This window comes from Schistocerca cancellata, unplaced genomic scaffold (assembly GCF_023864275.1).
Source record: "Schistocerca cancellata isolate TAMUIC-IGC-003103 unplaced genomic scaffold, iqSchCanc2.1 HiC_scaffold_1148, whole genome shotgun sequence".
Classification (NCBI taxonomy): Eukaryota; Metazoa; Arthropoda; class Insecta; order Orthoptera; family Acrididae; genus Schistocerca; species Schistocerca cancellata.
In genome coordinates, this window is record NW_026047147.1 from 859,260 (window position 1) to 2,012,692 (window position 1,153,433).

General features: G+C 42.5%; 3 protein-coding genes and 2 non-coding genes across 8 annotated transcripts; 3 read left to right on the plus strand and 2 right to left on the minus strand.

Moving 5' to 3' along the window:
• Positions 1-288,257: 288,257 nt before the first annotated feature.
• LOC126159884 (uncharacterized) lies at positions 288,258-821,570 on the minus strand. Its single transcript, XM_049916693.1, has 4 exons — positions 821,467-821,570; positions 334,346-334,922; positions 326,415-326,588; positions 288,258-288,665 (listed from the first exon to the last, which is right to left on the minus strand). The coding sequence occupies exons 2-4, from the start codon at positions 334,909-334,911 to the stop codon at positions 288,275-288,277; spliced, it is 1,131 nt and encodes a 376-aa protein (XP_049772650.1). The 5' UTR covers positions 334,912-334,922; positions 821,467-821,570; the 3' UTR covers positions 288,258-288,274.
• Positions 325,993-326,067, plus strand: Trnas-cga (transfer RNA serine (anticodon CGA)). Its single transcript has one exon. It is a non-coding gene; the product is annotated as a tRNA-Ser (tRNA).
• Positions 430,477-932,631, plus strand: LOC126159885 (uncharacterized). 4 transcript variants are annotated; one of them, XM_049916694.1, is made up of 5 exons: positions 430,477-430,597; positions 432,528-432,614; positions 452,309-452,458; positions 468,150-469,083; positions 931,059-932,631. In XM_049916694.1, exons 4-5 carry the CDS (start codon positions 468,505-468,507, stop codon positions 931,605-931,607), a joined length of 1,128 nt encoding a protein of 375 aa, XP_049772651.1. In that variant the 5' UTR covers positions 430,477-430,597; positions 432,528-432,614; positions 452,309-452,458; positions 468,150-468,504; the 3' UTR covers positions 931,608-932,631. The 4 variants fall into 4 exon arrangements, with proteins under 4 accessions (XP_049772651.1, XP_049772652.1, XP_049772654.1 ...); XM_049916695.1 differs by lacking the exon at positions 430,477-430,597 and having other exon boundaries at positions 432,314-432,614; XM_049916697.1 differs by lacking the exons at positions 430,477-430,597; positions 432,528-432,614; positions 452,309-452,458 and adding an exon at positions 452,498-452,514.
• On the minus strand, positions 754,953-867,297 carry LOC126159887 (uncharacterized). The gene is made up of 4 exons (XM_049916698.1): positions 867,188-867,297; positions 801,594-802,170; positions 788,883-789,053; positions 754,953-755,373 (listed from the first exon to the last, which is right to left on the minus strand). The coding sequence occupies exons 2-4, from the start codon at positions 802,157-802,159 to the stop codon at positions 754,986-754,988; spliced, it is 1,125 nt and encodes a 374-aa protein (XP_049772655.1). The 5' UTR covers positions 802,160-802,170; positions 867,188-867,297; the 3' UTR covers positions 754,953-754,985.
• Positions 788,425-788,499, plus strand: Trnaa-cgc (transfer RNA alanine (anticodon CGC)). The gene has a single exon. It is a non-coding gene; the product is annotated as a tRNA-Ala (tRNA).
• Positions 932,632-1,153,433: the final 220,802 nt, after the last annotated feature.

The following is a 1,153,433-nucleotide window of genomic DNA, read 5'->3' on the forward strand; positions in this document are numbered from 1 at the left end:
TAACCAGAATTTAGTAGCGAAAGAGGCCGAAAATTGTTTAAGTTGGTTTTGCGTTTACTCTTAGGAATCAGTACTATTTTACTTTCCTTAAACTCTGCAGGGACCGCTTTCCCGGTCAGGACCACATTCGCCATGGAAGTGATCTTGTCCTCAATTATAGACCAGTAGCGAGCATAAAAATCCACGGGGAGGCTATTAAGTCGCGGAGATTTTTTGAGAGCTGAGTTACGCACTGCCTCATGCACTTCATCTTTAGTAATAGGTGACAGGATGTCAGCGTTTTCTGTTCCCGACAACTGTGGACCTAAAATAGTGAGAAAGTCCTCGAGAGCTGCATCGTCCACTGTGGTAGGGGCACACAAGTTCTCATAGTACCTGTGGACTTGGTCCAGTATTTCCTTCTGGCATGTGAGCCTTGTACCAGTATGCGTCTGGACTTCAGCAATAAAAGCTTAACGTCTGTTTTTAGCATGCCGCACCAAGTGATACAGAGAAGCAGTTTCATCAGCTACTACTGATGTGGCTTTCGATTTAATTTTAGTCCCTCCATCTGTTGCTGTTTAATGCTTAATAACTTGGTTTTTAATTTTTGATATCATTCAGACGAATTACGTCATCATGTGCCTCTTGATATAAGTCTCTTAAAACTTTATAATAAAACTCCATTGTATTCCTCAACTCCCTGCGCCTCGCTACACTATACTGCATGACAACTTTCAGCAGCTTTGGTTTAGCCCTCCTAGTCCACCAGTCAATGACTGTTGGGTGCTTGTCTGCTGTGCGGAGGCACATAGTCCAGTTCTTCGTCAGTTAAAACAGATATATTCAAATTCCATTGCCCTCTGAAGGGACAGGTTGGCTGTACACTTAAATTAAAGCAAGTTAAAAGTGTACTGTGATCGCTAAAATACACGGGAACTGTTTCAACGTTTAATAAAAAATTTTCCAAATTTGGTGGCACGTAAATTCTATCTAGTCTGCTGCGCGAGTGGCTGGTTATATACGTGAAGTCGACTGATGTCGGGTGCTGAAGTTCCTATACATCTTTGAGTTGTAGATCACTTACTAACTTTTTTAACTGTGATGAGAAGTTGAAATTGGGTTGTTGATCTTTCTGGTTTAAAACACAGTTAATATGTCCACCTAATATAAGAGAACACGGATTTTTCCTCAATAAATAAATTAGTTCATCTTGAAAAAACATCGCACCATCCAATTTATGGGAATTTCCTGATATGGCGTAAAGGTTTCTGTGTTGGTTTCTGTGTTTCGTACACCTACGTGTTTCTGTAAACCGACTGATTCCAAATATTACTCACTGGTATGGCAGGTGTAGGATAACTATTATCTGCTTATTTTTTAAGTACACGGTTTTACGTTTACAAACAAGTAAAGGAAGTTGTAAGTAGGCTGTTTATGTTTCCTTATTGACAACGTTACGTAGCGCTCTATATGAAAATCACTGGCTGTGCTGTGTGCAGTCTGTGGCTAGTTTGCATTGTTGTCTGCCATTGTAGTGTTGGGCAGCGGCAGCTGGATGTGAACAGCGCGTAGCGTTGCGCAGTTGGAGGTGAGCCGCCAGCAGTGGTGGATGTGGGGAGAGAGATGGCGGAGTTTTGATAATTTGTAATACTGGATATTATGAACTACTATATATATTATGACTGTTAAGGTAAATACAGTGTTTGTTCTCTATTATCATCTTTCAATTGCTAACTATGCCTATCAGTAGTTAGTGCCTTCTGTAGTTTGAACCTTTTATTTAGCTGGCAGTAGTGGCGCTCGCTGTATTGCAGTAGCTTGAGTAACGAAGATTTTTATGAGGTAAGTGATTTGTGAAAGGTATAGGTTAATGTTAGTCAGGGCCATCCTTTTGTAGGGATTTTTGAAAGTCAGATTGCGTTGCGCTAAAAATATTGTGTGTCAGGTTAATCACTGTCTTGTATAAATTGTTCTAAGAGGACGTTTCATATGTCGACCCTTAGCTAGGATACCTCACTGGAATCTTCTGATTTTTTCTTGTAGTTTGTGTATTTAGTGTAGCTTTTGTTTATTGCTAGCGCGTAATTATAGAGAGAATTTCCTTTGTAGTTGTAGTTTTTCATTGTTGTACATAGTTGTGGCATGCATTTAGATTTGCACCAAGTATTTCGCAGCTGCGCTTGCAATTAACTAGATATTATTTTCAGTTCTATGTTAATGTGTTCTCTTATTTTTGCTCTTCAAATTGTGTTTTTTTGTGTTGTCGTGTGAAATATTGTGACAATAATGGCGTGTGAAAAACGTAATACTAGGCTCCAAAGTAAACTGAGAAATGATAGTGAAGACGAAAGCAGTGTGTTAGCGCCACCGAGTAATGAATTAACTAATGTTCAAAGTAGTAATTTGGTAATTGTACATAGGGAAACGGAGCAGGCTGCAGGCAATGGTGTAGACAGTGAAACAATTAGTGGACAGGGAAGCATTATCGATCGATCGGTCGGCAACAGCTTGCCTCAGGAATCCGAAATGACAGGACACAATCTTGCAAATACTGTAGATTCAGGTTTTGCGTCCTCACCCTTTTCTCAAATAAGTCAAGACACATTTTCTGCTATTCAAACTGCGAATATTGCCGGTTCAAATGCGTTGCCGAATAGCACTGAGGAACATGTTTCAAACACCAGTGCACTGTTATTGCACTTAATGCAACAAATGGGACAAAGGTTATAAAAGTTAGACACAACGCTTGAACAAAATCAGAAACAAATGGGACAAAATCTTCAAAAGTTAGACACAATGGAACAAAATCAGAGACAAACACAGCAAAAGCTTCAAAAGTTAGACACAATGGAACAAAATCTTCGGACGTTAGACACCACACATGAAGATTTAACTACTGAGTTACATAACATTGAATCGAAATGTCAAAAAGTCTGTAATGACGTAAAAACACAAATTTGTGAGCATGAAAATGCATTACAGAATCACGAAGCAGCCATAAAAGAACTGCAAACCATTGTTCATGAAAATCATGAGACCTTGTGGGCTAAAATTGACTCAGTTGCATCTACCGATTCAGTTACGCAAGTTGCAAAAACTCAGGAAAACTTAAAGGACACAGTAGATTCGATTTCAACACAAATGGACACTCTGAAACTTGGTTCAGAAAAACACACTGAGGAAATGTGTTCACTATTGGAGAAAGTAGCTGAACTTTCGGATCAGGTCACTAACTTATCTATGAAGGTAGATGATAATCTGAATGACACAAAACCGGTAGTCTTTAATGACACAGAAGAGTGCGAACAAATTAGGAAACTGAAACAAAATCTGAATCAAATTAATACGCAACACCGGGAAGTACAAGATCAGCTGACACAGGTAATACAAGAATTACGTATTTCAGAGGACACTCGCGCTCTAATACGGGAAGAGGGACATAGAAATACGGAACAGCCACAAAATAATAACACAGGGTGAGAGGTGGCATGAGCCCCCTCTCATATTTCTATCTTACGATTCTCCTCTCTAATTACATGCGGTGGAAAGTTGCTATTCCTTCACACGCGGACTTCCCACGCAGCGTCTCTCGTCACCCGGGTGGTCCGGTGACAGGCGGGCTCTGCTGATCTGGAAAGCTTTAAGCCGACGGGTGTGAGGAAGTCGAGTGAATGCTTTGCAGACACCGACATTGTCAAGAGGCACGCCCACAGAGCTTGAAGTAGCGGCTGGGCTAGAGGTTCCGTTATTTCGCAGAAACTTAGCGAAAACATTTGCTGGCGGGCTACCAGCGAGGCGTGGGAATGACTTGTGTACCCAGGCAGCTGTGGCGGGAAAATTCCCGCACTTTCTGCAAAATAGTAACTGTGATTGGCTTGCTCAGGGCATAGCTCCGTGACGTAGCAAGATCGGCGCAGAAATTGGCGCCAAGAATCTCCATTGGTGGAATGGTAGCGTTCCGGCAATGGAGTGGAATTTTCCGCCGGTTTTCGAGTTGCTGATTGGAACGTTTAACCACGGCCACTGTCGTGGGGGCGGGAATGTTCTGTGTTCGGTTTTTGTACGGGTGCTCTTGTGAGTGGTCGGCTCTCGCCTTTCGGTCGAGGACGTCGAAGCAACCAGCCAACGGCTCCGGTACGGCAGATCGTGTCCTGGGAGTTAAGAAGTCGGTTTGGTAATGTATGTCCACAGCACCGGCAGATAGGGATTTTCCTAGGTGACAATCAGAGCTCAGCAGAGCGCGCCTGTTCGTCTTTTTTTTTAACTTTGTTCTGTCTTGGGTAGCAGCAATTAATGTTGGGTTGGCTATGTGTTTTCTCTAAGGATTGAGTTGCTAGGAATTGGCTGCACATATCACTTCGTCATAATCCTCACAATCTAGTTTAGGGACAACTTCACATTCACAGCGTTTGTTTAAGTATCCAATTAGAGCCAATTTGATGTATTGTTAATGTTTCATGTGTTGTTATTTATTATTTTGTGTTTAGTCTTAATAAATCATATTGTTATTTTGGACAGAACTTTCATTCTGTTAATAGGTAGAGCAACCCCATCATTCCTCACTATGTTAACGAAACCTTCGTTTAATTAACTTATTTATCAAATTAAATTATTGCAGGTGCCAAACTCTCTTCTACTCCACTGGCAGGGTTGATTAGAGTCAGTTCGCGTATTTTTTTTATCCTTGTGCAACAGAAAAATTTGGAGTTAGAATAGGAGGGGCTTAGAGCATCATGTACATATGTAAATTCTCTAAGAATTGAGTGTTAAAAACACTGCTAGCCCCGGCACCTCACATAAAATGGCGACCCTTAGCCTCGAATCTTCCCTGTGAATCTTCTGATAAGCAAGTATTATTAGTAGTAGGGAATTTTTTTGCTTAATTTTTTTTTATTGATTGATACCCACGTTTTTTTCTGGTAGTTCCGCGTTTAGTTTTAAGTAGCGGCGCATGATTACTGTTTTTGTTTTCAGTGTATATATTTTTTTTGGTCATTGTTTTTGTGTTCCTTAGATGGTGTGTCCGTATCACATCACACTTTGTTGGGTTTGTGTGCGGTTTCTGTACCACAACAAATCGAGCGTATAATTACAGCGTTGGAGCGACGTTGTTGAAACTTTATGTCTATGTGTAAAAATATATGGAGTAGATTAATTTTATTGTGCATTTTAGATAAATTTGTTTTTCATGAATGATAACGAGATCGAGCGACGCTAAAACAAACGAGGATAGCATAATGGATAAGGGGCAGTTTACCGACGGGAATAGGTTCGGAGATGAGATGGGCACATTTTTAGCAGGACAGGACGCCAGGGTCATTGATGAGGAAGGTGATTTGGACGCGATCTTAGAGCAGCGTTGCGGCCGTGATTATGATAGTGAGGTAGAGGATGAAACAGAGACAGTCACACAGGTCGAGACGGTAGCAGAAGTTTATAATCAAACGAACGAGAGCAGACAGGGGCCAGCTCGGCCACGTCAGAGCTCTAGCGCCCAGGTGTCCAGAGTTACATCACCCATGTGTGACGAGGATCAAAATGATGACATTAACCCTATACTGAGCTTCCTACGATCAATGAAAGAAGAAGCTGACGAACAACGTAAGAAGGAGAAGGAAGAAGATGAGAAACAACGTAAGAGGGAGAAGGAAGAAGCTGACGAACAGCGTAAGAGGGAGAAGGAAGAAGAGGAGAAACAACGTAAGAAGGAGAAGGAAGAAGCTGACGAACAACGTAAGAGGGAGAAGGAAGAAGAGGAGAAACAACGTAAGAAGGAGAAAGAAGAAGCTGACGAACAACGTAAGAGGGAGAAGGAAGAAGAGGAGAAACAACGTAAGAAGGAGAAGGAAGAAGCTGACGAACAACGTAAGAGGGAGAAGGAAGAAGAGGAGAAACAACGTAAGAAGGACAAGGAAGAAGCTGACGAACAGTGTAAGGACACTGAGGCAATAATTTCGCATATAGGGGAAATTCGTGGGGAATTACTAACAATAAAGAAAGAATGTGAAGAAGCAAAACAAATGTCAATAGTAGCACAAAAAGTAGCAGGCCTAGCCAAAACGGCAGCAACAGGGGCAATGAAAATCGCAAAAGTAACTTCTAAACTCGCAGGGCGCTTGCGACGTGCGACACAAGTGCACTCAAAATCCCTAGCGGCCTTAAAGACTCAAGGTAATATTGCGGTTACGAACATCACGAAACGAATGAAAGAAGTAGAGAGTCGGATAGCAAAACTAGAGCGAAACGGGCACACGAGCACTGCGCGTTCGGATACCAATGATGGAGTACACAGAACTGTGTCTCCGAGGAAAAGTCCGCCGTGCTCTAGCCCAGTGACAGAGTGCGGAACTAACAATGCACACGCAGAAACAGAGAGTAATAGCTCCAATAATTGCAGCCCACTTAGAAGAGTGAATGCTGAATGCCACTTCCACTGTGATACAGACGTAGCACATCACAGTTATCAGCAAGATAGATCAGGACACTCAGCAGACGTGCAAGTATCGGAAACGAGTGACAACACCAGTGCGAGGATCAGACAGGATTTTGATCAGAATCATTTCCTGTCGATACTAAAATTCCAGAAGTTCGAAGAAAATGGAGGGTCGATGCATCCGAAGAGCTGGGTGATGCAGTTTACAAATTCATTACCGGCATCATGGCCAACCCAGGCAATATTAGAATTCATGTGTGGACACATCGAAGGCCAAGCCGCGGAAAAGATGTGGGGTGTAGCAGTGACGTGTCGGACTTATCAGGAATTTGTTGGTGCATTCCTGCGGACCTACTGGTCAAAGGAAACGCAGGACAGGATTAAAGAGGAAATAATATTTTGTCCTGAACTGGAAGTGTCCGGGTATAGGAGCGCAACCAAATTTCTTGATGAGTTACTCAAGAAGAATCAATTTTTAGATAGTCCATATAGCAACGGAGAAATCATTAAATTTTGCTTTTCCAAATTGCCAGTTAGGTACCAACAGACACTTGTCGGCAAGTGTGGATCTGACATAGAAGCATTCAAGAGTCTATTGCGCGAACTCGAAGTAGTCTTTGATAAACAAGACGCAAAGGACAGGAAGAAGGGGCAAAGTATCAAATACCACGGGCCAGGAAGGGAAGACAACAGATCGCATAATCGCACTGGTCAGTTAGGAAACCAGGGTTACGGAAGTCAAGGTTACGCTATTCAAGGTTATGGAAACCAAAGACACGGAAACCAGAACGTCAGGGAGCAGGGTCAATCTAGACAAGGAATCTGGGATAGGAGGAATAACGAACGGCAAAGCTACCGTAATTGGAGAGAGCGAAACCAAGGACAACAGTGGAACCAGGAGATTGAAACTAGACCCGCAAATCCTAATGCACGTCAGAGGAGGGGGAGCTTAACAAGGGATTGACGCCAGACTAGTGCGAACACAGGCCGCCGGAATTTCGCACGTAATCTCGGACCTGGCCAACTACGGATGATACATTACGAAGATTTATCAGAAAGCTTGCTCGAGGAACATAAAGCAACTCCTCGACAAGATCGGCAGCCTCTTATCACAGTAGCAATAGCTGAAAAGAGTATGAATGCGATAATAGATAGTGGAAGCTACATAACAGCAATATCTGAGGCAGCATACAAGAGGTGCTCTCAGGAGATGGACTGGCCTGTCCTATCGGTTAAGAAAACCAAAATAAAAGGGGCATTAGCGGGTAAATGTACGGAGGTCACCCAACAAACAAGACTGGAATTCTCCTGCCAAGGACACAAAATAGAGTCTAACTTCTGGATCGTGCCAAATCTGGCGATCGACATGGTAATAGGAACGGACTTCCTAAATGAACATGAAGCGATAGTTGATCTAGGACGAGGTGAAGTGGTTTTGAGGAAAGGGAATCCCGTCCACAATAAGTTCGACGACCAGCTGATCCCAGCTCAACTACCGTCTAACTGTGTACGGATAAACTATGCGTGTCTGAAAGTCAGAAAGGAAGAACAGGTCGACGTTGCGGGTAGGGGAGCGGACACAGATGAGAATGAAGTCAGAATAATGGGAGAAATAAAGGAGAAAATAGGAGAAAAAGTGGAAGCAATAAAGAATATAAGGTGCGACCACCGCAAAGAACTTCATAAATTACTAGTAGAACATGCGGAGGTCTTCATTCCCAAGACAGGATAAATAAAGAACTTCCAATATGAATTTCGTGTACGTCCACACAACCAGTTTCGTGTGCCACCCTATCCAATCCCCTTGGCATATCAACAGAAAGTAGCAGCTGAAATTGCGCGAATGCTGAGTGAAGGAATAATAGAACCTACGGCTTCAGCCTATAATAACCCGTTAAGAGTAGTCGAGAAGGCAGATGGTAGTATTCGTTTAGTCTTGGACTCGCGACAAATTAATACCATAATAGAACCCGAAACAGACAGACCGGAACGATTGGAGGAACTCTTACAAAATTTCCATGGAATATCAATCTTCTCATCAGTTGATCTAGAATCAAGTTTCTGGCAGATCGAGCTCCATCCAAATTGCAGACAGTACACAGCCTTTTTAGCATTTGGAAGATGTTACCGGTTTCGTCGTCTCCCATTTGGTTTGAACATTTCGTCTGCCGCATTCATTCGGGGACTGGACGGCATACTAAGCGATAATTTGAAACGTCATGTCACCAGCTATGTGGACGATTTGCTGATCGCGGAGAAATCTTGGGGAGAGCACAATGCGGTCCTCGGTGAACTCCTTGCGACATTCAAGGAATACGGAGTGACTATCAATATCGAAAAATCGAATTTTGGGACGTCCTCTGTCAAATTTCTAGGACATATCATCACGGGTGAGGGCATTGCGCCAAATCCCGAAAAGATCGAAGCGATTGAAAAGTTTCCCATTCCTACGACAAAGAAGCAGTTAAGGGGGTTCTTGGGGATCATAAATTTTTACAACCGCTTTATACATGTCAAAACTCAGAGCAGTCCTAGGTTGCATCAACTTACAGGAAAGAAGATTCCTTGGGAATGGGATGAGGCGGCCGAATCCGAATGGAAAGCATTAAAATTCGCATTATTACAAGCACCCATCCTATCGCACCCTAACTTAGCAGAAGAGCTTTGCATAGTAACGGACAGTTCATACTCAGGTCTGGGTGTCATGGTGTTCCAAGACTATGTACATGAAGGAAACAGGGTGTGGAAGACAATTGCGTTTGGTAGCAGAGTACTAGCCAAGAGAGAGAGGAATTACTCTGTAACCGAGTTAGAGGCGCTGGCTATTGTATGGGCGTTTGAAAAATTCAGATACCTTCTGTTTAGTCGCAAGACGAGGGTCTACACAGACCACAAGGCACTAGAGTTCTTGATGACTGCAAAGCTTAATCACAGGCGGCTCATTAGGTGGGCATCATATCTGCAGCAGTACAACTTTTCGATAGAATATATCCCCGGCAGTCAGAACATTATTGCAGACGCCTTATCACGGTCACCGATCGGATTTGAGCACAACATGGAAGAAGATCTGGAGGAAAATCACTACTGCCTTTTCTATATGCAGAAAGTAGCCTTTGAAAATTTTATTACCTGTAGTATGCATGACATCAAGAAGGAGCAAGACAAGGACCCTGCCCTAGTGTTATTGAAACAGAAATGGATAGACAGAAGACACGCCACCATCAGGCAGTTCTACCTCTTGCGGAAAGGCATAATTTTCCACCGAAATTATGCCAATGACACTGAATGGGGGGTATGCATCCCTGAACACCTAATAAACAAGGTTATATGGCATACTCACCTCAGCTATGGACACTTCGGACCACGCAAGTGCACTCTCAAGCTAAGGACCATGTGTTACTTTCGAAACATGGAGCGTCGAATTCGGAGGGTACTGTCGGTGTGTAAAGACTGCCAAAAGGCTAAGCACACCACTGTGAGCATGCAGGCACCATTATACCCAATCGTACCGACCAAATTAAGACAATTAGCAGCAACAGATTTGATGGGACCTTTGCCAAGAACAAGAAGAGGATATACTTACGTATTAGTGTTTCTTGAACTAACGTCCAAATACGTTACCTTCACGCCCCTGAAGAGGGCGACAGGATGAACCGTATCACGAGCCCTAATCCGGGATTTCCTACCACAGGTTGGTCATGTGAGTAGAATTATTTCTGATAACGGGCCACAGTTTAAGTCAAAAACATGGAAGGAGACGTTGCGTCGATGTAAAATTGATCCCATCTTTATATCTTCACACCATCCGAGCTCGAATGCTGCAGAACGGGTTATTAAAGAACTCGGAAACTTGTGCCGGTTGTACTGTAACAAACAGCACACGACATGGGACGTTTTCCTTAAAGACTTCCAGGAGGTGATCAATGAGGCACCCCATGGGATAACAAAATTGGCACCCATTACAGTACTGAAAAACCGGATTCCTAAGGACTTGATAACCAAGGTCGTAAACTTCCCACCAAGATCGCGAACGCAGCACCAAGCCATAGTGGATTTGGCTCTCAAGAGGATACGGGTTGCAGCAGAGGTCAGGAAGAGACGTGCCGACAGGGGAGCTCGTCTACGACACTTCCAAATTGGACAAAAGGTGCTCGTTAAGTCTTTCCGACTTTCGAACAAACAAAAAATGAAATGCCAAAAATTCTATTGTTTACAACGGCCCGTACCGTATAAGGAGAGCAGCTCACCACAATGCTTATGAATTGGAGACGCTGAAAGGAAAGAAGTCCATAGGACTCCACCACATCTCTCACATAAAGGAGTTCGTGGAATAGTAGTAGTGTAAGTGGTGTACATAGTAGAATGGGCAAATACATGAACCTTGCTATAGTAGTAGTGTAAGTGGTGTACATAGTAGAATAGGCAAAGATATGAACTTTTCTTCGGGGAACAATACTCGTCGCATTAATAGATTAAGATTGTTAATTAAAGTTATAACACGCTGCGTTTTCTCGCATAAGAATGTACTGCTGTTAATTTTTTGTCTATGTTCGGGATCTCCTCTGTCGTTGCGATAAGAGGCACTACCTTTCCATGAGCAATGTTTTTGTCCTTTCCTATCTGGTGTCCATGTTAAGGGATAAAGATGAGTGACGAGACGTCGCACAAACGGGCGCATACAAGAACGTGCTCTTAGAAGCGTTCTGAGAAGTCGTGATACGCTCCATAGCGGCCACAGCCAGTTCGTGAGACGTTCATACCAATGCTTGCAGGCACGCGTCAGTGCACTGCAAGATTGTGGTATATTGCGTGATTTCGGGAATGAATATTGGCAGTATAGTTTTTGCAGAGCTGCGCCAGCATCGTTGTCTTGCAAGTCGGGGTGAACCTGTGAGCGTTTGACTCCAATGGTGCCCTAGACGGTAGAAATGCGGGCATAAAGCCTACCATGCCAATGTGCTGGTTGGGGATTTAGCATGCTGCTTGCGACTGTCACAGATGAATAACCAGTGACTCATACTAGGATATTCGTGACATACTGTGTACCTGGCGTGTGGTGGGCGACTGAATCCTCAACAGGAACCACACTTGGCTGGGTCAAATTACATTGCCTCTGGAAAGGTGCGCTTTCATTGCTAAGACTGCATCACATACAAAATTAAGTTCAACTATAAATGTATTGTCTTGTATAGCCATGGCTAACCCAGTCTCTGGAGTTTCAGTGAGGCGTAATGAAAATTTGGAGGTCATGTCGTATGGCGCGCACATCACTGTCGTCAATAGCGGCGAGCAGCGAGACATCTCAACGTAACAGGAATTATGTAAGAGTATTGTATAAGGTAAAAAAATAAAAATAAATAAATAAATAAATAAAATAAATAAATAAATAAAAGGGAAAGTACGTTATACTAGGATAAGTTAAACTGTAGGATTTAACAATAACTAGATTAATATTGTGGGGGTTTTCTACCACAAGTGTGGCTCGCGCCTGTTGGGATGCTATTTTTCAGGTCATCAAACCACAGACCCGAGATGGAGGGAAGACTGGCGAGCGAAAGTAGCATAGTTGCATGTTCTTTATAGCACAGTAAAACTTAGACCTGTGTAACAACATAATTTAATTAAAAGACATTGAATGTAGATCGTTGGCAAACGGTAGTTAATTCTTGAGCATGTCTACTGTCGATCTATATAATTAATAGTAATATTAGTGCGGGCCCGCACATTTAGTTCTTCATCCAATATAGCGTCACACACCATGTACAATAGTGAGATCGGTCTCTACACAAATATCAAGATAAATTATTTCCATTTTTTGTTATGATAGCTACAGATAAATAACTATAAAATTAAAATTACAGTGTCTGAAATGACAGACCATCAATGTATCGTTATGTAAATTTATTATAAAATAGAAGGTCATGGGGAAAAGTTAGGCATAGGATTTTTGTAAGAATTGTGCAGATGACGGGGATCGTGGCAATCCAGAGGCCAGCCGGAGGTCATCGGCTACCTGCAGGAGGAGAGCGTCGGCGCGCTACCTGACGTGAGGGGCGCGAGGGCGTCCGGTCCTACAAGCTGACAGTCACCTGAGGGATTAGGCGGGATCCTCGCCGGGCCACAAGCGAAAGTGAGGCTGGCCGTTGACACTGACACGCGACCCACAAGCGACAGCCCGTTAGCTCTCTGGACGCGGCGGCCGGTTGGAGGGATTCCCTGCGGCAGGCCACGTTGTCGTGAGTACACGAAGAAGATCACATATCGTGTCAGAACCTGCACCTCATGCGCCTCAGGACAGAAAGGGACACTATATACTCACCTGTTTGGGTTTTTACAACTCACTAGCATAGGCCGATCTGCATACACAAAGCAGTATCGTGCCACACTAACAAATGTATGGTCTCATTTCTAACTTATCCTCTCTATTAGAGAGCAGTTTTAGCAATCGTCGCTCCTAGTTCGATCCTGTATGGATGACCTCACACACTTGTTGAGTCACTCCACGTGCCATCATCCCTCGTCGAACTGCAATATTGGGAAACGTAAAGTACTGTCCAGCGAGAGAAGAGACCTAGACTAGTGATGTATCCCAACAAGTAGACCTCAGAGACAATTAATCAGCGTGAGGAGGGCCTATCACTGTGTCTTCCTACCGTACTGCCGTGATCATATGCGTGGGTCTGACTACAATCTCAACAGCGTACTGCAGACGCTCCAGCACTCCCTATTGCTGTTGCAACAACGTAGCAACAACACCCGACGTTTAGCCCTATGTGATGTCAGTACTGTGGCCCCATCCCAAAAGCCCCCCTCCAATGCTCAAGACATGGAACCACGTGCATCAATGCATATGACTCAACATGCCAACCCCCTCAGAGAAACTAATGAATTTGTGAAGTGCTTTGAACATTTCTAACAATGTGATTTAGTGCCTCATTCTCAGCACAGTCGTGAACAGTGTGCAATGTGCACGCACAATTTAATGTCCCATGAACCTTGTTTTTTTAAATTTTTTTCTGTAGTGTTGTTTTTGTAATGTATGTGATACCTTGTATGTATTTGTTTTACACTGTAATTCTTATTACAAATTACTGTATTGTTCTCCACACCATTTTTTTATCTTGTATTTATTGTTGAGTGTATGGAAACAGTGTGCCTGAAGTCCCCATAAACTGAAGCAGATACCACCACTGTCATTGTGAATGGACCATCAGTTCAGGGAACATTTTGTAAAGGTTATTCTTGCTGCAGGGAGACAGAATGAATCGGAGGTTGTAATTAGATTCTGATAGCTCACAAAGAGATTGTTAACTTAAATAGTATCATGTGTGAGTGAGTTCAGGTTAGTTTAATGATTAAAATTGTTGTAACATCTTGGGCATTTAATTGTGGAGCACTCCAACTCGGATTGTAAAGAATAAATTGCTCCATATTTGGCTCACATTTAGAGAGTGAATGTCTGTGTGAATCGGTGTTTGGAAGGGGCTCCCTGGGTATGGATGTGTGATGTGAGTGTTAGTGTTCCATATTAAGAAGGTGAAGTTGGCTACATCATAAATAATCCTCCCCCTATGAGCTGCATTTTTCAGTTGCAGTTATTTTCTTTATAGAGTGCGGCATGTGCAGCCAGTTTGCGAGATTGTTCTTGGGCGATTGACTCTCTACCTCGCTCCTAAGTGAGCCAACCGCTCACCAATTACAATTTAAAATGGCGTAGGGGCTATGAGAGGTGGCATGAGCCCCCTCTCATATTTCTATCTTACGATTCTCCTCTCTAATTGCATGCGGTGGAAAGTTGCTATTCCTTCACACGCGGACTTCCCACGCAGCGTCTCTCGTCACCCGGGTGGTCCGGTGACAGGCGGGCTCTGCTGATCTGGAAAGCTTTAAGCCGACGGGTGTGAGGAAGTCGAGTGAATGCTTTGCAGACACCGACATTGTCAAGAGGCATGCCCGCAGAGCTTGAAGTAGCGGCTGGGCTAGAGGTTCCGTTATTTCGCAGAAACTTAGTGAAAACACTTTCTGGCGGGCTACCAGCGAGGCGTGGGAATGACTTGTGTACCCAGGCAGCTGTGGCGGGAAAATTCCCGCACTTTCTGCAAAATAGTAACTGTGATTGGCTTGCTCAGGGCATAGCTCCGTGACGTAGCAAGATCGGCGCAGAAATTGGCGCCAAGAATCTCCATTGGTGGAATGGTAGCGTTCCGGCAATGGAGTGGAATTTTCCGCCGGTTTTCGAGTTGCTGATTGGAACGTTTAACCACGGCCACTGTCGTGGGGGCGGGAATGTTCTGTGTTCGGTTTTTGTACGGGTGCTCTTGTGAGTGGGCGGCTCTCGCCTTTCGGTCGAGGACGTCGAAGCAACCAGCCAACGGCTCCGGTACGGCAGATCGTGTCCTGGGAGTTAAGAAGTCGGTTTGGTAATGTATGTCCGCAGCACCGGCAGATAGGGATTTTCCTAGGTGACAATCAGAGCTCAGCAGAGCGCGCCTGTTCGTCTTTTTCTTTAACTTTGTTCTGTCTTGGGTAGCAGCAATTAATGTTGGGTTGGCTATGTGTTTTCTCTAAGGATTGAGTTGCTAGGAATTGGCTGCACATATCACTTCGTCATAATCCTCACAATCTAGTTTAGGGACAACTTCACATTCTCAGCGTTTGTTTAAGTATCCAATTAGAGCCAATTTGATGTATTGTTAATGTTTCATGTGTTGTTGTTTATTATTTTGTGTTTAGTCTTAATAAATCATATTGTTATTTTGGACAGAACTTTCATTCTGTTAATAGGTAGAGCAACCCCATCATTCCTCACTATGTTAACGAAACCTTCGTTTAATTAACTTATTTAGCAAATTAAATTATTGCAGGTGCCAAACTCTCTTCTACTCCACTGGCAGGGTTGATTAGAGTCAGTTCGCGTATTTTTTTTATCCTTGTGCAACAGAAAAAGTTGGAGTTAGAATAGGGGGGCTTAGAGCATCATGTACATATGTAAATTTTCTAAGAATTGAGTGTTAAAAACACTGCTAGCCCCGGCGCACCTCGCAAGGGCACTTCAGAAATTATGAAAGAATTTGGCAAGGTACACCGAATTTGGAGATGGAACCGCCGAAACGACGTAACAATGACCGACATGCGACTCGCCGACACGATGGTCTTGACTATAAGCTGTTCATTACTACACGTAAATTCAAAACGTTTAAAAATTCTGCCAACGACATTCATCCACAAGCGTGGCTCCATCAATTCTCTCATTGTTTTCCTCCCAGCTGGTCATTGGAGCACAGGTTAGAATTTATGTGTGGCTACTTGGAGAATGAACCAGCTGTAAGAATGCGATCGGTCATTCACAATTGTCACAGTGAAGGAGAATTTTATCATGCCTACCTCTCAGCGTATTGGTCTCAAGCTACACAAGACTGAGTAAAACACAGCATCATAATGATGAAACATTTCGAACAATCTGAATTTTCCAGTCTTGTGAAATATTTTGAAGACATGTTGCACAAGAATCAGTACCTGTCAAACCCATACAGCCCTTCAGAACTCATCCGCATTTGCTTAATGAAATTGCCTGAACATTTAAGAAATATTATTTTGGCAGGGCGTTGCAAAGACGACATTGAAGCTTTTCAGGGACTCCTACAAGAATTAGAAATTGACACAGACAGTCACGGGATGCGAAAACAGAAAAACAATCATTACAGGTCACATCTGTCACAATTCCGCGATGACAGAAATAATACACAACAAGGCTATTCTTATAACGTAAATCGTGACCAAAAGAGACACCACCAGTATGAGAACCACTGGCAGAGTAATAGTTAAAGAGAGAGATCGCATTTCCGTAGTAATGAATATGACAGAGACACTCTTAGAAACAGACAATTTGGCAACCAGAACAATTATTATCATGGGAGACAGAATAACTTCAGATGCAACAGTTCAGTGCGCAGTTACGATTCCGGGAGAAATTCTCCACCACATGACTGACAAACATGAAACTATGTAAACTACCGACAAAACGACAGACCTGAATTGCGTCAGAACTCACGAGATTCAAACAGAGCAGGGCCCTCTCGGCAAGGCGAATTTGTAGAAGTTAGGTCTCCAAATCCCAATAACGACGCGCGCCAACAAAGGAACAGACAATGACTCGCACCGCAGGCTGCCGCGTGCGCCGGCTGGCTCAGAGAAAAATAACATTGACGCTAACCTTGAGCAAAATTCCCGTATTCTTTACCGACGTATACCACATGACAATTGCGTTAAAGTTGAAACTCTGTGTACTAGGAAGAGTAAAGGTTTACACCACATTTCACATGTAAAACCGTTTATTGAAAAATAATCTGCCTATTAACTTTGTCTTTGCCATATAACTTTTCACTTTACATTACTAGTGTGCTTTGTCAGACTTAGAATCTGTTTGCGGTGTTTCTGTTTCATATCTGCACAGTTTTTCTGAATTATTCTGGAAAGTAAAACATGTTTTAGTAGTAACTTTTGTGGTATAGCTACAATGAGACAGCCTTTTCCGTAGCACAACAATACGTTACAGCACAGTACTTTCATCATCACAACAATAAGCATAATAACTAAGATATCTATACGCCCAGCATTTCACTTTTGTTTATCATGAGGTAAGTACATTGGCTTCTGCAGAACTTAGCTTTCGGAGGAAAATAACAACGACACTTCTACAGAGATTATCTTACAACAAGATGCACATTTAGCGCTACAGGACACGCATTTGAGTGCTTAATTTTGTACTTAAACCATTTATTTTTCAAGATTTTTTAAACACAAAGAAAGTTTTCTGTGATACATTTCATTCCATTGCTGTAATCTGTAACACCTGAGGGTATAATTACATTAATCCTCAGGGGGGTACACGCTTACTTTGTGTATCATGTGTTTGGCAAGCACAAGGATCCCTAGCTAATATGGTATTTGCTTATACAACTTTACACATCGGTACCATATTTCTCTAACACAGAATTACACAGCTATCTGATTATTTAACAGAGAAACAAACATTTTTTTTTACTACATCAGTGACACATGTTTACGCAATAACACCGTCGGATAACTTCACACTTACGAAATTGTATTTTGTCTTTACTTTGTGAACTGTTCATATTTTTTCAGACCCATTGTGTTATTATGAGAGCTTTGAATGATATATTTGGTATGGGATCACGATTTTTAAAGTACATTTGAGACAGATGACACTTTTGACATGAGCAGAGAATTTTTTTAGGTTTTGAAATTACTGGAGGAAGCTACTACGATTTTGAGATTTGGCTGAGGTTTTATGATGTTATGATTATGATGACAGTGTGTATTATGCTTTTGAGGTATGTTTATGATCAATAAGCCGATGTTATATGAGGAATTTGATTATGCTCCATATTTATTACGATGAAATATTGAAGAAGCGTCGACGAATATGTATATGTGTAGTAAGGTAAGGAATAAGGAGTAGTGCTTAGGGACCCTGATTTATGAATAAGGATGTTGGAAACCAAGAATGAAATGTATGTAAATGCGTGAATGTATTACAATGCCGACAAAATTTTTTTTACACTATTATATTCATAAGATTTTGTTTCTACACATTTGCAACGCAAATTCTCGACCCATGAAATTTTGTATATGAGACTGTCACTGTAGCGGAAACTACTGTCATAAATATTTCCGTAAGAAAGTGAAGTGACCACCTGCACGTAATGCATCGTGGGCACCCAGCTGTGTCAGACACCTGGAGAACAAGCCATTAGGGTGTGCCTTTTTGGAAGCACAGGTAGAAAAAAAAGGGACGCCATTATCCTCGCTATTGACATTTCCTTGTTGAAAGCATTCTGTGGAGCTCGTAATTTATGGTATTTACTGAAATGCCTAATGAAACGATGAGAAACATTTCACGGCTATTGTCTTGCTAGTTGAGAAAAATGCCATATGGTTTGCTTTATGTATTTATTTACACATTTTGTTTAATATCAAGTTTCCAGCTGCACTGCAGCATTGGTTAAAATAAAATTTTATAGATGTACTAATATAAATATTTTCTGTCTACAGATCCAGTAAATACTAATTTTGTAATACATTTCCCAAAAATGGGGGAGCACAAAGACATTTCACAGGAACTGCATACATAATTTTCTTGTCAACTACTTGGTAATTTTTTTTTTTTGGTAGAGTAAGTTTTTGTGATGCATCACTCTAGTGTTAAGATGTGACATAAGTATTAAACATGGCCATTTTTACTGTAATATTTTTTCTGCTTGAGCTTTGTCATGTATAGATACAAGTTTTATATTTTTTATAGTTTTTATATTTGCTGCTGCTGTTTGCCAGGCATAGTGCTACTGAATTTTAATTTGTGTTACTCTTCTAAGCTAGTTTTACTACTGATTTATTTCTCTTGTTTGCTGCACAGTGCCTTATCTTAGTTGTAATATTGTTGCTTCACCAATTTCCATTTTTTTGTCATTGCTGTTTGTATTAATTGTTTTGTGGTGCTGCATTGCCTCGTCCCATAGTTTATGCATCTGCACTCAGTAGATTTAAGTTAGCTTAAGAGGGGGTAGACTATATAAGAAACTAACTATGATGAATTGGAAGAAATGCATTGAGAAGCTATAAGAAAATGGTGTGGCCAAAAAAAGAATTTTGAAAGAGGATATGAACAAAAAAAGTAGGGTTTAGGGACAACAGGTTAGGTAGGATTTTCTTGGAAATAAATGTTTAGGTAAGATAATGGTAAATAAATAATGAGGTAAGAAATGTGTGAACAGAATACAGAAAGCATGCTTGGATAGAATTTTTTGCTGGAAGCAAAGATTGAAATAAGACGAAAGATCTATGGAATGAAGTTTTGGGATGGACTGCAGTACCAAATGTTACACTGAAAACGAATCCTGTCCTTTCCTTTTGTGTTATCCCACTATGTGTTTGTGTACCCTTGTGTATTGGTTTTCTTCCTGTCTCTGTGTAGTTTCATAGAATTTTTTCTTCTTTTAATATTAAGCTACATTCACTATGATGAGGAATACTGTTATCCTCAAATATAATTGGCATTAATAATATGTTATTAACCTTGTAAATATGTTGGACATTATTTATTCTGTTTTGTTTTACTGCTCATGTGTTAGGTTGATGTTTCGAAAGTTATTCTGATCTTTTATGTATGTACTTGTCTCATAATTCCTGTAACACTGATGTATATGTTTGTTTCTATTGTTTTGTAAAGCCTGTATTGCTACAAGTGTTATCTGTGTTGTTATGTTTTTAATGATGTATTTTGTACCTTTGTAATTGTATTCTCATGTTATAATATTGTAATTGACACCAGTTAATCAAATTAAGTAACCTGTAAGTTACATTTCACTGCACACGTTTCTGTTGGTCATAGTATATGGACAATATGTGAGAAGTAGGGACTGATAGTGTTTGCACGTGTGTTAATAATTCAGCAAGGGACTGGATAATAGCATTGCTGGTTCTAAGGACAATTCAAAAACTTTATTAGTGCACAAGTGGTGGTTTATGGACTTGCTATATTATCCGCAAGACTCTTCAATGGTGATTGTGCACCTGCAGTCACAACCGATGGCTGCTGGCCGTCTCTACATGGACTACAGTGGGTCTGCATCTTTGATGGCCCACCAATACCATTATTTCTACGAGGACAGCAGTGGGTCTGCACCTCTGGTGGCCCACCAATACCACAATCTCTACCAGGACTACAGTGGGTCTACTCTGTGATGACCTACCTACCAATATTCATCAACTTCAACCGACTCTGCTGTGGGTTTTCTTTGTTGTGGCCCATTACCTATCAGCATGTCAAGAGTCAGCACTGTCTTTCCGTTGGAAGGACAACACTACTTCTTCAAGACTGCATGGAAAATCACTACTTCGGTGTGTAATTTCTTTTACTAATGAGACTTTGTGAAAAGCAAAAACTGTAATTACTATTATGACGAATGATCAGGACTATCTTTATGTACTGTGAGAAAATTTTAGCTTTTGACCAACATTGTATCAATAAGTTTGTGCAGTGGATATCTTTGCTATTGTAATTATGAAAAATTTTATCAAATTATTATTGGCCACTGCCCAAAACAATTTGTAAAATTTTTTGTGGGGAGCATGGGGGCTATGTAAGTAGGCTGTTTATGTTTTGTTATTGGCAACGTTACGTAGCGGTCTATATGAAAATCACTGGCTGTGCTGTGTGCAGTCTGTGGCTAGTTTACATTGTTGTCTGCCATTGTAGTGTTGGGCAGCGGCAGCTGGATGTGAACAGCGCGTAGCGTTGCGCAGTTGGAGGTGAGACGCCAGGAGTGGTGGATGTGGGGAGAGAGATGGCGGAGTTTTGATAATTTGTAATAATGGATATTATGAACTACTATATATACACTCCTGGAAATGGAAAAAAGAACACATTGACACCGGTGTGTCAGACCCACCATACTTGCTCCGGACACTGCGAGAGGGCTGTACAAGCAATGATCACACGCACGGCACAGCGGACACACCAGGAACCGCGGTGTTGGCCGTCGAATGGCGCTAGCTGCGCAGCATTTGTGCACCGCCGCCGTCAGTGTCAGCCAGTTTGCCGTGGCATACGGAGCTCCATCGCAGTCTTTAACACTGGTAGCATGCCGCGACAGCGTGGACGTGAACCGTATGTGCAGTTGACGGACTTTGAGCGAGGGCGTATAGTGGGCATGCGGGAGGCCGGGTGGACGTACCGCCGAATTGCTCAACACGTGGGGCGTGAGGTCTCCACAGTACATCGATGTTGTCGCCAGTGGTCGGCGGAAGGTGCACGTGCCCGTCGACCTGGGACCGGACCGCAGCGACGCACGGATGCACGCCAAGACCGTAGGATCCTACGCAGTGCCGTAGGGGACCGCACCGCCACTTCCCAGCAAATTAGGGACACTGTTGCTCCTGGAGTATCGGCGAGGACCATTCGCAACCGTCTCCATGAAGCTGGGCTACGGTCCCGCACACCGTTAGGCCGTCTTCCGCTCACGCCCCAACATCGTGCAGCCTGCCTCCAGTGGTGTCGCGACAGGCGTGAATGGAGGGACGAATGGAGACGTGTCGTCTTCAGCGATGAGAGTCGCTTCTGCCTTGGTGCCAATGATGGTCGTATGCGTGTTTGGCGCCGTGCAGGTGAGCGCCACAATCAGGACTGCATACGACCGAGGCACACAGGGCCAACACCCGGCATCATGGTGTGGGGAGCGATCTCCTACACTGGCCGTACACCACTGGTGATCGTCGAGGGGACACTGAATAGTGCACGGTACATCCAAACCGTCATCGAACCCATCGTTCTACCATTCCTAGACCGGCAAGGGAACTTGCTGTTCCAACAGGACAATGCACGTCCGCATGTATCCCGTGCCACCCAACGTGCTCTAGAAGGTGTAAGTCAACTACCTTGGTCAGCAAGATCTCCGGATCTGTCCCCCATTGAGCATGTTTCGGACTGGATGAAGCGTCGTCTCACGCGGTCTGCACGTCCAGCACGAACGCTGGTCCAACTGAGGCGCCTGGTGGAAATGGCATGGCAAGCCGTTCCACAGGACTACATCCAGCATCTCTACGATCGTCTCCATGGGAGAATAGCAGCCTGCATTGCTGCGAAAGGTGGATATACATTGTACTAGTGCCGACATTGTGCATGCTCTGTTGCCTGTGTCTATGTGCCTGTGGTTCTGTCAGTGTGATCATGAGATGTATCTGACCCCAGGAATGTGTAAATAAAGTTTCCCCTTCCTGGGACAATGAATTCACGGTGTTCTTATTTCAATTTCCAGGAGTGTATTATGACTGTTAAGGTAAATACATTGTTTGTTCTCTATTATCATCTTTCAATTGCTAACTATTCCTATCAGTAGTTAGTGCCTTCTGTAGTTTGAACCTTTTATTTAGCTTGCAGAAGTGGCGCTCGCTGTATTGCAGTAGCTTGAGTAACGAAGATTTTTATGAGGTAAGTGATTTGTGAAAGGTATAGGTTAATGTTAGTCAGGGCCATCCTTTTGTAGAGATTTTTGAAAGTCAGATTGCGTTGCGCTAAATATATTGTGTGTCAGGTTAAGCACAGTCTTGTATAAATTGTTCTAAGGGGACGTTTCAAAGTTTTCAGTCTTCACTGCAGTTTAACTGTCGATTGAGCGCGACTATGCATCTAATGCGCCAACCGCAAATGGAATTGTCTTGCCCAGTTCCCTGCATAATAAATAAAAAAATTGCATTGTTGTTATAAAATTGCCAGCCGTACCTATACCTTCATTATAGCTTCAGCCAGCTCGGTGGTAAGTTGTGTTGTCATACGTCCAAGTGAGCATCAGAAACGTAAAATAAACAACGCGTGTGCCGTCTTAGAATACAAGGTACACAACGCGCCCAGTCGTGTAAGTGGCGTTCCTTTCACTCTCATCTCGTTACCTTTTGTCCACAAGCGGGCCCTGCCACCCTGTACAGGCCACAACAAAGCTGGCCGACAACGAGGAGGCTGCGTGGCCACACAACGAGGATCCAGGGTTCGACACCGAGTCAGGCAAGGAAATTGGCGATGACGCTGAGGAAGAAGAGGAACAGTTTGCCACACGGCGTGACCGAGGTTCGGATCCCGAACGGGAACACAATTCAGACGATGACCGCAAACAGTCGCTCTCCGCTGTTTGTATTTTTATTAGGAAAGAGAAAAATGAAAATGGAATCAATTATGCGCTAATTTAGTCATAAAAACAAGAAGAAAGAATATTGTAAATATATTTCCTGGGTCATAAAGTGTATCCAGAAAGGTCATAAGTGAAATGGACAGTACTTAGCCTGGAAACGATTGACAAAATATTAAGTACACACTCTTCTGTACTCAGTCTAAGAAAGAAAGTGTACAGTATTCAAGAGAAAGGGATGCTAAAAACACTACAGAAGAAGAAGTAATGGCCTTAATGAGATTGCTTTACCTCTTTGGTATTACGCAAGCCAGCCACACTAATGTTGTCGAACTGTGGAAAGCAGATGGCAGAAATATGGAGATTGCGGGAGCTGTGCTGAGCTATAGAAGACTGCTGTTCCTTTTACGTTGCATCCGTTTTGACGACAAAAGCTCAAGTTAAGAAGGGAGAGCAACTGATAAACTTGTTGCAATAAGGCATTTATTACAATGTCTCAAATGGAGGGGTCTACATAGTCGATCAACTGGGAAGAGCGTATTCCATAGCATGGATCACAAGAAGATGGCCACTGGTCTTATCCTATTCTGTAATGGATATAGCTGGAATAAGAGCTCAAATCATTTTCGACGCAAATGAGGTAAATCCAGAAAAGGAGCATTTTCCTTGAAAGACTTAGCATTTCCCTTACGAGGCTTCAGCTAGTCAAAACAGATAAGGTTGCTTCAGTTGCTGTCAACGTAGCAACTTTCCTAGAGAAATTCAAAGATCCGTGGGTCGAAACAATTGGGTAGCCTGCCACCAAGAAAAGAGGACGGCGTGTGACATGTGGACGAGAGAAAAAGGAAAAGCACCTCTACTACCTTAAGTTGCAGCTCAGACCGCAGCTTTCTTTAGCAAAAGACGTGGGAGAACAGCGCTTACATGTGAAATGTTTCAAGTAGTTCTCGAAATCCGTAAGACATTTAACAATGCATATAGAAAGAAATTTGTGATAAATGACACTGTCCAACTCGAAGGTTAAGATCTTACCCAGATGTGATTAGGTACATGCGGTGCTTTTGCTTTGAGATAGTACGTTTTCACGTGCTGATAGCACGTAAAGGAAAATTTTAGTGAAATGGTTTAAAGAATTTACTTCAAAGGCCCAATGAAATCTTTACAAGTTTTCTCCCAGAGCAACTTACGCTGTGCCTACGTGACAGAAGTTGCCTGCCTGTGGCAGTTCTGTCCAGTTGAAGCCGCTGACAAGAGGCGCCTTGAGCCCTGTGCTGAGACTGCTAGTGGATTCACGCCACCGGTTTTACCCAGTAGCGTGTGTGGGATACAGGTCACGTGTGTGGACACTGGAGCACACTGCAGTGCAGAACACGGTTGCTTCTCTCTCTCGTGATCCAGACCTTGAGCAGAACAGACGTCTTTCTTGGGAGACGTTCCACGAACGGCCACCAACATCAGTTAATGTGAATCGACTCCCCTTCCGTTGCCATCTTCAATTAGTAGTTTGGCCTCCTAGAATGGCCTAAACCTGGTAACGTCCGTCTCTGGGCGCGCTCCTTGCACAGTGTGCACTGAAATCCAACATGTCCCCTCCTTCCCTGACCATGTTCACTTTGTTACAGACAACTACACCGTCTGTGCAGTGACTGTTAATTGTGTCTGCCAGGTCATCAATGCCCGACATGTGCAGCAGGAGCCCCACAGCTCCCCCGCGACACGCCTGCCCGTGACCCTCGTCGTGCTGCCCACACATGGCCGAGCCGTCGCTCCTCGGGCCTGTACCGCCACAGTCCTGGAAGGCGGCCCTCGCGAGCTCACGTGACGAGTGTGGAGAGGGTTCTGACACCATCAGCCGGTCTGAGCACCCTCGTGTAGCAGGTGTAGTGCAATTTTATTCCTTCGAGGATCCATCTTTGATGAAAACTGGGCATCGGTTGCTTCACAGGTTGACAACTGAAAACATGTATATAGAGGCATGTGGACACCCATAAGTCTAGTTTAACGAGGATGAGCAGACAGTTGGCCGTGAGGTCATGGAAGGAATCACCTGGGCATTTGCCTGAAGTAATTTAGGAAGATCATGAAGTAACATAATCAGTACATCTGGTGGGAATTACACAGCCAGCATCATCCTGTATACAAGGTCAGAGTGTTAGAAGCAGCGATTTGAAAAGCTCGTAAACCGTTTGTCAAACAAGGATACCTGATCCGTCTATTGTGACTTACGCTTGCTACTGTTTGCCCAAATCATTCCAAAGAAATAACAGGAACATCATTGTCATCCTCATAATCGTCATATCAGCCTTTTCCCGCATCATGTGGGGTCGGCGTTGTTTTGCTGGATCCTTCTCTTCCATAAATTCCTATCCAGTGCTTCTTCTCTGAGCCATCTTTTCTCCCGTAGGTCTCCTGCTACCTTGTCGTTCCACCTCAGTTTCGGTCTTCCTCTTCTCCTTGATTTTTCGATTTCTAGGTCTTCAACTCTTCTCCCCGCATAGTGCTCCCCTCTTCTCTGCACGTGTAAATACCATCTCAGCCAACTTTCTCGGATCTTCTTCACTAAGGGCTCCACTTTCACTGTTCCCCAGGTGTACACTTTCCTTAGTCTATCCTTTCGTGTCACCCCACTCATCCACCTTATCATTCTCATTTCAGTCACTTCCATCTTTTTCTCTTGGACTTTTGTAATTGGGCAAGTTTTTGCACTATACAGCATCGCAGGCCTCACCACAGACTTGTAAAACTTTCCTTCCATTCTGCAGCTAACCTTCTTATCACACAGTACTCAGCTCAGTTTCCTCCAGTTCATCCATAACTATTTATCCTCTGCTGCAGTTCGACCTCCAGTCCTCCATTACTTTTTATGTAAGAGCCTAGGTATTTAAATTTCTTGATCATAAGTTGTTCTCGTTGCAGGTTAATACATAGATTTTTCGCATCCTTTGTTGGTTTTTCCTCTTCCCGGCATAAATCCAAACTGTTCTTTACATACGTCGGTTTCTAGACGCACCCTGTTCTCAAATATCCTTTCCAAGATCTTCATTGTGTGGGACATCACTTTTATCCCTCTATAATTGCCCTTATATAGAAGCATACTCCTTCTCCACACATGCGGCGTTCTTTCTCCTTTCCACATCTTCTGCATTAGATCGCAGAGAATATCAGTACTCTGTTCTTCCAGACTTCTCCATGCTTCTATTGGGATTTGGTCAGCTCCTAGGGCCTCCCATTTTTTATTTTCTTCATCGCATGTTGGACTTCTTTCCTATTTATGCTTTGGGTCATTCTTTCATTTATATCTCCATACTCATACTTCTCTCATACATTTTCCTCATTCAATAGCCTTTGAAAGTACTCCCACCACCTATTCAGGATTTTCTCAAGGACGTATAATACTACACCTGATTTATCCTTTATCGGCGTCACTGATGTTATGTCCTTGGTTGCCTTATCTCTTGCTTTAGCTATCCCTAGGAGTTGCCTGTCGTCCTGTCTTCTTTCCAGCTCTTCATACGCCTCTTCAAAGACAGGAACATGCATACCAAAATGCCGTGGCTGACGTCTTATCATTCCGAGAACGAGGTGCCGGAGAAAAGAAAATGTCAAAACTGAAGCTGTGAGTACGTATCGTGAGTCATGTCTCCATAGAATAATTGTATTTGGAACTCTTCCAGATGGTGTTTGCATACAAAAAAAGGGAACTGTGAGTCCTTCTGGGTGCAAAACGATTTTGTTGTTTAGTTATTTATTCCCCAATCTAGTTTCAGCGACAAATGTCGCCATCATTAATGGGTCATGGGGTCTTTATATCTAAAACATGCAGAGAATATCATAGTTATGAAACACTGTAAAACATTATTATATGTGTACTGTTTGTTTTATAAATACTGTTTTCAGTGAGTACTTTCATAATACCTTATTAATTATACAGTAAGATTGTTGTTGGTGTTTGGGGCATATTTTCTGTGTGCCTCTGTTGCCATTTTTCGCGGCATAGGTTATATCATCTGCAACTGCATGAGCGGCTATTACTAAACAAATACAAAAACATTAACTTACGTATGTCAGCGTTATACAGTTCGGATTGCCGTAGTGTTGTGGATACAGTTTTGATGTGTACTCGGTTGTTACATAGTTTCTCGTGTACTTACGTTCGCGGCAAGGCTTTCAGCTAATTTTACACACAGAAAAACGTAAGTTTCGCACTTCGTACATAATCCAAAACATTACGCCATCTTGCCATTAGCATGTGTCGCGAGAAATGTATCGCATGTTACAAGGACGCTATGAAAGTTGTAGCGGAAGTTCTGTTCTTCGTTTATGTCTTTTTGCGTGTGTGTGCATTCTGTTATGTGTAGATCACTTTGGATATTAGTAGAGGTACAGTTTTTGTTCTTTGGGTGTCTTGCGAAAGAGGAATGTGAGCTGTCACTTTTTAGGACTCTGTGTACTTCGGATATTTTTGATTGTTTCTCCTATGGGTTAGGTCTGATAGCAGTTACATGTGAGCTGGTATATTCCAGCATGCTGAATTTTTCTGAGATTCTTTTGTCTGGTCTTAGCATTTTATGAACTATGGTGTTTGTTTAGAATGTTATTGGGATCCCTTGCTTTTTCAAGTTGTTTCCAGTTCTATGTGATATTTTATTACTGTATGTCAGTGTGTACCATATGTTTCCGTTTCCTGGAGTGATGTGGTCTGCTGTGTTGTCTGTGTGTTTGGCCTGTGGGTTTTCAGATTCTTTGCTTGTGCTTTTGAGTGGGTGGCCACTATTTTTATGTTTCATAATTACCTTGCTGTTGAGCTTGTTTATGATATCTGTTTTGTAGTCATTTTCAACAGCAATTTGTTTGATTATAAATGGTTCAAATAGCTCTGAGCACTATGGGAATTAACTTCTGTGCTCATCAGTCCTCTAGAACTTACAACTACGTAAACCTAACTAACCTATGGACATCACACACATCCATGCCCCAATGCAGGATTCGATCCTGCGACCGTAGCGATCGCGTGGTTCCAGACCGTAGCGCCTAGAACCGCTCGGCCACTACGGCCGGCTGTGTTTGATTATATTTAGTTCCTGTGTGTACTCTTCAGTTTAAGACGTGTTCTGTTTATCCTGTGGAGCATGGGTGCAAAGCTGGCATATTTACTGAATGTATGGTGGTTGGATGAGATATGGGTAGCTGTGGTTGTGAATGTGGGTTTTCTGAAGATGGAAAAATAATGTTGGTGCTTGTTTCTTGTAACTGTAAGATTCAGGAAATTTAGATTCTTGTTTTTTTTTTTTTTTTTGCTCTCTCTCTTTCCTTTGTGAAGTGGGTCTGAGGTAGTACTGTGTTGATGTTACTGTGTAGCTCTTCAACTGTTTTGTGTTTCATCTATAAGACAATTATGTCATCCTCGTATCGGTACCAGTCAATTATTTTGTACTCATTTTGTTTTAAAAAGTTGTTAAATATTGTGTTCTCTATACGATCCAAGAATATGCCTACTAATTTCCCACTGAGGGGATATCCCACGGCTAGCCCCTCTTTTTGCAAACAGAAGTTGTTGCTGGAAGTGAAGTAGTTTTGTTCAGTGATTAGACCAAGAATGGATGAGGTTTTATTTATTTGCCTTTCTGGGAATTTCTTGTACTTTAGCTGTTGTTCTATAGTGTTTATAGTTTCTTCTGTGAGTATGTGTGTGTACATGGATGTAATGTCAGAAGATACAAGTTTTGCTGTTGGGGGGATGTTCTTAATTTTCTCTATTATGTCTTCTGGGGCTTTGAAGCTTCTGTTGTTTGTGTATGTGTATGTTTTCTCTAGGGATGTGCACGTGTGTCTCTCTGAAGTCCACCGCTGGCCTGACTAGAATGAGAAGTTTGTGGACCTTTGAGAGGCCTGTTAAGAGTGGAGCTCCAGGACTCCTTTGTATCATTCTTTTTGTCTGGTTCTGTGTGAGGATGCGTGTGATGCTTTCTATTAATGTCTCTGGGTTCCTTTGATATCTTTGTGTTGGATAATCACTTAGGTTGGTCATTTTATTCTATCCCAGAAGTTTTTCTGTTTATACCAACAACAACAGAAGAAAATTATTATATACAAAAAGCAATAGTGGAAGGGAAAAACGTAATAAACGGAGAAACAACACTTTTCAACGACACAATCTTCACTGCTCTGAGAGAACTGACGCACGACACACAACAGAAAGCACACACTTGCAAAAGAACCACACCATCAGACAGAGACACATAAATGAGGAACGGAAGTCGTCAGAACTCGCGCTTAAATTTTCATAACCTTCTTGCAACGTGTGATACATTTCTCACGAGACACGCCAGCGGCAAGTTGGCGTAACGTTATGCATTATGAAAGAAGTGTGACGGTTATGATTTTCTGTGTATAGAACTAGCTGCAAGCCGTCCAGCGAACATGAGTACACGAGAAACTATGTAACAACCTAGTACACACCAAAACTGTACCCACAACACTACCGTAGTCCCAACTGCATAACGCTGACATACGTAAGTTCACGTTTTCGTATTTGTTTACTAATAGTCGCTCAGACAGTTGCAAATGACGTGATTTATGTTGAGAAAAACGGCAACAGAAAATATGCCCCAAACACCAACAAGAATCTTAAAACCACGCTGTAATGTATAATAAATAAGCTATTATTAAAGTACTCACAGAAAACAATATTTAAAAAACAAACAGTAGACATGTAATAACGTTTTAGACTGTTTTGTAACTGTGCTATTTTCTGCATGTTTTAGATTGATGGCGATATTTGTCTCTGAAACTAACTTGGGCAATGAATAAATAAATAAATGAACAGCAAAAATATTTTGCACCAAGGCGGGCCGACAGTGCCCACATTGTTGTTCATACCTCGACACTACAGTTGGTGTGAGAAGCGTCCGCAGAAGGAGGAGGACTGGGTTTGAGTGCCGGCCTGACACACAGTTTCCATCTGTCAGCAAGATTCAGGTTTCTGATTAGTGAGAAATAACGTTATTTCTGTTATCATTACAATTGTCGTAGTTATTTGTCGCTGTCATTGTTAGTTCGAAGACCGGTTTGATGCCGCTCTCCATGCTACACTATCCTGTGCGAGCCCCTCCACTACTGCAGCCTGCATTCATCTGAACCTGTTTGCTGTACTCATCACTCGGTGTCCCTCTACAGGTTTTTCTCCCCACACCACTTCTCCATTACCAAACGGACGATTCGCTGACGTCCCAGGAGGTGTTCTGTCAACTGATCCCTTCTTTCACTCAAGTTGTGGCATATTTTTTACTGTCTCTAATTCGATTCAGTATCTTCTCATTAATTAAACCATCTAAACACCTATTCTTCAGCAGTTTGCTCTAGCACTACATCTCAGTACCTCTTATTCTCTTCACTTCCATACAAGACTACACTGGCGATAAGTACCTTAAGAAATGACAGCCTAAAGGTCAAATTTATGTTAAACAGCAAAACAATTACTCTCTTCCAGAGATGTTTTCCAAGCCATAGCCAGTCTGTATTTTATGTCCTGTCTACTTCAACTGCAAACAATTATGTTGCTACCTGAATAGGACACCTCATCTACTGCTTTAGAGTCTTCCTTCCTAATCTAATTACCCTTTTGAATGTGACAGGTCAACGTTTCAGCAATCTTATTAGCTCGCTTAGTAAGCAATGGATATGTTGAGATGAATTTCACTACGTAATACACACATAAAAAAATAGTTTGCATCAGCTCAGTTCCGAGAGTTCCGGAACCTGTACAGGAAATTGGAATAGAGATCAACATAAACATCATTTCCGCCCTTTTTGATACATGCCTGTATTCGTCGTGGCGTGCTATCCACAAGTTCTTCAAGGCACTGTTGGTCCAGATTGTCTCACTCCTCAACGGCGAATCGGCGTAGATCCCTCAGATTGGTTGGTGGGTCACGTACCGCGCTGCACGGTGTCGTGGTTCCAAAGATGGACTTCGCCACGGACGTCGGGAGTGAAGTTGCGCATTATGCAGCCGACTGCGCACAGTTTCAGTTGTAACAGGACGTCCTGTGGCTGCACGAAAAGCGTTATTCGACATAGTGGCGTTGCTGTCAGGGTTCCTCCGAGCCATAATCCGTAGGTAGCGGTTATCCACTGAAGTAGTAGTAGCCCTTGGGCGGCCTGAGCGAGGCCTGTGATTTGGAGTTCCTGTCTCTCTGTATCTCCTCCATGTCCGAACAACATCGCTTTGGTTCACTCCAACACGCCTGGACACTTCTCCTGTTCAGAGCCCTTCCTGGCACAAAGTAACAATGCGGACGCGACCGAACCGCGGTATTGACCGTCTAGGCATGGTTGGACTACAGACAACTGCAGCCGTGTACCTCCTTCCTGGTGGAACGACTGGAACTGTCGGATCCCTTCCGTCTAATAAGCGCTGCTCATCCACGGTTGTTTACGTCTTTGGGCGGGTTTAGTGACATCTCTGAACAGTCGAAGGGACTGTAACTGTGATACAATATCCACAGTCAACGTCTATCTTCAGGAGTTTTGGGAACTGGGGTGATGCAAAACTTTTTTTCATGTGTGTATGACGGAGACATACAGAAAATGAAACTAAGTAAATGAATTATCGTTCGATTGTCGACAGAGCACGAAAATAATATCACAACGGAAACATTTTCCCAGTGTTGTGCAGATGTTACGAATTTAATCACAACCCATCATATCTCAGAGTAAGAACATAAATCCTAGTCCGTAATTATGTAAGTAGTAGTTGCAGAACATCAGGAACGTTTTCCTTTATTATATTAAAATGTCATTATGTGAAAATGAGGAACTAAGATTTGAAATTGGTGTATGTTCAGTGAACGGTACACATATGCCTCTAACAGCAATAACAACACTTGGATGGTGGTCGTAAAGCGGTATGTCCTTTGTAGAATGAAAGTAATCCACCGATTATGGTACACCATTTATGAGTGAAATTAAAAACGAACAAAGTGTGCTTGAAGTCGCCAACTACAAAGTTATTTCCCACCTGATGCTTATCATAGACGAATAAAGTGTTGGCTAAAAGTGTACAAAACGCAGACTTTCTGGAAAGCATGAACTAATCTCATGAGACGAAATGCTATGCCTCCACTTACTTGAGCACAGAGGTCGCTTTGGAGGGCTGGATGCCGTGCTGCAGGGGAGGAACCAGGCGGTCACGTGACGCTCCACCGTTGACGTCAGTGGTGGCGGTGACGTGACAATCCGGTGTGTACGTGCCAGTCGCTGGCGTGGGATCAGAGCGGTCACGTGCGTCGAGAAGTGGCAGAAAGGAATTTTTGCGTTTCGACATGTCCACGACCACATCACTAGTAAAGTTACACGATCTGTTGGTCTATCAATGTGGACTGTCCAAGTATCTGCAACGAATGGTGAACCACTCGTAGTGATGTGAGGCAGTGGCGTAAAAAGATCCAAGCCGACAGGGCTGTTGACGAGTGTCACTCCAAGTGACTGACAATCGGTTTCATACGAGACGCAAATTGCCAATGCCTGGCAAAGCAGCTCCATCTGAACCAGCTGCCTAGCAATCGTTCCGAAGGCGGCTGCACAGACTCGACATTTGGAGTCAGCGGCCGCCGCTCACACAGACACACACAGCTGCGCGTCTTGAGTGGGCCAAACCACACAGAGACGGACAGTGGCTGGGTGGAGGTGCGTCACGCGAGTCGCGCGATTTCGCCTCTTCTGAAATTATGGAGGTGGCGATGGGACCGACGGCCTATAGAGGATGCAGTTCAAGCCACAGGTGGTTCCATGGTGACACACACAGTCGTGCTCCCAGGGCTGCGTGCATACACTCCCGGTTTCACGAACACTCAGGCGCCATACAGCACCTCGAGGCGAACACTAGACAACCCGGTCTCAGAGCTGTAGGCGTTGTACGGTACTGCCTGGAACAGCAGCTGAGACGTGGCAGCCGACATCCCCACACACTGGTAACTGTGCGGGATCTGATGCAGCAGTGGGAGGCCTCGGGCAGATGCTGCGTATCTGAAGAAACTTTCGGAACTCTCTTCCCCGCCGAGTTGACGAAGTCTTCGAGGCTAGAGGCGGTAATACCGTGATGCCATTTCATGATCCTTGAAGCAAAAGTTGGCTTGAATGTGACTGTCTTACTATAAGTTAATGATGTATGGAAAGAATGGGAATCATGCACCAGCTAGTTGTACTTCACAAGTTTATTCGAATCCTTACCTAGGTTTAAACAGATGTAAACCTTTCTTCCTTGGAAGAAGTAGTAACGTGTGTAAATTTATTGTGTGAAAAGAGAAAACAGGTCATAAAGCTCAGTCAACACTAAAATGACCCATATAAATGCTAAGGTATAGCCACGTGGCTTAATGAACAGTAAAGCAAGGTAAAAGTTTGAATAAACATCCGACGTGCCACTGGTTGGCTGTACGATTCCTATGGCTTCCATAATTTTACTGTTGCTGACTGTTGCCATGTTAGAGATTTTAATTACGTATATACAGCAAATGTTGTGGAGTATTACTGTAATCCGGTGGTGCAGGGTGTCGGCCTTATAATTGCTTGTTTCGAAAAGTAATTAATTTAGCCACTTGCAGTGTTTATTGTTCACTTTTGAACTAATTTACAACTAACAACGCTATCGAGCTACAGCTGTTGTCATCTCAAACGAGGCTGTACTTTTATTGATTTTTGATAATACGGTTGGGAAATAGGGATATAAATTCAATTTTAGTAAGGCTAGCAGTCTCGATCGCAAAAGCTTTTGTTGTTAGTTGCCGCTTTCAGTCTTTGACTGTCATCATCAGATGATTTACTGTCTGCTGTAGCGATATGCGCAGACAGCGAGCGGAGAGAGACGTATGCCACGAGGCACATTCCATTGACTGCTCGGTGGAAAGTGTCAACAGAAGAGGCGGCGGCAGAAGGTATTAGCGCGCTTCCTCTTTTGGTCTCACAAATGTGCCCTTATTGACCGATAGTATCGCAATATAGGAAAAGTAGGTGACAGCATTGAGAGTAAATTTAAGGAGAGAATTAGCTGTACGGTTAGTAGTAATGGCGTCGAATGGTCTACATACCTCGGTACACAGAGGGAGTCGATACAGTCGTCAGCGATCCGGCAGTTGAACTCCACGAGGAGTTCCCAGAATTCGTCATCCGTGAGGCGGCGGATCTGCGCCAGGACGCCGGCGCAGCCCCCTCCCTCCGCCGCTCCACCTGCTGGCGGTGGCGGCAGTCCGGAGTCCCTGAGGCGGTCTGCTAGGCGCTGCGCAGCTGACCACGCGGGGGGCGGCTGCTCCGAGCTGTCGCACGTTGTGAACCCCGGTGGCCAACCTGCAAAACGTTCTTCAGTCACCTGGAGGTCTGCACTCTGACTCACGAGCTTCCATGGGCTACTCATATGCACATCAGTACTAGCAGCTACTGAAAGTGAAACACTAAGAGAGCTGCAGCCAACGATAATCGACACGGCGTGAGGTGTGCTGCACACTTTTACAAGCAAAAGGTCAACAAGTCAGCCGACTGTCAGCACGGCGGCCACTGCTGCGGCTCCCCTTGACGAGGAAGCGGGAAGAGCTGCGCCGACAGTACAACACTGGACACTGTGCCGTCATTCCGTATGAGCCGAGGTTCTGACTGCAGCATCGGTGTGGACGATCCGTGCATCGAGGCCCTGAGCAGAGCGGAGAATGCCACGCTGCACTCTCGCCCATCTCACGGGGAGCCACTCGGTATACAATACGTAACTGGTTACACTTATGGCAGCTGTTACATTTCTGAGTCCTTGAGACAGCTCGCTTGTGATATTTTCGACATCCTTTCAATAAAATAATGTCAGCCATGCTGTTCTGCCCCAGCTTGACAGAGTTACCACAGGAACGTGCTATGTACCTGGCTAGGCGCAGACAGTAATATTTAAGTGAAAATCACACTTATCGTTAACTGGTTTGATTGGCGAGATTGGGAATAAGACATATGGACCCGTGCTCATAGATCTTTGCAGAATGCCAGAGCAGATAGAGTCTCACGTTGGTGTCAGAGCTGGCAGTGCGGGGCTGGAGAGGAGACTCCAGGCTGGCCGAGAGGCAGCTGGGCTGCAGGCGGCAGGGCGCTCCAGACTGGAGCGGCAGCCGGTGGGAGCCTTTCCTGGTGACTCCAGATCTCCAGTCCAGGCTGGGCCGGGAATGATGACCCCAGGCATTCTGTACTCTCATCTGCTGGAGCGCCGCACACTTAGCATGTCTCATCACAGTCTACCTGCCAAGTACTGCGTCACAGTCAAATAACTGCAGCCAGAAAATCTGGAATTCCCAATGATGTAATCGGCATACCACTCTCCTCTCGCTTAAATCTCTGGGATCCGCCTCTGAGCTGTATTTTCCTCTTAGCTGTAGCAGTGTTTACCCAGGGTATCTCGTTAGGTAAGTAGCAGAGGCGCTGCCATTCGTTGTTCTGTACACTTCCGAGGCAGTAGCTGCACTTCTGTCCCTTTGTACTTGTGTGCGAACGTTCAGCGCTTACGGAGCAGGGAGAAAACAAATGTAATAGCTATGTACTCATCAAATGTTGAGATCATTTTTGAAATAATCGAACTGAAATTGTCGACCGATATGCAAGTGCGGTTGAAATACGGTTCCTCGCCGCAGATAAAGCAGCAATAAAGGCACTGAGTGGCAGAGTGTGGCTTTGAACTAAAAAGCGCTGATCTGTTGTCACCTGCCAGAAAGTTTATGGCAGAATCTCTGGACACACAAAAGATATTCTGCCTGCTCATTCCCTCACCAGGGACTCACGTCTTTCAGGGCAAATGCGTAATAAAGCCCTCAGTGAGTTAGACAGCAAAATGAAGCAAAAGGAAAGAAGAAAGCGTAATGTCTCTGTGAAGGAACAGACGGTTAGCCCGCGCAGCTACACTCGTCAGATCCGCTTCGCTAAGGGAGTCCAGCTGAGGCTACCTCGGCGGTGAGCTGACCCCGCCGGTAAACATTCTGAAAGTTCCGTACCTGTCCAGTGAGACTGCTAATTCTGATGACGTCTCTCGCCGTAGGTGTGGCTACCGGGCTCTAAACATACAAACAGTCGCTTCTGATGGGGCTGTGGCCAGCTGCTACTGTTAACCGAAAGATCGGGATGCCATTGTTGTATGCCTATTGTAATTAACCACTGCGAACGTTCGAGTAATGCACACCTGATATCAATGAACGTAATTTACAGAGGGAAGTCCACGCTCCTGACCCAACACGGAGACCTCCGCCTCGTCGTGTCTGAGGGCCGACTGACTCACTTGGCGCTCTCCGTAACCTGCGATGTACTCTCGCGAGAGCCTGTCCCTGTCAACTGTGTAACGATACTTGAAGCTTCCCGTACTGGAATAATGCCACAGTTACGGCAATGACTGAGAGATTTTCCCTGACAAATTCTGTAAAGAAAGGAAACTACCCCTGTTACCATTAAGTGTGTTTACGGCCGACTGGTGCGCCTCCTCCACGTACTCCCCGACCTGTGTGTCTGGCTGGAGGCAGGCCGGCCTCCCACGCAGCGGGCCACGGCCCCCAGCCCCGCACTGGACGACTCGTGCCACGGGCCGCTCGCGTTCTCCGGCCGTGGGAACACACTCCAGCCACAGCCTGGAACCTCTAAAGTCTGGAAACTCTACAAGCCCCAGAAAAGAGATCGTTGTGCAAATTACAAATGTGTGCAACTAAACAATCGCCCTTCGATTCGGCCTCGTATGAGGTCGTTTTATCTGCATTTTCAGTTTTTATCGTATGATAAATTTTAAGTTGTTCAGATAGCATGCGTATGTCTGAAAGCATTACGCGGGGACTGCTAAGGTTCATTTTGTCTTCTGAACCTCCGCAAGTAAGTTTATGGGCGTTCCTTGAGCAGAGAGAGCCGCTGGGAAAGCTCGCCAGCATTACACCGGCGGAAAAAAAATGCAGCACAAAAAATATAATTACTGTAGAGTAATGAAATTGCGAGAGTACATCTCTCTAGGTGACACAGCTTAAAGCTTAGAACTATGAAGTACAAAAGCCGCTGCCTCAGCTCGAAGTAAAGCAAAGGTGAAAAAGCCGAAGTAAGGCATCCTGCAGCTCTTTTCATGTAAATGTTTGTAAAAGTAACATTTGGATTTCCTGGTCAACTCCTACCAATAACCCATTATATTTTCCGTGTTCGCTGTAAGCTACGGGTAAAGACACAAGCTGGACATGCACTTGCATGTCAGATGTGACAGCGTTCGGCGGCCCACATATTTCCCACGATGCTAACAAAACACTGGCTGATGATGCCAGCAGGGGGCGGGACTGGAGCTGTCAAATGCTGTCGACAGCACGAGGCTACGGAGCGTGGCTGAACTGCTTAGTCGACGAGTAACTCACGACAGTGCTACAGTGCTAGTGGTGTTGTTACAAAGCAGAGCAATGGCAACGATAAACAAAGCAAACATTGGGTTATATCTCCAGAAACAGTAGCCAAAGTCGAGATTCGATCAGAAAGGAATTCAAGAAAGTTCGTTGAGTGAGAAAGAAGTGGCGGATGAGTCAGCGGAATGCGTGGTGTCGTGCGAACAGTGTACAAGAGGAGTGCAGTGATGGCGATACGTGCACGGCACTGGAAAGTTGTACTGAAACAGGCGTGCTGTGGTTCATCGTCGCTGTCGGACAGAGGGCCGCAGCTCCCGTTTCCAGTCACACGTAGTGAAGGACAGTCGCTGTCCAACGAGCAGATACTAAACATAATTACGTACTTGGAAAATCGCAGACAGCATAGCAAAAGAACAATTACGAACATATTTTGAACAAGCCTGCAGAAATATGACCGTTAGTGTGTAAGGAAAACTACAAAAAAATGGTTCAAATGGCTCTGAGCACTTAACATCTATGGTCATCAGTCCCCTAGAACTTAGAACTACTTAAACCTAACTAACCTAAGGACAGCACACAACACCCAGCCATCACGAGGCAGAGAAAATCCCTGACCCCGCCGGGAATCGAACCCGGGATCCCGGGCGTGGGAAGCGAGGACGCTACCGCACGACCACGAGATGCGGGCGGAAAACTACAGACATTCGACGGAGGACAAGGCTCAGTTGCGCGTTTCAAGGATGCTCGACATACATTACAGAGATTTCAAAAGAAGCAGTGGATGCTTGCATGACGTCAAACAGTGCTACAGAAGTGTGAGACGTGAGATAATGAAATTTCGATGAAAGCGTCAACTTGACGATGCACAGCAAACTACAGGATCGATCGAAATATTTGTAGATGAGATAAGCAAATTTACCCCGTCGTTGAGCATGGAATTTGTTTTCAACTGCAGCCAATCGGCATTTGAAGAGGAAACGTACATCAAAGGGACTCTGGAAATTAGAGGTACCAAGAGAGATCAATCAAGATCATCTATTATCAATTCGCATTCGTATACAGTTATGCCGACTGATTAACCAGATGGTAAAATGGCTCGAACGCTATTTATTGCTCTGCGCCCTTTGATTCTTTCTCGTGTGTGTAATTTTGGCAGGGGCCGTAGGGAATATTTACGTCACAGAAGACAAGAGTGGGAGAACAGACGTAAGAGAACTGCAGCTATTGTATGATCACTGCTTTCGGCCAATAGCTCGTCAAAATAGGTGTTTTTTCTCGATTCGTAGGCTGCGCATAGAAATCATACTCCTAAAGAACAAGCTACCGCTCCTGGAAAGTGTATGACATAGCAGTTCGTACCACCTGGAACCACCAGATGAATAGTACCTCCAGATGTCTGTGTTTTCAGTGCGTATGAAACATATTATAACACTACCTGCAGCAACGCCTTAAAGGACAGCCAGTTTTACGATAAGCTCCACGACAGGCTGTTTCGCATTCGCTTGCACGCCATCACATTCCTTCAGTTCTCGTCACCCTGTTACACCAATGTCATTTGTATACGTATTCCTTAAGAGTGGATACCTAGCTGAGCGTCCTCATAATAAACGCAGTCCTTCACTGTCAGGCAGAAAACGTATAATTTTTAATAACAGCATATGTAAGCCAAGCCGCCTGTGATTGTTTGATAAGTGGACTGTGCATAACGTCTTATGAATCCGTACAGCACGAAAGAGCACTTACCGGGATAGGGACAGTAGCGCCGCCATAGCTCATATTCACCGTCACTGAACGCCGAACCTTTGTACACGTGCCAACAGAAGCAATCCAGCACCGAGTAGGTCCCGTTTGCTGCAAGCAGAGCTGCCACTGTGGCAATTACGCCCGCCGGCTGCATTGTCCGCTGTCGACACTGGGCAGCAAACAGAAGCAGTGCGCGTCGCAGGGAGCGCGCGCTCAATATGACGGCGGGCGCAGCGGAAGTCTGCCGCAGGACGGCCAAACCACGGGAAGCGTGGCGTGACGCCTCTCATCCGGATGACCGCCGTGTTCCTGTTTGCCTGGTGAGAGTTCGCGAAAGTCGTCGAGTAAAACAAAAGTGGTATCTGCCCTTTCCCAAGGAAGTGTTGTAGTCCTTGTGCTGTTCGTAATCTATAAAAACGATTTAGGAGGCAATCTGAGCAGCCATTGTTTGCAGATGATGCTGTCTTTTAGCATCTAGTAAAGTCATCGGAGGATCAGACACAATGGCAAAATGATTTAGAGAGTGTACCGGTGCGGTGCGTAAAGTGGCACTTGATTCTAAATAATGAAAAGTGTTATGTCATCCACAGGAGAACTAGAAGGAACCCGTTAAATTTCTTTTACTCGATGAGTCACAAAAATCGAAACGGTGCCGTTTCAGCTAAATGCCAAGGTAATACAATTAGGGCCAGCTTAAATAGAAACGATCAAATAGAAAATCTTGTAGGGAAGACTGTGTTTTGTTTGCAGAACACCTAGACAAAGCGACAAGCGCACTAAAGAGACTGTCACTTAGTGATGCTAGAAGAACCCTCCGCCACACACCGCCGGGTGTCACGCCGAGTACTGGTGTAGATGAACATGTACATCCACAACTCCACACAAGTCGCAATATGGTCCATGGTGGAAGTTGCCTTGCACCATCACTAGTCATTTTCTTCCCTGTTACGCTCGTAAATACAGAGAGGGAAAAGTGACTCTCTTTATGCCTCCATCATCATCAGTTTTTTGCTATATTAGCAGATCCTTTGCCTCTCCATTTTCTGCGATCCATTGCCTCCTTCTTACGGCTGCTGTATGTTGTACCGTCCATTGCGTCATCCAGTATCTGAAATCTCCTCCTTCCTCGCTTCCTTTTCCCTTCTACATAACCTTCTACACATGTTTTTATCAGTCCGTCATTCTTTATTAATATACGCCCAATCCAATTTCTTTTTCTTCTCTTTATTACATCTAGCAACTGTCTTTTCTCTCCCACTCATCTCAGTACCTCTTCATTTATTGCTCTGTCCATCCAACTTATTCTTTCCATACTCCGCCATGTCCACATCTCAGAAGCCTCCACCCTTTCTCGGTCTTTATTCCTCAAAACCCATGTTTCAGGCCGTACAGAAAAACACTCCATACAAAACATTTTATCTTTTCCTCAGTTCTCTGTCCACACTGCTGCAGAAAACTCTCCTTTTCTTACAAAATGCCTCTTTTACCATTGCTATCCTTGTTTTCATTTCTGTGGTGCACTTCCAGTCGGTGACTATCCTTCTTCCAAGGTACTTAAAAATTTAGCACCTGTTTTAATATTTCTCCACTCAGCATAATTTTTATTTCTTTAGTTTCTCCTAGTGCCAATACTTTTGTTTTCTTTGTGTTAATTTTCATTCCATAATGGCGTCAATGGTGTCCACTAAATCCTGTAATTGTTTTTCCCCTGTGGCTAGAAGGATCATGTCATCAGCAAACCTCAAACACCCTACTCTTTTTCAGTTTCTACTCCTCTGTCATCTAATGTGCATTGGTCAATCATATTTTCCAAGTAGAGATGGAAAACGTTAGGTGATAGACAGCATCCTTGTCTTACTCCTTTTCCCAGTCCAATCCAGTTTGTACTTTCTCCTCTCACTTTAACTGACGCTTTTTGATTAAGATATAATGAGTCTTCTGGTTTTCCAGTCCACTCTCTTTTCAGTCGCCAGCTTGTCCCAAGCCACATTGTCAAATGCCTTTTCTAGATCGGTGAAGCACATTTAGAGGTCTCTTCCTTTTTCAATAAACCTTTCTCCCAAGAGTCGTAGGAGCCCCACTGCATCTCTGGTGTCCGTATTCCGTCTAAAGCCAAACTGCTCCGCGCCAAGATTCTCCTCCATTAATTTTTAAAGTCTCTTATTAATTATTCTTAACATCATTTTGGCTGAATGTGAAATGAGGCTGATTGTCCCGTGCTCACTGCATTTCTTGATTCCTTGATTTTTTCGGTAATGGAATCATTATTTTTGTCAGAAAGTCATCAGGCCATTCACCACTGTCATATTTTATTCATAACCTCAATATTTCCCTTATTTCATCTTGTTTCAAGCATTTTAATATTTCTCTCGGCATCTGTACCTACTGCTTTACCATTTTTCATTGCAGTTATGCCAGACATTACTTCTTCCATTATGATGGCTGGGCCTTCCTTTCTGGTCATCATTTACACTGTTGAGTAATTCAAGTTCCACAGTTTCTGGTTTGCGATCTGTGTGATATAGTTCTTTTAGATATTCTTCCCATCGCTGGAGGACATTGTCACGATTTTTGTACACTACCTCTTCGTCTTTACTCAAAATTTCCATAGTAGCACTTCCTGCTCTGTTTTAATCCCATGTCATAGTCTTTACTCTGTTGTACAGTAAGTCGTATCTTCCCTTCCCATCCAGTTCTTCGATTGCGTTACATTCCTCTTAGCCATTTTTTCCTAGCCTGCTCTGTTTCTCTTTGCAATTCATTATTTAACCTTCGGTACATCTTTCTTGCATCTTCAGTGTTCTTGTTTTTAAATTTTCTTCTCCACATTCGAAATCATTTCTTGTGTGACGTATCGTTTCTTTTCCCTTTTCCCTTTTACATATCCTATATTTTGCTGTCCTGCTTTAATGATTTCTTCTTTCAGCATATTCCAGTACTCGTTGACATTATCAGGTGGTTCTTTGTCTCTTAATGTGTTTAGAAACTCACGTGACAGCATTTCTGTAATTTGTTCTTTGTTGGATCTTATCTTCTCTAGATCCCACTTCTTCACCATGACTCCACAGACACCCAAATTTCTCTGTTAGTGCTCCTTAAGCGAAATGGACGTTGACGTCAGTGAAATCGTTCTGCAGTCAGCTTCTAATGTCGGTTCTCTAAATTTCCTCTATAATTTTCGTAGAAATAATATCGTGTTCGCTACAGGGGTTCCTATTTTCGTTCACAAACCACCTCCATAACACTAGCATGTTGTTCGATCCTGGAGGTAACAACTCTGGCTGCACAGTTAAATTGCTTCGACGTCTTTCCTTAATAAGACCTTGTGCGGAAATAAAACACTCAAACAGTGCTGAAGAACGGATTGTACTAGTGTCCTATATTCTGTCTTCTACAAATGAACCGTTCTTTCCTAAAATTCTCGTACTCGAAGTCGAGCATTGACCTTCTCCGCTGCACCCTTATATGCTCATTTCATTTCACATTGCTTTGCAACGTCACACCTAGATATTTCATGGACGTGAATGTCAAGCAGCGCGCTGCTAATTCTGTATTCGAATATTTCTACATTTGGATCTAACTATAATTCGTCTTACGAACTAGAAATTTTGCTGAAGTCATCTTGTACCATCCTACAGTCACTCAACACTTAGACGGTTCTGTACACTACAGCATCATCAGCTCATCCTGTCTGTCAGATTACGTTCTGCCGCACTCCTGGCGATACCTTTGTCTCTCATGAATACTCGCTGTCGAGTGCAAAGTAAGGGGTTCTGCTATTATGAAATTTGCGTTCCACTCCCATATCTAGAAACCTTTTCTGCGTTCATCCGTTAAGAGACTGCACGAGCGAAATCGCTGCCTCAGGATCTGTCAGTACTTTTCTTCTGGTGTCATATTACACCAGACACATATCCGTATGTCGCCTTCCCATCCACACACCCTTCCCTCCCCACTCCAATCCCCCTACATTCCCCTCTCCGACACTGTTCTCCCCCAATAAAGATCATTTCAGGTCTGTATAAAGTAGTGAAAAGAACGTCACAAAGTGCCGTCAGCAGGGATGGACCGAAAAACCAAACATACTCGACAATATCTATGTATTTTTACACCAGGCCAATGAACTCCAGCTGGAATGCAGCAACAAGCCACAGAGTATCTTCCAGATTTATCAGACCTGCAGTCTTTCAACTATTTCACACAGAGATCAGAAGTTCCTCAAGTCGGCAAGTCTCAGTTAAGTTGCAGAAGTGTACTGCTTTTCACCAACACATATTCTGTGACTGTTAGTCTATCTAAAAGCGTCAGTGTAGGTCCTGAACCCGACAGTGACTTTGGGATGACCGCAGAGATAGAAAATTTTCGACGTGTTTTTGGCATCACAGGACCATATGTGCAGCATGAGGGAGTATACAAAGAAGTAGATGACAACAGAGTGTGGTGCATTACAATCACCAACTGACTTTAAAATGTATGGGAGGAGGGTTTCAACAGTGCATATGAACAGGGAATCAACTTCAGGGGATATGCGCATTTAAATAAAACATTCGAGTGTGAGGAATTTGGATGATTTATACTGCATCTTAGCGACTGCTACAGATAGACTGAGTTGCTGGTATATGAATGTAAGAAGAGCAGTGTATAAATGCATGTATTCTCGCTGTACCAGGAGAGCTTATTACTATCGAGTTCAGTGAAGTAGATATCAGGGGTGGTATGTCTACTAATACATATGTTGAGGCACTTGCTGGACAGAATACTATACAAGCTGAATTTTTTAGACTCATATGAAGCAACGTCTGGGAAAACATTGCTCTAAACAATGAGTATAAAACGTACATATGTAAGTAAAGAAAATACAGAATAAATTGTTCTTCCTGCCTCACTGCGTACCAGTCCCCACCAGTGTACTGCACATAAACGTGCGATGAGCCAGTGCTTACTCGGAAGTCTCCAGCACTGTGCTCGAGACGCCTCTGTGGCGCACGTGTCGGCCGGGCAGTGCCGTGGCGAGCTGCCGCCGCGGGCCCCACGTGGCCACTGGCTGGGTGGGGAGCCGCCAGCCCGCCTCCAGAGGAGACCTGCAGGGGCGGGGCCAGCTCCCCACCCAGCCAGCCAGCCACGGCCTCCACAGCAGTGCTAATAATAATAATAATAATAATAATAATTTTATTGTCTTTAAGCCATTACAGCAATAGACAAAGTCATACATATAATACAATAGAGTACAGTACATGCTATAGAAGGACAGAATTGTTAAGAACTTTACAGTTTGATATCACAGGTCATGAAATCCTTTACACTGTAGAATGGGTTTACAATTAACCAGTCATAAAGTGTTTGTTTGTATTGTTGCTCTGGTAAATTTTGTATACCTTGTGGAAGTTTGTTAAAAAATTTGTGGCCCATAAGTTCATAACTGTTAACTGATTTTGACAGTCTGTGGTAGGGCGTATAGATAGAGCTGTTTGTCCTAGTGCTGTAACAATGTATATTTGCCCTGCGTTTTACTTTAGGTAAGTTCTTTTTTGTGTAGATTAAAACATAATAAATATATAGGTTTATTACTGTCATGATTTTTTGTTGAGTAAACAAAGGTTTACAATGAGCCTTGTATGGTGAGCCTGTAATTATCCTAATAGCTTTCTTTTGCAGCAATAGTATATCATGCACACAAGTGGAGTTTCCCCATAAAATAATGCCATAGGATATGATGCTTTGGAAAAATGAGTAGTAAGATACTCTAACATAATTTTTAGGTACACAGTGCATTAATCGCCTTAACAAATAGATTACGCTAGACAATTTACCGCTAATATACTTAATATGTGGATTCCAAGAAAGTTTATCATCCAAATACACCCCCAAAAATTTAACACAACTAGGATCATCTGATGGAAACTTGTCTTTTAAATACCATCTGCTGGGTTTTGCTTTCATTAAGCAAGAACCCATTTGCTTTAAACCAGAGTGAAGCTTGCTCAATTGTCTCTGTAACACATGTTTTAAGGCTATTAAGATCATTACTGCTGTTCAGAAATGTTGTATCATCAGCATAGAATACTGTTCTGGATTTGATAAATGATGGCAGGTCATTTATCATTTTTAGGAAAAGGAAAGGGCCCAGCACGGATCCCTGCGGAACACCTACCTCAACTTGTTCTATACTGGACATTTCTTTCCCAACACAGACGGCTTGCTTACGGTTTTGTAAATATGATCTTAATAGCTTAAGGCTGTTACCTTTAACACCGTAAAAGTCCATTTTTTCGAGTAGTAGTGTATGTTCTACACAGTCAAAGGCTTTGCTTAGGTCACAAAAAGTCACTTGGGCAAAGCATTTATCTTTAAATACTTGATGGATGTATTTAACAACATTGTCTATGGCATCAATGGTTCACAGGCTTTTCCTAAAGCCATACTGTGATCCACTTATTAATCCTATGTTATCAAAGTAAACAGATAATTGTTGGTAAATTATGCATTCTAGAACTTTTGAGAAAACTGGGACTATGGATATTGGCCTGTAACTTGAGACAGAATTTTTATCTCCTTTTTTATGTACTGGAACTACCCTAGACAGTTTAAGCTCATGAGGGAAAAACCCCTCCAGTATACACTTGTTTATACAATATGTTAGGGGGTACACTATACAGTCTATTACTTTCTTAAGCATGTTACAAGACAGGTCGTATATGTCTACACAGTCTGATGATTTTAACTGCTTCACTATTCTTAACACAAAACCAGGTGAGACCTCAGAAAAATTGAAGGTACTTGTGTTTGTTGATTATCTAGCAACATTTTTTGACAGCAACTGTGATGAGCTGATTTCAGGTTTAATTATAGCACTTCCTACTTCCTCAACTGATTTAATAAAAAAGTCATTAAATTCCTGGGGAGAGATACTAATTTTGTCACTTCTTTTATCTTTGATGACACTATTTATTAGATTCCATGCTGCTTTGCACTTATTGCTGGATTTCTCAATACTTCTGAGATTGTGTGCTTGTTTGGCTTCCACAATTGCTTTTTTGTACTCATTCCTAGATCTAACATAGGCTAGTTTAGCATGGTCGGTTTTCAGATTTTTATAAATATTGTACAACAACATATCTTGATTTTTCATAGTAGACAGCTGTTTTGTATACCATGTATTTTGTCTATTTGGAACTTTTGCTTTTAGGACTCTGTCAGTTACTTTGCATTTCTTTATTGGTATGCAGTCATTAAAGTGTCCCAAAAATGCTTTGAGAAACCTATCAAATAGTACCTTTGCTGGCAGATAATTGCTTAGAGTATAATGTGTCTCATCATAACACAGGCCAAACCAATCTCTGTTAGAAAGGGACGTACGAAACCTGCCAATTTTCTCATCTGTGACCGGTCTAGTGACCACAACTTCTGGGACAAGCTTATTTACATAACTCTTATCAAGAGGGAACCTACTTGTATAATTTAAAGATACTGAATCATGATCAGAATATGGAAATACTGTCACAAAACATGATTCTTCTGTTGTTTTAAAATTTACAAAAATATTGTCAAGACATGCATGTTCTCTTGTAGGTTTGTTATTGACTGAATGTAAGTTGCACTGTCTTAGTAGGTTTTGGAGTTCAGTGACAGTACGTTTTTGTGTTGTGACATCGAATTCAGCATTCACATCTCCACCTATCACAATATCATAATGTATCCATCTAGTATCTGTAAGTACATCTAACAGCAGGTCCAGTTTTTCTAAAAATACATTGGTTATACCCTTAGGTGACCTGTACAGGGAAATTACAACTAACTTAAAACTGTCTATTACTATGCCAGCAGCTTCAAAGTTCTGTTCATCACACAGAAAATCTAGATCTAATCTATTGAATGTACCGCTAAGTGACTTGTTAACATATATTGCCACACCACCTCTTAAATGCAATTTTCTGCAGTAGCTACTGGCTAGAATATAATTATCAAATTTAATAAATGTAAGTTCACTCTCTCTAGCCCAGTGTTCACTTAAACAAAATATATCAAACTTATTTTCTAATCCAAAGTCATTGACAATATATTCTTTATCCCTTACTCCTTCAATGTTAAGATAACAGATTATACAATCAAACCTGTCTTTCTTTACAGATGCACTATTTTGCTGAGAGGCTATTAAATCTCTGGCACTATTTATCTTATGGGCTTCTTCCCCTTGCTGCCTTCTACTAAAAAATCATTTAGACGTAATGGAGGTACAGTTTTCCGTTTGCCAGCTACACTTGATACTGCTTCTACTTTTGGAGGTCTCTTCGCGTCTTCTTGTTCATGGCATGATCTAAGTGGATGGGTTCCCACTGTAGGTAGTTCAAATGTTGCTGCAGAATGGACAGCTGGATCACCTGTTGGTACACTTGTTGCTGAATATGCTGCCACTTTTGCTGTTCCTGAATGAGGTGTTCTACCTATTGTAACTGTAGTTACAGCTTCCTCTCTCCCAGCACATTCTTTTGTAATCAGTGATACCTGATGTTGTGTTACTGCTGCAACTGGAGTACATGGTAGGGAAGATACTTTGCAGGCATCCGTTACCAGTGGTAGTGGAATAGGATCACTTTTCTTACATCTAGGAGAAACAATATCCACTACCATTTTGATCTTTTGACTGAGCAGCGATTTGCCCCATTTATTTAAATGCACACCATGTGTTGTGAAGTGCTGTCTTTCAAGATCGTCAATACTGAGGAAAAAAGCATTTGAAGTGGTCTTGCAGATCTTTTCATACATCCTGTTTGCTTTTTGGATTTCTCTGTTCACACAAGAAGATTCAGTAAGGTCATGTCTGTGTGGAATGCCTACAACAATAACTTTTTGATCCGCTGTTTTACGTAGCGCATCTCTTAGCACTCTGTTTGCTACTATTAGTTCATTCTTATATACATCGTTTGCACCGCCCAATATTACAATGCATTCACTTTGTGTCACGTGATTATTGTTTTTATAGTTTTTCAAAACTTCTTTTAGACCTGCTCCAGGTTTCACAACACTTGTCACATTGAGATCCTGCTGGAAACGAAGAATTCCTGCAATTCCTCTTCCGTGGCTGTCAGCAAGCAAAACTGTAGGCCTACTAAAGTTTTTAGGAGTCACTTTGTTTGCAATATCGAGACAGTTACGTTTTACTGACTTATTGCGCTTTGTAAATTTCCTGTCCGCCGATTCCGATTCGTAGTTTTGCTGTGAGTTGCTTGTTTCAACATTTTTAAGTTCACAATCCGTAATAAGATGTTGAAATCGATTTCTTAACGGTACTTTTAACGCACTGGAAACAAATTTAGGTCTTGCACATTTCTTTGGTTCACTGTACTCTTGAAGTTGACCGAGTTCCTTATGTGATGGGTCAGATAGACTTTTAATAATGTCTTCCAACAACAGAGCATGTTCTCTTGTGGCTTTCAGTTCTTTCTGCAGTGATTCGAGTACTATGATTTCACGATTTGCGCGGCACATTTCACTCGCTGCCAGACGTCCGTTACACTTTGTTCCACACGTACACGAGATGTTTTCTTGATTTATTTTCGCGAAGCACTGCGAATGATACCAAATATGCAACACTGAACAAATTCTAATGCCACTTTATTCGATTTTGTCGCATAACTTGCACCTTATTGACCCTAAATACTCGCAATTTATGGACCGATTTACTACCACATCTATATGCGTCGCCATCTTAACAGTGCTGGCGCCACAGCTGGTGAGGGCGGCCAGAGGGGTGGCACGCCACAGCGTGTGGCCCGCAGCAGTCAGCGCTTTAATGTTAATAATGAATTACGTGTAGTTACTGTAACTCAGCGGCAGTGTTTTGCGAAGCTGCTGTGACTGTACATAATTTTTTTAGTTCCTACTGTTTTACCTTGAAGTTTACTCTGTGCTGATATGTAAGGTGTCTATTTTTGAAGAAAAGACATGTGTAATGCAGCACACTGTAAATAACTAGCCACATGTTACAATATTGATTTAAGGAAATCCTCCTTTTTCATCCTTCACATCTGGCTAGTCATTTGTAGTGATTAGGTTTTTTTCTATGAAATAACAATGATATAACTAAACAATAAGAAATGGTTTTTTAGTTAAGCATCTTTTTTTGTAAAAAAAATGATCGATGTGTATTTTTTAATATATTCATTTTCTATACCATTTAAACCAGCCAGTGTGGCCGAGCGGTTCTGGCGCTTCAGTCTGAAACCGCGCGACCGCTATGGTCGCAGGTTCGAATCCTGCCTCGGGCATGGATGTGTGTGATGTCCTTAGGTTAGTTAGGTTTAGGAAGTTCTAAGTTCTAGGGGACTGACGTCCTCAGATGTTAAGTCCCATAGTGCTCAGAGCGATTTGAACCATTTATACCATTTAATCACATATATAATTTCACATTTAATTCCATATACATTTTTCCGTTTAATTATGTGCCATATTTGCATTTAATTCCATGTACAAATTAAAAACTAATAATAAGCACTCTGTTTTCCCAGTCAACCACTTTTTCTTTTCTAATTTGTTTTTGCCTGTACATAATATGCGTAGGTGAAAAAAGAACTACACATATACACATGCACACATGTAGGCACTGAAGAGTAAAAGAAATTGGTGCATGTGGCACAGACTTGACTAATGTCTCAATTAGTGCTGGAGGGAGCTGTCACCATCAATCCTGCAGGACTGTCCGTAAATCCGTAAGAGAACCAGAGGGTGGACATCTCTTCTGAACAGCACGTTACAAGGCGTCCAAGATATGCTCAATAATGCTCACGTCTGGGGAGTTTGGTGGCTAACGGAAGTTTTTAAATTCAAAAGAAAGTTCCTAGAGTCACTCTGTAATAATTCTGGACATGTGGGTTGCCGCATTGCCCCGCTGCAATTGCCCAAATCAGTCGGACTTTACAGTGGACATGAATGGATGCAGATGATGAAACAGGATGCTTATGTACGTGTCACCTATCAGAATTGTATATAGATATATCAGGAGTATTATGTCACTGCAACTGTAAACGCTCCACACCATTCCTGAGCCTCCAGCCCCTTGAACGGTCGGTCCCCTGCTGACATGTATTCATGAGGTTGTCTCCGTACCCTTAAATAGTTTTGTTTGAGGCACAGCTCAATGTCCTAACGGATTATCAGAAGAAATTACATAACTTTTGGCGCCAGAGGTAACTCCATGTAATGTCTCGTTTGTGGTCTGTGTCTAGAAATAGGCCATGGAAAATCGCGGAAGTAGTTACAATGAAGAAAGTCCGATAGATCTACTTGCTTCCTGGATATTCTGTAAAAAGCCTTTGAAAAGCTGGTTGGCGCCAAACTGTCGTCTCACCGGCTTCTGAGCGGCACAAACTACTGGCAGCTCGCTTTCCGTGCAGGGAAGGCCACTAAGAATGCCGCAAATGCAGTACAACAACTTGTCTGTGCAGCCGCGTGAAACCACGTGGTGGGCGGCCGAGTGGGTGCCTCGGAGGCTGACGGCAGCTGACGACGGTGGCGGCCGGCGCTGTCCTCTCAGGCAGTGGGGGCTGAGCGCTCACTGCCGAGGTAGCCGCCACGGCTGCGGCATCGTGCTAAGCGTCCTGGAAGACCGGCGCGACTTAACCGAGCTATCAGTGACTCCAGCACAGGCTGCACTTTCTCTCTTTTCCGAGCCCGCATTCGCACAGCCGGGGTCCGCCGTCTGATAACTTTCTGCGGGCCTCAGTGCTCCCTCCACTGAGTGCACTCGGCCCCCGCCTCACCGCGGTGTCTGGCTGCGCAGCTGACGTCACGGGCACCGCTGCCCGTGCACTGCCGCGTGGAGGTCTTCTGTCATTTTTTGTGTAAGATACAGCTGTAATCACTTCTTGAAATTATAATACATCAAATTTACAAATCGAAAATAACAAAATTTTTAACTTTTGAGAAGAGGAAAAAAACAAAGTGGGAATGATTGGTAGTTGTGGCCTCAACAACGCTGCTGAGGAACGCGGTCTCAGGTCGTGTCCTCGAGCCCGACCTCCCTGGGCGGCGCCTCCCATTATTAGTTTACCACATGAGATATTTCACGCCTCGAATGTCACGAGGCCAGTCATACCTCGTATAACTGTTCTAATCTCTAAATGTAGTCCAGGGAAGGACAGAAAACACGATAGAAAGAAGCACAGAATGTGGCAAGGTATCCAGAATTACTTACTGTGCAAGGTCAGCTTAATGGTATTACTTGCGGTAATAAACATCCACCAGTTTCCCCATTGCTCACAAGCCACACTGCAGAACGTAGTTCATGTTCTCGAGCTGGACTGATCACACAGCAATACACAAACTTTGGCACAGCCAACAACTCCCACTTGTTCCACAGGGTGTAAATAAACCCAAGAGTGTGGCTGAGGCTAAGGTTCAAAGATGTTGCATTTGGACGGAGCTTATCTTTCGTCAACAGTAGCATTCTAGAAAACTGCGCGCTGATGACGCTAAAAATAAAGAGTGTGTCAAAAAGGACATTGTAGCTTTGGAAATACAGAAATATATTGACATATCTTGCAGAGTCGATTGACTTGTAGTAAAGAACCTCAAGTTTCTTATGAAAGTGTCATTTCGTTTCGATGCGAATACCAATTATGATGTGGGACACATCCCACTGGTAGTCAATTTCCCCTTCCCACAATCCTTGCGGCAAATCGGGCGAAAATTGAGCAACCGCAGCGTAGATTAAATTTTTCAGGTCGGCCGAATGTTTGCTACGGGACGAACATACACGCGGTCTTTAATGAAACCACCGAACAGTTTTTGCAGAGTTCGTTTCATGGTACCAGAACACACCGCGGGCACGCTCCACACCAGTGAAAGCAGCCATCTTAACTGTGCACAACGCTGCCGTTCCTGGTGGTGGAATGGGCACTGATGGACTGATGTACATGCAGGTTGTTTGCTGCATAATCATACACCTACCGATTCTATAACTTATCTCAATACATTTCTATATCATTCTAAAGTTGCAAATTCCTTTTTGACTCGCCCTGCACATCTCTATTTGGATTACATTGATTATAATTAAAGTCACATCTATTGTATTACCTCCCACAGAGAGAGTCTTGTAGAAGACTCTCTATAGCTTTAAATGGTGAAGTGTTCTGATTCGAAAACTTTATTTGCCGAAATCGCAATTGATCGTACAGTGATGACTAGTTTCCGCAAATTTGAATTGCCATTTTTTAAATATTCTTCCTTAATACATATTAATTATAACCTAGACGTCTGAGCTTGTAACCCCACACCCTGTATGAGTTGCAAACCATTGTCGCCACATCAGTAGTAGAGCTATAACAAGCCTACAGGGCTTCCACGGACATTTCTGTGTGAAGTTATCTATTTTAACTACAAGTTACTCGTGATTTAATGTCTATGGCGAGCGTGGACTAGAGGTGGACGATGGACGCTGATGATCTCATAGTATAGGATTATTGTCTGCAAATGTTGCCGCTCATGGTTGCTAATACACTGCCAGAAAAAAAATTGGTGCTTTTAGAAGTTAATAGGTCACTCAAGATTTATTGTTGTAACACTGGATATGGAGTACATGAAGTGGTAACACATACAGGCGAATAGCACACACGGTTGGACGAACCAGGCATCGACCCAGCCTGAGACATCCATATTAGTAAGTGGCGTAGCCACCACGGGCGGCAACACAAGCACTGACTCTGTGATCCAGTGGGTCGTACAGGTGGAGAATACAGCTCTGGGATACGTGATGTCACGTCGTTGTGTAAGAGTCCTCGCTTGACACGTCGCACCTGTCACTTGTCGTCCCATCATACCCCACACCTGCTGGACTGGAGAGGAGTCCAGAGATCGTGCCAGCCAGGGAAGTTGCCACACGTCTTGCAGGGCACATTGAGCTCGATGAGCAGTATGTGGGCGAGCGTTATCCTCTTGGAACAACACACCATCTTCCTGTTACAAGAAAAGCAAAAGAGTAGGTTTAACAACATTCTGCATGTCCTCTCCAGGAACGGCACAATGAGGCCAGTATGTACACTCTTTGAGGTAGCACTCACCAGCTCTTCGTCGTATGCACAAACGACCGCCACTTGGATGCAGGCAGTATCTGCTGGCGTCGCTGAAGACCAGGGCGCGCCATTCCTTCTTCCAGGTGAAGGAAGCCCTGGCGGCAGCAGTCGAGCTCTCCACGTCGATGCTGTGGTGTGTGTGTGTGTGTGTGTGTGTGTGTGTGTGTGTGTGGGAGGGTGGGAGGGGAGAGGAGCTAGAAGTGTGGGTGCCCACAGTCTCACTGCTAATAAGTGGTTCGCAGCAGTTTGTGTTGAGGTGTCTGGTCTCACGAGCTGCGCTACCTGTGCTGCGGTGGCTGTACGCCCTGTCGCCGCTGCCCCTGGACTAAGACGATTCTGGCGGGCGTCAGGGCTGCGTGGACGTGCAGGAGCTCGTCTGCGAGTGCGAGAGTGATCACGTGACCACTGACAGCAGCACGACTGGCGCAGCACGTCCAACTTATGAAGCTGATCTGTGGAAATACGACAATTTGACCCCTTCCAGATGTACTAATATATGAAATAATTATGAACATGATTAGGGATAATTTGAGTTTTGTGAAAAGAATATAAGATTTTTGGTTGGTTAATATTACGAAACATCCTGGACTGGTAAAAAAAAAAAGCAAGAAATTGTCAACAGACATTCAGGCAAAAATTATCTAGCTAACGTGTAGTTAGATTCAAGGCTGACTGTAGAGGAAACATTTGGACTCCACAACGAAAATATTTGACCTTGATTTGTCCTATGAACATTGTAATGAAAATATTCGTTTTGATTACTTGAAGAGCATGAGTCTGTCCTCTCTGTCTTTCATAGGTACTGAATTCGGTGTTGAAGTAAGTTTAATCAAGTGAACAGCGTCGATACAATCTTGCAAAGTTTAAAAGTACGCGGCGGAAGGTTATTTAAGTCTGACTGATACTATGTTCCAAAAGGAAAGATATGATAAATGTTCAGATATTTAGTCGCAACACGGGGTTGATGCCTCAATCCAGTATTATTTTCACTTTATTTCCTTACTGTATTAGTGAAGGAAGCAGTACAGAAAACGGAAAATGAAATTCAGAATTTCCCTCGTTGTGCAGGAGCAGTGAATTGGAAGGTGGTGCACACTTTTGAATCGGCACCTTCCAAAACGCGGAATCCGTCGTCCTTGCCATGCCGCCACTGCGCTCTCTGCCATCTAGACCTAAATCTATGGCCGGCCGGTGTCGCCGAGCGGCTCTAGGCGCTTCAGTCTGGAACTGCGCCACTGCTACGGTCGCAGGTTCGAATCCTGCCTCGGTCATGGATGTGTGTGATGTCCTTAGGTTAGTTAGGTTTAAGTAGTTCTAAGTTCTAGGGCACTGATGACCTCAGATGTTAAGTGCCATAGTGCTCAGAGCGATTTTAAACCTAAATGTATGGCGTGACACGCTTTGTCACTTACATGATGTGAGTCTCACCATGGGCTTCATGCCAAACACCAACCAATAATCTAAAATAAATTTCGTCTATTCCGAATAGCTACACCCATTGGTAACCGCTTCATTAGGTTTTAACTGTATATCTACAGATATAAATAACTGATTTATAAATTTTATGTAAGAATATAAGGAGAAGATTAAATCGATTAAGTAGACATATAGATATCAGAGTAGCAAATTTTACCTGGTGATTATCAGTACAATGGAGAATACAGAGAATCTGTGGTACTCTCATGTCGTTTTTGTACGAAGTAAAATATTCGACAATGTACACTAAATTACTCCAATCCCTCCTCCACCTACACTGTTTGGCGGAAAGACCGTCGCCGCCGTGGGGTGGCGTGCGTGCCTCAGTGATGCACACAGCCGTACTGCAGATCCAACAACGTGGAAGGGGCGTCTGTGCAGGAGCCAGACCAACATATGGTTCCCGTAGAGGGGCAGCAGTCTATACCAGAATAATGCTGAAGGTAAGATGGGTAAATTCAGTTCTTAACGAAAAGTTACATAATCGAATGGATGAAACATATAGAAGGAATCCAGTGACAGCAAACGTCTTCAAGTATGAAGGAATCGTTAGTCAGGTAACGTAACAAAGTGTGTGGTAGTACAGAAAACGTGAAGAAGCAGAACAGTGAATGGTTGGAGCTATCAGGAATTCTTTACGTCATTATCTACAATTGAAAACACTACTAACAGATATTAGCATCCATAGTTTAATACTGATTCGCAGGGCAATTTGAGACACATTGCCCATGATATCCACTCCTTTAGATTACGAACGACTGTGCAAAGAGTGTTACTAAAATGATGGTCAACGTTTTGCTTCGAGATAGAGATTTTCTTCGGTCAGTCCCAAGCTATTGTACCTGTGTTCTTCAGAAGTGCAGTGCAATGTTCTTTCGGACATGCATACATATATGCACGCTTGCAAGTCCGAAGAAACAACGCATCGTATTTCTGAACAACACAGGCACTGCAGCATCGCATTTATCCGCCGATACCGGGCAAGCGACTGTCAGTGAACATGTCTCCCCTGTACGGGAATATACGCAACGTATGTACGAGTGCAGGGATAGCAGACACACGGTTGGAGACATAGCCAAGTCAGGGTCCAGTGATAAAGAAAAGCAAGTGAATTTACACTAATGGTCATGGTTTTATGTGCCATTTCGTCACATAAGTGTTTGAATGTCAATTAAATAGGTGGTGGAACACTGGTATTTTTTCCTGTATTGGTTGGTGAGTCAAACTTTACATTTTCTTTTCATTTCTTTCCCTGTTCCACTTTCTTCTCAGCGTGAATGTGGCGTTCCACGTTCGTTCGTTCAGATGACAACAGCAGACAGTAGAGCGGTGTACACTCTGCATTTCGATAGAAGCACAACACAGCGACAAAGAAAAGAAGAAGTAATTATCTTCTCACTGCGTAATAACACAATGACTACTGCAGCGCTGAAAATTAATACATTGCATAGGGTGAGAACAGTAACAAGCGGTAGTGTTCTGTCTATTTTATATGTTCATATTGTAACGATTGTTATCGGGTCTGTCTTCGTGACCGCCATTTGTGTTGTGTGTACATGTGTGACCGGTGGTAACATTTATGCTTCAGGTTTCACCATGCAAATTTAATGTGTGTAATGTATCGACAAGAAGTGTAAGTAGGACGTAAGTGTGTAATAAAATTTGATAGCAAGCTTTCTACAGCATAAACACAGTATGGTAGCAGTGGATGGAGTATAATATTTGGGATCAATCTTTGAGATAAATTATCTTCTAATGTAATTCAAGAGCTCAGGACTGCTCATTCGGCGTTCATCTGAATGCGCTATTAGCCTAAAAATGTTGGCCGGGGAGTCTAGATATGCCTGTAGATGTTGGTCTATTGAATTTCCAGTTAAAACGTGACCGTTGAATTTTATATTGCTGTTAGACATTTCGGGGCTCAGATTCTACAGAAGCAGCGTCGCACTACCACATTTTTGTTAATGTGACGTGGAGGACTGACTTTATGGCGGCTGGTGAGCAGTCATCGCTGCAGTCTTCTTGAAAGACGGTGTTGCTTCGTCTGAGCCTTCCAGTCCTACGGTGGCGGTGGCGTCCTTGTGGTAGCACGTTGTGCACGGCCTTCTGTTCGCCGGTGAGCGTCAATTCCGTAATGGATTTAGAGTCACTGACCAGGGCAGTCGCTTTCCTGCAGTAGACACGCTACAAGATAGATTTACCTGTTACGGTCACGAATCGAACTGGCTTGAAAAACTATAATCATCCCCAACCTTACCTGGTGAGACTGCCTTTTTGGGTGATATTCTCTTGCATTTAGCCTCCTCCTACTTGCCAAGGGCAAAGTCAAATACACTATGTTCAGCACAGTGTAGATGAAGAGTCCGTGTGGAACCACTTGCCTTCTACCATTTCATGAGTACTGCATACTGGAAGTGTCTGCGCCCGCGCGCTATAGCGACATACTTGCCAATATGTTGAGCCTTGCATTTTGTCGTCAAGGTATCGGTTGAGTTAGCCAGTCCTTGTTGTATTCTCGTCATGGCCCGTTTTCAGGTATATTAATTCACAGTTTATCAAATCTTTTGACATTCTTGGTCTCGTTTCAATTTTAAAAAATAAGAAAAACGTCTGGTACCGGAGTGTGACAGTACCATGTCCAGCTAACTACGATATTGTTTTATTCTCTCTGGAATAGAAAATGTGTAATGAAATTTAAAAAAAAAGTAAAAGTGGTAGACCGTTTAGCTACGAATCGTAGGATCACAGGATCTAATCCTGCCTGTATAATTTTTTTCCAGTCTGTTAAAAAAAGAAAAATAAGCAGTAGGTGCTCGATCACTTAGTTTACTAAGCACTTTAAAACCTCCCGTAATAAGATTACAAAAAAGTGGGTTAGTGTCTTCTATTAGTAATAAAAACGTCCTGTGTCGCTGGTTCTGACCTCGGCTCTGCTTAATTTTTTAATAAAAATCAACAGCAATTGCAGCTGAAGACTTCTGGCATAAGAAGTCAAGTCAGCCTCGTTTCTCCAATGGCCTTGTCAAAGAAGGAAGACGGTGGACGGCCGATGGTGGTTCAGGACCCTCTCTTAGCCTAGGGGTGGGAAAGTGCCCCTATAAGACGGAAGAATCAGTAGTTATCAACAGTATGAGGATGTAGAAGGTAATGAGAACCACTGCATTAAAGACACATAAAGTGTATCAACAGGAAATGTGGCATGTAACTGAAAAAGTGTCATGACTGTCTCTGCATTGGCAAAATATTTCAAACTAATCCGCCATTCGGATCTCCTGGCGGGGGGGACTGCCTAGGGTGAGGAGACCATGAGAAAGACACTGATTATGCAGGGAAAGAGTAATATTCTACGAGTCGGTGCGGTGAGCGTCAGAAGACTCAAAAATGAAATCCTAAGGCTCAATAGAGATATAGTGCGGGTGAGCGATGTGACTTAGAGCCTTGGCATCTGACACTCAGCCAGCACCGTCTCTCTTCAAGTTTTGTAAGGGTCTATGTAAACAACAACAACAAAAACCAAAGGCTAGACACGTGGAGAAAGAGAGCAGAGACTGCTCCTCTAGACTGGAGACAACCTCCCAGTGATAATGAGAGCTGGTGTACCTGGAAGTCCCTCAACAGATTACGAGCTGGTGTTGGGCGGCGTAAAGAAACTCTTGAAAAATGGGGATACGCTAGAGGACCCTCACCTTGTGAGTGTGGAGAGGAGGAGATGATGTCTGCGTAACTGACGTCTGTACCCGTCATCATGCACTGAAAAAGATTTAATGCTGGCCAATTCTAACACTTTGGGCGACGACAATTTAAGTCATGTCTGTTATTCCATACTTAAGTATATTTATGAATTTTCATTTATGTACAATTACTTCTAACAGTATGCTAACTGTAATGCTTTGAACGTAGCTGACTTTTGGGCAAAAGCAAGTTAATTATACATCTCTTTGTCCTTTTCATGTTTACATGTTAATATCCATGGTCTACTTACATGTTTTATAACAATTAATTTCTGTTAATTCCCTTGTAATTCGTGCCCTTAACACGAACAAAAAAGTGAAGTGAAATGGAAGGAAGACAAGGGTTTATGGTCTGGCGAGTGTAGCAGTAGAGAAGTTGTATAACAGGTTATGAATAGGAAGACAGGCCACGGAGTGAGCTAGTGTGAATAGTCATTGATATGATTTTCCTCGTCAGAATCGGCAGCAAACCAATACCTACGACGATAGTTCAGGTATACTCGCCGATGTCGCAAGCAGAAGACGAAGATATAGAGCAAGTATGTGAGTGTATTCAACGGGTAATTAAGTATGGAAGGGAGGTAAAAATCTAATAGTCATGAGAAACAGGAATGTGTTTTAGGGGAAGGAGTAGAAGATAATCTCAGGGGACAATATGGGCTTGGCAGTAATAATGAGAGAGGAGAAAGACTAATTGTGTTCTTCAATAGCTTGCAGGTAGTAATTGCGAGTGCTCTGTTCAGTATTTACGAGTGGTAGAGGTAGGCATGTGTTTGGAAAAGATTGGGTGATGTGGGGTGTGTCCAGGCAGAGATTCCGAAATCAGAGGAGACATGGCATCCAGTACTGGAATCAAGTACACGCAGAAGCTGATGCAGACTCATATCACAATTTAGTAACGACGAAGACTAGACTCAAGTTTAACAGTTGGTCAGGAAGAAATAATGCGCTAAGAACTGGGATACACAAATACTAAGAAATTAAGATTCAATTGAAGAGGAATGGACATTAATAGAAAGAGGAACTACACAATTTGGAAAGAGAAACATAGCTAAAAAGTAGGTAACTGAGAGGAAACACAGAGAAGGTAACAGAAGAAATACTTCAGCTGATTGACGAAAGGAGGAAATACAAAACCGTGCAGTGAAATTCAGGAATAAAGATATAGAAGTCATTTAGGAATGAAGTAAACGGGAAAAGCATGAAAACTAAGGCAGAATGGCTGCATGAAATGTGAATAAATCAAAAAAGTGATATATAAATGTCAGAAGGACTTACTCAGCAAATAGAAAAGTCAACACAACCTTCGGTTATATTAAAAGGAAGGGTGGTAAAATTACGAGTGCACTGGGGATTGCAGTGTTAAAGAGGAGAGGGCTGAATACAGTATCAGAATCACAAACAGTTATGAAAATGTAAGTTGGCGTTTCTACTTTAGCCAAATGAGCTATTTCAGAATTGTGCTATCAGAATGAAGAATGTCGTCTGAGATTTGTGTTTGGCGCAGCACAAGAGAGGATGTAGAGAGACCGAATTTTAGTACATGTAATTTCCATATCGCGGGTAGGTAGTCGTTCTATGGTGTATGATTGGTTTGGAAAAATACAAACTTTTTTTTAACGTTTGCAGGAGCCGCACATGTAATCAATAAGAAAGAACATTTTAAATTAGCAATAAAATCACGCCAGTGACGGATCAGTAACACATAGAAGTGTTGCGACTTCCCTGCTAGATACGCTGAAAATTAAAGTTGTTACACAGTGAATGATGAAATTAAACACGTGAACTGGATTATTTATAATAAAACAGCACTTAAGTAACTCAAGACAAGCTAGTATGTTGTAATATTACTACAATTACAGTCCCTGTTGCTCACATTATGGAAGCTGGCCAGCAGAAAAACACGTGTGAACACTCAGGCTTCTCCTAGCTGGTCTCAAAAAATTTGAAGGCCGCGCCGTCTTTTATTACACAGACAATACAAAGAAAAACTTCGACTCTGTGATCACAATCTTAATACAAAGGTTCTAAAAAAAAACACATTTACTTTGAATGTGGGGTATTAGAACGCCCCCTGAATAACTACGATACAATGCGTAGCTCCGTTGTGAGTAGTTATTCAGCCTTTGCACACCGGTAACAGATGTTGATAGGTACATTCCTCTTTCTTATTAGACAAAAACACTTGCATTAAATGTGCAGTTAATCACAGTGAAGTCTTTGGGACGGGCTTGTCCTTCATCAACATGACGTGAGTGACACAAAGTTCACCAGCTAATAAGGTTTCCTTGGGACACTCGCAGAGCACACACGTTGTGTTGTCTTCGTGGTCTCACCCCACAACCATTCATCACTCTGTCGTATTTTATCAAGTTCACCAGCTAATAAGGTTTCCTTGGGACACTCGCAGAGCACACACATTGTGTTGTCTTCGTGGTCTCATCCCACAACCATTCATCACTCTGTCGTATTTTATCAAGGGAAATTGTTCATAGTGTAGGAATAATTTGATTTTATACACATTCGGACAAAGTTGAATGTTTGTTCCCTGTTTGCAGAATAATTTGCTTATCTGCAAGACTTAAAGAGTTTTTGAGTTCACACGAATATCAGGTGGCCGGATCTCTTGTTTCGTCGTAAGCTTATAAGCGTGTACATTTTATATTATCAATAATGTACATTGAACACAAGTGCGGCCGGCCACGGTGGCCGAGCGGTTCTAGGCGTTTCAGTCTGGAACTGCGCGATCGCTACAGTCGCAGGTTCGAATCCTGCCTCGGGCATGGATGTGTGTGATGTCCTTAGGTTAGTTAGGTTTAAGTAGTGCTACGTTCTAGGGGACTGATGACCTGAGATGTTAAGTCCCATAGTGCTCAGAGCCATTTGAACCATTTTTTAACAAAAGTCCGGCGACAATTGGAATTTTCGGCTGGCGCGCAGTTTTTCGAGCCGTACGATCTGGATCGCGCATGTACGATACTTTACGGTGGCGCACGGACATTACGACCCACCCTTCGGATCATGCTCTTTAAACGCTTACTTTTGATAAGATTTCATCTTTATTATTATTTTAGTTTTTACGATTTCTTTAATTTATGGCAGTTTATTTCACAAATACGATTCTGAGCAACCTACATGTCAGTCTGTTTGGTCGTGGGATTACCCAATTTCCTTATGCTGCAGCTGCGTAAGTAAATTTAGGTCATTCCCCGTGGTGAATCCGCTGGGGAACTGAATGCACTGACTGCCTCGCAATGTGCGCGGTGGCTCGCTCTTACGGGAGTGAAATCGATTACAGTTAAGTCACTGGTTCAGGTGAGGGCAGTGAGCTATCTATAAGGTGTTAAGTAGTGCAAAACGATCTCAGTGGGAATAGAAGACAGTGACAGAGGTTCTAGTACTCCCAAGAAATGTACAGCGGCCTTGTTTAAATGTAAGATTGGAAAACGAAAATACGGAAAGTGTGGGAAACGCCTCGTGACTGTAAAGGTTGGTTCGGCACTATTGAATCGTACTCAGAAAGGGCTGTATGTAGCATCTGTAACGTAAATGTTGTGACTGAATTGATATGTATCAAAATACATTTTATAACTGAAAATAATGTCAAAAAAATTGAGGTGGTGTCATATAAAAGGTAGACAATTTTGAGTACATGAGCAACAAATGATGTGTCTTTAAATAATCATGCCCACGCTGACTTGGCAGGATTCGTGGCAGAACAGCCTTCGTTTCATTCTTGCAAAATCACCTGGAGGGCGTAGTTCAGAGCCGCTTTCCTGATTCTAAAATTTGTGACGCTACACAATTGCGTTGAAAAGGAAATTTGGAAATTTGTGATAAGTTCCTGTCGAAACAAATTGCTGATGTTATTGGTCCCTAGGCTTAGACACTACTTAATCTAAGTCAAACTAACTTATGCTAAGGATAACACATACACCCATGCCCGAGGGAAGACTCTAACCTCCGGCGGGGTGTAGCCGCCCGAACCGTGTTAACGCGCCTCAGGCCACGCGGCTAACTGCGTTGAACTAAATCTTTCCAGATCATAAATAATGTGATAGCAGAGAGCCATAACAACGTAGAACGAACTTGCAGGAAAACTGAGACACACGAAATTCACTGTTCTCACTGATGAGTAAACAAAAGTAGAATCTGTTAAAACGTCGTCTGTTCTGGTTTGATATTTTGTTAACGACACAAATAAAATTGAAAGTATATTTTGGAACTTTTGTGAAATTTTAAAACATGGTGAATATGATAAGGCAAACGAAGGTGCAAGAAGTAAAAACCTTTTTCTAATCTAACGCTTTCATTTTCTCAGTACAATGTTTCTGAAAACAGTATTACAAGATTTGCTTCTGGTGATGGCCAGTTATATGATGCGATTGAGAAACTCTGTTGCTACTCGGTCAACTGAAAAATGTCGTGGACTAATTATTCTCAAATGCATATTTCACATTCTTCACACGTGTGTCAGTGGAGCTTGTGAATGTTTTCCCTGACACTTTGAAGTCCTAGCTAAGAACCTGCATAACCATTTTAAGGCTAGTGTTAAGTGACACTACCTGTCGCAGACGTGGCCTCCATCCAGTATACACGTACTTGCCATTTAAGGGCATGTTTCGCCTTTAGCGGAAAGCCACTGTCGCAGGAACGCGTATTTGCGTACCGACATCATTGCGGATGTGCGCCGGGAAGCTCCACGTGTTTACGTGTGTGTCTTGGAACAGCGGACACGAGTACTGACGTCATATCCCAGCTGTGACCGCAGGCGGTGAGAGGTCTGCGGTCAGCTGAAATCCTGTTTGTGCTCCAAACTGAGTCCCGGTTGCGACAGCGCGGCTGTGGGCGTTATAATGGAGGGCGTGGGAGGCCAGCGACACGGACCGAGACCCCACAGTTTGGGGCCCACCGTACGGGCCAACCCAAAATCACTACAGCGGTGACACATGACTGCAGCTAACACTTACCAGTACATTGATAAGCATTACAGAGAATGTAAAATTAACTTCAGAATTTCCATCGTTACGCACGAGCTGCGAATCGGAAGCCGCTGCACACTTTAGAATCAGCACCTCCCAAAACGTTGAATCCGTCGTCCTTGCCACGACGGTACTGCGTTCCCTGCCCGCTAGAGTTCTGACCCTGACACCAACTCATTTCTTTTCCAGGGGTTATGTGAAATACCTATGTCTAAAACCATTACACAACACAAATCGCTCATTTCTGATGCATCAATTAATCCACATACGCTTCTAAATGTTGAAAGGTGGCTACACTGAGCCACAGCGCCAAAGATCGCGCCAGAGAGTATTGTTCCGCCGCCTCCACTGGCAGTGATTATTGAGACGTGGCGGCAAGCAGTTCTTGCCGAGAAGTTGTGGTGGACACTGCTTGTCGTGAAGTCAGAGTGAGATGTGGTAGTGGAGAGTGTTGTTCCATGTTTTATGCAGTTATTTGATGGGAGAGATAGCAGATGTTGTTCTAATGGAGATATTGTAATGGTCAGAGTGCATTTCGTCAATATATATGGAGGTATTTTCTTTTATTCTTTTATTCTTTCAGTGACCTGAGTAATGTGTCATTACAGGTTCAGTCAACAAAGCATCTGGCGTGTGTTCTTGTACTAGAGTGTAATTCTGGTTTTCTTGCGCAATTATAGTATTTCTAATTTTCTTTTATCACGTCAGTATAATGGCATTTAAAATTTCTTGTCTTGTTGAAGAAGAACCGTGCCAGATGTGTACGTTGAGTCATACTTCCACACACAGAACAGCTACACTTGTGCTATGTTGGCTTCGTAGATTTTATAGTTGCTGGGGACTTAATTAATTAATTGTGCTAACAGAAATTTTCTTACATTCTTTGTTGACATTCTAAGCAGTCAGATTGCGTAATAATACTAGTCAGGGCCAGCCGTTTACGAGACTTGCGTAATCGGACATACAGCGACAGAAAATTAAAAAGTATTTGCATTGCATTCTTATTTTTTTTAATTAAGCCCCCATGCACGTGGCGACCGCTGCTTCGGATCGTCCCTTGGAATCTTCTGATTGTAAAAATAGTAGACAGTAATATTGTTGTAGTAATTTGTAGTTTAGTAATTATAGTCTATATTGCATGTGTAGATTTGGTAATTGGCATTCTTCTAATGGTATTTTTCAAAAATTTAATCTTTATCGCCTTGTATACGCGTTTGACGATTTGGTGCAATTATTTCAATTGTTCGATTAATCGTGTTTGAGAGAAATATTTCGTGTGAATGGTATTGTTGAAGATAAAGAGTCATTGTGTGTAATTTTCATATAGTGACGAGTTTTGTATGTTTTGTAAATGATTACGCGATCGATGAAAAAGGCAAAAATGATGAATAGTGAGAATGACGAAATTGTTAACATGGCGAACTCGCCAACAGAGGAAAACAGTATGATGGATAATGAAGTGGAAAACAATGTAATAAGTCGGGAAAATAGTCCGGAACCATTTCAAAATTTTTCTCAATCAGAAAATTCACAGAATCCGAGATTAACGACAGAAGATTCTGGAATAGTATCGAACGCAGATGGCCTTATGGCTATGCAGAAGGAAGCTGGTTTTGCGGGAAACGTTATGGGCGAAAAGAATTTCGAACCAGTTACTATGGAGCGGTTGATGAGTGCTATATTAAATATGGGATCACAGTTGCGATCTGAAATTAAAACTGATATGGGAACAATGGGATCACAGTTACGATCTGAATTAAAAACAGATAGGGGAACAATGGAAACACGGTTAGACTCACTGGGATCACAGATCGAAACTTTGGCAACACGATTAGGAACTGATATGGAAACAATGGAAACACGGTTAGACTCACGAATAGGGACATGTTTCAAAAATATGAAAGATGAATTAAAGAAAGAAATCAGAGAAGAAGTACAACCGATTTTGAATTCTCACAATAATAGATTAATTGCAGTAGAGATTAGACAAAGGGAACAGGATAGAGAACAGGAAGAAAGAGATCGCGTGATAGTACAGAAATTTTCAGAGTTAAATTTACAACGTGCAAAGGATAAGGAAGAAATATTTGAGAGAATCGAGGAATCCGTACCAAATGACAGATTAAATAACCTAACACAACAGTATGAACAGCTAGCTACCAAATGTGTCAATACTGAAACCCGAGTCGCGACACTTACGGAAGACGTAAATAAACAGAAAGAACAATTAGGTGACTTATCGGAAAGAGTTGAGGAAATTTCAGATAAACTGACAAATCTTAGTTTACATGGGGACAGAGATTCGGATGATACAGCACCATTGCCATTTGCAGAAACCGAAGAGTATCAGAACATAAATAAACATGTTGAAAATCAGGGAAAATTTAATGAACGCGTTAAAAGGGAAGTTGAGGCATTACGAAAGCAAGTCAAACAAATTGCAGGCGAAATCGTAGGAAAAGACGGCAAAAGAAATTTAGAATCACAGATAGCAGAAGGGTTTGAAGAAAGTAATTTGTTTCATTTACGGGATGCAACAGGAGAGCGCCAGGCGCGCGAACTTGACAATAATCGACATTCGTACTGGGACAGACGCGGTAGGTCTTTGTCGCCACGAGGCGAAAACTTTGACTATAAACACTTTTTGACTGTTCGGAAATTTAAGATCTTCCGCAATTCTAAGAATGACATACATCCATGTGCATGGTTAGATCAATTTATGTACGCACTCCCACCAAATTGGCCACTAAGTCACAAACTGGAATTTATGTGTGGATATTTAGAAAACGAACCGGCGACACGGATGCGCGCACTTATTAGAGATTGTAATAGCTTAAATGATTTTTATCATGCATTTATATCGGCATATTGGTCCGAAAACACGCAAGACAGAGTCAAACACAGTCTTATTATGCAGCGTAATTTCAAACAGTCTGAGTTCCGCACACCAGCGGAATATTTTGAAGACATGATTCGAAAGAATCAGTTCCTTTCCAACCCTTATAGCCCGACTGAATTAATTCGCATTTGTTTAACTAAGCTGCCACAATCCATAAGACAAATTGCCTTAGCCGAAAGATGTAAAGACGACATTGAGACTTTTAAGACTTTGTTGCAAGAACTTGAGTATGACAACGACGACGGGACTTCTTGTAACTTTTTCAGTAACAGTAATTACAATAGATTTTCAGAGAAATGGGATAGTGATCGGAACGGGCGTTATATGGGTAACTTTGAGAATGACAGACGTAACAGACAGGACAATAGATACCAGCCTTATGACAATAACAGACGTTCTAACAGAAATTACACAGACAATTATAGTAACGGTAATTCGTACCGGAATGATCAATCATACGGAAACAGTAATCGGTATCATCAAGACAGAAATTATTCAAACAGTAATAGAAATTCTTACTACAGAAATAATCAGGGTAGTAGATACAACAATAATTTCAGAAGTGACAGTCGAAATTACACAAGAAGTAGTTATGCAGACAGACAGGAAAACAGAAATTTTAATAACAGACACAACCAAGAATTTGTATCTAACAGACAGGAGGGACCTAATTGGCATCCTCCACGTGACAGAACTTCAGAGAGACAAGTGCAAATCGTAGAAATGGATCCGCGAAATGACGCGAATAATCAAAGACGTGAAGCAAACAATCGACAATGACTAGCAGCTTCGGCTTCTGGCAGCAATATAGACGGTTCAGAAAGTAATGACACTACGGCTTTACACTACGTACGCCTGGAAGACATGAGAGACATTTTGTTAGACGAAAAGAAAAATAATGTAGACGCATTTTTACATCCTGTTATTGAAGTATGTGTGGGTAAGAATAAGTTCACTGCAGTTTTAGATTCTGGGAGCCCATTGAACGTCATTAGTGAATCAGTTTTTCGTATATGTGAAAGGACTATTGCCTGTCCTATGTTACCTATTTCTAAAACTACAATTCGAGGAGCGATTTCTGGAAAAGGTGTAGAAGTTAAACAACAGACCAACCTAAATTTCAATTGTCAAGGATACGAATTTTCTGCTAATTTTATTATTGTTCCATTACTCAGTACACAAATTATATTAGGTATGGAGTTTCTTAACGCACATAAGGCAATTTTGAACTTTAAAGAGGGAAGTGTGAATTTGCCTGTTGCCGGAATGCCGAAATGTTTGAAATTTTTCGAGTGTTTAACAAGATCTGAGTCAGATACAAAATGTTTAAGGTTTCTTACTTCTGATGTTTTCGTTGAGCATTATGACGACAATGTGTTTATTCATGACAATGACAATAGATACAGAGACGCGATGGATGATATAATTAATAGCGAAGAACTGATTAATGAAAGGGTTAAGAAAGCTGAAGTGCCAGATGACGTTGCAAGAGAAGAGCTGCACCAAATTTTGACTTCACATGCTACAGTGTTTAGTCATCACACAGGAACTATACAAGGCTTACAATATTTATTTAAAGTAAAAGAACACACACCATTTCGGGGGAAAACGTACGCTATTCCTTTGGCTTACAGAGACAAGGTTAAGAATGAACTTCAGTACATGTTAGATCAGGGCATTATTGAGCCTGCAGTCAGTCCTTATACTAGCCCATTACACGTTGTTCTTAAAAAGGATGGGTCAATTCGTTTGGTTCTGGATTCCAGACAGATAAATAATATCATCATTCCTGAAACTGACCGCCCACAAAATTTAGATGAACTTCTTCAACATTTCCATGGAATTAAAGTTTTATCCACGATTGACATGCGCGCAAGTTTTTGGCAAATAGAACTCCACCCTGATTGTAGAAAATATACTGCCTTTTTAGCCTTTGGTAACTGTTACCAATTTCGGAAATTACCATTTGGACTTACTGTATCTTCGGCAGCATTCATTCGTAGCTTAAATGAAATTTTACCTGTTTATCTTCGTGACAATATTACTTCATATGTTGACGATATTCTTATTGCTAAACATTCTTGGAGTGAGCACAACAAAATTTTGGTTTCATTATTACGTATTTTTGCAAGAGTTGGCATTACGGTGAACTTAGAAAAATCTGAATTTGGTCGTTCTCAGGTGAAATTTCTCGGTCACATTATTTCTACAGAAGGTATTCTTCCTGATCCAGAAAAACTAGACGCTATTCGTAATTACGCTGTTCCTACCACAAAACGTGATGTTCGTAGTTTCCTTGGTGTCTGTAATTTTCTTAGACGCTTTGTTAGATTGGACAATTTGGCCACACCTCGTTTATGTGAACTATCTGGAAAGAAATCTAATTGGTGTTGGGATGAGGAAGCTCAGTCAGAATTTGAACAACTCCGTGATGCTTTAGTTGCTGCTCCACTTCTTTCACACCCGGATTTATCTAAAGATTTTTGTTTGGCGACGGATTCATCATACGAAGGCCTAGGTGCACATTTATTTGAAGAGATAGAAGAAAACGGCGTTGTAGTCCAGAAAACTATTGCATTTGGAAGTCGTGTTCTCTCTAAATCAGAAAAGAATTATTCGATTACGGAACTTGAAGCTTTGGCGGTTGTTTGGGCTTTTACAAAATTTCGGACATTCTTGTTTGGCAGACATACTAAGGTTTACACCGATCATCGAGCTCTGGAGTTTCTTATGTCGACAAAATTAACTCATGGCAGATTGTCACGATGGGCGTTGTACCTACAGGAATTTGATTTTAGTATTGTTTACATACAGGGTTCTTCAAATATTGTTGCTGATGCTTTATCACGTGCACCTATGGATTTGAAACAAAGTGCTGAAGAGGACTGCAAGGAAAACAATTATTGTTTGATGTATATTCAAGGTGTTGCGTTTGAGAACTTTATTTTGTCTTCGCTCCAGGACATCGCTAAGGAGCAAAATAAGGATCCAATCTGGAAGGACATTAAGGAGAAGTGCAGGAGAAAGGAAAGCGTAGCGATTAGACAGCATTATTTAGTTCGCAATGACATTCTTTTTAATCGAAAATCGGTCGACAACTCTGTTTGGTTAGTTTGTATTCCTGATGAGTGGGTTAATAAGCTGATTTGGTATAAGCATTTCAGTTATGCACACTTTGGTCCCAGAAAATGCTTTCATAAATTACGAGAAAATTGCTACTTCAATAATATGGAAAAACGTATTCGATCTGTTCTTACCAAATGCAAATTATGTCAAAAGGCTAAGCCGCCAACAGTTTCTCACAGAGCACCGTTGTTACCTATCATTCCAGCGAAATTAAAGGACATGGCTGCAGTTGATTTGTTCGGTCCAGTGGTTCGTTCTACTAATGGTTTTGCGTACATTTTCGTAGCAGTGGAGTTGACATCAAAATATGTGTGTTTTACACCTTTACGCAAAGCAACAGCTCGTTCAGTATCTAACGCTTTCATCAAACATTTTCTTAAAGAAGTGGGTCATGTTGATAAGGTTATATCAGATAATGGATCACAGTTTCGTTCTAAAATTTGGCTTCGTACTCTACGGCGTCGTAAAATTAAACCAATTTTCAATTCACTTTTTCACCCTCAATCTAACGCTTCAGAGAGATGGATGAAGGAAATCAATAAATTGTGTCGTCTTTATTGTCATCAGAATCACAGAACTTGGGATCAGTATCTTCATATTTTTCAAAATATTCTGAATGAACTTCCTAATGACTCAACTTCTTTACCGCCTATACTGATATTAAAAAACAAAGCACCGACAAATCGCATTTCTGAAATCGTTCCTTTTCCACCTACACGTAAACTGCGGCATTCTGAAGTTGTCAACCTGGCTCTGCAAAATATTGCATCTGCGGCTGCTAGAAGAAAGAAATCAGCTAAGTGTCCTGGTCGTTTAAAAATTTTGTCAGTTGGTCAAAAAGTGTTAATTAAGTCTCGTCGATTGTCTCACAAAGGAAAAGGCTTGTGTCGGAAATTTTTTCTGCTTTATAACGGCCCATATAGAATTCGCAAAATTATTCATGATAACACTGTAGAAGTAGAAACTCTTAAATCACGACGCTCTAAGGGAATACATCATATATCTAACGTTAAAATTTTTATGGAATGATATACTTTGGAAAAATTTTTGTAGAATGACATACTTGTGAGAAACTAACAGCTACATGTAAACATGCGGAGAGTACAAGGATACCGCGCTGTGTTTTGGCGGCGGCATATACTCAAAGCAACAGTCAAGTCTGCGCGCCGCACAGGGCAGTCGTTGACCGCAAACAATCACTTCCTACGTCACGCGCCTATAGCTGATCGAGCGCTCAGTGCGAATGCACTGACAGCCGTAAATAAATACACAGTCTAATTTCTCCGACTAAATTCAATATAAAGCTATAGTGACTTGATGAATTCTGTTATTAACATTCAGTATTTTTCAGGATACGGTTCTATAAAATATTTAAGAACTTCAGGTAAATTCTGTGCGTGTCCAACGTTAAGACGACTTGCTATCGAGAAAATTTCAGGAAAAATGTCATTTCGAAGAAGAAAGTAATAAACTAAAAAGGTAATTATTAATTCAGTTTATTTTTCAGGTAACATATTTCCACTTAGGTACATACTTTAGACGTAATTTGCTGCTCGCGATTACGTGATTCATACTTTGTGCTAATTTCATGTTCTATGAATTTACTTGTGAAGCGACGTGCTTGCGTACGTTAACTGATTTTGACAATGATTATTAATGAACTGAGTTGTAACTTGTGTATATTATGCATCGCTTGGCTGCTATGCTTTTTCACTGATGTCATATTTTTTTTATTATGTGCCTGCTGTGCTTATTTATTTAAATTATAATTGTCACCTGATTAATTGTGCTGATGTGGTTAGGTATGTAAGTTATACTTTGTGATTTATCTGCTTGCGCCTTCATGTTTACTTATTAAGATTACATATGAACATTTATTTACTTATGATGATATGATGCTAATGACCTGTTTAGTACATAAGATATATGTTTGCTGCTATGCGTATGGATTGCATATTTATACATCTCTGTTTGTCGTCACAACTACTCTTTAATTTGGTATATAGAAATGCTGATATACTGTGAATGAACATAGAGTTTAGGTTACACTATGGTACTAGTTACAGATTGTTCGCTTGGCAGAGCCTCGTTGTAAGAAATTGTGCTGCATTCACTTGTTGACATTCTGCTCACTACTGGTATATTTACTCGCTGTTGCTTGTTTTGCTTACGCTCAGTGCTTTATATTTTAACATAAGAAAATGAACTGCAGTAATTCGACGAGCGACTTTAGTACAAGAAACGTCATAGAAGTGACATGAGCTGGAGGTTTTATGGAAGCTGTATAAATGTATGCTAATAGAAAGGAAGCTAACGACATGACATACCAACACAGTTATTACACTGCATTTTTCGTGAGCAATTGAAATAGGAAGTGACACTTGACACAAGAAATACTCCACATGTTTGCTTCTGTTTGCCATAATTCTTGAAGTGGTGTACACACTGTGAAATATTATGATCATTCACACTTCGTAATCGTACTTAATTACTGAGAGTTATTCGAACTAAATCTGTTAGAGGTCTGTAAGTAGGCTGTTTAGATTTTTATATGGGTAATGCCACGTAGCGCTCTGTATGAAAATCACTGGCTGTGCGGTGTGCAGTCTGTGGCTAGTTTGCATTGTTGCCTGCCATTGTTGTCATGAACTGCTATAGCTGGATGTGAACAGCGCATAGCGTTGCGCAGTTGGAGGTGAGCCGCCAGCAGTGGTGGATGTGGGGAGAGAGATGGCGGAGTTTTGAAAAATGTCATGAACTGCTGTAAATATTATGAATATTGAGGTAAATACAGTGTTTGTTCTCTATTAATATCTTTCATATTCAAATTGTGTTTTTCTGTGTTATCGTGTGAAATATTGTGACAATAATGGCGTGTGAAAAACGTAACACTCGGCTCCAAAGTAAACTAAGAAATGACAGTGAAGACGAAAGCAGTGTGTTGGCCCCACCATGTAATGAGTTAACTAATGTTCAAAGTAGTAATTTGGTAACTGTGCATAGGGAAATGGAGCGGGCGTCAAACAATGGCGTAGAGAGTCAAACAGGTAGTGAACAGGGAAGCATTATCGATCGATCGGTCGGCAACAGCTCGCCTCAGGAATCCGAAATGATAGGACACAATTTTGCAAATACTGTAGATTCAGGTTTTGCGTCCTCACCGTTTTCTCAAATAAGTCAAGACACATTTTCAGCTTGTCAAAATGTGAATGTTGCTGGTGCAAATGCACTGCCGAAAAGAGTAGAGGAACAGATTCCAGACACTAATGCATTGTTATTACAACTAATGCAACAAATGGAACAAAATTAGAGACAAACACAGCAACAGTTAGACACAATGGGACAAAATCTTCAAAAGTTAGACACAATGGAACAAAATCAGAGACAAACACAGCAAAAGCTGCAAAAGTTAGACACAATGGAACAAAATCAGAGACAAACACAGCAAAAGCTTCAAAAGTTAGACACAATGGAACAAAATCAGAGACAAACACAGCAAAAGCTTCAAAAGTTAGACACCACACTTGAACAAACACGTGAAGATTTAACTACTGAGTTACATAACATTGAATCGAAATGTCAAAAAGTCTGTAATGACGTAAAAACACAAATTTGTGAACATTTTCAACCTATTTTTTCGCGGCATGAAAATGCATTACAGAATCACGAAGCAGCCATAAAAGAACTGCAAACTATTGTTCATGAAAATCATGAGACCTTGCAAGCTAAAATGGACTCAGTTGCATCTACCGATTCGGTTACGCAACTTGCAAAAACTCAGGAAAACTTAAAGGACACAGTAGAAAGACACATGGGGGAAATTAGTTCATTATCAGAGAAAGTAGCCGAACTTTCAGATCAGGTCACTAACTTATCTACAAAGGTAGATGATGATCTGAATGACACAAGACCCGTAGCTTTCACTGACACAGAAGAGTATGAACAAATTAGAAAATTCAAACAAAATCAAAATAAAATCAATACACAGTACAAAAGAGAAATCCGGGAAGTACAAGATCAGCTGCCACAGGTAATACAAGAATTACATATTTCAGAGGATACTCGCACTCCAACACGGGAAGAGGAACTTAGAAATACGGAAAAGCCACAAAATAATAGCACAGGGCATTTCGGTAATTATGAAAGAAATTGGCAAGGTACACCGAATTTTGAGATGGAACCGCCGAAACGACGTGACAATGACCGACATGCTACTCGCCGACACGATGATTTTGACTATAAGCTGTTCATTACTACACGTAAATTCAAAACGTTTAAGAATTCTGCCAACGACATTCATCCACAAGCGTGGCTCCATCAAGTCTCTCATTGTTTCCCTCCCAACTGGTCATTGGAGCACAGGTTAGAATTTATGTGTGGCTACTTAGAGAATGAACCAGCTGTAAGAATGCGATCGGTCATTCACGATTGCCACAGTGAAGGAGAATTTTACCATGCCTTCCTCTCAGCATATTGGTCTCAAGCCACACAAGACCGCGTAAAACATAGCATCATAATGATGAAACACTTCGAACAATCTGAATTTTCCAGTCTTGTGAAATATTTTGAAGACATGTTGCACAAGAATCAATACCTGTCAAACCCATACAGCCCCTCAGAACTCATCCGCATTTGCTTAATCAAACTGCCCGAACATTTGAGACATATTATTTTAGCAGGACGTTGCAAAGACGACATTGAAGCTTTTCAGGGACTGTTACAAGAATTAGAAATTGACACAGACAGTCGCGGGATGCGAAAACAGGAAAACAATCACTACAGGTCACATCCGTCACAATTCCGTGACGACAGAAACGATAACTGGACGCGACAAGGCTATTCTCACCACATAAATCATGACCAAAATAGACACCACCCGTATGACAACCGTTGGCAGAGTAGTAATAATTACAGGGAAAGATCACCTCTCTGCAATAATGACTATCACAGAGACAATCAGAGAAACAGACAATATGGGAACCAAAATAATTATTATCAAGGGAGACAGAATAACTTTAGACGCAACGGTCCAGCTCGCAGTTACGATTCAGGGAGAAATTCTCCACCACGTGACCGACAAGAAAGAAACTATCGAATCTACCGACATGACGACAGACGATATGATCGTAACGACAGACCTGAATTGCATCAGAACTGGCGAAATTTAAACAGAGCGGAGCACTCTCGTCACGATGAATTTGTAGAAGTTAGGTCTCCAAATCCCAATAACGACGCGCGCCAACAAAGAGAAAATAGGCAATGACTCACTCCACTGGCAGCCACAATACGTACTTATGAAACTGACGATGCAGCTGCCGTAGCTAGTAATTACGTAAAAATGGAAGACATTAGGGACATCTTACTCCAGGAACACGACGTAAAACATAACAACATTGCATATCCTGTGATTCACATTACTGTAAATGACGTAAAATTTACGGCAGTACTTGACTCTGGCAGTCCCATTTCAGTAATTAGTGAAACAGCTTTTAGCAAATGCAACAAATCGAACGATTGCCCCACACTTCCGTTACGTAAGATTAAATTACAAGGTGCAATCTTTGGAAAAAGTGTAGATGTACGCCAACAAACCAATTTAGAATTCTTTTGCCAAAGCTACAGCTTCTCTATGAACTTTCTTATTGTTTCATTATTGTCGACGGAAATTATACTGGGAGTAGACTTTTTGAATGAATACAAAGCAATTTTAAGCTTTCACGATGCTGAAATAAGTTTAGAGAAAGAAGGTAGGTCAATAGCTTTGAAATTTGAAGACTGGCTCTCAAACCATGATGAAGAAATTAATCGGCTTAGATAACAGTTTGGAATTTTCTACGGAACTAGACACTAACAATCACTCTGCAAGTACTGACAGGGATGACATCGACGGCATATTTGAAATTAATGAGTTAATTCAGAATAAAATTCAAACAATTGAGAATTGTAATGACACTGATAGGCAGGACCTTTTTGAGATTTTACAAGCACATTCCACAGTTTTTACTCACAAAACAGGAACAATCAAGGGATTTCAATACCAATTTCGTGTTCGTGAGCATACTAAATTTTGTGTTAGACCATACGTAATTCCGGCGCATTATAGGGACCGTGTTAGAACAGAAATACAATCTATGCTTGACGAGGGCATTATTGAGCCTGCAGTAAGATCATACAACAATCCGTTACATGTTGTTGAGAAGAAAAATGGATCGATCAGACTTGTCTTAGATTCGAGACAAATCAATACTATCATCATTCCTGAAACAGACAGGCCGCAGACGATGGAAGAACTTCTTCAAAATTTTAATGGTGTAAAAGTGTTGTCTTCCATTGATCTCAGATCCAGCTTTTATCAGATCGAACTTCATCCAGAATGCAGAAAATACACAGCTTTCCTTTGTTTCGGCGTTTGTTATCAGTTTCGGAAACTTCCTTTTGGTTTGAACATTTCTTCGGCAGCATTCATTCGCGGGTTAAATTCCATATTACCTGAGTTCTTAAAACGTCACATCACCTTATATGTGGACGATATCCTAATAGCAGAAGCTTCATGGGAACAACATAACCGCATCCTCGACAGTTTGTTACGTATTTTTGCAGAATCTGGAATTACAGTTAACTTGGAAAAGTCTGAATTCGGTAGGACAAAGGTGAAGTTTTTGGGACATATTATTTCTTCTGAAGGCATTCAGCCGGATCCTGAAAAGTTAGAAGCAATCAGAGCCATTCCAGTTCCATCCACAAAAAAACAAGTCCGCAGTTTTCTAGGTCTCGTAAATTTTTACCGTCGTTTTCTGAATATGCAAATTCTAGTTACACCAAAACTTTGTTCTCTCACTGGAAAAAATACTATTTGGAACTGGGACGAACAAGCACAGTTGGAATTCAATTCTTTGAAAGAAGCGTTACTTCACGCGCCAGTACTGGCTCATCCAGATCTGTCACAAGATTTCTGCCTTAGCACGGATTCTTCTAAAGTCGGTCTTGGTGCCCATTTATTTCAAGAAGCCATAGAAAATGACACTACCATTCAGAAAACCATTGCTTTTGCTAGCCGAGTGCTAACAAAATCTGAAAAAAATTATTCCGTTACTGAATTAGAAGCTTTAGCTATCGTTTGGGCATTTAACAAATTCCGTTTCTTTCTTTCTGGTAAGCACGTAAAAGTATACAGTGATCATCGTGCATTACAATTTCTCATGTCTTCAAAATTAAATCATGACAGGCTAAAACGTTGGGCATTGTTTCTGCAAGAATTCCGCTTCACAATAGTCTACATTCCCGGCAAGGAGAACATTGTAGCGGACGCGCTGTCACGCGCACCGGTTGGGCTTGAGAAAAGTAACACAGAAGGCAACCTCGAGAAAAATTTCAGTATTCTTTACATTCAGAAAGTCGCCTTTGAAAACTTCATCACCACATCTTTAAAGGACATTGCTCATGAACAAGATAAATATCCGATTTGGAAAGACATCAAAAGTAAATGGCATGAAAAGACACACACTCAGATTCGGCATTATTACCTGGTTAGAAACAACATACTCTTCAAACGCTGCACTGTTGATGACAAGCTATGGGTACTTTGCATTCCAGACGATTTTGTTAATAAGCTCATTTGGTACATTCATTTCAGCTACGCACATTTTGGTCCACGAAAATGTTATCATATTCTTCGAATGACTTGTTATTTTAACAATATGGAAAAGAGAATTCGAAGAGTCTTGTCTATTTGTAAACTTTGTCAAAAGGCGAAACCATCTACTGTCTCCCATCGTGCTCCGCTGTTTCCTGTCATTCCTTCTAAATTAAAAGAATTTGCTGCTGTTGATCTCTTGGGACCGCTTGTCAGAACATCTAATGGATTTGCGTACGTTCTAGTCGCTGTTGAACTTACTTCAAAATTTGTTTCTTTCACTCCGTTACGTAAAGCCACTGGACGGTCTGTATCCAACGCCTTTGTTAAAAATTTCTTACGTGAAGTTGGACACGTTAGTAAAGTCATTTCAGATAACGGACCGCAATTCAGATCTGCTGTTTGGTCACGCATGCTTCGGAATCATAAAATCAAACCTGTTTTTATTTCATTGTATTCACCACATTGTAACCCGTCTGAACGGATTATGAAAGAAATCAATAAGCTTTGCAGACTTTATTGTCACAGAAAGCATCAGCATTGGGACAGATATTTACACTTATTTCAAAATGTGCTGAATGAAATGCCTCATGATTCCACTGCTTTACCACCTACTTTTGTACTGAAGAATGTAGAACCTCCGAACAGAATCAGAGAGCTTGTACCTTTCCCGAATACACGTAAACTTCGACACAAAGACATCATTGATTTGGCTCTTAAAAATATAAAATCTGCAGCAGACAAAAGGAGAAAACTAAACGGTAAAGCAAATACAAAGAAATTATGTATTGGTCAGAAAGTTCTCATTAAAGCTCATTCATTGTCACATAAGAAGAAACACTTGAGTCACAAATTCTTTCTAGTTTACAATGGACCTTACAGAATCGACGTATACCACATGATAATTGCGTTGAAGTTGAAACTCTGCGTACTAGGAAGAGTAAAGGTTTACACCACATTTCTCATGTAAAACCATTTATTGACAGATAATCTGCTTTTTAACTTAGTCTTTGCAATTTTCACTTCACGCTACTTGTACAATTTGTCACACTGAGAAACTGTTAACATGCAACTATGTTTCAAAGCTAGCTAACCATCCAGTCAAGAACATAGGTAACTTAGACAAGTAATTGCGAATGCATTGTTATTGCGAACAGACGACACAGTGTGGTTATTTATACATTCCTCCTTGTTAGTTGCACGATTACGTAACGAATATACGGCTTACATACTTAGAACATATACCAGCACTGCTAATGAAATTTTCATGCAACATTTTGGTTTGCTTGAGAGTGGATTCTGGATTTGAGGTGCTTTCTGTGAAATGCCAGATGACACAGTGGTTAGTTTATGTGACAGCTACACGATTTTATCACGACGCTGCTAATGCGTCACAATTTACAATATTGCTTTTGCGGTGTATCTGTTTTATATCTGCACAGTTTTTTCTGAATTCTTCTATAAAGTGAGACATGTTTTAGTGGTGACTTTTGTGGTACAGCTACAAGGAAACAGCCTTTTCTGTAGCACAACAATACGTTACAGCACAGTACTTTCCTCATCACGGCAATAAGCGTAATAACTAAGTTATCTATACGCAAAGCATTTCACTTTTGTGTATCATGAGGTAAGTACATTGACTTCTGCAGAACTTAGCTTTCGGAGGACAATAACTACGACACTTCACAGAGATTATCTTACAGCAAGACACACATTTAGCGCTACAGGACATGTATTTGAGTGATTAATTTTGTACTTAAAACATTTATTTTTAGAGATTTTTGAATTACAAAGAAAGTTTTTCGTGATAAATTTCATTCCATTGCTGTAAGCTATAATACCTGAGGATACAATTACAATAAACCTCAGGGGGGTACACGCCTGCTTTGTGTACCATGTGTTTGGCAAGCACAAGGAGCCCTAGCTAATATGGTATTTGCTTATACAATTTAACACATCGGTACCATATTTCTCTAACACATAAATTACACAGCTATCTGATCATTTAACAGAGAAACAAACATCTTTTTTACTACGTCAGTGACACATGTTTACGCAATTACAGAGTTGGATTACTTCACACTTAAGAAATTGTATTTTGTCTGTACTTTTTGCACTGTTCATATTTTTTTGGAACCATTGTGATACTATGAGAGCTTTGAATGATGTATTTGGTATGAGATCATGATATTTAAGGTACGTTTGAGGCAGATGACACTTTTGACATGAGCAGAGAATTTTGTTAGGTTTTGAAATTATTGGAGGAAGCTACGACGATTTTGAGATTTGACTGAGGTGTTATGATGTTATTATTACGATGACGATGTGTATTATGCTGCTGAGGTATGTTTATGATTAATAGGCTGATGCTATATGAGTTATTTGATTATGCTATGTATCTGTCATGATGAAAAATGGTAATATTTTTTTTACAATAAGTTGTTATGGTGCACCACTTTAATTACATAGACATTAAGATGTGAATAAACATTTCCCTTGTCTGCATTGTTGTTTTTACTGTAATATTTTTTCTGCTTGAGCTATGTCATGTCTAGGTATAAGTTGCTGCTGTTTGCCAGGCAAAGTGTTATTGAATTTGACTTTTGCTAATTTCTTAATGCTGCTTGCTTCGCAAATCTGCGTTTTTTTTCATTGCTGTTTATATTAACTGTTTTATGTGATGCTGCATTGCCTCGTCCCTTAGTTTAGCATCTGAGCTCAGTAGATTTAAGTTAGCTTAAGAGGGGGTAGACTATATAAGAAACTGACTATGGAGAATAGGTAAAGAATGCAATGCGAAGTTATATGAAAAAGATTTGGGCCCCAATGAGTATTGTACAATCAGAAATAATTAGTTTGAAAGAAATATGAATAGAATACAGGAAGGAGGTATAAATAGGACTTTTGGGAATAATGATGAATGAAGGGAGATCTCCATGCAAAATACTGCAGTAAAACAAACCCTGTCCTTTCCTTTTGTGTCATCCCTCTATATGTTTGTGTACCCTTGTGTATTTGTGTTTTTCCTGTCTTTATGTGTTGATGTGTTTATGTGCTGATGAGAGCTATGTTGTAGAATTTTTCTAATACTCTGTTATTTTCTTTGTAAAGATGCTTAGACATTATTTATTCTGTGTTGTTTTAATGCTCATGTGTGAAGTTGACGTTTCAAAAGTGATTCTGATCTTTTATTTTTGTACTCATGTCATCATTCCTGTAACACTAATGTATATGTTTATTTCTATTCTTTTGTAAAGCCTGTACTACAAATGTTATCTGTATTGTTATGTTTTTAATTATGTATTTTGTACCTTTGTCATTGTATTCTTATGTTATAAAATTGTAATTGACAGCAGTTCATCAAATTAAGTAACTTGTAAGTTCCATCTCACTGCACACATTTCTGTTGGTCATAGTATATGGACAATATGTGAGAAGTAGGGACTGATAGTGTTTGCACGTGTGTTAATAATTCAGCAAGGGACTGGATAACGGCATTGCTGGTTCTAAGGACAATTCCAAAAACTTTGTGAGTGCACAAGTGGTGGTTATGGACTTGTTATATTAACTGCAAGACTCTTCACTGGTGATTGTGCACCCGCACAGTCGCAACAGATGGTTGCTGGCCATCTCTACAAGGACTACAGTGGGTCTGCATCTCTGGTGGCCCACCAATACCACAATCTCTACCAGGACTACAGTGGGCCTGTCCACACTTTCCACAAGGACTGCAGTGGGTCTGCACCTCTGGTGGCCCACCAATACCACAATCTCTACCAGGACTACAGTAGGTCTACTCTGTGATGACCTATCTACCAATCTTCTTCAAAACGTCGAATGACTCTGCTGTGGGTTTGCTCTGTTGTGGCCCATTACCTGTCTGCATGTCAAGAGTCAGCACTGTCTTTCCGTTGGAAGGACCACACTACTTCTTCAAGACTGCATGGAAATCCACTACTTCTGTGTGCAATTTTTTTTACTTATGAGACAATCTGAAAAAAAAACTGTAATTACTATTGTGATGAACAATCAGGACTGTCTTTATGGACTGTGAGAAAATTTCAGCTTTTGACCAACATTGTATCAATAAGTGTGTGCATTGGATATCTTTGTTAGTGTAATTATAAAAAAATTTTCTCAAATCATTATTGGCCACTGGCCAAAAAAATTTGTAAAATTTTTTGTGGGGAGCATGGGGGCTATGTAAGTAGGCTGTTTAGATTTTTATATGGGTAATGCCACATAGCGCTCTGTATGAAAATCACTGGCTGTGCTGTGTGCAGTCTGTGGCTAGTTTGCATTGTTGCCTGCCATTGTTGTCATGAACTGCTATAGCTGGATGTGAACAGTGCATAGCGTTGCGCAGTTGGAGGTGAGCCGCCAGCAGTGGTGGATGTGGGGAGAGAGATGGCGGAGTTTTGAAAAATGTCATGAACTGCTGTATATATTATGAATATTGAGGTAAATACAGTGTTTGTTCTCTATTAATATCTTTCATTTGCTAACTATCCCTATCAGTAGTTAGTGCCTTCAGTAGTTTGAATCTTTCATTTAGCTGGCAGTAGTGGCGCTCGCTGTATTGCAGTAGTTCCAGTAACGAAGATTTTTGTGAGGTAAGTGATTTCTGAAAGGTATAGGTTAAAGTTACTCAGGGCCATTCTTTTGCAGGGATTTTTGATAGTCAGATTGCGTTGCGCTAAAATTATTGTGTGTCAGGTTAAGCACAGTCGTGTATAAGTTGTTCTAAGGGGACGTTTCAGGTCATGTATGCATTCTTTGTTTATAATTCATAATGAGTAGAAGATTTTGGTCAGATGGATTACACAGAGGTTGTGTGTTGACAGTCTGTCTTCGGATTGTATGGGATGATGAGGTTTGCATTAGGATTTTATCTGTACTTATTCGAGGAGACTGACTAGAGGAAAGAGTTGTTATGGAAGTGAAATGATACTGACAATAAGGTTTATATGTATATACGTATTGAAGAGGTATTATTGAGGCATTGAGATTATATGAAGTTGATTGGAGTTTTGGTGTATAAGAGGTAAAGTAAGTGAGGTGTATATTTTTTTTTTTTGTTGGTCTATATGGAACAAGGAGGATGAAGATAGCAGACTAGAACACTAAAGTGGAAGGAAGATTGTCTACACACACTTTGTTAAATCACTAAACAGTATGTATTTTTTTGGAGAGAGGAAGTTGCATATCTTGGCACACTGACAGTTGTTCAGCAACCATACATTTTGATCTGGCTTGGCAAACATTGGTCTTGACATGATGACTATGACGTTGACTTAACTATTATTGACTGTTATACATTGCTGTCACTACTACTTGATACACATGATGAACATGAAATTTTGACAGAAGTGCATTTACACAGTTAACACTATTCAATTACACAGTAGTACTTAATGTGGATGAAAGATGAGTGAGTGTGTTTTGTGTGTTTTCCTTTCCTAATCCTACCCACCTATCTCCTAAATATTATTTTATTTGTTTGTAGTGGCTTGCACTGACACACATAAATATTATAGGTTTACTGATGTTTGTGTATTTGTAATAGCAATATGACAATTATCTGATATCATTTGTGTGTTTGTTATGATTTGTATGTTTAGTGTAAAACCATTTGTATGTGTATTCGAACTATTGTTCGTGCTTGAACTGTCTGAGTAGTGATGGTGAATATTATGAACTGTTACCTGTACTTTTTCTACATGATTGGTGCCACTAGGACATGTTTAATTTCTTCTGATGAACTATGTGATCAGTGATAGTGAATATTATGGACTGTTACTTGTACTTTTTCTACATGATTGGTGTCACTAGGACATGTTTAATTTCTTCTGATGAACTGTGTGATCAGTGATAGTGAATATTATGGACTGTTACTTGTACTTTTTCTACATGATTGGTGTCACTAGGACATGTTTAATTTCTGCTTATAAACTCGGATGAACAGTGTGATCAGTGATAGTGAATATGATGGACTGCTCTCTGCACCTGCTCATCATTGCTGGGTGCAACTGATGGAACTGCCTTTATTGAAATGATGTCACTTGTTGCTCTCTGCACCTACTCAACAATACTGGGTGCACAGATGGAGCTACTTCTATGGAAATGATGTCATTTGTCGGTGTCTGCACCTACTCAACATTGCTGGGTGCCATTGATGAACTGCTTCTACTGAGAAATGTGACTTGTTGCTGTGTGTACCTCTTCAACATTGCTGGGTACCACAAATGGAACTGCTTCTACTGAAATGATATTACTTCTTGCTGTCTGTACCTCTTCAACATTGCTGGGTACCACAGATGGAACTGCTTCTACTGAAATGATGTTACTTCTTGCTGTCTGTACCTCTTCAACATTGCTGGGTACCACAGATGGAACTGCTTCTACTGAAATGATGTCACCTGATGGTGTCTGCACCCACTCGACATTGCTGGGTGCCATTGATGGACTGCTTCTACTGAAATGATGTCACCCGATGGTGTCTGCACCTACTCAACATTGCTGGGTGCCACTGATGAACTGCTTCTACTGAAATGATGTCACCTGATGCCGTCTGCACCTGTTCCACAATGCTGGGTGCCACTGATGGACTGCTTCTACTGAAATGATGTCACCTGATGGTGTCTGCACCTACTCGACATTGCTGGGTGCCACTGATGGACTGCTTCTACTGAAATGATGTCACCTGATGGTGTCTGCACCTACTCGACATTGCTGGGTGCCACTGATGGACTGCTTCTACTGAGATGATGTCACTTGTTGCTGTAGCACCTATTCAACATTGCTGGGTGCTACTGCTGGAACTGTCAACTAATTGTTGTGAAAACATTTTATGTGAATATTTGTATAAACTGATTTTTTGTGTATTACTGTTTGTGAAAAGTTATGAGACTCTTACCTGTACATATTCGTCATTGCTGACGCTATTGATTGAACTGTTTAACCACATGATATTTGTGTAAACTATTATGTAAAGTTATATGTATGAAAAAAATTTGTATTCCTTACTGTATTTTATATATTAGGCTATTGTAAGGTCAGTGCAAAGCCAAAATTTTATCTAGTTATATAATATTTACGTATTAATATTATCTTTTATTTTTTTCTGAATTTTTTTTTGACGAATTTGGTGGTATTTTCACCACCAATGCTGGCAAAAATACCATCAAATTCTAGCCCATGGAGGAAGGGCATATGAAAGGTGGCTACACTGAGCCACAGCGCCAAAGATCGCGCCAGAGAGTATTGTTCCGCCGCCTCCACTGGCAGTGATTATTGAGACGTGGCGGCAAGCAGTTCTTGCCGAGAAGTTGTGGTGGACACTGCTTGTCGTGAAGTCAGAGTGAGATGTGGTAGTGGAGAGTGTTGTTCCATGTTTTATGCAGTTATTTGATGGGAGAGATAGCAGATGTTGTTCTAATGGAGATATTGTAATGGTCAGAGTGCATTTCGTCAATATATATGGAGGTATTTTCTTTTATTCTTTTATTCTTTCAGTGACCTGAGTAATGTGTCATTACAGGTTCAGTCAACAAAGCATCTGGCGTGTGTTCTTGTACTAGAGTGTAATTCTGGTTTTCTTGCGCAATTATAGTATTTCTAATTTTCTTTTATCACGTCAGTATAATGGCATTTAAAATTTCTTGTCTTGTTGAAGAAGAACCGTGCCAGATGTGTACGTTGAGTCATACTTCCACACACAGAACAGCTACACTTGTGCTATGTTGGCTTCGTAGATTTTATAGTTGCTGGGGACTTAATTAATTAATTGTGCTAACAGAAATTTTCTTACATTCTTTGTTGACATTCTAAGCAGTCAGATTGCGTAATAATACTAGTCAGGGCCAGCCGTTTACGAGACTTGCGTAATCGGACATACAGCGACAGAAAATTAAAAAGTATTTGCATTGCATTCTTATTTTTTTTAATTAAGCCCCCATGCAATGTATGTTACGAAATGTTGTCGCTTACATACTGTCTGTGTTGGCAAGGGCTTCATACAAAATACCTATAAAGAATCTAAAATATATTTTCTCCTTACAGAATATCTATAACCACTGGTAATCGCTTCATTCTGTTTTAACTGTATACCTAGAGATACAAATACGTAATATGAAGAGCACTTGCCCGCGAAAGGCAAAGGTCCCGAGTTCGAGTCTCGGTCCGGCACACAGTTTTAATCTGCCAGGATGTCAGCGGACACTCCACCGCAGAGTGAAAATTTCATTCTAGAAACATGAACAAAGACTAAGAAGACTTAAAGGATTCGGTAGACGTATAGACAGTCTTACCTGGCGATTATCAGTGCAAGGGATGATACAGAGAGCCTGTGATACCTTCATGTCATTTATGAACCAAGGAAAATATTGGACAGCGTAGACTACAATACTCCAGTCCCACCTCCTCCTCCACTGTTTAGCAGCAAGGCTATGCAGGACTGGGGTGGCCTGCGTGCCTCAGTGATGCAGACAGCCATACTACAGATGCAACAACGTGGAAGGACCGTATATACAGCAGCCAGACCAACATATGGTTCCCGAAGGGGGAGGCAGCCTATTCTTTAGTTAGAGGGGACCAGTCCAGATGAGTTTCAGAAGGTCTGGCTATGCCCACACACACCCCATACGTTGTTATTATGGGAGGATGATGGCAAGCATACAACTGTCATGCATTCATCGTTGTAGTATCTGAAATGTGATACAGAATAATTCTGAAGTTGGCTAAATCGAATACATAATCAAGAGGTATAGGATCGAACTAATAGAAACAATAGTGGCCCTGTTTGACCAATTGAAGGAATCGATTGATAGGATACATCCTCATTTATCAAGGAATCGTTAACTAGGTAACCGAAGGAAGTGCGTGGTGGTACAGAAAAATCGGAAATGTAAGCACTGAATGGTTGGAGATACCAGCAATTCCTTACGTCACTAGGTACAACTGACAGCATTACTTACAGATATTAGCATCCATACGTTACATCCTGGTGCGCAAGTCAATTTGCAACACATTGCTCATAATTTCCAGTCCTGTTGATGTTTTCCTCAGATCACAACTGAGCTGGCCATGGTGGACGAGTGGTTCTAGGCTCTTCAGTCCGGAACCGCGCGACTGCTATGGTCGCAGGTTCGAATCCTGCCTCAGGCATGGTTGTGTGTAATGTCCTTAGGCTAGTTAGGTTTAAGTAGTTGTAAGTTCTAGGGGACTGATGACCTCAGATGTTAAGTCCCATAGTGCTTAGAGCCATTTGAACGATTTGGACCACAACTGAAACGTGTCCTATGCACGTAAACAAACGAAAGCAATGTGACTAAAATAATGGTCAAAACTTTTTCGTTGGACGAGAGCTTTTCTTCGATCAGTACTATACTGCTCTACCTCTGTTCTTCAGAAATACAGTGCAATGTTCTTTCGGACACGCATGCATTTATGCATGCATGCATGTTTGATGAAACATTCCGTCGTATTTCTGAACAACAAAGGAACTGCAGCATCGTATTTATGCGCCGGCATGGGGCAAGCGACTGTCTGTTAACATGAGTAGTGGGGCAAACTATGTGCTACGACACGCTGTATTGTTGCCAAATTTATTCAAGATGGCGGCGATGACATCATCCAAGTTGGCGGCATGTGGACTTGGCAACAGCGCACGACGTCACCCAAGATGGCCGATTTTGGCGGGAAAATAGGCCAACTGTGCTATGTCCACTAACCTAACATCCAGAAAAAATGGCGGGAATTTTGAATTTTGGCGGGAAAATAGACCAATTGGGCTACGTCCACTAATGTAAGCCTCCAGAAAAAATAGGCGCGGAATTCAAATTCCAACAGGATAATGAATGCAAAACCGTACTGGCCTTTATTATCATTTATCATTTATTATTATTATTTGCCTGTCTCCACTAACATAGAATCAAGATGTCCAATATCTGCAGTCAGAAAATCATTTCCTTTACACTCACAACAAAAATCTGTCCCAACTTCAAATTCCAACACCATAATCTATCACATGTACGAAATAGCCCACATTCCCACTCACTTATATTTCTTTTCACTGCTTACCTATCCTAACCATGTCAAATAATAATAATAATAATAATAAATGGCACTTGTACTAACATAAGTCACCTCCTGTGAATTGGCAGGAAAGGATGATGCAAGTCTTTATTTCAATAAGTACGGTCATCACTTGTTCTCCATCTCACTTAGTACACACATCTTGGAGATGGCAGCTGCACCCAGTGTGCTCACCACGATATTCACACAAGAACTGGTTTAGTTGATATCGTCGCCAGCAGAGGGACCTACTCCTACCCGCCACGGTCGCCACAGGTAAGGGAGCGATCGCATACTCCCACTTTACGGCCGGTCCAGCGTTCTTGTCAACAACAACAACATATTATCCCAGACAGGAGAGTCTACCCCCTGCCCAAAGCTGCATGTTGAAACCTGCACATCTCTAGGAAAGAAAGAAAGCCATGCCACACATTTCCCGCCAATTTTCTTTCTGCAGGACATGTTGCACTCTGTCCATATCTACCTCACGACCGCCCTTGTAAAAACTTGTTTTACTCACACTTGCTGACGTTCCAACTGTCCGTTGCCTACACGTTTCCCGCCAAAATTGTTTTCCCCGAAGAAGTTAGTACCTGCCAAGACCAACCGTTCACTATCTACCACGTGTATTTCTCGGACAAAGAATGCCCTGCCACGCTTTTTGCGCCAAAAGCTATTTCCTTAAGACTGGAAACTTCCACAACAGCATGTGTGTTCGGCCATAACTTAACTAATCACCCTATTCTCATTATCCAAACAATATCCTTTCATTAGCAACACACTCCTGTATACAAGAGTGATTGCATGTCCCTAGTCGTGTGCACAATCAATTTAATATAACATAAAGTGCCCATCACTATTTAATTGAATCGACCACTTAATTAACGTCTCTCGTCCGAAAATGCAAAGTCCACCTCGACCTCAAATCAATTTTCGTCCACATGGACGAATGAAATAGTTAAACTCTCTACTGACCACTACGTCCCTTTATCGATCCATGTTTATTCGCTAACATGTACTAATGTGCACTCCACTTCTAGCAAACAAAGCCGCTAACCTAAGTCACCTTTGTTTCTCTCTCTCGTGCCAGAAGCGCGAGGCCGCCCACGTCACAGTCGCCACCTTTGTCCTCTTGTCTGACATACTCCTCCGTAAATATTCCAACTATGAACTGAATACTGTTGTTCAATCCACGCGATCTAGAACATGGCCAGAGCACGCCTTCCAGTACCTAAGCCGAGAACATCGCTCGCTAGTTTACCGCGAAATACTGCAATCCATCGCGCGCTCGTAGCTAATCCCCTCCGCAAGTCGATCTAACGCAAAGTTCGCAACTCAAATCCACATCTACACAAAATAAGAACTCAACAAAATTTTATATAAATACTTAACCTTCCCTTTACCAAGAAAAAAAAATAGCTAACGATAATCATCTCCATACTTTTTAAATCATGTCCTTCAGCCTTACTAACGCCATTCTTAATACCGTGAACATCCAGTTACACCTATATACCATACTTTTAATAATAAATCACCCATCCCAACACACTTTATGAACTCAAGTCCTCAATTCACTCTCCATTCTAAATATGATCAATTACTTTTCTATAATTTTATAAAATGCTCAGCCCTCCCTCATGTGCTGGAAGCATCTGCGTAGTTCAGCTTTCAGCCACCAGAGTTGCTAGTGAACTCATTCACGTAAGGAGCCACCCCCTGCTCATCTTTCTCACTCGTCCATTGTCGGCCGCATCATTCGTTTTTTGTTCTAGGTGACTGTAAGTCCTTATTGGATGATGGACTCGATGAATTTTTTGACGGGGCAATAGACTGCCCAGATCAATTATTCGTGCCCTGGAGTCAGTGCCAGAAAGGTAATTACTCACTCTCATTACAACCATGTTTGTGTTCGTTAGAATTAATCGCCATAGACAGTGTACTTATTTAATTTTATCTCTACAGCGGTCGACACCCAGCTTGCAGTCGCGCGCGTGCCTGTCGTGGCCAAACTGGACCGTCAACAACGCCCGCGGGGACGTACCTCTCCGGCTAGAACGACCCTCGCCACTGCGCGCAGAGCTGCATCTGCCGTCGCCGAGGTCACGCAGCCTGGCGCCTGCCGGCCGCCACGTGCATCACCTGCGCCTCCAGCCGCTACCAAGGTCACAGAGCACGTCCCCACCTGCTCAGACTGGTCCCCCACAGCAGCCAGCACGTGCACCACCACCATCGTGTGAGCTACAGCACGCCTCACCTGGTTATAGCTCTGGCATTAGTGATCCTGTGGCTAGTGGCAGTTCTCTCTACCGCCCTTTTAGAGAAGTAGGTCAGGTCGGCGATACCATACCTCAGTTGCAGTACTCTGCCATTGCGGACGCCTATGAGGAGCGAATCTCGATCACTAGGATCGAAAACCGGGCAGGGGGCTACGGCGATCCTGTTGGACTCTGAAAACCTGTGCCTCCCTGTCCTAGAAACTGAGCTTCTCAAGGTCGTCCAAAATCCGCGTTATCCCGCTGTTAAGTGCAGTGCAGTGCTCTGCATTGAGTTATCAGCCCCCCCCCCCCTCAAAGTTCAATCTGGTGATGGAGAGACCAACATCCATTATCTCTGGGGGGATAATGACGTGATAACGTGGAGCACATCAATCGCCGAGTGGTTTCATAAATTCACCTTGAGTGTCATATTGGGCCGGTTTTCCGAGATGGAAGTCAATGGCCCAGCTAAGGCACTCAGCAGAATTCTACACATGGACATCCATATACGTGTCCATGATCCCTTAAATGGAGGGTGTAGCTATATCAAGCTCCCTAAACATATACCAAATAAACATGCATGCATTTATGTCCAAAATAAAGATCAGGCTTGTTTTGCATGGTCAATCCTGGCTTGCGAAAGAAAGTAATAGAGATTGCCCTCATCATCCAGGTACATACAAAGTCAGTGATATTAACACATATTATAACTTTGATGGTATTGAGTTCCCCGTCAAGGTCCAGGACATACCTAAATTCGAGGCACAAATTCCTGGAATATGGGTACACGTTTATGGCCCGGAGAAGGAAAGCAAGTCAGATGAGCCAGTAGTCGGCCCCATCCATTTCTCAAAATTTGCCAGTGAGCATGTAAATATGCTTCTCTTTTCTTAAGGTGACAATTATCACTATGTCTGGATCAAGGACATGTCCCAGCTCCTTTCCTCCCAACTACCACCTCATTGTTGTGTAAAACATATTTGTTTAAGGTGCCTTAATTATTTCTCATCTGAACAGTTATTAGCTACGCATCTAGTAGACTGTAACTCCAAGGATGCGGTACGGGTTATCATGCCTAGCCGGGAAAACAAACCACCATGAGCGGTGTCTATTTGTTGTGTACGCCGACTTTGAGTGCCTCCTCGCTCCTGTGACCCACTGTGAAGGCGATCCTACGACCTCACACACTACCTTTACAGAGAAACACGTACCATATACTGCAGCGTACCAAATTGTATCGTCATATGACACCAACCTTAACCGATACAAATCTTACGTCGGGGATAATCCATCGATTTGGTTGCTCTCTCAGCTCGAAAAATTTTTACTGGAAGTTGATACACTGTACAGCGGCAACGTTCCCATTACCAAATCGAAGGAGAATGAAGATTTGTATTATAACGCCACCGAGTGTCATATTTGTGGGCTGCCGTTAGACAGAAAAGCGGAAACTCCTCGTAGGGATCACTGTCATCTTAGAGGGGAATTCCGCGGTGCAGCTCACAATGCATTCAATTTGAAGTACCAATTACCTAGGCACATACCAGTTTTCTTCCATAATTTAAGTGGGTATGACACTCACTTTCTAGTTGAGCACTTTGTAATGACACATTCCGACACAGAGACATACAATACCTTAAAGGCTGCGCCAAAGATTAAATTGAGAGGCATGTAGGTTATAATCTTTGTAATGTTCACATTGGATTCTCTTTTGTTTCATACTCCAAGAAGGAGTTAAGGGACACTTTTGATTGTTGCCTCGTGGAGGATGGACGTAATTTTTGGTGTCTGCGGAAAGGCAGCCATATTGTTAGTAATTATGGTTTGTGCGATGAGCACTGCAAGTCTTATTGTGTTGTGAATAAAAAATAGTGAGAAGTATCGAAGTGTTACGAAAATTATTTAAAGCAACGTAGCATTGTATTCCTTGATTTCCACCGTCTTCGTGAAGTGAACCGATGCCGACTTAGGAAGATACACACGGTCAACAAAGAGAAGAACACCGATGGCGACTAATGAATTAATATTGTGGCAGAAGGACTAATTCTACGTCTAAGGTGAGAACTCTGATTAAATCAACAATGACGTAGAATTCAAAATGTAATTAATTGGAATGGTAAATTATATTACAGGCATATTTCACGCAGCACTGTATTTGTCCGCATTCAAGCCGGTCAATACAATCCGTAGAAAAGCCTTTCAAAAATTATAAAGTTAAAAAACACCATAAAATCCAATGTTTTTTATTTATTTCGCCACACTGGCGACCGTGACAGGACAGTGCTGGTGGAACAAAGAGTAAGTACTTCATTTTTGTGCTACAAATGTAGTTGTACTAATTATTGTTTCTCTGTTACATGACGCACATGGAAAATGACGAATAAGGTGAAACAATATTAACTGTATAAACGGATGGCACAATAACCAGAAGGAACAAGGACAAGGATTTACAAAACTAACGTAATCGTGAGTGACGCAGCTCAGCCGGAATTAAGGTAGGAAAGCGCAAACGCATGCAGTGGCTGCACCTTGGCTTAGCTCCACTTAAAGCAGAACCTTTTCCTTTCCATATTAAAATCCTGGTAGTGTTTGTGGCAACACACAATTACACTTTGATAATTACTTTTTTATGTTCAACAATCGCAGAATTAGAAGACTTAGTGCGCCATCTTATAAATTTCCGACGCGCAACAAATAACAATCGCGAGATATTTTTATTAATTCAACTGCGAGAGAATTTAAAGATTTAGATTAACAGTAAAGTACAGATAAAAATAATATCTCCACAATGGAATCGGAGAACTTTAATTTGACAAATGTTCATGGACGTGTCACCGATTCTGACAATAGTGACGTAAATGATGACGCAATTAGTTTTTCAGCACAACATAATGTAGAAGTCAATACAATTCAATTGCACTCCACAGGGATTAACAATAACGAACCACTTGCAAATGAAACCTTGTGCACAGTCGATGAAGCATCGATTACCAGATCAGATGAAAATATTTCGCGAGAAATCAGTGAACCTAGCCCGGTTTCGATTCAATCAGACCGTGGCAGAGAAACAATGGCAACAAATAATGGCATAAATACAAACACACAAGCTTCGTCAGTTACGCTTGAGGCATTATATAGTCTGATGTCAAACGTGAGCGAGCAATTATCTGATTTAAAGATGAGTCACAACACAACGAACACAAAACTGGCGAATCTAGAAATCAGCCACAACACAACGAACAAAAAACTGGCGAATCTAGAAGTCAGCCACAACACAAGCAACAAAAAATTGTCGAATCTAGAAATCAGCCACAACATGACAAACACAAAATTGTCAAACATGGAAATTGGTTTCCAACAGCAGTTTTCAAGTGTAAACACGCAATTTGAAAACATACACAGACATTTCGATCAACGCTTAAATAAGCTCACCAATGAAATCGATCAAAAGATCGAAGACAAAGTCATCAAAACCGTCAATAGTGTATGCAATGTATTGGCAAATGACTTAGAAAAGAAATTGTCAGATCTTACAAACAAACAGGAACAGGAACTGTCAGAAATAGTAGAAACACACAATCAAACACAAACCGTACAAAAAGAAATACATGAAAACGTACAGGCTATTCAATTAAATTTAACAAGAGTACAGACCGCATGTGAAGAAATACCTGACCAAGTTAATAAAGTTAACGAAGAAGTCGGTTTTCTGAAACAGGAGACTCGACGTATCAACGCGGACATTATCAAAATAAATGAAACTTTAGAAAACGGTAATGTAAATGAATCAATAACTGACCGGGAAACTAAACTTTTTGAAAAATTAGGTAATGAAATCAAAGTAGCCGAGGACAGAATACGCAAGGAAATTGCTGGTAGACTGAATGTTTCAAATGACTTGCCTACGTCAAGCAACAGGCAGCGCGACACTTATTCGCCCGTGCCAGATTACGATGTCAATAACGCAGAACATCACGCGCCCAGTCCGGCGTATGTGCACCCACCGGCACAGGCAAACAATGGCTATTCGCCAAACGCGGTGCTGCAACAGGCAGTAGGCGTGTCGCCTTGCATCTCGACGATTCTAGTCGATGAGAGCCTGTTGAAACATAGACAGTTTCCAGTTTTCTCCACAGAATCCAGAAAAACTCATCCAGTCGTATTCGTAAGAGCATTTAAAAATGTCTTACCAAGAAACTGGACTGAGGCACAGAAGATTAGATATGTAGTAGGCTTCACACAAGGCGACGCACTTTTGTGGGCCACAGACATGGCTGAACAGTGCGTCACCTACGAACAATTTGAACGGGCTTTCTTGGAGAAACATTGGTCTGCTGGGGTCCAAGAAAGACTGCGACGTGAGGTATTCAACCCACAACCGTTCAACCTCAAAAACGGCGGGTTGAGAAAGTATTTCGAAAAGTATTTGAATAAGACGCGCTATTGGAACAATCCAATACCGCACGTAGATGTTCTCAAAATTCTGAAAAACAGACTACCCGCGAACTTACGCGAAAAATTGGTAACCATACCGGAGAACGACCTTGAATACTTTCTTTCCGTGCTTGACTCAAATGATCTAATATACGAAGAAGAGCCGAGCACAAGTAATCGGAATGAATATTCCGGAACCAATCAAAACAATGGTAACGGATATCATTTTAATGGCAGTGGACAAAACCCACGCAGTTGGCATCCATATGCGACAAGGCCAAATAATGGAACCTGGAATTACGGAAATCGGAGGAATTCGGCGCCACAGAGACGTGAAGACCGAAGGTATAGTACAGATTACGGTCCACGCCGGTATGGAAATGATAGAAATCACGTGAATGATTGGTCAGGCCCGCGTGATGAAAGGCGGCACACTAATGAAAATTACAATAGTTACAGTAATAGGAATGACAGACCAAGGAGGAATAGCGACGGCCGGTCGCGGAAACTAATTGGCGACAGAATAACCACTCAGTACACTTTGTAGAGGTAACGGACAGTACTGAAGCAACGCCCTTTGTCTCCCCCGGTAAACAACAATCGGTCGTAATGAGCCCCCACTGGCCGACCGATTTGACAACAGGGGGCACAAACAAGCACACATTACATCTTAAACAATTATTTTTAAGATATGATCAGGATGCGACCGTAGAAGATGATCTATGTGAAGAAGAGAGGAGAGCACCGGACAAGGTAAGTGACCTCGTGCAGGCTGTAATAACAGCAAAGATAGGAACTATAATTACCAACGTAATTTTAGATACAGGCGCATCTACGAATATTATTTCTAACAGTTTATTTAAAGAAGTTTCGAAAGCATTAAAAGTACCAGTGTTGCCAACGGAAAATTGCAAAATCTTGACAGCTGTAGGTAAGAACTAAAAAAGTATTAAGTGGCAGACGCAAATACCTGTTACCATTAGCGATGTCACGATAAACTGTACATTCTTAATCGTTGACAAGTTAATCGTCAATTGTATTTTGGGTATGGAAGTTTTCCGGCAGCATAAAGTAAACATCGACATAGGCAGTGGAGTTTGCTATTTCCGAGTGGGCAGTCGTAGTGTGAAGGTTAATCTTGTAAAGTCAACAATAGATAGCAATGGCCAATTACAGAAACAAGCTGAAGTAAAATTAGTTTACCTACAAGTTTTATTGATAGATATTACTTTCCCCGAACAATTAGACACGGAAATAATTAACGAACAGGCCGCCCACGAGAAGGTAGGAAAATCCACTTGTCTTTCAGAAACTCAACAAAATGAACTGGCAGATCTTATTTATGAATACCGAGACATTTTTAGAAAACAGCCGACAATAATCAAAAAGTATGAATACAAAATGGAAGTCTACCCACATAAAACGTACTGCCATAAATCATATGCGATACCATGGGCAAAGAAGGAAGCGGTTCGCAAAGAAATAGATAGAATGGTTCTGTGGAAGGTGATAGAACCTTCGCATTCACCGTACTGCAGTCCCATCCTAGCTGTCAGCAAACCTGACGGGTCAGTCAGATTAGTACTTGATGCACAGGAAATTAATAAGATCATTGTACCAATACGCACTAGACCGGAGAACTTAGATGAGGAATTGCTTAAATTTCATGGAGTGAAGTATTTAACATCCGTTGACATGAAGGCTTCGTATTGGCAAATAGCCCTACATAGTGATAGCAGAAAATATACTGCGTTCATTCATGCTGGCAGAAGCTATCAATTCCAAGTACTGCCATTTGGACTCAACGTGAGTGCTGAGGTATTTATAGAGGCTTTAGACAGAGTATTGGGTTCAAAAATGGTTCAAATACACTCCTGGAAATGGAAAAAAGAACACATTGACACCGGTGTGTCAGACCCACCATGCTTGCTCCGGACACTGCGAGAGGGCTGTACAAGCAATGATCACACGCAAGGCACAGCGGACACACCAGGAACCGCGGTGTTGGCCGTCGAATGGCGCTAGCTGCGCAGCATTTGTGCACCGCCGCCGTCAGTGTCAGCCAGTTTGCCGTGGCATACGGAGCTCCATCGCAGTCTTTAACACTGGTAGCATGCCGCGACAGCGTGGACGTGAACCATATGTGCAGTTGACGGACTTTGAGCGAGGGCGTATAGTGGGCATGCGGGAGGCCCGGTGGACGTACCGCCGAATTGCTCAACACGTGGGGCGTGAGGTCTCCACAGTACATCGATGTTGTCGCCAGTGGTCGGCGGAAGGTGCACGTGCCCGTCGACCTGGGACCGGACCGCAGCGACGCACGGATGCACGCCAAGACCGTAGGATCCTACGCAGTGCCGTAGGGGACCGCACCGCCACTTTCCAGCAAATTAGGGACACTGTTGCTCCTGGGGTATCGGCGAGGACCATTCGCAACCGTCTCCATGAAGGTGGGCTACGGTCCCGCACACCGTTAGGCCGTCTTCCGCTCACGCCCCAACATCGTGCAGCCCGCCTCCAGTGGTGTCGCGACAGGCGTGAATGGAGGGACGAATGGAGACGTGTCGTCTTCAGCGATGAGAGTCGCTTCTGCCTTGGTGCCAATGATGGTCGTATGCGTGTTTGGCGCCGTGCAGGTGAGCGCCACAATCAGGACTGCATACGACCGAGGCACACAGGGCCAACACCCGGCATCATGGTGTGGGGAGCGATCTCCTACACTGGCCGTACACCACTGGTGATCGTCGAGGGGACACTGAATAGTGCACGGTACATCCGAACCGTCATCGAACCCATCGTTCTACCATTCCTAGACCGGCAAGGGAACTTGCTGTTCCAACAGGACAATGCACGTCCGCATGTATCCCGTGCCACCCAACGTGCTCTAGAAGGTGTAAGTCAACTACCCTGGCCAGCAAGATCTCCGGATCTGTCCCCCATTGAGCATGTTTGGGACTGGATGAAGCGTCGTCTCACGCGGTCTGCACGTCCAGCACGAACGCTGGTCCAACTGAGGCGCCAGGTGGAAATGGCATGGCAAGCCGTTCCACAGGACTACATCCAGCATCTCTACGATCGTCTCCATGTGAGAATAGCAGCCTGCATTGCTGCGAAAGGTGGATATACACTGTACTAGTGCCGACATTGTGCATGCTCTGTTGGCTGTGTCTATGTGCCTGTGGTTCTGTCAGTGTGATCATGTGATGTATCTGACCCCAGGAATGTGTCAATAAAGTTTCCCCTTCCTGGGACAATGAATTCACGGTGTTCTTATTTCAATTTCCAGGAGTGTAGCTCTGAGCACTATGGGACTTAACATCTATGGTCATCAGTCCCCTAGAACTTAGAACTACTTAAACCTAACCTAAGGACATCACACACATCCATGCCCGAGGCAGGATTCGAACCTGCGACCGTAGCAGTCGCGCGGCTCCGGACTGAGCGCCTAGAACCGCTAGACCACCGCGGCCGGCCAGAGTATTGGGTCCAGAACTGATTAGCAAAGTGACGTTGTATGTAGACGATCTCTTGATAGCCACGGAGACCTGGCAAGAGCATGTAGAATTGGTACACAAAGTGTTCCAAAGGTTCCGAGAATATGACGTCACAGCAAATTTTAAGAATTCCGAATTCGGAAGGGATCGAATAAAATTTTTAGGCCATCTTATTTCACCAGGCGGAATTTTACCAGATAAAAAAAGCTTGATGCCATGAAATATTTCCCCTCACCACAAACACGTAAACAATTGAAAGCTTTTCTGGGGCTCACGTCATTTTTTCGAAAATTCGTGCCCAAACAGTTACTGAATAGTGATTCCCTACTCAACCTTTTAAGGAAAAACCACACATGGTTGTGGACAGAAAAATGTGAGGAAGATATCGTAAAAATCAAACAGGCACTCATAAACGCACCCATTCTGAAGCATCCTAACATGAACTACAACTTTTGTTTGAGCACGGACGCCTCATGTCAGGGATTAGGCTCTTGTCTGTTCCAATTAGTAAATGATAATGGAGAACAGAAAGTAAACATAATTAGTTTTGCCAGTAGAACGTTAACGGAATGTGAAAGAACCTATTCGGCAACTGAACTTGAAGCGTTAGCTGTAGTGTGGGCTTTCCGCAAGTTCCAATACTATCTTTGGGGAAGGCATACACGAGTGTTTTGTGACCATCAAGCATTATCGTTTTTACTCACATACAAATTGTTGCACAAACGGATTGCACGTTGGTGTTTATTCCTCCAGGAATTTGATTTCGAAATAGTTTATATCAAGGGTGAACAGAATGTAATTGCCGACGCATTATCGCGCTTGCCACAAGGTTTGAGCGAGTTCAATGAATTGATCGAACAGACTTCCGATTTTAGAGTTTTTCTGATGCATGATGGCACATTTCAACCATATTACAGAAGGATGTGTAAAGACATGAGCAAACTACAAAAGGAAGACAATAGATGGAGACAAGTTATACAAAAACTGCAGGTAGATGACAATAGTACACTGAAACAATATTACACAATGTCAAACGATGTTCTTTTCTACAGGCGCAATCCACAATCCAACACCTGGTGTGTCTGTATCCCGGAAGAATACATAGACAATTTGATAAGACACACACATAGAGTATGGGGACACTATGGGGTATCAAAATGTACAGCGAAAATATCAACGTATTGTTACTTCCCGAACCTCAGACGCAGGATTGAACAAATAATAAAAAAGTGTACAATATGTCAGAAGGTTAAACATCTTAATAGATCTTGTTTGGACGTATTACACGCTATCATTCCAACTAGACCAAGAGAAGTAGTTTCCGTGGACGCAGCAGGACCATACCCACGAGCTATGGGAGGAGTTAGATATGTGATCGCATTTTATGATGTCTTCACAAAGTACTTAAAAATGTATGCTATAAAAGCAGTACTGTCGGGATCAATAATCAAACGCATGACAGAAGACTACATACCACTAGTGGATGATGATGATGTTTGGTTTGTGGGGCGCTCAACTGCGTGGTTATCAGCGCCCGTACAATTACCCAATCTTTGCTCAGTCCAATTTCGCCACTTTCCTGGATGATGATGAAATGATGAGGACAACACAAACACCCAGTCATCTCGAGGCAGGGGAAAATCCCTGACCCCGCCGGGAATCGAACCCGGGACCCCGTGCTCGGGAAGCGAGAACGCTACCGCGAGACCACGAGCGGCGGACGTATATATATACCACTAGTGGGAAAACCGATAATTATATTAACTGATAATGCAACAAACTTCACTAGTAATAAATGGAAAACATTTCTCGAATCTCAAAATATAAAACATATATTGGTATCCAAATTTCACCCAGAATCGAGCCCGGTTGAGAGAAATTTTAAAGAATTTAATCGCTTTATAAGAACTTATAGACCAAATAAACAGACAAAGTGGGTGGAATACATAGCCCCCTTTCAGCATATTGTAAATAGTTTAATTCATACTTCAACAGGCTTTACACCTACAGAGTTAATGTTTCAAGGCACAGAACTTGAAGAATGGGCTAAACCTTTACCTAAATTAGCCACAAAGGAAATAACACTAGACGAAAAGGTACGTCAAGCATTACTACAGATGGAAGAACAAGCAGAAATAAGGAAAAAACAATTCAACAAAAAGATAAGAAAGGTTACAGAATTTAACATTGGACAGGAAGTACTATTACGTACCCACCCAAAATCCTCTAAAATTAAGGCATTAAACAAAAAGTGGCAGTTGTTGTATGATGGCCCTTTCATTATAATAGACAAACCTCACCCAGGATGTTATCTGTTAGGTAACACACGAACGGGCAAGGTGAAAGGGCTATACCCCCACAAGGATAGCAAGGAATTTTTTCATTAAAGGTTATATATTATTTTAGCAAAATTGAAATTATACAACCTTGGATCATATAGTAAAATTGCTGTCATTAACCTAAGAAACTTGCGAACACGAAAACAAAAGATTGTCAGTTAGTGAAAAACATGCATTAAACTAGCAAACATAACTGAAATTTCAGTTAAACATCGAAACTAGTAACCAACTGGGGGCATATGCCAGCTAAAAAACGCATAGTTAACCACACCTAATGAAGCATGTGTTACTGTGAGTCTTAACACTATAAAATAAACCACACGGTACTTTTGTAGTCTAACTCAGTTATTTAAGAGAGAGGAACAATGCCAAATTAACGCGAAGGCCAGAGTTTGTTCGCTTGAGACGAGCAACAAGCCACGCGTCGAAGTTGCAATCCAACGCTCAGCTGATGAACACGCGATAGCTGCATGTCAAGACGAGGTCATTGGCCGCGCTGTAGGCAGCGAGCCGGGGAGAAATCTTCCCCCTTCCCTGTCCGATCAGCTGAGTGTATACAAAGCGCGAAGGCGCATGCGCGGTCGAGTCCAGGCGTCACGTGACTATTACATGATGCTGGCTATCACGAATATGTTCACCAACAATGCAAAGTTTTCCCCGCGCCTACAGTCCAGTCGTGGTACATAAGCGCGCTTGCGCGGAACGTTTAAAAGTTTTGAGACCACTCTTACTATGAAACACAGTGATGAAAGCCATTCAAAAACAAGAAAGAAAATGGTACACAAGTCTTGTAAATAGTAGTTTAGAAAATTTAATTATAAGCTGGTACTACGTAATAAAAGTGAACATACAAGTACATACTGGTCATGGACGGTATTGTAATATTATATTATACTGAGTAAAAATCTTAGCTTGTACGGAAGGAGAAAGAAAATAGAAAAAAATAAATAAATAATGCAGATATATAACCGGAAGAAAGGCTATGTACATGAGAACAACACACAATTACATACAGGGAAAAAGCAGCAAAGAGGAAAGCAAAGAGATAACGCATACATTTACATTACACAGTAGCTAGCGATTTTCAGAATGAACAACAAGGTAAACGTGTGAATTTTTGTGACTAAGGAAAAGAATGACACAAGCTTTAAAATATGAAAATAATAAACAGATCTATGCAGCGTGAGTAATGAACTGAATCGCTCTCAAAACAAATACCTAGGATTTATAGAGAGAGAAACACAGTAACGTTAGGAAACACCTAAAGCACTCAGCAAACAACTTTGTAGAATATATAAGCTATACACGAGGTTACATGTACGAAAGCTAAAGTGTAAAGGAGGAAAATATGGAATGATTGCGCATTAATGGACCGTAAGGCAGTTATGTATGTAAGAAGAAATATTTAGTTGTAAGTATTATTAGTATAAGGGACGATGCTCAGCACACCCTGAATTATTTTGGAATATTGAAGGAATGGTGCAGGGTACCGAAAAAGGGCCCCACCAGCAATGTGTATATTAAGTGGTAGATATTTTTTGTGTGTATAAACGTATGTATGAATGTGTGAAACGCGAAAGAAGCTCTGTACATGTACGGAACTTAAACAACGTAGAAGTGTATAAGGAAAATTAAACTCTAAGACAACCTCGTATAAACAGGTATACCTAACGTCAAGAAACAATTAAAACCGTAAGACTCTACGAGTTTACGAGAAAATGCGAAAAACCTGATACAAAGTGCAACATTAGCGATGCTTCACTCATGTATGCAGAAGGAAGGTATGAATTACTTCACACACTTGAAACATGAAATGATAAATCATGTCAAAATTATATCTTTCATACATATAACGATTTACGGTCACACAGAATGAAAATGACATCGCCGCTATACGAGAAACAGGTAAGTAGTGTGATCGACGACCTGTAAGCAAAGGAATTGTCTAAAAAATAAACTATGAAAAAAAAAACGTCATACAGAATTTCATGCCGCACTGAAGCTATGAAAGTCGGATTATTCGTGTACATAGATTTTCGTGACAACCGATGAATTAAAAAGTCTGTATTTTTTCTTCCATGATAACACAAGACGCCTATAAGCGCACTTTAATTGAAGATGATACACGCACACAAGGGCTTGCCGCTATTATGAAACACTGTACATATTAATAGTAGCTACACCCTGAACTTCAAGATTTTATGTTTATATGTCTATGTTAATGTAGGAAATTTTATTAGAGGTAATGATTTACAAGCACACCAGAACGTGCTTAAGCACAAAACACTGTCCATATTAGGGTTATGCTGCATATAAATGATTATTTCGTGCATTTTCAGATTTTATAGGTAAAAACCGTAGCATACACGTAGTCGTTGCCATTACCCTAAGTAGAAGGTAGAAAATTCCCTTCCCAAGCTTCAGTGGAGCGGCTACAGGTGTGTTCTCTGCATGCTGAGGCATGTCGTTGCGTATGAAGAATACGTAACGAAGGTAAACCTTAACTTACACTCTAGTTCAAGAAAGAAAACAAAGGACTTGTTCCTTCTAAATGATTAATGGAAAAAGGTGTGTGTGTCAGTAAAATCCAAGACGAAGAAGCCACTACGAGTGGTCAAAAATTTTTTCAATTTTCGTCGATAGTTTTTTCCTATAATTAATGTAACCAATGTATTGTATGTGTTTTATGTTATTCCATTGTATGTGATGTACTTTGTATTTCATGCCAAGTCCTGTGACTTACAAATTTGTGAATATTTATGTACCTTGACCAGAAGTATTGAGGGGAATGAATCTCGGTACAATAGGTAAAAGGGGTTAATGCAAAGAAAAAAGTGTAGTGAAAAAGAAAGTTTCGATCGCAATACTCGCGGTTAAAGTGGTGTGTGTAGAAATTAAAATTGTGCAAAGTAGTGCTACGTTGCAAGTGTCAGCGAGCCTAAACAAGTGACATCGAAAAATTGAAGCTAGTATCGTCAAACGACCCATGGCGTCCCAATAGGAAAGGACAATGCCAAACAAGTTTGACATGGTACGCTTCTTACCTGGAGCGGCATCGACGGGATCGTCCTCCGCCTCGCACCTGGTGTGGTGTGTTCTTCGGAGCACATATTCCAATGTACCTCGTCGTATCCAGTCTAAGTACTGGAAGGAACTGCAAAAAGCACACGCATACTGAGGTTCGGGAGTCTCGACGGTACCCGCACGTCGGTGTATATTCAGTGCACTGGCGCGCGCATTCAACCAACGTCGCCCGCTAACGGACGACCAAACAATCAGGCGCGCGTATCACCCGCCCATATTCAACACTGCGGCTAGCGAACAAAGCTCGTCGCCCCAGAATAAATACAGAAAGCAATACAAGGACTTTATTTTCACCTCTGATGAGGAAGGAAACATTTGTAAATAACGTTGTATTCATTGTATATTTTATTGTACAAACTTTACCACATGATGTTGTTTTCTCAGTGTTAACCAAAACTTTGTATATTAGGATTAAGGTTTGTAAATATTAGCATAAGTATACCAAAAAAATTACACACACTCAGTAATACCAAAGAATTCACAGTGCCATGAAAATGAAACAATAAAAATGAAGTTTGTAAATAAAAGACCCCCAAACCTATCAATTGCAAGGTCGACTACTGTATCCTGTCAACCAAATAAAATTTTCTAGTGACAGTATACAGTGGGGGGGCAGTTGTAATGACACATTCCTATGCAGAGACATACAATACCTTAAAGGCTGCGCCAAAAATGAAATTGAGAGGCATGTAGGTTATAACTTTGTAATGTTCACATTGGATTCTCTTTTGTTTCATACTCCAAGAAGGAGCTAAGGGACACTTTCGATTGTTGCCTCGTGGAGGATGGACGTAATTTTTGGTGTCTGCGGAAAGGCAGCCATATTGTTAGTAATTATGGTTTGTGCGACGAGCAGAGCAAGTCTTATTGTCTTGTGAATAAAAAATAGTGAGAAGTATCGAAGTGTTACGAAAATTATTGAAAGCAACGTAGCATTGTATTCCTTGGTTTCCACCGTCTTCGTGAAGTGAACCGATGCCGACTTAGGAAGATACACACGGTCAACAAAGAGAAGAACTTCGATGGCGACTGATGAATTAATATTGTGGCAGAAGGACTAATTCTACGTCTAAGGTGAGAACTCTGATTAAATCAACAATGACGTAGAATTCAAAATGTAATTAATCGGAATGGTAAATTATATTACAGGCATATTTCACGCAGCACTGTATTTCTCCGCATTCAAGCCGGTCAATACAATGCGTAAAAAAGCCTTTCAAAAATTCTAAAGTTGAAAAACACAATAATTTGACAAATGTTTTTTTATTTATTTCGCCACAGCACCGCACGCACCCGAAGGATGCTAAGTTCACCGGACCTGGATACGATGTGACGTCATTATGACGTATACACGCTACATAGAAAACGATAGAAACCGTATATCGACTATTCGACTTTTGTGAACTTTCGAGAGATTGTGACAGGGTAGCGCTGTGCTCTGCGCCATTCGTTTAAATGTGTTTTGCGTTCCTTGCGTTTAAATCGTGTATTGTACTGGGTTTGTGTCCTGTGCGTTGTTTTTCGTTTGCTCGTCTCTAATTATGTGTTCAGCATTCGAGAGACTAATCAGAGAAAACCTTACCACCATGGAATGCTTTGACACTGCATTCAATCATTTCATATGTCAATCAGTACTAGACACTAACCTTTGGTTAAGATTACATTGAGAAATCCATTTCCCCTCGTATTTCATCTCCGGTCGACGATTTTTCTTCAACAATGCCTCATATTTTTCTTTTTAAGTTCGAAATTCAATCATTCTACACACCAGTCATTACTGGACACTAAGGTACCTGTCTCTGCGGTCCCAGTGTAAAATTACTTGGAATTACGGTTGATAAAAGACTATCTTGGGAAGGACATATACATTCCTTAGCTAACAAACTTGCACGAGTTCTCTTTCACCTATATAAATTAAGAAAAAAAGGTCAGCAAGAGTATGCTGCTACAATCTATTATGTACTGACAAGACCAGTTGTATGAAACCATACTAAAATGTTGATAATAAATAAATATTATTTTCGGCGTAAACATTCAATACAACAATCACAGAATCTAATCTGGTCGGGACATAAGAAGACTTCACTTTTTTACGTGGTGTTTTCAAGGCCACGGTCAGGAATATTTCTATTAATATCCAGCTCTTTTACATTTATTTTGGCGAAATACATATACGCTGCCACAATGAGCTGTTTTCAAAATCGCACGTGTCAAAACAAACCACTAGCTGACGACAGTTTAGAATCTCGAACGCTCGTAAAGTCGATAGGTGTGTTACTCGACTAAAGCGTATATACGTCATAATGACGTCACATCATATCCAGGTTGGGTGAACTTAGCATCCTCCCACGCACCCGCGTCCCTTGTGAGGCGGCGCCCGCGGTGGCCCCGGTGTCGGTGGACTCCGCCGACGACCGACGTCGGCCGGAGGCGGCCGGCCGATCTTTTCAAATCAGTCCGCCGCCGCGTGCGCCGTCACACTACGGCACCTCTTCCCTCCCGAACGTACAAACTTCGGACGACAATCGGTGAAGTTCAGATGAGCTAGTTTTCTTCGGTCAAACCGACCGATTTTCTCACACACTAAATATGGAGCGTCAGAAACTGATAAGAGTGCGTTTCTGGTATCCTGAGGATGAAAATATATCGGGATATAATCCGGAATATATGAACTGCAATCGCAGGTTTAATCGAAACCTCATCTAGCAAAATCTTTATTGGAAATATTAGGCATAGATCATAACCTCCAAAAATAATTTATTCGAGTCAAAAGGGTGGCGTATCGTATATAGGATAAACCTTGGTAAGTTGGTGGCATTGCTTATTTCGTGACACTTTGTGGATTCCTCTTCACGGATTTACCAACCACGCCAGAAGTGCAGCCTCTGGCCCACACGTAGCAGCACACGGCCCCTGCCTGCGGCCTCGGCAGCACAGTCAGTTGTTTCCTCCCGTCGGGGGTAACTGGCTTTCGCTTTCGCGCTGCAGAATCCCACGTGCTTTGAAAGTGCTGATTACTCCTCATACTAACAAAGTACCATTTTTTGTTTTTGCACAGTTGTTTATGTGGTATAAATAAATTTTTCTGATTAAGGTTTGTGTTTTTGCGTTCGTTAGTTTAGACGTAATAGCCTCAGCTGCGCTAAAGTGCGCGTCATTTACGATGACGGCCGAGTTTAGGTTCGTTCTGCGCATCTGACATCACACAATACAGTCAGCCAGTGGAGAACGACGCTGCCAGAGCTCGACTGCAGTGCAGAGCACGGACGAGTGTCTTCAGTTTTAGAAACTTTCAGTTATAAATAAAGTAACTGAACGAAAGCAGTGTCTTGATAGCAGACTTACTTTTATAGATAGTTTGGAAAAAGCATTGTTTGTACCAATTGCTACATGTTCTATTAATTAATTAAACCAAACAAGCAATAAGCCTCCTAATTCAGGAGATAGCAAGAACATTCATTCACAATAAAGAATGGCGGTAATTGTTTATTTCCTATTGTACTTCGACGAAACGTGAGTAATCCGTAGTTATACCAACAGTGTTTGTCGGTATTTTGCGTGCTTCTTTAAAGTCCTCCAGGAAGCCAATTGAACGACAAGCTGCGGTAGCATAATGGTTAAGGTGTTTGGATTGAAAGCAAAAGGTTCTGAATTCAAACCGTATTCGATGCTTAGTATTTTCATTATTTAAAAACAATATCGAAGTGTCTTACTTCATGAATTTTATTCGTTTGAATGTAATTTTTTGAAACATCTAGTGGCAACTAAAATCAACCATACGGAAAGTATACGCTGTGGACTTTTACCTCTGCAAACTGTTCAAAATTTCGTGCAATGGTTTACTACATTTAATGCTGCACAATAATTGCGTTGAACATCGAAACAAAATTAAATCATTTATGGGGGGGAAGGTAATCAGTCAAGAAGATGTGTAAAAATCAAATTTTTGGGCCAAATAGTTTTTGTGAAATCGAATGATAAGTGTGTCAAAGCAGTCGGAACACCGTGAGTCTGCACAGGCGAGCAGTGCAGTGATGACAAAATCGCGCACAGCGCGGAATGCGGGGAGCACGTGTCTGCAGCAGCGAAAGGCTTAATGCGGCCGTGGCGGCTTTACTTCATAAACTGCGCGCTTCCCCTAAACGTAAGTTACTATACTATGGCGCTGCTTCTCTTGGCGCGTGCGTCGTTTGCAACTGGCAACGCAGCAATCTCCCGCGTCTGGGCGGGCATGCGCGAGACGCCAAGATAAAAGAACTGAACTATAGTAAACATCTTAGCATTTTAACTGCCATCTTGCAACACCCTAGACAGTCTTCGGAAATACTGGCTAATAAATGTTTTTAAAAGCGGATATTTAATTATTTGTAGCAGCATGCCCATGGTATAGACAGAGCACTTCATTTTAAACCAGATAATACATTAAATTTACATATCACGAATTAACCAAGCTATCACGAACTTAAACTTTTTTTTTTCTTCTGCATGTTAGATGTCTCCAAAATATCGCTATTATGCCAACCAAAATATTATTACAGCAGCAAGGTTGGTAAAAGAGGAGAAGTACTCAATTTACAAGGCATCAAAGCAATGTCAAGTGCCGTGGCCTACCCCAAAAGACTTTCTTAGCAGGACTGAAGGTGAATGTGTAGGCGTACCTAAATTAGGGAAACCTCTGCTTTACCTGTACAAATGGAACAAAGAATATGCAATTACATACTTTCCATGCAGGAATTGACTGTAATTCAGATTCTAAAACTGGCTTATAAGCTAGCTACAGCAACTGGTAGAGAACATCCCTTCAGTGAGGAAGAACAAGCTGCAGGGGACTGGTGGTGGAAAGATTTTAAAACACGTTATGGGCTTCCCTTAAGAGTGCCTGAAAATATAGCTGCTTATAGATCATCAGTGGGAAATAAGTCAATAATTACTGACTTTTATGAAGAATTAGAAGCATTAGTCACAGATCTAGGAGTTCAAAATCGTCCAGATCTAGTATGAAATTGTGATAAGACAGGGCTCTTACATGTGTTGTAAGCATCCAAGATCGTTACAACAATTGGAAGAAAGTATGTATATAGCAGAATGTTTGCTGACAGAGGTGAAATTCACACAGTTCTTGCCTGTGTCAATGCTAGCGGTCACTGGAAACCACCTATGGTAATATTTAAGGGTGTTCGAATGTCAGAAAATCTTCTGAAAGACGTAATTCCTGGCACCGTTCATCACCAAAAGGGACGATACATGGAGAACTTTTTTCTGGAATGGACCAATCATTTCATACAATGCATACCTCCTGCAAGACCTATAATTTTAGTAATGGATTCCCATGGATCCCATATTTCAGCAGTAGCCCAAACACTTTTAAGTCTAAACTGAAGAGTTTCCTCATGGGTCAATCCTTCTATTCTGTCGAGGAGCTCCTGGAAGAGCTGAAAAATTAAGCAAATTCCAGTGTTACATTGTTGATTTTATTTATTTAAACTTACGACTTGTCACCTGAATATGTTTCTTACACTCCTGGAAATTGAAATAAGAACACCGTGAATTCATTGTCCCAGGAAGGGGAAACTTTATTGACACATTCCTGGGGTCAGATACATCACATGATCACACTGACAGAACCACAGGCACATAGACACAGGCAACAGAGCATGCACAATGTCGGCACTAGTACAGTGTATATCCACCTTTCGCAGCAATGCAGGCTGCTATTCTCCCATGGAGACGATCGTAGAGATGCTGGATGTAGTCCTGTGGAACGGCTTGCCATGCCATTTCCACCTGGCGCCTCAGTTGGACCAGCGTTCGTGCTGGACGTGCAGACCGCGTGAGATGACGCTTCATCCAGTCCCAAACATGCTCAATGGGGGACAGATCCGGAGATCTTGCTGGCCAGGGTAGTTGACTTACACCTTCTAGAGCACGTTGGGTGGCACGGGATACATGCGGACGTGCATTGTTCTGTTGGAACAGCAAGTTCCCTTGCCGGTCTAGGAATGGTAGAACGATGGGTTCGATGACGGTTTGGATGTACCGTGCACTATTCAGTGCCCCCTCGACGATCACCAGTGGTGTACGGCCAGTGAAGGAGATCGCTCCCCACACCATGATGCCGGGTGTTGGCCCTGTGTGCCTCGGTCGTATGCAGTCCTGATTGTGGCGCTCACCTGCACGGCGCCAAACACGCATACGACCATCAGTGGCACCAAGGCAGAAGCGACTCTCATCGCTGAAGACGACACGTTTCCATTCGTCCCTCCATTCACGCCTGTCGCGACACCACTGGAGGAGGGCTGCACGATGTTGGGGCGTCAGTGGAAGATGGCCTAACGGTGTGCAGGACCATTGCCCAGCTTCATGGAAACGGTTGCGAATGGTCCTCGCCGATACCCCAGGAGCAACAGTGTCCCTAATTTGCTGGGAAGTGGCGGTGCGGTCCCCTACGGCACTGCGTAGGATCCTCCAGTCTTGGCGTGCATCCGTGCGTCGCTGCGGTCCGGTCCCAGGTCGGCGGGCACATGCACCTTCCGCCGACCACTGGCGACAACATCGATGTACTGTGGAGACCTCACGCCCCACGTGTTGAGTAATTCGGCGGTACGTCCACCCGGCCTCCCGCATGCCCACTATACGCCCTCGCTCAAAGTCCGTCAACTGCACATACGGTTCACGTCCACGATGTCGCGGCATGCTACCAGTGTTAAAGACTGCGATGGAGCTCCGTATGCCACGGCAAACTGCGCAGCTAGCGCCATTCGACGGCCAACACCGCGGTTCCTGGTGTGTCCGCTGTGCCGTGCGTGTGATCATTGCTTGTACAGCCCTCTCGCAGTGTCCGGAGCAAGTATGGTGGGTCTGACACACCGGTGTCAATGTGTTCTTTTTTCCATTTCCAGGAGTGTATATTTCATTTTATCTGTTTCTACTATCGTGTTATAATTTCATGTATTGACTCGTTCCATGACCATGAACACTTCTCCTTAATTTGGTCCCACGAAACAATAAAAAAAAAATAAAAAAAGGTCATTGATCTGGCCAAGAAGAACCAGATCTTTCTTCTGACATTTTCTTCTCACATTCTGCAGCCATTGGATGTAGGGGTATATGTTGTTGTTGTGGTCTTCAGTCCTGGGACTGGTTTGATGCAGCACTCCATGCTACTCTATCCTGTGCAAGCTTCTTCATGTCCCAGTACTTACTGCAACCTACATCCTTCTGAATCTGCTTAGTGTATTCATCTCTTGGGCTCCCTCTACGATTTTTACCCTCCACACTGCCCTCCAATACTGAACTGGTGATCCCTTGATGCCTCAGAACATGTCCTACCAACCGATCCCTTCTTCTAGTCAAGTTGTGCCACAAACAGCTCTTCCCCCCAGTTCTATTCAATACCTCTTCATTAGTTATGTGATCTACCCATCTAATCTTCAGCATTTTTCTGCAGCACCATATTTCGAAAGCTTCTATTCTCTTCTTGTCCAAACTATTTATCGTCCATGTTTCACTTCCACACATGGCTACACTCCATACGAATACTTTCAGAAACGATTTCCTGACACTTAAATCAATACTCGATGTTAACAAATTTCTCTTCTTCAGAAACGCTTTCCTTGACATTGCCAATGTACATTTTACATCCTCTTTACTTCGACCATCATCAGTTATTTTGCTCCCCAAATAGCAAAACTCCTTTACTACTTTAAGTGTCTCATTTCTTAATCTAATTCCCTCAGCATCACCAAACTTAAATCGACTACATTCCATTATCCTCGTTTTGCTTTTGTTGATGTTCATCTTATATCCTCCCTTCAAGACACTGTCCATTCCGTTCAGCTGCTCTTCCAAGTCCTTCGCTGTGTCTGACAGAATTACAATGTCATCGGCGAACCTCAAAGTTTTTATTTCTTCTCCATGGATTTTAATACCTACTCCGAACTTTTCCTTTGTATCCTTTACTGCTTGCTCAATATACAGATTGAATAGCACGGGGAGAGCCTACAATCCTGTCTCACTCCCTTCCCAACCACTGCTCCCCTTTCATGTCCCTCGACTCTTACAACTGCCATCTGGTTTCTGTACAAATTGTAAATAGCCTTTCGCTCTCTGTATTTTACCCCTGACACCGTTAGAATTTGAAAGAGAGTATTCCAGTCAACATTGTCAAAATATTTCTCTAAGTCTACAAATGCCAGAAACGTAGGTTTGCCTTTCCTTAATCTAGCTTCTAAAATAAGTCGTAGGGTCAGTATTGCCTCACGTGTAACCATATTTCTACGGAATCCAAATTGATCTTCCCCGAGGTCGTCTACTACCAGTTTTTCCATTCGTCTGTAAAGAATTCGCGTTAGTATTTTGCAGCCGTGACTTTTTAAACTGATTTTCACATCTGACAACACCTGCTTTCTTTGGGATTGGAATTATTATATTCTTCTTGAAGTCTGAGGGTATTTCTCCTGTCTCATACATCTTGCTCACCAGATGGTAGAGTTTTGTCAGGACTGGCTCTCCCAAGGCTGTCAGTAGTTCTAATGGAATATCGTCTATTCCCGGGGCCTTGTTTCGACTCAGATCTTTCAGTGCTCTGTCAAACTCTTCACGCAGTATCATATCTCCCATCTCATCTTCATCTGCATCCGCTTCCACTTCCATAATATTGTCCTCAAATACATCGCCCTTGTATAGACCCTCTATATATTTCTTCCACCTTTTTGCTTTCCCTTCTTAGCTTAGAACTGGGTTTCCATCTGAGCTCTTGATATTCATACAAGTGGTTCTCTTTTCTCCAGAGGTCTCTTTAATTGTCCTGTAGGCAGTATCTATCTTACCCCTAGTGAGACAAGCCTCTACATCCTTACATTTGTCCTCTAGCCATCCCTGATTAGCCATTTTGCACTTCCTGTAGATCTCATTTTTGAGACGTTTGTATTCCTTTCTGCCTGCCTTACTTACTGAATTTTTATATTTTCTCCTTTCGTCAATTAAATTCAATATTTCTTCTGTTACCCAAGGATTTCTACTAGCCTTCGTCTTTTTACCTACTTGATCCTCTGCTGCCTTCACTACTTCATCCCTCAACGCTACCCATTCTTCTTGTACTGTATTTCTTTCCCCCATTCCTGTCAGTTGTTCCCTTATGGTCTTCCTGAAACTCTGTACAACCTCTGGTTTAGTCAGTTTATCTATGTCCCATCTCCTCAAATTCCCACCTTTTTGCAGTTTCTTCAGTTTTAATCTACAGCTCATACCAATAGATTGTGGTCAGAGTGCACATCTGCCTCTGAAAATGTCTTACAACTTAAAACCTGGTTCCTAAATCTCTGTCTTACCATTATATAATCTATCTGAAACCTGTAGGGGTATTTAGGCAACTTAAAAGATCATGGGGAAAATCTTTAAATAGCTACATGGTCAAGAATCCAGGTGTCAGACCCAACAGATCTGATTTCCACAAATTGTTGAAACCTTCTTACTACAGTGCTTTCAGTCCTGAGATCATCATATCAGCTTTTAGGAAGACTGGGATATATCCATTTAATGCTGCCACTGTGACTGGTGAGGCAATAGCAACATCAAAGCCGATAGACAAACCTGCAGAAGACGATCTGGAGCCAGCATTAGATGATCCAGAAAGTCATTCGGAGGTGCATGACCTTCGTGCTCTGCCTGTCTTAACAGATGATGGGAACAAATGCAAGCGGAGGAGAAAGACAGACAGCAAGGTAAAATGTCTGACTCCAATTCAAGAAGCAGCTTCCAAAAGGAACCAGAGGTAGGCCTATGCATTTTCTAAAATATTATCCTACGTGCTTCATTAACAGAGTTGACAGTTGTTCCTTTGAGTTGTTGTTTATTTATTTTAATGAAATTCACTGATTTATAGGTAGGCCACGAAAGGAAGATACATTAAATCTACAACCAAGCAGCTCTGGAGTGACAAAGAAGAAGACAAAAGATACCAATAAATGTGGATCCTGTGGCCACACTTATGTAGAAAACGTGAGGAAAAAATCAGGGCACTATGGATACAGTGTAGTATGTGTTTAATGTGGTGCCATTCGAAGTGTCAACATAATTTTGAAGAGAGTGAGGACGTTTTTATGTGCAACAAGTGTCGAAACCTTTCTGATGCAGACTAAAATGAGGCTTTCATTTAATTAGTAAATTCAATGCAGTATTTTTGCTCATTACTTCGTCAGTACTTTATCATTATTATCATAAATAAGCCTCAGTGTCGTAAAATGACAGAATAATATCTTTTATAGAAATACAATGCTTTCATTATTTAATTAATGCATTATCACGAAATTATCCAAGTAATGTCACGAGCTTACTAAGGGATGTCACGAAATAACCTACAAAATTATTAGTTCATGAAATCATAAGGGAGAGAATGTAGAATCAACTAATCATAACATTGTGCATACTGAGTAATGCATTTACGGACAGGCTTACATATATAATTCAGCAGGCTTTTAAAATATTTTTTATGTATTTTAAATTAAGTTAATACAGAAATCCTCACGAAATTGCCAAGGTTTACCCTACTTACAGCTACTGTACTGGGTCGTTCTTGGGACAGGCTGTCATTAGTTGCGCACAACTTATTATTATTCCTTACTGGTGTTTTATGCCAGTAGGACAGTGATTCTGTTGATGTGAAGTGGTTTGCAAAGATGGTCCACGGTGTGTACTTCCACTTGTAAGTGCTGTAGGTTATCACAGTGTCTTAGGCTACACCTTGTGTTTGTGTCTTACTCGTGTGGTCAGTGACACACATTGACGGTTAATTGACGCACCTCTGCACAACTTTAAACAAACACAGCGAACCAGGGTGTTTACAACTTGCTCTTATCTCGAGTATTAACGGAACGTATCTGTCCCATCATCTCATATATTCGCTACGGTCGCAGGTTCGAATCCTGCCTCGGGCATGGATGTGTGTGATGTCCTTAGGTTAGTTAGGTTTAAGTAGTTCTAAATTCTAGGGGACTGATGACCTCAGCAGTTAAGTCCCATAGTGCTCAGAGCCATTTTTTGTATAGTACTCGCCACGTACTTAACGAGACAGGAAAGCTCATTCCACGCATTTGGCGTCTATTTAATAGCAGAAGCCACTATGTAGCACTCGTATGCAATGAGAGGGGCGTCTGTAAAACCTAACCTACTTGATTCATAGTATAGTTTCTAACCTAACGTAACCTCCTTTGGCCCAGTCAGAAAATGACGAAGGAGGTCGGGCGCAGCGTGCGCACGCTGTCGGCTGACTCTGTCGGGCGACGTCTGGCGACGGCGTCTGACGGCCGTTGTCGGCGCCACTGCGATGGCAGCCGTACGGCCGGCGACGTCGCTGTCTCAGCAGTTCCGTGCCGGTTCTTACGCCGTGTGTTTGTTCCTCGCTTCTGTCGGCGTTGTTAGTAAAATAGCACTGATCGCCTTTCCCATTTTGTATAATGAAGCAATATGTCGAACTGATATTACGGTTTATCACTCTGTATTCAGTAAAAAATAAAAAAGCGCCTGTTACAGCGGAGACCAAAGGAATACCGGAAAATACCGGTTATTCGGAACTAAAATAACGGTATCGGCTTTAACCGGTCGGTTTTTCCCACGCCTGCCAGGCACTACTGTGGCACCACCCTTCTATTGACAAAGCTGTGCGGGTAAAGTCATCGCTAATCACCCAGGGCTCCGGAATGTCACTTACGAAAAATCGCGGAATTTGTCACTTTCCTCGTTCGAGCGCTAAATCTTATAAATCGGATGCCAGTAGTTTAGAGACTTTGTAAAGCGGTAGTTACTTAATGTCGACGTTAGACCTGGATTTTTGTCCTGCAGACTGAGATGCTGACGCCGCCCTTTCGCGGAGGAGCCCGCGGTCGGCGGGCAGCACAGGCGCTGCCAGGGCGGCCACGCCCCTCTCCAGGGTGGGCCGCACGTGTGGTTCGTGAACCAGGCTCGGACCGGCTGCACTCCCTCTGTATCCTACCAACAAATCGATTCCCACCACCCTCTCCACTCACTGCAGAGCGTGCGTGCTCATTCCATTCCGTGTCCCTACAACGTGTGACACGCAGCCATTTGTAAACGATTCCAGCTGTGACTCATCGATAATGCACTCACAGGATAGTACGTTTTTTTCGTTCTGTCAAGTGCACAATACTGCATTTCCGAACATTTAAAGCAAGTTTCCGATCTTTGTACACCTTGAAATCTTTTAAAAACCAGATTGAGTATTTTATGCATCTTTCGTCAAACACTACTTCCATACAGAGAATTGCATCATCTGCAAAATGTTTGAGGTTACTATTAATACTGTCTGCATGGTGATTAATGGGACATCACGAACACGAACAGTTACGATCTCAACACAGTTCCCTAAGGCAAGAAGTTACTTCTACATCCGCCGATGAATCTCCGATGCGTGACAACTTTCTTCGTCTTCCCTACCAAAAAATGCTCGATCCAGTCACAAATTTCACTCGATACACCGTACAATTGTACTTTTGATAATAAGAGTAGACGTGGTACTGATTCAAATGACTTTCGGAAATCGAGAAGTACTGGGACTACCTGACTGCCTCCACTCGTGGCTTTTAGTATGCCGTGAGAGAAGTAAGTGAGTTGGGTTTCACGAGATTGACGTTTCCGAAATCCGTGCTAATTGACATAGAGGACCTCATTCTGTTCGAGGCACCTCACTATGTTTTAACTCAGATTATCTGCTAAAATTCCACAACAAATCGATGTGGGGGATAGTTGGCGGCAGTTTTATGAATCGCTTCTGTTGCCCACCTTCCCTGCGCTCTCTTCCGACAACTGGGGACGGTTTTCTGTTTGACACATTATAATTAACAGATCACACCTTATAAAGGAAAAGATTACGAAATGCGTCATTGCATAGCAGACGTGACAGAACAGTTGATAGCGACCCGCTAAAACGTCCAGGTGCGGACTTTTCGCTCATTTTTCTCGACAATAATAGTAAGCAGTGCACACAACACAGCACGTTAGTCAACAGTGTCTACTTTATTGCTACAAGACTGTTGCATATTTAAAATTGAGAGCGAGTCTAAACGTTCCGTACTGGTCCCACGTCATCCGAATTTGATGGATCATAAGACGGACACTTTAAATTTTGCGATTAAAGTGATTTTCATTTTCTGTTTAAAAAAGTGATGTGGCGACAACTGCTCAACAAACTTTCCTCACCCTACTGAACGACAAATCGTAGAAAAAACGTCGCGTTCTGGACAGGTCTCTAGTGCGGTGCATTAATTAAACTCCATATTTTCGGTGTATGCAAGTATATATCCACCAAATAAGGTACTTTAGCTTTGCAAACACGTAAACAAACGTGGCAGCGCGTCGCTTTGCTTCTTTCAGCCAGCCGCGGTTTCCCACACATCAGGCCGTCACCAGAAACTTCATTTGACAGAACAGTGAAAATAATACCGCACGAATACTGCGGTGAACGCCCTCGGTGCTGTGTCGTACCGCCAGAAGCACGTCTGTGTGGCGTCACGTGTCGCGTGCTGTGACCGGCCGACAGGAGAACACGAAGCGGCTGCCGTGTCGATATAAGGTCCGCGCACTTATTTGTCAATCGTGAACCAACGAGTCTGTTAATTTAATCTCGCTTTTGGAGCAGTCGCTGTTTGTCTATGCTCCAAATGCAGGTACAACATTTCTAACATACTCTGGCACTGTCTTTAAAGAAGAAGAAAGCAAGATGCTGGTCCAGAGTTGATTTAGAATGAGAAATACACAAGCTGTAACCTGTTAAAGGGAAATGATACACTCGGAACGTGACGGCTACGTCAGCTTTCTGCGAATGGGCAGGGAAACTTCGAATAACTTGTTTGGAGCACCTTCCCGCTCACATTGAAAAACAAGACACAAGTATGGGAAAATTTATTCTCTTCTACTTGGTATTCTATGACAGATTATTAAGGTACCGCAATGTGGGAACATGAAGCCTACATCGCCCTTGGAAGAATTTCGACTTTTTATTTTACTGCGTGTTGTGCGTAGAATGCTGATTTTCTTCTTAACCTTATCCTGCGTACACTATGGCTGGGAAAGATGCGACACGTTGTAACCTCCCCACATGTAATAATAAAATGAATTTAAATATGAATAATTGAATGTGATTCTAATTTAATGTAACCTCTGAACAAAATTGGTTCCCATTTATAATCTCCATGCAGAAATGCATTCACATTTGATGTACCCACAAAATTCTTTTCTCATTTAATGTTAAGTTCGAAACAGAAAAATTCCTAAACCCCGAAATAAAAAAAAAAAATTCAGTAACCTGGTAAATTTTAGGACGACAGCAGCGCTGCGCCACGGCCCTGTATTCTGAATAAAAAAACCAAAAATTCTTAACTCAATAAAAACGGCGAATATATCTGCTCTTACCTAAAAAGTTTTCGGCACAGCTCCGTGTAATGCTGGCCTATACATTTGTGATTCGTGAAAGGAATGATCATGCATTGGATAAATTCTTTAAAGTGAAATGAATGCTTTTTTTAAAAAAATATACTTTATATTATAAAATTATTGTTAGGGCAGTTAAAAAAAATTGGATGACAGTTCACATACATTACTAGATATGCGTAAGGCTGCCTCTTTACCTTATACAATAATACTCATCCTCCAGAGTCCCGACCAGAGCAGACTGCAGACAAGCGCAGACACGCGCAGACTACTGCAGACTAGCGACAAGCAACAACTAACTACATACTGCTCTCTGGTCAGAGACTCTCCTATGCCTTCCCTATTGCAGGCAGCGCATACCTCTTACATAACCCTCCACTTGGGGGGGCAAAAATTTGGCAGCGATGGTGAGTCAATTGGACTTGCCATGAGCAACAAATTTTTCTTAATTAACTAAGTTTACAATCACAGAATATATACATATATATAAGTGCAGAACATGAAATAAAATATAGTGCACATGCACTGAGTACAGAACATATCAAGCAATGACAAATTGTATACGCAATGAGTACAAATCATATTAACAAATGACAAAGTGCACACGCACTGTAGTTTTTTTTTTACTATTTTACAAGAACTAGGATAGGAAAGGGAAGGATTTCATCATGGTTGTAGCACATTAGGTTGCACGCAGCTTCACTGAAAGTCCATATCTTTCTACAGAAGCACAACACCAAGTGAGACAATCTGAAGTTCTTATCCCTGAAGTATTAATCAGTGTAGCAAAGACACTGAAATGTCGTATTAATATTCCATGTTATCATTTTGGTAGTACACTATGTACACCAAACAGTGGGACCATAATAATATCTCCATCGCTCAAGGTGGTGGACAGCATGTCGTGTCAACACCACGTTCTTGTAAGGTACACTTACGTAGAATTAGTGCAAAAACCAAATATAGTGCTCCATGATCATGAGGATAGACAGGACAAACGGATATTGCAGTAATTTCTGGTAATTAGGTCAGAAGGTGAAGGACATTAAGTCTTATGCCAGGCATCATTGAGAATTTCACTAGTCTATCAACTGATTTGAGTAACTGGTGGCACTCATCGCCCTGGTACTGAACATTTCTGTACCATGTATGAAGTATTACAGAATAATGTTCATAAGTCATCTGATTACACACAACATTGGCACTCATTGACCAGTTACAAACCATCAGAAGCCATCATTCAAAACAGGAGCTAATGAGTGTAGCATCAAGCTACTGGTATTCATATATATAGCATGAAAGTGACATAATACAAATTTAAAATATAAAAAACAGTGACATTCGTTGACCAGCAAGTATTGAATATTACAAAACATTTTTCATCATTCAAGTGACATACAACATATTTAAAATAATTATTGGCACTCATTGATCAGTTACAAATCATCAGAAGTCATCAGTCAAAACAGGAGCTAATGAGTGTAGCATCAAGCTACTGGTATTCATATATATAGCATGAAAGTGACATAATATAAATTTAAAATATAAGAAACAGTGGCATTCGTTGGCCAGCAAGTATTGAATATTACAAAATATTTTTCATCATTCAAGTGACATACGACATATTTAAAATAATTATTGGCACTGATTGATCAGTTACAAATCATCAAAGTCATCAGTCAGAACAGGAGCTAATGAGTGTAGCATCAAGCTACTGGTATTCATATACATAGCATGCAAGTGACTAATATAAATTTAAAATATTAGAAACAGTGCCATTCGTTGGCCAGTAAGTATTGAATATTACAAAACATTTTTCATCATTCCAGTGACATACGACATATTTAAAATAATTATTGGCACTCATTGATCAGTTACAAATCATCAGAAGTCATCAGTCAAAACAGGAGCTAATGAGTGTAGCACCAAGCTACTGGTATTCTTATATATATATATATATATATATATATATATATGTATGTATGTATGTATGTATGTATAGCATGTAAGTGACATAATATAAATTTAAAATATAAGAAACAGTGGCATTCATTGGCCAGTATGTATTGAATATTACAAAACATTTTTCAAGTGACATATGACATATTTAAAATAATTATTGGCACTCCTTGGTCAGTTACAAAACATCAGAAGTCATCCTTCAAAACAGGAGTTAAAGAGTGTAGAGCATGCATGCATTATTACAAAATATCATTCACTATTACTCAGAACTCAACATTCAAGTGACATATGACATATTTAAAATGTAACACGCTGTAACTATTACTCAAGGTCTGTGATTAGAAAACATCATTCAGTATTACTCAGAACTCTCTTAAACTGGTAGCATTATTTGGGACTGGTAAAACATTTTTTAATTTTGTGCTAGCAATGCATTGCGTTGGGATCGATAATTGATTGCTGGGGCATAACAATATTTGCTTTTGACTTATTGCTGCAAATGAGGATAGGTAACGTCATTCGTCATGAGTCAGCTGTAGCAAGGTTATGAAACAAATAAAGTATATGAGTTCACATTCATGAATGACACACACAAATGGGTAAAGAAAAATGCAAGTACTAGAACAGGTTTAATGACCAACTGCTTATAGCACATTAATTTCATGAATAGCTTCTCCTGGAAAAAAATACAAAATGGACTATTAAGTTGAAAGAAGAAACGCATATTATGCTGAAAAGTAGTGAACTTCGAATTACCAGGTAATGAAATGTGTATTAAATATATATGTTCTCTAGCTGTCCTTTCCAAAACCTTCAGTCATCATACCATGCGACATAAGACATACTGTCAAGACGATCTGAAACAAATACTTAAATAACTACATAGCATAAATACATAAACTTCAACATTATCCCATCTGCAAAGAAAAACTTAAAAGTGGTGTGTTTCGTGGCCATATAAAGTTTATCACTATCAACACCTGTAAACAAAAACTTCATTATTCATATCACCATAACTCCATTATTATCATCACCTGTAAAGAAAAACTCCATTATCCATATTAGCATATTCTTCATCACTATTCATCATCATTCATTACCATCTGCAAAAAGACACTTCATCATACCAATATTCATAGTATAGAGTTCCTTATTTCTAGCATATTTCATTACTAAAACTAAGACGTGTAGTTCTGTCTGACAGCCTGCATCAATGGCCTCGTATGCTGAAAGAAAAAATTAGTTAAGACCGCTATCATACGATGTGTATAGTACATTCTTGTTAATGCTTGTTAATTCTGATCCATTTACTCTTCGTGACGAGGTATTGCATCTTCTTTCGTTCATTCCGAAGGTGAAATTCCCATTTCATAGTAATCCACTGTGGTCTGTTTAATATATTTCTTTTACACGTTATTTCTTTCTGAAGATGATAAACAATGATTAATGTCTTGCATTTAAGTCATATACCCATTAAATAAAAACTGGTTTCTAGTGATATAATTAAGCATACAGCATAGCATGACAGAAAACGTAATATGTCAAATATACACTCCTGGAAATGGAAAAAAGAACACATTGACACCGGTGTGTCAGACCCACCATACTTGCTCCGGACACTGCGGGAAGGCGGTACAAGCAATGATCACACGCACGGCACAGCGGACACACCAGGAACCGCGGTGTTGGCCGTCGAATGGCGCTAGCTGCGCAGCATTTGTGCACCGCCGCCGTCAGTGTCAGCCAGTTTGCCGTGGCATACGGAGCTCCATCGCAGTCTTTAACACTGGTAGCATGCCGCGACAGCGTGGACGTGAACCGTATGTGCAGTTGACGGACTTTGAGCGAGGGCGTATAGTGGGCATGCGAGAGGCTGGGGTGACGTACCGCCGAATTGCTCAACACGTGGGGCGTGAGGTCTCCACAGTACATCGATGTTGTCGCCAGTGGTCGGCGGAAGGTGCACGTGCCCGTCGACCTGGGACCGGACCGCAGCGACGCACGGATGCACGCCAAGACCGTAGGATCCTACGCAGTGCCGTATGGGACCGCACCGCCACTTCCCAGCACACTGTTGCTCCTGGTGTATCGGCGAGGACCATTCGGAACCGTCTCCATGAAGCTGGGCTACGGTCCCGCACACCGTTAGGTCGTCTTCCGCTCACGCCCCAACATCGTGCAGCCCGCCTCCAGTGGTGTCGCGACAGGCGTAAATGGAGGGACGAATGGAGACGTGTCGTCTTCAGCGATGAGAGTCGCTTCTGCCTTGGTGCCAAAGATGGTCGTATGCGTGTTTGGCGCCGTGCAGGTGAGCGCCAAAATCAGGACTGCATACGACCGAGGCACACAGGGCCAACACCCGGCATCATGGTGTGGGGAGCGATCTCCTACACTGGCCGTACACCACTGGTGATCGTCGAGGGGACACTGAATAGTGCACGGTACATCCAAACCGTCATCGAACCCATCGTTCTACCATTCCTAGACCGGCAAGGGAACTTGCTGTTCCAACAGGACAATGCACGTCCGCATGTATCCCGTGCCACCCAACGTGCTCTAGAAGGTGTAAGTCAACTACCCTGGCCAGCAAGATCTCCGGATCTGTCCCCCATTGAGCATGTTTGGGACTGGATGAAGCGTCGTCTCACGCGATCTACACGTCCAGCACGAACGCTGGTCCAACTGAGGCGCCAGGTGGAAATGGCATGGCAAGCCGTTCCACAGGACTACATCCAGCATCTCTACGATCGTCTCCATGGGAGAATAGCAGCCTGCATTGCTGCGAAAGGTGGATATACACTGTACTAGTGCCGACATTGTGCATGCTCTGTTGCCTGTGTCTATGTGCCTGTGGTTCTGTCAGTGTGATCATGTGATGTATCTGACCCCAGGAATGCGTCAATAAAGTTTCCCCTTCCTGGGACAATGAATTCATGGTGTTCTTATTTCAATTTCCAGGAGTGTATATAGACAGTGTGCAGGTGCAAAAATGTACACAGAGTATCACAATGTAGCAGCAAAAAAAATGTAAAATAGTCACGATGTTGAGATATCATAAGGCTAAATGTCAAAGTCAACTGGTGTTTGTTATATCTTAAACATTTCATAATGCATACAGACAAAACAGGAAAACAATCATACATACATGGAGAATGGAAAATGTGCACGGTCTGATGTGTAACCACAAGAAAAGCGACCTGTTAACCTTTCCTTGCCGGGCACTTGCCAAGAAAAAATACGATAATCATCAGTAAGTAGTCACATAAATATAATTGCATAAGTGGTCATAAAATGTGTAAGTTTATCTGGAAAATGTGCGTGGTCTGAGGTGTAACGACAAGAAAAGCGACCTGCTAACCCTACCTTGCCGGGCACTTGCCAAAAAAAAATACGATAATCATCAGTAAGTGTTCATGTAAATATAATTGCATAAGTGGTTATATAAAAAATCAGGAAATGGCTTTACAGTGTGATAAATCATGAAGAATGTTCATTTAATAAAGTGTTTCATATTCGAGACATGGTGTATGCCTTTACTTTTTCTGGTTCTCAGAGTTTCGACGTGTACTACATTGGGGTGAGGAATGCTACGAATTCGATATGGACCTGCATATAGAAGCTCAAATTTACTACATCTACCAGCTTTACTGTATGATTAAATGATGATGGCGTCCTCTTGGGTAAAATATTCCGGAGGTAAAATAGTCCCCCATTCGGATCTCCAGGCGGGGACTACTCAAGAGGACGTCGTTATCAGGAGAAAGAACACTGGCGTTCTACGGATCGGAGCGTGGAATGTTAGATCCCTTAATCGGGCAGGTAGGTTAGAAAATTCAAAAAGGGAAATGGATAGGTTAAAGTTAGATATAGTGGGAATTATTGAAGTTCGGTGGCGGGAGGAACAAGACTTTTGGTCAGGTGATTACAGGGTTATAAATACAAAATCAAATAGGGGTAATGCAGGAGTAGGTTTAATAATGAATAAAAAAATAGGAGTGCGGGTAAGCTACTACAAACAGCACAGTGAACGCATTATTGTGGCCAAGATAGACACAAAGCCCATGCCTACTACAGTAGTACAAGTTTATATGCCAACTAGCTCTGCAGATGATGAAGAAATTGATGAAATGTATGACGAGATAAAAGAAATTATTCAGATAGTGAAGGGAGACGAAAATTTAATAGTCATGGGTGACTGGAATTCGTCAGTAGGAAAAGGGAGAGAAGGAAATATGGATTGGGGGGAAGAAATGAAAGAGGAAGCCGCCTTGTAGAATTTTGCTAACACTTGGTTCAAGAATCATAAAAGAAGGTTGTATTCGTGGAAGAATCCTGGAGATACTAAAAGGTATCAGATAGATCATATAATGGTAAGACAGAGATTTAGGAACCAGGTTTTAAATTGTAAGACATTTCCAGGGGAAGATGTGGATTCTGACCACAATCTGTTGGTTATGAACTGCAGATTGAAACTGAAGAAACTGCAAAAAGGTGGGAATTTAAGTAGATGGTGGGACCTAAATAAACTGAAAGAACCAGAGGTTGTAGAGAGGTTGAGGGAGAGCATAAGGGAACAATTGACAGAAATGGGGGAAAGAAATACAGTAGAAGAAGAATGGGAAGCTCTGAGGGATGAAGTAGTGAAGGCAGCAGACGATCAAGTAGGAAAAAAGACGAGGGCTAATAGAAATCCATGGGTAACAGAAGAAATATTGAATTTAATTGATGAAAGGAGAAAATATAAAAATGCAGTAAATGAAGCACGCAAAAAGGAATACAAACGTCTCATAATGAGATCGACAGGAAGTGCAAAATGGCTAAGCAGGGATGGCTAGAGGACAAATGTAAGGATGTAGAGGCTTGTCTCACTAGGGGTAAGATAGATACTGCCTACAGGAAAATTAAAGAGACCTTTGGAGAGAAGAGAACTACTTGTATGAATATCAAGAGCTCAGATGGCAACCCAGTTCTGAGCAAAGAAGGGAAGGCAGAAAGGTGGAAGGAGTATATAGAGGGTCTATACAAGGGCGATGTACTTGAGGACAATATTATGGAAATGGAAGAGGATGTGGATGAAGACGAAATGGGAGATACGATACTGCGTGAAGAGTTTGACAGAGCACTGAAAGATCTGAGTCGAAACAAGACCCCAGGAATAGACAACATTCCGTTAGAACTACTGATGGCTTTGGGAGAGCCAGTCATGACAAAACTCTACCATCTGGTGAGCATGATGTATGAGACAGGCGAAATACCCTCAGACTTCAAGAAGAATATAATAATTCCAATCCCAAAGAAAGCAGGTGTTGACAGATGTGAAAATCACTATCACTTTAATAAGTCACAGCTGCAAAATACTAACGCGAGTTCTTTACAGACGAATGGAAAAACTGGTAGTATCGGACCTCGGGGAAGATCAGTTTGGATTCAGTAGAAATGTTGGAAAACGTGAGGCAATACTAACCTTACGACTTATCTTAGAAGGAAGATTAAGAAAAGGCAAACCTACGTTTCTAGCATTTGTAGACTTAGAGAAAGCTTTTGACAATGTTAACTGGAATACTCTCTTTCAAATTCTGAAGGTGGCAGGGGTAAAATACAGGGAGCGAAAGGCTATTTACAATTTGTACAGAAACCAGATGGCAGTTATAAGAGTCGAGGGGCATGAAAGGGAAGCAGTGGTTGGGAAAGGAGTGAGACAGGGTTGTAGCCTGTCCCAGATGTTATTCAATCTGTATATTGAGCAAGCAGTAAAGGAAACAAAAGAAAAATTCGGAGTAGGTATTAAAATTCATGGAGAAGAAGTAAAAACTTTGTGGTTCGCCGATGACATTGTAATTCTGTCAGAGACAGCAAAGGACTTGGAAGAGCAGTTGAACGGAATGAACAGTGTCTTGAAAGGAGGATATAAGATCAACATCAACAAAAGCAAAACAAGGATAATTGAATGTAGTCAAATTAAATCGGGTGATGCTGAGGGAATTACACTCCTGGAAATGGAAAAAAGAACACATTGACACCGGTGTGTCAGACCCATCATACTTGCTCCGGACACTGCGAGAGGGCTGTACAAGCAATGATCACACGCACGGCATAGTGGACACACCAGGAACCGCGGTGTTGGCCGTCGAATGGCGCTAGCTGCGCAGCATTTGTGCACCGCCGCCGTCAGTGTCAGCCAGTTTGCCGTGGCATACGGAGCTCCATCGCAGTCTTTAACACTGGTAGCATGCCGCGACAGCGTGGACGTGAACCGTATGTGCAGTTGACGGAATTTGAGCGAGGGCGTATAGTGGGCATGCGGGAGGCCGGGTGGACGTACCGCCGAATTGCTCAACACGTGGGGCGTGAGGTCTCCACAGTACATCGATGTTGTCGCCAGTGGTCGGCGGAAGGTGCACGTGCCCGTCGACCTGGGACCGGACCGCAGCGACGCACGGATGCACGCCAAGACCGTAGGATCCTACGCAGTGCCATAGGGGACCGCACCGCCACTTCCCAGCAAATTAGGGACACTGTTGCTCCTGGGGTATCGGCGAGGACCATTCGCAACCGTCTCCTTGAAGCTGGGCTACGGTCCCGCACTCCGTTAGGCCGTCTTCCGCTCACGCCCCAACATCGTGCAGCCCGCCTCCAGTGGTGTCGCGACAGGCGTAAATGGAGGGACGAATGGAGACGTGTCGTCTTCAGCGATGAGAGTCGCTTCTGCCTTGGTGCCCATGATGGTCGTATGCGTGTTTGGCGCCATGCAGGTGAGCGCCACAATCAGGACTGCATACGACCGAGGCACACAGGGCCAACACCCGGCATCATGGTGTGGGGAGCGATCTCCTACACTGGCCGTACACCACTGGTGATCGTCGAGGGGACACTGAATAGTGCACGGTACATCCAAACCGTCATCGAACCCATCGTTCTACCATTCCTAGACCGGCAAGGGAACTTGCTGTTCCAACAGGACAATGCACGTCCGCATGTATCCCGTGCCACCCAACGTGCTCTAGAAGGTGTAAGTCAACTACCCTGGCCAGCAAGATCTCCGGATCTGTCCCCCATTGAGCATGTTTGGGACTGGATGAAGCGTCGTCTCACGCGGTCTGCACGTCCAGCACGAACGCTGGTCCAACTGAGGCGCCAGGTGGAAATGGCATGGCAAGCCGTTCCACAGGACTACATCCAGCATCTCTACGATCGTCTCCATGGGAGAATAGCAGCCTGCATTGCTGCGAAAGGTGGATATACACTGTACTAGTGCCGACATTGTGCATGCTCTGTTGCCTGTGTCTATGTGCCTGTGGTTCTGTCAGTGTGATCATGTGATGTATCTGACCCCAGGAATGCGTCAATAAAGTTTCCCCTTCCTGGGACAATGAATTCACGGTGTTCTTATTTCAATTTCCAGGAGTGTAGATTAGGAAATGAGACACTTAAAGTAGTAAAGAAGTTTTGCTATTTAGGAAGTAAAATGACTGATGATGGTCGAAGTAGAGAGGATATAAAATGTAGACTGGCAATGGCAAGGAAATAGATTCTGAAGAAGAGAAATTTGTTAACATCAAGTGTAAATTTAAGTATCAGGAAGTCGTTTCTGAAAGTGTTTGTATGGAGTGTAGTCATGTATGGGAGTGAAACGTGGACGATAAATAGTTTAGACAAGAATAGAATAGAAGCTTTCGAAATGTGGTGCTACAGAAGAATGCTGAAGATAAGGTGGGTAGATCACGTGACTAATGAGGAGGTATTGAATAGGATTGGGGAGAAGAGAAGTTTGTGGCACAACTTGACTAGAAGAAGGGATCGGTTGGTAGGACATGTTTTGAGGCATCAAGGGATCACAAATTTAGCATTGGAGGGCAGCGTGGAGGGTAAAAATCGTAGTGGGAGACCAAGAGATGAAAACACTAAGCAGATTCAGAACGATGTAGTTTGCAGTAGGTACTGGGAGATGAAGAAGCTTGCACAGGATAGAGTAGCATAGAGAGCTGCATCAAACCAGTCTCAGGACTGAAGACCACAACAACAACAACCTTTTCCTCTGTTAGATAAATAATGTGTGCTTACTAATATCTTCTATCCAATGCGAAAGTCACGGCGTGTACAAACCTGTTTTTGCTGTCTTCTCCGGCGCTCTGCGGCACGTTTGATGTTGTTCAGCGCAATGTCAATTATTTCATGATGTCGTAGTCGACGAGATGTAGGAAAGGTTACTAATCCTTTAATTTATTAGGTGGTTCAACATTTTTCAGTATAACAGTCGGAGATAGCATAGTAGATTCATTTGGTATGGAATTAATTACATCTTGGAATGAGAGTATGTGTGTGTCCCAATCAATATGTCTTTTATGGCAGTATATTCTATAGTTTACCAATTTCTTTCATTAGTCGTTCACAAGGGTTCGAAGAAGCATGGTACCTGGATATATAGATCGGGGAAATGTTTCTAGCTCGTTACATACGTGTCCATATAGCAGATCGAAACTGTGGTCCATTGTCGGAAATTACTTTCAACACATGCCCTACATGGAATAGAAAATGTTTTACATATGCTTTCGAAACAGTTTTAGCGGTAGCTTTGCGTAACGGAGTGAAGGTAATAAATTTTGGAGTGAGTTCAACAGCGACAAAGATGTAGCAAAAACCTCTATTAGTTGTGGGAATCGGACCAAAAATGTCTACAGCGGCCATGTGTCTCAATTTAACAGGTACAATGGGATGTAACGGAGGAATATGTGAAGTCGTATCTGGCTTAGCTTTCTGGCAGATTTTACATGACGCTAAAACTCGTCGAATACGTTTCTCCATGTTGGTAAAATAACAGTTCTATCTCAGTATAAGAAAACATTTTCTGGCTCCGAAATGTGTGTAGCTTAAATGAGTATACCAGATTAATTTGTTAATAAGCTCGTCAGGAATGCATAATAACCAATTGTTGCTGTCAGGGTGAGAGCGGCGAAACATAATGTTATTGCGTACAGTGTAATGGTTTCTAATGGTAACATTATTCCTATCTCGCCAAAGGTGTTTAATTTCTTTCCATACGTTGTCTTTACTCTGCTCTTGTGCTATGTCTTGTAATGACGACGAATTGAAATTTTCAAATGCAACTTGTTGAATGTACAGGACGCTGAAATTTGCTTTGCAGAAGTTGGTTGCGATGTCTTGCTGATTGTTGCTGAGAGAACGGGATAGTGCGTCTGCTACAATATTTTGTTTGCCGGGAATGTGAACAATTGTAAAATTAAATTCCTGCAAATAAAGTTTCCATCTGCTTAATCTGTCGTGTGTAAATTTAGCGGAAAGTAAAAACTGTATGGCTCTATGATTTGTGTAAACGGTCGTATGTCTTCCATAAAGAAAATGCCGAAATCTCGTAAATGCCCATACAACACATAATGTTTCAAGTTCTGTAACAGAATAATTGCGTTCAGCAGGTGACAGAATGTTTTTAATTACTGTAGTGCCATCTTCTTCAATTTCCTGAAAAATATGTACGCCTAAAGCGGTGTTAGAACTGTCTGTCGCAATGGAAAAATTTCCAGTAAGATCTGGATGTGATAAAAGTGGTGCATTCAACAAAGCTTGTTTCAGGATCACAAATTCAGAATGTGCTTGGCTATCCCAGGACCAAATAGTGTTTTTACATGTCAATTGACATAATCTAAGGGTGTCTAAAGCAGAGTAATGAATAAATTTACGAAAAAAGTTAATTAAACCCAAAAAGCTGCGTAGTTGTTTCTTCGTCGTAGGAACAGGAACGTCACGTGAAGCTTAAAGTTTTTCCGGGTCAGGCGCAATGCCCTCTGCTGAAATTACATGTCCAATAAATTTTATAGATGTTTTGCCAAAGTGCGATTTACTGAGATTAACTGTGAGTCCTTGTGCACGAAAAGTTCGTAACAGTTGTTCAAGAATCAGATTGTGTTCAGACCAGTTAGCTTCTGCAATAAGAATGTCGTCTACGTACGTTGTGATTCTGTCTTTAAGCTCTGTCGGAAGTATTGTGTTCAAACCACGAATAAATGCTGCTGAAGAAATAGTTAAACCGAATGGTAATTTACAAAATTGATAACAGTCACCAAAACAGAGAAAAGCCGTGTACTTTCTGCAGTCCGGATTGAGTTGAATTTGCCAAAATCCCGATTTCAAATCTAACGTGGAATAAACAGCAGTACCATGAAATTTCTGTAGAAGTTCTTCTAGTGTCTGTGGGCGATCCGTTTCATTAATAACAATGTCATTGATGTGACGCGAATCAAGTACGAGGCGAAGTGAACCATCCTTTTTCATAACAATATGGAGCGGGTTTATGTACGGACTAACTGCCGGTTCAATAACTCCTTGGTCAAGCATAGCTTGCAATTCTTTCTTAACTTGTTCTCTGTGAATATACGGAATGGGATAATGCTTGGCTTTAAATGTGTCGTGCTGCTTAACTTGAAATTCATACATAAAACCGGACATAGTACCAGGAACGTTGTCAAAAACTGGAGCTTGATGTAAAAGAATTTTGCGTAGTTGCGTGCGTTCGTCGTCTGTATTTGCACTGCTCTGTTTAACTTTATCAGAAATCATCTGTATAACGTCATAGTCGGCTTCGTCTAGAATATTATAGTTGTGTACGTACGTATCTGTTAACAATGTCGAATGACAGTCTAAGTTACGTGATGCGGAAATGACCTCTGTATGATTAATTGTTTGTTCTTCTGCAGATAAAGAGTGCTGAAATTCTAAAGCCAGTTGTCCATTTTCATCCTTTAACATTAAATACGAGTTTTGAAAATCAATAATTGCATCGTGTTGTACCAGAAAATTCGTACCTAAAATAACGTCTGTCGTCAATAAGGGAACAATCCAAAAATTTGAGTGAAATGTATGACCTGCAATGCAAAATGATAAATGTGCCTGTAATTTTATATCTACTCCTTTACCAGATACTGCTCCTTTTACCTTAGTTTTGCCTAATGGTAGCGTAGGATAGGTATTCTCTTTGTTACACTCGTTGAAAGTTTCCTCATTTATGACAGACATAGGAGATCCAGAATCGATTACTGCTGAAAATTTGGATGATCCAATTTTTACTTCGATGACAGGGTGTGAAATTATTTTTTTGAATAACTGGTTTTTCCTGCAAAAGAGTGTCTCGGATGTCGTCAAAAGTAATAACATTTTCGTGAACAAGATTCTGCGTGTCAAAAGTATTGCTTGCGTTGCTGGAAGATGCAACCTGTACTGTATCTAGTCAAATACTATCTGACGTGCTATTAATTTCGGGATGATGCTGTGGCATTTCAACTATTTGTACGGTTCTGTTATTTCTTCCTGACGTATTACGTTCGGGATGATATCTACTGTCTGGTTCATTCACAATAATTTGTTGCTGTGGATGATTCTGCTGCTGATAAGACCGACTGTTATTAAACGTACGCTGAAAATTGTGCTCATTACTTTTACCTCTGTCATGACAGTCATTTCTATACGGTGCATTGCGAAAGGAGTTTAAATGGTGTGTTTTCTGTACGTAGTTATTTCCTTGTTGCTGTGCGTTACTATTTGTTGGAGCTGACGCTATACGTGCAGGCGGCGAAACATTAAAGCTTGGTTGACCTTGTACATTACATTGTTGGTTAGGTATGCTAACAGGCTGGTTTTGTTGCTGTTGTTGGGAAAAACCTCTATTGTTACCAAAATGTGTTTGCGACTGCTGAAAATTTTGTACATACTGATGATTAAATTTTTGTCCGGTATTAAAGTTCTCGTGGTTCTCATTTCTGGAGCGTCTAATGAAAACTGTCACTTTCGGTATAACTTGCGGTATCAGGTTTTCTTTATTCATTCTTAATCATAGATAGATCGATAGTTGAAGAGCTGTTTTAATAGATATAAAGGATAGTAGAAGAGAAGGCAGCAGTGCAGAAAACTAAAGATGAAATAGCACTACTACGGCTCGGGGCCGTGTGCACGCTACGGCACATATTCATTAGAGCGTAATGAATCCCCTGAGGTCTATATTTTAATTTCATAATAAATTTTAGTTTCTGCGTTACGGGCAATACCGGTGGAAATTCAAAAGCAAATTGTCGTATCCAGTCCAAAGCTTGTTTCTGCGTTACAGGCCAAGCTGGTGAAAGTACAAAAATAAATCGACGTATCCAGTTCAAAGCGTGTACCTGTGCTCTGTCATTTTCAAATACCTTAGATTTTTTTACGGATAAAAATTGCTTATAATCAACGTTATCGTCTCTGAATTTGTGAACAGGTTCAGGTTTGTGTGAGAAGCTGTTTGTCTGTGTCACTTCGTATTCTCAGTGACGAAGTCTCTGTAAATTACCTAAGTTACACTGGCTGTGAGAGTGTGACAAATGTTCGGAATGTGACGTAGGCTGTGATGTGTTAAAGGCTGAAACATTTGTCATTTCTATCGCTTTAAAACGTTCGTCAATCTGGCTGTTCTGTTGTTCAAATTTCTTATCGACTTTCGTATCCAGAGTGCGTGAAACTTCTGCTGACACTAAATTAAACTCGTCGCGTACCTGTGTTGCGTTTTCTGAACATTGTTCAGTGACTGCATTAATTTCATCTCTAAGTGATTCTGTTGTGGCTGCATGTGTATTACTTAATTCTTGTGCAACAGATCTAATTTCTTCACTACTGTTACTAGCACAAGCCTTAATTTCCTCACGTAATTGTCCTTTAGTATCGTGACATTGCACGGTAACGGCTGTAATCTGTTCACTAAGTTGTTTGTTCTGTTCATTAAGGTTGTCGTGGTTTTCGTCCGACTGTTTGAAACTTTCATTAAATTGTTTACACCATTCATTAAATTGTTTAAAATGGTTGTCGTGTTTTTCATTCAACTGTTTGGAATTGTTGTCTTGTTATTCATTAAGTTGTTTGAAATTGTTGCTTAGTTTTTCATTCCACTGTTTGAGAGTTTCATTAAGTTGTTTGAAATGGTTTTTTTGTGTTTCACTCCACTGTTTGACATATTCATTCATTTGTAGCAATAATTTTTACGAAAAATGGCGAAATTTGTCATTTTCCTCGTTCGAGCGCAAAATCTTATAAATCGGATGCCAGTAGTTTACAGACTTTGTAAAGTGGTAGTTACTTAACGTCGACGTTAGAGCTGGATTTTTGTCCTGAAGACTGAGATGCTGACGCCGCCCTTTCGCGGAGGAGCCCGCGGTCGGCGGGCAGCACAGGCGCTGCCAGGGCGGCCACGCCCCACCCCAGGGTGGGCCGCACGTGTGGTTCGTGAACCAGGCTCGGACCGGCTGCACTCCCTCTGTATCCTACCAGCAAATCGATGCCCACCACCCTCTCCACTCACTGCACAGCCTGCGTGCTCATTCCATTCCGTGTCCCTACAACGTGTGACACGCAGCCATTTGTAAACGATTCCCGCTGTGACTCATCGTTAATACAGTCACAGGATAGTACGTTTTTTTCGTTTTGTGAAGTGCACAATACTACATTTCCGAAAATTTAAAGCAGAGTTACCGATCTTTGTACACCTTGAAATCTTTTAAAAACCTGACTGAGTATTTTATGCATCTTTGTCAAACACTATTTCCATACAGAGAATTGCATCATCTGCAAAATGTTTCAGGTTACTATTAATACTGTCTGCATGGTCATTAATGGGACATCACGAACACGAACAGCTACGATCTCAACACAGTTCCCTAAGGCAAGCAGTTACTCCTACATCCGCCGATGAATCTCCAATGCGTGACAACTTTCTTCGTCTTCCCTACCAAAAAATGCTCGATCCAGTCACAAATTTCGCTCGATACACCGTAGAATTATACTTTTGATAATTAGAGTAGACGTGGTGCTGATACAAATGACTTTCGGACATCGAGAAGTACTGGGTCTACCTGACTGCCTCCACTCGTGGCTTTTAGTATGCCGAGAGAGAAATAAGTGAGTTGGGTTTCACGAGATTGACGTTTCAGAAATGCGTGCTACTTGGCATAGAGGACCTCATTCTGTCCGAGGCACCTCACTATGTTTTAACTCAGATTATCTGCTAAAATTCCACAACAAATCGATGTGGAGGATAGTTGGCGGCAGTTTTATGAATCGCTTCTGCTGCCCACCTTCCCTGCGCTCTCTTCCGACAACTGGGGACGGTTTTCTGTTTGACACATTATAATTAACAGATTACACCTTATAAAGGAAAAGATTATTAAATGCGTCAATGCATAGCAGACGTGACAGAAAAGTCGATAGCGACCCGCTAAAACGTCCAGGTGCGGACTTTTCGCTCATTTTTCTCGACAATAATAGTAAGCAGTGCACGTTAGTCATCAATGTCTACTTTATTGCTGCAAGACTGTTGCATATTTACAATTGAGAGCGAGTCCAAACGTTCCGTAGTGGTCCCACGTCATTCGAATTTGATGGATCATAAGACGAACACTTTAAATTTTGCGATTAAAGTGATTTTCATTTTCTGTTTAAAAAAGCGATGTGGCGACAACAGCTGAACAAACTTTCCTCACCCTACTGTACGACAAATCGCAGAAAAAACGTCGCGTTCTGGACAGGTCTCTAGTGCGGTGCATTAATTAAACTGCATATTTTCGTAGTATGCAAGTATATGTCCACCAAATAAGGTACTTTAGCTTTGCAAACACGTAAACAAACGTGGCGGCGCGTCGCTTTGCTTCTTTCAGCCAGCCGCGGTTTGCCACACATCAGGCCGTCACCAGAAACTTCATTTGACAGGACAGTGAAAATAATGCCGCACGAATACTGCGGTGAACGTCCTCGGTGCTGCGTCGTACCGCCAGAAGCACGTCCGTGTGGCGTCACGTGTCGCGTGCCGTGACCGGCCGACAGGAGAACACGAAGCGGCTGCCGTGTCGATATAAGGTCCACGCACTTATTTGTCAATCGTGAACCAACGAGTCTGTTAATTTAATCTCGCTTTTGGAGCAGACGCTGTTTGTCTATGCTCCAAACGCAGGTAAAACATTTCTAACATACTCTGGCACTGTCTTTACAGAAGAAGAAAGCAAGATGCTGGTCCAGTGGTGAATTAGGATGAGAAATACACAAGCTGTAACCTGTTAAAGGGAAATGTTACACTCGAAACGTGACGGCTACGACAGCTTTCTGCGAATGGACAGGGAAACTTCGAATAACTTGTTTGGAGCACCTTCCCGCTCACATTGAAAAAGAAGACACAAGTACGAGAAAAGTTATTCTCTTCTACTATGACAGATTATTAAGGTACCACAATGTGGGAACATGAAGCCTACATCGCCGTTGGAAGAATTTCGACTTTTTATTTTACTGCGTGTTATGCGTAGAATGCTGATTTTCTTCTTAACCTTGTCCTGCGTAAACTATGGCTGGGAAAGATGCTACACGTCTACTATTTTGGTAACTGCCAGTGCTATTTTACTTTCTTGCTTGATCGTAGCTTGCACTGGTTGTGGTGACTCACGATACGCTCATATATAAATTCTAACAAAAGTATTTCACTAGGCATGTGCGGCAAAACACCATCACACAAGTCAGCCACGTTTTCAAATTTTCCATCAATCAAAATTTCGCTCAAACACGTCAAACACGCCCCGTGTCAAACAAAACCCTACACGTTCAAATATTTGGCACACAGAGTAAAATTGGGTGCCACTATTTGATTGTGTAGCCTTTAGGTGTTTTTAAGGATGAATTGCGGGTCTGATAGTCTCAGCTGTTATACGTACGCCATACGAAAATGTGCAGCGTAACTCACGGGCAGAATTAGAGATCTCCCTAAAGTGTACAGATTTGGCCACGATTTGCTGTGTAAAAGTTTCGGGAAATGTAACTTCAGTAGATTACCCGTGTTGCAAGTAAAACGCTTTTAAGATGGGTTCATTATTACGGGGAAAGCAATTTTTAATTATGAAATTAGCAAACTTTCAAAACTATGGAGAGAAGCACTACCGCAGAAGAGGTGAAGGGAAGGCCAGAAGAGATAGTTGGGGGGGGGGGGGGGGGGACAGGGGGGGGGGCAAAATCCCCGGGCATCACGCCTCACGGGAGGCCCCACGTCTCTCAAGGCTTCGGCGGCCCTAGAATACAAAGCTGCCAAATATGAGGTTGCTTTTGTAAAATAATTTCTTCATCCTGCACCTGCATAGCCAATCCGGCTCTTTCCTGTCACTTTTACCATTCTTACAGGTGAACTGCACGCAATTCTATTTCTTGCTTGACTTGAAAGCACGACTTTTTCTTTTGACACTATACATTGAAACCGCATTACTTGTGATGCCGGCCGGAGTGGCCGAGCGGTTAAAGGCGCTACAGACTGGAACCACACGACCGCTACGGTCGCAGGTTCGAATCCTGCCTCGGGCATGGATGTGTGTGATGTCCTTAGGTTAGTTAGGTTTCAGTAGTTCTAAGTTCTAGGGGACTTATGACCACAGCAGTTGAGTCCCATAGTACTCAGAGCCATTTTTTTGTGATGGAATCTGAAGTGTGCTTCCTTTAAATGCTGTCGGAAAAACTGCCAAAGCATGTGCGTAACAAATGTACGCAGCTGTAGAATGTCGCTATGATCTGTTACCATTGCCAACAACATTCAAATCTAAGGTAATCTGATTGCATCACAAGGTGATTTTACACGAAATATGCAGACAATATTTTCATGCGAGAGTGGACTCAAAATAAAATACAGTAAAATTTGATCAATTCAGAACGTGTATAAGTCGGAAATCTGCCCAAACCGTAGAAGTAGTTCAGTCCCGACACATTCAATACACTTTTACAAGCTAACTTCTTTTTATATATATACAGCAGAACGTGTCTAAAACGGATCGCTAATTCTACGACTTTATTAAGAATTCACTGCGTAACGCCGAAAGTTAATTTTGACGCAGAGACAATACATGCCTGACCTGCTGCAGTCGGTGCAGTGAGGGAGACGAGTGTTGTTCCGATGACGCACTAACAGCATTATTGTCTCATCATACAATGCAAACTTTCACGGCCGGTATTGTCTTCACTTAAAACTTCCGGGCTGATAGGCCGTGGTCGAAGTATAAAACACTCTCCTGACGTTTCGTCTCCGACTGCGGGAGACATCCTCGGAGGTAAAGCGCAGTCGGAGACGCAACGTCAGGAGAGTGTTTTATACTTCGACCACGGCCTATCAGCCCGGAAGTTTTAAGTGAAGAGCATTATTGTCCGTCCGTTTCATTTGACTAGTAGCGCCTTAAGTGATAAAATGATTCGAAGGAAAAGTACAAGTCGCAAACACTTATACTTTAATGAAAACATTTAGATACTCGAGGCGAGTGGGAAAGACTAACTCTCTGTACACGAAATAACGCTGCGTTTCAAATGCGGTAAAAAACAAATTCACGATGTTTTAAGAAACAAGAAGAAGATACTGGATGAATGGATGATTGGGATGGGGCAAATGAAAAGAAAGGCGAAGAAGACGGGAGATGAAGAAACTAATGGAATAATGTGGGAATGGTTCGTAAGTGCGTGGGAAAATAACTTACCTTTTTCTGGACCCACGTTGCATAGTGAGCCAAAGAGGTTGGAAACACCGGGTTTATGCATACACGGGAAGGCTGTACAGTTTCAGAGCTAGGCACAACATCGTGTGGAATGAAGTGTGTGGGGAAGCTAAGGATGTGCAGCAAAGTGTAGCAACAGAACGGAAGACAATATTGTGCGACCTAACTGCGGATTATGATCCGAAAGACGCGTTCGGAGCCGATAAAACGGGTCTGTTTCGTCGCGCACTGTCTTCAGAATCTCTAGCAATTCGAGGTGAAAATACTCTTTCCACAACGGCAGTTGTGACTGGTGCAGCAAGAGCAAAACTCACAAGCGTCTCTCTATTTTTACATGAAGTACCTGTACTTTTAAGGGGATGGAATACATCACACTATCTCTTAGCTGTTTCCAAATTAGCTGCTTCCCATTCCTCAAGTTTCTGCGACACAATGTTGTTCACACATCCGATCTGAAATGTTGCACATCAGTCTACAGAATTATCAGAAAATTTAAAAATTCAGCCCAAGAAACAGAATTTTTTAGCGTTGTACAATGAAATGATTTCAGAGGTTGAAGTGGAGAACTCCATTTTTCCAAATAAGTCAGTTGAGTGTCTTAAAATAAATTGATAACAGGTTCGTACTTCCTTTCCCAAGTTAAATAAAAATGAAAAAATTATTGAAGTTTGAAATTTACCAAACTTCCTGTTAATGAAAATCCAGAATGAGATTTTCACTCTGCAGCGGAGTGTGCGCTGATATGAAACTTCCTGGCAGATTAAAACTGTGTGCCCGACCGAGACTCGAACTCGGGATCCTTTGCCTTTCGCGGGCAAGTGCTCTACCAGTTGGCCGCGAAAGGCAAAGGATCCCGAGTTCGAGTCTCGGTCGGGCACACAGTTTTAATCTGCCAGGAAGTTTCATATCAGCGCACACTCCGCTGCAGAGTGAAAATCTCATTCTGGAAACATCCCCCAGTCTGTGGCTAAGCCATGTCTCCGCAATATCCTTTCTTTCAGGAGTGCTAGTTCTGCAAGGTTCGCAGGAGAGCTTCTGTAAAGTTTGGAAGGTAGGAGACGAGGTACTGCGAAGTAAAGCTGTGAGTACCGGACATGAGTCGTGCTTCGGTAGCTCAGATGGTAGAGCACTTGCCCGCGAAAGGCAAAGGATCCCGAGTTCGCGTCTCGGTCGGGCACACAGTTTTAATCTGCCAGGAAGTTTCCTGTTAATGGTTTTTTTTTCTTTAAGCACGCTGAAATCGTGGTTATTTGCAACTTTTGGATTGAATTTAAAAACATTTTGAACTGACATTGTGTGAAATGAAGCCAAATAAGTGATTGTGGGTTTTCGAAAAATTGTTTCAGCAACGTAGGACACCTACCCTGAGGTAGAAAATAAGATTTCCAAGGTTCACACATATCAACTCCTCTTAAAAACTCCTCTGAACAATGTCAACAATCTAGTTTTAATACTACCTATAACTTTTTTGTATTCAGTATCAACGAAATCACAGAATGATTTCAGTTCACCCATGTCACAATACTGAAGAAATTAATTCACTGTTGTTTCTGTGTCAGTGGGAAGAACTTATTTCTGCACTTGATCTCCAGTGTGTACCACATGGACTGCACAACGGGTGCCTTCCATGCTCACCTCGAGAACACTGTTGAGTTACGAACAGACAATGTTTGTTGCACCCATCTTGTGGCACCAAAGGTGGTATCACAATTACCTGCCAAAACGTGACAATCGTGTCAACTATATTTTTAATTTTTTAAAATATGCAGGTTATATCCCAGCTAATAATCCTGCCGTTTCTCGACCGGTGTTCGGAAGACAGATTACTTTGCACTGCACACCTTTCGCAGTAATAACTTTAAGCTTTCGTGATTTCGTGCATCCAACATGACAGACACACACTTAGCATTTTTAAAACGTTCTCTAAAATCGACTCCTACTTTCTCTCAGAACATTCAAATTTCTTCTGAAACAGCCCTCGGACGAGAACAGCGGTGCTGTCCATTGAACGGAAAGAACAATTGTGGTTTGTGGTATGGAAGCCAAACAGGACTTCTTCCGCAGCGATACGCTTCTTTTCCTCTATTTGTAGTATGTGACATGAATTTCAGTTTGATACGCCAAACTGTCCCACAGAAAAAGACTCTACAATGAAAAACGACTAATGGATAAAAGAGAAACGAGAGTACTTTTTCGGGGTATGTAATTACAATTTAAAAACTCTCGGTTACTTTCCTTTAACCGCACCGCGAAGCTTTGTTTCTTTCCACGTCTGATGTTTTCATTGTTCTAGGTCAACGCAAAGAACGCTACTTCTCTTGATCGCGGGTCGTTTGGACTGTCAAAAAGTGTCACATAATTTTCAACTTGATAAGCCAAAGTCTTCCTCTGTTTGCAGTTCATGCGCACTTAAAAAGAAAGTTATGCTGCCAGAAATTCTCGCAGAAAATGCGAACAGTCGCTTCTTTTTCTCTGTGCGTTGCGTTTTGTCGACACGTCCCCCATGTTCAATAGAAAATACTGAACGACACAGAGTACATTTGTATAGTCGTGCTTTACTTTAAGAAAGGGAACTCTTCTTTCATGGGTTTAAAGGAAGATCACTTTCTTCTCCTCGTATTAACGGACACGAGTTTGCCTCACACGCAGCAAACAACAGACAATGGAGCGTACTGAAGCGAGCTTGCCGACTTAGTATTAAGTTGGATTAAGTAGTGTGTAAGCTTAGGGACCGATGAGCTCAGCAGTTTGGTCCCATAGGAACTTAACACCACCACCTCGGTTGCATCTACTACAAATTTGTCATACAACAGTGAATAGCTAATGCGTAACTATGAATACAATTGAACATTGATAGCACTTTAACGTTCTTTAACGACAACTTGTTACATCCGTCCTTCAGTTCCGGGGTAGCAAATGATCGAGACGAATCACGAAGCTCGCGCATTAGTTACTGGCAGTGAGAACGACGACGGAAAATCGTCTGTTCACACCCGTTCTCATCCCGTGACCAAAATACAGCGTCTTCTTACATCTTTGCGTTCACCGGAAGCGGTATTTGGTAATCGGTTTTGGGAGCCCCATGTAGGAGGGGGTGTGTGTTACCAGCTGTATAGAGCGGGACGAGATGAACGGCCTGTGGCGTGGATGGGACGCAGGCTGCCCGGCCGTGCCGACACCGACGTCGACGCCTCGCCCTCGCCTGCCTGGCAACGCCGCCCCGTGACGTCAGAGCTGGGTGGGGGCAGCCGCGCGCCCCGGCTGTCGGTGCGGCCCAGTTCACAGTTGACTGTTGAGGGAGCGGCCGAGAGGAAAGGAGCGTGCGACCTGAGAAAGGTAAGGCGGCCAGCTGGCTACTGGAATTTCTGGACGCTGCCGATGTTCTGCACGCTTTTGTGTGGTTTGTCGCGTAACTTACGAAGGCAACGTCAAGGAAATGCTCTTGTCTAATATATTGTCTTACTTTTAAAAATCACGATGGCTACGAACAAAGGGGTCGCGAACAGGGTGTTAAATTACTGCTCTGAGTGTTCAGTAATTTATTGCTCGTTATTTATCGCCTTGCGCGAGCCTTTGAACCGGTGAAAACTTGAGCAAGAATAAGGTAGAACGGATGGAAAATACCGCCACATTCAGTCGGCTAGTATTTCGATGGCAGTGTAGATTTCTCCAGAATTCTCGTACCAAAGGTATTTAGTATGAAAACCTCGCGTTCTTGATTATGTTCAGAGGAGGCAAGTTTGCGAAAACCATCAAACTCGGCACTTGTGACTGGGTCAGTTCTATGGCGACACGGCGTCTGCTGCCACAGGTTCCAGCAGCCGTGGCTGTCTTGTCACACTGGACCGCCAGCCTGGAACCGGAGGTCGGCTACAGGTTGCCTATCTAGCGGTTTGCACGGATGACAAAAATTTGTTTTTCAATATTTCGCTTACTTTTGCCGTCTTTAAACATCTAAAATGTTGTCCTACCGTACTCATTCAGAGGTATAATCTGACATTACGGGGTCCACATAGTAACATAACTACCACACTTGGTAACTTGGCGTGTCTCGAGGTGACGTATTTCACGGCGCTGAAATACGCGGACGTCATTCAGCCAGTCTTCCAGAATGACGGCAGTTAGCGATTTGCAATAAACTCCGGACGACATTTAAAACACTTAAGATATTTTTCGGTAACCCCCTCCCCCCCCCACATACATACGTGAAGTAGCACATATTCGCCACTCATGCGGTCACCTTCCGCATCAGACTTAACGTCATGCGGACCGACAGCTTGTTTTTTGTCATGTCCCCATCATATTCCTGCGTGTTCCCACAAGCAACACTGCAACCTCCCCAACCGCTTCCTTGCTATCCTTCCTCCTTCCCCACCCTCCTACTTACCACCAGCACTCACGGATTGCTTCTCTCATCAGACACAGTGGTAGTCATATGTGTGTAGATGAGTTTACAATTCTACCCTGCAACATTACTTCTGTACTGAGTGGTCCACCAAATGGGACGTAAGACCACATAGTCCACATGATTTTGGATCTGCTGGCAAGTAATAACATGACACAAACCGATTTAAGCCTGTCATCATGACCAAGAGGCCACGCACGATGATATAGTCACAACATTCACCCAGTCGACAACTTGGCAGCCTACATCGTCCCACTTACCATTTCGAGTTGGGGTGATGGTGTATTGCACTGCGTTAGCTTCGCTCATTATCTACATCTTTTAAGTCTGTGTAGATTGTCACAAAACAAAATATACTTCATCAATGTCAAACAGACTCACTTCCTATGAAACTGTATTTGATGGCAGTTTGTTAACTGGGAATGAGCAAGAAAAGCTTGTTATGCCATAGAGGTGAACCACCAATTTTTTGCCTGTTCAGTTTCTTCCAACACCTGGCGCGTTCTCACTGAAGAACTGGTTGCCATCCTCTCTGCTCACATTTTTTGGCTGCAGTGACGTCAGACAGTTCACTGTAGGACAAATAATGCTTTTCATACCATAATGGCCTAATTCGATGGCCCCACTGAAACACTCTCCTGACCATCCATTAAATAAGTTTTTATACCTCCCATCGCTGACAACGTGTAATTCTATGAGGAACTATTTTTCCTTTCAGTTCTACACTGCCTGTGACTGTTTCACCTGTTAGCAGCTCAGGGAGTGTCTGTCTCTGCAAACTACACTGTATTTTTTCTCCTGACGCCACATTACAAACTACTGCCATGTTGACTTGGGACTTTTGTGGGCACTGTCTTCCACCTGCGCTTCAATGAATTCTTGTAGCTGTCGTATTCTGAAAATTAAGCAGTTAGTAACAAAATTCTAATCCCTCGTGATTCCAGGTTTGGATCATGATGTAGTTTTCGCTAACCACACTTTAATAAAAGTTTACACTCATCTACATACACTATGTGATCAAAAGTATCCGGACATCCCCAAAAACATACGTTTTTCATGTTAGGTGCATTATGCTGCCACCTACTGCCAGGTACTCCATATCAGCGACCTCAGTAGTCATTAGACAGCGTGAGAGAGAAGAATGGAGCGCTCTGCGGAACTCACGGATTTGGAACTTGGTCAGGTCGTTGGGTGTCACTTGTATCATATGTCTGTACGCAAGATTTCCACACTCCTTTACATCTCCAGGACCACTGTTTACAATCTGATAGTGAAGTGGGAATGTGAAGGGACACGTACAGCACAAAAGCGTACAGGCCGACCTCTTCTTCTGACTGACAGAGACTGCCGACAGTTGAGGAGGATAGTAATGTGTAATAGGCAGACATCTATCCAGACCATCACACAGGAATTCCAAACTGCATCAAGATCCACTGCAAGTACTATGAAAGTTTGGCAGGAGGTAAGAAAACTTGGATTCCATGGTCGCGAGACTGCTCATAAGCCACACATCACACCAGTAAATGCCAAACGACGCCTCGCTTGGTCTAAGGAGCGTAAACATTGGACAGTTGAACAGTGGGAGTGACAAACCACGGTACACAATGTGGCGATCCGATGGCAGTGTATGGGATGGCGTATGCCCAGTGAACGTCATCTACCAGCGTGTGTAGTGCCAACAGTAAAATTCGGAGGCGTTGGTGTTATGGTGTGGTCGCGTTTTTCATGGAGGGGGCTTGCACCGTTTGGTGTTTTGCTTGGCACAATCACAACACAGGCGTACACTGATGTTTTAAGCACCTTCTCGCTTCCCACTGTTGAAGAGCAATTCGGTGGTGGCTAATGCGTCTTTCAATACGATCGAGCATCTGTTCATAATGCACTGCCTGTGGCGGAGTGCTTAACGACAATAACATCCCCGTAATGGACTGGCCTGCACAGAGTCCTGACCTGAATCCTATAGAACACCTCTGGGATATTTTGGAACGCCGACTTCGCGCCAGGCCTCTCCTCAGTGCAGCACTCCGTGAAGAATGGGCTGCCATTCCCCAAGAAACCTTCCAGCACCTCATTGAACGCATGCCTGCGAGAGTGGAAGCTGTCATCAAGGTTGGGCCAACACCATATTGAATTCCAGCGTTACTGATGGAGGGTGCCAGGACCTTGTAAGTCATTTTCAGGCAGTTTTAATGATTGCCATTCCGATACACGTATCGTGTCTGTGGTACTATCTCCCCAATTTCGCCATAATACAAAACGAGCTGCCCTTCTTTGAACGATTTAGATGTCATCCGTCAGTTCCAATTGATGCGGGCCCCACACTGCACAGCAATACTGCACAATAGGGCCGACAAGCTGGTGTAAGCAGTCTCTTTAGTAGACCTGTCGCACTTTCTAAGTGTTCTGCCAATGAATCGCCGTTTTTGGTTTGCTCTACCCACAACATTATCTATGTGATAGTTCCAATTTAGGTTGTTTGCAATTGTAATCCCTAAGTATTTAGTTGAATTTACAGCCTTCAGTTTTGTGTGACTTACCGCGTAATCGAAGTTTAGCTAAATTCTTTTAGTACTCATGTGAATAACTTCAAACTTCTCTTTATTCAGGGACAATTGCCACTTTTCGCACCATACGGATATCTTATCTAAATCATTTTGCGAGTCGTTTTGATCATCTGATGACTTTAAAAGACGGTAAATGACAACATCTGCAAACAATCTAGTAGGGCTACTCACATTGTGTCCTATGTCGTTAATATAGATCAGGAACAACAGAGGGCCTATAACACTTCCTTGGGGAACGCTGGATTTTACTTCTGTTTTACTCGATGACTTCCCGTCTGTTACTACTAACTGATCTTTCTGACAGGAAATCACAACTCCAGTTGTGTTTCACAAGAACGATATTTTCTGAAGCAATGCTGACTATGTGTCAATAAATCGATTTCTTCAAGGTAATTCGTAATGTTCTAATATCGTATATGTTCCAAAACTCTTCAAATCGACGTTAGTGATAAGGGCCTGTAAGTGAGCTGATTACTCCTGTTTCCCTTTTTGGGTATTGTTGCGACTTGAGCAATTTTCCAGTCTTTAGGTACGGATCTTTCTGGGGCTATTGTATCAGCTTACTCTACAAGGAACCTGACTGGTATACAATCTGGACCGGAGGCCTTCCCTTTATTAAGTGACTTAAGCTGCTTTGCTGCTGCGAGGATATCTACTTCTACGTTTCTCATCTCGGCAGTTGCTCTTGATTGGAACTCAGGAACATTTAGTTCGTCTTCTTTGATGAAGGAGTTTCGGAAACTCTGCTTTAGTGGCACTGTCATCGGTGTCTTCACCGTTGTTATAGCGCAGTGAAGGTTTTGATTGCGTCTTGCTACTGGTGTGCTTTATGTATGACCAGAATCTCTTCGGGTTTTCCGCCGGTTCCTAGACAGAGTTTCGTTGTCGAAATTATTGAAAGCATCTCACATTGAAGTACGCGCTATATTTCTAACTTCTGTAAAACTTTACCAGTCTTTTGGATTTTGCGTTCTTTTGAATTTGGCATGCTTTTTTCATTGCTTCTGCAACAGCCATTTGACCCGTTTTGTGTACCATGGGGGTCAGTACTATCACTTATTAATTTATGTGTTATATATCTCTCACTTGCCGTCGATACTATGTTTGATATCATTCCACATCTTTTCTACGCTTACATGATCAGATGGGAAGGACTGGAGACTGTCTCTTCAAAAGGCGTTAAGAGCTCTTTTATCAGCTTTTTTAAATAGGTATACTTCGCGTTTCTTTTTGATCGTTGTAGGTGTTACGGTATCCAGCCTAGCAGCAACTACCTTGTGGTCGCTAATCCCTGTATTCGTCATGATACTATTTGTGCAGGATTTGTTGCTAACAGGTCAAGTATGCTTTCGAAACAGTTTACGCTTCGAGTGGGCTTATGAACTAATTGTTCAAAATTATTATCTGTGAAAGCATTCAGTACAATTTTGGATGACGTTTTATGCCTGCAGCAGGCTTTAATCGTATTATTTTTCCAGCACATCGAGGGTAGATTAAAGTCACCAACGAGTATAATTTTATGAGTGGGGTACTTATTGGAAATGAGACTCAAGTTTTCTTCGAACTGTTCAGCAAATATATCTTCTGAGTCGGGGGGTCGGTAAAACGAGCCTATTAATAGTTTTGTACGATTGTCAAGTACAACCTGTACCCATACAATTTCGCAGGAACTATCTACTTCAATTTCGCTACAAGGTAAACTACTTCTGACAGTGATAAATACTCCACTACCAACTGTGTTTAATGTATCCTTTTTGAAAGGTGGATTGAAAAATTTTCGGCTGAACTTATTTCCGGCTTTAGGCAGCTTTCCGTACCTATAACTATTTCAGCTTCAACGCTTTCTATTAGGGCTTTCTGGTTCTTTCCCAAAACAGCTACGACAATTTACAACTACAATACCGGCTGTTGCTACAATTGCCTCACTGTGTTTTACCTTCCCCCTTTTAGCAAACCCCTTTTCTGTTGTTTCCTGAGACCCTCTAACCTAAAAAAAGACCCTCTAACCTGAAAAGGAGGAAGAAACAGGAATCAATATAGAAGAGATACGGGATCCAGTATTACTATCGGAATTTAAAGTGCTTTGGAAGACTTAAGATCAAATAAAGCAAAGGGGATAGATACCATTCCATCGAAATTTTTAAAATTATTTGGGAAGTCGAAAGTAAACGAGTATTCACGTTGGTGTGTAGAATGTATGAGTTTGAGGACATTAGATCTGAGTTTTAAAGAAGCATCATCAACATAATTCTGAAGATTGCAAGACCCGACAAGTGCGAGAATTATCGCACAATCATCTTAACATCTGACATATCCAAATTTCTGATAAGAATAACATTCAGAAGAAACAAAATTAATATGGAAAATCCGTTAGATGACTATCACCTTGGCTTTAGGAAAGGTAAACCACTAGAGAGGCAATTCTGACGTTGCGGTCGATAATGGAAGCATGGAAGAAAAATAGACACTTTCATTGGATTTGACGACCTGGAAAAAGCGTTCGATGGGGTCAAACTGTGTAAGATGTCCGAAATTCCGAGTAAAATAAGGGTAAGCTATAGTGAGTAGCGGGTAGTGTACGACATGTACAAGAATCAACAGGGTACAATGAGAGTGGAAGATCAAGAATGAAGTGTTCGGATTAAAAAGATTGTAAGACTGGGATTTACTCTTTCGCCCCTAATGCTCAGTCTGTTCTCCGTAAAAGCAATGATGGAAATTAAAGGAAAGGTTCAAGAGTGGGATTAAAGTTCGAGGTGAAAGGATATCAATGATAACATTCGCTGATGACCTTGCTGTCTACAGTGGAAGTGATCAAGAATTACAGGATTTTCTGAGTGGAATGAACAGTCTAATGAGTGCAGAACATGGACTGAGAGTAAGAAAGACGAAAGTAGCACAAATTAGAACAGCAACGAACTTAACATCAGAACTGGTGGTCAGGAAGTAGATGAAATTAAGGAATTCTGTTACCAAGGCAGCAAAATAACTCATGACAGACGGAGCAAAAAATGCAGCCTAGCATAGGCGAGAAGAGCATTTATGGCCAAGAGGAGTACGTCAGTATCAGACATAGGCCCTAATTTGTGAAAGAAATTTCTGAAAATTTACATTTGGAGCATAGGATTGTATGGTAAGTGAAACAGGGACTTTCGGAAAAACGGAAAAGAAGAGTATCGAAGCATTTGAGATGTGGTGCTACAGAAGAATGCTGAAAATTAGGCTGACTGATGAGATAAGGAATGAGGTGGTTCTCTGGTGAGTCAGTTAGGAGAGGAATATATTCGAGCACTGACAAGAAGAAGACACAAGACTGTAGGACATCTTTTAAGATATTGGGGAACAGCTTCTATGGTACTAGAGGGAGCTGTCGAGGGCAGAAACCACAAAGAGAAGCAGAGATTGGAGTGCATCCAGCAAATAATTGAAGACAAACGTTGGAAGTGCAACTCTGAAATGGAGAGATTAGCACAGGAGAGGAATTCATGGTGAGGTGCATCAAACTTGTCAGAAACCTGGTGGCTTAAAAAAAAGTGCCTGTCGTTTAAGAATATAGTATACCACCAGACACGAGAACACACTGTGTCCTGATGCATTACTCACACCACCATTGTAAGAGTTGAATACCAGGAAGGACATATTCATTCACAAGAAAGTGCATGTACCTACTTTTATTTTATCAGCTATAAACGAAAAGCTACTTCCTAATTCGAGTGTGTAAACATAGTGTCTATCCCCTCCACAAGAAAAACGTCTCCAGAGTCATCTGCTGAAGTTGTTACATTGTCATTATGGTATATTAGAAAAAGAAACGGCTCTAGCATGTCAAGTTACTTAGTGACGTGTTCCATAAATCATAGTCACGATAAATAAAAAAATAAACGTTTTGATGGGAAGCGTCTCATTTGAAGAAAAATAGTACACAATTTTTAAACCAAAATATACTATTCACATAACTACGTGCTACTCAGTTGAAGAAATCCTCTGTGGAATAAGAGGAGTTGTTAAGGAGACACATCTTGAATCTACGTTGAAAAACTCTTCTATGATCTGAAATTTTTTCAGATGGTGTATATTGCAGTTTTTCTGTGACAAGGTTGCATGAAGGGCAAAGCAAATGCTTCTAGTGTTATAAATATCTCTGTTACTTTCAAACTCGGATTCACTGATTGTAACAATTTTTAAAGTTCATAAATGAATTATGAGGCTGTGATTAATATTCTCGGATTATTAAAGGGATACTTTCTGGACGTATGTGTGAGGACCACTCACATAATTGTAAGTAATTTATTTGGGGAAATGATACTTTTCGCCTCTCTGAGGAGTTAGCCAAGAATATTTTCCATTAAGACATCAGTGAATGAAAATATGGAAAGTATATCAACTTACTGACTTCTATATCCTCAGAGTTGGAAATTATTCTCATTGCAACAGTAAACAAAGCTAAACATTTTAGCAAGTCTACTCAGCGGGTTTTCCCGTTCAACTTTTCATCAGTATGGGCACTTAACAACTTAAAACTTCTACACTGTTAATTATTTGTGTTCTGTATTCTCGGTTAATCAGTGGTAGGATGCTTTTTACAGTACAAAACTAGTTGGTGTGTCTGTGTGTGAGTGTGTTTTCAAATTTTAAAGGCAGCCCATTAGAGGCTACAAGTCAGTAACTTTTCCAAAAGCACAATTTACTATTTTTTCTGCTCATGATTTTTTACTAGCCTTCACAATAATGCATGTATCACCTGTGAAAATCAGTAATTCTGTCTGCTGATGCCAGTAAAATAATAGAACATTAACATGAAGCAAGAACAGCAGTGAGTACATTTATCAGTCAGTTAATTAGAGCAGAAATTGCTGTGTTCATGAACATGGGTATGTACTGAGGAATAAAAATGTCCAATAGATTGCTTAAGAAGGCAAAAGAGACTAGAAACGAAAATATTTACAGATGCAGTTAATAACCACCTGTTAAGCAGTAAGTTCTATACAGTGAAGTATTACTTGATAACACAGAGGTTTCTTAAGAATGTAACACAAGTAAATAATAATAACACACCACAGTCATCTGCATTTTGTTTTTATGTAAAACTTCATCTCAATGTTCTGTACTGGAAAATACTGACATATCTCTGAGCCCAATATCTCACTCATTGTGGAGGGATGTTAGCTCAGTATTTTCCAGCAAGCCGATGGGAAGTTATGGTACATGAAATTAAAACCTAACATCATCGTCATAGTGTTGATAGCAGTTGATATTGTGTAGGTCGAGTATGCAGGTCTGTCACTAAGAGATAAACGAACAGTACACCACGAGTCTGCTATATTCACCAGCCAGATATTCTGACTTCAGTATTCTGTTTTCCCTAAATCACTTCAGGCAAATGCCCATATGGTGTCTGCTATGAGGTCCCTGCTGACTAACTGCCCCTTCTTGTCAAAATAGATGTGCAGATATCTAAATGTCTGTCCATAAGAATCTTAAGAATTATGTTTGTTGTCTTGAAGCTGTAAAACAACGACATGTACAACATCCTTAAAATATTGATCCACAAAGGAATAAAACTACCATTCCAGCTGTTACATGAACCAGGTTGAGCATGCTTGAGACTGGGTGAAAGTGTGAGTCTACCATCACGAGAACTCTCTCCATACTCATTCGATGGTGACAGAGGACAGAGTGTGTCAGGAACGCCTCTATGGAAAAGTGTGGTAGGCCTGGGCAGCGCTGAATCGGCCACTTTGCATACAGCATGCCAAGAGCCACTAGCAATGTGTCCCACAGAAGCGTGTTAGGGCCCTTGTTGTTCATGTTTGGTATTAACGACCTGGCAGCATAATTTATAATAACCTCAGGCTTTATGTCAATACTTACTTACTTCAGATTGCTAACTGTTCTTTAGATGTGATCAGCCAGAACATTATGACCACCGACCTACCAGCGATATAAACCCACCCAGGGGATGAAACTGTCACCCTGCGAGAAATAATTGCTAGTCGACACATGCATGGTGCATCTCTAGTATCAGTGAGTATTCTGTCCATGTTTATAATGTGGAAGGCACGTGAAATACCTGAGTGTGATCGAGGACAGAGTGTGATGGCCCAGAGGTCCAGCACGGAAACTGCGCGACTTGTCGGGTGTTCTGGGACTGCAGTGGTGAGTGTGTTCAACATGTGGCGACACCATGGTGAAAGCACGTCCACACGTCGTGGGGTTGGGTGGCCACCCATCATTACAGATGTCATACGTCGTAGGCTGTGCAGACTGGTGAACCAGGACAGGCAGCGAGCTGTGGCGGGACTAACATCAAACTTTAGTGCTGGCCAGAGTTCAAGTGTGTCTAGACACACAGTGCACCAAACACTCCTAGTGACAGGCCTCCACAGCGGACAGCCCGTGTGTCTGCAAATGTGAACGACGTCAGCAACTGCGACTGAAATGGGCACACTACCATCGACTCTCGAACTTGGCGCAGTGGTATGTTGTGGCATGATCTGATGAATCTCGATATGCCGCTGGAAGGGCCCCAATCCGTCGTCTTCCAGGGCAACAGTTCCTTGACACGTGTACTGTGGGATGGAGACAGGTTGGTGGTGACGGCTCCATTATGCTCCAGGGAACACTCACGTGGATATCCGTGGGTCCAGTGGAGCTCGTACAAGGCACCATGACGGCCGAGGAGGATAGGTTTGCAGACCACATACACCCCTGCATGACGATCATGTTTTCTGACAGCTTTTTTTTTCAGCTAGATAATGCACCATGTGACATGGCCAGGAGAGTGATGGAATGGTTCAAGGAACACAGTGACAAGTCCCAATTGGTTTGCTGGCCCTCAAACGCTCCACATCTGAACCTGGTCGAACACATCTGGGATGTGATTCAACACTGTGTCACAGCTCATGGCCCTCCTCCCCGGAATTTGAGGGAATTAGGGGATTTGTGTGTGTAGATGTAGTTCCAGCTCCCTCCAGCGGCCTAGAAAGGCCTCACTGCTTCCATACCATGATAAGGCTCCACTATTATCCATGCCAAATTTGAACGTACAGGCTATAAAGTAGGTAGTCATAATGTTCCGGCTGATAAATGAATTTCCAGTACTGAGACACATGGGTGGCTTTGTCATTTGCCATCATAAAGTATGCCACTGTGATCGTTTTGCCTGTTTTTGGACATATCGTTAAGTCTTGTGTTGCAGCACATTCACAGGAGTTGTTCTTCTTACATCTCCATTTTCTCAGATTGGTATTGCAGTGTGTGATGGTAGTTCTTAAGTGGTGAAGCACCTGCCACGTCGGAAACAACAGATGATTCGCAGCAGCCAGTGGTTCTTCAGGATTTATGAGTATCTGATCAGTACAGTTTTGCAATAAATTTTTCATCCTATTTCAGGAGGCTCGTTTACAGAATTAGTCCTTCGCATTAAACTCCATTGGCATATCAGTAGCCTGTGCTGTATTTCGTAACCGTATAAATGGTGCTGGTGATAATCGGACTGCAACTTACCTTCTGTTTGTGGGTCGAGCTATGTAGAAAGTTGGGTAAATTTGCAGAACTAGCTTTGATTTTAGGAGCCAGACACTACGCGCTCTTTCTCATTGTTTGCCACGTCGGCATATGTGGCAACTGCAGAGTGGTACCAGGCATTTGTCGCATTCTCAGCTGCAGTGAAACATAGGACGAGAGCTGATGTTCTCAGAATTTGAGGATGAACTCACCATTTCATGCCACTGAATTTTTGGATGATGTTATTACTCGTACACACTTTTCCCTTAACGTCCAAAATGTCACATTGTTGTCAAGTCGGATACCCAAATATTTCAGCGGTTCATCTTGGTTTAGTTCCTGACCCAGCCTCGCCACTTTAAATTGTGTATGTGCGTTTTTATTTCTAAAGTGAAAGGCACACATCAGAGTTCTACTGGGATTTAATGTGCAGAACTATTCTCCATAGTATGTCTTTGAGAATTCACACCGCAAACAATTTTCCATGTAAGCCCATGGCAATATCGTCGATATATATATATATGTATGTGTTTGTGTGTGTGTGTCTGTGTAGACTGGCCGAAGTGGCCGAGCCCTTCTTGGCGCTACAGTTTGGAACCGAGCGACTGCTGCGGTCGCAGGTTCGAATCCTGTCTCGGGCATGGATGTGAGTGATGTCCTAAGGTTAGTTAGATTTAAGTTGTTGTCCCATAATGCTCAGAGCCATTTGAGCCAATTTTGTGTGTGTGTAATTTGTCGCCTTCTCCTGTGCCTATTTCTTGTTTGTAGCGTCACATAAAAAGTCTATTTTGAAATAGACGTTCCCCTAATTTTGTCATTCGGAAGTCCTTGTTATAAAATTTATCGACCAGCCGTTGGTGACTGACAGTATCATAGCCAGCCGAGAGATCTGTAAAAGCGAGTCCCATTATCTATTTCTGTTGGAGGCCGTCCTCTGTATGTTGAATGAGACTGAGTATTTTACCACAACCACCAAGCATATATCCTACTGGTTCTGGTATGAATTTGGTCTCTAATGCTGCAAAAAGTCTTTCAAAAAGTATTCTTTCAATGGTCCCATAGAGATGACACAAATGTGACAAAGGCGAGAAGTTTGAGGATCTGTAGGGTTTTTAGCAGGGCTACCACTCTGGCTTTCCTCTAGAGTTTCGGAATGTGCATCCTAGTGAGACAGCTATTCATTAACCGTACATTACATTTTAATGCTGTAGTACCAAAATGCTTTATTCCTGTATTGCAGATATCATGCAGGCCAGCAGCCCTGTGTTCCCCCATTTCTTGGTTTGGCAAAGACGACTGTTTCATTATTCATATCTCGTTCGATTTTCAGTCTTTTTAATTTTATGCTTTCCTGTTTAATTGAGGGCGGTAAGATGATGTGTAGGGAGTTACTCTGGTTTGATCAGTTGCTGGAGTTGTAGGACGTCAGGATGTGGTTCCGCCTTTGCGTCGCCTCGCATTGAAGGCACTCCCGCAGCACTCCCGGAACATCCTTCGAGTCGTGCAGTTTCTGAAATGCTCGTGCCGAGTCTCTGGGCCATCACAATCCGCCCTTGGATGAACTCAGATGGACTGCGTGCCTTCCCATTCGACACACAGACAGCTCGCTCACTGATACCACATGAACCGTGTGTGTGTGTGTGTGTGAGACTAGCACACGTCCCTGGCCAGGTAACGCTGCTACAGTCCAGACGGTTTTATATCGACAGTAGTTTGGTGGTCACAGTGCTTTGGTTGACCAGTGCGCTGACTGTGGCCAAACCCAAATAAAATAACTGCTTCTCTAAACATCTACTGTAGGCGTCTCCCTTATCTGTCTCTGTCATTTGTGCTGCACTTCATGAACCTGACAAAGTTTTTTCTTGAAATGACAGGGTATTAAATGCAGATATGCTACGCAATGCCCCAGCATGAAAATGTAGTGACCCTTATGCACAACGAGGCCTTGAGAACCGTTAGTGGCACTGCCGGGTCAAGTGCCACTCAAGGGTTGCCTGTCCTATCCAACATTGCTCCTGCTCACCTGAGATCTAAACCGACCAAGGTGCAAATTCTGAAGCTCCGTATGAACTCAGTTCTAAATACCGTATTCCATAAATCCACTGATTGCACACCTGAAGAAAGCCACACACGCCACCTTGTGTTTAATTTCGTATTTATCTTCGATGTCACCGAGATGTAGAAAGAATGTGGGAATGAACACCCAAGGGCGCATCTTATTCAGAAACCAACGGTGAAGCGTGCAGAGTCTGATCTGCATTGTGGTGAATGCTCATGACTCTTCTGCATCCGAATGGCGCAAGGGAGATATGGCCACCTCTTGATGAAGTGGTGGCTTTATAGTGAAAGTGTTGCATGTGGCTGTGCTGTGGAGGAACAGATACTCGTAGAGAACTGTCAACGCCATGTTTCGAAAGTTAGCCTGAAAGACTTGTGTCAAGTGACACCGAGTGCTATGGTATGATTATGAAATTTGAACATTCAGCAATGAACACAATGTATATATTTGTATGTTATATAAGGAGTACGTTAGTAATGATCTATCTATAGCAGAGCCTGTACTTGTTCTATCATTGTACTGGATGAATTTGTGCACAAGCATTCTTGTATTTCAACAAAGACCGCTCACTTTACCAAAACGTGTCAACAGACTCGCATACCATTCGCAATTCACGCTGGAGTAACTCATTCTAATATCTTGATTCATACCTAATGACCTGGATATCAGTATCGAAGGGCGACATAAAAACTTGAGAAGTGACTGGCTGAGTTTGGTTTCATTGCTCTGTTCAAGAAAAGACGGTCTAGTATCAAAATGTAACTTGTTGCATCAGGTGACCACATTTCATTGTTTAAGGTTGGATGACATGGAATGGAACCTGGAGACACTGCAAACGGATCAGCTGAGGAGTGCGACCCTCACCAAGTTACTGCACGCTGTACAGCAGATCACAAGAGCCATAAACCACAGGAATCGCCTTGTCTTGGATTATAATTGGGAATTTCTTCATAATGACCACAACATCAGCAAAACTGGTGAGTATCTCCTTTGACAGTTTGTTATCTCTGTATATTAAGGCCAATGTCCTGAGTGACTCACTCGTCACAATCCAGCCTTAACCACCAAGGATAGAAATTCGAAATTTGGAGAGAGTAAGAAACAGTGTTTCAGCACTTATAGGAATTGAATTCCTGTGGGGGGAGAAATAGTGTGTGACTGTCTCTTTTTAAAAATAAATCTTTATTAAAGAACTGTTGAAACAATTATTGAAGTTACATCTATGTTATTTGACTTTTTGCTTAGAAATAAAAACAAATACGGTTTTCAACGTTTTTGGAATAAGCAGTGAAATGTTTTATGAAATTATTTCATTATCAAAGCATTTTAAAGCTAAATTAAATACAATTTGTATTTGGATTCTCGATTAGAAACAAGAAATACGTGTTTCGGTGCTTTTGGAAATTCAGCCCCTAAGTGAATGAAATAGTGTGTGACTCATCATTCACTAGCCCAAACTGCTAATGAGAAACTTGAACTACTAGAATGGGCGCTGGTCTTATACTGTTAACACCATTTAGTGAGGCATTGTTCGAAATTCCATCCCTAAGAGGGTGAAGTAGGGGCTGAAATGTATTTTGAAGACATGTCACTCTTACGTGAATTGTGATGCTAGAGCTTGAAAACTGGTATTTGGTTTCTCAATCAGAAATAAAAAAATACATGCTTCAGTATTTTTGAAAATTGAATTACTAAGGGGTTAAAATAGTGGGTGAAAGTTTATTTTGAAAATAAATCATTATTACAGTACTAATAAAGCATTTTTAAAGATGTATCTCTGAAAAATGGCATAGGACTTCTTCGTTAGTAATTAAAAAGTATGTGTTTTGGTGTTTTTTGTATTTTAGTCGTTAAGGGAGTGAAACAGGCGATGAAAATCTTTATGAAAGTATTTCATTAAGTAATCCTTTCTATAGGTAAACTGAAGAAAATTTGTGTTTGTTCTAGCATTAAAAGGTTTCTTTTTTGGCTTTTCACATTTAACCAAATATAACATTGATGTTGATAATTCATGGCAATGTTTGCCGACAAGATAAAGAATGCAACCTTTTAACACTAGATTGCGTACTCACGGCAGTTCTCCTTGGCCGTTTCTTGGTACGACTTGGAAAAAGAGAAAAATTAATGAATGATCGATGATGCGTCGGTTCTCGATTGTGTTTAGGAGACGTACGGATTGATTGCGTGAAAATAGTTTCTCAAATGACCTCTTAACCCGGATTGCTTTCACGCAATCAGACTCTTCAATGAAATTACCTAAGGGACCTATTTGAATAATAAAAAAAATTGGAAATGAATGCAAAACAGTGAAATTTTGTAAAAAAATTGTCAGATCGTAAATTGAACACGTGAATGGTCTCCCAAATACAATCGACACACCGCGATAAAGAGCGAACCTGTAACAAAGTTCATTTAAACATAAACATTATTTGTGGTTAATTTAAAGAAAAGAATAAGCATAGATTTTCTGTACAGTGGAGGAAAAGTATATTCTCAAAGAAGAAAGGCGTTAAACTATAAACATTACCAAATTTACAATGAATACAAAACTTACATTTTTATGTTTTTCTCATACATGGAGCAGTCCAACAATCGCTGCTTTTGTATGTGTGATATTTTGTAAAAATTAAATGTCCTGGCGTGCGTGTAAGTATTTTTTATCGTCACTAGGTTTACAAAAGCGTTTTCTTTCTTGATGATAACGTGGTTTTTCACACTAAACTTGTAGCGGTGCTACACAACACGTCTTAACAAGTCGGCAACCAAACATCAAAGGTAATGAAGTACATGTTAACATATCGGCGACCAGAAGTACAACCAACTATAAAGACTCTAGAATTTTCCTAACAAATGATAAATTGTTCTTTCTTCTGTTTCGCAGCTTCTTGCTATCAAGCGCTGCGGCAATGATTTTAAATATCTGCGCCCAGCGAGTCATAGTATTTAAAAGTACCTTTTAAACGCTGGCCGCGCGTCTTGGTGTAGGCGAACGTTATAAACAGATTTCGTTTTTTTTTTTTTTACTCTCGTGTTGTCATGCTTAGTATCATTACAAACTGCAGCTCGATGGCTATCCTTTTCTCATATGCAAAATGTCTGAAATCCGATAATATCACATTGCTTCCCGCGTGAGGAGCGATGACACCGTCAGGATCATCGCGACTCACGCGTAGTCGTGATATTATTGCTTTCGTGAAACAAGTTAGTATTACTTGCAAAAATTCTTTACAATAGATTTTACACACTGCATAAGACAAAGTGGTTAACATACAGAGTATCGGGTAAGTATATTCGTACGACTGAAATTGATAGTAATTTGTCCATAGGGTAACTACATGACAATTGAACTGTGCTCTTTCTAATGTATTGTACAAGGATAACAAATGTTCATTTTTCGGTAAAAGATAATGAAATTAAGATAAAGATACACATACATAGATACATTATACATGGCATAATAAATATAAAAAAAAAACAAAGAAATAAATTACTTGACTTCGCAGGAAGTCTGGGTGCTGTGTGCACTCGTGGAAAAAATATGTTACAAAAGATTGACATTCTTGTTTTACAATGGAATATTACAGGAATATTTTTGTCGTTGTTTCGTCGAAGGTTTCTTGCAGTAAATACGTAGCACTTTACTTATTTGTGGCTTTTATGACCTGCAAAAAAAAAAAATGTTTCACTACACTTGGGTAGGTATGAGTTGCACTGGGAGTGGTAGAACTTCGGGTATAAATGATAGCACTGCACTTGAGTGGGGAAATTGATTACACTTTCACAGTGGAGGAAAAGTAGGGCATCACTTTCACTGTGGAAGTTGGAGTAGTTGTGGGGTGTGATGTTGCGTTGGAAATACGTCGTGGGTCAGGAACTGGAAGATTGGTTCTGCAACATGTTGGGCCGTATGGTGGCGGTCTCTATTTCACTTGACACATGTCCGTGCTTCCATTTATGTTTTCGTACATGAAAAATACAGAAAAAAAAATCTGTATTAGAATGTGCTTACTTAATAATAACTTAGTCTAAAAGAAAATTGGATTAGGTAAGGATAGCAATTGTTCATGTACATAAGGTCTCATTCTCTTAGGAATGCTTAGTTCTCATATTTATCTATTTTTCTGGTTTTCTTTGGTTCGACACGTTTTCGTCATTACTCGGCCTGGTCAGTGAATTCGGTAGCAATTGTGAAAATCGAGCTTAAGACTCTTCCGATTAGTGTCTTTATAATTTCACAAGGTACATGAGTGCTTAATTCATTGCTTTATCATATTTTATTTTGAATGCATTTCAAACACATTTGGCATCCGCGCTCGTTGTGCAAAGAAAAATTGATTGTTGAGCGCTCAGCGTACACAGTGTTACGTCCGTTGGTCACAATCACGTGATAATAACTTGACAGTTCCACAACGCTAGCAGCAGTATTCTGCGAGAAGCAGAGCGTTAGGTGTCTACTAGCCGTGGTGTGAGTTTTTACACAGTTTTTCATCGACTCTGGATTACGGAAGCAGCGCCGGTTGCGGCGACTCCCGCAGCTGTTTCGAAGAATGTGTCCGTGGAAAGGCGTACAGTACCGTTTGTGGTAAGTACAACACTTATTCACTTTCACTCTTCGGCTTTCTACATCGTAGTTTCGTGGTACAAGTACTTATAACATTACTTCACAAGCGGTATTTCACACGTTTGCTTGGAGTTATCACCTTTTCAGTTCACACGTTATTATTAATTCGTGTTCACATTTATTTGGTCGTCATGTTAAGGTTCACACGCACCACTTTTATACGTGTCCATTAATTACTTGTCTATAGTCGGTTCACTCGCAGCAGCATATACGTGTCCATTTATTACTGACTGCATTATTACTACAAAGTACAGTTAACATTTAGTATACATATCATGTCTAAAAATTATTTACAAAGAAATATTTAGTCTCTGTGACTACAAGGCCTGACGAAAAGCGTGTCTCTTGTTCGTAGTTTGTGCTTCCAAGGCACTTTAGGTTTACACTTTGTTCGAAATCTTGTTATTCTTCTCTTTTTACAATAGTTACTCTTTTCGCAAGTTCAGCTCTTTTATTTTCTCTCTATTACGTCGTTAGTTTGAAGACATAGTCAATGTGGCTTCGTTTACGTGATGAACAGTTCGTGTTCAAACTACCATTAGGGTAATTGGGAAGCTTGGTGTTCCCTGTCGTGCAATTGCACATAACAAATCTTAATTGAACTCGCAATTTGCGAAGAATAAGCATAGCCCGTCGACAACCAATGTGTCACGACTATCCATTCGTATAGCCTGTATGAATCAATCATGCAACCAGCTCGTAAAATTTACTTCTCTACTGGATAAAGTAGGATGGTAAGGATACTGGTTAGAGGAAAACACAAAAGACTTTTATGGAGAGAAGAGATTTGAAGGCACAGTGTTAATGACGTATGATATGATGAGCTTAACATAAATTATTATCACCTTAGTTTTTCATGACAAATAGTATAATTAAATCGATACAGTAGTTTCAGTATCGTCTGATCCAGCTCTCTAAACAATTTTCTATGCATATCTAAAATTACTTAAACCATGCATTAGCAGTGAACTGTGTCTGTTAACTATCTTCTGTTCCATGTATCGTAAAATTGTTTTCTAAAAAAAAATCGTCGTATCTCGAGGACCTGAAATAGATATTTCTAGTACTAAACTAATTTATTTATAAATGATCTTTGTATGTATTTCACCTGCACTGTGCCGTAAAATTGTTATGAGAGTATACGGTTTTCTCCGTATTATAATAAAATAATTGAGTTGCGCACTTCTTTCCTGCTACCTGGATCGGTATTGACTTACTTAATTCTTATGTGCTAAGATGCTGCTTTTTGCCTGCTGCTTTTCATAGGTGGTCTCAAAAAATTTGTTGTCACACACTCCTTATGCATAACATAACATTTACCTCATTAGAGTAAGCGACATTAATAATTTTTTTTTAACCTACGAGCAATCATTCTGGTTTGAATGATCATTTTAATTTATTCCATTCAAGAGGAGAGAGCTTTGCTATACTTAAAACTAGTGGTAGCAGGTGGCACTTAGCACGTCCCTACTATAATATTTATTTGTCAGCTCTTTCGGCTGTGGCCGTTCATGGCTCAATTAACTTAAAACTAACTTACATCTAAGGCAAATCTTGCTCTCCTAGAATAAATGTGTTTTACTTAAGGTGCTCATATAAATTACTTATCTTGTTGTGGCAGGTCGACAGGGTGTTAGTCCTGTGCATTACTCTTACATACGTTGGTACTTCACACATAGTATAACAACTTCTAGTGTGTGTATATTTTATTTTAGCAGCTTAACTTAAGAGATATTTTCAATGGTTGACTCGGTATTTCTTCAAGTCTGCGTGATGAAACAATCCTTTTATTCGTCCAGATACAGGGTCAGCTAATAGATAGCAACCAATGTGCGGCTTTCTTAAGATAATATATGGTCCTTCATACAAGTGCTGCCACTTGCGATTCTTATGATGAATCAAAGATGGTTTGAAGTGGGTCTTAATAGCACTCGTTCATTTATACGATACGATAAGACTTTGCTAATGTGTTTGTCATGCGCCTTTTTTCTTAGGTTGGCATGAGTGGTTAAAGATATGAGAGCTTATTGGTTCTGCAGCTTCCCCGTGGAGGCCTAAAGAAGCTGCTAATGGTTTTCCGACTGGGGTGGAGCTGAAATGTCAGTTATTTTTATTTGACTAGTATTTTGCGACCTACCAGGTCGAAAATTTGCTGTTCGTATCCCATACGACTTGTGCGTCTGTTGATTGCGTGTTATTTGACATCGCGTTTGGTGCTTGGTTCGCCTGTGTGTAAAAAATAGTCGGATTTCCTTGGCTATTATAACCGGCGGTGTCAGGAAAAGCATCCGACGAATTGTCCTGACTATTGTTCCTGAACTGTTGGTTGGGTTGGTGAGAAAATGTCGCATTTTTCGGCTGTGAAGAATTTATTTGCTGAGAGGGAGTGAAGTGACTCGGCTGACTGTACTGTTGTGGATTGTTATAATTGTTCCATTTCTTTCCCTTGTGACGATTTCCATTATTCGTCTTGTTGTTCTGGTACTGGTAATTACCGTTATGATTTATCGGTGAATTACCGTATTGTTGCTGTATGTTTTGATAAATCGGATTGTACCTATAGTGGTGTGGATGTTTGTTATATTGTTTTCCATTACGGCGGTTGAAACTGTTATGATTGCCGTAAGGCTGAGCGTTTGGTTGTCCCGTGTTATGTTGGTACGACATTCCATTGACACAGTTTGTTATGTGCTGCTGCGGAGCGGGCGGTCCATTATTATAATTATTCCGCGGGCTCGCACGCACATCCTCATAGATCATATCCAAATTGTCAAGAACAGAAAGAAAGGCTTCTAGGTCTTCTTCACTCACATTAACTAGTTTTTCTCTTATTGACACAGGAAGTTTTGACTTTAAGATCATGATTACATCTTTGGTTGAAATGGGCGTGTCCCAATACTGAATTTTACGTAGATATTTTTCAAAATAACGTCTCAAACCTCCTCCTTTGGTGTTGAAAGGTTCGGCGTTGAAAACCTCTTTTCGGAGTCTTTGTTGTATACCTGAACTCCAGAATTTATTCAAAAAATGCTTTTCAAAATCTGCATAGGTGTGACATTTGTTTATTATTTCTGTACCCCAAATTGATGCTTCACCGTGTACATAGCCTAAGATGAACTGTATCCGCTACCTGTCGTTCCATGATTCTGGAAAAGCGCCTGTGAATGATTTTAGAAATACTATTGGATGTATATTTCGTTTTTCAGGTATAAAAGGCTGAAAAGCTCTGTGTTTTAGTACACTCTCGTCTCGCATTAGTTCAACGAGTGTTAGTTGATCGGCATGACTACGTGACGTAGAAGTTTCGCCACGCGTATTATTTACTGTTGGTGAGAATTGTACCTGACACTCGGGATATTGACGATTATCGTGTTCTGGCGGTAGCGAATACTCACTTTGATTGTCACCTTGCAATTCCGTAACTTGTCGTCTCAGTTGATCTATATCATTGCTTAGCTGACGTTTCCATTCCGGAAGATCGTGGCTAAATGCTCGTCTGATTTCACCTAATTCACTGGTTAAACTGTCACCAGAAGTACCGGGAGCGGTTAAGATTTCTGCTGTAGCAGATTTAACCGTACCCTTTAGTTCAGCGTGTACCTTGCTGACAATGTACTGTTCTTTGGATTGCATCCACTCTTCAAATTCCCTATTAAGTGTATTGCTTATACCGGTGTTGACATCTTCGATCTTTTTGTCAATATTGACATCGGATATTTGCTGAGCAAGGTCTTCGACTCGCTCGCCAACGTGGTTGACACTTTCTGTCAATTGGCTTACTCTCTTTGAAACATCACTGTAATGTTTCAAAGAGTCACTCGCAGTTGATTTACACACATCTATTTGGGCCTGCATATCTATGAACTTGCTACCAATATTGGTCTCGGCGGATTCCACCATCGAAAGAACACTATCAATTTTTGCGTGTACGCTTGCGTTTAGCTCGCTTGCGTAAGCAGTGGTAATGGCTTTAATTTTTTCCTCCATGGTGTCATTCGAATTTTTGATTTGTGCTTGGATGTCCTCTATCCTTGATTCTAAACTGCTGAACCTGCTGTCACTTTGATTTGCTAACTGACTGATTTGCGTTCCAAGATTACCCATGTTTGCTTCAAAACTGGTTTTCATATCAGCAAACAATTTTAGTATATCTGACAGCGAGCATTCACGTGACTGCGACCTGGTCTGTGGCACCGACAGCTCACGTGTCGCTTCGTCCTGTGTTGTTCCCTCACTACGAAATTCAGGTTTGTTTACACCCGCGCGCGGTCTAAGTTGCCTTGGTTGCTCATCAGCCATCGTAAATTTAAAGTAGTTACACTGCACGAGCTAGAAAAGATAATCTTTTTTTTTTTTTAAATTATGATTTTCACTTGTCAGGTGCGCCAAGGATTTCGCGTCCTGATTTCTCAGATATTGCTTGCGCGTTATAAACAATTGAAACTCTGACACACGAAAATGCCAATATGGCAACGAGAGAGATAAAATAAATGAAAAACACATATAGAGCACTGAAACTGGCGGCCATTGTGATTTACTAAAATGCACAACAATGGAAATTCTTGCTAACTATTTCTAACTATTGTAAGCGAAATGATGTGATAGAGGCGGATCTAATAGCAAAAGGAAACAGAAATTTGGAAATTAAATTGCTTGAGGAAAAGGAAAAAAGCATAGAGAGTGAATGTCACGAGCCGACTGAATGCTCGGTACGCAAAGCTTCAAACGTAATGAAACATCGTACTCACATTAGTTGTCTTGCGCGCTGCTATTTATTGCTGTTGTGGATTCTTGCTGAGATTTTCTGCATATGCGTCCTTTTTTATCAATGGTTTTGGCTTCCAATTTTCTCCAGACGGTAGCATGAAAATAAAAAGAACAAATTAGTTTTTTAGTTAGGTCCCTGTTCGGGCGCCACATCTAGCGTTAAAAGGTTTTTTTTTTGGCTTTTCACATTTAACCAAATATAACATTGATGTTGATAATTCATGGCAATGTTTGCCGACAAGATAAAGAATGCAACCTTTTAACACTAGATTGCGTACTCACGGCAGTTCTCCTTGGCCGTTTCTTGGTACGACTTGGAAAAAGAGAAAAATTAATGAATGATCGATGATGCGTCGGTTCTCGATTGTGTTTAGGAGACGTACGGATTGATTGCGTGAAAATAGTTTCTCAAATGACCTCTTAACCCGGATTGCTTTCACGCAATCAGACTCTTCAATGAAATTACCTAAGGGACCTATTTGAATAATAAAAAAAATTGGAAATGAATGCAAAACAGTGAAATTTTGTAAAAAAAATTGTCAGATCGTAAATTGAACACGTGAATGGTCTCCGAAATACAATCGACACACCGCGATAAAGAGCGAACCTGTAACAAAGTTCATTTAAACATAAACATTATTTGTGGTTAATTTAAAGAAAAGAATAAGCATAGATTTTCCGTACAGTGGAGGAAAAGTATATTCTCAAAGAAGAAAGGCGTTAAACTATAAACATTACCAAGTTTACAATGAATACAAAACTTACATTTTTATGTTTTTCTCATACATGGAGCAGTCCAACAATCGCTGCTTTTGTATGTGTGATATTTTGTAAAAATTAAATGTCCTGGCGTGCGTGTAAGTATTTTTTATCGTCACTAGGTTTACAAAAGCGTTTTCTTTCTTGATGATAACGTGGTTTTTCACACTAAACTTGTAGCGGTGCTACACAACACGTCTTAACAAGTCGGCAACCAAACATCAAAGGTAATGAAGTACATGTTAACATATCGGCGACCAGAAGTACAACCAACTATAAAGACTCTAGAATTTTCCTAACAAATGATAAATTGTTCTTTCTTCTGTTTCGCAGCTTCTTGCTATCAAGCGCTGCGGCAATGATTTTAAATATCTGCGCCCAGCGAGTCATAGTATTTAAAAGTACCTTTTAAACGCTGGCCGCGCGTCTTGGTGTAGGCGAACGTTATAAACAGATTTCGTTTTTTTTTTTTTTTACTCTCGTGTTGTCATGCTTAGTATCATTACAAACTGCAGCTCGATGGCTATCCTTTTCTCATATGCAAAATGTCTGAAATCCAATAATATCACATTGTGTTCTTGGTTGGAAATTTAAAAAATTATGTGTTTCGGTGTATCTGGAAATTCAGCTGCTAAGGAGGTAAAATTGGGAATGAGAATGGTTCTCGAAATATTTGATTACGAAAGAATTTTTCAAACAAAATGTTGAAAGTTTGTATTTGGCTTCTTGGTTAGACGTAAAGAAATTGATGTTTAAATGTTTTCTGGAAATGCAAACCCTAAGGGGGTGAAATAGGAGACGTTAGTTTTTACAAAAAATTTCTTTATATTAAAACATATTTAAAGTTAAATGTATGAAAATTGGTATTTGACTTGTAAAGAAATATGCGCTGTGGAATGAAAATTTTGATGAAAGTAAATGTCACCGAAATAACTCAAAAGGGTGGATTAACGAGGATCTCTGACTCCAGCTACCAGAATTGATTTCTGGTCGGAAGTGCATTCGGAAAAGACCATACTTTTACGGCCTTAATTAGCGTGAAAAGCTTAGAAGATGTAGCGATTTCTGAACGACGTAAAAATCCGATAAAGAAATAACCAGTGTAGACCATAGACTCCACACAAGAGAAGGAGTGGGTGCTAAGATAGTCGTTAAATGAAGCGGAATTTGCCCTATAAGTTATGGTAGGAAGTAAATCTTGTTTAAAATAAAGAACACATAGATTATGGGGCTGTGTTTACCGCACACTCCTCGAAGAGACACGAATGGTACACTAGTCCGTTGCCTACATGTCGGTGCTTATATACCCGCATCAGAGTCATGCTACATTGCAGATATGCTGTAGCAAGACGTTTCAGATGGAAACTTTTTGCAAATACAAAAATGTTTTAAAAAGTCTGATGTCAGATGTGGCTTTCAGGTTAATAACACCCTAAAACTACGAATAAAACATAAACTGAAAGGGAACTATGAGAAATTTGATGGCTCTGGAGTATAGAGGATTGACTGCAGTAATTTTGACAAATATTGTATCAGTCAAACAGGCCGCTCTTTTAAATTAAGGTTTAAAGGACACTCACAGAAACAAAACGGCTTTGGGACAGCGTTTATCTGATACTGGTCATTCCATAGGGAGCATTGAGAGTTGTATGCGTATTCTTCACTGATTGGGAAAAAGCCGTGCTCTTAATTTGTTAGAGTAGCTTGAAATTTATGAAGCAAAAAATAGAGAACGAACTCAACTGCTTAACTGGCAAAATGACTTTGCACTCAATGCCTACTTTGCTTTATTTGACAATGTTTTACTCTAATCACTTCACGCCTCTGTTATATATAGTGTGTTGACAAGTTCACCTAGTATTGAGTGCATCACATATTTACTTCGTTTTCATAAGTTTTACGCATTACTCTAGTATGTTCTTGTTCCTTCTCTATTCATTTCATAGACTACATTAATCAGATAATCTGGGTCATCCACTGTTACGGAATTTTATCATTCTTTTCTTGCAACGACTGAGTATGAGGTGCCCTCTGCCGGTCACGTTCCTACAGCCACCTCCCGCCTGTGCGGAATTCTGTGGTTAGCACTAACAGAGGGGGCTGATTATGTGCTGCACTATGTTTTCTTTCATTTGTGGCTCCTTTAGTGATTTGTTTTATGGTTGTTTAATATTACCCGGTACACTATCAACGGTATTTAATATTTATGTCATTTTCTAGAATATTGGCACTAGAGCACATTTCAACCACTGTTTTTTAAGTCTTCCCCCCTTTTAGCAATATTAATTTTGTCGTGTTCTTCTTTTTATTGCTTTTTATTAATGTAATGTCTGTTATACGTTATAAGCTTATTACAGACTTCAACTTTTGTACCAGCCCTTTATTTTCGCTATTTCAATTAATTATTGAAAAATAGTGTATGTCGACATTAGCGACATCTGGTGAACTTACAACACAAACATCTTGTGGCTACTGTACGGCAACTTGTTTATACAGTAGTACTACTGACAAAATACTCGTGCATTTGGTGTTATTTATATGTATTTGACGATGCGGGTGCTGATTCCGCATTTAACATTTGACGTTGCCTTCATGGCTGCAGTACATTATGACTTTGTTTTTATGAAACAGGTACGCCTCTTCATATTCAAAGCGCACAAATGTAAATTTTGTCAGCACTACTTTTCATTATGGTCTGTGTATTGTTCTTAAGCTGTATATAGTTTGCGAGTGAATTTATGTTTTTCCCATTTTTGCTGCAGATCTAATGATGGTCATTAAAGACCGAAACCGATAATCTGTTAACAAAAAGTTTGTGACCATAGACGTAAATTAAAGGCACTTTTTGATCGCCCCTTATATAAATCAGACATTATTTCTTCCTGTACTTGCCCTTTATTTGTCTGCAGCACCTCTTGCAACACTGCAATTATCTGTGTTTTCCTGAGACATTTCCGAGAACCTCTTTTTCTCCTCAATATACACGACGTTTTATACTCTTTTTATTCAATATTACTCCATACACCATCATTATGCTGACCCCTTTCAACATACAGGGACGTCTACTTCATTAAGTCTTGAGTTCTTTTACGTAATACCTAATAAATACACTTAGTTGAATCTTCAGGCTTCTACTAGCTTCATATTCCATGCAACGTACATAGATATGAGATAATATGGCTCTGTGTTTCCATACACATCACATTCTCTACTATCTAGATCAGATATAAATGTATATATATTTGTTTACGTTGTTCTCAGTGAAAACTCTCGTTTCAGATTTCTGTCTTGATTCAAAGTGGTCAGTATGAGGTAATTGTTTCAGCTGCGCCATTCTAGTCAAGATAGTCAAAAATAAAGACAAATTGTAAGTGGACTGTTTAGGTTTTCTTATTGGCAACACTACGTAACGCCACCTCTGTATAAAAATCTCGGCTGTGCTGTGGGCAGTCTGTGTCTAGTTTGCATTGTTGTCTGCCATAGTAGTGTTGGGCAGCGGCAGCTGGATGTGAACAGCGCGTAGCGTTGCGCAGTTGGAGGTGAGCCGCCAGCAGTGGTGGATGTGGGGAGAGAGATGGCGGAGTTTTGTAATTTGTCATGAACTGCTATATATATTATAACTATTAAGGTAAATACATTGTTTGTTCTCTATTAAAATCTTTCATTTGCTAACTATGCCTATCAGTAGTTAGTGCCTTCCGTAGTTTGAGTCTTTTATTTAGCTGGCAGTAGGGGCGCTCGCTGTATTGCAGTAGTTCGAGTAACCAAGATTTTTGTGAGGTAAGCGATTTGTGAAATGCATAGGTTAATGTTAGTCAGGGCCATTCTTTTGTAGGGATTTCTGAAAGTCAGATTGCGTTGCGTTAAAAATATTGTGTCAGGTTAAGCACAGTCTCGTATAATTGTTCAAAAGGGGGCGTTTCATATGTCGACCCTTAGCCTAGGATACCTCACTGGAATCTTCTGACTTTTTTCTTGTAGTTTGTGTAATTAGTGTAGCTATTGTTTATTGCTATCGCGTAATCATAGAGAGAATTTCCTTTGTAGTTGTAATTTTTCATTGTTGTACAGTAAAACAGTTGTGGCATGCATGTAGATTTGCACCAAGTATTTTTCAGCTGCGCTTGCAATTAACTACATATTATTTTCAGTGCTATGTTGATGTGTTCTCTTCTTTTTGCTCTTCAAATTGTGCTTTTCTGTGTTATCGTGTGAAATATTGTGACAATAATGGCGTGTGAAAAACGTAATACTAGGCTCCAAAGTAAACTGAGAAATGACAGTGAAGACGAAAGCAGTGTGTTAGCGCGGCAGAGTAATGAATTAACTAATGTTCAAAGTAGTGATTTGGTAATTGTGCATAGGGAAATGGAGCGGGCGGCAAATAATGGTGTAGACAGTGAAACAAGTAGTGAACAGGGAAGCATTATCGATCGATCGGTCGGCAACAGCTCGCCTCAGGAATACGAAATGACAGGACACAATCTTGCAAATACTGTAGATTTAGGTTTTGGGTCCTCACCGTTTTCTCAAATAAGTCAAGACACATTTTCTGCTTGTCAAAATGTGAATGTTTCCGGTGCAAATGCACTGCCGAAAAGCATAGAGGAACAGATTCCAGACACTAATACATTATTATTGCAATTAATGCAACAAATGAAACAAAATCAGAGTCAAACACAGCAAAAGCTACAAAAGTTAGACAGAATGGAACAAAATCTTGAAAAGTTAGACACAATGGAACAAAATCAGAGACAAACACAGCAAAAGCTTCAAAAGTTAGACACAATGGAACAAAATTCTTAAAAAGTTAGACACAACGCTTGAACAAACACGTGAAGATTTAACTACTGAGTTACATAACATCGAATCGAAATCCCAAAAAGTCTGTAATGACGTAAAAACACAAATTTGTGAGCATTTCCAAACTATTTTTACGTGTCATGAAAATGCATTACAGAATCACGAAGCAGCCATAAAAGAACTGCAAACTATTGTTCATGAAAATTACGACACCTTGCAAGCTAAAATTGACTCAGTTGCATCTACCGATTCGGTTACACAACTTTCAAAAACTCAAGAAAACTTAAAGGACACAGTAGATACGATTTCAACACAAATGGACACTCTGAATCTTGATTCAGAAAAACACACTGAGGAAATAAGTATCGGAGAAAGTAGCCGAACTTTCGGATCAGTTCACTAACTTATCTACGAAGGTAGATGATAATCTGAATGACACAAAACCGGTAGTTTTTAATGACACAGAAGAGAGCGAACAAATTAGGAAACTGAAACAAAATCTGACTCAAATTAATACGCAACACCAAAGAGAAATCCGGGAAGTACAAGATCAGCTGACACAGGTAATACAAGAATTACGTATTTCAGAGGACACTCGCGCTCCAACACGGGAAGAGGGACTTAGAAATACGGAAAAGCCGCGAAATAATAACACAGGGCATTTCGGAAATTATGAAAGAAATTGCCAAGGTGCACCGAATTTTGAGATGGAACCGCCGAAACGACGTAACAATGACCGATATGCGACTCGCCGATGTGATGACTTTGACTATAAGCTGTTCATTACTACACGTAAATTCAAAACATTTAAGAATCCTGGCAGGGTCGCCATATGAAACGCCCCCTTTTGAACAATTATACGAGACTGACACACAATATTTTTTGCGCAACGCAACCTGACTTTCAGAAATCCCTACAAAAGAATGGCCCTGATAACATTAACCTATGCATTTCACAAATCGCTTACCTCACAAAAATCTTGGTTACTCGAACTACTGCAATACAGCGAGCGCCACTACTGCCAGCTAAATAAAAGACTCAAACGACGGAAGGCACTAACTACTGATAGGCATAGTTAGCAAATGAAAGATTTTAATAGAGAACAAACAATGTATTTACCTTAATAGTTATAATATATATAGCAGTTCATGACAAATTACAATACTCCGCCATCTCTCTCCCCACATCCACCACTGCTGGCAGCTCACCTCCAACTGCGCAACGCTACGTGCTGTTCACATCCAACTGCCCAACACTACTATGGCAGACAGCAATGCAAACTAGACACAGACTGCCCACAGCACAGCCAGTGATTTTTATACAGAGGTGGCGTTACGTAGCGTTACCAATAAGAAAACCTAAACAGCCCACTTACAAAATAACACATAATTAATAAGAACGAAAGATAAACGAAAGTATGATACTTGAATTTGGAAATAAAGTTCCATCCAGTTCAGGCCTCTCAGTTCGCCAAACAGTGTAACTACGATGCAGAAGTACCTTCCCAACAGACTCTTAGATACTGTTACCTATAATTTTTTCCAGGGCTATAATGTTCCTGAGTCTCAATTCCTTCCAGATTTTCAGATATTCGAGAGACATTCACGTGAGGTTTCGTACAATTCTGAATGGTTGCTGATATACCTGCATATCCATTTTAGTTTGTGTCATTCTGCTTTATCCACTACTCTTTACTAGTACCAGTTATCCTACTTTGAAATTAGATGGGGTTAAAGATTTTACATCATATCACCATTTCGCATCTAACATTCTTTCCCCTATGTTTACTCTTTCTTGTGCTTGTTTCTTGCCTAATGAGATATCGAATAAAACCAGAAAGTCAGACCGCTCTGGTTTATGGTTACATATTAATTTATATGATGAAAATACTGTTGCATCAGGCTTGTGGTTGTTAATGATGCCTTCTAAATACGTAATATTATTACCCCATGTTGAATGTTTCCTCTACATCTTCTGCAAAGTCCCCAATAACCTTATCAATCATACTTATCTAAGTGAAAATCCTAAGATAATAATGTATCCTATCCTGACAACATTTCTTCAATTGTTTTCCGCCGACCGGAGTGGCCGAGCGTTTCTAGGCGCTACTGTCTGGAACCGCGCGACCGCTACGCTCGCAGGTTCGAATCCTGCCTTGGGCATGTATGTGTGTGATGTCCTTAGGTTAGTTAGGTATCAGTAGTTCTAAGTTCTAGGGGACTGATGTTCACAGCAGTTAAGCCCCATAGTGCTCAGAGCCATTTGAACCATTTTTTGGAAACCGTTTACCATTACTCACCACAATACTCTCAGGCCTACCTAAATCAACAAAATTGTTGTTACCCAGCTTTTCTGTAGGTGTTGTGGCATTAGCTCTTCTGTCTGGAAATAGCTTAATGTATTTACTGAATCCACTGAAGTAGACCAAAGCACGCTCCTCTAGAACTAGGCGTAGGTCGAAAATGATCTACTGCTAATAATTCCACTGTGTTCAAGGGACTGCATATTCCCTTGCACAATGCTATTTACTAATCTTCTATTTAACTCAATACGCATATTTTCTAAAGTTACTCTGTCATTGAAGTTTGTAATGCATTTCTTAGTCCCTTAACGCTCTTACTGTAAATACGCTTAGTCTATTAAAATGGCAGATTTTTGGAGGGGAAGCATAGTATCCGTTCTGGCAATTCCATGTTCCTCCTCTTGCACCAAATTCCTTGATGGATATTGTAATATTGTGCTACAATGGGATAATTAGGGTCTCCCAAATGATGTTTTACTGATCTTCGAAGATCACCCTATTCTGTTCTCTTTGAGAATACTGACATATTTTCTTGAAAGCAATTTCTGCCTTAATTTCATTTATATCAAAAGTGGGTACCGAATCGTTTTTAGTTCATGTAAGTTCAGACGCCTTATATAGTTCAGCATTTCTAGGCAACCTGTAGGCCGCCAAAGTACACTTTCATCATATGTTTTTAATTTCATGATCGAACTGTTGCAGGAACATTGCTCACCTTGCATGTTCTAACTGACAAGTTTGCAAAAATGTTAATGCTTTCAAATCATTGCATATTATTACTTGGTGATTCAACAAAGAATGCTCATATTTCTTCATTCCAAATACGATGGCCAGTGCGTCTAGCTCTGATACTCCTTTATTATGCTCCACTGATTGCAGTGATTAAGTGGTAAAAGGTATCATCTTACGCACTTCAATATCCCCTTCTTTTTATTTTAAACACCTACACTCTTTTATCATATGTACCAGAGTTCAATAAAATATAAGAAATCTTCTCAAAATGTGAGTGATTCAGCAGCGGGTTATTTACGAAATGATTTTTTAGCTTTTAAAATGTGGGCTGATATTCTTTAATCTGAACCCAGGGGCTATCCTCTTTTAACATCTGATGTGTGTAAGAAGCGTAGAATGACTCCTTCTTCAAAACGCCGATAAGACACAAACAAGTTAAACATGGCTTTACGTTGTTGCTTTTTCTTTGACGTTTCAAACAGCTCAGTCACAGAGAACCTGGATGGTTTTGCTAAAATACGTTCTCTGTTAAACACATGGAGCAAGAAATGCAATTGGTTCTTAGTGCATGCCATACTTTCTTTATTCAGTTTTGTGCCACCTTGTCCTACTTCATCTCATACATTGTCCAGAAAATTAAAATATCCTTCCCAAGTAGGACATGCAACTTCATGTTGTCTACTTAAAATGTCACTTACCCTAATGCTCCCTGCCTCTGTAACAGTGCCATAGATCTTAAAATGGCAAAGACTGATGTATTACAGACAGAGGGAAATACTCTATACCCATGAGAAATTCCATTATATATACGGGACACATAATTTCTTCAGTCTTTTGCCAATGGAAAATTCCAGTAACCACAAATTATATCCAACCATTCATGTGAAACAAGTAGCTCCTCATAATTATTGCAATAACTTTCTATATTTTGTGCTCTATCCCTCATTAAATTTTGTTTAAAGTATGAGCATCCAGTACCAGCCTTACAATTCTATCACATTTCAGTGCTACCTCCAGTGGATTTAAAAAAATATGTATTGCCTGTTCCAATATTCCCCAATCTAACGTTCGTTGAATCGTTTTTTAAGAGGTTCTTGGCAACTGGACATCATTAGATATGGTTTCTTGAAAAATATTTCCAACTTCTTACATTTAAATTGCATTAGTAATATGTTTCCAAACATCTGAAAACACATTGTTATGCTTGACTAACACTTGCCTAAGCTCTTCTCTCTGTTTACATGAAACTAGATGTACACACTGAATTTTATCTTCAGTACACAACGGCTCCTGATATTAATAATTCTATTATAGGGTGGCTCAAATTATTATGAAGCGCCAAAGAAACTGGTATAGGCTCACGTATTCAAATGCAGATATATGTAAACAATCAGAATACGGCGCTCCGGTCGGCAACACCTTCATAAGACAACAAGTGCCTGGTGCAGTTGTCAGATGGGCTTTCGGAGACGATAACTGCACAACACGAAGCCTTACGCCTCGCCTGGTAGCGTCAACACCGACATTGGACTGTTGATGACTGGAAACATGATGCCTGGTCGGAAGAGTCCTGTTTCAAATTGTATCGAGCGGATGGACGTGTACGGGTGGGAGACGACCCCATGAATTCATGGACCCTGCCTGTCAACAGTGGACTGTTCAAGCTGGTGGAGCCTCTGTGACGATGTGGGGCGTGTGCTGCTGGAGTGATACATGACCCCTGATACGTCTAGATGCGGCTGTGACAGATGACACGTGCTGAAGCATCCTGTTTGATCGCCTGCATCCATTCGTGCCCAATGTGCATTCCAACGGACTTGGGCAATTCCACCAGGACAATGCGACATCCTACACGTCCAGAATTGCTACAGAGTGGCTCCAGGAATGCTCTTCTGAGGTTAAACACGCTGACCGCCAAAGTCTCCAGTCATGAACATTGTTGAGCATATCTGGGATGCCTTGCAACGTGCTACTCAGAAGAGATCTCCATCCCCTCGTACTGTTACGGATTTATGGACAGCCCTGCAGGATTCATGGTGTCAGTTCTCTCCAGCACCACTTCAGACAGTAGTCGAGTCTGTACCACGACGTGTTGTGGCACTTCTTCGTGCTCGCGGGGGCTCTAAATGACATTAGGCAGGTGTACCAGCTTTTATTGGTTCTTCAATGTATTTTCAAAATCATGCCCTTCAGGTAAAAATGGGAACCTTCATGGACGGGGGATGGATAGCTGCCACACCATACAACTCCCTTAATTGTACTGGGACTCGTTTCTGAGTTTCAGGCACACACATATTATGCACTTACTTCTCCAATACATATTGATTATAAATCACCTGCATGTGTTTTTATACTCGATAAATCATAAATAATATCATCAACGATTTTACTTAGAAATATTGAATCATCTTTGGTGATGTGTCATCTCTCTCACCTTCCATGGTCGTGTTGGGTGTAAACAGGAAAGATGGTCTGCTTGTGTATTGTAACTTACATCAAGTACATGTCTAATTAATTACAATCTTCTAGTAACTCAGACTGTCTATTTGTGAGTTTGTCTGCTTAGCATGATATTTTAATGAGCCTGGTCAAGTTAGACCAAGTTGAAACTATTTAGGCATGATTATGGCATTGGAGAGAGAGAGAGAGAGAGAGAGAGATAGTTCGAGTGTTTGTGTACAAAAATGTCTTACGTAACTAACTTTGAAAGTTATGGAAATAATGCAGTTTGACACAATTTTTGCGCGTGATTTACACAATAGAGTTATTAAATACAGAGAAATGTGTGTGTGTGTGAACGAAATATTACTGTCAAGCAAATGATGCCCGTATCTCACATTGGTTCCCGTTCAAGTTAATGTTACGTAATTCTTTACTGCACATCTTTGAACTTAGCGACATCATTATGCTTGATTTTAATTGCTTAATGCTTAATTTTGAGAGGCTGATGAGACGGTGGTGGGAGGGGAAAAAGAGGTGGGGGAAGGGCGTGGGTTGTCATTTTATAGACAAGGGGCCGTGGCTGCCGCTATCTTAGATTAAGGCGTGGGTCACATGCTGTAAAGAAAGTGGTCCAGAACATATGTATAATGTAATGAAAGAGGCCCAGCATCCCCATACACTGTGTGACTTACACTTTTGTACCAAATCTAATTTACTGCAAACTAATAGAACGGCTTGGCACCAGCATGGAGAGAACTGAATCTAGAGAAGCGATTAACTGATCAGTGATAGAAGGAGTTAGAGTGAACGTTTCGCCACTATGTGGACATACAGTGTCGAAAATGGAAAATGTTACCGTAAAACACCAGTCAGATTTTTGCTTAACTTTGCGCAAATGTTTATCATTAATCGGTATTAAGGTGTTAAACATTCGGTTTATTCGGAACTAGTGTCCATCATCATAAACGCTCCCCAAATGTCCTCTTGAAGAACTTACTGCCATGCTTAAAATATATGATATGGCATTTCATACGTATTTTTGGCTGGAAGTTGGTATGAATTAATGTCATCCTATCGCATCATAGTTTTCAACTGCTGGGAAAATTAATTTTTATTTATTTAAAATCATGGGTGTCACCACCGATTGTGGTGGGAGGGGGCGACAATGGGGACATGTCGGCAAAGGTTCCTTCAAAAGCAATTTCAAGTTTTTGAGTCTCACGAGGAGAGATCCCCAGCGATGGGATCGACTTTCTGAAATCATTTACACAGTGATATACGTCAAGGTCTCAAGTTTCAGACGCTGCAGCCATTCACCATCACAGGCATTCATTTACGAGTAACCAACGAAAAAAATTCGGAATTTCGCCTAATAATCTTCAACTTTAAAGAGGACACTTTTAAACAGACTGGTTGCACAGCGTATTTGTTAAGATATAGGCCTCACATGTAGGAAGTTAAGAGTTCAGAACTAGTCAGGTAGATAACATTTTTTTTATTTTTAAACGTTTCCTTTGTAACATTTTAATCAATATATTTTTAAAATTGCTCTCACTTTTTCTGATGCGTTTTGAACTTGGAATTTATTTACATTTCATTTTATTATTTTTGTCTATTAATTTCGACTCAAATTCTTCTTCTTTATCATTCTATGTTTCTCTCCATGTTATTGCATTCATTATTTCCATTCCACATTTGGCTTAGATTTCTTTTTATTTGTAATCCCTTCTTTTGTTTAAATCACCATCTGCGTTACTTAGTCCCTAAGAATAATTTTTTAAAATGTTTTTATGACATGAACCATCCAAAGAAGGAACATCTTAAATAGAAATATACATTTTTGGCACAAATGCACAGCCAGTGTAAAGAGACTATTTCGTCTTTTGTTTTTAAACGATTCATCCGTTGTTTCAAATGTTTAAACATTATGAGTGATAAATAAAAATATTGAAAACACTTGCGAAATGATCCCAGTTGGAAAAAGAACGTAAAAAAGAAAAGAATGAGAGAAATTGTAAATGTTGATGTGTTGTTGTTGTGGTCTTCAGTCCAGAGACTGCTTTGATGCATCTCTCCATGCTACCCTATCCTGCACAAGCTTCTTCATCTCCAAGTAGCTACTGCAACCTACATCCTTCTGAATCTGCTTACTGTACTTACCTCTTGGTCTCCCTCTACGATTTTTACCCTCCACCCTGCCCTCCAATACTAACTTGGTGATCCCTTGATGCCTCAGAACGTGTTCTACCAACCGATCCCTTCTTCTAGTCAACTTGCTCCACAAACTCCTCTTCTCGCCATTTCTGTTCAGTACATCCTCATTAGTTACGTGATCTATCCATCTAGTTTTCAGCATTATTTTGTACCACCATTTCAAAAGCCTCTTCTTGTCTAAAACAATTATCGTCCATGTTTCACTTCCATACATGGCTACACTCTGTACAAATACTTTCAGAAAAGACTTCCTGACGCTTAAATCAATGCTCGATGTTAACAAATTTCTCTTCTTCAGGAACGCATTCCTGGCCATTGTCAGTCTACATTTTATATACTTTCTATATCGACCATCATCAAATATCTCGCTAATAAAATAGCAACTCATCTATTACTTTAAGCTTCTCATTTACTAATCTAATTCCCTCAGCATCACCTGATTTAATTATTCATTCCATTATCCTCGTTTTGCTTTTGTTGAAGTTCATCTTAAATCGTCCTTTCAAGACACTGTCCATTGCATTCAACTGCTCTTCCTGGCCCTCTGCTGTCTCTGACAGAATTACAATGTCATTGGCAATCATCAACGGTTTGATTTCTTCCCTATGGATTTTAATTGCTACTCCAAAGTTTTCTTTTGTTTCCTTTACTGCTTGCTCAATATACAGATTGAATAACAAAGGGGATGGGCTACAACCGTGTCTCACTCCCTTCCCAACCACTGCCTTCCTTTCATGTCCCTCGACTCTTATAACTGCCATCTGGTTTTTGTACAAATTGTAAATAGCCTTTCGTTCCCTGTATTTGTACCCTGCCATCTTCAGAATTTGAAAGAGAGTATACCACCCACTTTGTCAAAAGTCTTCCCTGTGTCTACAAATGCTAAAAAAGTAGGTTTGCCTTTCCTTAATCTATTTTCTAAGATAAGTCATAGGGTTCTGGCTTCTACCAGTTTTTCCATTCGTCTGTAAAGAATTCGTGTTAGTATTTTGCAGCTGTGACTTGTTAAACTGATAGTTCGATGAGTTTCACACTTGTCAACACCCGCTTTCTTTGGGATTGGAATTATTATATTTTTCTTGAAGTCTGAGGGTATTTCACCTGTCTGATACATCTTGCTCACCAGCTGGTAGAGTTTTGTCAGGGCCAGCTCTCCTAAGGCTTTCAGGAGTTAATGGAATGCTGTATACTGCCAGGACCTTGTTTCGACTTATACCTTCTAGTGTCCTGTCAAATTCTTTACACAGTATCAGGTCTCCCATTTCATCTTCACCTACGTCCTCTTCCATTTCCATAACATTGCCCTCCAATACACCGCACTTATAAAGATCCTCTATATACTCCTTCCATCTTTCTGCTTTCCCTGCTTTGCTTATAAGAGGTTTTCCATCTGAGCTCTTGGTATTCATACAAGTGGTACTCTTTTCTCCAAAGGTCTCTTTAATTTTCCTTTAGGCAGCATCTATCTTATCCCTAGTGATATATGCCTCTGCATCCTTACAATTGTGGTCTCTTTAATTTTTCTTTAGGCAGCATCTATCTTATCCCTAGTGATATATGCCTCTGCATCCTTACAATTGTCCTCTAGTCATCCCTGCTTTGCCATTTTGCACTTCCCTTTGATCTCATTTTTGAGAAGTTGGTATTCGTTTTCGCCTGCTTCATTTACTGCATTTTCTCCTTTCATCAGTTAAAATCGATATCTCATCTGTTACCCAAGGATGTCTACTAGCCCTCGTCTTTTTACCCATTTCATCTTCTGCTGCCTACACTATTTCTTCTCTCAGAGCTACCCATTTTTTCTAGTACTGTATTTCTTTCCCCCATTCTTGTCAATCGTTCCCTAATGTGTCTCTGAAACTCTCTACAACCTGTGGTTCTTTCAATTTATCCAGGTACCAACCTCTTAAATATCCACCTTTTTGCTGTTTCTTCAGTTTTAATCTATAGTTCATAACCCATAGATTGTGGTCAGAGTCCACATCTGCCTCTGGAAATGTCTTACAGTTTAAAACCTGGTTACTAAATCTCTCTCTTACCATTGTATAATCTATCTGAAATCTACCAGTGTCTCCAGGCCTCTCCCACGTGTACAACCTTCTTTCATGATTCTTGAACCAAGTGTTAGCTATGATCAAGTCATGCTCTGTGCAAAATTTTTTTTTCCTTCACCGCATTCCAAATTGACTTACAATATTTTTCCTTCCTTTTCCTACTATCTAATTCTAGTCTCCCATGACTATTAAATTTTCGTGTCCCGTCACTATCTGAATGATATCTTTTATGTAATCATAAATCTCTTCGTCATCTGTGGAGCTAGTTGGTATATAAACCTGTACTACTGTCGTAGGCATGGGCTTCGTGTCTATCTTGGCTACAATAATGCGTTCACTATGTTGTTCATAATAGATTAACTGCACTCCTGTTTTTTATACATTATTATTAAACCTAGTCATTACACGTATTTTATTGTATTTGTAATCCTGTATCCACCTGACCAACAGTTCCTCCTGCCACCGAACTTTACTAATTCCCACTATATCTAACTTCAAACTATCCATTTCCCCCTTTAAATTTTATAACGTGCCTGCTCGATTAAGGGGTCTAACATTCCACGCTCCGATCCGCAGAACGCGTTTTCTTTCTCCTCATAACGACATCCTACTGAGTAGTCCCCACCTGGAGATCCAAATGGGGGACTATTTTACCTCCAAAATATTTTATCCAAGAGGTCGCCACCATCATTTAACCATACAGTAAAGCTGCATTCACAAGGGAAAAATTACAGCTGTAGTTTTCCCTTGCTTTCAGCTGTTCGCAGTACCAGAACAGCAAGGTCATTTTCAGTAATGTTACAAGGCCAAATCAGTCAATCATCCAGACTGTTGCCCCTGCAACTACTTAATCTGTTTGATCCCAGGAAGGTTTTCCATTCAATCTCTTACGAATTCCTATTTAAATCATGTTTCGAGTGTAGCTAAACCATAAATACCACTTTCATGATTTTAACAACATATTTAGCATAAAAAAATTGACGTTCCCAAAATGGAGCAGTGTGAATGGGAGGGTACAGGTACTGTGCATGGTAATACTGTGAGAAACGAATGTAAATTTTTCATATTTACGTTTATTTTTCTCACTACATAGTTGATACAGCTCATTTACAGATTATCCAAAATGTGGATGTATAACCAAATAAGGATTAAACAAAATTAAACTGTGTTTTACTGAGTTCAGATCCAACTTTAGTTTGTATGAAACTGCTCAAAACAATTTGCACGCAAAGGAATTTTACATTTCTTACATTGTTTTGCTGTGTTCTTCTTGCACTGACCACATCTTAGTTGTTTGCCTAATGGTACAATCAGATGATCTTATCCATCATAGTGCACATCATTGAGCACCCTTTTATGTAAGGCTCTAGGATTTCGCACTGGATGGGCAGGTGATTGTCGTGAGCTGTACTTTTGAAAGTAGCAGTTGACCACGTACCTTCTAAAGCCAAGAAGATCGAGTGGATTGCCCTTATACTGTATTGTTTGTCTATACAACAACCAAGCATTGTTTGTTGATGCAGTTAGCGTCATTTCTTTGTTCTGAAACTAATCCTGTATTTTACAATATTTTCATTAAGTCTGTCCACTCCTCCCATGTAAGTGTTGTAGTTAACACCTGCAGCAGGAGTAATTATGTCAGTAAAGTTTTTCTCACTCCTACTGTATCATTTGGATTGTCCAGTTGGTTGAACTCCACTTCTGTTTGACATGATGGTAACAATACTGTTGTCATGGTAGCGAATCAAAGTCAAACCAGATTTATTATCGGTTACTTGGTCATATGTTCCTCCTGGAGCTTTTCTCATTTTATGAAGTTCTTGCAGAGAAGCTCCCTCTGTTCTACTTGAGCGAATTGTTCCTGTTCCAGTGCAGCCCTTTCCTTTTAGTGCACACAAAAGTGGCAATGAAGTAAAGAAGTTATCAAAAAAGAAATCATATGTCTGTTCATTCTCAAATGGAAGTTTTGATACTAGGTCTAACCCTGGAATGGTTCTGCTTGAACCTACCCTAGTCTTGTGCGAAGACAGTAAATATTATAACCAAACCTAACCGGTGTACCTGCTATTTATTACTTTGTTCCATGTCTACCATAATACGGAATCATAGCCTCATCAATACATAGCAGTCTTTCGTTATTGAAAGCTCTTAGCCACCTACTATACAAGAGTTTCCAAAGGGCTCTCAATTTTGAAAATCTGTCATATTTGGATAAGCTGTTGTTATCGCAGACATGTATGCATTTCACAATTTTGTCAAATCTTCCCCTTGTCATTGCTTTTGACACAGATAGATTATGGGAATCCTCGTTCATTTCTCAGTACATTTTAAAGGTAAAGGGTTGTAACCTGTCAGAAGAAATATGGCCAGTAATACTCTTATTTCTACACTTGACACATTGACTGATGTATCTCCCTACTGATGAACGTAAATATTTGTGTAATGGGTTAGCATGTCAACAATAATGTCGTCATAAAACAGTTCAAGTAGCTGTACTGGTGACATTTCTTCCATCAAAAATTCTGTAAGTGTCCATGTCTTCATCTGGACTTCATTTATGTCATTCTGAGCCCATCTCATATCAGCCCTCTTTCTTCTGCCAGTAACAGGAATAGTATTTGATGTAGAACATTCGGGACTGAGAACACTATCAACACGGGCAGCACCAGAAGCTGAACACGATGGCTCATTAGACTCCCTATGACCTACCTGAAAAATAAAACATCAACGTTTTAGAAACCATAAATAATATTTAAATAGTAACAGATAAATAATGTAGAAGATTATAATAAGCGTATTTCCTAATAAAAATCTTCAATTCATAGCGCTGTATAATATTTACCTCTTGGGTAACAATTTCCCATTCACAATACTTTGTAAGTTTTGCTTCTGCAACAGATTCTAGCTGGTTGCTACTTACATGATTTGTATCAATTTCACACTCGTCACCTGAATCTTCATCTGACCACCATGGGTGATCAGAGGGATTTATATACCAATGAGCATCATAAAAACCAATATCCTCTTCTAACAATGCTGTAATTTCATCGGCAGTCAACGTAAAATGGAAGTTGTTTAGTGTTATTTCAATGCAACCATTCAGTCCCACTGTTCCAAAAATGGAACACTCAGCTGTAATGCATTATAGCCCATGGTTGAGAATAGATATGAACAAATAAAACGCACACACACTATCATTCTTGTATTTATATCTCATATTTGGAAGCTAAAATATCGTTAACCACTGTCGAATATAGTAAAACGTACTTGCCCTTTCCTTGTAGTCATTTTTCCATAAACAGCAATTACTATAGCACCAACATTGTTCCTATGAGGATACTCGCAGCACAACTGGCAGTTTAGTGTAAAAGCAAGGAGCATGTAGAAGGCCAGCAGTGTAACAAACTTACCAAAAACTAAAATCGCTGTACACAAAAAAATTACAAACTTTTGTTCAAAAATGGAGCAGTTGGATAAAATGGGTTAATATGCTGTTGCCCCTCTTGAAGAACCACACGTTTGTCTGGTCTCTCAACAGCCATCCCTCCGTTGCGGTTGCACCTATGGTGCGGCCATCTGTATGGCTGAGGCACGCAAGCCTCCCCACCAACGGCAGCACGTGACGCCTGTAGCTTCACCGTTACACTGCACAGCATGTTATCACCGTAGAGAAGTTTTCTGAAAGTCCATGACACCGCTGTAGACGTGTCCTTGTTAGCTGACAAAGAAGGAATGACGTCATTGAACGAATATTTCCAAACTCTAACGCATTACACATATCGAAAGCTCTTGTGCAGTGATTAGTAATGGTTTGCAGGATTTACTAACGTGTCAGTAAGCAAATCCTCTTATATTATTCAATAAAAAGGAAATATTTCGAGCTTTAATGAATTGTGTTAGTATGATTACGAGGGGTGAATGGTTCAAATGGCTCTGAGCACTATGGGACTCAACTTCTGAGGTCATTAGTCCCCTAGAACTTAGAACTAGTTAAACCTAACTAACCTAAGGACATCACACACATCCATGCGCGAGGCAGGATTCGAACCTGCGACTGTAGCGGTCTCGCGGTTCCAGACTGCAGCGTCTAGAACCGCTCGGTCACTTCGACCGGCCACGAGGGGTGAATGATGAGGGTAGATGAACGTGAAACTCATTGGTTTTGCTGAAAGCTTTTTCGAAGGGATAACAAGGAGGCACCCAGCTGAATTCCATGCAACAATCATTTACAGCCTGATGTGTGTATAATAATAATGTTGTAGTTATTGCTTGTGTCAAAAGCAATTGCTATGAAGAGTGTTACAGGCAACTGATTGCTACTTCATTTCCTGAAAGGCGAGGGAATGACTACCAAGCCTGTAGGAATTTATTAACTGTTTTTTAAAGTGACTGAAAGACAGCGTATAGAAAATTACATTTGTACATACTATCATTCCTTGAATGTTCCCTAGAAGAAGGTTTATAATAAACTAGCGCTTTACGTGTCGCAGCTTCGCCAGTCTAACACAGGAAAAAGATATTCTTGTAAAATAACAGGTTTCCAGCGATCCCCATGCTTTTGAAGCATAGGTCTTTACTTGAAACTATGAAGTACATTGTGATTTCTGACGCGTTGTTTTCACTTTCTTAAGCTGGTTTTAATAATGAAACTAATACAGTATTTAAAAATGTGGTCTCCACCTCTTACTGTTTTACTCAACCGACTGAGACGAAATCGTGGATGGACGAATCTTTTATTTGCTTTGAGAAATGGTAAAGTCTGAAATGGTTTCCACGTTGGTTTGGAAGGTAATCATACATACACTCTCGATACTGCATATGTTAATATTATATATGTTTTTATACTAGGTAACAGCAAAACAAGTTTTAATCTGGGCTTAAATTGGAGAGCTGTAGAAGTTTAAAAAGCTACTGAAATAAAGTGACGGAAAAAAATTGCAACACAAAAACGAAATTAATGTAGAATAACTAAATTTCGGGAATATACAAGTCTAGGTACCATATTTAGATGATTAGCGCTGCTAGATCACAGCTTAATGTAAGCAGGGCGAAACCCATTCCAAATGTGAAATGCTGGTACATTAATAAACGTGTAACTGCCGGAATTTAGAATGCAAGCGTGCAAACGAGCATCCGTTGTGTTGTAGAGGTGCTAGATTTCAGTTTGTCGGATGGAATTCCGTGCCTGTTGCACGTGGTTACTCAATGGAGGGACGGTTAAAGCTTGGTGTGGATGACACTGGAACCGTCGTCTGATGATGTCTCATACGTGCTCGATCGGAAATCTGATGGTCGAACAGCCCAAGGCAACATGTCGACCGTAGAGCATGTTGGGGTCCCTACAGCGAGCGTTATCCTGTTGGAAAACACCCTTTAGGACGCTGTTCATGAATGGCAGTTCAACAGGTCGAGTCATCAGACTGACGTACAAATTTGCGTCAGAGGGATGCGATAACCACGAGGATGTTCCTCCTGTTATACGAAATCGCACCTCCTACCATAACTCCAGATGTAGGCTGAATGTGTCTAGCACACAGACAAGCTGGCTGCAGGCCTCTGACTGGCCTCCTTCTGACACACGGCCGTCACTGGCACCGAGACAGAACCAACTCTCATCAGAAAACACGACAGATCTCCACCCTGCCCCCAGTGAGCTCTCTCTTGACAGCACTGAAGTCGCAGCTGGCGGTGGTTTGGTGTCAAGAGAATGCACAGTACAGGGGATCTTGGTCGGTGCTGTCCTTCAAGTAACCAATTTCTAACAGGTCATTGTGTTACTGTTGTTCCAACTGCTGCTCACACTCCTTCTGAAGGAGCAGTACGATGCGCTGCAGCCATCTGCTGGACACGATGGTTTTCCCTCTCCATAGAGCCACGTGGTCGTCCGGATCCCAGTCTTCTTGCGACCGTGCATTCTCGTGCCCACCGTGGCCAGCAGTAACGTACAGTGGCTACCTACCTACCTGTCAAGTCTTTCTGCAATATCACAACGAAACATTCAGGTTCCCATAGCCCTATTACAAACTCAGTGAGGTGTTGATAATAGCATGTCTGTCGCCTTAAAGATATTCTTGACTAACGTCAATCTGCCACATTCAGTCTCAAAGGTAACTGACCATCACAACCGTTACAGTGTGCATTTAAATAAATGTAATTTGTATCGTCATAGGCGACTGGCGCGAAATTGAAATAGGCGTCATCATTAAGATATAGGAACACTCCTACTTTCGTTTATGTCACACAATTCTTTCTTGGTGTTGCGTTTTCTTTCCCCGTCAGTTTATATGGTCTGAGATCTTAGCAACGCTCCAAAAACTGATTTTAGCTCCTAGTTTTTGTACTTTCTTCAAGGAGATCTCCCATTTAGAGTCTTCTGTGATGTAACCCTATCTATTTGGTCCCCCTTCCTCCCCACCCCACTACCCCCCACTTCCCCCTGGAATTTAGTGCTGGTGACGCCAGTGTTTAAAATGCTAGAAGTAAGCTTACATAGAGATGGCACTTCCATCAACTTATGCTACAGGCATGGATATACTACTCATGTATCGCTTGGGTTCGAAAAAGGTGTCCATACTGTAGTGTGACTGTAGTCTGACAGTGTATACATATTTAGTAAATTCTACTTTCATATCATCTTTATCCTTGTGGATGCATAAAGTGAATGTTGTGCTTGCATAGAAATCTGATCCACTGATATTTTCACCACTTTGTCGTCTGTCTTCTTGTCCAGAATTCCAGGCCGAGATACCAGTCTTCCTGGAGCACCTCTCTGACTACTGGCGGGACTCGGCGCAGCTGCTCTCACTGGGTGTGAAACATTTCTCTCAGCTGCTCCTCCCCCTCGCTTTCGAACACATGGTAAGTAGAGTTTGTTTTTCTCTTTTTAGAGATATGTATGTGGTATGAGAAAGTGACATACACCAATTCAGTATCCTGCTATCCACAGCATAAAGACTGTGAGACAGTGCCGAGAATACGAAATTTAAGGGATTGCCTCCCACCACAGACGACGCAGTGGCTGACACCCTTCACTTGACGATCGACAGCAGCGGCGTTTTATTACAGCTGTCACTGCTGACAGACAACCAGCACTGCGTGAAATAACGGCAGAATCCAAAGCGGGGCGTATGACGAACGTATCTATTAGATGAGTGCTGCGCAATTTGCTTCAGTGTGCCATGGCAGCAGACGACCGACGCGAGTGCCTTTGCTAGCAGCGAGACCTACAGAGACTCTCCTCGGCTCGTGGTCATATCTGTTGTATCCTAGAGGACTGGAAAACCGTGGCCCAGTCAGCTGAGTTCCGATTTCAGTAGGCTGGTGGTAGCTTGGTGATGGGCTGGGTTGTGTTTACATGGAATCCGATACAACTGAACCGATCATTCACTGGAAATGCTTATGCTTGGCTACCTGGAGATAATTTGCAGCCGTTAATGGACTTCATGTTCCCCAACAACGATGAAATTTCTATGGAAGATAATGGGCCATGTCACCGGGTCACAATTGTTCGCAATTTATCTGAAGAACATTCTGAAAAATTCGAGCCTATGGTTGGGTCACCCACATCAACCCGCATGAATGCCATTGAACGTTTATTGGGCATAATAGAATGGTAAATTAGTGCACAATATCCGGCACTGACAACACTTTCGCAGTTATTGACGGATAGGGTCAGCGTGATTCAATGTTTCAGCAGGGATCTTTTAAAGACTTGGTTAGTTCATTCCACGTCGAGTTGCTGTACTACGTCAGGCGAAGGAGGCGCTACACTATAGGAAGTCTACCATGACTTTTGTCACTGCAGTGTATTTTGAATTTTTCAGCACAGAATGGGTGCGTGTAATGTTACTCGAACTTTCCACATGGAGGGGAGTAACACTCGTGCTCAGTGGACGTGTACATGCAGGCTGTTGACAACTATAGTAGATTGAGTAAGAAGGACATGGGACATCATACCGACAGATGGCACAGACAGTAGTCGGCTGTAGTGGGATAATTCTCCTTCCAGCATGACTAACAAGAAGACAACGTTGTAGGAATGTTCTAGTGACTTTGAGAAATATGTGGATGAGCACACAGGAAATTCAGGTGGAGGTTACAGACACACTACTGCCAACAAATCATTGGGAACAGATTACTGGAAGCTAAGTTATCTCTAAATGCCTTGTGCCATTTCCACTGCCATCATATGACAGAGACCTGCATTGTGTAGAACGAGAGTCAGCTGGGACTTAGTGTCATGTTGTGGTAGCACATATCGATGCCACTGTATGTGCACTGAGTTGTAGGTAAAGGAATTTCAGCCGGCCGCAATGGCCGAGCGCTTCTAGGTGCTTCAGTCTGGAACCGATCGACCGCTACGGTCGCAGCTTCGAATCCTGCCTCGGGCATGGATGTATGTGATGTCCATAGGTTGGTCAGGTTTAAGTAGTTCTACGTTCTAGGGGACTGATGACCTCAGATGTTAAGTCCCATAGTGCTCAGAGCCATTTGAAAGGAATTGCAGGTTCCCGTTAGACACTGATAGCGCTCGCACTGCACCTCACAGTGCCAGTGGGGCGCGCCCAGTAAGCCACACGTCCAGTGGCTCTGCACCACGAGTACCCTCTGCTGCTGCAGTGTGGGACAGCCAGCGGCGGCTACTCAGCCAGCTTGTGCTTCTAGCCAGTATGCTACCATATCTTCGTCTGAGCCTCATGCTGGTTGACTTTGTGATAGCATTATTTGTGTTCGGTCTTCCTTTGCCTGCAGAAATATAAGTAAATCTTCCATTTACTGTTCACTAATCATTTCTGCTCCTCCACAGCCCAACCCTCCTTTTCATTGTGTACAATGTTGTATACTGCATTTTTTTGGTGTTCTGCTCTCAGATCTTTCTGTGGCGGTCAGATGGATGGCACTCTGTGTAAGGGGCCACAGGAAGCAGCGATCTTCGAGATGCATGCCAGTGGCTCGGGATGCTATTGTGTGTGGTAACAGGACTGATCTGGTAATTGCAAACCTTGTTGTTAAGCCCCTCATGAGCAGGGTACAAAAAAGTACATCACAACTGAATAAAGCAAATCCCCACATTGCAGTTCAAATCATAAATACATTGAAGAACAGACAATGTTTGACTGGCCTGCAGGTTCCTTTTATGTATCACACAGAAAATGCCTGGAATGTGATTAGGAGATGTGCACTTTAGCAACAGTTTCGAGACAACAGTCTTCATAAAATGACAGAGCATGAAGTTTAGATGGAGCAAAAATCCACGAGGATGATAATCGCAGGCTTCTTGTTTCCATGTCGCAATGAATGCAAGATTATACTCGTGTCTATTGGAATCATACCTGACACTGTTGTTGAGAATGGGTGTTAGTTGAAAATTGCATGAAACTGTAATCTTTTAATATTTGTTATGTGACGAACGTTTCCTCAAAACTTTGTCAGTATTTGGGTGGTGCTCTGTGGTGCTACATCTTCCATTTCCGCCAGTGTATTCATAAGCAGTAAATTATGATGTCTTTGGTAGGGACCATCTTCTGAATCTGCATACAGATTACCATGCTGAAGCTCCTAGCTGTGTAACCTTGAATAACAGACAACCCTTTCGATGATTTTTCCAACAACGCTTTCCTTTCAGTTCTGTACATGATCACTTGTGACAAGTCGAACATGTGAGTGAAGGAGGAATATAAAACTGATCAGATTGCCTCCCAAGAGAAGTACGCTCCCTACTGAGGCACCAGCGCTGGCCTCAAGGGGCGGCTGGACACTTGCCAGCAGACTCTGCATATGAGAACGAAGTTTTTCGCGGCGGCACTTATGTACAAAATATTCTCGGTATTCTTGCCGCGTCAGTTCTAGATAAAATCTCGAGCTTTCAACGATTACCTCCATCGTCATCGTCAGGAGCTGACTGTCTCCACTGCTGCTATGGTAGCCTCTATATAGCCCGAAGACGGCTTCCGATTGGTCGGCTTCTGATTGGTCGGCGATTACGTGCTGCTGTCTCAGACGGTGTCACTGTGTGCGCCGGTGGCGCCACCGCTTCCGTTTGAACGTAAACCTTGGAAGGAACGTCTCTGCTGCTTCTCTGCATCAAGCGCTCGTTTCCACGCACAGCTCAGATGGTATCCGCTATCGTGGTTAAAGTTCTTTTGGCTCATTCTTATTTCAACAGCCTCCTTTATAACAGAATCCCAGTACGTGGAGGCATGGGACAGAATTTTAGTTTCATCGAACAATATTTTGTGTTTGTTCGTGAGGCTGTGCTCCGCAATTGCCGATTTCTCCAGCTCTCTATTTTTAATATGGCGTTGGTGTTCTGCACAGCGGTCGGAAACGGTACGAATAGTCTGACCTACATAATTGCTTCCACACTCACAGGGTATATTATAAATTCCAGGGATCCTGAGGCCGAGATTGTCCTTAACAGGGCGCATCATCTCCTTAATTTTCTTAGGAGGACGAAAAATCGGTCTAATACCACGTCTACGCAGGACTCTTCCTATTTTGCTGGAAATTGCGCCACAAAAAGGAAGAACCGCAATCGGTGTTTCATCCTGTGAGGTTGCAGCATTATCACGTTTCCTTCTTTTGGAGAACACTGCCTTTATATCGCGTGCACCATAGCCGTTCTTTCGGAACACGTTCTTTAGGTGATTAATTTCGAACCTTAGGTGGTCCTCGTCAGAAACAGTTTTGGCTCTATATACCAACGTGTTCAAAACGGCTCTCTTCTGAGCAGGGTGATGGAAACTCTGTGCGTTCAGGTATAAATCGGTATGCGTCGACTTACGGTATACAGAGTGGCCAAGACGCCCGTCCGTCTGTCGTTGTACTAAAACGTCTAAGAAAGGCAGTCTCCCTTCCTTCTCCATCTCGACAGTGAACTGGATGTTCGAATGGATGCTGTTCATGTGTTCAATGAATTCTTTAAGAGCTTCTTCGCCGTGTGGCCAGATCATAATTGTATCGTCAACGTAACGATAAAATAAGGATGGACGGAGAGGAGCCGAATTTAGTGCACGTTCTTCAAAATTCTCCATAAAAAAGTTAGCCAGTGATGGAGACAACGGAGAGCCCATTGCCATACCGTCTGTCATTTCATAAAATTTATTACCATACAAGAAGTAGGTGGTCGTCATCACGTGCCGGAACAACTTGATAGTTTCAGGAGGAAAAAGATCCGCCAGCATTTTCAGTGTCCTCCACAGGAACTCTAATACCTTTGATTTTCTCAATGAACATCTGGGAGTTTTTGATGTGATGTTGGCCAGTGTGAACATCACATCAAAAACTCCCAGATGTTCATTGAGAAAATCAAAGGTATTAGAGTTGGTCCAAATGACATTTCAGTCAGCCTGGATGTGGTGTCGCTGTTCACAAAAGTTCCTGTGGAGGACACTTTGAAAATGCTGGCGGATCTTTTTCCTCCTGAAACTATCAAGTTGTTCCGGCACGTGATAACGTCCACCTACTTCTTGTATGGTAATAAATTTTATGAAATGACAGACGGTATGGCAATGGGCTCTCCGTTGTCTCCATCACTGGCTAACTTTTTTATGGAGAATTTTGAAGAACGTGCACTAAATTCGGCTCCTCTCCGTCCATCCTTATTTTATCGTTACGTTGACGATACAATTATGATCTGGCCACACGGCGAAGAAGCTCTTAAAGAATTCATTGAACACATGAACAGCATCCATTCGAACATCCAGTTCACTGTCGAGATGGAGAAGGAAGGGAGACTGCCTTTCTTAGACGTTTTAGTACAACGACAGACGGACGGGCGTCTTGGCCACTCTGTATACCGTAAGTCGACGCATACCGATTTATACCTGAACGCACAGAGTTTCCATCACCCTGCTCAGAAGAGAGCCGTTTTGAACACGTTGGTATATAGAGCCAAAACTGTTTCTGACGAGGACCACCTAAGGTTCGAAATTAATCACCTAAAGAACGTGTTCCGAAAGAACGGCTATGGTGCACGCGATATAAAGGCAGTGTTCTCCAAAAGAAGGAAACGTGATAATGCTGCAACCTCACAGGATGAAACACCGATTGCGGTTCTTCCTTTTTGTGGCGCAATTTCCAGCAAAATAGGAAGAGTCCTGCGTAGACGTGGTATTAGACCGATTTTTCGTCCTCCTAAGAAAATTAAGGAGATGATGCGCCCTGTTAAGGACAATCTCGGCCTCAGGATCCCTGGAATTTATAATATACCCTGTGAGTGTGGAAGCAATTATGTAGGTCAGACTATTCGTACCGTTTCCGACCGCTGTGCAGAACACCAACGCCATATTAAAAATAGAGAGCTGGAGAAATCGGCAATTGCGGAGCACAGCCTCACGAACAAACACAAAATATTGTTCGATGAAACTAAAATTCTGTCCCATGCCTCCACGTACTGGGATTCTGTTATAAAGGAGGCTGTTGAAATAAGAATGAGCCAAAAGAACTTTAACCGCGATAGCGGATATCATCTGAGCTGTGCGTGGAAACGAGCGCTTGATGCAGAGAAGCAGCAGAGACGTTCCTTCCAAGGTTTACGTTCAAACGGAAGCGGTGGCGCCACCGGCGCACACAGTGACACCGTCTGAGACAGCAGCACGTAATCGCCGACCAATCAGAAGCCGACCAATCGGAAGCCGTCTTCGGGCTATATAGAGGCTACCATAGCAGCAGTGGAGACAGTCAGCTCCTGACGATGACGATGGAGGTAATCGTCGAAAGCTCGAGATTTTATCTAGAACTGACGCGGCAAGAATACCGAGAATATTTTATACACAGACTCTGCATAGCTGTACCTCTACTACGAATGTTGGGGCACCAGCCCCAGGGGATGAATGGCTGCAACGCAAGTTTCGTTGCCTGGTACCAGTGTGTTCGTAACAAAAGACGCGCAATATGCGCTTTCCATAATTTATTACAAATGCTTTCTCGCTCTAGATCAACATCTATTTATACATCCGCAAGCAGCTATACGCTGCTGGGCGGAAAATTCCATTGTTAGGCATTCCCCATCCCGTGCCACTAGAAAAGAGAGCGAGGGAAAAACTACTGTCTGTATGTCTCCTTCGTGCTCTTCACCTGCATCTACATCATAGTCCGGAAACCACCTAACTGTGTGTGGTGGAGGCTACTCCCGGTACCAGTAACGTACCTCCTTCCTTCCTTCCTTCTGTGTTCAACTCGCGAATGACGTTGGGAAGAATGACTGTCGTTAAGTCGCTGCCTTAGCTCCAATCCCTCGAAATTCCTCGTCGATATCATTTACCGAGACTATGTGGGAGGAACTAATATGTTTTGAGACTCTTCACCGAAAGTTGTCTCTCTAAATTTCAGTAGAAAACCTCTCCCTAACGCACAACGCCTCTCTTGTGGCGTCTGCCTCCGGAGTTTGTTGAGTGTCTCTGTAACGCTCTGCCATGGACTGAAGGATACGACGCGTCGCTCTTCAGGGAATCTTCTCTATCAGTGCTAAGTGGAAAAGGTCCCAGACTGATTAACAGTACTCAAGAATCGGTGGAACAAACGCGTTGTAAGCCACTTCCTTATATTTCGTTAAGATCCTTCCTCGGAATCTTCGTTTGGCATCTGCTTTTCCTATTACTTGTTTTATGTGGTCATTCCACTTAAGGTCGCTCTCGATAGTTACTCCTAGATATTTTATGGTAGACACTGTTTCCAGAGATTAGAGCAATTAGACATCAATAGTATATTTGTACAGTAGTGGATTTCTTTTTCTATGTATGGAACATTATCTTACATTTATCTACGTTCATGGTCAGCTACCAGAGAAAGCGCCATTCATGAATCCTCTGCAGATCATTCCGCAAATCGATACTGTCTTCTTCTGTTGCTACTTTCTTATGGACAATTATATCATCTGCAAACATTCTTGATCAGCTTCCGATTGTTTCTACTAGATAAACACTTTAAACAATAATAGTTCTGTCCCTGAACCATGTTGAGTTCTGTATGTAAAGACGTACTGTATCCAATCGCAAATCTGGTGCAGTACTCGGTATACTCGTATTTTTTCACCAAACAGCAGTGCAGGATGGCGTCAAACACCTTCCTGAAGTCAACGAACACGGCATCAACCTGAGAGCCGTTGTGTACTGCGCTATGGATCTCCTGGAGGAACAGAGTGAATTGAATTTCGCAAGATCTCTGTTTGCGGAATCCATGTTCACTTTTATGGAGAAAAATTTAGTTCCCCACAACAAAACATAATCTATAACAACTGACCTCAACGGCACAAGACTATAATTATGTGGATCTGTTCTGCAGCCGTTCTTGTATACGACCTGCTCTGTTTTCTAGTCGCTAGGTACCCTTCATTGCTCCTGCGATATAAGATAAACGTCTGCGGAAAGGGAAGATAGTTCTCTGGCACAGCCAGTGTAGAATCTTATAGGTGTTGCACTGAAACATGGGAGGTATTAGACCGAGTTTACACTGGTCAAAGGATCGGCATAGGTGGTCCTATTAACTGACCCGCAAGGTCGCCGGATTTCACGTCGCCAGATTTCTTTCTGTGGCGATATTTGAAAGATAAGGTGTACTAGCAGGTTAGACATGACCGACCGCATCAGAAACGCCTGTGCTGACATTCCCGCAGATATGCTTCTGTCCTGTGTACAGGTATTTGAAAAATGAATCACTAAGTGTATTGAAGTTGGCAGTACTATGTTTGAACGCTTATTCTAATTGGAAAAGGACAGTAGCATTCGCCTCGAGCCACATCCACAATGCCGCATCGAGTAGACACCTGTTCGATATATTGGTGGAATTTCAATTATAAATTATAAAATACTGACCTATCATATCCTCCCAGTTTGGGGACAGGGTCCCATAAGCCATAGGATATTCGTGGGTCATTCCGTAGTATAGTGTAAATTACAGTTGTACACCCATTTCTATTCCTCCAATTACAGTGCCATCCCTGGTGAAATACAGAAAATGTGTCAGAAAAAAAATATGTGTAGATTTTGCCATAGCATCGTAATCTGCAATAAAAGATAGTGGTTCCCATTGGAGATTTCAATGTTGCCCTCACCACCCCCGCACAACGTTGAGTCACAGGTCAGTGTGGTCTTGTTGGATGTCCCCCTCCAACACAAACATTTGGAACTATAGATTTTTTAAATTTAATTTGTTGTTTTCGAGATATTTCAAGCTTTCAATTAAAATGAAAATACACACACACACACAGATATATATATATTGTGTGTGTGGGGGGGGGCCTAACATGATTATGCACTCCATTGTGAATGGAACGTCTCAGGTGGTGTGAATAAGCGTTTACACAACTCATACATCAGAACACCTGTGAGGGCTGAAGAAATTACCGGAAATAATTATGACGAGTGTTTCTTATGGATAGGTGAAGAGTTTTGTGCATATATGTATGTAAAAGTATAACCTATATATACTGAGCCACAATCATCTGTATGTCAGAACTGCACATTATGAGTTTGTAGAGAATAAATTGGTTAACTTGACAAATAACCTATTAAAATTTAAAGGAAGTTACGAAACAGGTATATCAGGTAAGACAGCCCAAAATGCGGATGTTCCTGCCTCCTGTAGCCATTTCACCTATCAGTCATTACACACATATGGTGATAGCATGCCTCCACACCCACTAGCTAGATAAGAAAACAAAGGCAGCTGTCAGCAGGTTGGAGGCCAATTGTAGTAAGTAAAAATTGTGTTGCTCCACTCCTTAGTGTCTGGGAATGACAGTGCCTGACAAGAGTTTTATTTGCATATGCACACAAGCCACACAGTTCATCACCCTACTTAATCTTCCAAGTCTTCAAACAATGTAGATATTTGTGAGCACACTTTATTTGACTGCTTGTGGATCAAAACGTGTTGGTGTGAAAACTACACTACACAGAGTGACTACATTCTTCATTGAACGGGAAAATCTTCAAGAGCATAGAATTTTCTCATGATTTGACATAAGGTGAACCTCATAATGAATATAAACATTTATTGATAACTGTATTCCATAAATTGTTTTTAATGTCCAACCAGAACTGAAAGCTTGAAAATTTGTCGTTTTTGTTAAAATGTCTTATTTCACATTATTAAAGTTTTTGGTTATAACTTTTTCTACAGTAATCCTATAATTTGGGGTTTGATGTCCATATACCTTAACATCATTATCTATTTGCATTTTGTATTCACAAGACCAATTACATTTTATTTATAATTTTTAAGTAATTTTAAATTGTCTTTAACTTTTAAGATCAATATTATTGTTAAACATAACATGTTAAAAAACAAATTATTGATGATTTATCGCTATTAAATGTTAAAAAATATGACTCAGAGGTTATTAAATCAGCTAAACGAAATAGAAAGATAAAGAAACAATTGAGATATCAAATTAAAAAACACGAAAACACAATCTATAATCGAATATGAAAAATATAAAAAGTAGATTAACCTGTTATCAAGGGGAGACAGAAGGCAATTTTATCCCCATTTTATCCTTTTCCCTATTTTACCCTTTGAATAGGTACATTTTTCAAAAGAACTATAAGTGATAAAATAATGACATTTTTACTGCATATGTCACATATATACCTCAACTTACAAGTAAAATGAATATAATACCTCTTATGGTTTTGAAGAAAAAAATTATTCATTTACTAGTAAAATTTAATTTTTTTGTACAGTAATTATTATAAAACAGTTTCAGATTGTTCGGCGGTTCTCAATTTACTTGTAATAACTTACTAACATCTCCAGAACAAATTGGCCAAATTCCATGTTTCTAGCCCTATTAGTTTATCAAATAATGATACCTGAAAGTAAAAAAAATGTAGTTTTGAGAAAAATCCATTTAAAGTTTAATATTGCAATTCTAGTATAGTTATTGATGAGAATTACTTACCGCCAATATTTTCCTGCACCATAATGAGCATCATCTGAATCATACTGATCTTTTCCTCTCTTAGTCCCTCTTTTCCATCTGGCTTCTTTTGTTCATTTTAAATTAGCAATATCTGCTTTGTAGATTCTCTCTTTATGTATTTACACCAAGGATTTTGCAGTATATCCACTAGATTTTATGCCCAACAATTCCAAAACCTCCAGTTTCCTAGTTACACCATCATTGAAGCATAAAACAGCATCATAAACACCAAATCTGATGGCTGTAAATTGAACAAATACAGTTTTTGGTAACCAGTTCCAAATGCCAGAATTCACATATTCATTTAAATTTTGGATTTTCCCATGAAGACATTTCTTCAAGAAGGTATCTTTACAAAGGTCTCTAAATATGGGTTTAATTTCATTCATTACTGATGCAGGTAAAGAATGTTTGTCGTTATATCTGGCATTTCTCCTGTACTTACACTAAGTGTCAGAATAATTCGGACACAAATCGTGCACTGGATTTTCATTTGCGGAAAAATATGGAAAAAGGTAGCCCATACAGCTTTTTTCATGTTTTCTTAATACCCTACATTTCTTCTTATGGCCAAGCCATAATAATTCTGTAATCTATCTATTTCAGCATTTGTTAGGCGACGTTTACCACCGATCTTCTTACCATCTTCCAATACTACTTTTGACTTGTCTTTCAATAATCTTCTCAACCTGGATCCCATTCTTTTCTGGACATGCCCAATGCACTCCAATTTAGAAACTGATACATTTGAACCATAGGGTTGTTATGCACATACACAGTCATAAGCCTTGCTGTCACCATCCCCCAAATACTATGTGTATCTGACTCCCCTGTTTGCCACTGAACGATTAAAAATCCTGAGAACTCCTGCTACTTCCATCCCACCACTTGGACCAGTATAATTAATATGACAGTAATGTTCATCCTCTTTCTCAGTTCCAATGCCCCAAGTTTTACAGTACTTGCTTACAATCTCTGCATCAATTAACTTGCCAGTTTCAAAGTATTGTAGCTGTCATGACACTATTTGATGAAGTGTGTTTACGTTTCTGCCAGCTGACATGAACACATGCACAAATATAACCACTTTCACTGTCATCACTTTCCTTGAGTCCTTCTTCAGCTGCTTCCTTCATTGAGATGTCACAAACTTCAGCAACAGCAGTACCAATAAGTTGTAAGTCATAAATTTTGCAGGAGGATTTGGAATGTCAAGTAATGCACATATAGTTTGCCTGCCTCCATTCCTTTACCAGTAGATCTGAAACCATGAACTAGCCTTATGTTGTTCTCATATAAATTATTATTTGCCATTTTTGATGTCATTGCTGTAGCAACTGCACTACATTTTGCACAACTCAATGTCACGTTTGACACAATCCCTTTACGCTGATTCTCACTCAAAGATATGTCACCACCACATATTCTGCACAGTATTTCAGAAAATGAAATCACAGAGCATGCTATAGTTCACCCTAATATTTCCAAATGAATATTCATCTCCAATAGCTCACTGACAGGAAATGCCATGAAGAGACTGCAATTTCTTTCTCGAGGTGCTGATTTTCTTTATGTCTAACATTCCTTCCTTCGACCCACTACCCTCATTTATCTTTGCGTATTTATTTCCTCTGAATTTTAATTTAGGCAAGAATTTCTTTATTCACAGCACTTTTATGACAACACACAGAACCAAAGAAAATACAAATTAACACATATTTTCCTCACAACAAACTTCACTAAGTACAACCATTAACGCTCGAAAACAACAACAAACACGATCATGAAAACAAGTACCGATAGTAGGTACAGGGTAGGAAACATTGAAGTGATAAAACAATAGAAGCATGAAATAATACACAAAAAGTAAAAGAATGCTGTGCATTATCTCTGTGTGGCGCAAAAACGAAGGCGTGGAATTTAAATGCCAGATTCCACATAGTGTCAGGAAAACCATCTTATATCACGAAAAAATTGCCGTATTTATGTAAAACAAAAACTGTTTCACACAGGAACGACCAGGCATTTTAAATATGCTAAAATATAACAAATCAAGGTTTTGAAGCCCACTTGCCTCCCGTCTCCCCTTAAAAGAACAATTAAGAGAGGATTTAAAAAATGGAAAAAAGAATCTAAAACTGAATATAAAAAATATAAAAAAGGAGATCAACCTGTTATTCATGTAATTAAAAAAAAGTTGATGATAAAGTGTTGAAAGCAGCTGAAGAAAATACAGTAGTTGAAAAACTAATTGTTCCTTATCATCAACTACATTTTGCAGAAGAATTTAAAGATACACCAGTAAAAAAAATATGATACTTCAAGTGAATCAGAAATACTAAATGTATTGAATAAATGTGGAATAGAGATTAAAGATAAAAAAAGTTAAAACATGACAAACGATCATCAAATGTTAAAAAAGAAATGAAAGCAAAAGAAAGCTGCAATACACAACCATATTGAAGATACAGTTTTGGATTAAGACCTGTTGATATATTTAAATTTGCTGGTAAATTAGCAGAAAAATATGATAGTGATAAATTAACAATTGATAGTAAAACATCCAAAGAAACAAATTCATTGATGAAACCTTAGATTAAAATACATAATTGTGGATGATATAAGTAAAATATTTTATGTTGTTCTTTTTATCAAAATATGAGGATATGGTAAGTAATTCACGTGAATTGTATTCCCCCCTGAACCATGAACCTTGCCATTGGTGGGGAGAATTGCATGCCTCAGCGATACAGATAGCTGTACAGTATGTGAAACCGAAATGGAGGGTTATCTGTTGAGAGGCCAAACAAACGAGTGGTTCCTCACGAGGAGCAGCAGCCTTTAAAGTAGTTGCAGGGGCAACAGTCTGGTTGATTGACTCGCCTGGCCTTGTAACATTAACCAAAACGGTCTCGCTTTGCTGGTACTGTGAATGGCTGATAGCAAGGGGGAAACTGCAGCACTAATTTTCCCAAGAGCATGCACATTTCGTGTATGGTTAAATGATGATGGCGTCCTCTTGGATAAAGTATTCTGGAGATAAAATAGTCATCAATTTGGGTCTCTGGGTGGAGACTACTCAGGAGAACGTCGTTATCAGGAGAAACAAACCTGGTGTTCTCTGGATCAGAGCTTGGAATCCCGTAATTTGACAGGTAGGATGGAAAATTTAAGAAGGGGAATGAATAGATTTAAGTTAGATATAGTGAACATTAGTGAATTTCGGTGGCAGGAGGAACAAGACTTCTGGTCAGGTGAATACAGTCTTATAAATACAAAATCTAATAGGGGTAATGCAGGAGTAGGTTTAATAATGAATAAAGAAATAGGAGTGTGGGTAAGCTACTATGAACAGCACAGTGAACGCATTATTGTAGATAAGATAGACATGAAGCCCACACCTACCACAGTAGTACAAGTTTTGTATGCCAACTAGGTCTGCAGATGAAGAAGAGGTTCATGAAATGTATGATGAGATAAAAGAAATTACTCAGATAGCGAAGGGTGACGGAAACATAATAGTCATGGATGATTGGCAATTTGTAAAGGTAAAGGAAGAGAAGGAAAAGTAGTAAGGGAATATGGAATGGGGGTAGGGAATGAAAGAGGAAGCCACCTGGTAGAATTTTGCACAGAGAATAATTTAATCATAGCTAATACTTGGTTCAGGAATCATGAAAGAAAGTTGTATACATGGAAGAGGCCTGTAGACATTGGTAGGTTTCAGATCGATTATACAGTGGTAAGACAGAGATTTATGACCATGTTTTAAATCGTAAGACATTCCCAGTGGCAGATGGTGTTCTGACCACAATCTGTTGTTTATGAACTGTACATTAAAACTGAAGAAACTGCAAAAAGGTGGGAACTTAACAAGATTGGACCTGTATAAACTCAAAGATTCAGAGGTTGTAGAGAGTTTTAGAGAAAGCATTAGGGAACGATTGACAAGAATGGGGGACAGGAAGACAGTAGAAGAAAAATAGGTAGCTTTGAGAGATGAAATAGTGAAGGAAGCAGAGGATCCAGTAGGTTTAAAAACGAAGGCTAGTAGAAATTCTATGGTAACAGAAGAATATTGAGTGTAATTGATGAAAGGAGAATATATAAAATTCAATAAATGCAGCAGGCAAAAAGGAATACAAACGTCTCAAAAATGAGATCGACAGGAAGTGCGAAATAGCGAAGCAGGGATGGCTAGGGGACAAATGTAAGATGTAGAGGCATATATAAGTAGGGGTAAGATATATACGGCCTACAGGAAAGTTAAATAGACCTTTGGAGGAAAGAGGGCCACTTGTATGAATATCAAGAACTCAGATGGATACCCAGTTCTAATCAAAGAAGGGAAAGCAGAAAAATGGAAGGAGTATACAGAGGGTCTATATAAGTGCGATGTACTTGAGGACAATATTATGCAAATGGAAGAGGATGTAGATGAAGATGAAATGGGAAATGTGATACTGTATGAAGAGTTTGACAGTGCACTGAAAGACCTAAGTCGTAACAAGGCCCCAGGAGTAGAAAAAATTCCATTAGAACTACTGATAGCCTTGGGAGAACCAGCCCTGACTGAACTCTATAATCTGGTGAGTAAGATGTTTGAGACAGGCGAAATACCCTCAAACCTCCAGAAGAATATATTAATTCTAATCCCAAAGAAAGCAGGTGTTAATAGGATCGAAAATTACGCAACTATCAGTTTAATAAATCATGGCTGCAAAATACACATACAGACGAACATCAGTTTGGATTCTGTAGAAATGCTGGAACATGGAAAGCAATACTGATCCTACGACTTATCTTAGAAGCTAGATTAAGGAAAGACAAACCTACTTTTCTAGCATTTGTAGACTTAGTGAAAGCTCTTGACAGTGTTGACTAGAATACTCTTTCAAATTCTGAATGTGGCAGGGTGAAATACATGGAGCGAAAGGCAATTTACAGTTTGTACAGAAACCAGATGTCAGTTATAAGAGTCGAGGGGTATGAAAGGAAACAGTGGTTGGGAATGGAGTGAAACAGGGTTGTAGCCCCTGCCCGATGTTGTTCAATCTGTATATTGAGCAAGCAGTAAAGGAAACAAAAGAAAAATTTGCAGTATGAATTATAATCATGGAGAAGAAATAAAAACTTTAAGGTTTGCCAATGAAATTGCAATTCTGTCAGAGACAGCAAAGAACCTGAAAGAGCAGTTGAATGGAATGGGCAGTCTTGAAAGGAGGATATAAGGCGAACATCAACAAAAGAAGAACGAGAATAATGGAATATAGTCGAATAAGTCGAATTTAATCATGTGATGCTGAGGTAAGTAGATTAGCAAATGAGATGCTTGATGTAGTAGATGAGGTTTGCTATTTGGGGAGCAAAGTAACTGATAATGGTCTAAGTCGAGTGGATATAAAAGTGGACTGGTAATGGCAAGGAAAACATTCCCGAAGAAATTTTTTAACATAGAGTATAGATTTCAGTGTGATGAAGTCGTTTCTGAAAGTATTGGTATGGGGTGTAGCCAGTTATGGAAGTGAAACATGGACAATAAATACTTTAGACAAGAAGACAATAGAAGCTTTCGAAATGTGGTGCTATAGAAGAATGCTGAAGATTAGATGGATTGATCACATTACTAATGAGGAGGCACAGAAAAGATTTGGGGAGACGAGAAATTTGTGGCACAACTTACCTCAAAGATGGGACATGTTCTGACGCATCAAAGGATCAGCAATTTATTATTGGAGGGCAGTGTGGAACATATAGAAATATTTGAAGGAAGGAATTGTCGATGTTCATTTTTGAAAAATAATCAGTAGATTTAAATTCACATTCACATATAGATGAAAAAATTGGTCAAGCTTTTATTAAAAAGCTTACAGAAAAACCAATCAAATGTATACGGGCGAACTACATATGTCAGTTAACTGATTGGTTAGCAGTAAATAATGGAGAAGTATTAGCTGAAAATAAAATTTATTGTAACAAAAAAGTTGAAATAACATCAAATAAATTTAATCATTTTATTATTAATAATTCAAAAGATGATCATTATTTAACTAGGTTTTTGAATATTTTACCTCACTTAACTTGGAAACCAGAAAAATATGGAAAAGGATTAGTTGATATTTTAATTAATAAATTAGCTTTTGAAATGCATCATGCTGGGTATAATTATTGTAATCCATACGCAAAATTAGAAAAAAAGATTAACTAGACATGATAAAGGAAAAATCCATTAGATGTAGCTTTTAAAAGGAATAATATTTCATAGAGAGAAAAAAAATTTAGGAGATAGGCATGAAGCAAATATAGAACACCAGGTAACTGTAAAAAAAAGAATGTAAGCCAAAGATACTTAATTTTGCGAAAAATTAGTGGCAACAACACTCAGAGAAATAATGCATGGAAAACGAAAATTAGCAACAGGCCCTGATGATTGTGGTTGGGCTTAGAAATTTTTTATTTTATTCAATTAAATGTCTTTAAAAATTCCTAAACAATTTTTAATTTTATTTATTTTCAATAAAATAATTTCATAAATTTGTCAACCAAATTTGAAAAAAATTAAAAATATTAAGTAATATATTAAAATAAATTTTTATCAAAATTTGAGAAATTTTAAATATCTCATTAAACTATTTTTATAAATTTTTAATCAGATAATTTTAATTACATTCAATAAATAAAAAGTTTTTAAAATTTTTGTCTAAATAAATGAATAATTTTAAAATTTATTATACTTTGCTGTCAACTGGTAACACTAAGACTAATGTAATCAGAATTGAACTAAATAATGAACAATTAAATAGTACTGAGATAAAGAATCTGCCGGAAATTTTCTTATAATGTTAAGTATTCCAACTGTGGAAAAAATTATTGAACATCTTATTAGAAAAGAACATGTTCTGGGTTAACAAAATATGAAGTTGGCTTTTTACCATTACTATTGCTTGTTCTACCATATTTAGTTACTGCTAGTATAGTAGCTATAAATAAAAAACAAAAAGGATGAAGAGACATAATTTTGCAATGGAAAGAAAGGAATAGGATTAAAAATATTTCAAAAAGTAATAAAAACTAGTCAACCATTATCAAGTTTTGATACAGAATATTTATTACCTGTTATTGATGTTTCTTCAAAATATCCCAATGATAGACAAAACTAGTAAAAGTATTTCACAAAACTTTTGAAAAATTATCAAAGGAAAGATGTCAAAGAAATTTACAAACAGATGACAGTAATGAATTTTATAATAAATATTTTCAAGAAATTTTGAAAAATATAAAATCAATCACTGTCCAACTTTTACTGAATTAAAACTGTCTTTTGTTGAAAGAGGTACATGAACATTAAAAGAAAGAAGTGGGAAAAATTTTACTTGCCAGAAAGTTATATGTGGATTGCTTTACTCTATAAATTAATTGATGAATGTAATAAAACAAAACATCAACAATAAAAGTGAAGCCAAAAGATGTAAGCAAATGAAATTTTTATTTCAGACTGTTTTTACATCAAATTTTGAAGGTCATAAGCCTGAATATAAAATAGCTGATACAGTAAGAATAAATATATTAAAAGAAATTTTTGACATAGGCTACACAGCTATCTGAATAATGGAATTTTTGCAATCTGAAAGTGTTATTTGTTCTTATCTCATCACATACAAATTAAGAGATTTTAGTGGAGAAATGAAAGGAAATTTTTATGTACAAGGACTAAAAGAAAACAAAATAATCCAATGTATATCCCATTGATAAAGTTATAAAGGAAGATGATAAATTTTAATTAAATAACTTGGTTTCGGTATCATAAAAATCATGTTATAGTACATTTTTAACAAACTTTTATCTGTATAAATGAACAGAATTGAAAGCTATTAGTTTCGTTCTTTTCTAGTGAAAGAGAAAAGTAAAAAATTCCTAGTAAAGATGTAGAAATTTATATGAATGTTGACAAATGTTGGTTTCATCCTGGCCATGCTAAATTGCATATGAATTTTCAGATCACTCATTCTGATGAATCAGATTATCCTACATGTAATGGAAAATGTAATAATAAATTGGTAACTTTGTTGCAACATTATTTGATTTTGAAAGTAAAGAAAGTGAATTAATATTTCATCAAGAATAGAACATTCTTTTATTTCTTCATTGGTTTCATTAAATTGAACTTCGTCTCTTTCTGGTAAAATTTCTACAGAAAAACTAAAAGTTAACAATGGTAGAATAAAAAGTAAAAAAAATGAAGCATTTTATCCATAAACAGTTGATGGTTTTTTAAAAAGATTATAAAGAAGTTATATGGGAAGGAGATTTAACTGTCATTATAACTTTTAGATCAAGGTATAATAAGGTATTCTTAGATGGTCTGATAAAAATAATGTTAGGACTTTGATAAAAGATACATGACCAAACAAAGGAAACATTGTTACTGAAAATATGGAGATTAAAGTACCTATTGTTAAGTATCATCATAATTATGAACTTGAATTAGAACTGGAAATATCAAGAAGCATAAAATACCAATATATTTCTTTGAATTACCTACAAAACTCACTGAACAGCGTAATAAAAATTATTTTGAAGTAGATATAAGAAATAATAATTTGGTACAGTTTCACATAACTCATTTATATTTGTGTTGCTTTCAAGCAAAAAGGAAAAATAATTAACTATTTGATTCTTCCTTATTTGATAATGTTAAATTACATAATATTTATTTAGAAAAGTGGATGACTACATCTTGCCTCAAGAAATATGGAACTTAGATTATTCATATAATTTTTTAAAACCTTACTATTGATTACATTATTTTAAATGATTAACAAAATTCAAAGGAGGTATTGATATAAATATACATAATTTAATTACAAATTATCCTGTTTATTTTTTAAGCATATCTCAAAGAAGAAATATTATGGTAACACGAAAAAACAACTATTGAATTATGTGCTAGTTTTAATGACAGAGTTGTTAATGATACACTACCTGAAAAAAAATGTTCAACGATTTTTAATTTTTGTATCTTTCAAAATAGAATATTAATTGATAATGTTTAATTCTTATATATTTCAAAATAATGTATTACAAATAATAAAAATGAAAAACACATTTATATTTTTAAAATTTTATCTGAAAAAATTAAAATTTTTTTTACTACTGTTAGGTGTCTAAGTCACTTAAAATATTTCGATTTACTAGTTGTCATTTTTTCTTATATTCAGCTAAAAGTAATGATTATTCTGATATCATTACTTATTTTTGTATTGAGTTAAGACAAATTATTATGGTATTTTATTTATTTATATTTGTGAAATTCAGTTTTTCTTATTGTTTCGAAATACAGATGGTCTGTATGGAATAGATTTGGAATTCAGTTGTTTGCAGATACAATATGGGGCACAGATAAAAAGTGTGCTTGTCACCCCATTCTCTATCTACTAATGACAGCAACTTCTCTTGTAATCTCATCAAGAACCATTGGGATGGACTCAATTTTGCGAATCTGAGACTTGTGTGATCTGAAACTGATCTGCATGCCTTCAAATCTGCAAGATTCGAGACCTGTTGAGACATAGGCCATGTAACGTCAAATGATGGGGAACAAACGGAAATTTTCAGCAGCAACGACTAAAGATACATTAGGCTGATACTACAATGTCTATAGCCAATGCGACATTTAATATGTGCACAAGAAATTCAGATAATTTTTGTGAGATGAAGCGGTTGTTGCCCATCATTACCTACGCAAACGGTCATGAGACGTTTTGACACTAGTACGAATTTAGCGAAATAATCAAGAATCTTGGAATTTGACGCAAAATTGGTACTGTAACTATATGCAATGTTCACTGACATTAATGTGATCACTTGTCAAAAGCCCAAGTAACCATCTTTTGGTGCGCAAGCCGCTCCAGGACGTGCAGGCAGAGAGTCAATGAGGCTCTGGAAGGTACCATCTGGGATGTATAGCCATGCAGACTCTAGCAACATGGCCAGCTGTTCCAAGTTTCTTGATTGAGGATCTGTGGCATGAACAGCCCAATCGGGGTGTTCCTACAGATTCTCGATTGGGTTTAAATTCTATGTGCAGGGGAGAACGGTAAACTGAGCCTCATGTTTTCTGAACCAGGTACACTTACTGCCAGCTGTGTGACATGTTGTGTTATCTTGCTGGTCGATGGAATTTTACTGAGAAAAAACAACCTACATATATGGGTGGACGTGGTTCCCAAGGATAGATGCAATCCTTGTGTGGATCTGTTGCTCTTTCCAAAACGAGGAAATCACACAGGGAATGCCACGATAACTTTCTCTGGACCTTTATGTTCTCTCCTTCGACCTGAACTCTTCCGATGATTATTGCAGGGTGTTTGCTTTCAGACATTTCACGCTGTATGTCACAATTTCCATCTGCCGAATGCTGCATTGGATGTGGTCACTTTTTTCCAGCAAAAGGACGTCCAGTTGTGGAACTGGTATGCAAATTCCGGCCATCACTGCCAGTGGACAGCAGTCAAAAGATGTGTGAACCAGGTGCCTGCTCTGGTGGCTCATACACAGCAATGTTTGCTGAACAGTCGTTGAGGAGACACTGTTGGTCGACCATTGGTTCATCTTAGCAGTCAATTGCTCAACAGTTGCATGCATATTCGCCCATACCCATCTCCACATCAGCCATTCACCATTGTCATCTATGGACTTTGTTCACCACAGATGCTTCCACCCTCAGTCCTAAATCCACTGCTGTCCTTGTGCACCTGACGCTCTCTATACTGGATGGTTGTAATTGTTCTTTCCCTATTTAACAAATTAACACAAAAACTGATTACCATACAAGTACCAAATTTGGTAGTATTAATGTCAAGGACATTGCGAAGAATAATGATGCAGAATCAGTTCAATTGAAATACTTTTAATTTGTAATAATTTCCGCTACATCATACCATTATATACCATTACTTCTACAAAAATGTGACCACCCAGGACAGCCAAGAGTGCTAACTCGCTGCTTCCTGGACTCGGGTAGGCGCGCCAGTCCGGATTGAATCCGCCTGGCGGATTAACGATGGCGGCTGGAGTGCTGGCCACTCTGGGTGTGGTTTTTAGGTGGTTTTCCACATCCTACTAGGTGAATACCGGGCTGGCCCCCACGTCCTCCCTCAGTTACACGACTCGTAGATATCTGAAACACATTCACACTATTTCACGATTTACACTAGACACAGACAGCTGGGGTCCACTAATTCCGTCCTGGCGGGTATGGGATGGCAGCAGGAAAGTTCATCCGGACACCCATTAACTTAACCATGCTAAATCCGTATTTAACCCTGCCGAACCTGCGCGCAATGTGGGATAAAGGCAGTAGCGAAAGAAAGAAGAACTTCTACAAAAGGTGCTCAATATGGAGCCCATCAGTGTCCAAAAGAATCTGAAGGCACAAGATTTCATTCTACACAGCAGAACAAAGCATGTCTGCAGGTACTATGCTCCGCTTCAGATCAGCTGATGTGTGAATATTCCCTGTCCTTCAGGTAGCCCCACAGCCAGAAATCACAGGGAGTGAGATGAGGTGATTGTGCCAGCCATGCATTTGGAAACGATTGGCTGATAATTCGATCGATTCCAAACGTTTTTCAGAGAAGCATGTGCACTTCATGAGCGATGTGTGGCAGGGGCCCCCTCTTGCAAGAAAACTGTTGAGTTCAATGCATCTCTCTCTTGTAAGGCGGGTATGACATTCAGGAGAAGCATATCACAGTAGTGCTGGCCGGCCACACTGCACATCTTTGGTCCTTGAGCAACAACGAGTTCAAAAAAGAATGGGCCAATGATGAATATGGCTATGAAGCGACACCATATGGTGACACTTTCACCATACAGAGAAAAATCGTACACAGTGATTGGAGGTGAAGATCCCCACACTCAGCTATTCTGTGTGTTCACTTCAGAGAAAAATGAGATTCTTCTGTCCATAGGATGGTCCCATCAGATGGCTATCGTCAACTTCAATCCTTCCAAGAAAGTAGAGAGAGAAGTCAACACATCGATGTTTGTCCTGTGGTGCAAGCTGCAGTGTGATATGGATCTTGTATGGATATCATTTGGGAATTTTTTGAAATCCCTTCTGTACTGTGGTCATGGGATGTTTAACTGGGGTGACATTGTATGCACTCTGCCAGACGATCAGGAATTGCTCACAGCTTTGACTGCCATAGTAACAGCGATTTCATCAACCACCTGTGGTGCAACCGGTTGTCAGACACTTCCTGGAGCGACGCCCGGTTCTTCGGTTGATTCAAACTCCTTCATCCCGCTACAAACAGCAGGTGGCGAAAGAGGACCCTTCCAAAATCCTTTCAGCTGGCAATACTTTCAAAGTGCAGCTACAGCATTACTGTTGTTTTGACACTAGAGCATCACCAATAATGCCCTGTTCCTTTCGTCCAAGCTTATGTTGACATTTCAACAACTGCACTGCGACTAATCAGGTACAGGAGACTATGAATCACGATGACTGATCACACCTGGTGGCCGTAGTTGGAACTGGACAGTGGTGCTGTGACGCAAGGAAATCATGCACCCCGCACTCTGGACATCAATGCTACCAAGTTTCATACTCTTATGGTACTTCGTTCCTCTTTTATAATCTGCTACATCTATAACCACCCATAGACCATCCATTGCTAGTGTGTGTTGCCGTCGAACATACGCTGTGGTCACATTAATTCGTCTCCACTGCGTATAAATAAATGCAACTTTCTCATCTGAGTTTGTAGGTTGAGAATCGTGTGTTTGATAAGACATAAATACAACACATTTTGCATTAACGTTATAATATGCTGTACAAAACTGAATGTTTAGTCATAAGCTGGAATTAATTTAAGCATTATGCAATAGTCGCACCTACATGTGTAACATAAAGTTGGCTGCTCATTGTGAATACTGTAAGTAATTTGAACCACCTTCTGTATGTCTCAGGGTATCCACTCAAATGATCTGCAACTCCACGGATGGATTAACAGCATGAAACATTTGAGAGACATGCTGCACACGAAATTAAGCGGCTGGGTTCATGATGTGCAAGCCGTCAGCGAGCAGATGGTGTACTACAAAGTGGAAGAACACAAGAACAGGCCTGGGACTTATATACTTAGGTAAAAGCGAGTATACTTTGTAACTTTTGTCCAACTCATTACGATTCATGAATTTTTATTCCATTTGTTCCCCTGGTACATATTTTTTACAGTTACTAAAACAGCTGCGATAATTTAATTCAGGATTGAGCAGAAAATGTGACTGATGGACAATAGTGAAATACCGTTGCTGCCAGATACTACCTAAGTTTTCATAATTTAAGGAAACTGTGAGAACTTGGAAAAATTTGTGGTACTTGACACAAAAACAGAGTATAAATGTTAAACAGGGCTAAAATTACTTATCTAATCGAGGAAAGTCATGGTAATGACGTGCACTTCCACGTCCAGCCTAGATGATGGCACCACTTAGGGAAGGAAGAGCGTACAGAAGTTATATTAATCTAATTGCTAACCAGCGAAAACGATTCAACAAAAGATGAAGAGGTGTCGACAGGAGGGTGTGGGGTGGTAATTGGTCATGGTTTTCATATATTACACTGTGACTGGCTGTTTTAAGTCCGTTCATAGCACAGTGCATAAATACTGGAAGACTGAAGTAAGAGGTACAGGGTAAATGCCTCTCCTCCACTGGGCATGTGGGGTCATGAGGTGGCCAACTTAGGATTGTCGAGGATGGTGAGTGTGTCTTAGAGGTGGAGGCTGAAAAGTTTCACTTTACTTATGAGAAACCCCTTGAGTGTGAGGTTGAAAAAAGGCCAATGGTGTTTATGGCATTCGACTCCCCTCATACTGTCTAGCATGCAACCACAATATTGACTGACAAAGCAGCCATCTTTAAGTTACACATGTAGGTGCGACTATTGCATAATGCTTAAATTAATGCCAGCTTATGACTAAACATTCAGTTTTGTACAGCATATTATAACGTTAATGCAAAATGTGTTGTATTTATGTCTTATCAAACACACGATTCTCATTGTAACACTATTGTGAGTTACTCGTTGACTAAGCAGTTCAGTTATGTTCCATAGCCTCATGTTGTGCTCGCAGCTGGAGAACCTCCAGTCCCACCCCTGTTGATACAAAGCAGAGCAATGGCAACAATAAAGAAAGCAAACATTGCAATATATCTACAACAACAGTTGGCGAAGTTGATGATTCGTCAGAAAGAAACACAAGGATTTTTGCAGAGTGAGAAAGAAGTGGCAGATGAAATATTAAGGTTTCTGCAAGATCATTCAGTGGGATGTGTGGCATCGTAGAGGATTGACTGTACAGATGGTATAAATAACGAGCAGAATGATGATAATATGTGTTTAACAAGTGAAACTGATACCGAAACAAATCGCAGTTATATAGTTCATCATATTTCTAGGGCAGGGAGCCAGAAATCCCATCTCCAGTGAAACATAGTAAAGACCAATCGTGGTCCAAGGAGCGGGTATTAAACATAATTACATACATGGAAGATCATCCGCAGCATAGTAAAATTGCAACTATAATTCCACATGACTGTGTTGTGCATAAGAAAAACGACAAATATTTAGGGGAGAACAAGAAGCAGTTGTTACAAAAACTGGTGCTCACACGTTTCATGGATGTGCATGATAGTGACCTACTACATTATGAACATCAAATTGTGTGTGACGTAGATTACTGCGATTTCAAGGGAAGTAGTGGTTGGTTGCATAACTTGAAACAGTGCTATAGAATTGGAAGACATAAGATAACGACATTTCAAACGGTGTGTCAACTTGATATGCACAGCAAAATACGGAATCGACCCGAAAATTTGTAATAACAAATGAAAAGCACCAGTTTGTTTTTGTTCTACAATATTATTTTTATTGCTAACCGGTTTTCGGCTTACAAGGCCATCTTCAGACATTTACTGAGTATTATCACCAAAGAAGTTAAATGTTAGCAGACAACATTGGAAGAGAAGTAACACATCTAGAATGACTTGAGACTGGCCACACAGACCTACCTTGCACTGAACTATTTCCAGTTCCGAGGCACTCTTTATAAACAATTAGATGGCTTAGCTATGGGTTCCCCTCTTAGTCCACTGTTGGCTGAAATATTTATGGACCATTTTGAACAAAATTTTCTAAAAACAGAACCTTTGAGTTCAAACATCAAATACTGGTTTAGATATGTAGACGATGTCCTGGGTATGTGGACTGGTACTATAAGACAACTCAACACATTCTTGAGAAACCTAAACAGTCAACATAAAAATACCCAGTTCACTATGGAAATTGGCAACAAATCTATAAACTTCTTAGATCTCACCATTGACATCAGTACACACATACATTGTTTCAAAATTTACAGAAAAACAACAACTACAGACACAGTAATACCTTCTTGCTCACAACACCCCATAGCTCACAAACATGCAGCTTTCCACTCAATGGTACACCATCTCATATCCATCCCCATGTCCAGAGATGATTTTAAAGCAGAGTTAGATACAATAAAATTTATTGCCTCAGCCAATGGCTACAATCCAGTTCTTATTGACCACATCTTGCACAGGAAACAAAAACAGAAAATTATACCCCTCCTCTATGCCCCACCTGCTTCCCCATCCACTGTCTGCAAGAAATGGTGTACTCTACCATTTCTAGGTCAGGTATCACAGACTCTAGCCAAAGCACTGAAATCCTGCAAGTATAGGGTTTCCTACTATGTCAGGAACACTACCGCCCAGTGTGTTTTTAATAGCAAAGACAAGATCCAGTTATTAGCCAACAGTGGGGTATACAGAATCACCTGCTCTGATTGTGACAAATTTTACATTGGTCAGTCAAGCAGAGACATATCAACTAGGCTGACTGAACATGAACGCAGCTGGAGGTTGCAGAATTCAGACTCTGCATTTGCTGAGCATGTACTGAGTGAGGGTCACAACTACCAGCCAGTGTCCCATGTACTTCACTTAGCAAACAAAGGCCATAAACTCAACGTGCTGGAAGCCCTGGAAATTAAAAAGCATCTTGCTCACAGTCCAGATCTCATCCTAAATGACCAGACACAACTCAACACTTCCCCTCTCCTAAACTTCATATAATCATCTTTGTTGTTCATTACTTCCCACACTCTCTCCTCCTACATATTCCCATTTTCCTGTAGTCATTAAGCTGTTTTATTTGTTGCAGTTGTCTTTGTATTCCACATATGCTGTAGTTTCAATAGTTAAGGGTTTGCTTTTAACTTGTACTTGTATTACTGTCCATGTTTAACTCCCCTTGTAGTTGTCTCATCAAATACTGTTTATATTTTACTTTGCTCATTTATTTAATGTAAACTGGTACACAGCCACTTCTTTGATTATAATGTTAATGTTAAAATGCAGTACCACCACACTCTCAAACTGTAGGTTCCCTCAAACACCTCAATTTTCCTGCATTTACTAATTTCTGTTTATCTTATTGATATTGCTTAAGTTCCTCGTGTATTCTGTATTTACATTGACAACTGTCTCTTCTTTTTTAATTGGATGTGTATCACTCTCCATGTTTCATACTACTTGATGCAGCCTTGTCTAGTACTAATTTTATCTTATTTCAATAGTTTTGTTTATTAATAGAAACTGTTATATAGGCATGCTATTCCTATTTTGTGCTAAAGGTTTTCCTGTCAACTCCATTGTTATTTATGTACTGTTCAGTTTTTACTATTTCATTGCAAAGATGTTACTCACTATATGTTTCTACTTCACTCTAGATGTGTTACTTCTCTTCCAATGTTGTCTGCTAACATTTAACTTCTTTGGTGATTATACTCAGTAAATGTCTGAAGATGGCCTTGTAAGCTGAAAACCCTTTAGCAATAAAAATAATATTGTAGAACAAAAGCAAACTGGTGCTTTTCATTTATTATTATAATGTTGTTCTACCAAGAACCGACGGAAGATTCTGTTAACACGAAAATTTGTAGATGATTATTCTATCCTTCAGGAAGGAACTTGTTTGCAGAAGAAATGCATTTAAATGGAATCCAGGTAATTAGAGGTACTAAAAGAGTTGTTTCAAAGTCGAGTAAAATCAATCCCTCAATGCATTAGTATACAATTACACCGATTGTTTAACTTAATGGTAAATCGTCTATAAAATTTTTTATTGTGCTGCAAGAAGTTGAAGGTGCTCTGCTCCCTACAACTCTTTCTCGTACGTGTGTTCTTGCAAGGTCAGTAATATATATTTACCTCACAGCAAGCCAGAGTGGAATAGTGACGTAAGAAAGCTACGACTATGGTAAGAGCAGTGGTTTGGGCCCAATAGATGGTCCATATAACTTGCTTTTGCTTGATTCCTCGTCTCCAGATAAAAATCATGCTCTTTAGAGCAAACTATTCCTCCCAAAAAGGGTATGACATTGCATTTCATACAACCTGGAACCACTGGATAAAGTCGACCTCTGGATGTTTGTTTTTTGCATGCCTATAAACTATATTGTCGCACTTTCTGGAGCTATGTCTTGAAGGATTTCAGTTTCACAATAAGCTCCTCAGTGAACTGTTCTGCATTAAGCTGGATGAATCAACTTCTATCTGTTTTCATCACCCTATAACACCAATATGATTCTGTATGCATTCTTTAAGAGTGGATATTTAGTTGAACGTTCTGTTCGGTTTGTAAACCAAAAGAAGTTCGCCTTGGATCTTGATGGTTGGAACCTCTTTGATGACTATGACGCACTGTTTTTCCTTTCGTGTTCATGGTGCAATTTCATAGTTCTTTTTTAACATGTCTTGAATATCGACAATTTCTGTCTTGTGAAGTATAATACGTGCATCCCCTAGAAGTATCATCTCTGCACCTCCTGGACACTTATTTTCTGTCACCCTCCTGATGCACATGGTGAGTCATTAGCAGCTGATGTTCTTCCTGTCAGAATTGTTAACACAACACTTGCAAATGAGCCTTACTGAAGATTGACGTTGTGATCTTACACTCAAGAGGATCCTTGTTAGACTGTCAGTCAGGGTTTGATTGTTGAAAAAGAGCAGGTAAATTTGAGTGGATCACGGCTGGTAAATCAATAGAAAGCTTTCCAGTACTTGAGTTTATATTTTGTATACTCTGAGCATTTCTGCCATCAGTCCAGGCGTCTGTTTGTGTGAAGTATATTTCTGCCACATTTATCTAATTCCCAGGGGCGAGTTAGTGTGTGGAAGTCATTGGTGAGGAAGAAGGAGCAGTAGTACCCATGAGATTCTTTGAATATTTCAAGAGGTCGAGGAGTATGGAGAATTCAAATGTGATTGATAGCTCTAATGAGTGTGTGTGTGTGTGAGTGTGTGTGTGTGTGTGTGTGTGTGTGTATGTGTGTGTGTGATAGTGGCTTTGGCTGAACTTTGCTGCGAGAAGGAACTAGTATCAGAAATACCTTCGAGATGTGGAGAGTGGCAAGGTATCTTCTGATTTGAGTCTGTAGAAGCTTCCATTAAACATCCTAGATTTTATGGTACTGTTCTAGGATTATTTTCCATGGGTTATTGTGGGATGTATATGAAGATGTGGAATGAGGATAAGGATTCACTTTTGCATGAACTCGTGATCACTTTTGATCAAATGAAGGACCTCTGCAGTTATGCCTCTGAGGAGGTTGACAGAGGAATCATTTCAGGGATAGGAGAGTTGAGTAGGTGGGCTTGGCCTCCTGAAAGGAAGTAGATCATTTGTCTCCCCCGTTACGTTCAACACGGTAACTGCTGTGGATATACAGATCCACAACGATACTGTAGGTGTAGAAGGGTTAGTCAAAGTGAGCGACGAAATGGTGTGCGATAAGTCATATAAGTGGTGATTCTTAGGTGATTGTTACATAGGGAAAAATACATGCTCAGAATAGATTATTCAGCAGGATGACTGAACAGGGTTTGTAGCTGAATGATATTGATTCGAGGAATTCAGTTGCTGTTCCGCCTCCTTTTTCTACAGTGTGGGTGTTATTGGTTCTCTAATTTAAATCTGCCATGTCTACTACGTGTGGGTTACTAGTCTTCTGTAGGTTATAGGGACAGTTGAAGATAGTGTGATCAGGTGCAAGCAATGATATTCTTTGTGACAAGTGGTGAGGCAATATAACCTTTTTGAAGTCAAGGATAATGTACTGCTACGATGCAATTTGTATCTAGGGTAGTATGATAGGAAAGTGATTAATTTTAAGTAATATTTGTAAACTGTTGAATGTGTAATTACTTGTGAGAGTAGGTCGCAGGTACATTGAGACTGAATACAAACTGGGCAGTTGGGGAGAATTGGTGAATGGTGTGGGATATACGATAGGGTGGATGGTTTTGACAACTATGGTAAAATAGCTGGGCGGGCCACATGTTGCCATTGCTGTTTCCGGTGCGCTGCAGGAGTTTCGTGGGAAGCCCTTACATGTCCTCCATACAGTTCGATCTCTTTCCCGGCGATTTCCATAATTTGGAGCCCTGAACAAAATTTTTCGTTGCTGTCTATTTGCTGTGGAAGAAGAGGTAAATACCTGGGTACAATCGTGGTTCCATAGGCAACAGCTAACACTTTTCCATGAAGGCATGGACTGTCTTATGTCACAGTGGGATAAATGAATTAACCCTTTTGACGACTACTTTTGAAGTAACTACCAAATTACTTACTTTTTTCCTGTCTGTCTTATTTTTATTTAACTGTCCAGTTTGCTCTTTCAGTCATTGCACCATGGTATGTTTTTCTCGTCTTCTTTCACTGAAGAATGTGACTATCAATTATCAACTAATTTTGCATAGGTTTTTAGATACTTGTCTCCGTAACTACTGCCGTATCTTCATAACTTTAAAATATTCTTATTATTACTCTGGCATATGACGACTACATTTTTCACCTTATGTCTTCCAGCATACATGTTTATCTCAGTACTAATCAGCTCACTTCTTGTTCATTACTTATTGCCGGCCACTGGTGGCCGAGCGGTTCTAGGCACTTCAGTCTGGAACCGTGCGACCACTACGGACGCAGGTTTGAATCCTACCTCAGGCATGGATGTGTGTGATGTACTTAGGTTAGTTAGGTTTAAGTAGTTCTAAGTTCTAGGGGACTGATGACCTCAGATGTTTAAGTCCCATAGTGCTCAGAGCCATCTGAACCATTACTTATTTTTCACATCTTAGAGGAACGAGGTTTTGTCAGTGTTGACTGGAATACTCTCTTTCAAATTATGAAGGTGGCAGGGGCCCAATACAGGGAACTAAAGGCTATTTACAATTTGTACAGAAACCAGATGACCATTATAAGAGTTGGGGGGCATGAAAGAGAGACAGAGGTTGGGAAGGGAGTGAGACACGGTTGTAGCCTATCCCCCATGTTATTCAACCTGTATATGAGCAAGCAGTAAAGGAAACAAAACAAAAATTTGGAGTAGGAATTAAAATCCATGGAGAAGAGATAAAAAACTTTGAGGTTTGCCGATGACGTTATAATTCTGTCAGAGGCCTGGAAGAGCAGTTGCACGGAATGGACAGTGTCTTCAGAGAAGATAATGAAATGTAGCCAAATTAAATCAGATGATGCTAAGGGAATTAAATTAGGATATGAGATACTTAATGTAGTAAATGAGTTTTGTTATTTGGGCAGCAAAATAACTGAGGATGGCAGAAGTAGAGAGGATGTAAAATGTATGGCAAGGAAAGTGTGTTTGAAGACGAGAAATATGTTACCATCAGGTATAGATTTAGTTGTCAGGAAGTGTTTTCTGAAAGTATTTGTACGAAGTGGACCATGTCTGGATCTGAAACATGGATGATAAACAGTTGAGACAAGAAGAGAAATGAAGCTTCTGAAATGTGGTTCTACAGGAAAATGTTGATGATTAGATAGGTAGATCACAGAACTGGGGAGAAGAGCAATTTCTGGCACAACTTGACTAGAAGAAGGGATCCGTTGGCAGGACATGTTCTGAGGCATCAAGGGACCACCAATTTAGTACTGGAAGGAAGCGTGGTGGGTAAAACTCATAGAGGGAGACTAAGAGATGAATTCAGCAAGCAGATTCGGAGGGGTGTAGGTTGCAGTAGTTACTCAGGGATAAAGAGGCTTGCAAAGGATAGAATAGCATGGAGACCTGCATCAAACCAGTCTTCAGACTGAAGACCACAACAGCATGGGGAATGACTCCTCCTACCCAATATCCTCTTACTAACTGGGGCTTAACTGAACACCTACCAGATGAATTCGTTTTAAACAAGTTCCAGTTGCCTATATTATTGAATATTCTCTCACTTCCTTCCCCTTCACGTATCTTATTAATCTGTAGTCTACTGCAAGTTGTTATTGCTATTTAGTATTCTGTTACTTTCGACTCCTTTACACACTTCAATAATCTGAACTGCCTGCTCCAACTGGTTTCCTCCCAGGTCCTACTTTTTTGACTTATTAATGCAGATATCTATTAGCCTTATAATGTTATTCACTTACCTGTTCTTTTGCCTTATAACTTCTAATCCTTATTCTTTCGAGTTTATTCCTGTATACTCATCAAACTTAAGTGTCAATTACGTCTACATAGAGTAGTAGTTAATCCTTTGTTGCTGTGTCGTTGACGCTACAGGATATATTTTTCATGTTTCTGAGTACATCTTGTCCACCCATGTGACTTTACATTTTCACAGCTGTGCACCTGTCAGGGACTATCTTGTCTCTTGATCTATTTTATGTTCATAACTTCTATGACTTCCACTTGTTTTTATTAGGTATAGTAAAAAGAATTTAGGTTCATGCTTTAAAGATTGATAGAATATTTGAAGAATGCATGGTAGGGACATTAACAGGAGTTCCTTACAGTTGCTATGTTAGTTCAGTACTGGCGAATAGGATTGGAATAGCTGGCATCAGCAATGGCGCTAGTGATACAGGTGATGACAGTCATGGTGATGTAGGTAATGGTGATGGCGCTGGAGCATTTGGGGATGGCAAGGTAACGAAGCTAATTATGACTAGTAAAAGATTTTAGGGGAAGTGGAACGACGAGAGATTATGGGTGCAGGAAGAGTGGGTGGCTGTATATGAAGGAATTGGGGTGGTGACGTAAGTTACTGAGGTTGTTGTTTGTTCAATGTCGATGCAATTTTGAACTCCTTTAGCAGTGACAGGTCTTTGACACCAGTCTTGCAGTTCATGGAGTGCAGCATTACATGTACGTTCTATAGTTTTTGTATCACTGTTTACAATTTGTCATCTATAAATTTCGCTAGGCCACATCCTTAATGCAGTCACATAATGTCTATAGCAATGGTTCCATCGCTACAAGACGAAACTATGAACTACACATTGATCTCTGAGGCAGCTATTCTTCGCACAAAGACGACAGTTCTTTAAGATTTTAGTAGCCTTTGCTCATTTTACAAAGCCTCTAGAGACTCTAATTTCCTCTAACGAGTAAAGAGGTTATCTAAGGCATCCCTAGCGTAAATAATCAATGAAAATCGCATTATTTATTGTGTCTTTTGTTGACTGTCCCTCTTCTTGTGCCACTGACTTCCATAGTCAATCAGTATTGATGACTACTGCACTGGCAAATTACCTGCCCACATACATACGGATGTTAAAGTGCCGCTTCTGGGAAGGGAAGGTGCAGCTGCCCAAGATCAAATTCGCTTGGCGCACGACCGCCTGGCGTATAGTCGCCTGGCGTGTCAGCCAGTCTTGATCTAGTTTCTGCCGGTTTTCCCCAACCCAATAGGTGAATACGAGGCAGTACACACGTCATATCTCAGTCCTACACGTTTCGCGATAATTTTGAAGACTTTCGCTCACTTACACATCAGCGACACTACACGCAGACATTTGAGTAAATATATCCCCTCCCACATGTAATGGGGTACCATCTGGAAGTGTATATGGCCACCCATAAAGTAACCATGTCAAATCCGTTAATGCACTAGAAAAAGAAAATCTACACTGGCAGATTGGACTTTTCCTTACACTTCATCTGTGAAAATTATAATCTCACTTCTTCCCTGCAGATAATGGTGTCCTCTGATTGCGTGTGGGGAATAACCTACTGCATCACATTACAGGCATCCCTCTCCCCAAATTCGTCACCACTCTCTCTGACGACCATCGTGGACACAGACGATAATGCGACTACAGGAACTCATCTCTGGGATGCTCCCCGTGAGACCCACAGTTCCCACTTACTGTCCACACACTACATTATTTAGTGACCCTGCCCACTATACTCATTACTTGCAGCAGTCGATCTACTGATTTCAGTAAGAGTTTGAGCAATGCGAGTGCATCCTCATTGAAGAATATTATTGGCCAGTAAGCCTTATCTAAGATGGTATCTGTTCTTTTGGACATGTCAATGACCTTCAGGAATGTCGCACTGTCGTACTGGATTTGCCCAAGTCTGTCAGAATGCACAATGGACATGAATGGATGCAGGTGAACAGACAAGATACTTATGTATGTGTCACCTGTCAGAGTCGTATCTAGTCTCATCAGGGATCCCACATCATTCCAACTGCACACGCCCCACACCATTACAGAGCCACCACCAGCTTGAACAGCCCTTGCTGACATATAGGGTCCATGGATTCATTAGTTTGTCACAGTAGTTTGTTTCATGTTACATACATTTTTTTTAAAAAATCGAAATTTTCTGCCTCTGTACAATACAGTATTCCCTCCTTAGTGTACTTTGACTTTAATCCATATTTACTAGCAAGAACAACGAGTACTCCAGCAGCGACTCCCACGCCGCCTTGGTGCATGCTAACAGCTACTGCCATGCACCACCGCCACTCCTTAAGTAATGGTTATTCTTCCTATCTTACTGGCCCTGCTAATTCATACCGATAAAACGTATGTCTCAACAGGTGCCCCAATGGGCGCATAAAACCCCTATTCTAAAATTATTTTGAATGTAAAGGAAAATAAACAGACCATTGGTGAAGTCACTGGGCATCTCATGATTGACGTCACAATCAGCTACTTCGGTCCTCTCCTAAATGAACACTGCTACTGCCACCTTACCCCAAAATATTCCATTCATTATGGGTATAATTTGAAGGGTCTCTTGATAAGGGTACATTTTTGCATTGGCATTTGTACTCTGAAGAGACAAAAGTCATGAGATACCTCGTAATATCGTATCAGGTCTTCATTTTCCTGGAGTAGTGCAGCAACTACATGTGGCATTGACTGATTGGAAATCCCCTGCATAAATATTGAATCATGCTGCCTCTGTGAACATCCATAATAGCGAAAGTGTTTCCAGTGCACGATTTTGTGCACAATCTGACCTCACAATTATGTTAAATTAGTGTTCAGTGGCACTCATGTCCTTGATTGTCCAGAATGTCCTTTGAAGCAGTTGCAAAAAATTATTACCTGATGACATGAGTAGTGGGACAATGGGGGTGCGGGGCCATTTTGTTACTGCGGGCTGCCTCCATCAGGGACATGTATGCACCCAGAGGCAATCCTATTGTTCTCCTTTGATTGACACATACTTACACATACTTACACATACTTACACCCATTAAGTGGTTTTCCATGACAATGTAGATAACCTTTTGTCCCCCCCCCACCCACTACAACTCCCCTGCCCCTCTCACTGCTACAGGTACACTTTGAGGTCTGAGTTATTGGAATAGAAACTGTCACTACTATTTCACATGATGACACAAGTACAACTAGACCTGTGATGTCACAGACACACTGAATGGCCTCCCATCGCAAATCCAAGATGGCGGCCATGATGGTGCAAGTGTCATTACCCAAGATGGTGCTGGTGGGAAATTCAAAAAGTGCCATACCCCCCTCACAGATGGGAAATTCAAATTTTGTCAGTTTTTCACGAGGGCCATGCTCACCTAGACTTGGAATGAGTTTTTGTGAATGCCATACCCACCAGGACTTTGAAGGAAATAGTTAAAGCCTCCACCACAATCTTCAACCGACCACCACATCCCCTTACCATGTTGGTGGGCTAACATGTACTAACGTGCACTAATGTGTACTAACGTGCACAGTGCATAGTGTCATCTAAGATGGCGACTGTGCATCAGTTGATGATGCAAGTGCCACACCCCACTGGCAGGAAGCTGAAATTTCGGCGGGAAGATAGGTCAACTGGGCTACCTCCCCTAACTTAACCCCCCTCCCCTCACCCCAGAATAATGGCAGAAAGCTCAAATTCCAAGATGATAATGCATCACACCTAAGAAAATGGCAGAGCTCTACATATTTTTAACACCTTGAGCACAGTGCTTAATTTATGTTCTATCTCTCTCCCTATAAGAGTCACAGAGCACGCTATAAAGTATTGTTCTAGAGTCTAGGATCAGTACCTGGAAGGTATTGGTAAGAGAGAACATAGACACATGCACTTCTAGGGCTACAACATTCTGCACTTAAAACTGGCTATAATGTTAGATCGCCTGCATTTCCAACCTATCAGTTGTATGGAAGTAGCACTGCTAATATTCCAATGTAAGAAATATATTTCAAGCACGGGACATACATCCTTCTTCTCGGGTTCTCTATGATAAACTATGTTATTGGACCATAAAACGAAAAAACTTCTTCCTTAAAACATGTGTGATATGGGTACAATATGCCTGCATCAGCACTATATAAAATGATTGTTAGTAACTCCGAATACCTCTTACAAGGAAACAGATAAACGTACAGCAGCAGCGCCTGACATGTGAAAATTACCAGTCATTCTATCACTAACTGCCGGCCATTGTGGCTGAGCGGTTCTAGGTGCTTCAGTCCAGAACCGCACAGCTGCTATGGTCACAGTTTCGAATCCTGCCTCAGGCATGAATGTGTGTGCTGTCCTTAGGTTAGTTAGGTTTAAGTAGTACTTAGTCTAGGGGACTGATGACCTTAGATGTTAAGTCCGTCTGTCACTAACTCTGTAAACAGCACTCCTGTCGGGCAAATCTGTACACTGGGAATGCAGTGTCTCACAGGCACCTATCACTAACTTAGTTATGACATTGAAGTCCAGATTTTACACCCAAGATGCGGCAGAAGGATGGAGTACATCACATAAATCAAAGTTCGTTTAGAGGGATGTGTCACATCTCATCACACATGAGATGGAAGTCCTCTGATGACTGACAGGTTTACTGTTAACGATCGGAAATGTTATGCTGGTGCTTAAATGTGAAGGTACCATGACTTATGTTCTGACGTACGTTTGTGGGGAGTAATCAAACTGCTATTCACGTAAAAAGAAAAAGATTATGTCTATTCATAACAGAATGATGGATTGAACATGATGAATTGTGATTTCAATGCATCGAGAAGTATATCCGAACATACGTGGTGATAGATTCATTTCATAAGCAGTTGCACAATATAGCAATGCTAGTGTTCATCTGGACCTGCTATAGTGTACAAACAGGACAGGCAATACAGCTGTTACAATACGTCCCTTCATCGGCACCCCGTAAGCGTACCCTAGTATTTTCCTTGTTGTCTATCAGAGGTATTATTGATTCAGTACACCAACCCGCGTCTGTGACGCCTTTCTTAGCATTACATCTGCGGATGCGGTATTCATTACCACACAGTGCCAGGCGCCTGCCCTTCATAATACTTGTTTCAAGAATCTTGGCAGGGTGCAGCACCTTCCAGAAGTGATGATTCGACGACTTTGTCAGATAATTTCCTAGGACTGAGGAGAATCGAGACATATAGCCAGTGTGAGTGTGGGCGTTTTCTTGGGTGCTGTGCAGATACAAACGATAACTGCACTGTTTGTGTAAAATGTGTATATATAACATTGTAAAGTTGCGGTGGCTTATGTTGTGCAAAATGTGTATACACTGCATTGTAAAGTTACTGTGGGTTATGGTGTGGCATGACTAGAGAAGATGACTGTGTGTCCTATCGTGAGGGACGTAAATATTAGGGACATCGATAACCACAAGCGATTTTTTACATGGGAAATTGTGTGCACTGTAGATAATGAGATTCGTTCCAGAGGAAACATTAGCTGTACATCTATCAGTGTCAGACTGCAGTTGCAATCATAATATTTAATTGTAGTCAGACTGTCAAATATTCTTGTGAGTCTTGTATGTATTTGATAATCTGTAGACAATTTTTGCAGGGTTTAACTGTCAGTGCAATGTAGCGATCTGTGCAAAATAATTTTGTCTCTGAAAGTCTTGTCTGCAGGTAACAATGGCAGATGGTGCTCCCAGACCAGCAGTATGACGGGTAAGTTCACTGGTGGACAGGATCTCCTGTTAGGAATGTGCCCTGGGAAGCATTGCAAAATCTCTAGGTGGTGGACCGAACTGCCATTATGTGTCATCACACCAGCAATGGTGCCTAGGTGAACACGTATTTCGATAGGAATTTCTCAAGTGTAAAGTATGAAAGAGATGACAGCGTCTCATACTCACAGAGCCCGAACTGTCGCGTCATAGCTTCGCTGGGAGTGCCAGTGCAGCATCAGGTGTCAGGTGGATGTGTTTTTTATTATTAGCAATCTTTTATTTAAACTATAGTCCATCTAAATATATATTTTATTTATTTATTTATTTAACCTGATCAGATTAGTGCCATCAGGCCCTCTCTTACATCGGACCAGCATTTCACACATGCAGCATTTCACACATCAGAGTTACATCATGACAATAGTTTAAATAAGAAAATTAGATTACTGTTGTCACAATATGAATAAAGAGTAATGACTAAGACCTAATAAAGTAAGTACTGGCAGTATTTTTACAACAGGTGCTATTCATACAAATTATGATGAAAGTAATAATAGTAACAGTAAAAAAAAAAATAATGATAAACATGAGAAAAATGGGCAATAGTAATGAAGATTTATGCAGATGTACATTAATATCTTGGTGTGTAAAGTAGATGTTTACTAGCATAGCGAGTTTTGGGGGAGGGAGACTTAAGGAGGGGGAAAGAGGGAAGTAATGAGGTGAAGTGCATTCGTGTACAAAGGAAAGCATTACTGTTGCTTAAGTAGATACGTCATTAACTGTTTTTTGAAGCTAGACATGTTTTTAAGTTCTCTAACATACCGAGGGAGGTTATTCCAGAGTCGGGTTCCCGCTACTGTAAAGGACTTGGAGAAGGTGACTGAGCGATGCAGTGGAACAGAGAGGATTTTATTATGATGGGAACGTGTGTTTCTGTCATGTTGTTCAGACATAAGCCTTAAGGACGAGGAGAGATATGAGGGACAGTGTACATTTATAAGGCAGTAGATGAGACAGAGTGTATGAAAATCTCTGCGTTTGTCTGCATGCAGCCAGGACAATTTTGCATATGCTGGTAAAATGTGATCAAAAAGTCGAACGTCACAGATATATCGAACGCTGGCATTCATGACCAGTTCCAGACGTCGCGAGTTTTCCTGAGAGAGGCCTTGTAGGATAATATCGCTGTAATCAATGATTGGGTGTATAAGCGTTTGTACTAATTTCTTTTTCAGATCGAAAGGGAAGAGTTTTTTATATTTTTGTAGGACATGAAGGGATGCTGATGCTTTTTTCCACACTGCAGTTACGTGCTCTGTCCAATTTAGATTTTCATCTACTATTACTCCCAAACTCTTTGCTGAGGGAGAGAAGATAATATTTGTTCCATTTAGGATAAGAGATGGTACGGATTCCCGATGTTTTGGGCTAATGAGCTTAGAGTGACCAACAAGTACCACTTGGGTTTTACATGGGTTTAGTTTTAGTCCTATGTCCTGTGCCCATTTTGATAGTGCATGGAGATCAGTATTGAAGTTTTCGATAGCTTTCTTGAGATTGTTTAGTTTCGCACTTAGATACAACTGAAGGTCATCAGCATAGATATTTGCAGTAAGTCAGGACCGATGACACATCATTGACATACAGAGAGAAGAGTATGGGACCTAGTACTGAGCCTTGGGGAACGCCTGACACTATCTGCCGCCATTGTGATTTTATACTCCCGGTCAGGACGCGTTTCTGACGAGACGTCATGTATGAGCGAAACCATTGCACTGCACTTGGTGAGAAATTTAGATCGCTAAGTTTGGCTAGAAAGATGTGAAGTCGACAGTATCAAATTCTTTGCTGAAATCTAAGAAGCAAATGATAGTCGCTTCTTGTCTGTCCATGGCAAGTTTCAGGTGATCTGTCACCTTTATCAGTGCGGATGTTGTGCTTCGATGTTTACAGAAACCTGATTGGTATTCGTCTAGTAGGTTGTTAGTAGTTAGGTAGTTGGTGAGCTGGTCATGGACTATATATTCTAAGGCCTTTGATAGTGCAGGAAGAAGGCAGATGGGGCGGTAGTCAGAGGGTGCTGTGGCGATGTCCTTTTTAGGCAGTGGCTTAGTTTGTCCCAGTTTCCAGGCCTCAGGGAAAACACTTGTGATTAATGAGTCGTTGAAAATGTCTGTTATAGAGGGCAGTAGTTGATCAATAATAAGTTTTACCATCTGGGTAGTGATGCCATCATGTCCAGTAGATGCTGATCTAATCCGCATTATGGCTTTCTTGACAGTATTGCAAGTGACGTGCCATAGATAGAATTTTTCTTTACTACAGTCGTTCATCCCCATGAAGTAATCGATGATTCTGTTTTTTTTGCGGTTCAATTGTGGTTGCAGGTAATGTGAAGAATCGGTTTAGTTCTTCAGCTGGGACCATGGGATTTTCTGCAACTTTTATTTTGCCTAAACCGAGACTACGGAGATTTTTCCACAGGATAGCTGGTCTACATCTATTGTCAGCTAATGTACGGGCATGCCTGAGCTTAGCGTTTCTCACCGCTTGACTGACTTTGTTTCGCTTCTGCTCGTATACAATATGATTTTCAGGTGTAGGGTGTATCTTGTATGCTCGATGTGCAGCGTCTCTGAGATTCATGAGCTGTTTTAGTTCATAAGTCTGCCAAGGTGCAGGTTTCCTTTTTACTTTTCTGGTCTTTATTGGAGCGTATTTATTATATAGTTTAGTAATTTTGGTATTGAAATCTTGGAGTTTGTCGTTTATGTCCATGAGGGAAGTAGAGGTCATCCCCCAAACTATTTCTTGTGTCTCTGTTTCGAGTTCAGGCAAATTTATGCGTTTGAAGTCTCGGTATGTAGACAGTTTTTGTTTTTTTCTAGGACATTCTAGTGAATACGTCATGAAAATGATATCATGGGCAGACATGCCAGGTGCAGATATTTGAGTGGTGCGGATTATTCTGTTTGGAGATTTAGTTGTGAATATATCTATGAAAGTGTGACTGGTAGTCGTGTGATGAGTAGGTGCCAGCTGAAGTAGCGTCATATGTGAGGAAGAAAGCATCCTCTTAAATTTCCCAGTGGAAGAACTATTGCACAGAAAATTAATGTTAGTGTCACCTGCTATAATTACATGCTCATATGACGATTCGAGACTAGAGAGGGCAGTTTCGAAGCAGGCGAACCCGCCTACTTTAGGAGGTTTGTAAAGGACACATATTAAGCACTTTCTATTAAGGGATTTGATCTCTATGAACATATATTCCTCTTGTTTATCTACATTGTTGTCGGATGTGTGTAGTACAGTAGGTGACAAATCAGAGCGTATGTAGGCCCCTACTCCGCCCCCTCGTCTGTTGCATCTGTCGTGCCTGAGGAAGATATAGCCATCTAGGTTTACGGAAGTTGTAGAAATACTTGGTTTCAGCCAAGTCTCTGACAAAAGTATTACGTGTATATCAGCAGTCTGAAATATATATTTGAACTCGTCGAAGTGAGCTGGCAGAGATTGGACGTTTTCATGTGCAATATGCAGCTTGGTGCGTTCGGGTGTTGATTTCCCGAGGAGACTGTGGACAGATGTTTGCGGGCCGTGGTTAGCGATGACAAGAGGGCCTGGAATGAGAAATGCGGAAGGCGTGTGAAGGGGAGGGGGTGAGGCAGTGTCCTCCCAGTTCTGAGCAGTGAGAGCGGCCGAGAGGGGGAGGGGGTGGGTCCCCGGGGAGGCAACTTGAACTGCGGCCAAGGTCAGCGAGGTCTGCAACGGTTCTGGAAGTAGCCGTGGGCCGGCAGGGGAAGGAATTTCGCTAAACACAACGGGAGTAATCTGCACGAAACGGTAGAGTGTGATATTAATTGCACTTATGAGGATAACAGCTAAAGTATGATAGTGGCTTGCTAATTAAAGATGAAAGTGAGACTACCTTATGTAATAATTAACAAAATTACATGAGAAAACAATTATAGATTAAAATAGTTATGTGGAGAAACGAAAAGTTGATAATACAAATAATAACAAAATTAAATTAGAAAACAACTAGAGATAAAAAATAGTTATGTGGAGAAACGAAAAATTTGATAATACATTAGTTAAGTTATGGTTGACAATGTAAACAATATAAACATACAGGTTAGTGGCAGCAAGATTAGACATGATTTAGCTTCTAAAGCACAGGCTTTCGAGTTCATTAACACTGCAAATTGTTCTCTTTCCGTTTTCGGTCTTAACCATTATCCTGCCGTCATTTGTCCATACATTCTGTAGCCCAAATTTCGAAATCGCTCTCTTCAAAATGTTTAGTCTTTCAGATGTCAGATCCTCGCGTACTGTCAGACCCGACTTCGCGAGATCCTTCTTTGCTCTGAAGATTTAAGATCTTTTCCTATAGGACACAAATGTCACTATTATAGGTCTTGGTTTTGTAGAACCTGGCGACCTACGACCCACTCTATGACTTCTGTCAATGTCACTCAGAGTCACCTGCACGCCTAGCTTTTCTTGGACAAGATTTATCACTTGTTCATCTGTGTTCTCTCTGCTGTTCTCTGGAATGCCGAACAGTCTGAGATTATTGCGTCTCTGATATTGTTCGAGCTCGTCCGTCTTCTCAATCAATTTCTGTTCGAGCAGTCGTGCTTTCTCCTCACTTGCTTTTAACGATGCGTCCAGTGCACGGATCTCGCTCGCATTCGCCTCCAGAGTTTTCTGTATTTTGTCCGTCACTGCTGCAGTGACAGCATCAGTGATGGTTTGAACAACGAGCCCGAGCGTCTCCTTAGCCTGCAGCGCGTCACCCAACCTCAGCCTTCACGAGTGCGGCGATGTCAGCGATGCCGGGCGGAGCGGCCGCAGCTCCCGGTGTGGACTCCACGCCTGCGCTGTCTCCGGCCTGGCCGTTGGCTGCACTGCGCGTTGTTCGGCGATTTTCCATTTTGAGTGCGATTCCGTGTGATTGGTGCTCAGTATGTGATGTAAAATACGACACTTGGCAGTAGATATACGGCTTTAGTATATGTAGACTAGCCTAACTGCTTAAAACACCCCCAGATTTCACGTAAACTTGCGAGCCAAGCTAACGCACGTCACTCACTCGCCGCCATGACACCTCTGCTAGCCACCAAGCGGTGTGTGGTGGAGGGCACTATTCACACCAAAGTTATATTTCCCTCCTTCTGTTCCACTCCCAGTTCGTGTGTGGGAAAACGTCTGTCTGAACACCTCAGTATGAGCTCCAATTTCCCTTCTCTTTGAATGGTGATCATTGTTCGATATGAAAGTTGGTGGTAATAATATATGCTCTGCATCCTCGGCAGAGATAGGATTTTGAATTTAGTGTGCAGCCCTTCCATATAGTGCGTAGTTTATCTGCAAGTGTGTTCCACTTCAAATTTTTAATGAGATTTGTAACACTCTCGTCATGGTTAAAGGTACCAATAACGAATCTTGCTGTTCTTCTCTGAACCTTCTCAATCTCTTGAATGAGACCCATCTGGTAAGAACCCCATACAGACAAACAATACCCTAAGACCAATAGGATGCCACAAATTAAAAACAACTACACCATACATGTGAAGAATATCGATTTAATTAATTTGCATAAATTTTTTATGCCAGTGTGGTATTAGCGGTACAATAGTCAAGGGGAGGGGTGACATGGAGCAGAACAGCAGGTTAACTGCAGAACACTAAGTTAATTTGAATAATTTTTATGTGAAATGCAGTTCAATAGTTTAAGGGGATCGGGATGACAATGAAACCCATTTAACAGAACAACAGATTAAGTGCCGACAAAGGGCCAAAAATTAGGTTAAACAACCAGAGTACAGTGCTGAACATCACATTACGCAACATGTTTTCCCCATGTAATTGATTATTGCAAGACCTAGATGTTTCCAAAGAGCAGAGAATGATGAGTCAGAGAAATCCAACCCCCACAAACTGAATTTCTCATAAATAAACAATATACCTTTTCCATATATTACATAAATTTTCTTATTTTTTTAAACAATATACAGAGCAATCAAATACCCTCCAAATGATTGATCAACTGAGTCTTTTTCCTACCAATTCCTAGAAAGAGGTGTTGGTTGGGTGACTTAGGTCAGTGGAGGTGCTCTTTTTTCCTGCCATTTTCTTAGGTATGTTGCATTATGCTGTTGGAATTTGAACTTCCCACCATTTTTCTGTGGGGAGAGGAGGGGTGTTAGGTTAGCAGAGGTAGCCCAATTGACCTATCTTCCTGCCGAAATTCCAACTTCCCACCAGTGGGTGTGTGGCACTTCCATCATCAACTGATATCACAGACGCCATCTTAGATGACATCATGCACTGTGTACGTTAGTACATGTTAGTGCACGTTAGTACCTGTTAGCCTGCTAACAGGGGTTGATAAGGGGGTGTAGCAGTGGGTTGAGGTTCGTGGTGGAGACTTTAGCTATTCCCTTCCAAGTTCAGGTGGCTGTGGTGCTCACAAAAACTCATTCCAAATCCAGGTGAGCGTGGCCCTCGCGAAAAACTGACAAAATTTGAATTTCCCACCTGCAAGGGGGGAATGGCACTTTTTGAATTTCCCGCCGCCGCCATCTTCGGTGACGGTACGTGCGCCATCATGGCCCCCATCGTGAATTTGCGATGGGAGCCCCATCAGTATGTCTGTGACGTCACAGGTCTAATGGTACTTACGCCATCATGTGAAATAATAGTGACAGAGGCTATTCCAATAACTCAGACCTCAAAGTGTACCTGTAGCAGTGAGGGGGCAGGAGAGTTGGAATGGGTGGGGGGGGGGGGACAATAGGTTAAATGCAGTGAGATGGAAAACCACTTAAGAGGACAATAGGTTAAGAACCTGTCAATCAAAGGAGAACAGTAGGATTGCCTCTGAATGGGTACTGCCCCCGATGTAGGTAACCTGCACTAAAAAAATGCGCCAGCATCCCCTTCCTGAGGGGGGAGGGGAGTGGGAGGGGCTGGAAGGGACAATAGGTTAAGTGCCACAACATGGTAAAGCATTTAGCAGAATAATACGTTAAGTACCTGTCAAACAAAGGAGAACAATAGGTTTCCCCCTGAGTGCATACCTGCCTCTGATGTAGACAACCTGACTACCCCTCTGTCCCGTTACTGACATGGTGCATGGTGCTGTATAAAATTTCCAACTTTGTTTGGGAACATTACTGCATGAACGACTGCAAGTAGCCGAACGAGACCGTTTCCAGTCATTTATCAGTCCAGATGGACCAGAGGACCCTGTTCACTCCATTATGGAGCCACCATGAGCTTGCACACTGCCTTGTTGGGAACTTGGGTTCACGGCTTTATGGTGCCTGGTCTACACTCAGACCCTACCATCAGCTCCTACACAATGAAATCGGAAAACATCTCTTAAGGCCACAGCTTCCCTCACTCTAGGGCGCAACCAATATGGTCACTAGCGCAGGAGCAGTAGCAGCACCATCTACTATCATTCCCCATTGACAACAAATTGCATTGCACTTTCCTAACGGATACGTTCGTCTTACGTCCAACACTGATTTCTGCGGTTGTTTCACACAGAATTGCTTGCCTGTTGGCACTGACAACTCTACGCAAACAGTGCTGCTCTCGGTGGTTGAGACCATCGGCCTCTGTGTTGTCCGTAATGAGAAGTAATGCCGGATATTTGGTATTTTTGGCACACTCTCTTGGAACTGTCAATCTCGGAATATTGAATTCTCTAACGATTTCCGAAATGCCTATGCGTCCAGATCCAACTAGCATTCCGAGTTCAGAGTCTGGTAATACCTGTCGTGCGATCGTAATCGCGTAGAAACCCTTCTCACGTGAACTGCCTGATTACATATGACAGCTCCACCAAAGCACTCCCCTTTTAAACTTCGTGTACGTGACACTGTCGCCGTTTGTGCATGTGCTTATCGCTACCCCCAGACTTTTGTCACCTCAATGTATAGCACTGTAACTCATCGTAATTCATCACAATAAACGACTTTTAGTTGAGCAAAATGTTCTAGTGACAGACCGACACACAATTTTAATTTGCCGTGAAGTTTCATACCAGTGCACCCTCCAGTGCTGAAAGTAAATACTTTGCGGATACCTCTACATCACACGTGAGCTGCACATGATCTGGCACGCTGAATTAACTTGTTTTTAACTTTTAACGTCGCAACTTTTTTTGTTACAGACGACCTCTGTTGAATCATGACCTACTGTCCTACCACGAGCGGTTCCTCTCCTTCAGGGACGACTTTACTGCGCTGTGCGGCGCGCGACATCGACGGGCGTCACAAATGTTTGGTCTCGCCGACGCACTGTATTCCTTCTATTATTACAACTGGTTCTTCGACCTACAGTTTGTAGGTGACATCGAGAGTTTAGGTAAGAATAATTTTGGCAGTCAGCCACTTCATTTTTGTGCACTGGTGACTCCCTACTGTATTCCAGTTCGAGGACTGAGCCTCGTAAACAGCTAATGATGTGTGGTTTCACATTTTCCGTAATTTCCCATGTGACCTACGTTAACTACTGGTGTGCTTTTCATTGTTGGTTCCTCGACTGGTTGGCAACTCTCCCCCTAGTTCTATTGCAAGCTGACTACTCCAGTACGACGTATCTATGGACTCCTGCCCAATAGGATGTAGAAACCTACGTATAGCAAATATTACAGTGTTTGGAAGAGATAAAAAGAATCACTTTAAATGTTACAGAAACGTCACTGGAGCGTCAGTTCCCCACTAGGCACCCGTGAATTTTGCGACGCTAGTGATATTCACAGACGTTGTTAACACTGCTGCGTGACTAGTATGGTTTTAGAGTAGTTGCTGATAACGTCGCGCTATTACATTTACCCATTGCTGCCATCACCATAGCAATGCTTGCCCAATTCCATCAAAACAACCAACTGACTCGTGTTCACCAATACGCCAAAGGAACTCGTATAGGTATGTGTATTCAAATGCAGAGATATGTAAACAGGCAGAATACGGCGCTGCGGTCGGCAGAGCCTATTTAAGACTACAAGTGTCTGGCGAAGATGTTAGATCGGTGACTTGTGCTACAATGACAGATTATCAAGATTTAAGTGAGTTTTAAAGTGGTGTTACAGTCGGAGCAATGGACACAGCATTTCCGAGGTAGAGCTGAAGAGAGGATTTTCCTTTACGAGCATTTCAGTGTACCGTGAATATCTGGAATCTGGTAAAACATCAAATCTGCGACATAGCTGCGGCCCAAAAAAGATCCTGTAAGAACGGACCAACAACGACTGAAGACAATCGTTCAACGTGACGGAAGTGCAATCCTTCCGCAATTTGCTACATATTTCAATGGTGGGCCATCACCAAGTGACAACGTGCGAATCATTCAATGAAACCTCATCGATACGGGCTTTCGGAGCCGAGGCCCCAATCATGTACCCTTGATGATTGCACGACACAAAGCTTTATGCCTTGTCTGGGCCTGGCTATACCGACATTTGAGTCTTGATGACTACAAATATGTCGCCTGGTCAGACGAGCAGATAGACGTGTACGGGTATGGTAAGAACCTCATGAATCGGTGGACACAGCATGGTCGCAGGGGTCTGTTGAAGCTGGTGAAGGCTCTGTAATTGTGTGGAGCGTGTGCAGTTGGAGTGATGTGGGACCCCTGATACGTCTAGATTCTTTAACCAAATCAAAAATCAATTCTTCTGGAGTGTCTATCGTCGCCCCATACACCGAAGGCTTCATGTCGCTCAGTACGAGATCAGCAGCATCCTGAAAACAATATTCATCACACAGCCGTCTGAACATGGTCTCTGAACACAGATTACGTCAAAACTTGATGGACAGCTAGCGGGATAACGGTACGTCTGTGACAATTAAGAGAAAATTTTCTTCTAATCATCACTGAACAGTGTAAGATTTGGTATACACAGTTCTTTGAGACCAAACAAAAGGCCGGTTTTGAATATGTTTGTTTTCTGTAGCTCAACAGCTACAGATATAAATTAACTTTTTGGTAAGCACTGAACTGCTATGGACGACTTAAATCGTCGTGGTCCGTTGCACCCCAGTTACTGAGTGTGGAGTCTTGTACCGCAAGGAAGCAAGGGAGCAGACGTTGTTATGGATGGTTGGTATCCTCTTTCTACACTGCAAATGCACACATGGATTAATTTGGTTCTTTATTTACATGAACAGACTTTTACTTAATTTCAATACAGTTCATGTGTTTTGGTACAAGTTCATCAGTAATAGTCCTCTTGCACGCAACATCGGTAATCTTGATATTACAAACTTTAGTGTCATTGCTAGTCCCACTATAGTTAACAATCTGGTCACAACGTACTGTCATAGACTGTGATGTGCTCTGCAAACGTACTGACAGACGTCAAACAGGAGTTTGAGTTCGTGAGTGAGGCCTAGAGAGCGTTTGCGACATCTTGCTTGTGGGTGTGTCTCTGGCCTCTCTCGTGACAGGCGCCCTTGATTCAGCGTGCGGGCATTCTCAATAAAAATGTGATGATGTGAATGGATGGCCCTCAACTACGTACCCTACGACAGAGTCGCAATATGAAAAGTTTTGGCTGGTTTCGTTGTCTAGGGGCTGGGATACGTAGTTGTCGCATTACAGGCCCAATACAGCTGAGTCTACAGTATACAATATGGATGTACACATGAATCGAATGGTCGAAGGTTCCTGTCACTCAACAATTGCAAATTTAGGACGTAACAAAGACGTTTATAAATGAAGGATTGCAATTAAATAAAATCTGCAGATTATCTTAACGACTTTAAATGATGAGTACGACAGTAGAACTACTTTTGACAATGTGGTATATATTTCTGCAAAACACTTATTGGTGTCGATGGTCCAACAATTAAATTAAATATAAGTTGAATAACAGGGAAACAATAGATTACTACTGCACGTAATTAGTTATGAACGACAACATAGCTCGCGAGATATTCACTTCTAAAGGCACACTACGTCTTCACTGTAGAAGCCACGGAAATCTCACAAGTGCAAAAGTCGTCATTCCGAAGTACTTCCATCTGTCGCGACCAGGCGCAAACCGCTGCCCACTCTCCAGGTCTGTCCCTCGACTGCCGCGTCAAGCACCTCCCCTGTGTCCTCTGCCGCACCCCTCTCCCACTTCCATCGAGTCACCCCATTCACGAGCGCTGTGATTGGCTAGAGCGCTCCCGCCATGTCTTCAAGCCAATTCACACTCACAAATATAAAACACTCTCGAAATACTGGATTTACATTTAAATAACTTTAAATTAAATAAATATTCCTACGGCTGGACCATAAACACGCTCTAACATCCATTATTAAATACATAAACAAATTAAATAAACATATATCAAAGGAATAGGAAGCCAAAGTAACCCAGTAGCCTAATGTCTCTGTGCTTTCTAAAACACGGTAAATAATTGACCATTCTCTTCATGAATAGCATATATCGGACATAAACAAAGACATAGATGAATAAATATATTTATAAGTATGATGCTACCGTTTTTTCGTGTAACTGTGGAGTACTTATGGCCTGACGCGATCGAAAGTAATTGGCCACTTTCAACTCCAATAACTCATGTACTATTGACTTTACATGCCTGTAATTCATAACAATTTATGTTTAAACTAATAGCTTTCTGAAGACACGTCGATCGACGAAATCGGATGAAGCGTTTAAATTTAGGAAATTCATTGCTGGGTGTTACTTGTACAATTTACCCACAGATACTAAACTTCAAACTAATAAAGATGTTGAAAATCTGATAACAGCATCAGAATCGTCGTGCAAATGATGGTAATTTACATCTTTCTTTTTGAGGTATCATGCCTCATCTGGCTACTGTTAATATCTATACAAACCGATAAATGTCTGCCACGATGGTTTCCCAAAGTCCGCCCTCTTTGGCACTCTCGGCGTGCAAGCCTCTTTCGCTGACACAGCCTCGCCGTGGAACAGCCAGCCTCGTGGCCGGGCTGCACACCTCTTGCTTCGGCCAACGTCCGGCACCACGTGGTCGGCTTGCCGAGCGGCCCGCGCGACCATGACAACTCCGAACTTGGAATACTTTCAGGGCGCCACAGCCCGCCTGTTAGAGGCGCCTACTATTGAACTTTGCATATCATCTTTGCCGACTGCTGACAGCTTACACCAGCACACTGAGGGCACGTTTGAGTGCGCTCCCTGGGATTTCCTAAAGCACTGTTGACGTATTTATGTGTCCCACTCTGCCGATCTCTCCCTGCTGCATAGCAGCTACTTCATCTCCATTAACAGAAAAGTTTCGATTATTCATCATACAAACAATGTACGTCTTTGAGTGCTGTCATTTGCGTAAACCTTGTCTCACTATCTCGGACGGTTTATGAAATATTATGTTGGTTACGATCACATGACTATGATGCACAGGGACGGAAATTTACGCATTTCATGGAAGTGTCCAACAGATATAAAAATCAATAAGTGGAGGACGGAATGAGATAACGATCTGTTCTCAGTTTGAAATAAAATTTCGATATTTTATCTACATTTCCTATACTGCAATGAATGAAGTAGAATTAAACATAAGCACAGTTAATGAAATGTGTTATTAGTTATGGAAACTCTACGATATTTGGTGCAATGTTTTACTTAATTTGACATAGTGAAATATGACAAGAACGAAATGAAATTCTGTACCTTATGGAGAAAAGATGTCAGAGAGTAGTATGTGCAAAGATGAAACTTCTTCACGCAACACTTTTCCAAAGATCGGATGATAAGTATTTCATGACAGCCACTACGTCGTCTTTCAGCACAGGTATAATAAATTGGCAAGCAGTGTCCACATTACACTCAGCACGTCTGAGGCAGTGAAAGAGTTAATATTGTAAATGCTGCAGTTATTTTAACGTTTCATACATGAAATGAGTATAATATTTCTTATAATTTTGTATTTTTCATTAATGAATAATATTTTTATTTGTAGTTGAATAGTTAATTATGAAATATAAATTGTTAATAATTTTCTTATAAATGTTGATTGTGTGAATCCTAATAATACTGAGAAAACTTTGTATGAATGATGTGTATTAACAGTAGTGGTGGTTGAAAAAATCATTTTAAAAAGTCAATGTTACTGCATTCTGCACAAGGAAAGTACTGGATCGTACAGTATGATACGTACATGATGAAAGAGGTGTTATGGTCGCGCTCACCGTTAGAAACTTAGTACCAGACAAGGGTTGCAGTGGGAACACATGTATAACTAACTGATCTCTGGCCTAAGGAGGAAGTGCAGTCAGATGTAGGTGAAGATGTGAATGAATGGAGGTATGCCAATTCATACATGACTAGCTGCAAACTTTGCTGTGACATTCTGCTAATGCAGCACCTTCATAGTACCTCTAGGACAGTGATAAGATTGGCATTGTAAACATGAGTAATCATCAATATTAATATTGATATACTTACAATATATGTATAAGCTAGTATTACCACCTAACCAGTGTATGTGAAATCACATGAAAAGTACTGTCCTGACAGGGTACACAAAATAAGACATAACTATTACTTTCACTTCACTGGAAATGATATTTCTTGACAGGATCCAAGTGCCTATCAAAAGATTCTGACAGTGTCAATTAAATAAAATGTAAGGACTTACTGGAGACACACCTGAGTGCCCGCCAAAATGTTGTACCAAGGTTTATCAAATAAAACGTAACCATTGAACTGTATGTTTAAGAACTATGACAGTAAGAGATTTCCAAGCATTATCAGTTATATCCAACAGGCTAGTTGCAGTGCTCCAAATGCAAGTTCACTAGCATTGTAATGGGACACCGTTAATGAGATTAATGCTCAATGGATTTAAAGGTGGCAATGGGAAACAATTTACCCACTGACTTCTTGTAGACAAGGGTAATCAAAATGAGTGCCTTTGGTCTCCACTGGCCAATACCAGCTGAATTAATATTCTTTTCAAACAACGCATAGCAATTAGGATCAGTATTTAAAGTAAAATCTTGATACTGATAGCTGTAGGAGTAGTTTTCTGAGGAATTTCACACAAGATTTATTAAACCATAGATGAATGGGTAACGTTAAACAAAAAAGCATAGATAATTATGTAATTCAGGTTCGTCCTCAATGGAATGAATTAATTAACTGTTCATTAATACTCAGTGCTTGCACCTATTAGTTATGCTAAATTATTCAGAGCACTACACAGCATCATGGATTTTAGGATAGGCATGTGGTAACCTATGATATTGACGCACAGCAGAATAAGACTCACATGTGTGTACAATCTACAAACACAGCTACAAATGAGTTTCCCTTCCGAAAATCAGCGTTAGAATAACACTACAGTGTTCTTGGCAGAGTAGGTGAATTGCATTAGCAGACAGATGCCAAGCCATGAGAGGTTTCATTAACTGGATAATCAAGGACTTGAACTGAACTGAGTAGTGATTTATTACTTATTATTTACTATTATTTAGCTATTATTTATCTTCACAGAGCATGCACTCCCACAATGTGTGTTCTGGTGTCCCTGCACTGTCCCAGGAACAGCTATCATGTATCTGTCTTCTGATTTTGTATAGATACTTAGCATAAGGGCCATAACAGTCAGGTAATGAATCAGTCCAGTCGACGGGTTAAGAAATCTCGTTTTTACTCCCTCCCACTCGTTTTGCCACAGTTATAATATGTGATCTTTTATTTATTACTTTTTCGGATTGGCCTCAGTTCCAGGCACCCTTCATACTTTCATTTGATTGCCTTTCTGTAACCAGTAAAAGACCAGTTTTTTTATTTTCCAACTATAGTGAGCATATTCCTAGAATTACTGACAAAGCATCATATGGGGCAGTTCAATAGACATCCATTAATTTTGGCAGCACTCCTCACTGAACTCTCCTCACTAATGCAGCTGCCTTAACTAGCACCAATCTATGAGCCCAAAGCCTCACACGATATCCTGTAATTTATGCTAATATAGATTGGTGGTAAACTCTGATTGTTGTTGCCTGTTAGCTACGGTTATAACTTTATTCATCACATTTATACCTTTTCTGCCAGTTTTCTCTGTTTGTAGTTCAAAGTTACAATGTTCGTCCAGAAGTACACCCAGCTATAGGTATAGATTTATTTAGAATATGGAGTGACTCATTTATCGCTATCATGGGGGCCTCCAATGGACATTTGAATCGATATGGCCAAACTGAGAAAACAATGCTAATTCCATATACCATATTCAGGAGGAGAACGGTTCAATCCCATGTCCGGCTATCCTGATTTAGGTTTTCTATGATTTCCCTGAATCGCTTCAGACAAATGCTGGGACGGTTCCTTTGAAAGGGCCCCATCCTTCCCTAATCTGATGACACCGATGACCTTGCGGTTTGGTCTCTTCCCCCAAAATCAACCCAATCCTGTTCATTCGCCTCAGTTCCTGATCAGACCCCCATACTGATTAAAAATTGGCCAAGTTTACAGAGTAGATTCAGGAGGTTGAAACCTATTTCTTTAGCAAGACATTTGCAGCCTACATTAACTTTGGTGCACATGTGGGAGGATATGACACTAACAGCCTACACATGTGGTATCTATTTACCAAATCTGGTTTACTATGCACTATGCCCCAATTGAACAAATAGCCCCGTCATGGGAAAAGTCATGTGTAACAGTATAGTGCACCATTTAGTATACAGATATAATAATTCTAACCAATTTTTGTATGTAGATGCAGTATGTGAGAATTTTTGCAGAATTTAACCAAGAATTGCCTAGAGAATTTTGCTTATTGGACTTGAAATTAAAGATACATAAAAACAAAGAAAGTGTCAGATCCAATTTAGATATAGTTTTAACTACTCAAACGTATTCAAATGAAATAGAATACGGTCGCCAGACTAATAAGGCATAGAAATGCGAAACATTTCTTTTAAAGAAAAAGTAGCCAGTTTTAGTGGAAAAACTCAGTCTATACTTCTTTCCTACGAAAATGCAGTGAACCCAATCACAAGCAAAAAAGTGGTAAAGTGGATACTAGCAGTTATTGTAAAACATGATTGTCCTCTGAAACAATCAATTTTAAATACTTTGTCAAGCCTGAGTAACTTAATCAACACAACAATTGCAAGCCAACACTAACTGGAAATTGGACACAGGTCTAGTCTCATTTTGTGATATTTTATTATTTTTCTTTGTTTAGCCAATCAATACCCAAAATCATCTCAGCACTTAATTCAGGCACCACTAAAATGTCATGTTCAAATTTCTGTCCTTGCATTTTAAATTCAATCAGTACATTTTTCCAAATGGGTTTACTGGACTTGCCAGAAGCTCCTACAATCTTCACTCCACTCACAGACATTATTACTAACCCTGGCTTACTTGAAATATGTTCAAAAAATGATTCTGATACAGCACTAATTTGTGATCCTATACCCAAAAGTACTTGCAACTCAATATTATAAACATTACTGGGGATAATGGTTTTGTTTAACAGCTCTAGATTCTTTCACCTCCTGTTCTTCCCACAATAAATTCTGTTCAACCATTATGTCCTTCCAGCAAATGTTACCTAATTATTTCTGTTGTATATCGGGTGGCTTTTTAGGTTTCTTGATCTCTATATCTCTAGAGATCTTTAACAGTTCTCGTCCCTCTATGATTTCATCAGGTAGTTCTTCTGATTCCTGCAATTCAAATTCTTTCATGAGATTAATTAAAGCATGCCCCAGTATAGAATCATCAGGTGGCTCTTTCGGTTTTGCTTCAGTTTCACATTCTGGATTTTGTTTGGAAGGGATGTCACTCATTTTTTTGTATCATCTTTCGGTAAACGTGTACTCACTTTCCTCTACCTCCGAGAATTCATTCACATCTAAATCTATAGACACTTCCTCATTTGAAATATCACTAAGTTCTTTTCCCATTATAAGTTTCGCACAAGGAATGCAACTTTTAGACATTGGGGCAATTCATCAGCAGATGTTTTAGTCATTTTGAGTTTTTGATCGTTTTGTGCATACTGCATTTGGTTTAAATTTTTGGGTACTTCTGTGGTATCACTTTGAATAACATCAGCTTTAATTTCATACTTTGTATAATTATCATTTACTTTGATAATCTTCATTACACCTTCCTTCCTGCTATTATTTGGAAAGGATTGTGCGAAATTCATACCTGATTTCTGTATCACAAAAAACTTCTTCCTTAATAATCAATTCATTTGCACTGTTCATGATGTCATATTTCCTATTACTGTTTCTTATATAATTGTCCTCTTTTATTATTTTTCTATTCAACACAATCTCCTCTATTTTTATGTCACTTTCCTTATTTATATCACTATCAGCACAAATGTTTTCTTTTTGAATCATGTCTTCCTGCTCCATTTTATTTCTCAATAATGTTTTTTCGTCCAATCTTGCTATTGGATTATCTTTGTTATATAACATATTAGTTTTCTTCTTAGTTCTGCACTCATTTATTATTGAAAATGGATTACTGAAATGGCCCCCCCCCCTCCCTTACAGCAGCCATCTTGTTCTCACATCGGCCATTTGTCGATTTCACCGAGAGTACCATACGGTGCTGCTCGGAACATGAGTGGCAGTTATATGAACAACCACTTCGGGAGGACGACGGTTCAATCCCGTCTCCAACCATCCTGATTTAGGTTTTCCGTGATTTCCCTAAATCGTTTCAGGCAAATGCCGGGATGGTTCCTTTGAAAGGGCACGGCCGATTTCCTTCCCAATCCTTCCCTAACCCGAGCTTGGGCTCCGTCTCTAATGACCTCGTTGTCGACGGGACGTTAAACACTAACCATCACCACCACCATGAACAACCACCAGGTTCCAGCCAGCGCACGCCACTATGTATTATTCCGTGTGCGTCTATCAATGCAGCATTTTTACTTTTAGTGCCCTGCTGATTGCATTCACCACACTCGAAATTCGTATATGATTGCTTTGGGCCTAAAACCGCCCTCTGTCTGAACCTGGCCCCTAACACATGCGGTTTTTAGTTTTACAAATCGTCTCTGTTTTGAAAATTCCATGGTATGAATCCTCTGCCACGGGACGCAAAATATCCGCTTCCCCTGCCACGACATCTCTGTATCATGTTTTTCCGTCCGCTCATTTTGATCATTGTTTTCTCGCAATCGGTTGTTATTACTTGGACGGTACTCATGATTTCCTTGCCTGTGATCTTCGTCCTCTACCCTTTCTAAGAGTGCAGAAAAACTTCTATGGTTACTTCCAGCATATCGTTCAGAATTCTCAGGCAGTTTCTTCCAAAGTTCCGAAACGATTTCAGATTCGGTCCGTCTAGTTTTAAAGTGAATTAATTTTCAATACCAGGATTCACAAAATTGTTTCATTGTTTGCCTACCTCTAATGTCATACAGCCTGGCCAGTATAAATTCGGGCCACAAATGGTCTTGTTTCTGTTCCGACCAATATATTTTGTAGTTCTTTACGAAATCAAGCGGGTGCCAACCATTGTACTTTTTGGCAGGGTCGAATTTTTCTTCTCCATCTAAGATTTTACTTTAAACTACTCTTTCAATAAAGTGGGTGGGTTTTGCCTGTATTTTTCTTTCCAAGTCGCACATTTTGCCTTGGATTTAGGAATTTCAGTGTTCACACTTCTTCTCGCAAGTAACAATTTGTTTGAACAATTACCTGCCTGTTTCTGTCACAGACAGTTTAATCTGTGCAAATCCGGTGTTGTATTCCGTTTGTATTTCGGATTTAATACCGAATATTTTTTTGTCCACTTTGGTAATTACTAAAGATTCTATTTGATCTTGAATGTTTATTTCTTCAGTGTCAAATCTTTCATTCATGTCATCGATTTGTCCTTGTACAATATTACCATTGATGACATTAATTTCACTTTTGAAGTTTCTGATTTCATTACTCACTGTGCCTACCCTTGAGTTGACCTCTTCAATTTGTTTACCAAGATTACTGCTTTGCGCTTGCATCTGTTGACTTTGCTCAGCAAGTTGATTATTAATGTTTCGGCCTTGTTCTGAAATGTGTGCATTAATATTGCTATTGTGCACTGCAAGTTGACTGTTAATGTTTTGACTTTGTTCTGCAGCCTGTGCAGCCAACATTTTTAACATATCTGTCATATCAAGTGACTCTTCGCATTCAAATTCTATTTCCCTTTTTACTTTTGGTGAGTCAAACATGTCCCTTGACTCATTCGCTTATCCACTGTCTTCAATAACATCGTCTGTCATCTTGTTTAGTACGAGCAGGTTGTTTAGCTTGGATCTGTTCATTTATGTTCTAGTGAAATTCTATCCTGGCGGCATCTATGCATGCGCTGTTCGAACTGCTGTCAGCTGGCGCATTTCGCCCACTCTCTTCTTGCTTGTCTAGATTCATTTCTAATTTCTTGTCCATTTTAGTTAATATTGTATTTAGATATCTTTCACTTTCAATCTTAGATAACTTTTGCTATTTACTCTTTCAATTGGCTGCAAGTTCGTGCCACTGGACGTTTTATGCTCACTTTAATTTTGTGAATCACGGAATACTTACGTTTTTTCCAGTCTCTAGCTGTAAACTCAACAACTTCATGTCATGCTGCGTCACATGTAACACTAACTACCTACACGTGTGCTATCTATTTACTAAATTTGGTTTACTATGCACTGTCCATTTGCACACTGAGACTGTCACAGATCTTATGGAAGAGACCTTCCAACCATTCTTCCTACTTGGAGACTTTAATGTCTTAAATGTCTTGTGCAGATCGACCTCTGCTTGCCCTCACTTTCCTTTTGGAGAGCCTCATGATGTCTCACGAGCTGCATATCTTCAACACAGGTACTCCCACTCCTTTCTGTGCTGCTACTGGGTCATTGTGAGCCAGTGACCTCTCGAGCCTTCGCAGACCAGGTTCAGTAGGAATGTCATTGACGATCTTCACTTAGTGACCACGTCACAGTCTGGATTCATCTACTCGATGGAACATTACATGCACAGAAGACACCAGAATTGTTGGTCAGTAGGGTTAACTGGATGATTTTCGTCCAGCTGGCTGTGTCTGAAGACTGCAACAGTGTCAAGGAATGGGTGGACCACATCACACGATAGATCCATCACGCTACTGACTTATCAATCCCAAAGTCCTGTTGCTTTTTGGACTGGTGAGTGCCGCTCAGCAATCCAGGACAGTTAGCTCTTCAACGATATAAGTACATCCCAGTAGCTAACAATCTACAGTTAGCTCTTCAACGATATAAGTACATCCCAGCAGCAAACAATCTCACAGCCTTTCAGGTCACGAGAGCCAATACTTGACACATCATTAAGGAGAGCAAGAAAACGGCGTACCAAGCGTTTCTGGACTTTGTCAACCATTCCACTTCTTCTACAAAAGTACTGGAACCCATTATGAGGGTTTCTGGCAAAAACAGTCGTCTACCAATAACAGCAGTGCTGAAACAGAAGTGTCTCCAAACTACACCCAGAAACATCACGCGGACCCTGGCAGATCATTTTGCAGCGACTACTGCTGATGCCAGCCTTCACAAGCCTCGAGCGAATAGTTAACCGTCGTTTGGTTTGGCTGTTAGAAACCAGGCAACTGCTTAGCCACTCTCAGTGTGGATTCTGGAGGTTTCGATCCAGTGTTGTCAACCTGACTCTGCTAGAGGTGGCTATTCAGCAGGTCTTCGTAGGTAGACAGCACTGTCTTGGCATATTCTCTGATATCGGTAAGGTGTACAACACTACATGGAGAGACAGTATTCTCGTGCAACTCCACGAATGATCTCGCTCTTGACCGACCGTAAGCTCCAGACACACACACACACACACAGACACACACACAGACACACAAAAACACACACACACCTGCTGCAGTTACTGAGAGTTACTGAGATTAGCGTTCACATACAGACAGATAAACGTGCCATAGTAATCGCATGGTTTTCACTCAGGAACGGGCTTTAATTTATCAAAGCTCAGCCAGTGTGCACTAAAAATTTACAGATGATACACAAAAACCTATTTCTTGAACCTGTCTCTCTGTTAATGGAAATTGCCCAAAATCTCTACAGTAGAGCCTGAGATTAGGCTTCAGACTCCAAAATGCGGCTAGAGAGTATAAAAAATAATACTTGTTGGTAACACTCTTGAGCGAGACACGGCAGGTCGCAACTCGTCGCTCCAAGCAGCAGTCAGATTCTTTAATCATTAACTTCGGTCTAAATCCTTTCATTTTCAAATATTTTTTAATGTGGTCATATGTTGGTGACCACAGTGTTTGAAATGAGCAACTCTTTTGCGAAAGGATTTCATTCCAGACTGCTCGGCCGGTTGAGGGAGCACGCTTTCACTTGCATTTTTTACGTCCAGCACGCTACCAGTCTTCGCTACATAGTTTATTGCGCTCAAGCCGGCCGCGGTGGCCGTGCGGTTCTGGCGCTGCAGTCCGGAACCGCGGGACTGCTACGGTGGCAGGTTCGCATCCTGCCTCGGGCATGGGTGTGTGTGATGTCCTTAGGTTAGTTAGGTTTAAGTAGTTCTAAGTTCTAGGGGACTTATGACCTAAGATGTTGAGTCCCATAGTGCTCAGAGCCATTATTGCGCCAAACATGCAGAGTTGTTTTACGAGTGGCACCATGGCATATACTCTCATAATGTCTCTGTGGACCTTCGTGCGTCCATACACGCGCCACTAAACGCACCTCTACAGTGTAACTGTTTCAGCTCGAATTCACAACTAAAATGGTGCTATAGTGAAACAAAAGAGTATAGTAATTACACCAACGCTTTTCGTCAGCTTCAAAGGAGGGATACCAAGCAAACGAATGTATGTCCTCAATGATTGCACAAAGTCACCCACCATGTTAACCGAGAGCACTAATGCGCTGCTTCCTGGACTAGGGTATGCGCGCCGGCCCCAGATCGAATCCGCCTGGTGGATTACCGACGAGCGTCGGTGTGCCAGACAGCCTGGATGTGGTTTTTAGGTGGTTTTCCACATCCCACTAGGTGAATACTGAGTAGTCCCCACGTCCCGCCTCCATTACACGACTCACAGACATCTGAACACGTTCACACTATTCCATGGCTTTCACTAGACGCAGACAGCTGGGGTACACTAATTCCATCTTGGGGGGGGGGGGGGGGGTTATGGAGTGGGGATAGGAAGGGGATCTGGATGCCCTCTGCACTAACAATGGCAAATCCATAGTAACAACGCCGACCCTGCGGTGACGTGGGACAGAGGACAACGAAATGATGAAGAGTTACTGTAGATAGTCAAGATGGTTTTGGGGACTTCCTGGATACTCTGTAGATGAATACGAATTGCGTACTCTTCTCTCGATTCAACTCTGGTATATATACAAAAAAAATTGTTGACATTATTTGTCATCGATGATGTAGTTAAAATACTCCTGGCCTTATCATCCAGAGGAGCCTCTGGGATCAGATGTGTACATCTGCTTCTACATACATTTGGTGTGTGAGCACCACTCAACTCGCAGTGATTCTTTTGCAGATGAGGCGTGGCAGAGGGAGGACAGAAGCAACGCCATGCTCTCCGTGGACACTGACTGCGTGCAGCTGTTGGCGAACGCCCTCGACCACCCCACGTGTCCGCTGGAAGACCTGCCACCGGAAACCAAAAACCTGCGCGAGCGGTGCCGCGTGCAGCTGTGGGACGACATGGTGCAGAGGTCGCCCCACGTACCCGTCACCAGCTACCTGGCCTACACGCAGAGGATAAACGTCAACCTCTGTCTGCTGGCCTGGATGACAGTCAACTCGTTCAGCGTTTGTCAGGACGTCCCGTTTAGTATGCTACAGTCCGTACATGATGCTCGCTGCTATTTCGACAGCCCTGGCGATCAGTCCTGCCTGCAGTCGAACGCTACAGACGCCATCTGCTCTGTTTCCAGAGCAGTCCTGTTGCTGATGTGTGGCGATTTTTCTTTCCATAAGTCTTTCGATTTATGCGGCGTCAGTTTCTACACAAACGGATCGCACTTCACGACGTACAATTTAACGTGGGAAAGAGAGTTCTACAAAGGGTATGTGAGGCCAACAGAAAGGGCTCTTAAGTACAAAGACAGCTTGAACAGTGCCACCTTGAAATACAAAGATTTCAAAATCGACAGCTTAAAACCTTTAGAAATGTCATTTATAGCCATAAATATTATTTTCCGCTTTTTGACCGCTGTTGTATACATGTCCCTGCCCCAGTTACGCAATGTCCCCGGAAAGATATTCCTGTCCATTCAGATCACGGGTATAACGCAGATCTTGTGTTCTGAGGTCATTTATCGTATGACAGGCGTCCCCGACCTATCTACGATGGTCCACATTGATAGTGCCCTCACTCTTCTAAGATGTATCTGGCTAAACTTATTCTGCTACCAAATGTACGCGTGTGTCCGTCATCTTAGGCTCCCTGACGACCTGCCACCTGCTGAAGCCAGAAGGGTATTCCGTGGTCAAGCGCTGTACGCGCTGATACCCTGGAGTGTGGTATGCACAGCAACTATTGCTTTCGAAAAGACGAGCAAATATTACCTGATGCACAGTCGGATAATATTCCTTGCGGGGATTTCTCTATCGATAACTTTCAATTTGGTTTGTCTTGGGTTGGTGGGATACATGTACTTACGTGCTCGGAACTCCATGCGACAACTCAAAATTTTTAGTAAACATAAATTTGCCTCTAAGAAACAATATGTTTTTATGTCAGTTAAGGGTGTTATTTTGAGCGGGATAGGTATAATTATTAGAATTGGTTTCCACCAGGCACAAGGCATAGCGCAGTTTGTGTACTACGTACACATAGTCACGATGGTGCAGGGACCACTGCAGTTCGTTTTCTTCATTTGTAATGGAACGACGCTGCCTCTGCTCAGGAACAGAGTGCTGTCGTGGTGGAATCCGGATATCATCCGCCCAGGACAGGAGCTCTGTTCAACAGCTGAGAGAAACCTGGAAAGGAGGAGAAATGAACGGTCTCTCCCTGCGCAATCCTCGTTGTAAGTTACATGGGTGTTGTTTCCAAAGGGCTGTCTTGACTGCAGACAGGACTAAAGCCAGTGACCAGTCATAGTGATTGAATCCAGCTGATAATACAAAATTAACTCCTACTGCTCACGCAAACCAGTGTCTTATCTTTCTCATTTGTTCTCAATTAATTATGAATGCTTATTTCTAGATGTCTGTGTTTGTCTAGTTAATTTAATGAATTGACATTAAGTAACTACTATTAAAATGTAATTTGCTGGAAGATAATAAGAATTTCTTACTCTATTTCTTCCAACCCACCCTGTGATAACATGTTAACTTGGTCTCCGAAATTTTCACAAAAACATTTTGTTACCCATAGCATATGATAAAAACGAAAATAATGCAAGAACTTCTTGCATATGAAAAAATATTTCAACCACTGGATAGTGAAGGGAACAGAATATACTCTTGCAATGTCTTTACAGGAATGTTTGCCCTTTCCATTGATTCCTACAAAGCTTTAAAAAGATGTCTACGTTACCCTTCTTATTTTGCAAATAACTGCAGAACTGTGCTTCGTCTTATGTCTCACTCTAGATGGCTCAAACCAAAATTCTGTCTTCGACTAGTACTAGGAATTGTTTTATGACAATTTTATGTGACTTTCACCTCTGGCAACTCATTTTATATCTGAAAATTATTCCCTTGTACCATACTAAACTTCAGCTTGATACGGAATTTTTTGTTGCGAATTTATTTGCTTATTACTTTGTTCAATAACATTATTTATTTTTTATGAAATATGCAAGTCTTAAATAAGAATTGTATGTGTGTATTATGTGCATGTTCAGTACTGTGCCAAGAAAAATTAATATCAGTGTCAAACCAGAGGAGCAGGAAGATGGAGATAACTCAACTGTGTGGAAGAACATGTAATGGTGTTCGTAGCGCTGATTAGTGTTCTGACTGGTCAGAGGGGGACAAAATGTTCTAGTATGAGACAGTAACAAACAAGTGTCGTTGTGACATGTTGTCTGAAGTGAACGCATAGTGTTAAAGGAGAATTCCACAGGATACAGGAATAAGAGCAGTTGTTGTACAGGATGTTGACATACTGATTGAGAAACACAGTAAGGTATTAAAGAAAACGTTAAAAATTTATGTATATACTGTGTAGCACTTGTAAAGAAGAAACGACGTTGCTTAAAAGTGTATTTTTACAATTAATATAATGGAAGGGGAAAAAATGTGTCAGAATGTGAAATAACATATGTCTGGCAAGAGTTAAACTGTAAGGACGTAGTACCTCGAATTTAGTGTGATTTGTAATCAACAGATGATGGCCAATTTGTTCGAATAAAAACAGAGTGAGCGAACAGTGCAAATGAAACCGATCCCTGTGTGAATTTAATATACACTTCGACTGAGCATCACTGCCACAGACGGTATTACATAGAGCCATTTTTTCAGAGACTGTCAAGTTACAGCGAACCTTAACGGTGAATTTCATGGAGGAAGGATTGCTATTTTGGAACAATAGATTGCAGCATCCCTCCCCATCTTCGTATGACACGAGGTAGGTGTGACGTGCAGCTCAGCTTACCTGCATACCTATTTCATCACATACACACTCACTCACTCTCAAACACACACACACACACACACACACGTGCGCGCGCGCGAGCACGCTGCAGAATCGAAACAAAGTGATGAACTCCTTCCTTCGTTTCTTCGGAACCCCCGCAGTGTCGCGAAAACACAATCGCGGTTTGCCCCGCGTCAGCCGGCCGGCGTGGCCGAGCGGTTCTAGGCGCTCGAGTCTAGAACCGCGAGACCGCTACGGTCGCAGGTTCGAATCCTGTCTCGGGCATGGATGTGTGTGATGTCCTTAGGTTAGTTAGGTTTACGTAGTTCTAAGTTCTAGGGGACTGATGACCTCAGATGTTAAGTCCCATAGTGCTCAGAGCCTTTTTTTTTTTTTGCCCCGCGTCAAACACATCACGTGACGCTCTACTCCGCGTGTTTAGTTGCAAGCAGTTTACTGGCGGAACCGGATAAATTTCCTACACTAGTAAAACCGCTCTAAATTTGAAGTCGTCATCTTCTATCAGCGAGGCATGGTTAAGCTTCACCAATCTAAGTCCAGCACCGGCAGTTACCAGCACTGTTAGTACACTGAGGAGCCAAAGACACCTGTATACCTGCCTAACATCGTGTAGCGCCCCCGCGAGCCCGCAGAAGTGCCGCAACGCGACGTGGCATGGACTCGAAAAATGTCTGAAGTAGTGCTGGAGGGAACTGACACCATGAATCCTGCAGGGCTGTCCATAAATCCGTCAAACTAAGAGGGGTGGAGATCTCTTGTGAACAGCACGTTACATCCCACATCTGCTCAATAATGTTCATATATGGGGAGTTTGGTAGCCAGCGGAAGTGTTTAAACTCAGAAAAGTGTTTCTGGAGCCACTCTGTAACAATTCTGGACGTGTGGGGTGTCACATTGTCCTGCTGGATTTACCAAAGTCCGTCGGAATGCACAATGAACATGAATGGATGCAGGTGACCGGCCACGATAGTTGCATACGTGTCAGCTGTCAGAGTCGTATCTAGATGTATCAGGGGTCCCGTATCACTCTAGCTGCACTCCATTACAGAGCCTCCACCCGCTTGAACAGTCCCCTGCTGACATGCAGGGTCCATGGATTCATGAGGTTGTCTCAGTACTGATTCACGTTCAACCGCTCGATACAATATGAAACGAGACTCGTCGGACCAGACAAAATGTTTCCAGCCATCAGCAGCCCAATGTCGGTGCTGACGCCCAGGCGAGGCGTAAAGCTCTGTGTCGTGCAGTCATCAAGGGTACAGGAGTGGGCGTTCGCCTCAGAGAGCGCATATCAATTATGTTTCGTTGAATGGTTCACACACTGACACTTGTTGATGGCCCAGCATTTAAATCTGCAGCAATTTGCGGAACGGTTGCACTTCTGTCACGTTGAACGATTCTCTTCAGTCGTCGTTGGTCCCGTTCTTGCAGGATCTTTTTCCGGCCGCTGCGATGTCGGTGATTTGATGTTTCATCGGATTCCTGATATTCACAGTACACTCGTGAAATCGTCGTACGGGAAAGTCCCCAATTCATCGCTACCTCGGAAATGCTGTATTTTTCTTTTTTTTCTTGGCGTTTCAGTGTAGTAACGTTACTACAATCGCGTAAGGTTCCAAGATGAGACCGCAGGACTGGGGAGATAACCATCTAAGTTGAATAAATAACCTTGCATTGGCTGCATGCAATATACAAATCAAAGCCGGCAGGGAAACGGTGACTTAGAAAACATCGCTCTCAGATCTGCACGGGAAAAGTTCAGTTTATACATGTGAATTCACCCTAGCCACGCCCGTCACTTTGTACCTAACCACTACTTCCAGCTACCTAACATGTCCACGTTTCCTCTGAGCTCACCGACAATAACGCTCCTGTCTACAGGAAACCATCCAGGCTTCCAGAACACCTAAAGCCAATAACGGAAGAATTCCTCCATCAGCTATAATTGCAATTATTGCCTGAGGGTACTGTTGAAGAGGTGTAGATGTTTTAACTCTTCCCAAAAATGTTGTCGAATGGTACAAGAATGTACAGATTATGCTGTGACTACAGATACCTCAACACAAGGACTATCACTGGTGCACATCCAACATTGAATGCAAAAGAAATTTTGGACATCTTGGGTCAGTGTAAATACATTTTTAAGATGGACTTAAGAGCGATCCAGAACATCCACACAGGGAACAACAGGGCCGCGCGGGGTAGCCGCACGGTCTAGGGCTCCTTGCCACAACTCGCGCGGCTCCCCCCGCCAGAGGTTCGAGTCCTCCCCCGGACATGGGAGTGTTTGTTGTTCCTAACGTAAGTTAGTTTAAGTAGTGTGTAAGCCTAGGGACAGATGACCTCAGCAGTTTAGTCCCATAGGAACTTACCACAAATTTCCAGATTTCCCAAATCACAGGGAAGTAGGTCAGAGGCAATACACGCCCAGCACACGGGAACACACTTTCTAATACTTTGTCGTAACTCCGTTAATCGTGGAGGATCACTCCCTCCAGAACACCGATGTAGTAATCATGAAACTACGCCTCAGTCGGACCCACGACTTAGCACATCCATCCCAAGAGAACTGACAGCCAACTTGCCGATTTCGCTAGCTCTAAACTTCTCCACGATAACATCCAGCACACAGCCCACTCAGCCTGTCGGAATAAGGAGCCGACTGGAAGGCACATCACTGGCCACTCCCTGCTGCTGCTTGCTGACGCTCCTGTAGGGTGATTCCTTCTGGCAGGACGTTCAGAACCTTACCTGCAGCGGCGGTCGTGTGGGAATTACCCTCCCAGTAAGCCCATCAAGTAGGCTACCACTGACCCATCTAAGACAATTGGCGAAAATCCCCTCCAACATGCAGCAGTAAATTGGTTCAAACGACGGGAAAGGCGAATAAGCTGGCACACATGGATAGCCACAAATGATTGTGTGCACCTAGAGTCTAGAAACATTAATATTGTGAACCAATACACATACACAACTCAAAAAAAAATGTTTACATCACCTCGGTTCCGAGAGTTCCGGAACCTGTACATAAAATTGGAATACAGATCAACATAAACATCATTTCCGACCTTTTTACTGCTCATGAAAATCACATATTGCATGTTGTACCACCATACAGCGAGACCTTCAGAGGTGGATATCCAGATTGCTGTACACACCGGTACCTCTAATACCCGGAAGCACGTCCTCTTTCATTGATGCATGCCTGTATTCATCGTGGCATACTATCCACAAGTTCTTCAAGGCACTGTAGGTTCAGATTCAAAGTGGTTGGTGGGTCATGCCATCCATAAACAACCCTTTTCAATCTGTCCCAGACATGTGAGACCTTATCTTCTCTCGGCGAATTGAATGTTCAAGTAACTTACGGTTTGCTGCCTGGTGACGTCGTCGACCACCGCCGATATTTCGACAGGAGCACACCCTGCCATTCTCGAGGCACAACTGCAAGGAGGAAGCAATGTGCAAGGGAATTTAATACCTCGGTTCACAGGGTAGAAACAAGGAAGATACCACACACAGAACAAGTCGGCCGGTGTGGCCGAGCGGTTCTAGGCGCTTCAGTCTGGAACCGCGCGACCGCTACGGTCGCAGGTTCAAATTCTGCCATTTTAACGCACAGAACAAGTAACCGCAGAGTCAACACACAACCAAGGACAACCAACATCAGAAATATCGATAGTGACTATTAATCAACAGGTGAGGTAGCACTAATTCTGTCCCTCTGGTTTTTGATGAGAGGCAGAGCCGGATTCCAAGCAGCTTTTTAACAAAATCCACCATCTCTGTTTATAAGGTTGCTTGATAGTCTGATTTCAACGGCTTCCTTAATAACACTATCCCAACAGCTGGACGTGCAAGCCAGAATCTCCGTGCTGTTGTATTACACAGGACGGCCGGTGTCAAGGCAATGTTCTGCAATAGCGGATTCGCTCGGCTAAGCGTGTGTGACGCTTATGTTCAATACACCGGTCTTCCACAGTCCTGATTGTCTGAGCAATGTATGACATGCCACAAATGCAAGGAATACGACAGACACCAGCTCTACGCAAGCCAACATCACCTTTTACGGACGCCAACAGGTTCTTAATCTTAGAAGGTGGTCGGAAAACACATTTCACATCATATTTCCGCAAAATAGAGCCAATCCTGTTGGAAATGCTTCCTGCATAAGGCAAAAAGGCCGTAGACTTGGGTGCCACTTCGTTGCTATCGTCACTCACCCGTTTCACAGAAGGCTGATAGCGCAACGCAGGTTTGATCTGCCTCTCACTATAATCATTCTGACGAAAGGTGACTTCGAGATGTGATAGCTCAGCTGGCAAACTTTCAGGGTCTAACGAGGGCCCTGTGAACCAAGGTTATTAAGGAAGCTGTTGAAATCAAACTATCAAGCTACCTTATAAACAGAGATGGTGGATTATGTTTAAATGCTACTTGGAATCCGGCTATGTCTCGCATCAAAAAAACAGAGGGAGAGAATTAGTGCTACCTTACCTGTTGATTAATAGTCACTATCGATATTTCTGATGTTGGTTATCCTTGCTTGTGTGTTGACGACGTCACCCAACAGCAAACCCGTAAGTTATTTGAATGTCCCAGGCATGTTAGATAGGGTTCATTTCTGGCCGCTCTAGTCGAGCGATGACGGGATCCTGAAGGAAGTCATTCACAAGATGTGTACGATGGGGGCGCGAATGTCGTCCAGGAAGACGAATGCCTCACCAATATGCTGCCAATATGTTTGGACTATCGGTTGGAGGATGACATCGTACAGACGTTACGGCGCCTACCATGACCACTAGCAGCGTACGTCGGCGCCACATAATGCCACCCCAAAAGAGAAGGTAGTCTCCACCTTGCTGCAATCTCTGGACAGTGTGTCAAAGGCGTTCAGCCTTACCGGGTTGCCTCCGAACACGTCTCCGACAATTGGTTGAAGGCATAGGCGACACTCGTCAGCGAAGAAAACGTGATGCCAATCCCGAGCGGTCGATTCGGCGTCTTGTCGGGCATATCTGTACCGCGCTACATGTTGTCTTGGTTGCAAATATGTACCTCGACATGGATGTCGAGAGTGAAGTTGCGAATCATCGAGCCTATTGCGCACAGCTTCAGTCGTAACACGACGTCCTGTGGCTGCACGTAAAACGTTATTCAACATGGTGGCACGGCTGACAGGGTTCCTCTGAGCCATAATCCGTAGCTAGCGGTCATCCACTGCGGCAGTAGCTCTTGGGTGGCCTGAGCGAGGCATGTCATCGACAGTTCCTGTCTCTCTCTATCTCCTAACAACATCGCTTTGGTTCACTCCGAAACGCCTCGACACTTCCCTTGTTGAGACTCCCTCCAGGCACAAAGTAACAATGCGGACGCGTTGGCCCCGCGGTATTGAAAGTCTAGGCGCGGTTGAACTCAGACAACGCGAGCCTTCCTGGTGGAATGACTGTAACTGATCCGCTGTCGGACCCCCTCCGTCTGATACGCGCTGCTCATGCACGGTCGTTTACATCTTTGGGCGGCTTTAGTGACATCTCCGAACAGTCAAAGGGACTGTGTCTGTGATACAATATCCACAGTCAACGTCTCACTTCAGGAGTTCTGTCGAACCGGTGAGAAGCAATACTTTGTTTATGTGTGTATTAAAGACTTTCCTATTATACTGAAAGAAACGAAACTCTTTTAGGAGCGCTCTGGCAGAGAAAACACTTAACTCTTGTTATACTCTATGGAAAAAAATTTGTGCACCCATTTAGAGGTTTCCAGTTCACTCACGATTTAGTTACGTTTACATATCAATAGCACCAGTGGTTCTGATGTAGCACGTATCGGCCGCTGCTGAAACACACATATTAGTATATGGTGTGGCTGCCACAGATGGTAATGCAGGTATCCAGCCGATCGTACATATGTAGAATACTGTGATACATTATGCCATCCCTGCTCGACCGGTGCACACAGTTGTGTAAGAGTTGTTGGTTGTCGAGTCGCACAAGACATTTCTCGTCCCATCGTATCCCACATTTGCTCGATTGCAAACAAGTCCAGAGATATTGGACGCCAGGGAGTTTGCTGCACATCTTGCAGAGCACGTTGAGTTCCACGGGCAGCGTGTGGGGGAGGATTGTCCTGTTGGAACAACTCATTAGCTTCCTGTTACAAGAGCGGCATTGAACAGGTCTAACAATATCCTGCACATATCAACTGCACGTTGAAGTCCCGTCCAGAAGCAGCAAAAATGAAAGGGAGCTGTAGTGGGTGGGACCAGTGTGTCTTGTGTACGAGACAGCGCTTACCAGGTCTGCGACGTACGAGCAAACTACCATCACTTGCGTGCAGGCAGAATCTGCTTTCGTCGCTCAAGACCTCGGCACGCCATTCCATCTTCCAAGTGATCCTCTGATGACACCAGTCGAGTGGTGCACGGCGATGCTGCGGCGTGAGGGGGACACAGGCTACAGCTTCGCCTGCCCACAGCATCACTCCTAATAACAGGTTCGCAAAAGTTCGCGTGGACGCGTCTGGGCTCAGAGTCGCTCTTGCCTGTGCTGTGCTGGCTGTACAACCTTCCACTGCTACCCTGACAACAGAAAGACATGGGCCGGCGTCTCTGCTACTTGAACGTCCAGAACTCCGTCTGTGATGTTCAGAGAGTTCACGTGACCACTGATACCAGCGTCATTGCACAACTGAGGCAGCAGCGCCCTCTTGTGTGGCAGTTGCCCGAAAGGACCATCCCGCCACAATTTTACCGTGCCATGGTTGCCTGCTTGCTTCAGACCTGAGCCTTCATGGCATATATAGTCATCGGATCAAAATAGACGTCGTCTTTCCAGATGTAAAAATTTTTGTTTTGACAATGTTTCTATTGGGTCTTTAGCATATATTTCACTCAGAGAAACTTGCTGCCAACTGCATTGTGCGCATCATATGCCACTCTTGTTATGTGCAGGACAGTGTTGTTCATTGTCAGGACACCACAGATTAGGGCAGTGAGAGTTAGTGACGGGTAGTGAGGGCCACCGGCTGTTTGCTGCTGAGGTAAGGATGTAACTCAGGGCTGAGGGCACGGGTTCATGAGCAGGGCATGGGAAGTCTAGATTATCCTGTTCCCAACACGCAACAACAACGTGCAACACACCAAAACGAGACAACAAACTTCACCCGCAACAAAGCGTGATCGACGCGCCTGCCGCCGCTCGTCGACTGCACGACACCAAATAATGCAAGTCGCTAACGACGCTACGGCGGTGTAGACGCCCACACTGTTGTAACATGCCGACCACCAGGCAGTAATTGTAGGCAGGAGCAGCCGGAGAGGATAAAGATCCCCTCTCGGCGCTGCAGACCCAGATAAATCAAGCAACAGACAGATGATCTGCAAATGGCTTCTCCGCAATCTGATGTGGCTAAACAAGTGCTAGTGGAGGAACACTCGAAGCAGGTGACTCCACCACTGACTAGTGCAGAATCACCTGTGGCTGTGGTGCAGAGCTTTCCAGCAGTAGCGTTTATTCCGGCGTTCGCTGGAAAGTCGCACGAGAATGTTGGAACGCTTGTCCAGAATGTCCAGGACATCGGAAAGCTTTGCAGTTGGCCAGATGAATTTCTCTTAAACGTGATGAAAATGAAGCTCATCGGCGAAGCGCGGAACTACGTGCAGTCGGTCGAGAGCTCGAAAAATGCCCCTACCGTCCAGTCCCTTGCAACAGCATCGATTGAAAGGTATACAGAGAAACGTGGTACTAGTTACTATCGCGACTTGCTTTCCACCCTTAAGCAAAAACGGGTGAGGATTTAGAAGCATTCGCGGACAGGATTAGAAGCGTCGCGTGCCACACATACGCACTAAGTGCCAGTTCTGCTCGTAATGAGGTTCTGTTGGAAGATTTAGAATGTCGTGCGATAGACGTGTTTATTCGTGGCATAAACCCTCAAGGTTTTTTTTTTTTTTTTTGGTCATCAGTCTACTGACTGGTATGATGCGGCCCGCCACGAATTCCTTTCCTATGCTAACCTCTTCATCTCAGAGTAGCACTTGCAACCTACGTCCTCAATTATTTGCTTGACGTATTCCAATCTGTCTTCCTCTACAGTTTTTGCCCTCTACAGCTCCCTCTAGTACCATGGAAGTCATTCCCTCATGTCTTAGCAGATGTCCTATCATCCTGTCCCTTCTCCTTATCAGTGTTTTCCACATATTCCTTTCCTCTCCGATTCTGCGTAGAACCTCCTCATTCCTTACCTTATCAGTCCACCTAATTTTCAACATTCGTCTATAGCACCACATCTCAAATGCTTCGATTCTCTTCTGTTCCGGTTTTCCCACAGTCCATGTTTCACTACCATACAATGCTGTACTCCAGACATACATCCTCAGAAATTTCTTCCTCAAACTAAGGCCGGTATTTGATATTAGTAGACTTCTCTTGGCCAGAAATGCCTTTTTTGCCATAGCGAGTCTGCTTTTGATGTCCTCCTTGCTCCGTCCGTCATTGGTTATTTTACTGCCTAGGTAGCAGAATTCCTTAACTTCATTGATTTCGTGACCATCAGTCCTGATGTTAACTTTCTCACTGTTCTCATTTCTACTACTTCTCATTACCTTCGTCTTTCTCCGATTTACTCTCAAACCATACTGTGTACTCATTAGACTGTTCATTCCGTTCAGCAGATCATTTAATTCTTATTCACTTTCACTCAGGATAGCAATGTCATCAGCGAATCGTATCATTGATATCCTTTCACCTTGTATTTTAATTCCACTCCAGAACCTTTCTTTTATTTCCATCATTGCTTCCTCGATGTACAGATTGAAGAGTAGGGGCGAAAGGCTACAGCCTTGTCTTACACCCTTCTTAATACGAGCACTTCGTTCTTGATCGTCCACTCTTATTATTCCCTCTGGGTTGTTGTACATATTGTATATGACCCGTCTCTCCCTATAGCTTACCCCTACTTTTTTCAGAATCTCGAACAGCTTGCACCATTTTATATTGTCGAACGCTTTTACCAGGTCGACAAATCCTATGAAAGTGTCTTGATTTTTCTTTAGTCTTGCTTCCATTATTAGCCGTAACGTCAGAATTGCCTCTCTCATCCCTTTACTTTTCCTAAAGCCAAACTGATCGTCACCTAGCGCATTCTCTATTTTCTTTTCCATTCTTCTGTATATTATTCTTGTAAGCAGCTTCGATGCATGAGCTGTTAAGCTGATTGTGCGATAATTCTCGCACTTGTCAGCTCTTGCCGTCTTCGGAATTGTGTGGATGATGCTTTTCCGAAAGTCAGATGGTATATCGCCAGACTCATATATTCTTCACACCAACGTGAATAGTCGTTTTGTTGCCACTTCCCCCAATGATTTTAGAAATTCTGATGGAATGTTATCTATCCCTTCTGCCTTATTTGACCGTAAGTCCTCCAAAGCTCTTTTAAATTCCGATTCTAATACTGGATCCCCTATCTCTTCTAAATCGACTACTCTTTCTTCTTCTATCACATCAGACAAATCTTCACCCTCATAGAGGCTTTCAATGTATTCTTTCCACCTATCTGCTCTCTACTCTGCATTTAACAGTGGAATTCCCGTTTCACTCTTAATGTTACCACCGTTGCTTTTAATGTCACCAAAGGTTGTTTTGACTTTCCTGTATGCTGGGTCAGTCCTTCCGGCGATCATATCTTTTTCGATGTCTTCACATTTTTCCTGCAGCCATTTCGTCTTAGCTTCCCTGCACTTCCTATTTATTTCATTCCTCAGCGACTTGTAGTTCTGTATTCCTGATTTTCCCGGAACATGTTTGTACTTCCTCCTTTCATCAATCAACTGAAGTATTTCTTCTGTTACCCATGGTTTCTTCGCAGCTACCTTCTTTGTACCTATGTTTTCCTTTCCAACTTCTGTGATGGCTCTTTTTAGAGATGTCCATTCCTCTTCAACTGTACTGCCTACTGCGCTATTCCTTATTGCTGTATCTATAGCGTTAGAGAACTTCAAACGTATCTCGTCATTCCTTAGTACTTCCGTATCCCACTTCTTTGCGTATTGATTCTTCCTGACTAATGTCTTGAACTTCAACCTACTCTTCATCACTACTATATTGTGATCTGAGTCTATATCTGCTCCTGGGTACGCCTTACAATCCAGTGTCTGATTTCGGAATCTCTGTCTGACCATGATGTTCTCTAATTGAAATCTTCCCGTATCTCCCGGCGTTTTCCAAGTATACCTCCTCCTCTTGTGATTCTTGAACAGGGTATTCGCTATTACTAGCTGAAACTTGTTACAGAACTCAATTAGTCTTTCTCCTCTTTCATTCCTCATCCCAATCCCATATTCTCCTGTAATCTTTTCTTCCATTCCTTCCCCTACAACTGCATTCCAGTCTCCCATGACTATTAGATTTTCGTCCCCTTTTACATACTGCATTACCCTTTCAATATCCTCCTACACTTTCTCTATCTGTTCATCTTCAGCTTGCGACGTCGGCATGTATACCTGAACTATCGTTGTCGGTGTTGGTCTGCTGTCGATTCTGATTAGAACAACCCGGTCACTGAACTGTTCACAGTAACACATCCTCTGCCCTACCTTCCTATTCATAACGAATCCTACACCTGTTATACCATTTTCTGCTGCTGTTGATATTTCCCGATACTCATCTGACTAGAAATCCTTGTCTTCCTTCCATCAAGGTAGCTTCCCCCCGCACCTTACACGAAGCCGTGCGATTAGCACTCTAAGAGAGGAGGCGAGCCGATTTATGGCCGTCTCCGCGCGGCAAAGCGAGCCCCGACGTGTCTTTTCGAACGATACTAAGTGTGGGCGCTGTAGTAGACAAGGAGATGTGGCAGAGCAGTGTCACGTGCCATATTGTCATCGGTGCAGGAAAATGGGTGCATTGTCTGAATAGTAGGCCACAACCGCCTGCAAATTCCAGGCGAAACGCAAACCAACCACAGAATTCGGGAAACGGCCGCGGGGCAGGAAGTGCCACCCCTCCAGGGCCCCGTTAAAAGCAGTCACCCCGCCAGCTTATGAGGGAATCACGCAGGTGGCGAGCGTGGTTGTCGACGGTGTTGGAGGCCGCAAACCAATACGCGTGCTAATTCACACAGGCGCACAGATCAGCTTGGCATTTTTATCGAAGAGAGATAGAAGAACATTGCAACCGCCGTGGTACCATATCAGTGGTATTGGTCCCGGCATAGGTAAACCTGATGGCAGCTGTTGCGTTGAGTTCATGTTGGACTCCACAGAATATGCTTTTACGATGGAGGTTGTACGGAACAAGCGCACGGATTACGACATCATCCTGGGAAGGGACTTTCTGTGTCATTTCCAGCGGGTTATTGACTGTAGGTTCAATAACGTCCAGTTAGGCAATAACGTGCACCGTTTTGGACGTGACTGCACGTTGCGGGCGAGCGGAGCTGGGAAAAAAGGATCCGTTTCCCAAGTTTTGGAGTCTTCCGTAACGATGCTAAAAGCCGATAATCCCGTCGAATTACCAGAAGGCACAGGAATGATCCTTTGGGTGCCTGTCGGGATACGTGAATCTGAAGAGGTTCATTTCTTGGTAGATCCACTCTGCCAGAATGAAACTCTTGACCAGATGCAGGTCCATGTAAAACGTAGCTCGTGCAAAGCGCAGCAAGTACAGAAAGAAAACTGTGTACCCGTGTGTTTAGACAATTTTAGTCACAAGCAAGCTTTAATACCGCGTGGTACAGTATTAGCCTGCTTACAGGTTATCACAGAAGATGAGTTGCCAATGAAAACCCCTTCTCTGAAAAAGAAAAAGAAAAAGAAAAAGAAAAAGAAAAAGACTGCTGCCGCCTCTCAACACCCTAGGACAATCACGTCACATCTGACAGATAAGTTTAAAGCTAAGCTTAGTCACCTACCATTGCGTGAACAAAAGCTAATAAATGAAGTATTGAATGAGTATTCATGGTTGTTTGAAGACAGGAAATATTTACCAGCAACAGATCTAATCCAACATGAGATTCCAACCGGAAATGCTAGGCCAATAGCTCAAAAAGGATACCGAATTCCCTACCATCTTCAGTCAGTGGTAGAGGAAACTATACAACAGCAACTAGAAGCAGGAATAATACAACCCTCTTCTAGTGCGTGGTCTTGCCCAATTGTAGTCGTTCCAAAGAAATCTATAGACGGAGAAAAATCCTATCGCCTCTGTGTAGACATGCGAGCAGTAAACAAAGTTACTACCCCAGATCATTATCCATTACCCCGGATCCTAGACACACTCGATCGTCTGGGCAATTGCCGGTACTTTACAACATTAGACATGCGCAGTGGGTATCATCAAATTCCAATTGCTCCTCAAGGTCGAGCTAAGACAGCTTTTGTAGTTCCTGGAAGCTTATATGAATTCTTAAGGATGCCTTTCGGGCTTCACAACTCACCAGCAACCTTTCAGCGATTTGCAAATCTGCTATTACGTGGGTTGAAACCTACTATGTGGTTTGTGTATCTTGATGATATAATTATATTTTCAAAATCCATTGCTGAACATGCTGAACATCTACGCAGTGTACTGTTGCGATTGCAAAATGCTAGTTTAAGCTTAAAATTATAAAAATGTTCTTTTGTTCAATCACAAGTGCAGTATTTAGGTCACGTCATCAGTTCCAGCGGAGTCAAGCCAGATCCACGATTAACTGAAGCAGTAGACACTTTTCCTGTTCCAACAAATTTAATGGAATTACAATCCTTCCTTGGTCTTGCAAATTATTACCGCCATTTTGTTAAAGATTATGCTACTATTACCAAACCTCTTACTAAATTGTTGAAAAAGAGTACTCCTTTTGTGTGGTCGGATGAATGTTCGACCGCCTTTTAAACAGTGAAAACTATTTTAACTAGTTTACCTCTACTTGTTCACCCAGACTTCACCGGACCTTTTATTTTATCTTGTGACGCATCTGATTTTGCTGTAGGATGTGTCCTAAGCCAAGAGCAAGATGGTGAGGAAAAACCCGTTGGGTATGCCTCTCGTCAACTGAATAAAGCCCAAACTAATTACAGTATTACAGAAAAGGAATTGCTTACCCTTCTTTTTGGAATTAATTATTTTAGATGTTACCTTTATGGTCGCAAGTTTACAGTTCTTACCGATCACTATGCTCTGCAGTTGTTATTGAATCTTAAGGACCCCAGCAGCAAACTTATGCACTGGGCCATGAAATTGTCAGAATATGATTTTGAAGTTCGGCACAAGCCTGGTCGGTTGCATCATAGTGCTGATGCGTTAAGCAGAAAAGTGCGTGTCATTCAGTCAGATGAGGTATCAACTGAAGAGTTAAAAGAAGCACAGCAGGTGGACGTTCAGTGTCAAAGATACGCCACCTTGCCAGAATTTGAAGTAATAGACGACCCTTTGTATCGAAAAACTCCCCATGGAAATCGTTTGGTAATACCGGAATCCTTGCAGCAACGTATAATACGGCAATGCCATGATACAATCCAAGCATGTCACAGCGGAAAACGCGCTACGAACGCTCGAACTGCGACACGTTATTGGTGGCAATACCGACAACGTGACGTGGATAGGTATGTAAGATCTTGCCTGCCGTGTGCACAACGAGCACAAAATAGGCATCCGCGAGTGCCGCTGCAAACACTTACTCAGGCATCTTCACCCTTCGAAATTCTTGCTTTAGATTTCCAAGGTCCTTTTCCACAGTCGCAACAAGTAAACAAATACATTTTGTCTGTTATTGATCACTTTTCACGTTATATAATTTGAGTTCCCCTCGCCGACATGACAGCTGAAACTGTGGCGAGAGAGTTTGTAAATCGTGTGATACTACCTTTTGGAAGTCCTGATGCCATTTTTACGGATCAAGGAACCAATTTCATGTCTGCTCTATTTGCTCAAGTTTGTAAATTGCTAAGAAGTAAAAAATGGCGTACAACTCCCTTCCATCCTAAAGCCAACGGTCGCGTTGAACGCGTTCACCGTACAATTTGTAAAATATTATCCTATTATGTTACAAAAACGCACGCTGATTGGGACAGACATGTACCGTATATCTCTTCTGGATACGACACCCGAATGCCGATGAATTCGCCGTTCGAAATAGACAAACTATCTTAGGGTGTAGAAATAAAGGAAGTAAAAGGTTTAGCCCGCCGGCTAAAGGCGATCTGGTATCAGGTAAAGAGGAATAATAATCAAAGCTACTAATAAACAGCTGCACAGGCAGAACAAAAATGCTGTTTTACCGACTTATCAGACTGGTGATTTAGTGTTACTACGAAACCTGACAATCAAAAAGGAACGAACTAAAAAGTTCTCTCCCCGCTTTGAAGATCCGTATCGTATTGTACGGTTGACCTCACCAGTCAATGCAGAACTGCAATTAACCGATCGTACGGTGATAGTGCACTTTGACCGCCTCCAACATTACCTCAGTTGGGCTGTGTCAGTAGAGGGACAAGTTTCGCGTCAAGACACGCTGCATTGTTGCCAAATTTATTCAAGATGGCGGTGATGACGTCTTCCAAGATGGCGGCATGTAGACTTGGCAACAGCGCATGACGTCATCCAAGATGGCGGATTTTGGCGGGAGAATAGTCCAATTGTGCTACGTCCAGTAACGTAACCTCAAAAAAATATGGCGGGAATTTTGAATTTTGGCGGGAAAATAGCCCAATTGTGCTACGTCCACTAACCTAAGCCTCCAGAAGAAAAAATGGCGGGAAGTTTGAATTCCAACACAATAATGCATGCAGAGACCGTACTTGTCTTTCTATTACTACTGATTATCATTCATTAACATTCATAATTATCTATTATTATTTATTATCATTTATTGTTATTTATTATCATTTATTATTATTGACCTGCCTCCACTAGAAAATTCCTTCCAAATTCAAATTCCAACACGATAATGGCCGCAGAACCTTACTTTCATTTATTATTATTCATTATTATTTATTGATATTGATTATCCTTCATTGTCATTTATTATCATTCATTATCATTTATTATCATTCATTATCATTTATTATCATTCATTATCATTTATTATTATAGGCCTACCTCCAATAGAAAATTGCGCCAAATTCAAATCCCAACACGATATTCTCTCGAAAACTGTACTTCCATGTATTATTATCATTTATTATTTATTCAAGATGTCCGATTTTCTCGGTGAGACAGCTATTCTCCTTACATCCATAACAAAAATCTATCACAAGTTAAAATCCCCAACACCATAATTGATCACATGTATGAGCTTTCTCCATCAATTATCTTTTTGCACTGTTAGCCTATCATAATCGCGTCAAATAATAAACTGCACTTGTAGTAACGTAATTCACGTCCTTTGATTGTGCAGGGGGTAAAGGACCGAAGATTTTATTTCAAGCAGTATGGTCATCACCTGATCTCCAACACAGTCAGCACACACATCTTTGATATCGTAGTGCAGTCACCACGACGTCCGTGCTTCAACTGAATTAGTTCAAATCCTCGCCACCCCCCGGCCAGCACGCGGAGACACTGTCTACGCCTGTCACGTGAGGCGGCCGACCACTAGCGCGGGGGGCGATCCCAGCGATAGCTCCCACGTCCTAAACATGTTTTCGCTGGACACGCTGGAACTTGTCGAGTTTGACGTCACAGTGGCCCCTTGTCCGCTCACCACGTGCATTCGTTTCCCGCCAAAATGGTCTGCCTAGGTGCTCAATCACACAACGGTCAGCCGTTTCCCTGCAACACTTTCGGCGCCACATTCAAACCTGTCGATGCCGACCGCTCACCGTCCACCACGTGTCCCTGTGCGAGCGAGAACGCAGTGCTACACCTTTGGTGGCAAAGTTTCCTCGACAGTGGAATCCGCCATGACTATATAACAGCACGTTTGGACCGCACTAGAACACCCTCTAATTCAGTCGCTCTCGCGCACGCTTAATAACTGTATAATCGCTGAGCCGCCGCCCCACTTATGTCACACACCCTCCATACACGCGACGGACATAGCCTTCTGTAAATACCTGGAAAATGACTCTTTATTTCAGACATTAGAGTCGTGCAGGTGTGACCCAACAGACTTCTCCATGCTCGCACAGCGAAACTCCAGGGCGCAGCTGAGGTACGCGCGGCCGGCTGAGCCCGCTCCCTGGCCCGCTGACGTCAAGCACACCCCCACGGCGAGCGCGCCAGGTGGGCGCCTGAGGGTCCCGCCACAAACGGTCGGCCGCGCCCGCGAGCACTTAACGCCGGACACGATGGAACCTGTCGACCGTCTTCCGTACAAAGGACACGTTTGGCGCCAGAGTTTGACCGACAGTGGAATCCACCGTGACTGTATAACAGCGCGTTTGCTCGTCGCGAGAACACTTGCTAATTCACTCTCACCACCCCGCTATATTAAATAATTCCATTTACAATTTCATATACATATTCAAACATGTTCAACTCCCTAATTTCAACTACTTTTCGAGGACCAGACCGCCACCTCCACCTCCTCCTAGGAACCAGCGCCAAGTTTGAAATCTGCCAGTAAACAAAGCTCACTTGCGCTTCCGCCACCAACCTAAGAAAATTGTTTCTGCCATCTTGAATAAATTTAGCAACAATGCAGCGTGTCTCGACGCAAACCTTGTCCCTCTACTTGTGTCACCAAAACAGGTCGCAGCCCCCGATCCGCCTGTGACACCTCCACCTCAAGTGGAACAAAGACGAAGGAAAAAACGGAGGAGATTACCTTTACAGCGTTGTCCAAGATACGCCTTGCGGAATCGACACCCTTATGCTTTGAGGTCACGTGATTAATCACGCCTAATTAGTGTTTTATGTTATGTTTCATTGCAGCTTAGTTTAAGTCATTTTCTCCAGGGTCTTGGAAGCAAGACGGGCCTGGCTACCACTGAGTTTCCAGCCATTCTCAATTGTCAATTTCCAGTCTTGTCATGTATTTTGCTCATTTTCATATGTATGATTATGTTTTATGATTTGCAAGCAATGCTACGCATTAGACATCACGCAACTGACTTCCTTCAAACGCAACCATTACACTTGGTGTTGGCAGTACCGCGGCCATTAACTCCGAATAATGTTCTTCAACGTCATCTATTGCCATCAATTTGGCAAACCAGTGTTGAAACTTCCTGACGAAAGATTCGTAACCCAAAGACTGGAAACTTGCACAGGTCACACCAATACTTAAGAAACGCAGTAGGAGTAATCCATCAGTTTACAGGGCCATATTACCAACTTCTATTTGCAGCAGGATTTTGGAACATATATTGTGTTCGAACATTATGAATTATCTCGAAGAGAACGGTCTATTAACACACCGTCAACACAACTAGCTTTTATTCACACGAAGTATTGAGTGATATTGACAAGGGATTTCTGATTGATTTCGTCTTTCTAGAGTTCCAGAAGACATCTGACACTGTACCTCACAAGCGGCTTGTAGTCAAATTGCGTGGTTATGGAATATCGTCACAGGCTGAACTGTGACTTGATTCGTGATTTCCTGTCACAGAGTTCACAATTCGTATTAATTCGCAATTGATCCTAAATAATGAAAAGTGTGAGGTCATCCACATGAGTGCTAAACGGAATCGGTTAGACGATAAATCAGTCAAATCTAAAGGCCGGAAATTGAACTAAATACCTAGGAATCACCGTTACGAACAACATAAATTGGAAAGAACGCATAGGAAATATTGTGGGGAAGGAGAACCAAAGACTGCGTTTCATTGGCTGAAGATGCAACAGATCTACTAGAGAGACTGCCTACACTACGGTTGTCCGTCCTCTTCTAGAATACTGCTGTGCAGTGTGGGATCATTACCAGGTAGAATTAACGGACTTCAACGAGAATGTTCAGGGTAGAGCAGCACATTTTGTATTATCGAGAAATAGGGGAGGGAGTGCCACTGACATGATACAGAATTTGGGGCGGCCATATTTAAAACAAAGGCATGTTTCGTTGCGGCAGAACCTTACCACGAAATTTCGATTACTAACTTTCTCCTCCGAATGCGAAAGCTTTTTTTTTTCGCCGACATCCACAGGGAGAAACGATCATCATCATAAAATAAGGAAATCAGGGCTCACTCGGAAAGATACATCCGTTCGTTTCTTCCGCATTCTGTTTCATACTGGAATAATAGAGGATTATTGTGAAAAATGGTTCGATGAACACTTTGCCAAGCATGTAAGTGTGGTTTGCAAACTGTCCATGTAGATGTAAATTACGAGTTTACTACGAGTGATGTTGTAGTGGACTTTAAAGGACATGCATGGTGCTTTCACTTGCACGCATGAACTGTGATAATTTGTTTCATGCATGTATGGTTTTTTATGTTGTTACTTTCTTTTTTGTTAGCTCAATTTATTTGCAATATAGCTTATAGCTATGTAATTAATCGCATGAGCTGCAATCGAATTTTATTGTATGTGTGTACATTATCTGTCTTTTTTGTGATACATTCTTTGGTTTAGGATTGAACCTCATTGTCTTTAGATGTCGCCTCTTAGTAGCATCTGTGAGTCAGATATGACGTCGATCAAAGCCATAGAGTAGAAAAATCTCTGGTGTCAGCATTGCGTGGTGTGCATGTTGTCAACATAAAGCTGAAATTGTCGCATGATCTCGGGATGCCGTCAAGTCTCGTCATGTGAAAACTTTCCACGATGCATTTCAAATGGCGGCATTCAGACAAGTCGTCAACAGACCGTCACGTCACCTCACGTCACGGCAGGTCACGGCAGGTCAAGGTTTACAGGGAATGAAGTGTCGACGGTATCATCATCTGCTATCAGCGTAAGTTAACTCGTTGTATAGTAGTGGAAATTGTGCTTTTGTAACTTCTTACTGTTCATTTTCTTATTGTGCTTTGATTTCGTGGCAAATTGTAAATGTTCGATGCCGACTTGGAGGTTTTTTGCACTGGATGTTCTCACACAAGCAATGTGAGATATCTGAAAGCGAAAAATTATTTAGGTTTGGCAATAACAGAAGAGACGCCCACTCACCCATAACATAGAAATGCCGATGTTTTGAGGTGTTGTTTCACGCCTCAGCACTTCAGCAAACAAGACTGATCAAGAACACAAGTTATGAGGTTTGCTTTGGCCATTCATAACATTAGTTCCTCAATTGAAATACTATACTCTCACACAGACTAAGCGAATTGACGTTACATGACGTGACAGACAGTGTGAATACACGCTGACGTGACGGTGTTGCGACGTGATGTCTGCTCATTTTGCTCATAAAAACTGTGAGATCAATTTATTGCAGGTATCAAATGCAAGTTGTTATGGTGTCTACAAAACGCCTGTCCCTAATACACAGCACATACGATTGGAATCTATCTGAACTAACGATTTGGCGACATTCAAAATTTATAGGACGTGTGACGCATAAACCTATGCCAACCCAAGAATACACAACCACTGTGGCAAGGTGTGTCGACAACAGAAAATAAATTCTGTGCGTGTGAATTCTCACTCTATGGTCAAAGCGGAGGGTGAAATCGAGCACTAGAATATGTTCATTGATTTTTTCCGTTTATTTATCATTAAATGAGGCGTCTTTATCGTCCTTGTGCCAATGTAATTTGCGTCCTTAACACCAGTGCAGTACTGTGAAGTTACCTTGCCTCCTCATCTCCCTAGAACTGAATTAGTAGACACTGCGCGAATTTGAGCTGCCGGTATGTTGACTCATGTCGCTGTCAACTTTGGCATTCAGGCCATAGACCTGACACTGTAGTGATCTGCCACATATCGGTTACAACGCGAACTATTTTGATGGCAAACTTTCGCAATTTTCTGTACCATGGTATGTATGAAACATCGACATTTTTCTCATTTAAACCAGTAAAGATGTGGGTATTTCTTTCGGCATGATGTCATATTTTTGTGCTACAACAGGGTGTATACGTGGACAAGGAAAAGAAATTCCCAGATTTCTCCCGGATTTCCCGGTTAAAAATACACTTTCTCCCGGGTGAAAACATGCTTACTCCCTGTTAACTGACAGAATATTTTCTCTCGGAACAGTATAACTTATCAGTCCTTTGAATGATTATGGTTTTATACACGGGCGTAGAATTTCCCGGCGCTTTAGAAAACTAAACACGAGGAAAAAACACGTTTCGGAACGATCTTTAATGTGCAGCAACAAATATTACGAAAGTATAAATTCGAATTCCACCAAACACCGCATGTTACTTTCCGAGCATTGAAATCGAGATTTCGATGCGCTTTTGTAAGCCAGTCATAGCTCATGTCACGTGATCTCGCCAGCCGATGACAGCGGGTATTCAGAGCTTAGGACACGTGATGTAGTCAGCCAATAGCAACAGCACTGTTAAGTAGCGCGAACACACAAACAGAAAAAGTTAATGGTTTAAATTAATATACATTGTGTTGTTACAAGAAAAGCAAAGCTTTCTCATACAAAATTAGTCTCTAAGGCTAATAAGCTGCAAGAGAAGCTAAGCTTTCGCATATAATGTTGGTCTTTTGGCGTGTATTAGAATTTATGATATATCACACAAATGTGCCAGTAAAATTTCTGATAACGACATAAATGTCTGATCTTTTGGGCTCGAAATTCATCTAAATGGCTCGTTATCAAAGAGTTGATTTTTAAATGAGAGTCAAACGCTCTGTGATTTAGGAAATTCATCGTACATTCTCGCACGTAGTTCAACTTGCGTAAAAGGAAATGTGCTTTGATGGTAACCCTTATCAAACCACCATTCGGAATATTTTCCCGCGACCTGTTAGAAATAGGTTCGTTTCTGCAGTTGCCAGAGAACGCCAGATGGCATTTGTCACTGTGCTTGCGCAGCTATGGTGACGTAAGGAGCCCATATGTTCGTACGTGTAAAACATTAAAAGATCTTACATTATGTCATAAAAGAAACAAGACATCAGAGAATACTACAAGAGCGCTGGAATTTCGTGACCCATACTAAAATGTGCACATTTAAAGTGCACATTCGTATGTCCAGATTCCCAGTGAAGTAGGCCACGACCTGATATTAAGCTTATCAACGTGGTTTTCTGGATGTAAATTTTCTTGGAGTACCAATACTGTGTTATCTCATGATTGGTTGTTTGTTATGGCATAGCGCCATACGTGCTAGAAGTTGAAAACGCGCACTGGAAATGCAGCGAACCAGTGTGTGGAATTAAACACTTCATTTCAAATATACTGTCTGCATCAGCAGAAAAAATTAATAAAAGAAAATTTCCTTAGCAAACCGACAAAAATAACTTCATTGTTGCGCAAGGTAATTACTGCTTGACTGTCAGGAAGGTGGAAATAAAATAAAATCTGCAACTAACAACACATTTTAGCCTTCCATAATTATGTGAATGTATTTTAATTCACTTGATGGCTCCCGGCCAGAGAAATCTGATTTGTTTTCATTTGACGTGAGAGCAGTAAACGAAGAGGAAACAGCAAAATCATTAAATGTAAACACGGGTCACATGGAGACTACCCACTTCATCTACATCTACATCTACATTTATACTCCGCAAGCCACCCAACGGTGTGTGGCGGAGGGCACTTTACGTGCCAATGTCATTACCTCCCCTTCATGTTCCAGTCGCGTATGGTTCGCGGGAAGAACGACTGTCTGAAAGCCTCCGTGCGCGCTCTAATCTCTCTGATCTTACATTCGTGATCTCCTCGGGAGGTATAAGTAGGGGGAAGCAATATATTCGATACCTCATCCAGAAACGCACCCTCACGAAACCTGGCGAGCAAGCTACACCGCGATGCAGAGCGCGTCTCTTGCAGAGTCTGCCACTTGAGTTTGTTAAACATCTCCGTAACGCTATCACGGTTACCAAATAACCCTGTGACGAAACGCGCCGCTCTTCTTTGGATCTTCTCTAGCTCCGCCGTCAACCCTATCTGGTACGGATCCCACACTGATGAGCAATACTCAAGTATAGGTCGAACGAGTGTTTTGTAAGCCACCTCCTTTGTTGATGGACTACATTTTCTAAGCACTCTCCCAATGAATCTCAACCTGGTACCCGCCTTACCAACAATTAATTTTATGTGATCATTCCACTTCAAATCGTTCCGGACGCATACTCCCAGATATTTTACAGAAGTAACTGCTACCAGTGTTTGTTCTGCTATCATATAATCATACAATAAATGATCCTTCTTTCTATGTATTCTCAATACATTACATTTGTCTATGTTAAGGGACAGTTGCCACTCCCTGCACCAAGTGCCTATCCGCTGCAGATCTTCCTGCATTTCGCTACAATTTTCTAATGCTGCAACTTCTCTTTATACTACAGCATCATCCGCGAAAAGCCGCATGGAACTTCCGACACTATCTACTAGTTCATTTATATATATTGTGAAAAGCAATGGTCCCATAACACTCCCCTGTGGCACGCCAGAGGTTACTTTAACGTCTGTAGACGTCTCTCCATTGATAACAACATGCTGTGTTCTGTTTGCTAAAAACTCTTCAATCCAGCCACACAGCTGGTCTGATATTCCGTAGGCTCTTACTTTGTTTATCAGGCGACAGTGCGGAACTGTATCGAATACCTTCCGGAAGTCAAGAAAAATAGCATCTACCTGGGAGCCTGTATCTAATATTTTCTGGGTCTTGCATGGGGGCTTAATTAAATAAAAAATGCAAATGCAAATAATTTTAGTAGCTGTAAGTCCGATTACGCAAGTCTCGTAAACGTCTGGCCCTGACTAGTTTTTGTACGCAATCTGATTGCATGGAACAACAACAAAGAATGAAATGAAAATTTTCGTTAATACAATTAATTAATTAAGTCCCCAGCAACTATAAAATCTACAAAGCCAACAAAGCACAAGTGTAGCTGTTCTGTATGTGGTAGTATGACTCAACACACATCTGGCACGGTTCTTCTTCAACAAGACAAGAATTTTTAAATATTGACGTGATAAAAGAAAATTAGAAATACTATAATTGTGCAAGAAAACCAAAATTACACTCGAATACAAGAACACAAGCCAGATGCTTTGTTGACTGAACCTGTAATGATGCATTATTTGAGACACACAAATAATAAAAGAATATAGTATTTTATTACCTTCATATATATTGACGAAAAGCACTCAGATCATTACAATATCTCCATTGGAATAACATCTGCTATCTCTCCCATCAAATATCTGCATAAAACATGGAACAACACTCTCCACTACCACATCTCACTCCAACTTCACGACGAGCAGTGTCCCCCACAACTTCTCGGCAAGAACTGCTTGCCGCTACGTCTCAATAATCACTGCCAGTGGAGGCGGCGGAACAATACTCTCTGGCGCGATCTTTGGCGCTGTGGCTCAGTGTAGCCACCTTTCAGTCTCATGAACAAATAAAGCGAGTTGGGTCTCACACGATCGCTGTTTCCGGAATCCATGTTGATTCCTACATAGTAGATACTGGGTTTCCAAAAACAACATGATACTCGAGCAAAAAACATGTTTTAAAATTCTACAACAGATCGACGTCAGAGATATAGGTCTATAGTTTTGCGCATCTGCTCGACGACCCTTCTTGAGGACTGGGACTACCTGTGCTCTTTTCCAATCATTTGGAACCTTCCGTTCCTCTAGAGGCTTGCGCTACACGGCTGTTAGAAGGGGGGCAAGTTCTTTCGCGTACTCTGTGTAGAATCGAATTGGTATCCCGTCAGGTCCAGTGGACTTTCCTCTGTTGAGTGATTCCAGTTGCTTTATTATTCCTTGGACACTTATTTCGATGTCAGCCATTTTTTCGTGTGTGCGACGATTTAGAGAAGGAACTGCCATGCGGTCTTCCTCTGTGAAACACCTACTATAACTCAAACTGCTCTGCGCATCAGGCCCGGGTCTACGATATTTCCGAACCGGAGCAATACCCCGCCACTCCCCGAGCGTTTGAGACAGGACGTCAAAAATTGAAAAAAAAGCGAATTTTCAAAAATATGTTCATTTTGTAGCGCTCAGCTTTCTGAAGAGTCTGAAAACATATGTGTTCAAGGAAATGTAAAACGTTATTTGGTTTAAGTGTGCCAAAGTGTAGTGCCTCGCCTCCTCACACAGAATTCTTCTACCGCACGTCACTGTACTTCGCTCTGTGGAATTGAAACATGTATATTTTGTATTTTGTAATGGATGCCATCAAACCATATTCAGGACAATGGAAATTAAAATGACCTTTGGTGCCTCTCCTGCTTACAGTCAGCCGGTTTGAAATCCTGTCCCTCTTTTTTATTAAAAAAAAAGAACTCTTCAGAAAATATGCACTCTTTATTCCCTATCAGCTAACAACTTGCTGCTTTGTGTGACATAAAATTAAATATAGGACACATAGACCCAGTAAAGACATGAGACAAGCAGGACAATATACAGGGTGTCCAGAAAAGGAGTCCCTGATTTCAAAATTAAATATCTCGAAAACAAAGATCGATAGAGGAATGCAGTAAACGGTATGTTTATTGTGAAACCTGTAAGAAGTTTATACAGCAGTTTGAAATAATAGTTACAAAAGCTGCTAACAGATGGCGCTGTAATCGCCATACGTAATGCCTAGTATAAATAGTGATCCGAAGCCCAGAGCTATCAGTTCCACTACTGAAACGTGAAAGGAGGTTAGCGTACCGAAGGAAGAGATTAAAACCATGTACTCCATTGAACAACGCGTTTTTGTGGTGCTAGAGTACCACAGGTTAGAAGAGAGTCCTACGGCAACAAGGCGAAGTTCTCAAGCACGATTTAATGTTCCAAAAGGATCCGATGCGAAAACCATTCGTACGCTCTTCGCAAAATTTCAACGAACAGGCAGCGTAACTGATGATCTAGTGGGGCATGTTGGCCGCAAGCAAACCGCAGTTACGCCTGAAAATATCGCCACAGTTTCTGGAATTATTCAGCGAAATCCAATGTCATCCGTCCGTAGAATTGCATCTGAGACTGGTTTGAAGCGTTCCAGCACGCAGAAAATACTGAGAAAGAGCCTACACGTGTTTCCATTCAAAATTCAAACGCACCAGGCCATACCCGTACGAGCTGTGCAACAAAGGGTTGCCTTTGCTAATCAGATGTTCACAATGATTGATAGTGAAGGATTTGATGTTGGGCTGCATTTGGTTTACAGATGAATGGATACGTGTATAAGCAGAACTGGCGATTCTGGGATTCCGAAAAGCCATATTGGTGTGAAGCGAAACCCCTGTATTCTCCTAAAGTTACTGTGTGGGCTGCAGTATGCAGCAGAGGCGTTACTGGCCCTTTTTTCATTCGAGAAACGGTCACTGGTGCACGTTACGTTGCAATTTTGGAACAGTTTGTCGCCACACAGCAAGCCTTAGAGGATCGACCAGGTCCTGAATGGTTTATGCAAGATGGAGCCCGACCACATCGGACCGACCAAGTGTTTCGCTTTCTCGAGGAATACTTCGGGAATCGAGTCATTGCTTTGGAATATCCCAAATTTACTGCTGCAGGCATGGATTGGCCTCCATATTCGCCGGATTTGACTCCCTGTTACTTTTTTTTGTGGGGCACAGTGAAAGACAGGGTCTACCCGAAGCATCCCGCCACGCTGGACGAGCTCGAATCGGCGATCTCTGTGGCATGTGAATCCATTTCGGTTGAGACTTTACGAAATGTGATGGCGAATTTCATTCTTTGTTTGCGCCACCTCTGTTGTGCCAATGGCGAACATTTTGAAAACATTGTGATGTGATTGTTTGCAAAGATTGTTTTCATACGATTATTTCACTTATGTATGCTGTATGAGCTGTACAGCGTACAGCGCCATCTGTTTACAGCTTTTGTAACTATTATTTCAAACTGCTGTATAAACTTCTTACAGCTTTCACAATAAACATACCGTTTACCGCATTCCTCTGTCGATCTTTGTTTTCGAGATATTTAATTTTGAAATCAGGGAATCCTTTTCTGGACACCCTGTACAATCCTTAGCCCCTAGAACTTTTTTCTCTCTAATCTTGCTACAGCTTTATATGGCGTGCTTTCCTTTCTGCGAAAGTTCGTCAGACGTTTTGGTACATGAAAAATTGAAATGTTGCTGTCTAATACTGAAAAAGCTGTTAATACAAATAGGGCCCAAGAATGGTGTGGTTTCCCGATCTAATTACGTCTATTTTCTCACGGTAACAATTGTAACATATACTAAATAGACGAGACTGTTTTGGCACAAACGGTCTTTTTTGTGACGACAGAATATATTTCACAAAGTACCAATATCAAATGCCTATAGGCTTACTACAAGCAAAAAGCTTTACGTTAGGGGATAGTTTCACACTTCATTCATACGCTCCAGTTTCTCAAACATGATCGAAAAGTAGTAGTACGGAATTTTTATACAAACTTGGAATCGTCATATTGTTCCATAATTTGTGTGGTGTCCCCGTTTCTTCTCCTTCTTCGTTCTAACAAACAGGCCTGTTATCACTAATTCTGTAACTATTCCTGCCAATGTCAAAGCTTATTCACAGGTTAACTTCACTAACTCTGCTACAATCATCGGTTTAGTTATTCACGATTATTCTCTGGTTAGGCTTTGTTACATGTTCGTACAACGCGTTTCCCGCACTTCTTCCAGAGTAGAACTTAAAGCGGCTGCTAGCTGGACACTGTGCGACTGGCCTTTACTAGTACAGCGATCTGGCCAAACATTTTCCGTCAAAATTTCATTTTCTTCGATACACCGAGAAGGGAATATGTAATCTTTATTACCTGTTATTCGTTTATTTCCACTTGTGTAGTCTGAATCTATGGATTTCGCTAATAATTATAACAACGCTCATCAGTCGCAAACCCAGTCAACCAGGCAATCAGACAGCTGTTGGCATTCAGCCATTCGGCTCTCCTCCGGTCAGCTCGTATAGCCGCTTTTGTCTGTAGGAAAGTTTGTTTCTACACGCGACGAGGATTCCCCTGACAGAGACATTATGTACACTATGCAAGCATTCACAAATCAACTTAATGATTCATTCAGAAATCAACTTATAATGTGTTGAAAAACCGACAGGGATGCGTTTCAAAGTCATATGAATAATCGATAGACGTAAGTGCGCTGGATGCTAGTCGCTTTGTGAAACAACGTTTTTCCCCCTCAAGAATATGAATTTGCCCACACCCCTCCCCTTCCTAGATCTGGACCTGCTGCGCATGCATGAATCTGGCAACTTGGGCGCTCCAGTAAAATTTTTCCCGGTAGCACCTAGCTGCTTGCTGCGACTGCTTACACAGCCAACAGCCACATTTCAGTAGCCGGAAGCGGGACAAGGTACTACTCAACTGCGCATGCGCTTGATCCCGCTCGTAACTACTAAAACGAATCTAATGTAAACAGTTGTGACGTCACGCTCATCGGAGGCAATTTGTTGTTACGAAGCATCGCATGGTCTTTGACTCATTTTGCTGTTGGTAGACGCTTGTATGAGCACTGTGTTTTGTTGCTGTATATGGCGCATTTCCTTTGCAATTTATGTTTTATTTTCGTTTTTTCTCTCGTTCATGTCTTATTGCTGCAGTATTATATGTAGTAGCGGGATACAGTAATATCCTTTGTTAGAGTATCAGTTCTTACCAGTCAAAATTACAAAAATTTAACTGAAAACAAAAACAATGAAAAATTTCCGGAATTCTAAAAAATTCCCGGGTTTTTCCCGATTTTCTCCCGGATGAAAAAATTCCCGATCTCCCGGTTGTCCCGGGTCGTATACACCCTGTACAAACATACTTTTTACACCTTGTGCTCACAGATAACACTGCCCTTCCACAGATGTATTTATAAGTGCATTCACAGATAACATAGTTCTTCCAAAGATGTTTGATTTTATGTACCTATGATCTTCCTGTGGACTTGGATTGTCCAACATAGACATGTTATTCATCTTTGGCCATGTCAACCAGTATCTTCCATAGTATAATTTCAGAACAGATTCATTACACATGTAACTACTGTACTGATGTTGATTCTGTGTCTCGATTGTTTAATGACTGGAAACCATATTTGCTACCTGTCTGTCGTTAGACCATTAAGCACTTTCTTGATGCTGGAACATCCATTTTAGATCTTGACGATGCCTTCACATACACTTTGTGGTCAAAAGTATCGCGATACCTGGCTGAAAATGACTTACAAGTTCGTGGCGCCCCGCCGTCAGCAATGCTGGAATGCAATGTGGTGTTCGATTTGTTATCGTCCACAACTGCAAATGGATTACACGCTTTCCCTTTAAAGTACTTTAATCACCACTTGTGGTCGCAGTAAGCTTGAAAATTAAATTTCAAATGGTCTTGGGAAATCGTAAATTAAAAAAAAAAAAAAAACAGGAGAAAAGTTGTGCATAATTCGGGCTAAGCTTGGCAGCACTTACTCAGTCGTATTCCACGCTAAACTCCAGCCGTGACAGAGATCTCGCTCAGACGCCGACTTCAGTTCTCCAGTGGCTAGGCTGGAGTGAGAGCGGCACTGTTGCAGGGACGTCGCTGATGAGGAAAACGGGAGAGGAAAAGGGGTCGATCTCAGAATCCCCAAGTGGGAGGAGGGAAGATTAAAGAGAAAGGAAACAGAAATAAACACGGAAACATTATCTAATACAACGTTTCTGGCGATTGGCAACCCAGTTTGGCCCCTCCCGATTCTGCCGAAAACCCGCAGAAATTTACAGGTATGTGGTATTAACGTCGGAGAAAAACAGTACATTGCCTCCTGTGCGGTAAACGTTCGTCACAACTAGTATTGCTGTGTTTGGGACAGAATTGTACATTTCGATTTGCAGCTTCAGAGTGAATAATGTAACAGTTTCTGAAACAACCTGCTGGACACCCAGTACTTGCCGCCGATCAGAGCGAAAACTTTCTGAGCCGAATTACCTCTCTAAGTGTGCGTCATCATGGTTTGGTGCAACTTGCAGAATCGCGACCTTCGGTCGTATGAATAAAGCAGAGAATGTACTTTATACTAGAAATTGTGGAGAACATTCCCAGTTTCGCACGAATAAAGCGAGTCGGAATATATACTTCACCGGAGAAATTTCTCAGCTTGAGTAAATGAGTGGAAGAAGTCGCTAAAAACAAAGAACATGCTCCTATTTCGTATGAATAAAACTGGAGGAGCGAATCACGAACCGAGAACATTCTCCGTGTTTTGAAGTGTGCTCTGTAGCATACATCGAACTGATGAAGTTTTGATGACGTTAGGTTTTGCACACTTTTTGGTATTAAAGGCAGAGTTTATATTGCTTGGAAGGCAAGACTAACACACATGTCTCACGAATATCGACATTACAATTTACACAGATGTGTCGGTAGTAACATGTCAAACAGAAAAATCATAGTCGAAATTGGTTTTACACTGTGCTAGAAAAGAAACATTAAAATACAGTAATCATTACATGTATAATGCATTATCAAAATATCAATAGGTAAACATTGTGTTGTTATGCAAGAGTACAATAGTGAGTTCTGCAGTGTGTGCTTCTATGTACTCGAGTAAATGCACGTAAGTATACAGGCTAAAGGAAAGGAACAATGTTTTGCTGCATTAGAGGAAAAAAAATAAATTATTACATTTCTCTGTAGTCTGTCAGTCACAAAAAAAGATAAAGCAAATGAAAATGTGTCCACAAAACCTTAACCTATGCACGTGCCAGTTACTTATAATTACCCCAAACGCGAAATTTAAGTGTTATCAAGAAGAGTACTTAATACCTATGAACAACTAAAGTCAACGTGCAGAACAAAAATAATTAAGAAATTATCTCTTCCCGATGAAGTCGATTAAATACGGGCGAAAAAGAATGATAAAAGATACTATTCTCTGAATGAGAAGAAAATCGATTAGTGGAAGCAAAGTCACAAATTTCATCAAAGCAAATAAATCGTAATAAGCGTCTTCAAACCTTCAGGTTGTTATTGCCAAGGAAAAAAAGGCATATGTTTGAAAGAAAGTGTTTATCTTTAAGTAAATTCATAGTTTTGTCTTACCGCTTTGTAACACCTGATCGCAAACCATTAGAAATTCCAGAATGAGAGTTTCACTCTGCAGCGGAGTGTGCGCTGATATCAAACTTCCTGGCAGAGTAAAACTGTGTGCCAGACCGAGACTCCAACTCGGGACCTTTGCCTTTCGCGTGCAAGTGCTCTACCATCTGAGCTACCCAAGCACGACTCACGCCCCGTCCTCACAGCTTTACTTCCGCCAGTACCTCGTCTCCTACCTTCCAAACTTCACAGAAGCTCTCCTGCGAAAGGCAAAGGTACCGAGTTCGAGTCTCGGTCAGGCACAGAGTTTTTGTCTGCTGGGGAGTTTCATTAGAAATTCTATTCATCAGAGAAACACACCAAAACACAATCAACAAAACATGCTCCAAAGGTTAAATCATCTCGTAATACCTAACACTCCCAAACATGAGTGTGACGCACTTCATATTATAAATCATAAACGTCTGCATAATAATAATGAAAAGTTCGCTATCCTCACTTCATGTTGTCTAACCATATCTTTGTTGTAAAAATCCATAAGTCATTGCTACACATGCTCCATCTAAAATTAATCCTTAAGTCTTCACATACGACACAGAGTAAAATTCTTACAGTCAATGAAGAAACCCTGGTTATAGCTCAGGATTAGAGCATCCAAGTGGAAGACGAAGAAATTTAATATCTTCTCCGATAGTTGACAGTACGTGTCATACCTGTGCAAATATACATTGTCTACCTGTTTTATCAGTACTATCTGGAACCCGTTATTGCATACTTCTGTACCTTAACCTGTAAGAGAAAATGTATTAGGTTGGGCGAAATTCTATGTTATTGTTTCACATGTTGCTTTTATCTTTTGTGATGCGTTTGTCTTTGGTGAAGGAGTCGTTACTGTCTTCTTTTACGTAACTTTTGCTTTTAAAATGATGTATTGTAAAGATCGGGGTCAGTTATGTTAGAACACGGAATGCTATATACTCTGTAACAATCATGACACAGTGAAAATAAACATCCGAAATGGCTTGTGCTGTATGAGATAAAAATGTTATTGTCATGTACTCATACATGTCAATGAAAGAAAATTTGTAGAAAAAGTTTAACTACTACGTACAAACGGTTGGCGTTATAAGGAAACGAAGTATAGTATATCGGTATGGTTTTGTCTTCATGAGGAGTACAAAATCAAACAATTGCACAGTGAACGGTTTTGTATTGGTGATGTGATGAAGACCTCTCGAAGCTTTCGTTCTGAGTGTTTCAAGACGTCCTAGGTTCCGAAGTGGGATCCGTCTATTCCGAAATGGTCCGTTATAAGGCAATGCGAATTTCTGACACCTGTTCTTTGCTTTACTAAGACAATGGGCGTGTTTGAACTAAAACTTACTGTCCAACTTGAAATTTTTTTAGTGTGGCTTACCTCCTGTTGTAGCGTTTTCCTCTTCTCAGCTGCCTCTTTTGTATTAACTGTTGCAGTGTATGTCTGTTAACGATGACGTAGACACTGTGACTTGGGGAAAGTCACAAGTTCTTTTATTTTGTCTGGCTGATTTTTATCCTTCAAAATTAAATGTGGCGAGAGCAAAGTTGCATCAATGGCAGTTGAATTAGTGGTGGTCTGAAAAATCTGTCCAATGGAGTGTGTTGTTTGGTTCGTCTGTTGCTGCTTCACAACTGTCTTCCTTGGGTCTGACTGACTGTGAAACGTCGAAATTTAATCCTTCATCTGCATTGACTGTGGCAAAATACGTGTCAGTTAAAAATGATGTGTACCATTGGTTATTTTTTGTGTATGAAGAAAGCTCTAATCTGTTAATTTCCCATTTGTGTATTGAAATGCTCTGCTGAAAGTGTAATGCATCTTCATAGTCCGAAATGGCATAATGTTCTGTTAAAAAACCCATACGCAGCTTAGCTTCAGTTTTTAAAAAGTTGGACGATCTAAAAATGTGCATAAATTGTGTGGCTGAGAACAGCAAATTTTAAGTGTGTGTGAGTGGTTTTTCCATCTATTCTTTTTCCTGAAACTGCTCCTCTAACTTTATTCCTTTGTAATGGGATTGTAGAGCAAGAATTATTCGCATTGTGTTTATTGCCCGCTGCATCACTAATCGATGTAACTGGAGATCCGTAGTCAGTCAGTGCGGTGAAATTATGTCAGTCAGTTGGTGTGCTTCTAATCGCATGATGCACATTCTTTTGTGGCTGTTCTTTTCCCTGCAATAACGTGACTCTTATGGGTTCCAACGTGATGATATGTTGTCTTACTGTATTGATACCGTAAAAACTGTAAACTGATTAAAACCTGAACTTTACTATTAATCTCTTTAATAAAAGCAAAGTGGTCCCCGTGTGTTAATGATCTGCAAGTAATGCTGTTCGTGAAATGGTGCCTGTCCGTTGATAATTTTCGTAGCAAACAGATCCTGAAATGGAAACATCTCACCTCGTAATGTAATTGCTTGGAAGCACAGTGCTTGGCTGCTCTCTGCGCTCCAGTCGCAAATTTCTGACTCCAGTTGCTGAGGGCCCAGTGCAGTGCTCCAGGCAGCGAGCAAACTGTTTTACACACACCACTGAGTGAGGCACTGCTTTGAATAAAAATGGCTTGGACCGAGGATGTGGTGAAATACGCCTTTAGCAAAATGTTTTTACATTATCGGATATATTAATACCTGTATGCACTTCATATTACAACATTTATCAACATTGTCAAAGGAAGACAGCGATACCAAAATCTTACTCTCACAAACGTCAGTGAAATAATTGACAGACATGAAAAAACCCTCACAGTGAAAATTAAAGACTCTTTAATGAAAAATCTCAATTTCCTTGATATGGCTGTCTAATTTAACAATGAAACTAATGTAACTAGCGCGACTGCAGTGCCACTAAATAAAAAAAATGTTCCCTTCATTCCTCTTCATACTCTTTTCTGAGATCCTTACACCTCATTTCATTCTGAACCGTTAATCGTATCTCTCTCCTCTGTTTCACAGCATTCAAACACAAAGCACTTTACTTAAACGCAGCTGCTCTTAAGTTTACGCCTGCACTGCCCAGAGTTCCCTGCTCGGCGTCTCAACTCACAACTGCCCCCCTGGCGCTGGAACTCCAGCGCCCCTCTCTCTCCCCGGCAGCGACGACAAACACTTGGACACCCTCCAGCGACGCAGCTGCTCCTCCCTTCTTCCGCTTGGCAGGTAAACAGACCTGGTTAGACACTGTTCATATGGGACCCTGCTGCCTCAAATGCTGTCTCCTGTTCCTTACCAGCAGGTTAACGAGCGCCACGTCGCTGCCGCCATTTATTCTGATATCGACTGCATTTTTTTTTATCTTTTTGCCAAGGAAAAATGTCCTCCCCTGCTCGAAAGGAGGCTTTTAAATGAAGAGAAATAAGCACTTCCTTCTAGCACTGGGTAAGTAATTACATGTGGTTAACATTTTTTAATATTACTCTCTGCAACGTCTAAGGCTATTATCTACAGATTCCTATTTGGAATGTGGTGATAGGGGTACTCTCCTGTTCTTTATGAGCGTTTAACGAATGTCTTTTAGTCTACTCTGCCGATGACTGCATTTTATCTGCAAATGGAAAATGCCCTACTCGAACAATCTTTTTGAGAAGTAGGGATCATGAGTACTTCTTACTTTTATTTTATAACAAATAACATCTGGTTAACGCTTTAAACATTACATTCTGCTGCCTCAAATGTTTTCTACAGAGACCCACATGAATTGTAGTAATAGCACTGTTCTTTTAGAGCATGTCATGAATGTCTTTTGGCTGCCACCATTTCCTCTGTCAACAACGGTGTTTTATATGCCAAGTGGAGATGCCCTGCCCAAAAGCACGCTTTTAAACGTACAGAAGCCAGTACCTCCTTTCATTTGGTAAGTGATTACATCCGGTTTAGAATTTCAATATTACGTTCCACATATTGAAAATGTTACAATAATTGTGACGATAATGGAAAAGAAAAAAGTTATTTTGTGTCGCGTCACCAAGACCTCAGTGAGTGTCCCTGCAGTTTCTCTGCCTCAGTCTGTCACCAACTGAAGGCCGCGGCAGGCGCCTCTTGCCGACACACTGTGGTGACGTCACAACACCACCGCCCACACACGCTGGCCCCGTAATCGAGTGAGCCTGGCCTTGCTGCCTCTCACCGGAACAACAAGTCAACACTTTGAAGTCTGGGACTCTTAACGACATTCTAGCTCGTCAGACTGGGGTTTTCTGTCGTTTTCCTAAAAAATCAAAATTCACCAACGGTTAGAGATAAATCGTCGCACTTGTTCCGTTTTAACCTTGTACATTAAACTTTAAAATGAAGTAACACATTATAGTAACCAACTTCACTTAAGTTTACACTGTTATTGCAAGTTTGTAGCTGAAACAAGAAAAATAAAAAAGTTTTACAGCAGTATTTATTGTAGGTAGAAAGAATATTGGACTGGTTTATGTTTTATAAAAAAAACAAACTGAAATGCATTTATCAAAAAATATCGCAATACACAACTAAATTAATTTACATTTTTTTGTAAATAATTTCTATACGTAATTGGCTTTCGTGCGAAAGGAATCAAAGCATTCTGGCATGCAGAGCGCAACATCACACACTGGACTACAGTATGTTGATTCTTCCCTTTTCCACTCTCCAGTTTCTTTTTTAACTTTGTCACCACACGCTTTACACCATCTCCACGGCCTCGCTTTGCTCTCAGTTGGAGGAAATTTTGTTCCAAAATGTCGCCCAGTTAGTCTGTCGCCTGCAGTCGAAGGCTTCGCCCCCACTTGTTCCTTTCCAGCCATCGTGGCCAGCGTTTCTCCAGTTAACACACATGAGTTTACGTGCAGCACGTGGTTGCCTGTGTAGCATTTTATACATAATGTAACTGTTTACTATTCCCCAAACGAAAATTCTGTAGATAAGTGAGTCGTCCGAAGGACTTGCCAACACGTTTTGTATTATTTACGGTCTGATATGTCACGTGAACGAATTATTTTTTTGAATGATGCAGTGAGAATTACTAATTATTCTTACACGTTTCAAATAATTCAAAATGAAATTCACGCTTTACTTCAATCCTGTAGGCGACATTTGTAACTAATTTCCGAACACCGGGTTTTACGAGATTCACCCACCACTCACTCGCCTTACGGAAGAAACGTTTCCGGTTAACCCACAATTTGTAGAGAGCAATGAAATCCACATTCATCCACATTATGTGCAGCAGGTTAGAATTTAATTTCCAGTATCCTCTGCGAATTATTTTGGGACTGTGTAGACATTTTGCAATAACAATTACAGGGTGGTGGTCGGAAAAGCTGACAGGGGCTGCATCGTAATCCTGCACAGTTACTCACACCCCGCTGTGGTATGGAGTCTGTCAGGCCTCGAAGCCGACACTGGCGAGGCGTGCGTGCAGTGAGTGCGTGTGGCGGCGCCCCGCTCAGCTGCGGCTTCCGTCTCCAGACCTGCAGTCAGATTTTGCAGGGCAGACACAGAAGGGTGTCGCGCCTTTTGAGTCGATGGCTGAAAAATCTTTCCCTTGGAGCTCTCTTATTTGTTGCGGAGGGAGTGCAGACGTTTAGAGAGGTGACCACACTGTCGCGCTGGACCTGTACCATACGTTTTTGACAGTGCCGTCACTATCTTAATAGTAACTGGTTCCAGAACAGAGGAGCGTTCCGTTCGGACAGCTAGGCCAACAAATTTAATTAACATCAATGTTCATGTCCACTGTAAGGTACAGTGACTGCCACAATGTATCTGTGAAAATATATCATTTTAGATGTTTCAAACAGGTAAATGAAGTCTAAACATGAAGATGAACAATATTCAGGGCCAACATTTTAATCAGAGTCATTTGTTTTGCAGACAAATGACATATACAAATTAGATTGAAATCGTCCTGCTCTCTCGCAGGCGAATTGTTCGATGTACTGACTAGCCTCTAATTCGCATCGTGTAGCGTGTGCTTCGCATACACACATTTACCAAAAGACGTGGGACATACTGATTAAGGAATAGTCCGATCGTGCATGTGTAACGTGAGTCCCGCATGGCGCGTAAATATTTAAGCGGAATGTCTCAGCGACAGAACATGCAATTGCACGTCTGCTGGAATAAAGTTGGACGTTTTCAGGTGTGAACCCATCCCTCAAAAGAACTGCCGTTGCGCTGTTCATTTCTGCATCGATAGTAATGACAGCTTGAAAGCCAGCTGATGTCCCTACAGCTGCCGTTGAGACTTGCTGCAAAAATAATACATCAAACGTGACATCTTGTATTAAATCATCTAGCACACTAACTGTAACAGAGGTTGTTATCGAAGTAATGTTTACTTTTAGTACATCGTGGGGTGCCATTTGATAGATGTAGCGTGAACTGACATAACTGCGAAATTGCTGCGAGAGCGGGTGAAAATGTCTTTGTAATACCGGGGCATTAAATGGCAGCCGGACGGTGGGGTCTGCGATCATCTCCGATTTTTAAACTGTTGAGCAAAACTGGAGCTCTAATCGCGAAACAGTATTACACACTTTATGTGGGAAGTGATCGTCCTGATTTAGTTTCGGCCCCCCTGTCGTGTGGCCGGTCCTTTCTTCGCCGCCGTGGTCGGACCGCCCCCGCCGCCTGCTCCCGCCCCGCCGCTGCTTCTGCGCATGCGCGGCCCTCTGCCGGATTCGCTGCCCGCATTCTGCGTCGCGCCCCCACCTGCGAGTTTCCCCTCGGCGACTGCGCGGGCAGTCTGACGCCACCTGTTGCTGTTTGCACTTGAGTAAAAGTGCTGTAAGCGTTTCTGCCTTACAGACAAGACCGAATGTTTACACGGGCTTTCGTTACGTAGAGAGTAATGCCACAGGTTACAGATACGTTGTTCTTTCCAGAAACAACTGTTTCTTTGGCGTCATTTTTATCGATGAAATTCGGATCTCGGAAATTCCTTTGTTATCTCGTGATGTGGCGTGCGCAGACGCGCACTGAAATGAAAACCAGCGCCGTAAACAGGACTGAGACGCATTTGGTCGGTAGACACCTGTCTGAAGCGTATTTCACAATGCTCTTCCACTGCTTCCACTGATACCCGCGCTGTCGGTGCTGCAGGGGAAAGGATAGCTGAAGCCTGTTTCTCGTCGCTCTTGCTAAGCACAGTAATATTCCCAACTTATTTTCTATTTCTCTTTACGGTCGTATTCAGTGACACTGTAACGCTCTTGTCATAGCTGAATCCCCGTTCTACCCTAACAGATTCGAAAAGTTCGGGTCTATTTGTCACTTGCAAGTCTAAGGTGCTGTCTTCACGACTCGTTTCTCAGATTAATGGCCCGAGGTAGTTTTTGAGTGAAGCACTTGGATCAGTTTCTCACGATTCCCTGGCCCTGCCAACAGTCTCAGCCACCTATGTCGCCCACTGCAGAGGTGGCAGGTTAAAGGTTCCATCTAAAACTATGAATAACTAGGAAGTGCACGCCAGATGTTCTTACTTTCTATTCAGAGCTCTTCATAGACGATATTTCTCAAATCGTCAGTGAGGACTAACCTGAGGCGGTCTTTTACTTAATATTCTACAATCCTCCATTCCGAAATCACTGATATCTGGGAAGCATGTCAATAAGAATAGCAAAATTTCAGCTCGGTTCTTGATTGGTGGCTGAGTTACAGTAAGCCTAGTGTGCGAAAGGACCCTGTCTGCCACTGTTCTGAGGCAGCTTTTAGGAAAAGCAGGACAATGCAATTTCACAATCAGTGTCTGAAAGACGTACTCGGCCCCTCCGCTAGTCTTAACGGGAACCGATAAGTTGAGCAAAGACAGATCAAAACTGTTTATTCTTGTCGACGTGAAATTTTTCAGTCGATTGCAAACATTTTTATGAGAGTACAACAGGGACATGAAGAAGACTGGAGCTCTATTTCAGTTTCTCTACACCTGACTCAACCGATATATTGCTACCTCCTGCGCACGTCTCGGTAGAAGGAGCGTGAAAGTAAAAATTAAGGAGGGAGCGTGAAAGTAAAAATTAAGGAGAACGGAGGTCGCACGGTGGCTTACCGGCAGTGTTTCACACCGCGACTGCAACAGGAAAAGGCCGAAACAGCTGTGGTACTCAAACTGTCCTCCGCCACACACCAGAATGTATCTGTGAAATTATCATTTCAGACTTTCCAAATCGGTAAGTTATTTCAGAAAGGCGTTATCTTGTGAATTCTCAACCAGTTTTGACACAAAACGGGATGCATTGCATTTTATCTTCATTTGCACTATAAATACGATAGCAGATCTGGTGCAGTTATTGTTTACAAGTCTGAAGATAAAGATTTACAATATTCAGGACCAATATTTTAAATTGAGTTATCTGTTTTGCAGATAAATGGTATGTATAAATTACATTGAAAACGACCTCTCTCGCAGGCGAATTGTTTGATGTACCGGCTAGCCTGGTTTTCGCATCGTGTAGCATGTGCTTCGCATACTTCCATTCAAAGTTTAATTTTTACACAGTTCTGTCGCACTGGACTGAGATTTACGTATTTCGACATCAAAATAAATTTTAGCAATTTCTCAGATACCAACCACACACTTAAAACAACGACTTTAAATAAATACGAAGACGTTTCAAATAAATACGAAGACGTTTCAAATAAATACGAAGACGTTTCAAATATATGCCGCTGTGTTTGATGATGCGAAGAACGCAGATGGAGTTCTGGGCTTTTTTCCCTGTGCTGAAGACTGCCATACCATTCCAGTGTGTCATAATAGAGTGCGACAGATGAATGGCGTTAGGCGCGTTCCGAATTTTGGGAAGTCGCCGTTTCCCAGCAGGATGTAGCGCCGTCACCGCCTGAGTGCTGCATTTTGTAGAGGAGTTTGTCCAATTTAATTTTGTGTAGGGCTTTCATCTTTGACAAACACATAGTCTTTGTCAAAGAAAGGAAAATGTGTGAAAAGTCTGAAAATTTTGAGGCATTTGTTGTAAAGCCGACATACTACAAGGCAGGAAGGACTAAATTTGGATTTAGGAGCCCAAAGCATCTGATTATGGAATCGCTGAGAAAAGACGTGCCGCAGTTTCTTAGTAAGTATTGTCATTCCACGTAGGGTGCCTCTGAATAGTTACTCCTACGTAACTTACTGTTTCCAGCAATTTGTGATCAGCAGTGTAATTGTACAGTAGTGGATTTCTTTTCCTGTGTATGCGCAGTATATTACATTTATTTACGTTGAGGATCAACTGGCAGAGCCTGAAGTATTCATCAATGCCGTGGAGGTCACTCACCAAGTCAATACTGTCTCCTGGCGCCGCTGCTTCCTCACAGAGAATGTTGAGGAGCTTCCGTGTGTAACGCCGCCACATGAGGGCCACAGAAGCTCTTGTTCAGAATGCAGTCTGCCACTTTGGTCACACGTGCACGCACGGGTATGCCAAGTCTAATTGTATCACAGCAAAGAAGGGAATGAATGTTCCAAATGTGGTCTGCTCTCAAAACGTCTACAGAGACGCAAAAGTGTAATTTGGCGAAACTGCCGTATAATTCCAGTGATGGCTCCATGTCTCTCGTCATTGAGTATAATTCCCTGAGAGATGGTAGTTTGTTCTGTAAGAACAGCAATGGAGGTGTGTGGGAGAGGAATGATTTTCGGTGGTTCTTCAATTTTCTTTATTTGAAGGTGAGCTGGCAAGACAGCTGCAGATGGTGTGAGCATGATGTGGTGTGAGCACTGCTACCAATGTGACATTACAGTTAAACATGAAAAGTACTTGTGCGGTGGACGCACAGAAGTGAATTCAGTGTGAAATCTGAAGATACATTCTAAGTGAACAGCTTATATGGCAGTAATCTGAGTATGGTGCAATTCTCAGTGATGTAATGTAGCACCATATACACTGCTAGCAAATAGTTTGCAGTAATTAGGTAATGTAGCGGACTGGTGGGAAGAAGTGACGTTACTGCAGCTGGGCGACGTCTTACACAACAACCGGTATTCTCGCATTTGTCTCTTGGAAGAGATTAGGTGTTTAAGTTTCGAAATACAGGTGGTTGTGAGAGACGTCGGCTGTATTCGTGTAACCTGACTGAATACTGTATGTGGGACGAGAAACACAAGAGGGAGAGAGAAGTGGAGTTTATGAATGATGGAATATTTGTCAGTTGTTGCCGAGTTTTTGCAGAAATTGCTTGGAAAATGTTTTACAGAGTGAAATCTCTAGAGGAAGGTTTGTCACGGTGGTTTACAGATATCTCCTGTTGTTGCAGTAGTTGTAGTGTTACTGGAGTAATTGTGTGGACTGCAAAAGGTAGAAATGAATAGAGAAAGCGATCTTTTTTTTTTCAATTTTTTATTTTAATATCCTGTACAATGAACTACTACTGGCACGTATTAACGCTCTGTTAGCATCTCGACGAGCTGCTGCCGGTTTTGCTGCCTGGCGAAGTCCAGGGGGGTGTTCCCCCAATCAGTCCTCACCCCCCTGTCGGCTCCGGCCTGCAGCAACGCAGCCGCCGCTTCTGCGTGGCCATAGTATGCCGCCAAGTGCAGCGGCGTCCACCCCCCCTGATTCCTCGCGTTGGGGTCGGACGCCGCAGAGAGCAGCAGCCGCACCACAGCCGCGTCGCCTCTCCCTGCAGCCCAGTGCAGGGCGGTCCACCCGTACACCTCGTCCCCCGCCCCCACGTCCGCCCCAGCCGCCAGCAACGCCCGCACCTCCTCCACCGCCCCCTCCTCAGCCGCCTCTCTCAGCCTCCTGCCTCGCTCCTCCTCAGAAAGGCTCCTGCACAAAACATTGACACACTTACTCTCTACTATCGAGACACACACACACACACCAAATGAAAGAAACTGTCACAGCCGCAAAACTGCCAACAATTCTGAATACACTTCTTCCGAGCGACAAGTCACAAATCTAGAAATCTCGCTTCTGCGATATGGGTTAACCAGCGTATTACAGACAGATCCACAGCACTAGCCCATAATCAAAAACTTCAGCCATCTGCCATTAAAAATAGGTGCACTCCATCTTGTAACAAATTCATTTGGCACATTTCCTCTTAATTCACTCCACAGATCCGTTTCCTTTCACCTCGGCATGCAGTTGCCACCCAATCCTTCATCTACATTCAAACACACCCCTAAAACTACCTTCTCTGGGTACCTATTCCTTCTGTCACTTAGGAAGGAAACACTAGAAACCATACACATCTGCAAGTACTGAAATACAATTTCCTCACCAGACAGCTAAGTGATTCAGACCAGTAACATGGAAATTTCCTGACATACCGACATAAAATATAAAAGTCACTGCTTCGTACACAATAAGTTGGTCGACATATTTCAAATACAACAAGGGAACCAGGTCGACTCTCCCTGACACACACACACACACACACACACACACACACACACACACACACACACACACACCTTCTACACAGTCCTCCTTATCCATTTTCCACTTGTCAATAATTAGTTAAACATTCATATTTCCTTTTGCCTGCTTTATTTGCTGAATTTTTATAGTTTCTTCTTTTAACAGTCGAACTCAGTATCTCTTGCATTAACCAAGGATTTCTATTTGGCCCTGTTTTTTACCTATTTGACTTTTTCTACCTTCTCTGAAAGCTACCGACTCATCCCCCAAAACTTTATTCTTTGTTTGTCATTGTCCTAGTTTGTTATTGTGTGTACTGTTCAAGTCCATTGCTTCCTTCTCTAACAGTAAGTTTATCACTTTTTTCGTTGTAACATAACCTGTTGTGTTTGCATCCCAAACATTTCCCCACTTCCTACCTTTCCAAGTCTTGCATCTCATCCTGGCGTTCTATTGTTTTCTGCTTTGTTTCACATTGTCTACGGAGCATACTGATTTTGATATCAGCATGTGCTCCATATATAATACTATTAACCTGGACACTAAGTATACAATTTGACACTATCGATGATGTTTTCAGTGTGCATGTACCACATGTAGGTGTGTGTCATCTTATATTGAGCGTTTTTAAAATTTTCTTTACTTGTAAGTATGTACTTCCTGCGCCAAATTACGCGCTATTACCCGCATGATTTGTATGCACGAAAAGTGAAAAATTTCTGTTTGTTGCCTGCTCCTGATATAATTTCAACACTAATTCTCTGTGTCTTCCATGACTGCCAGTCGAAATGGGTGTGCTTCTGTTGCCTGCCTGAGGTGGAGGAGGGTTTTAAATGTTCAGTGGATTCCAAAGTCGATCAAATCTGCAGCTGATTATCTTGGTCAATCAAAGCAGAAAGTACTTTAATCTCTATACAGGAGGGAATCAACATCTGCATCTACATGGTTACTCTGCAATTCACACTGAAGTGCCTGGCAGAGGGTTCAATGAACCATTTTCATGCTACTTCTCTACCATTCCACTCTCGAATGGCGCATAGAAAAAAGGAACGCCTTAATCTTTCCATTGGAGCTGTGATTTCTCTTATTCTATTATCTTGATCATTTCGCCCTACACAGGTGGATGCCAACAAAATATTTTCCATCAGAAGAGAAAGCTGGAAACTGAAATTTCGTAAACAGATTTCGCCACAAAGAAAACCGCATTTGTTTCAGTGACTGCCACACCAACACGCGTATCATATCAGTGACACTCTCACCCATATTGCGCGATAACAAGAAACGAACTGCCCTTCTTTGCACTTTTTAGCTGTCCTCCGCCAATCGTACCTGGTAAGGATCCCACACCGCGCAGCAATATTCCAGCAGAGGACGTACAAGTGTAATGTAGGCACTCTTTGGTAGGTTTGTCGCATCTTCCAAGTTTCTGCCAACAAAGCGCAGTCTTTGTTTCGCCTTTCCCACAATATTATCTGTGTGGTCATTCCAATTTAAGTTGCTCGTAATTGTAATCCCTAGGTATTTAGTCGAATTGACAGCCCTTAGATTTGTGCGATTTATCGTATACCCAAAATTACTCTGATTTCTGTTAGTACCCATGTAGATGACCTCGCACTTTTCTTTGTTTTGTGCCAATTGCCACTTCCCGCATCATAAAGAAATTCTCTCTAGATCATTTTGTAATTGGAATTGATCGTCTGATGATTTTACTAAACGGTAAATTACAGCGTCATCTGCAAACAATCTAAGGGGGCAGCTCAGACTATCACCTAGATCACTTATGTAAATGAGGAACACCAGAGGGCCTATCACACTACCTTGCAGAACGCCGTATATGACTTCGAGTATGAACTGTGACGTCTCTGCGAGGAAATCAAGAATCCAGTCACACAACAGAGACGATACTTCATACGTATCAAATTTGATTAATACTGGATGTATACGTGGACAAGGAAAAAAATTCCCGGATTTTTCCCAGATTTCCCGCTTAAAAATACACTTTCTCCCGCGTGAAAACACTTTTTCCGTCATTAAGTGACAGTATATTTTCTCTCGGAAGTGCAAAACTTGTCAATCCTTTGAATGGTTATGGTTTTGGACATGGGCGTAGAATTTCCCGGCACTTTAGAAAACGAAACTCCGGGAAAAAAGACACGTTTTGGAAATATCTTTGATGTGCAGCAACACGTACGTTGCGTATTTCCATATTACGACAGCACACATTGGAATTCCACCAAACACCGCATGTTACTTTCCGAACCACTGAAATCGAGATAGCGGTGCGCTTTTGTAAGCCAGTCACAGCTCATGTCACGTGATCTCGCCAGCTCAAGACAGCGAGTATTCAGAGCATAGGACGCGTGATTTAGTCAGCCAATAGCAACATCGCTGTTAAGCAGCGGTAACACACAAGTTAAGGGCTTACATTAATATACATAGTGTTGCTACAAGAAAAGAAAAGCTTCCACATATAATATTGGTCACAAAGGTTAATAAGCTGCAAGAGAAGCTAATCTTTCGATAAAATGTTGATTTTTTGCGCGTGTTACACTTTAAGACACATCACACAAATGTGGCAGTAAAATTTTTAATGACATAAATGTCTGATCTCCAGGGTTCGAAATTCTTCTACATGGCTTGTTATCAAAGAGTTGATTTTTAAATGGAGTCGAACACCGTGTGATTTAAGAATTCCATGGTACATCCTCGCGCATAGTCCAACTTACGTTAAAGGATATTTACTTTGAAATTAACGCTTTTCAAACCAACATTCGCAATATTTTTCCACGACCTGCTGGAAACAGGTTTGTTCCAGCAGCTGCCGGAGAGCGCCAGGTAAGAGGCGCCCACGCTTGCGCAGCTAACATGACGTAGGAAGCCCGTATGTACGTACATGTAAAACATTAAAAGATCTTGCATTACATTGTAAAAGCAGTAAGATGTCACAGGGTACTCCAAGAGATCGTAATTTCGTGAACCGTACTAAAATGTGCACATTTAAACTGCAACTTAAAGCGCACATTCGTGTGTCCAGATTCAGATGTAAATTTTCTTGGAGAACCAGTACTGCATTATCTCATTTTTGATTCTTTATTATGGCATAATGCCACACGTGATAGAAGATGAAAAACTTGCACCGGAAACGCAGCGAACACTTGAAACTAGCCAGTACTGTGGAATTAAAAATTTCGTTTAAAATACTTTGGATGCCTCTGCGGAAAAGGTTAATAAAAGCCAAATTTCTTTAGCAAACAGACAAAAATAACTTCATTGTTCTGCAAAGCAATTGGTGCTTGACTGTCAGAAAGGTGGAAATAAAATAAAATCTGAAACTAATAACGTATATCAGCCTTCGGTAATTATGTGAATGTATTTTAATTCACTCGATACCTCCCGGCCAAAGATATCTGTTTTGCTTTCATTTGACGCGAGAGTAAACGAAGGAGAAACAGTAAAACCACTGAACGTTAACACGGGCCACGTGGAGACTGCCCACTGTAGCTCGGACTTCTCTGCGCATCAGCCTCGCATCTACGATATTTGCGAACCGGGTCAATGCTAAAAAAAAAAATTCGAATTTTCAAAATTACCCTATGTGCATCTTGTAAAACACATCATTCTGAAAAATTTGAAACAAAAACATACGTGTTCGAGAAAATATAAGACATGTTATTTGGCCTTAAGTGTGCCAAAGTGCAGTGCCACGCCTCTTCATACAGCCTTCTCCTATCGCACGTCACTGTATTTCGCTCTGTGGAATTGAAACGTGTATATTTTGTAAGCGATGACATCAAATTATATTCAGGACAGTGGAAGTTGAAATGTCCTGTGCTGCCTCTCCTGCTCCCAGTCAGCCAGTCTGACAGCCTGCCCCTCTTTATTTTTTAAAAAAACTCGCCATTAATAGCGGATGGGATTATTTGTAATCGGGAGAACAAGAACTCTTCAGACAATTTGGACTCTTTATTGCCTAATAGCTAATAACTTCCTGTTTTGTGTGACGAAAGTAAAATATAGCATGCATAAAACCAATATAGACAAGAGACAAGCAAGAAAGTACACATTTCAATTCTTACCTCCTAGCATTTTTTCTCTCTAATCTTGCTACAGCTTTAAATGGCGTGCTTTTGCTTTCTGCACAAGAATCTATTACCTCACCAAAGTTGGTCAAACTTTTTGCTGCATGAAAAACCGAAATTTCGTTATCTAATACTGAAAAAGCTGTTAATACAAATAATACCCAAGACTGTTGTGGTTTCTGGATCTGATTACGTTTATTTTGTCGCTGTATGCTAAATAAAACAAAACAGGCCTTTCTAATATTGTAGCAAATTTTGTAAAACACACACACACACTTACACACACACACACTCTTACACACACACACACACACACACACACACTTACACACCAAATTAGCGAGACTGTTTTGGCACAGATAGTCATTTTTAAAATACGATAGAATGTAATTCACTAAGTACATATATCAAATTCCTATTAGGCTTACAACCAGCAAAAAGCTTAATGTTAGGAAAAACTTTCACATTTTACTCATACGCACCAGTTTCTCAAGCATGAGATCGGAAAGTAGTATTACTAAATTCTTATATAAATTTGGAATAGTCTCGTCCTTCCATAATTTGTGTGATGTCCCCGTTTATTCTGCTTCCTCGTTCTAACAATCTTGTCATCACCAATTCTGTGGACATTCCTGCCACTGTCAAAATTTGTTCGCCGATCAACTTCAGTAACACTGCCAGAATCACCGGTTTAGTTACCCCGCGATTGTTCTGCCATTAGGCGTTGTTACAAATTCGTACAAAACGTTTTCTGCGTTACTTCCGAATCAGAACTTAAGCGGCTGCTAGCCGGGGACTGTACAACTGGTCCTTACTAGTGTAGCGATCTGGGCAGAAAGTTTCTGTCAAAATTTCATTTTCTTGGATACAACGAGAAGATAATACGTAATCTTACCCACTTGTTATTCCTGCAGTCGTTTATTTCCATTCTGGTAGGCTGAATCTATGGATTTCGCTACTAATTATAACAAAGCTGAACATTCGAAAACCCAATCAACCACATAATCAGACAGCGACTGGCATTTATCCGTTCGGCTTTACTCCGCTCAGCTAGTACGGCCCCATCCCCTTTTGTCTGCAGAAAGTTTATTTTCTAGATGTGATTAGGATTCTCCTGACAGAGACATCACGTACACTACGCACGCATTCAAAAATCAACTTACGATTCATTCAGAAATGAACTTAAAATGTGTTCAGAAACCAACAAGGATGCGTTTCAAAATCATATAAATGATCGATAGATCAACGTGCGCTGGATGCTAGGCGCTTTGTGAAACAAGTTTTTCCTTGAGAATATGAATTTGGCGCCCCCTTTTCCCGGTACCATCTAGCTGTTTGCTGCGACTGCTTGCACAGCGGAGAGCCACATTCCTGTAGCCAGAAGCGGGAGAATCTGCTTCTCAAACGCGACTCAGCTGCGCATGCGCATGAGCTCGCTCGTAACTGCTAACACGAATGTAATGTAAACAGTTGTGACTTCACGGTCATCGGAAGGAATTTGTTGTTATGAAGTATTGCACAGTCTTCCTAAAGCCTTTGACACGTTTTGCTGTTGGCAGACGCTTGCGTGAGGACTGTGTCGTCGTCGTATATGGCGCATTTCGTTTGCATTTTAAGTTATTTTGGTTTTTTCTCTAGTTAAGTTTCATTGTTGCAGTATTATTCTGCAGTTGCGGGATACAGTAATATCATTTGTTAGAATAACGGTTCTTACCAGTCAAAATTACAAAAATTTAACTGAAAACTAAAACAATGAAAAATTCCCGGAATTCTAAAAAGTTCCGGGGTTTTTCCTGGTTTTCCCCCGGATTAAAAAGTTCCCGGGTTTTTCCCGGATCTCCCGGTTGTCCCGGGACGTATACACCCTGTAGAAGATGAAAACGTGCCCTTGAAATGCAGCGAACAGTTGAAAAAAGCCAATAGTGTGGAATTGAACGCTATGTTTCAAACAAACTGGCTGCCTCAGCGGAAAAGATAAATAAAAGCCGAATTACTTCAGCAAAACGACAAAAGTAACTTAATTGTTCTGCAAGTTAAGTAATGCTTGACTGTCAGAAAGGTGGAAATTGTATTAAAATCTGGAACTAATGACATATTTTAATCTTCCATAATTGTGTGAATGTATTTTAATTCACTTGATAGCTCCCAGCCACAGAAACCACTCTCTTTCATTTGACATAACAGCAGTGAACAAAGAGGAAACAGCAAAGTCACTAAATGTGAACACAGATCACCCCCCCCCCCCCCCCACTACAAGTCAACTTCGAGGAAATTTAATACGTGTTATTTGGTCTTAAATGTGCCGAAGTGCAGCGGAAATTAAAATGTCCTTTGTTTTTGAAACAAAATAACCTCGCAATTAATACTGGATGGAATTATTTGTAACCGGAAGAAGAACTCTTCAGAAAATTTGGATTCTTTATTGCCTAATAGCTAATGACTTTCTGTTCTGTGTGACATAAAATGAAATACAGGATACATAAAACCAGGTAAGACATGAGACAAGCAAGACAGTACATATTTCTTCAATCCTTGCGTTCTTTTCTCACTAATCTTGCTCTAGCTTTACATGCCGTGCTTTCCTTTCTGCGAAAGAATCTGTTACCTCATCAAAATTCGTCAAATGTTTTGCTACGTGAGAAATCGAAATGTCGTTGTCTAATACTCAAAAAGCTTTTAATACAAATAGTACCAAAGACTGGTGTGGTTTCTCGGTCTCATTACGCCTATTGTCACTGTTTGCAGGACGAAAGAAAATAGGCCTTTCTAACAAAACAAGCGAGATTGTTTTGGTAATAATGGTCGTTTTTATAATATGGCAGAATATAACTCGCCAAGTACCAATATGAAATGCCTGTTTGGCCTACTACAAGCAAAAGGCTTTATGTCACGAAATAGTTTCATGTTTCATTCATAAGCTCCCGTTTCTTAAGCATGAGATCGAAAAGTAGAAAAGTAGTAGTACGAAATTTTTGTATAAATTTGGAACCGCCCCGTTTCTTCTCCTTCCTCGTTCTAACAAAATCTTCTCATCCCTAATTCTGTAACTATTCCTATCATTGTCAAAGCTCATTCTCCAGTTAACTCCACTAACTCTGCCAGAATCACCGGTTTAGTAATTATCCAGCGATTATTCTCCGGTTAGGCGTTACTACGTCTTCGTACAACGCGTTTTCCGCGCTACTCCCAGAATGGAACTTACGCGGCTGCTAACCAGGAAATGTACAACTTGCCCTCTCTAGTGTAGCGACCTGGTCAAAAACTTTCTGCCAAACTTTCATTTTCTTTGATACAGCGACAAGATAATACGTTAATATTTCGTATCTGTTATTGCTGTTGGTCGTTCATTTCTACTCTGGTAGTCTGAATCTATCGACGTAGCTATACGCTAATCATCTGCATACCAGTCAGCTCACTGTAGCCCCATCCCCTTTTGTCTGCAGGAAAGTTCATCCACGAAACTACTTCTACTCTTGGCGTGTCTGACAAGGTGGTACAATGCAGCAGTCTCATCTTCAGGCAGTGACTGACTCTGCTTTGGATTTCATTTCAAGTCCCTCCAGTTTCTTACGTTTCAGACTTGATAATTTTGCTTTTATTTGCTTGATGTCTTTTAATCTTGTAGGAATTGCATCTGTCTGATCGTAGTGTTCCCTTAGCACGCTGTAGTAGAATTCTACAGTCTGTTTCCTTTCTCTGGACATATCTATACTGAAAGATATTAAAACTTTCCTTAGCTTCGGTTTCGCTCGTTGGGTCCACCATTCTATCACACTTGGAAAGTTGTTCAGTGAATGGAGACATTTCCCAAGCTCTGGTTAGGGCATCTTCTAAGTCTTCTTCTGATAATAACGAAATATTTAGATTCTACTGGCTTCTTACTCTTCTGGTAGGTTGTGGTGTTAAATTTACGCAGGTCAACAACGCACTGTGATCGGAAAAACTAAAACAGATTCTGTTTTCAGTACTTTAATCTGCTAAATTTTCCGACACGTAAATTCTGTCAATTCTTCTACATGAATTCGCAACAATATAAGTAAAGTTCACGATTGTTGGTTATTTTATTTCCCACGCATCTTTTAAATCAACAACGAGACGTCTCAAGTCAGTTGCGTAATTGAAGTTGGGGATTTGATCCTTTCGACTCAATACACAATTAAAATTTCCCCCTATTAAGTTGGAGGGGGTTTTTCCTCAGTAAAGAAATTACGCTTTCATTAACCCTTTCAGACCTGGTGGTCACAATTGTGTACATAAAGTTTGTTCACTAATATTTCGCTGACAAGAAATTTCTGGTGCATCAAAACTGACTGTGCACATTTGTGTAGGTTTATTTTAGCCATGCTCCAGCTTCTGCTGCTCTCTTGTGAGCAGTCAGAGAACTACATAGTAAAATATACTCTCTGGTGTTGTCTCTCTGTGGGAAGCCATTACTCGTTGACTATTGCTGTAATAGTCACATTGTGGGTTTTGTCAATGAATTTTTTGTGTGGTTTCCTTCTTTCGGAAACATTGGACTTTCTTTCATTGGAATTTTCAGCAATTTCATTCAGTTCATATTTGTGTTATGTATCAGGTAAATTTAATGTACACATTTGTGTACAACAGGTCCTTAATGATGTAAAATAGGAAACATAACCTAAAATTTGACTCAGATATATTTGCATGGTGATGGTAGTTATGTGTGGTATTTTTTTCAGTAATTTCAGTACCAGCAGCAAGGAGGAGAATAACTGACCAGTACACATTATTTTACTTTATATTTCTGCCTTTTGACTTACAAATATGGACAAGGAATATCTTTCTGTGGAGAAAGATTGGGACTTGTTTATGGACATAATTGAAAATGGTGAAGTTTCTGACATTAGTTTGAGTGGAGATGAGGATGACAGTGTACCACTTATTGAGAGGCAAATTCCTCGAATAGTGAAACGTGTTGGAGCAGATAAAGTGGGCGTGAATGATGTGTGTAGAAACACCATATCTGAAGATGAAGATGACGGAGATGTGATGGATGCTGAAACGAACTTTTTATGCAATGAAAACAACCCATAATTGAATAACCTGTGTGACAACATGGTGACACCTAAAGAATCCATAAAATGGAAACGCAAGCCTCTAAGTACCATTGCAGAAACATACAAAGCTCCAAATTTTGAAGAATCTGTCTTGTGTTCTCCAATACAATACTTCAAAAGGTATATACCAGATGATTTGTTCACTAGCATGGCAGCACATACTAATATTTATGCATTACGACAAGGCAAATCCTCATTCAAGCAGATAACTCAAGAACTAGAGGCGCTATTTGGTTTGCATATACAGACTGCCGCTTTGAAATTTCCCACATTACGAATGTATTGGGATACAAGCCTGAAGGTAAATGTGTTTTGGGAAAACATGTCACGAGACAGACTTTTAGAATAACGAACAAATTTACACTTGAACAATCTGGAGAAGCCACCTGAAAATAAAGATAAATTTTACAAAGTCAGGCCAGTTTACACAGACATTCGAAAACGCTACAGTGAACTTCCTATAGAAGAGAATGTTTGCGTGGACGAAGGAATTATTCCTTTCACTGGGAAGTTTTCTGCAAAGCAGTATGTCAAGGGGAAACCAAGTCCATGGGGAATCAGAGTCTCCATGTTGTGTGGAAAGAGTGGAACAGTGCATCATTTCCTTTTGCATCAAGGTGCTACAACTGAACTAAATACCACATGCTGTAAAAAATTTGGATTAGGTCCTGCTGTTGTTTTAGGATTTTCTGTTCCACTCTCAAAAGGTAAAGGTCATAAATTATACTTTGACAACTCCTTTTCATCTTATCATCTGTTTCAAGTTCTGAAATCTCAAGGCATCGATGCAGCATGTACTGTCTGTCAAAACAGATTTGGAAAGAACTTGCCTTTTTCACATGATAAAACAATAATTAAACAAACCACAGGTTACTGTGAAGAAATCACTAGTGCTGATGACATTACCATGTGTAAGTGGTTAGACAATAGGCCAGTTGTATTATGTTCAATCTTTGTTGGTAAAGGCTCAGTGGATGAAGTCGAGCGTTGGGACAAAAAGCACCATAAATATGTGAAAGTAGAAGGACCTGAAATAGTGAGAAGATATAATCATGCAATGGGTGGTGTGGATCTATTTAATCAATTGATAACCTACTACAGAGTTTTCATCAGATCTTGAAAATGGCCTTTGCACATGATTTTTCATGCTGTTGACTTTGCCATTGTGAAAAATTGGTTGGAATACAGACGAGATGCACACAACCTGTCTATCCCAAAGAAGAAGCAAATGGAGGTTCTTTCCTTTCGTATCAGGGTAGCAGATGTATTGATACTGTGCCAAAAGAAAGTGACTGGAAAGAAGAGAGGGCGTCCGTATGATGGACTGGCTTCAGACATGAGTCATACCAAGAAAAAAGAGGAGAATTACGACCAGGTACAGAAGGTACAGAGATACAGTTTGATTTCATTGACCATTTGTCTTTACATGATGTAGGAACTCCAAGTCATTGCAAATTTACAAAATGTACAGGGCGTTCAAGAATTCAGTGCAGAAAATGTAAAGTATATTTGTGTCTCCAAAAGGACATTGTTTTTCGCAGTTTCATACTAAACCTTAAAATCAAGTGTTGACCATGGTTGTTTAAACAAGAATGTAATATGGAATTATTTTTATTGTTTCCTCTGTTTTAAAGTGAAATAAAGTGTGGCATAATTGATCCGTACTGTTAACCTCCTTAATGTATGAAGGAGACTCACCGGAATGTAAAATTGATTTCAGACTTTTTTTTACAAGTAAATAAAAAATCAGGTCTGAAAGGGTTAAAGAATGTGGCTCTTGCAGCTTTATTACTGCTGCCAGAAGGAGCATATAAATTGACTATAGTGACTCCTGCTACGTTTACTCCAATACCTCACCCCAATTCTAATTTATCAACGTTATGTACGGGGATGCCCTCTCTAACTAAAATGGCCGTGCAACACTCGTTTCAGTGGAAATACTGTAAAAATCGACGTAATTGGACAAATTTAATTGCGCGAATACCACTTCCTGCAGGAGAGAAATATCCGTCGCTGACCCATACAGAAACTGTTTCAGAGCAGCTATTTTAACATCCGACTGTATCCTATTAATGTTTAAAGTGGTAATCGTATATGACTAACATAGGGGAGTGACCTTTTTTCCCCGCTAGTCTATCATTTGATGCCACTCCATGCCGGATACTTCCTGAGAATCTGACTGGAGACCACCGTCCCGGTTTGCTTTAGAACCTTTCTTTTTACTTTTCTTGCGATTTGCATTGAGTCTGGCCTTCACCGAATGTCTGCTCCGCCCACCCCCTGAGCAGTTTTCCACTGAGGGCGGTGTCGGTGGATCTGAGGGGCAGTCTTGTGCCACCATCTCGTCTCGTCTGCCAAAGGCGGCGCAGACGCAGTTTGCAAACGTTCTTACAATGCCCCGTCACTTCTATGATCACTTTCGTTTGCTGTTTGTGTGTTATTGCTGTAAAACTCCGCTTCTTCGTCTTGGGATTTGGGCTGTGACGTCGCCTGTTGTTGACAATCACTCGCTACCTCGTCACGTTTCGTTTCAGTTGCATCTGCAAGTGAATCCGTCTGCGTTGGTTGACGTACGGGTACTGCAGCACGGGGCTGTGGCGTCACCGAGACGAGCGCATTGCCATCTACTGGCACGTCCAGCGTTACAGAATGGGGCTGTAGTGTCACTTTGACCTGTTCGGGTGATGGTGGCGGATTCGATTTGTTTACTGATGCACTTGACTCAAGAGTTTGAATCTATGCTGACAATATTGTCTGAAACAGTAGTTCCCAGTACTGTTTTCTGAATGTCACCTACAGCTTTCAGCGACAGGCTGATATCTTCTTCATCTGTGCTACTGCCGCTACAAGTTCGACGTCTCTTGTTAGTGGCTATACTACTTTTTCCAGCCGGATTGTCTACAGTGTCTTTCCTGAGTAAAGGTGGAAATGCTTCAAGAGTATTTTGTGGCCCGTCGTCCACATTTCCCGTAATGCTGGAAACTTCACCACCCGTCATTGATTTTCGGTCACAAGATCAGCCAGTTGTAAATTATTCTGCAATACAAACACTTTTTTTGGACAGTTTTGCCAGAGATGCCCACTTTCATATGTGAGAAGTCAAAGTCTGCCCATTGTATATAACGTGCGCTTTGTAGCCACAAACCAAAATATGAGATGGAATGTTCTGTTTGACATGCATATCGACAGAACAAATCTATGCTGGCTTGACCATCGTTCATTACAAATTTGCCTGATGTCACCATATTTAGATAATACGTCTTTTAAGTAGCAGTTTTCTACCTCAGGGGGCAAATTAAATTCTCTGACTTGTTTATAATCAACATCAGCATTTGAAATGGTAACTCTCTACTCACCAAATTATCGCGATGGCGGAATTCAGCTATTCCTTCAAATTCCTGCAAAATCCGTTCCAGCACCAACGAGAAAAGCAGCTTCACAAAAAAGCAGTATTGCCCCAAGTTATAATAAGCAGTGTGCGTCTGATCCGAAGTAACGCCAATAACGTCAACGATCCAGTCATGAGATTACGGGCTGCTTTGTCAAATCCAAATCTTGGGGTACGCTTTCTGGGAAACATGGTTGCCATGTCAGCAGTTAACAGCTCGCGAAAACAAGGAAACTAAAATGCTGCATCACCAGAATCGATTTTACACAACACTGTAACGCAGAGACTGAACGTAAAGTCGTAAAACCCAAACAGAAACGCCACAGCGCGCCCGGTCAGGACGGCCGCAAAAGCCGCTATTCTGGTCCCAGACAAACGAAACTTTTGTGTAATTGCTTGTCGAAAGGCTATGAACGATAATGGACACCGTCCAAAGTACAACTGTCCGTAATACAAATATATTTTTAAATTATTTAGCAGTGCGAACCAAACTGCGATCTCTGTTTACGTTGCTACGCAGAGATACGATCTACGATACAGGGGTTCACTGATGTCGCTTTGAGTACTAAAAACTCAACGGAATTGCCCATTGCTCTGCTTCTTTCGATGCGTTGTATTTACATGTGACTTTTTTTCCTGGAAGGGTAATCGGAAGTTTGCGTCAATGACAGAGTTACCGCCACAATCTTATCTTTACAGATACGCACTAACATTGAATTTACTTACGTTATTACAGTGCCTGTGGTATTCAGAATTACGATGCAAAGTTCTTGTGCACCTCCGAAGGAACGGGCAAAGCGGTGACTGCAGGTACTATGAAATACGAGAAACGCTTCCGCAGTCGCGAATACGGACAACCACCAGATGTACAGTGGAATGACGACAGTGAAAGTTTGTGTCGGACCGGGACTCGAAGCCGTGTTTCCCGCTTATCGCGACCGGTCGCAATATCGTATTTATTCGCAGTCAGGTAAAATGTCTCACCTGTACAGATGTACGAGTACACGCTGTAGCCGCCGTAGTGCCTGTTCCATTGGAGACGCAAGCATATCCAGCGGAACTTCGCACTGTGATTCGGAATAACACGGGCTCTGCAATGTCGTATTCAGTATATTGTACAACAAGTACGTTTAGATGAAACTTACACCAGTTGTCTTAGTAACGTTACTGGAACCTGAATAACCGTTACTAATCTGTACAAATATAAAAATACCAGTTACTGCTATTATATACGCGTGCCCTAATTGCTTTGTACATTAGCATTTCCAACGACAGAGTCCAATGTTATTTACACTAATGGGAAACGTCTAATTTTTCTGGAATGAAAAATTTTGTGAAGATAACATTAACAGCTATAAATTGTTTGCAGGCACGTGTTTGAGATGGACAATGTTATGTAGAAATTGTCCCCACAAATCAAAATCTTTGAGTGCAACTGTGTCAAACAGAAGAAAAAATTTTATTTGGTAATGCAAGCTGCCAGTCCTACCTCGTACATTATGTTCGAACTTCGTCCTACGCAGTGCTGTGAGTATGTACTAACTTTAGAGTTTTTTAGGTCCTTGCGGGAGAGTTTAAAATTCCAACTTTCCTCGGCGCTAGCGGCAACAATCATTCGCTGAGGTGGCGACAAAGGTCTGTGGGCTGCATTACACGGGGAATTAACGGAAAAGTCAACTCTGCTTCTGCATTACTACCACGTGAATTTGTGATTAATGTCTGAATGTGCTCACAATCAGTAATGTGTCACTATTCAAGTATGGTGCTGGTTTCGTGATTTTGTAGATAGTGTGCTGGCTTTCTAGTGACATGGCGGAATGAAATGAAATGATCATTTGGCATTGTTGGGCGGGAGGCCCCACGCGTGGGAGTTCGGCCGCCGTATTGCAAATCCTTTTTAGTTGATGCCAATGATGATGACATGATGATGGACACACAACATCGTCTCGAGGCAGAGAAAATCCCTGGCCTCGTCGAAAATCAAACCCGGGACTCCGAGCGCGGGAACCGAGAACACTACGGCAAGACCACGAGCTGCAGACGCTTGGCGGAATATAGGCGGACGCCCGGGTTGGCGGTCATTCAGTGATAATGCATAACATACCTAAGAAATGAATAATTTAAGCAGTGCTGGTGGAGCGAGGTTTGCCATCCAACAACATTATAAAGGGCGCGGAAGAATTTGACGAAAAGTGTAGGGTGGATGGACAGCATGAAACATTGGAATTTGAGTATAACAACTGCGGGATCGCAACAGCTTATTTTCGGCGCTACCGGAGCATAATCTAAAACTGTCACGTGGACCTCTTTACTCAAAATGAAAGGTAATTCCCGGAAAATGTATACATAAACACAGTCTTTGGACGAACCAGCTGTCACGATGTGAACAAGATAAACTGAAAGCATCACGTTCACATATATCGTACTTAGGACTTCTTCAGAAATGAAAACAGTCACACGACCATGTGTCATGTATTAAAAAGATCAAAATGGAAATGAGTGTGCAGACATGTGGATGTGCTGATCATGTGCGCACATGTGCGACAGCAAACGACAGAGACATCTGTTATTAGACATGTGTCCTAAATGAACGGCGGCGGCTCCACTTCCCTATTAATGTGGTACAAGCAAGACCGCAACATACCCAGTCCCGTTTACCCCTGGTGTCTGAAACCTTAACAGAGAAGTACTGAGAAATGGCAGGTACTGTGAAAAAGCAAAGGACTCACCTCAGGGTGAGTGGCGGACTGCAACACATTCGCGTCGCTCGAGGCGGAGGGCCAATGTGGAGGCTGGCCGGCTGGCCTCGCCCGTTCGTCCTGTCAGTGGGCAGGTGGCCACTCCTTCAGCAGGGCCCGAGCAGGCACACGGGGGCAAAGGCTTGCTGGTTATTGGGAGCTCCAACGTTAGGCGGGTGAAGGAGCCCCTTAGGGGAGTAGCGTACAAGGCTGGAAAGAATTCCAACGTGCACTCTGTCTGTCTGCCGGGGAGCATCACCCGAGATGTGGAGGCGGCCTTGCCTGCGGCTAACGAGTGTACGGGGTGCAGTCGTCTGCAAGTAGTTGCTCACTTCAGCACCAATGATGCCTGTCGCTAGGGTTCTGAGACGATCCTCAGTTCGTACGGGCGGCTGGCGGATTTGCTGAAGACCGCTGACCTCGCACGCGGGGTGCAAGCAGAGCTCTCTATTTGCAGCATCGTTCCCAGCGTAAATTGGGGTCCATTTGTTTGCAGCCGAGTGGAGGGTCTCAACCAGAGGCTTCGTCGACTCTGTGACGGTCTTGGCTGCAGATTTCTAGACTTCCGCTATTGGGTGGGGAATTTTAAGACGCCCCTAGATGGGTCAGGGGTGCACTACACAAAGGAAGCGGCTACTCGGGTAGCAGAGTACTTGTGGCATGCACATGGGTTTTGTTTAGGCTAGGCAGTAGTGCGAGGTGTCCTGATGAACACTCACCAGTCGACGTGCAGGCAGAGAAATCAGGACGCGCTCTCTGTAAAGACACTTCAGCTATCAAGATACTAGCAGTAAGTTTTCACAGTGTTGAGAATAAAGTTCCTGAATTTACTGCCCCCCAGGAAGCGTGTGGCGCGCAAATTATTCTCGGGACTGAGACTTGGCTGAACCCTCAGATAGGAAGTTCTGAAATATTTAGTGAGGGTTGGACCGTGTTTCGGAAAGACAGATTAGACACCATAGGAGGTGGTGTCTTCATTGCAGTTGACAAAAATATTGTGTCTACTGAGGTCGAAGTAGAGTGTGATCGTGAAGTTATCTGGACACGTTTAACAGGGCTAGGAGAAATAAAGTTAATTGTTGGGTGTTATTACCGGACACCAGGTTCCACCGTGACAGTTCTAGACTCATTCAAAGGGAGTCTACATTCTGTATCGCAGAAGTACCCGGATCATGCAATATTAGTCGGAGGCGACTTCAACCTACGTAGTATAGACTGGGATCTCTATGGATTCATTACAGGTGGTACAGACAAGCCGTCGTGTGAATTACTTTTCAACACATTATCCGAAAACTGTCTTGAGCAGCTGAATCGACAGCCAACGCGTAATGGAAATATTTTAGATCTGGTACCCACAAACAGACCAGACCTCGTCGACGGTGTCAGTGTTGAGACAGGGATTAGTGATCACGATGTTCTCATTACGACTATGGTTACGAAAGTTAAAAAGTCGGTCAAGAAGGCTAGCAGAGTATTCTTACTAGAAAGAGCAGATAAGCAGTTGTTAGCATCCCACTTAGTAAATGAACCGACTTCATTGACTTCCAGTATGATAGATGTGGAAGTATTACGGGCAAGTTTTAAACACATTGTAAATCACGCATTGGACAAGTATGTGACGAAAATGTGGGTTACGGACAGAAAAGACCCACCGTGGTTTAACAGCGCAATTTGGAGAATGCTCAGGAAGCAAAGGCATTTACACTCACGGTACAAGAAAGATCGGGAGAATGAGGACAGGCAAAAGTTAGTAGAGATTCATGCTGCTGTAAAAAGAGTGGTGCGCGAAGCATTCAACCACTACCACCGTCATACCTTAGCAAAAGATCTTGCTAAAAACCCAAGGAAATTCTGGTCTTATGTAAAATCGGTAAGTGTGTCGTAGGATTCCATCCAGTTACTCACTGATCAGTCTGGCCTGACAACTGAAGACAGCAAAACAAAAGCTGACATTTTAAAAAATAGCATATGAGATATCTTTCACGCAAGATAATCGTACAAACATACCACCGTTTGAGCCTCGTACAGATTCCCATATGGAGGGCATAGTGATAGACATCCCTGGGGTTGTGAAGCAGCTGAATGGGTTGAAAATAAATAAATTGCCAGGTCCTGATGGGATTCCAATTCGGTTCTACAGAGAGTACTCTACTGCATTAGCTCCTTACTTAGCTTGCTTTTATCGCAAATCTCTTGCCCAACAAAGTCCCGGGCGACTGGAAAAAAGCGCAGGTGTCGCCCGTATATAAAAAGGGTAGGACAGATCCTCAAAATTGTAGACCAATATCCGGACCGTCAGTTTATTGCAGGATTCATGAACATATCAGTTCGAATATAATGAAATGCCTTGAGACAGAGAAGTTGCTCTCCATGAATCAGCATGGCTTTAGAAAGCACCGCTCCTGCAAAATGGAACTTGCACTTTTTTCACATGAAATCTTGCGAACCATGGATGAAGGGTATCAGATGGATGCCATATTCCTTGACTTTGGCAAAGCGTTTGTCTCAGTGCCCCACTGCAGACTCCTAACTAAGGTATGTGGATATGGGATTGGTTCCCAAGTTTGTGAGTGGCTTGAAGACTTCTTAAATAATAGAACCCAGTACGTTGCCCTCGATGGTGAGTGTTCATCGGAGGTGAGGTCATCATCTGGAGTGCCCCAGGGAAGTGTGGTAGGTCCGCTGTTGTTTTCTGTCTACATAAATGACCTTTCGGATAGGGTGGATAGCAATGTGCCGCTGTTTGCTGATGATGCTGTGGTGTACAGGAAAGTGTCGTCGTCGATTGACTGTAGGAGGATACAAGAGGACTTGGACAGGATTTGTGACTGGTGTAAAGAATGGCAGCTAACTCGAAATATTGATAAATGTAAATTAATGCAGATGAATAGGAGAAAGAATCCTGTAATGTTTGAATACTCCATTAGTAACATAGCACTTGACACAGTCACGTCGATTAAATATTCGGGCGTAACATTGCAGAGCGATATGGAACGGGACAAACATGTAATGGCAGTTGAGCGTATGGTCATCTTTGGTTGTTTGGTAGAATTTTGGGAAGATGTGGTTCTTCTGTAAAGGAGACCACTTATAGAATGCTGGTGCGACCTATTCTTGAGTACTGCTCGAGCGTTTGGGATCCCTAACAGGTCGGATTGAGGGAGGACGTAGAAGCAATTCAGAGGCGGGCTGCTAGATTTGTTACTGGTTGGTTTGATCATCACGCGAGTGTTACGGAAATGCTTCAGGAACTCGGGTGGGAGTCTCTAGAGGAAAGGAGGCGTTCTTTTCGTGAATCGCTACTGAGGAAATTTAGAGAACCAGCATTTGAGGCTGACTACAGTACAATTTTACTGCCGCCAACTTATATTTCGCGGAAAGACCACAAAGGTAAGATAAGAGAGATTAGGGCTCGTACAGAGGCATATAGGCAGTCATTTTTCCCTCGTTCTGTTTGAGAGTGGAACAGGGAGAGAAGATGCTAGTTGTGGTACTAGGTACCCTCCGCCACGCACCGTATTGTGGATTGCGGAGTGTGTATGTAGATGTAGACGTAGATGTAGATCTATGTTCTCAGTTGTTTAAAAATGACTGGGTACTGCAGTTCCGTTTTGTAGCCATTGGTGAAAACTCAGTGTTTGCTGTGCCACCGAATAACAGGCAGCCAACGTAAGTTTTCAATTGAAAGACACTACAATACATGTCACAAAGACGAGTGTAGTGTACTCAACAGTGAAGAATGGCAAGCAAAATTAAATGTCCTTAAGAAAATGGATGAGACACATCAACTCAATTTTACAGTACGTCAGAGTAACTGATACTTACGGTATATTGATAATTTTTACTTATGGACCGTCTGACAGCAACTGAATAAAACACAATTTTAGTGCCATACGCGTTTCGCCTTTATTTTCTGCAAGGCATCATCAGTGGCCTGGAATATGTACATATGATTGCTATTTTATTTACATTTTTGTCACTGTGCCTATAGGTTATAAACAGTTCTGGTGGTTGCTATTTCCTATTAAGTAGTCATGTTTTGAACTGTACTTACAGGTTGTGTGGACAATTTCTTACAGACGATACAGCACATAAAATTCAACAAAACATGCAAAAGGAACGATTTAATTCCAAGTTACATTAATGTAAAGGTTAAAAACAGTTCTACAGTGGCACAAAAGTCGAAATCATTTGCAGAACGATATTGGTTACTACATGAAATTAAGATGCTCTATTCGAAAAAAACAGCACCTAAACATGATGCTCTATGAGACACATCTAGAATTGGCAAAAAAACGTAGGAAACGCTGCAGTTTTCATGGCACTAGTAGAGAAAACTGAACACAACACATTCACAGCAATGAAACATTTACAAAAACAAATATAAGCAGAAGATAATGAAACTAACAGTAAAAAAGACGCAAAAATACATTTACATTTTAAATGTGAAACCACATGAACACCAACACACATTCCATCCATGCTTAGTTAACCTAACAGAGACAGATCTACACGAAAATGAAACAATGCTCTTGGAAAAAGGTTTGAAACACTGCACCAATAGCAAAGTGAACAATCAATACATAGAAAATCTCATAGTAGAAACTGAACACATCCTTACACGTGAAGAACAACAAAATCATTGTGAAATAAACATAGGACTGACAAGAGAACTAGTAAAAGAAGAAATAAAAGGCATAATAAAACAAACACAATAAGAACAACCACACAGAAGCAGCCACTATGAAAAGGTTAAAACAAAAGTTAACAAACAATAACGTATTAATAACAAGAGCAGACAAGGGAAATGTAACAGTACTAATGGATAAAGAGCAATACATCACAAAAACCAAGGAATACATAAACACCAATGCCATACGAAAACTGAAGTCAGATCCAACTACAAGATTCCAGGCAAATGTGAAACGAACACTGAAAAGCATTCAACACACACTCACAGACAAACACAAATACTACTTAACACAGAAAAACCCACAAGCACCAACACTCCGCAGTCAACCGAAAGTACATAAAGACGGAATGCCAATGAGAGCTGTTATCAACTTCAAGAAAGCCCCAACACACCACATAGCCAAACACCTCCAAAAGTTAGTTACAAAACACTATAAAGTAGAAAACAACAAAATAGTGATAAACCCAGGAAACCTAATAGAAAACATGCAGAACATACAGGTACCACAAACAGCATCACTGATTTCATTCGATATAGAAAATATGTACACCTCCATCCCTATCACAGAAACAATAGAAATCATAGAACAAAACCTCTCATCCCACAGCAACCTCACCACAGACGCAATAAAAGAAATAACAGATATGCTCAGACTGGCAACTGAACAAAACTACTTTCAGTTTGAGAAAGAATATTATCTACAAACTGATGGACTGCCCATGGGATCCCCAATATCAGGAACACTAGCAAACATTTCCATCAGTCACCTAGAAAATCAGATATTTGAAAAGATAACCACAAATGAAAGTTTCAAAATCATATATTGGTACAGATACGTGGATGACGTTATTTGTCTGGTAGATGAGCCAAGTGAAAAAATAGATGAACTCCATTCAGAAATAAACAAAGCTCATCAGAACATAAAATTCACACTTGAAAAAGAAAAAGAAAATCAAATAAATTTCCTTGACATTACAATTAAAAAAGAAAATGGCAAACATACATTTAACATCTTTAGAAAACCAACAGCCACAGACACAATAATACATTCCACATCCAACCACCCCCACAGCCAGAAACTTGCAGCACTAAGACACATGTTACATAGATTAAACAGAATCCCACTCAGCAAGAGAAACTATGAACAACAAATGAGTACAATCATACAAATAGCTACGAACAACGGGTATGACACACATGTGGTACACAGCCTCAATCAAAAAATAAAAACACTAATAAAAAACAAATACAACATTTCCAGAATACAAAATAACTTACAAGCTGAAAACTTACAAACACACTCAACAAACACACACAATGACAACACCACACAGAAAAGAACCAGATGGTACACCATGACCTACACACATAAACTAACACACAGAGTTGCAAACATCCTAAAGAGACAGGGCTTCAAAATAGCGTATAAGCCTTCAATCACGCCTAAACCAGCCAGCTACCAAGAGGGACAAATGCCAACAATCAGGAATTTATAAACTTGAATGTCAAAGTTGTGATCAGTATACACAGGCATGACATGCAGGAATTTTGAAACAAGATACAAAGAACATATCAGATGTTGGAAGTATGAAACAAACCATTCCACATTTGCAGAACATTTAAAACACTACAACCATCATCCTACAAACATGGAACAAGAAATGAAAATAATGAGAATCAGCAACCATGACAAACATCTTATACAAACACAAGAAAACTTCCACATCCAGAAAGCCATAGCAGAAAACAAACATTTGATAAATGAACAAACACACATCATCACAGGCTCCCTACTACACTTAATAAAGGAAATAACATAAAACACACAGCACGAAACAATAAAATAAAATTAATAACACACACACACACACACACAAGACACAAACACATACTCAAACGCACACCCAAATGCGTACACGAACAGACCACAGATACTTCAATAATTACACTCATAAGTTTCGATCTTTGGCAAAAACATTTGACAGTTGGCAACAGAAACCAAAACATTGCATTAAAACAAGAGTTCAGTGCATAGTGCTGTGGAATGTGGAAAAAACCGCAAATTGGCGTTCATATGAAGAAGAACAACACCAAAAATGTAACAGGAGAGTAATATGTAAGAAATTGTCCACGCAACCTGTAAGTACAGTTCAAAACATTACTACTTAATAGGAAATAGCAACCACCAGAACGGTTTATAACCTATAGGCACAGTGACAAAGATGTAAATAAAATAGCAATCATATGTACATATTCCAGGCCACTGATGATGCCTTGCAGAAAATAAAGGCGAAACGTGTATGGCACTAAAATTGTGTTTTATTCAGTTGCTGTCAGACGGTCCATAAGTAAAAATTATCAATATACTGTAATATTACACGCAACTGAGGAAGACAGGACTACAAAAGTTGAAGATGTCAATATAACTGATACTTCTTAGTTTCTTGTGTTACATTTATGTCTATTTTACTGTATGCTGTACAATGTACTGTTTTCAATTTTCCAGAATGACAACCACACTTAATCTTCACTGCAAGCAAGTTTTAGAATTGCATTAAGAATTGCGCAATCTGGAAACCCTTTTACGAAGGGGAGTTTGTGAAAGGGTGTCTCACTGATGCTGCAGAACTTGTGTGCCCCACGAACGTTAGCAGGTTTCAAGAAATCAGTCTATCCAAACGAAGTGACAAAGACGTATTAGTGCTATGGCCGGCAATGTGCACAGGCAGCTAATAAATAAGGCAAAAGAATTTGTTGCTTTCTCTGTTGCGCTCAATGAAGCAATAGACCTTACAGATACAGCCCAAGTTGTGATATACATATTACGTGTCGATAACGCACTTTGTGTAACAGAGGACGTTTTGGACTTAGTACCTTTGCAAGGGACTACTACAGGTGCGGACTTACTCAAAGATGGCGAGCAAGTGATTGATGGTGGCGGTATGGATTGGAATCGGTGAGTCTCAGTGACCACAGATGGAGCACCATCAATGCAAGGCCATTGCAGAGGACTCATAGCACGGATGCGGCAAAAGCTAGGGTGCACAAATGAGACGTATGGAATTCACTGCATTCTGCATCGAGAGGCGCTTTGTGCAAAATCAGTAACTTTAGCAAACGTCATGCAAATTGTTGTGCATACTGTAAACTACCTGAAGACACATGGGCAAAAGCATCGCCAGTTTCGGCAGTTCTTGGAGGAATTAGGAGCGGAGTACGGCGACATAGCTTACTATACTGAAGTACGCTGGATCAGTTGAGGTAAAATGCTGAAAATATTTTTTGTTTTACGTTTGGTCATAGTAACATTCTTACATGAGAAGGGAAAAAGTGAACCTACGTTGGAAGACCCTTGTTGGATATCAGACGTTGCATTTCTTGTGGACATTACGTCTCACATGAACAGCCTAAACATCAGTTTGTAAGGTGAAATTAATTTAATTTCTGACATGTTGGAAAAAGCAAATGCCTTTGAAAGGAAGCTTGCGCTTTGGGAGCGCCAGCTAATGACTGAAAACACTGCACATTTCCTGACTCTTGGACTGGTCCATGAAAGAGCTAGATTTCAAGAATACATATCAATAATTGTAAAAATTAAGGAACAATTTCGAGCACAATTTGCAGATGATACGAGTTTGTCTCCTGCCATTCGCCTGTTTGCTCGACCGTTCTCGTCGTCAGTTGAAGATGCTCCGAATGTTCTACAGATGGAACTGATCGACCTACAGTGCAATACAAGACTGAAGGACAAGTTCTTTGCAGTGCGAAGTACAGAAGAATTCTACGAAAATTTTTCACAACAAGAATTTCCACACCTGCACAAAGATGCCGCGAGACTTATGTCCATGTTCGGGTTGACATATGTTTGTGAAAGGTTTTTCTGGGTGATGAAAATGAATAAATCAAGGCTTATATCAAGTATAAGTGATGAAAATCTTCACAACTGCTTGCGTTCGTCAATGAGCTGATCTTTTACGCCCGATATTAACTATATCATTTCTCATGACCAGTGATAAATGTGTTTGGATTTATTCCTTTCATAATAAAAAATTATTGTTTAGTAACTGTGCATTATTGCATCATTCTGCTCCATGGTACATTATTATCAGGAAAATTGCTCATTAAACCAATTGTTCCAATGTATACTTACATTTACGGTTTTTTTAATGTGTGAAGGGCTACGCTCAGCTGAGGTCGATAAACAATAACCTTCATACAATTCTCGGTTATTATACAGATTTTAGACGGAACTGATAATAGTATTGAAATAACAGGTGATCGAGACATCTGCGGTTATCATTCTGTTCAGAGGTCAGTGAGACAGAAATTATGTGGGTGTAACTGAGGGCACCGAGAATTAGTTATAGGAAACCTTGCATTAGTTTAATGTTACTTGTAATCATGAATAAGGTTCGCTGGAAGTCACTAACTGCTCTCTTTCTTAAATACTAGATCAAAAACGTTACGCGTATTTGCTTGCCGTCAGTCAAGCTGCCTTAATAAAAACCCACGGTTGTTAACTGTATTACTTTTCTTACTGGATTTAACTGGTAACATAAAAGTAGATGTCTCAATGAGTAGATTGTGACAGTATTTTAAATGTTTTAATACGCAAAATACCTTCCCATGATTGGCTTGCAAGCTGTGGAAAGAGCACTAGAATGCGCTGGTACAGAGTACCCCAGCAAATGGATAAAGCGACATCTATGCATAGAAACGTGCACTACATGAACGCTGGCAGCTGTGGCATGCACGCTGTGACCCGGAAGTTGAACATGTGCAGGAGCACCGCACGCGTGCAGAATTTCTGGCCGGCCCTGAGAAAGCGGAATTTATTACTATCTTAGAAAGCAACAGTAGATCATTTTAGGTTAACCCGGACTGGCTCGAAATTTTGGATACTGTATTGCAACTCTGGATCATGATCCATTCTTTGTGGAACCGTATTCGGTACCTTTTCCTAAGAAACAGGCCATGCAGAATGAAACAGATAAGATTATGGAATGAGGAGTGATATAACACAGTAACAGCGAATATATCAGTCCACTTATTGTAAACAAGGATGGAGGAGTACATGTGGCCATTGATGCACAAACTCTAAACAAAGTAAAAAGAGAGGTGGACAGGCCTGAAAATCTGGACAATATGTTGCAAAAATTTCATAATGAGGGATTTAACCAGCTTCGACATGACTGCTGGCTATCGGCAAATCCCATTAAGTCTAGAATCGCATGAATCTAAAGCAATCCTGTTTACCGGGAAATGTTATCACTACAAAGTAGTTCCATTTGGACTGAATACCTCTCTGGCAGTGTTTATTAGAGCTCTGGACTTTGTGTTAGGGGAGGAGTTGAGTTCCAGGTTAACTATTTATGTAGATGGTTTATTTATCTCCAATGAAAACTGGCAAAAAAAAGCTCCAAACTGTTGCTCTTCAAGCAGGAGGCATCACTTTAAAATTATAGGAATGTGAACTTGTAAAATTAGAAATTAAATTCTTGAGCCATATAATTACTAATACCGGCATTAAGAAGGACCTGGAGAAAGCTACGTGCCTTAGAAAAATTTCCCCCACCAAAAAATAGGAAACAGTTGTAAGCATTTTTAGGTTGGTTTGGTGTGGATTTTACAGAAAATTTGTGAAGGGGAATCCCTGAAGCTACGGAAGTAGCCTGGCGGAATGGAAAAGGAGTGGTTAGCGCAAGCTGAAATGTGTCCTTTGCAACAGGTAAGGAATCAGGCCTGACCAGTGCTGTGGTTAACATCTCGCTAGCAGTAGCAGAACATTGTAGTTCATATTCTTGGAGTGTTGAGGCAGAGGAACTTAGAGTGTTATATATGGACCTCGGCTGCTGCATTTGGTGATACCATTATCATGGCATTGTTTTTGGCCCTGCAAAAATATAATTCAGAAGATCTATAACAGGGCGAGGCCAACAGTACTGCCATGACTGCATCGCCGCCATGTTAACAGCCACTGCAAATCACGCCACCAGTGCCACCAGCCTTCCACCAAAATGTTTATATTTGGCACTCTGTGAATGGACCAGGTATTTGTGAAATTTGGTTGATTTTAATAATAATCGTGGTATTGTTAAAACTTCTATCTTGCACCTGTGACTATCCCAAATCACAGACCTTGAGAATCCTATCCCAGTGAATTTAATTTCGAGTGTGCTAATTTATTATGAAAAGACTATTAAGCAGCCGTAAAAATAGTTGTGATTGCTTTCTAATGTGTGGAGTTATTGTGTTTCAAGTTCAGTTTAATAATTTGAGAAATACACCACTTCCAGTGCATTTTTAAATTGCTCTGCATTAATCTTCTTGAATACTTTGCCTTACGTAAAAGCTGTCCAAAAATAGTAAAGTTGTTAGTTAAAAGAATAATAATACTGATTAGAAGTGAAAAAGATTATTAATTGTTGCATTTATGCACTTTGATAAGAATTACAAAGTTTTATTACTGTTCATTCCATGAGAAGGTGTTTGAACTTGAATTTAATGGTGCTGGCATTTGCCCAGCCAACTATATTTTGAGAAGGTTAAAACACTACTTTTCAAAGCACATTTGTTATTTGAAGAGTTATAGTTTGTTGTGCTTCACTTAATGAATAATTATTGATGAGAATACTCACCATTTTCCATACACACTTGTGAAGATTTGTTAATGAGCATGGCTGTTCAAACCATGAAACTTTGAGGCCCTCATGTACTAAACTAGTTAGTTAATGAAGCAAAGCAAAGGTACCTCCACAGCCAGTGTAGTTAGATTTGCATTCTGTTTAATTGCTTCAAACTGTGCTCAATAAAGAAATATTTACTGCATTAGCTACTTTAATGCAAGCTAGGTAACGTAAAGGTATAGAGACCGTGTACTAGCAATGATGTTATATGGTGTGATAATAATAGACCTCCTGATTTAAATGAATCACTTCATGCTCTGCCCTGTTCAGTATTGCTATTAGTATCATGTGTGTTGGTGACTGGTTCTATTAACTGCTGCATCTAGTTCATTCAAGGCAGGGCTTAACTTTTAACTTTTAGGTGCCGTAAGGCGCCCCCTTCTACCACTTCCCACTGGCCACAGAGAGAGACTTGTGGTAAGACTTACAATGAGAAATTCTTTCTTAGAAAATACAGTTCTGAAATTCACGTTTTTAAACCACACAATCTTATAATCAGAAACATAACACCACAAAGTTCCACCATATGCCGTACCAGTGTCACTTTGCTCCATAGTTCTGCTTCACACGTATTGGCACCAAGTCATACTCACGACATCACGTTTTCAAATGCTGCCAGCCACAACGTTCAAACAGTTTTTTTGTAGCTGCTCTATGAACGTGTGTTCAGTATTCATCAAAAAGGCATTTAGCAGTTAACGACTAAGATATTCCTGCTCCATCTGGGTCTAGTACAATTTTGATTTCCCACGTCTTCACGCAACGTTAATTCTGTGAGCATTTTCTACCATAGCAGCTGATCGTTGCGTCGTGCCCGAGTTGATAACAATGCAAGATAAAGTTAAAACATTCCCCCCTCCCCCTTCCTCACCCTGAGGCTGCCATAATCTTCCTCCTCTCCTCCCCACATCATGTTACACTGCCATGGGGAAAGACTATATGTAATGTTCTTCAGTCTGATTTTGTCATTTGAAACTTTCATGATAGTGAGTGAAAAAGAAATCACAAGTTTTATTTATACAGGTAGTAAATAAATTCCCTTCTAAATGTAAAATGTAGCTAATAGATTAAAAAATATCTATGACTTAACTCTTGCACTTGTAAAATAATTAAGTAGTTCCTATGTTACTAGCCAAAGAGAAAGGTCTTTACCATTTAATTAACATGAGACTCAACATGTAAAAATTGAACTGAAAAACCACTATTGTTCCCAGAATGAGATTTCCACTCTGCAGCGGAGTGTGCGCTGATATGAAACTTCCTGGCAGATTAAAACTGTGTGCCGGACCGAGACTCGAACTCAGGACCTTTGCCTTTTGTGGGCAAGTGTTCTTTATGTTATAATAATCAGGAAATGATAAACTCATCATAGAGATGACAGATTTGTTCTTTTCCATAAGCCCATAGTGTCTTAACTGAGAAAAAACATATTTCATGAGTAGCTGCTGCAAACTGAATATTTATTTATTAAACCACAAACAATCAAAAGGGACCTGTTATTATAAATGTTAACACATTTGCTGCAATCTGACCGAAAAACGTTTTACATGTAGAATACAACTTGTAGGAAAAGCTATCAATGCATTTGGCATTGAGAGAGAATTATTACAAAAATAAACATGCACTTATATTAAAATCAGCTTCACAGTGAAGTTGACCATTTCAGTCAAAGTCGCACTTACAACAATCATCCATCTTTGGCGAATATTTTACAAAAATGTCAAAGCTTCTTGAGTTCCATTATAGCTCTGTTAAAATTACTTTTTCATTTCCAATAACATACTGTGTATATAAAAAAATTAGTTTGTATGTTAAACCATTATTTAAACAATTTTACTTCAGCGGGCTGCACGAAGATGTTATACTGTTTCAAACAGCAGTTGAAAACTTCAAGAATCCCACATCTCAGTAGACTTTTAGCTCGATTTGCCGTTCAACAATTAAACCGCTAATGACCAATAAACTGAATCGGTGGGATTGAGTATTGATCTGTTAACTCATTTATGATAAAATTACAAATGATTCCAAATCAAGAATATCACATTAATAATAAATTGTACCGAGCGTTAATTTTGAGATTACAGTTTTGTACTTTGAAATATGAATTTAATTTCCCTTCACTCATAAAATTAAAATAACAAGTCCTGTTAACATGCAGTATATATCTTTGACCTAAGGGTATACAACTTTGTTTAAATATTTCCCTTTAAATTTTTGAAAAAAGAGACAGCATTGGTCGACCAATGCTGTCTCTTTTTTCAAGTATACCTGTTACCTGGTCGTAGTGCACAAGACAACATGGAGTCGCCAATCAATAAAATTTTGCCTTTAAATTTTATTACACTTTCAACATAGCGTATTAACTTAAAATGACAAACATCTGTTATCCTGACAAAAGTCAGTGGCATATGAGCAGTCAGTTTATACAGAATATACATTGTGTATTTATTGTTAAAAAGTACCTTTTTAGGATGTATTATTAACTGAACTCATAGTTTTAACTAAGTTCATACTCAGTGGCTCAAATAAACGAAGAAAAAGTAAGCATTGTGAAATTATTTCAAACACAATCAATGGAGATGGATTAAGGAAAACATTTCCATAATACAGAATTATCCTCATTATACACTTTATCACTTCGTGCTTTTGACTGTGTAGCAAGTGCAGAATGATATCCCTTCACCATCCAAGATGCCCATTTTCATATCTAGCTACAGGTGGTCCCAGAAGTCTGATGCGTAATGAACTACAAACAGTGGTGATGTAGAGTGACGATCTCAGTGGTGTCATAATTAAGTTCACTGCAGAAACGCCACGTTCACACTCTGCAATCGACATTGCAATGCTGTTTATTATTGATACAAATTTTTTGACCATTGGTGGCTGTACAAGAACAGTTGGCATTTCTCCACTTAGTAGTGGTTTCAGACCTTGTTTGTACTCCCTGAAGTCCTTCATTATTTCAGAGGGCTATTAATCTTAAATCTTTCACACATTCGAAAAATCTCATTTTCTCCATAAGTGATTGATATGTTTTTAGGCCACAATTTCAGGTGAATGGCCTTCATGTAGTTCATAACATCATCGTAGCTTTCAGATGCAACCTGGATGACAAATTATTTGCCAAGCTGCGATAAAACTGTTTATCAGGATTCTTAGAAATAATTGTTCTTTGAAAAAGTTTAACACATTGAAAGTTCATATTTTCCAGTGCAATGTTAGCTACATTTGCATGTTGTCCCATTGCATCAACCAGACTTTCAAACACTTTTAATAAAAGTGTAATGTTGTCGTGAGCTTGAACAAGGTTAACACTTTATCTTTGAAGCTGTAGGGATAGATCGGCCAACTCTTCTAAGGCATCAGACATTACAGCTAGGTTGGAGACGAAAGATGTAGATGACAATGTATTACAAAGCCCTTTGTAAGAAGACCATTGTTTTGAGTCTCGTTTCGTGTCCTTTGTGTACTTCTAAAAAATGATTGTACAGAGCCCTGCAATCTTTCCACACAGCTTTAACTGCCAATAAACTGGAGGCCACCAAACGAGTGTCAAAACACATGATCAATTTTTAAATTTCTTGCTCCAAACCTTTAGCAGCAACTGCCAACTCACTGCTGTTTTTCGGAGAGCAGCTGAAGATATTTCTAACTTTATCCATGAATATTTTAAAATGATTAATTCCCACCACTTCCTCTATTGTGTCATGCATGGTGAGTTCTGAACGATGATTCAAACAATGCCAGATGAGTAAGTTTGGAAACATCAGCTTTGCAAGGTCAGACTTTTTTTCCCAACATGACAGAAGCTCCATCGCAAGTCAAAGCGATTACATGGTCTTTCAAAAACTCACAGCCTAATCCTAGTGATTCTAACTGCTTTAAAAGTTCTTTCAAGATATCAGATGCTGTTGTGTCATTTAGCCCAAAAAGTGTCAAAGAAATTCTCATGGAGTTTTCCATTCCTTTTAACAATGTTCTGAACTATACAATCAAAGCTTTTTTGTGTGAAAGAGAAGTGGCTTTATCCAAAAGAAGTGAAAATTTGGAGTCACTTTTTATTAAATTATTTATTATATCTGATGTCATCTGGTCAGAAATATGAATCACTATATTAGATCAAGCAACATGAACATAGTATTCGGCCCATATCCAAACCATTTTTAATTTGGAGATCAATTTCTGTCTCAAACTCATAAAACAGTCTATTTAACTTTGCTTGATTATAAGATGTCCAAAAACACGCTCAGTAAAAACTTTTTGTTCCTTTACCTAGTGTAGATACACTTCTACAAACTTGGCCTTTTTTAAATAATTAACCATGGGTTTTTAGCTTTATAATCTGTACATTGTTCGACAGACCGACAATCTAGCTTTTCATCATCATTACAATTATCAATACTGTCTATAGATGTTTTGTCTGTATCCATATCCACCAACTTACAGAAATTTTCATTTTGCTATAATGACATAGGAGAAGGATCGTCTGATTTTTTGTTTGCATCTTCTTCTCCAGCCACAGCTGACGTCATGGATTCTACATCTAAACTGTCGTTTTCATTGCTCTCACAAACTTTTTGTCTTTTAGATTTAAAGAAGTCACTATTTTTTGTAGAGATGTACGTAACTATTAAACTCTCATGTCCAATCACAGTCTCGCTGTGTAAATAAACACTACGAACAAACCGAAACAATGCTGTCAGTTCTGAGCAGAACAACAACTGAACTGCAAGCGATTGAGCTACATAGAGTGAGTGAGTAATATCGTTGAACTTTAATTCCTAAAGTGCCTGTTGGATTGTCTGTTGGCTTCTCTGTGAGGCAGCGATGGCTAACAAGGTAAACTAATTCAAATTGAAAAAGCCGTAGACACGACCTGTCTGAATTGTGGCCTACAAAGACTGAATTCACAGACAGACATACAGATAGGCGATTGTAACGTGAGAACCACTTATGGGATTTACATGTTTCTTTCTTTAACTCACAGACATATTCATTTACTATCTATTAGTATATATTTCGCTACTTTAGGTAGCACAAGAAATAAGCTGTGGCTATAGTTGTAAGTCAAGTTGCGAATTGTAGACCTCAAAAAGAACCAGGAAAAGTCAGCAAGAGCATATGTTTGCCTTTCACAGTTGAGTCACACTCACTTTTTCTGCTTTGTGGGTGCTGAAACAGGTGATTTCAGAAGACAAAAATCGTCATTATTCTTCAACCTTAATCTTTTATTTAGGTACATCTTTTTGAGCTCTACAGTTTGGCACTACGTAACGTGATGTAATTCTTATGGACTACGTAATGTATTTCAAGAGAGCATGCTGGCGGGAAACATTTTTACTTCATATAGCTCATGACATTTAAATGGCTGAACAGACTTTCAGAAATATATGTAAGAACCGTCCTGATTAAACCAGCTGTCAAGTAAAAAAACGGCTTTAAAATTGGAACTTTCGTTTGAGAACTATGTTGGGGCAGACAGACAGACTTATGGGTCAAACATGTACATGTCCGTTCTGCATTGGGAGTTCAAATTTGCCCCCTGTGGGAGCTCCTCTCTACTGTATAGTGTCAACCATGTTCTAACAAGGGTGCGGGCAGATAAAGACAAAGGTCAAGAGTGCCGTGGACAAAGGGACGTATCGGCTCAAAAGACTGCCAACTTTTAGTCATGTTTGTTCCATACGCACATTTGATTTTTAGCTGTGATATAAATTGCAACATGGAATGAAATGATTTCATGAAAGCAAATTATAAAGACATTCACATTCAAACACAGCTTACATTATTTATTTCTGATTGACACACATGAGACATTGCCTTGCTACTACATCGCTGAGGTCGTTGGCAGTTGTAAACAAAAGGTGATATGTACCAATCACAACTTTGGAATGATACTCCACTTATCTTACACACACACACACACACACACACACACACACACACACACAGTACCTCCTGCCCATCACATCATATTGGCGACCCATTGTCACGTTCACTTGTTCTGGTGCAGCGGAAAATTATAGTTACGTTTTGATTTAATACTATTTCAAATCTCCAGTGCTGTACTGTAAAAAAGGGAAAAAGAGAGAATTAGAAGAAAGGGAGTTTGTGGGAGGTGCCAGAACGTGTTCTGACGGAAATTAAGCCCTGATTCAAGGTACGTGTTGTTGTGAGGCATATGCTACTGTTTGCTATCTCATTGGCCATTTGTTTGACTTCCAAATTAGTACTACATTTATCTGCAAGGCTACGTTACTCTGTTGTAATGTGAACAGATATAAAGAAAGAGTTTTGTGTGTGTGTGTGTGTGTGTGTGTGTGTGTGTGTGTGTGTGTGTGTCAAGGAAAGTTAGGTTAGCCTTAGCACTGCCTTCTGCTTTATTACATTGTTTGACAAGAATTCCTAATTAGGCTGGCGACTGATATTAATACATAACTAATATTTAATTAATAAGACTTGCTTTTGTGCTGGAGAACATCTGTTCCTCACTCAAATGTTTAGTGTTGGTTATACTCCGCTGGGGTGTTTCGGAAACGAATCCCAGTCTGTTTGTTCTGTTCCCATTAGGTTATCTCACAGTCACAACTTTCTCAAAAATTCCTCTGAGAGGTTTAATGTAATCACTGACTGCCATTTAGGGTGGTCGGTGTTACCGTTACAAGCACTCCCTTTGGAGGAGCCCTCCTGCACCATTCCAACACATGTGGATGGCTGACTTTCTGCAAGGCTATGCCCTGTGTTCTGTGACATTTGTGTGGTTGCTTCGGTATCTCAGCATTTTCAGCTCTTAAGGAGGGAGGCAGAGTTTTAGCTGGTAAAGACATTTCCAGCTGGAGTACATCACAACCAGATACACACTCTGGAATCAGGTATTGAATCGTAAGGTGTATCCAGGAACAGATGTGCACTCAGAGCACAATTCAGTTATGATAATGACTGAGCCAGATCGCTGGTCGATCATCAGCAATCGGCTTATCTTTGGTGCGTCCCCGGGCATGAGCATCTTTGCATTTTCGGCTGGGGCGCGTGGGAAGGCGAGAGCCAGTCGGTTTGGGGCGGCCGGTCAGACTGGCGGAGTTGTGGCTACGGCGTGAGCACACGTGTGATGTCTGTTACGCTGGGGCTGTTTGTGAATAGTGAAACTCCTGCGGCGGTTACTGGTTGCCTGGAAGGCATTTCGTATAAATTGTGCCAAGCCTCACAGTGAGAGAGGAGTCCGGAGTTGGTGTTGGCCTATACGTTTGTACAAATTGAGGTGCCTGTGTGAGAAGCACGGCCTAGGGCTGTTGGTTGCTTCGTCCTTCTGGGAGCCATCGCAAGCAGATGTTCGCTCGGAATGTGTACAGTTTGTGGTGAGCATAGTGTGAACAAGTTCTCGTGGGATGTGCTCCTGGCCTGACTCTTGGCCTATGTTATTTGTGGGCGCCGACCCCTTGTCTGTTACTGCTTTCAGGTGTCTAAGATTTCACAGCAAAACTGTGATTTTGGGGCATTCTGTGTTTCTGGCTCAGCCTCCACCTAGAAAGGGGAAAGATTTGGAATTCCTTAATGCTGTAGTTTAAACATATAAAAATATTGTATTTTATTCCTGTTTAATGTCAGACAGATTCAAATGTAACTTCATTTATGTATTTGAAATAAATGTTTTGGATTGACCTTAATGAATTATGTGCAATTGAAGTAAGGGATCCAGTCCTTCATTAGTGCTTAACAGTGGCGTGTGGTCCGGGTTGTGACCCCTGTGCTTGGACCAGTTAGTGAACTAAATTTTAAGAGAATTGTTATGAGAATTCAGTGTGTAAATAATAGGATACTGAAGTACACAGGAATGGAATGGGAATTTTAACTTCTTTGAGGCTCTAGACAATGCAATAATAAATGGCAATCACGTGAATATTCACATTTGTCTGCGCAATCCATGAGACAGGAGTCATAACAACAGACTGCCAGAGAAACACCATCCAGGCACTACAGAAGCAACCAAGCGCCTATAAGTGCAATAGCTAAACAGCTCATGAATAGAACTTATTGAAAAAATAACAACAACATGCAGAAGAATGGAAGACGAAGGTGACAATCTGTTTGAGAAAACTGAATTTGGAGTAAAGATGCAGTGATAGTGGAAGGGATGTTCAAGAAAAATCAACAGATCTTTATTGGATTTGCAGATCTTTACACGACATTTGACAGCATGAAACAGTGAAAGTGCATGAAATTTTTTTAAAAGGTACATATAAGATATATGGAACAGCAGGTAACATAGAGTATGTACAATAATCAACAAGAATTGGTATTCTGAATTAAAGATGGTTAAAGATAAGGATGCAGGAAATCTCCACAAATGTTCAGATGAACACCGAAGAATCACTGGTGGAACTGAAGAAACTTATAGCAATTTAATTAAAACTGAAGGTGAAAAGGATTTCCTTGATAAAATTCACTGGTGATATTTCTGTGTTCACTGAAAGTCAGACTGAATCGCCAGAGTTGGTGAATGTAATAAACAGTTGAATGAGTGCCAAATCAGGATTAATGAATGGAAGAAAGAGGAAAGTATTGGGGTGTGGCAGAAATAACATTGGTGGCAAAGTTTACAGAATTAAGGACCACACAGTAGACCACTTGTAGGACTCTGGTACACATCATGCTAATTTACACTGAGGGTCAAAGCATAGTCGTTATAAGGAGTAATCTTCTTCTTCTGTAATGGTCAATCCAAGGATTGGTTTGCAACAGCTACAATGGCAGCTTGTCTCCATTCTGTGCGTCTTTCAGCTTTTCTCTTCATTTCTTTATAGGTGTCACATCCCACATCTTTCACGATTTGATCCATGTACCTCAGTCGTGGTCTTCCTCTTGGTCTTTTTCCCTCGACATATCCCTCTATGATTGTGTTCAGGAGTCCTTTATGCCGTAATAGATGGCCTGTAAATTGCACTCTTCTTCTAAGGAGTAATGTAGCATGGAAAAACAGGAGATTCTTCGCAAAGCAAAGTTACGAATATCAAAGATAGGCCTTAATTTGTGTTAGACATACCTGAATGTATGCTTGGTGCACAGTACTGCATAAAAATTCATCATGGATTATGGAAAAACAAGAGGGGAATCGGAGCATTGTAAATGCGGTGCTATTGATGGATGTTTAAACTAGGTGAACTTACAACAGAAGAACTGTGGAACATCTCTGCAGAATAGGTGAGGATAGTGTGATATGTGGAAAACCGTGACAAGTACAGGGGTCAGCACATTAAGTTATATTTGAAGGCATCAGGGAATAGCTGCTGTGGCACTAGAGGTGGTTGTTGAGATTAAAAACTGTAGGAAAAGACAGAGATAGGAATGCATACCTTAAATGACTGGACTCTAGGTGCTCATGGGGCTGCAAATCTGTTGCTCACACAGACAGACACATTGTCAACAGAAGGCAGAGTTTCCCCTTTGCATGTCTGTGGTTACCAAGACTGGCTGTTACAGCAGTGGGGCAACCAAGGTGCTCCACACCCTGGCAAGCTGAGGCTCTGCTGGCGTTTGCTTCTGTTTGGTGATTGCCGAGTATATTTCTTGTTACTAACAGAAACTTTATAGCAAATTATTGGGTTCTTTCTCCTCTCTCATTCCTGACAAGCACCAAAAATGGTCTCATAAATGTGTGTGTATGAGTCTGACCTCTACTAGACCATTACAATACATCTAAAGTAATAGACATTTATCTCACCTGACAGTTTACACATTCAGTGCACTCATACTCTCCCCATCACTAAATTTTCTGGGCATGACATTGTCTGAATTATTGAAACTTCCTGGCAGATTAAAACTGTGTGCCGAACTGAGACTCGAACTCGGGACCTTCGCCTTTCGCGGGCAAGTGCTCTACCAACTGAGCTACCCAAGCACGACTCTCATTCTGGAAACATCCCCCAGGCTGTGGCTAAGCCGTGTCTCCGCAATATCCTTTCTTTCAGGAGTGCTAGATCTGCAAGGTTTGCAGGAGAGCTTCTGTAAAGTTTGGAGGGTAGGAGCCGAGGTACTGGCAAAAGTAAAGCTGTGAGGACAGGGCTTGACTCGTGCTCGGGTAGCTCAGTTGGTAGAGCACTTGCCCACGAAAGGCAAAGGTCCCGAGTTCGAGTCTCGGTCCGGCAGACAGTTTTAATCTGCCAGGAAGTTTCATATCGGTGCACACTCCGCTGAAGAGTGAAAATCTCAGTCTGAATTATTGTTGGCATTGGTTTGCTGGTCTTGATGAATAAGACACTGAACTGCTGACAATAACTATTTTTCCTACCAACCTATTCTTAACCAACCTCTCTCCCATGATATTATGATCTAGTCGTGGGAATACCACCGCTGATTGTATGTTTTTATCTAGACTGAGCATTTACACTTTTCTTTTCAGTATTTATATCTTATCTACCATATAATGGTGTGTGTGTGTGTGTGTGTGTGTGTGTGTGTGTGTGTGTGCACGCGGGCGTGCTGAGGGAACTCACCGCATTTGAGAGACAGTGGCCTCATCAGGTGGAGGAGTCGTGGGCCGCGCAGCAGCAGGTGTCTGGCGAGGTGCGCTGGCAGAGGTGGTGGTGGCAGCGGTGGTGGCGGTTCTGGTTGTGGTTGTGGTTGTGGTGCCGGTGGTGGTGGTCCTCGGCTCTGTAACGACTGGTGCACTGCACATACAGAGAGGCAGGGTGTGAGCTGGCTGGGCGTGTCCTCGTGGGGATGTGGAGGTGGCTCACTATGGCCAGCACTGCTGAGGGACCATCCACACAGGGGATAGGGCTCCAGTCAATACAAATGAATTACCAGTAAGCTAATAACAATCAGTCATACCATCCGAGCTTTCCATGGCAGTCGCTCAACCCCATACAACAGGTAGTTCAAATCTAGATGCAGCCAGAAGGTACATACAACGCCCAATACTTGCACAAAACATATTTACAGAATTACTGGACATGTTAGCTCAGGTGCAATCGCCATCAAAACTATCCAAACGGCCTGAATTCCACTCCACCTAAATTGTATGATGATGATGAAGTGCCATATTCCTCGACAGAGTGTAGGGGAACGACGAATGCACCCACATAATGTTACTGTCTTGCAGTTCCTCTAATCTCTTTTCGATATGGACATTTCACTCTACAAAATGATTACTACAAGACCCCACTTGAAGCAACTGATTTGTAACACTGAGTCCACAATCGGACTAATATCACGATAATGTGAATATCGAAACCTGTTATAATTAGATGGCAGCTTGTAAACTCAAGTTTATTGCAATACATGACTTTTTGGAAACTAAGTTTCAACTTGAAATTAAGTGACGAAAACATTTGTATTAAGACTACCATCCAGGATTCCAATTGAGCACCTATTGTCTCTGTTAACTAAGTACGAAAGATCTTAAATATCATTTCAGCCACAGGTAAGCGTGTGAGTGTGTGGGTGCATGTTGAAATGACTTGGCATTGTGTTCGATTATTCAAACCTAGCAACTAATAGGATTGTTAACTAAGTGCAATAATACATTACATATCCAAATATAGCAATATGAGAATCTGAACTGTCGAGAAAAAGTATTTTCTTCCTTTGCTGGGATCTGAATCCACCACCTCTCATTGTTTTCTAACCACAAATACATGTTAAACATCTGCTTAGTTTAGCTGTAGCAGGATGTGCCCATGTATGTACTGGAAATAACCTAACGGAACATTCTGTGTAGGGTGGGAATCTATCCCCACGTGCTGCATGCACCATCGTTGTTGACTGCACACAAGATGATGTTGATTATCGAATTCTTTTTCGCCACTTGCTACGAGGTACGTGTTTTAACTTTTCGAGCAATCATTTAAAGTTTTGTGTGACAGACTTGAAATCGACACCAGCTGTCATAGTTGACAAGACATGCAGAGGTGATAAATATCAAAATCGCTTTTCTCCTCTGGTTTTATGTGCACGACACAATAAAAATCTTTGCAGACAACCATGAACACAATGGATGCTAATAACTATGGACATATCCGTGGGAAGAATTTCTTAACACAAAAGAGCTTCATTACACCAGATGTGTACTGTTACATTCTGAGGACTCACATTAGCCTTTGATTTTACGTTTTTTTGTCAGGACCAAACATTTTTGTTTTATGAAGGTAAAGCCAAATAGTTCAAATGTCCATCCAACCATCCTGTTTTAAGTTTTCCTTTATTTTCTTAAACTAAGCAATGCAAATACTGTGACCTTTCCTTTGAAATGGCACTATCTATTTCCTTTCTAACATTTGAGAGCTGTAGATTCTACTTTGTCTCTAATGGTCTTGCAGTCGATGGGATGTTTGACACTTAATTACTTCTTTCTTTCTTCATCAACATTTCCTATTGAATTAAAGTGCCGCATGATGGCTAATTGGTCACATTTCATGACATTTGGCAGTAATCGATTGAGCCATACTGGTAAACCACCACATCAAAACTAACCAATTGAAAATGAGAAAATTATTTCCTGACGTAATTTCTTTGACACACTTACCACATACGCGCACAAAATAATACAACAAAACAAACACATTTCCAGAATACAAAAGGACTCACAAGCTGAAAACTTACAAACACACTCAACAAACACACACTGAGAACACCACACAGAAAAGAACCAGATGGTACACCATGACCTACACACATAAACTAACACACACAAGCAGAGCCAAAATAAAAAAAATACCACACCATAATGCACACACACACACACACACACACACACACACACACACACACACACACAAACGCGTACACAAACAGATGACAGATACTTCAATAATTACACTCGAAAGTTTGGCAATAACATTCGATCTTTGGTAAAAACATTTGACAGTCGGCAACAGAAACCAAAACATTGCATTGAAACAATCTTTCAGTTCATAGTGCTGTGGAGTGTGGGAAAAAACTGCAAATTGGCATTCATAAGAACAACACCAAAAATGCAATGGGAGTGTAATATGTAAGAAATTGTCCACACAACCTGTAAGTACAGTTCAAAACATTACTACTTAATAGGAAATACCAACCACCAGAACTGTTTATAACCTATAGGCACAGTGACAAAAATGTAAATTAAATAGCTAACATATGTACATATTCCTGGCCACTGATAACGCCTTGCACAAAATAAACTCAAAATGCGTATGGCACTAAAATTGTGTTTTATTCAGTTGCTGTCAGATGGTCCATAAGTAAAAATTATCAATATACTGTGACGCACAAAATACTTCATGCAGCATTTTCGAAGGTTTAAACAACAATCCTCATGACCTTCAAGTGTACAATAGTCAATAAGTCACTCCATGAATATTTTATAGCTACAAATAAAAAATTATGATTGATAAATATACTTATTCCAACCTGCATGACAACACGTCAGACAAAAGTCTATGATATTATGCATGAATCTACCTGTTTCAGTTAAATTACGGGTGGTCCTTTTAGGCTACATGCATCAATGTAGTATGCTACATGAGGAAAAAGGATGGACTTTCTTACGCACTTGCACGGTACATTTTTAGGCCCCCTTTTTGCACATGGAATTTATATGGCAGGATTATCTATGCTAAATGAGCTAATTTACTAAAGACAAGCCTCGTCTTTGCCAAGATTGATGGTGTTAATAATAACAGAAGAAATTATAATAATGAATGATCTCTTCAAAAAACTATTATATTGGATAAACAAGGCTGCTTAGTAGCTTAATACCACTTCAAAGTAAAAAATAAATTCCTTCTGAAATTATAATAAAGGGAAGCCACTTCAAGAATAACAATGGATGCATTCTCAAACAACAATCACTGCCTATGGTTGACTACCTTATATATCAAATGCATCTCTTCTTTTAGTAAAATTATAAGCCTCTATCACAATAATAAAGAACTAGAAAATAATTAACATTCCTTGACACAATGGCACATTACTGCAGTTATAAATGTGACAATGGAGAACATTCTGGAAGTTTGATTGATACTTGTCGCTGAGTTTATTTTGTACGATCTAGTGTTGGTGTAACCTAAACTCTTACAAGATCACAGCAGCTCAGGTGGGAAAAAACACTTCCTGCAGAAATTTCTGTAGCCTACAATAATGCCAGTAGTGCAGCTGACAATTATGTGGTTTTATTTCAGTGATTACAAAAACAACTCTAAAGTACACATTAGGTAGCTGAGGCAACTAGTGGCCATTGATATGGATTAACAAGGAAAAGAATGTTTTGTAAAGGCTGTAATGAACCTCCAGGGAAACGGAACGCTCATCCAGTGAGGAGCATCCTTCGTTAACGGCAAAACAGTGGCACTGCATTGAAAGTAGTTTGGTGGTCTGTTAAAATTGCTCTACCTTCATTTGCTTAAGCTCTGTGTTCGAGTCACTGATCAGCCAAACACTTAACACGTATTAACAGACCCTCTTTGCCTCTGGTGACTTCTGTTGAACAACATAAGGTTCCACTTTCCTTCCTAATCTACAATAAAGCCGACACTCCTTCACTACCTGCTGGAGGAGAGTCGGTGTATGTTGGGCCATGACAGAGGCAGACGTCCGGCTAGCGGAAGCTCACCATTAACCTTTCTTGCACCAGAAATTTTACTTCATCCCTGAAACAATTGTCATGTAAAGTCACGGCAAACTTATTTGAACTTGCAATGTAGAAAATGTTGGTGCTGAACTGGGAATCTAACCCAGATATCTCTTTCTGCCATCTTTAACACTTTTCGGACAATACAGTTCCATCGTTTTGTTGGGTCCCAACATTCCATAGTTATCCAGGTTTCAATGAATGGGGAAGGTCAGGTTTTAAATACTGGTTGGGTACAAAAATTTTCGCTGTGGGATTTCAAGTTGTAGCGTCCGCACTGCAAGAAATGTGGAAAGCAATTATGATTTTTAGCATTTGTGCATGCAACGTCAACAATAACAATTGGTGCCAATTTTGACCCTGAAACAGGCTGAGAACTTTTTATCCTATCATTTCAGATTTATAAATTCCACTCCTAGTGGCTGGTGGAAAAGTATTTGACAGGTGTGTAGCCAGTGGTGATAGCATATACAGGGTTAAGAGTCCCAGTCAGCACAGAACTTTTCCTCGCATAATTTCTAGTTCAGACATGAGCATATCTCACTGGAGGTGAAATAAACCGACATTGTGTATCTATATGTGGCTAGAAAACAACATGATATATGCTGGGTTCAAAACGCAGCAGGGGAATACTTTGTTGTATAATCATTTCAGTTTCATCATCCCTCTAGCGGTGAAAAATTTCGATACATAAAATTATAACAGTTTATTGTGCTTCATTCACAATCCCTGCCCAAAACAAAACTTTATGCCCCATCATATCAAGTTTGAAAAAGTGCATATGATGTTACATGTGGTTAAAATGATAGTTAAGATCTGTAGTGACCGGATTGGAGTCCTGGATCCCAGTCCAATACAAAAGCATGTAGTTTGAAGCTGAATCTTGCTTTTTGAAATCTCATTTATTGTAATTCACTTCAGTTTACAAGCACTGAGGACCGTCATCTCTGGTAAAGGGTTTTCTGATATTTACATTACTGTGGTATTGGTTTTCATATGGACGATAATAGACAAAGTGCAAGAAAGTTATGTGGCTGCATACAAACCAGGTGGAATGCAGTTCAGGAAATTTGGCTGCTTCTGAGCATGGTAACACACGCATATAAATTTGACAGGCACGACACTCGTCTGATTGTCAAACATTTCGTATTGTAATTAATGTGATACTTTGATCATCAGACATCGTTCAAAGCCTGTCTTAAAACTGGTCTTTGAAAGGTACAGCTACAAAATGGTTGACAGCGTGTTTCAAATTGAGCTGGAGAAGGAATTCAGTACAGCGGGCAGTAAGGCACGGTGAACCTCGCGATTTGACAACAGAAAGAGGCTGTGGTTGTGCAACAGTTACGTGTCATAACAGTATTACCACATTCATCTAAATTTCATTCATTAAATACGGTTGACAGGAATTTAAGTATTTTTCAAGTGAGTATCCTCACTTTGTAAGCACACAGGAAACCATGGGGTAGTTAAAGTAAGCCGTGTCATTCCCCAGTGATGGAAAAACACACACTGAGTGAGTGAGTGAGTGTGATGAGCAATGTTTGTGATTGATGATGTAAGTTGTGCTGTGAACTTGCTACTGAAATAAAATTAAGTTTGTCCTCCACATACAGTAGGTATGAATGGTAAAATCCGTGAGAATCTGATGCCTATCTAGAAGGGCTGGCGTGGGTACAAGGGGGAGTAGGATGAACATGGGATAGTGAGACATCCTCCCCAAAAAATGGGAAAACTCTATCACTTCACTGTGTGAAGTGGACACTGTATGAAGTAAAAAATAATTCTGCTTACATGTGGTTTTATACATCTTATTTTAATTATAAAAATCATAGGTACCTATGGTGTATAAAATTTGTGTGTAATACTATGTATAATTTTGAGAGGCTGGGGGGGGGGGGTTGTCAAGTGGAATCAGTGAAAGACAGAGGCAGTTCCAGAACCAAACATTGTATATGTGTCTGTAACTGATACCCAATAGTGTGGGAAGTATGAGGCAGTGAACTAGGTGAAGATCACGACAAGAATCTATTACACATCATCAAGAGAATTTTTAAAATGTACACAAAGATTACTGTTAGTAAAAAGATTCCCGTTAACAAAAATTTTTTCAAACATAAGAGCTTGAGTCATTTCCCACAGCGTGCATAACGAGTTTGGAATAATGTAATGTTTTAAATTTTTTTCAAGAATGTAAATAACAATTGTTATATGTTTATTGCTTAAACAATGAATTTTGATGTTAATCTTTATAGAATAAAAGAGAAAGACACTGAATGATTTACAACACTGGCTCTATGTTCATTACAATTGGTTCAGGGAATGCACAGTGTCATCTCGAACACAAGATTTCCAATATGTCAAATAGCACATAAAATACTACATAAGTATTAAAATCTAAATGAAAAATAAATGATCATTTATCAGTGTTGGTGGCTATTAGACTTGTATGAACATATGTAACTGTAAGATGGTGCAGAAAAATGGTAACTCTGGTCGCAGAGACACTTTAATGGTCACAGACTATCAGAGTTGGAACAGCAACAACAATGGATGGGATAGATAATATCATAAGGTGTGCCACAGGAGAATGGAAGCCTGTAGTGTTCACTGGGTGGCTATAGTAAAGCCATAGATCCACTGAAACACACACACACACAGGGGTGGACACCTGTTCGTCGAATACACAGTAAGGCACGGTATTCTGTGTGTCACAGAAGGGAACTTATCCAAGCACTGCGTGAGCTTTATGTAATGCTGAGTACAGAGGCGAACAAAATGAGGTGGGAAGACTCAATTTTAATGGACCAACTGGAACTGCTGGTAGGTCTGCCCTGTGATCCTGCGAGGTGGTCTCAGGCTGCAAGAGGTGTGAGCAGTCAGCCACTGGGGCACCGATGCTTACTTCACCTGGTTTTCTGAACATCTTCCATACAAGCCCTCACAGCAGAGCATTCTTTTATATTATGTGCCTTTAGAGCAATTAACATCTTCCGTGTACTGTCTGGATTTGGAGAGAACTAAGAATTATCTTGGGATAGTTACTGGCATATGGCTTGCACGTGGAAAGAAAGTGAGAGACAACTACGCAAGAGCCAAAGCTGTAATACTAAGGTGTGAATAATGATTACTCTCCTTTACTACACGAAGAAAATTCCACAGGTCAACATCAGCAATATAAAATTGTAGATAAGTTGCCGCCCTCCTCTAATCATTCTGCAGTACACTACCTTTCTCGAGGTGTCGGCTGTAAGTGACTTACTCGGTCATCATCTTTATGCAGTGTGGCACTATTCAAAGGTGTCTCATTGTCATCAGCCACAGAGGCAATGGACAACTTTAGCGACTACTTTATGGGAACAGGCCTACAGCAACCAGTACAGGCTGCCGGTTGCAAACTACACCCATCACTGTGTCTGAGCCTATGCTGGGCAATACAGCTTTGTGTCCACAGCAGTCTGCCTCATGCTCTATTCACACAGTGAGTGTACCCTCTGTCATGACAGTTGATGCTAAAACCTAAACAACCACTTTCTGTATACATGTAGTTTAATTTAATGCCTACAAACTGGCTCCTTCATGATTTTTGTTAGCTAACATACCTGGTAATGAACACTGTTCAGTTTAGGGGTTCACTGAAACTGCTACACGAAGGTAATGATAGCATTGTGAGCTATCGTGAAATGACTGTCTATAATGGTGTATTTTACAGCAGACACACATCTACGAAAATTCAGTGGGAAAAATTATACAGTTGGAAATACACACACCTAGAACCGAGAGACACGAATCAGTGGGTTGTCTCACACTTACCTGGTTTGTGGTGGTGGATCGTACAGCAACCGGCTCACTTCGATCAAGTCTTCCGGCTGCTTCCGCATGGCATCTGCCCACCCCTGAGTGGCCATCACCTCGAAGGGACAGGTCTTAATAAATTCGATGGCTGCTCGCCTGAGGTCACTGCAGGAGTGGCGGACTGCGAGGGTGGCTGCGGCCGCTGCGGTCTCCACGGTCAGCTGAGCGGCCACCTGCCGCTCGCACTCCGCCTTCAGCCCCGACGCCCTGTACTTATCCGCTGCGGCCAGCAGCTGGGGGGCCATGCCGGGCAGCTGGGGGGCCCGCAGGGTGTACAGGTAGGAGACCAGCTGCCTCAGCACCGGGCCACCGATGTCGGCAATCCTCACCACGCCAGTGCAGGCCTCGAGGGTGTCGTGGGCGAACATGGCCGCGAATACGGGGCTCCTGTCCGCGAGGACGGCCCTGTGCACCACCAGCCGAGTGTCACCTGCCTCGAGTATCACCATGGCGTCGTCCCCGGCGTCCAGGAGTGCACCCAGGTTGACAGCCACCGTCTCTGTGATGTCCTTAACTGCTTCCATTGCGGACGATTCTGAAACACGGCAACACGGAGCAGCCCTTTCAGCATACAGGTGACTGACGATACTTCTACGAGTGACAGCCACACCTGTCTCCAGCGACAGTTGATAAATACAGGGTGAGTCACCTAACGTTACCGCTGGATATATTTCGTAAACCACATCAAGTACTGACGAACCGATTCCACAGACCGAACGTGAGGAGAGGGGCTAGTGTAATTGGTTAATACAAACCATACAAAAATGCACGTAAGTATGTTTTTTAACACAAACCTACATTTTTTTTAAATGGAACCCCTTTAGTTTTGTTAGCACATCTGAACATATAAAGAAATACGTAATCAGTGCCGTCTGTTGCATTCTAAAATGTTCATTACATCCGGAGATATTGTAACCTAAAGTTGACGCTTGAGTACCACTCCTCCACTGTTCGATCGTGTGTATCGGAGAGCACCGAATTACGTAGGGATCCAAAGGGAACGGTGATGGACCTTAGGTACAGAAGACACTGGAACAGCACATTACGTCCACATGCTAACACCTTTTTATTGGTCTTTTTCACTGACGCACATGTACATTACCATGAGGGGTGAGGTACACGTACACACGTGGTTTCCGTTTTCAATTACGGAGTGGAATAGTGTGTGTCCCGACATATCAGGCCAATAGATGTTCAATGTGGTGGCCATCATTTGCTGCACACAATTCCAATCTCTGGCGTAATGAATGTCGTACACGCCGCAGTACATCTGGTGTAATTTCGCCGCAGGCTGCCACAATACGTTGTTTCATATCCTCTGGGGTTGTAGGCACATCACAGTACACATTCGCCTTTAACGTACCCTACAGAAATAAGTCCAGAGGTGTAAGATCAGGAGAATGGGCTGGCCAACTTATGCGTCCTCCACGTCCTATGAAACGCCCGTCGAACATCCTGTCAAGGGTCAGCCTAGTGTTAATTGCGGAATGTGCAGGTGCACCATCATGCTGATACCACATACGTCAACGCGTTTCCAGTGGGACATTTTCGAAGAACGTTGGCATATCATTCTGTAGAAAAGCGATGTATGTTACAGCTGTTTGGGCCCCTGCAATGAAGTGAGGACAATGTTTCAAGTGTCAACTTTAGGTTACAATATCTCCGGATGTAATTAACATTTTACAATGCAACAAACGGCACTGCATACTTCCGTGCATTTTTGTATGGTTTGTATTAAACAATTACACTAGCCCCTCTCACCACGTTCGGTCTGTGGAATCTGTTCGTCAGTATTTGATGTGGTTTACGAAATATATCCAGCGGTAACGTTAGGTGACTCACCCTGTACAGTCCATCCTTAGTCGGTTCCAGCAGTATCACACCCTTTCTGTCCGACTGATGCCATTGGTGAATAACAGCAGATCTTTAATAATACCATTTTCAAGCTTTACCTTTTCTTTCAGCATATTTCATTTGGAGAACAAGCTCCAGAAGTGGCAAGGACATTATTTCTATCATTTTTTCTACAGTGCAATGTTATTTGGTGTGGAAGTGGTTTGAAATAGACGTCTACCAAAATACTAAATAGGCTGTACAGAACTATAGTATTACTCTATTCAACGAGATGTTCTCTTTACTTCTCCTGTTATTCAAGAAAACAACACTGTTTTATGACCTGAATCTGTATTATTCGTCATTTAACAAGCAGTCATGCATGAACCCTTGCAGGAGTTGCTTCACACAGCGGATGAAGCCTGTGTGTCGGGAGACTGACTCGTGCGTTCACAGTGAAAGATCGTGAAGTGGGTTCAGCAGAGTACGTAGTTCAAATTTTCATCCACCAGAGTACAGTAGCGGACAGACACATTCAAGAAACAGTCAGTCAAGGGAATGTTTTTGTGAATTGTAATGTTTATTACTTGAAGGATTTTTCTTTTATGTTTGTACAGTTTTGTGTATGTTTTTAGTAGTGTGGATGCTGCGTGAATGTGGTCTAAAGTAAATATGTAGATCATTGTTATAGTGACAAACGCCGTACGAAGTAACGTGAGAAATTTGTAATACACTGTGAATGAAGACGACGGGGAATTTTGTATTATAGTGTGTCAAGTATGTTTATGGTAAAGGGAAGCTAATTTCAGTGTAAATGAAAACAGTTAATAATGTAAAGTATAAATAAAGTACCAGAATGTTAAATATTTTGGAAAAAAGTACAGTTCGAGTGTGTTGTTTATTGATTTGTTAGTCATGAAAAAAGCGCGCTAACACAGGAGAATAATATTTTTTTTTTTTTTGCCTTAATGTAGACTGAGCAATCAGAACAGAGTATTCTTCACGCATCTCTTCTCTTGCAAACGGAGAATGCTTACACCAATCTAAGAAGTCAGAGCCCAACCTTTCAATGGTACGGTCGTGTGTAGTATGAGCTCCGAAGGAAGTAGTTGTTTGCCAGTTTCATGTCTACATGTGCTACATGTCTGAACAGTGCCTTACAGTGAAGGTAAATAAATTCATTCATAGCGGTATCAACGAGCAGCAATACGGCAGGGCAGCGCTGCCAACTTACACGACAAGCGGGGACCCTGAAACTGGGACGGCGGCAGACGGAGGAGGTCTGACACGTTTGTTAGAACTGTTTTGTGTGTGTGTGTGTGTGTGTGTGTGTGTGTGTGTGTGTGTGTGTGTGTGTGTGTGTGGGCGCCCGAGCAACTAGCACACTTGAACAGAGAGGAGGAGTAGATCAGGTTGTTCCCGCTCGTCGGCTCCGTTGTGAGCCGCGGAGCGCTCCCTGCTCCAGGGAGCCGTGTCGCTCGCTGTGACCATTCAAGTGGGCCGGCACGCCGGCAAGCGTTTTGATGTGCCAGCTGCGTCTTACAAGATCGACAACCTCATACTCTTAGCTGCTACGATGTGGTGACATGCTAGACCAGGAAATACGATGTTCAGGAAATAAGTAAGAAACAACTGTTTTACAAGAAGTTGCATATTAAATTTATTGGGCCTCTGTAGCTCGACATTTTCTTTTCATTACAATGTCGGAAATATCAGGCGTCAAAGTGTTCGCAGCATTAATGCGGAGGATGGACTACATTGTTGCATCCTGAAGAAACGATCGTTCCTTACTTTTTACTCTTTTCATTGCTGAGAAAAGCTGCTCACAACAATATGTAGATCCAAAAATGCAAATGATCTGAGGGGTACTGTTGTGAAGCTTGGGAAATGTTTTTCGCTGTAATGAACAATACCATCGTGACAAATCCAACGTGTTGTAGTACCTCTCTTTCAACAAAGTTGAATTTTGGAAATCAATAATCTCCAATTGAAGTGACGATGACAAATCATGGGGGAAACTGAAAAAGGAGTACTGAACACCTTAAGTTCCATTTTCAAACTAGTGAGGTCTTGGAATCGTGTTTCAAACGACGTGATGAGCTGCTTTCACTTTGCTTGGTAATAGCCGAAAGTAGTACCTTCAGGTAGTTTTAAAGAAGCAAGACGATTGAAGAACGTTAAATGTCCACTACTCATCTGCCTTTCAAATAAACGTTACTTTTCCATGAACGCTTTGATCTGGTCGTGCATGTCAATGATTAGCTGCTCTTTGCCTTGCAATGACAGATTTAAATTATTCAGATGCATAGTTATGTCAGCTAGGAACGCCAGGTCTGACATCCATTTTATATCTTTCAGACAACGAATTTCTTCCCGTTTCATTTCGAGAAAAAGGGATATTTCCTCACGAATGGCAAAGAAAACATCAAGAACTTTTCCCCGACTCAGCCAACGAACCGTACTGCGGTAAGGTATATCCTCATACTCCGCTTCAATATCTTTCAGGAATCCTTTGAATTGGCCATGGTTCATACCGTGACGCCGCACAAAATTCACACACTTCACGACATCTTTCATTACGCCACCTAGCTCTACTGTTTCAGCACATTGTGCCTCTTGGTGAATAAAACAATGAAGAGTCAAAATGTCTTTCCGAATTCGTCCCTGAGTTTATTTTTCAAACGAGAAGCAAAACCTTGGTGACGCCCGATCATTGTTGGTGCACCGTCTGTCGCTACAGAACGGAGCTTATCCCACGGCAAATTCATATTGTCCACTGATTCACAAACAGCTTCAAAAATGTCACGTCCTGTTGCGGTGCAATCGAGTGCTACCACATCCAAGAGTTCTTCAGTTACTTGCAGCTCCATGTCGACACCACGCACAAAGACTGCAAACTGAGCACAGTCCGATATGTCGGTGCTTTCGTCCAGCGCTAGCGAAAATTCAACAAAGCTCTCCGCCTTTTCCTGAGCTGTGTCTCTAAATCCGCTATCATGTCCAGAATTCGACGAGACATTGTTTGCTTCGACAGGCAAACCCCTTCAATTACCCATTCAATTGCCTCCAACTCCCTTGGAAACAGACATTCTGCAACTGATACCATGCACGATTTTACGAGTGGTCCTACCAAAAACGGCTTGCCACTCGTCGCAATAATGTGAACGACCCTGTAGCTTGCTCGAATTTCAGATTCAGTAGTGTTTTCTCCGCATTCATTCACCTGAAAATTATAAACGCATTACAGAACACGAACTATGTTGCACGTTTTGATACCATCCGTATTATGAAACCGTTTTTAAACATACTTCTTCTGGTAGGTCGTTCTTAAGCCTGGCTACCAGTTCTCTGCGTGCAACGCCTTCTACCTAATCGTAGTGCGCTGCGTGAAGACGTGTATAATGTCGTTGTATATTGTACCTCTTTGCAGAATTAAATACCTTAAATGACATACAACACACTGCGGCGACCATCCCTCTCAACGAATAGAAAGATATCCTCCAACAGAGGTACAGGGCTACCGCTTCTGTCATAGCTGTCATTGAACACGGATTATTGCGTCGGTTGCGACTGCATGCGGCCAGGGGGCAGTGAGTTCGCTTTCCCCCTCCACGCGGGCTCCGAGCTGCCGCAGTGAGCGCTCCGGAGCGCTCCGGCTCCCTGGAGCTCGGTTGGAACAGCCTGGAGTAGATGTTAAAGTAAAAGAGGAGGTTTTTGAGGATGTTTCTTTGTTATTTACGGACGGTGAAGTAGACTTTGCTTCAAGTACGTCAGTTGATGTAACTAGTGGAGACAATGAAGATCCTGAAAGTCACATTAAGCCGGCCAGAGTGGCCGAGCGGTTCTAGGCGCTACAGTCTGGATCCACGCGACCGCTACGGTCGCAGGTTCGAATGCTGCCTCGGGCATCGATGTGTGTCATGTCCTTAGGTTAGTTAGGTTTAAGTAGTTCTAAGTTCTAGGGGACTGATGACCACAGCAGTTAAGTCCCATAGTGCTCAGAGCAATTTGAAAAAAAGTCACATTACGCATGAAATCGGTAACAATCAATTGCGTGATGACAATATTGGTAGTGTTACTGAATCAAATGTGGATACCAAATTTGGAATAGTACCGAAGGAAAATGATAAACAGGGAACAGTAAAGCAGAAAATAGAACAAAGAAGATATGTTTGCAGCATTAATGGATTCTATGAAAGATGGACATACTAATTTGGCTGAAACAACTGATCAGAACATCAATGGAAAACTTGAAAAGCAGACTGCGGTTTTAAAAGATATGTGGGAAAATGATCTGAAGTCATTAGAAAGTGAAGTGGACGGCAAAATTTCTGAAGTTGAGAATAACTGCCAACAATCCACTAGAACTGTAGAAAGTGAATTAACAGATGCCTTGAAAAAAGTTGCTATTGGAAACAAAGAAAGGGCAGATGTGATAAAAGAAAGAGTGCAGAAACTAGGTCAAAATAACGGCGGTAGAGTGAGTGTGTGTTAAGATCACAAACTGTTAGGAGGTAAAATCAGTTCTAAATATGCCAAATGTATGACTGAAGTAAAAAGTGTGTCCGACTGAATGGGCGTGACAGAAGAAAATGTTCTTCAGCTAACTAACCAGGTAGAAGAGGTTGAAAACAAGTCTGGTGAGCACAGCAGTAGATTATGCCAAGTTAAAACTAACCTCAGATATGGAACTAACAGTAGTGGGTGTAGTTTTGTAGCAGCATCATCTGAAATATCATATGTCGTTAACAGGCAGTTTTCACGTTTTGATTCAACAGAAAATGTACATCCAAAAGAATTTTGGAATGACTTCGAAGGAGTTCTACCTAGTTTGTGGTCAGACAAAAAATAGGGTTCATTACCTCTCAATTCTAGGAAGAGGCTAGAATTTGGGGGGTTATCGCTACTAAACAGTACGATACTCTAGATAAATTTAAAGAGGCATTTTTTAAAGAATATTGGGGCAAGCAAAAACAAATGGAGTTGCTAAATAACTTCTGGGCTAGAGAAACGTTTAATCCCAGGAAGGAAAGCTTAAGAAAGTTTGCGTTAATGTGGACGACAAACTTTTCATATTTAACCCGAGACAGAAGAAATTGTTATGGGCCTGGAAGGTAAATTGCCCATGAACCGGCGAAACAAAATTACTGCAGCTCCTAGGGATGACGTTTATAAATTCATTGCTATTTGGAGAGAGTTGACAAGTTGTTCCATGAGGAGGAGCATGCAAATCCTAACATCAGACCACCAAATAATGCAGAACCGCGGCAGAATGTAAACGTTAACAGCATTGGTGTGTACCCCGGAAACAGCAGGAGGTGGCGCTACCCAGCAAATGATAGGCGAAATAATGGGGAGCAGGTGCGCAATTATCGGCCGTACTCTCCGGTGCGAGAGGATTATGATGCGCCAAGGCGACAGCAAATGGTGGTAAACTTAAGAAATGGTACAGAATCCGTTAAGCTAAATGCCGTCTGTGAAAGGGCTAGCGTTTACAAGATGGGAAGTAGTAATTTGAACCCGCTAGTAAAACTCTTTGTACGTGTTAGAACTAAACAGACAGGGACTGTAAGAGGAGCAGAAGAAGGTAATAACAGACGAAACGAGCTATATGCACATCTGTACATTTAATGGAGGTCTAGGAGATTTTTTGGACAGACATAAAATAAGCACTGTATTGCAGACGAAACAGGTGATGAATTAGCGGAGAATGTCCTTAGCAACCAAGTTGAAGTCTAGTAATGTTCTGGGGAAGGAATAAGTACAGAAGCTGCAGAATTACAAGAGATTGGTGATGTCAGTATAGAAGACATACTATTGTCTATAAATGACGACATTTGTGAGGCTATAAAGGAGAGGCAGGTAAATGGTGACCAAAATGGCGGTCAGCCAACTAATCGTGGAAAAGAGAGAGAGAGAGAGAGATTGGGGGGGGGGGAAGAAAAGGGAGAAGGGCGAAAGGCCGGAAAAAAATTTTGAGCTGTCATTAGTGGACAGAATAAATAGTATGGGGGAGAAAAGTGATGTGGGTAATTCTGCAAAAATCTGTGTAATTTCTGGAAACAGGCAAGATTTCGATAGAAGAGAGGTTGTGAACGATTTTTTGGAGCAGGGTTCTGACACCAACAATAAAGGGAAGGTGTTGAGTCAGCCAGTAATCAGTCTGTAAGTGTGTAACGAAGAAGAGCAGTGTTTGGCAGATAGTGGCAGTGGTTTATGTGCTGTGGGTAAAAGTTGGTTAGGATCGTTGCCAAATAGAAATGAAGTTGTAATAATGCCAGTAACGGGGCTGCAGATAACGGTAGCTACAGGAAAAGTTAAAAAACCTGTTAAACACGAAGTTCTGTTGCCAGTAAAAATAAATTGTGTACTCCATGACTTCCTTATAATCCCTGATCTATGTATAAAAATGCCAATTGGTGTAGATTTCTTTAACCAGTACAAAGGGAGATTAAGTTTGAATGAAAATGTAATTTTTAGAAAGTAATAGAAAATGACTTAACATTTAAACTAGTTGCCCATCCAGCGGAAATAGTAATTATATTTCCTCAAAAATGTGAAGGCACGTTTTCAGAAACTCACTTTGGACTAAAAGAAAGGAAAAAAATGTGCAGGACAGGTGGTGTTTGCGCTTACCTTAATAGAGACATTTCTCAAAAATCCTTCATCCCAATTTCACCCCCTTAGGGTTATTAATTAATAATCATACAGTAATTTTTGCTCACGAATTGACCTGGCGACCGTTCAAGTTATTTTCCGTCTAAGCAGCTTATGGCTGATGGCGTTTATTTATTCTATACTTTTATCTTTCGTTACTGTGTAAAAGTAGTCGCACAGTAACAATTCGTTTACAAGTGTATCTGGATTTTTTCGTATTTTCATTATTCCTCGGAACATACGCGTTCCCAAAGTAACTGGGAAAATTAGGCGCACGCCTCATGTAAACATCCTAATTAAACGGAAGTCCAGCTGCGTTATAACTTGCGTAGTTACAGTTTAGCGCAAGCCGCACCTCGACACATGTTCAGTCATTCTGCGTGTATTTCGGGTGACCTAACACAATTATACAACCGCTGTGAAGAACCGTAATCGAGCTATGTGTGGCATCTGGAGCAGAGAACAAGTTTTTCGAGCATTTCTCAAGAGAACTTTCAGGGATTAACGATCTCTAAAACGTCGCTGCACTGCTGTTACGGTTTTCCGGCAGTGTCAGGCGGCGTGCATCGCGTCAGCCCAGAGGGAGCGGCAGGGCAGCCGGCTGTGCTGGGGGCGGAGCCTGTGCGCATGCGCCCGTCGGCTGGCTCGCCACAAAGTGTCAGGCATCACGTACCGCTCACGGATCGGGTCGGATTTATTTCAGCCACAGACGACACGAAAAGAATTTTCATCGACATGGACTTTTAGTAACTTCCAATTTGGGTAGAAAATTCGACGTTGGCTACATAGATTTTATTTTTCATTTTATTATTTGTTATTATGCAGGAAAGCTCCCGAACCAGATACGCATGTTGGGTGCGACATTACACAAGTAAAGGCAGCAGAATGGGCGTTCCGCTCCTACTTGTCTGCGTTACTTGATCCACTGTTTTTTTTACATCATCTTCACTCCCCTCCCCCCCCCCCTCCCACACACACACAGACAAAATGTGACACTGTAGTTCATCTCATATCTACTACACGTTGTCAATATTTCGAAATTCTGCCGTCCGTTACCGCTTTAACACACAGCATGTGACACAGCGTGTCCTACAGAGACTCGCATTCACGATTTATGCAGCAGTTTCCGCAGTCCATGGTCTCGTGGTTAGTGTCCCAAGTTCGATTCCCGGCCGAGTCGGTGTTTTCCCTCTCTACGGGTCTCGGCGTTTGTTCAGCCACCATCATTGCCGGTCGGTTTCACCGCCGCGCAAACCGACAAATTCGAGTGAAACAGGAGGTCTTTCTCCTACCGGCCGAGCAACCCCAAACGGGATCATCTCCCGGTCAGTTCACTTCATTTTTAGGGTTCCAGGCTAGGCGCAAATTGAGACGCATATAGCGCGTGTGGCGCGACGCAGCGCAGCGCGCGTTTTCCTAACTTCAGGGTCAAATGGGGCCGCGCAAACTGCGACGCGACGCGACTGGGACGCGACGCGACGCGCGCCTGCGCCAGGTCGCGCGGCGTTGTGGTTGCGGCACAGTTTCTCGCGACGCGCGTCACGCGAGCACAGTGGGAGGGGGCGAGGGAGGGGGGGGGGGGGAAGGAGGAAGGCAGTCCTGCCGTGTGCTCACCCCGGCATGGCGCGTATGGGCAGTGGAAGTATTGGCCGTCCCAAAAATACGGCCTTACTGTAAACCGAATTTTATTAACACTGAGTAGTGTTTCGTCTTTCGCCGTTTAAGCGCTCCATCTATTTACGTTACTACATAATAGTTTTCAGTTGCAAATATCTCTACAGTTCTTTTGGTTTGTTTCTTCTTTTGTCAAGAACAACTGGGGAGCCCTTAGCCAATGGCATTATTATCTTCTGCCTCCGCCATGTTTTCAGATCGTAAGAAGGGATAGACGATTCATCCTGAGGGTAGTGAATAAGGAACTAAGGAATAATTATAAAATCAAGTGATTTAGAAACGAGGCAGGAAATTAAAATAAGGGTATCTACTTGCTGCCTGTAATGCTGACGTATCTCTACGATCTGCTGCAAGAAGTCGAAAAGGCGTTATTTCCACAGCTATGACCTCTTTCTGCTTGTGATAAAACGTCGAAGATATGAAGTACGTAGCTTTCACTGTCGTTACTTGGATATAGGTGTAATAAGAGACATTATAGTATGTACCTGTGGACATTACATGTCCACTGCAAGCTAGAAACATTCGAAAAGCAGTCAGAAATAGCAGTGTTTCAATTGGCTCGCCAAGATGAGAAACAGCATTTCAATTGTTGCATGCACATTATTCAGCATTAATAAACTAATTATACAAATGGAAAAAAATGGTCGGTATTATTACGAAAGTAGGAATATCCTAAAAGAGTGTGGTGCTTAGATATGTTTAATTTCTTGAAATGTAGTGCTGACAAAGGGAGATCTACTTTCATGACAATGTTCTTCTAACTCCAGCTCACAAGGCACACATGGCCAGCGTCTGCATTCCTGTCGCCCGTATTATCCTCCGCTGCTGGCAATCCACCGACCAGTGTGTTGTGCGACAGATCAATTCCTTCCTTTTCTCAGTAACAACTATTTCATTCGCCATCACACAGTTTGGCCAGAGCAGTAGGTGAGTAACCAGCATCCGGCAGGTGCGTATTATTCCGCCTGAAGGAACGCTCTTCATTATTTTAATACTGCTCAAACAAGAGAAGCAATAAAATGCTTTGGTAAGTTTCCATTCCAGTCCCTCAGTGTTAGACACCAATGGGTTACGGGCATTCGACCAAAACTCCAACATAATTGGTAATTAATTTTTGTGTGAGTTAACCTTTTCTCATTCGAAGAAGCGTCACCATTTATGAATAACGGACACACTGATGTTGACAATTTTAATTGTACTTTGTCAAAACACAGTGTAATTTGCGCAAACTCAACAGCAGCTACTGCGGCAGAATCCTGAAACAGAGTGACTCAGAAAACAAGTAACTGGCAATCACAGAGCTCAATAGCTTACGAAAACCTCAGTGTCGGTTTGTAGTAACATAAGAGAAGAAATTTCATTTTTATTTTCATACTAGGAAAATAAAATGAGACAGGGTTGTAGCCTATCCCCGATGTTATTCAATCTGTATATTGAGCAAGCAATAAATGAAACAAAAGAAAAGTTAGGAGTAGGTATTAAAATCCATGGAGAAGAAATAAAAACTTTGAGGTTCGCCGATGACATTGTAATTCTGTCAGAGACAGCAAAGGACTTGGAAGAGCAGTTGAAACGAATGGACAGTGTCTTGAAAGGAGGGTATAAGACGAGGATAATGGAGTGTAGTCGAATCAAGTCGGGTGATGCTGAGGGAATTAGATTAGGTAATGAGACACTTAAAGTAGTAAAGGAGTTTTGCTATTTGGGGAGATAAATAACTGATTATGGTCGAAGTAGAGAGGGTATAAAATGTAGACTGGCAATGGCAAGAAAAGTGTTTCTGAAGAAGAGAAATTTGTTGACATCGAGTATAGATTTAAGTGTCAGGAAGTCGTTTCTCAAAGTATTTGTATGGAGTGTAGCCATGTATGGAAGTGAAACGTGGACGATAAATAGTTTAGACAAGAAGAGAATAGAAGCTTTCGACATGTGGTGCTACAGAAGAATGCTGAAGATTAGATGGGTAGATCACGTGACTAATGAGGACGTATTGAATAGAATAGGGGAGAAGTGGAGTTTGTGGCACAACTTGACTAGAAGAAGGGATCGGTTGGTAGGACATGTTCTGAGACATCGAGGGATCAGAAATTTAGTATTGGAGGGCAGCGTGTAGAGTAAAAATCGTAGAGGGAGACCAAGAGATGAATACACTAAGCAGATTCAGAAGGATGTAGGTTGCAGTAGGTACTGGGAGATGAAGCTTGCACAGGATAGAGTAGCATGGAGAGCTGCATCAAACCCGTCTCAGGACTGAAAACCAGAACAACAACAACAACAACAACAACAACAACTAGGAAAATCTTGTTTCGCTAGCTGTCGGTAACTCAAGAAATTAGTACCAATGGAGTCAAAAAAATAAGAAGGGAAGTACAAGTACTGATATATCGCCAAAGATAAAGTTCCCTGTGTTTACGAATTAGGAAAATACTCTCCTTGTGTGCTATCATTCGCCAATCTTTCGTTTCGATGTCTCGAGCGGTTTAGGAGATAGGAGAGATGTTGCGCGTATTTCATTCTCGTCTCGCGGGCGTGAGACTGGAAGTGAGCGCGCTACATAGGATCCGTTTTCTCGAGATCGGAGGCAGATAGAGACCTCCTCCCAAGTCTAAACAAAAATTCAACATGTTGGCTAAATTTCAAACGCAACAACATATGGTGTAACCAAACGCAAAATCGTAGCGACCCTTATTTTTCATTGCAGGCTTTTCGAATTTTGCGTAGCGTCTTACTATAATGTGTATATCGAAATAAGTATGACAATTAGCGAGATGATGGGCACTTCGCCAGGAAGCTGCCATATAACGCTACAAGCAAGTAAAAAATGAAATATTTTTAGCGAGTAGTTTCTGTAAAATCGTTTGAGAAAGAGTACAGTGTGCGCGCGCTTCGTTTCTGTCGGCGGAGAGCGCCGTCAGCCGGCGCGTGCAAAACACGTGCACGCGTCTCGACACGCGTTGGACACGCGCGGCGTGCGTGATTCGTGCGCGTCGCGCTGTAGCGTCGTGTCGCGCCTCAGTCCGCGCCTAGGCCTGAAGACGGCCCTTCCTCAGCAACGGGTGGGCTGGCACCAGCGGGGCTCTGGTGGGAGTGTCGTGGACTCAGTGGCGGCAGGAACGCACTGCGGTAGCGTGGAGCAGGAAAGAGGACGCTGGCCGCCAATCGACGAACCACACTCACCACAAAACCGTACAATTTGTGTTGTCAAAGTACGCCAGCATGTCAACAATTACATTATTTATACGATCTGAAGGAAACTGTAGTTCCACCCGTAACCCGTAAATTTTAAGTGGTCCCAGTGTTTCCTGTTACGAATGTACCGGTATACTCTCATCTGCATAATTGTTAATTCGTTACATCGCCCCTTACGCGTAGCAATGAAATCTAAACATGAAGTACTAAAATCTAATATTGCGATGCATAATGTAGCAGGAATGAGTTACCACCTGCACTTTACGGTGTGTGGTGGAGGGTATTTCGTGCACCGAGGCCATTCTACTCGGCGCCTCGCTGGCTTCCCGCCCACCCCCGCCGACCATCACCAGCGTGGCCGCGTGACGTCACCTCCCGCCGCTGCCGACCCTGAACTGGCGACACGCACTTAGCTGCACCCACCGCGCGGACGCCCGCTTCCTGCCGACAAACCGCAGTGCCGCAGTGCAAGCGTGTCTCCTCGACGCTTTCAGGCCTGCAGCGAAATGAGCGAGACGAGAAAATTCGAGAAACTGCAGCCTACACACGGGCTTAGCGCCGATGACGCCAGCCACGTACCACTCGCGAGCGGCACAGCGAAGGCGGATGGGAGGAGTCAGTGGTACCAGAGTACCCTCTGCCACACACTGCCACGCGCCTTGCCGGCACGTACATACAGACTTAGGTGTTAGACGTGCAAGTTTGCTGAAAGTCCTACAGCGGCATGAGGTACAGTGCAGAGGTCTCACAAGTCACAACCAGTATAAACCCCACCCCACGCCCGATTCTGTCAAGACTACAACTCGCACTTGTACTACACGTGTAATCGATTACTTTACAAATGCGCCACTGTCTCGAATATTTGACGTTATGCATGGAAGCGAGAGAAACTTTTGAGAAGGTTTGAGATAATGTTCAAACTTTGTTGCAAGTTGCCAAGTGCTGTCATTCCCAGACGATGGAGGAACGTATCGTGGGTTATTTGGGCTCCACGAGATGCGATGGCAATCTCCGTATCTGTCTCGTTCAGCGTAATACTTGTCTCGCTGTAAGAGGGCTTTAAACACAAATTTGTACCTCTTAGCGAGCAGTTTACGACATAACTTTTAAATTCGCCCGATAGCAGCGTGAAATACTGAGAATAAAATTTTTGTTGCCTCCAGAAGTCGTTTGAGACGCCTTAGTTAACGCCATAGGTTCACCTACGTAACTATTTGTAAGAGGCTCCTACAGACGACGTGGGCCGTTTCTAGTTTGATGTAGGCTTGTCCATAGAAACGAATCTTATTTAGCCAAGACGGAGTCCGAAGTATCCTACTTACTTCACCAGAGTACTTTCAGTCACAGTTTCACTTCTAAACATGGAATAAAATTTCCAGAATGAAATTTTCACTCTGCAGCGGAGTGTGCACTGATATAGAACTTCTTGGAAGAGTAAAACTGGGTGCCCGACCGAGGCTCGAACTCCCGACCTCTGCCTTTCGCGAGCAAGTACTCTACCACCTTTTTTTTTTTTTTTTTTTTTTTGCATTTTGTTTGTTGTGTTTGTTCGTTGCGGACGTCACATGAAATTCGGTCAGGTTCGTTTGTTGATCGTTGGACTGAGTTTTTTTTATTGCAGAGGCCAAACACCTCTCTGACCGAACACGCTGAGCTACCGTGCCGGCTTACCTGAGCTGCCGAAGCACAACTCAAAACACCTCCTCACAGCTCTACTTCCGCAGCAGAGCACTTGCCCGCGAAAGGCAAATGACCCGAGTTCTCGACTCTCGGCCCGGCACACAGTTTTAATCTGCCAGGAAGTTGCGTGCAATAAAATTTGTTTCGCGAGAGGCCGTGTCTGAGGGAACAAGTAATTTTCTTTCATTTCTATCCTGTCACTTAGTAGCAAGCTGAGTTTATTGTACCTAAATGAGATGTGAAATGCATGTTCCTGCCTTCTCAGATCACTACAACGAGAAAATTTGTTTTGAGATTAAACTGAGTACATGCTGTCAATTGTAACAGCTGTCTGTACTTTGCCGCTCTTTATACTGAATTCAACTATTAGTACCGGCAATAGTTGCAACATCTTTTGCAAACAAATCTTGCACTCTTCAGACAGCACGGGGCGACTGCGCGTCGTCCCCGCCTGCTGCTGCGCCCGCACGCACACCCGCCCGCCCTGCCGTGGGAAAGCGACTGAGCGCCGCCTCGCCGTCCCACAAGCGGCGGGCCGGGGCAGCGGCTCTCAGGTCACGTGACCCCCCCCCCCCCCCGGCCACCTCCAGCAGCGAAAGCCGCAAGCCACGACCTTGGCGCTTCGTGACTAGAGATGGGTCGAACGCGTTCATTCCCGTGAACTACTTCATTCATTTCACTCTTTGCCGTGAAGCGTTCAAATGAAGTAGTTCATTCACGAAGTACGGAAGCCTGGCGAAGTTGCCCAGTTCGCCGCTCAGCCGCGGCTACGCTCGCTTCGCCTCGCTCGTACAATAAAGCTTCGTAATACTTGATAATTTTACCAACAGATGGCAGAACTATGCAGTAACGTGCACGCAACGTTTTACGCTCTTACAGCGTCTCAGAACTTAAATAGAGCATGGTCGAATGGGACAAAGGAAAGATAAACAGAGAAGCCTGTCAAATATAAAGAAGGTATTACATTTAATCTTGCTCGACATTTTGTCATGAAGCGCCCAAAAAAGTCTTTATCTGCCAAGTGAAACATTATTTGTTGTATTCATGGATTGAAAACTAGGGCTACCAACGAAATGCAGTCCAATTTTATGTTCCTTTTAAAATTTAATCCAAAATAGAATGTGTATGTTTACCACTGTCACAAAGTCTATATATCTACGTTAAGAAATTATTCAGAAGTTTTCCTGTAGATTTTATTTTTTTTTGAGAATAATAACCCTCCAGATTCACAACAGTTTAAACTGTCACCTGTAGTCATTGGTACGCTTTCAGGTAAAATCCCTCTTTCCGTGTTATTAACAAGCCTTTTATTTTCATTTTGGCTGTGCGTGCTCACACAGCCAGCCTCTTCGTTTGTATCTGTAATATTCATTGGTCCGCAAGCGCTGCCAACGGTAGGCTACCGGTAGACGCGAAGCATAACTGAACTGCACAAATAGTCAGGGGTAATCATGTCAGCACTGCAGGAAGCAGCTTCCCCTCGCCCCTCACCTTCACAAGCCATCGCAAACCTATCGTTTCCAACAAACGCCGCGCGATTCGTCGACAGGCAGTAGAGGGGGAACTGAAGTGAAGGGAGAATGAGTGACGTAGCGCCGATGTAATGGGATGAGGGAGAGGGGAAGAGAGTGAGTGAACTAGAAAGAAGTATGGAGTGTGTTATCTGTGAAGAGTTTGAAGTACCAGTTCATTGAAATTGAGTGGTTAGTTCACACTTCACTGGAGTGAAGCGTTCATTTGAACGACTCATTCACGAGCTCCCCATCACTATTCGTGACAGCGTTTCATTCCCTTTTCCGAGAAGTGAGCACACGCAACGCTTACTGCGACAGAACGCTGCCTAACGAACAAACAACTCCGTCGCTCGCTTCTCCCTACGTCATCGCCTGTATTTTCAGTAGTTATTTTGATTTCAGTCTTAACCGAGAAGCTCATAGGTCACAAGTACATAACGTAATTAATTCGCATGATCTGGCCATTCATCTTATAGCGATTCAGTTGACTGCCTGCTGCCCTGGTGTCCATGCAAGAGCTTAAAATTTTCTGTCTGCTCCTATGTACTGCTCAAAGTACGACGGTCGAAATGTTTATTTTGCAGCAGCAGTTTTTGCAGTAAGCGGTAGTAATTTTTAACAGTTCGTAATAAGAGGGTGTCATCTGTGCTGTGACTGGCTGAGGCAGAACACACTGAGCAGTCGCCGTATTAGGGTTTATACTATCGGCGCTTTGGTGGCACATTTGCTCACTTTGTATTGAAACTTACGTCCAAAGCAAAAAACTCCACTGAACACTCGATATACCTGCGCAATTTCTTACAATACAACGGCGCAAAATAACGGAATACCAAAACGTCATCCCCATAAGCTGCAGTTACTTTAGGGTCAAATACCAAGTTTAATTTCCGCCGCTTCAGTGTAACCACAGTAAGGCCAACACTGTGGATCACCGCACAAAACTGTTGACGTCATAGTAGTTTTGCACAGTCCTGTCTGAAAAATTTCGTTCCACAAAAGCCACGTTCATAAACTTTTGCATCAGCTGAAAACACTGTACTATTCGTCATGTAAAGAGTGGGTATTGCATTACATAATGCGAGAAAAGACACTACCACACCAATTACTACACTTTTTTCAAGACCTTCCCAGTGACCTCTGCTCGTGTTGAGACAGTATTTGACTGCCGTGTCCTCTACTGAGTCCTGACTACTGGACCGACGTAAGGGGTCGTGGGTTCCCTCCCAGCAGTTGCTTTCCTGCTCAGAAATCCGCGCCCCGCCGTGGTGTGTCAGAACGTGGCGGTATCTGCTGGACCGCGGCCTGGGAATTATTTTTCCATTTTTCATTATTATTCACTATCGTTGTTGGTTCGAGTGTTTAGCTTTGCTGCCACTCGTTCTCGGCCGACGATAAACTGCTACAAAGATAATAAACCTCAAATAAAAATTTGATTAATAAAAAGATAAAAAATCAGCTCCTTATTCTCATATCAAGTAGACAGACTTTCACCCCAATTAATTCTGAGACGACAGGTAAGACTGCGTACTTCCGCAGGTGATGTACATCGAAGATACCCCTAAAATATAGATACGCTTCTCGTCCAATTTCGCATCAAGAACTTACTTACATTTCACCATGCAATATGCAACAAAGTTTTCCAGATGAATCATTCATATAATTTATGCCACACAACATTTTCACCGTGTACATGATTACGGCGCGATTCACTCTTAAGAGCCTGGCAGAAGGTTCATCGAATTCCCCTGCGACTAATTCTTTCCCGTTATACTTTCCCAAGAGCGCGCGAGAAAAATGCACACTTCAAGACGTTCCACGACAACTTTAATTCTCTTGTTTTATTACGATGGTCTTTTCACTCTATGCAACGAAATATTCTCGTATTGGTAGGACAAAACTGGTGACTGAAATTTCGTGAAAAGATCTCGCCCCGACGAAATAGCGTTTCACTTATTGTCATCGCAACTCGCGTGTCATATCCGTGGCACTTTCTCCCCTACTTAGTAATAAAACAAAACAAACTGTCCTCCTTTGGACTTTTTCGATGTTCTCAGTCAATCGCATCTGGTAAGCACCCCTTCTCCACAGCAAACATTCCGAACGAGGAGACGTCAAGGGATCACCAATTTAGTAGCGTGGTGTCGGCCGTCTCTCCAGTAGCTCTATTGTATCTACTAAGTGTTCTGCCAATAAAATGCGCTCTTTGGTTCGCCTTCACAACAACATTTTCTGTGTGTTCTTTCAAATTTAAGTTGTCCGTAATGGTAATTTCAGTCGGTTTTGCATATAGCTTAACACGTCATTATGTAGGATCAGTTGCGAGTATTCGTACAAACAAGTTACCGTCTCCAAATCATTTTGCATTTGGTTTCGATGTTCTGCTGACCTTACCAGACGGTAAATGTCATCATTTTATACAGTCTAAAATGGCTGCTCAGGTTATCTAGTAAAGCAATTGCGTACGTCAGGAACGGCAGAGGACCTTCAACACTTCCTCGGAGCACCATAGATGTACCTTCTGTTTTACTCGATGACTTTCCTCGAATGACTACGAATTGCGACCTTTCTGCGAGGAAATGACGAATCCAGTCGCACAACTGGGAAGGCACTCCCTGGACACGTTTCAAATGGTTCAAATGCCTCTAAGCACTATGGGACTCAACATCGGAGGTCATCACTGCCCTAGACTTAGAACTACTTAAACCTAACTAACCTGAGGCCATCACACACATCCGTGCCCGATGCAGGATTCGAACCTGCGACCGTAGCAGCAACGCGGTTCCGGACTGAAGTGCCTAGAACCGATCGGCCACAGCGGCCGGCGACACGCAGTTCGATTACAAGTTGCATGTGAGGCCCGCTGTCAAGAGCCTTCTCGAAATTCATAAGTATGGAATAGATTTAAGATCCTCTGTCGACAACGCTCGTTATTTGGTGTGAAAAAAGAGTTAGTTGTGCTTTACAAGAAATTTTTTCTGAACAAATCGCTTTCTTTGAGGTAACTCATTTTCGAAATTATTCTGCAGATTGATTCCAGTGATGTGAGGCTGTCATTCATCGCATTACTCCCATTTCCTTTCTTGGGTATTGGTGTGACCCGTGCGACTTTCCTGTCTTTAGCTACGTATGTTTCTTCGTGTGAGTGGTTGTACGGGGTCCATCGGACGGGCCTTGATGCTGACTATTTACTTTGCCAAAGTAGAATATTCAACAAGTAGAAGATTAATCACCTCTAAAGTATCACTGCACTGTTATGTTCCACAACAACGTCTGAAGCATGAGATCAAACTGGTAACTGTATCTTTCAGCATCACTCAGTACGGCTGGAAATACGCATGCAGAGGCCGGCAGGTTATGTGGGGGCTCAGCATGAAAATACCACCAGTGGCTGTCTTGAGCTCCAGTGGGCAGAGTTCAGCAGTACTGTGCGACACGCTTCCGGCACGGGTGCGCCGGCCAGAGTGGTGAGGGAGGAGGGCCGACACCCGTCGTGGCTCCGCACCAGCGTTAGGAGGCAAACACAGCTCCACTGCAAAACTACGCGCGGCCAAAACCCCACAGCAGAACTAAATTACAGTAAGGAGAGCCTTATGTGCGGCATTCAACGAATTTAGAAGTCAAATCCTGTCTACCAACTTCACAGGATGTACTGGTACCAGGAAGTTTTAGTCCCACTTCAAGTGAATAAACAGGTCGAAACCATCTGTCCACCCCAACCCCCCCTGTTTTACACTTCCCTCCACTACTAAATTGGGGATCCCTTGCTGTCTGAGAATGTGTCCTGTCAACTGATGCCTTCTTCTAGTCAGGTTGTGTCACAAATTTCTTTGCGCGGCAATTCTATTCAGTATCTCATTACTTACGTGATCTACACATCAATTCTTGTGCATTCTTCTGTAGCACTGCAATCTAAAACCTTTGTTCCTTTCCTGTCTGAACTTTTTATCGTCGTCATTTCACTTCCAGAAAAGGCTACACACTAATACTGTCAGGAAAGACTTCTTAATATTTAAATTTATATTCGAATTGTAAACATTTCTCTTCTTCGGAAACGCTTTTCTCGCCCTTACCAGTGTGCATTTTATATCTTCTCTACTTTGTCTACCATCAGTTAAGCATAACTAGCAAAGGTCACCTACTACTTTTAGCGTCTCTTTTCCTAATGTAATTTCGTCAGAATCGCCTTGTTGATCTTTTATCTTGCTTCCACGACACTGTCCATTAAGTTTAACTTCTCTTCCAATTCCTCAGAAAACCTCAAAAACTTGGATTACAGAGAAAAGCCCCAAATACTAAACGTCCTTTCCGAAAACTGTTTCACTGACTAATATTGGTCCGTAGTTCCGCCTTTAATAATCGCACAAACGTCAAAATAGCAGATATCGAAAGATGCGACCATGTGATAGAAAACCAAGTGGAATCGCAAGAGAAAGTGCTACTGCGCTTTTTCTGAGAACTGTCTTGAGCCGCTATTTCGGGAACCCACACACATTGGGAATGTTTTAGACGATTAAACTACAAAGTGACCTGACTTTATAGATACTGTAACTATAAGGACAGGAATTGATGATCTCTCTTTCAACGTAGGGACGATGGTTACTGAAGCTATACATGCTTCACGAAGCCTTCATAACTCACTTTGCCAAGTACCTGAGAAAATTCTAAACTACAAAGTGACCTGACTTTATAGATACTGTAACTATAAGGACAGGAATTGATGATCTCTCTTTCAACGTAGGGACGATGGTTACTGAAGCTATACATGCTTCACGAAGCCTTCATAACTCACTTTGCCAAGTACCTGAGAAAATTCTAAACTACAAAGTGACCTGACTTTATAGATACTGTAACTATAAGGACAGGAATTGATGATCTCTCTTTCAACGTAGGGACGATGGTTACTGAAGCTATACATGCTTCACGAAGCCTTCATAACTCACTTTGCCAAGTACCTGAGAAAATTCTAAACTACAAAGTGACCTGACTTTATAGATACTGTAACTATAAGGACAGGAATTGATGATCTCTCTTTCAACGTAGGGACGATGGTTACTGAAGCTATACATGCTTCACGAAGCCTTCATAACTCACTTTGCCAAGTACCTGAGAAAATTCTAAACTACAAAGTGACCTGACTTTATAGATACTGTAACTATAAGGACAGGAATTGATGATCTCTCTTTCAACGTAGGGACGATGGTTACTGAAGCTATACATGCTTCACGAAGCCTTCATAACTCACTTTGCCAAGTACCTGAGAAAATTCTAAACTACAAAGTGACCTGACTTTATAGATACTGTAACTATAAGGACAGGAATTGATGATCTCTCTTTCAACGTAGGGACGATGGTTACTGAAGCTATACATGCTTCACGAAGCCTTCATAACTCACTTTGCCAAGTACCTGAGAAAATTCTAAACTACAAAGTGACCTGACTTTATAGATACTGTAACTATAAGGACAGGAATTGATGATCTCTCTTTCAACGTAGGGACGATGGTTACTGAAGCTATACATGCTTCACGAAGCCTTCATAACTCACTTTGCCAAGTACCTGAGAAAATTCTAAACTACAAAGTGACCTGACTTTATAGATACTGTAACTATAAGGACAGGAATTGATGATCTCTCTTTCAACGTAGGGACGATGGTTACTGAAGCTATACATGCTTCACGAAGCCTTCATAACTCACTTTGCCAAGTACCTGAGAAAACTCTAATCCCACGGCACAGCTGGGGTGTGATCCAAAAGGAGAAAGTAACCTACTTCCAGCCGCTTTACGGTGTGTGGTGGAGGGTACTTTCAGCACCAGGGCCTTTCTGCGCTCTGCCGGCGCGCCGCCTTCTCTGCCACACATGCCCCTTCCCCGCCCCCCCCCCTCCCACCCTCCTTCACCCACTACTGCCAGTACTTTTCCGCGGGTGTGGCCGCACTGCGTCAGCTGCTCGGGGAAGTCCCGGCCTCTGTGCAGCCCGGGCTGGCCGCAGCGGACGCAGATGTCTCCACCGGCGGCAGACCGCTCTCTCCTGGCGGCTGTGCTGTGTGTCTCCCCAGTGTCCAGGCTTGCAGACACAGTGTTTACTTCCGCGCCTGTCTGTCAACAACAGGACGCCAGCCGCACACGAGTATTCTGGCTGTTGTGTCGTTTGTGCCCCGAAAGAGGCTTCCAGCGCGGAAGCTTCACTCTTGCCAGCTGAGCTAGCCGCCCACGCCTTACGACACAACTTTAAACATGTCCAGATGCGCAAGCTTCATCTGTCGTGCGTCACAAAATTAAAATGTCAGCAAGTTTTACAACAGTATACGCAACCCCGAAGCGTTCACGGTTCATTCTGTTACCTCCTTTATACGGAAGATATGCAAGCGTCACATCTGACACACTAAAAAAACTTACAAAATTGCAATTTGTGATGTTTTTCCGATAGACAATCTGTTTGCGTGTGAGAAACATAACCTCAGTAGAAACGTTACCACCGATCTGTGGTTCATCTAGCTTGGAAAGAGTTTTACATTTATTGTGAAATTTATTCCCATTTCGCGAATCCGAATTGACGTCCGCTATTTGCGAAACATGAAACGTTTTGCCGGAGCGGGACTCGAACCCGAATCCCGCACAAACTTCCATGTGCCACAAACGGCTCACGTAAATCCAGATTCGTGAAATGCGAATCCATTTCGCTTTATTTACGCAGCTGTAATCGTGAGACGAGAGAGAGTGTATGCACCTCCCAAGGGCAGTGTAATGAGATACAGAGATGGTATTGACACAGCCATTGTAACCATCGAGTTCTATTTGTTTCAGAATATCTAGGCGTTACTTTAGCTCGATTAAGGATCTAGTTGAATACATTGGAATATGCAGTTGGAACTATCGTGCATTGACGGAGACGGAGACTATTGGGTTAAGATTTCCCACAGCAGTCTTGTCAGGGCGCGAACAAGCGCATACATCTGTGACGTGGCCCACTTATACTTTGATAACGATTTGTCTCTACTTCGAAATTACGCTGTCTGCTTCGCGAGCGGTAGTTTCAACTCTCATTTCTTGCACAGAAGGACGCAGATTTCATTTCCATTCCGAGCTCAGTAGCAAACTGCACTCGTGAATGACGTTAGCAGGAGAGTGTCGTACACATTGATGTCTTCTGATGGCACTTAAACGATGTGAAAACGGCGTCTTCCTTATAGGTAAAACACAGCACATGTCGATAATTTTGAAATTCGTCTCTGCTTGTACGTATTTAAACTGATGTCTGCATATAACTACCGAAAAGAGGTATCACGTTTTTGTGAATAAAGTTGACACACTAGAGAGAACAAGACGGGCTTCATGTCGTACAGAGAAATGTGCCCGCCGATATGCAGCATGTAACACCACAGCTCTAATGCTCTACTGATTCATTTTGCCTTTTGTTTTATTTAATGTCAGATCGTTGAGTTTCTGTAAATGATGGTTGATTGAATCGATGACAAAATTGTATAGTCCTTTCTTTGTAAAAACTCTGATGTCATGGTTTGATTCTATGCAATGTAGTGTATCTATCATTTAAATTCTTTGTCTCATTCGGAGGGAGACGAAACAATGTATATAATTGTAATTTTGTTTAAATAATTTTTTGTAGAAATGTCAATATATGCTAATGTTCTGTTTTTTTTAAATGTTTGTTTGCTGTTATGTAAACTGCTGAGCTTCACTTAGGGTTCTTAAGTTATTTCATATGCAAAAGGTGTTGTGGTTCCCCTCGGGAACGGAACTTTGTAGCACGCGCTAAACGTGGTGGGCATGGACAGAAAGGTGGAACCAAGAGTCAGTCAGGGCCGAGCTACCAAACTGTCAACTGCTCACGTAAAAGTTGTGTACTGTGCTGGTACCGAGAGAGGCTTTCCGTGGCACTTTCCAATGCCTCGGATGGGTGGATAAAGAGCTGGAACTATTCTTGAATTGATATCTATCGTCTCCACCAAGAAATGACAGGGTCCAGCAGTTCGACCTGCAAATCCACCTACCTACATGCAATCGCCACCACATTGCGCAGCCACTGAAAAGGAACCAAGGAATAGTAGAAGTGTATGGTGAAGGATCAGCTCATTGGATGTTTTAGTGCGGACAAATACAAGGTAACTTATACTCGAACTCTTATACCTACCTTGATTTTTTAACCTTAATCACACAACCACTTAGGGTCCTTCCCATGCTAAAGTGATTACTGAGTGTCTTTATTGAAAGAACATTAAAGCTCAGTGTTTGAGCAGAACTGAGTAATATAGTAAATAATGCTTGCTGAAAGTAATTTCTCTATTAAAACTGCTTATTAAAATTTTATTGCCAACTTCTAAAGTGAAAGTCCTCAAAACTGAGGCTTATGAAGTTTGCTTAGTAAATGATGACAGTGCAGTCTGTTGAAAATCAACCAAAGGCGAGCTGTTGTCTTATAACCACATCAAGTTGTGTTCTACTGCAGTAAGAGTTGAGAACTAATACTATTGAAGGTTACATGTTCGTACTTGTTAAGGCCTTGTTTCTTTAGCGTATTGAAATTGTGTTTAGTATGCACTCAAAGTAGTTTCTACTATTCTTGCTATTCAAGTGAAATTCTGTACAATATTGGGTTCCTCTTGTGTATTAAAAGTGACCATTAATTGTGTAACAGGAGCAACAGTTTGTCTATTGTGCTCATGTTAGATAACGATTCATAGAAAGACCACTATCTATGAAAACAATTTCTTTATTCAAAAGACAGTGAGGAGTAATCTGTTAGTTAATTCCATTTAATTTTCATTTTAAGTAGAAAGGTGCTTAGTAGCGAAAGACTTAATCTACGCACAGTACCTAAATTTTCTGTGGACCATATCCATATTTCATGTCAGATAGGAATTTGTTTGAAAAGTAATATTAAATCTGTGTCCAATTTACGATTCTACAGTGAATATTAGTAGTAACGATATTGAGAGGACTAAGTCTTCAAGGTAATAGTGTGTTTTGTTATGTGTTATATTTATGCAAATAGTTTGTTCTGATTTGGTAGCTCCAGCCCTAACGTGAACATGCTATATTCAGGTGCCAGAGTTCATTGCACTCGCGTGTGGCAAAGTATATATTGTGTTGGTCCGTTACAGTTACTCACACCTATTTTGTCGAACAAGAATGTCAATCATTCTCTTGCCTAATTAGGCTGGTGACCGTTTTCTTTATTCTTTGAACAGTGTAGATCGGTAAGATATTGTTTGTTACTGTTTAAATATTTAGTAATTTTGTGTTTCACTTCCGATAAACCACCTCCGTTAGGTACAACACGGTCAACATAACAAAATTCCTGTCAGAGGGTAACACTGCTCTGCTACTTTATACTATAACTGCTTGAATAAAAATAATTTCATTATACGAACTGCCTCCAGTTTTGAGGTTATACCATAACAGTAGCTGTATTTGAAAAAAGTGTTATACGTGGCTTTTCTGGGACAGGACTATTTGCTCTTTCGGGGCACAGTACGTAATATACCAAATTTGGTATCTGATTGCACACGCTACGTACAACCGGTTGCAGTGTTACAAGCAGCCTGTGTCGGCAGCTTCGGCAGCATTTGGTCTGGACTGGGGATACGCCACGACGCTGCAGAAACAGTCTGTGTGCGCCTCGCGCCGCCCTGTACGACCGAAGGTGTACCACGTGTGGAGCAGCCGCCAACGGCACTCTTAAACCTCAACTCCAGAAAGTAAGTTGCTTATATATGAACGCTAATGAAGAAGAGATGATATAATGTTTTCCTAACAGAATATATGAATCAAAATCAACTGACAAAGTATTCTACATCTACATCTATACTCCGCAAGCCACCCAACGGTGTGTGGCGGAGGGCACTTTACGTGCCACTGTCATTACCTCCCTTTCCTGTTCCAGTCTCTTATGGTTCGCGGGAAGAACGACTGTCTGAAACCCTCCGTGCGCGCTCTAATCTCTCTAATTTTACATTCGTGATCTCCTCGGGAGGTATAAGTAGGGGGAAACAATATATTCGATACCTCATCCAGAAACGCACTTTCTCGAAACCTGGCGAGCAAGCTACACCGCGATGCAGAGCGCCTCTCTTGCAGAGTCTGCCACTTGAGTTTGTTAAACATCTCCGTAACGCTATCACGGTTACCAAATAACCCTGTGACAAAACGCGCCGCTCTTCTTTGGATCTTCTCTATCTCCTCCGTCAACCCGATCTGGTACGGATCCCACACTGATGCGCAATACTCAAGTACAGGTCGAACGAGTGTTTTGTAAGCCACCTCCTTTGTTGATGGACTACATTTTCTAAGGACTCTCCCAATGAATCTCAACCTGGTACCTGCCTTACCAACAATTAATTTTATATGATCATTCCACTTCAAATCGTTCCGCACGCATACTCCCAGATATTTTACAGAAGTAACTGCTACCAGTGTTTGTTCTGCTATCATATAATCATACAATAAACTGACAACTGACAAAGTATTCTACATCTACATTTATACTCCGCAAGCCACCCAACGGTGTGTGGCGGAGGGCACTTTACGTGCCACTGTCATTACTGTATTGGCGCATTTGTGGACGTCACGGACACACGCACTCTGAGAATAGAGATTGGCCAATGGCGAGTGTCTCAGAAACAGCCATTCAGCAGCGATCCGGTAATATCCTCGCTCGCCACCCTGTCGTGACACGGGAATATTACTATCCGTGAGTTCAGCAGCGCAATTCGCCTCGAAGAGCTGAACAAACTGGCACTCGCCACCCCACTGCGTGGTTCGGCCTCTGCCAGCCCGACTGCCGTCCCTTCACTCCTGAGGGCGTGGAGCGGCTCCCACTCCCTCCCTCCCTCCCTCCCACAGCACGTCTCTGCGCTCAGCGTCCCGGGCAGCGTCGGCGCTATGCGACACGGCGTTTTACCGCGGGGGAAGCTGTTAGGGCGTAGGCGGGAGCGCGCGCATTTCCCGCCGCGGGTAAATTGTTCGCACGAAGCGCTGTTCCACAGGACACTTTCTCCCGGCAGAAAACGCGCGGATTTTCGGTGGCAGAACCGCTCGACCGCGGCTGCTCGCGCACCGACTGTCAGCCTGCTGTGTGGAGCGGGGCAGGCTGGACGAGGACGTCGTTTGGCTGTCGCTGTGCGCACTTCCGGTTCTCAAACTATACGGCTGCTCGAGCAAGAAGAGGAGGACACCAAAATTTTCGACGAAGAAATGGCTGCAAAGAAGAGAGGAGAGTCTCTCACCTACAAATGTTGCCAATTTTAGAGTGTGGTGATTTCTACAATTACCTAAGAATGGATGGAGAAACTTACCAGCACTTGCTTCCCCTTCGTGAGCCCTTTACTACAAAGACAGGAGACACATATGGGGAGAGGAGGAGATGAGTGTTTAACGTCCCGTCGACAACGAGGTCATTAGAGACGGAGCGCAAGCTCGGATGAGGGAACGATGGGGAAGGAAATCGGCCGTGCCCTTTCAAAGGAACCATCCCGGCATTTGCTTGAAGCGATTTAGGGAAATCACGGAAAACCTAAATCAGGATGGCCGGAGACGGGATTGAACCGTCGTCCTCCCGAATGCGAGTCCAGTGTGCTAACCACTGCGCCACCTCGCTCACATATGGGGAGAGCTGCGGCACCGCATGAGAAATCAGCACCAACATTAAGGTACTTAGCTACTGGCCCTACATACCGTCATCTGCAGCACAGTGTTGCTATTTCACAACTGGGTCTCTCGAAAATTATGCCAGATACTTGTGCCGCAATTTTCTATGCTTTGATAAATGAACACATGGAGGTAGGTGTAAATTAAAAAAAAAAGTTGACGTTATATGTAGCTGTGTTTTTCCTTCCTATGTTACAGTTCCCAAGGTCTCAAGAGGGATGGATTTACAATGCAAAAGAGTTCCGAAATGTCTTGATCATATCGACGGCGAACACGTGCGCATTAATCCTCCCTGCTCCTGGAGAGTGGCAACTACAATGGCTACTGTAACATGGTGCTGCTTGCAACAGTAAACGCAAATTACGAGTTCACTATGGAGGCTTTGGAACCAATGACGGGATACCTGATGGTGGCGTTGTGCGAAACACAGTATTTTGCAACAAACCGGAGAAAAGTTAAAAATACCGTGTGAATCTTGTGTCGTAGGTCACAAATTGCCGTATGTTTTTGCAGGAGAGATGCTTCTGCGTAAGGACGATTGTATTGATTCCTTTAGTCTCAAGGTACTAGATTGTGAGAAGGTGGTTTGCAATTATCCCCTATCCCGTTGTCGAAGAACTGTGGAAAACGTGTTTCCGACTCTCTCTTCCACATTCCAGTCCTTTAAAAATCGATACAGAAAATACGCAGAATGCGGCGCCTGCCTGCTGTGTACTCTGTAACTACTTACGACGAAGATGCGGCCAGCTCTACGCACCACCAAGCACGTTTTACGCACAAAACCCGGAGGACGGTGCTTCTGCTGAAGTAGAGGTACCATGCTCTGAATATTGCCACGATTGGATGTGGGAGCAGACTGGGCAGTCTCTGGGTTTATCTACCTGCTTGCGAAGCAATAACTTCGTATTTAATACTTCTGTTACTCTCACTTGCGTATTACGATGATATGCAGTTTAACTCGTACACGATATTTCTGAACTCTTCAAAACGGGTCATTTTCATTACTTTTTGTCTTGCCTAAGTCTCAAGATATGTAATGTCAGCGGCTGCCCATGTTTCCAAAACAGTGACTGACCGTCAACGGATAAGCCTTAGAGGGCTAAAAAAAAATGAAATTTGCTATAGATTTATCTCGAACATGTGTAGCAAATATGTGCGCAAATGTTTTAATTCTGACGCCATTCAGTCCCTTCAGGAAAACTAATAACAGAGTAGTCTACGCCTAGTCTTGCCGTTATTGCACTGGAAATGACAAAATTCTACCGTCGTTGTAGGCTGGACGTGAAAATGTACACTGCTCTTTAATCGTGTCATTTGAACCTCAAGTAAAGAAGTTTGTAAGTGACAGCGTCACAGTCGCCCATTCTTTCGTAACAAAGGACGCTATTAACGCCGAAGCACGACTGCGGCAAATTTTTTGCACAAAAGCCACACAGAACTCGAGGCGTTTCGGAGAGATCCCTTGTGCTTTGCTTTGTCAACACGCCTTGGACTTCTCACGCAAATTTTAACACAAGAACAGCCAAAACAAAGCACTGCAGCGTTGCATAGTACAAAAAAAAGTGTTGTGTCTGATAGCTTCCCTTTCATCAGCTAATCTCAAAGCAGGAGACGTGACGTCACAGATGGAAAGAGAAGTATGCAACATTTGATTTCACGAAGCAAAACATCACGACAACACTTCGAGAATTCGCCTGCTGCTAATCCAGCCTTCGCCTCAGTCTTACCGAGGTGCAGGGGAGCGCAGCAGGTCTCTCGCTCAGCACAGCCTTAGTTCCAGAAAATTGTGAAAATACTGAAATGAAGAAGGTTGTATACATAGAAGAATCCTGGAGATACTAGAAGGTATCAGATAGATAATATAATGGTAAGACAGAGATTTAGGAACCAGATTTTAAACTGTAAGACATTTCCAGGAGCAGTTGTGGACTCTGACCGTAAGCTATTGGTTATGAACTATAGATTAAAACTGAAGAAACTGCAGAAAGGTGGGAATTTAAGGAGATGGGACCTGCATAAACCGACTAAACCAGATGTTGCAGACAGTTTCAGGGAGAGCATAAGGGAACAAAGACAGGAATGGGGGAAAGATATACAGTAGAAGAAGAATGGGTAGCTCTGAGGGATGAAGTAGTGAAGGCAGCAGAGGACCAAGCAGGTAAAAAGACGAGGGTTAGTGGAAACCTAGAGTAACAGAAGAAATATTGAATTGATGAAAGGAGAAAATATAAAAATGCAGTAAGCGAAGCAGGCAAAAAGGAATACAAACGTCTCAAAAATGAGATCCACAGGAAGTGCAAAATGGCTAAGCAGGGATGGCTAGAGGACAAATGTAAGGATGTAGAGGCTTATCTCACGAGGGGTAAGATAGACACTGCCTACAGGAAAATTAAAGAGACCTCTGGAGAAAAGGGAACCACTTGTATGAACATCAAGAGCTGATGGAAACCCAGTTCTAAGCAAAGAGGTGAAAGCAGGAAGGTGGAAGGAGTATATAGAGGGTCTATACGTACTTGAGGACAATATTCTGGAAATAGAAGAGACTGTAGATGAAGACGAAATGGGAGATACAATACTGCGTGAAGAGTTTGACAGAGCACTGAAAGACCTAACTCGAAACAAGGCCCCGGGAGTAGACAACATTCCATTATAATCAAAATATCCACGGGTATGCTGCCGGTCTATAGTGTCCAACGGGCACAATATTTCGGCGATCAAACATGTCGCCATCATCAGGTGAACTGACGGACTGAGCTCCTGTGAACGTGCCGGCACGGAGATCCGTACGCTATGGCTGCTCAGAGGGAACTGGGTTCGGTCGCGGCGGCGGCCGATTTAAATACCCTCCGCCCGCGGCGCGCTCCCTCCGCCGTCCGCGCCCAGCGCCACGGTCGCGCGGTGGAACAGATTGTGACGGCGTCTGAGATGACGTCGGTGTGATGGCTCTGTCCGCCGTGGTCGTCACAACTATACGTCTGCTCGATTTACTCTTGATTAACCCGATCGCTGGTTCCCAAGCCTTGCTAAGATTATAGCCACAGTCCCGGTTTATGAGGTCGTCATTGGTGCGAATTTCGATGGCCTCTCTAACAACGCTGTCCCAGTATCTCGACGTCTGTACCAGAATCCTCGTGCGGTCATACTCCATGGCGTGATTTTCCGACAAACAATGTTCAGCGACCGCCGACTTGCTCGGATACATCAGTCGAGTGTGCCTCTGGTGTTCACGGCATCGATCCTCGACGGTACGCATCGTCTGACCAATATACGACTTGCCACATTGACACGGAATCTGGTACACGCCGGCCTTCCTCAAACCGAGGCCATCTTTGGCGCTCCCCACCAGTGCACGAGTTTTATTCGGAGGACAAAACACAGTTCCGACCCGGTGTTTCTTCAGAATGCGGGCGATTTTCCCCGAGAGTGCGCCTGTGTATGGAATAAATGCAGTGCCTACCTCCTCCCTCGTGACTTCGTCCATCTCAACAGGTTGTGCTGCAGTGGTTGGGCGGAGAGCACGTTGAATCTGCCACTCTGAGTACCCATTTTTTCGAAATACAGTTCTCAGATGTTCCAATTCCTGGGGTAGACTCTCTGCGTCAGAGATAGTGCGCGCCCTATGTACTAGAGTTTTAAGTACCCCATTCCTCTGTGAAGGGTGGTGGCAGCTGTCTGCATGCAAATACAGATCAGTGTGCGTAGCCTTCCGATACACCCCATGACCTAGGGTGCCGTCAGCCCTTCTCTTGACCAAGACGTCAAGGAAAGGTAATTTACCCTCCGTTTCAGTCTCACTATGGAGACTGAAACGGAGGGTAAATTACCTTTCCTTGACGTCTTGGTCAAGAGAAGGGCTGACGGCACCCTAGGTCATGGGGTGTATCGGAAGGCTACGCACACTGATCTGTATTTGCATGCAGACAGCTGCCACCACCCTTCACAGAGGAATGGGGTACTTAAAACTCTAGTACATAGGGCGCGCACTATCTCTGACGCAGAGAGTCTACCCCAGGAATTGGAACATCTGAGAACTGTATTTCGAAAAAATGGGTACTCAGAGTGGCAGATTCAACGTGCTCTCCGCCCAACCACTGCAGCACAACCTGTTGAGATGGATGAAGTCACGAGGGAGGAGGCAGGCACTGCGTTTATTCCATGTACAGGCGCACTCTAAAATAGCCCGCATTCAGAAGAAACACCAGGTCGGAACTGTGTTTTGTCCTCCGAATAAGACTCGTGCACTGGTGGGGAGCGCCAAAGATGACCTCGGTTTGAGGAAGGCCGGCGTGTACCAGATTCCGTGTCAATGTGGCAAGTCGTATATTGGTCAGACGATGCGTACCGTCGAGGATCGATGCCGTGAACACCAGAGGCACACTCGACTGATGTATCCGAGCAAGTCGGCGGTCGCTGAACATTGTTTGTCGGAAAATCACGCCATGGAGTATGACCGCACGAGGATTCTGGTACAGACGTCGAGATACTGGGACAGCGTTGTTAGAGAGGCCATCGAAATTCGCACCAATGACGACCTCATAAACCGGGACTGTGGCTATAATCTTAGCAAGGCTTGGGAACCAGCGATCGGGTTAATCAAGAGTAAATCGAGCAGACGTATAGTTGTGACGACCACGGCGGACAGAGCCATCACACCGACGTCATCTCAGACGCCGTCACAATCTGTTCCACCGCGCGACCGTGGCGCTGGGCGCGGACGACGGAGGGAGCGCGCCGCGGGCGGAGGGTATTTAAATCGGCCGCCGCCGCGACCGAACCCAGTTCCCTCTGAGCAGCCATAGCGTACGGATCTCCGTGCCGGCACGTTCACAGGAGCTCAGTCCGTCAGTTCACCTGATGATGGCGACATGTTTGATCGCCGAAATATTGTGCCCGTTGGACACTATAGACCGGCAGCATACCCGTGGATATTTTGATTATCAAATACGCCGGGAGAAACTCAAGAATCACAACATTCCATTATAACGATTGACGGCCTTGGGAGAGCCAGTCCTGACAAAACTCTACCATCTGGTGAGCAAGATGTACGAGCCAGGCGAAATACCGTCAGACTTCAAGAAGAATATAATAATTACAATTCCAAAGAATGCAGCTGTTGACATGTGAAAATTACCGAACTATCAGTTTAATAAGTCACAGCTGCAAAATACTAACGCGAATTCTTTACAGACGAATGGAAAAACTGGTAGAAGCCAACCTCGGGGAAGATCAGTTTGGATTCCGTAGAAATGTTGGAACATGTGAGGCAATACTGACCTTATGACTTATTTTAGAAGCTAGATTAAGAAAAGGCAAACCTACGGTTCTAGCATTTGTAGACTTACAGAAAGACTTTGACAATGTTGGCTGGTATACTCTCTTTCAAATTCTAAAGGTGGCAGGGGTAAAATACAGGGAGCGGAAGGCTATTTACAATTTATACAGAAATCAGATGGCAGTTATAAGAGTCGAGGGGTTATAAGAGTCGAGGGGCCTGAAAGGGAATCAGTGGTTGGGAAGGGAGTGAGACAGGGTTGTAGCCTCTCCCCAATGTTATTCAATCTGTATATTGAGCAAGCAGTAAAGGAAACAAAAGGAAAATTCGGAGTAGGTATTAAAATCCATGGAGAATAAACAAAATCTTTGAGGTTCGCCGATGACGTAGTAAATCTGTCACGGACAGCAAAGGACATGGAAGAGCAGTTTAATGGAATGGACAGTGTCTTGAAGGGAGGATATAAGATGAACATCAACAAAAGCAAAACAAGGATAATGGAAAGTAGTCGAATTAAGTCAGGTGATGCTGAGGGAATCGGATTAGGAAATGAGACACTTAAAGTAGTAAAGGAGCAAAATAACTGATGATGGTCGAAGTAGGATATAAAATGTAGACTGGCAATGGCAAGGAGAGCGTTTCTGAAGAAGAGAGATTTGTTAACATCGAGTATAGTTTGAAGTGTCAGGAAGTCGTTTGTCAAAGTATTTGTATGGAGTGTAGCCATGTATGGAAGTGAAACATGGATGATAAGCAGTATGGACAAGAAGAGAACAGAAGCTTTCGAAATGTGGTGCTACAGAAGAATGCTGAAGATTAGATGGGTAGATCATATAACTAATGAGGAGGTATTGAATAGATTTGGGGAGAAGAGGAGTTTGTGGCAGAACTTGACCAGAAGAAGGGATCAGTTGGTAGGGCATGTTCTGAGACATCGAGGATGGAGGATATTAGTGTTTAACGTCCCGTCGACAACGAGGTCATTAGAGACGGAGCGCAAGCTCGGGTGAGGGAAGGATGGGGAAGGAAATCGGCCGTGCCCTTTCAAAGGAACCATCCCGGCATTTGCCTGAAGCGATTTAGGGAAATCACGGAAAACCTAAATCAGGATGGCCGGAGACGGGATTGAACCGTCGTCCTCCCGAATGCGAGTCCAGTGTGCTGAGACATCGAGGTATCACCAATTTAGTGTTGGAGGGCAGCGTGTAGGGTAAAAATCGTACAGGGACACCAAGAGATGAATACACTAAGCAGATTCAGAAGGATGTAGGTTGCAGTAGGTACTGGGAGATGAAGAAGGTTGCACAGGGTAGAGTAGCATGGAGAGCTGCATGAAACTGTGTGTGTGTGTGTGTGTGTGTGTGTGTGTGTGTGTGTGTGTGTGTGTGTGTCCGCGCCAGTCCACAGACAACTTTTACTATATCTAAACAGGAACGAAAAATTTATACAATTACTGTTGTCAAATTTTGCCAACATGTACACTTCTGTATGATTTATACAAGCTGAAGGAAACGTTCTTCCTGTGGCGTACACATTTTACGCCCCAGTGTTTTCCGTATCAGCGTGAAACATCTTTCAAACGATATGAACCACACTAAATGCACCGCCATGAATGTACCTGTATACCCTCATGTGCATAACCGTAATACGTTATAGTGCTCTTTTCCAACACACTTCTCATGTATGAATCAAATCTAAACATAAGCACCACAAAATTAATGTCTTGATGGGGCATGCAGTAAAACTAAGTAACCACCTACAGATTCAAACCTCACACGACTTTGCGGAATATGGAGGAAGGTACTTTGTTCACCGAAGCCGTTCTTCGCTGCGCCGTGAAGTCAGTCTCGCTGCTGCCCCCCCCCCCCTTCCTTCCTACCACTGTGTTTCACACTGCAGCCGGTTTCCACCAGCCTCGCCGCGTGACGTCACCCGCTGACCCTGGACTGGCGACTCGGGAGTTGTCTGCACTGCGCGGACGCCCGCTTCCTGCCCACAAGCCGCTGCTCCGCAGCGCCAGCGCGTCTCCTCGAAGCTTCCAGGCTTGCAGCGAAATGACGACGACGAGAAAAATCGAGAAACTGCGGCCAATAAAGACGCCTTACGGAGGATCATCCTACCCCCGCGCCATTCGTGGGCAGAAGAGGAACCTAAATTTTTCCTGTCTGTTCCCTTGTGCTGCGCCGAGTACGATGGCCAGAACTTATTTTATGGCGGCTGTTTTTTGCAGTAACCCTTATATATTTGCGCTGGTCACTTTCAACAGTTCCCAGTAAGTGGCTGTTGTCTGCGCTCTGATTCGTTGGTGCAGAAGAGACTGACCGGTCGCCGCATTCCGTTTTATACTACCGGAGCACTGGTGCCACATTTAGTGGCTTTGTATTGAACAAAGAGCAAGGAAAAAATCCCTCAATCTCGTAGTTACAGGTACGAATTATTACAATATAACCGCGCAGAATATCGCTGTATGACGTCATCCCCGCAAGCTGCACTTTACATTCAAATACGAAGTTTAATTTCTGACGCTTCAAACTAAGCACAGTAAGAAACTAACTACAGTAGGGTCCGCACTGTGGATCACCACACAAAAACTGTCAAGAGTTGACGCCATCGTTTTCTTTAGTCCTGTCTGAAATATTTCGGTCGAGAAAAGTCACGTTAATAAAGCTTTGCGTGAGTTTTTTTAAAAACCGCACCGTTCATCCCGTAATGAATATGTTTTTGAAGCACCTACATGAAAGAGGCTACAAAGATGGTAGTAATTGTCTTTTAGCCAAATTAGAGACTAACCGTCCATAGATATAATTTTCATGTTTTACATCCATCTAGGTGGTAATCATTATTCGCATATTTTTATGTAAATAAGTAAAAAAGAGGAAATAATTTGTACACGCAGTAAGTAGAAAGAAATACGCAATACTAATTTCTGTAGAAGAAAAAGAAAGAAACAGCTGTTTGAAACTCATAGATAAGGAGACAAAAATCCCTGACTTGCCGGTCGTCTTGTTTCCTTGGAGTTGGCAAAATTTACACGACAGAAGAAAGAAGGCATGAAGGTCGGGGACATATTTTGATAAACAGTAAGCAGAACGATAATTTGCTATCAGCAAATTTGCCCAAGTATTAAGCATTTTAATCGTCAGTAAACGAGAGACGGAATTATTCGTGAGTGGTAACGAAAATTCATTGTATCAGCTGTGCAACTCAGAGACAAGCAAAGGTCCTGCAGTGCTTTATAGAGGGCGTTACTTCACCTACTGTGGCATTTCGTAACTTGTAATCGCAGTTTTACGTACGGAAAGGAACGACGCTTCAGTGATACTGTAAGTCAACTAAGGGTAGGCAGGGCGTGAATTACAAGTTAATGAACAGCAACACTGACAGCTCACCATACACTAGGTATTTACGCGTTAGAAAGCACTTGTGTATAAATTTCTCAGCATTATTTTGAAAGAAGAATAAAGCCATTGATGCAGTGGTTTCCGTAGTTGGCTCTCCACATAACGAACTTCTACATCCAATTTTAGAATTCAAACACTTACACTCGACCTATTAACGATACCTGCGTCTTTGTATACGTCAGTTACACGCGGAACTGCATCGGTTACATGTACGTACATAATTATCTTGTGTACCACAGAGGAGTAATATGGGTTCAGTAGAAGTAGGCATATGCTCATCATTTACGTACATTATCTTTCATTGCTTACGGAAAGATTCGCGACACTAAGGTACACAGTGTATGTACTGGGATTAAAGTCAGCACGTGAAGTGTAACCAAGCGTGTTCAGAAAGTACCAGATTCTGTGAATTAAATATTAGGTGCAGCAGTGATCAATTGTAAGGGCACAGAAGTACTTTGATGGTTAACATTCCACACGTGTTCTTGGAGGCACATTACGTGTACAGATATTACGTACGTTATTGAAATAATCCGTAAATGTAATCTTGTCAACCAGACTGACTAAGAATTTAAAGAATTCTTGGCCTTGTGTAAAATGAGCAAGGGGATCGAGATCATGAGTTGGGCTGCTCAGCACCGTACTGCTGTACAAACTGAAGACGACGGGTAAAAGGCGAAACAGAGGGCTACCATCAACGATTCACTCGCTTCCAGAATTCGAATTTTTCCGAAGTATTAAGTGTACGAGTATGATTGCATGCCATTACGAATTGAGCGCCTTGCCAAAATGCCGACAAGGCAAGACTTTTCATGTGTTGGAACATGCGAGGTATTTGACCAAATGTGGCAGCTGCAAAAAACCGTGTAAGGGGTGGGGGGGCTGAACGAGATTTTTGTACGCAGTCCACACAAGTCAACAGCACGCAGAAGCCACGAACTCTGAACACCGCAGCAAAGTGTGTGGAAGACAGTGCGTCGGCGGTTACACTCCAAACCGTACCGTCTGGATCCCTTACAACAATTAAAAGCGGACTGTTACGGCCGGCGCCTTCAGATTTGCGCCACATTGCAGGGATCAATTGAGGATGGACATTTCGCCCCCACGCTGATATTCAGCGACAAAGCAAATAACACTTTTCTGAAAAAGTTTATCTCCGCAATGTAAGAGTGTGCTGTACTGAAAAACCTCACGTAATGTCGGCGCATGAAGGAGATTCTCCGAGGGTTAATGTATCCTGTGCAGTGTGACAGGCGTAGCTGAATGGGCCGTTTCAATACTGTGAGGCAACTGTGGCGGGTACATCTTACCTCGATATGTTGCAGTTGTGGTTGTTTCGACTACTCATTCCTTCAGGGAGCATCGATGTTTGTTGCTACCTAAACGACGAAATTTGGCATCGCTGGATTGGCCGTAGGCGGTTAACGCAAGTACTGATCAGTTTGCAAAAGCAGTTAACAATCGATGTTTGAAAATCTGAATCTGGTCACGGGTTTGGTAATTAAACTGTGTGTGTGTCGTAACTGCGGTTGTCTCCTATATTTAAGTTATAATGTTTATAATTCTACTACAGCCCCGTTTCTCTTAATGTTTATTTTCGAAAATCTAGCGATTAAAATAGGGTTTCATTGCGCTGTGGCTGTCTCAAATGAACTTGAAATATTAGCAGAAGGCCACTCGATCACTGATTACACAAAATAGAGGCCATACTGGATGTTACCGAGAACTCGCGTCACACGTATGTGTGCACGATGATCTTCAGAGCCATTTTCTTTCTTTTTAGACCACTCGGCCAATGGGCTTGCGAAAATTTGAAAGGGCGCGAAACACAGGAACGTAACAGTGAGACGCAGTAGAAGAAACAGACAAAAAACACAGTGGGCGGGGGAGAGCGCGGTCTGCGCCCGTCCGGAGAGTGGGGGCTGCCGCTGTCTGCCGTGCTCACGTGTCGGCTGGCCGGCCGGCTGCACAGGTGTGGACCTGACCTGCCCCCACACCAGGGACAAGCGGTGCCCAGCACTGAACCTCCCGATTCCAACTGTGCGTCACCAAAACGGACATACAACACTCTCCGAAAGCTAACATGAGTGAAATACGTGCCACACAAAAATTGTTACTGTAACATTTCATTTCTTTGGCTCCGCTGAGCGACAACCATACTGTAACCTGACAACCTGTACCAGAACTCTGGCTATGCAACAGATGACTTTTCCACCACAACTCACTTTACAAAAAATAATATAGCAGCCACGCGTTCTGTTGTATCCGTGAGTGTGTGTGACGTCACGCAGCACACCATTACGCCACGGGTCAATGTCGACGGCCGCTATCAGCAGCTGCGAGCTGCTCCAGTTTAGGCAGCCGCCTGTACTGGAAATACGGGTACTTGCAGAGCCTTGATGCTTTGAGAAAAGTGAAACGCACGACGGAAGTCTGAGAAAACTGCAGATTTTTTCACTGATTAACTACTGAATGGTGTATCACCAAATGCACCACCAAGGCGACAGCGAAATTTTCGCAAACCGTTTTTTTCTTCTTCATCTGAGACACTGAAGTACCGGGTGCTCATAAGTAAAATGCAGCTACTGACCCAAGTCCACTGTGGTCTGTGAGTATGGTAAGGGAGCGAAACACTGTAGACATGCTAATGCGTTAACGCGAAACCAGTTGGCGCCGGAGGAAATCAATTCCAATGTTGGTTAGCAGGTGCGAATCTGTCACTGTGCAACACCTCGCGGAAGTCTCCGGTGCTCATACTGAACAAGTTCTGCAAGTGGCGGTTAACAATATCGACAGTCTGCCTTTCTCACTTGTTTGTCCCTTCCTGTCCACATTCCGTTCCCAATGCATTTGATATGGGAACATTTCTTTCCAGTGTAAATCGGTTCCGCAAGGGCGCATTAGCATACCAAGTTTCGCTGCCATACAGCAGTCACAGCCCACGATGGACCTCTGTGAGTGGCTCAACTTCAGATTACAAGCACACAGTGGTGCAGCGAATGACGGACATTTGCCACGCTGAACATTTGCAACACTTGCCCCTTCGCCAGGTAGCTTGACTAGCGATCCCTCAGGTTAGGGACGCAATTCCTCGTACTACTTCTGTCCACTTTCGAACCGCCGTCTTCACATCTTACTCGATGTAACCAGTACGTAAGGGACCTCCTTCACCGACATCTTGGGGAAATACAGAGCTTCTCCGAAATCGAAACATTTATAACTTTTGGGAAACGAAAGCAATACCGACGATTAAGTCAGTATGTAATCACTTGTGCCAAGTATAAATACAGATCCCTCTGTCTGTACGGTAGCTTCCTTTCATGCTTACTTATTGAGACAGAAACAGTCCATTGCCAAGGGAACAACAAGAACGGAAAGATGTAAAAGAGTGCGAATGTACGCTAATCATTATTTTGATCGCTGCATTTGTGCCTACTTTAATTACTAAAACTGCATGCCCAAAAGACAATAAGGAAAGAGGAAATGGGTATGTGAACGTTTGAAAAGAAGAACGACATACTCCATATTAATTTACTCTCTAAAATCCGATCTCTTGCGGCGAAACATTAGTTAATAAAGTGTAGCGGGACAATGTTCAAAACATGACTGAAAATACGCTACTAAATAAGAGATAAGAAGTTTTATGATTGACATGTCATCTGAAGTCTACGTACATCTTTAAAATGTTAGAGATAAGGAACTGTGGTAATACAGAATACTATGCTTGTAACGTACGTTGTTCTACATTGTTTAGCTCTGGTATTTACAGAGTCACAGAGAAAACATCCTAGGTTTTGGAGGGAAAAACCGTAGTTGTAATGATCTACACTAGAACAGAAACAAGAAGCACAACGTAAGGAAAAATAATGTAATGCCTGTTCCAACTCACAACTTACATTGAAGCAGATAGTTCCTGTCACTTAGGGTGGGCAGCGGTTATATTCGACAACCTGAATAAATTAATAACTGGCTCCTTTTACCGACCCCCGGTCTCATATGAAACAGTTCCTTGGGCCTCACCACAAATAGGTACGCTACTCATACAATTATAGTTGGTAGCGACTTCAATCTACCTTCTATATGTTGTCAAAAGTTCATTTTCAGACCCTATACAAAACAACTTCTGTAATTGTTCTAAATGATCTCTTTAAATTATTTTGAACAATTAGTTGACGAGACCATTCATATTGGAAATCGTTACGAAAACACACTTGACCTCTTAGCCACAAATAATCCCGAGCATCACGACGGATACAGCGATTAGTGAACACAGTCGTAGCGAGGATCAATTCCGTAACAAATTCACCAAAACTAAACGCAAAATATATCTATTTATAAAAGCTGCTAAAAATTCGGTAGACTTCTTTCTAAGAGACACTCCCCAATCCTTTCAAGCTATGTAAGTGAAGACCATATAAGGTTTAAAGTTCAAAGAAATGTTATCAACAGCACTCGAGAGATTCGTACCAAATAAATTAATAAGAGACGGAACTGATACCCCATGGTACACAAAATAAGACAGAAAGCTGCCGCCGGAGCACCGAAAATGGCAAGTATAATTTAGACGAACGCAAAATCTCTCGAAATTTGGTGCGAATTTCAATGCGAGATGCATTTAATAGTTTCCACAACGAAAGTATCTCTCGAAATGTGGCGTAAACTCCAAAGAGATTCTGGTCCTGTGTTAAGTAAATCAGCGGAAAGGCTCCGTAAGTACCTTTACTACGCGGGGGGAGGGGGGGGGGGGGGAGGAGGAGGGGGAGGGGGAGACAAGGGACCCAACCCTTCGGAGCAGCTAAAATCGTGGCGAACGTCCGCACATCGGTACAGCACGGTTACTCCCGCACGCAGGTTACCCTCAGCCACGTGTCAGGGCGACAGCTCGCCACCGTCTCCGCGATGAGTCACCTTTACTGCCAGCCCAAGTATCATGTGAGACACCACAGTGTGAAATTTTACGCAGCTATCACATTTTACTGGTGGACAGAACACTTGAAAGCACCCGAAAACACTGTACACATTCCCAAGTCACGAGTGACCTTACTCCCTTATTACTGGATATCTGTGTGTGAGTTAAAGAGCCGATTCCACACACTCGCGATTAAATGGCGGCCTTCTTAGGAAACTGTTTTGGCTGCCGCTACTGTTCATCCGTGAACGCCACAGTTTTCTACAATTCAGCAAATCTTATCTCGCTACACACGACACGTTTCGAACAGGTGTATATTTTGTGATAGGCGAGTATAAATACGAAAGCCACCACATATAGTTCCACGTCACGAAAGTGAAGGGCGTTTAGGGCACCGATTCCGGGTTACTTATTATACATAAAATTCGCGCAACTTTTATCAAATCGTGGTGTCCCTCACGTGTGACGACAGTCACTTTTCCGTGACGTCACGCGTTCTTTGCTGCCATTGGATAAGGGGAGCACACTGAACAGTCGTCATGTTGATCTACCTGTTTCCGAAGAAAATTGTCAATTTTATGGTTTTGGTATTCAAATTTGCGTTTTACGACGATGTGCAGTCCAACTGACACATGGCACTTTTGAACTCTTCAAGACGGGTCGTCTTCAGTACTTTGTCATGCCGAAGTGTCTGTAAATGCGACGTCAGTGGCCACCCACGATTCCCAAACTGTGACTTACCATCAATAACGGTTAAGGCTTCTGTAACAGTATCTGGCTAAACGAAATAATGTTTACTGTAGGTTTCTGTCAAACATAATTAGCAAATGCCCCCACAAACTGTGACTTACCATCAATAACGGTTAAGGCTTCTGTAACAGTATCTGGCTAAACGAAATAATGTTTACTGTAGGTTTCTGTCAAACATAATTAGCAAATGCCCCCACAAACGTTATAATTTTGACGTGATTCAGCCCTCTGACGGAAACTAACAACAAATCTGCCTCGATTCTCGCAATTGTTGCACTGGAAATGGCACAAATTAAATCTAGATTCTGCCGCCGTTATAGGCTGCACATAGAAATCTACACTGCACTTTAATCGTGTAATTTGAACGTGGAATAAAGAAGCTGGTAAGTGACGGCGTCAGAATCACCGACATTCACTCCTCCCTCACATAATATACGACTGAAGCGCAGGCCGCACAGAACACGGCGCGCCTCACAGATGGCTGACGCGTTGCTTTGTCGACACACCGGGCTCTCTCATCAGGCAAATAGTAACACGAGAACAGCCAAACAAAGCGATGTAGCGTTGTAGAGTGTAAAAAAAAACTTCATCAGCAAATCACAAACAAGGAGACGTGACGTGACAGAGCGATAAAAAATACGAAGTGTTTACTTCGTGAAGCACAAACATTACGATAAATTCTCAAGAATTCGCCAACTACTACGCCTCTGTGTAATGAGGGTGTTGGGGGAAGCTACAGATTGCTCGTTGATCATAACCTTAATTCCAGAAAATTGTGAACATACGGAAATGAACGCGAGTGCTGCGTCTCATCGCCACAAGCGTGTCGGCGTGACGCCACGAGTTGTGATTCGCGAACGGATTTCAGGATCCGCAACGCCCACGCACGAAACAGCTTCCTACGTCTGATTACTTTGGAGACGAGTTTACGTGTGTAACATCTGACGTTAAGCATCTAAGCGAGATAAAGTTTAGAAACGGTTTGAAATTGTTCTTAATGTGTGTTCGAAAGCAAGTGCTCATTCTGAAATACTGGGTAAACACAGTCTGCTTAATTTGCGCTGCTTTTTAAAGAAAAGTTATGCAGTTTAGCAGGTACGGAAAAAATTTTTCATTTTTTTTTCAAAATTTGATCGATTATAGTCAAATTTGATACGCTGATTACGAATACGATATTTATTTTCGCCCCAGTCAATTATTTACATCAAAAAAATTGTTTTAAATTTTTTTAAAATTTTTTATTTTTCAATATTTTGTCGATATAGTGAATTCTGATGCGCTGATTTCGAATATAACATCCATTTTGATTTAATGAGTTGATTATGAGAATATGCTGCTCATAATTTTAAACGAAAATAAGTAGAAATAAAAACAAAACGGATTAGTTTACAGCTTCGGGATACGCTAGGCAAAGGTTTAAACTAAAAAAAGGTTTAAACTGAAACAAATACACTGGTAGTCTGTCGTGTCGAATTCGTTGCTTTGAACACGGTTTGCTAGTCGACAATATTCTGAAAGGTTCATTTGAATATGGCAAATAGATTTCCAAATCTTACGGAATTTCGCCTCAAAAATTTATTCGAAATATCGGCCACTAATGGGAAGGCGATTAACTGGGCTCAACAACACGGGTTGTTGAAAAGTGTGATGATTTGTGATGGCAACTGCGTGGGATACAACGAAATGCGATTAGAAAACAATAAATCTATGGATGGTGTCATCTGGCGTTGTTCAGCAGGTCGAGTTTGTAGGAAACAAGCATCAATTCGAAAATTTTCATTCTTTTCGGGAAGCCATATTGAAGTTTCCAAGATCTTGCAACTGATGTATCTGTGGGCTTATGATGTACATAAGCAGGACTTTTTACAGAGGGAGTTGGAAATCGGAAGTGCCCATACGATTGTTGATTGGAAACAATTTTGTAGGGACATTTGTCACGAATATTTTTTGCTCAATCCGATCGTTCGGGGAGGCAGAGGTCATTTTGTGGAGATCGACGAAAGTTGTTTTGTTCGTCGAAAGTACGAACGTGGTCATCGCGTTAGAGAACAATGGGTTTTTGGTGGTTTCGATGTGGAAACAAAGGAAAGTTTCATGGTGACTGTAGACAGACGCGATGCTGACACTTTGTTGCCTATTTTGCAACAGTTCGTGCTCCCTGGTACTACTGTTGTCTCGGATTTGTGGGCAGCATACAAGACAGTGGGTAATCTGGGATATCAGCATTTGACTGTAAACCATTCGATTAATTTCGTTGACCCCCTTACTCACGCTACAACCAATCACGTAGAATCTGTTTGGCAGAAAGCCAAGGAAGAAAACAAACGCAGGTTCGGTACCCATCGTACTATGCTAGATAACTATTTGGCAGAATTTTTGTGGCGTCAGCGTTTTCAAAAGGATGCATTTCATAACTTGGTTGAGCACGTTCGTTTAGTGTATCCCGAAGCAGCACAGTGATTACGTTTTATTTTTATTTTGCTAAATTTAGTTAAAAGTTTGTTAATTTTGCACTGGCGTTTGATGAGCAAGAGTATTGATTGTGGTTAAATAGTAAAAATACGTACCTACCGTTCCGTTAAAATGAACGTATACTGTAATCGACAAAATATTGAAAAATAAAAAAATAAAAAAAATTTAAACAATTTTTTTGATGTAAATAATTGACTGGGGCGAAAATAAATATCGTATTCGTAATCAGCGTATCAAATTTGACTATAATCGATCAAATTTTGAAAAAAAAAATGAAAAATTTTTTCCGTACCTGCTAAACTGCATAAGTGCCGAAAAGCCCGTTTATCGCGCGTCTACATTTTTGACACGTCATGTCTACTGATGTGTGGGCCGTACGACGATGTAATTTTTGCAGATACCCTACGGGGTGTGGCGATACTGTCTGCAAACTGTGTCGCGAATAGCTAGGTACTGATAAACTACAACGATACGTCTGATGCCTAAGTTGACTCCATGAACAGCGACAACATGGCCGGGGAGGGGGGGGGGGGGTAGCGAAAAAATCTGTCCAGTTTTTGTAGTCTTGCGTGCAGTTTCTTGGAAGTCGGGAACTGCCCTCATTCTGCATTCTGAAATACTGACTAATGTCCGCGTATTTCAGCGCCCTTAGTCACGTTACCTCGCGACGCGCTATGTTTCCAACTGCGGTACTCCTCTTACTGTGTGACAACCGCAATTTAAGATTATACCTCTGAATGAGTACATCACGACCACATTTTAGATGTCTGAATTCGGCCACATTACGCGAAACATTAAAAAATAAATTTCTGCCACGCCTGCAAGCCGCTACACGCCTTGTCGCACTAAAACTCGCTTGCTGCAAAGTTCTGCGTTTGATGGTTTTCGTAAACTTGCGTTCTACGAACATAATCAAGAACGCGAGGTTTTCATTTTAAATGCCTGTTGTACGTGAATTCCGTGGAAATCTACACTGGCACATCGAAACACTAGCCGACTGAATGTGGCGTTATTTTCCATTCGTTCCAAGTTATTCTCGCTCAAGCTTTCATAGACTGGAGCAATACCACAAGTAACGACCAATAAATCACTGAACACTCAAAACGGTAATTTAACACACTGTTAGCCACCCCCTTTGTTCGTAGCGGTCGTAATTTTTCAAAGTAAGACACAGTATTAGACAAGAGCAGTAAGTGAGTTACGCGACAAAAAACCACACAAAAGCGTGCAGAACATCCCCCGCTCCCATAAATTCCTGCCTTACCTTTCTGTGGTATTCCCGTGCAGACACAAGATACACGAGCTCTGTCTGGGCAGGCAGGACAACGTGGCACGCTGCTTCCCTCCAGGCTGCTGCGTCACAACTGGGCCGCACAGACAGCCGGCTGCCCCCCCCCCCCCCCTTGCACTGACGTCACGGGGCGGCGTTGCCAGCTCGCGCGGCAGGCGAGGGAACTGCTGCAGCAGGGCGTCTACGTCTGTGTCGGCACTGCCGGACCGCCTGCGTCCCACCCACGCCACAGTCAGTTACCTCGAACCGCGCTATACAGCTGCCAACACACACCCCCTTCGCCTGGCGCCCCAAAAACCGGATTTCGTCAACCGATTTCGCAGTACCGCTTTTGGTGAACGCAAAGTTGGAACAAAGACGCTGCATTTTGGTCACGGGATGAGGAGAGGTGTGAATACAACATCTTCCGCCATCGTGCTGAGTGCCAGTGACTTACGCGCGAGCTTCGCGATTCGTATCGATCATTTGCTACTCCAGAAATGACGGACGAGTGTGGCAAGTTTTCGTTACAGAAGGTTACAGGGATATCAATGCTGAGATCATCGGTGCCTGGGCTCACGTACTACTTTAACGTAAGTTACACTGAGGACGACACACTTAGCCTCAACGTGTGGACCAACTGAAATCATTCTGTGATTTCGTTGATACTCGACACAGGAAAGTTCTAGGTAGTACTAAAACTAGATGGTTCTCATTATTGCCAGGAGTTACGAAAGTTATTGAACCTTTGAAATCTTGTTTTCTATCTCAGAATAGGTGTCCCACGTTGCTGAAACAAATTTTCGAAAACCAACAGTCACTTCTTTGGCTTCATTTCACACAACACCCATTGAAAATGTTTTTAAATTCAATCCAAAAGTTGGAAATAACCACGGTTTCAGCTTGCTTCAAGAAATAATCAATACCATTTTAATTAACTTTGAAAAGGAAGGTACTTTCACTCGGTCAAAATACGAGCCTTTTACCATTTCTAAGACACTTCAACACTTTTGTGACTTGTTTGGAAAAGTAGAGTTCTCCACTTCAAACTCTGATGTCATTTCATTGGAGAACACCAAAAAAGAATACTGTTTCTTGGGCTGAACTTTTAAATTTTCTGATAATTCTTAAGGCCGTAGACATGTGCAATATTTCAGACGAGATAGGATGCGTGAACAACATTGTATCCCAGAAACTTGAGGAATTGGGAAAAGCTATTTTGGAAACAGTTAAGAGACTGTGTGATATATTCCACACACTTAAAAGTACAGGTACTTCATGTAAAAATATAGACACGATTGTGAGTTTTGCTCCTGCTGCACTATACACAAATATTGTTGTGGAAAGAATATTTTCAACTGTGAAGTCCCTTTGGAGGGTGGAATGTGTAGCGCCAAAACCACTTCATTCCCCACAGGTGTTGTGTGTCTCATATTAGAGGCCAAAACCGAACATAAAATTCTTTGGCAAGTACAGAGTAGAGGTGTTCTTAATCGGTAACTGTACTGTCTAATTATTGGATTTATAGTGAATTCTTGCAATGGGCCTTTGTCCTCAGAAGTTGACTGTCTAAAGTAGTTGCTCTCTGTCCCAGTGTACTTAAAAGCAGAATAAGCAAGCATTCTTCAAAACTATATAATGTATGGATGGTCAGTGTCTGCATCAAGTAAATCCTACCCCATATTTGGCAGACTGGGTTCCGCATTTGGAGGCTGCATTCGAGAGACACGTACCGTATGTCGAAGTTTAAGCACCATTTAATATTTTCGTGTGTTTTAATTCTGACGTAAACGTCGAGTGGCTCTTTACATACCACCTCACAGCACCACTCTGCTTCCTAGTCAAGATCCCTAAAATCATTCAGTTCTTATCCTCCCTTAATAGCGATCAATAAAATTGTAATATGTTGTCTTGTGTATCCAATAAGAGGATATTTCATTCCTTAGCTCATACAACAGCCTGACAGGTGGTGGTTCTCTCTGCTATTTTTCCAGTACTTGAACGAATTTCAGCCACAATCTAAGTTTGTGTGTCTGGTGCGTGCTCAACGAAACGAATATAACCTCTGTTTGCCTGGTGGCTGTTGATATTTGAAGTCATGAACAGGTTTCATTCGGAACACCGACTTGGCCATTAAATCTGAATTTTGCGGACAACAGGTAGTCTTCATAATGGCGAGACCCTTTTGCACAGGATTTCGGTCACCCCAGGGATCTTATGTTGATGCTGTGACATTGTTAGGGTGTACTAACATGTAAATTTTATTTTCTACAGATCTCACACAATTACTTCATTGTGGTTGATCAGCGTTGTTGCTTGCTTTATGAAACGGTGTCGTCTTTGTTGTCTGTTTTGAATTTTGTGTGAAGTGTGTTTATGGTACTTTGGGAGCTTTTCGTCGTAATCCTTTTCATTGGGGAGTTTAAATGTAATTAATGCTCGTGTGACGATTTTGCGCTGGGAATAGCGTGTGAAGCTCATTTTCATTCTATTAGGTTGCTTGTGATGAATACTCTTGTTTAGCCAGTGTGATGAACTTGGTAAAAATTTAGCATGTTATTTAAGTGAATCTGTTTCAGATAGTGTTTTTTCTGTATAAGATTTTCATTTGCGTTATTCGAAAATAGTTACGTGTAGTCGCTCCAAAAGCAGTACGAGGAGAAAAGAAAAAAGGTGGTGAGGAGTCAGTAGACGAAATGCCCAGAAAAGAGACTGCGACGGTACAGAGACGTGTGGGAGATGGATTCTCCCCACTTTTAGCCACGAAAATGTGCAAAATGAAACAGTAGGTTCCTCCGACGCGAGGCAAATGAGTGAGCCAGACTTCAGTGGTGCAGCGGAGATGTTTAGATTTAGGATGTGCACAGCCTGTTCCACTCACAGCTAGCAGTGTTTCGGGACGGGTGCACAATTTACTGAGTGTGAGTGCGGGCGAGGCTGAAGCAACGAGAAGTGAACAGAGGGCAGCAGAGCACGTAGCTCTGAGCAGAACATGATTGGCCAATTTGGCCACGCTGATAATAAGAATGAGCACACAGCGAAGAGTTAAAGGCAGACTGCAGACTTGCTGGCGTCAAAGGAGGAGCAGAACTGACATTTAGTTGCCGAATATGGCACCTTAACGACTACAGTAGGACGACTGAGCTCAGAAACTGATGATGATATGGAAGAAACGTTCAGAACTTAGCAATCAAAATCAAGGACGATATCGCTGTTGAAGTTACTGCGAAATTTGAAGAGGCGCGCGCGCGTTTGTGTGTGTGTGTGTGTGTGTGTGTGTGTGTGTGTGTGTGTGTGTGTGTGAGATTCGTAAGAGACCAAACTACTAAGGTCATCAGTCTGTAGACCTACACACTACTTAAACTAATGTAAACTAACTTATGCAAAGAACAACACACACACAGACATGCCCGTGGGGGGACTCGAACCTCCGGCGGGTGGGGCCGCGCAATCCGTGACACGGCGCCTCAAACCTCGCGGCACTTGTAGAGGCAGGAAACAGGTTAAGTGGGATAGAAGGAGAACAGGAAAGAGTGAGCGGGAAAGGCTGGTTGCCAGGTGGCTAGAGCAGGAGCATGGGGGATGTGACTGATGGTGATCATAGGGAATTCTTTAATCTACTAAAACAAATGCCCATGTTCACTGGCAACATACAGGGTGGCGCACGAAATGTGTTACCATTTTGTTTTTGAATATGAACTTTACTGTCAATACGATCTGACAGGAACATATACTACAATGAAGAGCCGCCCATGGAGAGTTGTTCTAACTCAGCGCATACTCAAAATGGCCACCATTTCGTTTCCGACCTTCCTTCAAACGAATACTGAAGTTAGTGATTACCCTACGGCACATGTCATCCGTAATTTCACTGCAAGCTTGAAGAATAAGTCTTCTGAGCTCCATTAAATCTTGTGCACGTTTCGGGGAAATTTTTTCCTTTAGGAACCCCCAAAGAAAAGAGTCACATGGATTGAGGTCTGGACTATTGGAGTTTTTACACGAGCATTTCGACCTGCGGATCATTTCACTCAGGCTTCCAGGTCGCTTCAATCACGGACAAAATTGGCCCCCCAATGGCGGACATATTGACCATGTGCTCAGAACAAATCTCCATGGACGGTTCCTCATTGTAGTATATGTTCCTTTCAGACTGTATTGACACAGTTTATATTCAAAAACAAAATGGTAAAACATTTCGTGCGCCACCCAGTATGTAAGCCAAGTACGGACATTATCGAGACACTTGGGAGCGAACAAACAGCAGGAAATTTGGAACTGGAAAGTACAGGTAAGGAAATGCTCGATGTTGCAGAGATACAGTACATGCACACAAGCCTTAGGAAATCATAACAAATACCTACAGGCAGTCCACTTAAACTGGAATCATTAACTTTTTATAGGAATCCAAAGTACTTGCGAGTTGAAATGAGAAACAACATTCGGTAATTGTTAAAGAGAAAATGGGAGCTCAACTTGGGAATCGACCGAAGTACAAGTAGAAACAACTGTGGATGAATAGGCTGACTCGAGAAAGTGCAGAAGAAATTGAGAGCAGAATTCCTGCGTCTGTGATGAAACGAAAATTAAGATGCACTGCGATGAAAAAAGAAAAGAAAATGAGAACGAGAATTGCCCGAAACTACGGAAGACGCTGTGATAATACGATGCTAAACAGCATCTTCTACATCTACATCTACATCTACATGCTCTACAAACGACCGTGGCAGAGAGTGCGTCCCACAGTACCAGTTGTCAGGGTTTGTTCCTGTTCCAGTCACGTATGGAGCGCGGGAAGAATGGCTGAATGCCTCTGTACGCTTAGTACTTATTGTAATCTTATCCTCACGATCCCTATGTGAGCGGTACGTAGAGGGTTGTAAGTATATTCCTAGCATCACCATCTAAAGGCGGTTCTTGAAACTTTGTTAATACACTTTCTCGGGATAGTTTGAGCCTGTCAGTCTGGAAGTTCAGTTACTTGCGTACTTCCGTTACACTCCCACGGGTCAAACAAATCCATGCCAATTCGTGCTGCCCTTCTCTGTATACGTTCAGTATTCCTTGTTAGTCTTATTTGGTTCGGGTCCCACATACTTGAGCAATATTCTAGAACCGGTGGTACGAGTGGTTTGTAAGTAAAGTCCTTTGTAGGCTGACCGCTCTCCACCAGTAAACTGAAGTCTGTCACCTGCTTTACCTACAACTAAGCGTAGGTCTTCATTCCATCTCATACCAGGTACTTTTTATGTGTCGGTCGATTCCAACAGTGACTCCATGATATAGTCTTAGAATATTTTTTAGTTTTCTGGAGGCACAGTTTTACATTTATGAACATTTAAATCAAGTTGCCGTTTTTCCACCGCTTTGAATTCTTATCAAGATCTGACTGAATATTTATGCAGCTTCTTGCACACAATACATTACAGATAACTGGATCATCTGAAAAACTCTGAGGTTACTATTATTAATACACTACTGGCCATTAAAATTGCTACGCCACGAAGATGACATGCTACAGATGCGAAATTTAACCAACAGGAAGATGCTGTGATATGCAAACAATTAGCTTTTCAGAGCATTCACACAAGGTTGGCGCCGGTGGCGACACCTACAACGTGCTGACATTAGGAAAGTTTCCAACAGATTTCTCATACAAAAACAGCAGTTGACCGGCGTTGCCTGGTGAAACGTTGTTCTGATGCCTCGTGTAAGGAGGAGAAATGCGTACCATCACGTTTCCGACTTTGATAAAGGTCGGATTGTAGCCTATCGCGATTGCGGTTTATTCTATCGCGACATTGCTGCTCGCGTTGGTCGAGATCCAATGACTGTTAGCAGAAAATGGAATCGCTGGGTTCAGGAACGCCGTGCTGGATCCCAACGGCCTCTTATCACTAGCAGTCGAGATGACAGGCATCTTATCCACATGGCTGTAACGGATCGTGCAGCCACATCTCGATCCCTGAGTCAACAGATGGGGACGTCAGCAAGACAACAACCTTCTGCACGAACAGTTCGACGTCGTTTGCAGCAGCATGGACTATCAGCTCGGAGACCGTGGCTGCGGTTACCCTTGATGCAGCATCACAGACAGGAGCGCCTGCGATGATGTACTCGACGACGAATCTGGATGCACAAACGGCAAAACATTTTTTCGGATGAATCCAGGTTGTGTTTACAGCATCCGTGTTTGGCGACATAGCGGTGAACGCACATTGGAAGCGTGTATTCGTCATCGCCATACTGTCGTATCACCCGGCGTGATGGTATGGGGTGCCATCGGTTACACGTCTGTCACCCCGTGTTCGCATTGACGGCACTTTGAACAGTGGACGTTACATTTCAGTTGTGTTATGACCCGTGGCTCTACCCTTCATTCGATCCCTGTGAAACCCTACATTTCAGCATGATACTGCACGACCGCATGTTTCAGGTGCTGTACGGGCCTTTCTGCATACAGAAAATGTTCGACTGCTGCACTGGCCAGCACATTCTCCAGATCTGTCACCAATTGAAAACGTCCGGTCAATGGTGGCCGAGGAACTGGCTCGTCACAATACGCCAGTCACTACTCTTGATGAACTGTGGTATCGTGTTGAAGCTGCATGGGCAGCTGTACCTGTACACGCCATCCAAGCTCTGTTTGATGCAATGCCCAGGCGTATCAAGGCAGTTATTACGGCCAGAGGTGGTCGTTCTGGGTACTGATTTCTCAGAATCTATGCACCCAAATTGCGTGAAAAGGTAATCACATGTCAGTTCTAGTATAATATATTTGTCCAATGAATAACCGTTTATCATCTGCATTTCTTCTTGGTGTAGCAATTTTAATGGCCAGTAGTGTATTTCGTCTTCCGTAGAGTGTGATCTTGCAGCTGTGTTAAGGGCAACCTACAGTTCACAGGAGTTTCTGCAAACGCGACGTTATTTTGACGCCAAAGTTTTGCATTCATGTGGACCGGGCTGTGGATAAGGGAGAGATTAAATGTTGGCAAGAATTAGCTCCGAAACTTACTGAAAAAGTTTCGCCAACTGCTTTTGCTAATACGCCTTCATCAACACCAAAAGTGAGACCAATAACTGATTTACAAGCAAAAAGAATCTTAAGCCAGCCTGCACAGATTCCAATATTCTGCTCATTCAAGTTTTTCAAGAAAATAAAAATTTTAAAACATCTGAAAACTGATGTATGGAGTTGGTCCGCAGTCAGAAAAAAAATGGGGGGGGCAGCAGCCATTCTAACAAGTGAGGTAAACCATCAGCTCACTTACCTTGTGTCCAGTAAGTAAAGCCGTTTCGAAACAACACAGCTAGCATCTCTCGAAAACACGTCACTATCTGTAACATTTGGTGTAATAAAATCAAGAAAAGCGTAATGTAAGTGGTTGAAGAGGTACTTTAATGGGAGATTTTTGTCTGGGAAAGAAGTGGCCTAGAAAAACTATCCCGTAAACTGTATTTTGTACACTTCACATATGGCTAAATTTTATGTATAGCTGAGACTACGCCACCTTTTTATTCTGTTGCAAATGTGTCAGTCAGTTCTATGCTTTTTATTTTGAACGGTAATTAGCTTTGCCAGATGATCAACGTGTGAATATTTATTCGCATTTGCGAGTTTCACACTTAATATGTAGATTTGTAAATTATTGACAATGACAACGCAGACCTGATACGCACACGCCCGGAGAGAGAGAGGGGAATGATTCAAATGGCTCTGAGCACTATGGGACTTAACATCTATGGTCATCAGTTCCCTATAACTTAGAACTACTTAAACCTAACTAACCTAAGTACATCACAGACACCCATGCCCGAGGCAGGATTCGAACCTGCGACCACAGCGGTCACGCGGTTCCAGACTGAAGCGCCTAGAACCGCACGGCCACTCCGGCCGGCAGAGAAAGGGAACTACTATATGTACACAATATCTAATATTTAACTGCAATTAACTTAATAAAGAAGTCCCAGAACCTTTACAAACGTGAAGGTGAGATGGTAGGACGCGAGTCACCTCCGTAGCCACCCTCTGCTCTGTGACTCAACGCTTACAAGCGCTGCCTCACAATCAACCGCTGGAAGATCAGCCCCCGCACCGTAAACTGAATGTAATGAAGGCTTTAGCAGCCGATACGTCCTTACATGACGTCTGATTATAACGTATCAGAAAGAATGTGGCGTGTTTTTATATACCTTCCATGTACAGTTGCCCTGAAACGGTGATGTTTCATAATACGGAATTTAGGACCTCATATCCAGTAGCAGCCATGGCAAATGACTACTTTTTTGATGGATAAATAATTATAACGGTCACGTGAAAATGTCGTCAACTCACGGGGTAACAGTGTGGTAAGTTTCTTTTTTTAACCATTCTTCACGGCTCACATCAAGTCTGGTCTTCCGCCATTTCCTTTGTTTGTCTTCACAGGAACACAGCCGACCAAGCGGGCAGAACCGTTGTTCCAGCTCCAAGTACTGGAGACGCTGTCCAATGCTCCGTACTGCATGCCTGGACTGCACAATTGCGAAGGACGTTTCCGTTTTCCAATACTTATGTACCCTAAAACGTATCACTAAGAGTTTCGTGGCGTGCAATTTAGTAAGTAAGGACTACGAAACGCACCACTTAAGCTTCGCGGAAACTGAATGTAACCTGGCGTCTACTGCGACTGCTGTTTCCCACCAACCACAACACGACACAACTGAAGTCATGGGAGAATTCACTGACTTCCCGCTAATTGTAAATGACGGGAAAATTCTCCGTACAACTTCGTATGCATTACGTAGCTAAAAATGAAATTTCCATCCAGATGACAAATTTATTTCTGTTTATTCATTTTTATACTGGTGAGTGAACCATCATTTGAATTCTGGGTTCCATATAACACTTTACAGGTTTGCATCAGAAGATCACATGATCAGAAGAAACACCTAAAGAGTGAATAGTAAAGATATTGTTTTCCGACGCAGACTGAATGCACATTTAACAGCACATGACGATTCTTGCTGCACGAATTTCGTGAAAGGAAATACGGACCAGTACTCTACGAGATGTGACCACACTAGGAATAAGAAAATACCGCACCTGTTGCTACCGCTGCCCATCATCTTTGACCGACGACGAAGGTGCCGGATAAACCACTCACGAAAACGCAGTATGCGTAAAATACGTGTAGTAACAAGGACTATTTAATTTGTTTCCATCACAGCACATTCATACACTTCACCAAATCACAAACTCTCCCGTTTCAGTCTAAGCTGCGGAAAAGTGTCAGCACACCCTGCCTTTGAAGCAACAATGTGGGAGGGAAACAAACGTCAGTGTTGTGTTCTGCCTCTGCACTGGGAGTAGAGAGAGTCCCGTGAAACTACGGCACAGGTCAAAGCCAGTGTGTGGCATAGCTAGGACACTCGGTGGGGAGTCTTGTTTTATGGTACGTGGTTGTGCCCTAGCAGTTTAAGATTTTAATTTGGAAGGCATGATATATACGGCAAAGTGCGTTGAATGTATTGCAAATGTGGACATCGGACTATAGTCCGTCCATCACAATAAACTTCATGTAAACATTACACTATGTACTCTTCCGCGTTTGCTGGAACCTCTTTGGATTTAGTTTCAGGTGGAGCAGATGCCAAGCAGTCAGAAGTGCAATCAAGTACGATAATGAGGGTTCGTTTTGTGCTGTGCGTATCGACTTGTGCTGTAATACGGGGCAACAGCTTTACCGGCGCATTTAGCTCTGACAGCGCTGGCCGGGCAAGTGGTGCAGCTAACGTGCTCTGGTGTGAGCAGTGGCGGTTCAGACGTAAACAGAGACGAGCAGAGGACAACACAGCTTTGGATGTGAATTTTTAAACAGAAGGAAATAATATATGGTAAAACTCGGGTGATTTTCTCCTCAGGTGACCGGACGGAAAATATAACATGCCATCGATATTAGCGAACATAGTATTTTAATTAAAAGGAGGAGTGATGAAAATTCGTGACTAACGAGGGTAATTTTTCTACATGAGCTGTGTGTGGCGTAAAAGCGCAATGTAGTAAAGTACGAAGCCACTGAAGGTATCGGAGTCAGTTGTCTGGTAATCTCTGAACTCCTACCACATCGGACACCGCTGAACACACTTCAGTACAGCTAGGTTGATAACGAGTCTATCAGAGACAGAACCCCCAAGCCACAAAAATGTCCACATTTCCTCCTCCTCCTCCTCCTCTTTCGTGAAGTGCTGTTCTACAGTTCGCCATCGTTTGGCAGTGACGTGTCACAAAGCTTCGCGCATTAGTTGCAGTACGTTTGACGGCGTAATGTCTTGTTATTTCTCGCGACAAATACCTTAACTTGGCTCCGTATCAATTCTGCCGGGTTCAGACTGCAGTGTTACGACCACAACTCTGAAAATAATCCATTTGTACAGCGTGCTCGACGGCGTCAAAATTGTCCTCCATGTTTCTGCCCCATTTATCACTCTGGCTCATGTTAGATCACATCTGTCCTACAAAACAATGAGCATATGCGAAGAGCGTACTTGACTTTACAATTTTTCTCCAAGAAACTTATTTATATAACGTTTTATCTTCAACCATCTTTTACAATCTTTTATAAAATATCGGTAATTGAGAATTTATACTTGCAACGAAAACCAGAAATTTTCGTGTGATATGTAATTGTGAACTACAAGATCTGCATTTTTCTTAAAATTGGTCACTCATGAGTTAATTGCCATATATGGCGCAAAACCATATCAACCAAAACCACTAAAAACAAACGCAAAATAAAACTATTTACAACAGCAGATAAAAATTCTGCTTGATGCTGTCCTAAGAGTGTCTCCATTCCTTCCAAGCTAATTATGTAAGTGTAGAGAAGATATGGCTCAAATACACAGATACAGTATCGACAGCAATAGATTCGTACCGCCTAAGTTGAGAGACGGGACGGATCCATCATGGTACACAAAACACGTCAGATCGCTGTTGCATAAGCAACGAAAAACGCATGCCAAATTCAGAGGAACGCAAAATCTCGAGGACTGGCTAAGATTCACGGAAGCTCGAAATAGTGTGGACGTCAATGCTAGATGCTTTTAATAGTTTCCACAATGAAATATGGTCTCAAAATATGGTAGAAAACCCAAAGAGATTCTGGTCGTATGTAAAGTACAGCAGTGGCAAAAAACAGTCAACACCGCCACTGGGCGATAGCGATGGAGAAGTTACCAATGGTGGTGCCACTGAAGCGGAGTTACTAAATACAGTTTTCCATAATTCCTTCACGAAAGAAGACGACGTACATATTCCAGAATTCGAAACCAGAACAGTTGTTGGCGTGAGTGACAAAAGTAGATTTGTGTTGCGAAACAACTCAAATCACTTTACTAAGGCAAGTCTTCAGGTCCAGATGATCTAGCAATCAGGTTGCTTTCAGAGTATGCAGACCCAATACCGCCTTTCTTGGCAATCACATACAACTGCTCACTTGACTAAAGGTCTATTCCTAAAGACTGGAAAGCAGCACAGGTCACACCAATACTCAAGAAAGGAAATAGGAGTAACCTATTGAATTACAGACGCATATCACTTACCTCAATTTGCAGGAGGATTCTGGAGCACATACTGTACTTTAACATTATAAATCACCTTGAAGAAAATGACTTATTGATACATAACCAACACGAACTCAGAAAATATCGTTCTTGTGCAACGCAGCTAGCTCTTTATTCCCAAGTAGTAATGAGTGCTGTCGACAAGGGATCTCAGATCGATTCCATATTCCTAGATTTCCAGAAGGCTTTTGATACCGTTCCTCACAAGCGAGTATTAATCAAATTGCGTGCATATGGAGTATCGTCTCAGTTGTGTGATTGGATTCGTGATTTCCTCTCCGAGAGAGGTCACAGTTCGTGGCGATAGACGGTAAATCATCGAGTAGAACAGAAGTGATTTCAGGCGTTCGCAAGGTAGTGTCATAGGCCCTCTGCTGTTCCTGATTTACATACATGATCTAGGAGATATCTGAGCAGCCCCCTTAGATTGTCTGCAGATGACGCTGTAATTTACAGTCTAGTAAAGTCATCACACGATCAATTTCAACTACAAAATGACCTAGAGAGAATTTCTGTATGGTAAGAGAAGTGGCAATTGGCACCAAGCAAAGAAAAGTGCGAGGTCATCCACATGGGTACTAAAAGAAATCCGAGTAATTTTGGGTATACGATAAATCGCACAAATCTTAGGGCTGTCAATTCGACTAAATACCTAGGAATTACAATTACGAGCAACTTAATTTGGGAAGAGCACATAGATAATATTGTGGGGAAGGCGAAACAGACTGCGCTTTGTTGGCAGGACACTAAAGAGACAGCCTACATCACACTTGTCCATCCTCTGCTGGAATATTGCTGCGCGGTATGGGATCCTTACCAGGTAGGATTGACGGAGGACATCGAAAAAGTTCAAGGAAGGGCAGCTCATTTCGTGTTATCGCGAAATAGGGGTGAGAGTGTCACTGATATGATATGCGAGTTGGGCTGAGAGTCACTGAATCAAAGGCAGTCTTGATTGAGGAGAGGTCTATTTACGAAATTTCAATCTCCAACTTTCTCTCCCGAATGTGTAAATATTTTGTCGACACCCAACTACGTAGGAAGAAATGATCATGATATTAAAATAAGATAAATCAGAACTCGAACGGAAAGATATAGGTGTTCCTTTTTCCCACGCGCCATTCGAGAGTGGAATGGTAGAGTAGTAGTATGAAAATGGTTCGATGAACCCCCTGCCAGGCACTTAAGTGTGAATTGCAGAGTAACCATATAGATGTATATGTACATGTGATGAGTTTCATATTTAAATGCTTTAGGTATTCAAACCAAACAAAGAAAATTACGCACCACGTGGAGTGTAGAACCACCGCCCGCCGGCACACACGATGGTCAGTCTACGACCCTGTCTAGCACGCCACGCATGTACTTAACACCTACCTTATTTCTGATACATAGTCCTACTCGAAAAATAGTCAAAAGCTGATTTTTGTCTGTAATCTTGTGAAGAACATTAACTACTTGTTTCTCGCCATAAACGGTGTTCCACGCGCGCGTTTCACTACGAAGCAGGAAGCAGTGTCGTCCATTTTCGCGGTACGTATGAACAGCGAGAAAATCAGAGCACAAGTACTGGTTACAGATACACTGACTGTACACAATTTAAGATAAAAGTTACGTAGGTAAAGTACGATTAAGATAGACGTGGATGGCTATTAATACGTCAGAATGTCTGGAAGGTTCTTCCGCACTGACATACTAATAAGCTACCGAACACTGAAGTTGGACCTACTTCCAAGAGCGGAGCACCACCAGTGGTAAGAGAGCTACGGCTGCTGACCAATCATCCCGCTTGCGTTTGTTTACATATGGTTTGCTCTTATGATGAAGTACATGCTACATACGAACCCCGTAGCCCCACCCTTTATTTCTCATTCACGTTCATTGCCTTACCCGTCTCACAGCCATACCACCTAACTCCACACCAACCTAGACCTCTCGCTGTGCTACGGAGTACTGAAAGCTTGTTCCCTACAAATAAGTAGGAGTCTCAGCCAGATATGTATTTTTCCTGATAGACTGAAATACGCTGTTGTTCAAAAACTGCGTAAAAACGAGGGGTCGACAGAAGCGTCCGATCTCACGCGTCGGCTTCGACCCGTGACGTAAGGGTGTTGTGTGTGACGTCACGACGGCGCGGAGTTTGGTTTGTGAGTGTGGCGTGTTTGTAGATGTCGTCGTGTTGTGGTTTGTTGTGCTCTGGTGGTGTGTTCAGGGTTTTCGTTTGTGTGGTGTAATGGGCTCAGTTTGCTTTTGATCATTATCCAGAATTGTTCGAGTGTCGGCTGTGTTTGTGGTGGAATTCGTTTCAGTGAGTTAACGATTTTGTGTGAAAGTTAATTTAGTGTTCGCTGTACATCGTGTGGTAATTTTAGTAAAATTAATCGGTTGTTGTTTTTGTTCAGGAATGGATATGACGGATAAAATTAACAGTGCACAGGTCAAGGGAAGTGTTCGATCCCAATGTGTGGCTGCGTATGTTGGTATTGGTATCGGGAGATGTTTTTCGAGCTATATAGGCCAAGGAAAGTGTTTGATCCTAATTTATGGGATCGGGAGCTGCTGTTGAGCTATATAGGTCAAGGGAAGTGTCCGATTCCAGATGATATTGTGTTTAGTGGTATTTGGAGAGTTTTTTGTTGTTTTGTATTGGGGTGGGTGTCTAAATTAGTTTATATTTAGTTTGACCCCACCCAAAAACACCCCATTTCCCGCGCTTGTCCCGTTAGTCTCATTAGGCTTTTTGTGGAAAGTGCGTGTGTTTGTTTTTCGATGTATTTTCGTCCTCATAATGTGTACGTAACGACTTTATATGCGTCATATTGGAATCGTGGTTTATGGTCGTTTCCGCCATATTTGTGACGTCAAAGCAGACGGGCGGGATCGGACGCTTCCGTATTTCCAAAATGGGGATAGGTCTGACGCTAACAACTACCAGCCAGTCTCACTTCTGATAGCTTCATTCAAAAGTCTTGAAAAAGTAATGTATTCAGGAGTAGCATCACGTACCTGTAAAAATGAAGTACTAACAAAATGTCAATTTGGTTTTCAGAAAGGCTTTTCAAGAGAAAATGCTATAAATATGCTTTCACTGATCAAATATTAAATGCACTGAATAACCAAACATCACCAATTAGTATATTTTGTCACCTCTCAAAGGCTTTTGATGGTGTGAATCATGAACTTCTTCTACACAAGCTTAAGTACTGTGGCATGAGTGGGACAGTGCACAAATGGTTTAATTCATATTTAACTGGAAGAATGCAGAAGGCTGAAATTAGCACTACAGATTGTCTGCAAAAATCAGCAGAGGTATCAAGAATGGTGTCCCACAGAGTTCAGTCCTGGGTCCCTTACTGTTCTCAGTATGTATTAATGCATGCAAAGCTAGTTCTTTTTGCTAATGATACAAGTACAGTAATCACACTCAAGGAAATTGTAAATAATATCTTTCACAAAATTAATAAGTGGTTCTCTGCAAATGGACTCTCATTAAATTTTGAGAAAAAAGTGTATGCAATTCTGTGCAGTAAATGGCGTAACATCATTGATAAATATAGGGTATGAAAGCAAGTCTATTGCTAAGGCAGAGTATTCAAAATTTCTGGATGTGTACACTGATGAGAAATTGAATTTGAAGAAACATCAATGATCTGCTGAAATGATTAGGTTGAGCTACTTATGCTGCTGGGGTTATTGCAAAATATTGGTGATGAACATCATTAAATTAGCCTACTATGCCTATTTTCATTCACTGCTTACACATGGTATCGTATTTGGGGGCAGTTCGTCACTAAGAGGAAAAGTATTCATAGCATCAGGCTAACAGCTGGAGCTCACCGAAGATGACCTTGTGGACATTTATTTAATGAACTTGAGATATTCACAGAACCTTCGCAGTACATATATTCATTTATGACATTTGTCAATGACTCACCCCAATTCAAAAATAACAGCAAAGTGCATAGCTACAACACTAGAAGAAACGAAGCTCTTCACTACTCTGGATTAAATCTCACTTTGTCACAAAAAGGTGTGAATTATGCTGCCACAAAAATATTTGGTCATTTGCCAAATAGCATTAAAAATCCGGCAGATATCTAAACAACATTTAAAAGAAAATAAAAGTATTCCTGAATGACAGCTCCTACTGAATAGATGAATCTTTAGTCATGAAGTATTAACTATAAAAATATTTACTATTTTGTATAAAGAAAACTGTGACACATCCCACATCATTACGAAATGTATTAATGCTCTATGCAACAAGGATCAATGTATGTATGTATGTATGTATGTACGTATGTATGTATGTATGCAGACCAATTTGTCAACACAACCCATATTTCAGGGAGGTGAGGAGGTGACTATCGTATCAGCCCTTCTTTGTGGAAGTTTGTCTACAATGACCTGCATTGCTATATTTCATTTACTTCCACAAAAGACGATGAAATTACTCTTAACGTATTAATGTCAAGAGATCCGCTTGCTGTGATGTTGTTGTTGTTGTGTTGTTGTGGTCTTCAGTCCTGAGACTGGTTTGATGCAGCTCTCCATGCTATTCTATCCTGTGCAAGCTTCTTCATCTCCCAGTACCTACTGCAACCTACATCCTTCTGAATCTGCTTGTGTATTCATCTCTTGGTCTCCCCCTACGATTTTTACCCTCCACGCTGCCCTCCAATACTAAATTGGTGATCTCTCGATGTCTCAGAACATGTCCTACCAACCGATCCCTTCTTCTGGTCAAGTTGTGCCACAAACTTCTCTTCTCCCCAATCCTATTCAATACTTCCTCATTAGTTATGTCATCTACCCATTTAATCTTCAGCATTCTTCTGCTGTGATATAAACTGTGTATTCCTTTCTCTACGCAACAGCAACACACTTTATACTGTAGGCAACTACAGATGTAACAATGCGCTCTTCTTAAAGCCACAACAGTTTAATAATTCTTTATTTGTCATAATAAAGTATTACTCAGGAGCACCCGTTTGGTTTGACAAGAACATGTATGTGAATCTTCAGTTTCTCCCAGCTTATTTTTTGATGGAACAGTCCACAGGTGAACTGCCTGTTCGTAGTGTCCAACGTGCACGCTATGAACCGAAAGTACAGCTGTGGACTGTTCCATGAAGAATATATATATAATAGTTGAGTTCTGCAGTGAGATTTGTAACTGATACTCTGTATTTTGATATCGTTCTGAGCAATGACAAACACTTGTCAGAAAGGATTCTGAGGATGCCCGGTTTTACTGCCAAAGTGTTTGAGTACTGGTCCTTTACGTGGGGCACTGCTTCACTCGTCCAGATACCCCCTTATCAGAAAACCGACTACTTTTTTGGTAAGTGTACGGCACAGTCACTGCCTGGAGATGCACGATTATTAACAGAAGTGAAGACTAAGCCCCTAACGCCGGGAATTTTGACAACTTTTCTAGCAAGAGGATCAATTTTAGGTCAACGTAAGAATTCATTCATTTCTGCACTTACACATATAGAACAAAGACGAAATGGAGGGTAACATTATCTGTCTTACTGACTACCCAACAGACTACCTTGTCACCAAAAACATTTCTCTAGAAAAGTGAAGATATCGAAATTAAATGGAACAGCGTTCTGTACTAAAGCACATTTGCATGACTTAACGTGCTGACGATTGCTAATGCAGGACTGGGGGAAAGACGCGAACAGATTAGTTGTACTAAATTCGGCAGTTTTCGTGGAGCCGACTGCTTCGGGAAATATCTGATTCAATGCTCCACTATGGAACTGTCAAAATGCGTCTCACTTGGTTTGATTTCAAGCCATTAGGAGTAGGATCAGACTGTCCCAAGGTCTACGCACTATCCTGACGGAAAGTAATTGTTTAATTCCTCTATAGTCGAAGTTGCCATAGCACCTTATCTACTTGCACAAGCAGTGTTCCATCATTCTGTTCTGTTATTCCTAACAAGCAGAATAATCCTTTTATGGATCACGTGTGTACAAATACGAACCTACATTTCGGGAAAAAAAATTCAACAAAATGGCGCGAATACGAGTAGAAATCTCGTCCGAGCCTATGCTTTTCACTCATGCCTAAAGTCCGTAGAACAGCAGAATTAATAGGAATGTCGGTAGGACTTTAAAATATCAAGATTTGTAATACGAAATTCGTTAGTATTTTGAGAGCGTAATAAACGAACGCGGTTTGTTTTATACGCGATAGTCTCCATAGTGAACCTAAATGAAACCTTACAGCTACCATGACTTTGCAACAAACCAAAAGAAAACAAAGAAAATAATTCAATACTGTGGGAACGCATGAAAACAGTCGTCCTTACCTTATTAAGGGTGTGGGTGTAGCAGAAGAAATTCTCGGCGCAGAAACAGCAGCACGAAACCCCAACGCAGGACGTCACACTGGACACGACTCGCTACAAATGCGACAGACGCCTGGGCTGTGGCACGCAGTCAGTGCTGCCAACGGCTGCGAGGCCGGCAGGTACCAACTGCAGTCTGCTACGGGGGCCTCGGACAGGGGGCAGCGCTTCCAGGGACCCCGCGCAGAACATGCGAACGTAATACGAAGACTGTCGCCCATAATTTTATTATTGCTGATAAATTCAAAAAAATAAAGTAATTAAATTTCATCATTTTTTCACTTGCTAGTGGCTTTTCTTCATAGGTAAGACAGACTCTTCTGTTAATTTGGCGCAGCGTACAAACCAAACTGTATGAAAATCTAGAATTTTCCAAATCTGTAAAAACTCTGGTGGAAAGTGAGATAATTGACAATAAAATTAGATTTTTTATCTAAACATAAAGTTTAAAATGTAACAGCTTACTCATTTTTTCATAAATTAAGTAAACTCTAGAGCTTCATACAGCTGTAAGTATGGTTTGTATGCTGTGCCAAATTCATAGTAGAATCTCTCTTACTTATGAAGAAAAGTATACCTATAGCAACAAATGCAGCCAATAGTGGGTGAAAAATGTTGAAATTCCACATGTAAAAAGAAAATTATTTTGTTATGTTTTTGAACTTCCACTGCTATGAGTGTGATTTCTGAATAAAATGTCCTGTGGAGCCTCTCCTGTTACAAGTCGGGCCGTTTGACGTCCTACCCCCTTAAAGGCAGCACAGCTGTTCATGTGCCCAGTACGTGCGGCGTTCCTTGTAAATGTGGCAGCATTTACATGCGTCAGACAATTCACAGTTGCAGAGCGTTGTACTGAGCATAAGATATTAAACAAAGGGAGCTTGTCAAGTTGACCATAACTGACCTTTACTTGGAAAACGGACGTGAACTACAGTTCGAAAACACGAGAGCCCTAGCTCACGCGTCAACATACTGGGATTCCGTTATAAAGGAGATGAATGAGATTAGCCGGCCGGGTGGCCGAGCGGTTCTAGGCGCTTCAGTCTGGAGCCGCGCGACCGCTACGGTCGCAGGTTCGAATCCTGCCTCCGGCATGGATGTGTGTGATGTCCTTAGGTTGGTTAGGTTTAAGTAGTTCTAAGTTCTAGGAGACTGATGACCTCAGAAGTTAAGTCCCATAGTGCTCAGAGCCATTTGAACCATTTTTTGAATGAGATTAGAGTGGACAGCAACAGTTTTAAAAGAGACGAGGGGAACACAGTTGTCAGGGCGTGGGGGCGGGCACTGTATGTTGAAAGGAAACAACGGTGGACGCTCCACGTTTTCAGAGAGACGGGAGCGGCAGCTTCAAGCGTGGCGCCGGCCCCTCGTTCCAGATGACGTCATTCGGTCCCGCGGCGGGCCAGCGCTGCTACACTATGTGACCAAAAGTATCCGGACACCCCCAAAAACATACGTTTCTCATATTAGGTGCAGTGTGCTGCTACCTACTGCCAGCTACTCCGTATCAGCGGAACTCACGAACTTCGAATATGGTCAGGTGACAGATGTCACTTGTGTCATACGTCTGTACGCGAGATTTCCACTCTCCTAAACATCCCTAAGTCCAATGTTTTCGAACGCAAAGGGACGCGTACAGCAGAAAAGCGTACAGGTCGACCTCGTCTGTTGACTGACAGAGACCACGGACAGTTGAAGAGGGTCGTGATGTGTAATAGGCAGGCATCTGTCCAGACAGTCACACAGGAATTCCGAACTGCACCGGGATCCACTGCAAGTACTATGACAGTTAGGCGGGAGGTGAGAAAACTTAGAGTTCATGGTCGAGGGGCTGCTCATAAGCCACACATCACGCCTGTAAATGCCGAACGACGCCTCGCTTGGTGTGAGGAGCGTAAACATTTGACGATTGATCAATGGAAAAGCGTTGTGTGGAGTAACGAATCACAGTACACAATCTGGCGATCTGATGGCAGGGAGTGGGTATGGCGAACGCCCGGTGAACATCATCCGTCACAGTGTGCAGTGCCAGCAGTAAAATTCGGAGGCGGTGGTGTTACGGTGTGATCGGGCTTTTCACGGCGGGAGGGGAGGCTTGCACCCCTCGTTGTTTTGCGTGGTACTCTCACAGCAAAGGCCTGCACTGGTGATTTAAGCACCTCTTTGCTTCTCACTGTTGAAGAGCAACTAAGGGATGGCGATTGCACTTTTCACCACCATCGAGCACCTGTTCATAATGCACGGCCTGTGGCGGAGTGGTTCACGACGGTAACATCCGTGCAACGGTCTAGCCTACACGGAGTCCTGACCTGAATCCTATACAACACCTTTGGGATGTCGTGGATCGCTGACGTCGTTTCAGGCCTCGCCGACCGACGTCACTACCTTTCCTCAGCGCAGAACTCCGTGAAGAATGGGCTGCATTCCGCAAGAGACCTTCCAGCACCTGATTGAACGTATGCCTGCGAGACTGGAAGCTGTCATCAAGGCTAAGGGTGGGCCAACACCATTTTGAATTCCATGATTAACTATGGATAGTGCCAAGAACTTGTACATCATTTTCAGCCAGGTATCTTGATACTTTTGATCACATAATCTAGTTAACCGCCTCTTAACAGCCAATCACACAGAGGTGCGGAATTACCAATAGAAATGTCCATCACAGAAAATTAACTCAGCAACTCAGAAGCTATTGGATTAGAGCAGGCGGTTTCTTGCACTGGAAACGATGAGACAACTAGCTGTTAATTAAGTACTGGTCAAACAAAATGTAGAATGATAATGAGACTGCGTGGTAGGCTAAAAATGACTGATGAAAACCAGTTAGCAGTTCATTACCATAGCACCAGCACTGGTGGTAGACATCCAAACAGTTGTCTGTACGTTATCAGTTTGGATGCTCCATACTCAAGGGGCTGATTTCATGTATCAGGGTTTGACTTGCAATTGCAGACAAGTATATGTGATTTTGACCACTACCAGTATCCCCTGTTTCTTTTTTTTAATGAAGCACTACCTATGTTATTATTGAGCTTATAGAAAACAGGAGATTATACAAAAATGCAACTGATGAACAAAGAAAAGCTGAATACAGAAGACTAAGGAATTTAGTTAATAGAGAATCTAGGAAAGCAAAAAAAATTTGAAACTTCCTGGCAGATTAAAACTGTGTGCCGCACCGAGACTCGAACTCGGGACCTTTGCCTTTCAAGGGCAAGTGCTCTACCATCTGAGCTACCCAAGCACGGCTCACGATCCGTCCTCACAGCTTTACTTCTGGGTGTACCTCGTCTCCTACCTTCTAAACTTTACAGAAGCTCTCCTGCGAACCTTGCAGAACTAGCACTCCTGAAAGAAAGGATATTGCGGAGACATGGCTTAGCCACAACCTGGGGGACGTTTCTGGAATGAAATTGCCACTCTACAGAAATGTGCAGGGAAGTGGAAGAAAATATGCAAAACGGAAGAAACTGATTTAGCATACAGAAAGGCAAATCAGTTTTTTAACAAACGTAAAACAACACTCTTAGGCACAATAGATAATAAAGAGGGGAAATTGCCGTTTGGTGAAGACTTAGTGAAGAGATGGAAAGAATACATAGAGGAGTTGTACGCCGGAGCACCTCTTTCCGAGGAAGTAATAGGAAGAGAAGAGCAAGAAGACGAAGGTGACAAGGGAGAAGATATTCTGCAAGAAGAATTTTACAGAGCTCTAAAAGAACTACGAGACATCAAAGCAATGGGTATTGATGACATCCCTGCAGAACTAATAAAGAATGTTGGTGACAGCACGAAAATGATGCTGCTTAAACTTATAAGGTCCATCTATAACACAGGAGAGATACCGACAGACTTCCAGAAATGTATCATTGTTCCTATTGAAACGGAACTTGTTGTACAGTTCCAATGTTTTATTAAATTGCTAGTACGCAGAAATTATTAGCAAGAGTTTCTTCTCTTGCAGGCAATACCTCAGCTGGTGTCCAAAAGGAGAGAATGGACTAAACAGTGTTGTTTATTGAATTTTTTTATGTTGTGTACCACGTTTCCCATTTTCTTTTCCTTTGTGCGGCGTGGACGGTATAAATGAGTGAATGTGTGAACTAGCAGAAAACTTTAGGCACAGATTGTAACACTGCATGAATGGTCGTTCTGGGGTAGGGTAGTACCAACCCCCCAAGCGTGAACAAGTTTAGCAGAGACCAAGTTTTCAGGTCAGGGCAAAGATGACACGTAGGCGCGCGTATTGGCTCTGTCAGGTTGACGCACCACCCCCACCACGTTTGTAAGCGGAACGGTTAGGCGAATTCGGTTGGAAGAGCACTTGTTCCTGGGTCGTGGTGCGGGACAGACATGGAGTCGCAGCTCTCGTTTTGGTAATGTTAACATAGGTATTAGATTGTCTGAAAGCTGCTCTGTAATGAAGTCCAGATGTTGAAATCAGGTGTGAAATTACCACCGAACCCCATAAGAGAATGGATTTTCTTAATTTACTCGAATTTCAGTAGACCTTGCGTCAGTGCCTTGTTCAGGCAACGCACCATGTGCCTTAAGCTCACGGTCACGTTACTGCTCTGTGCTTAACGGAAATTCACTCATTCAATGAATTTTAATCTGCTCTTCCATTTACAGTAATGTTTTCGGGATTTTTTTTTTATTTCCATATGTTTTCTTTGTGAATTTGCTTTCGCGCCACGTGGTTGGTTGGAGCGACCGCCGCATTGATAAATTGTAGTTTCGGTCTGAAAATATATTGTACACGACGAATAATCATACGATAGTGAGCGAGTGTAAAATAGGGAAGGAATAATCGTGTGTGTCCCTATTTTTTCTGGGTTTCTGTTGGCTACTGAAACTTGGCTATGTGGGTTGAACAGCATTGAAGTGATGTTTCTTGTGCACCCCCATAACGATCTGATTTCTTGGCAATGTTGTGCGTTAAGTAAAATACTCGTGCCACTAGGAAAAGTATCGGATTTTAATGCCCACTGATTTGATAAAAATTTGCGAAATACTCTTCCACTCTGACCTAGTTTTGCTTGTATTGTCTTTACGGAACTTGTTCTGAGTAATCTATAGCAACTGAATGTAATAACCGAGGGTTTGGGTATAACTGTGCGGTTGTATAAAATTACATTGAAGCCAGGTCTGCGCTCATCTGTCCCATTCCGTAATTACGTGGCGAAACTGTACCATGTTAACTAGAGACCGGTTTTGATGATGTACATATCAAGAGAAACATGACTAGTTGTTGAAATACCATCGGTACTGGATAAATATCTATTAATCTCTACCCTCAACTGATTATTTACTCCATCCATCATAAAGAATAGGTGGCAGTCAGTACCACAGTCGAATTCTGGGTCATGAAAGCAAATAAAAGCCATATACTGCCTATGAAGCCCTATATAGGTGCCTTCTGTAGTGGTTAAAAAAACATGCGTTATCCGTTGCGTTCAAAATTCTACCGGTTCGTTAAAACCTTCCACTAGAAATTATTAATATCCAGCAATAACTCCCAGGGGCCAGTAATTTCGTGGACCACACGAATTTAAGAAACCATTTACTACAGATGGTAGCTTGCAGGAGCGGTAGGACATGTCAAAGCGACGGTAATCTACCTACTTAGGTGGACTTATACAACCACCAGTATTGGAAGGTTACGTTGCACGTGGCGACCCTGCCAGGATTTCGAGTCACCAGTCCTTTTGATCAGTAATTAGGTTGCATTAAATTAACAAAACTGAATGAAAGAATATTTTTTTCTTGTATAGTGGAGCACAATTCTGCTTGTGCTGAATAGAGCGTTGCTTCTATCTACACTCCTGGAAATGGAAAAAAGAACACATTGACACCGGTGTGTCAGACCCACCATACTTGCTCCGGACACTGCGAGAGGGCTGTACAAGCAATGATCACACGCACGGCACAGCGGACACACCAGGAACCGCGGTGTTGGCCGTCGAATGGCGCTAGCTGCGCAGCATTTGTGCACCGCCGCCGTCAGTGTCAGCCAGTTTGCCGTGGCATACGGAGCTCCATCGCAGTCTTTAACACTGGTAGCATGCCGCGACAGCGTGGACGTGAACCATATGTGCAGTTGACGGACTTTGAGCGAGGGCGTATAGTGGGCATGCGGGAGGCCGGGTGGACGTACCGCCGAATTGCTCAACACGTGGGGCGTGAGGTCTCCACAGTACGTCGATGTTGTCGCCAGTGGTCGGCGGAAGGTGCACGTGCCCGTCGACCTGGGACCGGACCGCAGCGACGCACGGATGCACGCCAAGACCGTAGGATCCTACGCAGTGCCGTAGGGGACCGCACCGCCACTTCCCAGCAAATTAGGGACACTGTTGCTCCTGGGGTATTGGTGAGGACCATTCGCAACCGTCTCCATGAAGCTGGGCTACGGTCCCGCACACCGTTAGGCCGTCTTCCGCTCACGCCCCAACATCGTGCAGCCCGCCTCCAGTGGTGTCGCGACAGGCGTGAATGGAGGGACGAATGGAGACGTGTCGTCTTCAGCGATGAGAGTCGCTTCTGCCTTGGTGCCAATGATGGTCGTATGCGTGTTTGGCGCCGGGCAGGTGAGCGCCACAATCAGGACTGCATACGACCGAGGCACACAGGGCCAACACCCGGCATCATGGTGTGGGGAGCGATCTCCTACACTGGCCGTACACCACTGGTGATCGTCGAGAGGACACTGAATAGTGCACGGTACATCCAAACCGTCATCGAACCCATCGTTCTACCATTCCTAGACCGGCAAGGGAACTTGCTGTTCCAACAGGACAATGCACGTCCGCATGTATCCCGTGCCACCCAACGTGCTCTAGAAGGTGTAAGTCAACTACCCTGGCCAGCAAGATCTCCGGATCTGTCCCCCATTGAGCATGTTTGGGACTGGATGAAGCGTCGTCTCACGCGGTCTGCACGTCCAGCACGAACGCTGGTCCAACTGAGGCGCCAGGTGGAAATGGCATGGCAAGCCGTTCCACAGGACTACATCCAGCATCTCTACGATCGTCTCCATGGGAGAATAGCAGCCTGCATTGCTGCGAAAGGTGGATATACACTGTACTAGTGCCGACATTGTGCATGCTCTGTTGCCTGTGTCTATGTGCCTGTGGTTCTGTCAGTGTGATCATGTGATGTATCTGACCCCAGGAATGTGTCAATAAAGTTTCCCCTTCCTGGGACAATGAATTCACGGTGTTCTTATTTCAATTTCCAGGAGTGTATGTTGTATTCTGCTGATTTTGTTGTGTCTTGGCGTACTGTTGAATTTACGAGTGTTTTGGTACATGAGATCGGTTAATTAGATATTTCTGGGTTATTTTATTGTACGTTGTATAGTGTGTAGGGGACAGTGATTAAAACCATAAACATAGGTAATGAGTCAGATTATTACTAGAGTGCGCGCGAAAAGCATAGCAGAGATGGGTATGTTGCACGACGAAGACGGTGGTGTGTGCAGCACGCAGGGATTGCCGGCTGGTGCGGAGTACCAAACCGGGGCGAGCTGACCGCGGGCCACGGACAAACAGTGGAGCCTCGTGCGTTCGTAGCGGGACTCGGGCCCCAGGCAGGCAGTGCGGAGGCGACCAGCACGAGTGAGGGTGCGACACAGGAATGTGCATCCGAGCCAACTCTCACAGCACAGGCTAGCGCGGGAAATACGGGCCACGAGAACCCACTGCTAGCAAGTGTTTTGCAATTCATGAAGCAGCAAGCTGATGATCAGAAGAGGATAAATAAGGCGTTAGAAGACTCAAATAAGGGGTTACTGGACTCAAACAAGGCGTTATATAATTTGACCTTACAAATTAATAACTCAAATAAGGCATTACGAGAGGAACTAACAAGAAAATTAGATTAACAGATAGGCGCAATTAATAGCCGTTTCGACGAACAAGAACACAAGCTAGGGCACCAACAGGAACGCCTAGAAGCGTTAGAAACCCGAGTCGAAACAGCCACTGCTGGAAACCAGGCACTGGCTGACTCCATGTTAAAGGGGATACAGTCTGTGCAAACCGAAGTCAGCGAGGCCACAAGCAGACTCGAAAATCGGGTCACAGTGCTTGAAAGTGATCTGTCCCTGCGAGAAATAGTGCTTCATTCCGAGTCGCAAGTTAGAGAAGTATTAGAGAGCGTCTGCACGGAACAGAGAGAAGTGGTTGCTCGTATGAGCGAACAGGTGGCCGCTCAGGGCGAGCAGCTAACGGCGCAAGCAGACGAGATTGATAAGGTCCTCAATCAGGTAGGCGTCCTGACGAGTGCGGTAGGGGAAATCGCGCTAAATAATGGAACGGACTCGGATAGGACACGGCCAGTACCTGTCGCGGAATCCGCAGAAATTCAGTCACGTTTGCAGTTTAAAAGGGTGCAGGCGGATATTAACAAATGCAATCGGGACATGATAGCTGACCTGCATAATAAGCTGCAGGAAAATCAAAGCGCCAACGGCAGTAATTCTGTTAGTAATGCGGCTAGGGGAGCAGAAAGTTCCAGATGTGAATGTAGACGTAGAGAAGAAGAGGAATTCCGTGATTTTGAAGGGAGAGTCGGTAATTTAAGGCGTAATCCGGAGCCGCCTACCCGCACGACTGATGATGGTATGAATTTTTGATACTGACGAGGAAGAATGCAGGAGACACTTTGTCTCAGTGCAATCTTACTTTCTTTTCCCCGACCCGAACCACGACGTAGCGCCCTCGATGCGGCTCAATCAGTTTGAACACAACGTACGAGGACTTTAAGGCGGCTTTCCTCAGCGAGTTCTGGTCTCGGAGCATGCAAGAGCGGGTGAAATTAGGCATCTTAATGCGAGAGAACTACGTAGACAGTACGTTCAGACACCCGGTAGAGTACTACTAAGACATGGTCGAGAGCAGTCAGTTCCTTGACGCACCGTATGATCCTAAGGAACTCAATAGAATCTGTCTTACTAAACTCCCGCGCAAACTGCGTAAAGAAATTACAATTGCGGGAAGAGGCATGGACGAAGTTAGTGGCTTTCAGAACCTGCTGCAAGAGTTGGGTACTGAAAGAAATATAGGTGAGCAGCAGAACGCCGTTAGGTTTGAAGGTAACCGCGACGAGAATGTCGGGCGAAGGCGCAACCAGAGTTGGAGACCTCAGTTTTCCTGTAATAATAATCACGGTCGTGGGCATGACAAGCGTGGGCGCGCCTCTTGGAGCCCACGACAACGCAGCAGAGGCTGGGGACGCTCTAGGGAAGAGCGGTTCCACCGTAACGAGCAGAATTCGTGGCACGCAGCGGGCGGGAGGCCAGAGGAGCCACGTAACTCCCGCGGTGATACGGAACGCGGAGACAGAGAAGCGTGACAAGAGGTGACAGGAGCTTACACCATTGTCATGCCGAGTGGTGAAGTTGACCATGTCAGTGCAATGTGCTTGGAGTACGAGGACATACGGGACGTATTGCTGGAGGAGACAGTGGTAGTAAACTCGGTTAAGTGCCCTACGATCAGCATTACAATTAATGGGCCTGTAGTTCCTTGTCTACTAGACTCGGGAAGTGAGCCATCGGTGATGAGGGAGAATGTTTTCACGAGATGCAGCGTGGGCAGTCTGTGGCCGACTCTACCTTTACAGAAAACAAGAGTAAGGGGTGCCGTAGGGAACAAAAGTGTAGAAACGAAAGAGCAGGCGTGTATCGACTTTACTTGTCAGTCGTGCGAACTTACGGCCGCGTTCCTGATTGTGCCATTACTTGCGGTTGAGGCAGTGCTGGCACTTGACTTTTTGAAACATTATAAGGCCGTGCTCGACTTTGAGAGGATGTGCGTCCATCTTAGCGGTCATAAAACAAAAATGGCAGTTGGTTTCGATGAAGGTCGCGTAGCAGAAGGAGACGGGTGTGCGTCCCTCGGTATGTGTGTGATGGGCGAGGATGGTGGCGCCGAGGTGCGCCTGTGAGCAGACTGACGCGAAAACGGCCGAGGAGGTAATCCACGAGAAAACGCGTCATTTAGGATCGACTGAATTGCGGGAACAGCTACGCGAGATTCTCACAACGTACCAAACCGTGTTTGCAGATTCACCTGGCCCTATCGAAAATTTCGAGTATGAATTTAAAGTGAAGCCCCATACGCCGTTTGTAGCGAAAACATATCCGATACCTACTGTTCACTGCGCGGCTGTGGAACAGGAAATCAGGACTATGCTGCAGCAGGCCACAATAGAGCCTGCAATAAGTTCTTACAATAGTCCAATACACATTGTGGCGAAGCAGAACGGGTCGATCCGTCTAGTTCTGGATTCTAGGCAGATTAATAATATTATTGAGACGGAAACCGATCGGCCAGACATGCTCGACACCCTGATCCAGAAATTTCATGGGGTACGTGTACTTACGTCAATCTGTTTGCGAAAAAGCTACTGGCAAGTAAAATTGGCGAAAGGATGTAGGAAATACACGGCATTTCTCTGCTTTGGCAGATCTTGCCAGTTCCGCCGGCTTCCGTTCGGGTTGAGTGTCTCTTCTGCCGCTTTTAGACGCGCATTGGACACGTTTTTACCGGAGGCGCTCCGCAAAAGAATTACTTGCTACATCGATGATGTGTTAATCGCGGAAGAGTCGTGGGAAGAACATCACAAAGTGCTGGCGTCATTACTGGAAGCTCTGAGAAATAGAAATGTCAGTGTCAACATGGCCAAGTCTGAATTCGGAAGAAAGGAAATTCACTTCCTGGGCCATAAAGTCTCATCAGAAGGCAACGGTCCTGCCCCCGAGAAATTGCGAGCACTTTGGAAATATGCGACACCACGGACAAAGCGCAGGTTACGCGCCTTCCTTCGGTTAGTCAACTTCTACAAACGTTTTATTAATATAGAAAGTGTTACTACCACAAGACTGTGAAAAATAACAGGCAAAAGAACAACCTGGAATTGGGACAGTAAGGCACAAGAGCAGTTCGACGCCCTGAAAGGGGCATTGCTAAATGCGCCTATCCTGATTCACCCCGACTTGGGGAAGGAATTTGGCATGTCGTCCGATAGCTCGTGTGATGGCATAGCCGTCACCATTTCCCAAGAGGCAAACCAGGACGGAAATATTGTCACGCAAACGGTGGCTTTCGCAAGTCGCGTTTTAAACCAAGCCGAGAGAAACTACACGGTGACCGAACTGGAGGCCTTAGCCATTGTATGGGGGTTTACTAAGTTTCGGTACTACCTGTTTGGGCGAACTACTAAGGTGTATCCGGACCACAAGGCTTTGCAGTTTCTCATGACGGCGAAGCTTACGCACAACCGCCTACTGCGCTGGGCTCTGTATTTTCAAGAATTTTCATTCAAAATCTTCCATATTCCTGGCCCGCAAAACGTGGTAGCTGATGCCTTATCGCGAGGTCTGATTGGACTGACGTAAGGGAAAGATGACGAATTCAAGGAGAATAGGTTCGATGTAATGTACATGAGCCCAGTGACATTTGAAAACTATTCAAGAGCGGCGCTGAGTAGCATGACAAGAGAGCAAGACAGCGATGAGGCGTGGGGCGACATTAAGACTCAGCTGCAGGACGGTAGCGCCGGAGAGTGGCGTCGGTTTTACGCGCTAAGGAAGGGCGTGTTGTTTTGCAGAAGGGAAATCAACAGTGATAAATGGCTGGTCTGTGTGCCGGGAGAAATAATCAATAAATTAATATGGTATACACATCTCAGTTACAGCCACTTCGGGGCGCGGAAGTGCTTTATGCAGCTTCAGCATGGAGCGTAGAATGAAACGGGTATTGAGAACGTGTAAGTCTGCCAGAGAGCAAAGCACTCGACCCAGTGTTGTCGAGCACTCTTACACCCTATAATACGGAGTCGGCTAAAGGAATTAGGGGCGGTGGACCTGTTTGGGCCGGTCCCGCAGTCTAATCAGGGTTATAGATATGTTCTGGTTGCGGTGAAGTTAGTCTCCAAGTTTGTGACATTTACCCCATTGCGCTCTACGACCGGAAAAACAGTCGTGTCTGCTCTTAAGAGACATTTCCTAAGAGAGGTAGGAAGAGTGGAAAAACTAGTTTCGGATAATGGTCCACTATTCCGGTCGAGATGTAGGGTAAACACTCTGAGGCAGAAAGGGATAAAGCCGGTGTTCATTTCCCGCTGTTTTCCCGCCGGAAATCCCGCAGAAAGGGTGACAAAGGAAGTAGTAAAACTGTGCAGAGCCTACTGCCACAATAAGCTCCGTCAGTGGGACCAATATCTGGCAGACTTCCAAGGAATCCTGAGCGAAATTCCACATGGGACGACGAAGCTCAGTCCTACACTGGTCCTGAAGAATCAGTCACCTCCCAACAGAATTAGGGAACTGGTTGATTGGCCACCAGAAAGGCGACAACGACACAGAGTAGTAGTAGAGTTAGCAATTGCAAATATCAGGAAGGAGGCGTTAAGTAGAAAAAGGCGACAAAAGGGACGCGTTAGACAATTAGTACTGGAAATTGGCGATAACATTATAGTGAGGACTCATAGATTGTTCAAAAGACACCGGCATGTTAGCAGTAAGTTTTTCAACGTGTATTCAGGACCCTTTAGGGAACGCCATTGAAATCGAAACTGTCAGGTCTCGTAAGCCAAGACGCTTGCACCACATATCCAACATCAAAAAATAAATAGAGTAAGAACAAGGGACAGGAAGGTCATCCTGTACAGGCAACCATTTAGTTCAGTATAATCATAGAACTCCACAACATCTTGGGCAATGGATTTGGTACTCTTCTTGCTGTCCTTGCCTGGTCATAAGCTAGAAGCTAAGTGGGTAAAACGAGTGTCGAAGGAAGATATTCGTACGCTATGGTGGTGATTTGCTCTGGAGAAGCGAGGATCGCTCGGAAGGGAAACGAGAAGTGTTACGCTGGGAAAGGTAGACCTTTGCAAAGTATATTGATGGGGAAACGCGCCATAGATGCGCTTATGTGGTAGTAATGGCTCGCGCCGAGGTAGCAACGGGACCAATTGTCGGTTGCAAAAGGCACCGAATTTTTTTGTGTGGTTGTGGTATTTGTGTTTTAGTGTTGTGCAGAGACGCAGCGCTATGAAGTGTTACCGACTTATGCGGTGATGACTTTGAGAGACCCCGAGAGCGAGCTGAACTTGGTAAGGAGTATGTGACAGACCGTAGCAAGGATAATCAGACGGAGGCAAGTTAAGGTTCCTGGAGGTAAACCATCCAGAGGAATGAAGGCACGACTGAATGAAGAGGAAGCCCCAGAGAGGTAACAGGAGGGAGTACTGACTGCAGTCACAAATGACATCTTGACGTAAGATGATGACACTCTAGATACAAGATGTAAAGTAGTTGAATGAGGACAGCAGGAAAACTTCAAGCCATAAAGGGAAACAAACGTTCAGAACGATTGTATGACAGGTGATTTAAGTGGGCTTACGGGAACTGCTTTACCTTTAGTCCAGCCCATTCCACTAGTCATGGTGCTTGCAGGACAACAAAGGCAACCACTTTAAGGGAAGCTGGAGGTGCCTATGCTGGCCATGTTAAAATCACTAAGTTTGAGGAACATTTATGAATAAACTACCAAATAGAAAAATTTGAATTTTTTTTTACATATAGAGTGGTTTAGTATTACAGTTATGGCAGAGGGATTTTGGAGTATCTCTTCTAGTTTCCTTCCAATTATTTTTTTATTAATGACCCAAATTTTTTTTACAAATAATTGCTTTATAATTAAACTGAAATGAAACTACTGAACATATTGCCAAATGGCTGTGTTACAATGTAAGTTTGAACACTAGGAGTGCTGTATAAAAATTTCATCTCTCTAGCTTGAGTGGATTTTGAGAAAATGTTCCTTATATTCGAAAAATTCTAATTTACGGGAAATGGCTATCAAAGTTTCTCAATACATTCCTGTACTATAGGATGGATTATGAGGGTCTTCTTCTTCATCCTCCAAAAGCTTCCTGTTCTGTCTTCTTTTCTAGCCTGTTGTTCCATCATACTTTATATGCCTTTCTCTTCTTTCTGCTCCTCTTATCCTTTCTCTGTCAATATTTCTTAGTGCTCGTACAGTGTTCACCCCAGCTGTAAATCCTAATGCCTTCAGAACTTCACACTTCACACTGTTCCCTTGGTTGTAGGTTGCTATTGCATCATAAATACCAAAGTGCAGTGTTTTTATGCTTACAAACACCCTTTTAGGAATCACTTTCCAAATCAAATTGTTTACGCTCTCATTAGCATTCTGCGTCTTTCCGTGTAGACATTTGTGTAACACTTCTGGCTGTGCTAAGTCATGAAAAATTGGTTTTATTGCATTTATCACAGCCGCTGGCAAACCATGTTTGTGATCATAGTTCTTTTTTGCGTTATATTTGCACCAGGAATCTTTTGGGCACAGGCTGTGTTGAGGGTATTCATTGGAAGAGGCAGTATGAAGGAACAATGCCCACACTGCTTTTCGCATGTCACTAACATTACAAGTATTTTGCCTTATAGCATACCCACAGTATCTCTGTAGACGTTCAATCACCTCATCAGTAAGCCTGCCTCTCCCTCCTATTGTCTTTCCGTCACTGAGCTTACTCGAACCCAAAGTTTGTCTGAGCCTTCGAAGTTATGCACCCATACGCTTTTGCACATGCCCAATGCATTCCAACTTTTCAACTACAAATTGATTTCCATATGGTTTCAGTTCCTCTATAGTCTTGAAACCTTTGGAGTCACCATCACCAAGGTAGTATTTGCTAGAAGATGTCACAGGGCTATGGCCAGCCATGTGTTGCTTAGCAGAAGAACGCACTGTTTCAGTAATTGTAGTATTGCAACTTGGTATTAGTGTTAATTTTCTTTTCCCTACGTTCTTCCTCTTCTTATATACACGGTTACTAAAACGTGGCATCGTAACCAGAAAAACGCTTTACACAAGAAGTATAATACTACCAACAACAGGCGCAACACTGAACTAATTCGAAACGGTAAACAGCAAAGAGACGATGTTCCGCGCCCTTAGCGCTTCATTTGTCACAGAAAACAATGTAGCCAACCCTTGCACACTCGCTGTATGCGTGACAGGCCGAGAAAATCCCAAGCAGTTTGCCAGGAAGTCACGAGAGGGTGTTAGATCCATTCAGCGGCCGCCCATTTCCTCTGCAGGCGTGGGGGAAAATGGTAATAACTCCACTTCTAGGGCGAGTAGAACAATAATTCAAACTTTACATTAAAGAGGATAGTTCCAATTAATTTTCGGTAGCAAAAAAAAATCGTAATTTTTTGGATTTGACCATCTCCGGCTCCCCTTAACAGTGTGTTCACTGCCAATGGATGACTAGCTTGCCATCAGAATTTCGCAGGAGACAATGGCGCTGGGCGCAATAAAACTTAAGGAGACAGCGTGTGAGGAATGAGAGTCGGCAGAGTGTAATAGGCTACCCCCCAAGTTACTTTGGAAGAAAGCCCTTCCCGACGATAACCCCAGATTGTGTGCGTGTGACTTAAGAGTGGCGTGTGGCTACTGAAGTGTAGGAAGTGCCAGTGATAACCGACCTATCCAGAGAGCTAGCCCCTTCTTTCAAGTGTTTCTGTATCATACCACTCTAACCTCAAGAGAGAATCTTGTATCTTATTCATGTGAATATGTTGAGTAAGGCCCGCATCTCGTGGTCGTGCGGTAGCGTTCTCGCTTCCCACGCCCGGGTTCCCGGGTTCGATTCCCGGCGGGGTCAGGGATTTTCTCTGCCTCGTGATAGCTGGGTGTTGTGTGCAGTCCTTAGATTAGTTAGGTTTAAGTAGTTCTAAGTTCTAGGGGACTGATGACCATAGATGTTAAGTCCCATAGTGCTCAGAGCCATTTGAACCATTTTTTGTTGAGTAAGATGTATAAAGTGTTACTTGTCCTACGTTAGTCGTGTAATTGGTGTATCCTTCTTTGATGACTTCGTAGCAGATTCTGAGCAGAGAGGAAAAGGAGAGGACCATTGGCTTTGACATAAAGTATTATCTCTCAAGTTAGAAGTATAGTAAGGTGCATGTCGTTAGTCTGTCATCTACCAGCCTGAAACTGGGGATGTAAGATGGGGTAAATTTTCTGACCCAAAGCAAGATGTACGCCTAATGAGTTAATCAGAACCTAGGCCGACAATGTTTCTCTCAGTCCTGTCTGGCCAGAATTAAGTGTGTGTCATGACAAGGCGGCCATAAGCCTCAGTGTAGCAGAGATAAGATACTTGATTTTAACTGGACCTAAGACATGTGTAGAGGGATATTGTTTTGTGAGCTATTTGTGCCTATATAATTGTTCATAACATTGCTTTGATGGCCCACGTAGCTTTATTGCAATCAATAATGAGAATGCTTTATTAAGGGTTTAGTGATAGGCTAGCAGACTCAATAACTAATGAAACTTAAATTAGAGTTTTTATTAGCGTTTCTGATAAGACGAATAATAGAAAATGTTTTGTAGCCCCTGAAGGCGATATATTTTTATTAAGTGATTGTTTACTCATTTTTGATGTGTTGTTAAGCAGTAACTGCCACCCTTGCTATAAATGTTTCATCTCACAGTGTCTTGCCATAGCTAAGAGTGTTTCCATTATGTGTATTTATTTGTCTTTGTAATTACGTGAATATTTACTCATTTTAATATTTTGAACACTACTTCTGTGATGCCTATTGAGAACCACTAACTGCCCCCCTTATTATGAGTGTTCCAATTCACAGTGTGTTAAAACAATTAAGTGTGTTTCCACAATGTGTACCCATCTGTATTGTACAATTGTGATTAATTACTTAAGATGATATCGTTTCTAGAACCTTCAAGGATGCTCTGAATATTTGTTGCAATAATTCATTATGTTTGCATAATGTGTACCCATCTGTATTTAATAATTGAGATTAATTACCTGAGATGATGTCACTTATAGAACATTCACAATGCTGAGATTATTTGTTGCAATTGTCACCGTGTCAATGATACTATTTTGTGCGGTCTTGGCAGACTAACTGTCCAATGTTGTACTTTGAACAGTGGCTAGCATAGCATGTTAAAAATATATTTATATATATAAAACGGATTGGTGCAGCGTGGAGATTAGGGTCTCCTCCCCGTGGCATCAATTGAAAAATGTTCTGGACTGTCGCTCCATCGGAAAGACAGCCCCAAGTCCATTTTCTTCGAAGATACCAGAGTGTGATGAAACGGAACTTGTTGTACCGTTCCAATGTTTTATTAAATTGCTAGCACGCAGAAATTATTAGTTTCTTCTCTTGCAGGTAATACCTCAGCTGGTGTCCGAAAGGAGAGAATGGACTAAACAGGGTTATTTATTGAATTTTTTTCTGTTATGTACCACGTTTCCCATTTTCCTTTCGTTTGTGCGGCCTGGACGGTATAAATGAGTGAGTGTGTGAACTAGCAGAAAGCTTTAGGCACATATTGTAACACTGCATGAATGCTCGTTCTGGCTTAGGGTAGTACCAACCCCCCAAGCGTGAACAAGTGTAGCAGAGACCAAGTTTGCAGGTCAGGGCAAAGATGACACGTAGGTGCGCGTATTGGCTCTGTCAGGTTGGCGCGCCACCCCCACCACGTTTGTAAGCGGAACGGTTAGGCGAATTCGGTTGGAAGAGCGCTTGTTCCTGGGTCGTGGTGCCGGACAGACATGGAGACGCAGCTCTCGTCTTGGTAATGTTAACATAGGTATTAGATTGTCCTAAATCTGCTCTGTAATGAAGTCCAGATGTTGAAACCAGGTGCGAGATTACCACCGAACCCCATAAGAGGATGGATTTTCTTAATTTACTCGAATTTCAGTAGACCTTGCGTCAGTGCCTTGTTCAGGCAACGCACCATGTGCCTTAAGCTCACGGTCACGTTACTGCTCTGTGCTTAACGGAAATTCACTCATTCAATGTATTTTAATGTGCTCTTCCATTTACAGTAATATTTTTGGGATTTTTATTTATTTTCCATATGTTTTCTTTGTGAACTTGCTTTCGCGCCACGTGGTCGGTTGGAGCAACCGCCGCATTGATAAATTGTAGTTTCGGTCTGCAAATATATTGTACACTATGAATAATCATACGATAGTGAGCGAGTGTAAAATAGGAAGGAATAATTGTGTGGGTCAATATTTTTCTGGGTTTCTGTTGGCTACTGAAACTTGGCCATGTGGGTTGAACAGCACTGAAGTGATGTTTCTTCTGCACCCCCATAACGAGTTGATTTGTTGGCGATGTTGTGCGTTAGGTAAAATACTTGTGCCACTAGGAAAAGTATCGGATTTTAATGCCCACTGATTTGATTAAGATTTGCGAAATACTCTTCCACCCTGACCTAGTTTTGCTTGTATTGTCTTTGCGGAACTTTTTCTGAGTAATCTATAGTAACTGAATGTAATAACCGAGGGTTTAGGTGTAATTGTGCGGTTGTATAAAATTACATTGAAGCCAGGTCTGCGCTCATCTGTCCCATTTCATAATTACGTGGCGAAACTGAAGCATGTTAACTAGAGACCGGTTTTGATGATGTACATATCAAGAGAAACACGACTAGTTGTTGAAATACCATCGGTATTGCATAAATATCAATTAATCTCTACCCTCAACTGATTATTTACTCCTTCCATCATAAAGAATAGGTGGCAGTCAGTACCACAGTCGAATTGTGGGTCATGAAAGCAAATAAAAGCTATATATTGCCTATTAAGCCCTGTATAGGTGCCTTCTGTAGTGGTTGAAAAAATGCGTTATCCATTGCGTTCAAATTTCTACCGGTTCGTTAAAACCTTCCGCTAGAAATTATTAATACCCAGCAATAACTCGGAGGGGCCAGTAATTTCGTGGACCACACGAATTTAAGAAACCATTTACTGCAGACGGTAGCTTGCTGGAGCGGTAGGACGTGTCAAAAGCGACGGTAATCTACCTACTTAGGTGGACTTATACAACCACCAGTATTGGAAGGTTACGTTGCAATTTGTACTTACTTGTGTATTACTCGTACGTAAACTCATACTGGCCATTACTATGTACTTGGTTTTCATTTTAGCAATCCACTACCACCAATAAAGCGATGCATAAAAATGGATAAAAATACACACGAATGAAGAAACATGAAAAATGTACATAGAAACACGTATGTGCTCATTAGAGAGCCGTCTTCCCACTGGAAACTCATTTTATTGAATAACTTGCAAAAAAGAAAAATAGATACCTTTGGTTTCAATAGTATGAACAATTTATAGTACCTAAAACTGCTTTCGTAACATGAAATTTCATGTTCTACAACTTTGATTACGTTTTCCATTTGGAGTAGGCATTTTTGAGTTACAGGAGTTGAAGACGATTTTTTAGACAAGTTGCTAGAAATGCAGCCAGATGGCTACACCGATATTGGCATTTACGTAATAATTCGATACAAAATTTAATGCTCCTTCATTTTGCTAGTAGTGAAATTCTGAGTAGGACGCATTGTGACCGAGTAATAGGTGAAAACCCGAGAAAAGTACCCAAATTTTGTGGTTTTCTGTCCACAAAAATTGTTCTGAGGGTTTTGGAAGTCGAAAACTTGGATTCTACATGCTCTCAACTATATGCAAAAGATGAAAAAAATTAAATATTCTATCTCAGCTTTTGCAAGCAAGCAAAGAAACCACGTTACGGACTAATACAGTTGAAATTGCAGCAGAATAATGAAAAATTGGATTATTAAACTGACAACTAAGTGCAAGTCAGGTCAATAGTTTGTGAAACAGGCGTGTCTCAGTATAGAAATAAACTTGTAAATTTTTTACATGTACTGTTACAAAACCTACAGCAGTTCTAATTTCACAAGACATCTATGGTTCTCAATAATTACATTATTTAATTGAAAAAGTCTGGAGTCGCTTGAATATCGAGGCAGACATTGAATTTTACATATTAATCATATGCCAAAACACTCTCGTGCTATCATTTGCCAAAATCTTGTTTCGATATCTCAGACCATTAATGACGTACGAGGAAATTTTGAATATGTCGTTCTAGTTTTTCACTGACACACGAGTTCGTGATGGAGCGCTTTACATACATTCCATTATCTCGAGATTGGAAACAGACAGCGATATACTTCCAAGTTTAAAGAATGACTCAATATATTATCTACATTTAATACACAGCAACATGTCATCTGACACGAACCAAACACAGATTCATAGCGGTACCTATTTTTCACTGCAAACTAAGAATTTCTTGAATAGTTTACCTACTAGCGAAATATCACAATAAATATAACCATTAACGAAATGCTAGATGGTTCATCATGAAGCTGGCGAATTAAGCTATGAGATGCGCGAGAATGAGCATTTACTGCCGAATAGTTTCTTTAAAATCGTTTCAGAAAGATCGCAGATTGGCCGGCTTGAGCGGCAGTTAAGCGAGCCTGACTGGTTCTGCGCCGAGTAGGTCTGTACTGGCATTACACTGTGGTCACCTGCTCACCCGCCCAGCACACACTGGCAAACTGCACTTCCCTCCACTCGCTCTGTAGTGAAGTGTCGTGAGTCGCCACTTATTTTAAACGCACTTAAACTTCAGGTTTCCATAGTGTAAATTTACCACAGTTTTCAGTGATTACATTTCCATAAACGTAATAATTAAACAAAAGCGATATTTTGCCAACAAACTTTCTTTTAGAGAAATTGTTACAGGAAATCAGTCTTAGTACTGATTGTTTCGTATCCTACAGATAGAAAGAAATAAACAAGCATTTAGCGGTATAAATCATGTGTTTGGTGAAGAATCGTGTCTGTATGGTCATCACAACCCACTGTATCATATTAAAGTCGTCGGCAAACGTTTAGTTCTGAGTAATTAAGTGTAGAACATTATATCTGTACTTTAGATTTCTATATGTAGTGCCATAATTGCTGAAAGGTCACGTTTGATTTGATTTCATCTTTTGGTATATTTCAACATGCCAGGAAGGAGAAACTGCCAAGAGTAGGTGAGAGTCCTCGATTACAAAATGAGCAAAAAATGATATACTGGTTTAAGTCTTACTTCTGTCTAGATGAAAGTGTCTCTAACATTACTGTATCTGTTGAGTGAATTACTTCCTTCATCGACAACCGCCTGTCGAAATAAGCCACCCCATTCTCACGAAGTTCCAGAATTCCTGCAGATGTGCGTCAGTTCCTTCATCAATAGGGAATACATGCCATCACCTTCCTCCCTTTTTCCCAGCCTGGTTTGAACCCAACAATATCTGGCTTGTGCTCTTCATTATACTCCCCTAATCCTAAGAGTGACAAACACTGCCTGTCCAGTAGCTTGAAAAACAACTGCATCCTCCATGTGCATAATGCTGTAACAGTGCAGTTCAGACAAACGTATTCTTATGATTCCATATGTCATAACTTAAAACAAACAGATAAGCCCATAATTCAGAACAGAAATAATATAGTTCCATGATAGTTACATAAGTGAACAACAATTACTTAATAAATAATAACAAGAAATGCAAACAATTACTTAATAAATAGAAACTTCGAGTTCTCAGACATTTTTAATTTGAATGAACACCTTTACAAGAAATCAGACAGCCCACCTCAAGATTTGCACATAATTACCATCTAGTGTGAGTGCCTGGACTTACACTAGGACTATTCTGTCTGCATCATGTAATTAAGTGACGTTAACCAATGTGCAGTTCCAAACATGTACGTTTGGGGCTCTGCTGCATAGGCTTAGTACTACATGTTAGGTACATCATGTAATACAGGCTTAAAACCATACCACCTACAAGCGACGACTTCAAGCGACTACAAGTGGAAGACAGTTTTTGACAGTGTTGGTTTTCAGTGATGAAGCCACATTTTGTGTGTCTCGAAAGGTGAATCATTCAAACGACATTATAGAAGAATTTCGTGGTTCACCTAACATTAACGTCCTTTGAGCCATGTCCTCTTCAAAAGTTTACAGACTACTTTTCTTCCTGGAGAAAACTGTGACTGGTTTCGTGTTTCGCTTCAGGAAGCGATTAATAGCATTCAAAATACAATTACTTCATTAAACCTTTTGTTAATAATAGTTACAAGTAATGTACGTATTTACATTGAAAAGTCACAAGGAACTTGCTGTGGCATCACATTGGTTGCAAGTCACTCCTGCACCCCACAGCAGTTAAATAAGAGCAAATATTAAAGTTACTCTATAACGAATTTGGAATTATGCTTTGTGCAGGTGCACTTAAAGACACTCTAATACAATTCATTTGCATTGTCAAAAACTACACTTATTCTCTCTAATATCGTTCATTTCCTTTATTAAAAAGTATACTTGATCTGAAGTTATAACCGAGTGAGGTGGCGCAGTGGTTAGCACACTGGACTCGCATTCGGGAGGACGACGGTTCAATCCCGTCTCCAGCCATCCTGATTTAGGTTTTCCGTGATTTCCCTAAATCGTTTCAGGCAAATCCCGGGATGGTTCCTTTGAAAGGGCACGGCCGACCTCCTTCACAATCCTTCCCTAACCCGAGCTTGCGCTCCGTCTCTAATGACCTCGTTGTCGACGAGACATTAAACACTAACCACCACCACCACCACCACCATCGTAAGTTATACTGTCACCAGAAACTTCCTTACTTCCTTCCTCAAATCCACTAGGTCAGTGTCTAACGCTTTGTACTCCGTAATGGAGACATAGGGCAACTGTGTACACTCATATTTAAATCGCCATCACTTGGTGGCGAGTGTGCCACAGAGAATTTCACTCTTTTTGGAAACAATAAGGTCACTGACCAACAATTAGGATATACATTAAAACAAGAAGTGCACTTTTTTGCAAACATATTTACATAAGCATTACAATCCAAAACTATTCATTGTGTGATATTTTTTGAATCTCTTCAGGGTGGTGTGTTTCCACTATCATTTTACTCGAATTGTTCACAGATGAATCATTGTCACTATATAGACCTTTGTCATGGAAATCGTTGTTGTTCTAGTTTTCACTTTAAGATATCTGTAAAAGCTCTGCAATCTCTACCTCAGAAAGGAATGTATATGAAGAACTAGCCATTTCACACCTATTTGAACATGGTAATTATAACTTTTCTCTCAACATTATGGCTATAGTTCGACACTGAGTTGACACAGACTTCCCTCAATTGGAAGCAATCAGGTTCGAGAATGGCGCATGCAAGAGCTATGAAAAGCAATATTTGGAATATCGAGCGCCACTGGCCATTGGAGTGGGAAGGATTGAGAGGATTGAAGCTGCCAAACCTAAAATCCGAATATACTGCCAGTTCTGTATTTAGTTTCACCATTTGTAGAAATGAGTGCGCTAATGTGCAACTACAAATCACATTCCATTAATTATACAATAATACTTTCTTACTCAGACAGAAATCTTAAGTGTGCATCATATAATGGAACATCATAAACAGTATAAATTAACATTGACATGCCCACAACTGCAGTGGCCAAACGTTTCATTGCTAGCAACCCCAAATGTAGAAAGTTATATTGCTGTTAAAATACACACCATATAGTCGCAGTCAGGGCACATGCTGTTTGGAATAAAAGCACCCATGATGTTGTCAAAGTTACTTGGTACTCACCATTAATGAAATCATGCTCCACGTCTCTTTTTCTTTTTTTGCTTAAGTACGGTAACATTATTATTGTTATCAAACTTTCACAACTATCTCTCTGCATTTCAAAGAATATGTAGGATATTTTTCTAAATGCACATAAAATTAACTAGTACTTTCTTTAAGTAGGCTATAATATAACTTATTTGCCACTATACAGTTGCAACACAATGTTTAGAAGTCAGTCTTTATAAGTGCCAGTTGGACTGGCAGACACACCACTTCCTGTGGCTGTAGCACAACAAACAGTACTAAAACCGACACTTTTGGTAGAGATCTTTGGTATGGTGTAAAACTGAATCTGCATATTATCCTAATTTACTGCTATAAATATCAAAGCTACCAATACTGCATACTAGCTTCAGAATCACTGAAATCATAATGGCAATTGCTCGATTTACTTCTGACACTAATTAGTGTGGGTGAAGGAAAGTAGTGCCAAATTGTTAAAACGACTTTGTCTTTTATGACATAGTTAAAAGTGGCTTCACTTGAGTGATGCCACAGTAATCGGGGTGCTACAATTTCTGCATAGTTACACAGTTTCCTATATAGCATCAGTGTCAACTGAAATTATTTAGGCAGGTATTATGTAGTAGTACAGAGCGTGGCATTCGAATAATTAATTACACATGAAAGAAAATGCAAAGGATACCAAAACGGATTTCAGGCAGGAATAAAATGAAAATCACACATTCACCTTTAAAAGAATTACCATTGAAACCTGAAAATTGTTTTATAAATCATTTCTGAATTACAAAAACAAATTTAGAGTACTTCTTGAATCATGTATCAAGCTCCATTTAAAGATGAGGAACACAAAATTTGGATGCAAACCCAGTTTGCCTGAAACTGCAGGTGACAGATACTGGCATGTCAGCGTTATAGTGCCTCTACAGCATCCTCAAAAATACATGTTGGGGTACTTACATGAGATGCTGGATGATGTTTACAGGCGTAGCAATCATAATAAAATTTCTATCTGTGAAACAATTTCGAATAACAAGAACAAATGTTACATAGTTGTAGAGCTACATATTGGACACTATTTAAAAATCAGATACTCATATTAAAGATGCATTATAAGTTCGAGTAAAACTGCAAATAACACTTCGATATTTCACATGTGGCATTTACCTGTCATCTCCCCAATATTTATATCATGTCCCCAAATACAAATTTTTGGATTCTGGCATGTTCTGTTGGATGCTGATTGCTATGACCAGAAGACACATTTGAAAGCTAATATTTTTTCATCCTTGCACCCAATGTCAGTTAAAAATGACAAAACGTTAATGTTACTCTATAATAAATTTTGGAGCTATGCTTTGTTTAAGTGCACTATAATATAATCGAACATTGAATATCCATGTTGCTGTATTAAAAGCTAGAGTCAAGTTGAAAGTATATTGCCATCAGTAACCTTTGTTACTTCCTTTCTGAAATTCACTGGATAGATGCTCAAATGTATGTCGCCAGTACTATGATCTGAATACATTTTCCAATATTGCATTGATTTTCAACATTTGTAGAATTCAATGAACTGCAGTGAAACTACATATCGCCTTCCACTAATTACTCAATTACACATGCTTACACACAACCAGAGCCTACCCATGTACCAGATAGCACGGGTACGATACATTTCCACCACATATATTAACCATTTGTGCTCATATCTGCTATCTCAAAAACTTTGCCTATGAACAGCTTCGAAAGTAGGAAATTGATATATGCTTCTATTGAAATAATTTAACTAAAAACACACAGATCATGTTGTAAGAGTTGCTGCGTACTCATCTTGTACCCAACCTACAGAATGATACCACATTTCATATCTTCTTGTTGTCACACTGGCTAAGCAGAGTAACAACAGTATTTCTACCCAACTTTCGCAAATTATCACACCATATTTTAAAGAAAATACAGATTGTTTTTCTAACACAAAGAACAAACAAACACCATCCAAACAGGCCTTGAAGGTTCAATAGTACTGACTGGCTCCCGTGTCATCCTCTGTCCTTAGGCATCGTCAGATGTGGAAATGGAGGGGCATGTGGTGAATACATCATTCTCCCAGCCATTGTCAATTTCTGTGAGCAGCTTTTGTAAACACACAGAAAATAAAATAACGGGTTTCTGAAGTATAATTTTTTTCATGTAGTGCCAAACATTTTCAGAAAATCTGTACACACACCAGTCTTCTAAGATTTTAACAATTTGTTATGTTCATTGATTTAGACATAGTGATTAATTCTTATTTTAGCTTTTGGCACAACTAAATGACAACTGTAGACAGTTCCTGTTTACCTACATCTACATCTATGCTCTGTAAGGCAGCCTGAAGTCAATGACACAGGGTATGTCCAAATACCAGTTATTAGTGTTTCTTCCCATTTCATTCCCATGGAACATGGGAAGCATGACTGTTTGAATGCCTCTGCATGTGCTGTAATTATTGTAATCTTGCCCTCAGTGTACCTATGTGAGCTATGCATAAGGGGTTGTAATATATTCACAGAGTCATCATTCAAAGTCGGTTCATGACACTTTGTTAGTAGCCTTTCTCAGGATAGTTTATGTCTATCTTCAAATTGTGCAGTTCACCTTCTTCAGTATTTCTGTGAAACTCTCACAAAGATCAGACAAACCTGTGACCATTTGTGCTGCTGTTTTCTGTGTACTTTCAATATCCCCTGTTAGTCCTATCTGGTATGTGTCCCACACACTTGTCAGTATGCTAGAACCAATCACATGACTGATTTGTTACAATTTCCTTTGTAGACTGATTGGACTTCCCCAGTATTCTACCAATAAACTGTAGTCTACTCTCTGGTTTCCCAACGACTAAGCCATCTCATATCGCTACAAAGTGTTACACCCAGGTATTTTTATGGTTTGCCTATTCTAACTGTGACTCATTGGTATTATAGTCATAGGATATTACGCTTTTTCATGTTGAAGTGCACAGTTTTATGTTTCTGATCATTTAAAGCAAGTCGTCAGTTATTACATGCCTTTGAAATCTTATGACGATCTGACTGAAAATTTACACAGCTTCTTTCAGGCAGTACTTCATTATGGATACCTGCACCATCTGCAAAAAGTCTGAAGTTACTGTTAATATTGTCTGCAAGGTCATTAATATACGCTATGAACAGCAAGATCCTAACACACTTCCCTGGGGCACATGTGTATTACTACACGTAACGACGACTCTCAATCCAAATAACGTGCTGCACGCTCCCTACCAAAAATTCCTCAATCCAGTTGCAAAATTCAATTAATACCCCATACAAACGTACTTTTGATAACAAGCACAGGTGTGGTATTGAGTCAGATGCTTTTCGAAAATCAATAAATACTGCATCTACCTGACTGCCTTGATCCAAAGATTTTAGTATGTCATGTGAGAAAAGAATGAGTTGGATTTCACATGACTGGTATTTTCGGAATCGTTGCTGGCTGGCATGGAGGAGGTAATTCTGTTCGAGATACCTCATCCTGTTTGGGCTCAGAATATGTTCTAAGATTCTACAGTCTCAAGGATACTGGAGACTGTAATTTTGTGGTTCACTTCTACCACCCTCTTATAGATGGATGTATCCTATACTTTATTCCAACTACTAACCACCATGTTTTGTTTGAGGCATCTGCAACAGATTTTAGTTAGAAGTGGGGCTAACTCAGCTGTAAATTCGGTATAGAATCTGGCAGGGATTACATTGGGCCCTCGGGCTTTATTCAAGTATAACTATGTCAGTTGTTTATCAGCACCACTGACACTAGTACTTATTTCCCTCGTCTTTCCAGTGCTATGAGGAGTAAATTGGGGGATTTCTCCTGGGTTTTTCTTTGCAATGTAAAATCTGAAAACAAAGTTAAGCATTTCAGAATTTGCTTTGCTACTCTCTGTTTCAGTTCCTGTTTCATTCGCTAGGGACTGGACACTAACTTTTGTGCCACTAACAGCCTTTATGTACCACCAGAATTGCTTTGGGTTTTGTGAAATATTATTTGACAACAATGCCCGGCAATTCCCGTCCATCAGTACGTGAGGTCTGCCTGGTCTGGGTTCAGCTATGTTTATTCCTTCACAGCTCCACTTCAGAGTCACAGCATCGATATTCGACGTGAGCAGCTGACAGAACACTGCTACGGCAGCCATTGAAAGCCTCACAAATTGATCTCTTGACAGACAAATGCGTTTTATTCAGCAATTCTCTAGCTGCAGCTCTATGCTTTGTTTTACATCTATTACATGGTAGTCTCTGTTTGTTTAGCAGTTTCTTTACAGTAACTGTATACTGTAGACAGTGCCTACTATTATGAACTCTTCTATTGGGTACATATCTATCCAGTGCATGCTCAGCTATTCTTTTAAACTTGGGCCAGCGTTCCTCTACATGCTCCTGCCCTGTGCTTAAACTTTCAGTTCCTCAATGAGATACACACACACACACACACACACACACACACACACACACACACACACACACACACACACATATATATATATATATATATATATATATATATATATGCTTGTTTTAGTTATTCTTTGTACTCTGTTAAGCTGAATATTGCATATCACAGACACAATACTAGAAGGAAACATGATATCCACTATGAACAGCTAAATCTAAGTATGGTGCAGAAATGAGTCCATTTCAGTTGCTGTAAGATTTTTAATGCCCTCCCTTCAAGAATTAAGTGTTTGGTAGATGATGATCTCTTGTTCAAAAAACCTTAAGGCAGTTCCTATTGCAAGGATCATTTTATACAATAGAAGAGTCATTGAACTACAGTGTTTAACATTTCTTGTATTGTAAATTGCAAATGTATGCCCAAATTTGTATTTGTAATACCAAATATTTTTATTGCAAACATATATTTTGTAATATCTATTTCTCTGTAACACTTATTATTTTGTAATCTTTATCTGTCTCTAAAATGTATTTTTTGTAGTGGGACTTAAGTTACTGTTTACTGTTTTTGTATTGTAATCTCTGTCTATCTCTAAAATGTATTTTTTGTAGTGGGACCTAAGTTACTGTTTTCTGTTTTTGTTTTGTTTTGTGTATTACCATAAATTCTGGCCAAAAGCTTATAAAATTGGCAGATTCCATGTCTTGTGATAGTGTCACAACATGGGTCACTGGAACAACATATGAATTAAAAAATAATAATAAATAAAAAAAGTTATTGCTGTCACAACCATACCATGTTCACTGATGTGGACATCCTCAAAGAGGTCAGGTCTGTTTGTTGTTGCCATTAGAAACAATATATTTTCATCATGAAAGAGGTTCCTAACTGTCTGTTCTAGGTAGTTTTCAGAGAAGCCATTTAGTAATGTCTCACAGGGCGTCTTACCACACCCATCACTAACAAAACTGTAGTTTTTCCATTTGATTGTTGAATTACTAAAGTTCCCCCAATGAGTACAGTATGATTTGGAAACTTTCGTTCAAGCAAAACATTCTCACATGCAGCTTCAATTGCCATCATGGTGGCTTTGAGTTTTTTGTCTATTGCAACGAATTTCCCATTAGCCTATTCTTTCGATATACTCTTAAATTTTCCCCAGAAATCTCACTGCCATTATCTTCAGGCTCAGCCATCTATAATTTAAGCAACTTTTATGTCTGTATTTTTGGTGATGGTTCTTATACTTCCAGAAAAAGAACGTTCCCTACAGCTAAGGATCTGTAATAATGTTGCTAACAACAGGTCTTTAAACGTTTTTGGTACTCCAGAATGCGCATCACACACAAGGGATGGTGCTTTGAAATTCAGTCAAAAGGACGCAGCCAAATGACGCAATTCACTGGTGGGATTGGTAAGTGGAGTCACAAAGTAGAATGGAGTTGAACTTTATGTCACAAGATAAATGTTGCTTAATTTTTGCCATGTAACTGAAAACTGTGTCTTTACTCATTTAACTGTGGTGTCAGTCCAGTATTCCATCATCTGGGGTGTCATATTAGTGGCACATGTGCACTGGGCTTAAATCATGAACGAAGATTTACTACAAACTATTTCACGTACAGCACTAATAACTTAAGAAAATTCTCAGACATGCACTTTTGTTCATGTTGATATGCTGTGAAGATAGGGATGAGGGATTCTTTGAATGCTAAAATTGTATAAAGCATTGCTTTACTTAAATTTGTTTAAAATCTGGTAGATGGTTCCTTAAGACAGTATTAAGCTGACATATCATACATTCCACATTACACTTCAAGCCTTGAGAGTCTCTGTTTTCGTTAGTAGTATTATTTTTAAAATTTAGTAAGTACAGCATATATTTTTCGCAATATTGTTTTGGTTGAAGCTTTGTTACATAGCCGATTGGGTGAATAATGTTTTTTTTTTTTAAATTTGTGTGACCATAGTATCCATAAATACTGTGGAATTATTTGTAGATTTCGAAACCACACTTGCAACTATGAAAAAATTAATAAAAAACACATAGTTTCCCATACGACTTTCATGAAACAGCGAGGTGGCGCAGTTATAGCACAATGAACTCGCATTCCGGAGGAACACGGTTCAAACCCGAGTCCAGGTTTCCTGATTGGGTTTTCAGTGACTTCCCTAAATCGCTTCACGCAGATGCCAGGACAGTTCTTTTGAAAAGGCGCGGCCGACTTTTTTCAGCAACGGGACCGATGACCTCACTGTTTGGTGCCCTCCCCCAAATTAACCAACAAACGACTGTAATTTTTTTCCTAGCCGATATGCAGCTCTGATTCCAACAATGTTAAGGCCCGTCCACACGCAACGATCTGTCTGCGCAAATGTCTGCGCACATCATATCTGCGCAGACAGATCGTTGCGTGTGGACAGAAGATTTGCACCAACCTAAGGTGTGTGCAAACCTGGAAGTTGGAGTTGGAGGTTTGAGCGAAACCTCTCAATTCTGTGGGTTCAAACCACATCTGCGCAGACAAGTTGGAGCGTGTGGACAGGAGATCGCCGCAAATCTGGCACGAAACAGCTGTTTGCTCAGTCTAGTGTTTGTATTTGTGCGCATAGGGCATTAAAATGGCTGACACTCGTCAGTGTTCTCGAGAGTTTGTAAGTGAATTCATTGAAATATGTAGAAACCACCCATGTTTGTGGAAGATTAAAAGTAAAGAATATAGTGACCGAGACAAAAAGACAGCAGCATACAATGCTCTAATTGAAAAATTGCGGGCAGTTGACGCCTCGGCAAACAGAGAAACGGTAAAAAAAAAATATTCGTTGCGAACTGGCGAAATTATTTGCGGATGGATGTCGAAACTTATAATTATCTCTTAAAGCTTGTAACCCCTCACATTATGAGAAAAAATACTTGTATGAGAAGGGCAATTTCTCCTCATGCACGGCTGGCGGTAACATTAAGATTCCTAGCAACAGGAAGGAGCTACAAGGATTTGGAATTTTCAGCTGCAATATCGAAACAAGCGTTGAGTAAAATAATACCCAATACATGTGAAGCTATTTACGCTGTCCTGAAGGATGAGTTCATGAAGGCAAGCTAAGTAAATTAAGTCTGTCAGCGAACTGTTTACCGAAAAGAGTTATCCAAAGTTCAGAAATCTAGAAGATCTGGTGTAAGAGTAGATCAAATATACCAGCCAACGTTATGGTATTTTGATCTGCTTGGCTTTCTTAGTGATCAAGAAACGCCAAGACCAAGCAGGAGTACAATTGAAGATGAAATTGGAGTGTCAATGTGCCAGGAAATGGAACACGAGGTAATGTAAAACAAAACAGGTTCGCCCTGCAACTCTCGCAGTAAATGTACGTGAGAAAACTGCTTTCGCTTTAGCAACCACTGTCTACACCATTTTGACCGCCTTCTCTGTTTCCTGCGGTTGGTCTGAATGTTTTTTGCAACACAAGTTGCGAACACAGACCACAACAGAACTTCCTCCATTTCTATATTTCAAAATAACTGAATTAAATTTTTGACGTCTACGGGGAGCGTAGTCGCTTGCCACGGATTTTTCTTTTCTACACCGACAGATGGCGGGCGAGTAGTAGACTGGGGTTTGTGTCGTGTGAACACACCACATTTGCAGCGATCTTTTGCATGTACAGACATCTGCGCCAATGTCTGCGCAGACAGATCGTTGCGTGTGGACCGGGCTTTAGAACAACCTCCGTGGTAGGTTCTTTCTTCCGCATTGATTGACTTTGACCACAGCAGCAGATGACTGTAGAGTTTACTAGTTTAGTAGTTCTTGTCATGCGTTCGTACGTTATTGTGTTGCGTTTTCTGTGTAATATGTAAGTGATTTGATGGTGGAGACAGGAAATCACGGAAAGACACAGATTGAGTGTGGTACTAAGTCAATACTTAATTTTTATTATCATTACAGCTAATTGCCTCGAATGACATAGTTTGCCAATGCATTGTAATGATGCCACATTAACTGTTCGTACAATTATTGTATTAGTTTAATTTCATTTATTGGGCACATTTGAACGATAAGTTTGTACCACATTTAATTCTTGTATCATCTTTGGCGCTTGTGGTTATGGTTTGAGATAGCTTTAGAATTTCGTAAGTAATTATTTCTTCAGATTATTTGTATCAGAACCAAACACTTATTTTTAGTGAACTTGTGTTTCCGCATTGCGAGCAGGAGGTGACTAGTGTTTAGATAAACATATTAGCGCACATTACGTACCTGTGCTGTTCGACAATTACGAAAAATACCAGATCGACGCATGGGTATGTAATCTGCTTGGTGTTTTAGTTCTGTCCGATAAAATTGCTAAATGTTTCCCGTGATTTAGCAAAAGAACCGCCAGAAATTTTGATGTGTTGTCTGTAATTACCGGAAAAGTGTCTATATGCTGTGGTGGTTAGAGAAAGTGAAGGTTAATGTGGAATACTTTGTCATGGACGAAAAAAGGCCCTCATGAAGTTCACACACACGCTGCATTCATATTGTTATATTTACTTGTGTTGTGCATGCGAAGTTCGGTAACAATATTCGTGGAGAAAGGAATAGGGACAGTAAGAGTTTATTGTAATCTGATCTGTAGTTCGCCCGGGTTGTTGCGACAACTGCCGATACATCAGATTCGTTAGCACACGTTAATACAGAGTATCAGGGATTGGTTATGTTGGTATGAAAGAGAATGCTGTTGAGGGAATTCATTGTGTTGCGTTTTCCATGGATTTTCAATGTGCCTATGTGCTCCGTAGTTTAGTAAATAGTGTTCAACTGCTGTTTGTAGTAATGTGCACGTTTCAATCTATGGAAGGATATGGAAATATAATTGACTCTGTAAGGCCTAATGGGTATGTGTAATTGCCACCGACGATAGCATCCCAAAACCACAGAACATCGTCATGGGACGCTTACGAGAAAATAAATTCACTAAGTCTTGTTAGAGGAATTTAATCGTTAAATCTTGACAGTCAAGAATCATTTATTTTTCTATGCAACGTGCAGGCAGCAGTGTGTGTTTTTTAGTGACTGGGTAAGGTTTGCAGCATTGCTCTATATTGAGTTGATAACGTTGAATATAGATAACTGTATAAGGAAACAGTTGTTAAAAATACATACTAAACTGACTCAAAAAAAGCAAGTTCTGTCTCTATGGGTGGATTTTCATGTTCTGCTTTCCTGAATACCATGAGCAAATATGGGTTTATAGATTGATTGAAAGTTCAGCCAATATGATTGAGAAATAATTCTTTTCTGTTCTTGCATATGTTGTTAAGAACATAATTATAAACCTCTTACATTATTCTATATATTAAGGAATTTGCAGGATACATTGACAGGCTTCGATACAGCTCGAGACTCATTTTAATCTTTTATTCTTCATACGTAAAATTGTCTACAGTAAATAGATTTGTCTGGTAAATTCACTTTGTCTTAGTTGCTTCACATGACAGTTAGAAATTTATGTGGAAAAAGAAAGATAAGTCAGCTACCATATTCAGGATAAGACTGATTACCACAGCCAAATGCTACTAAGGAACAGCAGTAACTGAAAGTCATTTGTTTCCATTGTGTGGGGGTTTTTGTTTTCTCTCAAATTGAGTTTTGTTTTCCTTTAATGACACTGAGGCTTCAGAGTCCTCATAACCAGCAAGTTGTCAATCAGTTCATTTTGTCAGGTTCTTTGTCCCTCAGTCATTTTTAAATTTTTCATATGCATAGACTCATTTGCTGCAGCCAGAAAATACTGCCTGTGCACTATGTTGAATAGTGACACTGTAAACATATCACTTTTGCTTTCTTGTTTTTCAGTGGCTTAGGAGGGCAATCATGGACTGCAAGGGAGCTAGTTGGGTGAAAAAAGAGAAGAATGAAATATATGCTGAACCAGAATCCTTGGTAAATAGCTTCTTGTATTTTTTACCATTGTTTCATTAATTTCTTTGTGCAATGTGGTGTGTAAACAAGCAGATTACATGTCCTGTTTGTCAGATGAAAAATTTGGTATTGGCTGTTGGTTTTGCTTCTTGACCAAACGAAGTTGACTGTTGGCTGTGAAACATATTTGCAATGGATTGGTGTCTTGTAGTATATGATGCTGCTCTCTAATATTTAATGTTTCAAAATTTCTGCAGCTTATTGTTAGTGTGATGTTGGCATCCCAGTAGTCAATGATCACATGTTTGCTGTCTACCAAGAAATTGTCAAATGTTCTTGAGTTGTGACGTTAGCAATCACTTGTTACAAATTAATTTCCTGCTTTGAGATTTAGTTCGGTGTGTTGTTAATGTCTAGATTGCTTCCTTCTTTAGAAAGAGGTATTATTAATGGATATGATAAAGTAATATATGAATGGACTCCACTAGCTAGAGTGCAGATGATTTAGCTACTACTGTCGATCAGTTGTATGGTTTACTGGACGAATTGATCATACGCTATATTTGTGGTCAATTTTTAAGTTAGCCAGAGTTGCTTTCTCAGACAAGAGGGATATATATGTGGATTTATTGCAAAGACAATATTTGGCAGTCTATTCGTCATGGTGCCTGATGGAGAAATCTAAACTCATGACCTAAAAAATTTTTTTCCTCGTGTATAATTTTTACTATTGTTCATCTAATTGGTTTTATATCCTCAAAGTTATTGTTAGCAATATTACCATTCTTGGTCTGTTTTTATTTTCTCAGTAGGTATTCAGAATCTATTAAGTATTGGGAAGTGGTAGGGGACCAAGAGTTGTTGATGAAATCCTTTGAGGAGCTTAAATACTATTAAATGAAAGAGCAGTTGTAGTGTAACGTACAACCCTAAAAAGGAAATGGTGGTAATGCTGATACTAACAGGAAAAAAGGAGTGTTAAAGTTTTAACTACAGAATGTTGGAATGTTTGCAGTGCTCTTTAACGAGTAGGTCTTAACATTACCACTCTAAATATTTAGTATCAAATAAATTACTTAAATGTTAATATAATCACAGAGTTAAACTGTGCGGCCTCAAGTATGGCCCGTCTGTAACATACTACATACGCTTAAAGGTAATTATAGCAGAATGTCACTGTCAGCTTCAGGCAAATTAAAACATGATGAAGTTACTGTTACAGCTCACTCCTTGATTCAATTTTTCTGAGATTAGCAGGATTTTGAATTTTCCAGTGTGTGGCCATCAACATTTTATGGAAAGTTCATTCCTCATCGAGCTTGTTTTGAAAATATATCATTCGTTTCTTTCTTCATCAAAGTGCTGTAATTTGTTTTATGTAGCTAGATCAAAACACTCCTGTGATATCGTAAAGATGTCATTTGCTCTGAATCGTTCATCTTGACAGTTTCTCTAGAAGCAGTGAAAACACAAATGTACACTCGCGCTAGATATTGTCATGTTATAAAAGTAGCCTTGTCAGGTTTTTGTTAGTGTCAGCTGCCAAAGTCTGTGTCAAGTAGGACCTTCCTCCCCCTCCCCCCCCCCCCTCCCCCAAAAGAAACCTTTGTGATTCGAATTCCTCACTTACCTTTCTTTCTATGAACTTGGTGTGTGTAGTGTCGTGCTGACATTCAGGATGTTCATTCTTCTAGTGATATTGTAGTTCGTGCATTGATATCAAAATGTCAGCAGTTGGTAAAGGCAAGTAGTTTTAGATATAGCACACATGCCTTTGCAGTACCAATCTTATCACTTCTTTTTGGAACAACTACGGAAGTGAGGACTATATTGCACCTTCATATCATGTGTTACATCTGTATTGTAAATGTATCTGTTTTTCCATTAGCTCAAAGCTGTGTAACTGAGCAATTGCTGTTCAAGCTTTTCATGTGAGGTTGTATCTGAACTGGTCCAATGGTGACAAGCAAAACTCAGATGCCTCAGTTGTGTTTTCCAAAGAACAGAGAAATTAAAATCAAACATGGGAAATGTCAGGATAGAGTAATGATATACACAGTATGCGTTCCAACTCAACACATTGAGGAGACCTTAGGTTGCAGGTAGGTAGAATGAATTGACTGCTAAATATTTAAGCTTTTGGACAAAGTAATTCACATGAAATACAGAACAACACTAGGCCATGAACACATCTAATGTGAGTAGAAATCTGTTGGAGTGAGAGGTAAAGAGGAGCTGAGGGGTGGGAAGTGAGGGATAGCAGGGTAGGGGTGGAGGTGATGCTGTGCTGCCTGTGGTATTGGTCAAGGACATGGGGTGACAGAATAGGGCTGCTAGGTGGAGTGTTGGGAGGCTGTGTGGGGCATGGGGGGGGGGGGGGGGAGTTGTGGGATAGGTGTGTGCAGTGCTAGAATGAGAGCAGGGTAGGGAATAGGTGGGGTGGAGCATACAGACTAGTGAACGTTGAGGCTTATGGGGATGACATACGTTGTACGAAGAGTTTCCATTTGCACAATTTAGAAAAGCTTGTTATGTGTGTGCGTTTTTTTTAATGTGCTCCCAAAGATGGAATCTTTGCTCATCTTCAACCTACCCTGCCACAAAAGACACCAATCATTTCCTTCACTGAGCTCCACAGTTCCTGCTCCTTTACCATTTGGCACCCTGCTCATCATTGTCAGTGCTATCACCCTCTATGATTACATCCCCCAACACCCATGGCTTTCTGTTACTGAACAGTACCTTTCCAAGTGTCTGACTCTGTCCTAACCTACAGCCCCTTCCTGGTCGCCATGACCAACTAGATTCTCACCCACAATTCTCCATTGAAGGCACCGCCTACAAACAAATCTACAGCACATCAAAGGGCATTTGTGTGGCACCATGTTCTGCCAGTTCATTCATATGCCACCTACAGGATTCCTTTCTAACCACCCAGAATCACAAACCCTTCACCAGAATAAGATTCGTTGATGACATTTTTATGATCTTCTTGGTTTGTTTATTGAACCTGATCTGATTAGGTCCATCAGGCCCTGTATTAAATTGGACCACGGTTTCACAAATACTGTACCCTTTTTGTATCATATTTTCCTGAAACTAAGTTTTAATATGACAAATAGTATTACAATGATTTGGGTGTCTCAATCAGCAATGTCAGTGAATAATACTAAGAACTAAAAGTTAATACTGGCAGTACTTCTACTACTGCAGTTGATACCACTAGTGGTGCTAGTAGTGGTGATGAAAGAATTTGAAGGAGTGCAAGGTAGATTTTTTCTGGTACAGTGTGTTATGGGGAAAGGAAATGTAAGGAGACTCCACCAGCTAAGAATATTGGGAAACAAAGTGGTTGCAAGGAATATACTAAGGGTCACACTGAGGCCTGCACAGCCTAAAATTTCCTTTAGAGCGTTGTCCCAGAAACAGATCTCCCATGCCGTGTCTTGTCAGTCACAAATACAGAAGTGTCCAATTCCACCCATCTACTATGATCCATGACGTCACAAATATGGCAGAAGCAACCATACACTAAGACTCCAATATGCAGCCTATGATGTCATTACGTAAACATGACCACTAACACGAAAATACAATTAAAAACACACACACACACACACACACACACACACACACACACACACACACACACACACACACACACACCCTCCCAGTGCACTGTGCACTCATTATTTTCCCTTTCTCATTTTCTCTCCTCCCCTTCCCCTCCCACAATACACATTATCTTCCCCCCATCCCTCCGCCCACCTTTACATTGCTATCCCTCTCTCCCTGCCCGTGCCGCCTCATACCTCACAACCCACCCTAACAGATTGTTGCTCATGCCAAAAGCAGATGATCATGTCTCCGTTCTTGGAGACAGTGTGTGTGTGTGTGTGTGTGTGTGTGTGTGTGTGTGTGTGTGTGTGTGTGTGTGTGTGTGTGTGTTTTTCTATTTCAGAAGAAGGGCTTTGTCCAGAATTTCAATTTTTAACACTCTTTCATGGTACATGTCTGTGAGTCAGTATAGAAAGTAAACGTGCCAAATTTCATGTTGATGGGAAAGTGAACTGGGAAAAACACAACAACCAAATCTGGAAGAAAAGCCCTCAAGATTGTTGTACCTTATGTGTAAACTGAGAGTAGTGTTTGGTTGTAACACACTCTGTATGTCATATTTTGGTTCCTTTGTCAGATACATGTTTATTGCGCTGATATCAGTGGCATAAAAAATCTGTGGAATATGCTAGGCAGAACATATAGTGGTGCCTGTATTTGTTTACCAGGCTTAGAATACTAATAGTTTTGATATCTCTAAGACTCTGCTGTTGGCATCAGGAAGAATGGTAAATAATGTGTTGCCAGGACACAGTTTACAAACAAGATACTGTAAGTAATGCAAACGTCGACATCCCAAGGCATGGGCTAGCAAGAACAGGAAACTCTCACAAAGTGAATGACCTCAAAAGTTTTATTTATTATTCCCTCCCTGCGTCATCCACATCATTTTAAAATTTCAAAATAAAACTGTGTGATTGGCTAATAGAAAATCCATGTTACAATTGGTTGTATGGTGTGGGTATTGTTGATTTCAATATTAAAGATTCTGGTTGTACCCACTGATTTCACTAAACTATTGTTCTTTTTTTATATGATGAAGCACATTTTGTATAAAATAGTTACTGATAAGTAACTAAAGATTATGGGAGTAGTTAATATGATTCAAAGTAGCAGCATAGGAAAATGAAGTGCAAGATGCTAATAAATTTTCAAATTTCTTGTCACTGATCATTCATATAACTTTCAGATCACAACCATTGAAATGTACCTTACTGACTGTCACTGAGAAGGCCACTCTGAAGAGAATGAGTCATTTATTCTTTGGAAGTATCATAGACTTAAAATATGTGATAATTTTTGGTACTATATCTAAAATTGTCTTCTTAAATGAACTCCTGGCAGATTTTTTTAAATGGATGAGCAAGTGAACCAACAGGTAATTCTAGAATTTGTGTGACTGTATGAAATTAAGCAGTGTTATGTTATGGCTCAATTTTGGTGAATATAATATAGATTGGCTTGATGCACTTGCCCATGCTAGACTACCCTCCACAAACCTCTTAATCTCTGATGACTGCCACCTCCTACATCCATTTGAACTTGCTTCTTGTCTTCAAGCCATAGTATCCCTCTACACTTTTTACCCTCACATATCCCTCCATTACCAACTTGACTATCCCTAAAAGCCTCAGAATTTGTGCTATTAACAGGCTTTTTGTGTTAGTGAAATTGGTCCCTATGTTCCTCCCTCATTTGTTGTTTTGTTTACCCATTAAATCTTCAGCGTTCTTCTGTATCACATTTCACATGCTTCCATTCTCATCTTGTCTGAATTGCCTATTATTTATGTTTGACTTCCATACAGGGCTGCACTGCAAATATCTTCAGAAAAGACTTCCTAACATTTAAATTTATATTAGATGTGAACAGTCCTCTTTCGTTGATATTGCTAGTCTTCACTTTATTTTTCTTTCTTTCTTCGGCCATTGTCAGTTACTTTGATGCCCAAATAGCAAAAGTTGTCTACTACTTTTAGTGTCTCATTTCTAGTCTAGTCTAGTTTCAGCTAGATTCCATTGCTTTTAATTGATGTTTGTCATACAATCTCCTTTAGTGCTGATATCCAATTTTACTCTTCAGAGTTTTACCTCCCACACATCCCTTCACTGACAGTTTCAAGATGCCTGTTTTGTTTGATAGGATTACTTTGTCATTGGTAAACACACAGTTTGCTTTACTTTCTTCCAGATTTCGTTTGTGTCTTCGTCGTACAGAGTGCATATCAGATGTAGGCTACAAGCCTGTCTCATTTCCTACTCAATGCTTCCCTTTCATGTCTTTAAAGTCTTACAACTGGTGCCTGGTTTCTGTGAAAGTTGCAAACAAACTTTTGCTTCCTGTCTATTTATTCTGATGCTGCCCAAATTCCAAAGAGTGCAGTCAACTCCACATTCTCAAAAGCATTTCAGTAAATCTGCAAAAGCTGTAAACACAATTTTGTTTTCATTTAACTCATCTTCTAAGGTAAGCCATAGTATCAGTATTGCCTTGTGTTACATGTTTCTGGTACCCAAAGTGATCTTATGTAAGGTTAACCCTCTAAAAGCTTTTCCATTCTTGCAAGCATGTCATATTAATCTGATAATATTCACACCTGTTAGCACCTACCTTTCTTCAAATTTGAAATATTAAATTTTGGTTGATGTGTGACTGGATGTCAACTATCTTATATCTCACACAAAAGTGGAATAATTTTGTCATGGATGGCTTTCCCATGTATCCCAATAATTCTGAGGGAGCTGGCCGCGGTGGTCTAGCGGTTCTAGGCGCACAGTCCGGAACCGCGCGACTGCTATGGTAGCAGGTTTGAATCCTGCCTTGGGCATGGATGTGTGTGATGTCCTTAGGTTAGTTAGGTTTAAGTAGTTCTAAGTTCTAGGGGACTGATGACAACAGTAGTTAAGTCCCATAGTGCTCAGAGCCAATTCTGAGGGAATGTCATCAACTGCAATGGCCTTGTTACTACTTCACTCTTTCAGTGCTGTATCAAATTCTGGTCATATTATGGTATTTCCAGTCCTGTCTACAACTACTTCCTTTCCCCTTTCTTGCGCAAGTTTGTTCCCCTTTGCGTTACAACCATTTTTGTTTAGCCATATTGCATGTTCTGTCAACATCATTCCAGTAATGTCTGTATTCCCTTTTGTCTGCTTAAATAGCTACATGTTTGTATTTTCTCTTCTCATCAATTAAATCCAGTATCTCATGAGTTGTGAAGGTATTCCTACTAGGCCTTACTTTTTACCTATGTTTCCTCCTGCCTTCACTGTTTCATCTCAAATCTGCCTATTCATCACCCAGTGTATACTTACCCTCTATCACTTGTTGCCTAATGCTCATTTTCAAACCATCAATGAGTTTCGGTTCATGCAAGTTTATCCAAATCCCATGTACTTAAATTCTACTTTTACCATTTCTTCAACGTTACTCTGCAGTTAATAAAAACAACTCTAGCCAGAGTCCACATCTAGCACTGGAAATGTTTTGTAGTTTACATTCCTGTTTCGAAATATTTGTTTTTGACATTACATAATCTGTTTGAAACGTTTTGGTTTCTCCATGTTATTCCACATACACAAGCTTCTTTCATGATACTTGAAAAAAGTGTTTGCAGTGACTAATTCATGCAATGCACAAAATTCTACCAGGCGGTTTCCCCCTTTCAGTCATTTGTGCCATTGGATGTTCTCTTAACTATTTTACATCCTGTTCCTACTATTGAATTTCATTACCTTCTAGAATTGGCTGTCATCTTCCTTAGCTGTTGAATAATTACTCATCAAACTTTTTCCTATTCCATTCTTCTGTTGGTCTGGTTGCCATACAAATATCTACCACTGTTGTATTTTCTTCATGCCTATTTCAGCTATGGTAATTCAGTGACATTGCTGTTGACAATAGCTTACTCATGTGCCTATTTTCTTGCTCATTACTAGGGCTCTCCCTGCATGACCCCTATTTGATTTTTTGTTGATAATCCTGTACTGGCCTGACCAGAAGTCCTGTCCTTTCTGCCACTGCACTTCAGTTCGTACTACAACTGAATACAACCTATACATTTTTCCTATTTAAAGTCTCTAACCTTCCTAGGCTGTTGTTGTTGTCTTCAGTCCAGAGACTGGTTTCGTGCAACTTTCCATACTACCCTATCCTGTGCAAGTTTCTTCATCTCAAAGTATGTACTGCAGTCTACATTGTTCTGAATCTGCTTAGTGTATTCATCTCTTGGTCTCCCTCTTTGAATTTTACCATCCACACTGCCCTCCTATACTAAATTGGGGATCCATTGATGCCTCAGAACATGTCCTACCAACCGATCCCTTCTTCTAGTCAAGTTGTGCCATAAATTCATCATCTCCCCAATTCTATTCAGTACCTCCTCATTAGTTACATGATCTACCCATCTAATCTTCAGCAGCACCACATTTCAAAAGCTTCTTTTCTCACACGCACACACGCCCGCGCGCGCGCACACACGTGCAGAGAGCTGAGACCACACTGCCAAGCTGTGGTCTCAGCTCTCTAAGACTGCGAGCGTGCTTGCGAGGGTGCACGTGTCTACTGCTGACGAAGGCCTTAATGGCCGAAAGCCTTAATTGTGTGAATCTTTTTATTGTGCCTATCGCGACTCAGCATCTCTGCTATATGGTGAGTAGCAACTTTCCTTCTCTGGTATTGTTACATTCCATCCTGGATTTTCCATTGTTTGATGTTTGCTTCTATTCTCTTCTTGTTTAAACTGTTTGTCGTCCGTGTCATCCACTTCCATACAAGACTGCACTCCATACAAATACTTTCAGAAGAGACTTCCTGACACTTAAATCTATACTCGATGTTAACAAATTTGTCTTCTCAAGGAAAGCATTACTTGCCATTGCGACCCTAAATTTTATATACTGTCTACTTTGACCATCATCAGTTATTTTGCTCCCCAAATAGGAAAACTCATGTACTACTTTGTGTCTCATTTCCTAATCTTAATCCCTCAGCATCACTGATTTAATTCGACTACATTCCATTATCCTTATTTTGATTTTGTTGATGTTGATCTTATATTCTCCTTTCAATACACTGTTCCTTCTGTTCAACTGTTCTTCCAGGTACTTCACTGTCTGTCAGAATTACAATGTCATCGGCGAACCTCAAAGTTTTTATTTCTTCTCCATGGATTTCAATTTCTGCTCCAAATTTTTCTTTTGTTTTCTGAACTGCTTGCTCAGTATACAGATTCAATACCATCAGGGATAGGCTACAACCCTGTCTCACTCCCTTCCCAACCGCTCTTTCCCTTTCATGCCCTTCGACTCTTATAACTGCCATCTGGTTTCTGTACAAATTGTAAATAGCCTTTTGCTCCCTGTATTTTACCCCTGCCACCTTTAGCATTTGAAAGAGAGTATTCCAGTCAACATTGTCAAAAGCTTTCCCTATGTCTACAAATGCTAGAAACGTTCGCCTTTGCTTAATCTTTCTTCTAAGATAAATCGTAAGGTCAGTATTGCCTCACGTGTTCCAACATTTCTGCGGAATCCAAACTGATTTTTCCCAAGGTCAATTTCTACCAGTTTTTCCATTCATCTGTAATGTATTCGTGTTAGTATTTTGCAGCCATGACTTACCAAACTGATAGTTTGGTAATTTTCACGTCTGTCAACACCTTCTTTCTTTGAGATTGGAATTATTATATTCTTCTTGAAGTCTGAGGGTATTTCACCTATCTCTTACATCCTACTCACCACATGGTAGAGTTCTGTCAGGTCTGGCTCTTCGAAGGCTATCAGTAGTTCTAATGGAATGTTGTATACTTGCAGGGCCTTGTTTTGACTCGGGTCTTTCATGGCTTTGTGAAACTTGTCACACAGTATCATTTCTCCCATTTCATCTTCATCTACATCCTGCTCTATTTCCATATATTGCCCTCCAGTACATCGCCCTTCTATAGACACTCTATATAATCCTTTCACATTTCTGCTTTCTCTTCTTTGCTTAGAACTGGTTTTCTGTCTGAGCTCTTGATATTCATCCAAGTGCTTCTCTTTTCTCTAAAGGTCTCTCTAATTTTCCTCTAGGCAGTATCTATCTTACCCCCTAGTGATATATACTTACCCTACTAAGGTACGTAATACTCCATACTCAGACATATAGTGTGTCTGTCCTGCTTTTCCTGATAAAATCCTACTCAGTAGCCTCTACCTGTATATCTGAACGGGGGATTATTTTACCTCCAGAATATTTTGCCTAAGATAATTTTGTACAGTAGAGCTGCATGCTCTTGAGAAGAAAAAAAAAAACAAACATAGCTGCAGTTTACCTTTGCTTTCATCCACTTGCAGTATTGGAACAGGAAGTTGGTTAATGCTACAAGGCCAGGTCAATTGATCATACAGACCATTGCTCCTGCAACTGCTGAAAAGGCTTTTGCCTCTCTTGAGGCACCATGTGTTAGCTTGATTTCTCCTCAGATAATACTTATTCATGTTTGCACCTAACTGTTTTCAGTATCGTTGACATGCCAGCAACCCTACCTTGGCAGTGTCCAATGTTCATTTGGGGTGGGGGCTGTGCACTATTGTTTAAAGTGCTTTCTTGGAGCAGAAGAAATAGTCTTAGCATGTATATTTGTAGAATTACTTCATTATCTGTATGAACACAAATGACAATTCTGAGAGACTGCGTTGGTACACATAAAAACCCACAGATGAAAACTGTTGCTATGTCTCAGATTTGATGCTGTAACTCCTGGTTTTAGGATCAGTTACTTTAACAATTACCCTAACCAAGCATGTCTCCAGGGCTGCCAAGGGGATATCACTTACGTGTCCTCATACATTTTCATCTTAGGTTCAGGATTTTAAGGTCAGTGACCAGCCAATAATTTTGTAAAGCAGTATGACACAGTTCTCTATAGAAGTAGAAACAAGAAATGCATTTGGCAGTTGGGTGATTTGTGAGTGCTGGTAAGTATAAAAAAATTTATTATATAGTTGTCTGTAGCTGAGTGCATAGGATAACAGTATAAAAATCATAAAATTGGTGGTTCAGATAACACTAATTGCTACCGGTTCTTTTAGTTTTATTTACATTCCATATGTAAAATGAATGTTAATTTTATATCATGCTGAATCATACTTTATTAAAATTATTTTTAATTATAAGTTACATAAAAATGCAAGTATTGTTGAAAAATTACAATTTGGTACAAACATGGAGAGCATCAAATGGAAAATAAAGAAATCTCACAGAAATGTATCAAAATTTTTGTTTTAATATCTCAAATGTTGAAAAAAATGTAATTTTCTAAACCATTACAATTCAGTATTTGTTAAATTTGCGAGTTGTTAGTAGACATGGAAGATTTCAAAAATTAGTAGTTCCGACTAGAAGATTCGAACCAGCAGCTTTTTCATTAAGGCACTTTTGTGCTATAGTCTCAATTACCAGCAATTGTGTTAATAATTAGGAAATATTTTTTTGTTGACAGCACTCAGAAATCTTCAGATCATCAGTCAAATTTTTTTAGTTGTTTGGTAACTGCATAGTGCTGGTTTAGGAAATTGATGTTCCAGCACTAAACTCCAAATACTCTAAATCTGAAGGAAATTGAAGAGGATGATTTGCAAGATACCATTTTCAGTCAAGTTCTTATTATTGCAGGGATATGTCCATAATGGTTAAGGTGACAGCCCATAAAATGCAAGAAATCCAGGTTTAACTCATCAGTGCAGCCAAAATAAATTTTTATGTCTGTTGTTTCATAGACAATTCTCTAATATTAGGCAGTCACTGGATCAAATTGTGAATGTTTCTGATCAGCATAATTTATCTGGTATTCAAAATTGTATTGGCTGACTGCATTGCAGCAGAATTGTGAGTGAATAGAGCAACTGATTTTAATTGATCAATGACTGTAGGATCCATTTTTATTCTTGCAGAGGAACTGTTTTCTTTCCAAAATCATATAGGAGAACAAAATTATCTGCTGTTCAGGTCTTTAGCTCCAAACATGTTTCCTGTGCCTCTTCTTACAAACTGAAATGACCTGTGCATTTTTCTATTCCCATGAAAAGCCACTGTTCCATAAAGTAACACTTCAACTGCCAGAGGTTGTTCTGCAAGATCCACTTGTTTTATTTAATCTGATGGCTGCCACTTCAGGTCTAGTGGTCTACTGTGTAGAAAAAGTTTGGTTTTTCCTTCTCCCTCCTGTCCTCACCTTAGTCAATTATGTATCTGTCATTTTAGTATCCCTGCTGCAGCCAAAAATGTGAAATGTATTTTTATGTTCTTTAGGGGAGAAACTTTCTAAGGCAAAGCATTGTAATTATGACTTTTCTGTTACTGTCATCTGTTTTGCTACCACATGCATCATTGTCAACGTTTTTGTGAAGAGGTTCTGGGGTTTTCGTTTTTTGTTTCATGTTTTGCAAGATATGATCTTGCTTATAAATTAATGGAAGACTTCTTATATAGGCTGTCTTGGTGGTTCTCATATGTTCAACTTCTGGTTGGCCATGGGGATTCAGGGGATTTAGCTTCATTTGAATTTGGTGTACAGATATCTGCTGTCATGTATGTTGTTAACATTTGCAGGTCCTCACCGTATTCCACAACATTCCCCATACTGGGTGTATTGGCTGTTGCATCATGTTTGATCACCTTACCAGGTTTGTTAGGCAGATGTATGTTCCTATCTTTCAGAATTTGTTTTTAACAGTAGCAATCTGTGATGCTTCAGTAGTCCAGTGCTCATGTTACAATCTCTGTATTTAGAGAATTTATTATTTTGGACATGTTTATTGCTAACAGAATAAATATTGTCCTGTTGTGTGTGTTTTCTAAACAGTTGCACAGGCTAATGTTCTGGAAAACATGTTTTGTAGAGTATCACAGGAATTTTTGTTCTCACAGCTGTGCTAATTTCACAGGATGTGATTTTGAGATGAATGAGTTCCGATTGTCCTCTGGAAATTTAGATCTATGTTTTCCATGGATTCTCTAAATTTCTTCAAGGAAATGGATGGACAGCTCCTGATAAAATGACATGGCTCATGTTGTCTGTATTTGCTCAACCTCATGTCATGTTGTACTTTATTGATGTAATTTTCCTCCACATTTTTCTCCCCATCTAAAGGCATGCATCTTCAGTTATGTAGCTGAGAAGTATATATATCCTGTCACTACAGTATGATAGAGAAATTAGATTGTATACAATATTTACCAGACTATATCTTAAGCATTAATCTACTATGATGGATGGATGTTGGAACTCAAATGTTCTTTTTTTTTCCACATCACATTTGACACTTTAACCGAGCGAGGTGGCGCAGTGGTAAGACACTGGACTCGCATTCGGGAGGACAACGGTTCAATCCCGCGTCCGGCCATCCTGATTTAGGTTTTCCGTGATTTCCCTAAATCACTCCAGGCAAATGCCGGGATGGTTCCTCTGAAAGGGCACGGCCGACTTCCTTCCCCATCCTTCCCTAATCCGATGAGACCGATGACCACGCTGTCTGGTCTCCTTCCCCAAAACCAACCAACCAACCAACCATTTGACACTTTAAAATTATTTTTTCCTCACATTTGATACTTATCTTTATGCAGATTTCAAATTTCAGTAACATGCAATGAGACAAATGCAGATTTATTTCATTGTACAGTACTGATTTTTCATGATAATAAAGCTATTACTGCCTGCATTCTGTGGTGCATCTTTCTAATGGGTCCTCTGTATGGCATATCAGATTTTGTAGCTAATCATTTCTAGTTTTCCTTCCAGTATTGTGTGTATAATGCCACTGTTAGTTAATGAAACTCTGGATCTTGTCTTGAATGCTTACAAACTTTTCTAAGAGTACGAGGATTGCTTCTTGAATGGGTGTGAGGCTACAAATTCAAGTGTTTTGGGTTCAGTCCCAAGCATCATCTGTCACTTTTTCTATGTGGAAAATGAGTTTCCATTCCAGTGTGAAGCTCTAGGTCTTCATGTAAGTTACTATGTCAGTGAGTTCAGAAGTTGGAGGAAGCCAGTGGCATACCACATCCAGTAAGACAATGCCTAATAGAGCACTAAGATGTTAATAACTACTTCTATTTCTACATCCATACTCCGCAATCCACCTGATGGTGTGTGCCGGAGGGAACTTTGAGTACCAGTTCTCCCTTCTGTTCCAGTCTCGTATTGTTTGTGGATAGAAAGATTGTCGGTATGCCTCTGTGTGGGCTCTAATCTCTCTAATATTATCCTCATGGTCTCTTCACGAGATATACATAGGAGGAAGTAACTTACTGCTTGACTCCTCCTGAAGATATATTCTCGAAACATCAACAAAAGCCCGTACCGAGCTACTGAGCATCTCTCTTGCAGGGTCTTCCACTGAAGTTTATCTATAATCTCCGTAATGCTTGCGCGATTGCTGACCTGCTATATTGTAGCTAAATGATAAAGGAGCAGCACATTTCACTTGTCTATATTGAGATTCAATTGCCATTCCCTGCACCATGCATAAAATTGTTGCAGATCCTCCTGCATTTCAGTACAATTTTCCATTGTTACCTCTCTATACACCACAGCATCATCCGCAAAGAGCCTCAGTGATCTTCCCATGATATCCACAAGGTCATTTATGTATATTGTCAATAGCAACGGTCCTACAACACTCCCCTGTGGCACACCTGAAATCGCTCTTACTTCGGAAGACTTCTTTCCATTGAGAATGATGTGATGCGTTCTCTTATCTAGGAACTCTTCAATCCAATCACACAACTGCCTCCAAGTTGTTGAAAGCTTCACTTTTACATTGGGTTTGCATTAGTTTTTGTGACATTTGAGATGCATTTTCCTGAGTACCAAAATCATCTTCCACTGAATAACACAGGTCAGAAAATAGGGAGCTGAGATCATCATAAAATCAAAAAATATTCTTATTGGAGCCTTCACTGTGGCACAGGCAGAGGAGAGAGAGAAGCTCCAACTTAGTGTCAAACCCAAGTGATCATAAATAGTGATTGACACAGGAATATAAACATTGTTCTCAGTAAAGAAAAGAATTACAGCTTGTGAGTGGAGTTCTACGAAATGGACATGAAATTTTGTGGTGCAACAAAATTGCTTTATAGGTAGGGATTTGGTGATTAGCCAACCAAACTCACAGGAACATAATTTAGTTGCAGATGATAATCTATCAGTGCGTAGAAAAATAAAGTAGCATACATAAACTAGAAGTACAGAAAAGTTAGGTAATAGTGAAAAGACATAAATTGTTATGAGATCTTGAAACATGTAGCTGAGTAAAAGTACTCACTGATGATGGCAGAAAAATGCTGAATAATTTTTGGGCATTTATAAACAAAAAGTTTCCATGACAGGTGGATCAGAAATTCCAGTAATTGTACTATACATTACCCAAACTCACCATTGGAATACCACATCTCAGATGGAACTTTGGCGAACACAAGGCGTTGACATGCATCTTATGCCCTGTACTTTTATACTCAAAACATTATTTTATTTTTCTAATCTTGCTACATAAATAACTCAGAGTTGCTAGTATCATTTGTTGGAAAGATGATGTAGGGATATGCATCAACTTCTCCACAGTGGTATGTGTCACCACATTTCTTCATAGTGGTGTGTATCACTACATAAGGCTGCTGTGTGTCAGTCTCACTGTTCTGACACTGAATTTCACAGTGAAGAGCAACCCCTCACTGCTTGGTTGGATGCTGCAATGAGGCATTCTTCAGGCCCAAATAAGCGAGTTGCATTGGTTTGGGTGTCCAATCTGCACATCATGGAGCCAGTACCCTCCCTTTCTGTTTGACTGAAGACAAACCAGCAAAGTCAAGAACACTGGAAAGCTTATGAGCCTGTGGCATCTTGACTGGAACCAGGGGCTTCTGTCAGTCCTTGCCATGGAGACCTGATAAGTGCAGGTACTTCATATGGACATATGTTACCTTGAAATAGCTTTTATGTGCCCCCATTAATAACATAGTTCCTCAAGTCAACAACTCCTGTGGACAGGTTCGTTAGCTAAACTTCACAAACAGTGCTCCACGTACTGCACTAGTTTATGGTAGAAAGTAGATATTTCTATCATGTCTCTGGACCGGTTTGTTGGCAGCCAATGGGAGGGTATTACATCATAGACAATGCACAGCTGTTAACCATCTCAGTCCTGCCATTAACATACAAACTAATCATTTTGTGGATGGCCTTTACTTCACAGCATGATTTTGATACATGTTGACAATTCTGTTAATGTAATATAATCATATTTGTGTGTATACAGAACACATGTGCAACTTTGATTTTGAAATTTTATTAATTTCATCTGATATACAATCCTGGTTTTGGTGAGTGGTATTGTCTGCATAGTCGTATCTTCATGTTCTTCCGCTGCTTACAAGAGGTTCTTGTATTGGGGTGTAGAGCAGTGTTTCACTGCCTCTCTTCAAATACTATTAACAGCTTTCTCTCAGAGATGGATCTATGTTGTGACAGACTTGATATATAGCCTTCTCTGAGGTTTAGGTTAGCCTCAAAACTGACACTTTTCCCTTATTTACTGTTTTTGTCCAGAGTCCTGCTGGATACAAATCAATATCGGAAAGAAGAGTGCAAAAATAATTGATGAAAACCCAGTGTTACATTAAGTGTTACATGTTTTTTTTTGTTTGGCCACTGCAAACAGGCTTTTTCCCTGAACATTCACTTTGATCCCACTGTAAGATCTGATATGTCAAGGTAGTTGTTAGATTAAACACTGTGTTTGTCTCGCCATTGAATTAAAAATGTCATTGGCTACATAAATAGGCTTTTCAGGCATCATAACTTCCCATTACAGCCTGCAACAGGTGTTACCGATATACACTTAGGGGTTGGAGAGGGGATGGCCCATGAAAAAGTTGTACCAGCTTATCTTGGATGGTCATATTTTCCTCCAGGGTTGCAGATGTATAACTTCATTTCCTGTCCGAGGTGTTCTTTAACTTTATAAATAAAAAGAACTTTGCAAAGAACTTACGTGGCTTCCATGTGCGAAATAGTAGTGAGATGCATTTTAACTAGCTTGCTGCATCAGTGTTTCCACATTCACACTGGGCAAAACCAAAGTACCATCTTCAAACTTGTAGCTGTCAAGACATGTACTTGACGCAGTCATCTACATGGTGCCATGACTCACCCCACACTACTGTCAACAGTAGTTTCCTTATTGTGGTGGTTTGTGACATTATTCCATGGTGTCAAGACCCCTGTGTCATAATTATGTCATATGAACCAAGTTACGTTTCATGTAATTGAAAGTTCTGCTGTCAGCCGATTGTAATGGATACATTCAAATGCCCAAATGATATTTGGAGTTTCTCATAAATGGCCAGTTCTGTTTTCTTGCAGATTCTATTTATAATATATTGATTGAAATAGGCTGAAAGGGGGCAGGAAGGACTGGAACCATCCAAAAATAAAATTAACTTAAATTCCAAAATAAAAATCAAGAAATGCTATTGTGATGTGTCAAGTGATTCAATGTGAATTCCATTTGAACAAGTCATAGTTCTGACTTCCAATAAATATTAGTAATATCAGGTTCAATATCTAAAAAGGAAACAAAAAGTGAATATTTGCATTTCACAGTAAAAATAAGTTAAATAGCAGGGTAGAGGAATAGAATTTAAAGCTAATCAAATACTGTAACAGAAAGCTTAGGTGACATAAAACTACCGTTTGTTATGTAAAATTTTATGTTTTACTTTATAAAGGAGTTAGCATCTGAACCAGTACTTTACATGTAATAAGAGAGCTTGCAGTTGATCTTGGACTTATGAAAAGAGTGGAGAGCTCAATAGAATTTTATTACAAGCTTGAAGCCATTGACCACATCACAACCAAATCTCCGTATAATGTTTATTCAGATCATTGTCAGTATGCACGTACATCCCCCATCTGGGGCGTAGAAATGATGACTTCAATCACGGCACGGAGTCTGAGTCCCAGCTTGTCAGTGGAGTAGGTGTGGTACTGTACCTCCAAGCAGAACAGCGTGCTGGTGTACGTAGCGTGGAAATGATTTGCGAGCCTTAGCACCATGGCACCACATGTGATATGGGAGGGACTGCTTTCCGGTCAAACTGGGGATCCAGACATCACATGGAACTCATTATGATGCAGCTTCATGCTTTAATTGGCAACGTCGTTGTCAAGTAACAGTGATAACCAAGGACCATACTACAAAGAGTACAGGGAGTACGGATTGTTCTGCATTATATCTGGCAGTATGGAAACTTTCCATCGTTGATGGGCTATAGGGAATGCAGTCGTAGATTAATCAGGAAAAAATTGTCTCACACCCGATTCTGAGGGCTCCATTCTCATCACAACATGTACCTGACACATATGTATCGAATCGATGTACGGAACACTGACCTTAGGACAAAGTTTTACGGCCAATAATTTCTATATGATAATTTTCACTGCCATACGAGAGACTGGCACCAACCACTCACGAAGCGAGACTGAGTGAATTCTTCAGAGCCAAGTAAACAAACATTTTTATGCAATAGTGAAGCGTCATTTTGTCAAGTTTTACGTCAGCAGACATGTACTTCTGCACGTCAAGCATAGCAGTGTGAGATGGTGGGATGAACACTGCCGGATGTAAGCAGAAACATTATAAAAATGCCACAACTGATAATGAGTAAAACGAAAGACCTATTGTGAAATAAAAACACATGTTTGGTATTTGCAAAGATGGATTTGAAATAGTTTAAGTCATAGTATTGCGCTGTCCTTAGCCGTTGGATTAGCTGAAAGGGACTGAATAAGTTGACCTGCTTGACGGTACATTCACATTTGTCCATAGAGCTCTTCTTCCTGTGGGGGTTCTGCTTTCAGCTGTCATACAGTCTTTACGGAAAATTATCGCAGATGTCACATCACCTAAAGCAGATACGAAACTCCCTGGCAGGCCGGATCCCCAACGTTTCAAGTGACTGCACTCTCCACTGCAGAGTGAGGATTCGTCCAGGAAGCAATTACCGAGGCCTCTGGTCACTGCAGTGCCCATCCTTCTGGGAGCGCTGGTCCCGCCAGCCGTGCAGGGGAGCTTCTGTGACGGCTGGAAGGCAGCGGCTGAGCTACTGGCAGAAGTAAGGCTGTGACGCCGGCTCTCGGTTCGTGCCTGGCTAGCTCGATGTCTATCTTTTTAAGGACGTCATATTCGCCATTGACTTTAAAAATTTTGTTTTACTATTGCAGTTTCGGCCTTTTGAGCCATTTTCAAGTGGTAACGTGGAAGATTTTGCTTCAGCTCATGACAGACATGTCTACATGTCAGCGTCTAAAATCATTTATAACAAATTTGAACAAGTCATTCATATCCTTAACATAAATATCACATGTTCACTCTTGCAATGAATAAAAAATTCTTCTTTAAAGAAAAGAGGTATTCTGCGGCAAGCGCTGCAGTTCTGCTGTTTGATGTGTCTGAAACCAGTCAAAACGATACAGCAGCACAGAACGGAATGGATGATCTGCAAGAAATAGTTACAATCGGTATATCACTCAAGTATTCTGAAATCTAAAGTTGAAATCTCGATGCGCTAAAATGCTAAAAAGACCAATGGATTTGCGATTGTTTGCTGTCTTACAATGCATCCTTTAAAGAATGAAAAAGTTCCAGGTTTGTGTCCCAGTCTGGCACACAGTACTCATCTGCCAGGAAGTTTCTAACCCACTGCTGAGTGGAAATCCATTCTGGATACTTTCAGCTGCGTGGGATCAGCCGAGCGGTCTAGGGCGCTGCAGTCATGGGGTGTGCGGCTGGTCCCGGCGGAGGTTCTAGCCCTCCCTGCCCTCCCTCGGGCGTGTGTGTGTGTGTGTGTGTGCGTGTGTGTGTGTGTGTGTGTGTGTGTGTGTGTGTGTGTGTGTCCTTAGGATAATGTAGGTTAAGTAGTGTGTAAGCTTAGCAGTGTGTAACCTTAGCAGTTAAGTCCCATAAAATTTCACACACATTTTTGGATACTTGTACGTTCTTGCATAAGCTATACATGCTAGGTTTTAAACTTTTAACCTGGCAGCTTGTGTGCTACAGGCGGCCGCTGTTGAGTGAACGCCTGCTGCGCTATCAGCCGTGGAGCCTCTCCTCTGACGACTTCAGTGCGCTGTGCAAGGAGCGGCAGCCAGAGGCGTCGCAAATGTTCAGTCTCGCTGACGATCTGTACGCCTTCTATCGTGTCTACAGGTACGATGCAGCTGACAACATCTATTCATTCTACAAAGACGATTTCAAGATTGTAGGTAAGTTTAATACTGGGACCCGGCCACTTCACAGTTGTGCGCTGACAACTATTCAGTTGTTCGAGGAATGAGATTCAAATACCCTTCTGAACATGTAGTTTTAGCTCTTGCGTGATTTTGCACGCCACGCATGATCTCTGGTGCTCTTTCCAAAGTCAGTTTGTAGATTCCTCGGCAACTCTCCGTCTGGATCTGACAAGCTAACTACTTCATTTCGATGTATTATTGACTTCTTCATTATGCAGGGACTAAAAAAGACTACGTAGACAAAATTTTGGAGTGTTTAGAGAAGATTAAAATGAACAAATTTTATGTGACACAAATGTCACAGGTGTGATGTTTTAGAGATGTTACTCAAGTGCCAGCTGGCTGCTAACGATTGTGTAACACTCGAAACAAGTGGATGTCTCACAAATAATGTTTGCAGCCTCAGGCTAACAGCAACCACCTCACCTGGTGTGTCCGCCAGTGTCTGGTACACTGAACAACTCGTCTCCCTCCCGTAGGAGGCCCGCAGCACCTCTAAAACAGGGCCCATCCCACAGCACTTTGAACTCCGTCTCTGAACGCCAGTGCAGATAAGACCTTCATACATGTGCGACACGTGCCTCATATAAAAAAGTGTTCCTTTTTAACTTCTATAAACACTCTAAAATTCTGTACATGTAGTTTTTTTCAGACCTAGTCTAAGGCTTGTTTTAAAAATGGCGAATGGTTTCTGCAACTTAACGGCTACAGACAAGATAATGTTTTGTCAATACTATAACTGGTATAGTGTTCTACATTTCTCATCTATGATCCTGGCATGATACTGATTGTATGTACTAATTTTCTTTGTCGAACAATATTTCGATTTGTAACAGAACAGTTAATTGTATGAGATACACTGTTAATATTATCCTTAGAAGTGTTAATACTATGAACTGTAGTAGGACTGAGGAAACACTGTATTTTCAGCTATCACACCTGTTTGCTAAAGAACTCTATTTGTTCGAATCCCTATATTCTTTAAATTTATTATTTTATTCTCGTTGCTGGACTTTATCTCTTACTCCATCATCTATCTATCGTACACCAAACATGAAACGAGTTGTAATCATTTAATTCTCTCTTTGTACCTCCCTGATAGCTACTTGTTAGGTAGGGAGTAACTCCATTTAAATGAGAGGAAGGGAGGACAGTGGGCTTGTGCTCTCTCAGCGGAAAAATTATTTATGCCTGCCGTTATCAATCTCGACCGCTTCAGGTAATCGAACTAGCAGGGTTTTCATTGGTAGTAAGCTGACTAATTAAGAAACTACGGTGGTCAAAAAGGGTTACAACAGATAAGGAAGTAAGTTATCATACGAATATCCGTATAGTAGAACCAGGAACTGTAATACTGAGTAGAAAGGCCTTTCCAAAATTTCGGCTGACGCCGATAATTTACCGCAGACACTCATACGAATAATACTGGCACATAAAAGGAAATACGCATTGTTAGCAAGTTACTAAACAAGCAGACTCTTACCCCATCTGTTGCCAGACTGAGCTGCACTCTGCAGCATGTCTATAATCATGACTGAAACTGTTATGGACACTGAGAACAAACGTGTGAGCTGAAGTTGATGTTTCAATTCCTCACAAGTGGCGACAAGATATTAAAGAGTGAGCAGCGACAAGACCTTACAGAGTTGTGGACCACTAGCCGTTTGTCTGGAAGCTAACTTTAAACCCGACATTGAAGATATCTTCAGGGACCGGGCGGTGTGGCCGTACGGTTCTAGGCGCTTCAGTCTGGAACCGTGTGACCGCTACGGTCGCAGATTCGAATCCTGCCTGGGGCATGGATATGTGTGATGTCCTTAGGTTAGTTAGGTTAAAGTAGTTCTAACTTCTAGGGGACTGATGACCTCAGATGTTAAGCCCCATCGTGCTCAGAGCCATTTTATCTTCAGGGGAAAGTTGTCGTGATAATCCAGAGAGATCGGAGAGGTCGTGGCAGTTCGGTCGAGATGGGGGGGGGGGGTAGGGGGAGGGAAAGAAGAAACTGGTGTGAATCTTTTCTCAGCACGTGGCGATGGTCGAAATGGTTTGCACCATCCAGCAGGCTGCTACAACGGCCCTGTCTGAAAGAGTTGCCATCGCCACTATTAAAACCGTGGCGCTTCTCTGCCGGCTTCTTTACGCATCACTGTACAGCAGTGCTTGCCCACAACAGACCAACGTATCAAGAACTGAGCCCTGATCTGTTGTCGCTGCCATTGTGTAAAATCATCTAAATCGCAAATCCAAGCCTACAGATGTAAAAAATACACTCCTGGAAATGGAAAAAAGAACACATTGACACAAGTGTCAGACCCACCATACTTGTTCCGGACACTGCGAGAGGGCTGTACAAGCAATGATCACATGCACAGCACAGCGGACACACCAGGAACCGCGGTGTTGGCCGTCGAATGGTGCCAGCTGCACAGTATTTGTGCACCGCCGCCGTCAGTGTCAGCCAGCTTGCCGTGGCATACGGAGCTCCATTGCAGTTTTTAACACTGGTAGCATGCCGTGACAGCGTGGACGTGAACCGTATGTGCAGTTGACGGACTTTGAGCGAGGGCGTATAGTGGGCATGCGGGAGGCCGGGTGGACGTACCGCCGAATTGCTCAACACGTGGGGCGTGAGGTCTCCACAGTACATCGATGTTGTCGCCAGTGGTCAGCGGAAGGTGCACGTGCCTGTCGACCTGGGACCGGACCGCAGCGACGCACGGATGCACGCCAAGACCGTAGGATCCTACGCAGTGCCGTAGGGGACCGCACCGCCACTTCCCAGCAAATTAGGGACACTGTTGCTCCTGGGGTATCGGCGAGGACCATTCGCAACTGTCTCCATGAAGCTGGGCTACGGTCCTGCACACCGTTAGGCCGTCTTCCGCTCACGCCCCAACATCGTGCAGCCCGCCTCCAGTGGTGTCGCGACAGGCGTGAATGGAGGGACGAATGGAGACGTGTCGTCTTCAGCGATGAGTCGCTTCTGCCTTGGTGCCAATGATGGTCGTATGCGTGTTTGGCGCCGTGCAGGTGAGTGCCACAATCAGGATTGCATACGACCGAGGCACACAGGGCCAACACCCGGCATCATGGTGTGGGGAGCGATCTCCTACACTGGCCGTACACCACTGGTGATCGTCGAGGGGACACTGAATAGTGCACGGTACATCCAAACCGTCATCGAACCCATCGTTCTACCATTCCTAGACCGGCAAGGGAACTTGCTGTTCCAACAGGAGAATGCACGTCCGCATGTATCCCGTGCCACCCAACGTGCTCTAGAAGGTGTAAGTCAACTACCCTGGCCAGCAAGATCTCTGGATCTGTCCCCCATTGAGCATGTTTGGGACTGGATGAAGCGTCGTCTCACGTGGTCTGCACGTCCAGCACGAATGCTGGTCCAACTGAGGCGCCAGGTGGAAATGGCATGGCAAGCCGTTCTACAGGACTACATCCAGCATCTCTACGAACCTCTCCATGGGAGAATAGCAGCCTGCATTGCTGCAAAAGGTGGATATACACTGTACTAGTGCCGACATTGTGCATGCTCTGTTGCCTGTGTCTATGTGCCTGTGGTTCTGTCAGTGTGATCATGTGATGTATCTGACCCCAGGAATGTGTCAATAAAGTTTCCCCTTCCTGGGACAATGAATTCACGGTGTTCTTATTTCAATTTCCAGGAGTGTACTTCCTGTGTGACGACTATCTGACCCAGTATCGCAGAACCACCTGACCTATCCCAGTTACAAACAAGACCACCCATCAGTAGGACAGAAAACCAGTCCAAGTTGCAAATTTTTATTTTTTATTCATTCGATGATTTGTTTCGGACCGAGACCCGTTTTCAAATCACCATAACATAGTCGAAAATGGCATTTCCGAATATGTCAAAAACGTGCAATGAACATTTACAGTGCATACAGGTAACTCATCGAATGAACAAAACCTTGGAACGGTTTTTCGTTCACTGATTACCAGAAGTTGCTGACCCAAACTACTGCAGCATACTGGAAGTTTGTAAAACCAACCATGTTAACTATGCCAAATGTACATCCTTGCACAACTGCATCATCTACACAGCCTCATCTCGAATGATCTAATAAATATAAAGTAAACGCATTATTCACGGCACTAAACTTACATTTCGCATCCCAACAACTACATGCATTGCATCCTCAGCATCAAAGATATTGAGTTCAGATCCACAGTTTTCTACACCATCAGTCGAGCTCACCGTCATCATCTCAACAGTTTCTTGTGTCGCATCCCTAACATGAAAGACATCCAGTTTAGAACCACTGTTATCCACAACATTCACTCTCTTTCAACGTCCACATATCGTCCAACAGATGACGATAACAGCCACAGTCACCTTCCATTTTAACATCCAAGTCACCTATTCCAAAAAGCAATCCAACTTTATCTTCAGCCACACCAAAACATCAGCTTAAAACCTACACCTAACCTTGTTTCGCCGCATAAGACATCAAGACAAAGCAGCAGCATAGCATTCCATCCATATGTCTGTTCCATCAAATCCAACGAGATCATCATCATTCACATGTTATCTCAATGCTACAACTATACTTTAATGAAAATTGTTACAGTCACGTAACACAGTCCGTCATTCTACACTCTACAAGGCACAGATAATTGCTACAACATACAATCAGATGGTACTGCCAATGGGTGCTTGTGAGATATCCTGATACCAGCACCTACTTCTGCAGATCAGAAACCCTGGGATTGGTGATACACATGAACAAAAACACTGCCACATTTTCCATAAACTGAACAATCTATTGAAAAAGGATTCATTCTCCTCTCATCCATAACAACCACACGTTACCAAACAACCTCAAGAAGCCAGACTCAGTGCTTCATATCTTAAAGATATACTCACTGTATCTAATGACTGCTCGACAATTCGGTACATACAATGTCACACAAATACGACCACCATATCTCTTGGTCCCAGTTTAAAATACCTGTCTATAACGCCACAAAACGAATTAAATATAGCATTCACAACAAAAGACTATAAAGCCACACATTTTGTGAGCGTGTGGGTTGGTGCTATTGTCATTCTGTGCTACAGATTAATCTGAGATGTACCCTTTACCCTTTGGCCACTGCAAGATGCAATTTCCACCCCCACACTACTACAGAAATCAGACGGACAGTCTTGACGTTCCAAAGAGAAATGCCTGAAAAACTTTCAGCAATAAATACCTTCTGGAGTCGTCCACTGTAAGGAAATGACACAAAAATTCACAAAATTTCTTAAATAACTAGTGGGATACTTGGGTACTGGAGTAGTGCTAGTTAGTGTAAGAAAAACATGAAAGTAACGAAAATTATTATTTATTTTGCAAAAATTCAGAGAAATCACAATAGCACTTTTAGTTATGAATATAACACGTTATTTGCGGGTTCTTTTCAGAATGTGAAGTTACCTCTTAAGAATAGGATTCGCTAATGAAATTTCTATACCAAGTTTAAGATTGTTATTGACTTGGCAGAATGGCTGAGAGCTGCACCTACTCAGCTTGAATAATTATCGGTTAGAATGTTGCTAGGTGCAGTCGAGGCTGTCACGTGTGATGTGCAGTGAAGGGTACTGTTGTGGAGGAAATGTGGGGGTCGCAAGAGCTGTAGCTGTGATGACTGCTGTCTGCGCCGCTCGCTGCCGACAAATAAGATAACTCTCGTTCTATCAGGATTGACCTTCGCCAATCAAACTCTCCACATGCCTTGATGAAGACAAGGACTCCTATTGGCCCCTAGTCTATTGGCGTGCTACACCGGTCAGATAACCAGTCCACCGCGATGCCACTCAAAAATTCACTCGCAAGCGTTTAACTATTACTCAGTCCGTTCACACCGCACAATAAGTGTGGCGGCCAACACAGTGATCAACGCTTAATCGCAAGGACTCAATATACAGTTGCACTTCGATTGGCTCTCGACAGAGGTGCTCTCCCAGTGAAGTACTGAGGAGAGACTTGTTCCTCGCTCTTTGAGTACATGTACGAGCGCGCACGCTCTCGTTACGTGTTCTCGCTCCAAGAGCGACAACGGAATGGTCCCTCTACATGCCAGACGTGAAGGGGTATATCTTTCGACCTCTCCCATTACTCCTTCAGCTGAAGGCATCAGAAATATTGTCTGCCAATCAGCATTGCTCTTCTAAAATGGGAGAATGACGTTTTGTTTAAGGCGACCAATCTGGAAATCTGTAGTATCGGTGTTTGGCGTTTGCTGTCTCCCTGTGAAGCTGCGTGCTATGTGTAAAGAATGCGTAGGCTAACCGCTCCCACACAATGTAGCGGAATTTGCTTTTAAGCCAAACACAGGGTCGTCCTTTCACTCGAGCTAACGCTGTCTGCTCTACAGGCGGTCACTGGCCGACGTAGATAGCTTGGGACCGGCCTCCTGGGGTGCAGTTGCCTCTCTCGAGCTAAATGCTCCTGTGACCGTCGTGTCTGGAATGTATGTGTGTACGCCAACCTCGAGTATTTCAACCACGGTGCGCACTTGTGATTTATTAGTTATTTGCATATCGTTTACATGAATTCATACAATACTGACTTCATCTTATCGAGTTTGGGCTCGAATGAAGCGCCTTGATGTGCAGAATATGATTGTGAGGGCGGAATATGTAAGCAATGAAGGAGACCATGACGTCTTACAATTTCAGGAAATTCTTGAGAGAGGCTGCTCATGGCTCGACCTTCTTAAAAAAAAAGAAAGCTCTTATTTCCTACTACCTATAGTCAGTTTGTGTGATATCATACTGTATGCAAGTTTATTTCCCACAGCTCACCTATGATTTAAGGGTAGTGTCTTTGTATACTAATCAAAACGTCATGGAACTCAGGTTAGAACCTCGCTACTGCTTAAATTTAGAACAAAAATCGTCAGTAATGATGGATGGGCGGATAGAGCTTCAAGGCACTTTTTTCCCCTGCTCCTAAAACCCTGAAGAGTCAGCAATGCTCAAAGGCATGAGAATGCAGAAGGTAATAGGAACCACTGGTGTCTGTCCACAGGACATGTGGCCTATAATTGAAAAGTGGTATGATGACTCCTCCACTGGCGAAATATTCCGCACTAGTCACACATTCAGATCTCTGGGAGGAAACTGTTACGTGCCAGGTGTCCCAATGAATTATGTTTACTGTATAGCTCCTTGTCTGGCACACCATGCGTCTTTTGTCACTGTAAATCTTACTCAACAGCATATCTCCATCTGCCTCGATAACTTCACCTCTCGGTGTAGCCTCTGCTACATCAGAATCACTTACGTTAAAAACCCAAGGAATTATTATAATAAATACCACCAACCATTTCTCTCTCCCTAACTTCCACCATGGCACACATAAACATGACTGTGTGGTGGTACTCTCTTCAAAGGTAAGCTGGTTCGAATCCAGGTGATGGAAGAAATTTGCATTGCTGGTATTTCGCCAGTAATGGGAGGGGGAATTGAAGCATAAAGTTTCTCATCACCAGACCTCGTGTCAGTGTTCTACATTACATTACCTCTCCTCAGTGTATCATGATACACTGATGCCTGTGACACTGTTGAAGGTGACACATGTGGTGTCGACGATAATCGCCTGCAGCAAATAGTCAATCGACCGCCGGAGAGATGCTGTACACCTAAGCAGCATCGCCACCGGCTATGAGAAAGGAGGAGTAAGCCACTCCTCCTGTAGCTTCGAGGCGCCACACACAAGTATTTCCAGCTCTGCCAGTGCCTGGTACGAGTTCTGCCAGAGTCCAGCCTGAGTTCTGTTCTGTGTACGAGGGTATCAACAGTTCCATGACGACTGCAGAGAAGCGACGAATTTCTGCCTTCAGAGTGCAGGGTCGGCGTAACGTCACTCAGTCAAGCCTAGGCCAAGCATGCACGTACAGAGAGTCCTGGGCCAACAACAGACACATATTTGGCACAGTTCTAGTAAACGTTCAGTGCTCATCATGTGGAGACTCGCACTGTAATGCCGCTCAGTGTTTTCAGCAGCTCCTGTGTATTTGGAAAGTGGACGGAGGAAAGTGAAATATCACAAAGACAAGAATTCAGCCTGCATCGTATTTCTTTGTACAGGACGCCTATGGAGTTATGTCAAAAGAGTATATTCTATATGGACGTAGTTAGATATAAAAAAAAAATACGTATCCAACGGATCAGTGTATGGACGATCACACCTTCCTCAGATGTGTCTCGCTGTCCCCTTTGCTTTATTGCGGATCGTTCTAGTAATTCTGCTTAGAAAGACTTCCTCAACACTTGCGTCAATTTTCCATTAATCTTTCAACATTGAGCCACATGAGGCTTTATTATTCTTCATATTCAGTTATTTGCGTGCTAAGATCAAACGTTTGTCATGACGATTTCAAAAGGTTGTTGAGGTGGTAATGTTGCGATTTCGTGGTAACCATTTTAATGTGGCTTCAAATTCTGCAGAACCAAATAGAATCCGAGAATAAGTTGTTCATTAAGAAACCCACACATCTGAACAACAAAACGAGACTTAAGCTCCTTGCTTCTACAACCACACAAGATCCGTGATTGTCTTGTCACTGAGCTGAGATACTGAAAACTTCTGTTGTACTGAGAAATGGAAGTTCCCATTCATGTAAGCTTCAAAAGAATGTGGTCCTGACAGGTATTCTGATCACACAATGGCCCACATAAGGTGAGGTAGGTTCCTTTCCAACTCTTGCTGATAATGGGTACTTTCCTTAGACAAGAAAACAATATTTTTCCTGAGCAAACAGTGGTATATGGCACATTTATAAGTAAACAACACTCTTGAGCGAGACATGGCAGAAGTCGCCACAACAAAGTACGGTAGGTTACAAGTTGTTGCTCCACACTACTGTCAGATAATTCAGTAACAAACATGGGCCTAAATCCTTTCGTATTCATATTTTTTCAATATGGTCGTGCATTGTTGAACAAGATGCTTGAAGTCGAACTGCTCTTTTGCAAATGATTTTCCCCCCCTGCGGGTCCGAGGTAAGAATAGGCCCGAGGTATTCCTGCCTGTCGTACGAGGCGACTAAAAGGAGTTTCACCGTTTCGGCCTTCCATGTGATGGTCCCCCTTGGGGTTTGACCTCCATTTTTCTAAATTTCTACAGAAGTACGAGCCTTTTGGGGAAGGACACCTTACGTGGTGTACCACTGGTCCTAAGTGCACTCAGACCTTGGCACTCAGCATTGCACCGGCGTTGTAACCATACCCACTATTACTCAAATTGGGCCTAAACGCCTTTTGGGTTGTCCCAGTTACGCCCATAGTGCGTCTCCATCTGCACCAGCGATCATGATGGACTTTCCATGGCACCAGAAATCCAGCACGGTAGCCAGCCCGTTGTGGTGGGGTCGTCATGTACCCACTAGGTTGTAGCCCCCTGACAACACAGGGATCGTACTGCCGATACCTGAGCTGCACCCTCCCCACGTCGGCCAAGGAGTAGATGCCCGTCCCCTTGGGGCATCAGGACTCCCGGCAATGGTCATCCTGCCAGGTGGCCCTTGCTGCGGCTGGGTGGCGCCCGTGGGGAGAGCCCCTGATCAGAGTGGGTGGTATCGGGGCGGACGTTTCGCAGATGAAACGTCACCACGTATCGGGTCGCTCTGCGGCCGAGTCTTTCAAAAGAAAAGGTACCGTTTCTAGTTCTGGTTCTCCTGCCCCTTCCTCCTTGGCCACTCCATGGGAGGAGGGACAGGCCCGCCGGCTTGGAGCGAAGTACTTCCCCCACTATTTGGTCTGTTCTCGAACCGATGGGGGGACATTCGCCACCTCCAAGCCCATGTTCTTTGTTCAGCACATTGAGGACATCTTCGGGGAAATCGAGGCTCCAGCAAGATGCGTTCAGGGTCCGTTCTTATCAAGACCACGTCCGCCACACAGTCGGCGGCGCTCCAGGCGTGCGACCGCCTAGGGGACATCCCAGTCTCCATTGTCCCACATCTTGCACTCAATAGGACGCAGGGGGTTATTTTTCATCGTGACCTCCTGCTACAATCTGATGAGGAGCTCAGGGCCAACCTGGAGCGCCGAGGCGTGCATTTCGTCCGGCGAGTCCAGCGCGGCCCCAAAGACCGTCGCATCGACACTGGGGCCTTTATCCTCGCCTTCGAGGGGGACGTTCTCCCGGAGAAGGTAAAGGTAATGTGCTACCGGTGTGACGTGCGACCCTACGTTCCACCTCCTATGCGCTGTTTTAGGTGTTTGCGCTTTGGGCACATGTCGTCACGGTGTGAGGCTGAGCCCCTCTGTGGCGATTGTGGACGTCCTCTTCGTGAGGAACATACATGCACCCCACCACCTCGGTGCGTTAATTGTCCTGGCGTCCACTCGCCTAGATCCTCAGACTGCCCCGCATATCAGAAGGAGAAGAAGATACAAGAAATCAAAACTTTGGATCGGCTGTCTTATTCTGAGGCCAGGAAGAAGTACGACCGCCTCCATCCCGTGCCATTGACCACTTCGTTTGCCTCAGTTGTGTCCACTCCTTCCAAGGTATCCTCACCCCTCTCCTGTCCCCCCTCCGCCTCCTCCGCCCATCATGGGGCTCTGCCTCCGCCTCCCAAATCCCTCCCTTCCAAATCCTCCCCCCCCGTGGCCCCCACCCCCTCTGCCCCAGGGGCCACCCTTCCTCCTCCTTCTCCCCACACGCCACCTGAGAAGCGATCCTCTTCTCAGGCGTCCATCGGGGAAACGTTCCGGACCCCGGCTTCCGAGGTCCGGCGTTCCAAAACGGACCCCGAGTGTGAGGACCTTCTTCGGGTCCAGTCCACCATCCCTGTGCCTCCTCGGCCTTCCAAGAAGGCCTCTAAGAAGAAGTCTCTATCCCCTTCTCCACCCCGGCGCGTTTCGACTGACGCTCCATCCGTGAGTCGCCGCTCCCGGCCGTCCTCAGTTTCGCCGGGACGCTCTGCTGCCAAGCGCTCAGCTGGCCTTTCGTCGGCAAATGATGCTGCCCCTCCTACACAACCAGGGACAGCGGCCGCAGCTGGCGACCAGTCGATGGAACCGGATCTGCCTCCCGTCTGTTGTAGCGTTGTTCCCTCGCAACCTGGCCCTCCGCGGCCGTCTAGGTGACCAGCCCTTCCCCCGTCTCGTTCCCCCGACTTTTTGACTAGCGATGGCGTTGTTTCATTGGAACATAAGAGGTATTCGATCTCATCGGGAGGAATTACAACTGCTCCTCCGCCTGCACTGTCCGCTCGTCCTTGGACTCCAGGAAACCAAGTTGCGCCCGACTGACCGTATTGCCCTTAACCACTATACCTCGGAGCGGTATGACCTCACCCCTGTGGACGGTGTCCCAGCTCATGGTGGGGTCATGTTGCTCATTCGGGACGACGTCTATTACCATCCCATCCCATTGACCACCCCACTCCAAGCAATAGCTGTCCGCATTACTCTTTCTGCTTTTACTTTTTCAGTTTGTACCATCTACACTCCACCGTCGTCTGCTGTTAGTCGGGGTGACATGATGCACCTGATCGTTCAGCTTCCCCCGCCGTTTTTATTGTTTGGCGACTTCAATGCCCATCATCCCCTTTGGGGGTCTCCTGCATCCTGTCCAAGAGGCTCACTCTTGGCAGATGTCTTAAACGATCTCAATCTTGTCTGCCTCAATACCGGCGCCCCGACTTTCCTCTCGGACTCCACTCATAACTACTCCCACTTGGACCTCTCGATATGTTCTACCACTCTTGCCCGTCGGTTCGAGTGGTATGTCCTTTCTGACACCTATTCGAGCGACCACTTCCCCTGTGTCGTTCGTCTCCTGCACCACACCCCATCCCCACGTCCTTCGAGCTGGAACATACTGAAAGCTGACTGGGGACTTTACTCATCCCTGGCGACCTTTCCGGACCACGATTTTCCCAGTTGTGACAGTCAGGTCGAATACCTCACGGCTGTTATCATCCATGCTGCCGAATGTTCCATTCCTTGTACTACTTCTTCACGTCGCGTTTCCGTCCCCTGGTGGAACGAGGCTTGTAGGGACGCTATCCGTGCTCGACGACGTGCTTTACGCACCTTTCGCCGCCGTCCTACGCTGGCGAATTGTATTGAATACAAACGACTCCGAGCGCAATGCCGTAGAGTCATCAAAGACAGCAAAAAAGCTTGTTGGGCCTCTTTCACTGGCTCCTTTAACAGTTTTACTCCCTCTTCCGTCGTTTGGGGTAGCCTGCGCCGGCTGTCGGGCATTAAGGCCCACTCCTCGGTACCTGGCCTGACCTCAGGTAATGCGGTCCTTGTTGATCCGGTGGCTGTCTCCAACGCCTTTGGCCGCTTTTTCGAGGAGATTTCAAGCTCCGCCCATTACCATCCTGCCTTCCTTCCCAGGAAAGAGGCAGAAGAGGCTCGGCGACCTTCCTTCCATTCGCTGAATCTGGAAACCTATAATGCCCCCTTTACTATGCGGGAACTCGAACGTGCGCTTGCACTGTCCCGGTCCTCTGCTCTGGGGCCGGATGACATTCACGTTCAGATGCTGGCACACCTTTCTCCGGCGGGCAAAAGCTTCCTTCTCCGTACCTACAATCGCGTCTGGACCGAAGGTCAAGTCCCCATGCGTTGGCGTGACGCCGTTGTTGTTCCTATACCCAAACCCGGGAAGGATAGACACCTTCCTTCTAGTTACCGCCCCATTTCTCTTACAAGCTGTGTCTGTAAGGTGATGGAGCGCATGGTTAATGCTCGGTTAGTCTGGATTCTTGAATCTCGACGGCTACTTACTAATGTCCAATGCGGCTTTCGTCGCCGCCGCTCTGCTGTTGACCACCTCGTGACCTTGTCGACATTCATCATGAACAACTTTTTGCGAAGGCGCCAAACGGTAGCCGTGTTCGACTTGGAGAAGGCTTATGACACCTGTTGGAGAGGAGGTATCCTCCGCACTATGCACAGGTGGGGCCTACGCGGTCGCCTGCCCCTTTTTATTGATTCCTTTTTAACGGATCGAAAGTTTAGGGTACGTGTGGGCTCCGTATTGTCCGACGTCTTCCTCCAGGAGAACGGAGTGCCTCAGGGCTCCGTCTTGAGCGTAGCCCTTTTTGCCATCGCGATCAATCCAATTATGGATTGCATTCCACCTAATGTCTCAGGCTCTCTCTTTGTCGATGACTTCGCGATCTACTGCAGTGCCCAGAGAACATGCCTCCTGGAGCGCTGCCTTCAGCGTTGTCTAGACAGCCTCTACTCATGGAGCGTGGCAAATGGCTTCCGGTTCTCTGAAGAAAAGACGGTTTGTATCAACTTTTGGCGATATAAAGCGTTCCTTCCGCCATCCTTACATCTCGGTCCCGTTGTTCTCCCATTCGTGGACACAACTAAGTTTCTAGGGCTCACGTTGGACAGGAAACTGTGTTGGTCTCCACATGTCTCTTATTTGGCGGCCCGTTGTACACGTTCCCTTAATGTCCTCAGAGTTCTTAGCGGTTCATCTTGGGGAGTGGATCGCACTGTCTTGCTTCGCTTGTATCGGTCCATAGTCCGATCGAAGCTGGATTATGGGAGCTTCGTCTACTCGTCCGCTCGGCCGTCCCTCTTACGCCGGCTCAACTCCATCCACCATCGGGGGATACGTCTTGCGACCGGAGCCTTCTACACTAGTCCTGTCGAGAGTCTTTATGCTGAAGCTGCCGAGTTACCGTTGACCTACCGGCGCGACGTACTGCTGTGTCGGTATGCCTGCCGGCTGTCGTCTATGCCCGACCACCCCTCTTACAAGTCCTTCTTCGCCGATTCTCTCGGCCGTCAGTACGGGTTGTATGTGTCTGCCCTGCTGCCCCCCCCCGGAGTCCGCTTCCGTCGCCTGCTTCGACAATTGGATTTTGCCCTCCCTACCACCTTCAGAGAGGGTGAGAACCCGACACCACCTTGGCTCCAGGCTCCGGTTCATATTTATCTCGACCTCAGCTCACTCCCGAAGGATGGTACTCCGGCTGCAATGTATTGCTCACGGTTTGCCGAACTTCGTGCTCGACTTGCCGGTCACACCTTTATTTACACCGATGGCTCCAAAACTGACGATGGTGTCGGCTGTGCCTTTGTCGTCGGGGCCGCCACATTTAAATACCGGCTCCTCGACCAATGTTCCAGCTTTACGGCCGAGCTTTTTGCTCTCCATCAGGCCGTTCAGTATGCCCGCCGCCACCACCATTCATCATATGTACTCTGCTCTGACTCACTCAGTGCTCTTCAGAGCCTTGGAGCTCCCTATCCGGTCCATCCCTTGATTCAACGGATACAGCAGTCCCTCCATTATTTCGCTGATAACGGTGGTTCTGTCAGCTTTCTGTGTGTTCCCGGACATGTGGGAGTGCCTGGGAATGAGGCTGCAGATGCTGGAGCCAAGGCTGCTGTCCTCCTGCCTCGGCCAGCCTCCCATTGTGTCCCGTCATCCGACGTTTGTGGGGATGTCTGTAAGAGGCTTGTGTCGTTGTGGTGGGATGCTTGGTCATCCCTCCAAGGAAACAAGCTCCGGGCAGTGAAACCGCTACCAACTGCTTGGACAACATCCTCCTGACCATCTCGGCGCGAGGAGGTCCTTCTGACCAGGTTGCGGATTGGGCATTGCCGGTTTAGCTATCGCTACCTGCTCTCCGGTGACCCAGCCCCGCAGTGCCCTTGTGGTCAGGTATTAACAGTGCGCCATGTTTTATTGTCGTGTCCCCGTTTTAGTCAATTTCGTGTTGTCCTGTCCCTGCCATCTACTTTACCGGATGTTTTAGCTGATGACGCTCGAGCAGCTGCTCGTATTCTGCGTTTTATAACTTTAACTGGCTTGTCCAAGGACATTTAATCGTTTTACTTATTTTGTCTGCATCTTTGTCAGGTCCTTCTGGTGTCCCCTCCATCCCCTTGAGTTTTACCAGATTCCATGTGCTTTAACAACAGTGACTGGGCGCTCATGACTTCAGCAGTTGAGCGCCCTTAAACCCAACAAAAAAAAAATGGTTTTCATTGGAGACTGCTCATCTGATTAAGAGTGGGTGATACACGTTTCCTGTCACTTTTCATTGCTTCCAATATGTGGTCTGTCTTTGAGACAGCCTGGAAATACAGGACATTTATCTCAATCAGGCATGGCTACTTTACAAGGGGGACTGAGGCAAATGGTCTCATCATGCCTTACATAGTTTTCCTCTCTGCGGATGTCCATGCACCCACGAATCGTCCACTAATCACTCCTTTACAAGATAACTGTTAGTCCATGGATTCAGAACTCAAAGACTGCAGCGATGAAACAAAAATTTAATTCTGATAACATTGTTTTCTTTCCATCTCCAATGCAATAAAACCTATTTACTTCCTTATTTTTACTACGTCAAGAGCGATGCAGGGACTTCTTGGACACCCTGTAGATGAAGTAGACGTGCATAGTGACATGATACCTGTCTTTGTTAATACTCTTACTTTGTGTTGACATGCCGCCTCACATACTTCTGGGTAACTGAATCTGGATAATGTGGGTAAACAACGCCCAGGCTCGTGATCCAGAGAAGACTGGATTCAGCTGCCTGCAGTGTACGGCCACCACCTACTTGCTGTCGTTTTCTTGCAGACGAGGAGTGGCAGCTGGAGGACAGAAGCCACACTACGCTCTCCGTGAACACTGACTGCGTGCAGCTGTTGGTGAACACCCTGGACCACCCCACGTGTCCGCTGGAAGACCTGCCACTGGAAGCCGTGAAGCAGCGCGAGCAGTGCCGCGAGCAGCTGTGGGACGACGTGGTGCAGTCGTCGCCCCACATACCCGTCACCAGCTACCTGGCCTACACGCAGAGGATAAACGTCAACCTCTGTCTGCTGGCCTGGATGGCGGTCAACTCGTACGGCATTTGTCAGGATGTCCCGTTTAGTCCGATACAGTCCGTGCGCGATGCTCGCTGCTATTTCGATAGTCCCGACGATCAATCATGTCTGCAGTCGAACACTACAGACGCCATCTGCTCTGTTTCCAGAGCTATTCTGTTGCTAAAGTGTCGCGACTTTCCTCCTTTAGGACTTCCTATGATTGTACGTTCACTAGTTTCACATTTCCATTATTGCATAGTAGTAGCAGTGTACTGTATCAAAAGCTAACAGAAGAAACACTGAACTACAAAAACAGTTTAAACAACGCCACCTTGAAATACAAGGATTTCAAAATAGACAGCTTGAAGACTCTAGAAATCTCATTTGTACTGGTAAATATAATTTTCCGTTTTTCGACTGCCGGAGTATACTTGTACCTTCCCCAGTTACGCAACTTGCCTGGAAAGATACTCTTGTCCTTTCAGATCACGTGCATAACACAGATCCTGTGTTCGGAGGTCGTGTATCGTATGGCAGGCGTCCCTGACTTACCTACAGCAGTGCTGATAGACAGCGCCCTCACACTTCTCAGCTGTATCTGGCTGAACTCATTCTGCTACCAGATGTATTCTTGTGTTCGCCATTTCAGGCTTCCTGACCAGCTACTATCTGCTGAAGTAAGCCAGTTATTCCGTCGTGAGGTGCTGTGTGTTTATACCGTGGAGTATAGTATGTGTGGCAGCTGTTGCTTTGGAAAAGACGAGTAAACATTACCTGATCCACAGTCGTATAGTAGTCCTTGCAGGGATTTCAGTGTCTGTGGCATTCAACTTGGTTTGTCTCGGACTGCTTGGATACATGTACCTACGTACTCGGTGCTCCATGCGGCAACTCAAAATTGTTGATAACAAGAAATTTGTCTCAAAAAAGCAATGTCTTTTTATGTCAGTTAAAGCCATTATATTAAGTGGAATAGGAATTATTATTAGAATTGGGTTCCACCAAGCTCAGGGAATTGCGCAGATAGTGTACTATATACAAGGACCAGTGCTCTTCGTCTGTTTCGTTTGCAATGGAACGACGCTCCCCATACTGAAGAACAGGATACTTCTTTGGTGGAACCCAACCGACATCTCTGCAGGTCTAGAGCTGTGTTCGGCAGCCGAGAGAAATCTCACCAGGAGAAACAATGAAGTCTCCCTTTTCAGAATCCTCGCTGTAGCCTCCTTCAGTATTTTTCGCAAATAACTGTCTCCACACTACACTGCATTAAGCTCAGCAATAAAAATGGACTCTACCTGGTATGACAATATTAAATGTCATTAAATCTGATATCGTACAGCCAATACTTCTCTTTCCTAACGTCTCCTTCATTTATAACTGTGTGCTTATTTGTGAGTGGTAGCCTCTGTCTACCTATTCTAATGCACTGAGACTACTTACTAAAATTGTTGGGAAATGATTTGTGTATACAATAGGCTGCGTCAATCACACAGCTTGTTATATACAAGGAAAACGCAGCACGTTGTCGGAGGAATTCCCGTTCGTCAGTGTCATCTACCGTGGCGATGGTGCATTTCTGGACACATGTTCGTAGGACGTTTTTTCTCCGTTTTCATTCGAGGATCTGTCTTTGCAGTATGTTAATTTTATTAATGTATGATATTAGTATATATCATATTATGTCTGAAACAAAGAAATTTTCCATGTGTGTGTGAAAGATGTACTTTTACATGATTTGTAATTCACGTACCATGACAAGAGACATTCAGATACTTATAAAATCAAAAGAGAGGGGCGTGTGACTGAAGTGGTGTGTGCATGAAAGTGTAAATAGGTTTGTTGAGCTTATTAGTGGTTCGATTACATAGAGTGGCTCAAACAGGTATGGTAATAAAGTAACAGATGACTTCTTGTGTGAAATGTGGCTTGAAGTGAATGCAAAATGTCGAATGGCATAGTTATATGAGATTAGCATTATTGGGTTTGTGAAACAAGATGGTGATTTGTTAAGCGAGAGGTCTGTAAGGGTACTATGGCAGATGATAAAAGTTAATGTTCCATGTGCCACTCTTGAGCAAGGAAGAACATTACTTAAAGGCGTATCTACAGAAACAGTACTGTGGAAGGATAAACTTGTGCCAGTACTGTGAGTCCTGGAAAACGTGCCATAGTAGCTAAACTAGAAGCACACAGTACGCCGAAATTGTTGTGATTCGTATCAATAGACGATCTCCCATTTGTTCAAATAAAACCTGAGTGAGCAAAGTAAAGGAGTGTCTGTGTGAATTTAGTACCCAGCCCAAATGAAAATCCTGTGATAAATAGTACTAAATGGAGTGATTTTCGTGAATTGTGAAAGTACAGCAATCATCGTGCACTTAGGTGTCCGCAGTGTTAACCGCGATTTCCGTACTCGACGCAGTGGAACCAGAGGCCGCAGCGCCACGAGGGAGGCAGGTGCCGGGTGCAGCCCGCCTGGCCGCAGGGGGGCGCCGGCAGCTCAACACATTCTGTAAAACCGTTTGACGACGATTTGCAGGCCGTGCGCCTCGATTCTGTCAGCGCAGCGCCAAGCCGACCCTGGCCCACTCTGCGTGACGCCACAAGAGCGCGCCGCGGCCTTCTCTTTAGGTGGTGGTGGCCAGAGCCGACACGGGTCGCACTGGGGGCGCTCAGCGGCCCACCCAGGCAAGTGTCCTGCACCACCGTGACATGCGTAAAGCCAGCCCGACACAGTGGTCGCCAGCCGAGCCTCAACCCGCTGGGAAGTATCGAACCTCATCGTTCGAAAGGCAGTAGTTAACGGCCCTCATGCTACCTACTTACCCCCACGCAAGATCCCGAGTTCCGACCGCAGTATTGGGAACATTCACAGCCAAGTCCAGGAAATTACTTTCGACTGGCTGTACGAAATACACAGTTCAAACTCAACAGGAAGATGGTCATTCAAAAAACATTACTCCCAGATTTGGATAACAGACTGAGATTATCGCTATCCGATTACCCCAGCCACGTCAGTCTGCACCACTGCCACTTAGCTAACATCACCGAGTTTTCACTGAGCTCCAATTCGCCGTAAACGCCCACACTAATTACTATGCAACATTCGCAGATAACGGCAGCAAAGTTCTTAGGCGGTAATAGATGCGCGCAAACGAGGACGCGTTTGGAAACTCGAGAACCCTGTGCGCCGCGACACAGAACTCCGCTCCAGAGCGCCCGCGACGCGCCACGTCGGCCACACGGGCGCCGACGGCCAGCTTTCGATTCCCCGAGCTCCGAGCCTCTCCACGAAATCCTTCTACACGTGGGCCTTTCAGCCAATCAGGAGCAGCAGAGGGCTGCAAGCCCCACCACTGGCCACTCCCTGCCGCTGCTTACAGCCACTACTGTCACGTTCTGATCTTCAGAAAGGCCAACCAGCGAGCAGATATGGGTGGTCAGGGAATTACCTGTTACAACCCTTTCACTCGTGTGGTATCAAGCATTAACTTCTGTAACCGATATACCTATTAAGGGCTTTCCTCTGATATATCTGGAGGCAAGCATTCTCGCAGCCGAAACTGCTTGAACTGTTGTTACATGTACGTAGTTGTTTGACAGCACACATGTTACTCAGACGATGTCCCCTGCAAAGTGCATCATGCGTAACTCGCGCCACTGTCGTCAAATGCATCATTGTCAGAGCGATTCAGACTTGGGATCAGCAGTCTGCACAACCGCCACACTTTGAGACAGGGACGACCAACTCGCATCTGCCGAGGCTAAAGGCACAGAACTCAACGCTGACTGCGACCGTTCTCAAGCAGGGCGTGGGGACTATGGATCGTCCTGTTTCCGATATGCAACAACAGTTTTCAGCGCACCAGACTCAAGTAGAGAACTCTGTCTCCACCAGATCTCCAGAAACGCAACGCTACGCGAACTAGCCGAAAACCCGGACAAGAAACCCGAAGTAAACAAAGCCGCCACAAACACGATACTCCAATTACAAAAAGTTTACACTCATCGAAATACATCTCACGAAGAACAAGGTTTACAACTGGTTGGATGCAGTTGGAATTAAAGCACATCTAACACAACTTATGGCACTTTAGCAAACCCTACAAACTATAAACTAAGAAGGTGGTAAAGAAACAGCCAAATCGTTGTAACCTGCACTAAAACAGTTGCCTGGGCCACCAAGTCGTTCACAGAAAAAATCCGAAAAAAATCTGCAAACATCACAACACACCCATCAGATATCGAAACCTGAGAGAACAGTTTGAGTTACTTACCGATCTGAAGCAACAGTAACAGAAATCACACTGCACGCCAAACACTAAGCAAAAGAGAACCCACACACTCACGCTCGCCTTTGTGATAACCAATTTTGACCGTGATACAACAAACGAAAAAACTGAAGGGGACCTAAAGGTACCGGGAAACTAAATCAAAATTCCCCGCTATTTCTTCCAGTCATATATAGTTACAAAGAACCAACTAACAAGCTACTTGTTCACCATTTCAGAATGCACTGTGTACCTCACAAGGTTGGACTATTTAAACACTACCTCCTCAATAACAGCAACGTCCATATTGCAACATTTTCCAATAAGACATGAAAAGCTGCGATATAATTTGAAATGTGAAGAACGGAGTCGAGCACATCCAATTTTTAATTGCAAAATATACTCGAAACAAGAAACACGAAAATGCAGGAGCTGCAACACTGATAATAGTTATGAGAGTTGCAAAGAAAGACCAAAACAGCCTATCTCAGCAAACAAAACTGAAAACATTAAGCGCATTGATGAAACTATCACGGTCTTCGTCCAAGAGTGTTACGAAAACAATCAAACGGAAAACATACTCTGAGTCTTCACTACAGCCCTTCCCAACATGATATTTGAAAGAAGGGAAATAATAACGGAAGTTTCTAAAAACCTACGTTCTTTGGCGAACACGGATCCACGTCTATATCGCCATATTGATAGACAAGGAGGCCTATGCCCAACGTAGCCTGAGACACCAGGAAACAAGAATTAACCTTCACATTCAAGCCTAAGAAAGATATTGCCGCTATCTGCATAGTCAACACACTGGGTTTCTGCTCTAAAAACAAACTCCCTAAAGGCATAGTAAGAGAAAAATAAGTTGGTATTATAGTCGCAGCACATACCTCATGAGCAGGTAGAGAAATCAATCTAGATAGCTGTATCTGTCACGCAAACCAGACCGTAGTAGAAGCTGAGGTAATGCTTCAGAGTCTTTCATATAAAACACAACCAAGGATGTATCCTGCCGAGGAACTGCCAACTGATCTCGTTAATTATGTACTCCCATTCTGCCCAGCTAAAGGAACAGGAGACTCAGTGCTAGATCTGCGATATTTGCTGAAAAATTGAACAAGAAAGATATTAAATGACTCGCCGCCTTTTATCAATCACTATGGCACTTCTATCTTAGAACATATACTATGTACAACATAGCTACCCAGATTCTGAAGCTACACTGAATTTGGCGACTACATAGCTAACGAATACCTCACATTTATTATGCTGTGAACCACAAAAACTAGGAAAAAACTTAAAACGATCATAATGTCACGAAATCGGATAGTCGAAAAATTCAGATTGATACGTTTTAACACAAAACCTAACGGATCAACTATTCAAACCACTCCTTATAACATATTGTAATCACCAAATACAAGTGGAAGCAATACAACCTGCTATACCTAAAACTACCCTAAGAAGAAAATAACATAACAAAGAGAAAGACTCCTGACGTACATAAGAAACAAAATTAAACAGTAGGGAAATTCTATAGACCATACGGCACTAACCAAATGGATATGCTACGATTGGCTTGAACGTTTTCAATGACCTAATAAGAAGAGGAACCCATCAAATGATGCGCGAGGTAATCACAAGAATTAGGTCCCACAATAGCAGTAGTTTTTGGAAAAAAGTTCCAACAGGTCATAGCACACCATTTGTGAACAGCCATCCTTAATAGCAGATGAGAATGTCATTCATTACTGACGACCTCGAAAACGTTCCTCAAAGTGCTACAAAAACATTCACGGTTATCCGTGGTATCCAAACTCCGATGAAACCGACGAAGAAATAATACTCGAAAATCCGAATAATACCGCTTAACATCCACTACTTTATAAGATTGACGAATATGAAATGGAAAGAAAGCAGCTCAGAGACTGGAGGCACTGGAAGATAACAAAATAAATCACTCCTTTCACAAGACACCTGCCTCAAACACATCAGACGTTTCTTCATCGCAGCCATTAAACTGAAAATAGTCTCTCTAAAATAGAAGCAAGCTAAAATCAAGATGATTTCCCAACCCGAAAGACCAAAAAACAACACCAAATTATAGGTTACCATGCTCTCAGTGACAGGGAAAGCTTTCGAGACAGACTAAAATTATTCAAGGAATAGAGCAACATAATCGCACAAGAACGAGCCGGGTTCAGCGGCAACCACAGCTCAGGCGACCCGGTCCCAGGACTGAGCAGCAGAGCGACGCAGGCTGAACGCAACACGGCAGGCGCAACGCCAGCACGCTTTCTCGTGGACGGCGAACGCGCCTTCCATTGGTTGTGGCATGCTGGGCTGCTCTTTGAAACGCTACTTTTGAACTTCGCATGCCAAAGTGTTCAACTTACTAAAAACGTTGCTGGAAACAGGTAAGTACAAGCGCTGCTTGGTGATCACCATTCGGCAAATATTATGCCAGCCGCAGAGACGTCACGTGGGACAGTCACGTCTCTACATGTGGCAGAATTAACGAGCAGGTCAACCCCTTCACAAACAAGCAGGAATCATCACTAAGCAAGTCGAGTAGGTTAAAATACAGTGGATCCACGAAATCTATTCTTCAGCACCAACCTGTGATCTTCAAATACCCCTACTTTAAATAAATATGTATTCCTCACGTCATCTTCACAGGTACTCTGACAGTCAGTTATCAACAATGAAGAAATACACTAAGTGGAAAATAAGATGTTATAACACAGAGAGATGTTGTACCGCCCCTCAGTGTGAAGACTGGTTTTAAAAATAGCTCTCCATTCTACTGTATAACTTGCAGGCCTCTTCATCTCCAAGTACATACTGCAGCCCTCATCCATCCCAATCTCCTTACTGTATTCACCACCTGGTCTTCCTCTACGATTTTCACCCACACTTCACTTCAAAACTAAATTGGTTACCTGTCGATGTCTCGGAACGTGTCCTACCAACCGCACCTCCTTTTGGTCAGGTTGCGCCTCGCATGTTCCCCCGATTCTCGGGAATCCAATCTTATCTTCCCTGAGGTCAGCGTCTACCAGTTTTTTCATTCTTCTGTAAAGAATTTGAGTTACTATTTTACAACGACGAGTTATTAAACCGATAGTTCAGTAATTTTAACACCTATCAGCAACTGCTTTCTTTGGAATTGATAACATTACATTCTTCTTAAGGTCTGTGGGTACTTCGCCTGTCTCATACGCCTGGCACAATAGGTGGAAGAGCTCCGCCATGGCCGACTCTCCCGAGGCTGCCTGTAATCCTGCCAGAAGACTGTTTACTCCCTGGCCCTCGTTTCGACTTAGATATTTCAGAACACTGTCAAATTTGACCTCGTACTGTTACATCTCCCACCTCATTTACATCCATGACCACTTCCCTATCTGTAATATTAGCTTCAGTGATATATAACTGACATAACTACATTTGCTGAAAACAAAACCTATGTAATGTCATGACAGCAGAAATTATAAATATGATGTAGCTATGCTATTGACTATACATAGATCACTACACCATTCAGACAGCAGTTTCTCCTACATAACATAGCACTTACCTCCGACTTACAAAGTTGTCTTGCAGATCCCTTCGTATCATACTAGAGATTAGTTTCTAAGCATTTGTCTTAAAGACTAACAATACAATGTAACAGGAAACAAAATGCCTTAACGATGGACAAATAAACGCAGGTGCTGCTTTTTTAAAGGAAGGTTTTAACCCACTCATGAAGCGAATGCTAGGACTCAGCTGCAAGAATAACATCGTCCTCCAATCCGCCAGGATTAGTCGCTGCGTCCAAACCAAATAAGAGCCTCAGATTAAAGATGAACACCGTCACCATATCATTGTTGTTGTTGTAGTCTTCAGTCCTGAGACTGGTTTGATGCAGCTCTCCATGCTACTCTATCCTGTGCAAGCTTCTTCATCTCCCAGTACCTACTGCAACCTACATCCTTCTGAATCTGCTTAGTGTATTCATCTCTTGGTCTCCCCCTATGATTTTTACCCTCCACGCTGCCCTCCAATACTAAATTGGTGATCCCTTGATGCCTCAGAACATGTCCTACCAACCGATCCCTTCTTCTGGTCAAGTTGTGCCACAAACTCCTCTTCTCCCCAATCCCATTCAATACTTCCTCATTAGTTATGTGATCTACCCATCTAATCTTCAGCATTCTTCTGTAGCACCACATTTCAAAAGTTTCTATTCTCTTCTTGTCCAAACTATTTACTGTCCATGTTTCACTTCCATACATGGCTACACTCCATACAAATACTTTCAGAAATGACTTCCTGACACTTAAATCTATACTCGATGTTAACAAACTTCTCTTCTTCAGAAACGCTTTCCTTGCCATTGCCAGTCTACATTTTATATCCTCTCTACTTCGTCCATCATCAGTTATTTTGCTCCCCAAATAGCAAAACTCCTTTACTACTTCAAGTGTCTCATTTCCTAATCTAATACCCTCAGCATCACCCGACTTAATTCGACTACATTCCATTATCCTCGTTTTGCTTTTGTTGATGTTCATCTTATATCCTCCCTTCAAGACACCATCCATTCCGTTCAACTGCTCTTCCAAGTCCTTTGCTGTCTCTGACAGAATTACAATGTCATCGGCGAACCTCAAAGTTTTTATCTCTTCTCCATGGATTTTAATACCTATTCCAAATTTTTCTTTTGTTTCCTTTACTGCTTGCTCAATATAGAGACTGAATAACATCGGGGAGAGGCTACAACCCTGTCTCACTCCCTTCCCAACCACTGCTTCCCTTTCATGCCCCTCAACTCTTATAACTGCCATCTGGTTTCTGTACAAGTTGTAAATAGCCTTTCGCTCCCTGTATTTTACCCCTGCCACCTTTAGAATTTGAAAGAGAGTATTCCAGTCAACATTATCAAAAGCTTTCTCTAAGTCTACAAATGCTAGAAACGTAGGTTTGCCTTTCCTTAATCTTTCTTGTAAGATAAGTCGTAGGGTCAGTATTGCCTCACGTGTTCCAGTATTTCTACGCAATCCAAACTGATCTTCCCCGAGGTCGGCTTCTACTAGTTTTTCCATTCGTCTGTAAAGAATTCGTGTTAGTACTTTGCAGCTGTGGCTTATTAAACTGATTGTTCGGTAATTTTCACATCTGTCAACACCTGCTTTCTTTGGGATTGGAATTATTATATTCTTCTTGAAGTCTGAGGGTATTTCGCCTGTTTCATACATCTTGCTCACCGGGTGGTAGAGTTTTGTCAGGACTGGCTCTCCCAAGGCCGTCAGTAGTTCCAATGGAATGTTGTCTACTCCGGGGGCCTTTTTTCGACTCAGGTCTTTCAGTGCTCTGTCAAACTCTTCACGCAATATCGTATCTCCCATTTCATCTTCATCTACACCCTCTTCCATTTCCATAATATTGTCCTCAAGTGCATCGCTCTTGTATAGACCCTCTACATACTCCTTCCACCTTTCTGCTTTCCCTTCTTTGCTTAGAACTGGGTTTCCATCTGAGCTCTTGATGTTCATACATGTGGTTCTCTTATCTCCAAAGGTCTCTTTAATTTTCCTGTAGGCAGTATCTATCTTACCCCTAGTGAGATAAGCCTCTACATCCTTACATTTGTCCTCTAGCCATCCCTGCTTAGCCATTTTGCACTTCCTGTCGATCTCATTTTTGAGACGTTTGTATTCCTTTTTGCCTGCTTCATTTACTGCATTTTTGTATTTTCTCCTTTCATCAATTAAATTCAATATTTCTTCTGTTACCCAAGGATTTCTACTAACCCTCTTCTTTTTACCTACTTGAACCTCTGCTGCCTTCACTACTTCATCCCTCAGAGCTACCCATTCCTCTTCTACTGTATTTCTTTCCCCCATTCCTTTCAATTGTTCCCTTATGCTCTCCCTGAAACTCTGTACAACCTCTGGTTCTTTCAGTTTATCCAGGTCCCATCTCCTTAAATTCCCACCTTTTTGCAGTTTCTTCAGTTTTAATCTACAGGTCATAACCAATAGATTGTGGTCAGAGTCCACATCTGCCCCTGGAAATGTCTTACAATTTAAAACCTGGTTCCTAAATCTCTGTCTTACCATTATATTATCTATCTGATACCTTTTAGTATCTCCAGGGTTCTTCCATGTATACAACCTTCTATCATGATTCTTAAACCAAGTGTTAGCTATGATTAAGTTGTGCTCTGTGCAAAATTCTATCAGGCGGCTTCCTCTTTCATTTCTTAGCCCCAATCCATATTCACCTACTACGTTTCCTTCTCTCCCTTTTCCTACACTCGAATTCCAGTCACCCATGACTATTAAATTTTCGTCTCCCTTCACTATCTGAATAATTTCTTTTATTTCATCATACATTTCTTCAATTTCTTCGTCATCTGCAGAGCTAGTTGGCATATAAACTTGTACTACTGTAGTAGGTGTGGGCTTCGTATCTATCTTGGCCACAATAATGCGTTCACTATGCTGTTTGTAGTAGCTTACCCGCATTCCTATTTTCCTATTCATTATTAAACCTACTCCTGCGTTCCCCCTATTTGACTTTGTGTTTATAACCCTGTAGTCACCTGACCAGAAGTCTTGTTCCTCCTTCCACCGAACTTCACTATTTCCCACTATATGTAACTTTAACCTATCCATTTCCCTTTTTAAATTTTCTAACCTACCTGCCCGATTAAGGGATCTGACATTCCACGCTCCGATCCGTAGAACGCCTGTTTTGTTTCTCCTGATAACGACATCCTCTTGAGTAGTCCCTGCCCGAGATCCGAATGGGGGACTATTTTACCTCCGGAATATTTTACCCAAGAGGACGCCATCATCATTTAATCATACAGTAAAGCTGCATGCCCTCGGGAAAAATTACGGCCATAGTTTCCCCTTGCTTTCAGCCATTCGCAGTACCAGCACAGCAAGGTCGTTTTGGTTATTGTTACAAGGCCAGATCAGTCAATCATCCAGACTGTTGCCCTTGCAACTACTGAAAAGGCTGCTGCCCCTCTTCAGGAACCACACGTTTGTCTGGCCTCTCAACAGATACCCCTCCGTTGTGGTTGTACTTACGGTACGGCTATCTGTATCGCTTAGGCACGCAAGCCTCTCCACCAACGGCAAGGTCCATGGTTCATGGGGTAGGACCACATCATTAAGCACAAAAAAATGGTTCAAATGGCTCTGAGCACTATGGGACTCAACATCTGAGGTCATCAGTCCCCTAGAACTTAGAACTACTTAAACCTAACTAACCTAAGGACATCACATACATCCATGCCCGAGGCAGGATTCGAACCTGCGACTGTAGTGGTCGCGCGGCCCCAGACTGAAGCGCCTAGAACCACTCAGCCACACTGGCCAGCTCATTAAGCACATTTCCATTCAAAGAGTAACACGTTTGGTAAGCCACATTACTGCTTCTACTAAACTTAAACATTTTCATTTTCACCTCTCCTGTCAACTGTGACTGTAATTGTGATCAGAAAATCAGAAACAGACATTTTTTAACAAAGTCAGTCTGAAGTAGTCGACGAATGATCTTGACCATAATCACATGTTATTAAGATCTGACTTCTCAGGTCCTGGAGATAAGTGATCTTATGTATTACTAAAAGATTAGAACTAAATTATGAAACCTTTTAATTTTCTTGATCGCAAAAACACATTGCTTTACCATTCATTACACGTTTTGGTTGCCAATCAACTATTGTCAGGCTTGTAAAAGAAACAAAAAACAGGGAATTGCCTTAGATTTAACCAAATTTAATAAAGTTACTTAGTATTGCGTGATGATTTGCCAATCATGGTAAATACTACCAGGCTAAGAATTCTGTAGGCTTGAGCCCCATCATCTAATAGCATTTCCTGGAGCTGGGTAAGTATTTCGAAAGAACCTATCGGGTGAATGTGAATAGTAAACTGTTTTCAGACATTAAAGAAATAAGCAAATAGAAATAATGAAAACATACCAATCTGACTAATGAGCCATGTTTTCTATAGACTGTTGGTTACACCAACGAAGTTACAGAGTGCAACTCACAACATATAGTAACAATCAAAACACACTCTCTCGTTAAAAACAAAGGCTTAAGAAGCGAAAGTAATTTAAGGAAGAGACACTCTCTCTAGTTACTTATATCGAAAATGAGTATGAACAGAAATTAGTAAGTGTAGCTGCCTTTTTGGCCCTATCAGCTCTTTACGACTCCGCTTGGTGAGAAGCACTTCTTTAGAAATTTACGATTGTGTCGTAAATTTAAGGACTTACTTAACAACATGCTAAGCAATAGATCATTTCATATCTATTCTGAAAATGACAGATGCAGGGTACTTAAAACAAATGATAGTTTACTTCAAATGTCTGTTCTGAATCCACTACCTCTTTGGTAGCTTACCAAAACCTCTTCAAAAAAATTGATTTTTTCTTCAACGTTTCTGATGCTGAAACCTCTTTATCCACTGACATGGACGTCTTGGATGTATACATCAAGAAATAGTGGCTCCACCTAAATCCACAGAAAATAATTGTAACTACATTACGTGTATGCAGAAGACAGTCAGAGTGCACACCAGAAGACAGATTCAGAGACCAAGTCTCGTTGTACTGCATTACACCATAATACGTAGGAACAGCGCTAGATAGAACTCTTGACTTACAAGTAGCACTCAAAGTCAAAACGAGAAACCACAGTCTTCAAAAATTTGGTGCTATCTTATGCGGAGCTAATGCTCGTGTTTTGAGATCCATAGCTCTAACCCTATCATAGGTGCTCCGTTGCTGAAGATTACTGTTCGATCAGGATCAATAGTGCCCATACTAAGAAGATAGATGCCCAACTGAATCAGGCCTTACGAGATGTATTCAGAGTGCAATCACTGTTCTCAGCATCATCCCACCCCCAGCTCTAAGAAACCAGCTCTCCTAAAGGTCTGGAAAAACATTCTGAAGAATCCTCAGCTGGCCAGTCATCGAGATGCTGCACAGCCAGAACATCAACACTTGAGATCAAGGAAACCCTCATCATGCACAGCAGAAATCCTTGTTGTGTCCTCTTTGATTGTCAACCATTCACGGAAAATTCAGTGGGATCCGTCATAATAGTCAATAAGCATCTAGTCAAGGACCCACGTCTCCCCAGACATCAGTAGAGGATCTTGAAATGGATTAGCAGCGCAGAACGCTGATGTGCTTATCTTAAGTATGGGGTAAGTGTTCTTTTTACAGACAATTCAATGTCGCTTTCTAAATATTCCAGTTTCAATGGTCTCAGTATTATCATAACAGAAACAGGGTCACATGTTGCAACACCCTTGAGGCAGCTGCATGCCCTGCCCGCTGCTGTGCCGTCACATGATGATCAAATCGTGCTAATTCCAGAGATCTTTTATCATCAAACGTGCTGATTCGATTATATGCATGCTTAATTATCATGATATGTAATTACCCTGGGGCTGTCTTCTGGATCCTGAGATGTATATTATAATTTCATCAAATAATTACATACGTTTTTATCAATTATGCTTCTCCCATGGTCTTGGTCTCTGTATCCTGAGGTGAACTGGGCCGTGGATACTGAAATAGTACTTACCGACGAGAGTCGTTGCACAGTGTCATTTACACTATGTCTTCACTGCTTAGAAAGTGTGTTAATTGCCCTGTCGTCGTGCTATATAATTTTTACATTTTACTGCATTAAGGCTTGCGATTTCGAGGTCATCTAGACTTCAGAGAGGTATATAAACCATACAGCTCTCTTATATTGTCAGTTCATTTCAGAATGCTACTATTTACCAGTACATACATGTTAGCTTATGGTTCAAAACATGTAAATGTAGGATTAAGTTGTGATCGTGAGTGTAGAGTTATAGTAGAAACTGTTGATGTCCGTCGTAATGTAAAACACAATTTACAGGTATGAATTAGGGCGAGCAATGTTGGCCGATGAAGCACACTGAGAGGTTGATGACAACACACTACGATCCATTTCAACTTCCTCTTGACATGAACATCTGTAGCAATAAGGCAACCATCATCGACCTGTATAAAACTCCTAATTAAAGTTCTCATCGTCAGCAGAGGACTCTTCACAGTGTGTTTATTTAAAACTTTGAAGTGTGGTGAAGTTGTATTGGTTATGCAGTGCTCTATGCAGTGCAACAGACAAATACGTTGGCAACTATATGTGAAAGCGTTATTAAACGATGTTGTATGTTATGTAAGTGAATGTTGCATATAAGATGATTTAGAACAATATGTAAATATATGTATGCTTGCAGCACCGATGCCCTATAAATATTGAAACTGTAGAGCCTTGTTTACAGACAGAGAACGGAAATACGTCGTTGCTCCTGCTGGTTTGAACACAATGGAAGCAGAATTTATAGCGAAAAAAGAACAGTTATTTAAAGAATAATGTAGGGATATAAGATAGAATGAATAATAAGAAATGTGTCAACAATTATTATTTTATTTGCTGCATGTACAAAACGTAAATAAACAAAGTTATTTACAATGTGTACTTGTCTTTCATTGTAAGAGCACCAGTGCAAAACAAATATTATGCAAGATGTTCACAGATATGATAAACACGTCATACTATTCCGCAAACCCTAAATCATATATACAGTAAATATATTCACTCATTGAGTGAATAGAGCCACTATGGTACACTGTCAATAACTTTCGACGATATAAACACACATTTAAAACAGTTTATAAAGGGTTCAAGTTACTTGCAAATACCCACATACTTAAAACTGATATATGAGCAATCGAAGACGGTATTGACTTTGTAAATGAAGGTCCACTAATACTACCTTCAGGCTTTCTGTTAGGACAATGCTTAGCATTTGATGCTGAAAAGGTTTGCAAATCTGATCTGCCTGTAGATACACACATCAAAATGTATTACATCACCTCGGTTCCGAGAGATCCAGAACCTGTACAGAAAACTGGAATAGAATGAAGATAAACATCATTTCCGCTCTTTATATTGGTCATGAAAACCACACATTGCATATTGTTCCACCATACAGCGAGACCTTCAGAGGTGGTGGTCTAGATTGCTGTGCACAGCGGTATCTCTAATACGCAGTAGCACGTCCTCTTGCAATGATGCATGCCTGTATTCATTGTGGCATACTATCCAGAAGTTCATCAAGGCACTGTTGGTCCAGATTGTCCCACTCGTCAACAGCGATTCGGCGTAGATCCCTCAGAGTGGTTGGTGGGTCACGTCGCACATTAACAGCCCTTTTCAATCTGTCCCAGCCATGTTCGATAGGGCTTATGTCTGGAGAACATGCTGGCCGTGAGATACAGGAGGATTGCAGTTACATTGCATTACAGTCAGGCAGAGGTTCCGAAATCAGGTATTGGATTGTAAGGCGTACCCAGGAGCAGTTATAGACTCAGCTCAAAATTTAATAGTGGTGAAGAGTAGACTGAAGTTTGAAACATTAGTCAGGAAGAAACAATACGCAAAAAAGTGGAATACGTAAGTACTAAGTAATGGAGAGGCAAGCTTAAATGTCTCTGAAGCTACTGATACTGCAATATAGCGCATTAGCCAGTTCAGTAGAATAAGAAGGACACTTCTATAAAGGGCGATCAGAGAGAAACGGTCCAGTAAACTAAGTTCTAAAATGCATACCTTATGAGCTATGAGCACTTTTTCACGTTCGATCCTGTGGAACGAGCACTAAATAGTTTACCTCTCACTCTTTTAGACGTGTCAGTCCTTTTGTCTTTCGTTCTTCGTACCTTACGAATATGTCTATAGTTGTGGAAAAGGCCAGTCACTCGTGTGCTGATAGCAAAGTTTAATCATCCTCCGCTCGACCGTCATTTCAGCATCGTCAGAGTTCCGAGGTGCAGCGATCATGGTTCATTAAGTTACTTCCTCAGTTTGCACACATACCTGCAAATCCATCGCTATCTTCCGGTGGAAATGATGAAAGTAACTGTGACTGTTGACATGTATGAGCTACACGTGGGCATTATCGAGGCATTTCAAGCCATGGAACAGAGAATAATTTTAGGAACTGGAAAATATTTTTTAGAAAATGCTGCTTGTTCCAGATATAGGCAGAGAAGCTCAGGACGACTCACGAGAAATATGCACAGACAGTCCAGTTACGCTGGATTCCCTGAAAAATTACAGCAATCTTAGATAAATAAGGGCATAAATGAGAACTGCGCAAGGGGAAGTGGCACTCATCTTGGAATGATCAGAAGTCTGCAGTCCTGTGAATGAATTTGGACACAAGCTGGCCAAAGAGCGAGAAAGTGCAACACGAAACTAGAGTGGAAATTTTGTATCAGTGAGGAAATGACAAATGCAGTGCGAAAGAGAAGTGAGAAAGAGGGGTCTGAAACCATGAAAGAGACTATGACAAAAAAAATTTTTTCAGCTGTTCAACATCGCCATTCTACCATTTACCACTGTCGCCTAGTCTTACAGCTGTGTCGGCTGTGCAGGGGAGATTAAAGGCTCTCTCCAGCTTGCTGAGACAGTTGAGTCTGGTGGGCCTGGAAACCGAGGGGTCACTCGACGAACTCTCCTCGGGTTATCAGCCGAGTGGCGGCGTCGTCTCGTCCCAACACTCTCTTATACAATGGCTAGCAACGTTTAGAAACCGTTCTTTTAGTGGTACCCACATAAACATCACCACAGCTGCATGGGATCCTATACACTCCAGCTTTTTCCAATGGTTTGCGAGCGTCCTTGGCAGGCTTAAGGTATTCCTGTATCTTCCTGGTGGGCTTGTAAATTACGGTAATATTCCGCTTCGTCAAGATCTTCCCTATTCTTTCCGTTACATTTTTAACAAACGGCAGGAAAACCTTAGATTTTGCAGTAGCCTGTACGTCAGTATGATTTCTGCGTGGCTGCCTCAACGCACGTTTTATTTCGGCGGGCGAAAATCCGTTCTTCATTAGTGCATTGTGGAGATGTTCCATCTCAGCGTCGAGCAACTCAGGTTCACAAATGTTTCTAGCTCTGTCCGCTAACGTCTTGATAACACCCCGCTTCTGTTGTGGGTGGTGTAAGTTAATGTCTCTCCATATTACGATCAGTAACAAACTGTGCAGCGGTGACTGGGATAAAATTGATAGACTACTGCATGATACTATGGGGAAGCGTATGTTGACGACGTCTAGTAGACAGAAGAAGAAGTTTGATAATTTGCTACCTAATCAGACTGTTCGGCATTTAGACGTTTCCCGGACCGTTATCAATTTGTCCAAACGTTCGTTATCTGACGATAAGACATCTGTGCTTGCCAAGGGAGGAAATTTTGCTGTTAGTCAGCGTTTTGTGCCAACGGAAGAAATTATAGCCAGTGTAGAAGCAGGAATTCGCAGTGTGGATTCTGTAACAGCTGAAGAAATCCGTATAGAAACAGTGAGAATATTAGCCAATGCAAAACCGCCGAAAAGTAATATAACTGTGGGTGAGAGAAGAGCTCTAAAACTCCTGAATGACGACGATAGTATTTTGGTTCTCCCAGCTGACAAAGGAAGCGCAACGGTGGTTATGGATGTGGCCGACTATCAGAGTAAAATTACTGATCTACTGGATCCGCAAGCATATAGGAAGCTGAATAAGGACCCCACTAACAACGTTCTCAGAATTGTGTCGCGGTTAATAAAAAAGTCCTCCATTGAAGAGAGTGTACAGAAAGGTCTCTGCAATTCGGTTGCGCTACCACCGAGGCTTTATGGATTGCCCAAAATTCATAAAGAAAATGTGCCGTTAAGACCGATACCAAGTGCCATTGGTTCGCCCACCTACTCGTTAGCCAAGTTTTTGACTACGCTGTTACAACCACATGTGGGCCGTTCGGACTCTTATATAAAGAATTCGACACATTTCATCAGCAGATTGAATGGCGTAGTGGTCCAGCCGGAGGACATATTGGTCAGCTTCGATGTGGTATCGCTGTTTACTATGGTTCCATTTAATGATGTATAGGAACAGCTGGATCGAATTTTTCCTGCCGACATTTCAGAACTGTTTAAGTGTTGTTTGACGACCACGTATTTCAAGTGGAATGAACAGTTTTATGAGCAAACGGATGACGTGACTATGGGAAGCCCCCTAAGTCCCGTAATTGCAAACTTCTTTATCGAGAAATTCGAAGAACAGGCCTTAGGTACTGCCAGCAAAAAACCAAATGTATGGTTTCGATACGTGGATGACACGTTTGTGCTGTGGAGACATGGTAGGGAGGAACTAAGCCTGTTCCACGAACATCTGAACAGTGTAAACACGAGAATTCAGTTTACAATGGAGGAGGAGGTAGACGGCAAATTACATTTCCTCGATGTGCTTGTTTTTAGACACGAAAATGGTAGTTTGGGCCACTCAGTGTACCGCAAACCCACGCACACGGACCGTTATTTGCACCGGGATTCGAACCACCACCCACAACAGAAGCGCGGTGTTATCAAGTTAGCGGACAGAGCTAAAACATTTGTGAACCTGAGTTGCTCGACACTGAGATGGAACATCTCCACAATGCACTAATGAAGAACGGATATTCGTCCGCCGAAATAAAACATGCGTTGAGGCAGCCACGCAGAAATCATACTGTCGTACAGGCTACTGCAAAATCTAAGGTTTTCCTGCCGTTTGTTAAAAATGTAACGGAAAGAATAGGGAGGATCTTGACGAAGCAGAATATTACCGTTATTTACAAGCCCACCAGGAAGATACAGGAATACCTTAAGCCTGCCAAGGACGCTCGCAAACCATTGGAAAAAGCTGGAGTGTATAGGATCCCATGCAGCTGTGGTGATGTTTATGTGGGTACCACTAAAAGAACTGTTTCTAAACGTTTGGAAGAGCACAAGGGAAATTGTAGAAGAGGAGAAACGGAACGATCAGCTGTTGCGGAGCATGCTTTCCAGCCAGGGAACCACCATATTCGTTTCGAGGAGACGCAAGTACTAGCGGCCACATGCGGATATTACGAAAGGCTTTACAGGGAGTCAATCGAAATCGCTAAACACCCAAATAATTTCAACCGAAAGGAGGAGGGCGTGAAATTAAACGGTATACGGATGCCGGTGTTAAAGAAGATGTGTACCACCCGTTCACTACTGGCTGGTGGCAACGGCGATCGAGGGCGACGGACAGCGGCCAATTGCACTGACGTTTTCAAAACACGTGACGTCACGCCGCGGCGTGGGGTGGGCGGACACGGAATTTAGCGGCAGTCAGTAGCGAGCCAGTGGGTGTGTTGGACCTTCCATCGAGCTACGGACCCCCTTGAAGATGTCTCCCGCAGTCGGAGACGAAACGTTGGGAATCGACACAGAATTCATCAACCGACCACGGCATAACAGCCCGGATAATTGTGAGAGTCAAAATTAATTCTGCGGAAGCGGTTGTGCTGACAATGGATGGGTGCACCTCAGCCACAGATGAGAGTTACTTGTCGGTGACAGCACACTACGTTAAAGACCTGGAGCTGGCGTCTTCCCTCCTAGAGTGCTTTAAATACGACGAAAGGCACACGTCAGAAAAACTCTCCGAAGAACTGTGTCGTGTCAAAAGGGAATGGGGCATTCAAGAAAAAGTCGTGTGTGTTGTTAGCTACAATGCTGCTAATATTGTGGCAGCTATAAGACTCACAGCCTGGAAACACAACCCCTGCTTTCCACACACAATCTATTTAATTGCTCAGAATGGGCTTCCACACATTCAACCCATTCTGAATAAAGTAAAAACAAATTGTTCAATTTTTAAAAGAAGTTCACAGGCCTGCACGAAACTGAAAATGATGCAGGAACAGTTAAATGAGCCAGTTCTGACACAAAGACAGGACACTGTTATAAGATGGAATTCAAACTATAAAATGCTGCGAAGAACAATCGAGGTTAAGAATTCCCTACTGACAGTTATCACTCTGAATTATCCGGATCTTCCAAGTCTGACTGCAGAGAACATTGCAAGTATAACACAGGCCTGTGACCTGTTGAAAGTTTTCAAAGACTGCAGGAAGGAAAAGTCAAGTGAAAATGTTGTCACTGCTTCTAAAGTTATACTCCTTAGTCGCTCATGGGAAAAATGGTGTTGCAGGTTTGTTAATAACACTGAAATTCATGTAGACGTGCAGCAAATGGCCGAAAAGCTAGTTAACGACCTAAAATGACGGTTTCGAAATATACAGGAAAATTCCATTTTCGCAGAAGCAACTTCATTAAATCCCCAGTTCAAAGTACTGGTTTTCCTGATAAAAATTCTGCTGAGAAGGTGAAATTAAACCTGATCAGGCACTGTGAGAAATTTGTGACGAACACATGCACTGCTACTGCAACAATCTCAGTTCCAACCACTGAATCTACTTCTAGTCTCTGTCTCGAATTTGACGAAGTGTTTTCCAGGCTGCAGAGTAGTCCACACCCGAGAGCTGCTGCAATGGTGGAAGTGGGCAAATATTTACAAGAGCCCCTGCTACAGAGACAAGGCAGTCCACTTCAGTGGTGGTCTGAACGGCTGTCAGTATACCCCTAGGTCTTTGAACTTGGAAAAATACGAGTGTGTGTTGTTGCAACCTCCACGCCGTGTGAAAGAGTGTCGAAGGCAGGACACCTTATAACTGACAGAAGAAATCACCTGACAGGAAAAAGTGGAACAAATCATGTCATCAAACGGAAATCTCTGAACATTCGCCAAATCCGTTGATGTTTATTCATAAATATATATGTATTTTTTAAAATATAATTAGGACAATCCTTAAATTGACATTTAGTGTAATTATTTCAATAATGTGTACGAGATAAACAATCCAACATGAACGATTATCTTTCAGCGTGGATTCGACTCATGCTTCAGTTCCAGACTCAGAAGGTAAGCATTTTACTTTCATATTGGCTGTGCGTGCTCACACAGCCAGCCTCTTCGTTTGTATCTTTAATATTCATTTGTCTGCAAGCGCTGCCAACGGTAGGCTACCCGTAGACGCGAAGTATAACTGCACAAATAGTCACGGGTAATGATGTCAGCACTGCAAGAAGCAGCTGACGCTGCCTTCCTCTCACCCCTCACCTCCCCAACCACTCATAAACCTCTCTTTCCCCACAAACGCCACGCGATTCGTCGACAGGCAGTAGAGGGAGGACTGAAGTGAAGGGAGGATGAGTGACGTGGGTGAGGGAGAGGGGAAGAGAGTGAGTGAACTAGAGAAAAGTGCGGAGTGTGCTATCTGTGAAGAATCTGAAGTACCATTTCATTGAAATTGAGTGGTTAGTTGACACTTCACTGGAGTGTAGCGTTCATTTGAGCGACTCATTCACGAGCTCCCCATCACTAGCCGGCAGTCCACTGTTTCGCGATGGCGATCTACCTGCCCAGTCGTCAACCGGTCAGACTTTTGTGTCCTACATGAGACTTCAGCCTTGAACCTTGACCCTAACTTCTTACCGGATGAGCAACCCGGCTACATCTAACGACACTGGTCAAAACACATCTAGACGTGGAATGTTTACCTACGCCGTACTCTCATCCCTATGTGAAACGGTTCTGTACTGTGCCACGTCGGTTGTAGTTCACTGACGCTTTTAACGGGTTGCCAGAGTACAGACACACTTCTACAACTATGACTTGGGCCGTTTTTACTTTGACCAACGCTTGCCCTTAACAGGCAATTTTATATAGTCAAACTCTGCTGTCTACTATTTGTAGAACTTTTGCCCTACTTCGTTTTCTGACGCTAAAGTGTCAGTTTTTATGTAGTAGGACTATTCTGAGCAAATCCTCACTTGGCTTTTGTTTCCATTCCATCACCTGGTAGCAAGGTGAACTGATGCGACGAAAATGACGTCAATAAAGTAACATCCTATGTTCTCCTACATTTTGAAATCACTAAAAGATTCTTTTACACATCAAAATGAGTAAATATATAGCATCGTGAAATTCGCCTGTACTCCGCCTCTCCATAAACTGATGTCAAAAGTGTTAGCAGATTTTTGTGAATCGAGCTTACACACTCCATGGTTAGCGGCGTCATCTGGCAGTCGGCGCTTTCGTGTAGTAAAAACATACATACATATATACATTACATACGCGGCCAGTTCCCTGACGGCCGTAGTACAGCCACACCCTGGTTCCTGCAGCGTTGCGAGTGACGGGCCATATCTACATCCGCATATGGACTGAGTGATAGTTACCTCTGTCACAGTCTGTGCATTCGCACACAATAGTGGCATTATGAGCAGTGGACCTGTATGGCTGACGTTGCACACTGCGTATCCAGTACGACCTACTTTTGATTTGTGACGATACGCGTAGGTACTCCCCACTGGTGTCTCGGTCTTGGGTAAAAAAAAAAAAAAGGATCGATACTGCGAATTTTGAGATGTGGTATGATAGAACATTATCTTTTTAGTAGTAAAGATGTTGTACTGTCACTTTTGAAATGCGCAGTAGAGCGTTAAAATACCGTCTTAAGAGGTCAATTGCAGAAACACACACCTGACCCCCCCCCCACCCCTCAACCCCCGCTGTCACCCTGGAAGGTCACCACAGTATCGGAACCTGTTTTTTACAAATCAAGCACTAGCTGAGGTTAAAGCTGTACACTACTTACCAAATGCACTTCATGTCATTATTTTTGTCACGGTATATAAAATTTTTCAGTGTGTGCATGGCAACAAGAGCGATTCAGCTCAACAGATTATGGCGCTGTGTAATGCCTGGTGGCTGATACGTACCAATAAATATTACTACTTGTGTGTGTGAATGGAATTTTAAGCATAAAACGTATTATGCTATAGTTGAGCTCTTTTATGCTACCTTTTTGTATTTTAGATATGAAAAAGTATCGTCAATGATTTGAAACTAGTAATCAGTAGAGGAGTTTTAGCGATCTTGAAATGCGACTTTTATCCACACATTTTAACGTAAGAGATCGCCCATCATCCCATTTGAAAATGGGAAATAATAACGAGAAAAAGTGTAACTTTTATGTCCAAGGGCATATTTTGCACTGGGTTGACGCCACCTGCGACCGCAATTCTAATTCGGTCTAAATTTCTTTTGGCAACAGAGAATGCAAGTTTGATGGCGCACTGTTGAATGTCTAGTTGCTTAGTTTCATTTTCATGGTTGATTTATAGACTAACCATTATTATTAGCAGTGTGTCACAGTTGAGCAAACGTGTTTCTTTTGAGGAAGATTTTCTACAATGAGTCATAGAGACCTGAACGACGCGGAAATTTTCGCTTAACATCTAATAGACGAACAAGTATCCGAGTTACGGGATTTCGAGTCGAATTATATAGACATTGAAGAGAATACAAATAAAGAAGATACTGGGGGGGGGGGGGGGCAATGAAGAAACAATGCACACAGACAACACTCCCAAAACGCTACAAGTTCTGGTAGAGTGCATCCAGAAGCAGCTCCAAGAATATGTAAAAGTGGTTCTGCGAACTTGGCCCATAAACCTCAGAGAAGAAGTACACCTGGGAAAGAACTATCTGAATCAATCAAAAAAATTTTCACTCCTGAAAACAGAAAAACAACTGACGATACAATTGTATCATGTGAATGCAAAAAATTGATCTCTTGTTAGCGATCCTGAACTATACGCTGTACAGTAAGACATACTACAATATACTGCCCTACTTAATGTAATCTGTTACATTAGTTTGCTTTTAGCATGTAAGATCTACGTATTCACTTTGCATTTGACGATGTATTCGTTGTGACGCCTGATTTGAAACCAAAAATCTGCAGAAATCGAATGTGTGAAAATAAGAGATACCTCCCCAAAAAAGCAAAAAAACAAAAAAAAAAGAGAAACTAACATTGGATCTTACAGCCTATACATTTGTCCGAAAATGGAATAAAAATACGTAGTTTTTATGGGTAAGTCGCAAAAAGAGACGTCCTAAAGGACTTTATAAATACAGCGTTCATAAAGGGTTTAGATGGGACCATTAGATTCCTGTGTTATAGCCTAAATACAGCATTGATGTAAGGTTTAGATAGAACCAATAGATTTCGATGTTATAGCCAATAAGTCGTTAAAAGTGACGTCGCTATGAACGGTCTCGACTGAATGTATCCACAAGACGTGTGGCATGTAATTGAAAAAGTGGCGTGCCAACGCGTCTCCTCGAGGCTTTCAGGCTTGCAGCGAAATGACGACGACGAGAAAAATTGAGGAATTGCAGCCAATATAAGAGGCCCTGCCGACGATCGGCCCAGCCACGCGACATTCGCGAGCGGAACAGGAGTAGACAGGTAACAGTATGAGGGGAAATGTTGTTGAGAATAGGTTCTGGGTTCGAACCCCAGTCCAACACAGAGCTTCACGTCGCGGCATTTCAAATAAGTTACATGTGAAGAAGCAATATTTAACATCTCTCGTAGTTCGTTAACAAGGACGTTAGATGCTGGGTAGGAATCCGCGTACGTTAAAAATGTTTACGTTATGCAATTTAAAGTTGATATTTGCTAACTGATACTGTCTAAAATCGAGGTATATCACTCTCTGTACGCCTAGTCAGGAATGACTGTTAGTTTCCGTCAGTCACGAAATCTTTGCTTAGTCTACATGACCTGGGTTTGAATTCATATGCAGAACGAGACGGTTCGTCGTGTCATTTGAAGTTCATAGATATTCTCAACTAGCTGCTCGTGAATAACTGAAATTTTTAATGCCATTTTGCGTTAAATAATAAGTACGGTATGTTACTTTGAAGAAAAAATCATGAATATGACGAACTTACTACGTGCATTACCTATCCGACGTAACAATGAGAGTGGCAACATTTGAGGTATGTCCTTTATTGTAATAAATGTGAGCTTACAAGCGTTAAGGACAGTTTATATGTGATAGGGGGTTCCCTGATATTTGTAGTGTCGTGGTATTACTTTACATCTTGAGTTACTGCGATACAGAGCAGTGTTTCCTAGTGATGACTTGTTGGAACCAGTTTCAACGGTCAAACGACTGTACTGAGAGGCTATTAGAGGACCTGCTAAACAGCTGCGTTATGCGGGTTGCATGCGATTCAGGCAAAATGCAATTCGATTCGTTCGGATACTTTTGAGGATGACTGTACGTACATAAGTTGTGTAACGGAAAGGAGTATTATGGGTGCGATACAAGTAGGCATATTCTCACCATTTACGTACGCAATCGTTCATTGCTTACGAAAAGATTCCGGACAGTAACGTACACAGTGTAAGTACTGGCATCAGAGGCGGTACCTTCAGTGTCGGCGCTGTGTGGTCAGGAAGGGGCAAAGTGCAAGCACGTTCTGTGAAAGAAATATTAGGCGCTGCTGTGACTAATAGTAAGGGCACAGAAGTATTTTGATTGTGAACATTGTCAGGGGTGTTCTTATAGACAGATTATCTGTAAAAATATTCCTACGTTATTCAAATAATTCGTAAATATAATATTGTCAACCGATTTGACTAAAAATTGAACTAACTTTGGGCATAACATAAAACCAACAAGCGGATCGAAACCATGAGTTGAGTCGGTCAGTGACCATACTACCACAGAAACGGAAGACGACAGACAGAAGGCGAAATACAGAGCTGCCATGAATCATTCACTCGTTTCCAGAATTCTAAATTTTCCGAAATATTTCATGTAGAAATATGATTGGTGTATGGATATAACAGCCAACTCAGCGAGTTTAAACTGTGCTGACCACCTCACATTAACAATGCAGCGCCTTGCCAAAATGCCGACAAAGCGAGAGAAGAGTTTTCTCGTGTTGTAATATGCGGGATATTTGACCAAATGTGGCAGCTGCAACCGTGTAGGGGGGTGAACGAGATTTCTGTACGCGGTCCAAAGAAGTCAACAGCAGGCGCAAGCCGCGAACTCTGAACACCGCAGCAAAGTGTGTGGAACACCGTGCGTCGGCGGCCACACATCGAACCGTACCGTCTGCAGCCCGTACAACAATTAAAAGCAGAAGGTTGCGGCCGGCGCCTTCAGATTTGCGCCACAATGCACGGACCGGTTGAGGATGGACATTCCGTCCCCATGCTCATACTTAGCAACGAAGCAACCTCGCATTTATCCGAAAATGTTTGTCTCCGCCATGTGAGAGTGTGGCGTACTGAGGATCGTCGTAGTTCCTTCACAGAATAAAAAACGGCCCATTCAAGCTTTGTCTGTGACACTGGACAGAAAACATTAACCATCGGCGGATCTGGTTCATGCGCCGCAATATCATGAGGATTTTCAGTAGCCCACACTCACATTGCGGAGGTTCTAGGTTGCTCCGACGCTGAAGATCAGGATGGAGGTTCAGCACGGAGGTTGATCCTCCAGTGCTCCCTCCGTTGTGGCGCGAATCTGAATGCACCGGCCGCAACCTTCTGCTTTTAATTGTTGTGCGGGCTGCAGACGGTACGGTTCGAAGTGTAACAGCCGACGCACGGTCTTCCACACACCTTGCTGCGGTTTTCAGAGTTCGCGGCTTGTCGCTGCTGTTGACTTCTTTGTACAAAAATCTCGCTCACCCTCCTCCACTGCCGAAGCTGCTATATATATCCCGCACATTCCAACACACGAAATCTCTTCTCTCGCCTTTTCGGCATTTTCACAAGGCGCTGCATTCGTAAGATCAGATGTCCGGCAGAGTGTAAACTCCCTGAGGCGAAAAATATTTCGGAAAATGTAGAATTCTGGAAACCAGTGAATGATTTATTGGTAGCCCTGTAGTTCGTCTCCTGTGTCGTCTTCCGTTGCTGTGACGGTATGGCCACTGAGCGACTCAACTCATGATTTCGATCCCGTTGTTGTTTTCACGTGAGGCCAAAAGTTCTCTTAATTATTAGTCGGAAAGATTGACAATGTAACTCTTCAGGCTTTCCCGGCGATCTAATGACATCTTGGGTTGTCAGGTGTTCTGCCGGATATTAGCGTCGTACTTGCACGATATTTCGGTCACGTAGCTCGAGACCTTCATCAGGTGCGACCTGAGTCTCAGGTCGCACCTGATGAAGGTCTCGAGCTACGTGACCGAAATATCGTGCAAGTACGACGCTAATATCCGGCAGAACACCTGACAACCCAAGATGTCAAGATTGACAATGTTGTATTTACAAATTCTTTTAATAATATAGATAAAATTTGCACACAAAACCTGCCTCCAAGGATTCTCCTGATAATGTTAAGAATCAAAGTACTTCTGTGCATCTCCAATTAATCACCGCAGCGCCTAATATTTCATTCACAGAATGTACTAGCACTTCTGTACTATCTAATCACATACTGCCAAAACTATGTCGTGACTTCAGTGCTAATATTTATATTGCGTACATTAGTATCTGCCATCTTGCCGTAAGCAGTCAACGATGACGTACGTAAATGGTGAGTATATGCCTACTTGGATCCGACTTTTATTACTCCTTTCCAGTACACTATTCATTAAGTACGAACATGCAAACCAACGCAATTTCACACCTGACTGACGAACTCATAGACCAAGACACAGCTATCGTTAATAGGAAGTGTGTGTTTGAATTCCGTAATTAAGTCTAGACCTTCTTTCTGTGCAGCTTCAAGAATGAAAAAGTAATACCCCGATGGCTTTATTCTTCCTGCAAAACAATGATGAGAAATTTATATATCATAGTGTTTTCTAACAGGTATGGTGAGCTATCAGTGCTACTATTCATTAACTTTTAATTCACGTCTTGCTGACAATTTACTTACAGAATCAGTGACGAGTGGCTCCTTTCCTTACCTGAAATACTGATTACAAGATACGAAGTGCCACAGTAACTGACCTAACGTTCTTTAAAGGGCAGATGGACCTGTACTATATCACTGGCTTGTACTGATAATGTACATCATTTTCGTTACCACTCACGAATGATTCTGCGTCCTGTTTGTTTTTCATTTAAGGTACACTGATTCTGTAGCTAATTTCACTGTTGCCTTTCATCTAGTAAGGCAGTGTTCGAACACAAAGCTCGGACGTCATTTGCATGGGAAAATTTAGTCGATAATTTCACATCTCCAGAGAAAAACCGATCGTGAAGGTTTGATATTTTGCACAGAAACGAATATTCTTTTAAATGGCCGTTAACGCAAGTACTGATCAGCTTTTGAAAGCCACCTAACACCTTATTTTTGAAAATTGGCAACCGGCAATGGTTTTGTGTAAATAAACTTTGCATATCATATTCGTGATTGACTGCTCTAATTAACTTGTAATCTTTATAATTTTACTACAGCCTAGTTTCTCATGCTGTTTTCGAGAATGGAGCGATAGATAGCAGGCACTATATACTGTGTCTCAAATCAACATGGATATTATTCAAAAGGTCATTCATAATTGATACGCGTTACCACTGCATTGGAAAGCACGTTTCCTCATAACATTAGCAGTAAAAAATTCAACTCGATTATCCATTATATCATTCAGAAGTCATACTGGGTGTTACCGATAACTCCCGTCATAAGTATGCACGATAATATTCTTCAGATCCATTTGTTCCTTTTTAGGCCACTCGGCCAATGGGTTAACAAAAATTTGAAAGCGCACGAAAGACTAGAACTTAATAGTGCGACGCGGCAAAACGGAGCAAACGAAACAAAACCGTGGACGGGACAGCAAGGTCTGTATTCGTCTGGGACGTGTTGACTGCCCGCGCCCACGTGTCAACACGCGTATGAGGCTGGCTGCACCGATGCCTCTTTGTGCGAAGGCTGTATCCGTCTTGTGCACACGCAAATTTACACAGGTGTAAACGTACGTTTACACTAGCTACGAACTGTGCCCAATGCTGAAAAATACTGAACCTGCCGTTCCAACTGTGTTTCGATCCATGACGACATCAAAACGGACATAAAACACTCGTCGAAATCTAACGTGCATGAAATGTCTGACGCAGCAATAATTATCGTTACTGTAACACGTCATTTCTTTGGCTCCGCTAACTGACAACCGTACTGTAACCTGTCAACCCAGCCTAGACCTCGGGCTATGCAACACATCACTTTTCCACCACAACCTACATTAGAAAAAATGCGTAATATAGCAGCCATGTAAACATCACCGCGTTCTGTTGTATCCGTAAGTATATATGACGTCACAGAGTACATCATTACGCCACGGGGCAATGTCGACGCCCCCTATCGGTAGCTGCGACCTGCTCCAGTTTAGACAGTCGCCGGTACTGGGAAGACGGGTATTTGCAGAACCTAAGGAGTGTTGATGCTTCAAAAAGGTAAAACAAGACGGGAGTCAGACAACTGCAAACTTTTTTTAACTGGCTAACTACTAAAGGGTTTATGACCAAATGGGCCACAAATGCGACAGCGAAATTTTCGCGAATCGCTTTTTCCTTCAGCAGAGGCATGGAAGAACCGGGTGGTCGTAAGTAAAATGCAGCCACTCACCGAGGTCCATTGTGGTCTGTAATTACCGTATGGCAACGAAACTTGGCAGGTATGCTAAGGCGTTAATGCGAAACCAGTTTGCGCCGGAGGAAATCAGTCCCGATTTTAGTTACCAGGTGCGAATCTGTCGCTGTGCAACGTCTCGCCGAAGTGTTCGGTGTTCATACTGAACAAATTGTGCAGCTGGCGGTTAATAACAAGATCTACATTCTGCCTTTCTCGCTTGTTTGACACTTCCTGCCCACGTTCCGTTGCCAATCCATTACATATGGAAACATTTCTATACGTCTTTCTTCCGTTGATAGAGCCATTTGGTGGCCAAAATCGAAAATAATTGCTTTCCAGTGTAAATCGGTTCCGCAAGGGGGCTTTAGTATACCAAGTTTCGCTGCCATACAATAGTTACAGTCCACACTGGACGCCTGTGAGTGGCTCAACTTCAGATTATGAGCACCCAGTGGTACAGCACCGTTACTGCCAGCCCAAGTATCGTGTGAGACACCACACTGTCAGATATTCTGCTGGTGGACAGAACACGTGAAGAATTAAAAGCACCCAGAAACATTGTACACATTCGTAAGTCACCAGCGATCTTACTCCGTTATTATGGGCAATCGATGTGTGCCTCAGAGAGCGAATTCCACACATTCTCGATTCAATGGCGGCCTTTTTCTGAAACTGTTTTGGCTGCGGCCACTCTTCATCCGTCAACGTCACATTTCCCGACAATTCAGCCAACTGATCTCGCTACCCACGAGACGTTTTGGACAGGTCTTCATTACGGTGCTCCAATTGTGTTGCATATTTTGTGATAGCCGAGTATAAAAACGGAAACCACCCCCCCCACACACACACACACTACAGTGTCACGAAAGTGAGAGCCATTTGGAGCTCAGATTTCGGGTTACGCATTATTCATAAAATTCGTGGAACTTGTATTTAATCATCCTGTCCCTCACGTGTGAAGACAGTCACTTTTATGTGACATCACGCGTCCTGTGCTGCGATTGGATGCGGCGAGCAAACTGGACAGTTGCTGTGCTGATCTACCTGTTTGCGAAGTTAAAGTTAGCAGTTTCATAGCTTTGGTACTCAAATTTGCTTTTTATGACTATATGTAGTCTAAATGATACACGACATTTCAGAAGTCTTCAGGATTTTCAGTACTTTATCATGCTAAAATGTCGGTAAATCTGACGTCAGTGGCTACCGATAATTCCCAAACAGTGACTTACCATCAGTAAAGGGTAAGGCTTCTGTAGCAGTATCTGCCTAAACGAAATAATATTTGCTATAGGTTTCAGTCAAATATAATTAGCAAATGCCGCCACAAATGTAATTCCGACGTGATTCAGAGCTCTGACGGAAACTAATAACAAATCTACCTCGATTCTCGCAAATATTGCACTGGAAATGGTACAAATTAATTCTAGATTCTGCCGTCGTTATAGGCCGCATATAAAAATTTACACTGCACTTTAATTGTGTCACTTGAACGTCAGATAAAGAAGTTGGCAAGTGACAGTCAATCACCATCATTCATTCTTTGGTCACGTAAGACACGACTAATGCGCAAGCACGATTGCGACAACTTTTCTGCACAACAAGCCGCAAAGAACACGACGCGTCTCAAAGACCTCTCATGCGTTGCTTTGTCTCTTATCAGGCAAATAATAACACGTGACAGCCAGACAAAGCACTGCAGAGTTGGGTTCAAATGGCTCTGAGCACTATGGGATTTTACTTCTGTGGTCATCAGTCTCCTAGAACTTACAACTACTTAAACCTAGCTAACGTAAGGACATCACACACATCCACGCCCGAGGGAGGATTCGAACCTGCGACCGCACCGGTCGCGCGGTTCCAGACTGTAGCGCCTAGAACCGCTCGGCCACTCCGGCCGGCGCTGCAGACTTGTATAGAGCAAAAAAATTGTGGTGTGTGATCGCTTCTCATTCATCAGCAAATCACAAACGAAACGTGACGTCACACAACGATAAAAGAGAATAAGAAAGTTTTATTTCATGAAACGCAAACATTACGATAAATTTTCAAGAATTTGCAACAAGCAACCAAATCTTCGCCTCAGTCTAACGTAGGTTGGGGAAAGCAACAGATCGCTCGTGCATCACAACCTAAATTCCAGAAAATTGTAAAAATACTGAAATAAACACTAGTGCTGCGTTTCATCGTCAGAAACATGTCGGCATGACGCCACGAGTTCGGATTCGCGAGTGGAGTACAGGATTCGGAATGGCTATGCACTAAACAACTTCGGACGTCTGATTACTTTGCTGACGAGTTAACGTCCGTAATATCTGACGCTAAGCATGTAAGCTAGAAAAAGTTTAGAAATGGTTAGAAATTATTCCTAACGTGTGTTCGAAGTCACCAAGTGCTCAGTCTCAAATGGTGGGTGTATAACGTTCGCGTATTTCAGCGCCGTGCGTTACGTTACCTCGCGACACGCCTTAAGTTTACAACTGTGATACTTTTCTTACTGTGTGAAAACCGTAACGTCAGGTTATACCTTTGAATGAGTACCTTACAACATTTTAGATGTTCAAATTCGGCCAAATTAAGCGAAATATTGAAAAATAAGCTTCGGTCAGCCCTGCAAGCCGCTAGGTAGGCAACCTGCAGTCGCTCTCGGCTGGCCGTCCAGAATTACAGACGACCACGGCTGCTGGAATCAGTGGCGGAAGACGCCGTGTCGCACTGAAACTCACTCAGTCCGAGGTGCTGACTGTTTGATGGTGTTCACATACTTTATGTAACGTCCCCTTAGAACAATTTATACACGACTGTGCTTAAACTGACACACAATATATTTAGCGCAACGCAATCTGACTATCAAAGATCCCTGCAAAAGAATGGCCCTGAGTAACATTAAACTATACCTTTCACAAATAACTTACCTCACAAAAATCTTCATTACTCGAACTACTGCAATACAGCGAGCGCCATTATTGCCAGATAAATAAAAGATTCAAACTACAGAAGTCACTAACTACTGATAGGGATAGTTAGCAAATTAAAGATTTTAATAGAGGGCAAACACTGTATTTACCTTAATAATCATAATATATATAGCAGTTCAATTTCAAAACTTCCGCCATCTCTCTCCCCACATCCACCACTGCAGGCGGCTCACCTCCAACTGCCCAACGCTATGCGCTGTTCACATCCAGCTGCCGCTGCCCAACACTACAATGGCAGACAACAATGCAAACTAGCCACAGGCTGCACACAGCACAGCCAGTGATTTTCATATAGAGCGCTACGTGACGTTGCCAATAAGAGAACGTAAACAGCCTACTTACATAGCCCCCATGCTCCCCACAAAAAATTTTACAAAATATTTTTGGGCAGTGGCCAATAATGATTTGAAAAAATTTTTCATAATTACAATAACAAAGATATCAAATGCACACACTTATTTATACAATGTTGGTCAAAAGCTAAAATTTTCTCACAGTCCATAAAGACAGTCCTGATCATTCATCATAATAGTAATTACAGTTTTTTTTCACAAAGTCTCATTAGTAAAAAAAATTGCACACAGAAGTAGTGGATTTCCATGCAGTCTTGAAGAAGTAGTGTTGTCCTTCCAACGGAAAGACAGTGCTGACTCTTGACATGCTGACAGGTAATGGGCCACAACAGAGCAAACCCACAGCAGAGTCATTCGACGTTTTGAAGAAGATTGGTAGGTAGGTCATCACAGAGCAGACCCACTGTAGTTCTGGTAGAGAGTATGTTATTGGTGAGTCATCAAAGGTGTAGACCCACTGCAGTCCTTGTAGAGAGTATGGTATTGGTGGGTCATCAGAGGTGCAGACCCACTGTAGTCCTTGTAGAGATGGCCAGCAGCCATCTGTTGCGATTGTGCAGGTGCACTTTCACCATCGAAGAGTCTTGCGGAGAATTTTGCAAGTCCATAACCACCACTTGTGCACTCACAAAGTTTTTTTGGAAGTGTCCTTAGAACCAGCAATGCTGTTATCCAGTCCCTTGCTGAATTATTAACACACGTTCAAACACTAACAGTCCCTACTTCTCACATATTGTCCATATACTATGACCAACAGAAACGTGTGCAGTGAAATGTAACGTACAAGTTACTTAATTTGATGAACTGGTGTCAATTACAATATTATAACATGAGAATACAATTACAAAGGTACAAAATACATCATTAAAACATAACAATACAGATAACATTTGTAGTAATACAGGCTTTACAAAAGAATAGAAATAACATATACATCAGTGTTACAGGAATTATGACATGAGTACATACATAAAAGATCAGAATAACTTGCGAAACATCAACTTCACACATGAGCATTAAAACAAAACAGAATAAATAATGTCTAAGCATCTTTACAAAGTAAATAACAGAGTATTAGAAAAATTCTACAACATAGCTCTCATCAGCTAAACACATAAAGACAGGAAAAACACAAATACACAACGGTACATAAACATATAGAGGGATGACACAAAAGGAAAGGACAACACACAATTACATATTGGGAAAAAGCAGCAAAGAGGAAAGGACAGGGTTTGTTTTACTGCAGTATTTTGCATGGAGATCTCCCTTGGTTCATCATTATTCCCAAAAGTCCTACCTATACCTGCTTTCTGTACTCTATTCATATCTCTTTCAAAATAAGTATTTCTGATTGTACAATACTCATTTCGGCCCAAATCTTTTTCATATAACTTCTCAATGCATTCTTTCCCTACTGTCCATAGTCAGTTTCTTATATAGTCTACCCTTCTTACGCTAACTTAAATCTACTGAGCTCAGATGCTAAACTAAGGGACGAGACAATGCAGCAGCACATAACAAATTAACACAAACCACAAGGACAAAAAATTCAAATTGGCAAAGCAATTGCAATATTACAACTAATATAAGGCAATGAGCAGCAAACAAGAAACATAAATTAGTAGTAAAACTGGCTTAACAGCGTAATACAAAGACAAATTCAGTAACATTATGCCTGGCAAACAGCTGCAGCAAATGCACTTATATCTAAACATGACAAAGCTCAAGCAGAAAAAATATTACAGTAAAAATGGCCATGTTTAATACCTATGTCACATCTTAACACTAGAGTGATGCATCACGAGAACATACACTAGCAGATAAGTTACCAACTCGTAAAGAAATTATTTATGCAATTCCTGTGAAGGGAAATGTCTATTTGTGCTCCCTCATTTTTTTTTTTTTTGGATAGATCATAAAATTATTTACTGGATCTGTAGGCATAAAATATCTATATTAGTACATATATTAAATTTTATTTTAACCAATGCTGCAGTGCAGCTAGAAACTAGATATTAAAGAAAATGAGCAAATATGTACAAAGTAAAGCATAAGAACATCATTCAGTAGTCATGAGGCATTTCATAAGTTAATAGAAAAATCTCTCAACTAGAGAGACAGTAGTATTAATCAGGTGTATAGACATAAAAATATCTCTCATCATTTCATTAGGCATTGCTGTAAATATCATAAATTACGAGCTCCACAGTGTAATCATATGTTTTCAAGTTCAACCATGTCGTTTTTGCGATGCTTTCCACAAAGGAACGTCAATAGCGAGGATAATGGCCTCCCCTTTTTTTTCTCCACCTAATGGCTTTTTCTCAAGGCGGCTGGCACACCTAGCCACTCACAACGCATTGCGTCACGGTCACTTACCTTTCTTACGGAAATATTTACGACAGTAGTTTCCGCTACAGTGACAGTCTCATATAAAAATATTTCACAGGTCAAGAATTTGTGTTGCAAATGTGTAGAAGCTAAATCTTACAGCATAATACACATCGTCGTCGTAAAAATATCATAACATCTCAGTCAATTCCCAAAATCATTGTAGCTTCCTCCAATAATATCAAAACCTAAAAAAATTCTCTGCTCATGTCAAAAGTGTCATCTGCCTCAAACATACTTTAAAAATCGTGATCCCATACCAAATATATCATTCAAAGCTCTCATAGTATCACAATGGTTACAAAAAAATCTGAACAGTGCACAAAGTACAGACAAAATACAATTTCGTAAATGTGAAGTAATCCAACTCTGTAATTGAGTAAACATGTGTCACTGACATAGTAAAAAGATGTTTGTTTCTCTGTTAAATGATCCGATAGCTGTGTAATTTATGTGTTAGAGAAATATGGTACCGATGTGTTAAATTGTATAAGCAAATACCATATTAGCTAGGGCTCCTTGTGCTTGCCAAACACATGATACACAAAGTAGGTGTGTACCCCCCCTGAGGTTTATTGTAATTATACCCTCAGGTGTTACAGATTACAGCAATGGAATGAAATGTATCACGGAAAACTTTCTTTGTAATTCAAAAATCTTTAAAAATAAATGCGAAAGCTAAGTTCTGCAGAAGTCAATGTACTTACCTCATGATAAACAAAGGTGAAATGCTTTGCGTATAGATATCTTACGTATTATGCTTATTGCCATGATGAAGAAAGTACTGTGCTGTAACGTATTGTTGTGCTACAGAAAAGGCTGTCTCCTTGTAGCTATACCACAAAAGTTACTACTAAAACATGTCTCACTTTACAGAAGAATTCTGAAAAACTGTGCAGATATAAAACAGAAACACTGCAAAAGCAACATTGTAAATTGTCACTCATTAGTAGCGTCATGATAAAATCATGTAGCTGTTACATTAACTAACCACTGTGTCATCTGGTATTTCCCAGAAAGTACTTTAATTCAGAATGTATTTTCAAGTACACCAAAATGTTGCATTAAAATCTCATTAGCAGTACTGGTAAATGTTCTAAGTATGTGAGCCTTATAGTCGTTACGTAATCGTGCAACTAACAAGCAAGAATGTACACACACAATAACACTGTGTCGTCTGTTCGCAATAACAATGCATTCGTAATTTCTGTTTGAATAAGTTCTCTTGGTTCTTGACTGGATATTTAACTTCAAACATTGTTGCATGGTAACAGTTTCTAAAGCATACTAGTAACGTGAAGTGAAACGTTATATGGCAAAGACAAAGTTAAAAAGCAGATTATCTTCCAATAAACGGTTTTACATGTGAAATGTGGTGTAAACCTTTACTCTTCCTAGTACGCAGAATTTCAACTTGAATGCAATTATCATGCGGTATTCATCCGTAAAGAATACTGGAATTTTGCTCAAGGTTAGCGTCAATGTTATTTTTCCCTGAGCCAGCGGGCGCAGGTGGCTGCTTGCGGTGCGAGTCATTGTCTGTTTCTTTGTTGGCGCGCGCCGTTACTGGGATTTGGAGACCTAACTTCTAAAAATTCACGTTGCCCAGAGGGCCCAGCCCTGTTTAAACCCCACCAGTTCTGATGCAATTCAGGTCTGACGTTACGATCATATCGTCTGTCGTCATGTTGGTAGATTCCATAGTTTCTTTCTTGTCGGTCACGTGGTGGAGAATTTCTCCCTGAGTCGTAACTGCGCGCTGGACCGTTGCGTCTGAAGTTACTCTGTCTCCCTTGATAATAATTGTTCTGATTGCCGTATTGTCTGTTTCTCTGATTGCCTCTGTGATAGTCATTACCGCGGAGAGGTGATCTTTCCCTGTAATTATTACTCTGCCAGTGGTTGTCATACGGGTGGTGTCTGTTTTGGTCACGATTTACATTGTAAGAATAGGCTTGTCGTGGCCAGTTATTGTTTCTGCCGTCACGGAATTGTGACGGATGTGACCTGTAGTGATTGTTTTCCTGTTTTCGCATCCCGCGACTGTTTGTGTCAATTTCTAATTCTTGTAAGAGTCCCTGAAAAGCTTCAATGGCGTCTTTGCAACGTCCTGCCAAAATAATATGCCGTAAATGTTCAGGCAGTTTGATTAAGCAAATGCGGATGAGTTCTGAGGGGCTGTATGGGTTTGACAGGTACTGATTCTTGTGCAACATGTCTTCAAAATATTTCACAAGACTGGAAAATTCAGATTGTTCAAAGTGTTTCATTATCATGATGTTATGTTTTACTTGGTCTTGTGTAGCTTGTGACCAGTATGCTGAGAGGAACGCATGGTAAAATTCTCCTTCACTGTGACAATCGTGAATGACCGATCGCATTCTTACAGCTGGTTCATTCTCCAAGTAGCCACACATAAATTCTAACCTGTGCTCCAATGACCAGTTGGGAGGAAAACAATGAGAGAATTGATGGAGCCGCGCTTGTGGATGAATGTCGTTGGCAGAATTCTTGAACGTTTTGAATTTACGTGTAGTAATGAACAGCTTATAGTCAAAATCATCGTGTCGACGAGTAGCATGTCGGTCATTGTTACGTCGTGTCGGCGGTTCGATCTCAAAATTCGGTGCACATTGCCAATTTCTTTCATCACTTCCGAAGTGCCCTGTGTTATTAATTTGTGGCTGTTCCGTATTTCTATGTCCCTCTTCCCGTATTGGAGCGCGAGTGTCCTCTGAAATACGTAATTCTTGTATTACCTGTGTCAGCTGATCTTGTACTTCCCGGATTTCTCTTTGATGTTGCGTATCAATTTGATTCAGATTTTGTTTCAGTTTCCTAATTTGTTCGCTCTCTTCTGTGTCATTAAAGACTACCGGTTTTGCGTCATTCAGATTATCATCTACCTTCGTAGATAAATTATTTAGCTGATCCGAAAGTTCAACTACTTTCTCTGATAATGAACTAATTTCCTCCATGTGTCTTTCTACTGTGTCCTTTAAGTTTTCCTGAGTTTTTGCAAGTTGCGTAACCGAATCGGTAGATGCAACTGAGTCAATTTTAGCCCACAAGGTCTCATGATTTTCATGAACAATAGTTTGCAGTTCTTTTATGGCTGCTTCATGATTCTGTAATGCATTTTCATGACGCGAAAAAATAGGTTGAAAATGCTTACAAATTTGTGTTTTTACGTCATTACACACTTTCTGACATTTCGATTCAATGTTATGTAATTCAGCAGTTAAATATTCACGTGTTTGTTCGAGAGTTTGTTCCAATGAGTCTAACTTTTGAAGCTTTTGCTGTGTTTGTCTCTGATTTTGTTCCATTGTGTGTAACTGTTGCTGTGTTTGTCTCTGGTGTTGTTCCATTGTGTCTAACTTTTGAAGATTTTGTTCCATTGTGTCTAACTTTTGAAGCTTTTGCTGTGTTTGTCTCTGCTTTTGTTCCATTGTGTCTAACTTTAGAAGATTCTGTTCCATTGTGTCTAACTTTTGAAGATTTTGTCCCATTTGTCTCTGATTTTGTTCCATTTGTTGCATTAATTGCAATAATAATGTATTAGTGTCTAGAATCTGTTTCTCTATGCTTTTTGGCAGTGCATTTTCACCGGCAACATTCACATATTGACAAGCAAATGTGTCTTGACTCATCTGAGAAAACGGTGAGGACGCAAAACCTGAATCTACAGTATTTGCAAAATTGTGTCCTATCATTTCGGATTCCTGAGGCGAGCTGTTGCCGACCGATCGATCGATAATGCTTCCCTGTTCACTACCTGTTTGACTGTCTACACCATTATTTGCCGCCCGCTCCATTTCCCTATGCACAGTTACCAAATTACTACTTCGAATGTCTGTTAATTCACTACCCAGTGGTGCTGATAAGCTACGCTCGTCGTCACTATTATTTCTCAGTTTACTTTGAAGCCTAGTGTTACGTTTTTCACACGTCATTATTGTCACAATATTTCACACGATAACACAGAAAAGCACAATTTGAACAGCAAAAATAAGAGAACACATTAACATAGAACTGAAAATAATATCTAGTTAATTGCAGCTGCGAAATACTTGGTGCAAATCTACATGCATGCCACAACTGTTTTACTGTACAACAATGAAAGGCTGCAACTACAAAGGAGATTCTCTCTACAATTACGTGCTAGCAATAAACAAAATCTACACTAATTACACAAACTACAAGAAAAAATCAGAAGATTCCAGTGAGGTATCCTCGGCTAAGGGTCGACATATGAAACGTCCCCTTAGAACAATTGTACAAGACTATGCTTAAACTGACACACAATATTTTTAGCGCAACGCAATCTGACTATTAAAGATCCCTGCAAAAGAATGGCCCTGAGTAACATTAAACTATACCTTTCACAAATAACTTACCTCACAAAAATCTTCATTACTCGAACTACTGCTATACAGCGAGCGCCATTATTGCCAGATAAATAAAAGATTCAAACTACAGAAGTCACTAACTACTGATAGGGATAGTTAGCAAATGAAAGATTTTAATAGAGAACAAACACTGTATTTACCTTAATAATCATAATATATATATAGCAGTTCAATTTGAAAACTTCCGCCATCTCTCTCCCCACATCCACCACTGCTGGCGGCTCACCTCCAACTGCCCAACGCTATGCGCTGTTCACATCCAGCTGCCGCTGCCCAACACTACAATGGCAGACAACAATACAAACTAGCCACAGGCTGCAGACAGCACAGCCAGTGATTTTCATATAGAGCGCTACGTGACGTTGCCAATAAGAAAACATAAACAGCCTACTTACAACTTGCGTCCTCTACGAACATTGGTTATTTCGTTGCAGTGACGTAACCAGGAACGCGTGGTTTTCGTTTCCAACCACTGTGGTACGAGAAATCTGCAGAAATCGACAATGGTACATCGAAACACTGCCCGACTGAATGTGGCGCTATTTTCCGTTCGTTGCACGGTATTCTCGCTCAAGGTATCAGCGGTTAAACGACTGAAACAAGGCGATAAATAACGAGTAACAAATTATTAAACACTCGACGCTCTAATTTAACAAACTATTCGCCATCCCTAATGTTCATATCGATCCTAATTGTTAAAGTAAGACAATGTATTAAACAGGAGCAGTTCCGTCATGAGTTACGCGACAAGCCACACAAAAGCGAGCAGAACGACAGCCGCAGCTTCCAAGTACCCCAGTGGGGGCCGGCTACCCGCTTCGCCTGTCTCCGGTGTTCTCGCCGAGAGGCGGGACTGCGCCGCACGCCGCCACACGCCTGGCCGCTCCGCCACAGCTGGGCCGCACAGACAGCCGGGGCGCAGGCAACACCTGAAACCCAACAAGCATCGGTACCAACACCTATGCCCCCAAACAACACGACCTCACTCCCGGAAATCACGTGCTGCGAAGAAACGCACCATTTACAGGAAAACACATCCACACAAGAACCCCCCGAACCCCAAGCCCAGAGGAGGAATAGACGTACACGCAAACACAGGGCGGGGAACACGAAATCACCACAACAGGCCACGCAGCAACAACAGAACAGCAGCACACAGGAAAACAGTCAACAAGACACCGAGACCGTAACTCACACTACCATCCCCCTCACCACAGAAGTAACACAGGCGCCACAACCTCTGTCACAAAGCACAAATGCCGCTCCTAACAACACACCAATACCCGCACAAGCGGCCGCTAACTCCACAACAGCACCTCAGGCTGCCACACCCAACACCAACACACAACCTGGGGGAATACTGGAAACACTATTCCCCCGACACACGACCGTTCAAATCCTTACCAAGGTGCTGATGGCCGTCACTACACTCATCACCCAGCTCATGAGCGCCGAACCTGGGCAATACTGGGCTGTCATACACACTGCCATCACAACACTCTTTCACACTCTTACATGAATAATATGCCACACCCGGCCCATAACGCAGACCTGCACACACTATCACAGATCCTGTTCTGGAATGCAGACTCGATCCACAACAAAAGGGCAGAATTTGCCGCGTTCGTGGAGCGCAAGGGAATCCTTGTCGCGCTACTGAGCGAGACTAAACTTAAACCGCAGAAACAATTAAACTTTCCTGGCTACTGCGTCTATCGTACCGACCGACCGGACGACGCCGTGGCAGGTGGAACTGCAATCGTCATACACAAAGACATTGAGCACACACATTTCCCTGAACTGGAAAAAATCGAGGCTACGGCCGTCAGAGTCAAGTTCAACGGAGCCTACACCACACTGATATCGGTATACAACAGCCCTGTAGGCATCTCAACACGCGATATCAGCACATTACTCAACATTTCACCGCGAGTAATAGTCGCTGGAGATCTGAACGCAAAACACCCAGAATGGAATTCACGCATACGAAATCCCAACGGCAAAAAACTGTACGAACATTCACTAGGCAGAAACTACATTATACTAGCGCCGACAGAACCGACGCACATTCCCTATCAGAGGGGACACAGGCCAGACTTGATAGACATGGCCCTCATCAAGGGCGACACTCAACGTCGCCCTTGAAAACGATCTGCCCTCAAACCACCAACCTGTAATACTATACATTGAGGAAACACTGCAGCACACGGAACAACGCAAGATGTTGGACTACGGGCAAACGCTTGATAACCACATCCCACCTATACACGAAATTAACGAAACAGCACAAATTGACGAGGCAGTAGAAACCCTCACCAACGCCGTCCGGGACCATACCTGATCGCACCTCACAACAACGCAGTGCGGCCCTGCCCCAGGAAATCCTGGGCCTAATTTCAATGAGGAATCGCCTCAGGAGACAATGGCAGCGCACCAGGCGCCCGTACGTCAAACGCCACATTAACAGGCTACAGGGCATCATACACGATAAAATACAAACACAACAGTGGAACCAAAAACTCGAAGGGCTGGACGCCACACGACCTGGCGTGTGGCAACTAGCCCGACACTTCACCAGGGAGAAAATATACACCCCAACGCTTCAAGGGCCTGACGGACCTGCATACTCAGCGGAAGAGAAAGCAGAACTAATGGCCCCAACACTCGCAGCGTCATTCACACCGAACCTGGTACCATCAGATCCAGCGTTCACACTTGCTACTGACCAAGAGGTTACACGCATTCTAGGCCAACCATCGCGCGACGACATTCGACATGCTAGCACAGCCGAAGTCTCCTGGGCTATAATGCATTCCGCTGCTAGGAAAGCCCCTGGTCATGATGGCATTCAAAACCGTGTCCTCCAGGAGTTCACGGATAAAGCAACTGAGTACCTAACACACGTAACGAATGCCATACTAAAACACCAACACTTCCCCGCCTTTTGGAAGACGGCCAGGGTCCTGATGTTCAGGAAGCCGGGGAAAGACCACAGCCTCCCACAAAATTACCGACCCATCAGCCTTCTGAGCTCGCTCAGTAAGATTGTTGAGAAGGTGATTCTCAAACGCATCACTAGGCACTGCATAACAAATGACATCCTGAGACCGGAGCAATTCGGCTTCAGGAATCACCACTCCACAACACAACAGCTCCTACTGGTCGTTGAACATGTAACACATGGCTTCAACATAAACAAAGCTACAGGGGCAGTGTTCCTGGACATCGAAAAGGCTTTCGACCGCCTATGGCACAACGGCCTCATCCGCAAACTCAGCGACGCGGGATTCCCCGACGGGCTGCTGCGTCTAATACACTCATACCTCACAGACAGGAGTTTCAACACTGACGTGCAGGGAAAACAATCAACACGACACGGTATACACTCGGGAGTACCCCAGGGAAGCATCCTAGGGCCCCTACTGTTTAACCTCTACATAAACGATCTCCCAACCACACACAACACAATGATGGCAATCTACGCGGATGACACAGCCATCCTTGCGCAAGATTGGAAACCATCAAACATTACGTCACGCCTACAGACTGCACTCAGAGTGGCCGAGCCTTGGTTGGAGAAATGGCTTGTTAGAGTAAACGTCGACAAGTGCGAAGCTGTTCTGTTCACTAGAAGACCGAAGCAACTGCGCAAACACCGCTACTGCAGACCAATAACTCTACATGCACGTTCAATACGTTTACGCGAGAAAGTCAAATACCTCGGTGTCTGGCTGGACCGGAAATTACTCTGGGGGGACCACATACAACACGTGACCAACCGAGCTAGCGCGAGGCTCAAACAGCTCTATCCTATGCTCAACAGGCGTAGCACACTGAACAGAAGGGTGTCGAGGTCCATGTACATGACACTTGTCCGACCCCTGATGACGTACGCAACTCCTGTCTGGGGATACGCTGCGCCTACACGCCTGCGCCGTCTACAGCTCATACAAAACAAAGTACTCAAAATCATAAGCAATGCTAAGATACACGCATCGCGGACCTTCACCGGGAATACCGACTTGAGACTCTCACGGAGGTAATCCACGAACTCACCACAAGACTACACAGAAATTCCAGACATTAGCAGAACCCGTTTATTCTGAATCTGGGGAACTACGACCACAACCATAGATGGAAACATAAAAGACCAAAAGACATACTTGTAAGGACCTAACATCTATGGCCAAGCATACGGAAACATAACGGCACAGGCGGGCCACTGTTAATCAGACGCCATTACTAGATATCCAGCTGAAATACACTGACGAATAACTGGCACCACACAGGGAAGCCGTACCGTACAGTGCATGCAAACAAGCTCCACACATCCCCCACACAGTGAGATGATCTATGGCCTATCTCCCAATACTGTATAACGATCTCGATTGTTCCAGGAATGTGGCAGCTGCAGCAACTGGGACACATCGCCATCGCTTGTCACGGTAATGATGCATGATACCTATACTAACAAATCCAGTCTTGCATGAGCTATGGCAGCTAGTAAGCCACTACTGCTCTTACTACCCATCCCACAGTCGCAGAGGCTTTTTCCCACGGCACGAGCCATGGCACTTTTTTCCCTCTGCTCTTCAAATCGCTACCCTCACTCGCGTTTCGTCCACTTTTTATCACCTGATGGACCGTGTTAATGCGTAGCCTTACCCAGACGCACGGACAACATCACAGCCCAGCATCCTGTGATCCACTTACTAGACAACTAACATGTTTACGGAGGTGACAGTAGAACTTTTGGTTTGGTCACCACGTTGGTGCGGGCGTGGAGGGGCCCCATCCCTTCCGTCTGTAACGCCGCCACATGAGGGCCACAGAAGCGCTTGTTCAAAATGCAGTCTGCCACTTTAGTCACACATGCACGCACGGGGACGCCAAGTCTAATTCTATCACAGCAGACAGGGAAATGAGTGTTCCATGTGGTCTGCTTCCAAAACGCCTACAGAGACGCAAAAGTGCACTTTGGAAAATTGCTGTATATATCCACTGTTAGCTCCATGTCTCATGCGATTGAGTATAACTCTCTGAGAGATGGTAGTTTGTTTTGTAAGAGGAGCATGCAGGTGTGTGGGGAAGGAATGATTTTAGGTGGTTCTCTAATTCTCTTTATTTGAAGGTGAGCTGGCAAGACGGCTGCAGATGGTGTGAGCATGATGTGGTGTATGCACTGCTACCAATGTGACGTTGCAATTAAGCACGAAAAGTACTTGTGCAGTGCAGGCACAGAAGTGAATTGAGTGTGAGGTCGCAAGCGAAGATACATTCTGAACAAACAGCTCATGGGGCAGTAATTTGAGTATGGTGCGGTTTGCACTGGTTGAACACAGCACCATAGAGGCTGCTAGCAAATTGTTTGCAGTAATTATGTAATGTGGCGGACTGGTGCAAAGAACTAACGTTAATACAGGTGGGTGACGTGAGTATTGGGGCAAAACCAGTACAGTCCGACTTCACATTGTTCCCAGACATACCCAAGATGGCGGTGATAACGTCATCCAAGATGACGTCATCCAAGATGGCGGCTGTGACATAATCCAAGATGGCGGATTTTGGTGGGTGGGGAGTTTGAATTTTGCCTGGAAGAAGGTCAATTGGGCTACCTCCTCTAAGCTAACCCCCTTCTCTCCCCAAGAAAAATGGCGGGAAGTTCAAATTCCAACAGGCCAATGCATCACACCTAAGAAAATGCCAGGAAAGAAAGGTCATTTGGGCTACCTCCACTAACCTAAGTCACCCAACCGACACCTCTTCCTAGCGATTGGTGAGAAAAGGACTCAGCCTGCACTGGGCTGTTCGAGAGAATAAGGAAGGAGTGTACTTTATTTATTTTGGAACAATTTATTTAGGTATGGAGTATATTTAACACCTCATTTGGGCTACCTCCACTAACCTAAGTCACCCAACCGCCACCTCTTCCTAGCGATTGGTGAGAAAAGAACTCAGCCTGCACTGGGCTGTTGGAGAGAATAAGGAAGGAGTGTACTTTATTTATTTTGGAACAATTTATTTAGGTATGGAGTATATTTAACACAGTGATACACAACACACGGTCTGACGTGCTTGGGGTCGCGCCACACGGCCTACAGACATGCAAACCACTAACAGACTCTGCAAAAATGCTTGTTAATCGTCAGCTGTTGAAATCGTGCACCAGTCTTTATTTAAACAATTTGAGCCACTAACGCCATCCAGTGTGGGTGTTTGCCGTGAGGTCCACAGCCCAACTGACTTAGTACACAGTACCACCACGAGAGGGCTCTGTCGTCCATCCCGTGACGTAATCCAAGATATAGGAAATGATGTCAGCTGATGACGCAAGCACTGTTAGGCCTGTGACATCACAGACACACTGATAGGGTTCCCACCCCAATTCCAAGATAGCGGCGGTGGAAAATTCAAAAAGTACTTTACTGTACGACAGAAGCAGTCCAAATATGAACGTGACTGTACCTCGATTCATGGTACTGCCTATGAGTACATGTAAGCCTTTATTTCTATGCATTTTCTTTTCCGGCAATACACCTTTACCTCCTAAGTAGAGTATCGTACTAAAACAATGTTGTAGTTGAAAGGTTAATATTAGTAAAGGCAACATCTGTCTATGCTAACCATCCCTCCTGCATGGTATTTTCAAATGAGAATTCTGCTTCTCAACTACGTATTTGTATTCTACACCTGAATATACGTACTGTTCCTCATTCATCGTAGATGGTGATAAAGTCACGAAATATGAAGTGTCCGTGTTCTTGCAGTTAACAACTGACGCATTTGATCCTACATTTTATTTATGTAGTAAATATAAAGCTCTCTGTCGTGAAGGTTGACATTTATGTTCGAAATTTGCTTTAATGATTCAAATATGATTCTACAGTGTAAATAATATGCCTAGCCATTTATATTTCTGGCAAATAAGCCACTTGTAAGGATTTAGAAGCATACATCACCAACGGAAAGATCGATACCGCCTTTGAAGCGAAAAGAAGCAGCTGTATGAATATCAAGAAGCCAGATGGAAAACCAGTCCTAAGGAAAGTACGGAAAGCTGAAGGAGTATATAGAGGGTATTGAGGTGTAGTGAAGGCAATATAACAAAAAGTCATACCTGCCAAATACTAACACCTTATTCTTTAGAGAAGAATGGAAAAACTGGCTGAAGCAGGTCTCGGGGAAGATCAGTCTGGATTCCGGAGAAATATGGGAACACTGGAGGCAATACGGACCCTACAACTTCTCTTAGAAGAAAAGGCACGCTTACCTTTATGGTATTTGTAGACTTAGAGAAAGTTTCTTGCAGTGTCGACTGGGATATTCTCTTTGGAATTATGAAGGCATCAGTGGTAAAATATAGCGATCGAAAGGCTGTTTACAACTTGTACAGAAATCAGAGGGTAGTCTACGAGTCGAGGTGCATGAAAAGGGAAGCTGTAGTTAATGGCTTGAGACACGGTTGTAGCGTATCCCCGATGTTATTCAATTTCTACGCTGAGAAAGGAGTAAATTATACGAAACATAAATTTAAAAGCACTCCGTCTTCAGGCCACAAGTAGCCCATCGGGACCATCCGACCGCCGTATCACCCTCACTGAGGATGCGGATAGGAGGGGCGTGCGGTCAGCACACCGCTCTCCCAGTCGTTATGATGGTTTTCTGTGACCGGAGCCGCTACTATTCGGTCGAGTAGCTCCTCAGTTTGCATCGCGAGGCTGAGTGCACCCCGAAAAATGGCAACAGCGCATGGCGGCTGGATGGTCACCCATCCAAGTGCCGGCCACGCCCAACAGCGCTTAATTTCGGAGATCTCACGGAAACTGGTGTATCCACTGCGGCAAGGCCGTTGCCCAAACATAAATATAGGGTGGGAGTTAAAGTCGAGAGAGAAGAAATAAATGCTTTGAGGTTGGGGTTAAACATCGCAGAGGGAAAGCAAGAGGTGAATACAGTAGGCAGAGGCAGTTGGATGTAAGCTGCAGTAGTTATTCAGAGCCTTGCACAGTATAGAGTAGCATGTGGAGATGTATCAAACCAGTCTTCACACCGAAGACCACAACAGCGACAAGCTACTTGTGTGGTGACGCAGCTTTCTGTTGCTACGGGGCTGACTGTAGTGAGACCATCAGAATGCTCGACTTCGGTGGCCACCCTCGAACAGAGTCACTGACTCTGGTGCGAGTTTCCACCCAACCGGCGTCACCCTCACGATGACCGCCACGCGGCTACTGGTGGAATACAAACCGCAGCCGCTGTGTTGTGGCGAAACGTGGGTGAAGCGACGGCGACTGGCGCATCTGGCACGGATGCTCACAGAAATCAGGCGCCGCATTTAGGACAGGCAAGGCGAGTCACCGAAATCAAGCATCCACAAGGGAACAGAAAACTACAACATCCACGTCGTTTTTCTGGATTACGCTAAACGTGTTTCTAAACAAACACTGAAACGACTAATTTTTCCCGAGGGCATGCAGCTTTACTGTATGGTTAAATGATGATGGCGGCCTCTTGGGTAAAATATTCCAGAGGTAAAATAGTCCCCCATTCGGATCTCCAGGCGGGGACTACTCAGGAGGACGTCGTTATCAGGAGAAAGAAAACTGACATTCTACGGATCGGAGCGTGGAATGTCAGATCCATTAATCGGGCAGGTAGGTTAGAAAATTTAAAAAGGGAATTGGATAGGTTAAAGTTATATATAGTGGGAATTAGTGAAGTTCGATGGCAGGAGCAACAAGACTTCTGGTCAGGTGAATACAGGGTTATAAATACAAAATCAAATAGGGGTAATGCAGGAGTAGGTTTCATAATGAATAAAAAAATAGGAGTGCGGGTAAGCTACTACAAACAGCATAGTGAACGTATTATGGTGGCCAAGATAGACACGAAGCCCATGCCTGCTACAGTAGTACAAGTTTATATGCCAACTAGCTCTGCAGATGACGAAGAAATTGAAGAAATGTATGATGAGATAAGAGAAATTATTCAGGTAGTGAAGGGAGACGAAAATTTAATGGTCATGGGTGACTGGAATTCGACAGTAGGAGAAGGGAGAGAAGGAAACATAGTAGGTGAATATGGATTGGGGCTAAGAAATCCAAGAGGAAGCAGCCTGCTAGAATTTTGCACATAGCACAAATTAATCATAGCTAACACTTGGTTCAAGAATAATAAAAGACGGTTGTATACATGCAAGAAGCATGGAGATACTGACAGATTTCAGATAGATTATATAATGGTAAGACAGAGATTTAGGAACCAGGTTTTAAATTTCCAGGGGCAGATGTGGACTCTGACCACAATCTATTGGTTATGAACTGTAGATTAAAACTGAAGAAACTGCAAAAAGGTGGGAATTTAAGGAGATGGGACCTGGATAAACTAACCAGAGGTTGTACAGAGTTTCAGGGACAGCATAAGGGAACAATTGACAGGAAAGGGGGAAAGAAATACAGTAGAAGACGAATGGGTAGCTCTGAGGGATGAAGTAGTGAAGGCAGCAGAGGATCAAATAGGTAAAAACACGAGGGCTAGTAGAAATCCTTGGGTAACAGAAGAAATATTGAATTTAATTGATGAAAGGAGAAAATATAAAAATGCAGTAAATGAAGCAGGCAAAAAGGAATACAAACGTCTCAAAAATGAGACCGACAGGAAGTGCAAAATGGCTAAACAGGCATGGCTAGAGGACAAATGTAAGGATGTAGAGGCTTATCTCACTAGGGATAAGATAGATACAGCCTACAGGAAAATTAGAGAGACCTTTGCAGAAAAGAGAGCCACTTGTATTAATATCAAGAGCTCACACGGAAACCCAGTTCTATGCAAAGAGGGGAAAGCAGATAGGTGGAAGGAGTATATAGAGGGTCTATACAAGGGCCATGTTCTTGAGGACAATATTATGGAAATGGAAGAGGATGTAGATGAAGATGAAATGGGAGATACGGTACTGCGTGAAGAGTGTGACAGAGCACTGAAAGACGTGAGTCGAAACAAGGCCCCGGGAGTAGACAACATTCCATTAGAACTACTGACGGCCTTGGCAGAGCCAGTCCTGCCAAAACTCCACCATCTGGTGAGCAAGATGTACGAGATAGGCCAAATACACTCAGACTTCAAGAAGAATATAATTATTCCAGTCCCAAAGAAAGCAGGTGTTGACACATGTGAAAATTACCGAACTATCAGTTTAATAACTCACAGCTGCAAAATACTAAAGCGAATTCTTTTTCAGACGAATGGAAAATCTGATAGAAGCCGACCTCGGGGAAGATCAGTTTGGATTCCGTATAAATATTGGAACACGTGAGGCAATACTGACCTTACGACTTATCTTAGAAGAAAGATTAAGGAAAGGCAAACCTACGTTTCTAGCATTTGTAGACTTAGAGAAAGGTTTTGACAATGTTGACTGGAATACTCTCTTTGAAATTCTAAAGGTGGCAATGGTAAAGTACAGGGAGCAAAAGCCTATTTACAATTTGTACAGAAACCAGATGGCAGTTATAAGAGTCGAAGGACATGAAAGGGAAGGAGTGGTTGGAAATGGAGTAAGACAGGGTTGTAGCCTCTCCCCGATGTTATTCATCTGTATATTGAGCAAGCAGTAAAGGAAACAAAAGAAAAATTTGGAGTAGGTATTAAAATCCAGGGAGAAGAAATAAAAACTTTGAGGTTCGCCGATGACATTGTAATTCTGTCAGAGACAGCAAAGGACTTGGAAGAGCAGTTGAACGGAATGGACAGTGTCTTGAAAGGAGGATATAAGATGAACATCAACAGAAGCAAAACGAGGATAATGGAATGTAGTCGAATTAAGTCGGGTGATGCTGAGGGAATTAGATTAGGAAATGAGACACTTAAAGTAGTAAAGGAGTTTTGCTATTTGGGGAGCAAAATAACTGATGATGGTCGAAGTAGAGAGGATAAAAAATGTAGACTGGCAATGGCAAGAAAAGCATTTCTGAAGGAGAGAAATTGTTAATATCGAGTATAGATTTTGAAACGTCCCCTTTTGAAAAATTATACACGACAGTGCTTAAACTGACACACAATATTTTTTTTTTGCGCAACCCAATCTGACTTTCAAAAATCCCTACAAAAGAATGGCCCTGACTAACATTAACCTATACCTTTCACAAATCACTTACCTCACAAAAATCTTCGTTACTCAAGCTACAGCAATACAGCGAGCGCCACTACTGCCAGCTAAATAAAAGATTCAAACTACGGAAGGCACTAATTACTGATAGGCATAGTTAGCAAATGAAAGATTTTAATAGAGAACAAACAATGTATTTACCTTAATAGTCATCAAAAGTCATAATATATATAGCAGTTCATTTACAAATTTCAAAACTCCTCCATCTCTCTCCCCACATCCACCACTGCTGGCGGCCCACCTCCAACTGCGCAACGCTACGCGCTGTTCACATCCAGCTGCCGCTGCCCAACACTACAATGGCAGACAACAATGCAAACTAGCCACAGACTGCACACAGAACAGCCAGTGATTTTCATACAGAGCGCTACGTAACGTAGCCAATAAGAAAACATAAACAGCCTACTTACAATTTAAGTGTCAGGAAGTCGTTTCTGAAAGTATTTTTATGGAGTGTAGCCATGTATGGAAGTGAAACATGGACAAAACAATTGTTTGGACGAGAAGAGAATAGAAGCTTTCGAAATGTGGTGCTACAGTAGAATGTTGAAGATTAGGTGGATAGATCACGTAACAAATGAGGAAGTATTGAATAGGGTTGGGGAGAAGAGAAGTTTGTGGCACAACTTGAGAAGAAGAAGGGATCGGTTGGTAGGACATATCCTGAGGCATCAAGGGATCACAAATTTAGCATTGGAGGGCATCGTGGAGGGTAAAAATCATAGAGGGAGACCAAGAGATGAATACACTAAGCAGATTCAGAAGGATGTAGGTTGCAGTAGGTACTGGGAGATGAAGGAGCTTGCACAGGATAGATTAGCATGGAGAGCTGCATCAAACCAGTCTCAGGACTGAAGACCACAACAACAACAAGTATATTGTACTGTACAAACAGATCTGCAACACTAACGAAAATGTCTAACCTAAATATCAGCCGTTGGAGGACAAGGGTTTACACTTACACCGTAAATGAAATGTACAGGGTAAATCATAATGTTTTGACGATTTCAAATTTCAGTAACACGCAAAGTAATCGCGAAACATAGATTAACATTCTACACATGATGCAACTTTCCTTATGAAATGCTACATTCGCAGCTATACAATACTCTACCCATTTCACTCAGCTTTTTAACACATATTTCATACGAGATTGCTGAAAGAATTCCGAAATTCTCATCGTGAATTCGAACAATTAACTGTTGCGAGTTTCTCGGCCCGACGTACGCTCTCGCCTTCAAAGAAGGCACACTCAAATCAGGCGAAAGAGGCGGTTGTTAGAGGCAAGCGCGTTTGGGAGTAATGTGGTTACCAAAGTCTTCACGGGGAACTCGCAAGATCTCGTTGGATGTGTGGCATGTCGCGCTGTCTTGTTGGAATCAAGCTGAATGGTCGCGTCTACGACTGCGAAGCCTGTGGACGTCTGCAACACGTCTGCACACCGTGTGGTGATCGCACTTTCTTCGACCGCTACGACGCGATTACTTAATGTGTCAAAGGCGAGCGCCTTCCTTTTCGGCCACCCGCAGAACAGACTTGTAAAGCGGGCCCCGTAACGAGTGGGGGGTTAGCTTTGCCGCTCCCCGGTCTACGCAAACTCCAATCGGCGCCCACTACGGGAACCCCGCTTCTCAACTGCGTATTCTGATTCTATGTCAGAATATACTTACTGGTTACTCAAATCATTTTTTCTCATTCGTCATAGATGGCGCTATAGTCCACAAATATCAAGTCTGTCTGTTCCTGCAATTAAGAACCGACGCATTTCATTTTACACTTTATTTACGTGGTAAATAGAAACCTTCGTGTTCTGACTGTTGATACCTATGTTCGAAATTTGTTTTAATATTGCCAATATGATTGTACAGTATAAATAATATGGTTAACCATTTATATTTCTAGCAAATAAGCTACTTATAAGGATTTAGAAGCATACATCACTGGGGAAAGACAGATACCGCCTCCAGGAAAATTAGAGAGGCCTTTGGAGAATAAAGAAGCAGTCGTATGCTCTGATGGAAAACCTGTCCTAAGATAAGAAGGTAAAGGTGAAATGTGGGAGGAGTATGCAGAAAGTCTCGCGGTATTTACGGGTCTACTATCTTTGGCACATCATGTGACGGAACATAGTTAACCATGTATCCTGGAGTGGCCGTGGTTTATTTTAAATTTTCAAAACATTGTGAAACACTCTGTAGAAGCAAATACGTTGGACGTTATTTGCGAAAACAGGCTCAGTTGGTATTTGTCGATTAGAGCGCCGTCTATGTTAGGCGGAAACCAATCGTTTGAGCAAACTTTACCTATTTTTAACGTAGAATCCGCATATAAAATAAAAATTGGAGGAAGTGGTGGGGCGAGGTGTCACATTTGGAAATGTAAAGTTGACATTCCCCATGCAGGAGGGGTTGTTAGGAGGTGGCTAGTTTGTGCCACCGACAGATAGCCCCTTTACTAATACCAGCTTTTCACATGGAACATTTTTCTCGTACAACATGTCATTTCTGAGATACGTAGTTGTCTCAAGTTAAAACAAGTTCCATGTATGTAATAAAATCAAATGATTGACACTTGCTCTTCAAACACACAATAAAGTTTTTTTTTATTTCCTGAGATTAACCATCGTTCTGTTACATTTAATCATTATTTACTTTAATATTCCGGACCGTCTACCTCTTTCAACCACATTTACTTTAGATAAAAACTTACGAACAAGTAATCTCTGAGAAAAAAAGGGGCCGTAATTGCGCGAAAGGTGCACTTTCGTTTTTCCACAGGAAATATGTTTATTACTCGCATGCGCAACATGCTACTAAGATTGCACCTTGCCCATACTTCAGATGCAACGTGGTGTGATAAAGGTTATGGACGTATCTTGACTGTTGGCTTGTTTTTCTGCTAATCACGCAAGTTACCTGGCGAATGGTAAGGAACATGATTCACAGGCAACTACGTAATTCCTTTCTGTTCTACACTGAAGAGCCAAAGGAACTGGTACACCTGCCTAATATCGTGTAGGGCCCCCGCAGGCACGCAGAAGTGCTGCAGCGCGATGTGTTATGGATTCGACTATCATCTGAAGTAGTGCTGGAGGGAATTCACACTGTGAAACCTGCAGGGCTGTCCATAAATCTGTAATAGTACGAGTGGCTGGAAATCTTTTCTGAACGACACGTTGCAAGGAATCCCAAATATCCTGAATAATGTTCATACCTCGGGACTATGGTGGCCAGTGGAAGTGTTTAAATTGAAGAGTTCCTGGAGTCACTCTGCAGAAATTCTGGACGTGTGGGGTGTCACATTGTTGTTGTTGTGGTCTTCAGTCCTGAGACTGGTTTGATGCAGCTCTCCATGCTACTCTATCCTGTGCAAGCTTCTTCATCTCCCAGTATCTACTGCAACCTACATCCTTCTGAATCTGCTTAGTGTATTCATCTCTTGGTCTCCCTCTACGATTTTTACCCTCCACACTGCCCTCCAAAGCTAAATTTGTGATCCCTTGATGCCTCAAAACATGTCGTACCAACCGATCCCTTCTTCTAGTCAAGTTGTGCCACAAACTTCTCTTCTCCCCAATCCTATTCAATACCTCCTCATTAGTTACGTGATCTACCCACCTTATCTTCAACATTCTTCTGTAGCACCACATTTCGAAAGCTTCTATTCTCTTCTTGTCCAAACTAGTTATCGTCCATGTTTCACTTCCATACATGGCTACACTCCATACAAATACTTTCAGAAACGACTTCCTGACACTTAAATCTATACTCGATGTTAACAAATTCCTCTTCTTGAGAAACGCTTTCCTTGCCATTGCCAGTCTACATTTTATATCCCCTCTACTTCGACCATCATCGGTTATTTTACTCCCTAAATAGCAAAACTCCTTTACTACTTTAAGTGTCTCATTTCCTAATCTAATTCCCTCAGCATCACCCGACTTAATTTGACTACATTCCATTATCCTCGTTTTGCTTTTGTTGATGTTCATCTTATATCCTCCTTTCAAAGGGTGTCACATTGTCCCGCTGGAATTGCCCAAGTTCGTCGGAATGACCAGCGGACACGAATGGATATAGGTGCTCATAGAGGATGCTTACGTACGTGTCACTTGTCAGAGTCGTATCTAGACATATGAGGGCAACCATACAACTGCAGCCGCCCCACACCATTACACAGCGTCCACCAGCTTGAACAGTCCCCGGCTGACATGCAGGGTCCACAAATTCATGAGGTTGTGTCCATACCCATACGCGTCCATCCGCTCGATACAATTTGAAACCAGACTCGTGCAACCAGGCAACATGTTTCCAGTCACCACAATGCATTGTCGGTGTTGACGGTCGCAGGCGAGGCATAAGGCTTTGTGTCGTGGTGTCATGAATGGTACAGGAGTGGGCCTTCGGCTCCGAAAGCCCATATCGATGATGTTTTGTTGAATGGTTCACATGCTGACACTTGTTGATGGCCCAGCATTGCAGCAATTTGTGGAAGAGTTGCTCTTTTGTGACGCTGAACAATTCTCTTCAGTGTCGTTGGTCTCGTTCTTGCAGGATCTTTTTCCGGCCGCAGCGATGTCGGAGATTTGATGTTTTACCGGACTCCTGATACTCACGGTACACTCGTGAAATGGTCGTACGGGAAAATCCCGTCTTCATCGCTATCTCGGAGATGCTGTATCCCATCGTAACACCACGTTCAAACTGACTTAAATCTTGATAACCTGCCATTGTGACTGCAGTAACCGATGTGGCAACTGCGCCAGACACTTGTTGTCTTATACAGGCGTTGCCGACCGCATCGCCGCTTTCTGCCCGTTTACATGTCACTGTATTTGAATACGCAGCCCTATGCCAGTTTCTTTTTCGTTTCAGTGTATTTACGTGGTAAATAAAAACCTTTGTGTTCTGACGTTTGTCATCTATCTTCGACATTTGCTTTAATGATGCAAATAGGATTATACAATGTAAATAATATGGGTATCCATTGATATTTCTGACAATTAAACTACTTGTAAGGGTTTAGGAGCATACATCTCTAGAGAAAGACAGATACCGCCTACACTAAAATTAAAGAGGCCTCTGGAGAGAAAACAGAAACAGCTATATGAATACCAAGAGCTCCGATGGAAAACCTGGCCTAAGAAAAGAAGGGAAAGCCGAAATGTGGAAGGAGCATGCAGAAGGTCTCCACAAGAGGTCGCGATATCTAGGGTTCTACTTTTTTCCGCACACCACGTGACGGGACATAGTTAGCAATGTATCCTGGAGCGGCCGTAGTGTATTTTAGATCGTTAAAAAATTATGAAAACCCTGTAGAAGCAAATGCGTCTGTCGTTATTTGCGAAAACAGACTCAGTAGATATTTGCTGATTAGAGTGCCATCTACGACGAAGGGAAAACAATGGTTTGAGTAAACTTTACGTATGTCTGACGCAGAATCCTTATATACAATAAAAATTGGTGGAAGGGTTAGGCAGAGGGGAAAATTTGGTGGAAGGGTTAGGGGAAGTGATCACATTAGGGAATGCAAAGTTAACACTGCCCCTGCAGGATTGGGTGTTTTTGGGTTGGCTAGTTGCAGCACAGACAGATGGCCTGCTTACTAACAATAAGAGTTTACCTATGTAATGTCTTTACGGAATGTAATATCAATATAATATTACGATGATGTGCTACCGTAATTGAGACGATAACGCACTTTGCTGTTGCAACAACGTTCTCTGCTGTGAAAAAAAGTACGTAGTTTTTTTGCAATTGTTGGAGATAAGGAATGCCGATTGCACATTGCGTTTTTTATGTCTGATAAATTTGCATATAGTCGTATTTTGGACCGCAGAGATCAAATTGTAATTGCAATTATCAATAATAAAAAATTTATATTATGAAAAATAAGGTAAATATCGTACACGAACTTCTATTCGGTGTTGGATCGCCGGACCTTCATAAAAACTATTAGTGTGTTTAACAATACGGTGCATAGTGATTTATTGACGAGAAATTAAGGGGAGTACGTACGTCCTATACCCACAGTGTTAAATTTGCAGTATTGATGACCCATTATCTCAGAACCTGTAACAGATTACTAAACCAGAATCAAAATGTACAGAGAAATATTTAGATAGTTATGATTTTTAAAAAATGTTCTTCCATATTTTCTTTTAAAAGTCCACTTTTTCTTCCGTAAGTAAAAACCCGTTAGAGGTGGAGATGTTTCGGGAGGTTCAGTAGGTGCAGTGTACTAAGTGGTAACACGGTGTAAAATTAGAGACATGTATCTGTAATAGTTCCTGAGGTAATGGGTTAAAAATATCATTTCTGGCATTCAAGTTCAAACATTTTATTTGATATTAACTTATACATGGAGGCATGCCAGCTTCTAGAAACAGCCAGGCCCATAATCAGCATTATCTGGATCCTGTTCTTGACTATCCTGCAAACCTGGAAGCTTCCTTCTTTTCCTGCCTCTTGCTTCTTTAGTCATTTCTTCTGCAGCACGCTGGGCTTTCATGACCCTAAGTCGATCCATTCGCTGAAAGGCTTGCAGTGTGTTGGCTCCTGGAGTGATACCAAGTTCCTCTAGTACCACAATTCTTCGCTTTATACCATCATTAAACGTTATCACAGCATCACAAACACCCAAGCATAGAGTTCTCCTTCCTACATTTTTTGGTATGCGGGTCCAAATTGCATTATTGAAAGACTCACTCGGGTTTTATGTTCGACCATGGGGACATTTGGAAAGAAGGTCAGGATGAGCTAATTCTCTATATACTGATTTAATAGCTTCCATCACTGCAGATGGTATGGTATTTTTGTGCCTAAACTGTTCCTCGCTACCCGCTGCCAGAGCTTTGCGGTACTTGCACCATGAATCAGCACCAGGCGGACAAAGACCATGTATAGGTGTATCATCTGTGGAAGATTTGTGGGAGAATGTAGCCCACACTGCTCGTTGCATCCCTTGTAGGTCATGTGTATCGTTTCTTATTTCCATTCCATAACAATGCTGGAGTTCATCAATGTTTTTGTCTGTGAGTCTTCCTTTACCATTTAGAGTCTTTCCATCTGATAACTTCTCTTTTCCTTTTGTCTGCTTCAGTTTTCGGAGACGGGTTCCCATCCGTTTTTGAACGTGGCCCACACATTCAATCTTAACAATCTGCTTATCACCATAAGGTTGGCTTTCCACTACTGATTTGTAAGCTTTTGAATCACCACCGCCCAAGTACTCAGTGTAGCGCACACCTCTCTCCTGTTGTGAACGTCTGAACACGGAAACAACTGCAGCAGCCTCCATACCCCCACCAGTTCCCTCATAATTCTTAGCACAATTTGTTTTATGTCTTCACTTGTCTCATCAACTGATTTACACTGACGACAGTATTTAGTTAGCACTTCAATGTCCAAGACTTTACCTGTGTCAACACTAGTGACAGTTGCAACTGCGTTTTGTGATGTGTGACCTCTCTTCTGCCATGTGCATCAACTGCCACAGATAAGTCTGTTGTGTTATTTAATTCTACTGCTTCTTTAGCAGCAGCTTTCATAGAAGCAACAGCAACAGATTTGACACACTCGCCAATTACTTCTGCGTACTTACTTGATCTGGTTGGTGGGTTTGGCAAGTTCAGCGTAGTACATAATACTTCAGCTGCAGTCAATCCTTTCCCAATGCACCTCATTCCAAACAGGAATCTAAAATTGCTCTCAAACAAGTCATTCTTGCACTTTTCAGAAGTCCAAAATGATGTCGAGAGCCTGCAAACTTTCCACTGAATATCAAGTTTGTTAGCCAGTCCAGTTCTTGCAGGCGAGTCCTCAGAGATGCTAATTTGCCCACCACAAACCTTACATGACACAGCATCTTGCAAAACTTGTCCTAACACATTCAAATCTAAAAGAACATAACCTAAACTATTTTGATCTTTGCCAATAAATAAATCCTCATGGTCTCCACGTTTCCTCTTCGAAGCACTAGTAAGAGTGTCCTTATTACGGGTATGTGAAAAATCTATTTCAGGATCAACACTGGATTCAGATTTTGTGATATGCTGATTTCCATGAAAACGTCGCTTCTTAAAACAACCCTTTCTTTTCATCATGTTGAAAAGAGGTATAATAACACACCAAACCACTATGTTTTCAGTTCAAAACTTATGAAACACAACAACCACAAAGTAAATAAACAAAATGCATGTGCTATACCGCCATTTCTGTTTACACAGTGCATCCAACCTCTGAACACGAACATTAACGTGATTTCAAGGAATAAATAGCTGAAAACCACAGCCTTCTAGATTCAATAGTTCAAGAGATAGAGACACTTCGGCAAGTCAGTGCAGAACGAGCGGATAATTTTACACACGCACTATTAACTTTGAAATGATAAAACTACACTTGCAATTGGAATTTTTCGACAAATAATGCATCAAATTATTCAGGAGAGATCAAATATTAATAAGAGATAATAATCCGAAAATGTCACTTTTTGACCAATTACCCTTAACAATACTGGGCGAATCTTCTACTATCACGGTCCGAACGACGCGCAGTATTTCGCCGTCAGCTTGCGTGTTCAAGACGTTCCCTAAGGGGGGACAGTTTGTTAGTCAGAAGGTACCACTCTGCCACTGTTGTTCAACCTTCTCATTCTGAGAGTGTTTCCAGAAAATCTCATGGCCGCTGTGAGTTCTTTAGCTGCCAAGGGAGACGGAGTCTTCATCGCGAGTTGTAGCAGTTTTCGCCGACTCTGCCCGGCGTTCTCTGAGAACCGGAGAAACGGAAACCTCCGACCGCCGCCAACTCGTTCTGTACCTAATCCGTTTTCTCATTACAGCAGCAATGAAGAAAACATATTCATCTAAAATCAATTTTTTCACAGATTTTAATCGTAGACAGATAAAAAGTTTTAGAAAGAATGCATCTAGGCAAAAAAAAGATGAAAAAGAGATTAAATGCGGTACCTTACTTATCTGTGTCAAGGTCAAAGATCAAGTTTCCTAATTAATTAATTTATTTTTTATAACGTAGCAGATAATTCTACCTAGAACATTTTCCTCTAAAAGAACGTCGTTTTTGAGATGTGTAGTTGGGTCAAGTTAAAACAAACTCCGTGTATATATTACAATCAAGTATCTGCCGCTTGCTCTTCAAACACAGAATTAAGTTTCTTATTTTCGGAGACTAACGATTCTTCTATTACATTTAATTTTTATTTGCTTTAATATTGCGGTTCGTGTGCCTTTCGCAGCCACAGTTGGTATATACAAAAACTTACGAGCAAATACCCTTTGACATAAGAAGAGGCCGTAATTGCACAACAGCTGCACTTGAGTTTTTCCACAGGAAATTTGTTTATCCATCACATGCGTAACATTCTAGAAAGATTGCGCCTTGCCGTACTTCAGATATCTGCAGCGTGGTGTGATAAAGGTTATGGACGTCTCTTGACTGTTGGCTTGTTTGTTTGCTAATCGCGCAAGTCACCTGACGATTGATAAGGAACATGATTCACAGGCAACAACGTAATTCCTTTCTGTTCTACACTGAAGAACAAAGGAAATTGGCACACCTGCCTAATATTGTGTAGGGCCCCCACGATGATGACGAAGTGCGGCAACTCGACGTCGCATGGACTCGACGAACGTCTGAAGTAGAGCTGGAGGGAAATGACACCGTGAATCCTACACGGCTGTCCATAAATCCGTAAGAGTACGAGGGGGCGGAGATCTCCTCTGAACAGCACGTTGCAAGGCGTCCCTGATATGTTGAATAATGTTCATGTCTCGGAGTTTGGAGGCCAGCGGAAGCGTTTAAACTCAGAAGAGTGTTCCTGGAGTACTCTGTAGCAATCCTCGGCGTGTGGGGTGTCACATTGTTCTGCTGTATTTGTCCAAATCCGTCGGAATGTACAGCGGACAAGAGTGGCTGTAGGTGATCAGATGGCATGCTGCCGTACATGTCACGTGTCACAGTCGTATCTAGACGTATCAGGGGTCCCGCATCAGTCCAACTGCACACGCCCCACACCATTACAGAGCCGCCACGAGCTTGAACAGCCCCTTGCTGACATGCAGGGCCCACGGATTCATGAGGTTGTCTCCATACCTGTACATTTCCATCTGCTCGATACAATTTGAAACGAGCCTCGGTCCGACCAGGGAACATGTTCCCAGTCATCAACAGTCCAATGTCAATGTTGACAGGTCGTCGCAAGGTGTAAAGCTTTGTGTCATGCAGTCATCGAGAGTACACGAGTGGGCCCTAGACTCCGAAAGCCCATACCGATGATGTTTCGTCGAATGGTTCACACGCTGACACTTTTTGATGGCCCAGCATTCAAATCTGCTGCAATTTGCGGAAGGGTTGTACTTTTGTCGCTTTGAACGATTCTGTTCAGTCATCGTTGGTCCCGTTCTTGCAGAATCTTTTTCCGGCCGCAGAGATGTCACATATTCGACTTTTTACGGGATTCGTGATATTCACGGTACACTCGTGGAATGCTCGTAAGGGAAAATCCCCACTTCATCGCTACCTCGTAAATGCTGTGTCTCATCGCTCGTTCGCCGACTATAACACAACGGCCAGACTCACTTAAATCGTGATGACGTGCCACTGTAGCAGCAGGAACCGATCTAACGACTGCGCCGGAGACTTGTCGCCTTATATATTCTGCATGTTTACACATCTCTGTATTTGAATACGCATGCCTGTAGCTGTTTGTTTAGCACTTCAGTGTGTGTGATTTCGAATGTTCTGGACCTTGACACAGGTAATGTTACTTCCTTCGCTCTCCCTTGGGTGGTTTCAACCAAGAGGCACAGCCAGTGCTCCCGAGTACAGGACTCTCTGCTCTGTGGCTCTCTTGCCGGGAACAGTACTCTAGGTCGTGGCTGGCAGCTCGTGCTGGGCTGTGGACGCCCGCTGCAGCTGGCTGGCTGGGTCGGTGTGCTGGAAAACGCGCCCAGCGGAGAACGCGCCCAGTGAGATTCCGCCCAGAAAGCGTCCAGGACGGGTCCGCCAATCCCCTTGCCCCGCAGACAAAAGAGCTGAGGGACGCTGCCTGCAGGTTTCCGAGCTGGAGTTTTCAGCCGTCAGAAAGAGAGAGAGAGAGACAGAGAGAATTAAGTTTCTACCACACACCACTGCAGTAAATACAAGAGATTACATTCTTTTGCTTCACTTGCAGTACCATTCAGCAGTCATTACCAATATCGTTTTCATTATAACAACTACACTTCTTGAATACTCAGAAATATCAAGTGACTCTATACTTGGCGATTAGTAATGTCACTTAATTTTAACTCTTAATTTATAACAACTAGCGACGAATTGGGGTGGTGACTCTTGAATGAGAAGTACAATTGTAAAGGGTTGACTGAAAAGGGTTCGCCTTTGTTTTGGTGTATTGTAAAACACATACTGTATTTTAAAAATAATCTGATTTCCATCACACTTTATCCAGGCTTTGGACTGGCTAAAGGGCGAAAGTCATTTAGGGGTGTTTAAAATCAGCTTATAAGCATCGTCAATATTTTTTTAAATTTTTATTGTTTTTTATATAAGTTGCTATTTACATTTGAACACTATTGTATCTATATACATCTTCTGATAAATTCAGTCAAGTTTCTGTAGGTAGGATATGGCTATCAAGCAATCCTTGATCTCACCATCCCCCTCATATTTTTTTACTATTTTTCCCAACCTTTCATCACATTTCATGTAGACTGTTTTTGTCCGTTCACCTTCCATACTCAGTTCTGCCCTCATTAAGACGCTCGCTGAATTTTCTGTTTCTCTTTTCAAACACCTGAAACGTGATTAATTTTCGGATTTGGTTTAGCAAGCATGTTATTAATTTTGTGGAGCCAACCTTCTACAGCGTTGGTTGTTCGGTGGCGCCGTTTGTAGCAACTCCAAAGGTTGATAGTGGTTTGTTCATTTTCCAACCATCTCTCTACGAAGTAGTCATAAAATTCAGAAAGTTTGAGGATATCCGGTGCATGTGAATGTATCTCCAGCCAACCATCACATACATCTTCAGGCCGTAGAAACGCCAGCGCAGCACACATGCGAGGATTTTGTCTCACTTCTTCGTTTTCTTTGTATTCATGAACTAGTCCTAGCTCTTGAACTTTTCTCCAGAGACACATTTTCATATGGAAATAACATCCACGCACTTCAGCTGTCGGAAATACAACTTTAATTGCTGAAATCGCAGCTGATTCGAAGTCTACGGTCACATTTGCAGGTTTCCATTCTGGAATTTTTTCCGTCAAATTTCGGAAAATACGGACGTACGTCTCTTTTCTTTTGTTTGGCATTAGTGCAAAGGCAACTGGATAGATGTTTGTCTCATTATTTGCACTCCCAAAGTCGGCGTGAATGGTGTATATTTGCGAAAACTGTTTGCTGCAGCACTTGAACGTACCATCCATAAAAAAGTCTTGTTTACTCCTTAGAGCCTCTCTTCCTGCCCTTCCGCTAAAAACTATTATCCTCTCTCCTAGTTTGTCATCGCTTAACAGAAAACTGCTGCCATCGTTCACAGCTAGTAAATCTGCCTTTAGGTCAAGTTCTTCTCTTGTCGGTGGACCTCTCTCATTTCCCTGTCACTTTGCCCGCTGGTAGTACAAAGCTCTCTTCGTTGTTTGCTGCTCTAGCATTTCAGTGACAAAACCATAGCCTCGATTATGCAGGCAACCCAGCTCCTCTGAATATATTTTTTAAATAGACGTCTCTTCGTCTTTTGCCCTCTTCTTTCCGTGGTTCAAAGTCTTGCTTACTTCCAACCCAGCGACACCCGGAGGTCCACATTGATGCTCGAATGAAAAAAGCACTGTCGAATCCTCCGTTTTCACCACTCCCCGGCAACGGTTTGCTCTCTGTCTTGAACAGCGCCACGTTACTGTTCCATCTTCTTTAGTTCTCTTCACTATGTAAGAACAACCCTCGTAGTGGAAAATGGCTTACCGTGATTAGAGGTTGAAAATTCTATATCTGAACTACTGTGTCGAAAATGCACGAATCGCGCGATGTGAACTCTTCTACAGCCAGTGTACCACTAAGGCTGTGTTTGTGTATCAGACAGTCGGCGGCTGTGCCTAGTACCGGGGGAGGGGGGCAGGTCCCTGTGTCCGAGGTTCAAAAAATGGCTCTGAGAACTATGGGACTTAACTTCTGAGGTCATCAGTCCCCTAGAACTTAGAACTACTTAAACCTAACTAACCTAAGAACATCACACACATCCATGCCCGAGGCAGGATTCGAACCTGCGGCCGTAGCGGTCGCACGGATCCAGACTGTAGCGCCTAGAACCGCTAGGCCACTTCGGCTGGCCCTGTGTCCGAGGAGCAGGTAGTTCAGTGTGATTAGGACGGCCCAGGCAAACGTAAGTCCGACACAAAGAGAGCGAATCTCACACATTTCTGGTTGGGCGCGAATCTCAATGGGCGCGATTTTCATAGATTCGGTTGGGTCAGGTGAGAGGCGGGCGGGTGGCGAGGCCGCGCCCAGCAGACAAAGCCCTGCAGGGCTCCGGGCTCAGCCCAGAAGGGCTCACTTTCAGGGGCCCTTCACTGAGGCCCTGCAGTGGAGGGGCGTGGCGCTGGGCGCTCCTCCTGGAGAACGGCTGACACGCTGCACGCTGCGCTGTTCTCCACCTCCAGTGGTGCTCCGTCCAGCTTCCACGTACGTGTCCCAGTTGCCCCGGTATGACACACAAGAGCTAAACCTGGTGCCAATGTGGAAATAACTCATACCTAAAACACCTTCTGTGTCTGTTAATGGATCGTTGACATGTGCATCATCAATGTAGTGTAGTTTGCAACACGTAATCTTGCAGCAGTGCAGCCCAGTATTATCTACTTACATCATGCCTCTCCTCAGACATCACGTACAAGGTGTCTCAGGAGCGGTGGTCAGTATTCGAGAGCGTGACAGCAACGATCACTTGAAGCAAACAAATCTAGTCAACGTGGGCTATAAACAGATACTGGCAATTCTTCATCCTAGATACTATGATTCAAATCCCTTACAGTGCCATCTCTTACCTTTCACTGTTTTGATCGGTTGTAGTATTGACCACATTAAGAAAAAATCTCCAGTAATCATTGGATCTAAAGCGCATACTAAGGTATGACCACTCGTTCATCTGAGCTACTGTAAAACGCACCATTTCTAATGAAGAAGTGCTCATAATTTGAACTATCCACTTTAGAGCACACGTTTACTGGACTTTTGTTTATCTGCTCAATAATACCTCCTCACAAATTAAGGAAAGCAAAGGGGTCACAGTAGAAGAGGTTTGTTCCACACTGTCGAGCATGTACAAGTGCTCGTACCTCTTAGGTGTGCATTTTAGAGACGTTGTTTACTAGACCTTTTCTCTGGATGACCGTGTTCCTATCATATCCCTGACAACAGACGATTTCTCCTCGCACACGACATATATTTCGCAGCTCGTCGCTGTGAAGTTTACGAATAACTTTGTGTGCCATCCTGCAGCGAACAGCATATAATAATTTCTTCTGGAAGACGAGAGAACACTGAAATGTAAATAAAGCATACTCTTTCTTCGTCGCCACAAGACCATCGACGCGCCGTGTTTCGACCGAAAACTGCGTCGTGCGTCACTTACAGTGCTAGTCTCATCAACCACAGATACCCAGAATGAAGTCTTGCTCTGCAACGAAATGTGCGCCGACGTGAAACGTCCTGACTGACTAAAACGGTGTGCTAGACTGGGGCCCGAATCTGGGACTCTTCGTTGCCAGCGCCCTACCTACTTAGCTACGCAAGTGCGACTCATGACCCCTCGCCTCACCTCTACTTCCCCCCAGTACCGCTCCTCCCACGTTCGAGTCTGTGTCCGGCACGCAGTTTTAAACTACCAGGACATTGCCAACTGACGACATTTCAAACATTGAGTCAATTGCGCTGTCCGTTTGCAGACTTCGTGTAGGCCACTTTTAGGTGTCTCAGGATCAAAGTTCGGCCGCCTCCATGTTCATATTCCATCATGGGAGTAGTTCTAGAAGATGCTGACTCGTTCAGAAGAAACTGCATCAACCAATCATTGAACATTATACAGAATGCGACGCAGACTTGAATAACACTACCTCCAGCTTTGTGCACAAAGGCGTACAGTATTCAGCAGGTTTCATTTACAATAGGCTCCCACCAGAACGCGAAATGTTAAGTGATAAACCCAGCTATTCAAATAGAAGAGAAATGGTTCCCTCGTGGCACATTGTGGCTGTTCCATATGGGATTTCCTAACTGTGGCTGAGAATTCTGCTTGTATATCTCTTGTTTTTCGTGTTTTATTGACTCCTTAATCCCGCTTTCAGTTTTCTGTAAGCTATGCACTGCCTAGTATCGTGACCAAGTATCAGTGGCACACATGCTGCCGCAGGATAAATAATTATATAAATACAAGTAAGCAAATACACGGCTGCAGGGCGAACGTTGAACTGTAAAGCATTCTGTTTCAGTTCTCGCAACGTAAAAGACTCGCGATTTTCCAGCTAAACAATGCACCATGCACTATTTACGGAGGTACTCTCCTGAACCCTCACGTGTGTTCCTCAGCACCTTCCATGTGACATAAAACAACGCATCTGTTTGCCACACCGTAGGTACGATAACCTTTCACGTCTGCAAACTCCCATTCTTTATTTATAATATTACACGTTTCAAGCCTCGCCATCCACGGATGTTTTACTGCAGAACTCATGAATAATTTCGGCCCAGTGTTGTAAGGAACACTTTTACAAAATAACCTCTTCAGTTTGCTCTCTGATCATTGAGGTGAGCAATAAAAAGAAAGCCCATTCTCGTTTTCTTAACACAACTGCGATAAATACTTTTCAAGATACAGCATACCCCATTATTAATGAAAATGTTTCTCTTGTCCATCAACATTATAATTATTCAGCTCGCTTACTTTGATTAATAGTAGCACCATGAGCTACCATGCTGCGAGGTACAGTAGCCTAAAACAGTCTGCTGTGTTTGTTGAGTAAACTTTGAGTTGTGTAGTGCGAACAAACCACGTTTTGCTTCAGTTCCTATATTGCGAGTGACACGTGACTTTCCAGGTGGAGAACGCATCATTCACTAACTACAGTGTTTTACTTCTCAGCCTCCATGTATTTTCCTGAGCTACCTGACTATTAAAATAGTACCACCTTGGGGGAACCACGATATATGGAGGGGTAAACTTTAAAAAAATTCAGTTCGTTGCTAATCAAACAATGAACTGTACTCTATTAATAAAACACAATTAACTTGCATTACCACATCAAGGGCATCTCATCTCCCAGCGGGACAGTCAACGATTCTTCTGTCAAATTGTTATTCTCCTCAGTGTTCAACACGTTTTCCACCACCACTCCTGTCAGGTGCTGAACCTTTTTGGGTAACATTATGAAGGAACCACGACCTATTGTAACTTGGTGTAGTTAGCTAAAGAATCCTTGAAGGGCAAAGTGAGTATGAAGCATATTGTGCTATAGTACCTGAAACTTCAGCGAACTTGACTCTAGCTGTACAATCCACCATTTATAAAGTTAGTCTTCAAAATTCCGCCAAAATTCCCCAGCGCCTGTGCTGTACTGTACAGAATCAGCATGAGGTACCAAGCTGTAGTTAAAAATAACATAGAAGAACTCTCAATAATGGCGAGCAAGACGTTTAAGCTTAACACTGCTTCATTTCTTACTCACTACTATACTCTTCTAAATTTTAGTTACTATATCATGGTTAACAAGTTTTTCCAACTGGACAATGCACTGTTGGTTACTTACGGTAATATTCAGCTCAGTCGTATGCCTCGTTACCCAGTTTCATTATAGTGGCACACAGGTCCAGATTACAGTATCGTGTTGTAAGGAACAGTGGCCTAGAGCAGTCTGTGGAGTTCGTTGAGAGAATGATGACGTGAGCAGCGTGAGGAAGACCACATTGTTTCAATGTTTTCAAAATTACTGAGAGAGACCATTCCAACTGGACAATGCCCCATTACCTGCTACTGCAGTTATTCACAACAGTCCGTCCTTACATTCCACAGTATCATTACAGTGAGACACTCGATCTGCTTTCGATGTCATGTTGACTGGAATAGTAACTTAAATATGGTTGTTGCGAGAACGTTGAAGTGAATATTGTGAACCAAACACAATCTGCTTCCGTTTTATAGCTTCTGCATATGTATTTGTCAGGAACATTTTAATATTTGTTACGAATTGAGGAACAGTGTGGCTCTGTCTAATGTGATAACTAGTGAAACAGAAAATTAGTGGTACGGAATACAAGACTGTTATTCCTACGAACTGTTACTCTGGAGAAAACCAGTGACAATGCAGACTTGATATAATGTTCTACGAAACAGTGTATTTGTATCTGTAAGTCTTACAGTTTGGTGTATACATAAAAGAGACACTGCGGCAGCGTCTCTCTCCACGACGCTCTCTCTCTGGCGCTCTTTCTGTCTCTGTCGTCGTTATAAGGTGGCTCCGCGTCTTCCAGGTCTGTACGACTGTACAGTTCGTTATTAATTGTGAAATACATTTTCGACTTTATCCGTTATGTAAGGTCTTCATTTCGTGTTCGTAACCGCCTTGTGTCAAATAACGAAGCGTTTGCAGCACTGCCAGCACGCTAGCAGTCGAGACAACGTAGCATCGCAGGAGCTACCAGACAGCCGCCATTACGCGGCAAATTAGAACTGTAATGCTTTTATTTACAGTTGCACAACTACTCGCACAATGAGTGTGGTATTTTTATTTCACAGGAGCCTGTGAACCTGGAGGGGATTTTATTTACATCGAAAGAACTAGATGTACAACAACTGATTGATTTTTCAGCTGGCCTGGGTACAAACCAACTAAGACGTAATTTAAAGTCACGTTATAAAGAAAAGGTGTGGGTATGTGCACTGGTAAACCATTATGATGAGAAATATTTACAGTCATCGTCATTTTCAGTGGCACAGCTCATTTTGAGGTGGTTACGGACTTTTATCGTAACGAGATTGTTCTAACTTCATCATTGGTTTTTATAGTATTTACGTCACGCAGTCATGACAATTAAACGGAAGCCTCAGTTCACGATTATTAAAATAAATGTGGCTAAGAACTGTTCTGTAATTTACGACACAAACGAAAGTGCTTGTCTCAGAATGCATGCAATATTTTACGACCTAATTTGCAAAGTATTTTATCCATCTTCAGCAACTGTAGTTATGTACACTGAAGCGCCAAAGAAACAGGTACAGGCGTGCGTATTCAAATACAGAGAAATGTAAACAGGGAGAATACGACGCTGCGGTCGGCAACGCCTATATAAGAGAAAAGTGTGTGGAACAGTTGTTAGATCGGTTGCTATTGCTGCAATGGCGGGTTATCAAGATTTAAGTGGGTTTGATCGTGGTGTTATAGTCGGCGCGCGAGCGATGGGACGCAGCATCTCCGAGGTAACCATGCAGTGGCGACTTTCCCGTACGAGCATATCACGAGTGTACCGTGAATATCAGGAATCCGGTAAAACATCGCTGCAGCCAGATAAAGATCCTGCAAGACCGGGACCAACGGCGACTGAAGAGAATTGTTCAACGTGACACAAGCGCAACTCTGACGGTACAATGCAATCCTTGCTATGAATTTTTTCGCTTCCTTAACACATGAAACTGTTTGTATACGATGTGTTGTCTAGTGTAAAGATGTATTGTAAATATTATGTTTAAATTATGTAATATTCAACACAGGCAAGTCAGGGCATATTTAGTTAACGTTGAAGTCAAGAGAGATTGTTTTGTAGTGCCGCTGGGTGCGGGAGCGCGCCAGCGGGCAGTAGTAGCAGTGACGCCGTGCTCCGAGTAAAGGCCGGTTCCCACTAGAGCGCGGCAGCGCGGCGTGCGGCAACGGCAGCGGCAAGCGTTTTCCGCGTTGACGCGGTGGCTCGCGGAATTGGCGTTCCCATCTGGAAGCGGCAGACGTTAGCGGTAGCCAATGACGGACAGCCACTGAGGTACGGGGCAGGACCCACTGAAACGCGCAGTGCGTTTGATTAACTGTATCTTACACCTACATGAAGGAAAGACGAAGTTGGGTGAAGACATACCAATTTTTCATTTTCTGTACAATGTACTCTTTCACATATTTCATTATTCATGTTTTCTCATTTCACCATGAACAGATTTCATGACTACCGTTCACGATTGTTCACTATCTCCTAACACATTGAAACAATGTACGACAAAAGAAATTATTCAGATAGTTAAGCGAGACAAAAATTTAAAATGTGATACGGTAGCAGGTACACGAAACAGTAAGAACACAAAGGCTAGGGGAAAGGGATGAAAGTGGAAGCCACCTGATAGAATTCCCCACAGAGCATAATGTAATCATCGCCAGCACCTTGCTTAAGAATCACGAAAGAATAATATATATTTCGAACAGTTTTCGAAACCAGATTTTAAATTGTAAGGCATTTCCTGGTGCAGACGCAAACCTGACTGAAGACTGTCAATAGCAAGAAAAGCGTTCTGAAAAAGAAAATTTGTTCACGCCAAATATAAATTCTAATGGTTGGATACTACTTTACAAAGGTATTTGTGTGGAGTGCAGCCTTGTACGTAAGTGAAACGTGGATGATGAACAGTTCTGTCAAAAAGACAATAGACGCTTTCAAAACGTGGTGATTCATAAGAATGCTGAACATTAGATACGAGGATCGTGTGACTAAAGAAGAGGTACGGAATTAGAGGAGGAAGAGGAAATTACGGCACAACTTTGTCAACAATAGGGGTTAGTTGACAGGACATATTATGGGGCGTCAAAGAGTGAGGACAAAGGGGTTGGTTGATAGTATTCTGATAATAATCATCTGTTGAAATACTATTCTACTATTTTATCTGTTAATGTAAGCAGTGAATTTACTCTTCCATGCACTCCTCCACAAAACATTTAAACCAAAACTGAAATCAGCTGAACACCAAATCTTTCAACCACTGTCTGACAACTACTGGATTCACTTTCAACTTTCTATAACTATCACTGGCTAGCCACACACACATACAGATATAAGGAGAACAAAAATAAACAAACATTAGTTTTCAGCATATAATTCTGCAGTTTGGCAACATGTACATAAACAAACCAGACAGGAAGGGACATGAGGTGAACACACTGTAGTTACGACGTCAAATCAGAGTTTTCAGTAAAACGTCTACTGCTAGTGACAGAAGAAAAAAGAGCGAACATGAAAATGTGCTTATGTTCCATAATCTAAGTTTTAGTTCAACCTCCAGCATGTGACCAGGTGAGGGGAAACGTATATGTCCGCCAAAAACTCGATTCACTGTAAGTAATCAGTCATTCACGTAAAAAAAGATGTGAACTGTTTTATAATCTGCAAGTATCACATATCAAAACAAAACTGAATCCTAGATTCCACCGAAGATGCCTTAAAGTAAAAGGCGAAACGCGTCTTGAATCAGTAAAGTACACTGGATAAAGAAAAAAGAAAGGAAATAATCAATAGCTCTACATATTTAGTAAATTACATCTTATGACATACCAGCAAATTAGTTTCGGTTTAACTTCTCATTCGACATGCTATTAATGCCGTTTAAAAAAATTCATCTATCCCTTCTGAAAAACTGTACTTTCATATCTCGGTAGATAAACAGATTTAGGATATTTATCATGCGACGAAATACATGACTTTTCACAAGTTATCGTTTGCAAAAACACACGTTTCGATTTCTTGAAACGTTTACGAAATTTGCGGTTGATACAACCACATGGTTTACGACGAGCAGGACGAAGTATCGGTCGCGTCGCGAGCGAGCCACGGTCGGTCACGGCACAGCCCGTCCGCCGACATATCATACAATATCTCGAGAACGGTGATAGCTATCGATCTGCTCTCAGCTTTAAAAACAATTTCGATATGTTGACTAAATTTCATACGCAATAATGTATAACCTAAAATGAACTGTACGCAAAGTCCACGCAATGCGTTTTCACCTCTGCACACTCAATAAAATTTCGTGTAAAGGTTTACGTAAATGCGATACAGCAAGTAACTACGACGAATAACGAAAAGAAATTCGGTCCTTTATCGAGAGAAGATATCAGGCTGTAACATGCCCAAGAATCAAATTTTTCTACCGAATAGTTTCCTTGGAATCGGATGATATGTTTTTCATAGCTGCCGCCGCGTCCGCGCCAGCGCTTCGGCGGAAGTTCGTGTGGCCCGGGGTGCCGTACCTGACGTCACGCTCAGCGCGGTCTGTGATTGGCGGCGCGCACCTGGGGCGCGTCACGCGGCAGCGCAAGCGGTTCGACATGGGCAAACCGCGAAGCAGAGCCCGCCGCGCCGTGCCGCTGACGCCGTTTCCATGGCAACCACGCCGCTGACGCGCGGTTTTGACGCGCGACAGCCCTAGTGGGAACCGGCCTTAACAAGTACAGCCGAGGGCTGCTGGTCCTAGCTGTGTTACATCTAACGGCTGGTGTGTGGATCTAAGCACGACGGGAAAGTGATGGTCGGCATATCTGGAAGCATGGCCGAGCAAGTTATTATGGATTAATGGGCACAGAGCTGAAGAAACGAGGGCTTAAATGTGAAGCGCACTGTGGGCCCGAGTCGCAACAGGAAAAGCCCGCTGCCACATTGTGTCGCCGCCGTGGACTTCCGTCGATCCACCGACAACGAGGAAAGTAAGGTCTACGTGATTTCCGTAGGATAAAATTGTAGAAGGCTTGCCAGTGACTGTGCTTTTCTCTGAAGTTGAACAATTAATAATAAGCACTTTATAATCGAAGTGTTGCAGTTACATTCCACCGGACAATAACACCAAGTAGGTTCCTTCCGATCCTTACCTTACTGAACCGAGTGTGTCACGCCATTATCAAGAGAAAATATGTTAATTTTCAAATTATTTGCATAGACGGTGAAGAGTAAATTTCAGACTGTTTTGAACGATTGGTTATCGTAGTTAATTGTTGCACTTAATAAGCTTACGCCAATCGTAGCAACTTAATAATAGACTGAAGTAATAAATTTCGTTATTAAGATATATTTCAATGCATATTCAGCTAAAGTTAGTTCAAGGATATTTCATGAAACTATAAAGCTTATTTCACCTGACAGTTCCCCAATTAATAAATTATTATCATTCAAAACATAGTTAATCAATTATTGGCAATATATTTCATTATCAGTAGATTAAACTGTGCAAAGTACCTAATTTGAAAGACAGAATGACAGTCCATTATTCAAAATCTCGATAGATAATTATCTGACTTGTCAGCATTACACTTAGCTGACAAATTATGAACAAAATAATTATCAAAATACTTATTAAAAGTTAACCATTAATGTTTAAGTGTAGTTAGATTGTTATGACATTATTTTATATGACTGCTGAGCCTGACACAGCACTTACGTAAATGTTCCCGTTCCACCTGCTGCTCTACAAACAGGTAAACTTTACTTTTGACACAATTATTCACGTAATAAACAGTACTGTCGCTCATCGGTTGGGCTGGCGACCGATTTTTTAATTGCTTTTACAACTTAATCATTTCTTTCGACAAAATTTCTACTGGCAAAATTTATTTCCAAATTATTTCCATTATTTCAATTACCGATCGTTATTGAATGAAATTACCAATTCAGTAACGATCAAGTTATAACGTGTACTGTTTCCCGCGGAATAATCATTATTTACTTCGGATTCTGATGCCTTATCCCGAGGCGGGTCAAAATTCAGAATTCACGGTCATTGTTAACTTGTAATTTCGCAAATCCCGAGAAGCAGGGGGGATGTTATAGTCTGAATCTATGAATCTATTTTGACTATCGGCAGTGAAGACAAATGGCAGACTTATTGCAGCAGAATATCGTTGTCTTTAGTGAAAAACGAGGTATAGTGAAAGGCTACGTGTAATTTAGAAGTGTACCCACACAGTACATATTGCTAAAGTTTTTATCCTATACCTTGGCGACTTCGACGGTCCGTCGATGAAGAATTGCTACGAATATTGGATTGGAAGTTGACTGAGCCATCAACAAGCCCATACTGTAGTCTTTTATTCGTTGTCCCTAAACCAGAGGGCAAAGGAGTCAAAGTTCCACTAGTTTTGGACGCAAGACTGATAGATAAGATTATAGTTGAAACTTCCTGGCAGATTAAAAATGTTTGACGGACCGAGACTAGAACTCGGGACCTGTTGTCTTTCATGGGCAAGTGCTCTACCGTCTCATCTACCCAAGCAGGCCTCACGACCCGCTACAGAGTGAATTTCTCATTCTGGAAGATTATAGTTCCTGTCACTCATCCAGATAATATTGATGGACTTATACAGAAGTTTCGTGGCAAAAAATTATTTTCGACTGGTGATCTTAGAAGTTCTTACTGGCAGATAATGCCAAGTCCTGAATCGAGGAAGTACACAGCATTTGGTTATACAGAGAGAAGCTATCATTTTAAGGTTCTTCCATTTCGCCTGAATGTTAGCTCTGATGTGTTTATCCAGGCATTGGATGCCGCTTTAGGACCTGAACTGCAAATTCAACTTGGGAAGAACACATTAACCTCTTGGCCAGAGTCATAAATGCATTTAGTAAAGCAGGCGTCACAGCTAACCTGCGAATATCTCATTTTGCACTCGAACGGATCTGTTTCGTCGGGCATATAACAGACAATAAGGGAACAATGCCGGATTCAGCGAAGGTGAGCGCCATCAAGGATTTTCCCACACCATAAAACAAGAAGCAGTTAAAACCTTGCACATGAATGGCGACCTTCTATAGGCGATTTTTAAATAAACAGGTGATGAATGCAGAGCCCTTACACCAGCTTCTACGAAAAAAACATACCGTGGAGATGGGCAAATGACTCTGAAGTTCCAGCTTATCAAAGACGCTCTTGCGGATGCAAAATTGTTACACCACCCGGATATGACTTTGTAGTTTGTTTTGATGACTGATTCATAGAGCGTTGATTTAGGTTGCTGTTTGTTTCAAATCAAGGACATCAATAATCAACCAACGTTCTGTCCAATAGCTTACGCAAGTCGTGTGTTGTCATGTTGCAACCGCTCCTACACAACCACAGAATTGGAAGCTTTGGCGGCGGTGTGGGTGTTTCGAAAATTCCACTGTTACTTGTTTGGAGCACTCACTACCGTGTACTGCGATCATCAAGCTCCCACATTCTTGCAACAAGCCAAACTACATCAAGCTCGTCTATCACGCTGGACTTTACAAGAATATAATGTCAGAGGTATATACATAAAGAGGCAACATAACCAGGTCGTAGACGCTTTTTCTAGATTTTGAGAACATTAGGACAGAGGAAGATGAGGAGAAGCAACATAGGAACTTGCTGATGCAAGATTTGGAATCCAGGAGGTATTATTTATCCTATATTATTTAACCTATCTGTCCTCCAGCAACGAAATGGTCATTGGTCTATAATTTTCAATAAACTGAGCCAGCCAGACCAAGGGCAGCTCCGTAGTCGATACTGTTTTGTTCTACAGGAGGTCTGATACTTCAGATAAATGGTGTGTATGTATACCAGAAGATTACGTGGAAAAGCTCATACTGCACACTCACTATGTTTGCGGACATTTTGGTGTACTTAAATGTTCAAGCAAGATAGGTAGCTATTGTTACTTTCCAAATATCAGGAGAAGAGTTCAGCAGGTTTGGAAGAAATGCCAAGTTTGTCAGGTGACTAAGCCTTATAACAACGGTACACAAGATGAGATGCACTCCATCATTCCACATAAGCCCTGAGATCTAATCTCTGTGGACATCTCTGGGCCAGTTCCGCGGGCAAGAGGAGGTAATAAATACATAGTGGGAGTTTTGGATACTTTTCTAAGTATGTAATGTTGTACCCAATTCGATCACACACCACCAAATCCGTTATCAAGGAATTGTGTTCTGATTTTATTCTGTCTGTTGGGAATCCAAGAACGATTGTAACGGGACAAAGCAACGATTTGCACGTGTTTTACTTGAAAGAAGGCTTTGCAGGAAGCAGATATTACAGATGTCAAAACGTCATTTACAATCCCGGCGCAGGTGCCATCGAACGTGTATTTAGAGAGTTAAATCGTTTTATGAGAACCTACTGCTCAACGAAGCAATTCAAGTGGACTCATCTTTTTTAAGAATTCACTACAATCGTAAATAACCTACCACATACAGCTACCGGTTATACCCCGGAAGAATTACTCGTAAATACCGAAGAAAATAATGAGTGGGTGCAAGCATTACCGAAGATACCACGAAATAGCATCTCACGAGAAGAAAGGATTAGTGATGCTTACCTCAACATAAATGAGAAAGTTGTTATGAGAAAGAAGAAACACGGCGATGGAGTAAAGGGAAAACAATATTATAAAGCTGGAGGTGTAGTGTACATACATATATATATATCCAGAAAAGAGATGGGATACCCTATTCAGACGAGATAGTCGAAGAAACTCACTTAACGCTAAGACACGAAATCAGAAGCTTGCAAAATGACACTGAGCACTAAACTTCTGAGGTCATCAGCCCCTAGAACTTAGCACTACTTAAACCTAACTAACCTAAGGACATCACACACAATCATGCTCGAGGCAGGATTCGAACCTGCGACCGTAGCGGCCGCGCGGTTCCAGGCCGAAGCGCCTACAACCGCTCGACCACAGCGGCCGGCCAGAAGCTTGCGAGAAATATATAAAACACAATACATAATATTACAGAACAATTACATGTATATAATAATAATAATATTTTCAAGTTTTACCTTTGCAGTCAAGCAGCAACAATGTTCCCATCTGTGAGGACAGGTAAAATTTGAAAATATTATTAGGTACATGTACTTGTTCTGTGACGTTATGTGTTGCGCATTATCGCGATTACTGTGTCTCATGCCAACTATTCACTGTTCTGGGCAGTAAGCTTCGGAATTGTGTGAAATCACCTTCAGCGATATAAAGACAGTGCACTTTGCTCCTGTGAGTTGTTTGAAGCCTGTGTCTTGTCTGACAATGAAGCTTCAATGGAAGTGTTGTCGATTGACAATGATGTTGTATTTCTGGTGTTAGACAGACTAGTGTTATTATGCAAAGGCAGTGATCTATCCTGCTCAGTCGCTAGCACACAAGTGACTGTTTGCACCAATCTTGTCTGAGGAGTTCTAGTGTCATTTTTGAATGTAGCTGTGGTGTGGATAACGTATCTGGTGTTGCCATGGTACCTCAGTGCACATTGTTTCCACCGTGCAGACACTTTTTTTTTTTTTTTTTTTTTTTTTGTACACACTCTGGAGTGCAAGTACAAATACGAACCGAAGGACTGTTTAGACACAGGAGCAAATTGGGTAGAGTTGAACGCTAACCCGTTTTCCTTCAGATATGTGCTGTAGTTAGCCGTTTTCTCCTTGCTCATTCTTTTGTGCCTGGTATGTAGTGAGAACTTCTATCTTGGTGCTATGAGGCCTTAGTGGTTCCATCCCAGCCTCCAGTCCTTCGCAACCAACCACCTGACCAGCCATCACCACCGATCGCCAGTCCATCCGGTTGTCTTGCAGATTCTCACCATTCTTCTGTACCGTCGCCATCGCACCGTCGACATCGTACCATTATCACCGCAACGTGGACATAATATCCAGAACACGATTGTCTGTTAAATAAATCTTGTATTGTGTGAATATCTCCGTTTTCTAAAACTCTAAAGAGTTCTGGGAACATTTAAACGATTTTGTATTTTTTTTTTTTTGTTCCATACATACTGAGTAACATTTCTTCCCCAATATTCATGCTGAAAACCAATATGTTTGATTCAACGTTCTGGTGTTTTTTTGCTAAATATGATAATAACTACCGATCTGGTTAGGCCCACTGGGGAGTTCTAATCTCCAGTTTCCCTCGACAACAGCACCCGGATGGGTGGGTCTCATTTCCATTGCAAAATCCATTCCCGAAAGGGTTAGTACGATTATTTATACCAGTTGGTAATGAGAGTTGTCTGTGACATCACGTACGATCCAATAATTTATGTCTTGTGCTCATGTTAATATTTTAGAAGAAACGTTTTCGTGACCACAAGAAGGATCACGTGATGTTCATACGTAATGCAATATGACTGTAATATTCCGGCTGCGAGTACCAGCGATTACGCGCAACCATAATTGAGACAATAACGCTCTTTGCTGTGAATAAAAACCATGTAGTTTTTTTTTTGCAATGTTTGAAGATAAGAAACGCCGATTGGACACTGTGCTTCTTTTTCTTTTTTTTAGGTCAGATAAGTATGCGTATAGACGTAACTTGAAGTGCAGAGGTCAACTTGTAATCGCAATTGTCAAGAGTAACAAAAATTCTATTATGAAAAAGAAGGTAAATACCACGTACGAACTTATATTCGGTGTTGGATCCCCGGACCTTCATAAAAACTGTTAGTGTGTTTAACAGTACAGTGCAAAGTGATTTCTTCGCAAATTAACAATACCGGGCGAATCTGCTACTATCATGGTGCGAACGACGAGCAATATTTCGCCGTCAGCTTGTGTGTTCAAGACGTCTTCTAAGCGACCAGTTTGTTAGTCAGAAGGTAACACGCTGCCACTGTTGTCCAACCTTCTCATTCAGAAAGTGTTTCCAGAGAATCTTAACAGCGGCTGTGAGTACTTTAGCTGCCAAGGGAGACGGAGTCTTCATCGCGCGTTGTAGCAGTTTCCTCCGACTTTGCCCGGCGTCCTCTGAGAATCGGAGAAACGAAAACCTCCGACCGCCAACTCGTCCTGTACGTAACCCGTTTTCTCATTACAGCAGCCATGAAGAAAACATAATCATCTAAAATCAGTTTTTTGCACAGATTTTAATCTTAGACAGATAAAAAGTTTTAGAATGTATGCGTCTAGGCAAAAAAAAAAGATCAAAAAGAGTTTAAATGCAGTACCTTTCTTATCTGTATTAAAGTCGTCAACTTAGCTAATTAATTAATTTATTTTTTACAACGTAGCAGTTCATTATATCTAGAACATTTTCCTGTACAAAACGTCGTTTTTGAGATATGTAGTTGAATCAAGTTAAAACAAACTCCGTGTAAACATTACAATCAAGTAACTGACGCTTGCTCCTCAAACACAGAATTAAGTTTCTTATCTCCTGAGATTAACGATTATTCTATTACATTTAATTTTTATTTGCTTTAATATTGCGGTCAGTCTAAATTTTGCAACCACATTTGCTATAGATAAAGTTTATGAACAAATACTCTTTGACATAAGAAGAGGCCGTAATTGCACAAAAGGTATACTTCATTTTTTACACAGGAAATCTGTTTATCGCTCACATGCGTAACATTCTAGAAACATTGCAGCTTGCCCGTACTTCAGATATCTGCAGCGTGTTGTGATAAAGGTAATGAACATCTCCTGACTGTTGGCTTGTTTATTTGCTAATTGCACAAGTCACCTGAAGATTGATAAGCAACATGGTTCACAGGAAACTACGTTAATCCTATCTGTTCTACACTGAAGAACAAAAGAAACTTGGACACCTGCCTAATATTGTATAGGGCCCCCTCGAGGATGTTAGAAGAGCCGCAACTCGACGTGGCATGGACTCGGCTAATGTCTGAAGTAGTGCTGGAGGGAACAGACACCATGAATCCCGCAGAGCTGTCCATAAATCCGTGAGAGTACGAGGAGTGGTGATCTCTTCTGAACGGCACGATGCAAGGCTTCCAAGATATGCTCAATAATGTACACTTCTGGGGAGTTTGGTGGCCAGCGGAAGTTTTTAAAAGTCAGAAGAGTGTTCCTGGAGCCACTCTGTAGCAGTTCTGGACGGTTAGGGTTTTGCATTGTCCTGCTGGAATTGCCCAAGTCCATCAACTTGCACAATGGATTTGAATGGATGCAGGTGACCAGACATAATGTTTACTTACGTGGCACCTGTCACAGTCTTATCTAGTAGACATATCAGGTGTCCCATATCGCTCAAACTGCACACGCCCCACACCATTACAGAGCCTCCACTAGCTTGAACAGTCCCCTGCTGACATGCAGGCTCCATGGTTTCACATGACTGTCACCATACATGTACATGTCCATCCGCTCGATACAATTTGAAATGAGACTCGTCCGACCATGGAACAGGTTCATAGTCATCAACAGTCCAATGTCGGTGTTGAAGGGCCGAGGCATGGTGTAAAGCTGTCATCCAGGGTACACGAGAGGGCCCTCGGCTTCGAAAGCCCATATCGATGATGTTTCGTCGAATGGTTCACATGCTGACACTTGTTGATGGCCCAGCATCGAAATCTGCAGCAATCTGCGGAAGGGTTGCACTTTTGAACGATTCCCTTCAGTCGTCGTTCGTCCCATTCTTGTAGGATATTTTCCGGCCACAGTGACGTCAGAGAATTGAGTTTTCAGAGGATTTCTGATATTCATGGTACACTCGTGGAATGGTCATAAGGGAAAATCCCCACTTCATCGCTATCTCGAAGATGCTGTGTGTCATGGCTCGTACGCTGCACTGTTCTCCGGAAAATGATCCTGCAAGAATGGGACCAACAGAGTAACGACTGTTACTGTCCAATTTCCACGTATGTGTCCCAGCTCCCTCCTTGTGACACACAGGACCTAAAACTAGTGCCACTAAGTAACCGAAACCTAAAACACCTTCTGTGTCTGTTAATGGATCGTTGACATGTGCATGATCAATGTAGTGTATTTTGCAATACGTGATCTTCCAGCAGTACAACCCGTTATTAATTACTTACATCATGCCTCTCCTCAGACATCACGTATAAGGTGTCACAGGAGCGGTGGTCAATATTCGAGAACGTGGCAGGAACGATCACTTGAAACAAACAAATCTAGTCAACATGGGCTATAAAATGCTTTCCTTAACAGATATTAAAAATCTTCATCCTAGATACTATGAATCAAATCTCTTGTAGTGCGATCTCTTAGCTTTCGGTATTTTGATCGGTGCTAGTATCGACCACATTAAGAAAAATTCTCCAGCAATCATTGGATGTAACGTGCATACTAAGGTATGACCACTCGTCCATCTGAGCTACTGTAAAACGCACCACTTCTAACGAAGAGCACATGTTTACTGGACTTTTGTTTATCTGCTCAATAATAAAAAAGCAACCCGTCTTCATGCCACAAGTGGCCCACCGGGACCATCCGACCGCCGTATCACATTCAGTTGAGGATGCGGATAGGAGGTGGGTGTGGTCAGCACACCGCTCTCCCGGTCGTTATGATGGTTTTCTATGACCGGAGCCGCTAGTATTCGGTCGAGTAGCTCCTCAATTGGCACCACGAGGCTGAGTGCACCCCGAAAAATGGCAACAGTTTATGGCGGCAGGATGGTCACCCATCCATGTGCCGGCCACGCCCAACAGCGCTTAACTTCGGCGATCTCACGGGAACCAGCGTATCCACTGTGGCAAGGCCGTTGCCTGCCAAATAATACCTCCTCCCAAAAGAAGGAAGAGCAAAGAGTTCATAGTAGAAGAGATTTGTTTCGCACTGTCGAGCATGTACAAGTGCTCGTAACTCTTAGATATGCATTTAGAAACGTTGTTTACTAGACCTGTTCTTTGGATGACCGTTCCTATCATATCCGTGACAACTGACGATTTCTCCTCGCACACGACATATATTTCGCAGCTCCGTCGTTGTGAAGTTTACGAATAACTTTGTGTACTATGCTGCAGCGAACAGCATATAATAATTTCTTCTGGAAGACGAGAGAACACTGAAATGTAAATAAAGCATACTCTTGCTTCGTCGCCACAAGACCATCGACGCGCCGCGTTTCGACCGAAAACTGCGTCGCCCCTCACTTACAATGCTAGTCTCATCAACCACAGATACCCAGAATGAAGTCTTGCTCTGCAACGAAATGTGCGCCGACGTGAAACGTCCTGGCTGTCTAAAACGGTGTGCTAGACTGGGGCCCGAATCTGGGACTCTTCGTTGCCAGCGCCCTACCGACTTAGCCACGCAAGTGCGACTCATGACTCCTCGCCTCACCTCTACTTCCACCCAGTACCGCACCCCCCACGTTCGAGTCTGTGTCCGGCACGCAGTTTTAAACTACCAGGACATTTCCAACTGACGACATTTCAAACATTGAGTCAATTGCACTGTCCGTTTGCAGACTTCGTGTAGGCCGCTTTTAGGTGTCTCAGGATCAAAGTTCGGCCGCCTCCATGTTCATATTCCATCATGGGAGTAGTTCTAGAAGATGCTGACTCGTTCAGAAGAAACTGCAACGACCAATCATTGAACATTATACAGAATGCGACATAGACTTGAATAACACTACCTCCAGCTTTGTGCACAAAGGCGTACAGTCTACAGCAGGTTTCATTTACAGTAGTCTCCCACCAGAACGCGAAATATTAAGTGATAAATCCAGCTATTCAAATAGAAGAGAAATGGTTTCCTCGTGGCACATTGTGGCTATTCCATATGGGATTTCCTAACTGTGGCTGACAATTCTTCTTGTATGTCTCTTGTTTTTCGTGTTTTATTGACTCCTTAAGTTCTAGGGGACTGATGACCATAGAAGTTAAGTCTCACAGTGCTCAGAGCCATTTGAACCATTTTTTTGTTAATACTACGAACTGTTACTCTGGAGTAAACCAGTGACAATGCAGACTTGATATAATGTGCTACGAAACAGTGTATTTCTATCTGTAAGTGTTTCAATTTAGTGTAAACATAAAAGAGACACTGCGGCAGTGTCTCTCTCCACGACGTTCTCTCTCTGGCGCTGTTTCTCTGCCTCTGTCGTCGTCATAAGATGGCTCCGCGTCTTCCAGATCTGTACGACTGTACAGTACGTTATTAATTGTGAAATACATTTTTGACTTGAACTGCTATGTAACGCTTTCATTTCGTGGTCGTAATCGCCTTGTGTCAAATAACGAAGCGTTTGCAGCACTGCCAGCACGCTAGCAGTCGAGACAACGTAGCACCGCAGGAGCTACCAGACAGCCGCCATTACGCAACAAATTAGAGCTGTAATGCTTTTATTTACAGTTGCACAACTGCTCACACAATTAGGGTGACATTTCCATTTCACAGGATCCTGTGTACCTGGAGGGGATTTTATTTACATCGAAACAGCTAGGAGTAGAATAAATGATTGATTTTTCAGCTGGCCTGGGTACGAACCAACAAAGACATAATTTAAAGTCATGTTATAAAGGAAAGGTGTGGGTCTGTGGACTGGTAAACCATTATGCTTAAAAGTCACGCCCTCTACAGGCCCCAAGGAGCCCATTGGTACCATCCGGCCGCCGTGTCATCCTCAGCTGAGGATAGGAGGGGCGTGTGGTCAGCACACCGCTCTCACCTCTTTTATGATGGTTTCCTTTGACCGGAGGCGCTGCTATTCTGTCTAGTAGCTCCTCAATTGGCATCACGAGGCTGAGTGCACCCAGAAAAATGGTAACAGCTCATGGCGGCCGAATGGTTACCCATCCAAGTGCCTGCCACGCCCGGCAGCGCTTAACTTCAGCGACCTCACCAGAACCAGTGTATCCACAGCTGCAAGGCCGTTGCCGGTAAATTATTACACTGAGAGGCTTTTACAGTGATAGTCATTTGCAGTGGCATATTTGATTGTGTGATGCGAAAACAGACGTAGTTACATACGCTTTATCGTCAAGAGATTTTTTTTTTTTTTCCTTGGTCATCGCTTATAACAGTATTGACGCCACGCACTCACAACAATTTCGTGCAAGACCTGGTTCAGTATTATTAAAGTAAATGTGCCTCAGAACTGTCTGTCATTTACGCCGCAATCGAAACTGATAGGCTCAGAACCCATGCAATATTTTGCCAACTGATTTCCAAACAATACCTGGATTTATTAAAAAATATCAGCATTTTATTACAAAAAACGTAAATAATTTTCGAAATCGAGACACCACAGTTTGCAGAATATTAGTCGGACACGATCGGCCAGTTAGTAACGCTTCAATTCGTACTTATGGTGTAATTCAACTCGTCCCTTCCTTTGGTTCCTGTGCTTCCTTAATGTAACACGTTGTATCACATTTGGTTTCCTGTTGCTGGTAACATTTGAACGAAATAACTACATGGTAGTTGAAAAAATGTTGTAGCGAGTAGCAGAAGTGCATCCCGATTTCTGATTCTGTGACGTGAGACATGATCTTCTAGATCGAAAATGCCACTTCCCTTACATCCTCCGTTAACTGAGCTCCATATTTCTCTGTGTCCGTGATCTTCCTTATGGTGGGATTCAGTGCCCCACTTTTGTTTAATGTTGTGGGTGACAGTGGCATAAAAATACGTTTACGTCTGTTGAAGATGTGGGCGTATAAAACAAGTTAATTCTGATGCCGTTCTTACAACTTGTGATATAATCTCGGAGCTTACAGTGTCCCAGTCCTTACTTACGCCAAGAATCAGGTTAGCACTTTCTTCATTATCCTCAGTTCCATTACAGTATCAATCAATAACGCATTTGTGTACCATGTTGCGGTGAGAAGTGGCATAGAATTCTCAAAGTGTTTGTTGAGGAAACGTTGAAGTGAAGAAAATAAATCAAACCTTTTCGGTTTGGGTTCACGGAACATTTGTTGGCCATGACCTTATAGAGGAAAAATCCCACAACCCTCACTTTCACTCTAATTTAGCTCAGTCCTTCGAAATGGTTCAAATGGCTCTGAGCACTATGGGACTTAACAGCTGAGATCATCAGTCCCCTAGAACTTAGAACTACTTAAACCTAACTAACCTAAGGACATCACAAACATCCAAGCCCGATGCAGGATTCAAACCTGCGACCGTACCGGCCGCGCGGTTCCAGACTGCAGCGCCTAGAACCGCTTGGCCAGCTCAGTCCTTCCTTATGGTCCCCAGAATCTCTGTGTTTGTTGCAGCAAGATTGAAATCAGAAGAATATGGTAATCCCATTCTGCTTCCGATTCTACATTGTCAGTTAGATATGCTCTTCTAGCTGGACATTATCCCAATTATTAATTATGCTGCCATTGAGCCTAATCCTACCTCACAAGTTCTGCTTCCTTATAGTGATATGCAATACCATATTTGCTAGAGTGTTGTGGAAAACAGTGACATAAAACATTCTCTGCGTTCAGAGAACAATGAGTCAACATGATGAACCAAGCCAATTCTGCTTCCACATCAACGAGTTACGTGATCATCCAGTTGGAAAATGCCATATTCCTTACCTACGTTGTAATTAAGATGAGTAGCTTCTTAAGTTCCTCAGTTTGCTATCTGTGACATACCATACCTAATTTGGGTATCGTCTTCAAGGGAAATATGGCAGAAAATAGATACAGTGTTTGCTCAGGAAACATCGAAGTGAGCTGTTTTTACATCATTAGCTAGATGTGAACTTCCAGATAGCAGTGTCCCATTCCTTATTTATGCTAAAATTCAATTCAGTACTTCATGTTCCTCAGCTTCGTAACGGTGACACGCAAAATGACATCTGAATACAGTGTTGAGAGAACAATTCCTTGGTGTTTGTAGAGGAAGCATTACAGTGAGCAGTATTAACCAACAACATTCTACTTCCACTTCTACGTCAATAGTTACACATGACCTTCCATCTGGACAATGCCCCGTTTCTTAGTTGGACTGTTATTCACCTCAGCCCTTTATGTATCTCGACAGTCTCAAGTGGCACCCTCAGTCTTACCAAGTTACCCTCACCCATCTCACAGTGACTGTCACTCCTGCAAAGTGACACTTAGTCCTCCCAAAGTGACCCTAACTCCTCCAAAAGTGACCCTCAACTGTCCAAAAGTGACCGTCACAACTTCTATAGCTGACACCACTCCTGCCTCAGTGACCCTCTCAAAGATCCCCACTATTGTCAGTGCAATTCTTACTCTTCCCAAACTGACTCTGACTCATATAAACTTACATTTATACTCTGCAAACGACTGTGAAGGGCAAGGAGTGGGTACATACACCGTACCAGTTGCTAGGACTTTCTCCAATTCCATTCACATGTGCGAGTGTGTGAAGAATGGTTGGATAAGTGCCTGTATGTGTACAGCAGTTAGTCTAAACTTGTCTGCGTCATCTCTTTGAGAGCGATACATACTGGGTTGTAACGTATCCCTAGATTCATGGTCTGAGGTTGGTTCTACAGACTTCCTAAATGTGTTGTAATGGGATATTTTGTGTCTCCTCCAAAAGTGACCCACACTCAGAGTAATTCTTCGTGCCTAACAAAGCATGCAGAATTGAAAATTTCTGGGCTGATTTAATGGGTGTGGCATTCCAATGGAGCCAATTCGACTATCGGGTTATCGCCTATGTCGAGGCTCCAAACTTTAGTGACTGTTTGCTTTCTGTATTACTGAAAAGGTTTCATGGTGCCTGTTAATTAAAAACCTCATTTGGGTCCTACGTAGAGCTGGTCCCCTCAGACTGCGCCCCCCACGCCAGCCCGCTTCTGCTGCCAGGAGTGCAGCCAATGTGAGGAGGTGGCCTGACCCCACACCAGTGTGAGGAGGTGGAAAACTGAATAAATGAGTAAACAATTGATTAGCCAATCAGTGGTTAAAACCAGTCAGGTGTACAACCACTAGTCTTGAAGGAATACAAAGGTCTGTGGGACGCAACCAGCCTGCGATGCTGCTTTTACCAGGACATGAGTCAGATGTAGTCTTCCAACAAAACAATGCTGCGCTATTGCCAAACCTCCTTAGAGGCTCCACTTATAAAATATCCTAATTTTCGTTATCAGTGGCATATGGGCCCCATAATAGTTAATATATTACAAGGAAGTTTATTGTAAAATAATTACCAGTTTTTGTAATGATCTGAAACATCTTATTCTGCTTGGCTGCCAATCACCCACCTCCAGTGAGACACGGACTTTCAACACGACCACACCCCTCACTTACTTCGTTACGCAGCAATGTTCTCCAAGGCATTCCATAGCTCACCCCACAATTCTACAAAGGACGAAATTATGTTACCTTGTTGCGGTGTACCATCACCTAAAATTTTGCTGAAATACTTCAGAGAAGACCCCAATGTGTACCATGTACATAGATTGTTGCAGTGCTGCTCCCACAACACGAATGGAATACTAACATCCAACGGGACCACGGGCTATTACCAACTATTCACCTTAGAACCTCAAAAGGACCTTAAGTGTCTCCACCATCGACATTGTGGTCCATAACAAGTGATATGTATCAAGGAATGTTTACCAAAAATAAATTTCATTGTACTTTAATGAACACCCAGTTATTTAGCATACACATCACCAGTGAAACTTTCAACACGACAACACCCCTCATTCACTTACACCATTGTATAGTGTTAGTGTTCAAGGTGTTATTTACCTCAGCTCACCAAAATACAGTATACCAATGCTGCTCTTATCTTCTGGTGTACTATGACCCAAAGTAATCGCTGCAGTATCTTGAAGGACTGCAGTAGTGTGTAGGGTTAGCTGATGTTCCCAGAACATGAATGGAACGTTTATTTCCTGCAGGACAACTCCCCTTTAATCTCCTTACAAACTGGATTTCCCCATATATTCCCAAGCTTCGTTACAGGTGACCTCCAGGACTCTACTGGGTGGCAAGTTATGGGAAACTGTAACGCGTAGGTCGCCTAGTGACTGGCGTTTAAAAAATATTTTATTTTTTATTTTTTAATATCCTCCTGTAACGTTCCAGAGGAATTCACTGCGGCGCATGTGCAGTGTGGGAGAGGCACTTGTCATATTCATGTCTACTGATGGTGAAAGTGATTACCGACACGACATTTGCAGCTTACAGCACCCACTAGTTTATTACTCGACCGTGGACTGTCTCTACCGTTCTACTCGCTCTCAGGTTCGCTCATGTTTTCTACTCAGTACTTTCTTTCCGCCAGAAGTATCCCCCCCACAACATCGCTCTGCAAGCAGCCGCACCTTGGGCCCAGGTCAACGCCTCGCATTGCACTGTGTGATGAAATATGTGTCACATTTCTGGAGTACCTGTGACGATTAAACAGAGTAAACAAGATATAAAATCGATCAGTACCATGACTGACGGTTCTAAACATTTTGATCTCCGGCCTGACACGTCATCATTCACTACCTGAGACGCGAGATTAAGCTGACCCACGCTGGCGCCACCAGGTAGACGGGTCGCGGCCTGTGGGGGAGCGCTACTGCAGCGGGGGCGGCGCCCGCACAGCGGCGTCCCTCCACTGGCGCCACTTTGTTTGTGAGCTTCTAGGGGCACAGCCGCAGTTAGAGGAATGCTCGCACGGATATTCAGAACACATGTCTATATATAATACCAGACAAATTGTCCTCACCTGTAACAACAAGCTTTTCTCCTAGTTTTACCCTAGGAACCAGACTATTAAAATTCTGCTACTACTGTAGCATCACACCGGAAAATCTAAAATGTGGGCGACTAATTGTGTTCTTCTTAGTTTCAAATTGAGGTGTTGACATAGCAAATAATTTAAGTCTCAAAGAAATCGAAAACATCTTTATTTCCGTAAAACATGGAACACTCAAGCCACTGGCACGCTGAACCCAGTAAGCGCCTTGACGGAATACACCACTGGCCATTAAAATTGCTACACCAAGAAGAAATGCAGATGATGAACGGATATTCATTGGACAAACATATTATACTAGAACTGAGATGTGATTACATTTACACGCAACTCTGGTGCATAGATCCTGAGAAATCAGTACCCAGAACAACCACTTCTGGCCGTAATAACGGCAGTGATACGCCTGGCATTGAGTCAAACAGAGCTCGGATGGCGTGTACAGGTACAGCTGCCCATGCAGCTTCAACACGATACCACAGTTCATCAAGAGTAGTGACTGCCGTATTGTGACGAGCCAGTTGCTCGGCCACCATTGACCAGACGTTTTCAATTGGTGAGAGATCTGAAGAATGTGCTGGCCAGGTTAGCAGTCGAACATTTTCTGTATCCAGAAAAGCCCCTACAGAACCTGCAACATTCGGTAGTGCATTATCCTGCTGAAATGTAGGGTGTCGCAGGGGTCGAAAGAAGGTTAGAGCCACGGGTCGTAACACATCTGAAATGTAACTTCCACTGTTCAAAGTGCCGTCAATGCGAACAAGAGGTGACTGAGACGTGTGGTATTCCATACCATCACGCCAGGTGATAAGCCAGTATGGCGATGACGAATACACGCTTCCAATGTGCGATCACCGCGATGTTGCCAAACACGGATGAGACCATCATGATGCTGTAAACAGAACCTCGATTCATCCGAAAAAATAACGTTTTGACATTCGAGTACCCACGTTCGTCGTTTACACCATCGCAGACGCTCCTGTCTGTGATGCAGCGTCAAGGGTAACTGCAGCCACGGTCCATGAAGCTGCAAACGTCGTTGAACTGTTCGTGCAGATGGTTGTTGTCTTGCAGACGTCCCCATCTGTTGACTTAGGGATCGAGACGTGGCTGCACGATCCGTTACAGCCATGCGGATAAGATGCCTGTCATCTCGACTGCTAGTGATACGAGGCCGTTGGGATCCATCACGGCGTTCCGTATTACCCTCCTGAACCCACCGACTCCATTTTCTGCTAACAGTCTTTGGATCTCGACCAACGCGAGCAGCAATGTCGCGATACGATAAACCGCAATCGCGATAGACTACAATCCGACCTTTATCATAGTCGGAAATGTGATGGTACGCATTTCTCTTCCTAACACGAGGTATCAGAACAACATTTCACCAGGCAACGCCGGTCAACTGCTGTTTGTGTATGAGAAATCGGTTGGAAACTTTCTTCATGTCAGCACGTTGTAGGTATCTCCATCGGCGCCAACCTTGTGTAAATGAAACTTCCTGGCAGATTAAAACTGTGTGCCCGACCGAGACCCGAACTCGGGACCTTTGCCTTTCGCGGGCAAGTGCTCTACCAACTGAGCCACCGAAGCACGACCCACGCCCGGCACTCACAGCTTTACTTCTGCCAGTATCTCGTCTCCTACCTTCCAATCTTTACAGAAGCTCTCCTGCGTACCTTGCAGAAATAGCACTCCTGAAAGAAAGGATATTGCGGAGACATGGCTTAGCCACAGCCTGAGGGATGTTTCCAGAATGAGATTTTCACTCTGCAGCGGAGTGTGCGCTGATATGAAACTTCCTGGCAGATTAAAACTGTGTGCCCGACCGAGACCCGAACTCGGGACCTTTGCCTTTCGCGGGCAAGTGCTCTACCAACTGAGCCACCGAAGCACGACCCACGCCCGGCACTCACAGCTTTACTTCTGCCAGTATCTCGTCTCCTACCTTCCAAACGAGATACTGGCAGAAGTAAAGCTGTGAGTGCCGGGCGTGGGTCGTGCTTCGGTGGCTCAGTTGGTAGAGCACTTGCCCGCGAAAGGCAAAGGTCCCGAGTTCGGGTCTCGGTCGGGCACACAGTTTTAATCTGCCAGGAAGTTTCATATCAGCGCACACTCCGCTGCAGAGTGAAAATCTCATTCTGGAAACATCCCTCAGGCTGTGGCTAAGCCATGTCTCCGCAATATCCTTTCTTTCAGGAGTGCTATTTCTGCAAGGTACGCAGGAGAGCCTCTGTAAAGTTTGGAAGGTAGGAGACGAGATACTGGCAGAAGTAAAGCTGTGAGTGCCGGGCGTGGGTCGTGCTTCGGTGGCTCAGTTGGTAGAGCACTTGCCCGCGAAAGGCAAAGGTCCCGAGTTCGGGTCTCGGTCGGGCACACAGTTTTAATCTGCCAGGAAGTTTCATATCAGCGCACACTCCGCTGCAGAGTGAAAATCTCATTCTGGAAACATCCCTCAGGCTGTGGCTAAGCCATGTCTCCGCAATATCCTTTCTTTCAGGAGTGCTATTTCTGCAAGGTACGCAGGAGAGCTTCTGTAAAGTTTGGAAGGTAGGAGACGAGATACTGGCAGAAGTAAAGCTGTGAGTGCCGGGCGTGGGTCGTGCTTCGGTGGCTCAGTTGGTAGAGCACTTGCCCGCGAAAGGCAAAGGTCCCGAGTTCGGGTCTCGGTCGGGCACACAGTTTTAATCTGCCAGGAAGTTTCATATCAGCGCACACTCCGCTGCAGAGTGAAAATCTCATTCTGGAAACATCCCTCAGGCTGTGGCTAAGCCATGTCTCCGCAATATCCTTTCTTTCAGGAGTGCTATTTCTGCAAGGTACGCAGGAGAGCTTCTGTAAAGTTTGGAAGGTAGGAGACGAGATACTGGCAGAAGTAAAGCTGTGAGTGCCGGGCGTGGGTCGTGCTTCGGTGGCTCAGTTGGTAGAGCACTTGCCCGCGAAAGGCAAAGGTCCCGAGTTCGGGTCTCGGTCGGGCACACAGTTTTAATCTGCCAGGAAGTTTCATATCAGCGCACACTCCGCTGCAGAGTGAAAATCTCATTCTTGTGTAAATGCTCTGAAAAGCTAATCATTTGCACATCACAGCATCGTCTTCCTGTCGGTTAAATTTCGCGTCTGTAGCACGTCATCTTCGTGGTGTAGCAATTTTAATGGCCAGTAGTGTAGTTTGGTTTCTGCAGTTCTCAGAAGACGGCGTTAGCAGAAGCACGCAGGTATGGGCAGGGAGGAGGCAGTGTGTCCACGTCACGGGGCAGCAGTCTGACGTCAAGACTGGCCTCAATACTCTTCACGGATGCCGCACTCGCAATGGTGTTTTTTTTTGTAAAGAACTTTTTTTGTTTACTTATAGACGCAATCACATTCTAATGACACAGTCATAACCGGTTTCGGCCATACAACGACTATCTTCAGATTCTAGAACAATACAAAAGAAAATTTATATTAAAACCTAAAAATAACTGCAATATTTAATTGGTAATGTAACTGAATTTATGCCAAATAGATGTAGTTGATACCTAAAGGCGCCATACACTGAACACAGGTTCGTGCGTTGTCAGACTAGCTACAAAATTTAAAACAGCGGTCTTATATAGGTATAAAAATTTTGTAGATTTTATTCATCCTCTTTGCGCTAGATGCGCGCGTCCTCTATAAGATGGTCTCTATTTTTCAGAAGTCTAAAATATGACAAAGTTACTAATAATATTTAGAACAAATGCATATAAAATTCAAAAATTTCAGAACAGATTGTTAAATCAGTGAAATGACATTTCAGAACAAGGAGAAAACATTGCTATAGACGCAAATAGCGCTAGCCCTTGGTTCAAATGGCTCTGAGCACTATGGGACTTGACATCTGAGGTCATCAGTCCCCTAGAACTTAGAACTACTTAAACCTAACTAACCTAAGGACATCACACACATCCATTCCCGTGGCAGGATTCGAACCTGTGACCGTAGCGGTCGTACGGTTCCAGACTGAAGCGCCTAGAACCGCTCGGCCACACCGGCCGGCGCGCTAGCCCTTGTAGGGTGTACTTGTGACGCCCGTCTGAGCCGTTGTCCATCAGTACGGCAGGGACGACGCCTCAGAGGTTGTTCACGTCTGCTGCAGGCCGCACTGGGCAGTGCAACACTCGAACTTAGAATGTGAGCTAAAATTCACTTGAATAAGAGATGTTTGGAATTGGGAATAGTTCCTAAACATGTGAGAGTTAAGATAAATAATTCCTCCCAAATTGCCCAGAAAAGGTAAACGCGAAAGAGAGTTAAGATGGATACAGTTCGAACTGAAGGAGGATTACAAGATAGAACAGCTTTTAAATGATAAAAGAATTAAAGGACATCTATTGCTCAGTAATATGCTTTTACCAGTACAGTTTTCTGACGTGTGGAATATGACAGAAGGTCACGTACATAAAGAGCTTTAAGACGAAACACGAGAAGAAAATTTTTAATTTAAATTCCAGCCGTTTGGGACAGCAAAAAAGTAAAGTACAACCGGCGAAAAAAATTTTAACCGTGTTGAAAATTTGTCTACTCTGATTTTAAACACTGACGAAGAACAGCTTTCAAACAGGGGATTACAATATAATATAAGAAATAAGCTAGACACAGCTGAGATTAAAATGGCATGTGAGATAGGAAAACTAACCAGAGGTGAACAGTTTATTATTGCAACCAAAAGTGAAAAGCTCTTAAGAAGATCGAAAAATGTTTCACGAAAGCATATCACCGAGGATAAAGTTATTACAAAGCTCAATAATAAACTTAAAGATCGAAAAGTTCTCGTCACCAGAGCAGATAAAGGCAACACAGCCGTTTTGTTCATGACACTGATTACACAAAAAAGACAGAAGATTTCTTTAAGAAAAATAACACGGTCGAAGTTAAAAACGACACGACAAAGAGTTTCCAGAAAGAATTAAACAAAAGGATAGATAATTTGATTTCTGGTTTTAACATAAAGAAAGAAAGGTACCTAAAGGTAATGAACGCATATACACCAAACCTAAGAGTTTCATAAACAAGAAAAACCCATTGGCCAGTGATTAATAATACAGATTGTCCTACATATAAGATTAATAGGGAACTGAACAAAATTTTGAAAACTAATTTTGTTTAGGAAGAATCGCACGTGTTAAAAGCAGTGCGGCCTTTGCGGAGGAAGTAAAAGATATCGAGATACCGGAGGATGCCACATTCACACGAATGGATATCGAGAACTTATGTACAAATATTCCCATCGATGAAGCGTTAGAGGTAATAGAAACTAATGGATCACGTATCGGGCGTCTAGGTAAACCTGAAGTTGTAGAACTGATTGAAATATTTCAGTTTGTTCTATTGTGTAACTACTTTCTATTTAACTATAAATGTTACAGACAAGGCGATGGACTCGCTATGAGAAACTGCTTAGCAGGAACAACAGCAGAAATTTTTGTTAACCAGCTAGAAAAGAATTTCTTCGAGACGAATCCCGAGTTTCTGACGAATGTATGATACTACAGAAAATATGTCGATGACTCAATTATTCTTTGTAGAGGTAGTAAAACACAAATAGAAGACGTGGCAGAGAAGATAAGCAGTATGCGCTCCAAGATAAAATTCACGACAGAAACTGAAGTAGCCAAAAAGATAAACTTCCTAGATCTGACGATTCATAACAAAAATGGTAGACATACGTTCCAAATATTTAGGAAACCAACATGTAGGGGCGAGATTATCAACGTCCGGTAAGTCAGAAACATGCATATTTTTATTCAGTATTATACAGAATAGTAAGACTTCCATTATATGAAATTGAAGTGAAAAAGAAACTTGACGTAATAAGACAGGTCACCCTTGCAAATGATTACGACCGAGATATACATAGCAAAATTAAAAAGAAAATAAGAAAGAGCGAGGAACGGCACGTAAAAGCGAGATCCGAATAGGATATGTACACCACTGTGAAATATATAGGCATAACATCAGATAAAATCGAAAACATATTCCAAAGAAACGGGGTTAAATTGCATTTAGGACATGCGATAATTTTGAAAGACTAGTACTTCGTAACTTGCCATGGAAAAGTAATAAATATAGTAAATCGGGGGTGTACAAAGTATCATGTCACGAATGCGAAAGAAAGCTATATTGGACAGACAGGCAGGTCCTTTGATGTAAAGTTTAAAGAACGCACGTATCCCAGTGATAAGACAGCGCTAGGCTTACATATGCGAGAGGAGGGTCATGATATTGGTGACACTGACGAACAGCTTCAAATTTAGATGAAGTTAGAAAAAGTAAACGATTAGACATTTTAGAACAACTGGAGATTTGTGTTACGAGACGCAGAGAACCTGACAAACTCCACAGTGAAGAGAATGTACTTGCAACAGACGCATACTTCAACGTTTACGACGATCTGTTGGCCCGAGAGGCTCGTTTTTACCGCATACGTGCTTCAGCTGAGGATGGAGCCTCCCGTCGGTCGGGTGTTGCACTGGCCAGTGCGGCCCGCAGCGGACGAGAACAACCTCTGAGGCGGAGGAGCGTCGCAGCCACCTGCCCGCGCCGTCCCTGCCCTACCGGTGGACGACGGCTCAGACGGCCGTCACGAGTACACCCTACAAGGGCTAGCGCTATTTGCGTCTATAGCAATGTTTCCTCTTTGTTCTGAAATGTCACTTCACTGATTTAACGATCTGTTCTGTAATTTTTGAATTTCATATACATTTGACCTAAATATTGTTAGTAAATTTGTCACATTTTAGACTTATGAAAAATAAAGACCGTCTTATAGAGGACGCGCGCATCTAGCGCAAAGAGGGTGAATAAAATCTACAAAATTTTTATGCCTATGTAACACTTGTGTTTTACATTTTGTAGCTAGTTTGACAATGCACGAACCTGTGTTCAGTGTATGCCGCCTTTAGGTATCAACTACATCTATTTCGCACAAATTCAGTTGCATTACTAATAAGCCTGGTTAAATATTGCACTTATTTTTAAGTTCTAATTTAAATTTTCTTTTGTATTGTTCTAGATTCTCAAGATAGACATTGTATGGCCGAAACCGGTTATGACTGTGTCATTAGAATGTGACTGCGTCTATAAGTATACAAAAAAATTTTTTTTGCGAAATAATCAATCGCTCGCTGCGTTGACAAAACGTTGTTTTTCGTGGTGTTGCTGTCGAAGTGATTTAGCTGTTTCATTGACTGTGGAGGATGCCAAACAAAATTATTCTCCTCAAAGCAGTTAATGAGACGCCCCTTGTTGCAGTGTACAGTATGCTCTTGAGAACGGCTACATTTTTTACTGTCGTTTTTAAGTCACCTTCAAGTGTTGCAATGTAAAAATATTCACTCGATATAAACTGTATCGCCTTTTTGGAAGTAACAGTCAAAAATTTTTGTTTAGGCTAATAAAACGTTTTGACGACAAGGACGACAACATTTTCTTCTTACCTTTACTTAACAATCACCATAAATGCTTAAATTTTCGTATACATGCTGTGACACTTCTTACTGAAGTTTAGGTGAAATGAAACAAGAGTTCTGTTGGACATGTTGGAAACAACAGAGACTCGGCATTCATATAACTGATTCGCCTCGAAGGGCAGTGAATGTACGACCTTCAGTGTGGATGCACGTTTACGTTCGACCTCCAGCGGGAATCTTAAATTAGCGAGCAAGGGCTCTGAGGACAGATGGAGCTGCATGGGGATGTGGGTTGCCCTGGGAACCTGCCGAGGGAGACTGTGTACTCGAGAAGAGCACCGTGACCGCGTGGCGCCGGGGTAAACACAGCTGCCCACTCTCCTTTCCTTTCTCCACCCTCCACCCCCACCTCCATAGTACCATCATAGTGAGATAGGACAACGCTGGACACAGCAAATATGGGAGGCATCGGATCTCAGTAAGCAAGATACGATGTACGAAACTCCGTGTTGCTATTTACAACCTCACATCAGATAAAGGGAAACACCCTCTAGCAAAGGTCGGAGAACAACAGCGTCTACGACCATTGTGACGCTGCTCCCTGTATGAGCGATGTTAGTAATGCAAGACACTGGTATTGTGTGGCCTGTGTAGGATACAGGCTAGACATGTAGGCCCCTAACTCCACCGTGGCCCTGATACATTACAGTAATGACATTTGCGACAATGAAGCTAATGTCTTATGGTTGACAATTGCTCACAAGTACATCGTGTGAACTTCCGTGGTATCAAACAAAACCAAACCTAAAGAATAGCGTACATTTTATTCCATATCGGTTTGCAGCATCGAACATGGAATTCTATTATCTGTTTAATATTATGTTAACAGTGACATAATAACTTTCCTCTCAGTTAATAATGCACTACAAGTATTCCTGTTTCGTGTTTGTGTAACAAAGTTGTTATGGAGGACATACTATCTACGGACACTAGGTGTTCATTAAAGAAGGCCGTGACATACAACTCTCCCACATGTTTAAAGATTTACGGGGACATTCCACCAAAATAAATAGAAAACACGGCGAAAAGAACCTTTGAGCCAACTATTAATTTCACTTCTACAATTTTAAATCAAGATTATGTACATTGATTAGAAGCAGACTGATATAGGCCAATGCTTTTTTGTTATCTTTCGGAATCAAATGCATTTCACTGTTTCAGTACGTTTGGAGAAACTTGCAGTGTGCGCTGTACGTACAGTGCATCCAGAAGTGCAGACCACGGCTGCATCGAGTCCCGTAAGGCGGATGACACTGAGATCATGACAAGGCGGTGTCCACTGTGGACACGCGACGCCACAGCTGGAATCCAGTGGACTTCCAGCAAGCCGTGGGGCAGCCAGAGGGCGTAAAGCTGCGTCTGCAGCTCCCTGGATATGACTTTTCTCGTGCTGGGAACAATAACTTCCTTCACAATGTAGGCCACTACAGGTCTCTTGGTATGATGCAATAAAGGCACGGTATATTGCATATTATGTTTAAGGCATGTTACATCGCTGGTGGAATAAAGGGATGGCCTTTAATATATATATATATATATATATATATATATATATATATATATATATATATATGCTTACTAAATTGTCATTCACCGCAAAACTTGGTTAAATGTTGCTTTAGGTATGTGTCGTAACTCCTCTACTCTTAATAGATCAATGAAGAATGTCGTGTGACTAGGGCCTCCCGTCGGGTAGACCATTCGCCGGGTGCAAGTCTTTCGCTCTGACGCCACTTCGGCGACTTGCGCGTCGATGCGGATGGAACGATGATGATTGGGACAACACAACACCCAGGCCGACCCAGCCGGGAATCGAACCCGGGCCCTTAGGACTGAGATTCTGTCGTGCTGACCACTCAGATACCGGGGGCGGTGGCTGACAGTCAGCGTCTTTTGAAAGCTTGCAACACTTTTGAGTACACTCAGCGCAACATGGTGTATTGTCTTCCAGCGTACAGCTGTACAGGGCATCTCAAGAGGAATAGTAGATAGTTTAAGTGGTGGTAGTATAAACCAATGTGAATAAAACATTTCATATAATACGTGTCCAGTTTGTATTGGCTACAGAAAGATAGATGGTTATTGAGATAAGTTTTCATTTCAAGTGCTCATATTGAATTTGCTGTGGGTTTATTTTGGGGGCCAGTTTGTGAAGTTTCGCTTGGTTTTGCATAAATGAACTTTTCAGCTGCGATTCTGATTTGTTGACCAATGCTCTCATATCGTTTAAACGTGCACCCGATATTCACAAATGCTGAGTAAGCCGATATGGTGTTTGTGTATGGGTCTCGTAATGCAAACGCAGCTTGTAGGTAACATGCTAGAGGATTTCCTAACCACAGACTGCCAGATTCAAGGTGGTTCAATCCAGTTTTCTCTGAACGGTGTCAGACTGGCGGAGTACCCGGCAGTCACACCTCACCTGAACAGAGTGTGTAAAGGGGAAGGCATTATGTAATTTTGTCGTCGAATGGCGCACACGAAAATTCTACATGTATTTGTGTTCAACATTCAAGACCATAACGGATGTTACCTATCCTCAACTGCATCTACATCCATTCTCCGTAAGCCACCTGATGGTGTGTGGCGGTGGGTACCTTGAGTACCTCTATCGGTTCTCCCTTCTATTCCAGTCTCGTATTGTTCGTGGAAAGAAAGACTGTCGGTATGCCTCTGTGTGGGCTCTAATCTCTCTGATTTTATCCTCACGGTCTCTTCACGAGATATACGTAGGAGGGAGCAATATACTGCTTGACTCCTCGACTTGCGCCATAGGGTGGTGGGGTTTCGGGTTCCGCTGGATAGGAGTCCACTACACGCAGCAGGCGGCTACACGGGTAGCAGGGGTTGTGTGGCGTGGACTGGGCGGTTTTTTAGGTTAGATGGCCTCGGGCAAGTACAGAAAGGGCAGCAGCCTCAAAGGGTGCGGGAAAAAGTCAGGACATGCGGGGACCAAGCAGCAATCGGTATTGTAATTGTAAACTGTCGAAGCTACATTCGTAAAGTACCGGAACTTCAAACGCTGATAAAAAGCACTGAAGCTGAAATCGTTATAGGTACGGAAAGCTGGCTGAAGTCAGAGATAAATTCTGCCGAAATTTTTACAAAGGCACAGACGGTGTTTAGAAAGATGGATTGCATGCAACCGGTGGTGGAGTGTTCGTCGCTGTTAGTAGTAGTTTATCCTGTAGTGAAGTAGAAGTGGATAGTTCCTGTGAATCACTATGGGTGGAGGTTACACTCAACAACCGAGCTAAGTTAATAATTGGCTACTTTTACCGACCTCCCGACTCACCAGTGTTAGTGTCAGAACAACTGAGAGAAAATCTGGAATACGTTTCACATAAATTTTCTCAGCATGTTATAGTCTTAGGTGGAGATTTCAATTTACCAGATATAGACTGGGACTCTCAGATGTTTAGGACGGGTGGTAGGGACAGAGCATCGAGTAATATTATACCGAGTGCACTATCCGAAAATTACCTCGAGCAATTAAACTTAGAACCGACTCGTGGAGATAACATAAGGGACCTACTGATAACAAACAGACCCGAACTTATCGACTCTGTATGTACAGAACAGGGAATCAGTGATCATAAGGCCGTTGCAGCATCCCTGAATATGGAAGTTAATAGGAATATAAATAAAAGGGAGGAAGGTTTATCTGCTTAGCAAGAGTAATAGAAGGCAGATTTCAGACTACCTAACAGATCAAAACGAAAATTTCTGTTCCGACACTGACAATGTTGAGTGTTTATGGAAAAAATGGTTCAAATGGGTCTGAGCACTGTGCGACTTAACTTCTGAGGTCATCAGTCGCCTAGAACAAAGAACTAATTAAACCTAACTAACCTAAGGACATCACACACATCCATGCCCGAGGCAGGATTCGAACTTGCGACCGTAGCGATCGTTCGGCTCCAGACTGTAGCGACTAGAACCGCACGGCCACTCCGGCCGGCTTATGGAAAAAGTTCGAGGCAATCGTAAAATGTGTTTTAAACAGGTACGTGCCGAGTAAAACTGTGAGGGACGGGAAAAATCCACCGTGGATCAACAACAAAGTTAGGAAACTACTGCGAAAGCAAAGAGAGCTTCACTCCAAGTTTAAACGCAGCGAAAACCTTTCAGACAAACAGAAGCTAAACGATGTCTAAGTTAGCGTAAGGAGGGCTATGCGTGAAGCGTTCAGTGAATTCGAAAGTAAAATTCTATGCACCGACTTGACAGAAAATCCTAGGAAGTTCTGGTCTTACGTTAAATCAGTAAGTGGCTCGAAACAGCATATCCAGACACTCCGGGATGACACGCGTAAAGCTGAAATACTAAACACTAGACAACCAGCTGACTGGCCCTGTCGTGTTGCCGCACCGTCTTAAAGAAAAATCGGCTTGCAGGAGCGTTCTGAGAGGTTGCTCCGCCTGTGAGGACGGGTGTGCTGTGCCAGCATGTCGGCACCCCTGTCTGCTGAGACATCAGCTAAACCTGGCATTTCCTGAACAATGGATTGGTACAAATTGTCACTTTCCTCAGTCACCAAGGTTCCGAGAGCACATCCCTTTATGTCTATTGCCTATAGGGGGTGTTGAAAGGCGGAGTCTAGAGATTTAGAATGAAGACACAAGACGAGCTGATCGTTTGCTTTATCAGAAGCGCTAGCAAAGAACCCTACCAGGGTCTCAAAACAGCTATGCGCACGCTATGCCGTGAGAATTCTAAATTGCTTTGAAGTCAGAGGTGGAATTTGCGAATGGCAACATTGAGCTTAAACAGTTGGCTTTGCTTAAGACCTTCAGTGAGTATTGCGTTGGCTTTCATTCCAATAGCTGTGGCTCTGAAACAGTAAGACTTGCAGACGCGTTATATGGAATGTTTTATTCGCAACAGTCGCTGGTAACACCTACTAAAACACTTACTATCCCCACTGAACATCCAGTACGCATTGCACGTAAGTTTCGTGCATCTGTTTCTGACAGAGGCTGAGAAACAAGCTAGCAATAGCAACACGGTGCACTGTATTCTCGCAGCCGTTTTGATTTCCACAGTTCGTGCTTTCAGCTGACCCAGGGCAGTGAGCGGCGGGTCGTTGCTGGGACCGCCGTCTGTGGCAGGGGGTACTCCCCCACACAGGAGGGGGACATCGGTGTTTATCGCCCCGTCGATAGCTAGGTCACTAGAGACGGGGCACAGGTGCGGAATAGGGAAAGATGGCGAAGAAAATCAGCCCTATCCTTTCAAAGGAAACATCCCGGCGTTTGTCAATAGGGAAATCACGGGAATCCTAAATTAGTATGGCCAGACACAGGTTCGAACTGTCATCCTCCAAAATGTGAGTCCAGTGTGCTAACCATTGTGCAAAGCTAAAAAGACTTCTGTAAAGCACATTTTTCACGTATAGCGTAACACACGAACAAAAGTATTTGAAGATGCATTAGATTATTTAATCATATATTGTTTCCCACTTAAGTCTTCCCGCCTGTAATCGTTCACGCAGGACGTACAGAAATGTGGAATCCTAACTATCTCGTCGCATTTCGAGGGCTCTCCAGACAGCAGGTAATCTTATCGCTGGAGGCTCCAGATAGCGACAGTACATCGGCGTCAGGTATCTGTTGACAGAACGCTTCTTCATGGAGCCGCCGGCAGTTTGCAGCCCAGCCTGTAGGACCGCCGGGCCGTTGTCCGAGTGTCGGCCTCCCCTGCAGGACTCCCCACAGTGGCTCCCCGCCGTGCCGCCTCCTGGCCACGCCCCCCTGCTGCCGGCTGTTTGTAGTTGTTTAAATAAAGACTAATGTCGAGAGCTGAATAAGTGCATGTAATAAAGATATTAAAGGACTGAGAAACTGATATCTAATTTAAATAAATTTAAACAAATTTATAGAAATTTACAGAAATTTTTACAAATTTAAACAAATTTACAGAAATTATATTCGAATTAAATGAGGAGCCTCTAGTGGGGGCGACACCGTACCAACGCCACTCAGCAAAATTTTCCAAGAGCATGGTCAACACAGTTGATGGTGGTACTGCTTGTAATTGTTTAAATAAAGACTTATGTCCAGTTGTTAGGAAGAGGTGACTTAGGTTAGTGTAGGTAGCCCGAGTGCCGTTTCTTCCGCAGCGTTTTCTTTCGTTGGCAGAGGTAGCCCAATTGACCTATCCCCCCATGGAAATTCTAACTCCCGGCCAGTTCCTAGGATGATGCGACTTAGGTTGGTAGTTGTAGTCCAACTGCAATGTCTTCCCGCCATCTTGGATAACGGTGATGGCGGCCCTTGGAATGACCTACTTTCTGGCGACTCTCCCCTTGTCCCATTATTCACAATTTCTTTCGATTTGGTCTGCAGCGTTGCATTTGGTGCTGCAATATTTTACTATAAGCTGTCATATGCAGTACAAATACTGTGTCGGGTAAATTTTGTTAGAATCTCTTGAGAGCCATATGCATTGCACTTATATCAATCCCGATGGATTTGTTATTTTAACGATTGTTTAATATATTTAAAAAAATGGAAAGTTTCCACTCACCAGTAGCCACTCACGAAGAGAGCGTGCCACTGCTGTGTCTGGAGCGCCACCTGACGGCGGTCGAGTCGTTAAGCCCCTGGCCACTGACCGCGCCGCTGCCGGTACACACCCACACCTGCAACAGACACGTGCTGTTTGACAACGCACGCTGCACTTGTATTGATGTTCTAAAGTATTTGGCACGTATTACACACGCACATTACTGTATTTGTAATATATTTGATGTTAGCACTTTTCATTTTGTGATTTAATGAAATACTGTGCATTCTATCGATATTTTCCGGTGCTGAGAAAAATATTTAGTAATATGTAAGAACAAGTCTATATCCCATATTTTTACTTGTTACCTCATGACGGCTCCGATGGTAGCACTTAACCGAAACGTGTAATCAAAATAAGGATGGTGAAGACATAAAAATGTTATTTATTTCTGTATGATTATGACCGATGAGTTTTGCAAACACGTCATGTCTGCTGTTTGCATTAGCGCCTGTCACGTGACCACAGGCAGTACTTCCAGCATGGCCGACATACACATTTCCTTCCCTCATGATGCTCTTATTTGCGGACTCCAGTAGATCCAGCAGTAAATGCGCTCGGGATTTAACAACAGGGATGCTAATACGGAATCGATGGCTTCAGGAGGTCCTCTGTCAACGCCACGCAAGATGTAATGGCCCCATACGTCTAGCGCCTGAGAGGAGTTTGCTCTTTTCTGCAAAAGGGTACAGCAAAGTCACCAACCATGCCTGAGCTAGGAAACAGGCTAATTAGCAGCAAGCAGCAAGCTAATCCATACAGACGGCTACGTGTCAAGTGGGCGGCGTTCTACGGCCTAATCTCAAACACCGCCTTCCCTTATCTAATTACAAAAGGTTTTAACTCGACTAGAACAATTACTACACTACAGGTATTCATTATTTACAATACCCACCATTAAAAACTACCTAAGGATAAACATACTTCATTACTTGTATGTTGACTTCGGCATATCCCTAGATTTCGCCAGATGAGCAAGACTTCCCCCTCCACCATTGCTTACATCTTACCTTCCTAGTCACAGACACTACTAAACCCAGACCAAAGGATGACCGACTCGAACCAGAGGCCGGCGACGTCCCCCCTGGCGTAAGACACAGGACAACGTCGCTTCCTCCTCACACACACACACCTGGCTTTTCTCTCCCATCTGTCGCCATGCCGCAGCACTTCCCTCTGCTGCATCTGGTGATCGTGGCCTCAAATATTATCATTTAACCTCATAATCTGTTTTTCATCACGCAAGCCTTCCTATATATCTTACCCTGTTATGATTTACTCTCCTCGAAGACATCTTGTGTCCTGGGCGTCCCAACATGACATGATCTGGGATGTCTGTTTCTGCTTACAGACTGTACTTGACCTCTGCCGTATTCGGTGCAAACGCATCAGATGTACCGTAATGTGTCAAGACCTGCACAGTTGGAGTGAAGGTAGGGAACCGTGTACCCTACGTGCTGTTTCTGATGCAGCCTTCTCGCAGTGCCAAGTCTCCCTCGCATTACCACTGGCATAATTGTCTCGACTCTTTTCAGCCAATATATGACCCCAATGGTCAAATCAACTATGCATATTATGGTTAACAAAGAAAAACACTCAACTCTAAAAATACCATACTAATTTTCATAACAATTATAAAAATTTAAAAAGTCAAGATTGCTGAAATTTCTTCAAAAGCCTTATAGCTTTATCAAGGTACTTTATTCGTAAGCACCAGTTTAACGTTAGCATGGATGCATCTTCAGATTTATAATGGTTGTCTTATCATAATTTACATGGGCGGTTATGGGGTCCCAGCCTCCAGGAAGTTATCCATGTTATGAGCCAAACCTCACTGAGTACACCCCATAAGATGCTTGTCAAAATATACAAAGCACGACAGCTGAATGAGCCAGGCCAGATAGTGTCCCACAGAATATACTAGAGGTTTTGGTACACACAGGCCGTATAAAACCAATGTAAATAATAGTTTAAACCCTATGCCATATGCATACCTCCAGCGTATTGCTAATAGTACGATGTGGTAAGCAGCCCATGGAGGCTACCGATACATGCACAGCGTCTCTGAACTGAGGTTGCCCTTCCCAGAAAGTTGTTTCTTAAGCCCATTATTACCGCAACCTGGTCTGCAGATGAGGTACCGCACACTCCACCCTGTGTCCTCAGCAAGGGCCCGCTGACGGCTTGACCAGGCTGAGTTTGTGGTTCCGGACAGTTATTTGGTTTGTTGATGGAGAATGGAATCGTATTTTCCAATACACCAGGTGGAGTAAAAGGTTATGATCACCATTTAAATGTATTTGAAGATGAACATTTTTTCAAACCACTTTACGCCATTCCAATAACGAAAAACGCGGAAGTTCAGAAGGATATCGTCAAAATGCTTGAGTGATGAGTAACAGAACGTAGCAATAGTCCATATAACAACTCCTTGGTTCACGTAGGTCAGAAAGACGGTAGTGTGCATGTAGTTATCGACGCTAGGGCGTTAAATAGGAATGTAAAAAGACAGACAGGTCGTCCTAAAGATCTGGTCAAACTTCTCTAAAAATTTGAAGAGACCAGTATATGAGCAGTCTTGGTTTAACTGCTGGCTATTGGCAGACAGCGTTAGACGAGATGGGCACTGTACCTGCAACAATATGACGTAGAGGTCAAATACGTAAAAGGCGCTGAAAAGTGTATGCCTGATGCTTTATCACAGTTACCCAAAAATGCAGAGATACTAAGTAAAGTGGTAGAGAATGATGTTACATTCAGGATTAGCTACGACAGAGACGTGGAACGTAAAAATGTAATAAGAGATGTTTGCAAAAATAAATGTCGATCAAGCATTCAAATTGGTAAAGATCAAATTCGACGGTGCTGGTGCCACTAATATTAGGGCTTGATACAGAATATATAAAGGAGTATTGTACGTACAGAAGGCAGCCATCCCAGGAGTACGGCGAGTATGGTGGACTAGGCAATTTGTAGAAGAAACTATAGATTACTTTCATTTGGTGTATGGACAATGCGGAGCCAAAAAGTGTGTAGAAAAATTGTTAAAATGCATCGCTTTCAATAATCTCGTAAGGAGAGTGTCACAAACAATAAATTTGTGTGATATATGGCAGAGAGCAAAAGAGACAAATGACACAAGCAGAGGTCTTATGCCGACTATTGAACCCAATGATGTGTTGAATATAGTCGCAATATTTTGGTGGTGGTGGAACTTTTCTCAAAATTTATCAAACTGTATCCATTGACGAAGGTAACAATAAGAGCTGTATATAATATACTGTTTCTCTACTATTTTCCGAATGTAGGTAAACCAAAGTATAGTTTATGCATATAACCACATACCATGTGTGAAGTAATTCAGCTGAGAGGTATATGCGAGAGATTGGTTGATTATGTCGAACTTACTTGCACAAAAACCACTGAGCACATGGAAAGTACGTAACTTAATCGAAGGAGATAATGAACACATTAAACTGTGAAAGTATGAGATTCACTCCTGAGGAAATTTTGAAATAAGAGAAAAAGTGATTGGTGCGAAAATTATTAGTTTCCCCCTTGTGAAGAGTTGACAATGGACAAGAAGAAAGAATTACTGAGAGACAAGACGGCAAAGTAATCTGAGAAACGATTTGTTGACATGACGAAAACTTACAGCTTCTAAAATTTAAAGTAGGCAATTTGGTTGTGAGGCTGAAAGCGCAGGAGGTCAGGTCCATATGTAGGAGGATAAGAGTGGGGAAACTTCAGGATAAGGAAATCAGGCACAAGTACATAACAGTGATCTCAGAAAGGTACCAGTTAGTTGAATGTAGTCAATTACAGTCATTGGAAAAGGAATGAACAAGGTACAGGGACACAGTACTAGAAGTGGCTAAAGAATGTCTTGGAACAGTAGTGTGTAAAAGTAGGATGAAGCAAACAGCTTGGTGGAATGATACAGTCAAGGCAGCCTGTAAAAGGAAAAAGAAGGCGTATCAAAAATGGCTACATACCAGAACCCAGGTAGACAGAGAAAGTTATGTTGAAGAAAGAAACAAAGCCAAACAGATAATTGCAGCATCCAAGAAGAAATCGTGGGAAGACTTTAGAAACAGGTTGGAGACTAAGGGTCAAGCTGCTGGAAAACCATTCTGGAGTGTAATTAGCAGTCTTCGAAAGGGAGGTAAGAAGGAAATGACAAGTAGTTTGGACAGGTCAGGAAAACTACTGGTGAATCCTGTGGATGCCTTGGGCAGATGGAGGGAATATTTTGAAGAGTTGCTCAATGTAGGTGAAAATGCGATCAGTAATGTTTCAGATTTCGAGGTAGAATGGGATAGGAATGATGATGGAAATAGGATCACATTTGAGGAAGTGGAAAAAATGGTCAATAGATTGCAGTGCTATAAAGCGGCTGGGGTGGATGAAATTAAGTCGGAACTCGTCAAATACAGTGGAATGTCAGGTATTAAATGGCTACACAGGATAATTGAAATGGCCTGGGAGTCGGGACAGGTTCCATCAGACTGGACAAAAGCAGTAATCACACCAATCTTTAAACATGGAAACAGAAAAGATTGTAACAACTACAGAGGTATCTCTTTAATCAGCGTTGTGGGTAAAATCTTCTAAGGTATTGTTGAAAGGAAAGTGCGAGTATTAGTTGAGGACCAATTGGATGAAAATCAGTGTGGGTTTAGGCCTCTTAGATGTTGTCAGGACCAGATCTTTAGCTTACGGCAAATAATGGAGAAGTGTTATGAGTGGAACAGGGAATTGTATCTATGCTTATAGATCTAGAAAAGGCATATGACCGGGTTCCTAGGAGGAAGTTATTGTCTGTTCTACAAGATTATGGAATAGGAGGCAAACTTTTGCAAGCAATTAAAGGTCTTTACATGGATAGTCAGGCAGCAGTTAGAGTTGACGGTAAATTGAGTTCATGGTTCAGAGTGGTTTCAGGGGTAAGACAAGGCTGCAACCTGTCTCCACTGTTGTTCATATTATTTATGGATCATATGTTGAAAACAATAGACTGGCTGGGTGAGATTAAGATATGTGAACACTAAATAAGCAGTCTTGCATATGCGGATGACTTAGTTGTGATGGCAGATTCGATTGAAAGTTTGCAAAGTAATATTTCAAAGCTAGTTCAGAAATGTAAGGACTATGGTGTGAAGATTAGCATCTCCAAAACGAAAGTAATGTCAGTGGGAAAGAAATATAAACGGATTGAGTGCCAAATAGGAGGAACAAAGTTAGAACAGGTGGACGGTTTCAAGTACTTAGGATGCATATTCTCACAGGATGGCAACATAGTGAAAGAACTGGAAGCGAGGTGTAGCAAAGCTAATGCAGTGAGCGCTCATCTATGATCTACTCTCTTCTGCAAGAAGGAAGTCAGTACCAAGACTAAGTTATCTGTGCACCGTTCAATCTTTCGACCAACTTTGTTGTATGGGAGCGAAAGCTGGGTGGATTCAGGTTACCTTATCAACAAGGTTGAGGTTACGGATATGAAAGTAGCTAGGATGATTGCAGGCACTAGCAGATGGGAACAATGGCAGGAGGGTGTCCACAATGAGGAAATCAAAGAAAAACTGGGAATGAACTCTATAGAAGTAGCAGTCAGGGCAAACAGGCTTAGATGGTGGGGTCATGTTACACTCATGGGAGAAGTAAGGTTACCCAAGGAGACTCATGGATTCAGCAGTAGAGGGTAGGAGGAGTCGGGGCAGACCAAGGAGAAGGTACCTGGATTGATTTTGAAGTAATAGGTTTAACATCAGAAGAGGCACCAATGTTAGCACTGAATAGGGGATCATGGAGGCACTGTATAAGGGGAGCTATGCTCCAGACTGAACGCTGAAAGGCCTATTCAATCTTAAATGATGATGATGATTTGGTTCTCATGAAAGCTTACGACAAATCTAGTGAGATTAACCATGAGATAAAAAAATTTAAGTTTGTGTAAAATGAATCAAACCTGATAGCAAATATACCATACATCAATGCTTATTACTTAGAATACCTGATATAAAAATGTGTTTTGGTATTTGGAATGTGAGCGATTTGAAAAGGTATGAACCAAGGGATCAAAATGACAATGGTCAGATGTAAAATATGGTCTTGAAATAAAGAAGTACAAATAGTACAAAATCAATATACAAGGTGGTCCATTGATAGTGACCGGGCTAAATATCTCACGATATAATCGTCAAACGAAAAAAACTACAAAGAACGAAACTTGTCTAGACTGAAGGAGGAAACCAGACGGCACTATGTTTGACCCGCTAAATGGCGCTGCCATAAGTCAAACCTATATTAACTGCGTTTTTTTAAATGGCAACCCCCATTTTTTATCACATATTCGTGAAGTACGTAAAGAACTATGAATGTTTTAGTTGGACCACATTTTTCGCTTTGTGATAGATGGAGCTGTAATAGTCACAAACGTGTAAGTACGGAGTATCACGTAACATTTCGCCAATATGGACGGTATTTGCTTCGTGATACATTACCCGCGTTAAAATGGACTGTTTACCATTTGCGGAAAAGGTCGATATCGTGTTGATGTATGGATGGCTATTGTGATCAAAATGCCCAACGGGCGTGTGGTGTGTATGCTGCTCGGTATCCTGGACGACATCATCCAAAGGTCCGGACCGTTCTCCGGATAGTTACGTTATTTAAGTAAACAGGAAGTGTTCAGCCACATGTGAAACGTCAACCACGACCTGCAACAAATGATGATGCCCAAGTAGGTGTTTTAGCTGCTGTCGCGGCTACTCCGCACATCAGTAGCAGACAAATTGCGCGAGACTCGGTAATCTCAAAAACGTCGAACGTGAGAATGCTACATCAACATCGACTGCACTCGTACCATATTTCTATGCACAAGGAATTGCATGCCGACGACTCTGAACATCGTGTATAATTCTGCCACTGGGCACGATGACACATGTTTTGCACGAGTTCTATTCAGCGACAAAGCGTAATTCACCAACAGCGGTAACGTAAACCGGCATAATATGCACTATTGTGCAACGGAAAATCCACGATGGCTGCGACAAGTGGAACATCAGCGACCTTGGTGGGTTAATGTATGGTGCGGCATTATGGGAGGAAGGATAATTGGCCCCCATTTTATCGATGGCAATCTAAATGGTGCAATGTACGCTGATTTCCTACATAATGTTCTACCAATGTTACTACAAGATGTTTCACTGCGTGACAGAACGGCGATGTACTTCCCAGAATATGGATGTCCGGCACATAGCTCGCGTGCGATTGAAGCGGTATTGAATAGCGTATTTCGCGACAGGTGAATCGGTCGCCGAAGCACCATACCATGGCCCGCACGTTCACCGGATCTGACGTCTCCGGATTTCTTTCTGTGGGGAAAGTTGGAGGATATTTGCTATCGTGGTCCACCGACAACGCCTGACAACATGCGTCAGCGCATTGTCAATGCACGTGCGAACATTACGGAAGGCGAACTACTCGCTGCTGAGAGGAATGTCGTTACACGTATTGTCAATTGCATTGAGGTTGACAGACATCATTTTGAGCAATTATTGCATTAATGTGGTATTTACAGGTAAACACGCTGTAACAGCATGCGTTCTCAGAAATGGTAAGTGCACAAAGATGAATGTATCACAATGGAACAATCGAAATAAAATGTAGAAACGTAGCTACGTTCTGCTCTTTAATTTTAAAAAACTTACCTGTTACTAACTGAGCGTCTACAATTGTGAACCATATGTTTGTGACTATTACAGCTTCATCTATCACAAAGCGAAACAAGCGGTCCAAGGTGAATGTATCACATTGGAACAAATTCAGGGAGACCAAATGTTATATAGTAGAAATGTTTTAAGCTTCTATGATGGAGCCTTGGAAACAAAGTAAAACACTAAGCTGTAAGTTGTGAGAAAGGACTCACAATGAATTGATAAAGTGGAAGTCATGGGGAATGAAGAAGAACTCACTTAGTTGTCCATAAACATGATGAAAGAAATGAAAATGTAGTCCCGCAAGAGACGCTCCACGGCACACTGCTGTCTATGGTGCACTGACCTCTTTACTGTTCGGTTTCAATAACTTTTACACATGTATGGTGTAGTTGGTAGACGTATTAGTGCTCAGTAGTAAGTACAAAATAGTAACCTATAAATAAGTGTTGAGTCAGTGGTGAACTTGGCAAGGGTCGTTTCTGAAAGCAAATGATACACAATTTATATTGTGATAAATGTATACTATATGGCTACAAATTCTGAATTAAAACTGAAAATGTGTTGTAGAATAGGTATGTGTTGGTTTTAATGAGAAAAAAAATTATTATGTAAAAAGAATGGATGAAAATGGGGAAGAAATGGCTTTAAATATTTTTGTTATTTTCTCTTTCAGTACGAACTTTGTTGTAGAACCCCTTTTTTTACGTGTGGTAATAAAAATTCATTTAGACAGAATTAAGCACATTTAAAATTACGTGAACTTTAGCAACCCTCTCATGCTGATAAATTCAAACCAACTGACTAATAACATTTAAGACTTTGAAAATTATTTAAATTAATTTATTTTTACGTATTTCGGCCTTGACACATATTTTCTAGATGCAGTGGGTTTTTTAAATATTTACTGAATTCTTCCCGGCGTTAGCTATGGAACACAAGACTGTCTCTGTTAGCATAAAATGGTTAAATATTACCAAGCCGACCTGAACGTTTAATTATCATTGACAAAACACACTTCTCTATACCTTTAAGTTATTTGCTTTAGACAACAGATTAACAACTTCAACTTTAATTATCCGCCTATGAATGCACAAATGTAAAACCAGTAAAAGAATTCAGTCAGCCTCAGGATCGCTGTAACAGCAAAATATCTCGTAATTCACTTCTAATTTTACCTGCTCCCGATTTACGGATTTGGTTAATTTTATAGCGGAACAATTTTTTAAATGTGCCGCCGCTGCAAATCGTTCGGTCGCGGCACAGCCCAGCAACACCAACGATAATCGCTAAGAATGCTGAAAATTCCTTAAAGAAATATTATAGATGACATGGGCGAGCTAATTTACATTAGTAATACACATTTTTGATAAATTATAATGTATTTAGACCATAACAATAATTAAAATTACATACCTTTATAAAACACAATTTATATTGTGATACATGTATACTCTATGTGTACCAAATTTTGAATTAAAACTGAAAATGTGTTGTAGAATAGGTGTTTCCTTTATATGTTGGTGTAAGGTAAACTTTGTTTTCCAATATGTAGTATCCTGAAGGAAAACCTATAAATTTTTTGAAGTACGTTATGAGTTCATCCTTTTAGGACGATTCAGCGAAATGTGGTCCGTATATGATGCTACAGTTAAATTCAAATTGAAATATCTAAATAATTTTTATTTAAACAGTATCGAATGAAAATCGACTCTGTAAAGTCATCGATTTTATATGAAAGGTCACTGTTAAGGAAACCTCTATAACTAGTCAAGATGAAGAAATGTTATTTCTGTGATAAATGTTCGTTGGAAGGAGAGATTATTTTGTGAAAACATTAATAATTTAATGGAAAATAAAATGTGGAAATTAATATAATTTATAAATGCTCTGACTGTAACATTCTAAGTGTATTAGGATATTATTTCATTCAAACAAACTGAAATCATAAATGTAGGAAACGCGCTATGAGTTTTCGACCGTCAGTCTTTTGGATGACATTTGCGTGAACAGCGCAGGGGAGGAACATAACGGGAAAAAAATGTTCAATTGTGTGTGAATTCCTAAGGTACCAAACTGCTGAGGTCATCGCTCGGTACACTTACACACTGCTTGAGCTGATTCAAACTGACTTACACTAAAAACAACACACACACACATTCCCGAGGGCGGACTGGAACCTCCGGCGGGAGGGGCCGCGCAATCCATGGCATGGCGCCTCAAACCGCGCGGCCACCCCACGCGGCAGTCGAGCCTTCGCAGCCATGTCTGGCGACGTGAGGCTTAAACAGCAAAATTCCGGTGTGAAACTGCTTAATGTTTATTGTGGCAGTGGCCTACAGGTCCAGAAGTTATTTCCAGTTTATTTGGTGTCGGGCAGCAGGAATATCCAGCTTGTATTATATGATGGAATATGGAATCAAAGATACAGCAAGTTAACGTGGCTACTGCATGTGCGTGGTAGTTATAAATTAATTCCATCACTGGAGACGTGAAGAGCCTATCCAAAGTTCCATTCAGCAAGCAACAGCTTCAACACCAGTACGACTGAAGCCGGCAATGGCTCAAAAAATGGTTCGAATGGCTCTGAGCACTATGGGACTTAACTTCTGAGGTCATCAGTCCCCTAGAACTTAGAACTACTTAAACCTAACTAATCTAAGGACATCACACACATCCATGTCCGAGGCAGGATTCGAACCTGCGACCGCAGCAGTTGCGCAGTTCCAGACTGTAGCGCTAGAACCGCTCGGCCACTCCGGCCGGCAAGCCAGCAATGCAAGACATTTTCGTGTTAACCGTATTTAGCAGCGTATCAGGATGTTACAGTCAGCCCCATAGTTTGCCAGAATTGTAATATAGTATTGTCAAAAGTATTTGGTAGAATCTTTGTCCCAAAGTCATATATCGATCCAAAGCTCCCTGTCCATGTTGTTAAATATAAATCTTGTGCCATACTGTAAGGTCAAAAGACCGGATTTATTAATTTTGATATTACGACAATCTTTCTGTGTCATATAAAAGTAATTTCCAATAATTATTGTTTACGTTCGTTTTGTAGAGTAGTAAGTGTGGTCGACTTGGTATGTCATTGCAAAGTTCAATTTTATGAGATTTGTTACGTTTAAATTTGCTTTATCAGAATTTTAACTTTATGCAATTATTCAGAGTAAAGATAGCAGGCATTAAGTTGCGTAGGGTGATCTCAGTCGGTCTCCATCTTGTTTCCCTGAAAAATAGTTGCCACAAAAGTAATTAACGTGAATTAACTTTTGGCACATCCAAGAACATAAACTGAAAGAGGGTATGTAAACTGCTCGTTCAGAGTTGGCGACCAAAACGATGTTTGTACACATGGCTGTTCTTCCAGTGGACCTGTCGTATGGTAAGGCCACATAGCAGTAAGCCGCGTGCTGCGGGGGTGCCGTATAAAGGCCGTAAAAAGCGTTGTGTGTGTGCTGATTGGTGTGGCGGAACAATTCTGAGAATCGAGCTCATTGTCCACACCTCGCTTTGGAGCGAAGTTTAAATCATAGGTATGAGCCTTGCTAGTTATAGTGTTCTGTTAGGTGCGAATGGCTCTGAGCACTATGGGACTTCACATCTGAGGTCATCAGTCCCCTAGAACTTAGAACTACTTAAACCTAACTAACCTAAGGAGATCATACACATCCATGCCCAAGGTAGGATTCGAACCTGCGACCGTAGCAGTTGCTCGGTTCCGGACTGAAACGCCTAGAACCGCTCGGCCACAGGTGCCGTCAGTCCGGCAGTTAGGTAACACGTGTCAAAATTTTTGTTAGAGATTGTTGTTAATGTTAGTAAAAACAATGTAACGTTGTGCAGTATTAATGAAAATGCTCTACTGGGAGAAGTAAAAGTTGTACTTTTCTGAGAAGCGACAGGCCCCGATGGGCAGCGCGGGTGGGAGGGAGGGAGGGAGTCGGGGGGGGGGGGGCAAAGTGGCGACAGGGTTCGATTTCCGTAGCGCACCCCTGCTCCGCAGCCAACTGCATGCAAAGCAGTAGAGAATGTGTGATCTGGCGACGTCACGCACAGTTTTGTATATAAGAGACTTGTTGCAGGACATTATAAGTAGGAAAGCATTAATGTTTAATCGATCACACTACGTCACACACATGTGCCACGCCAAGTCCACAACTGCTCATGTAAAACGCATAATGTCGTCATTCCATCACTGCATGTATGTCTGGGTCGCACGTGTTCAATTGACGAGACACCTTCGTTGAGCAAAAAAGAATTTGACAAGACTCTTTGACGTAAACATCTGTCAGAGAAAAGTACTCACAGCTTTCTGCGTGAAGACTGGATGGGCACGATAGCGGAGGAGCATACGACCTAGCTATGCGGCAGAATGGCTGGAAGGTGCATCACGCGACTGAGTCCACCTCAACAATATGCTGTGTGTGTTGGAATTGTTTACCATCTTGCACCACACAATATGCGTAGGCAATCACAGTAAATAGTCACTATCTTTCCTCTTTTTTTTCAGTCTTATTGACCAACTACGATCACGTTAACAACTTCAGTTCCTCTCCTTCCTTTGTTGTTGTTTCCTGTTTCTCCAGTATTCCCTCAGTATCTCCCCACGAAGTATCTTCCCTTCTTCTGTCCATGACGTTCCCGATTTTTTATTTCTTCTCCATTGAAAGCCTTCCAAATTTAGTATTTTATTTTTAAAACGGTTTCTTTCTGCTATTTCTGATTCCTCGATGTTGTTTCTGTCAAGGTCTTTCCTTACTTCTGTAATCCATGCTACTGACGATTTCTTCTTCCAGAAATATAGGAGTATTTGTTTTGTTCGCTTATTTCCATCTATTAGGTAGAGATGTCCAAAAAAGGTTAATCTGCGTTTGGCCATTAGAGCAGAGATTTTCTCTGCATTTTTATAGAACTGCTCATTACTTCTTACTTTACAATCATCTGCAGTTTTTGTTGCACCCATCATTCTTTCCAGCACCCCTAATCTGTCCATCTTATAGTTCATCGTTAAACATTCAGATCCATATAAACATTCTGCTCATACCACAGTGGTGTAGTGTCTTAGTTCTGTTTTTCCTAGCTATACATTTATTGTTGTAAATATTTTTGGTAAAACCATATGCTCTCTCCAATTTGCTAATTCTTACATCTATTGCAGACTTTTCTAGTCCATTCTGTTTTATAGTCTCTCCAAACATTTAAATTTATTTACTTACACTATTTTATCTATTTGTGTTTCTATGAATTTGGCGCATTTTTTATATTTGTCTTGTATTTTGTTTTTTTCAGCTGAAACTTTTAGACCAGTTCTGTTTGCTATTTTTTCCAGAAGGTTGATCTGAATAACTGCTTCTGTCAGGTTTTCTGAAAGTATTGCTAAATCATCCGCAAAAGACAAGCAGTTTACCTTTGTTCCTTCCCAGACTTATTGGTTCAATTTTGTGATTTTTTTAGCTCCAAATTCCAGATACTTACAATTTTTTCTAGAACACAATTAAACAGTAAAGGTGATAAACCATCAACTTGCCTAACACCAGTTTTTATTTCAAATAGCTGAGATACTTCTCCCATAAATTTGCTAATTTTGATTTAACACCAAATTCTAAAATAACCTTATCTATTGTTTCTCTGTGTGTACAATCAAATGCTTTCTTGAAGTCAATAAATGACACTGTTATTGGTTTCCTGGTTAACATTCTATGGCGAATTATTGACTATAACTTAAAAATTTCTTCTGCACAGGATCTTCCCTCTCGAAAACCACCCTGATATTCTGCCAGTTGTTTGTCTAAAGTATGTACCACTCTGTGTAAGAGTATTTTTGATAATATTTTGTATGCCACTGGCAGAAGTTACACTGCTCTGTAATTATTGATAGTTTGTTTGTCTGCATGTTTATGTAACAGTTGGATTAATGCTGTTTTCCATACAACTGGAATTTTTTCTGTTTTCCATATGTTCTCAAGAAGTAGTTGCAGATCCTTTATGAGTTTTGGTTCTGACCACTTCACCCTAATTCTGCTGTAGTGGAGTCTTCACCACTTGCTTTATTGTTACTGAGTGTTTTGATGGTTCCATGAATTTCTAACTCTGTTGGTGGGAAACCATCCTCTAGATTTTGAGGTGTCACTGGAAATTCAAATTTATCTGTTGAAACTGGATAGTTTAACAGCTTTCCAAAAAATTTTGTTAAATTTCACAATTTTCGTGTTATTTTATCCTATTTTGCCCTTTTTTTCTTTGAAACAAATAGTTGGTGCCTGATATCCTTGAAGTATGTGTTTAAATGTTTGGTAGAAATTTTTAGTATTATTTTTGGTGAAAGTTTCTTCTATTTCAATAAGCTGAGAATTTTCAAAGTTTCTTTTGAGTTTCCGGATTATTTTTGTTCTTTCTTTTCTTTGTTGTCTGAATTGTTCTGGGACCTCCTCTTTTTTCATACTTCTCCATTTTTGAGTTCTTTGTATCACTGTTTCTTCACACTCCTCATTCCACCATGCCTTCTTTTTATTCTTGGCCAATCTGAAATTTTTCTCTGCTGCTTGAGTTATATGCATCTGGAGTTCACTCCAATCACCTTCTTCACTTGTTTCAATTTCTTCTCTAAATTTTCCTTTGTAATATTGGCTGTAGTAGTATTGTATCCCATCACTTTCTTAGTCGCTTTTTTGCATTAGATGGGAGAAATTTTATTGTAATCTTAGAGAGATAATGATCCGAGTAGAATTCCCCATTTCTGGCTATTGTAACGTTCATAATTTCCGTGATATACCTTTTAGATATCGCTATCTGATCCAGTCGAAATTCTCCTAGGTTTGGATTTGGATGTCTCTAAGTTTATGCTTTTCTTGGTAGTTCGCGGAAATGTTTGGACATGAGTTTTAACTGGAACATTTCACACATACCGATCAGTCTTTCACGATATAACTACGTTTCTATGACCTTATACTTGGGGTTTTTTGTGCCATTGCAGCCTTAGTGGCGGTATTCGCAGCAGAATCATGACGAATATTGTAAATAAATCCGTCTTACTCCCTTGCAGTTCTTAAACTTTAAATGTAGAGCGCCGCGCACTGCTCAAAGGATCTGGCTCTGAGGCACGCATCAGCCACGCAATGCGACATTGGTTACGTCATCGTTACAGACGAGACTTCAGCGCGCCGGCTAGAATACCATCCTAAATGTGTTAACCACTCGTCCACCGACACAGGTAACTGTAAATTCAGTACCAAACATAATATTAATGAGAGTAAAGGTTGCGGACGTCGTAAATATTTACAGCGATCAGTAAACAGTTAACTTACTTGCGGCAGAAACGTCAAAGTGTGAGGACATCAACACGCATATCAACACTCCCTGGTGCAAGGCGGTATAAGTCTTAACGCTTGGGGCATAGACGAAACAAAAAGCTAGCTTAACTAACTTGTCTGGCAGATTCCAGCAGCAAACACCTGATGTGGAGATAAAGTTGTTAAACTAAACCTCCTGTCCTCACACTAACAGGTGTAGGCATGTCAGTGCCGGTATGCTACCGCACTGGGAGCTCTGCCCAGTGGTAGCATTTGAAGTCCGTCGCGGTTGTAACATCAGAGCAACGTCACACGAGGACGAACGGCGCCGACTCGGCGGCACGTCAGTGCAGATTTCGGCCTCGTTCCACAGTTACGTCCACTCACTGTCGGTGGTACTGAGTGGTCGTACGTTCTGTGTAGGGGAGTTCGCTGGCACAGTCAAGCCACGGAACAACAGAGAGAGCACATATCTACATGAGCAGACTTTTAAGACTCTAACATAATACGAGTTACACAATACAACGTGAGTTAGAATATCGACTAAGGTGGCAATCATATGTTTACTGGTTCTGTGAGACATTGTGGAGCAATCTGCTATAGTTATTTCGCCAAACTCTCCCGCTGTTGGAAGGAACCATAGCTCAAGTCGACGATGCATGCTGTGCATCGACGGAGGTGGAGATGTATAGTTCAACTATACCAGATGTGGGCATAGGAACGACGGTCTTATTTATGTATGTTTGTATCTCCAGCTATATGTGAGAGTATAAAAAGTTTGGGAGCCACACATTTGTTATCTTATTCCTCTATAAAATCACCAGCACCCTAATGTAGGCGAACAGTTACCACCATGACCGAGAGGACGTCATAAACTCAACGAAAGGGTCTTGTAGTAGGCGACTGGTCCTTCAGTGGTGATGCTGGAAGCCGTAAGGAGAACGCAAATGGCCCATTGCTTCCCAGTAACATGGTGCTTTATTTATCAGGTCTTCAGTTGCGGGAAGGCTAATCTTCTAATACTGTTAACACATCCTGAGGGTGTCTCCTTCGAGCATGCATATATTTTTGCAGGAAATTTTGGTATTGCACTGAAGGAATAATATACCAGACGTTCAGGAAAAGCAGTAATATTACACCGTCTGAATAAGCAAAGCCAATTAGTGAATCCGCGTTTGACGACATGGCAGAGGAAAATCAGGATGATATCCGCGGACATTTCTGCTTTGGCAGCCATATTTTCTTTCAGCCAAACAATACTCAAGGATACAGGTGCAAGTGGACTGGAATAATGCAGACCTTATTGTCGCTTTCAAACAACACAATATGAATATAAATCGTATTTACCAAGCAGCCGTAGGAGCCGAATTGTCATTCAGTGAATTCGTCACCACATGTGTAGGCAGCTGGGGTTGTAGATAATAACAGGAAATTCAGTGAGGGCTGATACAGACGAAAATTCATGAGAGTGCGCACAAAAGACAGTGTATCGAAACGTAACTGTATCAGTATATTGTGGACTATGGACAAATCTGGGCGTGTTGTACACTGGTTTGGAGGGTGCAAAGCACATACGTCTATATACTGACAGAAAAATGGAAGCAGTCAGCGCTAAGTTAATGGAAATGGAAATTACCATTGAGTCAGTGGCTAGACGTGGCGTGGAGTTGAATTCTAGAGTACAGAAACACGAGCTACATGTCAAAGAGAAAACTGAAGAAGTCAACGCGAAACTAACACATACACGTGCGTGTGCCAAGGCGATAGCTAAAACTCCTGACTGCCATCATCAGCAATAATCTTAAGAATTGTGTGACATCTCAGACACAGGAATGGTTTGGCATACAGCAGCAAGTCATCAACAACGCGTAAAGTTATTGAGCTGCGTAAGGTTATTCGATGCAATTACGATTGTTGAAGTTACGACAGCTGCAACTGGATCCATCTCTCGCTGACACGAGTTACTTAAGAAAGCAACCTCGTTAGAGGCACTTAAGAGTTTGATTCAAATAGGTGAGAGAAATTGTTGACTGCTTAAGTGAAAGCGTGGTTTGTCTCTTTGGACTCTGGTCGTGGAATAAGCGTTTACGTGCGCAACCTTTGTCCAGGGGGCCTGTGTGGGGACTCTCCCATTTTTGTCAGTTATAGGCGACGTATTTTACTCATCCTTTACTATTTTCCTTATAAACAAAATGAAATGTTGAAGTTCAGTATTATTTCAATACAAAGTGGTGTCGCAGACTGTTTCGGTCTACGCGAGCCACTACAAGGTGTTGTCAGCTCTCTTCTGTTTCTCGCTTGCTGCTCTTATTGCTCGCTCTTGTTGCTAATTTACGGTTACTGCTTTTATTTCTGGCGTTTTAATTGAGAATGCAGTAAAAGTTTTATTTATCTGTGCTGTATAAAGAAAGTATTGCAAATACAAGAGAGTTTACTTTAAACAGTGTACTTCCTTTAACAAAAGACCTCCCCGCGCCAAGTCGGCGTTAATTACATCCTAGGAAATAATTACTTCTCAAAGTTCAAACTATGGAGGAGAAATATTAATTAACTGTTTATTAAAGGAAAATTCATTAACAAGTAACTTTCAACTAAATAGGCTGTAGGAGTTTAAAAAGTGATTGTATTCAGAATTTTTTAGTGTGAACAGTTTGCTACGAACATCAAAGATATTAATGGTGACACTCAGATGTTAACTTTACAGTTCAGTACGACGCAGATAACAAAATCTCAGCTCAAATATTACGTGAGCTAACCGAAAATTTTTCTGATACTTAATTAAATCATGTTTCAGGGCCTTGCATGTCAGAAAAGACTATAGAGTTTAAAATCAAAAAATGATTTAACTGACTCTTGACGCAGGCCATCCTGAATAATCGACGCAGTCCGTTATACACGGTGGTCCATTGATAGTGACCGGGCCAAATATCTCACGAAAAAAGCATCGAACGAAAAAACTACAAAGAACGAAACCCGTTTATCTTGAAGAGGGAAACCAGATGGCGGTATGGTTGGCCCGCTAGATGGCGCTGCCATAGGTCAAACGGATACCAACTGCGGTTTTTAAATAGGAACCTCCATTTTTATTACATATTCGTGTAGTACGTAAAGAAATATGAATATTTTAATTGGACCACTTTTTTCGCTTTGTGATAGATGGCGCTGTAATAGTAACAAACGTATGAGTACGTGGTATCACGTAACATTCCGCCAATGCAGACGGTATTTGCTTCGTGATACATTACCCGTGTTAAAATGGACCGTTTACCATTTGCCGAAAAGGTCGATATCGTGTTGATGTATGGCTGTTGTCATCAAATTGCCCAACGGGCGTGTGCTATGTATACTGCTCGGTAACCTGGACGACATCATCCAAGTGTCCGGACCGTTCGCCGGATAGTTACGTTATTTAAGGAAGCAGGAAGTGTTCAGCCACATGTGAAACGTCAACCACGACCTGCAACAAATGACGATGCCCAAGTAGGTGTTTTAGCTGCTGTCGCGGCTAATCCGCACATCAGTAGCAGACAAATTGCGCGAGAATCGGGAATCTCAAAAACGTCGGTGTTGAGAATGCTACATGGACATCGATTGCACCCGTACCATATTTCTATGCACCAGGGATTGCATGGCGACGACTTCGAACGTCGTGTACAGTTCTGCCACTGGGCACAAGAGAAATTACAGGACGATGACAGATTTTTTGCACGCGTTCTATTTAGCGACGAAGCGTCATTCACCAACAGCGGTAACGTAAACCGGCATAATATTAACTACTAGGCAACGGAAAATCCACGATGGCTGCGACAAGTGGAACAATAACCTTGGATGGTTAATGTATGCTGCGGCATTATGGCAATCTAAATGGTGCAATGTATGCTGATTTCATACGTAATGTTCTATCGATGTTACTACAGGATGTTTCACTGCATGACAGAATGGCGATGTACTTCCAACATGATGGATGTCCGGCACATAGCTCGCGTGCGGTTCAAGCGGTATTGAATAGCATATTTCATGACAGGTGGATTGGTCGTCAAAGCACCTTCACCGGATCTGACGTCCCCGGATTACTTTCTGTGGGGAAAGTTGAAGGATATTTGCTATCGTGATCCGCCGACAACGCTTGACAACATGCGTCAGCGCATTGTCAATGCATGTGCGAACATTACGGAAGGCGAACTACTCCCTGCTGAGAGGAATGTCGTTACACGTATTGGCAAACGCACTGAGGTTGACAGACATCATTTTGAGCATTTATTGCATTAATGTGGTATTTACAGATAATCACGCTGTAACAGCATGCATTCTCAGAAATGATAAGTTCACAAAGGTACATGTATCACATTGGAACACCCGAAATAAAATGTTCAAACGTACCTACGTTCTGTATTTTAATTTAAAAAACCTACCTGTTACCAGCTGTTCGTCTAAAATTGTGAGCCATATGTTTGTGACTATTACAGTGCCATCTATCACAAAGCGAAGAAAGTGGGTCCAACTAAAACGTTCATATTTCTTTACGTAGTACATGAATATGTAATAAAAATGGGGGTTTCTATTTAAAAAAAAAACGCAGTTGATATCCGTTTGACCTATGGCAGCGCCATCTAGGGGGCAAACCATAGCGCCATCTGGTTTCCCCCTTCAAAGTAGACGAGTTTCGTTCTTTGTAGTTTTTTCGTTTGGTGCTTATTTCGTGAGACAATTGGCCCGGTCACGATCAATGGACCACCCCATAATAGCGTGTGAATGAATAGTGCATTAGTAGCTATGCCACGCAGTGCGTATTAAAAACTATTAAAACTACATATAATAACGAAGTGTGATCCTTGGGGCCAAGTTGTGTATGTTGTCAATATCTAAATACGACCATAATGAAATATTCGCAACATAGCGTCGTCCTTACGGCGTAAAACTATAGCGCATATTCTTTTCTATGAAAGTGATGCGTCAAGATCACTGCCCCTTGCTACACTTCTACTAAGAAAAGAACCGGGAAAATTCCGACGTGTCCGCAGCCCGTGGTCGTGCGGTAGCGTTCTCGCTTCCCGCGCCCGGCTTCCCGGGTTCGATTCCCGACGGGGTCAGGGATTTTCTCTGCCTCGTGATGACTGGGTGTTGTGTGATGTCCTTAGGTTAGTTAGGTTTAAGTAGTTCTAACTTCTAGGGGACTAATGACCATAGATGTTAAGTCCCATAGTTCGCAGAGCCATTTGAACCAAAATTCCGACAAACAAATTAAAAGTCTTACCAACAAGTGCGACAGGACGGATTGGCGCGAGTATTGAGCGTAACGGGCAGCGTGCACTCCGCCGGCAGCGTGTGGGTGGGTCCAGCGTTTGGGCGTGGCGGGGGGCGTGGCCAGGGCGGCGGCCGCTGAGCCCGGATGGCGTAGTGGTCGGAGCGCCTGGCTGGTAAGCGGGAGACCTGGGTTCGACCCGCAGTCTGGCACGTATTTTCAACTTTCTCCATTGACTGAAATCAGTGCCCACTCGCAGCCAGTGTCTGTAATTCATTTGTGACTTAATTCATAGTGGTTGATGGATCAAAACGGTGTTGTCCTGTAGGAGATATCAGAAAGAACAGACGCCACGAACTTAAAATTTAAAAATTTTCAGTGATTCTGGTTTCGGCCGTCGGCGATATCTGTCATCGAGTACAGGGCCTCACTTTGTCCACGATAAGTCGCACATTCTTTGCATATAAATATTATTATATAAGTATATTATTATGTGAGTATATTATTATGTAAGTATGTTATTACGTAAGTAAAAGCATAACTTAACCATAGCTAATACTTGGTTCAAGAATCATGAAAGAAGGTTGTATACACGGAAGAAGCCTGGAGATACTAGAAGGTATCTGATAGATTATATAATGGTAAGACAGAGATTCAGGAAAAAGGTTTTACATTATAAGACATTTCCAGGGGCAGATGTGGAATCTGACCACAATCTATTGGTTATGAACTGCAGATTAAAACTGAGCAAATTGCAAAAAGGTGGGAATATGAGGAGATGGGACCTGGATAAACTGAAAGAACCAGAGGCTGTAGAGAGCTCCAGGGAGAGCATTAGGGAACGATTGACAGGAATGGGGGAAAGAAATACAGTAGAAGAAGAATGGGTAGCTTTGAGAGACGAAATAGTCAAGGTAGCAGAGGATCAAGTAGGTAAAAAGACGAGGGCTAACAGAAATCCTTGGTTAACAGAAGAGATATTGAATTTAACTGATGAAAGGAGAAAATATAAAAATGCAGTAAATGAAGCAGACAAAGAGGAATACAAACGTCTCAAAAATGAGATCGACAGGAAGTGCAAAATGGCTAAGCACGGATGGATAGAGGCCAAATGTAACGAGGTAGAGGCACATATCACTAGGGGTAAGGTAGATACTGCCTACAGGAAAATTAAAGACATTTGGAGAAAAGAGAACCACTTGCATGAATATCAAGAGCTCAGATGGAAACCCAGTTCTAAGCAAAGAAGGGAAAGCAGAAAGGTAGAAGGAGTATATAGAGGGTCTATACAAGGGCGATGTTCTTGAGGACAATATTATAGAAACGGAAGAGAATGTAGATGAAGATGAAATAGGAAATATGATACTGCGTGAAGAGTTTGACAGAGCACTGAAAGACCTAACTCGAAACAAGGACCCGAGAGTAGACAACATTCCATTAGAACTACTGAGAGCCTTGGGAGAGCCAGTCCTGACAAACCTCTACCATTTGGTGAGCAAGATGTATGAGACAGGCGAAACACCCTCAGGCTTCAAGAAGAATATAATAATTCTAAACCCAAAGAAAGCAGGTGTTGAGATATGTGAAAATTACCGAATTATCATTTTAATATGCCACAGCTGCAAAATACTAACACGAATTCTTTACAGAGGAATGGAAAAACTGGTAGAAGCCGAACTCGGGGAAGATCAGTTTGGATTCCGTAGAAACATTGGAACACGTGAGGCAATACTGACTCTACGACTTATCTTAGAAAATAGATTAAGGAAAGGCAAACCTATGTTTCCAGCATTTGTAGACTTAGAGAAAGCTTTTGACAATGTTGACTGGAATACTCTCTTTCAAATTCTAAAGGTGGCAGGGGTAAAATACAGGGAGCGAAAGGCTATTTGCAATTTGTACAGAAACCAGATGGCAGTTACAAGAGTCGAGGGGCATGAAAGGGAAGCAGCGGTTGGGAAGGGAGTGAGACAGGGTTGTAGCCTGTCCCCGATGTTATTCAATCTGTATATTGAGCAAGCAGTAAAGGAAACAAAAGAAAAATTTTGAGTAGGTATTAAAATCCAGGGAGAAGAAATAAAAACTTTGAGGTTCGCCGATGACGTTGTAATTCTGTCAGAGACAGCAAAGGACTTGGTAGAGCAGTTGAACGGAATGGATAGTGTCTTGAAAGGAGGATATAAGATGAACATCAACAAAAGCAAAACGAAGATAATGGAATGTAGTCGAATCGGGTGATGCTGAGGGAATTAGATTAAAAAATGAGACGCTTAAAGTAGTAAAGGAGTTTTGCTATTCAGGGAGCAATATAACTGATGATGGTCGAAGTAGAGAGGATATAAAATGTAGACTGGCAATGGCAAGGAAAGCGTTTCTCAAGAAGAGAAATTTGTTAATATCGAGTATAGATTTAAGTGTCAGGAAGTCGTTTCTGAAAGTATTTGTACGGAGTGTAGCCATGTACGAAAGTGAAACATGGACGTTAAATAGTTTGGACAAGAAGAGAATAGAAGCTTTCGAAATGTGGTGCTACGGAAGTATGCTGAAGATTAAATGGGTAGATTATGTAACTAGAGGAGGTATTGAATAGAATTGGAGAGAAGAGAAATTTGTGGCACAACTTGACTAGAAGAAGGGATCAGCTGGTAGGGCATATCCTGAGGCATCAAGGGATCACCAGTTTAGTATTGGAAGGGAGCGTGGAGGGTAAAAATCGTAGAGGGAGACCAAAGGATGCATAGACTAAGCAGATTCAGAAGGATGTAGGTTGCACTAGGTACTGGGAGATGAAGAAGCTTGCACAGGATAGAGTAGCAAGGAGAGCTGCATCTAACCAGTCTCTGGACTGAAGACCACAACAACAACATGCAAGTGATTCTTTTCAGAACGAGTCACCTATTAGAAATCTCATGCACATTTTTATCGCATTAGATGCTGCCCAACATTTCGTCTCATTTGTGCTGTTCGTAAGCCGACCGCGGCTAATTCATGACTGCCTCTCTTCGTGTTTGACGAATTGTTCATAAACGTGTTTTTTGATGGAGTAACACCATCAATAAAGGAACTTCTTCCCTCCTTCCTCTTTCTTCATATCGTCAGACGAAAACAAATTCGAGTAGCGCCGAATATCTTATTTAATTATGGAAAATAAGAGATATAATCTGTTCGAATTAAAACTCAGGTGCGTAACTTTCGGTAGTAAACTTGATTTCCATCAAAAGGCAACCTGCTTTTATTACCCGAGGGCTGGACAGGGTGGACTCACGAGGAACTCGTTTTCTCTGCAGTAGTGGCATCTTTTCCAGGTGGAGAAAAATCAGAAGGTTCTCGAATTCCACTGTAGCCGTCGTCTGCCAATGTGAGCGGCACTGGCAGCAACAGCTGTCGGTATTTGCGCCAGAGACCTGGAGAACTGTTTCTGTAGGATCAGGAACGCCTTAATTTGCTTCCTGTGCTGTGTCAGGACTCACCCGCACGACAGCCGCCGCTGCAGTGCCCTGTTCTGAACCACTTCCGTGCGGAACACTGTCCGGGTTCTTGTTTGATGATGGTGTTGATCATGGTCCTGTCAAAAGAATAAGTACACATATTTACTTTTAGATAGACGTAACTTTGATCTAAAGCAGATAATTTTAACAGAGTCCAATCGCTTTAATTTTGAAGATAAAGGGAATCAAACAGTGAAACCTCGGGTCAACCTTGTAAGTAGGCTGTTTAGGTTTTCTTATTGGCAACGTTACATAGCGCTCTGTATGAAAATCACTGGCTGTGCTGTGTGCAGTCTGTGGCTAGTTTGCATTGTTGTCTGCCATTGTAGTGTTGGGCAGCTGGCTATTAACAGTGCGTAGCGTTGCGCAGTTGGAGAGAGAGATGGCGGATTTTAGAAATTTGTAAGACTGGATGTCATGAACTGCTATGTATATTATGACTTTTCGACACTATTAAGGTAAATACACTGTTTGTTCTCTATCAAAATCTTTCATTTGCTAACTATGCCTATCAGTAGTTAGTGCCTTCAGTAGTTTGAATCTCTTATTTAGCTGGCAGTAGTTCGAGTAACGAAGATTTTTGGTGAGGTAAGTGATTTGTGAAAGGTATAGGTTAATGTTAGTCAGGGCCATTCTTTTGTAGAGATTTCTGAAGTCAGATTGCGATGCGCTAAAAAAAAATATTGTGTGTCAGTTTAAGCACAGTCTTGTATAATTTTTCAAAGGGAACGTTTCATATGTCAACCCTTAGCCGAGGATACCTCACTGGAATCTTCTGATTTTTTTGTTGTAGTTTGTGTAATTAGTGTAGCTATTGTTTATTGCTAGTGATTAATTGTAGAGAGAATCTCCTTTGTAGTTGCAGTCTTTCATTGTTGTACAGTAAAACAGTTGTGGCATGCATGTAGATTTGCACCAAGTATTTCGCAACTGCGCTTGCAATTAACTACATATTATTTTCAGTGCTATGTTAATGTGTTCTCTTATTTTTGCTCTTCAAATCGTGCTTTTCTGTGTTATCGCGTGAAATATTGTGACAATAAGGGCGTGTCAAAAACGTAACACTAGGCTTCAAAGTAAACTGAGAAATAATACTGACGACTAGCGTAGCTTATCAGCACCACTGTGTAATGAAGTAATAGACATTCGAAGTAGTAATTTGATTGTTGTGCATAGGGAAATGGAGCGGGCGGCAAATAATGGTGTAGACAGTGAAACAGGTAGTGAACAGGGAAGCATTATCGATCGATCGGTCGGCAACAGCTCGCCTCAGGAATCCGAAATGACAGAACACAATATTGCAAATACTGTAGACTTAGGTTTTGGGTCCTCACCGTTTTCTCAAATGAGTCAAGACACATTTTCTGCTTGTCAAAATGTGAATGTTGCCGGTAAAAATGCACTGCCAAAAAGCATAGAGAAACAGATTCCAGTCACTAATACATTATTATTGCAATTAATGCAACAAATGGAACAAAATCATAGACAAATGGCACAAAGGCTTCAAAAGTTAAGACACAATGGAACAACACCAGAAGCAAACACAGCAACAGTTAGACATAGTGGAACAAAATCTTAAAAAGTTAGACACAGTGGAACAAAATCTTCAAAAGTTAGACGCAATGGAACAAAATCTTCACACCATGCTTGAACAAACACTTGAAGATCTATCTCCTGAGTTACATAAAGTCGAATCGAAATGTCAAAAATCTGTAATGACGTAAAACACAAATTTGTGAGCATTTCCAACCTATTTTTTCGCGTCATGAAAATGCATTACAGAATCACGAAGCAGCCATAAAAGAACTGCAAACTATTGTTCATGAAAATCACGACACCTCGCAAGCTAAAATTGACTCAGTTGCATCTACCGATTCGGTTACGCAACTTGCAAAAACTCAAGAGAACTTAAAGGACACAGTAGATACGATTCCAACACAAATGGACACTCTGAAATTTGGTTCAGAAAAACACACTGAGGAAATAGGTACACTATCGGAGAAAGTAGCCGAACTTTCGGATCAGTTCACTATCTTATCTGCAAAGGTAGATGATGATCTGAATGACACAAGACCTGTAACCATCACTTGCACAGAAGAGTATGAACAAATTAAGAAATTCAAACAAAATCAGAATCAAATTAATACGCAATACAAAAGAGAAATCCGGGAAGTACAAGATCAGTTGGCACAAGTAATACAAAAATTTCATATTTCAGAGGACACTCGCGCTCCAACACGAGAATAGGAACTTAGAAATACGGAAAAGCCACAAAATAATAACACAGGACACTTCGGAAATTATGAAAGAAATTGGCAAGGTGCACCGAATTTTGAGATGGATGCGGCGACACGACGTAACAATGACCGATATGCTACTCGCCGACACGATGATTTTGACTATAAGCTGTTCATTACTACACGTAAATTCAAAACATTTAAGAATTCTGCCAACGACATTCATCCACAAGCGTGGCTCCATCAATTCTCTCATTGTTTTCCTCCCAACTGGTCATTGGAGCACAGGTTAGAATTTATGTGTGGCTACTTGGAGAATGAACCAGCTGTAAGAATGCTATCGGTCATTCATGATTGTCACAGTGAAGGATATTTTTATCATGCCTTCCTCTCAGCAAATTTGTCTCAAGCTACACAAGACCGAGTAAAACATAGCATCATAATGATGAAACATTTCGAACAATCTGAATTTTCCAGTCTTGTGAAATATTTTGAAGGCATGTTGCACAAGAATCAGTACCTGTCAAACCCATACAGCCACTCAGAACTCATCCGCATTTGCTTAATCAAACTGCCTGAACATTTACGACATATTATTTTAGCAGGACGTTGCAAAGACGACATTGAAGCTTTTCAGGGACTGTTACAAGAACTGGAAATTGACACTGACAATCGCGGAACGCGAAAACAGGAGCACAACAATTACAGATCTCATCTGTCACAATTCCGCGATGACAGAAATAATATACGACAAGGCTATTCTTTCATCGTAAACCGTGACCAAAACACACACCACCCATATGACAACCGTTGGCAGAGTAGTAATAATTACAGGGAAAGATCACCTCTCCGCGGTAATGACCATCACAGAGATAATCAGAGAAACAGACAACATGGGAACCAAAATAATTATTATCAAGGGTGACCGAATAACTTCAGATGCAACGGTCCAGCGCGCAGTTACGATTCAGGGAGAAATTCTCCACCACGTGACCGACAAGAAAGAAACTATGGAATCTACCGACATGACGACAGACTATATGATCGTAACGACAGACCTGAATTGCATCAGAACTGGCGGGATTCAAACAGAGCAGAGCCCTCTCGACAAGGTGAATTTGTAGAAGTTAGGTCTCCAAATCCCAATAACGATGCACGCCAACAAAGACACAATAGGCAATGTCTCATACCGCTGGCAGCCACAAAACGTACTAATGAAACTGACGACGCAGTTGCCATAGCTAGTAATTACGTAAAAATGGAAGACATTAGGGACATCTTACTCCAGGAACACGACGTAAAAAATAACAACATTGCATATCCTGTGAGTCACATTACTGTAAATGACGTAAAATTGACGGCAGTACTTGACTCTGGCAGGCCCATTTCAGTAATTAGTGAAACAGCTTTTAGAAAATGCAACATATCGAACGATTGCCCCACACTTCCGTTACATAAGATTAAATTACAAGGTGCAAGCTCTGGAAAAAGTATAGATGTATGCCAACAAACCAATTTAGAATACTTTTGCCAAAGCCACAGCTTCTCTATGAACTTTCTTATTGTTCCATAACTGTCGACGGAAATTATATTGGGAGTAGTCTTTTTGAATGAATACAAAGCAATCTTAAACTTTCACGATGCTGAAATAAGTTTAGAGAGGGAAGGTAAGTCAATAACTTTGAAATTTGAAGATTGGCTCTCAAACCATGATGAGGAAATTAATCGGCTTTACCTTCTGTTAGACAACAGTTCGGAATTTTCTACGGAACTAGACACTAACAATCACTCTGCAAGTACTGACAGGTATGATACCGACGGCATATTTGATACTAATGAGTTAATTCAGAATAAAATTCAAACAATTGAGAATTGTAATGACACTGATAGGCAGGACCTTTTTGAGATTTTACAAGCACATTCCACAGTTTTTACTCACAAAACAGGAACAATCAAGGGATTTCAATACCAATTTCGTGTTCGTGAGCATACTAAATTTTGTGTTAGACCATACGTAATTCCAGCACGTTATAGGGACCGTGTTAGAACAGAAATACAATCTATGCGTGACGAGGGCATTATTGAGCCTGCAGTAAGCTCATACAACAATCCATTACATGTTGTTGAGAAGAAAAATGGATCGATCAGGCTTGTCTTTGATTCGAGACAAATCAATACTATCATTATTCCTGAAACAGACAGGCCGCAAAAGTTGAAAGAACTTCTTCAAAATTGTAATGGCGTAAAAGTGTTGTCTTCCATTGATCTCAGATCCAGCTTTTATCAGATCGAACTTCATCCAGAATGTAGAAAATACACAGCTTTCCTTTGTTTCGGCGTTTGTTATCCGTTTCGGAAACTTCCTTTTGGTTTGAACATTTCTTCGGCAGCATTCATTCGCGGGCTAAATTCCATGTTACCTGAGTTCTTAAAACGTCATATCACCTTATATGTGGACGATATTCTAATAGCAGAAGCTTGATGGGAACAACATAACCGCATCCTCAACAGTTTGTTACGTATTTTTGCAGAATCTGGAATTACAATTAACTTGGAAAAGTCTGAATTCGGTAGGTCAAAGGTGAGGTTTTTGGGACATATTATTTCTTCTGAAGGCATTCAGCTGGATCCTGAAAAGTTAGAAGCAATCAGAGCCATTCCAGTTCCATCCACAAAAAGGCAAGTCCGCAGTTTTCTAGGTCTCGTAAATTTTTACCGTCGTTTTCTGAATATGCAAATTCTTGTTACACCAAATCTTTGTTCTCTCACTGGAAAAAATACTATTTGGAACTGGGACGAACAAGCACAGTTGGAATTCAATTCTTTGAAAGAATCGCTACTTAACGCGCCAATACTAGCTCATCCAGATCTGTCACAAGATTTCTGCCTTAGCACGGATTCTTCTAAAGTCGTTCTTGGTGCCCATTTATTTCAAGAAGCCATAGAAAATGACACTACCATTCAGAAAACCATTGCTTTTGCTAGCCGAGTGCTAACAAAATCTGAAAAAAATTATTCCGTTACTGAATTAGAAGTTGTAACTATCGTTTGGGCATTTAACAAATTCCGTTTGTTTCCGGTAAGCACGTAAAAGTATACAGTGATCATCGTGCATTACAATTTCTTATGTCTTCAAAATTAAATCATGACAGGTTAAAACGTTGGGCATTGTTTCTGCAAGAATTCCACTTCACAATAGTCTACATTCCCGGAAAGGAGAACATTGTTGCGGACGCACTGTCACGCGCACCGGCTGGGCTTGAGAAAAGTAACACAAAAGGAAACCTCGAGAAAAATTTCAGTATTCTTTACATTCAGAAAGTTGCCTTTGAAAACTTCATCACCACATCTTTAAAGGACATTGCTCATGAACAAGATAAAGATCCGATTTGGAAAGACATCAAGAGCAAATGGCATGAAAAGACACACACTCAGATTCGGCATTATTATCTGGTTAGAAACAACATACTGTTCAAACGCTGCACTGTTGATGACAAGCTATGGGTACTTTGCATTCCTGGCGATTTTGTTAATGAGCTCAATTGGTACATTCATTTCAGCTATGCACATTTTGGCCCACAAAAATGTTATCATATTCTTCGAACGACTTGTTATTTTAACAATATGGAAAAGAGAATTCGAAGAGCCTTGTCTATTTGTAAACTTTGTCAAAAGGCGAAACCATCTACTATCTCCCATCGTGCTCCACTGTTTCCTATCATTCCTTCTAAATTAAAAGAATTTGCTGCTGTTGATCTCTTGGGACGGCTTGTCAGAACATCTAATGGATTTTCGTACATTCTAGTCGCTGTTGAACTTACTTCAAAATTTGTTTCTTTCACACCGTTACGTAAAGCCACTGGATGGTCTGTATCAAACGCCTTTGTTAAAAATTTCTTACGTGAAGTTGGACACGTTAGTAAAGTCATTTCAGATAACGGACCGCAATTCAGATCTGCTATTTGGTCACGCATGCTTTGGAATCATAAAATCAAACCTGTTTTTATTTCATTTTATTCACCACATTGTAACCCGTCTGAACGGATTATGAAAGATATCAATAAGCTTTGCAGACTTTATTGTCACAGAAAGCGTCAGCATTGGGACAGATATTTACACTTATTTCAAAACGTGCTGAATGAAATGCCTCATGACTCCACTGTTTTACCACCTACTCTTGTACCGAAGAATGAAGAACCACCGAACAGAATCAGAGAGCTTGTACCTTTCCCGAATACACGTAAACTTCGACACAAAGACATAATTGATTTGGCTATTAAAAATATAAAATCTGCAGCAGACAAAAGGAGAAAACTACACGGTAAAGCAAATGCAAAGAAATTATATATTGGTCAGAAAGTTCTCATTAAAGCTCATTCATTGTCACATAAGAAGAAACACTTGAGTCACAAATTCTTTCTAGTTTACAATGGACCTTACAGAATCCGCCGTATACCACATGATAATTGCGTTGAAGTTGAAATTCTGCATACTAGGAAGAGTAAAGGTTTACACCACATTTCACATGTAAAACCGTTTATTGAAAGATAATCTGCTTTTTAACTTAGTCTTTGCCATAAAACTTTTCACTTCACTCTACTAGTACAATTTGTCACACTGAGAAACTGTTAACATGCAACAATGTTTTAAAGTTAACTATTCAGTGAAGAACCTAGGGATCTTAGACAAGTAATTACGAATGCATTGTTATAGTGAACAGACGACACAGTGTTGTTATTTGTACGTTCATCCTTGTTAGTTGCACGTTTACGTAACGAATATACGGCTTACATACTTAGAACATATACTGTTAATGAGATTTTAATGCAACATTTTGGTTTACTTGAAAAGATACTCTATATTTGAAGTACATTCGGTTAGATTAAAGATGACTTAGTATTTGGTTTTGTTTGACAGCTACATGATTATATCACAACGCTACTAATGAGTGACAATTTACAATGTTGCTTTTGCAGTGTTCTGTTTTATATCTGCATAGTTTTTCTGTATTATTCTGGAAAGTAAAACATGTTTTAGTAGTAACTTTTGTGGTATAGCTACAATGAGACAGCTTTTTCTGTAGTACAACAATACGTTACAGTACAGTACTTTGTTCATCACGGCAATAAGCGTAATAAGTAAGATATCTATACGCAAAACATTTCACTTTTGTTTATCATGAGGAAAGTACATTGACTTCCACAGAACTTTGCTTAAGGACGACGATAATTACGACACTTGGCACATTTTTTACCCTTAAGTAATGACAGAGATTATGGGCAGCATGGGAGCATGATTTTAAAGTACGTTTGCAGTAGATGACACTCTTGAAATGAGCAGAGAATTTTTTTTAGGTTTTGACATTATTGCAGAAAGCTACGATGTTTTCGGGATTTGACTGAGGTGTTATGATGTTATTTTTACAACGACGATGTGTATTATGCTGTTGAGGTATGTTTATGATCAATAAGATGATGCTACCACATATGAGGAATTTGATTATGCTACGTATTTATTGTGATGAAATATTGAAGAAGTGTCGACGAATACGTATATGAATAATGAGTAGTGCTTACGGACTCTGATTTGTGGAAAAGGATGTTGGAAACCGAGAATCGTACTTTAAGAGTTATGAAATGTGTGTATATGCGTGAATGTATCACAAAGCTGGCGAAAATTTCTTGGACACTGTTATATTTATAGGATTTTGTTTCTACAGATTTGCAACGCAAACTCTCGACCTGTGAAATTTTTATATGAGACTGTCACTGTAGTGCAAACTGGTGTCGTAAATATTTTGGTAAGAAAGTTAAGTGACCACCTTCACGTAATGCAACATGGGCTGGAAAAAGCCATTAGTGTGTGCCTTTCAGAGGCACAGGTAGAAAAACAAAAGGAAGGACATTATCCTCGCTATTGACATTCCTTAGAAGAAAGCATCGCAAATACGACACGCTCAAACTTGAAAACATATGATTATACAGTGGAGCTCTTAATTTATGATATTTACTAAAATGCTTAATGAAATGATGAGAAACATTTCACGGCTATTGTCTTGCTAGTTGACAGAATTTTTTGCCTTTGGAGACGCCATTTGCCTAGTGAATGACGTTTCATATGTTGCTTTATATATACACTCCTGGAAATGGAAAAAAGAACACATTGACACCGGTGTGTCAGACCCACCATACTTGCTCCGGACTCTGCAAGAGGGCTGTACAAGCAATGATCACACGCACGGCACAGCGGACACACCAGGATCCGCGGTGGTGGCCATCGAATGGCGCTAGCTGCGCAGCATTTGTGCACCGCCGCCGTCAGTGTCAGCCAGTTTGCCGTGGCATACGGAGCTCCATCGCAGTCTTTAACACTGGTAGCATGCCACGACAGCATGGACATGAACCGTATGTGCAGTTGATGGACTTTGAGCGAGGGCGTATAGTGGGCATGCGGGAGGCCGGGTGGACGTACCGCCGAATTGCTCAACACGTGGGGCGTGAGGTCTCCACAGTACATCGATGTTGTCGCCAGTGGTCGGCGGAAGGTGCACGTGCCCGTCGACCTGGGACCGGACCGCAGCGACGCACGGATGCACGCCAAGACCGTAGGATCCTACGCAGTGCCGTAGGGGACCGCACCGCCACTTCCCAGCAAATTAGGGACACTGTTGCTCCTGGGGTATCGGCGAGGACCATTCGCAACCGTCTCCATGAAGCTGGCCTACGGTCCCGCACACCGTTAGGCCGTCTTCCGCTCACGTCCCAACATCGTGCAGCCCGCCTCCAGTGGTGTCGCGACAGGCGTGAATGGAGGGACGAATGGAGACGTGTCGTCTTCAGCGATGAGAGTCGCTTCTGCCTTGGTGCCAATGATGGTCGTATGCGTGTTTGGCGCCGTGCAGGTGAGCGCCACAATCAGGACTGCATACGACCGAGGCACACAGGGCCAACACCCGGCATCATGGTGTGGGGAGCGATCTCCTACACTGGCCGTACACCACTGATGATCGTCAAGGGGACACTGAATAGTGCACGGTACATCCAAACCGTCATCGAACCCATCGTTCTACCATTCCTAGACCGGCAAGGGAACTTGCTGTTCCAACAGAACAATGAACGTCCGCATGTATCCCGTGCCACCCAACGTGCTCTAGAAGGTGTAAGTCAACTACCCTGGCCAGCAAGATCTCCGGATCTGTCCCCCATTGAGCATGTTTGGGACTGGATGAAGCGTCGTCTCACGCGGTCTGCACGTCCAGCACGAACGCTGGTCCAACTGAGGCGCCAGGTGGAAATGGCATGGCAAGCCGTTCCACAGGACTACATCCAGCATCTCTACTATCGTCTCCATGGGAGAATAGCAGCCAGCATTGCTGCGAAAGGTGGATATACACTGTACTAGTGCCGACATTGTGCATGCTCTGTTGCCTGTGTCTATGTGCCTGTGGTTCTGTCAGTGTGATCATGTGATGTATCTGACCCCAGGAATGTGTCAATAAAGTTTCCCCTTCCTGGGACAATGAATTCACGGTGTTCTTGTTTCAATTTCCAGGAGTGTATATTTGCTCATTTTGTTTAATATCTAGTTTCTAGCTGCACTGCAGCATTGGTTAAAATAAAATTTAATACATGTACTCATATAGTTATTTTATGCCTACAGATCCAGTCAATTATAAATTTATGATCTACTTCCAAGAAAACGAGGGCACATAAATAGACATTTCCCTTCACAGGAATTGTATATATAATTTTTTTACGATTTGGTAACTTATTTGCTAACCTACGTTTTTGTGATGCATCACTCTAGTGTTAAGATGTGATATAGGTATTAAAAATGGCCATTTTTACTGTAATATTTTTTCTACTTGAGCTATGTCATGTTTAGATATAAGTTATTGCATTTGCTGCTGCTGTTTGCCAGGCATAGTGTTACTGAATTTGACTTTGTATTACTCTGTTAAGCCAGTTTTACTACTGATTTATTTTTCTTGTTTGCTGCACAGTGCCTTATATTAGTTGTAATATAGCAATTGATTTGCCAATTTGAATTTTTTTTCATTGATGTTTGTGTTAATTGTTTTGTGCTGCTGCATTGCCTCGTCCCTTATTTAGCATCTGAGCTCAGTAGATTTAAGTTAGCTTAAGAGGGGGTAGACTATATAAGAAACTAACTATGATGGATTGGAAGAAATGCATTGAGAAGCTATAAGAAAATGGTTTGGCCAAAACAGTATTTTGAAAGAGGATATGAACCAAAAAAGTAGGGTGTAGGGACAACAGGTTTAGGTAGGATTTTCTTGGAAATAAATGATGAAGTAAGATAATGGAAAATAAATAATGGGGTAAGAAATATGTGAACATATAAATACAGGAAGCATGCTTGAATAGGATTTGTTTGGTGGAAACAAATGTTGAAATAAGACGAAAGATCTATGGAATGAAGTTTTGGGTTGGACTGCAGTACCAAATTTTACACTGAAAACAAACTCTGTCCTTTCCTTTTGTGTTATCCCACTATGTGTTTGTGTACCCTTGTGTATTTGTTTTCTTCCTGTCTCTGTGTAGTTTCATAGAATTTTTTCTTCTTGTAATACTAAGCTACATTCACTATGATGAGGAATACTGTTATCCTGAAATATAATTGGCATTAATAATGTTATTTACCTTGTAAAAATGCTTAGACATTATTTATTCTGTTTTGTTTTAATGCTTATGTGTAAAGTTGATGTTTCAAAAGTTATTCTGACCTTTTATGTATTTACTTATCTCATAATTCCTGTAACACTGATGTATATGTTTATTTCTATTATTTTGTAAAGCCTGTATTACTACAAATGTTATCTGTATTATTACATTTTAATGATGTATTTTGTACCTTTGTTATTGTATTCTTATGTTATAAAATTGTAATTGACACCAGTTCATCAAATTAAGTAACTTGTAAGTTACATTTCACTGCACATGTTTCTGTTGGTCATAGTATATGGACGATATGTGAGAAGCAGGGACTGTTAGAGTTAGCACGTGTGTTGATAATTCAGCAAGGGACTGGATAATAGCATTGCTGGTTCTAAGAACAATTCCAAAAACTTTGTGAGTGCACAAGTGGTGGTTTATGGACTTGCTATATTGTCTGCAAGACTCTTCGATGGTGATTTTGCACCTGCACAGTCACAACGGATGGCTGCTAGCCATCTCTACAAGGACTGAATTGGGTCTGCATCTTTGATGACCCAACAATACCATTATTTCTACAAGGACTACAGTGGGTCTACACCTTTGCTGACTCACCAGTACCATTATTTCTACATGGACTACAGTGGGTCTGCACCTTTGGTGGCCCACCAATACCATAATCTCTACCACGACTACAGTGGGTCTGCTCTGTGATGACCTACCTACCAATATTCTTCAAAACGTCGAATGACTCTGCTGTGGGTTTGCTCTGTTGTGGCCCATTACCTGTCAGCATGTCAAGAGTCAGCACTGTCTTTCCGTTGGAAGGACAACACTACTTCTTCAAGACTGCATGGAAATCCACTACTTCCGTGTGCATTCTCTTTTACTACTTTGAGAAAAAAAAAACACTGTAATTTTACTGTGATGGATGATCAGGACTGTCTTTATGGCCTGTGAGAAAATTTTAGCTTTTGACCAACATTGTATCGATAAGTGTGTGCATTTGATTTCTTTGTTATTGTAATTATGAAAAATTTTTTCAAATCTTTATTGGCCACTGCCCAAAACAATTTGTAAAATTTTTTGTGGGGAGTATGGGGGCTATGTAAGTAGGCTGTTTAGGTTTTCTTATTGGCAACGTTACGTAGCGCTCTGTATGAATATCACTGGCTGTGCTGTGTGCAGTCTGCGGCTAGTTTGCATTGTTGTCTGCCATTGTAGTGTTGGGCAGCTGGATGTGAACAGCGCGTAGCGCTGCGCAGTTGGAGGTGAGCCGCCAGCAGTGGTGGATGTGGGGAGAGAGATGGCGGAGTTTTGAAATTTGTAGGACTGGATGTCATGAACTGCTATGTATATTATGACTTTTCGACACTATTAAGGTAAATACATTGTTTGTTCTCTATCAAAATCTTTCATTTGCTAACTATGCCTATCAGTAGTTAGTGCCTTCAGTAGTTTGAATCTTTTATTTAGCTGGTAGTAGTGGTGCTCGCTGTATTGAAGTAGTTCGAGTAACGAAGATTTTTGGTGAGGTAAGTGATTTGTGAAAGGTATAGGTTAATGTTAGTCAGGGCCATTCTTTTGTAGAGATTTTTGAAAGTCAGATTGCGTTGCGCTAAAACAAAAATATTGTGTGTCAGTTTAAGCACAGTCTTGTACAATTTTTCAAAGGGAACGTTTCAACCTTCTCGCAGGGAAACTATAAATTAAACTTGTTAAATCAGAAAAAGGAAACTGCGTTAACACTAATTTTGTAACCCAGCTGCGTTTCATAGCGATTTTCAGCAGTTCCAGGCGCTGAGATGTAATCGTGAAAGAAACCCTGGACTGATTTGGGTTCAAGTCGCTATTTGTAATTTGACCTTTCTTTTGTTATTCTGCTTTTCAGAACCGGATTTGTGTTTGCATGACCCTAAATGTGTCTAAAAAGTATTAATTTAAGTAATTGTTACATACAAAAGGTTGAAATTAATAACTTTCTTTTTCGAAAGTCAATGCAAATAAAATGTAAGCTATCTTTTCTATTGTGACGTACGATTTAGGTACAGTATGTACTTTATATGTACAATGAGAATTAAAACACACCACAACTTTGAACGACAACAAAAAGCCCTAAGAAAGCATTCTGATCATTGTTACGAAGATGTTCGTGTGTGTGTGTATGTGTGTGTGTGTGTGTGTGTGTGTGTGTAAGCAAACAGCTTCTGAATGGAGTGACCGACAGAAATGAAATTTGCGGCGTTTCAGGTGTTTTCACTAGATTTCACTTACATTACTTGAAAAGTTGGAATAAATTTTGAAAAAATACGAAAATGATAATTTAAAATAAATTATTTTTCTATCTTTTAAAACGGCTCAAGTGACTGACTCCAATATGTAGTCAGCACTTTTTCTCAACAAACAACGTCAAATACCGTGTATCAGAAACAAATAGCTTCCTTCAGCCAAAAGTTACGGCCGTTTAAAAATTTACAAAAAACTGTTTCTTTCAGAATAACTTTGCGACTTCCTAACCAACGTAAATATCTGTAAGGACACAATGTCTAGTTCTTAACTGAGGAAATTCGACATGGCATGTTAATTCATCTGGAGGATATTGCTACCAAAAGTTTAAAAATAAAGTTCCTTTTCAAAGTAATCTTAAAATATCTTTATGGAAGAATATTTTTCAGAGATTATTTCTTGTGCTAAAAAACAGCATCGATAGCCACTATTCAGTTAATCACTAGGTAAATATGTTTTTCAAAATCACAAAAAGCGCCATGATTATTTCCCGAAACCCAGGAGCCCGATAGTTAACGAAAAAGTCCAATTTCTGAGCTGGAAGTGCTCAGTAAACCTGACAAGAAATATTTTTGAGCGCTCTGAGCTCGAAAATAACGGAAAGTTTCAGAGTTGGTCTCAGGGTCCACGATTTTTCATATTTGTCTCTCTCATTTCTCTCTATTAGTCTGTACTTCACGTGCGTGTCATAAGCCAGGGGGCAGGCAGGGTAGGGGGACGACGCCCACGCAGGGTGGGACCCGGCTGGGGAGCGCCGCCTCCGCTATACGGCCAGTCCGGGCCTGGCTACACACACACGTGAATTTCTTCTGTGTCCCGTTGTATCTGGCTTATCGATTGCGATGAACTGCAATGGTAAATATCCGTACAGACAAATTAAAATCGATGCCGTCTCTCTGAAATGAAACAAAAGACACTACACTGGACTGGTTTCGTTTCTTCCAAGATATCGGATTATGTGAATTATCTTCCATTAGTTCTGCCGATTGTTGGACGTAGACACGGCTTTCCAGCAGAGTCATTCATACTACGGTATTAAAATATGAAGCCATACAGGTATGGAGTTAGCTTTACGCTGTTAAAACACAGTGCAATTCTTCCTTTAGTGGGACTTACGAAATCCATTTCTTGTTGCAGATAATAGCCGACTACATTCCACCTTGCGAACTCACCCAGTTGTACATCCCACACACAGTCTCCCAAAAACACGGCGGACGATTTTCCCGTTGTACCCACCATTCGCAGCTGGCGTGTGTAGACTGTAGGAGTCTACACGATTTTATTCATAGTTACGAACTCGTTTTGGACTTGAATCTGTTCGCGGAAATTTTTTGCCTACCAAGTCTTTTGTAAGCCATTTCTTTCACTGGTTAATTAAGTTTGCTTCCATTTTTTCGACTCACCGTGATAGCTGTTTTCCCCGCAGGTTGTTTTATATCGTCACTCCATCTCAGGTTTACCTGCACGGCTACTCCAGGCTACAGATGAAACTTGCGACAGCGTGCTGGACAGTGGTCAGTCGGCGAACGGGGGGAGGGGGGCGCCGTCTGCGTCAGTGTTACTGCCGGCGGGCGACACGTCGGCTTTGCCGCCAACACACCTCGCTCAGAGTCGCATGAGACTGACTATCTGACTCGCCAGTTCACTTAATACCTGTCTGAAAGAATACACATACATCGACAATTACAAATAAATTGTTTATACGATTTTCCTATTTCTTACCCATTCGTAATTGACGTCCTTTGTGCTAGTCGCTAATTTCGTTCATTTGTGTTTGTTCGATGTTGAGAAGAAATCACAGGAGAAAGAGGGAGGGTGGGACTCGTTTGGACGTCAGCAAGTAGCGTATCGTTGTCCCGCTGGAACGTCGTATCTCGGTGACGGTGCAGGAACAGACCCTGAATGGGCGTTATTTGGGCACTCACTTAAAAATTCCTGCATCTTGCCCCGAACTGAGGAAAAATGGCCAACTGGAAGACCAGTTCCCACTAACGCTCTCGGAACGTTAGATGAATTGGCATTATTCGTGCACTCAACTTCAGTTTCTCCTCAGTGCAAACAGAGCTCTTTTAGGCGACATTCCTTGCAACATAATGTCAGGGCATGGTCATGTATGAAACTGTAGGGAAGCTAAGAGAGTTAAGAAATGGCTGAGGTGAATAACAGCACAAGTAAGAATGGGGGATTTCTTCAGTTGTAAGAGAAGGATGGCTGAGCTCAATATTAGCATAAGTAAGAAATGGGGATTTCTTCAGTTGTAAGAGACAGAGACCTGATGATTTTGTACAAATGGAATCTGAAGAGACCTTAAATTTCATTCTCACTTCAATGATTCTTCAACAAGGTCAAAAGCTATTTTAGACTACTGCTCCTCACACAGCTGGGAGATTAGTTCACATTTATGTTTTGGAAACAGAAGCTGAATGATAATTAGTGATTCTATACTCTTCAGTATTCCCACAACACATCCAGCGGTTGTTTTAGACCACGTCCCTAAAACACATTACCAGGAGGTATTACTGACATGACCACAAAGGCTAGTTCCATCCGGTTGTTTCATTCAACTGAAAAACTGAATGAATGGATAAAGAATTGATTAGACAAACAGTTGTTGAAACCAGTTGGGTGTACCGTCACTAGTCTTTGAGGAATGCTGCAGTGCGTGGCACAAAACCAGCCCGTGACGCTGCCTACACCACAACATGAGTCGGACGTAGTCTTCCAGCAAGACAACACAGTGCTGCTCCCAAACGCCCCCACACGCTCCTCTCTTATATATTGTCCAAATTTTCGTTGGCAATGGCATACGGGCTGCATGATAGTTAATGTGTTACAAGGAATTTTGTTCTAAAATGTTGTTGTTGTTGTGGTCTTCAGTGCTGAGACTGGTTTGATACAGTTCTCCATGCTACTCTATCCTGTGCAATCTTCTTCATCTCCCAGTTCCTACTGCAACCTACATCCTTCTGAATCTACTTAGTGTATTCATCTAAGACTTTTACCCTCCACGCTGCCCTCCAATACTAAATTAGTGATTCCTTGATGCCTCAGAACATGTCCTACCAATATTATATATGCTGCTAATGCTGTAGGAACTCAAGAGGAATTCGCTATATTTATATGGTTCACTTCAGTGTTCACTCAAAAATTTCGAAACGCTACTGTATAATACTGTATATAGGAGTAATGGAGGTGAGGAACTCGATGACGATCGAGAATAGCTAAGTGGTAACTTAGGAATGGGGTATCGTGCAGTTGGATCCTTGTGTGGTCACTGATGGTGTCAGAATGGAAGTAAAGTACACTTACCCTGCACACTTCATTGTTCCCTTACAGAACAGAAGACTTTGTGCCAGATTATTGTTCGCTGCAGTATGGTAACCGCAGCTGCTCCAGTGTGTCACAGCACAGGAGGTGAGGAACAGGCGTGAGGGCTGAAAGGAGTAACGAGGGAAGCGTGGTCCAGCTGGAAGATGCCGCGCCACTGACTCACGTATGGACGTCAGGTCTGCCACCACACCACGTTCTGTGTGCTGCGGAATGTTTCCTCCGGACAGATGCTCGACGTCATCAGGAGGTGGCGGCTGGCTACAGCTGGCAAGTAGCAACTGCCCTGATCCACACAGCGATGGTCTGAACTGTATGAATTCTGTACGAAATGTGAATACACAGACTGAGCTTTTTTCCAATTGATTACTACCTGCATCTGGATCCAAGGTACATCGTTCTGCATTCGGAGTCTAATGATGATTTTTGTGGTTGATGAGCTATTAATATCATCCTTATACACAACTGACCATTAAAATTGCTACACCACGAAGATCACGTGCTACAGACGCGAAATTTAACCTACTGGAAGAAGATGCTGTGATATGCAAATGATTAGCTTCTCAGAGCATTCACACAAGGTTGCCGCTGGCGGCGACACTTACAACGTGCTGACATGAGGAAAGTTTCCAACCGATTTCTCATACACAAACAGCAGCTGACAGGCGTTGCCTGGTGAAACATTGTTGTGATGCTTCGTGTAAGGAGGAGAAATGCGTACCATCACGTTTCCGACTTTGATAAAGATTGGATTGTAGCCTATCGTGATTGCGGTTTATCGTATCGCGACATTGCTGCTCACGTCAGTCGAGATCCAATGACTGTTAGCAGAATATGGAATCGGTGGTTTCAGAAGGGTAATACGAAACGCCGTCCTGGATCCCAACGGCCTCGTATCACTAGCAGTCGAGATGACAGCCATCTCATCCGGATGGCTGTAAGGGATCGTGCAGCCACGTCTCGATCCCTTAGTCAACAGATGGGGACTTTTGCAAGACAACAACCATCTGCACGAACAGTTCGACGACGTTTGCAGCAGCATGGACTATCAGCTCAGAGACCGTGACTGCAGTTACCCTTGGCGCTGCATCACAGACAGGAGCGCTTGCGATGGTGTACTCGACGCCGAACCTGGGTGCATAAATGGCAAAACGTCATTTTTTCGTATAAATCCAGGTTCTGTTTACAGCATCGTGATGGTCGCATCCGTGTTTGGCTACATCGCGGTGAACGCACATTGGAAGCGTGTATTCGTCATCGCCATACTGACGTATCACACGGCGTGATGGTATGGGGTGTCATTGGTTACACGTCTCGGTCACCTCTTCTTCGCATTGACGGCACTTTCAACAGTGGACGTTACATTTCAGATGTGTTACGACCCGTGGCTCTAACCTTCATTCGATCCCTGCGAAACCTTACATTTCAGAAGGATAATGCACGACCGCATGTTGCAGGTCCTGTACGGGCCTTTCTGGGTACAAAAAATGTTCAACTTCTGCCCTGGCCAGCACATTCTCCAGATCTCTCACCAACTGAAAACGCCTGGTCAATGGTGGCCGAGCAACTGGCTCGTCACAATACACCAGTCACTGCTCTTGATGAACTGTGGTATCGTGTTGAAGCTGCGTGGGCAGCTGTACCTGTACACGCCATCCGAGCTCTGTTTGACTCAATGCTCAGGCGTATCAAGGCAGTTATTATGGCCAGAGGTGGTTGTTCTGGGTACTGATTTCTCAGGATCTATGCACCCAAGTTGCATGAAAATGTAATCACGTGTGAGTTCTATTATATTTGTCCAATGAATACCCGTTTATCATCTGCAGTTCTTCTTGGTGTAGCAATTTTAATGGCCAGTAGTGTACTTCTAAGTCTGAAAGCTTTCTATGATTTAAAGTTGAGATTGTTTATAAGTAATCAGAGTTTTCTGTTCAAAGATGATTAAAAGGACTAATAATTGAAATTTAAGTTTAATGTTAACAAGAAGCGTTTAAAAGAACGTAATCTGGCAAAATTAATTAATTTATTGTTTTATTTAAGATTATTAATATATTTTTGGCCTTGTTTATGTATATCTCTTGGCTACTGCAGTGCAGCATAGAAAAAGTGTTTCATTGTCTATTTATGCGCCATATTATTACATTAAAACAATGTTGTTAATGATATTCAGGTATCTGAAAAGTGTATTAGAGAGTTAAGCAGTTACAGTGGAAGCGAGGTTACACAGTTCATTATCATGTTGTATACGTCAATTACTCTTTCGATTATCGATCTACTAATTTCCACATAAAACGAAACGAAGTAAATGCTTCAAAGTTTTCACCTAACTGAATTTTAATATTTCACAAGGACAAAGATTTTCTCTGTATGTGTGGGGACTGACACATTCAGAACGAGAAGGACACACTGTTTGTGTACATAATTGTAATTATAGTTGATTAATTCACAAACATATTATGTGCACTAGGTTCGGCAACTATTTTGTTGTATTATTTGATTTTCAATTGGAATAAGAATAATAGTCAACCTTACTTTCAGCTGATGAATAGTTATGAACCATTATCCCAGGTAACCAATCAAAGCTGAACTTAGTAATTACAGTTATTTTACCTAAGTCTCGACAAAGACAGTACAATAAATTACCATTTTGGCCATTAGTTGCGTACTTTCTGATATCGTTTTGTTCCAAATAACTTGCAACTGCCGCCATACCGAATTACTCTGTGTACATAATCACAGCGAAACTTAAGTAGGCCTAAGTGGTCGGGCTACAGCCAGGCTGCTGTCAGGTCTGTTCCCGTGCTGGGGACTCAGCTTCCAGTTCGGCGTGCAGCAGAGCCTCAGCTGGAACGCCCACGCGGCCAGAGCTCTGCTGGAGAGGGAGGCCACGCTGCTGGGTCCCTCCGCCCTCCACCTGCCCGTATTGTCTTCTGCCGTACGAGGCTTGAAAAACGGGGGCGCAGAAACTGCTTACAAGCAGCACCTGTTAACTTGTGCAGCGACATGTATGGCCCGTGGAGTCTTTGTAATAGAGTGCACTTGGTGCTCTGCTTCCATTGGCACTAGAGGATTTACACCTGCCCAAACTCGGCTATTGTGGTACTTTATTGTCTCAGCTGTACGTAAACCTCTCCTCATGCAGAAATAAAATGCAAGTTGTGAACTTTCGATCTTCAGTGCACGGTCTTAGCATCGAGTGGGAGAACTCCAGTCTAGCACACCGGTCTCATCAGTCGAGAGCTCGCACATGCTGTAAGTGATACGGATCAAGTAGCTCTCTACACAGACCTGACCATCCAAGTGCGTGCATAGCTCCCTCAACAACTCCAGTTATTCACACACTTTTTGCAGGACCATTTTCTGGTCGTCGCAACCTTCGCCACCCCCACGCCCCCCTCCCCCACTATATGTGACACGTGACCTGTGCGAGGTCTACCACGGTCTGGTGTCCTTCCTGCGAGTGATCTAATGTCCCAAAGTCGCCAGAACAACCTGCTCAAAGCTGATGCAGTGCGGTGTTAAAAGATGTCGCTCTGCATACGTGACGACTGCCTGTCGGCTAATGCCACAGCACAGCGCCACGTCCGACATTTGCCGGCTGGGATAACAGAATCTAATTTCACTGTTTACACCGATCACACAGCACAGAGTCAGCAGTTCTGCCCTGAGGCCAGCAGCACCTCAAAACGGTACGTGGGGAACGACTCGTGGACGAGACACTTGTAAGTGCTGTGTCTGAGACGATGGCAGCACAGTGAGAGGGAATAGGCGCAAACAGCAGCAACAGGAGGCGGGCGATGGCCGTCTACAAGGAGTCTGCCCGGACTACTGAGTACTGGGTCTAAACTATGAGGTGAGTAGTATACAGTATGTGTGAGGACCAAGAGGCAGAGAATGAGACCATATACGAAGTGCTCCAGTTATAAAGGTAATAAGACAGGGATATATTGTGTAGTCTTATTGTTCAGGGTACACATGAAAGAGAGATTCAGGACTGTGATCAAAATTTAGGATGAAATGGTGTCTATACCAAGATTAGCAAATGACATTGCTATCCTCAGCGATAGAAAGAATTGCAAGACATCTCATTCTGGAAACATCCCCCAGGCTGTGGATAAGCCATGTCTCCGCAGTATCCTTTCTTTCAGGAGTGCTAGTTCTGCAAGGTCCGCAGGAGAGCTTCTGTAAAGTTTGGAAGGTAGGAGACGAGATACTGGCAGAAGTAAAGCTGTGAGGACCGGGCGTGAGTCGTGCTTCGGTAGCTCAGATGGTAGAGCACTTGCCCGCGAAAGGCAAAGGTCCCGAGTTCGAGTCTCGGTCCTGTACACAGTTTTAATCTTCCAGGAAGTTTCAATTGCAATACACGTTAAATGGAATTAACGCTCTGCTAACCACACAGTGCGGGTTGAAAGGAAAACAGAAAAAATGCGAAAGAAATATGGTGTCTCAGTAGTGAGATTGGCGATAAACGTAATATGAAAATTGGGAGGAGTGAGATGGTACAGGCAACAAAGTAGACAAAGTAAATCTGTTTCGCTACATTAGAAGCAAACTGACAGTCGACGGAAGCAGACTCACACGAAGAAAGAAGTCTACTACAGTCCAACACTGACCTTCATTTGAAGAGGAGATTTCTGTGGAAGTGAATCATGCAGTGTGGAATAAATCGGAAAAAAGAGAATGTATGCGTTTCTGGTGGGGTGCCGTAAACAAGTTCTGAAAATCGAGTGGACTTGTAAGAAAAAAAGGAGGTTCTGAGTAGGAATGCTGAGAAGTGCAACAGGTGGGAAATATTGGCAAAATGAGTGGACAGGACGAGGGGACATTTGTTAAGACATCGACGAATAAAGGCCGTGACTCTTGAAGGAGATGTAGAGGGTAAAAACTGTAGAGGAAGACCGAGATTGGAATATATCCAACGAATAACTGAGGATGTTGATCGCAAGTGCTACTCCGAGATAAAGAAGTTCCCACAGGAGAGCATTTCGTGGAGACGCACATCGAACCAGCTGCAAGTTCAAATGGTTCAAATGGCTCTGAGCACTATGGGACTCAACTGCTGAGGTCATTAGTCCCCTAGAACTTAGAACTAGTTAAACCTAACTAACCTAAGGACATCACAAACATCCATGCCCGAAGCAGGATTCGAACCTGCGACCGTAGCGGTCTTGAGGTTCCAGACTGCAGCGCCTTTAACCGCACGGCCACTTCGGCCGGCGAACCAGCTGCAAGTCGCACGGCCAAAAAAACGTACAGCTACAGGAGAGTAAAGAATTATATTATGCATGTGCCGGCCGGGGTGGCCGAGCCGTTCTAGGCGCTACAGTCTGCAGGTTCGAATCCTGCCTCGGGCGTGGATGTGTGTGATGTCTTTATGTTAGTTAGGTTTAAGTAGTTCTAAGTTCTAGGGGAGTGATGACCTAAGAAGTTTCGTCCCATACTTCTCAGAGCCATTTGAACCAACCATATTATGCATTGTACATATTTTCAAGCGTCGGTATTTGGTGCGTCACAGATTCATTTGGGCTCCTTTCAGCTGATGTGCTATCCCGCCGTTAATTTCGTGACTGCTGTGACTTGTTACTATTATTGTTCGCTACGTTGCAGCACGGTTTATTTCGGTGTGCAGCACGTCCGACACATCCCAGTGCGACGTGGTCCAGAGACGCGTCGTCACCTCGGCGTTCACTGCGTGTGGCAGCGGCCGCCCCTCCCCCCCTCCTCAGGAGCGCTGGCAGGCGTGCGCGCCGCACCGCTGTTAGGACAGGTGTTGTCGCGCGTCGCCTCATAAGGCGTGGTGCGCTGGACTCGAGCGAATGTCAGCCGGGTTCTCAGCCGCGATACTAGTCACTGCTCCAGTCTCGTACGCCACGGCATTTGCTGTGAAAAAATTGTAAATTATTTAGGGAAAGGGGTGACCCATTTTCTCTGATTGATATCAGTCTGTATTGTCGCGTTAAAACGCGTTTATCTAGAAATGTGAGTGAGCTGACAACAAGCGATAAGCTAAAATGCGAGGCCACCTTATCGGAATTCCCGACACCTGTGATCGCCAGTCCGGCGACGTGTCGTCGTGCACGTTCTGAGGCGCGTGAAGGTCGCTTCGCACGGCGTGAGGAACTGCCGTCTACGGTAGGGTCGTCAGAGACGGAACACGGGCTACGGTCAGAGGAGTGCGGCAAAGGAAATAACACGTGCTCTTTTAAAAGGAGCTGTAATGGCACTCACGATAATTGGTGCCATATTTCCGGATGGGCGTGTCAGAATTCGTGGCAGTATACGAGCAGGAGTCGTCAACTTCACGCGATCTGCGAGAAACCGAGGGAAGCCTGAACATGGGAACCCGACAGGGAGTCGAACCACTGTCCTCCCGAATGTGAGTCCAGAGTGTCTCCCTGCTGCGCCCTTCATATGCGGTTCAATACCTGCACGTCACACACCTTTCTCACTCGGTTATACGGCGCAGGTGCGTAGGAAGACTGTCTCTCCCAAATGCGCTAAAGGTATTCGAGACCATAGCTCGCTGTCGACGATCACGTTCAGTGTCTTGGGAGATTTGCCACTAGCTCGAGAAACGTTTGAGTGATCTAGTACGTTACACCGAGAAAGCTCAATGTAAACAACAGTCACACTCCGACCCTGATCTATAAAAGACAGTACATAAAAGATTTGTAAGATGCAATCATCTGTTCCTTAGACGAAGAATGTGTCGTTGCTAGAAGACTATATCGAAATGTGAACAGCAATGGAGCTTTTTTCACTTCGTTTACTGACGTGCAGTACCACTTGGATGTAGGAAAATACGGTAACAATACCTGTAAACAACAGTAAAAAGTCGTTCATTATGGGATTATAACGCCAGTGTCCAAAGTTTTGAGCCTATAACATTGAGTGCATACTTGGTATGGGGAGGCGAAAAAACAACAAAGCGATATAAAACGGAAGCAAATGTACAACTAACTAATGAGGAATGGGGAAGGAAGACTCGGGTTGGTCGGGTGGCTTCCAGAAGCCTGCAGTGCACGTGTTGGCCTGCGACCCTGCGCTGACCTCCAGCGCTACGCTCTGTACAGCACTGCCTCGGCGTCTCCATCCACGTCGAGCGGGCGCCACAGAAGCCTTGGGACGAATTCTCAGGCACTCTGCTGGCACCGTAACGGTCCGGCAGACATCTTACGCTGGTGTAATGGAGATGCTAAGTCGGCACGTTTCGAAAAAAGTGGAGGCCGTGCTCGCGAAACCCAATTGTATGAATTTCGGAAACCAGTTTACACTGCAGGGTGTGGAACTATTTCACTGACTCCGTCGTTTGCCCCTTACACGATCAGGAGAGTCAAAACAGTGATGTCGGAGGTGTTACAGATCTTACTTTGGTTCAGCCATGACGTACATGTCATATAATAAGTATCGGAACGTTCTATGGGGCAAATAGACAATATAGACACGCCCACGCCGAAAGGAGATATGTACGAAGAGAAATATGACCGCGCATCCGTATTCTAATATTTCCCCTAAAGCCGCTATCAATTTTTCACTCTTCTTCAACACTTTCTCTGTGATTCTTGGCTGATGTATGTGCAGAAGTTCCACAATACATCTGGAAAGGGACGCACTGTCGTTGATTTCTAAACTGCTCAGCCTGGAAATGATACCTGGGTACACCACAGCCTTCAACTTTCGGATACGACGGCGACATTATTCATGATTGTATTATACAGCATTCTTTACCACGGAGATGGACGCTGCATCTTTTTCTTAAGAAAGAAGACGCAAATATCAGTCTGTTCAAGGGAGAGATTCTCATCTCCTTACGGCGCCAGTACTGAAATACCTTTATAGAGGCCAGGCCGAGGCGTGCAGACAGACATCTCTCCCTCGATAGCCGAACCACAGGAATAAGCCAGGAAGTGGATAACATTGGTAGAGCGCTCACACCTTGCTCCGCCTAACACCAGTCTCTGTCTTCAGCATTCTATAGGCTGTTTGAAACAGTGTTCCATAATCTTAAAAGGTTCCCTTAGAAACCCATGGAAACGAACTTATAATATAAACTGCTCATTCCAAAATTAATGGTATTGAGCATTCGCATGCAAAACAACACTTCTTAGCGCGAGAGACATTTGAATGATGACCCGCTCGAGTTCTAAGTCAAGACTGACAACACGAAGGAACAAATTATCGACATAACAGCATCAAGGACACACGCACTTGAATGTCGTGACGTATTGCTGTACTCCCCCCTGCTTAAAATAACTACAGCAACTTTTTCAGCTGACCAGAAAGAGTTGCAGAGCCGTTGACAGCTGGAAGTACGGGAGTTGGGATTTCAGTGCTGAACCGTAGTGGAGTAGAACAATTTTGAGATTACGATTTTGTAGTCAGAAATACGATTTTAGTTTCCCTTCACTCATAAAATAACAAGTCCTGTCAACATGCGGTATATATCTTTGACCTAAGGGTATCCAACGTTCTTTAAATATTTCCCTTTAAGACAACCATCTGTTACTCTGACAAAAGTCAGTGGCATATGACCAGTCAATTTACGTGGAATATACGTTGTATATTTATTGTTAAAAAGTATCTTTTTAGAAAGTATCGAATTTTAACTGAGCTCATAATTTTAACTAAGTTCATACTCAGTGGCTCAAACAAAGGAAGAAAAAGTAAGCATTGCGAAATTATTTCAAACACAATCAATCATAAACAGTTTCTGATGGATTAAGAAAAACATTTCCATAGTACAATATTGTTTTCATTATACACTTCATCACTTCGTGCCTTTGACTGTGTAGCAAGTGCAGAATGATATCCCTTCGCCAGCCAAGACTTTACATGACGCCCACATTCGTATCTAGCTGCAGGTGGTCCCAGAAGTGTGATGCGTGATAAACAACAAACAGTGCTGATGTAGAGTGAAGATCTCAGTGGTGTCATAATTAAGTTCATTGCAGACAAGCCACGCTAACACTCCGCTAACACTCCGCCGTTGTTTTGAGTCCCGTCGCGTGTCCTCTGATGCTTCTAAAAAATGATTGTACGGAGCCATGGCAATAAACGGGAGGCCACCCAACGAGTGTCAAGCACACGATCGATTTTCAAAATTTCTTGCTCAAAACCTTTACCAACAACTACCAGCTCCCTGCTGTTTTTCGGAGAGCAGCTGAACATATTTCTAACTTTATCCATGAATAATTTACAGTGATTAATTCCCGCCACTTCTTCTATCGTGTCGTCCACGGCGAGTTCTATACGACGATTCAAACAATGCCAGGTGAATAAGTTTGGAAACATTTCCAACACCTGCTTTGCGAAGCCAGACTTTTTTCCTAACATGACAGAAGCTCCATTGCAAGTCAAATCGATTAAATGGTCTTTCAAAAAGTCATAGCCTAGACCTAGGGATTCCAACTACTTTAAAAGTTCTTTCAAGATACCAGATGCTGTTTTGTCATGTAGCTCAAAAATCGTCAAAAAATTTTCATAGGGTTTCCCATTCCTTTTAACAAGGTTCTAAGGTATACAAAGTGTTCTCGATTGAAATAATAGTGACTTCATCCAAAAGAAGTGAAAATTAGGAGTCACTCTTTATTAATTTATTTATTAGATCTGATGTCATATGGTCAGAAATATGAAGCACTATATTAGAGCAAGCAACATTTTAATGTAGTATTCGTCCCATATCCAAACCATTTTTAATTTGGAGGTCAATTTCTGTCTCAAACTCATAAAACGGTCTGTTTAACTCTGCTTGCTTATAAGCTGTGCGAAATACACGCTTAGTAACTACTTGTTGTTCCTTTACCATTGAAGCAACTGGGTTCTGAATGTGACGTTTTTCTGCGTTAGTCTGGATTTTGTTCGCTAAACCGTGACTTGAGATGTGCGGTTATCAAATAGTTTTTTCCTAAGAGACCTTAGTTGATCTTGTTTGTTTGTTCCATATGAGCTTACAGTTCCTAAAATGCATTGCTCACCCAGTTTCAACCCTTTCGTTTTTTCAGCACCTAGTGTAGATACACTTCTACAAACTAGCTTTTTTTTATAATTAACCACGAGTTTTTAGCTTTATAATCTGTACATTGTTCGATAGACCAACAATCTGGCTTTTCATCATCATTACAATTTTCATTACTGTATATAGATGTTTTGCCCATATCCATATCCACCAACTTACACAAATTATCATTTAGCGACGACGACGTAGGAGAAGAATCGTCTGCTTTGCTGTTTGTATCTTCTTCTCCAGCCACAGCTGAAGACGTGGCTGCCGTTTTCGTTGCTCTCACTAACTTTTTGTCTTTTAGGTTTGAAGAAGCCACTTATTTTTTGTAGAGGTACACGTAACTATTGAACTCTCGTGTCCACTCACAGTCACAATGTGTGAATAAACACTACGAACAGACCGAAACAATGCTGTCGCTTCTGAGCAGATCGGCAACTGAGCTGCAAGCGACTGACGTACATAGAGTGAGTGAGTGATGTTGCTGAATGTGAATTCCGAAGGCAGCTGTTGGATTGTTTGCTGGCTTCTGTGTGAGGCAGCGATGGCTTACAAGGCAAACTGATTCGAACAGAAAAAGCCGTGGTCACGACCCGTCTGAATCCTGGACTACAAAGACTGAAGTCACAAACAGACACACAGATAGGCCGTTATAACTCGAGAACGACTTATGCGATTCACATGTTTCCTTATTTAACTGACAGATATATTATTTTAGTATGTATTAGTATATATTTAGCTACTTTAGCCAGCACAAGAAATAAGCTGTGGGTATAATTGCAAGTGAAGTCGCAAGGAAGTGGGCTGCCGTAGCGCTCTCTTGCAGTACGCTGCTTAAACTGTTAGAGGAAAATCATTTGATTTAGTAATGAATTGTAGACCTCAAAAAGAACCACAAAATTCGACGAGAGCATATGTTTGTCTTTCACAGTTGAGTCACAATCATACTTTTTCTGCTTTGTAGGTGCAGAAACAGGCGACTTCAGAAGACAAAAATCATCATTATTGTTCAACCGTAATCTTTTATTTAGGTACATCTTTTTGAGATCTACAACCTGGTACTACATAACGTGGTGCAGTTCTTATGGACTACGTAAGGTATTTCAAGAGAGCACGCTGGCGGAAAACATTTTTACTTCATGTAGCTGATGAAATTTAAACGGCTGAACAGACTTTGAGAACTATAGGTAAGAACCGTCCAGATTAAACCAGCTTTCAAATAAAAAAATCTGCTTTAAAATTGGAGCTTTCATTTGAGAACTATGTAGGGGCAGACAGATAGACTTACGGGTCAGACAAATACACCTCCGTTCTACATTGGGAGTTGAAATTTGCCCCCTGTGCGAGCTTAAAGGTCGAGAGTTCCGTGGAAAAAGGGACGTATCGTCTCGAAAGGCTGCCAACTTTTAGTCATGCGTGCTCCATACGGACATTTTATTAGTAGTTATGACATAAATTACTTCACGGAATAAATTGATGTCCTGAAAGCACATTGTACAGACGTTGACATTCAAAAACGGCTTACGTTATTTATTTGTCACTGACACACATAACATGAGACGTCGCCTTGCTACTACACCGCTGAGGTTGTAGGCAGTCGTAAATAAAAGGCGATATGTACCGATCACAACTTTGGAATGATACTCAACGTATCTTGGGTGTACTGTACGTGCGTACACACACACACACACACACACACACACACACACACACACATACACACACACGCAGTACCTCCTGCCCATCACATCACGTTGGTGTCCCATAGTCACGTTCACTTGTAACTTGTAACTTATCGTTACGTTGTGATTTAATACACGCGCACTATTTCAAATCTCCGGTGCTGAATCGTAAAAGGAAAAAAAAAAAAAACGTCTCTGGGAGGTGTCGTAACGCGTTCCGGCTGAAATTGAGCCCTGCACCAGTGTGAAGATCCAAAAACACTACGTGTATTATTTGTGGAGAATATGCCTGCTGTGTGGATTTCACTTCCGACTATTCATTCGAGTCAAAGAGAACTGACTTGCAACCATCAGAAGTACAACCGCAGCTGTCCTGCAGACAATGCGAAAATAAACTGTTTGAGTCAGTTCAGACACAGACTGTGTGGAAAGTTATCTCTTAGGAAGTCCCAAGTTTCAATCGGACAAAGAACCCGTGTCCAAATTTTCGATCTCCCAGGGTCAGGGGCGTAACTCGGCAACAGGAGACTGTACAATATAAGCCCGACGACTCGGCGCACTTTAGATTAGGGATCGCCTGATACGGGCCGTCACCAGCCGTCGGTGACGCGTGCAGCAGCAGGCAGGCAGTGACGTCACCCGCCGCCGGCCATATAAGCGGCGGGCAGGCTGTCCGCCCCACACTGCTGCACCGGCGTTCTGCCCGCTGAGCCCACTCCGTGACGTCACTTCTCCCCGAGTCCGAGGTGAGTAGAGGCTGTGTTACACGACTTTTCTCTTCGACAATGTCTTTCTCCTTTAAAAATTGCAAAAAACGATTTTGCTGCCGCTGGAAGACGTCACAGTCACAAATTGTTGCAAGCATAGAGTTATCAACATGGACAGATGCTTGAAATAAAGCATAAATTGTATACCTTTCAATCGAAAAATGTCCTTCACTTAAGTAGCAGACCCATTTGCAGTGTCTGCCGCGAGCAGGATAAGCTCAGAGGACGTTGCTGTCACTGTTACTCAGAGATCAAATAATTGCTCTCGTGTTATTTACTGTGTTCCGTGCAGATTGCTCAAAGTGCATCGCAGGACAGCTCACGCGACACAACTGTGAAAAAACCTAACAGATATTCGGTAATTCAGTTTCTCAGCTTTGCCTATGCTAACCTACCAGCGCTTCAAAAGTAGGAGTAATATATGTTGGTCTTGTTACACTGAAGACCCAGAGAAACTGGTACACCCGCCTAATATTGTGTGCCGCTTCCACAAGCACGCAGGAGTGAAGCAACAGGGTGAGGCATGGACTCGACTAATGTCTGAGGTAGTGCTGGAGAGAACTGGCACCAAGAATCGCGCAGGGCTGTCCTTAAATCTGTAAGAGTACGAGGAAGTGGAGATCTCTTCTGAACAGCACGTTGCAAGGCATCCCGAATGTCTGGGGAGTCTGGTGGCCAGTGGAAGTGTCTAAACTCGGAGGAGTTTTCCTGGAGCTACTCTGTAGCAATTCTGGACGTGTGTCAGGTCCCATTGTCCTGCTGGAATTGCTCACGTCCGTCGGAATGCACAGTGGACACGAATTGATGCAGGAGATCAGAGAGGATGTTTAAGTACATGTCACCTACCAATAGTCGCATCTCGACGTATAAGGGGTCCCATATCATCCAGCTGCACTCACCCCGCAACATTACAGACCTTCCGCCAGCTTGAACAGTCCCCTGCTGACACACATGGTATACCGATTGACGAGGTTGTCTTCGTACACATACTCGACCAACTGCGGGATACAAATTCAAACGACGCTCGTCCGACCAGACAACGTGTTTCCAGTCATCAGCAGTCCACTGTCGGTGCTGACGGGCTCAAGCGAGGCCTGAGGCTTTGTGTCGTGCAGTCACAAAAGTGCTCCGAAAGCCCGTATGGATGATGTTTCACTGAACGTTTCACACGCTGATACTTGTTAATGCCCCAGCAATGATATCTGCTGCAATTTGCCGATGGGTTGCACTTCTGTCACATTCAACGATTCTCTTCGGTCGTCGTTCGTCCCGTTCCTGCAGGATCTTTTTCCGGTGCAACGATGTCGGAGATCTGATGTTTTACTGGATTCCTAATATTCGACGTACACCCGTGAAATGGACGTACGGCAATATCCCTACTTCACCGCCACCTCGGAGATGCTGTATTCCATTGCTCGTGCGCCGACTGTAACACCACGCTCAAACACACTTAAATGAACCTGCCGTTGTAGCATCAGTAACCGATCCAACAACTGCGCCACACACTTGTGTTACATACAAGTTGCCGACCGAAGCGCCGTTTTCTGACTGCGTATCTCTGTATTTCAATACGCTAGTCTATACCAGGTTCTTTGGCGCTTCAGTGTATGATCCTAGATGGAAACATAAACCGTGAAATATAAACCTGTCCGTCTCGTCAGCATTCCTACTTTGCCCCCTTTAAGGAAATAGTACCTGATTACAGCAGCAGCTACTCACGGGGCATTCTATTGTGTGAAATGTTTTTGAGACGAATTTACATGGAAATCTGTACAGCAGTCAATAAAACATTAAGGTTTCATGGAATAGGAGAGGCATCTTGGTTTCAAGTTTAATCAAAAATGGTTCAAATGGCTCTGAGCACTATGGGACTTGACATCGGAGGTCACCAGTCCAATAGAACTTAGAACTACTTAAACCTAACTAACCTAAGGACATCACACACACCCATGCCCGAGGCAGGATTCGAACCTGCGACCGTAGCACGCGCACGGTTCCGGATTGAAGCGCCTAGACCCACTCGGCCAAGGCGGCCGGTCAAGTTTAATCGTGCCTACCCTGAGACATCCACCGAGGGAACTGTTTTCTGCATTACATGTACATTGCTTCTGATCAGGTGTCACGGGTCTGAGGAACTTGAGATAAGGAGGAAGAAAATTTTTCCTAGTTAGAGATGCCACCAAATTGGATTTATATATAAGTCATGTAACTTTATGGCTGAAACAAGTTTGTTGCTTTGCCAATTTGTTTGCTATTGAAAGGTGGCTACACTGAGCCACAGCGCCAAAGATCGCGCCAGAGAGTATTGTTCCGCCGCCTCCACTGGCAGTGCTTATTGAGACGTAGCGGCAGGCAGTTCTTACCGAGAAGTTGTGGTGGACACTGCTTGTCGTGAAGTCAGAGTGAGATGTGGTAGTGGAGAGTGTTGTCCCATGTTTTATGCAGTGGTTTGATGGGAGAGATAGCAGATGTTGTTCTAATGGAGATATTGTAATGGTCAGAGTGCATTTCGTCAATATATATGGAGGTATTTTCTTTTATTCTTTTATTCTTTCAGTGACCTGAATGATGTGTCATTACAGGTTCAGTCAACAAAGCATCTGGCGTGTGTTCTTGTATTAGAGTGTAATTTTGGTTTTCTTGCACAATTACAGTATTTCTAATTTTCTTTTATCACCTCAGTATAAATGGTATTTAAAATTTCTTGTCTTGTTGAAGAAGAACCGTGCCAGATGTGTACGTTGAGTCATACTTCCACACACAGAACAGCTACACTTGTGCTATGTTGGCTTCGTAGATTTTATAGTTGCTGGGGACTTAATTAATTAACTGTGTTAACGAAAATTTTCTTACATTCTTTGTTGTCATTCTAAGCAGTCAGATTGCGTACTAATACTAGTCAGGGCCAGCCGTTTACGAAACAGCGTAATCGGACATACAGCTACTAAAAATATTTGCATTCATATTTATTTTAATTAAGCCCCCATGCACGTGGCGACCCTGCCAGGATCGTCCCTTGGAATTCTTCTGATTGCAAAAATAGTAGACAGTAGTATTGTTGCAGTAATTTGTAGTTTAGTAATTGTAGTCTATTTTGCATGTGTAGATTTGGTGATTGTTATTCTTCGATTGTTCGTTAATCGTGTTTGAAGGAAGCATTTCGTGTGATTGATATTGTTGGTGATAAAGTGTCATTGTGTGTAATTTTCATATAGTGATGAGTTTTGTATGTTTTGTAAATGATTACGCGATCGATGAAAAAGGCAAAAATGATGGATAGTGAAAATGACGAAATTGTTAACATGGCGAACTCGCCAACACAGGAGAACAGTGTGATGAATAATGAAGTGGAAAACGATGTAATAAGTCGGGAAAATAGTCCGGAACCATTTCAAAATTTTTCTCAATCATAAAATTCACAGAATCCGAGATTAACGACAGAAGATTCTGGAATAGTATCGAACACAGATAGCTTTACAGCTATGACGAAGGAAACTGACTTTGCGGGAAATGTTAGAGGCGAAAAGAATTTCGAACCGGCTAACATGGAGCAGTTGATGGGTGTAATATTAAATTTGGGATCAGAATTAAAAACACAGTTAGACTCACAAATAGGAACAATTAAAACTGAGATGGGAACTTTGCGATCTGAAATTAAAACTGATAGGGGAACAATGGAAACACGGTTAGACTCACTGGGATCACAGATGGGAACTTTGGCAACACGATTAGAAGCTGATATGGAAACAATGGAAACACGGTTAGACTCACGAATAGGGACATGTTTCAAAAATATGAAAGATGAATTAAAGAAAGAAATCAGAGAAGAAGTACAACCGATTTTGAATTCTCACAATAATAGATTAATTGCAGTAGAGATTAGACAAAGGGAACAGGATAGAGAACAGGAGGAAAAAGATCGCGTGATAGTACAGAAATTTTCAGAGTTAAATTTACAACGTGCACACGATAAGAAAGAAATATTTGAGAGAATCGAGGAATCCGCACCAATTGACAGAATAAATAACTTAACGCAACAGTGTGAACAGTTAACTACTAAATGCGTTAATACTGAAACGCGAGTCGCGACACTTACGGAAGACGTAAATAAACAGAAAGAACAAATAGGTGATTTATCGGAAAGAGTTGAGGAGATTTTAGATAAACTGACAAGTCTTAGTTTAAATGGGGACAAAGATTCAGATGACACAGCATCATTGCCATTTGCAGAAACCGAAGAGTATCAGAACATAAATAAACATGTTGAAAATCAGGGAAAATTTAATGAACGCGTTAAAAGGGAAGTTGAGGCATTACGAAAGCAAGTGAAACAAATTGAAGGCGAAATCGTAGGTAAAGACAGTAGAAGAAATTTAGAATCACAGATAGCAGAGGGGTTTGAAGAAAATAATTTGTTTCATTTACGGGATGCAACAAGAGATCGCCAGGCGCGCGAACTTGACAATAATCGACCTTGGGACTGGGACAGACGCGGTAGGTCTTTGTCGCCACGAGGCGAAAACTTTGACTATAAACACTTTTTGACTGTTCGGAAATTTAAGATCTTCCGCAATTCTAAGAATGACATACATCCGTGTGCATGGTTAGATCAATTTATGTACGCACTCCCACCAAATTGGCCACTAAGTCACAAACTGGAATTTATGTGTGGATATTTAGAAAACGAACCGGCGACGCGGATGCGCGCACTCATTAGAGATTGTAATAATCTGAATGATTTTTATCATGCATTTCTATCGGCATATTGGTCCGAAAACACGCAAGACAGAGTCAAACACAGTCTTATTATGCAGCGTAATTTCAAACCGTCTGAGTTCCGCACGCCAGCAGAATATTTTGAAGACATGATTTGAAAGAATCAGTTCCTTTCCAACCCTTATACCCCGACTGAATTAATTCGCATTTGTTTAACCAAGCTGCCACAATCCATAAGACAAATTGCTTTAGCCGGAAGATGTAAAGACGACATTGAGACTTTTAAGACTTTGTTGCAAGAACTCGAGTATGACAACGACGACGGGACTACCTGTAATTTTTTCAGTAACAGTAATTATGATAGATTTTCAGAGAAAAGAGATAGTGATCGGAACGGACGTTATAGCGGTAATTTTGAGAATGACAGACGAAACAGACAGGACAATAGATACCAGCCTTATGACAATAACAGACGTTCTAACAGAAATTACACAGACAGTTATAATAACGGTAATTCCTACCGGAATGATCAATCATACGGAAACAGTAATCGGTATCATCAAGACAGAAATTATTCATACAGTAATAGAAATTCTTACTACAGAAATAACCAGGGTAGTAGATACAACAATAATTTCAGAAGTGACAGTCGAAATTACACAAGAAGTAGTTATGCAGACAGACAGGAAAACAGAAATTTTAATAACAGACACAACCAAGAATTTGTATCTAACAGACAGGAGGGACCTAATTGGCATCCTCCACGTGACAGAACCTCAGAGAGACAAGTCCAAATCGTAGAAATGGATCCGCGAAATGACGCGAATAATCAAAGACGTGACGCAAACAATCGACAATGACTAGCAGCTTCGGCTTCTGGCAGCAATATAGACGGTTCAGAAAGTAATGACACTACGGCTTTACACTACGTACGCCTGGAAGACATGAGAGACATTTTGTTAGACGAAAAGGAAAATAATGTAGACGCATTTTTACATCCTGTTATTGAAGTATGTGTGGGTAAGAATAAGTTCGCTGCAGTTTTAGATTCTGGGAGCCCATTGAACGTCATTAGTGAATCAGTTTTTCGTATATGTGAAAGAACTATTGCCTGTCCTCTGTTACCTATTTCTAAAACTACAATTCGAGGAGCGATTTCTGGAAAAGGTGTAGAAGTTAAACAACAGACCAACCTAAATTTCAATTGTCAAGGATACGAATTTTCTGCTAATTTTATTATTGTTCCATTACTCAGTACACAAATTATATTAGGTATGGAGTTTCTTAACGCACATAAGGCAATTTTGAACTTTAAAGAAGGAAGTGTGAATTTGACTGTTTCCGGAATACCGAAATGTTTGAAATTTTTCGAGTGTTTAGCAAGATCTGAGTCAGATACAAAATGTTTAAGGTTTCTTACTTCTGATGTTTTCGTTGAGCATTATGACTACAATGTGTTTATTCATGACAATGACAATAGATACAGAGACGCGATGGCTGATATAATTAATAGCGAAGAATTAATTAATGAAAAGGTTAAGAAAGCTGAAGTGCCAGATGACGTTGCAAGAGAAGAGCTGCACCACATTTTGACTTCACATGCTACAGTATTTAGTCATCACACAGGAACTATATAAGGCTTACAATATTTATTTAAAGAAAAAGAACACACACCATTTCGCGGGAAAACGTACGCTATTCCTTTGGCTTACAGAGACAAGGTTAAGAATGAACTTCAGTACATGTTAGATCAGGGCATTATTGAGCCTGCAGTCAGTCCTTATACTAGCACATTACACGTTGTTCTTAAAAAGGATGGGTCAATTCGTTTGGTTCTGGATTCCAGACAGATAAATAACATCATCATTCCTGAAACTGACCGCCCACAAAATTTAGATGAACTTCTTCAACATTTCCATGGAATTAAAGTTTTATCCACGATTGACATGCGCGCAAGTTTTTGGCAAATAGAACTCCACCCTGATTGTAGAAAATACACTGCCTTTTTAGCCTTTGGTAATTGTTACCAGTTTCGGAAATTACCGTTTGGACTTACTGTATCTTCAGCAGCATTCATTCGTAGTTTAAACGAAATTTTACCTGTTTATCTTCGTGACAATATTACTTCATATGTTGACGACATTCTTATTGCTAAACATTCTTGGAGTGAGCACAACAAAATTTTGGATTCATTGTTACGTATCTTTGCAAGAGTTGGCATTACTGTGAACTTGGAGAAATCTGAATTTTGTCGTTCACAGGTGAAATTTCTCGGTCACATTATTTCTACAGAAGGTATTCTTCCTGATCCAGAAAAACTTGACGCTATTCGTAATTATGCTGTTCCTACCACAAAACATGATGTTCGTAGTTTCCTTGGTGTCTGTAATTTTCTTAGACGCTTTGTTAAATTGGACAATTTGGCCACACCTCGTTTATGTGAACTATCTGGAAAGAAATCTAATTGGTGTTGGGATGAGGAAGCTCAGTCAGAATTTGAACAACTTCGTGATGCTTTAGTTGCTGCTCCACTTCTTTCACACCCGGATTTATCTAAAGATTTTTGTTTGGCGACGGATTCATCATACAAAGGCCTAGGTGCACATTTATTTCAAGAGATAGAAGAAAACGGCGTTGTAGTCCAGAAAACTATTGCATTTGGAAGTCGTGTTCTCTCTAAATCAGAAAAGAATTATTCGATTACGGAACTTGAAGCTTTGGCTGTTGTTTGGGCTTTTACAAAATTTCGGACATTTTTGTTTGGCAGACATACTAAGGTTTACACCGATCATCGAGCTCTGGAATTTCTTATGTCGACAAAATTAACTCATGGCAGATTGTCACGATGGGCGTTGTACCTACAGGAATTTAATTTTAGTATTGTTTACATACAGGGTTCTTCAAATATTGTTGCCGATGCTTTATCACGTGCACCTATGGGTTTGAAACAAAGTGCTGAAGAGGACTGCAAGGAAAACAATTATTGTTTGACGTATATTCAAGGTGTTGCGTTTGAGAACTTTATTTCGTCTTCGCTCCAGGACATTGCTAAGGAGCAAAATAAGGATCCAATCTGGAAGGACATTAAGGAGAAGTGGAGGAGAAAGGAAAGCGTAGCGATTAGACAGCATTATTTAGTTCGCAATGACATTCTTTTTAAACGAAAATCGGTCGACAACTCTGTTTGGTTAGTTTGTATTCCTGATGAGTGGGTTAATAAGCTGATTTGGTATACGCATTTCAGTTATGCACACTTTGGTCCCAGAAAATGCTTTCATAAATTACGAGAAAATTGCCACTTCAATAATATGGAAAAACGTATTCGATCTGTTCTGGCCAAATGCAAATTATGTCAAAACGCTAAGCCGCCAACAGTTTCTCACAGAGCACCGTTGTTTCCTATCATTCCAGCGAAATTAAAGGACATGGCTGCAGTTGATTTGTTCGGTCCAGTGGTTCGATCTACTAATGGTTTTGCGTACATTTTCGTAGCAGTGGAGTTGACATCAAAATATGTGTGTTTTACACCGTTACGCAAAGCAACAGCTCGTTCAGTATCTAATGCTTTCATTAACCATTTTCTTAAAGAAGTTGGTCATGTTGATAAGGTTATATCAGATAATGGATCACAGTTTCGTTCTAAAATTTGGCTTCGTACTCTACGGCGTCGTAAGATTAAACCAATTTTCATTTCACTTTTTCACCCTCAATCTAACGCTTCAGAGAGATGGATGAAGGAAATCAGTAAATTGTGTCGTCTTTATTGTCATCAGAATCACAGAACTTGGGATCAGTATCTTCATATTTTTCAAAACATGCTGAATGAACTCCCTAATGATTCAACTTCTTTACCGCTTATACTGATATTAAAAAACAAAGCACCGACAAATCGCATTTCTGAAATCGTTCCTTTTCCGCCTACACGGAAACTGCGGCATTCTGAAGTTGTGAACATGGCTCTGCAAAATATTGCATCTGCGGGTGCTAGAAGAGAGAAATCAGCTAAGCATCCTGGTCGTTTAAAAATCTTGTCAGTTGGTCAAAAGGTGTTAATTAAGTCTCATCGTTTGTCTCACAAAGGAAAAGGCTTGTGTCGGAAATTTTTTCTGCTTTATAACGGTCCATATAGAATTCGCAAAATTATTCATGATAACACTGTTGAAGTAGAAACTCTTAAATCACGACGCTCTAAGGGAATACATCATATATCAAACGTTAAAATTTTTGTAGAATGACATACTTGTGAGAAACTAACAGCTAGATGTAAACACGCGGAGAGTACAAAGGATACCGCGCTGTGTTTTGGCGGCGGCACATACTCAAAGCAACAGTCAAGTCTGCGCGCCGCACAAGGCAGTCGTTAACCGCAAACAATTGCTTTCTACGTCACGCGCCTACAGCTGATCGAGCGCTCAGTGCGAATGCACTGACAGCCGTAAACAAATACACAGTCTTTCTCCGAATAAAATCAGTATAAAGCTATAGTGACTTGATGAATTATGTTATTAACATTCAGTATTTTTCAGGATACGGTTCTATAAAATATTTAAGAACTTCAGGTAAATTCTGTGCGTGTCCGACGTTAAGACGACTTGCTATCGAGAAAATTTCAGGAAAAATGTCATTTCGAAGAAGAAAGTAATCTGCACGGCTTTTTCACTGATGTCATATTTTTTTATTATGTGCATGCTGTGCTTATTTATTTAAATTATAATTGTCACCTGATTAATTGTGCTGATGTGGTTAGGTATGTAAGTTATACTTTGTGATTTATCTGCTTGCGCCTTCATGTTTACTTATTTGCTTGCGCCTTCATGTTTATTTATTAAAATTACATATGAACATTTATTTGCTTACGGTGATACGATGCTGATGACCTGTTTATTACGTAAGATATGTTTGCTGCTATGCGTATGGATTGCATATTTATACATTTCTGTTTGTTGTCACAACTACTCTTTAATTTGGTATATAGAAATGCTGTTGTACTGTGTATGAACATAGAGTTTAGGTTACACTATGGTATTAGTTACAGATTGTTCGCTTGGCAGAGCCTCGTTGTAAGAATTGTGCTGCATCCACTTGTTGACATTCTGTTCACTACTGGTATATTTACTCGCTATTGCTTGCTTTGCTTACGCTCAGTGCCTTATATTTTTAAGATAAGAAAATGAACTGCTATAATTCGACGAACGACATTAGTACAAGAAACTTCATAGAAGTCACATGAGCTGGAGGTTTTATGAAAGCTGTATAAATGTATGCCAATAGGAAGGAAGCTAACGACATGACATACCAACACAGTTATTACACTGCATTTTTCGTGAGCAATTGAAATAGGAAGTGACACTTGACACAAGAAATACTCCACATGTTTGCTTCTGTTTGCCATAATTCTTGAAGTGGTGTCCACACTGTGAAATATTAGGATCATTCACACTCCGTAATCGTACTTAATTACTGAGAGTTATTCGAACTAAGTCTATTACAGGTCATGTATGCATTCTTTGTTTATAATTCATAATGAGTAGAAGTTTTTGGTCAGATGGATTACACAGAGGTTGTGTGTTGACAGTGTGTCTTCGGATTGTATGGGATGTGGAGGTTTGCATTAGGATTTTACCTGTACTTGTTCGAGGAAACTGACTAGAGGAAAGAGTTGTTATGGAAGTGAAATGAAACTGGCAATAAGGTTTATATGTATCGATGTATTGAAGAGGTATTATTGAGGTATTGAGATTATATGAAGTTGATGGGGGTTTTGGTGTATAAGAGGTAAAATAAGTGAGGTGCATATATTTTTTTTGTGTTGGTCTATATGGAACAAGGAGGATGAAGATAGCAGACTAGAACACTAAAATGGAAGGAAGATTGTCTACACACACTTTGTTAAATCACTAAGCAGTATGTACTTTTTTTTTTTTTTTTGGAGAGAGGAAGCATTGCATATCTTGGCACACTGACAGTTGTTCAGCAACCGTACATTTCGATCTGGCTTGGCAAACATTGGTCTTGACATGATGACAATGACGTTGACTTAACTATGATTGACTGTTATACATTGCTGCCACTACCACTTGATACACAAGTTGAACATAAAATTTTGACAGAATTGAATTTACACAGTTAACACTATTCAATTACACAGTAGTACTTAATGTGGATGAAAGATGAGTGAGTGTGTTTTGTGTGTTTTCCTTTCCTAATCCTACCCACCTATTTCCTAAATATTATTTTATTTGTTTGTAGTGGCTTGCACTGACACCCATAAATATTATAGGTTTACTGATGTTTGTGTATTTGTGATAGTAATATGACAATTATCTGATATCATTTGTGTGTTTGTTATGATTTGTATGTTTAGTGTAAGAGCATTGTAAAAGCATTTGTATGTGTATTCAAACTATTGTTCATGCTTGAACTGTCTGAGTAGTGATGGTGAATATTATGAACTGTTACCTGCACTTTTCAACATGATGTGTGACACTTAGAAATGTTTAATTTCTGCTGATGAACTGTGTGATCAGTGATAGTAAATATTATGGACTGTTACTTGTACTTTTTCTACATGATTGGTGGCACTAGGACATGTTTAATTTCTGCTGATGAACTGTGTGATCAGTGATAGTAAATATTATGGACTGTTACTTGTACTTTTTCTACATGATTGGTGCCACTAGGACATGTTTAATTTCTGCTGATGAACTGTGTGATCAGTGATAGCGAATATTATGGACTGTTACTTGTACTTTTTCTACATGATTGGTGCCACTAGGACATGTTTAATTTCTGCTGATGAACAGTGTGATCAGTGATAGTGAATATGATGGACTGTTACTTGTACTTTTTCTACATGACTGGTGCCACTAGGACATGTTTAATTTCTGCTGATGAACAGTGTGATCAGTGGTAGTGAATATTATGGACTGTTACTTGTACTTTTTCTACATCATTGGTGCCACTAGGACATATTTAATTTCTGCTGATGAACTATGTGATCAGTGATAGTAAATATTATGGACTGTTACTTGTACTTTTTCTACATGATTGGTGCCACTAGGACATGTTTAATTTCTGCTGATGAACTGTGTGATCAGTGATAGTAAATATTATGGACTGTTACTTGTACTTTTTCTACATGATTGGTGGCACTAGGACATGTTTAATTTCTGCTGATGAACTGTGTGATCAGTGATAGTAAATATTATGGACTGTTACTTGTACTTTTTCTACATGATTGGTGCCACTAGGACATGTTTAATTTCTGCTGATGAACAGTGTGATCAGTGATAGCGAATATTATGGACTGTTACTTGTACTTTTTCTACATGATTGGTGCCACTAGGACATGTTTAATTTCTGCTGATGAACAGTGTGATCAGTGATAGTGAATATGATGGACTGTTACTTGTACTTTTTCTACATGATTGGTGCCACTAGGACATTTTAATTTCTGCTGATGAACAGTGTGATCAGTGATAGTGAATATTATGGACTGCTGTCTGCACCTACTCAACATTGCTGGGTGCCACTGATGGACTGCTTCTACTGAAATGATCTCACCTGATGGTGTCTGCACCTACTCAACATTGCTGGGTGCCATTAATGGACTGCTTCTACTGAAATGATGTCACCTGTTGGAGTCTGCACCTACTCAACATTGCTGGGTGCCACTGATGGACTGCTTCTACTGAAATGATGTCACCTCTTGGAGTCTGCACCTGTTCCACAATGCTGGGTGCCACTGATGGACTGCTTCTACTGAAATGATGTCACCTGTTGGAGTCTGCACCTGTTCCACAATGCTGGGTGCCACTGATGGACTGCTTCTACTGAAATGATGTCACCTGTTGGAGTCTGCACCTGTTCCACAATGCTGGGTGCCACTGATGGACTGCTTCTACTGAAATGATGTCACCTGATGGTGTCCGCACTTACTCAACATTGCTGGGTGCCACTGATGGACTGCTTCTGCTGAAATGATGTCACGTGTTGGAGTCTGCACCTACTCCACAATGCTGGGTGCCACTGATGGACTGCTTCTACTGAGATGATGTCACTTGTTGCTGTAGCACCTATTCAACAGTGCTGGGTGCTACTGCTGGAACTGTCAACCACTTGATGTGAAAATTTGTGTAAACTGATTTTTTTTGTGTATTACTGTTTGTGAAAGTTATAAGACTCTTACCTGCTCATATTCGTCATTGCTGACGCTATCGATTGAATTGTTTAACCACATGATATTTGTGTAAACTATTATGTAAAGTCACATGTATGAAAGAATTTGTATTGCTTAGTGTATTTTATATATTAGGATATTGTAAGGTCAGTGCAAAGCCAAAATTTTATCTAGTTATATGATATTTACGTATTAATATTATCTTTTATTTTTGTCTGTATTTTTTTGACGAATTTGGTGGTATTTTCACCACCAATGCTGGCAAAAATACCATCAAATTCTAGCCCGTGGAGGAGGGGCATATGAAAGGTGGCTACACAGAGCCACAGCGCCAAAGATCGCGCCAGAGAGTATTGTTCCGCCGCCTCCACTGGCAGTGCTTATTGAGACGTAGCGGCAGGCAGTTCTTACCGAGAAGTTGTGGTGGACACTGCTTGTCGTGAAGTCAGAGTGAGATGTGGTAGTGGAGAGTGTTGTCCCATGTTTTATGCAGTGGTTTGATGGGAGAGATAGCAGATGTTGTTCTAATGGAGATATTGTAATGGTCAGAGTGCATTTCGTCAATATATATGGAGGTATTTTCTTTTATTCTTTTATTCTTTCAGTGACCTGAATAATGTGTCATTACAGGTTCAGTCAACAAAGCGTCTGGCGTGTGTTCTTGTATTAGAGTGTAATTTTGGTTTTCTTGCACAATTATAGTATTTCTAATTTTCTTTTATCACGTCAGTATAAATGGTATTTAAAATTTCTTGTCTTGTTGAAGAAGAACCGTGCCAGATGTGTACGTTGAGTCATACTTCCACACACAGAACAGCTACACTTGTGCTATGTTGGGTTCGTAGATTTTATAGTTGCTGGGGACTTAATTAATTAACTGTGTTAACGAAAATTTTCTTACATTCTTTGTTGTCATTCTAAGCAGTCAGATCGCATACTAATACTAGTCAGGGCCAGCCGTTTACAAAACAGCGTAATCGGACTTACAGCTACTAAAAATATTTGCATTCATATTTATTTTAATTAAGCCCCCATGCACTATGACATAAATAAATTATCTATTGACTGAGAACAACAACATTTTTAGAAGGTGAAAGCAGTCTATCATAGCACCACAGTGGTTGTTACAAAACTTAGGTGATCGCGAAGCAGTACGGACCCTTGTCATTTGAAGGAAACTGGTGACGTTGCAATTGATTCAGGGTGGACAACACTTCCACAGCTGCTGTTTCATACAGGTCTGCATGCACCTCGTACAAGTGTTGAGGGTGCAGTGCGAGGGCTGCTCAGTGTCACTGTGTTTCAGGACCACCCACCATGTCGGCAGTTACGGAGGTTCAGAACAACACAACCGAGGCCCTTGCCGCCCTGCTAGACGGGGGTCAAGGCTCCCTGGTGACGCTGGTGGCGGGCGAGACGAGGGTGGCGGCTCACAGGGCCGTGTTGGCAGCCGCGAGCCCCGTGTTCGCAGCGATGTTCGCGCACGACATGCTGGAGGCCAGCTGCGGCCAGGTGAGCATCGACGACGTGGAGGGCCCGGTGCTGAGGCTCCTGGTGGCCTACACGTATACCCTGCGGGCCCCCCAGCTGCCCGACACGGCCGCCCAGCTGCTCTCGGCGGCCGACAAGTACGGCTTGTCGGCCCTGAAGGCTGCCTGCGAGCGGCAGCTGATTTCGCAGTTGGCCGTCGAGACCGCAGCGGCGACGGCCGTCAGGGCAGTGAGGCACTCATGCCCGGACGCCACCAGGGCTGCCGTCGCCTTCATAAAGGACCACCTGCAGGTGATGGCCACGCGGGGCTGGGCGGACGCTGTGCTCGAGTACCCGCAAGAAGTCATTGAAGTCAGCAGTATGCTCGGTGAGCCACCTGCAGAAGCCAGGTAAGCACAATTCCCTTCTTGGCAGTGCTAGTGTGAATTTGACGTCGTCCTTGCTTTGTTCGTCCTTGCTTTGTTCGTCCTTGCTTTGTTCGTCCTTGCTTTGTTCATCCTTGCTTTGTTCGTCCCTGCTTTGTTCGTCCCTGCTTTGTTTGTCCCTGCTTTGTTCGTCCTTGCTTTGTTCGTCCCTGCTTTGTTCGTCCCTGCTTTGTTCGTCCCTGCTTTGTTCGTTGTGGGTTTCTTTGCTGCCTACATAGCATAACACTTTAATGTCATCTACTTCGCATTCGGGAGGACGACGGTTCAATCCCGTCTCCAGCCATCCTGATTTAGGTTTTCCGTGATTTCCCTAAATCGTTTCAGGCAAATGCCGGGATGGTTCCTTTGAAAGGGCACGGCCGATTTCCTTCCCCATCCTTCCCTAACCCGAGCTTGCACTCCGTCTCTAATGACCTCGTTGTCGACGGTACGTTAAAACAACACTAACCTAACTCATCTACTTACTGATCGTCGGTCACGATGCTAAGTCTCTTGCTGTTTACACTTCTTCTGCTTCTTATCAATTTCGCCTTTCTCTGATTTACTCAGATTCCGTATTCTGTACTAATTAGACTGTTCATTCCATTCAGCAAACCCTGTAATTATTCTTCACTGTCACTCAGGGAATCAGTCATCAGCAAATCTTACATCATTTCACCCTGAATTTTAATTCCACTCTACAATCTTTCCATTATTTCCATCATCGTTTCTTCGATTTATAGATTGAACAGTAGGGGCGAAGAATTACATCCCTGTCTGACACCCTTTTTAATCTGAATACTTCATTCTTGGTCTTCCACTCTTATTTTACCTTCTTGCCTCTTGTACATATTGCAAATTACTCGTCGTTCCCTATAGCTTACATGTATTTTTGTCAGAATTTCTAACATCTTGCACCACTTGATATTGCCGAACGTTTTCACCAGGACCACAAATCCTATGAACGTCACGGAACATCAATTTTCTTATCATTCTCCTGTGTATTATCCTTGTCAGAAACGTGGATGCTTCAGCTGTTAAGCTGATTGTGCGATAATTCTCACGCTTCTCTGCTCTTGCAGTCTCCCAAATCGTGATGATTATATTTCTCTCAAAGTCAGATTGTATATTGCCAGACTCATACATTCTACACACCAGTGAGAATAGACCTTTTGCCACCTCCCCCAATGATTTTAGAACTTCTGATTGAATGTTGTCTATACCTTACGCCTTCTTTGATCTTAAATTTTCCAAAGTGCTTTTAAATTCTGATTCTAATCACCAATATTTTCCATACCGACTCCTGCTTGTTCTTCTGTCACGCCATCAGACAAGTTGTTCCAATAAGAGAGGCCTTCAGTGTACTCTTTCCAACTATCCGATCTCGCCTCTGTATCTAACACTGGAATTCCAATTGTGCTCTTAATGTTACCACGCTTGCTTTTAATTCCGTGGAAGATTTTTCTATATGCTGCGTCAGTTGTCTCAAGAATCATTTCTTCTTTGATTTCTTCACATTTTTCGTGCAGCCAATTCACCTTAGCTTCTCTGCACTTCCTATTCATTTCATCCTTAAGTGATATATTTCTCAATTACTGAATTTTCCTGAATATTTTTGTTCTTTGACTGATCAACTGAAGGATTTCTTATATTTTCCATGGTTTCTTCGCAGTTAGCTTCTTTGTACCTACGTTTTTCTTTCCAACTTCTCTTAATGTCGTTTTTAAAGATCTCCATTCCTCTTAAACTGAACTAGCTATTGAGCTGTTTATTATCGCAGTATCTGTAGCCTCAGAGAACATAAATCTCATCTCTTCTTACCTTAGTACTACTGTATTCCACTTCTTTGTACATCGATTGCTCCTGACAAGTCACGTAAAATTCAGCCTACTCTTCATCACTGCTAAATTGTTATGAGTGTATATGTACTCCTGGGTATGCTTTACAGTCCAGTATCTGATTTCAAAATCTGACTTTAAACCTCCCATGTTTCGGTCCTTTCCCAAGTATACCCCCTTGTCTCAAGATTCTTGAATATACTATACCAGCTATTACTAGGATAAATTTACTATAGAACTTAACTAGCCTTTCTTCTCTCCTATTCCTATTATCAAGTACATATTCTCGTGTAACCCTTTCTTCTACTCCTTCCCCTATGGTTGCATTTCAATCCCTCCATGACATATTACATATGTACCGAATTACCTGTTCAATATCCTCATACTTTCTCTCTCTTCACCTTCAACTTGCGACGTCATTATGTATACCTGAACTACGGATGTTGTTGGTTTGCTTTAGATTCTCACGAGAACATCTATACTCATCCGTTCACAGTATCTCACTTTCTGCCCTGCCTTTCTATTGATACTGAATCCTACTCCTGTTATCTGCTGCTGTTGCTACTACCCTATTCTCATGTGACCAGAAATCCCTTTCCTTTCCTTTTCTTTCCTTTCCACGTCACTGACACCCACTACAGCTAGATACGTCCTCAGCATTTCCCTTTTCTTATTTTCTAGCTTCCCAACCACATAGAAATTCCTTACTTTCCACATCACGACTCGTAGAATGTTATCCTTTCGTTGGTTACTCAACCTTTTTCTCGTGGTCACCTCCCTCTTGGGCCACCTCACCTGGAGGTTTGAATGGGGGACTAGTCTTTTGCTAATGGAGAGACAGTTATGGCTCTTATTGAATCACATGCCACATGTCATGTTGATGCACGTTATGTATCTTTATGCAGTGGTTTACATTGCCTTCTGTATCCTCACGTTGTTGATCATTGCCAATTCTTCCTCATTTAGGACCAGTTTCCAACCTCAAGGGAAAGAGAATGCCCTGAACCTCTGCCGGTCCCTCCGCCCTCTTTGGAAAGGCTGTTGGCTGAAAGAGGGTGACACCTGATGCTGGAAGTCTTCAGACGCCGATGCTGATTATTCTATTCAAAATTTAGGCGATTGTGAGGTTCAAACCCAGGACTGAGGACTTTCCTGATTACTAAAAAAGACGCTACCCCTAGGTGACTGGCCCCAAAGAGCAGGGTATGACTCCCTGAGATATCCAGTAAAGCAGGAGCCATGAGCACTGGGGCTAGTCGTGCACACTGGGGGCAAACAAGAAGAGAATACTCCAGCCAGCACAGTAACATTGTCACACTCAAGGCTGTGCCTTACAATCACACTTCTTTCTCCTGTCTGTTCAACTATCACCCTGAATATTTTCCGTGCATTCCCTTTCACTAAACAGACAGGCAATCTCTGCCCCCCCCCCCCTGTCTTGTTTGAAGTTCTCCTTGGAGTTACCAGAGGTCGTCCAGGGAATCCCTATCAGGTTTCCCGCTACTGGGATACAGCAGATTATATTCGCTGTCCACCTACAGGTGTACGACATATCTCCCACAACGTCAGTATTGATGTGACGTTTTCATCCAGCTATCATTTGTTTCCTCTGTCTCTTAGATACATTTACTCCATACAAGTCTATTTCGTTTCCTTTTCAGCTTTTTTAAAATCCATATTCAATAGACTACAGGTTACTTCACAAGTTGGAACCATTGTCCATCAGATAAAATTGCATACACGGCCTAACCCATTTTCTTCTTTTAATAGTGGTCTGTACTGCAAACTGCTCAACAAGAAAATTGTTTAAGAAACACATCACCACTGCTGTCTTTTCAAGGAATCGAATTATGAAGACGTTAGATACATATAGTCCTATTTCCTTTACTGAAATGCAAATTTTGAATATACTCTCGATAAATTTTATAGCATAGCTCTTGTAATTCTTGTCCATCTTCTTCATTCCCTCAGGCTCCACATCAAACAACCGCTGCATATCCATGACCATATAGTTTCAACAGTAAGTTGATGTCCCAACTTATCAGTTTGTTTCCCTATCGCTGGATCTCTCTCTCTCTCTCTCTCTCTCTCTCTCTCTCTCTCTTCCTCCAGTGATATAAATCAGCATCCATATATCAGTTTTCAGATTACCTCACAACCAAAAGTAGCAGCCAGTTGACTTTAACTGCTTCTAAATTCTGTCTGATAGTTGTTCTGTCAGGGCAGCAAAATTTTTGGTCCTTATGTTTGGAATTTGGTTTGTGCTTCATTTTGAACAATTTGTTGTTTTGCATCTTAAGCTACGCCAGTGGGGAATATAGCAGAAGTAGTGCAGAAAAAGACCAGTTAATTGGTGGCACAATCACGTTAAGTCAAAGGCTGGTGTTGTTGGCACTGAGTGTTCTGTTGCCCCGGTGGACAGTCCCTCAGCTGCACCGCCTGCAGTGAGCCCCTGTGTGAACACGCCCACCCACGCAGTGTTTCACTGTGCAGCTCGCCAACCGCCACAGGGGGCGGGTCCACCCCCAACTCTGACCGTCAACCCCACAGCGGCCACAGCCGGACTCCTGCTGCAGCTGCGCCTCCCACGTCTGCCCGACACACCCCTCCACCTGATGACGCAGCCGTCTCTCGCTTCCGGTGAGTTGTGTTGCCACACGTGCCCAATTTTTACCCTCATTGTACTGCTTATTTTGGCATTAACCAGCCGATATAGTAAATAAAATAAAATACAGATTCCTTCAGTTTTTGGATGGAGGTTACGGTTGCCATTAAACATTACTCTTTTCTCACTTTTTTGGTTATGATATTTTGAAGATTGAGCACATATGCAAAAGATTTCTCGTTCTCTGTATTTGCCATGAGAATTACGTTCAGTTCAGAGTCACTCAACTGTAGTTACGTAGGAAGTGTCTCATACAAATCATACCCATTCCCAAAGATTCTTTATATATTGATGTGTTGAATCTAGATTTTGTTTTTAGTGATGATTGTGTGTCTTACAAATTGATTCTGAATTAAATGGGTGTGGAAACGGGATTCTTCACACAATTCCAATCAACAAAACTTATGTGAATGGTTGTAGATATAAGTTATTGAAGACACTGAGGAAGAAATGGCGAAAATAAGGTAAACAGAAATACAAGTAAGAATGACAAAGTTAATATTTAGTACCAGAATGAGGATACAGCTTGTTTTGGGTATGTCTTAAAATGTAATTCGAATATTCCTTAAATGCTTCCCCGGTCAGTTACGTCTGTAGTGACTATTGGAAATCTGTGCCGCACTGTAACAGGAACCCAGATTTGCTGCTTATTGCAGGCAGTCTCCTTGAGCAGTCGGCTGCCTGAGCACACCTCCACTTCTGACTCGGCTTCTCATCGAAACTTGCACTAGAGTTTATCCCGGGGGACTTGTGGGAAGAGTAGCAAGAGGGAAATCGAATCGGTGGGTGTGTTACCCTACTGCAGAGGATGTACATGAGAACCTCTGGTGGTAGTGTTAGCAAACCATGGGTAAAAAACGTCATCCACAATGGCAATTCCATCTACGCCAGCAAACGCACTCAGCTGGTCTAATGGTTGAGGTATCTGCTGTCGAGAAGTGAGAAATGCAGTGGATGTGGCTAAGTGGAGATGCGTACAGCACTGTATGGATCGTCACTCGTAAACAAACTCATGTATTCGATGGATGATGGAGGTCACCAGGTGTGATGAGTAGTGGTTTTGATTCACCGAGGAGAAGTTTTGTGTAATTCCATGGTATAGCTAACTTTTATTTTTAGAAATGAGCAACCGACGTGGGCAAAGTTAGTTGGTCCTACTGAAAAAAAAAAAAAAAAAAAATATATATATATATATATATATATATATATATATATATATAACCAACAGCAGAGTTTCCACAATGATAGTGGTGCCACTACAGCGGAGTTACTAAATACAGAAATACAGTTTTCCTTAATTCCTTCACGAAAAAAGGCAAAGTAACTATTCAAGAATTCGAAACCAGAACAGCTGTTGGCATGAGTGACATAAAAGTACATATTTTAGGTGTTGTGAAGCAACTCAAATCACTAAAGAAAGGCAAGTCTTCTCGTCCAGATGGAATACGAATCAGGTTCCTTTCAGAGTATGCAGACACAATAGTGCCTTTCTTAGCAAGCATATACAACCGTTCACTTGGCAAAAGGTCTGTTCCTAAAGACTGGAAAGTAGCACAGGTCACACCAATACTCAAGAAAGGAAATAGGAGTAACCTATTGAATTATAGACGCATATTACTGACCTTAATTTGCAGTAGGATTTTGGAGAATATACTGTACTCGAACATTATGACTCACTTTGAAGAAAATGACTTATTGATACATAACCAACACGGATTCAGAAAATATCGTTCTTGTGCAACACAGATTTTTATTCCCATGAAGTAATGAGTGCTGTCGACAAGGGATCTAAGATTGATTCCATATTCCTAGATTTCCAGAAGGGTTTTGATACCATTCTTAACAAGAGACTATTATGTGGTGTATACAGCCCGGATGATCCGGGAAGGCCCCAGGAATTTTTTCATCCACAAGAAAACCGGGAAAAACAGGGGAATTTTCTAGAATCCCGGGAGTTTTTCAATGATTTAGTTTTCAGTTAATTTTTTGTCATTTTGACTGGTAATAACCGATACTCTAACAAAGGACATTACTGTATCCCGCTACTGCAGAATAATACTGCAGCAACAAAATATGGACGAGGGAATGAAATTTAAATTGCAAAGGAAATGCTTCATATATAAACAAAAAACACACAGTGCTCATACAAGCGTCTGCCAACAGCAAAATTTGTGAAAGGATGTAGGAAGACAATGCAGTGCTTCGTAACAACAAATTACCTCCGATGAGTGTTAAGTCACAACTGTTTACATTAGATTCATTTAAGCAGTTACGAGCGGAATCACGCGCATGCGCAGTTGAGTCGCGTCTGAGTAGTACCTTCTCCCGCTTCTGGAAACAGGAATGTCGCTGTTGGTTCTGTACGCAGCAAACCGGAGTATCTGAACCAGGCGGCAATTTCGGTGGCGAGGGGGGGGGGGGCAAATTCGTATTGTTGAGGAAAAATAACCTTGTTTCACAAAGCACCTAGCATCTAGAGCACATTGGTCTATCGATTATTCAAAAGAGTTTGAAGCTCATCCCTGTTGCTTTTTGAACATTTTTGATCACATTCTAAGTTGAATTCTGAATGAATCATAAGTTGATTTTTGAATGTGTGAATAGTGTACGTGATGTACCTGCCAGGGGAATCCTCGTCGCATCTGGAAATAAACTTTCCTGCAGACAAGAGGGGACGGGGCTACACGAGCTGAGCGGAATAAAGCCGCGCGGGTGAATGTAGTGTGTGTGTGTGTGTGTGTGTGTGTGTGTGTGTGTGTGTGACTGACTGGTATGCAGATGATGAGCGAATAGCTACGTCCATAGATTCAGACTACCAGAGTGGAAATGAACGACCAACGGGAATAACAGATACGAAATATTAACGTATTATCTTGTCACTGTATCAAAGAAAATGAAAGTTTGACAGAAAGTTTTTGACCAGGTCGCTTCACTAGAGAGGGCAAGTTGTACATTTCCTGGTTAGCAGCCTTTAAGTTCCATTCTGGGAGTAGTGCGGAAAACGCGTTGTACGAACACGTAATAACGCCTAACCGGAGAATAATCGCTGGATAATTACTAAACCGGTGATTCTGGCAGAGTTAGTAGAGTTAACTGGAGAATGAGCTTTGACAATGATAGGAATAGTTACAGAATTAGGGAAGAGAAGATTTTCTTAGAAGGAGAAAGGAGAAGAAACGGGGCGGTTCCAAATTTATACAAAAATTTCGTACTACTACTTTTCTACTTTTCGAGCTCATGCTTAAGAAACTGGAGCTTACGAATGGAACATCAAACTATTTCCTGACATAAAGCCTTTTGCTTGTAGTAGGCGAAACAGGCATTTCATATTGGTACTTGGCGAGTTATATTCTGCCATATTATAAAAACGACCATTATTACCAAAACAATCTCGCTTGTTTGGTGTGTTACAGCTGCTGCAATATTAGAAAGGCCTATTTTCTTTCGTCCTGCAAACAGTGACAATAGGCGTAATGAGATCGAGAAACCACACCAGTCTTTGGTACTATTTGTATTAAAAGCTTTTTGAGTATTAGACAACGACATTTCGATTTTTCACGTAGCAAAACATTTGACGAATTTTGATGAGGTAACAGATTCTTCCGCAGAAAGGAAAGCACGGCATGTAATGCTAGAGCAAGATTAGTGAGAAAAGAGCGCAAGGATTGAAGAAATATGTACTGCCTTGCTTGTCTCTTGTCTTATCTGGTTTTGTGTATCCTATATTTCATTTTATGTCACACAGAACAAAGTTATTAGCTATTAGGCAATAAAGAATCCAAATTTTCTGAAGAGTTCTTCTTCTTCCGGTTACAAATGATTCCATCCAGTATTAATTGCGAGGTTATTTTGTTTAAAATCAAAGGACATTTTAATTTCCGCTGTCCTGAATGTAGTTCGATGGCATCCGTTACAAAATACACATTTGAGTCCCAGAGTGCGAAGTGCAGCGACGTGCAGTGCAGTAAGAGAACGCTGTGTGAAGAGGCGTGGCGCTGCACTTCGGCACACTTAAGACCAAATAACATGTCTTATATTTTCTCGAACACGTATGTTTTTGTTTCACATTTTTCAGAATGATGTGTTTTACAAGATGCACATAGGGTACTTTTCAAAATTCGATTTTTTTTTAGTATTGACCTGGTTTGCAAATATCGTAGATCCGAGGCTGATGCGCAGAGAAATCTGAATTATAGTGGGCAGTCTCCACGTGGCCCGTGTTGACGTTCAGTGGCTTTGCTGTTTCTCCTTCGTTTACTCTCGCGTCAAATGAAAGCAAAACGGATATCTTTGGCCGGGAGATATCAAGTGAATTAAAATACATTCACATAATTACCGAAGGCTGATATACGTTATTAGTTTCAGATTTTATTTTGTTTCCACCTTTCTGACAGTCAAGCACCAATCGCTTTGCAGAACAATGAAGTTATTTTTGTCTGTTTGCTAAAGAAATTTGGCTTTTATTAACCTTTTCCGCAGAGGCATCCAATGTATTTGAAACGAAATGTTTAATTCCACAGTACTGGCTAGTTTCAACTGTTCGCTGCATTTCAAGTGCAAGTTTTCATCTTCTAGCACGTACGGCATTATGCCATAATAAAGAACCAAACATTAGATAATGCAGTACTGGTACTCCAAGAAAATTTACATCTGAATCTGGACATACGAATGTGCGCTTTAAGTAGCAGTTTAAATGTGCACATTTTAGTATGGTTCACGAAATTCTGATCTCTTGGAGTACCCTGTGACGTCTTACTGCTTTTACAACGTAATGTAAGATCTTTTAATGTTTTACATGTACGTACATACGGGCTTCCTACGTCATGTTAGCTGCGCAAGCGCGGGGCGCCTCTTACCTGGCGCTCTCCGGCAGCTGCTGGAACAAACCTGTTTCCAGCAGGTCGTGGAAAAATATTGCGAATGTTGGTTTGAAAAGCGTTAATTTCAAAGTAAATATCTTTTAACGTAAGTTGGACTATCCGCGAGGATGTACCATGAAATTCTTAAATCACAGTGTTTGACTCCATTTAAAAATCAACTCTTTGATGACAAGCCATGTAGAAGAATTTCGAACCCTGGAGATCAGACATTTATGTCATTATTGAAAATTTTACTGCCACATTTGTGTGATGTATCTTAAAGTATAACGCGCGCAAAAAATCAACATTATATCGAAAGACTAGCTTCTCTTGCAGCTTATTAACCTTTGTGACCAATATTATATGTGGAAGCTTTGCTTTTCTTGTAGCAACACTATGTATATTAATGTAAGCCATTAACTCGTGTGTTACCGCTGCTTAGCAGGGATGTTGCTATTGGCTGACTACATCACGCGTCCTATGCCCTGAATACTCGCTGTCATGACCTGGCGAGATCACGTGACATGAGCTGTGACTGGCTTACAAAAGCGCATCGCAATCTCGATTTCTGTGATTCGGAAAGTAACATGCAGTGTTTGGTGGAATTCCAATGTGTGCTGTCGTAATACCAAAATACGCAATGTACATGTTGCTGACATCAAAGATATTTCCAAAACGTGTATTTTTCCCTGAGTTTCGTTTTCTAAAGTGCCAGGAAATTCTACGCCCATGTCCAAAACCATAACCATTCAAAGGATTGATAAGTTTTGCACTTCCGAGGGAAAATATACTGTCACTTAAGACGGAAAAAGTGTTTTCACGTGGGAGAAAGTGTATTTTTAAGCGGGAAATCCAGGAATTTTTTTGTTGTCCACGTATACATCCAGTATTAATCAAATTTGATACGTATGAAGTATCGTCTCTACTGTGTGACTGGATTCTTGATTTCCTCGCAGAGATGTCAACAAAGAAGTCATATAAGGCGTTCCGCAAGGTAGTGTCATAGGCCCTCTGCTGTTACTGATTTACATAAATGATCTAGGTGATAATCTGAGCTGCCCCCTTAGATTGTTTGCAGATGACGCTGTAATTTACCGTCTAGCAAAATCATCGGATGATCAATTCCAATTACAAAATGAACTAGAGAGACTTCTGTGTGGTGCGACAAGTGGCAATTGGCACTAAGCAAAGAAAAGTGCGAGGTCATCCACATGGGTACTAAAAGAAATCCGATACATTTTGAGCATACGATGAATCGCACAAGTATAAGGGCTGTCAATTCGACTAAATACCTAGGAATTACAATTACGAGCAACTTAAATTGGAATGACCACACAGATAATATTGTGACGAAGGCGAAACAAAGACTGCACTTTGTTTGCAGAGCACTTAAAAAAGGCCACAACGGCATTTTATTAAATTTCGATACATGGGAAACTACATTTTAAAAATATGAACAGTGATAAACAAGTTCTATAATCCCGCAATCGAAGTCTGTTAATTCCCGTCGTGCGGCTATCAAGATGGAAACCCTTTCCCAGGAGTCACCTCAGTACGGGTGACAGCGGCGCCAACGCACCGCCCTTTTATACCTTGCGTACGCGATACTGCTGCCATCTGTATGCGTAGATATCGCTATCCCATGACCTTCTGTCAGCTCAGCCTGTCTCTGCCTGGAAGCACCCGGGTGGTTCTACAGTGCAAAAGACCTGCTGTCAGTTAGAAATTAGAAACTGCTCGAAATTGTACGTAGACGGAATAGATTTTAAATAAGCTAAACATTTATTCAACACAACTGATGCCTTGTCATCCACAAACTAAATACTTTCCTTAGTGAAGTGTGGTTTCACACTTTAATAAACAATATGATCAAATAGCACACCATCGACTGCTTGACACATTTGGAATGGCTGTTTGAGAGAGAGAGATGAACTGGACAAGCTACGTTGGATGATACGCGCATCATCTGACGTACCTCGGGTTTATGACAGACTCTATCTTTCAGTGCTCCCCGTAGAAAGAAATCCATTTGAGTCAGATCAGGGTACCTGGCTGGCCTTTGTACTGCAGCATTCCGTCCCATTCAACGGTCAGGAAACTTTCCATTCATTGGTCTCTTTGGTGCAGGGGAGGGTCTGGGCAGCGGTCGTGTTCGATCCACATACACTGTCGCTTGTCCACGGAACTGCCTCCAGAAGGACAGGCTGAATGTTAGTAAAAATATGTGCATACGTGTTTCCATTTAATCACCACGTGGAAGAAGTAAGGTCCCACTGTATAATTTCGTATCGTGCCAAATCATACATTGGTAATTCAATACCGTTAGTATTCTACCTGATGAAGTGAGCGCACATTTTCAGAATCGTTTGCCATGCACTGCAGCGCAGAAAGACAAAATTTTGAGCCACGTTCAAAATCACGTCCTCAAGAGTTCCCACTGGAGTGTCAGATGGTAAGGGTGGCATTAATGTAAATGCGGGGTGCGAGAGACACTCGTCTGGCTGACCCCTCATTCAATGAACACAGGATATCTTAAAGAATACCCGGTCTGCATTTAAATTCCTTCGTCCGTTTCTGAAGGCTTGCCCTGCAAGGCAAAGGAATTTTTCGCTTTCGCAAATAAGTGTATGCTTTAGGTGACAGAGCTCTTAAAGTTAATGGATGGGCAATGTCCTCCGAATTCCACTTTGCCCTTTTATTTTCATTTAATAGACATCTTATTTGTGCCAGTGTAAAACACTTTGACAATACACTATTTACAGTTTTGTGCAATATGACTTTTGCTTTCACGTCAGATGACTTTTCTGCCCGCTTCGACGAAAGAACACGTCGGAGATAGTTCGTTTTACTTCGTAAGGCTGCATCACATTTTTTAGTGCCGCTTATTTCTGTGCATTCAGTTTTTTAAAAGTTCAGTCTCGGCCCTCAGTTCCTTAATTTCCAAATCCTTATTCACTACTTCAGTGGGTTCATGAACGCAGTCTGTACATGCGGTTCGGTCGACTTTCTTTCTTTCGGTGGCACAGTTTCTAAAGCTGTCAAAGGCAGCTTTTGCAAACTTCTTGCTACACAGCGTTGTGCACGTCTTCCGGATCTCTAGAGCATAAATTTAATTTTAATTTTATTATTCGTAAAATCATTTACCGAGTAGGCCTACTACTAAGCAACTGCATTAATTTCTCACTAAAAATCAGATCAATTGACAAAAGCGATTAAATATCAGAGGCATAAGCGGCTGCAATAGCCCAGTTTGATAAAATGTAAAAATACAATGTATGAGGAAATACAGGTATACGAACCCTTAACCTCCAAGATGGGAGTCAGAAACCATACCACTACTCTGCGAAGTCAACTGGTCAGCATCAGCTATTGTTACAGAAGTAAATGTAAACAAATTATGCGAAATATGATGATTTTGTCATTTTAACTATATACTAGCTTTAAAATACTCAATATATCGAGAATTCTTAAAAAAAACGGCTATTTCTAAGACAAGTGTAGCTATTATATCCAGGAGGAAAAGCAAATACACTTGAGCAACATTATTTATTGCCTGTACAATATAGCGAGTCATTCACTCCCGTAAAGCAATATAGTAATGCGTCAAAAAGCATTGCATTTATGTGAATTCGTTTTTATTACGGTAATTTTTCAGTTTCAATTATTGAAAGTGTTATGTATGTGCAGACGTCTTACCCTTTCGTTTGCATCGCCGCTTTCCACAATTTCTTGTCCACGCCAGTTCGGAATGTTTATGCAGGGGATTGCTGCTGGTGATAACTTCTTTCTTGAAGGTAACCCTAGAAGCTCATTTCTCAAATCCCATTCAAAATCTTCTGGCCGATAGTGACCTGACCACACACGTGCAGTTTCCGCATTCACTTTGTCCTTGCGTTTGCATCGAACCATCCATTCATGTCGCAAGTGCTCATCCTTGGGAAAAACGTGATACGTAACGTCCGTCGTCGTCCGAGCACTGTTAATGCAATGTGCCACGGCACACTTACAGCGAGTCTTGCTCGTGGCTGTCTCAAAACTGAATGCTCGGCGCTGCAGCCTCCTCTCCGTGACGTCAAGGCGCGCGAGGGCGTCTGCGAGTTTTTTACTCGCTTGGGGCCGGAATGGCGGCCTGCCTGCTTTTCCTATACGCCTCGGTTCCGAAATGCCGTGCCGGCGATTCCGCGGCGCGCGCCTTAAATCGGTGGCGACGCACTGTGCAGACCCATCCGGGCAGCGTTCATTTTTAGGTAAAAGAGTTGGCACCACTGCGAGACAACAGTCGATAGACCTCACCCGAAACAGAACATTGTGGAGAGAATTACATCAACACAGGAACAGAAATCAAAAACCAGCGTTGCTACATCTACTACAAATATACGTCAGAATGCCTGTTCATCTGAATGCATTTTCGTCTACAATTCCCTCCTAAATGGATGGATATATTCCGAAGCGATTATAAACGAAATGTGGTGTAATTATACCGGAGAACTGAAGACTTGCTCTTCCATTGTGTTTGCTCTAAGAGGTAAAAGTTCCCCTTGATTGGGTGGATTGAAGCGCAACCATTCTTGTGATACGAGTAGTGCTCAGAAGTAACGGGAAACTCGCCATTTCACGCGTTTTATTACTCAGATTCATACTTCCTTTTTGTCATTGTGTGTACGAGGTTATGCGTATCGGTTATTTAGTGTGTTGTGAGGTGTCAGAAAGGTTACTGGTATTTTATGAGTATTACTGTAAAAACGGATTACCGCATTTGTACTAAAATTTGCTATGAGAACGGATTAAAATGCATCGTGGTTTTAGAAATATTATATACTGCTTTTGGTGAGTATACTACGAGTGAAATAGGTGTTTACGTCTGGTATAAACCTTTCGAAGAAGATGAAGATGAGGATGACGAGAAGGTCATAATAGAAGACGAACTGAGAGTTAAACCAAACTATGCGTAAACCAACACTCGATCGACTCGGTGACAGACGGCCGAGACCACAGAAATGTGAATGTTACGTGTCTGACAGTAATCTTCGGTTTTGACAGTACAGTGCACCACGACTCCTTGTGCCAAGATGAAACGGCCAGTGGGCAGATCTTCTCACCAGCTCAACCCCGATGGCTTGAAAGCAACACGGAAAGAAGTCCGGCTTTGTGGCGGAACAGTTCATTGTTTCTGCACTGCGATAACGCACCTGCTCACAGTTCGTTGCGTGCTTGTGCATGTTTGGCTAGAAACAATACTGTAGTGATGTCCTTGGCCCCATGTTCGCTCCATGAGTGACATTTTGTTCCCAAAAATAAAGACAGACCTTAAAGAGCTGTGTTTTACATAAGAGATGAGATTCAAACTGGACCTCTGAGAGAACTAAACGCTACCATAAGGATTGTTCCAGAACAGTTTTAAGCATTGGAAGAACCACTGGAATAAATGTATAATATGTAATAGGAAATACTTTGGTGAAGACGACAATGATGTAGACTAATAAATAAACCAAGTATTGGTTTCAACATCCACCGCTGTTGCTTGGACTGTCATATTGTCCATTTTGGTGCCAATGTCACGACCCTGTCACCGTCTTCTAACAGGAATGTCGTTGGTTCACCACCCAAGTTTCGTCGATAGAAAAGAGTTGTGTTAATTTCCTGACTTGTATCAAGTATTTGCATGGCCATTCAGTAATGACTTCTCTCTAGAGGGACCTTTCCTTTACTTAGAGGTCTGTTGCAAGTAAATCGCATTTCATGCAGTGTCTTACGCTAAACAGCTTTCTTCCAAGGAAAATAATTTTTTTTGTTTTTACGGCAACAACTAATTTGTGTAATGTCAGCACTAGTTTTTAGCCATACAAAAGTCCCTATGGTTGATCAAATTACCTATTTTGAGAAGCTGCTTGCAATGATGGATTTATACTCCATATTTCGTAGTGCACTTTCTTGGCAGTTCTGGCAAACTGTGTCGTTCATTTTCGGTCGCCTTTCTGATGCGTCCAATAGCGGCAAGGCTGACTTGTGTATAAACTACAATCCTTTCTTTTTGAGACGGGCAACATTAGCCCCCAGTTCTTTCTTTGCCGACTCTTTAATACAATCCGTGATTGCAATAGAGGTGACTGAGCCATTTTTACCCCAAAGATCGCAATTCTTTGCATTGTGCAGATTTTCCGGTGAGGTGGTGCGCTTATCCATCACCTCTGAATAACATATTCGTACACGTCCACAGAGCATTTCACACGATGGATTACTGTCGACTGTTGAAGAAGATAGAAACGTGTGGAATAGGTTCCCATGTATGTGAGTGGACGTCAGCTCTTAAGTGACAGAACCCAGTATGTTGTCCTCAGTGGCGAGCGTTCGCCAGAGGCAGGAGTGCTCCAGAAAAGGGTGGTGGGGCCGCTGTTACTGTCCGTATACATAAATGGTCTGGTGGACAGGTATCTGCAACTATTTGCTGACTGTCCCCTAGTGTACAGTAAGATGTCGTCGTGAGTGAGTGAGTGTAGGAGGACACAAGGCGAGTTGGACAAAATTTCTAGTTGGTGTGACGAATGGCAGCCATCTGTAAATGTAGAGAAACGTAAGTTGATGCAGGTGAGTAGGAAAAACAGACATGTAATGTTGAGGTACAGCAGTAGAGGTGTTCCGCTAGACACAGAGGCGTCGCTTAAATGTCTGAGCGAAAGTTCGCAAAGTGATACGAAATGAAATGGAACAAGCGTGAGAGGACTGTGGTAGGGAAGGCGGGAGGTCGACTTTAGTTTGTTGGGAGAATTTTAGGAAAGTGTGGTTGGCCTGTAGATGAGGCTGCATGTAGGCCGCTGGTGCGACCTATTCTCGAGTACTGCTAGAGTGTTTGGTAATGGCAACAGGTAGAATTAAAGGAAGACAGCTGTAGGACTGAGAGCTGAGCTGCTGGATTTGCTACCGGTAGTTTCGAGTGGCGCAGAGGTATTGTGCAGAAGCTTCAGGAACTCGAATAGGAATCACTGGAGGGAAGGCGAAATTCTTTTCGAGGAATTGTTGAGAAAATTTAAAGAACTGTTTTTTGACGCTGACTGCAGAGCAAATGTAGTTGTGGCAATGTACACTTGAGACAAGGCGTGTGAAGATAGGGTGAGAGGCATTGTCGCTCGTACAGAGGCACACAGGCAGTCGTTTCTCCCTCGCTGAATTTGGGAGCGGAATGGAAAGAGGAAATGACTGCAGTCGGTTAGGATAACTTTTTATGTGTACCAGTTACTACTTTTGTTTCATATGGTTGCTGCTCCACCTACATTGATTATTTTGTACTAAATGCAGCAGTTTTATTACCTCTGTAGTTTCTAGTTAGTATTTCAATTGTCTTTGGAGCTTCTTACTGGCTCTCTCGCTTGGGATTAGCCTTTAACTTGCATCAGCTGTGGGGAGAGGTTCCCGCGACATTGGTTCAAGTTCAGCAATGCCAGATCTGTACAAGTATTTTGATATTTGTAAGCGAGCATGCGATAGTGAATCAACACTCTGTTTGTATTTCTTACAGGCACCTGATTTCTTTCTGGCATGATCTAATTTATGCATAGCATTAGATACAGGAAATACAGTACTTTTTTGAGACTGGTCTAAAGTTACAGTTTAAGTCTTTCTACTACTACTGAAACAGAAATTTTACTCGGAAGCAGCGTAGCTGGTGTACACTTTAAGTTTACTTAGAACTTTTTAAGTATAAATGTAAAGTGTTACGCTGCCTGTAGCGGTGTGTAACTTGGTTTGTGTCCAGAATTTTCAAAAATTGCAAAAAGTTACACAAAGTTAACATGACAGAGTATAGTAGTTGTGCAGGATACCGCCTACCACAGACGATATGGTGGCTTGGAAAGTGTGTAAGTAGATGGAAATAAAAGTTCGAGTGGATGTATCTCTTGTTGCATGCATGATTATATGAGCACATGTGACGATTATTATGCAGCGGGTAGTGAGTGTGAGTGTGTGTGTGTGTGTGTGTGTGTGTGTGTGTGTGTGTGTGTGTGTGTGAGGGAGAGTTGACCCGGTGCCCTTGTTGTATTTCAGATATGTCGACCGACTTATTGTGTACGAAGCAGTGACTTTTATATTTTATGTCGGTATGTCAGAAAATGTCCGTGTTACTGGTCTGAATCACTTAGGTGTCTGGTGAGGAAATTGTATTTCAGTACTTACAGATGCGTGTAGTTTCTAGTGGTTTCTTCCTAAGTGAGAGAAGGAATTGGTACCCAGAGAAAGTAGTTTTAGGGGTGTGTTTGAATGTAGATGAAGGATTGGGTAGCAACTGCATGTCGAGGTGAAAGGAGGCGGATCTGTGGAGTGAACTATGAGGAAATGTGCGAAATGAATTTGTTTTGAGATGGAGTGCACCTATTTTTAATGGCAGATGGCTGAAGTTTTTGATTATGGGCTAGTGCTGTGGATCTGTCTGTAATACGCTGGTTAACCCGTATCGCAGAAGCGAGATTTCTAGATTTGTGACTTGTCGCTCGGAAGAAGTGTATTCAGAATTGTTGGCAGTTTTGCGGCTGTGACAGTTTCTTTCATTTGGTGTGTGTGTGTGTCTCGATAGTAGAGAGTAAGTGTGTCGATGTTTTGTGCAGGAGCCTTTCTGAGGAGGAGCGAGGCAGGAGGCTGAGAGAGGCGGCTGAGGAGGGGGCGGTGGAGGAGGTGCGGGCGTTGCTGGCGGCTGGGGCGGACGTGGGGGCGGGGGACTGGTACGGGTGGACCGCCCTACACTGGGCTGCACGGAGAGGCCACGCGGCTGTGGTGCGGCTGCTGCTCTCTGCGGCGTCCGACCCCAACGCCAGGACTCTGCAGGGGTGGACGCCGCTGCACTTGGCGGCACAGAATGGCCACGCAGAAGCGGCGGCTGCGTTGCTGCAGGCCGGAGCCGACAGGATGGTGACGGATGGTTGGGGGAGGACCCCCCTGGACCACGCCAGGCGGCACAACCGGCAGCAGCTCGTCGAGATGCTAACAGAGCGTTAATACGTGCCACTAGAGAAAATGACATCCTGTACTTCATTGTACAGGATATTAAAATAAAAAATTGAAAAAAAATCACTTTCTCTATTCATTTCTACCTTTTGCGGTCCACACAATTACTCCAGTAACACCACAACTACTGCAACAACAGGAGATATCTGTAAACCAACGTGAAAACCTTCCTTCTGAGAATTCACTCTGTAAAACATTTCACAAGCAATTTCTGCAAAAGCTCGGCAACAATTGCAAAATACTCCATCATTTATAAACTCCACTTCTCTCTCCCTCTCTGTCTTCTGTTTCTCGTCCCATATACAGTATTCAAACAGCTTACAAGAATACAGCCGACGTCTCTCACAACTGCCTGTATTTCGAAACGTAAACACCCAATCTCTTCCAAGACACAAATGCGAGAATACCGGTTGTTGTGCGTTAATGTTAGTTCTTTGCACCAGTCTCCTACATTACCTAATCACTGCAAACTGTATGCTAGCAGTGTCTATGTTGCTACATCAGATCACTGCGAACTGCACCATTCTCATATTACTGCCACATAAGCTGTTCAGTTAGAATGTACCTTCACTTGCGACCTCACACTGAATTCACTTCTGTGCGTGCACTGCACAAGTACTTTTCGTGTTTAACTCTAATGTCACATTGGTAGCACTGCTCACACCACATCATGCTCACACCATCTGCAGGCTTCTTGCCAGCTCACCTTCAAATAAAGAGAATTGAAGAACCACCTAAAATCATTAGACTCCTAAACACCTCCCTTGCTGCTCTTTCAGAACAAACTACCATCTCTCAGGGAATTATACTCAATCAGTGGGACATGCAGCCATCACTGGAATTATACGGCAGTTTCCCCAAATTACACTTTTGCGTCTCTGTACACGCTTTGGAAGCAGACCACATTTGGAACATTCATTCCCCGCTCTGCTGTGATACAATTAGACTTGGCATACCCGTGCGTGCATGTGTGACCAAAAGAGGCAGACTGCATTCTGAACAAGAGATTCTGTGGCCCTCATGTGGCGGCGTTACACACGGAAACTCCTTAACATTCTCTGTGAGGAAGCAGCGACGGCAGCAGACAGTATTGACTTGGTGAGTGACCTCCGCAGCATTGATGAATACTTCAGACTCTGCCAGTTGATCCTCAACATAAATAAATGTAATACACTCTGCATACACAGCAAAAGAAATCCACTACTGTACAATTACACTGCTGATCACAAATTGATGGAAACAGTAAGTCACCTACCGTAAAATATCTAGCAGTAACTATCCAGAGCCACCTTGCGTGCAATGACCAAAAATACCAATTGGTAAGAAACTGCGGCAGATCTTTCCTCAGCGATTCCATAATCATATGTTTTGGGCTCCTAAATCCAAATTTCGTGCTTCCTGCCCTGTAGTATGTAGGCTTCACAACGAAAGCCTCAAAATTTTCCGACTTTTCTCAGATTTTCATTTATTTCACAAAGACTACGTGTTTCTCAAAGTTGACAACCCAACACAAAATTAAATTGGACAAACTCTTCTACAACATGCAGCAATCAGCTGTGATTTTCTGACGGCGAGTGGTGACCGCGCTAGAACGTCCTAAAAAACGGTGACTCCCCAAAATTCGAATCGCGCCTAACGCCATTCATCTGTTGCATTCTATTACGACACTTTGGAATGGTACGGCAGTCTTCAGCACAGTGAAAACAGCCCAGAACTCCATCTGCATTCTTCGCATCATCAAACACAGCGGCATATGCCCCTTATATCTGAAACTGCCATAGATAAAGGAATGAAATTTTCAGAGACTCTGCATAACATAAAAAGCCACCTCTGGTACTACATTCATTAGTATTTCCCCATTAGGAAGTTAACAAAAAGATATTTTCTGCTGAAAAAACTTAATATTTTTTGTTAATAAATTTAAAAAGTATATCTTGAAGACTATAAAATGGATATAGTAGATTTTAGTACCGTTGACTCTATTAGCACCATGTAACATACAGTAAAAATATTAACGTCTTGCATCAAATACACTCCTGGAAATGGAAAAAAGGACACATTGACACCGGTGTGTCAGACCCACCATACTTGCTCCGGACACTGCGAGAGGGCTGTACAAGCAATGATCACACGCACGGCACAGCGGACACCAGGAACCGCGGTGTTGGCCGTCAAATGGCGCTAGCTGCGCAGCATTTGTACACCGCCGCCGTCAGTGTCAGCCAGTTTGCCGTGGCATACGGAGCTCCATCGCAGTCTTTAACACTGGTAGCATGCCGCGACAGCGTGGACGTGAACCGTATGTGCAGTTGACGGACTTTGAGCGAGGGCGTATAGTGGGCATGCAGGAGGCCGGGTGGACGTACCGCCGAATTGCTCAACACGTGGGGCGTGAGGTCTCCACAGTACATCGATGTTGTCGCCAGTGGTCGGCGGAAGGTGCACGTACCCGTCGACCTGGGATCGGACCGCAGCGACGCACGGATGCACGCCAAGACCGTAGGATCCTACGCAGTGCCGTAGGGGACCGCACCGCCACTTCCCAGCAAATTAGGGACACTGTTGCTCCTGGGGTATCGGCGAGGACCATTCGCAACCATCTCCATGAAGCTGGGCTACGGTCCCGCACACCGTTAGGCCGTCTTCCGCTCACACCCCAACATCGTGCAGCCCGCCTCCAATGGTGTCGCGACAGGCGTGAATGGAGAGACGAATGGAGACGTGTCGTCTTCAGCGATGAGAGTCGCTTCTGCCTTGGTGCCAATGATGGTCGTATGCGTGTTTGGCGCCGTGCAGGTGAGCGCCACAATCAGGACTGCATACGACCGAGGCACACAGGGCCAACACCCGGCATCATGGTGTGGGGAGCGATCTCCTACACTGGCCGTACACCACTGGTGATCGTCGAGGGGACACTGAATAGTGCACGGTACATCCAAACCGTCATCGAACCCATCGTTCTACCATTCCTAGACCGGCAAGGGAACTTGCTGTTCCAACAGGACAATGCAAGTCCGCATGTATCCCGTGCCACCCAACGTGCTCTAGATGGTGTAAGTCAACTACCCTGGCCAGCAAGATCTCCGGATCTGTCCCCCATTAGGGATGTTTGGGACTGGATGAAGCGTCGTCTCACGCGGTCTGCACGTCCAGCACGAACGCTGGTCCAACTGAGGCGCCAGGTGGAAATGGCATGGCAAGCCGTTCCACAGGACTACATCCAGCATCTCTACGATCGTCTCCATGGGAGAATAGCAGCCTGCATTGCTGCGAGAGGTGGATATACACTGTACTAGTGCCGACATTGTGCATGCTCTGTTGCCTGTGTCTATGTGCCTGCGGTTCTGTCAGTGTGATCATGTGATGTATCTGACCCCAGGAATGTGTCAATAAAGTTTCCCCTTCCTGGGACAATGAATTCACGGTGTTCTTATTTCAATTTCCAGGAGTGTAGTTGAAATGTGTTCGTATTTATTTAAACTCGTTGTTTTAAGTGTGTGGTTTGGTATCTGAGAAATTTCTAAAATTTATTTTGATATCGAAACACGTAAATCTCAGTCCAGTGCGACAGAACTGTGTAAAAATTAAATTTTGAATGGAAGTATGCGAAGCACACGCTACACGATGCGAAATCCAGGCTAGCCGGTATATCAAAGAATTCGCCTGCGAGAGAGGAGATCGTTTTCAATGTAATTTATACATACCATTTGTCTGCAAAACAGGTAACTCAATTTAAAATATTGGTCCTGAATATTGTAAATCTTTATCTTCAGACTTGTAAACAATAACTGCACCAGATCTGCTATCGTATTTATAGCGCAAATGAAGATAAAATGTAACGCATCCCGCTTTGTGTCAAAACTGCTCCAAAATTCACAAGATAACGCCTTTCTGAAATAATTTAGGGATTCGGAAAGTCTGAAATATGATAATTTCACAGATACATTCTGGTGAGTGGCGGAGGACAGTTTGAGTACCACAGCTGTTCCGGCCTTTTCCTGTTGCAGTCGCGATGCTCGTAATATCTTTGGACTACTCGTCTATTAAGAGCTCTGAATGGAAAGTAAGAAACCCGTAGAACATCTGGCGTGCATTTCCTCGCCATGTTACAGGTTTAGGTGGAACCTTTAACCTGCCACCTCTGCAGTGGGCGACATAGGTGGCTGAGACTGTTGGCAGGGCCAGGGAATCGTGAGAAACTGATCCAAGTGCTTTACTCAAAAACTACCTCGGACATTTAATCTGAGAAAAGGGTCGTGAAGACAGCATCTTAGGCTTGCAAGTGACAAATAGACCCGAACTTTTCGAATCTGTTAGGGTAGAACGGGGAATCAGCTATCACAAGAGTGTTACAGTGTCACTGAATACGACCGTAAAGAGAAATAGAAAATATGTTGGGAATATTATTGTGCTTAGCAAGAGCGACGAGAAACAGGCTTCAGCTTTCCTTTCCTCTGCAGCACCAACAGCGCGGGTATCAGTGGAAGAAGTTGAAGAGCATTGTGAAATACGCTTCAGACAGGTGTGTACTGACCAAATGCGTTGCAAGCCCGGTTTCACAGCGACGAGTTCATGCCACTTGTTTTCATTTAAGTACGCGTCTGCGCACGCCAGATCACGAGGTAACAAAGAAATTTGCGAGATCCGAATTTCATCGATAAAAATGACGCCAAAGAAACAGTTGTTTCTGGAAAGAGCACCGTATCTGTAACATGTTGCATTACTCTCTACGTAACGAAAGCCTGTGTAAACATTCGGTCTTGTCTCTTAGGCAAAAACGCTTACAGCGCTGTTATTCCCGTGCAAACAGCAACAGGTGGCGTCAGACAGGCTGCGCAGTCGCCGAGGGGAAACTCGCAGGTGGGGGCGCGACGCAGAATGCGGGCAGCGAATCCGGCAGAGGGCCGCGCATGCGCAGAAGGAGTGGCGGGGCGGGAGCAGGCGGTAGGGGCGGTCCGACCACGGCGGCGGAGAAAAGACTGGCCACACGACAGGGGGGCCGAAACTAAGTCAGGACGATCACTTCCCACATAAAATGTGCAATACTGTTTAGCGATTAGAGCTATAGTTGTACTCAACAATTTCAAAGTCGGTGATGATCGCAGACACTAGCGTCCAGCTGTCATTTAATGTCCCAGTAATACAAAGATATTTTTTCCCTTTCTCGCAGCAGTTTCGCAGTTACGTCACAGCACGCTACATATGTCTAATGGCAGTCCACTATGTACTAACACTAAACATTATTTCGATAACAACCTCTGTTAAAATTAGTGCTCTGGATGATTTAATACATGTAATGTTTTATTTTGCAGCAAGTCTCAATGACAGGTATAGGTACATCCGCTGACTTTCAAGCTGTCATTACTATCGATCCAGAAATCAACAGCGCAACGGCAGTTCTTTTAAGGGATGGGTTTACACCTGAAAACGTCCAACTTTATCCCAGCAGACGTGCAATTGCATGTTCTGTCGCTGAGACATTCCGCTTAAATATTTACGCGCCATCCGGGACTGACGTTGCACATGCACGGTCGGACTATTTTTTAATCAGGATGTCCCATGTCTTTTGGTAAATGTGTGTATGCGAAGCATACGCTACACGATGCGAATTAGAGGCTACTCAGTATATCGAACAATTCGCCTGCGAGAGAGCAGGCCGATTTCAGTGTAATTTGTATATGTCATTTGTCTGCAAAACAAATTACTCTGATTAAAATGTTGGCCGTGAAGATTGTTCATCTTCATGTTTAGACTTCATTTACCTGTTTAAAACATCTAAAATGATATATTTTCACAGATAGATTGTGACAATCATTGTACCTTACAGTGATGGTAATTAAATTTGTTGGCCTAGCTGTGCGAAGGGAACGCTCCTCTGTTCTGGAACCAGTTACTATTAAGAGAGTGGCGGAACTGTCAAAAACGTACGGCACAGGTCCAGCGCGACAGCCGTCTGGAGGCAGAAAGGGTGCCAGCATCACAGAACCAGCAGACGGATTCGATACGCCCGCGCATGCGCAGAAGTACGCTTTCTGCTTCTCGCTCGGGTGGCCACCGGCCAAGTGCAGAGTTTCGTAATGCAGATTTTGCGCCTTTTGCGGTGAGTAACTCTTCACGAACACAGTAACTAAAAGATGTAGAAAAAGAGCCGGGAGGACGCATTTGTCAAAGGCGTTGCGAATGTGGTCACCTCCCTAAACCTCTGCACTCCCTCCACATCAGACAAGAGAGCTCCAAGGGAAAGGTTTTTCAGCGATCGAGTCCCGTATTTTCTGAGACAGGCAAAAGGCGACTTCGTCAGCGCAGGACATTTTAATTGTATTTTAAGGGAGACTGACTCAGAAGGCGCGACACCCTCCTGTGGCGCCCTGCAAACCCTGACTGCAGGTCTGGACACGGGAGCCGCAGCTGAGCGGCGCGCCGCCACACGCACTCACTGCACGCACGCCTCGCCAGTGTCGGCTTCGAGGCCTGACAGACTCCACACCACAGCGGGCTGTGAGTAACTGTGCAGGATGACGACGCAGCCGCTGTCAGCTTCTTCGACCGTGACACTGTAATTGTGAAAGCAAAAGGTCTACCTCGTCCCAAAATAATTCGCAGAGGATACTGGAAATTAAATTGTAACCTCCTCCACATAACATGGGTGAATATGGATTTAATTGCTCGCTACAAATCCTGGATTAACTGGAAACGTTTCTTCAGTAACGCGAGTGAGTGGCGGCTGAACCTTGCAAAACCCGGTGGTCGGAAATTATTTACAAATGTCGCCTACAGGATTGAAGTAAAGCGTGCATTTCATTCTGAATTATTTGAAACTTGTAAGAATAATTAGTAATTCTCACTACATCATTGAAAAAAATAATTCGTTCACGTGACACAACAGACTGTAAATAATACAAAACGTGTTGGCAAGTCCTTCGGACGACTCACTTATCTACAGAATTTTTGTTTGGGGAATAGTAAACAGTTATGTATAAAATGCTACACAGGCAACCATGTCCTCCAGATAAACTCATGTGTGTTAACTGGAGAAACACTGGCCACGGTGGCTGGAAAGGAACAAGTAGGCGCGAAGCCTTCGACTGCAGGCGACAGACTAACTGGGCGACATTTTGGAAGAAAATTTCCTCCAACTGAGGGCAAAGCGAGGCCGTGAAGATGGTGTAAAGCGTGTGCTTACAAAGTTGAAAAAGAAACTGGAGAGTGGAAAAGGGAAGAATCAACACACTGTAGTCCAGTGTGTGATATTGCGCTGTGCATGCCAGAATGCTTTGAGCCATTTCACACGAAAGCCAATTATGTATACAAATTATTTATAAAAAATTGTAATTTAGTTTAGTTGTGTATTAAGATATTTTTTAGTAAATGCCTTTCAGTTTGTTTGTTTCCAGACTTCAAAGTGTTGACTTGTTGTTCCGGTGAGAGGCAGTAAGGCCAGGCTGACTCGGTTACGGGGCCAGCGCGTGTGGGCGGTGGTGTTGTGACGTCACCACAGTGTGTCGGCAAGAGGCGGCTGCCGCGGCCTTCAGTTGATGACAGACTGAGGCAGAGAAACTGCAGGGACACTCACTGAGGTCTTGGTGACGCGACACAAAATAACAACTTTTTTCTTTTCCATTATCGTCACAATCATTGTAACATTTTCAATATGTGGAACGTAATAGTGAAACTGTAAACCAGTTGTTAACAGAGAAAATGGTGGCAGCCAGAACACATTCATAACGTGCTGGAAAAGAACAGTGCTATTACTACAATTCATGTGGGGCTCTGTAGAAAATATCTCAGGCACCAGAATGTAATGTTTAAAACGTTAACCAGATGTTATTTGTTTTTAAATGAAAGTAAGAAATACTCATGATCCCTACTTCTCAAAAAGATTGTACGAGTAGGGCATCTTCCATTTGCAGATAAAATGCAGTCATCGGCAGAGTAGACTAAAAGACGTCCGTTAAATGCTGATAAAGAACAGCAGAATACCCCCTGTTACCACATTCCAAATAGGAAGCTGTAGATAATAGCCTTTGACGTTGCAGAGAGTAATATAAAAAATGTGAACCACATGCTAGAAGGAAGTACTTATTTCTCTTCATTTAAAAGCCTCCTTTCGAGTAGGGCAGGGTATCTTTCCTTGGCAAAAAATAAAAAATAAAAAATGCGGTCGATATCAGAATAAATGGCGGCAGCGACGTGGCGCTCATCAACCTGCTGGTAAGGAACAGGAGACAGCATTTGAGGCAGCAGGGTCCCGTATGAACAGTGTCTAACCAGGTCTGTTTACCTACCAAGCGGAAGAAGGGAGGAGCAGCTGCGTCGCTGGAGGGTGTCCACGTGTTTGTCGTCGCTGCCGGGGAGAGAGAGGGGCGCTGGAGTTCCAGCGTCAGGGGGGTAATTGTGAGTTGAGACGCCGAGCAGGGGACTCTGGCCAGTGCAGGCGTGAAGTTAAGAGCGCCTGCGTTTAAGTAAAGTGCTTTGTGTTTGAATGCTGTGAAACAGAGGAGAGAGATACGATTAACGGTTCAGAATGAAATGAGGTGTAAGGATATTAGAAAAGTGTTATGAAGAGGAATGAAGGGAACATTTTTTTTATTTAGTGGCACTGCAGTCGCGCTAGTTACATTAGTTACATTGTTGAATTAGACCGCAACATCAAGGAAATTGAGATTTTTCATTAAAGATTGTTTAATTTTCACTGTGAGGATTTTTTCATGTCTCAGGTATTTCACTGACGTTTGTGAGAGAAAGATTTTGTTATCGGTGTCTTCCTTTGACAATGTTAATAAATGTTGTAATATGCATACAGCTATTAATACATGTGATAATGTGAAAACATTTTGCTAAAGGCATATTTCACCACACCCTCGGTCCAAGCCATTTTTATTCACAGCAGTGTCTCACTCAGTGGTGTGTATAAAACAGTTTGCTCGCTGTCTGGAGCACTGCACTGGCCTCTCAGCAACTGGAGTCAGAAATTTGCGACTGGAGTGCAGAGAGCAGCAACGCTGTGCGTTTCCACGCAACTACATTACGAGGTGAGATGTTCTCATTTCAGGATCTGTTTGCTACGAAAATTATCAACGGACAGGGAACATTTCACGAACAGCATTACTTGCAGACCATTAACACACGGGGACCACTTTGCTTTTATTAAACAGATTAATAGTAAAGTTCAGGATTTTATCAGCTTACACTTGTTACGGTATCAATACAGTAAGACAACATATTATCACATTGGAACACATAACAGACACGTTATTGCAGGAAAAAGAACAGGCACAAAAGAATGTGTATCTTGCGATTACAAACATACCAAATGACTTACATAATTTCACCGCACTGACTGATTATGGATCTCCAGTTACATCGATCAGTGATGCAGCGGGCAATAAACACAATGCGAATAATTCTTGCTCTACAATCCCATTACAAAGGACTAAAGTTAGAGGAGCAGTTTCTGGAAAAAGAATAGATGTAAAAACCACTCACACACACTTAAAATTTGCTGTTCACAGCCACACAATTTATGCAGATTTTTGGATCGTCCAACTTTTTAAAAACTGACGCTAAGCTGCGTATGGGTTTTTTAACAGAACATGATGCCATTTCGGACTATGACGATGCATTACACTTTCAGCAGAGCATTTCAATACACAAATGGGAAATTAACAGATTAGAGCTTTCTTCATACACAAAAATAACCAATGGTACACATCATTTTTAACTGACACGTATTTTGCCACAGTCAATGCAGATTAAGGATTAAATTTCGACGTTTCGCAGTCAGTCAGACCCAAGGAAGACAGTTGTGAAGCAGCAACAGACGAACCAAACAACACACTCCATTGGACAGATTTTTCAGATCACCACTAATTCAACTGCTATTGATACAACTTTGCTCTCGCCACATTTAATTTTGAAGGATAAAAATCAGCCAGACAAAATAACAGAACTTGTGACTTTCCCCAAGTCACAGCGTCTACGTCATCGTTACAGACAGACATTGCAACAGTTAATACAAAAGAGGCAGCTGAGAAGAGGAAAACGCTACAACAGAAGGTAAGTCACACTAAAAAATTTCAAGTTGGACAGTAAGTTTTAGTTCGAACACGCCCATCGTCTTAGTAAACCAAAGAACAGGTGTCAGAAATTTGCATTGCCTTATAATGGACCATTTCGGAATAGACGGATCCCACTTCGGAACCTAGGACGTCTTGAAACACTCAGAACGAAAGCTTCGAGAGGTCTTCATCACATCACCAATACAAAACCGTTCACTGTGCAATTGTTTGATTTTGTACTCCTCATGAAGACAAAACCATACCGATATACTATACTTCGTTTCCTTATAACGCCAACCGTTTGTACGTAGTAGTTAAACTTTTTCTACAAATTTTCTTTCATTGACATGTATGAGTACATGACAATAACATTTTTATCTCGTACAGCACAAGCCATTTCGGATGTTTATTTTCACTGTGTCATGATTATCAGAGTATATAGCATTCCGTGTTCTAACATAACTGACCCCGATCTTTACAATACATCAATATAAAAGCAAAAGTTACGTAAAAGAAGACAGTAACGACTCCTTCGCCAAAGACAAACGCATCACAAAAGATAAAAGCAACATGTGAAACAATAACATAGAATTTCGCCCAACCTAATAAATTTTCTCTTACAGGTTAAGGTACAGAAGTATGCAATAACGGATTCCAGATAGTACTGATAAAACAGGTACACAATATATATTTGCACAGGTATGACACGTACTGTCAACCATCGGAGAAGATATTTGATTTCTTCGTCTTCCAATGGGATACTCTAATCCTGAGCTATAACCAGGGTTTCTTCATTGACTGTAAGAATTTTACTCTGTGTCGTATGTGAAGACTTAAGGATTAATTTTAGATGGAGCATGTGTAGCAATGACTTATGGATTTTTACAACAAAGATATGGTGAGACAACAGGAAGTGAGGATAGCGAACTTTTCATGATTATTATGCAGACGTTTATGATTTATAATATGAAGTGTGGCACACTCATGTTTGGGAGTGTTAGGTATTACGAGATTATTTAACCTTTGGAGCAAGTTTTGTTGATTGTCTTTTGGTGTGTTTCTCTGATGAATAGAATTTCTAATGAAACTTCCGAGCAGATAAAAACTGTGTGCCTGACCGAGACTCGAACTCGGGACCTTTGCCTTTGGCAGGAGAGCTTCTGTGAAGTTTGGAAAGTAGGAGACGAGGTACTGGCGGAAGTAAAGCTGTGAGGACGGGGCGTGAGTCGTGCTTGGGCAGCTCAGATGGTAGAGCACTTGCCCATGAAACGCAAAAGTCCCGAGTTGGAGTCTCGGTCTGGCACATAGTTTTACTCTGCCAGCGCACACTCCGCTGCAGAGTGAAACTCTCATTCTAGAACTTCTAATGGTTTGCGATAAGGTGTTAAAGAGCGGTAAGACAAAACTATGAATTTACAGGAAGATAAACACTTTCTTTCAAACATATGCCTTTTTTTCTTTGGGAATAACAACCTGAAGGTTTGAAGACGCTTATTACGGTTTACTTGCTTTGATGAAATTTGTGACTTTGCTTCCACTAATCGATTTTCTTCTCATTCACAGAATAATATCTTTTGTCATTCTTTTTCGCCCACATTTAATCGACTTCATCGGAAAGAGATAATTTCTTAATTATTTTTATTCTGCACGTTGACTTTAGTTGTTCATAGGTATTAAGTACTCTTCTTGATAACACTTAAATTTCGCATTTGGGGTAATTATAAGTAACTGGCACGTGCATAGGTTAAGGTTTTGTGGACACATTTTCATTTGCTTTATATTTTTTGTGTGACTGACAGACAACTGAGAAATGCAAAATATTGTTCAGATTCCATTCCATTCCTTTCCTTTAGCCTGTATACTTCTGCGCATTTACTCGAGTACATAGAAACACACACTCTGCAGAATTCACTATTGTACTCTTGCATAACAACACAATGTTTACCTATTGATATTTTGATAATGCATTATACATGTAATGATTACTTTATTTTAATGTTTCTTTTCTAGCACAGTGAAAACAAATTTCGATTATGATTTTTCTGTTTGACATGTTACTACGGACACATCTGTCTAAATTGTAATGTCGATATTCGTGAGAAATGTTTGTTAGTCTTTGTCATTTAATCCGAGAATCTACCATACGTAGTTTTAGATAAACGTCTTGGCTTTATTTTCTTTCACTGTATTGTAACAGAATATACGTACTTTGTGAAAGCAGCACATTCGTGGACTCGAGTATAGTTATTGTCTGGACTGTGAGAAAGTTGGAGGTATTATTAACGTTTTCTTTACCACGACATGCCGCATCGATTATCGTGATTTTACGTGACTTCACAGACATTTTGTTAAAAGTGACATGGTGGTACCTCCTGTGAGCGGTCTGGCTCTGAGTTGTCACTGGGTTTGTCACTGACACGTACGGAGTGCACCGAGTCCGCCCTCAGCCGCCCCCCACACAGTCACGATACGACGCTTTCACCTGGTGAGGCGTTACAACGTCATGAGTGCTGGAAGACACTCCAACATGTGCTACATAGCGTGCTGGGTACTCTCAGGCCAACAGCTGCGTGTGTGAAAACCACGAAAAGTCATTGCTTCGATACATACTTGCTACGACTAAAAGACGACGTAATCACAATTAGTCTCACGAGATTTTGTGCAGAATAACGATAAAAAATGAAGCCATGAATGTAATTTTTGCCTCAATTCATGACTTTATAGCTAGTGCACAATACTAGTGTGGACCATTCTCTTAACTTGTGCACACTTCTTTCAAACGAAATGTAACGTAGTGTGAGTACACCTGAGCACCAATGTAAACAGCATTTGTAACTCGACGTGGCGTTCACCTGAGCACGAAATGGACGAAGCTTCCTGCAAAATAATTTATGAGCGAGTAGGCGTCACTACTTGCAAAACAATTACATTACGAGGTGAGATATTTTCATTTCAGGATCTGTTTGCTACGAAAATCGTCAACGGATGGGGACCATTTCACGAACAGCATTTTTTCCAGAGCATTAATACACGGGGACTACTTTGTTTTTATTTAACAGATTAATAGTAAAGTTCAGGATTTAATCAATTTGCAAACTTTTACAACATGAACACAGTAACAGAACATATCATCACGTTGGAAGACATAAGAGACACGTTATTGCAGGGAAAAGAACAGCCACAAGAGAATGTGTATCTTCCGATTATAAAGATACCAACTGACACACATAATTTCACCGCGGGAATTGACTAAGGATTTCCAGTTACATTGATTACTTATGCAGCATGTAATAAACTCAGTCCGAATAATTCTTGCCCTACAGTCGCATTAGAAAAGACTAAAGTTAGAGGAGCAGTTTCAGAAAAGGGAGTAGATGTAAACCTAAAGACACACACCTATAATTTGCTGTTCAAGTCCACATATTTTATGCAGAAGTGCCGCAACACGACGTGGTATGGACTCGCCTAATATCTGAAGTAGTGCTGGAGGGAACTGACACCGTGAATACTGCAGGGCTGTCCATAAATCCGTAAGAGTACGAGGGGGCGGAGATCTCCTCTGAACAGTAAGCTGCAAGTTTGACAGCCGGCGGAAATGTTTAAAATCAGAAGAGTGTTCCTGGAGCCACTCTGTAGCAGTTCTGGACTTGCGGAATGTCGCATTGTCCTGCTGGAATTGCCCTAGTCCGTCGTTATGCACAACGGGCGTGAATGGACGCACGTGATGAGACAGGATGGTTACGTACTTGTCACCTGTCAGGGTCGTATCTAGACGTGTCACGGGTCCCATATCACGCCAGCTACATCAGTACAGCGCCTCCATCAGTTTGAACAGTCCCCTGCTGAAATTCAGGGTCCATAGATTCATGTGGTTGTATCCACACCCGTACACGTCCATCCACTCGATACAATGCGGAAGGAGATTCGTCCGACCAGGCAACGTGTTTCCAATCATCAACAGTCCAGTGATGGTGTTGACAGGCGTAAAGCTTTGTGTCGTGCAGTCATCAAGGGTACACGAGTGGGCCTTCGCATCCGAAACACCTTTTCGATGATTTTTCGTTGAGTGGTTGGCACGCCGACACTTGTCGATGGCCCAGCATTGCAATCTGCAGAAATTTGTGGAAGGGTTGCACTTCTGTCACGTTGAACGATTCTCTTCAGTCGCTGATGCGCCTGTTCTTGCAGGATGTTTTCCTGTATCCTGATATTGTAGGTACACCATTGAAATGGTCGTCCCGGAAAATCCCCACTTCATCGCTACCTCGGAGTTGCTGTGTCCCATCGCTGGTGCGCCGACTATAACACCGCGTTAAGACTCACTTAAATCTTGATAAGCTGCCATCGTAGCAGCAGTAACCCATCTGTGTAGACGAACTACATTTCGTATAGGAATTTGTAGATATCACTTTTATCAAATTAAAGAAAGAAAGACACATCCCTACAGCTCAAAGGCAGCTTTCGAGCAGGGCATGTTCTGTTTTCAGATGAAAGGCAGTCGACTGCAGAGTTAATGGTGGCAGGCAGGCGGTACTCGTTATGCTGCTGATGAAGAACAGGAGAATAAGCGTATTACTACATGACGTGTATGAATCTGTAATGAGCGAGTGAGATGACGGAAATTAATTTGTAAAAAGTTAATCAGATATAATTACTTACCAAGTAACAGAAAGTGGTTTTAGTTATCCACATGTTAAAGACAACGTTGGTGTAGTTTATCTTCTCTTCGCAGAATAGTAGTAGCGAGGTCTCTAGAGTTGTGGTACCCGTTGTGGATGTCCTGCAATGTAAGTTGGTGGGTGAACACACGGTATGGGTTCTCGACCATCTGAGTGCAGACCTAAGTGGAGGAGACACGATGAGTGTGGAACTACTTGTAGAAGCACAGGCTGGTCCTGCAGGGGGACCGGAGGTGGAAATTAAATTTTGACTTTTCGCTCGGTAGTAAAAATTCGAAAGAAAATGTTTGACATAAATTGAGACGAAGTGCTGATGACGTTCGGTCGTATTACCGTATATCGAATCACTCCCGTCTCCGTTAAGTATTCAGTTTCCCCTGAAAGTATTCCAGCGCTTGCTCTGAACAAGCTACATCCCCTGAATATGGACAGAAGTAGCGCACTGAACTTCCATAAAAACACAGAGTTGTTTTAAAAGCTTCACGTTTTTAAGGCCATTGCCGTTCAGCTGGACCCGCAGTACAACTGATCGAGGAGAGAGTGTGTCTCTGACTCTAAATTAAGTGGTTTATAGGTCGTTGCTCTGTTTGACTAGGGCAAGAACCTTTTCTCTAGCATTATACAAGTACTAAATATTTTGAGTAAACGGAAACGGTGGCTATGGAACGATCCTTCAATACTCTACGAACAGCAAAGACTTGGCTTACAACCGAATCGAGACAGACGAGGGAGACTGGCTGCGTTGTTCCTGCTGAGCGAACACCGAATCTGCGTGAAAGAATACGGGGAGATTTAAGAAAAGGAAGTATCAAAACATCTGAGTCCAATCCAAGAACTTAAATTATTGTATTCTTTCGGGAGTGCATTCTTATGTTTAAAATGTTTATTGAAAGTAGTTTGTCGCCAGTTTTCTGTTTTCTCTATCAAGAAATGATGCCTGGTTTGCCTACTCCCAATTCTTTGCGAATAGCATGAACTGCCCCCTCCCGCCACAATTGCTCTAGTTTATGTCGTGGGTACGCCCTTCGATTTCGCATTCATGGGGAGAAATCGTGAGGATAAGGAGTCGTATACATAAAAAGACATCTTTGTCCGGAGAAGATTATCAGAGCTAAAGAATATTCTCTCAGAAAGTTTTCAGTTTCGCATGAATGAAAAATCGGAAGCGTATTCTGTGGCGAGAGAGTTTCCTTCCCACTTGCTCCCCACCTTCCTGAGAAGGTTCTCTTGTGTGTGTCGTCCGCCGTGTCACGCACAGAACGCACGCGTAACGTCAGACTTCATTCAGCTCGCTCAAACAGGCAAACCGTTCAGTGTACAAAGATGGATCTGGCGTCAGTGTGTTCTGGAAGAGTTGCACTACGTTTAGATTTCACTTTTATGTGCGGCAGCAAATAGTTAAGACGATTAAAGACCATTTAGAAAAATGCATTTTCTGCGATCGTATTGAATTAACGACATGTGGGAACCTTTCCTGTTACTGAAGTTAGGTCAACACATTATGTGAACGAAATCTTAAAATCACATGATTTTTTCATCTACTACAAACCGGAACTGTCGCAGAGGTTTCTAAGAAGAGATAATTTTGTTTAAATACGACGCAGAATGGTGTGCTCGCGTGTCAAGGTCGCAAGCGATCGCCCGTGGGGTTCGTTGCGACAAGCTGATCGCTAGCTTTGTAATCAACCAGCTGTTAATTTTTCTGATTGGCCTATATTTCGAATTTAACAAAGTGTAAGATTTACGGTGTGAGAAGACATGATGATGAATATTCGGAAACGACAGCGGCACAGGTGTTCTGTGTATACCAGTCTTCTCGTACATCAGTGTGAATACTTGGGTCTGCTAAATAGCAACAAAAATATTTCAATTTTCACTTCGTTTGAAAGGTCGCTCATCTCTTCTTCATGATTTTTTGGAAGGAAATTCGCCATGCAAATAATGTTTTTATTGTAAAACTCGTAGAAGTTTCTACGGTTCCTCTCTTCTGTATTTCTTCAGGTACGTATACCTTCTTGCCTTCCAGGCAATATAAACTCTGCCTTTAATACCAAAAAGTCTGCAAAAGCTATGTAAGTAGGCTGTTTAGGTTTTTTATATTGGTAACGCCACGTAGCGCTCTGATGAAAATCACTGGCTGTGCTGTGCGCAGTCAGTGGCCGGTTGGCATTGTTGTAATACTCGCCATTGTAGTGTTGGGCAGCTGGATGTTAACAGCGCGTAGCGTTGCGCAGTTGGAGGTGAGCCGCCAGCAGTGGTGGATGTGAGGAGAGAGATGGCGGAGTTTTGAAATTTGTTATCCTGGATATCATGAACTTCTATATACATTATAACTTTTGAACACTATTGAGGTAAATACATTGTTTGTTCTCTATCAAAATCTTTCATTTGCTAACTATGCCTATCAGTAGTTAGTGCCTTCAGTAGTTTGAATCTTTTATTTAGCTGGCAGTAGTGGCACTCGCTGTATTGCAGTAGTTCGAGTAACGAAGATTTTTGGTGAGGTAAGTGATTTGTGAAACGTATAGGTTAATGTTGGTCAGGGCCATTCTTTTGTAGGGATTTTTGAAACTCAGATTGCGTTGCGCTAAAAATATTGTGTGTCAGTTTAAGCACAGTCACGTATATAATTTTTCAAAGGGGACGTTTCAGCTAACGTCATCAAAACTTAATCATTTCGATGTATGCCACAGAGCACACTTCAAAAAACGGAGAATGTTCTCGGTTCGTGATTCGCCCCTCTAGCTTTATTCATACGAAAAAGGAGTATGTTCTTTGTTTTTAGCGACTTCTTCCACTCATTTACTCAAGCTGAGAAATTTCTCGGGTGAAGTATATTTTCCGACTCGCTTTATTCGTGCGAACCTGGGAATGTTCTCCACAATTTCGAGTATAAAGTACATTCTCCGTTTTATTCATACGACCAAAGGTCGCGATTCTGTAAGTTGCACCAAACCATGATGTCGCACACTTAGAGAGGTAATTCGGCTCGCAAAGTTTTCACTCTGGTAGGCGGTAAGTACTGGGTGTCCAGCAGGCTGTTTCAGAAACTGTTACATTATTCACTGTGAAGCTGCAAATCGAAATGTACAATTCTGTCCCAAACACAGCAGCACTACTTGTGGGGAACGTTTACCGCACAGGAAGCAATGTACTGTTTTTCTACGACGTTAATACCACATCCCTGTCAATTTCTGCGGGTTTTCGGCAGAATCGGGTCGGGCCAAACTGGGTTGCCAATCGCCAGAAACGTTGTATTAGATAGTGTTTCCGTGTTTATTTCTGTTTCCTTTCTCTGTAATCTTCCCTCCTCGCAATTTGGGATTCTGAGATCGACCCCTTTTCCTCTCCCGTTTTCCTCATCAGCGACGTCCCTGCAACAGTGCCGCTCTCACTCCAGCCTAGCGACTGGAGAACTGAAGTCGGCGTCTGAGCGAGATCTCTGTCATGGCTGGAGTTTAGCGTGGAATACGACTGAGTAGGTGCTGCCAAGCTTAGCCCGAATTATGCACAACTTTTCTCCTGTTTTTTTTTTTTTTAATTTACGATTTCCCAAGACCATTTGAAATTTAATTTTCCAGCTTACTGCGACCCCAAGTGGTGATTAAAGTACTTTAAAGGGAAAGCGTGTAATCCATTTGGAGTTGTGGGTGATAACAAATCGAACACCACATTGCATTCCAGCATTGCTGATGGGGGGCGCCACGAACTTGTAAGTCATTTTCAGCCAGGTATCGCGATACTTTTGACCACATAGTGTATGTGAAGGCATCGTCAAGATCTAAAATGGATGTTCCAGCATCAAGAAAGTGCTTAATGGTCTAAGTCAACGACAGACAGGTAGCAAATATGTTTTCCAGTTATTAAACAATCGAGCCACGGAATGAACATCAGTACAGTAGTTACACGTGTAATGAATCTGATCTGAAATTATACTATGGAAGATACTGGTTGACCTGGTCAAAGATGAATAACATGTCTATGTTGGACAATCGATGTTCACAGGAAGATCATAGATACATAAAATCAAACATCTTTGGAAGAACTATGTTATCTGTGAATACATTTATAAATAAATACATATTTAGAAGAAGAGTGTTATCTGTGAGCACAAGGTGTACACATTATGGTTATAGCACAAAAATATGACATCATAGCGAAGGAAATACCCACATCATACACTGGTTTAAATGAGAGAAATGTCCATGTGTCATACATAAGCACAGTACAGAAAATTGCGAAAGTTTGCCATTAAAATACTCTACGTTGTAACCAATATGTGGCAGATCACCACAGTGTGAGGACTATGGACTGAATGCCAAAGTTGACAGCGACATGAATCCACATACCGGCAGCTCGAATTCGCGCAGTGTCTATAATTCAGTTCTAGGGAGATGAGAAGCCAAGGTAACGTGGCAGTACTGCACTGGTGTTAAGGATGCGAATTGCATTGGCACAAGGATGATAAGTACGCCTCATTTAATGATACATAAACAGAAAAAAAACAATGAACAAATTCTAGTGCTCGATTTCACCGTCCACTTTGACCATAGAGTGAGGATTCACATGCACAGAATTTATTTTCTGTTGTCGACACACATTGCCACATTGGTTGTGTATTCTTGGGATGGCATAGGTATGTGCGTAAAACGACCTATAAATTTTGAATGTCACCAAATCGTTAGTTCAGACAAATTCCAATCGTATGTGCTGTGTATTAGGGACAGGCGTTTTGCAGACACCATAACAACTTGCATTTGATACGTGGAATAAATTGATCTCACAGTTTTTATGAGCAAAATGAGCAGACATCACGTCGCAGCACCGTCACGTCAGCGTGTATTCACACTGTCTGTCACGTCATGTAACGTCAATTCGCTTAGTCCGTGTCAGAGTACAGCATTTCAATTGAGGAACTAAGGTTATGAATGGCCAAAGCAAACCCCATAACTTGTGTTCTTGATCAGTCTTGTTTGCTGAAGTGCTGAGGCGTGAAGCAACACCTCAAAACATCGACATTTCTGTACTTTGGGAAAGTGGGCGTCTCTTCTGTTATTGCCAAACCTAATAATTTTTCGCTTTCAGCTATCTCACATTGCTTGTGTGAGAACATCCAGTGCAAAAAACCTCCAAGTCGGCATCGAACATTTACAATTTGCCACGAAATCAAAGCACAATAATAAAATGAAGATTACGAAGTTACAAAAGCACAATTTCCACTACTATACAACGAGTTAACTTACGCTGATAGCAGATGATGATACCGTCGACACTTCATTCCCTGGAAACTTTGACCTGCCGTGACGTGACGTGACGTGACGGTCTGTTGACGACTTGTCTGAATGCCGCCATTTGAAATGCATTGTGGAATGTTTTCACATGACGAGACTTGACGGCCATTGTGAACTGGTCTTAAAACGAGTCATCCCGAGATCATGCGACAATTTCAGCTTAATGTTGACAACATGCACATCACGCAATGCTCACACCAGAGATTTTTCTACTCTATGGCTTTGATAGACGCCATATCTGACTCACAGATGCTACTTAGAGGCGACATCTAAAGGCAATGAGGTTCAATCCTAAACCAATGAATGTTTCACAAAAAAGACAGATAATATACATACATACAATAAAATTCGATTGCAGCTCATGCGATTAATTACACAGCTATAAGCTATATTGCAAATAAATTGAGCTAACAAAAGAGAAAGTAACAACATAAAAAACCATACATGCATGAAACAAATTATCACAGTTCACGTGTGCAAGTGAAAGCACCATGCATGTCCTTTACAGTCCACTACAATATCACTCGTAGAAAACTCGTAATTTACATCTACATGGACAGTTTGCAAATCACACTTACGTGCTTGGCAAAGTGTTCATCGAACCATTTTTCACAATAATCCTCTATTATTCCAGTCTGAAACAGAATGCGGAAGAAACGAACAGATGTATCTTTCCGAGCGAGACCTGATTTCCTTATTTTATGATGATGATCGTTTCTCCCTGTGGGTGTCGGCGAAAAAAAATGCTTTCGCATTCGGAGGAGAAAGTTAGTAATCGAAATTTCGTGGTAAGGTTCTGCCGCAACGAAACAAGCCTTTGTTTTAAATATGGCCGCCCCAAATTCTGTATCATGTCAGTGACACTCCCTCCCCTATTTCTCGATAGTACAAAATGTGCTGCTTTTCCCTGAACATTCTCGATGAATTCCGTTAATTCTACCTGGTAATGGTCCCACACTGGACAGCAGTATTCTAGAAGAGGACGGACAACCGTAATGTAGGCAGTCTCTCTAGTAGATGTGTTGCATCTTCAGCCAATGAAACGCAGTCTTTAGTTCTCCTTCCCCACAATATTTCCTATGCGTTCTTTCCAATTTATGTTGTTCGTAACGGTGATTCCTAGGTATTTAGTTCAATTTCCGGCCTTTAGATTTGACTGATTTATCGTCTAACCGATTCCGTTTAGCACTCATGTGGATGACCTCACACTTTTCATTATTTAGGATCAATTGCCAATTAATACGAATTGTGAACTCTGTGACAGGAAATCACGAATCAAGTCACTGGCCAGCCTGTGACGGTATTCCATAACCACGCAATTTGACTACAAGCCGCTTGTGAGGTACAGTGTCAGATGTCTTCTGGAACTCTAGAAAGACGAAATCAGTCGGAAATCCCTTGTCAATACCACTCAGTACTTCGTGTGAATAAAAGCTAGTTGTGTTGACTGTGTGTTAATAGACCGTTCTCTTCGAGATAATTCATAATGTTCGAACACAATATATGTTCCGAAATCCTGCTGCAAATAGACGTTGGTAATATGGCCCTGTAAGCTGATGGATTACTCCTACTGCGTTTCTTAAGTATTGGTGCGATCTGTACAAGTTTCCGGTCTTTGGGTTACGAATCTTTCGTCAGGGAGTTTCAACACTCAGTTTCGCTACGACAATCCTGCGTTCACTAATCTCAGTATATGTTTTGGTGCTCGTTATTATGGGAAAGTGGGTGTTTCTGGCAGGGGGGACAATTTAAAATCAAACACAACAATGGCAAAATGACATAATTAGGAACATATGGGAAACGGATAGATACAGAATTCAGACAGATCAACGCAAGGGAATTCTAAAAAGTTTTCAAAGCAGAAATAACAGGGTACAAGCAGTTGTACTTCAAAGATTCAAAAGGCAGACTGACTACCAACAACCATCACAACTCTGTATTACTAGCAAAATGCTTCAACAACCTTCGAAACTGCGAGGAACCAACACAAAGACAATCTTTCAGACAGCCTCAAAAGGAAATCCCGCATTGAGAGCCATAGAATTGCATTACACTCAACAATACAGTTGCTAGCCGAAAAATAACAGGGCGCCAGGAGAAGACGGGGTATTGGCTGAGATGTGAAAACTAGGAGGGAGGGGGCAGCTGAAACCTTTTACGAGGTTACGAAATGTTGCTGGGAGAAAGGAGGAGTACCGGACGACTGGAAGCAAGCCACAATCCATCCGCCACGTAAGAAGGGAGACAGGACGGGCACACACATGTATCCAACTTCATTGTAGGAACTCTATTGGGTAAGGCAGAAGACCAATCAGAACGCACAACTGGGGTGTACCAAGCGGGATTGAGGAAAAATAGTTTTCGCCCTGAGGAAATTTCTAACTTGAAAAGAATTTTCAGGATCAGAACAATATAGAACTACAACACAGTCGTTATATTCACTGATTTCAAAAAAAAGCCTACTGTTCTGTAAACGGTCAGACAGTGTCCTTAACAGAGGACAATTAGTGTCAAACAGGTACTTACAGACGCAAGTTCGAAAGTTGAATTCGTAGGAGAAGTTTTTGAAGCCTTCACAACTGACACAGGGTTGGGCAGCGCCATGGGCTCTCACCGATTCTCTTCAGTTTGACATCAGACAAGGACATGACAGGGAGGGACAGAGAACTACAAGAGGAAAACGTCGAAGGAATCCATCTAGAACAAGAAAGAGCACGATCTGACTTGAAATATCTTGTTTTTTCTGACAATATTTCTATGGTTTCTAAGGAGAAAACAGATGAAAAGATAAGGATAGAACACTGTACAAAATTGCAGATACAACCTGATTACAAATGTCGGAAGCGAAAACGGAACACGTTGAACATGTACACAATAAAGAAAAATATATGCAAACACAAAATGGAAATGTCAAAAGAGCTGATAAGCTTATCTGGGAGAATGGATACAATCAAATGGTGAGACAACATCACAAGTAAAGAAAGATCGAGGAAAGTTGAATTAGCAAACAAACTCACCCAAAACCGATACAATAAAAAATCAGTATCGTTCCAGGCAAAAATTTAACACCACGCAACAGTAACTACACTGGATGCACCATGCAGATCTAAATGCCTAACACCGAGTACAAGAGGTGAAGGAGAAGAACTGGAAATGCAGAAAGACTTCAGGGCCACAAAAGAACTAAACTAATGTCTTGACAAAGAGGAGAAATCAAGAGCTGTAGGGAAATACAGGAACAGTCGCAGACACAATAAGAAAGAGGAGATGAAAGTTTTACGGTCATTGTACGAATGACTACCGGCTATTGGAGAAAAATTTTAATCTCGTATTTTCAAATTAAAAAACATCACGAGGTGGCTGGAACAACCAAGAAAGGATATGACAAAACCGAACGTCACAGAAGACACCAGACAAGACAGGGAAAATTTCAGGCTACAGGTCAGTAGTGCAAAATTTCTTGTCCGACAACAAAACTCACAACCTAGGAGGCTGATGTCAAATGAATAGAGGCATTCCGCCAGCCAATGCATAAAGAGATTCTGGGAAGTAGAAAAACGATGTACCATTGTCTTAGGTTCTAAGCTATCTATAGTTGATCAAATTCAATTATAAAAAAACAGAAAACTTAAAGAGGTCATAAGCAGGAAATAAGGAGAAATAAACACAGAATTCCAAAAAAAAAAAAGCACTGCAGAGGTAAGGAAAATTCACAAAAAGTGACAAATGTTCGAACCGGTCACGAGAATTGAGCTACATATTTCAGTTCAACATATCGAGTTCCAAGTTTCATTATTTTCAGCGTTTTTGCAATTGGTTAGTGCTGTTCTGTGTCACTGTATTTCTGTTGCTACTGTCGCATTCTGTAGTACTCCGACAAGTAAGAAATTCTGGAATCCATAACTAAACTTGATCTAGACAACTCAAGTACAAAGACAAAAACAAAAAAAACAAAAATTCTAAAATGTAATAACAGTATACAGTTAATGAAATGTCAGCAAAAATAACGCACCGTGCAGTAGAGACCTACAATTTACCTGTATAGGCCTATCTGTCCTCTTAGTCTCCTGCCTAGCCTCACCCTCATAAATCGTGCAGTTTGCGGAAAAATACAGCCAAATATTCGTGGGAATCAAGATTATAAATATGCGTGCTAACCGTTCCATTCGCACCAATTATGCTGTTCTTTCGATTCCTGCCCGACCTCACATTCGGAAATCATATCTTATTGGGAAAGAAGTAGCTAAATATTTTATAGGAACCAAGTATAAAAAATACGATTGCTGCTTGATTCACTGGCATCAGTTTAAGGTGCGCGCTTAGGTTGCGGTGCTGCCTAACCATACTCTCGGAAATCGCGACATATTTACAATAAACGGCACAGTTTACTTGAATCACTGAGACAACCGCAGATAACATTTAATGACGGGACACTTTCATCTTTCGCATCGTAGACCGCTGATGTCACACACGACGTCGCTGGTCAACGCTGACGGGTGGGATAGGACACTAGAATTGAACCAAAGTAGTACTTAATGCCCGAAATTCATATCTAGGCTGGTGGAAAATCTTGTAAAAATAAATTATGCCTTACGATAGGTCCATGGAGGACGCGTGTTTCAAGAAACCATGGCGATGTGCTAACGTTGTCGAGCATTATCCAATAGATCAAACGAAGAAAGCACTTGGCATGGTAGCTTTGTAGGAATATTTATAATCTGCAGACGCCCGATCTTCCTGTAATTAAAAGATACATAAAATTAAGTTTTCTCCTACAGAGACTGCCTTAGGATAGATTCGTACGAATAATCCGCTCGACTGATTTGTAAAATTATATTATTCTTAATATATAAGTGCTGTGTCTAAGATCTCCATATTTATCAGACATGCAGGAGTCGAGAATTAATGTTACGCATGCGCAGGAAGGTGCAGTCATTTCGGTGGCCGTGCTTTGGCAGACATCAGACGCTGGTCGGTGACTCCTCGTAGACCGCTGCCGCTGCTCCGTGCTGTTGCCGCATTTCTCTGTTTCTGCAGACTCTGCTGGCAACGGGGACAGCAACAGCCGCCTTGCTCGCCTTTCGACTCAAACCGTTGCTGGGATACGGCGTGGGCCGATGACGAGAGCCGTGTATTGTTGACAACTGGGTCACGTCTTCATTTGTCTCGTTTACTGTAATGGGGTACAGTTGATTGAACAATAATTTTTGAAAGGGCCTTAGTCCAAATTTTGACAAAATGAGTTAAGCACGGTCACAGGTCCTATACACACAGATAGATATTTTTCTAAGAAAATGGCTTTATTGCCGATACCTCAAATGTGTTACTGTGACTCAGTTACAATGGCATCATTTATGAAAGGGCTTTACCCCTGGAATAGTGCCCTTTCAATGGTGATTGTATTAGCATGCCATCTACCGAATACTTAAAGCACTTCATCTTGCCTTTCTCTTTCTGTACTTCAACCGTTGCTATTTCTGAAGAAGTGATGTGAAATGTAAAATGACTCCAAGTATTGTGTTGGAGAGTAGTCACAGTAACAAGAAAAGAAATAAATAAAGAAACAAAAACGTATTGTTGGAAAACATGAGCAGAACGCTATAAGAACAGCCACAGTAATTTGTCATGCGTACAGTAACCCTTTCAGCCATGTTCCTTTATACATTTTGAACACAGTAGTTACAATCAGATGTGGCTTCTAAACACACACATTCACGTCCAATTCCAAAGTTCAGGAATTTTTGAAGGCTGTCGCCCTGTTTCCTGTATCTTTTTGTTTTTCGTGTTCTGTGCTGTACTCTACGATAATTCATCATTACTTGGACACGAATCAGGGTTGCATAGTCTCCTCAGACATAGATAGCGGTTGCACAGAATGTATTGTTACAGTAGAGCAATGCATGGCCGATGCGAGTCGACTACTTAAGTCGCATACGTGACGGCGCAGCAATAAATGCGCCGTTGAGTGGCAGCGTTAGGCAAGGTGAGACGCGTACAGCGCGTGTCACGTGACACGACACTACAGCGCGACACGCACGAGTCGCGCGGGCGCAGCTCATACACCGACGCGTACACCACACCTCGCACGCGCCGGCTGGCGACGCTCTGCGCTGACAGAACCGAAGCGCGCGCAACCTGTTATCTTCCTCAAACGATTTTACAGAAACTGTTCACCGAAAATGTTTGATTTTTGCCTTACTTGCGTCGTTATGTATCAGCTTCGTGTCGAAGTGCCCATCATCTCGCTAATGACCATTCTTATTGTGATGTACACGGCCGGCCGGTGTGGCCGTGCGGTTCTAGGCGCTTCAGCTTGGAACCGCGTGACCGCTACGGTCGCAGGTTCGAATCCTGCCTCGCGCATGGATGTGTATGATGTCCTTAGGTTAGTTAGGTTTAAGTAGTTCTAAGTTCTAGGGGACTGATGACCACAGATGTTAAGTCCCATAGTGCTCAGAGCCATTTGAACCATTTGTGATGTACACGTTTTAGTAAGACACTACACAAAACTCAAAAAGTTTGCAACGAAAATTAGGGGTTGCTGTGATTTTGCGTTTGGTACGTATTACACCATATGTTGCTGCATATGAAATTTAGCTAACATGCTGAATTTTTGTTTACACTTGGGAAGAGGTCTCTATCTGCCTCCGATCTCGAGAAAATGAATCCCATGTAGCGCGCTCACTTCCGATCTCACGCCCGCGAGGATGAAATACTCGGCACATCTCTCGTATCTCATGTCTCGAGACATCGAAACGAAAGTTTGGCGAATGATAGGTTTTGCCAACTCTTAAGCGCACGGAACTTTCTTATCTATGGCGATATATCAGTACTTATACTTCCCTTTCTATTTATTTCACTCCAGTGACTGTAATTTTTTAAGAGTTATCGACAGCTAGCGAAACAAGAGCTTCCTAGTATGAAAATAAACATCAAATTTCTTCTTGTATGTTACTGCAAACCGACACTATGAGGTTTTTCGTAAGCTATTGTTGCTCTGTGATTGTCAATTACTTGTTTAATGAGGCACTCCGTTTCGGAATTCTGTCGCAATAGCTGCTGTGAGATGAGTTTGGCAAATTACAGTGTGACAAAGGACGTACAATTAAACCAGTCACCAAGAGAAATGTGGCCGTAACTCACAAACGGTAATGCTTCTTCGAATGAGAAAAGGTTAACAAGTAACACAAAAATAGATTGCCAATTCTTTTGGAATTTTGGTGAAATTCCAGTAACCCATCGTATTTTTAACACTGAGCCACTGGAATGGAAACTTACCAAAGGATTTTATTCCTTCTCTTCATCGGAGTAGTACTAAGATAGCGACGAGCGTTCCTTCAGGCGGAATGATACGCACATGCCAGATACTGGTTACTTACGTACGGCTTACCAAACTGAACTTGAAACACCCACAAAGAATAAGAACAAACAATGGAGATGAAAAGAGACGACACAGGACAAGAAAGACACAGACAGAGACCAGAAAGAAAGGAATTACACTACTGGCCATTAAAATTGCTACACCACGAAGATGACGTGCTACAGATGCGAAATTTAACCGACAGGAAGAAGATGCAGATGATTAGCTTTTCAGAGCATTCATACAAGGTTCACACCGGTGGCGACACCTACAACGTGCTGACATCAGAAAAGTTTCCAACCGATTTCTCATACACAAACAGCAGTTGACCGGCGTTGCCTGGTGAAACGTTGTTGTGCCTCATGTAAGGAGGACTTTGATAAAGATCGGATTGTAGCATATCGAAATTGCACTTTATCGTATCGCGACATTGCTGCTCGCGTTGGTAGAGATCCAATGACTGTTGGCACAATATGGAATCGGTGGGTTCAGGAGGGTAATAGGGAACGCCATGCAGGATCCCAACGGCCTCGTATCACTAGCAGTCGAGATGACAGGCATCTTATCCGCACGGCTGTAACGGATCGTGCAGCCACGCCTCGATCCCTAAGTCAACAGATGGGGACGTTTGCAAGACGACAATCATCTGCACGAACAGTTCGACGACGTTTGCAGCAGCCCGGACTACCAGCTCGGAGACCGTAGCTGCGGTTACCCTTGACGCTGCATCACAGTGCTGGTGTTCTCGACGACGAACTTAGGTGCACGAATGGCAAAACGTCATTTTTTCGGATGAATCCAGGTTCTGTTTACAGCATGGTCACATCGTGTTTGCCGACATGGCGGTGAACGCACATTGGAAGCGTGTATTCGTCATCGCCATACTGGCGTATCACCTGGCGTAATGGTGTGGGGTGCCATTGGTTACACGTCTCAGTCACCTCTTTTTCGCATTGACGGCACTTTGAACAGTGGACGTCACATTTCAGACGTGTTACGAGCCGTGGCTCTACCCTTCATTCGACCCCTGCGAAATCCTACTTTTCAGCAGGATAATGCACGACCGCATGTTGCAGGTCCTGTACAGGCCTTTCTGGATACAGAAAATGTTCGACTGCTGCCATGGCCAGCACATTCTCCAGATCTCTCACCAATTGAAAACGTCTGGTCAATGGTGGCCGAGTAACTGGCTCGTCACAATATTCCAGTCACTACCCTCGATGAACTGTGGTATCGTGTTGAAGCTGCATGGGCAGCTGTACCTGTACACGCCATCCAAACACTGTTTGACTCAATGCCCAGGCATACCAGGGCCGCTTATTACGGCCGGAGGTGGTTGTTCTGGGTACTGGTTTCACAGGATCTATGCAACCAAATTGCGTGAAAATGTAATCACATGTCAGTTGTATTATAATATATTTGTCCAATGAATAGCCGTTTATCATCTGCATTTCTTCTTGGTGTAGCAATTCTAATAGCCAGTAGTGTAAAATCACACCGAGTGTAACATTGGACGGAAAGAAAAAGCCAACCACCAAGAAACGCACTAAAAAACCCAGTCTAAAATCGTAGGCCAAAGGCCAGACTCGGCACAAAAAAAGGGACAAACGCTTAGATCGAGCGATAAAAGAACCCTGCACGAATAAAACTCAAAACTAAATCTGCCATTGCAACATCGTCCGATAAAAGTGCAGGAAGCGCACCCGACAGCGCAAACGTCAGCCCGAGCGGAGTTAAAAGCGGGCAGTCCGGCAAGATGTGGACCACCGCCGAAGCAGACCCGCAGAGACATAAAGGCGGATCCTCGCGGTTCAATAAATAGCTGTGCGTCATCCTGGTGTGGCCCATGCGCAGCCGGCAGAGGACGACAGAGTCCTCACTAGAGACCCGCGAGGAGAAGCGCCACGCACCGGCAGCCTCCTCGGTGGCCTGAAGTTTGTCGAGTGAAGGAAGGGCGCGCCATTCTTCACCCCAGCTGCGAAGTACCTTCTGCCGCAAAACTGACCCGAGGTCACTCTCCGAAAGGCCGACCTCCGAGGCCGGTGCACCGACAGCCCGTTTGGCGGGCGCGTCGACACGTCCGTTTCAAGGGATGCCGACACGACCCGGGGTCCACACAGAGACCACACAGTGGCAGCAATGGACAAGAGTATGGAGGGTCTCCTGGACAGGCGTCACCAGTTGATGATGGCGTCGTTCTCGCCATAAAGGCACTCTCGACTAACATCACCTCCTCACGTCCAATCTCAAAGGTAACTAACGCTCACGACCGTTACAGCTCGTATTTAGAGCAAACCTGATTTGCTGTCTCGTAGTGGCGCAGCTGTCGCCACTCCCATGCGACTGGCAAGAAATTGGAACATACATCATTTTTCAGATGTATGAGACAGGCGAAATACCCTCATCCTTCAAGAAGAATATAATAATTCCAGTCCCAAAGAAAGCAGGTGTTGACAGATGTGAAAATTACCGAACTATCAGTTTAATAAGCCACGGCTGCAAAATACTAACACGAATTCTTTACAGACGAATGGAAAAGCTGGAAGAAGCCGACCTCGGGGAAGATCTGTTTGGATTCCGTAGAAATGTTGGAACACGTGAGGCAATACTGACCCTACGACTTATATTAGAGAATAGATTAAGAAAAGGCAAGCCTACGTTTCTAGCATTTCTAGACTTAGAGAAAGCTTTTGACAATGTCGACTGGAATACTCTCTTTCATATTCTGAAGGTGGCAGGGGTAAAATACAGGGAGCGAAAGGCTATTTACAATTTGTATAGAAACCAAATGGCAGTTATAAGAGTTGAGGGACATGAAAGGGAAGCAGTGGTTGCGAAGGGAGTGAGACAGGGTTGAAGCCTGTCCCCAATGTTATTTAATCTGTATATTGAGCAAGCAGTAAAGGAAACAAAAGAAAAATTTGAAGTAGGAATTAAAATCCATGGACAAGAAATGAAAACTTTGAGGTTCGCCAATGACATTGTAATTCTGTCAGAGACAGCAAAGGACCTGGAAGAGCAGTTGAACAGAATGAACAGTGTATTGAAAAGAGGATACAAGATGAACATCAACAAAAGCAAAACGAGAATAATGCAATGTAGTAGAATTAAATCGGGGGATGCTGAGGGTATTAGGCTCGGAAATGAGACGCTTAAAGAAGTAAAGGAGTTTTGGTATTTGGGGAACAAAATAACTGAGGATTGTCGAAGTAGAGAGGAAATAAAATGTAGACTGGCAATGGAAAGAAAAGCGTTTCTGAAGAAGAGAAATTTGTTAACATCGAGTATAGATTTAAGTGTCAGGAAGTCGTTTCTGAAAGCATTTGTATGGAGTGTAGCCAGGTATGGAAGTGAAACGTGGACGATAAATAGTTTAGAAAAGAAGAGAATAGAAGCTTTAGAGATGTGGTGGTACAGAAGAATGCTGAAGATTAGGTGGGATATCACATAACTAATGACGAGGTATTGAATAGAATTGGGGAGAAGAGGAGTTTGTGGCACAACTTGACCAGAAGAAAGGATCAGTTGGTAGGACATATTCTGAGCATCAAGGGATCACCAATTTAGTATTGGAGGGTAGCGTGGAGGGTAAAAATCGTAGAGGGAGACCAAGATATGAATACACTAAGCAGATTCAGAAGGATTTAGGTTACAGTAGGTACTGGGAGATGAAGAAGCTTGCACAGGATACAGTAGCATGGAGAGCTGCATCAAACCAGTCTCTGGACTGAAGACCACAACAATAAGAACCTTTTTTCAGACGTAGTGCGATTTTTCTCCGTCAGTATGTTTAGCTAGTTGAAGTTTGTGATATCGTAACTCTGTAATTACGATCAGGTATTCGTTGATTACGCAGACATTGAGTTAAGCGCCTTGGCTGCACAGAAAAGAAAAAGATGGTCTATGACCTTATCTGATGTATGTATGATCAACACAGAAACTCTGTTGCAATATTATTGCTAAATTATATTGGTGGATTAAATTGATAAATATGTCTCACTTTCGTATGAAATGCTGTCGTTTAAGGTTAATTAGTCCCAGTCATAAATTTTCCCTTTCTGAGTAGAACGGTGATCATAGTTACTGATGCTGACATTACTCGTATTAAATGATCCTGACAGACTGCCCAAAATATGCGTGAATTCTGGCGCTCAGACTTCTGGGTTGCCTTAGTCGAGGAGAAAACAAATATATGATGTTTGTGCACGAATTCAGCAATTTTGGGACTTGGAATGCACGCACATACGCTATGTCATCAAAAATATACGGACATACCCAAAACGTACGTTTTTAATATTAGGTGCATTGTACTGCCACCTACTTCCAGGTACTCCATATCAGCGACCTCAGTAGTCATTAGACAGCGTGAGAGATCAGAAAGGGGTGCTCCGCGGAACTCACTGACTTCGAACGTGGTCAGGTGATTGGGTGTCATTTGTGTCCTAAGTCTGTACGCGAGATCACCACACTCCTAAACATCCCTAGGTCCACTGATTCCGATGTGATAGTGAAGTGGAAATGCGAAGGGGCACGTACAGCATAAAAGCGTACAGGCCGACCTCGTCTGTTGAGTGACAGACACTGCCGACAGTCGAACAGTGTCATAATGTGTAACAGGCAGACATCTATACAGACCATCACACAGGAATTCCAAACTCCATCAGTATCCACTGCAAGCGCTATGGCAGTTAGGCGGGAGGTGAGAAAACTTGGATTTCATGGTCGACCAGCTGCTTGTAAGCCACACATCAGGCCGGTAAATACTAAACAAAGCCTCGCTTGGTGTCAGGAGTGTAAACACTGATGGATCAAACAGTGGAAAAACTTTGTGTGGAGTGACGGTACACAATGTGGCGATCTGATAGCAGGGTGTGGGTTTGGAGAATGCCCAGTGAATTATATCCGCCAGCGTGTTTAGTGCCAACAGTAAAATTCGGAGGCAGTGGTGTTGTGGTGTGTCGTGTTTTTCACGGAGGGGGCTTACACCCTTTGTTGGTACGCGTGGCACTATCACAGCACAGGCCTACATTGATGTTTTAAGCACCTTCTTGCTTCCCACTGTTGAAGAGAAATTTGGGGATGGTGACTGTAGCTTTCAACGCAATCGAACATCTGCTCATAATGCACGCCATGTGGCGGAGTGGTTCCACGACAATAACATCCCTGTAATGGACTGGCCTGCATAGAGTCCTGACCTGAATCCTACAGTACAGCTTTGGAATGTTTTGGAACGCCGACTTCGTGTCAGGTCTCTCCAAATGACATCGATACCTCTCCTCAGTACAGCACTCCGTGAAGAATGGGCTGCCATTCGCCAAGAAACCTTCCAGCACCTGATTGAACGTGTGCCTGCGAGAGTGGAAGCTGTCATCAGGGCTAAGGGTGGGCCAACACCATATTGAATTCCAACATCACTGTTGGAGGGTGCCACGTACTTGTAAGTCATTTTCAGCCAGGTGCCCGGATACTTCTGATCACATGGTGTACATGGTGTAGAGACTTTTCGCCCCATGGGTACTTGTAGCACATAGACAAAATAGGGCGGGTATTCCGTGATGACCTACACGAGACAGACGTTCGATTATCAAACGAAGTTCACTCACCGAACGCGTCGCACACCCGCCTCCTCAAAAGTGGTTGGAGGCCATCGAGCATCGGGTCCTCACTCTCTGGAACAGCTGCCACAACCCTGTTTCAAACAATTATCCCTCGCACAGTAAACTAGGTTTACAATTGTAGATGTTTACACAATGGCGAAAGTTCTTTGACTGTACTTCCAAGAGGACGTATTCGTACCTGAAAGATCACTGCTCCTTTCGCCGCCTGTTTTACATAGGACCCTGCTGCGTTTGCTTTAAATACGGGAGCTCCTAAGGTTTCTGATAACCTGTAGTTTAGAATTATCAAGAAGAAACTCTTCTACGTTCATCAGGTCACGTAAAGAAGATTTCGCTGCGACTGTGGTCAGCAATTACTGTAGAGGGACGCTTTGCGTTGTGCAGTTAACAATGAGCGTATAGGCGCGCTCTGCACTTCTTGCCGAGATACGAACTCTGCTGTATCTGTACTGACAGATTCCATCTGACCAACACAGATCGGGTGTGTTTGAATATCCGTTCAGAATGGTTATACGCTTCAGCGGACAACTGCTGAGAAGAAACGGTCACTAAATCAGGATGATTAGAGTAGACAGTCTGGATGGCGATAAAGTAAAATTTTTGTCCCAATAGTTCTCATGATGTAATTTACAACTCGACAGAAAAACCTCAATTGCAGCCACACATTAACAAATACCTTCTCAGAAATGATCACGAAACGTAAGAAATTTACCATTTATTATATTATGACAAGAGACTACGTAACTGATAGAAACCCGTGTTATATTTGTGACCTGAAACTTCTAACAGAGGAATACGAATTTTTCATTTAAATGCCGTTGAAGTTGCATCTAATGTTACTCCGTGAAGAGGGGGCTGTGACTGTTTGTGTGGTGGGGAGGGGGGGTTTGAGGGGGGGGGGGGAGGTGCGCAAAATTCCCATCTTGAGAGACACACACACACGTCCGTGCCCGCACATGAGAGCGTGTAGGTGTGCGCATGCGCGAGTTCGCGCGCTCAAATACACTGTCAAAAATGAACTCATGAAACTTTTACGCAACCTGCTAACAAATAATTTACATTATTGCACATAGTGCCAAGACTCACTAAACGCATTCTAGAGAAAACGCCTCACGGAACTATAGCACCAGCTGAGTGGTACTAAACGCACAAGGCAGTCATTCCATCAACAGAATATTTGTAAGTTTCGAACATTAACTCGACAGGCAGTAGATCATGAACATAAAACTGACCAGGAACTTACTACGGAGCAGCGACACTAAAGACACACGCAGCTAGTTTTTTACTACTCCAAGCCACTGAAAACCACAAGAAACACCATTTCAGTTATCATAGCGATTTTGCTTATGGGTGATCGCGAAGGAAATGACTGTCGCAGAAGCTGCATAACACGAGAAACTGCGTGCAGTTAGACCACGTATGTTTCTCATATATGTTGACATGTCTAATAAAGACGCAAAAACCTTAACATCCTAGAAGAACACCAACATCACACATTTTCGCAACTACCTATGAGCACAATCGCTATTGACTACGCTTCAGCCTCATCTTGCGCTACAAAAGTTGAGTATCTCTTACCTTTTCGCCGAGAGAATTTTCTGGTGGAGGCTGGAAACCGAAAATAAAAGCTTCTGTTACAGAACCCTGTTATAGAATTGTGCAAGCTTCGAATTCGCGTCGTATGTAACTCTCGAGGGCAGCGCAACAAGACAAGCGTCGCAAACCGACAGCTGCTCGTATAAATACGCCATTCAGAGAGCAATTATTCGTCGCGGGAAAACGCTCAGAGAGTAAATAATACGTGCCGGGAAAAACAATCTCGCAGCGAATATTACTGAAAGATGCGCATCAGTCGTACAGAATTTTGACATGAGCTAAAAATAAAATATATTAACGGAAGTAATGTATAGTTTTGTAAATAGCCCCGCCGATTGCACTAGCCCTCTGTCAACCTGTATGTTTACAGAAATAATCCTCCAAATTTTTCCAGCCATTGATATGACGCTATTTATACACATCAAAAAAGTTTTGCATCACCTCGGTTCCGAGAGTTCCGGAACCTGTACAGAAAACTGGAATAGAGATCAACATAAACACCATTTCCGCCCTTTTTATTGCTCATGAAAACCACACATTGCATGTTGTACCACCATACAGCGAGACCTTCAGAGGTGGTGGTCCAGATTGCTGTACACACCGGTACCCAGTAGCACTTTCTCTTGCACTGATGCATGCCTGTATTCGTTGTGGCAAATTACCCACATGTTCATCAAGCCACTGCCGGTCCATATTGTCCCACTCCTCAACGGTGATTCGACGTAGATGCCTCTGAGTCCTTGGTGGATCACGTCGTCCATAAACAGCCCTTTTCAGTCTACCCCAGGAATGTTCGACAGAGTTCATATGTGGAGAACATGCTGGCCACTCTAGTCAAATGATGTAGTTACCCTGAAGGGAGTTATTCACAAGATGTGCACGATGGGGGCGCGAAATGTCGCACATGAAGACGAATGCCTCGCCAATATGCTGCCGATATGGTTCCACTATCGGTCGGAGGATGGCATTCACGTATCGTACAGCCGTTACGGCGCCTTCCGTGACCACCAGTGGTGTACGTCGGCCCCACATAATGCCACCCCAAAACAGCAGGGAACCTCCACCTCGCTGCACTCGCTGAACAGTGTGTCTAATTCGTTCAGCCTGACCGGGTTGCCTCCAAACACGTTTCCGACAATCGTGTGCTTGAAGGCATATGCGACACTCATCAGTGCAGAGAACGTGATACCAAACCTGAGCGGTCCATTCGGCATGTTGTTGGGCCCATCCCTACCGCACTGCACGGTGTCGTGGTTGCAAAGATGGATCTCGCCATGGACATCGCGAGTGAAGTTGCGCACCATGCAGCCTATTGCGCACAGTTTGAGTCGTAACACGACGTCCTGTGGCTGCACGAAAAGTATTATTCAACTTGGTGGCGTTGCTGTCAGGATTCCTCCGAGCCATAATCTTTAGGTATCGGTCACCCACTGCAGTAGTAGCCCTTGGCCGGCCTGAGCGAGGCATGTCATCGACAGTTCCTGTCTCTCTGTATCTCCTCCATGTCCGAACAACATCGCTTTTTTTCATTCCGAGACGCCTGGACACTTCCCTTGTTGGTAGCGCTTCCTGGCAGAAAGTAACAATGCGGACGCGATCGAACCGCGGTATTGACGGTCTAGGCATGGTTGAACTACAGACAACACGAGCCGTGTATCTTCTTCTTGATGGAATGTCTGGAACTGATCGGCTGTCGGCCCCCCGACGTCTGATAGGCATGGTTGTTTACACCTTTGGGCGGGTTTAGTCAAGAGGACTGTGTCTGTGATACAATATCCACAGTCAACGTCTATCTTCAGGAGTTCTGGGGATCGGGGCATGAGTTAGCAAAAACACATATTTTGCATGAAGAGGTTTGACCTGTCGTGAGCACTTCGTTCCGGCAGTTTTGAGGAAAATTAACTAATGACAATCATCGCAGCACAGCATAAAATTTGTTGTACGCCATATAAGTTGACACAATTAATTAATCCTGCCACCTTATACCACTAACACATTAATATACTGACCCTGTGAAGATATAGGACACAGGTCAGGAGAAAGAAGAGTAAATAACTTAAATTTGAATACCATCATAGCTGATATGTTACGGTTTCCAACCGGAGACATTCCAAAGTATGTTTAACCGATTTATTTTTCATAATGCGGGGCCAGTCATAATATATTTCCTTAAAGTCAGTACCGCCATTAGACTGTCGTTTATTTGCAAAATGGTATACTCAGCGATGAAACAAAGCAGTAGGCTTTACCAGAAATATCGACCCTTAGACAATGTGTCTAATAGTGTATTTTAAATACGACAGTATGCCATCTTAGGCACTGTATAACACTTAAAACACTTGATAATGGCACTTTGAAGCCGAAATTTATCTTGTAAGTGTAAATGTAACACCAAATAAACAACAGTCTAATATCGGTACTGACTTTAAAGAAAGGTTTAACAGATTTCAGCTCTTGTTTTACTACAAGCAATGGCGACTGTGGCGTTTGGCACATGGCGCACAGTACGACCTGAATGCGAGATGAATCACCTACCAGCAGCTGGAATTTGAGCGAACGCTACCACTTCATTACAAAGGAGACGAGAAGCCAAGGAAATGTGGGAGCACTAAACTATTATTAAGAATGCGAACTGCACTATCACGAAGGCGATAAAGCACCCCCACCTTAGTTAACGACACTTGAACGGACCATACCGTGGTTCAGGTCGAAAAAAGTCGATTTCGGTTTTCATCATATTTCGATGGATTTAGGTTTCATTTAAAAAATCTGAAAAGGATTGTGCTGAAAAAAATTTGTTGCGAGCATTTTCCTACCACGTGTGTTCATGTGCCACGCCCACTTTTCTGTCACCCACTTTTCTGCATATATTTTAGATCTTTATATCCCCTACATTGCACGTTAGGATTTTTTTTACTTCCGAGTGTGTTGGCCATCCTTGGAATGCAACAGTCGGTGTTCTTTTGTTTCTGCTGTTTGTAAACAACACATTTTCAAAAACGCGGTTAGTTTTGTTCAAGTGTGATTGCGAGTAGTTGTTATAGAATACTATGGGCAGGCAATTAGGAGAAATAAAGAAAATCTGTAGGCAATGAAGAGAGATGTTTGGGCCACATTCTTCCGTAAGTCCTCTACTGATGATAGACCATGTCGTGGATTGTGTCCATCAGGAGAAAATTCGTGGTGCAAATACAATAGGGCTCAGGCAACTGGAGAATCTTATTCTCACCAGCATTCTCTTCCTGCTGCTGTTATTACAGCAATTAAACCTATTTTTAGAGACTTGGCTCATCCTGACCTTCTAACGAAATGTCTTCAGGGGCAGACACAGAACCCAAATGAATGTTTCAACAGCATAACTTGGAACCACCTTCCTAAAATTGTATTTGTAGGCATGCATACAATTAAACTAGGAGTTCATGATGCTGTTATTACATTCATTTGTGGTAATATTGGAAAGTGTTGATTACTGAAAAGGCTAGCAATTAATCCTGGTGAAAATATGATCACTGGGCTGCAACACTGCGATAAAATGAGGATACCTGATGCAGACAGGTCTACATCTAATATGGCCAAGAAAGCTAGACAGACATCCAGGAAGGTGAAAAAGAAGCTGGAAGACCTGCTAGAGGCCAAAGAAGGGCCATCATATGCAGCAGGACAGTTTTAATTAACTGTAAATAACAAATTTCAAAAGTTTTTTCTTTAAAGTCAATTTCCCACAAACTAAAATTTTCAGTACATATGCCCTTTATATCTGAAACTGTCATAGATAAATGAATGAAATTTTCAGAGACTCTACATAACAAGAAAGCCACCTCTGGTACTACATTCATTAATATTTGCCCATTAGAAAGTTAACAAAAAAATATTTTCTGCTGAAAAAACTTAATATTTTCAGTTAATAAATTTAAAAAGTATATCTTGAAGACTATAAAATGGATTAAGTAGATTTTACTGCAATTGACTCTATTAGCATCGTGTAACATACAGTAAAAATATTAACGTCTTGCATCAAATAATTTATTTCAGAAATGGGTCAAATACTTGCCTAAATTAACATGGGTTAGATAGGCAGGGTGTGGTCCCCTTGAACAGAAAAACAATTTCGAAAGGCATTTCGTTCCAGGAACTAGACAGCTATGATTGAAATGGCATATAAACGTTCTGTCGAAAATAGAGGATAAATTCTCGCTTCCGTTTCCAACTGTCGCCTTCCACCAATGACGTCATACCTAAGTCACGGTCGCTACTTACAACGTTAACTCCCCATCGCACCCCCGTCACATTTAGTGGTAATACGGCCCAGTGGATAGGATAGCCCGTCACAAGCATGAAAACAGGAAGACGCTGTACTGGACTGTGGAAAAAAAAAGCAAAATAGAAAGAGTGAACGGTTGAAGAACAAGAAGTGAAATATAGGGCAGCCTGAAACATTGACGGCGCCGTGCGAAGTCATCATGGTGTAAGACTGTATGGTGCGAAAACAGGCAGTTGAACCTGAATAACGAAAAGTGTGACGTCATCCACGTGAGTGCTAAAGGAAAACCGTTAAACTTCGGTTACACGATAGATCAGTCGAATCCAAGGGCCGTAAATTCAACAAAATAGCTAGGAATTACAATTACAAACAACTTAAATTGGAAGGAATACACACAAAATGTTGTGGGGAAGGCTAACCAAAGACTGCGTTTTATTGGCAGGACACAAAATGTAACAGATCTACTAAAGAGACTGCCTACACTACGCTTGTCCGCCGTCTTTTAGAATAGTGTTGCCCGGTGTGGGATCCTTACCAGAGAGAATTGACGGAGTACAGGTAAGTCCTAAAAGAACTAGGGACTCACGCCTCCTGAAAATGACGTAATAAAGGAGCGTGGAGTCAATAATTAGAGCGACACCAACTTGAAAATTCTAAAAGAGTGCATAGCAGGAGTGTGCAATGGTTTATTATACGATGCCAGTCTCTGGACTGTAGACCACAACAACATCTGTTTTGGTGTTGCTTTCGGTACTACTGTTGTTGCTGTAGCTGTGTACTGTCCATTCTTTGAGTATTGCCATGTATGGTATCACTCCATTTGTTGATTCCACGTTCTATTATTATTCATGAATTTTATTGGCTGTTAATTATTTCGTCAAGGGTTTAACTTTTTCGTATCGCTTGCTATGATCTTGGAAGCACGAAAAACATTACTAACGTCGGAATCAAGAACTACACTTAACCTAGTGTATATCAGACAATAAATAAGTAAATAATCCTAGAAGAAATAACACTTTTGAAAAACCACGAAAAATAACAAACCGAGGGATGCAGCACTACAATTGACCTGTGTAACTGTCGTCTTTGGTTGCTGCCACACCTCACCCTCGGCAATCGTGGCACATTCGGAAGAAAACGGCCAAATATTTGTGAGAAGCAAGATTATAGATACAACAGAGGATCGCCTGCTACTTGACTGACACGCAGCAACTTAAGCTGTGCAATTAGGTTCTTGACTAACCACAACCTGGTAAATCGAGATATGTTTATAATAAACAGCGTAGTTTACGTCAGACACTAAGACAACCACAGATAAAATTTAATAACAAGCCACTTGAACATCGTAAACTCATGGCGTCCTTCACTCGGGATGTCATTGGTCAAAGCTGACAGGTAGAAACGGACACTAGATTTGTTTCAACGTAGAACTTAATGCCTGAAATTCATGTAAAAAAAGTTAGGAAGTGTTTAAAATACGTTACTTCTTACGATATTGCCCTGGAAAATGTGTGTTTCACGGCAGCACGGTGATGTACTGAACATGTCACATTGTCTACGCGAGCGAATACACCAAGCACTTCGCATGGGCATCTTCGTGGCACCATGTATAATTTGTAGTAATTCCGAGCTTACTCTAATTACAAGATTTATGAAGTTAACGGTTCTACAACACAAACTGCTTTAGACGAATCGTAATAAACAGTCCGGACGCCTGTTTTGCAAAACTAAATTACCTCGAATATAACTGCTGTGTCGAAGACCGTATTCACCCAACATACGTGATGTGAGAAGTAATGTTATGCGTCCGCGGAATCGTGCAGCGATTTAACGCCTGTGTTTTGGCTGCCAAGGATTGGCGGAAAACAGATGCTGGTTCAAGACTTACCAGAGACGGCTATTGGCGTTGCCCGTGCCACTACAGCATTTCACGGTTTTTTAAGGTTTTGCTGAACGCGGACAGAACCATTCGTGATGCTCGCCATTCGACTCGTCTCAGACTGTTGCTAAGACACGACACGGGACGTCGAAGAGACTCCTGTATTGTTGAAAACTGCATCACGTCGCGATTGCTGTTGTTTACTCTAAGAGGGTATGAGGACAATTATCGCCGTATAATCACAGGAGGCGTATATGGGCTGTGGTGTCCGGGGCAACTTCTCCGAAAACAACGCCCGCACAGCCTTACTTCCTGCCCCGTCTAACACTTTCCGAACATCACAGAGGATCTCCTGCGAAACATGGCCGGCCGGAGTGGCCGTGCGGTTCTAGGCGCGTCAGTTTGGAACCGCTACGGTCGCAGGTTCGAATCCTGCCTCGGGCATGGATGTGTGTGATGTTCTTAGGTTAGTTAGGTTTAAGTAGTTCTAAGTTCTAGGGGGCTGATGACCTCAGATATTAAATCCCATAGTGCTCAGAGCCATTTGAACCATTTGCGAAACATGCAAGACCGGGAGTCCTGAAAGAAAGGACACTACGGAGACACGGCGTAGCTCCAGGCTGAAGCCAAGCAACGCCTCCGCAAGTTTCTTTCTTCCAGGAGCGCCGGCCTTGCACGTTTCGCAGGAGAGCCTCTGTGAAGTTTGGAAGGCAGGAGCCGAGGTACTGGCGGGAGTACGGCTGTGAGGACGGGGCGCGAGCCCTACTTGGGTAGCTCAGCTGGTAGAGTACTCGCCCGAAAATGGCAAAGGTGCCGAGTTCGATTCTCGGTCTGGCACACAGTTTTAATCTGCCAGGAATTTCACATCAACGCTCGCTCTGCTCAGAGTGAAAATTTCGTTCTGGTAAGTAGTTTATTCATTTGTTTTATTTTACACGTCTAGTTCATTAGGACCAAATTTACGAGCAAATGTCCGTGGTCATGGAACGAGACAGTACATGAAATTAACACCAGAAACGTTGACAACAGATAACATCTACACGATGATGGGCAAAAACTAGCGTAATCAACAATATAACACACTAATTTTCTTTCTTTTATCCGGGAACTCGCTGACACACTAGAAGGAGTGAGCTATTTTCTTCGCGGCAGCTTCCTGAAAATGGATGCACCGGAGTACAACATGCCTTTCTGCACAGTAGTAAAGCAGTTGCGGACCAAGTGCAGACTGGATTCCTGCCTGGTATTGTTGTTGTTGTTGTGGTCTTCAGTCCTGAGACTGGTATGATGCAGCTCTCCATGCTACTCTATCCTGTGCAAGCTTCTTCATCTCCCAGTATCTACTGCAACCTACATCCTTCTGAATCTGCTTAGTGTACTCATCTCTTGGTCTCCCTCTACGATTTTTACCCTCCACACTGCCCTCCAATGCTAAATTTGTGATCCCTTGATGCCTCAAAACATGTCCTACCAACCGATCCCTTCTTCTAGTCAAGTTGTGCCACAAACTTCTCTTCTCCCCAATCCTATTCAATACCTCCTCAATAGTTACGTGATCTACCCACCTGATCTTCAACATTCTTCTGTAGCACCACATTTCGAAAGCTTCTATTCTCTTCTTGTCCAAACTAGTTATCGTCCATGTCTCACTTCCATACATGGCTACACTCCATACAAATACTTTCAGAAACGACTTCCTGACACCTAAATCTATATTCGATGTTAACAAATCCCTCTTCTTGAGAAACGCTTTCCTTGCCATTGCCAGTCTACATTTTATATCCTCTCTACTCCGACCATCATCGGTTATTTTACTCCCTAAATAGAAAAAATCCTTTACTACTTTAAGTTTCTCATTTCCTAATCTAATTCCCTCAGCATCACCCGACTTAATTTGACTACATTCCATTATCCTCGTTTTGCTTTTGTTGATGTTCATCTTATATCCTCCTTTCAAGACACTGTCCATTCCGTTCAAGTGCTCTTCCAAGTCCTTTGCTGTCTCTGACAGAATTACAATGTCATCGGCAAACCTCAAGGTTTTTATTTCTTCTCCATGAATTTTAATACCTACTCCGAATTTTTCTTTTGTTTCCTTTACTGCTTGCTCAATATACAGATTGCATAACATCGGGGAGAGGCTACAGCCCTGTCTTACTCCTTTCCCAACCACTGCTTCCCTTTCATGCCCCTCGATTCTTATAACTGCCATCTGGTTTCTGTACAAACTTTAAATAGCCTTTCGCTCCCTGTATTTTACCCCTGCCACCTTCAGAATTTGAAAGAGAGTATTCCAGTTAACATTGTCAAAAGCTTTCTCTAAGTCTACAAATCCTAGAAACATAGGTTTGCCTTTCCTTAATCTTTCTTCTAAGATAAGTCGTAAGGTCAGTATTGCCTCACGTGTTCCAACATTTCTACGGAATCCAAACTGATCTTCCCTGAGGTCGGCTTCTACTAGTTTTTCCATTCGTCTGTAAAGAATTCGCGTTAGTATTTTGCAGCTGTGACTTATTAAACTGATAGTTCGGTAATTTTCACATCTGTCAACACCTGCTTTCTTTGGGATTGGAATTATTATATTCTTCTTGAAGTCCTAGGGCACCTCGCCTGTTTCATACATCTTGCTCACCAGATGGTAGAGTTTTGTCAGGACTGGCTCTCCCAAGGCCATCAGTAGTTCCAATGGAATGTTGTCTACTCCCGGGGCCTTGTTTCGACTCAGGTCTTTCAGTGCTCTGTCAAACTCTTCACGCAGTATCTTATCTCCCATTTCGTCTTCATCTACATCCTCTTCCATTTCCATAATATTGTCCTCAAGTACATCGCCCTTGTATAAACCCTCTATATACTCCTTCCACCTTTCTGCCTTCCCCTCTTTGCTTAGAACTGGGTTGCCATCTGAGCTCTTGACATTCATACAAGTGGTTCTCTTCTCTCCAAAGGTCTCTTTAATTTTCCTGTAGGCAGTATCTATCTTACCCCTAGTGAGACAAGCCTCTACATCCTTACATTTGTCCTCTAGCCATCCCTGCTTAGCCATTTTGCACTTCTTGTCGATATCATTTTTGAGACGTTTGTATTCCTTTTTGCCTGCTTCATTTGCTGCATTTTTATATTTTCTCCTTTCATCAATTAAATTCAATATTTCTTCTGTTACCCAAGGATTTCTATTAGCCCTCGTCTTTTTACCTACTTGATCCTCTGCTGCCTTCACTACTTCATCCCTCAGAGCTACCCATTCTTCTTCTACTGTATTTCTTTCCCCCATTCCTGTCAATTGTTCCCTTATGCTCTCCCTGAAACTCTCTACAACCTCTGGTTCTTTCAGTTTATCCAGGTCCCATCCCCTTAAATTCCTACCTTTTTGCAGTTTCTTCAGTTTCAATCTGCAGTTCATAACCAATAGATTGTGGTCAGAATCCACATCTGCCCCAGGAAATGTCTTACAATTTAAAACCTGGTTCCTAAATCTCTGTCTTACCATTATATAATCTATCTGATACCTTTTAGTATCTCCAGGATGCTTCCAGGTTTACAACCTTCTTTTATGATTCTTGAACCAAGTGTTGGCTATGATTAAGTTATGCCTGGTATTAACCGAGCGGAAAGCTGCTGCTTCTCGGGAGTTGGTTCATATTGTTAACAGCGAACGGAACTGAAGAAAATGCCTGTTGAGAGGCCAGTGTCAGAATTCCAGGGGTCGACAAGAGGTTCGCGATCGTGTTACACGTTTTACTCGAACTGCCCATTTCTGAGCCAAAAATACCCTTTGAGAACGGGTGGAGTTACCCCAGAGAAAGTAATAACATATGGCATAAATGAATGAAAATTAACAAAGTAGACCAATTTCCACGTTCGACTACCACTTACTGCAGATACTGTACTAATAGTAAATACAGCAACATCACGTTTTTGAAGACGGGCTTTCCTTGACAGCTTATCTCTTAGGAATTTGGAGTGTTCAGATTCCCTTATCATTTGCCCATTCTGTGTAAATCAGAACGACGGTTTTGATTAAACTGAGTGATAGAAACTGTAAAATTTGAGTTTTAATGTAATTTAGCATAAATTTTATTTCTACAAGTCTTGAACTGCACCATTTGACACTTTGCCTATGTTGCACTCAACATCCTTCTCTATGAAGTTAGTGTCATCAGTAAACAGAAATATTTCATAAACACCTGTCATATATAAACATGTATCATTCACATATATCAGAAACGGGAACGGTTCCAGCACCGACCTCCCAACCCCGCCCCCCCCCCCCCCCCCTCCACCCTGCTTTACATAACGGTCTCCCAGTCAGAGTCCGTGTTACACCCGTTCTTATTTACTATGGACACATCATCTTTCGCTGTATGTTCTTAAGATATGAGTGAACCAGTTGGGTTTTATTCATATTATTCCATAATGGCCCAACTTCTGTAATAACATTTTGTCACCGTCCGCCCCCAGTAGCTGAGTGTTCAGCGAGACGAAATGTCATACCTAACGGCCTGGGTTCGGTTCCCGGCTAGGTCGGAGATTTCCTCCGCTCAGGGACTGGGTGTTGTCTTGTCGTTATCATTGTCATTTCATCCCCATCGACACGCAAGTCGACGAAGTGGCGTCCACTCGGAAGACTTGCACCAGGCGAACGGTCTACCCGATGGGAGGCTCTAGCCACACGACATTTCTATTTTTTTCCATTTTGTGTCCAACGCAATCAAACACCTTATTTAAATCAAAAAACATCCCTGCTCTTCGCGAATATTTGCTTAGCGCGTCGAGTGAGTCAGAGAGAAAACAGAATACAGCATTTTCAGTTATTAAAGCACATGAAGCTGATGGCTTGACAGCAAATTTTGTGAACTAAACTGATCAATTAAGCTTATATGTACAGTCTTTTCGATAACTTCAGCATACATCGATGGCATAGTAAAGGTCTAAAATTGTCGACATTACCCCATTCTCCTTTTTTATGAAGTGGTTTCACTTCTGAGTACTTAAATCGTTCAGGAAACCGACCATTTTTAAAGGAAAAATTACTAGTATAACATACGCATCACAGTGCTTTAGTATTCCGCTACGTACCACGTCATATCTACGAGAGCCCTTAGTCTGCAGCGATCTGATTATTCACTCAGTCCCCCCTCTGTCAGTATCACTGAAGCGTGTTTCAGAAAGCAGTCTCGAAAAGCCGTCTTCTGTGAGAGTTATGTGATTCCCCCTACAAACTAAATTTTTCTTTAATTCACCTTCTATATTGCTCAAATGGTTTTAATTTTATGCAGAGGATTAGGTACTGTATTTGCATTTCACGCTTTTTGCCTCCCTAATAACACTTTAAAGCAGTTTACAGTACTGTCTGTAACGGGCTACTGCAACTCGATTGTGGCTGTTTCTAACATTATAAATTCCCACTAGTCAGCCACCTAGATTGCCTGCTGGTGCTAGTATCCTGTTTTCAGTGTTCTAATGGAAAGCGACTTCCAAACAGCATGAGAAATGCGTTAAGGAAAGCGTTACATTTGTCAGTCGCCTATTTCACTAGCAGTATAAACGTCCTGCCACTCTTGTGTTTTAATGAGGTTCGAAAAAACGTCTGTTGGCGCTGGATTAACTTCTCTAAATAGTTTGCGATTATATTTAACATTAGTGAACGCACAGATTCTTTTACCATTAACATTTGTGTGTCATGTTTTGAAGGCAATTCACCCTTTCACAAACAGAATGCCTCTCTAGCAATGAAGAATGAACCAGAATGTTGTCTTTGGTTGTGCTACCGTTCCCCTGCACTCTTGTCACAAAGAATATAATCTGCATTAGATGACGTGAATTTAGGATATCTTTCAGCATTCTTTTTGTTGCATAGTCACTTGTAAAATTAATATTAAAGTCACCACGTAAACTACAAGGTGTACAACTTTTGTTTCCGCCGTCTTTTTCCACAACATTTGAGGCTTTCATCAAACAAATTAGTCACGCATGTATCATTCAAAGTATTTTCCATCGCTGGCCACTACTTTCTCCCATCTTTCGGGCAGTGAACGAATCCCACGTAGAATAAATTGTTCATCTGTTGAAGCGATCCACGAACCGATCCAGTTTGGACTTCTTCATGAGACCGGAAGTGTTGGTCAGCCAGGCCTGGCGCCATTGATCTAAACAAGTGATAGTCAGAGGGAGCAATGTCTGGAGAATACGGCGGCTGGGGTAGGACTTCCCATTTTAACGCTTCCAAGTACGTTTTGGCCTCTTTTGCAACATGGGGTCGAGCGTTCTCGTGCTGCAAAATCACTTAATCGTGCCTCTCGCTGTATTGCGGCCGTTTGTCTTTTAATGCTCTGCTCAAACGCATTGATTGCGTTCGAAATCGAGCACCTGTCATTGTTTCACTCGGTTTTAAAACCTCACAGTACACGATGCCTAGCTGGTCCCACCAGATGCAGAGCACGATCTTGGAGCCGTGAATTTTCGGTTTGGCCGTCGTCGTGGAAGCATGGCCGGGATATCCCCGTGATTGTTTGCGTTTAGGGTTAACGTAATGAACTCATTTTTCGTCCCCGGTCACAATGCGATGCAGAAATCCCTTCCGTTTTTGCCTCTCAAGCAACTGTTCACCAACACACAAACGCCTTTCAAAGTCTCTCGGTTTCAGCTCATACGGGACTCAAGTTCCTTCTTTCTGAATCGTGCCCATAACCATGAGACATTTGAAATGGCTTGCTGTGTCACTCCCACTAATCGTGCCAATTCTTCTTCAGTTTGACGCGAGTCTTCACTCAGCAACGCCTCCAATTCTGCATCTTCGAAAACATTCTCTCTTCCACCACTGTGCCGGTCTACGACGTTACAATCGCCGTTCCCGAAGCGTTGAAACCACTCGCGACCCGTTCTTTCACTAATAGCGCCCTTGCCGTACCTACCTGAGAGCATTCGATGAGACTCAGCCGCTGTTTCCTTCATATTGAAACAAAAGAGTAACACCCCCCGCAAATGACGAGGATTAGGCTCGTAAACTGACATTTTCAATCAAGAACAACTTTATGATGCAGACACAAATCGACTAATGTTGACCGAGGTCCAAGCTAACTGCCTGACGTCTGCGATCTGTTTCTTTCGGCTGCTACTTACCGTTGTCGCCACCTATCGGCAAACGGCGGAAGCTAGGTTGTACACCTCGTACGTTAACTGTACGAGCTACTACAGCTCAACCAGTGGAGTTGTACATCCAACGACAATAACGTGTAATTCTCCCTTACGCCCTTTCTTGAAACACAATGTTCTTATTATTGATATTCTCCACAACGTGTTTCGGGGAAAGGTTCTTATTTTCAGTTGCTTTTTCCCTGTGATACGCCAGTTATTCGTTACCGCAACGATCTTGCAGCGGTACAGATCGAAGCCATGATACAGAAGTAATCAGCAAAACGATCTGTGATACTTTTCCCATTATTATTCCCTTTTGTCTCATGTGCAGGAAGACTTTCCATACTGCATGTCAGTGTGTCACCGAAATTGTAGCCATCATGTTTGTGAAATGCGCAGCATGCTTGAATGACAGTATCTGCCACATTCACAATAACTTCGGTTGGACGACGAAAAATTCTCCATTTATTAACTAAAGTGCCAAATGCACATTCTACATAGCGACGTCATCGTGACATCCTCTAACTGAAGACTTTTTGTTTATCAGTCAGGTTTTTTGTGGGATATGGTCTCATTAAGTTGTTACTCACCGCGAAAACCTCATCAGCTACAAACACGTGACGTATTTTCGGCCACAACTATCACTGGGAAGTGGTGAAGCAGCTGGCAAATTCAAAGCTAAATTTTTTTAGCTAATGCAGTAGCTTTGAATATGTTAGAGTCTCCTTGATGACCATATCACCCAGCGTTTATGAATCTGAAACAATAATTGCTGTCTGATGTGGCCGTCAGTACAACAGAAAAGTACTTCTTGCAATTGTAATAACCGCTGACTGATCTGCACGGTTTAACGATTGTGACGTGTTGTCCGTCTATGGATCCCGTACAGTGAGGGAAGTTTGCTGTCTTCTCATGTTGGTCGCTAATATTCTTCCAATCTTCTGTGGTGAGTTCTTTCATGTATTCCTCTTTTAACATCTGCCAAATGATCGTGCATGTTTGTCTAATAATGCCAGCAACTGTAAATCGGCCGAGCAGAAATTTAAAATGTAGAGAACGCTTCGAATTCCCTTGCCCTAGATACCTGTAAAATTTGACTTGATGCATTATAAATGGTTGGCGAAAGCCTGCGGATTTTCTTTTTACTAATTTTTTGCACTTTGGGTTTCGGGAAATCAGTCCCATTTTAAAGTGTGTTTTCTGTGCGCTATGCCATTTATTTGTGATGATTTACATGTGTGATGTGATAAGTGATTTGTTGTCTTTACTGTAATGCATAAAAGCATATGAAATTTTTAATTAATGATCGATCTGAATATAAAGACCAATTAAGAATTGCACTTTTTTTTATACGTTACAGTAAAGACAACAGAACAATGGAGCACTTCACACATGTGAAACATCACGAATCACTGGCGTACCACAGAGAAAAAGCAACTGAAAATAAGAAACTTTCCCCGAAACACGTTGTGGAGAATATAAATAATAAGAACATTGTGTTTCAAGAAAGGGCGTAAGGGAGAATTACACATTACTGTCGTTGGATGTACAAATGCACTGGTTGAGCTGTAATAGCTCGTTCAGTTAACATACGAGGTGTACAACCTAGCTTCCGCCGTTTGCCGATAGGTGACTACAACGGTAAGTAGCGGTCGAAAGAAACAGATCGCATACGTCAGGAAGTTAGCTTGGAACTCGGTCAACATAACCTCATTCAAACATTAGTCGATTTGTGTCAGCATCATAAAGTTGTTCTTGATTGAAAATGTCAGTTTACGAGCCTAATACTCGTCATTTGCGGGAGGTGTTACCCTTTTGTTTCAATAGGAAAAAAACAGCGGCTGAGTCTCATCGACTGGTCTCAAGTACGTCTGGGAGAGACGCTATTAGTGAAGGAACGGGTCGCGAGTGGTTTCAACGCCTCAAGAACGGCGATTGTAACGTCGTAGACCGGCATAGTGGTGGAAGAGAGAATGTTTTCGAAGATGCAGAATTGGAGGCGTTGCTGAGTGAAGACTCGCGTCAAACTGAAGAAGAATTGGCACGATTAGTGGGAGTGACACAGCAAGCCATTTCAAATGTCTCATGGTTATGGGCACGATTCAGAAAGAAGGAACTTGAGTCCCGTGTGAGCTGAAACCGAGAGACGTTGAAAGGCGTTTCTGTGTTGGTGAACAGTTGCTTGAGAGGCAAAAACGGAAGGGATTTCTGCATCGCATTGTGACCGGGGACGAAAAATGAGTTCATTACGTTAACCCTAAACGCAAACAATCATGTGCATATCCCGGCCATGCTTCCACGTCGACGGCCAAACCGAATATTCACGGCTCCAAGATCACGCCCTGCATCTGGTGGCACCAGCTCGGCGTCGTGTACTGTGAGGTTTTAAAACCAAGTGAAACAATGACAGGTGCTCGATATGGAACACAATAAATGTGTCTGAGCAGAGCATTAAAAGACAAACGGCCGCAGTACAGCGAGAGGCACGATAAGGTGATTTTGCAGCAGGACAACGCTCGACCCCACGTTTCAAAAGAAGTCAAAACGTACATGGAAACGTTAAAATGGGAAGTCCTACCCCAGCCGCCGCATTCTCCAGGCATTGCTCCCTCTGACTATCACCTGTTTAGATCAATGGCGCACGGCCTGGCTGACAAACACTTCCGGTGTCATGAAGAGGCCACAAATTGGATCGGTTCGTGGATCGCTTCAAAAGATGAAATATTTTCTCGACTGCCCGAAAGTGGGAGAAAGTAGTGGCCAGCGATGTAAAACACTTTGAATGATAGATGTGTAACCAATTTGTTTCATGAAAGCCTCAAATGTTGGGGAAAAAACGGCGGAAGCCAAGTAGTACACCTTTTAATGTTCGTTAAATTATATAAAAAACGTTGTGGGAATAAGATCACCATTGCAGGTGATCTGATTACAGTGATAACTCAGTCTCCATCTGGAGGAAGTACGCTCGTAAGACAAGTGTCCAAAGGAGATTTGGCACACTCTACACCCCGTGTGCCTGACACGGATGACATGTTTCTTGTGTCGCAGCTTCCTGTGATTAGGATACTGAAACTGCAGGTCAAACTTTACTTTCAGTTTAAATTTATTGAGCTTTTAAAATCTTATGTAATGCCCAAGCCTTCCTCTTGACTGTTAGTGCATAAAGTCAGCGCCAGCACGCCAATCGGCAGTGTGAGGGAAGGCTGTGAGGAGAGGACGGCCAATCGCACGCTGACCGACCTCCCTCCAGGACGACAACGCTACAGCAGCGGCTCCTATGTGAAGGGGACATAAGCGCCGCGCCCGAATGGTGGGAGCCCACTTCGGTAGCAGCTTCTACGTTAGCCACCTCGTTAGGAATCTTTATGTAGCACAGACGAAGAAGATTGCTTGTTTTGTATGTCTCCCTTTGCTTCCCCACATCTATCAAAGTTAAGTATTCTATTTGTTTTGTTGTAATAAAACTCATTAATACGAGTTGTTTGATTGTTTGTCTACCGAACCGAGTATGCAGGATTTCTAGAGACGACATCCACCATCTTCACCAAGTGGCACCACAGTTAAACAGCATGCAGTACAACACTACGAAAGCAGCGTATGAAACTGTGAAACGTCCCCTTTGAACAATTATACACGACTGTGCTTAAACTGACACACAGTATTTTTAGCGCAACGCAATCTGACTTTAAAAAAATCCCTACAAAAGAATGGCCCTGACTAACATTAAACTATACCTTTCACAAATCACTTACCTCACAAAAATCTTCGCTACTCGAACTACTGCAATACAGCGAGCGCCACTACTGCCAGCTAAATGAAAGATTCAAACTACTGAAGGCACTAACTACTGATAGGGATAGTTAGCAAATGAAAGATATTAATAGAGAACAAACAATGTATTTACCTTAATATCATATATATATATATATATATATATATATATATATAGCAGTTCATGACAAATTTCAAAACTCTGCCATCTCTCTCCCCACATCCACCACTGCTGGCGGCTCACCTCCAACTGCGCAACGCTACGCGCTGTTCACAGCCAGCTGCCTAACACTACAATGGCGAGTATTACAACAATGCAAAGCTGCCACAGACTGCACACAGCACAGCCAGTGATTTTCATACAGAGGTGGCGTTACCAACATAAAAACCTAAACAGCCTACTTACAACTGTACTGAACAAGGTGAACAAGAATGTTCTGTTACTCTTTTTGAGCTTTAATTGAGCTTTAATTGTATTCCGTAAAGAATTTGGGTTCATGGACTTTAACATTATGCACTAATAATAATTAAAATAATTTTCAACGATCATAGACACGGAGATGAGAAAACAAAAAATAAGATATACCTTAAAGCAACTGCGAGTATTTCTTCTGCACTGATACGTCGCCTCATAGACGTAGATGTGTTCCTTTTAAATTCCGTCTCTGACCATGCTCAGAAGCATTTCAAATCAGTCAACAGACATGCTGTAGTATTCGAAAAATTTGTCTGGATTTGCCTTCAGTTTTCTGTGTAGAAGCACAAATTTTCCCTTTGTCGATCTCTCGCTTGGCATACGATGAATCAAGTGGATTTTCTCATACAGTAGTTTTGGGCCCCTGTGGACAACTATCGCAGCACATCATGCGAGAACCGCATTCTTATTCAATCAACTTCCACTCACAGTTCCAGGAGATGTTTCCGCAGCTTGCACCGGCGCGTCGCACTGCTGACGGGGTTTCCCCGGGCTTCACACTGCGTGAGGAGTGCGCCCTGCGGCTACCACTGAACAGTGTTGAGTGAATTACGTCACAGACGCGGGCGAAAAACACGTTTGCGAGGCTGTAGCCTTGGAGCCTGCTATTTTCCTCTATAGTTTTATCTCTCCTTTCTCTGGTTATTCCGCACCATTTCTTCTTCGTGCTGCGTCTGAGCAGCATATTCCTAGTTTTAATTTTTACCATTCTTTTGTGCTATATGCTTTACTAATCTCAATCTCTTAGCTGCAAGTATGTTGATAAACATTGTAGGTACATATCTACACCTACATCTACATGGATACTCTGCAAGTCACATTTAAGTGTCTGGCAGAGGGTTCATCGAACCACCTTCACAATTCTGCATTATTACAATCTCATATATCGCGCGGAAAGAACGAACACCCATTTCTTTCTGTACGAGCTCTGATTTCCATATTTTATTATGGTGATCGTTTCTCCCTATGTAGGTCGGCGTCAACAAAATATTTTCTCATTCGGAGAAGAAAGTTCGTGATTGAAACTTCACGAGAAGATTCCGCAGCAGCGAAAAACGCCTCTGTTTTAATTATGTCCACCGCAAATACTGTATCATTTCAGTGACTCTTTCACCCCTCTTACGGGATAATACAAAACGTGCTGCCCTTCTTTGAACTTTTTCGTTGTGCTCCGTCAGTCCTATCTGGTAAGGATGCCACACCGCGCAGCAGTATTCCAAAAGAGGACAGACAAGCGTAGTGTAGGCAGTCTGTTTAATAGATCTGTTACGTTTTCTATAAAGTGCAGTCTTTGGTTAGCCTTCCCCACAACATTTTATACGTATTCCTTCCAATTTAAGTCGTTCGTAACTGTAATTTCTAAGTATTTGGTTGAATTTACAGCCTTTAGATTCGACTGATTTATCGTGTAGCCGAAGTTTAAGGGATTCCTTTTAGCACTCATGTGGATGACTTCATACTTCTCATTATTTAGGGTCAATTGTCAATTATTGCACCATGCAGATATCTATTCTAAATCGTTTTGCAATTTGTCTTGATCTTCAGATGACTTTATTAGTCGATAAACGACAGTGTCGTCTGCAAACAAGACGGCTGCTCAGACTGTCTCCCAAATCCTTTATACGCATAAGGAACAGCAAATGGCCTATAACACTACCTTGGGGAACGCCAGAAATCACTTCTTTTGGACTCAATGACTTTCCGTCAATTACTACGAACTGTGACCTCTCTGACAGGACGATATTCCATAAGCGCTCAGTGTCAAAAGCCTTCTGGAAAACCAGAAATACGGTATCAATTTGAAATAACTTGTCAGCAGCATTCAGCACTTCAAGTGAGTAAAGAGCTAGTTGTGTTTTAATATTGCTAAGAATTGTAAGTAAAAATGTGTGAAAAAAAGGGAAAATCCAGGAATTACAAGTTCGAAACACTAGGCAACTGTATCATTCACTTCCCAACCCCTATTTGGCAGTGAGGGGGCCCAAAAGCCAAATATAAAGCAAACAAGACTGTTTAACCGTGCAGTACTACACATATGCGAAACCCTCCTGAAATGGGAAACAGTTAATAATTAAATATTAATGAAATACAGCTGCAAATTGCGAATGCCATTGTACAATTACAGTCATCTTGGTCTGCTTCGTTGCATCCACATTCGTCTCGTCCTGCAGTGTCACATTCGTCGTCACAAAAAATTCGGTCGAGAATCTACTCGTACGGTAATTTTTTCACAGCCATTTGCAGCAAAACTCTATCATTCATCCCTTGGATTTGTGTAATTTATAATTATTAGAAGTGCCTCAGCTTTTCACTTTGGACATGTTTTCTTCCTTACGTCCATGTGTTTTTGAATTTCAAATTCATTCCTATCGAGTTCTTGGCTGTGAAGTTATGTGCACTGATTTTCTGCTTGTATGTTGTACATGTAATTGCCAGTAGGTCAACACCGATTTCTTTAAAATCACTTCGGGTGTCTACTAGGCAACGTATTTTAGATTGTCGGATCCTGTTGACGATGTGGAGGATTTTCTTGATCAAGCGAGAGTCGTCCACTCTTGCTATATGACCGTAGAATTCTATGCTTCTTTTCGGTGCAAGTGAGGCGAACCACACAGTCAGCGAATATAGTTCTTCCGAGCTTTTGTCTCCCAGATATCATTTGAATTTTTGTCTAAATATTATCTGTTTTGTCGTTTTATTTTCTCCGTGTCTTTGATATCGGTAGGCGTCTCCGTCGCGTGGAGCACTTCTGTGAGGCGACTGTGTGGTGGTGACAGAGGTTGGCTCTGATGGGCAGCGACTTCTTGTTGTACACATACCACGTAATTGCGCAGCCTTGTGCAGTTTTTGTTCACGTGTTTTGTAAGCTACTCTTCCGTTGCTAGTGTTTCCAGCATTTTCCTCTAGGTACCTCAAGTGTTCTACTTGTGTGGTGTTACCACACTTGGTTGCAAGTGGGGAGAATTTTGGGCTCTTGCAGTCTGTGTATTGCGTTTTTTCGTAAGAGATTTGGAGTCCGGTGTTGATGGCAGTCTCGTGGCGTGGCTGGATTCCTTGCTAGATCGTCAGCAAAAGCAAGGCACTTGATGTTCATTCGTTTACCTTCATTACCATTCTCATTGCAGGTAATTATTTCTCCCGAGTTTTACGATCTTATTGAGTACTGTTGAATAGAAGTGGAGGTAGTCCAGCTCTAATTTGAAAAGTTTCGAAGATTTCACCCATGAATTTTACTTTAGAGATTATCTGTCAAGGCCTGTTCGATTAACATAGTCGTCTCGTTATCCTCACCGTATTCACGAAGTATATTGAACAGGGTGATGCGGTGGAACGAGCCGTATGCTTGTTTGAATCTAAAAAAGTGAAATCTTTGCGGTTTGACTTTCGGTGTTGCAGTATCGTCTTGAGGTTCCAGATCTGTTGTGCACATGGTCGGCCGGGTCGGAAGCCTGCCAATCAAATGGTCTGTCTATTGCTCCAGCCCAGTAAGCGGAGCATGTGAGACAATTGCTAGAAGTGAAATACCTCGGTAACTGTTTGCGTCTGTATCATCCACCCTTTTGTGTAGTGGGTGGATCAAAGCAGTTTTCGAAAACTGGTATGATGCTGTTTTCCCATATGTTGGCAATGATGTCTGGTAGACGGTAAACCATGAGTTCGCATGCGATCTTGAGCATTACACTACTTCCCACCTTGTGTATTTTGTGCCTATAGACGCTTTCCTCTGTGATCTCCGCTGAATATACCTGTGCTTTTTCCATATCAATTTTGACTTGTGCCATCCAAGGTGTAGTGGTTTTGAGCCTCCGTATGTATCTGAGTATTCTGTCGGTGAGTCTGGTCTGTGGGAGTCTGCTGATGTGCCCGTCAAATTTTAGTCTTCTTTTTCTGATATCTGCCGCAAGATTGGTCAACTTCTCTGTGGTGTCTCTGGAATGAAGCCTGTATCCTTTGTCTCTCAGTTTTGGTCCAATAATTTTCCTGATAATATTTCTTTCCTCAGTGAGGACCTTCCCTAGATCGCCCTTTGTGTGTAGCGTCAGAGTCTCGCAGAGGTATAGCACCCCAGGTTTGATTACAGTATTGTAGTGACGAATTTTGATGGAGGTTGGACAGACATTTTTTCTTGCAGATACCCAATGTCTTGTATAAGGCTCTCTTCATCCTCAGTAACCAGGTGTTCTGCGTGATTTTCTCCTTTGTTGTCGGTTCGAGCACTTCCCCTAGGTATTTATATTGTGTTATCCTGTTGATCTTGCCAAATTTTGTGTTTAAATTCAGTATGTTGGCTTTGGTGGCGAAGAACTCTGTTTTTTGTAAGGAGATCTGTAGACCTACTTTCTCTGCGCACTCTCTGAGTACTTCTTCCTGCCTGATTGCTGTGGTCTCGTTGTCTGCAAGTAGCGCCAGGTCGTCGACGAAGGCTAGGCAGCCAACTTTCAGTTCACCCTTGGGTCGTCCCAGTCGCACCGGCTTCCAGTATCCTTATAATTTCAGGTCTTTCTCCCATTCCTTGATGACTTTGTCCAACACTAGGTCGAAGAGGAGTGGTGAGAGACCATCACCTTGACGCACGCCTGTCCTGATCTCAAAGCGTTCAGGGATTTCCACCCTAAATTGCACTTTTGATGTCGTGTTTGTCAGTGTCTGTTTGACCAGTCACAGTGTCTTGTTGTCCAAACCTTGCTCGTACAGGATGTTGAATAATGACTGGTGGTCAACGGAGTCGTAGGCTTTCTTAAAGTCAACGTAAGTGCATATGACTGGCGTGTTTCTGAGGGCTTTCATTTTCAGCGTAGTTTTCAAGTTGAAGATTTGTTCTGCACAGGAGCGACCAGGCCGGAAGCCCGCCTGATACTGGCCGATCTTGTGTTCCAGCTGGTCCTGTGTCCCTTTGAGTAGGAATGCTGAAAGGATCTTGTATGTGACTTGTAGTAGCGAAATGGCCCTGTAATTGGTTACGTCTGTGCGGTCACCTTTTTATATAATGGTTGAATCAGGGCGTATTTCCAGTCATCTGGCAGCTTTTCTGATGTCCAGATGTCTGTGATAATCTGTGTGAGTTCTCTAAGTGAGTTTAGTCCGAGGTTTTTCTGTAGTTGGGACACTATACCGTCTTCACCAGATGTTCTGGTGTTTTTGAGTTCGAGGATGTGTCTGTGGACCTCCTCTTGTGTCGGGGATAGTGAGTCTGTGTTCTTCTCTGTCGGTTCTTCCTCTATAAATCTCTATGTGGGTTCTGGGCAATCCAGAAGTTCTGAGAAATATTGTGCCAGCACCTTGCAGTTATCCTTATTTGTCAGTGCCAATTTTCCATCACCTTTCTTGAAGTACAGGTTCGGTGGTGTGTATCCTCGGATTTGTTCTGAAAACGTCCTGTAGAAATCCCTTGTGTTACGGAAGATGTCCTCTATGAAGTCCAACTGTTTTTTCATGAATTTTCTCTTGGCTTGTCTAATAATCTTTGTGGTTGTATTTCGTGTTTCGTTGAAATCCTATTATTATTATTAATTGGAAAACTGGTACAGTTTCATAATGCAGTAAAAAACTACATAAAAACGGAAATTTGGAAAGAAACACTTAACAGCAACACTACGCTGGGATAGGTGGTGTCTGAATAATGCTATATCTGATAGTGAAATACACAACCATTTCAAAAACGTTTGCACCTGCTACTGGGGCGTAACTACGTAAAGTCTTGCGGACCGTCGGGCGATATAACGATATGTTTACGTAATGTGTATACATAAACATACAGTTATAAATGTCCCCGTCCGTTGTCTGATCAGTCGGAAGTTGCATTGCATAGGAGAGTAAATGCCTATTCAAAATATAATTATTTTGGATAGCTCAACATGAATTTCCTAAGGGACCGTAGTTTATCATGCATTTATCAGTAGAATATGGCGCGGAGAAAGTATTTCGCCGCATGCAACTTCCGTCCGAACTCGGCGAAAGAATTCGTGACTGTGAACTCTCTATTTGGCAGAAACATAAAGAAAATTAAATAACTTCATGAAGGAGTGAGACATAGATTCTATATTAAATAAATAGTCCATACACCAGTTCCATTTAAATCTGAATTTATGGCAATTAATAGACGAACTTACACTGCAATGAAGGATTTAACATGGATGCCGTTTTGACTGGCACTTCTCTTAATGAAAACAATTCCTTCGACGTTTTCACATACACGTCGCACAATAAATCTACTGCTAGGCACTTTTAGTATTACACATTCACTTTTCACTACAACAATATTATTTTTAACAATAATAATACGGCGGCAAGACATGCGCGTCCGACACAAGAGACAAGAGAAGAATGAGTAACTGTTCATCGAGAATATCTCGTACCTCAAAAAAAAAAAAAAATGGAATAAAAGTGTTCTTCTTCTGTGCGATTTTCGCGCCGCGGTTTTCAAAGTCAATAACTCACTGCATCTCTGACGGTGCTTCGACAATAAACAAGTTACGTCACAGGTCGTTCACCTTTTACATTCTCGCAACATTATTTGCTAACTGTAGCTGTTGCCGAGCGACTGCTCGATTAGTGAATGATTTAAAATGATAAGACAATCACATAATGTTACATTGCCTTCCATGGGAATCTTGGAAATCAAGGAGATTACCAAGATTCACATGTCGCCGTTAACATTATGGGATTGAGTACTTTACAGATTTACTTTGATCAAACACAGTATTCCTGTCATTTGATTATTAGGATTACACAAATATGGTGATCTCTCATTCATAGACAAAGACAGTTCTTAAGGTAAAGATACACAAAAAAATTTAAAAACTAAGACAGTAAATCTACGAAGTTTACAATGGACATTATACATTATACTCATTACAGTCTTTTTTTTTTTTTTTTACAGAGTTCATACCGACCATCTTTGTGGCCTCAAGTTATTGTCCAGAGCTCATAGGCTCTTTGGTCCTGAAAGAAAACATATAGGATTCATCTTTTTATACGCACATAATTCTCACACATGTAATTTCTCACACGTGTCCATTTTTATACACATATAATTCTCACACGTGGAATTTCTCACACGTGTCCATTTTTCATTGCTCACTAGTTGTCATATATGACCTTAAGTCATAATTGCTTTGTCCTTGCCACTTACGCTCTTATACTTGGTATTTATTTCACTTATGGCTTTGAATGTATCTGTCCTGCGCATTGCAATTACAATTAATGCTACTTTGTTTATCTGGCTGAAGGATAGCGCTTTCGTGGTCATGTTGGTACTTACAAGTAACTCACATGCTTCGTAAACATTACGTTATTTTAATGCAGAGATGAACCTGTTCCAGATTTCTATGTACATTGGAACTTAATCTAGACATAGCTGACTTAGAAACTAGTTACATGTTTTCTTTTTTAGTGGGATCAGAAACCAATAATTGTCAAGCGACCCTTGTCCTTGAGGAAAATAAATTTCGTTTCTGGATCATTACTCCTTGAACTTAAAAAAAAATTCTTACATAGTATGTTTTATTTTCACTTCTTTAGCATTTCATATTGCAGAAGCCGGCTTGTTAGGCACATTCTTCGCTTTATATTTCATTTCTCTCTCTTAAATATTATCTCCTTAAAACTAAATCTTAAAACTAGAGTTCTTGGAGTTGATCACTTTCTTTGTTAAACAAGATTTTTTTTTCAGCTTGTCTGTACTTAAATTATGGCTCAAGATAACATATTTTAAATTGTCTGCTGTATAGCAAGATAGACTCACTGTCGTGTAATATATATTCTAAGCATTTTTTTTTTAACGAAGTCAAATCAGTTGTCACTTAGTCCCTAGCGGCTAACCTTCTCTTGTCATTATAAAGCTTTCCTTTTGACTTATTCTGTAGCATGATATTTTTTAAGATCAGAGTGTTGGTATAATCCTTTTATTTTTCCATTTGCGGGATCAGAAATCAGATAACAACCTGTATGCGGTATACGAAGGATCTCGTAAGGCCCCTCAAAAAGACTTTGCCATTTTCGATTTTTGTGTAAGAGCAACGATGGTTTAAAGTGTGTTTTTAGCAAGACCTTTTCGCCTACTTTATAAGTTAACGCCGTATCTCAGTACAAGTACGTCATGGTTAGTCTCTCCGTCGAAGTGGTAGCCCCCATTCTGTCTCACAGCAGCACTTAAGGAGCTTTCAGATGCTGGACTTAGTTTTCCTGTTTGTGTGGTTTTGATTGGCCTTCATCATTAGAAAGTTCGACCAATCTGACATTATGAGAACACTGAGGAACAAAATTACTGTTATGCACAAACCTCGTGTCAAAATGTTGCTGCGTTTGTTCTGGTGTCCAATACGTGTTACTGTCTTCCGCGTTTGCGAAAAATACAGGGGGATTGTAATGCCTTCGCGGGGTCTGATGATTTTTATTACTATTATGATTTCCGGAATTGTTACTGTGAAATCCACCTTCACACTGTGGCTTGCCGTTAAACTGTGTGTTTCTGTACATTCCCTGCGCTTGATTTTTACTAGGCGCGGAGTTGTATTGGTATGAGTGGGCGTTATCAGCTGTTTGTTGCTGCCCGTAATTTGAGTGTTGGCTGCGCGAGTACGGTGCATTCCATTGCGATCCGCTCTGCTGTTGCCAACCTTTTTGACTGAAACCGTTTCCAAACTTCTGCTTGCACGATTGATTGCCGTACTGGTTACCAGTCGTGTTATACACGGGATTGAATCGGTTGTGTTGATTATGTCTATTCCTTTTGTGCGGATACCCACTGCCTTTATTTCCGTTTTGCCAATCGTTACTACTTTTTGAACCGTTCCCTGGCTTTTCATAGCCGTTACTGTCGTAATGTTGTGGCCAAGAATTGTGCGGAGTATTCCGCGGTTTGTTAGCTCTCATGTCCTCATAGATCAGGTCTAGGGAATCTAATATCGACAGAAAGGTATCTGGATCATCATCTGGTATGGCTATCAGCTTTTCACGAATCGAAATAGGTAATTTAGACTTGAGAATCATAATTACATCTTTACTATTGATAGGGTTCTCCCAATACCTAATTTTGCCAAGATATTTTTCGAAGTACATTCTCAGGCTACTATTCCTGGGGTCAAATTGTTCTGCATTATAGACTTCTTTACGAAGGCGCTTCTGAACACCTTCGCTCCAAAATTTGCTGAGGAAACAGTGCTCAAACTCCTCATATGTTCGACACTTATCAACCATTTCTGTTCCCCATATTGCCGATTCGCCACCTATATATCCGGTAACAAATTGGATACGCTGTCTATCAGTCCACGAATTTGGAAAAATGCCGGAGAATCCACGAAGAAAGACAATTGGGTGGATATTTCGTTTTTCTGGGTTAAAGGTTTGAAAAACTCGATGCTTTATCATGCTTTCTTCCTTCATCATTTTTACTACTGAGTCAGATTCTTGATTTCGGTGACTAACTGGAATATGTGGTGGTGAAGTGTGTTCATTAGATACAACAGGTATACGGAATTGCCGAAATAATTCATCTTCTTCCTCTGAGGCTAAAGAGTTAGGATAATTCGGTCTCTGTATTCGGGAACTACTACTCACTTGTGCCTTCAGGTTATTTAGCTGTTCCGTTACCTCTTGCTTCCAATTTGGTAATTCTTGCTGAAGGGTACGCTTAATGCTACCGAGTTCAGACATTACGGTATCTCCGGAGCTTCCAGGAGCTGACAAGATACCAAGAGTGGTAGCTTTCACAGTCTCTACTAGGTCTTTGTTAATTTTATCTTCGACAAATTTGTCCTTTCCAGCAATCCAGTTCTCATACTTTTCTCTAAATTCTCTCTCATGACTATCTAGCCTCTCCTTTACTTTCGTTTCCGTTTCCAGAGTCAAATTTGACATTCCCTCAGTTAGTTTTTCTACCTGCGTAGTTACTCTGTCTAATCTGTGATTAACCGTGGTTACGGTGGAGTCAAGATTCTTGGTTGCGTTTCGGATGTCAGCTGTCTCGCTTTGCATGGTAGCTAAAGTGTCATTCAGTTCGAAAATTATTCCACTTCGCAATTGAGAAACAGCATCCTTAACTTGCTTTGCTACTTCTTTGGCTACGTTTTCTCTAACAGTTTTTATTTCTTCGCTTACTGTAGAAAGTTTATCTTCAATTACTGTAGAAAGTTTATCTTCAAGTGAGGCTAACATTTGTCTATTTTCGTCTTTCAAATCATCTTCAAGTGAGGCTAACATTTGTCTATTTTCGTCTTTCAAATCATTTTTAATGGAATTCACCATTTGGCGATTTCCGTCCTGCATCATTTGACTTATTTGACTCAGTAGCTGTTTGAATACATCGTCTGTCACTACCCCTGAATTGCTTTCACCTGCCTCCCTTGTAACCGGTATATGGCTACGACTACTAGTGGCAGAAACTATGCTGGCATTGTCTAGTTCAGTACCGGTAACATTATGGTGTGAGGCACCAAAGTCCGTAAGATTTCCCACTTCACTTTCTACAATTGTTTCAATTGGTGTCTCAGCCCTACTAATTACCGTGCGGGACCGTAAGCGACGCGACACTTCACTCGTTTCATTCCGTTCATTTGAATCTAGTGATGACATTTTATCGTCTGCCATAGCTCACTTATTTACAAACAGTAAGTCAATGAAGTTCGTTTGAGCTACGGCCGTCAGCTGTCGACAGAGATGTAATTTATCGGTTGCGAGTCGGTTGTCACTGCTACGTCACAAGATCGGAATGTCGGGAGATGCACGTCACGAGAACAAGAGACTATTCTGGACCGTAAAGAAAGTACGGCTGCGCACTGTTCAAAATAAATGAAAACTAAGGCTGGTCAGCTCCGTGAACAGGCAGCGGACATTTAAAAAAATGATATGCAATACACAACAATGGAATTTAAACAATACTTGAAGAAATTACTAATCTACTAAATGCAATCTACCGAATTCAAAGCAAATTATACTGCAACTAATAAAGATCGTCACAAATTGATTAATGTCGGCTGAAATTAAGGAAGCTTGGCTACGGCTAACGAAATTTTTAACTTACGTTACTGATGACTTGGGCGTTGCAACTAGATTTTCGCACAAATTCTGTTCCAAAAAAAAAATCTCTCTTCCATAATTTTCTCTGAATATGTCGTTTCTTTCGCTCAATGGAAATTTTATTGGATGGCGTTTGATGTCATGTAACAAATAAAAAGCACAAGATTAGCTACAATTATTTATGAATATTCCCACAATGCGTATCTTATATAAATTTTTATTCCTTTGAGTATATTTTTTAAATTCAAGTCCCTGTTCGGGCGCCAATTATAACGATATGTTTACGTAATGTGTATACATAAACATACAGTTATAAATGTCCCCGTTCGTTATCTGATCAGTCGGAAGTTGCATTGCATAGGAGAGTAAATGCCTATTCAAAATATAATTATTTTGGATAGCTCAACATGAATTTCCTAAGGGACCGTAGTTTATCATGCATTTATCAGTAGAATATGGCGCGGAGAAAGTATTTCGCCGCATGCAACTTCCGCCCGACTCGACGAAAGAATTCGTGACTGTGAACTCTCTATTTGGCAGAAACATAAAGAAAATTAAATAACTTCATGAAGGAGTGAGACATAGATTCTATATTAAATAAATAGTCCATACACCAGTTCCATTTAAATCTGAATTTATGGCAATTAATAGACGAACTTACACTGCAATGAAGGATTTAACATGGATGCCGTTTTGACTGGCACTTCTCTTAATGAAAACAATTCCTTCGACGTTTTCACATACACGTCGCACAATAAATCTACTGCTAGGCACTTTTAGTATTACGCATTCACTTTTCACTACAACAATATTATTTTTAACAATAATAATACGGCGGCAAGACATGCGCGTCCGACACAAGAGACAAGAGAAGAATGAGTAACTGTTCATCGAGAATATCTCGTACCTCCAAAAAAATGTGTAATAGTGTTCTTCTTCTTTCCGTTTTTCGCGCCGCGGTTTTCAAAGTCAATAACTCACTGCATCTCTGACGGCGCTTCGACAATAAACAAGTTACGTCACAGGTCGTTCACCTTTTACATTCTCGCAACATTATTTGCTAACTGTAGCTGTTGCCGAGCGACTGCTCGATTAGTGAATGATTTAAAATGATAAGACAATCACATAATGTTACAGCGAATACCCACAGTGAGTACCCCTCTGCCTCCACCCCATTGCCAACTAAACGAAACGTCACACACACATTGTTTCTCGTCTCTGTATCACGTTTAGATAAAAAAAATTGTAGTTATTCTCAACGGTTTTGAAATACAGCGCTGCTGTTTGCTTCATCCACTGAGACACCGCAGCACCTGTAAAGACTATACTCGGATTGTGACTCTATTCTTCTTTATACACGACTCATGATAAATGCTCCGTCATAGTGTTGGCCAGTCCGCAGCACGTGGTCTAGCGGCTAGCTTTGCTGCCTGTGGATCACGGGACCCGGGGTTCGATTCCCGGCCGGGTTGGGGATTTTCTCTGCCCTGGGGCTGGGTGTTTGTGCTGTCTTCATCATTTCATCCCCATTTACATCATTCGTGACAGTGGATAGATTGGACTGTGTAAAAAAATTGGACTGTGTGAAAATTGGGACTTTGTACGGGCGCTGTTGACCGCATACTTGTGCGCTCCACAAACCAAACATCATCATCATTATGTTGGCCGAAAAACTTGTTCGCGTCTTGATCCCCTTCGTTCTATATATTGAGTTAACTGATGTTCGAGGTCGGTTTCTGGCCTGGATGTAAGAGGTAAAATTCTGATACTTTAACCGCTGAAAGATATACAAGACAATGGTGCCAGTTGAGTCTATCGATAGATCGGGTTTCGCTAGGTGTAGCGTGCGTCTCGATAGGTATGGGATGAGGAGTTGGCGAAACTTATGGGTGAATGTGTAGTGGGGGAGGGCGGGATCACCTATGGGAAAATTCCCGCAGTTGTTGGGAGCTAGAGCTTTTTTGGATTGAAATCAGCTGATAGGTACCTCTGCTCAATGGAAGTCTCTCTAATGAAGAATTCTCCTTCAGAAAAAGTCAGGTATCTAAGTAACGATGGGATTAGCACAGTTTATCAAATATAAGAAGTAATAGAGTTAAAATTAGTGAAATGCGTATAGATTTTGACTCTGCCATTGTTGGTATATCAGAGCATCGCTTAAATAATGTAACAGTTCATAGGCGTCCTTTACCAGGATACAGATTAGCTGGCTGTTTTTCATGGAGCTCTTCTCGGAGGGGGTGTGATCATGTAAGTGAAAAACGGTATTCCAGTTGAGTCTGTTGACATGTCAAAGCAATGCACCGCATATGTCTTCGAATGTTGTGTGGAAGTAGTCGAATTTAGTGAAATTTAAGTTTTAACTACAGTTATGGATAGGTCCCCTAACTCTGATTTCAGAACATTTTCGTTCCAGTTAGAGAGAACTCTTGGTTGACTTTACAGAAAGCACCAAATATTAGCTTACGTGGTGACTTTGATATTAATTTTACAAGTGACTGTGCAACAAAAAGAATGCTGAAAGATATCCTAAATTCACATCATCTAATGCAGATTATATTCTTTGTGAGCAGAGTGCAGGGGAACGGTAGCACAACCACAGACATTTTGGTTCATTCTTCATTGCTAGACAGACATTCTGTTGGTGAAAGGGTGAATTGCCTTCCAAAACATGATGCACAAATTTTAATACTAAAAGAAATCTGTGCATACACTAATGTTAAATATAACTGGAAACTATTTAGAGAAGTTATTCCAGCGCCAACAGACGTTTTTTCGAACCTCATTAAAGAACAAGAGTGGCAGGACGTTTATACTGCTGGTAACATAGACGACTGACAAATAAACGCTTTCCTTATCACATTTCTCATGCTGTTTGAAAGTTGCTTTCCATTAGAACATTGAAAACAGGATACTACCACTAACAGGCAATCTAGGTGGCTGACTAGTGGGAGCTCATAGTGTTAGAAATAGCCACAATGGAGTTGCAGTAGCACATTACAAACAGAACTGTACACTGCTTAAAAGTGTTATTAGGGAGACAAAAAGCGAGGTATGCAAATAGAATACCTAATACTCTGGATAAAGTTAACACCATATGAGCTATATAGCAGGTGAATTAAACAAAAATTCAGTTTGTATGGGGAATCACATAACTCTCACACAGAAAACGGCTTTCCAAGACTGCTCTCTGAAACACGCCTCAGTGAGACTGACAGAGGGGGTACTTGAGTCAATAATCAGATCGCTGCAGACTAAGGGCTCTGGTAGATGTGACGTGGTACGTAGCGGAATACTAGAGCACCGTGATGCGTATGTTATCCCAGTAATTTTTCTTTTAAAAATGGTCGGTTTCCTGAACGATTTAAGTACTCAGAAGTGAAACCACTTAATAAAAAAGGAGAAAGGGATGATATCGACAATTTTAGACCTTTTCTATGCCATCGGTTTATGCTGAAGTTATCGAAAAGACTGTACATATAAGCTTAATTGATCATTTTAGTTCACAAAATTTGCTGTCAAGCAATCAGCTTCATGTGCTTTAACAATTGAAAATGCTGTATTCTTTTTTGTCTGTGACTCACTCGAAGCACTAAACAAAAATTCACGAACACTGGTGATATTTTTTTATTTAAATAAGGTGTTTGATTGCGTTGGTCACAAAATGGGAAAAAAATGGAAATGCCGTGTGGCTAGAGCCTCCCGTCGGGTAGACCGTTCGCCTGGTGCAGGTCTTCCCAGTGGACGCCACTCCGGCGACTTGCGCGTCGATGGGGATGAAATGATGATTATAAGGGCAAGACAACACCCAGTCCCTGAGCGGAGGAAATCTCCGACCGAGCCGGGAACCGAACCCAGGCCGTTAGGTATGACATTTCGTCGCGCTGACCAATCAGCTACTGGGGGCGGACGGTCACTAAATGTTATTGCAGAAGTTGGGCCATTATGAAATAATATGAATAAAACCCAACTGGTTCACTCATATCTTAAGAACATGCAGCGAAAGATGATGTGTCCATAGTAAATAAGAACGGGCAAAACATGGACTCTGACTGGGAGACCGTTATGTAAAGCGGTGGTGGAGGGGGGGGGGTGGGGGGTTGAGAGGGTGGTGCTGGGACCGTTCCCGTTTCTTATATATGTGAATGATATATGTTTATATATGACAGGTGATTATGAGATATTTCTGTTTACTGATGACACTAACTTCATTGAGAAGTTTGTTGAGTGCAACATAGGCAAAGTATCAAATCGTGCAGTTCAAGAGTTGTAGAAATAAAATTGATGCTAAATTACATTAAAACTCAAGTTTTGCAGTTTCTATCACTCAGTTTAATCAAAACTGTCGTTTTGATTTACACAGAATGGGCAAATGATTAGGGAGTCTGAACACTCCCAATTTCTAAGAGATAAGTTGTGATGGAAAACCCGTCTTCAAAAACGTGATGCTGCTTTATTTACTATTAGTACGGTATCTGGTAGTAGTAGTCGAACGTGGAAATTAGTCTACTTTGTTTATTTTCATTCATTTATGCCATATGTTACTACTTTCTCTGGGGTAACTCCACCCGTTCTCAAAGAGTATCCTAAGAGATAACTTGTGATGGAAAGCCCGTCTTCAAAAACATGATGCTGCTATATTTACTATTAGTACACTATCTGCAGTATGTGGTAGTCGAACGTGGAAATTAGTCTACTTTGTTTATTTTCATTCTTTTATGCCATATGTTATTACTTTCTCTGGGGTAACTCCACCCGTTCTCAAAGCGTATTTTTGGCTCAGAAATGGGCAGTTCGAGCAAAACGTGGTACACGATCGCGAACCTCTTGTCGACCCCTGGGATTCTGACACTGGCCTCTCAACAGGCATTTTCTTCAGTTCCGTTCGCTGCTAACAACATGAGCCTACTGCCGAGGAGCAGCAGCTGTCCGCTCGGTTAATACCAGGCAGGGATCCAGTCTGCACTTGCTCCGCAACTTCTTTACTACTGTGCAGAAAGGCATGTTGTACTCCGGTGCATCCATATTCAGTAAGCTGCCGCGCAGAAAACAGCTCACTCCTTCTAGTGTGTCAGCGCGTTCCCTGATAAAAGAAAGAAAATTAGTGTGTTATATTGTTGATTACGCTAGTTTTTGCTCATCATCGTGTAGATGTTATTTGTTGTCAGCGTTTCTGGTGTTAATTTCACGTACTGTCTCGTTCCATGACCACGGACATTTGCTCGTAAATTTGGTCCTAATGAACTAGACGTGTAAAATAAAATAAAAAAAATAAATAAACTACTTGCCAGAATGAAATTTTCACTCTGAGCAGAGCGAGCGTTGATGTGAAATTCCTGGCAGATTAAAACTGTGTGCCAGACCGAGAATCGAACTCGGCACCTTTGCCATTTGCGGGTGAGTGGTCTACCAGCTGAGCTACCCAAGTAGGACTCGCGCCTCGCCCTCTCAGCCGTACTCCCGCCAGTACCTCAGCTCCTGCCTTCCAAACTTCACAGAGGCTCTCCTGCGAAACGTGCAAGGCCGGCGCTCCTGGAAGAAAGAAACTTGCGGAGGCGTTGCTTGGCTTCAGCCTGGAGCTACGCCGTGTCTCCGCAATATCCTTCCTTTCAGCACTGCCGGTCTTACATGTTTCGCAGGAGAGCCTCTGTGATGTTCGGAAAGTGTTAGACGGGGCAGGAAGTAAGGCTGTGCGGGCGTTGTTTTCGGCGAAATTGCCCCGGACACCACAGCCCATATACGCCTCCTGTAATTATATGGCGATAATTGTCCTCATACCCTCTTAGAGTAAACAACAGCAATCGCGACGTGATGCAGTTTTCAACAATACAGGAGTCTCTTCGACGTCCCGTGTCGTGTCTTAGCAACAGTCTGAGACGAGTCGAATGGCGAGCATCACGAATGGTTCTGTCCGCGTTCAGCAAAACCTTAAAAAACCGTGAAATGCTGTAGCGGCACGGGCAACGCCAATAGCCGTCTCTGGTAAGTCTTGAACCAGCATCTGTTTTCCGCCAATCCTTGGCAGCCAAAGCACAAGCGTTAGATAGCTGCAAGATTCCGCGGACGCATAACATTACTTCTCACATCACGTATGTTGGGTGAATACGGTCTTCGACACAGCAGTTATATTCGAGGTAATTTAGTTTTGCAAAACAGGCGTCCAGACTTTTTATTACGGTTCGTCTAAAGCAGTTTGTGTTGGAGAACCGTTAACTTCATAAATCTTGTAATCAGAGTAAGCTCGGAATTACTACAAATTATACATGGTGCTACGAAGATGCCCATGCGAAGTGCTTGCTGTATTCGCTCGCGTAGACAACGTGACATGTTCAGTACATCACCCTGCTGGCGTGAAACACACTTTCCATGGCGATATCGTAAGAAGCAACGTATTTTAAACACTTCTTAATTTTTTTTAAAATGAATTTCAGGCATTAAGTTCTATGTTGAAACAAATCTAGTGTCCGTTTCTACCTGTCAGCTTTGACCAATGAATTCCCGAGTGAAGGACGCCATGAGTTTACGATGTTCAAGTGGCTTGTTATTAAATTTTATCTGTGGTTGTCTTGGTGTCTGACGTAAACTACGCTGTTTATTACAAACATATCTCAATTTTCCAGGTTGTGGTTAGTCAAGAACCTAAGTGTACAGCTTAAGTTGCTGCGTGTCAATCAAGTAGCAATCGTATTTATAATCGTATTCTCGTAAATATATATGGCTATTTTTTCCTAATACGGCATGATTTCCGAAGGCGGGGTTAGACAGGAACTTAAAGAGTGTAGCTGAAATTGCTGCGTGTGAGGCGATCCTCAGTTGTATCTATAATCTTGCTTCTCACAAATATTTGGCCGTTTTTTTCCGAATGTGCCACGATTGCCTAGGGTGAGGTGTGGCAGCAACCAAAGACGACAGTTACATAGGTCAATTCTAGTTCTCCATCACTCGGTTCGTAATTTTTCGTGGATTTTCAAAAGTGTTTGTTGTTTCTTCTAGGATTATTTACTTACTTATTGTCTGATATACGCTAGGTTAAGTGTAGTATTCCTTCTAAAGTTAGTAATGTTTTTCATGCTTCCAAGAGCATAGCAAGCGATACGAAAAAGTTAAACCCTTGACGAAATAATTAACAGCCAATGAAAATCATGAATAATAATAGAACGTGGAATCAACAAATGGAGTGATACCATACATGGCAATACTCAAAGAATGGACAGTACACAGCTACAGCAACAATAGTAGTACCGAAAGCAACACCAAAACAGATGTTGTTGTGGTCTACAGTCCAGAGACTGGTATCGTATAACAAACCTTTGCACACTCCTGCTATGCACTCTTTTAGAATTTTCAAGTTGGTGTCGCTCTTATTATTGACTCCACGTTCCTTTATTACGTCATTTTCAGGAGGCGTGAGTCCCTAGTTCTTTCAGGACTTACCTGTACTCCGTCAATTCTCTCTGGTAAGGATCCCACACCGAGCAACACTATTCTAAAAGACGGCGGACAAGCGTAGTGTAGGCAGTCTCTTTAGTAGATCTGTTACATTTTGTGTCCTGCCAATAAAACGCAGTCTTCGTTTAGCCTTCCCCACAACATTTTGTGTGTATTCATAGCAATTTAAGTTGTTTGTAATTGTAATTCCTAGGTATTTTGTTGAATTTACGGCCCTTGGATCGTGTAACCGAAGTTTAACGGTTTTCCTTTCGCACTGATGTGGATGACGTCACACTTTTCGTTATTCAGGGTCAATTGCCAATTTTCGCATCATACAGTCATACACCATGACCACTTCGCACGGCGCCGCTAATGTTTCAGGCTGCCCTATATTGCACTTCTTGTCCTTCAACCGTTCACTCTTTCTATTTTGCTTTTTTTCCACAGTCCAGTACAGCGTCTTCCTGTTTTCATGCTTGGTCTGTGTTCAGTTTTTGACGGGCTATCCTATACTCTGGGCCATCTTACCACTAAATATGACGGGGGTGCGATGGGGAGTTGTAAGTAGCGACCTTGACTTAGGTATGACGCCATTGGTGGAAGCCGACAGTTGGAAACGGAAGCGAGAATTTATCCTCTATTTTCGACAGAACGCTTATTTGCCATTTCAATCATAGCTGTCTACTTCATGGAGCGAAATGCCTTTCGAAATTGTTTTCTTGTTCAAGGGGACCACACCCTGTCTATCTAACCCATGTTAATTTAGGCAAGTATTTCACCCATTTCTGAAATAAATTATTTGATGCAAGACGTTAATATTTTTACAGTATGTTACATGATGCTAATAGAGTCAACTGTACTAAAATCTACTTTATCCATTTTATAGTCTTCAAGATATACTTTTTAAATTTATTAACAAAAAATATTAAATTTTTTCAGCAGAAAATATCTTTTTGTTAACTTTCTAATGGGGAAATATTAATGAATGCAGTACCAGAGGTGGCTTTTTATATTATGCAGAGTCTCTGAAAATTTCATTCATTTATCTATGACAGTTTCAGGTATAAGGGGCATATGTACTGAAAATTTTAGTTTGCGGAAAATTGACTTTAAAGAAAAAACTTTTGAAATTTGTTATTTACAGTTAATTAAAACTGACCTGCTGCATATGATGGCACTTCTTTGGCCTCTAGCAGGTCTTCCAGCTTCTTTTTCACCTTGCTGGATGTTTGTCTTGCTTTCTTGACCATATTAGATGCAGACCTGTCTGCATCGGCTATCCTCATTTTATCGCAGTGTTGCAGCCCAGTGATCATATTTTCACCAGGATTAATTGCCAGCTCTTTCAATACTCAACACTTTCCAATATTACCACAACTGAATGTAATAGCAGCATCATGAACTCCTAGTTTCATTGTATGCATGCCTACAAATACAGTTTTAGGAAGGTGGTTCCAAGTTATGCTGTTGAAACATTAATTTGGGTTCTGTGTCTGCCCCTGCAGACATTTCGTTAGAAGGTCAGGATGAGCCAAGTCTCTGAAAATAAGTTTAATTGCTGTAATAACAGCAGCAGGAAGAAAATGCTGGTGAGAATAAGATTCTCCAGTTGCCTGAGCCCTATTGTATTTGCACCACGAATTTCCTCCTGATGGACACAATCCATGACATGGCCTATCATCAGTAGAGGACTTACGGAAGAATGTGGTCCAAACATCTCTCTTCATTGCCTACAGATTTTCTTTATTTCTCCTAATTGCCTGCCCATAGTACACCTGCAAGTTTTCTATAACAACTACTCGCAATCACACTTGAACAAAACTAACCGCGTTTTTGTAAGTGTGTTGTTTACAAACAGCAGAAACAAAAGAACACCGACTGTTGCATTCCAAGGATAGCCAACACACTCGGAAGTAAAAAAAAATCCTAACGTGCAATGTAGGGGATATAAAGATCTAAAATATATGCAGAAAAGTGGGTGACAGAAAAGTAGACGTGGCACATGAACACACGTGGTAGGAAAATGCTCGAAAAAAATTTTTTTCAGCACAATCCTTTTCAGATTTTTTAAATAAAACCTAAATCCATCCAAATATGATGAAAACCGAAAATCGACTTTTTTCGACCTGAACCACGGTATGGTCCCTTTAACTGTCGTTAACTAAGGTGGGGGTGCTTTATCGCCTTTGTGCTAGTGAAGTTCGCATTCTTAATAATAGTTTAGTGCTCCCACATTTCCTTGGCTTCTCGTCTCCTTTGTAATGAAGTGGTAGCGTTCGCTCAAATTCCAGCTGCTGGTAGGTGATTCATCTCGCATTCAGGTCGTACTGTGCGCCATGTGCCAAACGCCACAGTCGCCATTGCTTGTAGTAAAACAAGAGCTGAAATCTGTTAAACCTTTCTTTAAAGTCAGTACCGATATTAGACTTTTGTTTATCTGGTGTTACATTTACACTTACAAGATAAATTTCGGCTTCAAAGTGCCGTTATCAAGTGTTTTAAGTGTTATACAGTGCCTAAGATGGCATACTCTCGTATTTAAAATACACTATTAGACACATTGTCTAAGGGTCGATATTTGTGGTAAAGCCTACTGCTTTGTTTCATCACTGAGTATGCCATCTTGCAAATGAACGACAGTCTAATGGCGGTACTGACTTTAAGGAAATATATTATGACTGTGGCCCCGCATTATGAAAAATAAAGCGGTTAAACGTGCTTTGGAATGTCTCCGGTTGAAAACGGTAAAATATCAACTATGATGGTATTCAAATTTAAGTTATTTACTCTTCTTTCTCCTGGCCTGTGTCCTATAGCTTCACAGGGTCAGTATATTAATCTGTTAGTGATATAAGATGCAGGATTAATTAATTCTGTCAACTTATATGTCGTACAACGAATTTTATGCTGTGCTGCGATGATTGTCATTAGTTAATTTTCCTCAAAATTGCCGGAACGAAGTGCTCACGACAAGTCAAACCTCTTCATGCAAAATATGTGTTTTTGCTAACTCATGCCCCGATCCCCAGAACTCCAGAAGATAGACGTTGACTGTGGATATTGTATCACAGACACAGTCCTTTTGACTAAACCCGCCCAAAGGTGTAAACAACCATGCCTATTAGACGTCGGGGGGCCGACAGCCGATTACTTACAGACATTCCACCAAGAAGAAGGTACACGGCTCGTGTTGTCTGTAGTTCAACCATGCCTAGACGGTCAATACCGCGGTTCGATCGCGTCCGCATTGTTACCTTGTGCCGGGAAGGGCTCTCAACAAGGGAAGTGTCCAGGCGTCTCGGAATGAACCAAAGCGATGTTGTTCGGACATGGAGGAGATACAGAGTGACAGGAACTGTCGATGACTTGTCTCGCTCAGGCCGGCCAAGGGCTACTACTGCAGTGGGTGACCGCTACCTACGGATTATGGCTCGCAGGAACCCCGACAGCAACGCCACCATGTTGAACAATGCTTTTCCTGCAGTCACAGGACGTCGTGTTACGACTCAAACTGTGCGCAATAGGCTGCGTGATGCGCAACTTCACTTCAGATGTCCATGGCGAGATCCATCTTTGCAACCACGACACCGTGCAGTGCGGTAGAGATGGGCCCGACAACATGCCGAATGGACCGTTCAGGTTTGGTATCACGTTCTCTGCACTGATGAGTGTCGCATATGCCTTCAACCACACTATTGTCGGAGACGTGTTTGGAGGCAATCCGGTCAGGCTGAACGCATTAGACACACTGTTCAGCGAGTGCAGCAAGGTGGAGGTTCCCTGACGTTTTGGGGTGGCATTATATGGGGCCGACGTACGCCACTGGTGGTCACGGAAGGCGCCGTAACGGCTGTACGATACGTGAATGCCGTCCTCCGACCGATAGTGGAACCGTATCGGCAGCATATTGGCGAGGCATTCGTCTTCACGTGCGACAATTCGCGCCCCCGTCGTGCACATCTTGTGAATAACTCCCTTCAGGGTAACTACATCATTTGACTAGAGTGGCCAGCATGTTCTCCACATATGAACTCTGTCGAACATGCCTGGGGTACATTGAAAAGGGCTGTTTATGGACGACGTGATCCACTCTGAGGGATCTACGCTGAATCACCGTTGAGCAGTGGGACAATCTGGACCGGCAGTGGCTTGATGAACATGTGGATAGTTCGCCACAACGAATACAGGCATGCATCAATGCAAGAGTACGTGCTACTGGGTACCGGTTTGCACAGCAATCTGGACAACCACCTCTAAAGGTCTCGCTGTATGGTGGTACAACATGCAATGTGTGGTTTTCATGAGCAATAAAAAGGGGCGGAAATGGTGTTTATGTTGACCTCGATTCCAGTTTTCTGTACAGGTTCCGGAACTCTCGGAACCGAGGTGATGCAAAACTTTTTTTGGTGTGTATAAATTGCGTCATATCAATGGCTGGAAAAATTTGGAGGATTATTTCTGTAAACATACAGGTTGACAGAGGGCTAGTGCAATCGGCGGTGCTATTTACAAAACTATACATTACTTCAGTTAATATATTTTATTTTTAGCTCATGTCAAAACTCTTTACGACTGATGCCCATCTTTCAGTAATATTCGCTGCGAGATTGTTTTTCCCGCCACGTATTATTTACTCTCTGAGCGTTTTCCCGCGACGAATAATTGCTCTCTGAATGGCGTATTTATACGAGCAGCTGTCGGTTTGCGACACTTGTCTTGTTGCGCTGCCCTCGAGAGTTACATACGACGCGAATTCGAAGCTTGCAGAATTCTATAACAGAGTTCTGTAACAGAAGCTTTTATTTTCGGTTTCCAGCGTCCAGCAGAAAATTCTCTCGGTTGAAAGGTAAGAGATACTCAACTTTTGTAGCGCAAGATGTGGCTGACGCGTAATCAATAGCGATCGTGCTCATAGGTAGTTGCGAAAATGTGTGATGTTGGTGTTCTTCTAGGATGTTAAGGTTTTTGTGTCTTTATTAGACATGTCAACATATATGAAAAACATACGTGGTCTAACTGCACGCAGTTTCTCGTGTTCTGCAGCTTCTGGGACAGTCATTTCCTTCGTGGTCACCCATAAGCAAAATCGCTACAATAACTGAAATGGTGTTTCTTTTGGTTGTCAGTGGCTTGGAATAGTAAAAAACTAGCTGCGTGTGTCTTTAGTGTCGCTGCTCCGTAGTAAGTTCCTGGTCAGTTTTATGTTCGTGATCCACTGCCTGTAGAGTTAATGTTCAAAACTTACAGCTGGCCGGAGTGGCCGTGCGGTTCTAGGCGCTACAGTCTGGAGCCGAGCGACCACTACGGTCGCAGGTTCGAATCCTGCCTCGGGCATGGAAGTGTGTGATGTCCTTAGGTTAGTTAGGTTTAATTAATTTTAAGTTCTAGCCGCCCGCCCCCCCCCCCCCTCCCATGAACCATGGACCTTCCCGTTGGTGGGGGAGGCTTGCGTGCCTCAGCGATACAGATAGCCGTACCGTAGGTACAACCATAACGGAGGGGTATCTGTTGAGAGGCCAGACAAACGTGTGGTTCCTGCAGAGGGGCAGCAGCCTTTTCAGTAGTTGCAAGGGCAACAGTCTGGATGATTGACTGATCTGGCCTTGTAACAATAACCAAAACGGCCTTGCTGTGCTGGTACTGCGAACGGCTGAAAGCAAGGGGAAACTACGGCCGTAATTTTTCCCGAGGGCATGCAGCTTTACTGTATGATTAAATGATGATGGCGTCCTCTTGGGTAAAATATTCCGGAGGTAAAATAGTCCCCCATTCGGATCTCCGGGCGGGGACTACTCAAGAGGATGTCGTTATCAGGAGAAAGAAAACTGGCGTTCTACGGATCGGAGCGTGAAATGTCAGATCCCTTAATCGGGCAGGTAGGTTAGAAAATTTAAAAATGGAAATGGATAGGTTAAAGTTAGATATAGTGGGAATTAGTGAAGTTCGGTGGCCGGAGGAACAAGACTTCTGGTCAGGTGACTACATGGTTATAAACACAAAATCAAATAGGGGTAATGCAGGAGTAGGTTTAATAATGAATAGGAAAATAGGAACGCGGGTAAGCTACTACAAACAGCATAGTGAACGCATGATTGTGGCCAAGATAGATACGAAGCCCACACCTGCTACAAGTTCATATGCCAACTAGCTCTGCAGATGACGAAGAAATTGAATAAATGTATGATGAAATAAAAGAAATTATTCAGATAGTGAAGGGAAAGGAAAATTTGATAGTCATGGGTGACTGGACTTCGAGTGTAGGAAAAGGGAGAGAAGGAAACGTAGTAGGTGGATACGGATTGGGGCTAAGAAATGAAAGAGGAAGCCGCCTGGTAGAATTTTGCACAGAGGACAACTTAATCATAGCTAACACTTGGTTTAAGAATCATGAAAGAAGATTGTATACATGGAAGAACCCTGGAGATACTAAAAGGTATCAGATAGATTATATAATGGTACGACAGAGATTTTGGAACCAGGTTTTAAATTGTAAGATATTTCCAGGGGCAGATGTGGACTCTGACCACAATCTACTGGTTATGACCTGTAGATTAAAACTGAAGAAACTGCAAAAAGGTGCGAATTTAAGGAGATGGGACCTGGATAAACCGACTAAACCAGAGGTTCTACAGAGTTTCAGGGAGAGCATAAGGGATCAGTTGACAGGAATGGGGTAAACAAATACAGTAGAAGAAGAATGGGTAGCTTTGAGGGATGAAGTAGTGAAGGCAGCAGAGGATCAAGTAGGTAGAAAGACGAGGGCTAGTAGAAATCCTTGGGTAGCAGAAGAAATATTGAATTTAATTGATGAAAGGAGAAAATATAAAAATGCAATAAATGAAGCACGAAAAAAGGAATACAAACGTCTCAAAAATGAGATCGACAGGAAGTGCAAAATGGCTAAGCAGGGATGGCTAGAGGACAAATGTAAGGATGTAGAGGCTTATCTCACAAGGGGTAAGATAGATACTGCCCACAGGTAAATTAAAGAGACCTTTGGAGATAAGAGAAACACTTGTATGAACATCAAGAGCTCAGATAGAAACCCAGTTCTAAGCAAAGAAGGGAAAGCAGAAAGGTGGAAGGAGTATATAGAGGGTCTATACAAGGGCGATGTACTTGAGGACAATATTATGGAAATGGAAGAGGATGTAGATGAAGATGAAATGGGAGATACGATACTGCGTGAAGAGTTTGACAGAGCACTGAAAGACCTAAGTCGAAACAAGGCCCCCGAAGTAGACAACATTCCATTGGAACTACTGACGGCCTTGGGAGAGCCAGTCCTGACAAAACTCTACCATCTGGTGAGCAAGATGTATGAAACAGGCGAAATACCCTCAGACTTCAAGAAGAATATAATAATTCCAATCCCAAAGAAAGCAGGTGTTGACAGATGTGAAAATTACCGAACAATCAGTTTAATAAGCCACAGCTGCAAAATACTAACACGAATTCTTTACAGACGAATGGAAAAACTAGTAGAAGACGACCTCGGGGAAGATCAGTTTGGATTCCGTGGAAATACTGGAACACGTGAGGCAATACTGACCTTACGACTTATCTTAGAAGAAAGATTAAGGAAAGGCAAACCTACGTTTCTAGCATTTGTAGACTTAGAGAAAGCTTTTGACAATGTTGACTGGAATACTCTCTTTCAAATTCTAAAGGTGGCAGGCGTAAAATACAGGGAGCGAAAGGCTATTTACAATTTGTACAGAAACCAGATGGCAGTTATAAGAGTCGAGGGACATGAAAGGGAAGCAGTGGTTGGGAAGGGAGTAAGACAGGGTTGTAGCCTCTCCCCGATGTTATTCAATCTGTATATTGAGCGAGCAGTAAAGGAAACAAAAGAAAAATTCGGAGTAGGTATTAAAATCCATGGAGAAGAAATAAAAACTTTGAGGTTCTCCGATGACAGAGACAGTAAAGGAGTTGGAAGAGCAGTTGAATGGAATGGACAGTGTCTTGAGAGGAGTATATAAGATGAACATCAACAAAAGCAGAACGAGGATAATGGAATGTAGTCGAATTAAGTCGGGTGATGCTGAGGGTATTAGATTAGGAAATGAGACACTTAAAGTAGTAAAGCAGTTTTGCTATTTGGGGAGCAAAATAACTGATGATGGTCGAAGTAGAGAGGATATAAAATGTAGACTGGCAATGGCAAGGAAAGCGTTTCTGAAGAAGAGAAATTTGTTAACATCGAGTATAGATTTAAGTGTCAGGAAGTTTTTTCTGAAAGTATTTGTATGGAGTGTAGCCATGTATGGAAGTGAAACATGGACGATAAATAGTTTGGACCAGAAGAGAATAGAAGCTTTCGAAATGTGGTGCTACAGAAGAATGCTGAAGATTAGATGGGTAGATCACATAACTAGTGGCACAACTTGACCAGAAGAAGGGATCGGTTGGTAGGACATGTTCTGAGGCATCAAGGGATCACCAATTTAGTATTGGAGTGCAGCGTGGAGGGTAAAGATCGTAGAGGGAGACCAAGAGATGAATACATTAAGCAGATTCAGAAGGATGTAGGTTGCAGTAGTTACTGGGAGATGAAGAAGCTTGCACAGGATAGAGTAGCATGGAGAGCTGCATCAAACCAGTCTCAGGACTGAAGACCACAACAACAACAACGAGTTCTAGGTGACTGATGACCTCAGAAGTTAAGTCGCATAGTGCTCAGAGCCATTTGAACCATTTTTTTTTCAAAACTTACAAACATTCTGTTGATGGGAATGAGTGCCTTGTACGTTTAGTGCCACTCAGCTGGTGCTATAGTTCCGTGAGGCGTTTTCTCCAGAATGCGTTTAGTCAGTCTTGGCACTATGTGCAATAATGTAAGTTATTTGTTAGCAGGTTGCGTAAAAGTTTCATGAGTTCATTTTTGACACTGCATTTGAGCGCGCCAACTCGCGCATGCGCACACGTACATGCTCTCATGTGCGCGCACGGACGTGTGTGTGTGTCTCTCAAGATGGGATTATTGCGCACTCCCCCCCCCCCCTCCCAAAACCCCCACCCCCTCCCCACCACACAGACAGTCACAGCCCCCTCTTCACGGAGTAACATTAGATGCAACTTCAACGGCATTTTAATGAAAAAATTCGTATTCCTCTCTTACAAGTTTCAGGTCACAAATATAACGCGAGTTTCTATCACTTACGTAGTCTCTTCTCATAATATAATAAATGGTAGATGTCTTATGTTTCGTGATCATTTCTGAGAAGGTATTTGTTAATGTGTGGCTGCAATTGAGGTTTTTCTGTCGAGTTGTAAATTACATCATGAGAACTATTGGGACAAAAATTCTGCTTTATCTCCATCCAGACTGTCTCCTCTAATCGTCTTGATTTAGTGACCGTTTCTTCTCAGCAGTTGTCCGCTGAAGCGTATAACCATTCTGAACGGATATTCAAATACACCCGATCTGTGTTGGTCAGATGGAATACAGATACAGCAGAGTTCGTATCTCGGCAAGAAGTGCAGAGCGCGCCTATACGCTCATTGTTAACTGCACAACGCAAAGCGTCCCTCTACAGTAATTGCTGATCGCAGTCGCAGCGAAATTTTCTTTACTTGACCTGATGAACGTAGAAGAGTTTCTTCTTGATAATTCTAAATTACAGGTTATCAGAAACCTTAGGAGCTCCCGTATTTACAGCAAACGCAGCAGGGGTCTATCGAAACCAGGCGGCGAAAGAAGCAGCGATCTTTCACGTAGGAATACGACGTCCTCTTGGAAGTACAGTCAAAGAACTTACGCCATTGTGTAAACATCTACAACTGTATATCTAGTTTGCTGTGCGAGGGATAATTGTTTGAAAGAGGGTTGTGGCAGCTGTTCCAGAGAGTGAGGACCCGGTGCTCGATGGCCTCCAACCACTTTTGAGGAGGCGGGTGTGCGACGCATTCGGTGAGTGAACTTCGTTTGATAATCGAACGTCTGTCTGGTGCAGGTCATCACGAAATACGCGCCCTATTTTGTCTATGTGCTACAAGTAACCATGGGGCGAAACGACTCTACACCATGTACACCATGTGATCAAAAGTATCCGGGCACCTGGATGAAAATGACCTACAAGTACGTGGCACCCTCCATCAGTAATGCTGGAATTCAGTATGGTGTTGGCCCACCTTTAGCCCTGATGACAGCTTCCACTGTGGCATGCACACGTTCAATCAGGTGCTGGAAGGTTTCTTGGGGAATGGCAGCCCATTCTTCACGGAGTGCTGTACTGAGGAGAGGTATCGATGTCATTTGGAGAGACCTGACACGAAGTCGGCGTTCCAAAGCGTCCCAAAGGTGTTCTGTAGGATTCAGGTCAGGACTCTATGCAGGCCAGTCCATTACAGGGGTGTTATTGTCGTGGAACCACTCCGCCACATGGCGTGCATTATAAACAGATGTTCGATTGCGTTGAAAGCTACAGTCACCATCCCCAAATTTCTCTTCAACAGTGGGAAGCAAGAAGGTGCTTAAAACATCAATGTAGGCCTGTACTGTGATAGTGCCACGCGTAACAACACAGGGTGTAAGCCCCCTCCGTGAAAAACACGACACACCACAATACCACTGCCTCCGAATTTTACTGTTGGCACTAAACACGCTTGCAGATGTCATTCACCGGGCATTCTCCATACCCACACCCTGCCATCAGATCGTCACATTGTGCACCGACACTCCACACAAAGTTTTTCCACTGTTTGATCCATCAATGTTTACACTCCTTACACCAAGCGAGGCTTTGTTTAGTATTTACCGGCCTGATGTGTGGCTTACAAGCAGCTGGTCGACCATGAAATCCGAGTTTTCTCACCTCCCGCCTAACTGTCATAGCGCTTGCAGTGGATCCTGATGGAGTTTGGAATTCCTGTGTGATGGTCTGAATAGATGTCTCCCTATTACACATTATGACACTGTTCGACTGTCGGCAGTGTCTGTCAGTCAACAGATGAGGTCGGCCTGTACACTTTTATCCTGTACGTGTCCCTTCGCATTTCCACTTCACTATCACATCGGAATCAGTGGACCTAGGGATGTTTACGAGTGTGGTGATCTCGCATACAGACTTAGGACACAAATGACACCCAATCACCTGACCACGTTCGAAGTCAGTGAGTTCTGCAGAGCACCCCTTTCTGCTCTCTCACGATGTCTAATGACTACTGAGGTCGCTGATATGGAGTACGTGGAAGTAGGTGGCAGTACATTGCACCTAATATGAAAAACGTATGTTTTAGGTATGTCCACATATTTTTGATGACATAGCGTATGTGCGTGCATTCCAAGTTCCAAAATTGCTGAATTCGTGCACAAACATCATATACTTGTTTTGTCCTCGACTAAGGCAACCCAGAAGTCTGAGTGCCAGAATTCACGCAGATTTTGGGCAGTCTGTCAGGATCATTTAATACGAGTAATGTCAGCATCACTAACTATGATCATCGTTCTACTGAGAAAGAGAAAATTTATGACTGGGACTAATGAACCTTAAACGACAGCATTTCATACGAAAGTGAGACATATTTATCAATTTAATCCACCAATATAATTCAGCAATAATATTGCAACAGAGTTTCTGTGTTGATCATACATACATCAGATAAGGTCATAGACCATCTTTTTCTTTTCTGTGCAGCCAAGGCGCTTAACTCAATGTCTGCGTAATCAACGAATACGTGATCGTAATTACAGAGTTACGATATCACAAACTTCAACTAGCTAAACATACTGACGGAGAAAAATCGCACAACGTCTGAAAAAAGGTTGTTATTGTTGTGGTCTTCAGTCCAGAGACTGGTTTGATGCAGCTCTCCATGCTACTGTATCCTGTGCAAGCTTCTTCATCTCCCAGTACCTACAGCAACCTACATCCTTCTGAATCAGTTTAGTGTATTCATCTCTTGGTCTCCCTCTACGATTTTTACCCTCCACGCTGCCCTCCAATGCTAAATTTGTGATCCCTTGATGCCTCGGAATATGTCCTACCAACTGATCCCTTCTTCTAGTCAAGTTGTGCCACAAACTCCTCTTCTCCCCAATTCTATTCAATACCTCGTCATTAGTTATGTGATATCCCACCTAATCTTCAGCATTCTTCTGTACCACCACATCTCTAAAGCTTCTATTCTCTTCTTTTCTAAACTATTTATCGTCCACGTTTCACTTCCATACCTGGCTACACTCCATACAAATACTTTCAGAAACGACTTCCTGACACTTAAATCTATACTCGATGTTAACAAATTTCTCTTCTTCAGAAACGCTTTCCTTGCCATTGCCAGTCTACATTTTATTTCCTCTCTACTTCGACAATCCTCAGTTATTTTGTTCCCCAAATACCAAAACTCCTTTACTTCTTTAAGCGTCTCATTTCCGAGCCTAATACCCTCAGCGTCCCCCGATTTAACTCTACTACATTGCATTATTCTCGTTTTGCTTTTGTTGATGTTCATCTTGTATCCTCTTTTCAATACACTGTTCATTCTGTTCAACTGCTCTTCCAGGTCCTTTGCTGTCTCTGACAGAATTACAATGTCATTGGCGAACCTCAAAGTTTTTATTTCTTGTCCATGGATTTTATTTCCTACTTCTAATTTTTCTTTTGTTTCCTTTACTGCTTGCTCAATATACAGATTAAATAACATTGGGGACAGGCTTCAACCCTGTCTCTCTCCCTTCCCAACCACTGCTTCCCTTTCATGTCCCTCAACTCTTATAACTGCCATCTGGTTTCTATACAAATTGTAAATAGCCTTTCGCTCCCTATATTTTACCCCTGCCACCTTCAGAATATGAAAGAGAGTATTCAAGTCGACATTGTCAAAAGCTTTCTCTAAGTCTACAAATGCTAGAAACGTAGTCTTGCCTTTCCTTAATCTATTCTCTAATATAAGTCGTAGTGTCACTATTGCCTCACGTGTTCCAACATTTCTACGGAATCCAAACTGATCTTCCCTGAGGTCGGCTTCTTCCAGCTTTTCCATTCGTCTGTAAAGAATTCGTGTCAGTATTTTGCAGCCGTGGCTTATTAAAATGATAGTTCGGTAATTTCCACATCTGTCAACACCTGCTTTCTTTGGGACTGGAATTATTATATTCTTCTTGAAGGCTGACGGTATTTCGCCTGTCTCATACATCTGGAAAATGATGTATGTTCCAATTTCTAGCCAGTCGCATAGGAGTGGCGATAGCTGCGCCACTACGAGACAGCAAATCAGGTCTGCTCTAAATACACGCTGCAACGGTCGTGGGCGTTAGTTACATTTGAGACTGGACGTGACGAGTTGATGTTAGTCGAGAGTGCCTTTAAGGCGAGAACGACGCCATTATCAACTGGTGATGCCTGTCCAGGAGACCCTCCATACTCTTGTCCATTGCTGCCACTGTGTGGTCTCTGTGTGGACCCCGGGTCGTGTCGGCATCCCTTGAAACGGACGTGTCGGCGCGCCCGCCAAACGGGCTGTCGGTGCACCGGCCTCGGAGGTGGGCCTTTCGGAGAGTTCCTCGGGTCAGTTTTGCGGCAGAAGGTACTTCGCAGCTGGGGTGAAGAATGGCGCGCCTTTCCTTCTCTCGACAAACTTCAGGCCACCGAGGCGGCTACCGGTGCGTGGCGCTTCTCCTCGCGGGTCTCTAGTGAGGACTCTGTCGTCCTCTGCCGGCTGCGCATGGGCCACACCAGGAGGACGCACAGCTGTTTACTGAACCGCGAGGATCCGCCTTTATGTCTCTGCGGGTCTGCTTCGGCGGTGGTCCACATCTTGCCGGACTGCCCGCTTTTAACTCCGCTCGGGCTGACTTTTGCGCTGCCGGGTGCGCTTCCTGCACTTTTATCGGACGATGTTGCAATGGCAGATTTAGTTCCGAGTTTTATTCGTGCAGGGTTTTTTTTATCGCTCGATCTAAGCGTTTATCCCTTTTTTTCTGTGGAGTCTGGCCTTTGGCCTACGGTTTTAGACTGGGTTTTTTATTGCGTTACTTAGTGGTTGGCTTTTTCTTTCCGTCCAATGTTACACTCGGTGTGATTTTACACTACTGGCTATTAGAATTGCTACACCAAGAGGAAATGCAGATGATAAACGGCTATTCATTGGACAAATATATTATAGTACAACTCACATGTGATTACATTTTCACACAATTTGGTTGCATAGATCCTGTGAAACCAGTACCCAGAAGAACCACCTCTAGCCGTAATAAGCGGCCCTGGAATGCCTGGGCATTGAATCAAACAGTGTTTGGATGGTGTGTACAGGTACAGCTGCCCATGCAGCTTCAACACGATACCACAGTTCATCGAGAGTAGTGACTGGAATATTGTGACGAGCCAGTTACTCGGCCACCATTGACCAGATGTTTTCAATTGGTGAGAGATCTGGAGAATGTGCTGGCCAGTGCAGCAGTCGGCCATTTTCTGTATCCAGAAAGGCCCGTACATGACCTGCAACGTACGGTCGTGCATTGCCCTGCTGAAATGTAGGGTTTCGCAGGGATCGAATGAAGGGTAGAGCCACGGCTCGTAACACGTCTGAAATGTAACGTCCACTGTTCAAAGTGCCGTCAATGCGAAAAAGAGGTGACTGAGACGTGTAACCAATGGCAGCCCATACCATTACGCCAGGTGATACGCCAGTATGGCGATACGAATACACGCTTCCAATGTGCGTTCACCGCGATGTCGCCAAACACGATGTGACCATGCTGTAAACAGAACCTGCATTCATCCGAAAAAAATGACGTTTTGCCATTCGTGCACCTAAGTCCGTCGTCGAGAACACCAGCACTGTGATGCAGCGTCAAGGGTAACCGCAGCCACGGTCTCCGAGCTGATAGTCCGTGCTGCTGCAAACGTTGTCGAACTGTTCGTGCAGATGGTTGTTGTCTTGCAAACGTCCCCATCTGTTGACTCAGGAATCGAGGCGTGGCTGCACGATCCGGTACAGCCATGCGGATAAGATGCCTGTCATCTCGACTGATAGTGATACGAGGCCGTTGGGATCCTGCACGGCGTTCCCTATTACCATCCTGAACCCACCGATTCCATATTGTGCCAACAGTCATTGGATCTCTACCAACGCGAGCAGCAATGTCGCGATACGATAAACCTCAATAGCAATAGGCTACAGTCCGACCTTTATGAAAGTCCTCCTTACACGAGGCACAACAACGTTTCACCAGGCAACGCCGGTCGACTGCTGTTTGTGTATGAGAAATCGGTTGGAAACTTTCCTCATGTCAGCACGTTGTAGGTGTCGCCACCGGCGCCAACCTTGTGTGAATGCTCTGAAAAGCTAATCATTTGCATATCACAGCATCTTCTTCCTGTCGGTTAAATTTCGCGTCTGTTGCACGTCATCTTCGTGGTGTAGCAATTTCAATGGCCAGTAGTGTAATTCCTTTTTTCTGGTCTCTGTCTGTGTCTTTCTTGTCCTGTGTCGTCTCTTTTCATCTCCATTGATTGTTCATATTCTTTGTGGGTGTTTCAAGTTCAGTTTGGTAAGCCGTAGGTGAGTAACCAGTATCTGGCATGTGCCTATCATTCCGCCTGAAGGAACGCTCGTCATTATCTTAATACTACTCCGATGAAGAGAAGGAATAAAATCCTTTGGTAAGTTTCCATTCCAGTGGCTCAGTATTAAAAATACGATGGGTTACTGGAATTCCACCAAAATTCCAAAAGAATTGGCAATTTATTTTTGTGTTAATTATTAACCTTTTCTCATTCGAAGAAGCATTACCGTTTGTGAGTAACGGCCACATTTCTCTTGGTGACTGGTTTAACTGTACGTCCTTTGTCACAGTGTAATTTGCCAAATTCATCTCACAGTAGCTATTGCGACAGAATTCCGAAACGGAGTGCCTCATTAAACAAGTAATTGGCAATCACAGAGCAACAATAGCTTACGAAAAACCTCATAGTATTGGTTTGCAGTAACATAAAAGAAGAAATTTCATGTTTATTTTCATACTAGGAAGCTCTTGTTTCGCTAGCTGTCGATAACTCTTAAAAAAATTAGTCACTGGAGTCAAATAAATAGAAAGGGAAGTATAAGTACTGATATATCGCCATAGATGAGAAACTTGTGTGGTTAAGAGTTGGCAAAACACTCTCCTCCTTGTGTGCTTTCATTCGCCAAACTTTCGTTTCGATGTCTCGAGCAGTTTAGGAGATATGAGAGATGTTGCGAGTATTTCATTGTCGCGGGCGTGGGATCGGAAGTGAGCGAGCTACATGGGATCCATTTTCTCGAGATCGGAGGCAGATAGAGACCTCCTCCCAAGTGTAAACAAAAATTCAGCACGTTAGCTAAATTTCATACGCAGCAACATATGGTGTAATACGTACCAAACGCAAAATCACAGCGAGCCCTAATTTTCGTTGCAAACTTTTTGAGTTTTGCGTAGTGTCTTACTAAAACGTGTACATCACAAATGGTTCAAATGGCTCTGAGCACTATGGGACTTAACATATGTGGTCATCAGTCCCCTAGAACTTAGAACTACTTAAACCTAACTAACCTAAGGACATCATACACACCCATGCCCGAGGCAGGATTCGAACCTGCGACCGTAGCGGTCACACGGTTCCAAACTGAACCGCCTAGAACCGCACGGCCACACCGAACGTCATGAGCACTTCCTCTCATTTTCTGTCAAATATTTTCTTTCGAATTTTTCCTTACAAGCGAAAGGTCAAAATTTAATTTCCACCTGCGTTCCCCCTGCAGGAGCAGCCTGTGCTTCTACAAGTAGTTCCACACTCATCGTGTCTCGTTCACTTAGGTCTGCACTCAGATGGTCGAGAACCCATGGCGTGTGTTCACCCACCTACTTACACTGCAGGACATCCACAACGGGTACCACAACTCTAGAGACCTCGCTACTACTATTCTGCAAAGAGAAGATAAAGTACACCAACGTTGCCTCTAACATGTGGATAACTGAAAACCACTGTCTGTTACTTGGTAAGTAATTACATGACTAATTTTTTACACATTAAATGCCATTATCTCACACACTCATTACAGATTCATACACGTCATGTAGTAATACGCTTATTCTCCTGTTGTTCATCAGCAGCATGACAAGTACCGCCTGCCTGCGACCATTAACTCTGCAGTCGACTGCCTTTCATCTGCAAACAGAACATGCCCTGCTCGAAAGCTGCCTTTGAGATGTAGGGATGTGTCTTTCTTTCTTTAATTTGATAAAAATGATATCTACAGATTCCTATACGAAGTGTAGTTCGTCTACACAGATGGGTTACTGCTGCTACGATGGCAGCTTATCAAGATTTAAGTGAGTCTTAACGCGGTGTTATAGTCGGCGCACCAGCGATGGGACACAGCAACTCCGAGGTAGCGGTGAAGTGGGGATTTTCCGGGACGACCATTTCAGTGGTGTACCTACGATATCAGGATACAGGAAAACATAAAATCTCCGACATAGCTGCGGCCTAAAAAACATCCTGTAAGAACAGGTGCATCAGCGACTGAAGAGAATCGTTCAACGTGACAGAAGTGCAATCCTTCCGCAAATTTCTGCAGATTGCAGTGCTGGGCCATCGGCAGGTGTCGGCGTGCCAACCACTCAACGAAAAATCATCGAAAAGGGGTTTCGGATGCGAAGGCCCACTCGTGTACCCTTGATGACTGCACGACACAAAGCTTTACGACCGTCAACACCTGCACTGGACTATTGATGATTGGAAACACGTTGCCTGGTCGGACGAATCTCCTTCCACATTGTATCGAGTGGATGGACGTGTACGGGTGTGGATACAACCACATGAATCTATGGACCTTGAATTTCAGCAGGGGACTGTTCAAGCTGGTAGAGGCGCTGTACTGGTGTAGCTGGAGTGATATGGGACCCGTGACACGTCTAGATACGACCCTGACAGGTGACAAGTACGTAACCATCCTGTCTGATCACCTGCGTCCATTCACGTCCGTTGTGAACAACGACGGACTTGGGCAGTTTCAGCAGGACAATGCGACATCCCGCACGTCCAGAACTGCTACAGAGTGGCTCCAGGAACGCTCTTCTGATTTTAAACACTTCCGCCGGCTGTCAAACTTGCAGCATACTGTTCAGAGGAGATCTCCAGCCCCTCGTTCTCTTACGGATTTACGGACAGCCCTGCAGCATTCATGGTGTCAGTTCCCTCCAGCACTACTTCAGATGTTAGGCGAGTCCATACCACGCCGTGTTGCAACACTTCTGCATAAAATATGTCGACTTGAACAGCAGATTATACGTGTGTGTCTGTAGGTTTACATCTACTCCTTTTCCTGAAACTGCTCGTCTAGCTTTAGACTTATCTAATACGACTGTAGGGCAAGAATTATTCGGATTGCGTTTATTAAATGCTGCGTCACTAATCAATGTAACTGAAGATCCATAGTCAGTTACCGCGGTGGAATTACGTGAGTCAATTGATATGTTGATAATCGCACGATACACATTCTCTTGTGGCTGTTCTTTTCCCTGCAATAACGTGTCTGTTATATCTTCCAGTGTGATAATACGTTCTGTTACTGTGTTCATATTGTAAAAATGTGCAAACTGATTAAATCCTGAACTTAACTATTGATCTACTAAATAAAAAGAAAGTGGTCCTCGTGTGTTAATGCTCCTGTTGGTGAAATGATCCCTGTCCATTGACGATTTTCGTAGCAAACAGATCCTGGAATGAAAATATCTCACCTCGTAATGTAACTGTTTTGTAAGTAGTGTCGCCTACTCGCTCATAAATTATTGTGCAGAACGCTTCGTCCATTTCGTGCTCAGGTGAACGCCAAGTAAAGTTACAAATGTTGTTCACATATGTGTTCAGGTGTACTCAGAATACGTTACATTTCGTTTGAAAGAAGTGTGCACAAATGAAGAAAATGGTTACATTGATGGCATTATTTTTTCTCGTTATGCTGCACAAAATCTCGTGAGACTTGTTGTGATTATATTGTCTCTTAGTTGTAGCAAATATGTATCGAAGCAATGTCTTTTCGTGGTTTTCACACACGCAGCTGTTGGCCTGAGAGTACGCAGCACGCTATGCAGCACATGTTGAAGTGTCTTCCAGCACTCGTGACGTTGTAACGCCTCACCAGGTGAAAGCGTCGTATCGTGACTGTGTGGGAGGCGGCTGAGAGCAGACTCGGTGCACTCCGTACGTATCAGTGACAAATCCAGTGACAACTCGGAGCCAGACCGCTCACAGAAGGTACCTCCGTGTCACTTTTAACAAAATGTCTGTCAAGTCTCCCAAAATCACGATAACCGATGCGGCATGTCGTGGTAAAGGAAACGTTAATAATACCTCCAACTTTCTCACAGTCCAGAGAATAACTATACTCGAGTCCACGAATGTGCCGCTTTCACAAAGTACGTATATTCTGTTACGATACAGTGAAACAAAATAAAGCTAAGACGTTTATACTGTGCGAGAGAAAAGGAACATTAAAATTTAGTTATCATTACATGTACAATGCATTGTGAAAATATCGATAGGCAAACATTGTTATCAGTCTTCCTACATTTTACACGTGCGTAAGTCGACCACCCGTGTCGTTATGCAAGAGTACAATAGTTATTTCTGCACAGTGTGTGTTTTTACATACTTGAGTACACTCGTGGAAGGATACAGCCTAAAGGGAAGGACAGGAAACAAATGTGAACAATATTTTACTGCTGTAGAGGAAAAAAAGAAATTATCACATTTGTCTGTCATCTGTCAGTCATAAAACATAAAGCAAATGAAAATGTATTCCGAAAACTTTAACTTATGCACACGCCAATTACTTATAATTACCCCAAATGCAAAATTTAAGTAGTATCAAGACGAGTACTTAATGTCTGTGAACAAGCAAAGTCAACGTGCAGAATGACAATAAATAGGAAATTATCTCTTTCCGATGAAGTCGATTAACTATAGGCGAAAACCGATGAAGTCGATTAACTATAGGCGAAAAACAATGAGAAATGATATTATCCTGTGAATGAGAAGAAAACCGATTAGCTCAAGCAAAGTCACAAATCGATCAAAGCAAGTACATGGCATGGCTATAAGGGTCTTCAATCCTTCACGTTGCCGTTCACAAAAAGATGCATTCTGCTGAATGAAAGTGTTTATCTTCCCGTAACTTCATAGCCTCGTATTATCGTTTTGCAACACCTTGTCACAGGCCGTTAGAAATAGCACTCGTCAGAGATACGCAGCAAAACACAATCAACAAATCACGCACCAAGGCTAAAAACATCATGCAATCCCTAACAACTTCTAGCATCAATATGCCACACTTCATATAAATCATAAACGCCTGCATAATAGTCATAAAAAGTTCGCTATCCTCACTTCCTACTATTTCATCACATCTTCAATATAAAATTCCATAATTCATTGCTACACATACTTCATCTATAATTAATCCTTGTCTTCACTTCACATACGACATCTATAGTAAATCTCTTACAGTCAGTGAAGAAACCCTGATTGTACCTCCGTGTTAGAGTATCTCAGTGGAAGACGCTGAAATTAAATATCTCCTCCGATTGTTGAGAGTACGTGTTATGCCTGTGCAAATAAATGTACTCTACCTGTTTTCTCAGTACTGTCTGGAATCCGTTACTGCATACTTCTGTACGTTATCCTGTAAGAGGAAATGCATTACGACGAGCAAAATTCGATGTTACTGTTTCTCATGTTGCTTTTATCTTCTGTGATGCCCTTTCTTCTTCGAAAAACTCATTGCTGTCTTCTTTTACGTAACCTTTGCTTGTAAAATGATGTATTCTAAAGATCTGGGTCAGTTATGTTAGAACATGACGTGGTATATGCTCTGTAACAATCATTGTATCGGTTACATAAAAGTCGTAAGGCAGTGAAAATAGACGTACGAAATGGCTTGTACTTGTAGTACTGTATCAGGAAAAATATTATTTTCGTCATTTACGTGCGAATGAAAGAAAACCCATAGAAACAGCTTGACTACTGTGTACAAACGGTTGATGTCATAAGAAAATGAAATACGTGTTGTCAGAACGTAATTGTTATATGTCGGTATGGTGGTGTCATCATTAAGGAGTAGGAAGTCAACCAATTATTTAGTGAACGGTTTTATATTGGTGATGTGATGAAGACCTCTCGAAGCTTTCGTTGTGAGTGTTTCAAGATGTCCTGCGTTCGGAAGTGGGATTCGTCGAGTCCGAAATTGTCAGTTATAAAGTAATACAAATTTCTGACACCTGTTCTTTGCTTTACCAGATAATGGATGTGCTCGAACTAAAACTGTTTGTCGAACTTGAGATATTCCAGTGTGATTTACCTTCTTTTGTAGCATTTCCTCTTCTCAGCTGCCTCTTTTGTATTAGCCATTGCAATGTCAATGAGTTCACGACGACGTAGACGCTGTGACCAGGGGAAAGAAACAAGTTCTTTTATTTTGACCGCCGGATTTTTATTCTTCAAAACTAAATGTGGCGAGAGCAAAGTTGTTTCAGTAGGAAGTGTATTAACGGTGTGCTGGAAAATCTGTCCCATTCAGTGTGTTGTTTGGACCGTCTGTTGGTGCTTCAAAGCTGTCAATCTTGTCTTTGATTACTCATCTGCACTGTTGGCCGCCTGCCCTCGATCAAACGGAGCTCGCAGAGCAGAGCCGCACAGCGCCGGCCGGCTAGAGGCCGCTGCCCGGCGTGCCGCCACCTTGGGAACTTGCACCTGCGCCGTGGCAGCGTAGCTGTCGATACCACAATGTTTACTACATTAACAGTGTTAAAATTTCGTGATAATAACGGAAAAGAAAAAGGTTGTTATTTAATGTCGTATTACCAAGACCTTGGTGAGTGTCTCTGCTGTTTCTTTGCGATTGTCTATCGTTAACTGAAGACCACGGCATGCGCCTCTTGCTGACACACTGTGGTGACGTCATAACACCACCGCCACACACGCTGGCCCCGTTGCCTCTCACCGGAACAACAAGTCAACACTTTGAAGTCTGGAAACAAACAAACTGAAAGGCATTTACTAAAAAATATCTTAATACACAACTAAATTAAATTACTATTTTTTTACAAATAATTTGTATACGTAATTGGCTTTCGTGTGAAATGGTTCAAAGCATTCTGGCATGCACAGCGCAACATCACACACTGGACAACAGTATGTTGTTTCTTTCCTTTCCCACACTCCAGTTTCTTTTTTAGCTTTGCTACCAGACACTTTACACCATCTCCACGGCCTCGCTTTGCTGTCAGTTGGAGGAAATTGTTTTCCAAAATGTCGCCCAGTTAGTCTGTCGCCTGCAGTCGAAGGGTCCGCCCATACTTGTTCCTTTCCTGCTATCGTGGCCAGTGTTTCTCCAGAAACACACATGAGTTTATCTGCAGGACATGGTTGCCTGTGCAGCATTTTATACATAATATAACTGCTTACTACCCCCCGAACGAAAATTCTGTAAATAAGTAAGTCGTATCTAGGACTTGCCTACATGTTTTGTATTATTTACAGTCTGATATGTCACGTTATCGAATTATTTTTTTGAGTGATGTAGTGGCAATTACTAATTATTCTTACAACTTTCAAATAATTCAAAATGAAATTCACGCTTTACTTCAATCCTGTAGGCGACATGTGTAAATAATTTCTGACCACCGGGTTTTGCAAGGTTCAGCCGCCACTCACTCGCGTTACTGAAGAAACGTTTGCGGTTAATCCAGGATTTGTAGCGAGCAATAAAATCCATATTCACCCATGTTATGTGGAGGAGGTTACAATTTAATTTCCAGTATCCTCTGCCAATTATTTTGGGACGAGGTAGACCTTTTACTTTCTCACTTACAGTGTCACGGTCAGAGAAGCTGACAGGGGCTGCGTCGTAATCCTGCACAGTTACTCACACCCCGCTGTGGTGTGGAGTCTGCCAGGCCTCGAAGCCGACACTGGCGAGGCGTGCGTGCAGTGAGTGCGTGTGGCGGCGCGCCGCTCAGCTGCGGCTTCCGTGTCCAGACCTGCAGTCAGATTTTGCAGGGCGCCACAGAAGGGTGTCGCGCCTTCTGAGTCAGTCTCCCTTAAAATACAATTAAAATGTCCTGCGCTGACGAAGTCGCCTTTTGCCTGTCTCAGAAAATACGGGACTCGATCGCTGAAAAACCTTTCCCTTGGAGCTCTCCTGTCTGATGTGGAGGGAGTGCAGAGGTTTAGAGAGGTGACCACATTCGCAACGCCTTTGACAATGCGTCCTCCCGGCTCTTTTTCTACCTTTTTTAGTTACTGTGTTCGTGAAGAGTTACTCACCGCAAAAGGCGCAAAATCTGCCTTACGAAACTCTGCACTTGGCCGGTGGCCACCCGAGCGAGAAGCAGAAGGCGTACTTCTGCGCATGCGCGGGCGTATCGAACCCGTCTGCTGGTTCTGTGATGCTGGCACCCTTTCTGCCTCCAGACGGCTGTCGTGCTGGACCTGTACCGTACGTTTTTGACAGCTCCGTCACTCTCAGGAACAGAGGAACGTTCCGTTCACACAGCTAGGCCAACAAATTTAATTAGCATCAACGTTCATGTCCACTGTAAGGTACTGTGATTGTCACAATGTATCTGTGAAAATATATCATTTTAGATGTATCAAACAGGTAAATGAAGTCTAAACATGAAGATGAACAATCTTCAGGGCCAACATTTTAAACAGAGTAATTTGTTTTGCAGACAAATGACATATACAAATTACACTGAAATCGGCCTGCTCTCTCGCAGGCGAATTGTTCGATATACTGAGTAGTCTCTAATTCGCATCGTGTAGCGTGTGCTTCGCATACACACATTTACCAAAAGACGTGGGACATCCTGATTAAAAAAATAGTCCGACCGTGCATGTGTAACGTCAGTCCCGGATGGCGCGTAGATATTTAAGCGGAATGTCTCAGCGACAGAACATGCAATTGCACGTCTGCTGGGATAAAGTTGGACGTTTTCAGGTGTAAACCCATCCCTTAAAAGAACTGCCGTTGCGCTGTTGATTTCTGGATCGATAGTAATGACAGCTTGAAAGTCATCGGATGTACCCATACCTGTCATTGAGACTTGCTGCAAAAATAATACATTACATGTATTAAATCATCCATAGCACTAATTTTAACAGAGGTTGTTATCGAAATAATGTTTAGTGTTAGTACATAGTGGACTGCCATTAGATAGATGTGGCGTGCTGTGACATAACTGCGAATTTGCTGCGAGAGCGGGTGAAAATATCTTTGTAATACTGGGACGTTAAATGGCAGCCGGACGCTGCTGTCTGCGATCTTCACCGACTTTGGAACTGTTGAGTACAACTGGAGCAGTAATCGCTAAACAGTATTACACATTTTATGCGGGAAGTGATCGTTCCGCTTTAGTTTCGGCCCCCCTGTCGTGTGGCCGGTCTTTTCTCCGCCGCCGTGGTCGGAACGCCCCTACCGCCTGCTCCCGCCACGCCGCTGCTTCTGCGCATGCGCGGCACTCTGCCGGATTCGCTGCCCGCATTCTGCGTCGCGCCCCCACCTGCGAGTTTCCCCTCGGCGACTGCGCGGGCAGTCTGACGCCACCTGTTGCTGTTTGCACGGGAATAACAGTGTTGTAAGCGTTTCTGCCTAAGAGACAAGACCGAATGTTTACACAGGCTTTCGTTACGTAGAGAGTAATGCAACATGTTACAGATATGGTGCTCTTTCCAGAAACAACTGTTTCTTTGGCGTCATTTTTATCGATGAAGTTCGGATCTCGGAAATTTCTTTGTTACCTCGTGATCTGGCGCGCGCAGACGCGTACTTAAATGAAAAAAGTGCCGTAAACTCATCGCTGTGAAACCGGTCTTGAAACGCATTTGGTCAGTACACACCTGTCTGAAAATTATTTCACAATGCTCTTCAACTTCTTCCACTGATACCCGCGCTGTTGGTGCTGCAGAGGAAAGGAAAGCTGAAGCCTGTTTCTCGTCACTCTTGCTAATCACAATAATATTCAACTTATTTTCTATTTCTCTTTACGGTCGTATTCAGTGACACTGTAACGCTCTTGTCATAGCTGATTCCCCGTTCTACCCTAACAGATTCGAAAAGTTTGGGTCTATTTGTCACTTGCAAGCCTAAGATGCTGTCTTCACGACTCATTTCTCAGATTAATGGCCCGAGGTAGTTTTTGAGTGAAGCACTTGGATCACTTTCTCACGATTCCCTGGCCCTGCCAACAGTCTCGGGCACCTATGTCGCCCACTGCAGAGATGGCAGGTTAAAGGTTCCACCTAAAACTGTAACATGGCGAGGAAATGCACGCCAGATGTTTTCCGGGTTTCTTACTTTCCATTCAGAGCTCTTAATAGACGAGTAGTTCAAAGATATTTCTAGCATCGCGACTGCAACAGGAAAAGGCCGGAACAGCTGTGATACTCAAACTGTCCTCCGCCACACACCAGAATGTATCTGTGAAATTATCATTTCAGACTTTCCAAATCGGTAAATTATTTCAGAAAGGCGTTATCTTGTGAATTTTGGAGCAGTTTTGACACAATGCGGGATGCGTTACATTTTATCTTCATTTGCACAATAGACACGACAGCAGATCTGGTGCAGTTACTGTTTACAAGTTTGAAGATAAGGATTTACAGTATTCAGGACCAATATTTTAATTTCAGTTATCTGTTTTGCAAACAAATGGTATGTATAAATTACATTGAAAACGACCTCTCTCGCAGGCGAATTGTTTGATGTACCGGCTAGCCTGGATTTCGCATCGTGTAGCGTGTGCTTCGCAAACTTTATTTTTAGACTTTTCTGTCGCACTGGACTGATATTTACGTATTTCGATATCAAAATAAATTTTAGCCATTTCTCAGATACCAACCACACACTTAGAAGCACTAGTTTAAATAAATGCGAACACATTTCAAAATATATGACGTCTGTTTCGACAGCGGATGTCTGCCGTGAGTGCTATTGTGTTTGACGATGCGAAGAACACAGGTGGAGTTCTGGGCTGTTCTCCGTCTGCCGACGCGTGCCGTACCGTTCCAAAGTGCCGTAATAGCAGAGTGCAACAGGTGAATGGCGTTAGGCGCGATCCGAATTTTGGGGAGTCACCGTTTTTTTAGGACGCTCTAGCGCGGTCACCACTCGTCGTCAGAAAATCACTGCTGATTGCTGCATGTTGTAGAAGAGTTTGTCCAATTTAATTTTGTGTTGGGTTGTCAACTTTGAGAAACACGTAGTCTTTGTGAAATAAATGAAAATCTGGGAAAAGACTGAAAATTTTGAGGCTTTCGTTGTGAAGCCTACATACTACAGGGCAGGAAGCACGACATTTGGATTTAGGAGCCCAAAACATATGATTGTGGAATCGCTGAGGAAAGATCTGCCGCAGTTTCTTACCAACTGGTATTTTTGGTCATTGCACGCAAGGTGGCTCTGGATAGTTACTGCTAGATATTTTACGGTAGGTGACTTACTGTTTCCAGCAATTTGTGATCAGCAGTGTAGTTGTGGATTTCTTTTCCTGTGTATGCAGAGTGTATTACATTTATTTATGTTGAGGATCAACTGGCAGAGCCTGAAGTATTCACCAATGCCGTGGAGGTCACTCACCAAGTCAATACTGTCTCCTGGCGCCGCTGCTTCCTCACAGAGAATGTTGAGGAGCTTCCGTGTGTAACGCCGCCACATGAGGGCCACAGAGGCTCTTGTTCAGAATGCAGTCTGCCACTTTGGTCACACATGCACGCACGGGGATGCCAAGTCTAATTGTATCAGAGCAGACAGGGGAATGAATGTTCCAAATGTGGTCTGCTTTCAAAACGTCTAGGGAGACGCAAAAGTGTACTTTGGGAAACTGCCGTATAATTCCAGTGATGGCTGCATGTCTCACGTGATTGAGTATAATTCCCTGAGAGATGGTAGTTTGTTCTGTAAGAGCAGCAAGGGAGGTGTTTAGGAGTCTAATGATTTTAGGTGGTTTTTCAATTCTCTTTATTTGAAGGTGAGCTGGCAAGAATGCTGCAGATGGTGTGAGCATGATGTGGTGTGAGCACTGCTACCAATGTGACATTGCAGTTAAACACGAAAAGTACTCGTGCAGTGCACGCACAGAAGTGAATTCAGTGTGAAATCTGAAGATACATTCTAACTGAACAGCTTATATGGCAGTAATTTGAGTATGGTGCAATTCGCAATGATGTGATGTAGCAACATAGACACTACTAGCAAATGGTTTGCAGTAATTAGGTAATGTAGGAGACTGGTGCAAAGAACTAACGTTAACGCACAACAACCGGTATTCTCGCATTTGTGTCTTGGAAGAGATTGGGTGTTTACGTTTCGAAATACAGGCGGTTGTGAGAGACGTCGGCTGTATTCTTGTAAGCTGTTTGAATATTCTATGTGGGACGAGAAACTCAAGGCAGAGAGGGAGAGAGAAGTGGAGTTTATTAATCATTGAGTGTTTGTCAATTGTTGCTGAGCTTTTTGCAGAAATTGCTTGTGAAATGATTTACAGAGTGAATTCTGAGAAGGAAGGTTTATCACGTTGGTTTACAGATATCTCCTGTTCTTGCAGTAGTTGTGGTGTTACTGGAGTAATTGTGTGGACTGCAAAAGGTAGAAATGAATAGAGAAAGCGTTCATTTTTCAATTTTTTATTTTAATGTTATGTAGAATGAAGTACATGTTATTTTCTCTAGTGGCACGTATTAACGCCCTGTTAGCATCTCGACGAGCTGCTGATGGTGTCGCCGCCTGGCGTAGTCCAGGGGGGTGTTCCCACTATTACTCCTCACCCCCCTGTCGGCTCCGGCCTGCAGCAACGCAGCCGCCGCTTCTGCGTGGCCATTCAGTGCCGCCAAGTGCAGCGGCGTCTGCCCCCCCAGATCCCTGGCGTTGGGGTCGGACGCCGCAGAGAGCAGCAGCCGCACCACAGCCGCGTCGCCTCTCCGTGCAGCCCAGTGCAGGGCGGTCCACCCGCCCCTGCCCCTCGCCCCCACGTCCGCCCCAGCCGCCAGCAACGCCCGCACCTCCTCCACCGACCCCTCCTCAGCCGCGTTTCTCAGCCTCCTGCCTCGCTCTTCATCAGAAAGGCTCCTGCACAAAACATCGACACACTTACTCTCTACTATCGAGACACACACACCAAATGAAAGAAACTGTCACAGCCGCAAAACTGCCAACAATTCGGAATACACTTCTTCCGAGCGACAAGTCACAAATCTAGAAATCTCGCTTCTGCGATACGGGTTAACCAGCGTATTACAGACAGATCCACAGCACTAGCCCATAATCAAAAACTTCAGCCATCTCCCATTAAAAATAGGTCCACTCCATCTCTTAACAAATTCATTTGGCACATTTCCTCATAATTCACTCCACATATCCGCCTCCTTTCACCTCAGCATGCAGTTGCTACCCAATCCTTCATCTACATTCAAACACACCCCAAAACTACCTTCTCTGGGTACCAATTCCTTCAGTCACTTAGCAAGAAAAGACTAGAAACTCAATGCATCTGCAAGTACTGAAATACAATTTCCTCACCAGACAGCTAAGTGATTCAGACCACTAACATGGAAATTTCCTGACGTACCGACAAAAAATATAAAAGTCACTGCTTCGTACACAATAAGTCGGTCGACATATTTCAAATACAACAAGGGCACCAGGTCGGCTCTCCCTGACACACACACACACACACACACACACACACACACACACACACACACACACACACACACTACCCGCTGCATAATAATCGTCACATGTGCTCATATAATCATGCATGCAACAAGAGATACATCCACTGGAACATTCATTTCCATCTACTTACACACTTTGCAAGCCACCATATGGTCTGTGGCAGGCGGCATCCTGCACAACTACTATACTCGGTCATGTTAACTTTGTGCAACTTTTTGCATTTTCTGAAAATTCTGGACACAAAATAAGTTACACACCACTACAGAAGGCGTAAAACTTTACATTTATACTTAAAAAGGTCTAAGTAAACTTAAAGTGTACACCAGCTACGCTGCTTCCGAGTAAAATTTCTCTTTCAGTAGTAGTACAAACACTTAAGCCGTAACTTTAGACCAGTCTCAAAAAAGTACTGCATTTCCTGTATCTAATGCTATGCATAAATTAGATCATGCCACAAAGAAATCAGGTGTGTGTAAGAAATACAAAGAGACAGTGTTGATTCATTATCGCATGTTCACCTACAAATATCAAAATACTTGTACAGATCTGGCATTGCTGAACTTTAACCAATGTCGCGGGAACCTCTCCCCACAGCTGATGCAAGTTAAAGGCTAATCACAAGCGAGAGAGCCAGTAAGAAGCTCCAAAGGCAAGTGAAATACTAACTAGAAACTACAGAGGTAATAAAACTGGTGCATTTAATACAAAATAATCAATGTAGGTGGAGCAGCAACCGTATGAAACAATAGTAGTAACTGGTACATATAAAAAGTTCTTAACTGACTGCAGTCTGATGATGATGATGTGATGATGATGATGATGATGTTTGGTTTGTGGGGCGCTCAACTGCGTGGTTATAAGCGCCCGTACAATTTCCCAACCTTTGCTCAGTCCAATTTCGCCACTTTCCTGGATGATGATGAAATGATGAGGAGAACACAAACACCCAGTCATCTCGAGGCAGGCGAAAATCCCTGACCCCGCCGGGAATCGAACCCGGGACCCCGTGTTCGGGAAGCGAGAACGCTACCGCGAGACCACGAGCGGCGGACTGACTGGAGTCATCTGCTTTTTCCGTTCCGCTCCCAAATAGAGCGAGGGAGAAACGACTGCCTGTATGACTCTGTACGAGCAACAGTGCCTCTCACCCTATCTTCACACGCCTTGTCTCAAGTGTACATTGCCACAACTAGAATTGTTCTGCAGTCAGCGTCAAAAAACAGTTCTCTAAATTTTCTCAACAGAGGTCCTCGAAAAGAACGTCGCCTCCCCTCCAGTGATTCCGATTCGAGTTCCTGAAGCTTCTGCGCAATACCTCTGCGTCACTCGAAACTACCGGTAGCAAATCTAGCAGCTCAGCTCTCAGTCGTACAGCTGTCTTCCTTTAATTCTACCTGTTGCCGATACCAAACACTCCAGCAGTACTCGAGAATAGGTCGCACCAGCGGCCTACATGCAGTCTCATCTACAGGCCAACCACACTTTCCTAAAATTCTCCCAACAAACTAAAGTCGACCTCCTTGCCTTCCCTACCACAGCCCTCTCAACCTCGTTCCATTTCGTATCACTTTGCGAACTCTCGCTCAGACATTTAAGCGACGCCTCTGTGTCTAGCGGAACACCTCTACTGCTGTACCTCAACATTACATGTCTGTTTTTCCTACTCACCTGCATCAACTTACGTTTCTCTACATTTACAGATGGCTGCCATTCGTCACACCAACTAGAAATTTTGTCCAACTCGCCTTGTGTCCTCCTACACTCACTCAACGACCACATCTTACTGTACACTAGGGGACAGTCAGCAAATAGCTGCAGATACCTGTCCACCAGACCATTTATGTATACAGACAGTAACAGCGGTCCCACCACCCTTTTCTGGAGCACTCCTGCCTCTGGCGAACACTCGCCACTGAGGACAACATACTGGGTTCTGTCACTTAAGAGCTGAGGTCCACTCACATACATGGGAACCTATTCCACACGTTTCTATCTCCTTCAACAGTCGACAGTAATCCACCGTGTGAAATGCTCTGTGGACATGTACGAATATGTTATTCAGAGATGATCGACAAGCGCAGCACATCACAGGAAAATCTGCCCAATGCAAAGAATTGCGATCTTTGGGGTAAAAATGGCTCAGTCACCACTATTGCAATCACGGATTGTATTAAAGAGTCGGCACAGAAAGAACTGGGGGCTAATGTTGCCCGTCTCAAAAAGAAAGGATTGTAGTTTACACACAAGTCAGCCTTGCCGCTATTGGACGCATCAGAAAGGCGACCGAAAATAAACCACGCAGTTTGCCAGAACTGCCAAGAAAGTGCACTACGAAATTTGGAGTATAAATCCATCATTGCAAGCAGCTTCTCAAAAAAGGTAATTTGATCAACCATAGGGACTTTTGTATGGCTAAAAACTACTGCAGACATTACACAAATTAGTTGTTGCCGTAAAAACAAAAAAATTATTTTCCTTGGAAGAAAGCTGTTTAGCGTAAGACACTGCATGAAATGCGATTTACTTGCAACAGACCTCTAAGGAAAGGAAAGGTCTCTCTCGAGAGAAGTCATTACTGACTGGCGATGCAAATACTTGATACAAGTCAGGAAATTAACAGAACTCTTTTCTATCGACGACATTGGGTGGTGAACCAACGACATTCCTGTTAGAAGATGGTGACAGGGTCGTGACATTGGCACCAAAATGGACAATATGATAGTGGAAGCAACAGCGGTGAATGATGAAACCAATACTTGGTTTATTTATTGGTCTACATCAATGTCGTCTTCACCAAGATATTTCCCATTACATATTATACATTTATTCCAGTGGTTCTTCCAATGCTTAAAACGATTCTGGAACAATCCTTACAGTAGCGTTTAGTTCTCTCAGAGGTGCAGTTTGAATCTCATCTCTTATGTAAAAGACAGCTCTTTAAGGTTTGTCTTTATTTTTGGGAACAAAATGTCACTCATGGAGCGAACGTGGGGCCAAGGACATCACTACAGTATTGTTTCTGGCCAAACATGCACAAGCACGCAACGAACTGTGAGCAGGTGCGTTGTCGCAGTGCAGAAACGATGAACTGTTCCGCCACAAAGCGGGACACCTTTCCGCGTTGCTTCAAGCCATCGGGGTTGAGCTGGTGAGAAGATCTGCCTACTTGGGACAAGGAGTCGTGGTGCACTGTACTGTTAAAACCGAAGATTACTGTCAGACACGTAACATTCACATTTCACTGGTCTCGGCCATCTGTCACCGAGACGATTGAGTTTTAGTTTACGCATCGTGTGGTTTAACTCTCAGTTCGTCTTCTATTATGAACTTCTCGTCATCCTCATCTTCTTCTAAAGGTTTATACCAGTCGTAAACACCTATTTCACTCGTAGTATACTCACCAAAAGCAGTATATAATATTTCTAAAACCAAGATGCATTTTAATCCGTTCTCATAGCAAATTTTAATACAAATGCGGTAATCCGTTTTTACAGTAAACAAATAGTCGCTGATACTCTTAAAATACCAGTATCCTTTCTAACACCTGACAACACACTAAGTAACCGATACGCATAACGTTGTACACACAATGACAAAAAGGAAGTAGGAATCTGAGTAATAAAACGCGTGAAATGACGAGTTTCCCGTATAACAAGAATGATTGCGTTTCAATCCACGCTATGAAGGGGAACTTTTACCTCTTAGAGGAAACACAATGGAAGAACAAGTCTTCAATTTTCCAGTATAATTACACCACATTTTGTTTATAATCGCTTCGGAATATATCCATCCATTTTGGAGGAAATTGTAGACGAAGATGCATTCAGATGAGCAGGCATTCGATTCTGACGTATATTTGTAATAGATGTAGCAACCCTGGCTTTTGATTTCTGTTCCTGTGTTGATGTAATTTACTCCACAATGTTGTGCTTCGGGAGATGGCTATCGTCTGCTGTCTCGCAGTGGTGCCAACTCATTTACCCAAAAATGACCGCCGCCCGGATGGGTCTGCACAGTGCGTCGCCACCGATTTAAGGCGCGCGCCGCGGAAACGCCGGCACGGCATTTCGGAACCGAGGCGTATAGCAAAAGCAGGCAGGCCATTCCGGCCCCAAGCGAGTAAAGAAACTCGCAGACGCCCTCGCGCGCCTTGACGTCACGGAGAGGAGGCTGCAGCGCCGAGCATTCAGCTTTGAGACAGCCACGAGCAAGGCTCGCTGTTAAGTGTGCCGTGGCACATTGCATTAACAGTGCTCGGACGACGACGGACGTTACTTATCACGTGTTTCCCAAGGATGGGCACTTGCGACGTGAATGGATGGTTCGATGCAAACGCAAGGACAAAGTGAATGTGGAAACTGCACGTGTGTGGTCAGGTCACTATCGGCCAGAAGATTATGAACGGGATTTGAGAAATGAGCTTCTAGGGTTACCTTCAAGGAAGAAGTTATCACCAGCAGCAATCCCCTGCATAAATATTCCGAACTGGCGTGGACAAGAAATTGTGGAAAGCGGTGATGCAAACGAAAGGGTAAGACGTCTGCACATACGTAACACCTTCAATAATTGCAACTGAAAAATTACCGTAATACAAACGAAATCACATAAATGGAATGCTTTTTGACACATTACTATATTGCTTTACGGGAGTGAATGACTCGCTATATTGTACAGGCAATAAATAATGTTGCTCAAGTGTATTTGCTTTTCCTCCTGGATATAATAGCTACATTTGTCTTAGAAATAGCCGTTTTTTTTAAGTATTCTCGATATGTTGACTATTTTAAAGCTAGTATATAGTTCAAATGACAAAATCAGCATATTTCACGTAATTTGTTTACATTTACTTCTGTAACAATAGCTGATGCTGACCAGTTGACTTCGCAGCGTAGTGGTGTGGTTTCTGACTCCCATCTTGGAGGTTAAGGGTTCGTATACCTGTATTTCCTATTACATTGTATTTTTACATTTTATCAAACTAGGCTATTGTAGCCGCTTATGCCGGTGATATTTAATCGCTTTTATCAATTGATCAGATTTTTAGTGAAAAATTAATGCAATTGCATAGTACTTGGTCAAAAATTTTAGGAAAGTAGGGCTTCTCAGTAAATAATTTTAGCAATAATAAAATTAAAATTAAATTCATTCCTTAGGGATCCGGAAGTCGTGCACAACGCTGTGGAGCAAGAAGTTTGCAAAAGCGAGCTTTGACGGCTTTAGAAACTGTGTCACCGAAAAAAAAAAAGTCGACCGAAGCACATGTACAGATTGCGTTCATGCACCCACTGAACTAGTGAATAAGAATTTGGAAATTAAGGAACTGAGGGCCGAGATTGAATGCACAGAAAGAAGCGGCACCAAAAAATGTGATGCAGCCTTACGAAGTAAAACGAAAGATCTCCAACGTGTTCTTTCGCTGAAGCGGGTAGAGTAGTCATCTGACGTGAAAGAAATAGTAAAATTGCACAAAAGTGTAAATAGTGTATTGTCAAAGTGTTTTACACCGGCGCAAATAAGATGTCTACTAAACGAAAATGAAAGGGTAAAGTGGATTTCAGAGGACATAGCCCATGCATTAACTTTAAGAGCTGTGTCACCTAAAGCATACACTTATTTGCGAAAGCGAAAAATTCCTTTGCCGTGCAGGGCAACCCTTCAGAAATGGACAAAGGAATTTAAATGCAGACTTGGTATTCTTGAAGATATCCTGTGTATTGAAAGCCAAGTCACACACTTTTACTACTCGAGAGAGACTAGCTGTTCTGACATTTCACGGAATCAATGTTGATGGCCGCACATGTTACGATTCGTCTGAAGACGTAGTAGTCGGACCACATTCCAATGTACAAGTTTGCACGATACGTGGCTTGTGCAAGCAGTGGAAACAACCAGTTTACTATGACTTCGACACTGTGATGATCAGTAATTTGCTTCAGAGCATCATTAAGGCAGTTGAGGAATCAGGAATCGATGTTGTTGCTGTGACGTGTGAGATGGGCGGAAAAAATATAAAAGTTTGGAAGGAACTGTCTGTCGATACAGAGAGAACTTATTTCGTAAATCAAGCAGACGACACCACGAATGTACGGGTTTTCTTCGATGTACCACACCTGTTAAAGTTATTACGGAACCGTTTCTTGGATACAGGCGTTACGCTACCCGATGGGTCCAAAATATCTAAGGCAGCTATACAGGAACTTATAAAGCATCAGAAGAGTGACTTAGCGATAACACACCACATTACTGAAGCGCACTTAAGCGTAACTCGACAAGCAAGGCACAATGTACAGACGGCAGCGCGACTATTTTCATGACAAACAGCTCAGGCTTTGAATTATATTCTCCATAAAGACGTTGAAAGTAATTTTATTGAACTCGTTAACGACGTCTTTGATGTCTTGAACTCTTAGAGTTACAAAATAGGAATGATCATCCCTGCGTAGTGGGTTTGGAATCAATCTCTCAATTTGAGAAAATACTTTGAACAGATTCTTAGATATCTGTCCAGCAATGCGTGTTGGTGACAAAGTAAGAATGTTGCCTTTCCAAAAAGGTTTTACAATTTTAATAAAATCTCTCTCTTTGGTCTTCTCGAAAGTATGAAAAGTGTGTAAGTTAGCTATATATTAACTTGTAGACTGAATCAAGATTGCCTGGAAAACTTTTTCTCTAGAACACGAGAATTAGATATATTTTTTAACAATCCTACAGCTACTTAAGTAAGGAACAGGGTAAGTCTCCTTATACTGACAGGTAATGCAAGTGATATCTCTCTCTCTCTCTCTCTCTCTCTCTCTCTCTCTCTCTGGGAACACGCCAGTTACTGAAGAATTAAACACGGAGTCTTCCCAGTGTGACGTCGACCCGGATCCTGCATCCCCAAGTTTCATTACCAGTGAGCTCTGTGTGTATGTTGCTGACGAAGCGCCGCTACGAGAAATCCCAGAAACTGTGAATGTGGAAGAAAATTTAGTGACATGTAGTAACAATGGGGGACGACTCTGTAACCTCAAATGTTCTTCCAGATGCGGTAAAATACATTGAGGGCTATATTGCATTTAAGTGCCACAACATTGATAAATCACTAGGCTTTCCAGCAGCAAAAAGTGAAGGAGATCATGCTGCAGACTGGATATCAATTACATCTCGTGGTGGTCTTTACACTCCAACGCCAGCATGGGAAAACAACAGTGTTGCTGTTTGAAGAAGAATTTGCTACTTTTCACGGAAATGGACTGTGTAAACAAAAAAATGTCGTAAAGTCTCTGTGGTCTATTACAAAACAAGCAGTTATTACTCTTTATGTAAAAACGAGAATATTTATAACGATTAGGCATCTCAATCAAGAAGCAGATGGAAGCAATGAAGAAATGTGCCGCAAAGAGGAAGCAGTTATGGATTGCATTGTCGTCTGATAAATGGCAGTAGAAACAAACTACATTCATATCTGCTTCTTCATCAAACAAGTGAGTTATTTTTCAACTTATTTATCATCTATTTACTGTTAATGTGTACAAAACCTGTCATGCCCCTTGTTTTGACTTGTACAGATGCATATCGAACGAAAGCAAAAGTAAAATGAACGAGTAACATGGCACCGAGTCTGTGCTGCGGCGCTTTTGCCGTGTGCTGTGCCGCGCCAGGGTCCTCGCTGTGACGTCACGGCGCTCCGCCCAATAGCAAGCGTTTTCGCCTGAGTGCCCCCCCCCCCCCCGTTTTGGAACATCCCGTAGAAGCACCTCGTGACGTGGCCGGGTAGGCAGGGCGGGCACTCTCTAGCTCGCTCGCTCGCTCACGAGGTTCCAGACACACGGTACTCCGCTGTAAACACAACACGGCCAGGCTAGGCTACGCCACTGTACCAGACCCCTCCACTGTTTACTTGTCTGCACTGCAGAACTACCAAGCAACTGTGTCGTCTATATGCAGGTCAGTTCTGGTACAATTTACGTTGCATGCAGACGTGTACACTAATGAGGCGAAGTTGGACCGCTACTTTTATATGGCGAATGTTAAAGAAATTCTGTCTAAACTGGAATGTCTGTCCTTCCCGTTGTTCATCCCGCCGGACCCTTGCACGCATTATTAGGTCAGCAGTGCGAAGACGCAGCTTCGACGTCACACAGAGGACGAGGGCGAAGGCTGCAGCCGACAGGGCACTGGAGGAAGCCGCTCTGGCTGCGATGCCTGTCAGTTGGCACAGTGGCACCAGACGTACAGCCGAGGAATGAGGGGTCACCAGACTAGAGTCACTCCCACCTCGCATTTACATTGATGCCACCCTTACCATCTGACACTCCACAGGGAACTCCTGAGGACGTGATTTCGAACGTGGCTTAAAATATTGTCTTCCTGCGCTACAGTGCATGGCAGACGATTCTGAAAATCATCAGAACTGAAGTAACAGGCTCTTATTATGAATGTATCGATTGGCACGATACGAAATTGCATTGTGGGACCTCACTTCTTCCACGGGGTGATTAAATGGAAATACGTATGCACATATTCTTACTAACATCCAGCCTGTCCTTCTAGAGGTAGTTCCGTGGACAAGCGACAGTGTATGTGGATCGAACACTGCCGCTGCCCAGACCCTCCCCTGCTCCAAAGCGACCAATGAATGGAAAGTTACCCGGCTGTTGGATCGGACGGATTGCTGCAGTACAAAGGCCAGCCAGGTACCCTGATCTGACTCAACTCGATTTCCTTCTGCGGGGAGCACTGAAAGATAGAGTCTGTCATGAACCCCAGGTATGTCAGATGATGCGCGCCAGACCACACAACGACGTATCACCCAATGTAGCTCGTCCAGGTCATCTCTCTCGCTCAAACAGCCATTCCAAATGTGCCTAGCAGTCGATGGTGTGCAATTTGACTATATTGTTAATTAAAATGTAAAAACACACTTCACTAAGGAAAGTATTTAGTTTGTGGATGACAAGCCATCAGTTATTTTGAATAAATGTTTAGCTTATTTAAAATCTACTCCATCTACGTACAATTTCGAGTAGTTTCTAATTTCTAACTGACAGCAGGTCTTTTGCGTTGTACAACCACCCGGGTGCTTCCAGGCAGAGACAGGCTGAGCTGACAGAAGGTCATGGGATAGCGATATCTACACATACAGATGGCAGCAGTATTGCGTACGCAAGGTATAAAAGGGCAGCGTGTTGGCGGCACTGTCACCTGTACTGAGGTGACTCCTGGCAAAGGGTTTCCGACGTCTTGATGGGCGCACGACGGGTTTTAACTGACGTCGATTGCGGAATGATAGAGCTTGTTTATGACTTGATATTTTTAAAATGTACAGTATCCGATGTATCTAAATTTAATAAAATGCCGTTATCTGCTCCCCATGTATCGAGGAAAGTATGGATATATCAGCGCAAAATCATCAACGTGCCTGCGTGTAAAAATATGGGCTGCACGTTGTAAGTACGCTGCCGGTTTCAGAGCTGTACGTTGGAGTATTGATTTATTATTCGATACTCTGTACATCAACAAGCTATCCCCCTCAGAGCAAGAACTGAAAGGGAAACGACGGATGTTCACGCCTCTCGACAACCACTGTGCTAGCTACGGTAACTGCATGTAGGTGCCACACTGAAAGGTATCTCGTGGGTCCATCGTCCGGTATCGTCACGTATCCGATTTGTCCGCAACACTTCACGTCGACTTCCCTGTTTATTCATTTCAGCAAACGCCAGCGACCCTGCAGCTGTAGCGGCAAAACTGCGAGGCGAATCTGAAAGTTTGCCGTTTCTGTTGGCAGCGCTGGGCGCCGATTACGTCAGCAGTTCCCTGAGTCCACTGCAGTGACCAGTCTTGTCGTTTAGATTTTTGTTCATTTTCAACGTCTGTTTTTCAAAAATGTCTATGTGAAGAAAGAGCACACTAGTTTCGATAAAAATTGTGTAACGCAACTGGTGTCCTGTTTCTTCTCATTTGAAATCGTCTTATTCCATTCAAACTGCCCCTCCCACGGGGCCATGGGTGTCACATATACTTGCCTCACGTAGTCAAAATTAAACACTGGATCTGATGAAAGTTCAAAAAGCGATAACACTCCTTGACACAGTGAAACTAAAATTATGCCTCAGTACAAATTAAAAAAAGCAACTTCAATATTTTCCGAAAACTATGACAAAATCTAAATTAGAGAGACTGTCTTTAGTAGGCGTTGGGAGAAGACGTATTTCTAGTGATGCAGTATGTTGTCTGAATAATACACTACTGGCCATTAAAATTGCTAAACCACGAAGATGAAGTGCTACAGACGCGAAATCTTACCGACAGGAAGAAGATGCTGTGACATCCAAATGATTAGCTTTTCAGACCATTCACACAAGATTGGCGCCGGTGGAGACACCTACAACGTGCTGACATGAGGAAAGTTTCCAACCGATTTCTCATACACAAACAGCGGCTGACTGGCATTGCCTGGTGAAACGTTGTGGTGCCCCGTATAAGGAGGAGAAATGCGTACCATCACGTTTTCAACTTTGATAAAGGTCGGATTGCAGCCTATCGCGATTGCGTTTTATCGTATCGTGACATTGCTACTCGCGTTGGTCGAGATCCAATGTGTGTTACCGGAATGTGGAATCGGTGGGTTCAAGAGGGTGATACAGAACGACGTGCTGGATCCCAACGGCCTCGTAGCACTAACAGTCGAGATCACAGGCATCTTATCCACATGGCCGTAACGGATCGTGCAGCCACGTCTCGATCCTTGCGTCAACAGATGGGGACGTTTGCAAGACAACGACCATCTGCACGAACAGTTCGACGTCGTTTCCAACAGCACGGACTATCAGCTCTGAGACATGGCTGCTGTTACCCTTGACGCTGCATCACAAAATGGCTCTGAGCACTATGCGACTTAACTTCTGAGGTCATCAGTTGCCTAGAACTTACAACTAAGTATACCTAACTACCGTAAGGACATCACACACATCCATGCCCAAGGCACGATTCGAACCTGCGACCGTAGCAGTCACGCTGTTCCGGGCTGAAGTGTCTAGAACCGCACGGCCACCACGGCCGGCGTGTTTGCATCCCAAACATTTCCCCACTTCCTACCTTTTCACGTCTTGCATCTCATCCTGGCGTTCAATTTTTTTCTGCTTTGTTTCACGTTCTCTACGGAGTATACTGATTTTTGATATCACCAAGTGCTGCATAATTAATACTATTATCCTGGATACTAAGTATACAATTCGACACTATCGATGATGTTTTCGGTGTGCATGTAGCACATGTACGTGTGTATCATCTTATATTGAGCGTTTTTAAAATTTTTTTACTTGTAGGTATGTACTTCCTGCGCCAAATTACGCGCTATTACTCGCATGATATGTATGCAAGAAAATTGAAAAATTTCTGTTTGTTGCCTGCTCCTGATATAATTTCAGCACTAATTCTCTGTGTCTTCCATGACTGCCAGTCGAAATGGGTGTGCTTCTGTTGCCTGCCTGAGGTGCAGGAGAGTTTTAAATGTTCAGTGGATTCTGAAGTCTATATCTTGGTCAATCAAAGGAGGAAGTACTTTAATCTCTATACAGGAGGGAATCAACATCTACATCTACATGGTTACTCTGCAATTCACACTGAAGTGCCTGGCAGAGGGTTCAATGAACCATTTTCATACTACTTCTCAACCATTCCACTGGCGAATGGCGCGTGGGAGAAAGAAACACCTCAATCTTTCCATTGGAGCTCTGATTTCTCTTATTTTATTATGATGATTATTTCACCCTACATAGGTGCATGTCAACAAAATATTTTCCATCGGAAGAGAAAGCTGGCAATTGAAATTTCGTAAACAGATCTCGCTGCAAAGAAAACGCCTTTGTTTCATTGACTGCCACACCAACTCGCGTATCATATCAGTGACACTCTCACCCATATTGCGCGATAACACGAAACGAACTGCCCTTCTTTGCACTTTTTCGCTGTCCTCCGCCAATCGTACCTGGCAAGGATCCCACACCGCGCAGCAATATTCCAGCAGAGGACGTACAAGTCTAATGTAGGCTCTCTTTGGTAGGTTTGTCGCATCTTCCAAGTTTCTGCCAACAAAGCGCAGTCTTTGTTTCGCCTTTCCCACAACATTATCTATGTGGTCATTCCAATTTAAGTTGCTCGTAATTGTAATCCCTAGGTATTTAGTCGAATTGACAGCCCTTAGATTTGTGCGATTTATCGTATATCCAAAATTTAGCGGATTTCTCTTAGTACGCATGTCGATGACCTCGCACTTTTCTTTGTTTGGTGCCAACTGACACTTCCCGCATCATACAGAAATTCTCTCTAGATCATATTGTAATTGGAATTGATCGTCTGATGATTTCACTAGACGGTAAATTACAGCATCATCTGCAAACAATCTAAGGGGGCAGCTCAGATTATCACCTAGACCCTTTATGTAATTCAGGAACAGCAGAGGGCCTATGACAGTACCTTGCGGAACGCCGTATATGACTTCTATTCTACTCGATGATTTGCCGTCTGTCAGTATGAACTGTGACATCTCTGCGAGGAAATCAAGAATCCAGTCACACAACAGAGACGATACTTCATACGTATCAAATTTGATTAATACTGGATGTATACGTGGACAAGGAAAAAAATTGCCGGATTTTTCCCGGATTTCCCGCGTGAAAACACTTTTTCCGTCTTAAGTGACAGTATATTTTCCGTCGGAAGTGCAAGAAATTATCAATCCTTTGAATGGTTATGGTTTTGGACATGGGCTTGGATTTCCCGGCACTTTAGAAAACGAAACTCAGGGAAAAAGACACGTTTGGGAAATATCTTTGATGTGCAGCAACATGTACGTTGCGTATTTTCGTATTACGACAGCACACATTGGAATTCCACCAAACACCGCATGTTACTTTCCGAATCACTGAAATCGAGATTGCGATGCGCTTTTGTGAGCCAGTCACAGCTCATGTCACGTGATCTCGCCAGCTCAAGACAGCGAGTATTCAGAGCATAGGGCGCGTGATGTAGTCAGCCAATAGCAACATCCCTGCTAAGCAGCAGTAACACACAAGTTAAGGGCTTACATTAATATACATAGTGTTGCTACAAGAAAAGCAAAGCTTCCACATATAATATTGGTCACAAAGGTTAATAAGCTGCAAGAGAAGCTAATCTTTCGATATAATGTTGATTTTTTGCGCGTGTTACACTTTACGATACATCACACAAATGTGGCAGTAAAATTTTTAATGATGACATAAATGTCTGATCTCCAGGGTTTGAAATTCTTCTAAATGGCTTGTCATCAAAGAGTTGATTTTTAAATGGAGTCAAACACACAGTGATTTAAGAATTCCATGGTACACCCTCGCGCATAGTCCAATTTACGTTAAAGGATATTTACTTTGAAAGTAACGCTTTTCAAACCAGCATCCGCAATATTTTTCCACGACCTGCTGGAAACAGGCTCGTTCCAGTAGCTGCCGGAGAGCGCCAGGTAAAAGGCGCCCGCGCTTGAGCAGCTATCATTACGTAGGAAGCCAGTATGTACGTACACGTATAACATTAAAAGATCTTACATTACGTTGTAAAAGCAGTAAGACGTCCCAGGGTACTCCAAGAGATCAGAATTTCGTGAACCATACTAAAATGTGCACATTTAAACTGCAACTTAAAGCGCATATTCGTGTGTCCAGATTCAGATGTAAATTTTCTTGGAGTACCAGTACTGCATAATCTCATGTTTGGTTCATTATTATGGCATAATGCCGTACGTGCTAGAAGATGAAAACTTGCACTTGAAATGCAGCGAACAGTTGAAACTAGCCAGTACTGTGGAATTAAAAATTTCGTTTCAAATACATTGGATGCCTCTGCGGAAAAGATCAATAAAACCCAAATATCTTTAGCAAACAGACAAAAATAACTTCATTGTTCTGCAAGGCGATTGGTGCTTGACTGTCAGAAAGGTGGAAACAAAATAAAATCTGAAACTAATAATGTATATCAGCCTTCGGTGATTATGTGAATGTATTTTAATTCACTTTATACCTCCCGGCCAAAGATATCCGTTTTGATTTCATTTGACGCGAGAGTAAACGAAGGAGAAACAGCAAAGCCACTGAACGTTAACACGGGTCACGTGGAGACTGCCCACTGTAGTTCAGACTTCTCTGCGCATCAGCCTCGCATCTACGATATTTGCGAACCGGGTCAATACTAAAAAAAACGAATTTTCAAAATTACCCTATGTGCATCTTGTAAAACACATCATTCTGAAAAATTTGAAACAAAAACATACGTGTTAGAGAAAATATTAGACATGTTAATTGGCCGTAAGTGTGCCAAAGTGCAGTGCCACGCCTATTCGTACAGCGTTCTATCGCACGTCACTGTATTTCACTCTGTGGAATTGAAACGTGTATATTTTGTAAGCGATGACATTAAACTATATTCAGGACTGTGGAAACAGAAATGTCCTGTGCTGCCTCTCCTGCTCCCAGTCAGCCAGTTTGACAGCCTGCCCCTCTTTATTTTTTAAAAAAACTCGCCATTAATAGCGGATGGGATTATTTGTAATCGGGAGAACAAGATCTCTTCAGAAAATTTGGACTCTTTATTGCCTAATAGCTAATAACTTCCTGTTTTGTGTGACAAAAGTAAAGTATAGGATGCATAAAACCAATATAGACAAGAGACAAGCAAGAAAGTACACATTTCAATACTTACCTCCTAGCATTTTTTCTCTCTAATCTTGCTACAGCTTTAAATGGCGTGCTTTTGCTTTCTGCACAAGAATCTATTACCTCACAAAAGTTGGTCAAACTTTTTGCTGCATGAAAATTCGAAATTTCGTTATCTAATACTGAAAAAGCTATTAATACAAATAATACCCAAGACTGGTGTGGTTTCTGGATCTGATTACATCTATTTTGTCGATGTATGCTAAATAAAACAAAACAGGCCTTTCTAATATTGTAGCAAATTTTATAACACACACACACACACACACCCCAAATTAGCGAGACTGTATTGGCACAGATAGTCATTTTTAATACACGATAGAATATAATTCACTAAGTACATATATCAAATGCCTATTAAGCCTACAACAAGCAAAAAGCTTTGTGTTAGGAAATAGTTTCACATTTCATTCATACGCACCAGTTTCTCAAGCATGAGATCGGAAAGTAGTATTGCGAAATTCTTATATAAATTTGGTATAGTCTCGTCCTTCCATAATTTGTGTGATGTCCCCGTTTATCCTGCTTCCTCGTTCTAACAATCTTGTCCTCACCAATTCTGTGGACATTCCTACCACTGTCAAAATTTGTTCGACGATTAACTTCAGTAACCCTGCCAGAATCACTGGTTTAGTTACCCCGCGATTGTTCTGCCATTAGGCGTTGTTACAAATTCGTACAAAACGTTTTCTGCGTTACTTCCGAATCACAACTTAAGCGGCTGCTAGCCGGGGACTGTACAACTGGACCTTACTAGTGTAGCAATCTGGGCAGAAAATTTGTCAAAATTTCATTTTCTTGGATACAACGAGAAGATAATACGTAATCTTACCCACTTGTTATTCCTGCAGTCGTTTATTTCCATTCTGGTAGGCTGAATCTATGGATTTCGCTACGAATTATAAGAAAGCTGAACATTCGAAAACCCAATCAGACAGCGACTGGCATTTGTCCGTTCGGCTTTACTCCGCTCGGCTCGTACGGCCCCATCCCCTTTTGTATGCAGAAAGATTATTTTCTAGATGCGATTAGGATTCTCCTGACAGAGCATCACGTACACTACGCACGCATTCAAAAATCAACTTACGATTCATTCAGAAATAAACTTAAAATGTGTTCAGAAACCAACAAGGATGCGTTTCAAAATCATATAAATGATTGATAGATCAACGTGCGCTGGATGCTAGGCGCTTTGTGAAATAAGTTTTTCCTTGACAATATGAATCTGGCGCCCCCTTTTCCCGGTACCATCTAGCTGCTTGCTGCGACTGCTTGCACAGTGGAGAGCCACATTCCTGTAGCCAGAAGCGGGAGAATCTGCTTCTCAAACACGACTCAACTGCGCACGCGCATGAGCTCGCTCGTAACTGCTAACACGAATGTAATGTAAACAGTTGTGACTTCACGGTCATCGGAGGGAATTTGTTGTTATGAAGTATTGCACAGTCTTCCTAAAGCCTTCGACACGTTTTGCTGCTGGCAGACGCTTGCATGAGGACTCTGTGTCGTCGTCATATATGGCGCATTTCTTTTGCATTTTAAGTTATTTTGGTTTTTTTTCTCGTTAAGTTTCATTGTTGCAGTATTATTCTGCAGTTGTGGGGTACAGTAATATCATTTGTTAGAGTAACGGTTCTTGCCAGTCAAAATTACAAAAATTTAACTGAAAACTAAAACAATGGAAAATTCCCAGAATTCTAAAAAATTCCTGGGTTTTTCCTGGTTTTCTCCCGGATGAAAAAGTTCCCGGGTTTTTCCTAGATCTCCCGGTTGTCCCGGGTCGTATACACCCTGTAGAAGATGAAAATGTGCCCTTGAAATGCAGTGAACAGTTGAAACTAGCCAATAGTGTGGATTTGAACACTTTGTTTCAAACAAACTGGCTCCCTCACAGCGGAAAAGATCAATAAAAGCCGAATTACTTCAGCAAAGCGACAAAAGTAACTTAATTGTTCTGCAAGATAATTAATGCTTGACTGTCAGATAGGTGGAAATTGTATTAAAATCTGGAACTAATGACATATTTTAATCTTCCGTAATTGGGTGAATGTATTTTAATTCACTTGATATCTCCCAGCCACAGAAACCACTCTCTTTCATTTGACATGACAGCAGTGAACAAAGAGGAAACAGCAATGTTTTGGTAATAATGGTCGTTTTTATAATACTGCAGAATATAACTCGCCAAGTACCAATATGAAATGCCGGTATGGCCTACTACAAGCAAGAGGCTTTATGTTAGGAAATAGTTTCATGTTTCATTCATAAGCTCCCGTTTCTTAAGCATGAGATCGAAAAGTAGAAAAGTAGTAGTACGAAATTTTTGTATAAATTTGGAACCGTTCCGTTTCTTCTTCTTCCTCGTTCTAACAAAATCTTCTCATCCCTAATTCTGTAACTATTCCTATCATTGTCAAAGCTCATTCTCCAGTTAACTCCACTAACTCTGCCAGAATCACCGGTTTAGTAATTATCCAGCGATTATTCTCCGGTTAGGCGTTACTACGTGTTCGTACAACGCGTTTTCCGCGCTACTCCCAGAATGGAACTTAAGCGGCTGCTAACCAGGAAATGTACAACTTGCCCTCTCTAGTGTAGCGACCTGGTCAAAAACTTTCTGTCAAACTTTCATTTTCTTTGATACAGTGACAAGATAATACGTTAATATTTCGTATCTGTTATTGCTGTTGGTCGTTCATTTCTACTCTGGTAGTCTGAATCTATCGACGTAGCTATGCGCTAATCATCTGCATACCAGTCAGCTCACTGTAGCCCCATCCCCTTTTGTCTGCAGGAAAGTTCATCCACGAAACTACTTCTATTCTTGGCGTGTCTGACAAGGTGGTACAACGCAGCAGTCTCATCTCCAGTGACTGACTCTGCTTTGGATTTCATTTCAAGTCCCTCCAGTTTCTTACGTTTCAGACTTGATAATTTTGCTTTTATTTGCTTGATGTCTTTTAATCTTGTAGGAATTGCATCTGTCTGATCGTAGAGTTCCCTTAGCACGCTGTAGTAGAATTCTACAGTGTTTCCTTTCTCTGGACATATCTATACTGAAAGATATTAAAACTTTCCTTAGCTTCGGTTTCGCTTGTTGGGTCCACCATTCTATCACACTTGGAAAGTTGTTCAGTGAATGGAGACATTTCCCAAGCTCTGGTTAGGGCATCTTCTAAGTCTTCTTCTGATAATAACGAAATATTTAGATTCCACTGGCTTCTTACTCTTCTGGTAGGTTGTGGTGTTAAATTTACGCAGGTCAACAACGCACTGTGATCGGAAAAACTAAAACAGTTTTTGTTTTCAGTACTTTAATCTGCTAAATTTTCCGATACGTAAATTCTGTCAATTCTTCTACATGAATTCGCAACAATATGAGTAAAGTTCACGATTGTTGGTTATTTTATTTCCCACGCATCTTTTAAATCAACAACGAGACGTCTCAAGTCAGTTGCGTAATTGAAGTTGGGGATTTGATCCTTTCGACTCAATACACAATTAAAATTTCCCCCTATTAAGTTGGAGGGGGTTTTTCCTCAGTAAAGAAATTACGCTTTCATTAACCCTTTCAGACCTGGTGGTCACAATTGTGTACATAAAGTTTGTTCACTAACATTTCGCTGACAAGAAATTTCTGGTGCATCAAAACTGACTGTGCACATTTGTGTAGGTTTATTTTAGCCATGCTCCAGCATCTGCTGCTCTCTTGTGAGCAGTCAGAGAACTACATAGTAAAATATATTCTCTGTGGGAAGCCATTACTCGTTGCTGTAATAGTCACACTGTGGGTTTTGTCAATGAATTTTTGGACTTTCTTTCATTGGAATTTTCAGCAATTTCATTCAGTTCATATTTGTGTTATGTATCAGGTAAATTTAATGTACACATTTGTGTACAACAGGTCCTTAATGATGTAAAATAGGAAACATAACCTAAAATTTGTCTCAGATATATTTGCATGGTGATGGTAGTTATGTGTGGTATTTTTTTCAGTAATTTCAGTACCAGCAGCAAGGAGGAGAATAACTGACCAGTACACATTATTTTACTTTATATTTCTGCCTTTTGACTTACAAATATGGATAAGGAATATCTTTCTGTGGAGAAAGATTGGGACTTGTTTATGGACATAATTGAAAATGGTGAAGTTTCTGACATTAGTTTGAGTGGAGATGAGGATGACAGTGTACCACTTATTGAGAGGCAAATTCCTCGAATAGTGAAACGTGTTGGAGCAGATAAAGTGGGCATGAATGATGTGTGTAGAAACACCATATCTGAAGATGAAGATGACGGAGATGTGATGGATGCTGAAACGAACTTTTTATGCAATGAAAACAACCCATAATTGAATAACCTGTGTGACAACATGGTGACACCTAAAGAAACCATAAAATGGAAACGCAAGCCTCTAAGTACCATTGCAGAAACACACAAAGCTCCAAATTTTGAAGAATCTGTCTTGTGTTCTCCAATACAATACTTCAAAAGGTATATACCAGATGATTTGTTCACTAGCATGGCAGCACATACTAATATTTATGCATTACGACAAGGCAAATCCTCATTCAAGCAGACAACTCAAGAACTAGAGGCGCTATTTGGTTTGCATATACAGACTGCCGCTTTGAAATTTCCCACATTACGAATGTATTGGGATACAAGCCTGAAGGTAAATGTGTTTTGGGAAAACATGTCACGAGACAGATTTTTAGAATAACGAACAAATTTACACTTGAACAATCTGGAGAATCCACCTGAAAATAAAGATAAATTTTACAAAGTCAGGCCACTTTACACAGACATTTGAAAACGCTACAGTGAACTTCCTATAGAAGAGAATGTTTGCGTGGATGAAGGAATTATTCCTTTCACTGGGAAGTTTTCTGCAAAGCAGTATGTCAAAGGAAACCAAGTCCATAGGGAAACAGAGTCTCCATGTTGTGTGGAAAGAGTGGAATAGTGCATTTCCTTTTGTATCAAGGTGCTACAACTGAACTAAATACCACATGCTGTAAAAAATTTGGATTAGGTCCTGCTGTTGTTTTAGGATTTTCTGTTCCACTCTCAAAAGGTAAAGGTCATAAATTATACTTTGACAACTTCTTTTCATCTTATCATCTGTTTCAAGTTCTGAAATCTGAAGGCATCGATGCAGCATGTACTGTCTGTCAAAACAGATTTGGGAAGAACTTGCCTTTTTCACATGATAAAACAATAATCAAACAAACCACAGGTTACTGTGAAGAAATCACTAGTGCTGATGACATTACCATGTGTAAGTGGTTAGAAAATAGGCCAGTTGTATTATGTTCAATCTTTGTTGGTAAAGGCTCAGTGGATGAAGTCGAGCGTTGGGACAAAAAGCACCATAAATATGTGAAAGTAGAAGGACCTGAAATAGTGAGAAGATATAATCATGCAATGGGTGGTGTGGATCTATTTAATCAATTGATAACCTACTACAGAGTTTTCATCAGATCTTGAAAATAGCCTTTGCGCATGATTTTTCATGCTGTTGACTTTGCCATTGTGAAAAATTGGTTGGAATACAGACGAGATGCACACAACCTGTCTATCCCAAAGAAGAAGCAAATGGAGGTTCTTTCCTTTTGTATCAGGGTAGCAGATGTATTGATACTGTGCCAAAAGAAAGTGACTGGAAAGAAGAGAGGGCGTCCGTATGATGGACTGGCTTCAGACATGAGTCATACCAAGAAAAAAGAGGAGAATTACGACCAGGTACAGAAGGTACAGAGATACAGTTTGATTTCATTGACCATTTGTCTTTACATGATGTAGGAACTCCAAGTCATTGCAAATTTACAAAATGTACAGGGCGTTCAAGAATTCAGTGCAGAAAATGTAAAGTACACTCCTGGAAATGGAAAAAAGAACGCATTGACACCGGTGTGTCACACCCACCATACTTGCTCCGGACACTGCGAGAGGGCTGTACAAGCAATGATCACACGCACGGCACAGCAGACACACCGGGAACCGCAGTGTTGGCCGTCGAATGGCGCTAGCTGCGCAGCATTTGTGCACCGCCGCCGTCAGTGTCAGCCAGTTTGCCGTGGCATACGGAGCTCCATCGCAGTCTTTAACACTGGTAACATGCCGTGACAGCGTGGACGTGAACCGTATGTGCAGTTGACGGACTTTGAGCGAGGGCGTATAATGGGCATGCGGGAGGCCGGGTGGACGTACCGCCGAATTGCTCAACACGTGGGGCGTGAGGTCTCCACAGTACATCGATGTTGTCGCCAGTGGTCGGCGGAAGGTGCACGTGCCCATCGACCTGGGACCGGACCGCAGCGACGCACGGATGCACGCCAAGACCGTAGGATCCTACGCAGTGCCGTAGGGGACCGCACCGCCACTTCCTAGCAAATTAGGGACACTGTTGCTCCTGGGGTAACGGCGAGGACCATTCGCAACCGTCTCCATGAAGCTGGGCTACGGTCCTGCACACCGTTAGGCCGTCTTCCGCTTACGCCGCAACATCGTGCAGCCCGCCTCCAGTGGTGTCGCGACAGGCGTGAATGGAGGGACGAATGGAGACGTGTCGTCTTCAGCGATGAGAGTCGCTTCTGCCTTGGTGCCAATGATGGTCGTATGCGTGTTTGGCGCCGTGCAGGTGAGCGCCACAATCAGGACTGCATACGACCGAGGCACACAGGGCCAACACCCGCCATCATGGTGTGGGGAGCGATCTCCTACACTGGCCGTACACCACTGGTGATCGTCGAGGGGACACTGAATAGTGCACGGTACATCCAAACCGTCATCGAACCCATCGTTCTACCATTCCTAGACCGGCAAGGGAACTTGCTGTTCCAACAGGACAATGCACATCCGCATGTATCCCGTGCCACCCAACGTGCTCTAGAAGGTGTAAGTCAACTACCCTGGCCAGCAAGATCTCCGGATCTGTCCCCCATTGAGCATGTTTGGGACTGGATGAAGCGTCGTCTCGCGCGGTCTGCACGTCCAGCACGAAAGCTGGTCCAACTGAGGCGCCAGGTGGAAATGGCATGGCAAGTTGTTCCACAGGACTACATCCAGCATCTCTACGATCGTCTCCATGGGAGAATAGCAGCCTGCATTGCTGCGAAAGGTGGATATACAGTGTACTAGTGCCGACATTGTGCATGCTCTGTTGCCTGTGTCTATGTGCCTGTGGTTCTGTCAGTGTGATCATGTGATGTATCTGACCCCAGGAATGTGTCAATAAAGTTTCCCCTTCCTGGGACAATGAATTCACGGTGTTCTTATTTCAATTTCCAGGAGTGTATATTTGTGTCTCCAAAAGGACATTGTTTTTCGCAGTTTCATACTAAACCTTAAAATGACCATGGTTGTTTAAACAAGAATGTAATATGGAATTATTTTTATTGTTTCCTCTGTTTTAAAGTGAAATAAAGTGTGGCATAATTGATCCGTACTGTTAACCTCCTTAATGTATGAAGGAGACTCACCGGAATGTAAAATTGATGTCAGACTTTTTTTACAAGTAAATAAAAAATCAGGTCTGAAAGGGTTAAAAAATGTGGCTCTTGCAGCTTTATTACTGCTGCCAGAAGGAGCATATAAACTGACTATAGTAACTCCTACGTTTATTCCAATACCTCACCCCGATTATAATTTATCAACGTTATGTACGGGGATGCCTTCTCTAACTAAAATGGCCATGCAACACTCGTTTCAGTGGAAATATTGTAAAAATCGACCTAACTGGACAAATTTAATTGCGCGAATACCACTTCCTGTAGGAGAGAAATATCCGTCGCTGACCCATACAGAAACTGTTTCAGAGCAGCTATTTTAACATCCGACTGTATCCTATTAATGTTTAAAGTGGTAATCGTATATGACTAACATAGGGGAGTGACCTTTTTTCCCCGCTAGTCTATCATTTGATGCCACTCCATGCCGGATACTTCCTGAGAATCTGACTGGAGACCACCGTCCCGGTTTGCTTTAGAACCTTTCTTTTTACTTTTCTTGCGATTTGCATTGAGTCTGGCCTTCACCGAATGTCTGCTCCGCCCACCCCCTGAGCAGTTTTCCACTGAGGGCGGTGTCGGTGGATCTGAGGGGCAGTCGTGTGCCACCATCTCGTCTCGTCTGCCAAAGGCGGCGCAGACGCAGTTTGCAAACGTTCTTCCAACGCCCCGTCACTTCTATGATCACTTTCGTTTGCTGTTTGTGTGTTATTGCTGTAAAACTCCGCTTCTTCGTCTTGGGATTTGGGCTGTGACGTCGCCTGTTGTTGACAATCACTCTCTACCTCGTCATGTTTGGTTTCAGTTGCATCTGCGAGTGAATCCGTCTGCGTTGGTTGACGTACGGGTACTGCAGCACGGGGCTGTGGCGTCACCGAGACGAGCGCATTGCCATCTACTGGCACGTCCAGCGTTACAGAATGGGGCTGTAGTGTCACTTTGACCTGTTCGGGTGATGGTGGCGGATTCGATTTGTTTACTGATGCACTTGACTCAAGAGTTTGAATCTATGCTGACAATATTGTCTGAAACAGTAGTTCCCAGTACTGTTTTCTGAATGTCACCTACAGCTTTCAGTGACAGGCTGATATCTTCTCCATCTGTGCTACTGCCGCTACAAGTTCGACGTCTCTTGTTAGTGGCTATACTACTTTTTCCAGCCGGATTGTCTACAGTGTCTTTCCTGAGTAAAGGTGGAAATGCTTCAAGAGTATTTTGTGGCCCGTCGTCCACATTTCCCGTAATGCTGGAAACTTCACCACCCGTCATTGATTTTCGGTCACAACATCAGCCAGTTGTAAATTATTCTGCAATACAAACACTTTTTTTGGACAGTTTTGCCAGAGATGCCCACTTTCATATGTGAGAAGTCAAAGTCTGTCCATTGTATATAACGTGCGCTTTGTAGCCACAAACCAAAATATGAGATGGAATGTTCTGTTTGACATGCATATCGACAGAACAAATCTGTGCTGGCTTGACCATCGTTCATTACAAATTTGTCTGATGTCACCATATTTAGATAATACGTCTTTTAAGTAGCAGTTTTCTACCTCATGGGGCAAATTAAATTCTCTGACTTGTTTATAATCAACATCAGCATTTGAAATGGTAACTCTCTACTCACCAAATTATCGCGATGGCGGAATTCAGCTATTCCTTCAAATTCCTGCAAAATCCGTTCCAGCACCAACGAGAAAAGCAGCTTCACAAAAAAGCAGTATTGCTCCAAGTTATAATAAGCAGTGTGCGTCTGATCCGAAGTAACGCCAATAACGTCAACGATCCAGTCATGAGATTACGGGCTGCTTTGTCAAATCCAAATCTTGGGGTACACTTTCTGGGAAACATGGTTGCCATATCAGCAGTTAACAGCTCGCGAAAACAAGGATACTAAAATGCTGCATCACCAGAATCAATTTTACACAACACTGTAACGCAGAGACAGAACGTAAAGTCGTAAAACCCAAACAGAAACGCCACAGCGCGCACGGTCAGGACGGCCGCAAAAGCCGCTATTCTGGTCCCAGACAAACGAAACTTTTGTGTAATTGCTTGTCGAAAGGCTATGAACGATAATGGACACCGCCCAAAGTACAACTGTCCGTAATACAAATATATTTTTAAATTACACTCCTGGAAATGGAAAAAAGAACACATTTGACACCGGTGTGTCCGACCCACCATACTTGCTCCGGACACTGCGAGAGGGCTGTACAAGCAATGATCACACGCACGGCACAGCGGACACACCGGGAACCGCGGTGTTGGCCGTCGAATGGCACTAGCTGCGCAGCATTTGTGCACCGCCGCCGTCAGTGTCAGCCAGTTTTCCGTGGCATACGGAGCTCCATCGCAGTCTTTAACACTGGTAGCATGCCGCGACAGCGTGGACGTGAACCGTATGTGCAGTTGACGGACTTTGAGCGAGGGCGTATAGTGGGCATGCGGGAGGCCGGGTGGACGTACCGCCGAATTGCTCAACACGTGGGGCGTGAGGTCTCCACAGTACATCGATGTTGTCGCCAGTGGTCGGCGGAAGGTGCACGTGCCCGTCGACCTGGGACCGGACCGCAGCGACGCATGGATGCACGCCAAGACCGTAGGATCCTACGCAGTGCCGTAGGGGACCGCACCGCCACTTCCTAGCAAATTAGGGACACTGTTGCTCCTGGGGTATCGGCAAGGACCATTCGCAACCGTCTCCATGAAGCTGGGCTACGGTCCCGCACACCGTTAGGCCGTCTTCCGCTCACGCCCCAACACCGTGCAGCCCGCCTCCAGTGGTGTCGCGACAGGCGTGAATGGAGGGACGAATGGAGACGTGTCGTCTTCAGCGATGAGAGTTGCTTCTGCCTTGGTGCCAATGATGGTCGTATGCGTGTTTGGCGCCGTGCAGGTGAGCACCACAATCAGGACTGCATACGACCGAGGCGCACAGGGCCAACACCCGGCATCATGGTGTGGGGAGCGATCTCCTACACTGGCCGTACACCACTGGTGATCGTCGAGGGGACACTGAATAGTGCACGGTACATCCAAATCGTCATCGAACCCATTGTTCTACCATTCCTAGACCGGCAAGGGAACTTGCTGTTCCAACGGGACAATGCACGTCCGCATGTATCCCGTGCCACCCAACGTGCTCTAGAAGGTGTACATCAACTACCCTGGCCAGCAAGATCTCCGGATCTGTCCCCCATTGAGCATGTTTGGGACTGGATGAAGCGTCGTCTCACGCGGTCTGCACGTCCAGCACGAACGCTGGTCCAACTGAGGCGCCAGGTGGAAATGGCATGGCAAGCCGTTCCACAGGACTATTTCCAGCATCTCTACGGTCGTCTCCATGGGAGAATAGCAGCCTGCATTGCTGCGAAAGGTGGATATACACTGTACTAGTGCCAACATTGTGCATGCTCTGTTGCCTGTGTCTATGTGCCTGTGGTTCTGTCAGTGTGATCATGTGATGTATCTGACCCCAGGAATGTGTCAAAGTTTCCCCTTCCTGGGACAATGAATTCACGGTGTTCTTATTTCATTTTCCAGGAGTGTATTACAACAATAAACATGCACTTATATTAAAATCAGCTTCACAGTGAAGTCGACCATATCAGTCAAAGTTGCACTTTTAACAATCATCCATCTTTGGCGAATATTTTACAAAAATGTCAAAGCTTCTTGAGTTCCACTATAGCTCTGTTAAAATTACTTTTTCATTTCCAATAACATACTGTGTATATAAAAAAATTAGTTTGTACATTAAACCATTATTTAAAGAGTTTTACTTCAGCAAGCTGCACAAAGGTGTTATACTGTTTCAAGCAGCAGTTCATAACTTCAAGAATCCCACATCTCAGTAGATTTTTAGCTCGATTTGCCGTTCAACAATTAAAGCTCTAATGACCAATAAACTGAATCGGTCAGATTGAGTATTGATCTGTTAACTCATTTATGATAAAATTACAAATAATTCCAAATCAAGAATATCACATTAATAATAAATTGTACCGAGCATTAATTTTGAAATTACAGTTTTGTTCAAATGGCTCTGAGCACTATGGGACTTAACATCTGTGGTCATCAGTCCCCTAGAACTTAGAACTACTTAAACCTAACTAACCTAAGGACATCACACACATCCATGCCTGAGGCAGGATTCGAACCTGTGACCGTAGCAGTCGTGCGGTTTCGGACTGAGCGCCTAGAACCGCTAGACCACCGCGGCCAGCGACAGTTTTGTAGTTGAAATATGAATTTAATTTCCCTTCACTCATAAAATAACAAGTCCTGTCAACATGCAGTATATATCTTTGACCCAAGGGTATACAACTTTGTTTAAATATGTTCCTTTAAATTTTATTACACTTTCAACATAGCGTATTAACTTAAAATGACAAACATCTGTTATCCTGACAAAAGTCAGTGGCATATGAGCAGTCAGTTTAAACAGAATATACATTGTGTATTTATTGATAAAAAGTACCTTTTTCGGATGTATTATTAACTGAACTCATAGTTTTAACTAAGTTCATACTCAGTGGCTCAAATAACGGAAGAAAAAGTAAGCATTGTGAAATTATTTTAAACACAATCAATGGAGCTGGATTAAGGAAAACATTTCCATAACACAGAATTATCCTCATTATACACTTTATCACTTTGTGCTTTTGACTGTGTAGCAAGTGCAGAATGATATCCCTTCACCATCCTAGACGCCCATTTTCATATCTAGCTACAGGTGGTCCCAGAAGTCTGATGCGTGATGAACTACAAACAGTGCTGATGTAGAGTGACGATCTCAGTGGTGTCATAATTAAGTTCATTGCAGAAATGCCACGTTCACACTTGGCAATCGACACTGCAATGCTGTTTATTATTGATACAAAATTTTTGAACATTGGTGGCTGTACAAGAACAGTTGGCATTTCTCCGCTTAGTACTGGTTTCAGACCCCGTTTGTACTCCCTGAAGTCCATTACTTCAGAGGGCTATTGATCTTAAATCTTTCACACATTCGAAAAATCTCATTTTCTCCGTACGTGATCGATATGTTTTTAGACCAGAATTTCAGGTGAATGGCCTTCATGTAATTCTTAACAGCATCGTAGCTTTCAGATGCATTCACTGTTGATAGCAACCTGGATGACTAATTGTGGACTACAAAGACTGAATTCACAGACAGACATACAGATAGGCAATTGTAACGTGAGAACCACTTATGGGATTTACATGTTTCTTTCTTTAACTCACAGACATATTCATTTACTATCTATTAGTATATATTTCGCTACTTTAGGTAGCACAAGAAATAAGCTGTGGCTATTATTGTAAGTCAAGTCGCAAAAAGTGGGCTGCCTTCGTGCTCTCTTACAGTACGCTACATAAACTATTAGAGAAAATCATTTAATTTTTTAAGGAATTGTAGACCTCAAAAAGAACCACGAAAAGTCAGCAAGAGCATATGTTTGTCTTTCACAGTTGAGTCACACTCACCCTTTTTCTGCTTTGTGGGTGCTGAAACAGGTAATTTCAAAAGACAAAAATCGTCATTATTCTTCAACCTTAATCTTTTATTTAGGTACATCTTTTTGAGCTCTACAGTTTGGCACTACATAACGTGATGTAATTCTTATGGACTACGTAATGTATTTTAAGAGAGCATGCTGGCGGAAAACATTTTTACTTCATGTAGCTCATGACATTTAAATGGCTGAACAGACTTTCAAAAATATATCTAAGAACCGTCCTGATTAAACCAGCTGTCAAGTAAAAAAACGGCTTTAAAATTGGAACTTTCGTTTGAGAACTATGTTGGGGCAGACAGACAGACAGACAGACAGACAGACTTGTGGGTCAAACATATACATGTCCGTTCTGCATTGGGAGTTCAAATTTGCCCCCTGTGCGAGCTCCTCTCTACTGTATAGAGTCAACCATGTTCTAACAAGGGTGCGGGCAGATAAAGACAATGGTCAAGAGTGCCGTGGACAAAGGTACGCATCGGATCGAAAGACTGCCCACTTTTAGTCATGTCTGTTCCATACGCACATTTGATTTTTAGCTGTGACATAAATTGCAACATGGAATGCAATGATTTCATGAAAGCAAATTATAAAGACATTCACATTCAAACATGGCTTACATTATTTATTTCTCATTGACACACATGAGACGTTGCCTTGCTACGACATCGCTGAGGTTGTTGGCAGTTGTAAACAAAAGGCAATATGTACCAATCACAACTTTGGAATGATACTACACTTATCTGACACACACACACACACACACACACACACACACACACACACACACACACACACACACACAGTACCTCCTGCCCATCACATCACGTTGGCAACCCATTGTCATGTTCACTTGTTCTGGTGCAGCGTTAAATTATAGTTACGTTTTGATTTAATACTGTTTCAAATCTCCAGTGCTGTACTGTAGAAAAGGGAAAAAAGGGAGAATTAGAAGAAAGGGAGTTTCTGGGAGGTGCCAGAACGTGTTCTGACCGAAATTAAGCCCTGATTCAAGGTACATGTTGTTGTGGGGATATGCTACTGTTCGCTATCTCATTGGCCATTTGTTTGACTTCCAAATTAGTACCACATTTATCTGCAAGGCTACGTTACTCTGTTGTAATGTGAACAGATATAAAGAAAGAGTTTTGTGTGTGTGTGTGTCAAGGGAAATTAGGTTAGCCTTAGCACTGCCTTCTGCTTTATTACATTGTTTGACTGGTGACTAATTTTAATACCTAACTAATATTTAATTAATAAGACTTGCTTTTGTGCTGGAGAACATCTGTTCCTCACTCAAATGTTTGGTGTTGGTTATACTCTGCTGGGGTGTTTCGGAAACGAATCCCAGTCTGTTTGTTCTCTTCCCATTAGGTTATCTCACGGTCACAACTTTCTCAAAAATTCCTCAGAGAGGTTTAATGCAATCACTGACTGCCATTTATGGTGGTCGGTGGTACCATTACAAGCACTCCCTTTGGAGGAGCCCTCCTGCACCATTCCACCACATGTGGATGGCTGACTTGCTGCAAGGCTATGCCCTGTGTTCTGTGACATTTGTGCGTTTGCTTCGGTATCTCAGCATTTTCAGCTCTTAAGGAGGGAGGCAGAGCTTTAGCTGGTAAAGACATTTCCAGCTGGAGTACATCACAACCAGACACACACTCTGGAGTCAGGTATTGAATTGTAAGGTGTATCCAGGAACAGATGTGCACTCAGATCACAATTCAGTTATGATAATGACTGAGCCAGATCGCTGGTCGATCATCAGCAATCGGCTTATCTTTGGTGCGTCCCCGGGCATGAGCATCTTTGCGTTTTCGGCTGGGGCGCGCGAGACGGCGAGAGGCAGTCGGTTTGGGGCGGCCGGTGAGACTGGCTGAGTTGTAACTCGGGCGTAAGCACATGTGTGATGTCTGTTACGCTGGGGCTGTTTGTGAATAGTGAAACTCCTGCAGCGGTTACTGGTTGCCTGGAAGGCATTTCGTATAAATTGTGCCAAGCCTCGCAGTGAGAGGGGAGTCCGGAGTTGGCCTAGATGTTTGTACAAATTGAGGTGCTTGTGTGAGAAGCACGGTGTGGGGCTGTTTGTTGCTTCATCCTTCTGGGAGCCACCGCAAGCAGATGTTTGGTCGGAATGTGTACAGTTTGTGGTGAGCATAGTGTGAACAAGTTCTCGTGGGATGTGCTCCCGGCCTGACTTTTGGCCTTGTTATTTGTGGGCGCCGACCCATTGTCTGTTACTGCTTTCGGGTGTCCTGTAAGATTTCACAGCAAAACTGAGATTTTGGGGCATTCTGTGTTTCTGGCTCAGCCTCCGCCTAGTAAGGGGAAAGATTTGGAATTCCTTAATCCTGTAGTTTAAACATATAAAAAAAATTATTTTATTCCCGTTTGATACCAGACAGATTCAAATTTTGTTTACCTGGTTATTGGCTTAACTCGCACTTTTCACGCACTAAATCAGCTGATATTGAAAATTTTTTTTTAATTATTGCTGTTTAATGTCAGACAGATTCAAATGTAACTTCATTTATGTATTTGAAATAAATGCGTTGGATTGACCTTAATGAATTATGTGCAATCTAAGTAAGAGATCCAGTCCTTCATTAGTGCTTAACAGTGGCGTGTGGTCCGGGTTGTGACCCCCATACTCGGACCAGTTTGTGAACTAAATTTTAAGAGAATTGTTATGAGAATTCCGTGTGTAAATAATAGGATACTGAAGTACACAGGAATGGAATAGGAATTTTAACTTCTTTGAGGCTCTAGATATGCGATAATAAATGGCAATCACATGAGTATTCACATTTGTCTGTGTAATCCATGAGACAGGAGTCATAACAACAGACTGCCAGAGAAACACCATCCAGGCACTACAGCAGCAACCAAGCGCCTATAAGTGCAGTAACTAAACAGCTCATGAATAGAACTTATTGAAAAAATAACAACAACATGCAGAAGAATGGAAGACGAAGGTGACAATCTGTTTGAGAAAACTGAATTTGGAGTAAAGGATCGAGGGATAGTGGAAGGGATGTTCAAGAAAAATCAAGAGATCTTTATTGGATTTGCAGATCTTTACATGACTATTTGACAGCATGAAACAGTGAAAGTGCATGAAATTTTTTTAAAAGGTACATATAAGATATATGGAACAGCAGGTAACAGAATATGTACAATAATCAACAAGAATTGGTATTCTGAATTAAAGATGGTTAAAGATAAGGATGCAGGTAATCTCCACAAATGTTCAGATGAACACTGAAGAAACATTGGTGGAACTGAAGAAACTTATAGCAATTTAATTAAAACTGAAGGTGAAAAGGATATCATTTATAAAATTCACTGGTGATATTTCTGTGTTCACTGAAAGTCAGACCGAATCACCAGAATTGGTGAATGTAATAAACAGTTGAATGAGTGCCAAATTAGGATTAATGAATGGAAGAAAGAGGAAAGTATTGGGGTGTGGCAGAAATAACATTGGTGGCAAAGTTAACAGAATTAAGGACCACACAGTAGACCACTTGTAGGGACTCTGGTACACGTGATGCTAATTTACACTGAGGGTCAAAGCACGGTTGTTGTAAGGAGTAATGTAGCATGGAATAACAGGAGATTCCTCGCAAAACAAAGTTACTAATATCACAGATAGGCCGTAATTTGTGTTAGACATACCTGAATGTATGCTTGGAGCACAGTACTGCATAAAAATTAATCATGGATTATGGAAAAACAAGAGGGGAATCTGAGAATTGTAAATGCGGTGCTATTGATGGATGTTTAAACTAGGTGAACTCATAACAGAAGAACTATCGAACATCTCTGCAGAATAGGTGAGGATAGTGTGATATGAAGAAAACTGTGACAAGTACAAGGGTCATCAGAGTAAGTTATATTTGAAGGCATCAGGGAATAATCGCTGTGGAACTATAGGTGGTTGCTGAGGTTACAAACTGTAGGGAAAGACAGAGATAGGAATGCATGTAATTGTGGACTCTGGGAGCTCATGGCACTGCAAATCTGCTGCTCAGACAGACACACATTGTCAACATGTCTGTGGTTACCGAGACTGGCTGTTACAGCAGTGGGGCAACCAAGGTGGTCCACACCCTGGCAAGCTGAGGCTCTGCTGGCGTTTGCTTCTGTTTGGTGATTGCCGAGTATATTTCTTGCGACTAACAGAAACTTTATAGCAAATTACTGGGTTCTTTCTCCTCTCTCATTCCTGACAAGCACCAAAAATGGTCTCATAAATGTGTGTGCATGAGTGACCTCTACTAGACCATTAAAATACATCTAAAGTAATAGACATTTATCTCATCTGACAGTTTACACATTCAGTGCACTCATATTCTCCCCATCACTAAATTTTCTGGGCATGACATTGTCTGAATTATTGAAACTTCCTGGCAGATTAAAACTATGTGCCGGACCGAGACTCGAACTCGGGACCTTCGCCTTTCGTGGGCAAGTGCTCTACCAACTGAGCTACCCAAGCACGGCTCTCATTCTGGAAACCTCCCCCAGGCTGTCGCTAGGCCGTGTCTCCGCAATATCCTTTCTTTCAGGAGTGCTAGTTCTGCAAGGTTTGCAGGAGAGCTTCTGTAAAGTTTGGAGGGTAGGAGCCGAGGTACTGGCAAAAGTAAAGCTGTGAGGACGGGGCTTGACTCGTGCCCGGGTAGCTCAGTTGGTAGAGCACTTGCCCACGCAAGGCAAAGGTCCCGAGTTCGAGTCTCGGTCTGGCAGACAGTTTTAATCTGCCAGGAAGTTTCATATCGGCGCACATTCCGCTGCAGAGTGAAAATCTGTCTGAAATATTGTTGGCATTGGTTTGCTGGTCTTTGTAAATAAGACACTGAACTGTTGACAATAACTATTTTTCCTACCAACCTATTCTTAACTAACCTCTCTCCCATGATACTATGATCTAGTCGTGGGGATACCACCTCTGATTGTATATTTTGATTTTATTCCCAGTTCACTTTGCTGGCCCTCATTAAATCTAGACTGAGCATTTACACTTTGCTTTTCAGTATTTATATCTTATCTACCATATAATGGTGTGTGTGTGTGTGTGTGTGTGTGTGTGTGTGTGTGTGTGTGTGTGTGTGTGTTTTGAGGGAACTCACCGCATTTGAGAGACAGTGGCCTCATCAGGTGGAGGAGTCGTGGGCCGCGCAGCAGCAGGTGTCTGGCGAGGTGCGCTGGCAGAGGTGGCGGTGGCAGTGGTGGTGGTGGCGGTTCTGGTTGTGGTTGTGGTGCCGGTGGTGGTGGTCCTCGGCTCTGTAACGACTGGTGCACTGCACATACAGAGAGGCAGGGTGTGAGCTGGCTGGGCGTGTCCTCGTGGGGATGTGGAGGTGGCTCACTGTGGCCAGCACTGCTGAGGGACCACCCACACAGGGGATAGGGCTCCAGTTAATACAAATAGCTAGGTTGGATACGCCCACATAAGGCACGCGATCTCCACACGATGTGCTTACTTCATCAATTTCTTAGCTACTGGTGCCCCCAATACTTATCTTTTCACATTAAACACCTATCATCATTCCACAACCGCAATACCAGATCGGATACGTCTAGCATCTTGGCTGTACCTTTACATAATACAAAATCTTTCTCTGTGTCATTCTCCACAGCCATACGACTATGGAACGCGCTCCCCTGTGATCTGCGTCTTATCCAGAACCACTTAACATTCAAGAGAGAACTCAAGACTTACATATTAGGGACGGTATAGCCACCATTGTCGTGCCCTCATCTTTTTCTTTCTCCTCTCCATCATAGCTTCGAATTTTACCATTCTATTCCTCTTCCTCTAACCTATCTACCTCTTCTATATCTCTTTCACCCCATTCTATCGTTTTATGTCTCTGCTTGATGAGAATAACTCACAAGCTGCAAGAATATAACGAGAAAATTCCCAACTAGCAATAGGACTGACATTCATAAAAGAAAAAATATGTTTACTTTCCTATACATAGTCATTACTATTATTATTATTCTTGATTATTATAATTATTTTTTATTGTTATAATTATCATTGTACTACTTTTATAATCTCTAATTTTTTTTCTGTAACATTAATACTGTATAACATGTTATATGTCCTTAATGTTCTGTAGAAACTGAAATTTGTTGAATCTGAGTATGCCTGGTTAGGTGTAAGAGAGGGCCTGAAGGCCCTAATCTTGCCAGGTAAAATAAATGCATAAATAAAATAAATAAATAAATGAATTACCAGTAAGCTAATAACAATCAGTCGTACCATCTGAGTTTTCCACGGCAGTCGCTCAACCCCGTCCAACAGGTAGTTCAAATCTAGGTGCAGCCAGAAGGTACATACAATGCCCAATACTTGCACAAAACATAATTACAGAATTACTGGACATGTTAGCTCAGGTGCTATCGCCATCAAAACTATCCAAACAGCCTGAATTCCACTCCACCTAAATTGTATGATGATGATGAAGTCCCATATTCCTTGACAGAGTGTAGGGGAATGACACATGCACCCGCATAATGTTACTGTCTTGCAGTTCGTCTGATCTCTTTTCGATATGGACATTCCACTCTACAAAATGATTACTACAAGACCCCACTTGAAGCAACTGATTTGTAACACTGAGTCCACAATCAGACTAATATCACGATAATGTGAATATCGAAACCTGTTATAATTAGATGGCAGCTTGTAAACTCAAGTTTATTGCAATAAATGACTTTTTGGAAACTAATTTTCAACTTGAAATTAAGTGACGAAAACATTTGTATTAAGACTACCATCCAGGATTCCAATTGAGCACCTATTGTCTCTGTTAACTAAGTACGAAAGATCTTAAATATCATTTCAGCCACAGGTAAGTATGTGTGTGTGGATGTATGTTGAAATGACTTGGCATTGTGTTCGATGATTCAAACCTAGCAACTAATAGGATTGTTAACTAAGTGCAATAATACATTACATATCCAAATATAGCAAAATGAGAATCTGAACTGTCGAGAAAAAGTATTTTGTTCCTTTACTGGGATCTGAATCCACCACCTCTCATTGTTTTCTAACCACAAATACATGTTAAACATCAGCTTAGTTTAGCTGTAGCAGGATGTGCCCATATATGAACTGGAAATAACCTAACGGAACATTCTGTGTAGGTTGGGAATCTATACCCCGTGTGCTGCATGCACCATCGTTGTTGACTGCACACAAGATGATGCTGATTATCGAATTCTTTTTCGCCACTTGCTACGAGGTACATGTTTTAACTTTTCAAGCAATCATTTAAAGTTTTGTGTGACAGACTTTAAAGCGACACCAGGTGTCATAGTTGACAAGACATGCAGAGGAGATAAAAATCAAACTTGCTTTTCTCCTCTGGTTTTATGTACACGACACAATGAAAATCTTTGCAGACAACCATGAATACAATGGATGCTAATAACTATGGACATATCCATGGGAAGAATTTCTTAACACAAAAGAGCTTCATTACACCAGATGTGTACTGTTACATTCTGAGGATTCACATTAGCCTTTGATTTTACGTTTTTTGTCAGGACCAAACATTTTTGTTTTTTGAAGGTAAAGCCAAATACACTCCTGGAAATGGAAAAAAGAACACATTGACACCAGTGTGTCAGACCCACCATACTTGCTCCGGACACTGCGAGAGGGCTGTACAAGCAATGATCACACGCACGGCACAGCGGACACACCAGGAACCGCGGTGTTGGCCGTCGAATGGCGCTAGCTGCGCAGCATTTGTGCACCACCGCTGTCAGTGTCAGCCAGTTTGCCGTGGCATACGGAGCTCCATCGCAGTCTTTAACACTGGTCGCATGCCGCGACAGCGTGGATGTGAACCGTATGTGCAGTTGACGGACTTTGAGCGAGGGCGTATAGTGGGCATGCGGGAGGCCGGGTGGACGTACCGCCGAATTGCTCAACACGTGGGGCGTGAGGTCTCCACAGTACATCGATGTTGTCGCCAGTGGTCGGCGGAAGGTGCACGTGCCCGTCGACCTGGGACCGGACCGCAGCGACGCACGGATGCACGCCAAGACCGTAGGATCCTATGCAGTGCCGTAGGGGACCGCACCGCCACTTCCCAGCAAATTAGGGACACTGTTGCTCCTGGGGTATCGGCGAGGACCATTCGCAACCGTCTCCATGAAGCTGGGCTACGGTCCCACACATCGTTAGGCCGTCTTCCGCTCACGCCCCAACATCGTGCAGCCCGCCTCCAGTGGTGTCGCGACAGGCGTGAATGGAGGGACGAATGGAGACGTGTCATCTTCAGCGATGAGAGTCGCTTCTGCCTTGGTGCCAATGATGGTCGTATGCGTGTTTGGCGCCGTGCAGGTGAGCGCCACAATCAGGACTGCATACGACCGAGGCACACAGGGCCAACACCCGGCATCATGGTGTGGGGAGCGATCTCCTACACTGGCCGTACACCACTGGTGATCGTCGAGGGGACACTGAATAGTGCACGGTACATCCAAACCGTCATCGAACCCATCGTTCTACCATTCCTAGACCGGCAAGGGAACTTGCTGTTCCAACAGGACAATGCACGTCCGCATGTATCCCGTGCCACCCAACGTGCTCTAGAAGGTGTACATCAACTACCCTGGCCAGCAAGATCTCCGGATCTGTCCCCCATTGAGCATGTTTGGGACTGGATGAAGTGTCGTCTCACGCGGTCTGCACGTCCAGCACGAACGCTGGTCAACTGAGGCGCCAGGGGGAAATGGCATGGCAAGCCGTTCCACAGGACTACATCCAGCATCTCTACGATCGTCTCCATGGGAGAATAGCAGCCTGCATTGCTGCGAAAGGTGGATATACACTGTACTAGTGCCGACATTGTGCATGCTCTGTTGCCTGTGTCTATGTGCCTGTGGTTCTGTCAGTGTGATCATGTGATGTATCTGACCCCAGGAATGTGTCAATTAAGTTTCCCCTTCCTGGGACAATGAATTCACGGTGTTCTTATTTAAATTTCCAGGAGTGTAGTTCAAATGTCCATCCAACCATCCTGTTTTAAGTTTTCCTTTATTTTCTTAAACTAAGCAATGCAAATACTGTGACCATTCCTTTGAAATGGCACTATATTTCCTTTCTAACATTTGAGAGCTGTAGATTCTACTTTGTCTCTAATGGTCTTGCCGTCGATGGGATGTTTGACACTTAATTACTTCTTTCTTTCTTCCTCAACATTTCCTATAGAATTAAAGTGCCGCATGATGGCTAATTGGTCACATTTCATGACATTTGGCAGTAATCGATTGAGCCATACTGGTAAACCACCACATCAAAACAAACCAACTGCAAATGAAAAAATTATTTCCTGACGTAATTTCTTTGACACACTTACCACATACACGCACAAAATAATAGAACAGAACAAACACATTTCCAGAATACAAAAGGACTCACAAGCTGAAAACTTACAAACACACACTGACAACACCACACAGAAAAGAACCAGATGGTACACCATGACCTACACACATAAGCAGAGCCAAAATAAAAAAAATACCACACCATAACACACACACACACACACACACACACACACACACAAATGCGTACACAAACAGATCACAGATACCTAAATAATTACACTCTAAAGTTTCGCAATAACATTCGATCTTTGGTAAAAACATTTGACAGTCGGCAACAGAAACCAAAACAATGCATTGAAACAATCTTTCAGTTCATTGTGCTGTGGAGTGTGGGAAAAAACTGCAAATTGGCATTCATAAGAAGAACAACACCAAAAATGCAATGGGAGTGTAATATGTAAGAAATTGTCCACACAACCTGTAAGTACAGTTCAAAACATTACTACTTAATAGGAAATACCAACCACCAGAACTGTTTATAATCTATAGGCACAGTGACAAAAATGTAAATTAAATAGCTAACATATGTACATATTCCAGGCCACTGATAACGCCTTGCAGAAAATAAACTCGAAACGCGTATGGCACTAAAATTGTGTTTTATTCAGTTGCTGTCAGATGGTCCATAAGTAAAAATCATCAATATACTGTGATGAACAAAATACTTCATGCAGCATTTTCGAAGGTTTAAACAACAATTCTTATGACCTTCAAGTGTACAATATTCAATAAGTCACTCCAAGAATATTTTATAGCTACAAATAAAAAATTATGATTGATAAATATACTTATTCCAACCTGCATGAGAACACGTCAGACAAAAGTCTATGATATTATGCATGAATCTACTTGTTTCAGTTAAATTATGGGTGGTCCTTTTAGGCTACATGCATCAATGTAGTATGCTACATGAGGAAAAATGATGGACTTTCTTACGCACTTGCACGGTACATTTTTAGGCCCCCTTTTTCCACATGGAATTTATATGGAGGGATTATCTGTGCTACATAAGCTACATTTACTGAAGACAAGCCTCATCTTTGCCAAGATTGACGGTGTTAATAATAACATAAGAAATTATAATAATGAATGATCTCTTCAAAAAACTATTATAGTGGATAAACATGGCTGCTTAGTAGCTTAATACCACTTCAAAGTAAAAAATAAATTCCTTCTGAAATTATAATAAAGGGAAGCCACTTCAAGAATAACAATGGATGCATTCTCAAACAACAATCACTGCCTATGGTTGACTACCTTATATATCAAATGCATCTCTTCTTTTAGTAAAATTATAAGCCTGTATCACAATAATAAAGAGCTAGAAATTAATTAACGTTCCTTGACACAATGCCACACTACTGCAGTTATAAATGTGACAATGATCCCTGGAGAACATTCTGGAAGTTTGATTGATACTTGTCGCTGAGTTTATTTTGTACGCTCTAGCGTTGGTGTAACCTAAACTCTTACCAGATCACAGCAGCTCAGGTGGGAGAAAACACTTCCTGCAGAAATTTCTGTAGCCTACAATAATGCCAGTAGTGCAGCTGACAATTATGTGATATTATTTAAGTGATTACTAAAACAACTCTAAAGTACACATTAGGTAGCTGAGGCAACTAATGACCATTGATATGGATTAACAAGGAAAAGAATGTTTTGTAAAGGCTGTAATGAACCTCCAGGGAAACGGAACGCTCATCCAGTGAGGAGCATCCTTCGTTAACGACAAAACAGTGGCACTGCATTGAAAGTAGTTTGGTGGTCTGTTAAAATTGCTCTAGCTTCATTTGCTTAAGCTCTGTGTTCGTCACTGATCAGCCAAACACTTAACAAGTATTAACAGACCCACTTTGCCTCCGGTGACTTCTGTTGAACAACTTAAGGTTCCACTTTCCTTCCTAATCTACAATAAAGCCGACGCTCCTTCACTACCTGCTGGAGGAGAGTCTGTGTATGTTGGGCCATGACAGAGGCAGACGTCCGGCTAGTGGAAGCTTACCATTAACCTTTCTTGCACCAGAAATTTTATTTAATCCCTGAAACAATTGTCATGTAAAGTCACGGCACACTTATTTGAACTTGCAATGTTGAAAATGTTGGTGCTGAACTGGGAATCTAACTCAGATATCTCTTTCTGCCATTTTGAACACTTTTCGGACAATACAGTTCCATCGATTTGTTGGGTCCCCAACATTCCATAGTTATCCAGGTTTCAATGAAAGGGGAAGGTCTGGTTTTAAATACTGGTTAGGTACAAAAATTTTCACTGTGTGATTTCAAGTTGTAGCATTCGCACTGCAAGTAATATGTGGAAAGCAATAATGATTTTTAGCATTTGTGCATGCAACGTCAACAATAACAATTGGTGCCCATTTTGACTATGAAACAGGCAGAGAACGTTTTATCCTATCATTTCAGATTTATAAATTTCACTCCTAGTGGCTAGTGGATAAGTATTTGACAGGTGTGTAGCCAGTGGTGATATCACATACAGGGTTAAGAGTCCCAGTCAGCACAGAACTTTTCCTCGCATAATTCCTAGTTCAGACATGAGCATATCTCACTGGTGGTGAAATAAACCGACATTGTGTATCTATATGTGGCTAGAAAACAGGGGAATACTTTGTTGTATTATCATTTCAGTTTCATCATCCCTCTAGCGGTGAAAAATTTTGATACATAAAATTATAACATTTTATTGTGCTTCATTCACAATCCCTGCCCAAAACAAAACTTTATGCCCCATCATATCAAGTTTGAAAAAGTGCATATGATGTTACACGTGGTTAAATTGATAGTTAAGATCTGTAGTGACCGGATTGGAGTCCTGGATCCCAGTCCATTACAAAAGCATGTAGTTTGAAGCTGAATCTTGCTTTTTGAAATGTCATTTATTGTAGTTAACTTGAGTTTACAAGCACTGAGGACCGCCATCTCTGGTAAAGCGCTTTCTGATATTTACATTACTGTGGTATTGGTTTTCATATGGACGATAATAGACAAAGCACAAGAAAGTTATGTGGCTGCGTACAAACCAGGTGGAATGCAGTTCAGGAAATTTGGCTGCTTCCGAGCATGGTAACACACACATATAAATTTGACAGGCACGACACTCTTCTGATTGTGAAACATTTCGATTGTAATTAATGTGATACTTTGATCATCAGACATCGTTCAAAACCTGTTTTAAAACTGGTCTTTGAAAGGTACAGGTAACTAAATGGTTGACAGTGTGTTTCAAATTGAACTGGAGAAGGAATTCAGTACAGCGGGTAGTAAGGCACGGTGAAACCCGTGATTTGACAACAGAAAGAGGCTGTGGTTGTGCAACAGTTATATGTCATAACAGTATTACCACATTCATCTAAATTTCATTCATTAAATACGGTTGACAGGAATTTAAGTATTTTTCAAGTGAGCATCCTCACCTTGTAAGCACACATGAAACCATGGGGTAGTTAAAGTAAGCTGTGTCATTCCCCAGTGATGGAAAAACACACACTAATGTGTGTGTGTGTGTGGGGGGGGGATGAGCAATGTTTGTGATTGATGATGTAAGTTGTGCTGTGAACTTGCTACTGAAATAAAATTAAGTTTGTCCTCCACATACAGTAGGTATGAATGGTAAATTCCGTGAGAATTTGATGTCTATCTAGAAGGGCTGGCATGAATACAAGGGGGGAGTAGGATGAACATGGGATAGTGAGACATCCTCCCCAAAAAATGGGAAAACACTGTATCACTTCACTGTGTGAAGTGGACACTGTATGAAGTAAAAAATAACTCTGCTTACACGTGGTTTTATACATCTTATTTTAATTATTGTTAAAATCATAGGCACCTGTGGTGTATAGAATTTGAGTGTGACACTATGTATAATTTTGAGAGGTTGGGGGGGGGGGGGGGGGGTCGAGTGGAATCAGTGAAAGACAGAGGCAGTTCCAGAACCAAACATTGTGTATCTGTCTGTAACTGACACCCAATAGTGTGGGAAGTATGAGGCAGTGAACTAGGTGAGGATCACGACAAGAATCTATTATACATCATGAAGATAATTTTTAAAATGTACACAAAGATTACTGCTAGTAAAAAGATTCCCGTTAACAAAAATTTTTTCAAACATAAGAGCTTGAGTCATTTCCCACAGCGTGCATAACGAGTTTGGAATAATATAATGTTTTAAATTTTTTTCAAGAATGTAAACAATTGTAATATGTTTGTTGTTTAAACAAGGAATTTTGATGTTAATCTTTATTGAATAAAAGAGAAAGACACTGAATGATTTACAACACTGGCTCTATGTTCATTATAATTGGTTCAGGGAATGCACAGTGTCATCTCAAACACAAGATTTCTGATATGTCAAATAGCACATAAAATACTACATCATCATCATCATCATCATCATCATTTAAGACTGATTATGCCTTTCAGTGTTCAGTCTGCAGCTTGGCCCCCCTTATACAGTTCCTCCATGATCCCCTATTCAGTGCTAACATTAGTGCCTCTTCTGATGTTAAACCTATTACTTCAAAATCATTCTTAACCGAATCCAGGTACCTTCTCCTCGGTCTGCCCCAACTCCTCCTACCCTCTACTGCTGAACCCACGAGTCTCTTGGGTAACCTTGCTTCTCCCATGTGTGTAACATGACCCCACCATCTAAGCCTGTTCGCCCTGACTGCTACATCTATAGACTTCATTCCCAGTTTTTCTTTGATTTCCTCATTGTGGACACCCTCCTGCCATTGTTCCCATCTACTAGTACCTGCAATCATCCTAGCTACTTTCATATCCGTAACCTCAACCTTGTTGATAAGGTAAATTGAATCCACCCAGCTTTCGCTCCCATACAACAAAGTTGGTCGAAAGATTGAATGGTGCACAGATAACTTAGTCTTGGTACTGACTTCCTTCTTGCAGAAGAGAGTAGATCGTTGCTGAGCGCTCACTGCATTAGCTTTGCTACACCTCGCTTCCAGTTCTTTCACTATGTTGCCATCCTGTGAGAATATGCATCCTAAGTACTTGAAATCGTCCACCTGTTCTAACTTTGTTCCTCCTATTTGGCACTCAATCCGTTTATATTTCTTTCCCACTGACATTACTTTCGTTTTGGAGATGCTAATCTTCATACCATAGTCCTTACATTTCTGATCTAGCTCTGAAATATTACGTTGCAAACTTTCAATCGAATCTGCCATCACAACTAAGTCATCCGCATATGCAAGACTGCTTATTTTGTGTTCACATATCTTAATCTCACCCAGCCAGTCTATTGTTTTCAACATATGATCCATAAATAATAAGAACAACAGTGGAGATAGGTTGCAGCCTTGTCTTACCCCTGAAACTACTCTGAACCATGAACTCAACTTACCGTCAACTAACTGCTGCCTGACTATCCATGTAAAGAACTTTAATTGCTTGCAAAAGTTTGCCTCCTATTCCATAATCTTGTAGAACAGACAATAACTTCCTCCTAGGACCCCGGTCATATGCCTTTTCTAGATCTATAAAGCATAGATACAATTCCCTGTTCCACTCATAACACTTCTCCATTATTTTCTGTAAGCTAAAGATCTGGTCCTGACAACCTCTAAGAGGCCTAAACCCACACTGATTTTCATCCAATTGGTCCTCAACTAATACTCGCACTTTCCTTTCAACAATACCTGAGAAGATTTTACCCACAACGCTGATTAAAGAGATACCTCTGTAGTTGTTACAATCTTTTCTGTTTCCATGTTTAAAGATTGGTGTGATTACTGCTTTTGTCCAGTCTGATGGAACCTGTCCCGACTCCCAGGCCATTTCAATTATCCTGTGTAGCCATTTAAGACCTGACATTCCACTGTATTTGATGATTTCCGACTTAATTTCATCCACCCCAGCCGCTTTATTGCACTGCAATCTATTGACCATTTTCTCCACTTCCTCAAATGTGATCCTACTTCCATCATCATTCCTATCCCATTCTACCTCGAAATCTGAAACATTACTGATCGCATTTTCACCTACATTGAGCAACTCTTCAAAATATTCCCTCCATCTGCCCAAGGCATCCACAGGATTCACCAGCAGTTTTCCTGACCTGTCCAAAATACTTGTCATTTCCTTCTTACCTCCCTTTCGAAGACTGCTAATTACACTCCAGAATGGTTTTCCAGCAGCTTGACCCATAGTCTCCAACCTGTTTCCAAAGTCTTCCCAAGATTTCTTGTTGGATGCTGCAATTATCTCTTTGGCTTTGTTTCTTTCTTCAACATAACATTCTCTGTCTACCAGGGTTGTAGTATGTAGCCATTTTTGATACGCCTTCTTTTTGCTTTTACAGGCTGCCTTGACTGTATCATTCCACCAAGCTGTTTGCTTCATCCTACTTTTACACACTACTGTTCCAAGACATTCTTTAGCCACTTCTAGTACTGTGTCCCTGTACCTCGTCCATTCCTTATCCAATGACTGTAATTGACTACATTCAACTAACTGGTACCTTTCTGAGATCACTGTTATGTACTTGTGCCCGATTTCCTTATCCTGAAGTATCTCCACTCTTATCCTCCTACATATGGACCTGACCTCCTGCACTTTTGGCTTCACAATCCCAACTTCACTGCAGATTAAATAATGATCAGTGTCATCAAAGAATCCCCTGAATACACGTGTGTCCCTCACAGCCTTCCTGAATTCCTGATTTGTTATTATATAGTCAATGACAGATCTGGTTCCCCTGCCTTCCCAAGTATACCGGTGAATGTTCTTATGTTTAAAAAAGGAGTTTGTGATTACTAAGCCCATACTGGCACAGAAATCCAAGAGTTGTTTCCCATTCCTGTTGGCCTCCATATCCTCTCCAAATTTACCCATTACCTTTTCATACCCTCCTGTTCGATTTCAATCCTGGCGTTAGAATCACCCATGAGCAGGACACTGAAATACTACACAAGTATTAAAATCTAAATGAAAAATAAATGATCATTCATCAGTGTTAGTGGCTATTAGACTTGAATGAACATATGTAACTGTAAGATGGTGCAGAAAAATGGTAACTCTGGTCGCACAGCCACTTTAAGCATCACAGACTATCAGAGGTGGAACAGCAACAATGGATGGGATAGATAATGTCCTAAGGTGTGCCACAGGAGAATGGAGGCCTGTAGTGTTCACTGGGTGGCTATAGTAAAGCCATAGATCCACTGAAACACACACACACACACACACACACACACACACACACACACACACACACACACACACACACAGGGGTGAACACCTGTTCGTCGAATACACAGTTAGGCACGGTATTCTGTGTGTCACAAAAGGGAATGTATCCAAGCACTGCGTGAGCTTTATGTAATACTGACTACAGAGGCGAACAAAATGAGGTGGGAAGACTCAATTTTATGGGACCAGCTGGAACTGCTGCTAGGTCTGGCCTGTGATCCTGCGAGGTGGTCTCAGGCTGCAAGAGGTGTGAGCAGTCAGCCACTGGGGCACCGATGCTTACTTCACCTGGTTTTCTGAACATCTTCCATACAAGCCCTCACAGCAGAGCATTCTTTTATATTATGTGCCTTTAGAGCAATTAACATCTTCCGTGTACTGTCAGGATTTGGAGAGAACTAAGAATTATCTTGGAATAGTTACTGGCATATGGCTTGCACGTGGAAAGAAAGTGACAGACAACTACGTAACAGCCAAAGCTGTAATACTAAGGTGTGAATAGTGATTACTCTGATAGTCTCCTTTACTACATGAAGAAAATTCCACAGGTCAACATCAGCAACATAAAATTGTAGATAAGTTGCCGCCCTCCTCTAATCATTCTGCAGTACACTACCTTTCTCGAGGTGTCGGCTGTAAGTGACTTACTCGGTCATCTTTATGCAGTGTGGCACTATTCAAAGGTGTGTCATTGTCATCAGCCACAGAGGCAATGGACAACTGTAGAGAGTACTTTATGGGAACAGGCCTACAGCAACCAGTACAGGCTGCCGGTTGCAAACTACACCCATCACTGCGCCTGAGCCTGTGCTGGGCAATACAGCTTTGTGTCCACAGCAGTCTGGCTCATGCTCTATTCACACAGTGAGTGTACCCTCTGTCATGACAGTTGATGCTAAAACCTAAGCAACCACTTTCTGTATACATGTAGTTTAATGTAATGTCTACAAACTGGCTCTTTGATGATTTTTGTTAGCTAACATACCTGGTAATGAACACTGTTCAGTTTAGGGGATCACTGAAACTGCTACACAAAGGTAATGATAGCATTGTGAGCTATCGTGAAATGACTGTCTATGATGGTGTATTTTACAGCAGACACACATCTACGAAAATTCAGTGGGAAAAATTATACAGTATGAAATACACACACCTAGAACCGAGAGACACGAATCAGTGGGTTGTCTCACACTTACCTGGTTTGTGGTGGTGGATCGTACAGCAACCGGCTCACTTCAATCAAGTCTTCCGGCTGCTTCCGCATCGCATCTGCCCACCCCTGAGTGGCCATCACCTCGAAGGGACAGGTCTTAATAAATTCGATGGCTGCTTGCCTGAGGTCACTGCAGGAGTGGCGGACTGCGAGGGTGGCTGCGGCCGCCGCGGTCTCCACGGTCAGCTGAGCGGCCACCTGCCGCTCGCACTCCGCCTTCAGCCCCGACGCCCCGTACTTATCCGCTGCAGTCAGCAGCTGGGGGGCCATGCCGGGCAGCTGGGGGGCCCGCAGGGTGTACAGGTAGGAGACCAGCTCCCTCAGCACCGGGCCATCGATGTCGGCAATCCTCACCACGCCAGTGCAGGCCTCGAGGGTGTCGTGGGCGAACATGGCCGCGAATACGGGGCTCCTGTCCGCCAGGACGGCCCTGTGCACCACGAGCCGAGTGTCACCTGCCTCGAGTATCACCATGGCGTCGTCCCCGGCGTCCAGGAGTGCACCCAGGTTGACAGCCACCGTCTCTGTGATGTCCTTAAGTGCTTCCATTGCGGACGATTCTGAAACACAGAGCAGCCGTTTCAGCATACAGGTGACTGACGATACTTCTACGAGTGACAGCCACACCTGTCTCCAGCGACAGTTGATAAATACAGGGTGAGTCACCTAACGTTACCGCTGGATATATTTCGTAAACCACATCAAGTACTGACGAATCGATTCCACAGATCGAACGTGAGGAGAGGGGCTAGTGTAATTGGTTACTACAAACCATAAAAAAATGCACAGAAGTATGTTTTTTAACATAAACCTACATTTTTTTTAAATGGAACCCCGTTAGTTTTGTTAGCACATCTGAACATATAAAGAAATACGTAATCAGTGCCGTCTGTTGCATTCTAAAATGTTCATTACATCCGGAGATATTGTAACCTAAAGTTGACGCTTTAGTACCACTCCTCCGCTGTTCGATCGTGTGTATCGGAGAGCACCGAATTACGTAGGGATCCAAAGGGAACGGTGATGGACCTTAGGTACAGAAGACACTGGAACAGCACATTACGTCCACATGCTAACACCTTTTTATTGGTCTTTTTCACTGACGCACATGTACATTACCGTGAGGGGTGAGGTACACGTACACACGTGGTTTCCGTTTTTAATTACGGAGTGGAATAGTGTGTGTCCCGACATATCAGGCCAATAGATGTTCAATGTGGTGGCCATCATTTGCTGCACACAATTCCAATCTCTGGCGTAATGAATGTCGTACACGCCGCAGTACATCTGGTGTAATTTCGCCGCAGGCTGCCACAATACGTTGTTTCATATCCTCTGGGGTTGTAGGCACATCACGGTACACATTCGCCTTTAACGTACCCTACAGAAATAAGTCCAGAGGTGTAAGATCAGGAGAATGGGCTGGCCAACTTATGCGTCCTCCACGTCCTATGAAACGCCCGTCGAACATCCTGTCAAGGGTCAGCCTAGTGTTAATTGCGGAATGTGCAGGTGCACCATCATGCTGATACCACATACGTCGACGCGTTTCCAGTGGGACATTTTCGAGGAACGTTGGCAGATCATTCTGTAGAAAAGGGATGTATGTTACAGCTGTTTGGGCCCCTGCAATGAAGTGAGGACAATGTTTCAAGCGTCAACTTTAGGTTACAATATCTCCGGATGTAATTAACATTTTACAATGCAACAAACGGCACTGCATACTTCCGTGCATTTTTGTATGGTTTGTATTAAACAATTACACTAGCCCCTCTCCTCACGTTCGGTCTGTGGAATCTGTTCGTCAGTATTTGATGTGGTTTACGAAATATATCCAGCGGTAACGTTAGGTGACTCACCCTGTACAGTCCATCCTTAGTCGGTTCCAGCAGTATCACACCCTTTCTGTCGGACTGATGCCATTGGTGAATAACAGCAGATCTTTAATAATACCATTTTCAAGCTTTACCTTTTCTTTCAGCATATTTCATTTGGAGAACAAGCTCCAGAAGTGGCAAGGACATTATTTCTATCATTTTTTCTACAGTGCAATGTTATTTGGTGTGGAAGTGGTTTGAAATAGACGTCTACCAAAATACTAAATAGGCTGTACAGAACTATAGTATTACTCTATTCAACGAGATGTTCTCTTTACTTCTCCTGTTATTCAAGAAAACAACACTGTTTTATGACCTGAATCTGTATTATTCGTCATTTAACAAGCAGTCATGCATGAACCCTTGCAGGAGTTGCTTCACACAGCGGATGAAGTCTGTGTGTCGGGAGACTGACTCGTGCGTTCACAGTGAAAGATCGTGAAGTGGGTTCAGCCGAGTACGTAGTTCAAATTTTCATCCACCAGAGTACAGTAGCGGACAAACACATTCAAGAAACAGTCAGTCAAGGGAATGTTTTTGTGAATTGTAATGTTTATTACTTGAAGGATTTTTCTTTTATGTATGTACAGTTTTGTGTATGTTTTTAGTAGTGTGGATGCTGCGTGAATGTGGTCTAAAGTAAATATGTAGATCATTGTTATAGTGACAAACGCCGTACGAAGTAAAGTGAGAAATTTTTAATACACTGTGAATGAAGACGACGGGGAATTTTGTATTATAGTGTGTCAAGTATGTTTATGGTAAAGGGAAGCTAATTTCAGTGTAAATGAAAACAGTTAATAATGTAAAGTATAAATAAAGTACCAGAATGTTAAATATTTTGGAAAAAAGTACAGTTCGAGTGTGTTGTTTATTGATTTGTTAGTCATGAAAAAAGCGCGCTAACACAGGAGAATAATATTTTTTTTTTTGGCCTTAATGTAGACTGAGCAATCAGAACAGAGTATTCTTCACGCATCTCTTCTCTTGCAAACGGAGAATGCTTACACCAATCTAAGAAGTCAGAGCCCAACCTTTCAATGGTACGGTCGTGTGTAGTATGAGCTCCGTAGGAAGTAGTTGTTTGCCAGTTTCATGTCTACATGTGCTACATGTCTGAACAGTGCCTTACAGTGAAGGTAAATAAATTCATTCATAGCGGAATCAACGAGCAGCAATACGGCAGGGCAGCGCTGCCAACTTACACGACAAGCGGGGACCCTGAAACTGGGACGGCGCAGACGGAGGAGGTCTGACACTCAGTTTCAGCACGCCGAGGCTGCAGCATTCGACAAAAGATAAGTTTGTTAGAACTTGTGTGTGTGTGTGTGTGTGTGTGTGTGTGTGTGTGTGTGTGTGTGTGTGTGTGTGTGTGTGGGCGCCCGAGCAACTAGCACACTTGAACAGAGAGGAGGAGTAGATCAGGCTGTTCCCGCTCGTCGGCTCCGTTGTGAGCCGCGGAGCGCTCCCTGCTCCAGGGAGCCGTGTCGCTCGCTGTGACCATTCCAGTGGGCCGGCACGCCGGCAAGCGTTTTGATGTGCCAGCTGCGTCTTACAAGATCGACAACCTCATACTCTTAGCTGCTACGATGTGGTGACATGCTAGACCAGGAAATACGATGTTCAGGAAATAAGTAAGAAAGAACTGTTTTACAAGAAGTTGCATATTAAATTTATTGGGCCTCTGTAGCTCGACATTTTCTTTTCATTACAATGTCGAAAATATCAGGCGTCAAAGTGTTCGCAGCGTTAATGCGGAGGATGGACTACATTGTTGCATCCTGAAGAAACGATCGTTCCTTACTTTTTACTCTTTTCATTGCTGAGAAAAGCTGCTCACAACAATATGTAGATCCAAAAATGCAAATGATCTGAGGGGTACTGTTGTGAAGCTTGGGAAATGTTTTTCGCTGTAATGAATGATACCATCGTGACAAATCCAACGTGTTGTAGTACCTCTCTTTCAACAAAGTTGAATTTTGGAAATCAATAATCTCCAATTGAAGTGACGATGACAAATCATGGGGGAAACTGAAAAAGGAGTGCTGAACACCTTAAGTTCCATTTTCAAACTAGTGAGGTCTTGGAATCGTGTTTCAAACGACGTGATGAGCTGCTTTCACTTTGCTTGGTAATAGCCGAAAGTAGTACCTTCAGGTAGTTTTAAAGAAGCAAGACGATTGAAGAACGTTAAATGTCCACTACTCATCTGCCTTTCAAATAAACGTTACTTTTCCATGAACGCTTTGATCTGGTCGTGCATGTCAACGATTAGCTGCTCTTTGCCTTGCAATGACAGATTTAAATTATTCAGATGCATAGTTATGTCAGCTAGGAACGCCAGGTCTGACATCCATTTTATATCTTTCAGACAACGAATTTCTTCCCGTTTCATTTCGAGAAAAAGGGATATTTCCTCACGAATGGCAAAGAAAACATCAAGAACTTTTCCCCGACTCAGCCAACGAACTGTACTGTGGTAAGGTATATCCTCATACTCCGCTTCAATATCTTTCAGGAATCCTTTGAATTGGCCATGATTCATACCGTGACGCCGCACAAAATTCACACACTTCACGACATCTTTCATTACGCCACCTAGCTCTACTGTTTCAGCACATTGTGCCTCTTGGTGAATAAAACAATGAAGAGTCAAAATGTCTTTCCGAATTCGTCCCTGAGTTTATTTTTCAAACGAGAAGCGAAACCTTGGTGACGCCCGATCATTTTTGGTGCACCGTCTGTCGCTACAGAATGGAGCTTATCCCACGGCAAATTCATATTGTCCACTGATTCACAAACAGCTTCAAAAATGTCACGTCCTGTTGCGGTGCAATCGAGTGCTACCACATCCAAGAGTTCTTCAGTTACTTGCAGCTCCATGTCGACACCACGCACAAAGACTGCAAGCTGAGCACAATCCGATATGTCGGTGCTTTCGTCCAGCGCTAGCGAAAATGCAACAAAGCTCTCCGCCTTTTTCCTGAGCTGTGTCTCTAAATCCGCTATCATGTCCAGGATTCGACGAGACATTGTTTGCTTCGACAGGCAAACCCCTTCAATTACCCATTCAATTGCCTGCAACTCCCTTGGAAACAGACATTCTGCAACTGATACCATGCACGATTTACCATGCACGATTTTACGAGTGGTCCTACCAAAAACGGCTTGCCACTCGTCGCAATAATGTGAACGACCCTGTAGCTTGCTCGAATTTCAGATTCAGTAGTGTTTTCTCCGCATTCATTCACCTGAAAATTATAAACGCATTACAGAACACGAACTATGTTGCACGTTTTGATACCCTCCGTATTATGAAACGGTTTTTAAACATACTTCTCCTGGTAGGTCGTTCTTAAGCCTGGCTACCAGTTCTCTGCGTGCAACGCCTTCTACCTAATCGTAGTGCGCTGCGTGAAGACGTGTATAATGTCGTTGTATATTGTACCTCTTTGCAGAATTAAATACCTTAAATGACATACAACACACTGCGGCGACCATCCCTCTCAACGAATAGAAAGATATCCTCCAACAGAGGTACAGGGCTACCGCTTCTGTCATAGCTGTCATTGAACACGGATTATTGCGTCGGTTGCGACTGCATGCGGCCAGGGGGCAGTGAGTTCGCTTTCCCCCTCCAGGGGGGCTCCGAGCTGCCGCAGTGAGCGCTCCGGCTCCCTGGAGCTCGGTTGGAACAGCCTGGAGTAGATGTTAAAGTAAAAGAGGAGGTTTTTGAGGATGTTTCTTTGTTATTTACGGACGGTGAAGTAGACTTTGCTTCAAGTACGTCAGTTGATGTAACTAGTGGAGACAATGAAGATCCTGAAAGTCACATTAAGCCGGCCAGAGTGGCCGAGCGGTTCTAGGCGCTACAGTCTGGATCCGCGCGACCGCTACGGTCGCAGGTTCGAATGCTGCCTCGGGCATCGATGTGTGTCATGTCCTTAGGTTAGTTAGGTTTAAGTAGTTCTAAGTTCTAGGGGACTGATGACCACAGCAGTTAAGTCCCATAGTGCTCAGAGCAATTTGAAAAAAAGTCACATTACGCATGAAATCGGTAACAATCAATTGCGTGATGACAATATTGGTAGTGTTACTGAATCAAATGTGGATACCAAATTTGGAATAGTACCGAAGGAAAATGATAAACAGGGAACAGTAAAGCAGAAAATAGAACAAAGAAGATATGTTTGCAGCATTAATGGATTCTATGAAAGATGGACATACTAATTTGGCTGAAACAACTGATCAGAACATCAATGGAAAACTTGAAAAGCAGACTGCGGTTTTAAAAGATATGTGGGAAAATGATCTGAAGTCATTAGAAAGTGAAGTGGACGGCAAAATTTCTGAAGTTGAGAATAACTGCCAACAATCCACTAGAACTGTAGAAAGTGAATTAACAGATGCCTTGAAAAAAGTTGCTATTGGAAACAAAGAAAGGGCAGATGTGATAAAAGAAAGAGTGCAGAAACTAGGTCAAAATAATGGCGGTAGAGTGAGTGTGTGTTAAGATCACAAACTGTTAGGCAGTAAAATCAGTTCTAAATATGCCAAATGTATGACTGAAGTAAAAAGTGTGTCCGACTGAATGGGCGTGACAGAAGAAAATGTTCTTCAGCTAACTAACCAGGTAGAAGAGGTTGAAAATAAGTCTGGTGAGCACAGCAGTAGATTATGCCAAGTTGAAACTAACCTCAGACATGGAACTAACAGTAGTGGGTGTAGTTTTGTTGCAGCATCATCTGAAATATCATATGTCGCTAACAGGCAGTTTTCACGTTTTGATTCAACAGAAAATGTACATCCAAAAGAATTTTGGAATGACTTCAAAGGAGTCATACCTAGTTTGTGGTCAGACAAAAAATAGGGTTCATTACCTCTCAATTCTAGGAAGAGGCTAGAATTTGGGGGGTTATCGCTACTAAACAGTACGATACTCTAGATAAATTTAAAGAGCCATTTTTTAAAGAATATTGGGGCAAGCAAAAACAAATATAGTTGCTAAATAACTTCTGGGCTAGAGAAACGTTTAATCCCAGGAAGGAAAGCTTAAGAAAGTTTGCGTTAATGTGGACGACAAACTTTTCATATTTAACCCGAGACAGAAGAAATTGTTATGGGCCTGGAAGGTAAATTGCCCATGAACCGGCGAAACAAAATTACTGCAGCTCCTAGGGATGATGTTTATAAATTCATTGCTATTTGGAGAGAGTTGACAAGTTGTTCCATGAGGAGGAGCATGCAAATCGTAACATCAGACCACCAAATAATGCAGAACCGCGGCAGAATGCAAACGTTAACAGCATTGGTGTGTACCCCGGAAACAGCGGCAGGTGGCGCTACCCAGCAAATAATAGGCGAAATAATGGGGAGCAGGTGCGCAATTATCGGCCGTATTCTCCGGTGCGAGAGGATGACGATGCGCCAAGGTGACAGCAAATGGTGGTAGACATAAGAAATGGTACAGAATCCGTTAAACTAAATGCCGTCTGTGAAAGGGCTAGCGTTTACAAGATGGGAAGTAGTAATTTGAACCTGCTAGCAAAACCCTTTGTACGTGTTAAAACTAAACAGGCTGGGACTGTGAGTGAGGAGCAGAAGAAGTTAGTAACAACAGACGAAACGACCTATATACACACATCTGTACATTTAACAGAGGTCTAGGAGATTTTTTGGACAGACATAAAATAAGCACTGTATTGCAGACGAAACGGGTGATGAATTAGCGGAGAACGTCCTTAGCAACCAAGTTGGTCTCGTCATGTTCTGGGGAAGGAATAAGTACAGAAGCTGCAGAATTACAAGAGATTGGTGATGTCAGTATAGAAGAAATACGATTGTCTATAAATGACATTTGTGAGGCTATAAGGGAGAGACAGGAAAATGGTGACCAAAATGGCGGTCAGCCAACTAATCGTGAAAGAGAGAGAGAGAGAGAGAGAGAGAGAGAGAGAGAGAGATTGGGGGGTGGGGAAGGAGAACACGGAGAATGGCGAAACGCCGGAAAAAATTTTTGAGCTGTCATTAGTGAACAGAATAAATAGTATGGGGGAGAAAAGTGATGTGGGTAATTCTGCAAAAATCTGTGTAATTTCTGGAAACAGGGAAGATTTCGATAGAAGAGAGGTTGTGAACGATTTTTTGGAGCAGGGTTCTGACACGAGCAATGAAGGGAAGGTGTTGAGTCAGCCAGTAATCAGTCTGCAAGTGTGTAACGAAGAAGTGCAGTGTTTGGCAGATAGTGGCAGTGGTTTACGTGCTGTGGGTAAAAGTTTGTTAGGATCGTTGCCAAATAGAAATGAAGTTGTAACAATGGCAGTAACGGGGCTGCGGATAATTGTAGCTACACGAAAAGTTAAAAACCTGTTAAACAGGAAGTTCTGTTGCGATTAAAAATAAATGGTGCACTCCATGACTTCCTTATAATCCCTGATCTATGTATAAAAATGCCAATTGGCGTAGATTTCTTTAACCAGTACAAAGGGAGATTAAGTTTTAATGAAAATGTATTTTTTGAAAGTAATAGAAAATAACTGAACATTTAAACTAGTTGCCCATCCAGCGGAAATAGTAATTTTATTTCCTCAAAAATGTGAAGGCACATTTTCACAAACTCACTTTGGACTAAAAAAGGAAAAAAAAAAACAAATGTGCAGGACTGGTGGTGTTTACGCTGAGCCACCCCCCCCCCCCCCCCCCACACACACACACACTTAGCGTTAAATGAATGTTGCTTTCGTTCTGTACAATTTTACTCCTTGTTTTCCACATGGCTAATTTGCGTAACAGATAAAAATGATACGCGTAGAAAATTCTTTCTACATCTACATCCATACTCCGCAAGCCACCTGACGGTGTGTGGCGGAGGGTACCCTGAGTACCTCTATCGGTTCTCCCTTCTATTCCAGTCTCGTATTGCTCGTGGAAAGAAGGATTGTCGGTATGCTTCTGTGTGGGCTCTAATCTATTTGATTTTATCCTCACGGTCTCTTCGCGAGATATACGTAGGATGGAGCAATATACTGCTGGACTCTTCGGTGAAGGTATATTCTCGAAACTTTAAAAAAAGCCCGTACCGAGCTACTGAGCGTCTCTCCTGCAGAGTCTTCCACTGGAGTTTATCTATCATCTCCGTAACGCTTTCGCGATTACTAAATGATCCTGTAACGAAGCGCACTGCTCTCCATTGGATCTTCTCTATCTCTTCTATCAACCCTATCTGGTACGGATCCCACACTGCTGAGCAGTATTCAAGCAGTGGGCGAACAAGCGTACTGTAACCTACTTCCTTTGTTTTCGGATTGCATTTCCTTAGGATTCTTCCAATGAATCTCAGTCTGGCATCTGCTTTACCGACGATCAACTTTATGTGATCATTCCATTTTAAATCACTCCTAATGCGTACTCCCAGATAATTTATGGAATTAACTGCTTCCAGTTGCTGACCTGCTATTTTGTAGCTAAATGATAAGGGATCTATCTTTCTATGTATTCGCAGCACATTACACTTGTCTACAATGAGATTCAATTGCCATTCCCTGCACCATGCGTCAATTCGCTGCAGATCCTCCTGCATATTAGTACAATTTTCCATTGTTACAACCTCTCGATACACCACAGCATCATCTGCAAAAAGCCTCAGTGAACTTCCCAGGTCATTTATGTATATTGTGAACAGCAACGGTCCCAGGCATGGCTGTCTTCACTTAACCGCTGCAGCTCGGAAAGGCGGGTGACCTTGAACGAGGTTCGCCTGGCTGCCACCAGGGCACGAGGGATCGCGCTCTAGTTCTAACAGAGCGCGATCCGCTGAGAAAGCCTACTTCCGGCGCCGCCATTGCATTTATCAGCGCGCTTACTTCCTGCCGCGCCCATCTTATCAGTAGTTACGTCACTGCATATGAGGCAGCTGCACGTTATTCGACTCGAGGCAGCCGCACGGTACAGACAGCCACGCCGTACTGCAGGAGAAGATATGCAAGAAGATCAAGACTGCCTGTTTACCAGAGTGTGGATAGATTTAATCTTACACCAAAGAATACAGCACAACAGCAACTACTGGAAGGGCCTGTTGTCTTTGTAGGGTGCAAGATCAATTTTTCTTGTACTACTACAGAAGTAGTTGCTAGTAATTATTGGATTACTGTAGCAATAGCCCGCATCTCGTGGTCGTGCGGTAGCGTTCTCGCTTCCCACGCCCGGGTTCCCGGGTTCGATTCCCGGCGGGGTCAGGGATTTTCCCTGCCTCGTGATGGTTGGGTGTTGTGTGCTGTCCTTAGGTTAGTTAGGTTTAAGTAGTTCTAAGTTCTAGGGGACTTATGACCACAGCAGTTGAGTCCCATAGTGCTCAGAGCCAGCCACTGTAGCAATAATTAGAGGAGGTGATTTTTTTTTTTTTTTTTGTGGTTTTAGGGCGCACAACTTCAATGGTCATTAGCGCCCTGACTATTCTAAGAATGCACCGCGAGGCACAAGTTGACAACAACAACTAAAACGGAAAACACGATAAAAGACAGACTGACAGGCATAGGATTAAAAAACAGCATCATCAAATCTCCTTAGAGAAGTTGCCAAATTGATAAAACAAAGAACACGAGCAGCTGCTCGTGGGTCATCCGCTAAAATGGCATCGAAAGTACTTGGCAGGTTAAGATCTAGACGCAGTGTGTTAAAATCTGGACAGGACATTAAAATGTGTCTAACCGTCAGCAAGTGCCCACATGGGCAGAACGGCGCCGGCGCAGCCGTCAGCAGATGGCGATGGCTGAACCGGCAGTGTCCAATTCTTAACCGGGCCAAAACTACCTCCTCCCGCCGAGAAGGGCGTGAGGAGGACGTCCAAGCCACGGGAAGAGGTTTTAAGGCCCGAAGCTTGTTGACGGTAAGTGCAGCCCAATCGGCATGCCACAGCGATAAGATGCGCCGACAAATGACCCTGCTAAAATCGGACGAAGGGACACAACAAGAAGCTGTCCGAGGCTGGAGGACCGCAGCCTCGGCCGCGGCATCTGCAGCTTCGTTCCCAGGGATACCGACATGGCCAGGAACCCACATAAAGCTAACCGGAGAACCGACGTCCACCAGCTGCTGAAGAGAGCGTTGGATCCGGTGTACGAAAGGGTGAACCGGGTACGGATCACTGAGGCTCTGGATGGCGCTCAGGGAGTCGGAGCAGATGACATAAGCAGAATGTCGGTGGCGGCAGATGTAAAGAACAGCCTGGTAGAGGGCAAAGAGCTCAGCTGTGAAGACCGAACAATGGCCATGGAGCCGGTATTTGAAACTTTGTGCTCCGACAATAAAGGAACACCCGACCCCGTCATTGGTCTTAGAGCCATCTGTATAAATGAAAGTCATATTGATGAACTTCGAACGAAGTTCCAAAAAACGGGAGTGGTAGACCGAACCGGGGGTAACCTCTTTTGGGAGCGAGCTGAGGTCAAGGTGAACGCGGACCTGAGCCTGGAGCCAAGGTGGCGTGTGGCTCTCGCCCACTCGAAAGGTTGCAGGGAGTGAAACATTAAGGTGTTGAAGGAGGCGACGAAAGCGAACTCCAGGGGGTAGCAGGGCAGAGACATACAACCCGTACTGACGGTCGAGAGAGTCGTCAAAAAAGGAACGATAAGACGGATGGTCGGGCATTGACAGTAGCCGACAGGCATACCGACAAAGCAGTATATCGCGCCGGTAGGTGAGTGGCAATTCGCCAGCGTCAGCATGAAGACTCTCTACGGGACTAGTATAAATGCTCCGATCGCAAGTCGTAAGCCCCGATGTTGTATGGAGTTGAGGCGGCGTAAGATGGATGGCCGTGCAGAGGAGTATACGAAGCTCCCATAATCCAGCTTGGAGCAGACGATCGACCGATATAGACGAAGTAGGACGGTTCGATCCGCTCCCCACGACATACCACTGAGAACACGGAGGACATTCAAAGAACGGGTACAACGGGCGGCCAAATATGACACATGTGGAGACCAGCTAAGTTTCCTGTCAAATATAAGGCCTAAGAATTTGGTTGTCTCCACGATTGGGAGAGCAACGGGACCGAGTCGTAAGGACGGTGGGAGAAACTCTTTGTAGCGCCAGAAGCTAATACAGACCGTCTTCTCGGCAGAAAAACGGAAGCCATTGGCGACACTCCAGGAGTAAAGACGGTCAAGAGAACGCTGAAGACAGCGCTCCAGGACACGTGTACACTGCGCGCTGCAATAGATGGTAAAATCGTCCACGAAAAGGGAGCCTGATACATCAGCTGGGAGGCAATCCATTATTGGATTGATCGCGATGGCGAAGAGAGCGACGCTCAAAACTGAGCCTTGTGGCACCCCATTCTCCTGGCGAAAGGTGTCGGACAGGACAGAACCCACACGTACCCTGAACTGTCGATCCATGAAAAAGGAACGAATAAAAAGAGGGAGGCGACCGCGAAGGCGCCATGTATGCATGGTGCGGAGAATGCCCGCCCTCCAACAGGTGTCGTAAGCCTTCTCCAAATCAAAGAACACAGCCGCGGTCGGGCGCTTCCGCAAGAAGTTATTCATAATGAAGGTCGACAAGGTAACCAGATGGTCAACAGCAGAGCGGCGCCTACGAAATCCACATTGTACATTGGTAAGTAGGCGTCGAGACTCGAGCAGCCAAACCAATCGAGAGTTAACCATTCGCTCCATCACTTTACAGACACAGCTGGTAAGCGAGATAGGTCGATAACTGCAAGGCAAGTGCTTGTCCTTCCCCGGCTTAGGAATCGGGACAACAATAGACTCGCGCCAGCATGCGGGAACATGTCCCTCAATCCAGATGCGATTGTATGTACGAAGAAGAAAACCTTTACCCGCAGGAGAAAGGTTCTTCAGCATCTGAATATGAATAGAATCAGGCCCTGGAGCGGAGGACCGTGATCGGCCAAGTGCGTTTTCGAGTTCCCGCATGGTGAATGGGGCATTATAACTTTCACAATGCGAGGAGCGGAAGTTAGGTGGCCTAGCCTCCTCTGCCTGTTTGCGGGGGAGGAAGGCAGGGTGGTAATGAGCGGAGCTCGAAACCTCTGCGAAAAAGCGGCCGAAGGCATTGGAGACAGCCTCAGGGGCCACAAGGACGTCATTCGCGACCTTCAAGCCAGAAACTGGTGAGTGGACCTTAGTGCCAGATAGCCGGCGCAGGCTACCCCAGACAACAGAAGAAGGAGTAAAACTGTTGAAGGTGCTTGTGAAAGCAGCCCAGCTGGCTTTCTTGCTTTCTTTGATAATACGACGACACTGAGCACGTAATCGTTTATAATTGATACAATTCGCCACTGTAGGGTGGCGTTTAAATGTGCGTAAAGCACGTCGACGAGCACGTAAAGCGTCTCTACATGCTGCGGTCCACCAGGGGACCGGTACGCGACGTGGAGAAGAAGTAGGGTGAGGGATGGAATATTCAGCAGCAGCGAGAATGACTTCCGTGAGGTGTGCGACCTGACGATCGCAGCTTGTGAAGGTTTGATCCTGAAAGGTCGCCCTGGAAGAGAAGAGCCCCCAGTCTGCCTTGGAGATTGCCCAACTAGAGGAGCACGGAGAGGGGGTATGCTGCAGGAGATGGATAACACACGGAAAGTGGTCGCTCGAATATGTATCAGAAAGTGCATACCACTCAAACCGGCGTGCAAGTTGGGGAGTACATATAGAGAGGTCTAAATGGGAATAGGTGTGAGATGTGTCCGAAAGAAAAGTAGGGGCGCCAGTATTGAGGCAGACAAGATTGAGCTGGTTGAAAAGGTCTGCTAACAAGGAGCCCCTCGGGCAGGATGCTGGAGAGCCCCAAAGGGGATGGTGGGCATTGAAGTCTCCAGTTAACAAAAATGGTGCAGGTAGCTGAGCAATAAGTTGCATCATGTCTGCCCTGGTAACGGCAGATGACGATGGAGTGTAAACGGTACAAATGGAAAACGTAAAAGTGGGGAGAGTAATGCGGATGGCAACTGCCTGCAGGCCGGTGTGCAACGTGATGGGATCGTAGTAAATATCATCCCGGACCAGCAACATAACCCCTCCATGAGCTGGGATACCTACCACAGGGGATAGGTCAAAACGCAAAGAGGTGTAGTGTGCCAAGGCAATTTGATCGCATGGGCGTAGCTTCGTTTCCTGGAGGGCTACGACGAGCGGACGGTGCAAGCGGAGCAGCAACTTCAAGTCCTCTCGGTTGGAGCGAATGCTGCGAATATTCCAGTGAATAAGTGCCATCGTAAGAAAAGGAAGATGAAAGAAGGGGTCACCTCGAAGGTAGAGGAGGTGATTCTGCGCTTGCAGGACTGGAGAGTGTCAGATCACTCGTTCTTCAACATCAGTTTATAACTTTGTACTCCAGCTCGTGCGACTTCCTTCATAGAGCCAAAGTCATGATATTTGAGGTGTTTGTTTATGTTTGACGCTGCCTTTTTTTCTACACTTGTACAATTAAAGCTTCAATCTAGGATTGTGGTTACACCAAGACAAGCTGCATATGTATCTGAAACGCTGGAAGGTTTGCAAGGGAGTCAACTGACGGACTGTGAGTACTTTCATCATTTTGGTCTTACGTTTCTACTGTTCCTTAGTGTGAGTCATTCTACAGTCCAGACCTATTGTGAGAATGTGTGTAAGGTTTCCGACCAACAGATAAAATATAATGTTTATGAACCCCAAAAAAGGCACGCCATAAGATTATGTAAACGCAAACAACAACGTAACACACGAATCAGCTGAATTTTTTCAACGAACCCTGCGGCAGAGTAGAAGGACTCACCCATGAGAAACTCTTCAGTTTCGATTGGAAAGCGCTTGGGTTACTGCTAAGATGTTTGAATTCTTGTGGTAGCTTATTTAAAATAGGCGCAGCAGTACAGTGCACTAGAGGCAAGGGAGTGCGATCCTGTAAAATTACTGATTCTTCCTACAGGAAACATTACGAGCTTTCCACAAATAACTTACTGTAACAGAAAACGAGTACTTCTGAACATTTTCATGTATGACATCGGTAGCACCTATCATCACAGTGGGTAACGCAAAGTTGTTCAATGCGCTAACAGTTTCGCAAACCGTCGACTTTTACACGCATGTTCGGCACAAACTGTTCTCCTGGTTTTCTGACGGCCGACTTTCTCTCTCGTGGTATTAATCGTGTTTCGAAGTCTGAGCTCCTGGTTCGGTTCTCGCCTGAGTGGTTCGTAACTGCAGTCCAGAAACGACTGCCGCTTCGATCGCGTGGTCTGTACGGCCGGCAGAAAACTTTTTGTTCTAACTTAATCAGATTTTTACGTTTTGCACAAACTGCAACACCGTTACAGGTTTTCACGCTAATTAAGGCCGTGTAAGCATGGTCTCTTCCGAATGTAGTTTTGACCAAAATGCGATGCCGGTAGCTGGAGTCCAGAGTTTTTCTTTATCGTGCCTTCTGCGTTGCTCTGCAGATATTTCCATAGCAAGTTCCATACCGTGACAAATATTTTTTTATACCTAACCCAGAGGTGAAACAGCAACTTTCATAAATGCAGCTTTGAAACTTTTTAATGCAACGAAATATTTTCTTAAAAATTTTCATCCCCTATTCCACTCCCTTAGGGGCTGAATTTCCAGAAACACTCAAACACGTATTTTTTTTTATTTTCTGACTGAGAAAGCAAACACTAGTTTTTGTAGTTCTAGCTCCAAAATTACCTTAATAGAGACATTTCTCAAAAATCCTTCATCCGAATTTCACCCCCTTAGGGTTGAAATTTCGCGCAATCTTCTTACACGCACCTCCTGGAGATTTCCAGTTTCGGTTTGGGCTGGGACATGATGGGTCAGACGGGCAGGACATTCCCTTTTATGCAGAGAGATTATTAATTAATAATCATACAGTAATTTTTGCTCACGAACTGACCTGGTGACCGATCTCGAGTTATTTTCCGTCTAAGCTTATGGCTGATGCCGTTTATTTATTCCATACTTTTATCTTTCGTTACTGTGTAAAAGCAGTCGCACAGTAACAATTCGCTTACAAGTGTATCTGGATTTTTTCGTATTTTCATTATTCCTCGGAACATACGCGTTCCCAAAGTAACAGGGAAATTTAGGTGCACTCCTCATGTAAACATCCTAATTAAACGGAAGTCCAGCTCCGTTATAACTTGCGTAGTTACAGTTTAGCGCAAGCCGCACCTCGACGCATGTTCAGTCATTCTGCGTCTATTTCGGGTGATCTAACACAGTCATGCAACCGCTGTGAAGAACCGTAACCGAACTATGTGTGGCATCTGGAGCAGAGAACGAGTTTTTCGAGCATTTATCAAGAGAACTTTCAGAGATTAACGATCTCTAAAACGTCGCTGCACTGCTGTTACGGTTTTCCGGCAGTGTCAGACGGCGTGCATCGCGTCAGCCCAGAGGGAGCGGCAGGGCAGCCGGCTGTGCTGGGGGCGGAGTGTGTGCGCAGCGCCGGTCAGCTGGCTCGCCAAAAGGAGTCAGGCATCACGTACCGCTCACGGATCGGATCGGATTTATTTCAGCCACAGACGACACGAAAAGAAGTTTCATCGACATGGACTTTTAGTAACTTCTAATTTGGGTAGAAAATTCGACGTTGGCTACATACATTTTATTTCTCATTTTATTATTTGTTATTATGCAGGAAAGCTCCCGAACCAGATACGCATGTTGGGTGCGACATTACACAAGTAAAGGCAGCAGAATGGGCGTTCCGCTCCTACTTGTCTGCGTTACTTCATCCACTGTTGTTTTTTTTTACATCATCTTCACTCCCCTCCCCCCCCCCTCCCACACACACACAGACAAAATGTGACACTGTAGTTCATCTCATATCTACTACACGTTGTCAATATTTCGAAATTCTGCCGTCCGTTACCGCTTTAACACACAGCATGTGACACAGCGTGTCCTACAGAGACTGGCATTCACGATTTGTGCAGCAGTTTCCGCAGTCCATGGTCTCGTGGTTAGTGTCCCAAGTTCGATTCCCGGCCGAGTCGGTGTTTTCCCTCTCTACGGGTCTCGGTGTTTGTTCAGCCACCATCATTGCCGGTCGGTTTCACCGCCGCGCAAACCGACAAATTCGAGTGAAACAGGAGGTCTTTCTCCTACCGGCCGAGCAACCCCAAACGGGATCATCTCCCGGTCAATTCACTTCATTTTTAGGGTTCCAGGCTAGGCGCAAATTGAGACGCATATAGCGCGTGTGGCGCGACGCAGCGCAGCGCGCGTTTTCCTAACTTCAGGGTCAAATGGGGCCGCGCAAACTGCGACGCGACGCGACTGGGACGCGACGCGACGCGCGCCTGCGCCAGGTCGCGCGGCGTTGTGGTTGAGGCACAGTTTCTGGCGACGCGCGTCACGCGAGCACAGCGGGAGGGGGTGAGGGAGGGGGGGGGGGGGAAGGAGGAAGGCAGTCCTGCCGCATGGCGCGTATGGGCAGTGGAAGTATTGCCCGTCCGAAAAATACAGCCTTATGGTATACTGAATTTTATTAACACTGAGTAGTGTTTCGTCTTTCGCCGTTCAAGAGCTCCATCTATTTACGTTACTACATAATAGTTTTCAGTTGCAAATATCTCTACAGTTCTTTTGGTTTGTTTCTTCTTTTGTCAAGAACAATGGACAGTTCAGTAACTGGTGAGCCCTTAGCCACTGGCATTATTATCTTCTGCCTCCGCCATGTTTTCAGATCGTCAGAAGGGATAGACGATTCATCCTGAGGGTAGTGAATAAGGAACTAAGGAATAATTATAAAATCAAGTGATTTAGAAACGAGGCAGGAAATTAAAATAAGGGTATCTACTTGCTGCCTGTAATGCTGACGTATCTCTACGATCTGCTGCAAGAAGTCGAAAAGGCGTTATTTTCACAGGTATGACCTCTTTCTGCTTCTGATAAAACGTCGAAGATATGAAGTACGTAGCTTTGACTGTCGTTACTTGGATATAGGTGTAATAAGAGACATTATAGTATGTACCTGTCGACATTACATGTCCACTGCAAGCGAGAAACACTCGAAAAGCAGTCAGAAATAACAATGTTTCAATTGGCTCGCCAAGATGAGAAACAGCATTTCAATTGTTGCATGCACATTATTCCGCATTAATAAACTAATTATACAAATGGAAAAAAAATGGTCGGTATTATTACGAAAGTAGGAATATCCTAAAAGAGTGTGGTGCTTAGATATGTTTAATTTGTTGAAATGTACTGCTGACAAAGGGAGATCGACTTTCACGACAATGTTCTTGTAACTCCAGCTCACAAGGCACACATGGCCAGCGTCTGCATTCCTGTCGCGCGTACTATCCTCCGCTGCTGACAATCCACTGACCAGTGTATTGTGCGACAGATCAATTCTTTCTTTCTCTCAGTAACAACTATTTCATTCGCTATCACACAGTTTGGCCAGAGCAGTAGGTGAGTAACCAGCATCCGGCAGGTGCGTATTTACTCCGCCTGAAGGAACGCTCATCATTATTTTAATACTGCTCAGACAAGAGAAGAAATAAAATCCTTTGGTAAGTTTCCATTCCAGTCGCTCAGTGTTAGACACTATGGGTTACGGGCATTCGACCAAAACTCCAACAGAATTGGCAATTAATTTTTGTGTGAAACTTCCTGGCAGATTAAAACTGTGTGCCCGACCGAGACTCGAACTCGGGACCTTTGCCTTTCGTGGGCAAGTGCTCTGCGCACACTCCGCTGCAGAGTGAAAATCTTATTCTGGAAACATCCGCCAGGCTGTGGCTAAGCCATGTCTCCGCTATATCCTTTCTTTCGGGAGTGCTAGTTCTGCAACGTTCGCAGGAGAGCTTCTGTAAAGTTTGGAAGGTAGGAGACGAGGTACTGGCAGAAGTAAAGCTGTGAGTGCCGGGCGTGAGTCGTGCTTCGGTAGCTCTGATGGTAGAACACTTGCCCGCGAAAGGCAAAGGTCCCGAGTTCGAGTCTCGGTCGGGCACACAGTTGTAATCTGCCAGGACGTTTCAAAAATTCAACATATTGGCTAAATTTCAAACGCAACAACACATGGTGTAACCAAACGCAAAATCATAGCGACCCGTATTTTTCATTGCAGACTTTTCGAAGTTTGCGTAGCGTCTTACTATAATGTGTATACCGCAATAAGTATGACAATTAGCGAGATGATGGGCACTTGGCCACGAAGCTGCCATATAACGCTACAATCAAGTAAAAAATTAAATATTTTTACCGAGTAGTTTCTGTAAAATCGTTTGAGAAAGATTACAGTGTGCGCGCGCTTCGTTTCTGTCAGCGGAGAGCGCCGTCAGCCGGCGCGTGCAAAACACGTGCACGCGTCTCGACACGCGTTGGACACGCGCGCCACGCGTGATTCGTGCGCGTCGCGCTGTAGCGTCGTGTGGCGCCTCAGTCTGCGCCTACGCCTGAGACGGCCCTTCCTCAGCACCGGGTGGGCTGGCACCAGCGGGGCTCTGGTGGGAGTGTCGTGGACTCAGTGGCGGCAGGAACGCACTGCGGACGCGTGGAGCAGGAAAGAGGACGCTGACCGCCAATCGACGAACCACACTCACCACAAAACCGTACAATTTGTGTTGTCAAAGTACGCCAGCATGCAAACAATTATATTATTTATACGATCTGAAGGAAACTGTTGTTCCACCCGTAACCCGTAAATTTTAAGTGCTCCCAGTGTTTCCCGTTACGAATGTACCGGTATACTCTCATCTGCATAATTGTTAATTCGTTACATTGCCCCTTACCCGTAGCAATCAAATCTAAACATGAAGTACTAAAAACTAATATTGCGATGCATAATGTAGCAGGAATGAGTTACCACCTGCACTTTACGGTGTGTGGTGGAGGGTATTTCGTGCACCGAGGCCATTCTACTCTGCGCCTCGTTGGCTTCGCGCCCACCGCCGCCGACTATCACCAGCGTGGCCGCGTGACGTCACCTCCCGCCGCTGCCGACCCTGAACTGGCGACACGCACTTACCTGCACCCACCGCGCGGACGCCCGCTTCCTGCCGACAAACCGCAGTGCCGCAGTGCAAGCGTGTCTCCTCGACGCTTTCAGGCCTGCAGCGAAATGAGCGAGACGAGAAAATTCGAGAAACTGCAGCCTACACACGGGCTTACCGACGATGACGCCAGCCACGTACCACTCGCGAGCGGCACAGCCAAGTTTGCTGAAAGTCCTACAGCGGCATGAGGTACAGTGCAGAGGTCTCAAGTCAGAACCAGTATAAACCCCACCCCCCGCCCGATTCTGTCAAGACTACAATTCGCACTTATACTACACGTGTAACCTATTACTTTACAAATGCGCCACTGTCTCGAATATTTGACGTTATGCATGGAAGCGAGAGAAACTTTTGAGAAGGTTTGAGATAATGTTCAAACTTTGTTGCAAGTTGCCAAGTGCTGTCATTCCCAGACAATGGATGAACGTATCGTGGGTTATTTGGGCTCCACGAGATGCGATGGCAATCTCCGTATCTGTCTCGTTCAGCGTAATACTTGTCTCGCTGTAAGAGGGCTTTAAACACAAGTTTGTACCTCTTAGCGAGTAGTTTACGATAGAACTTTTAAATTCGCCCGATAACAGCGCGAAATACTGAGAATAAAATTTATGTTGCCTCCAGAAGTCGTTTGAGGCGCCTTATTTAACGAAATAGGTTCACCTACGTAACTACTTGTAAGAGGCTTGTACAGACGACGTGGGCCATTTCTAGTTTGATGTAGGCTTGTCGATATAAACGAATTTTATTTAGTCAGACGGAGTCCGAAGTATCCTACTTACTTCACCAGAGTACTTTCAGTCACAGTTTCACTTCTAAACATGGAATAAAATTTCCAGAGTGAAATTTTCGCTCTGCAGCGGAGTGTGCACTGATATTGAACTTCTTCGAAGATTAATATTGGGTGCCCGACCGAGGCTCGAACTCCCGACCTTTGCCTTTCGCGAGCAAGTGCTCTATCACTTTTTTTTGCATTTTGTTCGTTGTTGATCGTTGTGTACGTCACTACGTCACATGACATTCGGTCGGGTTCGTTTGTTGATCCTTGGACTCAGTTTTTTTATTGCAGAGGCCAAACAGGTCTCTGACCGAACACGCTGAGCTACCGTGCCGGCTTACCTGAGCTGCCGAAGCACAACTCAAAACACCTCCTCACAGCTCTACTTCCGCAGCAGAGCACTTGCCCGCGAAAGGCAAATGACCCGAGTTCTCGACTCTCGGACCGGCACACAGTTTTAATCTGCCAGGAAGTTGCGTGCAATAAAATTTGTTTCGCGAGAGGCCGTGCCTGAGGGAACAAGTAATTTTCTTTCATTTCTATTCTGTCACTTAGTAGCAAGCAGAGTTTATTGTACCTAAATGAGTTGCGAAATGCATGTTGCTGCCTTTTCAGATCACTACAACGAAAAAATTTTTTTGTTTTGAGATTAAACTGAGTACATACTGTCAATTATAACAGCTGTCTGTACTTTGCCGCTATTTATACTGAATTCAACTATTAGTACCGGCAATAGTTGCAACATTTTTTGCGAACAAATCTTGCACTCTTCAGACATCACGGGCCGATTGCGCGTCGTCCCCGCCTGCTGCTGCGCCCACACGCACACCCGCCCGCCCTGCCGTGGGAAAGCGACTGAGCGCCGCCTCGCTGTCCCACAAGCGGCGGGCCGGGGCAGCGGCTCTCAGGTCACGTGACCCCCGTCCGCCTGCAGCAACGAAAGCCGCAAGCCACGACCTTGGCGCTTCGTGGCAGCGTTTCATTCCCTTCTCCGAGAAGCGAGCACACGCAACGCTTACTGCGACAGAACGCTGCCTAACGAATAAACAACTCCGTCGCTCGCTTCTCCCTACGTCATCGCCTGTATTTTCAGTAGTTATTTTGATTTCAGTCTTAACCGAAAAGCTCATAGGTCACAAGTACATAACGTAATTAATTCGCATGATCTGGCCATTCATCTTATAGCGATTCAGTTGACTGCCTGCTGTCCTGGTGTCCATGCAAGAGCTTAAAATTTTCTGTCTGCTCCTATGTACTGCGCAAAGTACGACGGTCGAAATGTTTATTTTGCAGCAGCAGCTTTTGCAGTAAGCGGCAATAATTTTTAACAGTTCGTAATAAGAGAGTGTCATCTGTGCTGTGATTGGCTGAGGCAGAACACACTGAGCAGTCGCCGTATCCGGTTTCATACTATCCGCGCTTTGGTGCCACATTTGCTCACTTTGCATTGAAACTTACGTCCAAAGCAAAAACGTCCACCGAACACTCGATATACCTGCGGAATTTCTTACAATACAACGGCGCAAAATAACCGAATACCAAAACGTCATCCCAGTAAGCTGCAGTTACTGTAGGGTCAAATACCAAGTTTAGTTTCCGCCGCTTCAGTGTAAGGCCAACACTGTCGATCACCGCACAAAACATTTGACGTCATAGTAGTTTTGTACACTCCTGTCTGAAAAATTTCGTTCCAGAAAAGCCAAGTTTATAAACTTTTGCATCAACTGGAAACACTGTACTATTCGTCATGTAAAAAGAGGGTATTGCATCACATAATGCGAGAAAAGACCCTACCACACCAATTACTACACTTTTTTCAAGACCTTCCCAGTGACCTCTGAGCTCGTGTTGAGACAGTATCTGACTGCCGTGTCCTCTACAGAGTCCTGACTACTGGACCGGCGTAAGGGGTCGTGGGTTCTCTCCCAGCAGTTGCTTTCCTGCTCAGGAATCCGCGCCCCGCCGTGGTGTGTCAGAGCGTGGCGGTATCTGCTGGACCGCGGCCACACAGGACGGGCCTGGGAATTATTTTTGCATTCTTCATTGTTATTCACTATCGTTGTTGGTTCGAGTGTTTAGCTTTGCTGCCACTCGTTCTCGGCCGACGATAAACTGCTACAAAGATAATAAACATAAAATAAAAATTTGATTAATAAAAAGATAAAAAATCAGCTCCTTATTCTCATATCAAGTAGACAGACTTTCACCCCAATTAATTCTGAGACGACAGGTAACACTTCCGCAGGTGATGTACATCGAAGATATCCCTAAAATATAGATACGCTTCTCGTCCAATTTCGCATCAAGAACTTACTTACATTTCACCATGCAATATGCAACAAAGTTTTCCAGATGAATCATTCATATAATTTATGCCACACATTTTCACCGTGTACATGATTACGGCGCGATTCACTCTTAAGAGCCTGGCAGAAGGTTCATCGAATTACCCTGCGACTAATTCTTTCCCGTTCTACTTTCCCAAGAGCGCGCGAGAAAAATGCACACTTCAAGACGTTCCACGACAACTTTATTTCTCTTGTTTTATTACGATGGTCTTTTCACTCTATGCAGCGAAATATTCTGGTATTGGCAGGACAAAACTGGTGACTGAAATTTCGTGAAAAGATCTCGCCCCGACGAAATGGCCTTTCACTTATTGTCATCGCAACTCGCGTGTCATATCCGTGGCACTTTCTCCCCTACTTAGTAATAAAACAAAACAAACTGTCCTCCTTTGGACTTTTTCGATGTTCTCAGTCAATCGCATCTGGTAAGCACCCCTTCTCCACAGCAAACATTCCGAACGAGGAGACGTCAAGGGATCACCAATTTAGTAGCGTGGTGTCGGCCGTCTCTCCAGTAGCTCTATTGTATCTACTAAGTGTTCTGCCAATAAAATGCGCTCTTTGGTTCGCCTTCACAACAACATTTTCTATGTGTTCTTTCCAATTTAAGTTGTCCGTAATGGTAATTTCAGTCGGTTTTGCATATAGCTTAACACGTCATTATGTAGGATCAGTTGCGAGTATTCGTACAAACAAGTTACCGTCTCCAAATCATTTTGCATTTGGTTTCGATGTTCTGCTGACCTTACCAGACGGTGAATGTCATTTTATACAGTCTAAAATGGCTGCTCAGATTATCTAGTAAAGCAATTACGTACGTCAGGAACGGCAGAGGACCTTCAACACTTCCTCGGAGCACCATAGATGTACCTTCTGTTTTACTCGATGACTTTCCTCGAATGACTACTAATTGCGACCTTTCTGCGAGGAAATGACGAATCCAGTCGCACAACTGGGAAGGCACTCCCTGGACACGCCGTTTCAAATGGTTCAAATGCCTCTAAGCACTATGGGACTTAACATCGGAGGTCATCAGTGCCCTAGAACGTAGAACTACTTAAACCTAACTAACCTAAGGACATCACACACATCCGTGCCCGATGCAGGATTCGAACCTGCGACCGTAGCAGCAACGCGGTTCCGGACTGAAGTGCCTAGAACCGATCGGCCACAACGGCCGGCGACACGCAGTTCGATTACAAGTTGCATGTGAGGACCGCTGTCAAGAGCCTTCTCGAAATTCATAAATATGGAATAGATTTAAGATCCTCTGTCGACAACGCTCGTTATTTGGTGTGAAAAAAGAGCTAGTTGTGCTTTAGAAGACATTTTTTCTGAACAAATCGCTTTCTTTGAGGTAACTCATTTTCGAACAGGGTATATATTCCGAAATTATTCTGCAGATTGATTCCAGTGATGTGAGGCTGTCTTTCATCGCATTACTCCCATTTCCTTTATTGAGTATTGGTGTGACTCGTGCGACTTTCCTGTCTTTAGGTACGGATGTTTCTTCGTGTGAGTGGTTGTATGGGTTCCATCAGTAGAATATTCAACAAGTAGAACATTAATCATCTCTAAAGTATCACTGCACTGTTATGTTCCACAACAACGTCTGAAGCAAGAGATCAAACTGGTAACTGTATCTTTCAGCATCACTCAGTACGGCTGTAAATACGCATACAGAGGCCGGCAGGTTATGTGGGGGCTCAGCATGAAAACACCACCAGCGGCTGTCTTGAGCTCCAGTGGGCAGAGTTCGGCAGTACTGTGCGACACGCTTCCGGCACGGCTGCGCCGGCCAGAGTGGTGAGGGAGGAGGGCCGACACCCGCCGTGGCTCCGCACCAGCGTTAGGAGGCAAACACAGCTCCACTGCAAAACTACGTGCGGCCAAAACCCCACAGCAGAACTAAATTAGAGTAAGGAGAGCCTTATGTGCAGCACTCAACGAATTTAGAAGTCAAATCCTGTCTACCAACTTGACAGGATGTACTGGTACCAGGAAGTTTTAGTCCCACTTTAAGTGAATAAATAGGTCGAAACCATCTGTCCACCCCAACCCCCCTGTTTTACACTTCCCTCCACTACTAAATTGGGGATCCCTTGCTGTCTGAGAATGTGTCCTGTCAACTCATTCCTTCTTCTAGTCAGGTTGTGTCACAAATTTCTTTGCGCGGCAATTCTATTCAGTATCTCATTACTTACGTGATCTACACATCAATTCTCGTGCATTCTTCTGTAGCACTGCAATCTAAAACCTTTGTTCCTTTCCTGTCTGAGCTTTTTATCGACGACATTTCACTTCCGGAAAAGGCTACCACTAATACTGTCAGGAAAGATTTCTTAATATTTAAATTTATATTCGAATTTTAAACATTTCTCTTCTTCGGAAACGCTTTTCTCGCTCTTACCAGTGTGCATTCTATATCTTCTCTACTCTGTCTACCATCAGTTAAGTATAACTAGCAAAGGTCACCTACTTTTGGCGTCTCTTTTCCTAATCTAATTTCGTCAGAATCGCCTAATATAATCTCGCTACATTGTATCGCTTTTGTTGATGATCTTGTATCTTCCTTCCACGACACTGTCCATTACGTTTAACTCCTCATCCAATTCCTCAGAAAACCTCAAAAACTTGGATTACAGAGAAAAGCCCCAAATACTAAACGTCTTTTCCCAAAACTGTTTCACTGACGAATATTAGTCCGTAGTTCCGCCTTTAATAATCGCAAAAACGTCAAAATAGCAGATATCGAAAGATGCGACCATGTGATAGAAAACCAAGTGGAATCGCAAGAGAAAGTGCTACTGCGCTTTTTCTGAGAACTGTCTTGAGCCGCTATTTCGGGAACCCACACACATTGGGAATGTTTTAGACGATGAAACTACAAAGTGACCTGACGCTATAGATATTGTAACTATATGGACAGGAATTGATGATCTCTATTTCAACGTAGGGACGATGGTTACTGAAGCTAATACATGCTTCACGAAGCCTAGGAGAATATCTATGATGGATATAGTAGATAAGCAGGTATTAGTTAGTATCTTAAGACAATGAATAGGCATCATTTAATTTCGATATGATGGACGTGAAGGAATTGTGGACAAGGTGTAAAATAATTAGAAATTGCGCTCTGAAGCAGTACGAGCCGAGTGAGTGGATTAAGGGCGGTTTAATCACAAAATTGCGGAAAACCCAAAGCATACAACTTGCATGTCATAACTCACTTTGCCAAGTACCTGAGAAAATTCTAATCCCACGGCACAGCTGGGGTGTGATCCAAAAGGAGAAAGTAACCTACTTCCAGCCGCTTTACGGTGTGTGGTGGAGGGTACTTGCAGCACCAGGGCCTTTCTGCGCTCCGCCGGCGCGCCGCCTTCTCTGCCGCACATGCCCCTTCCCCGCCCCCCCCCCCCCCACCCTCCTTCGCCCACTACTGCCAGTACTTTTCCGCGGGTGTGGCCGCACTGCGTCAGCTGCTCGGGGAAGTCCCGGCCTCTGTGGAGCCCGGGCTGGCCGCAGCGGAAGCAGGTGTCTCCACCGGCGGCAGACCGCTCTCTCCCGGCGGCTGTGTTGTGTGCCTCCCCAGTGTCCAGGCTTGCAGACACAGTGTTTACTTCCGCGCCTGTCTGTCAACAACAGGACGCCAGCCGCACCCGAGTATTCTGGCTGTTGTGTCGTTTGTGCCCCGAAAGAGGCTTCCAGCGCGGAACCTTCACTCTTGCCAGCTGAGCTAGCCGCCCACGCCTTACGACACAACTTTAAACATGTCCAGGTACGCAAGCTTCATCTGTCGTGCGTCACGAAATTAAAATGTCAGCAAGTTTTACAACAGTATACGCAACCCCGCAGCGTTCACGGTTCATTCTGTTACCTCCTTTATACGGAAGATATGCAAGCGTCACATCTGACACACTAAAAAAACTTACAAAATTGCAATTTGTGCTGTTTTTCCGATAGACAATCTGTTTGCGTGTGAGAAACATAACCTCAGTAGAAACGTTACCACCGATCTGTGGTTCATCTAGCTTGGAAAGAGTTTTACATTTATTGTGAAATTTATTCCCATTTCGCGAATCCCAATTGCCGTCCGCTATTTGCGAAACATGAAACGTTTTGCCGGAGCGGGACTCGAACCCGAATCCCGCACAAACTTCCATGTGCCACAAACGGCTGACGTAAATACAGATTCGTGAAATGCGAATCCATTTCGCTTTATTTACGCAGCTGTAATCGTGAGACGAGAGTGTATGCATCTCCCAAGGGCAGTGTAATGTGATACAGAGATGGCATTGACACAGCCATTGTAACCATCGAGGTCTATTTGTTTCAGAATATCTAGGCGTTACTGTAGCTCGATTAAGGATCTAGTTGAATACACTGGAATATGCAGTTGGAACTATCGTGCATTGACGGAGACTAATGGGTTAAGATTTCCCACAGCAGTCGTGTCAGGGCGCGAACAAGCGCATACATCTGTGACGTGGCCCACTTATACTTTGATAACGATTTGTCTCTACTTCGAAATTACGCTGTCTGCTTCGCGAGCGGTAGTTTCAACTCTCATTTCTTGCACAGAAGGACGTTTCTAAGGCAACCTGTAATTTTCTTTCATTTCCATTCCGAGCTCAGTAGCAAACTGCACTCGTGAATGACGTTAGCAGGACAGTGTCGTACACATTGATGTCTTCTGATGTCACTTAAACGATGTGAAAACGGCGTCTTCCTTATAGGTAAAACACAGCACATGTCGATAATTTTCAAATTCGACACTGCTTGTACCTATTTCAATTGATGTCTGCACATAACCACCAAAAAGAAGTATCACGTTTTTGTGAATAAAGTTGACACACTAGATAGAACAAGACGGGCTGCATGTGGTACAGACAAATGTGCCCGCCGATATGCAGCATGTAACACCATAGCTCTAATGCTCTACTGATTCATTTTGCCTTTTGTTTTATTTAATGTCAGATCGTTGAGTCTCTCTAAATGATGTTTGATTGAATCGATGACAAAATTGTATAGTCCTTTCTTTCTAAAAACTCTGATGTCATGGTTTGATTCTATGCAATGTAGTGTATCTATCATTTAAATTCTTTGTCTCATTCGGAGGGAGACAAAACTTAATGTACATAGTTGTAATTTTGTTTAAATAATTTTTTGTAGAAATGTCAATATATGCTAATGTTCTGTTTTTTTTAAACGTTTGTTTGCTGTTACGTAAACTGCTGAGCTTCACTTAGGGTTCTTAAGTTATTTCATATGCAAAAGGTGTTGTGGTTCCCCTCGGGAACGGAACTTCGTAGCACGCGCTAAACGTGGTGGGCATGGACAGAAAGGTGGAACCAAGAGTCAGTCGGGGCCGAGCTACCAAACTGTCAACTGCTCACGTAAAAGTTGTGTACTGTGCTGGTACCGAGAGAGGCTTTCCGTGGCACTTTCCAATGCCTCGGATGGGTGGATAAAGAGCTGGAACTATTCTTGAATTGATATCTATCATCGCCACCAAGAAATGACAGGGTCCAGCAATTCTACCTGCAAATCCACCTACCTACATGCAATCGCCTCCACATTGCGCAGCCACTGAAAAGGAACCAAGGAATAGTAGAAGTGTATGGTGAAGGATCAGCTCATTGGATGTTTTAGTGTGGACAAATACAAGGTAACTTATACTCGAACTCTTATACCTACCTCGATTTTTTTATCCTTAGTCACACAACCTCTTAGGGTCCTTCCCATGCTAAAGTGATTACCGAGTGTCTTTATCGAAAGAACATTAAAGCTCAGTGTTTTAGCACAACTGAGTAACATAGTAAATAATGCTTGCTGAAAATAATTTCTCTATTAAAACTGCTTATTAAAATTTTATTGCCAACTTCTAAAGTGAAAGTCCTCAAAACTGAGGCTTATGAAGTTTGCTTAGTAAATGATGACAGTGCAGTCTGTTGAAAATCAACCAAAGGCGAGCTGTTGTCTTATAACCACATCGAGTTGTGTTCTACTGCAGTAAGAGTTGAGAACTAATACTATTGGAGGTTTACATGTTCATACTTGTTAAGGCCTTGTTTCTTTAGTGTATTGAAATTGTGTTTAGTATGCTCTGCTACAGTGGCCATGATTAAGGGCCCCTCTCCACTCAAAGTAGTTTCTACTACTCTTGCTATTCAAGTGAAATTCTGTACAATATTGGGTTCCTCTTGTGTATTAAAAGTGACCATTAATGGTGTAACAGGAGCAACAGTTTGTCTATTGTGCTCATGCTAGATAACGATTCATAGAAAGTCCACTATCTATTAAAACAATAATTTCTTTGTTCAAAAGACAGTGAGGAGTAATCTGTTGGTTAATTCCATTTAATTTTCATTTTAAGTAGAAAGGTGCTTAGTAGCGAAAGACTTAATCTACGCAGAGTAACTAAATTTGCTGTGGACCATATCCATATTTCATGTCGGATAGGAATTTGTTTGAAAAGTAATATTAAACCTATGTCCAATTTACGATTCTACAGTGAATATTAGTAGTAACGATATTGAGAGCAGTAAGTCTTCAAGGTAATAGTGTGTTTTGTTATGTGTTATATTTATGCAAATAGTTTGTTCTGATTTGGTAGCTCCAGCCTTAACGTGAACGTGCTGTATTCAGGTGCCAGAGTTCATTGCACTCGCGTGTGGCCAAGTATAGGTTGTGTTGGTCCGTTACAGTTACTCATACCTATTTTGTTGAACAAGAATGCCAATCATTCTCTTGCCTAATTAGGCTGGCGACCGTTTTCTTTATTCTTTGAAGAGTGTAGATGGGTAAGATATTGTTTGTTACTGTTTAAATATTTACGTAATTTTGTGTTTCACTTCCGATAAACCACCTCCGTTAGGTACAACACGGTCAACATAACAAAATTCCTGTCAGAGGGTAACACTGCTCTGCTACTTTATACTATAATTGCTTGAATAAAAATAATTTCATTATACGAACTGCCTCCAGTTTTGAGGTTATACCATAACAGTAGCTGTATTTGACAAAAGTGTTATACGTGGCTTTTCTGGGACAGGACTATTTGCTCTTTTGGGGCACAGTACGTGATATACCAAATTTGGTATCTGATTGCACACGCTACGTACAACCGGTTGCAGTGTTACAAGCAGCCTGTGTCGGCAGCTTCGGCAGCATTTGGTCTGGACTGGGGATACGCCACGACGCTGCAGAACAGTCTGTGTGCGCCTCGCGCCGCCCTGTACGAACGAAGGTGTACCACGTGTGGAGCAGCCGCCAACGGCACTCTTAAACCTGAACTCCAGAAAGTAAGTTGCTTATATACACTCCTGGAAATTGAAATAAGAACACCGTGAATTCATTGTCCCAGGAAGGGGAAACTTTATTGACACATTCCTGGGGTCAGATACATCACATGATCACACTGACAGAACCACAGGCACATAGACACAGGCAACAGAGCATGCACAATGTCGGCACTAGTACAGTGTATATCCACCTTTCGCAGCAATGCAGGCTGCTATTCTCCCATGGAGACGATCGTAGAGATGCTGGATGTAGTCCTGTGGAACGGCTTGCCATGCCATTTCCACCTTGCGCCTCAGTTGGACCAGCGTTCGTGCTGGACGTGCAGACCGCGTGAGACGACGCTTCATCCAGTCCCAAACATGCTCAATGGGGGACAGATCCGGAGATCTTGCTGGCCAGGGTAGTTGACTTACACCTTCTAGAGCACGTTGGGTGGCACGGGATACATGCGGACGTGCATTGTCCTGTTGGAACAGCAAGTTCCCTTGCCGGTCTAGGAATGGTAGAACGACGGGTTCGATGACGGTTTGGATGTACCGTGCACTATTCAGTGTCCCCTCGACGATCACCAGTGGTGTACGGCCAGTGTAGGAGATCGCTCCCCACACCATGTTGCCGGGTGTTGGCCCTGTGTACCTCGGTCGTATGCAGTCCTGATTGTGGCGCTCACCTGCACGGCGCCAAACACGCATACGACCATCATTGGCACCGAGGCAGAAGCGACTCTCATCGCTGAAGACGACACGTCTCCATTCGTCCCTCCATTCACGCCTGTCGCGACACCACTGGAGGCGGGCTGCACGATGTTGGGGCGTGATCGGAAGACGGCCTAACGGTGTGCGGGACCGTAGCCCAGCTTCATGGAGACGGTTGCGAATGGTCTTCGCCGATACCGCAGGAGCAACAGTGTCCCTAATTTGCTGGGAAGTGGCGGTGCGGTCCCCTGCGGCACTGCGTAGGATCCTACGGTCTTGGCGTGCATCCGTGCGTCGCTGCGGTCCGGTCCCAGGTCGACGGGCACGTGCACCTTCCGCCGACCACTGGCGACAACATCGATGTACTGTGGAGACCTCACGCCTCACGTGTTGAGCAATTCGGCGGTACGTCCACCCGGCCTCCCGCATGCCCACTATACGCCCTCGCTCAAAGTCCGTCAACTGCACATACGGTTCACGTCCACGCTGTCGCGGCATGCTACCAGTGTTAAAGACTGCGATGGAGCTCCGTATGCCACGGCAAACTGGCTGACACTGACGGCGGCGGTGCACAAATGCTGCGCAGCTAGTAGCGCTATTCGACGGCCAACACCGCGGTTCCTGGTGTGTCCGCTGTGCCGTGCGTGTGATCATTGCTTGTACAGCCCTCTCGCAGTGTCCGGAGCAAGTATGGTGGGTCTGACACACCGGTGTTAATGTGTTCTTTTTTCCATTTCCAGGAGTGTATGAACGCCAATGAAAAAGAGACGAGATAATGTTTTCCTAACAGAATATATGAATCAACATCAACTGACAAAGTATTAGCGCATTTCTGGACGTCACGGACACACGCACTCTGAGAATAGAGATTGGCCAGTGGCGAGTGTCTCAGAAACAGCCATTCAGCAGCGATCCGGTAATATCCTCGCTCGCCACCCTGTCGTGACACGGGAATATTACTATCCGTGAGTTCAGCAGCGCAATTCGCCTGGAAGGGCTGAACAAACTGGCACTCGCCACCCCACTGCCAGCCCGACTGCCGTCCCTCCACTCCTGAGGGCGTGGAGCGGCTCCCACTCCCTCCCTCCCTCCCTCCCACAGCACGTCTCTGCTCTCAGCGTCCCGGGCAGTTTCCCCGTCGGCGCTACGCGACACGGCGTTTTACCGCGGGGGAAGCTGTCAGGGCGTAGGCGGGAGTGCGCGCGTTTCCCGCCGCGGGTAAATCGTTCGTACGAAGCGCTGTTCCACAGGACACTTTCTCCCGACAGAAAACGCGCGGATTTTCGGTGGCGGAACCGCTCGACCGCGGCTGCTCGCGCACCGACTGTCAGCCTGCTGTGTGGAGCGGGGCAGGGTGGGCGAGGGCGTCCTTTGGCTGTCGCTGTGCGCACTTCCGGTTCTGAAACTATACGGCTGCTCGAGCAAGAAGAGGAGGAGGACACCAAAATTTTCGACGAAGAAATGGCTGCAAAGAAGAGAGGAGAGTCTCTCACCTACAAATGTTGCCAGTTTTAGAGTGTGGTGATTTCTACAATGACCTAAGAATGGATGGAGAAACTTACCAGCATTTGCTTCCCCTTCGTGAGCCCTTTACTACAAAGACAGGAGACACAGATGGGGAGAGCTGCGGCACCGCATGAGAAATCAGCACCAACATTAAGATACTTAGCTACTGGCCCTGCATACCGTCATCTGCAGCACAGTGTTGCTATTTCACAACTGGGTCTCTCGAAAATTATGCCAGATACTTGTGCCGCAATTTTCTATGCTTTGATAAACGAACACATGGAGGTAGGTTGTAAATTTAAAAAAAGTTGACGTTATATGTAGCTGTGTTTATCTTCCTATGTTACAGTTCCCAAGGTCTCAAGAGGGATGGATTTACAATACAAAAGAGTTCCGAAATGTCTTGATCATATCGACGGCGAACAAGTGCGCGTTTATCCTCCCTGCTCCTGGAGAGTGGTAACTACAATGGCTACTGTTGTAACATGGTGCTGCTTGCAACAGTAAACGCAAATTACGAGTTCACTATGGAGGCTTTGGAACCAATGACGGGATACCTGATGGTGGCGTTGTGAGAAACAGTGTTTTGCAACAAACCGACGAAAAGTAAGTTAAGAATACCGTGTGAATCTTGTGTCATAGGTGACCAACTGCCGTATGTTTTTGCAGGAGAGATGCCTTCTCCGTAAGGCAAGATTTTATCGATCCCTATAGTCTCAAGGTACTAAATTCTGAGAAGGTGGTTTGCTATTATCCCCAAGCCCGTTGTCGAAGAACTGTGGAGAACGTGTTTCCGACTCTCTCCTCCACATTCTAGTCCTTTAAAAAGTGATACAGAAAATATGGAGAATGCGGTGCCTCCCTCCTGTGTACTCTGTAACTACTTACGACGAAGATGCGGCCAGCTCTACGCACCACCAAGCACGTTTTACGCACAAAACCCGGAGGACGGTGCTTCTGCTGAAGTAGAGGTACCATGTTCTGAATATTGCCACTAATGGATGCGGGGAGCAGACTGGGCAGTCTCTGGGTTTATCTACCTGTTTGCGAAGCTATAATTTCGTATTTAATACTTCTGTTACTCTCACTTGCGTATTACGACGATATGCAGTTTAACTTATACACGACATTTCTGAACTCTTCAAAACGGGTCATTTTCATTACTTTTTGTCTTGCGTAAGTCTCAAGATATGTAATGTCAGCGGCTGCCCATGTTTCCAAAACAGTGACTGACCATCTACGGTTAAGCCTTAGAGGGCTAAAAAAACTGAAATTTGCTATAGATTTCTATCGAAAATATGTAGCAAATATGTGCGCAAATGTTTTAATTCTGACGCCATTCAGTCTCTTCAGGAAAACTAGTAACAGAGTAATCCACGCCTAATCTTGCCGTTATTGCACTGGAAATGACAAAATTCTACCGTCGTTGTAGGCTGGACGTGAAAATTTACGCTGCTCTTTAATCGTGTCATTTGAACCTCAAGTAAAGAAGTTTGTAAGTGACAGCGTCACAGTCGCCCATTCTTTCGTAACAAAGGATGCTATTAACGCCGAAGCACGATTGCGGCAAATTTTTTGCACAAAAAGCCACACAGATCTCGAGGCGTTTCGGAGATATCCCTTGTGCTTTGCTTTGTCAGCACGCCATGGACTTCTCACGCAAATTTTAACACAAGAACAGCCAAACAAAGCACTGCAGCGTTGCATAGTACAAAAAAAAAGTGTTGTGTCTGATAGCTTCCCTTTCATCAGGTAATCTCAAAGCAGGAGACGTGACGTCACAGATGAAAAGAGAAGTATGCAATATTTGATTTCACGAAGATAAACATCACGACAAAACTTCGAGAATCCGCCTGCTGCTAATCCAGCCTTCGCCTCAGTCTAACCGAGGTGCAGGGGAGCGCAGCAGGTCTCTCACTCACCACAGCCTTAGTTCCATAAAACTGTGAAAATACTGAAATGAAGGTTGTATACATAGAAGAATCCTGGAGATACTAGAAGGTATCAGATAGATTATATAATGGTAAGACAGAGACTTAGGAACCAGGTTTTAAACTGTAAGACATTTCCAGGAGCAGTTGTGGACTCTGACCGTAAGCTATTGGTCATGAACTATAGATTAAAACTGAAGAAACTGCAGAAAGGTGGGAATTTAAGGAGATGGGACCTGCATAAACCGACTAAACCAGATGTTGCAGACAGTTTCAGGGAGAGCATAAGGGAACAAAGGCAGGAATGGGGGAAAGATATACAGTAGAAGAAGAATGGGTAGCTCTGAGGGATGAAGTAGTGAAGGCAGCAGAGGACCAAGCAGGTAAAAAGACGAGGGTTAGTGGAAAACCTTGAGTAACAGAAGAAATATTGAATTGATGAAAGGAGAAAATATAAAAATGCAGTAAATGAAGCAGGCAAAAAGGAATACAAATGTCTCAAAAATGAGATCCACAGGAAGTGCAAAATGGCTAAGCAGGGATGGCTAGACGACAAATGTAAGGATGTAGAGGCTTATCTCACGAGGGGTAAGATAGACACTGCCTACAGGAAAATTAAAGAGACCTCTGGAGAAAAGAGAACCACTTGTATGAACATCAAGAGCTCAGATGGAAACCCAGTTCTAAGCAAAGACGTGAAAGCAGGAAGGTGGAAGGAGTATATAGAGGGTCTATACGTACTTGAGGACAATATTCTGGAAATAGAAGAGAATGTAGATGAAGACGAAATGGGAGATACAATACTGCGTGAGGAGTTTGACAGAGCACTGAAAGATCTAACTCGAAACAAGGCCCCGGGAGTAGACAACATTCCATTATAACGATTGACGGCCTTGGGAGAGCCAGTCCTGACAAAACTCTACCATCTGGTGAGCAAGATGTATGAAACAGGCGAAATACCATCAGACTTCAAGAAGAATATAATAATTCCAATTCCAAAGAAAGCAGCTGTTGACACGTGAAAATTACCGAACTATCAGTTTAATAAGTCACAGCTGCAAAATACTAACGCGAATTCTTTACAGACGAATGGAAAAACTGGTAGAAGCCGACCTCGGGGAAGATCAGTTTGGATTCCGTAGAAATGTTGGAACATGTGAGGCAATACTTACCTTACGACTTATTTTAGAAGCTAGATTAAGAAAAGGCAAACCTAAGTTTCTAGCATTTGTAGACTTACAGAAAGACTGACAATGTTGGCTGGTATACTCTCTTTCAAATTCTAAATGTGGCAGGGGTAAAATACAGAGAGCGAAAGGCTATTTACAATTTGTACAGAAACCAGATGGCAGTTATAAGAGAAGAGGGACATGAAAGGGAAGCAGTGGTTGGGAAGGGAGTGAGACAGGATTGTAGCCTCTCCCCGATGTTATTCAATCTGTATATTGAGCAAGCAGTAAAGGAAACAAAAGGAAAATTCAGAGTAGGTATTAAAATCCATGGAGAATAAACAAAATCTTTGAGGTCCGCCGATCACGTAGTAAATCTGTCACAGACAGCAAAGGACTTGGAAGAGCAGTTTAATGGAATGGACAGTGTCTTGAAAGGAGGATAAAAGATGAACATCAACAAAAGCAAAACGAGGATAATGGAATGTAGTCGATTTAAGTTGGGTGATGCTGAGGGAATTAGATTAGGAAATGAGACACTTAAAGTAGTAAAGGAGATTTTCTATCTGGGGAGCAAAATAACTGATGATGGTCGAAGTAGAGAGGATATAAAATGCAGACTGGCAATGGCAAGGAGAGCGTTTCTGAAGAAGAGAAATTTGTTAACATCGAGTATAGTTTTAAGTGTCAGGAAGTCGTTTCTCAAACTATTTGTATGGAGTGTAGCCATGTATGGAAGTGAAACATGGATGATAAGCAGTATGGACAAGAAGAGAACAGAAGGTTTCGAAATGTGGTGCTACAGAAGAATGCTGAAGATTAGATGGGTAGATCATATAACTAATGAGGAGGTATTGAATAGATTTGGGGAGAAGAGGAGTTTGTGGCAGAACTTGACCAGAAGAAGGGATCAGTTGGTAGGACATGTTCTGAGACATCGAGGTATCACCAATTTAGTGTTGGAGGGCAGCGTATAGAGTAAAAATCGTACAGGGACACCAAGAGATGAATACACTAACCAGATTCAGAAGGATGTAGGTTGCAGTAGGTACTGGGAGATGAAGAAGTTTGCACAGGATAGAGTAGCATGGAGAGCTGCATGAAACTAGTCTCAGGACTGAAGACCACAACAACAACAAACTGAAATGAACGCAGCACCACAACCATGTTGGCATGACGTCACGGGTTCTGATTCGCGAGTCGATTACAGGACACGCAATGCTAACACACGAAACAGCACCCGACGACTGGTTGCTTTATAAATGAGTTAACGCGTGTGATATCTTACGTTACGCATGTATGAGAGGAGTTTAGGAACGGTTTGAAATTATTCTTAACGTGTGTTCGAGGTGGGCAAGTGCTCTCGTTCTGAAACACAGCGTGAATACAGTGTGCCTAGTTGACACTCCTTTTCAAACAAAAGGAAGTCTCTCGCGCGACTAAATGTTCGACATGCCAATCTCCCAGTGCGCGCACATGTTTATGTGTGTGTGTGTATGTGTGTCGGGCGGGGTGACATTAGGGGAATTTATCTCAAGTGTTTGAAATGTTGTCTGAAGTTGGTTCCGGGTCGCTAACTGCCATCATTCTGAAGTACTGGGTGAATGACGACCACGTATTTCAGCACTGTGAGTTACGTCACCTCGAGACACGCCAAGTTTCCAACTGTGATACATCCCATTTTCTTAGCAATCACGGAGACAACAAGAAGAACTGCACCACAAGATGATTATTTCTACACCAAGCCAGGTTTTCCATCGCAGCTCTTCAACAAATATCAGAACAACCATCAGACTTCATAAAACCATACTCAACATTAAGTTCAATGAACTATGTTTGGCTTATAAAATTGTACCTAACTATATAACAATAACTGTAAACAACATGCCACCAGCAGCACAGCAGACAAAACGTGAGGCAGAAATCATGTGAATAAAGCAAGAAATCCGGTCTTTGTATTCCAAAAAACTGACTCTGAATATTGAATTATACAGATTGCATATAGAACTAGCCAATCACATAATGAACTAATGTACAGGGTTAGAGCATACACAGATACCATAATAGGCAGGAAACAGACAATCCAACAAAACAAACTCACAAGAATGTTACATCACACAAACACCCACCAATACCACCACCAATACAACAAACACACCTTTCACAAAACGGTGATTAATCTAATGGACATAAAACTATCTGAACAAGAAAGCAGCCTACTTGAAAAGAGTCCCAAACATAACATTAACACAGTGGTGTCACACAGGACAGTAGAAAATATCATAACAGCAACTGAAAACATCATAGCAACAAGAAAGGCTAAACACACCTGTATTCAATGCAAACCTAACAAGAGAACTAATTGCTGAGGAAATAAGAAACATAATCAAAGAGAACAAAACCACCATAAAAGAAAACACTAGGACTCCTGAAGAAAAAACCTACAGAATGCTACAGAATAAATTAACACAAGAAAATGCCATCATCACAAAATCTGACAAAGGTAATTCAATAGTAGTCATACAAACAGCAATACATTCACAAAAGATTAGAATTCATCCAAAGCAACAACATCACAGAATTAACCAGTGACCCAACAAACCGATACCAAAGTGAGTTATAGAAAACCCTGAGAAACATAAAAACAAATTTTCACAGAAACACAGATTAAAAAAATGATACATAAAAATCCCAAGGCCCCCACCCTAAAATCATTGCCTAAAGTTCACAAACCCGGAATACCCATATGTCTATTAATAAACTTCACCAAAGACCCAAAATACCACTTAGCCAAACACACACCCAAACACACACACACCCAAACACACACACACACACACACACACACACACACACACACTGCTACAGACAATATACAAATACACTGACAACAGATGTCTTAGAAAAAGTAAGAAATGAAAACATACCAAACACAGCAACATTGGTTTCATGTGATATAATTTCAATGTACACACACATCCCAACAGAAGAAACCATCAACATAATAGAAAGAAACCTCCAACTGCAAGGAAACATACCCACAACAAACATACTAGAAATATTAGCCATACTCAGGCTCATCACAGAACAAAACTACTTCACATTCAACGACAGATTTTACTCTCAACAAGATGTACTACCCATTGGATCCCCAATCAGTGGTCTCCTAGCTGACATTTTCCTCGGTCAGATAGAAAAACAAATCTTTGACTAAATAGTAATACCAAAACAGTACAAAATAATATATTGGTACAGATACATAGATGACATAATTTGCTTAATAGATGAGCTACTGTCTCGCATAAAAGAACTTCATGATAAACTCCATCCACCCACAAATACAATTCACCATAGAAACACAAACATATGAAAAACTTCATTTCTTAGATCTCACTATACACAAGAGAAACAACAAACATGAATTCACAATCTACAGAAAACCCACACCCACCAGCACCATTATTCATAACCAATCCAATCACCCCATAACTCACAAAGAAGCCAGCTTCAGATATTTACTTCACAGGCTGAACAAAATACCCACGTACAAGCATGACTACACACAAGAACTGAACACGATACAGCAAATTGCACAGGTGAATGGATATGACGCAAAGAGAGTAGACAAAATAAACGAGAAAATACAAAAACAAACAGCACATAACCATCAAACACACACATACAAAGACAACTCATCACACAACAAATTAGCAGACAGTAAGCAACAAATGGCACATAATGACTTAGAACAACAAGGTCACACACAGGGTGGGTAATATACTAAAGAAACAAGGACTCAACATAGCATACAGAACCAACTACACAATACGGAGCAGACTCGGAAGAAATACCACCAACACAGCCAATTTAGTTGCAACTGCTGTCAATCTGTATATGTGGGCCAAACATGCAGGTCCTTCAGAACTAGATATAATGAACACCTCAGAGCACTGAAAGGCAATAGCACACACTCAACATTTGCAGACCACCTGGTAGCACACAACCACTACCCAACAACTGACCTTCACATCCTAAAAACTAGCAGCAGGCTATACCAAAAATTAGCTACAGAAGAAAACTACCACATCCAAAAATCAAGAGCCCAAGGAAGTAAAGTACTCAATGAATACACATCACTGTGCAACAAAACCCTCTTCGCTACAATAGAAGAACTATACAAGTAACACACACACACACACACACACACACACACACACACACACACAAAATCCTCTCTCTCTCTCTCTTTCTCTCTCTCTCTATCTATCTATCTATCTATCTATCTATGTCTCTCTATCTCTCTCTATCTATCTATCTATCTATCTATCTATCTCTCTCCATGTCTCTCTCTCTATTTCTCTCTCTATCTCTCTCCCTATCTATTTCTCTCTCTATCTCTCTCTCTGCCCCAGTACTCATCACACACACACACACACACACACCAATAACGCCAAATGTAATTGAAGCTCGCGCGCCTCACCCAGCAGAACACGCTACGAAACAAATGAACGCCACACAGCCACAACAACACGTAATGGCAGCGAAAACTCCGCCCATGTTTTGACAAACTGCATTGCCACGCGAACAAAGGCACAGAAGTAAGCCTATTTACTTCGCCAACAATACAGGGAAACGTACCACAACTTCAAAACTGTAAGTTACGGAAAGAAAACGCGATACAGTCTTATTTCCGTTCGTAAATGCATAACAAACAAAAACTCGTAACACAACACACACACAAATGTAATACTTACTAATGTAAATCCACCCGATGATGGAGGTTTAAACCTTCGAAACGCGTCGTGGAAATAAATAAAACGGTGACTGGTAACAGTGAACTTGTTCTTTCATTTAATGTCAGTAACAGTCACGGTAAAGCCTAACCTAAAAATGTTCGCATTTAAAATAAATTACGTTTTGCTGTTTGCAGATGACAAGTTGTATATTGTGTAGCAGAACAGCTACCAAAATAAGTGGACAATAATATCACGTAACGCATGTTACTCATGATTACACCCACTTTTCGCCAATTAAGTTATAAATGCAACTTTTACATAATGTTGTAATTAAAGCCGGCCGAAGTAACCGAAATGCGGAAGCTATAATTAACGAGTTCCCGTTATCGGCTTTCGTAACTAGGGCGCCATTATTCTCCAGTTTACGATTAAAACTATTCACGGTTCTATAACGTAATGCTTTGATCGAGCGACAGACAATTCATTTCCTAAGATTTCACAGAATTCTTAGCCTAACCGCGTTTGAACGTTCTTTGGCGTTTTGGTACACTCCAAACCTAATTTAAGGCCTGCTATGAAATTTTCTATCACGTGCGGTTCTTTAATCGCAGGTGCGATATTGAATTTCAGCCCTTTGGACAGTAACTGGGTCTTAGCTGTTGGAAATATTATATAAGTTTTACTAATAACACGTTCACAGAACGTGCATTTAAAACTTTATTATTCGAACATCCTTGTTGGTTACCTCTGATAACACCCTTACACAAATTTGACGCTTTTTCGCATGACTTGCAGCGTGTTTCTTCTTTCTGTTTACCAATGAAATCATTGGCCAGTGCCCAAAAATCATCTATTCGATAATTTTAAGACTTCGAATAGTGCATCAATATTTCAAGATACAACAAGTAAGCTTTCTCGTTTAACCCATCTTTATTTGTATACAATTCCGCAATTCTGTTATTGAGGATCTGAGCTATGAATTTCTTTTTGAAAGTAGGCGATTTGTAATATAATTTTCCTACATAATTGCGAGTACTAGCATGGCCATTTCATTTATTAATAAGTGTAAACAGAATAACGTGACACCGAAGCTTGTCAGCGGATATTCCATGCCGCAAAACACAATCTTTCTTTCCGTTGAACGGACAGCACGGCTCTTATCAGAGACCCATCTGAGAAGAAATTCTCATGTTCTAGGTCAAAATGCGAGTAGATTTTTGTTTTGTAGAACATCTTCACATCCCCCCCCCCCCCCCTGGGCGCCCCCCCCCCCCCAAAAGAGACAAAACGCGACGTTGTTAAGGCGGTAATGAACGGAAGAATTTCGGAACACTGACTACTTCTAGCAGGGAGGAGAGGTGGTGAGCCCCACACAGCGTATCCCAGACCCAGTCGTGTTCACGGTCGGTGCAGCAGTGTCCGCAGTCCGTGGTTAGCGTCCCAGGTTCGATTCCCGACAGAGTGGCTAATTTCCTTGTCTCGGGGTCTGGGTGTTTGCGCCGCCCCCATAACTTCGGGTCATCTCCACCGCCGAGCAGATCGGCCAAGTTGAAGGAAACGTTCTTCTGCCTGAAAACTTCATGTGGCGTACACATTTTTTACGCGCCAATGTTTTCTGGCTCAGCGTGAAACATCGCTTTCAAACGATATGAAGCACACAAAATGCACCGGCATGAATGTAACTGTATACAGTCATGTGCATTATCGTAATACGTTATAGTGCTCCTTTCCAACACACTTCTCGTGTATCAATCAAATCTAAACCTAAAGCACCACAAAATTAATATCGTGATGGGGCATGCAGTAAAACTAAGTAACCACCTACAGATCCAAACCTGAGACGACTTTGCGGAATGTGGTGGTGAGTACTTTGTTCAGCGAAGCCGTTCTTCGTTGCGCCGTGACGTCAGTCTCGCTGCTGCGCCCCCCCCCCCCCCCCACGCTCCTACCACTGTGCTTCACACTGCAGCCGGTTTCCACCAGCCTCGCCGCGTGACGTCACCCGCTGACCCTGGACTGGCAACTCGGGAGTTGTCTGCACTGCGCGGACGCCCGCTTCCTGCCCACAAACCGCTGCTCCGCAGCGCCAGCGCGTCTCCTCGAAGCTTCCAGGCTTGCAGCGAAATCACGACGACGAGAAAAATCGAGAAACTGCGGCCAATACAGACGCCTTACCGAGGAGCACCCTGCCCACGCGCCATTCGTGGGCGGAAGAGGAACCTAAATTTTTCCTGTCTGTTCCCTTGTGCTGCGCTGAGTACGATGGCCAGATCTTATTTTATGGCGGCTGTTTTTCTGCAGTAACCCTTATATATATTTGCGCTGGTCACTTTCAACAGTTCCCAGTAAGTGGCTGTTGTCTGCGCTCTGATTCGTTGATGCAGAAGAGACTGACCGGTCGCCGTATTCGGTTTTATACTACCGGAGCACTGGTGCCACATTTAGTGGCTTTGTATTGAAGAAAGAGCAAGGAAAAAAATCCCTCGAAATCTCGTAGCTACAGGTACGAATTCTTACAATATAACTTACTTTAGGTTCAAATACCAAGTTTAATTTCTGACGCTTCAAACTAAGCACAGTAAGAAACTAACTACAGTAAGGTCCGCACTGTGGATCACCACACAAAAACTGTCAAAAGTTGACGCCATCGTTGTTTTGTTTAGTCCTGTCTCAAATATTTCGGTCGAGAAAAGTCAGGCTAATAAATCTTTGCGCGAGTTTATAAAAAACTGCACCGTTCATCATGTAATGAATATATTTTTAAAGCACCTACATGAAAGAGGCTACAAAGATGGTAGTAATTCTCTTTTAGCCAAATTAGAGACTAACAGTCCATAGATATAATTTTCATGTTTTATGTCCATCTAGGTGGTAACGATTATTCGCATATTTTTATGTAAATAAGTAAAAAGAGGAAATAATTTGTACACGCAATAAGTGTAAAGGAATATGCAATACTAATTTCTGTAAGAGAAAAAGAAAGAGAAACAGCTGTTTGAAACTGACAGATAAGGGGACTGAAATCCCTGACTTGCCGGTCGTCTTGTTTCCTTGGAGTTGGCAAAATTTACACGACGAAAGAAAGAAGGCATGGAAGGTCGGGGGCATATTTTGATAAACAGTAAGGAGAGCGATATTTGCTATCAGCAGATTTGCCCAAGTATTAAGCATTTTAATCGTAAACAAAAAAGAGACGGAATTATTCGTGAGTGGTAACGAGAATTCATTGTATCAGCCGTGCAACTCAGAGACGAGCAAAGGTCCTGCAGTGCTTTATAGAGGGCGTTACTTCACACCTACTGTGGCATTTCGTAACTTGTAATCGCAGTTTTACGTACGGAAAGGAACGACGCTTCAGTGATACTGTAAGTGAACTAAGGGTAGGTAGGGCGTGAATTACAAGTTAATGAACAGCAACACTGACAGCTCACCATACACTAGGTATTTACGCGTTAGAAAGCACTTGTGTATAAATTTCTCAGCATTATTTTGAAAGAAGAATAAAGCCATTGATGCAGTGGTTTTCCGTACTTGGCTCTCCACATAACGAACTTCTACAACCAATTTTAGAATTCAAACACTTACACTCGACGTATTAACGATACCAGCGTCTTTGTATACGTCGATTACACGCGGAACTGCATCGGTTACATGTACGTACAGAATTAAATTGTGTACAACAGAGGAGTAATATGGGTTCAGTAGAAGTAGGCATATACTCATCATTTACTTACATTATCTTTCATTGCTTAAGGAAAGATTCCCGACACTAAGGTACACAGTGTATGTACTGGGATTAAAGTCAGCACGTGAAGTGTAACCAAGCGTGTTCAGAAAGTACCAGATTCTGTGAATTAAATATTAGGCGCTGCAGTGATTAATTGTAAGGGCACAGAAGTACTTTGATGGTTAACATTTCGCGGCTGTTCCTGGAAGCACATTACGTGTACAGATATTATGGACGTTACTGAAATCCGTAAATGCAATATTGTCAACCAGACTAAGAATTTAAAGAATTCTTGGCCTTGTGTAAAATGAGCAAGGGGATCGAGATCACGAGTTGGGCTGCTCAGTACCGTACTGGTGTAGAAACTGAAGACGACAGACAAAAGGCGAAACAGAGGGCTACCATGAACGATTCACTCGTTTCCAGAATTCGAATTTTTCCGAAGTATTAAGTGTACGAATGTGATTGCATGCCATTACGAATTCAGCGCCTTGCCAAAATGCCGACAAGGCAAGACTTTTCATGTGTTGGAACATGCGAGGTATTTGACCAAATGTGGCAGCTGCAAAAAACTGTAAGGGGGTGGGGGGTTGAACGAGATTTTTGTACGCAGTCCACACAAGTCAACAGCACGCAAAAGCCACGAACCCTGAACACCGCAGCAAAGTGTGTGGAAGACAGTGCGTCGGCGGTCACACTCCAAACCGTACCGTCTGGATCCCTTACAACAATTAAAAGCGGACTGTTACGGCCGGCGCCTTCAGATTTGCGCCACATTGGAGGCATCAATTGAGGATGGACATTTCGCCCCCACGCTGATATTCAGCGACAAAGCAACTAACACTTTTCTGAAAAAGTATCTCCGCAATGTGAGCGAGTGGAGTACTGAAAAACCTCAGGTAATTTCGGCGCATGAACGCGATTCGGCGAGGGTTAATGTATCCTGTGCAGTGTGACAGGCGAAGCTGAATGGGCCGTTTCGATACTGTGAGACAACTGTAGCGGGTACCTCTTAGCTCGATATGTTGCAGTTGTGGTTGTTTCGACTACTCATTCCTTCAGGGAGCATCGATGTTTGTTGCTACCTAAACGACGAAATTTCGCATCGCTGGATTGGCCGTAGGTGGTTAACGCAAGTACTGATCAGCTTGCAAAAGCACTTAACAATCGATGTTTGAAAATCTGGAACTGGTCACGGGTTTGTATAGTTAAACTGTGTGTGTCGTAATTGCGGTTGTCTCCTATACGTAAGTCATAATCTTTATAATTCTACTACAGCCCTGTTTCTCTAAATGTTTATTTTCGAAAATCTAGCGATTAAAATAGGGTTTCATTGCACTGTGGCTGACTCGAATGAACTTGAAATATTAGCAGAAGGCCACTCGATCACTGACTACACAAAATAGAGGCCATACTGGATGTTACCGAGACCTCGCGTCACAGGTATGTATGCACGATGATATTCAGAGCCATTTTGTTTCTGTATAGACCACTCGGGCAATGGGCTTGCGAAAATCTGAAACGGCGCGAAACACAGGAACGTAACAGTGACGCAGTACAAAAAACAGACAAAAAAACGGTGGGCGGGAGAGCGCGGTCTGCGCCCGTCCGGAGAGTGGGGGCTGCCGCTGTCTGCCGTGCTCACGTGTCGGCTGGCCGGCCGGCTGCACAGGTGTGGACCTGACCTGCCTCCACACCAGGGGCAAGCGGTGCCCGGCACCGAACCTGCCGATGCCAACTGTGCATCACCAAAACGGACATACGACGCTCTTCCAAAGCTAACATGCGTGAAATACGTGCCACACAAAAATTGTTACTGTTAACATTTCATTTCTTTGGCTCCGCTGAGTGACAACCATACTGTAACCTGACAACCTGTCCCACAAATCTGGCTATGCAACAGATGACTTTTCCACCACAACACACTTTACAAAAAATAATATAGCAGCCACGCGTTCTGTTGTATCCGTGAGTGTGTCTGACGTCACGCAGCACACCATTACGCCACGGGTCAATGTTGACGGCCGCTATCAGCAGCTGCGAGCTGCTCCAGTTTAGGCAGCCGCCTGTACTGGAAATACGGGTATTTGCAGAGCCTTGATGCTTTGAGAAAAGTGAAACACACGACGGAAGTCTGAGAAAACTGCAGATTTTTTCACTGATTAACTACTAAATGGTTTATGACCACATGGCCCACCAAGGCGACAGCGAAATTTTCACGAACCGTTTTTTTTTCTCCGTCTGAGACATTCAAGTACCGGCTGCTCATAAGTAAAATGCAGCTACTGACCCAAGTCCACTGTGGTCTGTGATTGTCGTATGGCAGCGAAACACTGTAGACGTGCTAATGCGTTAACGCGAAACCAGTTGGCGCCGGAGGAAATCAATTCCAATGTTGGTTAGCAGGTGCGAATCTGTCACTGTGCAACACCTCGCGGGAGTCTCCGGTGCTCACACTGAACAAGTTCTGCAAGTGGCGGTTAACAATATCGACATTCTACCTTTCTCACTTGTTTGTCCCTTCCTGTGCACGTTCCGTTCCCAATGCATTACATATTGGACCATTTCTTTCCAGTGTAAATCGGTTCCGCAAGGGCGCATTAGCATACCAAGTTTCGCTGCCATACAGCAGTCACAGCCCACGATGGAGCTCTGTGAGTGGCTCAACTTGAGACTGCAAGCAGCCAGTGGTAGAGCACGGTTACTCCTGCAGGCAGGTTACCCTCAGCCACGTGTCAGGGCGATAGCTTGCCACCGTCTCCACGCTGAGTCACGTTTACTACCAGCTCAAGTATCATGTGAGACACCACAGTGAAAAATTTTATGCAGCTATCACATTTTGCTGGTGGACAAAACACCTAATGAATTGAAAGCACCCGGAAACACTGTACACAGTCCCAAGTCACGAGTGACCTTACTCCATTATTATTGGATATCTATGTGTGACCTAAAGAGCTGATTCCACACAATCGCGATTAAGTGGAGGCCTTCTTAGGGAACTGTTTTGGCTGCCGCTACTGTTCACCCGTGAACGCCACAGTTTTCTACAATTCAGCAAATCTTATCTCGCTACACACGACACGTTTTGAACAGGTGTTGCATATTTTGTGATAGGCGAGTATAAATACGAAAGCCACCACACATAGTTCCACGTCACGAAAGTGAAGGGCATTTACAGCACTGATTCCGGGTTGCTTTTTATACATAAAATTCGCGCAACTTTTATCAAATCATCGTGTCCCTCACGTGTGACGACAGTCACTTTTCCGTGACGTCACGCGTTCTTTGCTGCCATTGGATAAGGGGAGGACACTGGACAGTCGTCGTGTTGATCTACCTGTTTCCGAAGATAAAATTGTCAATTTTATGGTTTTGGTATTCAAATTTGCGTTTTACGACGATGTGCAGTCTAACTGACACATGGCATTTTTGAAATCTTCAAGACGGGTCGTCTTCAGTACTTTGTCATGCCAAAGGGTCTGTAAATGCGACGGCAGTGGCCACCCACGATTCCGAAACTGTGACTTACCATCAATAACGGGTAAGGCTTCTGTAACAGTATCTGGCTAAACGAAATAATGTTTACTGTAGGTTTCTGTCAAACATAATTAGCAAATGCCCCCACAAATGTTTTAATTTTGACGTGATTCAGCCCTCTATCGGAAACCAACAACAAATCTACCTCGACTCTCGCAATTGTTGCACTGGAAATGGCACAAATTAAATCTAGGTTCTGCCGCCGTTACACGCTGCACATAGAAATCTACACTGCACTTTAAACGTGTAATTTGTACGTGAAATGAAGAAGCTGGTAAGTGACGTCGTCGGAATCACCGACATTCGTCCCTCCCTCACATAATACACGACTGAAGCGCAGGCCGCACAGAACACGGCGCGCCTCACAGATGGCTGACGCGTTGCTTTGTCGACACACCGGGCTCTCTCATCAGGCAAATAGTAACACGAGAACAGCCACACAAAGCGATGCAGCGTTGTAGAGTGCTAAAAAAAATTTCATCATCAAATCACAAACGAGGAGACGTGACAGAGCGATAAAAAATACGAAATGTTTATTTCGTGAAGCACGAACATTATGATAAATTCTCAAGAATTTGCCAACTACTACGCAAATGGTCGCCTGTTTGTAATGAGGGTGTTGGGGAAAGCTACGGATTGTTCGTTGACCACAACCTTAATTCCAGAAAATTGTGAAAATACGGAAATGAACGCGAGTGCTGCGTCTCATCGCTACAAGCGTGTCGGCGTGACGCCACGAGTTGTGATTCGCGAATGGATTTCAGGATCCGCAAGGCCCACGCACGAAACAGCTTCCGACGTCTGATTACTTTGCAGATGAGTAACATGTGACGTTAAGCATGTAAGCGAGATAAAAGTTTACAAACGGTTTGAAATTGTTCTTCACGTGTGTTCGAAAGCAAGTGCTCATTCCGAAATACTGGGTAAACACAGTCTGCTTAATTTGCGCTGCTTTTTAAAGAAAAGCCCGTTTATCGCGCGTCTACATTTTTGACACGTCACGTTTACTGATGTGTGGGCCGTACGACGGTGTAATTTTTGCAGATACCCTACGGGGTGTGGGGCTACTGTCTGCAAACTGCGTCGCGAATAGCTAGGTACTGATAGACTACAACGATACGTCTGATGCCTAAGTTGACTCCATGAACAGCGACAACGTGGTCGGGGGAGTGGGGTAGCGAAAAAATCTCTCTAGTTTTTGTAGTCTTGCGTGAAGTTTCTTGGTAACTGCCCTCATTCTGAAATACTGTCTGACTAACGTCCGCGTATTTCGGCGCCCTTAGTCACGTTACCTCGCGACGCGCAATGTTTCCAACTGCGGTACTTCTCTTACTGTGACAACCGCAATTTAAGATTATACCTCTGAATGAGTACATCTTGACAACATTTTAGATGTCTGAATTCGGCCACATTACACGAAACATTAAAAAATAAATTTCTGCCACGCCTGCAAGCCGCTACACGCCTTGTCGCACTAAAACTCGCTTACTGCGAAGTTCTTCGTTTGATGGTTTTCGTAAAATTGCGTCCTACGAACATAATCAAGAACGCGAGGTTTTCATTTTGAATTCCTGTTGTACGTGAATTCCGTGGAAATCTACACTGGCACATCGAAACACTAGCCGACTGAATGTGGCGTTATTTTCCATTCGTTCCACGTTATTCTCGCTCAAGTTTTCATAGACTGGAGCAAGGCCATAAGTAACGACCAATAAATCACTGAACACTCAAGACGGTAATTTAACACACTGTTAGCCACCCCCTTTGTTCGTAGCGGTCGTAATTTTTCAAAGTAAGACAAGTATTAGACAAGAGCAGTAAGTGAGTTACGCGACAAAAACCACACAAAAGCGTGCAGAACATCCGCCGCTCCCATAAATTCCTGCCTTACCTTTCTGAGGTATTCCCGTGCAGACACAAGATACACAAGCTCTGTCTGGGTAGGCAGGACAACGTGGCACGCCGCTTCCCTCCAGGCTGCTGCGTCACAACTGGGCCGCACAGACAGCCGGCTGCCCCCTCCCACCCCCCCCCCCCAGCGCTGACGTCACGGGGCGGCGTTGCCAGCTCGCGCAGCAGGCGAGGGAACGGCTGCAGCAGGGCGTCTACGTCTGTGTCGGCACTGCCGGACCGCCTGCGTCCCACCCACGCCACAGTCAGTTACCTCGAGCCGCGCTATACACCTGCCAACACACACCCCCTTCGCCTGGCGCCCCAAAAACCGGATTTCGTCAACCGATTTCGCAGTACCGCTTTTGGTGAACGCAAAGTTGGAACAAAGACGCTGCATTTTGGTCACGGGATGAGGAGAGGTGTGAACACAACATCTTCCGTCATCGTGCTGAGTGCCAGTGACTTACGCGCGAGCTTCGCGATTCATGTCGATCATTTGCTACTCCAGAAATGACTGACGAGTGTGACAAGTTTTCGTTAAAGAAGGTTACAGGGATATCAATGCTGAGATCATAGGTGCCTGGGCTCACGTACTACTTACTCTAACTTAAAATAAGTTACACTGAGCACGACACACATTTACCCTCAACGTGTGGACCAACTGAAATCATTCTGTGATTTCGTTGATACTCGACACAGGAAAGTTCTAGGTAGTACTAAAACTAAATGGTTGTCATTGTTGCCAGGAGTTACGAAAGTTATTGATATGTATGAACCTTTGAAATCTTGTTTTCTATCTCAGAATAGGTGTCCCACGTTGCTGAAACAAATTTTCGAGAACCCACAGTTACTTCTTTGGCTTCGTTTCACACAATGCCCATTGAAAATGTTTTTAAATTCAATCCCAAAGTTGGAATAACCACGGTTTCAGCTTGCTTCAAGAAATAATCAATACCATTTTAATTAACTTGGAAAAGGAATGTACTTTCACTCGGTCAAAATACGAGCCTTTTACCAATTCTAAGACACTTTCACACTTTTGTGACTTGTTTGGAAAAGTACAGTTCTCCACTTCAACCTCTGATATCATTTCATTGGAGAACACCAAAAAAAAAAAAAAATACTGTTTCTTGGGCTGAATTTTTAAATTTTCTGATAATTCTTAAGGCAGTAGACTCATGTGCAACATTTCAGACGAGATAGGATGCGTGAACAACATTGTATCCCAGAAACTTGAGGAATTGGAAAAAGCTAATTTGGAAACAGTTAAGAGACTGTGTGATACATTCCACACACTTAAAAGTACAGGTACTTCATGTAAAAATATAGACACGCTTGTGAGTTTTGCTCCTGCTGTACTATACACAAATATTGTTGTGGAAAGAATATTTTCAACTGTGAAGACCCTTTGGAGGGTGGAATGTGTAGTGCTAGAACCACTTCATTCCCCACATGTGTTGCGTGTCTCACATTACAGGCCAAAACCGAACTTAAAATTCTTTGTCAAGTACACAGTAGAGGTGCTCTTACTCGGTAACTGTACTGTCTAATTATTGGATTTATAGTGAATTCTTGCAACGGGCCTTTGTCCTCAGAAGTTGACTGTCGAAAGTAGTTGCTCTCCGTGCCAGTGTACTTAAAAGCAGAATAAGCAAGCATTCTTCAAAACTATATAATGTATGGATGGTCAGTGTCTGCATCAAGTAAATCCTACCCCATATTTGGCAGATTGGGTTCCACATTTGGAGGCTGCATTTGAGAGACACGTACCATATGTCTAAGTTTAAGCACCATTTAATATTTTCGTGTGTTTTAATTCAGACGTAAACGTCGAGTGGCTCTTTACATACCACCTCACGGCACCACTCTGCTTCCTAGTCAAGATCCCTAAAATCATTCAGTTCTTATCCTCCCTTAATAGCGATCAATAAAATTGTAATATGTTGTCTTGTGTATCCAGTACGAGGATATTTCATTCCTTAGCTCATACAACAGACTGACAGGTGGTGGTTTTCTCTGCTATTTTTCCAGTACATGAACGAATTTCAGCCACAATCTAAGTTTGTGTGTCTGGTGCGTGCTCAATGTAACGAAAATAACCTCTGTTTGCCTGGTGGCTGTTGGTATTTGAAGTCAGGAACAGGTTTCATTCGGAACACCGACTTTGCCATTAAATCTGAATTTTGCGGAGAACAGGTGGCCTTCATAATGGCGAGACCCTTTTGCACAGGGTTTCGGTCACCCCAGGGATCTTATGTTGATGCTGTGACACTGTTAGGGTGTACTAACATGTAAATTTTATTTTCTACAGATCTCACACAATTTCTTCATTGTGGTTGATCAGCGTTGTTGCTTGCTTTATGAAACAGTGTCGTCTTTGATGTCTGTTTTGAATTTTGTGTGAAGTGTGTTTATGGTACTTTGGGAGCTTTTCGTCGTAATCCTTTTCATTGGGGAGTTTTTTTAAATTTAATTAATGCTCGTGTGACGATTTTGCGCTGGGAATTGCGCGTGAAGCTCATTTTCATTCTATTAGGTTGCTTGTGATGAATACTCTTGTTTAGCCAGTGTGATGAACTCAGTAAAAATTTCGCATGTTATTTAAGTGAATCTGTTTCAGATAGTGTTTTTTCTGTATAAGATTTTCATTTGCGTTATTCGAAAATAGTTGCGTGTAGTCGCTCCAAAAGCAGTACGAGGAGAAAAGAAAAAAGGTGGTGAGGAGTCAGTAGACGAAATGCCCAAAAAAGAGACTTCGATGGTACAGAAAAGTGTAGGGACATTCTCCCCACTTTTAGCGACGAAAATGTGCAAAATGAAACAGTAGGTTCCTCCGATGCGAGACAAATGAGTGAGCCAGACTTCAGTGGTGCAGCGGAGATGTTTAGATTTAGGACGTGCACAGCCTGTTCCACTCACAGCTAGCAGTGTTTGGGGTCGAGTGCACAGTTTACTAAGTGTGAGTGCGGGCGAGGCTGAAGCAACGATAAGTGAACAGAGGGCAGCAGAGCATGTAGCTCTGAGCAGAACATGATTGGCCAATTTGGCGACGCTGATTAAAAGAATAAGCACACAGCGAAGAGTTAAAGGCAGACTGCACACTTGCTGGCGTCAAAGGAGGAGCTGAACTGAGATTTAGTTGCCGAATATGGCACCTTAACGACTACAGTAGAATCACTGAGCTCAGAAATTGATGATATGGAAGAAACGTTCAGAATTTAGCAATCAAAATCAAGGACGATATCGCTGTTGAAGTTACTGCGAAATTTGAAGAGGCGCGCGCGCGCGCGTTCGTGTGTGTGTGTGTGTGTGTGTGTGTGTGTGTGTGTGTTGATTCGTGAGAGACCAAACTACTAAGGTCATCAGTCTCTAGACTTACACACTACTTAAACTAATGTAAACTAACTTATGCTAAGAACAACACACACACACACCCATGCCCGTGGGAGGACTCTAACCTCCGGCGGGTGGGGCCGCGCAATCCGTGACACGGCGCCTCAAACCTCGCGGCACTTGGGGAGGCAGGAAACAGGTTAAGTGGGATAGAAGGAGGACAGGAAGGAGTGAGCGGGAAAGGCTGGTTGCCAGGTGGCTAGAACAGGAGCATGGGGGATGTGACTGATTGTGACCATAGGGAATTCTTTAATCTACTAAAACGAATGCCCATGTTCACTGGCAACGTACAGGGTGGCGCACGAAATGTGTTACCATTTTGTTTTCGAATATGAACTTTACTGTCAATACGATCTGACAGGAACATACTACAATGAAGAGCCGCCCATGGAGATTTGTTCTAACTCAGCGCATACTCAAAATGGCCACCATTTCGTTTCCGACCTTCCTTCAAACGAATACTGAAGTTAGTGATTACCCTACGGCACATGTCGTCCGTAATTTCAGTGCAAGCTTGAAAAATAAGTTTTCTGAGCTCCATTAAATCAAGTGGACGTTTTCGGGAAATTTTTTCCTTTAGGTACCCCCAAAGAAGAAGGTCACGTGGATTGAGGTCTGGACTATTGGAGTTTTTACACGAGCATTTAGACGTGCAGATCATTTCACTCAGGCTTCCAGCTCGCTTCAATCACGGACAAAATTGGCTCCCCAATGGCGGACATATTGAGCATGTGCTCAGTTAGAACAAATCTCCATGGACGGTTCCTCATTGTAGTATATGTTCCTTTCAGACTGTATTGACACAGTTTATATTCAAAAACAAAATTTTAACACATTTCGTGCGCCACCCTGTATGTACGCCAAGTACGGACATTATCGAGACACTTGGGAACGAATAAACAGCAGGAGTTTTGGAACTGGAAAGTACACCTAAGGAAACGCTCGATGTTGCAAATACAGTACATGCACAGAAGCCTTAGGAAATCATAACAAATAGCTACAGGCAGTCCACTTAAACTGGAATCTTTAACATTTTATAGGAATCCACAGTATTTGCGAGCTGAAATGAGAAAAAGAGAAATGGGAGCTCAACTTGGAATCGACCGAAGTACACGTAGGAACAACTGTGGATGAAAAGGCCAGCTCGAGAAAGTGCAGAAGAAATCTACAGCAGAATTCCTGTGTCTGTGATGAAACGAAAATTAAGATGCACTGCGATGAAAAAATAAAAGAAAATGACAACGAGAATTGCCCGAAACTACGGAAGACGCTGTGATAATACGATGCTAAACAGGACCTTCTACATTTGCATCTACATCTACATCTACATGCTCTGCAAACGACCGCGGCAGAGAGTGCGTCCCACAGTACCAGTTGTCAGGGTTTCTTCCTGTTCCATTCACGTATGGAGCGCGGGAAGAATGACTGAATGCCTCTGTACGCTTAGTACTTATTGTAATCTTATCCTCACGTTCCCTATGTGAGCGGTACGTAGAGGGTTGTAAGTATATTCCTAGCATTACCATCTAAAGGCGGTTCTTGAAACTTTGCTAATACAGTTTCTCGGGATAGTTTGCGTCTGTCTGAGTCTGGAAGTTCAGTTACTTGCGTACTTCCGTTACTCCCACGGGTCAAACAAATCCATGACAATTCGTGCTGCCCTTCTCTGTATACGTTCAGTATCCCTTGTTAGTCGTATTTGGTACTGGTCCCACACACTTGAGCAATATTCTACAACCGGTGGTACGAGTGATTTGTAAGCAAAGTCCTCTGTAGGCTGACCGCTCTCCACCAGAATTCTACCAGTAAACGGAAGTCTGTCACCTGCTTTACGTACAACTAAGCGTATGTCGTCATTCCATTTCATACCTGGTACTTTATATGTGTCGGCCGATTCTAACAGTTACTATGATATAGTCCTAGAATACTATTTTTAATTTTCTGGAGGCACAGTTTTACATTTATGAACATTTAAATCAATTTGCCGTCTTTCAACCGCTTTGAAATCTTATCAAGATCTGAGTGAATATGCAGCTTCTTTCGGACAACACATCATAGATAACAGGATCATCTGAAAAAACTATGAGGTTAATATTAATATTTCGTCTTCCGCAGAGATAGCGATGTGGTGTGATCTTGCAGCTGTGTTAAGGGCAACCTACAGTTCACACGAGTTTCTGCAAACGTGACATTTTTGACGCCAGAAGTTTTGCATTCATGTGGACCGGGCTGTGGATAAGAGAGATTAAAACGTTGGCAAGAATTAGCTCTGAAACATACTGAAAAAGTTGTGCCAACTGCTTTTGCTAATACACCTTCGTTAACATCAAAAGTGAGACCACTTACTGACTTACAAGCAAAAAGAATCTTAAGCCAGCCAGCACAGAATCCAATATCCTGCGCATTCAAGTTTTTCAACAAAATAAAATTTTTAAAACATCTGAAAACTGATGTTTGGAGTTGGTCCGTAGTCAGAAAAAAAGGGTGGGGGGGGGGGGGGCAGCCATTCTAACAAGTGAGGTAAACCATCAGCTCACTCACCTTGTGTCCAGTAAGCAAAGCCGTTTCGAAACACAGCTAGTATCTCTCGAAAACACGTCACTATATGTAACATTTGGTGTAATAAAATCAAGAAAAGCGTAATATAAGTGGTTGAAGAGGTACTTTAATGGGAGATTTTTGTCTGGGAAAGAAGTGGCCTAGAAAAACTAGCCCGTAAATTGTATTTTGTACACTTCACATATGACTACATTATATGTATAGCTGAGACTACGCCACCTTTTTATTCTGTTGCAAATGTGTCAGTCAGTTCTATGCTTATTTTGAATGGTAATTAGCTTTGCCAGATGATCAACGTGTGAATATTTATTCGCATTTCCGAGTTTCACACTTAATATGTAGACTTGTAAATTATTGACAATGACAACGCAGACCTGATACGCACACGCCCAGAGAGAGAGAGAGAGAGAGAGAGAGAGAGAGGGAGAGAGAGGAATGATTGAAATGGCTCTGAGCACTATGGGACTTAACTGCTGCCATCAGTTCCCTAGAACTTAGAACTACTTAAACATAACTAACCTAACGACATCACAGACACCTATGCCCGAGGCAGGATTCGAACCTGCGACCACAGCGGTCACGCGGTTCCAGACTGAAGCGCCTAGAACCGCACGGCCACTCCGGCCGGCAGAGAAAGGGAACTACTATATGTACACAATATCGAATATTTAAGAACTAACTGCAATTAACGTAATAAAGAAGTCCCGGAACCTTTGCAAACGTGAATGTGAGATGGTAGGACGCGAGTCACCTCCGCAGCCACCCTCTGCTCTGTGACTCAACGCTTACAACCGCTGGAAGATCAGCCCCCGCACCGTAAACTGAATGTAATGAAGGCTTTAGCAGCCGATACGTCCTTACATGACGTCTGCTTATAACACATCCGAAAGAAAGTGACGTGTTTTTACCTATCTTCCATGTACTGTTGCCCTGAAACGGTGCTGTTTCATAATACGGAATTTAGGACCTCATATCCAGTAGCAGCCATGACAAATGACTACTTTTTGATGCATAAATAATTATAACAGTCACGTGCAAATGTCAACTCACGGAGTAACAGTGTGATGAGTTTCTTTTTTTAACCATTCTTGGCGGCCCACATCAAGCCTCATCTTCGGCCATTTCCTTTGTTTGTCTCCACAGGAACACAGCCGACCAAGCGAGCAGAACCGTTGTTCCAGCTCCAAGTACTGGAGACGCTGTCCAATGCTCCGTACTGCATGCCTGGACTGCACACTTGCGAAGGGCGTTTCAGTTTTCCAATACCTGTGTACCCTAAAATGTATCACTAAGAGTTTCGTGGCGCGCAATTTAGTAAGTAAGGACTACGAAACGCACCACTTAAGCTTCGAGGAAACTGAATGTAACCTGGCGTCTACTGCGACTGCTGTTTCCAACCAACCACATCACGACACAACTGAAGTCATGGGAAAATTACTGACTTCCCGCTAATTGTAAATGACGGGAAAATTCTCCGTGCAACTTCGTATGCCTTACGTAGCTAAAAATGAAATGTCCATCCAGATGACAAATTTATTTCTGTTTGTTCATTTTTATACTGGTGAGTGAACCATCATTTGAATTCTGGGTTCCATATAACTTTACAGGTTTGCATCAGAAGATCACATGATCAGAAGAAACACCTAAAGAGTGAATAGTAAAGATATTGTTTCCGACGCATACTGAATGCACATTTAACAGCACATGACGATTCTTGCTGCACGAATTTCGTGAAAGGAAATACGGACCAGTACTCTACGAGATGTGACCACACTAGGAATAAGAAAGTACCGCACCTGTTGCTACCGCTGCCCATCTTCTTTGACCGACGACGAAAATGCCGGATAAACCACTAACCAAAACGCAGTATGCGTAAAATACGTGTAGTAACAAGGACTATTTAGTTTGTTCCCATCACAGCACATTCATACACTTCACCAAATCACAAACTGCCCTTTCAGTTTCGGCTGCAAGATAGTGTCAGCACACCCACGCAAGCAACAATGTGGGAGGGAAACAAACGTCAGTGCTGTGTTCTGCCTCTGCACTGAGAGTAGAGAGAGAGACCCGTGAAACTACGGCACAGGTCAAAGCCAGTGTGTGGCGTCGCTAGGACACTCGGTGGGGAGTCTTGTTTTACGGTACGTGGTTGTGCCCTAGCAGTTTAAGATTTTAATTTGGAAGGCATGATATATACGGCAAAGTGCGTTGAATGTATTGCAAATCTGGACATCGGCCTATAGTCCGTTCATCACATTAAACTTCATGTAAACATTACACTATGTACTCTTCCGCGTTTGCTGGAACCTCTTTGGATTTAGTTTCAGGAGGAGCGGAAACCAAGCGGTCACAAGTGCAATCAAGTACGATAATGAGCTTTCGTTTTGTGCTGTGCGTATCGACTTGTGCTGTAATACGGGGCAACAGCTTTACCGGCGCGTTTAGCTCTGACAGCGCTGGCCGGGCAAGTGGTCCAGCTAACGTGCTCTGGTGTGAGCAGTGGCAGTTCAGACGTAGAAAGAGACGAGCAGAGGACAACACAGCTTTGGATGTGAATTTTTAAACAGAAGGAAAGAATATATGGTAAAAGTCAGGTGTTTTCTCCTCAGGTGACCGGACGGAAAATATAACATGCCATCGATATTAGCGAACATAGTATTTTAATTAAAAGCAGGAGTGATGAAAATTCGTGACTAACGAGGGTAATCTTTCTACATGAGCTGTGTGTGGCGTAAAAGCGCACTGTAGTAGCGCAATGTAGTAAAATACTTAAGCCACCGAAGGCATTAGAGTCAGTCATCTGGTAATCTCTGAACTCCTTCCACATCGGACACAGCTGAACACACTTCAGTACAGCTAGGTTGATAACGAGTCTATCAGAGACAGAACCCCAAACCACAAAAATGTCCACATTTCCTCCTCCTCCTCCTCTTTCGTGACGTGCTGTTCTGCAGTTCGCCATCGTTTGGCAGTGACGTGTCACAAAGCTTCGCGCATTAGTTGCAGTACGTTTGACGGCGTGATGTCTTATTTCTCGCGACAAATCCCTTAACTTGGCTCCATATCAATTCTGCCGGGTTCAGACTGCAGTGTTACGACCACAACTCTAAAAATAATCCATTTGTACAGCGTGCTCGACGGCGTCAAAATTGTCTTCCATGTTTCTGCGCCATTTATCACTCTGGCTCATGTTAGATCACATCTGTCCTACAAAACAGTGAGCATATGCGAAGAGCGTACTTGACTTTACAATTTTTCTCCAAGAAACTTATTTATATAACGTTTTATCTCCAACCATCTTTTACAATATATTATAAAATATCGGTAATTGAGAATTTATACTTGCAATGAAAACCAGAAATTTTCGTGTGATATGTAATTGTGAACTACAAGATCTGCATTTTTCTTAAAATTGGTGACTCATGAGTTAACTGCCATATATGGCGCAAAACCATATCAACCAAAACCACTAAAAACAAACGCAAAATGTAACTATTTACAACAGCAGATAAAAATTCTGCTTGATGCTTTCCTAAGAGTGTCTCCATTCCTTCCAAGCTAATTATGTAAGTGTAGAGAAGATATGGCTCAACTTCACAGATACAGTATCGACAGCAATAGATTCATACCGCCTAAGTTAAGAGACGGGACTGACCCACCGTGGTACACAAAACACGTCAGATCACTGTTGGATAAGCAACGAAAAACGCATGCCAAATTCAGAGGAACGCAAAATCTCGAGGACTGGCTAAGTTTCACGGAAGCTCGAAATAGTGCGGACGTCTATGCTAGATGCTTTTAATAGTTTCCACAATGAAACATTGTCTCAAAATATGGTAGAAAACCCAAAGAGATCCTGGTCGTATGTAAAGTACACCAGTGGCAAAAAACAGTCAACACCGCCACTGCGCAATACCGATGGAGAGGTTACCGATGGTGGTGCCACTGAAGCGGAGTTACTAAATACAGTTTTCCGTAATTCCTTCACGAGAGAAGACGACGTACATATTCCAGAATTCGAAACCAGAACAGTTGTTAGCGTGAGTGACAAAAGTAGATTTGTGTTGCGAAACAACTCAAATCACTTTACTAAGGCAAGTCTTCAGGTCCAGATGATGTAGCAATCAGGTTCCTCTCAGAGTATGCAGACAACACCGCCTTTCTTATGAATCATATACAACCGCTCACTTGACGAAGGGTCTGTTCCTGAAGACTGGAAAGTAGCAAAGGTCACACCAATATTCAAGAAAGGAAATAGGAGTAACCCATTTAATTACAGACCCAAATCAATGACCTCAATTTGCAGTACGATTTTGGAGCACATACTCTACTTTAACATTATGAATCACTTTGAAGAAAATGACTTATTGATACATAACCAACACGGCTTCAGAAAATATCGTTCTTTATTCCCATCAAGTAATGAGTGCTGTCGACAAGGGATCTCATATCGATTCGATATTCCTAGATTTCCATAAGGTTTTCGATACCGTTCCTCACAAGCGACTATTAATCAAATTGCGTGCATATGGAGTATCGCCTCAGTTGTGTGATTGGATTCGTGATTTCCTCTCCGAGAGAGGTCACAGTTCGTGGCGATAGACGGTAAATCATCGACTAGAACAGAAGTGATATAAGGCGTTCGCAAGGTAGTGTCATAGGCCCTCTGCTGTTCCTGATTTACATACATGATGTAGGAGATATCTGAGCAGCCCCCTTAGATTGTTTGCAGATGACGCTGTAATTTACAGTCTAGTAAAGTCATCAGACGATCAATTTCAACTACAAAATGACCTAGAGAGAATTTCTGTATGGTGCGAAAAGTGGCAATTGGCACTAAGCAAAGAAAAGTGCGAGGTCATCCACATGGGTACTAAAAGAAATACGAGTAATTTTGGGTGTACGATAAATCGCACAAATCTTAGGGCTGTCAATTCGACTAAATACATAGGAATTACAATTACGAGCAACTTAAATTGGGAAGACCACATAGCTAATATTGTGGGGAAGGCGAAACAAAGACTGCGCTTTGTTGTTAGAACACTAAAGAGACAGCCTACATCACACTTGTCCATCCTCAGCTGGAATATTGCTGCGCGGTATGGGATCCTTACCAGGTAGGATTGACGGAGGACATCGAAGAAGTTCAAGGAAGGGCAGCTCATTACGTGTTATCGCGAAATAGGGGTGTGAGTGTAACTGATATGATACGCGAGTTGGGCTGAGAGTCACTGAATCAAAGGCAGTCTTCATTGAGGAGAGATCTATTTACGAAACTTCAATCTCCAACTTTCTCTCCCGAATGTGTAAATATTTTGTCGACACCCAACTATGTAGGAAGAAATAATCATGATAATAAAATATGAGAAATCAGAGCTCGAACGGAAAGATATAGGTGTTCCTTTTTCCCACGCGCCATTCGAGAGTGGAATGGTAGAAAAGTAGTATGAAAATGGTTCGATGAACCCTCTGCCCAGCACTTGAGTGTGAATTGCAGAGTAACCATATAGATGTATATGTAGATGTGATGAGTTTCATATTTATATGCTTTAGGTATTCAAACCGAAGAAAGAAAATTACGTACCACGTGGAGCGTAGAACCAACGCCCGCCGGCACACACGATGGTCAGTCTACGACCCTGTCCATCACGCCACGCATACAGTTAACACCTCCCTTATTTCTGATACATAGTCCTACTCGAAAAAAGTCAAAAGCTGACTTTTGTCTGTAATCTTGTGAAGAACATTAACTACTTGTTTCTCGCCATTAACGGTGTTCCACGCGCGTGTTTCACTACGAAGCAGGGAGCAGTGTCGTCCATTTTCGCGGTACGTATGAACAGCGAGACAATCAGAGCACAAGTACTGGTTACAGAGACACTGACTGTACACAATTTAAGATAAAAGTTCCGTAGGTAAAGTAAGATTAAGATAGACGTTGATGGCTGTTAATACGTCAGAATGTCTGAAAGGTTCTTCCGCACTGACATACTAATAAGCTACCGAACACTTAAGTTGGACCTACTTCCAAGAGCGGAACACCACCAGTTTAAGAGAGCTACGGCTGCTGACCAATCATCCCGCTTGCGTTTGTTTACATCTGGTTTGCTCTTATGATGAAGTACATGCTACATACGAGCCCCGTAGCCCCACCCTTTATTTCGCATTCACGTTCATTGCCTTACCCGTCTCACAGCCATACCACCTTACTCCACACCAACCTAGACCTCTCGCTGTGCTACGGAGTACTGGAAGCTTGTTCCCAACAAATAAGTAGGAGTCTCAGCCAGATATGTATTTTTCCTGATAGACTGAAATACGCTGTTGTTCAAAAACTGCGTAAAAATGAGGGGTCGACAGAAGCGTCCGATCCCACGCGTCGGCTTTGACCCGTGACGTAAGGGTGTTGTGTGTGACGTCACGACGGCGCGGAGTTTGGTTTGTCAATGTGGCGTGTTTGTAGATGTCGTCGTGTTGTGGTTTGTTGTGCTCTCTGGTGGTATGTTCAGGGTTTTCGTTTGTGTGGTGTAATGGGCTCAGTTTGCTTTTGCTCATTATCCAGAATTGTTCGAGTGTCGGCTGTGTTTGTGGTGGAATTCGTTTCAGTGAGTTAACGATTTTGTGTGAAAGTTAATTTAGTGTTCGCTGTACATCGTGTGGTAATTTTAGTAAAATTAATCGGTTGTTGTTTTTGTTCCGGAATGGATATGACGGATAAAATTAACAGTGCACAGGTCAAGGGAAGTGTCCGATTCCAGATGATATTGTGTTTAGTGGTATTTGGAGAGTTTTGTGTTGTTTTGTATTGGGGTGGGTGTCTAAATTAGTTTATATTTAGTTTGCCCCCACCCAAAAACACCCCATTTCCCGCGCTTGTCCCGTTAGTCTCATTAGGCTTTTTGTGGAAAGTGTGTGTGTGTTTGTTTTTCGATGTATTTTCGTCCTCATAATGTGTACGTAACGACTTTATATGCGCCATATTGGAATCGTGGTTTATGGTCGTTTCCGCCATATTTGTGACGTCAAAGCAGATGGGCGGGATCGGACGCTTGCGTATTTCCAAAATGGGGATAGGTCTGATGCTAACAACTACCAGCCAGTCTCACTTCTGATAGCTTTATTCAAAAGTCTTGAAAAAGTAATGTATTCAGGAGTAGCATCACGTACCTGTAAAAATGAAGTACTAACAAAATGTCAATTTGGTTTCCAGAAAGGCTTTTCAAGAGAAAATGCTATAAATATGCTTTCACTGATCAAATATTAAATGCACTGAATAACCAAACATCACCCATTAGGATATTTTGTCACCTCTCAGAGGCTTTTGATGGTGTGAATCATGAATTTCTTCTACACAAGCTTAAGTACTGTGGCATGAGTGGGACAGTGCACAAATGGTTTAATTCATATTTAACTGGAAGAATGCAGAAGGCTGAAATTAGCACTACAGATTGTCTGCAAAAATCAACAGAGTCCTTTAACTGAGGAGGTATCAAGAATAGTGTCCCACAGAGTTCAGTCTTGGGTCCCTTACTGTTCTCAATATATATTAATGCATGCAAAGCTAGTTCTTTTTGCTAATGATACAAGTACAGTAATCACACTCAAGGAAATTGTAAATAATGTCTTTCACAAAATTATTAAGTGGTTCTCTGCAAATAGACTCTCATTAAATTTTGAGAAAAAAGTGTATGCAATTCTGTGCAGTAAATGGCGTAACACCATTGATAAATATAGGGTATGAAAGCAAGTCTATTGCTAAGGCAGAGTAGTCAAAATTTCTGGATATGTACACTGATGAGAAATTGAATTTGAAGAAACATCAATGATCTGCTGAAATGATTAGGTTGAGTTACTTATGCTACTGGGGTTATTGCAAAATATTGGTGATGAACATCATTAAATTAGCCTACTATGCTTATTTTCATTCACTGCTTACACATGGTATCGTATTTGGGGGCAATTCGTCACTAAGAGGAAAAGTATTCATAGCATCAGGCTAACAGCTGGAGCCCACCGAAGATGACCTTGCGGACATTTATTTAATGAACTTGAGATATTCACAGTATCTTCGCAGTACATATATTCATTTATGACATTTGTCAATGACTCACCCCAATTCAAAAATAACAGCAAAGCGCATAGCTACAACACTAGAAGAAACGAAGATCTTCACTACTCTGGATTAAATCTCACTTTGTCACAAAAAGGTGTGAATTATGCTGCCACAAAAATATTTGGTCATTTGCCAAATAGCATTAAAAATCCGGCAGATATCTAAACAACATTTAAAAGAAAATAAAAGTATTCCTGAATGACAGCTCCTACTGAATAGATGAATCTTTAGACATGAAGTATTAACTATAAAAATATTTACTATTTTGTGCAAAGAAAACTTATGTTCAAGTGATACATCCCACATCATTACGAAATGTATTAATGCGCTATGCAACAAGGATCAATGTATGTATCTATGGATGCAGACCAATTTGTCAACACAACCCATATTTCAGGGAGGTGGCTATCGTATCAGCCCTTCTTTGTGGAAGTTTGTCTACAACCACCTGCATTGCTATATTTCATTTACTTACACAAAAGACGATGAAATTACTCCCAACGAATTAATGACAAGAGATCCACTTGCTGTGATATAAACTGTGTATTCCTTCCTCTACGCAACAGCAACACACTTTATACTGTAGGCAACTACAGATGTAACAATGCGTTCTTCTTAGAGCCGCAACAGTTGAATAATCCTTTATTTGTCCTAATAAAGTATTACTCAGGAGCACCCGTTTGGTTTGACAAGAACATGTATGTGAATCTTCAGTTTCTCCCAGCTTATTTTTTGATGGAACAGTCCACAGGTGAACTGCCTGTTCGTAGTGTCCAGCGTGCACGCTATGAACCGAAAGTACAGCTATGGACTGTTCCATCAAGAATATATATAATAGTTCAGTTTTGCAGTGAGATTTGTAGCTGATACTCTGTATCTTGATATCGTTCTGAGCAATGACAAACACTTGTCAGAAAGGATTCTGAGGATGGCTGGTTTTACTGCAAAAATGTTTGAGTACTGGTCCTTTACGTGGGATACTGATTCACTCGTCCAGATACCCCCTTATCAGAAAACCGACTACTTTTTTGGTAAGTGTACGGCACAGTCACTGCCTGGAGATGCACGATTATTAACAGAAGTGAAGACTAAGCCCGTAACGCCGGGAATTTTGACAACTTTTCTAGCAAGAGGATCAATTTTAGGTCAACGTAATAATTCATTATTTTCTGCACTTACACATATAGAACAAAGACGAAATGGACGATAACATTATCTGTCTTACTGACTACCCAACAGACTACCTTGTCACCAAAAAAATTTCTCTAGAAAAGTGAAGATATCGAAATTCAATGGAACAGCGTTCTGTACTAAAGCACATTTGCGTGACTTAACGTGCTGACGATTGCTAATGCAGGACTGGGGGAAAGGCGCTAACAGATCAGTTGTACTAAATTCGGCAGTTTTCGTGGAGCCGACTGCTTCGGGAAATATCTGATTCAATGCTCCACTATGGAACTGTCAAAATGCGTCTCGCTTGGTTTGATTTCAAGCCATTAGAAGTAGGATCAGAGTGTCCCAAGGTCTACGCACTATCCTGACGGAAAGTAATTGTTTAATTCCTCTATAGTCGAAGTTGCCATAGCACCTTATCTACTTGCACAAGCAGTGTTCCATCATTCTGTTCTGTTATTCCTAACAAGCAGAATAATCCTTTTATGGATCACATGTGTACAAATACGAACCTACATTTCGGGGAAAAAAAATTCAAGAAAATGGCGCGAATACGAGTAGAAATCTCGTGCGAGCCTATGCTTTTCGCTCATGCCTAAAGTCCGTAGAACAGCAGAATTGATAGGAATGTCGGTAGGACTTTAAAATATCAAGATTTGTAATACGAAATTCGTTAGTATTTTGAGAGCGTAAGAAACGAACGCGGTTTGCTTTATACGCGATAGTCTCCATAGTGAACCTAAATGAAACCTTACAGCTACCATAACTTTGCAGAAACAAACCAAAGAAAATAATTCAATACTGTGGGAACGCATGAAAACAGTCGTCCTTACCTTATTAAGGGTGTGGGTGTAGCAGAAGAAATTCTCGGCGCAGAAACAGCAGCACGAAATCCCAACGCAGAACGTCACACTGGACACGACTCGCTACAAATGCGACAGACGCCTGGGCTGTGGCACGCAGTCAGTGCTGCCAACGGCTGCGAGGCCGGCAGGTACCAACTGCAGTCTGCTACGGGGGCCTCGGACAGGGGGCAGCGCTTCCAGGGACACCGCGCAGAACATGCGAACGTAATACGAAGACTGTCGCCCATAATTTTATTATTGCTGATAAATTAAAAAAAATAAAGTAATTAAATTTCATCATTTTTTCACTTGCTATTGGCTTTTCTTCATAGGTAAGACAGACTCTTCTGTTAATTTGGCGCAGCGTACAAACCAAACTGTATGAAAATCTAGAATTTTCCAAATCTGTAAAAACTCTGGTGGAAAGTGAGATAATTGACAATAAAATTAGATTTTTTATCTAAACATAAAGTTTAAAATGTAACAGCTTACTCATTGTTTCATAAATTAAGTAAACTCTAGAGCTTCATACAGCTGTAAGTATGGTTTGTATGCTGTGCCAAATTCATAGTAGAATCTCTCTTACTTATGAAGAAAAGTATACCTATAGCAACAAATGCAGCCAATAGTGGGTGAAAAATGTTGAAATTCCACATGTAAAAAGAAAATTATTTTGTTATGTTTTTGAACTTCCACTGCTATGAGTGTGATTTCTGAATAAAATGTCCTGTCGAGCCTCTCCTGCTACAAGTCGGGCCGTTTGACGTCCTACCCCCTTAAAGGCAGCACAGCTGTTCATGTGCCCAGTACGTGCGGCGTTCCTTGTAAATGTGGCAGCATTTACATGCGTCAAACAATTCACAGTTGCAGAGCGTTGTACTGAGCATAAGATATTAAACAAAGGGAGCTTGTCAAGTTGACCATAACTGACCTTTACTTGGAAAACGGACGTGAACTACAGTTCGAAAACACGAGAGCCCTAGCTCACGCGTCAACATACTGGGATTCCGTTATAAAAGAGATGAATGAGATTAGCCGGACGGGTGGCCGAGCGGTTCTAGGCGCTTCAGTCTGGAGCCGCGCGACCGCTACGGTCGCAGGTTCGAATCCTGCCTCCGGCATGGATGTGTGTGATGTCCTTAGGTTGGTTAGGTTTAAGTAGTTCTAAGTTCTAGGAGACTGATGACCTCAGAAGTTAAGTCCCATAGTGCTCAGAGCCATTTGAACCATTTTTTGAATGAGATTAGAGTGGACAGCAACAGTTTTAAAAGAGACGAGGGGAACACAGTTGTCAGGGCGTGGGGGCGGGCACTGTATGTTGAAAGGAAACAACGGTGGACGCTCGACGTTTTCAGAGAGACGGGAGCGGCAGCTTCAAACGTGGCGCCGGCCCCTCGTTCCAGATGACGTCATTCGGTCCCGCGGCGGGCCAGCGCTGCTACACCATGTGACCAAAAGTATCCGGACACCCCCAAAAACATACGTTTCTCATATTAGGTGCAGTGTGCTGCTACCTACTGCCAGCTACTCCGTATCAGCGGAACTCACGGACTTCGAATATGGTCAGGTGACATATGTCACTTGTGTCATACGTCTGCACGCGAGATTTCCACTCTCCTAAACATCCCTAAGTCCAATGTTTTCGAACGCAAAGGGACGCGTACGGCACAGAAGCGTACAGGTCGACCTCGTCTGTTGACTGACAGAGACCACGGACAGTTGAAGAGGGTCGTGATGTGTAATAGGCAGGCATCTGTCCAGACAATCACACAGGAATTCCAAACTGCGCCAGGATCCACTGCAAGTACTATGACAGTTAGGTCAGTGGTGGGAAAACTTGGGAGTTCATGGTCCAGCGGCTACTCACAAGCCACACATCACGCCGATAAATGCCAAACGACGCCTCGCTTGGTGTGAGGAGCGTAAACATTTGACGATTGATCAGTGGAAAAACGTTGTGTGGAGTAACAAATCACAGTACACAATCTGGCGATCTGATGGCAGGGAGTGGGTATGGCGAACGCCCGGTGAACATCATCTGTCAGAGTGCGCAGTGCCAGCAGTAAAATTCGGAGGCGGTGGTGTTACGGTGTGATCGGGCTTTTCATGGCGGGAGGGGAGGCTTGCACCCCTCGTTGTTTTGCGTGGTACTCTCACAGCAAAGGCTTGCACTGGTGATTTAAGCACCTCTTTGCTTCTCACTGTTGAAGAGCAACTAAGGGATGGCGATTGCACTTTTCACCACCATCGAGCACCTGTTCATAATGCACGGCCTGTGGCGGAGTGGTTCACGACGGTAACATCCGTGCAACGGTCTAGCCTACACGGAGTCCTGACCTGAATCCTATACAACACCTTTGGGATGTCGTGGATCGCTGACGTCGTTTCAGGCCTCACCGACCGACGTCACTACCTTTCCTCAGCGCAGAACTCCGTGAAGAATGGGCTGCATTCCGCAAGAGACCTTCCAGCACCTGATTGAACGTATGCCTGCGAGACTGGAAGCTGTCATCAAGGCTAAGGGTGGGCCAACACCATTTTGAATTCCATGATTAACTATGGATAGTGCCAACAACTTGTACATCATTTTCAGCCAGGTATCTTGATACTTTTGATCACATAATCTAGTTAACCGCCTCTTAACAGCCAATCACACAGAGGTGCGGAATTACCAATAGAAATGTCCATCACAGAAAAGTAACTCAGCGACTCAGAAACTATTGGATTAGAGCAGGCGGTTTCTTGCACTGGAAACGATGAGACAACTAGCTGTTAATTAAAGTACTGGTGAAACAAAATGTAGAATGATAATGAGACTGCATGGTAGGCTAAAAATGACTGATGAAAACCAGTTAGCAGTTCATTACCGTAGCACCAGCACTGGTGGTAGACATCCAAACAGTTGTCTGTACGTTGTCAGTTTGGATGCTCCATACTCAAGGGGCTGATTTCATGTATCAGGGTTTGACTTGCAATTGCAGACAAGTATATGTGATTTTGACCACTACCAGTATCCCCTGTTTTTCTGTTTCTTTTTTTTAATGAAGCACTACCTGTATTATTATTGAGCTTATAGAAATCAGGAGATTATACAAAAATGCAACTGATGAACAAAGAAAAGCTGAATACAGAAGACTAAGGAATTTAGTTAATAGAGAATCTAGGAAAGCAAAAGAAAATTTGAAACTTCCTGTCAGATTAAAACTGTGTGCCGCACCGAGACTCGAACTCGGGACCTTTGCCTTTCACGGGCAAGTGCTCTACCATCTGAGCTACCCAAGCACGGCTCACGATCCGTCCTCACAGCTTTACTTCTGGGTGTACCTCGTCTCCTACCTTCTAAATTTTACAGAAGCTCTCCTGCGAACCTTGCAGAACTAGCACTCCTGAAAGAAAGGATATTGCGGAGACATGGCTTAGCCACAGCCTGGGGGACGTTTCTGGAATTAAATTTTCACTCTACAGAAATGTGCAGGGAAGTGGAAGAAAATATGCAAAACGGAAGAAACTGATTTAGCCTACAGAAAGGCAAATCAGTTTTTTAACAAACGTGAAACAACACTCTTAGGCACAATAGAAAATAAAGAGGGGAAATTGCTGTTTGGTGAAGACTTAGTGAAGAGATGGAAAGAATACATAGAGGAGCTGTACGCCGGAACACCTCTTTCCGAGGAAGTAATAGGAAGAGAAGAGCAAGAAAATGAAGGTGACAAGGGAGAAGCCATTCTGCAAGAAGAATTTTACAGAGCTCTAAAAGAACTACGAGACAACAAAGCAATGGGTATTGATGACATCCCTGCAGAACTAATAAAGAACGTTGGTGACAGCACGAAAATGATGCTGCTTAAACGTATTAGGTCCATCTATAACACAGGAGAGATACCGACAGACTTCCGGAAATGTATCATTGTTCCTATTGAAACGGAACTTGTTGTACCGTTCCAATGTTTTATTAAATTGCTAGCATGCAGAAATTATTAGCAAGAGTTTCTTCTCTTGCAGGTAATAGCTGGTGTCCAAAAGGAGAGAATGGACTAAACAGTGTTATTTATTGAATTTTTTTATGTTGTGTACCATGTTTCCCATTTTCTTTTCCTTAGTGCGGCCTGGACGGTATAAATGAGTGAATGTGTGAACTAGCAGAAAGCTTTAGGCACAGATTGTAACACTGCACGAATGGTCGTCCTGGCTTAGGGTAGTACCAACCCCCCAAGTGCGAACAAGTTTAGCAGAGACCAAGTTTGCAGGTCAGGGCAAAGATGACACGTAGGCGCGCGTATTGGCTCTGTCAGGTTGGCGCGCTACCCCCACCACGTTTGTAAGCGGAACTGTTAGGCGAATTCGGTTGGAAGAGCACTTGTTCCTGGGTCGTGGTGCGGGACAAACATGGAGACGCAGCTCCCGTTTTGGTAATGTTAACATAGGTATTAGATTGTCTCAAATCTGCTCTGTAATGAAGTCCAGATGTTGAAATCAGGTGCGAGATTACCACTGAACAGCATAAGGGAATGGATTTTCTTAATTTACTCGAATTTCAGTAGGCCTTGCGTCAGTGCCTTGTTCAGGCAACGCACCATGTTCCTTAAGCTCACGGTCACGTTACTGCTCTGTGCTTAACGGAAATTCACTCATTCAATGTATTTTAATCTGCTCTTCCATTTACAGTAATGTTTTTGGGATTTTTATTTATTTTCCATATGTTTTCTTTGTGAATTGGTTTCGCGCCACGTGGTCGGTTGGAGCAACCGCCGCATTGATAAATTGTAGTTTCGGTCTGAAAATATATTGTACACGATGAATAATCATACGATAGTGAGCGAGTGTAAAATAGGGAAGGAATAATCGTGTGTGTGTGTCCATATTTTTCCTGGTTTCTGTTGGCTACTGAAACTTGGCCATGTGGGTTGAACTGCGTTGCGGTGATGTTTCTTGTGCACCCCCCATAGCGATCTGATTTGTTGGCGATGTTGTGCGTTAAGTAAAATACTCGTGCCACTAGGAAAAGTATCGGATTTTAATGGCCACTGACTTGATAAAAATTTGCGAAATACTCTTCCACACTGACCTAGTTTTGCTTGTATTGTCTTTGCGGAACTTGTTCTGAGTAATCTATAGCAACTGAATGTAATACCCGAGGGTTTGGGTATAATTGTGCGGTTGTATAAAATTACATTGAAGCCAGGTCTGCGCTCATCTGTCCTATTTCATAATTACATGGCGAAACTGAAGCATGTTAACTAGAGACCGGTTTTGATGATGTACATATCAAGAGAAACACGACTAGTTGTTGAAATACCATCGGTATTGCATAAATATCAATTAATCTCTACCCTCGACTGATTATTTACTCCGTCCATCATAAAGAATAGGTGGCAGTCAGTACCACAGTCGAATTGTGGGTCATGAAAGCAAATAAAAACTATATACTGCCTAATAAGCGCTGTATAGGTGCCTTTTGTAGTGGTTAAAAAATGCGTTATCCGTTGCGTTCAAATTTCTACCGGTTCGTTAAAACCTTCCGCTAGAAATTATTAATACCCAGCAATAACTCGCAGGGGCCAGTAATTTCGTGGACCACAAGAAACCATTTACTACAGATGGTAGCTTGCAGGAGCGGTAGGACATGTCAAAGCGACGGTAATCTACCTACTTAGGTGGACTTATACAACCACCAGTACTGGAAGGTTATGTTGCACGTGGCGAACCCGCCTGGATATCGAGTCACAGGTCCTTTTGATCAGTAATTAGGTTGCATTAAATTAACAATATTGAATGAAATAATAATATTTTTTCTTGTATAGTGGAGCACAATTCTGCTTGTGCTGAACAGAGCGTTGCTTCTATCTATGTTGTGCTCTGCTGATTTTGTTGTGTCTTGGCCTATTGTTGAATTTACGGATGTTTTGGTACATGAGATCGGTTAATTAGATATTTCTGGGTTATTTTATTGTACGTTGTATAGTGTGTAGGGGACAGTGATTAAAACCGTAAACATAGGTAATGAGTCAGATTATTACTAGAGTGCGCGCGAAAAGCATAGCAGAGACGGATACGTTGCACGACGAAAACGGTGGTGTGTGCAGCACGCAGGGATTGCCGGCTGGTGCGGAGTACCAAACCGAGGCGAGCTGACCGCGGGCCACGGACAAACAGTGGAGCCCAGTGCGTTCGTAGCGGGACTCGGGCCCCAGGCAGGCAGTGCGGAGGCGGCCTCGGAAGCCGGCAGCACGAGTGAGGGTGCGACTCAGGAATGCGCATCCGAGCCAACTCTCACAGCACAGGCTAGCGCGGGAAATACGGGCCACGAGAACCCACTGCTAGCAAGTGTTTTGCAATTCATGAAGCAGCAAGCCGATGATCAGAAGAGGGTAAATAAGGCGTTAGAAGACTCAAATAAGGCACTACTAGACTCAAACAAGGCGTTATAATATAATTTGACCTTACAGATTAATTGCTCAAATAAGGCATTAAGCAAGGAACTAACAAGAAAATTAGATGAACAGATAGGCGCTATTAATAGCCGTTTCGACGAACAAGAACGCATGCTAGCGCACCAACAGGAACGCCTAGAAGCGTTAGAAACCCGAGTCGAAACAGCCACTGCTGGAAACCAGGCACTGGCTGACTCCATGTTAAAGGGGATACAGTCTGTGCAAACCGAAGTCAGCGAGGCCACAAGCAGACTCGAAAACCGGGTCACAGTGCTTGAAAGTGATCTGTCCCTGCGAAAAATAGTGCTTCCTTCCGAGTCGCAAGTTAGAGAAGTATAGAAGAGCGTCTGCACGGAACAGAGGGAAGTGGTTGCTCGTATGAGCGAACAGGTGGCCGCTCACGTGAGCAGCTAACGGCGTGAGCAGACGGGATTGATAAGGTCGTCAATCAGGTAGGCGTCCTGACGAGTGCGGTAGAGAATATCGCGCTGAATAATGGAACGGACTCGGATAGGACACGGCCAGCACCTGTCGCGGAATCCGCAGAAATTCAGTCACTTCTGCAGTTTAAAAGGGTGCAGGCGGTTATTAACAAATGCAATCGGGACATGATAGCTGACCTGCATAATAAGCTGCAGGAAAATCAAAGCGCCAACGGCAGTAATTCTGTTAGTAATGCGGCTAGGGGAGCAGTGAACGTAGACGTAGAGCAGAAGAGGAATACCGTGATTTTGAAGGGAGACTCGGTAATTTAAGGCGTAATCCGGAGCCGCCTACCCGCACGACTGATCATGGTATGAATTTTGATGCTGACGAGGAAGAATGCAGCTTTGTCTCAGTGCAATCTTATTTTCTTTTCCCCGACCCGACCCACGACGTAGCGCCCTCGATGTGGCTCAATCAGTTTGAACACTCGCTGCCTCGCTCCTGGGGAGATGTGCTAAGAATAAAATTCGCGTGCAGCCACCTGAGAGGTGAAGCGGCTACCGCGATTACAAATAATGCTTAAGGACTGTCGAACGTACGAGGACTTTAAGGCGGCTTTCCTCAGCGAGTTCTGGTCTCGGAGCATGCAACAGCGGGTGAAATTGGGCAACTTAACGCAAGAGAACTACGTAGACAGTACGTTCAGGCACCCGGTAGAGTACTACAAAGACATGGTCGAGAGCAATCACTTGCTTGACGCACCGTATGATCCTAAGGAACTCAATAGAATCTGTCTTACTAAACTCCCGAGCAAACTGCGTAAAGAAATTACAATTGCGGGAAGAGGCATGGACGAAGTAAGTGGCTCTCAGAACCTGCTGCAAGAGTTGGGTACTGAAAGAAATATAGGTGAGCAGCAAAACGCCGTTAGGTTTGAAGGAAACCGCGACGAGAATCTCGGGCGAAGGCACAACCAGAGTTGGAGACCTTAGTTTTCCGGTAATAATAATCTCGGTCGTGGACATGACAGGCGTGGGCGCGCCTCTTGGAGCCCGCGACAATGCAGCAGAGGCTGGGGACGCCCTAGGGAAGAGCGGTTCCACCGTAACGAGCAGAATTCGTGGCACGCAGCAGGCGGGAGGTCAGAGGAGCCACGTAACTCTCGCGGTGATACGGAACGCGAAAACAGGGGATCAATATCTGGCAGACTTCCAAGGAATCCTGAACGAAATCCATACGGGACGATGAAGCTCAGTCCAACATTGGTCCTGAAGAATCAGGCACCTCCCAACAGAATAAGGGAACTGGTAGATTGGCCACCAGAAAGGCGGCAACGACACAGGGTAGTGGTAGAGTTAGCAATTGCAAATATCAGGAAGGAGGCGTTAAGTAGAAAAAGGCAACAAAAGGGACGCATTAGATAATTAGTACTGGAAATTGGCGATAAGGTTCTCGTGAGGACTCATAGATTATCCAAAAGACACCGGCATATTAGCAGTAAGTTTTTCAACGTGTATTCAGGACCCTTTAGGGTGAGACGTGTCGCACATCAGAACGCCAGTGAAATCGAAACTGTCTGGTCTCGTAAGCCAAGAGGGTTGCACCACATATCCAACGTCAAAAAATGGATAGAGTAAGAACAGGGGACAGGAGGGTCATTGTTTACAGGCAACCATTTAGTTTAGTGTAATCATAGTACTCCACAACATCTTAAGCAATGGATTTGGTACTCTTCTTGCTGTTTTTGCCTGGTCATAAGCTAGAAGCTAAGTGGAAAAAACGAGAGTCGAAGGAAGATATTCGTACGCTATGGTGGTGATTTGCTCTGGAGAAGCGAGGATCACTCGTAAGGGAAACGAGAAGTACACTCCTGGAAATTGAAATAAGAACACCGTGAATTCATTGTCCCAGGAAGGGGAAACTTTATTGACACATTCCTGGGGTCAGATACATCACATGATCACACTGACAGAACCACAGGCACATAGACACAGGCAACAGAGCATGCACAATGTCGGCACTAGTACAGTGTATATCCACCTTTCGCAGCAATGCAGGCTGCTATTCTCCCATGGAGACGATCGTAGAGATGCTGGATGTAGTCCTGTGGAACCGCTTGCCATGCCATTTCCACCTGGCGCCTCAGTTGGACCAGCGTTCGTGCTGGACGTGCAGACCGCGTGAGACGACGCTTCATCCAGTCCCAAACATGCTCAATGGGGGACAGATCCGGAGATCTTGCTGGCCAGGGTAGTTGACTTACACCTTCTAGAGCACGTTGGGTGGCACGGGATACATGCGGATGTGCATTGTCCTGTTGGAACAGCAAGTTCCCTTGCCGGTCTAGGAACGGTAGAACGATGGCTTCGATGACGGTTTGGATGTACCGTGCACTATTCAGTGTCCCCTCGACGATCACCAGTGGTGTACGGCCAGTGTAGGAGATCGCTCCCCACACCATGATGCCGGGTGTTGGCCCTGTGTGCCTCGGTCGTATGCAGTCCTGATTGTGGCGCTCACCTGCACGGCGCCAAACACGCATACGACCATCATTGGCACCAAGGCAGAAGCGACTCTCATCGCTGAAGACGACACGTCTCCATTCGTCCCTCCATCCACGCCTGTCGCGACACCACTGGAGGCGGGCTGCACGATGTTGGGGCGTGAGCGGAAGACGGCCTAACGGTGTGCGGGACCGTAGCCCAGCTTCATGGAGACGGTTGCGAATGGTCCTCGCCGATACCCCAGGAGCAACAGTGTCCCTAATTTGCTGGGAAGTGGCGGTGCGGTCCCCTACGGCACTGCGTAGGATCCTACGGTCTTGGCGTGCATCCGTGCGTCGCTGCGGTCCGGTCCCAGGTCGACGGGCACGTGCACCTTCCGCCGACCACTGGCGACAACATCGATGTACTGTGGAGACCTCACGCCCCACGTGTTGAGCAATTTGGCGGTACGTCCACCCGGCCTCCCGCATGCCCACTATACGCCCTCGCTCAAAGTCCGTCAACTGCACATACGGTTCACGTCCACGCTGTCGCGGCATGCTACCAGTGTTAAAGACTGCGATGGAGCTCCGTATGCCACGGCAAACTGGCTGACACTGACGGCGGCGGTGCACAAATGCTGCGCAGCTAGCGCCATTCGACGGCCAACACCGCGGTTCCTGGTGTGTCCGCTGTGGCGTGCGTGTGATCATTGCTTGTACAGCCCTCTCGCAGTGTCCGGAGCAAGTATGGTGGGTCTGACACACCGGTGTCAATGTGTTCTTTTTTCCATTTCCAGGAGTGTAGTTACGTTGGGAAAGGTAGACCTTTGCAAAGTATATTGATGGGGAAACGCGCCATAGATGCGCTTATGTGGAAGTAATGGCTCGCGCCAAGGTAGCGATGGGACCAGTTGTCGGTTGCAAAAGGCACCGAATTTTTTTGTGTGGTTGTGGTATTTGTGTTTTAGTGTTGTGCAGAAACGCAGCGCTATAAAGTGTTACTGACTTACGCGGTGGTGACTTTGAGAGACCCCGAGAGCGAGCTGAACTTGGTAAGGAGTATGTGACACACCGTAGCAAGGATAATCAGACGGAGGCAAGTTAAGGTTCCTGGAGGTAAACCACCCAGAGGAATGAAGGCACGACTGAATGAAGAGGAAGCCCCAGAGAGGTAACAGGAGGGAGTACCGACTGCAGTCACGAATGACATCTTGACGTAAGATGATGACACTCTAGATACAAGATGTAAAGTGTGTCCTTAGATTTATAACTATTAGTATGTGGTATGCGGTTTCTGTGCTTGAATGTTTGTTCCCAGGGAATAAATAGAACTAAAAGGGACGAGATGCTGATTAGAATGGCCTCAGATGAAATTGCGAATAAAGAGGACTGATGTGATGACCCAAAGTTGTTGGTGTAATGTTCTGTGAGTCTTTTCCATGTAAAAAACAGCCGTAACTTGTTCTTGGCGGACTGAACTTGACAAAACGGAGAGGAAACATCTGAGTCGGGTAAAGCATGAAACTGTAATGAGAGGTAATAACTCCAGGTGGTATCGTTCCAATGAACCTTTATTCTATGTTTTTTCTTGTCATGTTTAACTAGCTACTCAGTGTTTCATGGTGTGCTAAACTGGTCATACTTAATGGATGAGCAGTTACGTCGCCAGTGTTGGCTTTGCCTGTGTGTTAAAGGAACAAAAAAAAAAAAAAAAACGTTGGGATAATGCTTCTAGCTGTCTGTCAGTACTGCTAACGATCTCTCATAATAGTAGATTAGAAAATTTGGATGGTGAAAGGAATATCTAAAACGTTGTGGTGACATATGAATGTCTGCAGTAATACTCGAGTAGTTTGGAAATGCGAGCATGCAAGAAGGAAGGAAGATAGAGAGGTAGATCGTGGTGGTGGTGTAGTGGTTTACATAACAATCCCCAAAACCCAAGATACCTGCCCTACTCCTCAATCGAGACAGAAGGGTTGCTCCTTTATGGGCACTCAAATATGATTGGTATCTAAGGAAGTAGCCATAAGAATATAACAGTTGTCAGAGAGAAGTAAATCACCTGTAGCCAAAAAATAGGCTAGCAATTTTTATAAAACGTCTTCCGCACAGTAACGCCTTTTGGAGACGCAGTTTTTTCCTGTGTTGTAATTATTATTCACGAATCGAGAAACCTGTATTTGAACTCAGTTACTGTAAATTTCTAAACAGATTAGCATAAGATTTCAGGGAGGCCTGTGTATAAACAAAATGTAATATGTAGAGGTTAAGAATTATTTTGTATTAGTAATTATTTGTCATCCATTGTAAAGCCCTGGTGAAACCTGTAAATAATTAAGATTTGTGTACTGTAGGTTAATTGAGAAATGTACTTGGTGTACTCAAGTGAGAAGATGATGACCACTAACAATTAACAGAATGACAATTGTTCTGTCTGAATGTTGCAATGCGATTGCGAGAAAAGGGCGGCTTACGGAGTCAAGGTGGCAAGGACACGGGAGAACCTGCCCCGGTGCTGCAGCCGAGCGCGGAAGGGCGCGCACGCACGGGCCAGGCGGTATGAATGGAGCCTTGCAACCCCCCCCCCCCCCCCCCCGCCCACCGGCCTACCCCACGCGGCAGAGCCGGGGCGTGGCTCGTCGTCCACGGCGGTCCTGTGCTGACGCACCACTCTCAGCTGCTGGCACGCGCCAGCGGCCTCGGGCGGCTACCTGCAGGGATTCACGGCCAGGCGGGGCGGCTAAGCCTTTAACTACTAAAGAGGCCGTGATGTTATCGCTCCGGCGCATCTTTTCAGGCGGCGACTCGCATGCCGTTACGACTGGATGCTAGAGGCGGCGGTCGTAATGACTTTAGCAGAAGCCATTAGCGTGACCGAACTTGTCAAGTGAAGTAGGTTGCTGTTTGGTTTGTTTCCAGAGCCAAGAGATGATGGGGTACAGACTGAAGGCTCCTAGTCTCATAAGTAACCCCTGTAGTGACTATGGACACGGAAATGAGGGAGAACTTTTGGACTTAGAAATAGGGCATATACTCGCCGATATTTAATTAGATCGTGATCAACTACACTAGCAGTTTTACTGATCCGTGATAGGTTTCGGACTCAAAGAGAACGTAACCTCGCCGATATTTAGATGGTATCACGATGAACTTCACTAGCACTTTTCGTGATCCGTGATAGGTTTTGACGTAAAGAGGACAAGGACCCACCGATATTTAACTAAGAAAAGTGTGTCGTGATGAACTTCGCTTGCATTTTCAGTGATCCATGACGTTGAGGTGTAGACACCGACGCGGTGCCTGCTCAGAGAGCTACGAACTGTTCACCACTGAAAGTTAAGACAGTAAACGCTAGTAAACCTGCCACGAAATAATTTAGCGGTTGAATGAGGACAGTAGGAAGACTTCAAGCCATAAAGGGACACAAACGTTCAGAAAGAGTGTATGACAGGTGATTTAAGTGGGCTTACGGGAACTGCTGTACCTTTAGTCCAGGCCATTCCACTAGTCATGGTGCTTGCAGGACAACAAAGGCAACCGCTTTAACAGTGTGTTCACTGCCAACGGACGACTAGCTTGCCATCAGAATTTCGCAGAAGACAATTGATCTGGGCGCAATAAAATTTAAGGAGACAGCGTGTGAGGAATGAGACTCGGCAGAGTGTAATAGGCTACCCCCCAAGTTACTTTGGAAGAAAGCCCTCCCCAACGATAACCCTAGATTGTGTGCGTGTGACTTAACAGTGCCGCGTGACTACTGAAGTGTAGGAAGTGCCAGTGATACCCGACCTAACCAGAGAGCTAGCCCCTTCTTTCAAGTGTTTCTGTATCATGCCACTCAAGAGAGAATCTTGTATCTTATTCATGTCAATATGTTGAGTAAGATGTATAAAATGTTTCTTGTCCTACGTTAGTCGTGTCATTAGTGTATCCTTCTTTGATGACTTCGTAGTGGATTCTCAGCAGAGAGGAAAAGGAGAGGACCATTGGCTTCAACATAAAGTATTATCTCTAAAGTTAGAAGTATAGTAAGGTGCATGTCGTTAGTCTGTCATCTACCAGCCTGAAACTGGGGATGTAAGATCGGGTAAATTTTCTGACCCAAAGCAAGATGTACGCCTAATGAGTTAATCAGAACCTAGGCCGACAATGTTTCTCTCAATCCTGTCTGGCCAGAATTAAGTGTGTGTCATGACAAGGCGGCCATAAGCCTCGGTGTAGCAGAGATAAGATACTTGATTTTAACTGGACCTAAGACATGTGTAAAGGGATATTGTTTTGTGAGCTATTTGTGCCAATATAATTGTTCATAACATTGCTTTCATAGCCCACGTAGCTTTATTGCAATCACTAAAGAGAATGCTTTATTAAGGGTTTAGTGAGAGGCTAGCAGACTCAATAACTAATGGAACTGAAATTAGAGTTTTTATTAGAGTTTCTGATAAGACGAATAATAGAAAATGTCTTGTAGCCCCTAAAGACGATATATTTTTATTAAGTGATTGTTTATTCATTTTTGATGTGTTGTTAAACAGTAACTGCCACCCTTGCTACAAATGTTTCATCTCATAGTGTCTTGACATAACTAAGAGTGTTTCCTTTATGTGTATTTATTAGTATCTGTAATTACGTGAATATTTACTCATTTTAATATTTAGGACAGAACTTCTGTGATGCCTGTTGAGAATCATTAACTGCCCCCCTTGTCATGAGTGTTCCAGTTCACAGGGAGTTAAAACAATTAAGTTTGTTTCCATCTGTATTGTACAATTGTGATTAATTACTTAAGGTGATATCATTACTAAAACTTTGAAGGATGCTCTGAATATTTGTTGCAATAATTCATTGTGTTTGCATAATACGTACCCATCTGTATTTTATAATTGAGATTAATTACCTGAGATGATGTCACTTATAGAACATTCGCAATGCTGAGAATATTTGTTGCAATTGTCTCTGTGTCAATGATATTATTTTGTGTGGTCTTGTCAGACTCACTGTCAAATGTTGTACTTTGAACAGTGCCTAGCATAGCATGTTAAAAATATATATATGAAACGGATTGGTGCAGCGTGGAGATTAGGGTCTCCTCCCCGTGGCATCAATTGAAAAATGTTCTGGACTGTCGTTCCATCGGAAAGACAGCCCCAAGTCCATTTTCTTCGATGATACCCGAGTGATGAAACGGAACTTGTTGAACGGTTCCAATGTTTTAATAAATTGCTAGCACGCAGAAATTATTAGCAACAGTTTCTTCTCTTGCAGGTAATACCTCAGCTGGTGTCCGAAAGGAGAGAATGGACTAAACAGGGTTATTTATTGAATTTTTTTCTGTTATGTACCACGTTTCCCATTTTCCTTTCCTTTGTGCGGCCTGGACGGTATAAATGAGTGAGTGTGTGAACTAGCAGAAAGCTTTAGGCACATATTGTAACACTGCATGAATGCTCGTTCTGGCTTAGGGTAGTACCAATCCCCCAAGCGTGAACAAGTGTAGCAGAGACTAAGTTTGCAGGTCAGGGCAAAGATGACACGTAGGTGCTCGTATTGGCTCTGTCAGGTTGGCGCGCCACCCCCACCACGTTTGTAAGCGGAACGGTTAGGCGAATTCGGTTGGAAGAGCACTTGTTCCTGGGTCGTGGTGCCGGACAGACATGGAGACGCAGCTCTCGTCTTGGTAATGTTAACATAGGTATTAGATTGTCCTAAATCTGCTCTGTAATGAAGTCCAGATGTTGAAATCAGGTGCGAGATTACCACCGAACCCCATAAGAGAATGGATTTTCTTAATTTACTCGAATTTCAGTAGGCCTTGCGTCAGTGCCTTGTTCAGGCAACGCACCATGTGCCTTAAGCTCACGGTCACGTTACTGCTCTGTGCTTAACGGAAATTCACTCATTCAATGTATTTTAATCTACTCTTCCATTTACAGTAATATTTTGGGGGTTTTTATTTATTTTCCATATGTTTTCTTTGTGAACTTGCTTTCGCGCCACGTGGTCGGTTGGAGCAACCGCCGCATTGATAAATTGTAGTTTCGGTCTGCAAATATATTGTACACGATGAATAATCATACGATAGTGAGCGAGTGTAAAATAGGAAGGAATAATTGTGTGGGTCAATATTTTTCTGGGTTTCTGTTGGCTACTGAAACTTGGCCATGTGGGTTGAACAGCATTGAAGTGATGTTTCTTCTGCAACCCCATAACGAGTTGATTTGTTGGCGATGTTGTGCGTTAGGTAAAATACTTGTGCCACTAGGAAAAGTATCGGATTTTAATGTCCACTGATTTGATTAAGATTTGCGAAATACTCTTCCACCCTGACCTAGTTTTGCTTGTATTGTCTTTGCGGAACTTTTTCTGAGTAATCTATAGTAACTGAACGTAATAACCGAGGGTTTAGGTATAATTGTGCAGTTGTATAAAATTACATTGAAGCCAGGTCTGCGCTCATCTGTCCCATTTCATAATTACGTGGCGAAACTGAAGCATGTTAACTAGAGACCGGTTTCGATGATGTACATATCAAGAGAAACACGACTAGTTGTTGAAATACCATCGGTATTACATAAATATCAATTAATCTCTACCCTCAACTGATTATTTACTCCGTCCATCATAAAGAATAGGTGGCAGTCAGTACCACAGTCGAATTGTGGGTCATGAAAGCAAATAAAAGCTATATACTGCCTATTAAGCCCTGTATAGGTGCCTTCTGTAGTGGTTGAAAAAATGCGTTATCCATTGCGTTCAAATTTCTACCGGTTCGTTAAAACCTTCCGCTAGAAATTATTAATACCCAGCAATAACTCGGAGGGGCCAGTAATTTCGTGGATCACACGAATTTAAGAAACCATTTACTGCAGACGGTAGCTTGCTGGAGCGGTAGGACATGTCAAAAGCGACGGTAATCTACCTACTTAGGTGGACTTATACAACCACCAGTATTGGAAGGTTACGTTGCAATTTGTACTTACTTGTGTATTACTCGTACGTAAACTCATACTGGCCATTACTATGTACTTGGTTTTCATTTTAGGAATCCACTATCACCAATAAAGCGATGCATAAAAATGGATAAAAATACACACGAATGAAGAAACATGAAAAGATGTACATAGAAACACATATGTGCTCATTAGAGAACCGTCTTCCCACTGGAAACTCATTTTATTGAATAACTTGCAAAAAAGAAAAATAGATACCTTTGGTTTCTAGTATGAATAATTTATAGTACCTAAAACTGCTTTCGTAACATGAAATTTCATGTTCTACAACTTTGATTACGTTTTCCATTTGGAGTAGGCATTTTTGAGTTACAGGAGTTGAAGACGATTTTTTAGACAAGTTGCTAGAAATGCAGCCAGATGGCTACACCGATATTGGCATTTACGTAATAATTCGATGCAAAATTTAATGCTCCTTCATTTTGCTAGTAGTGAAATTCTGAGTAGGACGCATTGTGACCGAGTAATAGGTGAAAACCCGAGAAAAGTACCCAAATTTTGTGGTTTTCTGTCCATAAAAATTGTTCTGAGGGTTTTGGAAGTCGAAAACTTGGATTCTACATGCTCTCAACTATAGGCAAAAGATGAAAAAAATTAAATATTCTATCTCAGCTTTTGCAAGCAAGCAAACAAACCACGTTACGGACTAATACAGTTGAAATTGCAGCAGAATAATGAGAAATTGGTTTATTAAACTGACAACTAAGGGCAAGTCAGGTCAATAGTTTGTGAAACAGGCGTGTCTCAGTATAGAAATAAACTTGTAAATTTTTTACATGTACTGTTACAAAACCTACAGCAGTTCTCATTTCACAAGACATCTATGGTTCTCAATAATTACATTATTTAATTGAAAAAGTCTGGAGTCGCTTGAATATCGAGGCAGACATTGAATTTTACATATTAATCATATGCCAAAACACTCTCGTGCTATCATTTGCCAAAATCTTGTTTCGATATCTCAGACCATTAATGACGTACGAGGAAATTTTGACTATGTCGTTCTAGTTTTTCACTGACACACGAGTTCGTGATGGAGCGCTTTACATACATTCTATTATCTCGAGATTGGAAACAGACAGCGATATACTTCCAAGTTTAAAGAATGACTCAATATATTATCTACATTTAATACACAGCAACATGTCATCTGACACGAACCAAACACAGATTCATAGCGGTACCTATTTTTCACTGCAAACTAAGAATTTCTTGAATAGTTTACCTACTAGCGAAATATCACAATAAATATAACCATTAACGAAATGCTAGATGGTTCATCATGAAGCTGGCGAATTAAGCTATGAGATGCGCGAGAATGAGCGTTTACTACCGAATAGTTTCTTTAAAATCGTTTCAGAAAGATCGCAGATTGGCCGGCTTGAGCGGCAGTTAAGCGAGCCTGACTGGTTCTGCGCTGAGTAGGTCTGTACTGGCTTTACACTGTGGTCACCTGCAAACCCGCCCAGCACACACTGGCAAACTGCACTTCCCTCCACTCGCTCTGTAGTGAAGTGTCGAGAGTCGCCACTTATTTTAAACGCACTTAAACTTCAGGTTTTCATAGTGTAAATTTACCACAGTTTTCTGTGATTACATTTCCATAAACGTAATAATTAAACAAAAGCGATATTTTGCCAACAAACTTTCTTTTAGACAAATTGTTACAGGAAATCAGTCTTAGTACTGATTGTTTCGTATCCTACAGATAGAAAGAAATAAACAAGCATTTAGCGGTATAAATCATGTGTTTGGTGAAGAATCGTGTCTGTATGGTCATCACAACCCACTGTATCATATTAAAGTCGTCGGCAAACGTTTAGTTCTGAGTAATTAAGTGTAGAACATTATATCTGTACTTTAGATTTCTATATGTATTGCCATAATTGCTGAAAGGTCACGTTTGATTTGATTTCATTTTTTGGTATATTTCATCATGCCAGGAACGAGAAACTGCCAAGAGTAGGTGAGAGTGCTCGATTACAAAATGAGCAAAAAATGATTTACTGGTTTAAGTCTTACTTCTGTCTAGATGAAAGTGTCTCTAACATTACTGTATCTGTTGAGTGAATTACTTCCTTCATCACAACCGCCTGTCGAAATAAGCCACCCCATTCTCACGAAGTTCCAGAATTCCTGCAGATGTGCGTCAGTTCCTTCATCAATAGGGAATACATGCCATCACCTTCCTCCCTTTTTCCCAGCCTGGTTTGAACCCAACAATATCTGGCTTGTGCTCTTCATTATACTCCCCTAATCCCAAGAGTGACAAACACTGCCTGTCCAGTAGCTTGAAAAACAACTGCATCCTCCATGTGCATAATGCTGTAACAGTGCAGTTCAGACAAACGTATTCTTATGATGCCATATGTCATAACTTAAAACAAACAGTTAAGCCCATAATTCAGAACAGAAATAATATAGTTCCATGATAGTTACATAAGTGAACAACAATGACTTAATAAATAATAATAACAAGAAATGCAAACAATTACTTAATAAATAGAAACTTCGAGTTCTCAGACATTTTTAATTTGAATGAACACCTTTACAAGAAATCAGACAGCCCGCCTCAAGATTTGCACATAATTACCATCTAGTGTGAGTGCCTGGACTTACACTAGGACTAATCTGTCTGCATCATGTAATTAAGTGACGTTAACCAATGTGCAGTTCCAAACATGTACGCTTGGGGCTCTGCTGCATAGGCTTAGTACTACATATTAGGTACATCATGTAATACAGGCTTAAAACCATACCACCTACAAGCGACGACTTCAAGCGACTACAAGTGGAAGACAGTTTTTGACAGTGTTGGTTTTCAGTGATGAAGCCACATTTTGTGTGTCTCGAAAGGTGAATCATCCAAACGACATTATAGAAGAATTTCGTGGTTCACCTAACATTAACGTCTTTTGAGCCATGTCCTCTTCAAAAGTTTACAGACTACTTTTCTTCCTGGAGAAAACTGTGACTGGTTTCGTGTTTCGCTTCAGGAAGCGATTAATAGCATTCAAAATACAATTACTTCATTAAACCTTTTGTTAATAATAGTTACAAGTAATGTACGTATTTACATTGAAAAGTCACATGGAACTTGCTGTCGCATCACATTGGTTGCAAGTCACTCCTGCACCCCACAGCAGTTAAATAAGAGCAAATATTAAAGTTACTCTATAACGAATTTGGAATTATGCTTTGTGCAGGTGCACTTAAAGACACTCTAATACAATTCATTTGCATTCTCAAAAACTACACTTATTCTCTCTAATATCGTTCATTTCCTTTATTAAAAAGTATACTTGATCTGAAGTTATAACCGAGTGAGGTGGCGCAGTGGTTAGCACACTGGACTCGCATTCGGGAGGACGACGGTTCAATCCCGTCTCCAGCCATCCTGATTTAGGTTTTCTGTGATTTCCCTAAATCGTTTCAGGCAAATGCCGGGATGGTTCCTTTGAAAGGGCACGGCCGACCTCCTTCATAATCCTTCCCTAACCCGAGCTTGCGCTCCGTCTCTAATGACCTCGTTGTCGACGAGACATTAAACACTAACCACCACCACCACCATCTTAAGTTATACTGTCACCAGAAACTTCCTTACTTCCTTCCTCAAATCCACTAGGTCAGTGTCTAACGCTTTGTACTCCGTAATGGAGACATAGGGCAACTGTGTACACTCATATTTAAATCGCCATCACTTGGTGGCGAGTGTGCCACAGAGAATTTCACTCTTTTTGGAAACAATAAGGTCACTACAAAATTGTTGAGGCTTTCGTGGCCACTTGTTGACAAACTGCCTATTGGCTTCCGTCTCGGGTTCTTCGGCCGAACGTCGGCCGAAGAACCCGAGACGGAAGCCAATAGGCAGTTTGTCAATAAGGTCACTGACCAACAATTAGGATATACATTAAAACAAGAAGTGCACTTTTTTGCAAACATATTTACATAAGCATTACAATCCAAAACTATTCATTGTGTGATATTTTTTGAATCTCTTCAGGGTGGTGTGTTTCCACTATCATTTTACTCGAATTGTTCACAGATGAATCATTGTCACTATATAGACCATTGTCATGGAAATCGTTGTTGTTCTAGTTTTCACTTTAAGATATCTGTAAAAGCTCTGCAATCTCTACCTCAGAAAGGAATGTATGTGAAGAACTAGCCATTTCACACCTATTTGAACATGGTAATTACAACTTTTCTCTCAACATTATGGCTCTAGTTCGACACTGAGTTGACACAGACTTCCCTCAATTGGAAGCAATCAGGTTCGAGAATGGCGCATACAAGAGCTATGAAAAGCAATATTTGGAATATCGAGCGTCACTGGCCATTGGAGTGGGAAGGATTGAGATGATTGAAGCTGCCAAACCTAAAATCCGAATATACTGCCAGTTCTGTATTTAGTTTCACCATTTGTAGAAATGAGTGCGCTAATGTGCAACTACAAATCACATTCCATTAATTATACAATAATACTTTCTTACTCAGACAGAAATCTTAAGTGTGCATCATATAATGGAACATCATAAACAGTATAAATTAACATTGACATGCCCACAACTGCAGTGGCCAAACGTTTCATTGCTAGCAACCCCAAATGTAGAAAGTTATATTGCTGTTAAAATACACACCATATAGTCACAGTCAGGGCACATGCTGTTTGGAATAAAAGCACCCATGATGTTGTCAAAGTTACTTGGTACTCACCATTAATGAAATCATGCTCCACGTCTCTTTTTCTTTTTTTGCTTAAGTACGGTAACATTATTATTGTTATCAAACTTTCACAACTATCTCTCTGCATTTCAAAGAATATGTAGGATATTTTTCTAAATGCACATAAAATTAACTAGTACTTTCTTTAAGTAGGCTATAATATAACTTATTTGCCACTATACAGTTGCAACACAATGTTTAGAAGTCAGTCTTTATAAGAGCCAGTTGGACTGGCAGACACACCACTTCCTGTGGCTGTAGCACAACAAACAGTACTAAAACCGACACTTTTTGTAGAGATCTTTGGTATGGTGTAAAACTGAATCTGCATATTATCCTAATTTACTGGTATAAATATCAAAGCTACCAATACTGCATACTAGCTTCAGAATCACTGAAATCATAATGGCAATTGCTCGATTTACTTCTGACACTAATTAGTGTGGGTGAAGGAAAGTAGTGCCAAATTGTTAAAACGACTTTGTCTTTTATGACATAGTTAAAAGTGGCTTCACTTGAGTGATGCCACAGTAATCGGGGTGCTACAATTTCTGCATAGTTACACAGTTTCCTATATAGCATCAGTGTCAACTGAAATTATTTAGGCAGGTATTATGTAGTAGTACAGAGCGTGGCATTCGAATAATTAATTACACATGAAAGAAAATGCAAAGGATACCAAAACGGATTTCAGGCAGGAATAAAATGGAAGTCACACATTCACCTTTAAAAGAATTACCATTGAAACCCGAAAATTGTTTTATAAATCATTTCTGAATTACAAAAACAAATTTAGAGTACTTCTTGAATCATGTATCAAGCTCCATTTAAAGATGAGGAACACAAATTTTGGATGCAAACCCAGTTTGCCTGAAACTGCAGGTGGTAGATACTGGCATGTCAGCGCTATAGTGCCTCTACAGCATCCTCAAAAATACATTTTGGGGTACTTACATGAGATGCTGGATGATGTTTACAGACGTAGCAATCATAATAAAATTTCTATCTGTGAACCAATTTCGAATAACAAGAACAAATGTTACATAGCTGTAGAGCTACATATTGGACACTATTTAAAAATCAGATACTCATATTAAAGATGCATTATAAGTTCGAGTAAAACTGCAAATAACACTTCGATATTTCACATGTGGCATTTACCTGTCATCTCCCCAATATTTATATCATGTCCCCAAATACAAATTTTTGGATTCTGGCATGTTCTGTTGGATGCTGATTACTATGACCAGAAGACACATTTGAAAGCTAATATTTTTTCATCCTTGCACCCAATGTCAGTTAAAAATGACAAAACGTTAATGTTACTCTATAATAAATTTTGGAGCTATGCTTTGTTTAAGTGCACTATAATATAATCGAACATTGAATATCCATGTTGCTGTATTAAAAGCTAGAGTCAAGTTGAAAGTATATTGCTATCAGTAACCTTTGTTACTTCCTTTCTGAAATTCACTGGATAGATGCTCAAATGTATGTCGCCAGTACTATGATCTGAATACATTTTCCAATATTGCATTGATTTTCAACATTTGTAGAATTCAATGAACTGCAGTGAAACTACAAATCGCCTTCCACTAATTACTCAATTACACATGCTTACACACAACCAGAACCTACCCGTGTACCAGATAGCACGGGTACGATACATTTCCACCACATATATTAACCATTTGTGCTCATATCTGCTATCTCAAAAACTTTGCCTATGAACAGCTTCGAAAGTAGGAAATTGATATATGCTTCTATTGAAATATTTTAACTAAAAACACACAGATCATGTTGTAAGAATTGCTGCGTACTCATCTTGTACCCAACCTACAGAATGATACCACATTTCATATCTTCTTGTTGTCACACCGGCTAAGCAGAGTAACAACAGTATTTCTACCCAACTTTCGCAAATTATCGCACCATATTTTAAAGAAAATGCAGATTGTTTTTCTAACACAAAGAACAAACAAACACCATCCAAACAGGCCTTGAAGGTTCAATAGTACTGACTGGCTGCCGTGTCATCCTCTGTCCTTAGGCATCGTCAGATACGGAAATGGAGAGGCATGTGGTGAATACATCATTCTCCCAGCCATTGTCAATTTCTGTGAGCAGCTTTTGTAAACACACAGAAAATAAAATAACGGGTTTCTGAAGTATAATTTTTTTCATGTAGTGCCAAACATTTTCAGAAAATCTGTACACACGCCAGTCTTCTAAGATTTTAACAATTTGTTATGTTCATTGATTTAGACATAGTGATTAATTCTTATTTTAGCTTTTGGCACAATTAAATGACAACTGTAGACAGTTCCTGTTTACCTACATCTACATCTATGCTCTGTAAGGCAGCCTGAAGTCAATGACACAGGGTATGTCCAAATACCAGTTATTAGTGTTTCTTCCCATTTCATTCCCATGGAACATGGGAAGCATGACTGTTTGAACGCCTCTGCATGTGCTGTAATTATTGTAATCTTGCCCTCAGTGTACCTATGTGAGCTATGCATAAGGGGTTGTAATATATTCACAGAGTCATCATTCAAAGTCGGTTCATGACACTTTGTTAGTAGCCTTTCTCAGGATAGTTTATGTCTATCTTCAAATTGTGCAGTTCACCTTCTTCAGTATTTCTGTGAAACTCTCACAAAGATCAGACAAACCTGTGACCATTTGTGCTGCTGTTTTCTGTGTACTTTCAGTATCCCCTGTTAGTCCTATCTGGTATGTGTCCCACACACTTGTCAATATGCTAGAACCAATCACATGACTGATTTGTAAGCAATTTCCTTTGTAGACTGATTGGACTTCCCCAGTATTCTACCAATAAACTGTAGTCTACCCTCTGGTTTCCCAACGACTAAGCCATCTCATATCGCTACAAAGTGTTACACCCAGGTATTTTTATGGTTTGCCTATTCTAACTGTGACTCATTGGTATTATAGTCATAGGATATTACGCTTTTCCATGTTGAAGTGCACAGTTTTATGTTTCTGATCATTTAAAGCAAGTCGTCAGTTATTACATGCCTTTGAAATCTTATGACGATCTGACTGAAAATTTACACAGCTTCTTTCAGGCAGTACTTCATTATGGATAACTGCACCATCTGCAAAAAGTCTGAAGTTACTGTTAATATTGTCTGCAAGGTCATTAATATACGCTATGAACAGCAAGATCCTAACACACTTCCCTGGGGCACATGTGTATTACTACATGTAACGACGACTCTCAATCCAAATAACGTGCTGCACGCTCCCTACCAAAAATTCCTCAATCCAGTTGCAAAATTCAATTAATACCCCATACAAACGTACTTTTGATAACAAGCACAGGTGTGGTATTGAGTCAGATGCTTTTCGAAAATCAATAAATACTGCATCTACCTGACTGCCTTGATCCAAAGATTTTAGTATGTCATGTGAGAAAAGAATGAGTTGGGTTTCACATGACTGGTATTTTCGGAATCGTTGCTGGCTGGCATGGAGGAGGTAATTCTGTTCGAGATACCTCATCCTGTTTGGGCTCAGAATATGTTCTAAGATTCTACAGTCTCAAGGATACTGGAGACTGTAATTTTGTGGTTCACTTCTACCACCGTCTTATAGATGGATGTATCCTATACTTTCTTCCAACTACTAAGCACCATGTTTTGTTTGAGGCATCTGCAACAGATTTTAGTTAGAAGTGGGGCTAACTCAGCTGTAAACTCGGTATAGAATCAGGCAGGGATTCCGTTGGGCCCTTGGGCTTTATTCAAGTATAACTATTTCAGTTGTTTATCAGCACCACTGACACTAGTACTTATTTCCCTCGTCTTTCCAGTGCTATGAGGAGTAAATTGGAGGATTTCTCCTGGGTTTTTCTTTGCAATGGAAAATCTGAAAACAAAGTTAAGCATTTCAGAATTTGCTTTGCTACTCTCTGTTTCAGTTCCTGTTTCATTCGCTAGGGACTGGACACTAACTTTTGTGCCACTAACAGCTTTTATGTACCACCAGAATTGCTTTGGGTTTTGTGAAATATTGTTTGACAACAATGCCCGGCAATTCCCGTCCATCAGTACGTGAGGTCTGCCTGGTCTGGGTTCAGCTATGTTTATTCCTTCACAGCTCCACTTCAGAGTCACAGCATCGATATTCGACGTGAGCAGCTGACAGAACACTGCTACGGCAGCCATTGAAAGCCTCACAAATTGATCTCTTGACAGACAAATGCGTTTTATTCAGCAATTCTCTAGCTGCAGCTCTATGCTTTGTTTTACATCTATTACATGGCAGTCTCTGTTTGTTTAGCAGTTTCTTTACAGTAACTGTATACTGTAGACAGTGCCTACTATTATGAACTCTTCTATTGGGTACATATCTATCCGGTGCATGCTCAGCTATTCTTTTAAACTTGGGCCAGCGTTCCTCTACATGCTCCTGCCCTGTGCTTAAACTTTCAGTTCCTCAATGAGATATACACGTGTATATATATATATATGTATATATGCTTGTTTTAGTTATTCTTTGTACTCTGTTAAGCTGAATATTGCATATCACAGACACAATACTAGAAGGAAACATGATATCCACTATGAACAGCTAAATCTAAGTATGGTGCAGAAAGGAGTCCATTTCAGTTGCTGTAAGATTTCTAATGCCCTCCCTTCAAGAATTAAGTGTTTGGTAGATGATGATCTCTTGTTCAAAAAACCTTAAGGCAGTTCCTATTGCAAGGATCATTTTATACAATAGAAGAGTCATTGAACTACAGTGTTTAACATTTCTTGTATTGTAAATTGCAAATGTATGCCCAAATTTGTATTTGTAATACCAAATATTTTTATTGCAAACATATATTTTGTAATATCTATTTCTCTGTAACACTTATTATTTTGTAATCTTTATCTGTCTCTAAAATGTATTTTTTGTAGTGGGACTTAAGTTACTGTTTACTGTTTTTGTATTGTAATCTCTGTCTATCTCTAAAATGTATTTTTTGTAGTGGGACCTAAGTTACTGTTTTCTGTTTTTGTTTTGTTTTGTGTATTACCATAAATTCTGGCCAAAAGCTTATAAAATTGGCAGATTCCATGTCTTGTGATAGTGTCACAACATGGATCACTGGAACAACATATAAATTAAAAAATAATAATAAATAAAAAAGTTATTGCTGTCACAACCATACCATGTTCACTGATGTGGACATCCTCAAAGAGGTCAGGTCTGTTTGTTGTTGCAATTAGAAACAATATATTTTCATCATGAAAGAGGTTCCTAACTGTCTGTTCTAGGTAGTTTTCAGAGAAGCCATTTAGTAATGTCTCACAGGGTGTCTTACCACACCCATCACTAACAAAACTGTAGTTTTTCCATTTGATTGTTGAATTACTAAAGTTCCCCCAATGAGTACAGTATGATTTGGAAACTTTCGTTCAAGCAAAACATTCTCACATGCAGCTTCAATTGCCATCATGGTGGCTTTGAGTTTTTTGTCTATTGCAACGAATTTCCCATTAGCCTATTCTTTCGATATACTCTTAAATTTTCCCCAGAAATCTCACTGCCATTATCTTCAGGCTCAGCCATCTATAATTTAAGCAACTTTTATGTCTAAAGTTCTGTATTTTTGGTGATGGTTCTTATACTTCCAGAAAAAGAACGTTCCCTACAGCTAAGGATCTGTAATAATGTTGCTAACAACAGGTCTTTAAACGTTTTTGGTACTCCAGAATGCGCATCACACACAAGGGATGGTGCTTTGAAATTCAGTCAAAAGGACGCAGCCAAATGACGCAATTCACAGGTGGGATTGGTAAGTGGAGTCACAAAGTAGAATGGAGTTGAACTTTATGTCACAAGATAAATGTTGCTTAATTTTTGCCATGTAACTGAAAACTGTGTCTTTACTCATTTAACTGTGGTGTCAGTCCAGTATTCCATCATCTGGGGTGTCATATTAGTGGCACATGTGCACTGGGCTTAAATCATGAACGAAGATTTACTACAAACTATTTCACATACAGCACTAATAACTTAAGAAAATTCTCAGACATGCACTTTTGTTCATGTTGATATGCTCTGAAGATAGGGATGAGGGATTCTTTGAATGCTAAAATTATATAAAGCATTGCTTTACTTAAATTTGTTTAAAATCTGGTAGATGGTTCCTTAAGACAGTATTAAGCTGACATATCATACATTCCACATTATACTTCAAGCCTTGAGAGTCTCTGTTTTCGTTAGTAGTATTATTTTTAAAATTTAGTAAGTACAGCATATATTTTTCACAATATTGTTTTGGTTGAAGCTTTGTTATATAGCCGATTGGGTGAATAATGTTTTTTTTTTTTTAAATTTGTGTGACCATAGTATCCATAAATACTGTGGAATTATTTGTAGATTTCGAAACCATACTTGCAACTATGAAAAAATTAATAAAAAACACATAGTTTCCCATACGACTTTCATGAAACAGCGAGGTGGCGCAGTTATAGCACAATGAACTCGCATTCCGGAGGAACACGGTTCAAACCCGAGTCCAGGTTTCCTGATTGGGTTTTCAGTGACTTCCCTAAATCGCTTCACGCAGATGCCAGGACAGTTCTTTTGAAAAGGCGCGGCCGACTTTTTTCAGCAACGGGACCGATGACCTCACTGTTTGGTGCCCTCCCCCAAATTAACCAACAAACGACTGTAATTTTTTTCCTAGCCGATATGCAGCTCTGATTCCAACAATGTTAAGGCCCGTCCACACACAACGATCTATCTGCGCAAATGTCTGCGCACATCATATCTGCGCAGACAGATCGTTGCGTGTGGACAGAAGATTTGCACCAACCTGAGGTGTGTGCAAACCTGGAAGTTGGAGTTGGAGGTTTGAGCGAAACCTCTCAAATCTGTGGGTTCAAACCACATCTGCGCAGACAAGTTGGAGCGTGTGGACAGGAGATCGCCGCAAATCTGGCACGAAACAGCTGTTTGCTCAGTCTAGTGTTTGTATTTGTGCGCATAGGGCATTAAAATGGCTGACACTCGTCAGTGTTCTCGAGAGTTTGTAAGTGAATTCATTGAAATATGTAGAAATCACCCATGTTTGTGGAAGATTAAAAGTAAAGGATATAGTGACCGAGACAAAAAGACAGCAGCATACAATGCTCTAATTGAAAAATTGCGGACAGTTGACGCCTCGGCAAACAGAGAAACGGTAAAAAAAAAATATTCGTTGCGAACTGGCGAAATTATTTGCGGATGGATGTCGAAACTTATAATTATCTCTTAAAGCTTGTAACCCCTCATATTATGAGAAAAAATACTTGTATGAGAAGGGCAATTTCTCCTCATGCACGGCTGGCGGTAACATTAAGATTCCTAGCAACAGGAAGGAGCTACAAGGATTTGGAATTTTCAGCTGCAATATCGAAACAAGCGTTGAGTAAAATAATACCCAACACATGTGAAGCTATTTACGCTGTCCTGAAGGATGAGCTCATGAAGGCAAGCTAAGTAAATTAAGTCTGTCAGCGAACTGTTTACCGAAAAGAGTTATCCAAAGTTCAGAAATCTAGAAGATCTGGTGTAAGAGTAGATCAAATATACCAGCCAACGTTATGGTATTTTGATCTGCTTGGCTTTCTTAGTGATCAAGAAACGCCAAGACCAAGCAGGAGTACAATTGAAGATGAAATTGGAGTGTCAATGTGCCAGGAAATGGAACACGAGGTAATGTAAAACAAAACAGGTTCGCCCTGCAACTCTCGCAGTAAATGTACGTGAGAAAACTGCTTTCGCTTTAGCAACCACTGTCTACACCATTTTGACCGCCTTCTCTGTTTCCTGCGGTTGGTCTGAATGTTTTTTGCAACACAAGTTGCGAACACAGACCACAACAGAACTTCCTCCATTTCTATATTTCAAAATAACTGAATTAAATTTTTGACGTTTACGGGGAGCGTAGTCGCTTGCCACGGATTTTTCTTTTCTACACCGACAGATGGCGGGCGAGTAGTAGACTGGGGTTTGTGTCGTGTGAACACACCACATTTGCAGCGATCTTTTGCATGTACAGACATCTGCGCCAATGTCTGCGCAGACAGATCGTTGCGTGTGGACAGGGCTTTAGAACAACCTCCGTGGTAGGTTCTTTCTTCCGCATTGATTGACTTTGACCACAGCAGCAGATGACTGTAGAGTTTACTAGTTTAGTAGTTCGTGTCATGCGTTCGTACGTTATTGTGTTGCGTTTTCTGTGTAATATGTAAGTGATTTGATGGTGGAGACAGGAAATCACGGAAAGACACATATTGAGTGTGGTACTAAGTCAATACTTAATTTTTATTATCATTACAGCTAATTGCCTCGAATGACATAGTTTGCCAATGCCTTGTAATGATGCCACATTAACTGTTCGTACAATTATTGTATTAGTTTAATTTCATTTATAGGGCACATTTGAACGATAAGTTTGTACCACATTTAATTCTTGTATCATCTTTGGCGCTTGTGGTTATGGTTTGAGATAGCTTTAGAATTTCGTAAGTAATTATTTCTTCAGGTTATTTGTATCAGAACCAAACACTTATTTTTAGTGAGCTTGTGTTTCCGCATTGCGAGCAGGAGGTGACTAGTGTTTAGACAAACATATTAGCGCACATTACGTACCTGTGCTGTTCGACAATTACGAAAAATACTAGATCGACGCGTGGGTATGTAATCTGCTTGGTGTTTTAGTTCTGTCCGATAAAATTGCTAAATGTTTCCCGTGATTTAGCAAAAGAACCGCCAGAAATTTTGATGTGTTGTCTGTAATTACCGGAAAAGTGTCTATATGCTGAGGTGGTTAGAGAAAGTGAAGGTTAATGTGGAATACTTTGTCATGGACGAAAAAAGGCCCTCATGAAGTTCACACACACGCTGCATTCATATTGTTATATTTACTTGTGTTGTGCATGCGAAGTTCGGTAACAATATTCGTGGAGAAAGGAATAGGGACAGTAAGAGTTTATTGTAATCTGATCTGTAGTTCGCCCGGGTTGTAGCGCAGACACAACAGCCGATACATCAGATTCGTTAGCACACGTTAATACAGAGTATCAGAGATTGGTTATGTTGGTATGAAAGAGAATGCTGTTGAGGGAATTCATTGTGTTGCGTTTTCCATGGATTTTCAATGTGCCTATGTGCTCCGTAGTTTAGTAAATAGTGTTCAACTGCTGTTTGTAGTAATGTGCACGTTTCAATCTATGGAAGGATATGGAAATATAATTGACTCTGTAAGGCCTAATGGGTATGTGTAATTGCCACCGACGATAGCATCCCAAAACCACAGAACATCGTCATGGGACGCTTACGAGAAAATAAATTTACTAAGTCTTGTTAGAGGAATTTAATCGTTAAATCTTGACAGTCAAGAATCATTTGTTTTTCTATGCAACGTGCAGGCAGCAGTGTGTGTTTTTTAGTGACTGGGTAAGGTTTGCAGCATTGCTCTATATTGAGTTGATAACGTTGAATATAGATGACTGTATAAGGAAACAGTTGTTAAAAATACATACTAAACTGACTCAAAAAAAGCAAGTTCTGTCTCTATGGGTGGATTTTCATGTTCTGCTTTCCTGAATACCATGAGCAAATATGGGTTTATAGATTGATTGAAAATTCAGCCAATATGATTAATAATTCTTTTCTGTTCTTGCATATGTTGTTAAGAACATAATTATAAACCTCTTACATTATTCTATATATTAAGGAATTTGCAGGATACATTGACAGGCTTCGATACAGCTCGAGACTCATTTTAATCTTCTATTCTTCATACGTAAAATTGTCTACAGTAAATAGATTTGTCTGGTAAATTCACTTTGTCTTAGTTGCTTCACATGACAGTTAGAAATTTATGTGGAAAAAGAAAGATAAGTCAGCTACCATATTCAGAATAAGACTGATTACCACAGCCAAATGCTACTAAGGAACAGCAGTAACTGAAAGTCATTTGTTTCCATTGTGTGGGGGTTTTTGTTTTCTCTCAAATTGAGTTTTGTTTTCCTTTAATGACACTGAGGCTTCAGAGTCCTCATAACCAGCAAGTTGTCAATCAGTTCATTTTGTCAGGTTCTTTGTCCCTCAGTCATTTTTAAATTTTTCATATGCATAGACTCATTTGCTGCAGCCAGAAAATACTGCCTGTGCACTATGTTGAATAGTGACACTGTAAACATCACTTTTGCTTTCTTGTTTTTCAGTGGCTTAGGAGGGCAATCATGGACTGCAAGGGAGCTAGTTGGGTGAAAAAAGAGAAGAATGAAATATATGCTGAACCAGAATCCTTGGTAAATAGCTTCTTGTATTTTTTACCATTGTTTCATTAATTTCTTTGTGCAATGTGGTGTGTAAACAAGCAGATTACATGTCCTGTTTGTCAGATGAAAAATTTGGAATTGGCTGTTGGTTTTGCGTCTTGACCAAACGAAGTTGACTGTTGGCTGTGAAACATATTTGCAATGGATTGGTGTCTTGTAGTATATGCTGCTGCTCTCTAATATTTAATGTTTCAAAATTTCTGCAGCTTATTGTTAGTGTGATGTTGGCATCCCAGTAGTCAATGATCACATGTTTGCTGTCTACTAAGAAATTGTCAAATGTTCTTGAGTTGTGACGTTAGCAATCACTTGTTACAAATTAATTTCCTGCTTTGAGATTTAGTTCGGTGTGTTGTTAATGTCTAGATTGCTTCCTTCTTTAGAAAGAGGTATTATTAATGGATATGATAAAGTAATATATGAATGGACTCCACTAGCTAGAGTGCAGATGATTTAGCTACTACTGTCGATCAGTTGTATGGTTTACTGGACGAATTGATCATACGCTATATTTGTGGTCAATTTTTAAGTTAGCCAGAGTTGCTTTCTCAGACAAGAGGGATATATATGTGAATTTATTGCAAAGACAATATTTGGCAGTCTATTCGTCATGGTGCCTGATGGAGAAATCTAAACTCATGACCTAAAAAATTTTTTTCCTCGTGTATAATTTTTACTATTGTTCATCTAATTGGTTTTATATCCTCAAAGTTATTGTTAGCAATATTACCATTCTTGATCTGTTTTTATTTTCTCAGTAGGTATTCAGAATCTATTAAGTATTGGGAAGTGGTAGGGGACCAAGAGTTGTTGATGAAATCCTTTGAGGAGCTTAAATACTATTAAATGAAAGAGCAGTTGGTAGTGTAACGTACAACCCTAAAAAGGAAATGGTGGTAATGCTGATACTAACAGGAAAAAAGGAGTGTTAAAGTTTTAACTACAGAATGTTGGAATGTTTGCAGTGCTCTTTAACGAGTAGATCTTAACATTACCACTCTAAATATTTAGTATCAAATAAATTACTTAAATGTTAATATAATCACAGAGTTAAACTGTGCGGCCTCAAGTATGGCCCGTCTGTAACATACTACATACGCTTAAAGGTAATTATAGCAGAATGTCACTGTCAGCTTCAGGCGAATTAAAACATGATGAAGTTACTGTTACAGCTCACTCCTTGATTCAATTTTTCTGAGATTAGCAGGATTTTGAATTTTCCAGTGTGTGGCCATCAACATTTTATGGAAAGTTCATTCCTCATCGAGCTTGTTTTGAAAATATATCATTCGTTTCTTTCTTCATCAAAGTGCTGTAATTTGTTTTATGTAGCTAGATCAAAACACTCCTGTGACACTGTAAAGATGGCATTTGCTCTGAATCGTTCATCTTGAGAGTTTCTCTAGAAGCAGTGAAAACACAAATGTACACTCGCGCTAGATATTGTCATGTTATAAAAGTAGCCTTGTCAGGTTTTTGTTAGTGTCAGCTGCCAATGTCTGTGTCAAGTAGGACCTTCCTCCCCCTCCCCCCCCCCCTCCCCCAAAAGAAACCTTTGTGGTTCGAATTCCTCACTTACCTTTCTTTCTATGAACTTGGTGTGTGTAGTATCGTGCTGACATTCAGGATGTTCATTCTTCTAGTGATATTGTAGTTCGTGCATTGATATCAAAATGTCAGCAGTTGGTAAAGGCAAGTAGTTTTATATATAGCACACATGCCTTTGCTGTACCAATCTCATCACTTCTTTTTGGAACAACTACGGAAGTGAGGAGTATATTGCACCTTCATATCATGTGTTACATCTGTATTGTAAATGTATCTGTTTTTCCATTAGCTCAAAGCTGTGTAACTGAGCAATTGCTGTTCAAGCTTTTCATGTGAGGTTGTATCTGAACTGGTCCAATGGTGACAAGCAAAACTCAGATGCCTCAGTTGTGTTTTCCAAAGAACAGAGAAATTAAACTCAAACATGGGAAATGTCAGGATAGAGTGATGATATACACAGCATGCGTTCCAACTCAACACATTGAGGAGACCTTAGGTTGCAGGTAGGTAGAATGAATTGACTGCTAAATATTTAAGCTTTTGGACAAAGTAATTCACATGAAATACAGAACAACACTAGGCCATGAACACATCTAATGTGAGTAGAAATCTGTTGGAGTGAGAGGTAAAGAGGAGCTGAGGGGTGGGAAGTGAGGGATAGCAGGGTAGGGGTGGAGGTGATTCTGTGCTGCCTGTGGTATTGGTCAAGGACATGGGGGGACAGAATAGGGCTGCTAGGTGGAGTGTTGGGAGGCTGTGTGGGGCATGGGGGGGGGGGGGGGGGGAGTTGTGGGATAGGTGTGTGCAGTGCTAGAATGAGAGCAGGGTAGGGAATAGGTGGGGTGGAGCATACAGACTAGTGAACGTTGAGGCTTATGGGGATGACATACGTTGTACGAAGAGTTTCCATTTGCACAATTTAGAAAAGCTTGTTATGTGTGTGCGTTTTTTTTAATGTGCTCCCAAAGATGGAATCTTTGCTCATCTTCAACCTACCCTGCCACAAAAGACACCAATCATTTCCTTCACTGAGCTCCACAGTTCCTGCTCCTTTACCATTTGGCACCCTGCTCATCATTGTCAGTGCTATCACCCTCTATGATTACATCCCCCAACACCCATGGCTTTCTGTTACTGAACAGTACCTTTCCCAGTGTCTGACTCTGTCCTGACCTACAGCCCCTTCCTGGTCGCCATGACCAACTAGATTCTCACCCACAATTCTCCATTGAAGGCACCGCCTACAAACAAATCTACAGCACATCAAAGGGCATTTGTGTGGCACCATGTTCTGCCAGTTCATTCATATGCCACCTACAGGATTCCTTTCTAACCACCCAGAATCACAAACCCTTCACCAGAATAAGATTCGTTGATGACATTTTTATGATCTTCTTGGTTTGTTTATTGAACCTGATCTGATTAGGTCCATCAGGCCCTGTATTAAATTGGACCATGGTTTCACAAATACTGTACCCTTTTTGTATCATATTTTCCTGAAACTAAGTTTTAATATGACAAATAGTATTACAATGATTTGGGTGTCTCAATTAGCAATGTCAGTGAATAATACTAAGAACTAAAAGTTAATACTGGCAGTACTTCTACTACTGCAGTTGATACCACTAGTGGTGCTAGTAGTGGTGATGAAAGAATTTGAAGGAGTGCAAGGTAGATTTTTTCTGGTACAGTGTGTTATGGGGAAAGGAAATGTAAGGAGACTCCACCAGCTAAGAATATTGGGAAACAAAGTGGTTGCAAGGAATATACTAAGGGTCACACCGAGGCCTGCACAGCCTAAAATTTCCTTTAGAGCGTTGTCCCAGAAACAGATCTCCCATGCCGTGTCTTGTCAGTCACAAATACAGAAGTGTCCAATTCCACCCATCTACTATGATCCATGACGTCACAAATATGGCAGAAGCAACCATACACTAAGACTCCAATATGCTGCCTATGATGTCATTACGTAAACATGACCACTAACACGAAAATACAATTAAAAACACACACACACACACACACACACACACACACACACACACACACACACACACACACACACACACACTCCCAGTGCACTGTGCACTCATTATTTTCCCTTTCTCATTTTCTCTCCTCACCTTCCCCTCCCACAATACACATTATCTTCCCCCCATCCCTCCGCCCACCTTTACATTGCTATCCTTCTCTCCCTGCCCGTGCCGCCTCATACCTCACAACCCACCCTAACAGATTGTTGCTCATGCCAAAAGCAGATGATCATGTCTCAGTTCTTGGAGACAGTGGCTGTGTGTGTGTGTGTGTGTGTGTTTCTATTTCAGAAGAAGGGCTTTGTCCAGAATTTCAATTTTTAACACTCTTTCATTGTACATGTCTGTGAGTCAGTATAGAAAGTAAACGTGACAAATTTCATGTTGATGGGAAAGTGAACTGGGAAAAACACAACAACCAAATCTGGAAGAAAAGCCCTCAAGATTGTTGTACCTTATGTGTAAACTGAGAGTAGTGTTTGGTTGTAACACACTCTGTATGTCATATTTTGGTTCCTTTGTCAGATACATGTTTATTGCGCTGATATCAGTGGCATAAAAAAATCTGTGGAATATGCTAGGCAGAACATATAGTGGTGCCTGTATTTGTTTACCAGGCTTAGAATACTAATAGTTTTTGATATCTCTATGACTCTGCTGTTGGCATCAGGAAGAATGGTAAATAATGTGTTGCCAGGACACAGTTTACAAACAAGATGCTGTAAGTAATGCAAACGTCGACATCCCAAGGCATGGGCTAGCAAGAACAGGAAACTCTCACAAAGTGAATGACCTCAAAAGTTTTATTTATTATTCCCTCCCTGCGTCATCCACATTATTTTAAAATTTCAAAATAAAACTGTGTGATTGGCTAATAGAAAATCCATGTTACAATTGGTTGTATGGTGTGGGTATTGTTGATTTCAATATTAAAGATTCTGGTTGTACCCACTGATTTCACTAAAGTATTGTTTTTTTTATATGATGAAGCACATTTTGTATAAAATAGTTACCGATAAGTAACTAAAGATTATGGGAGTAGTTAATATGATTCAAAGTAGCAGCATAGGAAAATGAAGTGCAAGATGCTAATAAATTTTCAAATTTCTTGTCACTGATCATTCATATAACTTTTAGATCACAACCATTGAAATGTACCTTACTGACTGTCACTGAGAAGGCCACTCTGAAGAGAATGAGTCATTTATTCTTTGGAAGTATCATAGACTTAAAATATGTGATAATTTTTGGTACTATATCTAAAATTGTCTTCTTAAATGAACTCCTGGCAGATTTTTTTAAATGGATGAGCAAGTGAACCAACAGGTAATTCTAGAATTTGTGTGACTGTATGAAATTAAGCAGTGTTATGTTATGGCTCAATTTTGGTGAATATAATATAGATTGGCTTGATGCACTTGCCCATGCTAGACTACCCTCCACAAACCTCTTAATCTCTGATGACTGCCACCTCCTACATCCATTTGAACTTGCTTCTTGTCTTCAAGCCATAGTATCCCTCTACACTTTTTACCCTCACATATCCCTCCATTACCAACTTGACTATCCCTAAAAGCCTCAGAATTTGTGCTATTAACAGGCTTCTTGTGTTAGTGAAATTGGTCCCTATGTTCCTCCCTCATTTGTTGTTTTGTTTACCCATTAAATCTTCAGCATTCTTCTGCATCACATTTCAGATGCTTCCATTCTCATCTTGTCTGAATTGCCTATCATTTATGTTTGACTTCCATACAGGGCTGCACTGCAAATATCTTCAGAAAAGACTTCCTAACATTTAAATTTATATTAGATGTGAACAGTCCTCTTTCGTTGATATTGCTAGTCTTCATTTTATTTCTTTCTTTCTTCGGCCATTGTCAGTTACTTTGATGCCCAAATAGCAAAAGTTGTCTACTACTTTTAGTGTCTCATTTCTAGTCTAGTCTAGTTTCAGCTAGATTCCATTGCTTTTAATTGATGTTTGTCATACAATCTCCTTTAGTGCTGATATCCAATTTTACTCTTCAGAGTTTTACCTCCCACACATCCCTTCATTGACAGTTTCAAGATGCCTGTTTTGTTTGATAGGATTACATTGTCATTGGTAAACACACAGTTTGCTTTACTTTCTTCCAGATTTCGTTTGTGTCTTCGTCGTACAGAGTGCATATCAGATGTAGGCTACAAGCCTGTCTTGTTTCCTACTCAATGCTTCCCTTTCATGTCTTTAAAGTCTTACAACTGGTGCCTGGTTTCTGTGAAAGTTGCAAACAAACTTTTGCTTCCTGTCTATTTATTCTGCTGCTGCCCAAATTCCAAAGAGTGCAGTCAACTCCACATTCTCAAAAGCATTTCAGTAAATCTGCAAAAGCTGTAAACACAATTTTGTTTTCATTTAACTCATCTTCTAAGGTAAGCCATAGTATCAGTATTGCCTTGTGTTACATGTTTCTGGTACCCAAAGTGATCTTATGTAAGGTTAACCCTCTAAAAGCTTTTCCATTCTTGCAAGCATGTCATATTAATCTGATAATATTCACACCTGTTAGCACCTACCTTTCTTCAAATTTGAAATATTAAATTTTGGTTGATGTATGACTGGATGTCAACTATCTTATATCTCGCACAAAAGTGGAATAATTTTGTCATGGATGGCTTTCCCATGTATCCCAATAATTCTGAGGGAGCCGGCCGCGGTGGTCTAGCGGTTCTAGGCGCACAGTCCGGAACCGCGCGACTGCTACGGTAGCAGGTTTGAATCCTGCCTTGGGCATGGATGTGTGTGATGTCCTTAGGTTAGTTAGGTTTAAGTAGTTCTAAGTTCTAGGGGACTGATGACCACAGTAGTTAAGTCCCATAGTGCTCAGAGCCAATTCTGAGGGAATGTCATCAACTGCAATGGCCTTGTTACTACTTCACTCTTTCAGTGCTGTATCAAATTCTGGTCATATTATGATATTTCCAGTCCTGTCTACAACTACTTCCTTTCCCCTTTCTTGCGCAAGTTTGTTCCCCTTTGCGTTACAACCATTCTTGTTTAGCCATATTGCATGTTCTGTCAACATCATTCCAGTAATGTCTGTATTCCCTTTTGTCTGCTTAAATAGCTACATGTTTGTATTTTCTCTTCTCATCAATTAAATCCAGTATCTCATGAGTTGTGAAGGTATTCCTACTAGGCCTTACTTTTTACCTGTTTCCTCCTGCCTTCACTGTTTCATCTCAAATCTGCCTATTCATCACCCAGTGTATACTTACCCTCTATTTATCACTTGTTGCCTAATGCTCATTTTCAAACCATCAATGAGTTTCGGTTCATGCAAGTTTATCTAAATCCCATGTACTTAAATTCTACTTTTACCATTTCTTCAACGTTACTCTGCAGTTAATAAAAACAACTCTAGCCAGAGTCCACATCTAGCACTGGAAATGTTTTGTAGTTTACATTCCTGTTTCGAAATATTTGTTTTTGACATTACATAATCTGTTTGAAACGTTTTGGTTTCTCCATGTTATTCCACATACACAAGCTTCTTTCATGATACTTGAAAAAAGTGTTTGCAGTGACTAATTCATGCAATGCACAAAATTCTACCAGGCGGTTTCCCCCTTTCAGTCATTTGTGCCATTGGATGTTCTCTTAACTATTTTACATCCTGTTCCTACTATTGAAATTCATTACCTTCTAGAATTGGCTGTCATCTTCCTTAGCTGTTGAATAATTACTCATCAAACTTTTTCCTATTCCATTCTTCTGCTGGTCTGGTTGCCATACAAATATCTACCACTGTTGTATTTTCTTCATGCCTATTTCAGCTATGGTAATTCAGTGACATTGCTGTTGACAATAGCTTACTCATGTGCCTATTTTCTTGCTCATTACTAGGGCTCTCCCTGCATGACCCCTATTTGATTTTTTGTTGATAATCCTGTACTGGCCTGACCAGAAGTCCTGTCCTTTCTGCCACTGCACTTCAGTTCGTACTACAACTGAATACAACCTATCCATTTTTCCTATTTAAAGTCTCTAACTTTCCTAGGCTGTTGTTGTTGTCTTCAGCCCAGAGACTGGTTTCGTGCAACTTTCCATACTACCCTATCCTGTGCAAGTTTCTTCATCTCAAAGTATGTACTGCAGTCTACATTGTTCTGAATCTGCTTAGTGTATTCATCTCTTGGTCTCCCTCTTTGAATTTTACCATCCACACTGCCCTCCTATACTAAATTGGGGATCCATTGATGCTTCAGAACATGTCCTACCAACCGATCCCTTCTTCTAGTCAAGTTGTGCCATAAATTCATCATCTCCCCAATTCTATTCAGTACCTCCTCATTAGTTACATGATCTACCCATCTAATCTTCAGCAGCACCACATTTCAAAAGCTTCTATTCTCACACGCACACACACCCGCGCGCGCACACACATGCAGAGAGCTGAGACCACACTGCCAAGCTGTGGTCTCAGCTCTCTAAGACTGCGAGCGTGCATGCGAGAGTGCACGTGTCTACTGCTGACAAAGGCCTTAATGGCCGAAAGCCTTAATTGTGTGAATCTTTTTATTGTGCCTATCGCGACTCAGCATCTCTGCTATATGGTGAGTAGCAACTTTCCTTCTCTGGTATTGTTACATTCCATCCTGGATTTTCCATTGTTTGATGTTTGCTTCTATTATCTTCTTGTTTAAACTGTTTGTCGTCCGTGTCATCCACTTCCATACAAGACTGCACTCCATACAAATACTTTCAGAAGAGACTTCCTGACACTTAAATCTATACTCGATGTTAACAAATTTGTCTTCTCAAGGAAAGCATTACTTGCCATTGCGACCCTAAATTTTATATACTGTCTTCTTTGACCATCATCAGTTATTTTGCTCCCCAAATAGGAAAACTCATGTACTACTTTGTGTCTCATTTCCTAATCTTAATCCCTCAGCATCACTGATTTAATTCGACTACATTCCATTATCGTTATTTTGATTTTGTTGATGTTCATCTTATATTCTCCTTTCAATACACTGTTCTTTCTGTTCAACTGTTCTTCCAGGTACTTCACTGTCTGTCAGAATTACAATGTCATCGGCGAACCTCAAAGTTTTTATTTCTTCTCCATGGATTTCAATTTCTGCTCCAAATTTTTCTTTTGTTTTCTGAACTGCTTGCTCAGTATACAGATTCAATACCATCAGGGATAGGCTACAACCCTGTCTCACTCCCTTCCAAACCACTCTTTCCCTTTCATGCCCTTCGACTCTTATAACTGCCATCTGGTTTCTGTACAAATTGTAAATAGCCTTTTGCTCCCTGTATTTTACCCCTGCCACCTTTAGCATTTGAAAGAGAGTATTCCAGTCAACATTGTCAAAAGCTTTCCCTATGTCTACAAAAGCTAGAAACGTTTGCCTTTGCTTAATCTTTCTTCTAATATAAGTCGTAAGGTCAGTATTGCCTCACGTGTTCCAACATTTCTGCGGAATCCAAACTGATTTTTCCCAAGGTCAATTTCTACCGGTTTTTCCATTCATCTGTAATGTATTCGTGTTAGTATTTTGCAGCCATGACTTACCAAACTGATAGTTTGGTAATTTTCACGTCTGTCAACACCTTCTTTCTTTGGAATTATTATATTCTTCTTGAAGTCTGAGGGTATTTCACCTATCTCTTACATCCTACTCACCACATGGTAGAGTTCTGTCAGGTCTGGCTCTTTGAAGGCTATCAGTAGTTCTAATGGAATGTTGTATACTTGCAGGGCCTTGTTTTGACTCTGGTCTTTCATGGCTTTGTGAAACTTGTCACACAGTATCATTTCTCCCATTTCATCTTCATCTACATCCTGCTCTATTTCCATATATTGTCCTCCAGTACATCGCCTTTCTATAGACTCTCTATATAATCCTTTCACATTTCTGCTTTCTCTTCTTTGCTTAGAACTGGTTTTCTGTCTGAGCTCTTGATATTCATCCAAGTGCTTCTCTTTTCTCTAAAGGTCTCTCTAATTTTCCTGTAGGCAATATCTATCTTACCCCCTAGTGATATATACTTAACCTACTAAGGTATGTAATACTCCATACTCAGACATATAGAGTGTCTGTCCTGCTTTTCCTGATAAAATCCTACTCAATAGCCTCTACCTGTAGATCTGAACGGGGGATTATTTTACCTCCAGAATATTTTGCCTAAGATAATTTTGTACAGTAGAGCTGCATGCTCTTGAGAAGAAAAAAACAAACATAGCTGCAGTTTACCTTTGCTTTCATCCACTTGCAGTATTGGAACAGGAAGTTGGTTAATGCTACAAGGCCAGGTCAATTGATCATACAGACCATTGCTCCTGCAACTGCTGAAAAGGCTTTTGCCTCTCTTGAGGCACCATGTGTTAGCTTGATTTCTCCTCAGATAATACTTATTCATGTTTGCACCTAACTGTTTTCAGTATCGTTGACATGCCAGCAACCCTACCTTGGCAGTGTCCAATGTTCATTTGGGGTGGGGGCTGTGCACTATTGTTTAAAGTGCTTTCTTGGAGCAGAAGAAATAGTCTTAGCATGTATATTTGTAGAATTACTTCATTATCTGTATGAACACAAATGACAATTCTGAGAGACTGCGTTGGTACACATACAAACCCACAGATGAAAACTGTTGCTATGTCTCAGATTTGAGGCTGTAACTCCTGGTTTTAGGATCAGTTACTTTAACAATTACCCTAACCAAGCATGTCTCCAGGGCTGCCAAGGGGATATCACTTACGTGTCCTCATACATTTTCATCTTAGGTTCAGGATTTTAAGGTCAGTGACCAGCCAATAATTTTGTAAAGCAGTAGGACACAGTTCTCTATAGAAGTAGAAACAAGAAATGCATTTGGCAGTTGGGTGATTTGTGAGTGCTGGTAAGTATAAAAAATTTATTATATAGTTGTCTGTAGCTGAGTGCATAGGATAACAGTATAAAAATCATAAAATTGGTGGTTCAGATAACACTAATTGCTACCGGTTCTTTTAGTTTTATTTACATTCCATATGTAAAATGAATGTTAATTTTATATCATGCTGAATCATACTTTATTAAAATTATTTTTAATTATGTTACATAAAAATGCAAGTATTGTTGAAAAATTACAATTTGGTACAAACATGGAGAGCATCAAATGGAAAATAAAGAAATCTCACAGAAATGTATCAAAATTTTTGTTTTAATATCTCAAATGTTGAAAAAAATGTAATTTTCTAAACCATTACAATTCAGTATTTGTTAAATTTGCTAGTTGTTAGTAGACATGGAAGTTTTCAAAAATTAGTAGTTCCGACTAGAATATTCGAACCAGCAGCTTTTTCATTAAGGCACTTTTGTGCTATAGTCTCAATTACCAGCAATTGTGTTAATAATTAGGAAATATTTTTTTGTTGACAGCACTCAGAAATCTTCAGATCATCAAAGTCAAATTTTTTTAGTTGTTTGGTAACTGCATAGTGCTGGTTTAGGAAATTGATGTTCCAGCACTAAACTACAAATACTCTAAATCTCAAGGAAATTGAAGAGGATGATTTGCAAGATACCATTTAAAGTCAAGTTCTTATTATTGCAGGGATATGTCCATAATGGTTAAGGTGACAGCCCATAAAATGCAAGAAATCCAGGTTTAACTCATCAGTGCAGCCAAAATAAATTTTTATGTCTGTTGTTTCATAGACAATTCTCTAATATTAGGCAGTCACTGGATCAAATTGTGAATGTTTCTGATCAGCATAATTTATCTGGTATTCAAAATTGTATTGGCTGACTGCATTGCAGCAGAATTGTGAGTGAATAGAGCAACTGATTTTAATTGATCAATGAGTGTAGGATCCATTTTTATTCTTGCAGAGGAACTGTTTTCTTTCCAAAATCATATAGGAGAACAAAATTATCTGCTGTTCAGGTCTTTAGCTCCAAACATGTTTCCTGTGCCTCTTCTTACAAACTGAAATGACCTGTGCATTTTTCTATTCCCATGAAAAGCCACTGTTCCATAAAGTAACACTTCAATTGCCAGAGGTTGTTCTGCAAGATCCACTTGTTTTATTTAATCTGATGGCTGCCACTTCAGGTCTAGTGGTCTACTGTGTAGAAAAAGTTTGGTTTTTCCTTCTCCCTCCTGTCCTCACCTTAGTCAATTATGTATCTGTCATTTTAGTATCCCTGCTGCAGCCAAAAATGTGAAATGTATTTTTATGTTCTTTAGGGGAGAAACTTTCTAAGGCAAAGCATTGTAATTATGACTTTTCTGTTACTGTCATCTGTTCTGCTACCACATGCATCATTGTCAACGTTTTTGTGAAGAAGTTCTGGAGTTTTCGTTTTTTGTTTCATGTTTCGCAAGATATGATCTTGCTTATAAATTAATGGGAGACTTCTTATATAGGCTGTCTTGGTGGTTCTCATATGTTCAACTTCTGGTTGGCCATGGGGATTCAGGGGATTTAGCTTCATTTGGATTTGGTGTACAGATATCTGCTGTCATGTATGTTGTTAACATTTGCAGGTCCTCACCGTATTCCACAACATTCCCCATACTGGGTGTATTGGCTGTTGCATCATGTTTGATCACCTTACCAGGTTTGTTAGGCAGAAGTATGTTCCTATCTTTCAGAATTTGTTTTTAACAGTAGCACTCTGTGATGCTTCAGTAGTCCAGTGCTCATGTTACAATCTCTGTATTTAGAGAATTTATTATTTTGGGCATGTTTATTGCTAACAGAATAAATATTGTCCTGTTGTGTGTGTTTTCTAAACAGTTGCACAGGCTAATGTTCTGGAAAACATGTTTTGTAGAGTATCACAGGAATTTTTGTTCTCACAGCTGTGCTAATTTCACAGGATCTGATTTTGAGATGAATGAGTTCCGATTGTCCTCTGGAAATTTAGATCTATGTTTTCCATGGATTCTCTAAATTTCTTCAAGGAAATGGATGGACAGCTCCTGATAAAATGACATGGCTCATGTTGTCTATATTTGCTCAACCTCATGTCATGTTGTACTTTATTGATGTAATTTTCCTCCACATTTTTCTCCCCATCTAAAGGCATGCATCTTCAGTTACGTAGCTGAGAAGCATATATATCCTGTCACTACAGTATGATAGAGAAATTCGATTGTATACAATATTTACCAGACTATATCTTAAGCATTAATCTACTATGATGTATGGATGTTGGAACTCAAATGTTCTTTTTTTTCCACATCACATTTGACACTTTAACCGAGCGAGGTGGTGCAGTGGTAAGACACTGGACTTGCATTCGGGAGGACGACTGTTCAATCCCGCGTCCGGCCATCCTGATTTAGGTTTTCCGTGATTTCCCTAAATCACTCCAGGCAAATGCCGGGATGGTTCCTCTGAAAGGGCACGGCCGACTTCCTTCCCCATCCTTCCCTAATCCGATGAGACCGATGACCACGCTGTCTGGTCTCCTTCCCCAAAACCAACCAACCAACCAACCAACCATTTGACACTTTAAAATTATTTTTTCCTCACATTTGATACTTATCTTTATGCAGATTTCAAATTTCAGTAACATGCAATGAGACAAATGCAGATTTATTTCATTGTACAGTACTGATTTTTCATGATAATAAAGCTATTACTGCCTGCATTCTGTGGTGCATCTTTCTAATGGGTCCTCTGTATGGCATACCAGATTTTGTAGCTAATCATTTCTAGTTTTCCTTCCAGTATTGTGTGTATAATGCCACTGTTAGTTAATGAAACTCTGGATCTTGTCTTGAATGCTTACAAACTTTTCTAAGAGTACGAGGATTGCTTCTTGAATGGGTGTGAGGCTACAAATTCAAGTGTTTTGGGTTCAGTCCCAAGCATCATCTGTCACTTTTTCTATGTGGAAAATGACAGTTTCCATTCCAGTGTGAAGCTCTAGGTCTTCATGTAAGTTACTATGTCAGAGAGTTCAGAAGTTGGAGGAAGCCAGTGGCATACCACATCCAGTAAGACAATGCCTAATAGAGCACTAAGATGTTAATAACTACTTCTATTTCTACTTTCATACTCCGCAATCCACCTGATGGTGTGTGCCGGAGGGAACTTAGAGTACCAGTTCTCCCTTCTGTTCCAGTCTCGTATTGTTTGTGAATAGAAAGATTGTCGGTATGCCTCTGTGTGGGCTCTAATCTCTCTAATATTATCCTCATGGTCTCTTCACGAGATATACATAGGAGGAAGTAACTTACTGCTTGACTCCTCCTGAAGATATATTCTCGAAACATCAACAAAAGCCCGTATCGAGCTACTGAGCATCTCTTGCAGGGTCTTCCACTGAAGTTTATCTATAATCTCTGTAACGCTTGCGCGATTGCTGACCTGCTATATTGTAGCTAAATGATAAAGGAGCAGCACATTTCACTTGTCCATATTGAGATTCAATTGCCATTCACTGCACCATGCATAAAATCGTTGCAGATCCTCCTGCATTTCAGTACAATTTTCCATTGTTACCTCACTATACACCACAGCATCATCCGCAAAGAGCCTCAGTGATCTTCCCATGATATCCACAAGGTCATTTATGTATATTGTCAATAGCAACGGTCCTACAACACTCCCCTGTGGCACACCTGAAATCGCTCTTACTTCGGAAGACTTCTTTCCATTGAGAATGATGTGATGCGTTCTCTTATCTAGGAACTCTTCAATCCAATCACACAACTGCCTCCAAGTTGTTGAAAGCTTCACTTTTACATTGGGTTTGCATTAGTTTTTGTGACATTTGAGATGCATTTTCCTGAGTACCAAAATCATCTTCCACTGAATAACACAGGTCAGAAAATACGGAGCTGAGATCATAATAAAATCAAAAAATATTCTTATTGGAGCCTTCACTGTGGCACAGGCCGAGGAGAGAGAGAAGCTCCAACTTAGTGTCAAACCCACAGTTAGATCTGCATTTACCTGCTTATTGTCTTTACGGGTGGTTTTATAATCTAAAAAATGTGTTCCGCATATAACCTGCTACTTGTTTAGTTCCTTCTTGACCATAGTGCCCTCATGGGCTTTGCAGAGGTATCCTACCATCTTCCACTGAATAACACAGGTCAGAAAATAGGGAGCTGAGATCATCATAAAATCAAAAAATATTCTTATTGGAGCCTTCACTGTGGCACAGGCACAGGCAGAGGAGAGAGAGAGAAGCTCCAACTTAGTGTCAAACCCAAGTGATCATAAATAGTGATTGACACAGGAATATAAACATTGTTCTCAGTAAAGAAAAGAATTATAGCTTGTGAGTGGAGTTCTACGAAATGGACATGAAATTTTGTGGTGCAACAAAATTGCTTCATAGGTAGGGATTTGGTGATTAGCCAACCAAACTCACAGGAACATAATTTAGTTGCAGATGATAATCTATCAGTGCGTAGAAAAATAAAGTATCATACATAAACTAGAAGTACAGAAAAGTTAGGTAATAGTGAAAAGACATAAATTGTTATGAGATCTTGAAACATGTAGCTGAGTAAAAGTACTCACTGATGATGGCAGAAAAATGCTGAATCATTTTTGGGCATTTATAAACAAAAAGTTTCCATAACAGGTGGATCAGAAATTCCAGTAATTGTACTATACATTACCCAAACTCACCATTGGAATACCACATCTCAGATGGAACTTTGGCGAACACAAGGCGTTGACATGCGTCTTATGCCCTGTACTTTTATACTCAAAACATTATTTTATTTTTCTAATCTTGCTACATAAATAACTCAGAGTTGCTAGTATCATTTGTTGGAAAGATGATGTAGGGATATGTATCAACTTCTCCACAGTGGTATGTGTCACCACATTTCTTCATAGTGGTGTGTATCACTACATAAGGCTGCTGTGTGTCAGAGTCTCACTGTTCTGACACTGAATTTCACAGTGAAGAGCAACCCCTCACTGCTTGGTTGGATGCTGCAATGAGGCATTCTTCAGGCCCAAATAAGCGAGTTGCATTGGTTTGGGTGTCCAATCAATCTGCACATCATAGAGCCAGTACCCTCCCTTTCTGTTTGACTGAAGACAAACCAGCAAAGTCAAGAACACTGGAAAGCTTATGAGCCTGTGGCATCTTGACTGGAACCAGGGGCTTCTGTCAGTCCTTGCCATGGAGACCTGATAAGTGCAGGTACTTTATATGGACATATGTTACCTTGAAATAGCTTCTATGTGCCGCCATTAATAACATAGTTCCTCAAGTCAACAACTCCTGTGGACAGGTTCGTTAGCTAAACTTCACAAACAGTGCTCCACGTACTGCACTAGTTTATGGTAGAAAGTAGATATTTCTATCATGTCTCTGGACCGGTTTGTTGGCAGCCAATGGGAGGGTATTACATCATAGACAATGCACAGCTGTTAACCATCTCAGTCCTGCCATTAACATACAAACTAATCATTTTGTGGATGGCCTTTACTTCACAGCATGATTTTGATACATGTTGACAATTCTGTTAATGTAATATAATCATATTTGTGTGTATACAGAACACACGTGCAACTTTGATTTTGAAATTTTATTAATTTCATCTGATATACAATCCTGGTTTTGGTGAGTGGTATTGTCTGCATAGTCGTATCTTCATGTTCTTCTGCTGCTTACAAGAGGTTCTTGTATTGGGGTGTAGAGCAGTGTTTCACTGCCTCTCTTCAAATACTATTAACAGCTTTCTCTCAGAGATGGATCTATGTTGTGACAGACTTGATATATAGCCTTCTCTGAGGTTTAGGTTAGCCTCAAAACTGACACTTTCCCCTTATTTACTGTTTTTGTCCAGAGTCCTGCTGGATACAAATAAATATCGGAAAGAAGAGTGCAAAAATAATTGATGAAAACCCAGTGTTACATTAAGTGTTACATGTTTTTTTTTGTTTGGCCACTGCAAACAGGCTTTTTCCCTGAACATTCACTTTGATCCCACTGTAAGATCTGATATGTCAAGGTAGCTGTTAGATTAAACACTGTATTTGTCTCGCCATTGAATTAAAAATGTCATTGGCTACATAAATTGGCTTTTCAGGCATCATAACTTCCCATTACAGCCTGCAACAGGTGTTACCAATATACACTTAGGGGTTGGAGAGGGGATGGCCCATGAAAAAGTTGTACCAGCTTATCTTGGATGGTCATATTTTCCTCCAGGGTTGCAGATGTATAACTTCATTTCCTGTCTGAGGTGTTCTTTAACTTTATAAATAAAAAGAACTTTGCAAAGAACTTACGTGGCTTCCATGTGCGAAATAGTAGTGAGATGCATTTTAACTAGCTTGCTGCATCAGTGTTTCCACATTCACACTGGGCAAAACCAAAGTACCATCGTCAAACTTGTAGCTGTCAAGACATGTACTTGACGAAGTCATCTACATGGTGCCATGACTCACCCCACACTACTGTCAACAGTAGTTTCCTTATTGTGGTGGTTTGTGACATTATTCCATGGTGTCAAGACCCCTATGTCATAATTATGTCATATGAACCAAATTACGTTTCATGTAATTGAAAGTTCTGCTGTCAGCCGATTGTAATGGATACATTCAAATGCCCAAATGATATTTGGAGTTTCTCATAAATGGCCAGTTCTGTTTTCTTGCAGATTCTATTTATAATATATTGATTGAAATAGGCTGAAAGGGGGCAGGAAGGACTGGAACCATCCAAAAATAAAATTAACTTAAATTCCAAAATAAAAATCAAGAAATGCTATTGTGATGTGTCAAGTGATTCAATGTGAATTCCATTTGAACAAGTCATAGTTCTGACTTCCAATAAATATTAGTAATACCAGGTTCAATATCTAAAAAGGAAACAAAAAGTGAATATTTGCATTTCACAGTAAAAATAAGTTAAATAGCAGGGTAGAGGAATAGAATTTAAAGCTAATCAAATACTGTAACAGAAAGCCTAGGTGACATAAAACTACCGTTTGTTTTGTAAAATTTTATGTTTTACTTTATAAAGGAGTTAGCATCTGAACCAGTACTTTACATGTAATAAGAGAGCTTGCAGTTGATCTTGGACTTATGAAAAGAGTGGAGAGCTCAATAGAATTTTATTACAAGCTTGAAGCCATTGACCACATCACAACCAAATCTCCGTATAATGTTTATTCAGATCATTGTCAGTATGCACGTACATCCCCCATCTGGGGCGTAGAAATGATGACTTCAATCACAGCACGGAGTCTGAGTCCCAACTTGTCAGTGGAGTAGGTGTGGTACTGTACCTCCAAGCAGAACAGCGTGCTGGTGTACGTAGCGTGGAAATGATTTGCGAGCCTTAGCACCATGGCACCACGTCATATGGGAGGGACTGCTTTCCGGTCAAACTGGGGATCCAGACATCACACGGAACTCATTATGATGCAGCTTCATGCTTTAATTGGCAACGTCGTTGTCAAGTAACAGTGATAACCAAGGACCATACTACAAGGAGTACAGGGAGTACGGATTGTTCTGCATTGTATCTGGCAGTATGGAAACTTTCCATCGTTGATGGGCTATAGGGAATGCAGTCGTAGATTAATCAGGAAAAAATTGTCTCACACCCGAGTCTGAGGGCTCCATTCTCATCACAACATGTACCTGACACATATGTATCGAATCGATGTACGGAACACTGACCTTAGGACAAAGTTTTACGGCCAATAATTTCTATATGATAATTTTCACTGCCAAACGAGAGACCGGCACCAACCACTCACGAAGCGAGACCGAGTGAATTCTTCAGAGCCAAGTAAACAAACATTTTTATGCAATAGTGAAGCGTCATTTTGTCAAGTTTTACGTCAGCAGACATGTACTTCTGCACGTCAAGCATAGCAGTGTGAGATGGTGGGATGCACACTGCCGGATGTAAGCAGAAACATTATAAAAATGCCACAACTGATAATGAGTAAAACGAAAGACCTATTGTGAAATAAAAACACATGTTTGGTATTTGCAAAGATGGATTTGAAATAGTTTACGTCATCGTATTGCGCTGTCCTTAGCCGTTGGATTAGCTGAAAGGGACTGAATAAGTGGACCTGCTTGACGGTACATTCACATTTGTCCATAGAGCTCTTCTTCCTGTGGGGGTTCTGCTTTCAGCTGTCATACAGTCTTTACGGAAAATTATCGCAGATGTCACATCACCTAAAGCAGATACGAAACTCCCTGGCAGGTCGGATCCCCAACGTTTCAAGTGACTGCACTCTCCACTGCAGAGTGAGGATTCGTCCAGGAAGCAATTAACGAGGCCTCTGGTCACTGCAGTGCCCATCCTTCCGGGAGCGCTGGTCCCGCCAGCCGTGCAGGGGAGCTTCTGTGACGGCTGGAAGGCAGCGGCTGAGCTACTGGCAGAAGTAAGGCTGTGACGCCGGCTCTCGGTTCGTGCCTGGCTAGCTCGATGTCTATCTTTTTAAGGACGTCATATTCGCCATTGACTTTAAAAATTTTGTTTTACTATTGCAGTTTCGGCCTTTTGAGCCATTTTCAAGTGGTAACGTGGAAGATTTTGCTTCAGCTCATGACAGACATGTCTACATGTCAGCGTCTAAAATCATTTATAACAAATTTGAACAAGTCATTCATATCCTTAATATAAATATCACATGTTCACTCTCTTGCAATGAATAAAAAATTCTTCTTTAAAGAAAAGAGGTATTCTGCGGCAAGCGCTGCAGTTCTGCTGTTTGATGTGTCTGAAACCAGTCAAAACGATACAGCAGCACAGAACGGAGTGGATGATCTGCAAGAAATAGTTACAATCGGTATATCACTCAAGTATTCTGAAATCTAAAGTTGAAATCTCGATGCGCTAAAATGCTAAAAAGACCAATGGATTTGCGATTGTTTGCTGTCTTACAATGCATCCTTTAAAGAATGAAAAAGTTCCAGGTTTGTGTCCCAGTCTGGCACACAGTACTCATCTGCCAGGAAGTTTCTAACCCACTGCTGAGTGGAAATCCATTCTGGATACTTTCAGCCGCGCGGGATCAGCCGAGCGGTCTAGGGCGCTGCAGTCATGGGGTGTGCGGCTGGTCCCGGCGGAGGTTCTAGCCCTCCCTCGGGCGTGTGTGTGTGTGTGTGTGTGTGTGTGTGTGTGTGTGTGTGTGTGTGTGTGTGTGTGTGTGTGTGTGTCCTTAGGATAATGTAGGTTAAGTAATGTGTAAGCTTAGCAGTGTGTAACCTTAGCAGTTAAGTCCCATAAAATTTCACACACATTTTTGGATACTTCTACGTTCTTGCATAAGCTATACATGCTAGGTTTTAAACTTTTAACCTGGCAGCTTGTGTGCTGCAGGCCGGCCGCTGTTGAGTGAACGCCTGCTGCGCTATCAGCCGTGGAGCCTCTCCTCTGATGACGACTTCAGTGCGCTGTGCAAGGAGCGGCAGCCAGAGGCGTCACAAATGTTCAGTCTCGCTGACGATCTGTACGCCTTCTATCGTGTCTACAGGTACGATGCAGCTGACAACATCTATTCATTCTACAAAGACGATTTCAAGATTGTAGGTAAGTTTAATACTGGGACCCGGCCACTTCACAGTTATGCGCTGACAACTATTCAGTTGTTAGAGGAATGAGATTCAAATATCCTTCTGAACATGTAGTTTTAGCTCTTGCGTGATTTTGCACGCCACGCATGATCTCTGGTGCTCTTTCCAAAGTCAGTTTGTAGATTATTATTGTGTATTATTGACTTCTTCATTATGCAGGGACTAAAAAGACTACGCAGACAAAATTTTGGAGTGTTTAGAGAAGATTGAAATGAACAAATTTTATGTGACACAAATGTCACAGGTGTGATGTTTTAGAGATGTTACTCAAGTGCCAGCTGGCTGCTAACGATTGTGTAACACTCGAAACAAGTGGGTGTCTCACAAATAATGTTTGCAGCCTCAGGCTAACAGCAACCACCTCACCTGGGGTGTCTGCCAGTGTCTGGTACACTGAACAACTCGTCTCCCTCCCATAGGAGGCCCGCAGCACCTCTAAAACAGGGCCCATCCCACAGCACTTTGAACTCCGTCTCTGAACGCCAGTGCAGATAAGACCTTCATACATGTGCGACACGTGCCTCATATAAAAAAGTGTTCCTTTTTATCTTCTATAAACACTCTAAAATTCTGTACATGTAGTTTATTTCAGACCTAGTCTAAGGCTTGTTTTAAAAATGGCGAATGGTTTCTGCAACTTAACGGCTACAGACAAGATAATGTTTTGTCAATACTGTAACTGGTATAGTGTTTTACATTTCTCATCTATGATCCTGGCATGATACTGATTGTATTTACTAATTTTCTTTGTCGAACAATATTTCGATTTGTAACAGAACAGTTAATTGTATGAGATACACTGTTAATATTATCCTTAGAAGTGTTAATACTATGAACTGTAGTAGGGCTGAGGAAACACTGTATTTTCAGCTATCGCACCTGTTTGCTAAAGAACTCTATTTGTTCGAATCCCTATATTCTTTAAATTTATTATTTTATTCTCGTTGCTGGACTTTCTCTTACTCCATCATCTATCTATCGTACACCAGACATGAAACGAGTTGTAATCATTTAATTCTCTCTTTGTACCTCCCTGATAGCTACTTGTTAGGTAGGGAGTAACTCCATTTAAATGAGAGGAAGGGAGGACAGTGGGCTTGTGCTCTCTCAGCGGAAAAATTATTTATGCCTGCCGTTATCAATCTTGACCGCTTCAGGCAATCGAACTAGCAGGGTTTTCATTGGTAGTAAGCTGACTAATTAAGAAACTACTGTGGTCGAAAAGGGTTACAACAGATAAGGAAGTAAGTTATCATACGAATATCCGTATAGTAGAACCAGGAACTTTAATACTGAAAAGAAAGGCCTTTCCAAAATTTCGGCTGTCGCCGATAATTTACCGCAGACACTCATACGAATAATACTGGCACATAAAAGGAAATATGCATTGTTAGCAAGTTACTAAACAAGCAGACTCTTACCCCATCTGTTGCCAGACTGAGCTGCACTCTGCAGCATGTCTATAATCATGACTGAAACTGTTATGGACACTGAGAACAAACGTGTGAGCTGAAGTTGATGTTTCAATTCCTCACAAGTGGCGACAAGATATTAAAGAATGAGCGACAAGACCTTACAGAGTTGTGGACCACTAGCCGTTTGTCTGGAAGCTAACTTTAAACCCGACATTGAAGATATCTTCAGGGACCGGGCGGTGTGGCCGTACGGTTCTAGGCGCTTCAGTCTGGAACCGTGTGACCGCTACGGTCGCAGGTTCGAATCCTGCCTGGGGCATGGATGTGTGTGATGTCCTTAGGTTAGTTAGGTTAAAGTAGTTCTAACTTCTAGGGGACTGATGACCTCAGATGTTAAGCCCCATCGTGCTCAGAGCCATTTTATCTTCAGGGGAAAGTTGTGATAATCCAGAGAGATCGGAGAGGTCGTGGCAGTTTGGTCGAGATGGGGGGGGGGGTAGGGGGAGGGAAAGAACAAACTGGTGTGAATCTTTTCTCAGCACGTGGCAATGTTCGAAATGGTTTGCACCATCCAGCAGGCTGCTACAACGGCCCTGTCTGAAAGAGTTGCCATCGCCACTATTAAAACCGTGGCGCTTCTCTGCCGGCTTCTTTACGCATCACTGTCCAGCAGAACTAGATGCTTGACCACAACAGACCAACGTATCAAGAACTGAGCCCTGATCTGTTGTCGCTGCCATTGTGTAAAATCACCTAAATCGCAAATCCAAGCCTACAGATGTCAAAAATACACTCCTGGAAATGGAAAAAAGAACACATTGACACCAGTGTGTCAGACCCACCATACTTGTTCCGGACACTGCGAGAGGGCTGTACAAGCAATGATCACATGCAGAGCAGAGCGGACACACCAGGAACCGCGGTGTTGGCCATCGAATGGTGCCAGCTGTGCAGTATTTGTGCACCGCTGCCGTCAGTGTCAGCCAGTTTGCCGTGGCATACGGAGCTCCATCGCAGTCTTTAACACTGGTAGCATGCCGCGACAGTGTGGACGTGAACTGTATGTGCAGTTGACGGACTTTGAGCGAGGGCGTATAGTGGGCATGCGGGAGGCCGGGTGGACGTACCGCCGAATTGCTGAACACGTGGGGCGTGAGGTCTCCACAGTATATCGATGTTGTCGCCAGTGGTCGGCGGAAGGTGCACGTGCCCGTCGACCTGGGACCGGACCGCAGCGACGCACAGATGCACGCCAAGACCGTAGGATCCTACGCAGTGCCGTAGGGGACCGCACCGCCACTTCCCAGCAAATTAGGGACACTGTTGCTCCTGGGGTATCGGCGAGGACCATTCGCAACCGTCTCCATGAAGCTGGGCTACGGTCCCACACACCGTTAGACCGTCTTCCGCTCACGCCCCAACATCGTGCAGCCCGCCTCCAGTGGTGTCGCGACAGGCGTGAATGGAGGGACGAATGGAGACGTGTCGTCTTCAGCGATGAGTCGCTTCTGCCTTGGTGCCAATGATGGTGGTATGCGTGTTTGGTGCTGTGCAGGTGAGTGCCACAATCAGGACTGCATACGACCGAGGCACACAGGGCCAACACCCGGCATCATGGTGTGGGGAGCGATCTCCTACACTGGCCGTACACCACTGGTGATCGTCGAGGGGACACTGAATAGTGCACGGTACATGCAAACCGTCATCGAACCCATCGTTCTACCATTCCTAGACCGGCAAGGGAACTTGCTGTTCCAACAGGACAATGCACGTCCGCATGTATCCCGTGCCACCCAACGTGCTCTAGAAGGTGTAAGTCAACTACCCTGGCCAGCAAGATCTCCAGATCTGTCCCCCATTGAGCATGTTTGGGACTGGATGAAGCGTCGTCTCACGCGGTCTGCACGTCCAGCACGAACGCTGGTCCAACTGAGGCGCCAGGTGGAAATGGCATGGCAAGCCGTTCCACAGGACTACATCCAGCATCTCTACAATCGTCTCCATGGGAGAATAGCAGCCTGCATTGCTGCGAAAGGTGGATATACACTGTACTAGTGCCGACATTGTGCATGCTCTGTTGCCTGTGTCTATGTGCCTGTGGTTCTGTCAGTGTGATCATGTGATGTATCTGACCCCAGGAATGTGTCAATAAAGTTTCCCCTTCCTGGGACAATGAATTCACGGTGTTCTTATTTAAATTTCCAGGAGTGTACTTCCTGTGTGACGACTGTCTGACCCAGTATCGCAGAACCACCTGACCTATCCCAGTTACAAACAAGACCACCCATCAGTAGGACAGAAAACCAGTCCAAGTTGCAAATTTTTATTTTTTATTCATTCGATGATTTGTTTCGGACCGAGACCCATTTTCAAATCACCATAACATAGTCGAAAATGGCATTTCCGAATATGTCAAAAACGTGCAATGAACATTTACAGTGCATACAGGTAACTCATCGAATGAACAAAACCTTGGAACGGTTTTTCGTTCACTGATTACCAGAAGTTGCTGACCCAAACTACTGCAGCATACTGGAAGTTCGTAAAACCAACCATGTTAACTATGCCAAATGTACAATCCTTGCACAACTGCATCATCTACACAGCCTCATCTCGAATGATCTAATAAATATAAAGTAAACGCATTATTCACGACACTAAACTTACATTTCGCATCCCAACAACTACATGCATTGCATCCTCAGCATCAAAGATATTGAGTTCAGATCCACAGTTTTCTACACCATCAGTCGAGCTCACCGTCATCATCTCAACAGTTTCTTGTGTCGCATCCCTAACATGAAAGACATCCAGTTTAGAACCACTGTTATCCACAACATTCACTCTCTTTCAACGTCCACATATCGTCCAACAGATGACGATAACAGCCACAGTCACCTTCCATTTTAACATCCAAGTCACCTATTCCAAGAAGCAATCAAACTTTATCTTCAGCCACACCAAAACATCAGCTTAAAACCTATACCTAACCTTGTTTCGCCACATAAGACATCAAGACAAAGCAGCAGCATAGCATTCCATCCATATGTCTGTTCCATCAAATCCAACGAGATCATCATCATTCACATGTTATCTCAATGCTACAACTATACTTTAATGAAAATTGTTACAGTCACGTAACACAGTCCGTCATTCTGCACTCTACAAGGCGCAGATAATTGCTACAACATGCAATCAGATGGTACTGCCAATGGGTGCTTGTGAGATATCCTGATACCAGCACCTACTTCTGCAGATCAGAAACCCTGGGATTGGTGATACACATGAACAAAAACACTGCCACATTTTCCATAAACTGAACAATCTATTGAAAAAGGATTCATTCTCCTCTCATCCATAACAACCACACGTTACCAAACAACCTCAAGAAGCCAGACTCAGTGCTTCATATCTTAAAGATATACTCACTGTATCTAATGACTGCTCGACAATTCGGTACATACAATGTCACACAAATACGACCACCATATCTCTTGGTCCCAGTTTAAAATACCTGTCTATAACGCCACAAAACGAATTAAATATAGCATTCACAACAAAAGACTATAAAGCCACACATTTTGTGAGCGTGTGGGTTGGTGCTATTCTGTCATTCTGTGCTACAGATTAATCTGAGATGTACCCTTTACCCTTTGGCCACTGCAAGATGCAATTTCCACCCCCACACTACTACAGAAATCAGACGGACAGTCTTGACGTTCCAAAGAGAAATGCCTGAAAAACTTTCAGCAATAAATACCTTCTGGAGTCGTCCACTGTAAGGAAATGAGACAAAAATTCACAAAATTTCTTACGTAACTAGTGGGATACTTGGGTACTGGAGTAGTGCTAGTTAGTGTAAGAAAACATGAAAGTAACGAAAATTATTATTTATTTTGCAAAAATTCTGAGAAATCACAATAGCACTTCTAGTTATGAATTGAACACGTTATTTGCGGGTTCTTTTCAGAATGTGAAGTTACCTCTTAAGAATAGGATTCGCTAATGAAATTTCTATACCAAGTTTAAGATTGTTATTGACTTGGCAGAATGGCTGAGAGCTGCACCTACTCAGCTTGAATAATTATCGGTTAGAATGTTGCTAGGTGCAGTCGAGGCTGTCACGTGTGATGTGCAGTGAAGGGTACTGTTGTGGAGGAAATGTGGGGGTCGCAAGAGCTGTAGCTGTGATGACTGCTGTCTGTGCCGCTCGCTGCCGACAAATAAGATAACTCTCGTTCTATCAGGATTGACCTTCGCCAATCAAACTCTCCACACGCCTTGATGAAGTCAAGGTCTCCTATTGGCCCCTAGTCTATTGGCGTGCTACACCGGTCAGATAACCAGTCCACCGCGATGCCACTCAAAAATTCACTCGCAAGCGTTTAACGATTACTCAGTCCGTTCACACCGCACAATAAGTGTGGCGGCCAACACAGTGAACAACGCTTAATCGCAAGGACTCAATATACAGTTGCACTTCGATTGGCTCTCGACAGAGGTGCTCTCCCAGTGAAGTACTGAGGAGAGACTTGTTCCTCGCTCTTTGAGTACATGTACGAGCGCGCACGCTCTAGTTAAGTGTTCTCGCTCCAAGAGCGACAACGGAATGGTCCCTCTACACGCCAGACATGAAGGGGTATATCTTTCGACCTCTCCCATTACTCCTTCAGCTGAAGGCATCAGAAATATCGTCTGCCAATCAGCATTGCTCTTCTAAAATGGGAGAATGACGTTTTGTTTAAGGCGACCAATCTGGAAATCTGTAGTATCGGTGTTTGGCGTTTGCTGTCTCCCTGTGAAGCTGCGTGCTATGTGTAAAGAATGCGTAGGCTAACCGCTCCCACACAATGTAGCGGAATTTGCTTTTAAGCCAAACACAGGGTCATCCTTTCACTCGGGCTAACGCTGTCTGCTCTACAGGCGGTCACTGGCCGACGTAGATAGCTTGGGACCGGCCTTCTGGGGTGCAGTTGCCTCTCTCGAGCTAAATGCTCCTGTGACCGTCGTGTCTGGAATGTATGTGTGTACGCCAACCTCGAGTATTTCAACCACGGTGCGCACTTGCGATTTATTAGTTATTTGCATATCGTTTACATGAATTCATACAATACTGACTTTATCTTATCGAGTTTGGGCTCGAATGAAGCGTCTTGATGTGCAGAATATGATTGTGAGGGCAGAATATGTAAGCAATGAAGGAGACCACGACGTCTTACAATTTCGGGAAATTCTTGAGAGAGGCTGCTCATGACTCCATTACTTTCGACCTTTTTTTTAAAAAAAAAGAAAGCTCTTATTTCCTACTACCTATAGTCAGTTTGTGTGATATCATACTGTATGCAAGTTTATTTCCCACAGCTCACCTATGATTTAAGGGTAGTGTCTTTGTATACTAATAAAAACGTCATGGAAACCAGGTTCGAACCTCGCTACTGCTTAAATTTAGAACAAAAATCGTCAGTAATGATGGATGGGCGGATAGAGCTTCAAGGCACTTTTTTCCCCTGCTCCTGAAACCCTGAAGAGTCAGCAGTGCTCAAAGGCATGAGAATGCAGAAGGTAATGGGAACCACTGGTGTCTGTCCACAGGACATGTGGCCTATAATTGAAAAGTGGTATGATGACTCCTCCACTGGCGAAATATTCCGCACTAGTCGCAAATTCGGATCTCTGGGAGGAAACTGTTAAGTGCCAGGTGTCACAATGAATTATGTTTACTGTATAGCTCCTTGTCTGGCACACCCTGCATCTTTTGTCACTGTAAATCTTACTCAACAGCATATCTCCATCTGCCTCGATAACTTCACCTCTCGATGTAGCCTCTGCTACATCAAAATCACTTATGTTAAAAACCCAAGGAATTATTATAATAAATACCACCAACCATTTCTCTCTCCCTAACTTCCACCATGGCACACATAAACATGACTGTGTGGTGGTACTCTCTTCAAAGGTAAGCTGGTTCGAATCCAGGTGATGGAAGAAATTTGCATTGCTGGTATTTCGCCAGTAATGGGAGGGGGAATTGAAGCATAAAGTTTCTCATCACCAGACCTCGTGTCAGTGTTCTACATTACATTACCTCTCCTCAGTGTATCATGATACATGTGACACAGCCACGAGGAGCTAAAGATAAGTGTATTGCTTTCCAAAAAATAAGGCGTTCTGATCATTGACTGTTTCATTTATCTACTTGTAAATTTAGTAAAAGCATGACACAACAACATGTGTGTCAGATGTGGATGTTAAGCTCTTAACCCATCCATTACAGTCACATACACTCAACAGATAACTCAGAGTCACAGTTCTCTCACAATGCAAGGACAGTGCCCAATTACGTGGAGGAAGATAAGCGCTTGCAGTAATGCGGTGGACCTGCTGCTCCATTCCTCTCTGCTGACATGGGCAGACGACTCTCACTTTCTCATATCTTGGAATAATCACGCATCCCCAGCTTACAACAAACTCAAATTAATAAGACAGGAAACTCGACAATGTGGGGATTCCATCATTCAGCCATCCTCTGTACTTGGGTAAAACCCACTGAACAAGGCAATGCTGTGGTAAGCTGTTGGCTCCAAACTTGATTTTCGAGCATGTTTAGTTTCTCTGCGATGTCCCTACACAGCTTAAGGTGAATGACACGACGGTTCCTATGGATGGACGCAGCTGTCCTGCTTCCCCATTCTTCCCAATTCTGGGTTATGATGTAATAGCTGTTTCACCAACAGGACGTTAACCCCTGATCTTATATCTTCCTTCGTCTTTCCAAAAGCCTTAGTGGCCCCAGTGTTACTTTCGCCAATGTAGCTTGGATCTCAGCACTCTCAAAAATTTACCATTCCTTACAGTCTTAGAACACCTTGCATTCTGTATCATATTTACAGTCTCAGACGCAACCTCTACCAGCTGATTACATTGCCCTCTCTTCTGAAGTTCCTCAGACTTTGTCACAAATTGCAAACGTTCCATAAACGTGGGAAACAAAAGCAATTTTTCCCGCCTATCCTCTGGATACCTAGGCTTCTGGTGCGCCTATACCAACATGCATATCCACCCTCCACTTGCCACCCTCTTGTATCCTATTCGAGCGGAACTTCACCTGGCTGGTTCTTCCTGTTCCAGAATAGTATGTAGACACTTACTCCTCCAACCAGCTATAATCCTAGCTTGTCAATCATACTTCCCAGCCCACTCCAACACCTTGAATACATACACCCTTTCTGGCCGGCACCTGCATCATACTGTATTACCCTCGCAGTAGTTACTGGGAACTGACTGCCAGTGACTTGCCAGAAGCACGAGCCTTATCTCTTCACCATAGCACCATCATCAGCTTCAATGTACATGTGTTTATGTAGAGACGCTATGGCTTTTATTTTTTTGAAACCTATCATTTGAATTTTATTCATTCATTTTATTCATTCTCCCATAAAAGCTATACTGGTCTAACTTTGATAGCCTGAAGAGCAGCAAAGTGTCCGAAGCTTGCGCACCACACGATAAATGGAAAACACGATAATGTGGTGGGAGTGGAATGAATGACAAAGAAAATGGAGTGTTTACAACAAAGTCGTGCATTCGGCCTTTCACAGAATGTGCCTGTGTATAAGAATCTTTCAGAACTTATTCGTCTTACTGGGTATACATTTGCGCTCAAGACGACAATGAACTATATTCACTGGATGATGTGTAGCATATCAGTATCATTCTCCTTTGATTTGTACTCAGAACGGGAATAGTGCTCGAGGAAAACGACCATCAGGACTTATCACAATGCAGTAGGTAAAGCCGTCATCAAGCTGAGGCCTGGTTGGGTCACCACAGTGCTTCGCGAGCCATTGTCCTACTGCAGGTTGTGGTCACTCGCCGTGTTCCTACTTTTGAACTGATTTACCCAGTTAATAATTGTGGAACAAAGTTAATTATTGGGTCTCCGAACAATTCTACAGTTCCAACATTTTCGATTTCCATAAATCAATGTCAGACATGAAAGAAGAGATAAGTGACAGAAGGAATCTCGGGAGCAATGCCTGAATCACAAATCTCTGGAGTTGTAATCCCACATTCATCCACTCAGCAGCTGAGGCATATATGTCCCAATTGCATTTATTGCTACATTATTATCATTACACAAGATACAAGTGAGGCGAAGTAATTACATTTTTCTACGTGTTTTTGAATGTATGCAAACAGACTATTAACAGTAAATCGTTCATTGTGGTAAAGGCACTTCCAAAATCGTCAGTCACTGTATTTTGTTGTGCTTTTTCTCGACAATCTCGTGCTAACGAAACAAACAGGTGACAAATATGCTCCATCACTTTTTTTTACGCTGCGTGATGGGGTCACTAACTTCACGGAGGAAAGTGAAATATCACAAAGACAAGAATTCAGCCTGCATCCTATTTCTTTGTACAGGACGCCTATAGAGTTATGTCAAAAGAGTATATTCTATATGGACGTAGTTAGATATAAAAAAAATATGTATCCAACGGATCAGTGTATGGACGATCACACCTTCCTCAGATGTGTCTCGCTGTCCCCCCTTGCTTTATTGCGGATCGTTCTAGTAATTCTGCTTAGAAAGACTTCCTCAACACTTGTGTCAATTTTCCATTAATCTTTCAACGTTGAGCCACATGAGGCTTTATTATTCTTCATATTCAGTTATTTGCGTGCTAAGATCAAACGTTTGTCATGACGATTTCAAAAGGTTGTTGAGGTGGTAATGTTGCGATTTCGTGGTAACCATTTTAATGTGGCTTTAAATGCTGCAGAACCAAATAGAATCCGAGAATAAGTTGTTCATTAAGAAACCCACACATCTGAACAACAAAACGAGACTTAAGCTCCTTGCTTCTACAACCACACAAGATCCGTGATTGTCTTGTCACTGAGCTGAGATACTGAAAACTTCTGTTGTACTGAGAAATGGAAGTTCGCATTCATGTAAGCTTCAAAAGAAAGTGGTCCTGACAGGTATTCTGATCACACAATGGCCCACATAAGGTGAGGTAGGTTCCTTTCCAACTCTTGCTGATAATGGGTACTTTCCTTAGACAAGAAAACAATATTTTTCCTGAGCAAACAGTGGTATATGGCACATTTATAAGTAAACAACACTCTTAAGCGAGACATGGCAGAAGTCGCCACAACAAAGTACGGTAGGTTACAAATCGTTGCTCCACACTACTGTCAGATAATTCAGTAACAAACATGGGCCTAAATCCTTTCGTATTCATATTTTTTCAATATGGTCGTGCATTGTTGAACAAGGTGCTTGAAGTCGAACTGCTGTTTTGCAAATGGTTTTCATTGGAGACTGCTCATCTGATTAAGAGTGGGTGATACACGTTTCCTGTCACTTTTCATTGCTTCCAATATGTGGTCTGTCTTTGAGACAGCCTGGAAATACAGGACAATTATCTCAATCAGGCATGGCTACTTTACAAGGGGGACTGAGGCAAATGGTCTCATCATGCCTTACATAGTTTTTCCTATCTGTGGATGTCCATGCACCCACGAATCGTCCACTAATCTCTCCTTTACAAGATAACTGTTAGTCCATGTCTTCAGAACTCAAAGACTGCAGTGATGAAACAAAAATGTAATTCTGATAACATTGTTTTCTTTCCATCTCCAATGCAATAAAACCTATTTACTTCCTTATTTTTACTATGTCAAGAGCGATGCAGGGACTTCATGGACACCCTGTAGATGTAGACGTGCATAGTGACATGATACCTGTCTTTGTTAATAACTCTTACTTTGTGTTGACATGCCGCCTCACATACTTCTGGGTAACTGAACCTGGGTAATGTGGGTAAACAACGCCCAGGCTCGTCATCCAGAGAAGACTTTGGATTCAGCTGCCTGCAGTGTACGGCCACCACCTACTTGCTGTCGTTTTCTTGCAGACGAGGAGTGGCAGCTGGAGGACAGAAGCCACGCTATGCTCTCCGTGAACACTGACTGCGTGCAGCTGTTGGTGAACACCCTGGACCACCCCACGTGTCCGCTGGAAGACCTGCCACTGGAAGCCGTGAAGCAGCGCGAGCAGTGCCGCGAGCAGCTGTGGGACGACGTGGTGCAGTGGTCGCCCCACATACCCGTCACCAGCTACCTGGCCTACACGCATAGGATAAACGTCAACCTCTGTCTGCTGGCCTGGATGGCGGTCAACTCGTACGGCATTTGTCAGGACGTCCCGTTTAGTCCGATACAGTCCGTGCGCGATGCTCGCTGCTATTTCGATAGTCCCGACGATCAATCATGTCTGCAGTCGAACGCTACAGACGCCATCTGCTCTGTTTCCAGAGCTATTCTGTTGCTAAAGTGTCGCGACTTTCCTCCTTTAGGACTTCCTATGATTGTACGTTCACTAGTTTCGCATTTCCATTATTGCATAGTAGTAGCAGTGTACTGTATCAAAAGCTAACAGAAGAAACACTGAACTACAAAAACAGTTTAAACAACACCACCTTGAAATACAAGGATTTCAAAATAGACAGCTTGAAGCCTTTAGAAATCTCATTTGTACTGGTAAATATAATTTTCCGTTTTTCGACTGCCGGAGTATACTTGTACCTTCCCCAGTTACGCAACTTGCCTGGAAAGATATTCTTGTCCTTTCAGATCACGTGCATAACCCAGATCCTGTGTTCTGAGGTCGTGTATCGTATGGCAGGTGTCCCTGACATACCAACAGCAGTGCTGATAGACAGCGCCCTCACACTTCTCAGCTGTATCTGGCTGAACTCATTCTGCTACCAGATGTATTCTTGTATTCGCCATTTCAGGCTTCCTGACCAGCTACTATCTGCTGAAGTAAGCCAGTTATTCCGTCGTGAGGTGCTGTGTGTGTTTATACCGTGGAGTATAGTATGTGTGGCAGCTGTTGCTTTGGAAAAGACGAGTAGACATTATCTGATCCACAGTCGTATAGTAGTCCTTGCAGGGATTTCAGTGTCTGTGGCATTCAACTTGGTTTGTCTCGGACTGCTTGGATACATGTACCTACGTACTCGGTGCTCCATGCGGCAACTCAAAATTGTTGATAACAAGAAATTTGTCTCAAAAAAGCAATGTCTTTTTATGTCAGTTACAGCCATTATATTAAGTGGAATAGGAATTATTATTAGAATTGGGTTCCACCAAGCTCAGGGAATTGCGCAGATAGTGTACTATATACAAGGACCAGTGCTCTTTGTCTGTTTCGTTTGCAATGGAACGACGCTCCCCATACTGAAGAACAGGATACTTCTTTGGTGGAACCCAACCGACATCTCTGCAGGTCTAGAGCTGTGTTCGGCAGCCGAGAGGAATCTCACCAGGAGAAACAATGAAGTCTCCCTTTTCAGAATCCTCGCTGTAGCCTCCTTCAGTATTTTTCGCAAATAACTGTCTCCACACTACACTGCATTAAGCTCAGCAATAAAAATGGACTCTACCTGGTATGACAATATTAAATGTCATTAAATCTGATATCGTACAGCCAATACTTCTCTTTCCTAACGTCTCCTTCATTTATAACTGTGTGCTTATTTGTGAGTGGTAGCCTCTGTCTACCTATTCTAATGCACTGAGACTACTTACTAAAATTGTTGGGAAATGATTTGTGTATACAATAGGCTGCGTCAATCACACAGCTTGTTATATACAAGGAAAACGCAGCACGTTGTCGGAGGAATTCCCGTTCGTCAGTGTCATCTACCGTGGCGATGGTGCATTTCTGGACACATGTTCGTAGGACGTTTTTTCTCCGTTTTCATTCGAGGATCTGTCTTTGCAGTATGTCGATTTTATTAATGTATGATATTAGTATATATCATGTTATGTCTGAAACAAAGAAATTTTCCATGTGTGTGTGAAAGATGTACTTTTACATGATTTGTAATTCACGTACCATGACAAGAGACATTCAGATACTTATAAAATCAAAAGAGAGGGGCGTGTGACTGAAGTGGTGTGTGCATGAAAGTGTAAATAGGTTTGTTGAGCTTATTAGTGGTTCGATTACATAGAGTGGCTCAAACAGGTATGGTAATAAAGTAACAGATGACTTCTTGTGTGAAATGTGGCTTGAAGTGAATGCAAAATGTCGAATGGCATAGTTATATGAGATTAGCATTATTGGGTTTGTGAAACAAGATGATTTGTTAAGCGAGAGGTCTGTAAGGGTACTATGGCAGATGATAAAAGTTAATGTTCCATGTGCCACTCTTGAGCAAGGAAGAACATTACTTAAAGGCGTATCTACAGAAACAGTACTGTGGAAGGATAAACTTGTGCCAGTACTGTGAGTCCTGGAAAACATGTGCCATAGTAGCTAAACTAGAAGCACACAGTACGCCGAAATTGTTGTGATTCGTATCAATAGACGATCTCCCATTTGTTCAAATAAAACCTGAGTGAGCAAAGTAAAGGAGTGTCTGTGTGAATTTAGTACCCAGCCCAAATGAAAATCCTGTGATAAATAGTACTAAATGGAGTGATTTTCGTGAATTGTGAAAGTACAGCAATCATGGTGCACTTAGGTGTCCGCAGTGTTAACCGCGATTTCCGTACTCGACGCAGTGGAACCAGAGGCCGCAGCGCCACGAGGGAGGCAGGTGCCGGGTGCAGCCCGCCTGGCCGCAGGGGGGCGCCGGCAGTTCAACACATTCTGTAAAACCGTTTGACAAAGATTTGCAGGCCGTGCGCCTCGATTCTGTCAGCGCAGCGCCAAGCCGACCCTGGCCCACTCTGCGTGACGCCACAAGAGCGCGCCGCGGCCTTCTCTTTAGGTGGTGGTGGCCAGAGCCGACACGGGTCGCACTGGGGGCGCTCAGCGGCCCACCCAGGCAAGTGTCCTGCACCACCGTGACATGCGTAAAGCCAGCCCGACACAGTGGTCGCCAGCCGAGCCTCGACACGCTGGGAAGTATCGAACCTCATCATTCGAAAGGCAGTAGTTAACGGCCCTCATGCTACCTACGTACCCCCACGCAAGATCCCGAGTTCCGACCGCAGTATTGGGAACATTCACAGCCAAGTCCAGGAAATTACTTTAGACTGGCTGTACGAAATACACAGTTCAAACTCAACAGGAAGATGGTCATTCAAAAAACATTACTCCCAGATTTGGATAACAGACTCGGATTATCGCTATCCGATTACCCCAGCCACGTCAGTCTGAGTCGGAGCACCACTGCCACTTAGCTAACATCACCGAGTTTTCCCTGAGTTCCAATTCGCCGTAAACGCCCACACTAATTACTATGCAACATTCGCAGATAACGGCAGCAAAGTTCTTAGGCGGTAATAGATGCGCGCAAACGAGGACGCGTTTGGAAACTCCAGAACCCTGTGCGCCGCGACACAGAACTCCGCTCCAGAGCGCCCGCGACGCGCCACGTCGGCCACACGGGCGCCAACGGCCAGCTTTCGATTCCCCGAGCTCCGAGCCTCTCCACGAAATCCTTCTACACATGGGCCTTTCAGCCAATCAGGAGCAGCAGAGGGCTGCAAGCCCCACCACTGGCCACTCCCTGCCGCTGCTTACAGCCACTGCTGTCACGTTCTGATCTTCAGAAAGGCCAACCAGCGAGCAGATATGGGTGGTCAGGGAATTACCTGTTACAACCCTTTCACTCGTGCGGTATCAAGCATTAACTTCTGTAACCGATATACCTATTAAGGGCTTTCCTCTGATATATCTAGAGACAAGCATTCTCGCAGCCGAAACTGCTTGAACTGTTGTTACATGTATGTAGTTGTTAGACAGCACACATGTTACTCAGACGATGTCCCCTGCAAAGTGCATCATGCGTAACTCGCGCCACTGTCGTCAAATGCATCATTGTCAGAGCGATTCAGACTTGGGATCGGCAGTCTGCACAACCGCCACACTTTGAGACAGGGACGACCAACTCGCATCTGCCAAGGCTAAAGGCGCAGAACTCAACGCTCACTGCGACCGTTCTCAAGCAGGGCGTGGGGACTATGGATCGTCCTGTTTCCGATGTGCAACAACAGTTTTCAGCGCACCAGACTCAAGTAGAGAACTCTGTCTCCACCAGATCTCCAGAAACGCAACGCTACGCGAACTGGCCGAAAACCCGGACAAGAAACCCGAAGTAAACAAAGCCGCCACAAACACGATACTCCAATTACAAAAAGTTTACACTCATCGAAATACATCTCATGAAGAACAAGGTTTACAACTGGTTGGATGCAGTTGGAATTAAAGCACATCTAACACAACTTATGGCACTTTAGCAAACCCTACAATAAACTATAAGCTAAGAAGGTGGTAAAGAAACAGCCAAATCGTTGTAACCTACACTAAAGCAGTTTCCTGGGCCACCAAGTCGTTCACAGAAAAAATCCGAAAAATCTGCAAACATCACAACACACCCATCAGATATCGAAACCTGAGAGAACAGTTTGAGTTACTTACCGATCTGAAGCAACAGTAACAGAAATCACACCGCACGCCAAACACTAGGCAAAAGAGAACCCACACAGACTCACGCTCGCCTTTGTGATAACCAATTTTGACCGTGATACAACAAACGAAAAAACTGAAGGGGACCTAAAGGTACCGGGAAACTAAATCAAAATTCCCCGCTATTCCTTCCAGTCATCTATGGTTACAAAGAACCAACTAACAAGCTACTTGTTCACCATTTCAGAATGCACTGTGTACCTCACAAGGTTGGACTATTTAAACACTACCTCCTCAATAACAGCAACGTCCATATTGCAACACTTTCCAATAAGACACGAAAAGCTGCGATATAATTTGAAATGTGAAGAACGGAGTCGAGCACATCCAATTTTTAATTGCAAAATATACCCGAAACAAGAAACACCAAACACCAAAATGCAGGAGCTGCAACACTGATAATAGTTATGAGAGTTGCAAAGAAAGACCAAAACAGCCTATCTCAGCAAACAAAACTGAAAACATTAAGCGCATTGATGAAACTATCACGGTCTTCGTCCAAGAATGTCACGAAAACAATCAAACGGAAAACATACTCTGAGTCTTCACTACAGCCCTTCCCAACATGATATTTGTAAGAAGGGAAATAATAACAGCAGCTTCTAAAAAGCTTCTACTACGTTCTTTGGCGAACACGGATCCACGTCTATATCGCCATATTCATAGACAAGGAGGCCTATGCCCAACCTAGCCTGAGACACCAGGAAGCAAGAATTAACCTTCACATTCAAGCCTAAGAAAGATATTGCCACTATCTGCGTTGTCAACACACTGGGTTTCTGCTCTAAAAACAAACTCCCTAAAGGCATAGTAAGAGAAAAAGAAGTTGGTATTATAGTCGCAGCACATACCTCATGAGCAGGTAGAGAAATCAATCTAGATAGCTGTATCTGTCACGCAAACCAGACCGTAGTAGAAGCTGAGATAGATGCTTCAGAGTCTTTCATATAAAACACAACCACGATGTATCCTGCCGAGGAACTGCCAACTGATCTCGTTAATTATATACTCCCATTTTGCCCAGCTAAAGGAACAGGAGACTCAGTGCTAGATCTGCGATATTTGCTGAAAAATTGAACAAGAAAGATATTAAACCTGTTGTAGCCATTTTGAATCACGCAAGACTCAGAAATGACTCGCCGCCTTTTATCAATCACTATGGCACTTCTATCTTAGAACATATACTACGTACAACATAGCTACCCAGATTCTGAAGCTACACTGAGTTTGGCGACTACATAGCTAACGAATACCTCACATTTATTATGCTGTGAACCACAAAAACTAGGAAAAACTTAAAACGATCATAATGTCACGAAATCGGATAGTCGAAAAATTCAGATTGATACGTTTTAACACAAAACCTAACGGATCAACTATTCAAACCACTCCTTATAACATATTGTAATCACCAAATACAAGTGGAAGCAATACAACCTGCTATACCTAAAACTACCCTAAGAAGAAAATAACATAACAAAGAGAAAGACTCCTGACGTACATAAGAAACAAAATTAAACAGTAGGGAAATTCTATAGACCATACGGCACTAACCAAATGGATATGCTACGATTGGCTTGAACGTTTTCAATGACCTAATAAGAAGAGAAACCCATCAAATGATGCGCGGGGTAATCACAAGAATTAGGTCCCACAATAGCAGTAGTTTTTGGAAAAAAGTTCCAACAGGTCATAGCACACCATTTGCGAACAGCCATCCTTAATAGCAGATGAGAATGTCATTCATTACTGACGACCTCAAGAAAGTTCCTCAAAGTGCTACAAAAACATCCACGGTATCCAAAATTCGATGAAACCGACCAAGAAATAATACTCGAAAATCCGAATGCAACCGCTTAACATCCACTACTTTATAAGACTGACGAATATGAAATGGAAAGAAAGCAGCTCAGAGACTGGAGGCAATGGAAGATAACAAAATAAATCACTCCTTTCACAAGACACCTGCCTCAAACACATCAGACGTTTCTTCATCGCGGCCATTAAACTGAAAGTAGTCTCTCTAAAATAGAAGCAAGCTAAAATCAAGATGATTTCCCAACCCGAAAGACCAAAAAACACCACCAAATTATAGGTTACCGTGCTCTCAGTGACAGGGAAAGCTTTCGAGACAGACTAAAATTATTCAAGGAATAGAGCAACATAATCGCACAAGAACGAGCCGGGTTCAGCGGCAACCACAGCACAGGCGACCCGGTCCCAGGACTGAGCAGCAGAGCGACGCAGGCTGAACGCAACACGGCAGGCGCAACGCCGGCACGCTTTCTCGTGGACGGCGAAGGCGCCTTCAATTGGTTGTGGCATGCTGGGCTGCTCTTTGAAACGCTACTTTTGAACTTCGCATGCCAAAGTGTGCAGCTTACTAAAAACGTTGCTGGAAACAGGTAAGTACAAGCGCTGCTTGGTGATCACCATTCGACAACTATTAAGCCAGAAGCAAAGACGCCACGTGGGACAGTCACGTCTCCACTGCTACACACCAACAACACGGCTGACATCGCTAAAGGTCGAGGAACGAAACAACAGCCCTGTACACAGACGACACTGCGTACTGTTGTCAGGGCCCGACATGCGGCAGAATTAACGAGCAGGTCAGCCCCTTCACAGACAAGCAGGAATCATCGCTAAGCAAGTCGAGTAGATTAAAATACAGTGGATCCACGAAATCTATACTTCAGCACCAACCTGTGATCTTCAAATACCCCTACTTTAAATAAATATGTATTCCTCACGTCATCTTCACAGGTACTCTGACAGTCAGTTATCAACAATGAAGAAATACACTAAGTGGAAAATAAGATGTTATAACACAGAGAGATGATGTACCACCCCTCAGTGTGAAGACTGGTTTTAAAAATAGCTCTCCATTCTACTGTATAACTTGCAGGCCTCTTCATCTCCAAGTACATACTGCAGCCCTCATCCATCCCAATCTCCTTACTGTATTCACCACCTGGTCTTCCTCTACGATTTTCACCCACACTTCAAAACTAAATTGGTTACCTGTCGACGTTTCGGAACGTGTCCTACCAACCGCCCCTCCTTTTGGTCAGGTTGCGCCTCGCATGTTCCCACGATTCTCGGGAATCCAAACTTATCTTCCCTGAGGTCAGCGTCTACCAGTTTTTTCATTCTTCTGTAAAGAATTTGAGTTACTATTTTACAACGACGAGTTATTAAACCGATAGTTCAGTAATTTTCACACCTATCAGCAACTGCTTTCTTTGGAATTGATAACATTACATTCTTCTTAAGGTCTGTGGGTACTTCGCCTGTCTCATACGCCTGGCACAATAGGTGGAAGAGCTCCGCCATGGCCGACTCTCCCGAGGCTCCCTGTAATCCTGCCAAAAGACTGTTTACTCCCTGGCCCTCGTTTCGACTTAGATATTTCAGAACACTGTCAAATTTGACCTCGTACTGTTACATCTCCCACCTCATTTACATCCATGACCACTTCCCTATCTGTAATATTACCTTCAGTGATATATAACTGACATAACTACATTTGCTGAAAACAAAACCTATGTAATGTCATGACAGCAGAAATTATAAATATGATGTAGCTATGCTATTGACTATACATAGATCACTACACCATTCAGACAGCAGTTTCTCCTACATAACATAGCACTTACCTCCGACTTACAAAGTTGTCTTACAAATCCCTTCGTATCATACTAGAGATTAGTTTCTAAGCATTTGTCTTAAAGACTAACAATACAATGTAACAGGAAACAAAATGCCTTAACGATGGACAAATAAACGCAGGTGCTGCTTTTTTAAAGGAAGGTTTTAACCCACTCATGAAGCGAATGCTAGGACTCAGCTGTAAGAATAACATCGTCCTCCAATCCGCCAGGATTAGTCGCTGCGTCCAAACCAAATAAGAGCCTCAGATTAAAGATGAACACCGTCACCACATCATTGTTGTTGTTGTAGTCTTCAGTCCTGAGACTGGTTTGATGCAGCTCTCCATGCTACTCTATCCTGTGCAAGCTTCTTCATCTCCCAGTACCTACTGCAACCTACATCCTTCTGAATCTGCTTAGTGTATTCATCTCTTGGTCTCCCTCTATGATTTTTACCCTCCACGCTGCCCTCCAATACTAAATTGGTGATCCCTTGATGCCTCAGAACATGTCCTACCAACCGATCCCTTCTTCTGGTCAAGTTGTGCCACAAACTCCTCTTCTCCCCAATCCCATTCAATACTTCCTCATTAGTTATGTGATCTACCCATCTAATCTTCAGCATTCTTCTGTAGCACCAAATTTCAAAAGCTTCTATTCTCTTCTTGTCCAAACTATTTACTGTCCATGTTTCACTTCCATACATGGCTACACTCCATACAAATACTTTCAGAAATGACTTCCTGACACTTAAATCTATACTCGATGTTAACAAACTTCTCTTCTTCAGAAACGCTTTCCTTGCCATTGCCAGTCTACATTTTATATCCTCTCTACTTCGTCCATCATCAGTTATTTTGCTCCCCAAATAGCAAAACTCCTTTACTACTTCAAGTGTCTCATTTCCTAATCTAATACCCTCAGCATCACCCGACTTAATTCGACTACATTCCATTATCCTCGTTTTGCTTTTGTTGATGTTCATCTTATATCCTCCCTTCAAGACACCATCCATTCCGTTGAACTGCTCTTCCAAGTCCTTTGCTGTCTCTGACAGAATTACAATGTCATCGGCGAACCTCAAAGTTTTTATTTCTTCTCCATGAATTTTAATACCTACTCCGAATTTTTCTTTTGTTTCCTTTACTGCTTGCTCAATATACAGATTGAACAACATCGGGGAGAGGCTACAACCCTGTCTTACTCCCTTCCCAACCACTGCTTCCCTTTCATGCCCCTCGACTCTTATAACTGCCATCTGGTTTCTGTACAAATTGTAAATAGCCTTTCGCTCCCTGTATTTTACCCCTGCCACCTTTAGAATTTGAAAGAGAGTATTCCAGTCAACATTGTCAAAAGCTTTCTCTAAGTCTACAAATGCTAGAAACGTAGGTTTGCCTTTCCTTAATCTTTCTTCTAAGATAAGTCGTAAGGTCAGTATTGCCTTACGTGTTCCAGTGTTTCTACGGAATCCAAACTGATCTTCCCCGAGGTTGGCTTCTACTAGTTTTTCCATTCGTCTGTAAAGAATTCGTGTTAGTATTTTGCTGCTGTGACTTATTAAGCTGATAGTTCGGTAATTTTCACATCTGTCAACACCTGCTTTCTTTGGGATTGGAATTATTATATTCTTCTTGAAGTCTGAGGGTATTTCGCCTGTTCCATACATCTTGCTCACCAGATGGTAGAGTTTTGTCAGGACTGGCTCTCCCACGGCCGTCAGTAGTTCCAATGGAATATTGTCTACTCCGGGGGCCTTGTTTCGACTCAGGTCTTTCAGTGCTCTGTCAAACTCTTCACGCAGTATCATATCTCCCATTTCATCTTCATCTACATCCTCTTCCATTTCCATAATATTGTCCTCAAGTGCATCGCTCTTGTATAGACCCTCTACATACTCCTTCCACCTTTCTGCTTTCCCTTCTTTGCTTAGAACTGGGTTTCCATCTGAGCTCTTGATGTTCATACATGTGGTTCTCTTATCTCCAAAGGTCTCTTTAATTTTCCTGTAGGCAGTATCTATCTTACCCCTAGTGAGATAAGCCTCTACATCCTTACATTTGTCCTCTAGCCATCCCTGCTTAGCCATTTTGCACTTCCTGTCGATCTCATTTTTGAGACGTTTGTATTCCTTTTTGCCTGCTTCATTTACTGCATTTTTGTATTTTCTCCTTTCATCAATTAAATTCAATATTTCTTCTGTTACCCAAGGATTTCTACTAACCCTCTTCTTTTTACCTACTTGAACCTCTGCTGCCTTCACTTCTTCATCCCTCAGAGCTACCCATTCCTCTTCTACTGTATTTCTTTCCCCCATTCCTTTCAATTGTTCCCTTATGCTCTCCCTGAAACTCTGTACAACCTCTGGTTCTTTCAGTTTATCCAGGTCCCATCTCCTTAAATTCCCACCTTTTTGCAGTTTCTTCAGTTTTAATCTACAGGTCATAACCAATAGATTGTGGTCAGAGTCCACATCTGCCCCTGGAAATGTCTTACAATTTAAAACCTGGTTCCTAAATCTCTGTCTTACCATTATATTATCTATCTGATACCTTTTAGTATCTCCAGGGTTCTTCCATGTATACAACCTTCTATCATGATTCTTAAACCAAGTGTTAGCTATGATTAAGTTGTGCTCTGTGCAAAATTCTATCAGGCGGCTTCCTCTTTCATTTCTTAGCCCCAGTCCATATTCACCTACTACGTTTCCTTCTCCCCCTTTTCCTACACTCGAATTCCAGTCACCCATGACTATTAAATTTTCGTCTCCCTTCACTATCTGAATAATTTCTTTTATTTCATCATACATTTCTTCAATTTCTTCGTCATCTGCAGAGCTAGTTGGCATATAAACTTGTACTACTGTAGTAGGTGTGGGCTTCGTATCTATCTTGGCCACAATAATGCGTTCACTATGCTGTTTGTAGTAGCTTACCCGCATTCCTATTTTCCTATTCATTATTAAACCTACTCCTGCGTTCCCCCTATTTGACTTTGTGTTTATAACCCTGTAGTCACCTGACCAGAAGTCTTGTTCCTCCTTCCGCCGAACTTCACTAATTCCCACTATATCTAACTTTAACCTATCCATTTCCCTTTTTAAATTTTCTAACCTACCTGCCTTATTAAGGGATCTGACATTCCACGCTCCGATCCGTAGAACGCCTGTTTTGTTTCTCCTGATAACGACATCCTCTTGAGTAGTGCCTGCCCGAGATCCGAATGGAGGACTATTTTACCTCCGGAATATTTTACCCAAGAGGACGCCATCATCATTTAATCATACAGTAAAGCTGCATGCCCTCGGGAAAAATTACGGCCGTAGTTTCCCCTTGCTTTCAGCCGTTCGTAGTACCAGCACAGCAAGGTCATTTTGGTTATTGTTACAAGGCCAGATCAGTCAATCATCCAGACTGTTGCCCTTGCAACTACTGAAAAGGCTGCTGCCCCTCTTCAGGAACCACACGTTTGTCTGGCCTCTCAACAGATACCCCTCCGTTGTGGTTGTACTTACGGTACGGCTATCTGTATCGCTGAGGCACGCAAGCCTCTCCACCAACGGCAAGGTCCATGGTTCATGGGGTAGGACCACATCATTAAGCACAAAAAAAAATGGTTCAAATGGCTCTGAGCACTATGGGACTCAACATCTGAGGTCATCAGTCCCCTAGAACTTAGAACTACTTAAACCTAACTAACCTAAGGACATCACATACATCCATGCCCGAGGCAGGATTCGAACCTGCGACTGTAGTGGTCGCGCGGCCCCAGACTGAAGCGCCTAGAACCACTCAGCCACACTGGCCAGCTCATTAAGCACATTTCCATTCAAAGAGTAACACGTTTGGTAAGCCACATTACTGCTTCTACTAAACTTAAACATTTTCATTTTCACCTCTCCTGTCAACTGTGACTGTAATTGTGATCAGAAAATCAGAAACAGACATTTTTTAACAAAGTCAGTCTGAAGTAGTCGACGAATGATCTTGACCATAATCACATGTTATTAAGATCTGACTTCTCAGGTCGTGGAGATAAGTGATCTTATGTATTACTAAAAGATTAGAACTAAATTATGAAACCTTTTAATTTTCTTGATCGCAAAAACACATTGCTTTACCATTCATTACACGTTTTGGTTGCCAATCAACTATTGTCAGGCTTGTAAAAGAAACAAGAAACAGGGAATTGCCTTAGATTTAACCAAATTTAATAAAGTTACTTAGTATTGCGTGATGATTTGCCAATCATGGTAAATACTACCTGGCTAAGAATTCTGTAGGCTTGAGCCCCATCATCTAATAGCATTTCCTGGAGCTGTGTAAGTAATTGGAAAGTACCTATCGGGTGAATGTGAATAGTAAACTGTTTTCAGACATTAAAGAAATAAGGAAATAGAAATAATGAAAACATACCAATCTGACTAATGAGCCATGTTTTCTATAGACTGTTGGTTACACCAACGAAGTTACAGAGTGCAACTCACAACATATAGTAACAATCAAAACACACTCTCTCGTTAAAAACAAAGGCTTAAGAAGCGAAAGTAATTTAAGGAAGAGACACTCTCTCTAGTTACTTATATCGAAAATGAGTATGAACAGAAATTAGTAAGTGTAGCTGCCTTTTTGGCCCTATCAGCTCTTTACGACTCCGCTTGGTGAGAAGCACTTCTTTAGAAATTTACGATTGTGTCGTAAATTTAAGGACTTACTTAACAACATGCTAAGCAATAGATCATTTCATATCTATTCTGACAATGACAGATGCAGGGTACTTAAAACAAATGATAGTTTACTTCAAATGTCTGTTCTGAATCCACTACCTCTTTGGTAGCTTACCAAAACCTCTTCAAAAAAATTGATTTTTTTCTTCAACGTTTCTGATGCTGAAACCTCTTTATCCACTGACATGGACGTCTTGGATGTATACATCAAGAAATAGTGGCTCCACCTAAATCCACAGAAAATAATTGTATCTACATTACGTGTATGCAGAAGACAGTCAGAGTGCACACCAGAAGACAGATTCAGAGACCAAGTCTCGTTGTACTGCATTACACCATAATACGTAGGAACAGCGCTAGATAGAACTCTTGACTTACAAGTAGCACTCAAAGTCAAAACGAGAAACCACAGTCTTCAAAAATTTGGTGCTATCTTATGCGGAGCTAATGCTCGTATTTTGAGATCCATAGCTCTAACCCTATCATAGGTGCTCTGTTGCTGAAGATTACTGTTTGATCAGGATCAATGGTGCCCATACTAAGAAGATAGATGCCCAACTGAATCAGGCCTTACGAGATGTATTCAGAGTACAATCACTGTTCTCAGCATCATCCCACCTCCACCTCTAAGAAGACCAGCTCTCCTAAAGCTCTGGAAACACATTCTGAAGAATCCTCAGCTAGCCAGTCATCGAGATGCTGCACAGGCAGAACATCAACACTTGAGATCAAGGAAACCCTCATCATGCACAGTAGAAATCCTTGTTGTGTCCTCTTTGTTTGTCAACCATTCACGGAAAATTCAGTGGGATCCGTCATAATAGTCAATAAGCATCTAGTCAAGGACCCACGTCTCCCCAGACATCAGTAGAGGATCTTGAAATGGATTAGCAGTGGAGAAGGCTGATGTGCTTATCTTAAGTATGGGGTAAGTGTTCTTTTTACAGACAATTCAATGTCGCTTTCTAAATATTCCAGTTTCAATGGTCTCAGTAACTCAGTATTATGATAACAGAAACAGGGTCACATGTTGCAACACCCTTGAGGCAGCTGCATGCCCTGCCCGCTGCTGTGCCGTCACATGATGATCAAATCGTGCTAATTCCAGAGATCTTTTATCATCAAACGTGCTGATTCGATTATATGCATGCTTAATTATCATGATATGTAATTACCCTGGGGCTGTCTTCTGGATCCTGAGATGTATATCATAATTTCATCAAATAATTACATACGTTTTTATCAATTATGCTTCTCCCATGGTCTTGGTCTCTGTATCCTGAGGTGAACTGGGCCGTGGATACTGAAATAGTACTTACCGACGAGAGTCGTTGCACAGTGTCATTTTCACTATGTCTTCACTGCTTAGAAAGTGTGTTAATTGCCCTGTCGTCGTGCTATATAATTTTTACATTTTACTGCATTAAGGCTTGCGATTTCGAGGTCATCTAGACTTCAGAGAGGTATATAAACCATACAGCTCTCTTATATTGTCAGTTCATTTCAGAATGCTACTATTTACCAGTACATACATGTTAGCTTATGGTTCAAAACATGTAAATGTAGGATTAAGTTGTGATCGTGAGTGTAGAGTTATAGTAGAAACGGTGGATGTCCGTCGTAATGTGAAACACAATTTATAGGTATGAATTAGGGCGAGCAATGTTGGCCGATGAAGCATACTGAGAGGTTGATGAGAACACACTACGATCCATTTCAACTTCCTGTTGACATGAACATCTGTAGCAATAAGGTAACCATCATCGACCTGTATAAAACTCCTAACTAAAGTTCTCATCGTCAGCAGAGGATTCTTCACAGTGTGTTTATTTAAAACTTTGAAGTGTGGTGAAGTTGTATTGGTTATGCAGTGCAACAGACAAATACGTTGGCAACTATATGTGAAAGCGTTATTAAACGATGTTGTATGTTATGTAAGTGAATGTTGCATATAAGATGATTTAGAACAATATGTAAATATATGTATGCTTGCAGCACCGATGCCCTATAAATATTGAAACTGTAGAGCCTTGTTTACAGACAGAGAACGGAAATACGTCGTTGCTCCTGCTGGTTTGAACACAATGGAAGCAGAATTTATAGCGTAAAAAGAACAGTTATTTAAAGAATAATGTAGGGATATAAGATAGAATGAATAATAAGAAATGTGTCAACAATTATTATTTTATTTGCTGCATGTACAAAACGTAAATAAACAAAGTTATTTACAATGTGTACTTGTCTTTCATTGTAAGAGCACCAGTGCAAAACAAATATTATGCAAGATGTTCACAGATATGATAAACACGTCATACTATTCCGCAAACCCTAAATCATATATACAGTAAATATATTCACTCATTGAGTGAATAGAGCCACTATGGTACACTGTCAATAACTTTCGACGATATAAACACACATTTAAAACAGTTTATAAAGGGTTCAAGTTACTTGCAAATACCCACATACTTAAAACTGATATATGAGCAATCGAAGACGGTATTGACTTTGTAAATGAAGGTCCACTAATACTACCTTCAGGCTTTCTGTTAGGACAATGCTTAGCATTTGATGCTGAAAAGGTTTGCAAATCTGATCTGCCTGTAGATACACACATCAAAATGTATTACATCACCTCGGTTCCGAGAGATCCAGAACCTGTACAGAAAACTGGAATAGAATGAAGATAAACATCATTTCCGCTCTTTATATTGGTCATGAAAACCACACATTGCATATTGTTCCACCATACAGCGTGACCTTCAGAGGTGGTGGTCTAGATTGCTGTGCACAACGGTATCTCTAATACGCAGTAGCACGTCCTCTTGCAATGATGCATGCCTGTTTTCATCGTGGCATACTATCCACAAGTTCATCAAGGCACTGTTGGTCCAGATTGTCCCACTCCTCAACAGCGATTCGGCGTAGATCCCTCAGAGTGGTTGGTGGGTCACGTCGCACATTAACAGCCCTTTTCAATCTGTCCCAGCCATGTTCGATAGGGCTTATGTCTGGAGAACATGCTGGCCGTGAGATACAGGAGGATTCCAGTTACATTAAGTTATAGTCAGGCAGAGGTTCTGAAATCAGGTATTGGATTGTAACGCATACCCAGGAGCAGTTATAGCACAATTTAATAGTGGTGAAGAGTAGACTGAAGTTTGAAACATTAGTCAGGAAGAAACAATACGCAAGAAAGTGGAATACGTAAGTACTAAGTAATGGAGAGGCAAGCTTAAATGTCTCTGAAGCTACTGATACTGCAATGTAGCGCATTAGCCAGTTCAGTAGAATAAGAAGGACACTTCTATAAAGGGCGAACAGAGAGAAACGGTCCAGTAAACGAAGTTCTAAAATGCATACCTTATGAGCTATGAGCACTTTTTCACGTTCGATCCTGTGGAACGAGCACTAAATAGTTTACCTCTCACTCTTTTAGACGTGTCAGTCCTTTTGTCTTTCGTTCTTCGTACCTTACGAATATGTGTATAGTAGTGGAAAAGGCCAGTTACTCGTGTGCTGATAGCAAAGTTTAATCATCCTCCGCTCGACCGTCATTTCAGCATCGTCAGAGTTCTGAGGTGCCGCGATCATGGTTCATTAAGTTACTTCCTCAGTTTGCACACATACCTGCAAATACATCGCTATCTTCCGGTGCAAATGATGAAAGTAACTGTGACTGTTGACATGTATGAGCTACACGTGGGCATTATCGAGGCATTTCAAGCCATGGAACAGAGAATAATTTTAGGAACTGGAAAATATTTTTTAGAAAATGCTGCTTGTTCCAGATATAGGCAGAGAAGCTCAGGACGACTCACGAGAAATATGCACAGACAGTCCAGTTACGCTGGATTCCCTGAAAAATTACAGCAATCTTAGATAAATAAGGGCATAAATGAGAACTGCGCAAGAGGAAGTGGCACTCATCTTGGAATGATCAGAAGTCTGCAGTCCTGTGAATGAATTTGGACACAAGCTGGCCAAAGAGCGAGAAAGTGCAACACGAAACTAGAGTGGAAATTTTGTATCACTGAGGAAATGACAAATGCAGTGCGAAAGAGAAGTGAGAAAGAGGGGTCTGAAACCATGAAAGAGACTATGACAAAAAAAATTTTTTTCAGCTATTCAACATCCCCATTCTACCATTTACCACTGTCGCCTAGTCTTACAGCTGTGTCGGCTGTGCAGGGGAGATTAAAGGCTCTCTCCAGCTTGCTGAGACAGTTGAGTCTCGTGGGCCTGGCGGAGGGGCGCGAGCCCGGAAACCGAGGGGTCACTCGACGAATTCTCCTCGGGTTATCAGCCGAGTGGCGGCGTCGTCTCGTCCCAACACTCTCTTATACTATGGCTAGCAAGTCGCGATCGCGTAAAAGCAGTGGAATTTGGAGTTTCTTCGCCGATTTAGGTGATGGGAAATCAAAGTGCAGCTGTTGTTCTAAGTGTGTTTCATGTAAAGGAGGAAATACATTTAATCCAGCGCGTCATGTTCGAGTGCTGCCTCCAACAGTGTCATTGTCAGTCAGGCGCTTAGCGCCCCCTGCTCCTGCATCTTCCGAGATTCCTTGGACAAATAACCCGGACAATCCGGAACCAACACCAGCAATTGTCAGAAGCGAACAGCAGTCGGTGCCAGAAAATAACAGTATCACTTCATTATCAGACAGCAGGCATCAATAACACAGGACATTACCTACGTATTTTTCTAAATCTCTTTCGAACAAAAGAAATCAGGAGATAGATTTCACACTTCTGGAGATTGTTGTAAAGGATTATTTGCCCTTCAACATAGTGGAAAGCAAACATTTCCAAAGTTTTGTAGGCAAACTAAATGGTGCTTACAGAATGCCAGCTCTGAACACCATTTTCCAATACACCACTATAATAACAGTACACCATGATGAAAGAAATTGTAAGAATCAAAATAAATTCTGCGGAAGCGGTTGTGCTGACAATTGATGGGTGGACCTCAACCACAAATGAGAGTTATTTGTTGGTGACAGCACACTACGTTAAAGACCTGGAGCTGGCATCTTCCCTCCTAGAGTGCTTTAAATACGACGAAAGGCACACGTCAGAAAAACTCTCCGAAGAACTGCGACATGTCACAAGGGAATGGGGCATTCAAGAAAAAGTTGTGTGTGTTATTAGCTACAATGCTGCTAATATTGTGGCAGCTATAAGACTCACAGCCTGGAAACACAACCCCTGTGATGGAGACACACAGGTTTTTGAGTGTAGTTTTTGATGCCCGGTTGACTTGGCTGCCTCACATTCGGCAGCTTAAACAGATGTGTTGGCGGCATCTAAATGCTCTGAGATGCTTGAGCCACACCAGCTGGGGCGCCGACCGATCTACCCTGTTACGGCTCTACCAGGCGTTAATCCAGTCCCGTCTGGATTATGGGAGCCTGGCTTATGGCTCCGCTTCCCCATCTGCGTTGCAGGTGCTGGACCCAATACTACACAGTGGGATACGACTTGCCACTGATGCCTTCCGCACCAGCCCTGTGGACAGCATACTTGTGGAGGCAGGTGTCCCTCCACTGCGATTGAGGGGCCAACATTTACTGGCCGCTTATGCTGCCCATGTTTCTAGCTTGCCCGGGCATCCTAACTATCGTCTACTATTCCCAGAGTCGCACGCCCATCTTCCAGAAAGTCGGCTCAGGGCTGGATGTGCGAACGCGGTCCGCGTCCAAGAGCTTCTCTCTGGGATTGGAGCTTTATCTCTTCCGCCTCCTTTTAGGGCATCTCAGCGTACACCCCCGTGGTGTGTGCCTTGCCCTCGCCTTCAGCTGGAATTGGCACAGGGCCCAAAGGACTCAGTCCCTCCGGAGGCCCTCCGCCGCCGCCTTCTTTCCCTCCTCGCAACGTATCAGGGCTCTGGCATATTTCATATTTTACACTGACGGCTCGATGGTTGCTGGTCGTGTCGGTTATACGCTAACTCTAGGGGACCATTCCCAACAATGTTCATTGCCAGCTTGCTGCAACGTTTACACTGCTGAGCTGGTCGCCATCTTTCGTACTCTAGAGTATATCCGCTCCTGCTCAGGTGAGTCCTTCGTCATTTGTAGCGATTCCCTGAGTGGTTTACGAGCTCCCGACCAGTGTTTCCCTCGTTTGGTGATGGCTATCCAGGAGTCTCTGCATACTGTTGCCCATTGCGGCCGCTCTGTGGTCTTTGTGTGGACCCCCGGTCATGTTGGTATCCCGGGCAATGAACATGTTGACCGCCTGGCGAAAGAGGCCACGAGTAAACCATATGTGGACATTGGCCTCCCAGAGACTGATATGAGGGCAGTCTTACGCCGCAAAGTTTGTGCGCTATGGGACGTTGAATGGCGCGAACTGACCAAGCGTAATAAACTCCGTGCTGTCAAGTAGACGACAGCTGTGTGGCGGTCATCCCTGTGAGCCACTCGCAGGGACTCAGTAGTCCTTTGCCGGCTCCGCATTGGCCACTCCCAGCTGACACACAGTTATTTACTGTGGCGGGAGGACCCTCCTCTATGTTGCTGCGGGGCGGCTTTGACGGTGGCCCACATTTTGTTGGCCTGCCCCCTTTTAGCTGTGGTCAGGCAGGCATTTGCGCTGCCTGATACGCTCCTTGCCCTTTTATTTCATTACCCTGCTATGGCTGGCTTAGTTTTACGTTTTATTCGGGCAGGGGGTTTTTATCGTTTAATCTGAGTGTTTGTTATGTTCTTTTGTGTTGATTCTGGTCATTGGCCTACGATTTTAATCTCAGTTTTTAATGTGTTTCTCGGTGGTTGGCTTTTCCTTTTTTGTTTCTGTGGTCGACCAACCACCGTCACACTCTGTGTGATTTTAGTTCGTCTTGTCTGGTCTTTGTCTAAGTTTCCCTTGTTCTGTGTCGTCTGTGATCTATTCTGTTAATCGCTTTTATTCTCTGTGGGTGTTTTTAATATTTGGAAAAAGGGACCGATGACCGTAGCAGTGTGGTGCCTTTACTCCCACAAACCAACCAACAACAGAATCCATGAAAACTAGTTTCAGTAGGTTGTTTAAGTTCAAAATGATTTCAGAAATAGCTATATTTGTATAAATCACCATAATTATTCTGTAGATAGTTGTATAGTTCAATAACATTAGCATGTACCACATTGGAATAAAGATCAAAATATCTGTCAAGAATGATAAAAAGAATAGTAAATATTATCGAGCCACAGAGTAAATGAAAACCTATCTTTCAGCGCAGAAAAGTTATATGACAATATCCATCAGTAAACTATTACGAAAGACAGTCAAATAAACACCACACACAGCAGTACAATAGAAGAAACTAAGATGCTTGTCTCACTATTGAAACAAAGCTATTTCCTTGTATCAGTGGAAGGAATCTGTGCACAGATTACTATGAAAACTTCACTGAGGTAAACTTATGTTCAATCTTTGTATCAACTGAAGAAAGTTGCACACGAATTGCAATGCAAACTTCCTGAAAGTAGACTGTGTTCACTGTTAACTATGTGGAATACTTTATCGAAATAAGTTTGATTTTTCATTAAAACATACCAAGCATGAGACATAAGAAATATGGGCTCCTCATACAACTACACGTAAGTGATGAACCAGAAAGTAGTTGTACAGCTGCCTTGTGTGCAACAAAACATCATTTGGAAGTCACAGATATTGAACAATTGCACTAAAACGATGATAGTCATTATCAAATTACTGCATGCATAATATAAGGAAAGGGGAATTGGCTGTATATATGAAAATTGGAACAAAACTGCAGGCCACGGTAATAATTGAGTATCACAGTTAAGTTATTTTAGCTCTCACAGAAATTTTTTAAACTTTATCGAGTAATTAAAGTGCTAATATTTAGTAGAAATAGGACGTCATTATTTGTGGCTATTTCAATATTTGTTTCATTTTGTATAATACTGACTGTACTAGAGGTACTGGTTGGGGTAATTGCTGTCCAACTTCGGTTTTTTCCCAATAATAACAGTCCCAACTAAAAAGGGCATAGAGTAAATTAAGCATCGTTGCACTGTTGAGTGGTACTTAAGTAAATAAATTAGTGAAATCAAAGTGAACTAGAAATTAGAATATAAATGGAAAACTTGGTTTAGTTTGGAGAGTTACATACTGGCACACAGTGGGCCGAACAGCAGAGGCAATGACCGGCTCACGTGTTTCTCAGTTGTCGTAGGTGAGCAAAGGCCCTCGCCTACATTCCAAGAGCCAATGACCGACGTTAAGAAGAATCTTCGAGAATCTTTTCAACGTGACAGAAGAGGCAATGGCCGTGAAGTCGTTCACCTCCAGTAAACTGAAGTGAATAAATACGCGAGACGCAGTGGGCCCGACAGATGAAGACGAGAGGAAGACGAAGGCGAAGACGGAGACGAAGACGGAGACGAGCGACGAAGAAGACGAAGAAGAAGCGTAGCAGTTGTTTTGAGTTAGTTTCGGTGCTGAAGATCGTCAGGCAAGAAGAGACTACATCATGCACAGACGCACCGAGTCCGCCGCTGTAATAGAATAGCAAGCAGCAGCCTCAGTGCCAGAAGAAGAAGTTAAAAGGTATTTTGAAGTCTGATTTTACATACCCGGGTGACTCGTGAGGACGGGAAGGAGACAGCCTCACTTCAGCAGTCACCTGTGAGCTGGGATAAAGACCTGACAGCCGAAGACTGGCAAGCGGGAGTCCGTGGTTCGAGTCCGGGACACTGGCCTTCCCCCGCCGCGACGCTCTGCTGGACGACGCACAACACACGCGGCCGCTTAGAGAAGAGAAACACTGGGACGCCACATTCAAGGTATCATCACCCGATGCACGACGTCGCTCGCAATAATTAAACGGGCCACCTCGCGCTGCGCGTCTCCGGTCAGCTGGGCGAGACGGCGACACACACCGCTACGCGTAATCAGACGCCGCCGCCGCTGCCGCCGCCGCCGCTGCCGCAGCAGAAGGCTACGCAAACGACACGGCTGCCGCTCTCCGAACCAGAACGTCCAGTAAGATAACAGTTGTACGAAACTTTCAATAAAAGTTATCTTATGTAAAAATGATGTTTCATTCGACCTCATACCCGAGCCAAGGAAGTACCCACCCTGCCCACATTTTGTAAGAGAGAAAAGTTTATTTATTTAATATGTTCACCCTGACAGAATACTTGAGAATGCTCATCCTGACAATTGACAGCATCAAAAGAAAAAACCCATTTACATTGAGTGACAGAAGTGTCACATTTAGTATCACAACTGTTACAGCACTAACTCCTGTTATTTTTCATGAAACGAATGTGAACTCAATGGTAAACGGTTTATCCGCCTATAATGGTCATAGGGCAGAGATAAACTATCTTCATTGGTGATGTTTAGTTAAAGGAGAGAGAAAGTTCAGATATTAGAATCATAAGTGGTGACTCAGCTTCACCATTCAAAGAGAATTTACTATATGAGTAACAGGAGAAAGTTTACTGAGGGCAGACAGAATAAGATAAATCTCTCTCCAAAAAGATATTCTTATAATTCTATGAATCCACTTATCCTTTAAAACATACCAGAGATAAATGAAGTGGGAACAGATAAAAATTGCCAGAATACTTTCACTAGGAAATCTAGCTTGCCAATTAAAGACATCAGGCAGAAAATCAGAAATCTCAAAATATTCAGAAGAAACAAAAGACTATGTCACTACCCACTTGAGTATTTTATGAGAATCCTTGTACTTTCAATTAACGCTATTCTTCATATCAACCAGTTTCTTTTTAATTCCAGGGAGTAGACAGATAATCTCTAAAATGAATAATGCAACATAAATGCTTAGCATAAAGTAGTAGACGAAAACGGCAACTGGATATTACAAAGGAATGCATTAACTTTTTTCTACTTTTCTCCTGACATAATTTATTATTTGAATACCTCACATGATATGCCTTCTGGCTGTTAATCCATATCTTGACTTCTTCAGCAGCATTGGATTTATGGGACGTGATGCATCAATGAATAAATAAAGACAATAGCATAAAACAAACAGAAAATTATATTTAACCCAGCAATAGAAGAACATAGTCAGGAAATCCAACCTTTCCTCCTCCAATTTGTTCTCATCACGGCAATGTTTCTAAGAGCTGCAGTTAATCTAATGAACGCCGGTTACTTGTGGAACTTTATACAAGGTTAGTTTATAGTCAACCAGCTGTTTCCTGGCATTGTAACTATGTATGTAAAAAGAGGTCATAAGTAAGGAAATGTTATGTGATTTTCAGACAATACTATCTACATTAGAATGGTGCCCTGGATTACAGTAATTGGCATTAGAACCAAATTTGATTACATCTATCCACAGAATACCAAAAAATATCAAAACATAAGTAAAAGTACCGATAGGAAAAATTGAACTGAGAAAGTAAAATGTATTTTATGGCAATTGCAAGAACTCTTCAAAGTAGCAACACATCCCAGCTCAAAGGCAATGTGGAACAGCAAATATTTACAGGTAACAATAATTTTTAGAATGGATGTAGAAGCAATCATGAAGAAAGTCAGTGGTAGCTACATTGAAGAAACTCACAAACCATACAAAGTAGGCAGTTCTGTTACAGCATTACAGGAAAAGGTAGATCAAAAGGAACTGTGCTTGGATGGCACATTATGTAGCGGGTTGCCAGATTCCATCATGAACCTGTAAGCAGCTGGATAAATAATTTCCATATGAGAGAAAACCTGCAAGTTGTCTTGTTTGTATGCTAGTCTGTGCCTGTTACACACAAGATGTATTTAAAGCTTTACAAACTTGAATAAAAGCCTTTATCATCAGCGTCGTCAATAAGCATATATAAAGTACCAAGTATTATCTCACATAAGTGCTCTATATCTTCAAAATCTGGAGATGCGCAGTTTTCAACAGAGTTCAGAATACTTTTGGTATCGTGAAAACAATTTACTTTCATAGGAAATTTATACACTACAGCACCAAGAAAACTGGTATAGGCATGTGTATTCAAATATAGAGGTAATGAAACCAGGCAGAATGCGGCGCTGCGATCGGCAACGCCTATATAAGACAACAGGTGTCTGGCGCAATTGTTAGATATGTTACTGGTGCTTCAAAGATTTAAGTGAGTTTGAACGTGGTATTATAGTCGGCACACAAGCAATGGGACACAGCATCTCCGAGGTACCGATGAAGTGTGGATTTTCCCGTGCGACCATTTCACGAGTGTACTGTGAATATCGTGATTCCGCTAAATCATCCAATCTCCAACCGCTGAGGCAGGAAAAAGATCCTGCAAGAAAGGGACCAACGACGACTGAAGATAATCGTTCAATGTGACCAAAGTGCAACCCTTCCGCAAATTGCTGCAGATTTCAATGCTGAGACATCAACAAGTGTCGACATGTGAACCACTCAATGAAATATCATTTATAATGGCTTTCAGAGCCACTCGTGTATCCTTGCTGACTGTATGACATAAAGCTTTACGCCTTGCCAGGGCCCGTCAAGAGTGACATTGGACTGTTGATGACTGGAAACATGTTGCCTGGTCGGACGAGTCTCTTTTCAAATTGTATAGAGTGGACAGACATGTTTGGGTATGGAGACAACCTCAGGGATCCATGGACAATGCATGTCAGCAGGGGACTATTGTAGCTGGTGGAGGCTCTGTAATGGTGGGCTTGTGCAGCTGGAGTGATATGGAACCCCTGATAAGTCTTGATACGATTCTGACAAGTGACAAATCTGACCACCTGCATTCATTCATATCCACTATGCATTCCGACGGACTTGAGCTATTCCAGCAGGACAACGCAACACATCACACGTCCAGAATTGCTACAGAGTGGCTCCAGGAACACTCTTCTGAGTTTAAACACTTCCACTGGCCTCCTAACTCCCCAGACACGAACATTTATTGATGATATCTGGGATGCTTTGCCACGTGGAGTAGCAGCGCCGTCTTGGGCGCCTTGTCACGATCAGTGCGGCACCCGCCGTCGGAGGTTCGAGTCCTTCCTCGGGCATGGGTGTGTGTGTTGTCCACAACGTAGATTAGTTTAAGTTGGATTAAGCAGTGTGTAGGTTTAGGGACCGACGACCTCAGCAGTTTGGTACCATAAGACCATACCATAAATTTGCAATTGGGATGCCTTGCAATGTGCTGTTCAGGAGAGATCCTCACCCCCTCATACTGTTACGGATTTATGGACAACCCTGCAGGATTCATGGTGTCAATTCCCTTCAGCACTACTTCAGATATTAGTCGAGTCTATGCCACCTCGTGTTGTAATAGCACTATCCTTTGACAATGCTTTTACTCTAAAGCCTAACATTCTACAGCCAGCATGGTATTAATCTTTTAGGCTATGGAGCTAAATTAAGAAGATATAAAGATATGACACAACTGTTTTTAAAAACAGCTGACATATGTGATGCGATGGAAACAAATAACACATTACAAATTTATCGTCATTTACTCACATGATGTGCATGCACAAAATCCGTTCTGGGTACTACAGCTAGCCAGCGATTTCTCATTTTCTCGCATTTGGGAAATCGGTACATGTACACTTTCATTTCGTATACATGTTGTCCTCTTTCTTTCTCGGCCTCATTTTTCCGCAGGTGCAGATACGCAAGTTTTATAGATTAATTGCTGTTTTTTGCAACTGCAGTGAAGTCTATCTAAGACAGACGCAGTTCGCTTTATTCTAAACCATCTTCAGTTGCCACTGTGACAATATGGTTTTTTTCTTTACAATTTTGTTTGCTAGGATAATGAACAGTTCGTATGCTTTACTTACTACTAAAACAGTTTCAATTCTTATGGTTACTAACGGTTTTTGTTATTGTTTACTTCATTATTGTTGTTCATCCGTGTGTGTTTCCGGTATTTAGTACCCAGCGCTTTCACTATACTAAATATTCACGTTTCTGTGTTGAGAAGTACTAGTGTCGTCTCGCCATTTTGTGTGTTTTGTTTTGTTATTAGGAGATGCGTTCTTCTTCTGTTTGGTTTGGTAATGGTGGGAGTATCTGCTATCGCGCTGTTAGTGTTTATATTTTACGACTAGTGTGTGTGTGTGTGTGTGTGTGTGTGTGTGTGTGAAGGTATCATGTCTCGATTACTGAGTGTGTAATTTATTGCTTTATTATGGCACAGTCGTGTATGATCCAGGGTGGGGGTATTGTGTAGTTTGTGGTATTATGTAGTGGTGTGTAGTGGGTTGTTCTTTCCCTACAATATGTTTTATTCGTTTAAATACAGCCTGGTTGCTGATGTTTGTCTGGTCATTTATTATGTATTTCTTCTCTATTTGAGATGTAAGCTTCTGTGAGAAAAAAAAGTTCTTTTTTGAAAAATTTGAGCTAGCAGTTAAAAAAATCTATAATAATAAGCCATTAATTGCTATATGTGGTGATTTCAATGTAGAAATGGCAAGCACAGAGGGGCTAGTTACAAGAATTTTTCTGAATAAGCTAGTATCATTGGACCTATATTATACAAATCCACACATCAATAAAAGGTTTGCATCACCCCAGTTCCCAGAATTCCTGTTGACTGTGGATATTTTATCACAGACACAGTTCCTTTGACTGTCTGAAGATATCACTAAACCTGCCCAAAGATATAAACACCCGTGCATGAGCACCACTTATTAGACAGATGGGGGTCTGACAGCTGATCAGTTCCTGTCATTCCATCAGGAAGGAGGTACACAGCTCATGTTGTGCCAGGAAGGGCTCTCAACAAGGAGAGTGTCCAGTTGTCTCAGAGTGAACCAAAGCGATGTTGTTCGGACATGGACGAGATACAGAGAGACAGGAACTGTTAATGACATGCCTTGCTCAGGCCGCTCAAAGGCTACTATTCCAGTGGATGAGCGCTACCTACGGATTATGGCTCGGAGGAACCCTGACAGCAACGCCACCATGTTGAATACTGCTTTTTATGGAGCCACATGACGTCGTGCACAATAGGTTGCATGTTGCGCAACTTCACCCCCGACGTCCATGGCGAGGTCCATCTTTGCAACCACGACACCAGCGCAGTACAGATGGAACCAACAACATGCCGAATGGACCTCTCAGGATTGGCATTCTCTTCATCAATGAGTGTCGCATATGCCTCCAACCAGACATTCAGATATGTGTTTGGAGACAACCCAGTCATGCAGAACGCCTTAGAAACACTGTCCAACTAGTGCAGCAACTTGAAGGTTCCCTGCTGTTTTGAAGTGGCATTATGTGGGGCCGAGGTACGTCGCTAGTGATAATGAAAAATGCCATAACGTACGATACGTGAATGCTTTCCTCCGACCGATAGTGCAACCATATTGGCAGCATATTGGGGAGGCGTTCTTCTTCATGGACGACAATTCGGGCCTCCATCTAGCACATCTTGTGAATGACTTCCTTCAGGATTACGACATCGCTTGACTATAGTGGGCAGCATGTTCTCCAGACATGAACCCTATCGAAAATGCCTGGGATAGACTGAAAAGTGCTGTGTATGGGCGATGTGACCCACCAACCACTCTGAGGGATCTACGCCGAATCGCCATTGAGGAGTGGGACAATCTGGACCAACAATACCTTGATGAACTTGTGGATAGTATGCAACAATGAATACAAGCATGCATCAATGCAAGTGGACGTGCTACTGGGTATTACAGTCACTGGTGTGTACAGCAATCTGGACCTCCACCTCTGAAGGTCTCGCTGCGTGGTGGTACAATATGCAATGTGTGGTTTTCATGAACGATAAAAAGAGCAGAAATGACGTTTATGTTGATTCTATTCCAATTTTGTGTACAGGTGCCGGAACTCTTCGAACTGAGTTGATGCAAAACTTTTTTTGATGTGTGTAATTGTGCTACACATAAGAATGTATGCATAGACATTATTGTAGTGAATTTCCATAGGGGAGACTTCACACTCAGGCTTGGAGGAGAGGGTCTGGCAGATCATGAGCCTATACTCCCCACACCATATAACAGGTAACCAATTAAAATCGAGCGACTTGAAGTGGTACTGGCAAGAAGTCAAAAGGAAGAGTACATAAGAGAGTTTATTGAGAGTCTAGGTAATGCAAAGTAGGACTTGATATGTAATAGTCAATTGGGGAAGAGGGGAGTTGAATTGAGCGTTGATAACTTTCTAAATAAATGTACAGATTTATGGTATTCTTAGTCTCCAGAAAAGAATCTCCAAGTGCACCTAAAAATATAAGGCTGAACAAGCTTACTCTAGAACTTTCAAAAACCAGAGAAAACACGCTCATACTGTACTAGGCGCATAAAAATGTCTGTACCCAAAGGACAGAACAGAGATAGAACATTTATAGGACCTGTCTTAAATGCAAAAAATTATGCAAAGCTAAGCTCCTCATGGCTAAAACTGGCAGTGGAAAACTAAATGGAAAGGGCCCCAAATAAATGCAAGGCAGCATGGTAAATAACAAAACAAGGGCACACTAAAATGCACACAAGCAACTCTGCTAGACGCCGAGGAATGAAATCAGTATTTTTTAAACTCTATTTAAGAAATGGAAACCAATATTAAAGCAACAAGTTGATGAGCGATGGACCTGATTAAAGCCCCACCGTCAGGTGATCAGGTATTTCAATGGAATATTATCACATCTGCTGAAATTATAAAAACTATCTCCAAATTTTCACATTCTAAAAGTACGAATTACTATTGGTTGTCAAATTACATCATTAAAAAGACATTACTCTCAGTCTCTACACCATTTGCTTTTATTTTTAATAAATGTATAGAATTTGGAGTATTTATGAATCATTCAAGGTATCAAAAGCTATTCCAGGGGACAAAGAGTATCCCCATAGCTACAGAGTAGTCTGAATTGTGCCAATATTTTCAAAGATATTGGAAGTACTGCTACACGCACACAAATAAGCAGCTACTTCGAAAAACTTACTCTCCTGTGTAACAATCAGTTTGGTTTTCACAAGGTGAGAAACAGAGCTGAAACCTTTTTGAAAACTGAGACAATAAATTAAGACATATTCTACAGGTTAAAATCCAGATGGAAGAAAGGATCGCCAGAATTGGTAGTCAGATCACTCAGATAAATGAAGACGCGAAAGAATCTAGGGAAAAGATCCAGGTACTAACACAAGGTCAGCTGCAATTTCGCACTGACGTGGATAAGGTCCAATTGGACATCGTCAACGTTGACAAAAAGATGGAAAAGGCGAAAAAGGCCACTCGAACAGCAATACAAATTTCGGAAGAACAAGTGATTCAAAGCAAGGTCGCACAAGTTGCACTGAAAAAGTGTGACCAGCGGATCAATAAAATAAAACTTAAAAACAAAGATCAGTTTGAAAAGCTTCGAACGAAGTTGATACAAACTATCGAAGAAAAGATCGAAACCACTTACACCTGTAGCGAAACAACTGATACGTCAAGCATTAATTCAGTACATGAACACGCGCTCTCTAAGAAAGTTCAAGTAGAAGAAAGACCAGAAGTAACACTTCCGCAGAAGTCGAAACAAAAGGCCCCGACTAAAGTGACACATGACACGCCACAGAACCAGGCACAGCGTCTAGAAAAACGGGACACATACAGTCAGCCGATACCAATGGAAAGACAAGCGACTGAACCAGTAAACCCGATGACACAATATAACAGTAGTGCAGGTACAGTACCGCGAACGACGAGAGTAGAGACAAACGAACTACATTGTTCACCAGTGTTACGATATAATGCGAATATGGGTCAGGAAATTGAGAATAGGCAGACAGGCAGTGGATTGCCTGAGAATAGGCAAGACAACACAAGGAATGGCAGATTATTTGAGTATATGAATCAGGCAAAACCCGGATTTATGAGTAGATACAACACAGATCACTTTTTGTCAGAAAATTCCAACATTTCAAGGAACAAGGCGGTAGCTTGCATGCACGCAAATTGATCGATCAGTTCCAGGTACGCTTGCCAAATCATAGGAGCTTTGCTCACACACTTCACTTTATTTGTGCACACATGTCAGGGACAGTAGCGGAGGTGATGCAAAAGATCGCTGCTACCTGTACGTCTTACCTACAATTCAGAACAGCATTTCTCGAAAGATATTGGTCTAAGGAGGCGCAAAACAAAATGAAATACGAGTTACTTCAGATGACACCATATGAAAACTCAGGGGAAAAAAGCGTTGTAAAATTCCTTGACACCACAGACAAAAAGAATCAATGCTTAGATAAACCATACAGTAACGGAGAGATGATACGTCTATGTAGAATGAAGTTACCGGTAAAGTATCAACAGGCGACTGTAGGGAAAAATGAAAATACCGAGGAATTCAAAGAGGTCTTAAGGGAGCTCGAACTCATGTTTAAAGAAAACGAGATGAAAGAAAAAAGAAAGGAAAGGGAACAGCAAAAGGAAAGGACTAGGAACGAATATTCTAATAATAATAATCGTAATCCTAATAATACTAATTTCAGGCAATTTAACAGCTCAGGACAGTGGCATAATGGAGGTAATTAGGATAGAAACGGGAACCAGAATAATTGGTACCGGAATAGGAATGGTAATCGATACTCATACAGTGGTGGATATGGGTTTAGGAACCAAATGCCAACGGTCAAGGGTACTTTGAAAGCGGTCACGATGCCAGAAACAGCATCTGGCAAGACCAGGGTGAGAATAATTACAGACAGAATCATAGTGCACAGAGACAAGAACAGCACAGCAAAGGGAAACCAGAAGTAAGGCCACTGAATCCTGAAAATCGTAAAGATTGACAGGAAAATACGGAAGAGGTTAGGCAAACTAACGTCCACCCATTAACACAATCAAAACAGAACATTTGTTTCTTCCAAGTAGATAAATCAAAATTAGAAAAAAACTGACTATAGCCACAATTCAGATAAACAGGGACTTACGAAAATTTTCGATAAAGAGTCAGCACCAGATACACTTGAATTACGCTACAGAGCCTGGGAAAGCAGCATAGAGTGGGAAAATTCTGAAAGTGAGGATGAACTGCCACCATTTCCGTCTGCTGAAGAATTGGGCGATGAAGAACTGTTGACGGGACTTAGCGATGTATTTGACGAGAATCAAGTGAAAGATCATGATGGAGCAGAGCAGAGTATCGCAAATGAAAACAAAACACAGACAAATCGTCACTTCTGCCTTACGGAACATTCGGTCAACAGCAATGAGATGTAAGATCACCCAAGGCAAGTTTTCCACAAAGAAACGCTTCACCTTGGGTCAGAAAGTATTCGTAAAGACTCATTACCTTTCACACAAGAGCCAAAATAAATGCCGTAAATTTTTTCCAGACTATAAAAAGCTGATGATAATTTCCAGAATCGCTCACGAAAATGCCGTGGAGCTAATGAACCCAAAAACAGGTAAGTGTATCGGCATCTACCACGTGAGTCATTTAAAAGCAAGTGAATGAAAAGAACAGTAAAAGAAAAGAAAAGACACAAAGGGGCAAAATAAACCTCATATCTTATACTAATCACTAAATAAAAGATAATTAACTAATCAACAAATTACCACATTAATTAAAAGAGAGATAGAAAACTGGCTAACAATCTTCTTGTATCATTGAGTACACTGCAACAAGTACACAAACAATAAAAGATGCACAACTAATAAAAGAATGAAGGAGTGGTAGGCTACAAAAAAAATACACACACACACACACACATATATATATATATATATATAAAACCACAGTGAAACTAGGAACAATAGCTATAAATAAATAATTACAAAAATTGTTAAGAATGGCTGAGAAAGTTAGTTGGAAAATCCGAAAGAACAATTTTTGCCTGACATTGTCATTGTTTTCCTTGGCATTGACAAATCGCAGACATAAATTTTGCCACAAGGGGGGGAGGGATATGTAACGTGGCGTGGTCTCCTGACCTTCATTTCTTACATATTCCGACCTTACCATCGTATTCTGTGTATCAAGATGTTTCATTCGAGCCCAAACTCGATATTGCTGAGTCAATTTTACATATTTTCATTTAATCAATACTCAAATCTAATAAATAAATCGCAAGTGCGCACCGAGATTAAAAAGTCGAGGCTGGCATACATAGACATTCAAGACACAACGGCCACAGGAGTTGGGGTTCAGCGGAAGCAAGCAGCCCTCTGGAAAGGTGAGTTAGCACACAGCTATGCCTGCCGGCCGACCGCCCATGAACCAAAGCAGTTTTTGCCAGAGGAAAGGAATAATGGCCTGCATGTTCACCTTAAAAGCAAAACCCACTGTATTGTTTAGGAGAGCCCCAGCATACGATTTTTTTGATGGACCTAATGCGCAGTTTCAGAGTTCTCATAAGTGGACAGCAAATGTCTAACGCAGATGCTATATATTTCCGGATTGTTCGGCTTAGCCATTCTCCCATTTGTAAGAGTAACGCTGATTGGTGGACTATTTCTGACGCAATGAGCCGCAGGAGTGAGGGAAAGACAGTAGATGATTTTTGTGTGCACGGAAGTCGGTTCGGTGACGCCCTTGTAGCGGGAACACGTAGCGGGAGCGAGTGCGCTCGTGCGTGTACGCAGAGAGCGAGGGAAAAAGTCTCTACTCAGTACTGCACTGAGGCAGCACCTCTGTCGCTAGCGAATCGGAGGAATACTCTATACTGAGTCGCTCGCGATTAAGAATTTGTTCACTGTGTTCGCCGCGACATTTAATGTGCAGTGTGAACACAGACAGAGTGTTAGCGCCTGCGAGCAAACATTGAGTGGCATCTCGGTGGACTGGTTATCTGACTGGTGCACCACGCCAATAGCTAGGAGTCCTTGACTTCATCAAGGCGTAGCGAGAGCTTCGATTGGCGAAGAACAATCCAGATGGAATGAGATAGTTTCGTTATTTTTCAGCGGCAAACGACGCAGGAAGCAGTCGTCGCAGCTCACGGTATTGTGCGCTACAGCGTAGGTGAGACCCATCTTCCCTCCATTAGATACAGCACACTTCATTCACGTCACTCCATTACATTTCTGAAGCGACAGCCTCGACAGTACTTAGAAAAATTCAATCGGATAATTATTCAAGTTGAGTAGGAGCAGTTCTCAGCCATTCTGCCAAGTAAATAAGATTCTTAAAGAAAAGGGATAAAAGAGCATTCCCACACTTTGTATATAAATGTCAGTAACAGGTTTCCTATCCATAAGAGGTAACCTCCTGTTCCGAAAAGAACCCGGAAATTTGTCTATCAGTTTATAAATGAAAGTTTCATTTCATTTTTCTTAAATTTTTGAAATAAATAATAATTTCCGTTCATTTAATGTTTTTCTTACACTAACCAGCAATACTCTAGTACCCAAGTACCCACTAGTTACGTAAGAACATAGAATATCTTTGTGTCTTTTCCTTACAGCGGACGACTCCAGATAATATTTATTGCTGAAAGTTTTTCTGGCATTTCTTTCTGGTACATTAGGAGCGTCTGTCTGACTTCTGAAGTAGTGTGGGGTGAAAATTGCTTCTTGCAGGAGCCAAAGGCTACTTGTCAGATCAATCCGTTGTGCAACTCGTCAACATAACACCCACACACTGACATAGTTTGGTTGACTATTCACGTAAGGCTTAGATATGTTATTACATTCATTAGGCAAACTTGTACAGATATGTTTTCGGTCCAGAAGCGTTCTTAACACTGAAACAAACTAACAGATTTTCTATGGGAGTCTAGTTGTACACACTCTCGACCATATCCTTTATTGGCACTTCTCAACAACGCCTTTTCTGGGGGTCCCCTCACGCAGTTGGAATCTCTGTGCGGCACTTGCTGTGACATAAAAGCCTCTGATAGCGAACTTCAACCGCTTCTCGTCGCCCAAGGATTTGCTCAAAAAATGATAATAGTACAACTCAAACAAATTTTTGTACTAGCACATAAAATGGTTCGCAATAATACGCCATCCACGAAGTCTGCAACTGTGATTTGTTAAAAAGGAAACACAGTGTTAACTGACTACAAGTTTTCTTATTTATAGACGACCAGGGTACAGAGAACTTCGCACCTCTAATTTTTATTGGAAATAGTCTCGCGCTTAACTACAAAGAAATCTGTGCCCTCACAAGCCTCACAGACGTGGGACAGAGCTGCTCACGCATGGCATAGCATGCATTCGACTCCTACGCCGCCATGTGTCCTGTATTTGCTTTAAAGCACTGTCTACTTGCGATCGTTAATGGTAATCTTGTCGGTCATCATAGTACTTCCATCTTATGTGCGATGAAACGTGGCACATTCCTCTAAACGAGCTATGATTTATGTGATGTACTCCATCCCCCTGTCGCATCTTGAGTGCTTAATGATGACTTCAGCTTCATAACTAAGTTAGTCATAGGTGCTTTTGAGGCGCTGCAATCACTGTGTATACATTTGCCTGACAGATGTGCTGCTTGCAGAGTTAGTGAGGGAATGACTTGTAATTTTCACATGTCGGACGCTGCTGCTATGTGTTTACCTGTTTCCTTGTAGGAGGTATCCCTTGCTACTAACGATCATTTTATATAGGCCTGATGCAGGCATCGTATAATTTCTGAACCGTGATCGGACGTGAACAGCAGACACTATACGTCTCCGGAAAGGTACATTGTGCTCGTTTTACCCAGAGCTAATGTTTTACGGAAGAAGTTTTTTCGTTTCACGGTTCGATAACATACGTAGTTTATTGTAAAGAAACCGGAAACAAGGATGTATGTCATCCGCTTGAAATATATTTATTACATTGGAATATCAACAGCGCTACATTCCATACGACTGATAGGTCGGAAACGCAATCAATCTAACATTACAGCCCTTTTAAGTGCAGAACGTTTTTGCCTTAAGAATGTGTGTGTTTATGCTCTCTCTTACTAATACCTTCCAGATCCTGATCCTAGACTCTGGAATAATATTTTAGAGTTACTAGTTTGGTTGATTTACAAAAAAATGCTTCGAACTCCATCCGTCTGGAGCTCCATCGCGCATAAAAATGATCCGTTTCTTGTTCTTCTTAACCATCTGCTATTACATCACGACACTTTGAAATCTGTTATTGTACAACGATAAGGAGTGCTGACCTTTTCAACATGGGTGCATCTCGATAAATCTTGTGCGCTTAAATGGGTGAGCACTCGGCGAGCTCCATTCCGTCACGAGACGTGGAATGTGGTGGTCTTCATCTGGTCGGTTGCAGATTAATTTGGTAACGGTGCTGCAGGGCGGGTTGGTCAATGACGGTGTGATGAGGACGTTTCACTGTCTAATTTTAACCTAAAACAAAAACAAAAAAATATCAGTACAACAAAAAACCAGACAATGTGGGATATTTCACTTTTTTATTCACTTGATAGCTAGTTTCGAGCCAGGACCCCATTATCTTCATTTTACGAGTTGCCACCCGCTCAGGATAGATGCGTTACTTATAGCGACTATGAGACAATAGACCGACTGCTGTCAGGTACGTAGGTTGTTCTTGAACGTTAGACAGATTATCTGAAAAACATTTAGAACCAGAGGCAATTCTGATCAGCACGCACGAGAGGAATCAGGCATCACATCTGGATAAAGAGGGAGGACATCCTGGCCACCAATTGGCTTAATGGGAGTAACAGAAGAAAGTCGGTAAGAGGTCGTAGCAAAGGGTGACTTAAACGGAACAGACAAATTTAGAGGCCTCACAGTTTTTCTGTTGTTTAATCATTGCAGCACCAGAAATCCCAACGACTTCCCCACGCCTATATGTTTATGGAAGATGCTAGGAACACACACCAGCTATCTCAACTTCCTTTTCCGCACCATCGATCCCACCAGTAGAGCAGGAGTCAGCAGTACAGTATATAACAACCAACAGACTCACTTCAGGGGGTGCTGTGTGAGGAGTAGATGTACCCAGCTGCTCTCTGTCCTGTATACGACATCTCTTGTGTTGCACTGCGGACACAGCCAGTCTGCTAACAACAGCTTCACGACCCTGCAACTAAGTTCAAACTGAAAAGTCAGGAGCAGGTAGATGTACATTCATCTGTTGGTCCATTGTACCTGGCCAAGACGAGCCACAATCTCGTGGGCAGGAGAAACGAGATCAGCTAACACCAATTTCCAAGGAGGACTTCGACACAAAAATCCTCCACTAGCATATTAGATCAGAGGTGGCCACTTTAGGTGATGAGAAAGAACGTCACTACTTCCTCATTATATGTTGTAAGAATGTGCCAATCACAAAACTGCAGTTGGGAAGGAGTGTTGTTCTTTACTACCATCTCCACTGAACGGATCCTACTGTATGTGAAGAATATTGAGTGGACTAGCGTTCAGGTATGCACATTCTGTGGTGAGGCAGTAAACTGGCGACCCTCCCACCTGGTGCTCGATGCGGAATTACCCTTGGCCCACGGCTGCGGAAATATCATAGAAGAATCTATACCTTATGATGTCGTATTTGCAAATCAGATTTCTCTGGTCAGTGTGTTGCACTGGAACTGTTCACGAATTTCTGAGTGACTATTTACGCTACTTGTCTATAGAATGCGGCAGATGAATGCTATGGCAACAAATTTCTCTGAACATTATTCGACAGTAGTCATTCATTTCATGTTCACAGGGGGCGTTCATAGAAAATACCAGCTCTGGAAAATGAGACATGTCAATTCCCAGGCTTGGAGGTGTGGAGTACAGTAGAGTGATACAGTTCCCATGTTTGGTCAGTAAGTAGCTACAGAAGTATCCTTCTGTTGTACACTTTTATTGTATTATTTGTACTTGCAGTTTTCACATTTCTTTACAGTGTAGGCGTAGTTCTGTGTATTTTAGTAAGTTAGTAATTTGGATAGCATATTTCCATGAGGCAGTAGTTATGAGAATGAAAAGTGGTTGTTTGTCTTATACAATTGCCTGGCTTTTGGAATGGCTAGATTCAAGGTGTGTCTGGTTAGCATGGTTGAGGTGGGATGGTCAACACATTGGAGGAAATGGACAGGATATCTGAACCCGGCCGCCCCTAGTGTTTTCATAAACAGTACGTCTTCTTGTCAATAAGAGTAGGGTTCACTTGGAACTTCTCCTTCATTGACTATGTTCTGCAACTTATCCACTACCTCAATAAGAACAACTTTGTCATCTTTGCAGCTCTTAACCTTCTGACTACGTCTGTGTGTGTGAGTGTGTGTGTGTGTGTGTGTCCAGTATGAGGGACTGGTGCCTGTACCACTAGTATAGACAGAACACTACCGCCTGTTACTGCTCCCACCCAGCGCAATGTAATAATTTTCATCGTTACAGTAGTCATTGCATTATCACACAATGGGTAAATAGTTCTTAATTTCTTTATTAGTCACTGTGTTGTGTTTCTATCGAACTGCAGATGGTACACCGCTTTACTGTCTGCTGTTCTCATCTGAGAGTGTGTGCTTGTGTTTAGTTTTTGGAGCGAACGTGGAACGCCACATTCACGTTCAGGAGAAAGTGGAACAGGAAGTACGAGCTAGTCGCACAGGGAAAGAAATTTAAAAAATGTGAAGCTTCAGTCACAAACAAACACAGGAATAAATGCCAGTGTCCTACCAACTATTTAATTGACATTCAACTACTTATGTAACGATATGGCGCATAAAATCTTGTCCACTAGCGTAAATTCACTTGCTTTTCTTCAAGACCAGACCATGATTTCCATATGTCGTCAACCATATGTCTGCAACCCCTTGCACTCGTACTTAGACTAAACATATTCCCCAACAGGTGAGACATGTTAATTGACAATCGATTGTCCGGTATTGGCGGATAAATGCAATACTGCAGTTCCTGTGTTGTTCATAAATACGATTGAATGTTTCCTCGGACATGCAAGCGTCCGTATTTGCATGCATGTCCGAAAGGACATTACAGTGTACTTCTGAAGAACACAGGTAGAACAGTATAATACTGGCCTACGAAAAGCTCTCGTGCGAAGCAAAAATATTGACCAATATTTTAGTCACACTCTTTAGTTTGTTTACGTCCGTAGGACATGTTTGAGTTGTGGTCTGAGGGAAAGTCTGTATAGTTCTTTGTCATCAGGAGGACTGGAAATTACGAACAATGTGTCGCAAATTGACTTGCGCACCAGGATGTAACGTATGGATGCTAATATCTGTATGTAATGTTTTCAGGTGTACCTAGTGACGTAAGGAATTTCTGATACCTCCAACCATTCATTGCTTGCTTTTCCGATTTTTTTGCACTACCTCACACTTCCTTCGGATACCTACTTAACGATTCCTTGATATCTGAGGATGTATCCTGTCAATCGATTCCTTCTATTAGTCGGACAGTGCCTCTATTGTTTCGTATCAGTTTGATCCTGTACCTCTTCATTATATATTATATTTCACCATCTTATCTTCAGAATTATTCTGTATCACATTTCAGATTCTGCTACGATGGGAGCATGACACTTGTATTTTCTGCTTGCCATCAACCGCCCATAACACCAACGTATGGAGGGCGTGTGGGCTAATGTTGCAGGGCCAGACCTTCTGACACTCATCTCGACTGGTCCCATTTCACTAAAGAATAGGCTGCCCCCCCTCTTCGGGAAACATATGTTGGTCTGGCTGCTGTATAGACGCCCCTTCCACGTTGTTGCATCTGCAGTATGGCTGCCTGGATCACTGAGGCACGCAGGCCACTCCAGTCATGCATAGCCTTCCTGCTAAACAATGGAGGTGGAGGTGGGACTAGGCTAATGTAGCCTACGCTGTCCAATATTTTCCTTGGTTCATAAATGACATGAGGGTATCACAGGCTCTCTATATTGTCCCTTGCACTGATAATCGCCGGGTAAGATTGTCTAGACGTCAACTGAATCCTTTTAGTCTTCTGAGTCTTTCTTCATATTCTAATGTAAAATTTATAAATTACGTATTGGTATCTCTAGGTATACAGATAAAAGAGAATGAAGCGATTACCAGTGGCTGTAGATATTCCGTACGGAGCAAATTTATTTTAGATTCTTTATGGGTATTTTGTATGAAAACCTTTTCGACACAGACAGTAAGTAAGCGAGAAAATTTCGTATCATACATTTAGATGCGTCTGTGGATGAATTGTCGCATCAGAAATGACGATTTGTGTTGTGTAATGGTTTTAGACATAGGTATTTCACATAACCCCTGGAAAAGAAATGAGTTGGTGTCAGGGCCAGAACTCTAGCAGGCAGGGAACGCAGTGCCGTCAAGGCAAGGACGACGGATTCAAAGTTTTGGGAGGTGCTGATTCTAAAGTGTGCAGCGGCTTCCGATTCGCAGCTCTTGCATAACGATGGAAATTCTGAAGTTAATTTTACATTCTCTGTAATGCTTATCAATGTACTGGTAAGTGTTTGCTGCAGTCATGTGTCACCGCTGTAGTGATTTTGGGTTGGCCCGTACGGTGGGTCCCAAACTGTACGGTCCCGGTCCGTGTCGCTGGCCTCCCACGCCCTGCATTATAACGCCCACAGCCGCGGTGTCGCAACTGGGACTCAGTTTGGAGCACAGACAGGATTTCAGCTGACCGCAAACCGCTACCCGCCTGCGGTCACGGCTAGGATATGACGCCAGCACTCGTGGCCGCACTTCCCACACACACACGTAAGCATGTGGAGTATTCCTGGCGCACATCCGCAGTGATCTCGTTACGCAAATGAGACATAACATGTCCTTAAACGGCAAGTGCATCAATACTGTGTGGAGCCCTGTCTGTGGTGGACTAGTGTGCTGTTCTCGCCCACGTGATTTACGCAAACTGAATTGTAATGTGTAATGGTTACTCACAACCGTCGATAGGCACCAAGGCCATATGTCACAAGCTGCTAATACTATTTAATAGTTTATGCCTAAAATACATAGAGAATCTATAGTTTTTAAAAGCTTCAAGGAAATATTGATGGTCATGTCAGACAGGTACCCCACTAACACAATCACGTAAAGCACTATTTGGGAAGTAAGATCCGATCAGGTGTAAAATGGAAAGCGCAGAGAAAATCTGATGATGCTTTGCACAGATGTGATTGGCAGTGAGTCTAGTATGGTAATCGATCGCGTCATGTCACTCTTTCCAGTTCTGACCGCACAGTGAGCACTTACAGATGAATCGAAAATAATGTCTGCCGTCAAGCATGGGCGCGTGCCCTGTGTTTCGCCTGATTTCATGCAACCCCACCTAACGTACCTGTCGTGCGTTTCCTTCTGCAGTGGCAACAAAGACGCTCCAGCAGCGTTTTGGATGGGCAGTTTTGATTGGCCACCATACATCCCGGACTTGATTCCCTCTGAGTTTTTATCTCTGCTCATATGACCTGCTCGCTTTCAGGACACCCTCTTGGAACAGACAGAGAGCTGCAGACCAGCTCAGAGATTTGGCGGACAGCACAGGTGGCTGCTTTCTGTGACAAGGATGTCGGAAAGTTGGTACAACGCAACGACAAATATCTAAGTCGGGGTGCCGAGTGTGTAGAGAAGTATCGCGATCGTGTAGCTAACTGTTACAAACAAAACACTCTATATTATCACTCTGGTTTCCATTTCGCGGCCGATCGCACCCTAGTCTCCGAATAGCCATTGTAAATGGTGGTGACTCCAGTCTACCCTCGATATGTTTGCGACAGTGCATATTTAAGTCCGTGATAGGCATAAAATACTGCCCGAAAACCCACTAAATGCTTTTTCCGAAATTTATTTCAAGGAATGGGTTCCGGAGCCAACGTCTGCGAAAACTTTCAGTGACCATTCAGTAACAAATAATTCTGAGCACATTGGGAGCATCATGACGCCTACACGGATTGTTGCAGCTATACTGAACAACTTAACACTCAAATTCACTGAGAATCAAAGAAAAATATATCCATTTAAAAAAAAAACGAGACAAATGTTAGCTTCATGACTTCATAAGCTTTCAAACCTATGCGGGCTTAGACCGGTTTTCACTTCAATTACAAAAAAAGGTAGTATCGACAGCATTCGAGAGATTTATGATGAGTATGACACGAAACTACTCTCCCATGGCGCACAAAACAGGTCACTTTCGTAGAAGAAAGAACAGGAAACGTTGTGAAATTTAAAACAATACAATATCTCCAAGACTGGCGTTGTTTTATAGAAACTCAGAATTTAGAGTAGGCTTCAGTGTGAGAAGCTTTTAATATTTCCCGCAGTGAATCTTTGTCTCTACATCTGGCAGCAAACCAAGAGAGATTCTGGTCGTATGTAAAGTACGCCAGTGGCAAGACACAATCTATACCATCTCTGCACGATGGCAGTGGTAATGTTACTAATCAAAGTGCCGCTACGGCGGAGTCACTAAACACGGTTTTCCGAAAGTCCTTCACCAAATAAGACGGAGTAAATATTACAAAATTCGAATCAGCAACAGCTGCCAACATGAGTAAATTAGCAATAGATACCGTCGATATAGAGAAGCAACTGAAACTACCTAATAAGTATACCTGTTGGATCAACTACGGAGGACGCTGGTCAAATATCTCCATATTTAGGAATCATGTACAGCCGCTGGTTCGACAAAATGTCCGCACCTAAAGATTGAAATGTTCCAGACACCACACCTACAGTGAAGAAAGGAAACCAATACGAGTAACATCGATTTTCACTATGACCTTGAACATCCACTGTGTTCGAACATTATGAATTATCTCGAAGGAAACGATATATCGACACTTACTCTGGACTGATTCAGCACGCATGGTTCCTATGAAACACAACCAGCTCTTCACTCAGTCTAAGTAATGAGAGCTGTCTACAAGCAATCTTAAACCGACTAATTTCCAGATTTCTGGGAGTCTTTTGATACCGTTCTTCACAAACTGCTTGCAGTCATATTACGCGCCTATGGAGTATCGTCAATAGACCAACATCGACAGACGGATCAGCACTCCCCAGCCGCAGGCAGCACAATAACAGAGACATGAACTGTGGATTGCGTGAACACAGAATACCGAACAAATGGGTTCATTCGTATTTCTTAACAACAAAGACAAATATAACATTATTGATCAAAAATGGTTCAAATGGCTCTGAGCACTATGGGACTCAACATCTTTGGTCATAAGTCCCCTAGAACTTAGAACTACTTAAACCTAACTAACCTAAGGACATCACACACACACCCATGCCCGAGGCAGGATTCGAACCTGCGACCGTAGCAGTCCCGCGGTTCCAGACTGCAGCGCCTAGAACCGCTAGACCACTGCGGCCGGCATTATTGATCATAATTACTTCTTAGAGAGGTAATAAACAATTGAGAAAAATCACAAGGTCAAGAATACTATGAATCGTTCATTGACTTTTGTAGGCATATGGAGTGTAAATGTAAGGGAGGAGAGTATAGAAGGATGGATTGGGGCCAGGTTATAAAATGACTAATAAAATGAAGAAGCTATTTTAGTGGGGGGCGGGGGGACAAAGGGGTAACTAATATAAGAATAAAAATGTGAAGTGACTGACTTTTTTAAATTAAGATACACCTATGGTAAATGGGCACTTTTAAATGTTAAAGCTAGGATCAAATATATCATATGTTAGGTCATTGTGTGGGAATGATGTGTCCAAAGTGAAGGTACGCCTTGAGTGTGTATCGGTATATTCTCTGTGTGGATTCGTGTATCATAGTATTTTATGTGTTAAATAGTTGTGATACTAAAATTTATTCCATAAATTTAATAAAATAAAAGGTTTTATTGAGACAGTCAATTAGGCTCTTTGGTTATTGACAGAAGTTTGGGGTGAGGTATATTGATTCCTCATGAAAGTAGTATATCTCAGAGGAAGGAAAGGCTACTTCAAACAACATCAATGACTAGCTGGACTGCTATATTTATGGATCCAGCGGATGTTATCGACAGGTTTGTTACAGTATATGTTTATTAGCAGGCAACTTCATGGTATACTGAGATAAACAGGTACTGCTAAGATGTAACAGCTACCGAAGAAAATAAATTGCTCCTAACCTTTCATATCCTACCGGACACTGAGTCCAAAGATTTAAAAAAAGTCACCTGCTTGTAAGAGGAATTTCTTTGACCAAGACAATTTGACTGTCATTCAGTCAAGATGGTATACTCAGTAACGAATTAAACAGCAGACTCTGTGTCTAATAGTGCATTTTAATACGACAGTAGGCCATCTTAGGAAATTTATAACACTTGTAAGTAAGCATTACAAATATAGATTCTTATATGGTCATGTCATTTCTTATGTATTTCACTGTTATTGTCTAACCTACTTTCAAAAGACACTTGATACTGGCACTTTCAAGACGATATCATGATTGTGTAAGTGTAAATGTAACACTGTAAATAAACAACAGTCTAATGGCAGTACTGACTTTACAGAAAAAAAAGATTAATGTGTACATCATTTAGCTTAACGTATAAATGGTGCAGAGCACGCCGCATGTCCTTTTGTGCCGTCACAACATTGCCCTCGTCGATCTCGAGAGACGTGGTACACGCATGAGGGAGACGAGTCTGATGCCGAATCAGATGATACAGAGGAGTCAGTTGGTCCACAGCCCAGCGGACGTGGTTTGGAACGCCACCTCAACCCTCCCACTTGGCGCCGCTTCACTCCTAATGATCGCCCCTTTACACGCCTGACGTCTGCAGTACGTAGCAGAGCCTGATGCGCACTTTCTTAAAGGCCACATAAGAGAGAGTAGTAAAATTCTTGCGTCCTCCGAAAATTCCGCGCTCTATCAGCGCACAGTCGTGTCAACGTTTGTCAGAACCTCGGGTTTGCCCTCTGAACTCAGCATTCCAAAATGGAGGCTTTATCACGCAGCTGACCAGAGACTATGGTACAACACTTCCGGGTTCACCTTAATACGGTAAGGATCTCCATCTGCGCCGTATTCAACACTCAAGGGAATCAAAACCATTTTCAGCGACTGTCGTGCGTGTCGTAATGTGACAGCAACTACACTGTGGTCCGTGAAGTCGGCGGCGTTGGCATCGATAGCCAAAGTCCTGTTATACGTCCGGTCAGACTAAATATGTGACTCCTGTTGCTAGAAGAAATAGTAAAACAAGTAAAATTGACAAAAGTCGGATATTTACAAACGGACTGAATTTTACTACTACCGACAGAAACAAAAATTAGGAAACTGGTCTACAGGACGCAACACACAGTTAGAACAATCACTTATCAAAATACACTCCTGGAAATTGAAATAAGAACACCGTGAATTCATTGTCCCAGGAAGGGGAAACTTTATTGACACATTCCTGGGGTCAGATACATCACATGATCACACTGACAGAACCACAGGCACATAGACACAGCAACAGAGCATGCACAATGTCGGCACTAGTACAGTGTATATCCACCTTTCGCAGCAATGCAGGCTGCTATTCTCCCATGGAGACGATCGTAGAGATGCTGGATGTAGTCCTGTGGAACGGCTTGCCATGCCATTTCCACCTGGCGCCTCAGTTGGACCAGCGTTCGTGCTGGACGTGCAGACCGCGTGAGACGACGCTTCATCCAGTCCCAAACATGCTCAATGGGGGACAGATCCGGAGATCTTGCTGGCCAGGGTAGTTGACTTACACCTTCTAGAGCACATTGGGTGGCACGGGATACATGCGGACGTGCATTGTCCTGTTGGAACAGCAAGTTCCCTTGCCGTTCTAGGAATGGTAGAACGATGGGTTCGATGACGGTTTGGATGTACCGTGCACTATTCAGTGTCCCCTCGACGATCACCAGTGGTGTACGGCCAGTGTAGGAGATCGCTCCCCACACCATGATGCCGGGTGTTGGCCCTGTGTGCCTCGATCGTATGCAGTCCTGATTGTGGCGCTCACCTGCACGGCGCCAAACACGCATACGACCATCATTGGCACCAAGGCAGAAGCGACTCTCATCGCTGAAGACGACACGTCTCCATTCGACCCTCCATTCACGCCTGTCGTGACACCACTGGAGGCGGGCTGCACGATGTTGAGGCGTGAGCGGAAGACGGCCTAACGGTGTGCGGGACCGTAGCCCAGCTTCATGGAGACGGTTGCGAATGGTCCTCGCCGATACCCCAGGAGCAACAGTGTCCCTAATTTGCTGGGAAGTGGCGGTGCGGTCCCCTACGGCACTGCGTAGGATCCTACGGTCTTGGCGTGCATCCGTGCGTCGCTGCGGTCCGGTCCCAGGTCGACGGGCACGTGCACCTTCCGCCGACCACTGGCGACAACATCGATGTACTGTGGAGACCTCACGCCCCACGTGTTGAGCAATTCGGCGGTACGTCCACCCGGCCTCCCGCATGCCCACTATACGCCCTCGCTCAAAGTCCGTCAACTGCACATACGGTTCACGTCCACGCTGTCGCGGCATGCTACCAGTGTTAAAGATTGCGATGGAGCTCCGTATGCCACGGCAAACTGGCTGACACTGACGGCGGCGGTGCACAAATGCTGCGCAGCAAGCGCCATTCGACGGCCAACACCGCGGTTCCTGGTGCGTGCGCTGTGCCGTGCGTGTGATCATTGCTTGTACAGCCCTCTCGCAGTGTCCGGAGCAAGTATGGTGGGTCTGACACACCGGTGTCAATGTGTTCTTTTTTCCATTTCCAGGAGTGTAGTATACAACCATTTCTGTAACAAATGAATCACCTGTTCCTTAAAAAAATTCGGATAGATCTAAAGTGCGTCACGTACTGGACGACGCATAAAGGAGAATGGTCACGTGAAGAAAAATTCATCTTATCCATTTACCATTATCAAGGATTTCAATTCTTTCAATGGAAATGTCCTCCTCAAAAAAACTTATAGTACACATGGGAGCCACATTAAGCACATGCAAAAAAAGAGACAACCCTATTAATATTCAAAGGAAGAAGCGTATGAGCCAGCACACTTTAACAAACAAGAAGCTAAATTCTATCTCATGTCTGGCTTAATTACGTGACCAGATTGTGTCAGGGTCCATTTCCGAGTTAGACCGAGCGGCTAGCCGGGCGGGCTTATCATCACTTACTCAGCACCGATTCAGTCAGTTAATATCGTTCCTCTGAAACACTACCGGCTCTTCACTCACTCAAAGTAATGAGTGCTATCGACAAGGTACCTTAAACGGATTCCTTTCCACATTTCTGGTCGGCTTTTGATACCGTTGCTCACAAAAGACGTAGTCACATTGCGTGCCTATGGAGTATCGTCCCAGTTGTTCGTCTGTAATCGTGTATCCCTGTCGGAAACGACACAGTGCGTAATAACTGACGGAAAGTCAACATAAGCTCAAAACCAGTTCGTTTTCTACCAGCGCGATGTAGAGGAAGGAGTGTCACGCATATGATCTGCGGGTTTGTGGTGGCAATAATTCAGACAAAGATGTTTTTCGTTGCGTCGAGACAAATTCCGCTAAAAACTTTCTCCTGCGAATATAAAAATAATTTGTGGATGTCCATCCACATAGCGAGGAACGATAATCGTAATAAAGTACAAGAAATCGGAGGTAGGATTTCATTTCTCATGCACGATGTTCGAGAGCGGAAGTGTACAGAAATAGGCTGGAGGTGGTTCGACAGACCCTCTGCCAGGCACTTTAGAGTCAACTACGGAGCGGCCATGTACACGTGTTGTCCGCCTACACACTATATCTGGTCAACACTTGTTTGTGGTACAGACACTGGTCTGATGGTACTTTCCCGGCTGGTACGTCCTTTGCACTTCTGTACAGCCACTGCCGTGATATCCATTTCAGCATTCTTACGGTAGTCGAGCGTTGGTCCCCCTCTGCAATTTCAACCTCCAGTAATTCCCTCATTAGAAACTCTACAATTCCTTGAAGTCTCACTGTGACCTCTCAACCCAACCAATCTTTTAAGCAAGTTACCGCTTAAGTTTCCGTTTCTCCCATGTCAATGTAGTACTTCCACATTAGTTACTCGATCTACCGATTAAGTAGTCAACAGTATTTTGTAGCGCCACTTTTTAAAAGCATTTGATCCTTTCTTGCCTAAACTGCTGTTCAACATAAGACAAATACCTTCGAGAGAAGTTCGTAAAATTTCTATTTACATTCAATGGTAGTATATTCCTCTTTTTCAGATACGCTTTTCCGTTCTTCAAAATCTCATTTCGTGCTATTTCTTTTTTATTTTGTCGCCCTTTGTTTCGTCCACCTTCAGTTATTCAGTTGCCCATAGAGCAAAGCTCATGCCTACATAATTTCGTAAATTAATTCGTTCAGCAGCGCCTCATCTAATTTCATTACATTCCATTATCACTCTTTTACTTTGCTAGAAAATCATTTACAACCGGTTTTCAAGATATTATCCATTCAGTTCTATTGCTGTCCCATGAGTTTCAGCGTTGCTGGCGGAACTGTGTCATGCAGAATGCTTAAAGGTTTTGCTTCTCGCCCCAGAACATTCATTTCCTCACAAAACCTCTCTTCCTCTTCCTTTACTTGTTGCTTAGTAAACAGATAGTTCAACGTGGAGATAGGCTGCAGCTCTCCAATTCTGTAGTCTTTCTGGTTTGATGTGGTATTCCAAATGACCCCTGCATGGTCTGCAGGATTACGATCTGTTTGCTTAGTGAACCATTCAAGGTGCGATAGAGTGCTTGAAGGTTAGTAAAAGCAGGAGCGTTTGTGTACAGACCTGGAAGATGTAGCTGTCCATAGCACACTCGTCACGAATTGGTAGGATGAAGGACAACAATTGGTCACCAAGAATGTTGAAATAAACGACCTGATTTATGTACGTGATATCCATGGTACATTATCATAACATCACAGGAGCGTCTGCAACCTGAGCAGTGCCCGCAACGCAGGGCGAGTTAAACAACTCACTGGACTGTCAGTGGCCTTGACACCTCACATCATCTGAAGGACGCGACCGCTCAGAGCACACTGCACTCGCCTCCCCCCCCCCCCCGCCCCACACCCCAGTCAGCCTCTGGACACTTCCTGTGCTGTTTGGCCCACTGGAGACTTGCAGCGTTAAGTGCCACTGTGAGCGATGGCCTTCTTACAGATACCGAGCTCCACATCTCTGTGCAGCTATTATAGGAAATGTTCGCTTGGAAACTGGTTGACATGGACCTCGATTGACTGGCAGAGAACTGTTGTACTTAGAATCAAAGGAGACACCTCCAACGTATTCCACTCTTCTAAATTTCTCACTATCATGCCCTGCAAAGATAGCCATCTTGTCTATGATGGATGCAACAATTTATGAATTTGGATATCTAAAAACTTTTTAAATTCATGCAGTTGCCCCTGTCACCTGACACTTGCTTTAAAATGTTTATGAATGTTCCTAGCTAGGTCGCCCAATCTCTGGGAAAACATTTACAAGCTTCACCAGCAAATTTGTGAAGAGAGTTTAATATGAGTTAGGAAATAATTAGTTCAGGAAGTTGTTCAATTAACCGAGTAGCAGCAGCGATTCTTGGACGCTTCACATAATTACAGTCAGCAGAAGCAAATCTTATAACATTGTTTTCAGGAAAGTTGTACTAAAAAATGAAAGAATTAGATTAGAATAAAATGTTTTACTTGTTGTACCTTATCATATTCACCGTGCCTAGAGATTTCAGAAAGGTCCCAAAATTTACGTTCAATTTTATTTGTATCCTCGTAAAATTTTGAGAGCAGATAGTAAAAACCTGGGTGTTCACCCTTGTCTTTCTGCAGTCTACTTCCATAATGTAATTGTAGTGATATTATAATATACTAGCTTCTCTTGAGTTACTTAAGTACTCCAGTCCACATGTTTAATTTCATTATTCACTGTGTCACCAATTTTAATTTTCAGCATATCTAGCTGAGAAGACGCCACATTTCAATGTGGTACTCATCCGACACTGGCGTGATTTTATTCCTAATTTAAAATATTCTTTCTTATCGATTACATGAGCAGTTCCTCCAATCGTTCAGAAAATAGGTCTTAGTTTTTTCAAACCAGTCGTTCACCATACAGCGATTACCGAACAGCGATCTGGAAATTACATTTCCTGAAATTCAGTCTGTCTACATCCTCTGTTTTGCTACTCCAAACACCAATCTGAGACCATCATCTTCATTCTGGTAGCGAAATTCTGAAATGGATCAGTTCGCGAAAATGGGAGATCAAACTTACATCTTCCATAGCTGTTTGTGATTCTATTACTGTATTCAGCTGTTTCCTCTGCATTTAACAGTGGAATTCCGATTGGACTCGTAATTTTACCGCCCTTCCTTTTTATTTCACCGAAGGCTGTTTTGACTTTTTTATTTCCTGCGTCACTCCTTCCGCCAATTATTTATCTCTTTTTCGATTTAATCACATTTCATGCAGCCATTCCACTTTAGTTTTCATGCATTTCCTGTTTATTTCATTCCTAAATGACTTGTATCACCTTATTCCTGATTTTGCCTGCACGTTTCTGTACTTCCTCCTTTCGTCAGCCAGCTGAAGTATTTCTTCTGTTACCTTATTTCTGTTTCCTCTCAATTACCTTCTTTTTAGCTATGTTTCTCTTTCCAAATTGTGTAGTCCCTCTTTTTGCAAATGTCCATTCCTCCTCAATTGAATTACCTTCTGAGCTATTCATCGGCGCTGTAATTATAGCCTCAGAGATCTTCAACCATATATCTTTATTCATGAGTATTTCTGTATCCCAGTTCTTAGCGCATTATTTCTTCCTGCCCAAATTGTTAATCTTCAGTCCGCTCTTCGTCATTACTAAATTGCGATTTCAGTCTACATCAGCTTCTGCGTGTACCTGATTTTAGTACTGGATTCGATATCTCTTTTGATTTCGGAATCTCTGCCTGACCATGATGTCATCTAACTGGACTTTTCCCATATTTCCCAGTCTTTTTCTAGTACAGGCCTACCCCTACCACTTGTAAATACTGAACAGAGACTTCGCTATTACTACCTGAAATCTACTGAAGAACTCCATTAGTTTTTGTCCTCTCTCATTGTTACTGCCTAGCCCATATTGTCCTTTAACATTTTCTTCTACTGCCTCCCCTACAACCGAATTCCAGTTCCTCATGATTATTTTGTTTCCCCTCCCCCTTCATACTGAATTACCCGTTCAGTACCCTCATATATGTTCTCCGTATCTTCATATTCTGCTTGAAACATCGGCAAGTATACATGAACTATCGTTGTAGGTGTTGGTTTGCTGTCGATTCTGATGAGGAAAACCAATATTTTAGGCCCACTCTTTGGTTTGTTTACGTCTGTAGGACACCTTTGGGTTGAGGTCTGAGGCAAAGTTTGTATAGTTGTTTGTAATCAACCGGACTGGAAATCATGAACGATGTATTCCAAATTGCATTGCGTATCAGGATTAAATATATGTATGCTAATATCTAGAAGTAATGGTTTACATTGTAGCTAAAGAATTCCTGATAACTCCAACCATTCAGTGTTTAGCGTCTTCCCTTTTTATGTACCACGCACTTCGTTCCATTACCTGATTCACTATTCCTTGATACTTCAGTTCATGTACTGTCAATCGATTCCTTCTATGTGTTTCATCACTTCGATTCAGCACCTGTTCATTAAATACTCGATGTACCCATCTTCAGCGTTATTCACTATAGGCTGCTGCCCCTCTTGGGAACCCCATGTTGGTCTGTCTCCTGCATAGACGCCTCTCCCATGTTGTTGCATCTACACTATGACTGTCTGCACCACTGAATTACGCAAGCTACCCCACGGCGGTCTTTTCGCTAAACAATGCAGGTGGAGGCGGGATTGGTCTAATTTAGTTTACAACGTCGAATATTTTACTTAGTGTACAAATGACATGGGGGTACGACAGTTTCTCTGGCTCTCCCTTGCACTGATAATCTCCAGGTAAGACTTGCTACTCCGATACCTATATGTCTACTTAATCCCATTACTATTTCCCTTATTCTTTGGCATTTTGTTGTTGTATAAATTTGTTGAATTATGCATATGTATTTGTAGATGTACAGTTAAAACTTAATGAAGTGGGTACCAATAGGTGTTGCTATTCGAAACACAGAAAATTTATTTTAGATTGTTTACATGAAGACCATGATGAGACGTGCAACATGTAAGAGACAAACCATGTCACGCCATACATTTAGAAGCGTATGTGGAGTAACCGACGATTCAGAAATGGGTGAATAGTTTTCGGCAAATGTGGCATATACACAAGGTATTTCGCGTAACCCCACGAAAAGAAATCCTTGGGTGTCAGGCCCAGAGGTCTAGGTGGCAGAGAACGCAGTGCCGCCATGGTAATGACGATGGATTGGATTCAACGTATTGGGGCGGAGGGGGGGGGGGGGGGGGCTGCTGATTCAAAATCGTGCACCGGCTTCCGATCCGGTGCTCTTGCACAACGATGGAAATTCTGTATTTTATTTTTCGTTTTCTGTACTGCTTATCGACGTACGGGTAAGAGTCGACGGCAGCAACGTGTCACCACTGCAGTGAGTTTGGGTTTGTCCGTGCGCTGCGCCCCCTACTGTGTGGACTCGGCCCGTGTCGCTCGCTGGCCTCCCTCGCCCTGTGTTGCTGTGACGCCCACAGCCGGGCTGTCGGAAACTGGAAGCGGCTCAGACCACAAACGGGATGTTAGCTGCCCACTGACCGCTAACCGCATGCAATCGCAGTGAAGACATGACGCACTTCCCACACACACACACACACACACACACACATACACACACACACGTAAACTCGTGTTGGAGGCGAGAAATCGCGATCCTGCGTTAGTAGCTTCCCGCAGATCGAGAGATTTGTACAAAATATATTAATAGGCGACGATACTAATCTCCTATTGAGCACAGAACAGGTCACTATCCAAGAAGAAAGGAAAAAAGCGTGGGAAACTTAAAACAACGGAATATCACCAAGATTGGCAATGTTTTATAAAAATTCAAAATTTTGCGCGGACTTTACTACGAGATGCTTTTAATAGTTTCCACAACGGAGCTTTGCCCACACATCAGGTGAAATACTCAAAGAGATTGTGGTCTTATGTAAACTACATCAGTGGAAAAACACAATCGGTGCCATCTCAGTATGATGACAGTGGTTATGTTACTGATCAAAGTGCCGCTAAAGCGGAGTCACGAAATGCGGTAAATATTACAAAATTCGGTAAATAACAGCAGTCGACTTGAGTAAGTTAGAAGTAGATATCCTCGATGTAGAGGAGCAACTTAAACCACTTAATAAAGACAACTTTTCCGGCCGAATTGTATACCAGTCACGTCCCCTTACGAGTATGGTGGTATATATTTAGAAATCATCTACAACCACTAACTCGACAAAATATAAGCCCCTAATGAGTGGAAATTTCGACACGTGACACCAACAGTCACGAAAGCAAACAGGAGTAATTGGCTCTGAGCACTATGGGACTCAACTGCTGTGGTCATAAGTCCCCTAGAACTTAGAACTACTTAAACCTAACTAACCTAGGGACATCACACAACACCCAGCCATCACGAGGCAGAGAAAATCCCTGAGCCCGCCGGGAATCGAACCCGGGAACCCGGGCGTGGGAAGCGAGAACGCTACCGCACGACCACGAGATGCGGGCACAGGAGTAATTCCCTGAATTATTGCCCCATACCAGTAACGTCGATCTGCAGTAAGATTTGGAACATAAACTGGGTTCGAACATTATGAATTGTCTCGAAGAAAACTGTCTATCGAGACATACTCAGCACCGATTCAGTAAATATCGTTCTTGTGAGGCGCACCTAGCTTTCATAGTAACGAGTGCTATCGACAACGGACTTTGAACTGGTTCTTTTCTTGATTTCCAGAAGGCTTTTGATACCATTTCTCAGAAACGGCTTGTAATCATTTTGCAAACCCATTGAATTATGTCTTAGTTGTGCGACTGGATCCGTCATTTCCTGACGGAAGGGTCATTGGGCGTACTAACTGACGGAAAGTCATCGAGTAAAACAGAAATGGCATTAGGGGTACGAAAGGGAAGGGTTATAAACCGTCTGCCGTCCCTAATCTGTATAAACGATTTAGGAGACAATTTGAACAGCTTTGTCAGAGTGTTTGCACATTATTCTGCCGTTAACCCTCTAGTAAAGTTGTCATAAGATCAAAACCAATCGCCGAATGCCAATTTATTTAGCCAAAAGTGACAACTGACTCTAAACGATGCACAGAGGTGGGTCATACACATGAATACGAAAAGAAATCCTTCACGTACCGGATACGTAATAAATCACACAAATATAAAAACTGTCAGTTCAACTAAATACCTAGGAATTACAGTTATGAACTATTCGAATTTGAACGATGTTACAGAAAATGTTGTCGGAAAAGGAACCAAAGACTGCGTCTCGCTGGAGTCCCTAATCTTGTTAGTAATTTTGGTTCATCTAGATTCTAACATATATTTCTAATACCCAGTGTCAAATTGGAAGTGCTGTTACTGTTGATGAGATTTGATACACCTGCCTGCCTGATCCTGGAGCGCGGCCATTCCACGTCCGGCGGTATTGGGTAGGTGTCCCTCAGCCTTTGTTGGTTTGTTTATTGACTATTTTGGTCCCTAATAAATTCCCTCATAATCTTGCGTGATACCTCGTTTGTCAAACTATTTAGGATATGATAGGTGTCAGCTCGTCTTTTTATGGAGAAGATGTCTCTGTTCGGTAGTTGTTGTCTTAAATCATACGCTACGTCGTCATATGTTGGACAGTCATAGATGATATGTTCAGGTGTGCCGTCCCGAACACCACAGTCACACGCTGGTGTAGCCCGTTCACCAAATCGACGTACGTATATCGGATATGGCCCATGCCCTGTAAGATAGTGGAGCAGTCCTCTACTTGGCTCAAAGAAACCCATCTCTAATCTTTCCTTGTTATCAGTGAGCAGTTGAAATACCCTTCTGCCCGTTTCTTCATTTTCCCATGATTACTGCCATAGCTCTTCCCCCCTTCCACTGATAGCAAACTTGTCACCTAACTGTACCCCCATGATTTCCCTGGTCTTTCCTTTGGTTATCCAGTACCATGTGTGCCTGCTCCCGTATATTGATGTCTAATGGATACAGCCCCATTAACACCAACAGCGCCCCCCCCCCCTCCTCCCCAGGAGGAGTTCGATATGCCCCAACAGAGCGTAACAGCACATTCCTCTGCACCCTTCTCACGGTCATGGCAGGCCTCGTGAGCCTGTGTGCCCAGACCCCACACCCGTATCCTACTACTGATGTTGAAATACTATTGTGATAGAGTTTGGTGAGATTGGGTTTCAGATGGAATCTTTTATGACCTATGCTGATGAGATTGTTTAAAACTTGTAGGGCTCATTGAGATATGGTGTCTATATTAGATGTATAATTCCACTTTTCATCAATTACAACCCCTAGATATCTGGCCTCGCGGCGCCGAAGAACTGGTGATTCTTTCATTCTAACGGTTGGATTTCTAATCAGGCTACCATTCAGCAATAGATACGTGGATCTGTGTGGTACAATCCTTATTTTCGCTTCGCGGCACCATTCTAAAAGTGATGTTATTGTTTTTTCCACTTTCGGTTCTAGGTCTTCACGGCCATGGCCCCTAACCGGCAGAAGGTCATCTGCGTAGGATGTCACGTCTAGTACGTCCTAGCTGAGATATAATTTCTCTAGCAGCGGTTTTATATTTACATTCCAAGAGAGTGTCCCCAGAACAGATCCATGGGCAACCCTTCGTTATGGTTTTACTTATTTTCCCGCTAGGCGATGATAACAAAACCTCCCTGTCCTCTTAACAGCTCCTCAGGGAGCCACAGCGGGGCCCTGAACACTCCTTCTCACACAAGGGGGAGAAGAGCGAGGGCCACCACAGGTTGTCGAATGCGCCACTGATGTCCACCATGATGCCTACCACATACTTTTGTGGGGCTGAGCTGGAAACCTCAACCGCCTGGGCAGTTGCGTCAGACACTTATTGCCCCAGCCAAAAGCTAAACAGCCTGTTACTCATCCCGCGCAGTATCCTGTATATCGCCAGACTGTCAGCCTAAAACTTCTCTATTAATTTCCCCAGGATATCTAGGAGACATATCGGCCTGTAGGAATTGGCTTCCTTATGGTCCTTATCTTTTCCTTTCTTTATAATTACCAAATTTGCCCTATTCCCAATTTTTGGAAATTTACCAAGCCTTAGGCATTCATTGAAGAGCCCTGTCAGAGGTCCTATTAGCTGAGGGGCGAGAAATTGTACATCTGCTACTATGCCATCTGGCTTTGGAGCCTTCCCCCTTCTGGAAGATTTAATATATACTGTCATTTCTTCCTTCTAAAAGGGGTACACTATGGTGTTGTTGCTCTACTCTGCATGATGTTCCCTACAGATATGGCATTGAATCTCATTGTCCTCATTCTCCTCATCATCTGGTAACAGAATCTGTAGAAGGACATCGGCAGACTCCTGCCAGGACTCTGTCATTTGGTCGCCATCTATGATTGTCGAGAGAACCTTGAGAGATCTTATTTTTTCTCTTGGACCAACTTATAGGGGACTCCCCTATGGGCAGTGGCCAGTGGACACATATCTTTCCCAGCTTTTAACCCTAACCCCCTCAGTTCTTTATGGAAGACCTTTCTGGCTGCCCTGTATCGCTGCAGCCAGAACTGTTTTTCTTGCCAGATGACACATTGCTCGTAATACTTCCTCGTCTGTCTCACAGACTGGCGCATACGTTGTAGTTCGGCAGTCCATGGTGATGGGGAGGCTGCAATGGCTCTCCTCCTGGGTGGTACAGCAGCTTTCACCGCTCTAACTACAGACCCCACCATTTTTTCAGCATACCTATCAACGTCTACATCACCCTCAGGCAACGGTTGAATGTCACACTCCTGAGCTAGACATTACCAATATGTCTTATTGAAGTTGTATTGGACCTCCCACCCCACGTCCCAGTGGCACTCCTTGTCATTAGGGCTAAGCACAATCAGATTATGGTCGGTGTGACTTGATCTAGGACTCTCCAGTTCGATGTTGCTGATGGAACTGGGTGTTGACAGGATGGCATCTATGTTTTTTTCCAAATCCACCTGCACCTCTATAGGTGTGGGGATTCCCTCATCTGTTTGCCAGAACTAGTTCTGCAGCCATGATTAACTCTTCAGCCTTCTCCCCATTTGCATCTCTAGTGCCGCCGTACCACAGGGGCGGTTACAATAACCTTTTGCCCCCACAATGCCGTGGTGACTCGAGTGAGATGATCCAAGAAGTCGTCAAAATTACCTCTATATTGGAAGTATATGTTAATGATGTACACTAGTTCAACAAGTGATTGTAATTCCACGATGTTGCAGTGACTATTTGATAATTGTGCTATGGTAGCAATTCGTAAGGCCTTATTTGCTACAATTATAGCTGCTTTTGGCTCCTCCCCAGTGTACATTACGTGCCAAGTGGCAGCCATAAAGGAGATTTGTCCAGCTTGGGAGTATGGCTCCTACAAGCAGATTATATCCAGCATCCACTCATCCACTGCCCTTGGCACTTCCTGAATGACCTAGCGACTGTTGTGTGTGTTTATCTGTCCAATCATTATTTCACTTGACATTATGGAAAGTAAGCACGTACGTTACAATCAGGTCAGGTCTTTTTCCAATCTAACGCAATGTGTCCGTTTGCTAGGTCACACTGTATTTAAATTTCCTCCAAATCAAATCTTTCATCCCGTCTTTCAAAAACCTTTTCAATGAGCTCACCCAGGGCTCTGAAGTCAGTGGGGAGATTCATTGACTTGAGTTCTATCCTGTCCACAGACTCCATTGCTTAGAGGGTGACCTTTCTACCATATTTGTACCCTATGCATACGAGGTGCATGTCGAGCTCTAAGTTTGCGTACACTCTTCTTGGGTCTGCTCCCATAGCTCTTTGTGCTGCCTGCAGCTGCATCGTGCTGGTAGCAGTGCTTTCCTGTAGTATTTGTTATGAAAGTCCTTCTTGTACGGGCATGGCACTGTTTATTGTACTAGCATATGGGCTGTTGTCTAATACTGGGCTGCGTTGGATTATGACTGGTCAGCCCACTGCCACTGGTCGCCCAACATATCTTTCCGCTTCATCAGTTTGAGTAGACCCCCAGATGAGGGAGGAGGAGAAACCAATAGGAGCCTGAGAGACTTTCTTGTTTTGGCTCTCTTGGTCTCAGTGACACCATCAGCCATAATCTATTCTGGAAATTAGGTGCTGTTCCAACATTTTATATGTTGGGCAATTTGTACCAAATGCACCTCAGGTGTTTTTGCCCCTATGGTATACAGACGCCTGGTTTATTGCAGTTTTTTCTTAAGTGGTTTTCAGCTTTGACTTTGATCATGCAGGCTTCCTACTACAGTATTTGTGTATATGATTTATGTCTCCGCAATTGTGGCAATGAGGTACCACGAGGTATACCAAGAGGTAACTTTTGACGTGTATGGCATGGAACCCTACGTAATCCTTTTCCAGAGCTGTCAGTTTCTTCCACAGGGCCCCTGAGATCTCTGTGACACGATGGACTACATCTCGGTCCCTAGGTCCTATCCTCAATCTTAGCTTGAAATCTTTCATAAAGGTATTTATGCCCATGTCAGCTAATAACTTGTTTTTATCATCCACTGTATCAACATCAAATATGACTACATTTTTAGTTGCCTTAACTCTATTAATTTTAATTTTTTCTCTGACCAGATTTACTGTAGTGGCGAATATCTCCTGAACTTTCTTGACATCTTGGCCAGGCATTGGTCTTAAAAAGACTGCCATGTCCGGCCATTTGCAGACCTTGACCATAGTGTCCTCCATTAACTGGGCCTTTGTTCTTGCTTGTGCAACCACGCCAGCCCATGTTTTGACAGGTTGAATTTTTAGTCTCTTATTTTCCTCTTCTAGCTCCTCAAATCTGCCTTCTAACTTGGCATTGACAATTGCTCATGCCGCCAGCTCATTTTTGATGGCCCAGACTGCGTCCTGACCAATTTTACGTTTTTAATATTTTGATCTAGGAACTGAGTTATCCTTGTATGCCTATCCATGATGCTATCCTCTGTCGCCTGACCCAGGCCATCTTGTGGCGAGGGAGGGGCTAGCATTGAAACTCTTATGGGTGCACCAGAATCGCTTGTCTCTTCAGTATTCATCATTTCTTGGCAAGCGAAAAAGATTGGGAACCACTTCTCTTAACCTGGACCGACTCCTCTGGCATGGGCAGGGGGGACTAAACTGCAGCTCCACCGCCGGCCTCGCCTGTAGACCGAGGACCCCTTAGCTGCCGGGTTCAGTGCCTTGTTACCAGCACACTTGTCCCTTCAGTACTTGGTCACCGCCGATTTCACTCGTCCTGCATCGGCAAGTACAGCCCGCAGTCTGTAGAGGCGGACGCACCTCTCGCCCTTCGACCCCTACTGGTCTGAGCTTCCACCTTGCGGCCAACGACCCACTCCTACTCAGGTAGTGGCCTGGTCACGCAGTCGTTCGGGGGTGTGGACCCATTTAGCCTAACCCTGGCTGTGTTATCACCCCGTGGGCTTGGCAGAACACGCCTGGGGACAGAGGAGTGGCAAGGCACACTTGCCGACTTGGGGTAAGATTTCACGACAGCACACCAGGCCACCAGCAGCAGAGACACAGATGGTGGCACGTCCCTGTGTTTTGGGGAGCAGCAGCGCCGGGCGGGCACAGCAACGTGCCAGCAACGTGCCAGCAACGTGCCGCCAAGGCCAGCAACGTGCCGCACCGGCCCTACACTGCCACTCAGCCCAGAACCCAGAAATGACAGATGTGGTGTCCCTTTTCGCAGCTCCCTATGCGCCATGCACCTTTTGCTTTCGCCTTGGGTTGGGAGACTCTTAACGTCGTCCAGGACGTGAGGAACGGCAGCAGCCAGGCCGCAGGGTTCCGGAATCGTCGTTACACTTACCCTCATACCCTCGCCCAACTGCCGCGCTCTACTAAGGAGAGACAGTAGGTCTCTCGCAACGCAGCTTCCCCTCCATCAAGGAACCTTTGCTTTCGCCTCAGGTTGGGGGCGCTTAACGTCCCACCATCATGGGAGTTTTACATCCTTCCTTGATATCTCCTGAAATTTTGCTCTGCGGTATGGGACCATCTGCTGACTGAGTTGGTGGAAGACATCGTAAAAGTTCAATGAAGGACAGTTAGTGTTGTACTGTCGCAAAATAGTGGAGAGTGTCGTGGATATGATCTACAAGTTGGGATGCCAGTAATTTGTACAAAGATGATTTTTCTTATGGCGCGAACTTCTCACGAAATTTCAGTCACCAACTTTCTCCTCTGAATATAAACATATGTGTATGATGCAGCTGTTTTCAAAAACCACAGAAATACACTAGGAAAAAGTAAAGAAAGTTACAAAAGTAAAATATATTTAATACACATGAAGAGAAAGAAACAGATAATTCTCAGGAGACGGACGTAGCTGTTCTACATAATAACAAATGTGACACACCATTCATGTCTTACATTCTCTGCTGTGTAAGAGGCTGTAGACAGAATGTAGAGCAATGACGGTTATTATCTTATCCCTAGGAGACGATAAAGGAATTTGCCAAATTATTGCCGGCCGTTTTGGCCGACCGGTTCTAGGCGCTTAAGTCTGGAACCGCGCGACCGCTACGGTCGCCGGTTCGAATCCTGCCTCGGGCAAGGATGTGTGTGATGTCTTTAAATTAGTTAGGTTTAAGTAGTTCTAAGTTTTAGGGGACTGATGACCTCAGATGTTAAGTCCCATAATGCTCAGAGTTATTTAAACCATTTTTGAGCCAAATTATTAACATCACAACTTGTGGAAACATCATTCGAAATAGGTCGGCAATCTACAGGGTGGGGCAGCCACCGACCCCTTGTCTGGTAGCCCAGTAGTAATCAGTTGTTTCTGAAAACGACGATGGAGGTATTTCTTGTGAACTGGAATTTTTTTTTCAGATTTAACATGGACGGAATGTCGAGAACGTATGACACAATAACGTCATCGTCAGGAACTTAGTTGCACGTTGTAACGGAGTTTGAGGCCCAGAGCAGTTTTCGTGGCACATCATCAACTTTTCATCACTTTAATTGTTAGGTATGTCATGCCGTCGACCTACAAACTAGTGATCTGAGGATAAATGTCGTTACGATGAGACTTGATGAAGAACTTAGCCTCCAAGATAGTTCAGCAGCTTATTTGGTGGGGCAAATGAAAGTGGTCCACAGAACGGAGTTCCAGGGTAAAAAGAAACACAGCAGGGGAAAGGAAATACAGCACTAACCAGACTGTGGCAGATACCACGAGTGACCACCGTCCACCTCTTGGCACTTGTGGGTCCTGGTCATTCAGTTGCTGAAAGTGGACCGAAGCTGGACCTCTTGAATTGCTTCAGTATCATCCCAAACGCTGTGCTGCAGTCATTGAAGGCTATGAGGGTTGTTGGGACACACCCTACACTTGAGGGCTCCCCACACAAAATGACTGCACAGTGACAGGTCAGGTGAAATGGCTGACTTCCGCTAACAACTCTTTCACACGTGACTCCTAGGATTGGATGGCTGTATGGGCAGCTGCTCCATCCTGTTGAAACTAACTGTAGATGTTTACCTCCTACGTTAGTGGTGCCTGAAATGATTTCAAAATGTTGGCAATGTAACGCCCCGAAGTGAGACCCTGATGAAAGCAGATGGGGCAATCACGTGGCGTGCAGACACTGCACACCCAACCCCATCGTTGTGATAGTGCAGCTGTGTTTTGTGGAAATTGTGCGGATTCTCTGCTGCCCAGAACCTGTGATTCTGTGAGTTGACAACCACTTCGTCAGACATAAAGAACGGATCCATGTCCAAGCCATTCATTGTTATCTCATCCAGTCACAAAACTGGAGGCACTAAGGAACGAGTGCTGGTTATCATGCGCGACGAACAGATACTCAGTAAGGATGCATGTGCCGAGACAGGTAGAATATTCGTCAGCATGATCGATGTGTCATTCCAGTCTCTTGCAACAGACGGCGGATTAATGTGGTAGAACATTAAAGTATTTTCTGGTGCATTACAATCACATTTCCAGGTGTCCGGGCATGTTTCAGAATGTTTTTGATACTGTCTGACGCCATTTTTGGACTACGCTTAGCGTGGCGTTTCTTGCTGGCACTTTGACACTATTAAAGATCTCGACAAACAACTGACCACACCATTCCACTGCCTTTTTTGTCACGTAACTTTCCACAACGGACACCAGCTGCTCTTCTGTGAGCACCGTCGCCTCCTTTGCACTGCTCCCCTCGCACTGACACAGCTCGCACTGCGCTCTTAACTGGTCTGGATCACATGGCCGGCATATACGTCACAGGGTGTTGTTATGTGCACACGTTCACGTCCAATCGTATCCATTCGTCCGCGCCATTTTTATTTGTCCCTGCCTGTATATTACTGGGTTTGCTCGCATTTCACGTATGATGCCCAGACTGGAATGGAATGACGTAAACTCGCGGCTTGAGGATGAAGTGAGATGGAACAGCTGGAAGTGACAGAGAGATGGACGTACTGAGACTGCAGTTTTATATCGATTTCTTCCCCCAGGTTCCAGTTCTGGAGGTCGCCCCGTATTACTGTGTCTGCCCCCACCCCATGCCACAGATTTGTTACTTGCCGTGCTTTCCCCATTATGTGAGGCATTATTGACAATATTCGTTGCAAGAGTCTGATATGAAAGATAACTTTAAAGGTGAGAGTGAATATTATTAGTTTTTTTTTAATTTTACTATCAGATCAAGGGCAGTACAGCTATTGGATAAAGTAAATGAAACAAATTTCACCTCTGTTTACTTAATGAATGGAAATAACTTGCGTCCTCATGCGTTACCTTTTGTGTGACAGTATCGTGGTGCTGTTTTCCAACAGGACAATGCTCGCCCACATGTTGCACGTGTCCCTCTGAACGGGCAGTGTCGTGTTGAAGTATTCCCTGACCCTGACAGAATGTGTGTGGGGCAGCCTTGGACGCCGGCTTCGTCCCAGTGTCAGTATCAGCAGCTGTGCACCTGCTGGCCCCAGGTGGGTACAGAGCGACTCCATGACACCCATCCCAGCAGAGGCGGTGGAACGTCACACTGATAACTGGCCTAATATGCCCACATCCCTGTAAATTTGACACGATCTTGCAACTACGGAAGTTACACCGATTATCTCCCTCTACCGCTGAAGTTTCAATTCGTTTTCTCCTCCCCTTCTCGACATTTAATGTTTTTTTGTCAGGTAGTGTATTTTATTATAATTGTCATTATTAAAAATGCAGGCTTCTGTGGCACACTAAAAGTGAGCACAGATACGGCGTAATGCTAATGGCAAGAAATGTATCCAGGGCTGTGGAAGGGGCTAGAGACAGTAGTAAGGTACGACCTTTAGAACTGCAACCTGGGGGATGTAATCGATATAAATTTGTTGTGGGAAAGACAAGGAATAGTTAAGGTAATAGCGCAAGTTATCGCCTTATTTATTTAACTATCCAGAAACTGGGCATGGTGTATTTTAAAGTACTAATTAGACGTTAAGTCTTAGATATAATTGATTTGCATATTCAGGAAAAATTAGTAAGGTTAGCGACATGTGGTGACATCTACAACTACATCTACATCTATACTGCAGAAGCCGGCTTGCGCTGTGTGGCGGAGGGTATTTTGCGCAACGCTGTCACCTCCCCCTTTTCTGTTCCAGCCGTGTATTGTTCGCAGGAAGAGCGACCACTAATTACCCTCCTTCTGTGCTAAGATCTCTCTACTTTTATCTTCGTGGTCTTTTCGCGAGATGTATGTAGGAGGAAACAGTACGTTGGCTTCCAGCGAGTCACACTCTGGTGTCTCCCTCACCCGAAAACTGTTTTGTGTGCTGTTCCACTTCAAATCACTCCATAAGCATAGCTCCTAGATATATTACGGAAATAACTGCTTCCGGTGATTGTTTCGCGCTCATGTCGTCATACGATAAACAGTCTTTCTGTTTACGTATTGCCAGTACACTACATTCGTTTATGTTGAGCGTCAGCTGCCATTCCCTGCAACAGGCGTCGATCCTCGCCAGGTCTTTCAGCATTTCGCAGTAATTGTTTGATTAGCGACTTCTCTGTATACAACAGCATCATCCTTGGAAATCTCATGGAAATTCTGACGTCATCTACTAGGTCATTTATGTGAAAAAAAAGTTATTTAGCACTCTTTTGGACCACACTCGAAATTGCTTTAACGTCTGACGAATTCTCTGTGTTTAGAGTGTCATGTTGTGTTCTGTTTGCTACAAACTCTTCAGTCCAGACACACAGTTGGTCTGATAGTCTGTCCGAACGTAAAGCGTGGTTATAATTACAGTGCAATTACTCGTAGAGGTCCAGTGTGGTCTGTAATTACCGTATGGTCACGAAAGTTGGTGGACATTCTAATGCCTTAACACAGAAATGATTTACGCTGGCAAAAAAAAGGTAGTTCTAGTTTTGGCCATCAGGTGTAGCTCTGGTGCTGTGAATGCTAGAAAGAAGTATAGAAGTTTTTCTTTTATTTTCTTTAGGCCCAGCAGCATAATGAATGTCTGATGACGACATGATTATTAGAGCAGATGCACCGAATAGCTGCTTATAATGAGTAATCTTTATTTACGATAGACTGTTTCGGCTCTGTCGCATTTTCAAGTGCGTCTAGATTAACGTGACGTCCATATTGCGTCGTTAGTGAACTGTCTTAACTGCAACAGTTTGAATAAGATAATAAATGATGTCAACATGTTGAAAATAAAATGTTAATAGAGATGACAGTGGTTTGACATTTCCAATCTTACGCTTACATATTAGCCTCATACAAACAATGTAAATCTGATTTGCACCGGGTGGGCAAAATCGGAATCCCGGAGGCAGCGTTAAGCAGATCTTTCATGGGTTCAACGACTTGAGTTGTTGTCCCATCTTGCATGAAAAGAGTGGTTTCCGCATTAATGCATTAGCATATCTACAAAATTTCGCTGCCGTGGAATAATTACAGCCAGTACTCGCCTCCATGAGCAGATGCACGTCAATTATAATACCCTGGGATATTAATTTCTACTGACACACACTGTGCAGAACTGTGGTGCTGGAGGCAAGTGTGAAGTTTACAGGTTGTAATAAAACTCGCGAAATTACTCATTTTCGGCAATTTCGGCACAAATCGTCAAACCAAAACGTCAAGAAAAGCTGTTACGATGTTTGTTATTGTAATATATACTCTGAAACCATAAAAATTAAGTGACATGCATTACAAATTCATTCTATTATATCAAAAAATAGTCGACCCACTATATTCATGCAGTACCCAAATGGCGAAAAATGCAAACATTTATAGAACTTGCACGTGTATGTAACTTCATATGGTAATGATTATATATAACAAAAAAAATCATATTGGCAAGAAAGAACAAAATTAAATATTTCACTTGTAATGCTGTATTATTGTGTTACATACTGTGGTGTTGCGTCACAAGTGGCATGTGTTCTTCCAGCAGCACAACGCTCGATCACTCACTGAACATGTCACACAGCTCCAACCTTCCGCTGGTTATTCAGTTTCCTGGACAATGTACAAAACATAGAGTGGACACCACAAGCAAACGTAACCCAAAACAAGCCTTATCGTCTATTGAGGGACCCTTATGGTGCAGGATGAAACAAAGCCCATTCTGTTTGCTCCTCCACTACGTCGCTGGAACGTGTGCTTCCAGCAAGACACCGCGACTGTACTCACTGCTTTCCACGCTCTGCTCTCACAAGTGTTCATTACTACGGCTGGCGGTGACATACCCGACCAAGACTGAGTACCGTGCTGTGCGAAATCACAACCTGAACTTGCACCAGGCTAATGTTGAAATGATACAGTAGTGTGCTGTATACATGCTGTCGGTTCTGCTGAAGATTCTGCAACACGTTTACTTTCAGCAAGACGACGCGCTTTTACTAACGTACTGCGTGAAACTGATTCTCCCTCCCACAAATTCCTAAGATTTTATGGCACAGAGATAAAAGATCAGTCTTTGGAATCAAATAGTCAGCACCTCTTAACATAAAATGTATACGTACTGGTTGTTGATGAGATGGCAGGAAACTTACTGAGTGTATCTGTAACCGACAGTCACATGTCGTGGTTGTTGAGGTAAAACGGAAGTCAGTAGGAGCATGCAGCCAGCCCTCTCGCCGTTGGTACATTGTCAGCTTTACCTCATCTCCCATACTCTGTTGCAGTGATACAGCCGACGTAATGCTCATTGTGCCCCACCCTGAAGACATGCAAGACCACTTTAATATATCATGCTGTGCGGAAACGTAAGGTCAAACGAAGCTTGGTGTTTATTAAGGAGAGGCTGAATTGTGGAGAACATAAGAAGCGTTAGCCTGTACTGACCCTGCCACACTGATATCTACCAGCACGACAATGCGCCTCACTCATAGGTCCAGTCGTGCTGAAGTATCTCAGCAAACCTGGTTGTGACATCTAAGAGCTAATCCAGGTAGCGTGTCTTGTTCAGTTGTAGCCACAGGTAACCCATGAGGCTTGTTCAGGGCACCCAGAAGAGAGCAAGGTACACCAAACCAGTTCCAACTCCATTCCTACAAAACCAGCTGATTAAATCTTTGAACAGGACGACACCCATCTGCTCAGTTATTGTGTTTCACAGATCTGCTCTCCAAGGAGTTCACCTGACCCAGACATACTGATATATTGGCGTTTCATGCTGGACAGAATCATAAGCCAAAATAACCAGTGGTGTTTGGTCGGGAATCACAGAATTCGCAAGGTACAACAAGCCTGGTCTGCTGCCTTTTGGACAACTTTACTGGGATGTGTTGTTTCAGCAGGACAGCGCTTACTGACTAACCTTTTGAATCACACAGCCGCTCTAATGAAGATGTTCCTCATATCCTGTGTTACTGGTTAAAGGATCAGTTTCTAAATATCCTTTGTGGCCAACTGTAACTTAAAGTAACCCATTTCGTCCTGTGAGGGAACTCTAAACTATGGTGGATTCTTCCAAGCTGTACTACTGTGCTACTTTTGGGGGTGATCTTTCAACAGGACAAGACATTTATACACTTTCACTACTCTCCAATACGTACCACAGTTCCCTCGAAAGTAACAAATCAGATACACTCTCAGTCTCGTGGCTTGGGGAACTTAAACATGAAACGATCCTCCTGTGTCTGAGAATTTACTGAACTCTGCAGGTGTTCAGAGTGTTGTCCTGTCTCTGCTGGGTGAGTAGGAGACGATGTTCCACAAGAACACCGCCCTTTCCGTCGCTTTCTGCGATAAGTGGCACAAATTGTTCTAATGTCCATCAGCTCCACTGGCAATGACGTGCAAGCCTTATTTTTGAGTATCATGTTTTAGAGGAATCATTAAGCAAACAATCACTGATGATTGATCCATGAATAATACAGCATGGTCAATGGTACTTGGTAACAACCTTAACGAATGTATCTACTGTTTGTTTGCCATATTTAGCGAGTGTGTGTGACAGAATAGATACCATTGTACGCACATTAATCTCTCTTACTTCGTTCTCGAGATTCCTACTTGAGACGTGCAATAGTTTCCACGTAAATGTAGCACATTTTGCCTCGAATTCCTTTTCTGTAAATTTACCTAATTGAATTTCACGCCAGCCGCTGTGGCCGAGCTATTCTAGCCGCTTCAGTCCCGAACTGCGGTGCTGCTACGGTCGCAGATTCTAATCCTGTCTCGGGCATGGATGTTTATGATCTCCTTAAGTTGGTTAGGTTTAAATAGTTCTCAGTCTAGGGGACTGATGACCTCAGATGTTGTCCCATAGTGCTGAGAGCCACTTGAACCGTTTTTTTTTTTTTTTTTTTTTGAGAATTTCACGAAAACAACTTCGCCCTTCTGCCAAACACTGCGGTTTGAATTCCACAACCACCTCTGTTGCTTCTGCGTATGCTCAGTCCTAGCACTCCTTCTGATTTTGCTCCATACCCGCTGTCATGCCGACTTGACCAGGTCTCCAGGTGCTGCAGCAGAAGTCTACATCTACATCTACATTTACATGGCTACTCTGCAAGTCCCATGTAAGTGCCTGTCAGAGGGTTCATAGAACCACCTTCACAATTCTCTGTTATTTCAACCAAGTATAGCGCGTGGAAAATACAACGCTTATATATTTCCGTGCGACCTCTGATTTCCCTTATTTTATTATAGTGATCGTTTCTTCATATGTAGCTCGGCGTACACTCCTTGAACATCCACATTCAGGTTCAGGTTCTTCCTGGCGTTCAAAATCAGCATATCTATACACTGAAACGTCGTGCATTTCTGTATCATTCCCATTACATTTCTGAATTGTTACGTTATACACTGAAGAGCCAAAGAAACTGCTACACAGGCGTAATATCATGTAGGGCCCCCGTGAGCTCACAGAAGTGCCGCAACACGACTGATGTCTGAATGAGTTCTGGGGGAAATAACACCATGAATCCTGCAGGGCTGTCCATAAATCTGTGAGAGTACGAGCGGCTGGAGATCTCTTCTGAACAGCACGTTGCAAGGCACACCACATATGCTCAATAATGTTCGTGAGATTTTTGGGCCAGCGGAGGTGTTTAAACTCAGAATAGTGTTCCTGGAGTCACTCTGTAGCAATTGTGAACGTGTGGGGTGTCGCATTGTCCTGCTGGAATTGTCCATATCCGTCGGAATGCACAATGGACATGAATGAGGTGATCAGACAGGATTCTTATGTACGTGTCACCTGTCAGAGTCGAATCTAGACGTATCAGGGGTCCCATATCAGCCAAAAACGGCACACACCCAACACCACTACAGAGCCTCCACCAGCATGAACAGTCCCCTGCTGACATGCAGAGTCCTCGGATTCGTGAGGTTTCCTCTATACCCGTACACGTCCATCCGCTCGATACAACTCTTACCTTTCATTTTCTTTAGTTGATAATACTAAGTTTATGACACTAGTTAAGTCATTAGATGCGAGGTATTCTTCGGCTTCCTGGAGGACCCTGACAAAAAGACTTAAATTAAGAACGTTTTTAGCAACATACTGGCTGAAACAAAGTATCAGTACAATGAAAAACCAGACAATGTGGGATATTTCACTTTTTTATTCACTTGATAGCTAGTTTCGACCCAGGACCCATTTTCTTCCTTTTACGATTGGCCACCCGCTCGGGATAGATGCGTTGCTTATAGCGACTATGAGACAATAGAGCGACTGCTGTTAGGTACGTAGGTTGTTCTTGAACGTTAGCCAGATTATCTGAAAAACAATTAGAACCAGAGGCAATTCTGGCCGGCACGCATGAGAGGAAACAGGCATCACATCTGGATAAATAGGTAGGACATCTTGGCCACCAATCGGCTTAATGGCAGTAACAGGAGAAGGTCGTTAAGAGGTCATCGGAAAGGGTGACTTAAATGGAACAGACAAATTTAGAGGCGTCTCAGTTTTTCTTTTGTTAATCATTACACCAGAAATCCCAACGACTCCCCCACGCCTGTATGCTTCTGGAAGATGCTTGGACACACACCAGCTATTTCAACTTCCTTTTTCGCACCATCGATCCCACCAGTAGAGCAGGAGTTAGCACTACGGTATATAACAACCAACAGACTCACTTCACGGGGCGCTGTGTGAGGAGTAGATGTACCCAACTCCTCTCTGTTCTGAGACTTGTATTGCACTGCGGACACAGCTAGTTTGCCAATAACAGTTTCACGACCCTGCAACGAAGTTCAAACTGAAAAGTCAGGAGCAGGTAGATGTGCATTCATCTGTTGCTCCATTCCACCTGGCCAAGACACGGCAACAATCTCGTGGGCAGTAGAAACGAGATCACCTAATGCCAATTTCGACGCTGTTCCAAGGAGGACTTCAACACAAATATCCCCCACTAGCATATTATATCAGAGGTGGCCACTTTAGCTGATGAGAAAGAACGTCGCTACTTCCTCATTATACGTTGTATGAATGCGGTACTCACAAAACTGTAGATGGGAAGGAGTGTTGTTCTTTACTACCATCTCCACTGAACGGATCCTACTGTAACTCTGTGAAGGATATTGAGTGGACTAGCGTTCACATCGTATACCCCTCACATCACTCTAAGAGACCAAAGTAAACTGTTGTAACACACAAGGACACGAAAACGCTGAGAGGAAGCTGTCCAGGTATGCACATTCTGTGGTGAGGCAGTAAACCGGCGACCCTCCCACCTGGTGCTCGATGCAGAACTACCCTTGGCCCACGGCTGCAGAAATATCATAGAAGAATCTATACCTTATGACGTCGTATTTGCAAATCAGATTCCTCTGGTCAATGTGTTGCATTGGAACTGTTCACGAATTTCTGAGTGACTATTTACGCTACTTGTCTATAGAATGCGTCAGAGGAATGCGTTGGCAACAAATTTCTCTGAACATTATTCGACAGTAGTCATTCATTTGATGTTCACAGGGGGCGTTGATAGAAAATACCAGCTCTGGAAAACGAGACAAGTCAGTTCCCAGGTTTGAAGGTGTGGAGTACAGTAGAGGGATACAGTTCCCATGTTTGGTCAGTAAGTAGCTACAGAAGTATCCTTCTGTTGTACACTTTTCTTGTATGATTTGTACTTGCAGTTTTCACGTTTCTTTACAGTCGAGGCGTAGTTCTGTGTATTTTAAAAACATGGTTCAAATGGCTCTGAGCGCTATGGGACTTAACATCTGTGGTCATCAGTCCCCTAGAACTTAGAACTGCTTAAACCTAACTAACCTAAGGACATCACTTACAACCATGCCCGAGGCAGGATTCGAACCTGCGACCGTAGCGGTCACGCGGCTCCAGACTGAAGCGCCTAGAACCTCACGGCCACACCGGAAGGCTCTGTGTATTTTAGTGAGTTAGTAATTTGGACAGCATATTTCCATGAGACAGTAGTTATGAGGATGAAGAGTGGTTGTTTGTCTTATACAATTGCCTGGCTTTTGGAATGGCTAGATTCAAGGTGTGTCTGGTTAGCATGGTTGAGGTATGATGGTCAACACATTGGAGGACATGGACAGGATGTCTGAACCTGGCCGCTCCTAATGTTTCCATAAACAGTACATCTTCTTGTCAATAAGAGTGGGGTTCACTTGGAACTTCTCCTTCATTGACTATGTTCTGCAACTTATCCACTACCTCAATAAGAACAAATTTGTCGTCTTTGCAGCTCTTAACCTTCTGACTATGTGTGTGTGTGAGTGTGTGTATGTACAGGGGCAGGGACTAGCGTCTGTACCACTAGTATAGACATCACTAAAGACAACACTACCACCTGTTACTGCTCCCACCCAGCGCAATGTATTAATTTTCATCGCTACAGTAGTCATTGCATTATCACACAATGGGTAAATAGTTCTTTATTTGTTTCTTTGTCACTGTGTTGTGTTTCTATCGAACTGCAGATGGTACACCGCTTTACTGTCTGCTGTTCTCATCTGAGAGTGTGTGCTTGTGTTTAGTTTTTGGGGCGAACGTGGAACGCCACACTCACGTTCAGGAGAAAGTGGAACAGGAAGTACGAGCTAGTCGCACAGAGAAAGAAATGAAAAAAATGTGAAGCTTCAGTCACAAACAAACACAGGAATAAATGCCAGTGTCCTACCAACTATTTAATTGACACTCAAATACTTATGTAACGATATGGCGCATAAAATCTTGTCCACCAGCGTAAATTCACTTGCTTTTCTTCAAGACCAGACCATGATTTCCACATGTCGTCAACCATATGTCCGCAACCCCTTGCACTCGTGCTTAGACTAAACATATTCCCCAACAGGTGAGACATGTTATTTGACAATCGATTGTCCGGTATTGGCGGATAAATGCAATACTGCAGTTCCTGCGCCGTTCATAAATACGATGGAATGCGTCCGTATTTGCATGCATGACCGAAAGAACATTACAGTGTACTTCTGAAGAACACAGGTAGAGCAGTATAGTACTGGCCCACGAAAAGCTCTCGTGCGAAGCAAATATATTGACCAATATTTTAGTCACACTCTTTAGTTTGTTTACGTCCGTAGGACATGTTTGAGTTGTGGTCTGAGGGAAAGTCTGTATAGTTCTTTGTCATCAGCAGGACTGGAAATTATGAACAATGTGTCGCAAATTTATTCTAGATTCTTTATAGGTATATTGTGTGAAACCCTTGTCGGCACAGACAGTATGTAAGCGAGAACATTTCGTATCTTAAAATTAGATGCGTCTGTGGATGAATTTTCGCATCAGAAATGAGCGATTTGTGTTCAACGTAGTTGAGTAGCATCTGAAATTTTAGAATCAGGGAAACAACTCTTGACAACGTCCTCCAGCTGATTTACTACAATCAAAAGAAGACTGTTCTGCCACGAATCCTGTCAAGTAATCATTGGATGATTGAACAGTGGAAACACGCTGTATGGAGTGACGAATCAAGGTACAGAATGTTGCGATCCGATGGCAGGGTGTGGGCATGGCGTATGCCCGGTGAACGTCATAGGCCGGCGTGTGTAGTGCCAACAGTAAATTTCCGTGGCAGCAGTGTTATGGTGCGGTCGTGTTTTCCATGAATGGGGCTTGCACGTCTTCTTCTTTTGCCTGGAACTATCATAGCACAGGCCTACATTAATCTTTTAAGCACCTTCTTGCTTCCCAATGTTGAAGAGCAATTCGCGGATGGTGATCGCATCTTTCAACACGATCGAACACCTGTTCATAATGCACGGCCTTTGGCGGAGTGTTTGGACTAAAAAATCATCCCTGTAACGGACAGGCCTGCACAGATCCCTGACCTAACTCATATAGAACACCTTTGGCATGTTTTGGAGCCCGACTTCGTGCCAGGCCTCACCGACCAACATCGGTACCTGTCCTCAGTGCAGCACTCCGTGAAGAATGGGCTGCCATTGCCCAAGAAACGTTCCAGCACCTGATTGAACGTATGCCTCCGAGAGATGTCATCAAGGCTAAGGAAGGGCTAATACCAGCATTCCCGATGGAGGGTGCCACGAAGTTGTGAATCATTTTCAGCGAGGTGTTCAGATAGATTCTTAATGGAAAAAATAAAAGGTATTCATATGATGTGGGCTATAAACTGAAAGTAATAGCGTATGCAGAAGAACTTGGAAACAGAGCAGCTGAGTGGCATTTTGGCCGTCCACCAATAGAAATGGTGGCTCCATCTTGGTGTGGGTTGTCTTCCATGGAACAGACTGGGTCCTCTGGCCCAGCTGAATCAATCGATGGCTAGAGATGGTTATGCTCGGGTATTTGGTGAGCATTTGCAGCCATTCATGGACTTTATCTTCCCAAACAACAATGCGTCATGTCACCAGAACACAATTGTTCGCTACGGATTTGAAGAACAGTCTGGACAGTTAGAGCGCACGATTTGGCCACCCGCACAGCCCGACAGGCGTCCCGCCCAACATTTATGGGACGAAATCACTTCGTGCACAAAATCCTGTACTGGGAACACTTTCACAGTTACGGGCGGTTACAGAGACACCATGGCTCAGTAGTTCTGCAGGGGCTTCCTACGTCCTGTTGAGTCCCGCCACGTCGACTCGTCGGACTACGCCAGGCAAGAGGAGGTCCGGCACGACGTTAGGAGGTGCCCCATGACTCTTGTCACGTCAGTGTATTACTGTTACTAATGGTAGGTGGGAACCAACTGTTTAGCTGATTTACTTTCCGCTGGGCGACATTCCCTACATCTACACGTAATAATTACGGAGTAAGGCAGTGCATGGCGTAGGGAAAATCGTGTCTGTAATATTTATTTCCTTCCATACACCATTCACGTAAAAATGACTGTCCGTAAGCCACCATACGCAGACTAACCTCTCTCATCTTTTCCTCATTCTACCAACGCGAGATACACAGTGAGGTGGGATACCTCATTATACCGTGTGGGACCTCCTTTTGCCCAGTATAGTACAGCATGGCCTCAACAAGTCATTGGAAGTCCCCTCCAGAAATACTGAGCCCTGCTGCCACTAACAGCCTTCCATAATTGCAAAAGTGTTGACAGTGCAGGATTTTGTGTATTAACTGACATCCCTATTATGTTCCATATGTGTACCACGGGTGGCAAGAGCATTCTCTCGAATTGTACAGAACGTTCTTCAAACCAATCGGAACAGTTGTGACCTGGTGACATGGTGCATTGTCGTCCATACAAATTATGTCGTTGTTTGGGAACATGAAGTCCATGACTGGCTGCAAGTGGTGTCCAGGTAGCGAAACATAACCATTTCCAGTAAATCGTCGGTTGAGTTGGACCAGAGGACCCAGTCCATTCTACCTAAAGACATCCCACACTATTATGGAGCCATCACCAGCTTGTGAAGTGCCTTGTTCACAAAGTGGATCCAGGGCTTAGTGGGGTCTTTAACGCTGGTATCAGCTCTTACCGACTGAATCAGGACTCTCCTAACCAGGTCACGGTCTTTCAGTCATCTGCGGTCCCACCGATACAGTCACGAGCCCAGGAGAGGCCTGCAGGCGATGTTGTGCTGTCAGCCATAAGCGGATATTACGAAAGGCTCTACAGGGAGGCAATCGAATTCGCTAAACACCCTAATAATTTCAATCGAAAGGAGGAGGGGGTGAAATGAAACGGTATATGGATGCCGGTGTTAAAGAAGATGTGTACCACCGGTCCACTACTGGGTGATGGCAACGGCGATCGACGGCGACGGACAACAGCCCATTGCACAGACGTTTTCAAAACACGTGACGTCACGCCGCGGTGCGGGAGCGCGTGGACATGGAATTTAGCGGCAGTCAGTAGCGAGCCAGTGGGTGAGTTGGACCTTCCATTGAGCTACGGACCCTCTTGATGATGCCTCCTGCAGTCGGAGACGAAACGTTGGGAATTGACACAGAATTCATCAACCGACCACGGCGTATCAGCCCGGATAATTATAATGGACAGTCTGGATGATTGACTGATCTGGCCTTGCAACACTAACCAAAATGGCCTTCCTGTGCTGGTACTTTGAACGGCTGAAAGCAAGGGGAAACTACAGCTGTCATTTTTCCTGGGGGCATGCAGCTCTACTTTATGGTTAAATGATGATGGAGTTCTGTTGGGTAAAATATTCCAGAGGTAAAATAGTCCCCCATTTGGATCTCCAGGTGGTGTTACTCAGGAGGATGTTGTTATCAGGAGAAAGAAAACTGGCGTTCTATGGATCGGAGCGTGGCCAAGACAGATACAAAGTCCATGCCTACCACAGAAGTAGAAGTTTATATGCCAACTAGCTCCGCAGATGACGAACAGGTTTGATGAAATGTATGATGAGATAAAATAAATTTTTCAGATAATGAAGGGCGAAGAAAATTTAATAGTCTTGGGTGACTCGAACTCGATAGTAGGAAAAGGAAAGGAAGGAAAGGTAGTAGGTGAATATGGATTGGGGCTAAGAAATGAAAGAGGAAGCCATCTGGTAGAATTTTGCACAGAGCACAACTTAATCATAGCTAACACTTGGTTTAAGAATCATGATAGAAGGTTGTATACATGGAAGACCCCTGGAGATACTAAAAGGTATCAGATAGATTATATAATGGTAAGACAGAGATTCAGGAATCAGATTTTAAATTGTAAGACATTTCTAGGGGCAGATGTTGACTCTGACCACAATCTATTGGTTATGAACTGTAAATTAAAACTGAAGAAACTGAAAAAAGGTGGGAAATTTTGGAGATGGGACCTGAATAAGCTGAAAGAACCAGAGGTTGTAGAGAGCTTCATGGAGGGCATTAGGGAATGTTTGACAAGTATGGGGGCAAGAAATACAGTAGAAGAAGAATGGGGAGCTTTGAGAGAAGAAATAGTGAAATTAGCAGTGGATCAAGTAGGTAATAAGACGAGGGCTAATAGAAATTCTTGGGTGACAGAAGAGATATTGAATTTAATTGATGAAAGGAGAAAACATAAAAATGCAGTAAATGCAGCAGACAAAACGGAATACAAACGTCTCAAAAATGAGATCCACAGGAAGTGCAAAATGGCTGATCAGGGATGGCTAGAGGACAAATGTAAGGATGTAGAGGCGCCTATCACTAGGAGTAAGATAGATACTGCCTACAGTAAAAATTAAAGAGACCTTTGAAGAAAAGAGAACCACTTGCATGAATAGTAAGAGCGCAGATGGAAACCCAGTTCTAAGCAAAGAAGTGTAAGCAGAAAGGTGGAAGGCGTATATAGGGGATATATGCAAGTGCGATGTTCTTGAGGACAATATTATAGAAATGGAAGAGAATGTAGATGAAGATGAAATAGGAGATATGATACTGCGTGAAGAGTTTGACAGAGCACTGAAACACCTAAGTCGAAACAAGGCCCTGGGAGTAGACAACATTCCATTAGAACTACTGACTGCCTTGGGAGACCCAGGCCTAACAAAACTCTACTATCTAGTGAGCAAGATGTCTGAGACAGACTTCAAGAAGAATATAATAATTCCAATCCCAAAGAAAGCAGGTGTTGACAGATGTGAAAATTACCGAAATATCAGTTTAATAAGCCACGGCTGAAAAATACTAACACGAATTCTGTACAGACGAATGGAAAGACTGGTAGAAGCCGACTTCGGAGAAGATCAGTTTGGATTCCGAAGAAATGTTGGAACACGTGAGGCAGTATTACCCTACGACGTATCTTAGAAAATAGATTAAGGAAAGGCAAATCTACGTTTCTAGCATTTGCAGACTTAGAGAAAGCTTATGACAATGTTGACTGCAATATTCTCTTTCAAATTCTGAAGGTGGCAGTGGTACAATACAGGGAGCGAAAGCTATTTACAATTTGTACAGAAACCAGATGGCAGTTACAAGAGTTGAGGGGCATGAAATAGAAGCAGTGGTAGTGAAGAGAGTGAGACAGGGTTGTAGCCTATCCCCAATGTTATTCAATCTGTATATGGAGCAAGCAGTAAATGAAACAAAAGAGAAATTCGGAGTAGGAATTAAAATGTACGGAGAAGAAATAAAAACTTTGCGGTTATCCGATGACATTTTAATTGTGTCAGAGACAGCAACGGACTTGGAAAAGCAGTTGAACGGAATGGACAGTGTCTTGAAAGGGGGATATAAGATAGAAATCAACAAACGCAAAACGAGCATAATGGAATGTAATCGAATTAACTCGGGTGATGCTGCGGGAAATAGATTAGGAAAGGAGACGCTTAAAGTAGTTAATGAGATTCGCTATTTGGGGAGCAAAATAACTGATGATGTTAGAAGTAGAGAGGATATAAAATGTAGAGTGATAATGGCAAGGAAAACGTTTCTGAAGAAGAGAAATTTGTTAACATCGAGAATAGATCTAAGTGTCAGGACGTCGTTTCTGAAAGTATTTGTATGGAGTTTAGCCATGTATGGAAGTGAAACGTGGACGATAAATAGTTTAGACAAGAAGGGAATAGGAGATTTCGAAATGTGGTGCTACGAAAAAATGCTGAAGATTAGATGGGTAAATCACACAAATACTGAGAAACTACTGAATAGAATTGGAGAGAAGAGAAAGTTGTGGCACAGCTTGACTAGAAGAAGGGATCGGTTGGTAGGACATATTTTAGGGCATCAAGGGATCAGCAATTTACTATTAGAGGGCAGCGTGAAGGGTAAAAATCGTAGAGTGAGCCCAAGAGATAAATACACTAAACAGATTGAGGAGGATGTAGGTTGCAGTTGGTACTGGGAGATGAAGAACCTTGCACAGGATAGAGTAGCATGGAGAGCTACATCAAACGAATGAAGACCACAACAGCATTCAAGTTACGTAAATGTTTCCATCTCATGTAAATAAATAACTCTTTTAATACCATGTGTGCATTTGCGTTGTAGAAAGAGAAGACTGGGTACCCACAACAACATCCTCTCTCTTGCTTCCTTGCAGTACACCGCTCTACACTTTTCAACTGCTGTCCCACGACTTTTGACGTCTCTGGCGGAATTACAGTGTCATATACAAATCATCAAGATTTTACTTCTGGTCGCTGAATTTTCATTTCCTCACTAATCTCCTCTTCCTACTCATTTACGTTTCTCTGGATGTACAGACTGAATAGCATGGAGGTAGGCTACAACTCTGCTTCATTCTCTCATCTCATTCGACTCTTGAAAGGTCAGTAGTGTTTCTGGATTATGTGTGAACTGTAGATAATTGAAAAGATGTTGTTACAGCCAGTATTGTCAAAAGCTACCTCTGAATCTATAACCGCTGTAAACTATGAAACCACATACGTAACACTGCTGTGTTTAAAGCTTCAAGGTATGTAAGTATTTTACTATCTGTACTGAACTATCGCCTGGTGTGAAGCAATAGCGCGGAAGCTTCATCATAGTCCAGTTTGTTTATTTTGCCTGCCAGCTACCAGTTGCGGTACACACTACCATCCTCAGGCCATCTTCTGGCACGCAATCATGACCCTCACTTCCGACGTAACTGTGTCAGATTTTTGTATTTGACACGTTACATCTACTTGGGAAGTAAACGTAACCAGTAGCAAAATAAATAAACTGCTGCTGAAGACTAAAACAAAAAAAAATTGTGTATTGTATTCGTCGTTGTTCGACTGACAGTGTGTGAGGAGTATGTACTTTTATATGTAAATTGAGGTGAAGGGGAAAGAAAGGAAGCGGGTGGGAATGGGGTACTGATGTCAGCTGCATCGAGGCTTTAAGCAGAACCAGCGGCGATGCGTGGAAAGTGTGTGCCCTGCCGCAGGCCGCCTCAGCGCCACTCTGCGACTGCACTGAGTTATCTCCACTGCTTCTACAGAGAGGACCGACAAATACGAGAACCACGCAACACAATACCGCTGAGGAGGCAAAAAACAAATGTAGAATTTGCCCTTCATAATTCTGGACACTTACAAAGCATTAATGTAGTGAAAGGAATGTACGGCCGACCTCTCCAGCCTGGATGTGCTGGGTCAGACTAACTCCTAATAAGCGTGTCATAAGTGCTGATGTCGTGACGTCACAGACGTGTGTAACCGCGTGAGGCGTGCAGCGACACGGCAGTTTTCTACGGCAGATGCTTTCTACGTCTGCGTATGCCTGTCAGACGCTGGTTACGCCGTGACGAGTTTTCGGCACTGTATATGATGGAACTGTTTACCAAACCACAGAAAAACACTCGAAAAAAGTACAGAATGTTAGAAAACTAAAATATATTTAATACGAATGAAGAGAAAGGAGCAGGTCATTCTCGGAAGACGAACATGGATGTTTTGTTCAATAAAAAATGCGACACGCCATTCATGTCTTACTTTTCTGCTGTATAAGAGGCTGTAGACATCAGAATGTAGGGCATTGGCTTTCACCGGAATGACGGTCATTATCTTACCCCTAGGAGACTATAAAGTAATTCGCCAAATTATTTACATCAAAACTTGAGAAAACAGCATTCGAGATAGCTCGGCAATGTATACGGTGGGGCCGTCACCGACCCCTTGTCTGGTAGCCCAGTGGTAATTGTTGTTTTTGATAACAACGATGGAGAGATTTCTTGTGAACTTGAACTTTTTGTTCATATTTAACACAGAAGGAATTTCGAGAACATACGACATAAGAACGTCATCATCAGAAACTTAGTTCCATGCTGTAACGGAGTTTGGGACCCAGAGCAATTTTCGTGGCACATCATCAATGTTGCATCTCCTTAATTGCTACCTATGTCATGATGTCGAGTTACAAACTAATGATCTGAGGGTAAATGTGGTTACGATGAGACTTGATGATGAATTTAGCCTTCAATGTAGCTCGCAGTTTATATGGCGGGGCAAATAAAAGTGGCCCAGAGGACAGAGTTCCAGGGTACGAAGGAACACAGCAGGGTGAAGGAAATACAGTACTGACCTGTCTGTAGCAGATGTCGCGAGTGACCACCGTCCACCTCTTGGCACTTGTGGGTCCTGGTCAGCCAGCTGCTGAACGTGGATCGAAGCTGGACCGCTGGGATTGATGCAGTCTCATCCCAAATGCTCTGCTGCAGTCCTTGAAGGCTATGAGGGTTGTTGCGACACACCCTAGACTTGAGGGCTCCCCACACATAATGATTGCACAGTGACAGATCAGGTGAAATGGCTGGCCAGCTGTGGTCGTGACCAGACTAACTTCCACTAACAACTCTGTCACACATGACTCCTAGATTTGGCTGGCTTTATGCGCAGCTGCTCCATCCTGTTGAAACTAACTGTAGGTGTTTACCTCCTCCGTTAGTGCTGCCAGAAATGATTTCAAAATTTTGGCAACGTAACGCCCCGAAGTCAGCCTCTGATGAAAGCAGATGGGGCCAATAACGTGGTGTGCAGACACTGCACACCTAACCCCATCGTTGCGATAATGCAGCTGTGTTATGTGGAAATTATATGGATTCTCCGCTGCACAGAACCAGTGATTCTGTGAGTTGACATAACCACTCAGGTGAAACCAGACTTCGTCAGACATAAAGAAGCCAATCACAAAACTGGAGGCACTAAGGGAACTCTGCTGGTTTTAATGCACGAACAACAGACACTCAGTAGGGATGCATGTGCAGGCCCAGCTATATTCGTCAGCATGACCGACGTGTCATTCCAGTTTTTAGCAACAGGCGTTGGATTGATTTGATAGGACATTAAAGCATTTTCAGGTGAGCTCCATTCACATTTTCTGGTGTCCGGGCATGTTTTGGAATGTATTTTGACTTGTTCAAAACAGATACTGTCTGAGGCCATTTTTGGACTGAACGTTGCGTGGCGTTTCTTGCTGGCACTTTGAGACCATTAAACTTCTCGACAAACAACTGACCACACCATTCCAATGCCTTTTTGTGACGTTACTTTCCACAACGGACACCAGCTGCTCCTCTGTGAGTACCGTCGCCTCCTTTGCACTGCTCCACTCGCACTGACACAGCTCGCACTGCGCTCTGCACTGGTCTGGATCACGTGGCCGGCATATACGTGGTGTCTGCGTCACATTCACGTCCAATCGTATCCATTCGTCCGCGCCATTTTTAATTGCCCCTGCCTGTTGCTTGCGTTTCACGTATGGTGCCCAGACTGGAATGGAATGACGTTAACTCGCGGTTCGCGGACGAAGTGAGATGGAACAGCTGGAAATTCATGTCGAGTGACTGACAGATGGACATACGGAGACGTTTTATGTCGATTTCCTCCCCCAGGTTCCAGTTCTGGAGGTCACACCGTATTACTGTGTCTCCCCCTACCCCAGGCTCAGATTTGTTAGTTGCCATACTTTTGCTAGTATGTGGGATATTATTGCCAAAATTCATTGCAAGAGTTTTCGCGCTCCAATTATTTTTTCTGGACACTGGTTTACTTTGGTTAATTGTATGATGCGAACAAATGAGATTAATTATTATTATACTGGAACTGGCTTCGTATTAAATGAACAATTTTCTTACTGTAACTCAGTAGAATGCACAACGTATCCACCTCTGCTACAATCATCGTAAAAATGTTCTGAAATTATTTCTGTTACCAAAAATAGTGAAGCTACCGTACGCAATGCTTAAACCTTGCAGTGGATTTTTCGTCAACATTAGTTATTAATCAGTGCCATGGCTAACACTAGAGCATAAGACTATCATTATTAACTAAAAAATGTTTTTTCTATAACTTTTGGCCGGCCGTGGTGGCCGAGAGGTTCTAGGCGCTACAGTCTGGCACCGTGCGACCGCTACGGTCGCAGGTTCGAATCCTGCCTCGGGCATGGATGTGTGTGATGTCCTTAGGTTAGTTAGGTTTAAGTAGTTCTAAGTTCTAGAAGACTGATGACCTCAGAAGCTAAGTCCCATAGTGCTCAGAGCCATTTGATTTGGAGACATGTTAACAGACAGTCGCTTGCCCGGTATCGGCGGATAAATGCGATGCTGAAGTGCCTGTGTTGTTCAGAAATACGATGCAATGTTTTTTCGGAGATGCAAGCGTGCATATGTGTAGGCATGTCCGGAAGAACATTGCACTGTACTTCTGAAGAACACAGGTAGAATAGTAGGGGACTGACCGAAGAAAATCTCTGTCCCGAAGCAAAACTTTGACCATTATTTTAGTAACACTCTTTGCACAGTCGTTCGTAATGTGCAGGAGTGGATATCATGAGCAATGTGTCTCAAATTGCCCTGCGAATCAGTATTAAGCCTATGGATGCTAATATCTGTAAGTAATGTTTTCAATTGTAGCTAATGACGTAAAGAATTCCTGATACCTCCAACCATTCGCTGTTTAGCTTCTTTGCTTTTACTGTACTACCGCACACTTTGTTCCATTACCTGACTAACGATTCCTCGGTACTTGAAGATGTTTGCTGTCAGTCGATTCCTTCTATATGTTTCGTCCATTCGATTATGTAACTTTTCGTTAAGAACTGAATTTACCCATCATACCTTCAGCATTATTCTGTGTAGGCTGCTGCCCCTCTACGGGAACCATATGTTGGTCTGGCTCCTGCACAGACGCCCCTTCCACGTTGTTGGATCTGCAGTACGGCTGTGTGCATCACTGAGGCACGCACGCCACCCCACGGCGGCGAGGGTCTTTCCGCCAAACAGTGTAGGTGGAGGAGGGATTGGAGTAATTTAGTGTACATTGTCGAATATTTTACTTCGTACATAAACGACATGAGGGTACCACAGATTCTCTGTATTCTCTGTTGCACTGATAATCAACAGGTAAAATTTGCTACTCTGATATCTATATGTCTACTTAATCGATTTAATCTTCTCCTTATATTCTTATATAAAATTTATAAATTAGTTATTTATATCTTTAAAACTTAATGAAGCGCTTACCAATGGGTGTAACTATTCGAAACGGACGAAATTTATTTTAAATTCTTTGTAGCCTTTGTAGCCTTTGAAGCCATGGTCAGACTCGCATCATGTAAGAGACAAAGGTTGTCAGGCCATACATTTAGGTTCAAAATGGCTCTGAGCACTATGGGACTTAACATCTGAGGTCATCAGTCCCTTAGAACTTAGAACTACTTAAACCTAACTAACCTAAGAACATCACACACATCCAAGCCCAAGGCAGGATTCGAACCTGCAACCGTAGCAGTCGCGCGGTTCCAGACTGAAGTGCCTAGAACCGGCCGGCCACACCGGCCGGCCATAGTTTAGGTCTAGATGGCAGAGAGCGCAGTCGCGGCATGGCAAGGACGACGGATTCAACGTTTTGGAAGGTGCCGATTCAAAAGTGTGCAGCACGTTCAAACTCACTGTTCCTGCACAATGATGCAAATTCTGAATTTTATTTTTCGTTTTCTGTACTTCTTATAGACCTACCGGCAAGAGTCGCCTGCAGTAACGTGTCACCACTACAGTGAGTTTGGGTTTGTCTGTGCGCTGCACCCCGTACTGTGTGGACTCGGCCCGTGTCGCTCGCTGGCCTCCCTCGCCCTGTGTTGCTGTGACGCCCACAGCCGGGCTGGCGGAAACACGGAGCGGCTCAGACCGCAAACGGGATGTTAGCTGCCCGCTGACCGCTAACTGCATGCTGTCACATCGAGGACATGACGCGCTTCCCACACACACACACACGCAGATAAACGCGTGGAGTATTCCTGGCGCACATCCGCAAAGCTCCACTTACGCAAATACGACTTGGAGGCGAGAAATTGCGATCCTGCGTTAGTAGCTTCCCAGTAATGGACAGATTTACACCAAACATGTTAGTGAGACACGGGTCTATTCTCCTTGGCACACAAAACAGCCACTGTTGAAGAAGAAACGAGAGAAATCACTTTAAAAAAGGACAGTATCACCAAGAATGGCGATGTTTTACTGAAAGTCAAAATTTTGCCGGACTTGAATGCGGTATGCTTTTGATAGTTTCCACAACGGAAGTTTGTCTTCACATCTGGCAGAAAACCCGCCAGTGTAAACATGTCGCCCACACACGTCGAGCGATCGCATTGACGGGGCTTGCAACTGGCAGGGTCAAAAACGTACTAATAGACGTCCACCATTTAACAGTAAATATATTGAAGCTGTGTTATAAGCAAAAAATGCTCAACACATTGTAGAACCCCCTCTAATCTCAAAAGAACGAATAACTTGGAGCAGTGAAAGTTGTATTGTGTCAGAAATGATAAAATCAGTCATCCACACCGTACTCGTACATCCAGCAAACGTGTCTGTGACTGAACAGCCTACAACCACTGGGCTTGTCAAGAAATCACAGTGGGCACCTGCTATTCTTTGTTTCAACTGATACAGGGTCTGTGATTTAACAAGCAGCCGTGTTCACTATACTCCAGCATATTCTGTGTAACGCGCTATGGTAGGTATTAGTTTCCATCAAAGAACACTTCTATCGAGTGTAGTACTGTATTACGTTCACCAGTAGGATCAGAGACACAAGTTTAGGGAACAACCAGGTGAACAAATCGTCAACGCGGATGTAGCATTTCGGCGTACACCGCCTGTGGTATTCGCGTCACTCCGGTTTGCACACGCGAATAACCCAACACTGACGCCAGTGTACAGAGCTCTAGAGGCCGCCGTTCGACGTGGGACTGCTCCGGCTGCAGTGCTGTGCTGACTGAGGCAGGCGGGGGCGGCCGCAGCGCCTCACCAGCTGCAGCGCCGGCCTCTGCTGCCGCCGTGCGGGGGCGGAGCGACGCCCCGGCGCCGACCGCTCTGCCACTGGGAGACCGCAGCAGCTGGCAGTGGGACGGCTCAGCTCCTTCACTAATACAGTAGGGATATGAGGTGAAAGTAATACTGCATTCACCTGTAAACCCCCTATTGAGACTAAATATCTGAACAGCTATCATTTCTTTCCTTCTGGAAGATAGTATCAGTCAGACTTAAATGCCGTTCCGCCGCGTCTTTTAAACTTTGCAATATTGTATCGACGCTGTTCACCTGATGAAACTTACTGAACACCGAATTCAGTACCTATGAAAGACGGAAAAGTCAGACTAATGCTCTTCAAGTAATCAAAACCAATATTTTCATTACAATGTTCATACGACAAATCAGGGTCAGATATTTTCGTTATGGAGTCCAAATGTTTCCTCTAGAGTCAGCCATGAATCTGACTAGTCAGCTAGGTAATTTTTGCCTGACTGTCTGTTCACAATCTCTTGCTTTTTACCAGACGAGGATGTTTCGTAATATCAACCAACCAAAAATCTTATATTCTTTTCACAAAACTCAATTTATCCCTGATCATATTCATAACCATTTCATATATTCGTACACCTGGAAGGGGTCAAATTGTCGTCCTTTTACAGAACTGCCGCATAAGCTGCACGTGCTGCGCCACTCTGTGATGCTGTCAGTGGTCACGTGATCACTCTCGCACTCGCAGACGAGCTCCTGCACGCCCACGCAGCCCTGACACCCGCCAGAATCGTCTTAGTCCAGGGACAGCGGCGACAGGGCGTACAGCTACCACAGCACAGGTAATACAGCTCGTGAGACCAGACACAAACTGCTGCAAACCACCTATTAGCAGTGAGACTGTGGGCACCCACACTTCTAGCTCCTCTCCCCTCCCCCCCTCCCACACACTCACACACCCACACCACGGCATCGACGTGGAGAGCTCGACTGGTACCGCCAGGGCTTCCTTCACCTGGAAGAAGGAATGGCGCGCCCTGGTCTTCAGCGACGGCAGCAGATACTGCCTGCATCCAAGTGACGGTAGTTTGTGCATACGACGAAGAGCTGGTGAGTGCTACCTCAAAGAGTGTACACACTGGCCTTACTGTGCCGTTCCTGGAGAGGACATGCAGAATGTTGTTAACCCTGTTTTGCTTTTCTTGTAACAGGAAGATGGTGTGTCGTTCCAAGAGGATAATGCTCGCCCACATACTGCTCATCGAGCTCAATGTGCCCTGTAAGACGTGTGGCAACTTCCCTGGCTGGCACGATCTCTGGACTCCTCTCCAGTCCAGCAGGTGTGGGGTATGATGGGACGACAAGTGACAGGTGCGACGTGTCAAGCGAGGACTCTTACACAACGACGTGACATCACGTATCCCAGGGCCGTATTCGCCACCCATACTATCGACTCGATGACAGAGTCAGCGCCTGTGTTGCCGCCCGTGGTGGCTACGCCACTTGCTAATATGGATGTCTCAGGTTGGGTCGATGCCTTTCGTCCAAGCCGCGTGTGCTATTCGCCTGTATGTGTTACCACTTCATGTACTCCATATGCAGTGTTGCAACAATAAATCTTGAGTGACCTATTAACCTCCAAAAGCTCCAATTTTTTTTTCTGGCAGTGTATTAGCAACCATGAGTTGCAACATTTGCAGACAATAATCCTATACTATGAGATCATCAGCGTCCATCTTCCACCTCTAGTCCACGCTCGCCATAGACATTAAATCACGAGTAACTTGTAGTTAAAATAGACAACTTCACACAGAAATGTCCGTGGAAGCCCTGTAGGCTTGTTATAGCTCTACTACTGATGTGGCGACAATGGTTTGCAACTCATACAGGGTGTGGGGTTACAAGCTCAGATGTCTAGGTTATAATTAATATGTATTAAGGAAGAATATTTAAAAAATGGCAATTCAAATTTGCGGAAACTAGTCATCACTGTACGATCAATTGCGATTTCGGCAAATAAAGTTTTCGAATCAGAACACTTCACCATTTAAAGCTATAGAGAGTCTTCTACAAGACTCTCTCTGTGGGAGGTAATACAATAGATGTGACTTTAATTATAATCAATGTAATCCAAATAGAGATGTGCAGGGCGAGTCAAAAAGGAATTTGCAACTTTAGAATGATATAGAAATGTATTGAGATAAGTTATAGAATCGGTAGGTGTATGATTATGCAGCAAACAACCTGCATGTACTTCAGTCCATCAGTGCCCATTCCACCACCAGGAACGGCACCGTTGTGCACAGTTAGGATGGCTGCTTTCACTGGTGTGGAGCGTGCCCGCGGTGTGTTCTGGTACCATGAAACGAACTCTGCAAAAACTGTTCGGTGGTTTCATTAAAGACCGCGTGTATGTTCGTCCCGTAGCAAACATTCGGCCGACCTGAAAAATTTAATCTACGCTGCGGTTGCTCAATTTTCGCCCGATTTGCCGCAAGGATTGTGGGAAGGGGAAATTGACTACCAGTGAGATGTGTCCCACAGCATAATTGGTATTCGCATCGAAACGAAATGACACTTTCATAAGAAACTTGAGGTTCTTTACTACACGTCAATCGACTCTGCAAGATATGTCAACATATTTCTGTATTTCCAAAGCTACAATGTCCTTTTTGACACACTCTTTATTTTTATCGTCATCAGTGCGCAGTTTTCTAGAATGCTACTGTTGACGAAAGATAAGCTCCGTCCAAATGCAACATCTTTGAACCTTAGCCTCAGCCACACTCTTGGGTTTATTTACACCCTGTGGAACAAGTGGGAGTTGTTGGCTGTGCCAAAGTTTGTGTATTGCAGTGTGATCAGTCCAACTCGAGAACATGAACTACGTTCTGCAGTGTGGCTTGTGAGCAATGGGGAAACTGATGGATGTTTATTACCGCAAGTAATACCATCAAGCTGACCTTGCACAGTAAGTAATTCTGGATACCTTGCCACATTCTTTGCTTCTTTCTATCGTGTTTTCTGTCCTTCCCTGGACTACATTTAGACATTAGAACAGTTATGCGAGAGATGACTGGCCTCGTGACATTTGAGGCTTGAAATGTCTCATGTGGTAAACTAATAATGGGAGGCGCCGCCCAGGGAGGTCGGGCTCGAGGACACGACCTGAGACCGCGTTCCTCAGCAGCGTTGTTGAGGCCACAACTACCAATCATTCCTACTTTGCTTTTTTCCTCTTGTCAAAAGTTAAAAATTTTGTTATTTTCGATTTGTAAATTTGATGTATTATAATTTCAAGAAGTGATTACAGCTGTATCTTACACAAAAAATGACAGAAGACCTCCACGCGGTAGTGCACGGGCAGCGCTGCCCGTGACGTCAGCTGCGCAGCCAGACACCGCGGTGAGGCGGGGGCCGAGTGCGCTGAGTGGAGCACTGACAAGTATCAGACGGCGGACCCCGGCTGTGCAAATGCGGGCTCGGAAAAGGAAGAAAGTGCAGCCTTTGCTGGAGTCACTGATAGCTCGGTTAAGTCGCGCCGGTCTTCCAGGACGCTTAGCACGATGCCGCAGCCGTGGCGGCTACCTCGGCAGTGAGCGCTCAGCCCCCACTGCCTGAGAGGACAGCGCCGGCCGCCACCGTCAGCTGCCGTCAGCCTCCGAGGCTCCCACTCGGCCGCCCACTACGTGGTTTCACGCGGCTGCACAGACAAGTTGTTGTACTGCATTTGCGGCATTCTTAGTGGCCTTCCCTGCACGGAAAGCGAGCTGCCAGTAGTTTCTACCGCTCAGAAGCCGGTGAGACGACAGTTTGGCGCCAACCAGCTTTTCAGATGCTTTTTACAGAACAGCCAGCAACCAACTAGATCTATCGGACTTTCTTCATTGTAACTACTTCCGCGATTTTCCATGGCCTATTTCTAGACACAGATTACAAACGAGACATTAACATGGAGTTACCTCTGGCGCCAAAAGTTATGTAATTTCTTCTGATAATCCGTTAGGACATTGAACTGTGCCTCAAACAAGACTATTTAAGGGTACGGAGACAACCTCATGAATACATGTCAGCAAGGGAACCGACCGTTCAAGGGGCTGGAGGCTCAGGAATGGTGTGGAGCGTTTTCAGTTGCAGTGACATGGGACTCCTGATATGTCTATATACAATTCTGATAGCTGACACGTACATAAGCATCCTGTTTCATCATCTGCATCCATTCATGTCCATTGTAAAGTCCGACTGATTTGGGCAATTCCAGCGGGGCAATGCGGCAACCCACATGTCCAGAATTATTACAGAGTGACTCCAGGAACTTTCTTCTGAATTTAAAAACTAACGCTAGCCACCAAACTCCCCAGACGTGAGCATTATTGAGCATATCTTGGACGCCTTGCAACGTGCTGTTCAGTAGAGATGTCCACCCTCTGGTTCTCTTACGGATTTACGGACAGTCCTGCAGGATTGAAGGTGTCAGCTCCCTCCAGCACTACTTCAGACATTAGTCAAGTCTGTGCCACATGAACCAATTTCTTTTACTCCTCAGTGCTTACATGTGTGCATATGTATATGTGTCGTTCTTTTTTCACCTACGCATATTATGTACAGGCAAAAACAAATTAGAAAAGAAAAAGTGGTTGACTGGGAAAAGAGTGGTTATTATTAGTTTTTAATTTGTACATGCAATTAAATGCAAATATGGCACATAATTAAACTGAAAAAGCGGATACTTTATTAATTTAAAAACGTATATGGAATTAAATGTGAAATTATATATGTGATTAAATGGTATAAATGGTTCAAATGGCTCTGAGCACTATGGGACTTAACATCTGAGGACGTCAGTCCCCTAGAACTTAGAACTACCTAAACCTAACTAACCTAAGGACATTACACACATCCATGCCCGAGGCAGGATTCGAACCTGCGACCATAGCGGTCGCGCGGTTTCAGACTGAAGCGCCAGAACTGCTCGGCCACACCAGCTGCCTTAAATGGTATAGAAAATGAATATATTAAAACATACACATCGATCATTTTTTTTACAAAAAAAGATTGTTAGTAACCATTAGTTATTGTTTTGTTACATCTTTGTTATTTGGGGGAAAAGAAACTAATCGCTATAAATGACTAGCCAGATGTAAATGATGGAAAAGGAGGATTTCCTTAAAGTCTGGAATCGCGCAACCGCTGCGGTCGCAGGTTCGAATCCTGCCTCGGGCATGGATGTGTGTGATGTCCTTAGGTTAGTTAGGTTTAAGTAGTTCTAAGTTCTAGGGGACTGATGACCTAAGAAGTTAACTCCCATACTGCTCCGAGCCACTTGAACCATTTTTGATTTCCTTAAATCAGTATTGTAAGATGTGGCTAGTTATTTACAGTGTGCTGCATTACACATGTATTTTCTTCTAGAATATACACCTTTACCTATAAAGCATGAAGTGTGTTCAGTAGCAAACTTCAAGGTAAAGAAATAGCAATTAATAATATTATGTACAGTCACAGCGGCTTCGTAAAAGACTGCCGCTGAGTTACAGTAACTACACGTAATTCGGCATTAACATTAAAGTGCTGACTGGTGCCGGCCACTCTCTGTGGCGTGCCACCACCACCACCTAGAGACAAGGCCGCGGCGCGAAATTCATAGCAGGTCGTGACGTCACTCCAAGCGGGCCACCATGTTGTGTTTCGAAGCGTTTGTTTATCTACACGTTTGTTGGATCGAGTGCTTAAAACTAGCGATTACAGTGTTTACGGGTAGTAAAGCTACTGTGAACATGGTTTACAAGTCTTGTGTGCCAAGGTGTCGTGGGAATTACGGAACTCGACCGAAAGTAATGTTGTTTTCCTTTCCGAAAGATGCGAATCTGCGTTGGAAATGTCTTTCAGCGATTCATCGGGACAATTTCCAACCCACTGAGCACACGAAGGTATGTAAAAACTATATACCTAGTACAATTATTATTTTTTTCTGGTGGAATACCTTGCATTTTGGATACATTTGACTAAAGTTATTGAGCAAAAGTTCGCAGTAAATAGGCCTAGTATTCGTTATCAAGTGGCTTTATTTTGATTTTGAAAACGAAATATAAATTTGTGGCTCGTGTTACTTTTTATTCGTGTTTAAATTTCTCTGCAGTTCGTATTTTGTTACGCATTACCGTTACGTTTTATTCTCTATTTGTGAGTGGGTGTTGTTTTTCACTCTCGCATTAGTTAGCATGAGTGCTAACGAATGTTGAAACTGCTGTTTTCATGTTTAAAAAGCGATCTCTCTGTATGAAGCATATCTGTTTCATTTTTCGATGTGTCAAACAATGGAACAAATTAATCTAGAAATAGATTAAATTTATTATTGACGTTTTTAGCTTGACACATTGTCTCATCCCAACTGCTGCAAATGTCTGCTGAAGGTTTGTAGATTTACACTGTTGACTTATGCTCAAAATCTGCCATATTTTTACAGGAAAGAAAATTTACATTACAATAACAACGCATAATTGTTTATGTGAGGTGAGTTAAAAGTGATTGTTTGCTTGGGGAATGTACTCAGCTTTCCTGAGGGAGCTCTATAAACAGCTACACAATATTTATTTAGGATACTAAAGGCAGAGGAATTTAATATTATACACTGTATTAGTGCAGAATTATTCAAGTGAGTGTAAATAATAGTTGTCTGGTCCAGAAAGAATGTACTTTATCACAGTGCATTTTTCACAAATGTACCTTGTTTTATCATGTATATCGCAATATTATTTACATCCCGCACTCGTACGTTTTCACTGGCTATTGATAAGTCTTATGCAATTACATTACCGGTAAAAAAAGAATTATAAACTATAGTTTCTGCTATATCGCGATTGATAAAGTTACTTATTTTAACCAATCGGCAAAGTACTCTCCTCTTTGCGTGGTATCATTTGCCAAGATCTCGTTTCGTTATCTCCAGCGGTTTACGAGATATGACAGGCGTTATGAATATTTCATTCCCGCGCGTTGCGATCGGAAGTGAAGTTGCTGCAGATGCTCAATTTTTTCGAGATCGGAAGCAGATATTGATCCAAAGTTTTACGAAAATTTCAAAACCTCATCTGTATTTCATACTCAGCAATAGAATGTGTAATATGCATCAAACACAAATTCATAGCGACCCCTATTTTTGATGGCAACATTCTCAAATTTGATAGTCATCTGTGAAATACCACAATAGTTACGACCATCATCGAAATGATTGGCACTTCATCATGAAGCTGCCATATAAAGCTAAAAGTATTTCAGAAATTAATTATTTTTTACGGAATAGGTTCTGTAAAACCGTTTGACAAAGATTTGCAGGCCGTGCGTCTCGATTCTTTAAGCGCAGCGCCAAGCCAACCCTGGCCCGCTTTGCGTGACGTCACAAGAGCGCGCCGCGGCCTTCTCTTTAGGTGGTGGTGGTGCCACCCCTCTGGCTGCCCTCACCAGCTGCTGCTGTGGAGGCCGTGGCTGGCTGGCTGGGTGGGGGGCTGGCCCCGCCTCTGCAGGTCTCCTCTGGAGGCGGGCTAGCGGCTCCCCACCCAGCCAGTGGCCACGTGGGGCCCGCGGCGGCAGCTCGCCACGGCACCGCCCGGCCGACACGTGCGCCGCTGCCCCGTCTCGCGCACAGTGCTGGAGACTCCCGAGTAAGCACTGGCCCATGGCACGTTTATGTGCAGTACACTGGTTGGGATTGGTACGCAGTGAGGCAGGAAGAACAATTTATTCTGTATTTTCTTTACTTACATATGTACGTTTTATACTCATTGTTTAGAGCAATGTTTTCCCAGACGTTGCTTCATATGAGTCTAAAAAATTCAGCTTGTATAGTATTCTGTCCAGCAAGTGCCTCAACATATGTATTAGTAGACATACCACCCCTGAATTCTACTTCACTGAACTCGATAGTAATAGGCTCTCCTGGTACAGCGAGAATACATGCATTTATACACTGCTCCTCTTACATTCAGATACCAGCACCTCAGTCTGTCTGTAGCAGTCGCTAAGATGCAGTATAAATCATCCAAATTCCTCACACTCGAATGTTTTATTTAAATGCGCATATCCCCTGTTCATATGCACTGTTGAAACCCTCCTCCCATACATTTTAAAGTCAGTTGGTGATTGTAATGCACCACACTCTGTTGTCATCTACTTCTTTGTATACTCCCTCATGCTGCACATATGGTCCTGTGATGCCAAAAACACGTCGAAAATTTTCTATCTCTGCGGTCATCCCAAAGTCACTGTCGGGTTCAGGACCTACACTGACGCTTTTAGATAGACTAACAGTCACAGAATATGTGTTGGTGAAAAGCAGTACACTTCTGCAAATTAACTGAGACTTGCCGACTTGAGGAACTTCTGATCTCTGTGTGAAATAGTTGAAAGACTGCAGGTCTGATAAATCTGGAAGATACTCTGTGGCTTGTTGCTGCATTCCAGCTGGAATTCATTGGCCTGGTGTAAAAATACATAGGTATTGTCGAGTATGTTTGGTTTTTCGGCCCATCCCTGCTGACTGTGACGTTCTTTTCACTACTTTATACAGACCTGAAATGATCTTTATTGGGCGAGAACAGTGTCGGAGAGGGGAATGTAGGGGGATTGGAGTGGGGAGGGAAGGGTGTGTGGATGGGAAGGCGACATACGGATATGTGTCTGGTGTAATATGACACCGGAAGAAAAGTACTGACAGATCCTGAGGCAGCGATTTCGCTCGTGCAGTCTCTTAACGGATGAACGCAGAAAAGGTTTCTAGATATGGGAGTGGAACGCAAATTTCATAATAGCAGAACCCCTTACTTTGCACTCGACAGCGAGTGTTCATGAGAGACAAAGGTATCGCCAGGAGTGCGGCAGAACGTAATCTGACACACAGGGTGAGCTGATGATGCAGTGCTGTACAGGGACGTCTAAGTGTTGAGTGACTGTAGGAGGGTACAAGATGACTTAAGCAAAATTTCTAGTTCGTAAGACGAATTATAGTTAGATCCAAATGTAGAAATATTCGAATACAGAATTAGCAGCGCGCTGCTTGACATTCACGTCCATGAAATATCTAGGTGTGACGTTGCAAAGCAATGTGAAATGAAATGAGCATATAAGGGTGCAGCGGAGAAGGTGAATGCTCGACTTCGAGTACGAGAATTTTAGGAAAGAACGGTTCATTTGTAGAAGACAGAATATAGGACACTAGTACAATCCGTTCTTGAGCACTGTTTGAGTGTTTTATTTCCGCACAAGGTCTTATTAAGGAAAGACGTCGAAGCAATTTAACTGTGCAGCCAGAGTTGTTACCTCCAGGATCGAACAACATGCTAGTGTTATGGAGGTGGTTTGTGAACGAAAATAGGAACCCCTGTAGCGAACACGATATTATTTCTACGAAAATTATAGAGGAAATTTAGAGAACCGACATTAGAAGCTGACTGCAGAACGATTTCACTGACGTTAACGTCCATTTCACTTAAGGAGCACTAACAGAGAAATTTGGGTGTCTGTGGAGTCATGGTGAAGAAGTGGGATCTAGAGAAGATAAGATCCAACAAAGAACAAATTACAGAAATGCTGTCACTTGAGTTTCTAAACACATTAAGAGACAAAGAACCACCTGATAATGTCAACGAGTACTGGAATATGCTGAAAGAAGAAATCATTAAAGCAGGACAGCAAAATATAGGATATGTAAAAGGGAAAAGGGAAAAGAAACGATACGTCACACAAGAAATGATTTCGAATGTGGAGAAGAAAATTTAAAAACAAGAACACTGAAGATGCAAGAAAGATGTACCGAAGGTTAAATAATGAATTGCAAAGAGAAACAGAGCAGGCTAGGAAAAAATGGCTAAGAGGAATGTAACGCAATCGAAGAACTGGACGGGAAGGGAAGATACGACTTACTGTACAACAGAGCAAAGACTATGACATGGGATTAAAACAGAGCAGGAAGTGCTACTATGGAAATTTTGAGTAAAGACGAAGAGGTAGTGCACAAAAATCGTGACAATGTCCTCCAGCGATGGGAAGAATATCTAAAAGAACTATATGACACAGATCGCAAACCAGAAACTGTGGAACTTGAATTACTCAACAGTGTAAATGATGACCAGAAAGGAAGGCCCAGCCATCATAATGGAAGAAGTAATGTCTGGCATAACTGCAATGAAAAATGGTAAAGCAGTAGGTACAGATGCCGAGAGAAATATTAAAATGCTAGAAACAAGATGAAATAAGGGAAATATTGAGGTTATGAATAAAATATGTGACAGTGGTGAATAGCCTGAGAACTTTCTGACAAAACTAATGATTCCATTACCGAAAAAAAAAGGAATCAAGAAATGCAGTGAGCACGGGACAATCAGCCTCATTTCATATGCAGCCAAAATGATGTTAAGAATAATTAATAAGAGACTTAGAAATTAATGGAGGAGAATCTTGGCAAGGAGCAGTTTGGCTTTAGACGGAATACGGACACCAGAGATGCAGTGGGGCTCCTACGACTCTTGGGAGAAAGGTTTATTGAAAAAGGAAGAGGCCTCTAAATGTGCTTCACCGATCTAGAAAAGGCATTTGACAATGTGGCTTGGGACAAGCTGGCGACTGAAAAAAGAGTGGACTGGAAAACCAAAAGACTCATTATATCTTAATCAAAAAGCCTCAGTTAAAGCGAGAGGAGAAAGTACAAACTGGATAGGACTGGGAAAAGGAGTAAGACAAGGATGCTGTCTATCACCTAACGTTTTCAATCTCTACTTGGAAAATATGATTGCCCACTGCAAATTAGATGACAAAGGAGTAGAAACTGAAGAAGAGTAGGGTGTTTGAGGTTTGCTGATGACATGCTCCTTCTAGCCACAGGGGAAAAACAATTACAGGATTTAATGCACACCATTGACGCCATTATGGAATGAAAATTAACACAAAGAAAACAAAAGTATTGCCACCAGGAGAAAATAAAGAAATAAAAATTATGCTGAGTGGAGAAATATTAGAACAGGTGCTAAATTTTTAAGTACCTTGGAAGAAGGATAGTCACCGACTGGAAGTGCACCACAGAAATGAAAACAAGGATAGCAGTGGTAAAAGAGGCATTTTATAAGAAAAGGAGAGTTTTCTGCAGCAGTGTGGACAGAGAACTGAGGAAAAGATAAAATGTTTTGTATGGAGTGTTTTTCTGTACGGCCTGAAACATGGATTTTGAGGAATAAAGACCGAGGAAGGCTGGAGGCTTCTGAGATGTGGACATGGCGGAGTATGGAAAGAATAAGTTGGATGGACAGAGTAATAAATGAAGAGGTATTGAGATGAGTGGGAGAGAAAAGACAGTTGCTAGATGTAATAAAGAGAAGAAAAAGAAATTGGATTGGGCGTATATTAATAAAGAATGACGGACTGATAAAAACATGTGTAGAAGGTTATGTAGAAGGGAAAAGGAAGCGAGGAAGGAGGAGATTTCAGATACTGGATGACGCAATGGACGGTACAACATACAGCAGCCGTAAGAAGGAGGCAATGGATCGCAGAAAATGGAGAGGGAAAGGACCTGCTAATATAGCAAAAAACTGATGATGATGGAGGCATAAAGAGAGTCACTTTTCCCTCTCTGTATTTACGAGCGTAACAGGGAAGAAAATGACTAGTGATGGTGCAAGGCAACTTCCACCATGCACCATATTGCGACTTGTGTGGAGTTGTGGATGTACATCTTCATCTACACCAGTACTCGGCGTGACACCCGGCGGTGTGTGGCGGAGGGTTCTTCTAGCATCACTAAGTGACAGTCTCTTTAGTGCGCTTGTCGCTTTGTCTAGGTGTTCTGCAAACAAAACACAGTCTTCCCTACAAGATTTTCTATTTGATCGTTTCTATTTAAGCTGGCCCTAATTGTATTACCTTGGCATTTAGCTGAAACGGCACCGTTTCGATTTTTGTGACTCATCGAGTAAAAGAAATTTAACGGGTTCCTTCTAGTTCTCCTGTGGATGACATAACACTTTTCATTATTTAGAATCAAGTGCCACTTTACGCACCGCACCGGTACACTCTCTAAATCATTTTGCCATTGTGTCTGATCCTCCGATGACTTTACTAGATGCTAAAAGACAGCATCATCTACAAACAATGGCTGCTCAGATTGCCTCCTAAATCGTTTTTATAGATTAGGAACAGCACAATGACTACTACACTTCCTTGGGGAAGGGCAGATACCACTTTTGTTTTACTCGACGACTTTCGCGACCTCTCACCAGGCAGACAGGAATACGGCGGTCATCCGGATGAGAGGCGTCACGCCACGCTTCCCGTGGTTTGGCCGTCCTGCGGCAGACTTCCGCTGCGCGCGCCGTCATATTGAGCGCGCGCTCCCTCCGACGCGCACTGCTTCTGTTTGCTCCCCAGTGTCGACAGCGGACAATGCAGCCGGCGGGCGTAATTGCCACAGTGGCAGCTCTGCTTGCAGCAAACGGGACCTACTCGGTGCTGGATTGCTTCTGTTGGCACGTGTACAAAGGTTCGGCGTTCAGTGACGGTGAATATGTGCTATGGCGGCGCTACTGTCCCTATCGCGGTAAGTGCTCTTTCGTGCTGTACGGATTCATAAGACGTTATGCACAGTCCACTTATCAAACACTCACAGGCGGCTTGGCTTACATATGCTGTTCTTAAAAATTATACGTTTTCTGCCTGACAGTGAAGGACTGCGTTTATTATGAGGACGCTCAGCCAGGTATCCACTCTTAAGGAATACGTATAGAAATGACATTGGTGTAACAGGGTGACGAGAACTGAAGGAAAGTGATGGCGTGCAACCGAATGCGAAACAGCCTGTCGTGGAGCTTATCGTAAAACTGGCTGTCCTTTAAGGCGTTGCCGCAGGTAGTGTTATAATATGTTTCATACGCGCAGAAAAGACAGACATCTGGAGGTACTATTCATCTGGTGGTTCCAGGTGGTACGAACTGCTATGTCATACACTTTCCAGGAGCAGTAGCTTGTTCTTTAGGAGTATGATTTCTATGCGCAGCCTAGGAATCAAGAAAAAACACCTATTTTCTGACGAGCTATTGGCCAAAAGCAGTGATCATACAATAGCTGTAGTTCTCTTACGTCTGTTCTCCCACTCTTGTTTGCTGTGACGTAAATATTCCCTACGGCCCCTGCCAAAATTACACACACGAGGAAGAATCGAAGGGCGCAGAGCAATAAATAGCGTTCCAGCCAATTTACCGTCTGGTTAATCAGTCGGCATAACTGTATACGAATGCGAATTGATAATAGAAGATCTTGACTGATCTCTCTTGGTACCTCTAATTTCCAGGGTCCCTTTCATGTATGTTTCCTCTTCAAATGCCGATTGGGTGCAGTTGAAAACAAATTCCTTACTCAACGACGGGGCAAATTTGCTTATCTCATCTACAAATATTTCGGTCGATCCTGTAGTTTGCTGTGCATCGTCAAGTTGACGCTTTCTTCGAAATTTCATTACCTCACGTCTCACACTTCTGTAGCACTGTCTGACGTCATGCAAGCATCCACTGCTTCTTTTGAAATATCTGTAATGTATGTCGAGCATCCTTGAAACGCGCAACTGAGCCTTGTCCTCCGTTGAATGTCTGTAGTTTTCGTTACACACTAACGGTCATATTTCTGCAGGCTTGTTCAAATATGTTCGTAATTGTTCTTTTGCTATGCTGTCTGCGATTTTCCAAGTACGTGATTATGTTTAGTATCCGCTCCTTGGATAACGACTGTCCTTCACTGCGTTTGACTGGAAACGGGAGCTGCGGCCCTCTGTCCGACAGCGACGATGAACCACAGCACGCCTGTTTCAGTACAACTTTCCAGTGCCGTGCACGTATCGCCATCACTGCACTCCTCTTGTACACTGTTCGCACGACACCACGCATTCCGCTGACTCATCCGCCACTTCTTTCTCACTCAACGAAATTTCTTGAGTTCCTTTCTGATCAAATCTCGACTTTGGCTACTGTTTCTGAAGATATAACGCAATGTTTGCTTTGTTTATCGGCGCCATTACTCTGCTTTGTATTAACAGCACTAGCACTGTAGCACTGTCGTGAGTTACTCGTCGACTAAGCAGTTCAGCTACGCTCCGTAGCCTCGTGCTGTCGACAGCATTTGACAGCTCCAGTCCCGCCCCCTGCTGGCATCATCAGCCAGTGTTTTGTTAGCATCGTGGGAAATATGTGGGCCGCCGAACGCTGTCACATCTGACATGCAAGTGCATGTCCAGCTTGTGTCTTTACCCGTAGCTTACAGCGAACACGGAAAATATAATGGGTTATTGGTAGGAGTTGACCAGGAAATCCAAATGTTACTTTTACAAACATTTACATGAAAAGAGCTGCAGGATGCCTTACTTCGGCTTTTTCACCTTTGCTTTACTTCGAGCTGAGGCAGCGGCTTTTGTACTTCATAGTTCTAAGCTTTAAGCTGTGTCACCTAGAGAGATGTACTCTCGCAATTTCATTACTCTACAGTAATTATATTTTTTGTGCTGCATTTTTTTTCCGCCGGTGTAATGCTGGCGAGCTTTCCCAGCGGCTCTCTCTGCTCAAGGAACGCCCATAAACTTACTTGCGGAGGTTCAGAAGACAAAATGAACCTTAGCAGTCCCCGCGTAATGCTTTCAGACATACGCATGCTATCTGAACAACTTAAAATTTATCATACGATAAAAACTGAAAATGCAGATAAAACGACCTCATACGAGGCCGAATCGAAGGGCGATTGTTTAGTTGCACACATTTGTAATTTGCACAACGATCTCTTTTCTGGGGCTTGTAGAGTTTCCAGACTTTAGAGGTTCCAGGCTGTGGCTGGAGTGTGTTCCCACGGCCGGAGAACGCGAGCGGCCCGTGGCACGAGTCGTCCAGTGCGGGGCTGGGGGCCGTGGCCCGCTGCGTGGGAGGCCGGCCTGCCTCCAGCCAGACACACAGGTCGGGGAGTACGTGGAGGAGGCGCACCAGTCGGCCGTAAACACACTTAATGGTAACAGGGGTAGTTTCCTTTCTTTACAGAATTTGTCAGGGAAAATCTCTCAGTCATTGCCGTAACTGTGGCATTATTCCAGTACGGGAAGCTTCAAGTATCGTTACACAGTTGACAGGGACAGGCTCTCGCGAGAGTACATCGCAGGTTACGGAGAGCGCCAAGTGAGTCAGTCGGCCCTCAGACACGACGAGGCGGAGGTCTCCGTGTTGGGTCAGGAGCGTGGACTTCCCTCTGTAAATTACGTTCATTGATATCAGGTGTGCATTACTCGAACGTTCGCAGTGGTTAATTACAATAGGCATACAACAATGGCATCCCGATCTTTCGGTTAACAGTAGCAGCTGGCCACAGTCCTATCAGAAGCGACTGTTTGTATGTTTACAGCCCGGTAGCCACACCGACGGCGAGAGACGCCGTCAGAATTAGCAGTCTCACTGGGCAGGTACGGAACTTTCAGAATGTTTACCGGCGAGGTCAGCTCACCGCCGAGGTAGCCTGAGCTGGACTCCCTAAGCGAAGCGGATCTGACGAGTGTAGCTGCGCGGGCTAACCGTCTGTTCCTTCACAGAGACATTACGCTTTCTTCTTTCCTTTTGCTTCATTTTGCTGTCTAACTCACTGAGGGCTTTATTACGCATTTGCCCTGAAAGACGTGAGTCCCTGGTGAGGGAATGAGCAGGCAGAATATCTTTTGTGTGTCCAGAGATTCTGCCATAAACTTTCTGGCAGGTGAGAACAGATCAGCGCTTTTTAGTTCAAAGCCACACTCTGCCACTCAGTGCCTTTATTGCTGCTTTATCTGCGGCGAGGAACCGTATTTCAACCGCACTTGCATATCGGTCGACAATTTCAGTTAGATTATTTCTAAAATGATCTCAACATTTGGTGAGTACTTAGCTATTACATTTGTTTTCTCCCTGTTCCGTAAGCGCTGAACGTTCCCACATAAGTACAAAGGGACAGAAGTGCAACTACTGCCTCGGAAGTGTACAGAACAACGAATGGCAGCGCCTCTATTACTTACCTAACGAGATACCCTGGCTAAACACTGCTACAGCTAAGAGGAAAATACAGCTCAGAGGCGGATCCCAGAGATTAAAGCGAGAGGAGAGTGGTATGCTGATTACATCATTGGGAATTCCATCTTTTCAGGCTGCAGTTATTTGACTGTGACGCAGTACTTGGCAGGTAGACTGTGATGAGACAGGCTAAGTGTGCGGCGCTCCAGGAGATGAGAGTACAGAATGCCCGGGGTCGTCATTCACGGCCCAGCCTGGACTGGAGATCTGAAGTCACCAGGAGAGGCTCCCACCGGCTGCCGCTCCAGTCTGGAGCGCCCTGCCGCCTGCAGCCCAGCTGCCTCTCGGCCAGCCTGGAGTCTCCTCTCCAGCCCCGCACTGCCAGCTCTGACACCAACGTGAGACTCTATCTGCTCTGGCATTCTGCAAAGATCTATGAGCACGGGTCCATATGTCTTATTCCCAATCTCGCCAATCAAACCAGTTAACGATAAGTGTGATTTTCACTTAAATATTACTGTCTGCGCCTAGCCAGGTACATCGCACGTTCCTGTGGTAACTCTGTCAAGCTGGGGCAGAACAGCATGGCTGACATTATTTTATTGAAAGGATGTCGAAAATATCACAAGCGAGCTGTCTCAAGGACTCAGAAATGTAACAGCTGCCATAAGTGTAACCAGTTACGTATTGTATACCGAGTGGCTCCCCGTGAGATGGGCGAGAGTGCAGCGTGGCATTCTCCGCTCTGCTCAGGGCCTCGATGCACGGATCGTCCACACCGATGCTGCAGTCAGAACCTCGGCTCATACGGAATGACGGCACAGTGTCCAGTGTTGTACTGTCGGCGCAGCTCTTCCCGCTTCCTCGTCAAGGGGAGCCGCAGCAGTGGCCGCCGTGCTGACAGTCGGCTGACTTGTTGACCTTTTGCTTGTAAAAGTGTGCAGCACACCTCACGCCGTGTCGATTATCGTTGGCTGCAGCTCTCTTAGTGTTTCACTTTCAGTAGCTGCTAGTACTGATGTGCATATGAGTAGCCCATGGAAGCTCGTGAGTCAGAGTCCAGACCTCGAGGTGACTGAAGAACGGTTTGCAGGTTGGTCACCGCGTTTCGCAACGTGCGGCACCCTGGAGCAGCCGCCCCGCGCGGTCTCAGCTGCGCAGCGCCTGGCAGCCCGCTTCAGGGAGTCCGGACTGCCGCCGCCGCCAGCAGGTGGAGCGGTGGAGGGAGGGGGGTGCGCCAGCGCCCTGGCGCACATCCGCGTCCTCACGTGGGACGAGTCCTTCGAACTCATCGAGGAGCTCGACTGCCGGATCGCTGACGACTGTATCGACTCCTGCGCTGTACCGAGGTATGTAGACCACTCGACGCCAATACTACTAACCGTACAACTAATTCTTTCCTTAAATTTATTCTCAATGCTGTCACCTACTTTTCCTATTTTGCGATACTAACTATCTATCAATAACGGCACATTTGTGAGTACCAAAGAGGAAGAGCGCTAATACCTTCTGCCGCCGCCTCTTCTGTTGACACTTTCCACCGAGCAGTCAATGGAATGTGCCTCGTGGCACACGTCTCTCTCCGCTCGCTGCCTCCGCATATCGCTACAGCAGACAGTAAATCATCTGATGATGACAGTCAAAGACTGAAAGCGGCAACTAACAGCAAAAGCTTTTGCGATCGAGACTGCTAGCCTTACTAAAATTGAATTTATATTCCTATTTCCCAACCGTATTATCAAAAATCAATAAAAGTACAGCGTCGTTTGAGATGACAACAGCTGTAGCTCGATATCGTTGTTAGCTGTAAATTAGTTCAAAAGTGAACAATAAACACTGCAAGTGGCTAAATTAATTACTTTTCGAAAGAAGCAATTATAGAGTCAACACCCTGCACCACCAGATTACAGTAATACTCAACAACATTTGCTGTATATACGTAATTAAAATCTCTAACATGGCAGCAGTCAGCAACAGTAAAACTATGGAAGCCATAGGAATCGAACAGCCAACCAGTGGCACGTCAGATGTTTATTCACACTTTTACCTTGCTTTACTGTTCATTGAGCCACGTGGCTATACCTTAGCATTTATATGGGTCATTTTAGTGTTGACTGAGCTTTATGACCTGTTTTCTCTTTTCACAGAATAAGTTTACACACGTTACTACTTCTTCCAAGGAAGAAAGTTTTATATCTGTTTAAACCTAGGTAAGGATTCGAATAAACTAGCTGATGCACGACTCCCATTCTTGCCATACATCATTAACTTATAGTAAGACAGTCACATTCAAGCCAACTTTTGCTTCAAGGATCATGAAATGGCATCACGGTATTACCGCCTCTAGCCTCGAAGACTTCGTCAACTCGGCGGGGAAGAGAGTTCCGAAAGTTTCTTCAGATACGCAGCATCTGCCCGAGGCCTCCCACTGCTGCATCAGATCCCGCAGAGCCACCAGTGTGTGGGGATGTCGGCTGCCACGTCTCAGCTGCTGTTCTAGACAGTACCGTACAACGCCTGCGGCTCTGAGACCGGGTAGTCTAGTGGTCGCCTCGATGTGCTCTATGGTGCCTGAGTGTTCGTGAAACCGGGAGTGTATGCACGCAGCCCTGGGAACACGACTGTGTGTGTCATCTTCCGCATCGCAAGTGTCCAGAGAATAGGGCAACACTTCGTCACCGAGAATGTTGAAATAAACGTGCTGGTTCAGGTTCACATTAACCTTGGTGACTGAATCCAAGTCACGGCGACAGATACACCCCTATGACACCGTGGAACCACCAGTGGCTTGAACTGCATCCTCTATAGGCCGTCGGCCCCATCGCCACCTCCATAATTTCAGAAGAGGCGAAATCGCGCGACTCGCGTGACGCACCTCCACCCAGCCACTGTCCGTCTCTGTGTGGTTTGGCCCACTCAAGACGCGCCGCTGTGTGTGTCTGTGTGAGCGACGGCCGCTGACTCCAAATGTCGAGTCTGTGCAGCCGCTTTCCGAACGATTGCTAGGCAGCTGGTTCAGATGGAGCTGCTTTGCCAGGCATTGGCAATTTGCGTCCGTTTTGAAACCGATCGCCAGTCACTTGGAGTGACACTCGTCAACAGCCCTGTCGGCTAGGATCTTTTAACGCCACTGCCTCACATCACTACTAGTGGTTCACCATTCGTTGCAGACACTTGGACAGTCCACATTGATAGACCTACAGATCGTGTAACTTTACTAGTAATGTGGTCGTGGACATGTCGAAACGCAAAAATTCCTTTCCGCCACTTCTCGATATCTCCACGTCGACGCAGGTGACCGCCCTGATCCCACGCGAGCGACTGGCACGTACACACCGCGATTGTCACCTCACCGTCACCACTGACGTCAACGGTGGAGCGTCACGTGACTGCCTGGTTCCTCCCCTGCAGCACGGCATCCAACCCTCCAAAGCGACCTCTGTGCTCAATTAAGTGGAGGCATAGCATTTCGTCTGATGACATTAGTTCATGCTTTCCAGAAGCTCTGCGTTTTGTACACTTGTAGCCAACACTTTATTCGTCTATGATAAGCATCAGGTGGGAAATAACTTTGTAGTTGGCGACTTCAAGCACACTTTGTTCGTTTTTAATTTTACTCATAAATGGTGTACCATAATCGATGGATTACTTCCTTTCTACAAAAGACATACCGTTTTACGATGACCACCCAAGTGTTGTTATTGCTGTTAGAGGCATATCTGTACTGTTCACTGAATATACACCAATTTCAAATCTTAGTTCGTCATTTGCACATAATGACATTTTAATATCATAAAGGAAAACGTTCCTGATGTTCTGCAACTACTATTTACATAATCACGGACTAGGATTCATGTTCTTATGCTGAGATATGATGGGTTGTGATTAAATTCGTAACATCTGCACAACACTGGGAAAATGTTTCCGTTGTGATATTATTTTCGTGCTCTGTCGATCATCGAACGATAATTCATTTACTTAGTTTCATTATCTGCCAAATATGGTTATGTCTCCGTCATACACACATGAAAAAAGTTTGCATCACCCCAGTTCCCAGAGCTGCTGAAGATAGACGTTGATTGTGGATATTGTATCACAGTTACAGTCCCTTCGACTGTTCAGAGATGTCACTAAACCCGCCCAAAGACGTAAACAACCGTGCATGAGCAGCGCTTATTAGACGGAAGGGATCCGACAGTTCCAGTCGTTCCACCAGGAAGGAGGTACACGGCTGGTGTTGTCTGTAGTCCAACCGTGCCTAGACGGTCAATACCGCGGTTCGGTCGCGTCCGCATTGTTACTTTGTGCCAGGAAGGGCTCTGAACAGGAGAAGCGTCCAGGCTTCTTGGAGTGAACCAAAGCGATGTTGTTCGGACACGCAGGAGATACAGAGAGACAGGAACTGCAAATCACATGCCTCGCTCAGGCCGCCCAAGGGCTACTACTACTGCAGTGGATAACCGCTACCTACGGATTATGGCTCGGAGAAACCCTGAAAGCAACGCCCCTATGTTGAATAACGCTTTTAGTGCAGCCACAGGACGTCCTGTTACAACTGACACTGTGCGCAGTCGGCTGCATAATGCGCAACTTCACTCCCGACGTCCGTGGCGAATTCCATCTTTGGAACCACGACACCGTGCAGCGCGGTACGTGACCCACCAACCAATCTGAGGGATCTGCGCCGATTCGCCGTTGAGGAGTGAGACAATCTGGACCAACAGTGCCTCGAAGAACTTGTGGATAGCACGCCACGACGAATACAGGCGTGTATCAATGCCAGAGGACGTGCTACTGGGTATTAGAGCTACCAGTGTGTACAGCATCTGGACCATCACCTCTGAAGGTCTCGCTGTATGGTGGAACAACGTGCAACGTGTGGTTTTCTTGACCAATAAAAAGGGCGGAAATGATGTTTATGTTGATATCTATTCCAATTTTTTGTACAGGTTCCGGAACTCTCGGAACCGAGGTGATGGAATCTATTTTTTGATGTGTGTATTAAGGAGTGAAATACATCTCAACATATCCATATCTTACTAAGCGAGCTAATAAGATTGCTGAAACGTTGACATGTCGCATTCAAAAGGGTAATTAGATTAGGAAGGAAGATTCTAAAGCAGTAGATGAGTTGTCCTATTCATGCAGCAACATAATTGTTTGCAGCCGAAGTAGACAGGACATAAAATACAGACTGGCTAGGGCTTGGAAAACATCTCCGGAGAAGAGTAATTGTTTCGCTGTTTAACATAAATTTGACCTTTACGCTGTCATTTCTTAAGGTACTTGTCACGAGTGTAGTCTTGTATGGAAGTGAAACATGGATGGTAAGCAGCTGACACAAGAAGAGAATATGAGGTACTGAGATGTAGTGCTAGAGAAAACTGCTGAAGAATAGGTGTTTAGATGGTTTTATTAATGAGAAGATACTGAATAGAATTAGAGACAGTAAAAAATATGCCACAACTTGAGTGAAAGAAGGGATCAGTTGACAGAACACCTCCTGGGAGGTCAGCGAATCGTCCGTTTGGTAATGGAGAAGTGGTGTGGGGAGAAAAACTTGTAGAGGGACACCGAGTGACGAGTACAGCAAACAGGTTCAGATGAATGCAGGCTGCAGTAGCGGAGCGGCTCGCACAGGATAGTGTAGCATGGAGAGCGGCATCAGACCGGTCTCCGAACTAACAATGACAACGACAAATAACTATGACAATTGTAATGATAACAGAAATAACGTTATTTCTCACTAATCTGAAACCTGAATCTTGCTGACAGATCGAAACTGTGTGTCAGGCTGGCACTCAAACCCAGTCCTCCTCCTTTTGCGGACGCTTCTCACACCAATTGTAGTGTCGAGATATGAACAACAATGTGGGCATTGTCGGTCCGCCTTGGTGCAAAATATTTTTGTTGTTCATTTATTTATTTATTCATTGCCCATGTTAGTTTCAGAGACAAATATCGCCATCAATGTAAAACATGCAGAAAATAGCACAGCTATAAAACGGTGTAAAACGTTATTACATGTTTACTGTTTGTTTTTTAAATATTGGGTTCTGTGGGTGTTTTCATAATAGCTTGTTTATTATACATGACAGCGTGGTTTTAAGATTCTTGTTGGTGATTGGGGCATATTTTCTGTGTTTTTCTGCTGCCGTTTTTCTCAACATAAATCATGTCATTTGCAACTGTGTGAGCGACTATTAGTAAACAAATACGAAAACGTGAACTTACATATGTCAGACTTATGCAGTTGGAATTACGGTAGTGTTGTGGATACAGTTTTCGTGTGTACTAGGTTGTTACATAGTTTCTCGTGTACTCATGTTCGCTGGACGGCTTGCAGCTAGTTCTATACACAGAAAAACATAACCGTCGCACTTCTTCCATAATGCATAACGTTACGCCAACTTGCCGCTGGCGTGTCTCGTGAGAAATGTATCACACGTTGCAAGAAGATTATGAAAATTTAAGCGCGAGTTCTGACGACTTCCGTTCCTCATTTATGTGTCTCTGTCTGATGGGCGAGTGGTTCTTTTGCAAGTATGTGCTTTCTGTTGTGTGTCGTGCATCAGTTCTCTCAGAGCAGTGAAGATTGTGTCGTTGAAAAGTGTTGTTTCTTCGTTTACTACATTTTTCCCTTCCACTATTGTTTTTTGTACATAATAATTTTCTTCTGTTGTTGTTGGTATGAAGAGAAAAATTTCTGGGATAGAATAAAATGACCAACCTAAGTGATTATCCAACACAAAGATATCAAAGGAACCCAGAGACATTAATAGAAAGCATCACACGCATCCTCACACAGAACCAGACAAAAAGAATGATACAAAGGAATCCTAAAGCTCCACTCTTAACAGGCCTCCCACAGGTCCACAAACTTCTCACTCTAGTCAGGCCAGCGGTGGACTTCAGAGAGACACATGTGCACATTCCTAGAGAAAACATACACATACACAAACAACAGAAGCTTCAAAACGCCAGAAGACATAATAGAGAAAATTAAGAACATCCCCCAACAGCCAAACTTGTATCTTCTGACATTACATCCATGTACACACACATACTCACAGAAGAAACTATAAACACTATAGAACAACAGCTAAAGTACAAGAAATTCCCAGTAAGACAAATAAATGAAATCTCATCCACTTCACTTTCAGCAACAACTTCTGTTTGCAAAAAGAGGGGCTAACCAAGGGATATCCCCTCAGTGGGAAATTAGTAGGCATATTCTTGGATCGTATAGAGAACACAATATTCAACAACTTTCTAAAACAAGATGAGTACAAAATAATTGACTGGTACCGATACGAGGATGACATAATTGTCGTATAGATGAAACACGAAACAGTTGAAGAGCTACACAGTACTACCTCAGTCCCACTTCACAAACGAAAGAGAAAAACAAACAAGAATCTAAATTTCTTGAATCTTACAGTTACAAGAAACAAGCACCAACATTATTTTTCCATCTTCAGAAAACCTACATCCACAACCACTGCTACCCATATCTCATCCAACCACCATACATTCAGTAAATATGCCAGCTTTGCACCCATGCTCCACAGGATAAACAGAACACCTCTTAAACTGAAGAGTACACACAGGAACTAAGTATAATCAAACACAGCCGGTCGGAGTGGCCGAGCGGTTCTAGGCGCTACGATCTGGAACCTCGCGACCGCTACGGTCGCAGGTTCGAATCCTGCATCGGGCATGGATGTGTGTGATGTCCTTAGGTTAGTTAGGTTTAAGTAGTTTTAAGTTCTAGGGGACTGATGACCACAGCAGTTACTTCCCATAGTGCTCAGAGCCATTTGAACCATTTATAATCAAACAAATTGCTGTTGAAAATGACTACAAAACAGATATCATAAACAAGCTCAACAGCAAGGTAGATATGAAACATAAAAATAGTGGCGACCCACTCAAAAGCGCAAGCAAAGGATCTGAAAACCCACAGGCCAAACACACAGACAACACAGCAGACCACATCACTTCAGGAAACGGAAACATATGGTACACACTGACATACAGTAATAAAATATCACATTGAACTGGAAACTTCTTGAAAAAGCAAGGGATCCCAATAACATTCTAAACAAACAACATAGTTCATAAAAGGCTAAGACCAGACAAAAGAATCTCAGAAAAATTCAGCATGCTGGAATATACCAGCTCACATGTAACTGCTATCAGGCCTAACCCATAGGAGAAACAATCAAAAATATCCGAACGAAGTACACAGAGTCCTAAAAAGTGACAGCACACATTCCACTTTCGCAAGACACCCAATGAACAAAAACTGTACCACTACTAAGATCGAAAGTGATCTACACATAACAGAATGCACACACACGCAAAAAGACATAAACGAAGAACAGAACTTCCGCTACAATTTTCATAGCGTCCTTGTAACATGCGATACATTTCTCGCGACACATGCTAATGGCAAGATGGCGTAATGTTTTGGATTATGAACGAAGTGTGAAACTTACGTTTTTCTGTGCATAAACCTAGCTGAAAGCCGTGCCGCGAACGTAAGTACACGAGAGACTATGTAACAACCGAGTACACATCAAAACTGTATCCACAACACTACGGCAATCCCAACTGTATAACGCTGACATACATAAGTTAATGTTTTTGTATTTGTTTAGTAATAGTCGCTCATACAGTTGCAGATGACATAACCTATGCCGCGAAAAACGGCAACAGAGGCACACAGAAAATATGCCCCAAACACCAACAACAATCTTAATACCATGCCGTACTGTATAATAAATAAGGTATTATGAAAGTACTCACGGAAAACAGGATTTATAAAACAAACAGTACACATATAATAATGTTTTACAGTGTTTTATAACTATGCTATTCTCTGCATGTTTTAGATATAAAGACCCCATGACCCATTAATGATGGCGACATTTGTCGCTGAAAGTAGATTGGAGAATAAATAACTAAACAACAAAATCGTTTTGCATCCAGAAGGACTCACAGTTCCCTTTTTTTGTATGCAAACACCATCCGGAAGAGTTCCAAATAAAATTATTCTATGGAGACATGACTCATGACTTGTACTCAAAGCTTCAGTTTTGACATTTTCTTTTCTCCGGCACCTCGTTCTCGGAATGATAAGACGTCAGCCACGGCATTTTGGTAAGCATGTTCCTGTCTTGGAAGAGGCGTATGAAGAGCTGGAAAGAAGACAGGACGACAGGCAACTCCTACGGATAGCAAAAGAAGAGATAAGGCGACCAAGTACACAACATCAGTGAGGCCGATAAAGGATAAATCAGGTGTAGTATTATACAACCTTGAGAAAATCCTGAATAGGTGGTGGGAGTACTTTCAAAGGCTATTGAATGAGGAAAATGTATGATAGAAGTATGAGTATGGAGATATAAATGAAAGAATGACCCAAAGTATAAGTAGGAAAGAAGTCCAACATGCGATGAAGAAAATGAAAAATGGGAGGCCCTAGGAGCTGACCAAATCGCAATAGAAGCATGGAGAAGTCTGGAAGAACAGGGTACTGATATTCTCTGGGATCTAATGCAGAAGATCTGGAAAGGAGAAAGAACGCCGCATGTGTGGAGAAGCAGTATACTTCTATATAAGGGCAATTATAGAGGGATAAAAGTGATGTCCCACACAATGAAGATCTTGGAAAGGATATTTGAGAACAGGGTGCGTCTAGAAACCGACGTAGGTAAAGAACAGTTTGGATTTATGCCGGGAAGAGGAAAAACCAACAAAGGATGCGAAAAATCTATATATTAACCTGCAAGGAGAACAACGGATGATCAAGAAATTTAAATACCTAGGCTCTTACATGAAAAGTAATGGATGACTGGAGGTCGAAATACAGCAGAGGATAAATAGTTGTGGATGAACTAGAGGAAACTGAGCTGAGTACTGTGTGATAAGAAGGTTAGCTGCAGAATGAAAGGAAAGTTTTACAAGTCTGTGGTGAGGCCGGCGATGCTGTACAGTGCAAAAACTTGCCCAATTACAAAAGTCCAAGAGAAAAAGATGGATGTGGCTGAAATGAGAATGATAAGGTGGATGAGTGGGGTGACACGAAAGGATAGACTGAGGAAAGTGTACACCAGAGGAACAGTGAAAGTGGAGCCCATAGGGAAGAAGATCCAAGAAAGTAGTTTGAGATGGTATTTACACGTGCAGAGAAGAGGGGAGTACGACGCGGGGAGAAGAGTTGGACCTAGAAATCGAAAAATCAAGGAGAAGAGGAAGACCGAAACTGAGGTGGAAAGACAAGGTAGCAGGAGACCTACGGGAGAAAGAGAAGAAGCACTGGATAGGAATTTATGGAAGAGAAGGATCCAGCAAAACAATGCTGACCCCACATGACGCGGGAAAAGGCTGATATGACGATTATGAGGATGACAATGATGTTCCTGTCATTTCTTTGGAATGATTTGGGCAAACAGTAGCAAGCGTAAGTCACAATAGACGGATCAGGTATCCTTGTTTGACAAACAGTTTAGGAGCTTTTCAAATCGCTGCTTCTATCACTCTGACCTTGTATACACGATGATACTGGCTGTGTAATTCCCACCAGATGTTCTGATTATGTTACTTCGTGATCTTCCTAAATTATTTCAGGCAAATGCCCAGATGATTCCTTCCATGACCTCACGGCCAACTGTCTGCTCATCCTCATTAAACTAGACTTATGGGTGTCCACATGCCTCTATATACATGTTTTCAGTTGTCAACCTGTGAAGCAACCGATGCCCTGTTTTAATCAAAGATGGATCCTCGAAGGAATAAAATAGCACTACACCTGCTACACGAAGGTGCTCAGACCGGCTGATGGTGTCAGAACCCTCTCCACACTCGTCACGTGAGCTCGCGAGGGCCGCCTCCCAGGACTGTGGCGGTACAGGCCCGAGGAGCGACGGCTCGGCCATGTGTGGGCAGCACGACGAGGGTCACGGGCAGGCGTGTCGCGGGGGAGCTGTGGGGCTCCTGCTGCACATGTCGGACATTAATGACCTGGCAGACGTAGTTAACAGTCACTGCACAGACGGTGTAGTTGTCTGTGACAAAGTGAACATGGTCAGGGAAGGAGGGGACATGTTGCATTCTGCTCGCGACGACAACGTACAGGAGGTCGCGCAGTCACGATTTATAAGTGGGCATCGAAGGCTGCCGTCGAATGACAGTACAGGAAAATAGCTAAAATAAAGAGAATATATTTCAGTGCACACTGTGCAAGGAGCGCGCCCAGAGACGGAAGTTACCAGGTTTAGTCCATTCTAGGAGGCCAAACTACTAATTGAAGATGGCAACGGAAGGGGAGGCGATTCACATTAACTGATGTTGGTGGCCGTTCATGGAACGTCTCCCAAGAAAGACGTCTGTTCTGCTCGAGGTCTGGATCACGAGAGAGAGAAGCAGCCGTGTTCTGCATTGCAGAGTGCTCCAGTGTCCACACACGTGACCTGTATCCCACACACGCTACTGCGTAAAACCGATGGCGTGAATCCACCAGCAGTCTCAGCACAGGGCTCAAGGCGCCTCTTGTCAGCGGCTTCAACTGGACAGAACTGCCACAGGCAGGCAACTTCTGTCACGTAGGCACAGCGTAAGTCGCTCTGGGAGAAAACTTGTAAAGATTTCATTGCGCCTTTGAAGTAAATTCTTTAAACCATTTCACTAAAATATTCCTTTACGGGCTATCAGCACGTGAAAACGTACTACCTCAAAGCAAATGCACCGCATATACCTAATCACATCTGGATAAGATCTTAACCTTCGAGCTGGACAGCGTCATTTATCACAAATTTCTTTCTATATGCATTGTTAACTGTCTTACGCATTTTCGAGAACCACTTGAAACTTTTCACATGTAAGCGCCATTCTCCCACGCCTTTTGCTAAAGAAAGTTGCGGTCTGAGCTGCAACTTAAGGTAGTAGAGGTGCTTTTTCTTTTTCTCTCGTCCACATGTCACACACCGTCCTCTTTTCTTGGTGGCAGGCTACCCAATTGTTTCAACCCACGGATCTTTGAATTTCTCTAGGAAAGTTGATAAGTTGTTACGAAGTGAAGCAACCTTATCTGTTTTGACTAGCTGAAGCCTCGCAAGGGTAAATGCTAAGTCTTTCAAGGAAAATGCTCCTTTTCTGGATTTACCTCATTTGCGTCGAAAATGATTTCAGCTCTTATTCCAGCTATATCGATTACAGAATAGGATACGACCAGTGGCCATCTTCTGGTGACCCATGCTATGGAATACGCTCTTCCCAGTTGATCGACTATGTAGACCCCTCCATTTCTGACATAGTAATAACTGCCTTATTGCAACAACTTTATCAGTTTCTCTCCCTTCTTATCTTGAGCTTTTGTCGTCAAAGTGGATGCAACGTAAAAGGAACAGCAGTCTTCTATAGCTCATCACATCTCCCGTAATCTCCATACCTCTGCCATCTGCTTTCCTCAGTTCGACAACATTAGTGTGGCTGGCTTGCGTAATCCCAGAGAGGTAAAGCAATCCCAGTAATGCCATTACTTCTTCTTCTGTAGTGTTCTTAGCATCCCTTTCTCTTGAATACTGTACATTTTCTTTCTTAGACTGAGTACAGAAGAGTGTGTACTTAACATTTTGTCAATCGTTTCCAGGCTAAGTACTGTCCATTTCACATATGACCTTTCTGGATACACTTTCTGACCCAGGAAATATTTTTACAATATTCTTTCTTTTTGTTTTTATGACTTCATTAGCGCATAATTGACTCCATTTTAATTTTTATCTTTCCTAATAAAAATATAAACAGCAGAGAGCGACTGTTCGCGGTCATCGTCTGAATTGTGTTCCCGTTCGGGATCCGAACCTCGGTCACGTCGTGTGGCAAACTGTTCCTCTTCTTCCTCAGCATCATCGCCAATTTACTTGCCTGATTCGGTGTCGAACCCTGGATCCTCGTCGAGTGGCCACGCAGCCTCCTCGTTGTCCGCCAGCTTTGTTGTGGCCTGTACAGGGTGGCAGGGCCCGCTTGTGGGCAGAAGGTAACGAGATGAGAGTGAAAGGAACGCCACTTACACGACTGGGCGCGTTGTGTACCTTGTATTCTAAGACGGCACACGCGTTGTTTATTTTACGTTTCTGCTGCTCACTTGGACTACACAACTTGCCACTGAGCTAGCTAAAGCTATAATGAAGGTATAGGTACGGCTGGCAATTTTATAACAACAATGCAATTTTTTTATTTATTATGCAGAGAATTGGACAAGACAATGCCATTTGCGGGTGGCGCATTATATGCATAGTCGCGCTCAATCGAGAGTTAAACTGCAGTGAAGACTGAAAACTTCCTTTACTTGTTTGTAAACGTAAAACTGTGCACTTAAAAAATAAGCAGATAATAGTTATCCTACACCTGCCATACCAGTGAGTAATATTTGGAATCAGTCGGTTTACAGAAACACGTAGATGTACGAAACACAGAAACCTGTACTGGCATTCGCAATTATTCCCTTAAAGCCTACCTGTAAATAAAAGTTATTTGAAAACGTCCTGCCTTCAACAAAACACAGTTTCTTCTTTTTCACCCATACATGTTTCGGCGAAGCTTTACCGTCATGAGAGGTTCCCTTCATTTTTCTGCCGAACAAAGAATATATTCAAACTTCCTGGCAGATTAAAACTGTGTGCCGGACCGAGACTCGAACTCGGGAAATTCGCCTTTCGCAGGCAAGCGCTGTACCAACTCAGCTACCCAAGCACGACTCACGCCCTGTCCTCACAGCTTTACTTCTGTCAGTACCTCGTCTCCTAAACTTCACAGAAGCTCTCCTGCGAACCTTGCAGAACTAGCACTCCTGGAAGAAAGGATATAGCGGAGACATGGCTTACCCACAGCCAGGGGGATGTTTCTACAACGAAATTTTCACTTTACAGCGGAGCGTCCGCTGGTATGAAACTTCCTGGCAGATTAAAACTGTGTGCCGGACCGAGACTCAAACTCGGGACTTTCGCCTTTTGCGGGCAAGTGCTCTACCAACTGAGCTACCCAAGAACAACTCACGCCCCGTCCTCACAGCTTTAACTCCGCCAGTACCTCGTTGTGTCGCGTTTGGGTAGCTCAGTTGGTAGAGCGCTTGCCCGCGAAAGGCGAAAGTCCCAAGTTCGAGTCTCGGTCCGGCACACTATCTGCCAGGAAGTTTCATATCATCGCACACTCCGCTGTAAAGTGAAAATTTCGTTGTAGAAACATCCCCCAGGCTGTTGCTAAGCCATGTCTCCGCAATATCCTTTCTTCCAGGGATGCTAGTTTCTGCAAGGTTCACAGGAGAGGTTCTGTGAAGTTTGGAAGGTAGGAGACGAGGTACTGGCGGAATTAAAGCTGTGAGGACGGGGCGTGAGTCGCGCTTGGGTAGCTCAGTTCGCGTGGCCAGCAGTCTGGCTTTAGCTGTCGCCGCGGTCGCACGCTCCTCAAGTTTGCTCCGTGAACGTTCAGTGTTTACGCCAGTGTTTTCGTGTTTCGTGACTGTTTATCGGCTTTTTGCACGTGAATTAAGTGTTATAAATTGAGCTATTGGCCGTCGTTCATGTCGTCTTTCTACGTAGTGCTGTTCGGATTTTGGCGTTTTCCGAAATTTCTTCGCTGCAGAACACCATGGCAAACTCCGTTCAAAAAATGGTTCAAATGGTTCAGAGCACTATGGGACTTAACATCTATGGTCATCAGTCCCCTAGAACTTAGAACTACTTGAACCTAACTAACCTAAGGACAGCACACAACACCCAGCCATCACGAGGCAGAGAAAATCCCTGACCCCGCCGGGAATCGAACCCGGGAACCTGGGCGTGGGAAGCGAGAACGCTACCGCACGACCACGAGATGCGGGCAGGCAAACTCCGTGAAATAAAACACCGTGATTTTCACCTTCGACAAGTACACCCGTCCAGTACAGCCCTCTGCACTTGAAATACGCGACTGTATCACCGAGGTATTTGGGCTTCATCCTGAATCTGTTCATACCATGCAGCTAGACTCTGATGAATACTGCATCTTTGTAAAGTTTAACGATTCCGTGAGTGTAGACCGCTTTCTGGAAAAATTTGGTTATGAAACGGAATTTATACACCGCGATGGTACAAAAAGTACTGTAAAACTTAGGAATTCCGCGTCTGTAATTAGAAATGTTAGGGTTTTGAATATTCCCATAGAAGTAGACAACTCGAAAATTAAAGATGTCCTTTCAAAGTGTGGGGTTGTCAGGCAAATAGTCAACGAAAGGTGGGCTTCGCATTTCAAGCTGCAGTGCTTTAACGGCATTCGCTCCGTGGAGATGGAAGTGAAGGCACACATTCCCTCCCACATCTTTGTTGACGGGCACAAGGCGCATGTTATGTACTCCGGGCAAACCCCTACATGTCATGTATGTAACGAGTCTGGTCACCTCCGTCAGGACTGCCCTCGCCGTGTTTTTGTGCTAACAAATAACCTTACGCAACGCCGGAAATTAACACTCCACGATTTGTTGCCAGCCAGTAATACAACAGAGGCGGCGGCTGTCGTGGATCCCGTTACTACCTCGGAAAATGTTGCACTTAATGTTAATGACTTTCCGCCTTCAAAACCTGCATTAACTGCTGAAATTCCGTTCCATGATAACGAGATTCCCACTAAAAAGCGTCCTCTAGAGGACACTGAAAAAAATGTTGATGAGGACTCTTCCTGTGAAACATCCGTTGCCAGGAAGCCGAAGCCAAGTCCTGTTGTAAGTGGTAAAAGGAGATGAAATGCAGGTCGATGTGGCTCCCACTTCCGCAGAAGGAATTATACCGCCACGAACAGATAGTGACGCAGCTCGTAGTGAACTTTAACAGAAATGTGACCCTGAGCCTGAGGTCACAGCTGCAATAACCGCATCGAGTGCACAGCCCATACAGTGCGAACAGTACGAGGAAGCACCAAGTAAACAACCTGCTGGCTCCGAAGCGCAACCCCGCGCCGAAGGAGGAAATAAACAAGCATCACCGCCTCGTCAGCAAGACAACGCAACCGACAACACCCCGGAGCCAAATATTGACGACTCGCGGGCCACCGCCGTTGCGCAAGACGGCCACCGTCGGAGGCTGCGACCGAAACCAGGTCTTGCTGTCACGCGTCATCAAGCGAAAGCCACACCAGAGAAGAAAGACGCCAAGAAAAAGAATATTAAATATGAAGTCATCAGGGCCAACACTGACGAGGAGAAAGAGAAAGACCTAAAAACAGACGTCAAACTTTTATTGATGAAGTCCAGACGCATACTGGTACAAGGCTCACATGCCAGAAAGAAATACTGGACCAAGTCCACAGGTACTATGACAACTTATATGCCCCTACCACAGTGGACGATGCAGCTCTCGAGGACTTTCTCACTATTTTAGGTCCACAGTTGTCGGGAACAGAAAACGCTGACATCCTGTCACCTATTACTAAAGATGAAGTGCATGAGGCAGTGCGTAACTCACCTCTCAAAAAATCTCCGGGACTTGGTGGCCTCCCTGTGGATATTTATGCCCGCTACTGGTCTATAATTGGGGACAAGATCACTTCCATGGCGAATGTGGTCCTGACCGGGAAAGCGGTCCCTGCAGAGTTTAAGGAAAGTTAAATAGTACTGATTCCTAAGAGTAAAGGCAAAACCAACTTAAACAAATTTCGGCCTCTTTCGCTAGTAAATTCTGATTACAAAATAATTTCGCGTATTATCAACAAAAGACTCCCTGCCAACAGAATATTGAGTCATCATCAGTCTTGTTCTCCAACCAGAACGATATTCGAAAGTCTATCTGCATACAGAGACGTCATTGCAATTACGTCAGTGGCAAGTATAAAATGTGCTTTAATCTTAATAGATTTCAACAAAGCTTTTGACCGCGTTAGTCATAGATACCTCTTTGCGACGCTGTCAAGAATGGCTTTCCACCCTCAGATTGTCAACATGCTAAGAAATATTGCAACAGGTATAAATGCGAAAATAGCAATCAATGGCCAAACATCTAAACCCATACAGATAAGGCGAGGGGTTCCACAGGGCAGTCCCTTATCTATGTTTTTATTTACCGTATCTGTAGAGCCCTTTCTCCGCAGTGTCCACGCAAGATTAACAGGCATAACATTGAGTGTTGGGAAAACCGTCATACGAGCTTATGCTGATGACGTGGGTGTTCTGATAAGGAATAAGGAGGAGACAGTTACACTGGAAAGAGAAATCCAAAAGTATTGTCTAGCGTCGGGAGCGACAACCAATGAAAACATAAGTAAAATATTGAATCTGCGGGGCCTAGATCACCTCCGACTGGCATGGGCAAAACAAGACAACAAACATAAATCTTTGGGAATAACCTTAATGGCATGTCCGATGAGGATGGCTGCTTTTAACTGGACGGAAGCTAGGAGGAAAGTTGATGGTGCTGTAATGGAGAACATCCATCGAACTGTGGACCAGGTGGGAAAAGTCAGATTCATGAACTCCTGCGTATTTCACTGCACCGGTATTTCCAGTCCCCAAACTAGTAGCGAAAGGGATCATGTCCACTGTTACCAATTATTTATGGCGAGGAGACATATTCAGGGTCGGTGCGACTACCGTTATACTGGATGTCAGAAACGGGGGCCTCGGTTTGGTGGGCATTCGAAATAAAGCGTCTGCTCTGTTCCTCAAACGGGCTTTCCATGTACTCAGAGAACTTCCACAATGTATAACCGCAAAGCTCTTTGAGGCTGCGACACCCCATAGCCTGCAAGCACCGATTGATGTGCGAAGCATTAATGCCCGTCTGCAGTATGTGAGGAACTTTTCCCTCGAAGCAAGTTACCTTTGTGACGAAATCAGAAGCAACACATGTATCACAACGCGCGACATCATACTTGAAAGGAAGTTAAATGAGGACAGAAACAAAACTGAAAAGAAATTCCCTAATTGTGACTGGAAAGCTGTGAGGCGGATCATCAACTATGCCGGGCTATCTGCAGACGCTATTTCCGCATGGTACAAAACAGTTAACAATGTCATCAGCACCAACGAGACACTGAATGGGATCGGTTTAAACCAGACACACCTTTGTGGAAAACGCAGTCTGGTGGATACACTCATCCACAGATTCACCTGTGGCGGCAGTGTGAATAACTGGAATTGGATCAGGCAACAAATCACCTTTCTCGTCAGATCCTCGACCGAATATATAACGCAATCACTCCTCCTGAGACCAGACATGACATACTTTCCGAAATTAAAAACCAACGTCATTATCTGATTACTGGCAAAATATGTTACTTATGTCGTCAACAAACTTGGGTCAGACAACGAGATACAATTCCGCGTTTACATGAAGTGTGAAGAAGCAAAAATCAGCACGTATCGCAACCACAAGAAGCACTACGGCAACATGCTGAAGATCATTTTTGAAGGAATGGGTGTCGGTGAAATATGTGGCACCACTACAACACCTTGAACGAGAACGAAGAGAAGAAAATTAAAAGTCACTTCTATGTTAAAGGAACAGTTTTCTCAAAACATTTTGTTCAAAATTACTCGTGTTCGACTTTCAAAGTATTTGTGTGATTCAAGAAGAATTGTTAAGTTTTTATAAGTGTTCAGTTTCTACTCAGAGAAGAGGTTTCTTTGTTTTTCTGACATCGGAGAATGGGAATTTAGTGTTAAGATTTCTGCACACTTAATGCTATGACCCAACTGGGGACAAGAAAAAAGGGGTCGGAGGAGGGGTTTGGGCCTCGACGCACCGGCAGTGCCGTGAAGAGACCCCACTGCTAGTGCGGCGTGTACCACGCCCTGTGGCCTTCCTAATAGAAATAAGAAAAAGTAGTTAGCGCGCGGGAATAGGATACGGAAGGTCATGGGTTCGCGCGTGGCTGGATGCGAAAAATTTTCTTTTCCTCTTCATAAAAAAAAAGTTGATAGAGCACTTGCCCGTGAAAGGCAAAAGTCTAGAGTTCGAGTCTCGGTCCGGCACACAGTTTTACTCTGCCAGGAAGTTTCATATCAGCGCACACTCGGCTGTAGAGTGAAAATTTCATTCTAGAAACATCCCCCAGGCTGTGGGTAAGCCATGTCTCAGCAATATTCTTTCTTCCAGGAGTGCTAGTTCTGCAAAGTTCGCAGGAGAGCTTCTGTGAAGTTCGGAAGGTAGGAGACGAGGTACTGGCGGAATTAAAGCTGTGAGGACGGGGCGCGAGTCGTCCTTTGGTAGCTCAGTTGGTAGAGCACTTGCCCGCGAATGGTAAAGGTCGCGAGTTCGAGTTTTAATGTGCTAGGAAGTTTCATATCAGCGCACACTCCGCTGTAGAGTGAAATTTTTGATTCTAGAAAGAATATATTGTTACACGGGGAAACGTATAATTTTAGAATTGTTTTAGAATTGTACATTTGCATTCGAAACGTTCTCAGAAAGATGTATGCGTTAATGGCACATGCTGTTGCTGATGTCCGTGTCTGCTATTTCCAGTTTGGCTGGTATCTCGGTATTGCAGATGACGTGCAGCGACATGAACAACGGCATGTGTTACTATGGTATACAATTCTGTTATAACGTTCTAAGCAAAAATAACACATTCCCAAAAATATGCGTATACCAATGCGATATTATACTCTTTACTCTGCAGAAGAATAAAGGAGACCCGCTGGTGATAATGAGATATGGCCGAAATACGTATCGGTAAAAAGAGAAGAAACCGTGTTTGTTCAAGGTTGAATCTTTTCAAATTTTTGTTCTTAAATCAAAGACGAGATAAAAAAAAACTGAGATTTCATGTAGAGAAATCACCTCAAGATGAATACCTGCTCACAACATTCCAAGAAGCTGTATGAAGCGAAGAATCTGAGAATACAAGACGGACGCCTGTCTGTCGCTCTCTTAGGGCCGGCAAAGACGAGGTCACACTAATTACAAGGCGCACAGGAGCGAAGTGGCCGGGGAGACGGTCCAGTATGTGCTACTGCAGAAAAACCCTCTACCACGCACTTCACAAGGGTTTGTGGAGTATGGAAGTGGAAGTTGATTTAGATATTACCAACATGTTATTTTTACAGCCTTATGACTATCCCCCCCATGAACCATGGACCTTGCCGCTGGTGGGGACACTTGCGTGCCTCAGCGATACAGATGGCCATACCGTAGGTGTAACCACAACGGAGGGGTATCTGTTGAGAGGCCAGACAAACGTGTGGTTCCTGAAGAGGGGCAGCAGCCTTTTCAGTAGTTGCAGGGGCAACAGTCTGGATGATTGACTGATCTGGCCTTGTAACATTAACCAAAACGGCCTTGCTGTTCTGGTACTGCGAACGGCTGAAAGCAAGGGGAAACTACAGCCGTAATTTTTCCAAAAGACATGCAGCTTTACTGTATGATTAAATGATGATGGCGTCCTCTTGGGTAAAATATTCCGGAGGTAAAATAGTCCCCCATTCGGATCTCCGGGCGGGGACTACTCAAGAGGACGTCGTTATCAGGAGAAAGAAAACGCGTTCTACGGATCGGAGCGTGGAATGTCAGATCCCTTAATCGGGCAGGTAGATTAGAAAATTTAAAAAGGGAAATGGATAGGTTAAAGTTAGATATAGTGGGAATTAGTGAAGTTCGGTGGCAGAAGGAACAAGACTTTTGGTCAAGTGATTACAGGGTTATAAATACAAAATCAAATAGGGGTAATGCAGGAGTAGGTTTAATAATGAATAAAAAAGTAGGAGTGCGGGTTAGCTACTACAAACAGCATAGTGAACGCATTATTGTGGCCAAGATAGACACAAAGCCCATGCCTACTACAGTACTACAAGTTTATATGCCAACTAGCTCTGCAGATGATGAAGAAATTGATGAAATGTATGACGAGATAAGAGAAATTATTCAGGTAGTGAAGGGAGACGAAAATTTAATAGTCATGGGTGACTGGAATTCGTCAGTAGGAAAAGGGAGAGAAGGACACATAGTAGGTGAATATGGATTGGGGGGAAGAAGTGAAAGAGGAAGCCGCCTTGTACAATTTTGCACAGAGCATAACTTAATCATAGCTAACACTTGGTTCAAGAATCATAAAAGAAGGTTGTATACCTGGAAGAATCCTGGAGATACTAAAAGGTATGAGATAGATTATATAATGGTAAGACAGAGATTTAGGAACCAGGTTTTAAATTGTAAGACATTTCCAGGGGCAGATGTGGATTCTGACCACAATCTATTGGTTATGAACTGCAGATTGAAACTGAAGAAACTGCAAAAAGGTGGGAATTTAAGGAGATGGGACCTGGATAAACTGAAAGAACCAGACGTTGTAGAGAGTTTCAGGGAGAGCATAAGGGAACAATTGACAGGAATGGGGGCAGGAAATACAGTAGAAGAAGAATGGGTAGCTTTGAGGGATGAAGTAGTGAAGGCAGCAGACGATCAAGTAGGTAAAAAGACGAGGGCTAATAGAAATCCTTGGGTAACAGAAGAAATATTGAATTTAATTGATGAAAGGAGAAAATATAAAAATGCAGTAAATGAAGGAGGCAAAAAGGAATACAAACGTCTCAAAAATGAGATCGACAGGAAGTGCAAAATGGCTAAGCAGGGATGGCTAGAGGACAAATGTAAGGACGTAGAGGCCTGTCTCACTAGGGGTAAGATAGATACTGCCTACAGGAAAATTAAAGAGACCTTTGGAGAGAAGAGAACCACTTTTATGAATTTCAAGAGCTCAGATGGCAACCCAGTTCTAAGCAAAGAAGGGAAGGCAGAAAGCTGGAAGGAGTATGTAGAGGGTTTATACAAGGGCGATGTACTTGAGGACAATATTATGGAAATGGAAGAGGACATAGATGAAGACGAAATGGGAGATAAGATACTGCGTGAAGAGTTTGACAGAGCACTGAAAGACCTGAGTCGAAACAAGGCCTCGGGAGTAGACAACATTCCATTAGAACTACTGATGGCCTTGGGAGAGCCAGTCATGACAAAACTCTACCATCTGGTGAGCAAGATGTATGAGACAGGCGAAATACCCTCAGACTTCAAGAAGAATATAATAATTCCAATCCCAAAGAAAGCAGGTGTTGACAGATGTGAAAATTACCGAACTATCAGTTTAATAAGTCACAGCTGCAAAATACTGACGCGAATTCTTTACAGACGAATGGAAAAACCGGTAGAAGTGGACCTCGGGGAAGATCAGTTTGGATTCCGTAGAAATGTTGGAACACGTGAGGCAATACTAACCTTACGACTTATCTTAGAAGAAAGATTAAGAAAAGGCAAACCTACGTTTCTAGCATTTGTAGACTTAGAGAAAGCTTTTGACAATGTTAACTGGAATACTCTCTTTCAAATTCGGAAGGTGGCAGGGGTAAAATACAGGGAGCGAAAGGCTATTTACAATTTGTACAGAAACCAGATGGCAGTTATAATAGTCGAGGGGCATGAAAGGGAAGCAGTGGTTGGGAGTGAGACAGGGTATATCGAGCAAGCAGTAAAGGAAACAAAAGAAAAATTCGGAGTAGGTATTAAAATTCATGGAGAAGAAATAAAAACTTTGAGGTTCGCCGATGACATTGTAATTCTGTCAGAGACAGGAAAGGACTTGGAAGAGCAGTTGAACGGAATGGACAGTGTCTTGAAAGGAGGATATAAGATGAACATCAACAAAAGCAAAACGATGATAATGGAATGTAGTCAAATTAAATCGGGTGATGCTGAGGGAATTAGATTAGGAAATATGAGAAAGTAGTAAAGGAGTTTTGCTATTTAGGGAGTAAAATAACTGATGATGGTCGAAGTAGAGAGGATATAAAATGTAGACTGGCAATGGCAAGGAAAGCGTTTCTGAAGAAGAAAAATTAATTAACATCGAGTATAAATTTAAGTGTCAGGAAGTAGTTTCTGAAAGTATTTGTATGGAGTGTAGCCATGTATGGAAGTGAAACATGGACGATACCTAGTTTGGACAAGAAGAGAATAGAACCTTTCGAAATGTGGTGCTACAGAAGAATGCTGAAGATAAGGTGGGTAGATCACATAACTAATGAGGAGGTATTGAATAGGATTGGGGAGAAGAGAAGTTTGTGGCACAACTTGACTAGAAGAAGGGATCGGTTGGTAGGACATGTTTTGAGGCATCAAGGGATAACAAATTTATTATTGGACGGCAGCGTGGAGGGTAAAAATCGTAGAGGGAGACCAAGAGATGAATACACTAAGCAGATTCAGAGGGATGTAGGCTGCAGTAGGTACTGGGAGATGAAGAAGCTTGCACATGATAGAGTAGCATGGAGAGCTGCATCAAACCAGTCTCAGGACTGAAGACCACAACAACAACAACATGACTGAATATTTACTTTCGCACAGGAAAAAATAAATGTCACGAGCTAGGTGACTGACGCAAAAGCGGTAGTGCATGATATAGAAAAATATAGTGTCCCAAATAATATATGATCTCAAGCACATGCACCATTACTTATTGTATAATTACTGCTTCCATTTCCTTACAGTTTGCATCCTTCAGCTTTACCTTTAGTTGCCCACATTAAAAATGGTGTTACAAGCAATTTGAGTGAGTGAGGCGCAGGAGTTTGAACTTTCTTCGACGTACATGACTTTATTGTTTAAACTTTTGCAAATCCCGTTAACGTTAGTAACGTCTTCACACTACGACATTCAGTAAACAGATAACCGAAGATTTCCGCTGCTCGCCTGGCATTGTCCTCGTTATATACCAGCGTAATTTGAAGTTATTCTCAGATATGTACATACTACTCACACAGCTGATACAATCAGCTGGTCTAATGACATTTCTCAATATATTGCAGTGTTCTCTGTGATTATCTCTAGTTGATGGCTCTTGATACTGCTGTATTCCTTGGTAATATTATGCTTTTAATATGTGTTATTCTGATGCGTTGTGTTTTACACGCTTGCTGTTTGTCACTTTTAGAAATGGACATATTTTTCCTGGAAAATATGAAACGAACATATGTGATCTTACATCCAACCTGTGGCCACCGGTGACGCCTCAGGAGTTGACTGAGTGACTTCGCCGCAGCTGGGTAGAGGCTCATAATGACGGCCGGCCGCGCCGTGCCACGAGTCACGGGCCCGGCCTGCCTGCCGCTCGGCTCCGCTCGGCTCCGCTCGGTCCTTCTCGGAGGCGCCCGGAAGAGCGCGGCGTCTTCCGGCCGGCACGAGTCCCTCGAGTTCGGCAGACTCGCGCTGTCAGCGCTGTTTACCCTTCGCTGTGTGATCTCGGTATGATGGAGGTTCACTGGGCCAGTGGCTGTTTGCACGAAGGAGGCAGTCGAGCGATCTACCGTCGCGATTCTTTAAAATGAGTGGGAGTAACAGAAGAGAGCGAAGAGGTTTCTAAATTCATATACGTTACAGGTAGTGCATATCCACTGTGAAACGACATTAGATGTACGTGTACACGGATGCGCTGCAGATCACACTTAAGTGCCTGGCGGAGGGTTCATCGAATGACCTTCACAACGATTCTCGATTATTCCAATATCGAACAGTGCGAGGAAAAAACGAGTGTCTATACCTTTCCCTGATAGCTCCCGTTTCCTTTATTTTTTCACGACGATCGTTTCTCCCTAAGTATGTCTGCGTTAGCAAAATATTTTCGCATTCGAAGGAGAAAGTTGGTGACTGAAATTTCGTGAGATGATTCCGCCGCAATGAAAAACGCCTTTTTCATGTCCACCCCAAATTCTGTATCATGTCAGTAACACTGTTTACCCTGTTTCGGGGTAATACAGAACGTGCAGCTCTTCTTTGAACTTTCTCAATTTACTCCGTTAACCCTATCTGGTGAGGATCCCACACTGCGCAGCAGTACTCCAAAAGTGGGCATACAAGCATCTCTTTAGTAGATCTGTTACATTTTCTAAATATTCTGCTAATGAATCGCAGTCGTTGGGTTGCCTCCCCCTCAACATTATGTGTTCTTCCCAATTTAAGTCGCGTCTGCCCATTCTGATTTAGGTTTTCCGTGATTTCCCTAAATCGCTCCAGGCAAATGCTGGGATGGTTCCTTTGAAAGGGCACGGCCGACTTCCTGCCCCATCCTTCCCTAATCCAATGATACTGATGACCTCGCTGTTTGGTCTCTTTCCCCCAAACAACCCAACCCAACCCCAACCCCCAATCTAAGTCGCTCGTAATTATAATTCCTATGGTTTTAGTTGAATCTGCGGGCTTTACATTTAGTGATTTATTGTGTAACCGAAGTTTAACAGATTCCTTTTAGCACTCATATGGAGGACTTCATTATCTAGGATCAATTTCCACTTTCCAAAATATACAGATATATTTTCCAAATCGTTTTGCATTTTTTGATCTCAGATTGTTACGAAATCATTTATATAGATAAGGAACAGCAGTGGGCCTATAACACTACGTTGGGGAACGCCAGAAATCACTTCTGTTTCACTCGATGACTGTCAGTTATAAGGAACTGTGACCTCTCTGACAGGATACCACGAACCCAGTTAGCTAACTTAGATGATATTCCATAAGCACCCAATTTCAGTAGAAGCCGCTTGTGTGGTACAGTGTCAAAGGCCTTTTCGAAATCCTTGTCGATAGCACTCAACACTTCGCGCTTCACAAGAATGATGTTTTCTGAATCCGTCTTTACTGTGTGTCAATAGACTGTTTTGTTCGAGGTAATTCATAGTCATCACACGCAATATATGTTCCAAAATCCTACTGGATATCGACGTTAATAATATGGACCTGTAATTTACTGGATTACTCCTTCCACCGTTCTTGAATATTGGTGTAACCTGTGCAGCTTTCCAATCTTTTCATACGGATCTTTCGTCCAGCGGACGGTTGTGTGAGGTTGTTATGCATGGAGCTGTTGCATCAGCATACTCTCAAGGAAACGTAATTGGTATGCAGTACGGACCGGAAGACTTGCTGTTATTAAGTGATATAAGTTGCCTCACAAATCGTAGGATATCTGCCTCTAGGTTACTCATGTGGAGAACTGTGCTTGATTCGGATTCTGGAATATGCAGAAAGAGTTTAAAGATTTGATTGACAATGAAACAGGATTAAACCACGAATGTCGACAGACGAGATTCCTTGTTTTCTACATCAAAAAGCACTTTGTGCTAAATTTGCAGGCCTTTGGCACATGGTGAAAGTGGAAGAAAGCATAGTATAATTGCTGAAGTCACACGCATCTTCCGTTTTCAGCTGCAACGGTTTTCAGTGAAACTGAACAATTCCTATGGAGACTTCATATCGTACTGCAATGTACGTAGGTTATGTAGAGAGACATACCTGGAACAACTTAAAACTTGCTAGCGTTTAATAAAGGAATGCAGGAACGAAAATTAAAACATGTGCAATCTAGTGCATATTTCACATTTTAACTGGACTTGACTGCACACTGCCCACAGTAATGCACTGCAAGGTAACTTTTTCTTCATTTGATGGGGATGGATTTAAAAAGAAAATCGCGTTTCTGGAACGGACACATTCTGACAAAGGCAGTGAAGTTCCCTAAGATCACTGGTGTTAAAGGAAATACGGAGTTTGAAGAATACGTTGTGGTCTAGAAAGAATTACAAGGGTAGTTTTATAAAGTTTTTGAGATCTTTAAAAGTTTGTTTGCATTAGCGCTTCATTGCGTTTTAATACAGGTTACGTAACATCAGTGCTCTTGTGCCAAGTTATCCTCTTCCTTTGTGTAAATTTTTCTGTCAAAACATGTCTAGCAAATGTGATGTTTGCTGTAGAAATCTGAAGGCGGGGGTGTGAAGACTGTGTAGGTTGTGGTTTATTGGGGCGAATGTAGCGGCGAGGAAACTGGGTAGATAAGACGCTCTCCATGGCAACGTATGTAGAAAGGACAGAAAGGTGGCTGAAATGGAGGCAAAAATTTGTGCCCTTGAGGCTGAATTAGAAAATGAGGACTTGGAATTATGTAGGCTAAGGGAAGAAACAGGGACGGGAAAGTTAGAAGCAAAAAGAGAAACTGTTGAAAAAACTTCGAAATTCAGTTAGTAAATCAGTTTGGCTTGCTATCTGAAGTAGTGGAGGAAGGGCCTCATCCAGATGTAGTTGAATGTATTTTGCAGCAGAATATTAGCTTCAAGAAAAAAAGACACGTAGGGATCAAATCAGAATAGGAAAAGAAGAATATTGCTTCTAGTTAACAGTCAAGGCCAGGAGCGTCAGGAGGAATTAGGTGCAGCGTACCAGGTCACAAGTTTTGTGAAAACAAATGCTAGGGAGATCAGGTAATTACAGTTGGGGCAGCAGGAAACAACCTGTGGTGTGAATCCAAGGTGTACTATTGCGAGTGACTTGGATGAAATAGGAACATGGCCACACAAATCTGGTGTCTGTGGAGGTCTTTCAGCGCCATGTTCGGTCCTGCGTAAACACTGCTGTAAGGCGTGTTAACACTCTGGGTTGCTACCTGAAGTAGTGGAGGAACGGGATGTTCCAGATACCCCCAAAACCTCACATACGCGACGTTCCTGTTGATACTACTGGTAGGTGAGGACACACTACACATGGCCTGCACCTAAATAGGAAGGGGAAAGATAAGTCAGCTTCTCTGTTAGCAGAAACTGTAAGGGGGAGCCTCAGTCACACGAGGGTGACCCCTGTGGTTAATGGCACCAGGTAGACAGGTTTCTTATGTTAAGGTCAAAGTCTAAACAGCAACACTCAAGAAAAATAGAATAACAGAAGCTTCATGTACAGTAAATAGGGATGAAGCTAAGGGTAGTATCAACTTACTTCATCAGAATATCAGGGGAATAAAAAATAAAGTAGATGATCTGTTAGCATATGAAGATGACCTATTACGCTGTCTGTCAGCAAAAACAGGAAGTTGTTAATCTGTGATGATTTCTATGTAAACTTTCTAACCAGTTCAGATGGGAAAAGTGTAAGTGTTATTAATTGCATATAACATAGAATCAGCTATCAATTTCCCTACACGTATAGCTCAAGGCAGTAGCGCTCTAATAGATAACGTATTTGTGCAGCAAGAGGGTGTAAAACTAACACATGCTTTTCCATTGATAAATGGATTATCAGCCCATGATGTACAATTGATTAAATTAGAAAACACAGCAAGGTGTACAGTTCAGAAACCATGAAATAAAACTGTAAGGTTGCTCAGCCCAGTGTTTATTGAGCACTTCAGAGAAAATTTAATAAATGTTATCTGGGGAGATGTATACAACGAGCCAAATGCACTTGTGCCTGGGCATGGCCCGTGAGCCAATGTCTTGGCCACCCCATTTCTACACTCCTCGTTTCTTTCGTAATTCCTACACACACTAACACCTGTTTTCGTACTGATAACTAATTTAAATACAACCTACTGGTGAATTTTGCTTAATAGGTATTCGGCCACTGTCCATGGCATATTTCTGTGCCTAAGACTTCGTCTCCTAAATGTGGAGGCACCACCAGAGGCAATAAACAATGACACAACACTTAACTTGTGGAGAGAGACCTATCCGTGATTTCAATTCTGATGTATTCTAGAGCTTCCAGCAGATAAGGGCAACGCTACAATGCTCATGAAATAATGAACCTACTGCAGAAAAACATGCGTTGTATTACAACCAGGAAGGTACAGTGAGATTAAAAGCAATCTCCCAACATCCGTACTTAGGGTAACGCATCAGCTAGTAAAAGTCTCTTTGATTTCTCTCACCAACTAAAAATGTCTTACTAAATCAGAACTGGTTCCATCAAGATTGTGTGGTATACCAAAAATTCACAAACCCCTCACTCCATTAAGACCAGTTGTTAGCGCTATGGACTGTTCGACAAGCGTGACTGCCAAATACCTGGCCAGTCTTCTACAGACACAAGTTAAGTAATTCAATAATGCGTCCTTATGTAAACAATTTTTCATCTTGACATTGATTGACAGAGTTGTTGAATGTCTCACTGAGGAACATCATGCCATATTTTGTCCAAATGCTGCGGTAGATCGTCAAAATCCCGACCTGGTAGGACGTCCCTGCCTATATTGCTCCAATTATTCTCAATTGGGAAGAAGTCTGGCAACCTTGCTGACCAAGGTAGGGTTTGGCAAGTCTAAAAACAAATAGTAGAAACTCTCCCCATATGCAAGAGGGCATTATTTTGGAAAAAAAAGTTAGCCAAGACTGGCTTACCTTGAAGGCAGCAAAACGGGGTGTAGAACACCATAGACGAACTGCTGTGCTGTAAGGGTACCACAGATTACAAGCAAAGAAGTCATGCTGTGAAAACAAATGACATTCCACACCATCACTCGAGGTTGTCAGACCATATGGCGGACGACAGTAAGATTGGTGTACCACGACCATCTGGGGCATCTCCAGATGCGACTTCGGCCAGGAATCTCATTGACTGGAACAGTCTTCTATGATGAGCCTCGCTTCTAATTGAGCCCCAATGTCCAGCAAAGATGTGTCTGGAAACGCCTTGGAGACTGGGGGGGGCTCAAACCTGACTGTCGCCCACCATGAAGCCCAACAACCGGGAGTGATGTTCTGGGGTGCCGTTCACTTTCATAGCAGGACCACTTTAGCAGTCACCCAAACAGCAGAGCGATACGTCGACGATATTCCACGTCCAGTTTTGTTGCCCTTCATGGCAAGCCATACTGACATTACAAATCAGCAAGGTAATGCCCGCCCACACACACAACGAGTGTTTCTATTGCTCGCCATACATACCTTGACTAGGAAGGGCGCCAAACCTCTCCCCAACTGACAACGTTTGGGGCATTCCGGGCAAGGCACTCGAACCACCTCGGGGTTTTCATGACTTAACCTGCCAGCTGGACATGATTTCGAACGATGTCCCTCAGGAGGACATTCAACAGCTCTGCCAGTAGATGCGAAGCCGAATAACAGAGGCGGACCAAAGCGTTACTGACTTCGCTCAGTTTGTGAGGCTCTGGAATAAATCATCCAGTTTTCTGAAACTGTATTCATTACAACATTACAGGAAACACACTCAGCACAGTTACAACGGAGTTCTATATGTAAAACTGGAAGGAACAGCTCATCAGCCCAGCAAGAAAAATCACTATCGTTGGTTTTGTTATATTGATGATACTCATACTTCGTTATATAGCCTCATGGGCAAAAAGAACTCAGAATTTCTAAACTTTCCGAATGATATTAGTTATAATATAAAATCCAGTATAGAAAAAGAGAAAGAAGTTGAAATATTTTAAAATGTACAGCTACTTAGAAAATCCACAGATGATAGGCACAGAAGGTCTGCAAAAACCTCACTCACACATGTGCATACATTGACAAAAATTCCAGTCATTGTCACAGACTGAAAGGAGCAGTAATAAGAACATTGGTGGGCTTGGCTTAAATAATGTGTCACCAGAGTAGTTGGAGGAACGCTGCGACCATTTAAACACTACTTTCAGAATAAATGATTAATCTGAGAAAGAGATAAATAGGGCAATAAGTCCATAAAGCTATGGAGCTTCTCATGAAGAAGAACCAAAGATTTATTCCCATTCGTAAAAGCAGTCATGGTTCACATGATCAGAGTACGAGGAATACATAGTATTGATGCAGTGTTTATACCAATTACGAAGGAGCGTGAATGTTTTGAACACTGTAAAGAATGTACGGCCAGCACTTGCCACAGAAGGAATATATAAATTGTCTTGCACACACAGTGAAGCACACATGTGTAGTACAAACAGAAGTACTCATTTCTTGTTTAAGGAACAGAAGAGCAGTTGTCATTTGCGAAATAGCAATAAATCGGCAGGCGCAGAACATCCACTCGGACCAGGGAAACTAAAAATTCGTCTCTGCAATACAGAACCAATATTACTGTGCTTGAATTTACAGAGAGGGCATTCAAATTCCAAAGCACGAAAGCAACTTTAACGGAAAGAAGAATGAGAGAAATTAGACTAGTTGCTGACCTCAGTGCTGAATACTGAAACCAGCGCCAAGAGTTCCCCAGCAGAAGCTCGACAACACACGCACTCGTGACTCTGCGCTCTTAAGCAGCCGTCTGATGACATCATAGGGATCCGAACAAACAGTTCAGCTTGTACAGTTTATAGAAGTTTCAAACTGCTGCCTGAGCCTTTTTAGCCTCTGAAGATGTCTCCAGCATTTGGAGACGAAACGTTAGAGACCTTTCCATTTTTTTTTTTTTTTTTGAGTCATCTGTCTTCTCATTCGTTTGATGTGGTCCACTACAAATTCCTCTCCTATGCCAACCTCTTCACCTCAGAGCAGCACTTGCGACCTACGTCCTCAATTATTTGCTGGATGTATTCTCCAGTTTCGTACCATGGGAGTCATTCCCTGATGTCTTAGCAGATGTCCTATCATCGTGTCCCTTCCACATATTCCTTTCCTCTTCCATTCTGCGCTGAGCCTCCTCATTCCTTACTTTGTAAGTTGACCTAATTTTCAGCATTCGTCTGTAGTACATCATCTCAAATGCTTTGATTCTCTCCTTTTCTGGTTTTCCCACAGTCCATGTTTCACTAGCATTCAAGGTTCTGCTCCAAACGTACATTCTCAGAAAATTCTTCCTAAAATTAAGGCCTATCTTTGATACTAACAGACTTCGCTTGGTCAGGAATGCTTTTTCACCGGTGCTAATCTGCTTTGGATATCCTCCTTGCTCCATCTGTCATTGGTTATTTTGCTGCCTAGGTAGTAGAATTCCTTAATTTGATATACTTCATGACAATTAATTCTGATGTTATGTTTATCTCTGTTCTCATTTCTGCTACTTCCAATTCCTTTCGTCTTTCTTCGATTTATTCTCAACCCATATTTTGTACTCATTAGACTGTCCATTCCATTCAGCCCATCGTGTAATTCTTCTTCACTTTCACTTTCAGGATAGCAATGTCATCAGCGAATCGTATCATTCATGCCCTTTCAACTTGAATTTTAATCCCACTCCTGAACCTTTCTTGTATTTCCATCATTGCTTCATCGATGTACATACTGAAAATACGGGCGAGACACTACATCCCTGCCTACATCCCTTTTAATCCGAGCACTTCATTCTTGGTCATCCACTCTTATTATTCCCTCTTGGCTTTTGTACATATTGTGTATTACTTGTCTCTCTCTACAGCTTACCCCTGTTTGTCTCAGAATTTCTAACACTTTGCGCCATTTTACATTGCTCAACATCTTTTCCAGGTCGACAAATCCTATAAACGTAACTTTACTGTTCTTTAGTCTTGCTTCTATCACGGACAGCAACGTCGGAATTGCCTCTCTCTTGCATTTACCTTTCCTAAGGCCAAATTGATAGTCATCTAACTCATCCTCAATTTTCTTTTCCATTCCCCAATATATTATTCTTGTCAGCAATTTGGATGCATGAGCTGTTAAGCAGACTGTTCGATAATTGTCGCACTTGTCAGCTCTTGCAGTCTTAGGAATTTTGTGGATGATATTTTTTCGAAAGCTAGATGGTATGTCGGCGGACTCATGTATTTTACACACAAACATGAATAGTCGCTTGGTCGCCAGTTCCCCCCAATTATTTTAGACGTCCTTATGGAAGGTTATCTACCCCTTCTGCCTTATTTGATCTTAAGTCCTCCAAAGCTCTTTTAAATTCTGATTCTATTACTGGATCTCCTATGTCTTCTAAATCGACTCTTCTTTCTTCTTCTATCACATCAGACAAATCTTCCTTCCTCATGGAGGCCTTCAATGTACTCATTCCATATATCCACTTCCTCCTCCTTTTTTGACGGTGAAATTCCCACTGCATTCTTAATATTACCACCCTTTGCTAACAATTTCACTCAAGGTTGCTTTGACTTTCTTATGCGCTGACTCAGTCCTTCCAACAATCATTTCTTTTTCGATTTCTTCACATTTTTCAGGCAGACATTTCGTCTTAGCTTTCCTACACATCCTGTCTATTTCATCCCTCAGTGACTAGCATTTCTGTATTCCTGAATTTCCCTGAACATTTTTGAACTTCCTTCTTTCATCATGGGTAATGAAAGAAATACTTCAGTTATTTATTTTAATTCTCATGGTTTCTTTGCAGTTACTTTCTTTGTACCTATGTTTTTCTTTCCAACTTTCATTATTGTCCTTTTCAGAGATATTCATTCCTCATCAAGTGGACTGCCTACTGGATTATTCTTTGTTGCGGTATCCATAGCCTTACAGATCTTCAAGAATATCTCGTCATTCCTTAGTACTTCTGTATCTGACACATTTGCGTATCGATTCTCTCTGACTTATTTCTTAAACTTCAACGTACTGTTTATCATTACTACATTGTGGTATGAGTCTATATCTGCTCCTGCGTATGCCTTACAATCCATTATAACATTTCGGAATCTCTGTCGGACCATGATGTAATCTAACTGTAGTTCCCCATGTCACCCAGCCTTTTCCAATCATACATCCTCCTCTTGTGATTAAGAGTATTTGCTATTACTAGCCGAAATTTATTACAGAACTGAGTTAGTCTTTCTTCTCTCTCATTCCCTATCCCAACCCCACATTCTCCAGTAACCATTTCCTCCACGTTTTCCCCTACAACTGCATTCCAGTCTCCCATGAGTATTGGTGTTTCATCTCCCTTTACGTACTGTATTACCCTCGCAGTACCTTCATATACTTTCTCTGTCATCTTAAACTTCCGACGTCGGCATGTAGTATCTGAACTATCGTTGTCGGTGTTGGTTTGCTGTCGATTGTGATAAGCGTAACTGTATCACTGAACTGTTCACTGTAACACACTCTCTGCTCTACCTTCCTAAAGAATCCTACTCCCGTTATACTGTTTTCTGCTACTGCTGATATTACCATAATATCAGGCCAAAATACGACCGTCCCGCCCCGCAGCAGAACCCGTGGATAGGGAGCTGCACCAGTGCCTGGTCGCCTACACAGCCTTGTACGACGATCCCCAGTCGACATTCGAAACCTGTACTCGCCGGTGAACACAAGCCCACTCCACTGATCCAGGTTCCGTTTCACGTGTCCCCTTAGGCAATTTCTTCGCACTCCAAGGTCCCAGGTAGTTTTTTATTGTTGTTCGTAGTGGTCGCCTAGTGACCAAATTCATCGAGGGGAACTGGCTACTTGCTGACTGTGTCGACAAGCCTCCGAGATGACACCAAACTGGGGGAGTACTTTTACAGATAGAGACTCCAGCAAAACACAAGCGGAACTGAGCCCACAGAGTTCTACCTCCATGATACAGAGGCCCCTGGATAGGACCAAAATTTCCTGCAGCTACTTCCTTAATTACCTTGGTGTCTCCCTCTTCCTGTCACTGTCATTTATGCAGCACTGCGCAGACCTGTGAAAGTCGTTTGGTTCTATTCTAAATCAACTGCACTACATTCCCGCAAAAAACTGTGGAGCAAATGTAGACAAACAAAACAACACTGCAATTTCTCTTGGTTATTGAGCTGTCGCATATTGTGCTAAAGCGTGGGAGAATGGCACTCATACAGTTAAGACGTAAGGAGCCATGTTGACTATTAATGACATTGCTACAACAGCTCCCACTTAGGGGTTGCATGTTCTGTCAAATTTTGTCTCTGCTAATCTCACAATCAAGGATGCCAAGGTACTAATTCCTAAGACAGGGTGGAATAAGTATTCAGTCCAACTGAGTAAGGTAGCGCAGTATGGTCTTTCTTGTCACGAAAGACCAAGATTCAACCTCATTCAAACGGCACAAGAGAGACATGGCAACGTCTTGAAAACGTGCTATTATAGTGGAAGTGCTGCTTGTGACTATGGTGCCAAGGAGCAGACGGTGAGCCATGTTGTGGGGGAGCGCCCACTCCATGCCTTTGAAGGCGGTCTGCTGTGCTTGTCCAATCATAGTTCTGGCTGCATGTTTGTATGCGAATTCTTGTATTTCATCAGAAATGATCAGTTCGCCAGAATATGTTAGCAGACTCACATACCAGCCGTAATTTACGCCAGAATTCCTGTCTGACACCTCGATTCGTCTCTAATGGGCTGGCGACCTCTATCAATGGGAGACGTAAAAGCTGGAGAAGGGCAAGTTCAGTTTAGTTTTCACTGTTCTAGTCTACAAAATACAGTCAAGTTTCAGAATATCATCTGTCATATAAGCTGACTCTATTTTATTTTGAAAGGTTGAACAACATGGAATGGAACATGACAACGCTGCAAACGGATGATCTGAGGCATCATATCCTGTCCCAGTCAGCGCATGCTGTTCGACGCATCACAAGAGCCACGGCCAGCAGGGTGAGATGTGAGTGGGAGCGTCATAATCAGTTTAAGTGGAGGAATAAACCTCATGAGTATATTATTTGGAAGTTCGTTATTGTTAAATAAAGCGTAATGTGCACATTTAGGTTTTCTATAAAAACTCTCGTCGAAGTTAATCAACACATGGTGATGGAGCTGCACCACATTTGAAAATTCTGTCCTAATTAAAGTGCATAGAAATAAAAACATAAGAACTAAATAATAATCACTCTGAAGAAAAGAAACAGTTACCTAATCACAACCGATTGCATGTAACAAGAGAAGATCACCAACCTGGTCTCACATACAAAACGCACACTTGCCAGGTGTGAGCCCCGGCTGTCTATGTCGCGCGGAGATTTGTGCCACGATTATGACTGTACGCAGTTAAGACCTTCTGAACACACAGCTTTTCAACGCTCGTGTTCCACTTGTTTCTGGCACGCTCCGCTGCGTTCGCCCATTGTCGGAGCTCGAACTACTGTACGGTACGGTGAGTAAGAGGTTCGCGTTTATAGTGCCGGTGAACCGACAAGCGACAGTGTGGCACCTCCAGGGGCAGTATACAGCGACGGTCAAATTGCCACGTTTAAACGTCAAAGCTCGCGACAGTTGTGACCGGTAAGCGTCGTTATATGTGGCTATTCGACTAACTCTTACACGAGGCAAAAGAAACTCTATGAGCGTTTCTTTGTGCTACTATTTGTACCTTGCGATTCAGTTGCGGCAGTCATAGAGAAGACCCGTTAAATGGAGAGAAGAATAGTTGATTGACGTTAGAATATTCTTTAAGAGAGGATGCTGGTGACAATGATGACGATACCCTTTCACCACGATCATTTTCGTCAAACAACTTCATTGGCACAATGCGACGGAGACGTAAAATCACGAACTGACTGTTTAGGAAGCATGGTTTGAAGAGGTAATATTGTCAGATTTTACCTTGTCTCTGTCCGTAACAGAGATCTGTGTGTGTGTGTGTGTGTGGGTGTGTGTGTGAAACACATGGGGCAGACGTGACCGGCTCCACACACGTCTTCCCACACTTGCGACATGAAGCGGGTCTGAGGGCTCTGGACGTCACCCCGCTGCACGGTACTCTGCACTCGTGCATCAGGCAGCTGCAGTGGGGCGGAGCCGGTGGCAGGCAACCTGCACCTACAGAACTTTAGAAACTCTGCATTCAAGACGTCTACAATGAGTATTATCATAAGTATGGCCATTTATTTTAAGAGGGGCGGGTGTTTGGTATCTAGGGTTGAGATCTTGCAAGTGTACGTTTTTCTCCTTACAACACAAGGTCCAGTTAGTTATGTTTATGCGGAAGGTTACAAGTAATAAACATGAAGGTTGAGGACCGATTTCATTCGATGTCAGATAAGGAGAGATCATGCTGACACAGGAGTAGAGCACACCGCCTCTAGCCCTGACAAGGGCCTGAGTTGGCCGACAAAGAGAGTCCACGACTCTCTCCAGTTGTGTCGTGTTCAGCTGACGTCACTCAACAGGTCCCGTAGAGCCGCCAGACGGCAGGGACGTTGAGACCGCCGCTGTCCACACGCTGGAGCCAGACATCTGCTGTGAGGCTGAGACCGGATGGCTTAGCGGGCATGTCGGGATGCGGCAGGGTGGCTGAGTGGTCGTCCAGCCAGGAGCGTGTCCACGCGGTCTGTGAACACGGCTGCTGTCTTGGGAGCGTCCCCAGGGCACTCAGCATGAAGGTAGCGCACAGGTCCCGATTAAAAAATCACTATGCGACGTGATGCGATCCAGACTGCTCGCTCAGTAAACTTCAGCACAGATCTCTGACACGTGACGTTTTAAGACTCCCGTTCATTGTCGTTGCGATAAAAGTGACAATGCAGGAAGGTACTGTAACTTTTCCGAAATTTTTAGACCTTTAATGCCATACGCTACAGAGCGTACGGGGATCCACTACACGATGCCAACCCCAGCAGAACAGACACTAAGAGTCGCAAGAAACGACAGAGCCCGTGTCCTTAGTGTAATGTGCGTTATAAAAAGTGGCGGAATTTGGCACATTGTGTACATTTATTTACTTCTTTATGCGTTTATTCCACCTGATAAAATTAAGGCATTCGTGCACTCTCTTATATATAACCTGACATCTCAATGAGTGAACATTACGGCATGCGAAGTACACGGGCAGCACACGATAGTGACAATTATACTACTTCTGCTAATAACAACAACAACAGTGGAGACACATAAGAACACACGTTTCTGTTGATGGGACATGCACAACTGTTGATACACATCCCAGTGATAAAATCAACTGCTGATGTACAATTTTGCAACTGTAGCACGTTATGCTTTATATCAGAATACACATACTACAAAAATTGTAGCTCTGCATCTTTAAGTGGACTTAGATGTAAAACAGTGTAACTGTTTCAAACTGTGGATGCATTACTTGTACATGTTTGTTCGCCTTTCTTTTAACAAATTACATGATAAAAATATCAAAACTTCACGTACTGCAATTACATAACATTATGGCTTCAGTACAAACAGTCATGATTGCACACGAGGTTTGGCCTTGGAGCGGAGTGGAAGAGAGGGGAGTCCCTTTCTCTCTCCCTCTGTCGCTCTTTGTTTTAACTGGCAACCGTCGGTAGCTATCGAAAACACTCGCTTCCCCACGGGATGTATGCTTCGAAAAGGATCGAGGCACAGGAAAGTTCCATCTGAGGTTACGTCCTGGCGAGACTCTTGTTAATACTCGGACTTTTGTATTTATGGGAAGAATTTTCCGATTATCTATGTCTAGAAGTCGAAATCTATCGTTTTGTAAATCCTGCTCGTAGATTGTGTGGCACACCTAGGGCCACATATAAGCTCAGATGTCAATTGAATTGCGATGAAGAGTGGATTGAAGTTTAAGAGAATGGTCTGGAAGAACAAAATGCGGAAAGGAGTGGTACACTAAAGTGCAAAGCAATCACGAACTTCATTTGAATTTCTCTTGGGCTGTAGATATTACGTTGATGAATACCACACAGGCAGTTCATTTGAACAGAAATGGACACCTATGAAAAGGGCATCGTAGAAATTGGGCAAACAAAGATAGATATAAGGAGCTAACGGAAAAGAAACCTTTGGAAACAGAAAAAAAACACAGCAATTGATCAGCAAATCATTGGCGAAAGTGTCAACCAAGAATTATTGAAGTTGGCGTCTAGAATATACGAGAATGGTGGTATACCATTAGACACAACCATGAAGAGCAGAAACTTGCAGGCCTATCGCACAACCAGCATAACACCTCATGTATGGAATTTGTCGACAGGAGTAATATATACAGAGGAATGGAAAAGATAATAGGGGATATGATAGATGACGATCATTTTGACTGTCAGAAGGCTAATAGCATGAGAGGGCGGTACGTCTGATATTGTGACTGATGAGGGAATCAAAACTTGGAAAATAAAATGGCCACATTCATAGACCTTTTAGACCTAGAAAAAGCACCCGGAAATGTAAACTTCTGCAAGATGTTCGAAATATTGAGAAAAATGGGAGTAAGTTGCAAAGAAATACGGGTGATATGTACAAGAACCAAGAGGAAACAATAAGGTTACATGACCAAGAACAAAATACTGTCCCATCTTCCTACCAAAGCGTTTGGTATGTTCCATTCTTCACCGATTCTGATGAGAACCTCATCATTTTTTCTTTTATCAGTTCATCTAATTTTCGACATTCTTCTCTAGCACCACATCTCAAACGCTTCGATTCTTTTCTGTCCCGGTTTTCCCACTGTCCATGTTTCACTTTCACAGAATACTGTGCTCAAAACTTAAGGGGTAGATTTTGGGAAAGTCACCCAGAACTGTGGGTCAGGGGAAACTTACTGTACGAGATGAGAAGGGAAGACTAATTGTTAAAGGACTGCATCGGACGAGATTTGAAAACCTAAGAGCTTAAGACAAGGTGATATGCACGACAGAGATTACTGCTAAATCACTGATCACAAGTTATTAAGAGTGAGAAGGTAAGCACATTGTACATAACAGAGGTGGGATGGGGCGGTGAAAAATAGATGGGAATGACAATGAAAGATGCAGCAAACTGAAACGGAGTGAAGCAAAGAGTAGTTACAGTGATAAAAAGCTGGGTGTCGAGAACCAAGGACACGTTGTAGAGTTAGTTTTCACCTACGGAGTCCTGAGATACTGGTGCCTGGGGGAGGAATCCAGGTGGTGAAACAGGCGCTGGTGTCACGAATGTCATGTTGTAGAGCGTGCTCTGCAACAGGATATTGTGAGTTACCAGTATATACCCTCAGCCTATGCTCATTCATCCTAATTGATAATGTGATGGTAGTCATGCCTATGTAGAAGGCTAAACAGTGTTTATGCAGTAGCTGGAATATGACTTGTATCTTTTCGCAGCTGGCTCTCCCTTTGATAGAATATGTTTTGCCAGTTACAGGGCTATTATAGGAGGACACACTCTTGTTAACTCGAGGTCAATGTTGTAGCAGTAATCTCTGTCTTGTATATTACCCTATCTTCCACCTTTAAGCTCCCTGGATGCGGTCCGCAACATTCCTTCTCATCTTGTACGGTAAGTCTCCTCTGACCCGCGGTTCTGGGTGGCTTTCCCAAAATCTACCCTTTTTCCCCCTTTTCCTAGACCTGTCCAGTCCTTTTCCTTAACCCTTCTTCCTTCCGTTTCAACCCTTTTACCTGCAGAAAGAGCCACTGGTTCCGAAAGCTTGCCAATCACAACAGTTTCTATGTGTGTTCTGCCGCTGCTTCGTGAGTCGATTCTTTTATCTATCCTATTAAATAATTTTATCAATGATTGTTTGATTTCGTTGTTACAAAACTGACAGTTGATGTTAGTTGACTTCGTTTGGCCGTGAACATCCTCTTTCAATGTTCTTCTCTACTCTTTATGTTCTCTTTCATTTTTCCATTATGAGTTAGTTTGTCCTTGGTTAAAATGGCTCTGAGCACTATGGGACTCCACTTCTGAGGTCATTAGTCCCCTAGAACTTAGAACTAGTTAAACCTAACTAACCTAAGGACATCACACACATCCATGCCCGAGGCAGGATTCGAACCTGCAACCGTAGCAGTCTCGCGGTTCCAGACTGCACCGGCTAGAACCGCGCGGCCACTTCAGCTGGCTACTTTGTCCTCAAGGTAGCAGAATTCTTTCAGTTCGTCTTGATCCTCGTCTACAATTCTGACAAGTTGAACACTGATCTGATTTCTGCTAGACATCATTAATTTAATCTTTCTTTGGTTTAGTCTTAATTCATAGAGTCTACCTATTAGATTGTACATTCTACTCAACATCTCCTACTGTTATCTCTGACATCCATTGAGAACAGCAATGACATCAGCTATTCCTGTCACTGATAACCTTTCAACATGAATTTTAATTCCATTTCTGAACCCCATTTTTAATTCCGTCATTGCTTCTTCGATGTACAGATTGAATCGTAGGGGCGATTAGATGTATGTCTTTTACCTTTCCTAACCTAATCTGTTTGTTATTGGTCTTCCTACTTTATCCTCTTGTTTGATGTACAAATGGCACGTAACCCTTCTTTCCCTAGAGTTTACACCCATTTTCCTTAGAGTTTCGGAAATCCTGCAACATTTTAAATTATCGTACGAATTTTATCTAACTACAAATCCTACGGACATGCCTAGATTTTCCTTAAGTCTCGCTTTAATCATCAATCGCCAACTGAGAAGTCCTTCGCTGATGCCTTTATCTTTCCTAAAACCAAATTGATCGTCATCTAGCACTTCCTCAATCTACTTTTTCCTCTTATGTACATATTCTTGTCAGCAACTTGAGTGTGAGAGCGCTTTAGGTAATTGTGCTGATGTCCTCGCACTTATGTGTCCTTGAACATACAGAACTATGTGAATGATATTTTCAAGAGATACTGATTGTTTATCTGGAGAACCAATTTGAATAATAATTTGGCTTCCAAATTTTCGAAATTCCGAAGAACTGTTCCATATGCCTTCCACATGATTTGATCGCGAGTCTTCCTAACCCCTGTTTGTTTCTGTGGGCTGCAGAGGTTGGCATCACGACGACCGCTGCTTCCCGTGACGTCTCACGAGGCCACCTGAGGACAGAGCAGCGTCGACGTGACCGCCACAGGCAAAAGCGACTCCCGCCGCTGAACACCACAGAACGCCCTACACTGTGCTGCTTGTGGTGTGGTGTCAGTGGTAGCCACAGATCTCAACCCAGGCTACACCGGTCTGTCTGTGATGGCTGGTGAACTTCTCCCAACCCGTGGCTATACATTCTGCAGTCGTTGCCCTACAGCCAGATGCCAGTGTAATGTGTCGGTACGATGCTCTCAAGTCCCTCATGCCGATGAGTCGTTATTAAGATGCACGTTCTTTGGACTTTCTCTTTTGCGATTTGTGCTGAGTAATTCCAATAACATTAGGAACAGAACAAACATCGTGTACACACATCATTCTCCATCTGTAGCAATGTCTTTTTTGTACTGAAAATAGGCTCGCATAAGAACGAAATACCAAAAATCTGGCACAGGCATAAAAATAGTGCAGTATTTTTCTTAAAGACGTTGTGTCTGCCATTAACTGTAACATTATTTCTTTTCACGACTATATTTTCGATCCTGTGCCCTTTATACAGGTATACAGCAATAACCGAAAAGTGAAGTGCAGATGGCATGTATAGAACGCCACTATCCTCCCATACATGAGGCAGTTATATCACAAAAAATGCTAAAAGCAGCACATCACTTGCATCGGGCCACTGGAGGTGTCAAAATTTACAAATCTTCTGACGTGTGTATATCTCACTGTTGTCTCTGTATGTTGAGTCTCCTAACTCCGAGTGCACATCAACTTTAGATGAACGTAAGGATCATAGCAATGGCGCAAGGTAAATTTATTGTTACTGATGTTAACTTCACTAACATGAATCTCCTCAAATCACTGTTCATGTTGTTTATACGACAACTGAGGCGGTTGGTGGGGAACAAATTCACAAGTCGTTTCTTCTTTGCCCTTAGCAGTGATTGTAGATGCCACAGTAAACGTTTTATACCAGAGTATTTTAATATCGTGTTTACATTTGTTAACAAAATTTGGCATTCTGTTTACGATACAAGCATTTGGTGTAAAGAAAAAAAGATAAGACATTTCTTTATTGTGATAGTGCGTAATATGGTATCCATCGTCAAAGACTTACAGCAGCTTGGCTGCTCATAAAAACATGGCAGTAATAATCATATATATATATATATATATATATATATATATATATATACACTCCTGGAAATGGAAAAAAGAACACATTGACACCGCTGTGTCAGACCCACCATACTTGCTCCGGACACTGCGAGAGGGCTGTACAAGCAATGATCACACGCACGGCACAGCGGACACACCAGGAACCGCGGTGTTGGCCGTCGAATGGCGCTAGCTGCGCAGCATTTGTGCACCGCCGCTGTCACTGTCAGCCAGTTTGCCGTGGCATACGGAGCTCCATCGCAGTCTTTAACACTGGTAGCATGCCGCGACAGCGTGGACGTGAACCGTATGTGCAGTTGACGGACTTTGAGCGAGGGCGTATAGTGGGCATGCGGGAGGCCGGGTGGACGTACCGCCGAATTGCTCAACACGTGGGGCGTGAGGTCTCCACAGTACATCGATGTTGTCGCCAGTGGTCGGCGGAAGGTGCACGTGCCCGTCGACCTGGGACCGGACCGCAGCGACGCACGGTTGCACGCCAAGACCGTAGGATCCTACGCAGTGCCGTAGGGGACCGCACCGCCACTTCCCAGCAAATTAGGGACACTGTTGCTCCTGGGGTATCGGTGAGGACCATTCGCAACCGTCTCCACGAAGCTGGGCTACGGTCCCGCACACCGTTAGGCCGTCTTCCGCTCACGCTCCATCATCGTGCAGCCCGCCTCCAGTGGTGTCACGACAGGCGTGAATGGAGGGACGAATGGAGACGTGTCGTCTTCAGCGATGAGAGTCGCTTCTGCCTTGGTGCCAATGATGGTCGTATGCGTGTTTGGCGCCGTGCAGGTGAGCGCCACAATCAGAACTGCATACGACCGAGGCACACAGGGCCAACACCCGGCATCATGGTGTGGGGAGCGATCTCCTACACTGGCCGTACACCATTGGTGATCGTCGAGGGGACACTGAATAGTGCACGGTACATCCAAACCGTCATCGAACCCATCGTTCTACCATTCCTAGACCGGCAAGGGAACTTGCTATTCCAACAGGACAATGCACGTCCGCATGTATCCCGTGCCACCCAACGTGCTCTAGAAGGTGTAAGTCAACTACCCTGGCCAGCAAGATCTCCGGATCTGTCCCCCATTGAGCATGTTTGGGACTGGATGAAGCGTCGTCTCACGCGGTCTGCACGTCCAGCACGAATGCTGGTCCAACTGAGGCGCCAGGTGGAAATGGCATGGCAAGCCGTTCCACAGGACTACATCCAGCATCTCTACGATCGTCTCCATGGGAGAATAGCAGCCTGCATTGCTTCGTAAGCTGGATATACACTGTACTAGTGCCGACATTGTGCATGCTCTGTTGCCTGTGTCTATGTGCCTGTGGCTCTGTCAGTGTGATCATGGGATGTATCTGACCCCAGGAATGTGTCAATAAAGTTTCCCCTTCCTTGGACAATGAATTCACGGTGTTCTTATTTCAATTTCCAGGAGTATATATATATATATATATATATATATATATATATATATATATATATATATATAATAGAGGGAAATATTCCACGTGGGAAAAATATATCTAAAAACAAAGATGATGAGACTTACCAAACAAAAGCGCTGGCAGGTCGATAGACACACAAACAAACACAAACATACACACACAATTCAAGCTTTCGCAACAAACGGTTGCTTCGTCAGGAAAGAGGGAAGGAGAGGGAAAGACGAAAGGATGTGGGTTTTAGGGAGAGGGCAAGGAGTCATTCCAATCCCGGGAGCGGAAAAACCCACATCCTTTCGTCTTTCCCTCTCCTTCCCTCTTTCCTGACGAAGCAACCGTTTGTTGTGAAAGCTTGAATTGTGTGTGTATGTTTGTGTGTCTATCGACCTGTCAGCGCTTTTGTTTGGTAAGTCTCATCATCTTTGTTTATATATATATATATATATATATATATATATATATATATGTATATATATATATATATATATATATATATATATATATATATAATTTTACATGTGTATTCTTTGTACCACATTAACATCACAAAGGTATAAATCGCATTCACAACAACTTTCGTACATGAATTGATCCACTGGACAAATAAAAAGAAAAAGGAGTACAAAAAGTGAGATAAAAACATGTGATGGGATACATGTCACACATTACAGAACATTATGTGTATCATCATGTAATTGTAAAATGTACTGTTAATATGCAAGGTACTGTACCAGAACAAATGTAGTCATACATTTCCATGATCCTTAGAAAGTTTAGTCCGAGAATGGCTTTTTCAGCTACACTTGCAAAACACCTTATTCCATTTTTTACTGAATTACTAAAATATATTACTTATGTTAAAATAAATACATCCTAAATATAAAAACGTTTATGAGTGGACATAATTCTTCCTCATTTCCATACATATCATACAACTCACGGGAAACGTTGTAAAGACTACTCATACTATAAAACCAGCATAGACACGATCCTGTGCAAATCGTTACGTCCTATGATTGTCAGTAAGTCAAAGTCAAATAGCCAAACTATACATTCTCATTTATGTTACTTTCTATTATTAGCACGTAAAACTGACTGGAATTTATCTCGAGGTCTCTTATTTCTTAAATCTGTCTTATTGTTGGTCAAGCTGTGTGGGTGATTTTTGAAATAGTCGTATATTTCCACTTCTTCAGGTATTTTGATACTTCTACCATTAGGTTAATTTTTATTACTGGATCTACGTTAGGTGATGGTACTCCTCTCTCTTTGCTTGATGTGTTCTTTAAATTTGTCGCTGGAATATGAGCTTTGTAACGTCTGGTCAAGATGTCCGTGCTGTAACTCATACGATTACTGACATTGTATATTGATCTAGTTTCAAAAGGTAAATGCTACCTGCATACACTTTGTGGGGGCAGAAAGTGAAAGCTGTGCTTCCTACAGACGTCTGATCCACTGGCTTGTTCACGAGTCCGTCGTCTCCCCTCTTGTGCAGAACTGCAGGCCCAGGCGGCTGTTTTCCGGGAACGCCTCTCCAGCTACTGGTGGGACTTGGCGCAGCTGCTCTCACTCGGTGCGACGCACGCCTCACAGCTGTTGGTTCCCCTCGCATTCGAACGTATGGTAAGTGGAGTTTTTTCCTCCTCTTATAATCTGTATTATACGTACAGGGGGTGAGAAAATGACACACACCACCTGGTCAGTTCTTGGAGAGTGTTTCCCAGTTTACCTTCTTCACACTGTAGCTATCTTTGGGTGTTCAGTTCTAATACTAACCATCTGGAAGAATTCTGAACCAACCTCTACTTCTGTGAGCCTTTTTGGGCTATGATACAGGGAGGCTAAGCTCGGAATGGTTAGAGATCGAAGAAAATCGTCTGTATCTTTCTTTTCTCGTATTTGCTAGCTACTTCTTTTACAGATTCAGATAACTTTGCATCCAGTCCTGCTTTACAAGCTGAAGCATATTAGCTTCATATTTAGTGGAGAGTGGTCTAGAGTCTCAGTGTGGCATTTCAAGTCTCCATCAGCATTTTATCTTCCTAAGAATCTCTAATCCATATGGGAGGCCTATAAAATTACTTATGCTCAACATGGAGGTTCGTCAACTTCAAATCTCGTAATGAACCTGTATACATACCACATAATTTATACAGTTCGTTACAACTGCTCAAATTCTTCCCACCTTAACATTCACGTGACCATTTCCCAGACGATAGCGCAGCTGACACTTGTGGCTCGACGCCATTGGCGGCCCCCTGTGCTCACCACTGCCAGCCAGCACTGTCCGTGTGACACGGCAATGCCCCAGCCGCCGCAGCCACAGAGGACGCGCGTCAATAACGAAAACCTGCAGTTGGGGTCCACCAGTTAGCGCGTGTTGCATCTGCGAGTGGCTTTGTTAAAGGCACTGTGCTACTACAGTCACAGGCGGAATATCTGGTGAATGCGTCAAGGCCAATGAAAATCTGTGCCAGACTAACGTGAAACCGGATGCTGCTTTCTGAGAGCATTCATCTCAGTCGTTAGCCTTTCTGCACGTGTCTCGTGGCCTAACTCGAACCATTATCGAGTCTGAATTCTCTGTCTATGATTTATGAACACTACCACCAGTGATTTTCCCACTACCGAGAATAACAGCTATGTGGTCTTAACACATACACTGGACTCGCATTCGGGAGGACGACCGTTCAATCCCGTGTCCGGCCATTCTGATTTAGGGCACGGCCGACTTTCTTCCCCGTCCTTCCCTAATCCGATGAGACCGATGACCTCGCTGTCTGATCTCCTTCCCCAAACAACCCAACCTTAACACATAGAATGGCCACTGTGCATTATGACTGTTTGGATTCTGACAGTAGTATACATGGAAAGCAAAAGGACGCAGTATGATCTGTGTCTTTGTGTAAGTTTTTGTGGCGTATGTAGCAAAGTGCCAGTCCCTAAAGTATCGTGTGAGCCTCATTTTGGATCCTTTGAGAAGAGAATTAGGCGATACCTGTTTTGTTGTTGTTGTTATGGTCTTCAGTCCTGAGACTGGTTTGATGCAGCTCTCCATGCTACTCTATCCAGTGCAAGCTTCTTCATCTCCCAGTACCTACTGCAACCTACATCCTTCTGAATCTGCTTAGTGTGTTCATCTCTTGGTCTCCCCCTACGATTTTTACCCTCCACGCTGCCCTCCAATACTAAATTGGTGATCCCTTGATGCCTCAGAACATGTCCTACCAACCGATCCCTTCTTCTGGTCAAGTTGTGCCACAAACTTCTCTTCTCCCCAATCCTATTCAATACTTCCTCATTAGTTATGTGATCTACCCATCTAATCTTCAGCATTCTTCTGTAGCACCACATTTCGAAAGCTTCTATTCTCTTCTTGCCCAAACTATTTACCGTCCATGTTTGACTTCCATACATGGCTACACTCCATACAAATACTTTCAGAAATGGCTTCCTGACACTTAAATCTATACTCGATGTTAACAAATTTCTCTTCTTCAAAAACGCTTTCCTTGCCATTGCCAGTCTACATTTTATATCCTGTCTACTTCGACCATCATCAGTTATTTTGCTCCCCAAATAGCAAAACTCCTTTACTACTTTAAGTGTCTCATTTCCTAATCTAATACCCTCAACATCACCCGACTTAATTGGACTACATTCCATTATCCTCGTTTTGCTTTTGTTGATGTTCATCTTATATCCTCCCTTCAAGACACCATCCATTCCGTTCAACTGCTGTTCCAAGTCCTTTGGTGTCTCTGACAGAATTACAATGTCATCGGCGAACCTCAACGTTTTTATTTCTTCTCCATGGATTTTAATACCTACTCCGAATTTTTCTTTTGTTTCCTTTACTGCTTGCTCAATATACAGATTGAATAACATCGGGGAGAGGCTACAACCCTGTCTTACTCCCTTCTTAACCACTGCTTCCCTTTCATGTCCCTCGACCTGTTTTAGTGAACTGAAAAGGTTCTGGGTAGATTAAATCTTTTTCCTATAAATATTACGGATGTTTACTGGATGGTAATTTCAACGATTGACAGTAGCAGGTTCCGTATTTAAGAATGGTTTCTGCCGACATCGTATCATGTCCTGTCATTGCATCTTGTTTTCGTTACCATCATCTATGCATTTCACTGCAGCAAAGGCAATTTACCTGATACGTATCCAATATTTTGTAGAGTTACTACCTCATAGCTTGCGAGAACATTTAAAGGATGACTTCTTTATTACATTTGCGGTGCAGCTACGCTTCGTTGATCATACACTGCACCTGCTTAGGAAAAGTGTAATTGCGAAAAGTTATTCCGTGAAACCAGTGTTGTACAGATAGTTTCGATTTAAAGACACACTTTGCTTTCTGAATGAAACTTGAGTCTTCAGACAGCTGCAGCAGTCCTGAGGTATTCGTATTCGAGATAATTCCTCTCGTGGTTCTTCACTACAGCCCTGCAGAGTAGTACGGCAGGGCGTGCTGTGGCCCAGGTAACGACGCAGCTTACGATTTTGACCCTGTGCCCCTGGTAACTGGGCTCTCACATAATACTGTGTACAAATATGTATGTATCTATGGTCAGAATAGTTCAAATGGCTCTGAGCACTATGGGACTTAACTTCTGAGGTCATCAGTCCCCTGGAACTTAGAACTACTTACACCTAACTAACCTAACGACATCACACACATCCATGCCAGAGGCAGGATTCGAACCTGCGACCGTAGCAGTCGCGCGGTTCCAGACTGAAGCGTTTAGAACCGCTCGGCCACACCAGCCGGCATAGATTAGGTCTAGATGGCAGAAAGCGCAGTGGCGCCATGGCAAGGACGACGGATTCAACGTATTGGAGGGTGCAGATACAAAAGTGTGCACCACCTTCCAATTCACTGCTCCTGCACAACGAGGGAAATTCTGAATTTTATTTTTCGTTTTCTGTACTGCTTATCGACGTACGGGTATGAGTCGACTGCAGCCACGTGTCACCACTGCACTGAGTTTGGGTTTGTCTCTGCGCTGCACCCCCTACTGTGTGGACTCGGCCCGTGTCGCTCGCTGGCCTCCCTCGCCCTGTGTTGCTGTGACGCCCACAGCCGGGCTGTCGGAAGCGCGAAGCGGCTCAGACCGCAAACGCGATGTTAGCTGCCCGCTGACCGCTAACTGCATGCTGTCACAGCGAGGACGTGACGCACGTCCCACACACACACACACGAAAACGCGTGCAGTATTCCTGGCGCACATCCGCAAAGCTCTACTTACGCAAATACAAATTGGAGGCGATAAATCGCGATCCCGTCTAGAACCGGTCGGCCATGTATGTATGTATGTAAATTTAAAAAATATTGTATTCGAAAAGGATTTCTTTTTTTGTCTGGCTCCTGCCATCAATATAAAACTGATAAAGGAGGTATTTCATTCAAAAAATATGAAAAAGATGAACAACTGTATTGTGAAAACAACTGAAGGCTTTTTAATTTCCATTTTTTCTCGTATTTGTTATATACGTAACAGTTTTGTTATTTCGTAATTGATTCATTACAATATACACATTCTTTTGTCAATAAGGTAATTTTTTAATTTCCAATGTCTATTAAACACTTATTAGCAACTCAGAGAGAGAGAGAGAGAGAAGTTTTCAGTGTGTACATACTTAGAACAGCAAAAGCAATGGCAGCTCAAAAACAATACACACACACACACACACATACACACACACACACACTCACACACACACACACGCACCATAAACATATAAAATACTTTCTTTACACGGATGCATATTTTACATGTTCCACACGAAGTATATACTCTGTCTCTCTCTCTCTCTCTCTCTCTCTCTCTCTCTCTCACACACACACACACACACACACACACACACACATGGACGCACGCAGTGTGCAATGAAACATTCATAATCTCAAACATGCAGTCAGAACTGTGACAAACAGTTCATCAAACTATTCCACACACACCCAGTCAAGTGGAACACCTTTTTATCTTTTTACTAACAAATAAACCCACCCAGACACATCAGTAAATAGTCTGGGTGCAGCAGATTTCCACACTTATGCCCCCCGATGAACCACTTGTGATCGTGATAGGACACCCCCGCTTCCAGCTGGAATTGCAGTATATACCTCAGTATATAACCTCAATCGAAAGGTCTCCTGATAAGCATTTGTGGTGCAGCGCCAATGCCCTAGAGGAGGCACCTGTTGAAGTCCCTGAACGTGAAAGTCTTTCAGGCTGTGCAAATCACCGTGTTTGTCATGCAGACTTGTGGGATAGTCCAGCTCTACCTCTAGGACATATCCCTCAACACCATCAGCAGCCACATATTTGATCTCTTTCCTCAGTCTGGTGATTTCCCCTTTGGACATACATCAGAACCCTCCAAATGGTAGACGTTGTTGCATGGTTTGCCTGTAGAGACAGTTTACATCCAGGTAAAGGATGATACTGAAATCGTCAGACAACCTGTACTCCCCCTCGATCATTTGCAGGTTATTTGCCTTGGCATACCTGCGCACACGTTGGCATGTTCCAGGAAGACAAGCATGTCAACGTTGGTCAATAATTCGATGCTGGCTTGTGTCTTTCTTAACATGGCATCCCACGAAATCTCATCCCTATGCTACAGAACTTCTCGATGTTATCGGTCAGATGTACATTGGTGTTCATCATTTTACATGTTCTGATAAATCAGAGATGCCGTCCTGCCATTTATTCACCAAGTGCCTGTTTTTTGCATTCATTATGGAAATGCCTCTTAGTTTACTAGAGAATCCAGATATTCGTGTGGAAAGACCCCTTCTCCGTCACAAGTTGAAACTCTGGAAACTCAACATCATCGAGATAAGTGGCTCCCTTTGCTAAGAATATCTCCAGGACGCGTTGGTTCAGCAAATTTCTAAAGAGACGTGAGCATGAAGCGTTGTGAATCCAGGAAGTGGTGTGATCCTCTTTGAAGGGGATGTATTTGTCAACGGTGTCAGCAATGACACTGATCTTATCATCCTACTACCCAGACTCGTCAAAGTGCTGAACTAGAAAGTGGGCATCATGCTCACTGAAATTGTGGAAAAGATGGCTGAGTGCTGTGGCAGTTGGTACTTAAAGTTACATGGGTTGTCAGCTGCACTCTGGGACTTCCCCGTTACGTGGCAACAGACCCTACAGGGAGCTTCCTCACCTCTGTCCAGTCACAGTCCCCAGGTATAACGATCAGCTGCCTGCTTGCACAGTGCATCATTCTCCTTCACGTTGGTCATGAGGACGTTTTCACTATAAATGTTATAAACATCCCGGACAAGACTTTCAAGCTCAGTGAGCAGCCATCTCGCACTATTCCCTTGACAAAAGATTTTAATTTTAGTGCACGGGACTTGATGGGTAGCCACATATCGTATGCATCATTTTGTGACAGTGATATGGGAGACAGAGGCACCAGGTTCACACTGTACCACAGCAGCTAGGAGGCGCTCTAAATCGACGTAAACGACAAAGGGACAGAGGTGTTGGTGAGAGGCATTCTTAAACTTCAAGAACCGTTTATCCTTGATAAGCATTTCCACACCTATTGTTTCCTGGCTCTAGCAGTCAATCAGGTGTCTTTCAAGACACATGCTCTTGGTAAACGACTTGAGACATCTACAGCAAAAATATCTTGCACCTTTTTTGTTTTCATTTCAGAGGAACGTAGGTGGGACGTGCATTTTATCCATACGTTGTGTTGCTTATCGTCTTCAGAGATTAGCAGCAGGTCTACACTTTTTGGATGTTTCTCGGCTAATATGGACAAGAAGAGGGGACCACCTAATTTACGCTCGACTTCTTTGTCGATGTGCCACACAGTGTGTTAATGTTTGCCTTCTTCTCATGGCTTTCCAACATCCGGCCATAAACGAGAAATTAGATCGCCAGTGGATATCTGGCGTATCTGTATGCCCTGAATTTTTAGGGTAATTTCTATCACTAGAGAGAAGCAACCATGGAAATCAATTTCAATTCCTCTCATCATGATTCAGGGCATTAGGACATGCTTTTTTAGCAATATATACTTTTGAAGATAGATGTAACTGAACCCCACAAGAGATTCATCAAAATCTTATGAATATAAATCAAGGTAGGGTATACAGCTGAGTGTCTTACACGACCCCCTTTCCTGCACCTCAGAAAAGTGATTCAGTATGACCACTCTGGTATCGACTCACCCCATGACGTCACGACAGCTCTCCCCCTAACTTGGACAATGCTCTTCTCCTTAATAACATGTCGAACTCCTAATAACTCTGCACACCAGAAGGAGAAAGAGACGCAGTTGATATCTAAGGAAGGAGAAATAAAAATCCGTATACGTATAATAATAATAATAAATTCTGAGTACTTACACGTAAAACTGTTGTTGTGTTCATTACTGGAATACACTTCCAGCAACTCATCATCAGTGGGCATGTTTGTCATGAAGGGCACATCCAGCATAGGTACTAGAGGAGGTGTATGACGTCGGCAGGGGAATGTGTCTGAAAGAATACGGACAAACCCAAACGAAAACACAGGTGCAAAAGAACTAGTAGCTGGTGGTCGTATCAGAGCAAATGATAAACAGGTATTCATTGGACAAATATACTATTCTAGAACTAGAGTGACAGTGACATACTAGACGGTGATTACATTTTCATGCAACTTGGGTGCGTAGATCCTGAGAAATCAGTACCCAGAACAACCACCTCTGGCCGTAATAACGGCCTTGATACGTCTGGGCATTGAGTCAAACAGAGCTTTGATGGCGTGTACAGGTACAGCTGCCCATGCAGCCTCAACACGATAGTACAGTTCATAAAGAGTAGTGACTGGCGTATTATGACGAGCCAATTGCTCGGCCACCATTGACCAGACGTTTTCAATTGGTGAGAGGTCTGGAGAATGTGCTGGCCAGGGCAGCAGTCCAACATTTTCTGTATCCAGAAAGGCCCGTACAGGACCTGCAACATGCGGTCGTGCATTATCCTGCTGAAATGTAGGATTTCGCAGAGAGAGGGTAGAGCCACGGGTCGTAAGACATCTGCAATGTAACGTCCACTGTTCAAAGTGCCGTCATTGCGAACAAGAGGTGACCGAGACGTGTAACCAATGGCACCCCATACCATCACACCGGGTGATACGCCAGTATGGCGATGACGAATACACGGTTGCAATGTGCGTTCACCGCGATGTCGCCAAACACGGATGCGACCATCATGATGCTGTAAACAGAAACTGGATTCATCCGAAAAAATGACGTTTTGCCATTCGTGCACCCAGGTTCGTCGTTAAGTACACCATAGCAGGCGCTCCTGTCTGTGATGCAGCGTCAAGGGTAACCGCAGCCACGGTGTCCGATCTGATAGTCCATGCTGCTGCAAACGTCATCGAACTGTTCGTGCAGATGATTGTTGTCTTGCAAACGTCCCCATCTGGACATGGCTGCACGATCCATTACAGCCATACGGATAAGATGCCTGTCATCTCGGCCGGCCTCGGTGGCCGTGCGGTTCTGGCACTGCAGTCCGGAACCGCGGGACTGCTACGGTCGCAGGTTTGAATCCTGCTTCGGGCATGGGTGTGTGTGATGTCCTTAGGTTAGTTAGGTTTAAGTAGTTCTAAGTTCTAGGGGACTTATGACCTAAGATGTTGAGTCCCATAGTGCTCAGAACTATTTGAACCATTTGAACCCGTCATCTCGACTGCTAGTGATACGAGACCGTTGGGATACAGCACGGCGTTCCGTATTACCTTCCTGAACCCACCGATTCCATATTCTGCTAACAGTCATTGGATCTCGACCAACGCGAGCAGCAGTTTCGCGATACGATAAACCGCAATCGCGATAGGCAACAATCCGACCTTTATCAAAGTCGGAGACGTGATGGTGCGCATTTCTCCTCCTTACACGAGGCGTCATAACAACGTTTCACCAGGCAACGCCAGCCAACTGCTGCTTGTGTATGAGAAGTCGGTTGGAAACTTTCCTCATGTCAGCACGTTGTAGGTGTCGCCACTGGCGCCAACATTGTGTGAATGCTCTGAAAAGCTAATCATTTGCATATCACAGCGTCTTCTTCCTGTCGGTTAAATTTCGCGTGTGTAGCACATTATCTTCGTGGTGTAGCAATTTTAATGGCCAGTAGTGTATAAACAAAAACACTATAGAAAATATGTATTCTTGCTTTCATCCTCAGCCAAGGTGACCATGATGAATGACATCACACCGTCGTCGGTAAACAGTGACAACAGTGCGGAGTCATCATTGTTATCCAACGTGCGTGGCCATGACTGCAGTCACCATCGTCGTCACGGATACCGCACGAGCGCTTGACTCCGATATCAGGGCTGGCTGGCAGTCGGAGAGAGAGAAAGACTCGGGTCGCCCTCCGCAGGGCTGTTTACAAAACCCTTCAGCCACGCAGCGTGCGCTGATCAGCAATTCAAGTCGCAATTCATCACGTTTCTTGTCTCCCCACTAACATTACTTACACATAGCGCATTGCGACAGTGCCCAGCGTGTTGGTACACATTTGAACATGCCTCTCTCAACTTGCTACTACTCTCATTACTTACCAAGCGTGGACGCAAGGCAGCACAAACGGGTTTATTTCTCGTAAGAAGAAGAACTTCCACATATTAAACGAGTGGGATTGTGCTGTGACAGAAATGCACCAAATGGAATATGCTGGCTACAAGTAGCTGCTGATCGGTTACGTTTTGAGTGACTTGCAGAAACTTGGGAAATCATCTCGACAGTTCTCCAAAAAGAGTGTAGATGTCACCTGGTAAATAAACGTAGCTGACAAAAGAACTGTAAAAAATGAGCTCGGGAGTATCTAAATAAATACAAAAATTTTATTAAGAAAATAATATTTGCACATATCTGCAACACAAGTAAATCCGTTTTTCTCTCCACCACCGTACACTTGCCTAAGGTGTCTGACTGACATACAGTTGAATGATTCCAAATTCAGGATGGCAGTGTTCTTGAAAATTTCCCATATTCATACCACCACCTCACGACCTTTTGACTGCATGACGCTCTCTCTGTGATCACAGTTTCGGAGTGACGTCAGCATATCCTCACAGGTCATTCCTGTATCGTGGCGACTTCTGCGATAGTGGAATCGAGTCAATCACGCTACTGTCTTCCAAGACATGTCACACTTCATTGTTCTGAGCAGCTGGGCAGAAGTGACAACTGTGTAGAAACTTGTCGAAACACAGACTGAGTCGATGTGTGTGACAACAGCTACATCTTCAATCATCTTTAAACATGAAGCGGCCGCACTCGTCGTGGAGGTCTCGCCCGTGAGCAACAATGTTGTACCAGGAGACAGGCAGCTTGGACCCTCGCAAGCAGGTCTTCAGCTGTATCTACAGGTGTTTCGTACACTTACATCTTGGTATAACCTCAGAGAATGAGGTCTAGGGTTGTAAGACCCAGCGATCGCAATGGCCATCAGAGAGGACCCCCCTTTCGAGTCCTACAATGAGAGTGAGTATTCTTCAGGTGCTTGAAAACATTGACATCAAAGTGGAATGATCTTGGATAATGTCCTAAAATACCTTGACTGAGAATCTTTGCTGTTGGCGTCTGATGTGGGTGGCGTGGGTGTTGTCCTCATTCTAGATCTGCCTGTTTGGCTTTTGAAAACAACATCGCGGATGAATGAGGCCTCATCCACAAACAATACAAACTGTATGAAGTTGGAAAGTACAGCTCTGTGAACGGTACTGGATTGACACAAGCAGACATAGGGCTCAAAATCCGTTCGTCGCAGTGCTTGCACATTTCGTCTTTGATTACTCATTGTGCGCTGTACACAGCAACACACCTCACCATGAACACGACACAAGCTATCTGATGCAATGGACAGCTGACAGCAGGGTCAGTGGTGTGCTTGCGGCACAGGTTAATGCGCCACTGCGATGCTTGAGTGCTACGAGCCTAGTTGTGTACAGTAGGTCCGTTTGGTGGTCAGGTGTGTACACTGTTTATCAGCTGCTACTGTTCGAGTGCACAACGGACACCCGAGATCTTTGCCAGAGTGTGAAGAACTGCAGGCATCATTGCAATACATGCATTCAGACTGACAGTCGTTGCTTTGAAGAATTACTATGAGCTACATTGTTGTTAGGTGGTGTATGCTGTGTATGTCCTTAACACAATAAATATGCTCTTTCGAGAGTTGGTTCCCTATCTCAATTTAATCTATTGTGGAACCACTGTCACCTGTTTCAGTGTGACCCAAAAGGTTTCGGGACTCCACGTACAGAGAACAATAGCAGTTCCGTCCCACTTCCCTCAGACTCTCCCGACGGCACCCATGTCTGTGGTGAGCACTCACCTTCCAGAACAACATACTGGGTGATGCTAGGGTAGATAGAAGAAAGGAAAACAGAATGGGCAAGTGCGAGAGGGACTCAAGCACTAAGGGTTCTGTACAAGCTACCAATCCTGGGAATCGAGATTCCCAATGATTTTTGCCTATTATCGACAGTTTGTAACTTTACTGGCAAGATACTGGTCCCAGGAATACCAAGATCGATTCAGAAATTCTATGTTATTTCCTCAGCCCAAACAAACAAGAACAAGCAAGCAGAGGACTTTAGTTTATGTATGTAGGGAGAGAAGATTTAATAACACATTTCTGTTTACGTACTAAATCATGAATACAACATACATTTTATGTTTGGATGCAGTAATGTTCGTATGTTATACTTTCAACAGGTCATGAATACAATGTATGTCCAAATCGAAAACGCCATTTTTATGTGATATAATTAAAAGTTAACAAGTTTCAGATTTTTTGCTTTACTTGTACCGGAAAACTTAGTTGTTGCCAAATCTTATGATTCCAAGTCAATGGAAGGCACCCTATAGGTCTCGATGAGTGAGTTTTCGATTATCAAAACACGAGACATAAACGGCCGTATCTGTTGACTGGAGTGAGTTATAAGCTTACAGTTTTTACGCCGCCAGGGGTCGATATACCTTTGTATGTCACATAATTTGAACATGATACCCAGAACTGATCCAGAGAAAAAGATTCCCAACAGATGGACAGACAAATAGACAGACTGATAAAAAATAATACGAAAAGTATTTTCTAGAGTTATACAGTTACCAATTATGGAGTTTAAGATTTTTTCCTTTATTTGCACTGTGAAATCTGGCTTCTTCCAAAATGTCATGATTATAAATCAACAGGGAGCACCTTATAGATTTTTGTGAGTGACTTTTCAAGTATGAAAATGTGTAATTAAATGGCCATATCTTTACTGCATTGACTTAGAAGCCTACAATTTGTACAACGCCAGAGGAGCATAGGCCTTAATATGTGACATAAATGTGAACTTCGTACCCGAAAATGGTCCAGAAAAAATGATCTTAACACTGGGACAGTCAATACATTCCTTCAAATCTCCAATATTCGAGACTTGTTCAGATACAGACGACATCGTGTTAGATGACGAGCTACAAACGCAAATTTTCGGCAAAAGCGATCAGCCAGGCAACAGACAAACGCTACAAAATTTTGAGTCAAACTGACATTTCGTGTGTGCACAATTAACTGAGATAATGTTTCAGATATGGAGCGGCTGATGTCTATCGTTGCGTTTGTAGAAGGTCATAACATGTGTTCAGGTTTCTCACAGCGTTGGTAACGAGTAGGATTTTGACGGATTTGTCAACAGTCTGGCCATTCTATTTTCGAAAATCGTTCAAAAGTTTGAATAGAACCTCCTCAGAGTTCCTGCCACGACATGTGGCTTTACACGTAGGAACTCGACGCTGCTGGCAGCTCCAGAACATTTCAGTTGGATACATCGTCACGGGAGTATACATTTGTACATTCAGACGTCTGTAATGTCAACTACCAAGAAATATCTGCACCTCTCTTATCTGATGTCGCAGTTTGAGAAATGTATTTATTTAATAAAACCCCACTAGGCAACTGCTGTGCATTAATGTTTTTATGCCTGTACAAAACTGAATGTACTACACTCATGCGCTGGCAGTAATTTCAGTGTCATGTAATAGCGCTACATGTAACTGTATATTCAGACAGGCTGCTGCTTGTGGATGTTATGAAAGTAACTTGAACTATTTTCTGTGTGTTTCAGGGCAACCACGCAAGTGATCAGCAACTCCATGGTTGGATTAAGGACATGGAACGTGTGAAAGACATGCTGCGCACGAAATTAACCGGATGGGTACATGACATGCAATTCGCCAGCAAACAGGTGGAGCACTACGAGGTGGAAGAAGACAAGGACGGGCCAGGGAACTTGACAATCAGGTATAAACCAGTGTACACTCAAATGTCTGTCGTACTCACTATGGTTTATCGGAGTTTCTCACTTTTATCCATTAAAGTATTCATTACAATTATAGAAAACACAGGGATCATTTAATTCAGAATGGAGTAAAGAACTAGCACTAAGAGACAGTAGTGAAGGACATGGTTAAAGAAACTCGTGATTTACAAAGTTTTTTGACTCCGTTTAGCCTTCGATATTTTGATTCGTATTGTGTCTTAAAATGTGCCACGTATTACGTAACAGACCAGCGGAGAAATCTGACACAATAAACGATGTTACTGCATTTACTAGAGAAAGTATTGATGGTTACAGATACTTCCGACGTTTTCATAATTTGTGGAAACAATGATGTGGAACCTGACACGAAAAGTGAGCGTGTCCTCGTCCTATTCGGGACAAAAAAAAAAAAAAAAAAACACTTCGGGAGAAATTACGGTAATACCATGTAGTAGCGACTCTAGTCCAGATACTGGAATCCACTCGGTGAGGAAAAGAGGCCACAAGTCATGTTCATCTCAATAGATGGAGGAAAAATCTAAACAGCGAATAGGGCAGGAAGCGGATAGCCATCGTTCTTGTATTTTGTCCTGTGGTTGGTGTGTTTAAATCAGTCCGTAGCATAGAGCGTAAATAGTGGAGGTTGTGAGCGGGAGGAAAGCGGAATAGTCTCTCGAGTGGTTGACATATGGGGCTGTGGAATGGAGTAGTGTCGGAGATATGTTGGCACTATGGAGGGTGACCAGGTGGCTTCCTATGTGGGAATGGGTAAGCTCCCAGCAGGCACCCCAGGTCTTGTGGCGGTGTTGTTGGATTCTTTCAGGTGGCTTATTGTGGGATAGCTATGGAGGTGGAGAACATGGATTACGATGGACAGTTAGACTCAGTCGTGATTGCTATCAATTGGATGAAAGACTTCTGCAGTTGTATCTGAAGAGGTCGATAGGGGAGTCACTTTGGGATGAGTGTGTCTGGGAAATGGACTAGGTCTTCTGAAACGAAGGTGATCAACCGACATCCACAGTTAAGTTCATCATGAGAATTGATGTGGGTAAACAGCTGTGGAGAGGCAGTGGTCAGTGTGAGGAACGAAATTATGTGCTATAGGATGATGACAGAGACAGGCAGTAGGACAGATCACGGTCGGGGTGGTAAAATACACACTCAGGATAAAGTATTATGCAGGATGATTGAACATGATTTGTAGCCACCTGGAGCTATTTTTGAGGAACGGTATTGTTACTCCACAATGTTTATTGTGTGGGGATTTTTGGTTTGCTACTCCACATCTGTCATCAGAAATGTGAGTGGGTTACCGGTTCACTGTGTACGGACACATGCAGATAGTGCGACGGGATAAAACTATCGATATTGTGTCAGGCAGTGGGAATGAAGGCAATAGTGGTTGGGAAGATGAACTGAAAATCGGAGATGGGTAGATTTCAAGACAGGGGTGCACTACACAAAGGAAGCAGCTAATCGGATAGCAGAGTACTTGTGGAGTGCACATGGGGGTTTCAGGCTAGCCAGTAGTTTGAGGTACTCTCATGAACACTCGCCAGTTGGTACACATTTAGGGAAATCAGAGTAAAGTTAGTTCGACTCTGAAACTTTTATCAGTCAACTGTAGAAGTATTTGTAACATAGTTCCCAAATTTGCTCTCCTCCATGAACGTTCTCAGCCTCAAATTATTCTTGAATTGAGAGCTGGCTAAGACCCAAAGTAAAAAAACTCTGAGATACTTAGCGAGTCTTGGAATGTTTATCGGAAAGACATATTCGATGCCGTAGGAGGGGAAGCGTTCATTGCAGTTGACAAAAAATATTCTCTTTACTGAGGTTGAATTTGAGTGCAATACTGAAGTTGCATGGTCGCACATAACAGGACTAGGTGAAACCATATCAGTTGTTGGATGTTTTTACCACCCACCCGACTCCGCTGGGACAAATGTGGAGCCATTCAATGAAGGTAAACAGTCAGCATTGCATAAATATCCAGATCACGCGACACTAGCTGGCGGTGACCTTAACCTACCGAGTATAGACTGGGACGTCTATGGATTCACTGTAGATCGTGCAGACAGACAGTCTTGTGAAGGACTTTTGAACACATTTTCCCAAAACCGTGTTGAGCAGCTAGTTCGGCAGCCAGCACAAACAGGCAGGACCTTATCGATGGCGTCAGCATAGAGATGGGGATTAGTAATCATGATGTCATCATAGCGACTATGGTTACGAAAGTCAGTAAATCAGTCGAGAACGCTAGGAGAGTTGATATGCAGTTGTCAGCGTCTCACTTAGACAATAAAATACAATCATTTAATTCCAGAATTATGGCCATAGAGGAATTATGGCTAAAGTTTAAAGAGACTGTAAATCGTGATCCGGAAAAGTATGCGCCTACTAAGTGGATGAAGGGCGGAAAAGACTCATCGTGCTTTAATAACAAAATTCGGAAAAGGCTGAGGAACGAAAGGCTGTTACATTCTCGGTTCAAAAGAGAACGCGCAAATGAGGACAGCAAGGTTTGTAGAGATTCGTGCGTATGTGAAAAGATCTGTGTGCGAAGCATACAACTGCTACCACCGGAGAACCGGAAAAAGTTTTGCTCCTCTGCAAAATCGTTAAGCGGATCTAACGCTTCTATTCAGTCACACGTTGACCAGTCTGCTTTGGCGCTAGAATATTCCAAAAGGAAGGCCGAAGTTAAGAATTCCTCGTTTAAGAAATCGTTCACGCAGGAGAATGGTACAAACGTGCCGTCGCTTGACCGTCGCACAGAGTCCCGTGTGAAAATCACAGTAATGAGTACCGCTGGCGTAGAGAAACAGCTGAAACAGCTGAAAATAAATAAGTGGCAATGCCTAGATGGAATGCCAGTTTGGTTTTACAAAGAGTAGTGTGCGGCACTGGCCCCTTACTTAGCTTGCATTTACCGCGAATCTTGCGATCAGCGCTAAGAACCAAGCGAATGGAAGAAAGTACAAGTGACTCTAGTGTATAAGAAAGGTAAAAGAACGGACCCACAAAATTTCAGACCAATATCCCTAACACCTGTTTCCTCCAGAATCCTTGAACATATTCTCAGTTCGAACATAATCAACTTTCTTCAGACTAAGGAGCTTATGTGCACAAATCAACACGGTTTTGGTAAGCATCGCTTCTGTCAAACTCACCTTTTCCTTTTCTCGCATGATGCAGTGAGAGCTATGGATGAAGGGCAACAGGCAGATTCCATATTTTTAGATTTCTCGAAAGCATTTGTCACGGTGTCCCATTGCGGGGTGATAACGGAAGAACGAACATATGGAATAAGTTGAGTGACTGCAGGTTGACACAAGATGACAAAATTTCTAGTTGGTGTGATGAATGGCAGGTGGCTCTTGCTGTAGACGAAAGCGGATGAGTAGCAAAAACGAACCCGTAATATCCGGATACGGCACTCCAAGTGTCCTGCTTACCACAGTCACTTCGTTGAAATATCTGGACGTAATGTTGCGAAGCGAGATGAAATTGAATAAACGTGTGAGGATTCTGGTAGGAAAGGTGAACGGTCGACTTGGGTTTATTGGGAGAGTTTTGTGAAAGTGTGGTTCGTATGTAAGGGAGACCCCGTGTAGGACGCCAGAGTGACTTCTTGTTCAGCATTGCTCGAGTGCTTGGGATCTGCTCCAGGTCGGATAGAAAGAAGACATCGAAACAATTCAGGGGGAGCAGGTAGATTTCTTACCGGAGTTTCGATCAGCATGCAAGTGTTACGTATATGCTTCGGGAGCTCAGCAGGGAATTGTTGGAGGGAAGAAGACACTCATTTGGAAGAAAACAACTGAGAAAGTTTAGAGAATCGGCACTTGAACCTGGCTGCAGAACGATCCTAATGAAGCCAGCATACATTTCTGGTAGGGGCCACGAAGACAAGATACGAGGAATTACGGCTCCTAAGGAGGCATATATACAGGCGTCTGTCCCTCGCTCTGTCAGCGAGCGGAACAGGAAAGGAAACGACTAGTTGTGGAACAGGGTACCCTCCGCCACGCACCGCACGGTGGCTTGCGGATTATGTATGTAGATGTAGACACAAAGGACGATAGTTGAGAGGAATTATTGGTTTCATGTCCGAAAATTTAGTGAAATCATTTTTGGCTTGGTTTCATTTGGAATCGTGAGGTTTTATCTATTCTATTTCATTTGTTTGGTCTTATGACTGCATGCATGAGGGTTGTGGTGTAATAGGTGGCCCCAGTTGTGTGTAGATAAGGACATTGACAGGAGTTTATGACGGCGGTGACGAAGCTACAGTGGTGGTGGATGTGGTTGGAACTTCTGGCTCCGGCAGTGGTGGGGGCGATGGGGCGGGCCGCGGTTTGGGGCTGGCGACGGTGTTGGCGACAGAGGTGCAGACCCAGTGCAGTCCTTGTAGAAATAATGGTATTGGTGGGCCATCAGAGATGCAGACCCACTGTAGTCCTTGTAGAGATGGCCAGCAGCCATCTGTTGTGATTGTGCGGGTGCACAATCACCATTGAAGAGTCTTGCAGTTAATATAGCAAGTCCATAACTACCACTTGTGCACTCACAAAGTTTTTGAAATTGTCCTTAGAACCAGCAATGCTGTTATCCAGTCCCTTGCTGAATTATTAACACACATGCAAACACAACAGTCCCAACTTCTCACATATTGTGCATTACTGTGACCAACAGAAACGTGTGCAGTGAAATGTAACTTACAAGTTACTTAAATTGATGAACTGGTGTCAATTACAATATTATAACATTAGAATACAATTACAAAGGTACAAAATACATCATTAAAGAACATAACAATACAGATAACATTTGTAATACAGGCTTTACAAAGGAGTCGAAATAACATATACGTCAGTGTTACAGGAATTATGAGATAAGTAGATACATAAACGATCAGAATAACTTTTGAAACATCAACTTTACACTTGAGCATTAAAACAAAACAGAATAAATAATGTCTAAGCATCTTTACAAGGTAAATAACATATTATTAATGCCAATTATATTTGAGGATAACAGCATTCCTCATCATAGTGAATATAGCTTAGTATTAGAAGAAGAAAAAATTCTACAACATAAGTCTTATCAGATAAACATATAAAGACAGGAAGAACATAAATACACAAGGGTACCCAAACACATAGTGGGATAACACAAAAGGAAAGGACAGGGTTCGTTTTCAGTGTAACATTTGGCACTGCAGTCCAACCCAAAACTTCATTCCATAGATCGTTCGTCTTATTTCAACCTTTGCTTCACCAAAAAAATCCTATCCAAGCATGCTTTCTGTATTTTTCTTGTATAACCTCTCAGTGCATTTCTTCAAATTCATCGCAACTCATTCTCTTATAGGCTACCCCCTCTTAAGCTAACTTAAATCTACTGAGCTCAGATGCTTAACTAAGGGACGAGGCAATGCAGCAGCATAAAACAATTAACACAAACATCAAGGACAAAAATTTTAGATAGGCAAAGCAATTGCAGTACTACAACTAATATAAGGCACTGTGCAGCAAACAAGAAAAATAAAACAGTAGTAAAACTAGCTTAGAAGAGTAACACAAAGTCAAATTCAGTAACACTATGCCTGGCAAAGAGCAGTAACTTATACCTAAACATGACATAGCTCAAGCAGAAAAAATATTACAGTAAAAACAACAATGCAGATAAGGGAAATGTATATTCACATCTTAATGTCTATGTAATTAATGTGGTGCACCACAAATTATTCTACAAAAGAAATTACCAAGTACTTGAAAAGAAAATGATATATGCAGTTACTGTTATTAGTCCCTTCTTATTGTTCTTTCCATTCCAAGAGCTCCTTTTTCGAAGAATGTGGGTCATAAAATAATTATTTAATAGATCTGTTGACAGAAAGTGTTCACATTAGCAAATGCATTTAATTTTATTTTATGAAACCAATGCTGCAAGACAGCTGGAGACCAGATATCAAATGAAATAAGCAACTCTCAACTACAAAAACAATAGATGTAAAATGTTTCTCATCATTTCATTAGGCATGTTAGTAAATATCATAAATTATGAGCTCCACAGTATGCTTTCAACAAGGAAATGTCAATGTCGAGGATAATGACCTCTTTTTTTCTCCACCTAATGGCTTTCTTTTGTCAGACGACTACCTCTCAGCTGGGCGCCCAAAATACATTACGTCAAGGTCACTTACCTTTCTTACTGAAATATTTACGACAGCAGTTTCTGCTACAGTGACAGTCTCATATAAAAATATTTCACAGGTCAAGAATTTGCGTTACAAATCTGTAGAAACAGAATGCTATTGATATAACAGTGTCCTAAAAATTTTCGTCGGCATTGTAATACATTCACGCATTTACATACATTTCATAACCCTTAAAGTACGGTTCTCGGTTTCCAACAACCTTTTTCACAAACCAGAGTCCCTAAACACTACTCATTATTCCTTACCTTATTCGTTGACACTTCTTCAATATTTCATCATAACAGATACATAGCATAATCAAATAACTCATATAGGATCAGCTTATTGATCATAAACATACCGCAACAGCATAATACACATAGTCATCGTAATAATAACATCATAACACCTCAGTCAACTCTCAAAATCGTCGTAGCTTCCTCCAATAAATTAAAAAAAAATTCTCTGCTCATGTCAAAAGTGTCATCTGCCTCAAACGTACTTTAAAAATCGTGATCCCATACCAAATATATCATTCAAAGTTCTCATAATATCACCATGGGACCGAAAAAATATGAACAGTTCACAAAGTACAGACAAAATACAATTTCATAAGTGTGAAGTTATCCAACAGTGTCATTACGTAAACATCTGTCACTGCCGTAGTAAAAAAGTTTGTCTCTCTCAGTTAAATGATCGGATAGCTGTGTAATTATGTGTTAGAGAAATATGGTACCGATATGTAAAATTGTGTAAGCAAATACCATATTAGCTAGGGCTCCTTGTGCTTGCCAAACACATGATACACAAAGCAAGAGTGTACCCCCCTGAGGATTAATGTAATTATACCCTCAGGTGTTACAGATTACAAGAATGGAATGAAATGTGTTACGGGAAACCTTTGTATCATTGTACTTTAAATATCTTTAAAAATAAATGATTTAAGTACAAAATTAATCACTCAAATACGTGTCCTGTAGCGCTAAATGTGCGTCTTGCTGTAAGATAATCTCTGTGGAAGTGTCGTAGTTATCGTCCTCCGAAAGCTAAGTTCTGCAGAAGCCAATGTACTTACCTCATGATAAACAAAAGTGAAATGCTTTGCGTATGGATATCTTAGTTATTACGCTTATTGTTGTGATGAAGAAATTACTGTGCTGTAACGTATTGTTGTGCTACGGAAAAGGATGTCTCATTGTAGCTATACCACAAAAGTTACTTCTAAAACATGTTTTACTTTCCAGAATAATTCAGAAAAACTGTGCAGATATGAAACAGAAACACCGCAAAAGCAACAATGTAAATTGTGTCACACATTAGTAACGTAATGATATAATCGTGTAGCTGTCGCATTAACTAACCACTGTGTCATCTGGTATCTCCCAGAAAGTACTTTAATTCAAAATGTATTTTCAAGTACACCAAAATGTTGCATTAAAATCTCATTAGCAGTACTGGTAAATGTTCTAAGTATGTGAGCCTTATAGTCGTTACGTAATCGTGCAACTAACAAGCAAGAATGTACACACACAATAACACTGTGTCGTCTGTTCGCAATAACAATGCATTCGTAATTTCTGTTTAAATAATTTCTCTTGGTTCTTGACTGGATATTTAACTTCAAACATTGTTGTATATTAACAGATTCTAAGTCTGACAAAGCATACTAGTAATGTAAAGTGAAAAATTTTATTGCAAAGACAAAGTTAAAAAGCAGATTATCTTTCAATAAACGGTTTTACATGTGAAATGTGGTGTAAACCTTTACTCTTCCTAGTACGCAGAATTTCAACTTTAACGCAATTATCACGTGGTATACGTCGGTGAGGAGTGCTAAAACTTTTCTCAAGGTTGGCGTGTATGTTATTTTTCTCTGAGCCAGCCAGCGCACGCGGCAGCCTGCGGTGCAAGTCATTGTCTATTTCTTTGTTGGCGCGCGTCGTTATTGGGATTAGGAGACCTAACTTCCACAAATTCACTGTGACGAGAATCCCGCCAGTTCTGATGCAGTTCAGGTCTGTCGTTACGATCATATCGTCTGTCGTCATGTCGGAAGATTCCATAGTTTCTTTCTTGTCGGTCACATGGTGGAGAATTTCTCCCTGAGTCGTAACTGCGCTCTGGATCGTTGCGTCTAAAGTTATTCTGTCTCCCTTGATAATAATTGTTTTGGTTCCCATATTGTCTGTTTCTATGATTGTCTCTGTGATAGTCATTACCGCGGAGAGGTGATCTTTCTCAGTAATTATTACTACTCTGCCAACGGTTGTCAAACGGGTGGTGTCTGTTTTGGTCACGATTTGCCGTGTCCAGCTATTATTTCTTTCATCGCGGAATTGCGACGGATGTGACCTGTAGTTGTTGTGTTCCTGTTTTCACGTTACGCAATTGTCAGTGTCAATTTCTAGTTCTTGTAACAGTCCCTGAAAAGCTTCAATGTCGTCTTTGCAACGTCCTGCTAAAATAATATGTCGTAAATGTTCAGGCAGTTTGATTAAGCAAATGCGGATGAGTTCTGAGGGGCTGTATGGGTTTGACAGGTACTGATTCTTGTGCAACATGTCTTCAAAATATTTCACAAGACTGGAAAATTCAGATTGTTCGAAATGTTTCATCATTATGATGCTATGTTTTACTCGGTCTTGTGTGGCTTGAGACCAATATGCTGAGAGGAAGGCATGGTAAAATTCTCCTTCACTGTGGCAATCGTTAATGACCGATCGCATTCTTACAGCTGGTTCATTCTACAAGTAGCCACACATAAATTCTAACCTGTGCTCCAATGACCAGTTGGGAGGAAAACAATGAGAGAATTGATGGAGCCACGCTTGTGGATGAACGTCGTTGGCAGAATTCTTAAACGTTTTGAATTTACGTGTAGTAATGAACAGCTTATAGTCAAAATCATCATGTCGGCGAGTCGCACATCGCTCATTGTTACTTCGTTTCGGTGGTTCCATCTCAAAATCCAATGCGCCTTGCCAATTTCTTTCATATTATCCGAAGTGCCCTGAGTTATTATTTTGTGGCTGTTCCATATTTCTATGTCCCTCTTCCCGTATTGGAGCGCGAGTGTCCTCTGAAATATGTAATTCTTGTATTACCTGTGTCAGCTGATCTTGTACTTCCCGGATTTCTCTTTTGTACTGTGTATTGATTTGATTTTGATTTTGTTTGAATTTTCTTATTTGTTCATACTGTGTCAGTGAAGGCTACAGGTCTTGTGTCATTCAGATCATCATCTACCTTTGTAGATAAGTTAGTGACCTGATCCGAAAGTTCGGCTACTTTCTCCGATAGTGTACTTATTTCCTCCATGTGTCTTTCTGAACCAATTTTCAAGGTATCTACTGTGTCCTTTAAGTTTACCTGAGTTTTTGTAAGTTGCGTAACCGAATCGGTAGATGCAACTGAGTCAATTTTAGCTTGCAAGGCCTCATGATTTTCACAAACAATAGTTTGCAGTTCTTTTATGGCTGCTTCGTGATTCTGTAATGCATTTTCATGACGCGAAAAAATAGGTTGGAAATGCTCACAAATTTGTGTTTTTACGTCATTACAGACCTTTTGACATTTCGATTCGATGTTATGTAACTCAGTGGTTAAATCTTTACGTGTTTGTTCAAGTATGGTGTCTAACTTTTGAAGATTTTGTTCCATTGTGTCTAACTTTTGAAGATTTTGTTCCATTGTGTCTAACTTTTGCTGTGTTTGTCTCTGATTTTGTTCCATTTGTAGCATTAGTTGTAATATCAATGCATTAGTGTCTGGAATCTGTTCCTCTACGCTTTTCGGCAGTGCATTTGCACCAGCAACATTCACATTTTGACAAGCAGAAAATGTGTCTTGACTTATTTGAGAAAACGGTAAGGACGCAAAACCTGAATCTACAGTATTTGTAAAATTGTTTCCTGTCATTTCGGATTCCTGAGGCGAGCTGTTGCCGAGCGATCGATCGATAATGCTTCCCTGTTCACTAATTGTTTCACTGCCTACGCCATTGTTTGCCGCCCGCTCCATTTCCCTATGCACAATTACCAAATTACTATGTTGAACATTAGTTAATTCATTACATGGTGGCGTTAACACACTGCTTTCGTCTTCACTGTCATTTCTCAGTTTACTTTGGAGCCTAGTGTTACGTTTTTCACACGCCATTATTGTCACAATATTTCACACGAGAACACAGAAAAACACAATTTGAAGAGCGAAAATAGGGGAACACATTAACATAGCACTGAAAATAATATCTAGTTAATTGCAAGCGCAGCTGCGAAATACTTGGTGCCAATCTACATGCATGCCACAACTGTTTCACTATACAAGAATGAAAAACTGCAACTACAAAGGAAATTCTCTCTACAATTACGTGCTAGCAATAAACAATAGCTACACTAGTTGCACAAACTAGAAGAAAATATCAGAAGATTCCAGTGAGGTATCCCTGGCAGGGTCGCCATATGAAACATCCCCTTAGAACAATTATACACGACTGTGCTTAAACTGACACACAATATTTTTAGCGCAACGCAATCTGACTATCAAAGATCCCTACAAAACAATGGCCCTGACTAACTTTAACCTATACCTTTCACAAATCACTTACCTCACAAAAATCTTCGTTACTCGAACTACTGCAATACAGCGAGCGCCACTACTGCCAGCTAAATAAAAGATTCAAACTACAGAAGGCACTAACTACGGATAGGGATAGTTAGCAAATGAAAGATATTAATAGAGAACAAACAATGTATTTACCTTAATAGTCATAATATATATAGCAGTTCATGACAAATTACAAAACTCCTCCATCTCTCTCCCCACATCCACCACTGCTGGCGGCTCACCTCCAACTGCGCAACGCTACGCGCTGTTCACATCCAGCTGCCGCTGCCCAACACTACAATGGCAGACAACAATGAAAACTAGCCACAGACTGCACACAGCACAGCCAGTGATTTTCATACAGAGAGCGCTACGTGGAGGCGGCGTTACGAATATAAGAACCTAAACAGCCTACTTACATAAAGAAAACATAAACAGCCTACTTACATATTCTGTCCGGTGGTTGGTGTGTTTAAATCAGTCCGTAGCATAGAGAGTAAATACTGGAGGTTGCGAGCGGGAGGAAAGAGGAATAGTCTCTCGAGTGGTTGACATATGGGGCCGTGGAATGTAGTAGTGTAGGAGATATGTTGGCACTATGGAGGGTGACCAGGTGGCTTCCTATGTGGGAATGGGTAAGCTCCCAGCAGGCACCCCAGGTCTTGTGGCGGTGTTCTTGGATTATTGTGGTTGGCTTATTGTGGGATGGCTATGGAGGTGGAGAACATGGATTAGGATTGACAATTAGAGTCAGTCGTGATTACTATCAATAGGATGAAAGACTTCTGCAGTTATATCTGTAGAGCTGCAAAATACTAACGCGAATTCTTTACAGACGAATGGAAAAACTGGTAGAAGCCGACCTCGGGGAAGATCAGTTTGGATTCCGTAGAAATGTTGGAACACGTGAGGCAATACTGACCTTACGACTTATCTTGGAAGAAAGATTAAGAAAAGGCAAACCTACGTTTCTAGCATTTGTAGACTTAGAGAAAGCTTTTGACAATGTTGACTGGAATACTCTCTTTCAAATTCTGAAGGTGGCAGGGGTAAAATACAGGGAGCGAAAGGCTATTTACAATTTGTACAGAAACCAGATGGCAGTTATAAGAGTCGAGGGGCATGAAAGGGAAGCAGTGGTTGGGAAAGGAGTGAGACAGGGTTGTAGCCTCTCCCCGATGTTATTCAATCTGTATATTGAGCAAGCAGTAAAGGAAACAAAAGAAAAATTCGGAGTAGGTATTAAAATTCATGGAGAAGAAGTAAAAACTTTGAGGTTCGCAGATGACATTGTAATTCTGTCAGAGACAGCAAAGGACTTGGAAGAGCAGTTGAACGGAATGGACAGTGTCTTGAAAGGAGGATATAAGATGAACATCAACAAAAGCAAAACGAGGATAATGGAATGTAGTCAAATTAAGTCGGGTGATGCTGAGGGAATTAGATTAGGAAATGAGACACTTAAAGTAGTAAAGGAGTTTTGCTATTTAGGGAGTAAAATAACCGATGATGGTCGAAGTAGAGAGGATATAAAATGTAGACTGGCAATGGCAAGGAAAGCGTTTCTCAAGAAGAGAAATTTGTTAACATCGAATATAGATTTAGGTGTGAGGAAGTCGTTTCTGAAAGTATTTGTATGGAGTGTAGCCATGTATGGAAGTGAGACATGGACGATAACTAGTTTGGACAAGAAGAGAATAGAAGCTTTCAAAATGTGGTGCTACAGAAGAATGCTGAAGATAAGGTGGGTAGATCACGTAACTAATGAGGAGGTATTGAATAGGATTGGGGAGAAGAGAAGTTTGTGGCACAACTTGACTAGAAGAAGGGATCGGTTGGTAGGACATGTTCTGAGGCATCGAGGGATCACAAATTTAGCATTGGAGGGCAGCGTGGAGGGTAAAAATCGTAGAGGGAGACCAAGAGATCAATACACTAAGCAGATTCAAAAGGATGTAGGTTGCAGTAAGTACTGGGAGACGAAGAAGCTGCATCAAACCAGTCTCAGGACTGAAGACCACAACAACAACAACATCTGTAGAGGTCGGTAGGGGAGTCACTTTAGGATGAGTGTGTCTGGGAAATGGACTAGGTCTTCTGAAAGAAAGGTGATCAACCGACATCCCCAGTTAAGTTCATCATGAGAATTGATGTGGGTAAACAGCTGTGGAGAGGCAGTGGTCAGTGTGAGGAACGAAATTATGTGCTACAGGATGATGACAGAGACAGGCAGTAGGACAGATCACGGTCGGGGTGGTAAAATACACACTCAGGATAAAGTATTATGCAGGATGATTGAACATGATTTGTAGCCACCTGGAGCTATTTTTGAGGAACGGTATTGTTACTCCACAATGTTTATTGTGTGGGTATTTTTGGTTTGCTACTCCACATCTGTCATCAGAAATGTGAGTGGATTACCGGTTCACAGTGTACGGACACATGCAGATAGTGTGACGGGATAAAACTATCGATATTGTGTCAGGCAGTGGGAATGAAGGTAACAGTGGTTGGGAAGGTGAACTGAAAATCGGAGATGGGTAGATTTCAAGACGGGGTGCAGTACACAAAGGAAGCAGCTAATCGGATAGCAGAGTACTTGTGGAGTGCACATGGGGGGTTTCAGGCTAGCCAGTAGTTTGAGGTACTCTCATGAACACTCGCCAGTTGGTACACATTTAGGGAAATCAGAGTAAAGTTAGTTCGACTCTGAAACTTTTATCAGTCAACTGTAGAAGTATTTGTAACATAGTTCCCAAATTTGCTCTCCTCCATGAACGTTCTCAGCCTCAAATTATTCTTGAATTGAGATATTTAGCGAGTCTTGGAATGTTTATCGGAAAGACATATTCGACGCCGTAGGAGGGGAAGTGTATATTGCAGTTGACAAAAAATATTCTCTTTAATGAGGTTGAATTTGAGTGCAATAGTGAAGTTACGTGGTAGCACATAACAGGACTAGGTGAAACCATATCAGTTTTTGGATGTTTTTACCACCCACCCGACTCCGCTGGGACAAATGTGGAGCCATTCAAAGAAGGTAAACAGTCAGCATTGCATAAATATCCAGATCACGTGACACTAGCTGGCGGTGACCTTAACCTACCGAGTATAGACTGGGACGTCTATGGATTCACTGTAGATCGTGCAGACAGACAGTCTTGTGAAGGACTTTTGAACACATTTTCCCAAAACCGTGTTGAGCAGCTAGTTCGGCAGCCAGCACAAACAGGCAGGACCTTATCGATGGCGTCAGCATAGAGATGGGGATTAGTGATCATGATGTCATCATAGCGACTATGGTTACGAAAGTCAGTAAATCAGTCGAGAACGCTAGGAGAGTTGATATGCAGTTGTCAGCGTCTCACTTAGACAATAAAATACAATCATTTAATTCCAGAATTATGGCCATAGAGGAATTATGGCTAAAGTTTAAAGAGACTGTAAATCGTGATCCGGAAAAGTATGCGCCTACTAAGTGGATGAAGGGCGGAAAAGACTCATCGTGCTTTAATAACAAAATTCGGAAAAGGCTGAGGAACGAAAGGCTGTTACATTCTCGGTTCAAAAGAGAACGCGCAAATGAGGACAGAAAGATTTGTAGAGATTCGTGCGTCTGTGAAAAGATCTGTGCGCGAAGCACAGCTACCATCGGAGAACCGGAAAAAGTTTTGCTCCTCTGCAAAATCGTTAAGCGGATCTAACGCTTCTATTCAGTCACACGTTGACCAGTCTGCTTTGGCGCTAGAATATTCCAAAAGGAAGGCCGAAGTTAAGAATTCCTCGTTTAAGAAATCGTTCACGCAGGAGAATGGTACAAACGTGCCGTCGCTTGACCGTCGCACAGAGTCCCGTGTGAAAATCACAGTAATGAGTACCGCTGGCGTAGAGAAACAGCTGAAACAGCTGAAAATAAATAAGTGGCAATGCCTAGATGGAATGCCAGTTTGGTTTTACAAAGAGTAGTGTGCGGCACTGGCCCCTTACTTAGCTTGCATTTACCGCGAATCTTGCGATCAGCGCTAAGAACCAAGCGAATGGAAGAAAGTACAAGTGACTCTAGTGTATAAGAAAGGTAAAAGAACGGACCCACAAAATTTCAGACCAATATCCCTAACACCTGTTTCCTCCAGAATCCTTGAACATATTCTCAGTTCGAACATAATCAACTTTCTTCAGACTAAGGAGCTTATGTGCACAAATCAACACGGTTTTGGTAAGCATCGCTTCTGTCAAACTCACCTTTTCCTTTTCTCGCATGATGCAGTGAGAGCTATGGATGAAGGGCAACAGGCAGATTCCATATTTTTAGATTTCTCGAAAGCATTTGTCACGGTGTCCCATTGCGGGGTGATAACGGAAGAACGAACATATGGAATAAGTTGAGTGACTGCAGGTTGACACAAGATGACAAAATTTCTAGTTGGTGTGATGAATGGCAGGTGGCTCTTGCTGTAGACGAAAGCGGATGAGTAGCAAAAACGAACTCGTAATATCCGGATACGGCACTCCAAGTGTCCTGCTTACCACAGTCACTTCGTTGAAATATCTGGACGTAATGTTGCGAAGCGAGATGAAATTGAATAAACGTGTGAGGATTCTGGTAGGAAAGGTGAACGGTCGACTTGGGTTTATTGGGAGAGTTTTGTGAAAGTGTGGTTCGTATGTAAGGGAGACCCCGTGTAGGACGCCAGAGTGACTTCTTGTTCAGCATTGCTCGAGTGCTTGGGATCTGCTCCAGGTCGGATAGAAAGAAGACATCGAAACAATTCAGGGGGAGCAGGTAGATTTCTTACCGGAGTTTCGATCAGCATGCAAGTGTTACGTATATGCTTCGGGAGCTCAGCAGGGAATTGTTGGAGGGAAGAAGACACTCATTTGGAAGAAAACAACTGAGAAAGTTTAGAGAATCGGCACTTGAACCTGGCTGCAGAACGATCCTAATGAAGCCAGCATACATTTCTGGTAGGGGCCACGAAGACAAGATACGAGGAATTACGGCTCCTAAGGAGGCATATATACAGGCGTCTGTCCCTCGCTCTGTCAGCGAGCGGAACAGGAAAGGAAACGACTAGTTGTGGAACAGGGTACCCTCCGCCACGCACCGCACGGTGGCTTGCGGATTATGTATGTAGATGTAGACACAAAGGACGATAGTTGAGAGGAATTATTGGTTTCATGTCCGAAAATTTAGTGAAATCATTTTTGGCTTGGTTTCATTTGGAATCGTGAGGTTTTATCTATTCTATTTCATTTGTTTGGTCTTATGACTGCATGCATGAGGCTTGTGGTGTAATAGGTGGCCCCAGTTGTGTGTAGATAAGGACATTGACAGGAGTTTATGACGGCGGTGACGAAGCTACAGTGGTGGTGGATGTGGTTGGAACTTCTGGCTCCGGCAGTGGTGGGGGCGATGGGGCGGGCCGCGGTTTGGGGCTGGCGACGGTGTTGGCGACAGAGGCAGCGACGCTGCTGGAGAGGGAGTCGACGGTGGCGCAGGTGGCGGCGACGGTGGTGGAGCATTTGATGGAGGCAGTGGCGAAGGAGCTGCCAGACTACGGCTCTCTGTGAGTGGTGAAGCAGTGAGGACGACGGCGAAGGGTGGGAGATTGTCGGCGAAGAACCACTGGGAGAGTCCAGGTGAGAGCTGAGGTGCTGGCGAAGTATAGTGGGGCGTGTCAGTAAAACGGAGGATATACTTCGTACTGGAAATTTTGGGAGGACATTTTGAGGTTAACATGAGTAAAGCGAGTCAGAGGATATACTCCAGCCGAGAATGTGCTCGTCGCGAGTAAAAGGGTGAGCGAGTCAGAGAATATACTCCAACAGGGGAATGTGCTCATCGCGAGTAAAAGGGTGAGGGACGTCGCTCAAAACAAAAAACGTTCTCCGATTTCGTGTGAACAAAACTAGAGGAGCTTCTCACAACCGGAAAATATTGAAGCGAGATCTGCAGCATTCTTCGGGCTGAATAAGTTCTGTTAAGTTTTACCTACATTTTGGCAGTGATGGCAGAATTCATATTGCTCGGGAGGCAGAAAAAGAAATATATAGCCCTACGAAGTGCTGGATTGAGGAGTTGTAGAAGTTTATATCGCTTTGGCAATAAGAACATTATCCGCGGACTACCTCTCAAAAGAACTGAAAATTGAAACATTTTTATTGCTATTTAGTAGACCGAAGTTTTCAGACTGACGTACGAGAACATTTAGCTGTATGCCTACACCAAACAACCGTGTCGCTGACATTTCGAGACGTTCACCTTCATGTCTTCTCACAGCATAAGTCTTATATAGTGTGATGTTAGAAATAAGCAGGGTTACCAGAAAAATTAATAACTGGTTTATTGCAAAACCTAGCGACCTGTTACTCGTAAGAAACGCATGGTGGGGCGCTTACGTGCTTGCCACGCGAGCAGACAGTTGTGCGCCGTATTTAATCAAAATTATCTCGTGTTGCAGAACTGTGACAGAGTTCCGATTTGGTGTCATTTAATCTTATGATTTCGTTCGCATAATGTGTTCACCTAACATCTATAACTGAAAAGTTTTCCACATGTGGTAAATTCGGTAACATCGCAAGTAAATACATTTTCGTAAACTGTACGTAGTTGTCTTAATAATTTGTTGCTGCACATAAAATAAACAAAATGAAACGTAGTGCAACTCTGCCTGAACACACTGGTGCCGGTTCCAGACATGTCGCCCGTTTGAGCGAGCTGAATGACACGTGACACTGCGCGTGCTCTCTGTGCCGGACACGGCAGACCACACTCACCGAGGACTCAGCAGGGAGCAGAGGCAGTGAGGAAAAGGAACCCTCTCGTCACAGATTATGGCTTCGAATGTTTTGCTCGTAAGAGCTTTCTCAGAGGATGTTCTTTTGCTCCGAGAATCTTCTCCAGAGAACGTCGTCTTGTTTATTCATCTGACCCAGCGTGTTTACCTTCTGTTAGATGTCAGTACAAAGTCGAAAACCAGATATGCAAGAGGGGAGGGCGTGGTCACAGACCACCAGCGGCAGTGGTGCAGCTTAGGTACCGTCGTCCTAGTTCAGGCAGCGCACCATTTCGTGTCTCTTCTGTAGTTCACGTATCGCCATTTACAGTCGGTCATTTCTAAATTCCTCCACTTCATTACCGGACTCGCATGATACCTTCAGTAACGGCTCCAGCACTACAGGCCAAAGCCGCCTATAGCACACTGACCCTGCCTCTGTACCCTGATTGACGACGATTGCCTTCCGTGGTAGCGGCCTGCCTCGCTTATCGACACTCTACGACCCTGTGGCGAGTATTGATTGCGTCTTCTGTGGATTCGCCACTCTGTGTGCCAACGCACGTTCCCCCAAAATGAATATGGCAGTCAGTATTGTAGTATTACTGCTGTGTAGCACACAGGCAAATTGTCCAGAAGTTTCCGGGCTTTCTTTACCATTTTAGTGGAGATTGTATGTTCACCTCAAATGGTTCAAATGGCTCTGAGCACTATGGGACTTAACATCTGAGGTCATCTGTCCCCTAGAACTTAGAACTACTTAAACCTAACTAACCTAAGGACATCACACACATCCATGCCAGAGGCAGGATTCGAACCTGCGACCGTAGCAGCTGCGCGGTTCCAGACTGAAGCGCCTAGAACCGCTCGGCCACAACGGCCGTATGTTCACCTCCTTGCTCCACTTAAATACTTTCTTTGGTTGCCTTATGAAATGAACGGTTCCATTGCGTTAAAAACAGCCCTTTCCCGAAATTCTTTGCCAAAAACATCTCAGTATAATGATTATTCAGATCATTGTCAGTATGCATCTACTTCCTGGATCTGTGGCATGCAAACGATAAACTTTATCACGGCACGGGTTCTGAGTCCCAGCTTGTCAGTGGAGTAGGTGTGGTACTGTACCTCCAAGCAGAACAGCGTGCTGGTGTACGCAGCATGGAAATGATTTGCGAGCCTTAGCACCATGGCACCACATGTCTTATGGGAGGGACTGCTTTCCGGTCGAACTGGGGACCCAGACATCACACGGAACTCATTATGATGCAGCTTCATGCTTTAATTGGCAACGTCGTCAAGTAACAGTGATAACCAAGGACCATACTACAAGGAGTAGAGGGAGTACTGATTGTTCTGCATTGTATCTGGCAGTATGGAAACTTTCCATCGTTGATGGGCTATAGGGAATGCAGTCGTAGATTCATCAGGAAAAAAGTTGTCTCATACCCGATTCTGAGGGCTCCATTCTCATCACAACATGCACCTGACACATATGCATCGAATCGATGCACGGAACACTGACCTTAGGACAAAGTTTTCCGGCCAACAATTTCTGTATGATAATTTCCACTGCCAAACGAGAGACCCGCACCAACCACTCACGAAACGAGACCGAGCGAATGCTTCAGAGTCAAGTAAACAAACATTTGTATGCAATAGTGAAGCGTCATTTTGTCAAGTTTTACGTCAGCAGACATGTACTTCTGCACGTCAAGCATACAAGTGTGAGATCGTGGGATGCGCACTGCCGGACGTAAGCGGAAACATTATAAAAATGCCAAAGCTGATAAGGGTATAATGAGTAAAGCAAAACACGTATTGCGAAATAAAAACAGATGTTTGGTATTTGCAAAGACGGATTTGAAATAGTTTAAGTCATCGTATCGTGCTGTCCTTAGCCGTTGGATTAGCTGAAAGGGACTGAATAAGTGGACCTGCTTGACGGTACATTCACGTTTGTCCATTGAACTCATGTTCCTGTGGGAGTTCTGCTTTCAGCTGTCATACAGTCTTTACGGAAAATTTTCGCAGATGTCACATCACCTATGCAGATACGAAACTCCCTGGCAGGTCGGATCCCCGACGTTTCAAGTGACTGCACTCTCCACTGCAGAGTGAGGATTCGCCCAGGAAGCAACTCGCGAGGCCTCTGGTCACTGCAGTGCCCACCCTTCCGGGAGCGCTGGTCCCGCCAGCCGTGCAGGGGAGCTTCTGTGACGGCCGGAAGGCAGCGGCTGAGCTACTGGCGGACGTAAGGCTGCGACGGCGGCTCTCGGTTCCTGCCTGCCCAGCTCGATGTCTATTTCTATAAGGACGTCATATTCGCCATTGACTTTAGAAATTGTTTTACAATTGCAGTTTCGAGGTTTTGAGCCATTTTCAAGTGGTAATGTGGAAGATTTTGCTTCAGCTCATGACAGACATGTCTACATGTCAGCGTCTAAAATCATCTATAATTAATTTGAACAAGTCATTCATATCCTTAATATAAATATCACATGTTCACTCTCTTGCAATGCATACAAAATTCTTCTTTAAAGAAAAGAGGTATTCTGCAGCAAGCGCTGCAGTTCTCCTGTTTGATGTGTCTGAAACCAGTTAAAACGATATAGCAGCACAGAACGGAGTGGATGACCTGCAAGAAATAGTTACAATCGGTATCTCACTCAAGTGCTCTGAAATCTAAAGATGAAATCTCGATGCGCTAAAATGCTAAAAAGACCAATGGATTTGCGATTGTTTTGCTGTGTTACTATGCATCCTTTAAAGAATGAAAAATTTCCAGGTTCGTGTCCCACTGTGGCATACAGTACTCATCTGCCAGGAAGTTTCTAATCCACTGCTGAGTGGAAATCCATTCTGAATCCTTGTACGTTCTTGCATAAACTATACATGCTAGGTTTTCAACTTTTAACCTGGCACCTTGTGTGCTACAGGCGGCCGCTGTTGAGTGAACGCCTGCTGCGCTATCAGCCGTGGAACCTCTCCTTTGACGACGACTTCGGTGCGCTGTGCAAGGAGCGGCAGCCAGAGGCGTCGCACATGTTCAGCCTCGCTGACGATCTGTACGCCTTCCATCGTGTCTACTGGTACCATGCAGCTGAGTACATCGATTCATTCTACGAAGATGATGTCAAGATTGTAGGTAAGTTTAATACTGGGACCCTGCCACTTCATGGTTATGGGCTGACAAGTGTTCAGTTGTTCGAGGAATGAAATTCAAATATCCTTCTGAATATGTAGTTTTAGCTCTTGCGTGATTTTGCATGCCACGCAAGATAATATCTGGTGCTCTTTCCAAAGTCGGTGTTTAGATTCCTCGGCAACTCTCCGTCTGGATCTATGACAAGCTAACTACTTCATTTCGATGTATTATTGTCTTCTTCGTTATGCAGGGACTAAAAAAAAGACTACGTACACAAAATTTTGGATTGTTTACAGAAGATTAAAAAGAACAAAGTTTATGTGACACAAAGGTCATAGGTGTACCCTCCACCTGCTCGTGGCCCATGAAGGTTTCGGCGCCAGCGATGTACAGAGGCTGTGTGATGTTTTAGAGACGTTACTCAAGTGCCAGCTGGGTGCTAACGATTGTGTAACACACTCGAAACAAGTGGGTGTCTCACAAATAATGTTTGCAGTCTCAGCCTAACAGGCGACCACCTCGCCTGGGGTGTCTGCCAGTGTCTGGTACACTGAACAACTCGTCTCCCTCCCGTATGAGGCACGCAGCTCCTCTAAAACAGGGCCCATCCCACAGCACTTTGAACACCGTCTCTGAACACCAGTGCAGATAAGACCTTCATACGTGTGCGACACGTGCCTCATATAAATAAGTGTTCCTTCTTATCTTCTATAAACGCTCTAAACTTCTGTACACGTAGTTTTTTTTTTTCAGACCTAGTCTAAGGCTTGCTTTAAAAATGGCGAATGGTTTCTGCAACTTTACGGCTTCAGACAAGCTAATGTTTTGTCAATACTGTAACTGGTGTAGTGTTCTACATTTCTCATCTATGATCCTGGCATGATACTGTTCGTATTTACTAATTTTCTTTGACGAATAATATTTCCATTTGTAACTGAAGACTTAATTGTACGAAATACACTGTTAATGTTATCCTTACAAGTGTTAATAATATGAACTGTAGTAGAACTGAGGAAACACTGCATTTTCAGCTATCGCACCTGTCTGCTAAACAACTCTATTTGTTCGATTCACTATATTCTTTGAATTTATTATTTTATTCTCGTTGCTGGACTTTATCTCTTACTCGATCATCTATCTATCGTGCACCAGACATGAAACGAGCTCTAATCGTTCACTTCTTTCCTTGTACCTGCCTGATAGCTTCTTGTTCGGTAGGGGGTAACTCCATTTAAATGAGAGGAAGGGGGGACAGTGAGCTTGTGCTCCCTCAGCGGAATAATTATTTATGCCTGCCGTTGTCACTCTTGACCGCTTCAGGCAATCGAACTTGCAGGGTTTTAATTGGTAGTAAACCGACTAATTAAGAAACTAAGGTGGTCGAAAAGGGTTACAACAGATAAAGAAGTAAGTTATCGTAAGAATATGCGTATATTAGAACCAGGGACTGTAATACTGCGAAGAACGGCCTTTACAAAATTTCGGCTGCAGCCGATAATTTACTGCAGACATTCATAAGAATAATAGTGGCACATAAACGGAAATACGCATTGTTAGCTAGTTACTAAACAAGCAGACTCTTACCCCATCTGTTTCTAGACTCAGCTGCACTCGGCAGCAAGTCTATAAGTATGACTGAAACTGTAATGGACACCGTGAACAAACGTGTGAGCTGAAGTTGATGTTTCTATTCCTCGCGAGTAGCGACAAGATGTTAAAGAATGAGCAGCGACAAGAGCTTACAGAGTTGTAGACAACTAACCGTTTGTCTGGAAGCTAACTTTAAGCCCGACATTAAAGATATCTTCAGGGGAAAGTTGTCGTGATAATCCCGAGAGATCGGAGAGATCGTGGCAGTTCGGTAGAGATAGGGAGTGGGGGAGGGGGGGGGGAGGGAAAGAAGAAACGGGTGCGAATCTCTTCTGAGCACGTGGCGATGTTGGAGATGGTTTGCGACATCCAGCAGGCTGCTACAACGGCCCTGTCTGAAAGAGTTGCACTCGCCACTATTAAAACCGTGGTGCTTTACTGTCGGCTGTTTTACGCATCACTGTCCAGCAGAACTAGATGCTTGCGCACAACAGACCAACGTATCAGGAGCTGAGCCCTGATTTGCTGTCGCTGCCATTTTGTAAAATCAACTAAATCGCAATTGCAAGGCTACAGATGTCAAAAATACTTCCTGTGTGACGACTATCTGACCCGGTATCGCAGAACCACCTGGCCTATCCCAATTACAAACAAGACCAGCCCAAGTTGCAAATTTTTGTTTTTTATTCATTCGATGATTTGTTTCGGACCGAGACCCATTTTGAAATCACCATAACATAGTCGAAAATGGCATTTCCAAAGATGTCAAAAACGTGCAATGAACATTTACAGCGCATACAGATAACTCACCGAATGAACAAAACCTTGGAACGGTTTTTCGTTCACTGATTACCAGAAGTTGCTGACCCAAACTACTGCAGCATACTGGAAGTTCGTAAAACCTCCCATGTTAACTGTGCCCAAATGTACAATCCTTGCACAACTGCATCATCTACACAGCCTCAACCCGAATGATCTAATAAATATAAAGTAAACGCATTTTTCACGACACTAAACTTACATTCCGCATCCCAACAACTACATGCATTCCATCCTCACCATCAAAGATATTGAGTTCAGACCCACAGTTTTCTACACCGTCATTCGAGCTCACCATCATCATCTCAACAGTTTCTTGTGTCGCATCCCTAACATGAAAGACATCCAGTTTAGAACCACTGTTTTCCACAACATTCACTCTCTTTCAACGTCCACATATCGTCCAACAGATGACGATAACAGCCACAGTCACCTTCCATTTTAACATCAAAGTCACTTATTCCAGAAAGCAATCCAACTTTATCTTCAGCCACACCAAAACATCAGCTTAAAACTTATACCTAACCTTGTTTCGCCACATAAAACATCAAGACAAAGCAGCAGCATAGCATTCAACCCACATGTCTGTTCCGTCAGCTCCAACGAGATCTTCATCACTCACATGTTATCTCAATGCTACAACTATACTTTAATGAAAATTGTTACTGTCTCGTAACACAGTCCCAGTCATTCTACACTCTACAAAGCACAGATAATTGCTACAACATAGAATCAGATGGTACTGCCAATGGGTGCTTGTGAGATATCCTGATACCAGCACATCATTCTGCAGATCAGAAACCCTGGGATTGGTGATACACATGATCAAAAACACTGCCACATTTTCCATAAACTGAAAATCTATTGAAAAAGGATTCATTCTCCTCTCATCCATAACAACCACACGTTACCAAACAACCTCAACAAGCCAGACTCAGTGCTTCATATCTTAAAGATATACTCATTGTATCTAATGACTGCTCGACAATTCGGTACATACAATGTCACACAAATACGACTACCATATCTCTTGGGCCCAGTTTAAAATACCTGTCTATAACGCGACAAAACGAATTAAATATAGCATTTACAACACAAGAGTATAAAGCCACACATTTTGTGAGTGTGTGGGTTGGTGCTATTCTGTCATTCTGCGCAACAGATTAATCTGAGATGTACCCTTTACCCTTTGGCCCCTGCAAGATGCAATTTCCACCCCCACACTACTACAGAAGTCAGACGGACACTCCAAACGTTCTAAAGAGAAATGCCTGAAAAAATTTCAGCAATAAATACCTTCTGGAGTCGTCCACTGTAAGGAAATGACACAAAAATTCACAAAATTTCTTACGCAACTAGTGGGATACTTGGGTACTGGAGTAGTGCTAGTTAGTGTAAGATAAACATGAAAGTAACGAAAATTATTATTTATTTTGCAAAAATTCTGAGAAATCACAATAGCACTTTTAGTTATGAACTGAACACATTATTTGCGGGTTCTTTTCAGAATGTGAAGTTACATCTTAAGGATAGGCTTCGCTAATGAAATTTCTATACAAAGTTTAAGATTGTTATTGACTTGGCAGAATGACTGAGAGCCGCACCTACTAGACTTGAATAATTATCGGTTAGAATGTTGCTAGGTACAGTCGAGGCTGTCATGTGTGATACGCAGTGAAGGGTAGTGTTGTGGAGGAAATGTGGGGGTCGCAAGAGCTGTAGCTGTGATGATTGCTGTCTGCGAGGGTATCAACAGTTCCATGACGACTGCAGAGAAACGACGAATTTCTGCCTTCAGAGTGCAGTGTCGGCGTAACGTCACTCAGTCAAGCCTAGGCCAAGCATGCACGTACAGAGAGTCGAGGGCCAACAACAGACACATATCTGGCACAGTTGTAGTAAACGTTTCGGTGCTCATCATCTGCAGACTTGCACTGTAATGCCGCTCAGTGTTTTCAGCAGCTCCTGTGTATTTGGACCCCAATTAATACCACACGTGCTCACACAGCCACAGCCACGAGGAGCTAAAGATAAGTGTATTGCTTTCCAAACAATAAGGCGTTCTGATTATTGACTGTTTCATTTATCTGCTTGTAAATTTATTAGAAGCATGACACAACAACATGTGTGTCAGATGTGGATGTTAAGCTCTTAACGCATCCATTACAGTCATGTACACTCAACAGATAACTCCGAGTCACAGTTCTCTCACAATGCAAGGACAGTGCCCAATTACGTGGAGGAAGATAAGCGCTGGCAGTAAGGCGGTGGACCTGCTGCTCCATTCCTCTCTGCTGACATGGGCAGAGGACTCTCACTTTCTCATATCTTGGAATAATCACGCATCCTCAGCTTACAACAAACTCAAATTAAGAAGACAGGAAACTCGACAATGTGGGGATTCCATCATTCAGCCATCCTCTGTACTTGGGTAAAACCCACTGAACGAGGCGATGCTGTGGTAAGCTGGTGGCTACAAACTTGATTTTCGACCATGTTTAGTTTCTCTGCGATGTCCCTACACAAAAAATGGCTCTGAGCACTATGGGACTCAACATCTTAGGTCATAAGTCCCCTAGAACTTAGAACTACTTAAACCTAACTAACCTAAGGACATCACACACATCCATGCCCGAGGCAGGATTCGAACCTGCGACCGTAGCAGTTCCGCGGTTCCGGACTGCAGCGCCAGAACCGCTAGACCACCGCGGCCGGCTGTCCCTACACAGCGTAAGGTGAATGACACGACGGTTCCTATGGATGGACGCAGCTGTCCTACTTCCCCATTCTTCCCAATTCTGGGTTATGCTCTAATAGCTGTTTCACCAACAGGACGTTAACCCCTGATCTTGTTTCTTCCTTCGTCTTTCCAAAAGCCTTAATATCCCCAGAGTTACTTCTGCCAATATAGCTTGGATCTCAGCACTCTCAAAAATTTACCATTCCTTACAGTCTTAGAACACCTTGCACTCTATCATATTTGCCGTCTCAGACGCAACCTCTACCAGCTGATTACATTGCCCTCTCTTCTGAAGTTCCTCAGACTTTGTCACAAATTGTAAACGTTCCATAAACGTGGGGAACAAAAGCAATTTTTCTCGCCTATTCTCTGGATACCTAGGCTTCTGGTGCGCCCTCCACTTTCCACCCTTCTGTATTCTTTTCGAACGGAACTTCAGCTGGCTGGTTCTTCCTGTTCCAGAATAGTATGTAGACACTTACTCCTCCAACCAGCTATAATCCTAGCGTCTACGCCTCTTCAATATGTAGATGATCCCGCTTCGAGCCTCCTGACCATTGTCATCCCTCCCTCACACCTCCCTCTACCCACATCAACTTGTCAATCATATTTCCCAGCCCACTCCAACATCTTGAATACATACACCCTTTCTGGCCGGCACCTGCATCATAATGTATTACCCTCGTAGTAGTTATTGGGAACTGACTGCCAGTGACTTGCCAGAAGCACCAGCATTTCTTCACCATAGCACCATCATCTACTTCAATGTACGTGTGTTTATTTAGAGACGCTATGGCTTTTATTTTTTTGAAACCTATCATTTTATACATTCTCCCATAAAAGCTATACTGGCCTAACTTCGATAGGCTGAAGAGCAGCAAAGTGTCCGAAGCTTGCGCACCACACGATAATGTGGTGGGAGTGGAATGAATAACAAAGAAAATAGAGTATTTACGACAATGTCGTGGATTCGGCCTTTCACAGAATGTGCCTGTGTATAAGAATCTTTCATAAATTATTAGTCTTACTGGGTATACATTTGCGCTCAACACGCCAATGAACTATATACATTGGATGATGTGTAGCATATCAGTATCATTCTCCTTTGATTTGTTCTCTGAACAGGAATAGTGCTCGAGGACAACGACCATCAGGACTTCTCAGAATGCAGTAGGTAAAGCCGTCATCAAGCTGAAGCCTGGTTTGGTCACCACAGTGCTTCGTCAGCCATTGTCCTACTGCAGGTTGTGGTCACTCGCCGTCTTCCTACTTCTGAACTAACTTACCCAGTTAATAATTGTGGGACACAGTTAATTATTGGGTCTCCGAACAATTCTACAGTTCCAACATTTTCGATTTCCATAAATCAATGTCAGAGGTGAAAGAAGAGATAAGTGACAGAAGGAATCTCGGGAGCAATGCCTGAATCCCAAATCTCTGGAGCTGTAATCCCACATTCATCCACTCAGCAGCTGAGGCATGTATGTCCCAATTGCATTTATTGCTGCATTGTTATCATTACACTAGGTACGAGTGAGACGAAGTAATTACATTTTTCTGCGTGTTTTTGAATGTATGCAAACAGAGTATTAACAGTAAATCGTTCATTGTGGTAAAGCTACTTCCAAAATCGTCAGCTACTGTATTTTGTTGTGCTTTTTCTCGACAATCTCGTGCTAACAAAACAAACTGGTGACAAATATGCTCCATCACTTTTTTTACGCTGCGCGATGGGGTCACTAAGTTCACGGAGGAAAGTGAAATATCACAAAGACGAGAATTCAGCCTGCATCCTATTTCTTGGTACAGGACGCCTATGGAGTTATGTCAAAAGAGTATATTCTATATGGACGTAGTTAGATATAAAAAAAATACGTATCCAACGGATCAGTGTATGGACGATCACACCTTCGTCAGATATCTATGTGTCTCGCTGTCCCCCTTGCCTTATTGCGGATCGTTCTAGTAATTCTTCTTAGAAAGACTTCTTCAACACTTGTGTCAATTTTCCATTAATCTTTCAACGTTGAGCCACATGAGGCTTTATTATTCTTCATATTCAGTTATTTGCGTGGTAAGATCAAAAGTTTGTCATGACGATTTCAAAAGGTTGTTGAGGTGGTAATGTTGGGATTTCGTGGTAACCACTTTAATGTGGCTTTAAATGCTGCAGAACCAAATAGAATCCGAGAATAAGTTGTTCATTAAGAAACCCACACATCTGAACAACAAAACGAGACTCAAGCTCCTTCCTTCTACAACCACACAAGATCCGTGATTGCCTTGTCATGGAGCTGAGATACTGAAAACTTCTGTTGTACAGAGAAATGGAAGTTCCCATTCATGTAAGCTTCAAAAGAATGTGGTTCTAACAGGTATTCTGATCACACAATGGCCCACATAATGTGAGGTAGGTTCCTTTCCAACTCTTGCTGATAATGGGTACTTTCCTTAGACAATAAAACAATATTTTTCCTGAGCAAACAGTGGTATATGGCACATTTATACGTAAACAACTCTCTTGAGCGAGACATGGCAGAAGTCGCCACAACAAAGTACGGTAGGTTACAAATCGTTGCTCCACACCATTGTCAGATAATTCACTAACAAACATGGGCCTAATTCCTTTCGTATTCATATCTTTTCAGTGTGGTCGTGCATTGTTGAAGAAGATGCTTGAAGTCCAACTACTCTTTTGCAAATAATTTTCATTGGAGACTGCTCATCTGATTAAGAGAGGGTGACACACGTTTCCTGTCACTTTTTATTGCTTCCAATATGTGGTCTGTCTTTGAGACAGCCTGAAAATACAGGACATTTATCTCAATCAGGCATGGATACTTTACGAGGGGGACTGAGGCAAATGGTCTCATCATGCCTTACATAGTTTTTCCTATCTGCGGACGTTCATGAACCCACGAATCCTCCACTAATCTCTCCCTTACAAGATGGATTCGGAACTCAAAGACTGCAGTGCTGAAACAAAAATATAATTCTGATAACATTTTTTTTTCCATGCAGGACTATCAATAAAACCTATTTACTTCCTTATTTTTACTATGTCAAGAGCGATGCAGGGACTTCTTGGGCACCCTGTAGATGAAATAGACGTGCATAGTAACAATGATACCTGTCTTTGTTAATACTCTTTTTTTGTGTTGATATGCCGCCTTACATAGTTCTGGGTAACTGAACCTGGGTAATGTGGGTAAACAACGCGCAGGCTCGTCATCCAGAGAAGACTTTGGATTCAGCTGCCTGCAGTGTACGGCCACCACCTACTTGCTGTCGTTTTCTTGCAGACGAGGAGTGGCAGCTGGAGGACAGAAGCCACGATACGCTCTCCGTGGGCTCTGACTGCGTGCAGCTGTTGGTGAACGCCCTGGACCACCCCACGTGTCCGCTGGAAGACCTGCCACTGGAAGCCGTGAAGCAGCGCGAGCAGTGCCGCGAGCAGCTGTGGGACGACGTGGTGCAGAGGTCGCCCCACGTACCCGTCACCAGCTACCTGGCCTACACGCAGAGGGTAAACGTCAACCTCTGTCTGCTGGCCTGGATGGCTGTCAACTCGTACGGCATTTGTCAGGACGTCCCGTTTAGTATGATACAGTCCGTGCACGATGCTCGCTGCTATTTCGATAGTCCTGATGATCAATCATGTCTGCAGTCGAACGCTACAGACGCCATCTGCTCTGTTTCCAGAGCTATTCTGTTGCTAAAGTGTCGCGACTTTTCCTCCATCAGGACTTACCATAATTGTATGTTCAGTAGTTTAGCAATTGGATTATATCGTCGTAATACCAGGGTACTGTATCAAAAGCTCACGGAAGAAACACTGAAGTACAAAAACAGTTTAACCAACGCCACCTTGAAATACAAGCATTTCAAAATAGACAGCTTGAAGCCTTTAGAAATGTCATTTATACTGGTAAATATCATTTTCCGTTTTTCGACTGCCGGAGTATACATGTATCTTCCCCAGTTACGTAACTTGCCCGGAAAGATTTTCTTGTCCTTTCAGATCACGTGCATAACCCAGATCCTGTGTTCTGAGGTCGTGTATCGTATGGCAGGCGTCCCTGACTTACCAACAGCAGTGCTGATAGACAGCGCCCTCACACTTCTCAGCTGTATCTGGCTGAACTCATTCTGCTACCACATGTATGCTTGTGTTCGCCATCTCAGGCTTCCTGACCAGCTACTACCTGCTGAAGTAAGACAGTTATTCCGTCGTGAGGTGCTGTATGTGTTTATAGCGTGGAGTATAGTATGTGTGGCAGCTGTTGCTTTGGAAAAGACGAGTAAATATTACCTGATCTACAGTCGTATGGTAGTCCTTGCAGGGATTTCAGTGTCTGTGGCATTCAATTTGATTTGTCTCGGACTGCTTGGATACATGTACCTACGTACTCGGTGCTCCATGCGGCAACTCAAAATTGTTGATAAGAAGAAATTTGCCTCAAAGAAGCAATGTCTTTTTATGTCAGTTAAAGCCATTATATTAAGTGGAACAGGAATTATTATTAGAATTGGGTTCCACCAAGCTCAGGGAATTGCGCAGATAGTGTACTATATACATCTAGCTACGATGGTGCAAGGACCACTGCTCTTCATCTGTTTCGTTTGCAATGGAACGACGCTCCCCATACTGAAGAACAGGATACTTCTTTGGTGGAACCCAACCAACATCCCTGCAGGTCTAGAGCTGTGTTCGGCAGCCGAGAGGAATCTGGCCAGGAGAAACAATGAACAGTCTCCCTTTTCAGAATCCTCGCTGTAGCCTCCTTCAGTATTTTTCGCAAATAACTGTGTCCACACTACACTGCATTAAACCCAGAAATAAAAATGGACTCTACCTGGTATGACAATATTAAATGTCATTAAATCTGATATCGTACAGCCAGTACTTCTCTTTCCTAACGTCTCCTTCATTTATAACTGTGTGCTTATTTGTGAGTGGTAGCCTCTGTCTACCTATTCTAATGCAATGAGACTACTTACTAAAATTGTTGGGAAATGCTTTGTGTATACAATAGGCTGCGTCAATCACACGGCCTGTTATATACAAGGAAAACGCAGCACGTTGTCTGAGGAATTCCCTTGTTCGTAGGACGTCTTTTCTCCGTTTTCCGTCGAGGATCTGTCTTTGCAGTCTGTCGGTTTTATTAATGTATAATGTATGATATTAGTATATATCATATTATGTCTGAAACAAGGAAATTTTCCATATGTGTGTGAAAGATGTAGTTTTACACGATTTGTAATTCACGTACCATGACAAGAAACATTCAGATACTTATAAAATCAAAAGAGAGGGGCCAATGACTGAAGTGGTGTGTGCATGAAAGTGTAAATGGGTTTGTTCAGCTTATTAGTGGTTCGATTACATAGAGTGGCTCAAACAGGTATAGTAAGAAAGTAACACATGACTTGTTGTGCGAAATGTGGCTTGAAGTGAACGCAAAGTGTCGAATGGCAGAATTATATGAGATTAGCATTATTGGGTTTGTGAGACAAGATGGTGATTTGTTAAGCTAGAGGTTTGTAAGGGTACTATGGCAGATGTTAAAAGTTAATGTTCCATGTGCCACTCTTGAGCAAGGAAGAACATTACTTAAAGGCGTATTTACAGAAACAGTACTGTGGAAGGATAAACTTGTGCCAGTACTGTGAGTCCTGGAAAACATGTGCCATAGTAGCTAAACTAGAAGCACACAGTACGCCGAAATTGTTGTGATTCGTAATCAATAGACGATCTCCCATTTGTTCAAATAAAACCTGAGTGTGCAAAGTAAAGGAGTGTTTGTGTGTATTTAGTATCCAGCCCAACTGAAAATCCTGTGATAAATAGTACTACGTGGAGTGATTTTCGTGAATTGTGCACTTAGCAGGCACCCGCAGTGTTAACCGCGATTTTCGTACTGGACGCAGTGGAACCAGAGGCCGCAGCGCCTCGAGGGAGGCAGGTGCCGGGTGCAGCCCGCCTGGCCGCAGGGGGGCGCCGGCAGCTCAACACATTCTGTAAAACCGTTTGACGAAGATTTGCAGGCCGTGCGCCTCGATGCTGTCAGCGCAGCGCCAAACCAACCCTGGCCTGCTTTGCGTGACGTCACAAGAGCGCGCTGCGGCCTTCTCTTCAGGTGGTGGCGGCCAGAGCCGACACGGGGCGCACTGGGGGCGCTTAGCGGCCCACCCAGGCAAGCGTCCTGCACCACCGGGACACGCGTAAAGTCGGTCCGACACAGTGGTCGCCAGCCGGGCCTCGACCCGCTGGAAAGTATCGAACCTCATCGCTCGAAAGCCAGTAGTTAACGGCCCTCGTGCTACCTACTTACACCCAGGCAAGATCCCGAGTTCCGACCGCAGTACTGGGAACATTCACAGTCGAGCCCGGGAAATTACTTTCGACTGGCTGTACGAAATACACAGTTCAAACTCAACAGGAAGACGGTCACAAAAAACATTACACCCAAATTTGGATAACAAACTGATATTATCGCTATCCAATTACCCCAGCCAAGTCAGTCTGAGTCGGAGGACCACTACCACTTCGCTAACATCACCGAGTTTTCCCTGAGCTACAATTGGCCGTAAACGCCCACACTAATTACTATTTCAACATCCGCAGATAACGACAGGAAAGTTCTTAACCGGTAATGGATGCGCGCAAACGAGAACGCGTTTGGAAACTCGAGAACACTGTGCGTCGCGACACAGAACTCCGCTCCAGAGCGCCCGCGACCCGCCACGTCGGCCACACGGGCGCCGACGGCCAGCTTTCGATTCCCCGAGCTCCGAGCCTCTCCACGAAATCCTTCTACACGTGGGCCTTTCAGCCAATCAGGAGCAGCAGAGGACTGGAAGCCCCACCACTGGCCACTCCCTGCTGCTGCTTACAGCCGCTGCTGTCACGTTCTGGTCTTCAAAAAGGCCAACCAGCGAGCAGATATGGGTGGTCAGGAAATCACCTGTTACAACCCTTTGAGTCGTGGGGTATCAAGCATGAACTTCTGCAACCGATATACCTATTAAGGGCTTTCCTCTGATATATCTGCAGACAAGCATTCTCGCAGCCGAAACTGCTTGAACTGTTGTTACATGTACGTAGTTGTTCGACAGCACACGTGTTACTCAGACGATGTCCCCTGCAAAGTGCATCATGCGTAACTCGCGCCACTGTCGCCAAATGCAGCATTGTCAGAGCGACTCAGACTTGGGATCAGCAGTCTGCACAAACGCCACTCTCTGAGACAGGGATGACCAACTCGCATCTGCCGAGGCTAAAGGCACAGAACTCAACGCTGACTGCGAGCGTTCTCAAGCAGGGCGTGGGGACTATGGATCGTCCTGTTTCCGATATGCAACAACAGTTTTCAGCGCACCAGACTGAAGTAGAGAACTCAGTCTCCAGCAGATCTCCAGAAACGCAACGCTACGCCGAAAACCAGGACAAGAAATCCGAAGTAAACAGGCAAAGCCACCACAAACACGGTACCAATTACAAAAAGTTTACACTCATCCAAACACATCTCACGAAGAACAAGGTTTACAACTGGTTGGATGCAGATGGAATTAAAGCACATCTAACACAACTTATGGCACTTTAGCAAACCCTACAATAAACTATAAACTAAGAAGGTGGCAAAGAAACCGCCAAATCGTTGTAACCTCCACTAAAACAGTTGCCTGGGCCACCAAGCCGTTCACAAAAAAATCCGAAAAAATTTGCCAACATCACAACACACCCATCAGATATCGATACCCGAGAGAACAGTTTGAGTTACTTAACGATCTGAAGCAACAGTAACAGAAATCACACCGCACGCCAAACACTAAGCAAAAGAGAAACCACACAGACTCACGCTCGCCTTTCTGATAACCAATTTTGACCGTGATACAACAAACGAAAAAACTGAAGGGGACGTAAAGGTACCGGGAAACTAAATCAAAATTCCCCGCTATTCCTTCCAGTCATGTATAGTTACAAAGAACCAACTAACAAGCTACTTGTTCACCATTTCAGAATGCACTGTGCACCTCACAAGGTTGGACTATTTAAACACTACCTCCTCAATAACAGCAACGTCCATATTGCAAGACTTTCCAATAACACACGAAAAGCTGCGCTATAAATTGAAATGTGAAGAACGGAATCGAGCCCAGCCTATCTCAGCAAACAAAACTCAAAACATTAAGCGCATTGATCAAACTATCACGGTCTTCGTCCAAGAATGACACGAAAACAATCAAACGGAAAACATACTCTGAGTCTTCACTACAGCCCTTCCCAACATGATATCTGAAAGAAGGAAAATAATAACAGCAGTTTCTAAAAAGCTCCTACTACGTTCTTTGGCGAACACGGATCCACGTCTATATCGCCATATTGATAGACAAGGAGGCCTATGCCCAACCTAGCCTGAGACACCAGGAAGCAAGAATTAACCTTCACATTCAAGCCTAAGAAAGATATTGCCACTATCTGCATTGTCAACACACTGGGTTTCTGCTCTAAAAACAAACTCCCTAAAGGCATAATAACAGAAAAAGAAGTTGGTATTATAGTCGCAGCACTTACCCCATGAGCAGGTAGAGAAATCAATGTAGATAACTGTATCTGTCACGCAAACCAGACCGTAGTAGAAGCTGAGGTAATGCTTCAGAGTCTTTTATATAAAACACAACCACGATGTATCCTGCCGCGGTACTGCCAACTGATCTCGTTAATTATATACTCTCATTTTGCCCAGCTAAAGGAACAGGAGACTCAGTACTAGATCTGCGATATTTGCTGAAAAATTGAACAAGAAAGATATTAAACTTGTTGTAGCCATTTTGAATCACGCAAGACTCAGAAATGACTCGCCGCCTTTTATCAATCACTATGGCACTTGTATCTTACAACATATACTGCGTACAGCATAGCTACCCAGATTCTGAAGCTACACTGAATTTGGCGACTGCATAGCTAACAAATACCTCACATTTATTATGCTGTGAACCACAAAAACTAGGAAAAACGATCATAAACTCATGAAATCGGATAGTCGAAAAATTCAGATTGATACGTTTTAACACAAAACCTAACGAATCAACTATTCAAACCACTCCTTATAGCATATTGTAATCACGAAATACAAGTGGAAGCAATACAACCTGCTATACCTAAAACTACCCTAAGAAGAAAATAACATAACAAAGAGAAAGACTCCTGACGCACATAAGAAACAAAATTAAACAGTAGGGAAATTCTATAGACCATACGGCACTAACCAAATGGATATGCTACGATTGGCTTGAACGTTTTCAGTGACCTAATAAGAAGAGAAACCCACCAAATGATGCGCGAGGTAATCACAAGAATTAGGTCCCACAATAGCAGCAGTTTTTGGAAAAAAGTTCCAACAGGTCATAGCACACCATTTGCGAACAGCCATCCTTAATAGCAGATGAGAATGTCATTCATTACTGACGACCTCAAAAAAGTTCCTCAAAGTGCTACAAAAACATTCACGGTCATCCACGGTATCCAAAATTCGATGAAACCGACGAAGAAATAATACTCGAAAATCCGAATGCAACCGCTTAACATCCACTACTTTATAAGATTGACGAATATGAAATGGAAAGAAAGCAGCTCAGAGACTGGTGGCACTGGAAGATAACAAAATAAACCACTCCTTTCACAAGACACCTGCCTCAAACACATCAGACGTTTCTTCATCGCGGCCATGAAACTGAAAATAGTCTCTCTAAAATAGAAGCAAGCTAAAATCAAGATGATTTCCCAACCCGAAAGACCAAAAAACAACACCAAATCATAGGTTACGGTGCTCTCAGTGACAGGGAAAGCTTTCGAGACAGACTAAAAATATTCAAGGAATAGAGCAACATAATCGCACAAGAACAAGCCGGGTTCAGCGGCAACCACAGCACAGGAGACCCGGTCCCAGGACTGAGCAGCAGAGCGACGCAGGCTGAACGCAACACGGCAGGCGCAACGCCGGCACGCTTTCTCGTGGACGGCGAAGGCGCCTTCCATTGGTTGTGGCATGCTGGGCTGCTCTTTGAAACGTTACTTTTGAACTTCCCACCCCAAAGTGTGCATCTTACTAAAAATGTTGCTGGAAACAGGTAAGTACAAGAGCTGCTTGGTGATCACCATTCGACAACTATTAAGCCAGCCGCAGAGACGCCACGTGGGACAGTCACGTCTCCACTGCTACACACCAACAACACGGCTGACATCGCTAAAGGTCGAGGATCGAAACAACAGCCCTGTACACAGACGACACTGCGTACTGTTGTCAGGGCCCGACATGCGGCAGAATTAACGAGCAGGTCAGCCCCTTCACAAACAAGCAGGAATCATCGCTAAGCAAGTCGAGTAGATTAAAATACAGTGGATCCACGAAATATATTCTTCAGCACCAACCTGTGATCTTCAACTACTCCTACTTTAAATAAATATGTATTCCTCACGTCATCTTCAGAGGTACTCTGACAGTCAGTTATAAACAATGAAGAAATACGCCAACTGGAAAATAAGATGTTATAACACAGAGAGATGTTGTTGCGCCCCTCAGTGTGAAGACTGGTTTTAAAAATAGCTCTCCATTCTACTGTATAACTTGCAGGCCTCTTCATCTCCAAGTACATACTGCAGCCCACATCCATCCCAATCTCCTTACTGTATTCACCACCCGGTCTTTGTCTACGATTTTTAACCTCCACACTTCCCTTCAGGTTTAAATTGGTTACCTGTCGACGTCTCAGAACGTGTCCTACCAACCGCCTCTCCATTTGGTCAGGTTGCGCCTCGCATGTTCCCAAGTTTCTCGAGAATCCAAACTTATCTTCCCTTAGGTCGGTGTCTACCAGTTTTTTCATTCTTGTGTAAAGAATTTGAGTTAGTATTTTACAACGACGAGTTATTAAACCGATAGTTCAGTAATTTTCACACCTACCAGCAACTGCTTTCTTTAGAACTGATAACATTACATTCTTCTTAAGGTATGTGGGTACTTCGACTGTCTCATACGCCTGGCACAACAGGTGTTAGAGCTCCGCCGTGGCCGACTCTCCCGAGGCTGCCTGTAATCCTGCCAGAAGACTGTTTACTCCCTGGGCCTCGTTTCGACTTAGATATTTCAGAACACTGTCAAATTTGATCTCGTACTGTTACATCTCTCACCTCATTTACATCCATGATCACTTCCCTATCTGTAATATTACCTTCAGTAAGATATATATCTGACATAACTACATTAGCAAAAAACAAAACCTATGTGATGTCATGACAGCAGAAATTCTAAATATGATGTAGCTATGCTATTGACTATACAAAGACATAGATCACTACACCATTCAGACAGCAGTTTCTCCCACATAGCATAGCACTTACCTCCGACCTACAAAGTTATCTTACAAATCCCTTCGTATCATACTAGAGTTTAGTAGTCTTAAAGACTACTAGTACAATGTAACAGGACACAAAATGCCATAACGATCGACAAACAATCGCAGGTGATGCTTTTTTAAAGGAAGGTTTTAACCCACTCATAAGGCGAATGCCAGGACTCAGCTGTAAGAATAACATCGTCCTCCAATCCACCAGGATTACACGCTGCGTCCAAACCAAATAAGAGCCCCAGATTAAAGATGAACACTGTCACCACATCATTAAGCACATTTCCGTTCAAAGAGTAACACGTTTGGTAAGGCACATTGCTGCTTGTACTAAACTTAAATATTTTCATTTTCACCTCTCCCCTGTCAACAGTGACTGTAATTGGGATCAGCAACTCAGACATTCTTTAACAAAGTCAGTCTGAAGTAGTCGACGAATGATCTTGACATTAATGACATGTTATTAAGACCTGACTTATCAGGTGCTGCAGATAAGTGATCTTATGTATTTCTAAAACATTAAAACTTAATTACGAAACATTTTAATTTTCTTGATCGCAAAAACACATTGCTTTACCATTCATTACACGTTTTGGTTGCCAATCAACTATTGTTAGCTTGCAAAAGAAACAATAAACAGGGAATTGCCTTAGATTTAACCCAATTTAAGGAAGTTACGTAGTATTGTGTAATGATATGCCAATCATGGTAAATGCAATGTGGCTATGAATTCTGTAGGCTTGAACGCCATCATCTAATAGCATATCTTGGAACTGTGTAAGTAATTGGAAAGTACCTATCGGGTGAATGTGAATAGTAAACTGTTTTCAGATATTAAAGAATTAAGCAAATAGAAATAATGAAAACATACCATGCTGACTAATGAACCACATTTTCCATAGACTATTGGTTACACCAACGAAGATACAGAGTGCAACTCTCAACATATAGTAACAATCGAAACACACTCTTTCGTTAAGAATAAAGGCGCTAGTCCAGCTTAAGAAGCGAAAGTAATTTAAGGAAGAGACACTCTCTCTAGTTACTTACATCGGAAATGAGTATGAGCAGAAATTAGTAAGTGTAGCTGCCTTTTTGGCCCTATCAGCTGTTCTCGACACTGCTTGGTGAGAAGCACTTCTTTAGAAATTCACGATTGTGTCGTAAATTTAAGGACTTACTTAACAACATGCTAAACAATAGAGCATTTCATATCCATTCTCACAATGACAGATGCAGGGTAATTAAACCAAATGATAGTTTACTTCAAATGTCTATTCTGAGTCCACTACCACTTTGGTCTGTACATGCACAGCTTACCAAAAGTCTTCAAAAAAACTGATTTATACTGATGACATTTGCTTGGTGGCCCAGAGCCTCATCGTTTATGATGCTGAAACCTCTTTATCCACTGATATGGAAGTCTTAGATGTATACATCAAGACATAGTGGCTCCACCTAAATCCACAGAAAATAATTGTATCTACATTACGTCTATGCAGAAGACAGTCAGAGTGCACACCAGAAGACAGATTCAGAGACCAGGTCTCGTTGTACTGCATTACACCATAATACATAGGAACAGCGCTAGATAGAACTCTTGACTTACAAGTAGCACCTAAAGTCAAAACGAGAAACAACAGTCTTAAAAATTATTTGGTGGTATCTTATGGGAAGCTAATGCTCGTGTTTTGAGATCCATACCTTTAACCCTATCATGGGTGCTCTGCTGCTGAAGATTACTGTTCGACCAGGATCAATAGTGCTCATACTAAGAAGATAGATGTCCAACTGAATCAGGTATTATGGGATGTATTCAGAGTACAATCGCTCTAAGACTTCCTGCTCTCAGCATCATCCCACCCCCAGCTCTAAGAAACCAGCTCTCCTAAAGGTCTGGAAGAACATTCTGAAGAATCCTCAGCTGGCCAGTCATCGAGACGCTACACAGGCAGAACATCAACACTTGAAATCAAGGAAACCCTCATCATGCACAGCAGAAAACCTCGTTGTGTCCTCTTTGATTGTCAACCATTTACGGAAAATTCAGTGGAATCCGTCATCAATAGTCAACAAGCATCTAGTCAAGGACCCATTCATGCAGACAGGATTCGATCTCCGCAGACATCAGTAGAGGATCTTGAAATGGATTAGCAGTGGAGAAGGCTGATGTGCTTATCTTAAGTATGGGGTGAGTGTTCTATTTACAGACAATTCAATGTCGCTTTCTAAATATTCCAGTTTCAATGGCCTCAGTATTATGATAACAGAAACAGGGTCACATGTTGCAGCACGCTTGAGGCAGCTGCACGTCCTGCCCGCTGCTGTGACGTCACATGATGATCAAATCTAATGCTAATTCCAGAGATCTCTTTATCCTCACACGTGCTGATTCGATTATGTGCATGCTTAATCATCAGGATATGTAATTACCCAGGGGCTGTCTTCTGGATCCTGAGGTGTATGTCATAATTTCATCAAATAATTACAAATGATTTATCAGTTATGCTTCTCCCATGGTCTTGGTCTCTGTATCCTGAAGTGAACTGGACTGTGGATACTGAAATAGTACTTACCGACGAGAGTCGTGGCACAGTGTCATTTTCACTATGTCTTCACTGCTTAGAAAGTGTGTTAACTGTCCTGTCGTCGTGCTATATAATTTTTGCATGTTATTGCATTAAGTCTTGGGATTTCGAGGTCATCTATACAGCTCTATGATATTATCAGTTCATTTCAGAATGCTACTATTTACCAGTACATACATGTTAGCTTATGGTTCAAAACATGTATATGTAGGATTACCATGAGATCGTGAATGTGAAGTTATAGTAGAAACTGAGGATGTCCGTCGTAATGTAAAACACAATTTACAGATATGAGTTAGGGGGAGCATTGTTTGCCGATGAAGCAAACTGAGAGGTTGATGACAACAGACTACGATCCTTTTCAACTTCCTCTTCACATGAACATCTGTAGCAATAAGGCAACCATCATCGACCTGTATAAAAGTGTCGTGAAGTTGTATTGGTTATGCAGTGCACTACGGATTGCAACAGACAAATACGGTGGCAAGTACATGTGAAAGCGTTACTAAACGATGTTGTATGTTATGTAAGTGAATGTTGCATACAAGATGATTTAGAACAATATGTAAACATATGTATGGTTGCAGCACCAAGGGCTGCTACTATAATCCTATAAATATTGAAACTGTAGAGCCTGGTTTACAGACAGAGAACGGAGATACGACGTCGCTCCTGTTGGATTGAACACAATGGAAGCAGAATTTATAGCATAAAAAAACCAATTATTTAAAGAATAATGTAGGGATATAAGATAGAATGAATAATAAAAAAATGTGTCAACAATTGTTTTTTTTTATTTTGTGCATGTATAAAACGTTAATAAACAAAGTTATTTAAAATGTGTATTTGTCTTTCATTGAAAGAGCACCAGTGCAAAACAAATATTATGCAAGATATTTACAGATATGATAAATACGTTATACTATTCTGCAAACCCTCAATCATACATACAGTAAATATATTCACTCATTGAGTGAATAGAGCCAGTATGGTACAGTGTCAAAAAATTTCGACGATATAAACACACATTTAAGGCTTAAGAAGGGTTCAAATTACTTGCACATACTTAAAACAGAGATATGAGCAACTGAAGACGGTATTGACTTTGTAAGTGGAGGTCCAATACTACTACTTTCAGGCTTTCTGTTAGGACAATGCTTAGCATTTGATGCTAAAAGGTTTGCAAATCCTATCTGCCTGTAGATACACGCATCAAAATGTATTACATCACCTCGGTTCCGAGAGATCCAGAACCTGTACAGAAAACTGGAATAGAATCAAGATAAACATAATTTCCGCTCTTTTTATTGGTCATGAAAACCACACATTGCATATTGTTCCACCATACAGCGAGACCTTCAGAGGTGGTGGTCTAGATTGCTATGCACAACGGTATCTCTAATACGCAGTAGCACATCCTCTTGCAATGATGCATGCCTGTATTCATCGTGGCATACTATCCACAAGTTCATCAAGGCGCTGTTGGTCCAGATTGTCCCACTCCTCAACAGCGATTCGGCGTAGATCCCTCAGAGTGGTTGGTGTGTCACGTCGCACATTAACAGCCCTTTTCAATCTGTCCCAGCCATGTTCGATAGGGCTTATGTCTGGAGAACATGCTGGTCGTGAGATACAGGAGGATTCCAGTTACATTACATTATAGTCAGGCAGAGGTTCCGAAATCAGGTATTGGATTGTAAGGCATACCCAGGAGCAGTTATAGACTCAGCTCACAATTTAATAGTGGTGAAGAGTAGACTGAGTTTGAAACATTAGTCAGGAAGAAACGATACGGAAAAAAGTGGAATACGTAAGAACTAAGTAATGGAGAGGCAAGCTTAAATGTCTCCGAAGCTACTGATACTGCAATATAGCGCATTATCCAGTTCAGTAGAATAAGAAGGACACTTCTATAAAGGGCGATCAGAGAGAAACGGTCCAGTGAACGAAGTTCTAAAATGCATACCTTATGAGCTATGAGCACTTTTTCACGTTCGATAATGTGGAACGAGCACTAAATAGTTTACCTCTCACTCTTTTTGACGTGTCAGTCCTTTTGTATTTCGTTCTTTGTACCTTACGAATATGTCTATAGTAGTGGAAAAGGCCAGTCACTTGTGTGCTGATAGCAAAGTTTAATCATCCTCCACTCGGCCGTCATTTCAGCATCGTCAGAGTTCTGAGGTGCAGCGATCGTGGTTCATTAAGTTACTTCCTCCGTTTGCACACATACCTGCAAATCCATCGCTATCTTCTGGTGGAAATGATGAAAGTAACTGTGACTGTTGACATGTATGAGCTACGCGTGGGCATTATCGAGGCATTTCGAGCCATGGAACAGAGAATAATTTTAGGAACTGGAAAATATATTTTAGAAAATGCTGCTTGTTCCAGATATAGGCACAGAAGCTCAGGACGACTCGCGAGAAATATGCACAGACAGTCCAGTTACGCTGGATTCCCTGAAAAATTACAGCAATCTTAGATAAATAAGGGCATAAATGAGTACTGCGCAAGGGGAAGTGGCACCTCATCTTGGAATGATCAGAAGTAAAAGTCTGCAGTCCTGCGAATGAATGAGGATACAAGCCGGCCAAAGAGCGAGCCCGAGAAAGTGCAACAGGAAACTAAAGCGGAAATTTTGCCTCAGTGAGGAAATGACAGATGCAGCGCGAAAGAGAAGTGAGAAACGGTGGTCTGAAACCATGAAAGAGACTATGGCAAAAAAATTTTTTTCAGCTGTTCAACATCGCCATTGTCCCATTTACCACTGTCGCCTAGTCTTACAGCTGTGTCGGCTGTGCAGGGGAGATTAAAGGCTCTCTCCAGCTTGCTGAGACTGTTGAGTCTGGTGGGCCCGGAAACCGAGGGTCACTCGACGAACTCTCCTCGGGTTATCAGCCGAGTGGCGGCGTCGTCTCGTCCCAACACTCTCTTATACAATGGCTAGCAACTCGCGATCGCGTAAAAGCAGTGGAATTTGGGGTTTCTTCGCCGATTTAGGTGATGGGAAAGCAAAGTGCAGCTGTTGTTCTAAGTGTGTTTCATATAAAGGAGGAAATACATTTAATCTAGCGCTTCATGTTCGAGTGCTGCATCCGACAGTGTCTTTGTCAGTCAGGCGCTTAGCACCCCTGCTCCTGCATCTTCCGATATTTCTTGCACAAATAACGCGGACAATCCGGAACAAACACCAGCAATTGTCAGAAGCGAACAGCAGTCGGTGCCAGAAAATAACAGTATCACTTCATTATCAGACAGCAGACATCAATAACACAGGACATTACCTACGTATTTTTCGAAACCTCCTTCGAACAAAAGAAATCAGGAGATAGATTTCACACTTCTGGAGATTGTTGTAAAGGATTATTTACCCTTCAACATAGTGGAAAGCAAACATTTCCAAAGTTTTGTAGGCAAACTAAATGGAGCTTACAGAATGCCAGCTCGGAAGACCATTTCCTATACACTACTACAACAACAGTACACCATGATGAAAGAAATTGTAAGAGTCAAAATAATTTCTGCGGAAGCGGTTGTGCTGACAATGGATGGGTGGACCTCAACCACAAATGAGAGTTACTTGTCGGTGACAGCACTCTACGTTAAAGACCTGGAGCTGGCACCTTCCCTCCTAGAGTGCTTTAAATACGACGAAAGGCACACGTCAGAAAAACTCTCCGAAGAACTGCGACATGTCGCAAGGGAATGGGGCATTCCAGAAAAAGTCGTGTGTGTTGTTAGCGACAATGCTGCTAATATTGTGGCAGCTATAAGACTCACAGCCTGGAAACACATCCCCTGCTTTGCGCACACACTCAATTTAATTGTTCAGAATGGGCTTCCGCACATTCAAAACATTCTGAATAAAGTAAAAAAAAATTGTTCAATTTTTTAAAAGAATTTCATAGGCCTGCACGAAACTGAAAATGATGCAGGGATTTTAAACGTAAAACGTGTTATGCTATAGTTGCCCTCTTTTATGCTACCTTTTTGTATTTTATATCTGAAGAAGTCTGGCCAATGATCTGAAACTAGTAATCAGTAGAGGAGCTTTAGCGATCTTGAAATACGACTTTTATCCACACATTTTAACATAACAGATCGCCCATCATCCCTTTTGAAAATGGGAAATAATAACGAAAAAAAACTTTTGTGCCCAAGGGCATATTTTGCACTGGGTTGACGCCACCTGCGACCGCAATTCTAATTCGGTCTAAATTTCTTTTGGCAACCCAGAATGCAAGTTTGATGGCGCATTGTTGAATGTCTAGTTGCTTAGTTTCATTTTCATGGTTGATTTATAGACTAACCATTATTATTAGCAGTTTGTCACAGTTGAGCAAACGTGTTTCTTCTGAGGAAGATTTTCTACAATGAGTCATAGAGACCTGAACGAGGCGGAAATTTTCGCTTAACATGTAATAGACGAACAAGTATCAGAGTTAAGGGATTTCGAGTCGAATTATATAGACATTGAAGAGAATAAAAATAAAGAAGATACGGGGAGGGGTCGGGGCAATGAAGAAACAATGCACACGGCAACACTCCCAATATGCTACAAGTTCTGGTAGAGTGTATCCAGAAGCAGCTCCAAGAATACGTAAAAGTCCTTCTGCGAACTTGGCCCATAAACCTCAGCGAAGAAGTCCAGCTGGGAAAGAAGTATCTGAATCAATCAAAAAAATTTTCGCTCCTGAAATGGTTAGGAAAGTAACTGACGATACAATTGTGTCATGTGAATGCAAAAAATGGATCTCTTGTTAGCGATTCTGAACTACACGCTGTACAGTAACACATACTACAATATACTGCCCTACTTAACGTACTCTGTTATATTAGTTTGCTTTTAGCATCTAAGGTGTACGTACTCACTTTGCATTTGACGATGTATTCGTTGTGACGCCTGATTTGAAACCAACAATCTGCAGAAATCGAATGTTTGAAAATAAGAGTTACCTCCCCAAATAAGCGACAAAAAAAACTAACATTGGATCTTACAGCCGATACATTTGTCCGAAAATGGAACAAAAATACGTAGTTTTATTCGATAAGTCGCAAAAAGTGACGTCCTAAGGGACTTTATAAATACAGCGTTCATATAGGGTTTAGATGAGACCATTAAATTCCTGTGTTATAGCCTAAATGCAGCATTCATGTACGGTTTAGATAGAACCATTAGATTTCGATGTTATAGCCAATAAGTCGTTAAAAGTGATGTCGCTATGAACGGTCTCGACTGAATGTATCCACAGGACGTGTGGCCTGTAATTGAGAAAGTGGCGTGCCAACGCGTCTCCTCGAGGCTTTCAGGCTTGCAGCGAAATGACCACGACGAGAAAAATTGAGGAATTGCAGCCAATATAAGAGGCCCTGCCGACGATCGGCCCAGCCACGCGACATTCGCGAGCGGAACAGGAGTAGGCGGGTGACAGTGTGAGGAGAAATGTTGTTGAGAATAGGCTCTGGGTTCGAACCCCAGTCCAACACAAAGCTTCACGTCACGGCATTTCAAATAAGTTACATGCGAAGAAGCAATATTTAACATCTCTCGTAGTTCGTTAACAAGGACGATAGATGCTGGGTAGGAATCCGCGTCCGTTAAAAATGTTTACGTTATGTAATTTATAGTTGATATTTGCTAACTGATACTGTCTAAAATCGAGGCATATCACTCTCTGTATGCCTAGTCAGGAATGACTGTAGGTTTCCGTCAGTCACGAAATCTTTTCTTAGTTTACATGACCTGGATTTGAATCCATATGCAGAACGAGACGGTTCGTCGTGTCATTTGAAGTCCATAGATATTCTCAACTAGCTGCTCGTGAACAACTTAAATTTTTAATGGCATTTTGCGTTAAATAATAAGTACGGAATGTTACTTTCAAGAAAAAAATCATGAATATGACGAACTTACTACGTGCATTACCTATCCGACGTAACAATGAGAGTGGTAACATTTGAGGTATGTCATTTATTGTAATAAATGTGAGCTTATAAGCGTTAAGGACAGTTTATCTGTGATAAGGGGTTCCCTGATATTTGTAGTGTCGTGGTATTACTTTACATCTTGAGTTACTGCGATACAGAGCAGTGTTTCCTAGTGATGTTGGAACCATTTTAAATAGTCAAACGACTGTACTGAGGGGCGATTAGAGGACCTGCTAAACAGCTGCGTTATGCGGGTTGCATGCGAATTAGGCGAAATGCAATTCGATTCGTTCGGATACTTTTGAGCATGACTGTACGTACATAAGTTGTGTACCAGAAAGGAGTATTGTGGGTCCGATACAAGTAGGCATATTCTCACCATTTACGTACGTAATCGTTCATTGCTTACGGAAAGATTCCGGACAGTAACGTACACAGTGTAAGTACTGGCATCAGAGGCGGTACCTTCAGTATCGGCGCTGTGTGGTCAGGAAGGGGCAAAGTGCCAGCACGTTCTGTGAAAGAAATATTAAACGCTGCAGTCATTAATAGTAAGAGCACAAAAGTATTTTGTTTGTAAACATTTTCGGGGGTGTTCTTGGAGGCAGATTATCTGTGAAAATATTCCTACGTTATTCAAAGAATTCGTAAATACAATATTGTCAACCGATCTGACTAAAAATTGAACTAATTTTTGGCATTACATAAAACCAGAGCGGATCGAAACCATGAGTTGAGTCGGTCAGTGACCGACTGAACGCGAAATACAGAGCTGCCATGAATCATTCACTCGTTTCCAGAATTCTAAATTTTCGGAAATATTGCTTGTACAAATATGATTGGAGCATGAATATAACAGCAAACTCAACGAGTTTAAACTGTGCCGACCACCTCGCATTAACAATGCAGCGCCTTGCCAAAATGCCGACAAAGCGAGATAACACTTTTCTCGTGTTGTAATATGCGGGATATTTGACCAAATGTGGCAGCTGCAATCGTGTAGGCGGGTGAACGAGATTTCTGTACGCGGTCCACAGAAGTCAACAGCAGGCGCAAGCCGCGAACTCTAGATACCGCAGCAAAGTGTGTGGAACACCGTGCGTCGGCGGCCACACATCGAACCGCGCGGTCTGCATTTCTCACAACTATTAAAAGCACAAGGTTGCGGCCGGCTCCTTCAGATTTGCGCCACAATGCACGGACCGGTTGATGGACATTTCGTCCCCATGCTCATATTCAGCATCGAAGCAACCTTACATTTATCTGAAAATGTTTATCTCCGCAATGTGAGAGTGTGGCGTACTGTGGATCGTCGTAGTTCCTTCACAGAGTAAAAACGGCCCATTCAAGCTTTGTCTGTGACACTGGACAGAAAACATTAACCATCTGCGAATCTGGTTCGTGCGCCGCAATTTCATGAGGAGTTTCAGTAGCCCACACTCATATTGCGGAGATTAAGTTTTTCAGATAAATTCTAGGTTGCTTCGTCGCTGAAGATCAGGATGGAGGTTCAGCACGGAGGTTCACCCTCCAGTGATCCCTCCGCTGTGGCGCGAATCTGAAGGCGCCGGCCGCAACCTTCCGGGCTGCAGACGGCACGGTTCGAAGTGTAACAGCCGACGCACGGTGTTCCACACACCTTGCTGCGGTATTCAGAGTTCGCGGCTTGTCGCTGGTGTTGACTTCTTTGTACAAAAATCTCGCTCACCCTCCTCCACGGCCGAAGCTGCCACATTTGGTCAAATATCCCGCACATTCCAACACACGAAAACTCTTCTCTCGCCTTGTCGGCATTTTCGCAAGGTGCTGCATTGTTAATATGAGGTGGTCGGCACAGTCTAAACTCGCTGAGGCGAAAAATATATTCGGAAAATGTAGAATTCTGGAAACCAGTGAATGATTCATTGGTAGCCCTGTATTTCGCCTCCTGTGTCGTCTTGCGTTGCTGTGACGGTATGGTCACTGAGCGACTCAACTCATGATTTCGATCCCATTGTTATTTTCACATGAGGCTAAAAGTTCTCTTAATTATTAGTCGGAAAGGTTGACAATGTTGTATTTACAAATTCTTTTAATAATATAGATAATATTTGCACACAAAACCTGCCTCCAAGGATTCTCCTGATAATGTTAGGAATCAAAGTACTTCTGTGCATTTCCAATTAATCACCGCAGCGACTAATATTTCATTCACAAAATGTACTAGCACTTCTGTACTAACTAATCACATACTGCCAAAACTATGTAGTGACTTCAATGCTACTACCTATACTGCGTACATTACCATCTGCCATCTTTCCGTAAGCAATTAACGATGACGTACGTAAATGGTGAATACATGGCTACTTGCATCCGACTGTTATAACTCCTTTCCAGTACACTATTCAGTAAGTACGAACATGCAAACCAACGCAATTTCGCACCTGACTGACGAACTGATAGACCAAGACACAGGTATCGTTAATAGGAAGTGTGTGTTTGAATTCCGCAATTAAATCTAGAACTTCTTTCTGTGCAGCCTCAAGAATGAAAAATTAATACCCCAATGGCTTTATTCTTCCTGCAAAACAATGATGAGAAATTTATGTATCATAGTGTTTTCTAACACGTATGGTGAGCTATCAGTGCTGCTATTCATTAATTTTTAATTCACGTCTTGCTGACAATTTACTTATAGAATCAGTGACGAGTGGCTGCTTTCCTTACCTGAAATACCGATTACAAGATACGAAGTGCCACAGTAACTGGCCTAATGTTCTTTAAAGGGCAGATGGACCTGTACTGTATTACTGGCTTGTACCGATAATGTACATCATTTTCGTTACCACTCACGAATGATCCTGCGTCCTGTTTATTTTTCAATTAAGGCATACTGATTCTGTAGCTGATTTCACTGTTGCCTTTCATCTAGTAATCTAGTGTCCCAACACAAAGCTCCGACGTCATTTGCATGGGAAAATTTAGTCGATAACTTCACATCTCCAGACAAAAACCGATCGTGAAGGTTTGATATTTTGCACAGAAACGAATATTCTTTTAAATGGCGGTTAAAGCAAGTACTGATCAGATTTTGAAAGCCACCTAACAACTTTTTTTTTAAAAATCGGAAACCGGTAACGGTTTTGTGTAAATAAACTTTGCATATCATATTCGTGGTTGACTGCTCTAATTAAGTTGTAATCTTTATAATTTTACTACAGCCTGGTTTCTCATGCTGTTTGTTTTCGAACATGCAGCGATAGCTAGCAGGCACTATATAGTGTGTCTCAAATCAACATGAATGTTATTCAAAACGCCATTAGTAATTGATACGCGTTGCCACTGCATTGGAAAGCACGTTTCCTCATAACATTAGCAGTAAAAAGTTCAACTCGGTTATCCATTATACCATTCAGAAGACACACTAGATGTTACCGATAACTCGCGCCATAAGTATGCACGATAATATTCTTCAGATCCGTTTCTTCCTTTTTAGGCCACTCGGCCAATGGGTTAACAAAAATTTGAAAGCGCACGAAAGACTGGAACCTAATAGTGCGACGCAGCAAAACGGAGCAAACGAAACAAAACCGTGGACGGGACAGCAAGGCCTGTATTCGCCTGGGACGTGTTGACTGCCCGCGCCCACGTGTCAACAGGCGTACGAGGCTGGCTGCACCGATGCCTCTTTGTGCAGAGGCTGCGTCCGTCTTGTGCACACACAAATTTACACAGGTGTAAACGTACGTTTGTTTACACTAGCTACGAACTGTGCCCAATGCTGAAAAATACTGAACCTGCCGTTCCAACTGTGTTTCGATCCATGACGACATCAAAACGGACATAAGACACTCGTCGAAATCTAACGTGCATAAAATATCTGACACAGCAATAATTATCGTTACTGTAACACTCCATTTCTTTGGCTCCGCTAACTGACAAACGTACTGTAACCTGACAACCCAGCCTAGACCTCGGGCTATGCAACACATCACTTTTCCACCTATATTAGAAAAAATACGTAATATAGCAGCCATGTAAACATCACCGCGTTCTGTTGTATCCGTAAGTATATATGACGTCACAGAGTACATCATTACGCCACGGGGCAATGTCGACGCCCCCTATCGGTAGCTGCGACCTGCTCCAGTTTAGACAGTCGCCTGTACTGGGAAGACGGGTATTTGCAGAACCTAAGGAGTGTTGATGCTTCAAAAAGGTGAAACAAGACGGAAGTCAGACAACCGCAGACTTTTTTTAACTGGCTAACTACTAAATGGTTTATGATCAAATGGGCCACAAATGCGACAGCGAAATTTTCGCGAATCGCTTTTTTCTTCAGCAGAGGCACAGAAGTACCGGGTGGTCGTAAGTAAAATGCAGCCACTCACCGAAGTTCACTGTGGTCTGTAATTACCGTATGGCAACGAAACTTGGCAGGTATGGTAAGGCGTTAATGCGAAATCAGTTTGCGCCGGAGGAAATCAGTTCCGGTTTTAGTTACCAGGTGCGAATCTGTCGTTGTGCAACGTCTCGCCGGAGTCTTCGGTGTTCATACTGAACAAATTGTGCAGCTGGCGGTTAATAACAAGATCTACATTCTGCCTTTCTCACTTGTTTGACCCTTCGTGCCCACGTTCCGTTGCCAATCCATTACATATGGAAACATTTCTATACGTCTTTCTTCCGTTGATAGAACCATTTGGTGGCCAAAATCGAAAATAATTCCTTTCTAGTGTGAATCGGTTCCGCAAGGGGGCTTTAGTATATCAAGTTTCGCTGCCATACAATAGTTGCAGTCCACACTGGACCCCTGTGAGTGGCTCAACTTCAGATTATGAGCACCCAGTGGTACAATACCGTTACTGCCAGCCCAAGTATCGTGTGAGACACCTCACTGTCAAAGATTCTGCTGGTGGACAGAACACGTGAAGAATTAAGAGCACCCAGAAACATTGTACACATTCGTAAGTCACCAGCGATCTTAATCCGTTATTACGGGCAATCGATGTGTGCCCCAGAGAGCGAATTCCACACATTCTCGATTAAATGGCGGCCTTTTTCTGAAACTGTTCGGGCTGCGGCCACTCTTCATCCGTCAACGTCACATTTCGCGACAATTCAGCCAACTGATCTCGCTACCCACGAGACGTTTTGAACAGGTCTTCATTACGGTGCTCCAATTGCGTTGCACATTTTGTGATAGCCGAGTATGAAAACGGAAACCACCACCACACACACACACACTACAGTGTCACGAAAGTGAGAGCCATTTGGAGCTCAGATTTCGGGTTACGCATTATTCATAAAATTCGCGGAACTTTTATTTAATCATCCCGTCCCTCACTTTTATGTGACATCACGCGTCCTGTGCTGCGATTGGATGCAGGGAGCAAACTGGACAGTTGCCGTGCTGATCTACCTGTTTGCGAAGTTAAAGTCAGCAATTTCATAGTTTTGGTACTCAAATTTGCGTTTTATGACGATATGTAGTCTAAATGATACAAGACATTTCAGAAGTCTTCAAGATTTTCAGTACTTTATCATGCTAAAATGTCGGTAAATCTGACGTCAGCGGCTACCGATAATTCCCAAACAGTGACTTACCATCAGTAAAGGGTAAGGCTTCTGTAGCAGTACCTGCCTAAACGAAATAATATTTGCTATAGGTTTCAGTCAAATATAATTAGCAAATTCCTCCACAAATGTAAATCCGACGTGATTCAGTGCTCTGACGGAAACTAATAGCAAATCTACCTCGATTCTCGCAAATATTGCACTGGAAATGGCACAAATTAAATCTAGATTCTGCCGTCGTTATAGGCCGCATATAAAAATTTACACTGCACTTTAATTGTGTCATTTGAACGTCAGATAAAGAAGTTGGAAAGTGACAGTCATTCACCATCATTCATTCTTTGGTCACGTAAGACACGACTAATGCGCAAGCACGATTGCGACAACTTTTCTGCACACAAGCCGCAGAGAACACGACGCGTCTCAAAGACCTCTCATGCGTTGCTTTGTCTCTTATCAGGCAAATAATAACACGTGACAGCCAGACAAAGCACTGCAGAGTTGGGTTCAAAAATGGTTCAAATGGCTCTGAGCACTATGGGACTCAACTGCTGAGGTCATCAGTCCACTAGAACTTAGAACTAGTTAAACCTAACTAACCTAAGGACATCACAAACGTCCATGCCCGAGGCAGGATTCGAACCTGCGACCGTAGCGGTCTTGCGGTTCCAGACTGCAGCGCCTTTAACCGCACGGCCACTTCGGCCGGCGAGTTGGGTTCAAATGGCTCTGAGCACTATGGGATTTTACTTCTGTGGTCGTCAGTCCCCTAGAACTACTTAAGCCTAGCTAACCTAAGGACATCACACACATCCATGCCCGCCGGCCGCTGGTGGCCGAGCGGTTCTGGCGCTACAGTCTGGAACCGCGCGACCGCTACGGTCGCAGGTTCGAATCCTGCCTCGGGCATGGATGTGTGTGTTGTCCTTAGGTTAGTTAGGTTTAAGTAGTTCTAAGTTCTAGGGGACTGATGACCACAGCAGTTGAGTCCCATAGTGCTCAGAGCCATTTTGAACATCCATGCCCGAGGGAGGATTCGAACCTGCGACCGCAGCGGTCGCGCGGTTTCAGACTGTAACACCTAGAACCGCTCGGCCATCCGGCCGGCGCTGCAGACTTGTACAGAGCAAAAAAATGGTGGTGTGTGATCGCTTCTCTTTGATCAGCAAATCACAAAACGAAAGGTGACGTCACAGAACGATAAAAAAGAATAAGGAAGTTTTATTTCATGATACGCAAACATTACGATAAATTTTCAAGAATTCGCCAACAAGCAACCAAATCTTCGCCTTCGTCTAACGTAGGTTGGGGAAAGCAACAGATCGCTCGTGTATCACAACCTAAATTCCAGAAAACTGTAAAAATACTGAAATAAACACAAGTGCTGCGTTTCATCGTCAGAAATATGTCGGCATGACGCCACGAGTTCTGATTCGCGAGTGCAGTACAGGATTCGGAATGCCTACGCACTAAACAACTTCGGACGTCTGATTACTTTGCAGACGAGTTAACGTCTGTAATACCTGACGTTAAGCATGTAAGCGAGAAAAAGTTTAGGAACGCTTTGAAATTATTCTTAACGTATGTTCGAAGTCGCCAAGTGCTCAAAACTGGGTGAATAACGTTCGCGTATTTCAGCGCCGTGCGTTACGTCACCTCGCGACACGCCTTGAGTTCACAACTGTGATACTTTTCTTACTGTGTGAAAGCCGTAACGGTAGGTTATACCTCTGAATGAGTACCTTACAACATTTTAGATGTTCAAATTCGGCCAAATTAAGCGAAATATTGAGAAATAAACTTCTGTCAGCACTGCAAGGCGCAACAGAGGCAACCTGCTGTCACTCTCGGCTGGCGGTCCAGAATTACAGACAGCCACGGCTGCTGGAGTCAGTGGCAACAGACGCCGTGCCGCACTAAAACTCACTCAGCCCGAAGTGCTGACTGTTTGATGGTTTTCGCATACTTGCGTCCTCTACGAACATTGGTTATTTCGTTGCAGTGACGTAGCCAGGAACGCGTGGTTTTCGTTTTCAACAACTGTGGTACGAGAAATCTGCAGGAATCGAAACTGATACATCGAAACACGGCCCGACTGCATGTGGCACTATTTTCTGTTCGTTGCACGTTATTCTCGCTCAAGGTATCAGCGATTAAACGACTGTAACAAGGCGATAAATAATAAATTATTAAACACTCGACGCGCTAATTTAACACACTATTCGCCATCCCTAATGTTCGTATCGATCCTAATTGTTAAAATAAGACAATGTATTAAACAGGAGCAGTTCCGTCATGAGTTACGCGACAAGCCACACAAAAGCGAGCAGAACGACAGCCGCAGCTTCCAAGTACCCCAGTGGAGGCCGGCTGCCCGCCTCGCCTGTCTCTGGTGTTCTCGCCGAGAGGCGGGACTGCGCCGCACGCCGCCACACGCCTGGCCGCTCCGCCAAAGCTGGGCCGCACAGACGCAGACGCAGACGCACAAGACCGAGGGCTGAACCCTCTGCGGGGGGCGAAGTACTAGCGCTTTGTGCGCTTCACCATCTTAAATGATGGGGTGAAAATGTGGGATGACATGGTGGGTGTTTTTGTTACTTGGCTTTTGTGCTGGTGGGTTATTTTTTTTTTCCATATAGATAAAAGAAAGATTAAAGGATAGTGAGAGGGACAGTGAGAGAAAGGGAAAACGAACGGCCTAAGTGACTGGCCGGTGGTTATAGTACGAGTCTCCGCTGCAGCTGGTGGTTGCCTAGTGTGTGATCATTTCTGAACTTGGCTCATTGATTTCATTTTTTTCCTAACAAATAAGTCATCGGGAATCTTCTTCTCTCTCCTACCCGACCGGGCCTCTTCCCACACCCACGATTCAATGACGTCGACCAGGTTGTCCCATTGGGAGGGCGTGAATATTGGGTAAGAGTTAATGATGGCTAACTCTTGGTTTGTGGCTGCTTCCGCTAATATAGTACGGCATCTATATGCCCGTAGGTCGAGCGGTTGATGGGGGAGGGGAGGCTTAGGCTGGGCGGGTGGGGTGTAGGGGTATGGGAGGTGTGACTGGGGGTACGACCCGCTCTTCAGTGACGCGGCAGTGTACTTGAGGATTTCCTGCACATCGTCCACTCTTGGAAATGGTAGCCGCTCCTTCCTCTTCTTCTTTGGTTGCTCGACTTGCGAGCAGTCAGGAGGCGCAGTAGCACCCTTGATTGTGGCTGCCACCTTGGAGGGGGGCAGCCAGCGCGGCTGCCCCATTCGGCATGCGAGGGAACCGCTGCAGCAGCGAGAGCGAGGCGTCTACGTCCGTGTCGGCACTGCCGGACCGACTGCGTCCACCTACGCCACAGTCCGTCCATCTCGTTCCGTGCTATGCAGCTGGTAACAACCCCCTCCCCCTCCTCCTACATTTGGCTCCCAAAATCGGATTTCGTAAACCGATTTCCCAAAACCACTTCTGGTGATCGCAACAATGGAACCAAGACGCTGTATTTTCGTCACGGGACCAGGAGAGGTGTGAACAAGATTGTATTTGTAGTTACGCATTAGCCATTCACTGTCGTAGGACCGATTTGTAGTAGATGCAACCGAGGTGGTAGTGTTGGGTCCCTATGGGAACAAACTGCTGACGTCATCGGTCCCTAGGATTGCACACTACTTAATCCAAGTTAAACTAACTTACACTAAGGACAACACACACTCCCATGTCCTACGGAGGACTCGAACCTCCAAAGGGCTGAGCCGTGCAGGTGCCACCGACGCGATGTCTCCGGACTGTTACAGACAACAGTGAGAGGCAGGCGGCAGATGCAACACAGATTTCGGCGAGCTCGCTTTAGCGCGCCCCATTGTCTGTTGGCTGCCGTGTGTAAAACTAACTCTCGTCCCTTAATACGAGGAGAAGAAAATGTGATTCCTCTAAAACGATGAAAGAAGAGTCCCCTTTCTTGAAGTACACCACGACTATACAAACATACGCTGTGTCGTTCGGTGTTTCTCATTGAACATGGCGGACGTGTCGATAAAACACAACTCACAAAGAAAAACAAGCAGCTGTTGCCAGTTTTTGCAAGAATTTCTTGCAGCGTAACTTTCTTTTCAAGTACGAATAAACTACAAACAGAGGAAGACTTTGGCGTATCAGGTTGAAAATTATGTCACATTCTAGCGTCGATGGCGAGATGGCAGTGGAAAAGTTTTGTGCTTGTGGCTGAAGCCAGGGAAAAGTTACGGCCACTTATGTGACACGCTTGAACAGTCGAAACGACGAGCGGTCAAGAATGTCTTTTAGATCTGACGACCAACATGCATCCATACCTTAAACGCATGCAACGATTTTAAACAGGTTTGTACAGTCATTTGGGCTAAAATTGTTTCTTTTGAAACAGGGTGTTCAAGCATTCCTCATTGCTCCGTGACTGGCCAAACTATAATGACTTTTCTTCCACGTGTCAGTCTGCAACCACTTGCATATTTAAGCACTGCCGATAATTCACTGGCGTCCATCCATCCCGGGAAACGCATAATGTGCAGATGTAGACACCTACTTTAGAAAATGTACACATATTCTGTACTGATCGCGGCCGGCCACGTCCCGTGATACACAGCCGTGACGTCATAACATGGACACACTCGTCCTGTTTATTACGACCGACTCTGCAGCACCACGTATACAGCCCCTACCATCGACAGAGCTCGGCCTTACAGTCTTCTTACTCACGATGATACACTTAGTATTGCAAAAGATTTGTCCTACTATTACGTTTTACCATTTAAATCCTGTAATTTTTGCGTTGCTACTGTTTTAATATACTCTCAAAACATATAAATGGCGTACATCTAATCGATCGTTATGAAAACGGTGATCAGAAGTGCCAAATGCACAGATTTCCATCACTTTATTTTCTGCATCGACAATCGAATCGTACAACCTTTGTTGTCAAAGGGTTTTTGTTGCAGTTTGCTTCCTCCTCAGCGATTTCTTACACATTCCAGCCACGTATCAAATCGGTATGAAAGTTGCCTTGATGCCAATAGAGAAGAAATTTATCATTACTAGGTGTTCGTACCAAGTGTGGTGTCCGCTCTCCGACGTGTCCGGAAAGTCCATAATAGAAAACTGTACTACAAACTGGCACGCATCGTTCATTTACCTAATCACTGAAAACCATGTCCCAACTAGGGCAAACACAATTGCTAAGGTAAAACTAGTGTGTGCTATTAGAATCTTGTCTTTAATATACTGAGTTTACATAGGAAAGCGACTTAGGTGCTCACAACATTTCTGTGAATGACGCATACTACTTTTGTTTCGATCAGACCGATGCTTCGAAGTAAGTATCAAAAATTGCAGTTTCTGTTTTGGAGTTTATATGCATACGGTTCCGGAGGCAATATGCAGCAGCTTTCCGTCTAATCAAGGTTGCTAACAAATGATGCTACGTTGTCTTCTCTTCTTAAGAAACTTATAGGCTCTCTGTTCCGACAGAGTATACTTAATCATTCCTCCACGTGGACTACAACGTCACACACGCTGTGTTAGTCTTGTGGTGCAGGTATATACTGAGACTACAAAGAAAAGAAAAAAAAGATGAAGTCATTATAAATAAGTTCCTTACATTGATTTCTGTGTATGTTATTCAGCTCTCTGTGTATGCAATGCTTTATTTGGGAAGTAAGGATGCGTCTCTAGTTAGTAAGGGTAGCAAACTTTTGCCCACAGCTGAAACTCCGGTACCAAACCAGAGACGCCATGAAATGAGGTCGCCCTTATTAACTAGGCGATGAAGCGAGTTGATCAACCATGGGTAAATTTTCTGTTTTTTACTTTCATCGCTTACGGGAATAGACTGAAAGATCATTGGGTTGTCTCCCTCAACCCACAGAAAACGCGATAAGAAATTTTACGCTCTCCCGATTAAACTACAACTAAGAAAAGCCTTCACCGTAATCGCAATTCTTTCCAGTTCGCCGCTCGGTAGTTCGTCAGTATCATATAAACGGACGATTAAAGCGACACGGCGTTTATAATAAACTGCCGCGAAACCTGCTGTGGGCAGAAAATTCCGTTACAGCTGGGAACGGAGTTGCTCCCGACGGAATTCTTGCGTCAGACGCCGTCCGTGTTCTTACCGAGTTAAAACTTTAATAGCAGTTAGAAATTATTTAAAACAGGTCCATCGCCTTTATTATTCGGGACCGTATCACTGTCGTCGTGCTGCCAGGGAACATGTCGATGTCTGCGACGCTGTTTCCCCACGTAGGGACGTAAATGATTCGACGAACTGTTCTGGAGAAACGCCGCTGTCTCGATTGAAATTACTGTTCCGAAATCTGATCTGTGTGGCCTCTCTGATAACAGAAAACGTAAAGCATTATGATGATATAGAAATGTCTGTATTCTCCGGTTTTGCGTTGATAACAGTACTGTAAATATTTTTGTCGGAAACAGAAGTGGGGAATATTAAACATCGATAAGTCGAATTTATTTTCTCGTTAATTTTTCGTCTACTGCAACCGACAGAACTTTCTTTCTCACCGCCTCAGCGAGTGATTGTTGCTGTTAGCATCGCGGATTGTTGCCACTTGTAACTCTCCCGCGAGTAGTGGCTGTTATATGAAGTAAACGAGAACGACAAAGAAATTTGCATGCATGAGTTTATCATCGAAATGAGAGTGAATCTATATTTGACGCAGGGACTACGTTTTTAAAATGTACCCACACCACAACCTCGCGTATTCCTCAAGCTGCGAGACGCGTGTCCACTCCCACATATGAGTCACACTGACAGTCGCTGGCCAGTTTTACCATCTTAACGCATCCGCACAGTTCCTGTTTCGCACTCGACACGTTCATGGATGGCCTTCTGTCTCAGCTGCCTGCAGCTGATGATGTTACACTACAGTCCCGAGAAGGAGGCGACTGTGTGAGAAGATCTTCCGGAAAACGTGTAGAAATCGTCAAAAAATACCGTCTAAACGCTTTTATCCAAACAAATTAACACATGTGATACGTTTATTATACTCAACTGGATGACATGCGGAGTGAGGAATAGGAATAGCAGTAAGGGGTGGAACGTATTTACAGTCCATGGTTTTGAAGACGTGTAACTGCCTAGCAAAATTCCTCTAGAGTCAGGGCGAATTCCTAATCACGTACATAGTATTAGCGGATATGTCACCAGCCACTCTTTGAGAACAAGTAATAATGAAGTTGACAGCATCATCTGTTTTTTATCGATGCGAAATCTAAACTCAGAGTGAGAACTTGTTTTAGTTCGTGGCAATGTATCCAGCTGTTCACCTTCTGTTTGTACAAATTGCATTCGTTAAACGGTAACAGATAAAAAACGATTCGTCGAGGGTCTTTACACACTCCACATGAGAGGAGGAGGGCCACATTCGAGTCAACAATTAATTTCTCTGAAAAGGCGATGAACAGGGAAAAGCTTGTTTCAGTGGTGTTATTTTGTCGTGTCGCAGGGCGGCGCCGATCGAGAGAACGAAGATCACGAAAGCCTTATTTTACTGCGCCTGACTGCGTTACAGGCCGCTCGTTGGCGCATGTGGACTCACACCAAGTTTCACGCGTTCGACCACAGAGGTACACATATAGACGGCGGGTGCATCTATCCTTGCCGTGTTGACATTCGAAACCAAATGGATTAGACAGTTACATTATCTACACTTGGAATCAATTATTGATTTCAAAACTGATCTCGTTGTATTAGTGTCACACATTTAGTAAGTCAATTAACCTACTTTCCCCAACAGTCGCAATGTTAATGCGATAACTATCCTTGTTACGTTTGGCCAGATAGAGCGACAGCAAACGTTTCAAACACTGTCCTGACAATTCTTTATTTACACAAACGACAGAATTGCAGTAATTTGAGAATTCCTGTTCTTGTTGGACTCTGGCTCATTTAGCTGGCCGCTTCCACAGAAGGCTAAATATCTGTTCCACGGGAAGCACATATATTTCTGTCCCTTTCCTCAGGACTGCGTGTCATTATGCTTTAAGAAGAAACATCCGTAGTGTCCTGTTTTTATACGGAATGAAACGGTATGGCTTATGCTTAATCCAGTACAGATGCCGACACAATATCGAGATGACAAGAGTGATGTATCAGAAAACGTTACCTGTAGAGTAAATTCATAATTGTGGGTTAGAGAGGAACGTTCTGTCGTGTTAAAAATTTTCGCCATTCGTAGACTTTTCGATCTGACGACCGACATAGCCTAGATCCCTACATTCATCCAACCCATGGATTTTGGAAATTGTTTGCTGCGTACCTTGTGCTATTCCGTTTTAACATATAAATGGCGTATAACTAACAGCTCGTCTCGAACAGTGTGGGCTACAAGTGCCAAACGCACAAATTTCCAGCGGTTTCATTTCTGTCTCGACAATCGAAACGCCCAACTTCTGTTGCCAAAGTCTTAACGCTGTAGTTGCATCTTTCTCTGCAAAATAGTTCTGCGACGTCTTACACACTCCGGCCACATCAAAGATGCGTTGATGACGACAGAGAATAAATTTATGATTAATATCTGCTTCTACCAAATGTGCTGTGCACTCTCCGTCGTGTTTAAATAGTCCTTACTAGAAAAATGTAGTAGAAATTGGCGCGAATCGTACATGTGCATAACCTTTGAAAACCGTGACCCAATTACGGGAAACATAGTTGCTGCACTTGAATACGGTGTACTATTAGAATCTTTAATTTGTCATTGATACACTGACTTTTACATAATAAGGCGTGTGTTGTACCCTGAAGATTTCCATGAATAACGCACACTAAAGCCCTCGTCATCTAGGGCGGCGCTTCCGCATACAGACGCGGAGCGGAAAGGTACGGAGGGCGGGGGGGGGGGGGGGGTTGGGGGTGGGCGGGGGTGAGAACTGCGCACGTGCCAGCAGCAGAGAGCGGGCAAACAAAGTCCACGTGGCCGAACTGCATTGCTAGAGACAACATTCAGGCTCGTTTGCCTATGGTACATCGTATTATAGGTTCAAATCTACGAGGGAAATAGTAAATATTCGAGAACAGCTGACACAGTTTTGTGAAGAAGTGAAGTACCATTTTTCTCAAAACGACATTGAAACTGCTTGCAATAATTACCATTTATTGCGATTTGAACTGCATTATAAGTAGAAATTTAATACACTACAAAATTAACTTCGAGCACAAACCGAAATCATTATATCTGCTTGACAACTGCTTCTGCTCTGTGTCTAAGGTGTGTCTGTGTCTATGAGTGTGTGTGTGTGTGTGTGTGTGTGTTTTTGTGTGTGTGTGTGTGTGTGTGTGTGTGTGTGTGTGTTTGACGGTAGTTGAGTGTAATCACTGCGTGTAAAAAAAGAATTAGTGGTAGAAAAGACTAATGTAAAAGACTACCGTAAGAATGGTCAGTAAGTTGTCACATTTTTCTTTGTTAACGGGCATTGTGAGTGTAAATTAACACGTTCAATGTTAACAGTGAGAGACCGCATCGATAATCAGTTGAAGAAGCAAAAAACTAAGCTCCACCTGCGAATAACTCCAGGGAATCTGACCGATAACATCGAAAACTACCGATATGTCGACAGGTAACCATCATTGTCATTTTAGAGCCCTGTGCAGTAAGTACCTTGAAAGTGACAGAGGTTTACAATACGGTGGGAGAAGCTTAACTTCTCCTTGGCCAATATATTTGTAGTCTACATCTACATCTACATCTATACTCCGCGAGCCACCTTACGGTGTGTGGCGGAGGGTAATTATTGTACCACTATCTGATCCCCCCTTCCCTGTTCCATTCACGAATTGTGCGTGGGAAGAACGACTGCTTGTAAGTCTCCGTATTTGCTCTAATTTCTCGGATCTTTTCGTTGTGATCATTACGCGAGATATATGTGGGCGGTAGTAATATGTTGCCCATCTCTTCCCGGAATGTGCTCTCTCGTAATTTCGATAATAAACCTCTCCGTATTGCGTAACGCCTTTCTTGAAGTGTCCGCCACTGGAGCTTGTTCAGCATCTCCGTAACGCTCTCGCGCTGACTAAATGTCCCCATGACGAATCGCGCTGCTTTTCGCTGGATCATGTCTATCTCTTCTATTAATCCAACCTGGTAAGGGTCCCATACTGATGAGCAATACTCAAGAATCGGACGAACAAGCGTTTTGTAAGCTACTTCTTTCGTCGATGAGTCACATTTTCTTAGAATTCTTCCTATGAATCTCAACCTGGCGCCTGCTTTTCCCACTATTTGTTTTATGTGATCATTCCACTTCAGATCGCTCCGGATAGTAACTCCTAAGTATTTTACGGTCGTTACCGCTTCCAATGATTTACCACCTATGGCATAATCGTACTGGAATGGATTTCTGCCCCTATGTATGCGCATTATATTACATTTATCTACGTTTAGGGAAAGCTGCCAGCTGTCGCACCATGCATTAATCCTCTGCAGGTCTTCCTGGAGTACGTATGAGTCTTCTGATGTTGCTACTTTCTTGTAGACAACCGTGTCATCTGCAAATAGCCTCACGGAGCTACCGATGTTGTCAACTAAGTCATTTATGTATATTGTAAACAATAAAGGTCCTATCACGCTTCCTTGCGGTACTCCCGAAATTACCTCTACATCTGCAGATTTTGAACCGTTAAGAATGACATGTTGTGTTCTTTCTTCTAGGAAATCCTGAATCCAATCACAAACCTGGTCCGATATTCCGTAAGCTCGTATTTTTTTCACTAAACGTAAGTGCGGAACCGTATCAAATGCCTTCCTGAAGTCCAGGAATACGGCATCAATCTGCTCGCCAGTGTCTACGGCACTGTGAATTTCCTGGGCAAATAGGGCGAGCTGAGTTTCACATGATCTCTGTTTGCGGAATCCATGTTGGTTATGATGAAGGAGATTTGTATTATCTAAGAACGTCATAATACGAGAACACAAAACATGTTCCATTATTCTACAACAGATTGACGTAAGCGAAATAGGCCTATAATTATTCGCATCTGATTTATGACCCTTCTTGAAAATGGGAACGACCTGCGCTTTCTTCCAGTCGCTAGGTACTTTACGTTCTTCCAGCGATCTACGATAAATTGCTGATAGAAAGGGGGCAAGTTCTTTAGCATAATCACTGTAGAATCTTAAGGGTATCTCGTCTGGTCCGGATGCTTTTCCGCTACTAAGTGATAGCAGTTGTTTTTCAATTCCGATATCGTTTATTTCAATATTTTCCATTTTGGCGTCCGTGCGACGGCTGAAGTCAGGGACCGTGTTACGATTTTCCGCAGTGAAACAGTTTCGGAACACTGAATTCAGTATTTCTGCCTTTCTTCGGTCGTCCTCTGTTTCGGTGCCATCGTGGTCAACGAGTGACTGAATAGGGGATTTAGATGCGCTTACCGATTTTACATATGACCAAAACTTTTTAGGGTTCTTGTTTAGATTGTTTGCCAATGTTTTATGGTCGAATTCGTTGAATGCTTCTCTCATTGCTCTCTTTACGCTCTTTTTCGCTTCGTTCAGCTTTTCCTTATCAGCTATGATTCGACTACTCTTAAACCTATGATGAAGCTTTCTTTGTTTCCGTAGTATCTTTCGTACATGATTGTTATACCACGGTGGATCTTTCCCCTCGCTTTGGACCTTAGTCGGTACGAACTTATCTAAGGCGTACTGGACGATGTTTCTGAATTTTTTCCATTTTTGTTCCACATCCTCTTCCTCAGAAATGAACGTTTGATGGTGGTCACTCAGATATTCTGCGATTTGTGCCCTATCACTCTTGTTAAGCAAATATATTTTCCTTCCTTTCTTGGCATTTCTTATTACACTTGTAGTCATTGATGCAACCACTGACTTATGATCACTGATACCCTCTTCTACATTCACGGAGTCGAAAAGTTCTGGTCTATTTGTTGCTATGAGGTCTAAAACGTTAGCTTCACGAGTTGGTTCTCTAACTATCTGCTCGAAGTAATTCTCGGACAAGGCAGTCAGGATAATGTCACAAGAGTCTCTGTCCCTGGCTCCAGTCTGCATAATTAAAAGGATACAAGACCTAATCAGAAAGGCTAGGAAGTTCTCATTATTATGTATGCAACTGATCTGTTGTCAGACACATTTTTAAGCCGTGAGTCTTTAAAACTAAGAAGTATTACTTTGTTCCAAAGTCTACATTGTAATACCATCTTCACTTGTGTTTCAGTCTGTTTCCGAACAATCTGGTATTAAATTTATGATGATAGGTTCAAGTCTTATATCAATCATCGTTTCCCTGTCAATTTCTTCTTCCTAAAGCTTCTCAGCATGCCACACAGACTATGCCCACGCTACAGATGGGATGTTGTCTGTTGCCTCGTTGCTTATTGCCTCATGTACAAGAGATTCACTGCATGTTACCCTGAATGTTTTGTTTCTTTTTCTTCCACATAGTCTTAACGCCCTTTACCCAAATTAATTCCATGTGGCTACGATGACAGTGACACGTGAGTAAACGCAAAATGGTGTGACCGCATTCATTTGCAAGGAAGTCGTGTGTGAACGTTCAGTCACGTGATTGGTACAGTATAAATTAACGAGCTGCAGAAGTCTAGATTATACGATGCTTACTATTTTTATTTTTAAGCTGGGGAAAAATATCCACATTTCAGGCGTTTGTACTTGATGTTTTTTCTATAACAGTTTAATTATAACTGGCAATGACCGACTTCGAGGCGAGGTATGACAAGAATTGTGAATCACATCACGAGACTGGCAGCGTTCATCCAGAATGGTAATCACTGCTGTTTTACTTGCACGTAAATACAAGTTTATTCTCAGAAACAAAACGAGAAGAGTCAGCCTGCATAATAATTGTCCGAGAACCTATCCCTATAAGAAATTTAAAACTGCCAGTACCATCAATAATTTTCCCGCATATCTTCTTGGAATCATTATAACTGACCCATGTTTCATCAAGGTAATACAATGTTGGCCTACCTGCTTCTCTTGTATCGTGAATCTTTATATGGGATGTAGTTCGTGCTGCACCTATATCATTTGTTTGAACTAAAAACTCTCTTCTTTACCTTGACGAAGCGCTTACCATTGAAGCCTGCGTAATTGTAACACGTTTTTGTTATGTCAGGTATTCATCATTCACATGGATCTCTTTAAAACATCATTGTTAAGACTATCCGTTTGTGTTACAAGTTCTTTGCGATTTCGATGCTTTCCGGCGACACGAAACCAACTGTTTCTACAGCTCCGACAGTCTTGACACTTCCCTTTACAATCCTCTTTAACAGTTCTTTGCCGACTCCACATGGTTCTGGGGGCCATTGTTATGCTTTCAAATATCAACCGTAGGAGACGCGCTTTTAAATTCACGTTTGAAAAAGTTATAAATGAGTTAAATAATCCGCCTCGCCTGCTTGTGATGCACTTCACGTTTATTGCCGTCATATGACTTTTTTTTTTTTTAAATTGCTCTTAAACATTTACAAGATACACATTCACAGCTGTACTGCTGCAAGAAAGTAAAGGAAAGAAAGAAATTGATAGTTGGATGGACAGTTCGGTGGTGGCGAAGTGCGGCAACAGTGCTGCACGTAGGAGCGAGATTCTCGCTCCCTGCTGTAACTCGCTGCTAGCCGCTCGGAAAGAGCACGAATATTAGTGGCCGCCAGTGGCTAGTGGAGGGGGATGAGGAGAACAGCTGAAAACTGGGCCGCCTTCTTGCATGACAAAGACAACAGGACTCTTCTGATTCGTTCAGACCGGTGCTTCGACGTAAATATCGAAATTTCCAGCTACTATTAAAGTTTTCGAGCCAGTGCAGATACGGTTCTGGAGGAAGTATTTAGGTGCTCTCAGTTTACTCAGAATCGGTAACATATTGGTAGTATATGAAGCTACGATGTCTTCTGGTCAGAAGAAACTGATAGCACCTCTTTGTTTCGACAGATTATACTTCACCGTAGCTGCACGTACCACCACCGTGCC

Bases quoted from the DNA above. Each gene is read 5' to 3' on its own strand.
- LOC126159884 (XM_049916693.1), bottom strand. From the start codon at position 334,911: ATGGAAGCAGTTAAGGACATCACAGAGACGGTGGCTGTCAACCTGGGT. The intron at 326,589-334,345 runs GTAAGTGTGAGA...CTGTATGTGCAG, and splicing joins GATCCACCACCACAAACCAG to TGCACCAGTCGTTACAGAGC. The intron at 288,666-326,414 runs GTGAGTTCCCTC...TGTTTTGTGCAG, and splicing joins GCCACTGTCTCTCAAATGCG to GAGCCTTTCTGAGGAGGAGC.
- LOC126159885 (XM_049916694.1), top strand. From the start codon at position 468,505: ATGTCTGCAGTCGAACACTACAGACGCCATCTGCTCTGTTTCCAGAGC. The intron at 469,084-931,058 runs GTGCTGTGTGTT...TTCCGTCGTGAG, and splicing joins GCCAGTTATTCCGTCGTGAG to GTGCTGTGTGTGTTTATACC.
- LOC126159887 (XM_049916698.1), bottom strand. From the start codon at position 802,159: ATGGAAGCACTTAAGGACATCACAGAGACGGTGGCTGTCAACCTGGGT. The intron at 789,054-801,593 runs GTAAGTGTGAGA...CTGTATGTGCAG, and splicing joins GATCCACCACCACAAACCAG to TGCACCAGTCGTTACAGAGC. The intron at 755,374-788,882 runs GTGAGTTCCCTC...TGTTTTGTGCAG, and splicing joins GCCACTGTCTCTCAAATGCG to GAGCCTTTCTGATGAAGAGC.